The sequence below is a fragment of the Pan paniscus genome, chromosome 15, assembly GCF_029289425.2.
Source record: "Pan paniscus chromosome 15, NHGRI_mPanPan1-v2.0_pri, whole genome shotgun sequence".
NCBI lineage: Eukaryota > Metazoa > Chordata > Mammalia > Primates > Hominidae > Pan > Pan paniscus.
This window is the reverse complement of record NC_073264.2, coordinates 94,007,282-95,140,952: the sequence shown is the minus strand read 5'-3', so window position 1 is coordinate 95,140,952 and position 1,133,671 is coordinate 94,007,282. Positions and strand designations below refer to the sequence as shown.

General features: G+C 45.8%; 12 protein-coding genes, 2 long non-coding RNA genes, 1 other non-coding gene and 2 pseudogenes across 49 annotated transcripts; 10 read left to right on the top strand and 7 right to left on the bottom strand.

Moving 5' to 3' along the window:
• The first annotated feature begins 6,759 nt into the window (after positions 1 to 6,759).
• ASB2 (ankyrin repeat and SOCS box containing 2) lies at positions 6,760 to 49,093 on the top strand. The gene is made up of 10 exons (XM_003832806.4): positions 6,760 to 7,085; positions 18,902 to 19,180; positions 26,404 to 26,508; positions 28,789 to 28,955; positions 29,765 to 29,920; positions 32,034 to 32,279; positions 35,749 to 35,920; positions 43,589 to 44,153; positions 45,403 to 45,556; positions 48,470 to 49,093. The coding sequence occupies exons 2-10, from the start codon at positions 18,975 to 18,977 to the stop codon at positions 48,604 to 48,606; spliced, it is 1,908 nt and encodes a 635-aa protein (XP_003832854.2). The 5' UTR covers positions 6,760 to 7,085; positions 18,902 to 18,974; the 3' UTR covers positions 48,607 to 49,093.
• A 4,540-nt stretch (positions 49,094 to 53,633) lies between these two features.
• Positions 53,634 to 74,163, bottom strand: FAM181A (family with sequence similarity 181 member A). Of its 4 annotated transcripts, none has more exons than XM_003832802.4 (2): positions 64,263 to 74,163; positions 53,634 to 55,041 (listed from the first exon to the last, which is right to left on the bottom strand). In XM_003832802.4, the coding sequence occupies exon 2, from the start codon at positions 54,952 to 54,954 to the stop codon at positions 54,076 to 54,078; it is 879 nt and encodes a 292-aa protein (XP_003832850.1). In that variant the 5' UTR covers positions 54,955 to 55,041; positions 64,263 to 74,163; the 3' UTR covers positions 53,634 to 54,075. The 4 variants fall into 4 exon arrangements, with proteins under 4 accessions (XP_003832850.1, XP_008956483.1, XP_034793944.1 ...); XM_008958235.4 differs by lacking the exon at positions 64,263 to 74,163 and adding an exon at positions 57,903 to 58,001; XM_034938053.1 differs by lacking the exon at positions 64,263 to 74,163 and adding an exon at positions 55,841 to 55,968.
• LOC117975885 (uncharacterized) lies at positions 56,234 to 61,072 on the top strand. 2 transcript variants are annotated; one of them, XR_008620965.2, is made up of 4 exons: positions 56,234 to 56,341; positions 57,935 to 58,161; positions 59,274 to 59,942; positions 60,886 to 61,072. It is a non-coding gene; the product is annotated as an uncharacterized LOC117975885 (long non-coding RNA). The 2 variants fall into 2 exon arrangements; XR_008620962.2 differs by lacking the exon at positions 56,234 to 56,341 and adding an exon at positions 56,892 to 56,997 and having other exon boundaries at positions 59,274 to 61,072.
• A 119,512-nt stretch (positions 74,164 to 193,675) lies between the features above and the next one.
• On the top strand, positions 193,676 to 264,602 carry PRIMA1 (proline rich membrane anchor 1). Of its 3 annotated transcripts, XR_004666283.3 has the most exons (6): positions 193,676 to 194,179; positions 194,995 to 195,118; positions 203,413 to 203,548; positions 245,329 to 245,458; positions 256,662 to 256,832; positions 261,347 to 262,614. XR_004666283.3 is itself a non-coding variant. In XM_008958231.5 (5 exons), exons 2-5 carry the CDS (start codon positions 195,026 to 195,028, stop codon positions 261,447 to 261,449), a joined length of 462 nt encoding a protein of 153 aa, XP_008956479.1. In that variant the 5' UTR covers positions 193,676 to 194,179; positions 194,995 to 195,025; the 3' UTR covers positions 261,450 to 262,614. The 3 variants fall into 3 exon arrangements, 2 of the variants coding, with proteins under 2 accessions (XP_008956479.1, XP_003832847.1); XM_008958231.5 differs by lacking the exon at positions 256,662 to 256,832; XM_003832799.5 differs by lacking the exons at positions 193,676 to 194,179; positions 256,662 to 256,832 and adding an exon at positions 194,215 to 194,334 and having other exon boundaries at positions 261,347 to 264,602.
• A 10,566-nt stretch (positions 264,603 to 275,168) lies between these two features.
• Positions 275,169 to 585,200, bottom strand: UNC79 (unc-79 homolog, NALCN channel complex subunit). 18 transcript variants are annotated; one of them, XM_055097973.2, is made up of 52 exons: positions 584,859 to 585,200; positions 515,206 to 515,326; positions 508,607 to 508,911; positions 505,268 to 505,438; positions 495,288 to 495,380; positions 486,560 to 486,615; positions 485,740 to 485,869; positions 458,943 to 459,007; positions 454,336 to 454,424; positions 453,656 to 453,696; positions 450,372 to 450,400; positions 444,741 to 444,970; positions 442,129 to 442,300; positions 440,261 to 440,491; positions 410,911 to 411,101; positions 410,185 to 410,308; positions 407,804 to 407,944; positions 404,981 to 405,202; positions 402,667 to 402,894; positions 400,697 to 400,838; positions 396,347 to 396,426; positions 396,114 to 396,262; positions 389,163 to 389,320; positions 385,451 to 385,632; positions 382,231 to 382,432; positions 379,584 to 379,763; positions 378,041 to 378,106; positions 369,904 to 370,190; positions 365,683 to 365,865; positions 364,624 to 364,786; positions 361,934 to 362,083; positions 360,134 to 361,354; positions 352,066 to 352,173; positions 348,338 to 348,454; positions 345,677 to 345,760; positions 341,686 to 341,788; positions 339,233 to 339,373; positions 336,277 to 336,315; positions 329,048 to 329,160; positions 328,877 to 328,962; positions 327,523 to 327,696; positions 323,652 to 323,720; positions 320,239 to 320,349; positions 309,579 to 309,683; positions 300,328 to 300,405; positions 296,356 to 296,445; positions 294,177 to 294,352; positions 292,714 to 292,900; positions 291,075 to 291,272; positions 288,605 to 288,682; positions 278,369 to 278,410; positions 275,169 to 276,342 (listed from the first exon to the last, which is right to left on the bottom strand). In XM_055097973.2, the coding sequence occupies exons 3-52, from the start codon at positions 508,851 to 508,853 to the stop codon at positions 276,142 to 276,144; spliced, it is 7,923 nt and encodes a 2,640-aa protein (XP_054953948.1). In that variant the 5' UTR covers positions 508,854 to 508,911; positions 515,206 to 515,326; positions 584,859 to 585,200; the 3' UTR covers positions 275,169 to 276,141. The 18 variants fall into 18 exon arrangements, with proteins under 18 accessions (XP_054953948.1, XP_063452459.1, XP_008956474.1 ...); XM_063596389.1 differs by having other exon boundaries at positions 508,607 to 508,752; XM_008958226.5 differs by lacking the exon at positions 584,859 to 585,200 and adding an exon at positions 551,596 to 554,787.
• LOC112437036 (U6 spliceosomal RNA) lies at positions 545,115 to 545,225 on the top strand. Its single transcript, XR_003025707.1, has one exon. It is a non-coding gene; the product is annotated as a U6 spliceosomal RNA (small nuclear RNA).
• On the bottom strand, positions 569,089 to 647,138 carry LOC100984553 (cytochrome c oxidase subunit 8C, mitochondrial). The gene is made up of 3 exons (XM_003832798.5): positions 635,742 to 647,138; positions 633,735 to 635,110; positions 569,089 to 584,953 (listed from the first exon to the last, which is right to left on the bottom strand). Exons 1-2 carry the CDS (start codon positions 635,865 to 635,867, stop codon positions 635,018 to 635,020), a joined length of 219 nt encoding a protein of 72 aa, XP_003832846.1. The 5' UTR covers positions 635,868 to 647,138; the 3' UTR covers positions 569,089 to 584,953; positions 633,735 to 635,017.
• A 2,965-nt stretch (positions 647,139 to 650,103) lies between these two features.
• BTBD7 (BTB domain containing 7) lies at positions 650,104 to 745,710 on the top strand. Of its 4 annotated transcripts, XM_055097976.1 has the most exons (12): positions 650,192 to 650,326; positions 658,274 to 659,183; positions 687,105 to 687,292; positions 688,337 to 689,416; positions 719,270 to 719,478; positions 721,597 to 721,672; positions 725,930 to 726,090; positions 729,498 to 729,641; positions 731,631 to 731,820; positions 734,622 to 734,800; positions 736,971 to 737,432; positions 740,161 to 745,710. In XM_055097976.1, the coding sequence occupies exons 3-12, from the start codon at positions 687,211 to 687,213 to the stop codon at positions 740,974 to 740,976; spliced, it is 3,399 nt and encodes a 1,132-aa protein (XP_054953951.1). In that variant the 5' UTR covers positions 650,192 to 650,326; positions 658,274 to 659,183; positions 687,105 to 687,210; the 3' UTR covers positions 740,977 to 745,710. The 4 variants fall into 4 exon arrangements, with proteins under 4 accessions (XP_008956470.3, XP_034793943.1, XP_054953951.1 ...); XM_008958222.5 differs by lacking the exon at positions 658,274 to 659,183 and having other exon boundaries at positions 650,104 to 650,326; XM_034938052.3 differs by lacking the exons at positions 658,274 to 659,183; positions 719,270 to 719,478; positions 721,597 to 721,672; ... (4 more) ...; positions 736,971 to 737,432; positions 740,161 to 745,710 and adding an exon at positions 694,554 to 704,294 and having other exon boundaries at positions 650,106 to 650,326.
• Positions 745,711 to 754,041: 8,331 nt separating this feature from the next.
• On the bottom strand, positions 754,042 to 776,195 carry UBR7 (ubiquitin protein ligase E3 component n-recognin 7). Of its 2 annotated transcripts, XM_003832792.5 has the most exons (11): positions 775,784 to 776,195; positions 773,273 to 773,406; positions 772,527 to 772,587; positions 771,107 to 771,202; positions 768,254 to 768,307; positions 767,955 to 768,060; positions 764,509 to 764,717; positions 763,883 to 764,032; positions 762,840 to 763,002; positions 760,889 to 760,950; positions 754,042 to 756,314 (listed from the first exon to the last, which is right to left on the bottom strand). In XM_003832792.5, exons 1-11 carry the CDS (start codon positions 775,931 to 775,933, stop codon positions 756,222 to 756,224), a joined length of 1,278 nt encoding a protein of 425 aa, XP_003832840.1. In that variant the 5' UTR covers positions 775,934 to 776,195; the 3' UTR covers positions 754,042 to 756,221. The 2 variants fall into 2 exon arrangements, with proteins under 2 accessions (XP_003832840.1, XP_003832841.1); XM_003832793.5 differs by lacking the exon at positions 773,273 to 773,406 and having other exon boundaries at positions 775,784 to 776,124.
• On the top strand, positions 756,329 to 760,800 carry LOC129393852 (large ribosomal subunit protein eL20-like; annotated as a pseudogene).
• On the top strand, positions 776,188 to 780,327 carry GON7 (GON7 subunit of KEOPS complex). Its single transcript, XM_003832794.5, has 2 exons — positions 776,188 to 776,395; positions 779,439 to 780,327. Exons 1-2 carry the CDS (start codon positions 776,188 to 776,190, stop codon positions 779,531 to 779,533), a joined length of 303 nt encoding a protein of 100 aa, XP_003832842.1. The 3' UTR covers positions 779,534 to 780,327.
• Positions 780,328 to 796,124: 15,797 nt separating this feature from the next.
• On the bottom strand, positions 796,125 to 798,265 carry LYSET (lysosomal enzyme trafficking factor). Of its 2 annotated transcripts, none has more exons than XM_034938042.3 (2): positions 798,174 to 798,265; positions 796,125 to 796,951 (listed from the first exon to the last, which is right to left on the bottom strand). In XM_034938042.3, the coding sequence occupies exon 2, from the start codon at positions 796,933 to 796,935 to the stop codon at positions 796,540 to 796,542; it is 396 nt and encodes a 131-aa protein (XP_034793933.1). In that variant the 5' UTR covers positions 796,936 to 796,951; positions 798,174 to 798,265; the 3' UTR covers positions 796,125 to 796,539. The 2 variants fall into 2 exon arrangements, with proteins under 2 accessions (XP_034793933.1, XP_003832843.1); XM_003832795.5 differs by lacking the exon at positions 798,174 to 798,265 and adding an exon at positions 797,721 to 798,083.
• Positions 798,262 to 801,007, top strand: MOAP1 (modulator of apoptosis 1). The gene is made up of 3 exons (XM_034938041.2): positions 798,262 to 798,396; positions 798,493 to 798,647; positions 798,844 to 801,007. Exon 3 carries the CDS (start codon positions 798,964 to 798,966, stop codon positions 800,017 to 800,019), a length of 1,056 nt encoding a protein of 351 aa, XP_034793932.1. The 5' UTR covers positions 798,262 to 798,396; positions 798,493 to 798,647; positions 798,844 to 798,963; the 3' UTR covers positions 800,020 to 801,007.
• A 42,768-nt stretch (positions 801,008 to 843,775) lies between these two features.
• On the bottom strand, positions 843,776 to 845,150 carry LOC100984677 (cytochrome b5-like; annotated as a pseudogene).
• A 19,875-nt stretch (positions 845,151 to 865,025) lies between these two features.
• ITPK1 (inositol-tetrakisphosphate 1-kinase) lies at positions 865,026 to 1,042,898 on the top strand. Of its 4 annotated transcripts, XM_034938038.4 has the most exons (11): positions 866,088 to 866,250; positions 866,712 to 866,948; positions 905,940 to 905,964; positions 965,634 to 965,759; positions 988,416 to 988,533; positions 1,019,806 to 1,019,904; positions 1,020,260 to 1,020,300; positions 1,024,310 to 1,024,475; positions 1,030,696 to 1,030,763; positions 1,036,153 to 1,036,315; positions 1,040,764 to 1,042,898. In XM_034938038.4, exons 2-11 carry the CDS (start codon positions 866,854 to 866,856, stop codon positions 1,041,105 to 1,041,107), a joined length of 1,245 nt encoding a protein of 414 aa, XP_034793929.1. In that variant the 5' UTR covers positions 866,088 to 866,250; positions 866,712 to 866,853; the 3' UTR covers positions 1,041,108 to 1,042,898. The 4 variants fall into 4 exon arrangements, with proteins under 4 accessions (XP_034793928.1, XP_034793929.1, XP_054953943.1 ...); XM_034938037.3 differs by lacking the exon at positions 905,940 to 905,964 and having other exon boundaries at positions 865,026 to 866,250; XM_055097968.1 differs by lacking the exon at positions 965,634 to 965,759 and having other exon boundaries at positions 866,217 to 866,250.
• Positions 1,042,899 to 1,047,370: 4,472 nt separating this feature from the next.
• Positions 1,047,371 to 1,060,039, bottom strand: CHGA (chromogranin A). Of its 4 annotated transcripts, none has more exons than XM_008958215.5 (9): positions 1,059,740 to 1,060,038; positions 1,059,349 to 1,059,625; positions 1,058,505 to 1,058,551; positions 1,056,052 to 1,056,145; positions 1,055,132 to 1,055,200; positions 1,052,861 to 1,052,959; positions 1,050,974 to 1,051,426; positions 1,049,818 to 1,050,305; positions 1,047,371 to 1,047,863 (listed from the first exon to the last, which is right to left on the bottom strand). In XM_008958215.5, the coding sequence occupies exons 2-9, from the start codon at positions 1,059,392 to 1,059,394 to the stop codon at positions 1,047,780 to 1,047,782; spliced, it is 1,380 nt and encodes a 459-aa protein (XP_008956463.1). In that variant the 5' UTR covers positions 1,059,395 to 1,059,625; positions 1,059,740 to 1,060,038; the 3' UTR covers positions 1,047,371 to 1,047,779. The 4 variants fall into 4 exon arrangements, with proteins under 4 accessions (XP_008956463.1, XP_008956464.1, XP_008956465.1 ...); XM_008958216.5 differs by having other exon boundaries at positions 1,059,349 to 1,059,580; XM_008958217.5 differs by having other exon boundaries at positions 1,059,349 to 1,059,572.
• Positions 1,060,040 to 1,073,387: 13,348 nt separating this feature from the next.
• Positions 1,073,388 to 1,075,198, top strand: LOC130540801 (uncharacterized). Its single transcript, XR_008954797.1, has 2 exons — positions 1,073,388 to 1,073,801; positions 1,074,240 to 1,075,198. It is a non-coding gene; the product is annotated as an uncharacterized LOC130540801 (long non-coding RNA).
• The last annotated feature ends 58,473 nt before the right edge of the window (positions 1,075,199 to 1,133,671 follow it).

Below are 1,133,671 nucleotides of genomic sequence, written 5' to 3'. Positions count from 1 at the left end.
GCTGGTAAATGGGCGTTCCCTGCCCCATCCCTTCCTACCTGCACGGAAAAGGAGAGATGGCCCAGCCTCAGGTCATCAGGACCCTTGAGCCAACCCTGCATCTCAGCCCTGACTCCCACCCAGAATGCCGGCCTTCCTCACCAAGGGTCTGACTGACACCTCTGCGATGCTCATCACTAGTCACTTGGGGGATTCCCTGGTGATATGGTTTGGCTGTGTCCCCACCCAACTCTCATCTTGAATTGTAGTTCCCATAATCCCCACGTGTCATGGGAGGGACGGGGTGGAGATAATTCAATCATGGAGCGGTTTCCTCTGTCCTGTTCTCATGATAGTGAGCTAGTTCTCACGAGATCTGATTGTTTTATAAAGGGCTTTCTTCGCTGGGCACTCATTCTCTCTCCTGCCATCATGCGAAGAGGGTCTTTGCTTCCCCTTTACTTTCCATCATGATTGTAAGTTTCCTGAGGTCTCCCCAGCCATGCGGAACTGTGAGTCAATTAAACCTCTTTCCTTTATAAATTACCCAGTCTTGGGTATTCCTTCATAGAAGCATGAGAATAGACTAGTACACCTGGGGAGCAAAGCCTAGGGTGAAAAGTGAAGCTCAGAGCAGTTACCCTCCAGCTGGAGGCACCCCCCACCACTGCAGGTGCCAAATGGGTAACAGCTGCCTGTCTGGAGCAGGTGAATCGTTTTGCTCCCTGCGAGCTCAGGCTCTAGAATGGCTGAGCCAGGGACTGTGTCCACGAGGCACCCTCCTTCCCAACTGCCAATCACAGTTAGTGCTGGAGGAGACTGGTCTGACCTCAGCTCTGCCCACATGGCCCGGAGCTGTTGCATCCAGCAGGACGTGTAGGGTCCGACCCAGCCACAGCGCATCCCTGGCGAAGGAGGCTGGGCTGCTGCACTCTAGACTGGTGTGGGAGAGGCCTTTCCCCCCAGCCAAAGGGCACCAGAGAGCTCCAGCTCATGGAAAACCTGTTCCCAGCAGCTAACTTGGGCCTGTGGGCCACTCAGGGTTTAATTTTGTCCGTGAGTTCCCAAGGGTGATTCAGACAGGATGAGATTGAGCCCTGGAGGGGCCAAGTGACTTGGCTAGACAATAGAGCCAGTGGCCTCCAGGAAAGTGCAGCTCAAGGCCTGAAGACGGCAGGTGGGGAGGAAGAGGTAGGATTAGTGGGTATCTCCTACGGAGTCCTGGGATCTCATTTAATCCCCCTAACAACCGTGGGAGAGAGTCATCACTCCCCCAGTTTCAGAAGAGGAAGCTGAATCCAGAGAGTTGCAGGGCTGTAGCTGGGGGCCCACAGCATTCAAGGAATGGACTGGGATCATCTGACTCCAGTGCCTGGGCTAGAAACTAGATGGGGCGGTGCTAACTTGGATTGCACATGGGTGGCATCTTCAACAAGGAAGACAACATCTGCACCGGGCTTGCCAAGCACACTCCCAAGCGGGAAGCCCAGGACCAAGTAGGCACTCCCACCAGGGGCAAGGTATTCATGAAAGACAGTCCTGGGCTTCACAGGCCAGGGCTTCTGCTGTGGAGAGGTCCTTACTAAGGGCTGGAATGGGCAGGCACAGTGGCTAAATCAGACAGCTTACCATCAAGGGATAGTGGCTAAATCAGACAGCTTACCAGTCAAGGATGGCTGGAGATTTGTACGAGGGGTTGGGGTTTACAGCAGGGGCTTGCAAGGAAGGCTGAGGTCATAGCTCTGCCCATTCTTTCTGTCCCACTCTTCTCTCTTAGCTACTCTTGCCTGAAGGAAACCCCCAGCCAGCTGCAAACAGCACAGTGTCCCGGAATGGACTTTGCTCCTCAGAACTGCTAACTTGGGTGACACGCTTATGAGATCCCACTGGTGCCCCCACTACATGCATGTGGGTGTTGGAGAGAACAGGGCCAGGTTAGGCCGAGTGGGGCCTGGGCACAGCAGGAGACACAGGAGGGGAGGCCTCCAATGCCACCCTGAGCCAACTGCGGGCAGCCCTTCACCGGTCCCTAGGGGACATTGCTGGATAATGGATCCTCACCTTAGTGGGTGTCCCCCTGCAGGTAGAGTGCCATAGGCTGGAAGGCTGCCCTGCCCCTTCTCTCCCATCCGAGGCATGTGGCTTCTGCCCTTGCTCTGCTCTCGATAAATGGGGAACACTGTCTTCTCTTCCTGGGACCTGGCTTGGCCCTCTGAGCTGGCAGGTAAGCTGGGAGCTGGTTCCTGATTGCTCCAGAGCAAAGGCCCATTTTGAAGAAGGAAGAGAGGACGTCTCACTCTTTCCCTGGATCCTCTCCTCCCCTTCCATGGATGCTCCTTCCTCCCTCCCAGGACTTGGGGCCTTTGTCTGGCCTCCCCCATGCCCTGCTGTCTGCCCTCTGCCCATCCCCCTTCAGAACACCGCCCAGGGCGAGGATCAGACTCTTGTCTGTCCATCTTCAGCTTGGTTATTTGAAACCAAAATAAACTGATAGCAAGAGGCAGCCAGGGCTGGGAGCCAGGACGCCAGGACCGCAGGGGTGCTTATTTTAGCGATGATGTTCCATTGCTGGGCTGGAGTCCGCCCAGGACTTGGCGCTGACTCACAGCTCAGCTCCCGGGGGCTCTTGGCTGGCTCTTCCTCCTCCACTCTCCTTCCCTCCTTCTGGAAGAGGTGTCACTGTCACAGAAACATGTGCTGGTCTTGGTTCCCCCTAGACCCGACTAGGTATAGGGCCCTGCAAATGGCCTCTCCAATACATACATGCACCCCTTTATTCCTGGGCATTCAGGCTGACATAAACAGAGAGGGATGTCTGGAAGGGAGAGACCTAAAGTGTGTGTGTGTCTTTGTAGCCACCGGCCAGGCTCGGGCTGGCAGGCAGAACCAAGGCCCTTCCCAATTCTGCCTCAGGGACTGTGGGCTTGAGTGTGGGCACACATGTCCAACAGTTATGGAATGAGCATCTCTTATGTGCCAGGCACTGCTATAGACACCGACACACAGCAGTGAACAGAAGGACAAAGTATTCTAGATGGAAGAAACGGGCAATGCACATATGGGAGATAAATATAGAATAGGTCAGCAGGGAGGATAATGCCAGGTGAGGGGGTAGAGTAAGGGAGGGCAGGTTCTAGTTAGGCTTGGGAGAGTGAAACCCACCTTGGTGCCAGGTGTGAGTCCTGGGGCTTTCCTGTGGTGGCCACATTCTTCTTCCCACTCCCTTGCAGGTTGATCAGTTGCATAGTTTCTGCCTCTGCATTTTTATTCTCCTTCTATTCCCTTTGTTTCCCCACAAAAACCCTCCCTGGAGGGCTGTTCCCGGGGTAGCTGGTGGACCTTGTGCAAAGTTAGGGACCCCGGAAAGGCTCCAGAGATCACTGAGGCCAGGGCTGCTCAAATGCTCACGGTAATTTGTCATCAGGGGTGTGCAGATTAAAACTGCAACAAGATGCCACGGATGCCCATCAAAATAGATAATATGAAAAAAGATGGAGGCTGGGTGCGGTGGCTCGCGTCTGTAATCCCAGCACTTTGGGAGGCTGAAGCGGGCAGATCACCTGAGGTCAGGAGTTCGATACCAGCCTGGCCAACATGGTGAAACCCCATCTCTACTAAAAATACAAAAAAAAATAGCTGGGCGTGGTGGTGGGCACCTGTAATCCTAGCTACTTGGGAGGCCGAGGCAAGAGAATCGCTTGAATCCAAAAGGCGGAGGTTGCAGTGAGTCGAGATCTCACCACTGCACTTCAGCCTGGGCAACAGAGCAGGACTCCATCTCAAAAAAAAAAGAAAAAAGATGGAATCTACCAATTGTTGGTAAGGATATAGAGTGACCGGAACTCTTATGCCTGGTTGATGGGAGTGCAAACTGACACAACCTTGGAAAGCCATGTGACAGTTTCACTCAAGTTGAAAGAAGACCTAAACTCTGACCCAGTGATCCCCACCCAAGAGAAAGGAGTATGAATATTTACCAAAAGACATGTACTAGAATGTTCATAGCTACACTCTTCATCATCACCCAAAACTGGGAACCACCCAGATGTCCATCAACAGTAGAATGAATAAATTGTGATATATTCATAGCATGGAATACTACACAGCAATTAAAATAACCATCTACAACTCCATGAAACAATATGGGCAGGTCTCGCAATGTGTTGTTAAATGAAACGAGACACAATGATTTCATTCACATGAAGTTCAAAGGAAACTGTCCTGCTAGCAGTCCGGAGAGTGGTCACCCCTGGCAGGAGGTGGTGGGTGGTGGGAGCTCTTGAGGTGCTTGTAATATTCAGATGTTGGGTGTGTCCAGTCTGTGAAAATGTACTGGGCTGTACATATGTGAAAGTTGCACTTTTTTGTGGGTATATTGAACTTTAATAAAAAGTTTTAAAAAATCGGTCCTGTTTGGGCCTCGACACAGATTATTTAAATCAGAATCTCTAGGGTGGGGCAGGCATAGGTAAGTGTAATATGATTCTAATGAGCAGCCAGGGCCAGATCCCAGCACAGTTCTCTTTCCTCTGGGTCACACTGCCTGCCCTCCACAGGCTCGAGTCAGATGCTTGAACGCTGTCCCTGCCTTTGTCAGGAGCGTGTCTGTGCTTTAGGACATCAGCGTCTGATCCCATGGGGCATGGTTCCCACTGGCATGGCTTTCAATGTGTGAATTATTCTGCCCCCAAATTGCCAGGTGATCTCAGAGAAGGCACAGAACCTCTTGGGGCCTGAACTAGTAAATGAGGGCTCTGAACACCAGGATAGCCAAGAGTACCTCCAGTTAGAGGGACCACAATTCCCCTGTAAGACAGAATCTCAGCCAAAAGGAGCTTCTGGTCTGATAAACCCAAGAACTGGGAAATGACTTGGGACTACATTCTTTTGTAAACAGTGAGGTAAAAAAAAAATTTAGTTTGAATCTGTTTTTCTTCTTTTAAATGGAAACAAAGACAAGTGGAAAGTCAGAAAAAAGTTCATGGGTAGCACACGAGAGCTGAGGAGCATGCAGCTGAGACCGCAGTGAATATTTGGTGAGTGTCTGGGTTGATTATTACTACATATCAAACTACCTCAATCCCCAGTGGCATGAAACAACCATTTTATCATAGCTTGTGGTTTATGGGTCAGGAAGTTGTGGGTGGTTTTTCTCTGCTCCACGTGGCATTAGCTGTGGCAGCTGCAGGTGAAGGATCCACCTCCAAGAGGGTGTCTTCACCCCTCTGCCTGGTGCTAGATGCTCTGGGGGCCCTGGGTGTTGCTTGCTTGGACTTCCTCACAACATGGCAGCTACAAAGCATCTCATGACCTAGCCTTGGAAGTCTCAGGACATCATTTCCACTGCATTCTATTGTTAAGTCAATCACTAGGCCACCCCATATTCAAGGGGAGGGAAGGAATAGACACATCTTGGATGGAGTTTGGGGTGTGTATGTGTGTGTGTGTGTGCATGTGTGCATGCCCATGAGGCAGAGGGCAACCTAGGAAGGGCCTTGCCTGGCCACAGCCCACCTTCCAGGTCGGATTGGGAAGGGGCAGGTGGTGGGCAGGAAGTAGAGGAACCTGTGTTTTGCCTCCAGCAAGGAGCCCAGGAAAGCAGCCCGGCCTCGGGGAGCCGTCCCACAGAGACGTCTCTCGGGGAACAGCCTACTGGGTAGCAGAGTCTCCAAAAAGTAAAAAGAATCTGACAGCCCCTTCTCTGCCATTCTCCTACACTCCCTCCATAGCACATGGGTCTGGAAGGGGCTGAACTTGAGCTAACTTTGAGGGGCCACCCAGCCACAGTGGCCTGGGAAGACTGACCCAGCTGGGGTGATGAGCAATTTGGCAGGTACCAGGGAAGCTGGGGGACTGCCTGGGGACCACTGGTGTCCTTCCCATCTTTAGCACCAGTCAGACCTCCAGAACCTTGACTCAACCCCGTGGCACCTTGTATACTGAGATGTATTTCCTTGTGGAATATTCGAAGTGCGTGTAAAGGCATCCTGAGGTTTCCTGAGTTTGAATCGGTGAGAAATCATGCTGTGGCCATCATAAATCCACATCCTCCAAGGGGAATGGGCCACTGAAACAAAAATGATTCTCCCCTTAGAGGAACAGACCAAGTCATGTTTCTGGACCCCTAACTCTGAGGCATGAGATGTGAACACACGGGTGGGAGAGTAGGTGCCTGGCCATGTCCTGTCACATCCCGGATGCTCAGTGCATGTGGCTGTGTATGTGTTGTCTTTGACATTTGACCTATTCCAGAAATGGGACGTTCTTCCCTAGACCAGGAGGTAGGGCTCTCTTCTGTTGTATATCTCTGCCCAGGGCTTGCCCGCATGCCTGTGTGTTTGTTTGTTGGCTCATTTGTACCCTGGCCCTTTGTATCCCCAGCCCCACCCCACAGTATCCAGCAGCCAGACACCTGCTATCCCCAAATGCTGCCACAAGCTCAGCACCAAACCTTGATTTCTCCAAAGCCCTTTTACAGCAACTCCTTCATCTCCTCTCTCCCCTTCTTCCCTTCTCTTTCACTCCATCCTCTTCCTTCCTGCTGTCTTGCCTTCCCTCCTTTGTTGCCTTTTCTTCTCCTCTTCCCCTTTCTTCCTCCTCCCTTGCTCCTCACTCTTTGTCTCCCAACTATGCGTCTCCTCGTCCTCGTTCCCTGCCTCTGTCTCTGACCCACTGCATCTCTCTCCTGTCTGGCTCTCCCCTGGGTAGTTCCAGAAACATACCCATATATGGCCTCCATGTCAAGGATCACAAATGATGATATCACGTGAGGGCCAAAGCTCCGGGATCCTCTCTGAAGTGAGAGTCTGTATTCGATGCACCCGGAGGAACGGAAGGCAGGATTGCAGCTTCCTCAGTGCAACCTCCAAACAGGAAATCTGAGATGTATAACATCTTATAGTTTGGCTTGTCAACGTTGGTCATGCGGTGGCCCCAAAATAAACTCCCTGCTTCAAAGGAGAGCGTTTCAGAACTGCCTGGCAGAGCAGCCAGAAGCTTGGGGCCAGGGCAGAAGGAAAACTCGGGGAGCATGTTCTGAATTAAGACACTTTCAAGAAAATCCTTTGTATTACCCTGAATTGTACCCTTGTTTCAGAGCCTAACAGGTAATGCATGCTTTCAACTTTCTTATACAGATCTTGCAAAAGATTCTTTGGCTGGTGGGGATTTTCGGCTGCAGTACTTACTGGAAACCTCTTGTAGTCAAACTGTGATGTTGCTTTTCCCTCTCTCTCGTATTTTCTTGAGTTATACAGCACGCTGGTGACTTTTGTTTTGGATGCAATGAACAGAGACTCAGCAATTTACATGTACTTACCCATTCTTCTGGAGGACTCTTGCTCAGAATATCACTCTGCTGTGCACTTCTAAAAATGGAAATGCAAAAGGACTTATCAATGATGCTATTGTTGGGTCTGTAGGTCTTGGGCAGTATCTGTGTCAGACAAGTGACTTTCAGAAATGCTTTCAGGTCGGGCGCACAGATAGAGGTTTTCATGGGTGGGAGTTAATTTAATGTAACTGTTGCAGAGTGCCTAGGCATGCACGGTATTGTGGGAGACCATAGCAGCCAAGGTGCCATGGGCTCTGCTTTCAACTGTTTGGGGATTAGGAGAGGAAATGGAGGAATGTTATTTATGTGAGATCCAACAAAGCTGTGGAATGCAGGGATGCAAGAATACCATGCATGTGTGTGCACACGCGTATGCATGACACATTTAAGGAGGCCATGGCCTTTGAAAGGATGGGTGGGATGCCTCAGGGTGGAAACAGAGACCTCCGCGTGGAGGAGCAGCTTGGGCAAAGGCAGGGAAGTCAAGGGACCTGGGGTGATGGTGGAAAGTGAAATGTGGCTCTGGCAAAGGGTTCTGCATGTGAAAAATGGGGGTGAGGCTAGAAGGGGAGGCCAGAGGGAGAGGCACATCCTTCCAGGCCAAGCAAGAAGTTGGAACACTTTCTGAGAGTTTTTGAGCAGAGGACGGCATGCACATAGCCACATGCATTGAGCATCTGGGATATGAAGGGACACGGCCAGGCACCTACACTCCCACCCGTGTGTTCACATCTCAGGCCCCAGAGTTGGAGGCCCAGAAACATGACTTGGTTTCTGGTGCCTCTAGGTGGAGAATCATTTTCATTTCAGTGGCCCATTCCCCTTGGAGGATGTGAGATTTGGCTTCGGTGGCTCTTCGGGAAGCCAGGGGTATGCACTGGAATGAGGAGGCAAGGAGGCTGGTGACTCCTAGGGAGGGCAGGTAAATGAGGAAGGCCTGAAGCAGGGCAGAAGCTGAGCCCCTGCACAGGACAGGAATGCTCTTCTGAAGATAAGCTTGTTTCGTGAGGCGAGGGCTTGAGGGGGCTCAGAGGGACGCAGGCAGAGCCAGCTGGGGCCAGCACCCCCGCCACAGCCCTGACCTCTGCCTGGGCAGAAGCACCATGAGGCAGCCAGTGGCAGATGCTCAAGGCACTTCCAAAACAGTTGGACGGGTCCTGACAGCTGGTGGCAGGCCCATGTGCTGCACAGCGTCCCCAAGAAGCTGGCAGCAGCTCCGCTGGGTGCCATGCTGGTTTGCATCATCTGTTCTTGCACAAACAGGCCGGGTCATGAGTGCCTTGTGGTGGCGGGGGTGGGGGACACTGTCTAACCCACACATGGTGACCTCACAGTGAACAACAACACAGGCCATACCAGCAAGCCTTTGTTGAGCACTGGCCCAAGCTTGTGTGCAGATTTCTCTCATTGACTTCGGTCAAGGCTACCATGAGTTACAGGTGATCGTTACTCCCATTTTCAGGTCTGGAAACAGGTTATGAGAGCTTAAAAGTCTTGCTTAAGGCTGGATGGCTGCAAGTGTTGGAGTCAGGAATCTGACCTTTTGGTCTGCAAGGTCCACATTCAAAGCCCCAGCGTCCTGTGGCCTCTCAAGGTACTGTGGCAGTGGTAAACAGGACCATCGTGCACCCAGGGGAAATGTCTCTGGCACAGTCAAGGCATCATAAGGTGCCCGTATATTGTGGACAGGCTAGATCCAAAGAGCCTTCCCAAAGGAGGCACAAAAATATCTCTGGGCCTGCCCAGCGTCCTTCCATTTCTGCGCTGCAGAGGATCAGGCTGCCCACAGGAGCCAGCTGTCACAGGAGTGGCTTGTGTCTGTGGTTCTCTTTCCTTAGCACCATTGTTTGGAATAATTAACGCCCAGGAATATAAATGAAGTTATTAAGAGCTTTGTGGTTCGGAGGAATGTTTTTGGGGAGGTGGTGCTGAAATAAAAGTAAATTGAAATTCCTAAACTACCTGTTTTTTAAAAAGAATGGGACATAGAGGAGTAAAAAAGGAGAGAGGAAAGCAGAGAAAAGAGAAGAGAAAGATTTAAATGGAGGCGGGGTCAGGGGAACTCAGAGGAGAGAGGATAAAAAAGGAAAAAGAACCTCGCCGATTTGGGTGAGATCTAACTTAAAAGATTTCCAGCCAGCCCTGCAGGTGAGGAGGGGCTATGGAGGATTCCCCCTGCCCTGCCTGAGCCTTCCCGCTCTGCTGCCTGGAGTTAGAGCCTCCAGAACCCCCTGTGTCTTCTGCCACTAAGGAACCAAGGTGAGGGTCCGCCGTCTTTGTCTGCCCAAAGGACAGAACAGGGCTAGGTGGGCTGTGCTAGGACAGGGGTGCTGGGGAGGCTCAGAGGTGGACTGACCAGCCCCGTCCACCCCTGTTACCCCCACCTTCGGTCACTGGCACAGATGGCAGATCCTGGCATTGGTAGAGCCTGGGCAGAATATGGGTCAGGGGCCTGGAATCCTGTGTCCTGAGCTGTGAGTGTCTGAGCCACACAGTTGCGGGGAGGGGCCAGCCTCTGGCAGGGCCAGGAGGCAGCAGAAGGGCCCTTCACTCAGGAGGTGGAGAAGAAGGTCACCCACGGGCCTGGAGACTCAATAGCTCAGGGGCCCAAAGAAGTAAACTGGAAGCTTGACCTTTGTGGGTGCTTTTCTTAGCTGGTGGTGTGGGCACTGCCGCAGGTAGTGGGCATGTCCTGTGCAGAATGGATGCTCATCATTGCAACAGGGCACTTTCCACATTAAAAAAACCTTCTACAGGGAGGTTTCTCCTGTGTTTTTCCTTCTTCCCTCTCTTCCTCTCACCATCATTCTTGCTCTCTTTTTGGAGTGGCATTCTCAATGTACATCAATAAGTAAATAAATTACCAAGACTTTTCGTTAGGGTCTTAGACTCTTCGGGAGAGATTCACCAAGATTTGGATCAGCAAGAGGCGCTCCATTTCAGATGCAGCCTCAGTCTCCTCCTCTATACAATGGGCACAGAGTGTCTGCTGGCGTGGGAGCAGAGCCAGCTTTGGACAGGTTCAAATCCCTGGTTGTCACCTCCTACAGGGTTATGTAGGGGCAGTCACACCCCTACTCCATACAAAGAGAAGAGCCCTGTCTTGTGGAGTCAGCTGGGGCCTGCAGCCCTGAGCACACCTCTTGAATCACCTCCAGCAGCCCCAGCCCAGCCTTGGAAGCCCCAAGGCCCTGGCACCCGAAAGCCGGGAGCTTGAAATCAGCATCAAAAGGTCTGAGATGACGCAGCCAGTGGTGGTGGTGGCTGGGGGTAAACTGGAAGCTTGGCCTTTGTGGGTGCTTTCCTTAGCTGATGGTGTGGGTCTGAGCAAAGGCTCAAACTCCTAGCAGCTGTGAGGCCCTAGACACCAGGCCCCAGGGCAGCCAGAGGCTTGAGAGCACTGCCCCCATGGCCAAAGGCCCACCCTGGCTACGACTTGGCCACTCATAGGGGTCAAGGGCAAGGTGGCTGGGATTCCATTCCCCCTTCCTTACCAAGGCCAGATCATTTCTTAGCCAGAGCAGAGATGAAGCCTCCAGAGGGATGAGGTTTAGGGTCACAGAGCAACTGACTCCTTGCCATGCCCTTAATGATGTGTCAGAGGGCCTGATGTAGACGGCGCAGGCTGACGTGGTTTCAACCTCTGTACCACATACATTCCAGGACTTAGTCTCCTCATCCACGCCGTGGGAAGACCACTCTTCTCCCTAGTACTGAAAAAGTAAAATGAGGCAACCTGTGAAAGTGGCCTGGATGGAGACAGGACAAGGACCCACAGGCACCAGCTTAATTTTTATTGATTAGGTTTTAAAACAACAGGACCCGGGAACGGAAGAGAACAATGTCCTACACCCCCGAGCACTCCAGCTGGAAGCGTTTCCTTGGGTTTCCTAGGACCACCCTGGATCCTGGGGGGAAAGGCAGATCAGAAAGATAAGTTTTGGCAGAAGGAGAGAGCATTGCAAGGAAGGAGGTCGAGTGCCCTGGGTGCCAAGGAACAGCCCAGTTCCCGACTCCTCGTGTGTCCCCAGGCTAGCCCAAGCAGCCAGGTTTCAGGATTGCCTTAGCTATGGGTCATGTGATATTTGGGAGACCGTGAAGCTTTTGGAGTAGATTTATAGAGAGTATGTATATGTGTGTATATTATATATATAATATATATTATATTATTAATATAAAAATATATAATTACCTATTATATACTTATATATTATGTTATTATGTGTGTATATTATATAATATATATAATACATATAGCGTGTATGTAGTGTTTTTGAATATGAACACACACACACACACACACATAGTCTTCAGTTTGATTCTGGCCTTCACTCAAATCTTGAAAAACATCCGGTGGTTGCTATTCATTGTGTGGGATGAATACTTGGTGTAAAATCAGATGTAGCCTCTAGTCTCTTCCTTGTCACTTTCTCCCTTAGTGTGCCTCAGTTTCCTCATCTATAGAATAGGAACTATAATACCCTTATAGATTTATTATGTGGTTCAAACTAAAGACAAATATGAGAGAGAAATTCACTGCAAGGGAAGGTGTTATGGTTATGATTCTCCCCATACCTGCTGCAGTGGGACTTAGTGACCTGAGGGTGACACGTGGATCCGAACCACAGGCTTTGCATAAGAGCTAAACCTAAAAGGTACAAGTGAACCCTAACCAAAATACTCGTGCAGCATTTGCTCTGTGTCCAGCACCGTTAAATGAATTACGTGCTCACTAAATGGCTGCTCTTGTCATTTGTTGGCAGTCACCTCGTGCAGAAATTCAAGCCTCCAAAGTCTAGGGCAGCAGATGATGTAAGCAGAGAGGGCAGGGGGACAGGAGGGTTCCTGGAGAGTGGGGAATTTGAAAGGAGTGTGCAGAATCCATCCTGCACCCAGGCTGGCTTCGGGGGAGGGCGTGGAGATCCCCTTCCTCCCCAAGCTCCAGCCCCATGATTGACCCTTGGGACCACCCGGCAGGCTCTGCGCACAGCCCGGGGAGCTGACAGTCACAGCGGCAGTTTTGACCACAGCTGTCACGCGAAGGCTGGGCTTGGGGCTCATTTTCACTTTCACTCTCAATCTTGTTAAATGGAGGAGAGCTTGTGGGAATTCAAATCCCTTGGATGGAGCCTCCTAGAGAACCGCCAGCTGGGCACGAGTTTCAGGTAGCATCCTCCCAGCAGGAACAGGTTTAGGCTGTTTCACCCACTTTCTGGGATCACGGCAGAGAATCGCAGCATCTTGGGACCTGTGGAATAACCCGAGCAGATTTTTAGGGGCCACCAGCTGTGTGCCAGGTGCTCCACATTTATACCTGTCACCTCATTTCACCTGACAACACCTCCATAGGCAGGGTGCCATTAATATCTTCATTTTATAGATGAGCAAAGTGAGGCACCGAGTAACCTGCTTCACATCACGTGGCCAGGAGGTGGCAGAGCTAGGGTTGAGTATAGGCAGTGGGGCACTCGGGCCGTGCCACCGTCTACCACTGTGCAGTAAACTTCTCCATAACAGCTGTGCTTCCAAGGGCTTGAAGCACTGTCATGATCCTATCGTTCATTCACCCGTCTGTCCAGCATTTATTCAATACCTATTGTGTACCTGACTTTGGGTTAGTTCCTGGGGTTACAACATGAGTGCGACATAGTCCTGCTCCTCAGAAGTTTCTAGACTTTCTAGAGAGACAGGACCATAGCAGGCAGTCCAAGCAGTAGAATGTGAAGGGGGCCCTTGGAGGCAGCAGAGGACTCTCAGCCATCAGGGAGGCTTCCTGGTAGAGGAGATGCTGGAGCTGTTTCTGGAAGGGCACCTTCAGGGCAGGGTAGGCTGACGAGCAGCTCCATCCACAAACACAGCCAAGGATGCTAAGTGGCTTGTGCAGCCTCACACGCCCGACCCAAGTCCCTGGCACGACCCAAGCCTCTGGTGGAGCTTGGTGTGGTGGAGGATGGCTGCCAGCCTCCTTCTTGGCCCCGCCTTCCCAGCTGTGTCTCCTCCAGCCCCCAGTTTTCTGCTAAGACATCTGGAGAGTGACCACCTCCCACCCCAGCCCCTCAAACAACCACATAGACCCACCCCATCCACCGCCAGTTCCCGGGCAGACCCTGGCTGTCTGCAAACCTGAGTTGGTAGAGAGGGGAAGGTACTAGGAGGAAAAGACCACTTTTTAAATGCAATTTTGGTCCTCACTATAACCCTGCCAGGGTCCATGTCTCTTTTCCCATTTCACAGATGTGGAGACTAAGGCCCAACTTAGAAGAGAGCCGGCTGTGAATGAACCAGGTACTGCTCTGAGTGGATTTGCCTGAGTAATTTACGTGGATTAACCTAAGTAACCCTGTCACAGCCACTTTACAGATGTCACCTGGGGAAAGTTGGGGCTTCTCAAGAACCAATGTTTGGGGTTCTGCAAAGAGGGCAGGAGAGGCACTCCTGAAGGCCCTGCAGGGCCAGGCCTCCCTTGCTCCACACCGGCCTTGGACTGGCCCCTCCCTCTACCAAGAAGCCTCCCTGATGGCTGGGCAAGGCCTATTAGACTCCTGATTTCCTTGGGAAAGGGCTATTTTTGATTCCAATCAGCCTCCCAGAGTGTCCCTTGAGGCTGCTGGCCTCCCTCCAAGACTTAGGCCCAGAAGGCCGCCCAACCCCCAGACAGAGGTCTCAGAAATCAAGCTGGGCAGCATCTTCATGACAAGGGGAAACTGAGGTCCAAAGAGGGGCAAGGCATCACCCGAATCAATGCCCTCTCCCAAGAGATAGGTGCTCTGACCTTGTCCATTTTACAGATGGAGAAACTACTCTTCCAGAGGCTCTCCTGGCTAACAACCAGCAAAGCTGGGATGTGAACTCAGTCAGGCTGGATCCACACACTGCTTCATAACTTCCCCCTCGTGCTAGGGCTGAGCAGCACCTCCTGTCCCCTAGGAGACGCCGCCATAGCATCCCTGACAGTTGTCACCAGCCTACTGCATCCGTTCAGGGACAGGGAGTTTCCTGTCCTGAAGCGGCCCGTGCATTGCACACTTACTAACAGCCAGACCCACAGCTGAGCCTGTACACACATGAGCCCTTTTGACTCTACCACCAACCCCATAATAACACTTGCTAATATCTCCATTTTATGCATTTTATCCATTTTACCCATAAAGGTGGGTAACTTACCCAAGAACCCTTGAAGGCTGAGGACCTCAGTGGGAAAAGCAAGAGATATGTTGGTCCACAGTGGGGTAGGAAATTTGCCTCCTCAGAGGCAGAGTCCCTCTCTCTCAAGTAAACTCCATAACAGCTGTGCTTCCAAGGGTTCGAGCACTGTTGTGGTCCTATCATTCATTCACCTGTCCATCTAGCATTTATTAAATACCTTTTGTGTACCTAGCCTTGGGTTAGGTCCTGGGGTTACAAGTATGACATAGTCCTGCTCCTCAGAAGTTTCCAGACTTTCTAGGGAGACAGGCCTCTAGCAGGTAGTCCAAGGAGTAGACCTTCTCAAGGTCCTGTCAAGGTTAAGCCCTTCTCCTCCCTCTGCATGTACCCTCCATGCAGCAGGCAAAGAGGCTGGTATGGTGCCCAGGGCACAGATATAGGCCAGGGGGTGCTGGGCAGCTGGGAGGATAGCTGGCTGCAGCTGGATGAGGACAGGTCTGCTCCAAACCCATGTGTGTGTCAGTTGCTTGGGTCAGTGTTCCTGAAATTGCCAGAAAGAGCATTGGATTTGAGGTTGGAAGATCAGGCTTCAAATCCCAGCTTTCTAGCTGTCTGTCCTCCTATAAACCCTTCCCCTCCCCCTCTAAACCTTACCTGCCTCATCTGTAGAATGGGACCAATAACGTATGAGCATCAGGGTCCTTTTGGAAGGAGAGCGGCTGTAGAGGAATTAAGTTAATTCAGTGAAAATCTTCCTACCTTCCAGGGCTGTGTGAGGGTAATGACATGGATAATTGGCCAATGTAAAGTCTCTGAGTGGTGTCAACCCATGGGAGAGGCTTGGGAAGGGCCTGGTGAGTCTGGAATTAGCTTCGGGATTGGTGATTCTGGGTGACCATTACCTGGCTGCCTTCGCCTCCAGGAAGGCACATGGTCAGGGAAGGGCCACTGCAGCCATGTGCTGTCTATGAGTCTCTGGCCCATACCAGGCTGCAGGGCCAGTAGCTGCCTGGAGATGATGAGGGGTCCCCATGAAATAATCATGTTACCCCTTACAAGCTGCCTACACATCTTAGCTCACATATGCTTCTACAGCATAGCGAAGTAGCTTATCTCCTTCCTATTTTTATTGATAAAGGAACTGAGGCCCAGAAAAGGGGAAGTGACTTGCCCCAGGTCATATAGCTAGTAAGTTGCAGAATTGAAAGTAGACTTAGGGGTCCTGACCTCCAGACTCAAGATCCCTCCACTCTCCCTGGGTTTTCTGTTCCCCCATGGCCAATACTAACATCTTCTTGTCGACATGGCCATAGGGGATCCCCAGGGACAGAGAATTTGAGGTTTAATAGCACAGAGCCAAACCAAACGTCTCGCTGAGTTGCAGACTCTTTAGAACTGAAAAATCTGCGGAAAACTTCCAGCCCCAAATCCTCCTTTTGCAATGAGAAAACTGAGGCCCAGAGTGGGACAGGGACTTAGCTGAGGTCACAAAGCACTTTGGCATTAGCAGGGCAATTATAGCTCAGCCTATGACTCTTAGTGCAGTGCTCTTCCCCCTTGTGCCCTGGCTTTGAGCAGACACCTTTAGATGGTGGCACCAGGATGCCAGGCCAGGTCCTGGGCACCAGCACTTCCTGCTAGTTTAGCACCATGTGCACGGAGCCCCTACCTTGCAACCAGGTGGTGGGGTATGTAAAGCCAAACCAGCTTTAGAGAAGAGAAGGGTGTCATACCTCACTGGGCAGAGCCCCTTCCCCCCCACTGAAGGCAGACCTGGGCCAACTCAGACCTGGCAGGGACCCCAGCCTCAGAGAAGCAGCAAAGGAGTGGGAAGCCAGGCCTGGGCCAGCTGGAGATGGGGGCTCCACTCAGCTGCACAGGTACCTCCTGCCAATACGAGGGCCAGAGGACAGGCTCTAGTCTACCCTGCCATTTAACAGATGGAAAAACTGAAGACACAAGAGAGGAAGAGAGGCGCTCATGGCTGACTTGGGACAGAAACCCAAGTCCCTCGGTTCCCTGTCCTGGGCTCCTTTCACAATAAATAAAACTGCTGCTACTGCTGTAAATAACAGCACCCCAAGCATCGGGCATAAAATGATTGTGAGGTCATGACCCTTCCCCTCCTCTAGTGTGGACCACAGACTGGCCACCTGACATATTAATCTCATTGAGCAGGGGTTCTCAACTCTGGCCACACACTAACATCACCAGAGAAGCCTCTAGCATTGCATTCCCTGGGTCCCAGCCCTGAGGCTTTGAGTTCATTGATCTGGGGCTGAACCAGGTCCTTGACATGTTTTCAAGACTCTCAGCCAGGCCTGAGAGCCATCTGTTAAGATGATTTGACTGCCTATAAGAGAAAACCCAACTAACATTGGCTAAACCACAAGGATCTTCAGTACCTAACAAGTAGGCTAGGGTGGGCGGACCCAGCATTGGTTCAGCAGTTCTGCAACATAATGAAGGACCCAGAAAAACTATTATTCATTATGCCAAACTCATTGTATCAACCTGTCATTCACTGTCCCCCTCATGGTCACAAAATGGCTGCTGCCACTCCAAGCGTCAAGTCCTCCAAGCACTAAGCAGAGGTTGGGGAAAGGAGTCATTTTGTTCACTACTCTGTCTTTTATTAGAAAGGAAAGTCTTCCATAGGAGCACCCCAGCAGATTTTCTGTTATAACTCTTTGGATAAAACTAGGCTACAGTCCCACCCCTGGACTTGTCACCAGCTGAGGCGGTGAGATTGTCCCACCTGGCTTGAAGCAGTCATGACTCATCCATGGGACACGGCACCCTGTTGCCTAGACAAAGCCAGGTTCTGCTATCAGGGAAGATGGGGGAAATGGCCATTGAGGGGACTATCCGCAGGATCTGCCACACCCTATGAAAATGGAGCTGTTTGGCCAGCCATACGGTGAACTTTGACCTCCTCACATAAGGTGCTGGCCTTGGAAAGAGGATCCAGGGTCAAGTCCACCCATGAACTACTGACCACAGCTCAGGAGAAGTTCCTCTTCCCAGAAAGATCTGGGTAGGCTTCCCAGAAGAGGGGCACTTGCCCTGGGCCTTGAAGAAGGAGAAGGCTCCTCTGAGGAGGTTGGGCTCAGGTGCCCGGGTGTGTTCTCTCTGGGGCCTAGGCTGAGGGGCAGCAAGCTCCAGTGGGAAGCTCTTCTCTTGGTGATGGCAGAGGAGCAAGAGCAAACCCCAGTGTACATACTTGTCATGTGTATCCTTGACGCATGTCCATCAGCCCTCACAGGCCAGGGCAAGTCATGCATATTGAGACCCATATCAACAGGGAAGGGTGGGGAAAGATCTGCCTTTAGGGAAAGGGAGTGAATATTTGCTGAACAAATCAAAGTAATGCACTGGTATTCGGGGTATTTTTTAGAGGGCCATGTGATTCAATGTTCAGCCAGGACCAAGAACCATTGACCCACACAGTGTGAGTCAGCCAGCCAGAATGAAAATCAAGCTTAGTTGATTCCACTTCATATTCTTAAAGCATTGGCCCCCAACTGGAGTCTATTACTCTTTGAGGCATTTTTAAGAAAAGAGTCACTGGAATTAACACGGGACGTTATTTTAATGACTGATTTTAACTAGATCATGTGATTTGAAGTAATGGGTCTGTGTCTGATTCATCTCTGGTATTCTCAGGCCCATCACAGTGCAAAGAAATGGAGAAATGCCAGGATCTATGCTCTTGGTAACTGGTATGCAATCCTGTGTAAGTTCCATGAGGGCAAGGATTTTTGTCTGTTGGAATCATCGTTGTATCCTCAGTGCTTAGAAGAGTGCCTGACACAGAGTGGGTGCTCAACAAGTGAGCATAAATACATGGATAGATAGGTTATCTGGAATGGAAAAATAAACAATGGATGAGTGGATGATTGGATAGATGGATGTATGGTGGATGTGATGATGCATGAATAAATGGATGGCTGGGTGGACAGATAGGATAATGGAGGGATGGGAGGACAGTTGGATGGATGGTTGGATGGATAGAAAGATGAATGGATGGATGAATGATGAGTAGTGCTGAGAGAATAGACAGATAAATGGTCAGATGAGTAGACAGATGGATGCATAGGAGGATAGATGGAGGGTGGTTGAGTGGGTGGTTGGATAGTTGAATATATGTATAGAGGGGTGGATGGATGGGAAGGTAGATAGTATACAGCTCGGTGGGTAGATGGATGTATGGGAGGATGCATAAATGGATGGATGGTGAGATGGGCTGGTGGGTAAATGAATAGATGAGTGGATGGATGGATGGATATATAGATGGATAGGTGGTTAGGTGGGTCATGTGACCAATGAATAAATTTAGAAATGAATGTGTTACTGTCAGTGAAATGCACACCCTTCCCTGAGGGTAAACATAGCTATCCTGCAAAACTGTTCATGACCAGGATGGTTTTGGTTTCCTCACAGGGTTTTCTGATTTGCTGTTCCCTCCTCCCCACTGGGTGTCTGTTCTGGAGGCCAGGGTGAGAGGTGGACGAGGATGGCCACGCAGATCAGCACTCGGGGCAGCCAGTGTACCATTGGGCAGGAGGAGTACAGCCTGTACAGCAGCCTGAGCGAGGATGAACTGGTGCAGATGGCCATCGAGCAGAGCCTAGCGGACAAGACAAGGGGCCCAACCACTGCTGAGGCCACCGCGTCTGCATGTACCAACCGCCAACCTGCCCATTTCTACCCATGGACCAGGTGAGCAAGGCGAGGCTGATGAGGGAAGTGGGGCCATCCAGGACATCCACAGACTGTAGATCCCTAATGCTGTTAATCCAAAACCACGGTATCCTGGTCTCTAGGTTGCCTTTCACACCTTTCCCATTTACATTTGTTATCTGAACTTACCGAGCTCTGGCTGTGCCAGGTACTGAAGTGGGTGCTATACACACTCTGCCTCCTTTCATCCGCTTAAGGACCCTCTCAGTGGGCTCTGGGTTATAGACCCATTTAAAAGAGGAAACTGAAGCTCAGGGCTGAAAAAGAGGCCGGAGGTCACATAGCCAGTAGATAATGCTGCCGAGATCAGAGCTGCCTGGCTCCCTATCTTACAATACAGCCTCCCTTGAAAAACATATCTGGTGAGCAAGGGATGTCTGCCCAGCAGAGCCATCCTGTCTCCTTCTTCTGGCTCCCCACTCTCGGCCCCACCTCATCCTCTCAGTCACAGGACTTTCTAAAGCAGCGCCATCCAGATATGACACCAGCCACAACTGCAATGCACGGATGCAATTTTAAAGGTTCCAACAGCCAAAAAAGTAAAGAGAAACAGGTGAAATTAATTTTCATTGATAGTTCACATCTGAAGTATCACCATTTCCACCAAGAGACTTATATTTCCATCAATATAAAATTATGAATGAGATTGTTACCATTTCTTTTTGCCCATCAAGTCTTTGAAATCCAGTGTGTATTTTACACTCACAGCCCATCTTGATTCAGACTGGCCACGTTTCAAGCGCTCCCTAGCACATGTGGCCAGTGACTACCTTATCAGACGGTGCAGATCTAGACGACACCTCCTTTGTAGGAGGTGGGAGCTAGAGAGGTGATTAAGCAGAGCGGTGATTGATCTCAAAATGCATTTGGAAAAGACCTCTATAAGCCATAAAATTGCTTTTGCTCCCCACCCCCGTCCCCAGCCAAGGTCAAGTGTGTTTGGGCATGAATGGCAGGGCATGGGAATTGCTGTGACAATTGTGTTGGTGTTACTTTGAGGCATGGGCCACAAATCTCATTGCGTATAGCAGCCAGCTGGCTCCCTGCGTGACCTCAGGCAAGTCACTTAACCTCTGAAAACCTCAGCTTCCTTCTCAAATAACAACAACAAACAGACTTTTTCCGATGTGCAGTCACCGTTGACAGGGGACGAAGGTGGGTGATGGTGCATCTCAGCCCTGTCCCCTAAGTGACTTTGCCCTTGCCGAGGCTGGACCATCTCTGTCAGGCTGGCTGGGCAGAGGCCCAGAGCTGAGGAGCCCCTTTTAAAGGGGAAGGCAGGCAGCTACTTTGGGCAGCCGGAAAGAGTACGAAGACTCCAGGTTACTAAGCTGCCCCCGAGGACGTTCCATTCTGAAACCCAATCTGAGAAACAGAAACCTGAAGCCAAGGACTGGGTTCATCTTGGCTCATGCTCAAGGTGGCCCTGGTTCCTGTTCTGGCCGGTTCAGCGGAAGACAGGCCACAAGTTCCTCTTCCTCAGGAGGGGGTCAGATAGAGATAGGGCATCCTTCCTCTGAAGACAGGGCCTGCTGCATGAAGCCAGCACATCCCCTCAGGTGTCTGCAGCCTTCTCCCCAGCATAGCAGCCCCCTCAGGAGTCCCAGGGATGCTTGGATACATTAGAAAGAAGTGGGCCCTCGGCATCCAGACCCTGACTCTGCCTTCATCTGGAGGGTAAGGAAATGGAGGCCCACAGTGGGCCATGAACATTTATTCAGCTTCCTGCGGAAAAAGCTCTCCTGGAGAATTGAGACCATTTCTCCCAGGTCAAGCAGCCCTCATCTGAGGTCCAGCCCCACAAGCAATATAGCAGAGGAGGGTCAACCTGCATCTTGTTACTCTAGGAGTGACCTGAAACCTCCTAGGTTCGGTTCTGCGCCTTCGCCTCTGGAAGGAGGCTGGGCTTGGGCCCTGCTGGGAAGAAAAAGCCCTTAGATAGAATGTTTAATGAAATTCTCCTCCCGCCAAATGCACATTGAGCACCTCCCATGTGCCTGCCACACATTAATTCACTTAATGTTTACAAAAGCCACCCAAAGTGGATTGCTTCTGTGCCCATTTTACAGACGACAAAACATGCCCACAGCAGGGCCAGGCATGGAACCAAAGTCTGTCCCGCTCCGAAGTTCAGACACTTCACCAGGCTCTGCTGATGCTGTGAAGGCCTCTGTTTCCTTCCCCTACCCCTACCCCTTCCCCTACCTTGAGGTGAGGTTTTGACCTCATTACGTCCGTCTCCCACTCACAGAGGCCCAGGGTCCCCAAATTCACACGGCACACACGCACTTGTGCCCTCACACCCAGACACGCATTACAGTGGATGCAGGACCCGAGACAGTCCTTGTTCACTTTTATCTGTCCAAATGAATTCACAGCAAGTTTAGCAATAGGATGTCACCCTTGTCCCCAGGCAATCCACATAGCAGCTCCTTCTCATCTTCAGGTCTGAGATTAAGCATCACCTCCTCAGCCAGTCCTGCCCTGACCACTCTCCCGGGCCAACTGGTTTTTCACCTCTTACTTGCTCTCATGGCTGTTTCCTTTGTGGCCTTGACCTTGACTTACAATTCTTATTTATTTCTCTGCTTCTGCCATTAACCTACGCCTCCAGTGAAGCGCTGTGTCTGACCTGTGGCAGGCACCACATGGCTATCTGTGAATGAGTGAATGGGTGAATAAAGGAATAGATGGAAAGGCAGCAGAGTGGAAAGAGAAGTAGGTCTAGAGATTCAAATTCTTCCTCTACACTTACTGGCTGTGCAACCTTAGGTGGGTGGCTAACCCTATCTGAGCCCCAATGGCCTCATCTTTATAACAGCAACAACAAAAACATGCTGTGCTCCCCTTGCAGCATTCCTGTGAAAAGCAAATAAGATGAGGTGGGTGTTGGAGCCTTCCCACATCTTGCAGCTCGTATTGACCTCCCCGGGCCCTGTCTGAGTGCTCCAGCACCAACCTCATCATGGCCTCTGCTTCACAGACAAGCTTCTTGGGTCTTCCTGGGACACCCTCCTGAGAGTGTTCCCAACTAGACTGTGACCTCCTTGGGGACAGAGAGCTGAGCTGATACTGTTTATTTATTTATTTATTTATTTATTTATTTATTTATTTATTTATCTCCAGTGCCCAGCTTAGAGCCTGGATCATTGTAGCTACTTAATAAATGTTTTTAAACAAATAAATACCTTTGAAACCAATAAAAAGCTCTAGCAATGCAATTGATCATTATTATATTGTGACCAAAATGGAGTCCACTGAGTCTTCTGGATCTTAGAAATGAAAGATCAGTATCCCAAAGAAAACAGAATTCTGTTGAAAACCATTTCCCAATTTGCTTCTGTCTCACCTCAATGTAAGGCACAGAATTTGATGAGGATCAAATGAGGATCATTTGCCAAGCTTTGGTCCCCTAAGGGACCCCAAAGGGACAGACCTAGCTTCCTGTTCCATGGAGAAGTGGGGTCCATGAACCCATGAAGTGCAGAGCCCAAGGTTTCCATGAATGGACCAGCCAGAGTGAGTCCAGGAGGCTGGGTCTTCCTAATCTTTAAACTTCTGCATTTCATTTAAGATACATTTCTGAGAAGACAAAGGAGGAAAACATGAAGCAGGAACTGGCTGAGGCTGTTGTGTGCACAGCTTCAAACAATTCAAATCAAGCCACCCACACTTACTGTGCACTTATGATATGCCAGGTTGTGAATCAGGGCTGGGTCCTGCTCTCCCTAAGATCACAGTCTAATGAGGGTGAAGGCCCAGAACTGCCTGATGACACAGCAGGGAGAGCACAGCTTCCTCAGTTACAGAGGGACCCTGGAAAAGGTCAATTCACTTAGTCAAGGAAGTAGGCTTTGCAGGATGAATAGGAGTTCATCAAGCAGACTAGAGGAAGCAAGACTCTTTGAGCCTCAGTTCTCTCATTTGCAAAGGAAGCCAATTACCTCTCCTTCACCAAGTGGACTGGGGAATTAAATGAGATGCTTGGTGCAATGTGCCTGTTATAACAAGTGCTCAATGAGTCACATGTGTCTCACGGCACAGTGGCGGGCGTGGGGTGGACTCGTGGCATGGGGTGGGTGTGGGGTAGACTCATGGCACAGTGGCGGGTGTGGGGTGGACTGGTGACATGTTGGCGGGCGTGGGGTGGAATCGATTTTGTTAGCTCCCTCCTCTATTAAGGTGCCTACCTGCCCCCCGCATTCAGCCAGGCCCAGCCCAATCACTGCCTCCCTGGGGCTGACCTGGGCTTCTTACTAACTCAGACAGAGCAGCCATCCATTGACTCACCGAGAGGCTAGGAGCACTGTCCTCCCAGCCCATTCTCTGCTCTCACTGAGGCTGACCGTGCCTGAATTCATGACAAGCTGGATTCCAGGGTCAGGTGACAGTGACACACTCTCCACCCCAGAACCTGCCCAGTGACACACAAAGGACAGAGGCCCTACCTGGGGCTCTTCCAGGGCATGACCTACACCCACATCCTGCCGAGGCCAGGCTCCTCTCGCCTGTGATGACTCAGCCCAGGAGGTTTGCTCTGTTGGGAATTCCCCTGCTTGGGGCCCGAGGGGAAATGGGGCCTCCAGCCTTGATTGGCGAGAGCATGAAACCCAGCCAGGGGCCCTGGCTCCCCAGCCAGCCCTGAGACTCACGACTCAGTAACTCTGAGCGGTCGCCTTGCCCAGTTGCCAGCCCCAAAGCCAGTGGATGCACCCGGATCTCAGTGCTCCCAGAATGAGCCCTTCTGCCCCGATCTCAGCCCGTCCTCTGTGACTCTGTGGCTGTGTGTGGCCTTGTCTCCCTCTCTGCTGACTTCCAAATATCCTCAGGATCCACAAAAAGATAAATTTTAATGAGCTGCATCACCACCCAGAGTGGGCCTGGGACTGAGCCAGAGCTGGGAACTCTTTGTTGAATGGAACTCAGTCTGTCTGTTTCCTCATCTGCAAAATGGGAACAGCACACCCGCTGCTTCCATCAATGGTGGCAGGAGAATGGAAATGAGGAGAGGCTCGGCATGACTTTGTGAACATTTGCCCTGCACAGTTGTTAGAAACTGTCATCATTACCAGCTCCCTCCACCTCCATCAACCTCAACATCCCAGCCACCATTGCTGCTGCCATTACTATGCAGAGACAGGTCCTCGTTTAGAGGGTGCAGTGGGCTTTTTCCCAGTGCTTTATTATCCTGCTAAAAACATTCTAACAATGGCAGGTAATTGGAGGCCACATATGCACTAAGTATGAGGGTGGCCGTGACCCAAGGATCCTGGGAGGTGGAAGCCCAGGGCCTCATCAAGACGACAGGGCTGGAGACAGCTGAGGTGAGCCTGGCCCCAGGCTGCCTCCACCTGCCGGCTGTCTCTCCTCAGGACCAGGCACTAATGCAAAGGACACTGAACCCAGCAGCTGTTAGGGCTGAGGAGGGGCCCTGGCTCTGGGATCTGTTGGACTCTGAATCTCTCCACAGCTACAGAAACAGTGTGGACATCCCCAGTCTGGTCCTGGTCCCACTTCTCCATTTTGCAAATAAGGAAACTGAGGCACAGAGAGGGGATGGGGCTTGTCCAAAGTCACAGGGACAGTCAGTGTGGAGGTCAGAGAGCTGGAGAAAGGATGAAAAGGCAGGAAGAGGCCAGGCCTTCAGAGGCCAGGGTGGCATCAGGAGCTGGGCAGACAGTGGCAGTCTGAACCTCTGCTCCACTCGCTGTCACGCTGCAGGTGACCCTGCACAGTTAAGTCCCCTCTCACAGCCTCCATGTCCTCATCTGTAAAAGGCACCCCCATCTACGGTTGATGGATGTGGATAAATGAGGACACATGCAGGCGGTGTCCTGCCCACCCCAGTGCGGGTCAGTAGAAGGCCAGAAGCAGGGGATGGGAGAAGGAAGGTGGGAGGGCATGACAGCGGCGAGGATGAGGAAGGCAGCCAGGCCTGCAGGCAGCCCTGAGAGGGTGAAGCAGAGGGGTGAGCAGGTTCCCCTCCTCCTGCTACCCTTGCTCCTCTCTACCAGGCCCTGGCCTTGCTGGGGTGTACCCACAGAATCTGTAGGCTCTGGCCTGGCCAGAAAGAGTGTGGGTGCTTCTCAGGGTCATAATTACCCCATGCCCCACAGGGTGTGAGTCACTGGTAGCAGAGTCCTCCCCAATCCCCCCCAGAAGAGTGTGGTGAAAGGCCCGGGCCACTGGGGTGTCGAGAGTGCCAGGCCTGACCTACTGGGGGTGGTGTCAGTAGGGGCCATATACCCTGTTCTCACGACAACCCCAGGCCAACTCAGATTTGTGGAGCGGCCATCCCACCTCCTTCCGGCTCTTCCACCCTCACAAGAGCCTGGTGGGTCGGGAAAACTGAAGCCTAGAGAGGCAAAATGATGATAAAATGAAGAGTGAGTACATGTGGAACACCCTCTGTGCCTCGCACTCCACTAAGCTCCTCACACCATTCACTTACTCAGGCCTCACCGGCCCTTGAGCACAGGCTGTTTTCATGCCACCTTGCAGGAGCGGGGACTAAGGCACAGAAAAGGTCAACCTGTCTCACGTCACACAGCCAAGGAGTGCCAGAGCCCGGATGTGAACCTGTGTCTGTCGGACTGCAGCCCTGGTTCCGATGCCCTTCCTCATGCATCCTATAATAACACTATAGAGGTTACTATAGTGTCTGCTCCTACCCCTGGGACAAGATCCCCTAATGAGCTGGCAAGTGGGCGTGGGGGGCACAGGTACAGCTTGGCTTCTCAGCTTTGCTCCCCATCCTCTGCTTTGCCATGAATCTCTCATCCAGCCCTGCAGGGATCTGCCTGGCCAGCAGTGAGCCTGAGCCCCTTTCATCCTGGGACCTGCCGACCATGGCTCACATCCTCCTGGGTGAAGAATGTCACCTTGCTTCCTATCTGCCTCTTTCGTGGTTGGCTGGGGAGGGGGACGGGGGGGGGTGGGGTGAGGTTAACCTCATTGTTGTCTTATATGGTCATTTAAATCTCCCAGGGCTTCCTCCAAGGGCCAAAAATAATCCGGAGACACAGCAGCTGTGTCCAGCACACAGAGGACCCAGCCATCTGCTTTGGTTCAGAGCCCTGTGTCTGTCTGTCAGTCAGTCTCTCCCTGGCTCTCCCTCCATCCTCGTTCCTGCCTGAAGCCATGACCCGCTTCTCCTATGCAGAGTACTTTTCCCTCTTTCACTCCTGCTCTGCACCCTCCAGGTCCACTGCACCTCCTGAGAGTTCGCCGGCCCGGGCCCCAATGGGCTTGTTCCAAGGGGTCATGCAGAAATACAGCAGCAGCTTATTCAAGATCTCCCAGCTGGCGTAAGTGACTCCTGTCTGGCCCCAGGACCATCCAAGTTCACTCCCCTAACTGGGATGGCAGGGAGGGTGGGAAGCAGGCCCACAGCCCCCAGGAGGGCAGAGGGCACTATGGAGGCACCTGCCAGGCAAGCTCCTTTTAGGGGTGCCCCCCTGGGGCCCCGCTGCTCCTGCTGAGATGGGCTTGGTGGCCACAGACTTCAGTCCTCAAGGAACTGCCAGCCAGGCATGCTGGTGATCCCCCCTCAGATGCCCCCAGCATGGGACCTGAGTGCTGGAGGAGCCCCATGGGGCTCTGAAACTGGGGGCCCAGCACGAGGGAAATTGGGGAGATGGCCTTAGAACCCCAGAGGCCCAGGAGAGCTTGGAGTTGAACTTGATGAGTTGGCTGCACCCTTCTGTTTGTCCCAGTCTCACTTTCCCCCATGCCATCGCTGTGGGTACATCCAAAATGCCCACACCCACAGCCTTTGTTTTGTTTATTTGCCCTTATTTGTGAAGTGCCAGGTGCTAAAATCCAGAAATAATCTAAGCTGCAGGGGTTCTGTTTGCCTGGCACCAGGGGGCAGGGCTAATGCGTTCCTTAGAAAATAATTCTGCCTCCCTCCCCTCTCTGTACCCCTGGAATAGTGACCCCGGAAGCAGCCAAAAGCAAAAGAGGGACCCTATCACTGGAACTGCATTTCCTCACTCAGTTACGTTGTAGAGAAGGGAGGAGGCAATTGGCCAATATTTTCTTTCTCCTTCCCAGCCTTTTTCACATCCTGCCGCCCTCCACTTCCTTGGTGTGGTGGGTGTGTGGAGTGGTTGACAATCTGGAAAAGGGAGACCCAGTGCTGGTCTCAGCTACTGCCACCTCCTGCATGACTGCCTGAGAGTCGCTGTCCCCTCTTAGTCTCCCTTCTCTGCAGGACACGGCTGGAGAGGGCAACATGACCTCTAGGGTCCCGTCCAGCTTACTACTCTGATGGCCTGACACCCCCAGCACCCTCCCCCACCCACAGGGCAGGGACTTTGCCTGAGGTCATGGAGAAGCTGTGAATGTGTGGGCTGAGGGCTCCAGGGTCCTTGCATCACAGCTGGAGAGACCCAAGCTGGGCGGCAGGTCCTGAAAGTGTTCTCACGACACTGCACCGCGCCCTGCTCGCCAAGGCCACGAGAAAAGCCAGCCCTCCTCCCTTCCACTTCAGCTGGGGTCCCTTTGGAGACACTCCAGGAAAAGGGGGGCACATACCCCCACTGGGCTTTTCCTGATGCTGACAGGGGCTGCTCTGCCTGTTCCTAAGTGGAACTCGTCAAGGTGGCAGTGACGGTGCTGATGGGGACCGTAGGACTTATCTGGTCAGTTTCCCATCGTCCTTGCTGAGTCTGTTGCTTCACCGGCATCTGTGCTCTGACACTATTAATAACCACAGAGCCTGAGAGTCAGGAGGAAGTGCTGCTCACGCTGGAGGAAGTGGCTGGGAGAGTGCAGGGGCTGGTGGCAGAGACCCCCCAGAGCCCATCCTAGCCCAACATGGCGTGGGTGTCCTGGGAATGAGGCCTGCCTCCAGCCTCACCTTCTCCATCTGGGAAATGGGATTATTGATGCAGAAGCCTCCCCAAAAGTGGATCTGAGAGGCATAGCCATCGTGGTTCTCACAGACTCTCCAAGGATGAGGTAGGGAGCTCAGTGAATGAATGAAGGAAGGAAGGAAGCAATGAATGAACAAAGGGACTTTAACAAGCCAAGCAAGGAACGACTTCACTTTAGCCCTCAAATCTTTTTGACATTCAGAAGTTTTAAATTGTGAAGGCTTCAAATTTATTAATCCTTCCAGTATATATTTTTTTTCTGCAGCTGGATGTACTGGGAGTAGGAATAAGCGACAGGGCAAGGAGAGGAGTTGGAAGACCCCAGAGATATGCTCAGGGTTAAGAGGGGCCCCCGAGATGGGCGTGCCTGGTAAATGCTAGAGTGCTATACTCAGGGAAAGCATTTAATTATCACAAGTGCCTCACATGTGGGTGGTTAGCCACCATCTAGGAGGCTGGCATTGTGTGCCTGAATCCTCTTGGTAGAATTGGTTTTGGTATAACATTCACAGCAGCCATGGAAAGCCACAGAGATGGAGGGGTCCCCCAGTCCTCTTGCAGCCACTGGGCTGCAGGGGGCTGAGTGCTGATCCTAGAACCAGCAGGGACGAGGACCGAGTGACTCCACTGCCAGCACTCCTGGGAGAGAGGCCCCCTGGCCTGGCCTTGGCCTGACCTTGAGGACTGACCCACTCCTTCCTCTCACAGGCCTGTGGACCCCTTGATAAAGGCCATCAAGGATGGCGATGAAGAGGCCTTGAAGACCATGATCAAGGAAGGGAAGAATCTTGCAGAGCCCAACAAGGAGGGCTGGCTGCCGCTGCACGAGGCCGCATACTATGGCCAGGTGGGCTGCCTGAAAGTCCTGCAGCGAGGTGAGGGCTGGGCTCTGACGGTGGCAAGAGGTGGGAAAGGGACTGGGGGAAGGGCTGCCGCTCCTGGGGCTTCATGTTCTTTGCCCACAATCATCTTGGGAGAAGGGCAGGCAAGGCTGTCACTTTCATTTGTCAGTTAGTCATGGAGTTACGAGAAGGGAAATGAGTTGTCCCCACCCCCTGCTGCCACCTCTCCAGGCCTCCAAGGACAGGAGAGCCTAATTCCTAGAAAAGGAATGAGGGAGGGCTGACTTTTAGAAGAACCACCGCCAACTTGTTCCAGAATGTCCCAGGGGCTGATTTGGTGTGAAAAATACTGCAGCTGTGCCTGTGCCTGGCCAAGGCTATCCCCCACCTGCTGTGGGACCGCGGGACAGCCATGCCTCCTCTCTGAGCCCTGTCCTCCTACTGAGCCAGGTTCAGAAGGGCAACTCCTGCAGGCAGGTGTCACCTCTGCCCTGAAGCAGCACAGACCCCATACGGCCCCCGACACTCCAAGAAACCATGGCATGTAACAGTGGGTTTCCAGCAATGGCTGGTGTGAGTTCGAGGGAAGGACAGGAGTATTCGAAGAGGGAGGGGCTCCATTAGGGAAGGCTTCTCAGAGGACGTGGCATCTGAGCTTGGACGTGTACGACCAGGAAGCTAAAATGGCCCTGTGAAAGGGCCAGATGAATGCAGTCTGTAGTTGGTAAATTTCAGAGGGTGTCATACATTGTTCTTGAAATTGGGAGGCAATCGGGAAAGCCTCTGTGTTGCGGGGCTGAGTATCTTCCTCCTACATGAATTTCCCGGTGGGCCCTCCCTAGCGTACCCAGGGACCATCGACCAGCGCACCCTGCAGGAGGAAACAGCCGTTTACTTGGCAACGTGCAGGGGCCACCTGGACTGTCTCCTGTCACTGCTCCAAGCAGGGGCAGAGCCGGACATCTCCAACAAATCCCGAGAGACACCGCTCTACAAAGGTGAGGTCCCCACCCCGGAGTGAGCTTTCCTGAGGAAGAATCCAGAAGCTGGGTGAGCAACAGGGAATGTTGCTCCCGTAAGTGCATAACCCCCAACGTGGCCCTGCTCAAATGCACAATTTATGTAACTGAATCATTCATTCCTGCATGTATTTTACCAACATTTTCCAACTGCATCCCATGGGCCAGGATGCTGAGGGACACTGAGGGCTTGGAGCTGAAAAGCTATAGTCCAACCTGTGCACCCTCCCAGCCCTGTAGGCACCCACACACAGACAGCAGTAAAGGGCTTGGCAGGAGGCACTGTGGGAGCATGGGGGAGGGGCACCCAGAGGAGGGGTGCCTGAGCTGAACCACAGAGGAGGAATCACCTGCTGGCCAAGCAGCGGGAACCGCACAGGCAAAGGCATGAAGGTATGCGAGAGCATGTACCTCTGGGACATTTGTTTAAGAAAAACAAGGCCTCCTGGCTTACTCAGTACATCATCCATGGACATTTGTTGGCTGCCCTAGCAGTACCCAGAGTCAAAGTCTAAATAATCACAATAGCTAGCATTGATTGAGTGTTTAGTATGTGCCAGGCACTGTTCTCTTATGGACCCCTCATGTCCATCTGCACATGAAATAGGCACTGCTGGTATCCCCTTTCACATATGAGGACCTAAGGCACCAGGACATTAAATGGGTTGCCCAGGATCACACAGCTAGCAAGGGGTACCCCAGTGGTTTAAACTCAGGGAGGTGGATGTCACACTGCCCTCAACTACTACATTCTAAAGCATCCTGTCCATGCCTACATGCTGAAGCAATCAGCTGGGGTCTTACAAAAATGATCAGGCCTTTGTACTTGGAAAAATTACAGATATCCCTGATTTCCCATGTGTCTATCCAGTGCTTGGAACAGCTTGGGCAGCAGGAACTGAGTAGTAGGTCACTGGATCCACTGCAGACCCACCATGGAAGTGTCTTCCCTGGAATCCGTGCCTGCCAGGGTGCCATGGCTATCACCTGGAACCTCAGCTGTCCAAAGGGAGTGCCCAGGAAGCTGGGCAGCCCACAGCCAGAGCTTGGCCCTGGTCTTGCAGTAGGCCTTGGCCTACTATGTGCCAAGCACCATGCTCATGCCTTACACACAGTCTCACTCCCATAGCATCTGCTCAAGAAGGTTTTATTCTCTCCATTTTACAGGTGAGAAAGTCAAGGCTTAGAGAGGTAGAAGGCTTGGCCTATGGTTCTATTTGAAACAGTACACAGGCAGCCCTCCTCCCCCTGCTGCCAGTCTCCCTGACCCATTCCTCACTCCTCCTCCCACTGACACGGACACAGAGAAGCTTCCAGGGCTGGTTAATTTGGAAAAGTGCCCAGGTGACTCCAATACCACCTGCAGCTCCTGGTGAGAACTCTGGGGCCAGAGCCAAGGGCACGTTTGGGGTCTAGAGAGAGATGAGGCTTATAAAGGAGGTTAGAGCAGGTCAAGAAAGACTTGCGGAGCTGTACTCACAATGTGCATTTTACCCTGAACTAAATTAGTAGCCTTTGCTGGAGCAGGGGGAAGTTCAGCAGGATTATGACACCGTTGACTCCTCATCTAGAAAGATTCTTCCAGCCTTGGTAATGTGGAGGACTGAAGCAGGTACCACTGGAAGGGGAAATGATAGGGACATCCTGGGACATCCCAGGGGACAGAGACCTTCAGCCTGACTACCTGGGTTTGAATTCCAGTTCTGCCACTTAGTATCTGTGTGACTTTGGGCAAGTCACTTACCCTCTCTGTGCCTCACCTTCCTTATCTGTGAAAGGGGATAACATCACTACATCCTTTAAGGGGATTTGGGAGGATTAAATTAGTTAATCCTGTAAAATGTGCTTAGAACGGAGAGCCTGACACAGAATCAGTACTATGCATATGAATCAGCAGATATTCTTGCTAATGTTAGTATCAGTATTACTTTTAGTCGCCTATCCCAGGTTCAATGCAGGGATTGGAACTTAATACACATGCAGTGGAAAGCTGAATGAGTGGATGAGTGATTGGACAGGCGAATGAATGCAGTCTCTGCTGGCCAGTTCCTGCCAGGCCCTGCTGACCATCCCTGCTTCCCCCTGAGCACAGCCTGTGAGCGCAAGAACGCGGAGGCCGTGAAGATTCTGGTGCAGCACAACGCAGACACCAACCACCGCTGCAACCGCGGCTGGACCGCTCTGCACGAGTCTGTGTCTCGCAATGACCTGGAGGTCATGCAGATCCTGGTGAGCGGAGGAGCCAAGGTGGAATCCAAGAACGCCTACGGCATCACCCCCTTGTTCGTGGCCGCCCAGAGTGGACAGTTGGAGGCCTTGAGGTTCTTAGCCAAGTACGGTGAGTGGCTAAGGGTCCCTAGGTCATGCAGTCCCCAAAGGGCACACGGGAAGGATGTCAGAGGTCAGCTCTAAGGGAAGGCGAGTTAGGGGTCATCTTGTGGGCACACTGATGGAGTGAGAGTTTCCTCCTAGAGTGCTGTGTTGAGAAAGATGCTGAGGCTGTGTCCAGGCTCAGTGGGAAGAGCGTCGGGATCCACTAGTGACATCTGCCATTAGAACAAATATGGGGGGGTCTGGCCCACGGACCACCTATTTGCCATTTATAATCTAGTCCAACATTTTCATTTTACAAACGAGGAGTCTGAGGCACAGAGTGAGGAAGTGACTTATCTATAGTCCTATAGCAAATTAATTGTAGAACTAGCTAGACTCTTGGTCTCCTGACACCCCAACCGCTTCTCTTTCCACCACATCACACTTCAGGGCTAGAAGGAACCTCAAGCAACATTTAGATCACCTCCCCCTTTTATGGGTGATGAACTCAAGGACCAGGATGGGAAAGTGATTTGTCCAAGGTCACACAGCAAATTAGTGGCAGAGCTGGGACTTGAACCCAGCTCTTTGCCCTCTTTGCCTGTGAAATATCTTAATGGGAGAAAATAACACAATACGGCCTGCATTATGATGGCCCAGTAGCAAAAGACCACGAGACATGGCAGACTTGCTTTTGGTTTCAGAACATTATATCCTGATCTTCCCCAAGAATGCCTTTGATTTCTTTTCTCTCTCCACGGGAAGTAACCCTCTCTCTAGCAACAGAGAAGCCAGAGGTAATCCAGACGCTGAGGCTGAACTGTAGGAATCTGTTGCGGACTTGCTAAGTGTGAACACAGATCGGGGCAATGGAGCTTTCCCCGTAGCCCCATGTGGTAGGTAGTATGCTCGTCCCATTTTATAGATGAAGAGACTGAGGTTCAGAGAGGTTAACTAATTGGTCACAGTCCGAGCCTGGATGCTGACCCACTGCCATCTGACTCCAAACTGCACATGCTTTGTGCTCTGCCAGCCACCCTACCCTGTGAGAGTCGGCAGCACGGGACTCTGCCCAGGTAAGCATCCATGCACTCAGCACGCGCCTGAGCAGTGGGGAACATAGGTGCAGGCCCTTCCATGCAGCCAGGAACAAATCTGGACTGCCCAGCGTAAGAACAAAGGGGCACAGGCAGGGTCCTGGGAGCCCAGGCCGGGGGTCCTGGTGAAGGACAGCATGCTCAGCAGGCAAGGGTGACCTCAATAACTCCAAACATCTGTCCAGGTCTCCCACCGACACTCTGAGTCAGGGTGTGTTCACTTTGTGGGCTGAGTCCATTTTCCAAACCAAATATTTTTCTTGTGCAAGCAGGCGGCTTTGCTGGTAGGGTCCAGGCTCTCCAGGGCACCTGCCTCTGAGAGCCCAACAGAGGGTTAGGGCGGCTCAGTGGCTCTCCCTCAGGCCAGAGGCAGGACGAAGGCCTCTGCCCAGCTCCTTCCATCCTGAGCAACTGGCATTTGCTGAGCAGCTTCCCTGTGGCAGGCACTGCGCTGAGAGATGTGCTTACACTATTTTGTTTACTCCCTGCAGTAACCCCGAGGGGTAGGTACTATTATCCCTGGTCAACAGATGAGAAAACCGAGGCTCCTAAAGGCTTTCTGAGACTGCAGAGCTTGTGAGCCATGAAACAGATGCCTCAGCTGATTCTCATCTGTCGCCAAAGCCTGTGCTGTTTCCGCTGGATCAGAAACTGGTCACACCATCATCAAAAATAATAAATTACCAGAAAGGCTGAGATCGGCAACATGCTTAGAGAGATGACCTGTGGTTAGCAGATGCTTTTGATTTTAGCCCCACTGACATCTTCGAGCATCTTAGTTCCATGTCCTTCCAGAACAAGGAAGGACTGCTGTACTCTCTTTCTGCAGAGAAAGCTGTGTGCACATCAGTTCTCTCCCTCACCCCCTGCCCGAGGAGATGAAGCAGGTGTAGAAGACTGAGCTGAAGGCAGATTGTCACCAGGCCTGATTCCTCCTCCTAGCAGCATGGATTAATGTTTTCTGGGTTTTGTTTTGTTTTTGTTTTGGGAACAGGGTCTCACTTTGTTGTCCAGGCTGGAGTGCAGTGGTGTGATCCCGGCTCACTGCAGCCTATATCAACCTCCTGGGCTCAAGTAATCCTTGCACCTCAGCCTTCCAAGTAGCTGGAACTACAGGCATGTGCCACCATGCCCGGCCAGGGACTACTCAGTAGGTGTAGAGAACAGAGTCTCATTAGGTTACCCAGGCTAGTCTTGAATTCCTGAGCTCAAGTGATCTGCCCGCCTTGGCCTCCCAAAGTGCTGGGATTACAAGTGTGAGCCATTGCACCTGGCCTAGTATTTTCTTGGGAGGAGACAGAAAGTAATTCTCTTATTCCTTGAAGTGAAAGGCAGAGAATTAGCAATTAGCAAGCATGCAGGGAATACCTAGCACAAGGAGCACTAGTGATAAGAGCTGGAAGTTATTGATAGCAATAAGGATCAATATTAATAGCATGGTAATATTAGCAATAATAATAGCAATATTAATAGCAAATTGCAATTAATAATGTTATTGGGGTTTTCCTTTATTAGGGGCTCTGTGCCCTCCTAGACCTGTGAGGCCTCTCTCAGGGCAGAGCCCAGGCCCTCTTACATGGAGTGAGGGTTAACAGCATGGCCTCTACCATCAGAATATCCACCATGGCCTCTGCCATCAGACCATCTGGGTTCAAGTTTGGCTCCATCTTTATGAAATGGGTGGTCTGAGGCAAGTGGTCTAGGTGTTCTGTGCTTCACTGTCCCCATCTGTAATCTGGAGATAAGAGCAGTACTGACCTCACAGGGTGACCACCCACTGTGGATTCAGATATAGCCTGTGGAAAGCACGATGTTCAGCACGTAGTAGGTGCTCAGGAAAAACCAGCATCATCGTGGCTGCTTGTAGCCTCTCAGAGGCCTCTGTTCGGGCTGGCAGGCCCCTGGGTCTTTTTTTTTTTTCTCCAGACGGAATTTCACTCTTGTTGCCCAGGCTGGAGTGCAATGGTGCAGTCTCGGCTCACTGCAACCTCCACCTCCTGGGTTCAAGCGATTCTCCTGCCTCAGCCTCCCGAGTAGCTGGGATTACTGGCGCCCACCACCATGCCCAGCTAATTTTTGTATTTTTAGTAAAGACAGGGTTTCACCATGTTGGCTGGGCTGGTCTCGAACTCCTGACCTCAGGTGATCCGCCTGCCTCAGCCTCCCAAAGTGCTGGGATTACAGGCATGAGCCACGCCTGGCCAGGCCCCTGGGTCTTGATGTTGTTGAAAGAAGCTGGGGGTGGCCCCAGGTAGACTCCTCCTTCCTAAGGGTCGTTGTTAAAGGTCCCGTGCATTACCGTGGTTAGCACAGCAGGCCCAGCACGCGGTGGCGTTACATTGAGGACAGCAACTTCCTGGTCACTTGGCCACTTGCTGATCTCTTCTCCTTCCCCAGGTGCTGACATCAACACGCAGGCCAGCGACAACGCGTCTGCCCTCTACGAGGCCTGCAAGAATGAGCATGAGGAGGTGGTGGAGTTTCTGCTGTCACAGGGTGCCGACGCCAACAAGACCAACAAGGACGGCTTGCTCCCGCTGCACATCGCCTCCAAGAAGGGCAACTACAGGTCAGCCCAGGCTCCGCCAGCACCCAGGCAGCTCTCCCGAGGCCCACACTGGGAGTAGGGGATTGGAGGGGTGGGCCTGCCCTGAATGTCCCACCCACAGGATTAGGGAGGCCCAGGAGAGGTCAGAATGGACATCACCTTTCCCATGGAAAGGAGGGAAACCCCTTAGCAGTTAGCAACATGGAGTGAATGCCTGTAACAACAGCAACTGCAATAATAACAGCAAACCCTTATGCAGCGCTTACCAGTACTTCACATCAGAAACTTATTTAATCTGCTTAACAGCTCACTGAGGTGGATATTATTATCTCTGTTGTTTAGATGAGGAAGCTAAGACACAGAGAGGTTGAGTGACTTGCCCAAGGTCACATAGCTCATAGGCGGCAGGTACTCACCTGCTCCAAAGGTGACAGCTACAGGAATTCTATCCGGGGGGCAGATATGAGTCTGAGCTAATGAATATTTCTGGGAGTACAGGAATGCAAGGATAACCTCCCAGGCAATTAGCAAGCATGCAAGGAAAACCTACAATAACACAAATAGCACCAATGATAAGAACTAGCAGTTATTGAGCAATTACTATGTGCTAGATACTCTGAGTGAGAAGAGAGAAGCTTAAGTTCCCAAGGAGCAATCTGGAGGAAGGGAAGAAGCACAGACATGTGCATTCATGACATCATGAAAGAGCATGCCGAAGAGCTGCACGGCTCCTGTGGAGACAGACGAGCCGGGGCTAGAGGCAGAGGTGTACTAGAGCCAGCTCGTGCCAGTTCTCAGGAACCGACTGCACACCTCTTCCCAACTCTGTGTTTACTGACCTCACATTGATAGCTTAAAATTGGCCGTGGGGGAATATTTACAGCATGGAAATAGGCAAATGCTACAAACCAGAGTCCTTTCCCCCTTCTCTGCCCTTGCTTGAGCCAGTTTTTAAGCATTCCCAGCAGCACTGCTACATGGGGAAGCCTGGGCCGCAGAGGTGGAGCTCCAGCTGCCCTTGAAGGATGGACAGGGCTTGGTCATTTCCAGAGTGTGACTCATCTGCCTCCCATGTGAGCCTCACACTGTGCTGCGGGTATGCGGGTCAACCCGGATTTTCATTTTACAGGACAGGAAACGAAGACTCTGGTAGTTAAGAGATTTGCCCCTTGAAAGCCCCGTCCCCAGGGCTAGGACTTAAACCCCAGCATCTGACCCTTTTTGCTGGACAGTGCTTCCCAAACTGTCCATTCACAGATTTTCTTCCTGATTTTAAATATCTATACTCTCATCGTTTAGTATTTTTTCCTTTAAATAATGTTTTTACTTACAATGAATTTATTTTGAAGAGGAAACATTTATCACACTAGTATGTTATCCATTTACAATCAATTTTAAAAACATTTCATTTAAAATCCCATCTCATGTACCCTGATGACACTTGGGGAAACACACCCGAGTCTTCCAGACAGGCAGGAGAGTGAGAAGCACAGACTGCGTGTATTGGGGCATGTTTGTTGTCTTCACTGAGGCAGAGGGAAATGGGGTCAAAGTGACATTCCAAAGACTGAAATGAAGACTCAAGGCTTCAGAGCCGCCCCTTAAAGCTCCAGCCCCTTCTGTGCAGGTTGCCTGCACCAAGACCACCCAAAGATGCCCTCCCCACTCCCCACACCCCCCAGTACATACACAGAGGAGACCCAGCCTTTTCTGGACAGCACAGCTGTCCACAAGGCTGACAGATCTGGGTGTGAATCCCTGCTGAGGCCATTGGGAAAGTTGCTTAACCTTGCTGAGCCTCATTTTCCTCATTTATAAAATGGGAAATGGTTACACCTGCCTCATGGGGTTGTCGGAGGACCAGTAAAATGGATACGCACGGATATATAATGGAAAAAAGCACCTAGCAGAGCGCCTGCACCCAGTGTGTGCTCAGGCGTCCTATGCTCACCCACTCTTACTTAGGGAGAGTGCATTCCATGATTGAGCGGTTCAGACAGCAGCTCAAGCCAGGCAGTGGGCATGGACAAGACGGCTCCTTTCTCTTCAGTTCCACAAATCATTGGGCATCAGTCAGAGTTGGGCAAATACAGTTTACCTTGAGCCTGACCCCAGAGAGATCCAGAGTGAACACACGGGAAGTGGGTGCACTTTGGAAATCTCCTGGCCCACTGCCCCCCAATTCTAGCCTGCACATCCATGTCCCTCTGGGCTATTTTTAAAATGCCATATCAGATCCGGTGAATCAGAATCTCCAGGAGAGAAGGAGCCCCACTGTCTCTTTGAAAAGCTCCCTGAGCAAATCAGATACAGCCTGTCTATAGCTGCAGGGACCATTGATCTAATTCAGGCCCTGGTTTTACAGAGAAGGAAGCCAAGGTCAGATATGGAAGTGATTTTTGAGATAGCGGCAGGGCTGGGACCTTCATCTGGGCTGCCTTCAAGTGAACCCAGAGGTGTTGGCAGTCTGGCCCCAGCTGGAGGAGAAGCTGAAGGGGCACTAGGTGGCCTTGTGGATGATCAGAGAGCAAGGCGCGTCCTGCCTGGAACACTGTGTACATGGCTGATGTTCCTGTAAACTCACCTACCTTGGATTCACGTGGATTCCCAGAGCGAATTCCCTGGTTATTCAACCTCCACCCCCGGGCCCCATTTCCCTCTGTCCCCCAAGGCTCAGAGGGGCCTGGGCCATATTTAGGGCTACGCAACAAAGGGTTAAAGCCTGGTTCCCAGCAGCTTCTGCCACCAGGCAGAGCCCATGGCCAGCAAGCCCCGAGCTCATCACTCCCTCCCTGGGCATACAGCATTAAAGGCCCTCTGCTCGGGGATTTGATGTGACATTCCATAGGCATTCCACACTCTGCCACCTGCCAACACACCCTGGCCATCCGTCCCAGGCATGGAAGGCAGCACCAGGAGCCGAAGGCTGTTTGCCAGATGGTGTCTTCTCGTCAGCACACTTAACCGCAGGGGGTGACATGCGGGTGTGTTGAGAAAGGAGCCCTAAAGTCCCGATGTCGCAGTCACCTCCAAGACACACATTTTCCTGTTGTTCATTTCCAGTTTAGCAAAGCCACCGTATGAAATCAAAGATCAACACCAAAGATAGACGTATTAAGAAACTGTGTGAGTTAGCCCAGAGCAGATGCCCCAAGAATAGCACCCAAAACAGTAGTGTCCAACCTTGGCTGCACCAGAAACCCTGATGCCTGGGCCCCACCTGACGAGATGGCGCTGCCGCTGGTCTGGGCCGTGGCTGAGGCTTCAGGGTGTCTAAGAGCTGCCCGGGAGATTTTACTGTGCAGCCTGGGTAGAGAATCAGGATCTTAGAGCCTCTTCTGTGGCCAACAGAAAACACAGACTTGCATTCTGGGCCTTACTTCTGCCTCCCTCGTTTTTAAATATTCCTTCTCTTTTAGTTCCAACATATAACACTTTTGCTGTATTTTATCAATCTTTGCAAGCCACTTGAAATTCTTCCTGGAATAAGGCAAAATAGAGAACACTTAACACATTAAATTAAAAAGCAGCTTATAAAGCACACTGACAAGCAAGTTAATATCCCCATTAGTTAAAAGAGAAACTGAGGCTCAGAGCTCAAGACTTCATAGAAAACAAGTCAGGGTGGCACAGTGAAGCTCAGAAGTGTTGGCAATGGAGCCGTCTGTGGGCAACTGGTTCCCATGTCAATCCTCCAGCCAATGTTTTTGTTGTTGTTTGTTTGTTTGTTTTTGAGACCGACTCTCTGCCACCCAGGCTGGAGTGCAGTGGCACAATCTTGGCTCGCTGCAACCTCTGCCTCCTGGGTTCAAGTGATTCTCCTTCCTCAGCCTCCCAAGTAGCTGGGATTACAGGTGTCCACCACCGTGCCTGGCTAATTTTTGTATTTTAGTAGAGACCGGGTTTCATCATGTTGCCCGGGCTGGTCTCGAACTCCTGAGCTCAAGTGATCCACCCGCCTCAGCTTCCCAAAGTGCTGCGATTACAGGCGTGAGCCACCGCGCCCGGCCCTCCATCCAAATTTACACTGAACACTGACAAAGGTCAAACCACAGTGACCTGGTGATCCAGAATGCCTCTGTGTTTAGGGTAGCAGGGGCAGTAGGCTGCAGTTGTGGTGGTGGTCAAGATACCAACAGCATTGTTCATTCACTGCCAACTACGGGCCAATCAGATTCATGGGAAAGATCTCATTTATACTCAGAAGCAGCCTTGGTGAAAGATCATTACATTGTGCTTTGTAACCTGGACCTGGGGTTGTAAGCAGTCCTACCTTGCTGGATTGTTATGAGTAAATGAGTAAATGAGATTAAGTTCTTAGCTCTGAGGGTCATGCTAGGATTAAATGAAGTAAACAAATGTGAGGACCACTTTAAATGGTACCTGGCACACAGTAAGCGCTCAGCAATATTAGCACAATTATGACTTAAGAAGGTAAGGGGTAAAGTGCTCACAGCAACCCACTGGAGCTCAATAAAGGGTAGCTATAGCTATCATCATCATCATCATCACTATTATTACAATTAATTACCCCTCTGCTTTAGGTGTGGTTCAGAGAGGTTAAGTGACATGCTTGCGCTGGCCCAGTGCTGAAAGGCAGAGCTGGTGTGTAACCCATGTACCCCTGACTCTGAGCCTCCCGGTTTCCCCACTGCCCATGCTGGGCCCCTCTCTAGCTAAGGACAGCTTGCGTTGGCTCAAAGCTCTCTGCCCATTCCCCTGCTGTTGGGCTAGATTCAGGAGGGACATCAGAGCCAGGGCCAGGTGGTATGGCAAGGCTGCTGCTTTGAGGAAACTAGAATCCTGGAGTGGGAGCCCAGACCTGGGGCAAGGATGTCAGGCTTCAGATACTGGTGGGTCCTAGGAACAAGACAAGAGCCCAGTGATTCGGAATGAGGTCCAAGGTCAGAGACAGCTCAGCACCTGCCACACTGCTGCACTGGGTCTTCCTGGAATGACCCTGAGCTGGATCTGCTCTGGTCTCAGGGCCCAGACAGGAAAGGCTAAGCTGGTAGTTGTGGCCTCTGCATTGGGGAGGGGACAAGGAAGGGGTAGGGGGCCATTCTTCCAGACACCTACGGCTCTATCAGACAATAGTCACCTTTGTTCCTCGTCATGAGGTGCCGCTTGAGCAATTATACTCTGAGAATCCAAAACGTGCCTGTGGGAGAAGTGGGAAGAGTCAGACTGTTTGGTGGGGTCACCCCCTTGTCCTCCTGTCCTCTGCCCCACAAAATGGGCTGGGAAGAGGAGTGATGATGTGCCGTGGGGCTACCAACGTGGCCGCTCCCATAGTTGGGAGGAGAGGGGCATTGTAGAAGGCCTGGCCCTGGACATCCAGAGACCTGTATTTTGCTCTTGTGCACCACCCACCTTCTGTCCAACCTCACTCTGTTCCCCACCCCAAGCCTGGGCTTCAGGTTTACTCTGTGTAAAATGGGAAAGCTGGACGCACTGATCTCCAGAGCCTGTCCGGCGTTACACATTCACTTTCTGATTGGCAGAGTCCTGCCGCAGTAAGATGATTCACCACATAACTGAGACAATGCTCAAGTTCCCACATTTCTGCCACTTTCCCTTGGTTCATGGAGAACTGCCGGAGACCAGCTGTGACCTGCCAGAGATACCAGCCCCATCTGGCCAGCGGCCCCGGGGCAGCCCCTCTCACTGTTCCTTCCCGTTCTTGGGCACGTTACAGCTGTTAGCAGAGCATTTGTTGGCCGTGGCCGCCATCCAGGGTGAGGCCCAGGCCTGCCTTTGACCAGCACCTCTGCAGAGCAAAGTCAGGCCTCCTGTGCCTACACAAATAGAAATTAGGAGGCAATTAGCCCCCCGTGTGTGTGAATTTCCTTTTGAGGTTTTAGAGTCAGATTTTAGCCAAACACAGCATCACTAACAATCATAATACTTTCCACTGAGATCCCAGCAGGAGGTCGCTGGCATCAGATTTCCAGGAAGCCTGTGTGCCAGGAGGCCAGAGGCGTGGGAATGGGCCTGGTGGCACCTGCTTCTCTCCCCTTCCCCCACCGCCCCACCCCCTGTAATGGCCACCTCCTTGGAGTCCCACAGGAGGCTGTGAGGTCACCTGTCAGCAGGGATTGGACGGATTAGGGTCTGGAATCATATTGGTGCAGGAGCTTGTTCTTGCAGGTGGCAGGGCTGTAGGAGAAGAGAGCCAAGAGAAGGGGTAAAGAGTCCTGGGGTTGAGCCCCCAGAATTGTCTTATGACCCCTGATTAGTCACTTCGGCTCTCTGAGCCACATCTGTTAAAAAGAAGGCCACAGGCCTGCTCTGGCCACTCCCACCCAGGGCTGAAGTGAAGGTAAAATGGGCAGGCAAGTTAACACATTATGAAGACTGCAAAACCCCGGGATATATTAACTGTCACCCTGACTGCTACACAAGAGGTAGGGGCGTTGTTAAGAGTGCAGCTTTGGGGTCAGACTGCCTGGGTTCAAATCCTGGCTCCATCACTTACTGGCTGTGTATCCTTGGAGGAGTCACATACCTTCTCTGGGCTTCTGTCTCCTCATCTCTGAAATGAGGATATTACAGTACTCACTTCAGAGGGCTACTGGGAGGATTTCACAGATGAATAGAGGTAAAGTGCTGAGATCAGTGCTCGTGTTTTAGGGAAGAGAGGAACTGGTGGTTGCAGGGAGCTCAGGCTTCCGCAGTGGCTGACCAAGTTCTCCACACCCAGAAGGTGAGGCAGAGAGACTGGGAGAAGCTAGCGTCAGCCTTCGGGGAGGGAGGTGTTGAGACTGACAGGAGAGGAGTGTAAGTGACCTCATGGTCACAATGGGCTGGTTGGGGCCTGGGGCAGTAGTAGTTGGGGCCAAATTAGTTGGGGCCAAACACATTTGTCCCCTTTTGTCCTCAGGATCTCGTGGCTCCACTGGGGTCCCAGGACAGCAAGATAGGGACAGCTCAGCCCTGGAGTCAGAGGAGGGCACACACCCTGGTTCCCCTATTCTGACTGTATGACTGGGCAAGCCCCTTCATCTCTCAGAGTCTTGACTCTTCTCATCTGCAAAATGGGAATGATGAGCCTTGCTTTAGGGGTTATTGTAAAGATTAAACCCAATCGCACTTGTAAAGCCTTTAGGAGCCTCCTGGCACACGGTGGGCTCTGGGATCTGGCTGTCCCTGTCCGTCCTCCCCCAGAGAGAGCAGGGTCTGGCTCCAAACTTCGCCACTAGGCTCTACTGCCTCCTGCAGGGAGGAGGTTGGACATTCATTGGGTTTGGGGGCCTTCCAGGCAATTCCTCCAAATAACTGAGCTGGCAATGGGCAACAGCGCTTAGCCTGAAATAAATTAGTGGGAGCTTCTTGAAACCCTAGTGCAGTCTGGCTGAGGTTTTTAAGAACTCAGACTTCGGAGGCCAAGGGTTCTGGGTCTGAAGCCCAGCTCTGCCCCTTACTGGCTATGTGACTTTGGGAGGGTGGCTGAAGCGCTCTGAGCTTCAGTTTCCTTATCTGTAAAGCGGAGACGGCAGCCGACCCACCCTCCCCAGTGGGGTGAGAATGGTTGACCCGCGGCGCCCCCTGCCGGTGGGATCCGCGTCGCAGCCCGCGGTCAGGGCGACCAGCCGAGCCTGGCGCCCGAGCGCTCCTGCTGGCGGCGCCGGCCCTACCCGTCCACACCCCGACCCTCCCCTCACCCGCGCCCGCCCCTCGACCCGGCAGGATCGTGCAGATGCTGCTGCCGGTGACCAGCCGCACGCGCATACGCCGTAGCGGCGTCAGTCCGCTGCACCTGGCGGCCGAGCGCAACCACGACGAGGTGCTGGAGGCGCTGCTGAGCGCGCGCTTCGACGTGAACACGCCGCTGGCGCCCGAGCGCGCGCGCCTCTACGAAGACCGGCGCAGCTCCGCGCTGTACTTCGCGGTGGTCAACAACAACGTGTACGCCACCGAGCTGCTGCTGGAACACGGCGCCGACCCCAACCGCGACGTCATCAGCCCCTTGCTCGTGGCCATCCGCCACGGCTGCCTGCGCACAATGCAGCTGCTGCTGGACCACGGCGCGAACATCGACGCCTATATCGCCACGCACCCCACCGCCTTCCCCGCCACCATCATGTTCGCCATGAAGTGCCTGTCGCTGCTCAAGTTCCTCATGGACCTGGGCTGCGACGGCGAGCCCTGCTTCTCATGCCTCTACGGCAACGGCCCGCACCCGCCGGCCCCGCAGCCCTCCAGCAGGTTCAACGACGCGCCCGCGGCCGACAAGGAGCCCAGCGTGGTGCAGGTGGGCAGCGCGCGCTGGCGGTGGGGAGCACGCCTTTTGGGTGTGGCCCAGGGACGCGCGCGCGCATGGGAGGCGGGCGGGGCCGGGTGAGCAGCGTGGACTAGTGATTAACACCCTTCGGGGGAAGTGTGGCCAGCTTTGGAGGCAGCAGAGCACGGTGGTTAACCTGCGTCCTGGGTAGCGTGGGTTAGCGCTTAGGGCGCTTTGGAGGGAGCTTTGGAGGGAACTAGGGGTTAGCTCACTTTGGAGGCAGCGGAACCGGTGGTTAGCACACTTAAGAGGCCGCAGAACTTAGTGGTGCATTGGAACGGTGAAATCCTTCTTGTGGTCCACTGCGTTGGGGAATTTAAGGAATCAATGATGGAGCGGAGAACTCTGCCAAACTAAGAGGCTCGTCACCTCCAGCAAACCTACACCTGGAATGCGATGTGAAACAAGCACGATCCGGAAAGGCATGTCAAGAGCAGGCTGGTGTAGGGTCAGGTCAGAAGCAGAAAGCCAGCGACCCAGAGGCAGGACACGTCCATGTTGTTACTTTAAAAGTCAGAACTTGGCCGGGCGCGGTGGCTCACGCCTGTAATCCCAACACTTTGGGAGGCCGAGGCCGGCGGATCACGAGGTCAGGAGATCGAGACCATCCTGGCTAACACGGTGAAACCCCGTCTTAACTAAAAATACAAAAAAATTAGCCGAGTGTGGTGGCGGGCGCCTGTAGTCCCAGGTGCTCGGGAGGCTAAGGCAGAAGAATGACGTGCACCCAGGAGGCAGAGCTTGCAGTGAGCCGAGATCGCGCCACTGCACTCCAGCCTGGGCACAGAGTGAGACTCCGTCTCAAAAAAAAAAAAAAAAAAAAAAAAAAAAAAAAAAGTCAGAACTTAAAAGGAAGTTAGACACACTCCTCTCCTGGAGCTCATTATTTTAATGGTTAATGGCGATCATTCATGGGCTGCCTACTGTGTGCAAAGTTTATGTTCATATTACCTAATTCTCATGTTAAATCCCCTTGGAGTTGGTTTCATATACCTATTTTATAGATAGGGAAATTGAGGCTCAGAGGTGATGTGACTTGCTCAAGTTGCCCGTCTTCCACTTTGGGCAGCAGAAGCCTGTGTTGAGGGGACATGGTTCAGGGGATCCTAGCCTGGGTGTGCACAGTGTCTGTGCTTGGACACATCCGCTGCCGTCCCTGGCCGCAGGCTCTTGCAGGTGGGATGAACTCACTTCTTGGTCCCGGCGTGTTCTCTTTCAGTTCTGTGAGTTCGTATCTGCCCCAGAGGTGAGCCGCTGGGCGGGACCCATCATCGATGTCCTCCTGGACTACGTGGGCAACGTGCAGCTCTGCTCGCGGCTGAAGGAACACATCGACAGCTTTGAGGACTGGGCCGTCATCAAGGAGAAGGCAGGTAGGGACTTGCTGCTGCTGCCAAGGCTGGCAGATCTCCCTGCCTGACTCAGAGTCCCAGGCCTCAGGGAATGCGACTGTTCCTAACCCTGTGAGCACCTGCTGCTTGCCAGGCTCTGTAACTCCTTGGATGAAACATGAGGAATCTGCCTCTCAGAGAGCTGTGCCACCTGGGCCAAAGTCACAGTTAGTTAGTGGCAGAGCTGGGATTAAAACCCAGGTTTGACCAACCCCAGAGTCTCTCCGCTACATCTTTCCATGATGTTTTAAACAGCTACAGCTCCCTGAGGGGTACCGGGACCTTCAGGGTAGGTTGTGAATGATTTGGGGCCACCAAGAGGCATTGTAGGAGGGGACAGGGGAGGATGGTGGTCTAGAATGTCTCAAACTAAAGTGCACATGAAGCACCTGAGTGTCCTGTTAAAAATGCAGCTTCTGATTCCGCAGGTCTGGGGCGGGGCCGGGGAGTCTGCATTTCAACAGGCTCCCAGGTGACACCAAGGCTGTTGGTGCACAGAACACCCTGGTGTGCGAGACAGGCCCCTGAACCCTGGAGCCAGCCTTGCCAGGGCCTTGCTGGGTGAGGCCTCTCCCCACCTGAACAGAGGGGCCTGGCCAGGCTCGTTGTCCAGCTCCTTTCAGCTGGACCCGCCTGAACTGTGCCAGGCACAGTGAAGTGGAGTTCGGCCACTGTCCCTCTGATGTGTGCAGAGTAGATGGCGCTGCCTGGCTAAGTCAGGCTGAGGAAGCCAGAATCCCTCTTAGGCATTTTTGGAGCTCACCTGGGCAAACAGGATGCCACAGGTGACAGAAATGGGTATCTGTGCAGTGGCATTCCAGCTACCCTAGGGCTTTCTCTGGCTCTGAGGGCACAGTCCTGCCCTGGCCAAGTGTTTACAAGGAGGCTGACCTGCAGCAGGTCATTGTCATTCCACCACTACTGCTCCTGTCCCCAGGTGGGACTGTGCAGCCTCGGGGGGCCCACCCCTGTGCCCCAACTCTGACTCACTACATTCCTCCTTGATCCCCACACCCCTGTGAACCCAAATGTGCTGTAGGATTTTTCATTGGCACAGGTGCCTGGAAGCCACTTGAATTGAAGCCTTTGATAAAGTTTCTGGGGCAGTGATGGAGGAGGGAGGCGTCAGCTTGCGCATTCACTCAGGGCTTAACTCTAGATGCATGATAAACCTTCAGGGAACTAATGAATAATTAGTTGCTGTCACCACGATCCTTGGCCACTAGAGGGTGGAGCAGTCTATGCCTAGATATCAGTCCTACCCATTCTGTCACCTTCTCCTGCCTTCCTTAGAGAAGGGTGGTCCCCCACAACTAAACCATGCCCCAGGGAAATCCCTGCAGAGACCTTAGTGTGCAGTATGCATTTGTTAGCCAGTAAAACCAGTTGTTCTTAACCAATATCTATTTGGGTTACTTTAAAGCCCACTTTCCACCTGCAAGACGGTCCCCACGAGCTTGTTTGTTTAATGCTACAACGTTGACATCCTTATTCTGGGAAGGAACTACCCAGAGCCCATGGATTGGCCAGCCCAGCCCTCATGGTTCCGTGTCCTCTGCTCACCAGCAGCCTGTGCTGAGTTTCCCAGAGGGGAGGTTATGTTCTGAGCTTGTTACCTAAGGGTTTCCCCATCTATTTTCTGGACTATTAAAAAAGTGTCCTAACTGGCCTCAATGCCTGTCATTAATTATTCCAATTCAGCCATTAAATGAATATATATTCAAGACCTTCTATGTACAAGGTAACCACATTATTTTTTATCCAGACCACAGCATTTAGGAGACAGAAATAGGAACTAACCAGGCAAGATGCCTGGGCAACAGGAATGATGCTTCCCTGCTTTTTGGGGTACTATGTGGTAGAAAAATCTGAGCTCAGAAGGCAGTGAACTCAGAGGGCAGCTCAGAGGGCAGTGGAAGTGTCAGAAACACAGTGATGGGTGTGTGAATGCTTCGCTAGGCAATGCTGCAGCCGCCTGGCCCTCCGCCCTTGCTCCACATCCCACCTGCCCCTCCAGCCCCAGGCTTGCATGACTTCCTTGCCTTGCCACTTGCTGTTTTCCTTGCTTAGAATGCCCCTGTCCCCCTTCCGTACCTGGAAATTCCTGCCCCTCCCCCAGGACCTCACTCAGAGGGCACCGTCTCTTGTGGAAGCCTCCCCTAGAGCCTCTGGGCAGGCACCTCTGCGTATCTGGCCCAAGCACAGAGCTAGGTGCAGCAGAGGGGCTCAGCATTCGCCTGATGAATGAATGAATGAATGAATGACATTCTGTGATTCTACAAGCCCTTTAATTACTCCATTACTGGATGCGTTCATCCCTGCTCTTACCTCTACCCACTCCCCAGCTCAGAAAACTCCACTACATGGCTCCTGGGGGAGGCAGCCAGGTGGGATTCTGGGGCCCGAGGGGAGCTGCCAGTCTCTGCCCCCTTATCCTGGCCTCTCAGCACCACTGGGAGCTCCAAGTTGAATTCCACGTGTAGGGGCACTTAAGTGGTCAAACCCTCTGACCCCATTGCTAAGGCTGTGTTTGGGGGCCCAGGCTGTGTGTGAAGAGGAAGAGGCTCAAGAGGAGGGAGACACCACCACTAGTCCCAGGAGGGATCCTGGGCAAGGCTCAGAACCTTGCTAAACCTCGGTTTCCGCACCTGTGAAATGGGTGTGCTAACCACGCTGTGCACTGCGTGGGCTGTGCAGATCAATGAGGGGTGAACAATGGGAAGGTGGCTTGCTGGATCTCTTTAGTTGGCAGGGACTGGGGTGACCAGCAGCAGGCACTCCCTCTCTTACCCAGCCACATCAGCTGGGCACCTCCCATAGGCTGGGGTCACAGATGCAATCCCTTTGCTTATTGCAAATGACAAATCAGCCTCTCTCTTTCCCTCCTTTTTTCAGAACCTCCAAGACCTCTGGCTCACCTTTGCCGACTGCGGGTTCGAAAGGCCATTGGGAAATACCGTATAAAACTCCTAGACACCTTGCCGCTCCCAGGCAGGCTGATTAGATACCTGAAATACGAGAACACCCAGTAACTGGGGCCACGGGGAGAGAGGAGTAGCCCCTCAGACTCTTCTTACTAAGTCTCAGGACGTCGGTGTTCCCAACTCCAAGGGGACCTGGTGACAGACGAGGCTGCAGGCTGCCTCCCTCTCAGCCTGGACAGCTACCAGGATCTCACTGGGTCTCAGGGCCAGAGCTTTGGCCAGAGCAGAGAACAGAATGTGTCAAGGAGAAGAATCATTTGTTTACAAACTGATAGCAGATCCCAGACCTTCTCTACCTTCAGGAATGGCAGAAACCTCCATTCCTGGGGCCAGGGCAGAGCTTGAGGTGTTCTGGGGAAGGTGGGCTCAGAGCCTTCCCTGTGCCCCTCCACTTGCTCTGGAAAACTCACCACTTGACTTCAGAGCTTTCTCCCCAAAGACTAAGATGAAGACGTGGCCCAAGGTAGGGGGTAGGGGGAGCCTGGGTCTTGGAGGGCTTTGTTAAGTATTAATACAATAAATGTTACACATGTGACACCTGCCCAGTGAAGTCCCTCTCATCAGACTCCCTGAAGCCTGAGGTCCTCAGCCTTGCTCCTGGCAGTAGCGGGAGCGGGGCAGATGTGGGGACGGGGCACAAGGACCCCTGAACGTGTCACCTTTGGGCTCCTGAAAGACCCAAGAGGCTGTGTCCTTCACTCCCCAGGCAAGACCGGATGATGGCCCAATGGGTTTTCCTCTCCTGATTCAATCACCATGGAAACAGGTGCTCCATCACAGTCTCAGGGCCCACATGTCTCCCGACACCTGGGGTTGTCTTACACATGTTTCCTGGCACTCTGTTTTCACACGCTGCTCACCCCTGTTTTGCTGGTTGTTGAGAAACTAGGAAAAAAAAAATTAAATACTGGCCACTGTGAGCAACGGTGCTAGAGTGATGGCTGTGGTCAGCCTTTGCAAAGGCACCAAGCCTGAGAGTGCACAGAGCTCTGGCCCCTGCGTGCCTCCTTCTGTCTTCATGTGGCCCTGTGGATTGAGTAGAGCAGGAATTGTCATCCTGTTTTCAGGTGGTGCAGGGCAGAGTTAAGGCTCGCCACCACGTGGCACCCTGGGGGGTCTCTCCAGGCCCCGAGGGCTGAGAGGTAGCATGCCCTATTTCCATGGAAGCTGCGGTAACTCATCGGCACTCCCTTTACAAGTGTGAGTGAAGCCGCTGAGTCCAGGCTACTCTGCAGCAACACCGGAGCAGGCCACCCGGCCGAGAGTCTGTACTAAGCCAGCCCCAGGATCTAGTAGTGTCTTAAACAAGGTCAAAGGTAGTTTCTGGCCTTTGGAAAATAAGCAGCTAGATTGGTGGAGGGGAGCACTGGTTCCGGGCTCAGCTCTGCCATTGGCTTACATCTCTGGGGCCTCAGTTTCCTCATCTGTATGGTGAGACATGATGGCCCCTGGTGGCCTTGCCGGCTCTGACACGCTGGGTTTCTTTTCTTTTTTTTTTTCGAGGCAGAGTCTCACTTTGCTGCCCAGGCTGGCATACAGTGGCATGATCTCGGCTCATTGCAACCTCCACCTCCTGGACTCAGGTGATCCTCCCACCTCAGCCTCCCAAGTAGCTGGGACTATAGGGGCATGACACTGTGCCCGGCTAAAGACACACTGGGCTTCTATGGAATCAGTAACTCCCAGAGAAAAAGCCTTCCAAGCAGCGCTTTCTGGCCACAGGTCAAAGGGGGCTCAACCAGGTCTTGCCCACTCCTTCATGGTACAAATGAGAAACTGTCCCCGAGAGGGGAAGGGACTTGCCTGGGCACACACAGCAAGTCCCTGGGGTTCCAGCTCAACAGTGCTGGGCCACAGTCCCATGCGGCCTTGCTGTATACCAGGCAGAACCTGCGGGGATCCTAAGAAAGCCCCAAAGGAAACCTGCACTCTCCCCCACTGGGGATGCTCAACCCTGAGAGCCCAGAGGGTAAATTGCCAAGGAGGGTTCAGCTCCCAGGGGAGCTGACTCTGAAACCCCACATGACTCTGATGGAAGAACGCCTTTGCTCACCCAGAAGCCAAAGGGAGGGCATTTGCATCTCTGGTGACTGCTGGTCAAACTGACCCGAGGGGTGGCAGGTGGTGATGGAATGAGGCACACAGGGCCAGTGTGTGAGTTGTTTGGTGTGTGTGGACTGAGACGCGTATTGGGCAGACTCTTAACCCACAGCATCTCCTGGGCCACATTATGTCCCAAACGGTCCTATGGCAGCAGCCACAAATCTCCCAGCCCAGAGACCCAGGCACTGGGAAGGACAGTGTACGGGTCTGAGGGAGGTGCCACCCTGGGGGAGGTGAGGCTGAAGGGGTGAGTGGGAGGTGTAGGGGAAGGGTTCAGCCACTGTTTTCTCTATAGTCACCATTTGCAGGATGTGGCACCTCCTGGCCTGGGACGCACGAGTGCTACATTTGGGTTCTTAGAATATTAATGTACATGCGTCCATGCCACTTAGTCAAACACTGCTCAGGACCCCTCCCTGCAATTGCCATGCCCAGCCTTGGCCTTCTTAGGTCCCTGCCCCCATCTCCCCACAACCCAGCAGCTAAGGGGTTCGTTCCTGGCCTGGGACTGCTCCAGTGGGTTGGTTCCAGTTGGTCAGTGCTCACATTGTGCCATTCATTATGTATTTTGACCATCACTCCTGTGTAGAGCACTTTACAGCCACCTCCCTCTGTAGAAGCGGGCCCCTCCTGCAGCCACACCTACCCAGCCCCAAGAGGTTTGCAGCCTCAGGGACATCTCACAGCATCGTAGACACAGCCCTGAAAGTCTGGCACAGATTCCCCTTCGTGAACAGGAGCCTGTTTGACCCAGCGGTGGGTGTCGGGGATGGCGAAGGGGTAGGGGGAGGCGTGCCTGGACTGGCTCTGGGTTTTACGTTGAACCAGCGCCGTTCACTTTGTGGTTAGGGGGGTATCTGCTGTTATTACTGCAGCGGGATTTAAAACTGATTTTTAATACCAAAGCTTTCCTAAATGCATGTGTTCTGCCTACCTCGCTTCCACGTGGGGGCATCATGTTGCCAGGGGCTTCTGTCAGGCCATGTCTTAGTAGAGGTTTCTGCTTCCCAACTTTTGAATGGGTGGATCATCAGGTACCCCCTGGGGCTGCGAGCAGGGACAGGCCAGTCTTATCAGAGAGACCAGAGCTTTCTCCCCAAAGACTAAGATATCTTAGTCTAAGACTAAGACGTGCCTCTGGAGCTCAGGTCCTCTCTAGCAGGTGCGGTTGGTTGGGTGGTCCAGGCACATTATTCCCTGGGCAGCACAGCCCATAAACGGTATTAAAATGTCAGCGTGACAGGACCTACAGACACCGCCAGATAACTACAAGAGGCGACTTGTGGTTGGTGAAGCTTTTGAGCATCTGGGTAGCACAGTGGGCCAAGCACTCACATTGGCCTCACAACAGCCTATACAGCAGGTCTGTTATCAATCACATTCTTCAAATGAGGAAATTTCGGCACGGAGAGGTTAAGTAACTTTCCCAAGATTGCACAGCTGATAGATGGCAGGCTAGGATGCAGGCATTTAAACCGCTGCTATGCAGTTTGCAGGGAGCTGAGGCTCATCGACATGGATCCAGAGGGCCTGCGTGATGCCACACAGAGGGCAGAGGAGGGTACCCCCCCCCCCAGCCCCTTGCTGCTCTTTAAGACCAGAGCAGTCTGAGGCTGAGGGTCTAGGTTGAGGACTGTCCCCATCCCATGGCCAGATAATGACTCTGAACAGCTCTGCCCAGGCCATGCCTGTTTCTGTGGCTCTGAAGTCTTCAGAGGCCATTGGACAGAAACCACTGGCTGGCTTCCTGGGGCTGGGGCTGCCCCTCCAGGGGACTCCCCAGGCCAGGGGAATCCTGGAGTAAAACAAGGCAAGTAGGAGGGGCCCTTGGTGACCATGGATCCTGCATCCTGTGTTAATGAGGAAGAATCAGAGGCCATGTCTGGACTCCAAAGAAGGGAGCCTGCAACCAGCCAACACTTGCCTGGGGTGAAGAAGAGGTCGTTGCACCTGTTTCCTAGTCCCCCATTGTACAGATGAGGAGACTGAGGCACAGAGTGAGGATTAACTTGTCCAGCATCACGCTGCTGATGAGAGCACCATAGTCCCCAGCCGGGACTGGCCCGCTGCACCCTTCTTAGTTGTGGAAACTGTGTTCTGATAAAATAAGCAGCTCGGCAGGCCAGCAGGCCCACCCTCTCTCAGCCATGGAGCCACGTCCACAGCAGCAGAGAAAATCTGGGCCTGTGTGCAGGTGGAGGCCCCTCAGGTAGCTTTGCTAGTAGGACACTAACGGCAAAATCCAGAGCCACTTCCTGCCACCAGTGCTCCCCTCTGCACTGTCACAGGCAGAGGTCTCATCATTCCATTGATGGGGCACCTGGTGTGTGCCAGGCCCGGGGAGAGACCCATCAGCAGGTAACCTGGAGTCTGAATTAGCTAGAGAGGATCCTTTTGTATGTGCCAGAGAGAACGAGGTTTAGGGGAATTCGCTATTATTTTTTAAATTGATTTATTTTCCCCATGGACATAGACTCCAAGACCATGCTTACAAGAGAAACAATTTGGTCAAGCCCCCTGTTTTGTCCACAGGGACCAAACTCCTGTTTGGCCTGATTTTCCCTCTGACCAGAGTTGGGCAGAACCAGCTTGGCACAGAGGCTGCCCTGCGGCTGTACACAGAGCAGAAGACACTGCAGAGAGACTCGTTCTCGTCTCATTGTCCTGCAGGTGGGGCAAGGAGACCCCCAGAGGAAGCGTCTGGCCCCACAGCACAGGGCGGCACTGATACTGCAGCCCCACCTCCCCTGGTTCCAGCACCTATTCTCCAGAGCACGCCAGCATGTCCTTCCCTAGTGGCTCCTCCGCTCCCCTCCTCACCCTCCTTCCTTTGAACCAAGATCTTGGCCCCCAGCGCCCATTCCCGGATATCTCAGAGGTTTCAGCCACTCCTGGCCTCCCTGAAACCAGCCACCTCTGCCAGCAGCCCTCAGCCTGGGTGGGGCTCATTCAACTTCATGACACCCAAGATATGGAAACTCCAAAAGAAATGTCTTTATTCTTTTAACTTTCTCAATATTTACAAAGAACAAGAAGAACAAGAACAACAACTGAGATTGGCTCGTGGAGTGGGTGGCAGGTGAACAGATGCGTCTCTCTGGCTTCTGGGGTGACTGCAAGGCAAGGAAGGGCAACATCCCAGTACCTATGGTCTGCACAGGGACAGCGGGACAAGCTGCTGGGCCCTGGCCTGCTTGGGGAGGGGCCAACCAGGTCCAGCCTCCCAGCTTCCAAGGCTGCAAGGCTGAAGGGTCACTGCCTGAGGAGCCCTGCCCCAATCCTGCCCTCCACTCCCATGCGCACACAAACGGAAGAGGCCACACTGTGGCCCAGCCACCTCCTCACAGGAGAGCGCCTCGGGGACCTCGACACTCCTGCAGGCCAGAGGTGGGGGCTGAGGCCCTCTCCGCGTGGCTAGAGGTAGCCAAAGACATTGAAGATGGGTGGGGGCACAGCCGGCTTGGTGGGGATGGGTTTCAGCACCACGGGCCTGCACACCTTCTGCCCCAGGCCGTCCGCATCCTTGCAGAGGTGCGCCAGCTCCCCGGGAAAGGCTGGGCTCTTCCTCCAAAGGCCCAGGCTGGGGACAGGACTCTGAGGCAGTGCCCCCAGGGGGCCCGGATAGATGGGCTGTCCATGGTACTGGAAGGGGCAGCAACTCCAGGCATTGACGCGGCCCACCAAGGAGACCCCAGGCATCTTGAGTGGCTCCTTTTCATCCAGGGCCCTTGGAGACATGGGCACCAGGGTAGTCTCAGGTCCCAGGGGCTCCAAGCCCTTGCAATTTTTCTTACCCTCATAGGGAGGTCCCTCCCTGGGGCCCAGTCCCCCCTCCAGCCCCACATGGTAGCTGTGGGTGGGCCTTGGCTCTTCCCAGAAGGAAGCGGGCAGCTGTCTTTTCCTCATGGGCACCTGGCCAGGCTGGGCAGCTTCTGGATGCTGCCTCTGTGGGAGCTGCTCCTTAGCAAGACATTCCTCCCTGTAGGGGTTCCTCAGCACCTTCTCCTTGCAGCCCCCACCCCCGCCGGGGCTGGAATCAGGGCCCAAATCCAGGAGCAGCCTCCTGGGCCGGTCCTCAGACCCCCTTTTCAGGTAGGGCTCAGCAGCTCTGCCAGGAAGGCCCCGCGGGAGCCGGGAATACTTCTGGGAGAAGCGCTTGAGCTGCTTCTGCAGGTACTTGCGATGGTCCACGGAGCGGCGGCAGGGTGCGGACTTATCCAGGGCTGCCTTGATGTCGCTGGACGCCAGGTTCACGAAGTTCAGCAGCATCTTCACATCACTGTCGGATGCCATCACCAGGGGGCCACTGCACGAGGCTTTCCATGAAGAGGGTAGGCTCTGCTGGTGGCGGGCAGCTCCAAGGAAGGGCACCGAGCTGACCTGGGGGACAAAACAGGCCATCGGAGTCTCTCCAAGCAACCACACCCAGCCCTCCCAAAAGACCACAGCACCTGTCTACAAACAGTGTCCCCACCCCAGCACCTCTCAGCCCTAAACAGAGTCCTGGGTAGAGGGATGTGGGTGCAAGTGGCTGAGCACTTCCTGCACACCTGGGATGCGGCAGGCACCAGCAGAGCCTCGCCCAGCCTGCTTGGGTCTGGTGCCCCTTCTTGCAGCCAAGGCTCAGAAAGGTCAAGCAAGTCACCCAAGGTGACCCAGCTATAGGTGGCATTGCTGGGGCTGGCACACACTCCCAGCCTGCCCCATCTCCCACACACCACGCTGCCAACGTGTGCAACTTGCCAGCAAGGTGTTTATTCTCTGAGCTGAGGCAACTGCTCCTCTTTAAAGCAAGGCCAAGCCCCCTTCCTCACTGGTGGTAGCCTCCCCCTCCCACCACTCCTGCCCCCAGCACGAGGAGCACCAGCCCCCCTCCTCAGTCCCCACGCTCCACCCCCAGCTCTCACGCAGGACCAGGCAGGACCCCTGTCTGGCACTTAATCGAGACCTGCCTTGCGGGCTGATCTCAGGCTGCGGGCAGCAGGGACTCCCCCGAAGAAGCATCTGCAGCAATTTCATGCCTCCTCGGCCGCCACCCACGGCACCTCGCCCCTCCCCCAGGCCCCAGCCTGCCCCCACACCCGCCACCCAGTCGGGCCAGAGCCACCGGGCCTCCACACTGACCGAAGGTGCGGCCCAGGCCCCACCAACGTGGCCCGGCAGGTTCCCCACTGCAGACCTGGGACAGGCCCCGGCGCAGCCGGCCGAGCTCCGTCCGGCTGGAAGCAGTTGTGCAACCCTTGAGTGGGCTGAATGGAGGACAACTCCCCGGAGCTGGGGGGCCCCTCAGGCCAATCAGGAGCGCCTCTCCAGATACAAAGCATCCCAATCAGGCGGCGGCGCCCCGTTCCCACATTCTTTGCCGTCACAAATTGTCACCATGGGGACCATCACAAAAAAGACAGCTCCCAAATGCAATCATTTCCCGGTAAATTTCTACCCTTCAGCCCCACTCTCCTCAGCCTCCACGCCCCTCCTCCCCTTGACCTCGGTTCCCTGGTTTCTCAAGGGGGTGGGGTGTGTGTGTGTGTGTGTGTGTGTGTGTGTGTGTGTGTGTGTGTGTTTAAAATGTCCAGGATCGAGAAGGGGCTGGGCCTAGTGGAGACAGGCTTGCAAACCTCCCCCAAAGACTCCAGGCCTACAGCTGCCATGCTCCAGTGCGGACAGACAATCGGACGGGGTAAGCCGGGGCGGGCTGCTTTTCCCGCTGTCCTTGAGTGTTGAGTGGCTCTCTCGCTCTCACTCTCTCTTCTCCTGTCTCTCTGTCTCTCTGTCTCTCTGTCTCTCTCTCTCTCTCCCCCTGCCACCCCCACCACCCTCCCTGCCAGGATCCCCCAGGGATCCGGGGATGGAGGGCCTTCAAGGTCGGGAGGTGCGCTGATGCCTGTCGGAAAAGGTGGCCGAGGAAGGACTCTCTAACGAGGTGCTGGGATATCCATGGGAAGGGAGCTGGAGCTCTCAGGAATCTTGTCTTTATGTTTGCTTCCTCAATTGAGCTGCACAAAGCCTGAATTGCCCATTCAGCGCAGCCGGACAAAAGGTTGGCGTTGCACGGTCCCCTTGCATTTGTAGTCAAACAGTTAGGGACTTAAATCGAGTCGTCATGATGGAGAAAGAGGTGGACAAAGCCCATAGAATTGCCATCAGCAAACATTTTCCTGTGTCATATTAGCCAGTTTCCATGGCTCCCCCTGGCCTGCGGACAATGGGACAAGTTTGCACACTTGGCTACTGTCACCGTGCCAACGCCGGCGGGGCTGCAAGCAGGGCCGCTCTGAGCAAGCAAGGGAGCCCAGAGCCGCTGTTGGCCCTGCCCACCAACTGGCCAGAGGGAAGGTGAGGCTGAAGGCGAGGGCGGCCGCCTGGGAAATGCTAATGGTCGTGCCTCCGTGCCAGCCCAGCTCACGGGCCCCTTTCACGCCTCGTCATTTTTCTGCCCAGGCTCAGCCTCCTCTTCCCTCCTTCTCTCCTTCCCCTTCCTTTTCTCTTCCCCTTCTACTGCCTTCTCCTCCTGTCTCCCTCACCAGCCAGATGGCTGGTGGTCTGTGCGCCAACCCACACCTCCGTACTACAACCTAAGATTTGACATCTTAGGTTGCAGGACTCCTCCCTGGAGTCTCCCTACCCAGACTGGGGGCATTGGCAGGGCAGGGCCAGGACCTCCATCCAGGAGTGATGGCCCCGCTCCTTCCCACTGGCCAATAGACAGCTGCTGTGGCCTGACTCCAAGCCATCTCCCCTACCCCCGGCCTGAGGGTCCTTACAGGCAAAATGAAGGGTTTGGAGGAGATGGCCCGGTGCTGACAAGCTGTGACTCAATTTAGGCCTTGAAAGCCAGCACTGTATTCTCCATGCCCCTACCCTGCTGCGGGGTCGGGGAAGTGTGGGCCGAGATGGAAGTGCCGCTGGACTGACGCATCCTAGATTGTCGGCCACTACGTGCCCTGGAGGGTTGCTCCTGCCTGCGGCAACCTTTGCATGGGTGAGAGCCAAACCATCATCATTTTAAGCACCAGAGATTTGAGGGCTATGTATTTCTGCAGCACGTCCCAGCCCACCCTGACTGGTACAAGCAGGAAACATCCTTTCTGCTCCAAAACATCTGGCACGCGTGGCTGAAGAGAGCGCCCTAAGGGCCTGTGGCCACCAGGGCCAGCTCCCTGCTGCCTACTGCATGAGGCTGGTGTGCACAGCCAAGAGTTTGAACCTCTCCAGTAGCTGGCATCTGACTATGTAACCACCTGCTTTGCTGTGCTCGCCCTTTTCTCCCCAGGCCTTCTGTGATTTGTGTGGGCTGCATCATTCCTCTCTCCAGAAGATCTTCTCTCTTCTAAGGGCATCAAGACATTTTAGAGCCACTCAGCTCAGCTCCCAGCTTCCTTGAGATCCCACGGCACCTGCAGCCCTGCTGGCCCATTCTGCACTGCCCGCCCATGAAGCTGTCTCTCCTTTCTTAGCCAGTAGTAAGCCTCCCCACCAGGCCCGTGGACTCCGTGGGAGGTGAGTCGGTGTCTTACGAAAGTCTTTCCAAAGCTCTTAATGTGGGCTGTTCTTCCACCAAACACTTTTTGAGGAAAGAGAGAAGGAAGAAAAGAGGGAAGAGAGAAAGGAAAGGGAGAGAAAAGTGGAAGAAAATTGATTCTTTGTGGACACCCAGCATGTGCCAAGAGCCGTATTCCACAACCACATGAAGACCTCACCTGACCCTCGGGGCAGCTCCGTGAGGGTAGTGTTGTGGTTGCCCTGACAAATGAAGTGAGGTTGAATTACTTTCCCAAGGCTTCACAGCTGTTAACCAGCAGAGCTTGAACTTGAAGCCAGGCCCGTCTGTGTCCAAAGGCTGAGTTGGATCTGCCTGGCCACATTGCCTCCTGGAGCTCCCGCGAGCATCAGACGCTGCCTAAGCGCTGCCGGCCAGGAAGACCAGATTTTCTCCATGCGTCCTGGGTTCCACTCTTCTAGCCCAATGTTGGACGTTCCCGACTCAGGAATACGGGAGCTGCAGCTTTGGGAAGTCAGGAGCAGGGAGAGGAGGCAACTGTGGCTTGAGGCCAGGCCTCTGGATGCCTCTGACCCACACAATGGAAGGCTCCTCTGTGTTTTTCTGATGGGCCATATAGGCAGGTGGAAAGACAGCAGTAATCACACCAGTCATAAGACTCTCCCAGTGTTCTCTCATTATTGTCCTGGGTCTGGGCAGAGAGGGGATTATTTTTCCCGTTTACAGTTGGTGACACACCCACAGAAGCCTCAAACCTGATTCTTGGGCCCAACTCAGCCAACCCTGTCCTCTCAGCCATTCTTAAAGGCCCAGCTCAAACACCCCCTCCTCCAGGATGCCTTCCGCCAACTCCTAGCATTGTTAATAACACCCTCTCCCATCCCTGTGTTCCTAGAGTCAAAGATGAAGTCTAACCTCCTTAGCTAAACGCAGAAGGCCCTTTGTAATCTGACTCCTACTAGAGCCTGGCACAGAGTAGCTTCTTACTAAATGTTTTATGAATTAAATACTTTGCCCATTCCAATGAGCAGGATTTTTCCTGTGAACCGTAAACAGCTGCTTCCTGTCTTATTTTTTTTAATTTTGTCTGTTTATTGTTTGCCCCATCCAGGTGAGCTCCAGAAGGGAAGGGAGCTCGTTCACAGCTTTCTCTCTCTGTATCTCCTGTGACTTGAATGGACTCAGCACACAGCAGGCCTGAGTGAAGGATGCTTGTGGTTGCTATGGCTTACATGACAACGAATTGTCTGTAATCCTACAGGACTATGGCACATGAAAGCTGGAAGCACTTCTTTCCAACTGCATCGCCCAGCACCAGAGCCCGAGTTCTGTAAAGCTCTGTTAAAGGCACATGAGCTGTGCTGGCTTCAACTGCTCTGAACTTGGATAAGCTGGGTCGCTGATGGACCCTTCCCAACCAGTTGTTGCTGCCTTGGTTTCCCGACAGTCCACTGTGCTGAGCCTGCCGCAGGGACTCCCAGCTTTGCGTCAACTCCATTCAACACCTACTGTGTGCAGGGACCAGAGGGTGTGGAGGTGGCATTCCCTGCTTTATCTTGATAAGTAAACGTTTGTCTCCTGCCCACTCATCAGTGAAGCAGAACAACTACGTAGCAGTCTCCTGGGAGCCACCCCTCCAGAACCTCTGGATGTCAACAGACACCATCTACTTATGGGATTCAGCCAGCACATGTGTAGACTGGAGCTGCAAGTGAGAAGAGGCATATGGCAGGGCATGCACAGGCCAAGCCTTAGGGACCCGAGGAGCTCATCTGGGGCAGTAGGTTTTCAAATCTTCAAAGAGATGCCCATTTAAAAATATGTGGAGATTCAGCCGGGCGCGGTGGCTCACGCCTGTAATCCCAGCACTTTGGGAGGCCGACACGGATGGATCACCTGAGGTCAGGAGTTGGAGACCAGCCTGGCCAACGTGGTGAAACCCCATCTCTACTAAAAACACAAAAATTAGCTAGGCGTGGTGGCGGGCGCCTGTAATCCCAGCTACTCGGGAGGCTGAGGCAGGAGAATCATTTGAACTCAGGAGGCAGATGTTGCAGTGAGCTGAGATTGTGCCATTGCACTCCAGCCCGGGGGACAAGAGCGAGACTTCATCTCAAAAAAAAAAATGTGGAGATTCAACGTGTAAAACCACGACAACTGTGGGCTATGAGTACAAATTTATTTTCCATGCTCAAATGCATACCTTCTACTTATTTGCAAACAATGCATTAGAACAAGGAGTCTGTTCTGATGATATAAAACTTTGAAATCAGGAGATACGGATTATGATCTCACAGCGGCCATCAGCCATACTTTGTTTTGGTTGCAGAACATTTACAAAATCTCGGTTTAGAGAGAGAAGCAGTTGAGATGTCAACTTTTTAAAAAAGTTTATCTTTTAATTAATTTATTTTTGAGATAGAGTCTCGCTCTGTCACCCAGGCTCTAGTGCAATGGTGCGATCTCGGCTCACTGCAACCTCTGCCTCCCAGGTTCAAGTGATTCTCCTGCCTCAGCCTCCTGAGTAGCTGGGATTACAGAAGCGTGCCACCACCCCTGGCTAATTTTTGTATTTTTAGTAGAGACAGGGTTTCACCATGTTGGCCAGGCTGGTCTCAAACTCCTGACCTCAGGTGATCTGCCTGCCTCAGCCTCCCAAAGTGCTGGGATTACAGCTTTCAGCTACCACGCCCGGCCTAAAAAAGCTTCTCTTATGATCTTAGGATGGTCATCAAATGAAAGGAGTCCCTGGAGAAACTATTACCTGGTCCCCACGGGAGTTAACCTGACTGCCCAAGTTCACCAGTCGGCAGCCTAGCGTGTCACTTTGTGAGTTAAAATGCATTTAAATGTATCTGTTTGTTGGTACATGTTTGGTAATGTTTTAAATTGCCAAAAATAAATGTTAAAGGAGATTTTACATTTTCACACCTCTACAGAAAGTTCAGTTCCAAAAGATGGGCTGACTTCTCATTTTAGAGATGAAGACAGAGAGGCCCAGAGAGGGGCAGAGATTCATCCAAGGCAAAGCCAGGCAGAGCCAGGTAGGAGAAGCACCTGGGAGGGAGCTCTGCTCTGCCAGCCACCCTGTGCTGTTTCTCACACCTCATCATATGAGTGTAAAGTCCTACTTGATGGAAATATGTGTCATATATTGTCATTTGTCCTTCCCAGTTGCCATGGTTACTCTCTTTAATGGATGAGGAAGTTGAGGCACAAATTGGGCTAGGAAACTTGCTGAAGGTCCCATGGGCAGTAAATGACAAAGCTAGGGTGGGAGTGATCCTAAGATGCTGCTCCCACCGACAACTGTGAACCAATGTGAGGGCCCCGTCTCCCTCCCAGGGGCCTTGCTAGCCCAGGGCTGCAGACTCTTCCCAGCCACCCCTGCCCTGGAGAGTTAGGCCCGACAGACCACACCAGCTCGGGGAACATAACAAAGGCCACGCGGAGGACAGAGTGGCCCGGCAGCGCCTCTGTGGACATGCGACGCAGACATCACAAGATGATTTATGTAACCTCTTACATAATGGCAGCATTTCTATCAAAGACCAGCCCGCGGCAGGCTGTCAGCTGTAATCAGAGTGGACGTGCTTCTTGCTTCCTGGGAACAGGAGGCACCAGGTCAAAGCCAACCCCTTTGGCTGCCAGGCCGAGGGCTTCCTGCGCTGGTGAAGTTGCCTGGTGTGGCTGTGCCCTCAGAGGAGGCAGAGACCTTGTAATGCCCCAGAGTAGTCACAGCCCAGCTCAGCCAGCCCCAGCACCCCTGGCTGCTGTCCACCTCCAGTGACAGAGACCACTATCAATGTGATCAAGTCCCACGCTGGAAGTGCTTTCAACCATATTATTGTACCATGAAAGGGAGACTGGCTTCAGACATAAGATCTTTGAACTCTGCCCCTACCTGGCTGTGTGATCTTCAGGTAGTCACTCACCCTCTCTGGGCCTCAGTTTCCTGGTTGAATTACATCATCAATGCTTGACCTCTGTGCTGCACACATGGGTATTGATACGGTGCTATCATGTGATACGGTGCTATATGATAGTGTGCCACAAGTCGGTGCTACTTATATTTGGCAAATGATTTGGTTTTTCCTAGTATAAATCCAAGCAGATTCAACATCATAAAATCAGGTAAGCCCACTTACACTCCCCTGTGCATTCTTGAAAGGGATATGAATGAGTGGGGTTAGAGCTGGTGAGTCTGAGGACTCAAGCCCCAGGAAAAGAGGAGAGCTTAGCCCATCTTCACCATGTGGAGTCTCAGGAGGGATGGGGTTCAGGCAAAGAGTTCTATGTTGAAGAAGAGTGGTGCAAACAGACCTCTTTGTCTTGTTCCTGATTTTAGGGGAAAAGCTTTTGGTCTTTCACCATGGGATATGATGTAGCTGTGGGAATTTTGTAGATCCTCCTTATCAAGTTGAGGATACTTTCTTCTATTCCTAATTTTCTGGGAGTTCTTGTCGTGAATGGATGTTAAATTTTGTCAGATGAATTTTTTGCATCAATTTATATGATCATGTGTTTTTTTCTTTAGCCTATTTACAATTCATACTATGCTAAGATATAACATCATAACATTTACTATTTTAGCCTGCCTTTCTGTCTTTTCCTCCCTCCCTCCCTTTCTTCCTTCCTTCCTTCTTTCTTTCCTTCCTTCCTCTCTCTCTTTCTTTCTTTCTTCTTTTTTTGAGACGAGGTCTTGCTCTGTCACTGCAGTGCAGTGGCACAATTGTGGCACACTGCAGTGTCTTGACCTCCTGGACTCAAGCAATCCTCCCACCTCAGCGTCCCAAGTAGCTGAGACTACAGGTTCACGCCAACACATCCAGCTAATTTTTAAAAATTTTTTGTAGAGAGGAGGTCTTACTATTTTTCCCAGGCTGGTCTCAAATCCCTGAGCTCAAGCTATCCTCCCGTCTCGGCCTCCAAAAGTGCTGGGATTACAGGTATGAGCCACCACACCTGACTGCATTTCACTTCTGATATCATAATCTATGTCTTCTCTCTTTTGGTCAGCCTTGCTAGAAGCTTGTTAATTTGATTGATCTGTTTAAAGAACCAGCTCTTTTTGTATTTTTTATTTTTATTTCTTTTTCTGTTTTCAATGTCATTGACTTCTGCTTTTATCTTTATTACTTCCTTTCTTCTTCTTGCTTTGGGCTTATTTCACTTTTCTTTTTCTGAGGGCATAGCTTTGATCATTGATTGAGATCTTTCTTGTTTTCTAATGTAGGCCTCTTAGTGCTATAAAATTTCCTCTCAGCACTGCTTTGGCCGCATCTCACAAATTTTGATATGTTGTGTTTGCATTTTTGTTTGGCTCAGTATATTTTTGTTATTTTCTTTGAGATGTCCTCTTTGGCAACAAGAAAGACCTATGTGGGACTTTCTCGGCAACAAGAAGACCCATGTGGGACTTCCCTGGGGAGTCGACAATGCTCAACAAGTGGTTCTAAAGCATTTAGTGAACACCTATTACGTACAGGACATTCTCTGAAGTGCTGGGGGTAGCAAAATGAATACAAAATCCATGCCAACAGCCTTGAAAATAGTTTACTCACCTCTTATTAAATGCTAATAATGTTTCAAAAACTTCCTCTTATTAACTCCTTCATAATGAGGTGGATATTGCTATTATGCCTACTTTACAAATGAGGACACTGAGGCACAGGTTGACTAAGTGACTTGACGAAGACCCCACAGCCAAAAGGGGTGAAGCTGAAGTGCAACCCAAGCCAATTACTGTGATTTTATGATTAATCATCATGATCAGTAAGCTCTGAGCCTCCTATTCCTCACCCTTGAAGTGGAGCTAAGGGCAGTTCCCTGGCAGGGTTGATAATGAGGATTAAGACATCAGCCATGAAAACTCAACAAACACATCAATCTCCTGGTTCATAGTCGGTGCCCTTCCCTTGCCTTCGCCTCTCCCCTGGGCTGGATATAATGGCTGCTCAGGTGAAGCTGTAAAGAAGGGCTGGTGGGACAAAAGTGACATGGTAGTGGTGTCTGTGCCCTGCGGGGCATCCCAGATGGACCACCGCCCCACATTCACGCCCCTGCTCTGCACGCTCCCCCACCCCCACACACCCATCACCTTGACTGTGTCCTCCAGCACTGATAGGCCTCGTCACTCTCCCAGGCACCAACCAGGAATGAAAAGTCTGTTTGATCTCAACTGTCATCTCGGGTTTGATTGGCGATGACTGGCAGGTGCCCTGTGGAGAGATTCCAAGGGCTCAGTAGACAGAACACTCTGATCTACTAGTGATGTCTTCCCTGAGGGAGGATGGAGATGAAGCCGGCTGTGTGCCAAGTGTCCCTGGATCCAGGTCAGAATCACAGGATGGGAAGCCAGGGATGTCAATACTTGGCATTCTGGTGATCCAAGCCTGCCATTTTAATCAAGGGATTGGAGCCCCTTGAGAAAAGCAGTGACTTATTCAAGCACGTATTCCTGTGACCAAGATTCAAGTTTCCCACCTCCCAGGCCAGAATTCATCAGGTCCATTCAACAGACATTTGTTACTAAGTTTCAACTCCAGGCCAGGCACTGACTTAGCCATAATAGATATCTTACACATCTCATAGTATTTATTCTCACAACAACCTTCTGTGATAGATCCTAATGTCATTCCCATCTGGCAGATGAGGAAACTGGGGCTCAGGTAGACTAAAGACCTTAACAGCTAGTGAGAGACAGAGCCAAGATTTGAATCCTTACCTCCTGACTCTGAACCCAAATCCTTCTAACATGCTGCTTTGTTTCAGGGGTGAGAGGCAGCAGTGATGGCTACAGCCATACCTTGAGTCAAGGCACTGAGACGGAGAGTGTTAGGCATTTTGGAGAGCGGAGACAGTGAGAAGCTCAGTGCAGCGGCGAAGAGAGGTCGCTGCAGGGAGTGAGGTGAGATAAGGTTAAGTAGAAAGGTTGAATCCTCCATGTATCTTTGCATGCAGTAGGCACATAATACATGCTTAATGACTGACTGACTGACTGAATGAATAAACAAATCAGAACATAGAGTAAAATGGTTGGTTGGCTCCTGAGCCATTTTAGGAGCTCCAACAGCCAGTCATAAAACAATCTGTAAACAGCAAGTGCATCCTCAGTGCCTGGCTCCCACCCCTCCAGCCACACTGTCCCTCAGGTATGTTGCACAAATAGCACACCTTCGTCGTCAGAGAGGATCCCTTGCCTCCTGGGATGGGAGTTTCCAAGGGAAAAGTGATGGGGCAGAGGTCTAACTCGCATTGAATACTGCAATGCCCCAAGAGTTAGATATTTGCCATCTCATTTAATCCTCACTAAACAAATAAACCAATGAGTCAAAATGAGTCAATAAAACCCGAGATGGGTATTGTTCTTCCCATTTGACAGATTCAGAAACTAGGACCAGGGAGATAGAACTCTCCCCTAGTGGCAGAGGAGCTGGGGTTTGGGCTCAGCCGGTGTCTACAGTGCCCTTAGGGGAAGGTGGGGTTGGCGGTGGGCATTGTGCCCTCTTGCCTTACATATTCCCAGCCCCCACCCCAGCCACCTGGAGCACCTGTCCTACTTGAGTAATAGAAGACTCTTCATCGGCATCTATCATTTAGTTCCTGGCCTCTGATCACAACTCTGTCTGTAGCCCAAATCTAGCCCATAACAGACTTTTTCAAAATTCTCTGAATATGCCATCATCTCTCAGGAAAGGGGCATTTGCATCATCAGCAAAAGGGCCATTTTCACCTGCCTCAGCATTCCATTCCCGTGCTCCCTGACTTGGTCCTGGTGGGGCGTGCTGGCACTATGAAGAGTTACTGCTGTGAGCGCTGCGGCCCCCTTACCTCCACCCTAGCACCAAGGTGAGCTCTCCTAGACCAACGTTGGCCCCTTGGATGGCATTCCAGTGCCTGGCACATGGCAAACCCCTTGAAGCATGTTTGTCACCCACAGAGGTCACTCACACACCTTAGGAGTCAGACAATTGCATTTCGTTCCTGCCTCGCTCATCTGGGCAGTGATTTCATCTGTGTGGGCCTCACACTCCTCATCTGATAAGCTAGGTGGAAACAGTGCCCAGCTCCCTGGCTGGGGTCCCTTTCAGCAGGCTAAAGGATGAATAGGGATTGTTTTAGCTCTGCTGGTCTGGGGAGGAGGGGAGACTGGGAGGAAGAGCGTGAGGCAGGAGAATAGGGTCTGGAGGCAGGGACCCAAAGGCAATTCACACGGACCTCCTAGAACTGAATCAAAAGGAAAACACCATCTTTCCACACCCAAGTAACAAGGATTAGAGGCTACTCCCTTTGCAAACCCTACCCGTTTTCCCACTGTGTTGCACATGTAAAATGTAAAATACCTCTGATCGGTCACCTCCTGTCACCAATCAGACTGGTCATGGGCCAAGTCTTTATTTACATAGGGTGTAACTCTGTATAACCAATGGGAAACCTCTAGAGGGTACATAAACCCTAGAAGATTTGCAACCAGTGCTCTTGAGCCACTTGCTCAAGTATGCTCCCACTATGTACTTTCATTTCAGTAAATCATTGCTTCATTCTTTTGTTGTTTTGTTTGTGCATTTTGTCCAATTCTTTGTTCAAAATGCCAAGAACCTGGACAACTTATAGTCAAGACCCTCCACTGGAAACAAGCATATAGATAAAGGAGAAGACTGGGAAGACGTGGGCTAGAGGGCTGTAGACCACTCCCAGGGTGAGAATTCTTGCTGATGTTTCAACAGATCTCAGCCAATCCTCCCCAGAGCAAGAAGCATGGCAGTGGATGTGAGTTCAGGTGTATTCAGTGGACCTTAGAGTTGGGTCTGTAGCCACATCCCCAGGGTGAGGGTCCCTGGATGAGCCCTGAACAGGGCCAAGTCAAGCAAGAGCCTCTTCTCTCCCTCTTCCCTGTTCCATTGCCAGTTATTTTTCTAACCTTATCCACTGGTCATCCTTCACCAGCCACATCCTTTTTCTTGCTGTTCCTCAGGCACTAGGCTCACTCCCACCCAAGGGCCTTTGCACTTGCTGTTCCCTCTTCCTGGAATTCTCTTCCCTTAGCTCAGTGGTTGCACTGATAGGCTTGCCACGTGTTTGTGTAAATAAAGTTTTATTGGAACACAGCCAGGCCAGTTTTATTGGAACACAGCCATAGACATATTGTCTATGCTGCTTTTGCCCTACAACAGTGGAGTTGAGGGTTGTGACTGACCCCAGAGTGCACACAAAGCCTCAAGTATTTATAGTCTGGTCCTTTAGGGAAAAATGTTGCCAGCTTCTGCCTTGGATACTTGCACGGCTCACCCTACCCAGCTTTTCTGTCTTTTTTCAACTCGCTCGCTAGTGCGGGCTTCCCACTCTCCAACCTCACCTCTTTCTCTGCTTTCTTCCTCTCCCTGGCGCTGGGTACATGAGATCTCTGGGTATTGATTGCATTCATTGCCTGTCTGCCCACCACAGCACAGGTCCCACAGGGGCAGGGACTTGGGTTCTTGTTTCTTGCTGTATCCCTATGCCTAGAACAGAGCCTCACACCCAGACGTGCACAGGAAATACACTGTCAATGAATGAGAGCTTCCTACACTCCTGGGCACTGGCTCAGCCCACGCCTCTTGGCCCCTGTCTCAGTTTCTCTTGCCATGGAGCCAGGGTCTTGGCAGGTCCCTTGCCAGGTCTCTCCCCAAGGAGGTTGAGTCCTATCGTGAATGGTCACAGTCCCCAGAAACACCCTAGCTCCATGCTAGGACGCAGGCTTCTGACTCCCGCACAGAGCTCCCTGGTACAGTGCAGGAGAGCATTCTACTCAGGACCTCGGACCTCGGACCTCGCCTGGATCTCCCCCTCCCGTACAGCCCTGCCCTGGGGCCTGTGACCCTCCCATTGAATGCTGGCCCATCCTAAGCTGATGCTCTGAGACTTTTAAGCCCCAATAAGAGCTTTGATAACATTCAGTTCACAGAGGCACACAGGGCCTCAATCTCACACACCGACAGGGCTATCTGGTCCTTCTTGGTAACCCCGCTGTACAGAGGAGGAAGCTGAGGCACAGAGTGACCTGCCCAAGTTCATGCAGCTAGGAATTGGCAGACCTGAGATCAGAATCCACGCCCATCTGAGCTCAGGGAGCTCCGTGACACTTCACATCTGTCTCTTCCTAGGGGCCAGCTCTACACAGATGCGCCAGCCCACGGAGCAGCTGGGAGTGTTATTTATGAACCTCCTAGGCTTGGCCCAATCACCCCTCAAGGGCCCCATCACCTCAGGCAGTGCATCTGAAATGCAGATGCTCCAGGTAAACTGAGGCAGTGGAGAAGAGATGGGTTCTGGTGTCAGCAGGACCTGTTTTCCAGCCATGGCCCCACTGCTGTCAGATGCGTGCCCCTGTCACTATTGCTGTAGCAACCTCCCTGAACTCAGCAGTACTCATGGGTCAGGAATTCAGCAAGGGCAGTGAGAGCCACATATCTCCATCTGCAAATGTCTGGGGCTGGAAAGACTCAAAGACTGGGGGTGATTTGACAGCCGGGACTGGAGCCATCTCAAAGTCCTCCTCACTCATGTCTGGGCCTTGATGCTGGCTGCTGGCTGTGGCCTGAGCTGGACTGTTGCAGGCACAGCTCCAGTGACCTCTCCTTGTGGCTTCCTGGCTTCCTCACAGCATGGCGGCTGGGTTTCAAATGTAAACATCTCAAGAGACAGGAAGTGGAGCCTGCTAGTTTCTTATGACTGGGGCCTAGAAACCAAAACCAGCACCACATCACTTCTGTAGTATTCTCTTAGCCAAGCAGTCACAGAGCCCAGACTCAAGAGTAAGGATGTAGACCGCATCTCTCAATGGGAGGAAGGTCAAAGAACTTTGGAGCCATGTTTTTTTCTTTTGTTTTTTTTTTAATTCTTTTTCTTTGTTTCTTTTAAAAATGTTTCTGGAGGGGCCATGTTTTACGACTGCCACATTCTGTGACCTTGGGCAAATGACTTGATCTCTTGAGGTCCCAGTTTCCTTGTCTGTAAAATGGGGATAGTGGTGTCCACCTCAGAGGGCTGTTGTATACGGTGAACTGAACTCTCAGTTAATAGCAAAGTCAGGCCTTGCACTGGATCCTCAGGCCCCACAGCCAGTGCTACTGATACCACCTGCCCTTCAAGTTGGGGCACACATACTGCTTCTTCCAGGCCTGGGGCAGCTGGGAGGACGGTTTGCCTATGAAGTCCAGTTAGGATGTGGGCAAGCCTTTCCACACATTCACTCAAAAGTGTGCCTTGAGCACCTACTATGTGCCAGCACTTTCTGGGCTTACAGCTTTGATCAAAGCAAGATCTCTGCCTGGGGAAGTTAGCTGTACATTCAGACCCTGTATTTGGGGGATGATGAAGCCCCTGCACAGAGCAGCCTCTGGGCCTTTGGTTCTGACAGTGGCAGCTCTGCCTCATCTCGGTCCATTCCCTGCTCCTAGCTGGCCCTGATCCTGTCCAGCTAGGCAGGACTGTGGGGCATTATCCTTGCCAACTCCCAGTCTGGCCCCCTCCCTTCCTATCTGTGTTCTATCTATCTATCTATCTATCTATCTATCTATCTATCTATCTAATCATCTATCTATCATCTATCATCTATTCATCCATCCATCCATCCAATCCCCTTGTCTATCTACTTACCTACCTATCACGTTTCTGTTGTTTTCATGGCTTATTTCCCACCAACCACTTTATAAGATGACTATCCTAGGAACTCCAGAGGCCTTGGGAGGACACAGAAGAGATCTATCTGTTCCCAGGGTATTTTCACATTGCTCAGACCCCACGGGACCTTAACACAGGGCTGGGCTTCTGAACCAGCTTCCTTTGGTCACGAATTATTTGTGGCAATAATAGATGTGATGTGTGTATGCTGGGAGGTGAAGATACTTACCAAGTCTTTTTTGTTGATTGTTTTAAGTTATAACTCTAATTATAAATGGTTGAGCCGTGTCCATGTGGCCGTGAATGATGACAGCCCCAAGCCCTCCCTGCTAGCCCAACTCTGCCCAGTGAGCCTGCTCTAACATCTGGGAGCCATGCTAACTCAAGCCCAGCAACTGGAGTCTGTCTTGGCCACACCCAGCATGAAACCTGCTTGGAACTCTGCCTCCCCTCAAGGAGCCTCTGGCAGTAGAAAGCGCATGTGTGCTGGAAATCTCCCAGCTGGGTGTGATTCCCAAGCCTATGCCCTGACCTTTACTTTGCCTCTCTGAGCCTCATCAGTCAATGAGGATAATAGCATCCTCTTTGCAGGACTCTCATGAGAGCTGAATATCTGGGTGCTCACTCACACTCGGCTCTGGGCAAATCTTCAGTAAATGTCCCTCCTTCCCCTCTGAGAAGCACACAGCCGCACCTTTGCTCAAGCTGTTTCCTCTACCTGGACTGCCCTCTTTCCTCTCACTCCCTCATTCACTGTCAAAATTAAACGCATACATCAAGGCCACGTTTAATATGAGCCCTATTTCCAAGGCTGTTCAAAAAAGAAAAAGAAAAAGAAAAAAGAAAATTTTTCTTTTAAGCAACTGTCTCACTGAAGACCAAAATGTGAGATGAGTTGGAGGGATCAGCTGTGGTTGTGACTTGGGTGGGCTGGGGCGGCAGTCCCCCTCTTAAACCCCTGAAGTCCATCTGCAGAAAGATTGAGGCTCTGCGGAATATCTTAAAAACAGGGACTGGCTCTGGTTTATTTCTGGGGCCCTGACAGTCCAACTGGCTCAGAGTAGGGGCTCAGAAGTGCTTTGGGAATTAACTGAATTAAACTGAGTCATGTGGAGTTGGGAGGCAGACCCTACCAGACAAGCAGACATACTTTTTTCCCTGATCCCAGCCTCATCCCCGAAACTGATGTGCACCCAGAGCTTCCCATACCTCCTGGCCAGCAGGGGCCTAGAGGTGGCTGCAGGTGGCAGCCATCAGAGGGACGCTGGCGCCCACTCAGCACTAAGAGGCCAGTTGTCTCAGCACCCCACAGGCCTGGCCTTGGAGTCCCTGGTGCAACTGGGCTCATGGACACCATACAAGACCAGAGAGGCCTCCTGGAGAAACATGCAAGGATTGGGTTTGGTGGCCTTGTCACTTCCAAGGTGAGACACAAAGGAACACCTTTTCAGTGGGAGAGTATTTATGGAACCAGGTAAGATAGTAATATTTGCTAATACTCATTGAGTACCTACTATGTGCCAGCCACTATTCTAAGCATGTGGTGTATTAATCAGAGTTCTCCAGAGAAACAGAACCAACAGCTCACACACATCCTAGGAGATTTATTAGAAGGAATTGGCTCACGTGATTGTGAAGCTGGAGAAGTCCCACAATTCACTGTCTGCAAGCTGGAGACCCAGTAAAGCCCACTGTGGAGATTCCAGTTCAGATCTGAAGGCCTGAGTGCCAGGAACATTGAGGGCAGAAGATCGATGTCCCAGCTCAAGCAGTCACAGGCAGAAAGCAAACTCACTCTCCCTCCATCTTTCTGTTCTATGCAGGCCCTGAACAGAATGGATGGTGTCCACCTGCATTGGGAAGGGCTATCTGTCTTACAACCCATGAGTAGATACTATTAGCAGCCCATCTTAAGATAAGGAAGCTAAGGCACAGACTGGGGAAGTGACTTGTTGAAGGTCACAGCTAGTAAATGGCAGAGCCAGACACAAACCCCAGCAGTCCACCTACAGGGCTACTGCCTCCATCTGCATGTGAATTTAATTCCATGCAGAAAAGGCCTGTGTCATCGAGTTGTTTGGTATATTTATTCCCCAAGCCCCCACCCCTCCATCTCCTTCATTAAGAGCTGGGCTAAAGAGTCCTCTGCTCACCGACCTCTGTGTGGGCTACTGGGTGTGATAGAACCTGGAGGATAGGCTGATGGGGCAGAGGCTGGGACAGAGGAAGGGAGGGTGGGCTGGGCTTCAGGAACAGAGGAAGGGAGGGTGGGCTGGGCTTCAGGAACAGAGGAAGGGAGGGTGGGCTGGGCTTCAGGAACAGAGGAAGGGAGGGTGGGCTGGGCTTCAGGAACAGAGGAAGGGAGGGTGGGCTGGGCTTCAGGAACAGAGGAAGGGAGGGTGGGGTGGGCTTCATCCTGCTGGATGGTGGGGAAGGGACGCTATGAGGATGAGAGATGGGCTTAACAAGGGGGGATCGGGCACCAGAGGCCTCACAACTTATTCATGTCAGCGCCATGATTTGCGCCCAGATTGTTGGGCCTCAGCCTCTGGGCATGACTATTGCACTACAGTGGCCGGGGAGGGACAGGAAGGATGGGTTTCTGTGCCCATTAGGAAATAGACTTTATAGGGTCAGAAATGGGGGCACAAAGGAGAAGAAAAGTTCAGAGAGACTTGCAGGCTTGGGCAAGCAGGCAGGTGGTGGAGTCACACCCTAAGAGGGGGGACCTGGGAGGAGGGACCCTGCCATGCCCTTCAGGGTGATGGTGACCATCAGATGAGATGGGGACACTAGGAGGTCTGTGCTGTCATAGCAAAGACATAACAGTTGAAGAGCACTTACAGGTTTTTCCTCATCTCCATTTCCATGTCAAAATTTACCAGTCCTGTGTCCCGTTTCCTCCAGACCATTGCTAATCTGATGAAAAGGCTTCCCTATGGAGGTGGCATTGGAAAAAGGCTGGGTTCCCTTCTAACCTTCCCCTCTCTTTTTGCCAGGGTCTTTCCTGAGGCAAATCCTCAGCCGCTGTTGCACGGGGTAAGAGGGAAGGGCAGGGTCAGCCTGGGGAGGATGTGGTGGGATGAGTGCTCAGGGGCTGAGCACCGCACACGTACCAGCCATCTTGGAAGCCACCTCATGTGCCAGACCAGATGGGCCACACCCCTGTCTCCACTGAGAGTGAGCTTGCTGTCTCCAGAGGTAATCGAGCAAGAATAAGACTGCCAGTTGGGGAGAAGATAGTAATGCAGATTTAAGCATCAGTGTGTGCACTGGGGAAGTTGCCTGAGGTGACCTGTAACCTTCCAGGTCCAGAGTCAAAGATGCTGGGATGCTGAGAATTGGAAACTCCTGGGAGTACCTGCAGGAAGGAGGGTCCATTCGAGGCATCTCCCTGTCTTTCATCTCCAGTTTGTCCACAAGGCCTCACCTCTGGCATGGCCGCCCCTCAGACTAGCCAGTCCTTTTTCCATCCAGTACATCTCCATCTCTGTACACCTCATTTCCAGGTGAAGAAGCCAGATCCTCAGAATGTCAGGGCTGGGCAGGACCTCAGAGCTCAGCCAACCAACCTTTGATTTTCAGGGGAGGACCCCAAAAGCCCAAAGTACAAACAGACAATGGCCTGCCTGTGTAGGAAAAGAGAACCTTGGCCCACAATCTCTGCAGCAAGCAGCACATGAAGCCAAACCAAACCTCTGTGGCAATGGGCCCAGAATGGTTACGGCTCTGTCAATCCTGGTCAGCTTCCCTATTGTTGACTACTGCTTCCAACTCAACACCCATGAGAGAAAGCCAAATATGCTCCTAATGCAATCACATAAGATGTCGGGCTTCCAGCTAGCCACCTCCCGCTTCCCCATGCAACAACCTCCAGTCAGGGCACACCTGAGGCCTCCCCCTTTTCACTATGATGCTTCCCCTCACCCTGCCTGCCTGGGAGTCTCTGTCAAATGCAAGTGACAGTGGCCCATTCCCTTGCCATACCAAGCACACAATGAATGGCCTCTGTTTGATCTCCTTTGGGTGGTCCCAATTTATTTCCACAACACAGAGACCCAGGAAGGGATGGTGGGTTGTTTAAGGTCACATTCCAGGTCTAGGACAGAACTCAGCTCATTCGTTATCGCCTCGTTAGAACTTTACTTCTCTGACTCCCTCTATTATTCTAGGTAGAATTGACCACATTCTCCCTCTTGCCTCTCAGTATCCTTCACACTCTATCTCAGCACCTTCCACACATGCGATGATTTTAAAGTATGTCGAAAGCTCTGTGATACTCATCCCTTTAAGAAGTGGAGCCTAATACTCCTCCCCTTAGTGTGGTCTGGATTTAGTCACTCTTCTAGTGAATAGAATGATATGAAGTGACCATCTGTGACTTCAGAGATGAGGTCATAAGAGGCTCAGCAGCTTCCTCCTTGATCTCTTGGATCAGATCTAGGGGAAGCCAGCTGCCATGTTGTAGGGATGCTCAAGGAGCCCTGAGGAGAGGCCCATGTGATGAGGAGCTGAGAGGACTTGGGCCAAAAGCCAGTGGAGAATTGAGGTCTCCTGTCAGTAGCCATATAAGCAAGTATTCTGGAAGCACATCCTCCATTCCCAGTCAATATCTTAACTTCAACCTCATGAAAGACCTTGAGCCTAGCTCAGCCACTCCCAGACTCCTGACCCACAGATACTGTGTGAGGTAATCCAAGCTTGTTGTTTCAAGCTGCTAAGCAATCTGTTGCAATAGATAATTAATGCAACACATTTCTGCATTTTTTGCCCTACATGTCTGAGACATATAATATCCAATAATATCCAATTAGGAGCTCTTGAGAATAAGGCACCAGTAGCTCAGGGCTCAACAATGTTTGATGGACAGACATATGGATGAATGGATGGGTAGATGAGGGTGCACAAAGTAAGCGAGGGGGCACCCTCGCTTACTTTGGCTTCAGGGTTGGATGGATGGGTAAATGGATGGATGGATGGATGGATGGAAAGATGGGGAAATGGGTGGGTGGATGGATGGATGGGGAAGTGGATGACTGAATGGACAGGTTGGATGGATAAGTAGATAGGTGGGCAATTGAATGGATGGGTGGATGGATGGAGGCATGGGGAGATGGGTGGGTGGATAAATGGATGTGTGGATGGATGGATGGTTGGACAGATGGATAAATGGATGGATATTCGAGAACTTCCAGGCTGCTCAGAGACAGCAAGCTTGGTGTGGGCAGTTGCAAAGTTTATTTTAAAAGTCTGATGATATTTTAGTTCAACATGTTTTCGGACAATGGGGCCCTTTCTTGTGCTCCTTGGTGGCCCAGAAAACATAGTTTTGATGGCTAATTGAGTGGTGGTCATAATTTCTTCTCCTGTAAAGACCGTGCTTTTCGTCTATGAGGTTTCTCTAGGCCTGACTGTCCTGTCAACTGTCTCTTTGGTTCCTATCTTATCTACCTGCCAAGACCCTACTCTCTCCTGTGAATCTCTTTTCTTCGTCAGACACCTTGAATCACAGATAGTTGGAGATGAAAAGGACCTTAGAAACCATGAGAACACCATGGGCGAGGAGACTGGGGAGCTCTGGAGCCATAAACCTGGCTTCAGGTCCCAGTTCTGCCACTCACCAACTGCGTGGCCAAGGGTAAGTCATGTAACCTCTCTGACCCTCAGCCTCTTCCTCTGTGTGTGGCACCTGCCTGCCATCACATGTGGAGTGCTCAGCCCAGAGCTGGCCTGTGCTACGGAGCTAAGCACAGAAACAACCCATCAATGTCACTATCATCTCAAAGCCAAAGTCCTGCCATGTCATTGGGACAGGCTACAGTAACATGTGCAGAGTGTTTATCTCAGGACTCTCATTTGTGAGAGCCATTCATCTCATCCAACCCTCTTAGTTTGTTGTTTTTAGACAGTGTCTTAGTCTGTTACCCAGGTTGGAGTGCTGTGGCATGATCATGGCTCACTGCAACCTCGAACTCCTGGGCTCAGGCAATTCTCCCACCTCATTCTCCTGAGTAGTGGGGATTACAGATGCGCCCCACCATGCTGGCTAATTCTAAACATTTTTTTTGTTTTTGAGATGGAGTCTCACTCTGTTGCCCAGGCTGGAGTGCAGTGGCATGATCTTGGCTCACTGCAACCTCTGCCTCCCAGGTTCAAGTGATTCTCATGCTTCAGCCTCCTAAATAGCTGGGACTACAGGCATGCGCAACCACACCTGGCTAATTTTTTTTTTTTTTTTTTGTATTGTTTAGTAGAGATGTGGTTTCACCATATTGGCCAGGCTGGTCTCAAACTCCTGACCTCGTGATCCACCCACCTCGGCCTCCCAAAGTGCTGGGATTACATAAACATTTTTTTTTGTAGAGACAGGATCTTGATATGTTGCCCAGGCTAGTCTCAACCTCCTGGCCTCAAATGATCCGTCTGCCTTGGCCTCAAAAGCTTTGGGACTACAGGCATGAGCCATGGTGCCAGGTAGACCACTTCAGGTGAGGAAACTGAGGCTGAGAGGTGGAGTGGTTTGCCCAAAGCAACCTGGTGAATTAGTGGCATGGTCAGGACATGAATCCTGACTCCAAGACCAGTGCTCCTCCTCTCTCTTCTGAACCCATTTTCTGCACCCTTGGCTAACAGAGGAAAATGCAGGATTCACCTGAACACTCAGCTTTGGCCTCAAATGGCCACGAGAGGGAGCCCTTGGAATTGCTCGGGGCCTCCATGCTTCCGGTGAAAGAAGCCTTTCCGTCCGTTCTTGAAGGTGCCTAGGCCAGTAGCCCCCGCCCTGCCCCTTCCCTCCCTGTGCCAGCACCTCTGAGGCATTCCAGACTCCGGCTCCTTTTCCTTCTCTACCTCCACCCTCCACCTGGATCCCAGGATTGTCTTTCTCCTTTTCCTGAGTAGAACTGGGATCCTCAAAACCCCACAGTGGTTTTGCCAGGCAGGTGGTGCACATTTGAGGCACCCTGGCTTACTTTGGCTTCAGGGTTGCAGTGACATGTCTAGTTGTCCCTTAGCATCTACTGACACTCCCATCCAGCTATTCCACACACTTCTGCTCAGCCACGCCGAGTGGGAGAGGCCAGGCCAGGGGAGGTGGAGGAAGTGGGAGAGGAGTTTACCTACTGTGTAGCCCGAAGATGACAGAGTTACAGCACACAATGACAGGACATGGCTCGGAGTGTTAGTTGGACACAAGCAGAAGGGCTGATAGTAGAGGCCTTGGGGACAGCTCTGGTGGCAGATTTGAGCCGTAAAGGATGCAGAATAGTTGGCCAGGCAAATAAAGCCCACAAGTTCCTAAGAAACTGGGAGGAGAAGCCTTGCCTCTGGGTCAGGGGTGCTACCTGGGAGGACACCCCTTCTCTGGGCATCAGTAAATAAGGCTAATAAAACCCACTCTGCCTTCCTCATAGGAGGAAAAAACGTCTGAGTACATACAAATGGAAGCAGGTTGGAAATTAAATACCATGCCCATCTCGGGGATGTATTTTAGCACCGGTGTTTTTCTCTTTCCCAGGACGTTCTCCAATAAGCGTTCATTCTGTGTCCCCCAGCACCCACTTTCCCTGTCCTGACCTTCCTGCAGATGCATTTTTGAGACCACTCAGGTTCCTGGGTCACTGATGAGCATCCCTGCGGGCCTCCCACCGTCCTCCACTTGGTGGCTGACTCCAGCCCTCTTCCCTAGCTTGGGTTTTTCCATGAGTCATTTTAAAGTCTTTGTATAAGGCCTATTAGGATAAAAACAGGAAGGCAGGCAAGCCAGCAAGCCCTGGAGGCCATCCCTGGGCTCTTAGGAGATTAAAGTCTGCAAACACAATCCCGGTGTCTGTGGGCCATCTGCCCCCGCACCTCCCATGTGCTGACCAGGAGGACCTCGGCATCTGGGATGAATGGGACACTGTTTGAATGTTGGAAATGCCCCGTTGCTCCTTTCTCGATATCTTTTTAGGCAACACAAATGGCAAGCTCTTTCCAAGTGTCATTCTCCAAATAGATTCCTTCTTGTCTAGGGTCAGCGGGGAGGGAGGGGAATAAGAGGTGAGCCCCTCTGATGCTCCAGCAGCCCCCTCTGTGGGCCCAGCAGGCCACTCTTAACATCTCCAAAACCTGTGGTTCTTGCAGGACATACACTTTGTTTCATATTCTCCTGGGCTCACTGTGCTTAACCGCCTTTGTAATTCTCCAGTTCTCCCAAATGCATATTCTCCCTTGCAGACGGCATTTTTCAGAGAACAGGAGGGAGCTGCTTCCTTAAGTATCGCCTGGGATCACATTCAGACTGGAGATGTTGCCAGAAGCAAATCCACCTCGGTGGGGATTCTGGTTGACCCAGGAGACCCTCTGCTCCTGAGGGAACTGCTGAGGGGCTTGGGCTATGACTCCAGGACCAAGAGTTTGGGGAGAGATTTTCCTTCCCTGGACAAGGAAAAGGAAGTGGAGCTACCAGCTGCTGCTCTGGGAGGCTAGAGGCTCATCTCTCTACCATGCACCCTTTCCAAAGCTCTGTTCTCTGAGGGCTTCTGGAAATACCCGCTTTAATCAGAGTTAAGCCGGATTTGAAGGTTGAGATGATTAGATGTGTCAAAAAAATTTTACATCTAATAACACCCAACGCTGTCAAGAATGTGGAAAAAAACAGACATGTATGCATTGTTGATGCGAGTGTCAATTGGTATCCATTTTTTGGAGGGAGTTTGCTAGTATCATTAGAATGTGAAATAGATATGCTCTCAGACTCAACATTTCCACTTCTAAGAGTCAATTCTAGAGAAATATGTGCACATGGACACAAAGAGTCGGGCATGAAGATGTTTGCAGAAATGTTGTTTGCAACTGCAAAAAACAGTAAAATAAAAAGCCACCAAATCAAAAAACCAAACACCTAGCATTTGTCCCCAGCTTTACTGAGATATAACTGACAAGCCTTGGATTTAGACACTGTGGCAGAACTTGGGTACGGTATGCTTTGCAGCCACTAAAAAGAATGACATAAACCTACAGTTGCTGACTTAGAAGGACCTCAAGATGGATCTTTTCATGAAAAAAAGGGATACAATTATAGGTACTGTATGACCCCATTTATGTTAAAAAGAAGAAAGGTAAAATAAAGTCAAAGGGAATGCTTGGGAACGTTTGGGACAAACACACCCCACATTGAGAATAGCAGTGATTTATGAAAGGTTGTAGGCTGGGAAACAATTGAAAAGGGTTGCATTTTTTAGTTTGTAAACTTTTCTGTTGTTTGAAATGTTTCTTAATGAGCACATATTTATGTATATTGTTTTTGTTCCCCAATATGTATATTGGATTTTGCTCCAGGGCACCCACCTCAGAGAAGTCCTGCTCAGAACCTCCGAAGTCAGTTGACTTCATTCAGCAAACATTTTCCGTGTGAGCCTCTGCCCTGCACAGCTCTAGGTTGGGTGTTGAGGACATCAGGGCCATTGTCCCCATCCCCAGGGAGTGCAGTCGCCTGCAGGGAGAGGCAGATGAACAGACGAGGACTGTGCAGTGGCAGAAACTGTGAGGAGTGTCCTCATAAAGATGGCAAGAGTAGAAGGCAGGCGAGGCCAGTTCCCCTGGATGAAGTCAGGGGAGGCTTCCTGGAGGAAGTGACACTAACTTGAGTCTTACAGATGATGGGGGTGTGGATGGGGTGTAGATTGGGTGTGGATGAACCAGTGGAAGAACAAGAGGGAAGATTTGAAGAGGAGGGTTCCAGGAGGGGAGATGTGCACTTGGGGGAACACAGGGCGGGTGATGGGTGGGGTTGGGGAGGACAAGAAGGGTTAGGGACAAGGGCTGAGCTTGGCTTCTCATCTCTCAACTCCTGATTGTTGCTCTGGGGTGCAGGGAGCCAGCCAGTGGCCAGCAGAGGGCACTTCTGCCTCTTCCAACTGCAGAGTCTGGAGCCCCCGGGAGGAGCTGGTCAATGGTTTCATGTTGACATGGGTGGGGAAGCTGGGCTCTCAGGACCCCAGGGAGGATGCACCCCAAGAGCGAGTGAGACCGAGACACAGATGATTAAGTTGCAGCATGAGGAGGCGTGGCAAAGGACTTTAGCCAGTCCACACGTGCAGAGAGGTCTTCGGCAGTGCTGCTTTCCGAGATGGTGAAGAGAGGGGCTTCAATCAGAATGTGAGTGTGTGGTGGCACAGGAGGCTTGTGGCCACGGTGAAAGCAAAGGCTAGAGTCGAAGACAGCATTCCAAGAGGGTGCTCCGAGGGCTGCAGCAGCATCAGCCCCGGGGGTCTTGCATGTGGCCTCCCCCACTGGTCCCTTCCACTGCCCACCCTCATTCTCTCTGCCTGAGCTCTTTTCCCTGCTCCTCCAAAGCAGTGTCCCCTTCCCAGTCCTGAGCACTCCTGGACCCTCCACCTGCTCCCCAGCAAACCCACCTGGAGTACCTGCTCAGTGCCGGGTCGTCTCCTGGAGGTGGGGATGTGGCAGGACCCCAGGAAGGCCCCAGATCATTCCACTGTGGGGGAGGCACAGACACTAACTAAGCAAATGGAGCTTCCGGCAGCGATGGGCCGCAGGCAGAGGATTCAACAGGGCCATGGACGGGTCAGGGAGTCCCTGGGGACACTTCAGCTGAGACCTGAATGTCAAGCTGGAGCCTGGCATGATGGTGAGGCCCTTACAGGTAGAGCTCCCTGGACAAGGGTGAGTGTGGGGCTTTCAAGAGAGGGAGAAATCAAAGGTAACCCCTCAATTTTGACCCGAGCCACTAGGTAAACAGAAGGGCTGTTTTCTGAGGAAACGGGGGCTGTGGGAGAAGCCAGCTTCGGGGAAGGAATCCAAAGTTCCGTTCTGGTCACCAGAAATCAGAGGTGCCGATTAGTAGTGCACGTGCAGGGCAGGGTCACAAAGGCAGTTAGAAATCTGAGTGTGGGCCAGGCGCCGCGGCTCACACCTGTCATCCCAGCACTTTGGGAGGCTGAGGTGGGAGGATAGCTTGAGCTCAGGAGTTCGAGACCAGCCTGGGCAAAACTCTGTCTCTACAAAATATACAAAAATTAGCGGGGCGTGATGGCGCGTGCCTATAATCCCAGCTACTTGGGAGGCTGAGGTGGGAGGATTGCTTGAACCTGGGAGGCAGAGGTTGCAGTGAGCCAAGATTGCACCACTGCACTCCAGCCTGGGTGACAGAGCAAGACTCTGTCTCAAAAAATAAATAAATAATTAATTAAATAAATAAATAGAAAAGAAAAAGAAATTTGAGTTTGGATCCTCGGAGAGAGGTCAGGTGTGGGAGTCCGCAGTGTGTAGGCATCTGAGGCCAGGATGAGAGTCTAGCTGAGTCCAAGCTCATACCAGTCATCGCCCAACAGCCAGTAAGTCCAGTAAGTTGAGAGACAAGGTGTTGGGGTAAGGAGAGCGACTTCACTCGGAGAGCCAGCAAACCGAGAAGATGGTGGACTAGTGTTCTAAAGAACCTTCTTAAGTTAGTAGGAACTTCAGGCTCCCTTTAATGTCAAGAAGGGAAGAGGAGGGAGTTGAGGTCAAGAAGTGACCGACGACCACAGCCATGTGGGTGTGAGCAAGGGTCTGAGGAGGTTGTGAAACATCTTTGTTCTTGGTCAGTTGACTTCGGTTCAGATGAAGTAGGTCAGGCCACAGTGTTCCTATAAATCTTTAACGAAATACTGTTCCTCATGTGTACACGTCCTTATCTCCTCGGGAGTTAGTTTTGGAAAGGGGCTGTTATCATTATTTTCTTAAAGTTGAACTGCAAGTAATTAGCTAGCCTACATGCAACGCTAAGCAGAAGTTTTTTTTGTTTTTTTTTTTTTTTGAGACGGAGTCTCACTCTGTCACCCAGGCTGGAGTACAGTGGCGTGATCTCCACTCACTGCAAGCTCCACCTCCTGGGTTGTTCACGCCATTCTCCTGCCTCAGCTTCCCGAGTAGCTGGGACTACAACAGGCACCTTCCACCAAGCCTGGCTAATTTTTTGTATTTTTTTAGTAGAGACGGGGTTTCACCGTGTTAGCCAGGATGGTCTCAATCTCCTGACCTCGTGATCTGCTGCCTCAGCCTCACGAAGTGCTGGGATTACAGGCATGAGCCACCGTGCCCTGCCAGCAGAAGTTTTTAACCTAAAGCAGGGGTGTCCAATCTTTTGGCTTCCCTGAGCCACAATGAAAGAAGAATTGTCTTTGGCCACGCATAAAATACACGAACACAAATGATAGCTGAAGCCGGGCACGGTGGCTCATGCCTGTAATCCCAGAACTTTGGGAGGCCAAGGCGGGTGGATCACGAGGTCAGGAGATCAAGACCATCCTGGCCAACATGGTGAAACCCCGTCTCTACTAAAAATACAAAAAATTAGCTGGGTGTGGTGGCACATGCCTGTAATCCCAACTCAGGAGGCTGAGGCTAGAGAATTGCTTGAACCCAGGAGGTGGGGGTTGCAGTGAGCCGAGATCGCGCCACTGCACTCCAGCCTGGTGCCAGAGCAAGACTCTGTCTCAAAACAACAACAACAACAAAAAATGATAGCTGAAGATCTTTAAAAAGGTCGCAAAAAAAATCTAATAATGTTTTAAGAAAGTTTATGAATTTGTGTTGGGCTGCGTTCAAAGCCTCCCAGGCCGCATGGGGCCCGTGGGCCACGGGTTGCTTAAGTTTTACCTAAAAGGTTTTACTATGAGGGCAGAGGCAAAATGGAGTCGGTTAGGCTGACTCCCTCCACTGTTAGAAGATTGCCCCAGAGATGAGGGACAAGAAAGGGTCAGGACTCATTCCTGCTGCAGACAACATGCATGTGGAGGAGAAGTGAAAAAGAACAAGGAGTGAAACCAGGAGACCCCCCTGTGTCCAGCAGTCAAGTGGAGAAGCAGCCTCAGGAGCAGGGTGGGATCAAGCTTGGCTGACGCTGCTGTGGGGTCAGGTGCAGCCACAGCCTGGGATCCGGCATCACGGAGGTCCTAGGTGCCCTTGATTTGAACTGTCCCTGTCTCCTGGAGCATTAGGGTCTGATCCCACCTGCCTCCCCTCCTGCCTGTGAGTGCGTCCATCACATCCTGAAGGTGATGCCGCCTTCTTGAGGGGCTCTTCACAAGTGAAGGATGCACGAAGAAGGTCGTCCAGGGCCATGTGGAGGGTGGGGTTTGGTTGAAGCTGGGAACCAGTGCAGGGTTGCCGCAGGAATCTGGCGAGATGGGGCAGAGCATGGAACTGAGGCAGCAGAAGGAGATGGAGTCAGGGGAGGGAGTAGCGGCTCCTTCATTATGGCAGACAGATTCCTGAGCAAGGTGACCTTTGGGCCTCAGGCCTAGTATGGGGCTTGTCTGCAGCTGGGGGCAGGTGGACCAACCCCGGGAAGAGAAGAAAGACGGTGCTCCTGGCCCCTCCAGCCTCACCTCCGTCCACCACCCCCACTCCCAGCCCATATGCCAGTTCTCTGAAGTTGTCCAGAGAGCAGGGACAGACATACATGGCCAGAGAGTCCACTCTATGTCCCGGGAGTCCCCACACTGTCCTTCATTTTTCCACCGTTGTAAGTGTCATGCCCTCCACCTACAGCTATACCCCTACTTCATTTCTGGCAAACTCCTACTCATCCTTCAAGACCCAGTCTAAGTATCGCTCACTCCAGCAAACACTCTAGACCACCCCCCCAGTCCAGGATTGATGAACCCCTCGGGGCTCCCACAGCCCCGAGGGCTTCCCTCTGGCTTTTCACCATTGTGTAATAGTCCCCTCCTCCTTCTCCCTCCCTAGAAGCTGGGAATGCCTCTTCCTACAGTGGCCCTAAGATCACAAGCCCTGCCCTGATGTCATCACCACCCTCGGGCCCCCTTGAGAAGCAAGTTAAGCGAACAGCAAGTTAAGCTGACCCAGCTTCATCTTGGTACTGCAGTGTGTTTGTACACGTTTCAGGCAGACAGAGGGAGTTGCCATTTTGGGAGAGGAGCTTGACAATCAGAGACAGCCAGCACCCAAATTCTCGTGGACTCAGGATGGAGAGCCTTTCCCTAGCAAACGCTCAGGTGCAGACTCAGGTGTGGGACAGGTCAGTACCGCAGCGGTGGCTAAAGAATGCCTTTTCATGACTGTGCATCTTAGGAAAATCCTCCTGATGCATTGTTTTCCAGATGGGAGACTGCGGTGCAGAGATGGAGGCCTGGTCCAGGGTCACCCAGCCAGTGAGGTAGAGCCCTTCCTCCTGGGTACTTTGCAGGGCTTGGGCTTGGCTCAAAGCTCAGAGGACCGCTCACTGTGGCCCACGCAGAAGGCCACACAGTGCTTCCAGCCTCAGTAAGCGCTCAGTTGATGTCAGCCAGTAGTTTTTTAACAGCAGCTCAAACTGAGCACCTACTGTGTGCCCTGGTACTTAATGTGGTGGGAGTGGAAGATGGGCAGTGGAGTGTCAGGTAGTCACTCCTGATATCAGCTGGCCCAGTCCCACCTGACATCCTGATGGGGTGGGCCTGGGGAAATTGGTTCTCCCAAGGTGCCCCTGCCAGAGGAGCAGGCAGGGATGGGGGGCTAGTCCCAGGGAGTGAGGATGGTGATGGCTTTTCATGCTCAAGCCTGCAGAGGATTTTGAGTTCAAGGGTAGGCAAAGGTATGGGTCATCCTTGGAAGAGACTTTGTTAGTCTCTTCCATATCCTGGGCAGAGAAGCGAGGCCCGGCCCAGTGAGGGGGGATTGAGCTGGTGGGCTCTGAGATGGGGCAAGCAGCAGTTCCAGGTGCAAGAGGACCCATTGGAGATTGAAGGAAATGCCTGTGGGGGACACAGCCCCCAGGGACCGTCATGTGGAAGGGGAGCTGTGGCAGGCATGAAGGCCCCACCCTCCCTCCTTATGAACCCTGCTTCTGCACACAGCCTGGCCTGGACATTGTTTGGCCTTTTCTTGTGGCCCTGTTATGGTCTGTAAGGAACCCGGCATTCACCTGTCAGTCTGCACTCCTCACCCCCGCCACTTCCAAAGAGCCAGGCCTCCTGTTCTCAAAAGGCTGAGCCTCAGCACCGGAGCCTGCCTCACAAGTGGACTGAACGGGGCACAGAGCAGCTCAGCCTCTGTCTCCAGAAGATGCAGGAAACTGAGAGGCCACGGGCAGCTGCCTCCCCTGCGGGGACGGCGGCACCTCTTCTACAACAGCATCTGAGCAGGAGCTCTCGCCTGGAGGATGGACGCCCAGGGCAGCCCCGAGGTGAAGGCGCAGGACAGCCCGTCCTCTGGCTCTGCCCCCTGTCGCTCCCTAGCCTCCTGAACAGGGGCCACGCAGGAGCTGGGGACACATCCCAGAGGCCCTGCTGGGGCCACAGGACATGTCCATCATGTGTGATGAGTCACAGCAACTATTTTCAGCTTCTTGATCAAGGACATTTTGGTCTTTCTGGGTCGCGTCTGACTTAGTGAGAAGCCCTGGCCTCTCTGACCCCAGCAGTGGGACTTGTCCTCATATGAGCTGAGATGCCTGAGAGGCGGCCCGCACTGGTTCATTTCTGGGCGGTCATTCATGGTCATGGGTTAAACACAAGTCTCAGATCCCAAACCCTGGGCCTCCTGTTGCTTCTGGGGCCTCCATCTGTCCCCATGGCTGGGGAGAGTCACAACATGCATTTGCCCCAGCTCCATTCTGTCAAGATGCAAAAGAACGGATAGTAAAAAGAGTCCCACTCCCTCCCCGGCCCCAGCCTCCAGGGACCCTCCTGGAAGCAGCCACTGTTTCCATTTCCTAGTGTCTCCTTCCAAAGATGGTCTGGGTAGCGCCAAGCAGTGGTATAGACATTCCCTGACGCCTCCCGTCTTAAGGACGCTTGTTTGTACACAAACGGGGGCACACGCAGTCTGACCACAGCTCCACGCTTGCTTTTCCCCCTTCATTTATTTTAGCCATCAGGCCACATTAGGCTGTGAATGAGCTTGTCACTTTGATCAGCTGCATAAAGACAGACTCTTAAGTGGTATTTCCGACTCTCATCTCCTGCTCCTGAAGTCAGTGTTGTGGTTCCAGAGCAGCTGTGCCAAGCCATAGCCTTAAGCACACCCTGTGAATTTCTATTTGTTAGGAGATGTGTCTCATCTTATCTCATTCATTGTATGAATAAGAGCTAGCACTTAAAACACCAAAGTCTATGAATGATGTATTCTTTTTCTGAATGAATGATAGCAAATTTAAAGTTATTGCTCTCATAATACCAAACTAGGTTAGGAATATTTTTGTTTGAATGTAACAGAAACAATTTCAAATTGTCTTACGTAAAAGAGAGAAGTCAGTGGCTCTTGTAAGCTGAGAGGGTAGGGTCAGCTGCAGGTACAGCTGGCTCCAGGGTTCAAACAATGTCATTGGAATCAGGTTGCTCTCTAATTCTTCCACACGCCTTCCCTCTGCAGGCTTACGTCCCAGGATTCACTTGTAGCGGGATGGGCAACCAGTTTTGTGCCTGCCTAGTTTCAGGGTATAGATGTAGGTGGCAAAAATAATCTCTTTTCCAGAAGTCTAAGTGAAAATCTCACTTTGTCTCTGTACTAGTTAGGCAAGGCTAAGTTGCTATGACAAATAGACCTCAAATTCTGCTGTAACAGCTCAGACTATAACACTGCATTGCGCTGTCATGTAATATCGGTGGTGGGCCTTTCTGGTCATTTCTCCATGTGGTTGCTCAAGGACCTGACTCATTCCGTCTTGTGGTTCACTGTCCCCTAGGGCAGGAGTCTGCAGACTTTTCCTGGAAAGGGCCAGAGAGTCAACATGTTAGGCTTAGAGGGTCTCTGTCACAGTCTTTCTGTCTTTCTTTCCTTCTTTCTTTCCTTCTTTCTTTCTTTCTTTTTTCTTTCTTTCTTTCTTTCTTCTTTTTCTTTCTTCTTTCTTTCTCTTTTTTCTTTTTTCTTTCCCCTTCCTTCCTTCCTTTCTTTCTCTCTTTCTTTCTTTCTTTCTTCTTTCACAATACTTTAAAAATGTAAAAACCATTCTTGGCCAGGTGTGGTGGCTCACGCTGTCATCCCAGCACTTTGGAAGGCTGAGGTGGGTGGATCACCCGAGGTTAGCAGTTTGAGACCAGCCTGGCCAACATGGTGAAACTCCGTCTCTACTAAAAATACAAAAATTAGCTGGACGTGGTGGTGAGCACCTGTAATCCCAGCTACTTGGGAGGCTGAGGCAGGAGAATCGCTTGAACCCGGGGGGTGGAGGTTGCAGTGAGCCAAGATCTCGTCACTTCACTCCAGCCTGGGCAAAAGAGTGAAGCTATATTTCAAAAAACAAACAAAACGGAATAACCGTTCTTAACTTGTGGGTTGGGCAAAAACAGGACCACAGGCCACACTTGTCCTGCAGGCCTTGGTTTGCTGCTCCTGCCCCAGGCCATGGCACATGCAACCAGCCTGTGGAAGGGAAAAGAAAAACAGACAGGTGACTTGCCCACTTCTTCCCAGCTGCAGCCCCTCCACCTCCTACGCGATTAACTTGGCCCCAGTCAAGTGGCCACGCTGAGCTTGGCCATCTGCTCAGGAAGAAGAGAAGTGGCTTTTGGGGAGCAGCTGGCAGTCCCGCACAGTCTCATTGGCCCTGTTCAGGTCACATGTAACCCATCAGTGGCTGCATCAGTTAGTTTTTGTGGCATCACAAGCTGAATTCGTTTCCTAGGCCCGCCATAACCACGTGTGACAAATTTATTCTCTCCCAGTTTGAAAGCCAGAAGACCAAAATCAAGGTGTGAGCAGGGCCAAGCTCTCTCTGGAGGCTCTAGAGGAAAATTTTTCCTTGCCTCTCTTCTAGCCTCTGATGGTTGCCAGCTGCCTTCCTTGGCTTAGAGCTGCAGTGACTCCACTCTCTGCCTGCATCCAGACATAGTCTGTGTCTTTGTATCCAAATTTCTTTCCTTTCTCTTGTAAAGAACGTAAGGCCCACCCTAATCCTTTATGACCTCACCTTAACTTCATTGCATTTATTTTCAAGTAAAGTCACATTCACGGTACTGGCATTAGGGCTTCAGCTTATCTTTCTAGGGGACACAATTCAACCCCCTACACAAGTCTCACTCCAGTGTACCTGCCCTCTCCACCCCACAGTATGTGTGCCAAGCTGGCAGCACACCCTTGCTAGAGATCCCCGCCTGCCACAGCTGGATAGCCCACTGCTGCTACCTGAATCTAGGTAGTGAGCCCCTTGTCCCTGGAGGTATGCAGGCAAAACCAGGTTTGGCAGCAGCTCCATTAAAGTGGCTTAATTCACATTCATTAATAAACATTTAATGAGCACCACTGGGCTAGGTACCAAGAACAGAGAGGCGGTGATTGTAACCCCAAGAGAAGAACAGATAATTGGCTCATAATATGATAGCGGAAGCAGATGAGCACCAAAGGAGAACGCAGGGCGGAGGCGGAGCAGCTGGGAGGCGGAGCAGCTGGGAGGTGGAGCAGCTGGGAGGCGGAGCAGCTCAGAGGTGGGCCTCGGTGGCAGCAGGCATGTTCTCCACCCAGGGCCATGAGGGAAGGACAAGAGAGGAGGGAGCCCCGATGAGGAGGGGAGGGGGAGGGGAGGAGAGTGGGAGAATGCAGTATGTAGGGAGCAGTGAAAATAGAGCTCAGAACAGATTAAGAGGACAAAGCAAGTTGAAAATGATAGGGCATGATAGAAACAAAGCACAAAATGACGCCTCGTGTTTTCTCTGGATTCATAATTGTGTGTAAACGTGCTTACAATGGGCTCCAAGGGCAGCCACAGCCTGAGAGCAGTGGTTTCCTCGGGCTCACGAGAATAAAGTGTGTGGACAAAGGGGATTCTAATTGTGTTGTGGAACTCTAATTTTTTAAAGAGAATAGATGTGTACGGTATTTGTCTCATTTCTTTAATTTGCACATAGCAAAATGACTACCAGCAAAGACACCAAAATAGCAGCGGCAAATTCTGGGTAGTGGGAATCGGTGACGGTAGTTGGTTCCCTTTACTTTTCTGATCGTTTGACTTCCTTAAAATGTGCACGTATCCTGTTTAATAATAAAGAAGAGAGTGGTTTTTCCTTAAAAAATGTCTAGAAGTGAAAATGCCACATATAAGTATATATTAATGTCTCATATTAACAGTGGTTAATTCAGAGCAGTGGAGATATGGGGTGTTGTCATTTTCCTTTTAGGATTTTTCTGCATTTGTCAAATTTCCCAAAATGAAAAGGAGGCAAAGGCTGGGCTGGAGCCCAGAAGACCCCAGCATTTGGAGGAGGGCGGAGCCCAGAGCAGTCCCCCAGCCTTTGCTTTTCTGGTCTGGATGGTGCCACTGTCCAGTGAGTTTTTGGTAAAAAGGAGGGGAAGGGAGAGGAGGGGATGATTGAGGGGAAGGAAGGGGACAAGAGAGTGTTTCCTTGAGAGTGAGGAGAGAAAGAGGAGAGAGAGAAAGACGCGCCTCCCCGAGGTGAGCTCTGGGTCTCATGTCTCCCAGCCTGGGAGGGGAAAGGGCTGGTCTCTGGGCCTTGCTGATGGGAGGGAAAGGGCTGGTCTCTGGGCCTTGCTGATGGGAGGGAAAGGGCTCGTCTCTGGGCCATGCTGATGAGAGGGGAAAGGGCTGGTCTCTGGGCCTTGCTCATGGGAGGGGAAAGGGCTGGTCTCTGGGCCTTGCTGATGGGAGGGGAAGGGCTGGTCTCTGGGACTTTGCTGAGCACCGGCCATCCCTTGTCCCAGGATACAGCCCTGCACATCTTTTTCCTGCTCAAGAATTTCAGAAAGGAGAAGAAAAAGTCCATTTGCACTCATATGTTTACCTCACTCCAGGGAATTCTCTGGAATGGAGAAAGGCATTTGTTTGCAGTGAAAAACAGCAGAAGAAGAAAAGCCCCATCAGCTGGAAAGTGTCTGAGCCACAGTGAAGGGCTCCTTCCCTGCGGCCGCCGCACTCGTTATTAACACAGAGGTAATGACATTAGGCGGCGTGATTAAGTCAGCAGCCCTGGACCTGCCACCCCTTCTCCCGGAGTTACAGCCTCATTTTTCAATTATGCTTTCATTTGAACATCTTTGAAAAATGCCTGGCGAGCACGAGAGTCCAAGAGGAGAACTGGGCTCATTTCAGCCCATCTTTTTTCTTTCCCCAGGAGGTGGGGTAGCACATTTCCAAGCTCAAGGTGTGCAGGACCCCTCCCCAAATCCCGAAACTCGGACTTGAACAAGAATTTGCTGTGTTGAATTGTCATCAGTTGTCCCTACTCATGCCATAGAAGACTTTCAGAGCCAAGCAGGCTCCCCAGAGATTTAATCCAGCCTCTTCACCAGCAGACGGGAAACAGGTCCAGAAGAGCCCCAACTTGCCTGGAGCCCAGCCAGGCCGGACTTGGAGACTTTAGATTTCTAAACCTGAATCAAAAGGAGCCAGCTCCTCAAATGGGCATTGGTGCCTCTGTGCAGCTGTTCAGTCATCATAACAAGCAGAGTGGTCTTTGCCTCCCGTGCAGAATAGGGGTCCACAACAGGCCTGTTGTGGCTTCCTGGGTACCTGCCTGCAGTTCCCAGAGCAGCCACCAGGTGGCCCAGGCCTTGCCGACTCTGGCTTCATAATCCAAACAGCCCGGCTCAACTTCCAGGTGCTGCAACATAATGGAGAGAACTCAGAGTCCGCTCCCCACCTCCCCCGTCTGCTCCCCACTGTAAATTTAGTCCGTGCAATAGTGAACATTCAGGTCTTCAAATTTCAGGGGTGCAGGAGCAGAAACGCAGGGGTACTGGGGAGAGAGGCTCGGGTGTGTCTTTTCAGATGCCACATAGCCTAACTGTGCTGCCTCTAGCAAGACCCCCATCTCTGAGCCTCCCTTACCTGTGAACAGGTGTATCCATAGCCACTTGCTCTGCCGCAGAGTTATGCAATGATGGATGTGAAGCCTTGTGGGAATGGCGACCCAAAAGTTCCCAAATGCCAGAATGCCAGATCCCAACTCCCCTGGATATTTTTTTTTTTTTTGAGACAGTGTCTTACTCTGTTGCCCAGGCTGAAGTACAGTGGTGCAATGCAATCATGGCTCACTGCAGCCTTGACCTCTGGGGTTCGAGTGATCCTCCCACCTCAGCCTCCCGAGTAGCTAGGACCATAGGCAAACGCCACCACACCCAGCTAGTTTTTACATTTTTTGTAGAGATGGGATCTCCCTATGTTGCCCAGGATTGTCTTGAACTCCTAGATTCAAGCAATCCTCCTGCCTCGGACTCCCAAGGTGCTGAGATCACAGGGGTAAGCCACCGTGCCCAGCCCGCTGTGAGCTTGTTAACAAGCACAGCTCTGGGCCCATCCCTGCAGAGTCAGAAACAGAAGGTCTAGAGTGAGCGGGTCCCTGAGCGGGCCTCTCCCTCCCTCTGCCATCCCAAGGGGAGAAGCCATGGGGACCCTTGGCCCTAGCCCAGTGCGATCCCCACCCCACCACAACTGCCTCCACCAAAAGAGCAGAAGGAACATCACCAGGATGCCTCACACACCGGGGCTAACAGCCCAGCAGGAGGCCGACATGCAATCAGTTACAACCCTGCCTGGAAAGTGGTGGCGGAACAGTGGGGTGTGGCACCCCACAGGGGGCTGCAATCCACCGTGAGGTTCCCAGCAAAGCAAGTGTGCCCGGGCACTGCTCCAAGACTGACGTCCATGATTCACTCTACAAATCAAAGTGGAAGTCAGGTTATTCCTATACATACATCAGCCTTACTGACATGACAGGCTTCCTAGAATGTTCTAGGTGAGGAGTTAGAGCAACCATGCCAAAAGCCGGGCCCAGCCCATGGACATGTGTCCTCCTGTGACTGCCTTGGGATGGTGGAAAAGGTTGAGATTCTTGGCGCTTCAGGTATTAAAATCGCCCAGGGCGTTTTTGGGAATGCCTTTTGGAGAAGGGGGCATTTGAACTGAGTGTTTCGGGGTAAAGAGCAGGTGAAGGAGAGGAGAGGGGGCTCTGGGAAATGTGAGCAGAGTGTGGAAGGGACAGAGCCTGCAAAAGCTTGATGAGAATGACACACGTTTGGATATAGCTGGAGAGAGGGGAGCAGTGACGAGCGACGGGGTGAGAGAGTTCAGCACGGCCTGGCCCTGGACCTGAACAAGCCTCTTAAGCCACGCAGAGGTTTGGATTTCTCATAGAAACCCACAAGGGTCTTTGAAGGCTTTTCAACTCCACAAGGGCAGACTGGGGACACAGAGGCCAGACAGTGACCATTACTATCCCTTGGGTGAAGCCCAGGGGCCGGGGCAGAGGAAGAGGGAGTAGAAGTGGAAGGCAATGCCAGGTGACTATGGTATTCAGGATTCAGGATCCGTGGGACACAGGTTCACATCAGGAGCAGATGGGCCATGAGTCGTATGGCAGCCAGGCTGGCTGGAAAGGCTGGGGTACCAGGAGGAACGGGGGAGGGGGAAGCCTGCAGGACAGCAAAGGCGTCAGGGCATGAGAGGCTCTGACGGCTTGTGCGGGGGTGACTGGAACTTCCAGAAGGCCCTTAGAAGAGGAATCTGGAGCAGCAGGAAGGAGAATGAACTGGCAAGAGGAGCCGGAGAAATGTTAGGATGTTGGTATTGGGGAAAGTTTCCTCAGCAAGGGCATGCAGAATGGATGGAAGAGGAGGGGCGCAGAGGTGGACAGGCGGCCAGGAGTGTGGGGTGACAGGTGGCCCCAGTGTGAGTGAGACCACAGCCAGCTCATGGAAACATCCAGAGTGATAGCGGGGTCCTCAGCAGAGCTGGTGAAGAGAAAGTGAGACCAACTCAACGTGTGATTGTGGATAAGTCCCTGCTCTTCTTTCAGCCCTAGTTTCCTTATTTATGTCGTAAAGAGTCCAGAGGAGGAGGCCTCCAAAGGCCCTTCCACTATGGACTTTCTGCAGTTGACTAACTGGGTAGTATCCCCATTCCTTAAGGAAAAAGCCAGCTAACAAGGACCTGGGGACATCTCTACTGTATATGGGTCACTTCTGGACATGCCCTTGACACTGTCGGCATCATCTCTTTTATGTGGATTCCAACTAGGGCTGCTGTGTACAGTTGCACAGGCTACGTACTGCATTGTTTGAGGCACAGCCATCCCTTTAAACTAGATGGAGCCTTGCAGAGCAGCCTCTGTGCTGAGAACATCCTCCCTGCTCCACAACAGCATCTGGAGTGCCTACTTCCTGGAACCTGGACCCTCTCCCCAGAATGTGATTGGGGAGAACAGGAGGACCTGAGTTCTAGGCTGGCCTGTGGTGTTACATGGCCAGCCCCTCTACTCACTGGGCCTCTGTCTCTTTCTCCATAAAGCGGCCAGGATGAGCCGTTCTGAGGCCTTGTCCAACTTCTGAGTTCTTATTGCCAGAATCATTTGTCTCTGGAAATTGCAGCAGCACGGAGAGGGCCATGTGGCCTTTCTGGGCTCCTCCCAGATCAGCCCCGGGAGCTGAGAATTTTCCTTGTGCGTCTGTGCTGCAGAGCAGAGATGCTGCTGGGCTCATCCAAACCCCATCCTCCCCAAAGCCCCAGGGGCCTCATTCCTACAGGGGCTGATTCTCGAGACCCGGGGCTTCATAAGTGCCTCGACTGCCAGACCAGCAATAAGTGTCCAGGGTGGGTCGGCTGCACACCACAGCACCTGACAGCTGGGTGGTTCTTGCTCAAACCATCATTATCTCCCTTAAATCACGTGAGTAGGAAGTCTGGATTTGTCACTAAGGAAAGTTGACAGGACATTCTTCATCAAGGAGGCCCTCCAGCCCATGGACAGGGTTGGTGGGATTCCCGGCTTTGAAGGGGCCCAGCCCTGTTACGGAGCACTAATTAACATAACCAGCAGCATGTCCTCCACACGTGACAGTCCATGAAGCCCTTCACACTAATGAAGTCACTCAACAAACACTGAGGGCATACTCTGGGCTAGCTCACTGTGGTCATGGACATGAGCCAGCTCCAGGTACTGCTCAAAGTTGCTCACCGCCCCTCTGGCTCATAGCTGATTTGATTCTCACAACCACCCTGTGAGGTAGGTGTTATTATCACCCACACTTTGCAGACCAGGAAACTGAGGACAAGATTTAGGTCCTTTGCCTAAGGACCTAAGGCCAAGCTGAGCCCTGAACACGGGCAACAGACCACAGCCCCCAGGGGTTTCGTTCTCCCTCATGTGCTGTGACCTGGGGCCAGCACCTTCCCTTTCTCAGTCTCAGCTCCTCATCTGTAGTTTCTGGTTGGGGGGCTAGGATGGTGACCTAGCTCTGCGGTGCACAGATCCTGTGAGCCCAGACCTGCTGCAGACTTGGCAAACCTAAGAGTTAGCTTCGGAAATCAAATGGGCAGATCCAGAGCTCTAAATCAGAAGAGACACCGCCCAACAAGCTGATTGGGCAAGTAGGCGTCCGGGCCAAGTTCGAAATACGCACAACTCACCCTTGTAAGCTGTAAACACGCCGCACCGCGAGGTCCCGCTGTCCATCATCGGGTGTGTGAGTTGATATCTGCCTTCCTGGAGCCGAGTTTTGGCTGTAGCAGACACTTCATTTCTCCCCACACAGGGTTCCACATTGTAAATCACGTGCTTAGGAGAGAGGGGGAGAGGCGGGAACAGCTGCCAAAGGCTGGACCTGGCCACGTGAATGGGATTGGGGCACATGAGTCCACTGATTGTGGAGAACTAGTGGCTTTCTCAAATAGGCATGGAGCTCAGGATGCCCTGTCTACCTGGTTCTCTGGTCTCTGCGGACGCCATTCAAGGACTCCTGGACCCCTGGTTCCCAGTGAGTTCCCACAACAGTAGATGTAGGCACAAGATCAGAGGGTACCTTGAGACTGAGGTTGGCTATTTATTTATTCCCCTGGACCTTTTCCTAGCAAAGACTGCAGCTCCTGACAGCCTGCCCTTTCCTGCAGCCTCTCTCCAGGTTTTGTAACCCCTCTTTCTCCTTGCCCTTCAGGACGTCACCAGCGCTGTGACACTGTGCCATCCCTTGTTGGCTTCCCTTAACCGACTCACACCTCTGTAAATATTCCCCTTTTAAACTCATGACCTCTTTCATGTATGCCATGGGATTTCTCCCAGGAGGCTGACTGATGCAGCCGTTTACTGTACATCAATTTTAAGATGCACTGTTATTTTAAGTCTCACTAAGAAAGAATAAACAGGCCAGGTGCAGTGGCTCACACCGGTAATCCCAGCACTTGGGGAAGCCTATGCAGGAGGATCGCTTGAGCCCAGGGGTTTGAGACCAGCCTGGGCAACGAAGTAAGACCCCCGCCTCTACAAAAAAAAAAAAAAAAAATTAGCCAGACATAGTGGCATGAGACTGTGGTCCCAGCTACACAGGAGGCTGAGGCAGGAGGATCAGAAGATCACTTGAGTCCAGGAGGTTGAGGCTGCCATGAGCCATGTTCACGATGCCACTGCACTCCAGCTTGGGTGACACAGCAAGACCCTGGAAAGAAAGGAAGGAAGGAAGAAAGGAAGGGAGAGAGGGAGGGACAGAGGGAGGGAGGGAAGCAGGGAGTAAGGGAGAGAGAATAAACCACAGCCTTAAGTGATGACACAAACTAGACCTGTAAACCATGACACAGGGCTTCCTATCACTTTATATTTTTATTTTATATTTGGCAAAAGAGCTGTTTTTTAAACTTGTTTCAATTTAGGATTTTGAGGGTTTTAAAAAATCCTCTATCACTTTTGTGCATACACAAAGAGGGAGATATCAACTAATAAATCAGCTCAGTTGCTCCCAGAACTCCATGCTCAAGAGTCCTTCTCTTCTGAACTGTTTAGCTTCCATGGCATCAGTGTCCACATTTGCCCACATGGAACTGGCTCTGGGCCATCAAGGGCATTGGTGGTGCACCATTTCTTAAAGGGCTGCCCCACTTTTGTCTCTGGGATTTTCTTTCCAAAGCCACTGCCCACATTGTGCAAATTTTAATATGCATGTATGGCAATGACAACTTTGTTATGACTGTCACCTGTCAGCATCAACTGTACGATGTACCTCCATTTTAGAGACCATAAAATGTTTGTGTTAGAATCAAGGAAATATGGGTGTTAATTACGCTGACCTTAGGCAAGTCAATTTGCGTCTCTGAGCCTTAGTGTTTTCATTAGTTGAAAGGTACATTTACCCAACTTGATCTATAGATTCAATGCAATCCCAGTAGAAATCTCAGCAAGTTATTTTCTGGATATCAACAAAGTGGATCTAAAGTTTATAGGGAAAGACCCAGAATAGTCAACACAATATTGAAGAAGAACAAAGTCAGAGGACTGACACTACCTGATTTTAAGACTTACTATAAAGCTACAATTATCAAGGCAGTGTAGTGTTGGTTGAAAGAATAGACAAACAGATCAGTGGAATGAATACAGAGCCCAGTAGTAGACCCATGTAAATATAGTCAGCTGATCTTTGACAAAGGAGCAAAGGCAATTCAATGAAGAAAGAATTATCTTTTCAACAAATGGTGCTGAAACAACTGGACATCCACATGCAAACAAAATTTAATCTAGACATGACTTCACACCTTTCATAAAAATTAACTCTGATTTTACACCTCTCATAAAAAATTACTCAAAATGGGCCGGGTGCAGTGGCTCATGCCTGTAACCCCAGCACTTTGGGAGGCCAAGGCGGGCAGATCATCAGGAGTTTAAGACCAGCCTGGCCAACATGGTGAAACCCCGTCTCTACTAAAAATTAAAAAAAAAAAAAATTAGCTGGGTGTGGTGGCATCCACCTGTGGTCCCAGCTATTCAAGAAGCTGAGGAAGGAGAACCGCTTGAACCCAGGAGGCAGAGGTTGCAGTGAGCCGAGATCGTACCACTGCACTCCAGCCTGGGCAACAAAGCAAGACTCCATCTCAAAAAAAAAAAAAAAGAGTAACTCAAAATGGAGTGTGCACGTAATGTAAAACACAAAACAATAAAACTTCTAGACAATAACGTAGGTGACACTGGGTTTGATGATGAGTTTTTAGATACAATACCAAAAGCATAACCCATCAAATGAAAAAATTGGTAAGTTGAACTTCCTTAAAATTTTCTGATTTGCAAAAAACAGTATTAAGAGAAAAGACAAGCTACAGATTGGGAGAAAACATTTGTAAAACACATATCGGATAAAGGACTTATATGCAAAATATACAAAGACCTCTTAAAAGTCAACAATAAGAAAACAACTCAGTTAAAAGATGGGCAAAAGATCTGAACAGACACCTCACCAAAGAAGATACACAGATTGCAAATAAGCATATGTCATCAGGAAACTGAAAATTAAAACAACAAGGAAATGACACTACTATTAGAATGGCCAAAATCTGGAACATTGACATAACCAAACACTGTCAAGAAAACAGAGCAACAGGAACTCTCATTCATTTCTGGTGGAAATGCAAAATGGTACAGTCACGTTGGAAGACAGTTTCATTTGTTGTCTCTCTTGCAAAACTAAACATCGTCTTTGTTTATGTTTAGCTGAAACACATGATCCAGCAATTGTATTCCTAGGTAATTACCCAAATAAGGTAAAAAAATGTCCATGCAAAACCCTGCACATAAATGTTTATAGCAGCTTTATTCATAATTTCCCAAAACTAGAGGCAATCAAGATAGACTTCAAAAGGTGAATGAATAAACTGTGGTACATCTGTACAAGGGAATATTATTCAGCAATAAAAAAATGAGCTATCAAGCCAAGAAAAGACATGGAGGGATCTTAAATGCATATTACATTGTGAATAAGCCAGTATGAAAAGGCTACATACTGTGTGATTCCAACTATATGACAAAACTATAAAAATATTGTCAAGGCTAGTGGTTGCCAGGAGTTTGGGGTGACAGAAGGGAGGAAGGATGAATAGGTGGAAAGCAGGAATTTCAGGGCAATGAAAATATTCTGTATGCCACTCTGATGCAGATACATGCCATTAAGCATTGATCAAAGCCCCCGGAATCTGTACCCTCGCATAAACTATGGATTTTAGTTAATAATAATGCATCGAGATGGTTTCATCAATCTTAGCAAATGTACCCCACTAATGCAAGATGTTAATAATAGGGAAAACTAGAGTGGGAGGGAGGGGGCCTATAGGAACTCTATCTACTGTCTCCTCAATTTTCTGTAAATCTAAAACTTTTCTGAAAAATAGAAGTCTATCTTTAAAAAATAAAAATAAAAATAAATAAAGCATGCATGTATATCTGTCTACTTCCTGGGGCAGCTGGAAGGCTATGTGAGATAATATATGACAAGCACTTGGTGGAGGACCTGGCTTATAAGAGGTGATCAACAAATACCTGCTACTGTGGTTGTTGCAGTGGTTATTGGAGCTGTTGTGGTTATGATTGTGGCTGTTGTTAAAACTGCGTCAGGTTGCTGTGGTCTGTGGTTATTTTGGGAGCTGTAGCTGTGGTTGTTGGAGTTGGTGTGGTTATTGGGTTTGTTGTGATAATCACTGGAGTTGTGATCACTGCTGTGGTTGTAGGGTTAGGGTTGTATTTGCAACTGTGGGGATGTGTTGGCTATTGTGGGTTTTGTTACAGTTGCTGGATTGTGTTTCTCGTGGTGGTGGCAGTGCTTGACTTGTGTTGGTGGAATCATTGTGGAAGTTGGCATGGTGGTGGCTTGAGCTTCAACAGCCTGCAGAGGGCTGAGTCCGGATTCTCTTTCCCAGGTAAAGGTCTTGGTTAAACACTTTGGGGCTTGCAGAGTCTTCATAGAAGCTGAATTTCAAAGAGCTTCAGTTCTGTAAGATGATAAGATTTTGGGCAAAAATTAAGTGAGACAAAGACAGACATGAATGGAAGAAGCAGGAAATGAGGGAATGTGTCAGGAGTGAGGGTGGCTCCAGTGAGCCCTGGCGTGTGAGCCACCTCCACTGATCACTCAGCATTCGTGGAAGTGGCACTCCAGAGTGTGACTCACCATTCGTAGAATTCTCTAGAAACGGATTCTTTTTTTCATAAGAAAGAACATATATTTTTAAAAATTAAGTGGAGAGAAGAACCAGCCACCCGTGCCTCTGGAATGAGCTGGCCTCTGGAGAATCTTTGTCTCCTTCAGGGAACGGAACTGGAGTTCTTTGCGATACATTTGCAGGAGAATCACTTGAACCCGGGAGGCTGAAGTTGTGGTGAGCCAAGATTGCGCCATTGCACTCCAGCCTGGGCAACAGGATCAAAACTCTGTCTCAAAAAAAAAAGAGAGAGACATATTTTCTTTCTTTCATATTTGTCTGTGCCTAGGGATTTTCATGGTTGTGATTTTATACAATTGGGTACCTGCTATTCACTTAACTTTATATTCTAAGTGTGCTTTCATGTAGGTACTTTTTTATATATATAATCATCATTTTCATAATAATTTAATGGTTAAAACCAGGAGTTGGCAAATCATGGCTTTTGGGGCAATAAATAAAGCTTTATAAATAAAGTTTCTTGGAACATAGCTACACTCATTCACTTACACATTGCCTATGGCTGTTTCTTGCCACAATAGCAGATTGAGTACATATTGCACATAGGCAATATGGTTCAATAAGCTGAACATATTTACTTATCTGGCCCTTTTCAGAAAACATTTGCCAACCCCTGTTTTAAATATGTTTTTGCCAAATAGCTTTTCAAAAGCTTTGTATGATGTTTTTGAGCATCAGGGTGTGATGGCTGATGCCTGTAAACCCAGCACTTTGGGAGGCCAAGGCAAGAGGATCACTTGAAACCAGGAGTTCAAGACCAGCCTGGGCAACATAGCAAGGCCACATCTCTACAAAAAAAAAAAAAAAAAAAAAAGAATTGCATAATTTACATTACTATCAATATTGTGAAAGGGTATCAATTGTTCTGCATCCAGGCCAGCATTTGGTGTTTGTTTTAATCTTTGCACATTTTTAAAATAAGACAATTAGTATCTTTTTTTCAATTTGAATTTCTCGAATTATTGGTGAGTAATTTTTTCCATTTATTATTTACTTCTTGAATGACTTCTTTTCTGAATTTTCTGTTCATATTCCTTACTCATTAATCTACAGAGAGATTGCTCTGTATTTGTTTTTTTTTAATTTTGTTTTGTCTAGCAATTTATGTAAGTTCTTTGTGCAATTAAGATATTCATCTGTTTCTATCATATTTGCCATAAATTCCAGAAAAGTCTTGCCATATTTATTAATACGGTGACTTTGGGCAATTCCCTCAACCCCACTTTCCTTCAGTATACTCAACTACAGGACAGAAGTAGAGTTATTTTTCATGGTATTATGTTGAAAATTTGGTGAAAGCTTTTCATCAAATCTTTTACTAAAGAAATGAAAGTTTTAATTACTATTATCATTATTATTACCTATGAAAACAAACTAGCAGAAACAAAAGCATCAAATGCATTCTGCCCAACTTTTGGAGGATATACGGCAGTGGCTTTCAAACCATGTTCTATGTACCTTAGTGTCACAGTAAGGATTCCTTCAGTTAGAAGTGAGAGAAAGCCCAGCTCAAACAGGCTTAAGCAAAGTAGGCACAACTCTTGTCTCAGGTCATTGTAAAGTTCAGGATTTGGGATATGGCCAGATCCAGGGGTCCTGACGATGTCACCAGGACTGCCTGCCTTCTCTCCATCTCTTGAGTCTGCCGTGCTTGGTTTGGGTTTTGCTCTCAGGAGGGTGCAGATCCTGGCTGTGATGGCTTGGAAGTTTGTCACCTCCAAAACTCACGTTGAAGTTTGATCTCCAATGTGACAATATTGAGAACTGGGACCTTGTAGAGGTGATTGGGTCCTGAGGTCTCTGCCCTGATGAATGGATTAACCTATTCATGAATTAATGGATTGTTGGATTATTGAGGGAGTGGAACTGGTGGCTCTGTAAAGAAATGAGGAGAGGCCTGAGCTAGCATGCACAGCCCCCTCATCATGTGATGGCCTGCACCATCTTGGGACTCTGCAAAGACGCCCCCACCAGCAAGAAAGCCCTCACCAGATGTGGCCCCTCCACCTGGGACTTCTCAGCTTCCATAATTGTTAGAAATAAATTCCTTGATATGGTTTGGCTGTGTCCCCACCCAAATCTCATCTTGAATTGTAGCTCCCACAATTCCTGTGTGTCGTAGGAGGGACCTGGCAGAAGGTAACTGAATCATGGGGTGGGCCTTTCCCATGTTATTGTCAGGATAGTGAATAAGTCTCACAAGATCTGATGGTTTTATAAATGGGAGTTCCCCTGCACAAACTCTCTCTTTGCCGGCTGCCATGTTTGCTCTTCTTCATCTTCCACCATGGTTATGAGGCCTCCCCAGCCATGCAGAACTATGAGTCCATTAAACCTCTTTCCTTTATAAATTACCCACTCTCGGGTGTGTCTTTGTCAGCAGTATGAAAATGGACTAATACATTCCTTTTTAAAAATAAATTACCCAGTTTCAAGTATTCTGTTATAAGGTACAAAAAACAAAGACACTGGTTTAAGCCCAATCAGTCCAGCAAACTTCTGCTTCAGCGCATCCAGGACAGTTTCCAAGGCCAGACTCTTTGGACCATCCTGGGTCCCAGGCCCTTCCTGAATCAATCATTATGGCCAGGATGTGGCACTGGCAGACTGGTTGGGCCTGGTGGATGAAGTCCCTATCTACGAATGGGTGAGGGGGAGTCCCCAGAGGAAAATCGGGCACTGTCACTAGACAAAGGGGCCATGAGCACAGGCAGGCAGGAAACAGACATCTCTGCAGGTGCCTCAGGGACTACACAGAGAGCCAGGGGGCTGAGGGCTCAAGAGACCTTTCTTTCCTTTCCCCCATTCAGCCACATCACCTTCAGCTATTTTATATATTGGTCCTCTGGGTAAGAATTTGTTTAAGAAACAGCTTCTGCTGCTAAGTGAGTCTGCACACGCCTGATGTGGACTAAGGGGAAGTGTCCAGAGAGAAAGCCATGAATGAGGGACAAGAACCTGCATTTTGCAGAGAATCATGGCAAGGAGGCTCTGAGAAGGTAGGCACCGCCACATTCCTAGAATATGAATTTATTGGTCCTGGGATTACAGCAGGAAGCAAGGCTGACACCATTTGGGTCTGTGTCCCCACCCAAATCTCATGTCAAATTGTAATTCCTAATGTTGGAGGGGGGGCCTGGTGGGAGGTGACTGGATCACAGAGGTGGATTTCCCCCTTTGGTTCTGTTTTCATGATAGAGTTCTCGAGAGATCTGGTTGTTTTAAAGTGTGTGGCACCTCCCCTCTCTCTTCCTCTGGCTCCCAGCCATGTTTCCTGAGGCCTCCTCAGAAGCCAAGCAGATGCCAACGTCATGCTTCCTGTACAGCCTGCAGAACCATGAGTCAATTAAACCTCTTTTCTTTATAAATTACGCAGTCTCAGGTATTTCTTCACAGCAATGAGAGAACGGACTAATCCAAAGAAAAAGACCCATCTTCAAGGCACTTACATTCTAATTATCCAGGCAGCAACATGTAAGTCAGTAAATATTATATTGCGCTGTATTAGAAGCAAGTAGTGTCACAGGCTCTGAAGGAACATAAGACACCATGATCAAGAGGGATGAGGTTGGGGGACCCTTTACCTAGGATCCCAGGGAGGGCCTCTCTAAGGAAGCGACATTTGAGCTGGGATCCTAGAGAAGGAAACCTGGAGAAGGAGCATCCTGCCAGAGGCCCCAGGGGAAACCCTGCTAGGTATACCTGAGGGACACAACAGCCAATGGGTTGGAGCATGGTAAGTAAGGGTGTGAGCAGCTGAGGATGCAGAAGGGCCAGGGCCAGGTGACGGAGGATGTTGCAAGCTTTGGCAAAGGAGATGGAAGTCCTGGTCCGATACACAGAGTGTGGCAGAGAGAAGAGAGAACAAGTGTGTTCTGTGGGTCCAGAGCAAGGCGTGGTTCATGATCCAGCAAGGAAAGCTACAGGAAAAGAGTTCCAATTCCAGCTCACTCAGAAAGAAGCTGTTTCTGGCAGTCCCTGGTGCATCCAACCATAGAATGGGCAGCCTGGAGGAGGTGAGCTCTCCGTCCACAGAGGTGTGCAAACAGGGTACAATGGCAGGACATGCTAGAGTCCCAGGAGTTGGTGATTCAGTGAAATCAACAGGAAAAAAAAAAAAACAAAAAACCAAACTCGATAACAATCCTTAACAAAGTTTACAGTGGCAAAGGACCCACTTAAAACATTTTAGCAGCAGCCTGCTGCGATCAGAGCAATCTCTGGAAATGATTTATTTACATATAAAAATGAGACATTTCCCAACAGCCTCGCGACAGCCCCTGGGGTGAGGCTCTCATTGGACTGCGCCTCCCCTGGGGCCAGGAGGCTCTGCCCCTCCTCAGCTCCTGCCTCGGTTGGGGGCTGATTGCCTCTCCCAGGGGAGGCGGAGGCTCGCGCCCTGCCAGCATTCCAGAGAGTTGCTTCTCCAAAATAAACCTTGCATAAGCATTTAAATGTGCGGCTGGGCATGAAGTACAGTCAACATTTTTATTCCAAGAATGCAAATGAGCCCCTGAGGGTCCTGGAAGAGACAAAAATGCCCTGGCCCAGAAGCACTTTTTTGAAAGGCTTGAGTTGGGCACAGCTAGTTTCACTTTCTCAAAACAGTCTTGGGGAAACTGAGGCCCAGGGATTGACTCAAGGTCACAGTGTGAGGAAAGGGCAGAGCAGCCGGAGACTTTCTATCCTGCTGGAATTTCCCCCAATCAGAGCTTTATTTGTTTGCATTGAGCAAGCTCCCGGATGCAGCCAAGTAGTGGGCAGACAGGTAACTGGATCGTTTCACAGAACGGGACCTCTCAGCAAGCTCCGCTGTCTGCACTGGGCACCAGTGATTCCTGAGGCTTGGGAATCTGGACCCTGACTTTGAAGGACAAGAAGAAGCCTGCCCTTATAGTAAGGGTACTTACAGGTGCCACCCCAGGCAGCGTTAGGGCCCCTCCCTCCTCTGGGCTCTACCCACAGCACCTGAGGTTCTTGTCACCTCAAGCCTTGTCCACTCCAAGGGTCTGGCATATATCACGTGCTCAAAACCTGTTGCCGCAAACTGAACCGAGTGGCCTGCCCATAGAGGACCTTCCTCACCACAGAAATAGGGACGAGCGACTAGATGGGATATGTCTTGGGCAGGGGCCACAGAAGCCCTGGGGGCTGTCCTGGGCTTTCCCTGAGACTTTGGACCTCAAGTATGGGCCAGACCCTGGGAATAGATGTTTCTAAGTCTCCCAGAGATACCCGGAAGTTTCAGGGGCCATGAGAGGGAGCTCTGGGCTTTGGGATCTCAGAGGCCTCCTTCAGTGTAGATCCCCCACATTTTTCCTGGCCTGGGGGGGTCCCTAGCAGGGTGGACTCACCCAGAGTCAAGCGCCCACCCTGACCAGGTGCTGCTCGATTCTCCTCTGCTAACCCAGGTGGCTCAGGGGCTTGCTTTCAGCATCCCATGAGCAGAAGGGTCCTGGCCTATTGGCCCCTGCAGCATCATGCAGGCTCCTGAGGGTGGGTGGAGGGCCCAGGCCAGGCATGAGTACGAATGAGGTCCCCCAGGCAAGGCTGGTCCCACCAGGGAAGCCCTCCTGTTCCAAGACAGATCTTGAGTTTGGTTTAATCCTTTAGAGGAAAGACTGTTTCCCATTCTTAGGAAGGATCACGCCTCCCCTCACTCACAACCCCCACATCCATATTGTGCTGGAAAGTGGTTAACCTTTTCCCATCACGCCTCATGCCCAAACGCATTTTCAAAATTGTGCTAGCTACTAGGATCCTCATTCTTTACTGCTGGGGAGAGAAGGGCACCTCTGGGCAGAATTCTGTTCATCTCTGATCATAACTGGAGCTGGAGGGGGCTGGTTCATGTGTCCTCCTCACAGCCCCAAGAGTAGAGGTTCCTGTTTTTCCCCAGGAACCCAGCACTGTGCCAGGCTCCCAGCAGCAACTCGTGGATCCCCAGGGTCCCGTCCACCTCCCTCACAGGTATTGATTAGCAGAGGGACACCAATTAGGCAGGGGTGTTCAGCTGGCCCGGCTCCACCAACCCACGTGCCTGTTTCCCTGCTGGAGTGAAGCGCCTGGTTTCTCAACCCCTGGAGAATTACAACTCACTTTAAACAAGAAGGCGGATGACTTCGTGCCTGCCTCCCCCAAGCCTAGCAGCTTAGCACCATCTGAATTCCAATTAGTATCATCAAGTTTTCTCAGGGAGGAAAATGTTTCCCCTGACACCCACCTCCTTCCAGCTGCAAGAAGTTTGCTCAAGGCTAAGACACATCTGCAGAGTCATGAATCCATCCGCTGAATATGCCTTTATCACCACCTACTCGGAGCCCCAGTTCCCGACAACAGTCATAGTTACTGCTGATGGCCTGTGGTCTGTATGCCAGGCACCTCATCTCAGCCCTCACAGTGCCTAGGAAGTGGGCACTTATGTTGCCCCACCAAAGATGAGGAGACTTAGGCTCTGTGACCAGTGCAAGGCCACCTGCTCTTGCCCATCCACCTGGAGATGAGGCTTATCCCAGGACTCTGATTTCAAAGCCTGGGATCTGAACGGTGCACAATATCACCACATCTGCAAAACGGACAGAGCTCCGGGCATTAAAGATGATCTATGGAGAGCAGCTGGTCAAGTGCCACATAGAAGCTCAAGAAAGGTCCACTCCAATAAAGAATTGGAGGTGCAGCTGGAGGAGCTGAATCACACAGATAACCTCCCTCCAGAATTGGCTTAGAGACCTGTAGGGAGGCAATGCCATGCAGGCTGGAGTTCAAGGCTTAAAAGGCACAAATGGCCTGCCCTAGGAACTGGAAGAAGGGCGGGTCTTGCCAGCAGGGAACCTGGGAATGCTGCTTGGGGGAGTGTCAACAAGCAACAAATGGTCTGGTTTGCCTCGTGCAAGGGAAAGCCCAACACTGAAGCACTGGATTTTTGGAAAGAAAAAAGTTGATTGCAAGGTGATAGGATATGGCTGTGTCCCCACCCAAATCTTATCTTCAATTATAGCTCCCATAGTTCCCACGTGTTGTGGGAGGGACCCAGTGGGAAATCATTGAATCATGGGGGCAGTTCCCCCCATACTGTTCTGGTGGTAGTGAATAAGTCTCATGAGATCTGACAGTTTTATAAGGGGAACCCCCTTTCACTTGGTTGTCATTCTCTCTTGTCTGCCGCAACATAAGATGTGCCTTTCGCCTTCCACCATGATTGTGAGGCCTCCACAGCCATGTGGAACTGTGAGTCCGTTAAACCTCTTTTTCTTTGTAAATTATCCAGCCTTGTGTATGTCTTTATCAGCAGCATGAAAACAGATCAATACATAAAGCTACCAAGCAAGGAGACGACAGTCAAGCTTAAATCTGTCTCCCTAAGCCGGTGGTTGGGGGAGATTTTATAGTGAGAGAGTAGTGAGGAATGATCTGATTGGATCTTGCGATAAGGTGATGCTGGGAGAAATGATATGACTGGATCCTGCCATGGGGTGACACGAGGGCTTGATCTCACTGGATTCTAGATCCCGCCTTGTGGTGTCCGCTGCTTAATTCAGTCCTATTCCTTGGCCTGAGCACTTAGCTTCCACCCTTGGTTCATCTGGACATTCTCAGGTTATGTGACCTTCAACCTGGGGATCCATGGCAATTTAAAAACAACTCACTGTTTCATTACACAAAGTTGAACCAGATTAATCTGGTGCCATTATAGGAGGAGGCATTGGCGGGCTTTGAGGGATGGGGAAGATTTCAGTGAAGACAGTTCCTAATGAGGAAAGGAAGAATTCGGGGCTGCCCTTCTGCCTTCCACCTGAGTGTCCTGAGATAGACTGGGCCCAAATGTGTGCACCTGCTGTGCCAGCCATTGTCACCTATAGATGTTCCTGCTCCTTTCCCAGAAAGTACCAATGCCCTTTAGGGGCCAGGCCCTGGCTCTGTGAGCCTGAGGACACCCAGGTTCCTGCCTTTCCCCTTGGGGACTTAGTTTCTTCTCTCCTTTCTGTCTCCTCACACTCTCTCTGCCTGTGACTGAGCCTGTTGAGGGCAAGGATACGTTTCGTCCACCAGGCAGGCCCAGGCCCTGGCACTTGTCCCAGCACTGAGCAAAACAGCCTGGTAGGCATTTGTGTTACCGGTAGAGGGTCTTGACTGCAAGTTGTCCAGGTTCTTGGCATTTTGAACAAAGAATTGGACACAAGGCACAGAAAAGCAAGGAAAGAATGAAGCAACAATAGCAGAGATTTATTGAAAGTGAAAGTACACTCCACAATGAGGGAGTGGGCTAAGCAGAGGCTCAGGAGCCCCAGATACAAAATCTTCTTGGGTCAAAATACCCCCTAGAGGTCTCCCACTGGCCACTTGGTGTTCACCTCACGTAAATGAAATGGTGACCCGCAATCGGTGAAGTTACACAGGTCATACTCCCATGCAAACATCTGATTGGTTGCAGAAAGCCACCAATCAGAGGCTAAAGTGAAGTTACAAAGTTGCACTTCTATGCAAATGAAGACTTGGTTCGCAATCTGTCTGTCTGCAACTAATTAGAGGCTGAAGTGAAGTTACAAAGTTACACTCCTAGGCAAAGGTCTGATTGGTTGCAAAAAGCAACCAATCAGAGGTATTTTCAATTTTCCATCTGCCTCACAGAAAAGGTAGGGGCTTGTAAAGGGAGTAGCCTCTGGTCCTTTTGTTACTTAGGAGTGGAAAGTTAGGGTTTTCCTTTCAATTTAGTTCTAGGAAGTCAGTGTGAAATGACCTTGGGTTCCCTGCCTCTAGACCCTATTCTCCTGCCTCATTTGTAGGTTAGAACTTGATAGAACAGAGTGGTACCCCATTGTTACTCCCCCTTTCTCCATCACTACCCACAAGGATGCCGTGTGACCTGAATCCAAGCCAACAGGCTTGGACTCCACCTCTGGGTCTAAAGCTGGAGGAAGTCACACTGCAGTTCTGAGCCTCAGTTTCCTCATCTATAAAACAGGGATAACTAAGCCCTCCAGGGCTCTGGGAGGTGATGGGTGAGATTGCTTATGTAGGAGCCCTTTTGAAAAATTAAGCAGCTCTCCAATTCTCTCTCTTTACATGGAACATATTTTTTAAATGAGTTTTAAAATATTAGCAGAATCCTTTGCTCATTTTTTTTGCCTCTCGAAAGTTTCATTTTGCCAAACCCTTTAGAAAATGAACTTTTTGAAAAACAAAAATTACTTTTATAGAGATAGGGTCTTGCTATGTTGCCCAGGCTGGTCTTGAACTCCTGGCCTCAAGCAGTTCTCCCACTTCAGCCTCCCAAAGTGCTGGGATTACAGGCATGAGCCGTCATGCTTGGCCTTGAAGTGTGAACTCTTGAATTAGCTTTCGAATTTGTAGAAACCTTTGTGAGTCACCAAGAGCCTTTGTTATTGTCTTCTCCATGGACTGTCTCAACAGGACAGTGGTTCACATTACCCTGCAAGTACAGTTGAGACAGCTAAGTGACCTCCCCAAGGTCACATGGCAGAAGATGGCTTGAACCAGGTCTCCCTATCTATGTTGTTGGGTTAGCTCTGAGTAGAGTCCCAGCTACTCCCTCAGATCACTAAAGGCTCCTACCCTCTACCCCCACCATAACAACAATTCAACTTTGCCAAGTCCCCAAGCCTGACCTTGGGAAGAAAAGTCTCAGTGGACTGTCACTCTCATGGGGCAGGGACTGGCAGCTGTGGCTGGTCTCTGAGGCTCAGGTCACCCCAGGCCCTGCACCTCACTGACCAGGGAGGGCAGCCCTGCTGGCTGCTACAAACCCCCTGGGAGTAAGGGGCGGGACCAACTCACTCACTCAACCCACCTGAATTAAGCATCATCTGCTAGTGTTGGGGCCCCACCCCTGGGCTTGGGAGCTACTGAAATGTAGCCCCCTCCTCCCCTTTTTAAGAAGAGGGGACACACAGGAAAACAGTGAGAGGAGCTGGGAGGGAAGAGAGCCCTGGGGGCTGTGGGGGCCAGAGGGGAGCTCTATTAGTCACAGTATCAGCAGTTTTCACACTGCTGATAAAGACATACCCAAGACTGGGCAATTTACAAAAGAAAGAGGTTTAATTGGACTTACAGTTCCACATGGCTGGGGAGGCCTCACAATCATGGCAGAAGGTAAGGAGGAGCAAGTCACATCTTACATGGATGGCGGCAGGCAAAGAGAGAAAGCTTGTGCAGGGAACTCCCATTTTTAAAACCATCAGATCTCATGAGACTCCTTCAGTATCACGAGAACAGCACAGGAAGGACCTGCCCCCATAATCCAATCACCTCCAAGCAGGTTCCTCCCAGGACAAGTAGGAATTGTAGGAGTTACAATTCAAGATGAAATTTGGGTGGGGACACAGTCAAACCATATCAGGAGCTTTCACCATCTTGAGAGTAGAAGAAGGTACCCTGGGAGACAAAGTCCAGGCTGGAATCTTAAAGGCTGAGGAAACGAGAGCCAGGGAAGAAGAGATGAAGAGGGCATTCTAGGCCAAGGGAATGGCCAAGCAAAGGCCTGGAGGGTGAGCAAAAGGCTCAATAACAGTGGTGGTGGCCCCGCCAGCCTCGGGAGGGGGCAGAGCTGGCTGGCACTGCTCAAACTTCAGCCCCTTGCTCATGTGGAGTCCTTCCCTTTGAGGTTTAATCATATCCAACTCTCTATTCATAATTTTGTTTCCTTTCCTTAAGGAGGCTCCCTGGCCCTTGCTGAGTACATTTCAACCCCGAGCTGTCCTAGAGTGCATGTAGCCCGGCTCTGTGTGGAAATCTTCTCGGGTACCCCCAGGAGTCTGCACTTTGTCTGTGGGTTACAGAAGGAGGGTGGCAGATAGTAAAGGAGTGTTAGCAGAGAAGAATTCTAAGTGAAATGTCAGGCTCTCAAATGTGACATGTCCAGAATGAAACCCTCTACTCACCCTCCAGATCTCGCTGCCAGCAGGCCCCCAGGCAGTCAATAAAACCGTACACCCTACACAGACCTCAGGGTCATCCCCGCTGCCTCCCTAGCCTCCTCCTCACCACAGTCCAATTGCAGGAGGCTTGTCTGCTGTGCATTTTAACACTGCCCTGTTCATCCACCCCTGTGCCCCCTTGGCTCTGCACCTCTCTTGAAACCCTCTCAGCTCTGCACCTCCCTGTACCCCCCATAGCTCTGTACCCTCCTGTACCCCTCAGCTCTGTATACCCCTCCTGTGCCCCCCTCAGCTCTACACACCCCTCCTGTGCCCCCCACAGCTCTGTACACTCCTCCTGTGCCCCCCTCAGCTCTACACACTCCTCCTGTGCCCCCCTGAGCTCTGTATACCCCTCCTATGCCCCCCTCAGGGCTATGCACCCCTCCTGGGCCCCCCCAGCTCTGCACTCCTGTGTCCCCCTCAGCTCTGTACTCCTCTCCTGTACCCCCCACAGCTCTGTACACCCTTCCTGTGCCCCCCTCAGCTCTGAACTCCCCTCCTGTGCCCCCCTCAGCTCTGTACACCTCTCCTGTGTCCTTCACAGCCCTGCAAACCTCCTATGCCCAAACCTCTTATGCCCCAACAGTTCTGCATGCCCCAGGGCATCCACACTGCTTCCTCCAGAGTCTGGGCTTCCTGCATTTTTCTGCTGAGCTCCTGTCCCATCCTTCTTGCCCTGTGCATTTCCCCTCCTACCCCTGGCTGAGGTTTTGTTACAAGTAAATTGTTTATGGAAAAACCCAATGCACTGGCCACTCAACCAGTGACACAGCTTTCTCCCTACCCCTACCCCACTCAATGGGATCCTGACCTCACCTGTCTGGGCCCTAGCACTGACCGTGGCTTCAGGGCAGAGGACCCTGGCTGCCTCCCCGAGAGTCCTGCAGGCCTGTTCTCAGACAAGGGACTTTCCTTTCTAGACTCATGTCCTTGTCTGCAGCATTGAGAGAACCCCCTCCTCCCTGCCTTACCTGTTGTCCAGACGATAAGATGGGAGTTATAAATTTGTTCTAAGTTGTACAAGTATGAGAGCTAGGGATTCAAAAATATTTGAGAAGGCCTGCCGAACACAAGCAAGGTCCTGTGAACTCCCTGATGACAGCAGCAAGATGCGAGGCTGTGGTTAAGGCAACTGCGTTCTTGTTGTTGGTTTTCAACAATTCTGAGCATCCGCAGTTTGCTAGGCCAGATGCTGAGCCAGGTGCTGGGGACCAAGGTGAGACTCCCATGGTGGCAGAAGAGAGCCACCTAGGCAGACCTTGTAGATCCAGAGTAGAGGGTGGCCAGCTCTGAACATATCCACACTATGAAAGGAGATAGGGCTTCGGCATAACTGACCCCCACCCCTGCCAAGCCAGAGGGGCCTGAGTGACTCGTCTTGGCCATCTGCACTTGCTGGCCACTCGTCTTGGCCATCTGCACTTGCAGGCCACCTCTCTCAAGTCACTTCCATCCTAAGCCTCAGCTTTCCCATCTTTAAAATATGGAGATGCAGGGAGCAGCCCAGGGTGGTGGGTGTGTGTGTAAAAGTCCCGTCTTCCCACCTCGTCTTCGGCAGGGGACTGGGGTTCAGGGATCATACCCAGGTGTGCCCTCTACTCTGAAGCCCTGTGCTCCCCCCACCTCCTGTGCCCTCCACAGGAGTTGGCCTGCAGGATGTACCATCCCAGGACAGGGCAGTGGCTCTACCTGGAGTGCCCTTCCTCCCTTCTCTGTGCCCTCTGCTCCAGCTCCTTTTGCCAGGCCCCTCCTCAGGGACACCATCGCTGGTCTCCAAGCAAGCTGTCCCTCTGTGTGCCCACAAATGCTCTGCCACCAATTATAATTTATTGGTTGACTTGTCACTCACCCCCAGGACACTTGAAGGGAAAAGGCTGAACTCATCTTTGCATCTCAAATATGAAACAGAGAGCCTGACACGTAGTAGGTGCTCAGTACACATCCCATGAATGAGTGCAGGAGCGAATGAAGGCTTCAATGGGGAGACATCCCTGCCAGCTCTGGGGTTGTCCGTTGTCATCTTGTCACCACTACACCCATTTAAGGCTAAGAACAATGTTTCCCCAAATCCCCTTCTTTTATGGGTTAAATTGTGTCCCCTCCAAAATTCATAAGTCCTACCCCCTAGTACCAGAATGTAACCTTGTTTGGGAATAGATTTCTTGTAATTAGTTAAGATGAGGTCTAATTACAATAAAATAAAATATAATGACAACCCCTATAACTATGTAAAATAGGACATATCAATTAAAAAAACAAAATTTTTAAAATGAGGTCTTATTGGAATAGAGTGGGCCTTTAATTCAGTATAACTGATGTCCTTTTAAAAAGAGGACTTTTGGACACACACACACACACACACACATACACACACACACACACAGCCATGTGACAATGAAGGCAGAGATCAGGTGATGCTTCCACAAGCCAAGGAATGCAAAAGATGGCCAGAAGCTGAGAGAGGGGCCTGGCACAGATGCTCCCTAACAGCCTCAGAAGGAAGCAACCCTGCCCACACCTGGATCTCAGGCTTCTGGCCTCCAGAACTGTGAGATGATGTCTTAGCCCGTTTTGTGCTGCTGTAATGAAACACCTGAGACTGGGCCATTTATGGAGAACAGAAGTTTATTTCTCACAGTTCTGGAGGCTGGGAAGTCCAAGATCAAGGCACAGGCAGATTCTGTTGTCTGGTAAGGGCTGCTCTCTGCTTCCAGGTTAGCACCTTGAAGCTGCATCCTCCAGAGGGGAGGGGTGCTGTGTCCTCACACGGCAGAAGGCAGAAGGACAAGAGGGGCAAACTCCTTCCTTCAAGTCCTTTTATAAGGGCATCTAATCTCATTCATGAGGACAGAGCCCTCATGACTTAATCACCTACCAGAAGTGCCTGAGCTCTGGGTACTCCACAGTTGGTTACTGCACTGAGCTGGGGTTTGAGGCTCAGGCTTCAGGCTCAGGGGTCAATGGCTGTTTCTGCCCCCAGCTCCAGCCCCCAACTCCTCCCTCATTCAGTAAGCCTCACCTCCTCCATTATACCCTGTATGCCACTATCGCTTACAGCAGCTCTGCTTCCCTGACCAAATTCAGACTGACTCAAGCTTCAAATTCAGACTGACTCAAGCTTCAAATGCCACCATGGAGTGCCCTTGCTTGGCCAGACACCTGCCAAAAGCTGCCCTCGCCCAGTCTCAGTCAAAAGACAATGACAGACTACCAGGAGTTGCTGGCAGATCAGCGAGCTCTTCACTCACAGAGACATTCACGGCGACAGATGGATAAATTTTCATCTATCAGCTGTTACAGTGACCCTTGATCATGAGAGAGACAGAGAGAGCCCTTTTGCTAGAAAGACCTCATCACTTACCCAGCAGAAGCAGGTGCTGCATCCTAAAACACCACTGCCTGCTATTTACAAAGCCACAAGGGAGTGAAAAGGCTTTTCTAGTGTCAACTGAAAAATCACAAAGTTATCAATTTAGAAAGGAATCTTCCCTTCCTTCCTTCCTTCTTTCCTTCCTTCATTCCCCTCTTTCTTTCTTTCTTTCTTTCTTTCTTTCTTTCTTTCTTTCTTTCTTTCTCTCTCCCTCCTTTCTGTCTTTCATCTTTCTTTCTTTTTAAGGGGGGTCTTACTCTGTCACACAGGCTGGAGTGCCATGGCACAAACATAGCTCACTGCAGCCTTGACCTCTTGGGCTCAAGTGATCCTCCTGCCTCAGCCTTCCTTGTAGCTAGGACCACAGGCATGCACCACCATGCCTGGCTCATTTTTTGATTTTTTGTAGAGACAGGGTCTCACTTTGTTGCCCAGGCTGATCTCAAACTCCTGGGCTCAAGTGATCCTCCCACCTCAGCCTCCTAAACTGCTGGGATTACAGGTATTAGCCACCACACCTGCCAGGGACTTTATTTCTTATAAAGGGTTATATCCTGTGGGCTGGTCATCTCGAAGACTGGGAAGTGCAGCATCCATAGAGCCCCAAAGGCAGGCATTTCAAGGGAGAAAAGGATGAGACAGGGATTTATGCTGAAGGTGTCCAAATATACATATTCAATAGGTTATAGGAGGAGCTATGAATATTCACAAAGGGGCTTCTGATGCATGTGTACCGAACAAGCATGCATGTTACATGCATCTTATGTTCACTTTGGGGTGAAGGCAACATTTACATGCATTGAAATTAGGTGCTGTGTGTTAAAAGATAAAGCAGAGACATGAAGGCAGTTGGTGCACAGCCTCTGTAAACTGACCAAAACGAGTCCATGGTTGGTCCATTTGTCTCTTATCAGGACAAATCAGTCTCTTGTCTAATCAAAGCTGCAGTTCAGTCTGGTGGAACTGGGTGCTCAGTCAGTGTCTGCTGGTGGGTGAGCTGCCGTTCCTTCCATATTGCTTATTTCAAGCCAGTGCTTGTTTAGCTGCTGAAGAAAAAAAGGGGGAAACTTGTGACTATTGGAATATAGTTTATTCTGTGACCGTAGGGGTTCATGACTTAACCCTCACCTGGCATGGGCTTAGGTCTGGTTTATAATTTGTTATCTTATTGCCACAACGAGTCCATTCTGTCAGTCTTTTGGTCTCTGTGTTAACATTCATGCTGGTCAGTTGTTGTGTCTAAGCCACAAAAGGGATGGGGGAGAATGAGGCATGTCAGGACTAGGAGCTCAGTTTTTGGGGTTTCTCTGAGATCCTTTTGAGGTAGAAGGTGGGACTCAACTCAGGAGGCAGGACTCGACTATGGAGGTGGGGCTAGGACACTGGACAAAATTGAGGACTAGCTAAAGCAGGGATGGGTCAGAAGCAGCTTTTCATAAGCCACGCCCACTCATGTGCCATGTCAGTTTACCATTGCCATGGTAACATCCAGAAGTTACTGCCCCTTTCCATGGCAACAACCTGATGACCCAGAAGTTATCATCCTATTTCTAGAAATGTTTGCATAATCTGCCCCCTAATTTGTATATAATTAAAAGCACATATAAATATGACTGGAGAACTGTCTCTTAGCTGTGATTCTGGGTACACTACCCAGGGGGTAGCCCGGCTGTGCAGGGAGCAATACCTCTGTGCACTGCCTCTTCGATAAAAGTTGCTGTCTAACACCACTGGCTCCCCCGAGTTCCCTCCTGGGTGAAGCCAAGAACCCTTCTAAGCTAAGCCCCAATTTTGGGACTTGCTAGTGCTGCATTACTTTTGGTCAAGAGGGTGTCCATTCAGTTGGTTGCAGGGCTTAGGATTTTTCCATTCTCACTAGGAATGTGCATGGCAAGCTGGTGCTTCTGGGAAACAGCCACAGATGACATGTAGGTTCCAGGGTGGTGTGAGCAAAGAGCTCCTATCAGATCCTAAGCACACGTTGCCACTTACCACAAGTAGTCATTCTGGAAGAACATTCCCAAGAACCAAGCCATTGTGTAAGTCTCCCAGATGAACAAGTGTGAGTGCTTAAGTTTCAGCAGTTACGTTGAAGGGCTGGAAACCAAGGTAAGTGCAGTGAATTCAACACAAAGCCCACCATGGATCCTCAGACTCTGAAAGCACCTTTTCTTGCCCTTGACTCCCCTTCTACCACTGCAGAGGACACTTCCTTCCACCTGATGGAAGGTGGGTTACCTCCTGCACCCAAGACCCAAGCATTGTATTCTCTCTCCTGCCACTATCCAGCCATGGGCTAAGCTTGGTACACATATTAGCTCATTTTTTATAACAGTGCCAAGAGGCAAATATTACTATCCCTAATTTCTATAAGGGAAACTGAGTCCCAGATAAGCTAAATGATATGCTTGACTTCATAGAGGGAGTAGGTGGGTGGTGAAGTTGGGGATGAGACTCTACTTTCAACATTAGAGCAGTGTTTTTCAAGCTTTAGCAAATGGCAGCTTATGCTTAGAATTCACATTCCTGGGTTCTTCCCTCATTGCTTTGATTCGGTGGGTCTGGCTGGGGCTTGAGAACAATGAATCTGTTGCAGCCTGTCCACAGCCCACATGTGGGAAGGAGTATATCAAATGCCCCTCTCCATGAGGAAGTTATTTCTCCGTGTGTTCACCTTCTCCGTGCAGTTTGCCTGCAGGAACCTCCCTCTGCACATTACTATGACATTCTGACTGAGCCCTGTTTTGTTGAACTTAGATAATGTCATTCAAATCCCAACTCATCCACATACCAGCTCTGTGACATTGGGTAAGACACCCAACCAGTCCTTTTCCTGATTTTCTCATCTGTAAAATTGGGTAAATAATAGGTGCTGTCTCAGAATTGTTATGAACGTGAAATTGGTTCATCTATGTAAAATATTTCTAACAATACCTAGCATATAATAAGCTCTCAATAAACATTAGCTGTCATTATTATTATAGTTATTCTTGTGGTTATCATTACTATTGAGCTATTTCTAGTGTATGTGTCTCATCTGCACAATAAGATTCTAATCTCCAAAAGAGCACAGAGCTTGGCACAGGATAGGATATGCAGTAGATACTCAAAAAATATTCATTGGGTGTGTAAATTAATTATGAAATTCATAAGCAATCAAATCCCTTAATTAGCATATGAGGGAATTAATAATACTATAATATCACAAGTAATGAATAATATTATAAGTAACAATGTTATTGATCACTTGTGGAGCACCTAATATATGCCAGGATTCGGGTTAAACACTTTACATGAATTATTCCATTTAATTATCACAACAATTACTCATGAGTTGAGTATTACTTGCCACAAGGAAACTGAGACACAAAGAAGTTATGCAATTTGTCCATGTTCTTGAGCTGCTAAGTAGTAGAGCTGGTATTTTACCCCAGGTTTTTCTAATGCAAGAGCTCATACTCTTAACCACACACTGTGTGTCAGTTTTCCCTTATTAGACTGGAAGCTTCTCCAGGGGAGTAATTGAATCTTGTTCATTAGTTTCCTTAGTCCCAGGCAGAGGACTTCACATAAAGTAGGCTCTCAAAGAAAAGTTTATTGGGTGTGTTTGCCTGAATGAATGGATGGATGCATGGCTGGATGGATGATGGACAGATGGATGGAAGGGTTCAGGAGTGGATGGGTGGAAGGATGGGAGGAGAGATGCATGGATGGGTGCATGGATAAGTGGATGAATGGACAGATGGATTGATGAATGGATGAGTAGATAAAGAGATGGATAGATGGTGGGTGGTTTGACGGGTGAAGAGGTGATTGGGGGAATGTGTCTTTTTTCTTTTTTTGAGACAGAGTGTCGCTCTGTTGCCAGGCTGGAGTGCAGTGGTGCGATCTTGGCTCACTGCAATCTCTGCCTCCCAGGTTCAAGGGATTCTCCTGCCTCAGCCTCCTGAGTAGCTGGGATTACAGGTGCAGGCCACCACACCCAGCTAATTTTTGTATTTTTAGTAGGGACTGGGTTTCACCATGTTGGCCAGGATGGTCTTGATCTCCTGACCTCGTGATCCTCCCTCCTCGGCCTCCCAAAGTGCTGGGATTACAGGCATGAGCCACTGCACCCAGCTGGGAATGTGTCTCTGGGAGAGCAGGTGGGTAAATGAATGAGTGTTCAGAAGGAAGGGTGAGTGAGTGAATATGTGGGTGGACAGGAGAATGAGTAAGTGGATGAAAAGTGAAAGAATACCGTCCTCAAGTTATTCTGCAGAGTAACACTCAAAGAATCCTGAGACAGGGAAATGTTGGAAACAGATGTACATTTGGAGATAAAAGAAGCTGAAAAATGGCAGTGTTGTTCCTGGAAGGGAGATGGAGGCGGGAAAGACACATCTGGGTTACAGGAAAAGGCATCCTCTCGTTCAGCATCTTCTAGTCTGAAAGAGCCCAGGGCTCCACAGTGGAGGCACTAATTGGATTTCATTAAAGTGAAATAGATTTCCTAGCATTGGAAGAGCTAGTTCATTAATACATACTCTACTCGTGGAAGGCATGGGGAGGGGAAGCTCCACCTAAGATAGGAGCTAAGAAACCCACAGTCTGCTGCAATACTCAGGTTCTGAGCACCTGCTCTATGCCAGTGCCTGGGCAAAGTGTCAGGTATGCAGTAATACATACCCAACCCTCTATCTCCAGAAACTCACAGGGTCGGGGAGAGGGTGACAGGCATGCAACATGGCAGGGCACTGAACAAGGGTAAGCAACACAGATTATCCACCGTAGGCCCTTAGTACTTCTAGGGGTGGGGTAGAAGTAAGTAGTGGGGAAGGGTGAAGTTGGCACAGCTGGTGTAAGATTCATAGGGCCATTTTTCACAGAAGGAAGGTTGCTTGCCCAAAGTGGTAATTGTGCAAAACCAAGGGAGGAGAAAAGTGAGAGGGCTGAGGTTCACCCAATTGTTCAAAAACATTGACTGAACACCTATGTGCCAGGCATTTCCTAGGTACAGGACAGTCAGTAGAGGAGATTGACAAGGTCCCGGAGCCAAGGGGAGTGATCTGGTCTGGAGTTTTTAATTGGTGAGTTTTGAACATAGAAGAGGTTTTTAATGCAGGACTAGATGAGGTCACCTGAGGAGAGTATAGGAAGAGTGGCTCCTTTTAGTTCATTCTCCCTCCTAGAGCAAGAATTCCTTCCACAGCATCAGTGGCAGGTGGCCACCCAGCCACCTTGCATATTCCAATGACAGGAAGCTCACTACCAGGCAAGGCAGCCTGCCTATCTTTAGAAGTTCTAGTTGTTAGTAAGTAATTTTCTACGTGGGCCAAAACCTCCCTCCTGGTTGTATTCCTTTGTACCAGTCCTGTCTCATTCCATCAGCTCCCTCTTTGCCATGACCAGCTAGAACCAGCAGAGGTGGTTCAACACAGGCCCCTTGCCTTTTTAAAAAATAATGGGGCCCTAGGTCTCTTTTGAGGGTACCCTGCTTTCCCCAGTGTCATCTCACATCTCGGGAAACGACAAAGTCTTATTTTAATTTCTGAGTTATGGCCTTAGAGACAAGAAGAAAAGAGGAGACATTTAAACACATAAGAGGAGACTTTCCTTCTTGTCCTTTTGTGAAATGCTTCTGGTTCCTTTAGCCACTCTTAGTTGACTGATGATCTACTCCAGCTTGCTTTGTCTCTGGGCTGGAGCCCCACCCTGGCAACCAGCTCTCCATGCCAAGGGCCACTGATGACCACCTGTACTGTGCTGCTTAGGCCCCGTCTGGTTGCCCCTTATCTTACACAACCTCTTTGTGCAACATTTGACCAACTGAACCTTCTCTCCATGAATGGATGGGCTTTGGCCTTCCCAGTTGCTTTTTCTGCTCCCAGTCTTCCCTCAGTTTCATGTTGTCCAGGTTCTGGGTAAATAACCTTCTCCTGCCAGACATTACACTGTAGACATCATACTAGGTAGGCCGGTTACTCTCCTGCCCACTCTTCCCACCTAGTTTTACCCACAGTCACAAATAAATCAGGCTCCTCATGAGTTCTCTGGAGTTTTGCTGTGCAGTAAAGTGTTGGCTCAGCAGACCTGGATTATCCACACCCTATGCATTCCAAAGAGATATCTGTCCCCGGGCCAGCTCCTAGGAGATAACCTGTAAGCCTTTAGAATATCTTGCCTGATAATAGTGTCTTTGGGCCTGTGATGGTTAATACTGAGTGTCAATTTGATTGGATCGAAGGATGCAAAGTATTGATCCTGGGTGTGTCTGTGAGGGTGTTGCCAAAGGAGATTAATATTTGAGTTGGTGGGCTGGGAAAGGCAGACCCACACTTAATCTGAGTGGGCACAATTTAATTAGCTGCCAGCTTGGCTAGAATATAAAGCGGGCAGAAAAACGTGAAAAGACTAGACCAGCCTAGCCTCCCAGCCTACATCTTTCTCCTGTGCTTGATGCTTCCTGCCCTTGAACATCAGACTCCAAGTCCTCCAGTTTTGGGACTCAGACTGGCTCTTCTTGCTCCTCAGCCTGTAGATGGCCTACTGTGGACCTTGTAATCATGTGAGTTAATGCTTAATAAGCTCCCATATATATATGGGAGTGTGTATATATATATATATATATATTTTTTTTTTTTTTCCATTAGTTCTGTCCCTCTAGAGAACCCTTACTAATACAGGGCATATGCCAGATAGTCCATGCTAACAGTGAGATTGCTGGTGCAGGCCTCTAGCTACACGTGTCTGTTTGAACTCTGAAGGGGGTGGGGACTAAGTAATGTCAGCCACGCAGGTGGTCAGCCATGCCTACACGACCAACCCTCAGTAAAAGCTCAGGACACAGAGGCTCAGGAGCTTCCGTTGTTGGTAGCTCTCCATGTGTGGTGTCACATTGTTCCTAGATGAATTAAGCATTGTCTGTAAAACTCCCCTGGAGGACAGCAACTGGAAGCTTGTCCCTGCTCTCTCCTGGCCTCCACCCTATGCACCCTGTCCCTTTTCTGGCTTTAATCTATGTTGTTCCACTGTTATAAAGCATAACCATGAATACAGCAACTTTTCTCAGTTGTGTGAGTCCCTCTAGCAAATCATCAAACCTGAGGGTTTTCTTGGAGCCCCTTGAACACATCTGCTATTACAACATCCATCCTGTTTTGTTACAGGTCTGTATCCCCGCCCCACACCCTCAGACCATGAGCTAGGGCCCCAGGTATTTGGATCTTTGTCTCAGTTTCCTACCATCCACACTGCTCCCTGGTACCTTCAGCTGGATACAACTGCCAAGGCTTTAGCTTATGATAGAGTTTTCTTCAACTGCCTTCCAATTTTTTCTTGACAAATTACAAACCTGAGTTTCTTAGGCTAACATTGTACACGAAGGGCAGGCACACTCAAGCTTGACGGTCCCACTCAGACCACTGTGGGTTGCTCTCTGGGATGACAGCATTGTTTATAGGTTTTAGGGACCACTCCTTAGACTCTGTGAATGGAAATCCATAATGAGCTAAGTTGGACAAGCTCAGCAGTCTTAGAATGCCATACCACCATTCCTACTAAATACCACCCCTATCTGCTCCATGCTGGTCAACTCTCCTCCCTTCACCTGCTAGTCTGATCCTTGGTAAAGGCCCCTGGAGCTCTGAGTGGCATTCCTGCTTGCATCCCAGGGTACGGAGGACCAGAGGGGATGACGGCCACGTAAGCACTGGGGGCACCTGAGAAAAAGACCCAGACCCTTCTCTGCAGGGTGGAAGTAGTGCAGAATCTTCCAAGAGCCGGTTTCCTTGGCAAGATGTTAAAAAAAAGGAAAACAGCCAAATCTGAGAGCAAAGAAAATCCTATTTGGTGACTTCATAGCTGGGTCTGAGCCTGGCCTGACCCCACACACAGACTAGCTGGAAAGAACAACTGTCCTCATGATCCATGGCTGTGATGAAGCCATCTCCTCCTTATTTCACACCCTCCCCTCTTTCTCTCCTGCACCCATCACCTCTCTAGAAGGAGATAGACCAAGAAGGTTTTGCCTCTCCATGGTTAATGGAGGCCTGGGGATATGAGAGGGAAAGTTCAGATCCTCTTCGTAAATTTAATTTTTCTGTTTAGGCAACTGGCTCAGCTTCTAGAAGCAAGACTGCAATCTAAATAATATTTGTTTGGTGCTTCTTGGTTTATTAAACTCTTTTCTAGGCATTATCCCACTTGATCTTCATGATAATCCTAGAAACTTGGCAGGGCAGGAATTAACCCCCTCCCGACTCTTCCAGATGGGAAACAGGATCAGAGAGATTAGGTGGCGGAGGGAACAGAGTCAGACTAGAATCTGGGTGTCTTCACGGATCTCAAGGTGGACGTCGTCACCCAGATGTCAGCTCCAGGAGGAAGGAGAGCTGGATGGGAGGCCTGGCCATGACCACTGGAGGCGGCTCTGGACTTGCCGCCAGGCAATAGCAACTCTTGCTGCTCCATCTGCCAGGACGTGTTCCCATCTCCAAGTCAGGCTGCTACTCATCTGTCTCATCCATCAGTTCTGCTATAACAAGACCCCTGAGACTGGGTCCTTTATAAAGAACAGAAGTTCATTTTCTTCCAGTTCTGGAGGCTGGAAAGTCCAAGATCAAGGCGCCAGCAGGTTTGGTGTCTGGCGAGGGCTGCTCTGCCCTTCCAGATGGTGCCTTGTGTCTGCATCCTCTGGAGGGGAGGGACACTGTGTTCTCACATGGTGGAGGGAATGGAAGGAGTGAAAGGGGGGCAAACTCCCTCTGTCAAGCCCTTTTATAAGGGCACCTAATCACATTTATGAGGCTGGAGCCTCATGACTCAATCATCTCCCAAAGGTCACAGCTCCCCATACTGTTACACTGGGAATTGAGTTTCTAACACATGAATGTGGGGACATACATCATCCTTCAGATCCGCACTCAAATGTCACCTTTTAGACATAGACTCCAGGAATCTTCCAGGCCAGCTAGATTATGTGATTCCCTGGGCTGTCACAGTTCCTAGGATATTCACTCTGGGTTTGCCGTTTACCTTCCTCACTGGATTCTAAGCTCCTTGGGATCGGAGTCTCCATCTTTCATTTCTGCAGTTCCACCCCTAGCATAAGGCCTGTTCCAGAGGACACTCTCTCTGTAATATTTATTGGCTGAGTCCAACAATTAATCAGATCAAGTCACCACTCCATGTATTTATGATCCACAAAGCAGATTTGCACTTTCTTTTCATTTACTTATGCATTTATTTTTAATTACCTAAGGAGGACATAATGTATTTTTGCTGTAAGCAATTCAAACAGTATAAATCAATCAAAGGAACTCCTTTACCATACCCTCCACCATCACCCTATGCCTAGGCTCCCATTTTGTTCCTGGCCTTCCCCTGGAGGACACCGCTTTGTCAGTCTGGGGTGTCTCCTTCCAGACCTCTTGCTATGCATTGCCAAGCATGTATAACTACATGTGGAAATAGAAGGCTTTGTGTTTTGTGTGTATCTCTTCACATATATGATATCCCGTTGCACATCTTATTCTGCAGCTTGCTTTTTATCACAAAATGATGTTTCTTGGACTATTCTCCCTGTCAGTCTCAGAGAGATCCCTAGGGTTTTGAGTTGCTGAGCTATTGTTTTTTCATCTAGACATTTCTTGATAGGCATTGAGGCTTTCCTCGATCTTCCCTGACAAACAACCTTTCAATGCTATGTCCTAGTCATTCAATTTCCTTTCTCAGGTGGCACCTTCTGACCCTTGCTGAAATGCCAGGTTATTTCTTGTCTCCCCACAGCCAATGGCACAGCAGGGCCTGGGCACTGGCCATGCGGGTGGTCTGAGAGTGGTCAGAGTCTTCAAGACCCTGAGACCAGAGTCACGGTTACCATTCATACAGCACCCAGCAAGAGCTCACTGAGCCCCCGTAACAGAGAGTCATCACCTCCCAAGGCAGGGTTGCTTCGTGGTAAGGGTTGGCGTCAGACACTCTCGGTTTTGGGGCTTTCTGGATATGGGATCCAAACTTCAGGTTCCTCTTCTATAGAGTGGGAACAGCAGACCTCCCTCCCAGGGCAGCTGTGAGGATTGAGATCATATGTTCCCTGTGCCTGGCTCGGTGCCAGTTCTTGCCAGAGCCTCACAGCCATTAACTATTGGAATCCACTGGCCAAGTCTACTGTGAGCCCTTCCTCCAGTCCCATCCTGCTCCACCCACTGGTCCTCATTTTGCCCCTACTGATGGCAGGTGACGGCTGAGGAATGGTTTTCTGGTATGTTGGGAAATATGAACTTCTCGTTTCCTTACGTAAGACAGGACTGGAAATTCATCTGCCGCCAAAGTCGCTGACGGTCAGTGTTCCAGGATCCAAAAAGATTTTTATCAGGGCCAGTTCCTTCACTCCAGCTCCTCCTGGCATAACCGAGCGAAGGTTGGAGAAAAAGAAGACAGATCAGCAAAGGACTTGCCAGGGCCCAGGTACGAGCTCCCTGTCTCTGCCAGGTGCTGCTCTGATGCAGCACGGGGATTCGGGAAGCCAGAACCAAGTGAGCCCAAGAAACCCGAGGTGCTCTGGTGTCAGCTGAGGAGGAGTCCTGGCCAGAAGTCATATCAGCACTGACCTGAACAGGGAGGAAGGACTGTAAAGTGGCACATCAGTAATAAAGGCCATGCCCTAGAGGAGTTCACGGGCACCATGGGGCAGCCCAAAGGAGGACTGGCATTGGCAGGCCTGGGCTTTGTTATTCCTATGCGATATTGACAAGTCCCTTAACCTCCCTCTGGGTCTTCGTTTTCTCATCTGTGAAATGGGAGCAGGACTGCTCACTCACCGTGTGGCCACATCAGTGTGTATAAAGGTTATTGGTGTGCCATCTAAAGCATCGAACAAACGCCAGGCCTTACTGTGAAAACACTCAGAAGTTAGCCTCTTGCTCAGAAGATCAAGGGAAGGAAAGTAGGGCCTCAGGCAGAAGATAAGGAGAGGAGATGATAGAGCAAACAAATGAGAGAGAAGAAGGAAAAATACAGACAGGAAGACCAAATGACAGAGTACTTTCAAAGCCCCTTTTCACGCCTCTCTCCTTTTAATTTATGTTCATAGCAGTCCTCAGCTGATGTGGCCTGGGGGCTGATCCCTGGTGGTAGCTGTGGTGGTCAGCGGGGTTCAGGCACTTCTCCCGTCCTGCAGCAGGGCTGGCCATGTCCCTCCAGCCGCACCTCCCACCCGGGCCTTGGAAGACCACTTGGTGGCTGCGGCACCATCCTCTGGTTCACTTACTCTCCTGACGGAAAAGTTCCCGCCACTCCCGCCTCGCTCCAAGCCACACAGCTCAACACCTCGCCTCCCAGCGCCGGGACCCCTGGAATGCCGGAGAACCCCTACGGTACCCTGGCTTCAGGGGAAATGAGAGAGAGAAAGAGAAAGAGGGATAGGGAAGCAAGAATCAGGGAGACCACGCAGAGAGACAGAAAGAGAGAGAGATGGAGAAGAAAAACAGAGAGACACAGAGAGACCCAAGAAGGAAAGAGACAGAGATACAGAGAAGCAGGAAGAAAAAGAAAGGCTAGACAGACAGAAATGGGGAGCAGAGCCCACACACAGGGCAGAATCCCCATCAGCCAATGCTGCTAAGGATGATTCCACAGGATGCTAGTAAGGTGGTTTTGGGGGGAAAATAATTCTGTGGCCAAACAAATAAGATGGAAAGCACAGAGTTAAACAAGAACAAAAAAGGTTGTTTTCTACAGGGCTTCAGTGCTTCTGACAGGCAACGGTACATGTTGTGAACCTCCAAGAGGGGGCTCTAGGGTTTCCCAATTAATGTGCCCACCACCACCAGCAGCAGCAAAAACTCAGCACTTCGAGATGTGCTGACAGCAAGATTCAGAGGGAAACAGATACCAGGGCTTAGAAATAAGAGAGAGGCAGGCAGACAGAAAGACATAGAGAGACAGACCCAGAAAGAGCAGGGAAGCACACAGACACACACATACACACACAGACAGACATACACATAACACACACACACACACACACGCACAGGGAGCGAGAGAAAAAGAGAGAGAGAGAGAGAACTCAGTGCGAAGAGAGAGGCAAAGTAAAGACCAGCATAAAGACAGACGCAGACAGAGAGGGATAGAACTACAGAGACAGAGGAATAATAAATTAGAGACAGAGACCCAAAGAGAGGTACCTCTGCCTCTGTAAAGCTGAGCGAGTCATTGCCTTGTTTGAAAACCTCAGTGGCTGATGAAATCAGTGTCCCTGAACTTGACTTGCACCACCCTTCATGATCCCCCCTAGACTCATCACTTCCACATTGTATTCTCACACTGTTTCTCTGCCATACCAGGCCCTTTCTCACCTTCAGGTCATGCACAAGCTGTCCCCTCTGCCTGGGGTGCCCTCTAGCCCCCACCCTTGCTTCTCTGTGTCTCTGTCTCTTTCCTTCTTGGGTCTCTCTCTGTCTGTCTGTTTTTCCCTATTGGCAGTGCCCCCCCCAACTGAAACCCAGAGAAGCTCGGGCTTGTTATGAAATGAGGAGCCCAGCAGATTCCAAAGCTCCTCCTGAAGTTGGCCCAAACACACCTCCTCTCTCAGCAGGCGATGCGTCTGCCAGTGCCAGAGGACAAACTCCCTGGAGAAAGACACTTAATCTGCGGCACAAACACATTCAGTCGCCCCTATGAGGAAGACCTGAGAAATACATCAACCACGCAGCGGAGCAGAGGCCACTGAAGGAGCGATGTTCCTGCACCGCTCCCTGCTTCTGGAAAGCTGAGCCCATGCATCAGTGGTCACTACCACAGCTACAGCTTGGCTTCCGGAGGACAAGGCCGACATAAAGCTCTGAGAGCTACTGAGCTGTTTTTAGATGATTTGCCATTAATTTTCTGGTTTTATAGGAGCTTTCAAGATGAAAGATCAACTGAGTGACTTCAAAGGCTGTATTTCACTGGCATTAATGCTGACTCAACCCACAAGCCACCACCTCCTTTTAATCTCTTGGATTTGCGCCTGTTCCAACAAAGAGCAGTCCCAAGGGACTTCTTGGGAAACAGTCAAGTCCCCTCCACAGCAGATCTATTTGTATCTTTGTTCCTTGCAGCTCAACCTGTCTCAATTTTGGCTCCAGGCAAGATGTACCATAAGGTTCATAGTGGTCAAACATCTGTTCCCTTCTCCTCGGGACCAGACCAGCTCAATTCACCTTCTACGTGTAACTATCCATAGAGATCTTTCCAAAGCACAAGTATGACTGGCCTTCTCGCTGCTCAAATGCCTTCCATGGCCCCCATCTGCCGCACAGTCCAGCTGGTCATCCTTGGGGACGCAGCTAAGCAGGATTCTTCACTGCACTGTCTGTGCTCTCTTACGTACTCATGAGGCCATTGTCTCCCATGTTCCCAGTAAACACGGGACATCCCTTCGGCACCGGCACGACATTCTGCTTGGCCAACTCTGACCATAACTCACAGCTGAGCTGTGCTCTGCTCTGCATGTCACCCCATGAGCCGCTCACACTCAGCATCCTACCCAGCGGATGCTTGGCATAACCATCTGCAGCCCTGTCTACACGTTGGTCAGGACTGAGGGGCACATCAAGGAAGGGGCCCATGGCAACTTGCTGCCCCTCCTTCCCCTCCTCAGGGAAATGAGACTCAAACGCAGGGATGATTCCTGAATCTCCAGTCCCAGGGAGGCTGCTCCCAACCCAACATGGCCACACAGCATACTACAGGGGTTTGCATAAAGCCAAATGCATTATCTCCTTCCCTTCCCTACTCTGTCCCCATGTCCCGAGTCTGGATTACTGATGTGAGCAGCCTCCAGTTTCCAATTCAGAGAGCTGGGGAGTCTCCCTTGTTCCCCCCATGACCTAGAGGTCATGAATTCCAACACTGGCCAAGACCTAAGTTCTGGTCTCATCATCTCCTGCCTGGCCCGTTCCAAAGTTCCTAACTAGTGTTCCACTCTCCAGTGTTTCCCCTCTCCAATCTGTACCCCTGCCTCTGTAAAGCTGAGTGTGTCATTGCCTTGTTTGAAAACCTCAGTGGCTGGTGAAATCTGTGCCCCCGAACCTAACTGGCACCACCCTTCATGATCTACCCCAGAATCGCCACTTCCACACTGTATTCTCATGCTGTTTCTCTGCCATACCAGGCCCTTTCTCACCTGCAGGTCATGCACACTCTGTCCCCTCTACCTGGGGTGCTCTCCAGCCCCACCCTTGCTTCTGCCTCACTCAGTTCATGTTTCTCTAAGCACAATATTCGACTGTAATTTCTCTGTGTGTTTCTCTTCCATCAGCCTGGAACCCACAGAGTCATGCTCTATAAACATTTGTTGAGTGAATGCATGCATGGATGGATGGACAGATGGAGGGATGGATGGGTGGATACACAAGTAATTATCAATCCCAGGCCGTATGGTAAGGCATGCCAAGTGACTGCTCCTGTCAGTCACCAGCCCTGCAGCTGCCGAGAGGTGCAAGGAGATGCTGCTGGCTGCAAAGTCCAGCTCCTGGCTCCAAGGCTGACTCAGCTTCTTCTGGCTCATAATTCACTAAACAGGGGTTCTGAACCTGGACCCCTAAGGGGTCTGCAGTTAGAATTCAGAGGTGTCTATGAACTTGGATAGGGAAAGCTATCTCATAGGCAACAAAGCACAGTAGTATCAGTAGTACTCTGAACCCAAGAAAAATCATAAATATTTTTAGATCCCCCTGTAATTATCACAGATATCACAGAATACCATTTATGTTCATCCCTACTTTGATATTACAATCATATTAGCTACTGTTAGATATGGATTCCTGCTGCCTTATCTTGTTGACCTGAAAAAGAAGCACATGTGTTTCTATATTATAAATATGTTTAAATACAACACTTTTACATACCTATTCCAATAAAATTGGTTTTTTTGTAAGTTTCTGTATTTTATTTTACTTTATGCACTTACCTTTTGTAAGTTCTGTATTTTATTTTATTTTTTGAGACAGAGTCTCACTGTGTCACCTAGGCTGGAGTGCAATGGCATGATCTCAGCTCACTGCAACCTCCGCCTCCCAGGTTCCAGCGGTTCTCCTGCCTCAGCCTCCTGAGTGGCTGGGACTGCAGGTGCCTACCACCACATGGCTAATTTTTGTATTTTTAGTAGAGATGGGGTTTTACCATGTTGGCCAGGCTGGCCTCAAACTCCTGATCTGGGGTCATCCGCCTGCCTCAATCTCCCAAAGTGCTGGGATTATAGGGATGAGCCACCACACCCGGCCAGTTCTGTATTTTATTTTATGCACTTGTTACTCTGAGAGGGGATCCATAGGCTTTAGCGCATAATGTTCAGGGGCCCATGGCACAGCGATGGTTAAGAATGCCTTCAAGTGGAAGTAAATGGCAGAGCCCAGAGTGTCTGGGATGCCCAAGAAGAGAGCAAAAGCCTCTGCCTAGACTGCTCTGGCTGGCAGACAGCCTGTTGCCCCATTCCTTCCCTGAGCCCAGTGCATAGAAGTCCAGTCTCCCTGAGGGGGAACATGGAATGAGGTTTGTACTCATCACTCAGCACCCCCGAGCACGGCCAATCTTCTCGGAGATGTTACACTCCCTCATCAGCATCCACACCCTGCTCCAAACAGCAGGAATCCTTTCGGAAGAAACTTAGAGGGATCTGCTTTTCAAAAGAGAGACTCATCCTAGCCCACCCCACCTCACCTCAAAATTCCAAGGTATCTACATGCAAGTCTCTTCGAGCTATTGGCCAAAGCTCGGCACAGGCGTGCAGAGAAGAACACAAAGAAAATTACAGGTCAGCTAGGGCGGTCAGACCTGGAATTGGCATGGCTACGATGGTGTCTGGAGTCCACCACAGGGCACAGGAACTCATTCTTGCAGCTGCCGGGACTTTTGACTGCTAGCAGGTCACCAAGGGGCCCCTCCCCAGGAGCTGCCCTCAGTGGAAGGAAACTGACTTATGCTACATCCGCCTCTGTGGCCTGTCACTGTGGAGGGCCAAAGGTCCAAGCCCCTGCCTCAATGTGGAGTGCCCATCTGGCAATCCCAGCTCCAGAGCCCTAGTGGGATCAGCTGGGCTCTCTGTGGCAGCTGCATCAGAGTTCAACTTCGCTTTCTGCCCAATCCTGCTGCAAGACGATGGAGGTGGAATTATGAAGGCGTCTGTAAGTGGAGTTCTGGCACTGAATTAAAGATAGTGTGAGCAATGCTCAAGCACTTGGCCTGCCAATGGCCCAGGAAGGATACAACACACCACAGATTCCTGACCATAACCTGGAGAAGCCTATGGACCTCTTAGAAGGTTTGTAAATATATACAATGAAATGTAGAGAATTACAATTCTGATTTAGGTAAGCAGCCAATAGGTACACGTTGGAGCTCCCACATCACAAGGGTTGGGGACCTACCAGACTGGGAAGGTGGAAGCGATGTGCTAGTTCAGGTTCACGAGTGAGAATCTGTGGGAGACAGATGCCGCCCCCATTATCCCTTCTTCCCTTCTCTTTATTTAGTTTTAGTTGGGAACGTGGCTGCCAAGGGATAGCCTATATTAGTTTGCTCAGGCTGCCATAACAAAGTACCCCAGACTGGGTGGTTTAAACAACAAAGATTTATTTTATTACAGTTCTGGAGGCTGGAAGTCCAAGATCAAGGTGTTGGCAGGGCTGGTTTCTTCTGAGGCCTCTCCTTGGCTTGCGGGTGGCCGTCTTCTCCCTGTGTCTTCATATGGTCTTCCCTCTGTGCATGTCTGTGTCTTAATCTCCTCTTCTTATAAGGACAGCAGTCATTGGATTAGGGCCCAACCTAATGGTCTCATTTTACCTTTATCACCTCTTTAAGGATCCTGTCTCCAAATACATTCTGAGGTGCTGGGGGTCAGGACTTCAACATATGAATCTGGAGGGGGACATAATTCAGCCCAGAACAAGCCTGTATTTCCCAACCTTCCTTGCAGCTAGGTGTGGCTGTGTAATGAACTTCAGTCCTATGAGATATGTGCAGAAGTGCTGTCAATTTCCTTAAGTCAGTCCACATGCCCCATACTTGTTTGGTTTTTCCCTTCCCAGTGGCTGGAACCACTGCCTTAGACAGATGGGAGCTATGTGTTAGGCTGGTGGGGTGGATGCTAACCTGGGTCCACGGACAACTTCATGGAGCAGAACCACCTGCCCATCCTGGATTGTCACTGTCATAACAACAAAATCTCCGCGGCAGAAAACAGGAAGCATTCATTCCACTGTGTCTGCAGGCTGGCTGGGAGTCTGCTGTTCTGGCTGGGCTCAGCTGGGTGGCTGGAGCTACAGCTCTGGTCTGCATCTGCTCCACTTCTCTCACCTTCCTTGAACCAGCAGGCTGACTGGGGATGATGCTTCTTATGATGCAAAGCAGGAGAACAGGAGGGGCAACAGCAACCTGCAAGGCCTCTTTCAGCCTGGTTTTCCTGGAACATTGTCACTTCCACTCACATGCCATTGACTATAGCAAGTCATTCAAGATAAGCCAATAGTTTGCCAGGCCTGCCTGCATTTACAGACTTATATGAGAAAGGAAGAAACCTCTATCTTACATAAGCCACTGTATCTGGGGACCCTTTATTACAGTGGCTCAGCCTGTACCTTAATATGAGACCTAGTCTATCCCCCACTAGCCTCAGGGAGAGCTAAAACCTGAGCCTGCCATTCAGAGGCAGAAGCTGCATTTCATCCTCATGTCCAAGAAGCAAGCTGGGGGCCAGAAATGGGGCCAGGCCATGGGGCCAGGCCAAGAGGGTTGGAAGCCAAGGAACGGGGTAAGGATCCAGTCAACTTGGCTTGGCTGTCCTGAGTAACAGCTGAGTATGTGTGTGCATCGAGTGGTGTACTAGTCCATTCTCACACTATTAAAAAGAAATACCTGAAGCTGGATAATTTATAAAGAAGAGAGGCTTAATTGGCTCATGGTGCTGCAGGCTGTATAGACTTCTGCTTCTGGGGAGGCCTCAGGAAACTTACAATCATGGTGGAAGGGAAAGGGGAAGCAGACATATCTTCACATGGCCGGAGAAGAAGGGAAAGGGGGGCAGAGGTAGGTGCTACACACTTTTAGACAAGCAGATCTCAGGATAACTCTATCACAACACAGCACTAGGGAGATGGTGCTAAGCGGTTAGAAAATGTCCCCATGATCCAATCACTTCCCACCAGGCACCTTCTCCAACACTCGGGATGACCATTCAACGTGAGATTTGGGCAGGTTCACAAATCTAAACCATATCAGAAGAGGTCTTGTAGTGGGGGCAGTCAGCCTGGTTATGGGATCACCAGTGGAGAGAAGAGATGGGGAGGGAGCACCATTAATCTATGCATTCAACAAATATCTGTGGAGCACCTACTGTGTGTCAAGCACTGTGCTAGGGGCTAGGGAGATAGAGGAAGCAGTCCCCACCACTAAGGAACCAAGAGAGCCATGTGGGTAAGACGGCACTTTGCCTCCAAGAGGAAATCTTGCACATCTTGCAGAGAAGTGGTGGGCAGGGCTGTCCCCACCCACAGCTGAGTCCAAAGCATTCATGCAAGGAACTGACATCTCAGCCTGGAGGGACACACAGGACACAAGAGTTCTTTTGTTTGTGAGACTCCTAAGAGTAACCTGAAAGTTCATGAGGATGTTCCCTGTACTTATGTTTGTCTTGAAAATATTATCTACAAGGATATTCTACATGTTAAAACAGTGTCCATTCTTAAAGACATTTTGGCCCCAGGAAGTGACTTCCTCCCCTGTGTAGACTACACTTCATGTGGCAGTGGGGTGGGGTGCTAAGAATGTGGACTTTCAAGCCAAGCTGTCTGGCTTCCAATCCTGGTGCAACCTCTTCCTAACTGTGCCACTTGATGCAAGTTAGTTTGCCTCTTTTGTTCTTTTGTGTCCCCATTTTCCCATAGGAGTGAGTAGGGATTCAGTGAGCAAACAGATGTGATGTACTTAAACAATGTTAAGCACATATTACAAGCCACTGTTTTTATGCCATTCAACCTCTAAGCCTTTGCCCAGGCTTTACCCCCCAAAAAACAAAGAGAACGTAGAAGGAAGCACAAGCAGCAAATGTTTGGAGTCTGAAAAGTTGATGGAGGAGGGCTAACTGATTTAGCAGATCCAAGAAGGTGGAATCCTTCGTCAGCAGTAGAGAAAGCCAAGAAACAACCCAATTTATTCTAATGACCTTCCCAAAGACTGAAACATTGGCAACCACAGATACTTTAGAAAGTGGGATAAAGACAGCATTTATAAAAGAGGAGGAGGGATCCACCTTCCCCACCTTTACAGAAGGCTGGAGGTTTATTCTCCAAAGAGGATGAAATAGAAGGTTGTAGGACTGGGGACACCAGGGAGAACACGAGGACAAATTCGGTAAAATTTGCGTAGTGAAGCTACAGATCCCTGGATTTTATGCCTGCCTGGCTCCGAGCATCCTGGCCACTAGCATTAACCTTTTCCAGGTAAGGGATAGGGAATCTGAGAAGCTGGAAAGAAAATATCTGTAGGTACAGATATCAGGGTTCCTGGGTGAAATACTTGGCCAATCAAAGCAAAGCCTGCCTTGGACAAGACCTATTCCTGAACACTAAGCACCAACCAGCTTGTCATTCCCCACTCTTAGGTGTGAGTGGCCAGACAGTGGTCACCAGACATTTAACAGAGGCCAAAACAAACAGATAAAGTAAGTTGGAGAAAACAAGGACTATACAGGGAGGGTGAAAGACTATACAAGAACTATATAGAAGAAGGACTATACAAAGAAACAAAAACATAAACAAAAATTAATATTCTCACAGTGGTAAGAAGATGATAATAATAATTGCCAACATATAGTATTTAATTTAATTTTTACAAAAACCCTTAGATGTACTGGCCAGAACTGTGTTTCCCAAAAGATATATTCAAGCCCTAATACCCGGTACCTTTGCATGTGACCTTATTTAGAAGCAGGGTCTTTGCAGAGGTAACCAGTTTAAGATCATACTGGACTAGAGTAGGGCCTAATTCAACAATTGGTGTCCATATAAGAAGAGAAATTTAAACATAGATACAGAAGAAACATAGTGAAGAGCTCCTTGTGAAGATGGAGGAGTGGTGCCTCTCCAAGCAAAGGAGTGCCAGGGATTGCCAGCAGCCGCCACAAGCTAGGACAGAGGCATGGAACAGATTCTTCCTCAAAGGCTCCAGGAGGAACCAATCCTACTGACACCTTGATTTTGGACTTCTGGCCTCAAGAACTGTGAGAAAATTAATTCTTGTTGTTTTAAGCCACCCAGTTTGTTGTACTCTGTTATGGCGGGCCTAGGAAATGAATTCAGCTTGTGATGCAGCAAAAACTAACTCTGGGAGAAGCCAGCTGCCATGTTGTGAGGCCACTCAAGCAGCCTCGAGGAAAGGTTGCTGTGATGAGAAACTGAGAGAATTTCTACCAACAGCCAGCAAATAATGAAGATCTCCCGTCAACAGCCATATGAGTGACCATCTTGGAAACATATCCTCAGCCCCACGTCAAGCCTTCTGCTGACTGCAGCTCTGGCTGGCAGCTTTACTGCAACCGCACAAGAGACTCTGATCCACAACCTAAAGTGCAGAAACTTCCTGAGATTACACAGATTTGTAGTTTTAAGCCACTACATTTTGGGGTAATTTGTCAGGTGGTAGTAGATAACTATCATACTGCCTATGCATCCCTTCTCAGGAAACTATGCTCCACTAAAGCAACAGAGTAAGCAAGAAAGAGGAAGAGGTGAGATCCAGGGAGCCAGCATCCCAACACAGCAGAGGGGGTGAAGGAGCTGCCCGCGATGCTGGTGAAAGGAGACCCAGGAAAATGGCTGCCCAGTAGACCTGGACAGCAACTGGTGCAGGCTGGAGCAACACAGAAGGCTCCAGAAGCTTCAAGAGGAAGGTTAAACTGATGTAATATCCGATGTATTCAAACATATTAAAAGAAGCTTAGGGACACATTACCGATTAAGTACAGAGAAGCACTCTGAAATTAAAACAAAATCAAGAACTATTAATTTTAGGGAAAATAATGTGTTATGCAGTAAAAGAAAACAGTTACAGCATTCCATTTTATTCTATAGTCTATTTATTTCTACACTATTCAATATTCAGCTGTAAATAGCCAAACATAGTCATAATAATGCAGAGCCTGAATGATGATATAACCACAATAATCACGGAATTCTGTTGAGAGACTGAGAAGAATGAGAAGCATGCCGAGGTCGGGTGGGGTGGCAGATGTACCTGAGAACAGGCATGAGAGAGAGAGAGAGAGAGAGCCTCATGTTCCTCGTGGAGAAGTCAATAGATAACATCTGAAATGGAAAAATCAAGAATTAGCAACATACACATGAAATTAATGATATGGACAACAGATACCAACCAATGGATGGAAAATCAGCCAGAATAGTTCAAAGTGCTTTTCTCTGGGGACCTGGAAGTGGTGATGAGAGGTGTCAGGCGGGGACTGCCATTTCCATAACAAGCTTCACTTCACAATAGGTTCTAAGACCTATTCTTCACTTTGCAATAGAACCACTTCACTTCACAATAGGTTCTAAGACACCTATTTTTCACATGTTAACATCTCTGAAACTAATTTTTTTAACCATCAGCGGCAACTTACAACTGGCAGCATTTTTTTCTTTCCTGCTTGTATATAAAATAATAATGCATCTTACAATCAATATCATCTTAGTTTCAATGAAATGTAGCATTCGACTCTACGAACTATGGGCAATGCCTAAATTTTGGTTAGAAAAATAAAAACTGGCTGGGCGTGGTGGCCTGTAATCTCAGCACTTTGGGAGGTTGAGGAGGACAGATCACCTGAGGTCAGGAGTTCGAGACCAGCCTGGCCAACAGGACAAAACCCTGTCCCTACTAAAAATACAAAAATTAGCCAGGCATGGTGGCACATGCCTGTAATCCCAGCTACTAAGGAGGTTGAGGCAGGAGAATCACTTGAACCTGGGAGGCGGAGGTTGCAGTGAGCTGAGATCGTGCCACTGCACTCCAGCCTGGGTGACAAGAGTGAGACTCTGTCTCACAAAGAAAAAAGAAAAAGAAAAACCAAGAAAGAAAGAAGAAACAAAAAAAATGCAATGATGAAGTCTCATTTGTCAGACGGTGGCTTCTCCAGCATTTGCACAGGGCAGCCCAGCCCAGTGTTGTGTGAAAGCTCACAGGAGGACATGAAAAGAATCGTTGCCTTTTTTTTGCCACTGGACTTGGTGCATGCTTCTTTCATTGTTAAAGTGACCATATAATTAACAACCAAACGAGGACACTTTTGAGAGGAAAAAAATATTGCTATTAATGATAAACTCCACAACAGCCATAAAACGAGGCTGTCCTATAGGACCACACTACTCTTCATGTATATCAGACCCTGCCAGGATTATCTGCTCACAGATCTGTCTTCCCACCATAAGGCCTATTTGAAAGCAAGAATTGTGCTTTGATCTTTGCAATCCCAGCGTCTAGCATGGTGTCTAGTATACAGTTGGTACTCCGTAAATACTCATGGAATGAATGTATAAATAAATATGCTAATGAACTCTGGTTAAGAAATTCATGGTGAGCCACAGAATCATACTTCAGTTATTACTTTGCATCAGTTATGACTTTGTAATTTGCTACATCATATTCACACACAAGGGGGCTCTTTCTCAAAGCATGTATAAACAAGGATACATTTAATTCTTACAGCAGTTCAGTTTTTCTCAATGAATTATAGGTTGCTGTTGTTGTTATTGTTGTTGTCTTAAACTCTCCAATTAAAGCAATTGCTCCAGACTGACAAAGCCAGATACCTAGGGGCAGCACTTACAGTGGAAACATCATCTTTAGATGCCAGCACACCTCGACTCTGCACCAGCTCTGCCACGTAGCAGCTGTGTGTCCTTGAATAACGCAGAAGCTCTCTGAGCCTCAGTCTTTCCTTCTGTAAAATGGTCAGAGAACACTGTTGGAGCAAGTCATAAAGTAGAGTTGGTCAGCGTTTGGTGAGGAGCCTCACCCTGCATGTCCCCTGTTCCTGGGCAAGGAAAATCCTCAGGCACATGGCTCCTGCGGGCCCCAGATACCCACAATGCCTGGGTGATGGCTGCTGGCTGTCCAGCACCTTCTTCCGGGAAACACCAAGGTGGCCCAGTGGGAAGAGCCAGGACAAGCCCCAAGTACTCTCCTGGCTGAAACAGAGCAGGGACCCCCCCAAGAGTCCTGCCCCACCCTAAGCATTGAAATAAAGGAAAATCTTGAGTTCCGTCAAGGAAAATTCCAGGCACCTCACTAACTCTGAGAAGTGAATGAGCAACCTGATAAGCAAGAAGGTAATAATAGTTTAAAATAATTGCGAAGAAAGTTAGAACCACAAAATATTTGGTGGTTTCCTATGGAAACCAAATAGAGTTTCTTAGGGAAACTAAAGATAACTTTTTTTTTCTTTTTTTTTTTTCTTTTTTGAGACAGAGTCTCTCTCTGTCACCCAGGCTGGAGTGCAATGGTGTGATCTCAGCTCACTGCAACCTCCGCCTCCCAGGTTCAAGCAATTCTCTAACCTCAGCTCCCCAAGTAGCTGGGATTACAGGCATGCGGCATCATGCCCAGTTGATTTTTGTATTTTTATAAGAGATGGGGTTTTGCCATGTTGCCCAGGCTGATCTCAAACTCCTGAGCTCAAGTGATCTGCCCGCCATGACCTCCCAAAGTGCTGAGATTACAGGTGTGAGCCACCGCATCCGGCCAAGATAACATCTTAACTTATGTCCCTGAGTTGTTTTTCAGAAACCCAGACCCCCATCAAATGGAAACCGCTGTCTGATGGCACATAGACCTCAGATAAGGGGGAGCTGAAGACTGAATGAACCTGACTGCTGTTCTTTGTTCCAAATGTCTTCCTTAGGGAGCTGGAGGAAGTCACATCCACAGGCCAGGGCTCAACATTTCTTTATGCTGACCCCAAGTTTTTAGACAAAATTTCTCCCCCTGAACCAATTGCAAATCAGAAAATCTTTGAGTCCACCTATGACCTGTGGGTCCCTGCTTTAGGATGTCCCACCTTTTCAGGTGAAACCAATATATGGCCTCCAGGTACTGATTTATGACTTTGCAGGTAGCCGCTGCCTCCCCACCTTTAAAACCCCCTCCAGGTAAGCCATAGGAGAGTTCAGGTCCTGAGCTTTAGCTGCCTGATTCTCCTTGCTTGGCATCCTGCAGTGCCTCACTTTCTCTCTCTGTGAATCCGCATGTCAGTATTTGGGTTTGCTGCACCGGGAAGGTGGACCCAAGTTAGGTTTGTAACATAGTTGACTTTGATAATTTCAGGGGCCAGGGCCTGTCTTTGCCTTGATTTACCCATGGAATCACAACAACTTAATTTTACAAGTATAGGCACTGTATTAGTCAGGGTTCTTCAGAAAAACAGAAGCAGGCCAGGCATGGTGGCTTACGCCTATAATCCTAACACTTTGGGAAGCCGAGGCAGGAGAATAGCTTGAGGCCAGGAGTTCGAGACCAGCCTGGGCAACATGGCCAGACTTTTGTCTCTACAAAAAATTCTTAAAAATTAGTTGGGCATGGTGGCACACATCTGTGGTCCCAGCTACTTAGAAGGCTTAGGAGGGAGAATTGCTTGAGCCCGGCAGTTTGAGGCTGCTGTGAGCCATTATCACACCACTGCATTCCAGCTTGGACAACAGCGCAAGACCCTGTCTCAAAAAGAACAAGAAGGAGAAGAGAATTGATAGGATGTGTATATAAATTGGTCTATTTTAAGGAATTAGCTCATGTGATTACAGAGGCTGTCTAGTCCAAAATCTGCAGGGTAGGCTGGCAGGCTAGAGATCCAAGAAAAGCCGAGTCTGTAGTTCAAGTCCAAAGGCTGTCAGCTACTGGATTCCCTCTTGCTTAGCGGACATCAGTCTTTTGTGCTACTCAGGCCTTCAGCTGATTGAATGCCCCTCCACACTCCCCAAAGCATGCACATTAGGGAGGGCAGTCTGCTTTATTCAAAGTCCACCCATTTAAATGTAAATCTCACCCAAAAACACCCTCCCAGAATTATCCAGAATAATGTTTGGCCAACTATCTGGGCACCATGGCCCAGCCAAGTTGACACGTAAAATTAACCATCATAGGCCCTGTGTCAACCCCAGGCTTCACAAGAGGAGATGTCAGAGGTTTTTTTGTTTTGTTTTGTTTGTTTTGTTTTGTTTTGTTTTTGAGACAAAGTCTCGGTTTGTTGCCCAGGCTGGAGTGCAGTGGCACAATCGCAGCTTACTGCAGCCTTCGCCTCCCAGGTTCAAGCAATTCTCCTGCCTCAGCCTCCAGAGTAGCTGAGATTACAGGCACCCGCCACCACACCCAGTTAATTTTTAGTAGAGACAGGGTTTCACCATTTTGGTAAGGCTTGTCTTGAACTCCTGACCTCGAGTGATCTGCCCGCCTCGGCCTCCCAACGTGCCAGAGATTCTTTGAGTGACAGTCTGGCCACACCTGTGTGAGAAGTCACTTTTCCGCCTCCCCACACTGCCCTGGGTGCTCTTCACTCCTAGGGGTGGCATCTGCTTGTCTCCTGTCAATGGCTCTCAAGCTGCATTGCTGCTCTGTTTGTAAGCAAAAGCATCCTTTCTTCAGTCTCACACAGACTGCTGATATAAACATGAACATGAAGTCTAGGGAAAGGGAGAAGGGGAGACCCTCTTACTGGTTAAGCCCCTTGAGGCCACCTTAATAGAGTTTGAAAGTCTCTTACCTCAATGAATGCATCAAATGCATTTGGCTGCAAGTAATAACCCAAGCCCTCCATCGGATTAGCTAAACTGCGAACTGCCAACCAAAATAAAATTCTAAGCCCACCAAATGACTGAATGAACCCCTCCTCTTGGACAAGGGCATTCCAAAATAAGCCTGAAAAACTAGTTTAGGCCATGATGGGAAGTGGGAGTCAGACATACCTCATTATACCCTCCTCCTTTTGGAATTCAGGCACAACTGATCAGCATTAACATTAACAGATCTTAAGGCTGACAAAACAGACTCCTTGTACCAAAAAGATACTAAATTCCAACCTGGCTCTAGTATAGCATCACATGACAAATAGCAGCCCCTGCAAAAAATCAAAGTATTTTACCCTAAAAGGTATTTATTTGACATATTTTAAAATAGCTTTACAAAGCTGTCTCTTAGCAGAAAATCTACATTCTTTAGAGAATCTCCTTCCCTTTCCAGGTCTTTTCCTGATCTGGGAGAGATTTAACTAAGAGTCTGACACATTTTAAAGTCGGATAAGAGACCTTTACCATCTATTTCTCTCTGAAGCCTGCTACCTGGAGGCTTCATCTACATAATTAAAACCTTTTCTCCACAACCCCTTATATCAACCCAGACACTCCTTTCTATTTATTCCAGGTCTTTAAATAACAACTTCTTCAACCAGCTGCCAATCAGGAAATCTTTGAATCCACCTGGAATCTGCCTGGAATCTGCCCACCGTCTTGCCCACCCTGCTTCAAGTTGTCCTGCTTTTCTGAACTGAACCAATGTACACCTTACATGCATTGATTGACATCTGCCTGTAATTTCTGTCCCCCTAAAATGTATAAAATCAAGCTGTAACCCAACAACCTTGGGCAAATGTTGTCAGGACCTCTTAACTCTGTGTCTTGGGCCCCAGTCACTCATATTTGGCTCAGAATAAACCTAACATTTTACAGATTTTGACTCTTTTCATTGGAGAACACATTTGCACCTCAAAACAGGAAGTCCAAGGCAGGTGGTCCGAGGGTCAGTAAGCTCAGCGGACCAACAACATCAGTGAGAACCCCGATCTTCCACATCCCTTCCCAGGGCTGTCCTCAGGGCACAGCTCTGGTCCTCAAGCTGCCCTCTAGACATGATGGGGAAAGGCAGGAAAAGGGCCTGCGGATAAACAGGTAAATCACTGGCTTTGGTTATTTTCCACACTTCACAGAAGCAGAAATAGCAGCACAGAGAATATAAGTAGCATGCTCAAGTCACACAGCAGAGTCAGAGCATTCTCTTGAAGTTCTCTTTCTACAAATTGTGCAGCATCTATCTTCTACCTGCCCTTTCTCCAATCACAGACCCATCACTCAACCCCATGCCCCAGGAAAGAGCAATGTCAGCAACACAAACCTCTCAGCTATTTGGGAAGCACCACCCCCTTCGTGGTTTAATGCTGGATGTTTATGACAATGAGGTGAGCCCAAATAAGGCCCCAGTAGAAATTTGACTATGGACTCAGTACCAGGCCATATTAGGGAATTATAATTAATTTTGTTAGATGTGATAATAACATCGAGGTTAAATAAGAAAATATCCACACACTCCCCTCTTTTTTGAGATGCACATGGAAGTATTTATGAGTGCAATGACATCAAGTTTGCAATTTGCTTTGAAATACTCTAGGGGAAACTGAGGGTAGGGTAGGGATAAAGCTGGCATGGCAAAATTTTGATGGTTGTTGAAGCTGGGTGCTGGGCTCAGGGCAGCTTACTCTTCTCTCTACTTTTGTATGTTTGAAAATCTTATAAAAATACAACATAAATGTAAAATAAATTATAAATAAATAACAAAATAGTGTCCCTGGGAAGCTGCCTAAGGTCCTGTGGAGTTAGTCAGTGGAAACAGAGGGTGCTAAAAATAACCAAGAGATTTATATGGTTTCTCCCATGACATCTTTGATAATTTATCATGGATACTCACATCTACTCAGCTTGCTCTCCAGACGTCCTGGATGGAGCTTGGTCTCAAGGAGAGAAAGGAATGCTGCCACTCTTATTTGAACAAGTTCTCTTTCAACTTCTGATCATGGCATGGGAAGGAAGTACCTTTCCCTGACCCCTCTCTGCGGGGTTCAGTTTCTCCATAGGACATTAAGTGTAACAAGAACTGCTGAGTCCCTCATAAGGTCCTTGCAAGAATCAGAGAAACTGCTAAGACTAAAAGCACTTTTTTATAAACCATGTTCAAAAATGAGCTGTGCTCGGTGTATAAAATTTAGAAACAAAGATAATCAAAAGAAAGAAAATAGAAATCATTCACAATACTTCCCGCCTGCCCATGTAACTATTATTGTGACTTGAGGTGTAAACTTTCAGGTTTGTTGTTGTTGTTGTTCACCATATAGGTGGTTTTGTTTTTTTCCAAAAATGGGCTCAAATTGTGTAGTCTTATTTTTTACCATAACACATCATGAACATCGTTTGATATTATCATACATTTTTCCACAATATTGTTTCGTATTTTCATCATTGCTATGTTTTCCATCGTGTGACTATATGATAATTTATTTAACCCATCTCATTGTATCAGTTTTCTAGGGCTGCCATAACAAAATACTGCAAACTGGGTGGCTTACAAAAGAAAAAAAAATGCATTTTCTTGCAGTTCTGGAGGCCAGCAGTTCAAAATCAAGGATTGGTTCCTTCTGGGGGCTCAAAAGGAGAATCTGTTCCAAGCATGTCACTCCCCTAGCTTCTGGGGTTGCCAGCCATCCTTGGCTCATGGCGGCATAATTTCAGTCTCTGCCTCTATCATCTCGTGACTGTCTTCTCTGTGTGTCTCTGTGTTTCTTTCTCCAATTTTTTTTTGGGGGGGGTGAGGGGGAGGGGAGACAGGGTCTTACTCTGTCACTCAGGCTGGAGTGCAGTGGCACCATCATGGCTCACTGTAGCCTCAGGTGATCCTCCCATCTCAGCCTCCTGAGTAGCTGGGATTACAGGCACACGCCACGATGCCTGGCTAATTTTTGTATTTTTGTCGAGATGGGGTTTTGCTAAGTTGCCCACGCTGGTCTGAAGCTCCTGGTCTCAAGCAATCCTCCTGCCTTGGCCTCCCAAAGTGCTGGGATTTCAGACATGAGCCACTGTGCCTGGCCTTCTTCAATTCTTCTAAGGACACTAGTCATATTGGATTAAGGTTCTATGCTACTCTAGTACAACTTCATCTTAAGTAATTATGTCTGCAGTGATTCTAATTCCAAATAAGTTCACATTCTGAAGCTTTAGAGGTTAGAACTTCAACATATCCGTTTGGGGGACACAAACCCAAAACTTACTCACATTGTCAGGCTTTTAGGGTTTTTTGGTTGACATTTTTGCTATTAATAAATTAGGTCACATTTTTTTTTAACACATCCATGATTGTTTTCTTAAAATAAGTTCCTAGAAGTAGAATTTCTAGATACAGACTGTATCATCAGCCAGAATTTGGCCAGGAAAAGGAAAATCAGAGGTCTTTTCAAAGAGAGAGGATTTAATACACGGAATTGACTGTGCAGGTGTTGAGAAGATGCAAAGTAGGCTGGCTGTCGTGGCTCACACCTGTAATCCCAGAACTCTGGGAGGCCAAAGCAGGCGAATTGCTTGGGTCCAGGAGTTTGAGACCAGCCTGGGCAACATAGCGAAACCCAGTCTCTACTAAAAATAATAATAATTTTTAAAAAAATTAGTCGAGTGTGGTGGCACTTGCCTGTAGTCCCAGCTACTCAGGAGGCGAGAGGATCACCTGAGCCTGGGAGGCCGAGGCTGCAGTGAGCCAAGATCACATCACTACACTCCAGCCTGGGTGAGAGACAGAGAGAGAGAGGAGACAAGATAGAAAGCAAAAGATGAAGAGGTAACCCAGAGATTAATAATTGCAAGAAGCAGCTGCCATTCCCAGGTTTGGGGGAAAAAAGAAAAAAGACATGGTGCGTCCAGAACTTAGGCATGTGAAGGAGGAGGCTCCCTAAGGCTTGTGCTCAGACCTTCAGGGCAGGACACTGCAAGATCTGTGCTTGGAACTCTCAGGGGGCGCCTGCGGCCCCGCTCAGACATCTGAGAGGAGGGCACTGACCTCTGAGGCAGCACCACATGCCTGGTGCTTGGGGTGCAGGTGGCATGGCTGCTGCTGGAGGGATGCAGACCTCAGTCAGAAATCAAAACAGAGTCCCTTCTCCCCTCCTCTCACCATTCAGTCTCCACCATTGCCTCCCATTAGCCAACTGGAAGCCAGCAAGGTATCTGGAAAATGAAGTTTGCAGACTTCTAGCCCCTGCGTTACAGAACAGAAATGGTGTGGGCAGGAGGTATGAAGATGAGAGGCAACAAATAAACAACTGTCCTGAAGGCTTTTGATATGCATTCTTCCATTGTCTTCCAGAAAGGCTCGATCAACTTACACTGACACCAGCAGGCCATGGAAATGCCAGTTCCTAAATCTCAATAACACTGAAGGTTATGATTTTAAATTTTGTTTTCAGTTTGACAGGAAAAAATTATACTTTGATTTGCTTTGCATTTCTTTGATTTTTAGTGATGTTGGATACGTTTCCTATGTTTTTGGCCACTATATTTATTACTTGTTTTGTAAATTGTTGAAATACAAAACTAAAATAATTAAAGTGTCAGATTGTATGTCCTTTGACCATTTTTATTACACTATTTGCCTTTTTCTTCTCAATTCATAACACTATGCATTAAGGATATTAATCCTTGTTCTACAATACATGCTGCAAATAATATTTTCTCACAGTGGTTTGACATTTAGTTTTATTTACAGTGTTTCTGATGTCAGGTGGCTCAATTTATATGTGGTCAAATCGATTAATCTTTTCTTCTATGCATTTGCCTTTGATTTTATACTTAGAAAGCTCTTCCCCAGGCCAAGATTACGTAAATATTTATATGTTCTTTATTCTTTATGTTTTTTACATTTTCAACACAAAGGTTTTTTTTTTACATCGTAATCTTTATGTGGAATTTGTTTGGGTATATAGCGTAAAGTTAGAAATAATGGAATAATCCATTTTTCATCTATAATTTGTGCTTATTTATTTATTTATTGAGACAGAGTTTCGCTCTTGTTGACCTGGCCAGAGTGCAATGGCACATTCTCGGCTCACTGCAACCTCCACCTTCCAGGTTCAAGCGATTCCCCTGTCTCAGCTTCCCAAGTAGCTGGGATTATAGGCATGCACCACCATGCCCAGCTAATTTCATATTTTAGTAGAGATGGGGTTTTGCCATGTTGGCCAGGCTGGTTTCGAACCCCTGACCTCAGGTGATCCACCTGCCTCGGCCTCCCAAAGTGCTGAGATTACAGGCGTGAGCTACCATGCCCTGCTTTCATCTATAATTTGTGATGCCACCTCTATCCTCTATTAAACTGATATGGATAGATAGATGGATAGATAGATAGATAGATAGATAGATAGATAGATAGATATGGATATATGTGTGTGTGTGTCTATTTCTCCAGTATCTCTTTTATTCCATTAGTCTGTAAGATCATTGCATTTTATTACATTCTCACAAAAATGTAAACTCCATGAAAGTTGCCTTGGTTCTACTAGTGCCTAGAATGGTGTCCAGCACATAGCAAGTACTCGAGAAATACACATTATTGCTTGAGTGGACTATTCCTGTACCAGATCATTTCTGGTTTTGCTTTTTAAAAATTCACTTTTATCAAGGTATAATTTACACACAGCAAAACTCTCCTGCCTTAGTGGCCAGGTCGAATTTGACAAACACATACAGTTGGAAAACCACCATTACCAAGATATAGAATAGTTCTGTCACCACAAAAACACTCTGTCATGTCTTTGTTTTCAATTAATTTTTTTTATTTTAAACTGTGATTTTTTAAAAACACATACCATTAAATATGCCACCTTTTTGATTTTCAAACATACAGTTCCGTAGTGTTAAGAATATTCACAGTGTTGTGCAACAGATCTCCAGAACCTTCTGTCTTGCAGACCTGAAACTCTATGTCATTAAACCACTCCCTTTTTCCCCCTCACCCCAGCTCCCTGGAAACTATCATTTTACTTTTTGTTTCTATGAATTTGACTACTTTAGATACCTCATGTAAATGAGATTTATCTTTTGTGACTGTCTAATTTCCCTTAGCATAATGTCCTCGAGGCTCACGCATGTTGTCACATGTGACAGAATTCCCTTCCTTTTACAGCTGAATAATATTCCACTGTGTCTATCAAGTTCTTTGATAGCTGACTCCTACCCCTAGGTCCTGATGTTTTTTCTGTCTCTATAGTTTTACCTTCCAGAATGTTATATAAATGAAATCCTACAGTATGTTTATGGTATATAGGCTTTTGAGTCAGACTTGTTTTTCTCGGCATAATGCATCTGAGGTTCACCCACGCTGTTGTGAGTACCGCTATTTCATACTTTTTCATCATTGAGTAATATTTCATTATATGACTCTATCACAGTTTGTTTATTCAGTTCTCAGATGAAAATAAATTTGAGTTGCTCTCAATTTTAATTATTGCAGCTTCATAATGCTTTTTTTTTTTAATTTTTTGAGACCGAATCTCACTCTGTCACCCAGGCTGGAGTACAGCAGTGCGATCTTGGCCCACTCCAACCTCTGTCTCCCAGGTTCAAGCGATTCTCCTGCCTCTGTCTCCCACGTAGCTGGGATTATAAGCACACGCCACCATGCTCGGCTAATTTTTATATTTTTCATAGAGACAGGGTTTCTTCATGTTGGCCAGGCTGGTATTGAACTCCTGACCTCAAGTGATCCACCCGCCTTGGTCTCCCAAAGTGCTGGGATTACAGGCATGAGCCACTGCGCCCAGCCCCATAATACATTTTTTATAGTGAAACCATCTAGTAAGCTGCCAAATGTATACCAGTTGTAGCCATCACTAGAGGAGAGTATCCCTAGAATTTGGAGATAAGATTTCCTTCTGGGAGTAAGAATGAGAGGAACCAACTTCTAACAGATTCAGGAGCTTGAGTGATGTTGGAGGACTTGCGGGAAACAGCCAGGTCCTGCCAATAAAACCAGACACAGCAGACTCACAGGCAGCGTGGTGGGCCAGGGCACAGGGCATTAAGGGTGTAGGCTCTGGAGATGAGGAGCTCTGGGTATTGCTCTTCCCTCTGACATTTCCTTGCTGAGTGATTGGGGCAACCTACTGACCTGCTGGAAGCCTTGGCTTCTCACCTGTAAAATGGGGAACATGAGCGCATGCAATGGCCTGAATGTTTGTGTCCCCTAGACACTCCTATGTAAATCTTCACCCCATAAGGTGACGGTATTAGGAGGTGGGACCTTTGGCAGGTGATTAAGTCATAGAGGTGGAGCCCTCATGAATGATATTTGTGCCCTTATGAAAGGGACCCTGGAGAACTGCCTTGCTCCTGCTGTCAAGTGAGGACACCGTAAGAAGGCACTGTCTACGAACCCAAAAGTGGGACCCTCACCTGACATCAAATCTACTGGCACATTGATCTTGGATTTCTTCAGCCTTCAGCCTGTGAGAAACAAACTTTTGTTGTTTACAAGCCACCCAGTTTAAGTTACTTTCTTATAGGAGCTTGAATGGACTAAGACATAGCACATTCCTCACGTGAAGTAGTTAGTGCAGTCGCTAGGCCAAAGTAACTGTCTGATAATTGATACTTTTTTTTTTATTAACTATCATCTTGAAAGGTAGGCTGGGTCTTGAAAGGGAAATTCACATAGGAACAAGTCCAGCTGTGTTTCTTCTGAAGAAAGTGTGCAAATGATGCAGGTAATTGCAGAGGTTTTGAAACATGGCTGCAAATTCCTTGACATTCTTCCCTTCAAGAGATGGGCCTGATATGGTTTGGCTGTGTCTGCACCCAAAATCTCATCTTGAATTGTAATCCAAATTGCAATCCCCACATGTTGTAGGGGGGACCTTATGTGAGGTGATTAGATCATGGGGGCAGTTCCCCCATGCTGTTCTAATGATAGTGAGTGAGCTCTTAGGAGATCAGATGGTTTTATAAGGGACTTTTCCCCGCTTCACTCTTTCACTCTGCACTTCTCTCTCCTGCCACCATGTGAAGAAGGACATGATTGCTTCCCCTTCTGCCATGATTGAAAGTTCCCTGAAGCCTCCCCTGCCATGCAGGACTGTGAGTCAATTAAACCTCTTTTCTTTATAAATTACCCAGTCTCAGGTATTTCTTCATAGCAGCATGAGAACAGACTAATACAGGGCGCATGTTCTCTCACCTGGAATCTGGGTGGACTTGCCATGGCTTTAATCCCATCCAGTAGGGCAGAAGTGACACCACGTAATTTTGGAGGCTGGCTCAGAGAAGTCCATGCGTCTTTCACTGTGTTTGCTCCAGGACCCCTGAGCCATCATTATTTGCCAAAATACCCTGAAGCCCGAAGTCACAGTGCTGGTGAGGCCATGTGGTGATACCACATGGAGGCCTTGAGACCCGTAGAGAGAGAGATCCCAATAGTTGTCCCAGCCGAGGCACAAGATGCATGAGTGAAGAAGCTTCCAGATGATTCTAGATCACAGCCATTTGAGTCAGCCCCACCCTTTGGGTCTTCCTACATGAGGCCCCAGACATCATGGAGATAAACCATCTCCTCTGTGCCCTAATTCCTGATCCACAGAATTTGTGCATGCAACAATGATGGGTATTTTGCATCACTAAGTTTTGGGTTATTTTGCTATATAGCAACTGATAACCAGAATGGAGTTCTAGAAGGAATCTACAGAAGAAGAAAAAAAGGAAACCAAGGTAGTGAGATTTATCAGTGTTCCTGCAGCAGCTGGCAAAAGCCACCCACCCACCCACTACAGGGCCCTCAGGCACACAACCTCATGCATGGGAATTGGGAGAATTCACCAGGCTTTTTTGCAGCCTCAGTGAAATAATTCCCAAGAATGCATAACTTTGCTCCCTCTGTTTTTGTGCCTAGTGAAAACCAATGGATAACTTAAACATGATGGCCAGGAATATTCTAGGTCCTGGAGAAAGTAGATCAGTTCCATAAACCAATAACCCCACTTTCCGGTTTGTACATATCTCTTGGGACTTTGATATGTGTGAATTAGCCCCAAGCTTCTGGACCACCTTACCAGTACAGTGGAAGGATCACGGGCTGAATCTCAGCTCAGGGTCTAAATCTCAGCCCTGCTGCTTAATGACTATGTGATGTTGGGCAAGGTGCTTGACCTCTGTCTCAGTTTCCTTGTCTGTAAAACGAAGTCAGGAATGTCTTCTTCATACAGTCGTTATGGAGGTGAAATGAGATGCCATCTGGAAAGGGCTAGCACAGGGTGTGACTCATCATAAATTCACTGCTGATGTGATCCTTCATTTCTCTCCCCACCTCCAGCAAAGCTTCAGAGTAGTGTCTGGACCACAGTGACATCCCCTCCCAAGTCTTCCCAACAATGTCTCCCCCTGCTCCAGGCATTAACCCTCAGATAGCCCAGTGTGTTCCTCTGGGATCCCCCACCCCGGGCCACAGTAATGCCGGCACACACAGAGGTTTTTGGCATGGCTGGCACAAGACTGGCTTCCTCTATGGACCTGCTCCTGCCCCTGCAGGCTCTGACTGGAGAGGTTGAGAGGAAATCAACCGGGAGCCGACTGGGGATGCATGACCAGGATGACAGCCTGCAGACCCTGAAGGCAAATAGCCCTGTCCCATCAATTTGCAGGAGTGGAGAGAAGAGAGGAGCTTGGGAAATTACAGCCCCATCAGGCTGCCATCATCTTCTGCAGCTCATGAAAGTGATCAACAGTGCTTCGGCTCTCATTTTAAAGATTAAACAGAAGGAAGAATGACTCCATTGGATTGCAGCCCGAGCCACTGGTGGCCCTGAATGCCAGAAAACGAGATGGATTGAGTGTCCACGACACAGAAAGAAAACATGAATCTCCATATTTCACTGGAAGAAGCCAGAGTCATGCTCAAGGAAGCATGTGGTCCCTTTGTCTCCTAGCCTCAGGTTGGACCCCTGCGCTCCCTTGCGGGGTCCAAGTCCAGGCTCTGGATCAGTTTCAGGACAGTAGGGGCCAAATGTGTTTTGTTCAATACATATCAGGCACTCAGTAAATATGAATGAATGAACAAATCCTTGTTCTGTCCTTCTAGCTATGCGATTTTGGGCAAGTCACCATAGACAAGTCAAATGGCCTGTCAGAGCCTCAGTTTCCCCATCTGTTAAATGGGACTAGGGATATCCACCACCCTATGGTTATTGTGAAGATGAAATGGCATCGTATGAGGAAAGCATAGTAGCTGGTGTATATTACAAGGCACCCGGGTAAGGAAGAGGCCAGGTGGGAGACTCAGGTCATAAGCCTAAAGCCAGAGGGGTAGGATAAGAAACAGAAGTCCAGGCAGGGCAGGGGGCTGGCTGCATGGCACAGAGTGCTGAGGTGTTTGGGACAAAGATGGCTCTACTCTGGCTCACCGTTTTCACTCTCTGCGCCCCCTCTCTTATCCGCATCCCGTCTGCCTTGTAGGGAACATGCAGAAGGCTGTGGCGTGTGCTTAGTGCGTTCTTCACCTCAGTGGCATAGGAATGGTATTCAAGAAGGAAATCGCTTTGTCAGGAATGGTTCTGAAAGTGTCCCGGAGGATGTGGCATTTGTACAGGCCTGTGACAGACAGACAGGGCATGGCTGGTGGGACAGGAAGCCAGGCATGTGTGTGGGAATGGGACACCTTACCTGAAAGCTCCAAAAGACAAGGCTGAGGACTTCACAATCACCAGCACAATGGGGAATTATGGCAGCCTCCAGGGCAGAACAGTGATCCCTGGAAAGAATTCCTTAGCTTTGTTACACAATTGGCATTTCAATTCCTCCACAAAAAGGGATCAGCAGTTCCATGCTAGTTCCTGGAGGAGAAAGGAGGGAAATAGCAGGGACAGGACTGGAAGAACCCCGCCCCCAAGTCACAAGCCCCAGCTCTCCTCTCTAAGGCCACCAGAAGCCCCAGGAGAGTCACTGCACTGCTTCGAGCCTCAACCTCCTTGTCTGCTTCCTGAGACAGCTGTGAGAAGATCCAATGTGGCAACACCGGGTGGGCCCTGCACAGGCCCTCATGGCAGCAGAAGCAAGCAAGTCTGCATCTGGGTTAAAACAGAGCCATGGGCAACCTGGTGGGATAAGTTTCTGAAAGAAGGAAGAAGGGGCTGGCAAGGCCTGGAAATTCAGGCTGCTGGATAGGGATGTCCTCAGCGGGCTTTGGGGAGCTTTCTGGGAGTGATGTCTCCTGAAAGTTACTGACCGTGGGCAAGACATTATATTATTCTTCGCCCCAGGATTCTTCTCCTGTCCTTTCCTAAGTTCCCCCAAAGTTCCAAGGGAGCTGTTGGCTGAAAGACAGTGGAGGAGGGCTTCTTCCTTCAGCTGAGGATGAACTGGTGGTTGGTTTGGACGTTCCCTGGGCAAGAGCTGTCCAATTACAGATCCCATCTGGGCATGGGATTCCTGAAGATGCCCCCCTCCTCAAGGCCAACATGTCCTCAGAACCATAAAGTCTTCCTGTTTCCTCAGAGACAACAAACAGAGAGATGGGTGTGGGGTCCAAGCCTTAGCAGCACGATCTGGGGTTTGTGTCGAAATGAAATCCAGATCCACAAGGCACACGCTGCAGCCTGGCAGTTCCTGGCCTTGGGGGGTGTCCAATATCCCCAGAGCTCCTGGCACTGACTGCCATTCTGCTGAAATAGGCTGGGTCTTGGCAGAACAAGGAAGGTGTACGAGCCTAGCATCCACCTGTCAAACCTCAACTCAGGAGTTATTAAGCCAGCAGGTCCTGTGGCAGCCAGGCAAGATTTGCTTAAAAAAACAATGAGAAAAAAAATCGAACTTATCACTCGAGGCTTTTCACTTAAACCCCCTGCAACAGCTCCCCAGCTGCTGTTTCCTCCTCTTCCAGGCTGGCTCCTGCCCACCCTCACCTTGATGCCAGGGGGGTCTTTCCAAACTGCAGCTGTGGTCAAGTCATTTCTCAGTTGAAAAAGTCTGCTGTGGCTCCCCAGTACCTAAAGAAGTACCTGCATACTCCCCACCCGTGCATTCCAGGCCTCCCTCCCTCCCTCAAGACCAATGTCAAATGCTGCCTCCTCCAGGAAGCCTCTCCTGGTTTTCTTGGAGCCATTTGGAACTACTCCCCTTCCCAACCCCCATCAGTCTTCACTTGTTCCAGAGCCCAACCCAAGGCCTAGGGTGTGAGGGCCATCTGGAGCAGGGCACAGAGCCAAGGAAGACACAAGGAAAAGGAAGTCCCTCCCCATGAAGAGCTGATGGCTCTTCAGCTGACAAATTTAAATCAAACTGTAGATTTTTTTTGTTTGTTTGAGATGGAGTGTCACTCTGTCAACCAGGCTGGAGTGCAGTGGCGCAATCTCGGCTCACTGCAACCTCTGCCTCCCGGGTTCAAGTGATTCTCCTGCCTCAGCCTCCCGAGTAGCTGGGATCACAGGCACATGCCACCATGCCTGGCTAATTTTTGTATTTTTAGTAGAGACGGGGTTTCACCATGCTGGCCAGGATGGTCTCGAACTCCTGACCTCAGGTGATCCGTCCGCCTTAGCCTCTCAAAGTGCTGGGATTATAGGTGTGAGCCACCGTGCCTGGCCAAAACTACAGAATATTAAAACTAAAGAAGATCTTGGACCATTCAGTCAAATCCTATACACACAAAGAAAGTGAGGCTCAGAGAGGGGCGTCCGGCATAGATTTCCAGTTAGAGGGCAAAGGGGTCATCATTTAATTCATTCGGTCATTTGGTCATTTGTTCTTTCAACCATTCCACCACTTTACTAAGCCCCTGTTAGACCCTGGTGCTCGTGCCAGATTCTGGGCACATAGAGTTGAAGAAGAAACAGCCCTGGCACCCACGGGGCTGAGAGTGGATGAGGGTGACAGTGCCAGGCTGGAGGTCAGCCTGCAATGGGTGGAGGCAGAGAAGGGAGTGATGCTGGGGGTGGCTACATGGGTGGACAAGAGGTGATCCTGGAAGGCTTCCCAGTGGAGGTGATGTCTGGGCCGTGTGTAAGGAATGTGTAGGAGTTTCTGCAGGGTCAAAGCAAAATTAGCAGTGGAACCTGTGCATATGGACTTGTCCCTACTCTACACTACAGGATTTTTACATCTCAATGCTGCCTGAAAGCAATTGGAAGAAAGGGTCCCTGTCACCCTGGCCTGGTTCATCCCTGTTGAGCCACAAGCCTGAGGCCGTATAAAGTATCGTGTTGATTACAGGATTAGAAAGGCCCAGTGTGACTTGGAAAAAGGCTGTTTTGCCAGTCGGAGTGAGACTGACTGGCAACCCTGGGGCAGATCTTGCATTTACTAACCAGCTTCACACTGTAAGGCTTGACTGCAAGTGGAAATGACTTTAGGGCTCACTGAGTCATTTTACAGATGAGGAAACTCCAGCCCATGCAGGCAGAGCCCCTTGCCCAAGGCCACACAGCAGGTCAATGGCAGAGTTGGAACTTAAAGCAGGTTTCTCAACTCTCAGGCCAGCATGCAGGGGGGTGGGGAATATTGTAGTTAAAGAAAATGGTCAAGTTTATTCGCTGCAGAAGTCCCAAGGGAATCAACATCTTCATAAAACACAGAGAAACAAACAATAAAGAGCAAGAACATGATTTAAAAATGTATAATCAAGAATGGATATAGATGTTAAGTGCTGAGTCAAGACAATTTGTGAAGCTTCAATCTGTAAACCCCTTCATGAGTTTCAATAGATTCCCCTTCCCCCAGGAAGATTTCTCTGATGCCCCTCCAGCTGGATCAGTGTCTCCAGTGAGCAACCCTGGGACCACATATCATGTGTCCTCCTCTATAATTAAATTTGGTAGACTGTACTGTAATTCTCTGTCTCTTGAACCTCTTTTCCACAAGACTGTAGTAAGCTCCTCGAAGGCAAGAATGGTGTCTCATTTATTGCTATGCTCCCATTTACCCAGCATATAGCAGATGCTCAACAAACATCTGTTAAGTTAATATCTGCACACTTAAAAAAGTGACGTTTCTTCCTGAAGACCAGAACAAAGAAAAACAGAACCTATACTCTTTCATGAATTGAATCTCCATCTATCCATCCTTTTATCCCTCCCTTCCTCCATCTATCCATCCATCATCTTTCTCTCCTTCCTTTTGTCCTTCCTTTCCTCCCTCACTCCACACCTCCTTCTTTCCATCCATCCATCCATCCATCCATCTATCCATCCATCCATCCATCTATCATCCTTCATCATCCATCCGTCATGCATCCAACATTTGTTGAGCAACATGAGAGGCTGACCCCTGAGTTTAAAAGGGGAATGAAGCCCGTTCTCTGAAGTGGAAAGCTCTGTTTGCAGTAGCTTGCCCGTAAAAACCATCATCAATGTTTTGTAGAAGACAGCAGAGTAATTTAGAGATGTGACTTAATATTTCGTGGTCCCTGAAATCCATCTTTGTTAAATGACCAACAAAAGACTGTGGCCAGGGAAGCCCACTGACAGGCCAAGGGGAGAACTTCAAGGGGACATTGGTGAGGAATAAACCCACCTGCTGGGCGGGGCTGTGGGACCATCAGGAACCTTTCTGTTATTACTGATTACTGCACTGACAATGAAGGCAGTGTCCCTCACTCCCAAAGCTGCACGCAGGAATGACAAGGCTCAGGTACTGGCATGACAAATCTTCCCTGTGGGAGGCATTGGTACAGGCTCAACCCTGACCTGCCTGCCACATGGACTATCCCTGCTGATGACCCCCGTCCCCCTGGAAAACTTGACTGAGGTGGCAGTAATGTTAATAGCCGGCTATTCTTTGCAGCAGCACACGCCTTCACAGCCTTTTCTCCTTTGAGCCCTTTGAGGATCCCCAGAAGGAGTCATTCTTCTTCTTCCCTTTTCCCAGATCAGCAAACAGAGGTTCAGGAAGGTGAGCTGACTTGACCAAAGTGATAAAGTTTGCAACTGTCAGCAGGAGGGCAAATCACAGTTCCTGACTGATCAACCCCTTGATCAGGCCTTTTGGGGCTGTGACTCAGAATCAGGATATAATAAAATCCAAAATGGCACCTTCCAGTTTAGCTCCGGAGTGAACACAACTCAGTGTTGGCCCAGAAGTTAGGAGCAATGTCAAGACTTAGAACTGAGCCCTAGCCAGGGGTTTCAGCACCCAAGCTAGGGATGGGGGTGTGGATGCCCTCTGAGCCAGGACCTGCCTTGCTCATGTGCATACACCAAGGCAAACAGGGTCCTTCTTAGTCACAGCCCTGGATCATCCATTTCAAAGCAAAAAGGAATTTGTGAGGGCTGCCAGCTGTCATTTTTGTAATGAAATTTGCTTTCAAAGCCCAAGGCCATGCTAATGACAAAGTAAAACAAACTCAGAAGGAGTAAGAGGGGTAGGCTCAGGCGAGTGGGCAGGGAATTGCCAAGAAAACTCACGTGGGGCTGAGCACCATAGTTGTGACTGTGATGCCTACACATATGCACACATATGATGCACATGCACGCGCACACACACACACACACACACACACACTCCTAACAGACAACCTGATGGCAGGGAAAGGGATTCCAGTGCTCAGTTCAAGAGACCTGGAATCTGATTCCAGCTCCGCCCCGGCTGCATTGAGTGCCCTAATATCTCCATGCCTCAGTTTCCTCATCTATAAAACAGGATGGTAATAGCACTTATCATTTGGGTTGTTAGACCAGTGCATGGCCACATCGAGTGCCATATGAGTGTAAATTAAAATAACGTAATTAATCCCCTGAGTGGCGTTAGTGGTTAACTACGGGCCTGTTGTGATGGTTAATACTGTCAACTTGATTGGATTGAAGGATGCAAAGCATTGATCCTGGGTGTGTCTGTGAGGGTGTTGCCAAAGGAGATTAACATTTGAGTCAGTGGGCTGGGAAAGGCAGACCCACCCTTAGTCTGGGTGGGCACAATCTAATCAGCTGCCAGCTCGGCTAGAATATAAAGCAGGCAGAAAAACATGAAAAGGCTAGACTGGCTTAGCCTCCCAGCCTAAATCTTTCTCCCATACTGGATGCTTCCTGCCCTTGAACATCGGACTCCAAGTCCTTCAGTTTTGGGACTCAGACTGGCTCTCCTTGCTCCTCAGCTTGCAGATGGCCTATTGTGGGACCTTGCAATCATGTGAGTTAATGCTTAATAAACTCCCCTTTATATATATATATCTCTATCCTATTAGTTCTGTCCATCTAGAGAACCCCGACTAATGCACCTGTCTTCCTGGCCCCCTTTTTTTCTGGAAACTTCCTCCTTGCTCCCTTCTGTGTGGTTGCAATGGACTGCAGCCATGGAGGCAGTCTACATTGACAGCTAAGAGTGTGAGCTCTGAAGTCAGGCTGCTCAGCCTCTAATTCTAGCTTTACATCTCTGGATTAGTAACTTAACCTGCCCAAGCCTCAGTTTCCTCATCTGTAAAATGGGGAGGAGAATTTTACCTGCTTCACAGGCTTGTTGGGAGGATGCAACTGACAAAACGCCTGTGTCTAGCACATAGTAAGAGCTTGATGATGAATGTATCTGCTAAAATTATATTTTCATTCCAAGTAACTTATTGCCTCTGGCCATGGTTGACTGGGCCTGGGGGGGGCACTTGAATGAAGCTGAGCCAATCAGCTTCTTCCTTAGGAATTTGTAGTTGATACTGAAAAGGAGTTATTTTGCCTCGCGTTGGTGGCTAGCCCCGTGAAACGTGAGCATGGTGCTGTGGCTGCCAGCTTCCCACCATGTATATGGAGCCTAATAAGCTGGTCTTCAAGGGACATGCAGATAAAGGACTTCAGTTCCTAGTCTCAAACTCTTGGGCTCAACTGGTCTGCCTGCCTCAGTCTCCTAAGTACCTGGGATTACAGGCATGTGCTACAGCACCTGGTTTTGTGTCATTTTTTTTCTCCACACTTCCAAAGAGTGTGGAGTCCCCACCTCTTCCCCAGTCAAGTGTGGTTGCCCTGACTCTGCCCTCTTCGATCTCCTATCCATCCATCATGTTGTCAAGCTGTCGTGGTGCCGTGAGACAGCATTGTGTCCTCAGAGTGACTGGCCCCTTCTTACTTCAGCTGACTTAAGTGAGCTTCAGTGCCTGGCCCCGACTTGGCCTCTGTTTCCTAAGCTAGCTGGGGCTGAGATGGCTGAGGAGTCTTGCAATGTGATCTCCTGGGTTCACACTGGAAAGCTGCAGAACAAACTGATGGATTCTGTGTGTAGCTCCAGGTTATACACAGAACCACATCCATTTCAGGGCTGTAGACATCTCAGAAATTAACACCTTTTTCTTTAAGTTCTCTAGATCTTTTCTTTTCTTTCTTTTTTTTTTTCTTTTGAGACAGAGTCTCGCTCTGTAGCCCAGGCTGGAGTGCGGTGGCGCGATCTTGGCTCACTGCAAGCTCCACCTCCTGGGTTCATGCCATTCTCCTGCCTCAGCCTCCCGAGTAGCTGGGACTACAGGCGCCCACCACCACGCCCTGCTAATTTTTTTGTATTTTTAATAGAGACGGGGTTTCACCGTGTTAGCCAGGATGGTCTCGATCTCCTGACCTCATGATCCGTCCGCCTCAGCTTCTCATAGTGCTGGGATTACAGGCGTGAGCCACCATGCCCAGTCTAGATCTTTTCTTTATTGCTGCCTGGTCAGTGCTCCATTGGACATTCATGCCACATTTTGAGCCCCTGCTCTGTGGTCACCGTGGGGAACATTGCAGACCAGGTCACGTCCTTATAGGCGCCTTGAGATCAAGCACCTGGCCATGTTTCTCTAGATCCATCATCCCGCTTCTAGCTATGCTTCTGGACTCTGTTGTTTTATACTTTAGATATTGTCTTTCAATTTTTGATGTCAATTTTCCTTTCTAGACAGTGAGCAGGGTCTGTGTCATTTTCTTCTTTTGGGGGGATGCAGAGGATGAGGTGTTGCTCTACTGCCCAGGCTGGTCTCAAACTCTTGGGCTCAAGTGATTCCCCACCCCGCTCAGCCTCCAGAGTAGCTGGGATTACAGGCACGCTCCACAGTGCCTGGCTCGGTGTCATTTTCTTCTTGGTGGCACTAGCGCATGTCAGGTATTCACATATGTTTGTGGGACAGATGAATGAATGAATGAATGACATGAACAAAATGAGTCTTTCCAGAGGAGAAAAACAGGAAAACGGAAGTTCCAGAAACCAAGCATGTTGAGGGAAGGGCATCTAACCTGGGGAGTAGATTTAGGGGGCACTGGAGAACTGTAAATACTTTAAGGGATTGTTATGTGGGAAAGAAATTAGAATCAATGTGAACAATAGTCACTATTTCTTGAGCACCTACTATGTGCCAAACTCTGCACTAGGGGTTTTTCATCTTCTCACTCACTCCTTATGACCAACACAAGGAGGAGTCCTTCTCATCCCCATTTTATAAGTGACAAGGTGGAGGCTGAGAGACATGAGACCCCATGGATGGGGTCCATCAGAGTGCTGTTAAGGAAGAAAGCCAGAATTTGAAGGCAGGTCTGTCTCCATAGTAGAACTCCACCTTCCTACAGTGAAATAATAATAATAATAAATAAAATAAAAGGCCAGTGTCTCCCAAGGGCAGAAGTAAACCTGAGAGAGAGAAGTCATAGAGAGGAAGTCTCTGACTTTAACCAAGAAAGAACTTCTAAATTCCAGGGCTGGCCCCAAGCAGAACAGGTGTTGATACTCCTGTTCTAGGAGGTATGCAAGACGCAATAGAAACTGCTCCCTGAAGATGACCAGAGGATCAGTTGGTTCCTGTCTGTGAAGCTAGAAGAACTGCTTTTCAGACTCCAGAGGGTGCTCCCCCCATCTGACGCTGCAAGCGCCCTCGCCCCTACGTGATGGCAGCACTGCGGGCTCCCAGGCAGAGGCCTCACCCACGTCCCCATTCCACCACCCCCCCGGGAGCGGCTGCGTGACAGCCTCGCCCCCGCGGGCGCCCCCCTCCTGGGGTCGGGAGGCCCCCTGGGGAGTTCCCACGCAGCCCGGGCCCTAACCCTAACCAGGTGGCGAACAGCGGAGCCTGGAGGAGTGGTCCCTGTGCTGCCCACCGCCTCCAAGCGTCCGGGCGCCTCTGCAGGCACCTAGCCTGGTTGGGAGGCACAGTCCGCTGGGGTGGACACCCTGGAGGCTCCTTTCCGCCCCCCACCCCATCCCCTTCTGAGCACCTGCTGTGTACCAGGGCAGCAGGTCAAGAAGCCAGCCATGGAGTCCAGCAGCAGGTTGCGCCTCCCAGACCGCGGGCGGGTTCCATCTCCTCTCCACGCCTCAGTTTCCCCACCAACAAGACTGAGTAATTAGCCCTGACCCCCGCGGGGTGGCAGGAGGGCCTGACAAGCAGATGGAAGTGGGAGCACAGAGGGGCCGGCGTCACCCCCACTTCATCCTCCCAGCAGCCCCGTGAGACGACAAACGTGGCAAAAGCACGTGCCCTGCGATCACCCGGCTGGCACGTGGCAGAGGCTGGATTGGAATCCATGCAGGTCTGAGGCCAAGCCCCAGCTCCCTCTCCCCTGCTGGGGCTCCCTGGGAGCAGCGTCAGCTCAGCCCCAAAGCCTGAGGACCCCTTAACCACCCACACCCCGAGCTGTGGGGTCACAGCCCTCCACAGCCAGGAGGGAGACGGTCCCTGGGGTCGCTACTGCCCCCACATCTCCCTGGAGGCAGACCCCTCAAAGAAAAGTCAGGGCTCAAGGTTTAGGCCAGATGGCAGCTCCTCAGAGCAGTCGTTGTGTCCCAGCAGGGAGGGTCCCCGGGCTGGGGCGGCCATGGAGAGCAGAGGCCTTTCTGGGAGCGAGGAAGGCAGGAAGAGAGCCACGGAACCGTGGGCCAGGGCTGGAGACTGAGGGCCCCCTGCCTTCAGGGCGTGCCTGTGGCTGCTGGCTTCCTGGGCACACAGCTCAGGGTTCTGAGGAAAACTCAGAGCTGCAGCAACAAGGGGAGGTGATGAGGGAGCCGGGTCCGGGGGAAGCGGGGCTGTCCAGGGGAGGTCAGAAACCTGTGTGGGTTCAAATCTCCATCATGGCACTTACTCTGGGACCCTGAGAAACCTACCCCCTCCCTGAGACCATTTTCCCACATGGGAGATGGGGAGCACGATCTCACGTCGTTCATTCTCTGGGGGATGGAATCAGACAATGGGCAGGAAGCACCCAGCACAGTGCCAGGGTCCTGAGCACAGTGGGTATGCCCAGCACAGTGGGTGCTCCCTACACAGTTACTCTTATTAAGGTTCCCCAGGCCCCAGGCTCTTAAAAACCCCAGACCTGCGAGGCTCCCTCCCTCCAGGAGACAAGTATCCCAGTGGCCTGCTGTGCATAAGGAGGTCTCCCAACCTGAGTGGGACAGTTCACCACCAGTTCAAAGCCCACCCGAGAGCCTTGCCTGCTCTGCGTGGATGTCACTGCCCTTCCACCTTAATGGGTTTCCTTCCCAAACCACCCCATAGAAGCCCCTGGGGCGGAGGATGGATCACCCTGGCCTAAGCCTGCGTGCTGATCTCCCCCTGTCTACTGCCCCAGCCCCAGCAGCTCGGCCCTGCCAGGAACATTGATGGTGAAAGGCAAGGGCTATGTGGGTGCACTTGACATCCCAAATGGTGGGAGTCTGACCACACTAGGACAGAGCTGGCTTTCCAACAGGGCTTTCTCGAGAGATGGGCTGGGGGTAGTGCGAGAGAGCTCTGGGATCCTGGAGGGTCTGGGTTGGAATCTGCCCTTTCTCAGCTGTGTGACCTGGGGCAAGTCCCTCCCTTTTCCAAGCTCACTTCTCTTGCTCTGTAAGGTGGGTTAATGACATCCACTGCACCTGGTTGTTGAGAGACTAAATGAGATCATGAATAAAACTTCATGTGGGCCAGGCGTGGTGGCTCGTGCCTATAATCCCAACACTTTGGGAATCTTAGGAGGACAGATTGCCTGAGCTCAAGACCAGCCTGGGCAACACGGCAAAACACTATCTAATAAATATTTAAAAAAAATTTTTTTTGAGATGGAGTTTTGCTCTATCGCCCAGTCTGGAGTGCAGTGGTGCGATCTTGGCTCACTGCAACCTCTGCCTCCCAGGTTCAAGCGACTCTCCTGCCTCAGCCTCCTGAGTAACTGAGATTACAGGCACCCGCCACCAAGCCCGGCTAATTTTTGTATTTTTAGTAGAGACGGGGTTTCAACACATTGGCCAGGCTGGTCTCAAACTCCTGACCTCATGATCCGCCCACCTCGGCCCCTCAAAGTGCTGGGATTACAGGTATAAGCCACCACGCCTGGTCATAAATATTTAAAATTTTTTATTAAAAATAATAATGAAACATCATTTGACAAGTTTGTGAGGATGTGGAGAAATTGAAACCCTGGTGCATTGCTGGTGGGAATGTGAAATGGTGTAGGTTCCTCAAAAAGTTAATCATATTACAGAATTCCACATGACCCAGCAATTCAATTCTTAGGTGTATGCACAAAACAATTGAAAATAGAGGCTTAGACAAATACAAGGATGCACACATTCATAGCAGCCTTATTCATAGTAGCCAGAAGGTGGAAGCAACACGAGTATTCATTGACAGATTCATGGATAAACAATATGTGATGTAGCCACACAAGGGCATATTAGTCACCCATAAAAAGGAATAAAGTGCTCATACATGCTACAATGTGTGTGAAACTAGAAAGTGAGCTGAAGGAGTCCACACATAAAATGTCATTATTGTATGATTCCATTTATATGAAATGTCCAGAATAGGCAAATTCATAAAGGTAGAAAGCAATCTGGGTTACTAACAGCTGGGGCTAGGAGAGCATGCGTACAAGGTTTTATTCTAGAGTAATGAAAATATTTTGGAACTAGATAGAGGTGGTGGTTACACACATTGTAAATATACTAAATATCACCAAATTGTTACTTTAAAATGGTTAATGTTACGTTGTGTGAATTGCACCTCATTAAAAACAAAAAGTCATTTGCACACACAGAGCCTGACTTGATGGAGTAAGACAGTTGATTTCAGGTCCTGGTTCTTCCAGTTACTCACTGGTGACTTGGGACAAGTCATTCTACTGGTCAGAGCCATAGTTTCTGTATTAGAGTGTTCTCATGCTGCTAATAAAGACATACCCGAGACTGGGTAATTTATAAAGGAAAGAGGTTTAATTGACTCACAGTTCCATATGGCTGGGGAGGCCTCACAATCACGGCAAAAGGCAAACGAGGAGCAAAGTCACATCTCATATGGCGGCAGGCAAGAGAACTTGTGTAGGGGAACTCCCCTTTATAAAACCATCAAATCTCATGAGACTTATTCACTATCATGAGAATAGCATGGGAAAGACCCTCCCCCATAATTCAATTACCTCCCACTGAGTCCCTCCCATGACCTGTGGGGATTATGGGAGCTAAATCCAAGATGAGATTTGGGTGGGGACACAACAAAACCATATCAGTTTCCTCACCATAAAATGAAAAAAAGAATACTTGCCAGGTGTTGGGAGATAAAACAAAATGATGTATATAAAGTGCCTAGCACAGGGGCTGGTATACAAATGATGCTGTGTGACAGAGTTGGAATTATGGGCAGAACACGCATAGCTCATCAGGTGATCAAAGCCACCATCTCTTCACCTCGGTTCGATGGGGTGATGTTCCCCTCCCCCTGGGCAGATCTGTGTCCTCTCTGCTCCCCACAGCTAATTCTAATATTTGTTGAGCACCTACTATGTGCAAAGTTTTCACCAGCTGTGGTGCTGCAGTGTTGAGGCAATAGACATGAATGAGGCGGATTCCCAGCCTCAAGAAGTGTCTGGGGAGCTCAGATACCTACATAAATAGCTCTAATACAGTGTTTGTGCAGCCGTGACAGAGAAGCAGATGCAGGGCAATGAGCACTCCCAGGAAACAAAGAGCAGTTCCAGCTGCAGGAGGTGGAGCGGGGAGGTGGGGCAGGGAGATGGGGACCAGGGAAGAGCTCTAGCAGCTGAGCTTTGGGGACAGGATTTCTCTCATGAGATGGGCAGGGGGCTTTCAACGTAGCAAGCACAGCCTGAGCCAAGGTGCAGGGGCCGGGAGGGCTGATGGAGCTCCAGGAGGGCAGAGGCTTGAGCCGGGAGTCTCTGTCCTTCCAAGGCCAGGCTACAAGTTCCCTGAGCGCAGCACTGGATCTGTGCTCCCCTTAGTCATACCAAGGGCTTGGCATGCCTTGAGCACCTGCCAGAGATTTGTGGAATGAATGAAGACATGAATCAATGTCCAATTCATCTGAGTCTCTTTGAGCTATTTTCTATAACGTGCAGCTGTTATATTTTCTATAACATAAGCTAACTTATGGATTTAGTTTCTGAAAAACTGCTCTGGTTAAAGCAACTCACTATCTACATGCCTCGAAAAGTTACCTCAATTCACCATTAAGAGAGAAAGCTAACATTTATGGAGCCTATTATGTGACGGGTAACTGTGTGAAAGGGGTTCTGAATTATGTCTTTCAGTCATTAGAACAATCCTTTAAAGCAAGGGCTAAGCTGGGCACGGTGGCTCACGCCTATAATCCCAGCACTTTGGGAGGCCGAGGTGGGCGGATCATGAGGTCAGGAGATCGAGACCGTCCTGGCTAACACAGTGAAACCCCATCTCTACTAAAAATACAAAAAATTAACCGGGCGTGGTTGCAGGCGCCTGTAGTCCCAGCTACTTGGGAGGCTGAGGCAAGAGAATAGCCTGAACCCAGGAGGCGGAGCTTGCAGTGAGCCGAGATCACGCCACTGCACTCCAGCCTGGGCGACAGAGCGAGACTCCGTCTCAAAAAAAAAAAAAAAATTATAAAGCAAGGGCTATTGTTTGGTTTAAGTCACAGATGAAGAGACTGAGGCCCAGAGAAGCTAAGTAACTTATCCAAGGTCACACAGCTAGTAAGAGGGACCTGATTGTAACCATAGGGCTTATGCTCTTGGCCATGATTTGACGTTGCTCTGGATTTAATTTGGTCTACTTTCGTGTCAGATATTGTCCTGGAAAGAAAACGTATGCTCAGAGAAATTTGTCTCCAGTGTTGACTTTTAATTGCCTTTTTAAGCTGTTAATAATATAGAAACATTATATGTAAAATACGTAAATATATCGTTACATATGTAAAATAATGTAGAATAATAATTTCAAAAGAGGAACTAAATGACACTCATAAAAGAACAGGCCAGCATTGTTCTGTATACAGCAGCAAACAAAGCAGACAAAGCTCTCATAAAGTTTATGCTCAAAATTAAAATGGTAGGTGGATGATGGAGAGATTGAGAGAAAGAGAGAAAAATAAGAAAAATATCAGGCCCAGCGCAGTGGCTCATGCCTGTAATCCCAGCACTTTGGGAGGCCAAGACAGGAAGCTGACTTGAGCCCAGAAGTTCAATACCAGGGCAAAACCCCATCTCTACAAAAAATGCGCAGTGGTGCATGCCCCTAGTTCTAGCTACTCAGGAGGCTGAGGTGGGAGGATCACCTAAGCCTGGGAGCTAGAGGCTACGGTGGCCATAATTGCACCACTGCACTGTAGCCTGGGAGACAGAGTGAGACCCTGTCTCTAAAATAAAATAAAAGAAAATAAAGAAAAATATTAGAGAGGAATACATCTGAAATTCAGTACTGTGAAGTATTAAAAAGTAACAAAAATAGGGTGAAGTCATCAACAGTGACTTGGTGTTTACTTCGAGTGGGGTGGTCAGATCAGGAAAGGCCTCTTGGGGAGGCAAAAGTTAAACTGAGAGGTGATGAGCAGAAGGAGGCAGCTGTCTGACCATTCCAGAGCAAGGGAAAGGCCAGGGCGAAGGTCCTAAAGTGGGGACCCACTTGGCAGGTTCCTGTAACAGCTAGAGAGTTTGTGTGCTGAGTTTGCAGGGGCAGGCGGGGGGCATCATAGGAGCTTCCTGTGCTGGTCAAGGGTCTGGATTCTGGTCCAAGTGCTGGGGAGGTGTTGGAGAGAGTTACTGGATTTGAATTCCACTGTTTAAAGATCACACTGGCTACCATATAAGGAGGATTCGATTGTAGAGGACAGGAGGCCCAGGCGGGAGGTTGCGGCCGTGGTCCAGGCGAAGGATGAGGACCAGAGTGATGCTGGCGGAGAGGGGACAGCAGTCATCCCAGGCACACACTGCATGCTGGAGGGGAGGTCCGTGGCTCCTCCTGTTGGGGAAGACAGAGTATAAGGGAATAGGGAAAAGGGCGAGAGGAATCTACAGTAATTTGCATAAGCAACCGGGTGGACGTTGCCGTTGTCACAGACACAGTTAGATCCAGGGAGAGGATGGTAATCAAAAAGGCTCCTTCTGCCGTGGGAACTTTGAGACGCTCAACATCCATTCTAGAAACACCGGGCAGTTGGGGGAATAACCAAGCCTGGAGCTGGGGTTGAGAGGAGCTGTCCATCTGGGTGTCACTGGCATAGGGATGGTGCCTAAGGTCATGAGCCTGGGTGGGGGTCACCTCAGAAGGGAAGGAGTTAGATGAGGTAGGGCCCAGGCCTGAAGATCAAGGAGAATCCTGGGACCGAGATGCCATGCAGAGGCTGCGCAGAGGAAGAGCAGCATCAGGAGACTGGGAGAGGAGGCCAGAGGAGTAGGAAGGGCCAAGAGGAGAAGGTACTTCAAGAAGGGGGAAACAACCAGCTGTGGTCACCTGCAGCTCAGCAAAATGCTGGGTGCAACGCTTGGCTGGAGTGAGTTGGTGGCGGTGGGAGGAGGTACTGAATTAAAGTACCATAGACAGTGAATCTAGACTTAAAGAAAGCTCGGTTGAGCATTCAGAATTTTTGGCCCTAAAGAGTAGCAAAGAAATGGAGTGCTCCCTAGAGGAGGAAACGAGATCAGGGGAGGACATTTTAAAGTTTGGAGACGCTAGAACATTTTTGTGTCCTCCTGGGAATGATCCAGGAGAAAGGGAGGGAGCAAAGAGTTAGGAGAGTGGAGATAATTGCAAAGTCCTTGATAGCTGAGACAAGGGACGGGCACTCAGTACACAACAGGGACCCTTTCCTTGCTGTAATAGGAGGGAAGGCAAAGAGTTTAGGCACAGAGTGGGTTGGCTGGTTGCTTTGAGGCTGAGACAACGGGGGAATTTTCATCCACTTGGTATTTGACTCCGGCAGAGTTACCAGCAGAGAGAGGGAAGCAGGGAAAACGTGGAAGTTCAGAGACAGAAGGAAAAGGGTGAAATTGTCAGCGTAGAGAACAAAGTGAAGTGTGGGAGGGTTTGAGGGCAGCAGAGGCACCCATGTGGTCAGGCTGTGGATCCCAGGCCTCAGTGTAGTCAAGCTGTCCCTCCTGTAAACAATGCTGAACATCTTTGCACGTCAAGCCTTTTTATATTGAGCTTTATATTGAGTAAAAGTATTTGCTATTTTTTTCAGAATCCAGTCCTGGAAGCAGGTGTAGATTCAGAGATATGAATATTTGAAAGACTAGTGACAAATATTGCAAGCATATTGTCAAATCGTGTCCCAAAAACAGTAGTTCCAACCCATGCCGCCCCAGCTACCTACGAGAGAGGGTTTTCGTCTGGAGGCACCATCACCAGAATGCTGCCATGTTAGTATTTTTTAAACATCCATCCTAATTTTAAAGCAAAGGGTAGTATCTCCTTGTTGTGCTTACAACTTTTCCATTTCTTTGACTCATTGGAGTGAACCTTTTTTATAGTGTATTAACTAACTGTCTTTTCTCTTATTATAGATTTTTCTTTGGTGCACATTTAAAGAGTCTCTGGGATAAATCTCAGTGGTATCATGGGCGCAAAGCTCATCAGAAACAAAGTGGGGAAGGAGCTTGCAGAGAGGAATTTTGTGGCTCTTAGTTTTCCTGACAGTGGCAATAGCGTGAAGAAACAAAAAGCTAAGAAACTGAGTCAGGGCCAGGAGCAGCGTATTTTAAAGCTAATTTAAATAGGAGGCTTCGTTTAAGCTGTCACCTCTGCCTCTCTATTTCTTATATATGTACACACACACATAAGCAGATGTGGGTGGCAGTGAGGAATTATGCAGAGCTATATCTCAGCCCAGCCTTTTGTGATGACTTTTATTAATTATTGAATAATTTGATAAATAATTCATTATTTTCCTGCTGGTGAAGGCATCATCAAAAATTCGTTGAGTAGAAGTCAAGCGAGCCCACAGTCTTTCTGAAGCTGGAAGAAATCCTGGCTGTATTTCCCTCATTCGAGGGTATGAACATGTGTGTGTGTGTGTGTGTGTGTGTGTGTGTGTGTGTGTGTGTGTGTGCAGGCACGCCCCTGGGTGTTTGCCACATGTGGAGGCCTGTGCGTAACAAGCATGCAAGAGATTGTGTCTATAAGCATATGTTGAGCATTTTGTGCAAGGCATGTGTGTGTTGCATGTGTGTGAGAATTTGAGTGGCAGTATAGTGTCTGGCTAAGTGTGGGCTGAGAAGGAATTTCTCTTGGGACTTTATATTCTGCACTTTGTTTTAATTTCTTTGGTCTCTGGTGATGGGAGTAGTAGTTCTTTCTTTGTTTTGTATATAGATCCTGCTTAATAAAAATGCCCAGATTTTGAATAGAGAAAATTGAAATTAAAAATATATGTGCACCGGGGAGCAGCAAGGAGCAGGACAGGGAGATGGCAGGGAATGAACGAGAACTTCTCTTCCACCAGGAGGACCCCAAGCTGGGCTTCTTACTGCCTGGCACATAATGGTTTCTGGGCCAAGTCATTGAGGAATAAAAAAGAGAAAGATAAAAAGAACTTCCTTTGAAAAGGAAGATGAACCAGGGCATCAGCAAGGTTTCTAGTCTGACCACTTTGGTTATTAGTTTCTTAATGTTTCTGGGCTTCTGCCTAAAAATTTTATTAATAAATCCCTGCCCTACGACCACTGGAGGCTATTGTAAGAGCTTTGAAGAGAAGTGATTGCTATATGCCCCAGGGCATCAGGGGAGGTGGAAAGAACACAAAACAAAGATTTTGGTTCCTGTCTAGTCTCTATCACTCCCACCCCTGGCTGTGCAACAGGGGCAAATTGCCTTGTTTCTCTTAGGCTCAGTTTCCTCAAGTGGAATAGGGACACTATTAACTATGAGGCAAGACCAAATGAAATAACACAGGATCATGGTAAGAATGCTTACCGATAGGAAAATTTGGCACAGTGTTTGCCACAAACATGGGTCATGATAATAGTTTATTCATTTCACATTCATTCCAAGAGGCCCAAGTTCCCCAGTGCCACAGATCAAAGTCTTTTTGTACTATCAGTTACTAAGAAACAAGCATTAAAATCTCCAACTCTGATTGTGAATGTGTCTGCTTCTCTTCTAGTTCTGTCCATTTTTGCTTCATGCACTTTGAAGTCTGTTATCGTATGCCAACACATTTATTATTGTTGTGACTTTCTCTTTATCATATGAAATGTCCCTCTTTTGCCCTGATAGGCTTTGTTCTGAAGTCTATTTTGTTCAATGTTAATACAGTCACATTTCAGCTTTCCTTTGTTTAGTATTTGCATACTTTATATCTTAGTTAAAAGTAAATGAATAGGTATCTTTATAGTTAAATGGCACCTTTTATAGACAGGATATAGTTGGCTCTTGCTATTTTATCCAGTCTGACAATCTCTGCTTTTTAATTGATGTGTTTAATCCATTTACATTTAGTATAATTATTGTTATGGTTGGGTTTCAGCCTACAGTCTTGCTATTTTTTTTTCTATTTGTCTCAGATTTTCGTTTGTTGGTTTTTCTATTTCTCTTGTCCTGCTTTCCTTTACATTAATTGGCTTTTTAGTATTCTATTTAATTTCCTCTATTGCATTTTCAAGCTATACTTCTTTTATTATTTTTATTGGTTATTCTAGGGATTCTAATATACACCGTTAACTCATTACAGTCCACTTAGGATTAATTTTGTACTACTGTATATCTCATTCTTCACACTTCTCCTTAGTTTGACTATGATGTTTTTAGGTACAGTTTTCTAGGGTTTGCTGAGCTTGTTGGATCCATTGAGAAATGTTTTTCATCAAATTTGGGAAATTTTAAACCATTATTTCTTCAAATATATTTCTGTCCTGTTTTATTTCTCCTTTCTTTCTGAGACTCTACGTGTAGCTGTTATGGTTTGAATATATCCCCCAAAGTTCATGTCTTGGAAACTTAATCCCCAACACAATTGTATTGAGAGGTAAGACCTTTAAGAAGCTCTTCCCTCATGAATAAATTAATGTCTTTATTGAGGGAGTGGGTTCATTATTCTGAGAATAGATTTGTTTTATGAAAGCATTCCTCTTGCTCTCTCTTTCTCCCTTGCTCTCTCACATGCGTACACACTCTTGAAGCTGCCTTTGCAAAAATTATAACAATGAGAAAATTATGACAGTGAAAGAGATCTGACTTAATGTCTTATCTTTAGCCTCCAAAATGCCCTTAGGTCCTGGGTGTGAGTCAAGGTAACTTTAGGAGAAATTTATTTTATAGTTTTAGTAGTTTTAGAATAGTTTAGTCATTTTAATAACAGCCTTTTCCTAACAATTAAACTGCCTTTGGGAAACTAATGAAAGGCCACCAGGTTAGGAGGATGAGAGGGGCCTGAATTCGTAGTTATGTATAATAATAATCCAGACACTATTCTGGAGGTCACAAGATTTGCAATTTCCCCAATTACTCCTGTAAATAACATCACTATTGTAGAACCTAAGATTGGCCTTTTGAGATGTCAGGCTTTTGCATTTCTGACAACTGGATGGCCCCTCCCGGACCCACGGTTCTTGACTCAACTTGTCCTATGGCCCCCACCTGGAAGTGGACTCAGCTCATGAGGACCATTTTTCACACCCCTATGATTGCATCTTCAACCAGTCAGCAGCACCCATTCCCTAGCCCCTTGCCCACCAAACTACTTTCGAAAAACCCTAGCCTCCAAATTTTCAGAAAGGCTAATTTGAGTAATAATAAAACCCCAGTCTCCCATTTAGCCAGCTCTAAGTGAATTAAACTCTTTCTCTATTGCAATTCTTCTGTCTTGCTAAATCAGCTCTATCTGGGCAGCAGGCAAGATGAACCCATTTGGCAGTTACACTCTCTTACCCTTCCACCTTCTGCCATGGAATAGCACAGCAAAAAGCCCCTCACCAGATCCCAGCCCCTCATTCTTATACTTCCCAGACTCCAGAGCCATGAGAAATAAATGATAAACTACCCAGTCTATGTATTCTGTAACAGTAGCAAAAATGAACTAAGACAACAGGTATATTATACTACTTGATACTGGATCAGAGGTCACTCAGATATTGCTCTTTTTAAAATTATTTTCTCCCTTCTTCACATAGGATAATTTCTGAAGATCTGTTTGCAAGTTCATTGACTCCTTCAAACTGATCTTAAGCCCATCCAGTGAATGTATTTCATTTCTTGTATTTTTCAGTTCTAAAATATTCATATGAGAAAGTAAAAAACACACAAACTGTTTTTCCTCTGCTCTCACACAACACAGAATACTTCTGTGACCAAATGTTGGAGGCTGTTTCCCCACCTACCAAATAAGCAATGAATTCTGAAGGAAACACCAGCCCAGTGTTTTCTAGTTTAATTCCAACACTATCTACCTGGAGATAGCATCAGATCCCGTAGGTTGAGTGCTCAAGTCCCCAAGGCTGCTCCACCCCTTCACACTTCCAGTGACAATCACAAGCCCCAGGTTATTTTTGCCAGTGCTTCTGACTGACCAGGTATAAATCTGGATTCTCATAACCTCTTCTTTGGGTTAAATTAATTTGCTACAGCTCACAGAACTCAGGGAAATACATACTTACGTTTACTACCTTATTTACAAAGGATATTTTTAAATATACAAATAAACAGCACGAAGAGAAAATACACAGGGTGAGGTCTGGATGGACCCTGAGTGCAGAAGCTTCTGTCATCATGGAGTTGGGGTGCACCACCCTCCTGGCACATGAATGTGTAAGCCCCCATGCATTTGGCTATTCACAACCTCTCCAATCCCTGTCCTTTTGGGTTTTATGGAGACTTCATTACATAGGCATGATTGATTGAATCATTGACCACTGGTGATCAACTTAATTTTCAGCCCCCTCTCTGCTCCCCAGAGGTTGGGGGATGGAAATAAAAATTACACCTCTCTGGGCACATGGCCATTTCTCTTGCAACCAGTTCCCCCGTCTTGTGGTTTCTAGGGGTTTTCCAAAAATCATGTCATTAACATAAGAACAGACGTTTTTGAAAAAAAGTAGAAAATAACAAAAGATTATCTTTCACCTTTATCATTCAGGGGGTACTTCAGGAACCAAGGACAAAGACCAAATATCTTAACAAAAAATATTTTTACTGCTGTAGTCACTTAGGAAATAACAAGGCTTACAAGAGCTTACAGCCAGGAATCATGGATGAAAACCAAAATATACCTATCATCCATCACAACGTGATTTTTTGTTTCCATTTCTCTGCTGAGATTCCTCATCTGTTTACTCCATACGACCGTTTTTTCGTTTAAGTCCCTGAAAATATATGTAATAACTTCTTTATGTTCTTGTCTGCCTACTTCAACACTCCAGCATGTGGGTCATTTCTGGGTCTGCTCTTTTTGACTCTTTTTTACTTAACTATGGAGCACACAGAGGTTCAAATCCCAGCTTCTCTGCCCTTTACTTGTGTGACCTTAGGCAAATTAACATCTTTGGATCATTTCCCCTCATACATTACAGGGACAACGGCAACTACCTTGCGGGATTGTTATAGACATCAAACAAGATAATGCACATGAAGAGCCTGTTCATAGTAGGTGCTTACTGAAAGGTAGCTGCTACTGGCTTTTCAAATTAGGCTCATGAAACATGTCTCCCACAGGAAGCTCTTTCTGATAACTCCATCTAGAGTTGGTTGCCCCTTTTCTGCGACCCTCCACACCTTGGGCTTCCCTCTCAACCCTACATTATTGTGCTATCTTACTCCTACTCTTCCCTGCTAGACTATGTATCCTACAAAGCAGGGCCATGTTATATTCAGCTCTGTGTCTCTGGCTCATAGTAGGTCCTCAATGCTCATTTACTGCATATGGCTGAAGCTACCCTTCTCTAAATCACACAGACAGTGCGATTTATTACAGTCTGTAACCTGGTAGAGTTTCACCGCAAACCTGGAGTCCCCTGTGCCTCTAGCCCTGTAAAACTAGTTACAACTAGCCCTGTAAAACTAGTTATAATTAAAGCTTACGCTGCATTAAGCATTGCTTGTATTAGGCGCTGTGTGAATGCAGTTGTGCTTTGCTCCTAATAAGCGACTGACATTTGATTTTCACAGCATCAATGTCTCATTATTAGTCACCATTCCTGCCGTGAGACCATGCACACCCTGTGTGGCCATTAGACTTCTCTCCTCATCCAGTGCTGTCATATCTGAAATTGTTCTCAACCCTCTCACTCCCCTGTAACTCAGGTATTCAAATCCTAGTTGACCGTTCTTTCCAGTGAACTTCTGAGGCAGATATTGGTCATGGTGAGGATGATGAGGATCCTAGTTGCCAATACACTAGGCAAAAACTAGTGTATTGAAGGATTATGATATTCCAGGCATTAAGCATGCTATCCCATTTAATCCTCATCAACCCTGAAAGACAGGTATTGTCATTCTCATTTGACAAGGGAGGAAAGGGAGGCTTAGGGAGCTGATGGACTTACCCACAGTCACATGAATGGTAGGAAAATGCCCAGTCTTGCTGACTCTTTGCTCAGTACCCTTTCTGGCTGACTGTTCATGGCACTCAGCTCTGCTCTCTGCCTCCGTGGATGGGTGTCCTGACCCCATCTGTCACACCAAGGATCTCATGGCTCTTTTAAATAGGACATGACTATATGTGACAGAGTGACCTTAACAGGTGCTGGATGGGTAAGGGGGTGGGGTGATCAAGGAGATCTGGGAGGAAGTGAGGTGTGTCAACACCACAGTTGTAATGACAGATGTCACTTGTTGAGGGCCAGAGGGAGCCAGAAGCCAGACCGCACATCAGCCACTGACATACATTATCTCCTTTCAGTACTCAAAAATGCTGTGTGGTAAATATCAGTGCCAGTTCACACATAAAGGACCTGAGCCCCTGAGAGGGTCAGTAACCTGCAGCTTCCAAATGGACCTGCTGTCCCTTGTCCCCAGACCTGTGTCCATCCTCTGCCTCCTTCTCTGACTGGTTCACTCCTGGTTACCATTTGGTTGAGGTAAGATATCATCTTCCTGGCCTGCTGCACCCCTTGAGCTGACTCAGGGGACCTCCTGAGCCCCACAGCTCCCTTGCCTTTAACCCCAGGTCTTAGTTCTTTTTGTGTTGCTGTCACAGAATATCTGGGACTGGGTAATTAACAAGAACAGAAACTTTTTTTTTCTCACAGTTCTGAAGGCTGGGAAGTCCAAGATCAAGGCATCAGCATCTGGTGTCTAAAGAGTGTATATTCTCTGCTTCCAAGATGGCACCTTGAATGCCACATCCTCCAGAGGGGAGGAACACTGTGTCTTCATATGGAAGAAGAGCAGAAGAGAAAAAGAACTCACTCCCACAAGCCCTTTTTATAGTGGCATTAATCCATTCATGAGGACAGAGCCCTCACGATCTAAACACCTCCCATGAGGCCCCACCTCCCTGCATTGTTGCACTTGGGATTTAGTTTCTAGCATGTGAATTTTAGGGAGTATATTCATACCACAGATCCCACCCTGAAGCTGTACACACTGCATTGTCCTTGCCTGTTTTCTGCCCTGACCTTCCATCTACACTGTGAGCAACCCATGTCTTGCTTGGTTCCATATGTTTAAATGAGTTAGTAAATGTAAAATGCATGGCACAAGGGCTCAATAAAATGTGTGGTACATAAGGGCTTAATAAATGCTGTTGTTTGTATTATTCCCATTGCCCACCACAAAGCCAGGCCCTCAGCAGGCCAAGAAACATTTGTCTAATTAAGGAGTGAATGACTATCATATGAGCTATGCATTTATAGAGCCAGGATACCAGTCTCACTGTCTCCAAAACTGTAGGGAGACCCCCTGAAACTATTGCTACAGAATAAAAGATGAAATGCTCCTGATTATTGTAAATACAAAATTGTATGCAGGATTGTGTACAGACAATGCCAGGTTGGACTGCCAGAATGAGCCAACAGCATGTGATGTGCTTCCCCCTGCAGAGAGACTATGAATGGACGTGCAGTCAGGGAGGTTTCACATCACCAAGATTCCTATCCCAGAAAAGCAGATGTTCATAGCTCTGGGAATGGAATGCGACCCTTGTGAAGAGCCTATAAACAGACACATGAGGGGCGCCTGTTCATATGGATAAGATAGGGCTATAAATGCCCTCATTTTGCCACGGCTCTTCTAGCCCTCTTTAGGGTTAAGGCATACTCCTTTCTGAGAGTTTCTGATCTAACCGGTTGTCTAGCTTCACTTCCTGTTTCTATGGATTGTTTGTAACCAGCTTTTACTGCAACTGTTACTGCTGATTAATACCTTGCTAATCATAGGTTATGGAAAGACTGTGTTTCTGTTTCAAGGCTCTGTTAGAAATTACTGATGCACACACTACATTGTAAATTCTTATCCCTGTATACTGTACTTCTGCATACAGATGTTATGTTAAAGAATTAGTTCATCCCCATGTGACCTCTCACCTCATAATCAAATGACCCTAAATCCCTCACTAACCTATCCCTGCCCTCACTAAACTTAATAATAAATGCTGGCATATACAGTGCATTGGCAGCATTGCAGGACCAGAAGGCGGTGACCCCCTGGACCCAGCTTTCACTATCTTGTGTGTGTCTATTATTTCTGGAACTGCCAATCCGCCTGGGAACAAAGAGAGAGCCCCGTTGCATTGTGGGCTGCTGGCCAGATCCCGCAATACAAAACCATGCATTGCCTCTTCTGCCTCGGCTGGACCTGAGAGATGCTTCCCACCCACCTTGTCGCTGACATGCCTTCACTTCCAGAGTGCCACCCCACCGTCAGCTGAGGCAGGTGTGCAGATCGGGAGCAGCTCCCAGTGGAAGAACCCACAAAGGCCTCAGGTCGTGCAGCCACTTGGAACCCTAGCCTTGACACCACTGCCCCTGGGAAAGCAAAATAAAACACTTTGGGAAAGGAGAGTTCAAGATCTGTTCTCTTCAGAGTTGGAGAAGTGTTAGAGAACCCACTGAAACTTTTCTTGGAATTCTCCATGATAAAATGCTGACTTTCAGCTGCTTGGGTATGTTGATCAAGATAAGTCCAGCTACAATCGATTTGCCAGGGATCAGGCTCCCGCCATGCTGAGTCATAGCACCCCAGCTGGGAGCAGTGGCTCACACCTGTAATCACAACTTTTTGGGAGGCCTAGGTGGAAGGATCACTTGAGCTCAGGAGTTCGAGACCAACCTGGGCAACATGGCAAAGCTTCGTCTCTACAAAAAGTACAAAAATGTGCCAGGCATGGTGGTGTGCTACTTAGGGGGCTGAGGCAGGAGGATGGCTTGAGCCTGAGGGGCAGAGCAGCGCTCATGCCACTGCATTCCAGGCTGGGTGACAGACTAAGACTCTGTTAACAAAAAAATAAATAAATAAAAGACACTGACTCTCTTCCTCTGAAAAGAGCAGGGATTTAAGACCAGACTTGTCATTTGAACTTCATTGGTCATCTAAGCCCTCTCTCTCCTCTTGCTCTCCTCCCCTAGGAAAACCTCATTTTGATCCAGGCCTTACTCTCTCTGTCCATCCTCCACGTTCACAGCCTGTTTCATCCTGAGTCAGCCCTTCCTTGGATGTAAATTCTGGGCTTCTTTTTTCCTTGTCCCATCCATTCTCATAATGCATGAGAGTGGGAGTCCCAGCTTCCAGCTCTCCCCCCTCCAACAGTCACCTTCCCAGGAAAGGGGGCTGTACCCCAGATGCTCAGCCAGTCCTGGCCAAGGCAGACCCACTGGCAGGTGGAAACTATGACTGCGCTTATGGCCCAGGCCAGGAATGGTGTGCCCTGGAGCATGGCACCCGGGAGCTGCATGGGCCTTCTTCCCCAACCTCATTGCACTGGCCAGGTCTCCCCCACTTCTTCCTTTTCCTTCTCTTCCTCCTCCTCCTCCTCATCACCATCATTGCTAACCCTTATTAAGAGCTCACCATGTGTCAGGCCCTATTTGGATCACTTTTCATAGGTATATGTCATTTTGTATGGCAAGATCCCTATACTAGTTTGGGGAATTAAGATTTAGTCCTAGAAAACCGGTCCACTGGTAGAGACTGTGAGCCCCCATTCAGACAACTAAATACTGTGTCCCTCATGGACGGAACCTAGGACCGCATCCAGCCTGCCTTCCAGAGCTGAGGCTGCTGGTCACCAGGTCTACCTACCAAGTTAGATTCTCTTGGGCACCAACACTGCCCACACCAGCTCCAGGTTCATTCTAATAATACCTGGCTGCCTGGTGTGGATTTGGGGAACTGCCCTTTGGGGGCCAGCCCAGCAGGCCAGTGCAGCTTGGGTTTCCTCCCCTTCCTCAAGTTCATGACTGAGTTCCCAGTCAGCCTCATGGCCAAGTCTGCATAGGTTAGTACATGAATTCTCTATGTGACCACTCGCGGTGATGAACTCCACCCAATAACTGATCAATCATTTACTTTAATTGGCTTGGTGACTGCCAGCATCTTGAGCTGCTTCCCCAGTTCACCTCTTCACACTGTCCTCTGAGCCTTTGTAAAAGGTGGGATCACATGGAAACATCACGGGTATGTCTCTTGCTGCAGTTGGGAAGGTCCATGTTGAGTCATGGTTACTTGTTAAAGCTACATAAGAAAAGCCATATTCCTTTAGAGAGAAGCTGAGGTCCTCCAAGAAGCATAGGGTGTTCTAGTTACTATGGCTGCAAATCAAAATATAGTAGCATGAAACAGCCATTTGTTATGCTCATGGATTCTGTGGGTCAGGAATCAGGCAAGGGCTCAGTGGAGCAGTTCTTGCTTGGAGTCTCTCATGAAGGTGCAGGCAGACATCTACTGGGGCTGTCATCTAAGGCAGGCCACTCACATGGCTGGCAAGTCAGCATTGGCTGTTGGCCCAGGGGGCCTTGGGTTTCCTCCACAGGGACTTCTCCATGGAGCTGCCTGTGTGCTATCATGGCATGGCAGCTGGCTTCCCCCAGAGTAAGATCTCCAAGAGGCCAAGATGCGATACCTCCTATGACTTAGCCTTAGAAGTCAGACACTGTTACCTCCACCATATTCTGTTGGCGACACAGGCAAGCCCTGACTCAGTGTAGGAGGAGACTACACAAGTGCATGAATACCAGGAGGCAAAAATCACTGGGGCCATCTTGGAGGCTGGTTCCCACAGGCAACATTCCCAAGGTGGAAGTGGAATTGGCGGCCAAAGAGAAGAGGCCACATTCGTCTCTAAGTTCCAGATTTAGAGGCATCCAGATGTCCAACCATACTCTCCTAAACTGGGGGCACCCCACAAAAGTGCCTACCACATGAAGTAAGGCTGAGGTTGACACAAAAGGCACCTGGAGTGGAACCCAAACCGGAAATGAGTAAATGTCATTGGGGCTTTTAGGGTCTGCCTGACATCCCCTCAGCCACCTCTGAGGTCAGCTGCAGCTGTAGCAGACAGCTCCCAAGCCTGCGGGCAGAGTCCCACCTCCAGGACCAGCCACATCTTGGCTTCCCTGCCTGCTGCAGGCTTGGCCCAAATGTAGGGCAGCCCAGAGTGCAGATGGGTCAACAACCCCTAGCAATGGCATGGCAGTCAGCAAATCCATGCCTTAGGCTCCCCTCCCAGAATTCCTTGGGGGCGCCCAGAGTAACTGAAGCCCAGCTGCCCACAGCAATAGCCAGCTCAAGAAAGCACTCGTTCTTGCTTTTTTTCTCCTTGCCTGTCTCTCTCCCTGTTTTCTCACCTTCAGAATAAACTCCCTTCACCCAATGTCTTGCCTCAGGCTCTACTTTCAGGGGGACCCAAACTAAGACGGTGAGCTTCAGCCACCTTGCTGGTAGGCCTCATTTTCTAGATTCATGCCATGCTCTGCTGTTTCTTTTATTCAATAGACACTTTTGAGCGCTTCATATGCAGCAGACACTGGGAAGCAAAGGTAAACCAGACATGATCTCAGCCCTCAAAAACCTTGAGCCTCTGCCTGGCGGTCCCAGACAAAGGCATCGGCAATTAGGGAGCATTGATGAGGGCAAGAGCATGGTGTCCCAGGATGGAACAGGACGGCAGCCCAGAAGAGGGGACTCTAAATGAGACAGGGGTCCAGGAAGTCTTCTCAGATAATTGATGCTTGGGCTGAAAGATGCAAAGGAGGAAAACTCATTAATGAGAGGAAATAAGGGGTAAGTTTGGTTTGTCCAAGGGAAGTGCTTGAAAGAAACAAAATGAAACAATGTTGCTAAGGCACTACTGCTACAGCTTTTTGTTGTTGTTTTCTTTTTCCTTTTTTTTTTCTTTTCTTTTTTTTTTTTTTTTTTTTGAGACAGGGTTTCACTGTTTCCCAGGCTGGAGTGCAGTGGCACGATCCAGGCTCACTGCAGCCATGATCTTCCCACCTCGGCCTCCTGAGTAGTTGAGATTACAAGTGCATACCACCATGTCCAGCTAACTTTCTGGATTTGGTGTTTGTTTGTTTGTTTGTTTGTTTGTGTTTTTTTGCTTTTTTAACATTTCTAGGCCAGGTGCAGTGGTCCATGCCTGTAATCCCAGTACTTTGGGAGGCCAAGACAGGAGGATCCCTTGGGCCCAAGAGTTCCAGAGCAGCCTAGGCAACATAGTGAGACCCTGTCTCTAAAAAATAAAAATAAATAACATTTCTGAAGAATTTCTCCAAGTGCCCAGACCTCACATGGATCATTTCATATAATCCTCATAGCAACATTTTGGGGCAGAGATAACTAACCCCATTCTGCAGATAAGAAAATGGAGGTGAGAGCTTCAATTATTTGCCTGTGGTTGCCCAGCTAACAAATGCCAGGACCAAGATTCAAACTTAGGTCTGATTCCAAATCCCAAGGTCTCACCAAGAAGAATGCATCTCCTTCTGTGGTGGGTCAGGGTTGCATGTGGACAGTTGGGGAGTGGGAACACAGCTGTAAGAGCAGGCAGGGGTTAGATCACAGACTGCAACAAACCAGGAGAGTTTAAATGAGGGAACGACACGCTCAGATGTGGTAGTTGCCAAAGCTAATTCTGAGCACTGTAAACGAGATTCCATTCTATGTCAACAGGGTCTAAGAGAAAGCACCTTGGTCCATCCTGGGGCCACAGGAGTATGGAGCAAGCAGCGCCCCCGTGAGGCTGGAGTGGGGCCAGCAGTGATTAACGCCACTTTCTCCCAGAAGGCGCTCAGAGATAACTTTCCCGTTAAGAAATTGCCCTCCAATGCTCACCTTCCAGGGTCTGAGATTTTATTAAACAAAGTGACACTTTTCTTTTAGGTTTTTCCTCCTTGGAAAGTCTAATAAACATCGCTTAATGAGCAAGGAGGGGCTCTAGGGTGCAATGATATACACTATGACTATTTTTGACTCACCCTGCTTTTTTCCAGAGCAATCTTAATTAAGTGGAAGGTGCCAGTAGCTCTAGAAGAATTTACCAACTGCCTCTCAAACTAACTCTGATTAATAGCAGAGGCACAAAAGTGTCGCCATAACCAGGTCACATGACATAATACAAATGACTGTCTATTGCTATTTTTAAGTAGTGTTTATTAGGATCTCTTGGCACGTAATAAATTTAATTTACAGCTGCCTGCAGCCCGACTTACACATGGCCTCCTGCGGCTCAGCTCATTAACACACTCAGGGACGAGATGAGTTTTCTCTTTAATTCTCCCATTCCATTTCTCCTTTCTAATGAGGCCAGATTGTGAAACTCTTCAGGAGAGAATTTCTCCATCGTCTCCAATACAAATCGTCTTAAACGCTCAGATTTTTTAATTATCACAGAGGCACACGGCACAGATTCATGTGAGATGGCTTGGGGCAGAGCTGGAGTAAGACATGGTGAATCATCCACGCTCACATGAGTGAGAGCTCTTGGAAGGGAGAGTAGAGGAGGAGACCTTTGGATCCAAGAACCCTCCAGTTGAAGATGTGGAGGCCTTTAGACAGATCCAGCTGTTATCAGACTCTCTAGAGAGCAACAGAAGAGCTGGAGGCCAAGGGACCAATGGTCTGGGGTCAAATTCTGCTTCTGAGTTTGGTTTAGAAGACCTCCGAGGGCCTTTCCAGCTCTTAACAGCCTGATTCCTTCCATTTCTTGGCTTGAGAACAAAATTCAAAGATGAAATGTCCCATCAAAAAGAGCAGGAGTCAGCATACTTGTTCTGCAGAGGACCAGATAGTAAGTATTTTAGGCTGTGCAGGCCAAGAGGCAGAATCAAGGATATTATGCAGACACTTACATAACAAGACAGAACAAATTTCCATAAATTATTATTGATGAAATTTAAAACATAATAACTAAGTACAATATTTTATTATATAGGTCTACTAATGAGAAGAATGGAATTCTTTTTTATGGGATAGCATTTTGCCTAATTGTGGTTTAAAGATAATGTTCTCCATCATCAAACAAAAGAATATTCATCTGTCATAACCCTTCTTAGATATGGGCTATATAAAAACTGGTGGTAAGCTAGATTTGGCCTGCAGGTCATAGGTCGCCAACTCCTAACATAGAATAGTGTCTAACAGTGTGGGTTCTGCAGTCAGACTGCCTGGGTTGAGATCATGGAACACTAACGATTAGCTGGAAGGTTATGTCATCTCTTGCATCTGTGATCTACTGCTTCAACCATGCTGCAAAACTGCAGTGGTGTATGAAGAGACGTATTTACTTAGCTCACAAGTCGGTGGGATCCCCTTGGTCTAGGCAGGCTCTGTTGGTCCAGGTGTGCTTGCTCATGCACCTGCAGGGTGTTGCGGGTTGGTTCAGCAGCTTTGCTGATCTTGGCTGGGCTTGCCCACAGGTCTGAGGTTCTGCTGGTGCTTGGCCGAGCTAGGGTGGCCTCAGCTGGGATGACCTGAGAAACTCGACCCCGTTCTGTGTGTCTTTCACCTCTGGCAGGCTGGCTGGGGCACATTCTTCACATGGCCGTGAACAGAGAAGCAAAAACAAGCAAACCCAGCTCCCAAGCACTCCCCAGCTCTGTGTGCATCACACCTACCAACATGCCATTGGTCCAACACAAGGCCCAGGGGCCCAGAATCGAGGCACAGGAAGGGGCAGCGCCAAGTCACATGGCAAAGGGTGGATGCAGCAAGGGGGCAAACACGGGGCCTGCCACGCCGCCTGACCTCCCTTGGCCTGTTTCCTCATGTATAAAATGGTGGCAATCATCACAGTTTCCTTCTAAGGTTGCCATGAAGATTTAAGGAGTTAATAGTGTTATATCTTTAGAACAGAGCGTGGTGCTTAGTAAACAGCCAATAAATATTAGCCATTATTATCAGCTGATTTACTTACTCTAGGTATCAGCATCTTAATTCTATCTCCTGGTAGGACCTATGCATTCTAAGAACCTGGAAATAAACATACATAGATGGAATTATTTACTCTGGGGCTCTTTAAAAACATTCTCTATGCTCGGGTATGGACCAAGGGTGCAGGGGAGGTTTAGGGGTATCTGGTCCCAGCCTTCTGTTCCATCCACAAAGGATCTGCAGAGAGGCTGAGAGAAAGGCTCTGGTCTTCCAGGGAGACATCCTTGTGTGTCCCGAGTCATCTGGTCCCACACCGTCTGCATGGGATGGCTGCTTCTTGATTAGATGTTTCTTCCCCTGTCTCTCAGAGCTCAGTGTCCTCATCAGAAGGCTGGTATAAAGCCTTTGCTTCTCTCCCAGTGATCCACCCTGGCCAGCTGCTGCTGTGGGGCCCTCAGCCCCCTGCCTCTCTGACCTAAGCTCCACTAGGCTGCTCTCTGTCTTTGCTCATCATGATTTTGTCAACAGGAGGGGCCTTTTAAAACTCCCCGTAAGGAGGCAAGTGTCTCTGTTTGGAGTATGACTGAAGCTCCACAGTGCAAATCATTAAAAGATGCAACAGAAATTGCTAGGTGTCTGGTTGTCCCCAGCATCCATCTCTGTAATTCATTAGGAATGGGACCTCTGATTTTAAGCTGGACACATGGTTGCCCTGAATAGGAAATGTGTTTCACAGCCTCCCTTGTAGCTTGGTGTCGTCGTGTAACTGTGCACAGGCCAATAGGATGTGAGCAAAAGTGTCATTTCAGACTTGCAGAAAGTGCGCTTAAAGGAAGGAATCGACCTTCCTTTCTCTGTTCCTTTTTTCTGCCAGCTGGCATGAGGATATGATGGCTGGAGTTTGAGCAGCTATGTTGGACCATGAGGTATAAAGACCCCTATGTGGTGAGGATGGCAGATCGACAAGCTAGAAAAAGCCTGACCCCTGTTCTATGGAGCATCCCACCAGCCCCAGACTTCCTTTTACTGGAAAGAGAAATAAACTTCTACCATGTTTAAGCCTCTAGGCATTATGGATCATGTCTGGTATTTACATGGTATTTTAAAGTTTACAAAACCCATTCCTATTTACGTTCTCTTGTGATCTTCCTAGGCAAAGCAAGTAACATTATTATTCCCATCTTACAAATGGAGAAACTGAGGTCCAGGGGATTTAAGTGGATTGCCCAAGATCATATGCCTAGACAGAAGCTGTCATTCAAACCTAGACCATGTGACTCCAAGTCCAGTCTCTCAGCCAGCACTCAGCACATCTGCCTTCTATCTATCACAGCCGCTTCGCCCTACCCCTCCTCCCCAACACTGCGAGCATGGTCTTTACACAAATACTCAATGCCACTCTCTTGCTTCAACCTGCTCGGTGCCTCTCCACTGCCCCCAGAATCATTCCAAATGTCTTCTGAGGATGGCTCACAAGGCCCACTACGGTGGAGTCTTTCCCTCCTGCAGCCTCATCTCTTGTATGTTCCTGCTCTGTCCTCCAAGTGTGTCCAAGAACACAGCCAGGAAATAACAGTACTAGGAGTAACTCAGACCCAGCTCTGTTTGATGCCAGAGTCAACATATTTTTCTCTTAGATCATCAGCCTCCCAATTCCTCATTGATATCATAATCACACAGGAGGCTGAAAAAGCAGCTGTACAAGTGCCTAGACACAGACTGCTCACAGAGCAGAGGAGATGGGGTTGGCTTGGTGTGGGGCTGGGCTAGGGGAGGGGGTGCTTTCTGGGCAGAGTGATGTGAGCTGGATTTGAAGGATGCCTAGGACTTTGCCAAGAAGGCAGATGGCAAAGTCTTCCAGACAGAGGAAACTGCACATGCAAAGGCAGGAGGTGACAACTGCAAAATGTGTTAAATCATCAGCCTCCCTACTCCTGCTGAACTTTGGTCAACATCAGCCTCCCTATTCCTGCTTAAAGTTTGGTCAACTTCAAGCAGGAAGTACAATCGCGCCAGGACACTGAAAGCATCGGGCTCTTCCGGTGTGCTTGCTGCCTGTGCTCACTTCTGTCCCACACCATACATATTATAAGCAGCTCTTTCCTTCTCTGTCTTCCCCACTGGACTGGAGCTAGCGAAGAAAGGGCAGGGCCCCTGTTTCAGGCACTTCTGATCCCCAGTACCCACAGCCTGGCACAGAATCTGCATTCTCTCCATGTTTGTAGAGTGCCTAAATAAGCAAAGTTATTGCAACCATAAATCAGGGACTATCCGGCTAAGTGAATCCTTCTACATCAGGCGCTGAGAAAGGCGTGCTCCTGGAAAAGTTACAAAGAACATGTGTGTGCTGGGCCGCTCAGTGCTGGTGTGAGCAGCAGATCTTCAAGCTCCTGGAAGCTTCTGACATTTCTGACTAAAGTAAATGGCAAAACCCTCATTCCCTGAAATATCTACAAAGCTCAGAGCCAGACAGGTTTCCAGGCAGAGGCCATTCCGTGAAAATCCTATTGTAAACAAAAAGACACAGAGTTCAGCAAGGTCTCCCTATGATGAAAAAGCCACTCAAACATGTAATCACAAGGCAAGACGCAAAATGTAGAACTTTGTAAATTACCCTATTTCCATTCATTCCTTCAACAAATATGTACCAGGCGGTCACCGTAGGTCAGGCGCTGCCCTAGGCTCCTGGAGTATGGTGGTTGGCCTTTTTGTTTGGGTTCTCCCAACAGCAGAGCATGAGACAAGGACTTTGGTGTAGGTGATTTGTTTGGGAGGTGAGCCCAGAAGCAGGAAGAAGGGAGAAGAAGCCAGGGCAGGGGAGGCCAGGTCAGTTTGCGTTAAGGAGCCAGTTACTGCTGTGGGTGATGGGACCTCAGTCCCCTTTGGGGGACCCCCAAATCACTGTGTAGAGTGAGGCATAGAACTGCCCCTCAATACCGCCCTATTGTTCAGACTACTCTGGAGGTGTCGCCTCCTACATTTCTGCTTTCGCCTGCTAAGCGGGTTTCCTCAGCTCTCAGGCAGAAGAGCAGAGAAGGCACGGCAGGAGGTTAGGGTGGGGGACTCCAGAGGAACTGCCCATCATGGCTGCCACCAAAACCAAGGTGGGTGGAGGGCATATGCCGTGGAATGCAAAGCGTCCTCTGCAGGCAATGAACAAAGGGGCCTGAAGCCCCTGCCCTCATGGAGCTTACATTCTAGTGAGGGCAGACACATAATAACCAAAGGAAATGAGTAAAATTAAGTATGTAATTGGGAAGCAATAAGTACTAGAGAGAAAAATAAAATAAAGTAAGGAGAATGGGGCCAGTGGTGGGGGCTGAGATTTTAAATAGAATGGTCAGGGTGGATCTTGTTGAAAAAGTGACCTGTGAGCCAAGGCTTGAAAGAGGGAGGGAGGGGGCCCTGCTGATCTGTGGGGAAAAGCATTCAAGGGGGAGGGAACACCCAGGCTGAGGCCCCAAGGCAGACTCAGGCTTGAGGGTTTCAGAAATAGCAAGGAGTCTAGAGGAGGAGTAATAGCAGATATGGAGCAGGTGGGGTTCGAGAGGTGAGGGGGACCCTTCCCTATAGGTCCGGTAGCACTGGGCTTATTCATTTAATAACACTTCAGCAGTTGCTCACAATTCTTTACGGAGCTCCTATTACACATTGGGTGCTGCCAGATGTCTGAACCCAAAGAGAAATTTAAAAAGCCCCTACCCCAGGGCTCTCACAGTTAGGAAAGGAGACAGAAGTGCAATTAGATAAAGTGGACGTGATTTCCCCCGATCTGCTGGGCTCAAAGCTTGACATGCATTACTTCTAATATTCCCCACTACAGCCCAGCAAGGTGCATATCAGCATCCTCATTTTACAGTCAGGGACACTGAGTCTCAGAGAGGTTAAGGGAACGTCCCAGATTGGACCCAGATTCAAACGACATCTAAATCAGAGTTCTTTCTACTAACACCACAGCCTGCCACCTCCCTGCCAACAATATGTTATGCTGTCGTAACAGAGTCTAGTGTGATAAGGTGCCATGATGGAGGGGTGGGGAGGATCCAGAGAAGGGAGTCTGGGATGGCTGTGTGGCAATTAGCCACGATGACAAGAGGGGAAGGGGATCTAGGGAGGGGAGCAAGGGCAGGGAGGTGGGAAACGGTAAGGTGCCAGCGGGGAACTGCAGGTCAAGGTAGATGGGACAATGGTTGGAGTGCCAGGGTTGGGTGCTCCTGTGCTGTGTTAGGGAGTCGTCCAGGAAGATTTTTTTTTAATTAAATTTAATTTTTTTGAGACAGGGTCTCATTCTGTCACCCAGGCTGGAGTACAGGCATGACTGTAGCTCACTGCAGCCTTGAACTCCCAGGTTCAAGCTATCCTCCTGCCTTTGCCTCCCAAGCACACATCACTGCACCTGGCTAATTTTTTTATTTTTATTTTTTGTAGAGACGAGGTCTCGCCATGTTGCCCAGGCTGGGACTTCTGGGAGTTTTCACCAAGAAAAAGAAATGGCCCTATTGGCATTTTCTGGGTTAGGTCTGTTTCTCCTTCCTCGATTAGAAGGTGAGGTCTTGGGGAGCTGGACCCATCTCCTTCCTCCCACAGCTTCTGTGTGACCCAGCGTGTGTTGGTGCTCAGCAGAATCGAGGAGACGGAGCTGGCTCTCCCGGCCGGGCTGGCATTTGGACTTGACTGTTCTGACCAAAGGAGAGGCTAGCCAAGCAGTTCCACCAAATGCTCTCTTGGATCGGATCTATCTGGATTCTCTTTTGACACAGGAAAATGGCAACGACCAGGCTGTGGCAACGAAGCAAGCCCAGACTTGATAAGTTTTTTCAAAATGTTGGTCCTTTTTTTAGGGTTTCAGGAAGGATGACAAGACAGAGGAGACACGGATGGTTTTAAAGGGAAGTTAAAAATCTGGGCTTCTTTCTGACTCCCCCTGCCCCCCACCTCCCTGTCCAAATATCTAGCTTCAGAGATTTGGACCAAAGTATTCTTGGGGAAAGAACTAACTCACAGTTTGGGGCAAGGCAGATCTGTCCACACAACCCCAGGTAATGAATCCTGCTCAGCTCTTAGAATACTGATGGAGGTGAGGGACAAACCTCAGAAGGACAAGTGACGTCTTGGATGAATCCTAGACGAGACTTGGGGTTCCCCCTCCCCCACACCTGGTCAGTAAGGAAGATATCCTCTCCGGACAGATTCACAGCTGACCTACAAAACGCGGCACTGACAACTAACTTTAATTCAAGTTCAGGAAATGAACAAATTGGATAATACCAATGTCTTTTAAAATAACTCTGTTTATTTGCAGCATTTAAAAAAATCGGCCTTCATAATTTTAAGGTTTAATAATAAGTGTTCCTTTACTAGTCACTTTCTTTGTGTTTTGCTCATCAAGATCCTTGAAGCCAATTAGTACTCTTGTAAAAGAGAGGCATCTTTGCCCCTCTATCCTTCAAAATATTTAGAGATAGACTTTTTTTTTCTGTGAGCAGTTATATTGTGCCAGGCTAAGTGTTTATATGATATATCTCAGCTAATCCTTCCAGGAACTCTGTGATCTAATTATATCTAATAAATACTATTCTAATCCCTAATAGAAAGGGGAAAAGAGTCAGGCCTCAAAGTTTAGGAAATTCCCCGAAGATTGTATAGTTAGTGAGAACCAAGCACTCTGACTCAAGAGTCCATGCTCCCGACCAGCATGAAACTCTCCCCACCTAGAACCCACCTGTATTCACGGAAAAGTGGAGGCCAAGGAAAACCATCGGGATTCTTAAGGAGCTTCCCCTTTCAATTATCCACAGTTATACAGATGTTTCGGGCATAAAATATCCTGGTTGCCCTGGTGTTCCACTTCATTTGATGCACGTGGCCATAGCCTCTGGAGCCCAGGAAACCTCTAAGAACCTGTCTAAGCCTGGGTTCCCTAGAAAAGGGGGCCTGAAGCAAAGCTCATGTAGCAGCACATTTTAGGGGTGCAATCCCAGGTTAGAAAGAGCAGGGGAAATTAGGAAAGAAGGCAGGGAAGGAAGGAAAGCACATCATGTGCGGTGCTGAAGTGGCCACAGTTTTGCCAGGGAACACAGCCAGTTGTTCGGTCACACAAGACATATGTCAGTAAGCCATATGGCTGGAGAAAGGGAGATAAATAATCCACCAGATCTTTTCAGATCCTGTCATTGATCAAAGTTCATCCCACAGGAAGTTAACACCCTCCTCCACTTTCAGGTCATGGTCCTTGCTCCCCACTGACAACTACTGGGCAAGCCAGACCCCCTCCCCATGGTGTGGGGAGTATACTCAATCCTCTGAGTATACAGTTGGTGGTAGGTCCTAGGTCAGGATTCTGTTATGCTCGGGTCAGAGTCATAGCTTCCAGTAGAGTGGAATCCTTACTGTGTTCATTAGTGGGAGTTGTACTGTCTACAAGCCAGGACCTCTGACTGTTCTAAATCTGAGGTTGCAGGGATAAGCACAGATTCTGCAGGTTCTCCATGACTCCAGTCATCTGGGCCTGGCCCCCGCTGCTGCCATGGCCCCTTTCATGGTGTACATGATGCAGGCTGGGCTGAAGCTCAGCTCTTACCTGGGGGAGGCTGCAAAAGACAGTGGCGTTAGGAGATTGGACAGTGGTGGCACTGGCTGCCCTCTCCATTGAGCAGAAGGGGAGGCAGGTAAGGCCAAGTAAACCCAGGAAATGTATGGATGGGGCCCAGTACAGTCCATTCCTTGTGCTTTTCAGAGTCCCCCACCCTATTCTCCTGTGATATTTGGATCTAACTTGAGAACAAAATGCCATCAGTTTGAGAGTGAAGGTGCAAGTCCAATTTTTGAAGTGATCAATTGCAACTTCCTAAAACGGCATAAAAAGATTAGCAAAGGAAGCTAGAGTCCCACTGCTGTGGCTGGTCCTAGGGCCATAATTGACACTCATCATCTTCCATCCACTCTGAACTTCCTTTCTTTCTTTTTTTTTTTTCTTTTCTTTTCTTTCTTTTTTTTTTTTTTTTTTTGAGATGGAGTTTTGCTCTTGTTGCCCAGGGTGGAGTGCAATGGCATGATCTTGGCTCACCGCAACCTCTGCTTCCTGGGTTCAAGCAATTCTACTGCCTCATCCTCCCAAGTAGCTGGGATTACAGGCATGTGCCACCACACCCGGCTAATTTTGTATTTTTAGTAGAGACAGTGTTTCTCCATGTTGGTCAGGCTGGTCTCGAACTCCCGTCCTTAGGTGGTCCGCCCACCTTGGCCTCCCAAAGTGCTGGGATTACAGGTGTGAGCCACCATGCCCAGCCCCATTCTAGATTTCTAGGGCCAGCTCTTCAGTGGGTCTGGGGTTCTCACCTGGAGGGTCTTCGGATGTTGTAATTGCCTGTCCATGGCTATCTCTGAGCAGAGAATCCCCCACAAATCCCAGACGACCAGATGTATTTGTCAGCTCAGGCTGCTGTAACAAAACACCCCAAGCTGGGTGGCTTAACCAACAGAAATCAATTTTCTCACAGTTCTGGAGGCTAAGCGTTCTAGATCAAGGTTCAGCAGGGCCAGTTTCTGGTAAAGATTCTCCTGCTGGCTTGTGGACAACTACTTTTTCCTCACATGGCTTTTCCTCTGGGTACCCAGAGAGAGGGAGATAGCTCTGGTCTCTCTTCCTCTTCTTAGAGGGACAACAATCCTAGTGGATAGGGCACCACGCTTATGACCTCATTTAACCTTAATCCCCCCTAAAGACTCCCTCTCTAAACATATCTAATATCTCTAAATAACCCCTAACGTTGGGGGTAGGACTTCAATGATGCATTTTGGGGGAAACACTTCAATCCAGAGCACAAGACATACTCTTCCCTGCATCCACTACGTAACACCAGCCCTTGCTCCTCATGGTAATGAAGTACTATCGTGCATCAGTATAGCAAATCCTCCTTTCTCTGCTGCTCCACTGGCAAGAGGAGCACAAGGCACCGAGGTCACAGTCACAGCTTCCAGTTTAGTAGAACCCTTACAGTGTTCATTAGTGGAAGTTTTACTCTCTATAAGCCAGGGCCTCTGACTCTTCTAAGTCTAAGTTTGCAGGAACAAGAAGCACAGATTCTGCAGGTTTCTTGCTGGCAGTCGGACAGAGGAGCCAATCCTACTTCCACTCCTTGGTTCCTAGACTTGTATATTCTAACTATCAGAAACACATCTATTGACTCACACTATATCCAGGAGAGCAGTGCCCCAACCCCACCAGCTGTTGTCTCTAAGCTGATGTCACAGCTGAGCCTTCAGTAGACCATCTCATCACTCAGGGAAGCCCTAGGATGGCCAAAGAGGGGCTGGGTCATCCCGTCCGGCTGACTGTAGGAGCCTCCTTGGCAACAGATGCTCTCTGGAGAGACAAGCACGAGGCAGAAAGCCCCATACTCTTTGTGCTCACTCCCATGAATTCATCATTTACTGTTTACTTGACCTCCATGCCCCTGGCTTTTCATTTTTGTTCTTTCCATGTCCCTAAATGATTAGCCCAGTCATTTACCCCGCACAGGAGAGTGTATGTCTGCACTTCGGGCCACCTCTCCTACCCTTGAATGGGAGGTAACACAGCAGTCATCTATTCCCAACTAGCACCAATACACCACGTTGACCTGGGTGTAAAAGAGGCCCTGGTGCTTTCCTCCTCCATCAGACTATCATATGGAACTCCCATTTGGGGCTAAACATATATGTTGAGGAAGAGCTTCAACAGAGGTGGGTGACATGAGAATCTGGACCAGCTGTTTAGGCAATTTTCCTGTTCCTTCTAGACCTGCTCGAGCCTCGTCCTATACATACCACTTCTATCACATGCTGGGTTGCCACTGTCCATGGCCGACCTAATGCCTCAGAAATCCAGCCTCCCCTTTAATCATAGGCTCTGGACTATGAACAACCTTAGATAATTTCCATTGCAGTAGATGTCATCTTTCTGCTCTTACACTCTTTATTTTAAAAGTTTATATATTTATACAAGTCAAGCAACACCCCTGTTAGCTCCCCATTTCTCTCCCCGCCCCCCCAGTTACATCATGATCTGTCAGTCATTAACATAGATTCCTGGCTGGGTGCGGTGGTAATCCCAGCACTTTGGGAGGCCGAGGTAGGTGGATCACGAGGTCAGGAGATTGAGACCATCTTGGTTAACATGGTGAAACCCCGTCTGTACTAAAAATACAAAAAATTAGCCGGGCGCGGTGGTGGGTGCCTGTAATCCCAGCTACTCGAGAGGCTGAGGCAGGAGAATGGCGTGAACCCGGGAAGCGGAGTTTGCAGTGAGCCAAGATAGCACCACTGCAGTCCCGCCTGGGCGAAAGAGCAAGACTCCATCTCTAAAGAAAAAAAAAAAAAAAAAAAAAAAAACATAGATTCCTATGGCTCCAGGCACCCTGGTTGCCACTCTGGCCTTGCTGCCCATTATGGTAATTATGCCCACTTTGTCCGGCATGACATTATGCCACCTGGCCTTTGCTATTACATTCATTGCCACTGATCCAAGAGAGTCCATTTCCCCACCATCTCCCATCATTGAACCCAGGCTTCAGAAGACAGCCACCACTGAATTTCTCAAAGGTGCTGATGGGCTCATTAGGACTTCTTTTTTCTGTTTCAATGAAGGGAAGATTCTCTGGGCCATCCCAGGGAACATAGGCCAGTGGTGGATTCTCAGGTCTTATGAGTCTAATATTCACACCGCTGAGCCTTCTGGTCCTTTTCTTCTTATTGTGCCGAAAAAATGTTCTGGCATCTCGTGTATTTACTGTAGGCTGTTGTCATTAAAGCAAGTACTATCTTGCAAGTTTCCTGCTTCAATGAGGTCATTGTCATCCCCAGGCCAAGAAGAGCTGTTCTGTTCTCTTGCTTCTACCTTTCAGAGGATTCAAGGAGATCGGGGTCCAGATTTTCAGGTTTGTTTACCCAAAAGTTTCCATTCCAGGTCACCAGCTCCAATCCTTTCTTTATTAGAGCTCTGACTTGGACATAAGACATCTATGTGGCTGCACATTTAGTCTCCTTTTCAGCTCTGCCACCCTTATTATGAGCCCCCAAGCTTAATTTTCAGTGCAATATGTCTTGTAGATGTCAGGAGCGTCCTTAAAGTTTTCATTTCAAAGCATGCCTTACGCTGGTAGATAACTTCCCTGAGTCTATCATTTTCTCCTTGCAATACCTCCAATACCATCAGAAAAAGCCACTTAACCCCAAATGCAATGGCCATTTGATCTCATAAAGCCTTATTTTCTACCTGCATCTCATTCCAATTAGCCACAGGTGAAGTTTTAGAAATTGTAATATCACTGTATGCCAGCTATGGCCCAGCAGTGGAGACCCTATTGTAGATAGAAGACAAATCCAACATCCCATCCTAAAGGTCTACTTTTTAGGACAATTTGTGGTAGCAACTGTCCCTCCATTCAGTTGCTACCACAGTTGCTGTCCTCCAGAACAGGAACAACTGTCCGTGTTCCTTAGGAGACAGAGTATTAAGCAATAATGCTGCTTGCTAATACTTTATTGAGGGATAAAATCCTAGGGCAACAGACACAAGGGAAAAAGTGAAGCAGGGCAGGAGGGAAGCTAATAGAAAGTTGTGCATTTTTGTGAGATAGGGTCTTGTGATGTTGCCCAGGCTGTTCTTGAACTCCTGGGCTCAAGGGATCCTCCTGCCTCAGTCTCCCAAGTAGCTAGGACTATAGATGTGTGCCACCAGGTTGTACATTATTGAGCTGGTCATATCCTCAGAAGTAAAAACAGCCAGTTGCTCAGTTGCACCTGCTGGACATCTCCCGACAGGCCAAATGGAACCACTGCACTCCATGTGCTGGGTCCCTTCCACCTCTTGTCATTCATTGGTCAAAATGTGTCCCAAGCTTTAACTCCCCTGTATTTCTGAGTAGATGTATCTGGCCCCGGTAGGCAGACCTCATGTGGCCATGGTGTGGGTTACCAACTGATTGAAAAGGGTGAGAAGAGCCATGTTCTCTCTAGGCCGCTCATGGCATGAGAGGCCTGTGACAGAGCCTGGTCTTCACCCTAAGGGAGGTCACAGGGGGGACAGCAGGATGTGGGGCCAGGTTGCAGGGAGCTGAAGGCCCATGGGACATAACCAACTCATCATTCTGCTGGAGGCTATATGATCAAACAGCAAACTGTTTATCATGAATGCAGGATGAGGGCAAACTCACAAGGCCCTGCCACCAAAAGGTTTGCTGAGGGACATCACTCCTTGGTGCCGGGCTCCTCGAAGTTATCTATTGGGAAATCTAGCACCTATTGTTCAAAGGATGCAGCCTCACAAGCCTGCTGTGAACCAATTGACAATTACTGGACAATCACACCCCCTCCCCTTTCTCGCTATCTCTTTTGCCTAATAAATATGGAAAGCTGTGTAAAACTCAGGGCCCTTGTCCACTAGAGGCAAGGTGCCCCCTGACCCCTTCTTCCAAATATACTCTTTTATCTCTTGTCTTTTATTCCCATGTTCGCCCCGCTTTGTTCAGTCCCCCTAGGTCCGTGCAGGCTACAAGTGGCACACCGAACAGTGACAGAATCGGGCAATCTACACCAGGTGACCCTCGAGAGGTGCATAGATTAGGTCCACTACAGCAATATTGAAGACTAGATTAGACAATGCAGGTTTCCCAATGCACAAAACTTACCTAAGTTCTCCCAATGTCGTGAGCCTCTAGTTGGGGGTATTTCTGAACCCCCAGTGAGCCGCTGTGTGATTCTGGCTCAGGCACAAAGGTCTCTGAACTGTTCAGACAGGGCAATTACACTTACATCACAGAGTTGTGAGACCTGAATTAAAATGTGGTGTAAATAACATTTGTAAGTGGCAACGAGCTCCATGTATAAACATCAGGAGCTGTTGTCAAATGTAAAGATTGTGCTGAGCAAAATACCACGACTTGTTTTAGCCGGACAGGCATTAAAATATCCAGTGTTATTTTGACCTCAGCTGACCAATAGCTGCTCCATTTCTCCAAACTGTAGATGAGTCACCTAGGAAGTCCCTACCCCTTCATCTTCTTGCCATCCTCCCTCCATCCTATCCCACCCCCAGTGAGATATCCTCTTGTTCCCTTTTCTACCCAGCATCCAGTTCTGTCTGGCCCCTAGCAGGTGCCCATGGAGGCTACATATGGAATGAAGGAATGAAGGATTGAATAAATGTCTCCATTTCTTTGCACAAAGAGTTACCAATGCTTGAGATGTTCCCCTACTCCCAGGAAGTCACCCTCTCCTGGGAGCCTTTACTCAACCCGCCCTCCATTCCTCAGTCTTCCCCTTTCTCGGGGCAGCTGGGTGTGACATGCCAGTGCACAGTGGAATGGTTGGTTTTATCCATCTCCCTGACAGGCCCCTGAATTCTTAGGGGGGAAGGAACAAGGTCTCATTCACATTTGTCCCTGCATCTTGCTGGTTGAGGTGCAATCTGCAGCATTTATGTGGCAAAGAGCCTCGGGGCGGCGCTCTGGCATGAAGGAGGCCGCTAAGACATTGTTCTGAAAGCTGGCTTGCAAGGCAGTTTATACTCTGCAAACCAGCGTTTATAGTATGTGTTTACATGAGTGGCTTAAGGGTGTCCAAATACCGGGAAAAGGTGCTCAGTAAATGTTTCTTCCATGCATGCGCTGTAGTATCTGACCCTCAGCTCTGTGTCTTAAGCCCCTGGTTCTCTCATCCAACCTAAAAATAGGATTGTCCAGGCCTTGAGGGCCTTCTGGAAGGCGCCCCCATCAGTCAAAGCGCCTGCAAAGTGCTTCCACCACAAGAGCAGAGTGGCCGCGCCATGCCTGTGATGCTGCTAGGCACAGCTTGTCTGAAAGAGATGTAACCAGGCTACTTCCCGAAGAACCGACTTGTTGATAATCTTGCTTCAAACAGAGGAGTTTGCAGATGGTTGAAGAAGAGCAGTGGTAGAAATGTTCTCCCCAGGGCCGTCACAACTCCTTCCCAGCCGCAGCCTAGTGTTGCAAGAGAGTTTCTGCTGCTGGGACTACAAAGGAGAGGACAAGGCCCATGGCCGGGACAGGGGCGGCCTGCACCTTTCAGCCCCGGCGCCCGGGTGAGCCTGCGGGGAGTGCGGCGGGGAGAGTCCTCAAGGACGGAGCGCAAAAAAGGGTCTCAAGTCAGTCCTCGCCACCTTTCCGCAGCCTCGGGAGAGGCTTGGGGGAAGCGCAGGCAAGGGCCAAAACCCCATGGAAGTGGGAATCCTCGGCCTCCAGGGTGAATAAATAATTAAGCGCCCAATACACAATAGCCTCGCTAGATGGAGACGAGGAATCACTGCAGCGGCGCTGGCGGCGGCGGCGGCGGCGGGGGGAGCGCGGGCGGGAGCGCAGCCCCGGGCGGGAGGCGGGAGAGGCTCTGGCTCGGCTCACGTCTGTTTTCCTTTTTCGTGGATTATTTATTTCGCCTCCACCCACGGCTTTGCTGCCCCAGCGGGAGCTCCCTGCCGGCGCCTCCCGCCGCTGCCTCTCGCGGGCCAGCGTGAGGGTAGTAGAGAGCTCGGGCACCCCAGTGCCCCAGGCAGCCGCGCGGCGCCACCAGGAAAGGCGGGGAGCCAACGCGGGCCCGGGGAGGGCTCGCGCGGCCGGCTCCAGGCGGCTTGGAGGAGACTTTCCCCGCCCTCTGCCTCCGCCTCGGCGGCCAGCCCCGGCCCTGGGAGCGGGGTGCCGCCCCTCCCGCCCCGCGCGCGGCTAGGCGCAGTCCGGAGCCACCGCGCCCTGCGCCCCGTGCGAGGACGCCGCTCCTGGTCCTCTGCTCAGCGGCCCGGGAGGCCCAACCGGCGCGCAAACTTTTGCTCCAGCGCCGGGCGCTCCTCCCCGGCATGTGAAGCCCCCGGGCGCCCGCGCAGCCGCCAAGGTGAGGACGGAGGCCCCGCCTAGAGGGCGGGGGACTGGGGAGGCGGCTGGCTTTAAATGGGGGCTGTCCGGCGGCTGGGAAACAGAGCTGCCGCGGGGGGAACGCGGACCTCTTTTCCCCGAGCCGAGGATCGGCTGGGGCCGCCGCCAGGCAAGGTAGCGTGAGGCGTTGGAAGGGTGCGGGCGGAGATGGAGGCGTGGGGGAACCCACGCCCGGGAGCGGGAGATCGGGGCTGGGCGGAGGCGTGCAAAGGGGCAGCGCACGGAGGTGCCTATGTTGCAGTGTGCGCAGTGAGGCCGGCTGGGCAGTGTGGGTGCACGCAGCGTGAGATTTCTTGGGGCCGTGCATGCAGGGTCAGCGAGGGTGCAGGCAGGAGTCGGTGGGTGTGCACGGGGATCAGTGTGTGTGCACGGCTGTTTCTGTGGGTGTGCGCGCAGGTGAGTAGTGCCCGCCGGGTTTGAAGTGTGCTCACAGTGAGAGTGAGTTGTATGGGGATTAATGGGGCGCAGTAAGTGTGCTTGGCTGTTTCTGGAGGTGTGCATGGGGCCAAGGTATGCACGCAGTATTCTGGAGCTGTGCGCGGAGCTAAAGTGTACACGCAGGGTTCTGGGGATGTGCACAAGAAGAGTGTGAATTCTGGGACTGACGAAGAGTCAGTGAAGGTGTAAGCTGGAGTGTAAGTGCAGGCTTGGTTTACTAGGGTGCCCCTGGGTGCGGGGCGTGCCCGTCCGACCCGGGCTGGGAGGTATGTTTGTGCGCGGCGGCCAAAGTGCCTGCGCGGTGTCCGCCTGACCCGAGCCTTGCTCTCCTGACAGTTCGCCCCAGGAGCGGGCGCCGCTGGCCGAGATGCTCCTCCGGGACTTGGTGCTGCGCCGTGGCTGCTGCTGGTCCTCGCTGCTGCTGCACTGCGCGCTCCACCCGCTCTGGGGCTTCGTGCAGGTGAGACGCGCCGGCTGCGCACTGGCTGGGAGGGCCTCCTGGGTAAGGGGCGAGCTGTCCCTTCCCTCCTGAGACCCTGGCCTCTTGCAGCCACCCCACTGATTGGTTCTCGGAAGAGCTTGGGAAAAGAAAAGCTGCTACGGTCCCCTATTCCCTACCCCTGAAAAGATAAGAAACTCCAAAGAGAGGCTTCGATTGTGGCCTAAAGCCTGCAGGACCGGGCTGGCCTTGGAATGGAAAGGGGCTCAGAGAATACCTTCCGATGATAACATTCTAGGGCAGAAATTCAGCAAAGAAACAAACTTACAAAGAAAAATGATCCCAAGGATATATATTATTTCTTTCCCACCAGAACCACTGATGAACTTCAAATTAGCTTTCTTAAACTGGTTTTCAACACGGAAGGCAGCCGTGTTTCTTATAGGTATCAGAGTTGAGGATGTAGACAGATAATGCGTGGTGGCCGAGCTGTCAGGACTGCCCAGGGTTGAATCTCTCACCCTGGGTCCCTTAAATCCCAGGGCAGAGGCCAGGCAGCCACTAACTGGAGTTACCTCTTAGGATCAGAGAGGGGTTTCAATGGGGTGGTCCCTAGTCCCCCCTAGAATGTGCATCGTCACTGGTACAGTGGAGAGGTGACAAGGTGGACTTCGATGTCAGCTCTGGAATTTGAGCTTCGGCTCTGTCCCTCACCAGCTGGGAGGCTTTAGGCAACCCACTTACCCTCTCTGAGAGTTAGTTTCTTCTTCCTGACTGTACTATTGTAAGTACTTGCTGAGATAAATGCAGGTAAGGATTACTTAGTGCAGTGCCAGGTCCATGATGAAACTAACCAGTAGTGGTTGCTGCCATTGTTGATAGGAGTAATAGCAATGCCGTTCTTCTGCCTGGCTGACCAGGTACTCTGTTGATCACTGCGTGGTCTGTTTGACATTTTTTCTGCAGGCTCTGGAGGACATTTTCATTGTTTGGGGCATCGAGGGTCCACTCTGGGGTATTTGTAGCCTCATGTTCTCCTGATGGCATTTTGGGGTTTGGGGACCATTCACATGGTTGCTCTGTACTAGTAGGGGTGACAGACCAAGAAAAAAAGGGATGCGGGCAAGACCACTTGCCAGTCCACCGAGGTCCATGAGCTGCCCCAAATGATGGGGCCCTGCCGAGAGCTTGCTCAGTCAGTCCTGCCTGGATGATGGCCTGGGTGAGTGCCCATGGAGAGCCAGGGTCAGACGCTGCTCCGCACCCCCCACTCCCAGGCCCCATCTTCTGCTCTCTTCTCTGGCTTGCCTCCGTCTCACTCACAATTGTTTTCCTTTTGGAATTGACAGCTTTGTCTAATGTGTAAAACAGCCGTTATTAAACTCAGCTGTGCCTCCTCAGGAAACATGATTTTGTCACTTCTAAACACTTCAGTGGCTTGGGACCAGCTTCCCTTGTTCAACTTTTAGCTGAACCTCAGATATTGAGTTCACTTAGTTTTTAGATTCATTTGTTTACCATTTTCTCTCTTCCGTAAGACACCTTCACCTGGGGTGGGAAGCAACGTAGTGAGGTTGTCAGTCTCCAGGACTAGAATTCTGCTGTGTGAGCTAGTAGGATCTAAACAGAAGACCCCCAAGCACCCTGCACTCCTCCCAGAAGAAATAATTTTGTGAAAGCAGTTCAGTTTTTTAAGTGTCCTTCAGCCAGGCAGTACTTACACAAGCAGGTGTGTGTGTGTGTGTGTGTGTGTGTGTATGCAGGGGTGTCTGTGTGTGTGCAGGGGTGTGTGTGTGTGTGGTTGTATTTCAGATGCTCTCACTCAATACAAATCAATTTTCATAAAAATCAATTTAAAAAGGAACCCTCCAGACAAGTAGAATGGGTAAAATCTTGGCTTGAGGCTCTGGAAAAATTAATTTACAAATGATAGGGACAGGGAAATCAAGGGAAAGGGGTTTTGGAATGAATGGATCTGGCTTTAAGCAAAAGAGCTAAATCCAAGGGAACGTAGGAGAGAAGACGAAAAATGGAAATGCACGAAGCCATGTGTTTCTCTTTAAGTGGGGAAAATAAAATCTGTCATGTCATAGGAGTTTCTCTAATCTGGAGAGCAAACTCAGAGCTATCTGCCCTTCCATGAGCATTTTGCCAGAAGAACATTTGGAAGGACAAGGCCAACATAACAAAGTCCTATGATTAATGGGATTGTCGATGAGGCAAAAGACCTGGGGTCCCCCAAAGCACCAGGTTCTTACCTTGCAATCAGCCTTAAGCCTCTGACTGCTGCTAGTTGATAAGAAACTTAATCATTAAAGTCAGACGACATTTAAATTGCCAGAAAGGTTGGTGGGAGCATTCCTTAGCCTTTCCCCCTGTTCTTTAATGTGTCTGGAATTGAGATTTTGAGCTTTTGTGATTTAGGGTTCTTCTAAGTTCACTTTCAGATGATTTTTTTTTTTTTGAAAGAGAAGAGGATGACAGGCTGGCAAATTTATTAGGTGTGACAGGAGTGTGTCTCATCAAGTTACCGTGGTGCTGGCCTGTCTCCATGAAAGATGCCAGAAGCCATCATCTTTGTGGCTGCCCTCCTAAAGTAATAGTTAGAGAGACAGCCTCTTATCTGGCCTTATGGGTCTCTGTGTGCTGATGAGGAGCCACCCCAGACCCAAGTGATGTTGAACCCCTTCTATGGTCAGTCTCTGCAGCTTTGATGATTCATTCGGCAGCATTTATTGGGCGCCTACTGTATGCCAGGCCCTTTGTTAAGTGCAAGGGTCTTAGTGGCCTCTTCCCTCGTGGCACTGATAGTTTGGCAATGTAGAGCTAATTAAACAAGTAATTATCATCAAGAGAGCTCAGCAAGAGCAAACAGCTTGGACCCGGGGCAAGAGTCATAGAAGCCTCAAGGGTGTGGTGCTTCAGCTGAGACATGAAGGATGAGAAGTTAGGATGCAAATGAGGGTGAGGTGTCCAGGCAGAGAGAACAGCCCAAGGCCAGAGGAGAGAGGGACTTTGGAAGACCCAGGGGAAAGAAGCACCAGGTAAGGCCACTGTTGTAAGCCACTAACATAGTGTCCTGCAGTTTGGACTTGATCCTGAGGGCTATGGATGTCGTTTTAAGTAAAGGATTTTAAGTAACAGATGACACAATCTCAGGTTGGTATTTTAGAAATCTCAGTCCAGGCTGGTTGCAGTGGCTCACACCTGTAATCACAACACTTCGGGAGGCCAAGGCAGGAGGATTGCTTGAGCCCAGGAATTCGACACCAGCCTGAACAACACAGCAAAACTATGTCTCAAAAAAAAGAGAGAAATCTCAGTCCAATTCCTGCATGAAGGATGGATGCAGGGAGGAGGTAAGGCAGGGCTAGAGAGGTAGGTAAGAGGAGGGTGGCCAGCTTTAGCAAATAAAATACAGGACATCCAGTTAACTTTGAATTTCAAATGAACTACAAATTGTTTTTCTAGCATCTTTCCCATATAATATTGGGGATATACTTTAAAATTATTTGTTGTTTATCTGAAATTCAGATGTAATAGGGTGTCTTATATTTTATCTGGCAACCCTAGATGAGAGGCAGGTACTGCCCACTGGAGACCTGATGGTGGCCTGGTTCAGGTGGCAGCAAAGGAAACAGAGGAGTAGATGGATTCAAGAATGATTTAGGAGGCAACGTCTGCTGGACCCAAAACTGCACTGATTGGCCAGGAGTAGGACGGTGGTAGGACACTGATTGGCCAGGAGTAGGATGGTGGTTGGAGAAGAGGGAACTGATGCTGGGAACACTGTGTCCCTCAGACCTCTGCTACAGGTACCAAATCCAGGGGACTCCAGGACATACCTGTGTCTCAGCCCACTCTCAGGACTACAGCATTTACAGGATTCTGGCTGCAGAATAGGGCCTGGAAGGCAGACGATGGTGAAACGGGAATAAGAAGTGGTCCCAGGAAGTACTGATACCAGCCTGTGTTCTGTGGGCTTTAGGCAAGTCACTGACCTTTCTGGGCCTCTGCTCTTTCTTAACGAAGTCCAGCTAAGAGCATGTTACTTCAGGGGAAACTTCCTTCTCCTTTTGGAATTCCCCAAGATAGAAACCAAACGCCAGGTGTTGGGACAAGCTCCAGACACCCGAGGCTTCCTCTCTATTGGTCTAAATATGACACTGCCAATCAACAGAACCCCCAAGTGGAACCAGCACTGGGGAATGGGACAGATCCTGTGTTTCTCCACTGGTGGGCATTGCACCTTTTCACTGAGTGCCAACTGAATGCTGGGCCTTGGGCAACTTTGGTACATCACTTAGCTTCGCTGAGCCTTCAGGCCACCTGTTAAGAGTGGATAATATCACCTATCTCTCCCGGTTATGCCCAGGGCAAAATGGGAGCCTGAACCCATGATGGACACATAGTAGGGCTCAGAAAGTCATGATTGTTCGGGATGAATAAAGTACTCATTTACCTGCCTGTCCTAAGACACTCACAACTTAGTGTAGACAGTCACACATTACAAAATAGCATGGAAATGTCCCAGACAGAAGTGTTTGCAGAATAAAGCCGCAGCACTGAGCAGGTGAGTCTAATTTGGGGTGAGGGAGGGTTTAGGATGGTTTTGCCCAAGAAGGAGGACTGCTTGAGCCAGAAATTTGAGACCAGTCTGGTCAACATAGCGAAACCCTGTCTCAAGAAAAGGAGAGAGAGAAATCTCAGTCCTGTTCTTGCATGAACACCCAAGAACGCTGTTCAAGAGATGGGTTTGAAGGATGGAGAGAGGCTAGCAAGTGGATATGGGGTCTGAGTAACCCAGAGTCGAGGCAGGCTCAGACGCCACAGGCTTGGACTGGACCAAACTATCAGGACACTGCAGTGGGGGCTCAGCCGTCAGGCATAAGGACGGACCAGACATGATCCTTTTGTGAGAACAGTTGGCTAAGCAATTGTGCCTGCTCACATTTCAGAGAGGCCCTTATGTAAGAGACTGAGAACCACTGATTTTTTTGTTTTGTTTTGTTTTGAAGCAGGGTCTTGCTCTGTTGCCGAGGCTGGAGTGTGGTGCACTGTAATAGCTCACTGCAGCCTCAACCTCCTGGGCTCAAGCAATCCTCCCACCTCAGCCTCTGGAGTAGCTGGGTCTATAGGCGTGTGCCATCATGCCCAGCTAATTAAAAAAAAAATTTGTAGAGATGAGGTCTCACTCTATTGCCCAGGCTGATGTTGAACCCCTGGGCTCAAATGATCCACCCGCCTCAGTTTCCCAAAATGTTGGGATTACTGGCGTCAGCCTCCGCACCTGGCCAAAGCTATTAATTTTATTTATGTATTTATGTATGTATGTATGTATATATTTATTTATTTATTTTTGAGACGGAGTCTTGCTCTGTCGCCCAGGCTGGAGTGCAGTGGCGCGATCTCAGCTCACTACAAGCTCCGCCTCCCGTGTTCACGCCATTCTCCTGCCTCAGCCTCCCGAGTAGCTGGGACTACAGGTGCCTGCCACCACGCCCGGCTAATTTTTCTGTATTTTTAGTAAAGACAGGGTTTCACTCTGTTAGCCAGGATGGTCTCGATCTCCTGACCTCGTGATCCGCCCACCTCGGCCTCCCAAAGTGCTGGGATTACAGGCGTGAGCCACCGCGCCCGGCCTTATTCTTTTTTGAGACTGGAGTTTCGCTCTGTCGCCTAGGCTGGAGTGCAGTGGCATGATCTTGGCTCTCTGCAGCCTTGACCTCCAGGTTCAAGTCATTCTCTGCCTCAGCATCCTGAGTAGGTGGGACTACAGGCGTGCACCACCCTGGCTAATTTTTGTATTTTTTTTTGTAGAGACGGGGTTTCACCATGTTGGCCAGGCTGGTCTCGATCTCCTGACCTCAGGTGATCCGCCCGCCTCGGCCTCCCACAGTGCTGGGGTTACAGGCGAGAACTATCAGTTTTTTAAATGCAGCGTGCTCCTTCACTTCTTCCTCCTGCAGCCTTGAAATTTGGCCCTGATTTTTCTGCCTAGAGCTTCATCACATTAAACACCCTTATACATCTGTGCCTTCATATCCTCTCACAAAAGTAGGTCATTGTGTCGGGCCAGGTTAAACAAACGTGCTCCTCTTGAACTCTCTCTCATAAATTGCACCTTGGAGATTGAGAAAATAATTACACTGGCAATGCTATTGCTTGAAGTTCACACACTTGGTAGAGTGCATTGGAGAAGTGGTCTCAGAGGCCAGCTATTAGGAGAATGAAGCTTTCTAGCAAACCCCAGGGTCTCAGAAGGTCAGAATCTAGAGGGGCACAGGCCCAACGATGGGACGTCTAACAATGGCACTGGTCTAGAAGCCGGTGGATTTCCCACTGACATGTAAGGAGTTAATCATTTCTGTAAAATAATTGAGCAGAGGCCACCATCAGACGGCATGCTCTTCCCAGTGGGAGAGAAGATTGCCTTCCAGGGTTTGAAACGCAGTCAATGGCCTTTTAAAAACATTAAAAGGTGATGAGCAGGAGCCTCTTAGCCTGGTAGATATTAAGCCAGGGCTGTAAATCAGCTCACTTCCTGCTGCCACCCCAGCAGACATTACCCACATTACTTCTCCACATCTTCCAGGTGCGATGGGAGCCTCCCAGCCCCGGGGAGCTCTCCCTGCCACATGACAGAGGGGCTGGATCAGCATTCAAAGGCAGGCCACACATGGCTAGTTGCAGGGAAAGTGGAGTTCTGGTTTCCAGTGGCTCAGAGATGACAGAGAAATCAACCGTGGCTGTCGAGGAGGTGGAGGGTGACTGGCAACTCTTTGTGCTTTTAAACCAGCTTGTTCCCCGGGACAGGCATGAAACACCAGGCTCTTGGATTTATGGCACTCTGTATAGTGAGGGACACTGGCAGTCAGTCTAATCCATCTACCCAGTTCCCATGCTGGCTCTGCAGAAGATGTTTAACCTGGGAAGCTTAAGCAAAATCCCCAGGCCCAGCTCCACCTGCAAAATTTTGATTTAATCGGTGTGGCTCAGGCATGGGTATTTTTTAAAACCACCAGGGAGATTCCAAGGTACAGCCAGGGCTGGGAACTGCTGATGGAGCCCAGCTCACTCTGGCTACCCTTCTCATTGACACATGAGGAAGCTGAGATCGGTGCTGGAAAAACACCAGGCCAAGGTTGAAGAGGCGTGGATTGTGGCCAGTTTTTCATATTCATTCATTCATTCACCAAAAATTTATCAAATGGTGGGCATTCCCTTAAGTGGTGATTTATGATAGTGAGAGAGAAGGAGCAAGGCCTGCTCTGCCCTCAGCGAGCTCACAGTGCCGTGGTGAAGATAGGTATGAACCAGGTAACATCCAAATGTAGCTTTCTGCCCCTAGAGGGGAACCTGGTGCCAGGAGAGCCCATACAAAAGGATCTGGCTGGATAAAGAGGTCAGAGACACGTCTGTGAGGTCATCGCCAAGCTGAGTCAGGGGCGTAGCAGGGTAGGGATGGGAGAACATTTCCACCACTGGAGCAGCAATTGCAGAGGCCAGGGGCCTGGAACTGAAAGGAGAGAATGAGGGCAGAGAGACGGGCAGAGAGCATGGGACGAGGTGGGGCCGGAGAGGTTGTCAGGGATCACCCCTTGCAGACCTTGTAGGCCACATGATCCCACGAGGGGTGGGGTGGCATCTGGGTCTTTCTGGGGGGATGGAGGTGGTTTGGAGGGGTGCCCTTCCCACAAGACCACCTGGATGCTGAGTGGAGAGCATCAAGCAGGTTGCTCTGCTCCCTTTGTTCACGTGGGACACAGGAGTACAGGCCTCTCTGGGTGAGGTTTCTACCCAAGAGAGGGGGGCCTTGCCCCAGAGTAGACATGACAAGGCCATCAGGAGTGAGGGCTGGAGAGAAGGCCAGGGCTTGGCCTTGGGCTGTAGCAAGGAAGACAGGAGAAGCGGTTGGGCTTAGATTACAAAGGAAGCAAAGGGTCTCACTCTCCAAATGTGAGACCCTTGGGCAGCTACTTCTGCCTGGGCCTCAGTTTACTCATTTGTACAATGGGGAAATTCTACCAGTTAACCTTCAAGTTCTTGTCTACTTCTCATTCATATCCAGGTCACTTGCCCAGGGTCCCTGGCAAAGCTAGGAAGAAAACCTTGGTCTCCAACCAGCCAGGCCAGCCGCCAACAACATTGTCTCCTTTGAACCAATCCGACTTCTGTTGATTCTTCCTGCCTTGGTCTTGGAAAGGAATCCCAAGTCCCAGCCTGGCAGGGGATGGGGTGGCCTGGGCTTGTTTCAGCTTCTAGTTGCCTTATGGTCTTCTCCCTCTCTTGGGTACGTGTGCCCATGTGTACAGGTGACGCACGGTGAGCCCCAGAAGTCCTGCTCCAAAGTGACTGACAGCTGCCGACACGTCTGCCAGTGCCGGCCCCCTCCCCCGCTGCCCCCGCCGCCCCCACCCCCGCCGCCTCCCAGACTCCTCTCCGCCCCAGGTAAGTAATGGCTCACTCCATTTTCGGGTTTCTCTTTGTGTTTTCCTAGGCCCACGAAGATCCACTGAGCGTGGCCGAGGGCAGCCCTGCCTCCTTGGTAATTTTCCACTGGCCAAGCAGGAGGGAAGCCAAGGCCCAACTTTCCCCTGCAGTCTGCAAAACGCCTTTCCCACAGCGTGCTCCTGCAAGATGGAGAAGGATGTTTCTCCATCAGTTAATCAGATAAAAGTCAATCTCCATTTGATGAGTGACTTGGCCTGGATAGTTCCGAAGGCCAGATCTTTAAAGGGGGCAGCTGCTGAGGACTGATCTTAAATAGCCCCCCTCCCCCAACACACAGTTCTATTTCTCTATTATAATTTACATTTAGGGAGGCAGTTAGGGTAGAACCAAAGTCAGTGCTCTGGGAGCAGAGTTTCAAGATGCCATTCAGCTACGTGCACCAAATTCTGCTAAAACCTCTCTGTGACTTGTTTGCCTTGGACGATTTCATCTCTGAACAATTTGATTGCGCCGTCGTTCAAACAAAGGAGCGTTTCTTTAGCCAGAAATGGCCTCAGCCCTGACCTCTACATGGTAAAGTTCCCTGTTTACAATTGCTACTTGATAAGGTCTCTCCAAAGGAGGTTCTGTATTTCACGTGTTTCATTCAAGTTCCCACCTATAGGATGCCCGTGATCATGTCGGTATCTACCTCATTAAACACATCTCCATGGAATTATTTGGGATGTATTTTCAATAACCTTGGCACAAAGCTTGTTCTCTGGTAGGCTGCGTTTCCAGCCTCTTGGTCCCCAGTCAGTGATGCAATGTTCTGGAGGATCTTTGCAATTTGTGTGAATTTCTGCATTTTGACTGTGAGGCCTCTATATATCTCCTTCCTTCCCTGACACCCTGTGGCCCATTCCTTCTCAAAGCCTGGCCCTCAAATGACCTGCTTCAGCATAACCCAAAGCATTTGTTTTAAAATGCATCTTCATGTGCCCACTTCAAACCCACTGAGCCAGAGTTTTTGGGGTGAGGCTTGGGAATCGTCACAATTACAGGTTCTGAGGTGATTCAAATGCAAGTTACAGTTGAGAACCTAGGCCTGCCAGGCCCTCTGCTCCAGGCCTCTGCCAGATCCTTCTATCCCGGGATGCTCACTGGCCTCCTCTCTCCTGAAAGAATCCCTGGGCCTGCACCTACCCTTGGAGATCACTCCTCTCCCTTCCTTTAGAATTCCTCACTCTCCCACATTTTGGGCCCCACGGCACGTAGTCTCCCAGTGGTTTGTATTTGATGATCCACATCCCCCAGCTAGGGTCCCTTCAGGTCTTCTTGTGCTCACTGAGCATCTGTGTCAGACAGAGGAGAAGGACCGTCCTGGCCCTCTGGAATCTCAGCCCTCCCAGGGAAGGCCATCCTGTCAGCAACCCACAAAGAGTGGCCTGAGAGAACACAGAAATGGTTTGCCAGGTACACTGGAAATACCTGAACAGTTAAGCAAAACAGTAGCCCCGGTAAATAGTAACAGGGGTCTTTAAGAATAAATGGGATTGGTCGGGCACAGTGGCTCACGCCTGTAATCCCAGCACTTTGGGAGGCTGAGGTGGGTGGATCATGAGGTCAGGAGTTCGAGACCAGCCTGGCCAACATGGTGAAACCCCGTCTCTACTAAAAATATAAAAATTAGCCGGGCGTGGTGGCAGGCGCCTGTAATCCCAGCTGCTCCGGAGGCTGAGGCAGGAGAATTGCTTGAACCCGGGAGGCGGAGGTTGCAGTGAACCAAGATTGCGCCACTGCACTCCAGCCTGGGCCACAGAGTGAGACTCCATCTCAAAAAAAAGAATGAATGGGATTGTTCCAGGTTGCTAAGCAGGTTGGGGGAAAAGGGCATCCAGGCAGAAGGAAGCACATGGACAAAGGCGTGGAGGTATGGCTCTGTGAGACTCCTCTTGAGAGTCACAAGCCCTTCAGTGGCTTGAAAGGGTGGCCAAGGAGGAGGACCTAGAAGGGCCTCCTGTGCCTGGCTGAGCAGATCGCATTTCATCCTATGGGTCATTGTTTACCAAACAATGATCTACATTCACGCATATCCAAGTACCATCTCTTATTTGCCTTATTTTTTTCTTTAAATAAACTCACTTTTGTGTGTATACAAATTAATTTCCTTAACTTTACAAAACTACTCTAAATGAGAAACTAGTTCCACTTGCATAAATGGAAGGTGACCATAATAATAAATGCAGTGGAAGCAAACCAAGCTTTTAAAATTCCAGCTTTCTCTGGAAGATTGTGAGCTTGAGACTTTCTATTTGTTAAAAAGGGAGAGAAGTAAGCGGTAGAGAGATGTGAAAGCCATAGTGGCACAGTGCTGAGACCTTCTCTATAAAGCAATTGGAAAGTTTGTAAGTGAATCAAAAGGAGCTTAAGTTTCTTATTACAGGTTTCAATGTGTTTGAGTGCTGGGTCCATATACCATCTAAAATCAGCTCTCATAACTGCAGGGACATGGACCCAGTGCTTTAGGAAACTGCTCTGGGCAGTGATGAGCCTACGAAGGTGTTAAGTGGGGAAGTGACATGAGCCTATATTGTCTGTTTCAGAAAGATCAACTGTTTTGACACTGTGGGTTGGATTGGAGTGGATTGGGGTTGAGCTGGCAGACTGGAGTCAGGTGGGGGTCTCTTGAGATCATTCAGACCCCAGATCATCCAAGAGGGCCTGAAACCAGGCTGGGGGCTACGGAGATGGGAGGAGGCTAGAGGAGAGTGCTTGGTTGAGTACAGAGAGAACTCATGTTGAGTTTTGGGATTGAAGGTGCTTCTTGGGAGAGGAGAGTAAGAGAGGAGAGCTCTGTATGGGAGGACTTTTTCTGTTTCAAGTAGCAAAAACACATCTTGAAGTGGTTTAAGCAATACAAAAACTAGGGAGAAAGATGTTAGCTTGTGGGCTCATGTATCAGGATATCCAGGCAGCAGATCTGCTGAATCCATGGTCTCAAATGATGACGGTATTGGATTTCTGTCTCTGTCTCTGTCGCTCTCTCCTGATTTCTCCTGGGTTGCCTTTTCTCTCAGGCTGGCTCAGTTCCTGTAGCTCCAGGCTCCAGCATTCCATCATTCTTACAGTCAGTAATCTCCCTAGGAAGAGACCTTCTGTTTCCCAATAGTCTGAGGGAAGTCCTGAGGCTGACTTTTGCTGGACTAGCTTGGGTCATGTGCCCACCTGTGGACCAATCATGGTGGCTTATGGGATAGAATATGCGGGTTGGTCAGGCCCGGGCCATGTGACCACCTCTGGAGTTGGGATGTGTGGATACAGGCTCAGGGAGAGGTGGTTTCCCAAAGGAAAATCCGAATAGGAGGGCTATAACCCAAAAATAAGAACATGGCTACCAGGCCGGGAGGGCAGGGAATGTCTACCATAGCCATGGAGTGCCTCGGGCATGTAAGGTGGATTAGACCAGTGGTGGAGAATGTGATTTATTCATTCTCTTGGTCCTCCTTGAGCTCAGCCCAGAACCCTGCACACAAGTAGTGCCCAATAAATGTCAGAGCTACGGCCACATCCACAACTTCTGCCAATCATAAAATACAGAGGCGGAGGTTGCAGTGAGCCAAGATTGCGCCATTGCACTCCAGCCTGGGCAATAAGAGCATAACTCTGCCTCAAAAACAACAACAACAGCAAAAAACAAAAACAAACAAACAAAAAAAAACAAGTGCCTGCTATATAACCCTGAAGGAATTCGTGTCTCCCAGAGGGCACAGGGCTTCAATGCTGTGGAGCCTCAGCTCTCACTCAACAGGTGTGCACTGAGCTCCAAATGTGGGGCATGGTGCCAGGGCCCGGGAACCAGCAGTGAGCAGCAGACAGCTCCTGCCCTCATGGAGTTCACGGTCCAGTGGACTGTCATTTGCAGAAGGTGTTCACTGGAGTGTCCCTTCCTGCCATCTCTCTGGATTCACTGGCTCAAGGCATGTGCCAGTCCTTGTCCCATTTGCTCATCTGATGTGCTTTGCATTCTTGCCACTCACAAGGGCCTCTCATTCACCTGGCGAGCATTTGCCAGGCACCTGTTCTAGGTCCAACCCTGCGTTGGGCACCCTGAGGGATACAGAGTCACACAGGGACTTATCCACATCAGCAGGGCCCAGGTCATGAAAGGCCAAGGACTTGGCATAAGAGGCCAATTCCATGAGCCTTTCTTTAGCCTATGTTGGCGTGCTAGCCCTGCTCTTTCCTCTTCGTGATTTTAAGAGAGCCGGTTAACCTAAGCCTCAATTTCTTCCTCTATAAAATAGGTCGTGGGCCACACCCACCCCATGGGGTTGAGTTGAGGGTTCCTGAAAGTGAGAAGTACTTTTGAAAACTAGACAGGTATCCATTGCTGTAATCGTCCTGTGGAAAGCGTTCTGATGAAGAGCAGCCTGTGAGTGCAAGCCAGACTTGGGGGATAAAGAGGTGCTATTGGGAAGGGGATACGTAATTACAAAAGGGGCAGGGAGGACGGATTTGGGAAGACGTGGGAGAATTCCCAGGTAGAATGGGACAGGTGGGAGCAGAGGGAGGCTGGACAGGCCACGAAGGAGAGGGAGTGGCCAAAGCAGACAGCCAGAATTAGCAGCCCAAGGATCAGGCAGGAGGCTCCCTGCTGAAGTGACATTGATCCACAGGTGTGTTGAGCTTTGGTGTGTGTGTCTGGCATAAAGGGAGAAAGAGGGGAGAGAGAAACACCTATTCGTGCAGGCCTGTGAAGTGCCCCCTAGAAGTAATGACCAGGAACATCTGCAGGGCGTCCTTCACATGGCCAGGCAGGCATTGCTCTTCATCCAGACAGCACCTGCTGCTGCCCTGCCCCTCAGGGTGACCCGCTTGTCCTGGCTGGCCCGAGCCTCTCTAGGTTTTAGCCCCGAAGGTCCTGTGCCCCAGGAAACCCCTCAGTCCTGGACAAACTGGAACAGTGGGTCACCCCACTGCTGGGCCACCCTTCTTCTGGCAAAGGCAAGAGTGGTTTTTCAGGTTGTTTTTTGTTATCTTTATTTTGGGGGTGTTTGTTTTGTTCTAATTTACTATGAATTTTTTTTCTTTTTTTTTGAGACGGAGTCTCTCTTTGTCGCCCAGGCTGAAGTGCGGTGCTGTGATCTCGGCTCACTGCAATCTCTGCCTCCTGAGTTCAAGTGATTCTTCTGCCTCAGCTTCCCGAGTAGCTGGGATTACAGGCATGAGCCGCCACACGTGGCTAAGTTTTGTATTTTTATTAGAGACAGGATTTCACCATGTTGGTCAGGCTGGTCTCAAACTCCTGACCTCAGGTGATCTGCCCACCTCAGCCTCCCAAAGTGCTGGGATTACAGGTGTGAGCCATCGTGTCCAGCCACCATGAATCTTTTGAGAGTCCTGACTTCCCTCCCCCACTTCATTGCTGGAGAGGGCAGCGTGGCCTCCTATTCCTCTGTGGCAGGCCCAGATCTGTGCCCTGCTCCCAGCAGCCCTACCCTGCGCCCTGCCTGCCATTGGAGAAAGAGCATGGAAAGGGATCTAGTGAAGCGGAAGGTTCTCAAGCAGCATCTCCACTTTCTGCCCCTGGGTTTTTCAGGCTCTGCCCACAACCCTCACTTTGAGTCTGGGCACTTGACCAGGGGTTCTCCAACTTGAGCTTGTATCGGAAGCGCCTGGAGAGCTTGTTTAGTCACAGATCACTGGAGCTCATCCCCAGAATTCCTGACTCGGTAGGTCTGGGGTGGGGCCCGAGGACCTCCTTTTCAATTCCCTTCTCAGGTGATGCTGACGCTGTTGGTCGTAGGAGCACACTTTGAGAACCTGTGCCCTACAGAATGACAATCTCAGCAAGGGGCTTTGGGGCCAGCCCCAGCCCTTTCACTCCTAGCTCAGACTCTGGCCATGTCACATCCTCTCAGAGCCTCAGTTTTCTCATATGATTCCTACCTGCAGAGGAATTGTCATGAAGATTAGAAATTATCCAGGCCATCCTGGGCAGAAACTTTGTGCTCAAAAGGTGGTATTATGTAGCGCAGTGGCTCAGAGCCTGGCTTCCTGCCCTCTAGACCTGAGGTCCAACCCTTGTTCATTAGCTAAGTGATTTGGGCAAGGAATCCTTAACTGCTTGGAGCCCCAATTTCCAAATGTGTAGAATGGAGTTAACAACCCTACCTGCTGCACATGGGTGGTTGGAAGGATTCGATGCCCTACAACTAACACAGCACAGAGCCTGGAACCCAGTTAACACGCAATAAATGGCAGCTCATAAATAATTCTAATGCAAGCAGTAGAAATGAGAATACGTCACTAACCTTCAGATTGGGAGTTGCTTCTGCAGGGTTCCAGCATATCTCTGCTGAGATAGGAGCATCAGATTAGACACTCTGAGGATGAGATGGGCTCTCGAAGGAGGTGTAGACTCCCCTGGATCTTCAACAGGAAAGAAAAGGTTTTCAGAGAGTCCCACCTGTATCTCTTCCTGGGCAGCCCTTGCCAGGCATGTGATCCTCAGTGTCAACGGAGTGTCCCTGGTGAAGGTATTTCTGGAAGGCATGGGTGGGCATGAACCCTGGCAGAGCTAGAGGCCTGCTTGTGGCCTGAACAAAAAGCCTTCAGCAGCCACCAGAACCCAGGACCTGGCTTGCTTTGTAAATGTCAGCCATGGCCTGCCTGTCCCTGCCTGTGACTCAGATGGCGGAGGCCATGGAAGGAGATGTGTACCAGCCCTCAAGCAAAGCACACACACGCCCTCTGTGAGACCTGCTTCCAAGGCTGATGGGGCCAAAAATAGCTGTGGCAGAACAGAGGCGTGAGCCTGCATTTCCATAGTGCCTGTCTTGAAGGAGTTCAAAGCACTGATAGAGATTTTATTGGGGCATTTATTTTGTTCTTCGAAAGATCGGAAGGAGGTTAAGTGACTCCTCAAAGGTCACACAACAGTGGTGGAGCCAGGAATAGGGTCACCTGGTTCTTCTCCTATGTGCCAAAGGCCAAGTTTCAACAGAGAAAGAGACAAATGGGACTGTGGAAGTTCTAAGATGCTTCCTTTTTACCCACCCAGGACACTAGAAAGAAACCAATACTTAGTTTCCAGTACTGTTGGAGAGAAGCTCTGCTCTCCTCATCTCATTTAATCCTCAAACCCGTCTTTGTAATAGGTGGTATTATTGCCCATTTTTATGAGGAGCTCAGAGGTTCAGAGAGGGTGAGTTACTTATTCTAGGCTGCCCAGCTGGAGAGGAAGGGAGGTTATTCAAGGCTATCTGATTACTTCCTAGTGTGGCCCCTGCCTAACTCTTCCCTCCAGTGCTGAGAGGCAGCTTCAGGGACCCCCCTTTCCTTTCCTTCCCTGGGCCTCACTCCTTCCTGTCTTGGAGCCTTTGCACGTATAGTCCTTCTGTCCACCAGCCTCCCCTTCGAAGTAGAACCTGACTCATGCTGATCTCAGCTCAGATTTCCTTTCTTTCTTCAGGAAGACCTTCCCTGACTTCCACAAATGTCACACCAGTCCCTGTTCTGGTCATTTACGGCTGCAGAATGAACTACTCCAAAAGCTACAACACCAACGTATTTTCTTTCTCTTGCTGCTACAGGAGTTGACTGGCTCCACCTGGAGGTCCCTGCTTGGGGTCTTTCATGCACCGATAGTCTGTCAGCCAGGGCTGGGGCCACCTTGAAGGCTTCCTCTCCCGTGTCTTGTGGTCAATGTTGGCTGTAGATTGGGTCCTCAGATGGAGCTGTTCACTCTAACACTCCATGTGATGCCGCCTTGTAAACTGGGCTTCCTTACAACATGGTGGCTGAATTTGAAGGTTGAGAGGCTGATGGGAGCTGTATCCCTTTTGATGTTGCAGTTGAAGAAGTCACCCGGCATCAACTTCCACTGCATTCTGTTTTTTAGAATCAAGCGACCAGGGCTGGCTCATATTGAAACAGTGGGGAATTAGACACCACCCCTGATGGAGCAGTGTCAGAGGAGTTGCTTACATTTGGAAACCATACCGCCCTGCATCCACATGCACACACACATACATGCACACATACACACATACGTGCACATGCACACACATACATGCACACACGTACATGCACATGCACGCACATGTACACACATACATGCACTCACTTTGAATTTTTCATTTTCCTTTGTAGCAGTTATTCCACCTTTTAAATATGTAATTAATGACTTGACCAATGCTTGATCCTTTGTTAGTCGTACACAGTTGTCCAGTGTCTGCTGGGTCCTCAGTGATAGCCCCAGATCTTTAGCACGTGCCTGGCATGTCATGAGTCCTCCGTAGCTACTAATTCACTTACCTTACAGATATTTTTGAATATCTACTATATGCCAGGCACTAGGTACTAGGTGCTGGGAATCTAGTGGTGGACAGAACAGAAGGGCCCTGCAGTCACAGAGCTTGTAGATTGATTGCTCTGTGTGTGCGCGGGAGGGGGCATGGCATGGTGGTATAGGAAATAAGCAAACCAAAACTATCACAGGAAAAATGGAAGATAACATGCTACAGAGATAGAGAAAATCATGCGATTTGATAGGAGTAACTGGGGGGCTGCCTAGGTTATGTGGACCCGAGATGCCATTTAAGCTGAGAGCTGACCGAAAGGGAATAGCTGGTGGAGGAAGATCTGGGGGAAGAGCTTTCTCATCAGAGGAAACAGCATGTGCAAGGTCCTCGTGTGGAGAAGCACTCGGGCTGTGTGAAGAGCCAGCATGGCTGCTGCCTGCTACGAGGGAAGACTGCAGGAGGTGAGCCCACAGGGAGGCAGTGCCCGGACCGCACAGGGCCGTGGAGGCTAGAGAAGGAGTTTGGATTTTATCTGAAGTGCAGCCAGAAGCCAGTGGGTTTTGAGTAGGGGGTGTGGCATGCCCTCACGTGCACTTTACAAAGACTGACTCTGGAGAGTGGAAGGAAGGGGAAGAGTGGAGGCTGGGAGCCCAGTGAGGAGGCTGTTGCCATGGGCCAGGTGAGTTATGGTGCAGGGAGAGATGGTGGTGGTGGGCTGGACCCGGGGTGGAGGCAAGAGGAGGTGTCACGCCCTGGTCTAAGTTAAGATCATTCTGCAGCAGGGACTCACTCAGTGATGGCTGTGGCTGTAGGGGGAGAGCGGAAGCAAGAATGCTGCTAGGTTTTGAGGAATGACTGTGTGGAAGAAACCACCAGATGTCACTTGGCGCTCCCTCTCCTTGGTCCTCCTGATATCTGTGATCTCCTGAATGGGATGATGAAGCAGACTCAGGTGGTGCCAGGAAGGCGGTGGCTCAATTTCCCCACCTCCACCATCAGTGTGTTTTAGCTGCTGCCATCAGAAGGTCCCAGGCTCTGGGACATTCGCAAGAATCCAAGGTTTAACTAGGCTTCATCATCATCATCAAATGAATTCCCTGCTGCTGGTGCAAACCAGAGTTTCCTCCAAGTTGTGATGAGTTTCCGACTAACAAAAGAGGAGGTCCAGGCCTGGTGGGTCGCAAAGCTGAGCGACAGGCACAGCAAGTGAAGCCAGTCCCCGTGACCCGCCTTCCCTGCAGGCGACAGGCTCCTTATGAAACCTCATGAATGCCGCTGCCCTAGCCCTTGGCTGGACGCAGTGTGAGCCTGTGACGAGGGACTGTGGGCATCAAACACGGGCCATGTCACTTTGAATGTCTCCTGCTTCAAGGGCTGTGTTCATGCCCAGCTCACTGTTGCCATTGATTCCGGCCTCAGGGTGTTGAATGCTCGTCTTTTGCTACCCTGTGATCCACTTGCCTGGTCTGCAAGCAGGAGGGCCTGGAGGCCAGGCCAGGCTCTTGCTCTTTCCAGATGTGTGCTGGTCACTCAGCCTTTCTGAGCTTCAGTTTTCCCGTCCTCCAAAGTGGGTTGTGCAAATCACACATGCGAGGTCCTGGCCCAGCCCTGGAACATTGTCCACTCACAGTAAATGAGATCTCTCGTCACTATATAACCCTTGCTTGAGTAAAGTTCTTATCCAAACTGGCCTCAGCTTCCTCATCCATAAAATGGGCTGACTGCCTTGCATTCCCCTCTGTACAAAGCACAATGCAGGTATGAACATGACTCCTATCTCCAGATGAGTCAGATCCGTAAGAGCCTCTAGAATGGCTGGCCTTTTAAAAAAGTGATCTTTAGCCAGTTGTGTTGGTGCACACCTGTAATCACTGGCCTTTTAAAAAAGTGATCTTTAGCCGGTTGTGGTGGTGCACACCTGTAATCTCAGCTACTCGGGAGTCTGAGGCAGGAGAATCGCTTGAACCCTGGAGGTGGAGGTCGCGGTGAGCCAAGATCGCACCACTGCACTCCAGCCTGGGTGACAGAGTGAGACTCCATCTCAAAAAAAGAAAAAAAGAAAAAAAGTGATCATATCTTTTTTAAGTACTGAATTTTCCTCTCCCAATGCAGTAAAAGGAATTGTTTCAGTCTTCTGTTTATTTATTTGTATCCAGCAAATAATCAAAGCTTGCAAGTTTATACATATTTTAATTTACTCAACAAACCTTTACTTATTGATTTATTGAACATTTACCAAGGTTGTGCCATGGCAAGTTCTGGAACTACAAAGGTGAATTCAACATAGCCCTGCCCTCGGACTCCTGCCTCTAGTTGGACACTTGAGCCCTGGTTGCTTGTTGACAACACCTGGGGGCTTTAAAAATACCTGATACCCAGGCCCACCCTAGACGGGAGTTTAAAGCTGCCCCAGGTGATGCTCGCATGAATCAAGGTTGAGACCTTTGGCTAAAACCAGTGGCACAAAGAGACCTGTATCAAAATAGAAACAGGTGAGGGTGTGATGGAACTTAGACCCAAAAGACTGGGGGAGTTGCAGGCGAAGAGGTGGGGAGGACAGTGCACCTTCTCCGTGGCCCCCTGCTGCCAACACGGCCACTAATATGTTTGCAGGGTTTAGGCCAAACTCAATCCTGCCCTCCAGGGGTTCTGTGTCTTATGTGGAGTCTGGACTGAACATTGAGGTGGAAAAAGGGACACACGTGTCTTCAAGAGGCCGCATCCAGGCCCGGCATATGCTTCCTGGGTGCTTTTTTTTAAAAAAAAGGTTATTTTGTTGTTGAGGTAAAATTCATACAATGTAGAATTCACCATTTGGACCATTTAAAAACATAGAATGTAAAAGGTCTTCAGTATATTCACAATGTTTGCAACCATCACCACCGTCTCATTCCAGATCATATTCCTCACCCCTAAAAGAAACCCATACCTACCATCCCCTGCAGCCACTGATCTTCCGCCTGCCTCCATGGATTTGCCTGTTCTGGACATTTCATATGAACCTGAGTGTTCAGAGGCAGGTGAGCGCGGCAGTCCAAGCCTCAGTTTTCTGATCTGCTAGTGGGGATGATGGCTCATTCCTCGCTGTCTCCAGGCAGAATGGAGAGGAAGGTGTGTAGGGTCAGCCTGCCACCTAGCATGAGGCAGGTGCTCGGAGGGTGTGGCCCCATAATGGCAGGAGATTCTGCAGGATGGGGAGTGTGATCCTGGCTAAAAGTCTCCACCTTTGGGCTCAAGGGCTAGCTCCGGCACCCCTGGAACTCTGGTCTCAGGATGGCATTGTTCTGCGATTCCCAGCATCGGCTGTGATGCAGGAACAGTGAGTTGACATTCACCTTGGCATGAGTTTGCTGAAGGGTCAGCCAACCCTTTGCTCCTGACCAAGGCCCCACTCCCTGGTTCTGGGCTCTGGGACCTGATAGTGCCGGGCATTCTCTAACTTCCCATCCCTTTCCCTGCTCCTCCTCTCTCCAGCAGCAGGGTCCACAGTGAGACTCACCTAGTTAGAATCTTGTGACCTTGGGAAAGCCTCCTAACTTGACTAACCTCAACTTCCTGATCTGTAAAATGGGAGTCAGCCCACCACTTACTCAGTAGGGTTGTTTTGAATATTCACTGAGATAGAGATATTAGTTAGTTAGCCCAGGGCTTGGCATACATCATTCTTAATAAATGTAGCTGTTGTGACGTTTGCTATTTCTGATCAGTATCACCTTCTTGGTCTGCCCACCCCCTTCAAGGCCTTCCTCTCTCTTGGGCACAACTTTCTCTGCCCAGAGGATCTTGTCAATTATTGCAGACGTTGATCATGGCGACATGAGGTTGGTTCAAGTCTTGTAGGCCACTCTGCCCATCAGTGGGCTCCAAGACTTGATGCCCTGTCATTTGTTCATTCCTTCATTCAGTCCTTTCGCTGTGTCCCATGCACTGGGTAGAGATGAAAATAGAGAAGATATGGTCCTTATCAGTTAATCAGTTTGTATCTTATTTTCCTTCTTCATTTCTTCTTCTTGAGTTGCAGAACTTGACTTGGCCATGCACACTGAGGGCATGAAACCCAGTCATTGGTTTTGATTGTTTTGGTTTTGCTGTTCATGGGAAAATATTAAAATGGATGTCTGCAAGGGGTCTTTGCTGGGTGTGGGGATATAAGTGGACTCATTCACCTTCAGGGCTGAGGAGCGTCTGCAATTTGTTTACCAAAGGTTTGTTGAATTCTCTGTGTCATGCTGCATGTGAGGCCCCAGGATGCAGTGATGACTAGAGTGAGGCTCCTGCCATTGCTGCACCCAGCTCTGTCCCGTGGTTGAAATCACACATGTGTCTGCAGTGGGCAGTGGCAAACTCATTTGAGTGGGAGAGATGCTGGCCTTGAGGGGAACCAGGAATTCCTTGGGTATCACCTGATGCTGGCTCTTGGAGGCTAGAGGCTGGCTTCTTGTCATCCAATCATCCATCTCTCCCAGCACACCTGACCCTGAGGTGACTCACACTCAGAAGGGACAAATGACTTGCTCAAGGCCACCACCAAGGGAAGGCTGTGGGACCCAGACCCAGGTCTTTGGAATCTGGGTCTTGTTTTCTTTGCCTCTGCTGTTACCCAAGCACAATAGATGCCCTGAGCCATGTCTCAGGCAAGGGTGCTTTGAGGACATGTTCATTTCGTTGAACCAGGAGGAGGCATTGGTTTGCTACCGTAGTGTCAAGAGTAGATGAGCATCTTCTGAAAAACTGGTCTTTAAAAAAATCTACAGCCACTGTGCCTTGTGTAAGTGGCCTGGCTCCCTCTTGGATGCTACCTGGAAAAGTGGAGAAAAATGTGTGGCCCTGAGTGCAAAGGACTTTTGGCTTCTTCTTTTCTTAGCAGCTTCATGTTGGGTTCAGTTTTAGGTCACTACCCTCATTTTATATATTATCGAAGAAGGCAAATTAGAAAATCATCAAGTAACATAAATGACTTAGAAAGCATAATTTCTGGGGAAGAGAACTTTCAGCTGGCCTTTAGGGGGCTGTAGGGATGGAGCGTGAGGGTCCTGAGAACTGGGGGTGCTAGGATTGGAGGTCTTCAGTGTTGACTTGGTTTCCCCAAAGTGACTGATCATTAAGAGGGAGAGGAAGAATGTCTAAGGGCCTAATTTGAAGCAAGGATACTTTCACTTGCAAGCTTATTCCCACGGTCCTGATTCAGCAGCTAACACCTGCACTTTCTTTCCCCAGATTCCAGTGATTTGGAACCCAGGTGCCATGCTGTAGCTGTGTGGCCTCAGAAAGGAGCTTTGCCCTCGTGTAGACCTCCTTTTCCTCCTCGGGCTGATGAGAGGGTCAAAAGGAATAATATGTTCAGTGCTTACAATAGTGTCCAGTACAGGGTGGCCACTCTGCCAAGGTTAGTTAGCTCATCTTATTATGAAATTCATCTAGGATGCCCCATTTGTGTCCAGGACAAAGCAACCAGTCCAACCGATTAAGTGTCTGATCCGATCCCTGAGGACAGGAACTGTTTATGCCTCTGTGTCCTCAGCGGCAGCACAGGGCTGGACACATGGAAAGTGCATGCTGAGTGTTTGCATAAATGAATGCATGCATGGCTGGATGACAATGATGAAAGATCAACTCTGGAAGAGAAAGGAAGTAGGGAGGGGGCTTACATTTTGTAAGAGCCTGCCATTTGCCTGGGAGCATTTGGGGCCATGTCTCGGTTTTGGTTTCTCCAGGAACAGATGCTGAGACAAGGATTTAAGTACTAGTGGTTAATTGAGAGGTGATCCCAGAAAACACCAAAAGGGGAGTAGGGGGGACTCAACGGGGAAGGGACAGTAGCCAGTAAAGGGTGCTATGTCAAGCCAATAACCCCAGCTCAATTCCCCCAGGAGCTCTGGGAAATGGTGCATACATGCCTGAGAGTTACCCCATCTTGCAGGAGCCAGGGCATATATGCACTGCCTCCCACCAGGCACAGTTAAGAGCTGGTCCAGGAAACGTGAGAGTCACTTTCCTGCGCAGAGATATGTGGCTGGAAGGCACCAGCAGCATCTGCTACGGGCGGTCACCTTTTTCTGCTGTGACTGCCATGGGTGACCTGACACCTGCTCACACTGGATGCCTCTCTCCCCTCTGCGGCTCTAGCTAGGAGTCCACACCTCTCTCTCCCACTCAAAAAAGTGCATCAGCATTTCAGCAAGTGTTCTCCTATCATGGGGAGACCTAAATAACATATTTAAGGAGCAGTAAATCACTCACAAACATTTATTCATTCAACAAATATTTATAGAGCACCGAGTGTGCCAAGCACTACATTGTGGTCACAGACTGAGGATGACGCAGTGGAGAAGACATGGTGAACCCGCAGGGAGAGTTCACGGGGGAAGATTAGGGTTCTGTTTTTTCTCATGTGGAGTTTGAGATGCCTGTGGACAGCTTTGGGGGCGGGGGGGCAGAACATGCAGGAATTGCAGGCTAAACAATCCCCAGGGAGGGGCTGGCTGAGAGGAGAGGTGTCCGACCAGGGCAGGGGTCCTGGAGGAGGTGCTGGCTGGGCTGGGATGGGAGACGATTCTTCAGCTGAAGGCGGGGGTGGGGGAGGGGAAGAAGGGCTGTGCTTCCACAGAGGGACCTGCAGGTTGGAGGCCAGAGAGCTTGGTCTGTCCTCTGAGAGATGAGCCAGAGGGGTGAGGGCGGGCCAAGCCCGGCAGCCTGCAGATTCTGGACTTAGTCTCCAAGCAGGGAGCGGCAGCTTGGGCCAGGCAGTGGCTGGGGGGTTAGAAGGGTGGGAGTTTGAGAACCTTCAGGACTCAGTGACCGACCAGACATGGGATGAGGGAGGAGGACTGCTGGGTGCCAGTGTCTGATCAGATGCTTCTCTCGGAGGAAGAATGTGACACACGGAGATCCCGAGTCCCAGGCTTTGACACAAGGTGTTGGAGGTGCCATGAGACAGCAGAGGAGGCATTGGCTGGTGCCTCTGGAGTTGAGGGCAGAGGCCCGGGCTAGCCCCAAGGATGTGGGGTGGAAGCACCAGTGCTATGGCTCCAAAGCCATCAGAGATCACTGGGGAGAGTGTGGGGCAGGAGAAGAGACGGTGGGGACTGAGCCAGCAGAGGACCAGAGGGAAGGAGAAGAGCCAAAAACTGTGCTGGGACCTTGTGAGCCAAGGGAAGGAGCTGAGGACTGGAAGTGCTCACCGATTAGCAGACGGGGCACGCATCCACCCCACATCCACCCCCACTGCCCCTTACCCGCTCCTCCCTCAACCCTCCTCTAGGCCTGGCGCCTGCAAGCTGCAGAGCGGAGTGGAAGGAAGGAGGAGGGAGCAGCCAGCTCTGAAACAAATGGCTGCTTCGGCGGGGGGCCATGGAAGACAATCGGTGGTGTGAGCTTCAATAGTCCAGGGAGGCTTCAGGGAGGAGGCAGAGCTCACTGCAGGCCTGGAAGGTGGGGAGAGATGAGCTCAGCCTCAGAAGGGTGAGCTGGCCTCCCAGGGTGGGCAATGGCATGAGCAAAGGTCAGGGAGCAGCATGGGTGTGGCCAGAGATGACCAGGGACCCCCAGTGCTGTCACAGGTGTGTGCATTGATGGGGGGTTTAGAGGCAGAGTCCCCAGGATGCTGGAAGCTGAGGCTCGGGAGGCAGGGGCAATGCTGGGGGGGCAGACTTTTATTCGATCAAACATTTCTTGAGCATTTCTGTATCCTAGGAGCCTGCAACACACTATGGAACAAAATAGATCCTGAGTTCATATGCTGGCAGGGGGCAGAGGGACCAGAAAGCCATGGATATGCTCGCCCTGTGAGCTATCCAGTATGCTGGAGGCAGCAAGTGCTATGGGAAAAAGAAAGCATGCAGCAGAACAAGCTGGGGTCGGGTCAGGTGGCAATCTGAAGAGAGGGTGGCATTTGAGTGGAGGTTGGCGGAGGTGAGGACCAATGCAGGCTGGCACCTGGGGAGACTGTCCCAGCAGAGAGAACAGCCAGGGCTGAGGCCTGGGGTGGAGGAGCAGCAAGAGGCCTATGTGCCTGGAGTGAAGTTGGGCGCAGGGACAGGAGACAAGGATGGAAGAAGCAGATGGAGTGGGGCCTACAGGCCCACAGAGGGTGTTTCTTGACTTGGTGTGAAGTGGGGAGCCCGTGTAAGGTAGGGCTGAGGACGGGAACGATCTGACTCACTCCCTATTGGACAGTCTGGCTGCTGTGCTGAGATGAGACTGTGGGGGTCAGGGCAGGAGCAGGGAGACCAATTACAAGCCTGCCACAGTGACTTGGGGAACAGGTGACAGCCACCGGGACCAGGTGGCACCAGGGGGGACGTGAGAATGGTTGGGTTCCGGATGGGAGCCTACTGTAGTTCTGAGTCAGCCTGGTTCTGATGGGTGGTGTCCCGGGGGACCAGGACAGGGCACAGAGAAGATAGCTGGACCCTTTTCCCTGGAGTGGGCCTGGGATTGAGGGGTGGGGGCTGTGCTGGAGCCAGGACGAGGCCATCTGATTTCATCTCCCAGCCAGCCCACCGAGCAACAGCTCCAATCCCAGCAGGGATTTGATGAGGCCGCCTGTAAATGACTGGCTACTGGTGCAATTAAAAGGGGAGGGGAATGGTTTATGCATCTGCCGGGTGGGAGACGAGCACTATCACATCAGGGCTTCTTGGTGCAAAGTCGAGAGTGCTTCGTCACTGTCAGGAAGTGCTGGATTGGGCTGGGAAGGTGGGGCCGGCCCCACCTGCATCCCACAGGGTCCCAGGACTGGCATGTCCTCAAGCTACCTCCTGGGCTTCCACATTACCGCCCAGGCCCTGGCCCAGGGCAAGGCCCCTCTGACCATCGAGGGAGGTTGTTTCTGTGGATACAGAACAACAGTCAGAGTCTGTAAGCAATACCATGAGAGGGGTCTCCTAAGGAAATCAGTGCTGACAAATGAAACAGAAAATCAGAAAGAGGTGAAATATGCTGGGAGGCAAGAGCCACTCTTGGTTTCTGCTAAAAAAGTGCACAGCCCAAAACTCTTCTAATTTTCATAGTTAAGAACCAAGAAATGGAATCTGGGTGTCCAGCGGGAGGTCACTGCAGGTGGTCATGAGGTCCGTTCAATCATTCATTCACTCAGTGAACATCTGTTGAACACCGACTATGGGCCAGATGCTGTGGGAGAGGGTGGGGAGCTGGGGATATAAGGATGATTCTGGGGCAGGAATAGAGACTACAGAGAGGGCCCTACCTTCCATAGAGAAGGCATGCCCAGGAAGGTCTCTCTTTGAGCTGGCTGATACTGGAAGGAGGAGAAGGAATTAGCCCCTTGAAGACGAGGAATAGCATTCCAGGCAGAGGGAACAGCACATACAAAGGTCCTGTGGTACAACCATCAGGGTTTGAGAAACCCAGAGAAGGTCACACAGCTGGGCACAGTGACCACGAGGGACAGTGGTGTAAATGAGACTGGGGGGGTTAGTCCCAAAATCATGCAGGGCTTTATAAACCATAGCTTACATAGGACAGAGGTGGGTTTTTTGTTTTTGTTTTTGAGACAGAGTCTCGCTCTGTTGCCCAAGGTGGAGTGCAGTGGCACAATCTCCGCTCGCTGCAACCTCTGCCTCCTGGGTTCAATCGATTCTCATGCCTCAGCCTCCAGAATAGTTGAGATTACAGGTGCGCGCCATCATGCCCAGCTAATTTTTTTTTGTATTTTTAGTAGAGACAGGGTTTCGCCATGTTGGCCAGACTGATGTCGAGCTCCTAGCCTCAAGTGATCCACCCGCCTTGGCCTCCCAAAGTTCTGGGATTATAGGCGTGAGCCACTGCGCCCAGCCAGAGGTGGGTTTTTTTTTCAAGTGCTATGGAAAACTGTTGAAGAGATTCTGACCATAGGGATGACACTTACAGATTTGCTTCTTAAGACAATCATTGGCATCTGAGTGGAGAATAGATTGGGGTGGGGGTAGTAAGAGGGCTGGGAACAGACCAGTCAAGAAGCTATAGATGTTGTCAAGGTGGTAGAAGTGGTGGGCTGGACTGGGGCAGCAATGGATGGGGAGAGAGGTGATAGGTGCCAGATGTAGTGTGAAGGAAGATGAGAAAGTGAGGCCAACAAGTGTTTGCTAAGAGTTTGGTGGCCCTGGGGCCATCTGCCAGCAAGGCCATTGATTGACCCAGCTAGTGTGTACTGAGCACCTCCTGTGTACCAGGTGCTGGGTGGGGCAGCCGAGGGATGAGTGAGAGCTGCTCCCTGCTCTGGTGGAGCTCACCAGCCAGGCAAGAGGGGATAAGAAGCTGTCAGCCAGCAGGGAATTCAATGGGCACCAAGTGCTGTAGATGGGCCGTGAGCCATCAGGGATGGCTGCCTGGAGGAGGTGGCACTAAACTCTGCCTCCGAGAAAGTTAGGACTCTGAAGAGCAGAATAGGGAGGGGTGGAAGGGTGGGTGGAGGAGATGCTCCAGGTAGAAGAAACGGCGTTCACAAAGGCAGGTGGTATAGGAGGTTTTGGGGAACCTCAGTACAGTCCCACTTAGGGGAGGTAACAGGAGTGGGAACTGTCTCAGGGTGGATGGGCAGAGGAGTCTGGCTGTGATTCTGGAAGATCTAAAGGTTTTTGAGCAGCTGAGTTAGTCGAGGTAGGACGATGAATCTCACGGAGATGGGAAGGAGGCCGAGTTCCCCGCTCATGTGTGTGTCTGTGTTCGGTTCCTCACTGTGGCAACCACTGATTTCAAAGATTGTGCCAAGACGTTGCCTTGTTTTGTTCCCCCTGGCAGCCCAGGCTGTGGGGCTTGATTTATGCTGCCTCTCCGTCTGCTCCTGTCTAAATATGGTCAGGCAGCCCTCGGGCACGGCAGCTGTTGCCCTGTGGCAAGGGCCTTCCTGCAGCTTGTCAGCACCGGCTGTGACCTGGCTGTGGCATCCGTGCTGCCCTTCGGCCCCTGGAGGAGGAGCCCAGTAAAGGTTCAAGTGTCTCAGGCCAGCCTGTCTGGGAAGCTTCTAGACTGTGATGTCCAGGCCGGGGCCTCTGCCAAGCAGGGCAGGGTGGTGAACACCACGTCCTTCCTAGAAGCTCCTCTGCCAGGGATGCCTCCCCCTCCCCACTGGTTGCTCTCGCTGGTCTGTGGGGCTCCCGGGGACAGAGCTGCCACTTGCCTTCTCACTCCACCAGGAGAATGGCTGGGCTGAGGAGATTCTAAGCTCCGTCTGTGCTGGAAATGCAAAGCGTCCTGGAACACTCAGGGAGGCTTCTCATCACAGGTGTTCTTTCTCCTCTCCCTCCCCTCCCTCTCTAGCCCTCTCCGTCATGCTCTCTTTTTTGCAAGTTGACGTGAATCCTCCCACGTGCATGCACACACACATACACATGCACACACACGCACACATGCACACACACATGCACACACACACACATATGTGCATGGACTGCCCCCGCCCCGCCCTTCACTCTCCTTCCCTTTCTCACCTTGAGCTGATTTTATCCCACCAGTGGTTTTCAGTCAGGGGTAGAAACACCCCCTAGGATGCATTTGGAAATGGGGGTGTCTAGGTTTTGGTTGCCACAGTGACTAGGCAGTAAGCACTGCCTACCGGCATTTACTGGGCAGGAGCCAGGGATGAGAAATGTCATGCAACTGCAGGGACAGTTTCACACAACAGAGAACTGTCCCTCCCCATAAGCCAATAGAGACCCGCTGAGCAACTGCTTAGCCCTCAAGCCTCCTTTCCAAGCAGCCAGACTTCAAGTCCTAACCTCGTGCCCTGCGGAGAGTTGATTCTTTCCATTTTTGGAAAGTTCAGTGACCCCTGTTGCTATCATGGAAAGCGACAGCTGTCTGTTTTGATGGTTCTGTTTCACTGCTGTATGATAGTTTTGGGCTATTCCAGATTCATTTGTGAACCATTTACTGAACACCTACTACTTGCCAACAGCAGAGAGATGCAAAATATTCAAAACCCAGGCCAAGCCCACAGAGAGCGGGCAGGTAGCATTGCCGATTGTCTTTGGTGGTCTTTGATGACCCCGCCAACATGCAGGCCTCTGGAGGGTAGACAGTGGGCCCTCATCATCCCTGAACCCAACCCACAGAGTCCATTGCACAATGCTTTGCTCATGGTACACTTAGGAAATAGGTGGCACATTGAGTTGATCCAGGGACTCCACATTGGTGGCTACTGACATTCTAAGTGGCTGGAAGACAAGAGTGTCTGTGTCCTTCATCAGGGCTTTTGTTCTATTCTTTGCTTTTGAATGTCGATTATTTCTTTTTTTCTTTTCTTTTTTTTTTTTTTTTTTGAGAGTCTTGCTCTGTTGCCCACGCTGGAGTGCAGTGGCACAATCTTGGCTCACTGCAACCTCCACCTCCGAGGTTCAAGCAATTTTCCTGCCTCAGCCTCCCAAGTAGCTGGGATTACAGGTGCACACCACCATTTAAATACAAAAATTAAAAATAATTTTTGTATTTTTAGTAGAGATGGGGTTTTGCCATGTTGTCCAGGCTGGTCTTGAACTCCTGACCTCAAGTGATCTGCTTGCCTCGGCCTCCCAAAGTGCTAGGATTACAGGCCTGAGCCACCACATCCAGCCGAATGTCGATATTTCACTGGAACTTTTTTGTCATCTTATGTGGTCAGCTGCTCATATTTAGGCCGTGTCTTTAAAGACTTGATGTGTGCCAAGACTTCATTGGCCATCCTGTCTTTGGTTGGTTCCCTAGTGGCAGAGCCGAGTAAGCTGAGCTGAGACAGGGGTGTACCCAGGAGGAAGCTGTAAGGAAGCGAGGGAGGCAGGACAGGAAAGTGAAGGAATGAGCCAGGGCGTGGTTTCAGCTGGAATGTTCCATGGGAACCCCCCCGTAGCTCTGGAGTGAGTAGCCTCACAAAGGAAGTTCTGCCTTGAGGCCAAGAGCAGCCTCCTAGGCCCCCCATCAAAGCATCATCGGCTCCCCGCGAAGGGAACCTGTGGGTGGACACCAACAGTGTCCGTCATGTGTTCCTCTTAGAAGTGAGGAGAGGCTCCCTCCTTCACACACAGGGTTCTCTTCAAGTTCTTGGCCTAAACATAGCAGAATCGAATGGCATTAAGAGCTACCAGGTTTATCTTCCTGCTTTTGAGATTTTAAAATATTTCCCTCCGTTTCCTCTCCCTTCATTCCTTTTTTTCCCCATTTCCACTAAACTTATGTTCCCACCAAGACAAAGCCCACCACTCAGCCCACTGCACAGACTCAGAGAGCTTGAACGACTCCACACAAGGAAGAGGCCAACTGTCACCACGTGGCCTTCAACCACAGACCAATTGCTGGGCGAAGCCCCCTCCCTCCAGCCCCCACCCTAGGCCGGAACCCTGGACTCCTTCACAGTCAGAAATACATGAAGGATTTTCTTCCCATCTCTGAGAACATTCTGGGCCTTATAAGCAGCAAAGCAGTTTATCTTTTTATTCAACTAATCTGAGATGCTTTCTGTGGGCCACTTAAACCCTGTGGGATTAGCCGGCTCTGACGTGTCCATAGAGCCACTCATCCCTCCCATCCCTCCGAAGGGAACGGATCGGCGGGAGTGTGAGCTCGAGCTGGTGGTGGTGGGTGGTGGCCGCTGATGGTTCTCAAGTGCGGCCGTGTCAGAGGGGCAGCCATTAAGTAAGAGGACTCCCTTCCTTCCTTCCTTCCTTCCTTCCTTCCTTTTTTTAAACCCATGTCTCACAATTTCTCCATCCCCACTTGGAAGTGTTCCCACTGCGTGCTGGCTCTGACAGTTCTGTCACTGCTTGGAAACTTTCTAGATTCTTCCCTACAAGGGTTTAGACTTGAGTGACCCAAATGGGAGAAATATTTCACAAAGGCCATGATAAAAAGGTTGAGTTTTCTTCTACCTCTGGTAAGAAGCCTTTGAAGGACACTGAGCGGGAATGTAATAGGATCTCACTTCACTTTACAAAGAACCTCCTGGGTACCGTGGAGGGCAGGCAGAGAGACTGGCCCAGAGGCTGCTGTGGAGGACACGTTTGAAGGGGACTTGCTGCTGGATTGAACAGAGGGAGGGCTGAGGGAAGGCTTGTCCGAAAGACCCGGGTTCCTGAACTGAGCAGCTGGGTGAATGGAGGATTGGGGGAGGAGAGGGGCAGGGGAGAGATGAAGTTTGGTTTTGGACAGGGAACTCAGAGCCGGCCTGTGGACCACCCCAGTGGAGACGCTGAGTCGCAGCTGGATATGGAAGTCAGGGGGCTGGGGGACGTGCTGGGGCCGATGCTGTACACATGAGAGTAGTTGGCATCTGGCTGGGACTTGAAGGCATGGGACTGATCGATTTGTGGGGAAGAGCATCGATAGGGCCGGGGCGGGGTCGGAGTCCGGGGCCAGGAGCTGTAGGACCTTTCCTCCTGCCCACCCTCGGGTAAGACACCCGGGCAAGCCAGGGAGACGCAGAGGACAGCCCCAGGACCTAAGAAGGCTGCATTTATTTTTTACTTTCCATTTTTTAGGATGACAGCTTCATTTCCCTCCTTTATTCCCAGAGAGATAGATTAAAACCAATCCATGTCTGAGGCCACGGCCTGGGTCACTGCCCCTCAGAAGTCCAGCAGTGGCAGCCATTAGATACTGTGCTAATGAGCCACGCCCAGTGTTTAAAAAAAGAAAAGAAATGGTATTTAAAATCAAAGATATTTCTTATTTTAAGCCAGGCAAGGTGGCTCACACCTGGAATCTCAATGCTTTGGGTGGCCAAGCCTGGAAGATCACTTGAGGCCAGGAGTTGACCAGCCTGGACAACATAGCAAGACCCAGACTTAAAAAAAATCCAGATTTCTCTATTGTCTTTTAAAAATTGGCATCTCACAGGGCTCTCAAGCTGGATTGCAGACAACCGAGGCTAGGGAGGGAGAGAAGGAGAGAAGAGGCGGCTGCGTGTGGGAGAAGAGCTTCGGGTGGGGAAGAGTAGGGCCACGGAACCGCTGGAGTAATCTCTGCTCTCTGGGGTGCATGGCGAGCCCTTCCTCACCTCGCCAGGCACTCGTGGGTACAATGCTGGGTTCCCATTACCCTCGTGGGTTGGCTCTGGGGGGTGGGAGGGATGCTGAATTGTCTCCACAGTGGATTTGGGCCAAGGTCCAAGGCCACAGGAGCCCATCATGTCTGGTTTTCCACGTCTCCAGCTACCAGAAGTACTGGAAAAGGGCTGTACATGCCTTGTCTGGGTGTGTTCTGGAAATCGGAATATTTCAAATTTTAGCAAAGTAGTACCACGTATAGACCATAGATGAAGTAACACCACCAGGCAGTCCAGTGCCCAACGATATTTCTCTAGTGAAATATGTAGCCATTCACACTAAGTGAGATGAACCAAGACCACAAAGAACCCCATTCCTGCTCGGCTCTGGTTTTCCTACTCAGTTAGTTTTGGCATCAAACTGCTTTTTGGGTTAGGAAATTACCAATAAAGGGTTGGAGTCCTACATCTGAAAAACAGCCTCTCCTGAACTGGTGAGATAAATTGTGGTACATCCATTCAGCTCGTAAAAAAAAGAAGGTGGCCCCCATCACACCGATGTGAAAGCGCTGCCACGGGTAACATGTGGAATGTGCATTGCATCTCACAGTCATAGCATCCCGGTGTGTGCAGGGTGCTCGCACTCGGGATACATATATATACACACACACATCATCATCATCTTGAAAGATACATGGGAATCGGTTACCTCTTCCAATGGTTGCCTCTGGGGAGGGAGCACCTGAGCTAACTCTTAGGCCTCGGGTTTTTTTCCCCACTGACCAGCTTCTGGATGTTTCTAGAACCTTCCAGGTTATTGGTTATATTTTATGGTTCAGGAGAGTCCAGAATTGGGAATGTCAGTTCCCAGAGAGCTTTCGAGACCCCACCTCACTTCCTGGTGAGGAGCCAAGCCAGCCGTGCCTTCCCAAAGGCCTCAGCTGCTGTGGCGCTTGCTTCTGGTAACTTTGGTTTTCTAAAGCAGGTGGACGTGGCTGGTTTCTGAAGCGTCACCCTGTCTGTATGACGCAGCCCTCACCTCTGAGACCCCATTCATGTCCCTGTCAAAGGAAGGTGATGGAACAGTCGATTATGGTGACCTGCGTGGCCGGCTGTCATGAAAAATAAAGAGTGGGTGGCAGTAACTGGGTTCTTGAGGGGCTCAATGTCCACTGGATTTTGAAATAATGTGCTCAGGGAGCTCATGACTGTAAGGAATTAAAGGGGGAGAACTCGTCCTGAAAATGATATACATTTCTCCCTTGCCGAGAAGTTTAGTTCCCTTTTCCCTCCCTCCTGTGATCCAAGGTGTGGGTGTGGCCAACTTTGCCCTCTCTGGTCTTGCTCACCTATCACAGTCTCTTCGGTTGAGTTTAGTCTTGCTGTCTGCCCTAGGGAGGGATGGATAGAGGGCTGGAGAAGGCAGGGACCAGAGGACAGAGGTCAAGCCCCCCCCCATGGCCCCCCTAGGCAATGTTAAAATCTGTTCTCATGCTGGACCAAGGCACTGCTGCTAAAAATCTAGTAGCAGTGGTCTCTGCCTGGTTTGCAGTGGGACGTGATAGAAAGAAGATGGACTTTGGGGTCAGATTGTCCCAGAATCCCAGCTCCACAATTGGGATCGTGAAGAGCTCCACAAGGTCTTCATTGAGCTTGTTCTCACTTCAGTCAAGGGGGACAGTGACACCCACATCTCCTGATGGATCAGGAGACTTAAATCAGATGTCACCTGGGCAAGGTGCATGACAAGTGCTTAGCGACTCTTATCATCACGTTTTTATTAAGCAAGTGAACATCCTTTAATATAAATATTTTCCTCCATAAAATTTTCTGAAACCTTAAGCATTTGCTCATTTGCCAGCAGATGGCAAGTAACAAACAAACCCTAGCGAAGGCTCAGAGACAGCACAGCATGCCCAGCCCAGAGGGGTGGCCTTTTGCATGAACATAAGCAACGGTGCCCGTGACTCTGTGTAAATGGCCATCATAGCATCTGTTATGAAGGGAAAGGCGGTTCCTGGTTCACATTGTGGGATTTCGTGTTTCCGGGGGTTTGGCAGTGTGCCCTTTAACTGGGAGCTGTTCTGCCTAGAATAGGTCAAAGTTGCCCTGCTCACCTACACCTTCCTTCCATTATCAAAGGAGTCCTCTCCACAAAGGGGGCGGCATCATCTCTCCACTTAGGCAAGGGTGGGTCTCCAGTGGCCTTTAGGAAAGCTCTGTTGTCGGGCCTTCTGCCTGGGAAAGATGGCAAGGTTCTGCTGGCTGGGTCAGTGAGCAACATCCATTGGTTTTTGCCCCCTGCTTCCACCAGAGAAAAATAAGGCCATAGAAGCAGCGCCTGCTCCCTGCTCCCAAGTTTCTGTGTCATCCCTGCCAGCAATCAGAGAAGGCCAGAGGCCACCATTTCCTGGAAGAGATGTTGGCCTACCCCCTATCCCTGTACCATCTGCCCCTCCCAAGAGTGAATGGGTTCCTTGTTCTCAGATTTAGAATGAACTGGACCGTGGGTGGCAAAGGCCCATTGTCTCTGGACTTGGCAGAGAGAATCATGGATGCCTTGGAAATAATGCCTTGGCTTCTTCTTGGACCCTGTTACAGACAGTTCCACTGCACAGCCTCTGAGTAGCCAGGGGTCATCCTGAAGGCAGTTGGCTTGGAATCTCAGAATGTCCCAGCTGGAAGGCCATCCAGTTTAACTCCTTCAATTGGCTGGGATTGGTGCAGTGCACTTGGGAGGCCGAGTCAGGCACTGTTGGCTGTGCCTGTGTTGGACGCATCAGTCTCCACCAAGTGCAGAAGCCAGGAAAGAGCCCTGGCCATCTTCCAGCCCTGTGGCTCTCTTAGTTTCCCAGGGGACATCTGGTCATCACAGCTGGGGGAGGGGTGCTACTGGCATGTAGTGGGTAGAGGCCAGGGATGCTGCGAGGCATTCTATGGTGCACAGGACAGCCCCGACCATAAAGAACTATCCAGTCCAAATTGTCCACGATGTCGATGTTGAGGACCCCGGCCCTAGCCCAAGGTCACCACTCCCATTGGGCAGATGGGCATTTGATGTCCAGAGAGGTGAAGTGACTTGCAGATGTCCAAAGGGCTTCGATGACAGTGCCATAACCCAGGTTGCATGCCCCAGATCTTCAGACTGGGCTGCTTGTCCAGACAGAGAATTCAATTTCCAGGCAGGAGCTGGCTGCCAAACCTGCCCAAGTCTCGGTGTGCCCTATGCTTGGACAAGCCAGCGTCACAGAAATTGTGTTTGGATATTGCACTGGTGGAGTTCTCGTGGGCCTGGGGCCTGGCCCTGTTTCACCACAGTGGCCCAACTGCCCATTGAGGAGGCTGGAGCCGGGGCAGCCCTCTGCTTGTTATTTTCAGGAAGATACAGTGAGTACTTAGTACTTTTTAGATTCGGGTGTTCCACTCAACAAGCCACGTGGCTGCTGAAAGAGAGAGGGAGTGAGGGGCCCTGCGTGGGGTTGGAATATGCCCTGGCATGTTTCCAGCTCAGCAGAGCGTTGGCTTGCCGGGGGCGGGGGGGGGGTCTCCCTCCTGCGGTCTCCCAAGCCCTGACTGTCACTTTACTCGCAGCTCTGTGACTTTGCTTCTTTGACCTTCGGAACCCTCAGTTTCCTTATCTATAAATAGTTCTAATGATACCTGCCTTGCCTGTTTGAGGGGGAGGGATCTGAGAATCAAATAAAAGAATCTAAGGAAAATGTGCTTTGAAAGTAGGTAGCACTGGCAGGATCCGGGTGGCTGTCTCCATTTGCTTTCAGTAGGGTAAGAAAACGGCTCCTGGCTGCCTTTCTGGAAAGAGAAGCGAACATCCCACCTCCCAACACTCTGGACGGCCCAATACACTTTCTGCGATGGTGGAAATGATCTAGGTCTGTGCTGTGCGAAATAGTAGCCATTAACCACATGTAGCTATTGAGCACTTAAAATATGGCCAGTGCAACAGAGGAACTGAATTCTTGATGTATCTAATTTTAAGGAGTTTAAATTTAAGTAGCCACATGTGGCTGGTGGCTACTGTATTAGACAACACAGCTCTGGACTGTCAATATGGATATTGTTTTCTTCAATACTACGTATGGTTTTGTCCCGGAGCCACAGATATTTCAGGTTTATTCCTTTTTTAACAAAGACCAACTGAGCAGCAGTGATTCTTCTCAGCCGTGCCATCATCCCTTTTTGGTCCCAACTTGGACTCAAATCATTCTTAGCTTAACCCTACAGGACCCTTTTAAACAGGACTTAGGCTCTGTCCAGAGACTAGCAAAGGGTGGTCCTGGGAAGGAGTCATCTAGAATGTGGAAAGTTCACATGCATCTCATTGGGATATAATTTCATCTCTTGTTTGATGCTTTAGAAGGAGGCCAGGAGTTTTCAGCATCTTGGTAACCTCATGTCTGGGGTTCCTGCTGTGGAACCTGTCCTCAGACCCTAACGCAAGAATTTTTAAATGAAGTGCTCCCCTGGAGAGACTGAGGAGGCAACGGAAGTGGTAGGGTGGAGCAGAGGGGAAGCCGAGTGAAAGCACCATCTCAGGCCAAGTCCTGCAAAGGCAATCAGCCTATAGTTGTCGCCAGCCAGGCTGTCACACTTAGCACCTGTCAGTTACTGGTGGAGGATGCTCTGCAGGGCATGGGACTTCACTTCCTGGGCTCCCCACCTTGTGCATAGCCACCCTGGCAGCCCTAGTGCAGACCCTGAAGAAGGGCTGCAGGTGCCCAAAAAGTCAGACGTGTAGCTTCAGGTGACGCTTTTCTGCCTCCAGAGCAGAGTCCCTGCGTCCCGGCCAGCAGGTGGGAAGCAGCTCCCCCGAGCCTTCCAGGGAATGTTGTCACCCTTTGACGATGGGAAACTGAGGCTTGAAAAATGTAAGTGCTTTGTCTGGGGGTTTCTTAGTGGGTATGGTGTGGCCAAGTCAGGATCCAAATTTGTGCCTGTCTCTCTGCTGTGCTTTGCTTTCTGACCACATTGTCACCATGAAAACTCCGAGGCAAGATGGAGCCCTGTGCCCCATGCCCAGAGACTTCCACCTAGGCCTTGGTGTGACATTTGGGGTAAAGGGCCTTTCTAAAAATAATACAGAAGGAGTGGATTGTTTACTTGCAAAATACAAATTTGTGGTATAATTTCAGGACACTTTCAGACCACTCTTCTAAGCTTGTCTAAGAATCTCGGGTTAAGACTCCTCTAAATTAGGGGTAAAAAAACTTTCTGTAAAAGGCGAGATAGTGTATCTTAGGCTCTGCAGGCCATACAGACTTCCATGGACAAGGTGTAAACAAATAGGTGTGTCTGTGTTTCAGTAAAACTATTTATAAAACAGGTGGTGGGCCAGATTTGGCCTTCAGATCAGTGTCAACCACTGGTCTAAGTTGACCCTGAACCCCTCTGCAAAGTGATTACAACAAATTAGACAGAGCACGTTCTACCTGATGAAGCATTCATGAGGGCCCCGTCATGTTTGTTTTGAGACAGGGTCTTGCTCTGTCACCCAGGCTAGAATGCAGTGGCATCATCATAGCTCACTGCAGCCTCAAACTCCTGGGCTCAAGCCATCCTCTTGCCTCAGCCTCCCAGTGCAAGTCCCAAGTAGCTGGGACTGCAGGTGTGCAGCACCATGCCCAGATAATTTTAAAATTTTTTGTCGCACTATTTTTTGTCTCACTATCCCAGCAAATTTTTTTTTTTAGACGGAGTCTCACTGTATCTCCCAGGCTACGGTGCAGTGGCACGATCTCGGCACACTGCAACCTCTGCCTCCCGGGCTCAAGCGATTCTGTTTCTCCTGCCTCAGCCTCCCAAGTAGCAGGGACTACAGGCATGTGCCACCATACCTGGCTACTTTTTTGTATTTTTAGTAGAGATAGGGTTTCACCATATTAGCTAGGCTGGTCTCGAACTCCTGACCTTGGGTGATCTGCCCGCCTAGGCCTCCCATAATGCTGGGATTACAGGCATGAGCCACTGCACCCAGCTTACTTATCCCAGCTAATTTTTTAACTTTCTGTCTTGCTATGTTGCCCAGGCTGGTCACAGACTCCTGGGCTCAAGCTATCCTCCTGCCTTGGCCTCCCAAAGTGCTGGGATTACAGGTGTGAGCCACTGCACCCAGCCTCATCACCTGTTAATTAAGTGCCCACATGAGAGAAAGCAATCTATTGAGCATCAACTAGGTGCTGGGGCTCTGCTGGGCGTTTAATATATACCATTGGGAGCATTCTCCCTTCCCAAGGTCACAAGCTCTCACAAGCAAAGATGAGCTCATTACGTTCAGTCAACTCACACTGGCTCTCCATGTCAAGTCATTCTCATTTTTGTTTGTCAGCTTCCTGTTGTTGTTACCAAAGTCACATGTAGTTAAGTGTCTCGGTGAGCTGGGAATCAGTCTGCATTTACTTGGTGATGATTTAATGAATGTCCAATTTCCAGTAGATTATAAGCGTCATGAGGACAGGGTCCATCCTGTCCCCAGTGCTAGCATGGTGCATGGCACACAGCAGGCTCTTAACAGATGTGTATTGAGCGAATCAGTGAGTGGATTCGCAGCTGAATGAGGAGGAGTCATCAAGGCAACGAGGGTGGGTGGGCACAGTTCTGCATGTGGCGCCCTCTCGTTGCTTCTCAAAGGCACTGGGCTGCCCTAAAGCTGGCAAGTATGCGGACCTTCTGCGCAGCCGTGCGTCTGCAGCCCTGGTGGGAACAGAAGGCCTGGCAGATCTGGGGAGGGGACCAAGGGCCAGCACAGAAAAAGGGTGGAATGCAGCTACTAAAAGAGAGTAGATGCTGTTGAGTAACAAGGCCTTGCCTTAAGGAGTCTAACAAAGAGGGCTATTTGGGCAAAAACAAGGGGGACGTGTTCTCCAGTCGCTACCAGAAGCGTAATTAATTCTATCAGGCGGGGACCTGCTGTTCCCGGCTCCTGCCCCAGCCTCCACCCAGACTCTCCCTTGCACGGGGAAAAGCTGAGGCTGCCCCCACCAAGAGACATAAGCCCGATTCATAATTTTCCTTTCCTAATTAGGCACAGGAATGATGGAGACAATTATTAATAATGTATTGGGGTTTTTTTTAATGTCCCCTCAGGAGCCGAGCCTGAGAACAGTGCCCTTGATGATAAGCAGCCAATCTGCCACCACACTGGGCTCCGCGCACGGAGCACCAGGCAGAAATAGATAAGCCAGGGGAGCAAGTGGCCTGCAGAGCACAGGCTACAGATAAGGAGCCATAGATGGAAGGGCACAGAGCCCCTCACCCAGGGCTCAGGAAGGGTCTCGGCCACCAGCCAGGGGGGCAGAGAGGCTCCCGGTGCCGCTGCCTGTGTCCCCCGTTCCTTCCTTTGCTGGCACCTTCTCACAGGACTGCTCCTGCACCCTGTCGGGCTCAGCTTGAACGTCGCCTCCTCAGAGAGGCCTTCCTGATGCCCAGGGTGGCCCTATCGCCCCTTTCCACACACTGCGTTGCTCCCTCCAGTCTTCCGGTCTCCCCCAAAGCGTCTCTCCTGGACGTTTGTCACATGTGGGGACTTGCCTGCTTTGTGTCTATGCAGCCGTCACAGGTTGGCCCTGGGGCCAGACTGTCTGGGTTCAATCTCAGTTTCCTCATCTGGCCAAGCATTGTCCTTGCTCCCTGTGGGACCCTCACCCCTCTCTCCCTGCTCTCACTTTATCACACACACCGGGCACAGGCCCCCTTGGGCTCAGCTCTTCCCCCTCGCCTGGGCCACAGCCATCAGCACTCACACACTCACAGTCTCTCACACTCATGCACACTCATTCACACACATACACATTCACACACACTCATACGCACTCACACACATACGCATTCACACTCACATACACACACACACTCACAGTCACACTCCCACACAGTCCCCCACTCTCACATACTCATATACACTCTCCCACTCAGTCCCAACTCATACTCTCACACTTATACACACACACTCATACACTCTCACACACTCACACAATCACACTCCCACACAGTCCCCCACTCTTACACACTCATACACACACACTCCCACTCAGTCCCCACTCACACACACTCATACACACACTCATACACTCTCACACACACAATCACACTCCCACACACTCAGTCCCCCTTACACTCTCACATACTCATACACACACTCCCACACACTTGCACTCCACACACTTCCCACTCACACACTCGTATACACACTCATACACTCACACACTCATATGCACTCCCATGTACTCTGTCACACACTCTCACTCATACACAATACTCCCATGCACTCACACACTCCCCCACACTCACACTCTCACACACTCACACACTCCACCTCCTGCCTTGAAATCCTTCCCATGACTTCTCCCCCCAGATATGGCTCCACGATGCCGCTCCCTTTTGCAGCCAAACTTGAACCGCGAGTTGTGCATCCCCACCATTTCCATTTCCTCTCATTCTCTCTTTGACTCCCCGAATCCGGCTTCCTCCCTCCACTCCCGCCAAACCACTTTTCAGCGGCCAGCAGCAACTGCCACGTGGCACCATCCCGTGGCTGGCTCCCAGCCTCGCTGTACTTGACCATCAGCTGCGGTGGACACACTTGACCTCCCCTCTTCCTGGACGTCCCTTCCTGACGTGGCTGCAGGACCGGATGGCCTGGGCCGCCTTCCTCACAAGCCTCCCCTGTCACCCTCCTCTGCACCTCCTCATGTTGAGGTGCCCCAGGGCCAGGCCTTGGCCCTCTTCTCCCCTCTGCCTACCCTCTCCCACTTGACAACCCCCTCCAGTCTCAGGGCTAGGTGCTGACCACTGCCAAATGCCTGCCTCCAGTTCTCGATTCTCAATGCAGAGTCCGGCCCCAGCTGCTTTCTCACTGTCTCCCGTGGTGTGTGACAATTTCAGACTTCACACCTGACCTCCACACCCGTCCCAAAGCTGCACGGACCCAGTAATCTTCCCAATCAGTTGGTGACAGCTTCCTCCTCCCACAAGCGCAGCCCCAAACCCTCAGAGTCATCCTTAGCTCCTCTCTGTGTCTGCTGCCCACATCCACATTTCCATGAAATCTACCTCGAAAGCATTTCCAGACTCTGACCTTTCCTCACCGCCTCTGCGGAGAACCCTGAGTCTGAGCCCCGCCATCTCTGCTGCTAGGTTATCAGCAGTATCCCCGCAGCCTCCCGCCCTTCCCCCACGCCACACACCCAGTTTAAACACAGAGGGACTGTGCTGACCTGTAGGTCAGAATTCACCACCCTCTCTTAAGTCCTCCCCATGGCCTCCTTATGGCATCCCCATGGCCCCATGTGGTCCCATCTCCTTCTAGTCTCCCCTCGCGACTCCCTCTAGGCCACACTGGCCTCCTTCCTGCTCCCCAGAACTGCCAGGCCCACACTCACCTCAGGGCCTGCACTCCAGCCATTCCTTCCCCCAGATACCTGTATGATGAACTCCCTGCCGAATTCCAGTCTTTGCTCCAGTGTCTCCTCTGGAGACTGACCCTGACCACCCTGCGTCACACTGAGATCCCCCCCACCCTGCACCCCAGCACCCTCAGCCCCCATAAGCTGCTCAGCTTTGGAGTAAAGGACACAGCAGTGTGCAGGAGGAGAAGCCACCTCCTCTGCATCTCCCTTAAGAGCTGGGAAACCATTCCCAGGAGCCCCCAGCAGACTTTTCCTCTCCTGTCCTTGCGGGAACTCTATGACCTCTAAACCAATTAGGGGCATAAGTACTGGAACAACCAGGCCTGGCTGCGACCCCTGAAAACCGACCTCCTAGGCTGAGCCCGCCTCTCCCAAAGCCTAGGCCCTCTGGAGGGTGGGCGATATAGGAAGGGAATCAGAGTTCTGCAGGGAGAAGGGGAAGGATGGGGGCAGCGGCGGAGGGGTGTCTGCTGCTGGCTCTCTGATCGTGTCTCTCACGTTGTCTTTGCACCAGCCCTGAGGAGGCGGTTCTGTTGCCTTCCCCCGACTTATAGTGGAAGAAACTGAGATTAAATCTAACAGAGTCAATGACTTGCCCAAAGTCAGGATCTGGATTTTAACTCCTGGTACGTCTGATTCAAAGCCCGTGTGGATAACCACTGTGCTGAACTGGGCAGCTGATGTGATATCCCAGGAAGGAGGGGCTGGCAGGGGGATGGGACAACCGTGATAACCCAGCAGACCCAGCACAGGGCTGGAGTCAGGAAGAAGGTGGAGAGGGGGTTGAAGGGAGCAGCCACAGGATGTGGCCACTCAGAGGGCAGAGGGAATGCCCAGGTGGGGGCCTGAGCCAGGAGGAAGGCACTGCCCCAGCGGTATTGAGGAGCGTGGGGCAAGGAGGCCCCACTCCCTGCTGGATGCCTCCAGCACAGGGGGCCCACCAGGCTGGGGCTGGGGGCCTGAAAGGCGCTGCACACACAAGGCAGTTGCTGAGAAGAGGTTGAGGGCAGAGAGGATGTTTTCAGGGCCACTCGTACAGCAGTGAGGGTGGGACCCGGGGCTCTGACAACTCTCCCCATGAAGCTCAGCGAAGAGTCCAGCCTGGCCCACCCTTGTGGCTTGGGCTGCTCTGGAGCCCTGAGACCGTCCTGGTGGCACATTGAGGTCTGACTTCCCGCCAAACCACCCACCACAGGCTGACCAAGGCGTTATGCATATCCACAGGCCCACTGTTCCTGTCTATGGTGGGTGAGAGGGGGGACGTGCTCAGTGCTGCCGGCCACCGAAGCCCAGCTTCCTGGGGCAGGAAGGGGCATGGTTGGCATGCAGGAGGCAGTATGGGGGAGGTGGGCAAGAGGCAGACTGCCCCAAAAGGCCAAGCCAGCATCACTTCCCTGGGACACTCCCCTCCCACCCCCGCCCCGGGCTACAGGTTGCAGGGCAAGAGACCCATTTAGGCTACAGTGCCCACAAACTGCTTCCCTCCTGCACAGTAGAGAAGGGTGTGTCCCTTAGTTTTGGAAAAGGCAGGCCACTGAGGCACCCCCAGGAGCTCTGTGCCCCAGGGAGGCTAAATGCACCTCCCTGGCTTTCTGTCAAGCGTGGGCCAGGCACGGGTGCCTCTCACCTGTGGTTATGGGCAGCCAGGAGCTTCCTGCTGTAGGAATCCGTGATTGGAGGGAGGAATTGGGGAGACTTATGAAACAGGGGGTCTCCATGCTAAACCCAGAAGCCTGAGCCAAATTCCCACTGGCAGAGAAGGCGTGGGGGGGCCCTGAATTGCAGGCGCACAAGGGCACCGTGTTCATCCAGTCACACCCCAAAGGAGATTTCTCATTTCTCTGTAGAAATAGGGGCTTGTTGCAGAGGTTGGCCAAGGCACCGAGGTCTGATTTTGTATTTGTGGTTTTCAAGTGCGGCCCACGTGCTCTGGTGCCTTCGGGGTGAGGAGTGAGTGAGCAGCCCCGCACCCAGGCTGGCTCTCCAGACCTCCCCCAGCCGCCATAGGAGGTGGACGCCCTGGCACAGGCCTCCGGGTGCCCAGGAATGGAGAGCAGTGGCCTGAGAGGCGGCCCTTGTGTCCCTGAGACAATGGGACCCTGTGTGGGGGCAGGCACCGCAGAAGGGTGGCCGGCCCCACCCCCACACCACTCCTTCCTCAGTGGCCTTGGGGCTGGGGGCCCTGAGGCAGGGAAAGGGTGGTCAGCCCAGAAGAGACTTCTGAGAAACCGCGTCCTTTGTGGTGCTTTGGGGGGCAGTTCATAAATGAGGCTGAGAGACCAGAGGACCTGGGTCTGGTCCCTGTGTGGCCTCGGGCAGGGTCCTCCCCTTTTTGAGCCTCAAGTTTCTGCCTCTGTCCAAAGGGTCTACAAAACAGACTCTGCATCACGCAAATCTTTAGCAAAGCTCCGGCCCCACACTGTCCTTGTGAGACAGACAAAACCAGCGGGGGCTTCAGCAAGCTGGCTGAGGCAGGGCCGAAGAGGACACACGTTCCTAAGTGCTTTTCAGCATCCCGCCCCCTTTCAGCGCGCACCGAGTCCCGTGCATTTGCACTTTTCCGTGACATTCTGGACAGTTTCCTCAAGACCCTTTGGTGGGTGGGAGGGAGCGGTGCCAAAGGGGACCCCTGCACACGCTGAGGACCAGCGGTGCCATGAGACTGTTCCTGGAGCAGGGCAGTGACTCCTTTCACCTCTGCTCCCCATGGCCGAGTCACCAGGCCCACATTCGTTTTAAGACAGAGAAACGACTCCCAGCCCAGGTGCTTCTGCCTTCGGTTTCCCACAGCAAAGGCTGAACTTATCCTCGGAGGCTTGGGAAGCACATTCACCGACATCGGCTCCTTGAGGGAGACGGAGGTTGATCTCTACGGCACAGGGGGGCCCTAGACAAGTGGCACTAGACTGCATTGTCAGCAGTTGTGACCCGCCTGATGGGCCCGGAGCTGGGCTGCTCAGGAAGCCGGAAGCAGAGACAGCAACTGCAGTGACAGCTCCCACCTGACTACAATCAAGGCCAGTGAAGCGCCAGGCCCTTTCAGCTCCTGGGGAACAGTCAGGAAGCCACTCAGGCAGCCCAGGGCTTGAGTCCCCAAAGACTCGGAAAGTTAGGAGAGCCATCTAATGATGCCTCTGAGGCCCAGAGGCCCCCAGCATGCCCATGGTGTCACCAGCAATGTCTGGTACTCAGGCTGTGCTCCGGAACCAGGGAGCCATGGGGGCGAGTGGGCTGCCACTCACAGGGTCAAGAGGCCCAGCAGTGGATAAAGCCTCCATCTCACAGTGGAGAAGCAATTTTAAAACCAAGAACATGGCTCTCACTCCCCTCTTCTAGACTCAGACGGCATTCCTATTTAAAGATATCTTGCAAAACTGAGATTGTTTCCAACCTACTCGCTATCTGTTTGATTCATTCATCCCTGGCTCTGTTCCCTCCTGTCAGTCCAGCACCTCCTGTGTGCAGCTTCTCTCCAACAGCTGGCTCTGACGGGGAAAGCTGTTTGCCCAGGTCATACATTAGTATGTATTGAGTTAGCCGTGAGTACCGTCGCAAGGCCCCTGGCTGTGTGGCCTCAGTTTCTCCACTTCTGAAAGGGGACTATATCTGAGCTATGCGCCATTGTGCCTACCAGTGTCTTGAAGTCTTTCCTACTCCTGGTACCCACCAAAAGGCTGCCTCCATCATCTCCTCTGATAGTCACAAAAACCCTATGAGGATGATAGGGGAGGCATTTGCCACCAAGAGTACCTGGAGGGCTTGTCTGACCTCACACACTTCTTTCATGCATTGGACCTTGGGTGGGTCCACACGTCCACCTCCCCCACCCTGCCCAAGGGAATTTTCTGGTCTCCTTGGTCTCCTTAGCCTCCCTGGACCCCATACAGGTGGGCACATCCAAAGCTACCCACCCCACCTGCTTCTTCTGCAAACATCCATGGGACCTCTCTTTTCTATTTATTTCCCAGCACTTGCCACGATGTGCCATTATACATTTATTGGTGTATTTGCTCACCACTGGCTGCTTCTGCTCTTCTCAAAGTTCCCCTGGGGAGAGACCTCATCTGTGTTGTTCACTCTCTGGACTCTCAGCTGAATCTCTCCAACTTATGGAGCTGGCCAGGCCCTGTGGATTCTCCCTTCCTGCACTACTGTTTTGGAAACTCTCTCAAGGCAGTGAGCTGGGCCTATGGTAGGACTCACCTCATTTGTTTCATCGTCTCTTGGGAAATCAGGGTCTTTGGTTGCCTCTTTTAAAAACCACTGTTTCAAATCTTTGGTATGGTTTTTGGATGTTTCAGACAGGGGGGCAGATCTGGCCCCTGTTACTCCATCTTGGCTGGAAGCAGAAGTCCAAAGCTTTTAACGATGCATCTCATAATGAGAAGACAGCTGCTCTTCTGATGAAGCAAAACTGAGCCTGGGCAGCTTGCAGTTGCTCTCTCTGGTTGCCAGCTTCATCGTCTTTACAGGCGTCAGGAGTGTTAAATGAATACAGCGGACAAAGCCTCACTGAGCCTCGGGGAAGACAAGGTGTTGCGACCCCTGAGATGTCAACTCCTGCCTTTCTGTTGTGTTTGCAGAATCTTGGCTGGGAGGTAGAGGGGGTGACAGAGGAGGCAGAGAGCCCAGGTAGCCTCAGTCCTGGAACTTGGCACTCTCTGATTGTCTCAGCCTCCCTGTCTGACCACCTGTCTCTCACAAAGCATCACCCGCATCCCTGAAATAACCTTCACCTTCTGTATTAGCAATTCATGCGTGCCTCTTCCCCCGGAGACTCCTGAGCAAGATGATCAGGTCTTAGCTTTGTAATTAATAATTCATGGGGCGGCTAGCGCCAGCCCTGGTAAAGGCATAGTTTACGTCTGATTTATCTTTGTACTCCCAGATCCCAGCACACTGCCAGGCACCGAGGGTGCTCAGTTTGCTGGATGAACAAATGACTGAATGAGCACCTTCATGATGCTATCTTCTCAAATATGAACCATCAGTCTGTGCACCTGTAAGCTGTCTTAGCACCTCCAGAAAGAGGTGCTGGCCACACCCCATGGGAGGGAAGTTCAGACAGGGATAGACCCAGCTGAAGCCCAAAGATCAGGGTCCCAACCCTGGCCCTTGGGAAAGTTGCTTCTTGATCCTGGGACTCCATATTGTATTCTTTTTTCTGAAATAACACCTTCTAGACTTCCTCCAGCTCCAACATTCTCTAATTGACTCAAGTAAGGATAAATAAGGATGCATTCTTTGAACACAACAGCTGGCTTTCTGAGCAAAATCCAAGATGTATGCCTTCACTAGGTTTCACAAAATGCCTCCCTCATTTCATAGCCATTAGTGTTTTTGCCTCTGGTAGTTTTCTCATACACATGCGGTGATAAGTGTGCTTGCAGAATATTAGAGGGGACCCTGTGCAGGATGCTGTGAACCATGGGCTCACTGCTTTCAGTGTCAATTATGTTTGAAAAGGAATAGCAAAAGAAAATTCCCACCTAAGTAACAGAGAATGTAAAGAAGAGAGGCACTGTGAAATTTAGTGCCAAATTCCTTATGAGGCTTATAATCAATCAAGTTGATGAAATTTCTCAACAGGGGCCCTGTTAGTATTTTTCAAGGGACAATTCTACCTTGTGTGAGAGTATCCAGTTCATTGTCATTAACATCCATAGCTGCTGGGATCACACATTGCAACAACCAAAGACAGCACCCATTCGGATATTTCCAAGTGCTTACTGGAGGGGGTGTGGCAGCCCCTGGCTGAGACCACACACCGGTAGCTCTGTCCCCAGCCACAGGAGTGTCGGTGTGACTGTTTGTGGTCCTGGACCATTGGTGGCAGGCATGGCCCTGGGGTCTCTCCCAGAGGTGTCACAGCCTGAAGAAGTAGAGCCATGGAAACCAAAATTGCTTCCCTTTGTGGTGAAAATGAGGAGGTAGACCTTTGAGGCTTAGGGGTGCAGTGTAGACAGAACAGCCTTGGATGATCTGGCTATATTTGTGACTCTCCAGCAGTGACTTCTGACTTCCCAGAGTGTAGGGAAGGTGGGGGCATCACCCCAGGAAGACACAGCCAAGTCAGGGATACCCCAAAGTGAGGAATTGGAGGGAAGGATTTTTTGTTTGATATTTCACCAAGAAGGCCTTGAACAAGTTCATCATGGGGAAAATGAGAATCCCTTTGGGTCTCCTTTTTCTTATTTTAGAGTTCATTCTTATTTTCAATGCTATATTCTGTATCTTTTCAGTGTTGAGGTTTCTAAAGGCCTGGTGCTGCCCTGACTGAGAGGCCCAGTGGCATCCTCCTATCAGCCATCTCTCAGGAAGCATTTCTTTCTTTTTATTTTATTTTATTTATTGATTTTTTTTTTTAGCTGGAGTCTCGCTCTGTCACCCAGGCTGGAGTGCAGTGGCACAATCTTAGCTCACTGCAACCTCCACCTCCCGGTTCAAGCGATTCTTCTGCCTCAGCCTCCCGAGTAGCTGGGATTACAGGTGCCTGCCACCACGCCCAGATAATTTTTGTATTTTTAGTAGAGACGGGGTTTCACTATGTTGGTCAGGCTGGTCTCAAACTCCTGACCTCAGGTGATCCACCTTCCTCGGCCTCCCAAAGTGCTGGGATTACAGGCGTGAACCACCATCAGGAAGAATTTCTGATTCGACTTGGTCTCTGTGACACCTGAGGCTCACTCCTAGGCACCTTGCATTTGTTAGTGGGGTTTCGGTGCTGGTTCACTAGGAAGCACATAGTGGCTCCCTGGATCTCCTAATCCAGCTGCAACAAATCAGTAACTGCTCCCTTCTTGCCATTTTCTTTCTTCTTTCCACCTTTCTTCATGCTGCACAGAATGTACAAAGGTACAAGCATTCAGGAAAAACAGCTTGGCATGTCCTTCTAAAGTTTATCATACACACACCACACAACCCAGCAGTTCCACTCCTAGATATTTATCCAAGAGAAATAGGAAAATGTGTCTGTACAAAGACTTGTACATAAATGCTTATAGCAGTTCTATTCAAGATAGTCAGAACTGGAAACAACCTAGGTGTTGGTCATCAGGTGAACGGATAAACAAATTGTGGCCAGGCACAGTGGCTCACGCCTGTAATCCCAGCACTTTGGGAGACCGAGGTGGGCAGATCACCTGAGGTCGGGAGTTCGAGACCAGCCTGACCAACATGGAGAAACCCCGTCTCTACTAAAAATACAAAATTAGCTGGGCATGGTGGCGCATATCTGTAATCCCAGCTACTTGGGAGGCTGAGGCAGGAGAATCGCTTGAACCCAGGAGGCAGAGGTTGCGGTGAGCTGAGATCGTGCCACTGCACTCCAGCCTGGGCAACAAGAGTGAAACTCCGTCTCAAAAAAAAAAAAAAAGAAAGAAAGAAAGAAAAAACAACAACAAAATATGGTATGTTCATATAAAGAAATATTATTCAGCAATAAAGGAAGGAGCTGCTGAAATACACAGTAACATGGATGAATCTCAAAAACACTATGCTAAATAAAGGAACAAAAAAAATACACACTGCATGATTCCATGTATGTGAATGTCAAAACCAAGCAAATCTAATCAGTGATTTTAGAAATCAGAATAGTGGTTGCCCCCAGGGTGGGATTGATTAGAAAGAGGCACGGGGACACTTTCTGGGCTGTTGGAAATATTCTGTGTCATGCTGGAGGTGCGGCTTCCACTGGTGCATGCATTTGTCAAAGCTCAGAGGATGGTACTTTTAAGATGGGGGGTGCATTTCACTAGATGTAGATTACACTTTGATAAAAATCATAATAATGAAGCCATCCATATTACCCTTTGGGAAGTCATCCTGTGGTTCCCCACTTACTGTTGCACCCCTCAAAGTATCTATTATAGAGTGGACACCAAGTCTGGGGTGTATTTCTGATTCTTTTGCATATATTCACGTCTTGGAGACCTGTCCAAAGTTAATACTGTCTCTCTGTCCATCCATCCATCCATCCCTTCCTTCCTCCCTCATCATCCCCTTTCCTCTTTTTTTCTCTTTTCCCTCTCACTTCCTTCCTTTCTCCCTCCCATTCCTTTTGCAATTCTGGGCACTCCTTTCCAGCTGTGTCTGAGTCTTCCCAGAAGCCCTGGGATGAGGCTGTGTGATGTCTTTGCTTTTCTCAGAGGAAAGCGAACTGGCCTCACTGACACAAGTCCTTCAGGTCCACCCCAAGACAGCCTGTGCCAAGGGAGGGAGGACAGGTTCACCCCAAGGACTCCATGGATTGAGTAACTAAGAGAGGGCCCTGTAGCACCAGTGTCCGGTGCCTTGTCAGTGACACTTTTCCAAATTTTGACCACCCCCGTGCAAACTGAGACAGCGGCAAATACCCACCCCACGGGCTGAATCCAAGAAGGGAGAAAGTCTGCGTCTTGCAAGAAATTAGCTTAAGACATGGACACTGGCAGTCCTCCCTTTCTTTCCTTCCTCCCTCAGCATCCCCTGTGAGCCCCGCTCCCCACCCCCGCCTGCAGAGGAACCAGAGTTAGTGCCTCAGCTGAGAGAATGAGATGCTCTGTTATTTTTTATGGGGAATTAGACCTGACCCTGCTGTCAGTTAGCTCATGCCGAAGGGGGATGGATGGCCTGGGGCGTGGCGCTCAGCCCCTGCTCTGAGCACGCCGGGGCAGGGATGGAGGTGCTCAGAGGCCAGCCTGGCTGGGGGCCAGCCATGATGTCACCTGCCGCAGGGTGGGGGCAGGGATGGCAGGAAAGGTCAGGGAGCCTTCAGCCAGGTGATGGATGCCAGTGGCCTCCCTGTGCCTCTGTTGGTGTCACCCATAATGGTCCCACCAGTGACCTCCCCACACCTCTGTTGGTGTCACCCATGATGGTCCCACCAGTGACCTCCCCACGCCTCTGTTGGTGTCACCCATAATGGTCCCACCAGTGACCTCCCCACGCCTCTGTTGGTGTCACCCATGATGGTCCCACCAGTGACCTCCCCACGCCTCTGTTGGTGTCACCCATGATGGTCCCACCAGTGACCTCCCCACGCCTCTGTTGGTGTCACCCATGATGGTCCCACCTCTGTCACTGGCCATGACCAGCTCATCCAGGTGACACTCAGGCTGCTCCTGTCTTTTTCAGCTCCCAACTCTACCTCTTGCCCCACTGAGGAAAGCTGGTGGTCGGGGCTGGTGATCATCATTGCCGTATGCTGTGCCTCCCTGGTGTTTCTGACTGTGCTTGTCATCATTTGCTACAAAGCCATAAAAAGGTGAGTGCTCACTCACTGCACCCAGCTTCAAGCCGAAGGGAACCCCAGCTGGGCTTGGGGCTCCTACACACATCCCGTATCATTATTTTAAATTATAAAAGTTGTTAAGCATATAAGAAGCAGAAAGAATATACAGTGACCTTCCATCTACCCTCACCCCGATTCAACAGTTCATCAAGATTTTGCTGTATTTGCTATATCTGTTTTATTTTTCCTTTGATCTTTTTCATTGCCGAAATATTTTAAAGTTGATCTCAGAAATAATGTCTCTGTCACTTTAGAGAGTTTGATTCCACAAGCAATTGATTAGCACCAATTATATGTCAGGCCCAGTGCAACGTGAAAAATACAAAAATGTTGCAAAACACCAAAGAGTCATAGGACTTGTTAACAATATAATATTTCTAAGGAAGTTTTTAAAACATTTCCTGACTCCCAAAACTAGAGGGCCCACATTAAGAACATTCCTAACATCTAAAATATTTAAGTTTACTCTTTAAGTTGGTTGTTCTATGTGATTTCACTTTAGTAATTCAAAAGCAGAAAGTAAAATATCAAGGTAAAAGTCTTAAAACAAGTCAGGCACACAGGATGGGGGGCCACAGAAAGCCAATAGACCAGGAGCGTCCTGGTAACGGGGCACAGGAGGGAGGACACCTGGCGGCAGGGCCCGGGCATGGCGGCTCCATGCAGGACAGGCCATGTCCTGGGCATCTGCCACCCAGCCGAGAACCCAAACTCAGAGCCCCCTCTGCCCAAAATGCACATGCTGCAGGGCAGTCTCCAAAAACACTGATAAATAACACAGGCATAACTGTAATCAGCAATACCTCAGCCGGGCACTGGGTTCTCCTCACCAACGTTCTCTTAGTTCATCTCCACCTACATTTTCCCAGTCAGCTCCATTTTGCAGAGGAGGTTGAGGTTCTAAGGAGTTAGAGAGCTGCCCAGGGTGGCACAACTGGCGAGCAATGGAGTCAGAAATTGAACCCAGAACAAAAATACTCCGAAGCCCAGCCCTGACTACACACCGTGTTTCAGGGTTATTGACGAGTTCGACTCCAGTGTTAGGCTAAGAACAGACCTCGGTATTCCTGCCTGCCCTTCCTCAGTGATGTGGGAGAGGGGACACTCGGGGTTTGGTGAGGTCCGTCTGTGCTTCTTTGAGGCCAGAAGGACATACAGACAGAAAGGCCCAATGCTCTAAGACCCTGTAACTCTGGGTAGCGGCTTAGTCTTGAAAACCAAGGTGGGGCCAGGCGTGGTGGCTCATGCCTGTAATCCCAGCATTTTGGGAGGTGGAGGCGGGTGGATCACCTGAGGTCAGGAGTTTGAGACCAGCCTGACCCACATGGTGAAACCCCGTCTCTACTAAAAATACAAAATTAGCAGGTCATGGTGGCACACGCCTATAATCCCAGCCTCAGGAGGCTGAGGCAGGAGAATCTCTTGCACCTGGGAGGCGGAGGTTGCAGTGCGCTGAGAGCGCACCACTGCACTCCAGACTGGGCGACAGAGCGAGACTCCATCTCAAAAAAAAAAAAAAAAAGAAAGAAAGAAAACCAAAGTGGATGGTTGGAGTCTCCCAGGGGACATAGCTAATCCAATTCCCACGTGTTTTGTAGGCACCTCCTTTGTGCCAGGCTTGGTGGGCATACAAACAGGTAAGACAGAGGCTGTGCCCACAGGCTGCTCCATGAGGCTGTGCGAGGTTTGCTGGCAGCCCGCTGTGGCTGCCCGGAGGAGTCACGGTGCATTCTGATCTGGACCATAAAGCATTTGAGCTGAGGGCCTGCTGGAATGGGAGGAGGGTTTTAAGCAGCAGAGCAAAGGAGGCATTCTAGGTCAAGGCACCTGTGACGGGAGCAGCCGGACACCAGGAAGCCCCTGCGACGCAGGAGATGAGGCTGGGAAGCCGTGAGCCTGACTAGGGAGGCCTTTGTCACCAGGCTGAGTGGTGACTTTGCCTGTGACTAGACACTAGGAAGTGCTGAAGATTAGCTTCGGTAGCTGCTTTTTGGGGGAAGAGTGTGCGCCACCAGGCCATGGCTGCCAGTCTCCTTGCAGACACGCCCCACTTCCCCTGGGAGAGGCTCAACATGAATAATCTGTTTAATATAAACTCGTGTTCTTACAAAAGACACCTGAGCCACTTCTGCCTCCCTCCCTGCCCCAAACCTCCCCTGAAGAAATGTGCTACCTGCTTCTACCGGAGGAGGGAAAGAGAACAAACTCACATTAATAGCTCACTAGGGCAGTGCTGCTCAGCGGTAGCCTGCTGGGCTTTGTCTCAGGTGGGCTGGGGGCTCCCAGGAAGGGTGTGAGGGGCGTCATCTCAGAGCAGCTATAGAGGGGCCTCCTGTCTGTCCTCTTCCACTTTCTCTGAGCTCTTGGCTCCTGGGTCTGTTAGCACCCTGGAAAAAAACAGAACTCATCCCAGATGGCTCAGTGGACCAGACTTCAGAGAGTGGGCTTCTTCCAGGGGCATGGGCGGGGCTCCACCAGGGCGTGGGCGGGGCTTCTTCCAGAGGCATGGGCGGGGATCCTTATGTGGTGTGGGCGGGGCTTCTTCCAGGGGTGTGGGTGGTGCTCCTCTGGGGCATGGATGGGGCTTCTTCCAGCGGGTGGCGAGGATTATTCCAGCGCTTTGGGTAGGCCCAGAGAGCAAGTGGGGCAGGTGAGGCACTCAGGGACTTGCAGAGTGGGGGCGGTTAGCACCTCTAGGAAGACAGGCAAGCGGGAAACTAGTGCCGTGGGAACCTCGTGAGAGACTCGCACTTAGGAGAAGGGCCGCCTAGCAGGAGCTGCGGTTGGAACTGTCAGAGAAGCAGCCCCAAAACAGGCAGGAAGGGGGAAGAAATGCTCCCAGCAGCTCTCCATGCTTAGGTTTCCCGTGGGTGCCTCACACTGGCCAAACCCAAGAAGCAGGGGAATCAGGACACACCGTCAGTAAGGTCGGCCTCCCGGGGGCACAGGGCAGAAAGCCCGTGAAGCAGGCAGTTGGGGTGTAAGCCGACGCTATGCTGCGCAGCCCCTTTGCTGCCCTGCACCAGGCTCTGCATCCATCTGCGGACCAAGACCTGGGGACACCGAGGAATAGGACCCAGCCCTTTGACCTCGAGGTCTTCATAATCCAGAGAGAGCATCCCTGGTGCAGCAGACAGATATTTAATGACAAGAGGGGACTGTGTTCATTGCGGGTGAAGGCAGAAATAGAGCCCAATACTGCCAAAACCCACCTAGAAGGAGGCTGGGGAGGGCGGCCTAACCCCTTGGTGGAGAGAGAAGGAGGCAGCAGAAGCTGCAACCCCGCCTACAGAGCAGAGTGCTCCCCACTGCCCCCCCAGGCGCTGACCTCAGCTGGGGCTGTAAGAGATAGCATCCTCACTCAGGCCAGCTGCCTGTCCACATTTCTCTCCAGCGAAGTGGAGGATTTCTTGCTCACGGCCAATTGTTTTTGGTCAATAATTCATCTGAAACATGCCTTTTCTCTCAGGAAACAAAAGTATCTCATGTCACTGCAAAACCATTAAAAGGAAAATTTAGTGATAAATCCTACTCTTTTTTTTTGTTGTTGTTAACTCTCATAGCCTCGAGTCCTAGGGATTTCCAAGAGATCTTTGTAAATGGCCCCAACACAGCCTTTCAGAGCCAGGTTGCCAAGAGGATGTTTCTAGAATCGGGTAGGTCAGGGAGGAGGTGACTCTGGAGATGCCTTGGCACCTGGGGCTGTCAGCTGCCGGGACACGGGCCTCGGCAGGGACGGGCGACACCGAGGGCTGAGTTGCAGCTGTGGAAGGCGCACCCCGCAGAGCCCTCACATCTGTGTCCAAGGCCTGGCTTCAAGGGGGCTGGACCTTGGCAGGAGGAAGAGTCTCACTAGCACTTGCTAGACGCAGATTAGGTGAATTAACGCTCCCTCCTGTGACTCAGCAAGCCTTCACCAAGTCCCACCTGTGCACTGGGTAGACGATGTTCAGAGGAGGGGCACCTTGCCCAGACCTGGTAGCCAGGTGGGGTGGGAGGTTTCTTAAAGAGGTACATTAGCCAGGCCGGGGGACTGGGCGGGGAGGGTGTTACTTGAATTTGCATGAGCACGAGCAGTGGCCCCCAAGTCTGCTGTCAACGACCCCAAACTACAGAGGGGGTTCCCAGCCATAGGGAGCCCATGCAACATGCATTTTGGTGGCTTCATTGCCCCGGGCTTGTTGTAAACAAGCCTTTTTATCTACAGCCACATGGAGAGCAGGCCCCAGAGCCCTTGGGTGCTGGGTACCCCCGTGCCTGGCACCTGGGTGTCCTCCCACCCCTAGGCCTGACGGGCACATGTTTCTGACAGCAGGACAGCCTGATTTGTTAAAAGAGCCCAGAACTGGGAGTCAAGTCCCCAGGCCTGTTCCCTTCCCAGCCCCAGCCCCGCCGGGCTCAGCTGGGCTCAGCAGGTATCGCTTCCCTCTGTGGCCTCCGTTTTCCCTCTCTGAAATGACAGTCTCCGAGCAGCCTTTTGTGTCCCCATCCTGGATCGCAGGGGGACCATCACCCCTCAGGCATTCAGCCTCTTGGACGTATAAATGCTGATCACTGTGCCCGCCAGGGCTGGGCCAGGTGCCAGGACCAGGTGCCAGGCACTGGGCTACAGGAGTGGGCACCACCGGCACAGTCCCTGCCCATGCTGCACATACCTTTTCGGGGGAAGAAGTGGGCATCAATCAGACCAGACTGCCCCCAAAGAACGGTGGATCACAGTCAGAGGAGAGGCAGAAGAGCAGAGACAACACGAGTGTCCGTCCAGGGCAGGAGACAAACCTAAAACCAGTGATGACCACAGAGAGTCATCAAGATAAAGCTCCAAGGGGCAAGGCACCCGCTGCCCAGGTAGACCTCAGATCCCAGCTGGGGGAGCCCCACAGGCCTTTGCACTTGCAGGGATGTGGCTGTTTTCCTGGGGTGGCATTTGCAGCTTCTCTGACAGCCACACCCTTCACTCAGAGAAGAGTTCCTGTGTTGAGGGGAGATGATGCCCACCCCCTCCACGGAGACACACCCACGCTGGCACAGGAAGAACACCTTGCCTCCATTGGCCATCTGTGGCGTGGGTCTGTTCCCAATTGCCATGAAGCCACTGGACAGCCATTTCCCTCTCACTTACCGGTATAATTGGCAGAAAGACCAATACGTGGTTTCAGGACGGTTTGGCTGACCCTGCAGACGTTAATTGCTGACCTTAAGCAAGCGTGCTGCTTCCTGGATGTGGGCTTGAGTGTGCGTGATTGTGCCTAAGCACCACTTATTGCTGGGCTCTGGCCCTCATCAGCTGTTTGTGGTTGAGCCACTTTCAGTAGAACGAGCACTTTTGAATGCTCAAGTCTTTTTGATGGTGCCTTAGAAAACCCATTGACTGGCACAGGACTGTACAGTGTTGATCCATTTATTGAGCACCTAATGTGTGCTGGGGACTAAGCACAAGGGATGCAGAAGAAACAAGACAGTCCCTGTCTTGTTCTCCTCCTGCTGGAGGAGGCAGATTAAGCACACATGCCAGCAAATTAATAAATGAGGTGATCTTAAAGACTATGAAGAGAAAAAAAATACAGGGTAATGGGGAAGAGAAGGAAAAAGGAGTGAAGGTTGTGTCCTCTCCAAAGAGTCAGGCATGTTGTGCATGCCTTTTGAGACAGCTTAATGATTAGAAAGTATGGCTAGAGCATTGCACATTTATTCCCTCCTTTTAATTTAGTTTTAATTTTTATCAAAGGAATACATATACATACTATGGCTTAAAATGTCAAATGTGCTCCCAAGGCTCTTAAGAAAGACAGCAGCCCCCTGTCTTTTCCCCCAAGTCACATTCTTGAGAGGCAACCACTTTCAACAGTTAGCTGTTTCTTCTGATGTTTCTCTCCATATGCTAAGTGATGTGTATACTGCTATTTAAATTTTCTTTCCATTTTAAGCACCATCTATTTACTTTCCACTGTGGAAGATACCAAGGCCAGCACCCTTGCAGTACAGACATACAACATACTTCCCCTCTTCTCATTCTCCACCTAGAATGGGGCTCAGTATGGGATTCTGTGCCTATTCAGTGCTTACCTTAGTGTAACAAAGAACATATTGTGCATAGCTGAGCCACATAGCGTACTATGCTGTTTCCTTTCCTGGGGTTAACAATGCCTCCTCTCAACACAGTCAAATGTATCAGTTCCATTTTTGTCCTAGGGGCTCCATGCTCCTCTCCAGGTGGACTGTGGGTCTCTGAGCCTGTTGCATAGTTGTCACCCTACAATCGTCCTCTCCAGCACCCTTCCAAGCTGGATGATCCCAACACGGCTCCTCCCTGGGAACCTGCTACCCTCAGCTCTCTCCCTCCCTCTCCAACTCCAGTCTCTCATCTCCTTAGCTTGATTATTTCATGGATATTTTTCCCAAGATCTTTCCTGGATCATAGACTCAATAGAAAGTTAATCAGTGAAATTAGTTTTCTTTTTAGGATTTACACTCTTTCTGGAGCTTTGGGATAGCCCAGAGAAAGGTTAGTTCTTACTGAATGTGTGGCATATAGAGAAGATTTGGTTACCTGGGGCACCTGGAATGCCAGGGAGGGGTGGAAATGAGTTTCCTATGGAGTCTGAGCCAGAATGAACCTTCATGGTCAAGGGCCAATCCCTTGTTTTACTGATGTGGGAACTGAGGCCTTGGTGGGGAGAGAAATGGTTCAGGTTCCAGAGGTTTCCTGCCCTCCTCCTGGCTCATCGAGCACTCCCAGAGGTCTCTCTGGTCAGTGTCCTTCCCCTCATTTCTTCCAGTTAAGTCCTTGCTGCTCCTCCCTGGAGACGCAACTCAAATGCCACCTCCTCTGAGATGTCATCCTGGACGAGTACAGAGCTCTCTCTTCCCTGTCCAACTGCTAGAGTCATAGCTGTCCCTGAATTTACAATTCTGCTTTCTGCTGTAGGTAGGTGTATGTCGGTGTTCGTGTGCCCACACCCTTGCGAATGCGTGGTTGTGTGCACACACGGTAGATGGGGATTGGTCATCTCATCTTACTCATCTCTCTCCCAACGGTGCCTGGCACGATGCCTGGCACATAGTAACTGTTCAGTGGTGGTTTCTGTGGTGTGAATGGAGGCTTGTTCCCACAGACTTGCCAGAGTCCACCTTTTAAACTGACAGACTCTATTTAGAATTGCAGTAAACTCATTTTTTTTCTCTATCTGGGTGAGTGAAATGGTCTGCTTTTGGTGTAAATAACATGCACCAAATTTTAAGTGTTGGGCCTCACCCCTTCACCAGTTTCAGTTTTCCCAGCCCCCTGCCATTCCTGCCCCCTCCCTCTCAACCCCATTTCTTCAGTAGGCCTCCTGCCATTCTCTCCCTTCCCCATACGCATGTACCCTGACTCAGCAGTCCCCTCTCCAAGCTTCGGAATAACACAGCCTCTCTCCCACCTGCGCATAACACACTCCCAGGCTGTGAATGCAGTGAGGCAGCTCCGCCATCTACCTCCTCTTCTTCCTCCCCGCAGGACACACCTACTGTGCCAGGGGCCAACCCAGCCCTCTCTCCCTCGTTGCCTGCTCTGGCCTTCAGCTGATCTGCAGAGTCAGGGCCAAAGGAGGGGCATGGGGAAGAAAAGGTTGGCCAGGCCCAGAGGCCAGCAGTGAGGACCAGGAATCAGGACAGGAGTGGAACTGCTCCATCCACCCTCAACTCACCACAAACTTCCAGGAGCAAGAAATTCACCTTGAATGCATCTTGGTGCATTCCTGGGGCCCTGAGACTGGGGGTTATCTCATGGGCCAAAGCCTCTTGGCCAGGTAGGGTCTCAATGTGGTTCCCATCTGCCACCTCTCCCTGCTGTTCACATGCGTACCTGTAGCAACACTCCCTCCTCCCCACTGCCCTAAATCCAACCCAGAATCACCACACCGTTGTACTGTGAGTCAGGTCAAAGTTAGTGTACTCCAAGGAAGGGCCTCCTGAGGGCAAGTGCTGAGCATTGATGCATGGCCTTGGCTGCTCAGAGACCATCCTGCATCCTTTGGAACCTGGGCTGAATTCAAGGAGCTGGCACCTGTGCTTAGTCCAGAATCAAGACTCGATCTTCTGAGTCCTTGGCCAGTGCGCCTTCCCCTGGGCCTCACTGCCACCTTCTAGGCTGTCTGGGGCTGGGCTCTTTGGAGTCCCAGAAGATGCAGTGTCCTCACCATCACATCCACATCCTCTATCCAGGAAGAGGTCAGGCCAGCAAGGGGCAGGGACATGAGGTCCTGACCTGCCCTGGGCTGAAATGCTTCTTTGGACTTATTTGTCCCCCCATAAAGACCGATCTTCCATGATGGGTGATAAAATCCCATCCTGCCGTGTGATGCAGGCAGCAGGGACGAGCCTGCTTCATCTGCCAGCATCCTTGGCGTGGGGCGCATGGAGCCCAGGCCTCCGTGCACCATGGACAGTCATGGACAGAATGCTCAGCAGATTGAGGGTGTGTGTGCTCAGGGCCAGCTGATGGGAGACCCAGATGGATCCCTGCTTCTTGGGGCCTTTTTCTTTTGTCATCAAGAAATGCGTGCCTCTCTGGACCCATCTCTCCAGACATGCTGGGTCAAGGTCATGGGGCAGGGTGAGGGTAAATGGGAACCCCCATTTAAGAAGTCTTCAGGTGACGCCCACTGCAGTCAGGATAAGACCCAGACACCTTGCCCTGGCCAGCTGCACCCTACAGGGGCTGGCTTCTGCCCCACTGCTCCTGCTGGTGTTTTTCTCCTCCTCTCCGCCCTTGCTCAGGACTCTCCAGCTGCACGGGCCTCCATCCCAGCTCTGTCCTGCTCCTTGCATGGCAGGGTCCTTCTCACCCGCTGGACCTCGCTGACCTGTCAGCCTACCAGGCCTCCCGCTATTCTCTCCCTCGACGCCTGGTTCTTTGCCGTCTTAGTCCCTCTCCTAATTTGCTGCAGTCTGTTCATTTGTGTACTGCTGGTCAGATGACTACCAACCTGGTGCCAGCTCGAGGCCAGTGTCCTTGGGCCGTATGAGTCCGTTGTGTGCACTCAAATGAGCCGAACCCACAGGACCATGGAGGTGGAGCCACCTGTGAACGAATCTTGCCCGTGAAGAGAGGCGCCCTGTGCCTGAGGTTGGGGAGTCCGGGGGAGGGGGATGGACCGCTTCTCTTGGGGAGACACCCCCTCAGCCTCCTTGTTTGCTTCAGGAGCCTCCGAAGCAGTGCCGGGCATTTCTGTAGTGCCCATGGTGACCAGGCTGGGCTGGGCTGGCTCAGGACAGCTGAGCAGCGTAGGATGCAGGGGAGCCCTGGTGGGGCGTGACCGCCCAGGAGCTCAGGGCAGGTCTCTCCTGGAAATCCAGCCTCTAGGAAGAACAGATGGCTTTGTGTATTCCCATTACCAATGAAGGCCTTTTGTGACAGCAAGACAAGGTGAAGGGCGGTTTTGTGACAGGAAGACAAGGTGAAGGGAGGTTCCGTGACCTGGGGCTGGTGTCCAAGGGCATGCCCACATGTGTCTGCCTGTGCCCACCTGTTCTGTATAGGACCCCCACCAGACCTCAGCCGAAGGCCCTTCTACCCAGAGGTGTTCCCCAGCCCCTTCATCCCCAGCACAGAGGTGGGTGGCAGGGAGGCATTGTCCCTGGAGTTTCAGGGAGGCGGGTGCCCAGACCCCCAGTGAGACGGACACCGTCTGGGCCGCTTCTGCCCACAGAATCCCCAGCAGGGATCTCCATCCCCCAGCACCATTCTGGCATCTCGGAGGCTTGAAGGACAGTCACCGAGGCCTGAGCTAGCTTGGAGGTCCCTGTCCAGGGCTCTGTGCATGAGCCCGCAATCCTTTCTTCAGCCTCCGGGCTGGGAAGGGCTCTGCCCTAGAACAAATCCCAGGCTGCAGAGCAGTGCTCAAGGGGAGAGAGAGTCACGCGTGTGAGAAGCCCCTCCCCCGGCAGACCCCTCTCTGCTCCCCTCGGCCCACGGCTCCCAGGGGAGGATGCAAGCATGAGAAATGCACAGGCGCCAGTTCCGCCGCAGCTCAGCGGAGGCGGCCAAACAGGTGATCCCAGGGGATGGTCCAGACAGTGGGTCCCACTGGCTGTGAGGACGCTTGTCTGCCGCATGCCTGTCTCCCACCCCCCTGGGCGATGGAGGCTGGACGTGGGGCTGCTGCTTCTCACGGTGACGCCCTCGAGGCTCAGAAAGGCTTTTTGCAGCTTCTTGACCCAGATTTGCGGAAGTCTGAGGTCTACAGAGGAGTCTCATCATGGAACGCTGAGTGTGTGTGTATATGAGTGTGGGGATATATGTCTGTAGGTATGCGTATGCATATGTGTATTCATATGTTTGTGTGCATGCATGTGCACATATGTGTATGTGTGCATATGTGTGTAGGGACATGTGTGTATGTGTATATTGTGTGTTTAAGTACATATGTGTATGTGTATATTGTGTGTGTGTGGATTTGTACATTTATGCGTATGTGCCTGTGTGTACATATATGTGTGTAAGTACATGTTTGTATGGGTTTGTGCATATGTACATGTGTCTATGTGTATGTGTATATTGTATGTGTTTGTGGATTTGTGCATGTGTACATGTGTCTATGTGTATATTATATATGTGTGTGTTTGCGTACGTGTGTATGTGGATTTGTGCATATGTACATGTGTCTATGTGTACGTGCCTGTGTGTGTTACGCAGGTTCATGTGTGTGTATGGGTGTGGGAGGGTGTCGGGGTGGGCAGTCGGGGGATGAATACCTTCATAAGAGGTGAGTCCAGGACCTTTAACTTTCACTTCTCCCAGGGGCGCATGAGGCAGGAAGAGAGCCTCCCTTCTCAGGCTTCCAGAGTTGTTCTTTGCCTCCATCTCCTCCATCCCCACAGAGCAGCAGGCTGAGGGGGAGGCTGTCACATCACGATCAGCAGGGCCTAAGAGGGGTACCTGGGTCCTGGCCCTCCTTGCCCAGGCCAGAGATGCTGGTGGAGGCACAGTTTCTGCAGGGGCCCCTCGCGGCTGCCAGCATGTGCGGCTGGAGCTGTCCGCACAGCCCTCTGAGCAGGGAATGTGGGAGCCTGCTGCCCTCCAAGCCCAGGGCAGGGGACAAGAAGTCTCAAGGTGGCAGAGCCCACCCTCCTACAAGCAGGAATCCTGGGTGCCGCCAAGGAAAGTCTCACTAACCTCTCTCTTGGTTTCTAGGAACCATGCCATTTAGGGAGCCCTCTGTGGCCATCTCTGCCTGGACCAGGGTGGAAATGCCTCTTCTTGGTTTAGTGAGACCAGCCTCAGCTGACTCACAGAGCTGCAGAGCCAGGCTGCGTCCTAACAACTCTCTCTAGCATTTCCGGAGCCCCACGGGGCACGCGTTAGGTAGGAAGTCTGTGCAGACTGGAGAACCTTGGCTGCTGCCAGCCAGTGGGGCCAGCTACCTGGTGACACCTTTTCCCCAGCAGTACTGAGAGCTAACAAACATTTACGGAGCACTTACGGTATGCCAGACGCTTGTCTAAGTGCTTGACATGGACTAACGTGTTTAATCCTCCCAACAAGCCTGTGAAATGGACACCACTATTGTGCTCATTTCAAAGACAAGAAACTGAGGCATAGAGAGGCTATGTAGCTTGCCTGAAGTCACACGGCCAGAAAATGGTGGGGCGGGGGTTTACTAAGCCTTGACATCTGCCTCCTAGCACTTCCGCAGCGTCACCCTGAAGTGCCGTGCTTGATGGAGGGGTGGAGTTGGGGGGGTGCAGAGGTGGAGCTGTCTTCTGCTTTAGGGAACACCCAGCTTCCATGGGCTGCAGTGAACCCCAGAAAGGCTTTGGGAGCAGCAGTCCAGGCAGGAGAGTGGTTGGGGACTCAGCTCCGGTGGCAGGAGGGGAGCAGATCATGACCACTTCTCAGGAGAGCCCTCGGCTGCCACCCTCCCCCATCACCACGCGCGGGCTCCCGAATGCTCCTGTGTGGGGGCCCTTAACCTGCCACAGGTGCCGAGCCCCTTACCTGCCACAGGTGCCGAGCCCCTTACCTGCCACAGGTGCCGAGCCCCTGCCAAGCCCCCCTGCCTGCTTTCCTGTCTGGGAAACTGGCTGAGCAGCTGCGAAGGCCCTGGGCCCCCTCCTCACCCTGCCTTCCAGGGTCCTCCTGCCAGGCTTACTTCCTGCTTAGCTCTTCCGAGCCACCTCTTCCCCAGGGCCCGCGAGTACGAAGGGGTCTCAGAGACAGCAGGAAGCCTTTAGAACTGTCTCCTTGCCTCCTGCCAGTAGAAATCCTACTGACCTCCTCACCTTACCCGAAAAAGGGTGGAAACCTTGAGCCCTCCAGGCTTAGTTATTTCTAAGGGAGCTCCATGCCGCCTTCATTTCTTCATTATCCACCCTAGAAGGCCCTTAAGCCATATCTCCCATGATCTGGACCTGTTGCAATTGTTTTTATTTTAGCCCTAAGCCCAATATGTAATATGTATTAAGGAGAATGCAGTGTGGGCTTGGGTCCAGACTCTTTTCTGCCTGTTAATATTTTCTGGAATCCTGATGCTGATGTCCTTTCTTCCCTTCATGTATTCATGATATATTTATCCCACTTGAGTCCCTCAGCGGCCTCACTGGGGAGCACAGGATCTCACTGTAAGAAAATGTCACCCCCACAAATTGTCCAGGCCATGCAGATTTCATGGAGTCAGAAGTCAGGCACACCCAGCAACATCAGAGCTGCTTAAGGCTTTCTGGAAAGGGGTGGGTAGGACAGGAACGGGGATGAAGGGGACAGAGGGAGCAAAAGGCCCAGGGCAGAGCTTGGCTGCAGAGTCCATCATTTCCCATGGATCCCGACATAAACAAGGTAGCACAGCTGAGGCCTGTAAACACAGAGTTTCCAGAGAGTATCTGTTAGCGTCTACATAAATGGCGTTCTCAGATTCACGTGTGGGATATGCTGAGTTAAAGCAAAAGGAGAGAGTTTTCTTGGAGGACTCTGCAGAATCTCTAAGAGGGGGGTGGAGGAAGGCTTTCCCAAGTTGATGAGGTCCCAGAGCTCATATGGGAATACCTGCTGGGAATGCTGATTAAATGGGAAGATGCTGGCACTTTGGGAGGCCGAGACGGGAGGATCACTTGAGGCCAGGAGTTCAAGAACAGCCTGGGCAACATAGCGAGACCCTGTCTCTACAAAAAATTTAAAACTTAGCCAGGCTTGGTGGCATACACCTGTAATCCCAGCTACTCAGGAGGCTAAAGCTGGAGGAACACTTGAGCTCAGGAGTTCAAGGTTGCAGTGAGCTGTGATGTTGCCACTGCCTAGGCAACAGAGCAAGACCCCATCTCCAAAATAGTAGGAACGATAATAATAATGGGAAGATAGATGTCTGGCCAAGACACAGTGTTAGTGGGTGGTGGTCCAGGCCCCACCACAAACCAGAGGAGCATCCTTGGGCAAATTAAGCCCTCTCTAAGCCTCAGTTTCCCCATGAAATGAATCTCTTACTCCAGGCCTAGCTTCTTCAGGTGACCACTGAGAGAAGGGACAAGGAAATCTCTGTGACGGAGAGTGCTTTGCACAAAGCATGATGCACTGTGGGAGGAATTGTGGGTTTGCCTCTTGCATTCCTGGAAGAAGCCACGGTGGCTGGGCTTGACCACCTGGAGTGAGTGCACTTGGCTTGCTTAGCAGAAGTTTTGAGCTACTTCTGCTGCAGGAGAAAAGGGAACAGTTTGCTACCAGACTGAGCTCAGTGTGTAGTCTCTGAGTAGGCCTGATTGTTCTTCCCATGAACTGCTAATGATCCCCTCACAGACCCTGCCTCCTCTGAACTCACTAACTCAGGGCTTTATCCCAGAGACATCGAGCTGGTCACCAGGCACCAGCCCTTCTGACTGTGGCTCTGGGGAGGCTCTGGGGACATTTGAAAAGGCAGAAGCAATCAACTCCTGGGCCTATGATAATGACCATAAGTGTCCAGCCTGGACAACTCCCAGCAAGGGCAGATCCGGGCTCAACCCTGGCACCCCTGGGAACCCTGGAGGGGGCTGGGCTACAGCCCCGTGGGGATGAGATAGCGGAATTGTGGCATGGAATTGGGCTACAGAGAGCATGTGGCTTAGACCAGAGGATACAGACACTCAGGCTGGGGGCCAGAGCCCTCCTGAACAACTCGAGGGAGGGAGGAAGTGAGACTTGAGCCAGGCCCAAAAGTACACCGTAATTTCAGAACCCCAGCAAGTGAGCAAGAGCCTTCTCAGAGCCTCCCTCCCAGCCTTCCTGATCCCTTATATGCATAGGAAAAACCGCTTTTGGGGTTAGGGGCCCTCTGGAATGAGCTTCAAATGGCTCAATTTAAAGTGTTCAGGAACCACTGGTGTGTACTAATTTAGTGTAGATATTCACCACCATCATTGCTACCACCGCTGCCATTACCATCACTATCATCGCCACCCCATCCTCATTACCACTGTCACCATCACCACCGCCATTGCCACCTCCACCACCACATCACCACCACCAATACCACCTCCACCATCATTATCACCATCACCACCACCAATATGACCTTCACCACCATCATCACCGCCATCATCACCTCCATCACCACCACTGTTAAACCAACCATCACCACCATTACGCTAACCACCACCATCATCATTACCATCATCACCCCATCATCATTACCGCTATCACCATCACCACCACTACTGCCATCACCACCACCAATATGACCTTCACTACCATCATTGCCACCATCATCACTTCCATCACCACCACTGTTAACCCATCACCACCCCCATTACGCTAACCACCACTATCATCATCATTACCATCATCACCCCATCATCATTACCGCTATCACCATCGGCACCACCACTGCCATCACCACCACCAATACCACCTCCACCACCATATAACCACCATCACTATCACCACCAGCATTTTAACCTTCACCACCACCATCACCTCCATCACGAGTATCACCATCACCACCATTGTCAACCGAACCATCACCACCACCATTATCGTAACCATCACTATCATCACCACCATTATTAGCATCATCACTGCTGCCACCATCACCATTGCTACCTCCATCACCCCATTACCACCAGCACCATTACCACCAGCATCACCACTACCACCACCACCCCATTAGCACCAGCATCACCACTACTACCATCACCCCATTACCACCAGCATCACCATTACTACCATCACCCCATTACCACCAGCATCACCACTACCACAACCATTACCACCAGCATCACCACTACCACCATCACCCCATTACCACCAGCATCACCACTACCACCACCACCCCATTAACACCAGCATCACCACCACCAGCATTACCACCAGCATCACCACTACCACCACCACCCCATTACCACCAGCATCACCACTACCACCACCACCCCATTACCACCAGCATCACCACTAGCACCATCTGCTTTATCACATTTTGCATTTGCCTTTGCCCACACTGAGGAAGACTGCAGAACTCAACCCCTAGCACTTCTCTTCTGTTAACTGTCTCTGCCCTGATCGAAGAGATCAGTCAAGGCCTGATCGTGCTAGACTGAACATACTTTCTTGTTTGTCCAAAACAGCCCGGACTCATACCTGTTGTCCCTGCTTCATCATTAATAGCTCCCCTCTTTCTGTCTCAACTGTGCCCCGGTTTTCATGACACCCGAGTTAAGACCACGTCCAGCTTCTGATTAACCCCACAAGGACTAGCAGCCCAAGGATGCTAACCGAGAACAGAGCCATTGGCTTCCTTCTGACACTCTCACGGAGCAGGGATGCTAGCTGGAGGTTACACCCCACCATCAGTGATAACTAATGGTGTCCCTGCCTCCCCCTCCTTTGCCTTTCCTGTCCCCTCCCCCCACTTCCAGGAAACCACTGAGAAAAGACGAAAATGGCACCAGCGTTGCTGAGTATCCCATGAGTGCTTCGCAGAGCAACAAAGGAGTAGACGTGAACAACGCAGTGGTGTGAGTCTGCAGGCCCTGGACCCGCTGGCCAGAGGGACACCTTGGTGGCACTGGTGGACATGGGAAAGCAGGTGGACATGAGCTAACCCTGAGCTTGTCCAGGACTTCATTGCCTCACAGGCCCTGAGCCTCCCGAAGGAGAAACCATTGTCTTCCCAGGCTTGCCCCTGGTCAGCCTGCGGGCCCAGGCAGCTCGGACACCAGGCTGAGCCCGGCTCACGCTGCATGCAGCACCTGGGCAGTGTCCCCACCCCAGGCCCTCCACATCCTCCTCCCTGTCTGGTGTCTGGTCTGTCGACTGCCCCCAGCTGCTGTCTAAAGCATGCGCACTGGCGAAGCCAGAGGGATCTGTCTTTCTACTGTGGCAGGGAGGCTTCCCCCTTTAGCCAAAAGAAAGATGGTCCGGAGCCCACTCCCTGCCGGAAAACCTCTCCTCCTCCCAGGAAGCCTGCCTGCTCCACTGTTCACATTCTCAACAGAAGCCATCGGCACAGCCAGCAGACAGATGTCCCCTTTCAAAGGTGCTTCCCACACATCTGTTCATCGCCCCATCTGCAGTTGTTGTCAATCTTCAGGGCCTGCCTTCTCCCTCCTATCCCCACTGACACCCCACACCCTAGGCTCCTGACTGCCTGCCATGGAGGGCTGTGAGTCCAGCCTGCAAAATCCCCTCCTGAGCAGACACAGGAGTGCGTTTACACTCGGGGGCAGTGTCTGGCCTTCCGGGGGCAAAACGACTCACTGAACCCGCAGCCCAGGGCCACTGGGCAAGGGCAGAGGCCACTGCACCTGTCCTCAGACTCATCCCCACACTTGACCCCATAGGAACTGATGCATCTATGTGAGCCAGGCCCTGCCTTAGTCAGCAGAGGCCACTACTTGTGCCAAATCCACTGTGGGCATGCTGTACCAGGCTGATGCTGGCCAGGCGCTGGATGTCCCCCACAGTCCCCTGAGGCCTGACTGTTGTACTCAGGCCCTCTCCCAGAGTCCTCCATCATCTCCCCATTTTACCCTCCCCCAAGCCCCAGTCACCAAGAAGGAGGTGTTGTTCTTCCAGTGTCTTCCTTTCAATGTCTGTTTCCACAGTCTCATGCTATAGAAGCGCTGAGCCCTCCAGCGTGGTTGGAGGATCAAGGGATGAAATGGGACAGGAGGAGAGGGGTCCTCCAGGCTGGTGACGCCTGCCCTGTTGGCCTGTCTCCCAAGTGGCAGCCTTCCCTGTGGGCCACATCAGGAAGCCCACGGAGACAGGGTGATTTTGCATCTCCTGGAAAATGAGTGGGACACTCCTGGCCCCCTGGCTCTCCCCACCGCCCCTACATATGTGCTCAGAAGGAGCCCAATGCATTGAATGGTTCCACTGTCGAGCCCTCTAAGACCTGGTTTGCCTCCTAAACCTCCAGTGTACTCCTCTGATAGGTGTTTAAGCTACAGGTGAGACTTTGAAGTCCAGAGAAGACAGACACACCTGAAAACCGGTCCCCATTTGGGCCGAACCTTAAAAAGCCCATTGTCCCAGAGTCCTAGTGCCCACGGAGCTGTCTGTGTGTCATTGTCCTGCCCAGGTCATCAGGTGCGGGCTGAGGACAGGCCCAGGGCATACCCTCCCATAAAGGGGTTTTCTTCTTTCCTCATTTCCTTCTATTTGAAGACTTGTTTGGGGTTTAGATTTGAATTTTGCTTCCCTTGGACACCTGGGCATCAGCATAGTGCCACCCCCTGCCCCTGACCTGGCCAGTACTTCACAGTGCTCTTGAGGTGCGGAGCCAGCTGACAAACAGGCCAGAGGGTGTGGGCCAGCAGCAGGTTAAAGGGGGAAACCCAGCAGACCCCACCCCAGGGCACTCTCCCCTACTGCCTTCAGCCTTCTGGTGCCTGCTGAACCCCCAAGCTGTGCCCTAAGCAGACCCCTGGGCAGGACCCTAGCCCTAAGCACACACCACCCTGTGCTGCAACCATGAGAAAGTGCCCATGCCTTGGGCTGTCCAGAAGCTCAGGAGTGATCAGAGGGCACCTTCTGTAAGAGGGGAGGTTCCTGGCTAAGGGACCATGGAGTGGTAGGCAGCCTGAAGGGGCTGGGCACAGCCCAGCTTTGCGCACACTCGCCTGGTCCCATCATTCCCTACCTTGGCTTAAACCTAGGAGGCCTGCATTTTGCAATTAGCCTAATCTTCCAGCCCCAGGCGAGGCTCACTGGCGAGGAATCAGCTGGGCCATCACCACGTTTTGGGGCCTGTATCCTCTTCCCTGAGCCACTGATGCATCCAGGGCTCTGGTCTGCACATAAATTCCCTCTCAGCTGGGCTTGTAAAATCCCTTCTCACCCCAGTTAGCAAAAACCAAGGGAAGAGCCTAGTTTTTTTTTAAAGATTCACTTAATACCCACCCCCCACCTCAAGCCCAAGACCGCCCATTCAAAAAATAATTATCACGGCACAGCAAGGGAGACCCACTAGATTTTGAGCTTACAGAGACATAAGGGTACTTAAAACCCTGCCGGCCTAGTATTTGAGCTTAGAACTTTTATTTAAAATGAGCCGGCAGTCTCTAGACACACACCGATCCTCAGGCTAGTCCGAGCCCTGAGGTCAAGAATGAAATGCACTTCCCTTCTCATTTTCTCAAATAGATCTTTTCCAGCCGTCTCACAGTTGATGCCAACTTTGGAACTCAGATCATAGGATCTCCCAGAGGTTTCAGGTGTTCCTAAGAAGCTTCTAAAGGAAGTTTTGGAAGAAAGACTAATAGGTGTAAACATATAAACATATATATTATATATAGCTATATATATTTAAAGAGATCTCTACATATATATATAAATACAACTACTGTACTCTCTGCATCTGTACAAAGTATGAGTTAAACTGCCCAGGTAGTGTGAGATACGTAATGCATGAATGTGAATATCCTGAAATCTGCCTTCTTAGCAACGTGCCACGTGTACTGGAGAGAGGACAGTTGCTCCTGGGAGTTCTCTCAATGGGCAAATGTACAAGTTGATGCCGTCTTATCCACCACCAAGCCATTAAGGTTGGTTTCCTGCTGAGACTTTTGTACCGGAAGCGAGACCGGCAGCACTGGGGGTGTCCATATGCCACTTATGAGGAAGAAAGCACCATGACTTTTTTATTTTCAATAAAAATATAGAGATGTCTGTCAGTTGTCGTTTGTGGGGTGGGGGAAAGGAGAAGGCGGGCCTGAGGGATGGGGGGATCCTTCACTAGGGTCCTGCTATACCCCAGGGCTGGGCTGGGGACCTTCCATGGGATATCTCTGTATGTTTTATCCCAACGCCCCAAGGTCGGTATTTATGGGGCGTTCAAAGGCCAATTCTGTCCCTCAGCCTGCCACCCACCACCTTGACCCTTGACTTAATTGAGAATAGGGCGACCAACCTTCCCAGTTTGCCTGGGACTGAGAGATTCTCCTGAACCTGGAACTTTCAGGGCTAAAACCGGGGATATCTGGGGAAAATGGGACAAGAAGGTCGCCCTAAGTTGACAAGTGCTCACAGGAATCACAGGGAGCAGGAATCAGCCGGCCACACCAGCAGGGTGACGGTGGCCAGGGTCGGCCTCCTGGATGTCCACCCCACGTGTAGACCTCAGCACCCACAGGCTGCTCTGCAGAGCCTCCTTACCTGGCCAGTTGCATGGAGAACGGAGGCTTGCCCTGCACCCCCACGCAGAGGGGCCCAAAGGGCACAGGGCCCCCCAGGCTCAAGCTCCCGCCACCACCCCGCTGCTTTGTTTTCCCCGCTCCAGCCTCACCCTCAGGCAAGCCTCACAGGAAGCAGCCGTGGGGAAGAGCTTCCGGTGTGATGGGCCAGGAGGGAGTAGGAAGAGAGAAAAAGTTGCACCTGCAGCATCTTCATCCTCCTGTTTGGAGTGAGAAGACAGGTCAGAAATGGAGCACAATGGCCAAGGTCAAGCACATACCAGGAAACAGGGATGGGGCTGGGGGTTGAACCCAGCCTGGTGCCTCCAAGGCCCGGCCACTGGGCACAAGCGAGGGGCCACAACTCAGACTCTCTCCAGTGTTGGGGCACTGCTGGGCCCCACCACCCCCGCCTGGCTTCCCTGGGGCTTCAGAGTTAGCTCAGTGAGGGCCAGCTAAGAGCCCTGTGTGCCCAGAGCTAGTGGGCAGGTATATCCCCCTAACTGGGCTCACAGCCCAGGGGACAGGAGCTCAGTGCAGGAACTCAGGGAAGGGCTTCTGTCCCAGGCATCAGGGACATGGAGGGAACATGGAAGTTATTAAAGGCACTCCTGTTACAAGCGCCCCTTGCACCTGGGATTCTGTGAGCTGCTGTTGGCCTGCATACGCAGTAGAAGACGCAGTAGACACACAGTAGAAGATGGCCATCGTTACAATGACTGTCACTGTTGTCCTTAATGAAACAGTCTGTGTGATAGTGAGGGCTCCTCTGTCCACTGGCCCCCTCCTGGGGCCTGCCTGAAAGCTGGTGAGGGTTCAGTGGGACATCTCAGGCCTCACACCCACTCCTGTGCACCCCCAGCTCAGGCGTCCTCAGCAGCAAGCCTGGAGGCCAGCACTCCTGTGCACCCCCAGCTCAGGCGTCCTCAGCAGCAAGCCTGGAGGCCAGCACTCCTGTGCACCCCCAGCCCAGGCGTCCTCAGCAGCAAGCTCGGAGGCCAGCAGGGAGTGGCAGGCCTATGTGCTGTGCTCTGCCTGCTTGTGCAGGGGCCTGGGAATGGGGACCCAGGGCCAGCCTGGCAGAGGGAGGTGGTGATCGGCTGAGCATACAGGTGCCGGGAGCCATCAGCACACAGGTGCAGCATCAGAGCCCTCCTAGGGGCCAGCCCAGTGTCTCCACCTCACACCTTTGGGGACTTTGGCCGCTGGTGACAGCTCCTATGGCCAACATGACAAACTATGCTCTGGTCACCTTACAGCTCCATGTCCTGCTCTGGGGTCCTGCTGCTGCCCGTGAGGTGGGAGATGCAGCAGGACCCACAGAACATCCCTGCCCAGCTCCTGGCAGGGTGGCAGAATTACTGTCTTGGACGCATGAGAGCAAGTGATGGCAGGAAGGCTCTTCCTCCTGCCTTCCTCACACATGATACTATGGTGTGACATCACAGAAGATGGTCCTGTGAGCCTGAGTGAGCTGCTGCGCTGGCTTCGGGTGGCAGCTGGCTCAGTAACGTGGCCGCGCTGTGGCCTCACCTTTGGGCAGACTCACCCACATCACCAGGCTCATGACAGCCCCCATTGAGTGACTGGCTTCCTGTTCCTCTACCATCCTCCCACTTAGGAAGTAGCTGACCAGTCCTGTGACACATGGAGGATGCCCTGTCTCCATGCCTGGCACAAGTGGTGTCCACAGCCTGTGCTCCAGACACCTATGGCTGCCTTTGTCTGGGAGATCCAGCTCTGTGAGGGCCTGCTTGTTGGGGCAGGTGGAGCCGCATTCCCAGCCTGTCCTCCTCTCCTCTCCGGGCTCTCCTCTGGGGCTCCTTCTGCTCTCCATCATATGTTCATCCAGTCAGTCAGTCCCCAGATCCTTAAGAGGCTCTGCTACCGGCCAGGTACCACACTGAACACAGAGTTCAGCTTCCCCCACCAGAGGCCCCAGCTGGAAACCTCAGAGGTCCCCAGCTCCTTCAACCTGGTGGGTCCTACTTGGGCCCTCCCATCTGCTCTCCAACCCACCTCCACTTACCCAGCTCCTCCCCATACCATCCCCTACTTCCATTCCCTCTCTCTACCTGCCTCAGGCTTCTCCTCACTCCACGCAACCCCTGCCTGCCCAGCTGAGCACTCAAGCCCACCCTGCTGGCTGCTGTGGGCCCATCTTTAGTCTAGCTGCCCTGGGCCCCAAGGCTTCCCCAGCCCCACTCCTCACTGCTCACCCCACCCCACGCCCCATCATCCAGCAAACCACACTCACTGCCAGCCTCGAGTTCCCACGCCCACCCCTTGGCTGGGCTTTGCTGTCCTTGCCTGGGCTTTGCTGTCCTCGCCCAGCTCACCTCTCCCTCCAGTTTCTGCCTGGCCACCACTCATCTGCTATCCAGGTCCCCTTCAGAGGCAGCCTCCTCGCTGAACACACGTGGATCATAAAGCCATGCATGCACAGAGCCAGAGGAATGCCCCCTCTCCTGGGCGGCACAGACAGCCCTGCACGCAGAGCTCCCACTCTCTGCCCTCTCTGGCGGATGTTTCTAGTTGGTTATCCTCCACTGCCTGAGCCTGGCAGTCCCTAGACAGCGGCTGCTCACTCATATCCTAGTGTTGACTGGGGACACGTGCTGTGTCCTGGGGATACTGAGGGAAGCAAGACAAGGCCCCTGCCCTCCAGGGGTAGGGTGGTGGTGGCAATCGCCCCACAATGTGCACAGTGACAATGACGACAGTGTGGAGATAAAGGGACACTCAGGGCCAGCTTCCCAGGGCTTCATGTACTTTATCTCTTTAATAGTCCCTGCAAGCCTAGGAGGCAGGAAGATTACCCCCATTGTACAGATGAGTAAACTGAGGTTAAGTGGCTTACCAAGGGGTTAAAAAAAAAAAAAGCAGTTAAGGCACAGAGCGCAATTCAGACCTAGCTCTGTGTGGCTACAAGTTAGTTCCAAGCTCTTCCAACCCAGACAGGTCCTTGGATTTTAAATGGTCCATTTCAGCTGGATTTATAGCCAAGTATCTCCCCTGCCGTGGGAAGCACACAGCAGCTGCAGTCAGGGACCCGTGCGTCTAACAAAACCGCTTCATATATGACTTCTGCAATGCTCTTTCCCTCTGAGCCTCGGATTTCTCATCTGTGAAGTTGGGGGAGATAATCTCCAGTGGCTCTTTTTCCGATTACCACCTGTGGCTCTCTTTGAGCACATCTCATCATTCTCTATTCTATCACCTGAGTTTATTTTCAGCACAGCACTTCTCAGCCCCTAAGAACAATTGCCCATCTGTGTACCTGCCTTTCTCCTCCCATTTCAATGTAAGATGGCGGGAGCAGGGGCCTTATTCGTCATCAAATATCCAGCCCTCCAAACATCCAAACGTGCTGGGCATGGGAAATATTTGTTAATTAACAGTGGGTTATACATTTTACACAGTACACACAGGCATAAAGGAAAAAATAGCATTTTATTTCATATAACTGTCCAGAGTCCCTGCCTCACTGGGTGTGAGGGGGGAGAGGAATAAAAACCCTGAATTTGTGGATTGATGGCATTGCAGCCTCTTCTGGTTTGACCAGAGTCTTTTGGGTGACTCTGGGTCTTGTAGATAGACCCTTAGTCATTGAGGCATCTTCCTGGGCCTGCTCCTTGTAAGAAGCACCCGCAGGTACCCCTGAGCAGATATCTGTAGCCTGGTGCAGGGGAGCTGGGCTCAGGCCACACGGCATCTTCTGAGTTCTCACAGGTCTCTGCTGCAGAGGGGCTGGCCTGGGCTGCTTCCTGGACAGGTGACTGTGGGGCTGTGCCTGGGCTTTTCTAGGCGAAGGGTGACCCCTGCCCCCACCACTCCAGTTGCAAATGTCCAGGCTGGAAGCAGCCTCCTCCTCCTGACTGCGGCCTCTGCATGTGTTCCTGAACGCCCATGGAGACTTTTGAACTCTGCGCACTCACCTGGTTCAGGGAGGGCTGTGGATGCCTCTCTTCGAGGTTTATGTGCCACCATCTTCCAGCGCTCCCAGGGGCCTTTTCAACTGGGCATCTCTACAACATCCTCACCCCTAAGAGGGAAGGTGAAGACACGCCCACCTGGCCTCCCAGCGCCCCCCTGAATTTGTCTCCCTTTTTCTCTTGCTGACAATCCCCTGCGGTCCTGAAGAGGTGATCTGTCTGCCTCCTCATCCTGTCTGCCACAACTTCCCCTACATCCCAACCTCCTCCTGCCCCATGAAATCCATGGAACTAGACAGGGGCACGTGGTTTCCTGGAGAAGAATAAAGAATATATCCATTTATTATTTTCAAAATATTATCCCCATTCCAAACCCAATCATGCGCTCACACCGTGTGAAGTCCAAATGCTGGCAGAACGCACCATATGGAGGAGGATTTCCCGGTTGCTCATTCAAACACAGAGACGTGAGGGGGCCGTGAGTCACCACACGAAGCCAGCAGCGTGGGAGCACCACGCTCAGAAGAATGGGAGCCAAATGCCCATTGCAAGCTGTGATTTCATTTCAGCAAAACACCAGCTGCCACACGGCGTTACAATTTGAAGAATAAATGGCTGTGTGACTGCAAGGCATTTAACACAGAGCCAGGCATGCATCGAGTAGGGTGTGCCTCATCAAGGTTAGCTCCCATTCTTGTTTGGGATTCCCACTCTGTGCCCGGTACGTGACAGCCATCATTCCCTTCACTCCTTACGGGAAAGAGGAATTGTCATCTCCATTTTGCAGTTGATGAAACTGAAGCTTAGTGAGATTAAATGACTCACCTGTGGTCAGAGAGCAAGTTAGCAAGGAAGTCCAGACTCCAACCCTGAGAACCAACCTGGCTGCAAAGCCCTGTCTGGGTTCCTCTCCACCTGCCTCCCCCACCCGAGCCCAGCATGGGAGCCCAGCTTCTACACTGCAAGCTGGAGGCCCTGGGCACACCCTGCTGTCCACAGAGCCCCCCACACCCTGCATCCCCACTGGGCAGAGTGATTGTCCTCACCTGGAGAGCTTTTCTGTCCTTCATGCTTGATTGCTTGCTGGTTCCTTCTCCAAGTGGCCACTTCAAGGAGTGGAAATCAGGGCGTCTGCTAGGCAGCCCTGGGGAGCTCCCTTCTCCACCCACCTGCGGGGAGCCTGTCTGGGCTGCATAATTAAAAAGCCAGCTCTTTGTTCTTAAAACAGCCAAATCTGTGGCTTCCACAAAGGTCCTGCACACCCTGCAGGGAAGAGCTGGTGCCAGGGGCTCACCTTGCCCCACCCACCTGACCTCAGCTTCTCTGAGTGAGAGGAATCCAGGACGGTCGTGGGTTGGAGAGAACAGCCCTGGCCTGAAACAGGGTCAGGGCTGATGGTTGGCATATGGAGGGGCAGGTGGGGGCAGAGGAGTGATGCCAGGGAAAGGAAGGGCCACATGGGGCAGACAGCATGGCTGAGTGGCGCTGGGAACATCCCACCTCTCTTGGCCCATAAAATGGGAGAGCCAGTCTAAAGTGGAGAGCAAAACCACTGCCCTGCAGGGCCAGGCAGGTGAATGAATGAGCACACCAGGCCTTGTAAACCAGCCCAGAGGCGGCAGGATTTCTGCCCACGGGCTGGTGGGTTGTTCTTCTTGCTTTGGAGACTGAGGTCAGTGGTGGGAACTGAGCAAAGCAGGAGACTGCATATTACACCAGAAGTATCCAGACCAAAGGAAGAAATTAGAAATTCAAGCGCAGCAAAGAAAATATGCTCTGGGCCAGGGCCAGCCGGCAGGTTGCCAGCTGGTAACTTGTGATCTAAATGACTCTAGGTTACCTTGGAGGTCAGATGAGTAACAAGGGGCTTCCTATCATTTAGCTATTGGTAATATGTAATAGCTCGAACCTGGGCTTTGGAGGCAGAAACACTCAGATTCAAATTTTGCTCTATCTCTTACTGAATGATTCCTGCAATTATTTAATCTCTCCATGCCTGCCTTTTCCTGTTTCTAATATGGGGTTAATAATAGAAGTGTCTGCCTCACACCATTGTTGTGAAGATTAACTGAAGTTACTATATCAAAACTGCTATATATGACAAGCTCTCCTACTGGTCACTATGATTATAAGTAATTAGGGGCAAGTTTCCTTAGGGCTGGGTAAACTGTCAATAGGCCCCAAATCTAGCACAGTTTATCATCACAATCTTTATTTATTTTTTTATTTTTTGAGATGGACTCTTGCTCTGTCACCCAGGCTGCAGTGCAGTGTCACGATCTCAGTCGGCTCACTGCAACCTCCGCCTCCTGGGTTCAAGCGATTCTTGTGCCTCAGCCTCCTGAGTAGCTGGGACTATAGGCACGCACCACCAAGCCTGGCTAATTTTTGTATTTTTAGCAGAGGCGGGGTTTCACCATGTTGGCCAGGCTGGTCTCGAACTCCTGACCTCAGGTGATCCGCCTGCCTCGGCCTCCCAAAATGCTGGGATTACAGGCATGAGCCACCGTGCCCAGCCCTATCATCACAATCTTCTACTCATAATTATTCTTTCTCCTAAAACTACTATATTAAGTGGGAAACTAAATGTGATTTAATTCGTAATCCAAATTTTTTTTGCATGTACATGAATTCCCAAAGCAAGGGGAAAAACACCTATGTCAGATGAAGTGATAAACAGAGATGCCAATAACATTGAGCCACCTCAAAGAAAAAAAAACCCTCAGATTTCTCTACCCCATGCTTCTGGCACATTTTAGCCAAAGGAGCCTAGACCCCAAAAACAGGGAATAGAAATGAACATGTATTGAGTGAGGCCCTGCTTTGGAGGCAGACGGCCTTCAGTCCTAATGCTACTCCCGCTAGCTGCATGATCTTGGATAAGGCACTTAACCGCTGGGCCTCAGTTGCCTCACCTGCAAAGTGGGGATAATAATAAGGCTTATCTCACCTAGGGGAAGGGGCTAAGGAATAAAAATCATGTATGTAGAGTGCTTGTATCTAGTAGATGCTCAATAAATGGTGGCTATTATTGTTTCTCTTGTATCCCCTTCACCTGAGGCTCACTACTCGTTCCTGTCAGTGAAGAACTGGCCAGCCTTTTACTAATAACACATCAGCCATCTCCCAAAGCATTCAAACTCCACAAAAACACGGTTCAGTACTATTCCATTGGGTTCCAACCACTCCCTTCATTCTTCTTAAGAACCTACCATTACTGTCAAAACACCGATTTTCCAAATATACATATTTGCCCATCAGTTCTATTAAAGAAGTATAATAAATGATCTGCATTGTCCAATTAATGCCAGAGGCCCAGCTCATGAAAGAGTTGGGAGGACCCATCTTCTCTGATCCAATCCAGTCTTATTTGGCCTGTTGTAGCTTGGAAACAGAGACGAATCTGCTGCAACCACTTGGCCTCTGATGAGAGTCTTCGGGAAGAGATTTGCTGGAAACATCCCGGTGTCAGGCTGAATGACATGCTTGCTAAGAGATGGTACACAGTGGAGACTGGATGCTCTTGGCTACTGCCATGTTTGGGCTCTCCTGGGTATTGTAGGTCTTAATCCTGAGGCACTGGCTGAAGAAACCAACCCAAATGAGCCTGTAGCTGTGAGCTGTCCCTCTGTGTGCTCTTCAGGAGGCAGCAAGTCTTCCCAGGGGTCCACAGATTCCAGCGCAGTTTCCCAAGTACCATCACAGTTCTCCACCCATTTGAGCTTTCCATCACCCCAGGAAGATGGGTAGACAGCACCATATTACAGAGAAGGAAAAACAGAGGTCCAGGGAGGTTTAGTAACTTGTCCAAGGTCACCCAACTCATAAGAGGCATGCCCTTTGTGAAAAATCATTAAGAATAGAATCTACACATTTGGAGATTTGGGCCGATTCCACCCTTGGGAATCTCAGTGTATTCTGTTCACACACTGAAACCAGTAGGGTGCTATGTGGAAAGGAAAACAGTCTGTACTGTGGCCGTTCTCCATGCCAATAATTAGTGCTGGTCAAATTTGGATCAGGTAAATTTTGCTGAGATCTCCCTGCCCTCTGTTCTGCATTTGTGGCCATCACCTGGGGATGATGTGTGCTGTGGCAGAAGTTCATATGGGCAGCGGCTGGGAGCACAGTCCTTGGGGGTCTGATAGCCTGGGTCAAGTCCTGGCTCTGCCTCTTACTAGCTGCATGACCTTGGGCAAGTAGCTTTACTTCTCCAGGCTTAAACATAAGAATAAAAGGAATAATCAGTAACTTTTAACAAGTGCTTACCACGTGCTAGGTGTTGCCCTAAGCCCTTTTCTTGCATTCTTTCATCATCTCAACAGCCCTCTGAGGTAGAATGTGTGTCATTGTCCCCATTTTACAGATGAGGAAACACTAATATGGAAATCCCAGTGCCCCTAAGGTGGTAAGGGAAATATATCCACAGAAGGGCTGGCTCCAGCTCAGTGCCTTTCAGGGGCCTTTACATAGGTCAGAGGTCAGCACTCTTTTTCTGTAAAGGGCCAGATGGTAAATATTTTAGGCATTCTGAGTCATACGGTCTCTGTCGCAACTCTGCCTACTATTGTAGCACAAACTCAGCCCTACACAATATGTAAATGGCGAGTGTGACTGTTTCCACTAAAACTTTGCAAAAACAGGCTGTGGGCTCCATTGCACCTGTGAGTGGAGGGTGCTGACTCCTCTGCCTTAGGTGAATGGGTTCTCTTCCGACTTATTATTAGTGCCAATCTTGCTAAATTTCCATAAGTCCCCTCTCTTCCTTTTTTCTTCTAAGTGCCTGAGCCCAACTGGTTGGAAGCTTTTGGTCCCCTCTCTTCCTTTTTTTCATCGAAGTGCCTGAGCCCGACTTATTGGAGGGTGGACATGAGGTTGCGGAAGAAGATGAGGACACTGGCAATGGCGGGTGCAGCATAGGCTGGGGGAAGCTCACTAGTTTCCATCAGCCAGTGAAGTGGCAGGGTGCCAGCAGGGACAGCATTTGGGTCAGTTTGGCAGGGAAAAGGGTCCTGGTTCTCAAGAGCAAGGAGAGAGATTTGCCTGGGAGTGACCAAGACTCTAGGTCAAGGAAACAGGTCCAGACAGTTGGAAGCATTAAATGGGGGCCCCAGTCAAGAGTGCAAGGTTAAGGGTTCGTCTGCAGCTTGGGGAAGATGCAAACACACCGAAAAGTTCAGGCAGAAGTCCATTCAAAGAACTGGGCAAAGAAGAGGGAGTGGGAGAAGAAGGTGTGGGTAACTTTGGACCTTGTCTACTGGTAGGCTGGGGCCACTAAGATCCTGGCTGCCTGGGGCAGGGTGGGCTCAGGACTAGCCAAGAGCCAGGCCTGCAGCTGAGCCCAGATGAGGATGTCAGTAGAAATCCTCACAGGGGAAGCAGCCAGAGCCTCCTCCTCCTCCAGGAACCGATGCAAAAAAAGAGAATGTCACATGCAAAGCTCATGGTGCCCATGGGGAGCTCAAGAAAGGCCTGTTGCTTAACTGAATCCATTCCATTCGATAGACATTAATTAAACATGTACTGTGTGCCAAACCATGAGGAGACAGAGATAGCACATATGCTCAAAGCTGTCACTGTTTACAAGTGAGATAATCAAATGCACAACTTGACTATGAGACAAAATGTTCACGGAAGCTCAGCCAAGCATGACTGAGACGGAGAAGGGTTCTGTCCAGGGAGAGGCCTTTCAGAAGAGTTTGTTAGCCAGATACGAAGAATGATCACTTCTGTACTCTCCATACTGAGCCTGAATGGTCCTCTGCAATTTGTATAAGGATGAAGATTTGAAGATCGCTCTTTCTAGAACTCATATGAACAATTAAACATCTGAGGGCTTGTTTTCCTCTGAGAAGCATTAAGATCGCAGAGCTCCCAGAAGAAAAAGGAAGCCTCTTAATAACAAACATTAAAAAAAAAGGGTCTTTTGCCCTCAGGGTCCTTCCTAGAGGTGGACTTCAAACAAATTGTGTATTCCTCTCATCAAATGGCCAGAAAGAAAGCCTTTTCTTATTCATAATTTCAGTTTTAAGAGAAGTTAGAAGCTGTAGAACTTTAGAAGGAATGGTTGTCAGGAACTAAACTCTAGCTCTATAAACTGGTTTTAAAAAACCCCAGGCTCACAAAGATAATAAAAAATGCATTTAATAGCATGTCAATATACAGTTTAAATGTGTAGTAAGTCTTCTGTTAGTCAGTGCATTACAGGGATAAAGAGGAGGAATTTCATTTGGAATGCACAGTCCAACGCTAGGTATAGGTGCGGAGAAATCTTGGTGCTCTTACACTATTAAAATTCCGTTTTATGAAACATCACTCCAGGTGCAGGGCACTGTGCCAGTGAAGGACTCATCTGGTCCGGTGTGCAAGCTACAGTTTTCAATTAAATTGTATACAAGTATTAACAAAAGAATAAAATTTATTATTCACAAAACTAAAGTGGTTATCATAAAGCTTACAAGAGAGTACAGCCTAGAACTAATGAGTTGAAAAACTAGTTTTAAAAATAATAAAACTTACTGGACAGTTTTGGAAAATGATATTATAAAACAACGAAAACAATTGGCACAGTTTAACCACCTAATTTCTAAGTGCACTTTGTAATGTTCCTTGCAAGCTGCCACTTTTCCCAGGATAAAGACAAAAAGCTTCAGTCAGGTGTCACTGGCTTATGGTGACGGTTTTTTTTATTGCATTGCCAAGAGTGGATTTTAAGAAAAAACACTACAAAGGTTTCAAAAACCCTATTTATTCTCTATCATCAAAAATAGCAACAGGGGGACTTATACAACTTTTCTGTGAGTACCCACCAGTCTATTTTTTTTTTCTTAAAAAAAATAGAAGTTAGTTAAAGAAAAATGATTTGGTTTTTAAAAAATAATGTAAGGAAACACTTAATCAGATAGCCCAAGGAGTCATCAGAAATATGTGTAGCAAGAAAGCTTCATTTTCGGCCCTCTCTGGCCTTTGCACATCTTTTACTAAACTAGAAAGAGAATGTACAGTACCAATATGTTCCCCAATCTGCTTGGATCAAATTGTTTGTTTTTAAACCCATTATTGCTAAACCAGAGTGTTGACACTGAGCGCCGAGGAGTCCACTCATAGAGGATAAAATTGAGAGGCTGCTTCCGAGGACTGGATCTCCACCTGGGCCATTTTGAACTGAGTGCACTGCAACCACTTTCGGAGGGCTGCCAGGCCAGCACTGCTCTGGCCCGAGCCCGGCAGCGTCCTTAGGCTGTGGTGGTTCACGTGGTTCTGAATAGCCTGGAGGCGAAGCTGGAGTCCCGCAGATAAGTGCTGTCGAAAAAGGGCAAGAGGTTTTAGTTTATTTCTTTTCACAGGCAACCCAGGGAGTGTCGACCCGGGCGGCTTCTTGCAGGCAGAATTTAGGCTTGGCTCAAGGGTCGTCTGGCCTGAAGAAGGCAAACTCTCTACTCTGGCAGTGCCCAGGGCGGGGGATCGCACTGTGTTTTCTAGAGTCGTCCTGGCCCAAACCCATCATAATAATGACATGCTCACCTTGACGGACTCACTGCAATGAAAACAAAGCCGCCACACCAGTGCTGGGCTAACACATAAACTTGGCCCCAGTGAACTGTTTACGACAGGGACCTGGTGTGGTGGTGAAGTGCCCGGGTTCTGCTGTCAGGATCCCTGTGTTCAAAGCCTGGCTCTTCTATAGGCGACTTTGGGAACAAGGTTTATTGGTCTGTGTTTGGGTTTTCTCATGGGTAAAGGGGGGATAGTGACACTTACTCAGGGGGTTTGTGTAGGACAAATGGGTTAAAAAAGTGCTCAGAACAGAACTTGGCACATGAAGAAGCTAGGATGATAGCTTCTCTTCTTTCTCCAAGCTTCTTAGGGAGTTCTGTCGGCCTGCTCCTGGCCATCTGGGTAATCGCCACAGATTGCCATAAAGCCGGGAAAGGGATAAGAGAGGCAATTTAAAATGCTTCAAGCTGAGAGTGCAAGAAACTCTCTTTTCACAGAAAAAACTAGTACCGAGAGGCAGTTTTCAGCAGTGCCCATGCCCCCGATGGCTGCCACAAATAGCACCAAGGCCGTAATCAGGACTCAAAGGCTGTGGTCATTGTTGACAGCCGCATTTTTCTCTTTTGGTGTCTGGGTACCCTGAGTTCATACCGCTTTCCTTCCACTAGCATCCCTCCCCAACTCGGAGAAGAAACCCAGCAAAAAACTTTCCAGCTTTTCCTCCCATCCCCCTGACACTCTTAGTGCTACAGACAGGACCCGGTTTGGATGGAGCAGGCAGCTGGCTTTGCCATCTTAAGTCACGCCCAGTAACTCTGTTTGCTGGTCATAGAGTATGTTTGCCCCTATAATGACAAAGCGCCAGTCAAGGCAAAGCCTGGGGCTGGGAAATATATTCAGGCAGGATCTCCTCTTTTAGGCTGTGGGGCCCTGACCAAGTCACTCTTCCTTTTGGTCCTAAATTTCTTCATATATAAAATGAGGCAGTAGGTTCCTTGTAGCTCAATCCTATCATTTATTCGAGGTTGTCCTGTCATAACAGAATTCTTCTCAGGATAGAAAATCCATTTTAGCAACCAGGACACATCACTGAATGTGCCTAGGTATCCTCCAAGGGGTCGGTATGCTATTCTTTTTTTTTTTTTTTTGAGAGACTGGGTCTTGCTCTGTCTATATATACACGATCTTGTTATCTGCAAATAGTGACAGTTTATTTTTTCATTTCCAATTTATATTTCTTTGATTTCTTTTTTTAAAATAGAGACAGGGTCTCACTCTGTTGCCTAAGCTGGAGCGCAGTGGCAGGATCATAGCTCACTGTAGCCTCGAACTCCTGGGCTTCCAAGTGATCCTCCCACCTCAGCCTCCTAAGTAGCTAGAACCACAGGTGCATGCCACCACAGCCAGTTAAATTTTTATTCTTTTGCAGAGATGGGGTCTCGCTATGTTGCCCAGGCTGATCTCCAACTTCTGGCCTCAAGCAAACCTCCCACGTTGGCCTCTCAAAGTGCTGGGATTACAGACAGAAGCCATTGCACCCGGCCTCGGCCTGTACTCTCATCAGTGGATTGAGGCTTGCTCAGACCCTGGGATACCGCCCTCCACCTGCATCCTCACCAACCTCAAGCAGTAGGACAATGGTTCCTGCTGCCACCCCCTGCCTGCAGAGCCCTTACCTGGCCCACAGGTCTCCTGCATTATCAGCCCTCTAAGGCCAGGAGCAGGTTGAATTCATCCTTCTCCATAGTAAATGGAGCACCAACAATCCCTAGGAACATTATACGTTCTCTGCAGGAAACCGAGCTTCCAATCAGCCCAGGGAGTGACTTACCTTGATATTTGACTGAATCATTGGCAACCACATAGGTATCAGCTGTATAGAGAAAGACAAAAGCTTCATTATTAGTGTCCTCTATTCTCCCACAAAGCTTCGCTCATTGCAAGGGAAAACAGGCCACATTGAATCCCTTTCACATCGCGCACGGATGTGGGCCCTGCTGCAGGGCTACCCGTTATCAGCAAAATGTCTTTCTGAGGCCAAACCCCGCTGAGCCAGTGGCATTTGGAGGTTAATAAGCGCCCCATGAGTGCCTGAGATACACACTTTAGAGTAAATGACTGATTGTCTCTCGAAAGCTACCAAGCACAGGAAATTAAATGTGTATTTATTTAATTAAATCCTCACTTTCTTGAAATAGAATTTCCTCCACAGGATCTTTAGAACTGAGTGTCTGAGTGGAATGGCGACTCTATCTGCCTGTAGTCATTAAGAAAATATCTCTGGTCAGTGGATGGAACACTTAAGTGAGCGAGAAAGACCACTCCAAGATGCCTGGCTGCGATCTGGAAGGTGTAATACAGCGAGACTGAGCCGGGTGTCTGCGGAGTGTGGGAGCACACACAGCCAAGCAGCAAGTCTCTGCTGGAGAACCCTGGCCCTCTGCTGCCTCTCTGACAGGCCCTCAACCCCTCTGATGTGGTCCTTCCTGGGAGGAGGTCATAGGTGCCCTGGCCTGAGGACCTCCAGAAGCTGCTCCTTCTCTCTGCTTTGGGCCCTCCTCCGTGTTTCAGTCCTTTAAAATCTAAGTAAATATTCATGGCCTTGTGCATCCAGAAGTCGGAGACAGAATATGGCATTCCTCAAACTGTGTCCCATGGCACTCTAATTTGGAGAGCTTTTAAATGGTGGAGGGGGACTCCGATCCAATAGGTTTGGAAATGTTAGTTTCTGTATTTCAGTACTTCTCAGATCTTTAATACACCAATATGCATCATATCATTTCACTCCATATTCCTTCCAACCCTCCACTCAAATAAAGGAGTAGTGTTGTCATGGATTGAATTGTGCCCCATTAAAATCTATATTGAGGTCCTAATCTGCACTGCATCACAATGTGACCTTATTTGGAAATGGGATTGTTGAATATGTAAATTAGTTAAGATGGGGTCATACTTGAGTAGGGTGAGCCCCTAATCCAATATAACTGGTGTCCTTATAAAAAGGGGAGTTTAGACACATACACACAAACACACAGAAAGCATGCTATGTGAAGATGAAGACAGGGACCTACAAGCCAAGGAACCCCAAAGACCCAGCAAACCACCAGAAGCTAGGAGACAGGTCTGGAACAAATTCTCTCTCCAATCCCTTAAAAGAAACCAACCCTGCCGACACCTTGATCTCAGCCTTCTGGTCTCCAGAACTTCCAGGGAATACATTTCTGTTGATTGAACCACCCAGACTGTAATACCTTGGTAGTCCTGGGAAGCCAGAACAAGGGCATTCCAGGAAGCAGAGAGAAGGCATGGCGAAGCTCATTGGTGGGAGTGTGCAGAGAGTCGGGGAGGGGAGACAGTCACGTGATGCTGACATGTGAGGCTCTTAGAAAACAGCCATGAAAAACAAGTTTAGAAAAGCACAGGCCAGGCCTTCACACCCTTAGCCCACCAGATGGCCCTAAATGCCAAATTAGGGGATCTGAATTTTATTCCAAATTCAATACAACTTCCAAAGAGGGGATGCTCTATTCACCATGAGCAGAACAGTGCTCCAGACAGATCACTGTGGCAGCAGCCTGCAGATTAGGGTGAAGAAGGAGGCAGGGAATGGAGGCAAGAGCCACTGTGGAGGTTGCCTCAATGGTCCAGAGAAGACCAGGGACAGTTTCTGGGGATGGGGAAGGATTCCGCCTGCAGAGATAAATCTTGAGGATCTGAGGATGAGTCTGCTCTTTCAAGTGAGGAAAAGGTCAAAGAAGAGGTAGAGGTTTCTAACCTGGGCAAACTGGGGGACACTGATGTAATGAACAAAACCAAAGAAGAAGGAGAGCTTTTTGGGATGGGGGACAGTATGTGAATGACCTCAGAGTTCAAAGTTAGTCATAGCCATAAGCTGCTGGTTTCATTGAATTCATCACATTTTCTTTAAAATGAACTTGGTGAAGTGATAAGCTGCATTTCTCTCCCTGTTTTTGTTCCCAAGGCTAAATCTGGCTGTTGTTTGACTTTTAACATTCTGTTGATGTATATAATTCGTTAATTTGACTTCTATTGACATTTACTCCTAAACATTCCTAAACGTAGTGTTTCTGTTGCAGCTAGCTAACACTTGGTCTCTAACATGAATACTGTGTTTATCAATGGAGTATGGTGTGTATCAGAAAATGTAATGAGACTAAAGCTGAAAATATCAGAAGATGCCACCCTCTCCATGCCTCCCCCCTCCCCCAACCCTCATAACAAAACTGTGGGATTACAAAGATTGGTACCAGATAAGGCTGTGCCCTCTGACCCTTGCTAGGACTGGCTCCTCTAGACATTCTGAATGGAAAAAAATATTTATCTAGTCTAACTGTCTCCCCCTATAATTTCTGCACAGCAAAAAGCAAGCCCTGGAGGGTCCTGATGCTACAGACTTTGTTGACCTTTGACTATTTAATACAGAAGTTGGCCCATACGCCTCTTGATATTTGGGAAAACCCAAACTAACCTCCTGTTAAGAATTGTGAGGGACTTGAGAAGAGTAGGGTCAGGGAGTACTGAGTACCCTGTCCCTGGGTGGATACCTTTCCCAGTGCTGCCACTGTGGCTAAGCGTCCATGTGAAGCAAGCAAGGGGAATAGTGATGTTGGTCTAAAAGGGTTTTTATTATTTCCCCATTGATGTAATCTATGACCATGTGATTCTAAAATATACCTGCAAGGGACCTTCAGGTTTGTGATTTGCAAATCACGTGACTAAAGGTATCCAGTTAAAGCTCATCATTATTGATGACATTATATAACCCAGCCATCATCCTATTTCAGAAATGTTAATTTGACTTATTGAATAACTTTCATTTTCATTCTCTTTTGCTAGTGGTTCCTACAAATCTGTCAGTAAGAATTAGATGTGATTTATTTTGGGCTCTGCAATGTTATGATGGAGTAAAGTTGGTTGGGCTTTTTTTTCTCCCCCCTCTTCAGAAACAATATCTTGAAAACTGAAGGACATTTAAAAAATAGGTTTTCACAAGAATAAAAGTGATACCCTTCCTCTTATCTTGGTTCATGCTACAGAACAAATGGAAGACTTCCTGCCTGGTTGGACTGTACTCATTTCAATCCTGCTTATTCCAGCCCTCAAAATTAAAATTGGTGATGAAACTTTCTCTTTCAGCCAAGATGGAGTAACAAAGACCAGATTTACCCTCCTGCCTGGAACAACTAAAAATCCAGACAAACTATAAAAAACAATGTTTTTCAGGTATTGAGCATCAAGAAATGCAGGACAGAGATCACTGAGGGAAAGGAAACAAACCAGGTGAGTCCTGCAGGTATTCCAGCTCACTGCCTAGAGAGTTTTCAGGCAGTAGCACTGGCAGCAGGAATGCAGGTGGAGCCTGGCAGTCTTCCTGAGTGAGGAGAGGTAGCCAGGAGCCCTGGGAGGTCAAAGTGACTACAGTTTTCAAGGTAGAGTACTGGACAGGAGAGATCTACAGAGAGAGAGACAACTCCAAAGATCTGAAAAGGGATCCCCCTGAGTCTTCAGCTGAGTGCTGACCAGTACATGCAAGTTATAAAAACTACCCAACACTGGAGAAAAAACGACCCGAAAATCTTAGAAGGAAAAAAATCCCCTGGTGATTATATAGGGCCAAGAATATTTTGTGTTCCTATTAGTCAGAGTGGAAAAATCTTATAACTCATAGAACATCATGAGAGTACTGATAAGGATAGTGGTGTACAGCAGCAGCAGTGAAGAACTACGTGCCCTACAAAAATTGCTGCTCTGATCAATACCTAACAAAGCTTAAATGTTAGCCTCAGAAGGATAAAGATATTTGTAAGTTATGTAACTATGTCACAGAATACAGCTTAAGAATATTTTATATGAATATAAAAATATCCATCACCCAAGAAAGTCAAATTAACAATGTCAAGAATACAATAAAAAAATTACCAGGCATGCTAAGAAACAACAACAACAAAAGAAACACACGAATGAGGAGAAAAATCCATTAACAGAAAATAAAACAAAAATGACACAGATAACAGAACTAATAGACAAGGACATTAAAACAGTTATGATACCTATATTCAATATGGTCAAGAAGGTAGAAGAAAGATTGGGCATGTTGAGTAGAGGCACTGAATAAAATATTTGAAGAAACAATGGCTGATATTTTTCCAAATCTAATGAAAATTAGAAATCCAGAGATTCAAGAAGCTCACCAAACCCAAGCACCAGAAATATGAAGAAAACTCTACCAAGGCATAGCATCATCAAATTGCTTAACCATAGTGGCAAAGACAACAGAGGAAAAAAGACATATCACATACAGACAAAAAAGATAAGAATGACAGATTTCTTGTTGGAAACAATATAAGCAAAAAGACAATGGAGGAGCAATATCTTTAAAGTATTGAAAAAAAAAAAAAAACCTCCGAAACCATCCATCTAGAATTCAATACCCAGTGAAACTGTCTTTCAAAATTGAAAGCAAAATAAAGCTTCTGAAACATACAAAACCTAAAACAATTAATCACCAGCTGACCTGCACAGGAGACTTTACAGAAAATCCTTTGGGCAGAAGGAAAGATGAAAGATGAATGTTTAGATCTATAGAATGAAATGAAGAGCACTAAAATGGCAAATATAAATATGGCAATTATAGCAAATATAACTGAACATAAAACTTATTTAAAATCTCTTTAAGAGATAGTCAACTGTTTAAAGCAAAAATAATAATGTATGATTTGCTTTATAAAATATATAGAAAATGTATGACAATAATAGCACAAAGTCAGGAGGTGGGAAATGGAGGTATATTATTGTACAGTTCTTATACAATATATGAGGTGGTATAATATTCCTTGAAGGCAGACTGTGATTAAAAATATATACTATAAACTCTGAATCAACCACTAACACAACAACAAAGACATACAGCTAAAAGATAATTTAAAAACACACTTCTAAACAACTTAAGGGGCAAAGAAGAAACCAAACTGGAAATTAACATTTTGATCTGAATGGAAATGAGAATCTCTCAAAATCTGGGGGAAAGCAGCTAAAACAGTATTGAAAGGAAATTTAGAGCACTAAATGCTGATGTTTGAAAAGAAGGAAGTTCTCAAGTTAATTATCTTAGTTGCCATCTCAGTTTGTCTTAATTAGACAAAGAAAAGGAAATTATATCCAAAATTTAATCATAAAAACCTTAATCCAAAAGAAGGCACAAAAAGAGAGGACAGGAGACAAAGAACAGATGTGAAATATAGAAAACAAGCAGTAAGATAATAGATTTAAACCCAACAACATCACAAAACACATTAAATGAAAATGATCTAAAAACCTCAATCAAAAGGAAGAGACTGTCAGATTGCATTTTTTTTAAAAGCAACATCCAACTTTATGCTGCTTATAAGAAATGCAGTTTAAATACAAAAACATAGATAGGTTAAAAGTAAAAAGATGAAAAAATATGTACCATCCTATCATTAGTCAAAAGAAAGCTGGACTGTTTTATTAGTAAATATTACCAAAGATGGATAATATTTAGTAATTTGATATAGCAAAAGTCAACACTGTTCAAGTGCAGTGGTGCAATAATACATATATAGTAAATGGTACATATTTAAAACACCCAGTTTGATAAGTCTTGACTTACATTATGCCATGCACCACAATCAAGATAACGAACATATCTATCACCTCCAAGTTTTTTCAGCCTGAGCACGGTGGCTTATGTCTGTCATCCCAGCACTTTGGGAGGCCAAGGTGGGCAGATCCCTTGAGGTCAGGAGTTCAAGACCAGCCTGGCCAACACGGTGAAACCCCGTCTCTACTAAAAATACAAAAATTAGCTGGGCATGGCGGTGGGCACCTGTGGTCCCAGGTACTCAGGAGACTGAAGCACGAGAATTGCTTGAACCCGGGAGGCAGAGGTGGTGGCAAGCCAAGATCGCACCACTGCACTCCAGCCTGGGTGACAGAGCAAGACCTGATCTCAAAAACAAACAAACAAACAAACAAACAAAACTAAACTAAACTAAAAATATTACCAAAGATGAAGAGGGACATTTTATAATTTCAATTCATTAGGAAAATATAGCAATCCTAAAGACTTATAAGCCTAATAACAGAGCTTCATAATACATTAAGCAAAAATAAATCCACATTCAGAGATATTTCAATACCCCTTTCTCAATAATTGATAGAATAAGTTGACAGACATAACAAGAAGGACATAGAAGACTTGAGCAATACAATCAAAAACTTTGAACTAACTTACTTAGGAAACTCCAAGCAACAACAGCAGAAGACACATTCTTTATGAAGATACACAATATTCTGGGCCATAAAGCAAGTCTCAATAATTTAAAATGAATCAAATTATATAAAGTATATTCTCTGATACATTAGAACTACAAATCCATAACAGAAAAATCTCTGGAAATCTTTAAATATTTGGAAGTAAAACAATATAGTTCTAAATAATCAATGCCAGAAAGAAAGCAAAAGAGAAGTTAGAAAGTATTTTGAACTGAATAAAAATGAGAACACAACATGCCAAATTGTTGGATGCAGCTAAACCAGTGCTTAGAGGAAAATTTATAGCACTAATCACTTATATTAGAAAAGAAAAGTCTCAAATCATTGTGCTCTACCTCAGCCTCCCAAGTAGCTAGAACTACAGGCATGCGCTACCATACCCAGCTAATTAAAAAAATCTTTTTTTTGCAGGGTAGAGACTGGGTCTCAATATGCTGCCAGGCTGTCCAGGCTGGTCTTGAACTCCTTGTCCCAAGCAATCCTCCCTCCTTGGCCCTCCAAAGCACTAGGATTACAGGCATGAGCCACTGTGTCCACCCCCTAACAATCTTTTTGTAGAAATTGACAAACCAATTTTAAAATTTATCTCGAACGGCAAATGACCTAGAATAGCCAAACAACTTTGAAAAAGATGAATGAATTTAGAAGGCTGACACTACCTGATTTCAATGAATATTATAAAGCTATAGTAACGCAGACAGTGTGTTATAAAAATAGACAGAGATCTGGCCGGGCATAGTGGCTCACACCTATAATCTCAGCACTTTGGGAGGCCAAGGTGGGCAGATCACCTGAGGTCAGGAGTTCGAGACCAGCCTGGCCAACATGGTGAAACCCTGTCTCTATTAAAAATACAAAAATTAGCTGGGCATGGTGGCAGGTGTCTGTAATCCCAGCTATTCAGGAGGCTGAGGCAGGAGAATCACTTGGACCTGGGAGATGGAGGTTGCAGTAAGCCAAGATTGCACCATTACACTCCAGCCTGGGTGACAGAGTGAGACTCTGTCTCAGGAAAAAAAATAAAAATAAAAATAAAGAAATAGAGATCAATGGGACAGAATCAAGAAGTCAGAAATAGAATTGTATAGTTATTTGATTTTTGACAAAAGTGCAAAGGCAATTTGACGGAGAAAGTATAGTATTTATAACAATGATGCTGGAATAACTGACTATCCATATACAAAAAAGGTACCTCAATCCACACCTCACACCATATACAAAAGTTAACTCAAAATAGATCACAGATGTAAACTAACACCCAAGTGAAAACATAGATAACACTTAGAATAAAACACAAATAAAACTCTTTATTATTTTTGGGCTAGGCAAAGATTTTTTAAAATACAACATCAAAAGCATGATTCATAAAAGAAAAAAATTGGTAAATGGTACTTCATCAAAATTAAAAATTCCAAAGACAAACCATAGAGAAAAATCTTTGCAAATCACATACCTGATAAAGGGCTTGTATCTCAAACTTCAGTAATCAGGAAAAAACCCAACCCAATAAAAAATGGGCAAATAATTTTAACAGATACTTCACCAAGCAGACATATGGACAGCAAATAAGTACATGAAAAGATGCTTAATGTCATTAGCAAACAGGAAAATGCTATTTAAAACCACAACAAGATACCAGTACACAACTCTTAGAATAATTAATATTAAAGATTGACTATGCCAAGTGTTGACAAAGATGTGGGGGAACTGGGAATGCTCATACACTGTTCATATACTGGATCTAACAGAGCACAACAGCTTTGGAAAATCGTTTGGAAAACAATTTTTTTAAAGGTAAATATACATCTGTCACATGGGCCAGACATTTTACTCCTAGGTATTTGCCCAACATACATGAAAACATATATGTACACAAAGACATCTTCATGACTCTTCATAGCAGATTTATCTGTAAAAGCCCCAAACTGGAAACCCCCTAGATGTCAAATAACTGATAAATGAATAAGGAAAATGTGGTATATTCATACAATGGACTACTACTCTGAAATAAAAAGTAATTGTCCACTGCTACATGCAATAACATGGATTAATCGCAATATAATTATTACAAGTGAAAGAAGGCAAAAAAAGTATATACTGTATGAATCCACTTAAAGAAAATTCTAGAAAGTGCAAGCTGATCTATAGTGACAGAAAGCAGGTCAGTAGTCATCTGGGGACAGGGAGATGAGTAACCCAACTGAAGGATTATAAACGGGTATGAAAAAAGTTTTGGTTGTTTTTTTGTTTGCTTTTTTTTTTTTTTTTTTTTTGAGACAAAGTCTCATCCTGTTGCCCAGGCTGGACTGCAGTGGCAAAATCTAGGCTCACTGCAACCTCCACCTTCCGGGTTAAGCGATTATCCTGCCTCAGCCTCCCGTGTAGCTGGGATTACAAGTGTGTGCCACCATGCCTGGCTGATGTTGATATTTTTAGTAGAGATGGTGTTTCACCATGTTGGCCAGGCTAGTCTTGAACTCCTGGCCTCAAGTTATCTGCCCACCTCAGCCTCCCAACGTGTTGGGATTACAGGCATAAGCCACCATGCCTGGCCTGAAAAAACTTTTGGAGGTGATGGATATGTTCATTGTCTTGATCATGGTGCATGGCATAATGTAAGTCAAGACTTACCAAACTGCACGTTTTAAATATGTACCATTTGCCATATGTATATTATTGCACCACTGCACTCCAACAGTGTTGACTTTTGCTATTATCAAGCTACATATCATATATCTAACCCATTTGAACCAATGATCTTGTTCTGTTCTGGTAACAGTCAAGTTTTCCCTGAAAATGGGCTGCTTTTCTTCAGCATAGTGTGAGTGAATGTGACAAATGTTCTTTGTTGAAGAGTGGAGTTAACCAAGGAATGAAACAGCAAGTTATAAGGTTCCAAGTTGATGCCCACTAGTGGGTGGTGATGGTGGTTGGTGACAGTGGCCAAGATAATAGAATATAGAGGTGAAAGATAAAGAAATACAAGAAGAGATACAAGGAGAGGAAGAAGGATCAGAGAGACAAAGAGGTGGAACGATAGGAAGGAAAGGAAAAAGAGGGGAGGCAGAAAGATAAATGGAGTGGGAAACCAAGTTCTCTACTGTTTCGTTTTTGTATCACACTAGTCTGTTTCTGATGAGAGGAGGGTACCCAGGGAGGGGAGATGACAAATGCTTGAATTACTTTTATACACTGTATAATGATTTAAAATAATATTATTTGAAACTAAATTAATTTGTCTTAGAGAAAGCACCAGATACCATGTCAGACAATTACAGACTATTTTCCTTGGTTTTCTGGATATGTTTTGCAAGGTAAGGTGATTTATATTAGAATAGGGTAATTTTCACATCAATATTCCCCAGTAATATTTTCAGCACTTGTGTTACCTTTTTTTTTGTTTGTTTTTTGGTAGACACAAGGTCTCACTATATTGCCCAGGCTGGTCTCAAACTTCTGGGCTCAAGCAATCCTCCTGCCTCAGCCTCCTAAAATGCTGGGACTATGGGCATGAGCCACCATGCTTGGCCTGGTCTGATAGATTTAACCCAGGTAAAGTTGGTCACAGTGGTAGACCAAGAGCAAAATTAATGCAATAACCATTTGGTAAAGGGTTGTTATAGGAGCCTGAATTCTCCAGCCCCAACTCTGAATGTTAAAACTAATTATCTTCAGAAAGTACCTTCAACATAAATCCACATTTGTTTTTAGCAGTAAGAAATGGTCTTTAAAAATCATAAGGTTTTCCTACCTTGACAAAAATGGTCGAATTGCATTCCTGCAATGCCTCCATTAAACTAATCACATGGAGACACACCATTTCTACCATCTGAAACAACAAACATGAAAGTTAATTCCATTTCCAGTGATATAGAAACCTTGCAAACTAGTTTGCAGCCGCAGAAGACCGATGTCCTGTGCCCATGAGGTCTTTCTGTGTAATGACCATAGGAGACCACTGGCAGTGGTGTTCATTCACCTCTGAAACTTCAAACCAGAAAAAGAATTTTAAAAAAGCTCCAGAGGCTTGGTAATTGTCATGCCTCCCTCATTCAACTCAGGGCTGCCAATGGAATTCAGGCATTGATCTCACTAATCTGCACTGCACTGACTCACACCAGGGGATAAATGGCCTCTGTTGCCTTCATTTCTAACTACGGAACTCTTTGGGTGTAAGAGTTCTGTATCACGCTAGTCTGTTTGAGAGGAGGGTACCCAGGGAGGGGAGATGACAAATGCTTGAATTACTTTTATACACCATATAATGATTTAAAATAATATTATTTGAAACTAAATTAATTTGTCTTAGAGAAAGCACCAGATACAAAGTCAGACAATTACAGACTATTTTCCTTGGTTTTCTGGATATCTTTTGCAAGGTAAGGGGATTTACATTAGACTAGGGTAATTTTCACATCAATGTTCCCCAGTAATATCTTGATCCTTTCTCAATCTTGATCCTTTCTACACAGTGTCTTCATCGGCAATAACTGTTTAATTCACTGCAGATCTGCTTCCGAGGCTTTATTCTCCATGGGACAATGTAGCCATGCTTACGACAGTTCAAAGACAGTAGAGGTGATGTCCCTCATCAGAAATTCCTATGGCTGGATTTTAAATATTCCAGGGAGATTTTACCAGACCGGCTTATATGGTTTAATAAAATTTTCAGAATGAATTTAATTCAAATTCTTTTGTAATATCATTTGCATAAAATTCATGTGCAACAAATTCATTTGTAACATTTAAATATGGAGAGTGATTTGGAGGAGAGGTATTTCTTGGTATCAAAAAACTAATGATAGAAGGAACATTTTTAATCTCTAGCTTAAGTGTAAGGCCTCAGTTTTGTTGTCTGTGAAATAACAGAATAGAATGTTTGATCTCCAAATTCTTCATTAGTCCTAGAATCTGTGATCCAATAAATGTAATTATTTTCCATTAACAGTCAGAACTATCCAAATGCTAAGATTTTCACATAAACTTCCTTTAAATTGAACTAAGACATCTCTCTACACATAGAATTGCCTGTATCATTTGCATCTCTAAAGAACAAAGTGCTTCACTAAAGGAAATATACCATCCCCTTTCTAATTAAGAACCAAAAGAAAATACTTCTTAGACTATTATTCTATCAATTAAAAAAAATTTCCTGAATGCCTTTTGTGGGCAGTGTAGTGTTGGGTTTCAGGGTACACTGGAATCATCATTATGGTGTCCCTCCAGGTCCCCTGCTCCTCACAAACAAGAACTCTAGTGATGGTGTCCCCATAACAAGACGCTGGTTGCAGCTTTCCCAGCTGAGAGTCCTCCTCCAATACACAGTCAGAACCAAAGGACTCCCTTGTAAATTCCTTGCATATATCCTCCAACCTTGACTCCAGGATGAATACTCCACACTGGTTCAATGAAGTGGGCTTAGGCTAGCCATACCGCAGACATTTTCCAATGAGCTCTGGAACAGCCCCTTTCTTGGCAGCCGTCTACATTCAACAGTACTGGATTTGAAGATTGGGGAGCATAGGTCCCTATAAGGCAGCTTGAAAACATGAGGCTCTTTTCAGGCTTTGAGGCCTGAGTGGAATGAACACCTGTAGTCAGTCTACTCTTAAACCACCACAAATAGATTACCCAATTGGCTAAGGTTTTTCTAAATTGCTTTGCAATCCTCAATTAATATGAATCTCACTCCTAACCCTCTGACATTATAGCATCAAACAACCCTTCAAGGTAGATATTTCATACAACATACATTTGATGTTAGGCAGAAAAAATAAAAATTGTTTTTAATATTAATAACTGTACTTGTTTGCTTTTTTAATATTTATATATCAATATAAAAGTTTTGAGATAGATATACATTGTGGAATGGCTAAATCAAGCTATTTAACATGTACATTGCCTTACGTACTTATTTTTTATGGTGAGAACATTTGAAATCTCCTCGTAGCAATTTTCAAGTATAGAATATATTGTTATTAACTGTAGTCACCACGGCGTACAATAGATCTCTTGAACTATTATTTTGTTTTTAATCAAAATGCTTATTTTTAATCAAAATGCTTATGCAAGCAGAACATCCAGCTTATAAGGTAACATATCCCCGATCCATTTATATAACCTTACAACTGAGATCTGTGAAAACAGGGAGTGTGAGGATTAGGAGTGGTGTGGACACTTTGAGATTCCATCTCAGAAGGGAAACTCGTCTGTGAACTCACCACTTTGTTATGGGCCATTAGCTGAAGGATGCTGGGTGTCACCCTACTCCAAAATTCTAGTGCTGTCAGTATCGCCGTGAAGCTGAATTCATTCTGATTTTGGAGATTTGTAGCGACGGCACTTTGCTCGCAATAAACTGTCCACAGCTGAGCAAAGATGAACGCGTGGAAGAGGGAGCACATGTGCAGCACGGAGGTCTGAAAAGGAAGAAGACGGCATCAGTGCATTGCATCCCAGCAGGCTGTGGCCCTCCACGGAGTCCTCCCCGCATGGCTTCGGTCTTGCCAGGGAGCACAGGGGAAGCACAAAGGCATAACGTTATCTCAGAGTTACAAAGTCATGATTCATCACCTTGAAACTATCTGCTGTGCTCTCTTCTCCACCAGTGGGAGTGTGCTCAGAGAACAAAGCACATTTTTGAAGAGAAGGCACCTTAATTTGCTGAAGAAATCTACCCACCCCCTTGCCCTTTAATGAAACTGACATTCCCATCCCTAAACTAGATTAGGGAGAATAATCATTCTGCCATGTTAGGATGTTTCCTCATCTGTAAAATGGGGATAATAGTAGTCTCTTCAAAGCATGGGAGTAAAGGAGGTGATATACGTGAATACACGCCCAGAAGTTCATAATCATAGCAGCAGCAGCAGAGATCCTCTCCTAGCGGAAAGCACGTGCAGAGAGAGCACCTACAACACGCCAGAGATGGCGCCAGAGGCTTTTCCTAGATCACCTCCATCACTCTCCAACCATCCCCTCGTCTATTTCACAGATGAAAATCTGAATAACAGAGAGGTTAGATACACTTGTCAAGCTCACAAAATCGCAAGTACCATAGTTAGGAATCAAACCCAGATCTGAGTAGAAATATTAGGAATCGACTGCCTAATTCCTTTTGTGAACATCATTTAGATCATTGGGATGGGTGCGCCATTTTATCACATCGTCAGCTTGCCCTGTCCCAAACCCGAGCTGTCCCCAAGGCCAATGTGACCTCCCAGAACTTGCCGAAGCTCTGTGAAGGTCCCCTGGCTCCTCGGAGCTGATTAGTACCAATGTGTCCGGTTTGCCTGCACAGGCTCATGACTGGTGCCTGCCTTAGGTCTACTTTCTTCCTTTAGCACATCATCTGTCTCTGCAATTTACAAAGTTCCCCTGTGTAGGTCATGCCAATGTGTGCTTTAGTGAGTTCCCAACTGGCCTTCTTGTTTTCATTTTGTATTTTCCTGTATCTCTAGAGATTTCAGTTGAAAAGATGGTACATGAAGAATTAGATAATGAATTTTCCTTTGTTTTGTCTCTGGTTTTAAAAACTGATCACAGAATTTTGATTATATTTCTAGCCTTTTATTTCTCTTCATTATTTTGAGACAGAAATGCCTGGGAAGCCAACTCTTGCTTGACTCCATGATTTATCTTTATAAAAGTAAGCCGAAAAACAATTTGGGGGCGGGGGGAAAGACAGTCTGGGAATCTAAACAACTTTAAATAAGACATTAGCACAAAGTTGTGTTTCTAACATCCACAGGAGGGCAAATGATAAGATGCATTTTCTTCTCAGAAGAAACATAATTGGCTGATAAGGTTTCCATTAGCAATTGCGATGCATACGGTCTTAATCTTGCAGAAATCACTTACCTTTGATTGCTCTGGAAATCCAATCAGGATAACAATAAGATGGTCTGCAACGTGGGAGCCTGCATCCAGAGGAATGGGCAGGCAGGGAGAGGAGGCATTTGGGCACACTGCATTGTGAGTGAGGGAACCCAGCAGCAGCCAGGACAACAGTCGGATATGGGAGACACACTCAATGAATTCTTTAGGTCTATTAGAAAAGAAGGAGCGTTAAAGATGATTTTATGTTTTGTGTTTCATTGGGTGCATAACAAATGCTTATTGAAGGAAGGGATTGAAAGTGTGGTCTTGCAGGCAATCACATAAAACAAAACGCCAAGGCAACTGAGTGTCAACAAAATGATGTATCTGTTTTTCTTGTTTTCCACTCTAATCCTGGATCTCAGCTTCTTGAGAAAAGAACAGCCTTTGGTGACACAGGATTACACAGCATTCTTCCACAAGCCTGACTGCCTCTCTGACTAGCTTCTCTTTCTAAACTCTTTCCACTCCTGTCTTTAGAAATTTCTTCTCTGGTGGGCCGGGCACGGTGGCTCACGCCTGTAATCCCAGTGCTTTGGGAGGCCGAGGCGGGTGGATCACCTGAGGTCACGAGTTCGAGATCAGCCTGGCCAACATGGCAAAACCCCGTCTCTACTAAAAATAGAAAAATTAGCTGGGCATGGTGGTGCATGCCTGTAATTACAGCTACTGGGGGGCTGAGGCAGGAGGATCACTTAAACCCAGGAGGCGAAGGTTGCGGTTAGCTGAGATGGTGCCACTGCACTCCAGCCTGGGCAACAGAGCAAGACTCCGTCTCAAAAAAAAAAAAAAAAAAAAGAAATTTCTTCTCTGGCATCCCCAGTAGAGGGGAGGAAAGAGATGAGGAGATATAACACAGCTGCCCATTTTCCTGCTCCCCAGTGATCTTTTCCTCCTACCCTTCTCATTCCCACTCTACACTTTTCCTCTGGACAGGAAGGCTGACCACACAAAAGGGTGGGCTCAAACCTACTCTGAGTTCCCAAGTCAACAAACCCATACATGCCTCTCTCTTCTTTAGCCTCCCTAAAAGGCAGAGCCAGGGGCTTGTACAATCTTGCACCGATTTCATCCCTGTTATAGCTTTTGTTCCAGCTACAATCTAAGCTGCTTGAAGGCAAATATATTGATATATACCTATTAATTTACTTAACTAGTTGAAATCAAGCATTAAAGTGGTAATTCTAAGCTCAAAATTTTCATTCTTCATGAAAGGACAATTGAGGTTTTTGTGGGAGGACAGGTTTATTTTTTGGCAGCATGTCAAAGAGCATTCTGGGTCAGCAAGTACGTAAGGAGATGGGATCTGATTTCCATCTTCCTAACCAAGTATATTCTGCTGTCATAAATCTTCGGTGTACTCATTAACTCTAGCTGAGCCCGAGGAAACTCAGGGGTGTCTCCTGCCTTCTTTACCCTCATTCCCGGAATAGTAAGGGTCTTACCCTTGCTGCATTGCAGAGGGGGGATGATAAAGCCAAGGCAGATAGCGGATCACAGCTTTGTTATCTCTGTGGTTGCCCCGTGAGATGTCCATGGCTGCAATCTGGGCCAGCCCCACTTTGAGATGTCCCCCAAAGGTATCTTCATGCAGAGGCTGGGAACATGTCTTCATGTGGCTCTACAAAACCGAATGGTATTTTGTAACTCTGGCAGACATCTGGATTCATTCCAGGCCATTCTTTGAAAAGAAGAGGTTGTCATTTCCACCCCTCTTATCGCCACTCTGAGCAAATAACCTGCTTAAACTTCTTCAGAGCCTTCCCATTGTTCTTAGGATAAAAGGAGGGAAAGTTCCCTAGCCTACAAAGCCAGAAAGATCCAGCTACTGAGAACTTACCCCTTCTGCCTGCAGCTCCAGCTGTGTTGGCTCTCTGTGTTCCCTCCTGCTGCTATTCCCTTTGTCTGGAATGCCATTCCCACCTCTCTTCACCTAATTGTTCAGATTTTAGCTCAAGTGTCACTTCCTCTGGGAAGCCTTCCCTGACCTCCCTGGCCAGGTCCGTGCTGCTTTCTACCTCTTTTTCATAGCAATTGTGAGAGACACATTTTTACTGTAGTTTGTGTGAAATGTTCATTAAATTTGGCCTCCACTACCAGACTATAAATTAAATGAGAGCAGCTACTGTGTCCGCTTTTGCTCATCACAGCATCCCCAATGCCTAGAACAGTGCCATGACATTACAGGTGCTCATACATATTTGTTGAATTAATTTAGAAAGATTTCTTTGCTCAGTGTGAGCTCAGTGGGAAGGGCACTGAACTAGGCATTGAGACCTAGGTTCTAGACCCAGGTCTGTCCTAGCTAGTCCCATGGCCTTAGATAAGCCACTTGCCACTTGATCCTTCTGATTTGTTTCCCAATATGTAAAATCAGAGGGTGAGATTATGTCTGTATTTCCAACCTTTTGATGATCCTGGTTCCTACTTACTATTTTTCGAAAGCATCTGCAAAACAACCTACACATGTTTAGGTAATAATTGTTTCCTCTTCTTTGTACATCAAAGTCATTTAAGTATGGGTATTCAGATTCAGCAAGCAGTAACCAGCACAGGAGCAAACGACAGGGGAGCTCATTAAGAAATGACTGGGTTTACATATCGTGAGATATTCTCAGTTTACATTTTGATTCTACTTTCTGCCTGGGATTTGCAAATCTATCACTGTACCAAAAACCACTTTGATCGTCTGAGCAGAGCCAGAGAACAGTTCAGTGATTAAGGGACGATATTTTTGGCTGATGAACTTCTGGGATCACTAGCTCCTAATTATCAAAAAGGAATCATCTAGCGCCAGATTGCAATTTGGCTGCTCCTTGGACCATGTTTGGATTCTCTTCTGCCCTCTGTCTAGGGCCTTCCTCAGATCTCTCAAACTATTCATCTTTTAGCTCCCTAGTTGAATCACAGCAGGAAAGTGGACCTGCATCAGCAATTCATTCCACCCTGCAAAAACTCAATAATCTCAACAATTTCACTGGGATTTTGTCCATATGCAAATTAAATTTTGTTCTATCCCCTTTCATCAAGGATTTTAAGAAAATAGCTTCAATGGAGCAAAAAATAATACATGGTGTTTGTTTGCATAACATGCTACAGTTTATGAAAGTCTCTTCACGTACATTATTTTTTATCAAACCCTCGTAACAGTCAGGCAAGGTACAGATGATTAGATTCGTTCCTCAAATGAGGAAACTGATGCTCAAGGTAATTAAATGATACTATGTGGTAAAAAGAGAATGAATTGAGAGTCACAAGAATCTTGGGTTCAACCTTGACTTTACCACTTAGTAGTGTGACTTGAGCAAGTACTACACCATCCCAAGCCTCAGTTTCTCCATTTGTAAAATGGGGATAGTATCTTAACAGAAGTATTGTGAGAAGTGAATATATGGCAAAAGTAAAGCTATGCATGTGGCTGATGCCATGTGAATGTCCTTTCCCTTCCTCTTTTCCTCTTTGCAAAGCTGGACCCTGGCTCTTTGATCCCCCAAGACAGGGGCTCATTCAACAGTGCCACGGCTGCCTCCCCAGGTAGCGATAAGTTCCCTATGGTCTGCTTAATTCTCTCAAAGCATCTCTGTTTTGTGAACCTGAGGGATGAGCAGGTGGCGGTCATCTCACCTTCAGTTTGGTCAGCGTGTGCATGTCTGCCATGAAATCCAGCACTTCGTTGATGTACTGCCTCACACACTCCATCGCTGCAGTCCCACACTGAAACACAAGGACACAGCTGGGTCACACCTTCATTTTTGCCCTGACTCCAATGATTGCCTCACTCTGGTTTCACGTTGTTTACTAAGGAGTCGTTTTACTTTCTGGATTTCTGACTCACTCCATTACTCTCAGCTTGGTCTGTGACTGTCTGCCCAGCATTTGGACAAAAATTGATAGAAGGTTTGTGGCAGAGAACAAAGAAACAGGAGAGGCCTATGGGAGATGGGGCTAAATGCTTTTATCCACTGGGTAATTGAACTGATTTTGTGTGCGTGTGTGCTTGTTTTTAAACTGCTTTGTATGCAAAGATTCAGCCTATGTCATGCCATTAGTATCAGAGTCTTTAGGACATCATTCATCCCAAAACATAGCAACACATTCTCATTCTAGGCAACTCTTAGCTACACATAAAATACGTGCCACCAAATTCTACCACCAGAATCTTTAATCTATTTTCTGTCAAAAAAGTACATAAACAAGCATCGTGTTTGCTGAAAGAGTCAAAAATTCTCATGCTAGTCAAGTCGCTTGCAAATTAACTTCTTATACACAGTAGGTACACTACTAAATAGATACATGTATTACTGTCAAGTTCTTGCTGGGCGATAAATAAAAGAAAGAAATGAAATGGTCATCTTCCCCACATGCTTGAAGCGTGTTTGAAAAGTTTTGAAGGAAAAGAAAGCAAGTTTGTGTTTTAGGTCGTTAAATGACATTGGCCTGCTCTCCCTGAGAATGCAGTGAATTTAGGATTATAAGCAAAGCAAAGGAAAATGAACAAGCAGGCTGCTATATCAAAGCGATATGAGAGAAACCACACATCAGGCCGGGTATCATGTGGATCAAACGAGGCAGGCTTTGAAGCCAGATGAATACTACGCTAAAGGCCTTCCTCGGCTTTCTTTAGGAAAATCTGGAACATTATAGACTTAACTAGCTCACCCAGTGGCTCTCATTTTCCCATATTCATGTAAATCTGCGCGGTACTGAACTATATCACCTTCTCTCTCTTCTAGAATGTTACGCTTGTCAGTTCTTCTGACAGGATAACAAACAGCAAAATAAGGTCATTGGCAGTCTGTCAGAGTGTTTTCCAAGCATTTCGTACGTTCCAAAGTTTTCTTCTTTTAATTTAAATCAAGTGAAGGAATTATAAAAGGTTATTGTGTTCCTGCTTTTGGAATATTAATCCTTTCGTGCAAGAAAGGATTTCCCCACGATTTATTCCATTTTCTCTGACCTTTCACATGTCATGCAAATAGGACTGGAGACTCTGTTCTTGAATTTCTTGAAAGGGATTTGTTTCTTTCATAGGCAATATTTTATAGCATTTCAACTAGGCAAATGTCACTGAAAATAATTACTAGGAGCATTATTCAATATTTGTCTTTTAAGTTTGAATCTCAAAAAATGAGAGCAAGGAATTTACTACCACCAAGTCACTTTTGTTTTAGAGACAACCAGCTACATCTAATAAAAGCCTTAAAATTCACTGTATGGTCAAGAGAATCTTAGTGAGCCATATATACTTAGGAAACAAAACATATAATTTCCAATCCCTCCTCCTTTTTTTCTACTTTGCAAAGCTTAAGAACAACCTTAGGTGTGTTACTTAAGCAACAAAACAGAAGAAGTCAAGCTCCATTTGTTTCAGAAGAGCTACATTTATTTCATAGGAAAACTAACGATTAAAAAGTTGAAAATATTCAAAACTCAAACTCACAAATTGAAGCAAATCATAGCTAATTCTTCCTCAAAACTAATATTTGATTTTAAAGTTACATTTCTTAGATTATAAAAGCAACACATGTTTAATATAGGAAATTGGGAAAATACAGATCATTAAAATTAAAATTGAAATCACCATAATCCTAATTCCTGTCCTCCACCTCTGGGAAAACTACTGTTAATATTTCCTTCCAAGTTTTTTTTAATTTTTCTAATGTATATAACATACACACATACATATATAATGTTTACAAGATTGAGATAACATTTTTCTAACTTGCTTTTTAATTAAATACATCATAAGCATTTTTCAATTAATTAAATATTATTTGAAACTTTGATTTGGTAGGTACATAATAGTCTTATCTTATGGATGCAACTTATTTTATTTAAACAATACCCTGATGATGTTAGACATTTACTTTGTTTCCATATTTCTGCTATTTTAAATGATGCTTTAGTAAACATACTTAATATAAAACATGTGCATATTTATTTTCTCCGACATATTCCTAAAGGAAGATTGTCAAACTGCCCTCCAGCAAGGTTGGTTTTACTACCACTAGTGGCTTACAAGAATGCTTGTTTCATTTTACCATCAATAAGTCTAATCATTGAGGTGGATCTGCTGGGGAGGGAAAAATGGGGAGATATTAGTCAAAAGGTCCAAGGCTTCAATTATGCAAAGTGAGTAAGTCCTAGAGATTTACTGAGCAACGGAGTCCCTAGAGTTAGAAATATTGCATTACATACTTAGAAATTTCTTAAGAAGGTAGATCTTATGTAAAGTGCTCTCATTGCTAATGACAAACAAACAAAAAAACAAATAGGGCAGGAAGAAACTGTTGGAGATTATGGATATGTTCATGGCATAGATCACGGTAGTAGTTTCATGAATGTATAATCATTTCCAAACTCATCAAGTCACATACATTAAAGATATGCAGCTTCCTGTATGTCCTTCATGCCCTGATGAATTGTGTGTGGTTTTTTTTTTTTTTTTGAGACAGAAAAGTCTGCTGATTGGCTAGCCGATTTTAATTTTTATATTTTAAAATACTTTTATACTTCATATTAACTTACAACTCATTGATTGCTATCAGAGTAAAAGGTTTATTTTTAATGGCTTATTGGTCATCAGAAAGGGACCTATATGTTGCTTTTCTGTTGTTGGAATGTTTGTCTTTTAATTACTGATTTCAATAACCTTTTTATTATTAGGGACATTATTTTTTTAGCTATGGCATAGGTAGCAAATATTGAGTTTTAAAGAATTAAACAATAAAGGAAACAGCGAGCATGCAGCAGAGACTGGCTAGCCACTCCCCAGGTCTGTCTTCTTCCTTGGCCCACAACTAGACCACATTTCCCATCATCCCTTGCAGTTGGATGTGGTCATGTGACTGAGTTCTAGCCAATGGAATGTGAGTAGGAAAAAAAACCACACACTTTTAGACTTGGCCTGTGAAAACCCCATGGGCCATATTCTCTTCCCTTTCCCCAACCACAATCAAGCTGATTGCAGTGGACTGCACATAATGGAAGAAACCTGATCCCCGAGTATGCACGTGGAAATCCCCCTTTCCCTATAATCAGGATACCCATTTAAACTTCATATGAGCAAACAATAAACTTTCATAAGTCGTTGAGAATTGGGATTTTTGTCTCGTAGAACCTTGTATTACATTATCAAGAACCCTTAAAAAAAAAAACATAGTTTAGTCATTCTATTCCCAGAAATCTATTATAAAGAAATGGTCTGAAGTATGGACAAAGATTTAAGCACAAAGATGTTCTTTGCATATTAGTTACAATAGAAAAATATAGAAAATAACTAAAATATCAAAAAATAGGCAATGTTTGTTAATATTTTTAATAGATAACATTTTCACAGCATTTACTATGTCTGGCTCCTTGCTAATATGCTTTGCATGCATTATCTCGTTCAATCCTCAAACTATATGTTAAACCCTGTTATATCCCATTTGACAGATGTTACAAATCAAAGAATTATAGGTTAAAATACGTCCAAAAAGTCACATAGCTAGTAAATGGCAGGCCTCAAACCCTGATGTAAGTCTAAAGCCTACATTCTTAACTACTATTCTATGAAATATAAGTATGTAGACAATGAATTTGGTCAGGACTTACTCCAGGTACAGAGGCTATCATCTGCTTGCTCAGGATTGTTGACTCAGCTAGTTTGGTTCCAGCATCTGCACAAATAAACTAATAAAAAAGTGAAAGGATAATTATTTTTAAGGGTATCTGGACATTAATAAGTAATTTATCATTTTATTAACTTGGCTTAAATTAATTAGTGTTTATTTTCATGACGATCTGCCTTGGATAGATCAGATTTGCTAATCATGATGGTTCATTCCTATCAGAAACTCAGAATCACAGTACTAAAATTAACACACAGAGTCTTACTTTACCCAGACTGTTAAGTGGCACTGAAATGGTGCATTCAATCAAGGAAAAAATAAAAGATGTCAGCATTGTCAGATTTATTGTGAAGTCATTCTATTTATTGTTTAGTACTTCTTGACGGTTACTGTAAGCACATTTCATACAGTTTCATGATTTCTATTATCATATCATATATTTAGAAAGAAACCAGAAAAACAATCAACCTCAGAGTGAGTATTCTACCTGTTTCTTCCCCACAGGGGACCTTCAGCATCTCATCTTCCTGCCCCTATTCATCCACATGTATCCTTTGTGCTGATAAAGACCCCCACTCCTTCCCTGGGGCCCCAGAGGACTTTTCACACACTTCCATTGTAACAGTCACCACGTCAGACTGCAGTGACTTATGAGTCCATTTCTCAACCTGCTGTGAGCTCTTCAAGAGCACAGGCTTGATGCACCTCATCCCCAGCACTAGCTTGGTGCCGGACACCTCAGAGGGGCTCAGTGAGAGTTTACAAAGCAAATCCATTAGCCAGTTATGACTTGAGATCATTACAAGAATGGATTTGCCAGATTTCAATTTAATTTGCTTCATTACAGATTTTGACAGGTGTTTCTCACTTAATGCAGCACTCAACTATTTATTAATAGTCTTAGGAAAAAAAGTTAACCATGAAGTAGAGTTGGCTATGAGCAATTAGCTCTTGTTCAATTTATATTTCCTGCCCTCTGGCCAGTAGCCTTAACAACTTTGGGATCTGAAACTGCTGCTGTGCAGAGTTCAGAAGTTTCAGCACCAGTCGCTCCGCCTTCTCATTCATTCTGTTCTCATACTGGAAGGCACAGGGAAGCTGAATGGGTCACCAGGCTCGGTCCCTGTCACACTAGAGAGAAGTAATAACAACTAGGATCACAGAGTAAATCTCTAGGAGGCCTGATAAGGAGCCATGGAACAAAGGAACAGAAACCAGCATATTATCGGGCTAGTCAGGGGTTTAAATGTAAGCATTATTAACAGGTAGTAGGTTTTGGCTAACTGGGCACACCTCTAAGCCAAAGGCCTCCTGAGGCCAAGGAACCCTTAGAACCTCAGGGCCAAGAGCTGGTGTTCAAGTGTGGGAGGGGTGTCCTCTATGGAAAGCACGTAAGTGTATGTAACTGAGTGGGGGCAAGAGGGCACCAGCAGAGCTGTCCCCAAGAGCTGTGTGACAGGAGTGGACACAGATCTCCACATTAACATTCTGTCATTTCCATTTGCCTCAAATACAGTTACAGAAAACTAAAGAATCTATTTAGCCATTAACTCTGAATCTGGCATAGAAGGGGACAACTGGTAACATCCTGGGAACACCTAGCGTCTTCTATGATCTTATCCAGGTTTGCTATGTCTGCTCACCTAACTTAAGCTTATTTCTAACGTAAGGAAAAGTAAATAAATCAGGTTTTAGAAAATGTAAAGCCTTTAACTCCAGCCAAAACCTATAAGTAAAAAAATGAAACCTGAAATATTTGATAGACATACACAGTGAACAGAAGGAACACTCCCAACCCAGTCTCCTGGTAGAGATTGCATGTTTTCCCATAAAATTCATTTTAAAAAGCTATCTAGGCTAGGTGTGGTGGCTCACGCTTGTAATCTCAGCACTTTGGGAGGCTGAGGTGGAAATTAGCCAGGTGTGGTGGCACATGCCTGTAACCCAGCTAGCTACTCAGGAGGCTGAGGCAGGAGAAGAATCGCTTGAACCTGGGAGGCAGAGGTTGCAGTGAGCCGAGATGGCACCACTGCACTCCAGCCTGGGCAGCAGAGTGAGATTCTGCTTCAAATAAATAAATAAATAGCTATCTAAGTCTTCAGTCTAAGACAAACAACCTATAATTGAGTTCTAAAACCTCTGTGAGGACATCAGCATTAATTTTAATTAAGTTCTTTACATCAGAAATGATATTGCATAGCTAAGAGAGGCCACAGGGGAGACAGAGCCATATCTACTATGCGAGGTAAGGGGCTCACTTAGAGCTGTCTCTTTAAGGATGGTTTAAAGTCCTAGACCCCACTTAAGTATGTTTGCATGGCCTGGATGGGCCCTTGAGGTCCAGATAAGGTTTGTGAAGAAGTAAAATTTTAAATGTCTGTATCTCCCTTCAGCAGATCACTTTCTCACCTACAATACTCAGCAAAGTGCAATGCAGAGCATAATGTAAGCACATTTCAGCATGGTTAGCAATCACACAGCATCAAGATCTGAGGTTGGATCCAACTGTCTGATTTATGAGAACGCTTACTAGTCAGAATTAATCAAAAATCACCCTAAAAGTAAAGGAGGTACACAGAGAATCTGGCATATTAAAGGAAATAAAAGTGCATAAGCCTCAGAAATCATCTATTTTTTTATCCATGCACTGTCATCCAGCATATTTTTACATCAGATGCACAACTAAAACTTTAATAAACCTTTCTGTCTTTGTTTTCTATGGCTGCCAACCATAAACTGAAAAAAAATCTATTATGATGTTATAGAGCTGCTCAAAATATAATCATATATAACAAGAATCAGAGAAGGAAATGATGATTGCTGTCGAAGGAAGAGTTCTGTACTTTGAGGGAAATCGGGCACTGAAATACGCATTACCCCATGAATACAAAAGAAACATGATATCTATTATGTGTCATTACTAACTTCATTATCAAAATGATACCCAAAATAATGTCTTCACCTCTCATCTCAGAGTGATCACATTGTTACTAACTCAACTAATATTAATAACCCCATTCAATGATAACTCTGTGAATTAAATACAACAGCTGTTCCTCCACCAGTTCTCTGTCCTCCAGCCCACAACGAACATATCTTTAAAAGAAAACCTTTCTTCAACAATATGATCTCTCATAACTTCAATATGCAGGTATACCCCACAGACTGGGAGTGGTACATGCAAATTAGCAGAATATCTACTTTTTTTTTTTTTTTTTTTTTTTTTGAGATGGAATCTCGCTCTGTCGCCAGGCTGGAGTGCAGTCGCACGATCTCGGCTCACTGCAACCTCTGTGTCCCGGGCTCAAGCGATTCTCCTGCCTCAGCCTCCCGAGTAGCTGGAAATACAGGCAGATGCCACCACATCCAGCTAATTTTTGTATTTTTAGTAGAGACGGGGTTTCACCATGTTAGCCAGGATGGTCTCGATCTCTTGACTTCGTGATCCGCCTGCCTCAGCCTCCCAAAGTGTTGGGATTACAGGCGTGAGGCACCACACCCTGTCGAATATCTACTCTTGACACATAATAGGAGCTAAGGAAATTCTTTCTGATTTGAACTTAAACAGTCTTTATGGTGGGAGTTATCACTTATTATGAAAACTCTCCTGTAATCCATCTTGAGAACAATTATAATAACCTATTACACATAAAATATCCACAGCAAACCAGCAAAAGAGAAAATATTGGAAACAAAAAGCAAAAATGTCAATAGATCTGAATTAAAATAATGTGCTAGTGCATCTGTCCAAAATGCAAAAGGAGAACTATGCCCTGGGGATCAACAATTTGGACTCTGAAATGACATTTTTCTATTCAGCAAATTATTTCCTATCTCCACATCTCTTTTTCATTAAAAAGAAAAAATCCACCTGAACATTTAAGGCCACCCAGCTTCACATGTAAATTCACACATAAACTTTACATATGTAAACTTCATATGTAAAAAAACTTTATACGTAAACAACAGTGGTCATGGCTAGACAACCACAATAGAGGAGGCTGGGGAATTCCCCATGATGCCAGGCCTCCAGGGAGAACTTCTAGGAATTAAAAAACAGATTGGTACCAGTTACTGTCTTGACATGTTTAAAACTTGGGTGATCCCACATTTCTTGGACAAGCATTCTATTTGTTCTTTTAGGGGCCTCTCTTACTGCCAGAGTATTTGGCAACACAAAGGTATGGTCTATCTATGAGAAGAATAGAAATGGTTCCATCTTAGTGAGCTCATCTATCTACTGTTATTAATTAGAAAAGTAGTAGAGGAAATATCAGCAGTTCCCTATGGGGTGAAAGAATGAACGGGAAATGCAATGTTGGAGCAACAGACTCTGTTTTCAGCATGGGGACCAGTGTCATTCGTGATGGATTACCTAGGGAGTTTTTCCTTCTGGTTACTGATTTTTTTTTACGTTTCCAAATTGCATTTTCAGTTAACTAAACCCACCCTCACTGGGTGGCCTTCAGATGATGGTCACTGATATACATAAAGAAAGTCACTGTCTGCTCCTGGCAGATCATCTGTCCCTGATGTAAGCCTGGTTGTCCAAGTGCCAGGAGGTGACAATGCCCAAAGGTAAAGGGGAAATGTTTCCTCTGACTCCAGCCTAGATCTTTGGCCTAAAAGAAGCTTCCAGAGAGTAGGCTGTCATTTCCACTATTCTACAGAGAACACCTGGAGGACCCAGGCAGTCAAGGGCAAGAAAAAAAGCAACTGAGAAACCCTAGAAAGAGGCACTAGGCCAGGCGCAGTGGCTCACGCCTGTAATCCCAGCACTTTGGGAGGCCAAGGCAGGCAGATCACGAGGTCAGGAGTTTGAGACCAGCCTGACCAACATGGTGAAACCCCATCTCTACTAAAAATACAAAAATTAGCTGGGTGTGGTGGTGCGTGCCTGTAGTCCCAGCTACTCAGGAGGCTGAGACAGGAGAATCACTTGAATCCAGGAGGTGGAGGTTGCAGTGAGCTGAGATTGCACCATTGCACTCCAGCCTGGGTGACAGAGCAAGCCTCCATTTCAAAAAAAAAGAGGAACTACTCACAAGAGAAACAACGTTTCTCCTCATCCCATCTGATATGGTTTGGCTATGTCCCCACACAAATCTCACCTTGAATTGTAATAATCCCCATGTGTCAAGGGGCCAGGTGGAGATAACTGAATGGTGAGGGTGGTTTCCCCCATACTGTTCTCATGGTAGTGAATAAGTCTCACAAGATCTGATGGTTTTATAAATGGGAGATCCCCCTGCACAAGCTCTTTTGCCTGCTGCCATGTAAGACATGAATTTGCTCCTCAATCACCTTCGCCGTGATTGTGAGGCCTCCCCAACCATGTGGAACTGTGAGTCAATTAAACCTCTTTCTTTTATAAATTATCCAGTCTCAGGTATATCTTTATTAGCAGCATGAGAACAGACTAATATACCATGTGTGGCCCCATGGAAGACTTCTCTCCATGACTTAGGAAGGACCACAGGGCAGAAAAGGGAACTACTCTGTTTTAAGGTATGCCTCACTTTTATTTCTCTGATTAGAAATAAAAATTGCTTAAAAGTTTACAGAACAAAGATTTGTTACTTTGAAATGGCTTAATTTTTTTTCCCTTGGTGCTGAAACCCAGGAACAAACCACGCTCAGCATTTTTTGTTGGAGAAGACTGAAACATTTCCATAAAGTTGTTTTTCCTGGGCATGATCTGAAAATGTCTCCAAAATACCCCTTCAATCTGAATAATTTTACAACTTGATGTTTTGTAACTTAATGATTTCAATGACAAGTCACACATTTGTTTTAAAAAGATGAAATGGTAGATGAAAACCCATAAAACATATTCAGAAGTATCTTTTTGCTGTCTTTCTTCTTCATTTGTTTTTGTTATTTATTCACCTAACTGTGATGCAATAATCACTGTTTTTGTGGTTTCCTTAAGCACTGGGTAATTTAAACTGTCAGTGTTCTTTTGGCATCTTGTGACAAGTGCTTATTACAGTTGACTAATGTATTGCATTGAAAACCAGTCTCCAGCAGTTACAGTATGGAGTGCTAGACCCCAAGAAGATCAGCCACACAGATCTGCTCTGCTCAAGACAAAGGGCAATTAAGGGAATGCTGTTCACCATCCGCAGGAAAGCACCTTCAGTGCCCTGAAGTCTAGGTGGTTTTCAGGTGGCACATCTCCAACTGCAACACTCTCAGAAGCAAGTGACCTCCAGACACAGTCAGGCTGCTAACCTTAAATCCCTCCCGGGATATTTCCTTAAGCCCTGTTCACCTGCCCTCTCCTCCAAGTCAGTGTAGATCCCATGAATCTTCAAAAAGATCTTTTTGGGCCAAGAGCAGTGGTTCACACCTGTAATCCCAGCACCTTGAGAGGCGAAGATGAGTGGATAGCTTGAGTCCAGGAGTTCAAGACCGGCCTGCGCAACATGGCCAACCCCCATCTCTACTAAAAATATTTTAAAAATTGGCCAGGCATGGTGGCCCACACCTGTAGTCCCAGCTACATCAGAGGCTGAGGTAGGAGGATCACTTGAGCCAGGGAGGCAGAGGTTGCAGTGAGCTAAGACCATGCCACTGCGTTCCAACCTGGGTGACAGAGCAACATCTTGTCTCAAAAATTAATTAAAAATAAATAAGTAAAAAAGTCCGTGTGAACACTGCTTGTTCTCAAAGGCAGTGTTGCTGCTGCTATGTGAGCAGAAGGGCCTGGCCAGTGCAATCCACAGAGAGAAATGCAAAGTTGGTTTCTCTTTAGGAGCACAGATATTTTCTGGCTGTGACTTTGCTTGTCTTCCTCCTGGGATGTCCAGTAACTTGGTATAATAAGAGCCATTTCATTCTGATGACATCATGCCCTGCATCCATTGCTGTCATTTTCCAGCAATCACTGACTCACTGAGAGTTCAATGTGTCCTAGAAAGCCCTTCAAAGACAACTCAAGACCATTCATTGAAAGTACACCAACTTTTTAATTAAATCTCAAGCCTTTGAGAAAAACTCAGTTCTGATCCTAATGATTTGTAGTCTCTAGAGAGGGAGTACGGAGACCAGGCAGTGGATATTCAACAGTAAATGACAAGAGTTGTTCCTCATCTTCTCTACTGGGTCAACTCCTGAACTTCTGTGCATCCTTCAAGGTCCATGTGAACTCTTCTACAAACAACACTTCCTTATTCAGTACACATCTCTACTACTGTACCCGTTGCACTATGTGGGAATTTTTTTTTTTAATTTACATGTCAACTTCAATTGCTAAATTGTAAACTCCTGGAAGGAAGGGGTCATGGCTGATTCTTCTGTTTCCCCAGCACCCTGCAGAGCACCTGGCCCATGTCAGGCCTCATAATGCTTCATAAGCCTTCCTCCGTCTCCTAGGTTCAGTTAGCCACTTCCTCTTCCATAGTGTTTTATACACTGTCTAGACTTTCAGGAGAGTAATTGGCACATTATCAGGATATGCCTGTCACATCTCTATATTCCCAGAACCCAGCCCAAGATAGGTGGTCAGTAAATATTTGTGGTGGGAAATACTGCTGAAGAGTCAGATGTGGCCAGATGATGGAAGACCTGGATAGTTCAGACCTTACAAGGTCACTCTAGGTTTCTGATGCAAGAGTGATCTCTATCAGAAAAGCGGAGTTTCAGCAAAATTCCTCTAGGCAGCCACAGGCCAGAAGATTGGGTTGGTGCGGAAAGAGATGAAAGAGGTGCACAAAGCTAAGAGCTGTTACAGTAATCCACGTAAGGGATGGAAAGGGCCTGTCAAGGCTGTGTGTTATACCAAAGGGAGCTGGGCTCTGAGCCCTAACACACTGAAATCAGGTGCTTGATACTACCTGTCACTTAGGCCAGCACCGTGGTCTTGGGCAAGCCACTGAACCACCCCATGCAATACAGAACCAATGCTTCACGAGGCTGTAAGGATCAAATGCTTAACACATAGTAGGTCCTCCATTAGTGTTCTCTTCTCTCTCATGTCTCCAAAATGAGTACTTAGAATTCAGGGAAATCTGTCTAGTTCCTTGATACCAAGCTCCCATATTCCTTCAATCATTTAACCCTCAGCTTGTAGGCCCAGACTCTGGGACTGGTCTTAATGCTCATCAGCGAGTGCTGACACAGCTGTGATGCAATGGCTGGGCACTTTACCCAAAGGCCATTGAATGACACCCTGATCCCAGCTGTAGCTCATGGCCAAGTCTCTAAATCTAGCCTCAACCCTTGGGTGAGAGGCAGGGTGCCAGGTTACCTGAACCCCTGCTGATTCCTCTGGCACAGCCAGTCTACTTTTTCTCAACCCTATCCTCATGCCATTATCCTTAAATGTACTCCACCATCCTGCCTAAGCCTCCCCTATGCTTGAAGCCAGTCAACCTCTCTATGCTGAACCCTAATCCCAGGCAAAGACATTTGTCTGTACCCTCCAGTCGTTTGTGACCCAACTCAAATGCTACTTCCTTTATGAAGTCTCTGATTTCACATCATAAGGGGTGGGATCCATCCTGCTCTCAACTTCTCCCTAGGACTTTTTTTACCTCTTTCTCTCATGGCACTATCATAGCCTGTCTCAGGTCATCGAAACCCGCATGCCTGCCTAAGATGCTGAGTTAAGGACAGCAGGGTAGAAGGCTTTAGTCCCTCAGAAGCCCTAAAACCAAAAGCATAATCGTTGCCAGTTCTCCAAAGCCTGCCTTATAGTGGTCCTCAGCTTCAGCAGTCCCCTGAGGGCTGAAGCGTACCTACACCCAACTGTGGGTACCACTCAGTGCATCCTGCCATTTGACTGTCTCTGGCCTGACCCACCCTCTCCTTTACTTCTGCTCACAGAGATTCAGGGATCACCCATACTCATTTGACTCTGCAGTCAGACCTCAGCCTGTTCCCCCACTTCTGGCCTCAGTAGACTTGTCTCAGCTCTGGTGACTGACCTGACCCTCTAACCTACTGGATCACGCATTTCTTGGGGACAAAAATTATTGTTTTATTCTTCTTTTTAACCCCTACAGAACTAATTCCACAGTAGGAACAAAATCAATACTCCTTCTTGGACTTTTTTAGCCAGTGGAAGCGTCAGGTGCATACTATTAGTTAGATCATGGTCCATATAAGATATATTATTTATCATCTCTAGGCAAAGATATTTAGTTCTATGCATACACTCTACACCTCCCTTAATTTTCCCAAACATACATGGATCTCATGAAAAGTTTTACAAATCAAGTATGAGCTTACCTGAACGAGCAGAAGAAGGTTTGTATCTGGTAAAGGAGATTTGAGCTTTAGGGCCTGCAGAAGTTCTAGAACAACACTACGAGACAAGTAGAATTTATCTCGTTCCTAAAGAAAACAAAACAGGAGGAGGTAAGTGATTTTAGAAATTCAATTAGAGTATATCCATGTCAAAAGAGCTTCCAAAAAATTCACGGGTCAGAAATAAAAAACAGTATTTAAAAATGCATAGTGAAGTGCCCTCAAGAAATAAAATTAGAACAAAAAAAAGGCATTTTTGTGTGTGTAATGAGTTTACAGAAGCACTGAGGACAAATAATTTAATGGATAAGAAAAAGATAAGCTATCTCTTAAACATTGATGCCCCAGTATTTTGTTCTTATTCACAGGAAACAGGTTCCAAGAACTGCAGCAATTAAATCAGTCGAAAAGTATTTTTTCATACAAAATGATTTAGAGAGAAACATATACAACTCTTTATTCTGTGACCTCTCCAAGGAACTTATTTCTGAAATGGACTATTTCAAGCATCCAGAAAAATGGAGAGAATGGAATAGAGTATGCACCTACCACCCTCTTTGTCAGATCACATCATTTTGCTTTATTTGATTCATCCTTTTTTGGAATCCTAGCTTCTTTCATTCTTTCTTAAATTTATACATAATATTTGTACATATTTATGGGATATATGTGATATTCTGTTGCATGCACAGAATGTGTAGTGATCAAGTTAGAGTATTTAGGTTATTCATCATCTTGAGTATTTATCATTTCTATGCATTGGGAACATTTCAAGTCCTCACTTATAGTATTTTGAAATGCACAATATACTGTCATTAGTTATGGTCACCTTACTCTGCTATTGAACATTAGAACTCATTTCTTCTATCTAACTGTATGCTTGTACCCATGAACCACTCTCTTCATCCTCCCCACACACACCCTTCCCAGCCTCTGGTAGCTATCCTTCCACACTCTACCTCCATGAAATCAATCTTTTTTAGCATCCCCATATAAGTGAGAACATATGATATTTGTCTTTCTGTGCTTGGATTATTTCACTTAACATAACGAACTCCAGTTCCATCCCTGTCGCTATTTTTTATGGTTGAATAGTAGTTCATTATGTATACATGCCACATTTCTTTATCCATTTGTCCATTGATGGACACTTAGGTTGACCCCATACTCTTGCTATTGTGAATACTGCTGCAATAAACATGGGAGTGCAGGTATCCTTTTGATATACTGATTTCTTTTCATTTGGATAAATACCAAGTAGTCACATTGTTGAATCATAGGACAGGTACTTTTTAGTCTTTTGAGAAATATCCATACTGTTTCCTATAGTGGCTTCATAATTTAAATTCCTACCAACAGGGTGCAAGAGTTCCCTTTTCTCCATATCCTCGCCAGGATCTGTTATTTTTTGTCCTTTTGATAATAGCCATTCTAACTGGGGTAAGATGATACCTCATTGTGGTTTTGATTTGCATTTCCCTGACGATTGGAGATATTGAGCATTTTTTTCATATGCCTGTTGGCCATTTGTATGTCTTCTTTTGAGAAATGTCTATTTAGGTCCTTTGCCCACTGTTTAGTGGGATTATTTACTTAGAGGGATTATTTATTTAGTGGGATTATTTACATTTTTGTTGTTGTTGTTGTTTGTTTGTTTGTTTTTAGACAGGGTTTCACTCTTGTTGCCCAGGCTGGAGTGCAATGGCGCTATCTCAGCTCACTGCAACCTCTGCCTCCCGGGTTCAAGCAATTCTCCTGCCTCAGCCTCTCAAGTAGCTGGGATTACAGACATGTGCCATCATGCCCAGTTAATTTTGTATTTTTAGTAGAGATGGGGTTTCTCCATGTTGGTCAGGCTGGTCTTGAACTCCCAATCTCAGATGATCCACCTGCCTCGGCCTCCGAAAGTGCTGGGATTACAGGTGTGAGCCACCGCGCCTGGCCCTGTTTTTTGTTTTTTTACTGTTGAGTTGTTTGAGTTCCTTGTATATTCTGGATATTAATCCCTGGTTGAAAGTTGATTCATCCTTTTTAAATAATAAATATCACAGAAACAGCTGAAGCTACCTATACAGTGCTCTCTTTTCTTTCTTCCTTTCTCTCTTCTTTGAAGTGGCCACTATTCTGAATCTGGTACTTATTATTTCATGTATGTTTTTACACTTTAACTACATATGTTTGTCTCCATTATAATATATAATATTGTTTGGCATTTTTAAACTTTCTGTAATGTTATATTGTGCATATCTTTCCACAACTTGTAATTACTCACTGCAATATATCTTTGAAATTATCCTTATTGATACATATAGCTCTGGTTCTTTCAACTCAACAGCTTAACAATATATTATGGTATGAATACACCAAAATTAATCGATCAGTCCCCCTGTTGATGGAATGTTGAATTGGTTTCAATTTTGTAAGACTTTTCTATTGTTGAATATAACACATGTGCAGAAAAGTACATAAAATATAAGCATACAGTTAAATGGATTCATATGTATGATACTGTAAAATATATATTTGGTCTTTGATCCTGTATCTGACATACAACTCCTAAAATCCTTAGACTCTCCCAAACTGATTCTTTTTGTATGCTAATAAGTTGACTGATGGCTGGCAGCCTAGGTAGCATTAGGAAGAGGACTGATCATCTGAAAGACCAAGGCACAATTAGAGAGTTGGGGCTATCAGCCCCACCCCTCAACCTTTAGAGAAGGGCTTAGAAGGGTTGATGGCTGGATTGATCACCAATGGTCAATGGATTAATTGACCATGTCTACATAATGAAACCTCCATAAAAACCCAAAAGAAAAGGGTTTGGAGAGCTTCTGGATAGCTAAACATATGGAGGGTTCCTGGAAAGTGGCATGCCCAGAGAAGGCATGGAAGCTCTGTGCCCCTTCCCATGTGCCTTGCGTTTTGCATCTCTTCATCTGTATCCTTTCTAGTATCCTTTATAACTGGTAAATGTAAGCAAGTGCTTTCCTGAGTTCTGTGAGCTGCTCTACCAAATTAATTGAGCCCAAAGAGGAAGGATCCCTAATTTATAACCAGTTAGACAAAAGCACGGGTAAAACAACCAGAGCCTGCAATTGGCAAATGAAGGTGGGAGATGGAGGACAGTCTTAGGGGTTGAGCCCTCAACCCATGGGATCTGATGCTATTTCCAGGTAATTAGTGTCAGAATAGAAATGAGTCTATTCTGCAGAATCCATTGCTTGCTTTTTGGTGGGAAGAAATCTCCACACATTTGATCACAGAAGTCTTTGGTCTTGATAACTGTGAGAGCAGAAGAAAAACATGGCTTGAGTTTGAGTTTTTCCAGTCTCAGAAGATGGACCGAACACTCATGTAATCACCTCCCAGACAAACAACAGCACATTGCAAGTGTCTCAGAAGCCCTGTGTGTCTTAATCCTTTCATAATCAAATAAGTAGAGTCCCTGTGGGGTTGTCTCCACTGTCTTTTCTTCCTATTCATTTTCACTCATTGTGTCTTGCCCCCTCATATGTCTGGTTATCTTTGATTGTGTGCTGAATGCTTTGTTAGGAAGATATTTGCAGAAATGGTTTGCAGCCTGAAATGCTACCTTCCTTCAAAGAGCTTTCTGTTTGTTTAGTGTCGGGGGCACAATCACAGCTCACTGCAGCCTTGACCGCCTGGGCTTAAGTGATCCTTCCACCTCAGCCTTCAGAGTAGCTGGAACTACAGGCATGTGCTACCATGCCCAGCTAATTTTTTAAAAAATTTTTTATAGAGATGAGGTTTTGCCATGTTACCCAGGATCAGGGTTACCTTAATACACATACAAGGCTTGTAATATTTTACATTGGGCTACCACAGGGCTTGACACTGAGCTGTGTCCACATGAAGGAAAGTTACTATGGGGGTGTCTTTACACCAAAATGTAAAGCCAAAAATGTGTGGGTCAGGAGGCATGGCATCAGGGTCTCCATTCTTGGTAGGTTCTGGATCCGGACTTTTGTCCCTCTAGCCTCATGGGGCTTCCAAAACTGCAGCCTCTCAGTCACATCTAGATTGACAAACACTCCCTGGGTAAAAATGGCCATCAGTGCTGGGCTAACAGCTCTGAATATCTGGGCTCTTCCTGATCTGAGCCTCATAACCCTTCTCTATATAGTTAGCATTTTGAAGAAGTTTTCAGAAAATGTTTTGTTCACTTTTTTTCTTTTTACTTTTTAAGTTAACTGGGAAAACAGGTTCAAATTATCTTGTTTACCACCACCAGAAGAGAAAATCCAGGATTTTAATTGTCATTATACTAAACCTATAGGTTGTTCTGTGAGAATTACCTGTTTTTACTACTCTGGGTCTTCATCCATGAACATAAAATCTCTTTCCATTTATTTAACATTGTGTAATGCTCTTCAGTAAAATGTTCTGGTTATCTCCATAAAGTTCTTGCATATTCTTTTTTTTTTTTTTTTTTTTTTTTTGTGAAGGACACAGACTCTCACTCTGTCACCCAGGCTGTAGTGCAGTGGTACAGTCACGGTTCACTGCAACCTCTATCTCCCGGGGCTAAGCGATTCTCCCACCTCAGCCTCCCAAGCAATGGGACTACAGGTGCGTGCCATTATGCCCAGCTATATTTTTGTATTTTGGTAGAGACAGTGTTTCACTATGTTGCCCAGGCTGGTCTCAAACTTCTGAGCTCAGACAATCCACCCACCTTCACCTCCCAAAGTGCTAGGATCACATGCATGAGCCACTTTGCCCCGCCTAATTTTTTTTTTTTGTATAGAGATGGAGTCTCGCCTTGTTGCCTAGGCTGGTCTCAGGCTCCTGGGCTCAAGCGATCTTCCCACCTTGGCCTTCCAAAGTGAAGGGATTATAGGCATGAGCCACCACACCCAGCCATTGCACATTCTTATTAGATTTATCTTTTGTCACCACAATAGATGACATTTTAAAAGTATGTTTTATAATCATCTGTAGTTGAATATTGAAATTTGGTGATTTCTGGGTATTCATTTGTATCCAGCATCCTTGCTGAGCTCTCTTGTAGGTTCTAAAAAGCTGTCTATAGATTCCCTTTGGTTCATTTGTAATCTTATCACCTATGAAAAATGAGAGTTGTATTTTTCCTTTCTAATCCTTATACCTTTGATTTCTTCTTCCTGTCTTGCAGAACTGAATGGGACCTCCAGCACCATGATAAATAGAAACAGTGATGATAGACTTTCTCATCTTATTTATGATTTTAAAGGGATGACTCTTAGCATTTCACCATTAAATATAATGCTGGCTAGATGTTTCTGGTAGACCCACTATATGAAGTTAAGAAAGTTCCCTTCTATTCCTAGTTTGATAAGAGTTTATGATAAATGACTACTGAATTACAAAAAATTATTTTCTTGCACCTGCTGAATAATGATAGAAGTTTTACTTCTTCAATCTGATAACATGGTGATATTAATAGATGTTCTAATATTTAAACATTTTTATATTTTGAGACATTTCCAACTCTGTCAAGAGTCCTATTTTTAATGATTGATTTGCTATTATTCATTCAGAAGTTTTGCATCTATGAAGGATATTGACCTATAATTTTCCTTTCCCCTATTGTCCTTCTCTGGTTGATATCAAAATTCTACTGGCCTCATGAAATGTGTTGGGAAGTGTTCCCTTTTTTCTATTCTATTAGTTTGTATAAAGAAGAGATCAATCAGTTCTTAAATGTTTAGTAGAAATTGTCCTCTAAAGCTGGAATAGTTTTTGAGGGTAGGTTTTTAACTATTGATTCCATTTTCCAGGCACCTAAGTCTAGTCAGTTACTTCTTTTTCTTTCTTTCTGGATGTTTTGTATTATATATTTCTAGAAAATTGTACCTACTGTCAAAGATTTCAAATTTACTGGCATAAGGTTGTTCATTTCAAAATCTCTAATGTCTGTAGTTATGCTGATATTCTTTATCAGTGTGTTTTATCTGGTTGTCTTGATCAGTCTTGCCAACGGTTTGTCTATTTTATTAGTCTAGTCAAAGAGCCACCTTTCTGTTGTATTGATCTTCCATTGTATCTACGTTTTCCTTCCTTCTTTCCTTCCTTCCCTCCTTCTCTCCCTCCTTCGTTCCTTCCTTTGTCCTTCCTTCCTTCCCTCCTTCTCTCCCTCTCCTTCATTCCTTCCTTTCTTCCTTTCCTTCTTCTCTCTCTCCTACCTTCCTTCCTTTCTTCCTTTCCTTCTTCTCTCTCTCCTACCTTCCTTCTTTCTTTTTTTCAAAGAAGAAAAAAGGGTCTTGCTCTGTCACCTAGCCTAGAGTGCAGTTGGTGCAATCATAGCTTGTGGCAGCCTCAAACTCCTGGGTTTAAGCAATCCTCCCACCTCAGCCTCCAGAGCAGCTAGGACTACAGGTGCATGCTATCACACTGGCTAATTGTTTTATTTTTCTGTAGAGACAGGGTCTTGTTATGTTGCCCAGGCTGGTATATCTGTTTTTTATTTCATTAATTTCTGCTACTATCTTTACTGCTTCCTTTCTTTAATTAATTAATTAATTGCCTACTATCTGTTCCATGTTTTAAAATCTTCCACATTTTTGAATCTGTTCTAAAATTGGTTGATTCAGGATTCTTTATATTACCATTGCATCCACTTTGCTCACTGTATTGTTTGAATCTACTATATGTTTTATCTGCTTGATCTATCCACAACTGAAAGAGAAAATTTCCCTGTATAACTGTGAATTTATCAATTTATCTTTGTAAGCCTATTATATTTTGTTTTATATATTTGGAGGCTATATTATTAGCTCTGTGTAATTTTTGAATTGTCACATTATCCTGGTGAATTGCTCCTCTTATCAATATATTGTGACTTTCTTTATAATAATGCTTTTCAACTTAAAGTCAGTTGACTAACTTCAGCTTTCTTTTTATTAGTATTAGTCTGGTATATCTTTTTCAACCTTTTTCTTTTAAATTTTCTTGCTGTCTTTAGACATGTTTTAGATGTAGATTAATTTTTAAAAGTCAATCTGACAATCCCTAGTGAGTCTAGTAAACTTATATTTATTGTGATTCTGTCATCCTATGTGTGCTTATTACAGCTTGTTCTATGCTTCTCTTTTTGTCTTGATTGAATTTTTATTCTCGTTTTATTCTATGTTTGGAACTTATAAATTCTATTTCTGGCCTTTGGAGTTTACATTTACAATGTCTACCTGTATTCTTAAGAGTTTAAAGTTATTCATTATCTCTGCCCTTCTTGTAGATAATATATAGAATGCTTTAACTCCAGTCTCCAACCACACACACACACACACACACACACAAACACACACCCCTTACAGAGTACTATTTTCTAGTATTTTATTGTCATTTTGTTTTTATGCCCATCTGACTAACATTATTATTATTACTCTTTGTATTATCAATGGTCACTTAGATTTTCACACTGTACCAATTTCTTTGAGCATCATTCCTTCACACATTTCACTCCTTCCTTCTTGGTTCACTTTCCTTCTTACATCTTTTAGTAGTTGTTTCAGTAAGAATCTATTAGAAGCCTTCTTATTTTCCTGATAGAATATTGATTTATCCTTCACTCTTGAAGGATAGCTTAGCTGGTAGAGAATTCCAGGTAGATAGTTCTTTTTTCTTATCATTTTAAAGACTTTTTTTCAATTATCTTCTGGCTTCTATTGTGCTGTTGAGAAGTGTATTGTCTGTCTTCAGAGTGTCTTTTCCCTTGGTTTTTCTGAAAATATTTTCTTTGTCTTGACTGTTTTGACAAGTTATACCTACTCGTGTACATTATCACATGAGCAGGTAAAACTTTAGTTTATTTATAATACTTTTAGGGCTCATTGTGTTTCCTGAATCAGAAAATTAAATATTTTCATCAACTCTAGAATTGATAAAAAGCCTATTTTCCTTATCTGAAATATTTATTAGATATCTGTTAGAATTTCTCTTTATATTCATCTCTTTATCTCTCTCTTCTGAATTCTAAGTAATTTCTTCTCATCTGTTTTCCATTTCACCAATTCTCTCTTTGGCTGTGTCTAATTTACTATTTAATCTATCCATTAAGTTTTTTATGTCAGTGATTGTTTTTCATTTCTAGAATTTCTACTTTGTTTAAATCTGTCTGGTTCATTTTCTTTTTTTTTTTTGAAATGACTAAATCTATTATCATATTATTTTATTTATTTTTCATATGCTTATCATTTAAAGTATAGTCATTTAGATTTATATTTTTATTATATTTTATAATATTTATATATACATTCTTCATATGCATATCATTTAAAGTATAGTCACTTATATATTGTCATTTTTAATGATATGTATATCATTTATAGTCTTTATCACATAGTTTTAATATTGAAAGTTCTTGTGGGAAATGATCTTGCTACTTGTTGACTTTCCTAATCTATCACAAGGTGGGTTGTATCTTCATTTGCTTTGTAATTTTAGATTATGAGCTCATGTTCATTAGGATTTTAACTATAGGAATCCTGCTGGGCCTAGGTTGGAGACATATTCCTCCAGAGAGGGTTGAGGCTTGTTTTGATCTTGCTTCTGCCAGATATTCCAAGGTTATTACTTACTAAGCACTAATGTTATTTGACTCTTCAACTTGGGAGTTCCAAGAGCATGCAAATATTATAAATTCAAACTCTAACCCTGATCCAAGATAGGCCCATGTTTACTAATTTTCAAGGGAGACTATAAATCTTTTTCCCAGTTCCCAAACTGAGACAGATACCATTCTTTGTCACCTCTATATAAGAATGTATTCTTTCCAAACCACCCTTTTACCAAGTGAATAGCCTTTCAAGGGTTCTGACCTTTTGCTAGGGATAACTCAGATCAAACTCCCTGCCTGGATAATCCCAAGACTTCATCTCCTTTCTTTGTATGGGCTTTAAAACTCTAGCCACTAAGTTACCAAGACAAGCAACAGCCCCACCACAGGGCTACTTATATGCTTACCACTCTGATTCTCAATCCCGCTTCATTTTTGCCCCTTTCATTCTATAAAATTAGCTCTACATTAAAAATCACCTTTATTACATTTCATCCAGGGTTCCTAGTATTTTAAGTGGGGTGGTTTTCAGGGTATCTAGACTACCAGTTTGCTAGAAAGTGAAGTCTCCAAAGTTCTTACCTTTCTGTGCCTTTTCTTTTGATTATATAAGGGAGACAGCTCAATTAGCTACTGCTATTTTTAAACGATTTCTTATAGTTTCTCATTATCTGTGAGGAAGGTAGGAACACCATCAACTGAAGCTTTCTACAAGTAATCATCATCTTGTATTAGAATGAGAAACGGTAGATGATAATGGGAAGTAAAAGGCCACTAAAGTTATGAGGGATTATGAGGAGATATCCTGTGTAATGAATATTTTGAATTGAAAACCAATAATATCTTGAATCCAAATGATAGAAGGTCCCCTGTAATCAATATCTATAGCGTACAACATAGAAAATATAAACTTATTATGATTCTTCCCCCAAAAAAGGTATAATTTAAACAAATTAAACATAAACACAATGAAGAAATCAAATGGTTTCTAGAAATAGAAAATCTTTTTGGTGCTGTGTCTTATAGATCTACTTTTTTAAGTGAAAAAGAAGAAGAAGTTATCTTTCAAGAAGATTCTAAAAGAAGAAAAAAATGCTGACCATCGTGGTAGTTAGAAAACATATTGCTCCAGGCAGGGTAATAAATAGTTTCTAATCAGAAAAACAAAGATTACCATGGAACATTTAACATGACAGAATGGACCCAAGTTGGTAAGAAAGGGGACAAGAATGCTTTAAATAGAATGAAAGCCTTAGTATAAAATTATATTTTTATGAGGAAAATAAAGGGCTTATAGAAATGGACAACATGAATAAGAGACATTCTGAATGTTCAAGAGAGAACAACAGAAACAGAGACCCATTGAAAACAAGCTTGGAAAATTAGGAAATTGAAAGGGTAACATTTGCACATTGTTCTTAAGGACAGAAATGCTCCCAATTTGCCCTGCCTTCTGCTTTTCCATTAGGACAGCATCTACCAGCTCCAACAAGGCTGCTACTGCCACTGGGCCAGCAGTACTTTTCCACTTTCTCAGTAGTGGGCCAGGGGTGCTACAGATAATGCAATAGAGAAACCATTATTAAGGCAAGATGACAAAAGATGAGATTCCAATCTCAGAGGCCAAGAACCCAGACCTGGAGAGACAGACAAATGATGAGAATTAAGGAGCTCTTCAAAGGCTTTTACAAATGACAGCTGATATTTTTCTACTTTGGGTATAAAAATGATATGTACAGATGCCTTGCCCCACTAATCATGGGATGATGAACTTGAAAACGACCTTAAGAGGTCATGTCAACCATTAGCTCTTTTCATTAAAAATACCACTTCTGTTCTAACCACATGACCCTCAGTTCTCTGAATCTGCATATGTGCATATTTTAGACATTGTGTGTGTGTTTGTGTGTGTGTGTGTGTGTTTAAAGTGTTTCCTTACCATGGTATTTATTAGACCTCAGTAGAATTACTCATTTTTAACTATATGGAAGCAACTGAGCTAAAAGGGACTTGACACTGATTCAAAAGAATATATTTCTGCCAGTTTTCAGTTTCACAGGAACACACATATGGAAGCTTGCTTACCTTAGTGAAAGCTCGGTAACATAAGCCACACAGCTCCACCAGGTAGGCCAGAGTGAAGATGGCATTCTGAATTACAAAGCTGAGCAGTTTTGAAAACGGTTCCAACAAACTCTGCAATGAGATTGGGGCCAAATAAAGTCAATTGCTGATTACTTCATTTAAAAAAAGTATTAAAATCTTATGATACTTTAACTAATGGAATCACTTTTTTTTAATTGAAAAATCTGTTGCCCAGTGGCTCCTGTAGCAACCCCATTGGTCTAATAAAAACAGAACTGCACCTTCAGTCAAGGGCTCAAAGAGCAGGACCAAATCATTTCACTGCTCAAAAAGGCAATCATTTTTCCATATGGCATCATTTACAAACCTTCCTTACTACAACCCTGTCTTCGTGTCCACCCTAAGCAATCAAGAGTGTGGGGTTTGCAGTGGGATCTTCCACTTTATTTTCAGAACATTTAAGTTTTTATGAGTTCATCATATTCAGATCTGGAAGCCTGTCTTCTGGGTTAAGTAGTGCAAACCACCCTTACGTGTAAGTACTAAAGTACTATAGCTTAGATAAAATTCATCACAACCCAGCCTCCTGCCAATGTTAATCAGGAAGGCATAGTCTGTTTCGGTTTCTCCCCCTGAATCCTACCCATGAAGGATCAGTTTTAGTTCCATATGCTTTCTTAAGTCATTTAGAAACATTTGTTGAGTACCTACTGAGTGTCAGACAGAGTTAGATGGATGATTTCATATAGTTTATCTTACTCAAATTTCTCATAACTATCCTGGGAGACCGTGTGTTATAATATAGGTAATGACACAAGCACTAAATTCTGACACAAGGGTTTTCACACTCTAGCTCACTGTGACCTTGAATAAGTGATTTAATCTCTCTGGAACTTGGTTTTCTCCTCTGTAAAAGGGGGATAATAATGGCTTCCACCTCATTAGGGTGCAAGTTATGAGAATTAAAAGAGATAATATATGTAAAGCACTTGGCACCAGTAAGCTCTCCATCAGTGTTAGCTATGATCTTCATTATTAACCTTCTGAAGCTTTAGTATCCATTCCTGCTCTGCAGCTTAGGCAGTTAAGTAGACAAGCAATTTGCCTAAGACCATAAAGGTATCAGGTAGAATTCAAAGCCAAGTTCCAGGGCAATTTTCCAGAGGTAGAATTGCTCTGCAGAGAAGATAGGATTTTAACTGGACTCCAAAACACTTGCATGCCATGAGTTCCAATACTTCTCAATCTCTATAGTGCTCACTGTCTGGTTTTCAAAAGTCATACATGTTCAATGTCAAACTCAAGGTATGTAGGAAAGGACACATGAGGAAGAAGTAAAAGTCATCCATAGTCCCACCACCTTGTGATTATATTTTGATACATAGTGGAAATATTACACATGTACAATCCTATGTTTTATTTTTTATTAACTTAATACAATATCAGAAATTCTCAGTGCCATTTAATTCTTCATAATCATCCATTTTAATGGCCACAAAGTCACATTTTACTATAAATAACAACCCAATAAATATATTTTACATGAAATTAGCATTTGCATTTTCTTCCTTGAATAGATTCCCAGAAAAAAAATGACTAAATTAAAGGACATGAGCATATTTGAGGTTCTTTTTTCTAATCGATATGAAAATGAATGCACTTTGTGTTAGTTGCCCCTAAAGATAGGAATTCTGTTTTTTACTTATTTGTATTCCCCCACAGAAATCCATGTGGTGCTTTCCATATAGAAAATCTTAAAGAAACTCACAGACTTAGTACTAATGATTCATTATTCTTTGCTCCATATAAATGCTATTGCCTTGAGGTTGGGCGCAGTGGCACATGCCTGTAATCCCAGCACTTTGGGAGGCTGAGGCAGGTGGATCACTTGAGGTCAGGAGTTCGAGACCAGCCTGGCCAACATGGTGAAACCTCATCTCTACTAAAAATACAAAAATTAGCCAGGTGTATGGTGCATGCCTGTAGTCCCAGCTACTTGGGAGGCTGAGGCAGGGAGAATTGCTTGAACCTGGGAGCCGGAGGCTGCAGTGAGCCAAGTTGGCATCACTGCACTCCAGCCTGGGTGACAGAGCGAGACTCTGTCTCAAAATAAAATAAAATAAAATAAAATGAACATATCTATATATATATATGTATGTATGTATGCTATTGTCTTGAAACATTGTCAATAGATGAAAGGAATAGGAATGTCTCATGTTGCACATAATGTATCCTTATTGGTCAAAAAGAGAAGCCTGAATTCAAGCCTATATGGAAACTTGCTCTTATATCTAGAAGAGCAGCATAGTGATGGGGCAATATGGACCCAAAAGACCTATGTTCAAGTCACAAATCTTCTACTAACCAGCTATGTGATCTTGGCCAAGACAATCCATCTCTCTGAGCCTGTTTCCTCGTCTGTAAATGAGTGGATTGAACCAATGATCTCTTTGTAACTTTCTAGCATAAACCATGAGTCTATGAAAGCACAGTCAAGTTAAATAGTTGCAGAATACGTACATTGTTGGTATATTAAATGGTAATTACAAGCTATAGCAATGCAAACTATTGTACCACTGCATCGAATGCAGTGCAGAAATACAGCTTGGAATACAAAAGTGAATGAGACACAGTGCAGAACTTCTTGAAGCTTGTGGTCTCATTGGAACCACTTCAGGGCAATGTAAGTGCTACTATAGAGAGCTCTATCAAATACCATGGAAGCTGATACAGGAAAAAGTTACTACAGATAAATGAATATGTTTTTTCATTAAATGGGACCTTGAAGAATAAGAAGGAGTTCACCACACCAGCAAGGGCATAAAGCATTTCAGGCAAAGGAAATGGCCTAAGCAAAGGCAAGGAAGTATGAAATTAAATAAGATTATATATCTGAAGCATTAAGCATAATGTCTGCCATATGATAACAAACAGTGGTTGTTGTTTCGATGATGATGATGATAACACTGATTCTGAAAGTGCATAGGAGGAAGGGATGAATGAGACATGGAGCCAAAGATTAAATTGGAAAGGTGGGCTGGAGAGTTATGAAGTAACATCTTAGATACCACATTAAGGAATCTGTACATCATCCTGACAGAAATGAGAAGTTATCAGAGATTTTAAAGCAAAGAACCAACACAATAAGATCCTGTTTAGAAGGATCGCCTAGTTAGTAGTATGGGGAATGGATTGGGGGGCATGGCCCAGGGTTAGCAGGACCAGTTATAAACCATGACATTGTGATGTATTAGATAGAGTTCTTTATACAAGGCACTGACCTAGCATGAAGAAAAAGAAGGAGGCTGAAAGGGAAGCATTCAGTATGTCTTCAGTATTACTACAAGCCTATCTCATTAGGTTAAAAAATAACCGACTAACCAATTGGTTATGTTTTTCTGAAACATACATACCCTTGTAGCATTGGTAGAAGGGATCTTCAAGAGGCAAATCATAATTCTTAAACTGGAATCTAAAGAACACTGTGAATAAATATGAAAAAAAGTAAAAATTAGTTTCCACCTTAATATAACTTTTGCTTCAAATACGTTCTGAAAGCATTTAGTTTAGCAAAAGGAAAATCTGAAATATGACTGCATCTCAACAGATTCCCATGCCATAATATCCTTGTTGAAAAAAGTCATTCTCAGGTTAAAACAATCTTAATTAAACAATTATACAATGGTAAACAATTAAATAATTAAACACAGCTCTTAAAGTATTTTTCAAAGATATAGCCCTAAAATTTAATGAGATAGACAGTTGAATAGAGACATGGTGGATGGATGGGTGGATGGATGGATGAATGGATGGATGAATAGATGGACAGACAATGAACAGAAATTTGTTGGGTAGATATTAAATGTATCTAATTCTAAAGAGATGCACCAATTTGTGAAAGGACTTTTTAGGGAAAAAAACTACTTAGATCTATTTTTAAAAAAACCATGAATCCACATAAGAACCAGTTTCATCTGCCCTTTCTCTGCTATGAAGCAACACGACAAAAACCTGAGAAAATGCAGTAAAATTTCTACAAGACAAAATCATGCCTTACCTATCCATTCAAGTTCTATATTGACAAGATTCCACATCAAAATGTACTTTTTAAATTGAGTTTACTAGGACTGGGGGTAAACGTTACAGCAAGAATAAACAATGATATGGTAAATAGATCACAATAGCAGGCTATAGTTAAATTTCTGCAGCTGTGTATCTACATTAACTTCCTCAAGATAGTAAAAAATAAGCAGGAGTTTTCAAAGTGGAATCCCGGAACCAGCAGCTAGAAATGTGCCAGAATGCAAATCCTCAAGCCCCACCCCTGCTGAATCAGAAACTCCCAAATCAGGCCCAGTAAGTTGTGTTTTAGCAAGTCCTTCAGGGACAGTGATGCACACTGACGTTTGAGATCTGCTTCTATAAACTGATGAAAACAAACTATAGAAGGTTTCAGTGGCTTACTGTTTTCCCCAGAGATTAAAAACAAAGGCAGAAGATGATCAGGGGCAGTGCCCAGATCTGCCCTAGTGGGGGAAATTCTTACACAGATTTTGAAAGTATTTCACAAGTGCCTTCTAAGGGAACCACTGGTTCTATTTAATCTGCTCGACACTCATCGGAGTTGATGTGACATTTACATTACTTTAAACCAGAGGCTGAAAACTGGCTGCTCATCAGGCCCCCATAGTGATTTAAAAACCAGAAAATGTTCTCTTGGGAAAAAAAGGAAGACAGACAACCAGAGGCCTGCGCTCCCACAGAACAACAATTGGCAGGTGTGGGTAGCCACTGACCTAGTAGAAGGACTGGCACATTCTAGTTCCTAAGGGTCTCAATTCTCCTTATTATCTTTTCTCCTTTATTAACCCTGTAGGCAGGGTCCCTATGGGCAGGCTGATTGTCACAAATTAGGCACGCCACTTGTTTACAGCTGGCAACACTTGCCACTCTTCTGTGCCCAAGTTAAATCTTCTGACAGTCACATCGGCACACAGGCATTTAAATTTGCCATACCTCGGCCGGGCGCGTTGGCTCACGCCTGTAATCCTAGCACTTTGGGAGGCCGAGGCAGGAGGACCACAAGGTCAGGAGATTGAGACCATCCTGGCTAACATGGTGAAACCCCGTCTCTACTAAAAATACAAAAAAATTAGCTGGGCATGGTGGTGGGCGCCTGTAGTCCCAGCTACTCGGGAAGCTGAGGCAGGAGAATGGCGTGAACCCAGGAGGTGGAGCTTGCAGTGAGCCGAGATTGTGCCACTGCACTCCAGCCTGGGTGACAGAGCGAGACTCTGTCTCAAAAAAAAAAAAAAAAAAAAAAAAAAAAAAAAAAAAATTTGCCATACCTCATCCCATCCCTTCTCTTAGCCTGTGCGGCAATTTAGCAGTGAAGCCCTGATTAGTTCTCGGGTCCTAGGAGGTTCCACGTGCTTAAAATTTGTGCACTCAATTTCCTGTGTGTTGATGTACAGTAGCTATACACATACACAGTTTCAAAGTACTAACCCTTCTTGCTTGGATTTATTCAGCTACTCCACATCTGTGGGCAAACGAGGATCATAGAATATAAGAGGTGGTAAAGATCCCTCCTCTATACTCCTGCTTCTTACAGTAACTCCAAGCTCAAAGCAGCACACGCTGAGCTAAGGGTCCCTGCATTATCCCTTACAGACCTATTAGTAGTATCTGCCCATTTGGAAAAATGTATTAGCATAGGTTGTTGATCTTTATCAAGTATCTTATGTTACATAATACTCATTTCAGAAGTGGAGCTACTAATAGGTAACCTGATCCTTTTGTTTTTCTGTCTATGGGGAATGCACTTTATTTTTATTTTATCTTATATTTGTGAAACAAGATCTCACTCTGTTGCCCAGGCTGGAGTGCAGTGGCACAAATATGGCTCATTACAACCTCGACTTCCCAGGCTCAAGCAATCTTCCCACCTCAGCCTCCCAAGTAGCTGGGACAACAGGTACATGCCATCACGCCTGGCTAATTTTTAAAATACTTTCTATTTGTTTATTTATTTTTGAGATAGAGTCTCTCTCTGTCATCCAGGCTAGAGTGCAGTGGTGCGATCATGGCTCACTGCAGCCTCAACCTCCTGGGCTCAAACAATGAGCACACCTCAGCCTCCCAAGTAGCTGAGACTACAGGTGCATGCCACCTTGCCCAGCTAATTTTTTTTTAAGAGACAGAGTCTCACTATATTGCCTAGCCTATTTTTTTTTTTTAATCTTTCGTAGAGACAAGGTCTCGCCATGCTCCCCAGACTGGTCTCAAACTCCTGGGTTCAAGCGATCCTCCTACCTCTGCCTCTCAAAGTGTTGGGATTACAGGCATGAGCCGCTATGCCCTGCCTGATTCATTTTGTTGCCAGTTAAATGCTTCTGTAATCTGCATAGAGAAAGCACAAAAAACCTCATGGAGCAGGTCAGGTTCAAAGCCAGCAACAGCACTGCCAGCCACCACTCTGCCCCCTACTCTAGAGACATGAATGCCTTCAACTCACCCCTGCTGCAGAAGGGCAAGAAGAGTCTGCTAGTGAAATGAGCACTGGACTGTGAGCCAGAAAACCTCAGTTCTAACCCTCACATTGCCACCACTGTGTTGTTTCCAGAAGCTATACCATCTCTCTGAATTTGCAGAATTCATTTAGAAAACAGAGGCATTGGAAGGGACGATCTTTATAGGTTTCTTCCAGCTTTAACAGTATTGGCTTCTTATTTGCATGTACTGAGCTCATGTTGTCAATGATCCTTGGGCCACCAGATTTCCAGGTAGGTAATTGTGTGTGTATTCTTGGGAGATGGTATGGTGCAGGGGGTAACAGTCAAGCAGAAACATCATCATTCACAAACACAGCAATTACTTCCCTTTAGATAATTCTCTAAAATGGAAACTTTACATTATATGTCTGAGCTGCTTTTGGACAAAACTATTTACTTACTTATTTAATATCTACGGGAGAAAAATTGCCAGAAAAACACAGTCTACTCATGTCTTCCTGGCTGTTTTTTTGTTTTTTTTTGTTTGTTTTATCAAATCAACTGGAAACATGCATATTCATAGTCAGTGAGCAAAATGCTTGCTCCACATTCCTGTCATTCTCTAAGAGAAGACAGAACAACCCAAATAAGCATCCTCACTCCATGGCTGACGGAGTTTCCTCATTATCCTTTGCGATACATTAAATCACCCAAGACTCTGCTGCTTATAAATAAACGGTCTGAAAATGGTAAGAAATCAACTGAAAATGAAATCTTCGGCTCAGCTTACCTTCAGGGGTAAAACACAAGGCAGCTTGGCAAAAAATGTCTGAAACTGGTTGCTAATTGTGGTCCAGAGGCTACTAGGAGAATCCATAGGCAAAGCTTCCATGAAGGTTGCTATATTTTCCAAACAGCGAATCATAGCACCCCCTGCTGGTAAATTCTTTTTGTTATTTAGACCCTAAAAACACAAAAGCATAGGCAATCAACTGCTGAAACAGCACGGGAATGTATAGCGCTATTTGGTGAATGTCAGTTTAAAAGTCACATCTTCAGGCTATAAACGTGTTCAGTGCCTACTACATGAGCCAATCCCTGTGATAGACTGGAGGGATACCGAGAAAATCGTTCAAACTTAAGGGGGAAAATTGGTGAGAGGTGAAATGTGAGCAAGAAATAGGAAACAGCTTCCAAGGGTCTACAATTGGTGTGGTTAGGTGCTAAGAAAACAATGAATCATGCTCACTGTAAATAATCCCCAGCACAAAGACTGAGCATAGAGTTACAGGAGCTGCAGCTTTTTTTCTAGCAGTGAGCATCTCCCGCAAGCAAACCCCAAGAGCTGACCTGCAGCAGCGCTTAGACTTGAACCCAAGTCTCTTGATCCAACGCCCATAGCTCCACCCACCACTCTGCCCTTGGAAAACCAAGTTGTTCTGTGGAAGCAAGGTCACGACTTAGCTGAGGATATGGAGAAGTTTTCAATGAAGAGTAAATCCACGCAAAGCCGCAATGTCCAACTGACACTATTCTATGCAATTCTATTTCTTAATTAACTTTTTAAAATTTAAATTATGTTAATTTTTTAAATTTAAATTATTTAAATTTTAGCATTTTCTATTATTTTTCTTTTGAGTTGGGGGTCTCGCTCTGTTGCGAGTGTAATGTAGCCATTGGAGTGTAATGTAGCCATTACAACTTGGAGTGTAATGTAGCCATCACAGCTCACTGCAGCCCCCAACTCCTGAGTTCAAGTGATCCTTCCCCCTCAGTCTCCTGAGTAGCTGGGACTACAGGCATGTGTCACCATGCCAGCTAATTTCTTTTATTTTTATTTTGTAGAGATGGGGGTCTTGCTATGTTGCACAGGCTAGTCTTGAACTCCTGGCCTCGAGCAATCCTCCTGCCTCAGTCTCCCAAAGTGCTGGGATTATAGGCATGAGCCACTGCACTCAGCCCTTAGCTTTAAATTTAATATATATTTTTTAATTTTAAAATTTTAGATTTCATTTTTAAATTAAATAACATTGAAATCCTTCCTCAGCAGTACCCTATGGTGTGACTCAAAGAAACACAGCCCACAGTTGTGCTGGGGCTTAGAGTTTCGGCTGGGGCTTAGGGTGTCACTAAAGGAAACCCACCTCTAGGAGCTGACTGAGAGCTGCGATGGAGCTCAGCTCATTGAAGTCCATCAGAGACGAGGCTAAGGTCCGTAAAAAAGTCCCATCTGGAAAGTCAACGATCAGATTTAGTGTTTGGGTGTCTGGGATGAGGCAAATTTGTGGTGCCTGGATTCTCAGAGGATGAATTACCTTTGATCGTGCTTTGGAACAGCTGCGGGAAGATGCCGTTGGGCGCCAACTGATGGAAGATGCAGCGCAGGAACTGCTTGGCCACCCCCGCCGCATTGCCGGGAACCATCATGCTGGAGTTGAACAGGGGAGAAAAGACACGAAGTCATGGGCCAGTGAGCAGGTGTTCAGATATTTACTTAGAGTTCAGACATTTGCACACCATGCCTCTTATGGGATAGCTCACTGTCATGTTCATCAGTGAAATGAAATATTCTACTCAAACCTAATCCCTGTTAACAAGAAGTTTTTAGAAAGAGAGAACCATGAAATGCCAGTGTAGTCTCAGACGTATTCCAGGTCCCACAATGGACTCAGGAAGGTTATGAGATCCTGAGAGAAGAGGTCACATACAAAGGTCACATGCTCACAGAATGACAGTCAAGACTGGAGCCCTGGATGAGGATTACCAGGAAAATCCTCCCAGGAAAGTGTCACTGGCTAAGACAGAGTTGCTCTGAGGAAAAAAAAATTCATATATATATATATATATATATATATATATATATATATATATATGCAGTGAGGGAGATGTTCATTCTCATTAGGAGATCTGGGAAGTTTTCTTTGGGCATCTGAGCTGACACTTGTAAAAAGGCTGGACTTTGACAGGTGCAGTTTGACCTTCACCCTTCATGTGCACCTCTGCACATCAAAAGTAGGGCCAAATTTATGAGGCCCTGCCCCTTAGACCAAGGTACCAGAAAGGATGCTTCTTGACGTAGTTAGCGGGTTAGTTACCAGAAGGAAAAAAGAGAAAATCAAAGAACGTAAATAGATAAAGAGTAAGAAGTACTGCTTACCTAATTATGCCAATTATTACCTCATTGTGCCACATCTACCCTGAAATGCTGGTTCAAAGTTTTAGGTCAAAAATATTCTTCAGGAAAAAATAACGCCGAACTTACAATAACTTCAGAAAATAGAGAAGGAGAGAACCCTTCCCAATTTGTTTGATGCAGCCAGCATAGCCCTAAAACTAAAATTAATAAAGCCATTATCAAAATAAATTTTAAAAAAGAAGGAAACAGAAAAGAAATGGGAAGAGGACAGACAGACCCATAGTCGTCATGGCCACTGAATCCAGCTATAGATTAAAAGACCAAGTAGGGTCATGACCAAGTAGAGTTTATTCCAAGAGTATAACAATAGTTTAATACTCAAAAATCAGCCAGTATAATTCAATATATTAAGAAATAACAGACAAAAAGCTTATATCTCAATAGATGCAGAAAATACATCTCACAAAAGTCAACACACATCATGACAAAAACTCAGACTGGGCCAGGCGCAGTGACGATCGCCTGTAATCCCAGCATTTTGGGAGGCCAAGGCAGGAAGACTGCATGAGCCTAAGAGTTGGAGACCAGCCTGGGAAACAGGGCAGACCCCCCTCATTTCTACAAAAAATACAAAAAACTAGCTGGGCATGGTGGCACACACCTGTAGTCCCAGCTACTCAGGAGGCTGAGGTGGGAGGATCACTTGAGCCAGGGAGGTTGAGACTGCCAAGATGGTGCCACTGCACTCCAGCCTTGGTGATAGAGCAAGACCCTGCCTCAACAACAGCAACAGCAACAACAACAAAAACCCTCAAACTGGAAATACCTCAATTTGCTAAATGGCATCTATAAAAAAACCTATAGCTACTGCGATTAATAGTAAATATTGAATACTTTCCCTGTAAGAGAGGAAACAAGAAAAGGGTGCCGACTCTCCCATCTCTATGATTACACTGGCAGTCCTAGCCATTGCAATAAGGCAATAAAAAGAAACAAAAGGCGGGGTGCGGTGGCTCACGCCTGTAATCCCAGCACTTTGGGAGGCTGAGGTGGGCGGATCACCTGAGGTCAGGAGTTCCAGACCAGCCTGACCAACATAGAGAAACCATGGCCTCTACTAAAAAAAAAAAAAAAAAAAAAAAAAATACAAAATTAGCCAGGTATGGTGGTGCATGCTATAATCCCAGCTACTCGGGAGCCTGAGGCAGGAGAATCCTTTAAACCGAGGAGGCAGAGGTTGCTGTGAGCCGAGATTGCACCACTGCATTCCAGCCTGGGCAACAAGAGCGAAACTCTGTTTCAAAAAAAACAAAAGAAACAAAAGGCATAAAGATCAGAAAGGAAGTAGTAAAACTCTTGCTATTTACAGATGATTTTTCCATACAAAATCAAATCCTAAGAGATCTACAAAGCAACTACTAGAACTAATAAGTGAATTTAGCTAGAATACATGCTAATATGCAAAAATCAATTGTTATTTAGATATCAGCAACAAAAAGTTGAAATTTTTTAAAATTCCATTTACATTAGTATAAAAAACATAAAATTCTTGAGAATAAATTTAACAAAAATGGCAAGACCTCTACACTGAAAACTAAAAAACATTGCTGAGAGAAATTAAAGATCTCATGAAAATGAGATATATACCATGTTCATGAATTGGAAGATTCAATATTTTCATGCTGTCAGTTACCCCCAAATTGATTTGTTCTTTCAATACAAGTCCAGCAGACTTTTTTGATAAGAATGACAAGCTTATTCCAAAATTTATATGAAAATGTAAAGAATCTAGAGATCCAAACCAATCTTGAAAAAGATAACTAAATTTGGAGGACTCATGCTACCTGACTTTAACACTTAACTACTTACTATGAAGGTACTATAATCAAGACAGTGTGGTGCAAACTTAAGAATTAATATATAGATCAATGGAACAGAATAGAGAGCCCAGAAATAGATCCACTCTTCCATGGTTTCTAAGCATAATAGGCACCACAGTGATCCAATAAGAAAAGAAAATATCTTTTTTAACTGTGCTGAAAAACTGAATATCCACATAGATAAAAATGAACTCCTACTGCTGCCTCATACCATACATAAAAATTAATTTGAGATGGGTTTTATAAATGCCAAATATACATATGAAAACCATAAAGCCTTTATAAGAAAACATTAGAGAATATCTGCATGACTTGGAAGTAAACAAAGGTTTCTTAGACAAATAACAAGAAGCAATAATTGTAATGTTTTGTTTTAATGCATTAGAATTCACCTAAATTAAACACTTCTCAGCAAAAGATACCACTAAGAAAAGAAATAGGCATGCCCCAGACTGGGTGAAAATATTCTCAAAACATACTTAACAAAGGACTAGTATTCAGTATATATAAAGTCTTACAACTCAGCAATAAAAAGACAACAACCCAATTAAAATATTCAAAAGATTTCACCAGACACTTCTCAAAAGAATATACGCAATGGGTCAATGAGCAGTTGAAAAAATGTCATAGAGAAATGCAAGTTAAAACTATAATGAAATACCCATTATACATCCACCAGAATGACCAAAATTAAAAAGACCAACAATGCCAAAGTTGGGCAAGAATATGAAACAACCAGAATACATTGATGATTGGTAATATAAAGTGGCATAACCACTTTAAGAGAAGTTCCAGTAGTTTCTGATAAAATTAAACATATACCTATCCTGTAACCCAACAATATCATCCCTAGGTATTTTACCCAAGAGAAATAAAAACATTTGTTTTAAAAAGGGCTTTTATAAGAATGTTCACAATAGATCTATTTTTTTATACCCCCCAACTGAAAAAACCTAGAAGTCCTTCAATAAGAAAATAAAAAAGCAAATTATGGGATACAATTCAGCCTTGAAAAAGAAACAAACTCCTGATAAAAAAGCAGCAACATGGATAAATCTCAAAAACATCATGCTGAGTAACAGAAGTTGGACACAAAAGAGTGCATACAGTAGGATTCCATTGACATGAAGTCTAGAATGGGCAAAATCAACCCATGTGGAAAAATATCACAACAGTGTTTGCCTCTATGGGGGTAGAGATTAGCTGGAAACGTGCACAAGAGAACTTTCTGGGAATAATGGTAATGTTCTCTATCTTTACAGGGGTTGGGGTTACACAGTCATATGCATTTGACAAAACTCAAGGAATAAACACTTAAGATTTGTGCACTTCCTTGTATGTAAATTTTACAAAAGAAACAACCATCGTCAATGTACAATATGGTGAGTATAGTTAACAACAATGTATCGTATACTTGAAATTTGCTGAGAGAGTAGATTTCAAATGTTTTCACCAAAAAATAAAAAGATAACTATGTGAGGTGATATGTTAATTAGCTTGATTGTGGTAATCATTTCACAATGTACACATCTATCAAAAGATCAAATTTATATCTTAAATATATATAATTTTTATTTCTCAATTATACCTCAATAAAGCTGGAGGAAAAAAGAAACAACTGTATACAAAAATTGAACTTGAATTAATGCTAACTTTGCTGAAGTATGTAGGGGAAAATATATTCTAATATCTGAAATTTACTCTGAAATACATCCAAAAAAAATGAATTGATGGATAGATGGTTGGATGCATGATAAAGAAAATAAAATATTTGTTTTAAAATCTAGGTGATAGGTATATGAGAGTTCACTGTATAATTCTTTCAACTTTACAGTATGTTTAAAATCTTTCATAAAAAATGTTAAGAAAATAAGTTTTTTAAAAAGCCATTCATCGAATAGAACATAAGAAAGAAAAGCAAACATCCCTAAAATAAATTATAGAAATGCAATGTCAACAATAATATCATCTTATGTTTGTAGGACCTGCTACAATTATGCTATCATATACACTCTATCATTTGGGTCCACAGAAAATACCCCTGAGACACAAGAAGGCATATATTAGTATCTCTCTTTCACAGATGAGGAAGCTAAGGCAGAGAGATCAATGTGGCCAAAGTCACACACAGCATCCGTTCCTGCCCTCTTCTGGTTCTTTCTCCCCACTGCAGTCAAAGTAGCCTTTCTACATGCTATACACACGCACGCACACACACACCTTGCTGCTTACAAATCCTTCACTGTCTTCCCACTGCTGCTAGAAGGAAGTCCAAAATATTTAATGTGGTTTATAAGTCATACACAATCTGGTAAGTCAAACTCAGCAAGTGCTTGCATCTCTGTGCTGTGGTTATGTTGGCTTTTTCATAGTTCCTCCTACACACTGTTTTTACCATGCTCTTTCCATAACTATGTGCATAATTAGCTTAAACTCAGTTTTTCAGATCTTAGTTTAAACATCACTTCTTAAGGGAAGCCCTCCCCTCATTCTCCCCTCCTCTACCACTACCAAGACCAGACTGGGACCACCCGTTACAGCCACTCACACCATCAGCTCTCATCCAGGCTTGCGCATATCAGCAAATGCCACACCCGCCCACCCAGTTGTTTAAACCAAAACCTAGGAGTCATTCTTGCCTCCTCTCTTTCTCTCACACCCAACATCCAATCTATCAGCAAATTCTGTTGGCTCTACTTCAAAATATTTCCTAAATATATCCTTAATGTGGCTGCCTCTCACCACTTTAGACCAAACCACTAACCTCTCACCTGCACCGCTAACATGGTCTCCAAACTGGTTCCCTGCTTCCATTTTTACCCCTTCCCCATAACCTATTTTCAACAGAGAAGCCAGAGGGGTCCTCAAAATTTTTTTTCCTTAAAAAGATTTATTTTATTGTGTAAGAACACTTAACATGAGAACTATCCTCTTAACAAATGTTCGTGTACAATACATTACTGTTGACTGTAGATGCAACACCGTACAGCAGATCTTCAGAGCTCATTCATCTGGCTTGACTAAAACTTCATGCCCCTTGATCAGTAACTAGGCAGTGATCCTTCAAAGCAGGTAATATGGTTTGCCTGTGTCTCCACCCAAATCTCATTTTGAATTGTAGCTCCCATAATTCCCACATGTTGTGGGAGGGGCCCAGTGGGAGATAACTGAATCATAGGGGTGGTTTTCCCCATACTGTCCTTGTGGTAGTGAATAAGTCTCACGAGATCTGATGGTTTTATAAATGGGAGTTCCCCTGCACAAGCGCTCTCTTTGCTGGCTGCCATGTAAGACGTCCCTTTGTTCTTCCTTCGTCTTCCACCATGATTGTGAGGCCTCCCCAGCCATGTGGAACTGTGAGTCAATTAAACCACTTTCTTTTATAAATTACCCAGTCTCAGGCATGTCATTATCAGCAGTGTGAAAGTGGACTAATGCAGCAGGTTAAAGCACATTGCTCCTCACTCCAATGACTCCCTGCTGCATCCTTAAAATGACCTGCAGGGCTCTACTTGGCCTGGCTCACACTGCCTCTTCCCTCTCATCTCCTCCCACTCTTTTTCATACTCAACCTGCTCCAGCCACATTAGTCTGTTTTCCAAATATATGAGGCATTTTCCTGACTTAGAGACTTTGTATTTGCTGCTCCCTCTGCCTGGAATGTTATTTCTATAAATTACTGCATGGATCACTCTCTCACTTTATTCATGTTTTGTTCAAATATTACCTCCTCAAAAATGCTGTCCTTGACCATTATATCTAAAACACTAGCTCCGGGCACTCTCTATCTCCCAGACTTGCTAGATTCATTTTCTTGCATTTAGCACTAAATGATATCAAATTACATAGTCAGTTTTCCTGTTGGTTAATTTGCTTATTTTCTCCCTCCTCAAGTAGAATGTAAGTTCCGTGAGAGCCAGGATTTGATGTTTTGTTATAGTTACTATAACCTCAATAACTAGTAGTCACTCCATAAATACTTGTTGAATGAATTACTGTTATATAAGTCTCTCTGTACTTTTTCTTCATAGCACTTAGCACAGTTTACAATTATAAATTTGTGCAAATATTTTATTCACATTGGCTTCATGGATAGACTATAAGCCCCATGACAGCAGGAATCATGTCAGTTTTGCCCCCAGTGAAGGCCTGAGTGTCTAGCACAGGGTGGGCTTAAAAGTATTTGTTGGCTAAAATGAGTGAATGAATGAATGAATGAAGGCATGAACAGAAAATGAATAACTAGTGCTCTCTAGAGCTGCAATTGGAGCCTAACAATATTCCCTCCGTGGTGCACAAGCTGGTATTTTTTTTATTTTTTATTTTTTATTGAGACAGGGTCTTGCTATGTTGCCCAGGATGGTCTTGAACTCCCGGGCTCGAGTGATCCTCCCACCCTGGCCTCCCAAAGTGCTGAGATTACAGACGCGAGCCACTGCACCCAGCCCCACACTGGTGTTTTAGAGACAGGATGAACATGCACAGAGGAGAAAAGAAAGTGAGATCTGGGCTCCCGTTAGGACCTTACCTTTCTGCTTGATTAGAAAAGGTAGTACTGGATGCCAATCTAGGAAATAAAGTAAAGAGAGTCACACAAATATCTTAGGTTTCCATGATGAAATGCATTAATATTGTGGGAGGACCTGTTGTGTTTCCAGTTTAGATGGGGAGACATGTATAATGTTGACAATTCCCTTGACAGGACAGAGGGCCCACTCAGTGGTCAGTCTCTAGAGTTAAACTTGACCTAGTCCTTGAGACCTGCTATGTCAACTTAGACATTTTCACGGAAACACTTGCAGTTAAAGTTGGTTTTCTACAAAATGGTGCCTGCAGCCAGGCCAGACAGTTATCACAACAACATTTGACCCAGCTCCTCTCCATATTAACTCAACTCAAAATTCATTTCTTTGTATATAACCTCTGAAACCTAACTATAAACAAACCACAAGCGGTAAAAGCCTCCATAAGATAGTAAAATAGATAACAGGAATATTTATCAGCTGTTGGGTTGAAATGAGGAAAAAGGAAATGTTACATTGAGAAGAGAAATGTATTGGTTAAGTAAACGATATGGAGCATGTAATTTCCAGAAAAGTATAATTATACGGTTCTGTATGTGTGGAAATATTCTATATGTTATCATATAGAAAGAGAATGGACTATACTGATGGGTTTAGAATAACACGTCTGGATCAGTAAGATACTGACGAAACAGATAAGAAGGATGTTGCAAATTTATTTACTTGATTAGGACTACAGGTGTAAGAGTGAGCTGAGCCAAGACCCCATTTAGAGAGGAATAGGGGGTCCAGCAACCACTAACACCAGACACCATTCCCAGTTGTGTTGTTTACAGACCTTCTCATGCTAATGTCACTACAACAAATAGATAAACATTGACAAGTAAACTAAACAGTAACAGTAATTAATGGTGCAGCAAACGAGATTTTAAAGGCTGTACCTACAGAAAGGGATCGTGTAAGAGGGATCCAAGCAGACAGCAAAGTATGAGATCATATGGAAAAGCTTGAGTGATCCACAAAAGAGTTATGCTGAGCTTACAAACTCTTGGAATTGCTGGGAATGGTCCCCGTGGTCATAATTAGCACAAATAAACAATGTGTTTGTAAAACCACATGATCTCATCTGTTCTTCGTGATGAAGTGAGGCATGCCAGGAAGCCCTGAATTTGCTGACAGTTGAATCTGTTTTCTTGGTAGCTTTGGTGATTAGGCTTAGGTTGCTAAGAATTGTGGCAGCTTGCACTAAATGTACTCCCTTTCTCTTGCTAGTCTACCCAAAGGAGGTAGAGATTTAAATATATGTGTATGTAAATATGTAAAAATGTATCTGCTACTGGTTTTCCCTTGCTTTTCTTCAAAGCTCATGTGTTTCAATCCTAACAGTTGGCAATGTTTGAACATATATTGTTCTCACTTATGTTAAAACAAACAAACAAAAGAAACAAAACTGAAACAAACCCCTCTATATAGCTATGACAACTTAGATCATCTGTTTCAAAGAGATGATAACAGACCAGAACAATAACTCTATACATTCTGAAACTAAGAAGTATTGATTGATAGTAGAAATTGTGACCTGGTATTAATAAAAACTCTCAACTCCCCAAGTATTGCTGATAGCTGACAACATTTATTCTGCAATTACTATGACTAGGTCAAACTCAAGGGCTTAAATGAAGTAATTCATCTTCTCTTATCTCTCCATATCCCCATATCCATCCCTTACTTGGCACATGGGCTATTTTGAAGTCTTGAGATGCAATGGTCACACTTACCTTTATACAATCTGTCTATATGACTCCTAAGGACACTACCAAAAAAACTGGAGGGAGGGAGGATAAGAAAGCCATACACTTTTGGGGTTGAGGAGTTTATAATGCTTTCCTATTTGTCTTCAACTTGAAGTCAACATTTTTTCATTTTTAAAAAAGGATTAAATTTTAGCAATATTAAGAGTCATTCTCTTTCCTTTCCTCAAATGCCAAGAGTTTGCAGAATCCAGTTCTTGTGCTACCTCCTCCTTATAAACTTTAAGAAATCTTTCCTATACTAATCTTCTCTAGCACTTAGCTCTCTCTCATTCCACTCATTACAGCATTTAATCACGCCCTATCTTATTTGGCTAGTCAATGAGTCCACAGTAACTGTCACAGCAACTAAGCCCAAAGTACCTGAGGCCAAGAGCTCTGTCTAACGCCTGCAGCCTAAAGCACCTGGCACTGTTCACACAGATTGGAAATGTTAATACATTTATGTGGCATTTAATTCAACCCTCTCCTATAAGTTGTGCATGCTAAGACTACAGTTTGTTATTGAATTTGAGCTTTCTTCCTATCCATGAAATATATCTTTATATTCTAATGTCCTATCTACTAAATAGAATTTTCTTAGCATGAACACCCTCAAAGCAGCTAAGCGTAATCTCTCAGTCAGGTTGAAAGCCCTATTCCCCAAATGTGTGCATCCTTCTTTTATCTGAGTCAGAAATGTGAACCTGCTATAATTACTATGTGTCTCCTCACACAACAATGCCCCAAGTTTCATAGTTAAATGAGGTGTCCTTGAGATTACAAATGCCTAGAAAATCCATCTCAAAACAGGTAAAGAGAAATAATAATAACAGGTAATACTTATGAAGTGCTTACTATCAACTGCTGACAGTTGTGTGCATGGTTACAACCATCAGCTCATTTAGTGACAGGGGTAACAAACAGTGGGTTTCCTTAGTGCAGTTGCCCCTAGCTTTGCTCTGACATTGTGACTCATGACCCTACGCAGCTGGAGAATTCAGTCGAAAGACGAGTCTATTTGGTTTTTAAAACTAGTCTGAGTTGATGTCACAAATACCAGTATCTACAAGGTGGCTGAATGTTTCACTTTTGAACTGGTAGTTTTTAGTTCAAGATAGAGACTGAATAAAGGACCTTCCTACCAAACAAAACAGAAGCTGACATTCACCTTCCCACAGACTGCATGATATCCAGCAGCAGCGGGGCTGCCAGGTCTGGGCTTAAGTGAATGAATGTGGAGAGGACCACGATGGCTAGCCCAAGTGTCTCTTCATCGTATTCTTCAAGAATGGCCCCACAGTCATGGCATCTGCAAAGAAAAGAGAGACATGCTTTCCATGAAAGAAAGAACCATGGTCTCAAGATATAAAATACTACACACATGGCTGTTTTTAGTAGGTCTTGGAAAAGTCTCCAAAAGGAGATCAGGAGCCCCACTCTGGTAATCAGTAGAGGATTCCAGTGCTGCCATCACCACAGATACAGAAACAGCACACATGGCAGAGACCACGAAGGTGCCTCTGATGACTGAAAATGTTCTTTCAGTTCCCCAGCATCTGGCCTGTATGTGAGTGACTGCTCTCACTTAGAATGAGTACCAACTGGGCCATCAGTTTGAAGCCTGTGGATGAAGGATTTGATGCATTTGACATTATTGCTGAGGAAAGTCAGTAACTAGATTTGTTTTTAATTTGTTGAAGTTAAAAATGAAAAATGCTTAGGCACGGATGGAGGCTTTCAGAAAATGTTCTATTTGTGGGTAAGAGACAGGGTAGTCAAGTCTACAGAACCATCTGGAAAGCCTGAGGAGACAATGGAGTCTCTTCTCCACCACTCACTCAGATGAGTTTTATGAACTCACCAGGCCTGCCGAGTGTCGTATGTAAAAGCACAAACAATGGCACCCGCTCTTAGGTAACTTCCAACCTACCACTCTTTGTAGTGTCCTAATGTAGGGTCCATTTCATTCAACTCAACCAAAGCCAGCTGATAAAGTGAGCGGTTTTATAAAGGGAAGCGAAAGTCTAATGGGAATAGCAGGGAATCAAGAACTACAACTGCTGTTGTGACCCTTCCTTCTGAAAACTTCCTAAATATAGGCCAAAGAAACAGCATAAAAATTTCTTACAAATTGACATTTTAAAATACAGGATTCACATTTCTAAGTAAAAAAGAAAAGAAATGGAGTGCACAGAAAGGCAAATAGGAAAGATTAAGACTTGGGGAGGGGGGTAATCCCAAAGGAAGAGCTGGAGAGAGCCCTCCATGGGCAACTCAATGACCTGTGTGGACCTTCCAAGGCAGCTGCATGAGACAGGCACCACTGCTTCTTCAGTCGTGGCTGTCAGGTCATTACAATGAGTAATGGATGGTCAGCTACAGGGATACTCACAACAGCCCCTTCCACCTTACCTTCCTCACTTTTTTTTTTTTTTTTTTTTTTTGAGATGGAGTCTTGCTCTGTCACCCAGGCTGGAGTGCAGTGGCACAATCTTGGCTCACTGCAAGCTCCGCCTCCCAGGTTCATGACATTCTCCTGCCTCAGCCTCCCGAGTAGCTGGGACTACACGTGCCTGCCACCAGGCCCAGCTAATTTTTTTGTATTTTTAGTAGAGACAGGGTTTCACCATGTTAGCCAGGATGGTCTCAATCTCCTGACCTCATGATCCGCCCATCTCAGCCTCCCAAAGTGCTAGGATTACAGGCATGAGCCACCACGCCTGGCCCCTTCCTCACCTTTTATCAGAAGCATACTGTATTAGTCTGTTCTCATGCTGCTAATAAAGACATACCCAAGACTAGGTAATTCATAAAGGAAAGAAGTTTAATTGACTCTCAGTTCCACATGGCTGGGGTGGCCTCACAATCATGGTGGAAGGCAAGGGGGAGCAAAGTCACATCTTACATGGCAGGAGGCAAGAGAGTTTGTGCAGGGGAACTCCCATTCATAAAATCATCAGATCTCGTGAGACTTATTCACTGCCATGAGAACAGTATGGGGGAAACTGCCCCCATGATTCAATTATCTCCACCTGGCCCCACCTTTGACATGTGGGGATTATTACAATTCAAGGTGAGATTTGGGTGGGAACATAGCCAAACCATATCATCTACCTAATTTATCAATCAGGTCACTTTTACCAAGAAGGCTTCCTGGTCCAAGGGGATTTCTCTAAACTTGAAATCTTACAAGTGCTTTGTTTTGTTTTGTTTTGCTTTTGAGACAGTCACTCTATCACCCAGGCAGGAGTGTAGTGGCGCCATCACAGCTCACCACAGCCTCAACCTCCCAGGCTCAAGTGATCCTCCCACCTCAGCCTCCCTAGCAGCTGGGACTACAGGCACACACCATCATACCTGGCTAATTTTAGTATTTTTAGTAGAAACAGGGTTTTGCCATGTTGCACAGGCTAGTCTCAAACTCCTCGGCTCAAGCAATCCACCCGCTTTGGTTATTCTTTATCATACTCACTGAACAAGCATCTGTGTGCCAGGCAATATACTGGAAGAACAAATTATGACTTAAAAGCAAAGCATGCTTTTTCTGAAACTTTCTCACCACTGTGGTAACCAAACTCAAATTCTGTAAACATGGTGAAGAAAATAACTGTGCGAGCTTACTTGTCCGTCATCACCGTCGGCTGCTCGTCAGTGAATTCTTCGGGTGCAGGCACAAACATACTGACTACGCTTGGTGCTGATAGCAGGCTGGATTTGGTGGCACCTGGGTAAGCAGCAAAGGGACAACCAGTGAATATAGATGAGCTTCAAGGGGCCAAGAAAGGCCTGGTTCTCCTCTTAGAAACCCTCCAAAGATCACATTCCCAGGAATACAACTTGGACATCCCAATTGTACTGCAGAAAGCCCTCAATCATGAAATGAAGTCAAGAAAGATTGTGATTTGTTTCTGCTTGGTTGAAGTGAAGAGCTAGACTTCTCTCTCTTTGCTTCTTGACTTTGAAAGAAATCAGAAAGAGCTCAGGTGTGCCAGCAGGGTCCAAAGACAAAGATGAAAGACAAAGGGGAAAATCTATTCAAGGGTACCCTTAAAAGAGCTACAATTCTTATTTGTAGGCATAAATGGAAACTTCCCATATGATACTGCATTTCTAAAATCACAAACGCATATCAACATTACAGTTTTGCTAATATGGGAAGGTGGTAAGATCCCAGAACTCCATGCACTTAAGCAATGGAGATCTTTGAGCTAAGAAATATCAGTGTGTTTGTTTATTTGTTTGTGACAAGGTCTTGCTCTGTCACCCTGGTTGGAGTGCAGTGGCGTGAGCACAGCTCACTGCAGCCTCAACCTCCCAGGCTGAAGCAATCCTCCCACCTCAGCCACTCAAGTGGCTGGGGCTACAGGCACACGCCACAATACCTGGCTAATTTTTAAGTATTTTTGTAAAGACAAGGTCTCACCTTGTTACCTGGGCTTGTCTCAAGATCCTAGGCTCAAGGGATCCTCCCACCTCAGCCTCCCAAAATGCTAGGATTACTGCTGTGAGCCACTGTGCCTGGCCTTGCATTTTTCAAACTGAAGTATTTATGAATGTAATATCAAGTTTTTTTGAAGGAACCATCCAGTGACTCATTCCACGTCAGCCAATCGATACCACGGTGTTTAAAACTTTGGGGTTTGATGTCTTCAAAGAAATCTGAGGCAAGAATCTTAGCAACATGGTCCAGGGATGAGTAAATCAGTCTGGAAAGTCAGGAAGCTGTTCTCCATTAAGAAAGCCACTAGTGCAAGACAGAGTCTCATGAAAATGAAGCACCCCAAGAAGAATCTCAAAGGGATCATCCAGAATAATGCCATGTTCTACAAAGTAATAACTAAAACGCTAAGTTCCTCAAACAGGAAAGAAGGCAGAAAAATCCAAGAGTCATTCAATAATCTTTCTCATCAAGGAATTAGTATCTTGGTGCTGGGAGAAAACAAACAAGCAAACAAAAACCCGGTATGACCTTTCCTCAAATAGGAGAAAGATTTCCTCAAATAGGAGAATGATTCAGACAATGAGTTTCTAAAGGAATCAAAATATTCATAAAGCTAGCCAAGTGGGCAATGTGTTTCAATCTGAATTTTAGGAAGAAAAAATAGTGTTGAGCCTTTGAAAAGTCAAGATGCTTCCATTCTACAGACTCCTTTGCCTGATCAAAGGTTACACGAGTATAAGAAGAACATTTGCAAATCCAAACTGCAAAGGAAAGTATCTGAAAATATCTTTATGTCACTTCCTAAGCTCCCAAACGGGAATCCAAATTTTACTACTATGTTTATCAGCTGTATCCAAGATAACATCCTTCCCTAAGTATACGTAAGTGTATCATTCCCAAAGATCTTCAATTGTTTCATAAAGAGGTTACTTTGAGTGGAAGCAACAGAATTACAAGCATAAATGTACACTGATTAATAACAGAAAAGGCAAGAAATAGTCCAAGATAAATGAAGACACAATTGATTACTAAATAGCATGGTAAACCGCATGAAGTTGCTTCAAGAAACCAACACACAGAAAATTTAAATTCAATACTCCACATTTCTTGAACATTGACAGACCACATCGACCAGATGTCAGAATGCTTGTGCTAAAAGTGGAAAAATTCAGCCCATACAATATATGATGATACATACATAGACTTACTAGAAACATAAGAAATTGATTTTTTAATTAAAAAACCTCTGAGTCAAGCCTTTCAGAAGATTATTGCCAATTACTATTATATAGTAATCACAATTAAAGTCAAGAAAAGGGAGGCACTCGAAGTCATTCTGGCAGTTTCAAACTAATTATTGCCTAATACAAATGCCAAGAAAGAGGTGTTTTTGACAATAGCATTGTGAAGTTGTTTTTCCATATGACAGCATGGAATGTATGATGCAATATTTATGGCCGTCATCTATAAAAGCAGACAGGTTCAGTTATTGGACACTGATCCCCATAGGGCAACACTGGCTGAATCAATGGATCCCTAAATATTGCTACTGAAGTAGGAACAAAAAGTAATGTACTAGGAGGAGGTGGGAAATGCAAAAAGGAAGCCACAGACCTCAGCCACCGTTGTTATACTTCAGTCACAATAAGTCTGCAATGTTAAAGGCAGTCCCTATCACCCCCAAGTTGCTGCCGACATTTCTGATGCCTCCACTACTGGCTCCCCTTCTGAATAGCTGAAGTGCACGCTACACTGAGCTAGCAGCAGAAACAGAGGGCTCTCAGAAATTTGAATGAAGAGGGGCCCACCTCCAGAGCCCAACTTTGAAGCTGAAGATTTTGACAAAAGTCCCTTTGCGAGTCTTGGAGACAGGAAAAATTATGAAGGTGTTTGTCTCAAAGGCATGCATGGATCAGTCCCCCAGCTGTACTGATGGGCTCTTGAGTTTACCATGAAAGAGACTGACTTTCCATCTTAGTGTTCTCATCACTTCATTCCACTTTTGCTGCTACTGAGTCACCAGATCATGAACAAGCACCAAAGATTTGTTCAACCACCCTTACTTCTACTCATCAAAGCTTTTCCTAGCCCCATAGATGAGAAGAATCTTACCTCATCCAGTACAGGGACTAAAACTGTTATTCATTGCCAAAGAAATGTGAGCAAAAGCTGGAGATCAATAGCACCTCATTCCTTAGGAAAATTAGAAGAGTGACATGGTCTAGAAAAATAGGTCTACTTGATTTAAAAGACTAGTTGTGAGATGGGATTATAATTCTTTCTGGGTATTCTGCTTTTCTACCAATGATAGGTTAATCTGCCTTCTCAATTAAAAAAGAACAAAGGTAACAATTAACTACTTTGGTAATTAAAATTCATGGGATTAATTTTGAAAATGAATATTCTGACCTTAGCACAGATTGGCCTTCAGCTTGCTTCTGTGAGCAGCATCAAGTCAAGTGAATCTTTTCAATGTATACTTCAGAGAGCCTATGACCTCAATATTCTAGAAAAAATACAGATTAGCTGGACCATGCTCAGAAGAGTAGATATGGCATGATATGGAAAACTGATATGTCTGAGGAGGAATGCTGAAGGACCTAGGAATGTCTGGTCCAGAAAGGACTGAGGGAATAAGCAATGTCCAAAAATTATAGAAGAGGCCAGGCATGGTGGCTCATGCCTATAATCCCAGCACTTTGGGAGGTCGAGGCAGGTGGATCACCTGAGGTCAGGAGTTTGTGACTAGCCTGGCCAACATGGTGAGACCTCATCTCTACTAAAAGTACAAAAATTATCTGGGTGCGGTGGTGCATGCCTGTAATCCCAGCTACTCCTCGGGAGGCTGGGGCAGGAGAATGGCTTGAATATATATATATATATATATATATATATATATATATATATATATATATATATATATATATATATGAGAGAGAAGACTAGACTTGTTTTGTGTGCAAGGGTTAGAAAGTCACTATAAGGAAGAACTGTTGGCCATGTTCAAAGATGAGATGTCACGCACTCTCAGCCACTGGGGGTGTTTGGGCAAAGGTCATCCCCACTCCATGGAGCTGCTAAGAAAAAGCCTGCACCTGCTGGGTGACCAAATGATGGACATGTCCAGTCTCCTTCAGCTTTTACAGCCAGAGACTCTGTGACTCAACTAACCTCTCATCCTCAATGGCTGTCCCTCCAGGTCAGGGTTTAGGCACGTTGGCACGTTACACTGGCGTTTCCCAGGCTGTATCTGTTCTGTGGATAAATAGAGGGTTTCAATCTTTGATGTGGTCATCTTAGCACCATTTAGAACACAAAGAATTTAACCAATCATCTCTGGGGGCCAATTTTTTGGTCACTGTTACTATGTATTATTAACATTTACAGAACACATCCTAGATTTTAGGGTAGGGTTATTTGGGGCTTCACTACAAACCTGCCATTCAGTTCTATGAAATGCAACTAAAAGCAGGACAGCATCTAAAACTATCTCAAAAAGTCCAGACAAGCACCCCACCCTGCCCCCACAAAAAAGTTCAAATCTCATATCTCCAGATAGGAAACGAAAGGCTAATATCACAGCCATGACAGAAATGTTTTATGCAAATCAGTAAGTACATAAGTGATCATTTGGGGCAATGGCCAGAAAGGTCATACTGGAAACATGTGGAACTGGTAGAAGGAAATGACAGGTGTTGGACTGAGGGATGGGGAACAGGAATAAGGGGGAGGGGGCAAAAATGGAGGCATGGTGCTTCAAAAATGTTTGTTCACATGAAAGATGAGGCAAAGCAGTAAGTCATGGCGCCATGCATGGGTGGAGAAGAGGCAGGTCTCATATGCATGGGTGGAGAAGAGGCAGCTCTCAGGGTGGAGCTGGTGTGTGCTGATGTGAACTGATCAGATCCACGTTTTAGGCTGCCTTTCTCAGGTGCCTACATGGCCACATCTGTTCTGGTGGAGACCAGCAAATTACTGAATCTACACGTGTAGTTTAAAGTGACATGCCACCTAACATTGTACTACACAGTCACAGACTCTCCCCTAGGCTCGGATGTGAGGAGGACTTTTTCTGGCGCTAATCAAAACAAGAATATTGAGATGACGCTTGTAGGACTTGGTGACTCGAGAACCACGAGAACCAATTTGGAGGATGGAAAACAGGCCCAGGAAAACTCGGGAAAGAAATTCAGACAGCATATAAATGGGAAATATTAAATGACAAGCCAGAGTGACATGAACAAGATTGAAATTTGGTTGAAAAGTGAAAAATACTGTTAAATGGGTTATTTGGCATCATGTAGATTTTCTTAGATTAAAATTTGGACTGAAAATTGAGATCAGTTTGCCTTTTTATAACTACTGTGCCCATTGAAGTAGGTTGTCACCGTAGTCGGAATCTAAACTGGTTGGTTAGCTTAGGCTGAGCTACCTGCTGCAGAAAACAGAAGCAAGGTAAAAATCATCTTCAGAGCCCTCACATCATCATTTAATTATCGGAGACCTAATCAAACAAAAGCTGCCATTCTCAGTTCCTTACATCACTTCATATCCATAAAGAAGAAAGCACAGTCCTCTTTGGTGTAGGCAGAAAGACTTCATTCAAACCCAGTGAACTCCTGAGGTTGGCTGTCCAGTCTTTCTCCTTCTCTCCCTTGCCTGTTGGCTCTTGGCTATTCACTGCTCACTACCACATATCACTAAAATGAAGAGAAAACACTAAACCTTTACAATGTAAAGAACCCTTATAAAGTCCAGGAGAGTTGAAACTATCTGTTAAATGTGAGATTGGGTATGCTGTGTGGGATTTAGTTATCTAGACTAGCACTCTCTCTCTCTCTCTCTCTCTAAGAATAATGAGGGCAAGTAAAATTATGTACATAAATACTATGGCTTTGAAGAAAATAAAAGTATCTCAATATTTTGCTTTTGTGGATATTATAATTCATAGTCATCAGGAAGAATATTAAAATAATCTCATATCACTGCAGCCAGAAAGTATTAATCACGATACTAAAAGAGTCCGATCCAAGGGTAGGCCCCAGAGCATATCACCATCATAAGCCCTTACATTTTAGTGGTGCATGCATGTTGCAAAGGTGTTTTCACATATAGAATCTTGTAACTCAAATGACCCATTTAATTATAGAAAAAAAAAACAGAAAAGGCAGGCACTTAAAAGAGGATTGTGGCTGTACTACTGGCTTGATAAGGTATTACACGTACAAAACGTGGTAACAAAGTTTAGAAAATGCAGAGTGATCATGTTTAGAATAGACATGTCATGGCAGTCAATTCTTACTTTAAAATTGAGGTTAGATGCAGTTCCATCTTATGAGCATGGGGGTGTGTGGCTGCAACCTGGTGACCCTGCTGGCTAAAACACAGAACTCATATTCCCAAACCTACTGGCAGATCATGATGTCACTAAGCTGACAACTTTTATCACTATTAGTATTACTATAAATATTCCCTCATTTGGGGCATACTTTGTAGTTTATACAACAGAGAATATTGATAATCTGTTTTCTTTTTTATTTGCATCATGAAACCATAGTTCCATTCCCTCCTCCCCAGATCAATAACCTAATATCTGGAATCTGGGTCTTAGAGAGAACAAGAGTTGGGCCAGCCTCAACGGAACAGCGTGTTACTCTAGAACACTTGGGAAGTTTAAATAGACTTACTAATTACCTTAGGTGGTTTTGAAAAATTATCTGAACCAAAGAACATGAGAGAAAATCTATTCTTTAACAAGGGAGCAGAGTGGACACAGAGAAAGTAGCATTCGCTAATCCGAGAGGTAGAATGAGAAGAAAAAGCTTGACCCACCAGTGTCCCAGTTGCTGATGTTATGGGGGGCGCTAGACTGATGCTCCAGCTGCCGCTTCATTAACTGGCTCATTGTCAGAACTCCCAGGGATCCCCTTTTCATCTGCCTATACTGAGCTAGATGGAGGAAATTAGGAGATGATTATAATAATAAATTTCCACAGCACACAGAGGCTCCACACATCCATATAGAATTTTAATTGACCCTTCATTTGCTATTCATAATTTTTGGTAAATTGTATGCTTCTTTTCAAATGAAAAATTAAGGTACTCTGCTGTTCCGGATACCTTTCTTCACACAGTGAGGATGGTAACAGTGCCCATTAGCACTGATTTGTCGCCTGTAAATATTTATCCCAGTTATAACTGAATGAAATATGGTTATCTTCATCTACTTTTAAAATTATATACCCTGCCATGTTTCAAAAATGATTTAAGACAAATAACAAATTTAAATGTATGGCTTAACTTTCTTTAACAGAGCTTGTGCATACATTATTTCCATCTTCCTCATAGCCCCATGAGGTCCTTGTGTATGTGTGCGTGTGTACATGACGTGTGTGTGTGCGTGTATATTTTAGGGTAGGATGACACATATCAACCCCAATTTTTAGAGAGAGAAATTGAAGCAAATGAAATTATATGACTTGGAACCAGTCAGCCACTGAGGTGGTCCTAAAACCAAAACATATCAACTCCAAAGTCAATGCTGTTTTCAATTTCTGTGCGAGCCTCTGCCTACTGTTTGAAAAATGTGAATCAAACAATATTCCACGAGTATATTCTAGTACACATCTTTGTTTTTAAAAAGTGGTAACATTTTTATCCTGTAAGTTAAGCATTGAAACATATCCCATCAGTGAAATGTCAAATTATTAGCATTTCCAAACCAGAAAACAATGAAAAACACTTTTGCCAGTAGATTGCTGAGTTGGAAAGCAGTCTCCTCTGGTCCTATTCCCAGCAGTCCCACCAATCCCTACCAACCAGCCCAGTGAGAGAGGCAGAGCATCATGGATGCAACTTTTCTGCATGACCCCAAATACCTTGTATATTTGATAACTTGTGGTTATTCTCTGTGTTATAAGAACAACTTCAGAAACCGAAGCTATCAACTACACGCCCTAGAAAGGGATGGTAGAGACCGGGATGACCTCATGGCCCCTGGAAACTCTTCAATGTTATACACACGTTTCACAATCATGGCACCAAGGTGGCAACTTGGTATGATGTGAAATCAATTATAACATTATTTTTAATGTAACTAGCATGCTGTTTGATTAATGGTGGTCACAACACATTTAGCTATGAAATAACCAGCTGATAAACTGATCAAAAGGGAAGGATGTGATGGGAATTCTTGTGTCTTAAAGTCAATATTAACCTAACTCATGGAAATGACTACTCAACCTAATACTAAACATCTCTGGTTTTTGCCACTGATTGGTAAAACTTACAATGTTATGACTCACTTGAAAAGCACAACTTTAAGTAAAATTCAAAAGCAGAATTCTTTTTGAAGATGTAACAAATTGAAAAATTAGCAGCATCTAGAAGACTCAATCAAATGAAAATTTTAAACCTCTGATGATTGAATAATTTCTTCAATTCTCAGGTGTTTTCAAAGACAGCAGAATTCCCTGAGAATAAAACCCTTAATGTTTAGCTCAGTGTATAAGGTACCAGGCATGATGCCTCCAAGAACACACCACCAAGAGCTATAGAATGCATGCTTTTAATGGCAAGGAGGAGAAAGGTGGAAATCTAATTAAGTGCTAAGCTAAATCCAAAGTCTAGATCAATCATGACTTTGGGATCATGAAACATTTGTAATTTGTAAATTCATTTCATGGTATATTTAACTATCATTTGAGTCCTACTGAGCTAATAATCCTATTTCAAATTATACTCTAATTCACTATCTTTTTATTTCTTCATTTTTTTTTTTGAGACAGGGTGCACAGGCTGGAGTGGAGTGGCACAATCACAGCTCACTGCAGCCTCCATCTCCCACGCTTGAGCAATCCTCCCACTGTGCCCTCCCCAGTAGCTGGGACTACAGGTGTGCACCACCACGCCTGGCTAATTTTTAATTTTTTTATAGAGACTGGGGCCTCACTATGTTACCCAGGCTGGTCTCGAATTCCTGGGCTCAAGTGATCCTCCTGCCTCAGCTTCCCAAGTGCTGGGATTACAGGCGTGAGCCACCACACCCAGCCCACTATCTTTTATTAAAGATAACTCATACAAATTAGGAGAAGATACACTTTTATGATTTTAGTATGTGGTCATAAAATTGGCATTTTATCATGTGATCAAACAGATTTTTGTAATAAAAGAAGAATAATTAGATTCAGAACTAGCCATTCTTCTTTGCTACCAAAAGGGCAAATAACTGTCATTTGGAAACTATTTCTTAGAATTTCCATAATCCTTATTACAACTGAATTTGAATTATTTAAAGGAAGTGTGGTATACTAAAAATGAACATGGGTTCGTAAGTCTAAAGGGCCTAGCATCAATTCCTGACTCTATCACTTAGTAGATATTTGACTTTAGGCAAGTCATTTAGCTTCTCTGGATCTCAATTACCTAATCTATAAAATGGGGCCAACAACATCTATCACGCATGTGTTGATGTAAGAATTGGATCAGATAACAATGTGTGTGAGCCACTTGGCACAATGCCTGGCACATGATAGATGTTAAATAGATAGTAGCTATAATTACTATTATGACTGCAAACTCCTGGAGAACAAGCGGTGTTTTATTTATTCACTTTTGACCTCCAGTGCCAAGCACAGTGTCTGGCATCCAGCAGACACTTAGTAAAGAGTTGCTGAATGAATGAATGCATGAATGAATGAACAATGAAGATGATGATGTTCCAAACTACCAGTCCAGTATTTAAGATCTTTATCTGTTTTTTCAGGATCATCAAAAGATGGTCAAATGAAAATTATTAAATAGCTTTTCAGGCAATGTCCACATGAAACACAACATTTATCAGCACATATGACAAAGGTTTATAGAAATTGCATCTGTGTTCATATCTCTGATTCTTGGTAAGAATGTCTCATGCTAAAGTCTCGTAATTAACCCCACTGAGACATGTGGACACGCTTATGGAACTTCAGTGGAACTCAAGCTCCCATGGACAAAATCTAGGACCCAGTAACAGAAGCCAGTTTCAAAATACTCGCCTCCTACAGGTCCTGTAAAATGTCGTGCCATTTCCACTCTCCAATCCAAAAGAGCTAAATTCAGTCATGACTTTGGGAATATGATATATCATACATTTATTTTACGATAACCTAGATCAAATTTTGTCAATGATGGAGGCGACTCAAATTAAATAAAAGTGTTCCATGTAAAATTCTGCCATAGACAATGCTTTTCATGAGCCCCAAAACCCATTCCGTGTTTTATGTTCAGGTTATACGATTTTTATTTTATTGAATAATGGAATTCAGTGATCATTCCTTAACAAATTAGGATACTTGGCCAGTCAGTAACCATAGTGATTTATCAAACACTAGAGAAACGGACGAAAGTGGGCCATCCTACTCCTCAGGGTCTCTGAGAATATACAACATACTGTCACCAAGGAAGCTGATGCAACATTAAAATATATATACAATACCAAGATTGGGAAAATTGAAAACAAGGCAGCAGACAGTGTTCCAAAATAAATGTACAGATGAAATAATCAGCAGAGGAAATCTTACTTGATATTGAGGAATGGCTACTTGTTTCCGGCACACCTGCTTCTAACGTAGGGGCAGATGAAGATTCTCGTGGCATTTCCAAAGTTGAAAGTCCTTTAGTAGAAGGATCTACAAACAGAAATATTATTTAAAACTCAGGACACTGATTAAAAGCAAGTTGAAGAAGCTTTTCTATATCTTTTCCCTCTTGTCTACTACAACCATTCAACTCTTTATACACTTTCCTGACCTAATAATTACTTTCATGGAATTACATATACACTAGTTACAATGCTCCAGGGAGAGCTGACTCTATGTGACATTCTGCACCTATGGATCTGCCTTTTGGAGATTAATGATAGCAAAATTACAGAGCTAAAGCTCAGCTGTTCACAATGCATATCCCCAAACAAATTCCTTAACCTTTCTGTACTAAATTTCTTTTCATCTAAGACCTAAATATGCTTAATAGTTCATCCCTATCTCCTGTCTAGGTACTCCACCTTTGTCTGACAATTTCCTACTTATCATTTGCGTCTCAATTTATATAGAAAATTCCTCCTTTAGGGAGGCTTCTACAACCTCTCTCCACAAAAATATACAAACAAAAATGCTGGGTCAGGTGCCCTTTTGATGTAATTACAGAGCACCTTGTCTTTAACCTTCTCCAGACTTACCACACTATAATCTAATTGTCTGTTTCCTTGCCCATAACCTTCGCTAACCCTTAAGTGATTTAGGAGCATGGACTGTACTCAACCCGAAATAAATATGCATGATTAATTCAGATTTTGTATTTTATTTGTTGAGCAAGAAACAGACTGTCATTGGCTCTCCTATTTGACAAATGTTGAATTTAAAGTGAAATATTTTCTGCATATAATATTGTCTTATTAACCTATCAGTAATGGGAAACACTCTGTCCCACATTATTCTAGGTAACTACAAATTATTTTTCAAAACCTGCTGAAAAGTTTACTGGCTTCTTTCCAAACCTTGTTGCCATCTTAGGCAGCACCATGCAGTGAATATACTGAGCATCTTGCTGGCTTGGAGTTACCACCATGGGCTCCCATGACTACACTGTACTGGAATTCAGGGATGTCAACCCTAAATGGCTTCAAGTTCTTAAGCTTAATAGTGTTTCTGTCTCATCCTTGTCATGGTGCAAATTGTTTTTTCTTGCCAGAGAGCAAACCTCATACATTCATACAAACATACACTTTAAGGAAACAAATGCCGTTCTATTATTAGATGATCATTAAACTTGCTAAACTGTAGAACAGATCCTAGGTAAGCGTCTAGGAGAAAGGTTTCTGAGCACTGATTTCGAAGCATCTATTTTTGATTCTCAGAGGCCTTTCAAGTAGGTATGGTTGCCAGATTAATAACCTCTTGATAACAAAAAAGCATAACTCTTGTAAAGTTTCCCAAACCCTCTTAATAAAGCATAATGACTAATGTTAAATTACTTTAGCCATTAAGATAGTAAAGGTCAGCTATGATTTTTCTCTTAGGTATCCTCCCCAAACTACTAATCAAAAACATGCATAATTATCTCTCTTACCCTTACTGGCCTGCATTCTATGCAGGCTACAACTAACGCCTAATAATCTCACCAGTAATGTTAGTGAAAAAGCTTAAAGCTGATTTTCAAAGATTCTCTGAAAGATTATTAAGCCTTTTAGAGTTTGGGTATGCCTATTTGTGTGTGTGTATATGAGTGTGTGTGAGATGGAGTCTTGCTCTATTGCCCAGTCTGGAGTGCAGTGGCATGAACTCAGCTCAGTGCAACCTCTGCCTCCTAGGTTCAAGTGATTCTCCTGCCTCAGCCTTCTGAGTAGCTGGGATTACAGGCACACACCACCACGCCCAGCTAATTTTTGTATTTTTAGTAGAGATGGGGTTTCACCATGTTGGCCAGACTGGTCTCGAACTCCTGACCTCAGGTGATACACCCACCTTGGCCTCCCAAAGTGCTCGGATTACAGGCATAAGCCACCATGCCTGGCCTTGGTATCCCTATTAAAATCCTTGGTGTATCTTTAATTTTAAAGAAACGTCTTACTGTAAGAAGGTCGGTAATAAGCATTAGTGTACTAAGATTCTGTTAGCGAGGCAATCTTTCCTCAGCCCTCCATCATTTTATGAAAGATTTTACTTGCATAAATTTAAGATAAATATCTGAATAGAGCTATCCACTTGGCTTAAAATATTTGTATTCAATTTTTATAGTGATGGGAAGAAAATGTCAGGCTATCCTTTCATTCCTTCATCAGACATTTGCCAGCTCTCTATTAGTCACTTGTGATAGAGTCAGTGAACAAATCAGACAAAATCTTTGCCTTCAGGAGCTTTCATTTGGGAGGGGAGAGACAGACAATAATTAATACGCATAAAAGTGAATAAATTATTGTATGTTGGAAGATCAATTCTCTGTAGGAGAGAAACAGAGAAGAGAAAGACAGACATCAAGATGCCAGGTAGGGGCTGGAGAGTAGGGCATCGCAGAGAACCTGGTGTTGGGTCAAAGAATTAAAAGGGAGAGAATGAGCCAGACAGATATTTGGCAGCTCCAGGTTGAGGGAGCAATCAGTGGAAAGGCCCAAAGGTAAAGAATACAAAGGGGGGTGTTCAAGACCTGACAAGGGGTCACTGTGGCTAGGTAGCATTGTGGTGAGAATAGTGTGAATGCAGTTGAGAGCCAATGAGGACTAGGACCACATAGGGCTTTGCAGGAATTTAAAGAACTTGTGTTTTGCTATGAAAGAAATAGCGAGTCACTGGAAGTCTTTAAGCAGGGGAATGGTGTAATCTCCTATTTTAAAAGATCACTCCGGCTGTTGTGTTGAGAGGACATGAAGGTAATAGGAGTGTAAAATACTACTACTAAATAAAATACTACTAAAATAATCATCCCTAGCCAATTCCATTTTTTCTAAAGTCAGGAGGCTCTAGCAGTTCATCTAGGTCAGAGATGTCAGTGGCTCAGGCCAGAGTGGAAACAGTGGAGGTAAGAAGAAGGTGCCACATTCTGGATGTGTTTTGAAGGTAGATTAAGTTTGCCAGATTAAATAGAAGATGCTCAGTTAAATGTTAATTTCAGATAAACAACAGATAATATTTTCATATGAGTAAAAATAGTCCCATGCAATATTTGAGAGATTTGGCCCCAATTCTTCATATCTCCCTGAATCCATGCCTTTCACCATGTGACTTTAAAGTTCTACCACTAAAGAGGGAGAGTATATTTCCCCTCTTGACTTTGGTTCAGCCATGTGATTTGCTTTGGCTGACAGAATGTTTGCAAGAATAACATGGCCAGAGGCTTGGAAAGTGCCTGTGCAACACGGCTTGTTCTTTTGTGACTCTGCCATCACCATGGCAGAATATTTCCAGGCTTCAAGAAGGTCCAGGTCGAGGTCAACAGGCATGAGAAGCAGAGCCTAGCCACCCAGCCTTGGCCAATCCCCAGGTGAGTCGTAGACTCTCGAACTAAATAAATACTTGTTGTAAGCTGCTGAGGTGTTTGTTACACAGCATTATTTCCGCAATAGGTCACTGATGGTTGTCTTAGCATACAGACAATATGTAAAGGCTAAAACCAGATGAGACCATTGAGAGAGGGAGAGTTCATAGAGAAGAGACTAGGATCAAGGACAGAGACCACAAGTCACTCTGTCATTAAGGAAATAGAGAGGAACCAAAGAGAATGACGGGGTGACCAACGGTGTCAAAGACTGCAGATATGTCAGCATCAGACCTCATGACTGACTGCTGACAGATTTAGCAGTGAAGGACACTGGTGACCTTGACAACTGCTCTTTGGGTGAAATAGTAGGAATGAAAGCTTCATAGGAATGATTTTTTTAAGAGACAGGGTATCACCATGGTGTCCAGGCTGGAGTGCTGTGGCTATTCACAAGTGCAATCATAGCACACTACAGCCTCCAACTCCCAGGCTCAAGAGATCCTCCTGCTTCAGCACTCCAAGCAGCTGGGACTACAGGTGTGTGCCACCATGCCCGGCTTATGAACAGCTTTTAGAAATAACAGAATGGAAGAAAATTGGAGATAGTATAGAGTTGTCTCTTCCAAACTCTATACTAATGTTTGTCTCTTCCAAACTCTATACTAATGTTTGTCTCTTCCAAACTCTATACTAAAACATTAAAAATGATACCAAAAATTAAATGATACCAAAATTTAAAATGATACCAATCAACATTATGTGTTTTTGTTTTCTTTTAATTTTAATTCATTAGTATGTTTTAGTATAGAGTTTGGAAGAGACAACTCTAATAGAATTTGGGAGAGACAACTCTATTCTATCTCTTCCAAAATGTTTTGCTACAAGGAAAGGAGTAAAATGGGCTAATAGTTGGGAGAACATGGATCAAGTGCTTTTGTTTGTTTAAGAAAGAGAAATAAGATTATGTTTGCAGGCTCAAATCAAGGGTCCTTTAGGAAAAAAAAATACTAAGGGAGGATACAGAAGGGAGAATTTTAGGGGCCTATATTCTTGAGTAAGCGAGAGAGATAGAATCGTGTCCACATGTGGAAAGGCTGGGTGTAGACAGGAATACAGACAGTTAACCTACATACAGCCCCAGCCAGGAAGTCCAGGTGTGTAGGTGCAGAAGCTGGAAGGTGGGCAGATAAGGTGATAGGAGGCTGTGGAAAGTCCTTCTAATTATGTCAATTGCAAGACTTATTGAAAGTTCGGGGAGAAAAGTAGCTATGAAATAGTCATTTAGGAGACTGGAAATGTGAATGGACCAGGAAAATACGTTATGATTGTCAGGTTGAAGGACCCAGTCGAGGTTCATGGCCATTAATTTAAAATGATACCAGCCAACATTATGTGTTTTTGTTTTTCTTTTTTTAAATTTTATTTTGTGCATGTAGTTGCACTTCATACAATTTCATTTGCAAAATCAGGCAGTGGGACAGATTTGGCCCATGTGCTATTGCTGACCAATCCTGGATCTATGTTTTCACTGGTCATGTTAAGGAATTCAAGCACGTTTCTTAATTTTCTTTTAATTTCTTGAACAATGCATTATGTGTTTTCACCCAGTCACATTCATCTGATAGGTGCAGGTACTGGTAGAGGGAGAGTTGAATTTAACACAGGTTGTGTTTAGCCAAGCAAATCTAAAAAGGGAAAGGCCCAAGAGGGTGCAGGCAGGGAGGGATTACATTGATAGCCTTGAGTTTAAGTTGAGTAAGGAGAAAAGACATGAAGTAGGGGAGGGACAGCAAAAAATACTTGGATCAATACACAATTGTCCAGGGAGAGAAGAAATGGTAATCAGAGGATGAGAGATGAAACTGAGATCATGAAGAGGTTGCAGTTATTGGCAAATAATAAGGTCTGCAATGTGACCCTGGGTGTGAGCAGCTGAGCTAAGGTGGAGGATAAAAAAACAATTGCTGGAGAAGATGCATTCAAGGAAACCAAGTGTCAAGAGTGTCATCTACACTAATATTAAAATCCACAGGAATTAAGACAGGAATAATTTAGGAAAGAATAAGAAGGGCCACGAATCAAATTTGTCAACAAGTGAGGAAGAGCCAGGGTTCGTGATGATGCAGCAATGCAAGTAGTGGGTGCCGTGATCTGAGGGTATGCAGCTCAGAGAGGGGGTTTCTAGAGACAAGAAGGGAAGGGTCTGAAAGGGGCAGTGTGGAGCAAGGAAGATGCTGCCCCTGGCCAAGTCCAGTGACATGGGCTGTAGGGAAAGCAATGTCCTCAGGGAGAGCTGGGCTTCCATTAGACTCAGAAGGCAAGGGAAATAGAGGAGAATGTGTGTGAGGGATTTTGCTCATGAAGGACCATGAATTTCCTAGGACACAGGGGAAGGGTTTCAGGAGTCAGGGTAACGAAGGAGAAAGCTTCAGAACAGAAGGTATGCAAGGCCTTGTGGAGCTCTGAGTGAGGGATATGGAGGACGACCCAGTACTCTAGGGACTGACATAAACAGAGTGAAGTGCACAGTGAGATTAGTCCTGGACTCCCGGCAGTTAGCGGGGGCAAGGCTGTGCGTTTGGGAGGGTTTGGAGGGGCAAGTGTATGGGCCTCCCTCACTCCTGATGATGGACGCAGGAAAGTCTGGGGACGCCTGGGTCATGCTCTGAGCACACGGGACTCCTTCCCATGCCCAGCAAGGAGGGGCAGAAGAGATCAGATCAGAGTCAGTGGGAGGCAAAGCCTTATGGAGACATACAATTATGATGACAGTAAAATAATATTTTGCCATTTTAAAGACATGTTATAACTATCATGTATTTTTCCCCTGTTCTGTTAACAAATAATTTCCTCCCTGGTAGTCTGGGGAACAATCAAACATAAGGGTGAATAAAGAAGCCAACACAGTTGCACACACAAACCTGCACACTAGAACCTACATGCAACCTACACATCACAGAGACTCACCCTGTAGACCTCAGCTTCGTATGCACCAGCCTTATAGACCTCTATCATTTCTAGGTCAATGCCCTCCTCCTTCCATATGCAACCATGTTCCTGGCCCCAAACAATAAAAAGGTGTCCCAGTTTCCCTGAAAGCCTTCTTAACTTCTTAAACTTTCTTGTTATGAACAAGGACCGTTTTTTCCCTGCCTGGCTGGAGCATGACCCTTTCCGAACACGCCAATGTTCATTCAACAGATTTTTATGGCGCGTTTTTGAGGTAGACAGCTCTGCTAGGAGCTAGAGGGCAGCTAGAAACCTCTGGAAATGCCTGGGGCAAATAAAAAAGCCGAGTGCATTCCCTTAGAAGTGAATTTGTGTGGAACAGCAGGAAAATGTGACTGGAATCAGGCACTGCTTCTGTCTGGCCATGTGACCTGGTGCATCCCCTCCTCTAAGCCTCGGTATCTTCCTGTATAATATGAGGGGCTAGGCTAGAGGTCTTTAAGACCTTCACCAGTTTTTAACATTCCACAGTCTATATATCTACTAAAATAATCATCCCTAGCCAATTCCATTTTTTCTAAAGTCCCATTAACTTTTTTATTTTATTTTATTTTTTTAGACGGAGTCTCGCTCTGTCACCAGGCTGGAGTGCAGTGGCACGACCTCACCTCACTGTAACCTCCGCCTCCCAGGTTCAAGCAATTCTCCTGCCTCAACCTCCGGAGTAGCTGGGATGATAGGCGTGCGCCACCATGCCCAACTAATTTTTGTATTCTTAGTAGAGACGGGGTTTCACTATGTTGGCCAGGATGGTCTTGATCTCTTGATCTCGTGATCTGCCTGCCTCAGCCTCCCAAAATGCTGGGATTACAGGCATGAACCACTACGCCCAGCCCCATTAACTTTTATTAAAAGATCTGAACTAAGAAATGAAGATGGGTTCTGATCAGTGTTGCGGTAACATTACAGAAGACTGTTATAGGATGAGGTGGATCATGGGCTTGCCATTTCTTTCAAGTTATCTTTCTTAGAAACAATGCCTCCAAGCAAACACAAGAAATGGCCCTGAGGCAGGAAACCCATGGGCTGTGATAACTTCATCACCAAGTGATGACCGTGAGTTAGTGTCTAGGCTGTAACTGGTATTTTTTGGTTTCTGATATTTGGTTAGTATCTACAATCAGCTGTATGCCCTGTAAATGATTATACAGTCAATTCTTAATCATTCTAGGGCACTCTTTGCTTTATTTTAGCCTTCACATTGGTTCCTTCTTTGGACTATATCATAGCTCACTAGTACAGGGCAGAGAAAAAAAGAAAGCAAAGAGTTCAAGTTAATGACTTTTGCTGTTTGAGGAAGGCTGAGATGATACCTGGATTATCCTGATACAAATTAACCAATGCATCTCATTGCCAAGGGTGGTCAAGAATTGACTGCAGAGTTTAAAACAACAAAAACAGAAACATTTATGGAGCCAGTAGAACCACATCTGCATCCAACATTGTCCATTAAACAGGAAGGATTCAGAGTGATTGAGAAGCCATTATAATGTCACACCCTGACATTATAAGAGTTTGAGTCTGATGCATATTCAGTGCCAGTACCCTATCAAACAAGATGCACAAACTTAAAGTTAAGGCTGAGAGAAAGAAGAGAGGCGAGCTTACCTGGATCTTTCTGTTCTCCCAGTTTGTCCAGAATGTTGAAGGAGATGTCGAGGTACTCTCTCTGGATAGCACTGACAGCAATCTTCCTCTGCTTCCTCTGCCTGGGAACAATCTGAATCTTAAATTCGGATTCCTCAGCTCCATCCTCTTCCACCTTCCTTTCAGGATTCTGTTCTGTATCAGATTCTGCACTGGTATCAGGCTTCTCACTTTCTGTGGGGTTCTCTGCATCTTCGGGAACTTTGAGGAGGACGGTTTTTGCCCCTGAACTTGGCATCAGCTCCCCAGGCTTCTCCCCCTCAGTGCCCGGGTCAGGGTGATCATCCAGTGACATCTCGGGGAGAGCAAACGACTTCTGAAGGAGGTCTCGTTTTTGCTTCAGCGTCAGTGGGCTACCGCAGGAGAACTCTGGCAGCAACTCTGGCTTTGAGGATCCTTTGGCCTCCATAGGGTCTTCCAGAGGGATGAGGGCAGAGTCAGTGTTCCCTGCTGACTGATTATTTCCTGAGTCCTTAGAAGAAAAGTCTTTGGAACAATCCTCCACACTTACTTGTACAAGCGGAGTTGTGCTCAGGCTGAGGACGGAGGGATGGCTGGGGACGGAGGCAGAAGAGGCAGCATTTTTACCGGAGGGGCCATCATCGCCTTGGTTCATCGTCTCCTCTTCTTCGTCACTCTCGACTATTCTGAGAGGGGGAAGAGGCTCAAATACAAGAGAGTCGCTGTCGGAGGTTGAGAGTATAGAGTGTTTTTCAGGCCCCGAGGTTGAATCTGAGGATAGATCTATCAGATCTAAATCCTCTTTAGGAGCAGGCTTTACCGGCGAGTCAACTTTCACCTCGAAAGTCTCCATACAGTTTAACCTAACCTCTGGTATGACAGGCCTTCGAGCATCTGGAAACCCTTCCATAGCTGGGTTCTCGGGGATTTCACTATTGTCAGGCCTCGTAGCAGAGTTCTGTCTAGAACGTCCAGGGTCGTTTGGTCTTTGTGCGATATACGCAGCTTGGGTCGGAGGCTTCTCTATGTCACACCGATCTATGCACGACTTCCTACGATGTTCGTCTAATGTAAACAAAAGCGAGTCTGCATTCCCTATATCAAGAGATTTTTGTTTGAAAGAGCGTAGCTTTTTTTTCGGAATGCTTTCTTCTCTCACACAGTGGAGAAGGCTGTCTTGTAATGCACCCGTCTCTCTATATTCAGCCAGTTCTATTTCACCTGATCAAAACAGAAAAAGCTAGTACTATTTTACTTGGAGATTTCACCATTTTTTCCCCTCATCCTTGGGCATACAATTGGCATAAATCATCATCACAATCCCAGCTCCACCAGGAGGGAAAACGAACTTTCTGGCCAAGTTTTTGTAAGGTTCGTTCTAATTTCAAAAACTGGAAAATTTACGAATGAAAGAAACCAAAATGGCAGTTTAAGATCTGATTTCCAAAATCGGGCTTCGGGATAATTCCTCAGCTCTGTTCATTTGTGCATAGGAGAGGGGATCATTTTTTGGCTGAGGCAGATCTAGGAAACTGTATTCAAATCGTGTGGAAGAGAAGCAAACATTTTGCAACAAATCAAATCAAGCAATGGCTCTCAAAGACGATCATGACATTAATGATGTATCTGTCGATTCACGTATATATATAAATGTGTGTATATATATACTGTTTGTGCATACATATATATAAATCAACGGTATTAAAATGTGTAGTAACATAATAAAATTAAGATTTCACCCCAAACAAACAGTAGAGTACAACATTTCTGCATAAAATTACTAAGAGAAAAAATTCATACTTCTCTGAACATTCATCTCAACCGGCTGATATTTCACCATTTTGCTGCCGCCTATTCTTTTCAATCTTGCAAAAAAAGTTTGAGACTCTTTATTGCAGGGTCCAGTAGGTGTATCATGAATATCAGATTCATCAAAAACACTATCTTCTTCTAATTGGGGAGAGAAAGTCAAAATTACACTTAAGAGGTTATTCTCTCTTAGGCTGTGTCTACACAAGCATTTCAATGAAAGCATTACGGAACAAGGTCTGGGGTAGTTTCTGCACCAGCCCAAGTCTAGCCATGGGTTGGTATTTCATCCAGGCATCAAATTCTCCATCTATTGGACAGAGCAAGCTGTTACAAGATTGCCCATCACTTTTCACATGACAATTGGCAGCATTTTTAAGGAGAGGCTTCTTGAGAGTCCAATAGCGCCTTTTTGGGAAACTTTTCCAGTGCGCTTAACACCAGATGACACATAGATGTCAGCTACTTTTTCCAGGAGCCTGTGACACTGCTTGGACTTGCCTGCTTTGCGTGGATTTTCAGGCTGATTTGGCGGAAAGAAATTAAACAAAATGAGTGGATCTTGGGCTTTCCAAAAAAGAAAAAAAAAATCTGCCTTTCTGGGATTTGGTAACTGGCATAGACACAGCCTAACAGTACATGCACCTTATATGGTGTGAATGCAAAATACTGTACTCTACATTTGATAATGAGACACGCAACACACAGAAAAAGCTTAGAAAAGCCACTTGTCATCTCAAAAGCTCCACGAATGATTATGGACTGAAAGGGTAAACAAAGGAAAAAGAAAACAGAAAATAACATTTCCTCCTATTAAAGTAAGACTCTTCTCTGAGGAGTTTACCACGTGTAACTATTACGGATCTCATGAATCCCAGAAAGAATCTTTGACACTTATGATCCCTAATCCTACATAAACAAACCGGTCACTTTGAGTGCCTGTTGAACTTGTTTCCACGTCCTCCCTTCTATACCCATGTGGCCATTTTAAAATCCAAGATAAACCCCAAAATATGTTAATGAGGAAAGAGTTGATATGTTGCAACCCATAAAGTTTACTTAACCAATTTTCTTCTTTCATCCTTTTGAAAGGCCAAAGCCACGTACAAAGTGGCAACAGAAAAGGCTACTAAAATGCATTTAATAGCATCATAAATGAGTTTACCTACTATTCAAGTTGAATATCACTGAACTCATAATGTTTGGCCTGTATTTACATCTACCTATATGACAAATGAGGCTCAGGTGTGATTATGATTATTCAAGGTTTTTTTTTAGCATAAGGGCAGTATATACATCAAGTTTTAAGGACTGACCCTGTTCTAATGCACAAAATTCTACAAGTAAATGAAACTTGAAGTAGTACATTTTAGATGAAATAACCATACTAAACTTTTTAATTAAATAAAAATAAATGTTAATCAAAATGAATTTGTTTTTAAACCCAGTGAACTTCCACAAAGATGGGAATGCCTATCAAATTCCCATGTTTCTGGAGAAATGCAACACAATAATCTGTTTTACTTCTCTATTTCCTTTTTGGAAAAATATCCTTCGAAAAATGCAGTTTTTCCAACCAATAGTTACGTGACTTGCATTACATAACTTTGAAACAATTTTCAAAATGCATTGAACACTCAAGACTGAAAGACCACAAGATGGCGCCTCCCATCCAGAAAGGTTCATCAGGGTTTGGCCCAAACACTAAGCCCACGCTGAAAACATCCATAGCTTAACAGATCTCCCCAATTTGCCAGAGACTAAACCCTAAACTGGTAGACAAGATATTCTTTAGGAGGGATCTGAATGGTACCAGAACTTAAAGAACCTAGTTCTCGAGTTCCGTCTGTAGCCAAACTAGATTTTTGGAACTTTCAGCAATAACAAAGAGGAACACTGGTACAATTTATACTTTTGAGGTATCTCCAGAGCAGTCCTACTAAAACAGACTCTACTAACCTCATAAAGGGTCACTGGACACTTGGTTTTCTCCAAAGACTAGATTAAATGATGTCAATTTAAAATCTAGTCAGCCGTGACTTACACTAAAAACTAAAAATATACACCCTGGTTCTTCGTGTCTCACCTGAAAACAGGCTGCAATTTTACCCTAGCTAAAGTTGCATTCTACTGCCCCCTTTTAGAAAAAGGTAGCAATAGAAAAAGTGTTGATAATGGAGATAGCTTACACCTATGCAGCAAAAATGTTTCATTTCCCTTGCCTTGAATCACTTTGTATTAAATTAAAAGTCTAGAAAAAAGCACTTCAGCAAACTTAGACTCCATTGAAACTCTATGAGCGCAAAGACCAGGGCAAACTAGAGACCTACAAAGAATGGCTCCACTGTGTGCCAACCAAGACTTATTTTATAGCCCAAAACGAGATGCTTCTAATACGTAAGAAAAGGCTTACAAAGGCTCCTGATTCAAACAGCAGAAAATATTTTACAAAATATTATTTCTTACGATACAGGCTTTGGAAGCACATCATTTATTCCTCTTAAATGCTCAATTTCAAAGTTAAAGCAGCAACATTCATGGAAAGTTGGAAAATTAAGAAAGTGATTTTTTTTTTTACTCCAGAATGATATCTGGGAACACTCTTCTATCTCCTAAGAAAACATTGTCCAGAAATCTATTATGTAGTGAAGCTAGGTTTGGGATAGAATTTAGATATGTACCTTTTTCTTTTTCGCTGTATCTGCTTATGTTACTGTTGTCACTGTACAAAGGTCCTGCCGTGGCATGGGGCTTGCAGCTATGATACTGCGCATTGAGTGTATTGACTGTTATGTGAATCAGATGCAGCAGGATCTTGCTGATATCACAGTCTCGGTATGGATACTGCCCAATGAAATGAGAGAGAAAAAGATAAATGGTTATTTTAGAGGGTAAGCTTTTCCACCTGATCTTCCTGGATACTTTTTGCAGTATCTCTTGGGGATAAATATATATATGAGAGAGAGAGAGAAGTAGAAACAAATTCTGCTCATGGCCTTATTTATTTGTTTAGTTAGAGACAGGGTCTCACTCTGTCACCCAGGTTGGAGTGCTGTGGCGTGATCATAGCAGCCTACCGGGCTCAGGTGATCCTCCCACCTCAGCCTCCCAAGTAGGTGGGACCAGGCACGTGCAACCATGCTTGGCTAATTTTTTGTAGAGATGGGATTTCGCCATGTTGCTCAGGCTGGGCTCGAACTCCCGGAGTCAGGCAACCTACCCACCTCGGCCTCCCATAAGTGCTGGGATTACAGCAGTGAGCCACCACGCCCTCCCCCATGGCCTTATTTTTACAAGGGACCATATTCATTCCCTCCTTCACCAAACCACTGACAGCAATGCATGCCAGTTCATAGTTACATTTCTTTTCAAGAAAATTATCTGGCATAAACCTTTAGTGGATGAATACAATTTCAGATATCTTTTGTTTTCTGAAATAATAATTAATACTTAGACAAAATACAAGACTGAGTATAAACAGAGGTTCTTGATCAGTAGCCTACCATTTATCATTCTTTGTTTTAAACATTTTTAGAGCATATATTAACAGGGCCTCCCATTTCTATTTTCATTTCAATAGCTCTTTGGTTCTTAACAGTAATTGCATATCCTGATCTTCCTTCTGAAGGTCAAACTTCTATTCTACAAAATTTTCAACTAAAGACTCAGGTGTTCTCCTAATGCTATATGCTCTCTAAGAGAACCATTGCATCCAAAACAGCAGTGACCACCCAGCTCACCTTGTAAAGGATGACAAGCAAGGCCTTCAACCACATCTGCCGGATGTGAGGCTTTAGGGACCAGAGGGAGCAACGAGGCGGCTGTTGGAAATAATGCCGGAGTTGAGGACAAGAGCAGTATTTGAGCACCTGAACCACTAAGGGGAGAAGGTGTTTTCCCAAGTTAATGTTATAGTCCATAACCTGAAATAGAAAAAATATTAATAACTGATGGAAAACTACGAAGAACACTCAGAGGTCAAAAGGAAAAATCTGAGCCATCCCAGTGGTTAAAATTTTTAACAGGCAAAATATTTAACAGGCATCCCACAGAATATTAAAAGTAATGGCTAGTACGCAAGAAGGAGGAAAAGTCCAACCTCACAAAAAATTTTTGAAACTTGTAAATGAAAATAGTTTTAATCTAATTAATTATTTGTTTCAGTACCTATTGAAAATAAAATTTTGTCCATTCAACTATTAACCAGAGTTAAACTAGACAATGAAGAAACCTAGTATTGGTAACCACCTGCAGAAATGGGAATTCCTAGACGACCGGCAATACTTGGTTCAATCTGAACCAAGTATTATACCAACCAAACTTGATACAATCTTTCAGGAGAACAATTTAGTAATATATATTCAGGAATAAGAAAAAGCACATGCCAGGTGCAGTGGCTCATGCCTGCAATCCCAGCACTTTAGGAGGCCAGGGCAGATAGATTGCTTGAGCCCAAGAGTATGCTCGGGCAACACGGCGAAACCCTGTCTCTACCAAAAATACAATAAGTTAATTCGGTGTGGTGGCACACACCTATAGGTCCTAGCTACTCGGGAGGCTGAGCACACACCTCCCGAGTCCTAGCTACTCGGGAGGCTGAGCTGGGAGGATCCTCTGAGCCTGGGAGGTCAAGGCCGCAGTGAGCCATGATCACACCACTGCACTCCAGCCTGGGCTACCAGAGTGAGACCCTGTCTCAAAAAAAAAAAAAAAAAAAAAAAAAGGAAAAAAGAAAGAAAGAAAAAGCACATACCCTCTAATACAGCCATTAAATATATCCCAAAGACATAATCAGACAAGTGTTCCAAAATGTATGTATAAAGAAATTCAACATGGCTTTGTTTATAGTCACCCCAAACTGAAAACAACCTCCATATTCAATAATATGGGATTAGATAAACAAAATACTGTTTGTATAACTACAGAAAACTATGTAGCCACTATACAGAATATGATACAAATTTATTTACATGATATAAATTTCATAATAAATTTTAGGTTTAAAAAGGTTGCACCAAAATCTCAGAAATCACCACTAAAGAACTTAACCATGTAAGCAAACACCACCTGTTCACCAAAAACCCATTGAAATAAAAAAATTTTTTAAAGGTGGCATATATATCAGTATGTATAATATGAACCTATTATTGTAAAGATGTGCGGACATACATGAGTATGAAATTATGTATGTGTATAAATTTGGAGGGAACAATATATGCCAAAATGTTAGGAAGTTATTTTTGACACGGGTTTTCTGGAGTTATACAAACCCCATATAAAAATTTAATTTTTAATTTTTAGCTTATATTTCTTTTTTTCTTTTCTTTTTTTTTTTTTTTTTTTTTTTTGAGATGGAGTCTCACTCTGTCGCCCAGGCTGGAGTTTAGTGGTGCAATCTTGGCTCACTGCAACTCTACCTTCCAGGTTCCAGCGATTCACCTGCCTCAGTCTCCCATGTAGCTGGGACTACAGGCACACGGCACCACACCCAGCTAATTTTTGTATTTTTAGTAGAGACAGGGTTTCACCATATTGGCCAGGCAGGTTTCGAACTCCTGACCTCGTGATCCTCCCACCTCGGCCTACCAAAGTGCTGGGATTACAGGCATGAGCCACCATGCCCAGCCTTGATTTTAGCTTATATTTCTAAAGTAGACATGCATAATGTGGATTTAGAGGGTGGGGAGAAGAGGGAGGGAGGCTGTGGTATCTGAAACAGTGACAGCTGAGAAAAAGCAGTGATCCATCCAGTTATCAGCATCAGCACAGGACGACTACACGCACATTGCTCTCACGTTGCTCATCTTTGTTCATTATGTTACAATCTATTTGAGCTAATAGACAATAACAGCAATCATCTATTGGGTTCCTACAATGAGACAGGCATTGATCAAGGTGCTTTGCAATATGTTTTCTCTAATCTATCAAAAAAGGAAATCTGTGTACCAATAAGCAAGCAAGCAGAGAGTGCCTAAGCCCTAGCAACTAATAACAGAGGTGGAGCTGAAATTCATATCCACATCTCTGTAGCCCCAAGTCCTCTATCTTTGCAGATTGGTGCAGCTGTTCTGGAGAGTGAGATTTGTAGCACTGACCAAATTAGGCATACATTTACCCTACCACCCAGCAATTGTTCTGGATCCATCTCCCTAAGGAATTCTCACATTGGCTGATACGGTGTGTATACAAAGATGCTTATTACTGAACTGTTTGGGGTAGTGAGGCATTGGGAGCAATATGAGTCCATCACTAGGGGAATGGATGAGTGAAGTATGGTGTCTGTCCACCATGGCATGCAATACAGCAGTTAGAAGGAGCAGATGCACATGGAAAAGCCAGTGATGATGGTGTGGCATAAAGTTAAGTTGTATGATTAATTCAACTCTCTCCACCTGAAGCCAAAAAAGGAAGAGGATTTTTTTTTTTTTTTAAACCACACAAACAGTGGCCGGGCGCGCCGTGGCTCATGCCTGTAATTCCAGCACTTTGGGAGGCCAAGGTGGGTGGATCACTTGAGGCCAGGAGCTCAAGACCAGCCTGACCAACATGGTGAAACCTCGTCTCTACTAAAAATACAAAAAAATTAGCTGAGCGTGGTGGCGGGCGCCTGTGATCCCAGCTATTCCAGAGGCTGAAGCAGGAGAATGGCCTGAACCCAGGAGGCGGAGCTTGCAGTGAGCCGAGATTGCGCCACTGCACTCCAGCCTGGTGACACAGCGAGACTCCGTCTCAAAATAAATAAACAAATAAATAAATAAAAAAAATAAAACCACACAAACAAAAAAGCCTATACTCTCTTATTGTTTAATGGGTACAGAGTTTCAGTTTAGGATGATAAAAAAGTTCTGAGGATGGATGCTTGTGATGGTTACACAATAACATAAAATTACTCAATGCCACTGAACTGTACACTTAAAACTGTTAAAATGGCAAATTGTATGTACATTTTACAAAAGGAAAAAAATCTCCCATGCTCCCTTGATGATACCAGGCTACCAATTCTTTTTTTTTTTTTTTACTGTGCATGAAAATGTTTGATAAAATGGCAATTTTAATAGATAAATGTAAATTTGAGTGTGTAATACCAAATGGAAAGTAGCTGAAACACACAGAGAAAATAAGGCTTTACGTAGCTCCAAATTTAGCTGTTTTACACCAAACAAAGTATTGGAACATGTGAATATTAGAACCTCCTTCTAACTGGAAAGATTTCTTCAGTAAGATACAATTGAAATTAATATAAACTAAAATTATAATTTCTAACATAGAATTAACAAACCAAATTTAAGTATTTTTGGTTAGGAATTGAAAAAAAATAAGCACAGTGATCTAGAAACCAAATATACTGGCTGGGCGCAGTGGCTCACGCCTGTAATCCCAGCACTTTGGGAGGCCGAGATGGGCGGATCACGAGGTCAGGAGATCGAGACCATCCTAACTAACACGATGAAACCCCATCTCTACTAAAAATATAAAAAATTAGCTGGGCGTGGTGGCGGGCGCCTTTAGTCCCAGCTACTTGGGAGGCTGAGGCAGGAGAATGGCGTGAACCCGGGAAGCGGAGCTTGCAGCGAGCTGAGATCACACCACTGCACTCCAGCCTGGGCAACAGAGCGAGACTCCATCTCAAAAAAAAAAAAAAGAAACCAAATATAGTAAAATGATTATGTAACTATCATATCAAGGTACAGACACTCTTCATATGCTACAAGGTTAGCATCTTTCTCTCACACACACACACACGCACACAGTCTCTCTCTCTGTCATTCTCTGTCTCACTATTCCTCAGCCAGGCTCCCAATTCTTACTAATGTTCACATTCCCCTCCACATACTCCTGCATAACACCAAGCAATTTGTACAAACCTTTATGCTGAACCAACGTTGGCTACATGGTATGTAATGCCTTGCTTCTACTAAAAGTATAAAGTTGTGACTTCTGAAAGCTGTTATTACACTTACTTGGGCAATTCCTGCAATGAATGCATTAAAGCAAGTTGACAGGCGCATTTTTTGAGGTGCAATCATGAAGCAACCTTCCTGCTGGTCATAGCCGAGTAAGACGTACAGGTGTCGCTTGACCGTGTTGAAGGCCTTTGCGCTGCTGATGTCTGACTCGGCGCTGCTTTCATCCTTGGCCATGAACTTCATGAGCACTGTAATCAGCTGGTGAACTGTCTGGTGGTCGATCCCAGCATCTTCTGGGAGCAGGTCCTTGATGGTGTTGTCATTCTCAGGAGATTGTTGTCCTGTCAGTAGAAGAAAGGCTGTCAGTGGGTGGCTCGCTCACAAGTGAAGTGACACTAAAATCTCTCTTAGATATTGATAAGGCACCCTTGTTTCTGCGTCTACAAAATTTTCTGCTCCAGACAGACTTTAAGAAACTTAAAGGCACAATATGGCCTAGTAGGCAGAGCCCTAGTCCAGGGGTGAAAGTTATTGTATTCATCAACAACCAAGTAATCTGGGAGAATTAGGGAATGGGAATAAAAATAGGGTGCTATGAAGCAATATTATCCTGAAACAGCAAGACAAATGCCTACATAAATTTTGCATTTAGCAAATTTTTTAATATGTTGGCAAAGTTTTATCCTCAGTGATAAAGGAAGTTTCCCTTCTAGCTTTGTAAAATAAGCATGTAAGAATAACTACAAAAATTATAGTCTAAAATCCACTGAGGGCAAAACCACTGGGTTATTTTGTTTAAATTATTATCTCAATTTAGTTATGTTCATTAATCAGCTAGTGCAAAAAACAAATCTTTTCCAAACCCTGAGATATTAGCAATAGGTACTCTTTTAATGAAATAGTCAAAATTATAAATAGCAAATTATAAGCCCTGCTGTATGTCATGAGAAACATACAAGGAAGGGAGAGGACACAAACAGAAAGAGAGCGAAGCATGAACTTTTAAAAACAGAAAAACACCACATGAAGGTGAGCGGAAAGTTCACATGGAAAGAAAAAATACCTTCGCCCTTGGCCTCCTCTTAACCTAGTAAATAACAGCATCTGAGCAGCTCCCTGACATTGACTTTCTCTGTTATTTTTCAAAGTCAGAAGTTACCTTGTCTCTCTTTGTTCTTCTGCCCCTTCTTATCAGGTTTGGTTCAGGACTTTGGGAGAAGGAAGACTGATATTTGCTCTTCTATATTTATGGTTTGGGGATTATTCAAAATACTCTTGTCCTTTTTTTTTAATAAGCAACATTAGAATTTCTAAATTGAAAACAAATGTTTTGTCTGGTGGGTTAGATCAGCACACTGGCATTCTCATCTCTCATTCTGCAAGGAAACATTCTACTAAATGATGACAAGCTTTGGTTACAAACCATTATAAACGAAGCCTTGGTTACACCCATTATAATTATGGTATAAAGGATGCAACAAAGAGTTAGGCAGTAATTTATACCTATTAACTCCTCAGTTAATTTGGCAAAATCTCAGCCTTCCAGGACACAGCCAAGAGAAGCGAGGCATAAGAAATGTTTCTGGGAATTGCAGAAATTTGCTATCTCAAGCCCAAATACTTTTTCTCTGGGATAGGAGCATGAAGGTCAAATTCGGAATTTACCAGTTCAGACCTGCACATAAGGTAACAAGCTTAGTTGTTGAGTTTCCCAGACAATCAGATGAATGTTGGTCTGTTCAAACGTGAACTGCTGAGAAGGGATAGTTGACAGTAAGTGAAGAGGCAACAGAGGCAGCTTAGTGTAAGAGCCTCTAATACAGAGAAAACCATCTGACACACTTTAGTATGATTCCAGGACACTCACACTTTTCTGTCTCATAGAATCTGTTCATGAAGGAATGAGTATGTACGATGCACTTTAGAGAAACTTTTTATCAAAAATTATTCAAATAAAACCTAAGAATTTGTTTATTACAGTGTTTCACATGCAGGGTGATCAATAAATTGTTAATATTATAATTACTTATTAGGCATGCATCAGGAAAAAAATCAATGTATGTGGAACACCCTATTTCAATGAGAGGCTAGAAAGGTGAAGCATCACAGCATGTGGTTCATAATATATGATTTGACCAAATACAATACCTATGTAAATCCTTGTAAGGCAAAATAGAAAAAGTTTACAGGGCTATTTCTTCAGCATTGAAAAATAGTTTACTCAGGCTGGGCAAAGTGGCTCACATCTGTAATCCCAGCACTTTGGGAGGCCGAGGTGGGAGAATCACTTGAGCCCAGGAGTTTGAGACCAGCCTAGGCAACATGACAAGACCTGGTCTCTACAAAAAATACAAAAATTAGCTGGACATGGTGGTGCACACCTGTAGTCCCAGCTGCTTGGGAGGCTGAGGCAGGAGGATCACGTGAGCTTGGGAAGTTGAAGCTGCAGTGAGCTGTGATCATGCCACTCTACTCCAGCCTGGGCAACAAAGCAAGACCTTGTCTCAAAAAAAAAAAGAAAGAAAGAAAAGAAAAGAAAAATATTTACTCTAGATTTGTTTTTCCACTAGAGTATTACTTTACAACTAGAAGGCCATTATTGCTTTGGACATGTTTGGGCCAAGAATATGACAGGGTTCCCTGCAGGGTTCAATGTTATTGTGGCAGCAAGTAATGGCTGTTATAATATAGCTTCAGTCTTCAACTCCTTTTAGCTCTGGGGTGCAAGGTTGAAGAGAACATGTATCACTCAGTCCTGCTCAGCCACCTCATGTCCACACTGGCTCAACTCCAAAGTCCCAAAGCTAAAAATTGGAACTGGAGAGTGTATGAGAGGAAGTTGCTCCTTTGTTTTATAGTGCTGAGAATCAAGGGACCTCAATACAGAAGAAAGGGAGCTCCCAGCAAGGCCCAGTTGGGACCCTGCCCCTGTTTCCTTCCATCCCAATTCAAGTCTAGAAAATAGACCATCAGACTTCAGCTTAAATATTTAAAAACTCTTCTTCTCGTTACAAGTGGGCATGTTTCTAAACAATGTGCAACCCTGAGTTTTCCCATCACATCATATTTTCCTGATGACTGTCATTTCATATATGCCCATCTCACTAGATCATTTTCACTGATCTTAAGTTTGCTGCTTTCCCTGAATAGCAAGTAATGAGTAATCTTTAACAAATGTACTGAAAAAAGGATGTTTATGGAAACTTTTGCATAAAAAAAATTTTAATCTCTTTTTATTCTAATAATTTACCCCTCCAGAGTGGGCTTTGCAAATCTGCACTTCGTTTATTGCCTCTCTTTGAAATAGAGTAAGCTTGTGACTGGTGCACTCTTCATAAAGACAAGTTACCTTAATCAAATCCCTAAGAAAAATGAGTTGTGGATAAGCTGAAATGTTCTCCATCGATAAAGACAATATTAATGTTTTAACCTAGAAAAGGTACGAAATTTCCATTTCAAAACTAAATGCCTAGAAGCATTTTCTCTAAGAAAACAAAACGCTTAATAGTATTGAATTCTAGTCTGTGAAATTCCTATATCTGTCCTAACCATAGAGATTTAACATGTTAAAGGGTCTGACTTTATATTTTCTATAAAGAGAAAATATATTTATAATTATAATTATGGAGGCAGAGCTATTCCTACCATACCTTTAATGTGGACTGATTCCATGATAATCTGCCCACAGAGCTGTGTAACTGATTGAAACTCCAAAGTGTAATACAACATTATTTATTCAGATGATTTGAAACCAGGCAGGATCAGGATCTGCTTTTCCAGACTTATCTCCTATTATTTCACCCGAAATGGTCAACGTTCTTACAAGCTGGGCTACTCGTGGATCTCAGAATGGAGCCAACGTTTTTCCCTCTTTGCTCCTTTGCTCATGGTGCTCTCTTCACCTTGCAAGGTGGTTCTCTACCCTCCCCCAACAATTTTGTGCTATAAACTGGTCTCCAAAAGCCATTCTTATTAGATATACCCAATATTCCTCTCAGCAATTGGATGTGATCCCTAAATTCTTTAAATTTCTAAGGACAAGAAAGGAGGGAAGACAGGAGAGAAAAAAAGAATGGAGGAAAATTTCCTTTAGCATTTTCCTAACTCCCATGTGGCCAATGACAATTATGCAAGGCAGAACATTTTGTGTATTCATTTGCCTTAATACTCCAATAAGAACATAGGCTTCTTGAAGGCAAATGACATATTTTATCCATCTTTATATCCCTCACAGAATAGGGGCCAATGTCTGACATATAGTAGATACTTATTATACATAAATGTCTGTCAAAGTGTACTAAACTCAAATAAATATGTCAGAGCTTACATTCTGTATAAGAGAAAAATTGATAAAGTCCCAAAGCAGCAGGAATATTGGAACATTTCTCTATGTGAACTGACTCACTGACCCCTCTGCCAAACCAACAAGTGACAATTAGGTAGAGGAAGAAAGGATCCCTCCATGAGCTTACTCTGCACTTGGTCCAGGGCAGCCAATGAGTAAGCACTATAAATGAGGTTCCATTCCACAGGCAGCTCTCACTACACTGCCTCACTCATCTCCCTGCTTCCTTACCTCAGTTTTCCCTTGTGTGTGCACACATCCACAGCAGGGCTGGAAAGCTGGGGCAGTGGCTAACTTCATATCCTCCTATGATCCCCATCCCTGCCTTTTCTCCTTCCTGTTCCACATCCTATTATCATGTGTTTATGTCTCATCCACCAATCAAGCCTGGCTGAAAAGCCACCTGTCCATGAGACCTTCCCTGATGTCTCCAGCTGGTAGAAAGCTCCCCTCCCTTTGCATTTGACATGACTCATCCTACGTACTGTCACTTTCACTCAAGATGAGAGTTTACTGATGTTCATACTTAATATCCCTTACTTGGCCGTAAGCAAGTTAAGAGTATAAAAATTTCCGAAGCACCTTTGTATTCTTCGTATTTCCTAGTCCAGCAGGTGAAAAATAAATATTTGTTGAACAAGCATTTGTGGCACACACCTCTGATCCAAGCTACTTGGGAGGCTGAGGTGAGAGGATCCCTTGAGCCCAGAAGCTCAAGACCAGCCTGAGCCACATAGCAAGACCCCATCTCAAAAAAAGTATTTGTAATATTTGTTGAACAAAAATTGTCACTTCCCAAAAACATATCTTCAAACAAGAGTATTCCTATAAAAACAACTGTACTCTGACTGTACAACTGTACAACTGGATCTTAATGGTCAATAGGCATTTTGCAAGTTAGTGAAGAAGTGAATCATAAACCATCTGTAGAAAGAAAGAGCCCAAAGAAAAGCTATTTGGAATTCTAGGCTGGGACACTAAGGAGACAGGAAAGGTCAATGCAAGAGTGCTTTATTGATCCTAACTAGTACTGGGCACCTTCTCTTATGGATACAAATGCAGGCCAAGAGATCTCCAGGTTTCTCTGCAGGCTGAGGCAGAACTTGGAGTACGCGAGTCCCACGAGAGATGGGGATAGCTCTGGACCAATCTGGGGTCCTAACTGGCAAAGTCTTTTGGTCTGGACACTCATGGCCTTAAGCCACTCTGTAGCAGGCCTGAAAGCCCAGGCCAACTCCATAACCAGACTGGTGTCCTCACGTCCCACAGGGCAGAAATACCCTAAGACCAGTTCATCAAGAGGTAGTTGTGGTAGAAAGAAAGAAAGCCAAATCCCTTAGATGTCAGCATCAGTTCTGATCCTAACTAGTTAGTCATATGTGACCTTAAGCAATCACCAAAGCAGAATCACTTAATCCCTCACTACATTAGTTTTCCTGTAAGTAAAGAGATACTATATATACAGGAAGGATTATCATTATTACATACCTATTATTGTTTAATTATGTGTTCCAGGCGATGAGGAACATGATATAATTAAGCACCCTATGTTCACATGGGATTGATACCATTAGTTCAGTATTGTGCTTATATAACATAATAATTGCTGCATTCTATTCAATTAATCTTCATCAGTATTCTAAATATAAGAAGACAAAATTTCCTGGTTCTTACAGCACCAGTGAAAGTACTCCTTATGTCTAATCATACAAATTGTAGATTAGCAGTTAAAAAGATTGTGTATCCCATCAATTAGGATGAAATGAAGGTGCTGAATTCCTACGGGCAGTTACTTGCCTTGTTACAGAGCTCAGGACCTCTGGGCTTGAGACCCAGATCAGTCACCAACAAGCTTGTTCTTTTGTGAGAATCAGTTTCTTCCTCTATAAAATGAGACTGTTAACACATCACTAATGTTTCAGCTATAAGATTCTATGAATTTTATTTAGATGCACAAAGCCTTTGATTTGAAAAGTCATAGAGGAATGTGACTCTCTGCAAACCTTGAAGAGTATACTTTCTATAGAAAACAGAATTTTCTATTCCATTTTCTGTGGGTATCATGTAAAGGTTAAGATCAGAGAGTCATAAATTGTAAATCCACTGCCAAAAAGTTCAACCTAAACAGCAATTAAATTTAAATCTTGTTGTATAAAGGGGAATCTGCTTTATTTCAAGTCTAATCAATAAGAGGTCCGCAAAGAGGAGCTCATTACTTGGATCAAAAAAAGTATGTTCGTTAAGTAGCAAGTTCTTCAGTTTCCATTTAATTACTGTCTTAAACCATTCTCCACAATCTTATGATAAATCTGGCATGTCCTTGCTTCCAAGTTAGAAACAGTCAGGGCCCAGTAAATAATAATGCAAAAATGGAACCCTACAGTAGTTTGAAATTGCCTTATAAACTGAGCCAGCTATTTCCATATCTAAGCAAGTTTTGCTTATGATGGTGTCATGTAAATTACCTTTCCTGAAGCTTTAGCTTCATATTTAATTTAAACAATGCTGTTATCTGCCTCTTTTCCATCTGGCCACTTTTGGTGGAATAATTAGATGCCTGAAGGCTTTTTTTAACTGCGAGAAACACATGTACATGTTTTCCCACAGAGATGTGAGGGGACTTCTTGGGTTGGATTGTTAAAACGGATAATTATCATGAAAGACTAGCTTCTCAGCTAAGCTTTAAGACAAAGAGACAAGCTAGAGTAAAATAAAGATAATTTATGAAACTGACTAAGAACAATCTCAAAAATGCCTCACTGAAGGGGAACTGCATGGATTTCATATTTCTAATGAAGCTTTGAATCAGAAGTTCTTATTTTTATTCTTTTAAAAAAAATCACAGCACAGTAGCGTACATGAGCGATGTGTAAGGCAAGGTAGAGGGACTCTACCAAATGTTTGCTATTCCTTTTTTCTCATCAATTTTAAAAGAGAAAAGACTTTGGCCACCATCTGCTGTCTGCCTGGATGATCTCTGGGATTTTCTCTCTCCCCTCCCACTTCGGACTCCCTCTCTTTCAAACGTCCTTTTTATAAAACATAATGATCTTTAAAGTCTCCTTACTTGAAATTTTCCTTCTGAGAATGTCTGTACCATTCTGAAACATTTATCTTAAAACTAGTAGTCTTAGATGAAAACTCAAATGTTCTATAGCATGATACATAGGTGGGAGTTACCAAATTTGTTTTTGACTAATAAGCAGGTATTCGGAACCTTCACAATCTTCCCAGTGAGTCACGGCACGATTCGTGTGGAATCTCCTTGCCAATGCCCTCTTAGGCTACTTCATGATAAATTGTAATATATCACAGAACATCAAATGATCATTAAACTGTATCATGCTATGGTCCTCCAAACAGAGGAAATTCTCCTTTCTCTGAGAAACAGAAATGCATGTAGAGTTGCAAAGAATCAGGAATGGCTAAGGGGATGAGCGGATGACAGTGGTTCAAATGTATAACCTTTTAAAATGTAAATGAAATGTATGGTTTTCCTATAGCAGATATATATGAACAAAATATTTCTATGTGTAAAGACACATACAAATATAAATACTATGGATAGCTCTAGTCATACTGGCTCTCTGGGGAAGGTACAGACTCAGGTGATATGATGCTTCTTACTGGACCAAAAGTTAATGGAATCAAAAGTCATCTGTTAATATCAAAATGGAAAGAATTGCCATATCAGGGGCTCAAACACTTGAACATCTGGGGTAAGACCCTTTTGAGCTTGCAAATCCTAGGTATATCACCCTGGTCCAGTTAGAGACACCGCATTCTCTACCTTGTCCACCTGTGATAGACACTTGTACATGGCCCTTCAATGTCAGAAGTACCCACCTGGCGTCTGTTCGGGTGTCCCACCGAGAGCTGGAGCAGACTGCTCATGCCTGGTCAACCTCATAGCTTAAAAATCAACAACAACTCTATTTAAATAAGCATTACAGACAACTGGAGCCTAGAAAATATACTCAGTGCTAACTTTGTGGGATAGTAGGGGCAGGTTTCATTTTTCTATTTGAATTAACATCACATAAAAGTTGTTTATGTAACAAACGTTTTGCAGTTTTTATCTGAACCATAAGAACATCCTTCAATGTTACTTCATCTTCAAAATTGTCATGTGAATTAATGAACAAGAAATAACAATAAATAAACTTTATATTCTAAACTTATCAGTTAGGATATAAATAGAGCTGGGAAACTCATATAAAATTTGTTATTTATTTAATCTAGGTATTGGTTTCTAGGATTTAAACAGTTTCACCTGGGGCCTAGCACTACCACTGGCTATTCTTAAATGATCACCTGTGATTACCTTTGCTCCCTGAAAAACTGGGTTATTGATTACTTAAAGAACTTTCATTCATACTTAACTCTCCCAAAGTTTAAAAGAACACATTTCCATAGCTTGTCATAAAATAGAGAAAATGTAATGAATAAAATCAAATCAGATTTATGATTATAAATGGTTATGTTATATAAGGCTGTATTCTAATAAATGCCAATGAAAAACAGACCTTTCAACTTCTGACAGGATAAGAAATAGGTTTTGGGTCATTATTTTATTTACTTCACAGTGATTATTTAAAGATTAAATCATTTAATACATTTTACAAGTTAGTAATATATTTAAACATATTCATTAGTATGGTGATTTAGTAATGAATTTTTAATTATTTGTCCTTCATGAGTCATTACTAATCATTAGAGTTTATCTAGTCATTTGGTAATTTAAGGAAAATTTTATTCTCTTTAAAACTATAATATAAAGAAAGACCTTTTATAGAGCAAGTATATATGGTCTTTTTAAAAATATTGGCAATGAAGCTTATTTTTATTTATAAATTATCTGGTGAAGATGAGCAGAAATTCAATTTCTCAGCCCGATTTCTCTATTTCAAAAGCAATCATTATTATTGGTTTGTCTTAGGGGGCTTGTGTGGCTGCTTCTATCAGACATGAAAAAAAAAATACATTCCAAATTTCAACTGTCCCTCCTTAGCCATGATAGGTCTTATTGTCTAAGTCTTATTCAGAAAGCTCTTAAGATACAAGGCTGGTGGTGCAAACTTTGGTGTCCTAGGACTTAGGAGCAAATGTTTCTTCCAAGTTGCATGCCAAGCATCAATGCATTTGCTGCCTTTTACATTTCAAAAACATCTACTGTTGGATCAGGGCTTTGCTACCCCAGCAAACTAGGAAAAGCAACCCTAGGCATTTATACCCCTGAGGTGATTCTCTAGGGAATCTGAAAGCCAAACTTATTGAACAAACTCAGTTTGCTAAACATGCTATACTCTCTGTGAACATTCAACAAGACAAATCAGCCTCAGAAAGACATTAAACAGATTTAACGGAAGGATGAAAGAAGATACTCAACGAATTTTGGAGGTCAGGGTCTCAGGGAGGGAGAGCGCCCTCTTGGATTCCACAGGCCCTTTCACGCTGTCCCTCAGGGAACGTACACTCTTCTGGCGGTTTCTTGCAAAGCGAGCTCTCTTGATCTTCCATAAGGCTGCATCGCTGAGGTTAGCAACATTGGTCCTCACAGCAGTGATGGCTTTGCAAAAGGAATTAAAGAGAGTATCACTCTCCTTTACATAGGGCTTTGTAATCCACCTAGTCTAAAACAATCCATCTGTGTAGAGTTTCAATATTAAAATACATTTTTCATGGATATACATCTCCCTCTATGATGAGTGCTACATACAAAAATGACTATTGCCTATCATGATTTTTTTTCTGCTTAGACCACAAGATTAAATTACCTAATTTTGTTATCATTGGATAGTTGAGTGACAAAAGTCTTTTCTCCACCTATTCAGAGCTGTAGGTAACTGATTAATAACTAAGCAAGAGGCCAGGTGTGGTGGCTCATGCCTGTAATCCTAGTAATTTGGGAGGCCATGGTGGGAGGATCCCTTGAGGCCAGGAGTTTGAGACCAGCCTGGGCAATATAGCAAGACCCCCATCTCTACAAAAAAGGAAAAATTAGCCAGGTATGGTGGCTCACCCCCATAGTCCTAGCTACTCAGGAAGATTAGCTGGGAGGATTGCTTGAGCCCAAGAGTTGGAGGTTGCAGTGAGCTATGATGACACCACTACACATCAGCCTGGGCAGCAGATTCAATGCAATTCCCATCAAAGTACCATCATCATTCTTCACAGAGCTAGAAAACCAATTCTAAAATTCCTACAGAACCAAAAAAAGAGCCCACATAGCCAAAGCAAGACTAAGCAAAAAGAATGCATCTGGAGGCATCGCATTCCTGGAGTTTAAACTATACTACAGGCTATAGTTACCAAAACAGCATGGTACTTGTATTAAAATAGGCTTGTAGACCAATGGAATGGAATAGAGAACCCAAAAACAAAGCTAAATACTTACAGCCAACTGATCTTCAACAAAGCAAATAAAAACATAAAGTGGGGAGAGGACACTGTATTCAACAAATGGTGCTGGGATAATTGGCAAGCCACATCTAGAAGAATGAAACTGGATACTCGTATCTCACCTTATACAAAAATCAACTCAAGATGGATCAAAGGCTAAATCTAAGATCTGAAACCATAAAAATTCTAGAAGACAACATCAGAAAAACTCTTCTAGACATTGACTTAGGCAAAGAGTTCATGACCAAGTACCCAAAAGCAAATGCAACAAAAACAAAAATAAACAGATGGGGCCTAATTAAACTAAAAAGTTTCTGCACAGCAAACGAAATAATCCGCAGAGTAAACAGACAACCCACTGAATGGGGAAAAATATTCGCAAACTATGCATCTGACAGAGGACTAATATCCAGAATCTATAAGGAACTCAAACAAATCAGCAAAATAATAATAATAATCCCATCAAAAAGTAGGCAAAGGACATGAATAGAAAATTCTCAAAAGAAGATATACAAACGGCCAACAAACATATGAAAAAATGCTCAACATCACTAATTATCAGGTAAATGCAAATTAAAACCACAATGAGATACCACCTTACTCCTGCAAGAATGCCGTAATTTAAAAATCCAAAAATAACAGATATTGGTGGGGATGTGGTAAAAAGGGAACACTTTTACACTGTTGGTAGGAGTGTAAATTGGTACAATCACTTTGGAAAACAGTATGGAGATTCCTTAAAGAACTAAAAGTGGAACTACCATTTGATCCAGCAATCCCACTACTGGGTCTCTACCCAGAGGGAAGGAAGTCATTATAGGAAAAGACATTTGCACATGCATGTTTATAGCAGCACAATTCACAATTGCAAAAATATGGAACCAGCCTAAATGACCATTAATCAACAAGTGGATAAAGGAAATGTGGTATACATATGTACCGTGGAATACTACTTGGCCATTTAAAAGAATGAAATAATGGCATTCACAGCAATCTGGATGGAGTTGGAGAACATTATTTTAAGTGAAGTAATGCAGAAGTGGAAAACCAAATATTGTATGTTCTCACTTGTAAGTGGGAGCTAAGCTATGAGGATGCAAAGACATAAGAATGACAGAATGGAATTTGGGGACTTTGGGGGGAAGGGTGGAAGGGGGGTGAGGGATAAAAGACTACACATTGGGTACAATGTACAATGCTTAGGTGACGGGTGTACCAAAATCTCAGAAATTACCACTAAAGAACTTATCCATGTAACCAAAACCCACCTATGTCCCCAAAACTATTGAAATTTAGAAAGTATGCAAGAGTGAGTTTGCAAGGTGCAAATATGCTTCCTAAAATTGCTCACAAATGTTATAAACATAATGACTGAATCATATTTAGGGAACACACAGTCATAAATGGTTATCATAGGTCAAGGAAATGAAAAGAATTCTGATTTTGGAATGCCAGGATATGCTTAAATCTATGGATTACTACAGCAGCTATTCAATAATCATTTAATGAATTGAGTGCATGAGGTCAAGGCATCCTCTGTAGAGGAATTAAACGACATGCCAATGTCTTCTGTTTGTCTAGGCAAGCACAATGGGAACTGCAACGGTTTACAGCAAGTTCTTCATTTTACTTACTTGTAGGAAAAGGAAATTCCTTGTTACAATCCAAATGTAGCTGGGCTTCCAAAGAAAGCGTCTCAAATCTATTGACAAAGAACTCCCAGCTCAGAGCAGGAATATCCTGCTTAAGAAAGTGCAAGAGTAAAAGCTTGCTCAAAATTGTGGGTCTGTCTTTAACCACAGTATCAAACTGGAAGTCAAGACAAAGACATAGACCCTGGGAAAGAGGAGAAAAAAAAAAAGAAAAGAAGAAAGTCAGATATAAACATCTAAGTTACTTCAAAGCCGATATACTAGGCAAAGTCAATGAAACAAGGCAGCCTACTCAATTCAAACTTATAATGTAGAATGATCCCACTGGAATCTTTTTTGATTGGAAGTTTTGGTAGGAAAGAAAAATGTAGAAGAGGAATTTATCTTCCTTGTAGAATATCTCTTGAATTTTTATTCAGAAATCTGAACTAAATGCATGCTATTGGTTTTCTAATGCGTTAAATAATAACCACTTAATCCAAATACCCTCAAGTCAATGCATCTGGGTTTTTTGTTGTTGTTGTTGTTTGTTTGTTTCTTTGTTTGTTTTTTGAGATGGAGTCTCACTCTGTCGCCCAGGCTGGAGTGCAGTGATGGGATCTCAGCTCACTGCAACCTCCGCCTCCCGGGTTCAAGCAATTCTCCTGCCTCAGCCTCCCAAGTAGCTGGGACTACAGGCACCCGCCACCACGCCCGGCTAATTTTTTGTATTTTTAGTAGAGACGAGGTTTCACTGTGTTAGCCAGGATGGTCTCAATCTCCTGACCTCGTGATCTGCCCGCCTTGGCCTCCCAAAGTGCTGGGATTACAGGCGCGAGCCACCACGCCCAGCTGCATCTGGTTTTAATGCCTGTAGTCATTAAGAGAAGCGTACTTTCAAAGTTACATTTTAGAATACACAAAAAGATGGTCTAGAAATCTACTTTCAATCCAAAATTTCATGATTCCGAAAAAAGCAAAGTCACCTGGTTTTCTTGGAATGTGAGTGGAACATAGAATGTTAATCAAAGTTGGAATGGACTGAGAACCTGTTCCTCTAGTGTCTGAGTTTACCATTCCCCCTCTTTTTAACAGAATGAGATTTAAAAATTGCAATTCATCCAAACATCCCATTCATTAATTCAGCTGTCATCTAATGAGTGCCTCCTATGTTCCAGGCCCTAAGCAGGGGTAGGACATAGAAGTACCTGGTAAGATCAACAGAGAAGAACTATTCAGAAGTCAGCTGGAGATTTTACAAAAAAAAGAATGTGCCACAGGCAGCATAACCCTTCAGTCTTTCAGGTCGTGCAAGCTTGCCCTTGCTTCTTGGTCTTAAAATGCAGGAAGAAGTTTACACTGGATTGGGAGACAGTGTATGCACACATACACACACACACACACACACACACACACACACACAAGTATGTGGACTGTATTATAAATCAGTGCTGAATTTCCTCTGCAGATAACTAGCTATGTGACTCTGAAAAGGTGGCTTAACCTTTCTAACCCTCAGCATCTCTATCTGTAAAATGAGAACACACAAAAGGTAACTGTGAGGATTAAATAAGATAATGCATAACAGGACACTTTTAACACACTGCCCTGGAAACACAGTAGCTATCTGAGGAATGTTAGCTCTTGCTATCATTAGTTGAATAATAACAACAAAATAATAAATCAGATGCAACATGGAGAAACAGTAGATCAGAACTTTGGAGGCTCTAATCTTGATTTTCTCACTAAATCACTTTGTGTCCTTTGATAAGTCACATTATCTCTCTGAGACTTGGTGTCTCCACTAAAAAATAAAGGTTCCAAACAAGATAAATATACCACTCTCTCCAGGTCTCATATTTCTTGTCTCTTTGGCTTTAATTTGTGAAGTTTTGTTATGGTAGCATATTTACCTTCTCATGTTTTACTTTGATTAAAATTATAATTCAGGCCAGGCGCAACGGTGGCTCAGGACTCTAATCCCAGCACTTTGGGCGGCCGAGGCAGGCGAATCACTTGAAGCCAGGGGTTCGAGACCAGCCTGGCCAACATAGCAAAACCCTGTCTTTACTAAAAATACAAAAATTAGCCAGGCGTGGCGGCGTAAGCCTGTAGTCCCAGCTATTCAGGAGACTAAGGCATGAGAATCACTTGAACCCGGGAGGCGGAGGTTGCAGTGAGCCGAGATCGCACCACTGCACTCCAGCCTGGGCAAGAAAATGAGACTCTATCTCAAAACAAAACAAAGCAAAAAACTATAATTTATCTGATTTCTGTTAGCATCGAGGCTCTAACAACAGAGGCCTCCAGCCCAGGAGCTAGCTAAGTGGTGTAAGATAAACCAATCTAGTTTTAAAATCTGCCACACACACACACACACACACACACACACACACGTTATGCAATAATGACATCTGTCCAAAGTAATATCAGCATATGAACAAAGACTGAAAAGAAAGTATCAACAAATGGGCCAGGCAGTACAGCTCATGCCTATAATCCCAGCACTCTGGGAGGCCAAAGCGGGAGGATTGCTGGAGGCCAGGAGTTCAAGACCAGCCTGGGCAATATAGCAAGATCCTGTCTCTACAAAAAAAAAAGTTAAAAATTAGGTGGGTGTGGTGATGTATACCTGTTGTCCTAGCTATTCAGGAGGCTGAGGAAGGAGGATCACTTGAGCCCAGGAGTTTCAGGCTGCAGAGAGTTATGATCAGCCTGGGCAACAGAGTAAGACTGTGTCTTAAAAAAAAAGTGGCATCAACAAATAACAACAAGGGATCTTTTAGCAAGGTGTGGTTCTGGTATATTTCTTCCAGTTAAAAAATCTCCATCATCATCATCAATATTATATGTGATGCTATGGTCTGAAAATGTGTGCAAGGGCCTCACCCCCAAATTCCTGTTGAAACTAAATCACCAATATGATAGTATTAGGAGGTGGGGCTTTGAGAGATGATTAGGTCATATGGGCAGGGCCCTAATGAATGGAACTAGTGCCCTTATGAAAGAGGCCCTAGACACAGCAAAGGCCCCATCTATGAACTAGACAGCAGGCCCTTGGCAGATAATCTGCAAAATAAATTTCTGTTGTTTATAAACTACCCAGTTTATGGTATTCTGTTATAGCAGGTCAAACAGACTAGGACATGTGACAAACAACGCAATGATTTAGTAGTGCTGACACAAACCACCTTCAGAGCAGATAACACACATCACATGTCACCTGCAATGCTGGCCTCTTTATGGTGTCAAGCAGGAGACCAGCTCTGGTAGCCACTGCGGGGTTGACATCCTCCACTGCTGTCAGGAAGCAGCAGAAGGCATGTGCCAGGGAGTACTTCAGCAGGTGGTTTTTGGTTACTGAGTGAATATCCAGAAATCTACAAATTACAGCAACTTTTTCCACTGCAATGTAAAAGAGAAGGCAAAATACGTAAATACACACACACCTACACGCACATGCATACACATTTATTTAGCCAGTCTGAGAACTGAACTCACAGACAAAAAGTTAACTCTGGGTCTCCCACATGGTTTACTTTAAATCCCAACAGGAAAGTCTAATACCACCATCTCGAGTGTTCCATTTCATCTGTGCAGCAGAGACTCTTTCTACTCAGAGCAGAACTTTTTTTTCCCATGCAGCCTTGATCTAACTCTGGGTTGTCTTTTACAATTTTTTCATGGTCTTTCTCTTTGTTTAACTTTCAGCTATATTTCAAAATATTCCAAATGCCTCTATGCTTCTTTCTGTGGCCATTCCATAGAAGCTCTGCAGATAACAGAGAGAGGTAGGAGGTGCCCACCAGTCCTGGCTCTGGGTTCTGGTCCCCTACTCTACTCTTAGCAGGTCGTGGTGTGAAATGGCAGACCAAATAGACATTTCCTGCGGCTATCAAAGCCAGGTATTTCTTCCATGCTATAAATATACGCTTACTTGATAGATTTCTAATTATTCTGCAAATCAATGTTAAACAATTCCAGCCACACTTAAAGCATGGCTTTATAAAAAGTTACAACAGCTAGCAAAGCAATATAGTGCAATGCAAATTAAGATGTTTCAGTATTTTGCTTAAGCTGTTGCAACAGCCTAGAATATTCTTTTGTTTGTTTGTTTTGTTTTGTTTTTTTGAGACGGAGTCTCACTCTGTTGCCCAGGCTGGAGTGCAGTGCCACGATTTCAGCTCACTGCAACCTCTGTCTCCCGGGTTCAAGTGATTCTCATGCCTCAGCCTCCCAAGTAGCTGGGATTACAGGCAGGCACCACCATGCCCAGCTAACTTTAGTATTTTTAGTAGAGACAAGGTTTCACCATGTTGGCCAGGCTGGTCTCGAACTCCTGACCTCAAGAGATCTGCCTGCTTTGGCCTCCCAAAGTGCTGGGATTACAGGCATGAGCCACTGCACCCGGCCTACAGTATTCTTCCTATTGACATTCTACCATCCTTAGAGAATCTCTGCTGAAATTCTGTTTTGTAAAGTCTTCTCTGATCTCCTAGAGTGGCCTTTCCATCCCATGAACTCCTGTAAAAGTACTACTCATTTGCATATCATTAATTTACATATTGCATTTGTGTGCTCAGAATATGAGCTATCTATGAACACAATATGTGCTCATTATATGACATATTTTATTTTGTGGTCTTGATTATATTTATGCCTTTTATAATTTGTCAACCTCTTACATGCTTATGTTTGATCTCATCAATTAAACCGGAAGCCTCCTGAGGACAGCAATCTGCTCTTACACTTCTTTCTATTGCTCCCATAGCACCTAGCACATATCTAATTTATTCAATAAATTCACTGATTCGCTTATTTTAAAATATATATATATTAAGCACACATATGTATACCACTAAGAAACTATCTTAGGCACTTGGGAGGAGATAGAAGTAAATGGAAAGAGGAATCATTCATAACTCTTGACCTCAAAGTTAAATTGACTAAAATAGATAAGACACGTAAAACTATAGCTGAAATATAACTTTGAAAAAGCTGTAAATGCCTCTAGTGTGGTATAAATAAAATGCTATGGGAGATCCGGGGATACATAAATCACTCTCCACAGGGGGGACCTAGAAGGTGGACCTCAATGGCGGCATTTGAAGGTGGATCATGTGGAGGTGGCATTTGTGTAGGGCCTTAAAGGAAAGAGGATGAAAGGTGGAGAGCCCAGAATGGCCCCCGCGTGGATGAAGGGAGGCAGGAAGCAATGGGAACACAGCAAGGGTGTGTGTAGAAAGAAGCGCAGGAAATGAGGCTGCCTGCAGTTGCAGTCAGACCATCTGAATGGCAGTTTAAGGAGTCTGAATTTTATTCTCTAGGCATTGAAAAAAAACCCATTAAAATTTCTTGAATAGAAAAGTAACATGACCTTGGCTGGGTACAGCGGCTCGTGCCTGTAATCTCGGCATTTTAGGAGGTCAAGGTGGGTGGATCATCTGGGGTCAGGAGTTCAAGACCAGCCTGGCCAACATGGCGAAACCCCATCTCTAGTAAAAATACAAAAATTAGCCGGGTGTGGTGGCAGGTGCCCGTAGTCCCAGCTGCTCAGGAGGCTGAGGCAAGAGAATCACTTAAACCCGGGAGGCAGAGGTTGCAGTGAGCCGAGATCACTCCACTGCACTCCAGCTTGTGCAATAGAGCAAGACTCCATCTCAAAACAAACAAACAAACAGAAAAAAAAAAAAAAAGGAAAGAAAGAAAAGTAACATAACCAGAGCCGAGATTCAGAAGATTAATCCTAACCCTCCACAACATGATGCGCTATCATATATATACACTAACTAGCCCCTGAGATTCCTGTGGGCATTAAAAAGCAAGAACGTTTTGAAGTGGCCATATATTAAGGAACTGAACTAAAGGTATAATAGTTACCTCACTGATGAAACTTCCATTTCTGTGCCAAACTTTTGAGACACAAACCTACAGAACTGTTCTGAGAAGCCGCACTGTGGCATGCCGACCCTGCCTGCTACCCCGAGAATGGAACTACTAGCAGATTGGGGTGAGAGTGGGCCAGCAGACATGCGGCTAAGAGAACCCTCCCAGGTTCCTTCCTTACCACATTACTCTGAGAACCTGCTGTTCTATTTACTAGGAAATTATACCCAAGCTGCACCAGACTTGGTCCCTGATCCCTCAGTGGCAAGGGTATAGAGCAGAGATTCTCGAACCTCTTATTAAAAATCTCAATTTCTGCCCCGGCACAGTGGCTCATGCCTGTAATCCTAATACTTTGGGAGGCCAAGGTGGGCAGATCACCTGAGGTCAGGAGTTCAAGACCAGCCTGGTCAACATACTGAAACCTTGTCTCTACTAAAAATACAAAAATTAGCCTGGTGTAGTAGCATGCACCTGTAGCCCCAGCTACTTGGGAGGCTGAGGCACAAGAATTACTTGAACTCAGGAGGCAGAGGTTGCAGTGAGCCGAGATCATGCCACTGCACTTCAGCCTGGGCGACACAGCAAGACTCTGTCTCAAAAAAAAAAAAAGAAAAACTCAATTTCTGGCATCACCTCCACCTCCCACTGAGATTCTGATTCGGTAGCTCTAGGATGTGGCCAGATAATGTGCATTTTAACAAATATTCCCAGGAACCGAGGCAAGTAAACTCATAGGTTGACTGAATCCAAGCCAGTGCCTGTTTGGGAGTAAACATGGGTGCAGTTAATCGCTACACTCGGGTAACAGGCATAAGCTGGGTCTGTCCTATGCAAACCCAGACAGGACCACCCTCCCTAAGGACCACTCTGCAAAATGCTCTTATTTTAGAGAGGAAGCTCAAAGCAGAACCCCCAAAGGACACCAGCCAGCAGGAGAATGCCTTTTAAAAAGAAGGGACAAGAAAGGAGGTGCCAAAAAAGATGCCGTGACCAGACACCCGTGTACTGTGTGACCCAGAATGAGTTTTAAGCTAACACAGAGGTACCTGCTTCAAACCTCATCTTCCAGTCTTTGCTGTTGAAATTGCCATTTATGATTGTCCAGAAGATGTCAGCACCATGAGGAAGTGACAGGGCATGGAGGAGAAGAGGGACTGCCAGTGAAGACAGCTGAGAGAACTCGGATTTGACGACCCTCCACAGGCTAGGGAATCAAGGAGAAGCAAAGTGGTGACAGTTATCACAACTTTTCCAGAAAAAGATCCTGTCCTCTTAATTTATGGCAAGCGTAGTTACAAGACGGTGGGTAGGGATGCTTTTGGTGAAATTACACTCATCCACGAGAGGATAATCCTCTGACAGACGTTTCCTATGCTCTATCCTCTTAACGTGACACTGCAGAAAAGCATTTTAACTTAACATTACATTTTATAACTTAAAAATCTGCATAATGTAAATTCAGCAATATAAATAAATGACTGTTCAGTAATATACAAAGTCAAAATTAGTTATGTTAGGATGATGGAGTAATATGTGATTTTTAAAAATTTTCTTACAGTGAGCATCTGGCAAGTTTGGTTGGTTTGGCCTGCTCAGCCTCTTATGATGTCAAAGAACAACTCTTTTTCTCTTAATAACAGCCTCTCCAAGAACAGACAGGTCATCAGTCAAGCTCCCCAACCTTCTCTATCATAAGGGGGAACACAAACAGGCTGATCAAAGAACGTCAACACCCTGAATAAAGTGATTAGCTAGGAGAAGGCGTATGACCCAAGCATGGGAATAACAGAACTCTTATTTCAGGGACTGTTATGCACTCTGGGAGAAAGAGGCTCTCTCTCCTTCTGAAATCTCAGGAATGAAGGGTGATGTCAGCCTGCAGCTGCCAATGACCCTCCTTCCCATCTCACAGGGACAGCCTGTGCTTAACGGAGAAGCCAACACTTAGTTCCATTTAAGAAGCCAAGCCAGAGTTGGGCTATGAGATGGGGAGGGAGTGAGAAAGAGGAGGAGGAGAAGACAGAGAAAGAGATCCCTGATAACATCCTGCACCTCAGCAAGTTTCAGCTAAGTTCCTATCAAGTTCTACCGGAATAATTCTGAATATAATATATTTTAGTAATAATACATTATTGTTTCCATTTTTTTCAATTATTTAAAGTATGCCTTTTGGTTGTTTTTGTAGTTGTTTTGTTTTGTTTTGTTTTCTATTTGACTCCAGAGTCAATATCAGAATCAAAACTACAGTTGACCCTTGAACAACACAGGTTTGAACTGTACAGGTCCACTTATACATGGATTGTTTTCAATAAATATATTGAATTTTTTTAGGAGATTTTCAACAATTTTAAAAAGTTCACAGATGTACCATGTAGCCTAAAACTAGTGAAAAAATTTAAGGAAAAGTTATGTCGGCCAGGTGCAGTGGCTCACGCCTGTAATCCCAGCACTTTGGGAGGCTGAGGCAGGTGGGGCTGAGGCAGGTGGATCACAAGGTCAGGAGATCGAGACCATCCTGGCTAACACAGTGAAACTCCGTCTCTACTAAAAATACAAAAAATTAGCCGGGCATGGTGGTGGGCGCCTGTAGTCCCAGCTACTCAGGAGGCTGAGGCAGGACAATGGCGTGAACCCGGGAGGCAGAGCTTGCAGTGAACCGAGATTGCACCACTGCACTCCAGCCTGGGTGACAGAGCGAGACTCCATCTCAAAAAAAAAAAAAGGAAAAGTTATGTAATGAATGTATAAAATATATGTAGTTACTAGTCTATTTTAACATTTACTACCATAAATTATACACGAATCTATTATAAAAAGTTAAAATTTATGAAAGCTTACACACACAAACATTTACAGACCATATATGGCGCCATTCACAGTGGAGAGGAATGTTAAGCAAATGTAAAGACGCAGTACGAAATCATAACTGCATAAAACCAACTGTGGTACACACTGTACTACGGTAATAATTTTGTAGCCATCTCCTGTTGCTATTCAGGTGAGCTCAAGTGTTGTCTGTCTGTGTGAGCAGTTCCTCTCTCCAGTAAATTCAAATCACAGTAAAAAGTGATCCTTCGCAGTTCTCACGTCTTTTTCATTGTGTTTAGTGCAATACCGTAAACCATGAATAGCACCATGGGTCCCATACAAAGTGCCACTAGTGACGCTGGAAGTGCTCCCAGAAAGCAGACAAAAGTCACGACGTTGCTAGGAAAAGTTGAATTGCTTGACATGTACCATAGCTTGAGGTCTGCAGCTGCAGCTGCTCACCATTTCAAACAGACAATTCATCTTGTAAACAGATGGCATAAACTTACGGTATTGATAAACACAGTATGGTACTGCAAATGCATTTTCCTTATGATTTTCTCAATAACATTTTCTTTTCTCTGGCTTACTTTATTGTAAGAATACAATAAATAATGCATAAAACATACAAAATATGTGTCAATGAGATCTTTATGTTATCATAAGGCTTCTGGTCAACAGTAAGCTATTAGAGGTTAAGTTTTGGGGAAGAGAAAAGTTAGACAAGGATTTTCAACAGCACAGGGGTCAGCATTTGTACCTCCCCATTGTTCAAGGATCACCTGTATTTGTGACTTTACATAGCTCATGCTGCACCAGTAAGAGAAGGGAAGAGTGACACGTGCCATCTCCACTTTACAGAGAGCATATGGAGGTACGAGCCACTCCAGTTGCCTGTTTTTCAGAAGGCATACTAGAGCTATAGAATGAAAAGGAGTGATTTTTTAAACGCCATATGCTAAATCTAAATAAGTGGAAGTCAGACAAACAGGGACCTCATCCCAACCCTGCCATTCATAAGCTGTGTAACGATGTGCAAATTCTCTAAAGCTTTGTGTCCTCCCAGCGTGGGCTTTAAACAAGATGTGCAGAGAGCATGGTATTTAGTAGGTATGCAGAAACCTGAAGCTGCTACCACCATCATGATGACAAGGATGATGATGCTTCCAGAGCACAATAGGCCCTAGGAAGAGTGCAAAGGAAAAAGAAGATATAATTTGTGCCTTCATGGAACTTCCGGTGTAGTTGAAGAATGCAAACCAGGCAGCCCAGCTAGAAAACCATTTCCATGACAAAACCCAAGATTCGGCCAGTCCCATTCGCCTTTCCCAGCTCTCGAGGGCAGACTTGTTTGGAAAGGGGCAGAGCATCTCTTCCACAAGTCCTTTCATTGTCCATCATGGTTTTTGTGTCATGGTGGCACTTTGCGGAGAAAACCTGGCCCTTTAAGGAGAAAGCCTGGGCTATGGACCCTAAAGGCCGAGTGGGTAGTCCCGTGGCACTAACAGTCCATTTGGCAAGTGTACATTCTGGGGGATTGCTTTCACAATAAAAAATAATGCCCATTTCGTATTCCCATGTTGAATTCATGGAGCGTCTGCCTAACTCTCGACCCTATTCCTTCACTCCTTTCGTCCAGATCTGCTGATGGTCTCGAACTTCACACTGTTCCCTCCGGGTCATTCCTACTCTTCCCCACTCCAGGTCAGCCATATCTGCCCTTTCCCTTTCCCCAGCTTCTTCCTCCCACTGCAGCTGTAGAATCCCTGTTTTCTTGGGAAGAAACTTCTATAGATCCTCCACCTTTCTCATGGTATGCTTCTCTAGTGGGCTGAAGAGTGCTCCCCGAAAATTCATGTGCACTCAGAACCCCAAGATGGGGACTTATTTAGATTTCATCAGTTAAGATGAGTTCCTACTGGATAGAGCGGGTCCTAAATATAACGAATGACTAGTGCCCTAATAAGAGGAAGGGGCACTCAGGGACACACAGGGAAGAAGACCATGTGGCAAAGATTGGAGTGAGGCAGCTACAGCCAAGACATTCCAGCAATTGCCAGCAGCCATGAGAACCCAGGAGAGATGGAAGAAAGTCTCCTCAAATCAAGCAATCCTCCCACCTCAGCCTCTCAGCAGCTGGGACTATAGGCTTGCACCACCATACTTGGCTAATTTTTTGTTTCAGCAGAGATGGGGTCTTGCTATGTTGCCCAGCCTGGTCTAAAACTCCTGGCCTTAAGTGATCCTCCCACCTCTGTTTTCTGACATGCTGTAATTACAGGGATGAGCCACTGTGCCTGGCCTTAAGATTTTCTCTTGAGAGTCCAGAGTCTCAATGAGTCTGGACTCCCGTCTTCACCAGGCCAAATGACCCTTGCTTCCCAAGACTTCCTCCAGGCCTCCTCTTAGCAGCCTCTTTCTTTTGAAACCCATGACATTGATGCACAGGGTCCTCTCCCAGTTCTTTGGTCCATCAGGCACCTAGTTCAGTCTTGCTCCTCAGGCGGGCCTCTGCAGATGCCATCAGTGGATCAAGCCCTGGTCTCATTCACACCTCCTCATCCCCAGTGGCCTCTGTCTTTACTCTGCTGGATGAGATGCTGACCTCCCCTCTATAAGGCTGAGAACACCCAACTTCCCCCCCATCCCCCAGCCCATACTGACTGAGACTCCTCTGCCCTCTTTTCCATACTCTTCTCCCAAATATCAATTTTTCTGGCTTCATCTGCTTTCAATCGTAGAATGGACCCCAGAGACAACCGTTTCATCACTCTGGAATCCTCATCCCTCTGAGCTTCCATCATAACCATATCATCAGTCCCCGGTCCCCAGTAAACCCTTTGCCCATTTGCTCTCGTCCACTCCTAAGCCCCTGAGCGCCGGAGAAAAAGAAACCCAAACCCCTACTAAGGTGGTCCACTGCAAATTGGTGCTAGCTAACCTCAGCCGAACCCTAAAGCTGGTGATTCTTTGGTTATTTCTTGTTTACTTCCTGCTGCTTTCCTCGTGCAGGCTGTCCCATACTCTTTTCCATGTTCCTGAAGTTCCCAACACAATGTCTGTCATCATCTCTCAGGAGAAGACATCAACACCTAATATTCTTAAGGCTTAAGTCAGCCGTTATAAACTCCCCTTAACACTTTCTCTTTGCCTCAAAATTTATCTTCTTTCAAAGGAAAGGGTATTCTTCCTGTTTTCCACCCTACCCTTTGTTCTTGATCGCACACTCTCCTGCCTTCCAGAACTTGCACCCACTAACTGTTTTCTTTCTCTGGCCCTTTCCCACTGACCATAAATATGTTCGGATTTTCTCTCTCTCTTTTTTTTTTTTTTTGAGACGGAGTCTCTCTCTGTCTCCCAGGCTGGAGTGTAGTGGCAACAATCTCGGCTCACTGCAAGCTCCGCCTCCCGGGTTCACGTCATTCTCCCGCTTCAGCCTCCGGAGTAGCAGGGACTACAGGTGCCCGCCACCACACCCAGCTAATTTTTCTGTATTTTTAGTAAAGACAGGGTTTCACCGTGTTAGCCAGGATGGTCTCGATCTCCTGACCTCGTGATCCGCCGGCCTCGGCCTCCCAAAGTGCTGGGATTACAGGCGTGAGCCATCGCGCCTGGCCGTTCAGATTTTCTTTATCCTAAAAATCCTTAATGTCTACTCCCTTTTCTCTCTAAGTATCTGATGTTTCCTTTCCTCTTCTAACAAACCTTTCAGAAAAAAGTTCTGCATTGTGTGTTTATATTCAGTAAGCTTTGCAATGTGCTCTTAGCACTCTCTTAAATTTGGGTGCTTTCCAAAAATCTCTCTTTTCTCCATACTCATTCTAGTAAAGCACACCTCTGACTCTATTTTAAGGTCTTCCATGGATCTCCAAACATCATTAAATAAAATCCCTATCTTCAAGGCCCTTCATACTTGGGTCCCAACCTACTTCTCCAGCCTCATTTTCCATTACTCCCTTACATCCACACCATCCGGCAAAATAAATAAATAAATAAATAAATAAATAAATAAATAAATAAATAAAGCTTCGGCATCCCCCAAGTATGCCCTGCTTATTTCTGGTCCCTTCTTTCCAACTCTGCTATCTGTTTCCTCCTGACATTCCCAGGTTTTACAACATGTCCCACCCATCTCAAATCTCTACCAATGAAAATTCTATCGTTATCTCAATGCCCATTCAAGTGGTATTGTCTCCAGAGCCTTTCATCATTCATCATTCATCCAGAAATGCTCTCTCCCACCTCTGAGCTGTATAAAGCAGTCATTTATCACATTCCCTTGGATTGACAGTGACTTATATATACATGACCATGAATCTTAGTTTAACCAAGACTGTCGAGTTTATATTCATCCTCTTGGGGTTATTATGAAGACCACCTCTCTTCACTCTCAAACGTACACAAATTTGAATACTAAATTATATGGTCACCTTTTCTCTATATAGGATTCATGCCCTTCCAAACTAGATTGCAAATTCCCTAAGTACCCAGAACAAGAATGTATACAGTAAGCCCTCATATTTGTTGAATGAATAATAAATAAATAAACAAAATGAGTAAAGAAAGATAGAGCCTCAATGTGGTTTGTCATCAAGTTAACCTGAACCAATCTTTTCCTTTTTTACTGACTCATTCTCATACATATAAAATAAGGATGTTTCTGTTTATTTCCAGGAAGATTGCAAAAGTTATTTTAAGGTTTTCAGGAGGAAAAATGCTGTAAATCTAGGGTAACGTTTTATTATAATTTTCAAAATGTCTCACCAGTCTCTAAAAAATAACTTATCAGATAGTATATGGAGAGATTTAGACATCTATTAGCAGTTCTATTTTAAGTAAGAAGGTAGGTAAGTCCTTACTTAATTATACTAGGTAAATATTAACGTATTTTTTGGCATTTTTCTATATTTTCTATATTCTTAAGCCATCTAACAAGTGAAAGGCATACAATAATTTTTACTTTAACTTTTCTATTTATTCAGTATCAGGCAAATGGAAATTACCATTTCTTGTATTAACGTACTTTTAAATTAGACTAAAAAAGAAAAAAAAAGTAGTTATCACAGGCAATCAAGCTGTCCTGGCTCAAAAAATAACCCAAACAAGCCAGTAAATCTTAATCTAACTTTAATTTTCACAACTAAAGCCTAATGTATAAACAAACAAAACAAACCATTAGGAAGACGTACCTTGCAATCAACATGTGGTCCTGAATGTAGGCTAAAAATTGAGGGTGATCTTTTCTGGCAATGTATAAACATTCTCCATGCAGACAGAGAATCTTCAGGCAATTGAGCATATTAAAAAGAATGTCTGGCTCTTCAAACTTAGCCATTTCCTATACAAAAAACCACATGGTTACTAAGTTATCCAAAACAGTAATGCTACAAAGCCAAGTATTCAAAGACATCAGAAAATATACCTGGAAAATGGTATATATTAGTCTCAATGTTACCGGAAGCTGTTGGTAGCAAAATTTTCTTTCGGTATCATTCTTTACTGCTGTGAAGAAATAATTACACAAAAATTAGGCTAACTCTTCCTCTCCCCCATCATTCATCAATTTATCAAGATCATAAAAACCAAGAAGAGTAAAAAATTGACATATATGCAAAATTGTTTGAGAAAAGTTTTTATCTGCTCTCCACATTAGCATATATCCCTGCTATGATACAAGTGCAGGAAATCTTCTGAATTGAGGATTCTCAGTTTCCATTTTCCACTGCGCAGTCCATCATGTATTCAGATGCCTTTGGCTCCCTGGAGCTAACCCTACCCAAAGACAACTGAATACATGATTGACTGCACAGTGCTGCTAGTTCTGTTAGTTCTGCTGCTCCCTGAAGGGACCTGGAACCTGGCTAGCTATGCCTTCCTAATTGGAAGGGAGATATGCAGGTACTAAAGAGAGGTGTTTGGATGGGCGCGGTGGCTCATGCCTGTAATCCCAGCACTTTGGGAGGCCAAGGCGGGTAGATCACTTGAGGTCAGAGTTCAAGACCAGCATGGCCAACATGGTGAAACCCCATCTCTACTGAAAATACAAAAATTAGCCAGGCATGATCGTGGGCACCTGTAATCACAGCTACTTGGGGGCTGAGGCAAGAGAATCACTTGAACCTGGGAGGGTGGAGGTTGCAGTGAGCTGATGTCGAGCCACTGTACTCCAGCCTGGGCAATAGAGCAAGACTCAGTCTCAAAAAAAAAAAAAAGAGAGAGAGAGAGGTGTTCAATTTGTACTAGCAACTAAAGAGGTTTATCCCATGGATTCTCACAAAAAGAGGTAGATTTTGAAACAGTTGAACATATTCAGATGAGAACAACTACTCATTATTTTCACCCTCTCGGGAGGATCTCTAAAACTTTTGCCCCCATACTGGGCGCAGCAATATATTATACATGAGGCATGCTAGAGAAAAGAATTCACAAGCTAACCAGATGCAGAAACTAGTGCAGAATGTGTTAAAATCACCATTACACGTTTTGGCAATCCCTAGGATCAGAGGCAACGGCAGTCAAATTCTCTTGGTCTAGATACTGAAAAGTCCATTGGGAATCTTCCGCCTGAATGTATTTTAAATGCTTGTCATAAGTACTTGACTGTTTTGTTTGATGTGAAAGTTTTAAATATATTTTTGGTGGTGGACATATCTGACCACGGTAAGAAATAGGGCCAGGCCTCAAGTTGGGAAAAAGGGAAACACACTAGAAGGGAGGGAAGTCTCTGAACACGTGTCCACAGAGCGCCCCTGAATTCTAGGACAGAAGAGCTCCAGATCACTGCCTGAAGGCCCGCAGAGCAGAAGCAGGAGAGAGGCTCTGAACAGCAGGGAACCCTGGTCTTAAGGCCTGCAGAGCAGAAGCAGGAGAGAGGCTCTGAACAGCAGGGAACCCTGGTCTTGGAAGAAAGAGAAGAGGGACTCTCCTGCGGAGACAATTTATAACTGCATCCTGCAAGACAGCGGAGAGTCTGAGCAGGAAAAGAGGCTAAAGCTGCCACAGGAGCCTGGAGGAGCATGCAGGGGAGAACAAAGCATGTGTTTTAATAAGTGGACTGTATAACAATTCAGCAAGGAAAAGAAAAACATTTAAAAATAAATTGCTGGCCAGGCGCAGTGGCTCACGCCTGTAATCCTAGCACTTTGGGAGGCTGAGGCAGGTGGATCACTTGAGGTCAGGAGTTCGAGACCAGCCTAGCTAACATGGCAAAACCCCATCTCTTAAAAAAAAAAAAAAAAAAAAAAACTTAGCCAGAGTGGCGGTGGGTGCCTGTAGTCCCAGCTACTCAGGAAGCTAAGAAATGAGAATTGCTTGAACCTGGGAGGTGGAGGTTGCAGTGAGCCGAGATCACACCACTGCACTCCAGCCTGGGCAACAGAGTAAGACCCTGTCTCAAAAAAAGAAAAGAAAAAAGAAATTGCTTAATTTTAACCATTGCTCCAATAAAATATTACGTAGAGATAAAAGCAGCAGTTAATTGATCTGTGTGCTAGCTTAGGTTTAAAAAATATATTTGCATAGAAAGAGTACAGGCTATTGGATCATGAGTGAAGTCCCAGCTTCCCATAGGCATGAATGCCTGACAGAAACACAACTGTAGGCCTGGGCCCTGGCTGCTGCAGCACCTACAACAAGTTAATTAATCCTAAATTAAAGTAGAAGACCTGGGTTCTAGTCCCAACCCTGCCACTAATTAGTTGTTTCCCATTCCCAGGTCCCCATCCCAGGGATACCCAGACTTGAAGCTGGGGAGTGGAGCTTTTGTTTGTGTTTCTGCTTCTCAGGGATTCCGATGTTCCGTTACAGCTCTGGAATCATGTGAAATATGAAGTATAAATTGTGAATGAATAGTAGGAGTGACATGACCAGGGGCAAGTTGTTTAACCCATCTGGGATTTATTTTCCTCATCTGCCAAGTACAAAGGCTAAACTGGATCAACAGATTGTAAACTTCTTTTCTGCAGAATATTCTGTTTGCAGAAAATCTTAGAATTCCAACATATGGCCGGGTGTGGTGGCTCATGCTGTAATCCCAGCTCTTTGGGAGGCCGAGACGGGTGGATCACTTGAGTCTAGGAGTTCGAGAACAGCCTGAGCAACATGGCGAAAACCCATCTCTACAAAAAGTTTAAAAAACTAGCCGGGCATGGTGGAGCATGTCTGTGGTCCCAGCTACTCGGGAGGCTGAGGTGGGAGCACTGCTTGAGCCTGGGTGGTCAAGGCTGGAGTGAGCCGTGATCGCGCTCCTGCACTCCAGCCTGGATGACAGAGCAGGACCCTTATCTTAAAAAAAAAAAAAAAAAAAAGACCTCCAACATATGAAAGAGAGTAAGTTGGAGCAATCTGGCAGAAGCAAGGTGGGGAGCCTGGGTCTTTATATTTTGCCCTCCTCTTCCCCCCAGGGATTGCCCCAATTGAGGATGTTCCAAAAGAAATCACACCGAGCCCTTACAGCTTCAAGAAGTGCACACCGAAAACCAGTGAACCAGCTCACCTCAGGTATTCCTTCAAATTCTAAAGTTTATGACATGAAATAGTGTGAGCTGAGATATTCATACACAATTCACTGTTCATATGATCCATGGAGAAGCAGTTAGTTCTGACCGAAGATTTAGTAGGGTTACCTTCGTTTGAATAAGACACCTCCACAGTTGCAATGAACCCCAGAAAACAGTCCCCTAATAATATCTGCTGCTCACTGAAGAAATGATGCCAAGCCCATGCCTCCTGATACTGGAGTGGGCTCCCAGGAGCAAGCTATTCTTTCTTTCTTTCTTTCTTTCTTTTTTTTTTTTTGAGCAGAGTTTCACTCTTGTTGCCCAGGCTGGAGTGCAATGGTGCGATCTCGGCTCACCACAACCTCTGCCTGCCCAGTTCAAGCAATTCTCCTGCCTCAATCTCCCTAGTAGCTGGGATTACAGGCATGAGCCACCACACTTGGCTAATTTTGTATTTTTAGTAGAGACAGGGTTTCTCCAAGTTGGCCAGGCTGGTCTTGAACTCCCGACCTCAGGTGATCCGCCCACCTTGGCCTCCCAGAGTACTGGGATTACAGGTATGAGCCACCGCGCCTGACCAGGAGCAAGCTATTCTAACTCTTCCGGATCATGGATGCAGGAAGATTGAAAAGCTGCCCAAATTTGCCCCAGGTCTCATATAGATCCCCAGAGTGCCACCACCCAGAGCTAGAAATCAGGCTTTCCCAGAGGCATGTGGGGTCACATCCTGAAATCCCTAAACGTCCTCATGTGAGAGGAGCTAGAGTACGATTCCTGAGCCTATCTGCCATCTCACTGCCCCCATTGCGTCCACCCAAGAGCTTTGAGACAAATGAAAAAGTGGCTGCTCCCCAGTCCCAGCTAAGAGCCAGCAAAGTAGCCTTCGAGCTCAGCCTGCACAGCCCAACCGCCAGAGCCCCACTGCTTCTACTCAGAAACACTCTGCTTTAGCCAAATGCCCTGAGTGGCTGTCAAGATTGTCAGCACCCAGCCTTGGTCCACAGAGAATACCTCGCATTGTAAGTAGGGAGGCAATGAGTTTTTATTGAAAACCAGTGCCCGCTGCCAGAAAGATGCTCAGGGAACTGGGTTCTATGGGAACTGTAACGGATCTGTTCATTTTATAATCTGCTGGGAAATGTCCCTCTGCACGAGTCTATACTAAGGAAACCACGTCTGAATTTGCCCAAGTCGATATTAAACCAAGAACCCGGTGATTTGAGCATCAGGCCATGTGCACATGGCGCATTCCCCGGCAGTCAGTGCACACCTACCAGCATGTTCCACGGGCTCGGTGCGATTGCCTGGGTTCTCCCCATGCTTGCTTGCAGGATTCTCCTCCTCCTCCCCTTCAGGGCCTATGACAAACTCTGGTCTGGAAGAAAGGAGGCTATCCTCAAGGCTGTCTGTGGGCTCCTGAAATAAACAGGACAGGCAGCCAGGTAAGCAGCCCTGGAGGGGTGTCAGGAACGGTTTGCTCAGCTCAGCAAAGCTGGACTGCACACCTGCTGTGTCTCGGGTCCCATGCTGCTGAGGCCAGAGGCCAAGGCACCACACCCCAGAAGACCCTGGAGCTTATTGCTGGAACAGTGAAAAGAAATCTCTATCCGCTATTGCTGAAACATTTTCTTTCACTTCAAATATATATAGAAGAAGATCAAAAACATCATTAAATCTTCCTAGGCCTGCTTTCTCACCTCTGCATTAGTCTCCAAGATCAGTGTCCCACTCATCAAGTCATTCTCACCCATGTACATTTTATTCAATAACAGCACTTGATTAGGAATGAATAATAACGGGTTCACAAAGCTATATTAAGATGCAAATGGCCGGGCATGGTGGCTCATGCCTATAATCCCAGCACTTTGGGAGGCCGAGGTAGGCGGATCACGAGGTCGGGAATTCGAGACCAGCCTGACCAACATGGTGAAACCCCGTCTCTACTAAAAATACAAAAATTAGCCGGGCATGGTGGCACATGCCTGTAATCCCAGCTGCTAGGGAGGCTGAGGCAGGAGAATCGCTTGAACCTGGGAGGCAGAGGTTGCAGTGAGCCAAGATCATACCACAGTACTCCAGCCTGGGCGACAGAGTGAGACTCTGTCTCAAAAAAAAAAAAAAAAAAAAAAAAAGATGCAAATACTGGCCAGGTGTGGTGGTTCATGCCTGTAATCCCAGTGCTTTGGGAGGGTGAGGCAAGGAGGATCACTTGAGGGCAGGATTTGAGACCAGCCTGGGCAACATAGTGAGACCTCATCTCTAAAAGAATGTTTAAAATTATCCAGGCATGGTGGCATGCCTGTGTCAAGTTACCGAGGAGGCTGAGGTAGGAGGATTCTTAAGTCCAGGAGTTCAAGGCTGCAGCTAATCATGATTACACCACTGCCCTCCTGGGTGACAGAGCAAGACCCTATCTCTAAAAATAACAATAATAATAATAAATAATTTTTTAAAAAAAATTTAAAGACACAAATACTGGTTGTCCAGGGTAGTCAAATTTTTAGGAGTGAAAAACTGCTATAACATGTGAGTTACAGACAGCAAGGTATGGCAACCCAAGTGTCTGTCAACAGCTAGATGGAGAAACAATTTAAAAATGCATACATTTGGCCAGGCATGGTGGCTCATGCCTGTAATCCCAGCACTTTGGGAGGCCGAGGAAGGTAGACCACTTGAGCTCAGGAGTTCAAGACCAGCCTGGGCAACATGGCAAAACCCCGTCTCCACAAAAAATAATTTAAAAATTAGCCAGGCATGGTGGTGGGTACCTGTAGTCCCAGCTTCTTGGGAGGCTGAAGTGGGAGAATCACCTGAGCCTGGGAGGCAGAGGTTTCAGTGAGCCATGATCAAGCTACTGCACTCCAGCATAGGAGACAGAGTAAGGCACCGTCTCAAAAAAAAAAAAAATGCATTTTACAGTATCCACTGTCACTTAAACTTTGTAATATAACTTTGTGATAAAAGTTCTTTTAAGAATACTACTAATGCATGAAACCATATGAATGGAGGTGCTACAACCCTCACTCAAGCCACTTAATAGAATTCCGTATAGCGTGGCTTCAGTTTGTATCCCTTTCCAAGAGCCTGAGTTGGCAGAAGCAATGGGTAAAGTTTCTTTTAACACAGTCTCACGTATAACCCAGCATGGAGTATAAGATGCTGCTGGAGGAAGACTCCATTACATCAGCTACTGCAGTCTTTAATGCTATTATACATGGGTCATCTCGTTTCTTCAACTGCTTACCACCAGCCGGCTTTCTTCTTTAGGAGCTAGTCTCTCCAGGAGTTCACAAGCAAGCTGATAGCAGAGGATACTAGACTGACATAAGTTGCACTCGATTGCTTTTTCGTCCTTCTGGCAGGTGTGGGATCCCCCCCAGGGGGCTTGGAAGACATTGTTTATAATAGAAATAATGTCCTTTGATAAGCTGTGCTCTAAACCCATCGTGATTCCATCATCTTGTAACTCCATCTGAAAGACATCAAAAAAAGGACACACGCACACACACAAAAAAAAAAAAAGAAGAAGAAGGAGTTTGGTCCATTTGTCCAATATTCCATTGGCACACTACTTGGGGATGATTTTCACTAACTGACAGAAATATTGAATTATTTAAAGACAATATAGGCTTCAAGACCATGAATATACATTGCTGTCCGTGGGTTTTTCTAGAAGGAATATAAACACAAGATGAAGCAATTGGAATTATTTTAAAAATCATGTAGGAGATTTAAAAGAGAGTTGTTGTTTTTGGCTAATCGGTTTGGGAGATTTTACACATTTAAAAAATGCTGCTCCTCACCTAGAGTCCAGATCTTGGTTTCTAAATACCATGAGCTGCTAAAAGGAACCAGGGCTCCTTGGAGAAATGGCTGAATTCCAGGGCTGGGGCTAGGAAAATATAAGATGAGCCTGGAACATCTTGTCACACCAGAAATCAAGGAAGAATTCATAGAATGATGTGGACGTGCCAAAAGAACACAGGAGCCAGCTTGAAAAGATTCCCACTGGCCAAATGCGGAACAATACGAGCATCAAAATACAGAATCATAGTAACAGATTATAACCCACCAAATAACATAAAATCCATGGGCACTGCGGGAATGAGTAGATAAATAAATAAACACATAAATGGGAAAGAGGGAGAAACTATTCCATCAGTAGAATACCAGTGAATACATTTAGAAGAAATGATGGAATTGGAAAATTATCACTCGACTGTCATGATAGTAATAATTGATGAGTCATCCATTGATGCTAAAACTAGTGGATGAAAGCCTGATAATAAATAGGAAATCCATAAGGTACTTACAAATTACTTATTAGTTACAAAAGGGAAAATAGTGACTTTATCACAGAAAAATGTGGCAGATTTTGGTCACTTGGTTAAGGTGACCAAAATTATCATTACAGTAATGGGACATTATTATATCTTACGCCTGCTGACATGATGCATTACAAAGGACATAACATCACATCTGTGGTCTTCCTGCCAAAAAAATGCATGACCCAAATTAATTCATAAGGAAGCATCAGGCAAACTCAAATTGAGGGACAGTCCACAAAACAACTGGACTATACTCTTCAAAAATGTCAAGGCCCCATAAGTATAGACACCTACGAGGTACCCACAAAAATTAAAAATAATTTTAAAAAAAAGTCAAGGACACGAAAGATAAAGACTGAGGAACTGTCCTAGATTAAAGAAGACAAAGGAAACAGTATCTGTAATTGCAATGAGTGCTTCTAGATTGTTCCTTAATCAAAGCCAGGCTTTTTTCTCTTGCTATAAAGATGATATTACTATTATTATATCAATTTTCAAAATTAATAATTTCTGCAAGTTATGTAGTAGTACTATAACACTATTAATTTCCTGATTTTGATAACTGTACTGTGTTTATGTAAGAGAATGTCCTTTTCTTTAGAAAATACACTCTGAAGTATTTAGGGATAAAAGGACATCATGTCTGCAATTTAGTCTCAAATGATCTATTAAAAATTAACGCATACACATGCAGAGAAAGAGAAGCAGATGTGGTAAATGTTAACATCTGGAGAATTGTGGGGAGGAGTATTTAGGAATTCTTTATAGTATTCTTGTAACTTTTCTGCAAATCTGAAATTATTTCAAAATAAAAGGTTAAAAAGAAATGTTCTCATCAAAACCTTTTTAACTTCTCTTTTTAAATTAACTTTAAAAATCAATGTATAAAATATATTAAATTTAGCTTCATCACTATAGGGTTGTACCTTGCCCTTCCCAACAATAGTATCATCCTTTTTGTTCATGCAATTTATTTAACAGAATCAATTCTAATGACACTAGGGTGTTTCTAAAATTCAATCCATTCTCATATGTCAACATCACTGCAGATATTCACATAAGTAGTTTTCAGACTCTTTAGGAAATCTCCAAAGGAGTTTGCAAAAGGTCTTGGGTGATGCTGAATCATTTTGATAAGTGTGGAGATGCCCAACACATGGAAAGAATTGCTGTACAACGCTTTCTCTCATTCTTCACCTCTGAACTAAAGGAAGCTCATGCTTCAGCTACCTGCTTCAGGAGAAGATCAAACATGAGGATGAAACAATTTAGATTCATTTCATCATCTTCACAATCAAAGTCAATAGTCCTTCCTCCTGGGTGTCCAAAATTCTTGAAAGGGCTACGAAACGGACTACGCAAAGGACTTCGAAACGGACTCTGGAAAGGACTATGAAATGGACTAAGCATATTGTGCTGAACTCGTCGGCCAGGATCAGAGGCAACACTCACCTACGAGAAAGAATGGCAACACATAGAAATGAACTCACAGAAGCTCAAATTGCTGTGAAAAATATTCGGGGACTCTATGGAAGGTATTTCCAGCTGTCAAACTTATTTCTTTCCTTAACCAATGGCATTAGTACCTCCAAATACTAAGGATTCTCTCAATATATAAAAACAAGAAATAAAACCACTCAAACTTCCTAGTTGTCAGGAAGTGACATCAACACCCTGAAGAATGAAGGCATCTGCCATTACATTTTTCAACCCATCAAACATGTCCAATTAGACCAGATTGTTTGAGTCTACTGAAAATCGTACCCTGAAAAATGAGAACTTACAAAAGTAAAATATTGCAAGATAATGTTTAGAATCAGAAGCACAGAATCTCAGGTTGACCTGATTGGTTAAAAGATGGTCTCTGGGGATTACAATTATTAAACTATTATGAGACGACAATATATGACAAACCTTTTGTACTGGTTATTCTCCATTTGTCCACCCAACCCCCACTCAGACTCTTACTACCTCCTTGGCCCTACTCTACGCCCAAGAAGTCGTGGACTGAGTCTCCTCTGGCTCCTTTGCTGCCTAGCTTCCAGTTGGGTTAAGTCAATGGTTTTTATTTTTTGGATTATTTTGTTGTTGTTTTGTTTTGGGACAGTCTTGCTCTGTTGCCCAGGCTGGAGTGCAGTGGCATGATCACGGCTCTCTGCAGGCTTGACCTCTCACTCTCAAGCAATCCTCCCACCTCAGCCTCCCAAGTAGCTGGGACAAAAGGCATGCACCACCAGGCCCAGCTAAGTTTTTGAAAATTTTTTTGTAGAGACAAGGTCTCATTATGTGGCCCAGGCTGGTCTCTAACTCCTGGACTCAAGCAATCCTCCCACTTCAGCCTCCTGAAGTGCTGGGATTAGAGGCATAAACCACCAAGCCCGACTGGGTTCAGTCAATGGGAGGTACCAGCAGAATTCCTGAGACCTGGAGGAGAAAGAGGCAGGAGTATTTCTCCCCTCTCCCTGCCCACTTGGGTGCTACATCTCTGGGAGCATCTCCAGCACTCCGTAACTTCTCCAACCAGCCCTTTCTTACAGTTTCAGCTCCCGTTTGGTACCCCAGGAACTCTTTCCCTTGTTCCTTCAGCCCTGGGAGTGTAAGGACTTTCTACTGGACTGTACCTGGACTCTAGGTGCCTTGTCTACCCATATTGCTACTTTAGCTCCTTTAAGCTTTCCCATAATACTATAGGAAGAATCTCCATTAAAGTCTGTCATTTAAACTATCTGGGATAAATTCTGAATCAGAACCCTGACTAACACATCTGTACATCACTCTCAAGTCATATTTCTCTCTCTTTTTTTTCTTTTTCAATTTTTATTTTAGAATCGGGGGAACACATGTGCAGGTTTGTTACAAAGTTATATTGCATGATGCTGAGGTTTGGGATGTGATTGAACCTATCACCTAGATATTTTTCTGTCTTAAAAATCTTTGTGGTAACCACAAAGCTCTTCAAACACCATTTTTAAGGTAAAGAGGAAGATTACCCCATTAAGAATCAGAATACCCAGGTATTCACAGTGTTTCTGTAGGAAATCACTTCACTTCACTGAACATCAGGTTAGGTAGTTGTAAAATGAAGATAATGAGTTCTTCCCTGGCTGCCTCACACAATTCTGTGATATTGTTTGCTGTGAACACATTGCACAGAATAAAGTGCTACACAAAGGAATGTCATCTTAAAGGTTACAGAAGAAAGAAAGAAAGTACAGATGGTTGGCAGCTGGCTCCTATCAGGAAGATGACAAAATAAGTAATGATATTCTTTAAAACACTGAATGCAAACCCATAATCATGTTCCATGTTTTAATCCCTAGATATCAGGTGGGATGGCTGGAGGCCTGTGGCATACAGTGGGGGAAATTTTGTAGAGAGGCTTGACAAGGAAAGAGTGGAGGACATTTTCTGCCAACCATCCAATAAGAGTCAACCTTTCCACAGCTGCTCACGGCCTGAGAACAGCAGCACATCAGCAGAGACTCTATCAGGCCTCCATAGAAAAATAACCAAAGCTGTCCAGCAGTTTGTATACACTTTAGACCAGACTATCTTGACTTTTCTCATCTACAATGATGCAAAGGGGTCAATAAAATGGGCTCAGTTGGTTCACAGTGACAGCATCCCTCACAGTCACCAGTAGTTGATCATATCTTCCCAAAAGACAAGGAAAAAAAAAAAAACAATCATCCAAACTCCTCCCAGACTCCTCACCCCCAAAGTGAAGCACTGATCTGCCTAGGAGATGGTAAAAAATTCTTATTCACCAGGAGACTCATAAAAATGGAATGTTACCAAAAAGCTACTCTTTTTCATCAAGGGAGAAAGCTAAAATTCAAAGAAATTAAAAATAAAATGAAAACTCAATAACTTACTGATTATAAACTATACCAAACAAATGTGACTATTTAATGCACTTAAAAGATGAACACAGCGAGATGGGCTGAAAACACATTTTTGGTTTCTTATGACAGTACTTTCAGGCGTAGGATAACTGACAAGGGTTTTCGAGATTTTTAAAAGCAAGACAAGAACAAATGTGGCAATAATTACCCTTCGAGATGCAAGGTTCCCTGCCAGTTCACTGACTCTTGATTTTCTTTGATTTGCCAGCTCTTTGACTGAATTAACTCCATCAGAAAACATACTTATTAGTAGTTGAAGTGGAACCATGATATCTAACTCCGATAATACCTAGGGAAAAAAGGCATATATCCCCCAAAAAACACATGTAAATTTTAAAACTCAAAAAAGCTACATTTAACCTTCTTTTTCCAAAGCAAATTATTGAACATAAGGATAATTAGCCTTACACGTATTCTATCAACACAGTCATCCTCCAATTTTCATACTAAGAAAATCAAAGTTATCACTGAACTTTCTCCTTTCCTCACCCCCAGCATCCAATAGGTCACCATGTTCTTTCTATTAACACTTCTCAGTTTCTTTTGATGCTGTCCCCCACTCTCCATACCCACCACTAGTGCCTTAGATCCCCACCTTTCTCCTGGACTAGCACTGCTTCTCCAGTCCATCCCCACTCTGATCTCAATGACCCATCCGATCCTGCTGTCTGGTACAACTTCATGTCAATCTGGGCCCAAATCAAGTCACTTTCTCTGTCATTAATTTTCTGGAAAAAAATGCCTTCTTCCTTCAGACAGAATTAATCCATCCCTGTTTTCTGCTTTCTTAACCTTTATACATATCTTTATTAGAGCAATTATTACTTTTTCTTCTGTTTAATTATCTAATCCTATCCCTCCCACTGTGAGCTGCTTAAAGAAAGGAAGTAGGCAGAAAGGACTATTTCTGGTCCCATTTTTTATTCCAGTGCCTATTTCAGTGTCTGGCACATGGAAGCTCCTGTACGTGCTTCCAGAATTAATTATAAATGAGTCAACTCTAACCACTATAGTGTCCACTCTATCCTCCAAATAGACCAAGGCTGGAAAACCTTCTTCAGCTGCAGCACTCTGTCTTATAAACCAAGGCTGGATGAAAGCCCAGTTCATAAAACGTGTAAATGTTGCCGCTGTAGCTATAGGGGGGACAAAGCTGTATGGGCTCATCCCCAAAGAGCACAGTGTAAGGGCTGTGCAACGGGGTAACTGAGGCAACATCCAGCCATCTGTAGGAAGACTGGCTTTCTTAAAAGGAGAATTACGTTACTGAAATCCATTTGGGAATAAATGGTTTAAATTCTAAATCCCAAAGTTGACTGTTTGTTTGTTTGTTTGTTTTTTGAGACAGGGTCTCACTCTATTGCCCAGGCTAGAGTGCAGTGGCTTGATCATAGCTCACTGCAGCCTCGATCTCCTGGGCTCAAGAGATTCTCCCGGCTCGGCCTCCCAAGTAGCTGGGACAACAGGCGTGCGTCACCACAATCAGCTAATTTTTGTATTTTTTGTAGAGATGGGCTTTGGCCATGTTGGCCAGGCTGGTCTTGAACTCCTGAGCAAGTGATCTGCCCACCTTTGCCTCCCAAAGTGCTGGGATTATAGGCGTGAGCTACTGAGCTGGTCCAAATTTTGACTTTTTAAAAAATGCTCCCTTTACTCTTTGTCAAATGTGAAGAATATTGCTCTTTAGTTTCGAAAAGGTGTCTTTACAACTTGAAGAGCTTATGGGATCCTATCCTTGCATGACACAGAAATGTATCTGTACCTGTAGTTAATGTAAACATTGATTCTGTCCTCATTTTCTAAAACTGCCCAAACTCATATCAGGTATTCAAGTTAATTTAATAAACTTTAATTGAACATCCACTTTTAAATACAAGCGTGTGCCATATTCTAGGAGGAGAGGATGAAGAGGGTTATAAATACAGAAATGAGTAAGACCTGGCCCCTGTACTCAGGAGCTTGTAATCAGGTGGCGAGACAGACAAAAACTGTGAGACAGAAATAGAACCAAATTCACACAGAGAACCTGGGAAGATGAGGGTTTGAAGTAGGAGGAAAGTTCACATAGGGGATAATTTTTCAGATGGACTTTAAAAGGTAGGTTGGAGTTCACAAATAGAGACAGGAGAGGAAGTCATTCAAGGCTGAGGGAACAGCATGAACTACTCACTAAATCCTTCCCCATCTTTCCAAGTAAAGGACCTGTTTAATATCAAAGATTTATCAGAATCCCACAAGACAGCTATTGTACTTTTAATAGCCATTGATGGAAAAATACAAAAGGACCTAAAGCTACTATGAATTCAGTAATATTATTGCACAATTTATATATTTATATGTTATTAACCACAACTAGAGCAACATATATTTGAAATTTACTCATTTATCTATGCATAGGAGATACACTTTCTTGGCAAACATGGGGACTTATGAACTCTTTGCTATAACTCCCACTCTCTCGACCCAGGGATCTAAAGCTTATAAGCTAAGAACTATTTCCTAAAATGATCGAAAGTATTATTCACTTACATGAAGCCATAGTAAAGCTTGCTCCTGCACAGAGGAGGGGTATCCTGTAAACCGACAACTAATAAAACCAAACATCTCCTCCATTGAGAAAGGCAGAGGACAGAGTTCAATGTCAAACATTTTGCTGGAAAGCAGAGCAACAAAAGTAAATGACCAATGGGCATAGATTGGGTTCTACTAATACCACCACCGTCTTTCTAACTATTCCCTATTTGGAGAGCCAAGCCTTTTAGATTAGTTTGTATTCTGAACTGTTATCAGCATATTTCACTTTACTGTAAGAGAAGTTTATGTCATTGAAATAGAGATCTTATAAATAATTCATATGGTTGTTAATAACATTACTGTTCTTCCTCATATTAGGTTTAACAGAAGGAATTGCATTTCTAAGGCATTAGCATTGCTCCCCAGCATCTAAAACAGTTTCCCTTTGCACTTTCCCACCACATCCCACCAATTATATTTGAAAATTTCAAAATAAGTAAACATCTGTTTTTATCTATTTACTATTCCACAAGAACAAAATCTTTTCTGGACAATGCCAAATCATCTTAGGTTGAGGTATTGCAGCTATTTCATGTTGGGGCTTCAAGTTTCTCCACAGGGTTGTTAAAAAATAAATGAGATTATATAAAACGCTTAGTAGGGTGACCGGCATTCAGTACATGCTCACCAAACGTTAGATATGATTATAATTACAGTGACTTCGTTAAACTACTTACCCACCTTAATACTTCCCTGAATTCTTTTAACTGATTATCTGGGACTTCTGTTCTGATGGCTTCCAGCCATTCCGGCATAATACACTCCCAGACAGATTGATTGATCACATTATAGGGGATCAGGCAGAGGATTCGGTTGAGACCTTCCTTCAGCTGAGTCACTGTGCTACAGGACTTATCCCAGTAGCCACCAACCTGAAGAGGTTTCCATAGCCACAGGGGAAAAGAATGAAACACACTGGTTACAATTATACTCAAGGACTTCCTAAGGCAATGGGTACAGAGAAAGGCGACATTCCATCATGTCTGAGTCCTAGGCCAAGAATCTTCAGTGTGAGATTGATTCGCAAGACGGCAAACCACCAGGATCCATCAGTTACAGAAAGGAAAACATAGTTACGAATAGGCTCAAATATTGATTACAGATTGAATTTTTAATGATGCTACTGTTGATTTTCCAACTCACATGTGAATTAAAATTCCAAAGATTTATTCCCAACAGGATGAGCATACTATTAGAGCATTCTTATTCCTCAAGTCTGATAAATCCATTACAACATGCACATTATACCTGTGCTTCAGAGGAACACGGTTTTCTACTACTGCATGCTTTGTATTGCAGATTTTTCATTACAGGAAATACGGTAGTACACAGTGCTCTTTTTACCCTATGCTGCATACCCTGCCACAATTTTTTTCCTAAGAATGTTCTAAAGGTAGTTGAATCTGTGAATAAAAAGGACTGGCTTTTTAAACTAATTAAGATAGTATATCAATTTTTAAGAGCAGGAAAAAGTTAAAATCACGAATTTACAAACTTAGGTTGTTTACAATCCTGATGTTAGAGATCGTATATTCTAAGTATCAACATAACAAAGGTTAAACTGGTCCTGAGTCTTTACTAAATAACATAAGATGTGTGAGAAACTACCTTAATTTAAATGAATTCAATTTTAAATGTTTATTACATCTAGAATTCCAGATTATTCCAAAAAATCAATCAATTCTATTTTAAAGCTCCAATATCTATTTGGTGCCATATTGACCAAAATCCTAGACAAGACAATTGACTAAATATTTTCAAGAAATGACTCTATTTCTATAATTTCTGTTGTGTTGTTGTTAGTTACAGGTACAGACAGAAAAGAGCCAGCACTAGTAACATTGAGTCCTGAAATATATCATTACTGAAGTTTTTTTGGCTATGTAGTTTATGGTCAAGCCACATAATAAGGCTTATTGGTTTTGAATAGTACGTTGGAACAAGTACGCTTTTGGAAACCCTAAATTGTCAGTGGCCAGATGACAGATCCTTTGGGTTGGAAGAGCTTTCATATTTAAAAGGAGTTTTAGAGAGCACTTACCCTAAGCAAATGTCCTAATTACCCACAGGGGAGGATGAAATGGAAAGAAGGACACAAAAAGTATCACGGCTAGCCTAAAACGCTCCCTTAATAAAATTAAACAACAGAAATCAGATTTAGAACAAAAATGTAAATCTACACCCACCACAAACTCCCCTTCACCACCTTCCTCCTGCACACGGCCCAGGGGAAGGCTGATAGTCCAGTCTGATAGGAGGTATTATGGAAGACTTCCCTTTACAGGTCAATGGGCTAAAGTGGAATGATATGCTCAGAGGGCAGGAATTCATCCTAAAGGCTCTGTTAAAAGATTTATAAAAACATTCCAAAGGCACACAGCTCTAAATTCAGAAGCCCTGGAACACAGGAATCTTTTGGTTTCCATGTCAGTTAGAAATTTTCTCTCCGACATAAGGGGGCAATTTCAAAATAGGGCAGTTGGATGGGCAGGCCAATCCGTGAATGCTATTGTTGATGTCACCACCCAATTCTTTGAGGTATTAAAAAAATAACTGTTCTAGGCTGAGGCAAAAAGATCGCCTGAGGCCAGGAGTTCAAGACCAGCCTGAGCAGCACAGTGAGACCCTGTATCTAAACAAAATTTTTTAAAATTAGCCAGGCATGGTGGTATGCACCTGTAGTTCCATTTACTTGGGAGGCTGAGGTGGGAGGATCGACTGAGCCCAGAAGTTTGAGGCTGCAGTGAGCTATGGTTGTGCTACTGTACTCCAGCCTGGGCCACAGAGTGAGACCCCATATCTAACAAACAAATAAATAAATATTTTTAAAAAATAAATAAATGTTCTGGCTTTACTGAGTCTTTATAAAAACAGAAATGTGGCTTTAGGAATAACCTAAAGCTCCATCCATCCTTCTTACCAATCCCAAAACCTCCCCTCCAAAAGATGTTTGCAGATACTATAAAATGCCAGGACACTGGAAAATGGACTGTCCTGCCCTTAAGAAGGAGAACTTAAATAGTAATTTTCCTGGGCCTCAGCCTGGACATGTAAACACTGCAGACTCTCCAGACAAATAATTTTCCATTCCCCCATCCTCCCTTAAGCACCTACATGTTAAAGCTCAACACTGCTGGGAGAATTTCCTGTTTGTCGCAGACCAAAACCTGACAATAGGCAAATATGTCCCTGGAAATCCTCTAAGACCAGTTACTTTAAAAGTCTGCATAATTCCTCTCCCCTTTTGAGATGTAAATCTTCTACCATCCAGAACTAAATTCTCAAGAACCTGACAGCAATCTCTTATTTTTTATTTTTTATTTTTTTTTGGAGATGGAGTCTGGCTCTGTCACCCAGGCTGGAGTGCAATGGCGCGATCTCAGTTCACTGCAACCTCCGCCTCCCCAGTTCAAGCAGTTATCCTGCCTCAGCCTCCCGAGTTGCATGGGACTACAGGCGTGTACCACCACACCTGGCTAATTTTTGTATTTTTAGTAGAGACGGGGTTTCACCATGTTGGCCAGGATGGTCTGCATCTCCTGACCTGAGGCAGTCTGCCCGCCTTGGCCTCCCAAAGTGCTGGGATTACAGGTGTGAGCCACCACACCCAGCCAAGAGCCATCTCTTTACAATGCAAACATCCAAGGAAGTAATTCTGCTTTAGATCCCAAAATTGAGGCTCCTCACTTTTACTTGTAGTACTGCTTCTTATCACAAAATTCAAGAAATTTACTTCCCCTCCTGATAAATACTAATTAAAACCCCAGTCTCTTAAGAAAACTCCAATGCCTTTTTCCTTAGCTCAGCCCACTTTAAAAAGTAGCTTTGCCATTGACTAAAGCAACCACCTGAGGCTGAGCCACAGCCTCTATGAGATTATATATCAGGGCAACTAAAAAGATCTTAAAGGTTTCCCCCACAAATATCAATAAAAAGCATTAGCCCTTATAATGAATAGGTAAAAACTTGTTCCATCTGCCAGAAACACAATTTAAATAAAAGTGAGGCAAAGATGAAAAAGAGCTCTTATATAAACTAGTAAGTTTTTTTGTTTGTTTGTTTTTGTTTTTTATTTATTTTATTTTTTTGAGACGGAGTTTCGCTCCTGTTACCCAGGCTGGAGTGCAATGGCGTGATGTGGGCTCACTGCAACCTCCATCTCCCAGATTCAAGTGATTCTCCTGCCTCAGCCTCCCAAGCTGGGATTACAGCCACCTGCCACCACACCCAGCTAATTTTTGTATTTTTAGTAGAGATGGGGTTTCACCACATTGGCCAGGCTGGTCTTGAACTCCTGATCTCAGGTGATCCACACTCCTCGGCCTCCCAAACTGCTGGGATTACAGGTGTGAGCCACCACACCTGGCCTAAACTAGTAAGTTTTATATCACTTTTTGAAAGTTACAAGGTCTCTATTTGTGTCTGTATGTTTGTGTATGTCTATGTGAGACAGAGTAAGGATGGAGCTTGGCTCAGCTCTCCCCCACTAGAGCATTCTTTCACGCATTCCCACTGATCACAAAACAACACTATGCTACCTCACTGACACCATACCCGTTAATAGTTATATTAAGACCCATTAATAGTCATACAAAGTGTGAAAGGAAAACCTTGGGCACCAAAATTACTAAGCTAAAGGGAAATGTCAAGCTGGGAACTGCTCAGGGCAAATCTGCCTCCCATTCTATTCAAAGTCTTCCCTCTGCCACACTGAGATAGGTGCATATCTGACTGCCTCCTTTGGAAAGGCTAATCAGAAACTCAAAAAGAATGCAACCATTTGTCTCTCACCTACCTGTGACCTGGAAGCTCCCTCCCTGTTTCGAGTTGTCCCTGCCTTTCTGGACAGAACCAATGTATTTCTTACATATATTGATTGATGTCTCATATCTCCCTAAAATGTATAAAACCAAGCTGTGCCCGAGCACCTTGGGCACATGTCTTTCCTGAGGCTGTGTCACAGGTGCACATCCTCAACCTTGGCAAAATAAACTTTCTAAACTAACTGAGACCATCTCAGATATTCGGGGTTCACAAAAGAAAGTAGTCATTCTACTGATAAAAGAAAAACTTCAGCCGAATTAAATGCAAAGGAGTTTAATTGAGCAATAAACAATTCAAAAATTGGGCAGCTTTCTGAGCCAGAGTAGGCTCAGAGACTCCAGCACAGCCACGTGGTGGAAGAAGATTTATGGACAGAAAAAGGAAAGAGACGGACAGAAAAGAAAAGTGAGGCCAGGCATGGTGGCTCACACCTGTAATCCCAGCACTTTGGGAGGCCAAGATGGGTGGATCACCTGAGGTCAGGTGTTCGAGACCAGCCTGCCCAACATGGGGAAACCCCATCACTACTAAAAATACAAAAAATTGGCCAGGCATGGTGGTGGGCACCTGTAATCCCAGCTACTCAGGAAGCCAAGGCAGAGGAATCGCTTGAACCTCGGAGGCGGAGGTTGCAGTGAGCCGAGATTGCGCCACTACACTCCAGCCTGGGCAACAAGAATGAAACTCCATCTCAAAAAAATAAAAAAGAAAGAAAGAAAAGTGAGTACAGAAATAGCTGGATTGGGTATAGGTTGGCATTTGCCTTTTGTGAACATGGTTCCAACAGTTGGCTACATTTGACTGGCCAAAACTCGGTGATTGGCACAGTGTAGGCTATGGTCCATTCATACCTCCACTTGTTACAGATCACGATGTACAGAGAAACTTTTAGGCCAAACTTAAAGTATGTTTTAGGCCAAAGGATGTAAGGAGGCAGTTTTAGGTTAAACTTGATTTAACACTATATTATTCTTTTGGGCTTTCATGTTTAACCATGTCTTTTACTTAAAGAATTCCAGGCCGAGCTTGGTGGCTCAAGCCTGTAATCCCAGCACTTTGGGAGGCCAAGGTGGGCAGATCACAAGATCAGGAGATCAAGACCATCCTTGCCAACATGGTGAAATCCCATGTCTACTGGACATGGTGGTGTGTGCCTGTAGTCGCAGCTACTCAGGAGGCTGAGGCAGGAGAATCACTTGAACCCGGGAGACAGAGGTTGCAGTGAGCCGAGATCATGCCACTGCACTCCAGCCTGGCGACAGGGCAAGATTCCATCTCAAAAAAAAAAAAATTCCAGAAACTGGCCTAAGGGTATCCAAAATTGAACCAAGGTTGTGGAGTGTCCCTACTCAAGAAGGAATGCTGAACTACTGATTTACAGCATTGTTGCCGCGGGCCAGACCACCAGGTGGCCTGTTACTCAAGGTAACCATCACAACCGGCTATGCTGACCTGCGTACCTTACCCTTAACATGCTCTGCCCAGCCCAGCCTGCACACCTTACCCCTGATGTCAATTCCCGCTCTTTGCCTAATAAAACAATCCCTACCAACGCTTTTTAGAAAACCAGTGGGAGGATTCTTGCACTTCCACTGTCTCCCTTGCTCTTGAGCACAAGCCCTGAAATAAAACCTTTGTCTAGGAAATCCGCTTGGCCCCATGTCAATTTCCATTACATGGGGAGCCAAAGAGTCTGGTTTATAAGAGATTCTCCGGCAACCGCTGCAGGTCCACAGGACATGGGGAACATTTTTCTCTCCCAAGCGGGAGGCTTGTGAGCCAGCATGATGGCTGGACCCCTCTGCAGCTGATGGGCAGCTGTCTGAAACTTCGGTTTAGTATTGCTGCAACTGGGAGTTTTCCTCCAGCCTCCCCAAGACTCCTTGCCACCCCTCTAAGCTATGCTTTCCCTCCTCTCCTGTCCCCTATTTGTTGTGTTTTTATTTTTCCTTCTTCTTCCTCCCTCCTTCCTTTCTTTTGGTTTTCATTAACTTCATCAGCTCCAACCGAATAGATACCCACACAGGACATGTTGAAATGGTGGCTTGGCTCAGCCTGAATAGTCACCCATGCAGGATGGATTGAAACAGCTGATCAGTTTAGAAAACTCTGTTTAGTGCCCTGGCTTTGAACTCTGTAATCTTCTTTAAGTCTTCTAAGTATTCTCCCTCCCTTTGCCACACCTTGTGGGGAAGGGAAGCCTGTGGACTTTCCTGTTGTCTGTCTGTTTCAGTGTGAAGCTACTGACTGTGGGTGCTGTTAAAGCAAACTAAATACAGCCTGAGAAGAACTCCTTACTTCTATATTTGAGTCCCTGTGGATGTAACCTAGCTGTAGAAAACAATATATATGGTGGTCCATTTTCAAGACAAAATACCTTGAATACACTTGGACCTGTAAGCTATAGAAGAACAGGATACCCTAGGGCCCTGCTTTAATAGCCAGTGCCTGCTTATTGGGACCCTTTAGTTACCCTCACCCAAACCAGAGGATTTAGCTTAGAATGGAAGTTTACTAGCTTGCAAAAATAGCTCACCTTATCTATTCCTAACAGCTTGCTTAACCCCCTGGGTCATAGGTCAAATACTTGAAGAGTCCCAGAGCTGACTACAATTACAATGCATTAAGGGCTGCAACAAAATGCAGCAAGAAGACCCTAAAGAAAATACCAAAAGCCCCAACCCAACGACCAATAAAAAACAAGAAAAGAAACTTAGGTGACTACGTCCAGGAAGATTGTAACCCCACAGTGCTCAGCCTACAGGAACCGGGGGAGGGACTTGCACACTAGGGGATAAATTGCTTGCTGTAACTGTACCAGATGTGCCTGCTCAACGGACACCTGATCTTGCAAGACTGACAGTCAAGTTTCACTTTCGCTGTACTTCTGGTCTCTTAGCCCATTCTTTAGGTTTGGACCGGTAGGCACGCCTCTTATAATTTGGGGGAGCACATTTCTGTCAAGCCTCTGAGCCTAAGCTAAGCCATCGTATCCCCTGTGACCTGCACGTGTACATCCAGATGGCCTGAAGTAACTGAAAATTAAAAAAGAAGTGAAAATGGCCGGCTCCTGCCTTAACTGATGACATTACCTTGTGAAATTCCTTCTCCTGGCTCATCCTGGCTCAAAAGCTCCCCCACTGAGCACCTTGTGACCCCCACCCCTGCCAGCCAGAGAACAACCTCCTTTGACTGTAATTTTCCACTACCTACCCAAATCCTATAAAACGGCCCCACCCCTATCTCCCTTCGCTGACTCTCTTTTCAGACTCAGCCCACCTGCACCCAGGTGGTTAAAAAGCTTTATTGCTCACACAAAGCCTGTTTGGTGGTCTCTTCACATGGACGCGTGTGAAATTTGGTGCCGTGACTCAGATTGGGGGACCTCCCTTGGGAGATCAATCCCCTGTCCTCCTGCTCCTTCAACATTTATTCTCCAAAGGATATCGGGTATCCCCATCCAAAGCTCAAATTTCTTCTCCATCCGTTACGTACCTCAATAGGTAACACACGTGCTCTCCCTGCCGATCATGTCCAACTGATCTCTCAAACCCCAACACCTTCTACAAAACAACAACTCCTTTCCTTCCTAGGCATGGTTGGATACTTTTGCCTTTGGATACCTGGTTTTGCCATCCTAACAAAACCATTTTATAAACTCACAAATGGAAACCTAGCTGACCCCATAGATCCTAAATCCTTTCCCCACTCCTCTTTCCGTTGCTTGAAGACAGCTTTAGAGACTGCTCCCACCCTAGCTCTCCCTGACTCATCCCAACCCTTTTCATTGCACACAGCTGAAGTGCAGGGCTGTGCAGTCAGAATTCTTACACAAGGACTGGGAACGCACCCTGTAGCCTTTTTGTCCAAACAACTTGACCTTACTGTTTTAGGCTGGCCATCATGCCTCCGTGCACGGCTGCCACTGCCCTAATACTTTCAGAGGCCCTCAAAATCATGAACTATGCTCAACTCACTCTCTACAGCTCTCATAACTTCCAAAATCTATTTTCTTCATTTTCTTCCTCACACCTGATGCATATACTTTCTGCTCCCTGGCTCCTTCAGCTATACTCACTCTTTGTTGAGTCTCCCACAATTACCACTGTTCCTGGCCCAGACTTCAATCCGGGCTCCCACATTATTCTGGATACTACACCTGACCCCCATGACTATATCTCTCTGATCTACCTGACATTCACCCCATTTCCCCATATTTCCTTCTTTCCTGTTCCTCACCCTGATCACATTTGGTTTATTGATGGCAGTTCCACCAGGCCTAATCGCCACTCACCAGCAAAAGCAGGCTATGCTGTAGTAGTATCTTCCACATCTATCATTGAGGCTACTGCTCTGCCCCCCTGCACTACCTCTCAGCAAGCCGAACTCACTGCCTTAACTCAGGCCGTCACTATTGCAAAGGGACTACGCATCAATATTTATACTGACTCTAAATATGCCTTCCATATCCTGCACCACCATGCTGTTATATAGGCTGAGAAAGGTTTCCTCACTATACAAGGGTCCTCCATCATTAGTGTCTCCTTAATAAAAACTCTTCTCAAGACCACTTTACTTCCAAAGGAAGCTGGAGTCATTCACTGCAAGGGCCATCAAAAGGCATCAGATCCCATTGCTCTGGGCAACACTTATGCTGATAAGGTAGCTAAAGAAGCAGCTAGCTTTCCAACTTCTGTCCCTCACGGCAGTTTTTCTCCTTCTCATTGGTCACTCCCACCTACTCCCCCATTGAAACTTCCACCTATCAATCTCTTCCCACACAAGGCAAATGGTTCTTAGACCAAGGAAAATATCTCCTTCCAGCCTCACAGGCCCATTCTATTCTGTCATCATTTCATAACCTCTTCCATGTAGGTTACAAGCCGCTAGCCCGTCTCTTAGAACCTCTCATTTCCTTTCCATAGTGGAAATCTATCCTCAAGGAAATCACTTCCCAGTGTTCCATCTGCTATTCTACTACCCCTCAGGGATTGTTCAGACCCCCTCCCTTCCCTTCACATCAAGCTCGGGGATTTGCCCCTGCCCAGGACTGGCAAATTGACTTTACTCACATGCCCCGAGTCAGGAAACTAAAATACCTCTTGGTCTGGGTAGATACTTTCACTGGATGGGTAGAGGCCTTTCCCACAGGGTCTGAGAAGGCCACCGCAGCCATTTCTTCCCTTCTGTCAGACATAATTCCTCGGTTTGGCCTTCCCACCTCTATAGAGTCTGATAATGGACCAGCCTTTACTAGTCAAATCACCCAAGCAGTTTCTCAGGCTCTTGATATTCAGTGGAACCTTCATATCTCTTACCGTCCTCAATCTTCAGGAAAGGTAGAACAGACTAATGGTCTTTTAAAAACACACCTCACCAAGCTCAGCCTCTAACTTAAAAAGGACTGGACAGTATTTTTACCTCTTGCCCTTCTCAGAATTAGAGCCTGTCCTCGAGATGCTACACAGTACAGCCCATTTGAACTTTTATATGGACGCACTTTCTTGCTCAGTCCCAACCTCATCCCAGACAGCAGTCCTCTAGGCAATTATCTTCCAGTCCTCCGGCAGGATAGACAGGAAATTTGCCAGGCTGCTAATCTTCTCTTGCCTACTCCAGATTCTCAGCCATATGAAGACACCCTACCTGGACAATCAGTTCTTGTTAAGAATCTGACCCCTCAAACTCTACAACCTTGATGGACCGGACCCTACTTAGTCATCTATAGTACCCCAACTGCCGTCCACCTGCAGGATCCTCCCCACTGGGTTCACCGTTCCAGAATAAAGCTGTGTCCATTGGACAGCCAGCCTAATCTCTCTTCTTCCTCCTGGAAGTTGCAAGTACTCCCCACTACTTCCTTAAACTCACTTGCATTTCTGAAGAACAGTAATAACCCTTATGAGCCTAATACATCCCTTCATTCTATTAGGTCTATTCGTCCTTACCCTACTTTTTGCAACAGGGCTTTATGAAGTCACCCCCACTACTTGGACTGTGCCCCAAAAACTGGTCATCCCTGCTGTCTTCTGTCTAGTCACACTCCTATTCACCGTTCTCAACTACTCATAAATGCCCTACTCTTGTTTATACTGCCAGTTTACGCTGTTTCTCCAAGCCATCGCAGCTGATATCTCCTGGTGCTATCCCCAAACCGCCACTCTTAACTCCCTCTTAGAGTGGATAGATGATCTTTGCTGGCAGGGCACCCTCCAATACTTTCACCCTGATGAAGTTCTATTCTTTACTTTTATACTCAATCTTATTCTCATTCCCATTCTTATGCCACCCTCTACCTCTCCCCAGCTATCTCCACCACACTATCAATCTTACTCACTCTCTCCTAGCCATTTCTAATCCCTCCTTAGCGAGCAATTGCTTGCTTTGCATTTCCCTTTCTTCCTGCGCCTACACAGCTGCCCCCGTCTTATATACAGGCTGGGGAACATCTCCTGTCTCCCTACACCTCCAAACTTCCTTTAATAGCCCTCACCTTTACCCTCCTGAAGAACTTCTTTACTTTCTAGACAGGTCCAGCAAGACCTCCCCAGACATTTCACATCAGCAAGCTGCTGCCCTCCTCCACACTTACTTTAAAAACCTTTCTCCTTATATCAACTCTACTCCCCCCCATATTTGGACCCCTCACAACACAAACTACTTTTCCTGTGGCCGCTCCTTTATGTATCTCTCAGCAAAGACCCACTGGAATTCCCCTTCTTGATGGTTCCTTCACTCTTCATCTCCAAAGCCCAACTACATACATCACTGAAACAATTGGAGCCTTACAGCTCCATATTACAGATAAGCCTTCTATCAATACTGGCAAACTTAAAAACATTAGCAGTAATTATTGCTTAGGAAGACACCCTGTATTTCCCTCCATCCTTGGCTACCTTCCCCTTGCTCGTCAGACTCTCCTCCCAGGCCCTCTTCTTGTTTACTTATACCCAGCCCCATAAATAACAGTGAAAGGTTGTTCGTGGGCACTCAACGTTTTCTCATACACCATGAAAATCGAGCCTCTCCCTCTATGCAGTTACCCCATCAGTCCCCATTACAACCTCTGACGGCTGCCGCCCTAGCTGGATCCCTAGGAGTCTGGGTACAAGACACCCCTTTCAGCATTCCTTCTCATCTTTTTACTTTGCATTTCCAGTTTTGCCTGGCACAAGCTCTCTTCTTCCTCTGTGGATCCTCTACCTACATGTGTCTACCTGCTAATTGGACAGGCACATGCACACTAGTTTTCCTTACTCCCAAAATTCAATTTGCGAATGGGACCGAAGAGCTCCCTGTTCCCCTCATGACACCGAGATGACAAAAAAGAGTTATTCCACTAATATCCTTGCTTGTCAGTTTACGACTTCCTGCCTCCACTATTGCTCTCGATACTAGAATGGCAGGCATTTCAACCTCTGTCACGACCTTCCGTAGCCTCTCTAATGACTTCTCTGCTAGCATCACAGAGATATCACAAACTTTATCAGTCCTTCAGGCCCAAGTTGACTCTTTAAGCTGCAGTTGTCCTCCAAAACTGCCGAGGCCTTGACTTACTCACTGCTGAAAAAGGAGGACTCTGTATATTTTTAAATGAAGATTGTTGTTTTTACCTAAATCAATCTGGCCTGGTACATGACAACATAAAAAAACTCAAGGATAGAGCCCCAAAACTCACCAACCAAGCAAGTAATTACGCTGAACCCCCTTGGGCACTCTCTAATTGGATGTCCTGGGTCCTCCCAATTCTTAGTCCTTTAATACCTATTTTTTTCTTTCTTTTATTCAAACCTTGTACCTTCCGTTTAGTTTCTCAATTAATCCAAAACCGTATCCAGGCCATCACCAATCATTCTATACGACAAATGCTCCTTCTAACAATCCCACAATATCACCCCTTACCACAAAATCCTCCTTCAACTTGACCTCTCCTACTCTAGGTTCCCAAGCCGCCCCTAATCCTGCTTGAAGCACCCCTGAGAAACATCGCCCATTATCTCTCCATGCCACCCCCCAAAAAATTTTCCCTGTCCCAACACTTCAACACTATTTTATGTTATTTTTCTTATTAATATAAGAAAACAGGAATGTCAGGCCTCTGAGCCCAAGCTAAGCCATCGTATCCCCTGTGAACTGCACAGATATGTCCAGATGGCCCGAAGAAAGTGAAGAATTACAAAAGAAGTGAAAATGGTCGGTTCCTGCCTTAACTGATGACATTCCACCACAAAAGAAGTGAAAATGGCCAGTCCCTGCCTTAACTGATGACATTACCTTGTGAAATTCCTTCTCCTGGCTCATCCTGGCTCAAAAGCTCCCCCATTGAGCACCTTGTGACCCCCACCCCTGCCAGCCAGAGAACAACCCCTTTGACTGTAATTTTCCACTACCTACCCAAATCCTATAAAATGGCCCCACCCCTATCTCCCTTTGCTGACTCTCTTTTTGGACTCAGCCCACCTGCACCCAGGTGATTAAAAAGCTTTAGTGCTCACACAAAGCCTGTTTGGTGGTCTTTTCACACAGACGTGCATGAAAATTTCCTCCACTAGCTTAGTAGTCAGAAAAGATTAAAAACCTAACTTAGTAGTATGTGCCAATAACTGAGTCTTGGCCGTTGAAGCGGCCATACTTCAACCACTCATATAGACTGCTAAGTGTTCAAACTGTGTTCAGATAAGGCAAGCGCCAACCTGTAACCAATCCAGCTGTTTCTGCACCTCACTGCCAATTTCTGTAGGTCACTTCCCTGTTTTTGTTCATAAATCTTTATACTCCAGCACAGCACACATAGCTGTTGTGCTGGAGTCTCTGTGAATCAGCTGTGATTCTGGGGGCTGCCCAATTCACAAATTGTTCATTGCTCATTAAGCTCTTTTAAATTTAATTCAGCTGAAGTTTTTCTTTTATCAGTGCTGTCTTTGAGAGGAGAGAATTGACAGCACATGGGTCCAGAGTCTGTATCACTCACATCCTGATCCATTTTTCCTTTTTTTGTGTTTAATTTGACATCTTATTCCCCCATGCGGCCCACTGGGTGGCATCTTGGAAAAATGAGAGGCTTCTGTCTAAGGTTCCATGAAACAGAAAAGGAAGATTTTCTATTATAACGCAGCTTGGCCTCCACAGTTATGGCCCAGTGAACAGGGTCATCAAAAGCTGCTCTGCTCTTATGGAAGCTGCAGAGACAGGGAAACCAAAACCCTGGCATGCAGGCAAAAGGGTAAGAATTTCTTACCAGCCAGGGCCCCAGCCTCTCGCTCTCTGTGAAAACCAGTTAAGTAAATGGTAAAAAAAAAAAAAAAAAAAAAATCCGTGTTTCTCTCAAGATTTTTTTTTTTTTTTTAATGGAGTCTTGCTCTGTCTCCCAGGCTGGAGTGCAGTGGCGCGATCTCGGCTCACTGCAAGCTCCGCCTCCGGGGTTCACGCCATTCTCCTGCCTCAGCCTCCTGAGTAGCTGGGACTACAGGCACCCGCCACCGCACCGGGCTAATTTTTTGTATTTTTAGTAGAGACGGGGTTTCACCGTGTTAGCCAGGATGGTCTCAATCTCCTGACCTCATGATCTGCCCGCCTCAGCCTCCCAAAGTGCTGGGATTACAGGCGTGAGCCACCGCGCCCGGCCTGCAAGGTTTTGATTAATGAGAAAAAAGATGTGGGAGACTAGTCTTACGTTGTAACGAATCTGCTGTACTTTGATATGAATTTGTTGTTCTGCGTTGTTCTGTCATGGAGGGGTTGCCACAGAATAGAATGTGGGTGTAGGACCCCTATAAGTCTGCTGTTTGAGCCAGCCCTGCAGATTGGTCAGTTACAAACTTCGCTATGGGTCCCTGAAACAAAAACCAAATGAGGTTTCCCTCTTGTCTTGTTTTATGTCCTTGAAAGCTTGACTTTTTGACCATGTGGGGGTATTCTCTCTCAGTCTCTGCCATCCACAGGGTGGAAATTTTCAGGTTCATGTAAGGCAGCCAGTCTGAAAGGACACATGATAATGTCATGGCTAGCCTTAAGGATTCTCTTAAGCAGTTAAAATCCTTTGCAAACTTGAAACTGTCTGCTCTAGATTACTTCTGGGAAGAACAATACTGTAGCTCTGTGATTAGGCTTTGCCCATTCATGATGGTGGCATGGGTTCAACTCCCAGCTTAGGGAATGAGTCCTTTCTGGTTTGATATTTATCTGACCTTTGCCATTTATTTATTCTTTTTCCCTCCATTGTCTTTGTGACCATATGGGGGTACTCTCTCTCCATCTCTACCATTCAGAGGGCGGAAACGTTTAGGTTCATGTCAGGCAGCTTGTGATTTTCTGTCTAGAATTTTCCTTTCTCTGAGCTATCTAGGAGGCGATTCTACATCTTGTAAAAAACTGCTTGCAATCTCTTTGTAGATACTTTGTGCAGCTATGGTTAAATCATAACCTTCATTAAGGCTTACTGGATTTGTTAGGGAAGCAGGAGCCTAGGAGAGCCAGAGTAACTGCATTTTAAGTTCAGCTCCATCTTCAGATTAACTGCGCATATTCCTTGCTGGTCACTACCCACAGTCATGAGATATTTACAGTTGAGGAAACAGCCTAAGATACCGGCAAAGACACTCCCACAACAGCAGAAAGTCCAGATGTCCCAATACCCATAACAAAATATGGCTTCAAGATTGTTATAGTTATGGTTTGATGTATTCACACACTAAAACATCAAGGATAGTTTTCTTTAAATCAATAGAATATAAATTTTGTCACGCTCTCTGCTCACACTTACATAGACATGGCTTAGCTTAGCTTTTATATAGAGATGACCCCTATACAAGAAAAACTTAAGGATATCCTTCTCTGTAATGGAGTAGCTTTCAATAAACTCTCTCTTCTCACTGCACTCTGCCACTCACCTTGAATTCCTTCCTGCATGAGATCCAAGAACCCTCTCTTGGGGTCTGTATCAAGACCCCTTTTACTGGTAACAGTTGCACTTGGGAAAATCCCTTTGGGAGAATAAAAGGCTTAAATGCCAGAGGCATTGGCTGTTTGTCCCTAACAGCCAGGCAATGGTCTGGAAATTAAAGATTTAAAAGAGTTTTTTTTAAAGAGCTCTATGGTAAATGAGATTAATTAAAAGGGGATAGCCAAGCTATACATACATTTAAAAGGCCGTTAGGCTTTTTTCTCTTCTTGGATCTTGTTTTTTTGAAAAAAAGGTTTTTGGGGTTTTTTTTTTTCTCAGTCAATTGAATTGTTTCTCCATTTACTCTGTCCTCTGGCACACACGCCCTCACTGCCCTGCATGAGAGGACTTAAGGTAATTTCTGACAGCCTGGAACTCCTTGAGAGAAACAGAAGAGGCACCACAGACTCCTGTTTTGGGAGAAACCTCTGTTTTCCAAGTAGAACCCAAAGAATTACAAGCAGACAGATACTTCCCAAAATCTGAGGCTCTGTTCTGTTTTGCATTATGTTACCTGATCTTTTTGACTTTTGGGGGCATCAGAAATTATTTTGCATTACTTAGAAATGTTGAATCTTAATGTGCAATAGCTAAATAAGAGGCATATTTTTTTAAATGTCCAATAGCAGTTGCTTACAGTGAGTGGCTATTACCACAGGGTGATACTCCTTTTTTTGTGTGTTTACATACATAAAAAGCCATGCTCTTGGGCAACTAGAAGGTATGAAATGGGGGATGGGCTGATTACAGAGCAGACTAGTTGATGTTGGGTTGTCCAGCAGCCTTGGGGAAATGTCCTTACAATAAAATATGCTGTGAAAGCATTGCACTGTCTTGTCTCATAGCACTTGCCTCTTTGCGGGGACCCAGTATTTGGTGTAGAAATGGGATCCCTGATTTTGGGAGATCTGTTCTGCCTTCCAGCTGTGCCCACCTACTAGGCCCTAAAAACTGCATGCTTTCCTGGCCTTGTTCTTTAAAAGGCTCCACCCTGAACCCAATTTAAAAACTTACATCTTTAAAGAAATCTCCACATGTAAGGGTATCTGTTTTCCCTGGCTGTCTCACCTAAACTTTTACTCACACCATTTCTCCCTTGGTTTAAGTAAAATATAAATTATCTATCTTATTTCACCTAAGAATTGTCCCTTTTAAAATGCAAATTCAGAGTTATCTCACTGATAATTATTTAGGGCAGAGAACAGATAATCAAAAGATTGATGCTTTATCTAAAATAAAATGAGAAAGAAATCTTGGCCAGGTGTGGTGGTTCACACCTGTAATCCCAGCACTTTGGGGGCCTGAGGCAGGTGGGTCACTTTAAGCCAGGAATTTGAGACCAGTCTGGTCAACATGGTGAAACCCCATTTCTACTAAAAATACAAAAATTAGCCGGGCATGGTGGCGTGCACCTGTAGTCCCAGCTACTTGGGAGGCTGAGGCAGGAGAATCACTTGAACCCAGGAAGCAGAGGTTGCAGTGAGCCAAGATCACACCACTGCTCTCCAGCCTGGGCAACAGAGAGAGACTCCATCTCAAAAATTAATTTAAAAAAAAGGAAGAAAATCTTAAAAACTGGCAAATGAAGAATCTTATAACTCTACCAGATCTGCTTCTCTGTCTGTGTATTTATATGTGTCATGTATGTGATGTCTTACTACCAAGATATGTAAAAGACCTCCAATGAATTGGCTTAAAGAAAAATAAATGCTTAAATATTTTATCAGAAAAATAAACACTTTAGTTCACATGGCTTTAGTAATCTTTGGTAAATAAAGACAGTTTTAAAGACTATTAATGAAATAAAATTAAATGTCTTTAAAATTTAGGCATTCAGTCTAAATTAGGCAGGTCAGAAACTGCCCTTGCTAGATGCTTTAAGATTATAAACTGTTTCTATGACTTTTGATAACTGTTTGACTTGCCTGCTTTGGGGCCATTAGATTCTAGGTAAGGCCTGGGGATATATAGAATTAGACACACTCCCTAGCTATACTGGAAAAGAGTCACATATTACCTATAGTTCCCAGGCTCTGCACTTGGTACAGAATTAAAATTGCATACACTAAAAATAAAAATTAGGTGTTTTTAAGAAAAAGGCATGGGAATGTAGTTTTTAAAAGACAAACTAATTTTGCCTAATTTAGAGGTTGTTTAAGGATTGTTTTGGGTTAAAAGAAAGATAGAACATAACTGAAAGTTTAAGCCAGTTGGAGATGGTTTGTGAAAGATTAATCTTGAAACAGAAATTCTGTGTATGAGCTAGTTGGCTAAAAGGGTATTATTTAGTTTTTCCATAAATTAAATATTAAAATAAAAGCTCGCTAACACAGGGCCAGAATCTGGGCTCATGTGTCAGAATAATAGGGTTTTCCTGGAGCATTTATCTGCTCTTAAACAAAAAATTTGCAAAGGGTTATAAAAATATTACCTTATGGTCAAACTGGTTAAAATTAGATAGCTTTATCAAATGTTATTGAAATTAGCTTTAGTATTAATATACTAATGCAAAGGTAAAATTTCGTTTTCCCTTTTGAGCAAGATTTTCATTCGCCTACAGGAAAAAGAGAGAGACAGAATTTTTTTTTTTTTTTTTTTTTTTTTTTTTGAGACAGAGTCTTGCTTCAGCCAGTCACCCAGGCTGGAGTACAATGGCATGGTCTCAACTCACTGCAACCTCCGCCTCCTGGGTTCAAGTGATTCTCCTGCCTCAGCCTCCCGAGTAGCTGGGACTGCAGGCATGTGCCACCACACCCAGCTAATTTTTGTATTTTTAGTGGAGATGGGGTTACACTGTGTTGGCCAGGCTGGTCTCAAATTCCTGACCTCGTGATCTGCCCACTCGGCCTCCCAGAGTGCTGGGATTACAGGCATAACCCACCATGCCCAGCCATGCTGTCTTTACTGGGTCTGGTTATTTGGACAGCTGAGTCCTCTCTCTGTGAAAGACTAAAGGATTTTTGCTGTTTAGAAATCTTTGAGTTAATCATGTTGCTTAAATAAATAAACTGTGGTCCTATTTTGTGATGTCAAGTGTTTTAAATTTTGATATTTGACAAGCTTTCCAAAATAAAATCCTGAATTAAGCCTTTTTTGACCTAATTAACCATTTTGTATAGTAGGTCCTCTGAAGTCCAAAAGAGACATATGCAGCTTATTTGGTGTATCAAAACCATACAGGAAACACTATCACATTTAAAACGGTGTTTAGCTTTTTTTAGATTATAGTCACATAAATGTGTGATTAATATGTATTCCACAGTTATATGAGATTCCTATGATTCTGATATGCCTAAGTATCTGCTATCAATAACAATTAAGATTGTTATGTTAAATTGTGTGCCACAGAAATGACCAGATTTCCCTGTTGATTGCATCTTTAACTGTGGCTGTCCTAAGACTCTTGTCATCCACAGACAATTGTCTTGTTTTAATCTATTCCTAAAGAAGGTTTATAATCAGCTAAAGGACTCTCATGGATACTCTTGGATGCAGGTCTCTGACAACCTGGAGACTGAGCCATTAGAATAGAGGGAAAAACTTGTAAGACCCTCTTGGAGATCTAATGTGTCCATAAATATCAAGCAGAACAGGAGTTAATTTCATGGACTAAACAAATAGGAGATTGAAATAATCTGTTTATGACCTTTTCTTCCAGAAATGCTGCTAACCCTTTTTGTTTTGTTTTTCAGAGTCAAGAAAACTTTTTTCCTTTTAAACTATTTACAACTTTTAACAATTGAGTAAACTACAATCTATAAGCAAAATTTTGAGCATGTTTCTTTCTCTCTACCTGATTTCTGCAGGATTTGGAAACTATATGTGAGTATTCTTAACTTATGGCAATATAGTTGTTTGCATACATGCAATAAGAATCTGTTTTCTTTTGTAACAGGACACAACTGGGGAAACTGGTTATTTTATCAAGGCTTTATGAGAATGACATGCTTTCATACTGCTTTTCTAAAAATTGAGGTTGACGTATAAAGCCGATAAAAGCCCATTGGAAAAACTGCCCTCATATCCTGTCTATGCAGTCCTTGTACAGGGTTCCTGACCTATGGTAAGTAAAGACTGTCACTTTCTAACAGGTCCAGGAGCCCCAAGTTATCTTTGGACTTCAAGAGGGGAGGAATTCACCCAATTCATACAAGTGTTTGCAGGCACAGATGAATCCATAGCTAGGCTCACAGCTTTAAAAAGTCTAATCTGAGAATCCTTACAAAACAAAGTTCCAGCAAAGCCAATTAAAAAAAAAAGTTTATATGGCAAATAATTATTCTTGCTGCACTTCACGCAAATAATCAAAACAAGTATAATGAAACTAAAATTTAATTTGCAAACACATCAGTCCTACAATAATTTGTCTTTGATAAAAATGAGAGACTGGAGAGAAAAAGAGTATAATATACCTGTTGTAGGTTCTAGTCTTATCTGTTGTTTTTGAGCTTTTTAATATTATTTTCTGAGCTGCAAGTCTCCAAACTAACATTTTAAAAATTTTCTTCCACTTTTCTGACTTAATGAAATTGCTACTACCTTTTTCCTAAGGCCCTGCAAACTAAGGCTTATTCTTTATAATACAAGCAAAAAAACATGAAAAATTGCCACCACCCTCCTCCATAACTAAAGATGCTTTGAGCCTAATAACTGGGTAGATTATGCCCACCATTAACAGTTGTTTTTCTTTTGTTTCCATAGAAATGTCTCTTATTAAAAGTATGTTTGCCTTATATTTCACACACCAGGAGACTCATTCTCCAGCCTAATCACTTAAATTCCAAATGGCAGCTGATTTCTTCTCGTAGCATTATTAAACTGGACTTAGGCATTTTATTAATTATCACTGGGTGCTATTTGATTTTTAAAATAATTATTTGTTATATTCAACAGGCGTACAGATGGTTAAAGTTTATGCCTTCCAGTCTTCAACAGTTCTAAGTCAAGCTAATGATGGCCCAAGGATTCCAACCCATACCATCCCAGAAGGATTCTAGTCCCTACAGATCTCTAGAACAGTCAGTGAGAGATTTCTATGTTCCTCTGAGGTTAGACAGGGACAACCCTGTTCAGCATAGCTGTTCAGTATAGCTTCAGAAGATGAGATCTTCAGCCCTTTTTCCTTAAGAATAAAGAGAGTGAAATATCTCAGAGGGGAATGAGACAGTAAGGGTGGGGCTTGGCTTCAGCTCACACCCACTAGAGCATTCTTTCATACATTCCCACTGATCTCAAAACCCACACCACTACCTCACCAACGCGCATCCATTAATAGTCATACAAAGAAAACAGCCATTCTGTATTGTTCTTCTGTGCTTTTATGTGTTTAACCATGCCTCTTACTTAAACAATTCCAGACACTGGCCTTAGGAGATCCAAAATTAAACTAAGGTTCCTGAGTCTCCCATCTCGGGAAGGAATGCTGAACAACTGATTTACAGCCTTGTTGCCACTGGCCAGACCAGCAGGTGACCCATAACTCAAGACAACCATCACAACCAGCTTTGCTGACCTGCATACCCTACCTCTAACATGCACTGCCCAACCCAGCCTGTATACTCTACCGCCGATGTCAATTCCCATGCTTTGCCTTAAAAAAATAAATCCTGGCCGGGCACGGTGGCTCACGCCTGTAATCCCAGCACTTTAGGAGGCCGAGGCGGGCAGATCACGAGGTCAGGAGATTGAGACCATCCTGGCTAACACGGTGAAACCCCGTCTCTACTAAAAATACAAAAGATTAGCCGGGCTTAGTGACGGGCGCCTGTAGTCCCAGCTACTCGGGAGGTTGAGGCAGGAGAATGGCATGAACCCGGGAGGCGGAGCTTGCAGTGAGCCGAGATTGCGCCACTGCACTCCAGCCTGGGCGACAGAGCAAGACTCCGTCTCGATTAAAAATAAATAAATAAATAAATAAAATAATAAAATAAAAAATAAAAAATAAATCCTACCAGCTCTTTTTGGGGAACCAGCTCGGGGATTCTTGTGCCTCCACTGTCTGCCTTGCACTTGAGAACAAGTCCTGAAAATAAAGCCTTATCTAGGAAGTCCTCTTGGCCCCATATTAATTTCCATTACATGGAGAGCCAAGGAGCCTGTGGTCTGTAACATATGCATATACATTATGTGTATGTGGTATCTTCTTACGTCCAGAAAATATTGCCAAATTGCTTTATAAAATTCCTTAAGAGACCTCTATTCTAAATGGGTTTTGTGAAACAAGTAACTCAAAATTGAAGCTGTTGGAACTTTATATTTAAGGGAATGTGATTATGGGACCTGAGTCATGTAAACAGGCAGCTGCAACCTAGCCAACAGTAACCTTGTTTTTCTAATTACAGATTAGCCTTTTTTCTTACTTACATTATTTTGTAAAATGTAGTAAATGACTAAATTGAGCCAGGGAAGACTCCTTCCTCTTTTTTTTTTTTTTTTTTTTTTTTTTGATACGGAGTCTTGCTCTGTCTCCCAGGCTGGAGTGCAGAGCCGCGATCTTGGCTCACTGCAACCTCCGCCTCCCGAGTTCAAGCAATTCTCCTGCCTCAGCCTCCCAAGTAGCTGAGATTACAGGCACATGCCACCATGCCCAGCTAATTTTTGTATTTTTAGTAGAGACGAGGTTTCACCATGTTGGCCAGGCTAGAACTTCCCTCCTTCCTCTCTCACAGAGACTTCATGACTATCATATTGTCTAGGATGAAATGTTAAATATACTCTTTTAAATTGGAAACGCAACGAAAACTAGCTGTATGGAAATGAAAACAAACTGTAACTAACTAAATTGTTGCAATTTATAAACCACCCTTGTGTAGAAAATGTTATAATCCTGCTAAATTTCTTTGTTTTCTGCCTATATAAGCAAGGCCTTCACTTTTAACTGCAGGTCACTGACCCCGTTTCTCTGAAGTCCATGTTTGCTGAATGGCCATTTCCAGCTTTTTGCTTAAATACATGCTTTAAAACTGGTTTCTGATCCTTTTGATTAATTCAGATTGACAGTTGCAAAACATATACACTTACATGTTAAATTAAGTCTAGCCTAAAGCTGTCTTCTTACATATTCTAAGTTTGGCCCAACAGTTTCTACGTATACATAGTGAACTATAACCTAGCTGCATGTATAAACAGATTGTAACCTACTCTTGTGCCAATCACTGACTTTTGGCCAATCAAAGGCAGCCAACTGTTAATAAGGCAAACACCAGGATGTAACCAATCTGGCTGTTTCTGTACCTCATTTCCATTTCCTGTACATTTCTTTTCCTGTCTTTTTTTTCCACTACATGGCTATGCTGGAGCCTTTCTGAATCTATTCTGGTTCAGAGGCTGCCTGATTTGTGAGTTGTTCTTTGCTCAATTAATCTCTCTTAAATATAATTTGTCTAAGGTTTTTATTTTAACATATATAAATTAAATATTCCTAAAACTCTCAGAAATATAGGAATTAACCCAAATGCTTTCAGGTGTACATGATTTCAGTAAATCTGTAAATGAGACAAGTATAATATTGTTGGTTTAATAAAAACAGCTGTGTTTTCAGAGTTATCAGCATTGAGTACCATGCTGAGCACACGTTTTGCTTCTACCTGGGCTTACTACTCAAATAAACTAATATATTTACCAATGTTTAAGATTATAGAATTTACAGATTTGATTTTAATTAAACAGAATCATTATTCTGACAAAGTTTATATCAACAGTAATTGTGTTTTATAATGTTTCTGCTCAGATGTAGTTTTCAAAATCTTTTTGGTAACTTGAAACCTTAATGGTATACTAAGTTAAATTAAATGGCAGGTATTCATTGAAAATCTAGATCACTTCTAAGTAGGATAAAATATTAACACATTAATTGCTGATCATAAGTTTATCTGCTTTTAGCTTCTTATTTTTTACAAATGCTAAAGACATTTGGGTTTGTTAAAAAGGATGTTCTTTTCGCCACATTGGGGAATCATACTAAGAAGAATATGCATCTAGAAATTGTGAGATTGTATATTCACAAAATTTGCTAAAATGCCAAAAAATGCTGATATACAATAGGCAATTCACAGTTGTCTAATAGTTTTCTCTGGAAAATGAAGGATAATAAGGGTTGAAAATTATAATCAATCATATGTAAATTGAACTACTAGACATAATCAGGATGAAGGAAAAACCTCTGTGTGCAAAGTATTCAAGTAATGTAGAATGTGGTTTTGTTACAGGAAAAAGAGCAATTCTTTCCTAAAGGAGCTGTTTACTCATTATTCCTGAATGAGGAAGAGGAAAGGACCAAAACCTGAAAGGGAAGTATGGGGAAGACAGAGAAAGAGAATTTTATCTTGTGTGGTCATGTTGGCTAAGATTGAGTAGATTTACTGTGAGGTTTGTAAATGAGCTTTAATATTAACAGTGTACTGATGCAAAACCAGAGTTTCATTTTCTCTCTCTTAAAAAAACAACATTTTTTAGATTATCTTATTTCTGTTCTTAATAAGAGGTTGTAAAAGGTTTTTCTTTACCTTTTGAAAAATCTGCCTAGGAAACTACCACAGTCTGAATATTTGTGTCCCCGCAAAGTTCTTAGGGTGAAACCTAATCACCAATGTGATGATGTTAGAAGGTGGGGCCTATTGGGAGGTGACTAGATCATGAGAACAGAGCCTTTATAAATGAACGCCCTTGTAAAAGGGACCTCAGAGAGCTACCTTGCCCCTTCCACCATATAAGGACACTGCCAGAAAGCACTATCTATGAACCAGAACGTAGGCCCTCACCAGACACTAAATCTGCCTTGATCTGGGACTTTCCAGCCTCCACAACTGTGAAAAATTTGTTGTTTATAAGCTACCCAGTCTATGGTATTTTTTTGCAGCCCAAACAAACTGAAGAAACTAAGACAGAAACAAAGACTCTGTGTCTTATCAGAATAATTTCCTGTGTTTTTTTTTGTTTTTGTTTTTGTTTTTGATTTTTTGTTTTTTGTTTTTTGTTTTTTTTGAGACAGGGTCTCACTCTGTCACCCAGGCTGGAGTGCAAGTGCGTGATCATGGCTCACTGCAGTCTCAACCTCCCGGTGATCCTCTCACCTCAGCCTCCCAAGTATCTGGGACTACAGGTGCGAGCCAACATGCCAGGCTAATTTTTTTTTTATTTTTTGTAGAGACAAGGTCTCCCTAGGTTGCCCAGGCTGATCTCAAACTCTTGGGCTCAAGTGATCCTCCGACCTCGGTCTCCCAAAGTGCTGGGATTACAGGCATGAGCCACTACTCCTGGCCTTCCTGTGCTTTTTGTCTTAATCATGTCCTAGATTATTTAAGGGAACCAAGTCTTCTAAATATTAAAAGAGCTAAGTTTTGTTTCTCTTTTTGTTTCTTACAATTGTGTTGCTCCCTATATTTACTTTTGAAATCTCTTAGTGTCATATAGGTTAAATAAATAACTAAGAATTGTTTCACAGTGACCTGTAACGTTGGTTAATCAAGTACTCAAATCTTTTGACATTTCTGGTAACTTTTGATATTGTGCCTTTCCAAAGCCAAATCCTAAATAAAATCCTAGTCTTGAACTGACTGAAATTTCCCAGAGGGATGCTTGAAAATCTCAAAGGATTTGTTCTTACCTATAAAAAGATACATTAAACTAATTAGGTTTATTTGATAAGTTGAAGTCTATGGAAAGCGTTGTCAAATAAAAAGAGATGTTTAACTGTCCTTAGGTTACATTTGTATAGGTAAATGTTATGAATACAAATATTTCGGGAATTATATAAAGTTCCTAGAAATTTGTCAATGCCCTTGCTGGCATGATACATCTTTATGCTTCTTTGTCTGATGGTAGACAACAATGACAAAATATTATCAGTTATCATTTTGTTATTATTTTAATGTTTCATGCTACAGAAACAACAAAACTGCCTTGTCAACTGTGTCACAGTGAACTTTCAGCAGATCTTTAACTATGACTATTTTAAGCCTTTTGTCATTCAGATAGTAATTGTTATCTGATGTTTCTCTGAAAACTCTTGCAATCAGCTACTAGCAAAAATGCTTATTTTCAACATAAACAGACTGTCTCTGAGATCCGTGGAAAGGACTATGACAGGTACCCTGGGGTACAGGCTTCTGGTGGCATTGCTTAAATAATTGAGATCATACCACTGGAATGAGTAAGGATTGCCAGAACTCTAGTGGAGCAGCTAATGGGTTCATTAACTGCTAACTCAATCAAGCAGAACAAGACTGAATTACATAGGACTGAATGATAAATGATTATAATTTGTATCGTTTTTTGTTTAGAACATTGCTAGTTTTTCAATCAATGTTCTGTTTTTCAGATACAAGGAACCCCTTTCTCTTTTCTCCTAAGCTATCTATAACTCACAATAATTTGGTAGATTTATACCTTTGTAAACAAACATGAAATATCTTTTTTCTCTCTACTTGATTCCTCCAGAATTCAGAAGCTCTTATTGAATATTCCTATTTTCATAGCATTACAGCTATTTGCATAAGTTGAATAACAATCTGTTCTGCTTTTAACAGGACATAATTGGGAAACTTGGTTATGAAACCACCTTTGCAAAAATTATGACAGTGAGAAAATAATGACAGTGGAGGAGATCGGATCTAGCCAACCCCCCTCTTGCCTTTAGCATTTAAACTGCCAAACTAGCTTTGGGAGATATTTAGCTTATAGTTTAAATGATAGTAGCCCTTCTCCAAAATTCAAATGCCTTTCTAAAGAGACCACATGGCTATGAGGAGGAAAGGAGCCTGAATTCTGCTAAGGTGTAGACATAAATGGTTGCCAGCTGTTATTCCACAGGTCACAAGATATGCAGCTTCTCCAATTGTTCCTGCGGATAACATCACTATGGTAGAACCTAAGATTGGCCTTTTGAGATAGCTTTTCATGTTTTTTTGCATGTCTGACACCCATGGCTCCACCTGGAGCCATGTCCTCCTATGTCCACACCCATAATCAACTCAGCATAAGAGGACAGCTTCAACTCCCTATGATTTCATCTCCAACCCAACCATCATCAGCAGCAAACATCCACTGCCTAGCCACCCCTACTCCTTCCTCCAAATTGACTTTGAGAAACCCCTAACCTACAAGCCTTTGATGAGACTGATTTGAGCAATAACTCAGTCTCTCGTGTGGCACGGCTGGCCTCATGTCAGTTAAACTCTTTCTATACTCAATTCCGTGAATCGATGTTGTTTGTGCAGCAGGCAGGAAGAACCCATCAGGCAGTTACAGTTATATTACTAAGTCTTTGCAGAATGTCATATTTGTGAATTGCATGGAATCTGATATGACTAAACAGTTTTAAGGAACTAAGATTGACTTTATGGAGCCAGGGTTTTCAAAGCCCTCTTGGAAAAACAGATTCGATACCTGCATTACAGAATTCTCAGCCTTACAGATGAGTAAAAAAGGTCACTTCCTAGGAAACTTAGAATATTTGGGAGACCTCAAGGAGAAAGGAATTCACCCAAATCTATAAGTATTAAAGATGAAATCTGATGACAAGTTCTTGGCCTGACTTCTAGCATCAAGAAACCTCTAAAAGTCCAATCTGAGATTCCTTATAAGAGTTCTGGCAATGCAAACTTTAAAAAGCCCTAAGTAGTCAATTACCATTCTTGCTGTGCTTGTGCAAATGATCAGACCAAATTTAAAGAGACTAATTTTGTAACCAAAAGTAATCTTACTTTGATTATCTTTGGTCAAAATGCAGGTGATTGTAAAGATAAATTTTATGTTTTGATGAAAAACTATAACCCTTGTGAGTGATCAGATTCTAGTCCTGTTCATCACCTTTGAGATAGTTTTCACCTCTTTGTAAACTAGATCCTTCTGTCTTGCCCATTTTGCCCGTAATTAACACTTCTAACTTTTCTCCTACCCACCTGACATGGCACCACTGAGAACTAAAACCTAACTTCCTAGATCATTATTAAGACTCTGGGTTATCTTGTTACAAAGCCCCAAAAGCTGAAGTGGGACAATATGATATAAAATTCAAAGGACTTATTGCTACAACAGTTTGGTCCACTCAGGAAGTTCACCAAACACTCACCTCTTCTCTGCTCTGCTCTGGAAAATAACCATAACTGTGACACTGATGTTCTCACTCCACCGTCTAAACATGCTTCAAGACCAACATCTAGACATCTTCTCAACTGTCTGCCCTCCGTACTCAAAACCTAGATTTATAATCTATCCCAACCATTAATCTGTGCTTTTCTGGTTCCTCATTCTATGCTCTTGTTCTCCTCTGCAGATCTCTTACCTCACAATTTCTAGCCTAAATCTTCCCTCTATAGAAATCAACCTAGCTTCTTTCATGTATGTTGAAACTTCAAGGGAAGTTTCAGATGAGGGAAATGTTATCCACCAAAACCCTACAGTTGGTATAAAGATTATTTTAAAGTGAAAACATTTAAGCTAAAGAAGATGCAAAAAGAAATCTTAGCCGAACTTCCGTTATGTGACTCTAGCAGAGTCTCCAGAGAAAACCCTTCTGTTAACCCCCACGAAAGGGAGTTTCCTGTGGATTCAGCTGCTGTGGAGATAGCCCAGTTCCTGCCCAGCTCCCATGGCATTAAAAAACCCAATGGAACCTTCCATACCTTCTCACTGAAGCCCTTAAGTAAACCTTTTGTTAAGTTTGATATATAAATCTTTTATTTCTGGCTATTCAGGAAGTAATTTATCCTTGAGATCTCCCACATGTACTCATAAATAAACTTTGTCTTCTCTCCAGTTAAACTGTTATCAGTTAATTTGCAGGCCCCAAAACATCTGCACCTAAGTTGGAATAAGAAAAGTTTTTCTCCCAACATAATCATTTCTTCTCATTTTCCAGAAGCATGTCACATCAATTCTTCACTATTCCAATAGACATAATAATAGAAAATATATCAACACAGGCAAAGAATGTCAGAAAATGGGAAATTTCCTTTAGGCAAAAATTCAATTTTCTAAGTGAGTCAGTAGGTGGCACCAAAGAAGAAAGAAGTACATCTCCAAAAATGCACAGATCACTCTGAGTCCTGAAAATCCAATAAAAGTTACCCCTATAGATGGTCTGTGCTGTTTTATCCTTAAATGTCCTACTTTAGCACAGGTTTCTACTGAAAACTGCCTCAAGATCTCTTTGAAAGGAAATAAAAAATCACAAATAAAAATAACACTTAGAAAACACTTGGAAAAAAAAATTCACATATTACTGCCAAAACCTGATTCTGGACATCCACCTTTCTGGGTTAGACTCAAATTACATCATATTCAAAAAATATGGGCTGCTCACAGCGGCTCATGCCTGTATAATCCCAGAACTTTGGGAGGCTGAGGCAGAAAGATCGCTGGAGGCCAAGAGTCTGAGACCAGCCTGAGCAACATAGAGAGACCCCATCTCTACCAAAAAAATTTTTTTAATTAGATGGATGTGGTGATGCATGCCTGTAGTCTCTGAGGTGGGAGGATCTCTTGAGCCCAGGAGTTCAAAGCTGCTGTGAGTATGACTACACCACTGCGGTCCATCCTGGGTGACAAAGTGAGACCCTGTCTCAAAAAAAAAAAAAGGAAAAAAGAAACATGGGTTCTTCTCAGATGTGATCCACTGAGGCAGAAGCAAGAGGATCAGCACAGAGAAATCTGTTCTTAAGTGAGAGGAATAGGTGCATTTTGTCTGACCCTGAACCTTTTTGGCATTTCAAATGGCAGGGCAGGGACTTCTACCATTAACCTGTATATATATATATATACATGATTAAAAAAAGAAAAAAAGACATTTCCCCTATTTGAATGGTAATCTTTCCAAAGATTCTAAGCCAAAAGGGGACTGAGCTCTAGTAACCTCATAGAAAGGCTTTTTTGTTGTTGTTTCTTAATAAAAATATTTAGCTTCCCAGCTACTCCAGAGGCTGAGGCAGGAGGATCACTTGAGCCCAGGAGTTCAAGGTGGCCAGCCTGGGCGACATAGCAAGATCCCATTTCAAAAAAAAAAAAATCAGCAATGTCGAGAAAGAATAGTCCCTTAAATTCTTAAAGATACCTCACAAATGCATCTTGCCATTCTTCCTCATCCCAAATCAACATCAAAGCAGTACATCACCCAAGATACAGTTACTAAATTCATTTAGCTATATTAATTAAAATAAGGAGAGATGTTCCTCCTCTGCAGACAGTGATAATACCCGCATAGCTAAGGCAGCACTTCTCCCCAAGTCCTCCTCTCTAACAAGGTGTGAGCTGTAGGCCTCCACTTACCCTGGCAAATTCCATGGGTTTAGGAAGAAGGCACATGACCATGACATCGAAGCGAACATCACATACGGTCTTCAGCCATTTGGTGACAAACTGAGGCTTCAGCTTTTCCACCAGACTTCCCACTTCATCATCCATCATATACGCAGTGGAGTGAAACCACTGAAACACCATGGCCACCAGCCGGGCCAAGCTTTCTGTAGGCGTGTTCTCACTGGGTGTGCAGAGGCTCACCTAGAAGTAGGTAGATTAGAACCTTGTTCGGCTTCCATCCATCTTTACAAAATTATTACAGGTGCATTAAGAGGCAAAAAATAAAAATAACAATAAAAAGATATCCCAGATAATCTGTTTGAAATAGGCAGTTTTAAAAATGGGGATCGCTTATCCAGAAACTGTGTTCCTTTCTACAGGGATAGATGGATTGCAACAACAATTTTCCCTCAAGATTTCACCTTCCAATTAAGCATTTTCTCCTACAAGAAATCTATTATATAATCTGCACCAGATAAATGCTTCTAAAAAGTTAGGTCAACAAAATGATATTTCATCAATATCCTCAATGAAAATAATGTATATACATTTCAGTTCTAAAATGATCATATTTTGCTAAGAATTGTGTATTAGTAATAATTCAGATACCTTGGAGTCCCCCAATTCACTATCATAAATAGACTTTTTTTTTTTTTTTTTTTTTTGAGATGGAGTCTCCCTCTGTCGCCCAGGCTGGAGTGCAGTGGCGCGATCTCGGCTCACTGCAAGCTCCGCCTCCCGGGTTCACGCCATTCTCCTGCCTCAGCCTCCCGAGTAGCTGGGACTACAGGTGCTTGCCACCATGCCCAGCTAATATTTTGTATTTTTAGTCGAGACAGGGTTTCACTGTGTTAGCCAGGATTGTCTTGATCTCCTGACCGCGTGATCTGCCCGTCTTGGCCTCCCAAAGTGCTGGGATTACAGGCATGAGCCACCGCTCCCGGCCCATAAATAGACTTTTTAAAACATCATTCATTCATTTACTATGAACTAATCTTCTACTGAGTACTATGGCAGGGTCCAGGAATAAAAAAAATAAATAAAACATTGTCCTTGCCTTCAAAGAGTTCACAGTAGTAGCCATTGTGTCATTAAATAATAACTTCTAGGAAACAAGATATGTGAAATCAACAATTAAATGCCAATTTGGTAAAGACTCTTTCATGGAACTATGTGCAAGCATAATAGAGATATATCACTATGGAGACTGAATTAATGTCTCCAATAGGCAAAACAAAAGCCTGCTTCTCTGCAGCATTGGTAAATTCAGCTTGCTTGGGATGTTAGATCTGTATGTTTGATCTCTACTGAATAGATGTTGAAGTTAAATCAGTCAATAGCAATCATATTCCTTGCATTACTTTGGCTATAACGTCTCTGGTGTACATAGACATATCATAAATATACAAAAAGCTCCACAGAGACTGAACTTTCAAGAAAAATTTCATCTACATAGGTGATGGGATGTGAATTATCTGTATATGTTATTGAATCCAGTACTTGACAATATATACTAGCAACTTTCCTACTTGTACCAGTCTAGATCCTGATACTGTAGGTTTAACACCTGGCTCTTCATCAAAATCAATGGCCAAGAGCTTTTAAAAAAATTCCCAAGATTCTGGAATGCGATCTGGGCATTGTTAGTTTTTAAAAGCTTTCCTAGCTAAATCTAACATGCAGCTCAGGATTGACAGCTATTGCCATAGCTTCAGCCCCATTGCTAAGGTTAATTTTTCACTATTTACTCCTTTTAAAAGAACAGGAGAAATTCCTCTTCAGTACAATTTTGAAATGAGAAATAAGAAAGTGGAGAATAGTTAACTTCTTTTTCTTACTAAGAACCATATTCCGAATTGACTGAGCAGCCTCTGATCGTGTTTATCATCGTCCTTGTTATCAAAGTCAGCATTATCCAAGGAATGGTGGGAAGAGGAGAGGCCCAGCTGCCGCCGCCGGTTCAGCTCATGTTCTCGCTGCTCAGCATGGAACTCGGCTTCTTTCAACAAGCTGCCAAAGAGCAGTGTGATTTCAAGTTAGACTGTGAAAAAACACATTCTAGATCATGACCCATTCAGAGGAAGTACCTCACGAGTACTCAAGCATCCTGGATTGCTCTTCTTTAAATTGAGTACTGTGTTACTGAGTTACTGGGTACTGTGCATCCTGAGTTACTCCAGGATGCCTCATTCTATTTTCTTACTATTTTATACTCCATTCCCATTTCAAAGATGAACAAACTGAGGCACAAAGAGGCTAGTTCCTCCAATCAATTAGCATCAAGCAGAACTGATCCTTTCTGACTTCTGGTTCACCAACCATCCCACTATAAGTCAATGCTTCCTCTATATCTATCATGAAACTGTGCAGACAGCAAATGCATGATACAAGGAAAGGTTGAGGAGCTTGTACCCAAATGGAAAAATATTCACCATTTGATATTCAAAGACACGAAAGTGAAACAGTGAAAATTCTTTTTTCTGTTTGCTAAACAAGTTCCAATTTTAAAAAACAACACTCAGTATTGGTAAGTTTTATACATGGTGTTGGGATTGTAAATCCATACACATGCTTTGAAAAGCAACTTGGTAATGTATTAAGAGCCATGTAAATATTCATACCCTTTGAACCAAGGTATTTGATATCTGGTCATCTACCCTAAGAAAATAAAAAATATAGGTACAGCACTATGTACAAAAATATTTCTCAAAGCGTTACTTATAAAAGTAAAAAACTGGAAGCAGTCTAAATATGTAACGATAGAGAAAAGTAAGTTATAGCTAGATTAATATTATATCCACTACAAATGATAAATATGGAAACCATGCAACGACGTGGAGAAGAGCTAATAGTGTAATGTTATTTCAAAAAGAATTGTGGATACACTGATTACAGTTATAGAAATGAAACATACATTTAAATAAAATTAGAACATAAGCAACACTGATGATGATGGTGATAACATCATCATCAGTATGGCTGAGTGTTTTTATTTCTTTTCAAACTTTCCATAATATTCGATTTGACAAACATTAATTGTATTTCTACTACGTGTCAGCCACTGGGATAAGAGAAACAGAAAAGACTTCGCCTCTATCCTTTAACACTTAAATTCTAATATTATTATTTTTTTTAATTTATTTTTTTGAGACGGAGTCTTGCTCTGTCTCCCAGGCTGGAGTGCAGTGGCGCAATCTCAGCTCACTGCAACCTCCGCCTCCCAGGTTCAAGCGATTCTCCTGCCTCAGCCTCCTGAGTAGCTGGGATTACAGGCAGGCGCCAACACGCCCAGCTAATTTTTGTATTTTTAATAGAGACAGAGTTTCACCATGTTGGTCAGGCTGGTCTCAAAATCCTGACCTCGTGATCCACCCGCCTTGGTCTCTCAAAGTGCTGGGATTACAGGCGCGAGCCACTGCGCCCGGCCATATTATTTATTTAATTAAAAAAAAAAATCTTGCTTGGAGCCAGGCACGGTGGCTCACGCCTGTAATCCCAGCACTTTGGGAGGCCGAGGCGGGTGGATCATCTGAGGTCAGGAGTTCAAGACCAGCCTGGCCAGCATGGTGAAACCCCGTCTCTACTAAAAACACAAAAATTAGCCGGGCGTGGGGGCGCGCACCTGTAATCCCAGCTACTCAGGAGGCTGAGGCAGGAGAATCGCTTGAACCCAGGAGGCATAGGTTGCAGTGAGCCGAGATTGTACCACTGCACTCCAGCCTGGGCGACAGAGCAAGACTCTGTCTCAAAACAAAACAAAATAAAACAAAAACAAGCAAACAAAAAATCTTGCCTCGATGAGTATCAGACAAAAAGAGAGGAAGGGTAGAAGTTATTTCAATTGCTTTTTTTTTTTTTTTTTTTGGTCATGTGATAGAAGAAGAAAAACCCAGTAGCCTGCAGGACCTGTCCCTGCTGTCCCTGTCTGACTACACAGGGTCGTGGTTTATCCCAGCATGGAATTACCTGGAGTTGTCCCGCACCTGTTTCCTATGCAGGTAATTCGCCCTTGTTGCCTTCCCCGCCTCCTGACTGGTTAATGCTGCTGTCAGTCAAGCCAGGCCTATTCACACGCTTCACTCTGATTGGCCCCTTCACCTAGTTCCCCTAACGCCCTCTCCTCAATGCTATTACTGAGCTCACCAAACCGTACCACAATGACGTGCTTATGTTTTTCTAGTCCCTACATGGGTAACTTAAGGGCAGAGACTATATTTTATTCCCTCCTGCCTCCCATGTGCCCAGCATAGTGCGTGGCACATAACTGGCATCCGTAAAAATATTCATTGAATTCATGAATTAAAATAGCATCATTACAACACTGTGAGAAGGTGAGCATCTGGGCTAAGGGCATTTGAGGTTGCATTAAATATGCACATCTCAGTGTGCGGAGCTTAGCTCAAAGCAAGGTGGAGTTGTCAGAGGCAGCTACTAAGAAACTGCGTGTTACCTGATCACGGCTTCCACGGCGCAGACCAGCTCCTCAGCGCCGCATTCCCGCGTGTTGATGGGCGGAGGAGAGGTCTGATAGAGGTGAGTCTCCGCAGCGGCCCCCACTTCATTACTGTGATGATTTGAGTGGCACCTCTTGCAGTACCGAACAGGCCTGTTTCCGTGACGACCACAGCACCCTGCTGAGAAGCAGGTGACAACTGCTCTTCTAACGTGGGAACTGCAGTTCTAGAAGCCAAGAAAGTGAAATCAATTAAAATTGACCACCGAGGTAAACTTGGCTAAGAATCAGAATAAATGAAAACTTAAGGGGCCACTCGAAGTGACAACACATTCAAGGGCCACTAGTTTCCAAAGCGCAGGTTATTCTCCCACTAGCTAGATTTCAGTCATAGTTAAAAAATAAAGGTGAGGAGTGTTTTCTATTCCTGTGAGTAGTAGAAATGCTCTAAATATCAGTGGCATTGTGTTGGGAAGCCCTGTGTAAAGTTACCTCGGCCATGGGGTAAGTGAGGAGGAGGACACTTTCTGGATTATTTCAAGTTAACATTCCAAGAGCTTTTCAGCAGAAATATAAAGAAAAAAACAGAACCATGGATCAGAGAGTGCAACATCACAGCACATCAGGGAAGAAAAGAAATGATGTTAACTCCCGGAATAAACTCTTTCAAAATTATTTTATCCACCTGAAAGAGTAGATTTCCGCTACAGCTCCTCTGTCCTTGTCGCATTCAAGGACAGGTAGATGCTGCATTCAAAGACAGAGACTGTGCTGTGCCAAAGTGATGGCCTCAAGCCAGGCCTTCCCATGCCCACTGGCACTCTGTGAAGACCACAGGGACATACACAGCCAGAACCCTTCGTAGAGTCAGCACTGACATCAACCGCAGGAAGGGAACCGCAAATGAAGTGATGGGAACGAGAAAAGTGGTGGAGCGTAAGACATTTCCAAGTTCAGGGGTGATACTGTTCAAGCTGCCCTGGCGGGAGGCAGAGGAGTGAGGCAGCACCCACATGAGGCTATTGGAGACGTGCCCCAAGCCTATGAGAGATGCGACCACCACATAGTCAATGTCTCTTTCAATAGTGCTTGTGAAGATGTGAACACCCCCAAGGGGGCGTTAGACTCTAAGCCTTTATGAACTCAGAGCTTGTGAGAGGAGGGAGATAAAATAATGAATTAATCTGTCTTCACCTAGAATTTAAAGGGAAAATATTGAGCTCAGGACAGTACTTCCAGCCAGCATAGGATTCTCAAGGTAAGAAAAAGTTTCAAGGCAAACATCAAATCCAGGGCCCTATCAGGAAAATGTGGTCTCAGTAGGAAAAAAATGATAGCAAGGGCTCGAATATAAAACCCTTTGTTAAGAACTCAGAATTTAATATGGTACACCATTGACTCTTTTAGATAGACAAAAAAAAAAAAAAGCCGGGGGTGGGTGGGGGGTGCCTTCTAAGGATCTTAAGGGCATACCTCAGCATCCACTTCATTCAACAATAAGGGTTCTAAGAATCATAAGTCATCATTCCCAGGAGCCTCATAGAGAGCATAAGGTGTAGAAGGACTTATCCCAAAGAGGTTTGTGCATTTGACTCACGTTTAATGAAGCAGGTTTATAAATTGAGACATAAAAGCCCATGTTTTTAATGGAATTATACCATTGTAGATTGAAAGGGACAGAGACAGCCCAAAAAAGAAGATGTTTTGGGATTTCCAAACTTCTATAAGCAAAAAATAGGCTGATAAAACTACTTAGCTGTAAATGACAGGCTACTTTTTATGAGAAGGAAAAGATGGGCATCTCCCAGAGGGTGGGGCCTAGAGCCAAAGAGACCAGCTCCCAGGAAGCAGGACTCGCACCTAACTAAGGAACAAGTGACATGTGCTCTGTGACTTTCAGAATTTCTAAGGACTCCAGATACTCCATAAGAAATTACTCAAAATTTAGCGGCATAAAACAGCAACATTTAATTATGTTCATAGACTCTGTGGATCAGAGATTCGGACATGACTACCTTCCTCTCATTTCCTCACTTTTTACATGAGTCTCTACTGCAGTAATCCTACCCCTGTATCACTATTGCATGTTAGCTGTGCAGGATGCAGATAACATTTCTTTCATTCACAAGTATTCAAAGCAAAAGGAAGAATACTTAAGGAGCCAAGCCCAAAAAGCCTCATCTACACCTGAACTTGATTTTGATGAGAAGATCTTGGACCTCCAGTCAGGATTTTGCAAGTGGAAAGAATGTAAATAATCTGTGGCCAGAGGCGGGTTCTCCACACTCCTCCCATCAAGAAGTCAAGGATAGTTTCCCTCCCCTTGAATCTGGATGGGCTTGCAGCTGCTTCAACCAATATAGCATGACAGAAATGATGCTTATAAAAGGACACGCAGCTTCCACTTGCTGCCTTGAGATGTTCTCTCTTCAGAAACTTCCTCATTAGATACTCCTCCCAGATCTCTGCCAGGATGCCATGAGACAGCCAAGCCACAGGGAGAGACCATGTTTAAGTCTTGAGTCAATGGCGCTGGCTTAGCCTAGTCTTCAAGTCACCCCATCCCAGAGCCCAAACGTATGATCTAGAAACCTCTAGATAATTAAAACCCCCAGCATTCAAGTCTTCCCAGATGAAGCCCCAAACATCATCAAACAGAGACAAGCTATCTCCATCATGCCCTGTCCGAATCTCTGATCCACAGAGTCTATGAACATAACTAAATGTTGCTGTTTTACGTCGCAAATTTTGAGCAATTTCTTATGGAGTATCTGGATACACTGCATATGATAATATCTGGAATACCCACTAAAAGTCAACCTGCTTTATTACCACATGCCATCAATTCTAAACAATGTCAGCAATAAAATACATTTCCCCAAAAATAATCTTCAGTTGATCGAAGTTCTAAATAATTGCTAGGATTCCTACTAAGTTTTGATAATATATTTGAAAGGCCTCAACCCATGTGGATTCAGCTCATTCATTTCCAAACTAAACTAGAGAGGCTTCCCTTAGATGGAGATTCAGCTGGACATGTTTTCAAATGTTCACTCCAACCACTTTGCTTCACTGCTTTGAATTTTAAATGCATAGAAATAACTCCAAGTGGTCTCACAAAATCACAGAATTGAAATAATCAAGGTCTGTCTCTTCATCTTTCCAATCACGATGCTATCATTGCCTATTTCAAATATACCATTCAGGGAATATGCAGTACAAAGAGGTAGAATACAAACTACCCAGGGCAAGCTCATACAATTCTGAACTGTTATGAACTTAATGGAAATTCTCCAAATTAATGTCTATGTAAAACACAATGTTTATTAAAGGATAAGCAATAAAAATGTGCTAATTTGAAGCTTGTTACTAAAAATAACTTTGTCATATAAAGAGGGAAGTGTTAAAAAATGATCTACCCTGGGTGTCAAATATGTTACGTATGTCCCCAGAGCCAAAACATGCTGATTTAGAAAATAGAACTGTTTGAAATCCTGGTCCCACAAGCTTAGAAATGATTCTCAAAGTAAGAATGGCCTCAGGATAAAGATCAAAGGAAGAATATGGTCTATGACTCTAAGATCCTTTGTTAAGGCTTCAGAAAGTTATAAGGCGATGTCTAATTGAGCCTCTCAGCTATAACAGGGATTCTAATAATTTTAAGGGCACACTGAAACGCCCAAAGTATAGGAAGGACTGCCTCAAAAATCATTATAGATGTGGCTTTAGGGGCTCAGGACCCCAATGAGATTCACTGAAAATCCACAAAGTTTTTAAGAAAGTCATACTAGCAAAAGCACCACCAGCTAAAACTAAAGAGATGCAGTTCTAAATGAAAAGAGATCTATGGGACCCTAACTCCTACATGCCTGAAGCAGATTGAGAAAGTTACTCAGCTGCATCATGGACCATTTCTTATTGAAAAGAAAAGATGTCTCAGAGAGTGGAGCCAAGAGCTCAGGAGGACAAGAACAGATTAGGGAACTATTTCTAGGAAACAAAACCAGATCACAATCAAGGCATGTATGCTATTCCTGGAGACAGAGGAACTGTTGATGTGTTTATGGCTGGAGCTGCTATAGACCAATGACTGCTATCTGCTTTCCCTTCCTCTTTTTGAACAGAAGCTTATTGCTATGATCCTGTCCCTGTCTCAACATTGTGTCTTGGGTGCAGAGAGGGAAGATAACTTTCCTTCTTAGTTCACAGGACTCTGAATCAAGAGAATCAGTTACCAAGAAGTTTCATCAGTGACCTATCACATGCAGATCACAAGATACTAGACTTTAAGCCTGAAGCCATAAATGAATAAGACTTGTGGAGGTCATATAAAATGGTGAGCATATTTTGCATATGGAAAGAAGGTAAATAATTATGTCCAAAGGACAGATTGTGGTAGATTAAATGTGACCATAAAATTCTTGCCAATCCTTCAATAACCACAAAGATCCTATTTCTCCACTCTGAATCTGGGCCGGCCTTGGAACTTGTTTGACCTGTTGAATGCTACAGAAATGATGCTGTGTGACTTCTGAGAGGCCTTGAGTGAGTGAGGCTCTCTCACTCTCTCAGAAGACTGCCACCTGTGAACAAGTCCAGCCTAGCCCCTGGACGATGAGACATCATGTGGAAAGAGAGGCCAAGACACCCCACCCATCTCACCATTCCAGCCATCCCAGCTTAGCCCCAGATATGGGAGTGAGACCATCTGGGGCCAGCCAATTCCAGCTTACCCACCAACTGATTGCAAATACATGAGTGAGCCTAGAGTAATTTATCAAAAGAACTGCTTAGCTGAGCTGAGCATAGGACAAATTGCCAATCCACAGAATTGCGATTAAATAATTGGTTGCCATATGAGACACTATGTTTTCAGATGGTTTGTTATGCATCCATAGATAACTGAGACAGCCCTCCAATATACCTACTCACAATCAACATCCCAAAAAGTTTAAATGATGTGTGCAAGGTCCACATAGGTAGGAGGGAACAGAACTGGCCAGAGTCCAAGAATCTCAACCAACTAGTCAAAAGTTCTTTTTTATGACATCATACTGCCTCCTCTTACTCTTTTCAATTATTAAAACAAGAAGAGAAGATGGAGGTGGTTTAGAGAAACTATTATTTAAAAAAAACTAAAGGAAATATTAGAGGAAGAATCTTTAGCTACATGTATTGTTCAACTTACACATAAATACTTTCCATATACAGTCAGTCTGGGTATGTTTTTCACACATACAAATTGGACTATTTGCACTCCACTTCAAAACAATTGAGATTTCTAGCATACAAGATATATCCTTAACTAAAGTTAAGTACCATAAATTGCAGTATAATTCAAACCTTTTTCTAATTGGACTCCTATCCCAGAATTACACATAGGCTTTTATTGCAAATTACTGAACAAAAGCATTGTGCATAAGATGGGTGAGCAAAAGCAGAAATGGAAATAGAGACCATTTGGATGTAGCAATCTTGCATGCTAAATTATTTCCTTTACCCCTCCACAAATACAATGGCATGCATATACTGGAAACCACGGTGCAGAAATGAGGCAGATGTCAATAAATGAATTTACATACAAACACAATAAATCATGCCCCAACCACACAAATGGTTTGCTCTTACCTTTTTCTGACATATAGCAGATATTTCAGCTGTAAGGGGAAGGCACACAAAATATCAACAAAGAAAGAGAGCCCCTCTAATTTTTATTTAATTAATTAATTTATTTTTTGAGACAGTGTCTCACTCTGTCAATCAGGCTGGAGTGCAATGGCACCATCATAGCCCACCACAGCCTCTTGAATGCCTTGGCTCAAGTGATCCTCCTGACTCGCCTTCTAAGCAGCTAGGCAGTGATGTGGGCTTCCATGCCCAGCTAATTTTTTTTTTTTTTTTTTTTTTTTTTTTGTAGACATGGGGTCTTACTATGTTTCTCAGGCTGTTCTTCAACTCCTGGCCACAAGCAACCCTCCTGCCTTGACCTCCCTCCAAAAGGCTAGGATTACAGGTGTGAGCCACCATGCCAGGTCTAGAGCCCATTTAAAATAAGGGCAGCCATGAAGGGGGAATCTTTTAAATCTTAGTAATACGACCTCTGGACTTGGCCCAAACAGATTTTCACTTGGCTCATAAATTATCGTCTACTTTTATTGGCTTCTAGTTTCCTCAGAAATCATGAAATAGATCTCTTTTCATCTAGTAGTGTATGTTTAGTGAGGTTAAAAACACCTGCACACTGCTACTCTTACAAATAATTTAATCTTTTCAGACATGACTTAGAAATCAAATCTTGTTAAAGTCAAACAAATTTAATCTTATTTCCCCATTTTACAGAGGACAAAACTGAGAACCACTGTGGTTAGGTAAATTCTTCAAGGTCACACAAGCTATCAATGGTAGGGGCAGACCTTGAGTTCAAGTCTCCAAATTCCCCATTTACTGTTCTTCCCATTATACTATGACACTGGGTTAATGTGATATATTTACAGCATCACCATCGGATTATTTGCAATATCAAAACTGTAGACAAAATTACTAACTTGGACTACCTAGATTTAAATTATCAATTTATATCACTCTTAACGTGTGTGTGTAAAACCAGCTGTAGGGTTATTTAAGAGAAAGCAATTTTCAAACCCACGGGTAGACCAGTTGGAGCAAGACTGTCAAATTACTGTCTACATATGGGATTGACCTTAATGAATGCATAAGAATTCTTTTCAGTGGGCACATCAATTATTTCCATGAAAACTGATGCTGGAGAGCATTTGAAAATAAATTTTCCAAGAATTGGCTAATATGTACTCTGAAATAGTATGTACTCAAAAAATGAACTAACACCTTATTTATAGTCTATGTTACAATTTATTTAAAAGATCAAAGGTAAATGTCTCCCAAACCCTGTCTGGTAATCTTAAACTAGTGGATGAAAAAGCAACAAAATTTACAACTCATGTTTAAAAACTGGTTTTGTATAATTAATGGTTATTTGACAGTTTGATATCCTAGAGTTTATCTTAAATCATCTGAGGTTAGTGTCACAGGTCTGTATAAGTAATGAAAAGTTATTGCCACTATTCCTCTAAAGATGAATATCACTGGAGATGACAACCAGAACTCAGCAACATATTTAAAAAGGATTTTATAACTTATATTTTATAACTTGACTAGGGCTTTTACCTCAGAGCACTGGATGATCACTAATTAAGTAGCGTAATTTAAAGGAAAAAAAGTTACATTTACCCATATGAGCCCAAATCTTTTTACAGGTTTTTTGTTGCTGTTGTTTTGGGGTTTTTTTGTTTGTTTGTTTGTTTGTTTTTCTGAGACGGAGTCTCGCTCTGTTGCCCAGGCTGGAGTGCAGTGGGGCGATCTCGGCTCACTGCCAGCTCCGCCTCAAAGGTTCACGCCATTCTGCCTCAGCCTCCCGAGTAGCTGGGACTACAGGTGCCCGCCGCCACGCCCGGCTAATTTTTTGTATTTTTAGTAGTGACGGGGTTTCACCGTGTTAGCCAGGATGGTCTTGATTTCCTGACCTTGTGATCCGCCCACCTCGGCCTCCCAAAGTGCTGGGATTACAGGCGTGAGCCACCGTGCCCGGCCTGTTTTTGTTTTTTTTTTTAAGACAAGGTCTTTCTCTGTCGCCTAGGCTGGAGTGCAGTGGCATGATCACGGCTCACTGCAGCCTCAACCTCCTGGGCTTAAATGATCCTCCCACAACAGACTCTCAAGTAGCTGGGACTACAGGCACGTGCCACCATGCCTGGCTAAATTGTTTTTTCTCTCCTGCCCTCCTAAATTTTTTATTTGTTTGTTTGTATTTTTAGTAGAGACAGAGTTTCACCACGTTGCCCAGGTTGGTCTCAAACTCCTAGGCTCAAGCCATCAGCCCGCCTCCACTTCCCAAAGTACTGGGATTACAGGCATGAGCCATTGCGCCTGACCTACAGATATTTTTATGTAAATTTTCAAAATGTGCCTTTGAAGGATATAGAGGCTGATATTATTGCTCCATTTTACAAGTGATTCTCCTGCCTCAGCCTCCTGAGTAGCTGGGATTACAGGCAGGTGCCACCATGCCTGGCTAATTTTTTATACGGGGTTTCACCATGTTAGCTAGGATGGGAATCCATTTATTTTCTACATCTGAAGTCACATACCATCGAGTTCTTCCTGTGCCCCGATCTCTACTCAAACTTAGTATGCCTGCAGCTCTTTCCACCTTTCATTTTTCCTCTGTGTTTGTCAGTACTTTTCCTTGTCATTTTAGCCTCCAATGACATGGCTGGAATAGCTGCCTCTCCCATATGTGGAGAAATGCTCTGTCTGGGACCTACCAACTTATAGGGCATAGCTTTGAGAACTCTGACAAACTACAAGAAGCATTGCAATCTTGTCTTTCCATTGAGATGGGTTAGATATACTTTATCCCCATTTTACTGATGAGGAAACTGGACCTCAGAGACATTCAATGATTTCCCCCCAACAACATGGTACTAGTAATAGTAGCAGGGGAAAGGCCAATTATTCATTTCTCTCCCAGCTGGTGTTCCTTATTCTTTTTCTTCTCCTTAATAAGACCTGGTGCAGCAACTTATCACTGACAACACCTGTTACAGATACAGAAAATCCCTGAAGACATAATTTGGCAGGGCTTTAGTCATATGGAATCCTAATTCCAATATCTACCCTTAATTTTGGTAGGGATGATACTACTTCCCACATTATTAAATGTGCGGGTACATTATAAGCAAGGCATTGATATTATGCTTCATATCAATGAATATTCATACAATACAATACTTTGGTGACTGTCTTTGTAAAATAAAATAGTACAAAAGGAGATAAAGCAACTATGTCATTAGTCATGATTACTCATTATTCATCCTTTCCTAAGTAAACCATACCTTGTGGCAGAAGAACATCAATCAGCCACTCACTGTGGTCCCTATTGAAAAAAACAAAATTCATTTTTGAGCTTCATTGAAATGTTCTCCTTCCACATGAATGTTTATAAGCTGCACACTAGTGCTGAAAGGCTTTTAATAGAAAGGAAGTATAATTAAGAGCACTGTCATAATAAACTCTTAAAATGTCTAATGCATTCCAGCTAAATTATAAATTATAGGCACTTCATCATATTCAGTTATCTTTAAATGATACTTTCCAGATGCTAATTAAGCCAACCAAAATACTGCATGATCTGTACAAAGCTGAGTGTGATTCTGTGAAACAAACAAGCAAAAAGAACCCATATAATTTGTATGTCATGTTTGGAAACCACAGTTTTCTTTTACATCTGTTTTTCTCTGTGGCCTTTTTAACAGGGTTACTCCAAAATTGGAGCTGATTTATTAAATGGAATTGCCTTCTTCTCATGTCACATAAAGAGAAATATTGCAGCTTTTCAAAGCTGTAATGTTCCCAATGAAAGTTTGCTATATGTTAAGTATCAGAATAATTAACCTTTAAAAATCAGAGAGGCTAGAGAGAAACTTTAGCAATGTAACTAATTTAAGTCCAAATGATTTTTCTTATCTTCTTATTGCTGTCCTATTTCCTTTTCTTTAAGAACTCTCATACCTACCCTGCAATCCTCTCGCTGCATTCTTCACAGAGATACAACGGGGGTGGTTTATCACCCAATGCTACTGACAGGGAAGGGTCTATACACATCTGAAACATATGAAAAGACAGAATGAACTCTCCTGCTCCTGGGTATCATATTCCCTATATTCTAAGCACAAATGCTTCAATAATGACAGATTTTCCACAAGCGAGGTGGAATAAACATTTTTAGTAAAACCCTTTCTACCGATAAATGTTTCTCCCTGGACTAGCTGATGAGTCCACCCTGAGGATTTAAATGTGGCTGCCGTGGTTTTTCATTTCTCCTGTTAACTTGCAATTCAAGTAATAAATAGTGTCAAGAAATTCACTCTCATTCCACAAAGATCCAAAATATCATCTTGTTCAATTGCTGCTCAAATTGGCAATATATGACTCATACTAATTCCTTCTTTAAAGTGATAAACAACAGTAGTTTCTCATTAGGAAAAGGAAAATATATTATTAAGATTTCAGAATCATAACTGATACCGAAGTGCTAGTGGTAGAGAACTTTGCTTCTTAAGGCATACCTTATTCAAAAAAGTTGGCATTAAATCTAACATTGAGTGGTTCACTTCTCTTACTCTGGAATCTTAGTTCTGTATCAATCATCCAACCTTTCTTTTTCATGTGTTTTTTTTTTTTTTTTTTCCTACACATGACCTATAATTTGTTTGCCCTTGCTGGAACTGGTTGATACAGCTGGGTTTCACGAGCCTAAGCACAGAGATGCAAAGTGTTAATTTCACAGTTGATCATCAGAATATTTCAATATCTGGATCTTTTAAATCAAATGAACAAAAAATCTAGATAACTAACTGCATTTTGTACTTTGCATAAATTTAAATTTCTATAATTTACCAAAGCCATTTTGAATTCTGTTTCTACCCTCGAAAAAATAATCAATTCATGTGCTAGCTGAGTAAGCAGTTAAGATGCCTAATACACAAATTTTTCTGGAACTACACTCTTTTTAGTTGTTCTCACAAATTTGAAGGGGGGAAATCACCTAAACTTATAACCCAAACAGCCTGTAATTCAAAGTGAAAACAGACATTTCAATGATTGAGGAAGCTAGTTAGAATTGCTCAATTTACCATCAACATTTGTAAACTATATATTCCCCGATGACAAAGGCTCAGAGTGAAAATTTTCCTCATATAAGTTTCATGCTTCCTTAGACGTAATGAGTAACTACTTTGGGGTGTGTTAAATCAGAGATTGGCAAACTTTTTTTGTAAATATTTTAGGCTTTGTGGGCCACAGTCTCTGTCACAACTACTCAATTCTGCTGTTGGAGCATGAAAGCAGCCATAGACAATAAATATGTAAGAAAATTAACATAGCTGTGTTCTAATAAAACCTTATTTCCAAAAACTGGCAGCAGGCCAGATTTGGCTCTGGGCCATAGTTTGCCAGAACCTGCCTTAGATAATTATCTGGGCTTCAAAGTATTTCATAAAGTGGACTTCAAGTAGAACCAAGTAAAATCAAAAGCAGAGTATGATATCGTAAACTTTAAGTTCCAACATATTTTCACATTTAATCCTATTACAACTCTTGGCTTTTGCCTAAAAAGTACTTTTTTGCAGCCTATTAAAACAAAAATGGATAATATTTTTCTATTTGGTATACCATTCTTGCTTAGCAGTACAGCTCACTATCACAGAGATATTAGGCTTTTGGTGAGGATTAATCAATTTTCCCCAAATCTTTCCCATGCCCCTCATGTGGAGCTCCTCTTACATATTATATGTTATTCTACCCTCTTTTTCAGTGAGTCATTGATACCTCTCTCACGTAAAGATACTTTTTCACACTACTCAAAAGGAGAAGCTCCTAGGATGCTAAAACTATAAATAATCATTAGAGATTAGCTAGTCAACCTCTGACTTTTTAAATAACTTACTTAGCATGACCTATCAGATCTGTAGTTGGTCTAGTGAGTTTTGTTCTAGTCTGAACAGGTTGGTTTACATCCACACTAATGTGTTCATATCTGTGTGTCACATTAATAAGTGGATTTTTTTGTTTATAAATATGACATATGCCCAATGTAGAGGCTTTGGAAAACCGAGAAAGGGAAAAAAGAAAATTCAATTAACACATTAACCTTCCATCTTGATGCAATCCATAGTAACACTCTGATAAGTATTACTGATTGTTTTTCACCATGATAAGTATTACTGATTGTTTTTCACTATGTAACCTTTAAACTTTTTAAAACTTTTAAACATCATACTATAAAATTGCATAACTTTATGCTTAACATTATTTTGTAAGCATTTGGATGTTGGATACCCTTGATTTGCATGTCATGTGGTGATGATGTGGATTGGGCGGACTCACACTGTAAAGCAAGAGCAATACTGAGCCAGACCTATTGTAGTGCAAAAATGGCCCCAGCACAGGAAGACTTAATGAGAATGCTACCTTTCTGCAAAGTGTAGAATGAAAATAGAAAAGGAGGGTCTTTAAGGAAACTGGAGTTCAGAAAGTAAGATTTGGGGGATATGAAAATGTCTTGGGACTAGAAAGAGGTGGTGTTGGCAAACATTGTAAATATACTAAATGACACTGAATTATTCCCTTTAAAATAATTCATTGTTCATTATGTGAATTTTGCCTCTATTTTTATAAAATGACAGAAAGTGGATGGTTTGACCTATCATGGCTGACTCACTTCAGGAAGAAAAGTGAGGCCAACTCAGTGGAATGGACTGGGCTGTTTGCCTAGAAAAGAAGTAGAAAATCTAATTCATGATGCTTTCTGTGAGTAGGAGGCCAGAAAGCATTACTAACCAGGATATCAGAGGACTCCTGAGAATGCAGTCTGACATAAAATCAAGGAAAAATAACTGCAGAAACCAGACAGAAAGGATCCCCTTCATGTTGATGTCTGGGTGACCCAAAAGAAGGAGCTATAACTTAGGCAGGAGGAAGAAAAGAAGGATAATAAGAAGGAACCATGAAAGTCTCATCATTGTGAAAAATCGAGCCAAACTATATGAATAAACTATGAATTCACATGTGAGTAGCTCAAAATATCCTCACTCCAAAGAAGAGCACCTCTGAACCCCAAATGTCTATTGAAGGTCAATAGTGGGGTGCACACAGTAGAATGGGAAGGGCCTACACTTCTATTGTGTGGGTCATCATTACCTGCTCTTTTTTTTTCCGAGATGGAGTCTTGCTCTGTTGCCCAGGCTGGAGTGCAGTGGTGCAATCTCCTCTCACTGCAACCTCCACCTCCCTGGTTCAAGTAATTCCCCTCCCTCAGCCTCCCGAGTAGCTGGGATTACAGGCACACACCACCACGCCCAGCTTATTTTTATTGTACTTTTAGTAGAGACGGGGTTTCACCATGTTGGCCAGACTGGGCTCAAACTCCCGACCTCAGGCAATCCACCTGCCTCGGCCTCTGAAAGTGCTGGGATTACAGGCTTGAGCCACCACACCCAGCCAGTTACCTGCTCTTAATATCAATCCATTCAATTTGCCTTCAACAAAAGCAGAGATTAAAAATAATAATACAAGGCCATCCTTTGTTAGTATAATGTATCTAGATGACAGTGTTATTACTGGCACTCCTCTGCCAGTTTTTGGTTCATGAAACACATTTTTGGTTTCTTTTATATTTATTGGATCTCATTTCACCTTTCCTACTTTGTTTCTATAAAGAGATGGTGTTAGTTTTCTATTAGTATTTGGTTTTCTACAGGCTATCTATAAAACAAAAGAAGCAAACCCGCAGGACACCTGGTTCTCCAAAGTAACTGTGAACTCTGATAACTTCAGGTAACTCCTACTCCTCATAATATAAAAATTATACCTTGCAAATCCAGACACAGGTTCATCCAGCCAAATATTTTATATCCAATAAATATATCATAAATAATTTTCTTAAAAGGTGTGATTATTTTTCTTCACATTCAACTTTCAAGATTCAGGGTTATACTAGGACAGAACCAATTTGGTGTGGTAGAAGGACAATAAGGTTAGGAGTCCAGATACCTGGTTCTGTCTCCAGTTTTGTTGCTAACTGGCAACCTTAGGAAAATGACTTGACTCTGTAAACCACTATTTCCTTACTTTTAATGTAACTTTCCATGTATATGCTGTCCAGACACCTTTCAGTCATTTCAGTTAAGTCATATTTGTAATATGAGCTAAAAATTAACAATTTTACCTTTTTGTCCTACCACTCCTGAATTTGCATAAGCACTCATGATTTGTAGCATACACATGAAAACAGAGAGAAAATACATTTCCCTGAGTTCATTAGCTGAAATAGAAACCAGTTAAGGACCATGTAAGCATTTTACTAGGATCCTTCTGATAGATAATTAGCTCAGTGCTACATAGCACTTGGCTACGAACGCATAGCCAAAACTGCAGACAACGCTATTCATTGCTCTCTCTTGACCAGTCTGCCAAAGTACAATCAGATTGAATATGGAGGTACTTCGAATTACTACAGAGGACATGCCTCTGCTTTACAGAGAAGGATGCAATCTACTCCACTTCATTCAGCAATTTGACCACTGACAATACAGTATGGCACCAGGTCTAATAAAACAGTACCTTCACAGCTGGTTTGTTAATTGCATTGTGGCATTCAATGTGCTGGCAGTGGATGGGATTCCAAGCTGTAAAGTAAAGCACAGCTGATGAATACTTCTCATTGAAATTATTCATGCCCTAGTAAAAACAGATACCTTACTATTTTCTTTTTTCTAAACAGAACCATCATCAGAAAGCTTTCTAACAGAATCATCTTTTTAATCTATAAAAAATTTAAAAGACAAGCAAAGATATACAACTCCATCCATTTTCCTAGGATAAGAGATAAGCCAATATAAGATGGCATGTACAGTACCACCATGGTATGCCATTAATAAGTTTTCAAAGGTTTTTACAACCATGGTTTCACTTGATCCTCCAACAATTCTGTAGGGTAGGTATAGCAGATTATTAATCTCATTTCATATAAGAATAAATTAAAGTTAGCAAGGTTAAGTAGCTTGATATGGTCACAGAGTTAGTATATGATAAGCTAGAACTAGAACCTATATTTCTTGGTGCTTGACATTCTGCTCTTTTCATGATTGTATATTATGCTAAACATCCTAGATTCTTGGCACCAGTAAGCGTTTTAAATTGATAACAACTGAAATGAATAGTAAGACTTCCTCTACCATTCCATTTCCTATCCCATCCCCATCACACATGGAGACTGGAAAGATTAATTTCTTGCCCAAATGAAATGCATCTCTCTCTTACACGTGACCCACCTACTAAACCTCTGCTAGTCTGCTAATACCCAATTAAATCTCTGCTAGTCTGCTAATACCCAACTCCTAAGCTCAGTATACACACAGAATGAGGAAAAGAACCAAGTGACCTGTAAAAAGTCAGACTGAGAATCACAACCAGTAGTTATCATCTGGATGATTCTGTAGCCCAAAGCACTTCGCTAACAATATTCCATCATTAAAAACATGTAAGGGGTTTATATGCTTGAAAGTAGGACATTTTTCTAAAGTGTCATATTTTAAACTCATAGGACTATGTTGGCCTATTCTTAATACGTGGGAATTTGCAGATGAGAAGATATTCTTACTTAGTTACATATTCAATTATAATTCAAAAATATATATTATTAATGATCCGAGCTAATTTATGTTCCAAACACTTTAGAAAATTTTCTACCTAGGAGCTTCCCACCTTCAAACTTTCTATCCCATTGTTAGACCATGTATAAGATTATGTGTCTAGTTGGGGATTCACAGAAATATAGTTACCAGAACCACTGACATTTAAAAATATACGACAGGTCTATTTATTTGAAAAGAAGACAAGAAATACAGACCAGAGACCACTACTATAATAAGATAGTATCATGTTGATCATATTTTTAGAGCACAACAAAGAAGAAATGGAAATGAATGAGTACATGAACAGATTGATGAAGAAATAATTTGGGTATAGGTGCTTCATAACTATGAGATTAGTTTCCCATATATGGTAAAGTCAAGCTGAATATAAAGAGTTGCAACAAGTTTTCTTGTACAATTAGAGTAACATAGAGGAAAAAGCTGCCTTTAACCAGTACATGAATTGCAAAAACATGGAACATGTGCTGCATTCTTCTGATCCCAAACTCATGACAGACATCACTAATCCATTACAGCATTCCTTCCTGCTGAGTCCAGAACTGGCCTTAGGATCCTTCTTATCACTGTGCTCCAAGAAGTCACCACTAATCAAAACAAAATTGGCACACAAGATAAAATCTGCTAACCATCTCCAAATCAGTGTATTATAAGAATGTTTGCAGACTGCTTTACAGAAGTTCATGACACTTACGGGAAGAATTAATATTCAAAACATATAACAACTGCTATGGCACAGATAAACAAATTGAAGTGTGCACCAGCCACAGTAATTAGGGCTCTAAAGACTTCTATTCTGCCAGAAATAAATGCCTTTTTGTGGATAATGGAGATATCCAGGAGGTCCTACTGCTTTAATTTTGCATTCCATTTTTACTGAGTGTTGCTGTGTTAAGAACAGGTTGTAGGATAATCAATTTAAGTTCATAAAAGCCACATTGGATTTAAACTTACTAGAACAGTGATCTTAAGTTTTGCTATGTATCAAAAATCAACTGTCAAGATTTTAAAAATATGATGTCTGGAACCAATGTTAGATCTTCTGAATCAAAATGTTTGAGGATAGAACACAGGTATTTTTAATTGGGAAAAGCACTACAATTGATTTTGATATAAGGACAATCAGCATACCTTATCTTGTGGCAAATATAGTCATAATAGATCACCATTCAAAAATAATAACAAAAAACATAGCATAAAAACACAGCAGACAAGAATTACCCTTTCAACTATGATAGAAAAATTGGTATTAGACTTGCCTTCCCACCATAAACAACTAGAGAACTAAAAAACATATATTTGAAACACTATTTTCAGAAACTGGTCTCCAAGTAGTACAGGACAGTGATCCTTGAGAGAAGAGAAATAATGCAGTGAGCCCCACAATCACCCTGGCTTTCTTCCTGACAGTAACTTCCAGACCTTGGCCCTAGAAAGGGAAAGATAAGCAGAATAGTATGGTCTTGTTTTTAGTTGAGGGGACAAAAACTGGAGTTTAGAGAGGCCAGGTGGCTGAAATTTGCTGAATAGAGTATGAAGGAAGAGGGAACTATGCAAAGAAAGAGATCCAGAAATCTAAATAGGAGTCCTTTTGAGTCTTTGGCTTTATACTAAGTAAAATGTATGTAAGGTAAAACTCCATGAGGCTGGATAGAGAAAAACTGTGAGGGTTCTGTGAGCTAAGCAATTCCTAGAGCTTGTACAGGGCTGGAAGATATTCAAGGTCCAACCAGTTAGAGTAGGGGAAAATCACTAAATACTTGGAGCAATCATAGAAACTTTAGGAGGGTCATTTCTTAGTAATAGGGTTAAACTAACATTAAAGAAAAAGTTACTCTAGGCTCATTCTAACAAAACCTAAGAATAAGCCTTGAAATGGTCAGACTAATCCACAAGTAGCTTGATTGCCAAAACAAACTTCAACATACTGTAATGGAAGACAGCAAAATTCAGACACTCAATAATGTAACAATCATGAAACCAGCATCCAGTCAAAATTATTTGATATTTGAAAAGGGGGTAAAATGTCACTCATAACCAGGGGGAAAACAGATCAGCAGAAACAAACCCAGAAACTGTGGAGATGAAGTAGTTGGCAAAGAAGAACTTTAAAATAGTTATCATAAACATTGGCAAAGGAAAGCATGAAGATAGGCATAATGAGGACAGAGATGGGAGATATAATTTAAAAATTAAATGTGACTTTAAAAATCAGAAATACAACTTGAAAAACTCACTGAATGGGCTTAATAGAAGAATAGACAATGCAGAAGAAAAGATCAGTGAATTAGGAGACATAACAAAACTACCCAAACTGAAATAATGGAAGAAAAATAGAGATACAGTGAACTGTGGGAAAATTTCAGGCAGTTTTACCTTACATATATTTTACTTAGTATAAAGCCAAATTTTTATGATTGCTCCAAGTACATGTGATTTAAAGCACAAAAGAAATAAAAGGGGGAAATATTTGAAGAGACAATGGCTAAAAATTTTCAAGTCTGATGAAAACAACCCCCAAATCCAAGAAGCTCAATGAATCCTAGGCAAGATAAAAGCAAAGAAAATGACACCAAAATTCATTATAAACAAATTGATGAAAACCAATAAGGAGAAAATCTTAAAAATAGCCAGGAGGGAAAAAAGGACACATTACTTACAGGGGAACAAAGATAAGAATGATCGCTGATTTCTCGTCAGAAACAATGCAAGCCAGAAGACAATGGAACGACATCTTTAATAGGCTGAAAGAAAAAAACTGTCAACCTAGAATTCTATACCCAGTGAAATTATCCTTCAAAAATGAGTATGAAATAAAGACTATTTGAAGACAAACACAAAATAAGAGAATTCATTTCCAGCTGAGCTCCACTACAAGAAATGTTAAAGGAAGTTTTTCGGGCTAAAGGAAAATGATACCAGATAGTAGCTCAAATTTACACAAAGGCATAAAGAGTGTTGGACATGGTAAGTATGCTGAATAACTACAGAAGGCTTTTTTACTCATATTAATATGTTGTTAAAAGATGGTTGATTATTTAAAACAAAAAATAATTATAATGAATAGAGGCTAATAATATATATAGAAGTAAGATGTTTGGTAACAATAACAAAAAGGATAGGAGGGGTAAAATTAAAATACAAAAAGGCCTTACATTATATGTAAACTGATATAATTTGAGGTAGACTGTGAAGTTAAAAGTGCATATTATAAACCCAAGAGCAATTTTTTAAAGATGGTATAGCTAACAATACAATACAGAAATAAAATGTAACACTAAAAATAATTAATTCAAAAAAGGCAAGATATCAAAAAGAAAAAAAAGGAACAGATGGGACAAATATAAAACAAGTGTAACATGATAGGCTTCAGTCATACAAGTGTATCATGATAGGCTTCAATTCATACCAGAAATTACATTAAATGTCAATGGTCTAAACAATAATTTTACTAATGTAAATGGTCTAAAAGGCAAAGATTGTGAAATAGGATTTGAGTTTTTTAAAACCCATGACCCAATTGTATGCTGCCTGTGAAAAACATAGCTAAATTATAAAGGCTCAGATAAGCTAGAAGTAAACAGAAAAAGTTATACTATGCAATTATGGCATAATTGTTATACCATAATTGAAATTATAAGAAAGCTTGAGTGTCTATATTAGTATCAGAGAAATAGATTTCAGAACAAAGAATATTACCAGAAAAACCAAGGCAATTTTACAATGATGAAAGGGTCAATTAACCTAGAAAACATAAAAACCATAAATATTTGTACCCTTAGTAAGGTGAGAGAATTGAAAGAAGCATAACTGAAGTTGTAAATTTCCATAATCCTCTCTCAGTAACTGATAAAACAAGCAGACAGAAAATCAGCAAATATATAAGACTTGAAAACACTCTCAAACAACTTAACCTACTTTATAATGTTAGAAATCTACACTCAACCACTGTGGAATACACATTGTTTTAAAGCACACGTGCAACATTTAACAAGATAGGTATTCCAGTCCATAAAATAAGTCTCAAAAATTTAGATGGAGCTACATCATACAGCATATTCTCTAGCCACAATAGAATTAAACTAGAAACCAATAACACAAAAGTATCTGAAAAATTACCAAATATTTACGCATTAAAAAGCACACTTCTAAACAATTCATGAATGAAAGAAGAAACTTTAGAAAATATCCTGTACTGAAATACAATAAAAGCATAACATACATAATGAATTTCTGGGAAGCAACTAAAGCAATGATTAAATGGAAATTTATAGCTAAAAATTATTATATAAGAAAATATTAAAGATCTGAAATAAAAGGTTTACGCATCTCCCTTAAGAAGATAGAAAAAGAACAGAACTCAGTAGGTGGAAGAAAACAATATAGAAACAGAAATCAATGAAATTGAAATCAGAAAATCAATAGATAAAATCAATAAAATCAAAAACTGGTTCTTTGAAAAGTCCCAAAAAATTGATAAGCCCCAGCATCCTGATGGACAAAAAAAAAATTGAAAATTCATGAATTACCAATATCAGGAATGAAAGGTAGAACATTACTACAGATCCTACAGACATGCTAATAAGTTTGAAAACTTGGATGAGATGCTCACATTCCTTAAAAGACACAAATAACTCACTATAACTCAATAAAAGTAAAAAAAAACCATAACTATTAAAATTACATTCACAACATAAAACATTTCCCTCAAAGAAACCCCAAGTCCATATGGCTTCACCAGTAAATTCTATTAATCATTGAAAGAATAAATAATACAAATCTTACATAAACTCTTTCAGAAATTAGAAGAGAAAAAAAATTTTCCAACTCATTTTATGAGGTCAGTATTACTCTGTAAATGGAACCAGATGAAGACATCATAATTAAATAAAACAAAACAATATCTCTCATAAATGTAGGAACCTTAACACTTAACTTAGAAAATTAAATCTAGCAATATAATACAGCATGACAAGATGAGTTCATCCCAAGAATGCAAGATTGCATTTCACATACACACACACACACACACAAACACACACACACTCACATATACATATGGAAAAAATGGAAATTCTAGAGGTGAAAAATATAACAGGGGGGCAGAATTTGGGGAATGTTGGTCAAAGGCTGCAAAACTTTAGAAAGAAAAGATATATAATAACCAAAATTAAAAACATAATTAGGAGGCTAAAGAATTTGAGAACAGGAAGACATGTCAGAAAAAGATTCAGTATGAAGCACAGAAAGATGAAATGGTGGGGGATGGGGAATACAAAAAATAGGCATAAAAGGCATAACATTGCCAAGAAAATCAATGTAATTTACCATATTAACAGAATGAAGGGAAGAAATCATATAATCATCTCAATAGAAAGAGAAAATGCATTTGACCAAAATTGACATTCATGATTAAAGCTCTCAGCAAACTAAGAACAGACAGTAATTTCCTCAATCTGGTAAAAAAAAAATCTATGAAAAACCTACAGTTAACATAATAATTTAATGGTGAAAGCCCAAATACTCTCCCCAAAGACTGGGAGAAAGAACAAGGACATCCACTCTCAGCACTTCTATTCAAGTGGAGATATTAAGCAGTGCAAAAAAAAAAAAAAAGAGAAGGATAGAAAGAAAAAAAAGGGAGAAAGGAAAGAAGGGGAAGAGAGAGAGAAAAGGAAAAGAGGAGAAAAAGAAAGAGAAAGGAAGGAAGGAAAGAAGGAAGGGAGGGATGGAGAAAGGGAGAGAGGGGTGGAGAGAGGGGAGGAAGGAAGGAAGGAAGGAAAAAAGAAAGGCATACAAATTAGAAAGAAAAGAAAAAATAAAAATTATTTGCAGAGAGCATAATCAGGTATACAGAAAATCTTAAGAAACGTACAAAAAAGCCACAAAAACTAAGAAGTGAATTTAGCAAGGTTGCAGGGTATTTGTAGAGTACCAATAAACAAGTAGAAGATTAAAATTTTTAAACACTATTTATAATAGCATATAAAATCATAAAATATTTAGGAGCACGTTTAACAAAATATAAGATCTGTACACTAAAAACCAGCAAATATTGTAAAAGAAATTAAAGAAGACCTAAATAAATGGATAAATATACCATGTTCATGGATGAAAAGACTCAATATTGTTAAGATGTCAATTCTCCCCAAATTAAACTATACAGTCAATGTAATCTCATTCAAAAATCCAAGCAGAGGTCAGATGCAATGGCTCACACCTGTAATCCCAGCACTTTGGGAGGCTGAGGCAGGCAGATCACCCTGAGGTCAGGAGTTTGAGACCAGCCTGGCTAATATGGTGACACCTCATCTCTACTAAAAATACAATAATTAACCAGGCATAGTCACACATGCCTGTAATCCCAGCCTCTCAGCAGGCTGAGGCAGGAGAATCACTTGAACCAGAGAGGCAGAGGTTGCAGTGAGCTGAGATCATGCCACTGCACTCCAGCCTGGGCAACAGAGTAAGACTCCATCCCCCACCCCTCCCAAAAAAAAAATATCCAAGCAGATTGTTTTGTAGAAATTACAAACTAATAGTAAAATTTATATGAAAATGCAAATGTACTAAAATAGCCCAAAAAATTCTTTAAAAGAACAAATCTGGAGTACTTACACTACATAATTTTATGTATTAAAATAGCCCATAAAATTTTTAAAAGAGCAAATCTAGAGGATTTATACTACATGATTCTAAAATACACCATAAAGCTACAGTAATCAAGATTATGTGATATTGGTGTAAGGATAGACAATGAAACAAAATAGAGAGTTTAGAAATAGACACAGACATATATGGTTAATTACTATTCAACAAAAGGGTCAAGGTAATTCAATACGGAAAAGATACTCTTTTCAACAAATTGAACTGAAACAACTGGATATCCTTAAAGGAAAAACAAATCCAACCCTTACCTCTTGCTATATACAAAAATTGATTCCAAATAGATCATATACTTAGATGTAAAATCTTAAACTATGTAACTTCTAGAAGCATAGAATTTCTTTACAACCTTAGGAGAGACCCAAAAAAAGGACCACAAAAGAAAAAAAAAGATGAATTTCAATTAATTTATCAAAATTAAAATCTCCTTCTCTTTGAAATACTTGAACAGTGAAGCCCCTGAATGAGAGAGCATATTCACATTATGTTGACAAAAGTCTTATATTTTGAAAATACAATATAATAAGATAATAAAATAAACACCCCAATTTAAAAATGAGCAAAAAGTTCATTGGTAACTTCACATATACATACAAAGGGTAAGCAAACCTGAGAAGGTAAGAATATAGAGGGAAAGATAAACATATGAAATTAGTGGTTACAGTAGCCACAGAGCACAAACAATGAAAATCTGACCTAAGAATTATACCCTTTCATCAGAAGCAAAATTAAGTTATCTCTGAAGGAATCCATCATACTAAGTCTCAAATTAGGTTTATAGTTTTTATATCTATTGTCTTGAACACAATAAAAAACCACCACACAAACAAGAAGACAAGAAAACAAAACAAAAGAAACAACAGACAAGAGAATCAGAATCTCCAGGGATCCAGAACACTGAGTCATCAGAAACAGATTTTAAAATAATTATGCTTAATATGTTCTATAAAGTAGAAGATAAGAGAATATCATCAAAGACCTGGAAATACACACACACACACACACACACACACACACTCACACATACATATGGACCAAATGGAAATTCTAGAAGTGAAAAATATAATGGGGGGTAGAATTTGGGGAATGTTGGTCAAAGGCTACAAAACTTTAGAAAGAAAAGATATATAATAATCAAAATTAAAAACATAATTAGGAGGATCAAGAATTTGAGAACAGGAAGAGATGTCAGAAAAAGATTCAGTGTGAAGCACACAAAGATGAAATGGTGGGGGACGGGGAATACAAAAAATATGCATAAAAGGATGTACGAGAGAAAGGTCTAACATAAATGCCATTAGAATTCCAGAAAGAGGGATGAGAATGTGTCAGAAGCCACTTTTGAAGAGATAAGGAAACTTCCAGTTACAACCATAATAAAAAGCTGGTATTGAACTTATCTTTCCACTGGACAAACTGGTTTCAGACATTGGGCATAGATACAGCACAGGGCTGCTCTCTTTTTTAAAAAGTAAAGCATACAAGTTAAGTTCTACATTCACCTTGGCTTTCTGCCTGGTGATATTTCCAAAATGCAGCATAGAAAAATGGAACTCAGTGAGAAATCAGCGTTTTTGGTGGGTAGAAGAAACAGATTTTCAGTGGGTAGAGAAATCAAAATAAAGAAATGCTAAGGCGGATGGAATTTGTGAGTAAAGGTAGAGAACAGGAGAGCTGCCAAGAAGAGGTATCACAGATCAGTGGAAGGGAATCCCTCAGGTCTTTGGCCCGCATGTGCTCAGAGCAAACTTCTGCAAGGACTAGCAGAGAACTCTGCTCAATGGTTGAAAGCAGAACAGAGATTTTGGAGGTCACAAAGGGCTAGGTATATGTTGTATTTCCAATGTAGCCAAAGCAAAGAGCTTTAGTGAACACATCAGAAATTCAGGAGACAATAGTTTGTAACAGATAGGTCACACCTTAGGAATAAAGACCGTGCTCTAGGCCTAAGTTTAAAAATTTGTAGACATAGAGTTGTTCATAGTAATCCTTCACTATCCTTTTAATGTCCATGAGATCAGGAAATAATAATATCTATTTCCTTTCTGATATTAGAAATGTGTGTCTAATGTCTTTTCCTCTTTTTCCCTGGTTAGACTGGCTAGAAGCTTATTGATTTTTTAAAAAACAGTTTTTAATTTTGTTGATTTTTCTCTATGTTTTCCTGTTTTAAATCTTACTGACTTGTTCTCTAATTTTTGTTATTTATTTTCTTATGCTTACTTTAGGCTTAAATTGCTCTTCTTTCTCTAGTTTCCTAAAGTAGAAGACTATAGCATTGATTTTACATGTTCCTTCTCTCTACTGTATGTCTTCAGTGCTGTAAATATCCCTCTAAACACTGCTTTCACTACATAACACAAATATTGAAGATAATGCTATAGGAGTCATAGTTATACACTAGGACTAAAGGCAAAACTGAAAAATACTTGGCTTAACAAGTTATAAATCTAAGTCCTTGGGAAGAGAAGGGCAGAGAAGGAGAGGCTGGTTAACAGGTACAAACAGATAGAAGGAATAAGTTCCAATATTTGATAGTAGAGTAGGTTGACTACATTTAACAACAATGTATTGTATATTTCAAAACACCTAGAAGAGAGAACTTGAAATGTCCCCAATGCATAGAAATAATAAATCCTTGAGGTGATGGACACCCCAAATACCATGACTTGATCATTACACAGTCTGTGCAGGTAACAAAATATCAGGCCATAACAAAAATGTATGGGATACTTTACATCCCATAAAAATGTACAATTAGGCCAGACACAGTGTCTCATGTCTGTAATCCCAGCACTTTGGGAGGCTGAGGCAGGAGGATCACTTGAACCCAGGATTTTGAGACCAGCTTGGACAACATAGGGAGGCCCATCTCTACAAATAATAAAAAATTAGCCAGGTGTGTTGGTCATGCCTGTAGTCCCAGCTACTTAGGAGGCTGAGGTGGGAAGATCACTTGACCTCAGGAGTTCAAGATTGCAGTGAGCTATGATTGTGGTGCCATTGCACTCCAGCCTAGGCAAGAGTGAGACCATGTTAGGAAGGAAGGAAGGAAAGAAGGAAGGAAGGAAGGAAAGAAGGAAGGGAGGGAGGGAGGGAGGGAGGGAGGGAAAAACAAAAAAACAAAAATATGTACAAGTAAAATTTGTTTTAAAAGACTAGAGATCAAGAAGCCTATAAAATCTGAAAATTTAAAATAAAAATAAATAAATAAAGCTAAGCCTTAATGCAAGAAGGTGATCCACCAGTAACTTCACACCAGCAAATACAAAACACAAAATACAATGCTTTTTAGAATAAATAAAATAGTTCAGAGTCTCTACAACATATTCTTTACAATGTCCATCATACAGTAAAAAATTTACAAGACATGTGAAAGGACTAGAAAATGTGATCCATAATCAAGAGGAAGAGTGAAAAGAAGCAAATGACCTAGACTCATTTCAAATTAAAAATAAGAATTTTAAAATAAGTAGTTCAAATATGTTAAAGAATATACAGAAATAGATCATTCAGATGAAAATTCCCAGAGAGAGATGAAAACTGTAAAAAATAGCTAAAAGAAAATTCTAGACCTAAAAACATAATTAGAAAAGATAGCATATATAAAATTACTAACTCATTGACTGGACTTTTAAAAAATATTGGACGCAGCAGAAGAAAGGATCAGTGAACTTGAAAAATTAATACAAATCCAAACTAATGCACAGGTAAACATTTTTTTTAAATGGAGTATTTGATACCTCTGGAAAAAGTACCAAATATTTTTTTAAAGTCCCAGAATGAGAGGAGAAAACAGAAATGGCAGAATAAATATCTGGATAGAATAATATCCCAAATTTTTCCAAAACTGATGAAGAACACAAAACCACAGATTCGAGAAGCTCAGCAAACCCCAAGCAAAATAAGTACAAAAACCACCACACTCAAGCAGAACATAATGAAAGTACTAAATACCAAAAATAAAGAGAAAATCTTTCAAAGAGGCAGAGAAAAATATCATACTACATTCAGAGGTACAATTACAAGAATAATATGTAATTTCCTATTGGATACAATGAATTGATACCTTTAAAGAGTTAAATGAGAGAAGCAATGTTCACTAATTACAATGGAATTACCATAGATATCAAAACAAAAAGGTAACTAGAACCCAGATATTTGCAAGTTAAACTACTCTCCTAAATAACACAGGCAATAAAGATAGAGCAATTAAAATGTTTAAATATTTTTAAATGAATGCTAGTAAAGACCCAAAATATCAAAATTTGTGGGATGCAGCAAATGTAGAACTTAGAGGGAAGTTGGTAATTTTGAATGGATAATTAGAAAAAAATTAATGTTGGAAATAAACAATCTAATTTTTTAATCCCAAGAAGCTAGGAAAAAGAAGAAAAAATTAAATTCAAGAAAGTAAAAGAAAGGAGATAGAAAAGATAAAAGCAGAAAACAATGATACATACAGAACACAAATTTTATCATTTTTCTGTTTTTTGTTTATTTGTTTTAGTTTATGTAAGCATTTGGTGAAATTTAAGAACTGGTCATGCACGGTGGCTCATGCCTGTAATCCCAGCACTTTGGGAGGTGAAGGCAGGTGAGGTGGATCACGAGGTCAAGAGATCGAGACCATCCTGGCCAACATGGTGAAACCCCATCTCTATTAAAATACAAAAATTAGTTAGGCATGGTGGCACATGCCTGTAATACCAGCTACTCGGGAGGCTGAGGCAGAAGAATTGCTTGAACCCGGGAGGCAGAGGCTGCAGTGAGCCGAAATCGCACCACAACACTCCAGCCTGGTGACAAAGTGAGACTCTGTCTCAAAATAAATAAATAAATAAATATGAAAAATAAAAACTATTCAGAATAAAATATCTAAGTCAACTGGAAATAAAATTTAACTTTCTGAAACTGATATAAAGGAGATTTGCAAAACCCTACAGCTAATAGCATGCTTAATGGTGAAATATTCCCTCAAGTTAGGAACAAAGCAACCATATCTAATATGGCTTGGATTTGTTTCCTCACTCAAAATCTCATGTCAAATTGTAATCCTCAGTGTTGGAGGAGCAGCCAGTGGAAGGTGACTAGATCATGGGAGTGGATTTCCCCTTTGCTGTTCTCATAATAGTGAGTGAGTGTACAGAGAATTGGTTGTCTAAAAGTGCGTGGAACCTCCCCACCACCTCTCCCTCCTGCCACCGCTTGAAGATGTGCCCGATTCCCCTTAACCTTCTGCCATGATTGTAAGTTTCCTGAGGCCTCCGCAGAAGCAGAAGCCAATATAACCCACACAACCATGAGCCAATTAAACCTCTTTTCTTTATAAACTACCCAGTTGCAGGTATTTCTTTATAGCAGTGTGTGAACAAACTAATACAGGAAATTCATACTAGAGAAGTGGGGCATTGCTATAAAGATACCTGAAAATGTGGAAGCCACTTTGGCACTGGGTAACGGGCAAAGGTTGGAACAGTTGGGAAGGCTCAGAAGGAGACAGGAAAATTACAGAAAGTTTGGAACTTCCTGGAGACTTGTTAAATTGTTGTGACCAAAATGCTGATAGTGATATGGACAATGAATTCCAGGCTGAGGCAGTCTCCGATGGAGATGAGGAACTTATTGAGAACAGGAGTAAAGGTCACTCTTGCTATCCTTCAACAAAGAGAATGGCAGAATTGTGCTGCTGCTCTAGGGATCTGTAGAACTTTGAATTTGAGAGAGATGATTTAAGGTATCTGTCAGAAGAAATTTCTAAGCAGCAAAGCATTCACAATGTGGCCCAGCTGCTTCTAACAGTGCATACTTATATTCATAAGCAAAGAGATTACCCAAAACTGAAACTTATATTTAAAAGGGAAGCAGAACATAAAAATTTGGAAAATTTGCAGCCTGACCATGTGGTAAAAATAAAAACCCATTTTCTGGGGAGGAATTCAAGCCAGCTGCAGAAATTTGCATAAGTAAAGAGGAACCAAATGTTAATATCCAAGACAATGGGGAAAATGTCTTGAAGGCATTTCAGAGAACTTTGTGACACCACCTCACACGGCAGGCCCCGAGGCCTAGGAGGGAAGAATGGTTTCATGGGCAGGGCCCCACTGCCCTGCACAACCTCAGGACACTGTTCTCTGTATTATAGCCACTCCAGCTCCAGCTGTGGCTAAAAGGGCTCCAAATACATCTCAGACCAGTGCTCCAGAGAGTGCAAGCCATAATCCTCTGTGGCTTCCATGTGGTGTTAAGCCAGAGGATATGCAGAGGGCAAGAGTTGAGGCTTGGGAGCCGATGCCTAGATTTCAGAGGATGTATGGAAATGCCTGGATGTCCAGGCAGAAGTCTGCTGCAGGGATAGAGCACTCATGGAGAACCTCTACTAGGGCAATACGGAGTTGAAGCCCGTACACAGAGTCCCTATGGGGGCACTGTCTAGTGGAGCTGTGAGAAGAGGGCCACTGCCCCCCAGACCCCAGAATGGTAGATCCACCGATGGCTTGCACCATGCACCTGGAAAAGCTGCGGGTACTCAACACCAGCCCATGAAAGCAGCTGCAGGGGATGTACCTTGCAGAACCACAGGGGCAGAGCTGCCCAAGGCCTTGGGAGCCAACCCCTTGCATTAGTGTGGCCTGGATGTGATACATGGAGTCAAAGCAGATTATTTTGGAGCTTTAAAATTTAATGACTGTGCTGCTGGGTTTCGGACTTCATGGGCCATGTAGCCCCTTTGTTTCGGCCAATTTCTCCCTTTTGAAAAGGGAGTATTTACCCAATGCCCATATCCCCATTATAATCTGTAAGTAACTAACTTGTTTTTTATTTTACAGGATCATAGGTGGAAGAGACATGCCTTATCTCAGATAAGACTTCAGGCTGTTGACTTCTGAGTTAATGCTGGAATGAGTTAAGACTTTGGAAGACTGTTGGGAAGGCATGATTGTGTTTTGAAATGTGAAAAGGACATGATATTTTGGAGGGGCCAAGGGTGGAATTATATGATTTGGATTTGTGTCCTCACCCAAATCTCATCTTGAATTGTAATTCCCATGGTTGGAGGAGGGGCCTGGTGAGGGGTGATTGGATCATGGGGGTGGATTTCCCCCTTGCTGCTCTCATGATAGTGAGTGAGTGCTCAGAGAATTGGTTGTTTAAAAGTATGTGTACACACTTCCCCCACCAGCCATGTGAAGATGTGCCTTCTTCCCCTGCACCTTCTGCCATTATTGTAAGTTTCCTGAGGTCTCCCCAGAAGCAGAAACCTGCATATCCCACAGAACCATGAGCCAATTAAGCCTCTTTTCTTTATAAATTAACAAGTTTCAGGTATTTCTTTTTAGTGGTGTGAGAACAGACTAACGCAATATCCATTCTTATCAATTCTATTCAACAGACTCTGTTGTGAAAGTACTGGACAATAAAACAAAGAAAGAAAACAGCAATAAGTGATATAAAGATTTGAAAGGAAGTAGCACAGATGACACCATTGCCTATACAGAAAATCCAACTAATAAACAAACTACTAGAACTAATAATTGAATTTAGCAAACTCATGAGATAAAAGATCAATATGTTAAACTCAATGGGATTTCCTTACACAAGCAATAAACAATTGGAAATTAAATTTTAAAATAATGCCATTTACAATGGCATAAAAAAATTCAAACACCTAGGAATTCATTTAACAAAAGAAATGTAAGACTTCTACAGTGAAAAATACAGAGCACCACTGAGAGAAATTTTAAAAGACCTAACTAATAGAAAGATACACCACATTCATGGGTTCAAAAATCCAATATTGTTAAGATGCCATTTCTTTCCAAATGGAATCACAGATTAACACAATCCAGATTAAAATCCCAGCAGGATTATTTTGGCAGAAATTCTTGTTGTTGTTGTTGTTGTTGCTGCTACTGCTGCTGCTGTTTTTAATAAACAGGGATAGGGTCTCACCATGTTGCCCAGACTGGTCTTGACCTCCTTGCCTCATGTGATCCTCCCACCTCGGCCTCCCAAAGTGCTAGAATTACAGGTGTGAGCCACCATGCCTGGCCTTTTTTCGGGTTTAGTGGGGTTTTTTTTTTTCGACAGAAATTGAAAATTGAAAGCTGATGCTAAAATTTAAATGGAAATGCAAAGTCTCTAAAATAGCCAAAGTAGTCAAAGAAAAAGAACAAATATAGAGATTTGAACTATCTGATTTCAAGGCTATAACATAAAAGTATTTAAGACAATTGTATTGGTGTACAGACAGAGACACAAATAAATGAAAACAAACACAGTCCATAAATAAACCCACAAAAATATGACCAAGGGGCCAATATAATTCAAAGGGGAGAAAATAATCTTTTCAACAAAGGGCACTGGAAATAAGGAAATATAAATCAAAAGGAAGACAATAAGCCATAGCCATCATACACAAAAATTAAACTTAAGACAGATCATAGACTTAAATGGAAATATAGACCTTCTGGAAGGAGAAAATCTTCACAGCCTTGGAGAAGGCAAAGACTTCTTAGACAGGACATGAAAGGCATTGACCATAAGAGCAAAAATGATAAATTTCAGTTTACCAGATTAAAAACTCATGCTCATCAAAATAGACACTGTTAAGAAAATAAATGAGTAACCCCAAGACTGGAATAAAATATTTGTATTATATAAATCTGACAAAAGACTTGTGTCAAACTAAATAAAGAACAACTACATATCAACAACAAAGAAGATAAAGAACCCAATCAATAATTGCTAAAAGACTTTCTCAGGTACTTCATAAGATATAGGAATAACCAATAATTATATAAAAATGTGCTCAACAGCAGTCATCAAAGAAATTTAAATTAAAGCCACAAGATACACACTCACCAGAATGGCTAAAATTAAAAACACAGACAATTGCAAGTGATAGCAGAGTGGAGAGCAACTGAAACTCTCCTAAATTGTTGGATGAAATGTAAAATGGCATAAACACTTTAGAAAACTGTTTAGATATTTCTTATAAACTCTATGACCCAGCAATTCCAGTCCTAGGTATATACCCAAGAGAAATAAATGCATAAGTCCACAAAAAAACTTGTATTAGATATTCATAGCAGCTTTATGTATATTGGCTAAAAACTGAAAACAACCCAAATATACATCAATAGGAAGGTTGATAAACAAATGACATATCCATGCAATGGAATACTTAGCAATAAAAAAAAGAACTACTAATATCCACAATAACATGGACTAATCTCAGTAATATGTTGACTGAATGGAGTCAGAAATGAAAAAATGTATCGTGTTTGATCTCCATTTACCTGAATACCTGAATTAGATGAATATACGAATTATGTAGAAACCAGAATAGTGACCACTTCAGAATGAGAGAAGGGGTTGGTGTTTGGAAAAGGCATACCATTACTTTCTGAGTTGATGGAAACATTCCATTGTCTTTATTTGGATGACGACTACATGAGCATTATACATTTGTCATAATTGACCCAGCTGTATATTTGATACTTGTGCATCTAACTTATGTAAAATATACCTTAATAAAGTACTATCACTAACAAAAGAGAGATAAGCCTGACAATTTTCCAGTGACAAAATACATCAAGCCACAGATCAAGTCCTATGAACCCCTCCAAAAAGACAAACATACATAATATCATAACTAGATATATCATAGCAAAGCTGCCAAAAATAAAAAATAAAGAGAAAACTTTTAAGACAAAGAAAAAAAAGTTTACCTTCAAAAGAGTAATAATTGGCAATTGACTTTGATAGAAAGTCAATTTTTATAGAAACAATGAAAATGAGAAAATCATGAAATACCTTCAAAGTATGAAGAATAAAATGACTGCCAATCAACGCTAGCCTGGCCAAGATGGTGAAATCCTGTCTCTACTAAAAATACAAAAATTAGCCAGGCATGGTGGCAGGTGCCTGTAATCCCAGCTACTCAGGAGGCCGAGGCAGGAGAATTGCTTGCACCCAGGAGGCAGAGGTTGCAGGTAGCTGAGATCGTGCCATTGCACTCCAGCCTGGGTGACAAGAGCGAAGCTACATCTCAAAAAAAAAAAAAATTGTATACATTGAGAAAATAGCCTTAAGAAACAAAGGCAAAGCAAACATTTTCAGACAAACACTAACTGAGAAAACGTATCTTCAGTAGAATGGCACTAAAGGAAATATAAAAGGATATTATTTTAAAAAACTTAAATCCCAGATAGGAGCTTAGAGATACAAAAAGGGGAAAATAGCAAGAAAAAGGAAAATATAATCTAACTGACGCACTGAACAACAGTAATTATGTTTTGTAGAATATATAATATGTATATATATAAAATAAAGTATAGCATGGAAGTCAGGAGGGAGTAAATGGAGTTAAAATCTTCTGCCACTTTACGCAGAAATATAAAAGTACTACTTTATACTGGACACTGATAAGTCAAGAATGCATGATATAGTCTCTAGGGTAATGATTGAAAGAATAGTAGAGGACTAAATAACTTACTAAGCCAAAGATGGGGTGATGAAATATTTAAATATACTTAATCAGTGCAAAAGAGGCAAAAAAAAGAGAGAGAGAGAAAAGAAAAAAGAAGCAGGAAAAATAGATCACAATAGAAAATTGTGGATTTAAAGTCAAATATACCAGTAACTACATTACATATATATGGGCTAAATGCTCCAATTAAAAGGCAAAAATCATAAGTATTGAGTTTGAAGAATTATATGCTGATTACAAGACACACATAAAATATAAGAATACAAAAAAATTGAAAATTAAAAGATGGGAAAAGTTATACCATGCAAACACTCATGAAAGCTGGTATAGCTACATTAGTATAAGACAAAGTAGATTTTAACACAAAAAGTATTAGAAGAGATAAAGACATGCACTTCGTAATGGTAAAAGTTTCAATTAGCTGGGAAGATACTGCATTCTAAACTTGTATACACCTAATAATGCAGCCTGAAAATATATAAAGCAAACATTGACAGAACTACAAAGAGGAATAGACAAATCCACAGTCATAGTAAGAGATTTTTAACACCCTGCTCTTGGTAACAGATAGAAGAAATGGGCAAAAATATAATGAGAATATACAGGATATGAATTAAACAATTACAAATTTGATTTCATTGACACATGTAGAACACTGCACAAACAACTGCCAAATAGAAGTTCTTTTTACATTCTTGAGTTCTTTTTAAGTTCTTTACACAGGAACATTTACAAAAATGACCATATGTTCAACCCTAAAGAAAGTGTTAAAAATGGCAATGGAATGAATACAAAGTATGTTATCTGACCACAGAAGGATAAAGCTATAAATCTCCTTCTAAATGACCCATGGGTCAAAGAAGAAACCATGAAGGATTTAGAAATCAGCATAGCACAGGATTTAGGAATCAGCATAGCACAGTGAGATTTAAGTCACTGCAATAAGGCAAGAAGACATAAAAGGCTTATGGATTGAGAAAGAGATATTAAATGTGTATTATTCAACAATAATATAATTGTGCATATTAAAGTAATTTTAAGCAAGACTACCATTATAAATTATTAGAAGTGAAAAGTGACTTAGCAAAGTTGCTGGATACAAGACCAATATACTAAAAATTAATTGCATCTACATACTAGCAACAAAGAGTTAGACAATGTAATTTTTAGAACATATATAATTGACAATAATATTCTAAAAATAAATATCTAGGAATAAACTACATGAGAGATATGCAAGACATCTACACATCTACATCTAGTAGAAAACTAGAAAAAGGATTGAGGGCAACTTAAAAAAGCCTAAATAAATGAAGAGATATACCATGTTCATGGATTGGAAGATTCAATATTATAAAGAAGTCAGTTTCCCAAATTGATCAAGATTATCTCAACACAGACTCAAGACAATCCCAATCAAAATCCTAGCAGTATGAGTGTTTGTATATGTTTAACTTGACAAATTCCTTAACTTAGCAAAGAGCTAGGAATAGGCAAGATATTATTGAAGGAGGAGGAAGAAATGAAGGAGGAGGAGGAGAAAGAACAGAAAGAGGAGAAGGTAGGTGAAGACAAGGAAGATGAAGAGAGCAATAATAACAAGGTAAATGACTTGCACAGGTGGATTTAAAATTTTATTATTAAGCTACAGTAATTAAAACAGTATGGTATTGGTAAAAGGAGAAATAAACCAGTTGAACTAAGAATCCAGAGACAGAATCATTTTTAAATAGACACTTGATTTATGACAAAAATGGTACCACAGAATAGTAAGGAAAGAATAATATTTTCGATAAATAATGTTGAGCCAACTGGCTATCCATAAGAGAAGAGATTGGCCGTTACCTCATACCATATAGAAAAATTAATTCCAGATACATCTAAAAGATGAAAAACTGAAAAACAAAGATTATAGAAGATGACAAAAAAGCATTATAATTTTGGGGTAGGGAAGGATTTTCTTCGATAGGACATGAAAAGGATTAAATATGAAGACAAAGAATGCCAAGTTGATAATATTAAAATAACTTTAATGATAAGACATTATTCAGAAAATAAAAAAACAAGATATTTGCAACATATGTAACTGACCAAGATCATATAAGAGGATGTTCGAATGGCAAATAAACATAGGAAGAAATGTTCAGCTTCACTAGTAATCAGGGAAATGCAAATTATAATCATAAGATACTTCTACACACCCTTGAAAATGGCTAAAATTTTTAAAATCAGCAAAACAAATAATAACCAAAATGTGGAAAATAAGACAAAAAGAACTCTCATACACTATTAATGAGAGGACAAATTAATACAGCTACTTTGGAAAGCTGTTTGCCATTATCCATTAAAGTTGGATGAATGTACATCCTCCAATCCAGGAATTCCACCTTAGGCACCTAACAGAAATGTATGCAAGTATGCACCAAAAGACGTATACAAGGATGTTCATAGGAACATTATATATAAAAGCCAGAAAGTGGGAATAATCCAAAAGTCCACTAATAATAGAATGGATAGGTAAACTATGGTACATTCATTTGGTAGAATAGGCACAGCAATAAAAAAACGAACAAAGTACAGTTATCCTCAACACCATGAACAAATCACATACACACAACACACACACACAAATAAATAATGGGTTATTCCATTTCTATAAAATTCTAAAACAGACAAAACTAATCTTGGGTATTGGAAGTCATGTCAGTAGTTACCTTTGGGGTGTAAGAGGGAACATATGGTAGGAGGTGGTCCATAAACACTTATAAATTTGTGATTTTCTGCATGTATACAAGGCACAGGTAAAAACGTTTTAAAACATTTTTAATTATGTAGAGATAAGATTGAGTTAATAAAAAAGATAACTAAGAACTCAATGTGACATAAAAGAACTGGTAGACCTTCTTGCACTTAACTTGTATACAACTCAAAAATCCAATTGTACTGATGTGATATTTGGTAGCCTAGACCAAAATTTCACCTTGTAGTACTGTCTTGAGTTATTCTCTATCTGCTTTTGCAACAGTCTGTGTCTTAGAAAGGTACAGTCCCTGTCTTGGAAATGTGGAGTCTGTTTCTTGGAGATGTACATCTTGTGTAACATCTTTTGTCCTATAGTTCAAATGGAAACTAAACAATAACTGCTGCTGTTCCTTACTAACAAAGGCTAAATTATTTTCTAGTTGGGACACTGTAACAGGAAAATTGCTAAATAATTTTAAATAATTTCTTTCTCTCCCACAGAAGCAGAGAAGCATAGAACAACATAATGGCTATTTTCATTGTCAAGAAACTTAAGTTACAATTTTTTGCATTTTTTTTAAACAGGAGAAAAAGTCATTTTAATTATATACATACACATGGGAGTCCCATAAAAATATGAGACATCAATTTTTTGCATCTTTTTTTTTTTTTGAGACATTGTCTTGCTCAGTCACCCAGGCTGGAGTGCAGTGGCACGATCTCAGCTCACTGCAAACTCCGCCTCCTGGGTTCACACCATTCTCCTGCCTCAGCCTCTCGAGTAGCTGGGACTACAGGCGCCCACCACCACACCCGGAATTTTTTTTGTATTTTTAGTAGAGACGGGGTTTCACCATGTTAGCCAGGATGGTCTCGATCTCCTGACCTCGTGATCCACCCACCTCGGCCTCCCAAAGTGCTGGGATTACAGGCATAAGCCACCGTGCCTGGCCAATTTTTTCCAACTTTAATGCCAAAATAATTGGAGCAGTTGTTGTTGATATACACTAATAAACCAAAAAGGAACAAACACTGTAGATCACCAAATTCTTATTATTTGATCTTCTTTGTATGGGCTGTAAATATTCCTATGTTAACTATGTTTAGAAAATAATATATAATTCCTACACATATATGTGAAGTTAAAATTATGGTGAATTACTAACAATCATTAACCCTGTGTGTTCATAGTGATTCTTTAAACTTTCCTGTGTTTGACATCTTTTATCATAAATAGTTGGGAGGAGCCTTGTGTAATTACATACAATATGATCTTAATTATAGTTTTTAAAGTTCACCAAAACCTGTAAATAAACCAAAATGTTAACAATAGTCATTTCTGGATGGTGGTGTTGTTTTTCCTCCTTACATATTGCTATAATTTTTCTTTTTTTTTTGAGACGGAGTCTTGCTCTGTTGCCAGGATGGAGTGCAGTGGTGCGATCTCAGCTCACTGCAACCTCTGCCTCCTGGGTTCAAGCGATTCCCCTGCCTCAGCCTCCCAAGTAGCTGGGATTATAGGCACACACCATCACACCCAGCTAATTTTTTGTATTTTAGTAGAGATGGGGTTTCACCATGTTGGCCAAGATGGTCTCGATCGCCTGACCTCGTGATTTGCACACCTTGGCCTCCCAAAGTGCTGGGATTACAGGCGTGAGCCACTGCGCTGGCCACATGTTACTGTAATTTTTCTATAAGTAAATTTTCCTTTTTAAAAAAAATTTTGCTCTTTATTTTTTTTAATTTATTTTTATGTTTTTGAGATGGAGTCTTGGTCTGTCATCCAGGCTTCAGTGCAATGGCGCAATCTTGGCTCACTGCAACCTCTGCCTACCAGGTTCAAGGGATTCTCCTGCCTCAACCCCCCAGTAGCTGGGATCACAGGTGTGCACCATCACGCCTGGCTAATTTTTGTATTTTTAGTAGAGCTAGGGTTTCACCATGTTGGCCAGGCTGGTCTCCAACTCCTGACCTCAGGTGATCCACCTGCCTCCACTTCCCAAAGTGCTGGGATTATAGGCATGAGCCACCACACCTGGCCAAATTTTTACTTTTTAAAGAGGAAATGCTGTAAATCACTGGGAAAACAAACAAAAGTTGCTGGTTCCTAAGAAAGCATTTCATCTTTGAGCTTCTAAGTTAATAAAATCCATACAATTTTCATTAAGAATATTTGGGGTTATAGTGCCATTTCAATACTGATGATACTCTTTGGTATGTCTTGCAGTAGGCATTGCAGACAATTTCTAATGCTTTACCTAATGTTTAATTAAAGAACTGAATTGAAAAAAGTGATGTAACACAGTTAAAGTAGAAAAATGTGGGGCTCAAATTCAATCTGTGCCCTTATTATTTGTGTGAATTTAGGCATGTTACTTAAACTCTATGTCCCACTCCTCATTTGTAGAACAGAAATAGGACAACTGACTTCCCAATATTTTTGTAAGGTTTAATTGAAAAAACATCTGTAAAACCTAATATGGTGCCTGGTCCATAGATTGTCTTCAATTAGGAGAGGGCTAAAAAAAATTAGATAATATCATAAGCAGCTAAACAATGTCTGACCAGCAGCCGGTGCTGGATAAGTAGTAATCTATAGACCGGAATGATTTTTTTTTCTGTGATCTTTTGTTTCCTACACAGAATGCCATGGTCTACTAGAATGGGAGTTTCAAGAGAGCTACTTCCCCAGTACTTAGGACAGTGCCTGGAGGGCAGTAGGCATCCCATAACAGACTGCTGAAAGAATGGAAGCATGACCATATCATTGCAAGGATGGACTGAAGAATGAATGCCCTCAGACAGAGACATCTTGGTACGCTAAGATGAAAGTTGCTCTGGTTGTAGTGGGCATAGGCTGAGCTATTTCAGTGAAGACAGGTTTGACTGAACCTTTCTCGGGGCAATGGCCACGGGGATGGGTGGAAGTGGCTGTCAGTTTGCTGGGTTTTTGAGATACTCTGAACAGGCAAATCTCATCAAGTGGCTTCTCCATCTAAAGCCTGTGCCTGGCGTCCCTTTGCTGTTAGGATAAAATCCAAACTCCTTCCCAGGCCTATCAGCCTCTCTGCTCACCTCTGGCTACTCTCCTCCTCTCACTCCAATGTCTGGCTACACTGGACTTTTTCCAATTCCTAAATACTATCATGCTATCTTCTGCCTGCAGTACGTTCTGCCTTGCAACTCACACTTTATTCACTCATGCCTCACCTGTTTCTGACATCTAGTGTGTACATATCCTTCAGGTATCAGCTTAAATGTCACTTACTTGAGAATCTGCCTTAACAAATACCCCTTCCCAAACTTGCCCACATCCCGTTGAGGTTAGAGACCCTTTCTGTGTGTCCCCACAGCTCTCTGTATTTGTTCTACTTTAGCACTTATTACCCTGTAAGGCAGTTTTGGGGTCTTTCCCCAACAATTAGAATGTAAGCTCCAAGATAGTAATGATTTTCATGTTTTCTTTACTGCGTCACCAAAAGCGCCTAGAATAATGCCTGCCTAATAGTAGACACTCCATAATTATTTGTTCAATAAAATGAATGGATTTCCATGTCTAGATTGTAGTAAGTTCCATGAGACCTGGTTTTGTGTTGGTTCCTGTATTATTAACAGAAAGTACAGTGTCTGGCACAGAGTAGTTACTCATCAAATATTTATCGAATAAATAAATGTTATTTAATACTGATTATCCATTTATACTTCACGTAAGTGCTTATTTCAGGGATCGAATGGGAAGGAGTGTCAAATATTTCAGTTGTTTCACCTTTTATTCTATTAATGCTTCCGTATGTTGTGCTGCTTTTACATTCAAATCATTCACTTAGCAACACTTAAACATTCTCTGCTATCTGTGATATACAGCACCTATGATACCAATTCCCATTTTAAAAAATTTACTTACTATCTACTTTCATTGTTTTTATTATTGTTACCATGTATTTTGGGCTTAGAATAAGCCCACCGAGGGCCACCAAAAGCCCAAACAACAAGTATTACCATCTCTAACACTTGATTTTAAGTCTTTCATCGGGAACGTAAATCAGACACCTGAATTCAGTTAAATCCCCTTGAAAACCACCTCAAATCACCTTTGTAAATAACAATAATGTGAACAAATAAGTAGATTCTCAGAACATCAGTGTGCAATCCTACAATAACTTGGAGAAAAGTCAACCTTGCAAAAATATCTCTCTCTCTCTCATTTTCAGAAAATTATACCTACAATTAAGCAGGGCAAAAAGGTGAACAAGGGCATCAAAAACTCCATTAGCCATAGGTTTCTTCTTTGATTTAATAATATATATACATAAACAACCTCCTAGGACCTGGAGGTTGTTGATTTGTTTGTTTGTTTCGCAGGATTTTTTGGTAGATATCTGTCATTATATTTAAAGTTAATGTTCTTTTCTCATTATTAATTACATCAAAATTCATTCCCTGTTGAATGGCTGAGCAACCAGGCTATCGGGGTCATTTTTTTGTTTGTTTTTTGAGACAGAGTCTCACTCTGTCACCCGGGCTGGAATGCAGTGGCTTGATCTCGGCTCACCACAGCCTCTGCCTCCTAGGTTCAAGCGATTCTCCTGCCTCAGCCCCCCAAGCAGCCGGGACTAGAGGCACGCGCCACCACGTCCGGCTAAAATTTTTTTGTATTTTTAGTAGAGACGGGGTTTCACCATGTTGGCCAGGATGGTCTCAATCTCCTGACCTTGTGATCCACCCGCCTAGGCCTCCCAAAGTGCTGGGATTACAGGTGTGAGCCACCACGCCTGACCTATTTTTTATTTTTTATTTATGATTATTATTATTATTATTATTGAGACAGAGTCTGGCTCAGTCACCCAGGCTGGAGTGCAGTGGCACAATCTTGGCTCATTGCAACCTCCTCCTCCTGGGTTCAAGTGATTCTTCTGCCTCAGCCTCCTGAGTAGCTGGGATTACAGGCACAAGCAACAAAACTGGCTAATTTTTACATGTTGGCCAGGCTGGTCTCAAACTCTGGACCTCAGGCGAACCGCCCATCTCAGCCTCCCAAAGTGCTGAGATTACTACAGGCATGAGCCACTGCACCCAGCCTATCGGGGTCATTTAATTTTTTTTTTACAGAGTCTCGCTCTGTAGCCAGGCTGGAGAGCAGTGGTGCGATCTTGGCCCATTGCAATTTCCGCCTCCCAGATTCAAGCAATTCTTGTGCCTCAGCCTCCCAAGTAGCTGGGACTACAGTCGTGCACCACCACGCCTGGCTAAGTTTTGTATTTTTAGTAGAGACAGGGTTTCACCATGTTAGCCAGGATGGTCTACATCTCCTGACTTTGTGATCTGCCCGCCTTGACCTCCCAAAGTGCTAGTATTACAGGCATGAGCCACTGTGCCCAGTCTGGGTCATTTAATTTTTATTTAGTGCATGAGCTGGTGATATTGAAAGTGCTGCAAGTCTTCTTATCAGAGCAGAATCTGCTAGTTGGGGTTTCTGCTAAATGATGAGCAAATTTGCAGCATCACTCTCACTGCTCATCCCTGTGGAGTGATTAATGGTAGCCAGAGTTAAGACCCTCAGCCAGTGGTACAGCAAATGGGACTGAGACTTAAGGCAATTTGCCCTGAGGCCATAAATGCTTTTGAAATTGATTTGAATTAATTCATCTTTAAACCACTTAGTTTCAGAAAGGATTTATGACCATGTCCAAAGGCATAGAAAATATAATCCAGCAAGATAAAAATGTATGTATAAGTAGGTGAGGCCAGTGTGGCACAGGAGAAATACAGATGGGGCATCACAGGGCTCCTCTCCTCTTACCTGTGTACTGCAACCCCCTGTACTCGCTTATTGCCCCAGGAGGTTTTAAATTGGGCCAGTAGTGGAAAAGCATTTGCACAGCTGGAGGCTTCACTTGTGAAGGCCCATACGCAATCACATACAAAAGATCCTAAAGGAAACAGCAAGCATATTTTGACTTAGCATCATGAAATAAAAAGAAAGGTAGAGACTTCAATATTACCAAAGCAGCGAAAATTCTAATGGAGGGATTGAAGTGAGTAATTTCCCTGGAATCTCATGCAGACATGTTTCATAGATTAGATCACGTCAAAACATTATATTTTAATGATTTATTTATTTACTGGTCCTTCTGTAAATGAGCCCTCACAGGTAGAGTACAAAGTACTTTATCTTCTAACAAATTGATCTCTAATCAGATTGATGCTAAAGAAAGATTTTAGAATAGCATAAGACAGTTTGCCAAATACCATATTTGAAAAAACATTTCCCTAATCACATTTCTTAAACATTCACATCTCCTATTTGAAAGAGGACACATTCTCAAGCAACCTTTCAAATTAAATAAAATTGTTTGTCATAACATATAATATTAGCTTAATTCCAAGAATAAGATACATTCAATTACTTTATCCATCAAGACACGATGTTCTTAAAGTACCATTTCTGCTCTAAATGATAAATAATTAACCATTAAAGAAAGAATTATAGGTTCTGCCACATCAAAATAATAGGACGTCAATAAATTTGACCTAAACAACAGTTTTAATACGTAAACAGTTTTTACTGTATTATACAAATTAAGTTTGTGACTATGGGTTAAATTTGACCCAAAACTTACTTTCCAGACTTCTTGTTTATATTTCATGAGGCATTCCAGTAATTGACAATGATACACTGTAATGCAGAAAATGTAATTCATACATGAAATGTAAATACCAGACAAAACATCCTTTGATATATATATATAAGAAATTACTTCAATATGACTTTTCAGTCTCTAATCATTAAATTAGAAATAACTTCTCTCCATATATTCATACTTTAAAAATACCACATAAGCCCTTGACTTTATCAAGCTTTGTCCCAAGGTCCTTGAGAAGTATTTCATGCTTCATGTTAACAATGGAAATATTTTTAATGTCGGTAGTAATCATACATTCATAAAATAAACTTGTATCAACATAAGATCTACATAAGAAAAAAAACTAGCCCAACAGAATCATAATAAAAGCTCACATTTATTGAGCATTCATTATTTGCTAGATACCGTAGAAAGAGCTTTATATGTATTATCTCACAATTGCTATGGTGCAGTTAGGAAACTAAGCCTCAGTTTCCAACTTGCCCAAGGTTGAATGGATAGGAAGTGACAGACTTGATGGATTAGAGTGGGGTTTTATAATTTCATCATCAGTTCCATCTTATAGAGGAATTTTTAAAAGCTACATGACAGCAAGCTTCCTTGATTTGCCTATCTTCACTTGGGGAACGAAGATATTTTCAACCTAGTTAGATGCCTTTTGATACCTTCCCTAATCTATATTCCAGGCCTATGCTGACATTGAAGCAGTTCACACTTTATTCACCAATGACCTCCGTGTCCTTCAATCCAATGGACATTTTTCAGTCCTCATCTTACTTGACTTTTCAGCCACATTCAGTAGTGCTGACTACTGTCTCCTTTTTGAAACACTCCTTGGCTTCATATGAATGACCCTCCCGTCACCTGTGGTGGACAACACTGTTGCTACTCAACTGCTGTCAACACCCTTTTTTTCTTGTCCATTTGCCAATTGATATGGTTAAGCTGTGTCCCCACCCAAATCTCATCTTGAATTGTAATCCCCAGGTTTTAGGAAGAAACCTAATGGGAAGTGATTGGATCGTGGGGGCAGTTTGCCCCATGCTGTTCCCGTGATAGTGAGTGAGTTCTCCCGAGATCTGATGGTTTCATAAAGGCAGTTTTCCCTGCACTTGCTGCCACCATGTGAAGAAGGTCTTTGCTTCCCCTTCACCTTCTACCATGATTGTAAGTTTCCTGAGGCCTCCCCAGCCATGCGGAACTGTGAGTCAATTAAACCTCTTTTCTTTATAAATTACTCAGTCTCTGGCAGTTCTTTATAGCAGTGTAAAAACGGACTAATACACCAATACACAGACTACAAAAGCAAGATACCTTCCCAAAGCCCCTTGCAGCTAGAGGTGGCCACATGACTCAGTTCTGGACAGTAAGAATGAAGAGAAAATCTGCTGGGGAGCTTCTGAGACATACTTTCTCCCTCTGATAAAACAAAAGAGGTACACCAGGAGACTTTTCTCTTAATGACTCTGCTTGATCCTATTACCTGTTTTGTAGTTGTATGAGGTTATAATAACCTCCACAGTGGCAGCCTTCTTGCAAACATGAGGGGAATTCCAAGATCTCAGCCCCCTGATACTGTGGAGCTATCTTCAGGACTTCCTATTCAGTAAACAACCAATGTGCTTATACTTTAAAGCCTCTGTCAGCCAAAGACATCTTAACAGATGCAACCTCTCTGTCTCTTTGGAGAGCTCATCTCTTCCACTGGGCCATTATCTGTTGAAGTTTCTGAAGGCCTAGTCACAGAACCACTCCACATTTCTTTCATTCTCTGCTCTCCCCTAAGCAATCTCACACTCACACACAACTTCAGCAGCCATCTATATGCAATTCAGTGAAGGTCACTGGACACTTGTGTGTGGGCTCAAAGTTCATTATCTCTAGTCCAAAGCTCTGTTCTGAGCTCCAGACCCATAATACAACTACCTAATTACCAGCTCCTATTAGGTGTCTCAAAGATACTGTGAACACAACACGTCTGAAACAGATCTCAAGATCTTCCCTCAGAGGCCTGATATTCTTCTTCCAATGCCTCCATTATCAGTGAGTAGAACCACTGTTACAGTTTGCATCTGTGTCCCCACCAAATCTCATGTTCAGTTGTAATCCCCAGTGCTGGAGGTAGGGCCTGGCAGAAGGTGATTGGATCATGGGGGTGGGTCCTTCATGAATGGTTTAGCACCATCCCTTTGGTGCTGTTCTCATGATAGAGTTCTCACAAGATCTGGTTGTTTAAAAGTGTGTGGCACCATGTCTGTAATCCCAGCACTGTGGGAGGCCGAGGCGGGTGAATCAAAACTCCTGAGGTCAGGAGTTCAAGACCAGCCTGGCCAACATGGTGAAACCCCATCTCTACTACAAATACAAAAAATTAGCTGGGTGTGGTGGTGGGTGCCTGTAATCCCAGCTACTTGGGAGGCTGAGGCAGGAGAATTGCTTGAACCTGGGAGGCGGAGGTTGCAGTGAGCTGAGATTGTGCCACTGCACTCCAGCCTGGGCAACAAGAGCAAAACTGTATCTCAAAAAAAAAAAAAAATATATATATATATATATATATATGTATGTGTGTGTATATATATATATATATATGGCACCTCCCCTTCTCTCTCTTCCTCCTGCTCCAGCCATGTAAGACGTGCTTCCCCTTTGTCTTCTACCATGATTATGAGTTTTCTGAGGCCTCCCTTAGAGACAGGAGCCACTATGCTTCCTGTACAGCCTACAGAACCTTGAGTCAATGACACCTCTTTTCTTTATAAATTACCCAGTCTCAGGTATTTCTTTATAGCAGTGCAACAACAAACTAATATGACCACCATGCATCCAGTTAGTGCATCCAGAAACCCACTCTAGCCAATATGTTACCAAGTCCTATCAATTTTACTTCCTAAATAGCTTTCAGAAAGATCTGCTTATTCTTCAGTTTCAATTGTCCCTGCCTTTGAAGTGCTTAGGCAAATGCAATGACCTCCTTCCAGGTCAACCTATATCCAACCTGGCTTCTTTTCAATCCGTTCTCAACTGCAGCAGGGGTGACAGACACCACAGCCCACTCAAAGCCGTTCAGCAGCTTCCCATCAGATTTGGAATAAACGCAGGCCTCCCTAACAGAGCTCACAACACCCTGCATGTTCCAGCCCATGGAACTCTTAAGTCTAGTGTCACACCAGGAAGCCCTCACTCTGAGTTCCAGCTACACTGATCCTTCAGTCTCAGCTGTTTGCCAGACTCCCCCGTGACACATGAGATTCCTCTTCCTGAACCACCCCCCCTTGTAGGCCTTGTTCACATTATTCATCCTGCAGTTGTCAAACCAAAGGTTACTTCCTCAAAGAAGCCCTCCTGACTTCCTCAATAAAAGCAAAATTTCCTTTTATAACATCTTATAGTATAACATACTTGAAGCACTTGTCACAAGCAAAACTTTACACTTGATTTTATGATTATTTGATTGTCTTCTCGCCTCTCAACCCAACCATACAATAAGCTTCCTGAGATGAGGATGGGGTCAGTCCCATGTCACTAACCATGGAGCCCCCAGTGCCTAGTACATGGTGGATACTCAGTGACTACTGATTGAATGGTTGCTCTAGAATTGGAAATTTGGTCTTAAGCCATCACTGAATTCTCAAGTGCAGATGTTCCAAGACACTTTCTTGTACATAGTGTCTGCTGATCTCCACAGGTCTGCTATATGAACGTTGTTCAGAGCCGTCACTGACCCATGAACATACCTGGACAGTTCCTTTGTTAAAACAGCTTCCCCTCCCAGAATGCCCCATTTACCTTATCAATAAAAACTCTGTCCAGCCAGGCATGGTGGCTCATGCCTGTAATCCCAGCACTTTGGGAGGCCAAGACAGGCGGATCACTTGAGGTCAGGAGTTCAAGGCCAGTCTGGCAAACATGATGAAATCCTGTCTCTACTAAAAATACAAAAATTAGCCGGGCATGGTGGCATGTGCCTGTAGTCCCAGATAGTGGGAAGGCTGAGGCAGGAGAATTGCTTGAACCCAGGAGGCAGAGGTTGCAGTGAGCCGTGCCACTGCACTCCAGCCTGGGCAACAAAGTGAGATTCCATCTCGAAAAATAAAACAAAACAAAACTCTCTCCATAATTTAAAACTCATCCTCGGCCCAAGTGATGCAAAATCTTTTCTGATCATTTCAATCCATACAGCTCCCTCCTTCTGATAAATTAACACTGTCTAACATATTTATTTAGTACTCCTATGTACTACATTACATTGTTAACTAATGATTTATGTAAATATGCCTGATCTTCCCAATTAGACATAAGCTTCATAGCAAGTACCATATCTTATGTTTTTGTGTGGTTTTCACAATGCCTAGCACAAAGCCCTGTATGTAGAAGGTGCTCAATGAATGCTGGTTACTTAAGTAAGGATTGTGTTCTATCCTTGATACACAATCAGCTACAAGGACCAAGTTGCCAGCTGTGCTTCTTCCAATAAAAATTCAAACAACAGAACCATGACCTACCACTTGGTCCCAGAGAGCCCCTGGTGGATATTGCCTGGCTTAAGTGCTTCCTATATCACAAGACTAGTTTTGGGTCCCAACTATGATTCCTAGTATACAGTAGCTGGTTAGAAACATTTCCTCATGAACAAATGAAGCTACAGATTTTAAAATAACAGATGCAACTCTACCTGACCACAGTAGTTTTCCAGTGAAACATTCAACTCAACATTCAACTCCAAGAAGAAAATGGCAAATTGTAGGGATTCACTATTTATTGAGAATTTACAATTTGTCAGTCACTAAAGTAAGCACTTTACATATATGTAACCCATGAAATCTTCACAGCAGCATTTTAAAGTACTGCAGGAAGAATTATTTCCATTTTATAGATGAGGACACTTGGTTTCAGGGGGTAAAAAACTTGCTCAAGTTCACTAACTGGCAATTTGCAGGTAAGCTCAGATGTGAATCCACATACAACTAATCTCAAAGCACCCTGCTTTACTACCCATCTAGCTTAGAAATTTGGACCAGACTGTCATGATGAGACTCTAATTAACTAGATTCCAAATAAATGGTTTTATTAAGGACATAATATATAATAAATATAATATTTTGATTATTTTAAGCCAGACAGATATATAAGATATAATTTCCCCATATATATATTTTAATTATATCTATATAATAATCATAAGAGATTTCATACTTAAAGAATGCTACAGACTGAATGTTTGTGTCACCTCAAAATTCTTCTGTTAAATCCAAACCCCCTAATGTGATGGTATTAGGATGTGGAGCCTTTAGGAGGTGATTAGTGCCCTTATAAAAGAGGCCCCAGAGAAATCCCTTGCCCTTTTGTCACTTGAGGACACAGCAGAACGACAGCCATTCATGAACCAGGAAATGAGTTCTCACAGATCATCCAATCTACCAGCACCTTGATTTTGGACTTCCCAGCCCCCGGAACTATAAGAAACAAATGTGCATTGCTTATAAGTCATCCAGTTTATAGAATTTTTGTTATAGCAACCCAAATGGACTAAAACAGAAAATTGGTACTGAGAAGTGGGATGATGCTGTAACAAACAGCTAAAAATGTGGAAGTGGCTTTGGAACTGGATAACAGGTAGGGGCTGGAAGAGTTTTGATCTGCAGGCTAGAAAAAAGCCTATATTGCCATGAATAGACCTTTAAAAGCAATTCTGGCAAGTGCTGAAAAAGAGAAGAGGAAAGCAGTAGAAAAAGCTTCAATCTTCTTTGAGAATACCTAAATGATCCTGAAGAGAATGTTAGTATAAATACGGACAGCAAAAGCAATTCTGATGCGATCTCAGACAGAAATGAGGAACACCTTCCTGGAAAGTGGAGGAAAGGCCATCCTTGCTATAAAGTGACAAAGAACTTGGCTGAATTGTGTTCATGTCCTAGTGTTTTGTGGATGGTAGAACTTGTGAGTGATAAAATTGGATACTCGGCTAAGAAAATTTCTTAGCAAAGTGTTGAAAGAGAGGCCCAGCTGGATTTCTTCTGACTGCTTATACTGTAATAAAATGTGGGGAGAGAGAATGATCCAAAGACAGAATTGTTAATCAAGGAGGAAGAAGACTTAAAGATTTGGAAAACCCTCAGCCTATCTGTATTGAAAGGATGAAGAAGCCTGTTAGGAAGAGAATGGGGAGAGTGTAGCCAAGTGACCATTTAATAAGATTAGTCAGCCTCTCAACAGAAGCCAGGAGGTATTGTCCAAAACAATGGAAGAATGACCCCAGAGGCCCTTCGGAAATCCTCTGCACTGCCCCTCCCATCACAGACCCAGAGTGCAAGGACCCTTGGGGAGAAATGGTTTCAGAGGAGAGGCCACCAGCACTTTTGAGACTTCAGGGCATGCCACCCCCTCACAAGGCACCTTCTTACATTGTAAAATTCAGTCCTATACCCCAGTGCCTCACTGTTCAGCTGCCCTTTGGGCAGAGCAGCATGCACTGTACCCAGCAAAGGCATGGGGGTGTATTCACCTCCACCTAGATTTCAAAGGATGCCCAGGAGAGCTGGAACTCCACCCTGAGAGAGTCATGGGCACCGGACCCCAGCATGCAGAGTGGGGCCCAGGAAGGGAAACACTGTGGGGGCCAGGATCACTGTAGAGAGCCCCCACCAGGGCAATGCCCAGCAAGCCATGGAGATAGAGCCACGCAAAGCCATAGGGGCAGGGTCTTGGGGGCCCAACCCCTACACGGCAAAGCTGCTATGCAGGGCCACCACCTCAGTGGGTCCAAAAGACAGAACTCTTACCCCAATGGGTTTGGAAGGTGGGACCTCCACCCCAGTGGGCCTGGAAGGTGGAGCATCAAGTCAAAGAAGGTAATTTTCAAACCTTAAGGTATAATGTAGTTGGGTTTTAGACTTACTTGGAACCTGTTACACCTTTTTTCTTTCCCATTTCTCCCTTTTGGATGGGAATGTCTATGCTATGCCTGTCCAACCATTGTATATTGGAAGCATATAACTTGTTTGATTTCATAGGCTCACAGCTGGAGAGGAAATTGCCTCACCCATATCTGATTTAGATGGTATTCACATGAGACTTTGGACTCTTGAGTTCATGCTGAAATGAGTTACGATTTTTGGGGCTATTGGGATGGAATGAATGTTTTGCATATGAGAATAACACGAATTTCAGAAAATAGGGTGGAATACTATAGACTAAATGCTTGTGTCCTCTCAAAATTTGTATGTTGCCAGACATGGTGGCTTATGCATGTAATCCCAGTACTTTGGGAGTCCAAGGCAGGAGGATCACTGAGGTCTGGAGTTTGAGGCCAGTCTGGGAAACATAATGAGACTGTCTCTAAAAAAATTTTAAAATTAGCCAGATGTGGTAACACATGCCTGTAGTCCCAGCTACTCAAGAGGCTGAGGAAGGAGAATCACTTGAGCCAGGTAGGTCAAGGCTGCAGTGAGCCATAATTGCACCACTGCACTTTAGCCTGAGTGACAGAGTAAGACTCTGTATCTAAAAAAAATTTTAAATTTGTATGTTAAACCCTAACCCTCAAAGTGATGGTATTCAGAGTTGGGGCCTTTAGGAAGTAATTAGGTCATTAGGGCAGAGCCCTTATGTATGAGATTACTGCCTTTATAAAGGAGGACCCCGAGAATTCCCTTTCCTTCTCACCATTTAAGGACACAACACCAAGATGGCCATCCATGAACTAGAAAGCAGGCCCTCACCAGACATCAACTCTGCTGGCACCTTGATCATGGACTTCCCAGCCCCCAGAAATGAGAAAAATAAATGTTTACTGCTTAACAGCCACTCCGTTTATATTTTTGTTACAACCCAACGGACTAAGACAGAAGATGACACTCCAAACTAAGAAGCATTCAGATTTTGAAATAAAAAATTTTTCCTCATTCTGAGTCAGAAGTTCAATTACTATTTATTACATAATTAAGTAGATAGCAAAAAAAACACACAGTGCCACTGGATTTGTTTACTTTCCAAATAAACATTAAATGAAAATAAAAATGAGTTTACATCTTAGCACATGTTTTGGTCAGTTTTCCAAAGTTATCTGCAATTATACTGACAAATGGAAATCAAACAGAGTAAATGTGAAAATCTGTCCAACATCACTAGTAATGGAAGAACTACAAATCAAAACAATGACATATTAATATTCATCTGTCTAACTCTACACAAATTTTATAATAATAATGACAAATCACAATGAGACAAGTACTTTCACATACTATTGGAAATATTGAAAATTTCTCAAGTCCTTTAACTCATTAATCCCTCTTTTGTTGGTTTATTTTAAGGAAATAATCAGAAATATAGTGAAAGGTTTATGTTTAAGGATATTTGGGTGTACTGGGGTAGCCAATTTACCAAAATATTAACAGTGGTTATCTTTTGTTCTTAGAATTGCAGGTGATTTTTATGTTTCTAATTTTACTATTTCTGTATACTTTTATTCAATCCATTTCCAGTCAATGTCTAAAATTGTGTCCTCAAATACTCTAAAAATATCACTAGCCTGCAGGATCACTGCTAATAGCAACAGGCAAGATAAATTGATTCCAACTCAAAAGTCTGTTTTCTACACATCTCTATGATGATGACGTTCTCACATGAGAATACCTAGCCTGCTTGTTTGATGTCTTGTTTAATTATTGGTACTAGAATTAGTCAAACCATTCCAATTTCCACTTACCTGGATTGGATGTGTACTGCATTGCAATCATTAGCATGGATGATGCAGAGAGGTTAACATGGGCAGGTACACCTTCTCTCCTTGAGGAGCCCACTGCAACCAAAAGTTCTTTGATTAGACACAATTTAATCTCTACGTATACCTGTTACTTTGCACAGAGCATGAGAGATAAGAAGGAACTTTAAAAAAAAAAATAGCTCCAATAAAGCTAATGGAAGTTTTGCACAAATGAAACTACAAAATGTGTCCTGGCATACAAATGCTACAGTTGTCATCTCCATAGGAAAATTGAGTGAGAATCTATAAGGAGACAGAACAGTGCCAGAAAGTGATGTAATGGCTTTATCAGAGTTGTACTTAGATGGGATCTCTACCCCCATGATGTTTGTATTTAGATGGAAAAGAAAGAAAAAACAGAATCCTCTGTGTGCCCAAAGATAAAGACATATTGAAGGGTATCCCAATGAGAAAATAAAAAGGAAAGGTTTTTAAACTCAAATTGAATGTATTAATTTTTAGAGATGCAGATGAAATAATAGTTTAATTATAATGTATAACATTAATTTAGTTACAATACAAATTCTAAATCACATATTATAAAAAATAATGATATATTAATTTAAAGATTTTCAATTTTCACATATCATTAAACAGTTTTATTCAAACCTTCACGTGTAACTTCATCATCAATGTCTTCATTACCATGAGAACCACTTTTTTAGTTTTCCAGAGCTTACCATCTTCATATTCATCTGAGTTGTTTGAAATAAAGCAATTTTTGAATCTGTGAATAACACAGTTGCTGGGCATTTTATCCTACACCAACAAGCATAAAATCACAAAGCAAATTGGCTTCCTTAAAATCCATCTTACCGCTGTATAATCATGGTCTCCACTCACAAACTGCTTTTAAGACATCTTTAAGTGGCTTGTTTAAGATGACATCAAATACCATATTAAATTTCTTTGTTTCTCATGTTTAAGAGAGTGTATCCGGTCACCCCTTTAAGTATTCAAAAGTAGCACTGATGGAAGTCATTTGGGGAAATACATTGTCTCCCAAGAGGACTTTCTTTCTTTTTTTTTTTTTTTTTTCTTAGACAGAGTCTCACTCTTGTTGCCCAGGCTGGAGTGCAGTGGCACAATCTCAGCTCACTGCAACCTCCAACCCCTGGGTTCAAGCGATTCTCCTGCCTCGGCCTCCCGAGTAGCTGGGATTACAGGTGCCCGCCCCCACACCCGGCTAATTTTTGTGTTTTTAGTAGAGATGGGTTTCACCATCTTGGCCAGGCTAGTCTTGAACTCCTGACCTCGTGATCCACCCACTTCGGCCTCCCAGAGTGCTGGGATTACAAGCGTGAGCCACTGTGCCTGGCCTCAAGAGGACTTTCTTATTTCAAACACAGTAATTGAGAGAGGACCCACCACAGGAGAAACTTTATTACGACTCAAATATAAAATAAATTCCTCTTTTCTCAGGGAAAATTGCAGAAGTAGAAGAAACCTCGCCTTACACTTGGGCTTGTGTGGCAGAGTGTCAAGCATGAACAGAATGGTGCAGACAGCATAAAACCCTCAAAAAGTCAACCCTTAGATTTCTAAACATAATAGAGAAGACCACTGCCACAGGCAACAACAAAAAGCAAATAACCTCAAAATCTGCTTTATTTTATTTTATATTAAAGTACAATGGGTGTGGATTATATCTCACCTACATCCAAAAAGGATAAATAACTTCTAATAGAACACATGTATAATAGAATCATCAAAACACCAATAAAAATTTGTCATACAATAAATCAGAGGAGATAAAAAAATTTAACACAATTCTTTTCTTTTTACATAAAGGAATTTGGACACCAAAGTAGACAGTGGCCTTTAAAACAATTTTACAGAAATAAACAAACAAAACATATCTATCACTAAGTTCCATTTACTTAAGTTGGCTTTTATTAATCACTTGCAGCTAGGCAGCTGCTAACCCAGCTGCCTACGCCGGTGATACTCAGGGAGATAAACTAGTTTGGCTCCACAACTTATTAATAAGTAAGTATTAATAATTAGACAAAGATTGGAGATCAATTCACTGCTCTTAGATGTCAAGTTGATTAATCAAATGTGATTAATCAAGAAAGAAGAACTTTCAGCCAAATGCTAAGGAACAAAGTGCACGCTGCTCTCAAACTGTAGCCAAGCAGCTTGTTCAAATTCAGCTTCTTTGGGGCCAAAGAAGATGCTTCTGGAGAGTCAGCTTGGAAACTACATGTTTCCAGGAAAGTACCTGTTTAATTAATAAGCACATCAGGTGATTCTGATGCAAGCTGGCTTTGGACCACTGTTTGAGAAGTACTATTAGAGGGACGAGAAATAAGAAAGAAAATGCCCAGTAAGGTGTCCAGGGGCAGGAAGAATAATTGCACACCCTGTGCCCTTTGTTAAAAAAAAGAAAAGAGAAATTCTTGTCTCAGATGTATTCAAGAAATACACACACACACACACACACACGTATATATATACATATATACACATATATATACACATATGTATACATATATATTCTTGTTTTGGGACAAGTGTTTCACCTTTGTTTAAATTCATCTCAAACTTTTTAATAATATGCATTTAATAATATGTATTTCTCAACAATGAAAACTGCTATTAAGGAAGGCTGAGAGTCACTGTAAATGGAGGCCTTTAAAAGTAGGAAAGATGCCCACATGTCTCAGATGATTTAGGTGAAGCCTATTTGCAGAATGGCCCAAATGGCTCAGCCACCTCTGGATGTCCCTCCTATTCCAACAAATCCATACTCTCCCTCAAGAATGACCAGCCAGGAGGCCAAAAACATTCCCCTGGCTCAAGCCCTAGAAAACTGGCTGCAATACTTACATAAACAGACGGTGTCTTACAATTTCCTAGCCTTCTAACAGACTGAATAAAATCATTGCAATTCTAATTTAATAAACATGCACAGGCACACATCATTTATTGAATCTTGTTAAAAAGGCATGATGTAAACAGATGTGCAGCTTGTCCCCATGAGGGTGTAAAAAGCCAAGACTATAAACAATAGAAGGGAGAAGATAATTAATCAAAATAAGAAAATTTTGCATTTAATATTGTGCTCAGGAAATACAATTAAAAGTTCTCAGTCCTATTCCCTATCCTCCCAGCATCACCAGAACAATCATTACCATGATCTCCTCCCTCCAGGAATAGTAACAATGCCTTAATATGTTCCTGCATTTTGTAGTTCTGAATATATTATTATGTACAGCTCTTATATGACTATCATCCAAAAGAGGAATTATATAGGAAAAGCCATTTTATGAAAGAGAGATCATCAAGTTATTTGCATGACAGCACCAACCTAATCATTGGGACTGCAGGCCAAGTCACTTGATTTCATAGCTAATGCTCTAGTCACTTATTAACTTCAACAACTTTTTTGGTCAGTACTTCCTGTATACTAAACATTGTTCTAGGTCCTGGGGATACAGTGCTAAAAACAGACAAGTCATCATTAAAAAGTCAGGAAACAACAGGTGCTGGAGAGGATATGGAGAAATAGGAACACTTTTACACTGTTGGTGGGACTGTAAACTAGTTCAACCATTGTGGAAGACAGTGTGATGATTCCTCAAGGATCTCGAACTAGAAATCCTTGATCCCATTACTGGGTATATACCCAAAGGATTATAAATCATGCTGCTATAAAGACACATGCACAGGTATGTTTGTTGTGGCACTATTCATAATAGCAAAGACTTGGAACCAACCCAAATGTCCATCAATGATAGACTGGATTAAGAAAATGTGGCACATATACACCATGGAATACTATGCAGCCATAAAAAAGGATGAGTTCATGCCCTTTGTAGGGACACAGATGAAGCTGGAAACCATCATTCTGAGCAAACTATCACAAGGACAGAAAACCAAACACCGCGTGTTCTCACTCATAGGTGGGAATTGAACAGTGAGAACACCTGGACCCAGGATGGGGAACATCACACACAGGGGCCTCTCATGTGTCGTGGGGTTGGGGGAGGGGGGAGGGATAGCATTAGGTGATATACCTAATGTAAATGATGAGTTAATGGGACTCCAACATGGCAGCACACCAACATGGCACATGTATACATATGTAACAAACCTGCATATTGTGCATATGTACCCTAGAACTTGAAGTATAATTAAAAAAAAAAAAAGACAGACAGGTCTTTGTCCTTATGGATCCTAGATGCTAGAGCTGTGTTACCTGATATGGTGACCACTAGTCACACGTGGCTATTTAAATTTAATTAAAATTAAATAATATTAAAAATTCCATTCCTCAGTCTCACTGGACACATTTTAAGAGCTTAGTAGCCACACGGGGCTAGTGGCTACTCTACTGGACAGCACAAAATTTTTAATGTTTTTATGGAACATTCCATCATTACAGGAAGTTCTGTAGACAGCGCTATTCTACAAGAAAGGGCAAACAGGTATTTGTGGCAAAATGGAAGCAGTGCAAGGGAATAAAGAGAAAGTGATGGAAGGTCCTGTTTTAGCCAGAGGGTAAGGAAGGGCATCTTGAAAGATGTACTTGAGCTTGAACCTAAAGAATGTAAGGAAGCAAATAATCATGAGACCATTTGGGAGAAGGACTTTGAAGACAGAGAATAAAGCATGGAGCAAAAGCAAAAGTGTGGTGCCTTTGTGAAACTGCAGAAAGGCCAAGGCTCCTGGAACAGAGTGAAGACAAGGAGATGTAGTGATTGAAACAGGAAGGTAGTCAAGGGTCAGGTCATAGAGGGCCTGTGAGCTAAGGAAGGGCACTGAATTTGATTTGTAAGAGTGACGGGAAGCTAGACGGTTTTGCTGAAGGAAGTGGCATGATCTGATTTACATGTTTGGAGGATAGCTCTGGCTTTTTGATGGAGAGCAGAAGGTAGGAGGGCTAAAATGGGAAGCAGGGAGACCAGTTCGGAAGCTACTGGACTGGCCCCAATGAAAGCTGGTGGTAAGAAGTGGCCTGAATGGGGATATACTGAAATGAATTCCAGTGGCTTTATACTTGTCTAAAGGGTGAAAGTAAAGGAGACACCTGGAAGGAAGAAACACATTATGGTGTAAGTTTTTCAATGTGACAGAACAATTTCCTGTATTCTGCCAGACTGCACTGCCTGGATTAAAAAGCGGTCTCACCTCTACGCGGGCCTCCTACTTGTGTGAGCAGAGGTAATTGTGTTCCATGAGATAGGGTTTAAGCATAAGATGTCCATGCCTTCAGAAGGGCATTATCAGTTAAACATAAAGGGAAGACCAAGACAACGTGACCTGGAAGCCTACACAGCATTAAAATATTTGCAGAATTATAGATTAATGAAAAGTCATGGACAGAATGCCCATCAACACTGTGGAAGTGGTCTGTCCGATTCTGTGAATCCAAAAACTGCTACAATCATTATTTTTATTATACAACAAACTCTAGAAGAAAAAGTTGCCAAGCCCCAGCAGATGGCCTCTTACCTCAAGCAATATTTAAGATGATGAAATTTCAGGACAATGTGTGAATTTCAACTAAGTATTGGAATGAGTTGCAATGGGATTTAACATGTCTGTGATTTGACTATGCATTTGGCCTGATATACACGTGCATAATATCACATGATATTTTAAGGCTATTCTCATACATTATTCCATGGTCTTCACAACAAACATGGGATGTAGACACAGGAAGTTATCCTTAATCACTATTTTACAGCTAAGGAAACCAAAGTTCCATGAGGTTAGGAGATTTGCCAATAGTTGAAGGATTATAACTCAGCTCTTCTGGATTTCTATTTCAAAACATTTCCCATGACTCAGCAATAAAACTCTCAAAGTATATAGGGAAACCCATCTTAGAAAAACAACCAGTAGCTAATAAAACAGACTGCATATATTAAAGATTATTTAAATATCATCAATATTTTGCATTGTTACTGTTTTTTCTATGTGTTATTAGTCTTTGGAAGGTTATAGAAACATAACATGCACCCTCTGTAGTAGTAGGAATAGAACAAAAAATGGTAAGTCACGCAATTGCCTTTAAGATAATGCCCTTAAGATTTAAATGAACCTTTATTTTCCCTGAAGGTAAGTGACTTTTTGAGAAAATTTAAGGTGGAAAAGGGAACTAGATGAGACCGCATAGTCTGGGATACTAGGATACGTTAGAATAATCTTAAACAATTATATCTTAAGCTGATATAATTGTTCAGCTTTATTATCATCTTTACAATAACATAGCCTGCATCAATCAATGTTCACTTGGAATCAGCTCTTTCTCTTCTCTGCCAAAGCCATCATCTCCCAAACCTCCATATTTCAATTCAGTCCACAAATCACAGATCCTTTATTGGAAAAAGAGAGGTTTCCATGGTGGCATGCAAATGACTTTCTCAATTCTTAGTAACTCCTTTAATATATTTTTTATAAACAAAGCATATTGAGCACATTTGGAATAAAGAGAAATATATTTTATTTATGGAAGGAGTTAAAAAGAAAAGCTATGTCAAAGGAAAATTTCACAATAAGTAAGTTGAAGTTTGCTCTGCAGAACCTTAAAAGGACTCATTCTAAAATAAAAGTCCAGCACTTGGTTTATTGACAAGAATGGTAAGGAGGAAATCTCTGATATACATGCTGGCCTCTTACTCTGAAGAGCTGCAATACCTCATTAGGTCCACTTCAAAGATCAGAACTTTATCTTCTAGGTTCTTAATGATAGAATGATTTTATACCTGAAAAGCAGTTCATGTTTTCCATCTGACATTAGGAACACCACACCAAAAAGCCTTTTTGTCTTAAAGACTTTATCAAGTACTCAGGACATACAATATCCTTCATCCTAACATCTCAGTCCTGAAATAAAAATATTCTGCAAGAAGTTATGCGCTCTTGTCTTGTTTTGGTCACAATTTCTAGACACCAAAACAACTACCAAAAAAATAGAAAAAACATGAATACGACACACGGACACACATTCTCACATCAGTCCATTTTAACATGATTAATCTGAAACTATATCCTTCTGGTTTTGGATCTATGTCTTTGTATACTCATGAAATAACAAGTACAAAGGAAACACCTGAATGGTGTAATCGAATTTGGCTGTAAAGGTTGGTACTACAATTTATTTTCAAAGACTTAAAGATGACAAATATTGGCTATTATTGAACCACAGGAATGATTATGAGAAAGGAAAGTCAAAGCCAAAAGACTAAAACCAGAGCAACAAAATAAACACATGAAGTAGACCAACAACTAGGTTAGAGGACAATACGTGCCTCTTACATAAAATAATATTGATGTTACTTAAACTAGAATTAGTACGCCAGAAGTAATCTTCGAGACTGAACATTTTTTTCAAACCCTTTCTTTATAGTTAAAAAAATGGGACCTTGGGAACATGAAGTGACTTGTTCATACCTTCAAATAAATGCCAAGTTACTCCTCTAATAAACATTAAAATATACACAAATTTTGTAAACTCAACTTACTGTTTTATTCTCCTCAGTTGCCAAGGTTCGTACATTTATGTAAGTAAGAATTCTAACGTGACTACATGGCATGTTTTGGGATCTGTGTTTCTAATTAAGTAGAAATTAATAATCAAGTGTAAAGAAACAAATTGTCAGCTATCACAATACTTGATCAATCTTAAATGTAACTTCAGAGGCCTGATATTTTCAACACCTCTCCCATAACTATTAACTTATTCCTCAGAAGGAGGGAGTTAGTGAATTAGATTAATTGTTAGAAAGCTACAGCCTCCTCATTAATCCCACTATCACCTCCCAGCACTTTGGAGCCTGAGGCAAGAGGATCACTTGAGGCCGGGAATTTAAGATCAGCCTGGGAAACATAGTGAGACCCCATCTCTACAAAAAAATTTTTTTAATTAGCTGGGCATGGTGGTAGAGGCCTTCACACCCTACTTGGGAGCCTAAGGCAAAAGGATCGCTTAAGCCGAGGAGTTTGAGGCTGCAGTGAGCTATGACTGTGCCACTGCACTCCAGCCCAGGCAACAGAATAAGACCCTATATCAAAAAAGAAAAGAAAAGAGAGAGAGAGAGAGAGGAAGGGAGGAAGGGAAGGAGGAAGCCAGGTGCGGTGGCTCACGCCTGTAATCCCAGCACTTTGGGAGGCTGAGGCGGGTGGATCACCTGAGGTCAGGAGTTTGAGACCAGCCTGGCCAACATGGCAAAACCCCATCTCTACTAAAAATACAAAAATTAGCTGGGCTTGGTGGCTCGTGCCTGTAGTCCCAGCTATTTGGGAGGCTGAGGCAGGAGAATCACTTGAACTCAGGAGGCAGAGGTTATAGTGAGCCAAAACTGCACCACTGCACTTCTGCCTGGGTGACAGAGTGTTATTCCATCTCAAAAAACTAAAGAAAAAAAGAAGGGACGAAGGGAGGAAGGGAAGAATGGAGGGAGGGAGAAAGGGAGGGAAGGAGGAAAGAAGGAAAGGAAGGAAGGAAAGAAGGAAGGAAGGAAGGAAGGAAACAGCCTCATCTGTTATGCTTCAAAAAAACAAAAATTCTTATGCCTAAGTTTAACAGTTAACATCACTTATTTTAAAGATATGACTATGCAATTCTAAAACGATATCAAGAAATGAGTACTTGTCAGTAAGAACAAAAGAAGAGAATGATCAAATATTGTATTACTTGAATGGTATGATCAGTCTAATTTTTTTGAATTGCTATATAATTTAGGGAGAAGTCAAACTCTTTGCTGAAAGACATGAAAAGTACAATTCCATAGCTAACATTAAACTTGATTGTAAAAATAAGCAAGTGTAGCTCAAAAGATATATATGGTTACCAATTGTTATTACAGAGCAACAACTTTAATAAGATCGTAAGTACATAAAATTAAAATGTGAATAATGATCACTAGGAGTTGAATGTAACCAACGAAAGTATTTTTCTAAAACAAGAGTTGAGAGAAGGCGAGAAGCAAGCTGACACTTACTGCATACCAGGCATCGTGCTAGCATTTTACCAATGTTCCAAGTTAACCATCTTAATTATCCCACAACTTCATGAGGCAGCTATTATTATTATTATTATTTTATAGGAAAGAAACAGAAAGTTGGGTAATTTGCCTAAAGTCATATAGCTAGTAGGTGGAAGAGCTATGATTTGGATCCCGACGTTTGACTCCTAAATCCACAATCTTTTCGGATTTCCCACTGAAACATAGATTAATCCATAATCCATTTCTTTAAAAAATACTTGAAAATGATTTTGATCATAAAAACCACAATGCAATATTTTTTTCTCTTTGTGCACATGTCTGGAAAGCCTGTAAGATTAAGTCTACAGAAGTGAAACAGGATTCAAATCAGTTTTATGTTTATAATCATACATTGCACGTGACTTGCAAGCTTTAGCTTTTTTCAGTGTTTTCATAAATTTCGAGTCACTTTATCGACACGATACCTCTATAAGGGAAAGCTGATGGGTTCGTCACTCTGTAGATGATGTTTCAACTATGTGAGCTGCCCAGATTAGAGGCAGAGCTGGGACCAGAATTTACACAACCTGACTATCCAATGCTCTTCCTATTAGATCCTACTGCCTTCAAAGCCAAAAGATAGGAATTTCTGCATCTGAGAAAATACTTTCCCCATCTTTTTTCTAAAGTGGTAAAATATACTGTAATTTATACATAGGAAATCTAGACTGCCTTGATATGTTCTTTTTTTCTATTCTATAAGATCAAACAGTCTGAATAAAACAATTTTAAGCCCTAACGCCTTTCATTTCTTTGACTTTCACCATAATATCCATGCTAAAGTGACTGAATTTAAATCGTAGCTCCTGTATATATCAAGTGATTCCATTATAATCTCGAAAACCTAGAGCCTATAACAGCAAAAGCAATTTCCATTCATATCATACATAAAAATAATCTAGTATTAGGTAAGATTGGACTTACATATAGCCATTGGTAGAAAAGATGTGCTAAGATATTCAATGATATCCTTGTGCAGAAATGGAGGAAAGGTAGCTAACGTTGATATCATCGTGTAGGGCAAAGTACTCAGAATATCATCATTGAGAAAAGGTAGCAAACATGTAGTTGTATAAAATATCGACTGTCCAAGATCTACAAAACAAAATTGAGTAATCAGTCACTGAATATTTTGCAATTAACAAAATATGCTAACTTTACATTTTAAGCTTTAATGAACTGGTTTAAGTTATAAGCAACTAGTGCTCCATCTCTATTAAGTGTTATGAAACATAATGTTTGATAGGGTACTATGTATACAGTAATTGGTCAATAAATGACTGATGAATGAATATGTTAAGAAATATAAATAACCATTACATGCATTTTTCCTCCACACTTTCTCAATCTTCAATAATACTTGGTATTTGTATTACTACATTCTACACAAGATAACTGAGGCACAAGAAGTTAGATGATTTGCACAATGGAAGTTTTAGAAAAGTCAAGGGCAGTATCAGAAATAAAACCAGGCTATTTCTGCTCCATCAATCAAACCATCTGGAGTGTTGGGCAATGAGGTAATTTGCAACCTTCAGCCGAGCAGCAATTTCAGCAAGCACCAAACAACGGAAGCCGTAAGCTGGTGCTACATGACCCTGTGCATTGAGTCATCAATGATCATGGGAGGAAGTGCTACCTAATAATAATCTTTCTAACAACATCTTTAAACAGGGATCATAACAATACCTACCTCACTTCATTAGAAGGATTGTTAGGACGTTTTAATGAGATAAATGTAAAGTCCTTAGCATAGCACATACTGTGTGCTCCACAAATATTAGCTGTTATTATTAATATTAACAGTTACTATTATTATTACCTGCACAAGAATAAAAATAAAGGAGATGCAACAAAACCATAACTATTTAGCTTTAGAATGCATGTAGGCCAAATCCCATCACACTAAATGTACATTTGTGTATTCCTGGACTTCCCAAAATACAGGCCATCAGCCAAGGTTTGATGATGAAGACTTGGATCACTTTTGTATTCATTATAACAGAAAAGTACTAGACTCTTCTTTCTTTGTTTTGCAGCAGATGTACCTTCTTTGGGTTCCTAATGTTATTTCTGATTGTCGTTAGAATTAATATGCCATCTTAACAGGCACATCAGCTAACAACAGAAAGGATGTGGCCACAGTGCACACTAGAGGGCCAGAGTCAGTCAACCTTGAGCTCAAATGAATGAAATGGAAAATCCACAGGTGTTTTACTAAGAATTAACCAAAGCTGTGCATACAAGACACCTCAGCTGCTTTTGCTGAGCCTTTTAGCCTAATTACAGAACATTAGCTCTGAAAGGAGCCCAACTGGAGTATTTTTCATATAAGGAAACTGAGGTCCGGAGAGAGGTGATTGTTCAGGGTCACCTGAGAGTTAGCAGTTGAACTGCGACAAAACCGTTGCCTAGTGCTCTTCCTGTGCTCCACCCAGACCCAGCAGCAAGACACAGTCTCCGGTCTTAGTGCAGCGGCTCTCAAAGTCTATGCAAAAGAAGCGTCCACAAGGATCTTGCTAAAAATTCAGATCCTCAGGCCCCACCTCTCAGTGATTCTTAGTAACAAGTCCCCGGGTGGGACCAGAATTCCATGTTACAAACTCCCTCGGTGATTCCGATGTTTTTCAGACCATGCTTCAAGAAACAATGCCGTATTGTTTCTCTGAACCATTCATTAGATTGATCTACTGAGTTTTTTCCTACCTTCTAAGCTCTATCATGCAGAACAAGAACACGATAGCTAAATAACAATGTCACAAAGTCACAAAACAGCCGCAGGTACAAGAGCAAAAATACAAATCATCTCCCCTGAAATCGTCACAATTTACACATTAATTGCAATTATACAGATTGCAATTTACCAAATTTAATGCCTTTATCTTAATCAAGGGGCTTTGAAGATAACGGGCAGCTCCCCTAACACAGTGGACCAACCCAGGACCAGGCAAGTCCCAGGTGAGTTCAGGACTAGTAGTCACGAAGGAGACGCACTGACAAGCTCATCAGCATAGTAAGCTCTGGCAGTCTTACGTTAAGAATCCTCTCATTTAAGTTCAGAGCTGGCAGAGGATCACAGCAGAAGTGGCTAGGCTTAAGACAGCTACAGAATTATACAAAAAGCAACTTTACAAATTTCTATACCTTTTACATTCACCATAACACAGAATTGTAAATGTAAGAAAAAACAAATCCAATAGTCATTATTTCATCATTTTTATCTCCGTAGATTTTTAAACTTTTAATATTATGAACACGTTGTACTAAATAAACCATCAAGAATTCTCTTAGGGGAGTTAGCCATAACTAAAAGACAAAATAACCCCCACTACCCACTTATTTTCCAAAATTCAAATTTTTCTGTACAGTGAAACTTTGGTTATCATACTTTCAGGGACCAAATTATCAGAGTTTTGAAGTTAAGATAACTAATGTTTTAAAGTGCATTACCTGCAGAAATCCCTTTTCTTATTGCATTGTTTTTCATTTGATTCTCCCATTTTTACAGGTTAGGAGAATTTGGTAAGCAACCAAGATAATGAAACTGGCTAAGGACACAGAGTAGAAAGGGGGAAGAGTTAAGAAAAGAAGCAGGCTCTTAGACTTCTATTCTAAGCACCACTAATATCATATATTGTATGCATACTGCAAATAGCACACAGCACCACTAATACCATATGCTGAACACAGCATACAGCGCCACTATATACTATATCTACATTTTGATACAACATTTTGTAATAACTATTGATTGTTGTTTACATTTGGAAGAGTTCTTAGAGATTACTTCTCATCTAACCTCCTGACTTTATTAAAGAGACAGGAAAAAATGGGTCCTAGAGAATTTGCTCCCTCAAAAATTACAGAATCAGTCAGTGGATTATAGCCTGCTCTTCATGTTCTACTTCTTAATTTTCTGGGTGACAGTTTTAAAATCTTATCTCCCCCCTCATAATTTCAACAAGAGTCCTCATGATAACTGATCAGGAAAGAAGAGAAAATTTCTTGTTGTACATCTTCCTCCTTTCTCCAGCCCCATTCTCCCCCAATACTCCACTTGGATAACATCCCTCTGGCAATAAAACAGTGTAAAATAATAGTATGGGAAGCACCATAATGAAGTTTCAGTGTAGTGCTTCTAGCCACACAAAGCCCTTTCAGGTGATTGATTACAACAGTGACCATCTCCAAGCCCCTTGCTCAGCATCATATACATTCATAAGCATCCACGTACATTTCCAAAGGTTTCAGCTAAGTGCTCACCGTGTTGGCCGTGCTGTAGTAAAGGAACTAGATCCAGGAGAGTCACCAAAGTCACGTAGAGGCCTTGGTAGTCCAAAGAAGGGTAGTCTGACAACTGAGCATCACGACTTTGCGGGCCGCGTTCTGAGGGAGCATCTCGCAGGACGCTGTAAAGGAGGGAGCGAGTAACAGTAGGGTTGATGGAACTGACCTGCGGTCTTAGAGATGGGGTGAGTGGGAATGGCACAGGAAAAAGACACATGGTCATGGGCACTGTCAAATTGGAGGCATCTTGGTTTTCCTTCTTCCCTGTGCGGGACAAAATGCTGTTGGGGGGACAAAGAAAAAAAAGAGACAACAAAGACACAAAGAACAGCACATTACATTGAAATGACACTCTAAAACAAATAATAAAACACCAGATACATTCCACATAAGATGCAATTGCCACGCCAGCAGGGTCTACCAGTCTAGTACTGGTCACATAGCTTCGTGCTCAGAGGTACCAATAATACAAGGTTTACTTTGTGGAAGTCTCATTGCATCTCATGTGTTATCTGGTTAGTAAGGAGCAAAAATATAAAAATGCATGTTTCAGTGCCAAACCCATGTTTTACAGTTTAGCAATTTGGTGAAGAAGAGGTTTCCTGGGGAAAAAAAACAACGGCTTTGTCTAATGAGTAAGGGCTCTTATTCCTAATTACAAGGAGCTTTCAAAGGAAAAGACATTTTCAGCAAGACTGTCTTCATCAGGTAAATAGGAACTTGCAAAATATAGGTATGGCACTTGCAGAAACATGTTTCAGCAAAGAATAAACATGTGTGTTTATTAAGAAAGTCTTAAAAATCACATGTTTATTGCATCAAAATAATGTCTATATGTATATTATGATACTGTTTCATGACATTCTGTCAGTATCATTTGAGATAATGAAGTTTAAACAGGCATATGAATTTAGAAATAATACATATTTCTAAAATGTTAGCTAAACTACATTGGAAAAGCTATAAAATAATATATAGTTGATGGTCCATAGCATATGTTTGTGAACTAATGATAATGGTTATTTATGTGTGTTTTTTAAATTTTGCATGTTGGGGAGGAAACATTTTATTTTATGAATACAAACAGTGGTTTATTAAATAGTTACCTTCAAAATCCTAACGACTAAGCAAGCAGTATCTGTCATATAGCTGCACATCATACAGTAAGATTTCATATATTACTGCTGCTACTTACGTTATTATTCAACAAAACTCACTAAAGACTAAAAGAAAGATAATTTAGAAAGTTAAAAAAATTAATGGGAATAAAAATAAATTCTAAAAATAAATTGGTTTTCTTTTAGCCTTAATTTTAAAATAAAAACCTTTTTGGTAAAAGTGATAAAGCAGAAAAGTTGTTAATTTAAAAATAGAAGAAGTTACTGCTTAGAAAAATGTTTAGGTTTTGTAAAATTAGGTTATACTATTTAGCATTAAAGACAATAGCTATACATTAGAATGATAATATCTGCGCACTTGCAAAGTGCTTTTATATAGTACACTTATGTTAGTCCAAGTAGATAACAGTTTATAAATGGTTCATTACATAAAAATAACCTTGTTTTACAGTTGCTCTATGTGCATCAAACATTACTAAGTTCTTAGTTAATGATATTACATTTACAATTTTACAGTGATGTCAAGAATTGGTTAGTGTCAAGCATGCTTGCTCTATCAAGTTTGCATTTATTTTTATTATTTGCTCTTAGTGCAAAATATGTTACAATGTAAGAAAAATGACTACATGCTTTGTATTTTCCATGTGCCTAATTTACCTCGATTTCCTTTGTCTTCTGTTACCCAATGTCCAGGGGAAAACAATTGATAATAATAAAAATAATTTCAGAATACTTATGTAATACTTCTTATCAATAAATAACTTAAGATTTTTTTTGTAATTTAAAGGGATTTAATTTACCTTTTTGTGTGTGATGTATTTGACTTTGTAAGCTTATACTTTACAATGGGATAATATCAATATTCCAGTTACCACCTGACTGTATCTATTATAAATGCCATCAGATTTTTCATCAGACTTTATACTTTTCTCACATGACTCAATTATTCCTAAGAATACCACCTTTATTAATGTTATATTCTTGATAAACCCAGTCACCAAAAATCTGTTTTAATCCTGTAGGATTCTAATCCCACTGAAAATTCCTCTAGAATCACAATGGCTATAAGTCAGAGATATTATTTCCCAAACTTCGGCCCTAAATTAACCTACTATTGGCATCTTTTCAAAATTACAAAATGTGAATCTTATAGAAGTGGTATAAGGAGAACAACATTTTGCCTTAGAAAATAAAAATAGCTGAATACCATAAATTAATGCTATGCTTTAAATTAAGTGCAATGCTCTGATCAAACTTCTTGGTGGGGGAAATAAACACATTATTTTTTCAAATATACCTTAGTATTTTTCCAAAGTATGATGTCAGTTAACAAATACTTTGGAGACTCTACTTTGATATTTTTCCCTTCCTGTATATGTGGGGTTCCCAAATGATAGCAACAACAGCTTCATACATGCAGGGAGGGAAGAATGTCAGCATGAAAACAGTAAAATTTCTCTCTCACTGCCTTTAGATTTGAGAATTCGGTGAGGTTGAGAAAAAAAATGGCTGAAAATGAGTCATCCATGAAACCAGTTTTAAATTACCATTCATGTCTCAATGTAAGGAAATGTTTTCATTTGTGGAAAAACTTAAGAAGGGCTCATGAATAAATGTACAATGCATTGTGATTTTATGATGTTTTGTGAAGTTTATTCAGAAAAAAAAAAAAGTATTTCCCCAACCAAACTGCCTAACTTGGGAGCTGATAAAACCATTTTCCCCACCTGAAATTCTTTCCCAGAGTTCTGTAAAGCCAACCAAAATGAATATTAAGAATGCCTTGCTCAGAAGAGTTTGACTCTGCAGCCAGCTTTTCACCTTTCCCTTTTCCTCCTGAGATTCTCTTTATCAACCATTGACTTTCAGCATCAAGAGAGGAAGACCTCTGTTGGTGTGAGGAAAGATGAGAAGTTGCCCTGAGGTATGTATAGCACAGAAAATTAATATGTCAAACAAACTTCCTTTAAGATTAGGAATGTTGACATTTGAGTTGAATCTATGTACTTAACAAAATTTACTTCATTATGCAATGCTCTAAAGTTACTCCATGACTTAACCAATAACATGGTGGATATATACATATATTCTTCCTAAGCAACTGGAAATTACAATTCAATTAAGATTATTATGCTGCATCTACAATCCATTTTTATAACATATTAGGCATTTTCTAAATAGCAGCAAGCAGCTTTCCCCAAATGTAATTTCGTTAAAAGATTTTACATGCTAGCAGCCTAAACATCACCAGAAGAGAGATCTGGGGGAAGAAATTCCAAAAGAATGTTTGACACAGGAAGAAGACTAGGATCCTTTAAATGTCCTGCCAGGTAAAAAGCAAGATTCTTAAAGACCTTCGCTGTTGAAAATATGGCCACAGGATGTTTCCAATATAAAAAGAACAGACTCCCTCCCATGTAGCAGTGAGGGGATATTAAACTAGATGGTCTTGGTAGTTACTTCTAATGCTAAAAGCAAACAAAAAACTAAACTCTGAAGTTGTGTGTTGCTCACTGCCAAACTTAGGTATCTGCTAAATTAAAATGAGTACAACTCGGCACTCAGATGTAACTTTACCAGACCCCAGGTCACCACTAGATTAAGTAAATAGCATTAACTAGAAGGATTCCAACGCTGGATGAAATTTGGACTAAAGTCAACTCAATTCAATTCAACAAACATTTACTGATCCCCTTCTCTGGGTTAAACACTGCTCCAGACACAAGGGCTAGCAAGCTAAATAACATGCAGGACTCACCTTCCACTACTAGAGTTTAAGGAATGCCCATGAACACAAATTTGAGTCTAATTATGAGCCAAGTGGACATATGTGGACTCTTCAACTGATTTTATAGTCAACTATGGTAACATACAATCTCTCCCCTCCTACGAATTAAATAAATCGAAGTTAAATGTCTAAGCTAATTTCTGCCTTTTGAAATAGGTACAAAACTCTACTAAAATCATGAGAGTTGTATGCATGCACAAATACCGTGAACTATTGCTCCAAAAATGCAACCCTGACTCAAGTGAAGCTGCTGAAATTTCAAGTTGCATATTTTAACCAAATAAAAACCATTTTAACTTCATTGAGAATATCCACATAGAAAGATAAATAGTTACTTTGTGAGAATTCATCTCTAATTCTTTATTCTTGTTATTTTTCCCCAAGAACCTGAGTTCTGAAAGCAAGAAGTGCTTCTGAACATAAAGATCATATTAAATGCTTTCATAATATTAAACAATATATAATAATTTTGCAGTAGAAAATCTTGTTTGTAGTAGAAAATCTTACTGCCAATAATCTTGGACACCAAATACTTTGACCATATTATTTGTCTTTGAATTTATTTATTTATTTATCTTAGAGATAGGGTGTCGCTCTGTCACCCAGGCTGGAGTACAGTGGTGCAATCAAGGCTCACTGCAGCTTCAAACTCCTAGGGTCAAGCAGTCCTCCTCCCTCAGCTTCTGAGGAGCTTGGACTAAAGGTGCATGCCACCACACCTGGCTAATTGTTAAAAGAATTTTTTTAGAGATGGGGTCTTACTATGTTGTCCAGGCTGATCTCAAACTTGTGGCTGGTCTCAAACTTCAAGTTTGAGACTTCTGGTTGCTAACATTATCTCCACTTAAATTCACTTAAATTCTGAAAAGATGACAAATCTTGGTGCTAAGCACTTCCTTTAATCTGCCACCTCAGCCTCCCAAGCAGCTGGGATTATAGATGCCAGCCACCATGTCTGGCTGTCTTGAACTTTCTAATAGCATAAATAAAATGAAGAAGTACAAATACGATTGTTATGGATGTACGTATCAACAGTTCTGTACTTCTAGTTTTAAAAAAAATGGTTGCAATTGTTACTATTACCGTTAGCAGTACATGTTGATGTTGCCTCCGTTTGAAAATGAACTCAGCTCAGTTGCATAGGATCTTCTCCAACAAGCTACTTGAACAAACTACCAGTTTTACCACTAAAATACTACCACCTATGATCATATTCTAATGGTCCACTGCTCAAGAAAATGGAATCTTTACGTCTTGCAAACATGACTTTTCAATATTTTAAATTCCTTAACTCTTGGGCACAATCACTAAGACCTAAGCAGCAAGCTCTGAGGTGCCAACTAGGATATTACAGTTTCCTGGCAAATGGAATTCAGCATGCTTCCTACTGAAAAGTGTCTCTCGCTTTGAGAACTTTCAGAATTTGTCATAAAGGAAACTGTTTCCCATTGAGAACTTGGACCTCAAAGACAAAAGAAGAATTCAAGAGAACAGAATTGGATGCCTTGATTCATAAATTTTTCTGATGATCACTATGAAAATTGGGCTAATTATTCCACTACAATTTGAGAAGAAGGAAAATATCCTGTAAGAGGTCCTAACCTTACCGTGCAAGTATGAAATGTATGAATCTGATAAGCAGGAGCCCTTCAATATAGAACAGGATCACTAAGGACTCTAAAGAAGGAAAGATATTTCAAAAAATAAGAACAGAAAGATAGGAGGACTGCAAAAGATTCGTAGCTGACTTGATCGCATGAAGCTTCCATCCACAAAGCATTCAGCTTTTCCCGTGGCAAAGCCTTCGACTGCTAGAAACTCCAGTGCCACTAGTCTTTGCAAATCTGTGTTCTCCTAATATCTGTCTTACAAAATTTTTGCTTCTGTACAGCTAAAAGAAACAGTACCAAGCCAATTTATGTGTTGCCAAAATCAGATTTGAAGTGAGAAGACTGTGGTAATGGAGAAACCACATCTTGGAATTTAATGGAACGTGAGAGGTTCTTCTGAATTCTTCAATGTTATTTCTGAAAACAACTGAGCCTTTACTTGAACAGTTCAGCTTTCTTTGCTCTGTTTTCTTAATCAAGATACGTGGAGCAAATAGGGCCCTCCTATCTCTACCTTACAGTAAAAGTAGACAAAAGAAAAAGAGCCCTATTTTTTTCCCTTGTCCTTCATAGTATTTCATTATCAAGGCAAAGCATGTTGAACATGTGAAGTGTTACCCAAATTAAAAATAACTATTATCACTGTATATTACACTTAGGGAAATAGAAAATGCTAATGATGAACCTAAAATGCCACATAATTCTGAATTGCTTTTAGACCAAAAGTGTTTCCAATTATTAATTTTAAGCAATTGTAGGCTATCCTTTTAATCCCACTCTATATTAGTGCCAAATATAGAACTGTATCATTTTAAAGATCCCCTGAAAAGATGTTCAATGCGGGAAAGCAGGCAGTAGCCAGGCAACCAATCTTTTTCAGCTGGGCCTGGGATCCAATTTGCTACATACACCCAGAGAACTTGAGTGCAGACTCTTCTGGCAGAGCACTAGAAAACATAGGCCCTTTAAAACTTGCAATTCAATAAAAATTTAGATCCCAATAAATTCAGCAATACTACCTAATAATTCTCTCAAAGTAGAGGATATTGTAAAGCTTACCTTAACAAGGTCTGAGAAAAGTATTTCAAGGTGTTTGCAATATCTGTTCCTGATGGTACAGGATAAATGTTGTGGAGAACCCGGTTATGATATTCCTGCAAGTACCGGATCTTGGAAGCAACTAGATAAAAGCAAAAAAAAAAAAAAAAAAAAAAAAAAAAAAGGAAGAAGAAAAAGAAAGAGAAGAATCATCTTGTAATATGTATTAGGCATACAGTCATTTTTTAAAATGATTACAAACAAGAATTTAATCAGTATTTTAAGAAACATAAGTAAATTTTTAATAGAATTCCATGATAGAAACAATTACAAAAAAACTTTTAATTTCTTTTAATTGTATTCGGCACACAAAATTATTCTTAGTTTTCTGGTTTAATATCCTATTCACAAATTATCTATTGCTTGTTTTTGTCACTAAGAAAAGCAGTACTCCAAATTGTTTTCTAATCACCCCCAAGTTGGCTTATTATTAGCAAAATAATAATAGATATAAGTCTCTGCCAAGGAATTACATTTAATGTTGCTTAACTAAAACTGAAGGAGAAAACTGAAAAGTCTTTCTACAACACTCAAAAAATCCTAAAATATAGGGAGTCCATTGCACAATGGCATCAATTGAAGTCAGATTATTAACTCAACATGTGATCATGAAAGTGTGTTTAGTAAATGCTTTAGCTGTGAGAATATGTTAAGAGTAGATTAACATGATGAGTGTTAAGTAAGAATACAATGATCGTGCACTAATAAAAATGTAAAAAATAAATGTCACATTTTTCTTCCAAAGAATCTCATAAATTAGGAGACTTCCTAATAGCTTTCTGAGCTTGGCTGCCCAGATCTTCTCAAGATTCAGGAGGGACTCAATAGATTTATTTACCCTCCTAGACCTACCTGGAGTCACCAGCATTGTCCACATTCCTGACCTGACCTTTGACCTGGCTGTAGTGAAGGACCCCGTTCTAGTCATTCCTCTTTGCAAATCCCAAGGAGCCATGATGATCAACGTCTCTCTGGTCTCCTCTTCCACAGAGTTCTCAACACTGTCCATTTGTCCTTTCAATCTTTAAGGGAGCCTTTTAGGTGGTATGGCTCACTGTCAGCAGTTAACAGAAGACATATCAAGTCCTGGAGAAGCAAGGCCTGCTGTTCCCAATAACCCAAGGAAATAAGCCCCTGGATGCATTCTAACTCAAAATCCTTTTGATAAGTGTGGGACGTAGAAGCAGAGAATGACAAAATATCAGAACTGGAAGGACCTTAGAGACCTCTTCCCATAACCACTTCCTTTTAAAGATGGGGAAAATCAGGCACATAGGTGGTCAATGGCAGAGCCAGACTAGTACTTAGATTTCCTGATCCCAATCCAGTGATCTTTCCACTATGACACACTCTAGAATATGATTCTGAAATTATGTCCACGTGAACGTGACATCCACATGAATGTGAACGTCCACTGCTTGACATCAAAGCAATTTCCAGCAGTTACCAGGTTAATCACTGATTCTAAATCCTACATACACTATTTATCAGATTTGCCTTTTCTCTCTTCCACTACCTGAACTATTTCCATAATATGGTTAGCATTTTCCCAAAGAAATAAGTCTAGATTGCAGATAATAATACCTTGAGTCTATGTAACACATCAGCTCCAAAGAAAGCAACAAGTTTATAAACATCATCTCAGTTAACTCCATAAATATTTGAGAGTAAATAACTTTTTTTCCTGAGATAATAGGTGATACTTGAAAACAGTTTGATTGCATAATCTACAAAAGTCCATTTCCTTCTCAGTGTTTTTGATCTGCTATTCATTATATTTCAAAAACCATATTACAAGAAAATCCCCACATTAATGCATAGTTCCAAGTTCCAAATATCCGAGATATATGCTAGGCCAGCACATGCTGTCTGCTCACCCACTGTCACAGTAATGAAGCATTACTGTGACTTTTCTCAAGTTTTAATATTCAGCAGGTTTCTGTAGAGTATTTCAGGAATACCATTAATCATTCCATCACCTAAGAAAAGGAGTTGATAATAGTACAGGGTATGGACAATAAGTTCAAATGAGGAAAAAACTCACAAATCCCTCAACTCAATGGCTTGCTCATAATTCAAGAGCTATAAAACCATCACTACACAATGATTACAAGCATTCAAAAATGTTTATGAAATGAAAGGATGTTCTTTTTATAGCTCTTTTCATTAAAATGCAGCAATAGCTCCTTTCCACAGGTACCCAAATATGCACAGCAAAGCAGAGACAAGAGTCACTTTTTTCTTTGAGATCTTGTAATGTTACAAAAGTCATATTGCATTGTCTCTGTGTACTTACCTGCTTGTTTTTCTATACCAGCTTGTAAATTTCTTAAGGGCAGAAACTATACCTTACTCATGGCTCTATCCCAAGCCTAACACACTGTCTGGCACTTAGTAGGGACTCAATATATTCATAGGATTAAATGAACAAATGAATTAATACTTTAGTAACAGCACTTATCACTCAGGTCTTTAGGATATATAGAGAGTATACATATCTGCATATATATGTACACTATACACATATATACCTGCATATAGACATACGATAGATTGTGGACTCTTCATCCTTAGTGCCAGACACCTAGTAGGTACTCAATAAATTGTTGATAAGTGAAGATGGAGAAAAAAAAGGAAGAAAGAAAGTGGGATAGAGAAAGAGGAAGAGAGTGGTGAGTAATCATGAAAGACCATTTTTAGAACAGATTGAAAAAAATGTTCAAGCCAATTTGTGCATTGGTGAATGCAACAAAATCTTAGCAGTAATAGATTTAACATCCACGTTTTCAACAACTTGAGAGCAGCCAAAAAGGTCCATGACAAATAGTAATTTGTACTTGTGCCAAGGATGTGAATAAAACTCATTTACAGTTCAATTTTGTGCACGAGAGGTGGTCATTTGGCTGGTTAATAAGCCCATGTGAGCATCCAGCAGCCTCATCAAAGCAGGGTTCCTCTTTACTCCACACATATACCTGACTGCTGCTGCGGAGGCTCGAATAATTGGGCCCAATAGATATAAATGAATGATCTTCAACCTCAACTGACCCTAAGGCTACATTTCTCTAGTAAGCTCCTTCTTCTACACTCTTCAATTATAGTTATACTATCTTCAAAACTCCCCCCGGGGCCACCCCTTTCCTTATACTTTAAAAAGCCATCTGTTATTGACTGAATTTTGTGGCGCTTAGAATTCATATGTTGAAACCTTAACCTCAAAATGTGACTGTATCCAGAGATAAGGCCTTTAAAAGGGTGATTAAGTTAAAATGAGGCCGTTTCGGTGGTGGACCCTAATCCAATCTGACTGCTGTCCTTTTAAGAGGAGATTAGGACACATAAGAGATACCAGAAATGTGGGAACACAGAGGAAAGGCCGCGTGAGGACAGAGAGAGAAGGCAGCCATCTGCAAGTCAAGGAGAGAGGCCTCAGGAGAAACCAAACCTGCCAACACCTCAATCTCAGACTTCAAGCCTCCAGAACTGTGAGAAAATACATTTCTGTTGTTTTAGCCACCCAGTCTGTGGTACTTTTATGGCAGCTGAAGCAAACTAATACACCATCATAGAGGAAATCTTTTTTTGTTTTGTTTTGTTTTGTTTTGAGACGGAGTCTCGCTCTGTCGCCCAGGCTGGAGTGCAGTGGCACGATCTCGGCTCACTACCAGCTCTGCCTCCCGAGTAGCTGGAACTACAGGTGCCCACCACCACGCCCGACTAATTTTTTGTAATTTTAGTAGAGACGGGGTTTCACCGTGTTAGCCAGTATGGTCTCGATCTCCTGACCTCGTGATCCGCCCGCCTCCGCCTCCCAAAGTGCTGGGATTACAAGCATGAACCACAGCGCCCAGCCCCGAGGAAATCTTATTAGTAAGAGTTAAGGATATGAACTCTGAAATCAAACAGTTCTGACTTAAGGCCTTGGATCTATCTCCACTTAAGCCCAATTTCCTCATCTGTAAAATGGGGATAATTATATCAACTTCACAGGGCTACTGTGATTACTGTGCTATTGTGATTACGGTGCGAGTGGATACTTTGCACAGTGCCTGGTATACACTCCACATATATTAAATAGTAGATGTCAAAAACCTACTAGCAGCTCCTTTCCTTGTCCTGTCAAACACCAATCCCAGCATTCACTGGGGCTCTCCATCCATCAGTGTGTCTCCTATGAAATTAATCTCTCCTCCTTTGCTAAATCATTCCTGCCAGGATTCAAACAAACTGTAGAATCTCTCTTGTCGAAGGGAAAGAAAAAACCTCTCTCCTGCCTTTCCATTCCCCTCCAGCGACGGTCCTCTGCCTTCAGAGCCAAGATGATGAAGAGTCGTGCACACATTCTCCTCTCTCTGTCACTTTCTATTCCTCCTTCCACTCACTCCAGTTTGGCTCCCACATCCACCACTGCACTGAATCCATTTCCCACAATCATCTAGAGCCTCCACATTGCCAATCCATCAGGCATTTTCCGATCACCATTTTCCTAGGCTTTTCAGAGCATTCTGTACAGTCAATCCCTCCCTCCCTCCTTGAAACTCTCTCCCCTTGGCGTCCCAGACCCCACATTCCCCTGCTCTTCCTCCCCTGGAACGTATCCTTCTTCAAGTGCTTTGCCACTTCCCCCTATTAGTTGATATCTAAGTGTTGGAATTCATCAGGGCTCAGTCCTAGACTCTCTGTTCCTCTCTCTCAATATTCTCTCCATAGGCAATCCCATCCATCCACAGGACTGTCAGGACCATCCAGGGGCCAACTGCTCTGAAAGGTCTGTCTCCATCCCAGGTGGGTAGCTGTTGTGAATAACAGGCCTCATAGATTCAATTTCTCCACTTGGGAATCTTATAAATATCTCAAAGAAAACATGTCTGACATTGACTCTTAGGTCTCCCTTCCCCCAAGAAAGAAACCTACTCCACCATCTGTGTAATCCACCAAGTCACTCAAGCAAAGCATTCTAAAGCTCATCCTTGACAGACCCTATTCCCCGCCGTACCTCACTCCTCTAATCCAATCCATTACTAAGTCCTATTAATCACTAAGTCTTATCACTAAATCCTATCAAATACATCTCCCAACTGTCTTCTGTTCTTTATCGTCACTGTCATTACTCAGCAGCAGCATTTCCTGATCAAGTCTAACAGCCTCCTAACTCATTTTTCAGATTTCTTCTTGCCTCTCTCCACTCCTTCTCCTCAGAGCAGCCAAACAGATCTTTTTAAATTATAAACTGCTTCATACAGTCATAAACAGTAACCACTGCTCAAAGTCCTTCAGGGGCTGCCCACTGTCTTCAGGACAAAATCCCAAATCCTCCTTAGTGTGGTCAAAGTCCCTGCCTATCTTCCAACCTAACGTCGTGACACAAGAGCCAGACATTGTTGTGTGTGTGTTTTGTTTTGTTTTGTTTTTTGAGACAGAGTCTTGCTCTGTCACCCAACCTGGGGTGCAGTGGCCCGATCTCCGCTCACTGCAACCTCCACCTCCCAGGCTCACGTGATTCTCCTGCCTGAGCCCTGCCAGTAGCTGGGATTACAGGTGCCGGTCACCACATCTGGCTAATTTTGTATTTTTAGTAGAGCCGGGGTTTCACCATGTTGGCCAGGCTGTTCTCGAACTCCTGGCCTCAAGTGATCCGACCGCATCGGCCTCCCAAAGTGCTGGGATTACAGGCAAGAGCCACCACACCTAGCCCGTTTTTTCCTTAACACCGTTTTTTGTTTTTTTGTGTTTCTTTTCTTTTCTTTCTTTTTTTTTTTTTTTTTTTGCTTGAAAACCTTTCTATGTCCTTGTCCCTCTTCATAGAGTGCTTTCCCTCCACACTTTGTGAGACTAACTCCTATTCATACTTCAAAACTGACTTTAAGTGTCCCTTCCTCATTATGGAAGTCTTTGCAAACTTCCTTGTCCAAAATGATTCCCTGATCTCCACCTTCATTTCTTTCTGTGTAACACTCTGCAGTTTTGTCCAGAGTAGTGAGCACAATTTGTAATGGTGTATTTATTTAGGTGACCGTTGACTGTCTTTTCTAAGTGAACAGTGAGCTTTTTGTTCACCATTGTATACCCTCGGTGCCTATTAAGTACTGAATTTGCTGAGTTCCTAGTAAGGATGAAAGTAGACAAGGCAGGAAGGGAAAGAATGGCTTTTTACAGCAGTTCAACTTTGTCTATAAAAATAGCCCAGAAGGCCAACTGTTAAAACTGTGATGAAAATGAAGAAAAAAAACAAAAGAGGTCTGTGCATACACAAATTTAATCTCTGTTTGATATTTTACGGCCCCTTCTATCCTCACCGTTTCTTGGGAGCTTTGCTACTTTTTGAGAGCAAAAGCCATAAAAGCAAAATTCAGTCATAGACTAAAAAATACTTAACAAAATTGGGATTGTATAAAACGTAAGTTTTAAATCTTTCCTCTTTAAGTCTTAAGCATTTTCCTATGTCACTAAAAATTTTTAACAGAGATCCATCCCTATTTTTGAAAAATTTAATTAGCAATCCTCATTATCATAAAAGGAAAAAATTCAGGTAAGCAACATGAAGAAGATAAAAATCACCTAAAGGGCCCACTACTCAGAAACAACTGTAGTTAACATTTTGGCATGTTATCCTTCTAGAAAATTTTCTCTGCATAAATATACATTTACCAGAATAGGATTAAACTGTGTATAGTTTTAGAATCTGTTTTCCTCACTTTCTATGCACTTCTATATCATCATTTTAATGGTTTTATAATTTCCTTTATGTAAGAGAATCGTAATTTACTTTACCAATAATCTATTTGTGAGATTTTGGGGTGTTTTCCAGTATTCTATTCAATGCTGCAAAGAATATTCTTTTCTTTTCTCTTACTAATTTTATTTTTTGTAGAGACAGAGTCTCACTATACTGCTCAGGCTGGTCTCGAACACCTGGACTGAAGGGATCTTCCTGCCTCGGCCTCCCAAGTGCTAGGATTACAGGAGTGAGGTGCCACGTGTGACCAGATGTGCACACATCTTTAATTATTTCCTTAGAATAAATTTTTAGTTATGGGATTGCTGAGTCATACAGAAAACACTCATTTTTAAAGCTCTCGGTAAGAATTAAGAAATCGTCCTTCAGAAAGACAGTACCTGTTTACATACCAGCAGAGTATATACATCATTAAGTGTGAATAACATCTCTTGAGCATCCACTATGCACCAGGTGCTCTATATACTTTTTCTTTTTTTTGAGAAGTCTTGCTCTGTTGCCCAGGCTGAAGTGCAGTGGCACGATCTTGGCTCACTGCAACCTCCACCTCCCAGGTTCAAGCGATTCTCCTGCCTCAGCCTCCTGAGTAGCTGGGATCGCAGGTGCACGCCACCACACCCGACTAATTTTTTTGTATTTTTAGTAGAGACAGGGTTTCACCATGTTGGTCAGGCTGGCCTCGAACTCCTGACCTCATGATCTGCCCGCCTTAGCCTCCCAAAGTGCTGGGATTACAGGCGTAAGCCACTGCACTCGGCCTTTTTTTTTTTTTTTTTTTTTGAGACGGAGTCTTGGTCTGTCTCCCAGGCTGGAGTACAGTGGCGAGATGGGGTTTCACCGTGTTAGCCAGGATGGTCTCAATCTCCTAACCTTGTGATCCGCCCGCCTTGGCCTCCCAAAGTGCTGGGATTATAGGCATGAGCCACCGCGCCCGGCCCTATATGTTTATTTTTAACCCTCACAATAACTTTGCAAGGTGGTCACTACTATTACCATTAAAAGTTGAATAAACCAAAGTTCAAAAACAGTAAGTGACTTGCCCAAAGGCACAAAGCTAATAAGTATAAAACTGATAGTTTAACAGGCTGCAAGCCATGCTTTTCCGCCAGACTACATTGTTCTTTAATTATTTTTACTGGTTTAATAATATTCACTGATACAGATTTAGCATGAAATATGGACACTTCCCCTATTCTATTGTTCAGCATTTAGGTTGTTTCCAATATTTCACTAAGTAAAACTGCAGTGAGCAGACAAAATATTAGACTATTTAGAATATTAGACTAGTTATTTATTTCTTAGAAAATACAAAACAAAACGTTTACTTCACTAGTCCTGCCCTTTACTTTCTTGAAAAATCAGACCCCTTTCACCCTTCAAGGCTCATCTTAAGAGTTACATTGGCCGGATGCAGTGGCTCATGCCTGTAATCCCAGCACTTTGGGAGGCCAAGGTCAGGAGTTTGAGACCAGCCTGGCCAACATGGTGAAACCCTGTCTCTACTAAAAATACAAAAATTATCCAGGTTTGGTGGCACCCACCTGTAATCTCAGCTCCTCCGGAGGCTGAGGCAGGAGAATTGCTTGAACCCAGGAGGCAGAGGTTGCAGTGAGCTGAGATCACGCCACAGCACTGCAGCCTTGAGTGAAGCCTTCTAATTGACTCTGGACATTATCAATAGCTCCCTTTTCTGACTACCGAGAGCATGTTATATCTGCTTCCAAAATTTTTGCACTTCATTATATAAATATTTCACTGATTATAAACTGTTCTAGGTGGTTCTAAATTAGTTTCATGTGTGCAAATCTAGTTTCCCTAACAACACTTTAAGATCCTTGGAGACAAAACCATCTTATATTACATTTGTACTCCCTTAGGACTTATCACAATGCTAGGTACATAGCAGATGGTCAACAGTAGCACAGTGGTTGAAATGAATTGAAAGTTTAAATGTCAATTATCTTTAGTCCTATTAATATTCCCTAAATAACTGCTTTAAATTTCTAATATCATTTACACTAATAAGTAATTTCGAGATGAAATTTGCTTGTATAACATGCAAATAATGCAGTAGTCTTTTTCTTGATTTATTCCCTTCCATCTCTCATTCCTATGGAACCCCCCAAAATTTTATAGGTTCTTCATTATCATTTGCAGTACTCATTTTTTTCCTGCAAATTGGCTACTCCAACTTTAGTTTTAATTACTTAGACCCCAAACATGTTGAGTCATGATGTTATCACAACGCCCTGCAGAGATCCCTGGGAGGGAATGTGAGTTCCCACCTACAGCTATGTGTGACTTCAAGCAAATCATTTAATATGTATAAGCCTCAGGAGTTCTTATTTGTTTGTTCTGTTCTGTTTTTGCTAAATGAGAAATTAAAGTAACATTTTCCCCATTCTTTGCCAGTGCTAGTTATTAATATTGTCGATTTGATAGTATATGTCCTAATGCCATCTTAATTTTTTATTGGTTTCTTCTTGCGTGACATAAAGCCTAAGATTTTGTAGATGATTTTCTGTCATTGCCCCCTTTTAAGGCATTCATCTTCTTTTCATTCTAAGCTGTCATTAAGAAATGTTAGACATACATAAAGAGGATTTGGACATATTTCACAAATGTGTGTTGTTATATTCACCACAATGGTTTAAGTAAAAATTATGCCTGAAACCTTTTTATTTTTTTCTCTTGATTGATGGATCAATAAGGAATCAGACATCCTCCTCAATTACCTGCCACTGCATATCTGTCTTTACTCACTATTTTTGCGTCCTTCATGTAGACTAGTGATCTACTTATTGGCCCTATTGGTTCTATCTAGAAATCAACTCCAGGGTCTACCCTCTTCTCCAGCCACATTGACATCACCTTAATTCAAGCTTGTGTAATCTTTTCCCTAGATTAATTGCTGTGATGTCCAGACTGATTCCCTTTCGATCCTTTTTCCACATGACACCCAGTGTGATGTTTCTCAAATTCAAATCTTCCTCATTTTCTGCTGATTGAAATCCAAACAATTAACTTAGCATATCGAGCCCAGCATGAAGAGTTCCCTGCTCACCTGTCGGGTTTCACCTTCGGCCTCTTTTCCTTGTGTCCCACACTTCAGTCATACTGACTTGCAAAAACTCTAACTCATGATCCTGTTACTCCTCCATGTTTCTAGACACATTCTCTACTACAGGAATGCAATCCACACTTCTTTGCCTGGCTAACTCCTAAGAGTTCTTTAAAGCTTAGCTGTACCCATTTCCCCAGTAGGTAACTAACCTTCCCACAAACTGCATTACATGCATCTCCTCAGCACTTTCATAGCACACAGGACTTCCTTCTATCATGGATGGCATTTATCAACGCATGCTACAATTATTAACTCAATGGCTGTCTCCTCCACTAGGCTACTAGAACCTTCAGATCAGAAACGGTCTCTTTAATTTTAGCACATCCAGCATTTAATAAGTGTCTGGTCCTAAATGTTTGTTGAATGACTGAATGAAGAAATGAAGAAATGAATGAATAAATTGCCACATGACTCTTGGTACAATGGAGCAGTTTAGAATTTATTTTCCTTTCATGGGCTAGTTTTGAATCTTGGCTATAACACTAAAGTTTCCACTACCTCCTCTTCCTACTACTCATAGGAAGAACAATTTGTATCACAAGAACTACTTGTATCACTTTCCTCCAGAATCCCCCAATTCCACCACCATCCATTTTGGGGTATGGAGCTGGTCTGGCTGAAAGCTTAAGAATGGAATAAGGATGGGATCATATCTTCAAGGATGGAGTGAGATCAAAGAATACCCATTCCAGAGTCAGAAGGCCAAACAGACAGCCCCACTCTAAGGAACTAACTGTGTGAGAAGCCAGGCATGGCCTCATGGTTGTAGGATGATATGTGCCCCACTTTCACCCTGACCAGCTCAGAGAACACTCAGAGCAGAGGCATATAAATATTTTTCATTCTCTGAGTCAGTCTTGACTGAGATTAGAGCTATGTACCTCTGGGTGCAGGAAAGTGAAACACCCTTCATAGAGGAACATCCCTAAGAAGGACCTTTCGGGAAAAATAATCTTAGGAGGAGCAGTAGAAAAAATACAGAGCTTAGCACAGCTAACATTGGCCCTATTCTATTCAGAATGAGTCAGATTCCCTTCCTCTGTTGGATTAGAGCCACAGAGAAGAGGCCCTGAGGGTAGGTGTCCAGGCTACCCCACTGGCAGACACTCATGATCTACCTTCAATAGTCACCATCTGTCCCCTTCCACTCTTTCTCTTTTTTTTCTTGCTTAAGTATTTAAAGCATATCCTATTCATCACATTATTTTACTTATCAATATTTTCATATAATTTCTCACTAATAAAGACATTAAGAATATAATCACATACTATTATCATACTCAACATAACAAATAAGTCCTTTAATATCAGAAGCCAAACAAGATTTGAGGGGTATTTTCCAAATTCCATATGCTCCCTTCCCTCATTCCCAGATTAGCAACTATCACCTGCACTCACCAGGCTCCTAAGGAAAACCACACAAACACTGAGAATATGGGCCCTGGGGTTTCTTAGTTTCCATTTCTAGCCACATGTTCCAGCTTTTCCAAGTATTTCATCATTCACCTCATCATACATCTGTAATTCTCTGCAGCTCCTACAAGAGTCACCTGAACCCTCCTCCTTGCCTCATCTCAACAATGAGAGCTTTACACACACACACACACACACACACACACAATCCATTGTACTGATGGGAAAAACAAAACAAAACAGAGGCACCAAGAGTCCAAATCCAGGGTTTATTTGAATTCTGGCTCTTCCATTTACTATGAGAACGTGGATAAAGTCATGAGCTTCTCTGAGTCTCAATTTCCTAATTTATAAAGTGGGGGTAATCATATCTATCTCACAGAGTTGCTATAAGTACTTTAAAATATTGCATATATAAACTACCTAGCACAATGACTAGCACATAGTAGATAATAAATTACTACTGTAATTAGCTATTACAGGTGAGTTTCTCTTCTTCTCCTTTCCCAGTTCAAACCTCTGTCCCTTAAAATAGTGTAACCTGTGGAGTAAAGAAGATATAAGACATACTAGTAATCTTGTGTCATCAATAAAATCAAGAATAGCCCCCTACACACACACACAGACACACGCACGCATGCAGATGCACGCACACACACACTCTATTGCTGCATGTGGTACTAAAATTTAGTTCTATATTCAGAGACTTATCTTGTAAAGAATAAAAGACAAATGCAGCAAATAAAAAAGATATATTCAGAAATGGAGATGTGGAGAGAACAAGGCAACAATGCACTGTTTGACAACTGTAGCAGACAAGCAGAGTTCTTTGCAAATCCTTAATCAAAGAACGATCTTCTCTTTTGAGGAAGGTCATCTTCTTTAACTGAAAGCAAAACCTCATAAAAGACATAAATGAAGGGTTGTGGAAGAGGATACACAGGTAGAGAGGCTGAACAGTCCAAAGGATGTCAAATGTCACAAATGGCATTGTTAAGCTCTTCCAAATATTTGCATACTTACATACATAGTCTTCAGCCAGTTTTGGTTCCAGGTAGCAAATTTTACCTGGCACTTTCAGCAGACAGGGGAAGTCAGCAAAGAACATTCCTGTTCTTTGGCAAGTGACTCCAACGCTATCATCATCATTAGCATCATCAACATCATCATCATCATCCATTACATTTGTATGGCCATTTACATTTTTCAAAGTATTCCACATACATTATTCAATTAAATTTCTTAGCATTTAACATGTGAAAAGCAAAATGTCCAGTCTAGAGAATTTTAGACATTAGCAACAAGTTAGGCAGCAAAAGTGAAAGGAAAGATATCAGTGTTCTTATTCATTCATCAGATATTGATTAATGAGGTACTTTGATATATCAACATAAGACAAAATCCTCACCTCTAGAAGGTCACAATAACCACAATAATAATTCTAAATTCTGAATGTTTACTATATGCTGGTAAACAGAAAAATAATAGTTGTATTGCTATTATTTCCACATTACCAACAAAAAAACTGAGGCTCAGAGAGGTTAAGTAACTTGCCCAAGATCACATAGGAGGTAAATGATAGAGCCATTTTCTGATATGTCAAAAGAAACACTTGAACTAGCTGTGACCCCCACTGCACACTTTAGCACACTAATTATGTATACACATACACACATCTATACATACATACATAAAATCATCTAGTTAGCTTTCATACATGAATTAGTAAGACCTAACACCTGTCAATGGAAAAAAGTCTAGGCCAGATGTGATGGCTCATGCCTGTAATCCCAGCACTTTGGGAGGCTGAGACAAGTGGATTGCTTGAGCTCAGGAGTTCAAGACTAGCCTGGGCAACACAGTGAGACCCCATCTCAACAAAATAAAATTTTTTTAATAACCAAGTGTCATGGTGATAACTATAGTCCCAGCTACTTGGGAGACTGAGGTGGGAGGGTGGTTTGAGCCCAGAAGATTGATGCTGTGAGCCATGATGGCACCATTGCACTCCAGCTTGGGTGACACAGCGAGACCCTGACTCAAAAAAAAAAAAAAAAAGATTTAAAAAGTCTAAACATGGAAATGCTTCACGTGTCCCAGAGATGGGACACTTGCAATGAAGAAAAGGGAAAAACAATTTATTCCCCTCAAACAATCTATTCCTCCTCAAAAAAGGAGGTTTCTGTTCCAGTTTCTATTGCACTATTGGTCAAGAGAGCTTGTACTAGAAACTTTGAAAGTCAGATTCATTTCATGATGTGATGAAGAAATTAATACAGGCAGTGAATTTTCTTCAAGTTGAATGTTGGATATGTAATAATTTGAAACAGAATATGAAAATCTATTCTATTTTGATGCAACTGGGTTAGGTTATAAAGACTTATTTTTCAAAGTTTACTAAGCAGCTTCCTCAGATCAAGATTTTAAAATCAGAGAATCTGAGGCCAAATTTTAAGTACTTCCTACCCCACTGAAAGAGTGACTTATGAGCTTGCACTTTCTAATTGATGAGATAAGATATCTGAATACTGTGCTTATTGTACTTGAAACTGCAAGTGGGGGAGAGAAACAAGAGCATTAGTGATCTTTTCAAGAAAGTATAAATTCAGATATATGGATTTAGCAAATGAAAACTAGAAAATTATTTAATCTCTCATTACTGAATTTCACTGAGCTCTCTACTTAAAAAATCATAGGTTTTTGAAGAACTGAGGAATTATTTGGTGAAAATCAAATAATTTCAGGGATATACGAAGGCTGATAACTATGAATCATTCTTTAAGTTTCTACAGCTAAGTGCAATACTCAAGACATATCTGAATTATCAACCACCTATCCAATCAATGTGGCTCAATTTCAAAACAAAATGATTGCACTGAAAATAAATTCTACTCCCTAAGAAGACACAGATAGCCCAGAATTGCCTAAACAAGAAGATGCATCATAGCCAGCACCGTCCTTAAATGTCTGGCTATGTGGAAAACCTCTGGGAATTATTTGGGATCCACTTTCCTGTGGAAGCACAATTCTCTTCCATGACAGTGCTAAAATTCAAGTTGCCATTCGTGATCAACCTGGAGTCAAAATTCAGATGTACTTTGATTCAGAACATACTACAGAATTCAGAAGAATAATTCAGTCCATCACACAGCAAAATTTTCTTTAACTTGAACAAAATTGAACAACAATTAAATATAAAATTACAACTCTCTAAAGACTGCTTTTAAGACTCTTAAAACTATAACTATAATAGCATTGTTATAGTGTTTCCCATGTGCCAGGCACTGTTCTAAGCACTTTATCCTTTCAACTCTCTAAGCCTCACAACAATTCTATGAGGTAGGTGCTATTGCATTTCCCTGCTCTTATTTTTTTACAGATGAGAAAACTGAGAAAATTGTTATCAATTTAAAAAATTCAGCCGGGTGCAGTGGCTCATTCCTGCAATCCCAGCACTTTGGGAAGCCGAGGCGGGTGGGTCATCTGAGGTCAGGGGTCGAGACCAGTCTGTCCAACATGGCGAAACCCTGTCTCTACTAAAAATACAAAAATTAGCTGGGCATGGTGGTGAGCACCTGCAATCCCAGTTACTCTAGAGGTTGAGGAAGGAGAATCGCTTGAACCTGGGAGGCGGAGGTTGCTGTGAGCCGAGATCGCGCCATTGCACTCCAGCCCTCCAGCCTGGGTGACAAGAGCAAAACTCCGTCTCAAAAAAAAAAAAAAAAAAAAAATCATGCAGTCCAGTTGTAATCTGTTCTTTCACACATTCAGTAAATGTTCATTGTAGTTAACTATGTGCCAGTTGCTGGGGATGTAACAGTGCACAAGACAGCCACAGTCCCTGATGTCATGCAGCATATGAGAAAGTGTGAAAAATGAACGAAAAGACAGTAAATACTTTTTAAAGGTCTATAAAAATATTACAAGAGACTCAAATACAGACTAAAGAAGCGGTTGGGCAATGCCTTCTTGACACAGGATAGTCCTGGAAGACTTTTCAGAAGAGATAATATTTAAGTAAGACATGAAGGATGAGAAGATGCTAGGCATGGAAAAGTAAGAGAAAGGTTCTGGGTCAGGACTGCAAAGTGAAGACAATCATCTAAAACATACACAACTAAAATGTCACCAAATTACAGTAAAAGGATTTTTCAAAGACAAGAAGAAAAGGAGACAAGGCAAGAAAACACAAAGCAAGATCATTTTTGGAAGCTTGAAAGCTAATAGACAAGTAGCAGTTGACTTGGCAGACCAGAGAAAGTCAAATCCCAGTCCAGTAGCAGTGCTAAGAACCAACTGATTCCAAAGCCAAGAACCAACTAGTGTGCATTTCAGGCTTCTCAAAAGGCACGGAAATGGCAGCAACAGATAGCTTTGGAATAGGAGGTAAGGGGCAGAAGAGGGTGCTAAAAAAAATGTGGGGGATTGGCTGAAAACTGTTTAAGAGCAATTAGAACCCTAAATTTTCTCCCCCACTTCACATGCCCTGAGAGAGCACCTCTCCTCAACTCAGAATATCTGAAGTTCATTGCCAGAAGAGAGACACATCAGAGGGTCTCCGGAATGGCAGAGACCAAACAGAATGGAAAGCCAGTATAATCTACCTAACCAAGGGGATTTGCTGGCTATATGAAGTGTAAATGCTAATGCAGAGCAGAACCAAACCCTGCCCTCCAACCCCTGGCAGCTAGACCCTTACCCTTCAGGCTGGAGACTGGAAGCCTCTTTTTTTTTCTCCTTCCTTCTGTGAATCTGACTAAGTCAAAGAGGAAAGGTCTGAAGACAGTGACACCAGGGGTGCCCCCAGTAAATGGCCCTCTAACATGCTCAGGTCAGCTTCTTAGTTCCAGCCCTTAATTATGAGTAGACAGGGAAGGAAGGCCAACCATCTAAAGAAAGCCTCTAACTGTAAGACCAGAAGGAGAGAAAATCAACTTGGAGAGAAAGAGTCTGTAGGGAAGAGGAAAACTTTATCTTAAAAAAAAACCTGTTATTAATATCAGAAAGATAAGATACTCTACCTATGAATGAATGCTGTTGTGCTGTTAGAAAAACAACATACAGTGAAGAAAAAAGTTTTTGTAGATCAAAAACATAATCCCAGGAATAATCAATAGAAGGTTTAGAAGATACAATTGAGAAAATTTCCCCAAAATACAGCAAAAGACAAAATAAAAGAGAAATGACAAATCCAGGATATCCAATATCAGGATATAAGGAGTTTCAGAAAAAGGCAATAGCAAAACCAAAAGAGTTAAAACCATTAACAAAATGAGTTAAGAACTTTTTAGATAATGGCGGATTAAAGAGCCCACCACAATGAGTAAAAATAGACACATAGCAATGCACTTTGTTATGAAATGTCAGAAGCTAGGGACAAAGAAAAGACTCTACATACTTCTAGAGATTTTTAAATTTTTTTATTACTTAGGAAAGATCAAGAATCAAAATGGCTTTGAAATTCTCCAAAGCAACACTGGAAACAAGATAACGATGAAGCAATGCCTTCAAAACCCTGAAAAACAATGTTCCCAAAGTAGAATTCTACATTCAGACAAACTACAAATCAAAAATAAAGGCGTATTTAGACATTCATAGATGCATCCTTTCTCCTGGGAGAAAGAACACCCAGTTGTGTATCAGGCATAGAGGGCAATCAGTCAAGGTCAGAGCAATGTGGTTCCAGAGACAAATTCCTGAAAGTTGCCATCACCAAGAACCCCAGACCATGCTTTTAACCCAATGCAGAATGCCTCAGCAAGTGTGGCCCAGATATTTGTTCTTGAGCCAATAAAGTTCCTACTCTCCTCCACAGTGGCCTCAAACAGCTAAGGACACTCATTTTACCCCTACAGAAAGTTTCTGCTTTGACCTACTTCTAAGAGCTAGAGGCAGGTCATGTTGAGCTTAAGCAGAAAACATAGAGTAACCCACTCCCCGACCACATTTTTGGTCAGAGGTCCCCTGGCCTACACAACAGCACTGCAAAGCCTCAACTGGGATGAACTCCTTCTTTCCCAGGACTCACTTCTGACTTTGCTCAGTGACCTCCTGAAGAGGAGCTCTCAAGGAAGTTGAATTTAGATTGTGTCCCAGAGACTGTTTCGCACATCTTCATGATATGAAAGAGGGTGTACAATTATGTACACACTTTGAAAAGTAATAATAACGTACACCCATTTACCCACCGCCAGATTAAAAGATAGAACATTTCCTGTATCTTATCTATACCCACCGCTGATTTCATCCCCCTCACTCGCCCTAGATACAAGTCCCTTTCTAACATTTTCATTTATCTTCCCTTGCTTTTCAGTTTCATCCCCTGATGATGTTATTACCCAAACACTAAATTATTTAATTCAAAAAAACTGAAGAGCAAGCATGAACCCAGTCGCATAAGAAAAACACAATATGCATATTGTCATTGTTGAGAAGCCTCCCATATTTACAAGTTGGTTTTTTTCTTTTTCTTTTTTTTTTAGAGACAAGGTCTTGCTCTGTTGCCCAGGCTGGAGCGCAGTGGTGCAGTCACTGGTCACTGCAACCTCAAACTCCTGGCCTCAAGGGATCCTCTGGCTTCATCTTCCCAAGTAGCTGGAATTAAAGGCACGCACCATCACACCTGTGCCCTGTATTTATGACTTTTGATAATCATTTCTTTATTAAAGAATAAAGAGCTTCTGTGACTTCATTTTGACCCAGAAACAGAGAGTAGATGAACAGCCACAAGCCTGGTTCTAAAGGCAGCAGCCATTTATTTAAGAAACGAATCTAAAAACCAGAGACTAGAGTTTAAGCACTCAAAAATAATCAGCTTAAATATGGTAAAAGAGGAGGATTCTGGAAAGAGGACAGTGGCAACAGCATAGTTTTTGAGTCAACCCAGGGCCCTCTGTTAAAAATAGACAGATCAATGAGGATAACAAAACCAAAGACCCACTGACAATCTCTACAACAAAATTAGGAGACAAAGTATCACCGTGGACTAAATATGAAAGGATGGGGACAGACTGCTGATAGCCACACAGCCATGTGGCATCAGCATCCATGCAGGAAGACACGAAAGGAAGGCAGTTGGGTCTTCAGAACAGAACTCTCAAGTCATCAACAGGTAGTGTGGGGCCCAGTCTGAAAACAGGAGTCAAAGCAAGGAGGGAGTTCCTCAAGTGATAAGATCTGAAAGTGATGGAGCAGATTCTAAAAACGAACAAACCAAAAACTACTTTCCTGAAGCAAGTGAGGGAATCCCACAAGGGAAAAAACCATAAACTCTGGATCCCCAAACTCTGACATCTTTGACTGACCCCTGAACCACACAAGTGCAAAATAGACCCAAATCAGCCCAGCTAAAGACAAAAGATCTGAACAAAGTAAGGAACTACTGCATGAGAACAGAGTTTGCAATTCCATCCCAGCCAGGAAAATTACCCATAAAGCAAAGGAAACAACACCTCATCAGTGGGAAATAGTAGACCCCAAAGTCTCCAAAACTTAACATTCATTATATCCAGGATACAACTCAAAATGACCCAACATAAGAAGAACCAAGAAAATAAAACACATTCCCACAAGAAAAGTCAGTATATTCTGATCCTGAAAGGAAATAGATGCTGGAACTAACAGACAAGGATTTTAATGAATTGCTAAAACTATCCTCAATTAAGTAAAACAAAATATGTTTTCAATGCATGAAACTCTCATCAGAGAAATGAGAAGTCTCAGCAGAAATAAAAAAATCATGCAAGAAGAACAAGATGGAAATTCTGGAACTGAAAAACAATTTCAGAAATAAAAATTAACTGAATGAACTTACAGCCGTTAAAAATGGTCATGACAGAGGAAAGAATATGTGAACTTGAAAATAGACCAATAGAAAGTATCCAACATGAAGAACAGAGGAGAGAAACGATTAAAAAAAAAAAAAAAAAAGAACCGAGACTCAGAGGTGGGTTAGGTAGTATCAGACAGTAAGAGGTACATATGTGTGATGGAAATACCAAAAGGAGAGGAGAAAAAGAACGGGGCTGAGAAAATATTTGAGAAATAATGGCCAAAGAGTCCTCAGATTTGGTAACAGGCAGAAATTTTCAGACATGAAATGACAAACACAAAGCAGAATGAACACCCAGAGGCCCATGCCAATAGAAGCCCACGTGACACTCAGACTGTTGAAAGCCAAAAATAAAGAGCAGATCTTAAAACCAGTAAGAGAAAACAATAATTTACATACATTTTATGGATATATGACAAGTAATGGCTGAATTCACCTCTGAAACCAAGAAGGCCAGAGGGAATAACATTTTTAAAGTACTCAAAGGAAAAAAAAACTGTCGAAGCAAAATCCTGTATTCAGCAAAAATATTATTCAAGAATAAAAGCAAAATAAAGACTTTTTCAGACAAAAGAAATCTAAAACATTTGGTCACAAGTAGAGCTACACTACAAAATATGCGAAGGAAAGTTTTTCCGGCTAAAGAGAAATAAATTTCAGATAGAAACTTGAGTCCTCAGAAAAAAAAAAAACAAAGAGCACCAGAAATGGTAAATATCTTGGTAAATGCAAAAGACTATACTTTCTTTTTTCTGTTAATTTCTTTATTAACCATGTCATTTTAAAATTAAAGTTACAGTATTGTCTTGTGGGGTTTATAACATATGTAGATGTATTACATAAAATAAGTATAAAATAAAGAGGGATATGGGCCTATAAAGTTGCAAGATTTCTATATTTTAAATAAGGTAGTACGTTATTAACTGTGAAAAATTAAGGAAGTACATAATAATTGCTCAGTCAACCAGTAGTTTAAAAATGCAAAAAAGAATATTTAAAAAGACAGTAGGAAAACTTTAAAGGGTGAAAGGAAATGAATGGGAAACATAAGCCAGATAAACAGCATGTGAAGGTAGTCTGGAGTAGCAATATTAATATCAGATAAAATACATTTCAAAGCAAAATATATTAACAAGGATAAAAAAGACACTTCATAAAAATAAAAGGGGTATTCAACAGGAAAACATAATAATCATAAATGTATATGAACCCAGTAACAGAGCTTCCAAACACATGAAGCAAAAATGACAGATTTAAAGGGAAAAGGAATTCCATAATCTAAAGACTGCAATATGCTTTAACAGCAACTATTAGAAAAATTAGACAAAAATCAGCAAATGCGTAGAAGATTTCAACACATTACCCAACAATTTAAAAATACATTTTGTTTTCAATTGGCACATAGAATGTTTACCAGTATAGACTATATTTGAGGCCATAAAACAAGTCTTAATAAATGTCAAAAGATTGAAAGCATACAGAATATATTCTCTAACAAAAATAGAATTAAGTTAGAAATCAAAAACAAGATAACCAGGAAAATCCCAAATATTTGGAAATTAAACAACACACTTCTAGGCCGGGCACGGTGGCTCACACCTGTAATCCCAGAACTTTGGGAGACCAAGGCAGGAGGATCATTTGAGGTCAGGAGTCTGAGACCAGACTGGCCAACGTAATGAACCCCCATCTCTACTAAAAATGCAAATTAGCCAAGCATGGTGGCGGGTGCCTGTAATCCCAGCTATTCAGGAGGCTGAGGCAAGAGAATCGCTTAAACCTGGGAGGCGGAAGTTGCAGTGAGCTAAGATCGTGCCACTGCACTCCAGCCTGGGCAACAGAGCAAAACTCCATCCCCCACCAAAAAAAAAAAAAAAACCACACACATGTCTAAAGAAATTTTGGGTCAAAGAAAAAAATTGCAAGATAAATTAGAGAATATTTTAATCTGAATAATGAAAATACAAAACTGGTGGAATGTGCCTAAAGCAGGACTTATGAAGCAATGCACGGCTTTCAAGTGCCTGTATTAGAAAAGAAGAAAGATTTCAAATTAATAATATAGTTCTCACTTTCAGAAGCTAGAAAAAAGAAGAGCTAATTAAAACCCAAACAAACCAAAGGAAGGAAATGGTATAAATAATTATGTACAAAAATCAATAAAATAGGAAACAGAGAAACAATAGAGAAAATCATTGAAACCAAAAGTTGGTTCATCAGTAAAATGTATAAACCTCTAACCAGACAGGTCAGGAAAAAAAGAGACATAAATTGACAATATCAGAAATAAAAGAGGAACATAGCAACAAATTCTATAGATATAAAAAGAATTATAAGGGATTATTACAAATAACTTTATACCAGTAAATGGCAACTAGACAAATTTGTCAAATGGACAAAATGGACAAATTCCTTAAAAGACACAAATAACCATAACGGACTTAAGAAGAATTTAAAGCAAACAAAAATTGTGAAATCTTTATCAACTGAAGAAACTGAATTTAAAATTTGAAACCTTCCCCCAAAAAAAGAACCTCCAGGCTCTAATGGCTTCAATGGTGAATTTATCAAAAAATCAAGGAATCGTTATCAATTCTACACAAACCCTTTCAGAAACTATAGAAAAGGAAACACTTCCCAACTCATTTTATGAAGCCAATTTTATCCTGATTTCAAAACCAGACAAAAATATCACAAGAAAACAAAACTACAGACCAGTAAATCTCATGAAAACACAGATACAAAACTCCCTAACTAAACATTAGAAAACTGAATCCAACAATATTTTTAGAAGAATACATTATGACCAAATAGGGTTTAATTCAGGAATAAAGGAATGCAAGGTTGGTCTAACATTCTGAAAGGCTCAAAGCTTTCCACCTAAGGTCAAGAACAAGGCAAGAACACTCACTCACATCACTTTTATTTAGCATTGTCCTGAAGGTCCTAGCCAGTGCAGTAGGCAATAAAAAGAAATAAAAGGCATACAGATTGGAAAGGCAGATGTAAAATTATCTTTATTCACAAATGGCATAAGAGTGCATACTGAAAACTTTAAATTATACATATATCTTTTTCTTTTTTTAAACTACTCACCAAATACATGAGTGTGGTAGGGGTACAGGATATAAGACCAACACGACAAAGCTATTGTATTTATCTATACTAACAGCAAATAATTAGGAAATAAAACTTGAAAAACAAATCCACTCACAAAAATACTTAGGAATAAATTTAATGAAAGATGTGACAACTACCAAATATTGCAAAAGAGAATTAAACAAGACATAAATAAGTTTACATATGTGTCATTCCAAGGATTGTTAAGAAAGTAATCATCTCCAAATGGATCTATAGACCAAAATCCAAATAAGCTTCCTTTGAAGCAAATTACAAGTTGATTTTAAAATTTACATAGAAAGCAAAGGACTTTAAATAGTTGAAACAGTTTTGAAAAATAAGAACAAAGTTGGAAAACTGACAGTACTACAGATCATATGCCATTGACATAAGAATAGATGAAGAAACAAAATAGAGTCCAGAGATAGACCCACATATATATGAGTGATTGACTATCAACAAAGGTACCAGGATAATCCAATAGAGATAAGAAACAACTGGATATCGTACATGGAAATAATGAACCTCAAACTTTACCTCACATTATACATAAAATTAACTCAAAAATGTTTATAAACCTAAATGTTAGAGATAAAACCATTAAACTTCTAGAAGAAAATACTGAAGAAAATCTTTGTGACATTGGTTTAGGCAAAGATTCCTTAAACAGGATACCAAAAGTGCAAATGATAAAAGAAAAAAAATTGAAAATGGGCTGTATAATTTAAAAGTCTTGCTTCTCGAAAGTCATTGTTAAGAAAACACAAAGGTAAGCCACAGATTGGAAGCAAAATGTTTCAAAACAATGAACTTGTATTCAGAATATATAAAGAACCCTTAAAACTCAATCAAAAGATCAAAAAAATCTAATAAAAATAGACCAAAGATTGGAACAGAAATTTCCCAAAAGAAGATATACAAATAGTCAATTGGCACATAAAAAGATGTTCAACATCACTAATCCTCAGAGAAATGCTAATTAAAACCACAAGATACCACTGCACACCAACTAGAAAGACTAAAGTTAAATAGACTGTGAATACCAAGTGTTGATGAAGATGCAGACCAACTGAAACTCTCTCCTACATTGCTGGTGGGAACATAAAACCTTACAGCCACTTTGCAAAGTAGTATAGAAATACCTTATAACAATAAACATTCATTAACCATACTACCAAGCAATTCCATTCCTAGGTATTCAACCTAGAGAAATAAAAACATATGTCCACATGAAACCAGGTATGCAAATATTCATAATGGCCCAAAACTGGAAACAACCCAAATTTCTATCAACGGGTGAATGGATAAACAAATTGTAATATACACATGCCATGGACTATATAGAGCAATAAAAACAAACAAAATATTAATTAACCCAACAACATGAGTGACTCTCCAAAACATTATGATAAATAAAAGAAGTTAGACAGAAGCCAGGTGCCGTGGCTCATGCCTGTAATCCCAGCACTTTGGGAGGCCAAGGCAGGTGGATCACGAGGTCAGGAGTTCGAGACCAGCCTGCCCAACATGGTGAAACCCTGTCTCTACTAAAAATATAAAAAATTAGCCAGGCATGGTGGTGTGCACCTGTAATCCCAACTACTCGGGAGGCTGAGGCAGGAGAATCGCTTGAACCCAAGAGGCGGAGGTTGCAGCGAGCCGAGATTGTGCCATTGCACTCTAGCCTGGGCGACAGAGCAAGAGTCCGTCTTGAGAAAAAAAAAAAAAAAAAAAGTCAGACAGAAAAGACTATGCACTGAATGATTCCATTTACATGAAATTCTATAAAAGGCAACACTAATAATAAAAAGAAAAGCAATGTCTTCCTGGAACTGGGAGTTGAAGGAAGGGATCAAGAGCAAAGGACACAAGGAATCTTTCTAAGATAAGGATAAGGGTATTTATTTATTTATTTATTTATTTATTTATTTATTTATTTAGAGACTGAGTCCCTCTCTGTTGCCCAGGCTGGAGTGCAGTGGCGCAATCTCAGCTTCCTGCAACCTCAGCTTCCTGGGCTCAAGTGATTCTCCTGCCTCAACCTCCTGAGTAGCTACAGGCATGCACTACCACGCCTGGCTAATTTTTATATTTTTAGTAGAGACAGGGTTTTGCCATGTTGGCCAGGCTGGTCTCAGACTCCTGACCTAAAGTGATATGCCCACCTCAGCCTCCTAAAGTGCTGGGATTACAGGCATGCACCACTATGCCCTGCTAATTTTTGTACTTTTAGTAGATATAGGGTTTTGCCATGTTGGCCAGGCTGGTTTCAAACTCCTGACCTAAAGTGATCCGCCCACTTTGGCCTCCCAAAGTGCTGAGATTACAGGCATAAGGCACCATGTCCAGCCAGGATATGGGTCTTTATCTTTATTGTGGTAGTGGTTACATGACTGTATATTCTTAGCAAAATTCATCAATCTGTGCTTTGCAAATTGGTGAATTTTATTATTTGTCACTATTTCCACGTAAACAAAAAGAGGACAAAATGACACGTATCTTAATATGTATGTATTTGGGCGTGTCTACATTAGAAGACATGGTGATAGTAGTCAAATGCTTGTACTTACTTATAATGAATAAGTTGAATTTATGCAAAATAAGATAATATTCAACTGAATGTTATCAACTTTATATTTAACATTTCAAAATAAGGCCTAAATAAATATATAGTTCTATATACATGCAGAATCACCAAGAATAAGCTAATTCACATGTAGACTAATAAAGGTATATTGTGTGGGTAATTCTAAAAAAACTCTAAAAGAAATAAAGGAAGAGATTTTTAAAACGTACAGTAGAAAATGATCCTACAGAAGATAAGCAAAAAACACCCAACATATGTATGATAGGGATCGCAAGGGAAAATGCCAAACAATGGAACAAAACAAGTATTAAAACTGTATCTCCAGAAACTGTATTTCCTAAAATTAAAAAAAATCTTGAACTTATTGAAAGGACATACTGCAATCATTTCAGCATGACCCAACAATGAATCATATTATAGTTAAGGCTACTTAAAAGGAGATTAAAAAAAAAGACTAAGCCACTAAGAAAACAAGATTGTCACTGGACTTTTCACCAATCCTTAATGCCAAAAAAAATGATGTGACAAATTTAAAATACTCAAGTTGGCAAAATATAAGTCAAAGATTTTATGTCCACCCAAGCTGACCTCCAAGTACAAAGTTGCAAACTATTATAAACTTGCCAAAACTCAGGCAATAATTGATTCTGTAAGCCCTTCCTAAAGGATCTATTAGAAATGGCGATTAAGACAACCAAAAAGACTGAAAGACAGCAGTATAAGAATGAGTGATGAGTATTAAATATAAATTTATCTGCGAAACAAAGCTAAACCATGATTATAAGAAAGAAAATATAGCAGCTAAAATACAATTATCAAAAATCAGGAGGCATGGAGAGCATATGGATATGATTGTCTAATGGGTATTAATTGTAAACAAAATGACACTATTGTATATCAGATACTGGGTTAGAAGGAGGGGAGAGAGAAGAGGTTAGAAGCTAATTGCAATATTATTCAATGTAGGGAACTAGTTAGTCCAAAAACAAGAGGACTAGCAGTATTATGTAGAAGTCTTAGTATAAAGTTAACCAAAAGAAAAAAATGAGCAAATAAAACCCATTGCATAATGAAAGAGTTTAGATATAAAATACATAAAAATAAAATAATATGATAGAACTGAGGCCAAACATATTAATCATATCAATAGATGTAAAAGGGCTTAACTCACCTATTAAAAGAAAAGGATTTTCAGATTGGCTAACAAAGCAAAATCCAACACTATGCAGAATACAAGAGACACACCTAAAACAAAGAGATTCAAAAGAGTTAAAAATAAAAGGATGGCAAAAGATATATCAGGCAAACACAAATAAAAAGAAAACAGGGTCATAATCTTAATATCTGACAAGGTGGAATTCAGACCAAAAAGCATTAAAATAGATAAAGAAGTGCCCTTTATAATGTTTAAGGCTACAATTCACAATGAAGATATTAGTTATTAGTATTTATGCACCCAGTAACACAGTAATAACTTTGATTAAGCAGCAAACTACAGAAGATGCAAGGAGAAATAGACAGAAACACACTAATAATAGGAGACTTTAACATACCTCTCACAATCCAAGATCAAGTGGACTAAAAATTAATAAAAGGTATAAAAGACCTAAACAACATTACAAGGTAGATCTTATAGATATACATCAAACTCATATTATTGTATCAATAATAATAGAGATTACAACTTCTTTTTAAGTACATATGTGGTATTCACAAAAACTGACTAAATCTTATGACACAGCAAAAACCTCAATGTGCTACAAATAGAAATAATGTAAATAGTATCCTCAGACCATAAGGAAATAAAATTAGAAATCAACAACACAACAGAGAAACAAAAATACCCTTCCACATGGAAATTTATGCACTTTTAAACCACTCTTAGGTCAAAGGCAAATATACAAAATTCAATTGCAGAATTTCTTGAAAATAGTTACAATAAAGCCTGACATTACCATAATCTGTAGGCTACAACTAAAGGAAGTGTCAAAGAAAAATATATTGCATGAAATGCCTATCTCAATAAAAATTAAAAAAAAAATTAACAGCCAACTCAAAAAGCTAGAGGAATACAAAATAAAACAAAGAAATCAAGGAAAAAATAATCAGAAATTAATAATAAAAACTGAAATTAATTTAGAAATGCCAAAAACTAGAAGTAATAAATAAAAATAACTGGTTTCTTGAAAAAGAAATCAACAAAATAGACAAACCACTGACCCAATTTTTTAAAGGGGGCAGGGGAGACAGCACAAATACACAACATTAAATACAGTCATCCCTCAGTATCCACCAGGGATTGGTTCCCGGACCCACCCCCACCCCTAACCTTCTGCAGGTACCAAAATCCTTGGATGTTCAAGTCCTTTTTATAAAATTATATAGTATTTGCATATAACCTATGCACATTCTCCTGTATACTTTAAATCATCTCTGTTTTATAATACCGAATAAAATGTCATCCTATAGGAATAGTTGTCATACCCCACTGTATTTTTTTATTGTACTATTTTTTATTGTTTTTTTCCCAAATATTTTTGATCTACTGTTGGTTGAATCCATGGATGCAAAAACCACCAGATACAGAGGGCCGACTGTATGCATTAGAAATGACAAGCAGAAAATAAACATCAAAACAGAGGAATTTTTAAAATTTCTAAGATAGTCATTTGCATAATTCTTTGCAAACAAACTTGAAAACTTAGATGAAATGCATAATTTTTTAGAGAAATAAAACTTACCAAAATTGACCCCAGTAGAAACAGAAAGTCTAAATAGAACAAGTGTCATACAACAAATAGAGAAAGAAGTTAAAGAGTTCCACTACAAAAAAAGCACAGGCCAGATTGTTTTACAGGGGAACTCTAAAAAACTTTTAAAGATCAGATAACACCAATGCTATTATATTATTCCAAAGTTTAGAAAGGAAGCAAAATTTCCAGGCTCACTTTATGTAGTGAGTATCACATTGTTCCCAGGTCCTGAATAAAATTACTTCCCACTCTACCCCCCAGAAAAACACCTATGAAACAATCTAACTTATTAATATCAATGCAAAAATTCTTAAAATATGATGAAATTCAACCAAGCATATTAATAAAGTTAAGAGAGGAAGCAATATGGTCTCCATAGATGCAGAAAATAAACTTGACTCAACACCCATTTTGGCTTAAAAAAAAAACTTAACAAAATAAGAATTGACAGATACTGCCTAGTATATTACCTCAGCCCAAAATAATATCTTACTTAAAAGAGAAATACAAGAGATTTTCCTACTAAAGTAAAACACAAGCCAAGAACACCCATTCTCTCTGCTATATTTCACACTGTATTGGAGATACTGACCAATGCAATCAGAAAACAAGAAAGCAATTAGAGGCATAAAAATTGAGTAGAAAAGAAAGGACAAAACTATTTTCTATTTGCAGAGCATAGAATTGTATATCTTGAAAACCCAAAAGAATAGATGGAAAAATGACTACAAAAAGAAAATAATTTAGTAAAATAAAGTTATAAAATCAGCATACAAAAACTCAATAGCCTTCATGTATTCAAAATTTTAAAATAGAAGAAATGATACATCTCAATTATGATGGCAAAAAATGATGAAAGAAAATACTAAGCAAGAGCTCTATAAGAAATTCCAAAATCTATATGAGAAAAAAGCACCCCAAGAAAGGCACAGACTTCAACAAATGGAAAGACATACCATGTTCTTAGAAAGAGTAAGATTCAATATCAGAAAGATGTCAATTCTTCCTAAAGTAAGTTATTCTATAAAAGTAATATGATACTCACAAAAATACTATGAGGCTTTTTCCTGGAGTTATTCAACTTGTTTATAAAATAATTTTGGAAGAATGAAAAAGATCTAACGCAATGAGGGTTATGTGAAAAAAAAAAAGAACGTAAAAGAAAGCCAGTGAAACCTGCTTGAAACATTATTTTTTAAGAACAATGTTGAATGGGAGAGTGGAGATTCTTAGAAAATTCCCCACAAAAATTTTAGCCTCCAGTTAAAATAAAGGGTAGTAATGACCACAGGAGCAATTGTTGGCTCCCTGTGAATAAGTCATCCCAAGTTCATTTCAACTTCCTATTTTTTTAGAGATCTAGACAGGGCATCAAAGAAAAGTTGTAGAGAGTGTATACATCTCAGCAAAGTAGGATGCACTTGGAGAGTCAACTGTAAGCTCCTCTAGAGCCTAGCACAGTGCCTGATACATTGTAGACACCCAATAAATATTGGTTGAATAAGTGAATAGACAAGTTGATGAAATATATAGATTGAGTGGTACCATGATAGGATAGATTTGTATCTAGCGAAACTGTCATATTTAAAATATATTGATTAGAGGCTCAAAGCCAACTTGAAAAAAGTTATTTAATAGCATGACACTCACAGGGCTTTGGTGCTTCTTTCTTTTTGTCAACATTTTTATTTTGGATACTTCATATAGGAATGCATATTGTTTTGGTAGTTGACACAAAACCAATGGAAGAATAGCTAATATGTTGGATTATAGAATCAGACATAACAATGAAATAACATTAATAAGACAAAACGTAATAAGGTTTGTAGTGGTTTGAATTGTATCCCCCAAAAGATATGTTCAAGTCTTAATCCTGGTACTGTGAATGTGACCTCATTTGGAAATAGGGTCTCTGCAGATATAATCAAGTTAAGATAAGGTCATACTGGATTAAGATGGGCTCTAAATCAAATGACGTGTGTTTATAAGAGGAACGAGAGAGAGGTTTGGATACAGAGACACAGGCTGTGTAAAGATGGAGGCAGAGATTGGCGTGATGCTGCTACAACCAAGGAATGCCAAAGATTGCCAGAAACCCCCAGAAGCTAGGACACAAGGAAGGGAGATTCTTCCCTAGAGCCTGCAGAGAGAGCACAGCCCTGCCAACACTTTGATTTCAGACTTCTGGCTTCCAGAACTGTAAGAGAATAATCTTCAGTTGTTTTACACCACCTAGTCTGTGCTAATTCATTACAGCAGCTCTAGAAAACTAATACAGCGTTAAACAAAGCCCTAAGACTTTCAGCTGCACAGATAGAGGGTAAGTGCTCACTGAAAATATTAGAATGATATGCAAAAGACTCGCATGACCCTTGCGCAAGGATGACACACAAATCTGTGAAAAGTTCTGTATAAAAAAATAAAAAGAAGAAATAGGAATTAAGGTACTTGAGGAACATTGAAGAAATAAAACCAAAGTATAATAACACATCTCTCAAAGCTGTTATGAAAATGAATTAAGCCAATATATACCAAAGCGCCTAGTACCTAGTAGGCACAAGCAATAAATATCTAAACTGTCTTTCCTGGAGAGCTTAAGATTCAAGCACATATAATCCTGACATGCTAAACTGTTTGTGAGTTATTATCTATTTCTACTTCTGAGGCAAGCTGATTTATTCTTAAAATAAAATAACATATACATAAATGTATATGTATATACACATGCATTTGTGCATGTATATATACATAAATATATATGTATACACACACACATATCCTTTTAATTTTATTCTATTGGAAGACCAAGTCCCTGAGACCAATGAAAATGAAAGATACCCTGAAATGCTGAACACCACCGCAGTTTTAATCCCACATCAAATATCAAATGAGACTCACATGATAAGCTGTATGCTGTTGGTAACATTGGTCTTGAAAAGTCCAGAAGGAGAGAAAAACAAGACACAAATAGAATAAATGGACTGAAAGAAGCTAAAAGTTCTAAATGAAATTGTTGAGCTTTTCACATTACAGAAAGCAAGAGTATTGATAAGAATATATTTTTTGCTTAATGCACTTTTTGATACAGGAAATATTTCATTTCTAAGCCAATATATATGTTTATTTATGCAGAGCTATCCATATATTTTCAAAATGTAAGAAACAAATGCATATGAATTTCCAACATAATACTACTGCAAAACAAGAATCCCAACTTAAAGCTTATTTATTGGTTGAGTAATCAATACATAAAACTTGAACAGGATCCAAGTAAAACTGGTCTGAAGAGGCCCTGACTTTAGATATATTGCCACTTTATCTTAAAAAAAAAACAGTTGGCTGTGTGCTAAAACTGCCTACCACTTTAAGAATCATAATTATTATTTTGAATATAGTAAAAGGAAAATTTAGCTAATCGGACAGAATCAAAACCACAATGAATGTTTAAGAAATGTGTAACATGTTATATAAATACTGTAACATTTGATTTAGCAAATATATTTTAAGTATTTTTGACAACTGTAGTTTTATTTACCTGTAAATCCATTTGAAAAGCATGCATTTTGTGCAATGTTCACATTGCATAGAATGCAGAACTTCATATTAACAAAAATGTAAAATCTTCAAATTAATGATATCCAAACACTTGGTTATGTAATCCTTCCTTATAAAAGGCATTTCATCCACCCTCAGTCATTTTTACTTTTTCAAGAAACGATTTTTGTGCAAACACTATGCACTGGACAAGGGATTGCACACTGGAGACACAGAGAGGAACATAATACAATCTACACACAAAGTAAATTAAGGCAACTAACAAGAAACTAATTGAAATATAGTGTGACCACACAAATAGGGCATACAGGGAGAAAGTGGCAATCAGGCAAGGTTTCAAAGCTAAGTATTGAGCAGTAAGTAGGCATTAGACAGGCCAAGACGATGAGGGGGAAGAAAACATTTCAGGCAAAAAGAACATGATACATTGGAGGAACTGAAAAAATAGTTCATTGTAACTGGATCGAAGAGGTAAAGCAGAGATTGTTGATGAGCTAGAATCAACAAGGCTTGGGAATGTGTTGAATAGTTATGGCAGAGAGTAAAAAGTTTAGGAAGACTGATTTTTTGACTTGGATAAATGAGCAAGGAAGTGTCATTTACCAAAATGACTGATCTAAAAAGAAGTACAAGGTTGGAACAAAGGACAATGAATTTGGGTGGTATGTATAAGATGCTTGGGTAGAGATAGAGGACTGTAGTTCCAAAAACGTTTGTGGACTAGAAAATTGTATGTGGGAGGCATCCTCGTAGATGATACCATGTAAGTGAATGTGGTCAAGAGTCTGTGGGATTTTAAAAAAGAGTGAGAGAGAGGACTAATGACAGATTCCTGTGCGAAGCTAATTTTCAAAAGGCAGGAAGAAGACAGCCCTAAGAAAAAATCTGAGTGGGAACAGCCAGAAAAGAAAGAAGAAAAGGAGTTTAAATCAGGAATGCAGCAACTAGTGTCAAATGATACAGAGAAGTCATGTAAGACGAGAGCTAAAAGCTATTCTTCTTTTTGCAACCACAAAAATGGTTATAATAGGCACATTCTAATTTTTGCATAATATGAATAAAACTGTAATAGAGTTTCCTCTATAAGAAGTTTGCAATATTCTTGTGAAAAGATTTCTAAATGACTACAACTGCAGTGCTATTGAAAGGAGAAGTACTTTTCTATTTTAGTGATATTACCATATAATGTGCAAAAAATAAAGAAAACTATCTATTGATTTCTCCATGCATGGCCCTTACATATACATGGGAGAGGGGCAAGTTCAACTTCAAGTCATAGTGCTAATCAGCTACACTCTTAAAATTGTTTATCTTTGATGTAATCAAAAATATTTTTGGTTACTGGGAGGCTAGATCCAAACTTCACAATTATCTCCATTTTGGCAGCAAGCATAAGGTTTTATATTTGATGATGATGATGATGATAATAATTGTTAACATTTATTAAGTCCTCATTATGTGCCAGGATTCTCTGCTAAGCACTGTTCATGAATCACCTCATTTAATCTTCACAACAACTATAACTATCCCCATTTTATAGAGGATGTAGTCAGGGCTTAGAGACATTAACTTATCTAAGGTCACAGAGTTTACAGGGAGCAAAGCCAGGATTCAAACACAGGCAGCAGTCTGATTCTAGAACCCCAACTCTGAATGTCTGCTGTTACCAAAAGCAGAGCTTCTTTTGAAAGAGCATACCCAAGGTGATCCCGATTGGTCAATTTTGATTCTTAGAACACAGAAAAAGTTTGGGGTGGAGGGAGTGGGACTCCTCTTTAGAATTCCAAATAAATTTCATTTTTATCATTCCAAATTCTATATCAGCTATGCAAACATTTTCACTACAGTGAACTTTGTAAGAAAAAGAAGCATTTGGAGAAAAAAAAAATTAACTCTTCTGCAATCACCTGAGAAAGTGCTAGGAAGCTTTCACCTCCTGTTTTGAGGCTCTGCAGATAGCACAGGAAACAGATTGAATATTTTTTTAAAGGCTCCAAAAACTAGCTGCTGCTGCTTCTTTTTTTTTTTTTTTTTTTTTTTTTTTTTTTTTTTTTTTTTTGAGACAGAGTTTTGCTCTGGTTTCCCAGGCTGGAGTGCAATGGCACAATCTCTACTCATAGCAATCTCCGCCTCCCAGGTTCAGGTGATTCTCCTGCCTCAGCCTCCTGAGTAGCTGGGATTACAGACATGCACCACCATGCCAGGCTAATTTTGCATTTTTAGTAGAGATGGGGTTTCTCCATGTTGGTCAGGCTGGTCTCGAACTCCCGACCCCAGGTGATCCACCTGCCTCGGCCTCCCAAAGTGCTGGGATTACAGGCGTGAGCCACTGCGCCCGGCCACTAGCTTCTCCTTCATCACTATTACTTATCTCACAGAAAATGCCACTACATAAAACAGAAATCATTTTTCATATCTCTGTGATACGTTACATTTCAAAGGTAAATCGAGTAAGCTGGTTTGGGTTGAAATGCAAGTACTTTCTCTTGCTGGTCCAACAAAACTATGTCTACTTGTCAAACCAGTGAAACCTTTATCTACATCAAGAAGCTCCAAGAAGAAGAGTAATAGAAATAATATTTTGACATTATATTAAGCCTAATTCTCCCTCCTCATTCCTTAGGAAAGTGGTAGTGTGCATCCTGAATGCAGAGGAGAAACGAGCTCTCCCATTCTCTCCTTATCCAGTAGTCTTCACACCCAGTAGAAGGAAAAAAAAATTTCCCTGACCTTTCCTTCTCTTGCTCCTTACACGTAGCTAAACTTCTACCAAGTCCAAGGATAAAATGCTGCCAATCTGCATTCTTTTTATAAAAAGTATTTGTCCTTCATGAACATCAACTATGCAGCCTATTGTGTTTTTGCTTTATTTTCAGGTACATAACATACACGAAAATGTCAATCCACTCATGTTAGTGCATATTAACAGAAAAAGAAAAGAGATTCCTTAATTACCTTCATTCTAAATACAGATACCTAAAAACATCCATAGCATCCTTAACCTTTCCACAGCCTACTCCCATTTACCTCCTTTGCCCTCCAAACCCTTAAGACTAAAGCAAAGATAGCTCCTACTACAATTCCTTACTTTAAAGATGGAAACTCTGAGGCACAAAACTATTAAGTTAATTGCCCCATGTCTCACAATTAATCAGAAGGACATACAAAGCTCAAGTCCACATGTTCTAGCTCCAGATATGGTGTCCTTTTCATCCTCTACAGATGAAAAAAATCTGTTTCACTAACACGTCTAAAATAGCTACTTAAGTCCACTAATTGCTCTACAGAATCAAGTCCATAGATAGATTTTATTCATTGCCCAGGAAAGAGACAAGACAAAGCATCCAGTCCATTTCAAAATATAACAAGGAAGAGAAAACACAGGAAGAGGACAGTAATACTCACTGGCTTTAGCCTGAAATTACTTACGTAATATGTAACTACACAATCAAATGACAGGTGGTGTTTTTTCCTTTAAAAACCATACTATAATAAAACCACTTGGCTTTATTATAATATCAGGATGTGATATTCTCAAGTGGGAGGTTCTACATGGACTCAAACTATGTTACCATTCCTCAAAACAGAATGCACCAAATTTTTTTCAAAAACCTCTGTAAAAGCAAAACTTAATTTTGAATGTAGATTTAACTTTCAGAAACATGCAAAAAAAATCACAAGAGAGCTTCCTAACTATTTAGAGGGGATGGACTATTTAAAAGTGGGCAATGCTTGTCATTATCATAGCCATCATTTATTGAGTACATTCTATGTGCTAGGCTCATTACTAAACCTTTTATATGTATTCTCTCATTCCCCACAACAACCCCATCAGCATGATTAGCCCAGGTTTACAGATGAGGAAATAAAGTTCAGAGAGGTCAATTATCTTGCCCAAGGTCAAACAGTAGCAAAACTAAGATTCAAACTCAGATCTTCCGGATTCCAAAAAAACATAAAGAAGTAAAAGCACTGGGTGGTAGGTGGGCATGCACAATTTCTAATGAACCATCAATCTGAGAATTCTAGGAGCCTTCAGTTTATTTAACTTATCTGGTGAATAAATGACATACTGCATTTTATCATATATAAGATATTGCCCTCAAATAATGAGACTACTGTTTTGTGTGTCTCAAAAACCGGCTTTAATAGCCATTCCAAAGAAGAATTACAAAGACTTTTAAGTAGTGACAGCATTATCCATATAATATGTACTGCTTTCAAGAAAGGAGTCAATCTAGGTGAATAAGTTCTGGTATATTGTTAAAAATTCAAACTCACTGCTTAATAAAAACATCTTTTATTTACAATCTGAAGTTTAAGCTCCTGAATCCCTCAAGCCCTCAAGTGCACTCGGAAAAAGGCTTCACATTGATCAACCTACCAAGCACACACCGAAGGCCTACTAGTGCGCACTGCAATAAGACAGACTATGGGAACCATATTAGAAACTTACTCCATCCACAAGGAGTTAGCAGGTTGCTTCCAACCACGCACACAGTCAGTCATTACTGGGACAACCAAAATCCTCCGGTGCTATTTGCTATAGTTTGTGTGGGCTGCCCTACAAAGGAAGCCTGCTCTTTGGAACAATAATTAGATCAATTAGGTCATTTTCCCAGAGCTCCTTTCACTTTCTTGTAAGCACCGCATGGTTGTGGTTGGTTTTGACATTGGTGTTGGCATTAGTGAGTTAATTTTCCTCTTGCCTGGCTCCCTGCTCCCTCCCCCTTCTCTCCCTTCTTGCCTCTTCCACCCGAAGTGGAAACTGCGGACTCAAACTCCCCTATGGCTCCAGCACCAAGAACTGGGCATGCTCAGAAGGCCAGGCAGGCTTTGGTTGCAACTGACAGTTCCCCGCCCCTGATTTGCCGCTACCCCCTTCCCCCACTCCAACAAGAGATACTGAAATGTTTATCTGAAAGATACGAGGCCTCTTTTTCCCGAGAATGACCCCATTTTAATTTCATTTCGCAGGGTCTCTGAGTCTTGAGAAACCCCCGCTGGAGCCCGAGGAAGACCGTATTATTTTTCAGCACCGGGGACAGCGCCGCGCTGCCATTAACGTCCACCCTCCCCCACCTTCTCTCTCCGCCACCCCCCACCCGCCCCAACCTCAGCCCCCACCCCCGCACCAGCACAATGCCAAGGTCTCCCAGCAGCCGCAAACGCCGCAGCTGCAATAGCTCCCAGCCGAGGCCGGGCCGGAATGCCGGGCCGGCTGCTACTTACACTGCTCCGCTTTGGTGGACATGGTGCTGTCCAGTTGGAAAGGCTTTGCCCCAAAATCTGTGTCGTGTGAGCTCCCTCGCTCCGCCAGCGATGTTGCGAGGAAAAGAGTGCATACCCCCCACCCCCCACCCCCTCGCTTTCCCCCTCCCTTAGGCCCGTGTCGCTACCATTCGGACAAAACGCACATCAAATTGCAGAATTCGGTCCCGGAAGGTTAGGAAATCGCCCCCGGAGAAATGGGTGGGATTTAATAGGCGGCCAAAGGCTTCCTGTCCGTCCCCTCCTGGAGCTGCCCGCGTTGATGTGGGCGGGGAGACCGAAAGGAGAGAGCAGGCTGCGGCTCCTGGTGAAGTGGGAAAATGGGCTCGACCGGGGGAGGAGTATTTCCATTCATAAGGCGCACGGAGGGGACGGGTGTTTCCCAGAGAAAAGCCTCTTAAAGCGCCGGAGTCCCCGACCATTTGGATCTCCCATTGGCGTTCTCCGGGCCTGTAAATCCTGCTCCCGGAGCAGCCCCCGGAGCCTCAGCAGGGTGACCGGAGAGGGACCCAGGTGCGTCCCACGCTTCGTCTCAACCTCCGGGAGGAAGGAGAGGGAGGCGGATCCGGGGCGGGCTGGAGCGCCGGGGCCGGAGGGTGCGAGGATGCTCCTGAGGACCGCGAGGAAGAAAATGCAGGAGGAACCCTCAGCATGGCTTCCCTGCGCGCTGCGGTCCCTGCCCTCGCCTCCCCTCTGCGATGGGCTCTCCTGCTGATGATTGGGGATGGGAGGTCCCACTGCCAGGGGACTGTGACAAGACTTTAGAAGTTGGGGCTGAAGGAAGGAGGAGATGTCCACGGATGGTGAAGCTGGAAGGGCCACAGAAAAGGAAGATGAAAGACTGAAGACAGGAAGACCCCAGGTGTGCTCCCTTGCAGCCATCCCAGCTGGACAGGGACACATTAGGAAGCCCCTCGACTGGAAAACCGAAGGCAGCAGGAAAGGAAGGCAATAGACGAGGGCATCGTGCATATTAATAGGAAGATATCCAAAGAATCCACTACAGAATGGAGAGACACTTGGAGTCGGGAAGAACCAGATTCAAGACCCACTTTTACCACTTACTCACTCAAGGACCATCTTCTAATCTCCCTACACCTCCGGTTCTTTATCTGTAAAATGGGAACATTAAAACCTGCCCTGTCATCTGAAGAGTTACTGGGCAGATCGAATGGATGCGCAAGTCCTTGTAAACTAAAAGTACGGCACAATCCCCAACCATTATGTCCATTCTTCATTCAAATAGTTTAATTTGTTAAAGCTGAGGGGCAATGGTCATAGCAGGTTAATTTAGTAAAAGTTACAGGAACAAAACTGTAAGTGTTGACAATGACTTTTAATGCTGATAAATCAATGTTTTCCACCTCAGAGAATAAAAGATCCTATTTAGGGAAAGAATTTTAAATTCTGTGTAATATATCAAACTATTCAGGTGAAATCTTGGACAATTAAGAAAAATATTATGAACAAACATCAAGGAAAGATGCTTGTGAGTAGCAAAAAAAAAAAATCTACAAATAACAGGGAAACTGCCCATAATGATGCACACACAGCACTCAAGTTTCATGGTATTTGCAAAAATGTTCATAAAGGGTTAGTGAATTGGCTCTTTGGGTTGCATATGTGATTGGACTCTGACATCCTGCTGATTGGCAGGTTGCTCTGGCTAATCAGCTATCATTCCATGTCATTGTTCATTCCCAAAACCACATCCCAAAGAGAAGTTCCATTTATTAGTAAAAGATAAATGATTATGTGAAGCATGATGCCAAAGAGTTCGTTTTGAGTAAAAAGAAATTGGAATCATTCTAAAGAAAATATGAATATAATGATCATTCCTGAGAAGATGACAAACACTTTGTATGGCTAAAAGAAAGCTCAATGGGTTATTCAGAAAATTCTTGGAAGCCTGAGGCTTTGATAAAGAAAACAGTAATTGGAAATTAACACACATGAAAAAGAGGTGTCTTGGATAATACAGAAACAAAGGACAAAGTATGTGTTGGAAACCTATTATCCCTTTATCTGCTTAACAATCTTTCATTTGTCATCAATTAACCCTCCCGTTACTGAGTTAAGGGAGAGTATAATGGTGTTAAGTCATGGACTGAGGAGTTAGACAGCCTGGGTTTGAATTCCAGCTTTGCCTCTCATGATCTGTGTAACCTGGTGCAAGTTACTTAACTTCTCCATGCCTCGACTGCCTTACCTGAAAAATGGTCATATCATAGTCACATTAAAGGTTGTCAGGAATAAATAAGTATATATATGAGAATCTAGAACAATGACACATATGAGTGATGGCTGCTATTAGCACTACTGCTCAAACTCCTCAAATGCACCCAATCCATTCAGGTTAGTTCTGATGCTTCGGACCCTCCAAAGCCTGATAGCACCCATATAATTGAGACTCTAATCATCAACCTAGGCACTCACAGCTTGAGCCTTCTGACATGCCCATTAACTCACTAACCTGGGCCATATCCATTACTCAGTTTCACCATTCCGACATATGGCCTTACTACTTCAATGAACTCCCTCACCTTTCCTTCTGTCTCCACCTATCTCAATCCTTCCTGCTTAGTTTTCTTCTATTGCAGAGGTAGTGCCTCTTCTCATTGCCAGATGCAATGCCTTTTTTTCCAAACCTATGCCTCTAATTATAAACATTCCTACTTATTCTAGAATTTGCTATTTTAATTATCTTCTTTTTCCCAGCATTTTAAGTCTCATCTTTTCAATGGATTTTCCCATCCTGCTTGCAAACATGCATAAATTTTTCATCCTCAAAAAGCTGTGCCTATCATCTTACTGAATAAGTGGCCTCCATTTCTCCATTTCCTCACTACCCTACCTGCTATCAAATTGTGGCTGAAACAGGTTACTTCAATAGTCACTAATAATTTCCTAATAGTAAATTATAATTGCTTTATCTCTTGGTGACTAATGCCAGCATTTGAAATTTCTCCCTATTTCTTTTTGAAATTCCCTCTTCCCTTGACTTCTATAACATAATGCTCTTCAAAGTCTTCTCCAAACTTTTTGCCCATTCTATTGTTTAATGAAGTAATTCAAACATAGAAATATTTTAAAAATCATGAACACTAATGTTACCACTACCCAGTCTCATCAAATCTTAATATTTTGTCATGTTGCATTGTTTTACTTTTCAGAAATAAAACATTTTAGAGACATTAGAAGCCCCCATAAAAAATTATTCTAAATTTGTGGTTATGTCTTTATATTTTATATTATTTACTTATTTGTTCAGCAACTACTTATTGAGTGCCTATGTATGTCAAACACTGCTCTAGGAACTTGTTATAATGTAGCAAACAGAGAAGACAAAAAAAAATCTGCTTCTTAAAACTAATATTCTAGTGGAAAGACAAAAAACAAGTAAGTAAAACATAATATATTCAGTGCTGACAAGTACTAAAAAGAAAAATATTACACAAAGGGAAGGAGAAAGTTTGTATTGAAGGGTTTGAAATTTTGAATGAGATAAAATTTTAGATAGGGTAATTACATACACACCATATATGTCTATTTCCATAAGCAACATATATTATTTTACATGTTTTTTAATTTTCTATAATTAATACCACACTATATATATCTTTTTAAAACTTAACACTTTATGCTCAACATTCCATTTTGGTTTAATTATGTTTATTAAACACTATGTGTGAGGAACACCCCACACAATTAGTGATTAAAGACTCCAATAGCATACTCACAGCTTGATTGACCCAAAATGCCAAAATACATAGTTAAAAGCAATTATAGCTGCTAGAAAGTGAAGGGAGAACTGTGAGAAAGAGAGAGCCACAGTAAATGAGATATCACCTATTTACCTCTGCCCAAATATCTAGCTGATCTCTGAACCACACATGTGAAAGCCTGCATGCAAACAACAAAAACCCAACTAGGGATTCAAGAACTAAACTGATATTCAATAAACTGACAGTTTATAGTTTATATCCCATTAAGTTAGTTACCTGCTAAAAAAGTCAACACTCTTCAGAGGAAAATAACAGAATACAGAGTCTCCACAGCACTAAAATCACAATGTCCAGGATACAATCCAAATTTACATGACACACAAAGAAACAAGGAAATGTGACCCACTTGACCAATGGTGAAGAAAAAAGGCAATAGAAAATGAACCCAAGATGATCCAGATGTTATCATTAACAAAGATTTTAAATCATGTAAGTCTGCTCAGTGCAGTGAAAAAAAAAATGCTTATAATGATTGTAAAGATGTCAGTAGAGAAATTGAGACTATATTTTTAAAAAACCATTGGAAATTTTAGAACTCAAAAGTACAATATGTGAAATAAAAAATTCACTAGATGATATTAATGGCAGGGTGTAGAAAATAGATGAAATATGAAGTAAGCTTAAAGATAAATCACTGTAAATTATCCAATCTGAAAAACAGATAGAAAAAAATAATTAGAGGAAAAGGAACATAGCCTGGGGCCTGTGAGACAATAACAAAAGGTATAACATATAATTATACTCACAGAAGAAGAGGATAAAAATACTAATAATATATTAATATATTATTTTAAAATATTTAAGAACAAATATTTAAGGAAATAATGGCTGAAAATTTTCCAAAATTTGGTGACAAAAAAAATTTACAGATATAAAAAGAAGTACAAACCCCCAAGCAGGAAAAATACCATGAAAGTCAAGCCTTAAGCACATCAGATTCAAAATGCTGAAAAACAAAGACAAGGGAAAACCTTGGAACCAACCAGAGAAGAATGATATACAATGACACACATTACATACAGGGAACATCAATGCAAATTAACACTGACTTCCAATCAGAAACAACGGATATCAGAAGATAATAAACTAACATCTTTACCATACTAAAAAGAAAAAGAAAACTGTTAATGCAGTGGCATATTTGGCACACACAAAAAAGTCCTTCATAATGAAAATAAAATAAAAATATTTTCAGATGGAAGAAAACTGAGAGAATTTGCCACCAGCAGACTTGCACTATAGGAAATAGTAATGGAAGTTCTTCAGGCTGAAGGAAAATGATACCAGATGAAAATGCAGATTTTCTCCCAGTCTACAGCTTGTTTTTCACTTTGTTTATGGAGTCTTTTACTGAAGAGAAGTTTTAAAATGTAAACGTAGCCAAGTTTAACCAGCCTACCAATCTTTTTCTCTATAGTTTGAGCTTTCCTATGCCCAAGGTTGTAAACAGATTCTTATATTTCATTCTAAAAGTTTTAAAGTTTTACTTTTCACATTTAAGTGTTTGTTTCAACTTAAATTTATGTTTATGTTTATGTGTGAAGTGGGGTCTGCTTCTTCCCCTATGAATAAGTAGCATCTTACCCATTTATTAAACTCTTCCCTGAAAGGTTCTAATTCCATGCCAACTTGATCATAAATCAACTTTTTTATGTATATATGAGGCTATTTGCCAGCTTTGTATTCTGGACCACAGGTATGTTTGTACCTGCCTGTTTAACCATACTGTTTTAATAACGATAGCTTTATAATAAGTCTTTATAAGGCAAGTCCTCCCACCTGTGCTTGTTCTTCAAATTTATCTTGGCTATATTTGACCATTTTGCCTACTGCATCCCCACCCAAATCTAATCTTGAATTGTAATTCCCAAAATCCCCATGTGTCATGGGACGGATCCAGTGGGAGGTAATTCAGTCATGGGGGCGGTTACTCCCATGCTGCTGTTCTTGTGATAGTGAGTGAGTTCTCACAAGATCTGATGGTTTTATAAGGGGCTTTTTCCCCTTTTGCTCAGCACTTCTCCTTCCTGTCACCATGTGATGAAGGATGTGTTTGCTTCCCCTTCCACCATGATTGTTAAGTTTCCTGAGGCCTTCCCAGCCATGTGGAGCTGTGAGTCAATTAAATCTCTTTCCTTTATAAATTACCCAGTCTCAGGCAGTCCTTTATAGCAGCATGAAAATGGACTAATACACCTGCCATGTGAATTTTTTTAGTTTCAATTTTTAATTTTTGAAGATACATAGTAAGTGTATATATTTATGGATTATATGAGATGTTTTGATATAGGCATGCAATGTGTAATACGCACATCAGGGTAAATGGTGTATTCATCACCTCAAGCATTTCTCTTTTGTGTTATACGCAATCCAATTATATTCCTTGTTATGTTTAAATGTGCAATTAAATTATGTTTGACTATAGTCGCTCTACTGAGCTAACAAATACTAGATCTTATTCATTATTTCTAACTATTTTTTGTACCCATTAACCCTCCCCCATTGCCCCTCCACCCCCACTATTCTTCCCTGACTCTGTTAACCATCCTTCTACTCTCTATCTCTATGAGTTCAATTGTTTTAATTTTTAGGTGCCACAAATAAATGAGAACATGTGAAGTTGTTCTTTCTGTGCCTGGCTATTTCACTTAGCATAATGACTTCTAGTTCCATCCATGTCATTGCAAATGGCAGGATCTCATTCTTTTTTATGGCTCAATAGTACTCTCTTGTGTATATGTACCACATTTTCTTTACATATTTATCTGTTTATAGACACTTAGGTTGCTTTCAAGTCTGGCTATTGTGAACAGTGCTGCAATAAACATGAGAGTGCAGATATCTCTTCAATGTAATGCTTTCCATTACTTTGGGTATATACCTAGAAGGAGGATTGCTGGATCTTAAGCTCTATTTTTAGGTTTTTGAGGAACCTCCAACTGTCCTCCATAGTGGTTGTACTAATTTACATTTCCACCAAGAGTGTATGAGGGTTCCCTTTTCTCCACATCCTCTCCAGCATTTGTTTTTGCCTGACTTTTGGATAAAAGCCATTTTAACTGGGGTGAGATGATATCTCATTGTAGTTTTGATTTGCATTTATCTAATGATCAATGATGTAGAGCAACTTTTCATATGCCCGTTTGCCATTTGTATGACATTTTTTGAGAAATGTCTATTTAAATCTTTTGCCTACTTTTGAATTGGATTATTAGATTTTTTTCCTACAGAGTTGTTTGAACTCCTTATATATTCTCGTTATTAATCCCTTGTCAAATAGGTAGTTTGAAATATTTTCTCCCATTCTGTGGGTTAGCCCTTCACTATGTTGATTGTTTCTTTTGCTGTGCAGAAGCCTTTTAACTTGATGTGATCCCATTTGTCCATTTTTGCTTCAGTTGCCTGTGCCTGTGGAGTATTACTCAGGAAATCTTTGCCAGTTAAGTGTCCTAGAAATTTTCCCCAATGTTTTCTTTTAGTAGTTTCATTGTTTGAAGTCTTAAATTTAAGTCTTTAATCCATTTTGATTTGATTTTTGTATATGGTGAGAAATAGGAGTCTAGTTTCATTCTTTCACATATGGACATCCAGTTTTCCAAGCACCATTTATTGAAGAGACTGTTCTTTCCTGAATATATGTTCTTGGTAGTTTTGTCAAAAATGAATTCATTGTAGATGTATGGATTTATCTCCAGGTTCTCTGTTCTGTTCCATTGGTCTATGTGTCTGTTTTTATGCCAGTACCATGCCATTTTGGTTACTATAGCTCTGTAGTGTAAGTTGAAGTCAGGTAATGTGATTTTTTCCAGTTTTGTTCCTTTTGCTTAAGATAGCTTTGGTTATTCTGGGTCTTTTGTGGTTCCACATAAATTTTATAATTGCTTTTTTCTATTTTTGTGAAGAATGTCATTGGTATTTTGATAGGGCTTGAATTGAATCTATAGATTGCTTTAGGTGGTATGGTCATTTTAACAATATTAATTCTTCCAGTACATGAACATGGAATATCTTTCCTTCTTCAATTTCTTACATCAATGTTTTATAGTTTCAGTATAGAGATCTTTCACTTCTTTGGTTAAGTTAATTTGTAGGTATTTTATCTTATTTGTAACTATTGTAAATGGCATTACTTTCTTGACTTCTTTTTTTTTTTTTTTTTTTTTTTTGAGACAGAGTCTCGCTCTGTCCCCCAGGCTGGAGTGCAGTGGTGTGATCTCAACTCACTGCAAGCTCCACCTCCCAGTTTCACGCCATTCTCCTGCCTCAGCCTCCTGAGAAGCTGGGACTACAGGTGCCCACCATCACACCTGGCTAATTTTTTGTATTTTTTTTAGTAGAGACAGGGTTTCACCATGTTAGCCAGGATGGTCTCAATCTCCTGAACTCATGATGATCCACCCGTCTCGGCCTCCCAAAGTGCTGGGATTACAGGCATAAGCCACCAAGCCTGGCCTTGATTTCTTATTAAGATTGTTTGCTGTTGGCATATAGAAACACTACTGATTTTTGTATGTTGATTTTATATCCAGCAACTTTACTGAATTTACTTATCCATTCATGTTTTTAATATAACATTGTTTATATCGAGGTATGTTCCTTCTGTAAACTAAAAATATAATTCTAAGGCCCCCCCAACCATCTGAATGAACCCCTCCTTTTGGCCAAGGGCATTTCAAAGTTAACCTGAAAAACTGGTTCAGAACGTGATGGGAATGGAGGGGTCAGACATGCCTCATTATGCCCTCCTTCCTTTTGGAATTCAGGAAAGGCCAACCAGCATTCACATCAACACAGACCTTAAGTCTGATAAGAAACACTTATAATCTATTATCTCTGAAGCCAGCTACCTGGAGGCTTCATCTGCATGATAAGCTTTGGTCTCCACAACCTCTTATCATTGTAAACAAGATATTCCTTTCTATTGATTCCAGGTCTTTAGATAATAACAACTCTTTCAATCAATTGCCAATCAGAAAATTTTTAAATCTTCCTACAACCTGGTAACCTGTGCTTCAAGCTATCCCACCTTTCCAGACCAAACCAATGTAAATCTTACAAGTGTTTACTGATGTATTATGTCTCCCTAAAAGGTATAAAAGCAGGCCATACCATAACTACCTTGGGCCCATATCATCAGGACCTCCTGAGGCTGTGTCATGGGTGTGTTCTTAACCTTGGCAAAATAAACTTCCTAAATTGATTAAGACCTGTCTCAGATACTTTTGGGTTCACACTTCTATACCCAGTTTTATAAGAGTTTTTATCATGAAGAGGTGTTGAATTTTATCAAATGCTTTTTCAGCATGAATTGAAATGATCATATGGTTTTTATCCCTCATTCTGTTGATATGATGTCTCACATGATTGATTTGTGTGTATGTTGAACTAACATTGCATCCCTGGGATAAATCACATTTGGCCATGATAAATGTTCTTGTTTTCTTTTTTTTTTTAAGCTATCTCCTACATGAAGGATAATCTTTGTTTAATATGTGTTGTTAAATTTGGTTTGCTAGTATTTTGTTGAGGATTTTTGCATCAATATTCATCAGTGATATTGGCCTATAGTGTCTTTTTTTCTTTTTGATGTTTCTTTGTCTGGTTTAGTATCAGGGTAATATTGGCCTCATAGGATGTATTTGGAAATATTATCCCCTCCTCTACTTTTCCAATATGTTTGAAGAGGACTGGTATTATTCTTTAAATGTCTGGCAGAATTCATCAGTGAAGCCATCAGGTCCCAGGCTTTTCTTTGCCTGGAGACTTTATTATGGCTTCAATCTCACTACTTGTTATTGGTCTGTTCAGGTTTTGGATTTATTCATGGTTCAATTTTAGTAGGTTGCATGTGTCTGGGAATTTATCCATTTCTTCTAGTGTTTCCAATTTATTGGCATATATTAATAGTTCCTCATAGTAGCCACTAAATGATCCTTTGAATTTCTGTGGTATAAGTTGTAATGTCTCCATTTTCATCTCCTATTTTATTTATTTGAGTCTTCCCTCTTTTTTTCTTAGTCTGGCTATAGATTTATCAATTTTGTTTATCTTTTCAAAAAGCCAAATTTTTGTTTCATTGATTTTTATGTTGTTTTCTTCATATTAAATTCATTTATTTTTGCTTTGATCTTTATTATTTCTTTCCTCTAAAAATTTTGGGTTTGGTTTGATCTTGATTTTCTGGTTCTTTATGATGTATTATTAGGTTGTTTATTTGAAGCTTTCTTCTTCCACAATGTAGGCACTTATAGCTGGGAACTTCCATCTTCATACTGCTTTTGCTATATCCCATAGGTTTTGGTATGTTGTGTTGCCATTATCATTTGTTTCAAGAAAATTTTCCATTTCCTTCTTAACATCTTTATTGACTCACTGGTCATTTAGAAGTATATTGCTTAATTTCCACGTTTGTAGAGTTTCCAAAGTTCCTCTTGTTATTGATTTCTAGTTTTATTCCATTGTGTTCAGAGAAAGTGCTTGATATTATTTCAATTTTTTTGATGTTTTAAGACTTGTTTTGTCACCTAATATATGGTCTATCCATGAGAATTATCTATGTGCCAAGGAAAAGAATGTGTATTCTGCAGCTGTTGCATAAAATGTTCTGTAAATATCTACTAGTTCTGTTTGTTCTATAGTGCAGATTAAGTCCAGTGTTTCTTTGTTAATTTTCTGTCTGGAAGATCTGTCCAATGCTGAAAGTGGGGTGTTGAAGTCTTAAGCTATTATTGCATTGAGTTCTATTTCTCTCTTTAGCTCTAATAATATTTTCTTCATATATCTGGGTACTCTCCTATTGAGTACATATATATTTACTATATCCTCTTGCTGAATTGACCCCTTTATCATTATATACTGGCCTTCTTTGTCTCTTATAGTTTTTGTCTTGAAATCTATTTTGTTGAATATAAATATAGCCACTCCTGCTCTTTTTGGTTTCCATTGGCATGGAGTATTGTTTTCTATCCCTTTGTTTTCAGTCGATGTGTGTCTTTATAGGTAAAGTGTGTTTCTTGTAGACAACAGATCATTGGGTCTTCTTTTTTTTTTTTTTATCTGTTCAGCCATTCCATGTCTTTTGATTGGAAAGTCTAGTTAATTTACATTCAATGTTATTATTGATAAGTAAGTACTTACTCCTACCATTTTGTTATTTGCTTTCTGGTTGTTTTGTGGTCTTCGCTTCTTTTCTTCATTCCTGTCTTCCTTTTAGGGAAGATAATTTTCTCTGGTGGTATGATTTACTTATTTTAGTTTTTAAGGGATGAATAATAGAGAGTGATTAGGTTATTTTATTTTATTTAGTTAGTTATTTTTAATTATTTTTTATTCTTTTATAAAGACAGGGTCTCACTATGTTGCCCAAGCTGGTCTGGAACTTCTGGCCTCAAGCAATCGTCTTACCTTGGCCTCCTAAAGTGCTAGTATTACAGGGGTGAGCCACCACACCTGGCCATGATAGCATGATTTAATTTCTTGCTTTTAATTTTTTGTGTATCCTTTGTATGTTTTTTATTTAAGGGTTACCATGAGGCTTACAAATACTATCTTATAACTCATTATTTTAAGCTGATAACAACTTAACACTGTGTGCGTAAGTAAACAAACAAGCAAAAAGAAAACCAATAAAACTCTACACCTTAACTTCATCCCCCTGCTTTTTAACTTTTTGCTGTTTCTATCTTATCATACTGCCTGTTTCTTGAAAAGTTGTAGTTATTATTTTGGATGAGTTCATCATTTAGTCTTTCTAATTAAGAGTGGTTTACAGGCTGGGTACAGTGGTGCTGGCCTGTAATCCCAGCACTTTGGGAGGCTGAGGTAGGTGGATCACGAGGTCAGGAGTTCAAGAGGAGCCTGGCCAAGATGGTGAAACCCCGACTCTACTAAAAATACAGAAATTAGCCAGGTGCAGTGGCAGGTGGCTGTAATCCCAGCTACTCAGGAGGCTGAGTCAGAACAACTGCTTGAACCTGGGAAGTGGAGGTTGCAGAGAGCCAAGATTGCACCACTGCACTCCAGCCTGGGTGACAGAGTGAGACTCCATCTCAAAAAAAAAAAAAAAGGTGTGGAGCCAAGATGGCCAAATAGGAACAGCTCCAGTCTACAGCTCCCAGCATGAGCGACACAGAAGACGGGTGATTTCTGCATTTCCATCTGAGGTACCGGGTTCATCTCACTAGGGAGTGCCAGACAGTGGGCACAGGACAGTGGGTGCAGCGCACCGTGCATGAGCCGAAACAGGGCGAGGCATTGCCTCACTCGGGAAACGCAAGGGGTCAGGGAGTTCCCTTTCCTAGTCAAAGAAAGAGGTGACAGACGGCACCTGGAAAATCGGGTCACTCCCACCCTAATACTGCGCTTTTCCAACGGGCTTAAAAAACGGCGCACCAGGAGATTATATTGCGCACCTGGCTCAGAGGATCCTACGCCCACGGAGTCTCACTGATTGCTAGCACAGCAGTCTCACTGATTGCTAGCACAGCAGTCTGAGATCAAACTGCAAGGCGGCAGCGAGGCTGGGGGAGGGGCGCCCGCCATTGCCCAGGCTTGCTTAGGTAAACAAAGCAGCCAGGAAGCTCGAACTGGGGGGAGCCCACCACAGCTCAAGGAGGCCTGCCTTCCTCTGTAGGCTCCACCTCTGGGGGCAGGGCACAGACAAACAAAAAGACAGCAGTAACCTCTGCAGACTTAAATGTCCCTGTCTGACAGCTTTGAAGAGAGCAGTGGTTCTCCCAGCACGCAGCTGGAGATCTGAGAACAGGCAGACTGCCTCCTCAAGTGGGTCCCTGACCCCTGACCCCCGAGCAGCCTAACTGGGAGGCACCCCCCAGTAGGGGCAGACTGACATCTCACATGGCCGGGTACTCCTCTGAGACAAAACTTCCAGAGGAATGATCAGACAGCAGCATTCGCGGTTCACGAAAATCCGCTGTTCTGCAGCCACTGCTGCTGGTACCCAGGCAAACAGGGTCTGGAGTGGACCTCTAGCAAACTCCAATAGACCTGCAGCTGAAGGTCCTGTCTGTTAGAAGGAAAACTAACAAACAGAAAGGACATCCACACCAAAAACCCATCTGTACCTCACCATCATCAAAGACCAAAAGTAGATAAAACCACGAAGATGGGGAAAAAACAGAGCAGAAAAACTGGAAACTCTAAAAAGCAGAGGGCCTCTCCTCCTCCAAAGGAACGCAGCTCCTCACCAGCAACGGAACAAAGCTGGACAGAGAATGACTTTGACGAGTTGAGAGAAGAAGGCTTCAGACGATCAAACTACTCCAAGCTACAGGAGGAAATTCAAACCAAAGTCAAAGAAGTCGAAAACTTTGAAAAAAATTTAGATGAATGTATAACTAGAATAACCAATACAGACAAGTGCTTAAAGGAGCTCATGGAGCTGAAAGCCAAGGCTCGAGAACTACGTGAAGAATGGAGAAGCCTCAGGAGCCGATGCAATCAACTGGAAGAAAGGGTATCAGTGATGGAAGATGAAATGAATGAAATGAAGCGAGAAGGGAAGTTTAGAGAAAAAAGAATAAAAAGAAACAAACAAAGCCTCCAAGAAATATGGGACTATGTGAAAAGACCACATCTACATCTGATTGGTGTACCTGAAAGTGACGGGGAGAATGGAACCAAGCTGGAAAACACTCTGCAGGATATTATCCAGGAGAACTTCCCCAATCTGGCAAGGCAGGCCAACATTCAGATTCAGGAAATACAGAGAACGCCATAAAGATACTCCTGGAGAAGAGCAACTCCAAGACACATAATTGTCAGATTTACCAAAGTTGAAATGAAGGAAAAAATGTTAAGGGCAGCCAGAGAGAAAGGTCGGGTTACCCACAAAGGGAAGCCCATCAGACTAACAGCGGATCTCTCGGCAGAAACTCTACAAGCCAGAAGAGAGTTGGGGCCAATATTCAACATTCTTAAAGAAAAGAATTTTCAACCCAGAATTTCATATCCAGCCAAACTAAGCTTCATAAGTGAAGGAGAAATAAAATACTTTACAGACAAGCAAATGCTGAGAGATTTTGTCACCACCAGGCCTGCCCTAAAAGAGCTCCTGAAGGAAGCACTAAACATGGAAAGGAACAACCGGTACCAGCCACTGCAAAATCATGCCAAATTGTAAAGACCATCGAGGCTAGGAAGAAACTGGATCAACTAATGAGCAAAATAACCAGCTAACATCATAATGACAGGATCAAATTCACACATAACAATATTAACTTTAAACGTAAATGGACTAAATGCTCCAATTAAAAGACACAGACTAGCAAATTGGATAAAGGGTCAAGACCCATCAGTGTGCTGTATTCAGGAAATCCATCTCACGTGCAGAGACACACATAGGCTCAAAATAAAAGGATGGAGGAAGATCTACCAAGCCAATGGAAAACAAAAAAAGGCAGGGGTTGTAATCCTAGTCTCTGATAAAACAGACTTTAAACCAACAAAGATCAAAAGAGACACAGAAGGCCATTACATAATGGTAAAGGGATCAATTCAACAAGAAGAGCTAACTATCCTAAATATATATGCACCCGATACAGGAGCACCCAGATTCATAAAGCAAGTCCTGAGTGACCTACAAAGAGACTTAGACTCCCACACAATAATAATGGGAGACTTTAACACCCCACTGTCAACATTAGACAGATCAATGAGACAGAAAGTTAACAAGGATACCCAGGAATTGAACTCAGCTCTGCACCAAGCAGACCTAATAGACATCTACAGAACTCGCCACCCCAAATCAACAGAATATACATTTTTTTCAGCACCACACCACACCTATTCCAAAATTGACCACATACTTGCAAGTAAAGCACTCCTCAGCAAATGTAAAAGATCAGACATTATAACAAACTGTCTATCAGACCACAGTGCAATCAAACTAGAACTCAGGATTAAGAAACTCACCCAAAACTGTTCAACTACATGGAAACTGAACAACCTGCTCCTGAATGACTACTGGGTACATAACGAAATGAAGGCAGAAATAAAGATGTTCTTTGAAACCAAGGAGAACAAAGACACAACATACCAGAATCTCTGGGACACATTCAAAGCAGTGTGTAGAGGGAAATTTATAGCACTAAATGCCCACAAGAGAAAGCAGGAAAGATCCAAAATTGACACCCTAACATCACAATTAAAAGAACTAGAAAAGCAAGAGCAAACACATTCAAAAGCTAGCAGAAGGCAAGAAATAACTAAAATCAGAGCAGAACTGAAGGAAATAGAGACACAAAAAAACCCTCGAAAAAATTAATGAGTCCAGGAGCTGGTTTTTTGAAAGGATCAACAAAATTGATAGACTGCTAGCAAGACTAATAAAGAAGAAAAGATAGAAGAATCAAACAGATGCAATAAAAAATGATAAAGGGGATATCACCACTGATCCCACAGAAATACAAACTACCATCAGAGAATATTACAAACACCTCTATGCAAATAAACTAGAAAATCTAGAAGAAATGGATAAATTCCTCGACACATACACCCTCCCAAGACTAAACCAGGAAGAAGTTGAATCTCTGAATAGACAAATAACAGGCTCTGAAATTGTGGCAATAATCAATAGCTTACCAACCAAAAAGAGTCCAGGACCAGATGGATTCACAGCCGAATTCTACCAGAGGTACAAGGAGGAACTGGTACCATTCCTTCTGAAACTATTCCAATCAATAGAAAAAGAGGGAATCCTCCCTAACTCATTTTATGAGGCCAGCATCATCCTGATACCAAAGCCGGGCAGAGACACAACCAAAAAAGAGAATTTTAGACCAATATCCTTGATGAACATTGATGCAAAAAATCCTCAATAAAATACTGGCAAACTGAATCCAGCAGCACATCAAAAAGCTTATCCACCATGATCAAGTGGGCTTCATCCCTGGGATGCAAGGCTGGTTCAATATACACAAATCAATACATGTAATCCAGCATATAAACAGAACCAAAGACAAAAACCACATGATTATCTCAATAGACACAGAAAAGGCCTTTGACAAAATTCAACAACCCTTCATGCTAAAAACTCTCAATAAATTAGGTATTGATGGGACGTATCTCAAAATAATAAGAGCTAACTATGACAAACCCACAGCCAATATCATACTGAATGGGCCAAAACTGGAAGCATTCCCTTTGAAAACTGGCACAAGACAGGGATGCCCTTTCTCACCACTCCTATTCAACATAGTGTTGGAAGTTCTGGCCAGGGCAATCAGGCAGGAGAAGGAAATAGAGGGTATTCAGTTAGGAAAAGAGGAAGTCAAATTGTCCCTGTTTGCAGATGACATGACTGTGTATCTAGAAAACCCCAACGTCTCAGCCCAAAATCTCCTTAAGCTGATAAGCAACTTCAGCAAAGTCTCAGGATACAAAATCAATGTACAAAAATCACAAGCATTCTTATACACCAATAACAGACAAACAGAGAGCCAAATCATGAGTGAACTCCCATTCACAATTGCTTCAAAGAGAATAAAATATCTAGGGATCCAACTTACAAGGGATGTGAAGGACCTCTTCAAGGAGAACTACAAACCACTGCTCAACGAAATAAAAGAGGATACAAACAAATGGAAGAACATTCCATGCTCATGGGTAGGAAGAATCAATATTGTGAAAATGGCCATACTGCCCAAGGTAATTTATAGATTCAATGCCATCCCCATCAAGCTACCAATGACTTTCTTCATAGAATTGGAAAAAACCACTTTAAAGTTCATATGGCACCAAAAAAGAGCCCGCATTGCCAAGTCAATCCTAAGCCAAAAGAACAAAGCTGGAGGCATCACGCTACCTGACTTCAAACTATACTACAAGGCCACAGTAACCAAAACAGTATGGTACTGGTACCAAAACAGAGATATAGATCAATGGAACAGAACAGAGCCCTCAGAAATAACGCCACATATCTACAACTATCTGATCTTTGACAAACCTGAGAAAAACAAGAAATGGGGAAAGGATTCCCTATTTAATAATGGCACTGGGAAAACTGGCTAGCCATATGTAGAAAGCTGAAACTGGATCCCTTCCTTACACCTTATACAAAAATTAATTCAAGATGGATTAAAGACTTAAACGTTAGACCTAAAACCATAAAAACCCTAGAAGAAAACCTAGGCATTACCATTCAGGACATAGGCATGGGCAAGGACTTCATGTCTAAAACACCAAAAGCAATGACAACAAAAGCCAAAATTAACAAATGGGATCTAATTAAACTAGAGAGCTTCTGCACAGCAAAAGAAACTACCATCAGAGTGAAGAGGCAACCTACAAAATGGGAGAAAATTTTCACAACCTACTCATCTGGCAAAGGGCTAATATCCAGAATCTATAATAAACTCAAACAAATTTACAAGAAAAAAACAAACAACCCCATCAAAAAGTGGGTGAAGGACATGAACAGACACTTCTCAAAAGAAGACATTTATGCAGCCAAAAAACACATGAAAAAATGCTCACCATCACTGGCTATCAGAGAAATGCAAATCAAAACCACAATGAGATACCGTCTCACACCAGTTAGAATGGCAATCATTAAAAAGTCAGGAAACAACAGGTGCTGGAGAGGATGTGGAGAAATAGGAACAATTTTACACTGTTGGTGGGACTGTAAACTAGTTCAACCATTGTGGAAGTCAGTGTGGCGATTCCTGAGGGATCTAGAACTGGAAATACCATTCGACCCAGCCATCCCATTACTGGGTATATACCCAAAGGACTATAAATCATGCTGCTATAAAGACACATGCACACGTATGTTTATTGCGGCACTATTCACAATAGCAAAGACTTGGAATCAACCCAAATGGCCAACAATGATGGACTGGATTAAGAAAATGTGGCACATATACACCATGGAATACTATGCAGCCATAAAACATGATGAGTTCATGTCCTTTGTAGGGACATGGATGAAATTGGAAATCATCATTCTCAGTAAACAACCACAAGGACAAAAAACCAAACACCGCATATTCTCACTCATAGGTGGGAATTGAACGATGAGAACACATAGACACAGGAAGGGGAACATCACACTCTGGGGACTGTTGTGGGGTGGGGGGAGGGATAGCTTTAGGAGATATACCTAATGCTAAATGACGAGTTAATGGGTGCAGCACACCAGCATGGCACATGTATACATATGTAACTAACCTGCACATTGTGCACATGTACCCTAAAACTTAAAGTATAATAATAATAAAAAAAAATAAAAGAGTGGTCTACACACCACAGTTACACTGGTATAACACTCTGTGTTTTTTTGTGTACTTAACTATCAGCAGTGAGTTTTATACCTTAAGATGATTTCTTTTTGCTCATTAACATCCATTTTTTTCTGATTGAAGTACTCCCTTTAGCACTTTTTGTAGGACAGGTCTGGTGTTGATGAAATCCCTCAGCTTTTGTTTGTCTGGGAAGGTATTTCTCCTTCATGTTTGAAGGATATTTTCACTGGATATACTATTCTAGGATATATGTATTTTTCCTTCAGCCCTTTAAATATGTCATGCCACTCTCTCCTGGCCTGTAAGGTAACACTGAACTTTGCAAACATAGAGAAAGATATCAACATCCAAGTACAAGAAGGTTATAAGACACCAAGAAGATTTAACCCAAAGAAGACTGCCTCAAGGCATTTTATAATCAAACTCCCAACAGTCAGTATTGGAGGTCTCCATTTTATGTTATTTCTTTATTTTCTCTTGCTGCTTTTAGGATCTTTTCTTTATCCTTGACCTTTGGTAGTTTGATTATTAAATGCCTTGAGGTAGTCTTCTTTGGGTTAAATCTGCTTGGTGTTCTATAGCCTTCTTGAACTTGGATATAGATATCTCTCCCTTAGTTTGGGAAGTTCTCTGTTATTATCCCTTTCAATAAACTTTCTACCCCCATCTCTTTCTCCACCTCCTCTTTAAGGCCAATAACTGTTAGATTTGACCTTTTAAGGCTATTTTCTATATCCTGTAGGCATGCTTCACTGTTTTCTATTTTTTTCTTTTATCTCCTCCATGTATTTTCACATAGGCTGCCTTCAAGCCCACTAATTCTTTCTCCTCCTTGATCAATTGTGCTATTAAAAGACTCTGATGCATTCTTCAGTATGTCAATTGCATTTTTCAACTCCAGAATTTCTGCTTCTTTTTATTTCAATATTTTTGCTAAATTTATCTGACAAAATTCTGAATTCCTTGTCTGTGTTATCTTCAATTTCTTTGAGTTTCCTCAAAACAGCTATTTTGAATTATCTGTCTGAAAGGCAACATATCTTTGCTTCTCCAGGACTGGTCCCTGGTGCCTTATTTAGCTCATTTGATAAGGTCATGTTTTTCTGGATGGTCTTGGTACTTACAGATGTTTGTCTGCGTCTGGGCATTGAAGAGTTAGATATTTATCAGTTTCCTGGTCTGGTCTTGTTTGTATCCATCCTTCTTGGGAAGGCTTTCCAGATATTCAAGAGGACTTGAGTGTTGTGATCTAAGCTGTATCTGCATTAAAGGGCACCCCAGGCCCAGTAATGCTGTGGTTCTCACAGACTCATACAGGTACCACCTTGATTGTCTTGGAAGAGATCTGGAAGAATTCTGTGGATCACAAAGCTGAGACTCTTGTTTTCTTCCCTTACTCTCTGTCAAAAAAATGGAGTCTCTCTTTCTCTGTTCTCAGCTGCCTGGGGCTGGAGGTGGAGTGACACAAGCCCCCACTGTGGTCACCACTACCAGGACTGCACTGGGTCAGCACAGCACTGGGCCTCAACCCAAGGCTAACTATAACCACTACCTGGCTATCACCTTTGTTCCCTCAAGGCCCTGGGGCTCTACAATCAGCAGGCAGGGAAGCCAGCTAGGCTTCTGTCCTTCCCTTCAGGGCAGCAAGTTCCCCCAGGTCCTGGGTGGGTCCAGAGGTGACATCCAGGAGCCAGAGACTAGAGTCAAAAACCTTAGAAATCTAGCTGGTGTTCTATTGTACTGCAGCTAAGATGGCACTCAAATCAGAAGACACAGTCCTTTCCACTCTTCTCTCACCTTTCTAGAGGCAGAGGGGCCTCATCCTGTGGCCAGGATGGGGAGTACTGCGAAGCTACCACCAATACTCCCTTAAGGCCCAAGAGCTCTTCAGTCAGCTTGTAGTGAATGCTGCCTAGCCTGGGACTCACCCTTCGGGGCAATGCGCTCCCCTCTGACTCAGGGTAGACCCAAAAATGCCATCCAGGAGTCAAGACCTTGAACTGGGGACCCCAAGAGCCTGCTTGGTGCTCTATTCCCCTGTGGCTGAGCTGGTACATATGGAGCAAGCCAAAGTCTGCTTTTCTTTTTCCTCCACTTTCCTCAAGCAGAAGGAGTCTCTCCCCATAGCCACCACAGCTAAGAATGTGCTGAGTCTCACCTGAAGTCAGAAAATCTCAGAGTTTCACCTACGGCCCACAGTGTATTTCCTGGGCATCACTGTTGGTTATTCAAGGATCAAAGGCTCTTTAGTTAGCAGACAATGGGTACTGCCAGGACTGGGTCTTTCCCTTCAAGGCAGCAGGTTCCCTTCTGGCCCAAGGTGTGCTAGAAATATAATCCAGGAGCCTAGAGAGGGGGCCTCATTACTTTGACCATTGTCCTATTCTACTGTGGCTGAGCTGGTATCCAATATGCAAGACAAAGGCCTCTTTACTCTTCTCTCTCCTCTCCTCTCCTCACGTGGAAGGAAGGGACCTCTTTTGAAGCCATGAGCTGTGCAGCCTGGGGTTGTGGGAGGGGTGGCACAAACACTCCCCTAGCTGCCCCAGCTGGTGTCTCAGTAAGTGGCATGTCCCCCAAGTCCACTGGCTCTGATACCAGTTCAGCACTAGGACTCACCCAGGAGTTCCTTGTAGCCTAGGGTGCCTTTCAAGTTTAATGAGGGTCCCAGAGCACTCCATCCCTAGGTGGCAAGACTTGCCAGAACTAAAGTTCAGACCGCTGGGATAGGTGATTCCCCTCTGGCTAGGGCTGGTTTAAATACTCCCTCTGTGGGCAGACGTCAGCTGAGTTCAGCCTGGTATTGCTTTTTGCTATGACAGGGCAGAACTAAGTTTCATGTAATGTTTCACAATTGCTGCACTCACCCACTCCCAAGTGTCCAGATTCTCTCTCCCTGCCACACAGCCACTGCTAGGTGAGGGAGGAAGGGTGGTGTCAGTGATTCAAAACTCTTTTCTACCCTCTTCAATGCCCCTTTCAGTGATATGAAGTTAAAACCATATATTGTGAGTGATCACCTAATTTTTGGTTCCTATGCAGGTGCTTTTTGTGGATAAATAGTTGTTAAATTGGTGTCTTTATTGGGGGACTGATTGGTGAAGCCTCTATTCAGCCATCTTACTCCACCCCTTCTACTCATGTAAATTTTAGAATCAATTTATCAAATTATATTTTAAAACCTTTTGAAATTTTGACTGGAATTGCACTGAATGTATGAAGTAATTTAGAGATAATTTATATCTTGACTGTTTTTATTCATAGGAATGATGTCTCTTTCCATGTATCTAGATATTTTATTTTTTATATATGTTTCCATTTATTTGTTTATTTTACAGACAGGGTCTTGCTCTGTCACCCAGGCTGTAGTGCAGTGGTGCTATCATACTTCAGTGCAGCCTCAAACTCCTAGCCTCATGCAATCCTTCTACCTCAAAAGTAGCTGGGACTACAGGAGCATGCCATCAGACCTGGCTAATTTATTTTTATTTTTTGTAGAGACGGAGGTCTCACTATGTTGTCCAGGCTGGTCTCAAATTCCTGGCCTCAAGTGATTTTCCTGCCTTGGCTTCCCAAAGCACTGGAATTATAGGTATGAGCCACTGCACCTGGCTATACCTAGCTTTTCAATAATATGCTGTAGTTTTCTTCATAAGAGTCTTGAACACCTTTTGTCAAATTTATTTATAAGTACCTTATAATTTTATTGCTATTTTGAATGGAATATTGTTTCATATTATATTTCAAATTAATTATTATTGAGATACAGAAAGAATATTGATTTTAGGTTGATCTTATATCTAACAACCTTGCTAATCTCTCTTATCAGTTCTAATACTTTGTAGATTCTCCAAAATGTTCTACATAAACAAACTTAGCATCTACAAATAATGAGAGTTTTGACTTGCACTTACAATTATTATAATTATTATTCAATCTTACTACATTGGATAAGATCTCCAGAACAATGCTGAATAAAAGCAGTATAGTGAATCCTTTCTTTATTCCTAATTTTATTGACAAAGTGTTTAAAATTCATCACTAAATTTGTTATGCTTATTGTAGGATATTTTTATAGATGTGGTTGAAGAAGTTTCCTTCTATCATATTTAGCTAAGAGTTTTTAGTGATAAAATTTTATTGCATTTTAAAATAAAGGTTTTATTAGGCAGATAGTACAGAGTTAGTACAGAGTTCCCATATACCCTCTCTTCCCCTCCCACATCACATACACCAAGTTTTTCCCATTACTAACATCTTGCTTTAATGTGGTACATTTGTTATAATTGACGAACCAGTATTGATATGGTATTTTTATTTTTACACTTTGTGGGGTTTTTTTAAGACAAGATCTCACTCTGTTGCCTAGGCTAGAATGCAGCGGTGCAAACATAGCTCAATGCGGCCTTGGCCTTCTGGGCTCAAGCAATCTTCCCGCCTCAGCCTCCTGAATAGCTGGGACCACAGGCGTGCACCACCATGCACAGTTGGTTTTTTATTTTTTGTAGAGACAGGGTCTTTTTATGTTGCCTAGGTTAGTCTTGAACTCCTGTGCTCAGGTGAGCTTCCCACCATGGCCTCCCAAAGTACTGGAATCACAGGCATGAGCCACTGCACCTGTTCTTATTATGGTATGATTAACCAAAGTCCATAGTTTACTTCAGGCTTCACTCTTTCATCAGTACAATTTTAGAGATAAGCCAGTCAAAGGTATTCTTCATCTTTCTTAGTGTTTTCTATTTCTAGCGTTTCCTTTAGATTCTTTTAGAGCTTCCATCTCTCTACTTATATTACTCGTGTGTTCTTCTTTGCTGTCCACTTTCTCTATTAGAGCCCTTAGCATATTAATCATAGTTATTTTAAATGCCCAGTCTAATCATTCCAAAGTTTCTACCCTATTCGAGTCTGGTACTGATGCTTGCTTTGTCTTTTCAGACTGTGTTTTTTCTTGCCATTAATTATGCCTCGTAATTTTTTGTTGAAGACCAGACATAATGCATTGAGTAATAGTAACTGTAGGTATACAGGCCTTTATTGTGCAGTTTTATGTTTATTTGGCTGAGAGTTAGGCTGTGCTTAATGTTGGCTGTAACTGTAGGTGTCAGAGCCTTCAATTTCCTCTAGTGCTCTTGTTTTGTCTCCTTGTTCAATTTGAGTTTCCCTAAAAATGCCTTCTTAAATAGTCTGCGTCTTTCATCTCTCTTCCTTGTGATCTTATGTTATTATGCTAGAGCCCTGTTGATGTGGTAGTAAGGTACTGGGGAGGAGAAGCATTCTATAATCTTATAATTAAATCTCCAGTTTTTTTAATGGGCCAAATTTTCTGGACTGAGACCTTCCAAATAGTTTCTTACCTTTTTTTCCCCTGTGTTTCTGTGAGACGGAAAAACTAGAGTGCACTCCAATTATCTGATCGCCCTTCTCCTAACACAGATAAGGCCTGGTAGTTTCCTTTAAGGACAGGCCTTTGTTAGAGAGAACAGATGTATTTTCCTCTCCCCCTGCCAGAGGCATGAGATTTTTCTCAGCACTTTATCATGAGAACCTGGTGGGGCTCCTAGAGATAAAACTTATGAAAGTGGGTGTCCTCCCCACAAGTCTAGGCCCTCAGGAGTTTTTATGTCTCAAGTTAGTCCACACTCAGCCTCCAGCAATGTGTCAATTATTGTTTAAGTGTTTCTATCAGGTATTGCATTTAGAGGCTTCTGCTCCCTGTAACCTGTGATTCTCTGTATTTGCCTATCTCTCTAGTTTGGGGGGTTGTGGTGTAATGAGTTGAATAGTATCCCCCCAAAATGTATGTCTATCAAGAACCTCAGAAGGTGACCTTATTTCGAGATAAGGTCTTTGCAGATGTAATCAAGTTAAGATGAGCTCATACTGGGTTAGAGTGGGCCTTAAATCTAATAACTGGCACCCCATAAAAAGAGAGGAGATGCAGAGACACACACAGGAAATAAGTTCATGGAAAGATGAAGGCAGAAATTGGAGTGATGCAGCTACAAACCAAGGAATACCAAGATTGCTGGGAGCCACCAGAAGCAAGGAAAAAATGAAGAATTCCTCCCTAGACTATCTAGGGCTTCCATCTGCTGACGCCTTGATTTTGTTTAGACTTCTAGCCTCCAGAACTAGAACAGAATAAATTTTTGTTGTTTTAAGCCACCTAGTTTATAGTACTTTGTTATAGCCGCCTAGGAAACTAATATATGCAGTTCACCTTCTGATCCCTATTATCTGATAGATCTAAGAAAAGTTGCAGAGTTTCAGTTTCTCCCTTATTATGAGATGAGTGATAACTTCCAAGCTCTTTGTGTGTTAGAGCAGAACCCAAAAGTTTGTACTGAGTTTTAATCAATCATCTTTTAGGATGATCATAAGGTTTTCTGTCTGTTAGTAAGATGTATTATATTATTAGATTTTCTTGTTTCCTTGTTTTCTTTTTAGAGACAGGATCTCACCTTGTTGGCCAGGCTGGAGTGCCAAGGCATGATTATAGTTCACTGTGGCCTCAAGCTTCTGGGCTCAAGTGATCCTCGCACCTCACCCTCCCAAGTAGCTGGGACTACAGGCACATGTTACCATGCCTGACTAATTTTCTTTTCCTTTTTTTTAAAGATATGGGGTCTCACTATGTTGCCTAGGCTGGTCTCAAACCTCTGGACTCCAGAGATCCTCCTGCCTAAGACCCCCAAAGTGCTGGAATAACAGGCGTGAGCCACCATGCCCAGCTCATTAATAGATTTTCTAAAGAATCCTCACATCCCAGAAATAAACTTGATCTTAATATACTATTTTTTCTTAACACTGCTGAATTTGCTGTGTTAATTTTTTTTCTAGAATTTTTGCACCTATGATGGAAAGTGACATTGTTTAACAATTTTCTCATCCAATTATAGTATCAAAGCTATAGTAGCCTGTAAATGAACTGAATGGATCTCCTTCTTTGTCTAATCTCAGTTTATATAAAATAGGGATTAACTATTCCTTGGTAGTTTAGGTGTATGGTGATCAGCCATCCTGTCTACCCAGGACTGTCCCAGCTCAGCATTAAAAATCAATGTCCCAGGAATCACAAGTCCTGGACCAACCAGGAGAGTTGGTCACCTTAGTAGATGAAACTCCGCTGGTATCTTCTGATATTGGGGAAAGTAGTGGAGAGATTACTCTCCTGCTCTTCTATTTCTAGTTTCTTGAGTTAAACATTTAACTATTTTTAAATGTTCTTAACAAGTGCATTTACTTTCCAGTGTCACCTTAGCTGTATGCATTTCAAATTACATTTATTGTCATTTGATTCTGAATATTTTTGTAATTGGCATTGTGAATTCCTCTTTAAATCAAACATACAGAATTTTCTTACCATCTTTTTCTTGTGGATTTCTAAACTGTAGCCAGCAAATATGACCTTAATAACATTAGTTCTTTGAATTTTGAGACTTCTTTTATAACATGGAAAGGTGATCAATTTTTGTAATGTTCTCAGATTACTTGAAGCATTTATATTCTTTGTTTGTTGGAAAAGAGGGTTACTTTTGTTAACTTTGGATAGAAATTTTTTATATTTTGTTAATTTTTTATATGCTTGACTTAGTTTCTCTCACTTTGTGGTTTTTATTCATTTCTCCTTGTAATTCTGTCAGTTTTTAGTTATTGATATAACATTCACAATATCATATATAATATTTAAAGGTTATGTTATTTAGAGTAAACATAATTGTTACATCTTCTTGTGGATTTTTTTTTTTTTTTTTGAGATGGAGTTTTGCTCTTGTCACCCAGGCTGGAGTGCAATGGTGTGATCTTGGCTCACTGCAAACTCCGCCTCCCAGGTTCAAGCGATTTTCCTACCTCAGCCTCCCGAGTAGCTGGGATTACAGGTGCCCGCCACCACACGCAGCTAATTTTTGTGCTTTTAGTAGAGAAGGGGTTTCACCACGTTGGCCAGGCTGGTCTCGAACTACCGACCTCAGGTGATCCGTCCGCCTCGGCCTCCCAAAGTGTTGGCATTACAGGCATGAGCCACCCCTCCCGACTCTTCTTGTGGATTTTTAAAATTAATATATTGCAGCCTCATTTATTCTTTCAAATGATTTTGCCCTAAATTCTAATTTCCAATACATATCTATATAAGCTTCTTAAAATTAGTGTTTTCATTAGAGTTGGCTTTGTATATAATAATTTTCCATCCCTTTATGTTTATCTAGCCTATGTGGTTTTAAGCTTGTCTCCTTTAAGAAGCAAATAGCCAAATTTTATTTTTTACTCAATCTGCTCTCTTTCATTAAGAGAGGAGTTGAATCTTTTTATGTTTATTCTGATATACTTAAGCTTATATTTCATATCTTATTTTATATAGTTTTTACTGCCCTTTTTTCTCCTTTTCTCCCATCTTACTTTTAATATAAATTTTTCTGTAATCTCTCCTTTTCCCCCTGCTCATTTGAAAAATATGGATTGTGTTTCTATGTTTTACTGATTACATATATATTATATTACAATAATATATAATATGTATATTTTTATATATATATATATATATATATATATATATATATATTTTTAGAAGGTCTCACTCTGTCATTCAGCCTGAAATGCAGTGGTGTGATCATAGCTCACTGTGGCCTTGAACTCCTGGGTTCAAGCAATCTTCCTTCCTCAGCCTCCCAAGTAGCTGGGACTACAGGTACATGCCATCATGCCTGGCTAATTTTTTTTTTTTTTTTTTTTGTAGAAACAGGGTCTCACTATGTTGCCCAGGGTCACATTTTTTAAATGAAATGTTTGTGAATTTTTTAACAAATTCTAAAACTATTCAATATTTCAATCCTCTTCCCAACTGAATACAACTCCCCATTTTGTTACTGTTACTTAGAGTTTCAGTTTGCCTTTAAAAATAAAACTCACCATTCTCTTGGTCAACAGCTAATTAAATTTACCAACGCATTTTATCAATTTCTGTGCTCACAATTATTTCTTGCACACCATCCCTTCTCCTGGGTTTACTTTTCTTTCTTACTGAAGTGTATCATTGATTATTTGTTTCCAAAAAGTTATACAGCTAGAAAACAGTCTTACTCTTTCTTTATGTATCTGCAAATGTTTTTTGCCCACACTGTTAGGTGGTATTTAAGTGGATATAAGAGTCTAGCTCACTCCATCTCAAAAAAAAAAAAAAAAGATTCTAGCTCAAAGTCTTTTTCACTTCAACACTTTCAAGATGATATTTCATTGTTTTCTGGGATCCTTTACTGGTGAAAAGTTACCTGTCACTCCAATTGCCTTTTTATAAAGTAATCTGATTTTTTGGTGCTTCTTCTTGTGGTTGATAAAAAAAAATTTTTAATCCGCTTTTTCCCTCTCTGGTAGCATTAGAACACTGTATTGATCATCAGTGTTCTGCAAATCTACCATGATGTGTCCTCATGTAGATTTATTTTATGCTGTTTGGTGTTGGAAACGCACTTTCTATCTGAGGACTCATGGCTTTTGTAATGCTGAAAAACTGTCAATATCTCTTGTGAAAAGAAAATAAATCTCAGGACCCCAAAATCACTAAGCTAAAGGGAAAGGTTAAGCAGGGAACTGCATCAGGCAAACCTGCCTCCCATTTTATTCCTAAATGAGATGGCTGCAAAGATAAAAAAGCTGTCTACTTCCCTCACAATTTTCCCACAAAGAAATTCCTTGTGGACCTAAAGATCTTTACCCTAAAACAGTCCTGCTGAATTTCACCTTGGCAATGTAAATTCATAGCTTATCTTCACAGCTGCAGGACAAAGGACAGAACTCAAAGTCATCCCTCTGCTTACACGAGAAAAATGCATATCTGATTGCTTCCTCTGTCCTATTGTTTATGTAAAAATGCAGATTCGCTGAGCCAGACTAAGGCATAAGTGACTATTCCTTTACCCCCCTCTCACATGTAAATTGACTACTCAGTGAAAGGCTGACCAAAGACTCAAGAGAATGCAACCATTTGTCTCCTACCTATCTATGACCTGGAAGCCCCACTCCCACCTGCCATTTTGAGTTGTCGTGACTTTCTAGACAGAACCAATGTACATCTTACACATATTAATTGATGTCTCATGTCTACCTAACATATATAAAACCAAGCTGTGCCTCAACCACCTTGGGCACACGTCATCAGGACCTGTTGAGGCTGTGTCATGGGTATGTCCTTAACCTTGGCAAAACAAACTTTGTAAATTGCTCAGCAGAGACAGCAGAGAAGAAATATCTGCCAGTGGGAACCACAAGTATATGAGTCTACTTTTGGTTCACACTCTCACATATTTCTTCTCTACTGTCTCCTCCCTTTTCTTCTGGAAATTCTATTTGATATTAATATTTCAGAACCTCTAATTCTATCTATATCTCTTACTTGCTTGTTCATATTTCTTATCTCCTCACCTCTCATGACACATTCTGAGTGAATTCCTCAGAACTAGCTCTCAATTCACTGATTGTCTTTGTGTCCAATCCCGTGTGTATCCCAATTAATGTTTCATTTCAATGGTGTATATATTTCATTTTCACATATTTAATTATATTTTTTCATATCTACCTCTTCTCAGTTCATATCTGCTTCATTTTTGTTTATAATTTTTTCCTCCTTATGCATTTTATTCCTTCATTCAATACCAAATATACTTTAGTTTTAGGGTTTTTGACAGTTTGTTTCATAAAAATAATTTTATTTACAGTGCATTCACGGTCTCATAATTTTTTATGCTGGTTTTTTTTTTTTCTTTTCTTTTCTTTTCTTTTTTTTTGAGACAGAGTCTCACTCTGTCACTCAGGCTGGAATGCAGTGGTGCAATCTCAGCTCAGTGCAATCTCCGCATCTTGGGTTCAAGCAATTCTCCTGCCTCAGCCTCCCAAGTAGCTGCAATACAGGCATCCACTACCACACCCAGCTAATTTTTGTATTTTTAGTGGAGATGGGGTTTCACCATATTGGCTAGGCTGATCTCAAACTCCTGACCTCTGGTGATCCGCCCACGTTGGCCTCCCAAAGTGCTGGGATTACAGGCATGAGCCACCACACCCAGCCTATGCTGTATTTCTTACCATTACATTACATTGTGGAATCTTGAAATGGATACATCCTGCGTGAGAGGCTTTTGTTCTTATTTCATTTTCTCTCTCTTCTATTCCCTTATGCTCACTCTTCCCTTTCTAACAGTTTGTGGTTTGTCTGTTTGTTTCTACCTAACTCTCTGGACAACCAGTCCAGAACTAGACCTTATATACTAGCAGATAAGGATGTCAAACAGAGATATCACTAATCCAGTCACAAGACATTGGGCAATTTGATTCAGTCTGAGTCTCAAGGCTGTATCTATAGCTATCTGAATCTCTAGGCTGACAGCGTGTTCTAAGCTGTAGGTATCCCAAGAAGGAGCCAACAACAATTTTCTTCAGACTCTTTTCTTGAGGTGGAGTGGGGCTGGGGCTAGCAGGAGACTTCAAGCAGTAAATGTGGCTCTAGTTCCTGTCTTACAAAGAGCACTACTCAAACCTGAAATGCGTTGTCTGCTTTCAGCCTGGAGTCCAGAGGCTTGTGGCATCAACCCTACTCATAAATTTGCATTTCTGTTCAGTTTCTGGTACAGATTGATATTTACCTTGTTTTAAACTCTGTGATGATTTATCTATCATTACTGTGAGTTAAAGGCTCAAAACATGTACATGCTGCCACCTTGGGCAAGTAGTATCTGCCTAGTTCTTCATCTTTTGTATCCTACCCCTCAAAAACTGTGAGTTGTTTATCAAAGCTTTGTCCTTGGAATTTTCATCTTTTTTCTAAGATCTGTCTCTCTTTGGAAATTTTATCTACTCCTGTGCTTCGACAACAATTTACATGTTGAAGATTATCAAATTTTTTAAAAAAATTTTTGTCCCAACCACTCTGCCAAGATTCAAGCTCACATTTTTAACTGTTTAATAGATGTCTATATCTGGATGCCCCACTAATACCTTAAACTCAGCATACATAAACCATGCACTATTTTCCTATCCCCATCAACACCTCTTCCTGATTTTATTTCTCATAATGAAGGTATCATTCTCACTATCACTGTTATCCAGACTTGAATTCTCAATGTTGTCTTATTCTCCCATCTGCTTCATCCGTATCATCTAATCAGGCTTCAAGTCCTGTCTTGTCTCTTTCAGAATCATCCCTGAATTCATTTCTTTCTTTCCATATTTTTTGCCATAACACTAATTCATTTCTTCTTGATCTCACATCCGAATCATTGAAATCCCTTCCATGATGGTTTCCTGGGTACTGCTCTCACTCCACTCTCAGCTTTTCTTCATTCTGCTCCCAGCATGATTTAGAGTAAGCACCCTAAAGCGATATGCACCGTAGACCCCAGTGCCCTGTGCTGTAATCAAACTTATCCTTGTGCCTTCCTCGTCATTAAGCCTTTATTCACGTCATCCCTTCCCTACATTTTTACCTTAAAAGCCTGTCTTTATTCTGCTAAATTACTACTTTATCCATGAATTCTTCTCTAATTAATTCACTCAGAGGAATTTTCCCCTTCATCTGAACTCCCAGGATGCTTTCCTGAACCATTCATGTGGCACTTATCTGCTAATTTATACCATATTTAACTACTACTGTCAGCTCCTTGGGGATGGGGGTCAACTACATAACCCACATCAACCTTAAAACAAAGTCATGCCCACAAGAAGAGTAAAAAGAATAGAACCTTTGAGATAAACTGTTATTCATTTCTTGACTCTGCCATTGATTGACTTGGGACATGTTAAATTTTTCTAAGTATTAAACCTGTCAAATACCATGCATGATACTCCCTTAGTTTCTTCTCAGGTAAACCATCCCAAAACAGCCCCCGCTAAAGGAGCATAAAATATTTCTCCCAAAAACATTCTCTCTCACAAACATAAACAAAAAAGTAGAAGAATCAGCCAGTTGGTCATAGGAAGAGGAGAACACAGATATATTAATGGCAAATAGGGATACCTGAGTTGGGTCAATGATGGATAACATGCAGATCCATTGACTCTGCTTCTAAAGTCCCTAAAACTCCCAGGACTATGAATGAGTTTCCGTTCCAGGTTCTATCTCAGGCTGTCATGGGTCCCATTAATCCTGTGGCCTAGTAATTAAGCTTTTCCCAGATAACCATTAAGGATAGCTGCTTAATGAATATCCTGTTTTCTATACACACACGTATATATGCAGGAAATCTACACATAGGAGATTGGCAATGCAAAGGAAGAACCCCAACTAACATCTGAACTTCCCTCACAATAAACCCTCTACTACTTGTGGTGAATTTTGGTCCCATGACAAGGAAAGGGACCAGCTATTAATAAAATACCAAATCTCTGTATCTATCAAATTGGATTCTTGATGGCAACCTCCAAAGGTCAGATGAGAGGATTAAATGAAATCCACATATAAAGTGCTTGGCACAGTGCCTGGCACATATTAAGGATCTAATAAAATTAAGCCTCTTTTCTCCTCAAAAATAGAATGGGAAGGATAAAAGAAAAATGGGTGGAAAAAAAGAATGACTGTAAGAACTGACCTACCATTAATTAATGCTGTGTATCTTCAATAGTGCCCAGCAATCATTTCAGTTATGTCTTTTTGATTCCCTAGTAGTCTTACATAATTGTGCTCTGGGGAATTCCTATTTAAAAATTTTCTTATTCCCAAATTATATTTCAACAAGAAATTTGATGTGACCAAAATGAGTTCCCATGCGATATGGTTTGGCTGTGTCCCCACCCAAATCTCATCTCAAACTGTAATCCCCATGGGTTGAGGGAGGGGCCTGTAATCCCCACATGTAGAGGGAGGGAGGTGTTTGGGTCATGGGGGCAGTCTTCCTCATGCTGTACTTACTCATTATAGTGAGTGAGTTCTCACAAGATCTGATGATTTTATAAGTGTTTGACAGTTCCTCCTTCACATGCTCACACTCCCTCCTGCCACCTTGTGAAGAAGGTGTTTGCTTCCCCTTCTGCTGTGATTGTAAGTTTCCTGAGGCCTCCCCAGCCATGCAGAACTGTGAGTCAATTAAACCTCCTTTGTTTATAAATTACACAGTCTCAGGTAGTATCTTTATAGCAGCATGAGAATGGACTAATACACCATGTTTACCCCAACACACACCATTCCATTTCATACTCATTTCTTCCCTCTTGTCTGTGGGTACATGCCACAGTCCTTTAACCTCTTGCCTAGCTAAACCCTACATATTATTCAAAGAGCAGTTTTTCCTCCTACATAAAGACCTTCCTGGATACTGCAGCTGTTACAGACTTTCTTCTTCTCTAAAACCCTTCTGTGTTTGTAGATTACAACATTCAGGAAAATCCTAAACTGTCTTGGCATTATTTAATCCTTCACCATGGGGTTTGCCTTGACAATCAAAATACAAATGGCTAGCCTGAAGCAACTCTGATAAGCTGCAATGCCTGCCCCACACTGTCCCAGGAAAATGCAATGGACATCAGATAAACAGAGTTCTCTGGACCAGTGTGCTCCTCATAGTCTGTCCTGAACCAATTGCCTGGGCCTGTTAATGTGATTGTGCTCTCCCAATTCCTCTATATAGTCTTCTGTTTCTGCCTACATTGTGCCCTTCCAAATTTAGCACAATATTATAATCAAGGCTCCAAACTTGTTTCTTCTCTATAATGTTGCCTCTTCTCTATCCTGAATGCCTTACTTCAACTTTCCTTGGCTTATTATCCTCCTGGTCACACTCAGTCTTGTGCTCAGGGCAACATCCCACCTGGCTGGCTTATCCCTATCCTGTAGGTATTACCAAATCACAAGACCCTTGTGGCACATACACATAAACTCTTATGCTTCAATATACCTATATCTTGTAAAACAGAACAGCCAGACTTTTTTTCTAGTGAAGTACTACTACACAACCAAGCTCTTAATAATTACGGAGAAGACATCATTGAAAATGGTGGAGTAAGGACCTCTGAAATTCTCCATAAAAGGAAAGAGAAAACTGGCAAAATTTGTCAAAATCAACATGTCAGAACTTGAAATTGACTAAGGGCTTGCAGCAATTCAGACATCATTTATTCACTCAACAAAAATGGCTGCATCTTGTTAAGAACAAAATTTTGTGGGTTTTTTAAAAATTTGAGACAGGAATCTCACTATATTGTCCAGGCTGGTCTCAAACTCCTGGCCTCAAGTGATCCTTCTGCTTCAGTCTCCCAAGTAGCTGGAATTCCAGGTGCACACCACCATACCTGGCCAAAAAAAAAAAAAAAAATGACTCCAACCATTGTTCTAAGGATGAGAATGGAATAGGGGACACTCTTAGCTATGATCAAAGATCTGTTTTTCCTTTTTGAAACAGAATCTCACTGTGTTGCCCAGGCTCATCTCAAACTCCTGGGTTCAAGCAGTCCTCTTGCCTCAGCCTCCCAAGTAGCTAGGATTACAGGCAGGAACCATAGGGCCCAGGTTGTAGCATTTTAATTTTCCCTAGTCCCATCCCACACTCTCCAGATACACTACAGCCTTGGAAATTAACAGACTGCATTTGCAGTGAAAATTAGAAGCTGGAAACCACTGGAGAGGACAAGATCAAGTTGGGGTTTCTTTAAAGCCCTATTCCTAAAGGAATTGCCATTATTCAATCTGTCTGGTAGTTCCCTGGAAGATCTCACTTCCAGAAATTCAGATAAGTTGTCTGAATTTTACCCGACAGGGAGTTTTCCAAAGTGACAATTCAAAAGGGCTTTACCCAGGGCATTTGTCAAAAACAAATAAGTCAACTGTTTAAATTCATACCTGGCTTGTCAGATGGTAGTGGGTTATCAGAACTTATTAACATTAGTGTCACTAAAGTTGGTATATAACCGCCTGCTGCTAAATTTGACTGGCTTTTAAAAATAAAAAATAAACAAATAAATTCATAACTGCCTGATGAGGTGGAAAACAGGACAAACAATGGACTAAACAAAAAGCTTAAAGGGAAACAATAGAAAACAAGATGTCCTAGGCTTTTTGAAATGTTTTGAAATATTCCTAGGAACCTAGATGACCACACACATATATATGCCTGTGCCCATACTCAGTGGTGACTGACAACATGATAAGAAAATCTGAGAAGGCCCTAAGCTCTCACATCTGGCTTGAGGAATTGCATAAGCAGAAAGTGAGGGCCAAGACAGAGCTGTCAATTGCTTGGCTGAGAGTTGAAAGCATGCCACAACACACACACACACACACACACACACCCTTTGCAAAGACTCGGAGATTTATTGGTTCTAGGCAATCAAGAAAGTCTTCATCCAATAATTAGCTGACCACTAAGCTAACCAAGCAGAGACTTCAATAGCCACATAGAATATAGATGTTACAGCAATAATTGAGAAAAGTCACTAAACAAACACACTAAAACAAACAGTAGCAACAAGAAACCCTGAGGTGGGGGAAGAAAATCTGACTTCCAGAACTACTATACTACTTAAAATGTCTAGCTTTCAACAAGAACAATAAAAAGACTATAAGAACAGTAAAAAAATAAGAAAGTATGGGCCATACGTAAGGAAAAAAAGCAATCAACAGAAACTGACTCTAAGAAATCCCAGATACTGGACTCACTATACAAAGACTTCAATAATCTATTTTAAATATATTCAAAGAACTAAATCATATCTAAAGGATTAAAGGAAAGTATGAGAATCATGTCTCACTAAATAGAAAATATCAACTTATTGGTTCTAGAAATAGACATTTTAAAGAGATAGACTTTAAAAAAAAAAAACAAAGAAAAATTCTGGAGTTGAAAATAACAAAAACTGAAAGGAAAAATCCACAAGACAATCTCAACAGAAGATTTCAGCAGACAGAAAAAAAAAATCAATGAACTTGAAAACAGGTCGATTGAGAGTGTCTAGTCTGTGTAACACAAAAAAAGAAAGAATGAAGAAAAATGAACAGCGCCTCAGACATATGAGACATCAAGCATGCAAACATATGCATAATAAGAGTCCTAGAAGGAGAGGAGCAAGAGAAAGGTACAGAAAGAATATTTGAAGAAATATTTGCCAATAATTTCCCCAAATGGAGACAAAACATTAATCTTCACATCCTCAAACTCCAAGTAGAATAAATTCAAAGATATCCATGCCTAGATATTCAAACTGTCAAAAAACAAAGAAAAAAAGGTTGAAAGCCCCAAAAAAAGAAGCAAACCACCATGTATATATGATACTCAATAAGATCAACAGCTGATTTCTCATCAGAAATTGTGGAGACCAGAAATGGTGGGATGACATATTCAAAGTACTAAGAGGAAAAAAACAAAAAAACAAACAAAAAAAACACTAATAAATTCTATAGCCAGCAAAACTATTGATATGGTTTGGCTCCATGTCCCCACCCAAATCTCATGTTGAACTGCAATCCTTAATGTTGGGGGAGGGACCTGGTGGATGGTGATGGGATCATGGAGACGGATTTCCCCCTTGCTTTTCTCATGATAGTGAGTTCTCATTAGATCTGGCATGTAACATTTCCCTCTTTGCTCTCTCTCCTGCTCCACCATGGTAAGACGTGCTTGTTCCCCTTTTGCCTTTTGTCATGACTGTGAGTTTCCTGAGGCCTCCCAGCCATGCTTCCGGTACAGCTTATGGAACTGTGAGTCAATTAAACTTCTTTTCTTCATAGATTACCTAGTCTACAGTAGTTTTTTATAGCAGTGTGAGAACAAACTAATACAACTATCTTTAAAAATGAAGGCAAATATAAAACATTTCCAGATAAACAAAAACCTAAAGAATTCCTCACTAGTGACCATACTAAAATAAATATTAAAGAATGTCCTTCAGAATTAAATAAAAGAACCCTAGAGAGTAACTGAAATCGACAAGGAGAAATAAAAAGCACAGAAAAGGTAATTACATAGATAAATATAAAGGACAATAAAAATGTGTTTTTTGTTTGTAACTCTTTCTTTTCTATATAATTTAAAAGACAGGCCAGGTGAAGTGGCTCATGTTTGTAAGCCCAATGCTTTGGGAGGCCAAGACAGAAGGGTTGCTTGAGGCCAGGAGTTGGAGACCAACCTAGGCAAAACAGTGAGACCTTATCTCTACAAAAAAATTAAAAATTAGCCAGGCATGGTGGCACATGCCTGCAGTCCAAGCTACTCAGGATACTGAGGTGAAAGGATTGCTTGAGCTCAAGAGTTCAACACTGCAGTGAGCTATGATCATGCCACTATACTCCAGCCTGGGTGACAGAATGAGACCCTATCTCTAAAAATAATAAAAACTTAAAATGGCCAGGTGCAGTGGCTCACGCCTGTAATCCCAGCACTTTGGGAGGCTGAGGAGGGTGGATCATGGTCAGGAGCTCAAGGCCAGCATGGCCAAGATGGTGAAACCCCATCTCTACTAAAAATACAAAAATTAGCTGGGTGCAGTGGTGGGTGCCTGTAATCCCAGCTACTCAGGAGGCTGAGGCAGAAGAATCGCTTGAACCTGGGAGGCGGAGGTTGCAGTGAGCCGAGATCGCACCACTGCACTCTAGCCTGGGTGACAGAGCAGGATTATGTCTCAAAAAAAAATAAATAAGATAAAATAAAATAAAATAAAAGACAATTGCATGAAGCAAAAATTAAAAACCTGTGTTGATGCAAGGATAAAATGAGTTAAGAATGTACAGCTCTTAGATGCTAGCACATATGAAAAACTGAATAATGTTAAGTATCATTATTTTTTATTACAATGTGTGTGAAACATCAGTGGGCATAAATGCTTAGCTAAATAAGGCAAATGAAACCTGATGATAAATGGGATAATAGCTGTCGCAGACAAATAGCTTTTATTTCCACCTCAGAACATAGCAAGAATACTGGCAGAAACTGGGAGTTTGAAAGTAGTTATTCATGGGTACTAGGAATTCTGTGTAGAAGACACTGAGCTTGAATGTTTGGTGGAAGATACAGATGTCCTAAAAAAAAAACCTGACAAAATTGGAATGGAGTTTGAATGGGAGGTAGAACCTGGAAATTATAATCATAAGAGTAATATTTGAGGTTAGGGGACAATAGTAACTCCCCAAATAAAATAGCATACATAGAGAATAGCAGAGAACCAAGGATTGAGATTTAAAAGAAATCAAGAATTGAAGAAAGCCAGTTAGCAAATACTTTCTAGGGGGGTGGGAAATATCCAATCACACAGCCAGAAGGAAAAGAATACTTGAATTTCTAATAATGGTATGGCTTTTTAAAAATTGCTTCAATTTTATTGTTCCTATAAAAAGAATATTCTAAGGAAAATGCTGAAATAAAAGATTCTATCCAGTCTACCTAGAAAAGTTTGCATATTCATTGTTCACTTGACTGTGTTTCTGAGGTGTAATTTCACCTAGAAAAATGGCAAGAATACTTATGTAATACTTTAATGTCTTTATTTCTAAATTTCTCTTGACAGCTAAAAATTTTGAAAATAAGCCTATGTCATTTGGCTCAATTTCATAAAGAAGGGAATCCTATTTCCTACATTAATTATGGAGAACTGTAACCTTTAGTCTCAATAAAATATTAATAGATGTCATCAAATATAAGGACCAGCTTCTGAAATGAGCCTTATTTTAAAGACTAAGTCTTAGATTAATTCAAGAACCATTTACTGAATCCTACTGCTATGATTTGAATGTCTCCTCCAAACTTTTGTTGGAATTTAACTGCTAATGAAACAGTGTTGACATGCAGGATCTTTGAGCAGCAATTAGAGAATAGAGTATTGCTGTTATTGTGTAAGTAGGTCAGTTTATCACACGAGTGGGATCCTGCTAAAAGGATAAATTATTCATCCCCCATTTTCCTCTCTGTCTTACTGGCTCTTGCCCTCTCTCATACCAACTCTCTCACCACAAGATGCCTCTGCCATGTTATGATGCAGCAAGAGGCTCTCACCAGATGTGCCCTCAATCTTGGAATTCCCAGCCTTCAGAATGGTGACCCAAATAAACAATTTTTAAAGGAATTATCACAATTATTTTTATAATTTTACTAATGTTCCATACTATCCCCAAGGCATATATCAATCCTGAGGTCTACTTTAGCCCAAATCCTTTGTAACCTATCACCAATGACAGTCCAAATGCAGTCCTTCATTTCTTCAAGAACATATTAGGTGTTATAAACACAGAGTTATCAAGACATCCCAAGAGATTTGGGTAATCACTCATCCACAGTCAATATTTCAAACCGAATTAACAGTCCTGTTCCAGAGAAGATGCTGATTAAGGAACTGAAGGAATATGTGATGAAAATGAAGTCGAAAATGTATCTGAGAACTCCTGCTGGCTATGGGCAGAAAAAAAACACTTCTTTAGCTTGTTTGAATATGTGACCCCTGTCACTAAGTTCCCCATAAAAAAGAATGGACTGAAGAGTCATTGCATAAATATTGAGAAATATGAGGGGAAATCTGTAATTTGATACAAACTACATGTCCATATATAACATATAATTAATGTGTAATAAATTTTTAAGTGTTCACTTCTTTTTTAATCACCTGTACCCTTCCCATAAGTATGTATACCTAAACACTACACTTTAGTTTTGCTTATTTTTTAACATTAAATAAATAAAAGCACACGGTATATGTTCTTTTGGTCTTGCTTCTGTCCTTCAACATTGTTTCTGAAATTCATCATGTTGTTACATGAAGCTGTCATTTGTTACATTTCATTACTGTACAGTAGTCCTTCGTACAAATATCAAAGACTTATTTGTCACTTCTTGGTGACAAACATTTGAGTTAGTTCAATTTGAAATTACCAAATGTAATGCTACTATATACATTAAGATTCATGTCTCCCAGTGCATATGTGGATATATTTCAGTTGAGTACATACCTAGAAATGAAACTGATGGTCACAGGACTGCCTCATCTTCAACTTTACTGTATCATGCTAAACTGTTTTCCAAATTGTTGTGCCAATTTACCCTTCTACCAGTTGTTCTACATCTTTGCTCATATGTGAGAGTGCCATCTTTTTAATATAAGCCATTCAGCTAATTGTGTAGCAGCTTCTTTTAGTTTGCAATTCACTGATTACTGAGTTGAGCATTTCTCATGCATTTATTGCACATTTGGATATCCTCTTTGTGAAGTTCCTGTTTAAGTCATTGATCATTTTATATAAATTGTCTTTTTTTAATTAATATGAAGGAATACTTCATGTCATCTAGATACAGGCCTTGGCAGGGCACTGTAACTCACATCTGTAATCTCAGCAATTTGGGAGGCCCAGGTGGGAGGATTACTTGAGGCCAGAAGTTGAAGACCAGCCTGGGCAACACAGCAAGACTCTGTCTCAAAAAAAGAAATTATAGATACAAGGCTTTTGTCAGTTACATATGTTACAAATACTTTCTACCATTCTGTAGCCTACCTTTGTACGCCCTTAAGTTTGTCTTTTGATGAAGAGAAGATCTTAATTTTATTGTCAAATTTGTCAACCATTTCTATACAGTTAGTGCCTTTTATTTCTGCTTTAAAAAATCTTTCCCTACCCAAAGTCAGGATAATATGCTTCTATTTTATCTAATAAAGCTTCACTGTTTGCCATGCACCTTCATGCCTACAACCCACGTGGAATTGATGTCTGGCTGTGATATGAGATAAAAGTCAAGTTTCTTTTCCTTTTTTTTTTCCTTTTCTTTCTTTGTTTCTTTTTATCATATGTATATCCACTTGTCCCATACATTTTAAAGACTATCCTTAATCTGCTACTGTGCAATGGCACCTTTGTCTAATCAAGTGTTCATATCTTGGCTCTCTTTCTGGACTCTATTTTTTTGTGTCAATCAGTTATATATTTTTGTGCTGATACCATTGTTGTAATTACTGCAGCTTTAGGAAAAAGTCTTGATATATGGAATCCTGCCATATTGCTGCTTTTCTTCCGGAGTGTTTTAGCTATTATTGATCTTTTAATTTTCAAATAAAGTTTAGAATCAGCTTAAGATTCTAAACAAATGCAGGAAACACAGAAAAAATGGAATTTTGTTTGGGATTTTTTTAAATCTACAGATAAATTGAGGAGATAATTTAAAAAGAATCTGATATCTTTACAACATTAAGTTTTGCAGTCTATGAATCTAATTTCTCCCTTTATTTGGGGCTTCTTTAATTTCCTTCAAGAATGTTCTCCATAGAAGTATAGTATATCTTTTCATAGATTTATTCCAAGAATACTCAAAATTTTTGATGCCACTGTAAATGGTTGCTTTTTATATTTCATTTTACAACTGTATGTGGCTGACATACAGAACTACGTCTGTTTTTTGTTTAGTGACCTTGTATCCTACAAACTTGCTAATTTATTAATGCTAATAATATATCTATACCTTCTTTTAAATTTTTCTGTATATACACAATCAAGTTACCAGCAAATAGTGACAGTTTATTTACTCATTTCCAATTTGTATTTCTCTTATTTCTTTTCTTACCATCTTGCACTGGCTAGGACTTCCAGTACAACATTGAAGAAAACTAGAGTAGGCATCCTTGTCCTTTTTCCAATTCCAAAGAGAAAGCTTTCAAAATGTCACCAATTAAGAATGATTTTCCTATTGCTTTTCTGTAGAAACCTTTTATCAGGTTGAGGATATTCTCTTATATTATTAATTTGTTGAATGTTTTTATCATGAATATATGTTGACTTTTATCAAATGGTTTGCCACATCTATTGAGATGATCATATGATATTTTTCTGCTTTAATCATTTAATGTAGTACATTACATTGATTGATTGTTTCCAGTGTTAAACAAATATTTCATTTCAGGAATAAATCCAACTTAATTCTCACACATTATCTTCTCATAGGTCACTGGATGAAGTTTGCCAGTATTTTGTTCAGAATTTTTTATCTTTGTTCATGAGAGAGATTAACCTATAGTTTCCTTTTCTCATAACATCTATGGCTAGTTTTGGTTTCAAGAGAATTCTAGCCTCATGAAACAAGTGCTCACCGGGTACGGGGGCTCATGCCTGTAACCCTAGCACTTTGGGAGGCCAAGGCGGGCAGATCACCTGAGGTCAGGAATTCAAGACCAGCCTGGCCAACATGGCAAAACCCCATCTCTACTAAAAATACACAAAATTAGCCAGATGTGATGGCACGTGCCTGTAATCCCAGCTACTCAGGAGGCTGAGGCAGGAAAATTGCTTGAACCCAGGAGGCGGAGGTTGCAGTGAGCCAAGATCATGCCACTGCACTCCAGCTTGGGCAGCAGAGTGAGACTCCATCTTAAAAAAAAAAAAAAAAAAAAAGCTCCCACTTTTCCTGTTTTCTGGAAGAATTTGTATTAGGTTGGTGCTTCTGTGTAAGGCCCTCCCATTTTTTATAATCTTCCCCACAAGTTCTAACTCCTTCCACCTCCAAGAACTCCAACCTCTGTCTCCTCAATTCAGCAAAATCACCAGGCTCTGCAGTGTTATATGAAAATTGCCTCCAGGAAAATGGAACTGGGCAACTGTGGGATTCACCTAGTTTTTTTTCTCCTTCTCACAGGGATTACAGTCTGGGACTGCCTGTTGGACAATGCCTCAAAGCAGGGTTTTCATTGTTTATTCTTTCCAGATTTCTAGTTTTTTAATCATGAGATGAAAAACCATAACCCTGTAGCTCTGTCATGGTCAGAGGTAGAAGTTTACTTTTAATTTTATTTCTGTCATCTTAGGTTTGAGCAACTTGCTTTGGCCTCCCCAATATCATTTCCCCACCTTGTTGGTTACTGCACTCTGATATTGCCTTGAGGAGCCATCCTAACCCCCATTTTATGTTGTCTAAATGTCACTGTTAATCAGTGTCCCCATCCTCCATGACCAGGAAATAATCTCATAACTCAAAACATTCTGAAAATGCTCTCTCTCTCCTGAGAATCTGAAGCCAAATTCATGATACTAGGATGAAAAGTTAAACTGGTCCATTCCAATCAATTCCTAAAGAGATTAGCCATTGATCCTTACACAACATGACTGTTAGCTGGTGAATCTTACTGGAAGAAGCCAACCTGGATACATTGGAACACAAAATGATTGATCAATTATTCTCTGAACCTAAAATGTAAATATATATTACTTCCAACTGTTCCACTACAAAGGAAAAAGGAAGAAGATCAAGGTTCCTCCTCAGAAAGAAGTTTAATATTCCTTCAATATCTTACAAAAGAAGTGCCCCCATCCAGACCTGAAAAGACTGGAAAGGAAAAAACTGCTTCCTCCAGGAAAGTGGTCTTTATTTGAAAGTGTTCACTCATAAAACTGACAAAAAAAATGTTAAGCAATGCTATTCATTATTGATGAAGACGCAGAGTAATGGACACCCTCATGCATCACTGGTTGGAATATGAATTGCTGCAACCTCTTCTGGAAACTAATCAGGCAATATCTATTAACATTAAAAATGCATATACAATTTAGCGGAAATCTTGGATACAAAAATACATTTTTGAGAAATTTATTCTTTACAAATAAAAGCACTAGTGCCAAAAACATATATATACCACTGTTTCTTTCAACTTTGTCTGAAGGAAGAAAGGGAGAAAGAGAGGAAGGAAGGAAAGAAGAAAGGAAGGGTATGCATGTCCATCAAAATAATGACTGAATATATCGTAGTATATTCATGCTATAGAATATTAACTTTTATAGTCGGGTGTGGTGGTATGTGCCTGTAGTCCCACCTACCAGGGAGGCTTAGCCAGAAGGATTGCTTGAGCCCAAGAGTTCCAGGCTGTAATGAGCCAAGATTGCACCATTGCACTCTGGCCTGGGTAACAGGGCAAGACTCCAACTCGAAAAAAAAAAAAGAATATTAACTTTTGAAAAGAATGAGCTGGCCACGTGCAGTGCATGGCTCATGCCTATAATCCTAGACCGAGGTAGCTATATTTAAACAAAATAGATGTCAAGACAAAAACTATCAGAAGAGACAAAGAATGTCACTACGTAATAAGAAAGGGGGCAATTCAGCAAGAGGATATAACAATTGTAAATATATATGCACCCAATAATGGGGCACCCAGATATATAAAGCAAATATCAGAGCTAAAGAGTTAGACTCCAATACAATAATAGCTGGAGACTTCAATATCCTATTTTAAGTACTGAACAGATCTTCCAGACGAAATCAACAAAGAAACATTGTACTTAATCTGCACTATAGAACAAATGGAGCTAATAGAGATTTACAGAACATTTCATGCAACGACTGCAGAATAGACATTCTTTTCTTCAGCATATGGATCATTCTCAAGGAAGGACCATGTGTTAGTTCACAAAATAAGTCTTAAAACATTCAAAAAACTGAAATAATATCAAGCATCTTCTCTGACCACAATGAAATAAAACTACAAATGAATAACGAGAGGAACTTCGGACACTGTTCAAACACATGGAAATTAAGCAACATGCTACTGAATGACCAGTGGGTCAATGAAGAAAGTAAGAAGAAAATTTAGAAATTTGTTGAAACAAATGCTAATGGCAACATAGCATACCAAAACCTAAGAAATACAGCAAAAGCAGAACTAAGAAGGAAGTTTATAACTATACATGTTTACATTGAAAAAGAAAAAAAAATTCAAAAAAACCACCTAATGATACACCTTAAAGAACTAGAAAGGCAACAACAAACCAAACCAAAAATTAATAGAAGAAAGAAACAATAAAGATCAGAGCAGAGGCTGGGCTCAGTGGCACACGCCTAAAATCCCAGCACTTTGGGAGTCTAAGGCGGGTGGATCACCTGAGGTCAGGAGTTTGCGACCAGCCTGACTAACATGGTGAAACCCCATCTCTACTAAATACAAAAAAATTAGCTGGGCATGGTGGCACATGCCTGTAATCTGAGCTACTTGGGAGGCTGAGACAGGAGAATCGATTGTACCTGAGAGGCAGAGGTTGCAGTGAGCCAAGATCATGCCATTGCACTCCAGCCTGGGCAAGAAGAGCAAAACTCCGTCTCAAAAAAAAAAAAAAAAGCAGAAATACATGAAATTGAAATGAAGGAAACAATACAAAAGATCAATGAAACAAACCTTGGTTTTTTAAAAAGATAAACAAGAGTGACAAACCTTTAGCCACACTAACTAAGAAAAAAAGAGAGAAGACCCAAATAAATAAAATTGGAGATGAAAAAGGAGGCACTGTAACTAATACCAAAGAAATTAAATTGGAAAATCTGGAAGAAATGGATAAATTCCCAGACACATACAACCTATCAAGATTGAACCATGAAGAAACTCAAAACCTGAATACACCAATAATAAGTTATGAGAATGAAGCCATAATAGTCTCCCATCAAAGAAAATGCCAGGACCCAAAGGCTTCACTGCTGAATTCTAACAAACATTTAAAGAAGAACTAATACCAATCCTACTCAAACTATGTGGAAAAATAGAGGAGGAGAGATTACTTCCAAATGTATTCTATGAGGCCAGTATTACACTGACATCAAAACCAGACAAAGACACATCAAAAATAGAAAACAATAGGCCAGTATCACTGATACATATTGATGTAAAAATCTCAACAAAATGCTAGCAAACCAAATTCAACAGCACATTAAAAAGATCATTCATCATGACCAAGTGGGATTTAACCCAAGGATGCAACCATGGTTCAGCATATGCAAATCAATCAATATGATACATCATATGAACAGAATGAAGGACAAAAACAATATGATCATTTCAATTGATGCTTAAAAGGCATTTGATAAAATTCAACATCACTTAGTTATAAAAACCCAAAAAAACTGGGTATAGAAGGAACATATCTCAATGTAATAAAAGCCATATATGATAGACCCACAGCTAGTATCACACTGAATGGGGAAAAACTGAAAGCCTTTCCACTAAGTTCTGAAAACAAGAAGGATGCCCACTGTCATCACTGTTATTCAACAAAGTGCTAAAAGTTATAGCTAGAGCAATCAGACAAGAGAAAGAAATAAAGGGCATCCAAGTTGGAAAGGAAGAGGTCAAATCATCCTTGTTTGCAGATGATATGATCTTATATTTGGAAAAACCTAAAGACTCCACCAAAAAATTATCAGGACTGATAAACAAATTCAGTAAAGCTGCAGCATACAAAATCAACATACAAAAATCAATAGTATCTTTTTTTTTTTTTTTTGGGACAGTCTTGCTCCATCACCCAGGCTGGAGTGCAGTGGTGCAAACTCTGCTCACTGCAACCTCCACCTCCTGGGTTCAAGCAATTCTCCTGCCTCAGCCTACCAAATAGCTGGGATTACAGGTGTGCACCAACACGCCTGGCTAATTTTTGTATTTTTAGTAGAGATGAGGTTTCACCATGTTGGCCAGGCTGGTCTCGAATGCCTGGCCTCAAGTGATCCGCCCACCTCGGCCTCCCAAAGTGCTGGGATTACAGGCGTGAGTCACTGTGCCTGGCCTCAGCAGCATTTTTATATGTCAACAGTGAAAAATCTGAAAAAGAAATCAAGAAAGTAATCCTATTTACAATAGCTATGAATAAGATAAAATACCTAGGAATTAATTTTTGAAAGAAATGAAAGATCTCTACAATGAAAACTATAAAACAGTGATGTACAAAATTAAAGAAGACACCAAAAAATAGAAAGAGATTTCATGTTTATGGATTGGAAGAATCAATATTGTTAAAATGTCCGTACTACCCAAAGCAATCTACAGATTCAATGCAATCCCTATCAAAATACCAATGATAGTCTTCACAGAAATAGAAAAAACAATTCTAAAATTTATATGGAACCATAAAAGAATAGCCAAAGCTATCCTAAGCAAAAACAAAACTGGAGAAATCACATTACCTGACTTATACACTACAGAGCTATAGTAACCAAAGTGGCATGGTACTGGCATAAAAAGAGACATGTAGACCAGTGGAATAGAAGAGAGAACCTAGAGATAAATTCATACATCTACAATGAACTCATTTTTGACAAAGGTGCCAAGAACATACATTGGGGAAAAGGCAGTCTCTTCAATAAATGGTGCTTGGAGAAATGGATATCCACATGCAAAAGAATGAAACTAGACTCCTACTTCTTACCGTACACAAAAATCAAATCAAAATGAACTCAAGATTTAAATCTAAGACCTCAAACTATGAAACTACTAAGAGAAAACATTAGAGAAACTCTCTAGGATATTGAGTGATGTCCCACAGGCACAGGCAACCAAGGCAAAAATGGACAAATGAGATCACATCAAGTTAAAAAGCTTCTGCACAGCAAAGGACACAATCAACAAAGCAAAGAGACAACCCACAGAATGGGAGAAAATATTTGCAAACTACTCATTTGACAAGGGATTCAGAGCCAGAATATATAATGAGTTCAAACAACTCTATAGGAAAAACATCTAATAATCCAATTTAAAATGGGCAAAAGATCCGAATAGACATTTCTCCAAAGAAAACATACAAATGGTAAACAGGAGTATTGAAAAGGTGCTCAACGTCACTGATCATCAGAGAAATGCAAATCAAAACTACAATGAGCTATTATCTCACCCCAGTTAAAATGGCTTCTATCCAAAAGTTAGACAATAACGAATGCTGGAGAGGATGTGGAGAAAAGGGAACCCTTGTACACTGTTGGTGGGAATGTAAATTAGTACAACCACTGTGGAGAACAGTTTGGAGGTTCCTCAAAAAACTAAAAATAGAGCTACCATTTGATCCAGCAATCCCACTCCTTAGGTATATACCCAAAAGAAAGGAAACAAGTAAATCTAAGAGATATCTGCACTCCCATGTTATTGCAGCACTATTCATAAGATCCATTTGGAAGCAACCTAAGGGTCCATCAACAGATGAGAGATTGTATTAGTCCATTTTCATGCTGCTGATAAATGCATACCCAAGACTGGGCAATTTACAAAAGAAAGAGGTTTATTGGACTTACAGTTCCACATGGCTGGGGAGGCCTCACAATCATGGCAGAAGGTAAAAGGCAAGGAGGAGCAAGTCACATCTTACATGGATGGTGGCAGACAGAGAAGTGCAGGGAAACTCATGTTTTTTGAAACCATCAGATCTCATGAGACTCATTCACTATCATGAGAACAGCACAGGAAAGACCCGCCCCCGTAATTCAATCACCTCCCACTGAGTTCCTCCCATGACACATGGGAATTGTGGCTGTTACAATTCTAGATGAGATTTCGGTGGGGACACAGGTGTGAGCCACCGTGCCCAGCCTAAGTTTTTTTTAAGTACTTCCCACAGCCAACCCAGCCTTCTGCAACCACCACCCTGATTAGTCAGCAGTCATCAACATCAAGGAAACACCAGCAGAGAGTACGCCTTGCTGTAGGTTCATATGATCATTCATATTACTTAGCAATAAAGTATTTTTAAATTAAGATATGCATATTGTTTTTTAGACATAATGCTATTGTGCAGTTAACAGACTATCGCATAGCGTAAACCTACCTTTCATATGTACTGGAAAGCCAAAAAATTTATGTGACTCATTTTATTGCTATATTTGCTTTATTGCAAGGGTCTGGAATGGAACCCACAATACCTTCAGGGTATGCCTGTAGATTATTAGACAACATTTTTTCTACTTGTCTTCCCTACTCACCCATAACCATTTTCTTCAACAACCCCAGCTCCCACTTCTCCCCATCTTCTTCTGAAAAAAGAAAATGAAAACTACACTTCAGGTGCAAAGTAGGCCATGGTGAATGCTAAGCTGAGAATGAATCCACAATCTCTCTCACAAAATTATATGACCATGAGAAAGACCCAAAACGGTCCCAGTATATGAAAGTTAATTCCTCTAAGACGTCTTTCAAGACCAGTTCAAATGACACACCCTCCATAAAGGAAGAGGTTCTACTTGATTTTCTATCCCAGCTAAATATTCTTTCTTTAGCCTTTCAGATAATAAGCCATTTTATTCCCGTTCTTTTATAATATTTATCATATTCTATCTTAAATTCTAAAATAAAACTGGGAGATTAGACATTCTACCTTGTCTAGTCTGCTATTTTATTTTAGGTTAGTGACAGACTTTTTGTATCCTCATGGAGTGTAATGTATTTTGGTACATGCATTAGATCAATCAGTATTTAATATTGATGCGGCAGTGGTAACTCTTCTTATTAACTGATGAGGAGGAAGATAAAATGGATGGAATCTGGAATCAGAAGACATGGATTCCAGAACCAACTCTACCACTCACTAAATATGGACCTTGGGCAAGTCATTTAACCTCTCAGAGCCTCAATTTCTTCATCTGCATCTGTATCTGTCTTACTCATTTTTATATCTTCAGGTGCTGGGCACCCAGAAGGTACTCATTAAATACTGAGTAAATGAATGAATGAATAAAAAAATGTATGCAAAAATAGTATGCAAACTATTAACGATTGGCATGCAATTTATTAAGCCCTATTTTGTAGGGACTGTACATATATTCCTGAGGAAGGGAAGGAATATAATAATAATCTTCCTCTGGAATATATACACAGTCCTTTCTGCCATGTAAGGTAACATCTTGACATCTTGACAGGTCCTGAAGATTCGGACCTGGACATCTTTGGGGAGTGGGAAGGCAAGCATGATTTTGTCTACCACATACTCTTACACATTCAGAATAAGAAAATAGTGTTCTTTTCTTCTCAAAGCCGCTCTGAAGTTCATTTTTAAAACCAAGGCATGGAACAGGGTGGGTGGAAATATCTCAGGCAATTTGCAGCCTCCTGAGATATGTGGGTTACACTTGGCCAGTAATAAATCTCCCCATCAGAGGCACATCTATTACATACCTTGTATTATTAGGAACAAGAAGATAAATAGATACAGATACAGACACTGAATTCGGAATTCGGAAATTAATAATATGTCCAGTTCAGGGAATTTTTAAAATATCTTAACTTCATTTAAAGTTTCTCCCTTCCTCCAGAAAGGCAGCATGGTTGGTCTTTTTAGTTTCCAGCTTAGCTTGTCTATTCCTCCTCCCTTACTAGTTCACACTTGGCTTTCCTAAGACTGAAAGCTTGAGGGAGGGCCAGGCTGATAAGAGTCAAGGTGAAAGAAAGGTCTTATTTGACTCATACTCTTTTGTAAATCTACCTCTAAAGCTCTCTGACCATGGCAAGTGTTTAAAGCTGACACTTCCTCTAGAGGACACTTTTGTCTTTCTTTGAAGTTCATACACCAGCAGTTCCCATGACACATGCAAATATATCTCTTCTGGAACGTTCTCCTAGCATTCTACTCTTAGGAATCTGGGAGTATACCTCCTCTTCTTCCCACTGAAGTATTCTCAACTCTCTAGTTGATGTTTTTAGGCAGACTCTTAAGACAATCCCATCTGTCTCCTCCTCTTGCTCCAGAAGCCCTCATCTGGCCTACCAGTAGCACGCTTCTTGAGCACTATTGGTGGGAATGTTGCTATTTTCCAAACCCAGCTCACTCTTCATCAAAAGCCCTGACAGGGCAGCTCCAGACACAGCCTGTCATCCTCTGGATGATTCAGCTGCAGGAACCCCAAACCCTAGGACACATACATGAAGCTCCATGAGTGATTCCATTAAAGTTCCTCTCACTAGCCTTTAAATGAGGGAAAAGCACCCACACTCCTTCTGGGGGGAGTCACAACCCCAACATCTGTCATCAGATAATCCCATGACATTTCTAACGATACCTCTGGGCTTCTCTAATTTCTTTTATAGGCTAGAGGTAGTTCGTCAGCTAAAGATTACAAAACCAGCTTCCCTTTCAAATCTGCTTCATGATCTTCCATCTCACTTTAGAACTGGAACTAGTTAGCACCTTTATCTTGGGGTCTGGGCCAAAACTGAGGCAACATAATCAAACCATAACATTCCATTCCATGTATTTGTTTTTACAAAATTAATGTATTTCCTCTACTAAGAATAAAATTCCATATGGGACACATCCGTTTTGTTTATCACTGACTATCTAAAGCACTCAATAAATACTTACTAAATGACTGACAAATACTAACAAATCAGCAAAACTCCCCGGCTCTCAAAAACTCAGAAACTATATTAATTTCATACATTTGTATGCTATTTTCAGATTCCTCCAGAATATCTCTGCAGTGTGGCTATATATTACAATTTTGGCAAAAACATGAGTATAAGAGTCACCAGAAAAATCTATACACTGAATATAAAGTAAAACATTAAACAAGCATCTTTCATTCAATCCAACAAATATTGATTGAGTACCTTCTATATACCACAGACCATGCCAGGTACTAGTGTACAGTGATGAACAAAACAGCCAACATCTGGCCTTCATGGAGCTTATAGTCTAACAGGGGATGCACACAAACAAAGATCTTACTGCAAAAGTTCAATTTCACATAGAAAATAAAAGAAGGAAGCAAGGAGACCACCTTAGAGTGGTCAAAGAGGGTTTCTCCGAGCAAATGACATTTAAACTGAGACCTGAAGAGAAGCAGTAGCCCCTGTAGGATGTGGGAGGGGAGTGGAGAAGTCTCCCCGAGCAAAGGCTCTGAGATGACCCTTAATTTGGGGAGGAAAGTGGGATGGGAAATGGGGGAAGGCAGTCTTCATACTTTTTACTACATATATGATCTTCATTTTTTACAACAAACCTATATTAATGTGTCATTTTATAATGAAAAAATGTTTACTCTGACTTTGGAATTGAATATTATATCTTGGTTCTAATTTTTCCTGAACCTGGAGATAGAAAAATGTCATCCTCCCCCTCCTACTCTACCCATCCCACCAATAAGGAGAGCAAATCTGACATATGCATCTACTACGTGCCAGCTTCCTTACTTACGTTGTGTCTTTAATCCTCAGATCAACCCTGTGAAGTTAAATTGAGGAAGAGAGAAGTGAAGTAATTTTCCCAGACTCACAATACTATGAGGTGGCAGAGCTGGGACTGAAATTCTGGTCTGTACAAACTCTTGCTCATGAAATTTAAAATGCAAAGTGACATCAATATTTGAGAAGCCCTGAATCCAATGGGAAGTCTAATATCTTGCAAATTTCTTTTTTTATTATTTTTATTTTATTTCAATAGCTTTTGGGGAACAGATGGGTTTTGGTTACATGGAAAAGTTCTTTAGTAGTGATTTCTGAGATTTTGGTGCACCCGTCACCCAAGCAGTGTACACTGTACCCAATGTGTAGTCTTTTATCCCTCCCCACCCTCCCACCCTCCCCCTGCAGTCCCCAAAGTCCATTATATCATTCTTATTGCATTCAGGTTTCCAAAATGTACTTCTGCAAATTAGAATCCCAAGCAGCCACACCAATTGGTTTAATGGGTGATTTTAAATATGAATTGCATATTAAGGTAGGTAGAAATCATAGTGAAGAAATCTTGCAGTTTATTGAAGTCTGAAATATACCAAATGAGGTGTATGATAAATGTCTGCAGGATGTAAGGTGATACTTGGGCTTAAAGTCATGAAACCTTTAATATTTATGGCCAACTACAGAAATCTCCCTAATTTGCCAACCTCAAAAAAGTTTACTAGCCTGTTCATATTTACCAAATCCTGCTTAATTATAGATGATGACTTTTTTGGTTATCTATAGCCTGTGCAAACTCTCTCTCAACCTCCACCAGTTTGTAAGTCTACCTGTTTTTGTTTGGCTCTTTGGGAAACTAACAAAGACATATTCTCTGTAGTTCAAGTAAAAGATGTTGATAAAGATTATACCTGGAGTAATAAGAGGAATATCATAGATATTCACAAACAGAAGCCCAAGTACAGGTGTGAGCTGGAAGTAGTTGTAGATTTAAAGCAGAGATCAATCACAGCAGTGGAAATTCATGAATCCCCACTCTTTTGCTCAGCTGTTAACTCGACTCTCTTATACTCTTTTGCTCCTCCTGATCCAGACTTTGCTATTTTCTCATAGTGCCAGCTCTGTCTAAAGTTGGCTTCCATGGGACCTCGTGTAGCCTTTCCAGCTACTCCACATTCTGGCCTTTTGAGTCTCATCTTCTATTGTTTGTTATATAGTGCTACCATGTATCTAAGTTTTCACTTTTTCTTAAATACATCACACTGAAAGAAGAGACATAATTCTGGCAACCACTTTGATTTCATAAGTAGCATATGCTACTACAGGTTGAGCTTCTGTAATCTGAAAATCCAAAATCCAACATGCTCCAAAATTTAAAATTTTTTGAGTACCAACATGATGCCACAAGTGGAAAATTCCACACCTGACCTCATGTGATGGGCTGCAATTAAAATAGAGCTACGATTTTGTTTCATGCATAAAATTATTTGAAATATTGTATAGAATTACCTTCAGGCTATCTGTATATGGTTTATATGAAACGTAAATGAATTTAGTGTTTAGACTTAGATCCTATCTCCAAGATATCTCATTATGTATATGGTGATATTCCAAAATCTGAAAAAAAAAAACAAAATCTGAAACACTTCTGGTCCTAAGCATTTCAGATAAGGGATACTAAACTTGTACCACTAACAAGGCTGTATCATTCACTTTATAGTCTCTAATCCCAAGTAGGAAGTTCCTCAAAGGTTAAGATTTACAACTTTTGTCTTCCTGAACTGAAAATTCTTATAATCACCTAAAGATACAGTGAGAATGCCAATCCTCAAGAAGTCAATACAGGTCTCTGGGCAAGTGTGTTACCACCTTTCCACGTGAGCTGAAGCGGAGAAGTATTATCTTGTCCCTGCAGGGAAGCTGTGGTAAGGAGGACAAAAGCATTTGGGAAATACTCCTTTATATCTCCAGAGCTTAAGCATGACAGTGAACAGTCATCAAAGAATCAAAATTGGTTGACAGTCCTAATCCCATGGCTTATTTTCTATCCCTAACTCATTTACCAATAGGCTGATTTTTAGTGATTTCTAATGAATGAACAAGTGTTAAGTCTGGATACCTGATTATTACCTCAAATATTTTCCAACTTCTTAAACTGTTTAAACACTAAAACGTATTTCATTGTTGTCTACCAGTAAAAACAGACCACACGGCAGGGATCCTCCTGCTATGAAAGCTGTATGTAATTCTCTGCTGGGAGTGGGTAAGAACTAGGGGAATTGTTCTGGTGGTCTTTCATACTGCAGTGGGAGCATTCTGATGGTCAATACACATCTTCGTGCAATAATATTTTATTGGGACAAGATGGGTGGTAGGATTATGAGTAGATTACCCCTTTCCAAAACCACACTGGCTGTTATCCCACCCAATATACATTGGATTCCACTACAGCTATAAGCAGTTCCGTTATAGGATTTCAAAATGTGTCCTAAATGTAGAGTTTGAGAGATTGAGAGTTGTGCTCCTTTATAGTTCATTCTTCCCCTTTATATAACACAACATTTGCAAGACCTCACTGGTTGAGCCTTCAGATTGTATCCCGGTAATCACTATTTTATTTTCCAACTCTTGCCTTCTCTCCTATACTTTTCCTCTTCCCCTTGTGGTTGCTCTTTTGAAGCCCTCAACCCTCAGTACATCACTGTTTTCTTTAAGAAACAACTAATCTCGGCCAGGCACAGTGGCTCACGCCTGTAATCCCAGCACTTTGGGAGGCCGAGGCAGGTGGATCACGAGGTTAGGAGATCAAGACTATCCTGGCTAACATGGTGAAACCCCATCTCTACTAAAAATGCAAAAACAAAAATTAGCCAGGCATGGTGGCGGGCGCCTGTAGTCCCAGCTACTCGGGAGGCTGAGGCAGGAGAATGGCGTGAACCTGGGAAGTGGAGATTGCAGATAGCGCCACTGCACTCCAGCCTGGGTGACAGAGCGAGACTCCATCTCAAAAAAAAAAAAAAAGAAACAACTATTCTCATTGCACTTCTTTCTTGAATCTTGCAAACTGCACTGCTTCGGGTGCAGCTAAATGCAGTCAGTGAAGTCTGTCTACTCCTTCACTGATCCCTCAAAGGGAAAAGGAGAACTCTTGTCATTTGCATCCTTGCATATATGTACATAGGTGAGTGCATGAGAGAAAGCTATAATATATATAACATTATATTTTATATATTTTTAATATATTTTATATATTTTATATATTTTTATATATAATTAAATTAAGCAAAAAGCCATTGATTGACCTGAGGCAACCTAACTTTGTATACAAACAAACTGAATTCCAACCTAGGAGTATATTTTTTGTAACAAATAGCTGAGATTCAGCCAATCACAAAAACCGAATTTATCACACTATACCCAAACAAGACAAAAACCTAGCTGGAGCCAACCAGATGATTTCTCTGCTTTCTATAATAGCTAACTGCTCATGCTGCTGGTTGGAGCTCTCTGAACCTCTTCTGGTTCCAAGTGCTGCTCAATTCATGAACTGTTCTTTGCTCAAATAAACTCTTAAATTCCAACTGTCTAAAGTTTTAGCAATATAACACACACACACACACACAGCTATATGTGTATATGTGTATAGGAGATAGATACATATAAATATAGAGTTTGCCACTGTGATTTTTTTTCTTCTTTAGAAGACCACCAGTTCTATTCTACCCTGGAACGCATTAGTAAATAATGCTCATTTTCCTGAAGACTGTAAGGAAAGATTAGAGAAAGATTTTATATCACCACACAGCATTTGAAAAAATTTAAATCTCTATAAGATAGTTCTGTTCTTCCCCAAAATCTCTCTAGTTCCCTCAACACTCTTTTCTATCAATACATATTAAGTGCCTCTGGTTATCTATTGTTGCATAACAAACTAGCCTAAAACTTAGAAACTTAAACACCTTATTATAATTCATGTCTTAGTCCATTTTCTATTGCTTATTAACAGAATACCTCAAACTGGCTAATTTATAAGAAAAGAAATTTATTTCTTACAGTTATGGAGGCTGAGAAGCCCCAGGTCAAAAGGTCACAACTGGTGAGAGCCTTCTTGCTGGTGGGGACTTTCTGCAGAGTCCCAAGGTGGCGCAGAGAATCACGTGGTGCCTTCACCATGCTAGCCTAAGCATGCTAGCTCAGGTCTCGCTTCCTCTTTTTATAAGGCCACCAGTCCCACTCCCGATGACTCATTGATATGGTTTGATCTGTATTCCTGCCCAAATCTCATGTCAAATTGTAATCCCCAATGTTGAAGGTGGTGCCTGGTGGGAGATGATTGGATCATGGGGGTAATCCGTCATGAATGGTTTAGTGCCATCCCCTTGGTGCTGTTCCCGTGATAGAGCTCTCATGACATCTGGTCATTTAGAAGTATGCAGCACCTCCCCACTCTCTCTTGCTCCTGCTCCCACCATATGAGATGTCTTGCTCCCCCTTTGCCTTCCACCATGACTGGAAGTTTCCTGAGGCCTCCCCAGAAGCAGAAGCCACTTTGCTTCCTGTACAGCCTGCAAAACTGTGAGCCAATTAAACCTCTTTTCTTTATAAATTACCCAGTCTCAGGTATTTCTTTACAGCAATGTGAGAATGGACTAATACACCTAATCCATTAACCCATTAATCTACTAATCCATGGGTGGATTAATCCATACATGAGGGCAGAAGCCCAATGACTCAATCACCTTTTTTAATTTGTTTTTGAGACAGGGTCTTACTCTGTCACTCAGGCTGGAGTGCAGCAGTGCAATCACAGCTCACTGCAGCCTTGACCTCTTGGGCTCAGGTGATCCTCCTACCTCAGCCTCCTGAGTAGCTGGGACTACAGGCACCACCACCATGACCCACTAATTTTTGTATTCTTTGTAGAGACAGGGTTTTGCAATGTTGCCCAGGCTGGTATTTAACTCCTGGACTCAACTGATCCTCCTGCTTTAGCATCCCAAAGTGTCAGCCACTGCACCCAGCCTCAACCATCTCTTAAAGGACTCACTTCTCAATATTCCCACAATGGGAATTAAATTGCAACATGAGTTTTGGAGGGAAAAAATATCTAAGTCATAGCATTCCACCCCTGGCCCCCCAAAACTCATGTCCTTCTCATATACAAATACATTCATTCCTTCTCCATAGCCCCAAAGCTTTAACTCTGACACCAACTCAAAACTCCAAAGTCCAAAGTCTCATCTGTGAGCATGTGAAATTAAAGCAACTTTTCTACTTTCAAGATACAATGGAGGCCGAGTATGGTGGCTCACGCCTGTAATCCCATCACTTTGGAAGGCCAAGGCAGAAGGATCACTTGAACCCAGGAGTTTGAGACCAGCTTGCATAACGTAGTTAGACCCTGTCTCTATAAAAAATAATATTTTTAAAAAATTAGCCAGTTGTGGTGGCACTCAACTGTAATCCCAGCTACTCAGGAGGCTGAGGTGGGAGGATCGCTTGAGCCCAGGAGGTCAAGACTGCAGTGAGCCATGATCATGCCATTGTACGCCTTCCTAAGTGACAAAGTGAGGCCCTGTCTCAAAAAAAGTGACTTTAAAAAAGAAAGAAAGAACGCTACAATGGTGGTACAGGAATAAGACAAACATTTGCATTCCAAAAGAGAAAAGTAGGCAAAGAAAAGAGTATCAGGCCCCAAGCAAGTCAGAAACCCAGCAGGGTAAACATTAAACCTTAAAGCTGAAGAATAATTGCTTTTGACTCCATGTTCTACCTCCTGAACACAATGGGGCAAGGTTGAGCCCCCAATGCCTCAGGTAACTCTACCCCTATGGCTTTGCTGGGTGCAACCCACATAGCTGCTTGTATGGATTGAAGTCCAGTGCCTGAAACTTTCCCAGGTGGATGTTGCATGTTGCCGGTGACTCCATAGTTCCAGGGTCCTGGAAGTGGTCCTGCTTCCACAGTTCCACTTAGGCATTACCCTGGTGGGAACTTTCTGCCACAGCCCCAGACCCACATTTCTGCTCAGCATTGCTCTAGTGGGGCTCTCTGTGGTAGCACCACACCTGTGACAAGTCTATGCTTGGGGCCCCAGGTTTTCAGTGACATCTTTTGAAATCTGGGTGGAGGTTGCCAAGCCTCCACCGCTTTTGATTTTTTCAAGCCTGCAGAATTAGCACCATGTGGATGCAACTAAGGCATACCTGGGATAAATCCCACTTAGTCATAGTGTATGATGTTTTTAAATACACATCACTGGGTTTGAATTACTAATATCGTGTTGCAGTTTTTTGCATCTATGTTGATGAGAGATACTGGGTTGTAGTTTTTTTCTTTTCTTATGTTTTTGTCTGGCTTTATTAGGTAATGCTGGCCTTGCAGAATGTGTTAGAAAGTATTTATCCTTCTTCTATCTTCTGGAAAACACTGTCAAGAATTGGTATGATTTCTTCCTAAAATGTTTGGTAGAATTCACCTGTGAAGCCATCTGGGCTTGGTGCTTTCTATTTTGCAGGTTAATTATTTATTGATTCAACTTCTTTGATACATATCAGCCTATGCAGATTATCTAGTTCTTTTTGTTTGAGTTTTGGCAGACTGTCTTCCAAGAAATTAGGTTGTGCACACTATTCCTTTATTATCCTTTTAATGTCCATAAGATCTGTAGTGATGTTCCCTTTTTCACTTCTGATATTAGTAATTTGTGTCCTCTCTCTTTTTTTTTTTTCTTAGATAGCCTGGCTAGAGGTTTATCTACTGTATTAATCTTTACTAGGAACCAGCTTTTGGTTTTGTTGACTTTATTAATTTCCTGTTTCAATTTCATTGACTTCTGCTCTAATCATTATTATTTGTTTTCTTCAGGTTACTTGGATTTAATTTGCTCTTCTAGTTTTCTAAGGTGGAAGCTTAAATGATTAGTCTTCTCTTCTAACATATGTATTCAATGCTATAAAATTTCCTGTAAGCTCTACTTTTGTGCATCCCACAAATTTCAATAAGTTGTTCTCATTTTCATTAGCTCAAAATATACTTTAATTTCTCTTGAGATTTCCTCTTTGACTTATGTGTTATTTAGAAGTGTGTTGTTTCCTCTCCAAGTACTTTGAAATTTTCCAACTATCTTTCTGTTATTGTATTCTGGTTTCGTTTCATTGTGGTCTGAGAGCAAACATTGTATGATTTCTATCCTTTTGAACTTGTTAACGTGTGTTTTATGGCCCAGAATGTGCTATATCTTAGTGAATGTCCCTTGTGACCTTGAGAAGAACATGTACTCTGCTGTTGTTGGATAAGGTAGTCTATAGATGACCATTACATCCAGTTGATCGATGGTGTTGTTGAGTTCAACTATGTCCTTACTAATTTTTTACCTGCTGGATCTGTCCATTTTAAGAAGGGTATTGAAGTCTCCAAATATAATAACTGATTCGTCCATTTGACCTTGAAATTCTACTGGTTTTTGTCTCATGTATTTTGATCCTTTGTTGTTAGGTGCTTAAACACATTAAGGATTGTATTTCAAGAACTGACTCTTTTATCATTACGTAATGCACAAATTTCTCCTGAGTAGTATTCCTTGGTCTGAAGTCTTCTCTGTTTGAAATTAACATAGCTACTCCTGCTTTCTCTTGGTTGAGGTTAGCATGATATATCTTTCTCCATTTACTTTTAAACTATACGTGTCTTTATATCTGAAGTAGGTATCTTGCAGACAATATATAGTTGGGTCACGTCTTCTGGTCCACTCTGACAATCTCTGTCTTTTAACTGGTGTATTAAATCATTCACATTCAAAATTATTATTAATAGAGTTGGTTTAGTGTTTGTTACTGTATGTAATATAATCACATTAGATACAGAGTTGTTACTGTATATATACTTATACACATATGAACATAAGCATATATAATTGAATACATTGTTGCTATTATTTTGAACAAATTATTTATGACCAATTAAGAAGAAAAATTAAAGTATTTTATCTTCACTTATTCCTTCTTTAGTGTTCCTTTTTTCTTTATGTTGATCCAAGTTTCTGTCCTATATTATTTTCCTTCTCTCTGAAGAACTTCTTTTAACTTCTCTTGCAAGGCAGGTCTACTGGCAATGAATTTCCTCATTTTTATTTGTCAATGCCTTTATTTCTTCTTAACCTTTGAAGATAACTTTGCAGGTTATGGGATTCGAGGTTATAGGAGTTTATTTCTCTCCATACTTTAAATATTTCACTCCACTATCATCTTGTTTGCACGGTTTCTGAGAAGTCAGTTGTTTTTTTTGTTTGTTTTTTTTTTGAGACAGAGTCTCGATCTTTCCCCTAGGCTGGAGTGCAGTTGCGCATCTGGGCTTACTGCAAGCTCCGCCTCCTGGGTTCACGCCATTCTCCTGCCTCAGCCTCCTGAGTAGCTGGGACTACAGGCGCCCGCCACCACGCCCGGCTAATTTTTTGTATTTTTTAGTAGAAACGGGGTTTCACCATGTTAGCCAGGATGGTCTCGATCTCCTGACCTTGTGATCCACCCGCCTCGGCCTCCCAAAGTGCTGGGATTACAGGCGTGAGCCACCTAGCCCGGCTGTAATTCTTATCTTTGTTCTTCTACAGGTAAGAAGTTTTTTCCCCACTGGTTTCCTTCAGGAATTTTTTTCTGCGTTTTCATTGAAAACAGTGTGCCTAAGTGTTGTGTTCTGCGTTTTTTTTTGTTTTGTTTTGTTTGTGTGTGTGTGTGTTTTTGGGTTTTGTTTTTGCTTTTTTGAGATGGAGTCTCGCTCTGCCGCCCAGGCTGGAGTGCAATGGTGCGATCTCGGCTCACTGCAACCTCCACCTACTGGGTTCAAGCAATTCTCCTGCCTCAGCCTCCCGAGTAGCTGGGACTTCAGGCACGTGCCAACATGCCGGCTAATTTTGGTATTTTTAGTAGAGATGGAGTTTCACCGTGTTAGCCAAGATGGTCTCAATCTCCTGACCTCGTGATCTGCCCACCTCAGACTCACAAAGTGCTGGGATTACAGGGTACAGGGGTGAGCCACCCCGCACCCACCCCTGTTTTGTTGTTGTTGTTTTGTTTTGTTTTTGGCAGGAGGTGGAGCATACCTTGCTTTGTGTCTCTGAGCTTCCTGGATCTGGAGTTTGGTGTTTGACATTAATTTACGGAAATTCTTAATTACTATCTTTTCAAATAATTCTTCTATTTTTTTTTCTATCTTCTCCCTCTGGTATTCCCATTACTTGTATGTTACATTTCTGTAGTTGTTCCACAGTCCTTGGATATTCTTTGCTGTCGTTGTTGTTTTCAATCTTTGTCTTCTGCTTTTCAGTTTTAGGGTTTCTATTAATACATCTTTTCTTTTTCTTTTTCTTTTTGAGACAGGGTCTCACTCTGTAGCCCAGGCCGGAGTGCAATGGTGAGATCTCAGCTCACTGCAACCTCCACCTCCCGGGTTCAAGTGATTCTCCTGCCTCAGCCTCCCGAGTAGCCAGGACTACAGGCATGTGCCACCACGTCCGGCTAATTTTTTGTATTTTTAGTAGAGACGGGGTTTCACCGTGTCAGCCAGAATGGTCTCAATCTCCTGACCTCGTGATCTGCCCACCTTGGCCTCCCAGCGTGATGGGATTACAGGCGTGAGCCACCACGCTTGGCCTCTATTAATATATTTTTAAGCTCAGAGATCTTTCTTCAGCCGTGTCTAGTCTACTAAATAAGCCCATCAAAGGCATTCTTCATTTCTGTTACAGTGTTTTTGATTCCTAGCACTTCTTTTTGGCTCTTTCTTAAGATTTCCACCTCTCTGCTTACATTGTCCCTCTGTTCTTGCACACAATCTAGTTTATCTGAGTCCTTTGCAATTAATCATAGTCGTTTTAAATTCCTGGTCTGATCATTGCAACATCCCTTCCATGTCTGCTTCTGATGCTTGCTCTGTTTCTTCAAATTGTTCTTTATGTCTTTTAGAATGTCCTGTAATGTTTTTCTTGATAGCCGGATATCGTATGCCAGGTAAAAGGAACTGCCATAAATAGGCCTTTAGTAATGTAGTGATTAGGTGTGAGGGGAAGGGAAGCATTCTATAGTCCTGTGATTAAGCCTCAGTCTTTTAGTGAGCCTATGCTTCTGGACTGCGAACTCCACAAGTATTTATCATTTTTTTCTCACCCCTCTTAAGTGGGACAGGATGGCTACATAGGCTAGAATTGGGTTATTTCCCTTCTCCCACATGGAAGGCTAAAGCTAACTGGAGCTGGTTACTTCCTGTCCCTCAGCTAAATTAGGCAGCAATGAAACCCCAGTAGGTCAGGCTGTGGTTAACTAGTTCCCCTAAAGGCAGGCCTTGTTAAGAACAGATTAATCTGGCATATTTCAAAATGGTTCCTTTTCCCTCTGCCTGCCAGAAACACAAGGGGATTTTTCTCTGATACTTACCGTGGCCAACCAGGCTGACCTGCCTAGAGGTAAAACTCACAAAAGGAAGGAGGGGTTCCTATGACTAGGTCCCCAGGAATATTTAACCCTCAGACTCATTCACACTGAGCCTCTACTAATATGCCAATTACAGTTCAGGTTTTCCTACCTGGGCACTTGTTCCCACGGCAGTGTCTGTTCCTGACTTTTCTGCTCTGGTAAGCATGACACTCTAATCCTGGAAGCAGCAGTGTGCTCTGCTTCCTTACTTCTCTTATGAATCTAAGAAGAGTTATTGATTTTTTCAGTTGGTTCAGCTTTTTACTTGTTGTTAAAATGGAGTGGCAACTTTCAAGTTCCTCACATGCAGAACTGGAAACTGGAAGTCTCTATACTACAATTCGTAAAAATGTTTTTAGGCACAGTCTAGTCTGAATTGGGCCAGGAATATGTTGAAGAACAGTATAAGTAGAAGGGGAATCAAGTCGAAGAATTTCACACAAGTTTACTGTCTGGAACACATTCCTACCTAATGTATTTCCTTTACTACTACCAGTTTTTTGCACCAAAGCTCACAACAACACCCTTTGGGTTAATGTATGTTGTGTTGTGATTTAGCAATCATTGCCTCGTCTTCCTCCACCTTACTTCACCTCTTGCAGTTGTTGACTAGGAGAATATATCATAGAAATGACAAGTAAACTCAAACCCCTGCAATAAAGAAGTTTTCTAAAGGGCATTTGTCTTCTCCAGTGACCTCATCCAAGCACCCATAAATAAACATTGAATGCCTTTAAGAACTTTTGGTGAAATCTGGATTCTGCTCAAGGAATAAGGAGACAGTCAGCTTTCAGTCTTTGTTTCAGGTTCACTTGTTTACAATATTTGCTAAGGTATACTGTTTTGTAGTTTGTGTCTTAATAGCTTTTCCAATTCTTTGAAAATGGCATTTTTGAGCCAGGCACAGTGGCTCATGCCTGTAATCCCCGCACTTTGGGAGGCTGAGGCGGGTGGGTCACTTGAGTCCAGGAGTTTGAGACCAGCACGAGCAACATAGCAAGACCCCGTCTCGACTAAAAATACAAAAATTTAGCTGGGTGTGGTGGCATGCACCTGTAATCCCAGTTACTCAGAAGGCTGAGGCATGAGACTTGCTTGAACCCAGGAGACAGGTTGCAGTGCGTCAAGATCATCCTACTGCACTCCAGCCTGGACGACAGAACAAGACTATGTCTCAAAAAAAAAGAAAATGGCATTTTTTCTCTACGTTTTCATTTTTGTCATTTTATTGTCAAAGAAGAAGAGAGTAAAAATGCCTTCTCCCCACTCCCCATCATCTTTTGCAGAAGACCCATCCCTTTATTTTAAACTGTTTTAGAGGGGTGATGTCTCTAGTAAACATATCTTTAGATTTTTAAAAATCTGAACATTCTAATAGATGAATTTAACTTGTTAAAATTTTGATAGCAAGTAAAATAAGTCTCAGTGTTTTAGAAACACTTATCCTTCAGTAGAATCCAGATATAAATGAAACTAATCAAAATAATCAAAGAAAAATGAAAGACAATGAGAAGGCAATATCTAATTCATGCAATGACTGCAAAATGAACAAAACTGGAAGAACAGGCCTAACTAAAGGTCCCAGGATAAGTCATATAGCAGAATCACTCTGAGAAAGGGTCAAATAGGAACAAAGATTAAGGAGTGAGTTTTGAATTTTACATAAATGTGTAAATTCAATCCTGTGTCACTGGGATGCTGTGTTCCTGTTTCCTCTCACATTGACTCTGATCAGGTCATTGTAATCAATCATGCAGCTATTGTGTCCATATTGACTTCTTCTCTATTCCAACTATTTCCATCCATAGAAGAAATCATGGACTACGGGAAGGCAAATGGTCACTTTTTCTCAAGTCAGAGATGAACAGAGTAAATTAGGAAGCCTATTGCCAAGATTGGTCTACCTGCCCTTAACACTGCTCAAGATAGATGGGCTTCCCAAGACAAGGGACTAACACAGGGAGTCAACACATTTGTTGGGATTACTAATCTTTTAAAATTTATTCCTGCCCTCTTATGTTATTTTTCCTATTTTTTCAATTTACCATACCTATTGTTGCTACTCTAACTTTTCTGCCTTTTCATTTTGGATTCATTTTCTTTTCCATGTTTTTACTCTAATGGTTTGGAAAATATCCAGCCTATTTCCCTGCTTCTTATAGTTAACCTTAAATTTTGAAGGAATACCCTTTTTTTTCTTTTCTCACACAGCATTGATAAAGGAACACAATTTCATTGGCCAAAAGTATCTCCATCAGTATCAGTATTTATAGCCTTCCCTGCTGGCTACCATCCACTTTTACCACGACACATGTTCTACCATCTGAGGGTTCAGTTCTGGATTATTAAATTGTTTGACTTAATGAATCAACTATTACTTGGACTTAACTATTTTGTTTGACTGGCATTCTTCACCACTATTTCCTGTACCCATTTCTTCCTCGTCCTTAGATTTCTTTTTTTACTATTTTATTATTTTTATTTTTGCTTCCTATGTGATAATAGATTTGTTTTGCAGGAACGAAGCCTCTAATCACTATTTAATAGGAAAGAAATGGAGAACTGGATTTACAATGTCTTCAAATCAAAGTCAGTATGAAAGCCTCCCAGATAAGAGCAGGAGATGAGGGCTGTGGGAAAAAAATAGATGTCTGTGAAACAAGAGGCTCAGGAACACTGGGAATCAACTGCTTTTTCTACTCAGAGGATGTGTCCTTGGTAATACTGTCTTTTGGTTAAGAATCAAGAGTCCTAGCACTTATATTTACTGGGTAAAATAAAAAGAATTAAGAAAGGCTGGGCACGGTGGCTCACACCTATAATCCCAGCACTTTGGGAGGCTGAGGCAGGTGGATCACCTGAGGTCAGGAGTTCAAGACCAGCCTGGCCAACATGGTGAAACCCCATCTCTAATAAAAATACACAAATTTGCTGGTTGTGGCGGTGCGCGCCTATAATCCCAGCTACTCAGGAGGCTGAGGCACAAGAATCGCTCGAACCCGGGAGGCAGAGGTTGCAGTCAGCCAAGATCATGCCACTGTACTCCAGCCTGGGTGACAGAGTAAAACGCTGTCTCAAATAAAAAAAAAAAGAAAAAAAAAAGAATCAAGAGAACTTAGTATTTGCTTACACTAATGGAAACACATGGATTAAGTTATTTCTGATTGGTCGCCTCAACCCTAAATATATAAAAGAATAAAAGCTTAGCAAGACTTGAGTTTTCCCACATCCATAGGACCCTGCTCTGGCTGGACATCATCTCCAGCAATGATACATCCCATTAAGAACCTGAGAGCCATGGAAAGATGCACTGAACAGATACTGTTTCGGATCTGCTCTGTGTAACCAACTCATTTGTGATAACATTTATATCCTTAGTTAGTTAAATCATAAATTTAAAAAAATCTTTGCTCAGACAAGGAAGGGAAGGAACATTTTCTACAACCCACAATCCACCTGAAATACCTCACGTGGGAAACCTTAAGGCCTTGCACATCTTTAGTTTGCCCTCCCACCTAAATGTTACTTTGGGTAGGTATAGTATTCTAATTGGTTAAAAAATCATTTTCTTTTCTATCTTTGAAAGTGTTGTTTCATTGCCTGCGAAGATTGTGCTACAATAAAAGATGTGATTATTGCTTTGTAGACAACCTCTTTTTTTCTGTCTGAAAGCTTTTGGAATTTTCTCATTATCCTTTGTCTTCTCAAATTTCACCAGAATGTATTTAGGTGTAGGCTTTTTATAATTTATTCTACTTCCAGTTGATGGATTGTTTCAATCTGAGGCCTTTTATCATTTCTAGCTCTGGGAAACTTTTATTTGACTCCTTTATTTCCTCCCTTCCATTTTCTCTATCTGAAATTCCTATTAGACAGATATTAAATTTCCGAATCTATATTCCATGTGCCCTTTTTTCTCACTGTTTCTAATTCCTTGGTCTTTTCTCTATGCTCTTAAAGACTTTCACAGCTTACTCTGGCAGCTAATTTGATCTTTGACTGTATCATTCTGATATTTAGCGCAGATGTTGAGTTCTTCATCTTAATAATTATATTTTTAATATTCAAGATCTCTGCTTCATAGTCAAGGATGTTCCATTGTCAAATCTATGAGAATATGTTTGCTTTAAAAATCGTTCTCTGCTTGCCATGTTAACTCTGAGTTCTCAGTATTAGTTCTATTTCTTGAGTTTGGTACTTCTTTTTTATGGTATTGATTTTCCTCAAGTATTTGGTGAAACTTGGTAGTCTGATCACATTTTTTTTTTTTTTTGAGATGGAGTATCACTGTGTCACCCAGGCTGGAGTGCAGTGGCACAATCTCAGCTCACGCCAACCTCCGCCTCCCAGGTTCTAGTGATTCTCCTGCCTCAGCCTTCAAGTAGCTGGGATTATAGGCACCTGCCACCACAACCCGCTAATTTTTGTATTTTTAGTAGAGACAGGGTTTCACCATGTTGGCCAGGCTGGTCTCGCACTCCTCACTTCAAGTGATCCACCCACCTCGGCCTCCCAAAGTGCTGGGATTACAGGCGTGAGTCACCATGCCTGGCCTGGTAACATTTTTTTAATTAAAAGGTTTTTTTTTTGTAGAGATAGGTTCTCCCTATGTTGCCCAAGCTGGTCTCAAACTCCTGGTCTCAAGCAATCTTCCCTCCTCAGCCTCTCAAAGTGTTGGGATTATAGTCATGAGCCATTGCACCCAGCCCTGAGCACTTCTGTACTTGAGAATTTCTATCCTTCTGTTTATTTTTACTGTGACCTGATTCTGGTAAATACAGGAGGAGGGGCAGGACATGTGGCACCTATTATAGTTGTAAAAGCTTTCCATTTTTTTCTAGAGGGCAGTAGCAACTACCTGGAAAAAAATCCCAGGCCCTTTAGCCCCCAATATCCACATTTACAACATTAGTCAATAAGCCAATGCCAGTGAATTGAATGATATGTAAATTATATCTCAATAAAGTTATTTTTTTAAGCCAGTGCCACAAACTGAGATGGGAGAGGGTTTGACATGCTAAATAGCTAAGTATAGTTCCCTTAACAATCCCACTGACGATTATCCCAGGCCCCTTTTCTATTCCTTGTATATGTTGAAACTGAGCCTGGAATTCCCCACATCTAAAACACCCTTCTACTGTGACTACTGAGCTATGTTTTTCTCCAGATTTGTTTGGAGGTGGAACATATGTGCCACCTTCTTGATCTAATCTCTCCACCTACAATAAATTAAAATAAAACCTAAACTACAATATGGATAAATCTCACATATATAACATTGAGCAAAGCAAGTCAGAGGTAATAGTACACTCTATAGCACTATATTTATATTAAAGTTCAAACAGGCAAAACTAATCTATGCTGTTAGAAGTCATGATTGGGGTTATCTTTAGGGGGCTAATGAATAGAAGAGGGCACAAGAAGGTCTTTTTGGGTCTTGGTAATGTTCTGTTTCTTGCTCTGGGAGCTGGTTGCATGGGTATACTAACTTTGTGAAATTCATTCAGCCATACACTTAGAACTTGTATACCTGTGTTATACTTCAACTAAAAAGGTTTTGGTGTGCAGGGGTCTCTTATTTCAGATAAAACAGACTTTAAACCAACATGATCAAAAAGGACAAAGAAAGGCACTACATAGGCCGGGCACAGTGGCTCACGTCTGTAATCCCAGCACTTTGGGAGGCCAAGGCAGGTAGATCACGAGGTCAGGAGATCGAGACCATCCTGGCTAACAAGGTGAAACCCCGTCTCTACTAAAAATACAAAAAAAATTAGCTGGGTGTGGTGGCAGGCGCCTGTAGTCCCAGCTACTTGGGAGGCTGAGGCAGGAGAATGGCGTGAACCTGGGAGGCGGAGCTTGCAGGGAGCCCAGATCGCACCACTGCACTCCAGCCTGGGCAACAGAGCGAGACTCCGTCTCAAAAAAAAAAAAAAAAAAGAAAGGCATTACATAGTGATATAAAGTGTTCAATTCAACAGGAAGACCTAACTATCCTAAATATATGTGCACCCAACACTGGAGCACCCAGATTCATAAAACAAGTTCTTAGAGACCTATAAAGACTCTTAGATAACCACACAATAACAGTGGGAGACTTCAATACTTCACTGATAGGATTAAACAAATCTTCAAAGCAGAAAACTAACAAAGATGTTTGGGACCTAAACTCAACACTTGACCAGACGGACCTAACAGAAATCCCCAGAACACTCCACCCAACAACAACAGTATATGCATTCTTCCCAGAGGCACATGGCACATACTTTAAACCCAATCACACAATCAGAGATTAAGCAATTCTCAATAAATTTTTTAAAAACCAAAATCTTAACAATTATGCTCTCAAGCTATGGCACAATAAAAATAGAAATCAATACCAAGAGCTCTCAAAAATCATATAATTACACGAAAATTAAACAATCTCCTCCTGAATGACTTTTGGGTAAACAATGAAATTAAGGCAGAAATCAAGAAATTCCTTGAAACTGATGAAAACAAAGATACAACATACTATAATATTTGGGACACAGCTAAAGCAGTGTTAAGAAGAAAGTTTATAGTGCTAAATACCCACGTCAAAAAGTTAGAAAGAGCTCATATTAACAACCCAACATCACACTTAGAGGAACTAGAAAAACAAAAGGAAACCAACCCCAAAGCTAGTAAAAGAAAATAATCAAATTAGAGCTAGGCTGAACAAAACTGAGACACAAAAAGCCATAAAAACCAAAAGTTTATTCTTTGAAAGAATATGATTGATAGACCACTAACTAGAAAAATAAAGAAAAAAACAGAAGACCTAAATAAACCCAAGCAGAAACAACAAAAGGGACACCACCACCAACTCAAAGAAAAACAAAATCTCTCAGAAACTATTACAAACACTTCTGTGAACACAAACTAGAAAAACTAGAAAAAAGTTGATAAATTCCTGGAAACAGACAACCTCCCAATACTGAGCCGGGAATAAATTGGAACCCTGAACAAACCAAAAACAAGCTTCAAAACTGAATCAGGGTCTGGCACAGTGGCTAACATCTGTAATCCCAGCACTTTGGGAGGTCGAGGCGGGAGATCACCTGAAGTCAGGAGTTGGAGACTAGCCTGGCCAACATGGTAAAACCCCATTTCTACTAAAAATACAAAATTTAGCCGGGCATGGTGGCACACACCTGTAATCCTAGCTACTTGGGAGGCTGAGGCAGGAAAATTGCTGGAACCCGGGAGGTGGAGGTTGCAGTGAGCCAAGATAGCGCCATTGCACTCCAGCCTGGGTGACAGAATGAGACTCCGTTTCAAAAAAAAACCTTAATCAGTAATAAAAAACCTACCAACCATAAGAATCCCTGGACCAGATGGATTTATAGCTGAATTATACCAGACATATAAAGAAGAACTGGTACTAGTCCTACTGAAACTATTTCAAAAAAAATGACAAAGAAGCACCCCTCACTAACTCATTCTGAGGCCAGCATCATTCTGATACCAAAACCTGGTGAGACACAATGAAAAAAGACAATTCCAGGTGGATATGCCTGATGAACACAGATTCAAAAATCCTCCACCAAATACTACCAAACCAAATCTAGCAGCACACCCAAAAAGCAAATCCATCGTGATTATGTAGGTTTTATTCCTGAGATGCAAGGTTGGTTCAACATACACAAGTGAATAAATGTTTTCATCACATGAACAGAACTAAAAAACCACAAGATCATCTCAATAGACTCAAAAAAGGCTTTTGATAAAATTCAACACCCCTTTATGTTAAATATCCTCAACAAACTAGGTATTGAAGGAACATACCTCAAAATAATTACAGCCAACTATGACTAACCTACAGCCATCATCACACTGAATGTGTAAAAGCTTGAAGCATTCCCCTTGAGAACCAGAATAAGACAAGGATGCCCACTCCCACCACTCCTATTCAACACATTACTGGAAGTCCTAGCCAGAGCAATCAGGTGGGAGAAAGAAATAAAAGGCATCCAAAAAGGAAGAGAGGAAGTCAAGCTATCTCTCTTTGTAGATATGATCCTATATCTAGAAAACCTCATAGTCTGACCAAAGGCTCCTAGATTTGAGAAACAACTTCAGCAAAGTTTTAGGGTATAAAAACCAGTAGCATTTCTTTCTTTCTTTCTTTCTTTCTTTTTTTTGAGATAATGTCTCACTGTGTCGCCCAGGCTGTAGTGCTGTAGTTCAAACATGGAACAATGCAGCCTTAACGTCCTGGGCTCAAGCAATCCTCCCACCTCAGCCTCCCAGGTAACTAAGACCACAGGCCACCATGCCCAGCTAATTTTTTTTAATAGAGATAGGGTCTCAATAAATGGGCCGGAGTAACACACCCAAATGAGGAATGTGTTGCCTACAAAATCCAAACAGGCCTGCTAGGCGTTGTGCCTCTTTCTTTTCTTTCTTTTCTTTTTTTTTTTTTTTTTTTTGAGACAGAGTCTTGCTCTGTCACCCAGGCTAGAGTGCAGTGGCATGATTTCAGCTCACTGCAACCTCCACCTCAGGTTCACGTGATTCTCCTAACTCAGACTCCTGAGTAGCTGGGATTACAGGCGTGTACCACCATGCCCGGGTAATTTTTGTATTTTTAGTAGAGACGGGGTTTCACCATGTTGACCAAGCTGGTCTTGAACTCCTGACCTCAAGTGATCCACCTGCCTTGGCCTCCCAAAGTGCTGGGATTACAGGCATGAGCTGCCACACCCAGCCTGTGCCTCTTTCTTGGTTGTAGAAGAGGCCAAATGCAGCAACTTACCCTTCACCTTACAAGGAATATCTTGACAGGCCCCACACCACTGGACCCCTAAAAATTTTACTGAGGTAGAAGTTCCCTGAATTTCAGTCAAATTTATTCTCTGGAACACAAATGTCTCACCAATAAGTCCAGTGTGTTTACTACTTCTTGCTCACTGGATCCAATCAGCAGAATGTCATCAATGTAATGGACCAGTGTGATATCTTGTAGAAGCAAAAAGAAATCAAGTTCTCTCCGAATAAGATTATGACACAAAGCTGGAAAGTTGATATACCCCTGAGGTAGTGAAGGCAAATTGCTTCTGGTGGGCCTCATGGACAGGAATGGAGAAAAAGGCATTTGCCAAGTCAATGGCTGCGTACCAGGTACCAGGAAATGTGTTAATTTGCTCAAGCAATGAAACCGCATCTGGTACAGAGCTGCAACTGGAGTCACCACTTGGTTAAACTTACGATAATCCACGGTCATTCTCCAAGATCCATGTGTCTTCTGCACAGGCCAAATAGGAGAGTTGACTGGGGATGTGAAGGGAATCACCACCTCTGTATATTTCAAATCCTTGATGGTGGCACTAATTTCCACAATCCCTCCAGGGATGCGATATTTTTTATTTACTATTTTCCTAGGTAGAGGCAGCTCTAATGGTTTCTATTCAGCCCTTACCACCATAATAGCCCTCATCCTACCAGTCAGGGAGCCAATGTGGGGGTTCTGCAAGCTGCTAAGTATGTTAATGCCAATTATGCATTCTAGCACTGGGGAAATGACCACAGGATGAGACCAGGGACCCACTGGACCCACTGTAAGTTTGACCTGAGCTAACATTCCATTAATTACCTTACCTCCATAAGTCCCTACTTTAACTGGAGGACCACAATGATGTTTTGAGTCCCCTGGAATCAACATCAGCTCAGAGCCGGTGTCCAGTAATCCCCAAAATGTCTGATCATTTCCCTTTCCCCAGTGCACAGTTACCCTGGTAAAAGGCTGGATGTCTCCGTGGGGAAGGATGGGAAAAAGATGAACAGCAGAAATTGTTGGTAGTGTAGTGGGGTCCTTCCTCAAAGAGACCCGGCCTCCCCTTCATTCAAGGGGTTCTGGGTCTGTAAAGTGGCTCGTCTGGAAATTAATTGAGGGGACATGATTCTCTCTTTTTATAATTCAAATTAGCCTTTTGTCCATTTGACCTGGAAGTTTTCTGCTTATATAAATTAAGTAGGAATGCAGTAGGCTTCCTATCAATTTCACTTCTAGGAACAATGTACTTAGCCAATGCCAGAGCTCTACATGAGTCAGACTATTCTAATTCTTGCTTTGCCTCTGCTGTCCATTATGGTAGCTATGCTGACCTTGCCTTTGATTGTTGAGTGCTGCCACTTGGCCCCTGCCACCGTGGGATCTAATTATCCCCATTTTATTTAAATTCTGTAGTTGAGTGACTGCAGTTCCCACTGTTAGATCTGACATACGGAGAAGAGCAATTACAGGGCTTTTCAAAGATGCAGGTGCTGCCCTCATAAATCTGTTTTGCAAAGCATTGGTCAAGGGTATACCTTCCGGACCCTCCCAGCTGGGATGAGTAGGTCTAAAGTGACTAATCCTCTCCACCATACCAATCTCCCTAAGCCTTTGGATCCCTTCCTCTACATCAGACCAAGGGAGATCAGGCATTTCCAGCTCACTTGCAGTGGGCCATCTTTTAATCCATATTTCAGCTAACCAAGCAAATAAACTATTAGAACCTTTTTTAACTACCCAAGCTACAACATTAAATGCAGAAACCCTATTTAGTGGGCCCAAATCAATAAATTCAGCCTGATCCAACTCTATGTTCCTTCCACCATTATCCCACACCCTTAATATCCATTCCCATGCCTGTTCTTCAGATTTCTGCTTATATAAATTAGAAAACTCAAGTAGTTCCTTTTGAGTGTAGTGCACCTCTTCATGGGTAACACTCTCAACCTCACCTCTAGGGGCCCGCTGGGACTTTAGTCTAGTTATAGTTCTAGAAGTAGACAAGGGTGTTGGGGGTGGCTCCTAAGGAGAATCAACATTATCTTGCCTGGCAACTGACTCAGCGGAGGCCATCACTGTTGCCTCAGGCAGCCGCGCAAGATTTATTTCCTCAGACAAAGGTGGAAAGGCTGATGGCAGCATGGATCGGGGAGGGGATGTTGCCACTACTGGGAATGGGGAAGCTGTTTCTTCTGGCAAAAAAAAGTTCATCAGAGTTTACAAGCTCAGTGTCTCCAGTTTCATCATGGTCCTCCCACATGTCCCCATTCCAAGTTGCAGGGTCCCATTCTTTTCCAATCAATGACCTCACTTTAACAGTAGACACCTGGTGAGGCTGTGCATCCACCTTTCATTGCAGGTCAGCCATGCACATGATAAGAGCTTGTGTCTGTTTTTCTACAATTTCAGCTCTTTCTCTACAGGAGATAAGACTCTCATTCAGGGCAATCTTAGAAGATTTGAGGCTCAGGATCTGCTTCTGAAGCTGGCAGTTAGAATCCCTGAGTTCATCATTTTCTTTCATCACTTTGTCCAGTGAACTTAGGAGCAACCAACCAACTTCATTATGTTCCTTGGTCCTCCACATATAGTCAAAGGTATGATGTATAGAGTTACTAAACTCTTTGCCTCTCAGGGGTGTCAAATGCATTTATTTTGCATAACTCTCTAAACAGTTCATGCCAAGGACTATCAGTGTTCTCCATACTATTAGAAGTAGCATCCTTACCATTATGGGGTCTAATCATATTAAGCAACCAACTCCAGAAACCCTAAAACCAGTGAAAGAACTCCATCCTTAATATTCTGTTCCTCTAGAACCACTCCTGGTACCAAAATCTGTATTCATCAGAGTTCTCCAGAGGGACAGATCTAACAGGGGAGAGATATATATCTATATATATAGATATATATCTATATATCTATCTAGATAGATATATATCTATATATCTATCTAGATAGATATATATCTATATAGATAGATATATATCTATATATCTATCTAGATAGATATATATCTATCTAGATAGATATATAGATATATATCTATCTATAGAGATATATAGATATATATCTATATATAGAGATATAGATAGATATATATCTATCTATAGAGATATAGATAGATATATATCTATCTATAGAGATATAGATAGATATATATCTATATATCTATATATAGAGATATAGATCTATCTATATCTCTATATATAGATATATAGATATCTATATCTCTATATATAGATATATATCTCCATATATCCAGATATATATAGATATATATCTATATCTAGATATATAGATATCTATATATCTATATATAGATATATATCTATATCTAGATATATAGATATATAGATATCTAGATATAGATATATAGATATATAGATATATATCTCCATATATCCAGATATATATCCATATATCCAGATATATATCCATATATCCATATATATATCCATATATCCATATATATACATATCCATATATCCATATATATACATATCCATATATATATCCATATATCCATATATCCATATATATATCCATATATCCATATATATATCCATATATCCATATATATATCCATATATATATATATATATATATATGGGAGTTTATTAAGTAGTGTTAACTCACACAATCACAAGGTCCCACAATAGGCCATCTGCAAGCTAAGAAGCAAGGAAGCCAGTCTGAGTCCCAAAGCTAAAGAACTTGGAGTCTGATGTTCAAGGGCAGGAGCATCCAGTATGGGAGAAAGATTTAGGCTGGGAGGCTAAGCCAGTCTAGTGTTTTCACGTTTTTCTGCCTGCTTTATATTCTGGCCACACTGGCAGCTGATTAGATGGTGCCCAACCAGATTGAGGGTGGGTTTGCCTTTCGCAGCCCACTGACTGAAATGTTAATCTCCTTTGGCAACACCCTCACAGACACACCCAGGACCAATACTTTGCATCCTTCAATCCAATAAACTTGACACTCAGTATTGACCATCACAATGCCCATTAGTGGTGGACTGGATAAAGAAAATGTGGCATATAAACACCATGGAATACTATGCAGCCATGAAAACAAAGGAGATCATGTCCTTTGCACTAACATGGATAGAGCTGGAGGCCATCGTCCTATGTGAATTAACACACGTCCTAAGTGAATTAATGCAGAAGCAGAAAACCAAATACCACATGCTCTCTCTTGTAAGTGGAAGTGAAACATGGGGTACACATGGAAACAAAGGAACAAGAAACACTGGGGCCTACTTCAGTTTGAAGGGTGGAAGGAGGGTGAGAATTGAAAAACTTCCTGTTGAGTACTATGCTTATTACCTGGGTGACAAAATAATCTGTATACCCAAACCTCACGACATACAATTTACCCATATTAACAAATCTGCACATGTACCCCCAAACCTAAAATAAAAGCTAGGGAAAAATTTTTAACCTGAGTTTAGATTATTTCAAATTCTCCATTCACCTTATATAAAGAGAGCTATTCATTTGCTTTAACCATAGCTTTAAAAACAGATTACTAGGCCAGATGTGGCAAAAAAATTTTTTAAATATTTCAAAACCTGAAAAATCAGATCATATAGTGGGTTTGCACTTCTGGTAATGGCAGAATGGGTCAGTAAAGCCAGTTATTTCTGCTCATCTACTAGACAAGTAGAACAAAATACACAAACATCTCCTTGAAGGTACTGAAGAACTGCAAAACTCTGAAGACTTACCAGGCCAGACGCTGGTGAAATACAGAGATCAAGAGAGCCCTGCGTTCGGCAATTCTGGAAGAAGTGCCTGAGAAGTGCTTTTGACAGTCTCTCGTGGGTGAGGAAACAGAGATTGGAGCCCAGAGTACAAAGGGATCTGTGTTGGGAGAGGAATCAGGTGATTGGGTGAACCCACGTCGATTTGGGTTAAGACCTCAAAGGGCTGCAGCCTACAAGAGTGAAATAGAAGTGGCTGGGAACAGTGGCTCATGCCTGTAATCCCAGCACTTTGGGAGGCCAAGGCCGGTGGATCACCTGAGGTCAGGAGTTTGAGACCAGCCTGGCCAACGAAACTCTGTCTCTACTAAAAACACAAAAATTAGCCAGGCGTGGTGGCAGGTGCCTGTAATCCCAGCTACTTGGGAGGCTAAGGCAGGAGAATCTCTTGAACCCGGGAGGCGGAGGTTGCAGTGAGCCTAGATCGCATCACTGCACTCCAGCCTGGGCAACACAACAAGACTCTGCCTCAAAAAAAAAAAAAAAAGTACACTAGTAATAGATTCCTGAAGAGACTACACTTGTAATAAGAGTAAGCTACTGATGTCATGGGAACACAGGAGATGGGCAGGTTATCCAAAGGACACATTTAATCTGAGAGCTGAGAGAGCAATAGGAGTAAAAATTATCCAAGCCAAAGTACAAATTGGAGAAGAAGGAGAAAAGCATTCTAGAGACAGTAGCTACCTATGTAAAGGCTGCAGGCAATCTGAAAAACTGGTGCATTGATAGGATAGGGGCATGAAAATATGAGTAGTTGACTATAACAAGAGCATAGTTAGGAAGACAGTTAAGAGTTGTTAAGAGATGAAGCTGAACCTGGATGGAAAGAGGTGGTCAATGTAAGAGAAGTTAAAAATGTAAAATTATTAAGACTGTAAAATTAGGCCGGGCACGGTGGCTCACACCTATAATCCCAGTACTTTGGGAGGCCAAGGCGGGCAGATCACTGGAGGTCAGGAGTTCGAGACCACCCTGGCCAACATGGTGAAACCTCATCTCTACTAAAAATACAAAAAACTGGCTGGGTGCAGTGGCTCACGCCTGTAATCCCAGCAGTTTGGGAGGCCAAGGCGGGCCGATCACGAGGTCAAGTGTTCGAGACCAGCCTGGCCAATATGGTGAAACCCCGTCTCTATTAAAAACTCAAAAATTAGCTGGGTATGGTGGCAGGCACCTATAATCCCAGCTACTTGGGAGGCTGAGGCAGGAGAGTCTGCTTGAAACCAGAAGGCGGAGGTTGCAGTGAGTGAGCTGAGAACATGCCACTGCACTCCAGCCTGGGCGAAAGAGCAAAACTCTGTCTCAGGGGGAAAAAAACTAGCCGGGCATGGTGGCAGGCGCCTGTAATCCCAGCTACTCAGGAGGCTGAGGCAGGAGAATTGCTTGAACCCAGGAGGAGGAGGTTGCAGTGAGTCAAGATCACGTCATTGCACTCCCAGCCTGGGTGATAAGAGCGAAACTCTGTCAAAAAAAAAAAAAAAAAAAGGCTGTAAAATTAGAGCTACAGTAAAGACAAAGATGGCTTCCATGTCTATCTCTGGTGGCTGAAATGACCATACTAGCTTACTTTTGAGATTCAAGCCAAACATGATCTACTTCTCATTATATTTACTTTCATAAAGTACTTGGGTTGTCTTACCAAAACCAGATCCTAACCCTTTCCTGTTCAAAACCCTTTTCCTGTATAGACTGAGTATCTCTTATTCAAAATGCTTAGGGCTGGGTGCAGTATCTCATGCCTGTAATCCCAGCACTTTGGGAGATCAAGGCAGGAGGATTACTTGAGCCCAGGAGATCAAGACCAGTCTGGGCAACATAGCAAGACCCCGTCCCTACAAAAAAAAAGTTTTTTAATTTGTTGGGCATGGTGGCGCATGCCTGTGGTCCCAGCTACTCAAGGGACTGAGGTGGGAGGATCACTTGAGACCAGGATGTCAAGGGTACAGTAAGCCACGATAGCACCACTACATTCCAGCCTGGGTGACAGAGTAAGACCCTGTCTCAAAAAAAGAAAAAAATGCTGGGGACCAGAAGTGTTTCAGATTTTGAATTTTCTTGGATATTGAAATATGTGCATTATACTTACCACTTGAGCATCCCCAAGCTAAAAATCCAAAATCTGAAATGCTCCAATGAGCATTTCCTTTGAGCATCATGTCAGCACTCCTAAGTTTCAGATCTTGGAGCATTTTGGATTTCAGATTTTCAAATTAGAGGTACTCAACTTGTACTTACAATAAAACTTTAAATGTCCATAAAACACAGCCTGTAAGGATTTGGCTCTCACCAGCCCATCATCATCTTCTCATATCACTTTCCTTCTCACTCAAAACCCTTAAAGTTAACATAGCTTTCTTCAATTCTACAAAATGTTAAAGATATTGGCCCCCTCAGGGTGTCATATATGATGTTCTTTCTGCCTAAAATTTTAGTTTTTTTCTCCCATTCTTCATCTATTTATCGTTCAGGTCAACTTAAATAACATGTTAGCAAACATAACTTCTGTGACTCCCTCCTCCCCCAGTTTAAGTTAGGTCCCATGGCTATTTTCCATACCCTATTTTTGATTATGTATTTAAGGTTACATGTTTGTCTATCTCCTCTTCTAGAGCAAGTTAGGGCACTGACTTTGTCTTTGTATTTAAGGTTACATGTTTGTCTATCTCCTCTTCTAGGGCAAGTTAGGGCACTGACTTTGTCTTTGTATTTAAGGTTACATGTTTGTCTATCTCCTCCTCTAGAGCAAGTTAGGGCACTGACTTTTTCTTTTTGGTTCTTCAGTATATATCCAGTTCCTAGCACAGTGTACAGTGGTGTACAGTAAGTGTCCAAAAGTGATCAAATATTGAACGAATCACTCAATGCACAGGAAGAAGAGCAAGTTTGAGGAGAGAAAGGTTTCAGGTTTGGATTTTTTAATCTGAAGTGTCTACACAATATTCAAGAGGAAATGTTAAGCAAATACACATAATTATCTGGATTTCAGGAGAACGATATGGGACAGGGTGATTGATATGGGAGTAAACAAGTATATGGTAACTGAAGTTACTCAAGGAATGAGAATACAAAGAAAGAATAAATTTTACAACAGAAAAAAAGAGAGGCTAAGACTAAGAAAGAACTATCAAACTCATAGCAGGAAAATAAGATGCAGCCAAACCACAGTGTGTGATACTATGGCAAAGGTGATTTCAAACACAGTTTGAATATGCTGAATATGCTGGGCACAGTGGCTCATGCCTATAATCCAAAGCTTTGGGAAGTCAAGGTGGGTAAATCACTTGAGCCCAGGAATTCAAGGCTTCAGTGAGCTGTGACTGTGCCACTGCACTCCAGCCTGGGCGACACAGTGAGACACTGTCTCAAAAAATAAAAATAAAAAATAAAATAGTTCCACATACTACAAAAAGATAAGGTTCGATAAGTAAAAGGAAAAATAGCAGGGTCCTGTGGAGAAGAAAGAAGTAGAAATCTCAGTGATGTCAAGTCAAGGTGTGGTGGGAACAGTGGAATAAGGAAGCTCAGCTGATTGAAGGCTGACATCACATATGACATTAGAGATGTGATTCCCCCAACTGTTGAACCTACCAAAGTATCATATTGTATGTCTATGTTTGTGCATATGTGCATAAACTATAAATAGGTTCCATTTAAAACAGCACTTGATTTATAAGTGTTCTGAGCACATTTAAGGTAGGCTATGATATTCAGGTTAGGTGGATTAAATGCATTTTCAACTTACAGTACTTACAATACTTTCAATTTACAATGGGTTTATCAGGAGGTAACCCCATTGTTAAGTCCAAGAGCATCTGTATATTAAATAAGGTGTTTTTAAAAAGAAACAGACATAAGTTATAGACTGAGAGGCTGACAAAAATGTTATGACCAGAGGCTCACAGGAACTTAACCCTGAATTTCCCCTAGGAGTTCAGTATTCATTAATTCAGTGTTCACAGTGCCTTTATAGAACAAAACTACCCTAAACAAGAACAAACTGTACCTTGAATGTGACACCTTTATGAGTGTAAAATTAATGAGACAGGGCAACAGAGTTCATTCATCAAAATAAGGTACCATTTCCCAACATACAGTATTATTGCATGAGAGTACTCAATAACTTGAGTGTCAAACGGTTCAGAACACTAAGTGCTAAAGTTCTATGGAAAAGATTCCTATAGTTCAATATTCGTCCCCAGCTAGGAGGGTAAAGCTGTCTTTTGCCATAATTTGGAGCACATGAAGGTAGGCATCAGAAGCTGAAATACAAAGCCGCCAGAGTTAGAGAAGGAAAAAGTAAGTTCAAAATTGGCAGCAAAAGTAAGATCTCACTGAATACAAGAAATCAGAAGATTGAGCCTGTGTCCCGATGGGAGTTCACGTAAAGGGCCTAGGAGCAGGTTTGCAACCAGTGAACAGCGAAGGTAGATCTTAAGAAACTGCTAATATTTTGATTAGCCACTGTGCTCACACCTTTACATTTCAGGGTATCACCAACCTTTTTCATGCTCTCTCACTCCGAAAAATAATTTTATCCAATTGTGATGGTTAATTTTGTGTCAACTTGGCTAGGCCACAGTTCCCAGGTATCTGGTCAAATACCATTTAGGTGTTTCTGTGAAGACTGTAAGAGATAAACATTTAAATCGGTAGGCCTTGAATAAAGAAGATAGTCCTTCAAAGTGTAGGTGGACCTCATCCAATCAGTCGGAGGCTTTAAAGACTGGCCTTAGCAAAAAGGGAATTCTGACAGAAGACTGTCCTCAGACTGGAACTCCAACTCCTTCCTATGTCTTCCTGCCTGCCAGCCTATCCTGCAGATTTTTGACCTGCCAGCTTCCACAACCACGAGCCAATTCCTTAAAATAAACCAATCTCTCTCTCTCTCCATATATAAATGTGTATATATACACATCCTATTTTTTCTGTTTCTATGGAGAACATCAACTAATACATCAATATAAATTTTGAGATAGAAATGTAAAACTACTAAAGTAACAAAACATTAGCCCTCTAAGACCTGTAAGCTAAACAAGGAAGGAGTCTATTTGGGGTATACTGACCTCACATAACACCTGGCACATCACAGGAATTCAGTATTTGTTGAATGAATGAATATTAGCAAACTTGTATATCCTCAAACAATAACTTCTATTTATTTATTTTTTATTTCAAGAATATTTATTAAAGATGTTAAAAGGTTCAAAACATTTCACCAAAACAAAAAATGTGTTCATTTAACCAAAGATTGATAATTAAAAGACTTTAAAAGCAATACACAAAGTTATATGAATATAAATACCTTAGCCCTTTTAAATTTTAGTTTTCCTAAAGAATCAAAAACCTACGAATATAATATAGAAATTATTTTGCTATTAATAAAATGTAAAATCTTTGTTTTTTTAAGCCAAGTACCAAAAAGGCAAAGAAAATTTCCTGCAGTGTAATTGCTTCTCTTTATGGGAAGCCCATTTAGATAACCCAAAAGTCAAACCTGTTGAAAAGAGTACATGAATTTAATCAGACACAGAGTCTGTTCAAGGTTATGAGTATAGCAGGAGAATACATGACTCTTAGTAATAGCATGAGAAATTCCTGATTACATTGAAAAATTTAGACTTATCAAGAAAAATCAAGAGTACAGATAAAGTTATACTGGAGGTAAACATTGCTTTTTTAGACCTTGAAGATAAAACATTTTAGTATTAGGCCACAACAACAGCTGGAACTAGAGGCAAAAAATTTCAGGAGTGATGAAAAAACTGAGGAAGAGAGTTGTCATCTCAAGCCTTCTCAAGGGGAGGAAAAGCTGAAAGCAACAAGACACAACAAATGTTGAACCTCTGAGATACGAATCTAAGAAGTTTTTAAAAGAAATTGGTTATATAATTAAAAATCAAAACCTCTTGTAATTTCCCTAAAAGCAAAGCAATACCTTAAGTAACCCTTGTTTTAATGTAAGGGGCTAACCTTTAGAAAGACTATTATAATGGTTTCCTTTTTAATTATAACCAACTTAATTACTTACAACGTTCCTTTTATAAATTCTGTTTCTTATACCTTATAACCACTTACACAGCCCATTTATAACATTTTTTACTTTCTTACTTGTCTTACATTACAGTTCTTTTTAAAAATAACCAGTTCTTTTACTTTAAGACAAAAATTTACCACACAAGATCTTTTTTAGATAAAATTATTATTTTTAAACAATCTTACTTACCAAAAATATATTTACATTCATAACTTTTCTCACATCTCTTTTACTTCCTATTTTCTTTTTACCTTTTTTAACTTTTGAATAACTTCTAAATTATATAAAATTATTTTTTCTCAAGAACACAACTTATAGAATTATATAAGAATTATATATTAACTAGAATTCTTATTCTTAGTAACCTTAAATTTTAGTGAAAACCTAGGAAGCAAGAAATCCTGAACTATCAGATGTGAACATTTTATAGATGAAACCACTCCACAATTTTAGAAATACATTTTCCCATATTATAACCCTTTCTTAGTTAGAAATGACCCAAATATTCAACAAGCATCCAAAATAATTTTACGATTTTAAAATTACATAAAAAGTTTACCTGGAAGCATTTATCCTATTTTTATGCACTTAATTTTTTTTATTTTTAACAGTTTATCTAGATTACTTCTGAAAAATGAAGATATTAGACAAAACTAGTTGTCATTTAAAGTTATTTCTCTGTTAATCATTTATAAAGCCTGTGAACATCAGGTTCACCTGAGTAAGAACCTTAACCACAAGGACATTTTGCCAATAATTCAGAAGCCTCAGCTGTTTTTATTGAACCTGAAATATTTAGCGAAGGTAGATATAAAATAATTGGTGTGAGAAAACACTTTAAACAGTCCACTTTCAAGGCACGATAAATCTAAGTACGTGCAGCCAGCCTGTGGATGTAACAAACCACACAGCTCACGCACCTAGAAGGTCAATAAGCAAACAGAATGTAGAGGAGTGATCAGCCCATAAAAGGGAAGAAAGTTTTGTTATTGGGAAATCAAAACTTAAGTGGGGAAGGGGACTGGGGTATAACCTTATAGGGGGATAATGAAACTTAGGCAACATCCAGGAAGATTGTAACCCCATAGTATTTGACTAGTGAGGAACTGGGGGAGGGACTTATTACATGCTAGGGGATAAATTACCTGCTGCAACTGCCCCAGGTGTGCCTGCCTACCAGACGGCCAGTCTTGCAAGTCTGCCATTAAAAGTCTCGCTTCTGCTGTTCTTCATGTCTCCAAGGGTTTGGCCAGGTGAATATGTGTTTCTCACAACTGGTATATCTGCTGTTAATCACTTATTGTGTCCGGAATTGGTGGGTTCTTGGTCTCGCTGACTTCAAGAATGAAGCTGCGGACCTTCACGGTGAGTGTTACAGTTGTTAAAGATGGTGTGTGTCCGGAGTTTGTTCCTTCAGATGTTCAGATGTGTCCGGAGTTTCTTCCTTCTGGTGGGTTCGTGGTGTCGCTGGCTTCAGGAGTGAAGCTGCAGACCTTGCCATGAGTGTTACAGCTCTTAAAGGCGGCGCGGACCCAAATAGTGGGCAGCAGCAAGATTTATTGCGAAGAGCGAAAGAACAAAGCTTCCACAGTGTGGAAGGGGACCCCAGCGGGTTGCCCAACTTCTATTTATTGACTATTGTTTCAGGTACTATGTTGAGAGGTACTTTATCTTTCTTTGTTCAATGTTTTATTTCCACAACATCACTTCAAGACAGCAATTTTAAGTCCCCATTACAGAGATAAGGAAACCAAGACTCAGAGTTGAACTATGCTGCCCATGATAACAGCATCATCAACAGCTAAGACAGTTCAAAGATGTGTATGATTCTTCAAACCTCACAGAAGACTAAGAGAAGATAATAAAATCATTAAAATAGGAGATGTACTCATTCTTCACATTCTGACGTGTAGTCATTTAAAGAGGCAAAGAAAAGAAATGGTTGTACTTCTCATAGCAAATTGTGAAGTGTGGCATGGCAGTACTAATAGAACATAAAAACCATTTAGCTAAACTTATATTACCTCACAGCTACACATCTAATCTTTTAAGGGTGATGTCACTAAATACATTCACTCCCATATAGTAACACTTAATGTCACCCCCTGAGTCACTAAGTCAGACCTTTCACAGCAGTTCTTGGTAAATTTTCAACAGCTTTCACGATGTTTAGAAAATAATCTGCACACATATTACCAAGCACGAATAAGTGTTTCCGTTTTATTTAACACTTAAGCAGAACATTTTTGACTATACATCTATATAATGCACAGTACTAAAAAAGTGCAAAATATTCATCATAAACATGAGGAAAGTGAATACCACAATGGTTGCATCGACTCAACTAGGCAATTTTGCTCGTTAACAAAAACACAGCTTTTTCTGAAAGTTTTTTGGACGTTAACAGCTGTTCAACATCATCTTCCATCTAATTCCTTCTGAACTGCTTCAGGTTGCCTAGCACATATGCAGCTGGTGTTAAGAAGGTCGTAAAAAACACCACAAGTCCAACAGCCATTTCCTGGAAGAGAAGATGACACGCGCTGCTGAGTATGGCTTCCTGGGCCAGTGACTTGCTGCCTAACAAAAAGTGCTTAAAAAAAACATTTTGAGCACCTAGACCGTTGTCCTAGAAACAGGGGCCTAGTGAAATCTAAAATGCTGAAAATCGATTCATGGATCACCTGATTTTTTTTTAATTCATTTTTCATCTAACGGGTCTCCGGTTCCAACCTTCGCACTGTGGAACTTCGATGTGGCCCAGGATTTCCACCATTTTATCGAAAACGCTAGATCTTCGCAGTGCCGAGGACGTCCGAGGATGGTAAATCATTCCTCCGCGAAACCACAGCCCCGCCCCCGAGCCAGGTGCCGGTAAAGGGTAACAACGAAGGAGGCCCAATCCCCGCGCGTTCCTCAGGGTCCCGGGCTTTCCGCCCCTGTGCCCGACGACGGCATCCTCACCGCGACCCTCTCCCAGGAACCTCCCCCAAAGGCGACCAAGCCACAGGAACCTCCCCCAACGGCGACCAAGCCACAAGAGCCTCCCACGCGAGGCCTGCACGCCGTGTCCTCCCTTCTCCCCACCCGTCGGGGCGCCCCGCCAGGGCCACGCGCTTCCCGCCCACCATGATGGCTGGGCCTCAACTCACCGCGGCAGACAGGGGCCGCTGGCGCGGGGGCCCCGAGTGGGCGAAGCGGGGAGCGGGCTGCAGGCCGAGCAGGGCCAAGCGGCGGTAGTGGCGGCGGGCAGGACAGCGCCCACGCAGGAGAGGCATATCGCGTCAGGTGAGACAAAGCCAGGCGTGGACAGCACAGGTGAGGTGAGGCCAAGTAACGCAAGCTCCAGGGCTCGTGAGGCAGCTGGTTTGCGCAGGCGCCCCAGCCACGAGGGGGCGCTCTGCCCTCGCCCCTACCCCACCCCTTCTGCCCAGCACCTCCTGCTCTGCCCCGCCTCTTCCACTCACCACTCCTTGCTCTGTACTGCCCTTTCCACTCAGCACTCCATGCTTTGCCCCACCCCCTCTGCTTAGCACCACTTGCTCTGCACCACCCCTTCCACCCAGCACACCCCTGCTCTGCTCCACTCTCTTCAGTTCAGTACCCCCTGCTCTGCCCCGCCTTTTCCACTCAGGGCTCCCTGCAACCTCCCAGCCCTCATTCACCTCACTTTCCACCCACGTGTCCTATCCTCTCCTAAACTCTCCTGCCACCCTCCCCTGAGCCCCAACCCCACCTCACACTAAGTATCTCTTTTCTGCTGGGTAAGGTGAGGGACTTGGCACCCCTACTCCTTTCCTTTGTCTTCCTCTCTACCTATACTTTATATACCTCTTAACATGCCCTGGCATTGGCAGAGTTTATAGCACACTGTTCTCTAATGCAAATTAAATCTTCCATAAAATGTTTATAGGTTAATTCTTAACACTGAAAACCAAGAACAAGTTTCTATAGTCGGCTGATGATATAAAAAATATTCATGGCAGGGTCAAATAGAGTGTTTGGACCCAGTAGAAAAGTTGATGTAATTATCTGTCACTAAGGCTAATTTTCTTATTTTTTTGTAGAGACAGGTCTCACTGTGTCACCCAGGCTGATCTCAAACTCCTGGGCTCAAGCCATCCTCTTGTCTCAGCCTCCCAAAGTACTGGGATTACAGGCATGAGGCACTGTGCCCAGACCCTCTTGAGGGAAAAGTAAATATACTGTGATTTTTAAATTTAGTACTGTAATAAAACTTTATCCACTACAATGATCCTGTGTCTTCACATTATTTCTTTTGGGGGCCTATTGCACAAGTAACACTCTAGGGTTTCTCTGGATTCCTCTGTTCCTGCAGCCTGGTATCTTCCTCTTTCTTAGATTTCTTTTCGTTTTGCTGTAGTACATCCTTAAGCTGTTCTTTCAGGAAGGGTTTGTAGGTGATAAAGTTCCTCAGTCCTTGGAAATCAAAATATATATATATATTGGTCTCCATTTAAATGCTAATTTGAATGGTTATAGAACTCTGGGCTCAAAATCATTGTCCTTCAGAGATTTTCAAAAGGCATTGTTCCTTTCTTTTCCAGCATCTAGTGAGCCGATAAATATAATGCCAATATAGTTGTCATTCCTTTGAGTACCCTCTTTTTTCCTTTTGGGAATCTTTTAGGCATTCCTTTTTGTCTTTGGAATTGTGACGTTCCTCCAGGATACTGTTAGATATGGGTATTTTTCCATTCATATGGATTAGCAGTGGGTAAGACCTTTCTATCTGAAGTCATGGTTCTTTAGCCATAGGAGCACTATTCCTATTTATTTGCTTCTCTCTGTTTTCTTTGTTCTCAACCTAAAATTCTTATTGATGGACACTGGCCCTTCTTAGCGGGTCACCTCTGTCTTTCAACCTTTTTCTCACTCATCAACGTTTTGTCCCTTGTTCTACATTTTGCAGGATTTCCTTGACTTTTTCTTCTAGTCCATGATTTTTTATTTTAGAATTATAGTTTTAAAACATACTATTTTTTGCTTTTACAGTAACCTGTTAGTATTTTATAGATACTATCACTTTAGATTTCTTTCAGAATATTAATCTGAACTTTTAAAAAGTTATCTCTATTCCATGAACTATCTGTGTTTCTTTAGCGTACATTCTATTTATTTATTTTGAACTTGCCAGTTTTATTCAAGTATCTTATGATCCTTGGTTGTCATTTCATGCTTATGAATATGAAGAAGCAGGTCAGTTACTTTTGTTCCTTTCTGTTACTGTCTCAGTCTGTTCAGGCTGTTACAATACAACAGACTGGATGGCTTATAAATGACGGAAATGTATTTCTTACAGTTCTGGATGCTAGAAATTCAAAATCAATGTGCTGGTGGATTTGATGTCCAGTGAGGGCCCACTTCCTTGTTCTGGTTGTGTCCTCGTATGATGGAAGCAACAAGGTAGCTCTCTAGGGCCTCTTTTATAAGGGTACTAATCCTATTCATGAGGGCTGTGGTATGATCTAATTACTTCCCAAAGGCCCCGCCTCCTAACTCTGGGGCATGTTTCACCATGTTGCCCAGGCTGGTCTTGAACTCCTGGCCTCAAGCAATCCACCTGCCTCAGCCTCCCAAAATGTTAGGATTACAGGAGTTAACCATCATGCCCAGCCCATGTTACATTTCCACTGGACAACTGTGCTCTGGAATCTTACCCTAACCAATCAAGGACCTGCATGAACCATGGCTGGCCACCTCCCTAACCTCATCTCCTTGTTCTCAGTCTTCCCTTGGCTCATCCTGCCCAGTCACATCAGGTAAACTCTAATTTTGCCTTAGATATCCCCAGATAATAATTTGAGCACCTGTGATTTACACGAGTCCTGTAAGAAATGATTTAGTGCAACATTGCTCTGTTTCCTGGCCACAGTTGTTACACTACTTGACTCAAATATTGGACCAAAGAGAGGGCTGGGACCCAGTCTGTTGGTTGGGATGGATGTTGTAACTTGGGAGCCATGTTTTTTTTTTCCTACCTAGCAAGAAAGCCCTTCCACAGTGAGTTAATAATGTAGCCAAGCTGCTCAAAGAACCAGAGATAAGAACCAGAGGGAATATCCTGCCTGTGTTCAAAGCCCTGGTTTGAATTCTCCCTATTCTGAAGTTAGGACACTTTCCTCTCCTTGAGTTCTGGGCCTCTCTTTATATACTTTATGATAAATCCTGCTTTGGGCTTAAACTAGGTGGTGCTGGATTTCTATTGCTAACAACAAAAGAGCTCTAAGAAAGACGATATTAGTCAAGACTTTTTCTTTGGGTAATACCCCATTTTTAATTTTTAAAAAGCAACATAAATTCTGAAGTAAAGTGAGAAAGAGCCCAATAATAGGCAAGCTTGACTGGTTTAATCCTACTCTTGAGAAGTTTAGAACAGAGTGCAATTCAAGTGAGATTTAAGCATTTTAGGTCTTTCTCTGTAACAAAAGCCTTAAAACACTTTTGACAGTGGTGACTCCAAATTCAGCCACAACACAATTAAGCTCCCTGCCACCCACCCCCACCCCAGGAGATAGCTCTTTTAGCTGCTCAAATTACCAATACAAACAACATTCCTCAGTTTAATTTCTGCAAGTCACAAAAGACTAGCACTGTTAACTCAAACCTCTACAATTTTCAATAAAGGGTTTAGTGGGCTGGGATTCAATGTATTCTCAGTGACCCACAATGCAAGAACTTCCTTCTGCAGTTATATAAAAGAACTTAATTAGAGCTATAACCTAGAGATCAGGTTTTCTGAGCTGTATGTACACAATGAATGAGAAAGACACCCTCGCCCACTTACCTTTTTTAAATGTGATTTTTATAAATATTCATGCTCTAAATAAACTGGTGTTAAAGTTCTAGAAAATTATATAATGAATTAAGATTGCACTACCTCAGCCCCAAATATCTCAAATTCATTCCTCTCTAGAAAAACATGTTTAATTCTGATTCAAGAACCAAAGGCTTCAGAACAAAAGTCTCTGAAAAATAGGGGAGGAAAAAAAAAGAACCAAAGGCCTTTGAGGAACAAAGTGCTTCTCTTTGTATTTGCATCTGTCTTTACAATTGCACAACCTCAATGATCGAGATACTCAGATAAGTAAGCAACAAAAGCAGAAGAGTTGCAAAAGTGGGAAACATATTCAAGTTCTGCAACTGGCAACATCAGTAACACACTTGGATTGCAAGCACAACAGTAATAGAAGATGATATAAGAAGACATGCCCCTTGCTCCCCTTTGCCTTCTACCATGATTGTAAGTTTGCTGAGGCCTCCCCAGCCATGCAGAACTATGAATCAATTAAACCTCTTTTCTTTATAAACTATCCAGTCTCAGGTAGTTCTTTATAGCAGTGTAAAAACAGACTAATATAGAAAATTGGTAACAGGAGTGGGGTACTGCTATAAAGATAACTAAAAATGTGGAAGTCACTTTGGAACTGGGTAATAGGCAGAGGTTGGAACAGTTTGGAGGGCTCAGAAGAAGACAGGAAGATGTGGGAAAGTTTGGAACTTCCTAGAGACCTGTGGAATGGTTTTGACCAAAATACTGATAGTATGATATATACCATGCTGATAGTATGATATATGGACAATGAAGTCCAGGCTGAGATAGTCTCAGATGGAGATGAGGAACTTATTGAGAACTAAAACAAAGGCCACTCTTGCTATGCCTTAGCAAAGAGACTGGCAGCATTTTGCCCCTGTCCTAGAGATCTGTGGAACTTTGAACTTGCAAGAGATGATTTAGGGTATCTGGCAGAAGAAATTTCCGAGCAGCAAAGCATTCAAGATGTGACCTAGCTTTTTCTGAAAGCATACAGTCATATGCATTTACGAATGGATGGTCTGAAATTGGAACTTATGCTTAAAACAGAAGCAGAGCATAAAAGTTTGGAAAATTTGCAGCCTGACCATGTGGTAGAAAAGAAAAACCCATTTTGTGGGGAGAAATTCAAGCCACCAACTACAAAAATTTGCATAAGTAAAGAGAGGCCAAATGTCAATGGCCAAGACAATGAGGAAAATGTCTCCAGGGTATTTCAGAGATCCTCACAGCAGCCCCTCCCATCACAGGCCCAGAGGCCTAGGAGGGAAAAATGGCTTCATGGGGTGGGCCCAGGACCCTGTTTCTCTGTGCAGCCTCAAGACATGGTGCCCTGTGTCCCAGCCACTCCAGCTCCAGCCATGGCTAAAAAGGATCAAGGTAGAGCTTGAGTCATTGCTTCAGAGGGAACAAGCTCCAAGCCTTGGAAGTTTCCATGTGGTGTTGGTCCTGTGGGTGCACAGAAGACAAGAGTTAAGCTTTGGGAGTCTCCACCTAGATTTTAGAGGATGTATGAAAACTCTTGGATGTCCAGGCAGAAGTTTGCTGCAGGGGCAGAGCCCTCATGGAGAATCTCTACTATGGCAATGGAGAGGGGGAAATGTGGGGTTGCAACCCCCACACAGAGTCTCTACTACAGCACTGCCTAGTGGAGCTGTGAGAAGAAAGCCACCATCCTCCGGAACTCAGAATGGTAGATCCACCAACAGCTTGCACCATGCACCTGGAAAAGCCACAGGCACTCAACACCAGCCTGTGAAAGCAGTCACGGGGCCTGTATCCTGCAGAGCCACACAAGAATAGCTGCCCAAGGCCTTGGGAACCCACCTCTTGCATCAGTGTGTCTTGGATGTGAGACATGGAGTCAAAAGAGATTATTTTGGAGCTTTAAGATTTAATGGCTGCCCTGTTGGGTTAACTGTGGCATGCCCTTGGCAGAGAGGAGGGGTTCATTTAGATGGTGGGGGAGGCCTTAGGATTTTATTTTTGGTTTACATTCACTGCAGCCTTGAACTCCTGGATCCAAGCAATCCTCCCACCTCAGCCTCCCAAGTAGGTGGGAACACAGGCATGCACCACCATGCCCTGCTAATTTTTTTTTTTTTTTTTTTTTTTTTTTGTAGAGACAGAGTCTCACAATTTTGCTTAGGCTGATGGTCTCAAACTTCTGGGCTCAAGCAATCCTCTTGCCTCAGCCTCCGAAAGTGCTAGGATTGCAGGCATAAACCACCACACCTGGCATCTTTTCATCATTTTTTTTCTTTTTGAGACGGAGTTTCACAGTTGTTGCCCAGGCTGGAGTACAGTGGTGCGATCTCAGCTCACTACAACCTCTGCCTCCCGAGTTCAAGCGATTCTCCTGTCTCAGCTGCCTGAGTAGCTGGGATTACAGCCATGTACCACCACGCCTGGCTCATTTTTGTATTTTTAGTAGAGACGGGGTTTCTCCATGTTGGTCAGGCTGGTCTCGAACTCCCGACCTCAGGAACTCCCGACCTCAGGAACTCCCAATCCACCCACCTCGGCCTCCCAAAGTGCTAAGATTGCAGGCGTGAACAACTGCACCCGGCCACCTTTTCATTTTTAAATTTCACATTCCTCTTCTTCTCCTGAATTACATCTAGATATTCTTCAATGGATTTCTGTTATACTGACGTGAAAAGATTGGCAGTTGGGGTCCAAAAGATCAAAGGTCAAATTCCAGCACTATCATTTACTAACCACATAGCCTCAGGAAAATAAAGCATATTTCTCTTAGAATGTGGATATGGAGGTTAAATCAGATAGTATGTGTATCCATTATTAGATTAAGTGTAGCCTGAAGCTGCGTCCTTACGTATTTTAACTTGGGCCTAAAGGTTTCTCGTAGGCCAGACATGGTGGCTCACACCTGTAATCACAGCACTTTAGGAGGCTGAGATGGGCAGATTGCTTGAGCCCAGGAGATTGAGACCAGCCTGGGCAACATGACAAAACCCCATCTCTACAAAAAATACAAAAATTATCCAGGTATGGTGGTGCACATCTGTAGGCCTAGCTACTCAGGAGGCTGAGATGAGGGAGAATCATCTGAGGCTGGGGAGGTCAAGACTGCAGTGAGCTATAATCATGTCACTGCACACCAGCCTGGGAAACAGAGTGATACCCTGTCTCAAAAAAAAAAAAAAAAAGTTTCTCCTACATAGTGAACTGTAACCTGACTGGATGTATAAACAGATTGTAAACTACTTTCATACTAATCACAGAGTTTTGGCCAGGCCAGTCATAGGTGGCCAACTCTTCTTTTTTTTTTTTTTTTTTTTGAGACAGCGTTTCGCTCTGTTGCCCAGGCTAGAGTGCAGTGGCGCAATCTCTGCTCACTGCAAGCTCCGCCTCCTGGGTTCATGCCATTCTCCTGCCTCAGCCTCCCGAGTAGCTGGGACTACAGGCACCCGCCACCATGCCTGGCTAATTTTTTATATTTTTAGTAGAGACGGCATTTCACCGTGTTAGCCAGGATGGTCTCGATCTCCTGACCTCGCGATCCGCCCACCTTGGCCTACCAAAGTGCTGGGATTACAGGCGTGAGCCACCGCACCCAGCATAGGTGTCCAACTCTTAAAACCCTATTCAAATAAGGCAACTGCCAAGTTGTAACCAGTCCAGGTGTTTCTGTAGCTGTCATGAGCAGTACAAGGTCAGACATAACCAGGTCCATGCACTTTTGTGTCTTTCTACAAGGTCAAACATTTTTTGATGCTTATTCAATCACGAAAGCCGTGAGCTAATAGAGAACCAAACAGGCCATTCTCCTTATTACTTCCTGTTCACTCTAGTCAGAGCCATGGGGGCACAGACTCAAGCCAATCCGCAAGTCAGTCAATATTGCAACCATACATACTAGTATATTTAATGTGTAAATGTCATAGATTAAAATTTCCACATCAAAGTAAAATTTAACATCAGGAGAAAAGAAAATAGTAAAAGGGGTTAACAAACCAGTACAAGGAGAGCAACACGGACAAACAGAATGTCCTGAGCTAATCCAGACAGTCATCAACATCTTTCAAGGAAAAGTCTGTGATTTGGGCAGAGCCTTCAGAGGCAAATGCCAGGTGCTGACCACGAGTAACAGAAAGACAGTATCTGTTAAAATGGTCATCTAGGCCGGGCGCAGTGGCTCACGCCTGTAATCCCAGCACTTTGGGAGGCTGAGGCGGGTTGATCACGAGGTGAGGAGTTTGAGACCAGCCTGGCCAACATGGTGAAACCCCGTCTCTACTAAAAATACAAAAAATTAGCCGGGCGTGGTGGCAGGCACCTGTAGTCCCAGCTACTTGGGAGGCTGAGGCAGGAGAATGGCGTGAACCTGGGAGGTGGAGCTTGCAGTGAGCCGAGATCATGCCACTGCACTCCAGCCTGGGCAACACAGTGAGACTCTGTCTCAAAAAAAAAGAAAAAAAAAGAAAAAAATGGCCATCTAGAGCTGATCAAGTCCTGCTAAAGTCTTTGAGTCATCTGGTGAGGGCTGATAGTAAAGGGTTACACTCTAATCTGGTTGGGGGTTGTCTCTGTGTGAACATCTGTACCCTGTTGGCATGATGCCTTTTAAAATATATGATGGAGTCTTTTTCTAAGATGGCATTACTTATGTCAAGGATGCTCTATTTAGTACCTCACCTCCATTTTCTGTACATCACTTTCCTTTTCCTATCCATAAATATTCTCAGACTGCATAGCAGCTCTAGAGTCACTCTGAACCTCTTCCGGTTAAGGGGTCTGCCCAATTTACAAATCATTTTAACCAAGTAAACTCTATTAAATTTAATTTGTCTGAAGTTTTTTTGTTTGTTTTTGAGACGGTCTTACTCTGTCACCCAGGCTGGAGTGCAGTGGTGTGATCTCAGCTCACAGCAACCTCCACCTCCCAGGCTCAAATGATCCTCCCACCTCAGCCACCTGAGTAGCTAGGACTACAGGCACATGCCACCACACCCAGCTAATTTTTGCCTTTTTTTCATAGAGACAGAGTTTTGCCATGTTGCCCAGGCTGGTCTTGAACCCTTGGGCTCAAGAGATCCACCCACCTGGGCCTTCCAACCTGCTGGGATAACAGCCATAAGCCACTGCACCCAGCCGTTCAAGTCTTTTGTCATTCCTGTTTGGTTGTCTTGTTCTTACTAAATTGTAAGCATTCTTTACATATGCTGGATATAAGCTCTTTTTTGGTTTTATGTATTACAAACATCTTTTTCCATTGTATGGCTTGTCTTTTTCCCCCACTGTGTATGTGTTAGTCCATTTTTATGTTGCTAGAAATACCTAAGTCTGGGTAATCTATTTTAAAAAGAGGTTTAATTGGCTCACAGTTCTGCAGGCCTTACTGGTGAGACCTTAGAAAGTTTATAATCATGGTGGAAGGCAAAGGGAGAGCAAGCAGTGTCACATGGCAAGAGATGGACTGGTTGGTGGGAGGTGGTGCACACTCTTTTAAACAACCAGATCACCAGTGAATTCAGAGAACTCACTCATCCCAAAATGTCACAGGATCCTTCAGGTGTTGCTTCGCCAGCTGGAAACCTCTGTGGCCGGCAGCACCTCTGCTTGAGTTTTGCTCACACCTGCTAGGCTCATTCTGCCCACTCAGCCTGGCAGGCTGCGCTCGGCTTGTGCTACCAGCCTGGATCCCATGCTTGCCAAGGGCGAGCCAGGCGCAGAGCAGTGAGGGGTATGTGAGTGAGCCAGCATGGGATCTGGCCACTGCACACAGCCAGGTACACTGGCTGCTGGGGTGAGGTGGGCAGCTCCAGGCACTGGCATAGACACCAGCTCCATGTGAGGCTGCAGCTGGACCAGACATACCACAAGCGGCTTCTACTGTGGGCACCAGCATCTGGACAAGGCAAACACAGTGGCACCCAAAAGCTTGGAAACACCAGGAACCACAGAGCCCCAAAGGGAGTGTTACAGCATGTCACAGCCCTAGTTTGGGGAGCCCTGAGGTCTAGGCTCCCAGAAGGGCTGCAGCTCTTCTCTCCTCCTTGTCGCCCACAGCATGGCAAGCAGAGGGGTGTGTTTCAGGGGGGCATGTTTCAGCCCATTTGTGTTAAAGCTCTTTCAATCCCACCACCCCACTCCAGGCTGCAGCTCCTGGGCTGGCCCAGCCCTGCCACTGCTTCCTATCATGTGAGGTGGCAGCCCAGCACCTGCGGAGGGCAGGAGGGCTATAGTGTTACAACTCTGGGTTGGGGAATCCCCAGGTCTGGGCCCCAGAAGGTTCGCCACTCTTCACTCCTACAGTCTGGGAGTATGTCACCATCCACAGGTCAGCTAGCCAGTCAGGAAAGTGTTACAGCTCCTTTCACTCCTGCCACTCGAAGGTTCCCGAGTTCTTGTCCCATGTCCAGGAAGAATAAGTTACATGGACAACTGGAGGGTAAACAAACTTAAGAAGAGCTTTTTTGGGCAACCAAACAGCTCTCAGAGGAGCCAAGACCCAAAGTGCATAGACTCTATGAGTCTGTGAGTCAGGCTGGGTCTGGGGGTTTTTATTAGCTCAGAATGAAGTGCATGCTCATTGGTCCATGGGCAGGAAGAAATGCATGCTAATTGGTCTGTGGGCGGGCCTGGAAAAAGCACTACTTTATTGGCTGAAAGGCATCAAGGAAATTCTCACTCCAGGTCGTGGACTTCACTGGGAACTGGCAGCCTGGCCCCCAGGCTTTAGGCCATCTCTGGTTTGAAGGTGGGGTTTCACCAGGGACTCACCCCTTCCCACCTAGGAACCTGTCTGCCTCCCACCACCATCACAAGGGGATAGGGTGAAGCCATTCATGAGGGATCTGCCTCCATGATCCAAACACCTCCCACCAGGTCCCACTTCCAACACTGGCGATTACATTTCAACATGAGCTTTGGAGGGGACAAACATCCAAACCATATCAGTACATTTTGATGCACTTAAGTTCATATTTTAAATACAGTTGAATCTATGAATCTTGTCTTCATGATTAATGTTTTCTGTGACTTGCTTGTCTTTTCTTCCCCAAGGCAATGTTTTCCAATATTATTTTCTAAAACCTTTATTAATTTTATTATTTGTTAATTTAATAATTATTAAGGCCATGTGCAGTGGCTCACGCCTGTAATCCTAGCACTTTGGGAGGCCAAGGTGGGCGGATCACGAGGTCAGGAGTTTGAGACCAGCCTGGCCAACATGGTGAAACCCTGTCTCTACTAAAAATACAAAAAATTAGTCAGGCATGGTGGCACGCACCTGTAATCCCAGCTACTCGGGAGGCTGAGGCAGGAGAATCACTTGAACCCAGGAGGCGGAGGTTGCACTGAGCTGAGATTGTGTCATTGCACTCCAGCCTGGGTGACAGAGCAAGACTCTGTCTCGAGAAAAAAAAAAATTGAAAATTGAATAATTATTAAGCACTTCTTAATTAAGCATCTACAAGGTACTTATCACTGTTCTGGGGTTTTCAATCCTCTTCACCTTTTAGACTTCAGGAAATTCAGAAAAATGCATGAAAACAGGATTGTTACATGCAGAGAAATAGGGGGAGATAAAATTTGTCTTTTCTCCTTAATTTCAAAAACCCAGCTTCCATCCTGTATTTCCAGGAAGATGAGTGTGGGAATGGGTTTCAGTGGATGGTTATGTGTGGTAAAAAAGGGGGGTACAAAGGAAGGAAAAGACTGGAGTGACAGACCATGGAATATACCATGAAATGTTGATTACTCTTATTTTCAACATAGATGACCAGGTGGATGGGATGCCATTCACTGATGGAGGGAGTGGAGAAAGGAACAAAACATAAATTCAGGACTTTTGGTTGAAAGCCACAGAAGTTCACTGTTTTTACCCATTTCCAACTAACTTAAGATAAAAAGAGGTGTTAGGGCAACTTAATGGCTTCTAAAAATGAAAAGACCAGGGATGGGTTGGTTTCAGGCCCAGGTATTCAAATGATGTCATGGTTTTCCTTTCTCTCACTTTGTTTCTTTGTTTATGGTCTTCCTCCTTTCCTACCGCACATGGCTTTCTCCTCATTGGCAAAGCCAATTTACATGTCCTTTCGAGTCATAATCCCGGAGAAATAGAGTAAGAAGAAACATCTCCTCTGAGAGTGTGGCAAAAATTTCCAGAAAAGGTTCTGGTTGACCTATTTGTGTCATATGGCCATCCAGATCTATCTGATTCTAGAATGCATGCTGTTAACCACTACTTAGTACCATCTTAACACTAGCCTTAAAAAAATGTTTTTCACTCTGTCTTCTTATTTAGATTCTAAGCTCCTTAAGTACAAAGATCCATTTATTTTTTACCCCCAGCATGTAGTACCGTCCTTGGCACATGGTACTGGATACTTTAAATGTGTATCGGACTGAACTAAAATAAACATCTAAATTCTGATGAGTGTGTAAACTGAGCTAATTCAGGATCTCAAAAGTACAGCTAAATGGTATAATAAGGAAACGGTGAATGAATTAAAGGGTAGAAAAAAATCATGGATCACTTACAAATGGTTTCTAGATCCAAACAGTCTACTAGAAGTCTCCAGCTGTGCAGATAGACAAAAGGACAAGGTGCAACCAGCAGACCTTACTTGGCTTTTCAAAAAGTTTTAGATTTCCACATCAAAGGCTGTTAGAAAAAGTGTTATCCTGAAATTACTTAGAATTCTATTGTTGTTGATATCATTTTAATTTTGTTTTTTAAATTGTGGCTAGGAAATAGAACCAAAGTCAAGTAATAAAGGTTAGTAATAAGTGTAAACAGTGGGGACTGATCTTATTTAACATTTCCATAAATTATAAAGAAGCAGTGTTTACACACCGCTTTTTAGTTTGCTAATCATAGCTCTTTCAGTTAATGCAATACAGTCATCCCCCATATACTATATACGTGGGATTGGTTCCAGGACCCACCACATATACCCCAATCCAAGCATACTCAAGTCTGCCTGTCCGTCCTGTGGAACGTGAGTATAAGAAAAGTCAGCCCTCTCAATACGGTGTTTAGAATCCCATGTACCAGGTTGCATTGATCGATCCGCACAGTTCAAACCCGTGTTGTTCAAGTGTTAACTGTATTTAGCAAATTAAGACAAAGGTAAAATGATGGAAAATAACAGTAAATGGCTTGAATTTAGATAAGGTTCACTTACGCCTTTGGGGAAGTATAAAAGTGTGGAACAAGAGGTGGACACTCAGAGGTAATCATTGGCTCCAATTAGATGGACCTATTTCCTTTATATTTTCTCACTTTTCCATGCATTTCTTGTCTATCGCCCTGAGGCTGTATGTTCAACTGAAGTGACCCTTACCAGCTAGAGGGGAATTTCAGGCAACGGACTGCTACAATCTCTGCTACAATCTCCAAACCTTCAAGGATTGGGTAAGAGGGTGAAAAGGGTGAGATGGGTAAAGAAAATGAAGTAATACAAATTGTTAAGAGCTATCCTTTTCAAGGAAGTAAGGTGATGAAGAATGAGGGTGAGGAAAATACAAATCTGAAGCAAGTCCAGAGGAAAACAACAATGATATTGTCTCCAACTGAATATGAAAAGCATAAAATAATGGAGGATCAAGAGATGGTTAAAAACACATCACAAAATTCCAAATTGCTCTTATCCTTTGAAGCTTAGAGGTGGTTTCAGAACAACAACAACAAAAAAACTGTGTGACACAAAACTTGTTAAACAATGGGTAGAGATTGAAAATGCAAATACAATACTTTCAAATAAATTCTCAGAGTTGCTAATGTCTATCAGAGGAAAAGGAGGTGTAAAGGTGCCTCCTCACTGGGTTCAGAATGCCTGGGTCCTGATCTTGGCTTGCCTACTTGTTAGTATTTCTGAGCTTGTCTCCTTGGTTGTAAAACAGCAATAAAAACACCTATCCTGACTACCACAAAGGGTGGCTTTGGCGTTCAAATGAAACCATGTATCTCTCTGGAAAACGACAGTGCCCCATAAATACAGTATTTTTGTTATTGCATCGCTGAAATTATTGCAAACCCCCAAACAAGGGGCATCCAGGGAAGAGCGACTTGGCTCTCCCACGTGGCGACTGTGTGTTTTCATCAATTTTGTCCTTTGTTTACAGAGTATCTTGTTAAGGAAAACGTTTCAGTGTCTTAAAGATTATTTTTTAACCTACTACACAAGTAGCAAGGTGGTGCCTGTAAAAGTACCATGCAGACAAGTGCTTACGATAGACAAGTGCTCACTGCCAAGAAGCAGCCACCGGAATGCCAGGACTGTCAGCAATGACTTTCCGCGGAAGAGGAGTTCTCGAGAAAGATGCACTCATTGCATGCGACCACCCGAGGGACGCCGGCCGCCGAACGGAAACATGAATTCGTGGAAATGGCCATCTGGTGACGTAGTAGTGACACAGTTCTTATATTCTGATACATTTAATAATGTGTCACAATTCGCTGGACTAAGCAGGATGCTGCCACAAGAGGCAAACTCCCAGCGACCCGACGCCCGGCTCCCAGCCGACGAGCAAGAATAATGCGCGCGCACTCCGCTCCCATGGATCCAGCGAACACACCGCCCCCCACGCGGTCCGACTCGCGCGGCGACGTCGGGCCACGTGACCCTGAGCGCGACGACGGCAGGGGAGGGCGGGGGCTCCGGCCGGCTCCGCAGCGCCGCGCAGGCGCCCCAGGGCCGCGCCGAACCGAGCCCCTCCTGCTCCGTCTAGGAGTCAAAATGGCGGCGAGGGGAACCTGGAGCAGTCCCGGAGCCTGAGCCACTGACAGGAGAGGAGAGGGCGGCGGCGGCGGTGGGAGGAGGATGGCCGGGGGTGCTGGCGCCGGTGCGGACGGCGGTGCTGGTGGCGGCGGCGGCGGAGGCGACGGCAGCGGTCCCAGCGGCAGCAGCAGCGGCGGGAGGAGCCTCCGGGGTGAGTGTCCCTTGGTGTCTCTGAGGCTGTGGAGCCGAGGCTGTGTCCGGTGTGGCGCGGGGCGTCCGGGAGAGGAAGGGGCTGTTCTTAGGCGTGGGGGCGCCGGGGCTGGGGCCAAGCCGCCGCGGGAGGCGCTGGGGCGCCGGGCGGGGAGGGGCCAGTCGTCCGTCTGGGGCTGAGGCGCGGCGGCGCCGGACTGGCCGGTCTCTGTGCGCTCCGAGGGGCGGGCTGGAGCGCGCCGCCGTCCCGGGGGCAGGGGCGCGAGGTGTGGCGCTCGGGGCGGGGAGAGCGGCCCGAGGGAGTCGCGACGGCAGCCCGGCCGGCTTTGGGCTCCGGGCGCCGAGGGGCGGGACCCGTCGCTCCCAGGACGCTGAGAAACCGCTCCCGAGACGGGGGCGCGTGTTTACCTGGGTGCGGGGTTGCGACCGCCAGGGGTGGGCGTGAGAGTGGCCGGCGGGGACTGGGAAGGGAGCAGGCCTGAGGACTGCTACTCCCAGGGGAAGTTAGATTGTCCGGGTAAGTTACTATTGCGGGATAAACCTGGAATTGAGCTTTGACAGGTTGGGAGGGAGACAATACCGAGTGTTTGATAAAGAAGAGGAGGCTGTGCTTGTTGGACTACTTGAATGGCAAAAAGTGTGCATATTTCAGTACCTTATTTGCACAGTGTTTGCTAGCTTTACCCCGAGGGTGAGAACTTTCTCACCGTTTTTCAAGAAACTCTGAGGAGTGGTGGTTCTCCTGTGAACTACAATTGCACGTCTTCACATACCAGCACAGATAATAAGTACTCTAGAGCAGGCCTAATTTACAGAAGCAGTCTTGGTTATCTTAACCAGAGCACTGTTAACTCTGCTGTAATGAGAAAGTAGACATTTTTACAGAATTACTTAGCTTTTTCAACTAACAACCTTTTTTGGAGGGGGGGGAGACGGAGTCTCGCTCTGTCACCCAGGCTGGAGAACAGTGGTGCGATCTCGACTCACTGCAACCTCCGCCTCTCAGGTTCAAGCGATTCTCCTGTCTCAGCCTCCCAAGTAGCTGGGATTACAGGCGCCCGCTGCCACGCCCGGCTAGTTTTTGTATTTTTAGTAGAGACGTGGTTTCACCATGTTGGCCAGACTGGTCTCGAGCTCCTGACCTCTGGTGATCCGCCTGCCTCGTCCTCCCGAAGTACTGGGATTGCAGGCGTGAGCCACCGCGCCCGGTCTGGTCGACTAACAATCTTTTGTCCCTAATAGCATCTGTTTCCTTTAGATTGCTGAAATGAATTGCTTTCTTCCTGAAATGTGGAAGAAAGACTTGAAATTGCTTTGCAAGAATCATACGTTGTTAATAGCAACTGTTACTAGACTTGTCATGGAATTTTGGAGTCAGAAAAACTTTTAGAGATCTAAAGGTGTGAATATTGTTTTAGAGCCGGGAAACCAGACCCAGAGAGGCGAGTGACTTGTTGTGGATCCTACAGCTGGCGATGGATTAGACCAAAACTAAGATGTAGGCCTCTACACCCCATTACCCCATTTAGAGAGCTCGTTGTTACTACACTGCTGAGCTGCTTACTTTTCATTGATTGCATTCTTCACCATTCACTACCCACCCCTATCCATAGGGTTTTGGTGTAATAAAGTTGAAAGAGAAAATGAGAGCCTCTGTCTCATTCTGACAGCTACTTCAAGTAACTGATGAAGATTTTTTTTTTTTCCTAATCTGAACTTAATAAAAACGGAGTGATATTTCGTTTGGAGTTTTCTTAGGCTCATGACTACATTTTCACCCAGTTTTAGCATGGCTCATTCTTGCATGAATTCAGTAAAACTCATAGGTCAATATTCTGTCCCACAAAACCTGACTACTGTATTGTTTTGTGTCCCAACACCAGCATTTAAACAAGGTTTTTCTATCAGACTCTGATTTTAGGATTTAAAGCACCTGTGTTGATTTCTAGGTTACACTACCTAGTTTCCAGGTATCATCTTGAGTCGCAGCATTTTTATAGTGTGTCTCAGGTAAACCTTCGGAAGTGCAGTAATGCCAAAGTTATTCTGATTTCAGATTCTAGTCACGGAAGCTCACACATCCAAAATTACATAGGTGACTGTTGAAGGTCTGCTTTTTGTTTTGCATTAGATGAATGATGTGGAAGAAAGGAAAGAAACATAATATTAGGTTGGTGCAAAAGTAACTGCGGTTTTTGCCATTAACATATAGACTTTTCCCTCAAGTTCTTATTGGAAAGATCAGGTGTACCAACATGAGTCTCGAAGACAATCTAGTGAGTTCTACTAATGCAAAGAATGCTGTTGGTATACAGGGTAGAGAGAGATGAGTGAGACCCCAAGAGTCCAAAGAACGTGGGAAACTTCGGACTTGAGCTGGCCTATGAAAGTTTAGATTTACCGAGAGATTGTAGCAGTTACTTTGTGAGGAAAAAGCAAGAGTGTAAAGTGAAGATTAGCTTAGGGGGAGGGAAATAGAAGGAGACTAGGATGAGCTGACAACTGAATTTCCTGAGGAGAATGTTTTCGTTAGGAAACTTTAGTCAGTTGGAAAGCTATTTGTCCGTAGAAGAGTTTGAGTGCTGAATTGAGGAGATTTCTACTTTTATCCTGTTGTGCAAGGTATAGAGAGCCTTTGAAAGTTTGGAGGCCAGGGATTAATGTCGTAAACCAGGAAGGTAAACCTGTTAATGATCTACAGGTTAAGCTAGAGTGAGGAGAGAATGTAATGAACCAAGGAAGACGGTAGCTGCTGTAGTAACCCAAATAGGAGATCTTAGACCCGGATAAAGTCAGTAGGAAGGATTTGGATAGCAGATACCTGTGGGCTTAATTGTGGTAAAATCCACATACAATTTACCATCTTAACCATTTTTAAGTGTATAGTTCTGTGGCATAAGTACATTTACATTGTTGTGTAGCCATGCCATCACCACCATCCATCTGTAGAATTCTTTCATTTGGAGTTTTCTTAGGCTCATGACTACATATTTCTAAACCGAAACTGTCCATTTTCGCTTACCCCCAGCCCCTGGCACCCACAGTTCTACTGTCTCTTTTATTTTGACTACTGTAAGTACCACGTATAAGTGAAATTATACAGTATTTGTCCTTCTATATCTGGCTTATTTCACTTAGTATAATGTCATCAAGGTCCATCCATATTGTAGCATGTGTCACAATTTGCTTTCTTTTTAAGGCTGAATAATATTCCATTGTATGTTATTTTTATATTTTGTTAAGTGCCCATCAATGGGCACTTAAGTTGCATCCACATTTTGACTGTTGTGAATAAAGCTGCTGTGAACATGGATGTTAAAATATCTGAGTCTCTGCTTTCATTTATTTTATGGATTTTATATCCAGAAAATTTTACAACCCCACCAGCAGTGCACAAGGGTTCCAGTTTCTCTACATCTTCACCAATACTTGTTATTTGCTGTTTGGTTTTTTTTTTCCTAATATTCATCCTGATGAGTATGAAGTGGTATTTCATTGTGTTTTTGGTTTGCATTTTTAAAAAATGATTGGTGATGTTAAGCATCTTTTCATGTGCTTATTGATCTTTTGTATTTTTTTAGAAAAATATTCACATTATTTCCCTGTTTTCTAATTAGGTTTGTTTTTTTGTTTTTGAGTTGTGGAAGTTACTTATGTATGCTGAATATCAATCCCTTATCAGACATGATTTGCAAATGTTTTCTCCCATTCTGTAGGCTGCCTTTTCACCCTGTTGATAGCGTCCTTTGATGTACACACAGTTTTTAATTTTGATGAAATCCAGCTTACCTAGATTTTCTTTTGTTGCTTATGCTTTTGGTGTCATAGCCAAGAAATCATTATCAAATCCAATGTCAGGAAGCTTTTCCCCTATGTTTTCTTTCTTTTTTAAAGATAGATAGGTTCTGGGTCTGTCACCAAGGCTGGAGTGCACTAGTGTGATTATGGCTCACAGTAGCCTTGAACTCTGGTCTCAAACAGCCCTCACATCTCAGCCTCCCGAACAGCTGGGATGACAGGTGCGTACATCCACGCCTGGCTAAGTTTTTAAAATTTTCTGAGGAGATGGGGTCTCACTATGTTGCCCAGGCTGGTCTCGAACTTTTGGACTGAAGTGGTCCTCCCGCCTCAACCCAAGGTACTGGGATTACAGGTGTGAGCCACTGTGCCCAGCCTTTTTTTTTTTTTTTTTTTTTTAAAGAATTTTATAGTTCTGGCTCTTAATTTAGGTCTTTATGTGTGGATGTCTATTACCATATACGTGGTTTTTGCATTACCATTTGTTGAGAAAACTGTCCATTTCCCATTAAATGGTCTTGGCACCTTTGTTGAAAATTATTCGACCACAAGTTTGAGGGTTTATTTCTGGGCTCTGTATTCTATTCCATTGGTCCATAAGTTTGTTTTTATGCCAATACCACTCTATTTTAATTACTGTAGTTTTATAGTAACTTTTGAAATCAAGAAGTGTGAGACTCCACTTTGTTCTTTTCAAGATTGTTTTGGTAGTTTGGGATTCCTTGAGATGCCGTATGAATTTTAGGATGGGTTTTTCTATTTCTGCAAAAAAATAGGCTATTAGTATTTTGTTAGGAATTGTATTGAATCTCTAGGTTGCTTTGGGTAATGTTGACATCTAAATACTGTCTTCCAGTCCATGAACATGGAATATCTTTCCATTTATTTGTGTCTTTATTTCGGCAGTGTTTTTTAGTTTTCAGTGTAAAAGTCTTTTGTCTCCTTGTCTAAGTTTATTCCTAAGTATTTTATTCTTTTTGATGTGATTGTAGATAGGATTCTTGTCTTAATTTCTCTTTTGGATTGTTCATTGTTAATGTTTAAGAATGCAACTCATTTTTGTGTGTTAATTTTGTATCCTACAACTTTACTGATTTATTAGTTCTAATAGTTTTTTGTGTGTGGAATCTTTTTTGTGGAGTTTTCTGCATATAGGATCGTGTCATTTGCAAACAGTTAATTTACTTCTTGCTTTCGAATTTGGATGCCTTTTATTTTTTTCCTTGCCTAATCTCAGCTAGGACTTCCGGTACTGTGTCGACTAGAGGTGGTAAAAGCAGGCATCCTTGGCTTGTTCCTGATCTTAGAGGAAACGTTTTGAGTCTTTCCCTGTTGAATATGATACTAACATGAGTTTTTTATATAAGACCTTGATTATGTTCAGGTAGTTTCTTTATATTCCTGGTTTGTTGAGTGTTTTAACAGGTGTATTTTAAGAAAAATCATTTGTGGGTGCTGAAAAGAAAGAATTTCTAGCCTGGTGAGTGAGAGAATCCTGGTGTCATTGACAGAATAATATATTATCATGAAGTTGATGTTTTAGGCATCATCTTTGTACATTTACAGACCTGTTTTGATTGAATAAAAATAATACTATAGTTATTTAGTGGGGAAGACTGACATTACTCAAATAATTATGCAGATGTATGTCTGAATAACTATAGTACAACTGGCTCACATTTGTATTTCTAGTATCTAGTGCAGTGCCTGGCACAGGGGCATTCAGTGAAGTTGCTAATTGAATCAAGAAGCAGAAGAGTAAGGTTTAACCCAGTAAAGTAAAAAACATATTGTTTATTATATAATTTTTTAATGGAAATAATGTTTATTTTTATTTTACCACTTTTTAATTTTCTTGAGACAGAGTCTCACTTTGACAGCGGGCTGAGCGCAGTGGTGCAGTCATGACTCACTGCTGCCTTGGCCTCCTGGGCTCCAGCGAGCCTCCTGCCTCAGCCTCCCAAGTAGCTGGGACTACAGGCACGTGCCACCATGCCTGGCTAATTTTTGTTGTGAGAGACAGGGCCTTGCAGTGTTACCTAGGCTTTATTTAAAACCATTTTCCCTGTTAACCCAGTCTTGGTACAATGGTAATAAAGCAAAATCAAAGTTCACCACTCTAGAAGAATTAGGCAAGTGACTTTTTCTAAAACAGGTATAGTATCATTATTAAAGTGAGGTAACAGTTTTTCTTTTGACTTTTTTTTTTTTTAGACAGAGTTTTGCTCTGTCGCCCAGGCTGGAGTGCAATGGCGTGATCCTGGCTCACTGCAACTGCTGCCTCCCAGGTTCAAGCGATTCTCTCCTGCCTCAGCCTCCCAAGTAGCTGGGACTGTAGGTACGCGCCACCACACCTGGCTGATTTTTGTATTTTTAGTAGAGACAGGGTTTCGCCCCATTGGCCAGGCTGGTCTCAAACTCCTTACATAAGGTGATCCACCCGCCTCAGCCTCCTGAGCTAATTGCTGGGATTATAGACGTGAGCTACCATGTCTGGCCCAGTTTTCTTTTTGGGTGAATGCTAGTGGAAGTTAGTTATCAGAATCCACAGTTTCAGAAGGAGGCTTTTTGCTTTGTCGCCTAAGCTGCAGTGGTGCGATCACGGCTCACCAGAACCTCAACTACCTGGGGTCAAGCAGTCTTTCCACCTCAGCCTCCTGAGCACCTGGGACTATGGGCATGTGCCACTATGCCTGGCTAACTTTTGTACTTTTTCTAGAGATGGGGTTTCACTGTGCTGCCCAGGCTGGTCTCGAACTCCAAGACTCCAGCAGTCCTCCAACCTTGGCCTCCCAAAGTGCTGGGATTATAGGTGTGAGCCACCATGCCCAGCTGAGGCATAATTTCAACGAAACTTTTCAAGTGTCTGCTGATTCCAGATTTATAATGAAATTTGAACATTCAGAACTTATTTGCAGAACAAGTTCAAAAGTTAAGAACCACCACGCTGTGGTGGTTTTTTGTTTTTGTTTTTTTAATTTTAAAATTTTGGACAGTTTGTAAATTTGACATCACAAATTGAATCTTTCAGATACCCTTACTATTTCAAATAATATAGTAACTTTAGAAACATAATATACTTAGTATTATAAATTGACATTAAATCCATGTCATTGTGTGACATGTGAGCATTATGTTAAGATTGAAATAGATGGGGACACTTGGAATAGCTAGGAAACACTTTAATCCAATACACAGAACATTCTTTAAGTTACAGGATTCAAAATAGTTCCCTTTTAGAGCATCGTTGGGGTTTTTAGATATAGTTGTGATATAATAGAACACCAGACTGGGAATCAAACCTCCATTTAGATTCTGACTGATGTTTATAGTTTTATGATCTTAAAGCAAGTCACTTAACCTATCTGAAGATTAATTTTCTCATCTGTTAAAATAGGTATGGAAATCTTGAAGCTTTTCTACCTTGTATGTATTTTTTTACTCCATTCTTCCCCTCTCTATTGCCACTCCCTTATTAGTCTGGACTACGTATTAAACAGCCTGCCAGCTAAGTCTCTGCAACTTGTTCTCCCACTGTACCTCTCCATCTCTGGCTATTCTCTATATTACTATGACAATTATGTTCTTAAAAAAACAGGCCAGACACGATGGCTCACACCTGTAATCCCAGCACTTTGGGAGGCTGAGGTGGGCGGATCACCTGAGGTCGGCGGATCACCTGAGGTCAGGAGTTCAAGACCGTCTGGCCAACATGGCGAAACCCCATCTCTACTAAAGATACAAAAATCTGGTGTGGTGGCAGGTGCCTATAATCCCAGCTACTTGGGAGGCTGAGGTGGGAGAATCGCTTGTCCCCAGGAGGCGGAGGTTGCAGTGAGCCAAGATTGCGCCACTGCACTTCAGCCTGGGTGATAGAGCTAGACTCTGTCTCAAAAAAAAAAAAAAAAATTGGAGCATGCTGCTTCTCTACTTAAAATACCTTTGTTAACTTCCCTTGTCAATAAAGTCCAGACTCACAAGAGTTTATAGAATGTGTTCAACCTTAGGTCTCCTGTCACTCCAGCCATGCTGTTTCTTGTTCCCTGTGCCTCTGTCTTGTGTGTGTTTATCCCATTGTTTGGAGTTCTTATTCTTTGCCTATTCTGTTAGCTGCCCATCTAATGTCTACTTTTCTCTTCTTTCCTAACAGAAATCTGCTTTTGTTCATGCATGCAGCAGACTTGGAGAAGCTGATTTGTCACCACCTCCAGTAGTAGAGTTCCATTAGTTCAAACCAGTCAAATCATGGCATTTCCCTGTAAACTCTTATTTGTACCAATCAGATTTGAAGGGAAGTAGACATTCTATTTCTGGGGAAGAAGATTCTTTCCTCTCTTGTATGTGAACAAGGGAACACAAGGCCCCTATTGCTACCGACAGCTGTCTTGGGATCACAAGGGATGAAGCACTTCCTGAAGATGGCAGATCAGAGAGGTAGAGGGTATCTGGATCCTTGGTAACATCATTTAACCACATATTTTATTGGGCCTGGAGCCATCCCCACCACAGGACTTCTCATGACAGATAATTTTCTTAATGTTTCAGACAGTTCTTTGGAGTTATTTGCCATCAAAAATCTCTTTATTTTTATTTATTTATTTATTTTTTTTTTGAGACAGGGTCTTGCTCTGTCACCCAGGCTGGAGTGCAGTGATACAATCACAGCTCACTCCAACCTTGACCTCTTGGGTTCAGCAGTCCTCCTGCTTCAGGCTTCTGAGAAGTAGCCACCACACCTGGCTACTTTAAAAAAATTATTTGTAGAGGCAGGGTCTCCCTGTATTGCCCAGGCGTCTTGAACTCCTGGTCTCAAGTGATCCTCCCACCTCAGTCTCCCAAAGTGTTGGGATTACAGGTGTGAACCACTGCACCTGGCCCAAAATCTCTTGATTGATACAGTCCTCTTTATTTTTCAAGATCAAGTTATGATACCTTTACCAACAGTCATACATTCTTTTGGAACTTTGCACAATAGTCATATGTTCTTTTAGAACTTTACACTTCTATTCTTTATTGCCCTGTATTATAACTGCTTGTATGCCTGACTCCTCTACATGACGGTATGGTTTGAACCAAAGTGTACGGGATGTTGCACAATGTCTAATAGTGTCACACAACAAGTAATAGGTATTCAGTAAGTGAGTTAAGATGAAATAGTAACATGAAAGAGTGCTTTGAAAGCAGTTTTTTAAAGAGTTTCTGTTCTGCTAATTGTAAGCCATTTTTTAAATAAACATGACGTGTGGTGTTGTCTTTAAAGTAAAAATGGAAAAACCAGTGAGATCAGACATTGTTTTTTGCTTGCCCCTCATTATTACCTAGACATTTTCATTTAGATAAAAACTATGTCAGTCTCCTGGCTGTAGTCCTTTATGGAAGGAGCAATATTACATTTAGGTCTGTTTCATCTGGGATTCAATTGTGAATTATTCTTTAGAGAAAAATTCTATAATATGCTTCATGAGACCTATTCTTGTCTTCAGACTTGCCTAAAATATTTTTTGCTTGCTTAAGACCAGACGTGAGAATTTTCTTGTAAGCAGAAAGCTTTGTGACGGAACTGGATGAGTTTGTAGTGAATGTTAGTGATAGCTTATGACAGAAGTCTCATAGCCTCAATTGCAGAGTCATAGTTCTGTCACATGCTTCAACAATAATGTCTGATAAGGGAGGAAGGATGGGGAAGAAGAGTTACAATTTACTAACTCTATATATTTCATCATTTATTGGCTTTGGTCAAATAAATTAAACATTAACATAGTAATTTGTAGGGTTAAAAAAATTTTTTTTTTTCTATTCGCGTTCTTGCTATGTTCCCCAGGCTGGTTCCAAACTCCTGGGCTCAAGCGATCCTCAAGCCTTCTGAGTAATTGAGATTGCCACACCCAGCTTTGCAGTGTTTGTTTTTTTTAAGAGACAGGATACTCATTCTGTGCCCAGGCTGGAGTGCAGTGGCCCTATCATAGCTCACCGCAGCCTCAAACTCATAGGCTCAAGAGATTGTCCTGCCTCAGCCACCTGAGTAGCTAGGGCAGCAGGCACACGCCATCATGCTCAGCTAATTTTTAAACATTTTTTTTTGTAGAGATGGGGTCCTGCTGTGTTGCCCAGGCTGGTCTTGAACTCCTGGCCTCAAGCAATTCCTCCCATCTTGGCTTCCCAAAGCACTGGAATTATAGGCATGAGCCACATCACCCAGCCTTGTAGTTATTTTTAAAATGAAGACAAGAGGAATAGAGTATACCTTTAAAAATATATGATACTGTGTATTGGATGATTCTGAAAGGATGTATTTGCCTATGAAGAAAAACCTTCTTGTTTTGATGTCTGGTTGTTAGCTTTTTACTTTACTAAAGCCCAGTTAACTTTTCTGTGCTTTAATTCCTCATCTGTAAAATTACTCATTTTATATTTCTCTATCTACTTTGAAAATTAAGTAAATGCTCTTTGAATTTCAACTTTTAATTATTTAAGCCAAGATCTCTCTTCTGTATTTTTTATGTGTTCTTTATGTCTGTGGGCTTACTAATTCTTGAATTTAAAAAAAATCATTTAAATCAAGCAATAGTAATAGTATATGTTTAAGCATATAGTGTATGTTTTTAAATAAATAAGCAGGCTGGGTTTTAGTGGCTCACCCCTGTAATCCCAACACTTTAGGAGGCCAAGGCAAAAGGATCACTTGAGTCCTGGAATTCAAGACCAGTCTGGGCAACATAGCGAGATCACACCTCTACAAAAAAAAAAAGTTTAAAAATTAGCCAGGTATAGTGGTATGTACCTGTAGTTCTTAGCTATTCGAGAGGCTGAGGTGGAAGGATCGCTTGAGCCCAGAAATTTGAGGTTATGGTGAGTAGCGATCACCCCACTGCACTCCAGCCTGGTTGACAGAATGAGACCCTGTCTCTAAAAAATAAAAATAAGCAATAGCATATTTTTTTAAAAAACAACAAACAACTCTTTTAAGTCCAAATTCCTTTTCGGATCCTATGGCTCATATCTTGCCACTGACTGCTGCACTCTATATAGAAATACTTTTATTTCCTTCAGGAATCCAGTTTTGTTCTCTCCGTGGGCCTTCTCATAGTTAGTACCCACTGCTGTTTGGAGCATTATTTTGGCATTCTTCCCGCTCCTTCTATTATTTTCACCAAGAAAAGAGGAAAGCTCACACTTTCTGTTGTCAGTCTTGGATATCATCCCAAATGTCACTTTCTCAAGAATCGTTTAAGATAAACAGTTGTATTATCAGACACAAAGAAGATTTAAAAAAAAAATTGCCCAAGATCATACAGTTTAGAAATGGCAGAGTCAGATCCAAACTTGGGCAGTTTTGCTACAGAAGTCTTTATCGCCACTGATTTATGCTTCCCCTACATTGTGATTGCCTGTTCAACAGTTTGCCCCACTATGAGCACCTTTGGGGTATTGTTTGCTTGTTTGTTTGTGACGGAGTCTTGCTCTGTAGCCCAGGCTGGAGTGCCATGGCGCGATCTCAGCTCACTGCAACCTCCACCTCCCGGGTTCAAGCGATTCTCCTGCCTCAGCCTCCCGAGCAGCTGGGATTACAGGCACGCACCACCACGTCCAGCTAATTTTTGTATTTTTAGTAGAGACGGGGTTTCACCATGTTGGCCAGGCTGGTCTTGAACTCCTGACCTCAAGCAATCCACCCGCCTAGGCCTCTGAAAGTGCTGGGATTATAGGTGTGAGCCACCGCCCCCTTAAAAGAAGCACCTTTGGAGGAAAAATGATGCCTGTCTTGTTCATTGTTATATCCCCATGTGCTTAGCACATACTAGGTGCTCAGAAAATATTTAAATGAATGAAAATTCTTATTTGAGGGAGAGAGTGTTTTGATTAAATTCTTCTCAGTACCTTTCATGTAGTGTGTGTGTCAGTAAATGCAGTAATGTTTTCATGCCTACTTATTATACAAAGTGAAATTTTTATGATCAAGTTAATCATGGTTACAAGCTCATTTTTTATAACCTCTCTTAATTCCTTTTTGCCCTATACTGCGTAACAGTATCACTTTGCAACTGTAAAAACTAGGGCTTTGTAGGCCTCTTTCTCATATTATCCCTCTGTGAACTGTTAAAATATAGATCATTTGTAATTCGTTTCTAAAGGGTATGTAGGAAATTGTATAAAATAAAATTATACTAGTAGATGGACTCTGATCATTTATACTGTTTAACCTTTTAACAAATTACAGAGGTGTAATTTCTCTGTGTGTAGAGGTTTTTTAAAGTATCCCATATTTTAAACCTTGACTGTTACCTCAAAAAAAAAAAAAGTGGTTTATCTGTGTCCAATAGTCACATGGTGGATAATGATGTAAGGCATGCACATTGTGTTCATGTGTTTGTTGGAGAAGTTGGAATGTCATTATACTTCAGTAGACTTTTCAAATTAAAAATCTGAAAGCTACTTCTAGCTGTAATTCTGCTGTAATTCTCAATCAGGTCAGTAGACAGAGAACCAAAAAAGTCTTCCTCCTCTCTGAATGTTCTTGCCAAAGGCTGACTTCTTTGATTAATCTTTCTTTTCTGTGTTCCTTACACTCTGTTACAGGGCTTCTCAACCTTGGCACTCTTGACATTTGGGGCCAGGTAATTCTTTGTTGTGGAGGACTGTCCTGTGCCTTGTGAAATGTTTAGCAGCATCCTTGGCTTCTACCTATTAGAGGCAAATAGTACACTTCCCCTTTCCCCTCTCCAGTTGTGGCAATTTAAAATGTCTCCAGACATTGTCAAGTGTGGGGGTTAGGGAGGGTGGAAGGGGAGAACAATCACCCCAGTTGAAAATTACAGCTTTCCTACATCATTCTGTCCACTTACTCATTTGTTTTAATATCTTCCCCTCCCTCTCACACTTACCTTTTCAGACTTCCTGCCTCTCTGCTACTGCCTCATTTCTCTGAACCTTTTTGCAGCCATACTTCTAAAAAAGAATTGTAAAACATCTGTTCTCTCCAAGTTTTCACTTGCAGTTCAGTTTCCTCTTTTGAATTCTATTGAGACCACATTTTTCTAGTTTTCCTCTATCTCTCTGGCCGTTCCATTTTTATTTTCTTTATCAGCTCTACCTAGTTGGACAATGGCATCATCTTTGCCCCTTTCTTTCTTGTTCTCTGTTATTCAACTCTCAAGTCTTCCTTTCTTGCCTTATTTCCTAGTGCTTAATGTTGTCTCTCATATGTATTGTCCTATTCATTTTTATTTTTTTTGGTAAGAACACAATATGAGATCTACCCTTTCAACAAATTTTTAAGTATACAATATATTATTGTTGACTATAGGTACAGTGTTGTACAGTAGATCTCTAGAGCTTACTCATTTTGCTTAACTGAAACTGTATGCCCGTTGATTAATAAGTCTGCATTTCCCCCCAGCCCCTGACAACTACCGTTTCACTCTTCGATTCTATGAATTTGATTATTTTAGATACTCACTTATCATTCTGGGTAATGACCAGGCCTAGATAAAGACCTCATATAAGTGGAATTATGTAGTATTTGTCTTTCTGTGACTGGCTTATTTTACTTAGCATAATGTCTTCAAGGTTCATCCATGTTGTCACCATATTTCCTTCTTCTCTGAGGCCAAATAGTATTCCATTTATGTATTTACCACATTTTCTTTATTCATTCATCTGTCAATGGATATTTAGGTTGTTTCCACATCTTGGCTGTTGTGATATCTATTAATTGTTAAGCTGGTCTCTTTATTGAAATCTCCTTGCCTATATTTCTCCATAGTTTAACATCCTGCAAGGACCAGAGCAGATTTTGTCTGTTGTTTTTTGGTTTTGGTTGTTGTTATTGTTAGAGACAGTGTCTCATTCTGTTGTCCAGGCTGTAGTGCAGTGGTGCAGTCATGGCTCACTGCTCACTGTAACCTCAAATGCCTGGACTCAAGTGATCCCTCATCTCAGCCTCCGGAGTAGCTGAGACTGCAGGCACACACTATCACACTTGGCGAATTTTTCTGTTTTTTGTAACAGCCTGTTGCCCAGGCTGATCTCAAACTCCTGGGCTCAAGCAATCTGCCCACCTCGGCCTCCTGAAGTGCTGGGTTTATAGGCGTGAGCCCCCGCATCTAGCTTGCACCTCATTTATTAAGGGTTCGTTATGAGCCAGGCACTCTTTAAGGTCTTTGGACTATATAGTTACTGAAATAAGACACAGTCCCAGTACTCCAAGAACTTAGTCTGTTTGAGGACATGGAAATCTTAATTCATTGCTCTTACAGAGTGAGTATGGAAATTGAAGTGTATCCCAAACTTTCTGGTAGCATATAGGAAAGGGATGATTTCTCAGTTTGATGTAAACCTCATTCAAGTGCCACTTCTTACATGCAGGCTATCCTGGTCACTACCCAGTCTGATTTGTGTTTTTATACTCTCCTTTACTCAGTTCTCTTTCTTTTCCAGCCCCCAAATCATCAGCATTTCCTATGACTCAACACTTAGCTTTTCATTCATTCTTCTAGATCCTTTTCTTTAGGAAATGGATTTAGTTTCAAGGGTTCAGCTGAAACTTTCAAATTTGTAGTAGCTCCAACAAAACATTTTATTGTGAAGTAATACACATACAAAGTACATTAAATAAATTTAACTTAAAAAAACATTATTTTAAAGCTGACATCACTCTGGCCATGAAATAGAGCACTGTAAGTATTCCAAAAGCCCCCCTCATGCCTCTTCCCAATCATAACCACTTTCTTCCTCCTTTTAAAGGTTACTGCTATTCTGATCTTTATGGTAATTTCCTTGCAGATTTTTAAAAATAGCTTTATTCTTGATTACCAGCTGAATATTTATCCCAAAACAATATAATGTCATTTTGGGAGGACAGTAGAGAAAGACATTTTATCATATCCCGTTTTGTCCCTGTATTGGAATCCGCAAGATCACTCCCAGGTTTGGTGAGGAGGAAGCACAGAACTCAACATATAGTATGACTCAGCTAAGAGTTACTACAGCAAAAAAAATACAAAGCGAAAATGCCCATGGGGCAACGTCCAGAGGAAACGAGGCACAAGCTTCAAGAGTCTTATCCCAGTGAAGCCGCGTAGGATGCATTGACTTGTGACTATCCTTGTGAAATGTTGTCTTCCAGGGAAGCTTATAAGAGACTCACTGCCCAGGGTGTTTATTGGGGTATAATCACATAGGTACCCTCTGTCTAGCTTGTACCAAATTCCAAGCTCCCAGAAGGAAAGCAGATATTCAGCATAAACCATATTGTTTGCACAAACAGTTTAGGCATAGTAAATCACCCTTATTAAATAGTCAGGGAATTATGGGAACACTCCCAAAATCCAATTTCCCAGAGACCTGCCAGGGCCATCTTTGCATGCAGGCCTTTCTAAAGATAGCAGTCCTAGGCCTGCTATGTTGTCTTTTTGGCATAGTACCTTTTGCTGTTTCTGAATTCAAAATTTAAATAAGTAAAAAATCAATTATCACTTTATGTTATGTTCTTTTTTTCTCCACCTGTTGTTTTCTTTCCTAATGTATCAAGATTAGCTGGGTGTGGTAGTGTGTGCCTCTGTAGTCTCAGCTACTTGGGAGGCTGAGGCAGGAGAATCTGTTTGTAAGCCCAGGAGTTCATAGCTGTAGTGCACAATAATTGCACTTATGATTAACCACTGCACTCCAGCCTGGGCGACATACCAAACCCTGTTTCTTTTTTTAAAAAAAAAGTATCAACATTAGCTCAGTGCAAAGGTTGACTACTATGATATGATTGAAAGTATATTCCGGCCGGGCGCAGTGGCTCACGCCTATAATCCCAGCACTTTGGGAGGCTGAGGCAGGCAGATCACTTAAGGTCAGGAGTTCGAGACCAGCCTGGCCAACATAGTGAAGCCCCATCTCTACTAAAAATAAAAAATTAGTTGGGTGTGGTGGCACATGGCTGTAATCTCAGCCGCTCGGGAGGCTGAGGCAGGGTAATCGCTTGAACCCAAGAGGCAAAGGTTGCAATGAGCTGAGATCATACCACTGCACTCTTTCTTATGAAGGTTTCTGTGATTAAGTTTGGAAAGGATGAATTAAACAAAGTTAAACAGATTTCTTAACTACAGGACTCTTAGCCTTTTCACAGGAATGTGCATGACTTGGTGACTGCCTACATGTCCTGCCTCATCTCACGTTTTTTTTCCCTGACCCACTTTGCTTACTCTGCCCAGATTTAATCTAGTACTAAGGATCAAATTACAATTGTCTGTGTTACGTGGGCATTTTCTCAGTTTGCCACAGCAATATTATGATCACTTTACCATCTTGAATATGGACTGTCCCTCCATCTCTGCTCAATTACTGTGTCAGAGCAAGCAAACGTTTTTACTATTTGATTCATAGATTCAGCAAAATTTGTTAAGCACCTACTATATTTGCCAGACACAGTTCTAGGCACTGGAGATACAACAGTGAATAAAAGAAAAACCCTGACCTTATATAGTTTACCTTATAGTGGGGAGTGGAAAAAGGGAACAATAATTAAAAATACATGTTATGCCCAGTATGGTGGCTCACACCTGTAATCCTTAAACTCTGAGAGGCGAAAGTGGGAGGATCACTTGAGGCCAAGAGTTCAAGACCAACTTTTATAGCACACCAAGACCTCAACAGAAAAAATAAAAATAAATTAGCTGGGCACAGTGGTGCATACTGTAGTCCCAGTTATTCGGGAGGATCACTTGAGCCCAGGAGTTTGAAGCTACAGTGAGCTATGATCGTGCCACCACACTTCAGCCTGAGTGACAGAGTGAGACTGTCTCTATTTTTTAAAAAAAATTAAAAAAAAAAAAAAAAGACTGGGCATGGTGGCTTGCACCTGTAATCCTAGCACTTTGGGGAGGCCAAGGCGGGTAGATCACCTGAAGTCATGAGTTTGAGACCAGCCTGGCCAACATGGTGAAACCCTGTCTCTACTAAAAATACAAAAAAATTAGCTGAGCATGGTGGCAGATGCCTGTAATCCCAGCTACTCGGGAGGCTGAGGCAGGAGAATTGCTTGAACCCGGGAGGCAGAGGTTGCAGTGAGCCGAGATCACACCATTGCACTCCATCCTGGGCAACAAGAGCAAAACTCCATCTCAAAAAAAAAAAAAATACATTTTGCTCCTAGGCATATACTTCAGAGAAGTGGAAGTACATGTCTACACAACTTGTACAAATGTTTGTAACAGCATTATTTATAATAACCAAAAAGTGGAAACAACCCAAATGTCCATCAATGGATGGATGGATGAATGAATAAATCAAATACAATGTGGTATATCCATACAATGAAATATTATACAGCAAATAAAGAGGAATAAAGTAGTACTGATAAATGCTACAATGTGGATGGACCTTGAAAACATCATGCTAAAGTGAAAGAAGCCAGTCACAAAAGCCCACATTATTATATGATCCCATTTATATAAAATGTCCAAAATAATAGAGGTAGAAATTAGATTAGTAGTTGCCTAGGATTGGGGAATTGAGGTGAGTGACTGCTAATGGAACTTCTTTTAGGGGGTGATGAAAATGTTCTAGATGTCAGAACCACTGATGGCTGCACAGACGTATCTACAAGTAACATAGTGTCAGTTAAGCACAATATTCTCAAGAAATTCAGTAAAAAGTCAAGCCTAACATTGTACACCTCAATGGCTAACAAAAGCATCCTCCAGTTATTTGGAAAATTTATCCATCTCGCTTCCTAGCAACAGCAGGTAATTGAGTTAGCTTAATACTTAGGACTTAATAAAATGTTAAATGTTAGTATACCAAATGACTTGAAACAATAATAACTGTGTTATAAACTCTTAATTTAATGTTAACTTCCTCCTTAATAGAAGAATATTTACCCACATACTCTAATTTGGAGATTACAACACAAATTGAAAGCACTTTCTCAAATATTGTCCTAACTGCTTAAATATTTATATATAAATTAGTTTTCTATGTAAAAATGTTTGCAGTAAGAAGGAGGAAACCCAGAAGTTACAAAGGAAAAGACAGAGTTGTCTATATGAAAAATTTAAACATTTATGACAAAAGCTATCATAGTTTTAAAAGGCCCATATGAATATTTTCCATTTATTATAGAAAATGTTGCAAATTTGTAAAAAGAACAGCCAAATAGAAAAATGGGCAAAGAATATAAAGCAACATGGGGACTAATGAATATCAGTTTGTTAATTTTTAAGAGATTAAAATAGCAATGGCATAATTTTTCCTCCATCAGATTGCAAAGATGAATAATGTCCAGCATTTTGGACATTCTCATGCAAAGCTGATAGGAGTGTAAATTGCAACTCTTCTGACAATATGTCTTCAAATTAGAAACATGTATATCCTTTAACCCAAGAATCTTCTTGAAATTTATTCTAATGACATAATTTAGACTGGGCAGAGTGGGCAAAGATATGTGTAAAAGAATTGCAGTGCTATTTATAATATTGAAAAATTGGATGTGACCCTCAGTATGGATTTGGTTAAGTAAATTATTACATATCTATACAACACAGTTCTATGTAGGAATTTTTTTAAGGTAAAGTAAAATTTTGTGTGTGGCCATATTTTTGCAACCTTGCTATATTATGAAATGAAAATAGTTTTGTATAAAACTGTCACCTGGCCAAATTTTAAATTTTGATATACATATGAGTGCATAATAGTTTTTAATTTTAGGATTTAGTGTAAATTTAGTTTTCATAAATAAGATAGTCATATCCACATTTAAAATTTTTTTCTAATAATTCAGTATCTCTTTTAATGATTTCTTCACTGGTTTGGGTTTTCCTACCCTGTTTAAGAATGATAATCTACAAGACTTCCCTACTGACTACTCTGGGTTTGTTACTCTTTGGAGATTATGTTTTTTAAATCATTTAAACAGCTAAGAGATAACAGATTTCAGACCTTGCTTACTATGCATTTATAGCAGATATTTTATTTAAGAAGTATTTCATAACTAGAAATACTACAAGAACACTAAGAATATAGTTTCAGCCAGGTGAGGTGGCTCATGCTTTGTAATCCCAGTGCTTTGCAAAGCTGAGGCAGGAAGGTCACTTGAGGCTAGGAGTTCAAGACCAGCCTGGGCAACATAGTGAGACCCGTCTGTACCAAAAAAAAAAAATTTTTTTGTTGTTCATTAGCTGGGCACGCTGGCACACACCTATAGTCCTAGCTACTTGGGAGGCTGGGGCAGGAGGATTGCTTGAGCCCAGGAGTTGGAGGCTGCAATGAGCTATGAGTGAACTACTATACTCTAGCCTAGACAACAGAGCAGGACCCTTTCTCAAAATAAATGTGTGTGTATATATGTGTGATGTGTGTGTGTGTGTGTGTGTGTGTAGTTTCATTTTAGGATAAGTCAAAAATTCAGATACTTTCCTCTTCACTAGACTCAAAATTCTAAGAACCATACTCACCTCATTTCTCTGTATTTCCATCATTTTCTAGTTTGAAAAATTATTCTAGATTGTTGCATATATTAGTGGAATGTGATGTACTTTTATATTCTTTTAAAAATGCATTTTTAATGGGGAAAAAGTATCAGCAGGGGACTGACAGCTGTTATGAATTATAATAGGTTATATTAGAAAAAAACCACATGGCTTAATAAGATTCTCCTAACAAAACCCTAACAACTAACTAATCTTCATTTGCAGTAATGCAATGGAATTTTATAGAAAATGTCAATTTAAAGATTTTCATTTAACATGAATAGAAATGTTTTCTGACTTGACTATTTTTGGTGGTGGGTGGATAAGGGAAAAGACTATTTTTAACTACAGGTCCACATTCTCTTACTTATAATTTGAAATCCCAAAAGTTCTGAAAACTATTTTAGGGGTTATGGGAGGACTTAATTTGATGGCAAACACTGACATGACCCAGATTTGTCTGCCAGCAAAACCGAACCTAAACTAACATAGGTTAGTCTAAATAGTATATTTTACTGCAGAATATTAATTTGTTTGATGTTACAAACAAATTATTACAAACAAATTAGGGTGCCGTGCCAGATCTCCCTGGGGATAGTTATATAGTATACAGTAAATGTTTGGTATACCATATGTCATGCCAAACTTCTGTCACTCCAGTGGGCATGGCATTAGGTTCAAGAGGCCAAAGAAGAGACCCAGAGCCGGCAAAAGAGATGTGGGGTTTTATTGGGGGCTTACATACAAAGAAGAGGGTACAGTGGCAGTGGGCTGGATGGGAGAACTGCCTTATATACAGTCCAGTGGCAGTGGGCTGGGCAGAAGAACCACAACTGCCTGCCATAGGCATGCAGTTTATATAGCATTTCCACTTTAGCACTTCCACCTAGCAACCTCCACCTGGCACTCTTTATTCTACCCAAAACTTGGAGCCTCAGTCTCCTGTAGGGCTTGTGTTCCAAGAGACAGTTTGGGGGCTCAGATGTCCTTATAGACAAGGAAGGAATCTCTGGGTTGGCCACTCTTGGATTCCCTAGCTCAGAACACACATTCAGGTGCATCTGCCATACAAAGTCATTCTAAGGATATGCTTAAATTATTGCTGTCAGGTGTGTTTACTATAACCATATTATTTCTTTTTGAAAGCAAAGGAAAAAAGTGAATTTTTGAATGTGTGTGGCTCCAAAGATTTCTATTTGAAAAAGAATTGTAGACCTGTATTAACACTCTTTAACTGGTACTTTAAGCTGATAATGAGCATTAAATATATATTTTATTGGTAGAACTAAGACTGAGAGTGTAGTATGTAACCACTCTATAGGTAAAGTTTAATTATCAAGAATGTGGGGAGAATATATGAAATGTAAAATAAGCTCACTGGTTATAGGTATTCACTGTAAATAAAAATATATCACTTAAAATACTGGGGTAGAGACAGGAGAAGGAAGTTACTAACTTAATTTCAGCATTGCTCATAGTAGGGAACCAACGGATAATAGCCAAAAAAACAGGGAATGTAAAATGTTGTATAAAGTATAAGTAAAGTTACATATGGGGCAGGCAGGGACTAGAATAGAGTAGACAGGGACAGCAATTTGTATTCTTTGGATGTATCTTTTTTTTTTATTTTAACTTTATACTCACTTAAATATTTTAAGTAATTATATAACAAAGTTAAAAATGCAATGACTAAAAATCAAAATAAATCTTATAAAGTGGATTTCCCATTGGTTATATAATCACACAGAGTAAACCATTCCAAGTGACTTACATATACAGTAATTTGTAGAATATTCCAAGTTGGGTATATCCTAAAGATAAAAAGAATTGTAAAAAAAAAAAAAATTAAAAATATTTTCATGGATCATATTGGTGATGATAGTGTTAATATTTTTATTCTCAGGTTGTGTGAATATTTTGTGATAAACTATTATGTAGGCTGCATTGAGAATAGAGGGTTTTCATATGTGAGAAAGGAGAAATGATATAAGATAATGAGATTGAGTAAAAACCCTATAAACCTGAATTTGAATTGGAAGCAACAGTATAAACTAATGATAATGTACATTTATGTATCTATGTACATGTTTATATAGATATGTGTGTATATAATGTCTTAGATCTTTGTACTGAAAAGGCATTGAGCATCCCTATTACTGAGATTGTGGTTTCTGAATACCATTTCCCACTAAAGGGAATTAGGGCTCCTTTAAGGAAATGACCGGTGCCAAGTCAAAGGCAAGAAAAATACAAGATATGCCTGGAATAAGTTGTAATACCAGAAAGGTAAGGTAACCTCTGCTCTCGGAGGCAGAGGTTAGGATTATGTCATAAGGTCTCAGGAACCGATTTGAATAAGGCTCTACTGTCCAAAGATGGGACAGTTTGAACTTCAATAAGAATAACTACAAAGGATTAAAACCTGTCACATAGATGTAAGTCTATTAATTCATAACTTTTTAAAACTCACTGATTGTCTTTAAGGATGCTAGGAAGCTATTACTAATTGTTTTGAAAATTAGTAAATAAAAGTAAAAAATTACTCATTTATTCTGTCCTTTCTATACAGACTGCATCAGGACAACTGAATAGTTGATGAGTTTTTTTATAGAACTTTTCCAGCTAGTGAATAAAGAAAGAATGATAGACTATCATGTGATTGTTTTTCAACCCCGTTAATGGATTGCTTTAGTTGCTGATCATTGATAACTGTTAATATCAAAAAAAGGGAATTCAATAGACTTTTGAACTTAACTGTTGGAAGTACATACTACCTGCCACCTGTGAAGCAGTCTTGGCAAAAAAAAAAAAGTTTTTTGTTTTTTTTGTTGGTTTGTTTTTGGAAACAGTCACTGTTGCCCAGGCTAGAGTGCAATGGTACTATCTCAGCTCACTGCAACCTCCACCTCCCAGGTTCAAGCAATTCTTGTGCCTCAGCCCCCGAGTACCTGGGACTACAGGTGCGTGCCACCACACCCGGCCAATTATTATTATTTTAGTAGAGATGGGGTTTCACCATGTTACCCACGCTGGTCTCAAACTCCTGAGCTCAGATGATCCACCCACCTTGGCCTCCCAAAGTGTTAGGATTACAAGCGTGAGCCACCGCGCCTGGCCCCCCCCAAAAAAGTTTTAATACAAAAATGATCCTGAGTCTGATCACAGCTCTAGATATATCTATCAATTTACTGTAAATACAAGAGTCAGAAGCACATTATTAAACTACATCATGGTAATACATTTGGCAAAATCCAAACTATAGGAAACAACCAGGTAACCTGATTTCTTCAACAAAAAAAAATTGTAAAGGGGGAGGAACCCATATGCGGAGATTGAAGAGACATAATCATCCAGTCACAATGTGTAGACCTTATTTGGATCCTAATTCAAACAAAGAAAAAACAATTTGAGAAATGTTAACACTGCCTAGGAGTTTCATATTAAGGAATTATTGTTTATTTTAGATATGATAGTCTGTAGTTGCTTTACATCCTTTTAGAGGTAAATATGGAAATATTTACAGGTGAAATAATATGCTATCTGAGATTTGCTTGAGAATATTCTACTGGGATTGGGTAGATAGTGGACTGGGATATAGTTGATACTTAAACCTGTAATTGCAGCACTTTGGGAAGCTGAGGCAGGAGGATCACTTGAGTCCAGGAGTTTGAGGTTGCAGTGAGCTATGTTTGTGCCACGGCACTCCAGCCTCTGCAACAGAGCAAGACCCCATTTCTAAAGGGGAAAAAAAAAAACACCTGCCAATTGGTAAATGTTGGTTGAAACTTGGCAATGGGTAGAGGTCCATTAACTATTTTCTCCACTTTTTTATTGTATATTTTTTCATTTTTATTACAAAAATTACAAAAGTATCTCCTGCAAAGGAAGGAAAAACAAGTAATAGGAAGGGATGAGATTAGAGAAGCTTAGTCATTTAATTGTCCTCTGTGTTTGAATGCTAGGAGATTTGATATTTATGGAGTATTAATCACAATCAAGAAACGTTTTACTGTTCAACAATACACAGCACTAGAGAGATTAAGATCTGTCCCTTTACCTCAGTTGGGTGATAAAGTAGAAACTGGAGACTTAAGGGTTGAGTAATAGAAACAGCAGCACAGTGGACACAGAAGCATGAGGTAGACGTGGCAGCTTCCTTCAGAAAGGTTGGTATAGGACTGAAGACTTTTGAGACGCTTTCTTGTTTAGCAGGGGTGTGGAGGTTGGGGGGATAAGACACACACTAGATGAGGGATTGAAGGCCTGGTCTTTGGTCTTGGCTTTGCCATTTTACTCTTTTTTTTTTTTCTTGGAGACAGAGGAGTTTTGCCCTTGTCGCCTAGGCCACACACCTTGGCCTCCCGAAGTGCTGGAATTACAGGCGTGAGCTACTGCACCTGGCCCATTTTACTCTTTATTTGACTTTGGATAAGTCACTTTAAAGTCTCTACTTTGATTTCCTCATTTGGAGAATAGAGAATGATGCCTGTGCTGTCTACATGGAAGAGTTATTGTGAGAATAAAATGACTTAACACATGAAAAAGCCCTTGGTAAACTGTATTCCCTTTCTGATGTAAGATACTCCCACTCCAGTCATTAAAAGGAACATGAAGTTGGGGGGAATGTTTAAAAAAGGGAGTGGAGAGGGAAGGTGTATGTCATTGCTTTTCTGTTTTAATGTTTTTTTGTGAGGTTTTTTCCATTTTTTAAGTTGTCACTTAAAAATACATAACATTTACCATTTTAACCAGTTTTAAGTGTATATATAGTTCTGCAACATTAAGTACATTCACGTTGTGCAGCCATCACCACCATCCATCTCCAGAACTTTCTCATTTTCCACAACTGAAACTTTGTGCTTACTGAACACTAACTTCCCAGCCCCTGACAACCATCATTCTACTTTCTGTCTCTATGAATTTGATTACTCTAAGTACTTCATATAAGTGGAATCCATGTTTGTCCTTTTGTGACTGGCTTATTTCACTTAACGTAATGTTCTCAGGGTTCATCTGTGTTTCAGCATATGTCAGAATTTCCTTCCTTTTTAAGGCTGAATAATCTACTCTATGTATACACCACATTTTGTTTTCCCATTCATCTATCTGTGGACACTTGAGTTGCTTCTACCTTTTGGCTGTTGTGAATAATTTTGCTATGAACGTGGGTGTACACATCTGTTTGAGTCCCTGTTTTCACTTTTTTTGGTATATATCCACAAATGGAATTGCTGGATCATATAATTCTATGTTTAATTATTGAGGAAGCAGTGTGTTTTTAAAAAATAATTACTTTATTGCTTATGGAAACATCTCCACAAGTCATATTTGAGGGTATATGTACGCTGTGATCCACGAGGCTTTTTGCTGGGAAATCTTTTGTCTCCAAGTACTAATCCAATTTTTTTTTTTTTTTTGGAGACCGAGTCTGGCTCTGTCGCCTAGGCTGGAGTGCAGTGGTGCGATCTCAGCTCACTGCAAGCTCCGCCTCCCAGGCTCACGCCATTCTCCTGCCTCAGCCTCCCGAGGAGCTGGGACTGCAGGCGCCCACCACCACACCCGGCTAATATATTTAGTAGAGACGGGGTTTCACTGTGTTAGCCAGGATGGTCTCGATCTCCTGACCTCATGATCCGCCCACCTCGGCCTCCCAAAGTGCTGGGATTACAGGATTGAGCCACCGCGCCCAGCTGCAATTTTTTAATCACAATCTTCTAAGAGGCTTAGACTGTGAAGGAATATGGATCCCAAGAAATAGTTTTTGGACTCAAAATCTGGAAGAATGATTACAGATAAGCCTTTCCTTACTAAATGTTTATTTTTTAAAACTAATTTCATTCAGCAGTTTTCAACTTAATGCCTCCTAAGTGCCAGGTACTGTATTATGTGGTGAGGATTTAGTGTTGAATAAATGAAATTCAAGTGGTGAAAAGTACTACTGTAAAGAAAATAAACTGAAGAAAGAGGATAATGAATGATGGGGTGGAATGTTATTTTATATAGGCTAACTAGGGAAGTCTTCTCCGAGAGGTAGTATTTGAGCAAAGACTTCAGTAAAAATGAGAGTATGAAACATGTGAAGATGTTTCAGAAGAGTGGTACAGGCAAAGGGAAGAGCCCTGAGGTAGGAGTAAGAAATGCTTTTCAAGTAGACAACTCAGGGATCAGATGACAGCTTATCTTGACCAGTACCTAGTACCTATATGAGGAAATCAATTGTTGTAAGATAGCTCTAGAAAGTAAAGTCACGTCTGGGTGTGCTGGCTCGTGCCTGTAATCTGAGCACTTTGGGAGGCCAGGGCAGGAGGATCATTTGAGATCAGGAGTTCAAGACCAGCCTGGACAACATTAGTGAGGCCCTGTCTCTACAGAAAAAAAAATGTTTTTAATTAGCTGGACATGGTGGCACACACCTGCTCTAGCTACTTGGGAGGCTAAGGCTGGAGGATTGCTTGAGCCCAGGCACTGTGAGCTATGATTGTGCCACTGCACTTCAGCCTGAGCAACACAGTGAGACTCTGCCTCTTAAAAATAAAAAAGAAAAGTACAGGAAAACTAAAAATAGAAAAATGTTAGGGATAATTTATTTGCATATTCTGTTAATCTAGAAAATACTGTATTTGTGGTGTGGGAGATGTCAGGAAGATATTACTGCTGACATGACATTCCAATAATGATTACTACATAGAAGACATAACCTTTTCCTCTGAAATGTTATTTTCTTGGCAGAGGGGCATGTACAGTGAACCCAAAGGATATATTTTATCATCTGTTCAGGGAAGACAGAATGAGACAACTGATAAAGAGAATCTGAGTTTTAAGAAATGATCTCTAAAAATCTTAGATAATAAAATACTTTAATAACCAAGTATCTTACTGATATATATGACAGTGATACATATATTAGTAGGAGAACACTCAGAGCTCAAGAGAGGTTAGAGATCACCCATATTTTGCTGAGTGCTGTGCAGTAATGTGAAGTTATGCCAGAAATAACTTTGCGCCTCAAGAAATAAGCACCATTACTTCTTAAGACTCTCCATTTATCTTTTTACAAACATTGATAAGATATTTGTAAATAATATCCTCATTTAAAAGTAAATGAATTATCTTGGGAGAATGCTGTATTGTAATACAAGGAATATTACCTTTAGAAATTAGATATTATTAATAGTATTAGAAAACTTTTGTTTTTAGACTTCTTTATGTTCTGTTTGAATTGTTTCTTCCTTGATAACGTCTTTTTTTTTTTTTTTTTTTAAAGAGAGATGGGGTTGTTTTGTTGCCCAGGCTAGTCTGGAACTCCTGGCCTCAAGCAATCCTCCTTAGCCTCCCAAAGTGCTGGGATTATAGGCCTGAGCCACCGTGCCTGGCCTCTTTAATATGTCTTTCCCAGATTTCAAACCCATTACCTTTATCACCCTCAGTGGACCCATAAATTGCTTCTCCTATATGCTTCTTGGTTTACAGCATTGTAACCACCCAGTTATGCAAGGTAGAAACCTCAGTCATCGTTTCCTTCTTCCTCTCCACCATTCCCCTTACCAGTTTGGTGAGCATTCTTCACTATGTCTTCTATGATAAGGACCTCATATGTATTACTTAATTTTTTATTATAGATGTCTACTATGATTTGCTGTTCCCCACATTGCATGTGTTGGGAACTTAATCCCCAAATCTGTATGTCAGTTGAATGTAGGGCCTTTGGAAAGTAATTAGGATTAGATAAAATCATCAGGGTGGGGCCACCATAATGGGGCTGGTGGCTTTATAAGAGGAAGAGAGACCTGAGCTGACACGCATGTTCTTGCCCTCTTGCTATGTGGTGCCCTCAGCCATGTTAGGGCACAGCAAGAAGGCCCTCACCAGATATTGGGGTGGTCTTGGACCTCCCACCCTCCAGAACTGTAAGAAATAGATTTTTTTATAAATTACCCAGTCTATGATATTCTGTTACGGCAACAGAAAACAGACTAAGACAAGGTTCTAAACAAATGGAAAATAGAGTTTTAAGATGCAGACTTTCATTGCCTTAACAGGGCCAAGAATATCTGTTTCATTCTGACATACTTAAACTGTAATATCCTCTCCCAGTGTTTCTGCTACAAGTGGGTAGCACAGAACAAGCAATGGGATTAAGGAAAAATTACCATAGTTATAAGAAAGCCCTCTGATAATGCTTGTGAGAGTGAGAGTTTTGTCTGGTTTTCTACTTGTTTTTCATAAGAGACCTTGTTGATGTCTCTTACAGACAGGGTCTTTTATAGCTGAACGTTCTCAAAACTTGTTCATCATCACAACCACTAGTACTTCTTTTACAAGGACCACTATATACAAGACTCTAAGTGTAGACTTCAGAAGAAACTTAGGAGGAACACATTTTTCACTTGACATGCCAACAAAGATTCTTTAAATAGCAAATATTCTGATGGGCAGGAGCTCATCAGAATGGAGTGACTAGCCAGTATTAAGCCATTATATATGACTTGTAACTTTTTCACTGAAAATTTAAAGTAATGGGTCCCCCACCCTCATATTTATTTAGACTCAGTCTCCGTAATGTGAAGAAAAATAGAATTTTACTATGTAATTACCTCAACTGCTAAGCCATTATTGTCTTCTTATTTATAAGAATTTGAATAATTCACAGGGCTAGTCACATGCCTATTCCTTTAATGATCTAACAGTTTGGAATTTGAACTGTCTTCATGAAGACTGCCCTGGATGAGGAAACCTTTGAGTTTCTGTTTTGTTTTGTGTTCTCTTCTGTCTGTGCAGCCATAGTCTCAGGCTTACTCTAGGGTTCACCCAGCATGTTTGCTTATCTCTCCAGCTCTACTAGTGGAACCCATGGTAACTTATCAATAAGAAGTATACCCTTGTATTTTAAACATTTGCTAAGTTGGTGTCAGAAAATCTGAATGTTTTGGCTTTGAATGGAATTTAGGAGAAATTGCATTTTTTCCCTTTAAATTCAGTTGATTTGAATGTATTCTCTGATGTCAGTTCTATTTCTCTCTGCAAGTCCTCTTTAAACTCAAATCTAGGCCGCGCACGGTGGCTCACGCCTGTAATCCCAACACTCTGGGAAGACGAGGCCGGCAGATCACCTGAGGTCAGGAGTTTGAGACCAGCCTGGCCAACATGGTGAAACCCCATCTCTACTAAAAATACAAAAATTAGCCAGGTGTAGGGGTGCACGCCTGTAATCCCAGCCACTGGGGAGGCTGAGGCAGGAGAATCGCTCGAACCTGGATGGCAGAGGTTGCAGTGAGCCAAGATTGCGCCACTGCACTCCAGCCTGGGCGACAGCACGAGACTCCGTCTCAAAAATAAAAATGAATAAATAATATAACTCAAATCTAGACTCATTTTTATCACCATCTCTAAATCTAGAGTGAACCATCTTTCTGTACACTCTCAAGCCAACAATAAAAACAGTTGTCCCTGATTAGAACAATCATTTCCTTTGTTCAATAAAATACTGTGTGCCGGGCTCAGTGCTAGTTTTCCATATCGTAAACACAGAGGCTCCAAATGGCAGGCCCCATCACCTTATGAGAGTTGATTGGGCAAGTTCTGCAGTCTGTCTTGCAGGGCCTCATAATATTTTTTCACCCTCTGCTTATAGGCTCTTTTTCCTGACTTTTGGGGAAGACTTTTCAGGCTCCTTCCAGAGCTACTTCAGTTTTGGGGGATTCTAGCTGCTAGAAGACATCAAAACTTTTGGGGATGTCCAGGCCAAGGCAGCTCCTGCACTGGCTGCTGTAGGCATCACTGCTCAGGCCCTCTGCCAAAGACCAGATAAGAGGAATAAGCGACGCCCATTGTCCTAGAGTCAGGCCTCCCTCTGGTGGGGGGTGGGGAGGCCCTTTCAGCCCTCTAATTCCCATTTTCCATCTGTTGCTTCAGGAGGATCTTCTTCTGAAGTTGTAGGTCAGGATGAAGCATTTGGAGTGTGAGCTCTGAGGGTAAAGGTGGCAGAGTAGGAGAGGCCCATTTGTGTCTTCACAGTGCAGCCACATTCATTCTTAACGCACCACTTTCCAGGAATTGGTTCTCTGCTTTAAATGGCTAGAAACTGAATTTTTTAAAGAATATTTTAACATCTTTTAAGATGTAGTTCGTCTAGTCCAGGTCAGACCTGGCACAGGCCCAAGTCCCTCAAAAGACATTTCTCTTTTGATAGGCTCCTGTTTCTGCTTTCCGAGTGGCAGTCCATATTATCTTTTTTTTTTTTTAACTTTTTTTTTTCTGAGATGGGGTCTTGCTATGTTGTTCAGGCTGGTCTCGAACTCCTGAGCTCAAGCGAGCTGCCTGCCTCAGACTCCTGAAGTGCCAGGATTACAGGCATGTGTCACCATGCCTGACCAGCAGCCCATATTATTTTAACTCTTAAAACAACCTTGTAAAGTAGGTGTTATTATATTGCCCCCATTTTAGAAATAAAGCCAGGACCTTATTAACACTTACTTTCCTGGACTGTTGGAAGAATCCTCTAATAAGTCTTTCTGCATCAAGATCTTTTTATAGATCAAGCATCTTCCAGTAGTCTTTCTGTAACAGAAGTATAATGGTGCTGCTTTGCTCTTACTACTCTGTGCTTTGTTCCAGTAGTTCCTCTATTGTGTTCCGAACAAAGACCCAATACCTTTGTCATTTGAGACTTACCTCTTTTTTTGAGATAGGATCTTGCTCTGTCACCCAGGCTGCAGTGCACTGGCATGCTCATAGCTCACTGCAACCTCAATCTCTAGGCCTCAAACAATCCTCTTGCCTCAGCCTCCTGAATAGCTGGGACTACAGGCACACACCACTTTGCCTGGCTAAGTGGTTTTTTGTTTTGTTTTTGAGACAGTCTCACTCTGTCACCCAGGGCGGAGTACAGTGATGTGATCTCGGCTTACTGCAGTCTCATCCTCCTGGGTTCAAGCGATTCTTCTGTCTCAGCCTCCTGAGTAGCTGGGACTACAGTCACGTGCCACCACGCCGGGCTAATTTTTGTATTTTTAGTAGAGACGGGGTTTCACCATGTTGGTCAGGCTGGTCTCGAACTCCTGACCTCGTGATCCGCCCGCCTCGGCCTCCCAAAGTGCTGGGATTACAGGCTTGAGCCATCGCTCCCGGCCCTTTATTTCTTTTAAAACTTTGTTTTATTTCTAAGCTACTCTGGAAATGAGAGATTTAGCTAGAGATACGACCATTCATCCCACTTTGCCTGGTCAGACCTGGGCTACACGTGTTCTGGCGTCCCCTCTGATATGTACCCCTTTTCACTCTCAAGCTTCTTGGTTTGAATAATATATCATATTAAAATGGGGCTTGGCTTCAGCTCACCCCCACTAGCATTTTTTCGTACATTCCCACTAATCGCAAAACCCACACCACTGCCTCACTGGCACTATACCCACTAATCCCAAGGCTTTAGTCATACAAAGAAAATAGCCATTCTTCTGTGCTCTCATACTGTTTAACCATGCCTTGTGCTTAAAGAACTCCAGAAACTGGCCTTAGGAGATCCAAAATCGAACCAAGGTTGTTGAGTGTCTCACCTCTGGAAGGAATGCTGAACAACTGATTTCCAGACTTGTTTTTGCCAGCCAGACAGACCACCAGTTAACCCGTACTCAAGATAACCATCACAACCAGCCTTGCTAACCTGCATACTCCACCCCTCACATGCTTTGCCCAGCCCAGCCTGCATACCTTATCCCTGATGTCAATTCCTGCGCTTTGCCTAATCTTTACTGGCTCTTTTCAGGGAACCAGCCTCTGCTGTCTGTCTCCCTTGCGCTCTAGCACAGTAGGACAAGCCCCAGAATAAAAGCTTTGTCTGGGAAATCTGTCTGTCCCTTTGTTAATTTTCATTTCATGGGGAGTCCAAATGCCTATGGTCTGTTGTAACAATGTTGTTACCTTAGATTTGACAGGAGTGAAGTATTAGTATAGTTTTACATTTCTCTTTCATTATGGTTTTTCTTTAGGATTTTTGTTTTTGTTTTTAAGAAAGTCTCACTCTTTTGCCCAGTCTGGAGGGCAGTGGTGTGATCATAGCTCACTGCAGCCTCGAACTCCTGGCACAAGCAATCTTCCTGCCTCAGCCTCCCAAGTAGCTAGGACCATAGGCACGTACCACTACACCTGGCTAATTTTGTGTGTGTGTGTGTGTGTGTGTGTGTGTGTGTATATATATATATACATATATATATATATATGTAAAAATATTTTTTGGCTGGGCACGGTGGCTCACGCCTGTAATCCCAGCATTTGGGAGGCCAAGGCAGACGGATCACCTGTGGTCAGGAGTTCAAGACCAGCCTGACCAACGTGGTGAAACCCTGTCTTTACTAAAAATACAAAATTAGCCTGGCATGGTGATGCATGCCTGTAATCCCAGCTACTCAGGAGGCTGAGGCAGGAGAATCGCTTGAACCCAGGAGGTGGAGGTTGCAGTGAGCTGAGATCGCGCTATTGCACTCCAGTCTGGGCAACAAGAATGAAATTCCGTCTCAAAAAAAAAAAATTTGGAAAGACAGAGTCTCACAATGTTGCCCAGGTTGGTCTCTAACTCCTGGCCTCAAGCAGTCCTCCTGCCTCAGTCTCCCAAAGCACTGGGATTATAGACGTAATATAGGCATGAGCCACTGAGCCAGGCCGTTAATTGTTATTTATATTCACATTTGCCCCACATTCCTATCCTGTTCCTAAAGTCAGACTGAAAGGGAAATATGTTTAAAATGCGAAATTCAGGTGCCTCTTTTTTTCCCCTCTGTAGATTAACATTTAGTATGGAAATACCTTCCAGCTGGGCACCGTGGTCACACCTGTAATCCCAGCACTTTGGGAAGCCAAGATAGGTAGATCACTTGAGCTCAGGAGTTTGAGACCAGTTTGGGCAACATGGCAAAACCCTATCTCTACAAAAAAAAAAATATATATATATATACACACACACACACACACACACACACACACACACACACACAAATTAGCTGGGCATGATGGCACACGCCTGTAGTCCCAGGTACTCAGGAGGCTGGGGTAGGAGGATTGGTTGAGCCTGGGAGGTGGAGGTTGCAGTGAGCCATGCATGTCTACCTGGGCAGCATAGAAAGACCATATCTCAAAAAAAGGGCCGGACACAGTGGCTCATGCCTGTAATCCCAGCACTTTGGGAGGCTGAGGTGGGCGAATCACAAGATCAGGAGTTCAAGACCAGCCTGACCAACATAGTGAAACCCTGTCCCTACTAAAAATACAAAAATTAGCCAGGCATGGTGACACACACCTGTAATCCTAGCTACTCAGGAGGGTGGGGCAGGAAAATCACTTGAACCCAGGAGGCAGAGATTGCAGTGAGCTGAGATCACGCCACTGCACTCCAGGCTGGGCGACAGAGCGAGAGTCCATCTCAAAAAAAAAAAAAAAAAAAAAAAAAGAACAAAGAAAGAACTTCCTTCCCCATCCATATTTCCTAAACTAATAAACCGTACAACTTCATTAAATTTTTGGAACTCTGTTTCGACGTTCTTATGTTACAGATACAGGAACTGAGGCCCATAGAGATTACATGTGACGTGTCCTACATACATAGTAAATTAGTGACACAGAGATAACCGAATTCTAGATACCTTAACTCCCACAGTTCTTTCTATTGCGTGAAGCAATAAGAAGTGTTTTTATGGCAAAGATCAGCATTTTCCTGAGTGTGTTATGCAAGTTCATTCCTTTATGCCCCGTGGGGGCAGCAGGGCTTCTTTAGATCATGCTGAATGCTCCCTCTTTACAATGAACCTCAGCACTTTAAAGGTGCTCAAATGTCCTGAAGTAAAGAAACCTATTTGGCTTTGTTTAATCCTACATTTTCTAAACTTTGGGAAAGCTCTTTGGAAAATGCTGGCCTAGGGCTTTCTTTTTGGGGCTGGGGTAAGGGGGTGGGTTAGGGAGGAGAAAGTTGACTTCTCTTTTTTAAAAAATGTCTCATGGGTTGTTTAGTCTTTCTTGCATTCAACATGATTCCCCGCCCCCACCCCACAGTTAGGTCTGCCGTGATCACTGGAGCTTATTTTAGTTTAAGACAGTCAGCATCATCTGATTGGGATTGATCATATGCTATTAAGAGGGAGTCCCCCAGAATGGTGATTCTAGAAAAAGGATTCATCAGCCATTTGCATATTCTGGGCCTCTCCAAGTCCTGTAGACCTTCTCCTCTCCTCTCCCCTCTCCTTGCTCCTCTCTCCGTTGCATCATACAAAGATTGGATGTCTGTAGAAAAGAGACCAGGCTTGCCTGGAGAGATCGCTGGAGAGATTAAACTGAGACCACTTCTCATTTCCAACATCTACAAGTGATGGTTTAGATTCAGAAATAAATAATACTGAGCACCATCTGACATAGGATTTTGGTTACCTGAGAAGTAATGACATTAATCCCTGAGTTAATTTTGAGGATTTTGAGAAGAAATATTGCTGTAGTACTAGAACTGTAGTCAGGGTTACCCATCAGGCTCTGGAACTAGGGAACACAGGGTAGACTCAAGGGTTACATCTCATCCAGGAAATCTGCCTCCCCCACCTCCCTTCCCTTCCAAGGTCTGTGTTTATTTTAGTATATAGAGCTCCAGTAGGATATATGAATGTCCCCAAATCAGTTCATCCTGAAGGGAGTTCCCATTAACCAGGAGCTACCAGGAAGAGATTTTCCCTAAATCCCAAAGACACTTGTATTTCTGGCCACCTCTCTAAGGTGAAACCCCAGCTATCCCAGCAGCTACTACTGCTTATTGTAGCAGCAAATGGCCAAACATCCTTAGCTCAGCCTCTGACTTCCCTAGTGTTTGCAACTTGTTCTTGTTTCTCCAGTGGGGCCATTGATGTCATATAACTCTTGTATAATTGCTTTAGGATATCTAATTGTGCTCATCGTAAAATAGAGCTTTTTAAATTTTGTTTTCTTTTTTCTTGGTGTTCTTCCCTTACCAGAGCTTTTTTTTAAAAAAAGAGATTTTTGACATGGTTTAAGTATTAAACCATTGTAATACACGTTGAGTATTCCTTATCTGAAATGCTTGGAACCAGAAGTGTTTCAGGTTTGGGATTTTTTCCAATTTTGTAATATTTGTGTCTACATAATGAGATAGCTTGGTGGGGTACCCAAGTCTAAACACAAAATTCATTCATGTTTCATACACACTTTATACACATAGCCTGAAGGTAATTTTATACAATATTTTTAATATAGTGCATGAAACAAAGTTTATGTACATTGAACCATCAAAAAGCAAAGAAGACAGCTCCAGAATTTTCCACTTGTGGCATCCTGTCAGCACTCAAAAAGTATTGGATTTTGGAGCATTTCAGATTTGGGATTTTCTGATTAGGGATGCTCAACATGTAGCATCTTGAGTCTCTACAAACCATACAAGATTCTCAGATGAAAATAATTCCATATGTGTGTGCATGCATGTACGTGTTAAAGTAAGGGTAGTAAATTCTTGTCCGCTTCTGAAGACGCTTCTGATTTTTCTTCATCCGGAGGCAAGGCTCTATTCTTCTTTGTTTCGTGCCATAAGCATACTCTGCTATGTTACTAAATTTACTCAGTCAATAGAAATAAAAAAGCAAAACAACAAAAAAAAGAAATAATAATCGAACTTGAAAGTGCAAAGAGGCCTAGCCATAGGAGTGACACCCTGCCGTCTTACCTTTAGAAACACTTCAGCATGATTTTCACCATCTCCCCTTACACTCGGATCCCAAGCTCATCTTAAAAGTCTTTTTCCCCCCTCATTTTGGTAAAGGCTTTTTATTTTACATGATAGTTTTATTCTGGATTTTTGTTTATATATTTTAAACTTTTTTGAGAAAGGATTGTTTGTGCTGTTTTTTGTTTTAAATGTAAACCCTGAGTGAGATTAGGATTTGACCTATAAATGAGGCCACAAACTTGGCCTCCAGGCCCTTATTTTCTTTGAAAGAACCACTATAAAAGCCTGATAAGATCTTGAAGATTCTGTGGAGCTCAGCTTTAAAAGTAAGATTTGTTAGACTTAACTGGTTTTTAAGTTTGAAGTGGAATTAATAGAGGTAATTTTAGTTCCTGTTTTCCTGTTTTGCAAGACTCCTGGTCTTGGCCAGGAGTTCAAGACCAGCCTGGCCAACATGGTGAAACCCCATCTCTACTAAAAATACAAATATTAGCCAGGCATGATGGCACTCACCTGTAGTCCCAGCTACTCAGGAGGCTGAGGCAGGAGAATTGCTTGAACCCGGGAGACAGAGGTTAAAGTGAGCCGAGATTGCGCCACTGCACTCCAGCCTGGGCGCCAGAGCGAGACTCCGTCTAAATAAATAATTAATTTTCATATAAATATAGTCTACAAAAGATTGTAGGAAAACACAAATGTTAACGATATTTTTAAACATGAATTCATAAGGTTATGCTGTGTCACTAACAGAGATGAAAATAAATTCCAAGCATCTTGACACAGTTCTGTTTCTAGCAGATTTTTGTGATAATTTGTGTACGTGTTTTTCACTGTATTTGTTAAAACACTTCATTATGAGGCTAGGTTAACTGCCTACTGGTTTCTTAACAATTCCAATAATAGATTTTAAATGGCGTTTTCTCTTCTTAAACTCGTTACCCCATTTAGTCAGATAGATTTTATATATCCAGATGGTGTAAAGATTTAGAAGTATTTCCATTAATCTTGTTCTCTCTTAGATTTTCTTTTTTGCATATATCTCTTGCTAGCAGCTCTGAGAGTTAAGTTTCCATGTTCAGAATTTAATCTGTAATTGTTAGAATTACCTTTTATTGCTACTGCCCTGTCCATTTAAATCATCATATCACATAATAGAAAGCAGGATTTTTTTTCAGGGCTTTATGGGGTGGATAGATAAAATTTTTTGTTTTGTGTCTCTTGCAATGTGTATAATAACTTCTTTCAAAATTACCATAGAACAAGTAGCTTATATATATTTAGCTTTAATTGTCCACCTTTCCTCCTCCCTCTTTTAGTAAAATGCCTAATTATACAGATTAAAGATTGATTTTTAGCAACTTTATTTTAAGGCAGAAAAACAACTAATCAATTATGTGTTATTTGTATGTGCGGTACCAGTGTTGACCTCTTAAATGTTTGTAAATTGCTTACAATGTTAGATAATAATGAATGGTGATTGCCTCTAAGGATTTAAAACAAAAATTAAAACATTTATTTTCAGTCCGAGTACTTTTCCCTGTGTTTTCAAATACTCTTCCTGTAACTATATATTTAAATTGGTTTGATATGTTACTTTTTACTGACTTAGAAAGTATATAATTGGTACATTTTATGGCTCAAATTGCAGCTAACACAGATAATTCAAGCTTAAAGATTTACATTTTATGAAAATTTGACATGTGAATTTGACAGCGTGTTGTTATTTGTGAATGAAAGCAGTTTTCAGTAGCTTTTTTAAAAAACTGTGATCTGAGATACACTTGAAAAAATGAATTAAATTATTTTTGTTTCATATCAAGAAATGGATGAAAAGAGGCTGCTGGATCCAGGGTTGAAGGTTCATAAAGGCCTCTGGGATTATACTCTGAAGAACCCGCAGACGGAATGCCTGAGTGACTGAAGAAAATGGGTGCTAATGCATCTAATTATCCTCATTCATGTTCCCCGAGGGTAGGGGGAAATTCACAGGCCCAACAGACTTTTATAGGTAACTTTCAGTTTTTCTAACTTCATTTTCTTTTGTGACTATAATAGAATTGTGTTTTCGGTAGTCTCTGTAGATGACAAAAGAAGTGAGCTGTAGTTATTATAATAATTCTGCAGCATCTAGGTTTTTTCCCCCAACAAACGTAAATCTTAAATCTGGTTTGTATGGTTTTTATCTTAAACAAACCACTTGTAGCACAATTGAGCTTTTCTATGTTTTAACCATAATTGCCAATTACCCTAGGCAAACTAGCAGTCTCCATTGGTGTTAAAACAGCGAAGTACATATTTCCTGTGTCCCATTTCATTTATTTTGCCCATACAAATGCAGACTTGTGTAATTAAGAAGAAAAAGAAACATTTCACAATTATATACAGGTAATATTCTTAATTTACAACTCTGCCTCCTTTTCATTCCTAAAAACCCATGATTAAGATCTATGACAAATGTTTTTTGATAGCCAGGGAATGAAAGACTTTTTCTAAAAAAATTTAGACTAATTTGCTCTGTTTGTCCCTATTTCTTATTTATTTAATATAAAAAATGTAGGCCAGTCACAATGGCTCACACCTGTAATCCCAGCACTTTAGGAGGCCAAGGCAGGAAGATTGCATGAGGCCAGGACAGGAGTTCAAGACCAGCCTGAGCAACATTAGTGAGACCCTATCTCTACCAAAAAAAAAAAAAAAAAAAAAAAATTTTAATTAGCCAGGCATGGTGGCACACGCCTATACTCCCAGCTACTTGGGAAGCTGAGGTTGGGGAGAATCCCTTGAGCCCAGGAGTTTGAGGCTGCAGTGAGCTATGATCTTCCCACTGCACTCCAGCTTGGGCAACACAGTGAGACTCCATCTCTAAAAATTAAATTGAATTGAAAACTAAAATGAGTTATTTGAACTTTTTGTCTTCCTTTATAAAAAACAAATGCAATTTTGAGTGGTTCGGTAATGTCTGCTTACAGAATTTTTCAACATGAAAAATGTTAAACGTTGAAAATGAATGTTAAGAAAAAATAAATTTTCATTTGTTTAATTTTCTTCTTAGGGACATCATCCTATTCTCAGCAAGGCTATGGTTGCGAATCAAAGTTGTATAGCCTTGACCATGGCCATGAGAAACCACAAGACAAAAAAAAGAGAACCTCTGGTCTTGCCACCCTCAAAAAGAAGTTTATTAAGCGTCGGAAATCTAATAGGTCTGCCGATCATGCCAAGCAGATGCGAGAACTCCTCTCTGGGTGGGATGTTAGAGATGTCAATGCATTAGTGGAGGAATATGAGGGAACATCAGCATTAAAGGAGCTTTCTCTACAAGCCAGTTTGGCTAGACCAGAAGCCCGGACATTGCAGAAAGATATGGCTGATCTTTATGAGTACAAGTATTGTACTGATGTAGACTTAATATTTCAAGAAACTTGTTTTCCTGTTCATCGTGCCATTTTGGCAGCAAGGTGTCCATTTTTTAAAACACTGCTTTCTTCCTCACCAGAGTATGGGGCAGAGATAATAATGGACATCAATACAGCTGGTATTGATATGCCCATGTTTTCTGCTTTGTTACACTACCTTTATACAGGAGAGTTTGGAATGGAGGACTCAAGGTTTCAAAATGTCGATATCCTTGTTCAGCTTAGTGAAGAATTTGGAACACCAAATTCCCTTGATGTAGATATGCGTGGACTCTTTGATTACATGTGTTATTATGATGTCGTCCTTAGTTTTTCTTCAGACTCTGAACTGGTTGAAGCTTTTGGTGGAAATCAGAACTGTTTAGATGAAGAGCTCAAAGCCCACAAGGCTGTTATTTCTGCACGGTCCCCATTTTTTCGAAATTTATTACAAAGGAGGATACGAACTGGTGAAGAAATCACAGACCGAACTTTGAGGACTCCCACAAGAATTATATTAGATGAGTCCATTATACCAAAAAAATATGCAAAAGTGATATTACACTGTATGTATACCGACGTGGTGGACCTCTCTGTTTTGCACTGTAGCCCCTCTGTGGGGAGTCTCAGTGAAGTTCAGGCTCTCGTCGCAGGGAAGCCAAACATGACCAGGGCAGAAGAAGCCATGGAACTTTACCACATAGCACTGTTCTTGGAATTTAACATGCTTGCACAAGGTATGAAGTTCTGGTTTTTAATTCTGATTTATAGAATTATGTATTGATCTTCCAAATTGAAAACACAACCAGTATATTCTATGATTTCAGTGTTTGGGATGTTACAGGGTCAGTTTTTTTGAACCTTCAGTTATGACATCTGAGACAGATTGAGGGTCAGTATTAATGTGGTTCTTTATTTACTAGTAAAACCAAGTATTCAGTACTAATGACTTCAGAGCATTAAATGAGACTTGAGGTTCTTTCTTCCCTAATGTAAGACGATAGGTATGGGAATATATAATTACCAACCTACACCCTCTCCACCCAAGCTTTGAAAGAGCCCAGTTTCCCACATTTTGAGTCTCATATTTATGTTCAGTACCTTGTTGATGTTTAAATGTTTGGATAAGAATAAAAATTCATTACAAAAATGAAGATAGTCACATTTAGATACGAATTTAGTTGAATCAGAATTGGGCAGGGTTTCTGATTTAAATTTTAAAATATTCCTTATCTTATTTTTAGATTCAACTTGTACATCAAGCCACAGCCTACAGCGTGTAAAACACAGCGCTAGACTCATGTGCCTTCTTCATTTAATTTAAACTAAAATTTTTTTAAAATTAGGATGGCACGTTTTTTGTGTTATAGGCAAACAAATTCATGAAAGTTACATTAAAAGAAGTATACATCTGTTGGTAAATGTTAGAATCTTAACATTTCAGAGCTGGAAAGAGACCTTTTGTAGGAGAGCAAAGACAGTTTGCTGTTTTGACAGAGTGCATTCTTAGCTTTCTGTGACCATATATTGAAAATAAGCTATGTGACATGAGACTACTTGAGAAATTTAGCTAATGCATATTAGCTAAAAGAACATTAGAAGTTGCCAGTTAGAAGAAAATATTAATGGTTTGGGTAAGAGACATGAATTTAAATAAGGAAAGCTAAGTACTGAACTTGAAAATAATATGTATTATATGGTTAAGTCAGCCTATCAATAGGGCTTTGAGAAATTGAAAAATAGCCCCAGTTAAATAACAACATTAAGCCAGTCTCAGTGGTGTGTGGTTGTAGTTCTATCTACTTGGGAGGCTGAGGCAGGAAGACCGCTTGAGGTCAGGAGTTCAGGGCTGCAGTGAGCTGTGATCGTACCTGTGAATAGCTACTGCACTGTACTCTGGGCAGCATAGTGAGAACTCAGCTGTATTTTTTAAAAATCTCAGTAATAAAATGGGAACTTACACAGAAGAAGACGTTGATAAACATGAGTGGGAAAATGTTGAGATTTCTTTTACGTAAAGAATCTTTTAAAACCTTACTTTACCATAATCCTTTTATAATAGATGTTTTATTTTATTACAACAACCAAAATGTCATTAAAACAGTTTATTAGTTTAGAATAAGAATCATTGTATCAATAATAGACTATTTAGATGTCAAACTGTAGGAAAAATATGTTAATCAAAAATAGAGTAGCAGTTTAAGCTACTATTTTTTTCTGTAAAACCAAATTTGTCAGAAAATGCTTCTACAGAAAAATTTGAAGTTTGCAACATTACCAAAAAAAAATATATTTTCTCAAAATATTTTTATTTTTGATGCCTTTTAATAAGAAACCAAATTATATAGACTTTGTATGAGAAAGCATTCTTTAATATATGTTTTTTTGTTTGTTTTTAAAAACGGAGTCTTGATCTTGTCACCCAGGCTGGAGTGCAATGGCGCAATTTCGGCTCACTGCAACCTCCGCTTCCTGGATTCAAGTGATTCTCCTGCCTCAGCCTCTTGAGTAGCTGGGATTACAGGCTCCTGCCACCATGCCCAGCTAATTTCTGTATTTTTAGTAGAGACAGGGTTTTACCATGTTGGCCAGGCTGGTCTCAAACTCCTAATCTCAGGTGATCCACCTGCCTCGGCCTCCCAAGGTGCTGGGATTACAGGCATGAGCCACCGCACCTTGCAGGTTTTTTTAAGTTTTAGATGCAAAGTAAAATTGTCAGCCAGCTCTAAGATCTTTGGTAATACTTGATTATTTATCTAGAGTTTATCTTGAGTTAATTTCTTTCTTTTTTTTTTAGTGTTTAGCTAAAAGTTGTATTTTATTCAGTGTATTTAAAGATATAAAATAATACTTTTTGCATTTTCTAATCTGGTTACTTAAAACAAGCAAAAAAAAATCTTGTGTACAAATATTCCCTTAAATGTGGATATATATGCTCTTCTTTTTCCCTTTGTTACTCAAAATAGAGTTTGAGTTATTTTTGTTTTGTTTTTGTAACCCATGTGGGGCATATCTTTCCCCCATACCCATGAAATATTCATATTAAGGTTTATAAAAGACTATAACTTTAACATAATTTTTATCTCATTTCCATAGGAAGAAGAATATTAACTCACTTGAGGTAGGATTTTATACCATAAAGCTCAAGAGTTCAGGTTCTAAAACCAGACAGACTGGGTTTCAGTTCTCTACCGTGTCTTAGTTTGACCTTAACCAAGTCACATAGCCTAAGCCCCTCTTTTCTCATTTGTAAAATACAGATAGTAAACCCTATAAGCTATGATGATTAAAGGAAATAATATATGTTAAATGATCTGAATAGCACCTGTTACATAGTAAACATTCAGTAAATGTTAGCTGCTAAACTATAATAATCACCACAACATATGTCTCTCACTACCATATAGTTTTTTTCTAAAAATAACTTTAAGTTTAAAAAATAATTTTACTAGGCCAGGTGTGGTGGCTCACACCTGTAATCCCAGCACTTTGAGAGGCTGAGGCAGGAGGATCACTTGAGCCCAGGAGTTCAAGACCAGCTTGGGCAATATAGTGAGACCTTGTCTCTACCAAAAAAAAAAAAAAAAAAACTAGGCCTAGCACAGTGGCCCACACTTGTAATCCCAGCAGTTTGGGAGGCCGAGGTGGATGGATCACTTGAGGCCAGGAGTTTAAGACCAGCTTGACCAACGTGGTGAAACCCCATCTCTACCAAAAAATACAAAAATTAGCCAGGCATGATGGTACACACTTCTAGTCCCAGCTAGGCTGAGGCAGGAGAATCGTTTGAACCCGGGAGATGGAGGTTGCAGTGAGCTGAGATCGCACCACTGCACACCAGCCTGGGCGACAGAGTGAGTCTCCATCTCAAAAAAATAAAAATACAAAAAAAATTAGCTGGGTGTGGTGGCACACACCTGTAATCCCAGCTACCCAGGAGGCTGAGGCATGAGAATTACTTGAACCCAGGAGGGGGAGGTGGCAGTGAGCCAAGATTGCACCACTCCACTCCAGCCCAGGTGATAGAGTGAGACTTTGTCTTAAAAAAAAAAAAAAAAAAAAAAAAAAAGGCCAAGTGCAGTGGCTCACGCCTGTAACCCCAGCACTTTGGGAGGCCGGGGCGGGCAGATCACGAGGTCAGGAGATCGAGACCATCCTGGCTAACAGGGTGAAACCCCGTCTCTACTAAAAATACAATAAATTAGCTGGGCATGGTGGCAGGTGCCTGTAGTCCCAGCTGCTCAGGAGGCTGAGGCAGGAGAATGGCGTGAACCCAGGAGGCGAAGCTTGCAGTGAGCTGAGATTGCACCACTGCACTCCAACCTGGGCGACAGAGTGAGACTGTGTCTCAAAAAAAAAAAAAAAATTAAAAGGCAGTATTGGCAGACAGCTAGAGTGGTTTGGCAAGTGGGTAAAAGGATTCTTGGGGCCAGGTGCGGTGGCTCAAACACCTTTAATCCCAGCACTTTGGGAGGCCAAGGCAGGCGGATCACCTGAAGTCAGGAGTTCGAGACCAGCCTGGCCAACATGGTGAAACCCCCGTCTCTAACTACAAAAATCAGTTGGGCGTGGTGGTGCATACCTGTAATCCCAGCTACTAGGGAGGCTGAGGCACAATAAATGCTTAAACCTAGGAGGCGGAGGTTGCAGTAAGTCGAGATCGCAGCACTGCACTCCAAGCCTGGGCAACTGAGTGAGACTCTGTCTCCAAAAAAAAAAAAAAAAAAAAAGCCCAGAGGGTTGAGATTCTTGGCCTACACAGAGAATGTGTTTTATATCAGTAGGGAGGAGCAGGCAGTAGGCAATCGCAAGTAGATAACGGCCTCAACTTACAGGCCTGGCATTTAGGACCAGATTTAACTTCACTTGATTTTCATTTAAACATAACAAAATGAATATGTTTAATTTTATTTCCTTCAAAGCCCTATTATCATAGTGAAGGAATAAAACAAATATAAGCTCTCAAGGACAAAGAGACAAAGATACCTAAGAAGCAAACAACAATGGGGAAGATGTTAAAATTTTTGGAAAATGGAAAGCAGATAGAGACTTGATTAATGGCTTACCAGAGGAGCAGCCTGTAATTAGATGCTGTAAAGGGGGCTACTGAGGAGAAGTGAGGCAGTTCACCTGTTAGAGCTCTGGCGTGGCTCAGGCCAGGTGGAACTAAGTACTCTGGAAAGAAGGGATATGCATCGCATAGAACTAAAAAGACAGAGTTGATTTTAAGTCTGAATACTGAGGGATCAGACCCTTTCCCCAACCCTGGAATTCATCTTTATGTATGGTATTAGAAAAGGATGTGGTTTTGTTCTTCTGCATATAGTGAGCCAAGTATTCCCTACTAATTCCCTATTCCTGATTTGTGCCACTCTTAAAGCTGCTATGTATGCCTGGATTGTATTCATGCATCAGTGCTCAGTCTCCATTTTGCCCCAGTGGTCCATTTGTCTGTTCTTGCATTACTATCACTTGCAACAAGGTGACATGCCCTTGTCCCCGCCCCCTCAATTCGCCTCTCTGCTACTGCCCCCCCAACAAAACACAGGAGACCTGAGATTTTCTAAAATTTTCTGAATTTTCTAAAGAAATTAGAGAGATTCCAAATCTGGAAATAGCAACAGAGGAGGGTAGGGATGTGGCACAGGGTTGAAATCTATAATTATGTGAAACCCTATGGTGAAATCACCTACTTCCTTAACCCCTGCTGTAATACCAGCCAGGCAAATACAAGAAGAAACTGGAGTCCTGGAAATGGTGAACAGCTCAAAAGTATATACACTTACAGATACTGATGTTTTGGGTTTCCACAGTGAAATTACACTCAGGGGTTATAAAATGAAAAAGCCAGCTTGCCTTCCATTTGTTTTACAGAGGAGACTACAGTCATCAGGCCTGCCTGTGCAGCAGAGCTTTCAAACAGCTGCTTACTGCCTCAATCTTAAATATGAAAACCCATCCAAGGATAACTGGACATTTGAGGAAAGCTTCCAAATTGAGACAGAGATCAGAGCAAAAAGAACAAAGTCCTGGAGGAAGCAGACAATGAAGGGAGCAGAAGAAAACTTCAGTAGAATCAAAATATCCTTATATAAAAGAACTTTTTATGGAATCAGTGAGACATAAGCAGGATGCTATTAAAGTAAAAACAGGAGCTTTTAGAAATAAGATACCAGAAATGAAAGATATAATGGAAGCATTGAAAGGTACAGTTGAGGAAATCTAGAAAGTAAATAATAATAAAGAGATGAGTGGAGACAAATAAAACTAGAGTATTCATCCAGGGTCTAACATCTAACAAATAGTGGCTTTAGAAATATATACCAGAGAAAAGTGAAGAGAAGACAGTATCTAAGGAGTAATATAAGAAATATTTCCAAAACTAAAGGAATTTCTATATAAAAAGTTTCTTTTTCAGAACACTGGGGAAAAAGAGACAATTTTAAAATGTTGCAGGGAGGAGAAAAATTAGGTTCCATGCAAAGAAATAGGAATCAGATGGTATTGAGATTTTCAGTAGCAACAACTGAATACCACAATACAGCGAAGTAGTGTCTTCCAAAAGCTGATGGAAAATTATTTTAAACACAAAATCCTATATTTAGCTAAACAGTCAATCAAGTGTAAGGCTAAATAAAGGCATTTTTCAGTCATACCTCGAAAAACTGCCTGTGTAGGGATATTTCCCCTGCTTCCCCACTCAGGCAGCTGCTGGGAATGTATTCCACCAAATGACGAAGCAAACCAAGAACAAAGAAGTGAAGGATCTAGAAAATGGGCTCCAACACGGGAAGGAAGCAAAGGGAGATCCCAGGCATCAGCCACACAGTAGGTCTTGTGGGCAGTCTAGCCCAGACCGGGAGGGTGAAAGTCTCCAAGGAAAGAGGTGTCTCGGAAGAAATCAATTACTTTCAATGTTTGGACATTAAATAGCAAATGACAAAGCAATTTTATGGCTCTTGTGGTGCATTTATGAAGAATTAGCAATAAGTTCTTAGAAAATGAAGCAAATGGAAAAAGAAGAAATGAATATTTCCAAGATAAATTTAACATTATATATGAAAGAATAAATAATTTTAGTACACAGCATGGCTCAGCAGTAAGCACTATTTAATTATAAACACTAAATATTGATTTAATAAAAATAGTAATATAGAGAGGTAAATACTAGAAGAAAGAGCTAAAGAATTGAGAGTAGTTACCTCTGGGGAGCAGAACTGAAAGTGGAAGGGATGTAGGACGGGGTGAGGGGGGCGGGGGGGGGGGTTTAGGGTTAGCATTGTGTTACTACCAGACTTTTTAAATGATGAGCATATACTACTTTGATTACAAGGTTACCTTTTTTTTTTTTTTTTTTTTTTGAGACAGAGTCTCACTCTGTTGCCCAGGCTAGAGTGCAATGGCCCAATCTTGGCTCATTGCAACCTCTGCCTCCTGGGTTCAAGCGATTCTCCTGCCTCAGCCTCCCAAGTAGCTGGGATTACAGGTGCCTGCCACCATGCCCGGCTAATTTTTTGTGTTTTTAGTAGAGACGGGGTTCTGCTCTGTTGGCCAGGCTGGTCTCAAACTCCTGACCTCAGGTGATCCACCCGCCTCAGCCTCCCAAAGTGCTGGTATTACAGGCATGAGCCACCATGCCTGGCCCAGAATTAACTTTTTAAATGTAAAGATATGACATCAGTGTCCGTAAGAACCAGAGAGACCAAGAGAAGGCCACAATCCTAAAGAACTGGAGACTTTATCATATCTTTGAAGTCTGTTAACTAATGAGCTCATGCTTATAATTTGAATGTACAGAGGGCTGTTACTTATCTCCATTGGTCATCCTGTCAGCCTATGAATGTGGTGAGGCTCCGAGATTATTAACTAGCCTTTTCCCAGGTTTGGAAGTCACGAAGCTGTAACTCATACCAGCTCTTCTGACTCTAGGCTCAGGAATTTGGGCGTGGTAGGAGAAGGGAGAAATACTGGACCCAATTTCCAGGGATGAGGGTGGGAGGCTGTGGCCTACTCTTAGGAACAAAACAGAAAACGAGTGATTGAAACATCAACTTGTAGGAGCCTCAGCTGTGAGCCCGATTTGTGGCTGAACAACAAATCATTACCCCCGACTTGGGTTGAGGGTAATGTGGGCTCAGCTAGGAGGTTTAAAGCTGTAGGGTCAGGAATCTGAGTAGCTCACTCAAACTTTGCTTCAGAGCACTTAGCCAGAGAACAGGAGCTTTGTACTGTTTCAGCCATTGTTTCCTGAATAGGTAGCATTCCTATGTTAGTCATTTGACTTTTCTGGCTGCCCAGCATTAGGACCTTCTTCCCAGCCTTACTGTGTATGTCTTCATAGGAGGCAGAGCCCACCTCCCAGTAGAAAAGCCTTAAAGGTCATATACTTTCTTCTGCAGCCTTCTCTAGTCAGGGTTAGTGGTACAGAAAAGCAGGGACTATAGAGAATTTTTTCTGGAAGCAGAGTGGGGCAGCAACATCTAGTGGAAAAGGAGAGAAGGCCATGGCAGTGGTGCCATTGATGACATTCACTATCCAGGGACAGAATGTAGGAGCTTTAGTGGCCAGGGTCCCAGGCAACTCAGGGTCTTCACTGGGCTTCCATGTTGTGGAGTCCCCATTCTGCAGCCTTCCTTAGTCCATGTTTACTGAGCTGGGTCTCCAGCTTTTCCCAGCAACACTGTAGATTAATAGTGTCCTTTGAGATAAATTCCTTTTCTCTTTAAGCCAACTAGACTTGTTTTCTGCTATTGCACCGTAAGAAGCCTGATTGGTAGCAGTACCTATATTTAAAAGACTAGTATTTAAAACTCCAAAAGAGATGACTAGATTGGAAGAGTCTCCAAAGAAGGAGCACATGTTTGATCACTTTGACTCTTCATAATGACCTTAGCATATACTGGGTAAACAGCTCTGAAAATGTGAGAACAGTAAGAGTATACCATTCATTGGTAATTTTTTGAGGAAAAGTTCATTGTTTAGGAGAACTATAGGTTAACTCATGAACTTTAATCATCCTTGTCATAAATACTGTTGACCTCAGAGCAAAATACCCCAGAATTAGCACCAACATCTACATGCATATTTACTGTAGACTTCAAACTGCAGATTTTGTTTTTTCATCTTGATCACAAATGCATTTTTCAATCTTTACAATATGAAATTTATTTATAACTTTAGTTCCAAAATGGACTCTGTAATGCATTTGCCCATATTTTTAGTCATAATGGATGTGATTATATTTTATTGAATTAAAAATCTAACAGAAGCAACTGAAAGCAATGACCTCGTTTTTTCCCTTAGCAACTTGGTCACTTTCCAAGAGTGTGTGGCTTGAAACAAATGCAAAATAGCAAAGACTTACTGTCCCCACTCACTCATCCATTTCACCCTCTTCCCAACCTCCACTGTCTACATATTGACACTCTTCCCTCTGTCTCAGTTCTGTTGAGTTGACAGTTTATTTTACTTCTGTCTATAATTGTTTCCTCTTCAGCAAATTTGAATGTACTTCCTAGAGAAGAATGGGGCCAAGCTAAAGACCATTATCAACAGATCAGAGTAGTAAATGCAGGTTTCAAACATGCAACATAGATGAAGAGTTAATCTCAGTTTCATATTTATATATATGTTTATATATAAAACATAAAAAGTTTATATATTATATATATAATATTGCATCTTTTGTTTTAAAACTTAAGTCATTTTTTATAGACTACAAACTCTTCACCTCTGACCCTCTGCTCTCACTTTTCATTTGTCTGGGGGGTTTCTTTGCCTTTGATCATTAAATGTCCAAATTCTACCCTAACCTTTAAGACCGAACTCACATGCTTACTTTCCTTGTTTTGCTTAACCATTCCAAGTTAAAAGTATTTTCTACATCCTGAGAATTTCTAAAACACTTTTTATTGTTCTTAGGGTTTTATATCTTCTAACTTGTTTTGAAATTACCTAGGTACCCGTCTCATTTCCTCTGTCACCTAGTGTATTGTATGCTCCCAAAGTTGTGTATCAAAATCTTGGTCATCTTTGAATAACCTGAGAACCTAGCACACTGCTTTATTCTTAGTATACTGTCAGTTACATGTTTTGAATTATTTTTAATACCTTTGAAAGCTGAGTAACCTTTTCTTTAAAAAAAAAAGTGGGGAGTGGGATAGCAGAGGTTGTAATAAATTTTATCCCTAAGGAGTTGCAAACAAAATGAAAGCACTTAACCCCAGAATAGGAACAAAATATGAAGTATTATTTATAAAAGTAAGTTTACATGTGGTCTAAATGGTATAACTCTCTACCATTTAATTCACGGTTTAATGTCAGAAAACCTGTCTCATCAACTCACTGTTTACTTGTCAGTTCATTGATTTAAAATAGAATATCAATTGAATTTAGAAAATTCTCAAAAGCCAGTTTAATGCTGTTCATCTTTTAAAGCCAAAAAAAGTTTAATCCAGAGGCAGTCTTTCATTCTGCACTAATTTATAATTTAGATCAAAGAACTAATTATATATCTAAAATTTAATAATAAAAAGGTATAGTAATAATGAGAATTAAATTTATGGTAAATTATATAACTCAGAATGTTAAAGTAACTTGGAAATTCTTAATCTAAGTTAAGTATCTTTTTACTTCTTACTTGTCCTGTTTGATTTATTAAGGGAAAAGAAAATTTTAAGGAGTTGCCAGTATTTCTTTGTCTATTGAAAGTGGAATGTTTATTCACCCTTATTTATATACTTAAAAGACATTGTATTGGCCTGGTGCAATGGCTCATGCCTGTAATCCCAGCACTTTCGGAGGCCGAAGCAGGGCAGATTACTTAAGGCCAGGAGTTCGAGACCAGCCTGACCAACATAGTGAAACCCCATCTCTACTAAAAATACAAAAATCAGCCGGGCATGGTGGCGCACACCTGTAATCCCAGCTACTCTGGTGGCTGAGGCACGAAAATTGCTTGAACCAGGGAGGCGGAGATTACAGTGAGCTGAGATCCTGCTACTGCACTCCAGCCTGGGTGATAGAGTGAGAGACTGTCTCAAAACCAAACCAAAACAAAACATTGTATATAAATAAATGTTATAGCTTGTTATATGGCTTTTAAAATGTAAATATGTATCAGGTAGTTTGTAGCTATAACAAGAAATGATATCGCTAAAATATGCACTGTTAATTTGTAGTAGAATCCATTAAATGTCTAAATTTCTTTTTATTTAAAATAATGCAGAATTTGGCTGGGGACGGTGGCTCACACTTGTAATCCCAACACTTTGGGAGGCCATGGCGGATGGATAGCTTGAGCTCAGAAGTTCAAGACAAGCCTGGCAACATGGCAAAACCACATCTCTAAAAAAAATACAAAGAAATTAGCCGAGTGGGTGGCACACACTTGTAGTCTCAGCTCCTCAGGAGGCTGAGGTGGGAGCATAGCTTGAGCCCAGGAGGCAGAGGTTTCAGTGAGCTGAGATCGTGCCACTGCACTCCAACCTAGGCGACAGAGCCAGACCATGTCTCAAAACAAACAACAGCAACAGCAAAAATTATACAAAGTTTAGTTAGAAGCTTTCTCAGCAAGCAAAACCTTTTCTCTGATAATAAAATTCGAAAGATGGAGGGAGAAGGCAAAATAGCAGACTTTGTAAGCTTATGGCATCACATTTGTCTTGAATTATTGAGATATGTGTTCTTCATTGCACCTTGCACATACCACCATTTATATATGACTTTCAAAGTAAAATAGAATAATTAACATCAATTGAGGCCAGGTGTGATGCCTCCCATCGCCAAGGAATACAAAATGAATGGAGTCTAAGATACAGGTGATTTGGTATAAGGAAAATGGGACTGGGGAGGAGGCATTACTGACTAAAGAGGGAAAATGACAGAAGGAAGGAAGAACCTCTGCATTGTACAAATATCCTGGCTTTTCAAACTCAGAGTTGAGATACAGTTGAAGTTTCTGTCTTAAAACCAAGCATAGGCCGGGTGCGGTGGCTCGTGCCTGTAATTCCAACCCTTTGGGAGGGCAAGGCAGGCAGATCACGCAGTCAGGAGTTCAAGACCAGCCTGCCCAACATTGTGAAACCCCATCTCTACTAAAAATACAAAAATTAGCCAGGTGTGGTGGCGGATGCCTGTAATCCCATCTACTCAGGAGGCTGAGGCAGGAGAATCGCTTGAACCCGGGAGGCAGAAGTTGTAGTGAGCTGAGAAATCACACCACTGCACTCCAGCCTGGGCGACAGAGCGAAACTGTCTCAAAAAAAAGAAAAAAGCATTGCTCTTATCTCCTAAAACATCCAGAGGAAGACTATCACAAGATGTAAGAATTCTGTTTACTTCTAGTTGTAGAAGTGGAAAAGAAACTATTCCAAGAATTAAGATAGATTGATAATGATATTACTTAGCTGTTACTGTGAAAACACTGTACTAAGATCTTTTTATGGAATACCTCACTTAATCTTTATAGTAACCTATGTGGTAACTGCTGTCATGCTTCCTGTAATAGAAATGAGGCAACAAATCCTAAGTTGCTACCTCTCCAAGGCTATTTCAACAGATCAAAAGATGAACTTCAAAACAAGAATGTATTGAGCACCTACTCTACACTCAGTGATCAAGCTTCATGTATACTTTGCACTTCAGCAGACTTTAGATAATACGATTGATAACATTCATAAATAAACCATCTCCTATAATAACTCTCTGGTAAAACTTTATCTCTGAATTAATTCATTTCAAAAAACAATTCATGCTCACTGCTGGGAGAGAAAAGAAATGATACAGAAACATATCAGGAAGTGTATTTTTGTCTACTACCAATGCTTTTCCCAAATCCCTATTAGTGATATACTGTGGCCAGTTTGATGGTTTTCCTTACAAATCTTTATATGTGCATGTCTGTGTGTGTATTTAACGTGCTATCTTATTCTGTTATAAATAACATCACACTATATAACTTTTTTTCATACGTAATAAACCTTGGGAAAATGTTTATGTCAGTATATATAGAGTTTACTTTTGAATAACTGATGTTTTTTAAGTTACTGTCTAAAAATATAAGTAATAGGTCGGGTAGTCAGATAACACAGATAATACTAAAAGTGTTTAAGAACTATAAAGTCTCACTCCTCTGTGATAACTACTGTCAACAAAAAGTACCTTTTGGGCTAGGTGAGGCGGCTCATGCCTGTAATCCCAGCACTTTGGGAGGCTGAGGCGGGTGGATGGCTTGAGTCCAGGAGTTTGAGACCTGCCTAGGCAACACGGTGAAACTCTGCCTCTACAAAAAAAATACAAAAATTAGGGCACAGTGGCTCATGCCTGTAATCCTAGCATTTTGGGAGGCCAAGGCAGGCAGATCGCTTGAGTCCAGGAGTTTGAGATCAGCATGGATAACATGGTGAAACTCCATCTCTACAAAAAAAAAAAAAGAGCCAGGCATAGTGGTGCACACCTGTGGTCCCAGCTCTTTGGGAGGCTGAAGTGGGAGGATCAAGAGCCCAAGAAGCGCAGATTGCAGTGAGCCAAGGTTGTGCCACTGCACTCCAGCCTGGCTGACAGAGTAAGACCCTGTCTCAAAAACAGAACAAAACAAAAATTAGCTGGGCGTGGTGGTGGGTGCCTATAGTCCCAGCCACTCAGAAGGCTGAGATGGGAGGATTGCTTGAGTCCACCGAGGTCAAGGCTACAGTGAGTTGTGATTCAGCCTGGATGACAGAGTAAGATCTGTTTCCAAAAAAAAAAAAAAAAAAAAAGGTGCCTTTTTATAAATAATACCTTCAAAGGACCGAATCTTAGTTCAGAGTATATATATGATGGGACTGCTAAAACACTCGGTGAATATAAACTGTCCAGAAATTGCCTGGCTTCAACCATTTTTTCATATATTTGGTCTCTATTGTAAATTAACATGGGCTGGCCTTACTAAATATGTCTCCACAAGGGGATTACTTGATATATTAAAAGACTTTGAGCTCTGTTACGATTCTTTGCACTAAAACATTTTTATGTATCTCATACTTAGGTATTGGCATGTTTATGTTTATAAAACTTCTGATAAATGTTATACATGTCATGAAATTTAAGGGTGAAATATACATACATCTGAAAGTAGTGCCAAAAAACTGAAAATATATTTGCACACTTAAATGTTTTTGTTTCTAGCGATATTCATCTTCAACCATAATAGCCTTTTCTGAAGTGGTTTGTTTGGTTTTTATATTAGGTTTTCGTTGTCAGTGTTCCTTTCTAATTGACGTTTACATTGTTTACATTAAAGAACAGTGCTGAATTTTGAAACCGATTCACTAAATTTTATTCTCTGGAAAGTACATGGGCATTACCTTGTTTTTCTAAATCTTTTGACATCTGAGCTTGTATCTAATTATGAGCAGTCAGAAATTTTTCTAAGCTAAACTGCATGATTAGTTGTTATTTTTGTGCCTCATCTTAAACCCTAGATTGATAGTTTTTTGTTTATAAGTATGAACAGTAAAATAGTAAGAAGCTAAAGTTTTCTGTGGTGTGAACACCACTTCTAAACTACATTTTGATGTCAAATTTTTAGAGGCAGTAGATTAAATAAAAGTAGATGGATACAGTATTATAAATCTGATCATCACATTAGGTCTATAAACCTGAGAGAACAGCTGCTGTCCTAGTTTTCAAGCAAATAAAGGTAACAATGGGACATTATTGGAGCTAAAAAAGATATAGCCTATCAACTCAAATAAGCCCCTTGGTATAGAATTAGCACCATGATTCCTATACTCATTTAACAAACACTTATTGAGCTCTTACTGTGTGCCAGAACCTGAGATTAAAGTAAGGAAAATGATAGTCCATCAGTCTGGCCAACATGGTGAAACCTTGTCTCTACTAAAAATACAAAAATTAGCTGGACGTGGTCATGGGCACCTGTAATCCCAGCTGCTTGGGAGGCTGAGGCAGGAGAATCGCTTGAACCCGGGAGTCGGAGGTTGCAGTGAGCTGGGATCACACCACTGCACTCCAGCCTGGGCAACAGAGCGAGACTCTGTCTCAACAAAAAAAAGAAGAAAAGGACAGTCCAGTGTTTAAGTACCAATAGGCAGTTAGAGTGTGAGTGCCCTAATAGAACACTGGGTGCTGGGGGAGTACCTAGGAGGACGAGAAGCCCCAGACCCCAATATGGAAGGGGAGGGCAGGAGGACATATCAGAAACTTCCCAGAGAATGAGACCTGGAGTAGGAGTTAAGCAAAGATTGGAGGTAAAAGCGAGCATATCAGGCAGCAGGAACTGGCCTAGAGATAAATGACAGCTAGGCCTTTTTGGCTGGAGAGGCTGGGGTTGCAAAGAGAGGTATGGCAAGAAATGAGGCAACAGAGGCAAACACGGCTATAAGATAAAGAATTCAGTATACTAAACTGAGACAATTGGCATTATCCTCACTATCGTAAATCTTGTGGCCTGATTACATTTGTATTTTCTAAAAGCTCTCTTTGGATGTAGCATGCGAAGACCGTAAGAAATGTTCTAGAAATAGTGAGGGTCTTAAAAGTACGTACATTCTGCTGTAAGTAGATGAAATCTGTAAATTTTATATCAAAATTACTAATTCTTTTTAAAAGTTTTATGCTCTGTGTATTCATTTGTTCAGGAGAATTTGTGGGGCACCTGTTCTTTTTCAGGCACTGTGTCAAGCACTTTACTCACGTTGTCCTCTATGGTAGGTTTTTCCTCCATTTACAGCCAAACGGGGTACGAAAAATACTGTCACTCACCTAAGTGCTGGGATTACATGCCTGAGCCACTATGCGTGGTCAAGACTATTAAAAGGGACAGAAACTTGAAAGATATGCTTCTATATGGATAAATAGTCATGTACCACATAATGATGTTTCAGTCAACAGCAGACCACATGTACAATGGTGGTCCTATAAGGTTATAAAATACGTACTTCCACTCTACTTTTTTAATGTTTAGATGTGTTTAGATGAACAAATACCATTGCATTACCATGTTACAGCTAGAAAGTGTTAAGGCCGAGATTTGAATCCTGGTCCTTGTGATTCCACAGCTACTCTTCCACAGGTAGGGGGAAGAGGGAATATGATCTCTGAGGAGAAATCATCTGTGAGTTGCACTGTTTTGAAGGGAGCACATGATCATATGTAACCAACCAGAAGATATCAGAAGGTTTTCTGAAAAACTTTTTTTTTATATATGGAGTTTCAGCCTTGTTGCCCAGACTGGAGTGCAGTGGTGCAATCTCAGCTCACTGCAACCTCCGCCTCCTGGGCTCAAGCGATTCTCCTACCTCACCTTCCCAAGTAGCTGGAATTAGAGGCGTCTGCCACCATGCCTGGCTAATTTTTTGTGTTTTTAATAGAGGTGGGATTTCACCATGTTGGCCAGGCTGGTCTCGAACTCCTGACCTCAAGTGATCCACCCACCTCGGCCTCCCAAAGTGCTGGGATTAGAGGCGTGAGCCACCACGCCTGGCTGAAAAACATAATTACATGGCTGTACCCCAAAAGCTTTGGTTTTTCCCTTCAATGATACTCTTAATTCCACTATAATAATTTACTATTCATCACTAGTGGGGTAATGGTCTAAGGATAGTAAACAAAATACAGGTGTAAATGACTAGCTTTTGTTTTCAGATAAAGAGGTGTGAACCGCTGAATTTTTCACCTGCTGAGTAGGAGGATAGTTTTTATTTAACATTTTGATAAACTTGTGACAGGAAATTATACATTTGGGTTGTCACTGTTTCTGTTCTCATTACAGGTGTTTGACTTGCCCTGCTCTCTTCAGACTACGCTCCCTCCCTTCCCCCTTGCACACCCCGCAAATCCTGTGCTTGCTTTGGTAGTAGAATACATCAGTACAGTGGGTACGCTTATCAGGGAACTTTGATTATAGAAATAGCTGTCATTCATTTAACATTTACCATAAGGTAAGCAATGGACTAAGAGCTGTATGTATATTATTTAATCCTGAAAGTAACCCCCTAGGGTAGACGGTATTATCCACATTTTTCAGATAAGGAAACAGGCAAAGATTTCACACATCACACAGCTAAAGAGAATTGGAATTGGGTTTCTGGTCAGTCCAACTCTAGTGGTATATCCTTTCTGTCTCTTCCAGCAAGATGCCTGCATGTAAGAATGTGCTCTATTTCAGAGATTTCAGGCATCCTGTAGGTCCCAGAGTTAGCTCCCCCTGCATTACAGTAGAGGGCTATATGTGGTGTCTTTGTGCAGAGAACTGACATCCCCATGAATGCTTGCCCTTCATTATGCTATTCTCATTACCCCCCATGCTTAAATGTAAACATTTTAAATGCCGTATTAGATAACACTAATTTATGAAGTAAACATTAAAGAAATATCAATCTAGTCAATTGAGTACCTTAAGAATTATTAACCTGAGCCGGGCACAGTGGCTCACACCTGTAATCCCAGCACTTTGGGAGGCCAAGGTGGGCGGATCACCTAAGGTCGGGATTTCAGGACCAGCCTGGCCAACATGGTGAAACCCTGTCTCTACTAAAAATACAAAAATTTTCTGGGTGTGGTGGTGCGTGCCTGTAATCCCAGCTACTCAGGAAGCTGAGGTCAGAGAATTGCTTGAACCCGGGAGGCAGAGGTTGCAGTGAGCTGAGATCATGCCACTGCACTCCAGGCTGGGTGACAGAGTGAGGCTCCATCTCAAAAAAAAAAAAAAAAAAAAAAATATTAATCTGTGTGTGTCGTGGCTTGAAGAGAAATCGTTCATGAATTGTGTGTATGCTTTAGCTTCCTCTAAGTTACTAAAGTTATTCCCTAGAAGTTTTCAGCTGCTTTTCCAGCTTTGTCTGCTTTTGTCTCTCACACAACTTGTCAGAAGCTGTAAGAATAAAGAATATAAACATTGTGTACCTTTTCACACACATGCAGCATAAATCTCAGTGATTGCCTCTTTCCCATTAGAAGGGATTAATGTTCTCCAGGTAGATAGCCTTCTCATTTCCTTTCCAGTATTCACTTGGTTTTGTAGTCAGTGATTAATTTTTTACAGAGTACTAAGGAAAAGAACTTCTGGCAGCTTCCATAGCCTGGTGGTACTTTTTTTAAATTTAACTTTTAATAGGTAATACATTCACACGGAACAGAATTCAACATGGTATTCAGTAAAGAGTCACCCACCCTTCCACTTTGTTCCCCAGCCACTCAGTTGCCCTTGACAGAGGCAACCAGTGTTACAGGTTCCTGTGTGCCCTTCCAGATAGATAATCCAGAGATTGTCTCAGAACATAACCTAAAATGTATTGTAAGGGAGCATGAAAAGATACTTAGATTGGAAATATCCTATTAGTAATGCCTGACTGGCATTTAGCTCTTGCAGGAAAATCTTGTAAGACTTTTTGAGACAAGGTCTCTCTCTGTTGCCCAGGCTGGAGTGCTGCAGTGGCATGATCACAGCTCACTGCAACCTTGACCTCCCAAGCTCAATCAATTCTCCCACCTCAGCCTCCCAAGTAGCTGGGACTACAGGCATATGCCACCATGCCTGGCTAATTTTTAAATTTGTTTTTAGAGACAGGGTCTCACTGTGTTGCCCAAGCTGGTCTTGGACTCCTGGGCTCAAAAGATCTGCCCCACCTAAGCCTCCCAAAGTGCTGGGATTACAGGCGTGAGCCACCATGCATGGCCAAGACTATTAAAACGGACAGAGACTTGAAAGATACGCTTCTGTGTGGATAAATGGTCATGTACCACATAATGATGATTCAGTAAACAGCAGACCACATGTACAACAGTGGTCCTATAAGGTTATGTAATAACGTACTTTCACAGTACCTTTATAATGTTTAGATGTGTTTCAGTGAACAGATACCATTGCATTATAGTTGCCTACAGTATTCAGTACAGTGACACACTGTACAGATTCATAGCCTATGAGCAAAAAAAATGGCCTTATATACTGTGTACCCTAGGTGTGTAATAGGCCTTAAACCATCTAGGTTTGTGTACGTACACTCTGATGTTCGCACGATGATGAAATTGCCTAACAATGCTTTTCTCAGATGATATTTCTGTTAAGTGACCACTGTTAAGCAACTTTAAGACTACACTCTGTGTTATGCCTCTTTACCCAACAGGGACAACCAAATTCCAAATATTAGCTACAAGGGTATAAGAAACAAAACACAGAAAACTACAACTTTAAAAATTTTTTTGCCAAACTATAATGCATCCTTGCCTAAAATACAAATTATATATTCTTCCCACTGTTCAGAGAAGTGGTAAAGTTAGGTGTGTTCTGAGAAAAGAAAGCTGAAGAAGATAAAAGGAGTAGGGATACAAAGAGCAAACTGAAGTGATTAGGATTGTCCAGTCTGTCAGAAAGTATATTACTAAGGTGGCCATAAATGTAGTGCAACAAGTAGACCCTAAGATGAACCCTAATCTCCATTTTCTGGTATTCACACAGTAGTGGGTTATATGTAGGTTCTATCCCTTGCCATTCTCACTCCACCTGAGAATTTAGGTAGCCCCCCACTGTGTACCATAGCCTTTTGTACACCCCTTTGGTAGTACTTACTACATAGAGGTGAGATTGCCTACTTCTTTTTCTACCCTTCTAGAACATTGTTAGCTTCTTGAAATCAAGAGCTGTATTATTTATCATTGTATCCCTCACATGTAGTACAGAGCCTGCACAAAGCTCAATAATTTTTTTAAATGAAAGTCTAGAAAGGTAACCTGGAATCCAGGGCTGAATGACCCATTAGTTTGACCAAAATCTAGAGTGGCAATTAAAAATAACATTACTTCTTTTAGACCAGTGTCAAAACTGGAGATTTTTGTATCTGCTCTTTCTTAGCCTGGGTTCCCTCCAAAAAGTAGAGCCTCGTATAAGGACTTGCAAGCAAAAAGTTTATTTTGGGAAGTTCTACCAGAGAATAGGAGTGGGTAACTGATGAGTGAAATGGAATGAGAGCAAGCCAATACAAGCATGTGTTCTGAGCTGATCACTGCTGTGGTCAATCAGGCATAATCCTACTGGAACTCACTGATGAGCCACATGGAATGTACTTCAGGATTGTCTTCCAGAGGGAAGAAAGAGGGGACATTTACCTACCACCTTCCATCCCTCCATTGGAAAAGTGTTTCCAATAGGGTGTTCACTCCCTTGCATCTCATGGTTTGCATATGGACAGGTGCCTAGCAGATTCCCAGAGGTGCTGACTCCAAGGGTCACAATTTTCACAGCAGACAACAAAAGATACAAAGGTACCGCTGAGGCAGGGTGCTGTAACTGGGCTGCTGTGGTGAAAGGCAGAGAGGTTGTGCAGTGGGCGCAAGAGTTGCTGAATTTAGTCTACTTCTTGCATCACTCAGATCAGTTTGTGTGCTCCATCATCACCGAATCTTCAAGATGGTGGCCAGCCACACCTCTACAAAAGACTCAATCATGGAAGAGATTGAAACTAGATTTTCGTCATTCCTTGCCAATACTTCAGCAGGCCTAGGCAGCCTACTAGGTGTGAGCCAGACCTTCATCCCAGAGGTATTTGAGCTCTTAGTTTCTTTATCAGTAGTTGCTACAATCACTAGGTCTCTGTTATCCCTCAGCAAAGAAGCACCAGAAGATGCTGCAGTGAATCCCCTGGGTTCTGAATGAACTGCTGTTGTATAGCCACAGACCTTGCACCTCATCCAACACAGGATCCACTTGTACGAGTGTACCTTCAGGACCTGCCAGTGCATATAGCCAGGTCTTACCATTCTTTGGGTGCCTACACTCTTTCCTCCCAGAACAGGGACTGTATTTTCCCAATCAGACTGTGCTGGGAACATGATCCTCATTATTGGGTTGGAGGTAGTGAGAGAAGGCAGGAACTGATCTTAAAGAGAACAAGCATTATCTTTTCAGGCACCTGCAGGGTCTCCAGATGAAGGAGGCTGCTGCTCTCTAGCAAGGAGTTGGGGGAGCTGCTTCTCCTAGCCCAAAAAATTCAGGTAAATCTTGGGGTTTAATATTCTCAGCTAAGCCAACCAAATATCCCCATTCCAGGTTTCTGTGTCCAAGTGTTCCTACCAGGACCCAGATTTTATCATAGAACACCTGTCAAGGCTTTCTTTCATATCTCCTTTGTAGTTCTGATATCTTTTAAATTAAGTCTGGAGCCTGAATTTTGGCAATCTGCCCCGCAGCTGCAAGAAATAGGGTCTTTTCAGACACTGACCTGGAAGTCTTCAGACTTTGAAGAATGCCTAGATTTAAGGGTTGGCTAACCTGAGCCTGTCATTCTGTTTGTTCATGGCCTCTAAAGTTGTTAATCCAGCCAGTATCTAGGCCTTATAGTCACTAATGTTCCCATTCCATTCAAGTGCCACCATGATTGGTGATCTGATACTTTACCTTCCACATATACCTCATTTTAATCTGCTCCTGGTGTTGTCATGCTACTATGTGCAGCGGTTATCACCATGTCTCCTACCAGTAGGAATGGGAGGGGGAGACCTTTTGCCATTTGGTCAGTGAGTAAGGTAGATCTAGAATCTCATTCAAGAACCTTGTTTTCTAGGGCCATTTCTGTTATCTTTGCTGGGTGTCTCCTCCCATTCCCCGCAGTCCATGCCGAAAGCACAGCCCAAATCAAAGGCTGACATGCAGGTCATTTATTCAGTAAGTATCCCATGAGCAGGAGTGAAGGGGAGCAGTACAAGAGTGGGTCATTGAGCTGATCACCACTGCAGACACCTGGGCTTAGGCTCTTCATCAGAATTGTCCTCCTGAGAAATAGTAGAGAGGAGCATTCATCCAAGCAGCTCTCAGAGTCACAGCATCTAAGGACCGACAGTGCAGAACACTGAGGCACAGATTGACTTGTCTTCTCGCCCTTATATCTGACACTCAGTTTTTGCTTTGGATCCGGAATTCCTGGTTGCCTTTTAAAAATAGATTTGTAGGTATGATGTGATGGTAGTGCTGTTTTAGAAAACTTAAACCTTTCAATAGTGTGCTCTGTATGCATTGGAATCCTGGGTGGAGGGAGACAGTAGGAAGCTTTTCAGTAATTGGTATATGAGATGCTAAGGATTTGAACAAAGGTGGTATTCTAGTGGGAATGGAAGAGAGGCTAATTGAAGGGTGTTCTGAAGGACAAATCTGTAGGACACATTGGTTAGATATTGAGGTCAAAGGAGGGCAGAAAGGCAGAGTAGAAATTAAAGATTTATAGGGTACTGTGTAGACACATTTCTCCCCAATTTCCAGTGTAATCCTCAGAACTTCAGATTCTTTCAGCTGACATGAGAAAATAAGACTCACAGGATATAGGTTTGTTTTTTTGTTTTTGAGACAGAGTCTCGTTCTGTTGCCCACGCTGGAGTGCAGTGGTGCAATCTTGGCTCACTGCAATCTCTACCTCCCGGGTTCAAGCGATTCTCCTGCCTCAACCTCCTGAGGTCCTGAGTAGATTTTTAGTACCGATGGGGTTTCACCATGTTGGTCAGGCTGGTCTCAAACTCCTGACCTGGTGATCCGCCCACCTCGGCCTCCCAAAGTGCTGGGATTACAGGCATGAGCCACTGCGCCCGCCCACAGGATGTAGTTTTTGTTTGTTTTGTCTTTTTAAGACAGGGTCTCATCTGTCACTCAAGCTGGAGTACAATGGCATCTCTTGGCTCACTGCAACCTCTACCTCCCAGGCTCAAGCGGTCTTCCCACGTCAGCCTCCTGAGTACTTGGGACTACAGGCATGCACCATTATACCCACCTAATTTTTGTATTTTTTGTAGAGACAAGGTTTCACCATATTGCCCAGGCTGGTCTCAAACTCCTGAGCCCAAACAATCCGCCCATCTTGGCCTCCCAAAGTGCTGGGATTACAGGTGTGAGCCATCGCACCTGGACAGGATGTGTTTTAATCTGGTACAGGCTGGGTGAGGGTCAAGAATTAGTGATGCAGCTGCCTGAATTTAAAACCTATGGTCTTTCACTTCCTGCCACACTCACTTCCGTTATTTCTTAATTTCTTTTCTCAGGATTCTGAATCAGTCATGTACTGGTTAGTAAGAAAGAATTGAAGCAACTTTTCTCTCGAGCCTGTTTGTACTTCAATTCTTATTTCTAACTCTGGTGCCTCTGAAGAATCACCATGCCAAGTCTAAGGCCGGCCCTCCTCTAAACTTACGATCTTGTTTTATGTTGCATGGCAAGCTGTAATCTCCCTGTTCCTATTTCCTTTCCCCCTTGCCTGTTTCCTCCTTCCTCTTTCCACCCCGACCTCAATATGAATCTGGAAGCCGTTTATATATTTCCTGATGGACATGAGCCAGTGGAAAAGTTTCCCACTGGTATTGGTGAAACAAGTAGGGTGGCATTGTAGGAATAACAAGTAAGGGGGAAACAAAGATCCTGACAGTGTATTCAGGAGAACTGTCAACATTGAGGCTATTTTTAGTTACCAGAGGGACAAACATGAAGAGGAGAAACAAAAATTGATAATAAAAACAGAAAGTGATCCTATTTAACATGCAGCAATACAGTCATTTGTGTTACTGAATTTCAGATTGATTTGTTAGCTCTTTAAGTCTCAGCCTTCAGCCCTGGTCATTCATTCCTATTGGTTATGTGACTCAATTTTTTGAGGGAAGGTATTTTTGCTTACATTAAAGATTAGAAAGAAAATATCCTAGTAAAAGAGAATAGAGGAAAGGATTAAATAAGTAGGAGATGGATCTGTAAAGTGTGGTTATCACATAAGCAAAAGAAATTGTAAGAAGTTGACTTTGTACTACCTGCCAACCTCCCAAGAGCATCACTGAAAGTCTGCCTGAGCGCAATGTATTGGTGCCTTTTATCCATTAAATGCCTTGGCTACAGGTGGAATTTTTCTGTTACCAGGAAATTGTTAATAAAAGCTTTTTTTTTTTTTTTTGAGACAAGAGTCTCGCTCTGTTGCCCAGGCTGGAGTACAGTGGCGCAACCTCGGCTCACTGCAACCTCTGCCTCCTGGATTCAAGTGATTATCCTGCCTCAGTCTCCCGAGTAGCTGGGACTCTACAGACACATGCCACCACACCCAGCTAATTTTTGTATTTTTAGTAGAGACTGGGTTTCGCCATGTTGACCAGGCTTGTCTCGAACTCCTGACCTCGGGTAATCTACCTGCCTCAGCCTCTTAAAGTGTGGGATTACAGATGCCTACCACCACGCTTGGCTGTTAATAAAAGCTTTTGGCCAGGCGCAGTGGCTCACGCCTGTAATCCCAGCACTTTGGGAGGCTGAGGCGGGTGGATCACCTGAGGTCAGGAGTTCAAGACTAGCCTGGCCAACATGGCAAAATCCCGTCTCTACTAAAAATAGAAAAATTAGCCGGGTGTTGTGGCAGGCGCCTGTAATCCCAGCTACTCAGGAGGCTGAGGCAGTAGAATTGCTTGAACCCGGATAGCTGAGGTTGCAGTGAGCTGAGATCACGCCACTGCACTCCAGTCTGGCAACAAGAGTGAAACTCCATCTCAAAAAAATAAAAATAAAAGCTTTTGAGTTGATCTAAAAAGCTAACTGGTTTATTAGTCAACCGTTGCTGTGTAAGAAACAATCTGAGAACCTCAGTGGTATAACACAACGAACATTTATTTCTAATAAGTTTCTGGGTTAGGTGGGGCATTTCTGCTTCAGTTTGCAGCAGCTGGGGCCTCTCTCATTGCCACTGTGGGTCAGCAGGGGTGGCTGTGTTCCCAGGGCTGCCCATTCTCCTCCTGGGACCAATAAGCTAGTCACAGCGTACTTTTCACGTGGTAGGAGGGAAGAAGGCAAGCCCAGTTCCCTAAAGAGGAAAGGGACTCTAGACAGAGCAGTACTATTCAAAGCATGTCTGCAGTGAGTGAGATAGGTACAGAAATTAACAAGCATTTAGAAACTAAACAATTGCCACAATATTCAAGCGGTGTTTTTGCTGAATTTTACTAAAGTATTGGTCCAGGACACGTTGGAAATTTAAAAAGAAAGAAAAAACTGTAGCATGACTCGCGATAGTTTGCAAAGTGCTGAGAGAGAACACATGACATTCTGCTCACTAGAACTGACTGCCTGTACTGCCCATGAGTAAGCATTCTGATCTACGCATGTGTCATGGGTTTGTGTTAGGATCACTTTGTCACCAAGAGTCTGACCATCTTTGAGTGTGCTGATGGTTTCGTACCTACAGGACTTGTCCATTACCAAGGATGTGGCACCGTGTAAAGCCTCTCAGCACCCACTTGTTGGCCTTTCCCTGCCAGCATCCCTTCTGCCTTGCTGCTATATTTACATTTTCATTCCAATATTGATAACCTTGACAAAGTTGTATTATCATTAATTGAAATCCTTTACCATCAGATTAAAACATTAATTTTGACATTATAAGATAAATCTCTTTTTACCAACATTCCAGTTTTTTATCTGTCTTCCTTTTACATTTTTGAGTTAATATCACCATGTTTGGTGTATTTATAAGGTGCTTTCTGCTCATGAGAGAAGTAGTTCTAAATAAGTTCTAATGAGCATTGATTAGTAAAAGTCCTAAGTTAGAGCTGGGTGCAGTGGCTTACACCTGCAATCCTAGCACTTTGGGAGGCCGAGGCGGGCGGATCACCTGAGATCAAGAGTTCAAGACCAGCCTGGCCAACATGGTGAAACCCCGTCTCTACTAAAATATAAAAAATTAGCCGGGCATGATGGTGGGTGCCTGTAATCCCAGCTACTCAGGAGGCTGAGACGGGAGAATCCCTTGAACCCAGGAGATGGTGGTTGCAGTGAGCTGAGATCGCGCTGCTGCACTCCAGCCTGGGCGGCTGAGCAAAATCTGTCTCAAAAAAAAAAAAAAAAAAAGTCTTAAGTTAGAGGCATAAAAGGCTGGGAAGGGGAACTTTTGGGAGGGGAAGGAAGGATATGTTTAGGTAGGACTTGTTTCTTCCTAGATGTGTAACCTTGGGTAACTTATTTAATCTTTCTGAGTCTTAGTTTTCTCATCTATAAAATGGGGATGATAATAATAGTAATAATAATACACCCTTCTTTGAGAAGAAGTGCTAAAATTAAATATTCTAAAGTAAGCAATTAACACAGAGCCTGATACATATACATAATAAGTTTTCAAGAATGTTAGCTACTATTATTATTTGCTTTTAGTTAATTATCTACTAGGTGCCAGACACTATAGAATCAGATAAGATGGGGCTTTTACCGAAAAGGAACTTAGTCTGGTGGAAGAGTCAGACAAATATATATAAGAAAGATATAGTAGTATGAGAGTTTTGTGCTGTTACAGACAAACACAGGGTACCAGAGAAACTTTTAGATAGGAGGAACACCTGACCTAAGGCTTTGAGGAGCAGTATCAAAGTAGGCTCTTAAAAGAGGCAGCATCTAAGCTGAGACTTAAAGATGCAGAGGAGTTAAGAAAAAGAGTTAGGGGCATTTCAGAAAAATGGAACAACATACACAAAAGCCTGGAGGTGCAAGCGATTGGTGGACTTCTGGGGAATTGGAAGGGACACAGTATGACTGGGGTGTAGAGTCTGCGCAGGGATGGGCTGGGGAGTAGGCAGGTGCCAGATCATCAAGGGAGATGTAGCTTGGACTTTTTCTTGAAATCATTTGTAGCATGAAGCTATTGAATAATTCGTTAAAGAGGCCATATATAATTTACATTTTAAAAGATCATTCTGGCAACAGTACAGAGAGCAGATTAGAAAGGGAAAGACTGGAGGTGGGAATTTTTTAAAAGCCATTTCAATAATGCAGGGGAAAAGTATCAGGTTCTGAAAAGGAGGTGGTAAAAATTCAATGGAGATTCTGTGGAGGGGTTGAATTGAAAAGAAGAATGAACAGCATCTGGTGATAGATTGGATATGGGCATCCGGAGAAGAACCCAATAATAGTACTCAGATCTCTGGCTTTGGTGACTGAAGAGGCCCAGATTTCCCAGAGGAAATGAATTGACTTTGGCATTTAAGATGTCTGTGGAAAATCCATGTGAAAGTCAGGTGTGACTGGGAGTCAGCTCAGGCTTGGAGCTATCAGCTGGGAAGTCAGGGATATAATGAGGTGAAGGCCGTGGGGCAAGTGACATCACCAGGCAGTGAAAAGAGCTGGATATTCATGGTACTCGGCTTAGGTACTCCAGACTGTTTGAGCAAATGTAGAGTGTCAAGAGTATGGTCTCATTTAAATCCCATAACAACCCTGTGAGGTAGGAAACAATCTCAGCTTTGCAGATGAGAACATTTCAGACTCTTAAAGAGTGAAGTGATTTGCCTAAAGTGATTTTGCTACTGAGTGGCAGCGCTGGGATTTCAAGTCCAATCTGATTTTAAAGCCCATTTTTTTTCCTACTGTATCCTGCTGCTTTGTAAACCTCAGCAGTTTAAATATTTGTGATCATGTTATCTTTCATCCTTTTTCTTCACCTCTGCCAGTATCCTGGTTTAGTAGGATTGTGACACATGATTTTAAATAACCAGCTTTTCTCTCATTTCCCCTGCTTCACTCCCAAACACATCTATGAGATTGCCTTTCCTATCAGACTAACTCATCCCACTCAATTCTATTCCAATACTCACTTTAAAACAACAGGCCAACAGAGGTCCTCCACTGGCTACTGAATGAGGTCTGTCCTCCTCAGCTTGGTATTCAAGGCTCAAAGGCTCGTCATAAAATGACGACTGTTGAAAACTTTCCCATATTTCCCACTTCTCATTAGCACATCTTCACGCCTTTGGGTGTCATCTATATGTGGATGTAAATGTGGTGGTCTCATTGTGTTCCTTATAGGGATATTCTTTTAGTGCTTGGAATAAAGACATCTTTTATTTGCTCTGTTACCATCTTATAGAAACGGTTTTGTCTTTGTGATGAAATCAGCTTGGATGTCTTCTGACCTTAGTTCCTTTCCAGTGTCAGGGTTCCTTATACTCCATCCCTAATGTGACGAGCCAGCCTCTGTTCTGACACTTTCTAGAAGGATCCTTTTTTTAATGGGAGAAGAGGATGGAAATTCTAATTGTTAGAAATTTCTTATCATTGAGCCAAAATCTCCCCACTTTTAACATCTATCTGTTTCCTAGGAACAACGGATAAATCAGTTATTTCTCCTCTGCCTCGTGAAGAGGCATTTAAAGACAGCTCTCATGTCTCTCCTCAGGTTTCTCTTACATAACCCAAATCATCTCTTGCTTGGAGCTTTTTTCCTGTGATAAGTTGCGAACTCTCTACTATTCCCTTGCCCTCCTGAGACTCTTGCAGTTTGGTCAGTGCTAATCTAAACTGACCCACGGGGCCCAGAACGACACAGCACTCCACAGAAAGCAGCAACATGAGTCCTTTGATTACGGCTCAATGCTCGTACCTGAAAAGCCTGAGATTGCCTCAGATCTATAACAGCCATGTCACATTTTGCATTCATTCAGTGAAAAAAAAAAACCCAGATATTTTATATAGATCCAGTTAAGCCAACCATCATCTGCTGTGCAGTCGATTTCTTTAAATGTAGAACTAATTCTCGTAGTTATATTTCAGCTTCATTTTGAGCAGTCTTTTTAGGCAATTATGATTCTGCTATGCAGTGTGGTGTTAACTGTGTTTCCAAGTTTGGGGTCATCTGAAGATTTTGAAACATACTTTCCACATCATTATCCAAGATTTTTGTTTGTTTGTTTGTTTCGAGACAGAGTCTCACTCTGTAGCCCAGGCTGGAGTGCAGTGGTGGGATCTCAGCTCACTGCAGCCTCCACTTCCCGGGTTCAAGCAATTCTCCTGCCTCAGCCTCCCGAGTAGCTGGGATTACAGGCACTTGCCGCCACACCCAGCTGATTTTTGTATTTTTAGTAGAGATGGGATTTCACCATGTTGGCCAAGCTGGTCTCGAACTCCTGACCTCAGGTGATCCACCTGCCTCAGCCTCCCAAAGTGCTGGGATTACAGGCGTGCGCCGCCGCACCCGGCCCCAAATTCTTGATAAACATGGCAAAAACCAACTTCCCACTCCACGCATCAAGTTAATCAGTGCTGTTTATGAATGGTTCTGTTAACCACTGTCCTGTCATCCTATCCCCTGTCTCTTCATCTTATCTGCAAAGATCTCATTTGTACATTCAACACATTTTTATTTAGCACAGGTTTAGCACATGTGCGAGAAGGTGCTAGGAATACATTGAAGATAGCAGTCCCTATCTTGTGCTTACAGTTTAGCAGCATCATGAAATATTTTCTAAATGCTTTGTGGAAATGAAGTTATACGGTTCTCTATGATATTTCTCCTCATCTGGTAGCGTATCAGAAAGGGGAATGAGGGATTACTTTTTGTAGACTCCATATTGCTACTCATTATCTTCTATCACTTGAAAGTGGGATTCACTCCCTTTATCTTTACACCTTTCATGGTTTCACAAACAGCTTTGAACTTTAGAAGTCTCTGGAGTTTATTTACGCCCTTTCTGTGTAGCCATAGTTTGGTGGTGTTTATTTTATTTTATTTTATTTGAGACAGAGTCTTGCTTTGTCGCCCAGGCTGGAGTGTAGTGACACGATTTCAGACATAATTTCGGCTCACTGCAACCTCCGCCTCTCGAGTTAAAGTGATTCTCCTGCCTTAGCCTCCCGAGTAGCTGGGATTACAGGACGCCCAGCTAATTTTTGTATTTTTAGTAGAGACTGGGTTTCACCATGTTGGCCAGACTGGTCTTAACTCCTGACCTTAGGTGATCTGCCCGCCTTGGACTCCCAGAGTGCTGGGATTACAAGCAAGAGCCACTGTGTCCGGCCTGGTCGTGGTGTTTAAACACCTGTTTGTTTGTTTGTTTGTTTGTTTTCACATTATCAGGATTGTTTTTTGTTTTATAGTAAGCTTAATGAAAAATTTCTGTTCAACTTTAGCCATTCTCACTCCCATAATCTTTGTCACTCAGATTTTTACTTATATTTTATCTTTATATTTTGAAATGATCTTTCCTAAGGAGGAGAGTTGAGTCTTCTTAGGTTTTCTTTTCTTCCTTGAGTTCTTGAAATGCCATAGTTGCTTTCTCCAGGATCCTGGTCCTCTTCGCTTACTTTTTCAAGTTTGCCAGAATTAAGCTCAGATGTATTTTGTCTATTTTCTGAAGGATTAAACTGTCAACAATGCAAGGTGCTATGTTTTCATACAAAGAGTGGATGTCTGCATAGCTGGCAGCCCACCTACCTTATTCTGAGGTGTGCATTCTCTCATCAGTCAGGTGTCATCCACTTCCTTCCTCTAGCCAGTTTCCACCACTGCAGCCTTTTTGCCTACTCTTCTTTCCCTTTTGGTCCAATGTCTTCCTCTATACTGTCTTACTCACATTATTGGATTTGCACATAGATGTTTATTATCTTGAACTTGGGAGGATTCTCTGCCTTTTTCTGTAGATCCATCTCTGTAAGGCAGCAGATTTTCTATAGATGCCATAGTCTATTGTTTACCCATCCCACCAAGTCTTGGTTGAGTTCTTTTTTGCTATTGTGACTTTTAAATATCGTGCCTAGCACACTAATGTTCAATAAGTAATATTTATGATTAATCTCAAGAAGTATTTGCCTTCTCTTTTAGGCTGTGAGGATATCATTGCTGAGAGCATCTCATTAGATACCTTAATTGCCATCCTCAAGTGGAGTTCTCATCCATATGGCTCTAAATGGGTGCACCGACAAGCTTTACATTTCCTCTGTGAGGAATTTTCCCAGGTCATGACTTCGGATGTTTTTTATGAACTCAGCAAAGACCATCTGCTTACTGCTATCCAGTCTGACTACCTACAGGTAATCATTTAAACACCTCTCAAACTCTGTCATTCATATGTGCGCCAAGAAACCCATCTATGCTCTATTACTCTTCCATCTAGGGTAGGGCAGGGGAAGAGAAACAGGCTGTGATCAAACCACCCAGGACTGCCCTCTTCATAGTTGTACAACAAAAGCCTTCTGTCTCACTGGCTCTTCATGTACACTGCTACCATGACTCAACATTGAACAAGCCCAGATCCCAGCCAAATGCACCAAAAAGAGATTGGGGCAGTAGGCAAGGTCAGAAGCACATCCCAACATGATTTTCTTGACTTCTATTAATGTAGTTTCTCTATAGTGGTTTCTTACTTTTGGTGGAGCATCACATACTTAGATTGTAGACAGTAGCTTCAGCAGCACAAAGTAAAAATAATATTCAATTTCTGATCTGCTCACATTTTTATCAAAACTCAGTGCATGTATTCTTCCAAAGTACGGTAATGTTTTCAACTACTTATTTTTAACCAGAAGTAGTTTTTAGCAAATTCTTGTGTTCTTGACTTAAATGTCAATTTAATTTGGAAATTTACATTAATAATAGATTTTATACATTACAGAAAATACTTACAGGCAAAGTATATTCAAGCTTAATTTTTGTGCATTGGCTATATGAATTTTATGCTAAAAACTGTACAACTGTTTTAATGCTATTAAAGACATAAACCCATTGAACCACTTCCTATTTCTTTGTATTTGTGCTAGAAAAATAATAAAATGCTACCATTTTAGTCAGAAATGCAGTGGAGAGTTAAATAATACACTCAGCATCTGTGCTTTTCCTTTGTATGTTGCTTTGATTGCAGTACAGATGGCATACTTGGGCTTGATTTATGGAGAATCTTTGTTCATTAACCTTGTCTCATTGTCCTAATCAAAACTGGACGCTTCATGTTTGTGTTAGAAGTTGTTAGTTCTCTTAGATTATTGTCTTTAGGAGCTTTGCATTCCTTCTTAGAAAGTATTAAAAAAAAAAAAAAACAGAGAGCAGCCTAGATTTGCTCTAAGATTTTAAATAAAATACAAAGAAATGAGGGCTGCATTGCCATTTCACAGATTGTGCTTCACTAACCAGTAGAATACCTTGTAGAGATTGTAGTTTCTTCTGCCAAAACAAGTTGACTGACTTGTTTTTCCTGTCCCTCCAGGAGAGAGTAGTTACTCTGCCTATACCCTATACTTACACTTTCATTTACTTATCTCTGTTTTCTTCCAAAAGAGAATTTAAGGCAGCTGTATAGAAACCACATAGTAAGATAAAATAAATTTAAAATAGGAAGTGGGTTGCTTGAGCCCGGAAGTGCGAGACCAGCCTTGGCAACAGGTGGGACCCCATTTGTACAAAAAATTTAAAAAAAAATTAGCCACTTTGGGAGGCCAAGGCAGGCGGATCACGAGGTCAGGAGATTGAGACCATCCTGACTAACAAGGTAAAACCCCGTCTCTACTAAAAATACAAAAAAATTAGCCAGGCGTGGTGGCGGGCGCCTGTAGTCCCAGCTACTTGGGAGACTGAGGCAGGAGAATGGCGTGAACCTGGGAGGAGGAGCTTGCAGTGAGTCAAGATCACACCACTGCACTCCAGCCTGGGCAACAGCGCGAGACTCCCTCTCAAAAAAAAAAAAAAAAAAAAAATTAGCTGGGTGTGGTAGCACATACCTGTAACCTGTAGTCCCAGCTGCTCAGGAGGCTGAAGCGGGGAGAATCACTTGAGCCCAGGAGGTTGAGGCTGCAGAGACCCATGATGGCACTGCTGCACTCCAGCCTGGGCAATAGAGTACGACTTCATCTCAAAAGGAAAAATTAAAATGAAAAAATAAAATAGGAAGGGAGCAGATTACAGAAAAATAAGATAGAAATGAAATTTAAAAATTAGTTGGAGCCAAGATTGAGGTTACTGGATAAAATATATGTAATGCAGTCTTGTGTATTTCCTGTTGATGGACCACAGATTTAACACTAAAACTTCAAACAGCCAATGGAAAGAGTGAAACATGGTAAGTTGCATGCTGTATTTCCCACCTACGAAAAGTCCTTAATGAAATTAACCACTTATCTAATTTCACTAAAATAAATATAAACCATTTTTTATTATAGGCAAGTGAACAAGATATCCTTAAATATCTGATTAAATGGGGAGAGCATCAGTTGATGAAAAGAATAGCAGATAGAGGTAAGCTCAGAAAATTAGCTTGCACTAGTTACCTTGTGTAAAATTTGGTGGTTCTTATATTCCAGAAGCTCATAGAAATGCATGTGGCACATCAGTCTTGAAAATTGACACTGTTGCCTGGTGAAAATGGAAGTTTTTACCACCAGCAAAATCCTTTAGTGGACAGGGTATAGTTTATTAAAATAAATATATCAGAAAGTCTTATTTTGCAGCTTTAAAAGGATACTTTTTATTATTATGTTCTTAGGTGCTTAATAAAACATGATTGATTCATGGAAGTACTAGAATGAAAAATTTCATATAATTTCATATAATGACTAAAGTATTACAAAAGCATAATGTTGATGAAAATTTGGAATTAGTGTTGATGGTTGCACAACAATACAAGTATAGTAAGAGCCACTGAATGGTACGCTTTAAAATGTTTTAAATAAATTTTGTGTTATGTGAATTTTAACCTCAGTTTAAAAATACGAGTACAGGCTGACCTGAGGTCAGGAGTTTGAGACCAGCCTGGCCAACATGGCAGAATCCCGCCTCTACTAAAAATACAAAAATTAGTGGGAAGTCGTGGCACGCGCCTGTACTCCCAGCTACTCGGGAGACTGAGGCATGAGAATCACTTGAACCTGGGAGGCAGAGGTTGCAGTGAGCTGAGATTGCACTATTGCACTCCACATGGGTGAAAGAGCAAGACTCAAAAAAAAAAAAGAGTACAAATAAAAAAGCATTCATTGTTTATTTTTAAATGTTGTAGAAAGTAGGCTGGGTGCAGTGGCTCACGCCTGTAATCCCAGCACTTTGGGAGGCCGAGGCGGGCAGATCACCTGAGGTTGGAAGTTCGAGACCAGCCTGACCAACATGGAGAAACCCTGTCTCTACTAAAAATAAAAAATAAGCTGGGCATGGTGGCATGCGCCTGTAATCCCTGCCACCTGGGAAGCTGAGGCAGGAGAATCACTTGAACCTGGGAGGCAGAGGTTGTGGTGAGCCGAGATGGGGCCATTGCATTCCAGCCTGGGGCAACAAGAGCAAAACTTCGTCTCAAAAAAAAAAAAAAAATGTTGTGGAAGGTAAAAGAGAAATAAATAATACTTCTGAATGACCTCCCAGTGGGGTCACTGCAGAAGAGAAGGAAGCATCATATGTTGGAGGCTGGGCTTTCAACTTTGGAAATTTGTGATTCTACAGCAGTCTTTTGTTTGTGTGTAGGGTTAGCCCACCCACCTGTCCTCCTTCCCTCAAACATCGTTGTGTTCCTTTATGTACTGAATCTAAATTTAAAATTTTTAATTGAAAAATTAAATACCGATTTCCTTTTTCTGTCACCTTTCGATAGCTTTATTTAGATATAATTTATGTATCTTAAAGTTCACCGGTTTGAAGTGTTCAAGTCAGTGGATTTTAGTACCTTTATAGAGTTGTTTTGTCACATTTTTAAATATAAAAAATGTTGTGCTAAACCTGCCTTTAAGCCTTTTTATAGTGTTTCTTTAATATGCTACTATCCAAGCTCTAGGGAACAAAAGCAGTCCTTCTATTTTATTTCTCCAATTTTTTTTCTGTGGCTGGCAAAAACCTTTAGCAATTCTCAGATTTGAATGTGTTTATTTTTATTTTTAAAATTTTATTTCAGAGAGCAACAAAGTTATGATTTTTGTTTTTGATTTATTTTTTTATTTGAGATGGAGTCTTGCTCTGTCTCCCAGGCTGGAGTACAGTGGCGCGATCTCAGCTCTCTGCAACCTCTGCCCCCTGGGTTCAAGCTATTCTCCTGCCTCAGCTTCCCGAGTAGCTGGGATTACAGGCACGTGCCACCACGCGTGGCTAATTTTTGTATTTTTAGTAGACACAGGGTTTCGCCATGTTAGCCAGGCTGTTCTCGAACTCCTGACCTCAGATGATCCACCATGCCCGGCAAGTTATGAATTTTTTAAAATATGAAAACCATTACAGTTGATTTAGAAAGTTTTTTAAATGCCAGCATACAGTTAGTTCTCATTTGTAGCTTTTATATTTGTCAACTTACCTAGTCACTGAAATTTATTTGTAACCCCAAAATCAATACTGGTGATACTTTAATGTTCATTCACGGAGTAGCGAAAAGCTTGGTCTCCCAACAAGCACATTCCCAGCTGAGTTCTAACAAGACAGAGGCACTCTGCCTTCTTGTTTCAGATCTCCTTACCAAGTGCCACATTTTTTACATTTTTATGTTTTCGTGATCTCACTGTTCAAGATGGCCCCCGGGTGTAGTACTGAAGTGCTGTCTAGTGTTCCTGAGAACAGGAAGGCTGTGGTGTGCCATACAGAGATAATACGTGAGTTAGGTAAGCTTCATTCAGGCGTGAATTACAGTGCTGTTGGTTGTGAGGTTAGTGTTAATAAATCAGCCACATATATTAAATAAAGTGTCTTTAAACAGAAACACATAAAACAAGGTTCTGTCTTAATCATTTGACAAAAATGTTGTGCCCAGAGGTTCACAGGAACCTAACCCTGTGTTTTCCCTATGAGCAACAGTTCAGTATTCGCTGATTCATTGTTTGTGTTGACTTTATAACTACTTCAGATAAGAACCGATTGTATATAACTCTGTGTAAATGTTATAGACCATAAGCTTGTTCAGTGATATAAAGTTGGTAATGATGAAATGTCATTTATTTGGGGCAGATAACAGGCATCCTTAAGGGTTAAAATTTTCCTTAGAAAAATAGTTGCTAGGCCAGGCACGGTGGCTCACGCCTGTAATCCCAGCACTTTGGAAGGCCAAGGTGAGTGGATCACCTGAGGTCAGGAGTTTGAGACCAGCCTGGCCAACACGGTGAAACCTCATCTCTACTAAAAACAGAAAAATTAGCTGCGTGTGGTGGTGGGTGCCTATAATCCCAGCTACTCGGGAGGCTGAGGCAGGAGAATCGCTTGAACCCAGGAGGTGGAGGTTGCAGTGAGCCAAGATCATGCCACTGCACTCTAGCCTGGGCAACACAGCAAGACTCCATCTTAAAAAATAATAATAAAAAAATAAATAAAAGGTAGTTTCCACACTGGGTTAGTGGAAGGTTCTTCTGCAAGGATAAGAAGGAAGCTAAGTGAACCAGGCCATAGCTTTGTTTCAGTCAGTTTTATACAGGAGGATTCTGCCCTTACCTGTCACATATTTGGGGGTTTCATGTAAGATTTTATATGAAAACAGGATGTCACTACTTTAAGAAAAAAAAAATTTTGAAAAGCAGAATGCCTTAAATAAATATGAAGCTAAATCATAGCTAGGCAAGGGGGGAAAAAATGACTCTTTTCTACACAGTTAACAATTTTATTCTGAATGAATCCAGAAAAAAACTTAGCTTCTCAAAAACAATCAATTCTCTCTCTCTCTCTCTCTCTCTCATACACACACACACACACACACGATTTAAGGAAGATATCAGTTTTCCTATAGAATATTTGAAAAAAATCCAGCATTTCATGAATAATAAAGATCTTATTCTGTGTTAATTTTTTAAGAAAAAAATTACAGACCCCTAGATTAAAGCCATGATTAAAGATTTCCAAATTACATATTTTTTCTTCCCACCTCAATAGCATAAGCATACATGTATTTCAGATTGTCGTTCACTAATGCCCAATGAAGAAATCATTCTCTGCCCTGGATGATGGACATATATTACATGTCAAAGATCAAAGGGTCTACTTTTATGCAGTAATGTTCCCATATTATGGAAATTTGGGAGATTTTCATAAAAATTTTAAAACCAAATAAAGCACATTAGACTTTGCTGCTTCAAACACCAAGTGATTAACATGTTGTTAAATTACTGTTACACATATGTAGGCTAATGAGCATACTGATAACTTACAGTGACCAGAAATGGCATATGCTCTGCAATGACCTTATACTACTAAAAACTGGTCACAAAAGTGAGAAGGCTTTTTAAAAAGCCCTTGATAAAACTAGATTTTAGTAGATTGTCATCTTTTCTCTTTTGAGTTAGTCTATAGAAAGGAATCCTTTATTCTTTATTGCAGAGCAGTGATAAAATAATTTTATTGTACTGTTGATACCATGCTTTTTCTTTATCCAAGAACATCCCTATTAAACAAACATGAAAGAAAATAATTGATTTATAACCCTTTTTAAAGCAGAGGCACATAAGTCTATAGAGTGGTACTGTTAGTGTATGTACTAGAGAACAAAGGAAACCTGTCTCAGAACATTTGGATTTGGTTGGAAACTTTTCATTTTCTGTCTCATAGAGCCAAACTTACTGAGTGGCACTGCCCATAGTGTGAACAAAAGAGGTGTAAAAAGACGGGACCTGGACATGGAAGAGCTCAGAGAGATCCTTTCTTCTCTCTTACCTTTTGTGCGAATTGAACACATCTTACCTATAAACAGTGAAGTCTTAAGTGATGCAGTAAGTGTTTTTCTCCATGTATTCCTTTCATGAAAAGAAAAATGCCAGGTGTATGTTTTTATTCATTGTAAATAATTTCTGCTACTAATAGAGTATTGTGAAGCTGTAATTCTGTGAGGACAGAGACAGATGTCTATTGTGTATGATGTTGTATCTCCTGTGTCTGCCACATAATACAGTTAAAATGTTCAGTGAATGAGAGTTGAGTGGGTAAATAGGTCTTACTCATGCAAGAGCATTATTTCTAGCAGAGTTAATTCTGTCATTTAAGTGTAGATCAAGTAGACCCTTATTCAAAAAGGGAAAGGTAGAAATTACCTTTGAAGAGTCTTCAAGAACAGCAGTGAATCAGAGAGTAGTGGAGTGGAGGGATTGGTTGAATAGAAAAAGAATTGATGGACCTGAAAATTAATAGAGCTCATCTTGTTACTTTCATAATTTTTTAAACAGTGAATTTTTAAAAAATTAATATAATTGGCTGGGCACGGTGGCTCACTCCTGTAATCCCAGCACTTTGGGACGCCAAGGCAGGTGGATCACCTGAGGTCAGGAGTTTGAGACCAGCCTGGCCAACATGGTAGAACCCCATCTCTACTAAACATACAAAAATTAGCCAGGCGTGGTGGTGCATGCCTATAATCCCAGCTACTCGGGAGGCTGAGGCAGGGGAATTGCTTGAACTGGGGAGGTGGAGGTTGCAGTGAGCCGAGATTGAGCCATTGCACTCCAGCCTGGGTGACAGAGCGAGACTCCATCTCAAAAAAAAAAAAAATTAATAGAATTGCTGGAATTCATGGATGGGAAAAATAAATATTATAAATATTAGTTCTTCACACATTGACTTATAAACTTAATGTAATGCTTATAAACATCATAATATGTTTTTTCTAACTGCACAGGAACATTATAAAACATAAAAGTCTTCTGGAAAAAAAACAGAAAACATAATAATAAACGAACTATCACAAGTCAATGTGGTGCTAGATTAACTGATTAGCAGAAGAAGAAATTTATTGAAAGTTAAACCATCGTTTCACTGGCACACAAAATTAATCCTTGTTAGACTGAAGAATTAAATACTAAATGGAAACATGGAAGAACTAGAAGAAAACAATATTGTTTTCAAGAAGTATTTATGGGCTACTCTGGGCATACTGCCTATGGGGTAGCCCTGCTCCACAAGGAGCAGTAATAAAAATAAATAAAAACAAAACTTAAAAAAAGAAATATGTGTGGATTCTGATTAGAAAAAAAAATTCACCCTCACTAATTACACACACACCAGAGAAAGCAAAATGAAACAGTTACCATTTTTTCACCTGTTAAGGTAGTAGTTATAGTACCACTACACAACAGAATATTTTGCTCCCCTGAACAGTTGTTATAAAGACTGTATAGTGGCCGGGCGCGGTGGCTCACACCTATAATCCCAGCACTTTGGGAGGCCAAGGCAGGTGGATCACCTGAGGTCAGGAGTTCAAGACCAGCCTGGCCGACATGGCAAAACCCTGTCTCTACTAAAAATACAAAAATTAGCCAGGCATGGTGGTGCATGCCGTTAATCCCAGCTGCTCGAGAGGCTGAGGCACAAGAATTGCTTGAACCCAGAGGCAAGCCAAGAATGTGTCACTGCACTCCAGCCTGGGTGACAGAGCAAGACTCTGTATCAAAAAAAAAGAAGAAAAAAAAAGATTATGCAAAGTATGTATTTTTATGTATTCTCAAATTCAACTATGTAAAACTTCATTTGGTAAAGACTCTGCCAGGCGCTGTAATCCCAGCACTTTCAGAGGCCAAGACAGGCAGATCACTTGAGTTGAGGAGTTCAAGACCAGCCTGGCCAACATGGTGAAACACTGTCTCTACCAAAAAATACAAAAATTAGCCAGGCATGGTGGCATGCACCTGTAGTCCCAGCTACCTGAGAAGCTGCGATGGGAGAATTGCTTGAACCCAGGAGGCAGAGGTTGCAGTGAGCCAAGATCTCGCCATTGCCCTCCAGCCTGGGCAACAGAGTGAGACCCTGTCTCAAAAAAGAAAAGAAAGAAAAAGAGAAGACTGGAAGGAAATATATCAACATTACTGTTGTAATGAGTATTGACTTTTTTCTCTATTTTCTAAATACTAGATAATGCTGTATTTTACTAGTTAAAAGTAATTTTAACTAATGCAGCTGTTGATTATATTTAACGAGAGTAATATTGGAGAAACAACTTTTGGTTTTGTTTAAAACCTGGGACTCAAATCAAATTGAACCCTGTATGTAGTTTAGAAAAGTATTTTAGAACTTTGGTTAGGAAATACATACCTCTGCTCTTAACTCCGTGCCTAACACATCATAAGTCCCCAACAAAGGTTTGCTAATAATGGCTCTTAACTTTCATGCTCTCTTAGTATGTGCTAAGCACTGTACTAGGTGCTTTCATCTGCATTGCCCTCATTTAATCCTCACACCACCTTAGGAACTAAAGATACCTGATACAGATTCTCCTGGCATCAGTCAGGAAACAACGGGGATACCTCATTCAGTTAGCTGTGCACTGCCTTGCCTCCAGGGCTGTACAGGAGCCCTTAAAGTGAAGCCCAGGTAAAGGAGATGTCCATGGTCACATGGCTGTTAAATGCAGGAGTTGAAGTTTGAGCTGCATCTGCCTTGCCCCAGAGCCTGTGTTACTAGGCACTGTGCTAGCCTTCCTGTATCCTTATACTGTAGATATAGGCCCATGTCAATGTTCTCGTTTTGTCTTGAGGAGTTGGGTGGGGACTGAATTTGTTCCTAGATGAGTAAAGAAAAAAAAATTGGTTTTCATTAAGAGTTCTGATCTTTAGTCCAACTTAACTACATTTTAATTAATGTGTCTCTTGTTTTTAAAAATATTCCTCTATTTAGAGAAAAATGGGAAATTATGGTATCTTTTTATTGAAAATCTTTTAAATATTATTAAAAATTTGAGGTATTTCACCGGGCATGGTGGCTCACGCCTGTAATCCCAGCACTTTGGGAGGCCGAGGTGGGCAGATCACGAGGTCAGGAGTTCCAGACCAGCCTGACCAACATGGTGAAACCCCGTCTCTACTAAAAGTACAAAAAATTAGCCAGGCGTGGTGGTGAGTGCCTGTAATCCCAGCTACTCGGGAGGCTGAGGCAGGAGAATCGCTTGAATCCAGGAGACGGAGGTTGCAGTGAGCCAAGATCACGCCACTGCACTCCAGCCGGGGCGACAGAGTGAGACTCCGTCTCAAAAAAAAAAAAATTTGAGGTATTTCTAAATTTCATATACATTTCTAAATTTTTATTTAAATGATAAAGTTTGCATATTTTTATTTATAGTTATAAATATTTTTATTTATCTTAGTAGTATTGTAGTACTACACAGATTTCTATCTAAAAAAAAATTTTTTTTTAGATGAAAAGAGGCTTGATTAGTACTCCTCCATCAGATATGCTTCCTACAACAGAAGGTGGGAAGTCAAATGCCTGGTTACGGCAAAAAAATGCTGGCATCTATGTTCGTCCTCGACTCTTCTCTCCCTATGTGGAAGAAGCAAAGGTAATGAAAACCATTTGAAGATAGTAGACTACTTTATTACAAACCATATGCACAAAGTGGTTCATTGTAGTATTACTTAAATATTTGGAAATAGCCTATATTTTCAACAATAGGGAAAATGAAAGTAAGTTCTAGTTTGACTACTCAACAGAATAGTTTTCTAAAACGTTTAATTTTAATTAAGCATGTTTTTAAAACTTAGGTTATGTTAAAATGCATTTTATATTTTTCTCATTTTAGTTGCCTTGCAAATTGTTAACTGCCTTGCAAATTGTTACCACTTAATGAAAATGGTTGTCACTATTTTGTGATCTTGAGCATGAGGGAAATGTTCTGAAAGAAGATTGCCCACTTTTTTACTTCCTTTGTAAATTAAAGGAATGCCACGACCTCTTGTAACATATTTCTGCAATAGCTGACTGTTCGGAATTATGTTTAGTTTTAGAATAAATGCACAAACTAAGAAAAAATTTCAGGCCTGTTAAGTAACTAGTTGGCATTATGTATATTTTAACATAAAGAACTGTCCCAGAAAATACGGTAATGTGAAAATGAAACATCTAATTTTTATTAGATGTTCAGCCATAAGAACTTTCCGGGGTCCATCCTGGGCAACATGGTAAAACCCCAACTCTACCAAAAACTAAAAGGAAAAATTTAGCCAGTTGTGGTGGCGTGCACCCTGATTTCTGCTACTCAGGAGACTGATTTAGGAGAATCACCTGAGCCTGGGAGGCAAAGGCTGCACAGTGAGCCGTGATTGTGCCACTGCACTCCAACCTGGGCGACAGAGTAAGAACTAGTCTTCAAAAAAAAACAAAACAAAAAAAACTTTGGACTTTTGAGGAACTGACGTCTTTGAAAGCAGGAAATCATTATTAAGCTTTCTGAAGTAAATTTAACAGACCAAACAGTGTGTATACTCAATGAGTATACAATCAAGTTGCCTCAAAATGTTTCTCATTTTTAAACCAGGCATGGTGGCTTATGCCTGTAATCTCAGCACTTTGGGAGGCTGAAGCAGGAAGATCACTTGAGTCCAGGAGTTCAAGAGCAGCCTGGGCAACCTAGTGAGACCCTGTCTCTACAAAAAATAAAAATAAATTAAAAAAAAAAAAAAACTAGCCAGGCCTGGTGGTGTGCTCTTGGAGTCCCAGCTACACAGGAAGCTTTAAGTAGGAGGGTTGCTTGAGCCTGGGAGGTCAAGACTGCAATGAGCCATGATGGCACCACTGCACTCCAGCCCAGGCAACATTTTTCTTTTTTCTTCAAAAAAGAAAATTTGGTTTATTTCTAGGTCTCTTGAATTGATTATCAATCTTTTTTTTTTTTTTTAAGACGGATTTTCACTCTTGTCATCCAGGCTGCAGTGCCACGGTGAGATCTCAGCTTACTACAACCTTCTCCTCCCGAGTTCAAGCAGTTCTCGTGCCTCAGCCTCCTGAGTAGCTGGGATGATAGGCACCCGCCACCACATCTGGCTAATTTGTGCATGTTTAGTAGAGATGGGGTTTCACCTTGTTGGCCAGACTGGTCTTGAACTCCTGACCTCAGGTGATCTACCCACCTCAGCCTCCCAAAGTGCTGGGATTACAGGCATGAGTCACAATGCCCAGCCCTGATTATCAATCTTCAATATTTTGTATTTTGAGCACTTTGTTGGATTTGTTATTTAGCACATGTATACATTGTTTTATTATAATATTGTGTGTAATTTATTTCTGATTAATTTTATATCCTTCCTTCACATTTCAAATACTTCTAATTAAAAGCAGACTTTTCAAAAGATGGTTGTGTCTTTTCAGAGATGGTCCTAAAAGAGTCTTTAAAAGTTAAAGATGTAGGGGAACTTTCTTTCACCTCTAGTATTAACATTTATAAAATAGAAATTAATTCCCTTTTTATTTGATGAAAGTAATAATCTTCCTTCAAATGTGATTTAACAGAGGAAGGTTGACTGGTTTTGTTAATACTGAATGATTATTTCAGTCAGTGCTAGATGAGATGATGGTGGAACAAACGGATCTTGTGCGCTTGCGAATGGTTAGAATGTCCAATGTGCCAGACACGCTCTACATGGTCAATAATGCCGTGCCACAGTGTTGTCACGTGATCAGCCACCAGCAGATCAGCAGCAACCAGTCAAGCCCTCCTTCAGTTGTAGCCAATGAAATTCCAGGTAAGGCAGTATGTTGGGTGTTTATATTTAAATGAATAATTTATTGTTTTTTTGAAATTGCTGATGTTTGAGCCTCTCTGTATATGCTAATTCTCTCCACATTTCAATAATTTTTATGCCTTGTTCTCCTTAAAGAATAAACACTTTTAAGGCAAAACTTTTGCTTTATATTTTATTTTGTATTACTAAGTGTATACAGTTTATCAGTTTACCCTTGAGCTTCTCAGCCTTGGTCTTACTGACATTTGGGGCTGGATTATTCTGTTAATGGAGAGCTGTCCTGTGCTTTGTAGGGTGGTCAGCTGCATTCCTGGCCTCTACTCAATAAATGCTAGGAGCACATATGTGCATGCATGCACACCTCTCTGAAAACCTTTTGGAAACATTTTTATGTTTCTAGACCTTGCCAGTTGTGCCCTGTGGGACAAAGTCACCCATTTTGAGAACCACTGGTTTAGAGGAATTCAGATTTTTTTTATCACTGTAGGGTATTTCTCAGGTTACAAGACCCTTTGGGAGGGTCAAATGCACTATCATACCTTAAAGTCTATGGCCTTCCTAGTCTATTATACCTTTGACTCTGTGGCCTTCCAAAATGTGATCACTGTGGGTTTCCTAGAGATCCAATTTCCCAGGCTCTGCTCTGTGAAGTTTACTGTAGCACAGGTTTATGTCTTACGACTTTAGGGGAATTGGCTATCGATCAGGATATAACTGTCATGTCCAAAAATTTCTGAGCATCAGTAAATGTTGGCTTTAACCAAAGTAGTCTAAGAAAAGCAACAATGATCTGGTGGTCAGAAACTTGTAGCTCTTGCTAATTGCCATTGCAAGATTCAAAATAAAAACCAGCACACTATAGCAATGGAAATAGCACTATTTATTTCTGCTTATAAATGTCTATTGTAATTAAAGATGAATAAAAGACATAGTGACAGAACTTTTAATTGAATACATATATTTTATTCTGGAGCTAATGACTTTCTTCACTTGTTACCTTATCAAATTTGGCCACTGCATATTTACTTGAAATATACATTAGTTAACAGCATGAAAAGAAATATTTCTTTAGCTGATTTATGCAGATTTTGAAGCTTTGCTAATTAGCCTGGCTTTTTAGGCTTGAGTTATTGCAGTTCAAAATCAGCATAATTTAATCTTAGAACTCAATCTCAGAGGTCTAGACATTCTCAAATAAGTATGCTGAGAAAAATAAGGCTTGTCTCTCTATTGTTTAGCTAATGAGGTATGGTCCTGTTCTGGTATCATCCTGGGTTCTTCTCACTTCCTTGCACACCACATTCATGAAAGGATAGATAGCTTGTTGCAGAGGATTAGGGGGCTCATATCTTGGCTCTGTTATTTTGTATGACTTTGGACATGGTATTAATATTTTCTTTCCTGAACATTAATTTCCTCATCCATGAATTGGGGCATATACCTCCTTTCAAGAATTATGAGGATTTAATGAAGCACCATGAGTAATATGCACAGGGGTTTGCCTGGCACAAAGTAAGCACTCAGTAAATGCCAGTTCCTTTTATCCCTAAAAAATAATAATCACTGCTCTAGTCAGTTTCTTTCATAAATATTTATAGACTCCATCCCCTCTCCAGCCCTACAGCTACAGCCCTACTTCAGGTTTCTAACCCGTGTTCCCGCCTCTCATCTTACTCAAAATTCTGTCTTTTACACCAGCTTGTCGGCCGGCATACTTTTTCTAGAAAGGGCCGGATAGTAAATACTTTAGGCTCTGTAGGCCATACAGTCTCTGTTGCTTCTATCTACTTAACTCCCATACAACAGCCGTAGACAGTACCTAAATGAATGGGTACAGTTACATTCCAATAAAACTTTATTTACAAAGGCAGACAGCAAGCTTGATTTAGCCTACCAGTCACAGCATGCCTGCCCATTTTACGTTAACATCAGAGTGCACTTGTTCACAGCTCTAATCCTGTCATCCTCCTGCAAAAGTGACTGCCTGTTGTGCACAGGGTACAATTTAAATTCTTTATCCATGATCTGCCAGTAGCCATCTTTCTGCCTCCTCTCTTCACACTCTTCCTGCTTACAGCTCTGAACCCTAAGTTCTGCTGGCCATGCCAACCACTTCTGCCAGGCAGTCTCAGCATGTTTTACACATACCCAGTCCTGCTGAGACAGTTTTTTTTTTTTTTTTTTTTTGCCCATCTGGTTTCCTTTCATTCTTCAAGAATCTGCTCTGTGTACACCTTGAAGCCTTTCTTGTCTGTCCCCAGTCTGGCTGGGTGCCCCTTCCAGTCGCTCAGTGTCCTTTGCATATTTCTCTCCAGGAACATTTATGACCCTATATTGTATTTGTTTACTGCTGGTTTAGTTCATATCACTAAGCCAGAAACTTTTGAGAAGAGGAATCGTGTGTTTCATTCTGTGCACCCTAATATCCAAGTCCAATCCCTGGTGCATAGTCAGGACTCAAAAAATTATTTGAATAATAGAATGAATATATTTAAAGACTTCTGAAATATCCTGAGATTCAGACAAGAATACATGCAAGTAAAATTGTATTTGAACTGTAAACTAAATAATACAACTCGGGCTGTTCAGTATGATCAAGAGCCTTTTGGGCATAGTGAAATTTTAAAACCTTGAAAAATAATTAGAGATATATAAATGAATATGTTCCCAGGAAATTAAGATACTATCTTAAAAACTTATAAGATTCTGGTATGAAATACATGCTTTTTTCCCTTGGGCTCACGGGGTCATCTTTTGTGTAGCTCAGGAATTTTGCTTGCCCACTGTTTTTCTCCTTCCAGTTCCTCGTCTCCTCATTATGAAAGACATGGTCAGACGACTGCAGGAACTGCGGCACACGGAGCAGGTGCAGAGGGCCTATGCCCTGAACTGCGGGGAAGGCGCCACTGTCAGCTATGAAATTCAGATTCGAGTGCTAAGAGAGTTTGGTCTTGCAGATGCTGCTGCAGAGCTGTTGCAGGTAGGAAATGACATTAAACTGTTCAAAATAGGGAGCCTCAGTCACCAGACAGGCAGTATTGTGGACATCCTGACGAGTCCTTGGCTTATTTCCTTTTCTTCGTATGTGCTTCTTCACTGCCTTTGGTGTCTTTGATAACCTGCAAGTCGCTCCTGGTGAGAGGCAGCGTCATGGAGTGGACTGAGCAGAGGCCTAGGATGAGAACTGGGTTTAAATCCCGGCTCTGCTGCTTACTAGTTGGTTAACTTGGAATGAGTTACTTAACCACCCTGGGCATCAACAGCTCTTTTACCTGTAATATAAATTATTATGAAGATCCAGAGTGCTATTGTACAGCAGCTATATTTCTGGTATGTAGCAAGCATACAAGTGGGGACTGCTAAAAAATTCCACAGTGTGCATGCCCAGAGATGGCATGGAAGTAGAAAAGTCTGAACTGCCACTGCTCTCTCTTCCTTATTTGGTCACTAGGTTTGAGGTTTGGTCTACTTCCACACTTACACACCTTTCACATGCCCACTTTCGTTTCTGTTTTCCATCTTATAAGAAATTTCTTTCATGAGGGTTCAAACCCAAGCATGAGAATCAAACAGAACAGTAAGTGCTTTCTTTTTTAACCTACCAGGAAAAAAAAAAAACTCATTTCTAGTAATTATTAGATACAAAAGCAATAGCACTGGTTTTGCAATTAAGATAGAATTTGTAAACTAGTCTGATCACAGCCACTAAATCAGAGCCTTAAATAAAATTTAATTTCATCTGGTTAGGTGATTCATTTTCTTGCTACAAACTCCAAACCCCTTTAATCCGTACCCTTTAAAAGGATAGGATGTGGCCGGGCGCAGTGGCTCACGCCTGTAATCCCAACTCTTTGGGATGCCAAGGTGGGCGGATCACTTGAGGTCAGGAGTTCGAGACCAACCTGGCCAACATGGTGAAACCCTGTCTCTACTAAAAATGCAAACATCAGCCAGGTGTGGTGGCATGGGCCTGTAGTCCCAGCCTTGGGAGGCCGAGGCAAGAGAATCCCTTGAACCTGGGAGGCGGAGTTTGCTGTGAGCCAAGATTGCACCACTGCACTCCAGCCTGGGTGACAGAGCAAGACTCCGTCTCAAAAACAAACAAACAAACAAAAAAGGATAGGCTGGACACAATGGCTGTAATCCCAGCACTTTGGGAGGCCTAGGCAGGTGAATCACTTAAGCTCAAGAGTTTAAGACTAGCCTGGGCAATATGGCAAAACCCTATCTCTACAAAAAATATAATAAATTACCCAGGCATAGTGGTATGCACCAGTAGTCCCAGTTCCTCGGGAGGATTAGGTGGGAAGATCACTTGAGCCCAGAAGGTCAGGGCTGCAGTGAGCCATGATTGCACCACTGCACTCCAGCCTGGGTGACAGAATGAGACCCTGTCTCAAAAAAAGAATGAATGAATGAATGAATAAACCTGGCATAGGGTTCTTCAGCAAGTCAGCAAACCACTTTTAGGTTCTTTTTCTTCTTTTTCCCCCTGCTGTCCTAATTTTCTACTGAACATTTTTAGGTTCTTGTTTTAGATTGTTGATTTTCATTTTTTGCTACAGTTTTTCTCCTTAAAATATATAGTCTGGTTTTCTACTCATTTCTTTTCCCTTTGCCATTCTAAATTGTGTCTGAATTTGGTACCTTAAATTGCATGACATTCTTTTATAACGTTTACCAAAATATTGATCAGACTTAGTCATGTATAATGGATAACGAATAGTATTTTGTAGTTTTTATTTCAGACAGAGCAGGCATAGATGTTTTGTCAGAAAGTTTCTAGAACATCCTCAGTTGTATTCCTTTCTCCCTTTGGCATTTAATGTTAATCTCTTAGCAAAGACATATTAGAGTTTGGTTTTATTACCAGTTTTTGCATTATCACATAATCTGAGATGAGTGACCTGCTTGAGGAGCATTCGATCAAGCAGCTTTCTTTCATGGCTGTGTCCTAGGCTGCACTCTGTGCCTTTGTACTATAAGGTGATTTTTTTCTTGGGCTTCTGGCCTAGAAAAATATATTATGCTTTTTATTCTTGCTGACTGTGGTTTTCTTAAGTACCTCACTTAATTCTCTCAGCCTATAAATTTCCACTTAATGAAATCTGCTAATAAATATCCTTTTTTTTTTTTTTAATCTTTCTTAGAATCCTCACAAATTCTTTCCTGATGAACGTTTTGGGGATGAAAGTCCACTCTTGACAATGAGACAGCCTGGGAGATGTCGCGTAAACAGTACACCTCCTGCAGAAACCATGTTTACAGATCTGGACTCTTTTGTGGCCTTCCATCCACCCTTGCCCCCTCCACCACCTCCCTACCACCCCCCAGCTACCCCAATCCATAACCAACTCAAAGCAGGCTGGAAGCAAAGACCTCCCAGTCAGCACCCTTCACGTTCATTTTCTTATCCCTGTAATCATTCGCTGTTCCACTCCAGAACAGCTCCTAAAGCTGGCCCTCCCCCAGTCTACTTGCCGAGTGTGAAAGCTGCACCGCCTGATTGTACCAGCACTGCAGGACTGGGCAGACAGACGGTGGCTGCTGCTGCCGCCACCACCACCTCAACAGCAACAGCAGCAGCAGCAGCAGCATCTGAGAAGCAAGTGGTAAGTCAACACTTCAGTAACTTGCTTCAAATTCGGTTTATGGAGTATTAGAAGCAATTTTCTTGGCCCCAAGAGCCCCACTGGGACTCAGCAGTGCCCAGAAGTATTGCTGACAAGTGGAAGGCATAGACTTGAGGGGTATGGAAAAGAGGGAAAAACGCTAGTGTACTTGAATGAGAAAAGACAGGAGGAGAGAGACCAAGAGGTGTATATGGAGGAGTTGAGTATCTTCTTATCTTTATGTTCATTTGGCAGGATTAGGAAGGAATGGGGTTACTGAGCAACATAAAGGAGTATACCAGTTTCATGTTCTGTTGAAGCACAGGTCTACAATTTGTCCCTAACTTCTACTATTCTGTAAAATCCACTATTCTACCACATGCTTTAATCGGACAAGAAGCAAGAGCTACTTATAGCTAAGTACAGTATACTGTCAGGAATAATGTGGAAAAAACTCCCCATTCAAAAGATGAGCAGAAAATGAGGCCTCAGGGCCTCAGGCATGCCTCTGCCTCTGAAGCTCATCAGCAGAGCCCCCACTTCACTTAGAATCATAGTAGCCAGGGCTAGTAGGTAGTAAATTGATAGAGGATTCTTTGCTTGATTTTGCACTGTATTAGAGATTTTATATAATATACTTTAAAAAGTGTTTTTTTTCTTTTTTGGCCAGGTGCCATGACTCACACCTGTAATCCCAACACTTTAGGAGGCTGAAGTGGGAGGATCACTTGAGCCCAGAAATTCAGACCCAGCCTAGGAAACATAGTGAGACCCTGACTCTACCAAATAAACAAATAAATTAGCTAAGTGTGGTAGCACATGCCTGTAGTCCCAGCTACTCATGGGGCTAAGGTGGGACAATCACTTGAGCCTGTGAGGTTGTTGAGGCTGCAGTGAGCTGTGATCAAACCACTGCCCTGCAGCCTGGATGACAGAGGGAGACTGTCTCAAAAAAAAAGATTTGTAAGATTTGTAAGTCTTCATACTCAGTCACATGCTATCAGTAGCAAGTTAGAAGAAGAGATTCACCTGTCAGTTCAGGGAAGCTTCATTAAAATATGGCTTATTGGAAGCTTGAGTCCAATTATGATCCTTTCTCAACTTCTCTTTTTAACATAACCTCAAGATTTTATTTATTTATTCATTTATTTATTTATTTATTTTAGAGACAGAGTCTCACTCTGTTGCCCAGGCTGGAGTGCAGTGGTGCAATCTCGGCTCACTGCAATCTCTGCCTCCCGGGTTCAAGCAATCCTCCTGCCTCAGCCTCCTGAGTAGCTGGGATTACAGGTGCGCACCACCACGCCCAGCTAATTTTTGTATTTTTAGTAGAGACGGGTTTTCGCCATGTTGGTCAGGCTGGCCTCGAACTCCTACCCTCATGATCCACCCGCCTCAGCCTCCCAAAATGCTGGGATTACAGGCGTGGGCCACTGCGCCCGGCCAACCTCAAGATTTTATTATCTTTACCATGAAACAAAAGATGATGCTTACAACTGGATCAATTGTCCCTTTCTCTTCTTATCTTCTCTGGGTTCAACATGCTTGCATCTCTTAATAGCCAGCATCCTCTTAGATCTGCAGTTGAGCTCAGCGCACTCAAGCTTCAGCACAATCTTTGTAGTTTTACCCTTTTTCGGGAAAATCAGCCTAGTCTGCCCACCATAGTCACTCTGCTTCCTGTCATGCTGCTTTCCCTGGGCATACAGAGAATCCTTGCCCTTCCTCTACTATGTCACTTTGTGGGATTGGTGTGTGCCACACTGTGACAGAAAGTCCGATGGGTTTTAGGAAGGTTCACCATGTTTGCAGGGGCACTGTTAGCACAGAAAGCCTTTCTCGCCTTCTTAGACCTCTCTACCTCCCCTCCCTGCTTCCCCCACCCCAGAATGGTGAAGGTTGGTCATGTTTGATAAACCAGATTCCCATTCTGTTGGGCCAGGCCCTCAGTTCTACAATTACAAAAGTTCTACTACTTTATATTTTAAATAAAACTCCCTTTAAAGGTAATTTATTTATATATTCATTGCAGTCTTGACTATAATAATGAAAAATGGTAAACAACCTAAATGTCCAATAGTAGCAGAATGATTAAGTAATGGTTCATTGATGCAGTAGAACGTCACATAATAATTTAAAATGGTGATCTCAAAGATTTAGTGACAGATTATATAGGTACTAAATTTCATCAATATATATGCAAAGGAGAAAAGCATAAAAAGAAAGACCTCAAAATGCTAACAGTGGTATCTCTGTTCAAAAGGTTGGAGTGATTTTTTTTGCCTTTATAGCTTTCTGTATTTTTATAATTCTTACAAATTCAGCCAGGAGCGGTGGCTCACGCCTGTAATCCCAGCACTTTAGGAGGCCGAGGTGAGCGGATCACGAGGTCAGGAGATCGAGACCATCCTGGCTAACACATTGAAACCCCGTCTCCACTAAAAATACAAAAAATTAGCTGGGCGTGGTGGCGGGCGCCTGTAATCCCAGCTAGTCAGGAGGCTGAGGCAGGAGAATCACTTGAACCCGGGAGGCAGAGGTTACAGTAAGCTGAGATTGCACCACTGCACTCCAGCCTGGGCGACAGAGCGAGACTCTGTCTCAAAAAAAAAAAAACAAAAACAGAATGTGTTAATTTTATAATTGGGAAACAAAATCAGTGAACATCATTTCTACAGAGGATGGGTCCTTTTTTTAACCCTCCCACCATTTTCGTCTCTGTCTGCAGCGAACACAACCTGTGCTGAATGATCTGATGCCAGACATCGCGGTGGGTGTGTCCACACTGTCACTCAAGGACAGGAGGCTTCCAGAGCTTGCTGTAGACACAGAATTAAGCCAGTCGGTTTCTGAAGCAGGACCAGGGCCTCCCCAGCATCTGTCGTGTATTCCACAGAGACATACACACACTTCTCGGAAAAAACACACACTAGAGCAAAAAACAGACCCCAGAGAAAATCCACAGGAATATCCGGATTTCTATGACTTCTCAAATGCTGCTTGCAGACCTTCTACTCCTGCTCCCAGCAGACGCACCCCTTCCCCTTCGCAAGGTGGATATTTTGGTCCCGATTTGTACAGCCACAATAAGGCATCACCAAGTGGCTTAAAGTCAGCCTACCTACCTGGTCAGACGTCTCCTAAAAAACAGGAAGAAGCTAGGAGAGAATATCCACTTTCCCCTGACGGGCATCTACACAGACAAAAGAATGAGCCGATACACCTGGACGTCGTTGAGCAACCTCCCCAGCGGTCAGACTTTCCTTTGGCAGCCCCAGAAAATGCTAGTACCGGTCCAGCCCATGTCAGGGGACGAACTGCAGTAGAAACTGACTTGACTTTTGGGCTGACTCCTAACAGACCTTCACTTTCTGCATGTAGCTCTGAAGCTCCCGAAGAGAGATCCGGTAGAAGACTGGCAGACAGTGAGTCCCTGGGCCATGGAGCTCAGAGAAATACAGATTTGGAAAGGGAAGATTCAATAAGCAGAGGAAGGAGGTCACCAAGCAAGCCGGACTTCCTCTACAAAAAGTCTGCCCTCTGAGAGCAACCTCCAAGTCGTCTGTGCCTGAGATGTGAAACATCCCATTTTATGATGTAACCCAACAACTTACAGACCAGTTCATCAATGCCAGCTGATAACTCGGTTTCACATGATTTTGTTCTAGTTTTTGTGTATATATGTGTTTATTAGACATGGCATGCTAAGAAGGTTTTTTTTTTTTTAATGTTGCATCTGTCTAATTTGTCTTTGAACAATTATGTCGGGAAGCATTTTTAAGAACAAGCAGGCTGGCACTTTTTATTTCTCTTTACAAATGATGGAATTTTTTTGCACTTGTACATTTATTTTCTCTGTATTGATTTTATATCAGTATGTTAAACTTTATTGCCACATTTAAAGGACTGTATTTTCATACTTTTTTGCATTTTACCTTTCATCTGCCAATCCATGTGCATTGGATTGCACACTAAGATGTATTTTCTTACGAAATAGTTCTGTGTTTATTTTTTAATTATAGAAATTCCAAAGAACAGCACATCAGAATGCTCCTCTCTTTTCAGTAATTGTTTTAGTTCAGCGATCTTCCCGCTCAGCCTCCATAAATCTAATGTCTTTTTTTTTTTTTTAATAAGTCCTAGGAGCTGGGCTTCATTCCTCCAGCGGGAGTCCAGTCAGGGTCCTGAAGTTTGCTGGTTCAGGAAAGAACAGGAAGGAGAAAAGCCTTCTGTGCCCAGGCTAAAGCTGTTACATTTCCACAGTGTGGATGCAGTCAGAATCCCTGCACATTCTGGTCATAAGGATTAGAGTCACCAGATGAGGCTCTAAACAGATCGCATCCCTTGGAATTAGAAAGCAGTGGAGACCGGGCGCAGTGACTCACACCTGTGATCGGCACTTCGGAAGGCCGAGGCGGGCAGATCACTGAAGCTCAGGAGTTCAAGACCAGCCTGGGCAACATGGCGAAACTCCATTTCTATAAAAAATACAAAAAAAAACAAAAAAAACAAAAAACTAGCCGGGCGTGGTGGTGCACGCCTGTAGTCCCAGCTACTTGGGGGGCTGAGGTGGCAGGATCGCCTGAGCCTGGGAGGTTGAGACTGCAGTGAGCCAAGATTGCACCACTGTGCTTGCACCTGGGCAACAGTGAGACCCTGTCTCAAAAAAAAAAAAAAGGCAGTGGAAATAGAGAAGTAACTTAAAGGTCACACTGACAGAATTTCTGGTTCTGAGCGTCAACTCTCCAGCTGCGATGGCGGAACTGACTGCTTGCTGCCTTTAATTGTCTTGCTCTCTATGGGAAAAAAACAAAAGGGCTTCAGTCTCATGGATGTTATTTGGTGTTTGTAAACATACGTTTTCTTTTAAACGATTTTCAAAGTATGTCTAAATTTTGGTGTTGTGTAATGCATAATGCTTTCTCACCAACAGAAAAAAGGAAAAAAATTGTTTTCAGTTAAACACTACATGTCCTACTTGAACTCCACTGGGATGCTGGTTTGGCATTTACTAAACCACTGAGCACATGGGGTCTTTCAGGATCCTCTCCCTTGGAAGGGCAATGTGTGAGCTAAGGACTGTTTTTTTTCTTACTCTCCAATGTAAATATATGAGTATTTGAGTTTTTAAATCACTTCAACATTATTTGAGCATTTACTTTGTATTTTTACAAACACATAAACACACAGCCGTAGCACTTAGAAGAAAAGAGGCTTTCTAAGCATTCCTTCCTCTGCAGGATATTTGGGATCCTCTTTTCTATGTATGTATATATATAAAAAACTATGAATCACTCACACTCACTCGAAAACTATGCAGGGCTAGGGAGCGTTTATGAGCTACCGGATAAATGAATTACATGCACTTTGAAGTAAATAGGTTTTCTATTGGGTGTCAACAACTCTGATTTCTCCCAAAACTATAGTTTCTCTTACGGTCTTTTCCTCCTTTACCCTGTGGATATACACTCAGGAATAATCTGACATTTTAGAAAACCCGAACAGTAGATAGTCTCCAAGATGGGAAACACGTCATGTGTCTGCACGCACCGGCAAACTGCCGCCACTCGTTCTGCTGCCTGACTGGTTAGCTGCTGTGCGGGTGCGCTCTGTGACGCTGGTGGTGGTGCACGCTCCCGAGCTCCCAGAGTTAACACTAATCTGCAGGTCGGCTGTGCATCGCATTCGAGGCTCCTTTTTTAAAGAGAAAAGCATAGGCCTCTGTTCTCATTTGTAAGAAGTTTGACTCATAATAGAAGACAGTGTCTTTTGAAGCCCAGTCTCTGTCTGTCTGCAGAAACAAAAGTGAATGCCGTCATGTTCCTTGATGTGTGTTTCTGCCACATATGTATGTTGACATGTTCATGTACTGCGCCGGTACTGCAAGTAAGACTCAACAGACCTAATTTGGATGGGGAGAAAAACTCTCATCCCTGACCCTTCCCCCCTGCCGCAAATGTTAGACCAGAGCTGTTGATCCCACACATTCATTTTTCTGAAAATTCATGAACTATTCTCTCATATCCCTGAAATATAAAAGTAAGTGGCCACTATTCCTAAGATTATTTAGTTTATAAAGTTTGCTTTTAATCATACAGTAGCTTACCTGGCTAAAACTTTGCGTATAAAGGGAAAACTTGCTTTAATCTGTGGGATTGCGGACCGATGCGACTTGCAGAAGGTAAACAGGCATGGGTTTTGTGTGAGTTAGGTTAGGTGTTAGTGGACTTTTAATGTATCTTGTGAAGTATGGTTACTAGGGTAGGTTGAAGAGCTACATGCCTCTGGCTTTTGAACCCATCTATTAAATCTTTTTTAATGCTGTACTAAGATAAATGTGAAGTCTGAGTAAGGTTGCTCTCAGAAAAAAAAAAAGCATATATATGTATAAAATAAAATTTAGGCCATGGGAACTGGCATTTTACTTGGTATAGGAATTTAATGAGAACCAAATCACAAAAATACCAGATCTCCTTTTGAGATCGTGGACAATCAGGCCTTTGGACAATCACCGCTTCCAGTGCCCGCTGTGCGTTGAGGTTAGAGATCTACCGTTTACACGCTAGAGCCCAGAGGACGTTCAAGTTTCTTAAAGATGCTGTTGGTCTTTTTTCTTATGTTATTGTTTTAGTTTTGTGATTTTGATGAATAATTGAAGTTCAGAGTCACCCGTGGCTCCTAAGGAAAAAACAGCATCATGAAAGGCAAAAAGTATTTGAAACATAATTGTTTCAGTTTTCCACGCCCGTTCTCACGTGCCCCCTTTAGCTTTATTTCTGGGAACATGTCGCTAGACCTCAGCTAGCCTGACACCGCAATAACCCGTTAGGCTTTGAGGCTTTTCAGTGAATTCTTGACATTTAAATCTTCTTACAGAATTCTTTATGAAGCCTTAACTAATTCTTGTTTCTGCTTCCTCAGAAACTTTTTATTGCACCTGCCATCCTTCATTGGATTTTTGTTTTGGTTTGTTGTTGCCATTCTAGCAATGAGCTTAGTCCTTGTACATCTGCATTAAGGTGCCGATGCAGAAGGCAAATTGGAAACACGCGCCAGCGGCAGTGGGGCTCAAAGCCGACCTCCATGCATCATTCTCTAGAGTTGAAAGGATTGACATTTCTCAGTAACTACCCGGCAAAATATATATTTTCATAATGTTGAATTTGCCTTTTAGGAAAACAATGTTTCATGAAACACTTGTAAGATACTTATTTTGAAATTAATTATAAGGCATTCATATTTTTAGGACTGAATTCAAAGGGAAATGCTTCTTTGACTTTTTTTCATTGTTCGGTTGACTTTCAGCTTTCTGGAGTGACAAAGCAGCAGTGATGGGTGCTATTCCTGGTTCTGTGGTGGTTTACTTTGTCTACTAAGTGATTTACTTTCAAACCTCATTACAGATAATCTTACTAAAAGACTTAACATGCACACTGCTAAAAGGTGTTTTACTGTTTTCCATTAACGCTGTTGTATCAACAATATTTGGTGACATGTTGTCTTTTTGTCCTGTAGATTGTCATATCTGTTATGCAGTTATCCTTTTGGCAAGTCCTTTGATTTTTTTTTCCTCTAGAAAATCCTCAGACTGTCAATCTTCCACATTTTGAATATTATAATGCTGTGGCCATTTCTATAGAACCATTACTTGCAAGTGTGTGTCTTGAAAATAACCTCTTGTATTTGTGTGTTTATGTGAGTTCTGTCTAAGAGATCAGCTAAGCTCTGGAAGCTTCAGCATCTGTACCTACACGTAACTGTGTATCTGGGTTACATGGGCAGGCGGTACCAAGTCCTGCTCTTCAATGGGGTGGCTGAGAGATAAAGGTTCCTGAACTCTCCTTGCTGTGTATGCACCACATCTGTACTTCAGAGAGGTGGAAAATCATCTACAACACTGCATTTCTTGTGGTTGTGCTGTTACTGGTATAAAGTCAAGTGCCTTCAATGCTAAAGGCTCAGAAATTTTTCTTAAACTGATTTCATGTCCTATGCAAGTGTTTTCTACAACCTGCATAACCAGTACTTTGTAAAACTTGTTTACGCTTCAATTGTACATAGTGATTTTTAAAGAAATATATAGTATTTTTATTTAGGTACCTCCAAACTTGAATTCGTCTGTGTGAAGCATTGTAAAACGATACATTTCTCTTTTGAGTACCATTACAGTTGTACAGAGGTTTTCACTGCTTCTATTTTTCTACTGTTACTGATAAGCATGTAACACTGACTTTATCCTACATATAGTTGGCATTTCAAATAAATGGCTTGTATAGAATCTGCTGAGTTGGATACAGTCTGTTTTAGCAGTGGAGCGTATAGTCTTCAATTATAGAAGTCATTGCACCCCTGAGGGTAGAATTGGGAGGTTTTCTAGGTTGATTTTCTCTGTTTCTAGGATTTCAATCATTCAGAGGCATTTTATCATCATCATCATCATCGTTTTCTTGGAAATCACACATTTTATTCTGAATCATCAGGTTCATTATTTTCTATTATTTCATTGAGACATTTCTGAGAAATTTTATTTTACAAATTTGAGTGGAAAGTTCCTCTCACAGGGGTCTTCAGGATTGCAGGAAGCTCAGCATGGCACCCACGTGAACCAGGCACCTGGATGTGTCCTGCTCTTCAGGGCCCTTCGAGGGTCAGAGACCTGGCCTAGATTCTGAGCTTTGCTTTTGCTTTCACACCCAGGCTCAGTAATATTTTCAATTTCAAAAGGAAATGAGATCATGGTCTAGAGTCTAGGATTCTGAAAAAAAAAAACGCAAAATGGAAAGTTTTCTAATTTCCATTTTTTTAAATTGCTACAAAAGAGCTCTTATTTTATTTTTTATTTTTCAGACAATGTCTTGCTCTGTCACCCAGGCTGGAGTGCAGTGGTGTGATCATGGCTCACTACAGCCTCAATTTCCAGGCTCAAATGATCCTCCCACCTCAGCCTCCCGAGTAGCTGGGGCTACAGTCAGTGTTAACCACTATGCCTGGCTCATTTTTAAAATTTTTTGTAGAGACGGAGGAGGGGGTCTCACTATGTTACCTAGGATGGTCTCAAACTCCTGGGCTCAAGTGATGCTCCCACCTCAGCCTCCCTAAATGTTAGGATTATAGGCATGAGCCACTGCAACCAGCGAGCTCTTTAAAATGTTTTTTATCATTTCAGTGCCAAATTCTGTCCTAGCATCTCACTCTTCATGCCTTACTAACAAGTTATTGCTTTATAGTTTGTAACCATCTTAGGTTTAACAGAAGGGTATAAAGATAAAATAAAATCTAAGGTTTCTGTGAGTGAGCTTCTTAAATCTAAACAAGAAAATTGAATAAATCAATGTTCATTTCTGTACTTGTGGATTATTCCTGGAAAAATGAACTTGGGCTAGCTTCCCAAGCCACTCTAGGCTTTACCTCTCCTCAATCCATTAGGGAATATTTCTTGAGTCCACTCCTCCCGGAGTCTGGGAATATGGAGCAGCAGACCAAACAGACAGGATCCCCAGTGTCAGAAACTCACCTCTAGCTGGAAATGCCTTTTGTCCTAAAAACAAAACAAGGCCAGGTGCGGTGGTTCAAGCCTGTAATCCCAGCACTTTGGGAGGCTGAGGCAGGTGGATCATGAGGTCAGGAGATTGAGACCAACATGGTGAAACCCCATCTCTACTAAAAATAGAACAATTAGGTGGGCGTGGTGGTGCGTGCCTGTAGTCCCAGCTACTCGGGAGGCTGAGGCAGGAGAATCGCTTGCACCTGGAAGGCGGAGGTTGCAGTGAGCCGAGATCATGCCATTGCACTCCAGCCTGGCAAGAGAGTGAGACTCCATCTCAAAACAAACAAAAAATACAGGGCAGTTATCACAGCTAAGGGGAAGACCAGCTTGAAATGGACCAGGAATGAATGAACAGGAGGAGAAATGCTGGAAGCAGCACTAACAATGTAATTTTTTCTAATCCCTCCTTGAGTTAGGAACTCCTTCGTTTGATCCTCTGTGAATTAAGTACTATTATTTGTGCCATTTTACAAAAGAGAAAAGCCCGGAGATACTGAGCACCTTGTCCAAGGTCACACAGCTAGAAAGTTGGCAGAACTTGGGCTCAAACCCAGGTAGCCTGGCTCCAGAACCCCAGTCCTCAGCCGTTGTGTTGTTCTGCGCACCAGGAAGTCCGGTGGTCCGGGCGGGGGGGGACTCTAATGTGCAACAGGTGGAAGCAGGTTCAAGGATGGCAATCATTTGTTCATCCAATCCGTTTTTCCGAACATCGCTAGATGCTGACACAGCAGAGTCATGAACAAAACAGTCACAGTCCCACTCAAAAAATTTTTGAGTTTCCAAGAAGAAAAGACATGGAAGAACTACACAGGTAAGGCTCGATGTCTAACTGGTCCCAGGGGTGGGAAGGCTTTGTGTGGGAGTGACCTTGAAGGTGCAGGTGAAGGAAGAGACGAGCAACAGGGTGAGGAGTGGGGAGGGAGGGCTCCATGGAGAGACCAAGCCTGGACAGAGCTCAGGGGAGTGAGAGGGGGTGTGGGACCCTCCTAGGGCAGGGTGAGGCTTCTGAAGTTGGCTATAATGGCAACTCAAAAGCTACTAGGGCATCGTATGCTGGGGTGTGGTTCCCCAGATTTGCATGTTCCAAATCACTCTGGCTATTGCATGGGAAGTGGTTGAAAAGAAGCAGGAGTAGATTGAGAGGTCCAGACGGGAGGCTGCCGTAGCCGTCCAGGGGAGAGCTGCAAGCAGCCAACAAAGAGAACAGATTCGGAATCTGCTGACGGTGCCATGTCTGCGTGACTAGGTGCTTGCTCAGTGTGGGAAAGGAGGGGGAGCCAGCTCTGGGGGGAAGATGGCGTTAGTGTTGGTCATGTTGACGCGGGAATGATTGCCAGGCAGCCAACTACTAGGTGGCAACTAGGTGTCAGCTGGGAGTCAGAGGAAAGGATTCTAGCTAGAGGCTGTGTGGGGGTTGTCCACATATATGGGTGGCACTTACAGCCTTAGGAGTAGATGGCGTGATTAGGGGAAAGGTTTAAAGGAAGATGAAAGAGGGCCTGGATGATGAACTTGGGGGACTCCAACCTTTCCAAGCCAGCTGGAGGGAGTTGCTGGCCAAGGGCAGCCTAGCAGACAGAAAGAAAACCAGCAGTGTGCTGCACAGAAGACCAGGCTGGGACAACTTGAGAAAAGAGGGAATGTGATCTTTAGAATAAATGATGTGAAAGAAGCAGTATACAAAATAATGCATCCATATGCTCCCACTTGGAGAGAAGACAAAAAAAAAAAAGGAATGAATGCAAATACATACATAAACATTTCTGCAGCCAGGCGTGGTGGCTCATGCCTGTAATCCCAGCACTTTGGGAGGCCAAGGCAGGTGGATCATTTGAGGTCAGGAGTTCGAGACCAGCCTGGCCAACATGGTGAAAACCCATCTCTACTAAAAATACAAAAATTAGCCTGGTGTGGTGGCAGGGGCCTGTGATCCCAGCTACTCTGGAGGCTGAGGCACGAGAATCGCTTGAACCCAGGAGGCAGAGATTGCAGTGAGCCGAGATTGCACCAAGCCAAGATTGCACCACTGCACTCCAGCCTGGGTAATAGAGACAGACTCAGTCTCAAAAAAAAAAAAAAAAAAAAAAATCTGCAAGAATGTGCACAGGACTCCCTCTGGAGTGGGTCATTGACAATACATGCAACTGCCAATTAATGGCATCCTTTTTGTTCTGGTTGAGTGTTTAAATGATATGCAGGTATTACTTTTTCAAGTTAATTAAAGGTAAGAGATTAAGGCTCAGTTTCACTGCTATCCAAAAGTTAACCTGTGGCTGCTGTTCCGAGGTTTTGGAAGATCAGGCCCCTAGGGCGGGTTGGGTCAGCCTCAAGGTGAAGGTGTTTGGAAGAGCAGTTTGGTGGCAGCTGGAGAGAGAAGCCAGGTGGGGCAGATGCGAGTCTGAGTGGGAGGTGAGAAGGTGGAGATGATCTGTGTAGACAGCCTTTTTGAGTAGCTTAGTGGTGGAGAGGAGGGAAACTGAAGGCGTTTGTGGAGTGAGGAGACCCGACCGAGCTGTCCCTGGAAGCTGGGTGGGGTCATCATTACTGTCATCTTGTGGGCCAGTCATGAGAGACCTTTTCACATACATAGGCTTCCCTCGTCCCCTGGGAAGCTGGTTGACTTATCAACAGGAGAAGGAAGTCGGCTCTGCATCATTTGTTCTTTTTTTTTTATATATACTTTAAGTTCTGGGTTACATGTGCAGAACGTATAGGTTTGTTACATAGGTATACACGTGCCATGGTGGTTTGCTGCACCCATCAACCCGTCACCTACATTAGGTATTTCTCCTAATGCTGTCCTTCCCCTAACCCCCGACCCTCTGACAGGCCCTGGTGTGTGATGTTCCCCTTCCTGCGTCCATGTGTTCTCATTGTTCACCTCCCACGTATGAGTGAGAACATGCGGTGTTTGGTTTTCTGTTCCTGTGTAAGTTTGCTGAGAATGATGGTTTCTAGCTTCATCCATGTCCCTGCAACGAACATGAACTCATCCTTTTTATGGCTGCATAGTATTCCATGGTGTACATGTGCCACATTTTCTCTATCCAGTCTACTGTTGATGGGCATTTGGGTCGCACCATTTGTTCTTAAGGACTCCTCACTTCCTACTTGCAGCTCCTCTCTCCGGGGGTTCAGAAATCATTCCACAGTAGCTGCTAGTTTGTTTTAGAAGCCTCTAGGGGACACCTGTCAGGTCACCAGTCCATAGTTTCCAGAATCTACCATCCCCCACCTAAAAGTACAAAAGCAAATGAATTGAGATATATGGTCGTTTCTGGCGTTGGGGCCCGTGTCTCTCTCTCGGTCGTCGGTCGTCCTGCATAGATTGCCTGCAGTGTGCTGTGAATAGTTTCCAGGCCACGTCCTCAGGGCCTCCCGGCTCCTTCCGCCCGTGCTCGCCTGCTTTTGCTCTGCTTGTTCAAGGCTGTCCTCTCACAGAAAGTGTGGAAGCGAGTCATGTGTTTCCACGCTCCCTGTGGTCAGCTAACTGTCCTTGCTCCACAGCTGGCTTTATACATGGCACTCACGGTCTTGGGGTTTCTCACGGGCGTCACCCCAGTCTGGAGTTTAGCTCCATGGCCCACCCAACAGGTCCATCTGTCTCCAAGCCTCTTGGCCATGGACCATTTTTTATTCTGTCTCTGAAACCCAGAGCTCACCAGTTCCGTACAACCACGTCCATTTCCTCCCAGTGCCAGCCCCGTGCCTTTCCCCCGGCCTGGGACTAAGCTGTGTCCCTCGGAGAGCTCGCCGCTGCTTTGAGCCTCATCTCGCAGAGCCTTGGATTCTGGGCTGTCATGCCTTGTCTCCAAGCTTTGGGGAGTGTTCCTGTGCCCGCTGCTGGCCTGTGGGGGGGTCTTCAGAGAGGGTGAGGAGGCGGAGCCAGGAAAGCCTGCCTAGGAGGAGGGAGGAAGGCACGAGGAAGGCCTGCCTGGACTGGGGGATCCTCGGGGTGCCTGCAGGGCAGGGCCAGGGCAGGGCCAGGGCTGGGCCTGCCTCTGCCACTTCCTGGCTGTGGAAGCTGGGGCAAAGCGCCTGAGCCTCCTCATCCTTAAGCTGGAGATGATGCGAGTGCGCTTCTTGAGCGCTGGTCGCGAAATTTCCATGTCTGACTCGCGATCCTCAAGTCACCCTGTGCAATAGTTCTCATCCTCAGGCTCAGGTGAAGAAACTCCTCCTCAATACCCACCTTGGAGGGCTGCTGCGGGGTCCTGTGGGCACCTGTTGACGCCTGTACTCTCCTGGAATTCCTCACCCTTCATTTAGCTAGCTCCGCAAATATCCTCCATCTCTGGAATCTTCTGGTACAGCCGTTGCCAACGCTTTTGGCACCAGGGACCGGTTTCATGAAAGACAATTTTTCCACGGACAGGGGTCGGGGGGGTGGTTTTGGGATGATTCAAGCGCATTACTTTTAGCATTGGATTCTCATAAGGAGCACGCAACCTAGATCCCTCGCATGCGCAGTTCTCAATAGAGTTCTCCTGTGAGAATCTAATTCTGCCGCGGATCTAGCAGGAGGCGGAGCTCAGGCGGTAACTCTCGCCGCGCACCTACTGCTGTGTGGCGCCGATCCTAACGGGCCATGGACGGTACCGCGGGACCCCTGTTCTAGCAGATGCACCATAAATGCCTCCCTGCCCTCTGAGACTGAACTAAAAGCATTGTTCTTCCCAACTCTCCATGTTCCAACGGAGCCACTGAAATCCCTGGGGAGTCCCTGGGAAGTCCAGCTGTAAGTGATCCCGAGAGAACTCAGTGCCCCCAACATCCCACCATTCCCGGGGCTGATGGGACTGGGCTCTTTGCAGAGTTGCAGTCAGGTGACCCTGTGCCTGCCGATCCCGCTCTCCCGAGTCATTCGCCAGCCTTCTTCCTACAGAAGTCCCCTGATCGCACCCACGGTTGTTTCTCCACCCTGCTCAGGGTGTCCTCCCTGCCCCCCAGTGCCAGCGTCCTTGTGCTCCTACCCCTCCCCTCCTGCCTCCTGTCCTGGCTGCCCTCCTAGCTCCTCCTCGCCCACTTAGCCCTCTCCCAGGACGTGGGCTCCTTCTCGCTCTTTCCACGGACTCTGTGTCAGGAAGGGCAGCGGGTGACGTCTCTAACACCCCAGCACCTCTCCAGCCCCCACGGCCCAGTGTCCCGCTCCCACCTTTGCAGCTGCCACCCCCAGTCACTCCTTTCGTATCCTGAAGGCTTTGGCTCCAACCTAACATCCTCTCCCTCTAATCCCTGGTGTCATCCTGGTAGCTGCCTAGACCGTCTCCAGCTACCTGTCCATGGCACAGCTCTCCCCTGTCCCCAGAATGTCTCCATCTTTGAAATCCTAACCTCACTGCCCGCTCTCAGGCCGGATCGCCTCCTGTCCAGAGCCTCTCCCTGGTCCTCCTCTGGAACTCTGGCCTCCTTGCTCCCCTGCCAGGATGGCCCAGCTTCCATAGCTGGCAGCCGTCTCACCATGCCCAGCTGCGACCCATCCTCCCCGCCCAACTCAACCCATAAACAGTGTGTCCATCTTCAGCTTTGGGAGACTGAAGACAGCCACGCCCCCGTGGTACCTGTGGTCCCCAGCCTCCCGTGGCTCGGTGTGCCTGAGTCCTGCGGGTCAGCCTTAACGTGTTCTCCTAGGGGCCACTTTCCGCCCCCTCCTCTCACCTGAGCCGCCCTCCAGCGCACTCCTCCCCCCCACCTCCTCTTACCTGAGCCATGCTCCAGCTCACTCCTCCCCTCCCACCTCCCAGGGAAATGGAGGCTGCCTATGGAACTCCCTCGATTTTGAGGCCTCATTCCAACACCCTCACCCGCATCCCCCACCACCAGGTCTGGTGGTTCTTCTGTCCCATCCTATCCCATCTTCTAACAGCTCCAACGTCACCTGCGGTCCACTCTCAGCAATGGCTCCACCTTAAGAATGTGCGTTGGCCCAAGTGTCTCTGAACTTCAACAAGCAACTCCCTGGACTGGCCTTCTGCAGCCGCGCCCTCTCCTTGTCCCCTCACAGTAGTGCCAACTGTGGCCTGTTCTTGCAGCCCACACCCTGCCCTCTGCAATCTGGCCTCTGAACTCACCATGGGTGATGACCTAAGTCCACATCCAAGGTAGCAGGAGTTGTGGGGAGGCCAAAGATGGGCCACTATACTGGCTTTTTGGGTTGCTTTTATATTTACTTAGAAATAATGGCTACTGTGTAGGGTGGACCTCACATTTTCCTCAGGATGTGGGGCTCCAGCCCTCTCTCCCTCTGCATGCAGCAGTACCTGAACACTGTGACTGGTCACAGCCCAGCCCATTGCTTTGTTCTGCTGTTCATCTAGACCCCAGTTATTAGACCCCAGGGGGTATGGTGAAGTCGGGGGGATGAAGGAGCTCTGCTCGGGGGACCTGGGATCAGGCTGCATTTTACAGAACAGCAGAATAATGAGCTACCCATTGTCGTGAACCAGTCCCTCTGCTTTGAGGGCAGGACCTCAGGGCAGGAAGAGCTGTTAGAATACACCATTACGTTTCTTTTGAAGGATGAGGTCTCACTCTGTTGCCCAGGCTGGAGTGCAGTGAGTGGCTGGCTATTCACAGGTGCAACCACGGCACTCTATAGCCTCCAACTCCTGGGCTCAAGCAATCCTCCTGCATCAGCCTCCCAAGTAGCTGGGACTACAGGCGTGAACCTCCCTGCCCGGCTCTATGCATTTTTTCTTTTTTTTTTTTTTTGAGACAGTCTCGCTCTGTCGCCCAGGCTGGAGGGCAGTGGCGTGATCTTGGCTCACTGCAAGCTCTGCCTCCCGGGTTCACGCCATTCTCCTGCCTCAGCCTCCCGAGTAGCTGGAACTACAGTCGCCTGCCACCACACCCAGCTAATTTTTTGTATTTTTATTAGAGATGGGGTTTCACCATGTTAGCCAGGATGGTCTCGATCTCCTGACCTCGTGATCTGCCTGCCTCGGCCTCTCAAAGCGCTGGGATTACAGGCGTGAGCCACCGCGCCCGGCCTGCATTTTTCTTAAAACCTGCAGAGGGAGGCTGTGTAGACTTAAATATACTAAAAACAATCTGAAAAGCAACTATTTTGTATTGGTTTTATTTAAATTTTACAGAAACCTGATCAGAGTTAAGTATGTAATTATAAGTCCAGTAACAATTTCTACAAAAATGCACATACAATGCCAGAACTCCTTAAAAGCAACTAATATCATATTTGTGTTTTGCATAAAACATGCATTAATATGTTGGCCAAAATCAGTCTCTACAAGAAGAGACAGTCCAATACAGTCGGTAAGAAAACTAGTTGTGAACAACAGGTAAAAAAAGAGGTTTCCAGTTAATGTGAAAGAAGGAATAGTACCTTTCATAAAACAAGCCCTTCAGCGCTGAGTTAACTGATCGGTACTATTGTGCTGCACGTAATGTAACACATCACCTCCAAGACTTGGTCCTGATTGGTCATAGGAAGTAAGGGACTTTCTGGTAGTTACATCAGATATTTGAGAAGATTAAAAGTTTTCCGGACATGATGGTATACTAATAGTGCAACCTTGCAAAAAGGGTTCGAAACATTGTCAGACTTGGAAGAGTTCCCCAGCTTGATAAACAACCTCAAAGACACCCCAAGCCTTTGAACGGAGCCCTCTGCACAAGGCCAGCTCAGGGCTCACCAGCATGTCCTGTGGCCACAAGACCTTCCAGCTCCACATACCACCCTTCGTGAGGATCTGTAATTAGGAGCCTGAATGCCAAAGAACATGGTTGTGCCATTTCTTTGAGGCTTTGACTTTTTATAAGGCCTAGTTCATCTCATCCAGGGATTGGGCACTCGAATGAATACATAGATGCTGGACACATTAGGAGTATTAATATACATGGTGGCCCCACAGCCTGAAATGCTTTTATTAACATACATCAAGGTGTGTCTCCGACTGTCAGGAAAGACCTTGTTCCTCCAGAGGGAGAGAGAAGCTGAGGGTTCTCTATGTATCACAAGGCATTTCCTACATAGACTGAGGGGTGTTAAAGAGATCTCATATCAACTGAAAGGACTTCCCCTCAAATGTGGGGCTCTGTACAACCTTCCATGAGGATCTTCAAAACAAAGATCTCATAGTCGTTAGGGAAGTGGCGGTGGACATTAACATTATATACACAAAACTCATCATTCGTGCAGCCTCGGGCCTTGTTTGTAATCTCTTCCACAGTCTGTCTCTTCCAAAACAGGGCTCCCTGCCCTGCTTATTACAAGTAAGCTAAGTCAGGATCTGTTTTCTTTAGCAGATTCAAGGGGGAAAAATAATAATTTATTGGGGTTCTAATAACATTTTCATAACAGAATATCAAAATAGGTCCATTTTTGATATATGCTTATGAATATCCCTGATAATATCAAGAAATCCAGAGGACTTCGTAAACCACCAAGATTTCACAGGGGTGAGACCCGGTCTGTTTTCTAGGCAGCAGAGAAGGGACTAGTATACGGGCAAATGTTCTCCAGGAAGCCCTGTGAGCACTACAGTACTGAAATTCTAATTCTAGTGCCAGTAGAATCATGAACGAAAATTTCACTTGAACTGTATTAGTAAAATTCATAACAAAGGCTTGCTTCCTCAACCCTGTCATCTGTTAATCTCTCCGCCTGTGACAGACATCCAGACCAGAAAACCATCAGTCCTGGCTACTCTGGAGGTTGGGCCTAGAGAAAACAAGCCCCAAGATCCTTTCTAAGCTATGACCAAACCTCAGAAAACAGGGACGTGAAAGAAGGAGCAGACCAGGCTTGAGGAAGCTTTGACCCAAGGCACCACGATCATAGGGGCGAGGGGACCTGTAGAGGTTCTAGGTGACGGGAAGAGAGCCTTCCGTGATGCCTGCAGAGGAGGTTCTGGAAGGCAACAGCTCTGTGGCAAAACACACACATCTGGGAGTGAAATAACAGATCATTAAACAAGACACCAATTTGCTTTCTCAAAACAAAATCAAACTTAAAAACTCTGCAAATAACCCTGGGTGCACTGGAGTAGGAGTACACTGGAGAAGTCTGTGGAATGAGCTGCATTAGCTGAGTCACAGAGGACGCTGGCTGTGAAGTCAGCATCCACACTGTGGCTACTGCAGCTAAAGAGAATGAAGGGAGCGCGAGGCCTCTCCAAACAGAGGAGGACGGAAAGGGGGCCAAATGTGAACCACACCTCTTTTATTCCAAGAATGGGAAGCGCATTTTCATTGGCTTGAATGAGAAAGCTTCATACCCCACTCTAGCTGCAGTAATACTGCATCCCATCCACTCTTCTTCTCTTTTTTGACTGAAACTCTTCAAAGAACTGCTGAATGTCCTCTCTCTTAACAACCTGTTGATGAAAAGCAAAGATTATGAAAGAGAACTAAGTAACAGAATCGCAATACGAGGCCACAGCATTCACAAACAAGTCAAATGATACTGTTAAGAATTATGTTAATGTGCAGTTAATGATACCATCTCCATTTTCTATATATATATATATATATTTTTTTTTTTGAGATGGAGTGTTGCTCTGTCACCCAGGCTGGAGTGCAGTGGTGTGATCTCGGCTCACTGCAAGCTCTGCCTCCCGGGTTCACACCATTCTCCTGCCTCAGCCTCCCGAGTAGCTGGGACTACAGGCGCCTGCCACCAAGCCCGGCTAATTTTTTTTTGTATTTTTAGTAGAGATGGGGTTTCACCATGTTAGCCAGGATGGTCTCGATCTCCTGACCTCATGATCCGCCGGCCTCGGCCTCCCAAAGTGCTGGGATTACAGGTGTGAGCCACTGTGCCCAGCCTACGCCTGGCTAATTTTTAAATTTTGTGTAGATACGAGGTCTCACTATATTATCCATGCTGGTCTCAAACTTCTGAGCTCAAGTGATCCTCCTGCTTCCTCCCAGAATGCTGGGATTACAGGTGTGAGCCATGACACCCAGCATGTTTATTTTTTACTAAGGTAACACATGCTTATTGTTAGGAAAGAAGGACAGTGAGACAAGGAGAGTGAAGGAAAGAGAAAGAAAAATAGAGCACGTGAATGAATTCGAGCAAAAAGGGAAAGAGATAAAGAGAAAGTAAGAAAGAGGGGTATAAAGTGAAAACTTCCCTCTCATTCCCTAGTAAGTGCGGCTACCATACTCAAAACAGCAACTTGGAATAATGCTAACTTGGAATAATTTTCTCAGACCAGTAGCTGATACACCAGTTTCATAAGCACCAACAGTAATACTGCTGCTCAACCAGTGAGGAATCCAAACCCCTAACAGATTCAGGATGCAGAGGCTGAACACATCCTGAAATGACTGCAGCTCAAAATTCTGATGTACTTGGCTAAATGGCACGGGAATTTACACTTAACAAAATGCTAATAAATAGGATACTTGCAAGTTGCAAAATGAAGGATCTGTCCCTACCCTGGATTACAAACATTAGCCACGGAAAGCCCGTAAGTAAAAGGAAATATCTCTAGCAAGGATACTGTAGGAGGAGACCTAACAACACACAAATGAGACTGTGCAGCTTTTGGTTTCTGGATATCCTCAAATGGTCACAGCTAACGTGCAGAGTAGAAACGCTAGTGAATAAATACTTGGGTTCAATAACAAATCAGTTTTTTAATTTATTTCAGAAAATGTGTAGTTTCTAAGTTTATTAATTATTATTGCTTTTTAGAGACAGGGTCTCGCTCTGTCACCCAGGCTGGAGTACAGAGGTGTGATGATAGCTCATTGGAGCCTCAAATTCCTGGGCTCAAGCGATCCTCTGATCTCAGCCTCCCAAGTAGCTGGGACCACAGGCACACGTCACCATGCCAGCCTAATTTTTTTTTTTTTTTTTTTGTAGAGGCGGGGTCTCATCATCTTGCCCAGGCTAGTCTTGAACTCCTGGGCTCAAGCAATCCTCCCACCTTAGCCTCCCAAAGTGCTGGGATTCCAGGCATGAGGCAGTGTGCCCAGTCTAAGTGGGTTTTTTTTTGTTTTTTGTTTTTGTTTTGTTAGATACAAATATTAAATAAAAGGCAGTCCACCATCTAAGAACAGCTAGAACTTATTAACATTATCCCTATGGACAAATACAACCAAAGCAGATAAGCTTTATGGCAACCTGAGGTTTTGTTTCTCTTTCTGTGAAGATCTGGTTAATAATGTCATGGAACAAACAACAAAAACACCACATTTTTCTCACCTTTTAAATTATCTGGTCAGATAAAAAATTCTCTCCTAAAGACTCCTAAAGAGTGGCGCTAGTGATAACAAGGACCCAGATGTTGAAGATACCTGTGAAGACCTTGAGTAAAAGTCTCCAATGTGCATGAAAAAGAACATGCCTAACTTTTTTCTTTTATGTAATTTTAAGTATATGTTTGTGATAAAATTAATAAAGAAAACCGACCACACAAAAGAGTGGAGGTGCAACAGCACCAGCATCAAGAGGGCATGCCTGCACACTATTTGAAACACCTCGAATGTCCATTGACAGTTCAGAGGTTACCACACTGAGGCAGAGTGCCCCATTACACCCATGAACATTCTTAGTTCTAGCACCAAAGAAGCTTAAGTCTGTATTAACCAGAGGATAGTCTCTGCAACAGAAACAAGAATAACTACATTAAGTTTTAAGAACTGTAGGGAAGGCTGGGCGAGGTGGCTCATGCCTGTAATCCCAGCACTTTGGGAGGCCAAGGTGGGCGGATCTTAAGGTCAGGAAATCGAGACCATCCTGGCTAACACGGTGAAACCCCATCTCTACTAAAAATACAAAAAATTAGCCGGGCGTGGTGGCGGGTGCCTGTAGTCCAGCTACTTGGGAGGCTGAGGCAGGAAAATGGCATGAACCTGGGAGGCGGAGGTTGCAGTGAGCCAAGATCACGCCACTGCCCTCCAACCTAGGCGACAGAGCAAGACTCCATCTCAAAAAAAAAAAAAAAAAAAAGAACTGTAAGAAAGTAGGAATTGTTCTGAGTGATAGTGAATAAGTCTCTAAAAACTGAGAAAACCACTTAGAAGAAGGCTCTTTTAACTTTACAATTCATTTTGCAGAAAGGCAGCAGGCAGCACTGTGATCCTGTCCAGAAATTCAGGCAGTTAAATGTTCTTCCCACATCTATGACAAAGAAAAAAACGACCTAGCCTTTTGCGGGTGGTGGCGAGCATGGAGAGGACACCATGAAGGCCTCGGGCACACTATGAGAGTACAAGGTGGTGGGTCACTGCCTGCCCACCCCCAAATGCCACACACCGCCCCAATACCACATGCGAATCTTTGCGCCTAATCACGTCATCGCCAAGTCCCGGGACTTCTGGTACTTCGTATCTCAGTTAAAGAAGATGAAGAAGTCTTCAGGGGAGATTGTCTACTGTGGGCAGGTGTTTGAGAAGTCCCCACTGCGGGTCAAGAACTTCAGCATCTGGCTGAGCTATGACTCCCGGAGTGGCACCCCCAACATGTACCGGGAATACCGGGACCTGACCACCGCGGACGCTGTTACCCAGTGCTACCGAGAGGTCTATGGGCGCCCGGCACCGCACCTGGGCCCACTCCGAGATCCTGAAGGTGGAGGAGATTGCAGCCAGCAAGTGCCACCAGCCGGCCGGCCATCAGGCAGTTCCACGACTCCAAGATCAAGTTTCCCGCTGCCCCACCGGGTCCTGCCCGTCAGCCCAAGCCACGCTTCACCACCAAGAGGCCCAACACCTTCTTCTAGGGGCAGGGCCCTCGTCCAGGTGTGCCCCAAATAAACTCAGGAACGCCCCCCACCCCAAAAAAGAAAAAAAAGGAAAAAATGACCTAAAGTAGGTAGACAGAGATGACATCTTCTAAGAAAGCAGGGCTCAAGCCAGCCTCCCAAGTAGCTGAAACTACAGGCACAAGCTGCCATGCCCAGTTCTTTTTTTTTTTTTGAGATGGAGTCTTGCTCTGTCACCCAGGCTGGAGTGCAATAGCACAATCTTGGCTCACTGCAACCTCCACTTGCCGGGTTCAAGCGATTCTCCTGCCTCAGCCTCGGAGTAGCTGGGATTACAGGCACCCGCCCTCATACCCAACTAATTTGTGTATTTTTGTAGAGACAAGGTTTCACCATGTTGGCCAGGCTGGTCTTGAACTCCTGACCTCAGGTGATCCGCCCACCTCAGCCTCCTAAAGTGCTGGGATTAAGGCGTGAACCACTGCACCCGGCCACCATGCCCAGTTTCTATTCTAAACTATGGAACTTAGAATTCCAGAAAATGGGTCTGGTGTTAATTTTTCCTGTCCAGTCATTTTCCCCTCCCCCTCCCAAAGATCCATGCTTCAAGGTCAGGATCAGCAGAATCAGTACTGCGGATTCCTTCCAATGACCTTCTGCTAAGCTACAAGTACTCTCTCAGAGGCTGTGGGACTGCGCCCTCCCATCATTCCTCCCGGCTTAGCTGGGGTTGGTAAGGACTGCCAATGTAACTCTGATGTTTCACTACCTCTTATTCATTTCCCTTAGCCTGCCAATTTGCTCAAAACAGTCCCTGAATTCAACTCTCAAGTACCCACTTAAGTCGCAGTCATTTTTTTTTTTGAGATAGGGTCTTGCTCTGTCGCCCAGGCTGGAGTGCAGTGGCGTGATCTCGGCTCACTACAACCTCTGCCTCCTGGGTTCAAGTGAGTCTCCTGCCTCAGCCTCCCTAGTAGCTAGGACTACAGGCGCCCATCACCACGCCTGGCTAATTTTTGTATTTTTAGTAGAGATGGGGTTTCACCATATTGGCCAGGCTGGTCTTGAACTCCTGACCTTGTGATCCACCCACCTTGGCCTCCCAAAGTACTGGGATTACAGGTGTGAGCCACCGCACCCCGCCAGTCGCAGTCATTTTTAATCGTCAAAAGAAATAAACCCTTCATTCAAAACTTACAGGGCTATGATTAGAATTCTTTAACTCAACATACCGTGCCTTCATCAGCAAATCTCTTGAGATAGTCTTTAAGTTCAGTCTTCAAATCATTGTATTCTAAATCAAAACCACAAAAGTATTTAAGTTTAGATAAACCATTTGCTTTCAAAAACAAAATATTCTTTGCCATTGACACCTGAGTCTGTTAATAATGTAGTCTAAATAAAAATTTTCTTAAGTGAAAGCTGCATAGAAACTCGTTCCCAAATTATCTGTACTTCTACCATGTTGATATGAGACCCTTTTTCATTAAAAAAAAAAAGCAAAATTTTTTAAAAAGCACAAAAAGCAGAGATATCCTAATCCTATAAAGATTAAGAATTTTTAAAAGGGCTTCCTATTTCTCTGGAATTCTGGTAGCTGAAATAACCTTGGACTTGTTGAATATTTAATTTAATTTATTTTTTGAGATGGAGTCTCACTCTGTCACCCAGGTTGGAATGCAGTGGCACGATCTCGGCTCACTGCAACCTCCGCCTCCCGAGTAGCTGGGACTACAGGCACGCGCCACCATGCCTGGCTACTTTTTTGTATTTTTAGTAGAGACAGGGTTTCACCACGTCAGCCAGGCTGGTCTTGAACTCCTGACCTCAGGTGATCCACCTGCCTTGGCCTCCCAAAGTGCTGGGATTACAGGCGTGAGCCATCGCGCCCAGCCCAAACAAACTGACTCACTTAACAGTTTATATTATGTACAAGGTACCTTGAGGGCTACAAGTATCTTTTAGGTGCATCCTCTATCCTTGAAAAGTTTTTACTCTAATAAAGGCAAAAAGAAATTAATAATTATAAATAAAAGACAAGGCCAGGTGGAGTGGCTTGCACCTGTAATCCCAGCGCTTTGGGAGGCCGAGGCAGGTGGATCACCTCAGCTCAGGAGTTCGAGACCAGCCTGGGTGACATGGTGAAACCCTGACTCTACTAAAAATACAATTAGTGGGGACCGGGCATGGTGGCTCATGCCTGTAATCCCAGTACTTTGGGAGGCCAAGGCAGGTAGATCACCTGAGGTCAGAAGTTCGAAACCAGCTTGGCCAACATGGTAAAACCTTGTCTCTACTAAAAATACAAAGTAAATTAGCCAAGCATGGTGGCAGGTGCCTGTAATCCCAGCTACTTGGGAGGCTGAGGCGGGAGAATCACTTGAACCTGGGAGGCAGAGGTTGCAGTGAGCCGAGATTGCGCCACTGCACTCCAGCCTGGGTGACAGAGTGAGACTCCATCTCAAAAAAAAAAAAAAAAAATTGGGGGGGCGCAGTGGCATGCATCTGCGGTCACAGCTACTTGAGAGGCTGAGGCAGGAGAATCACTTGAGCCTGGGCAGCAGAGGTTGCAGTGAGCCGAGAATGCACCATTGCACTCCAGCCTGGGCAACACAGCAAGACCCTGTCTCAAAATAAATAAATAAATAATAAAAGACAGAAATGACTGATGCCATAAAAGGCACATAAAAGTGGTGGCATCCAAGTGGAAATAGCTGGGATAGAAACCACTGAAATAAGTTTGGCCTGCTGCAGCTGGGTGGTGGTGGGGGGATGTAAAAGCCTTCAATCAAGGGTTTGGGGGTATTTTCTCCTCTAGTGGTTTCCTGTGACCCACTGAAGCAACCTCAAGAACTGTCAAAATGGTGACATGCCTTGCTCAAAAACATGACACATAATGTCCAAAAATTGTTTCAATGGATGGAAAATTTGCATTCATCCATCTACCCTTAATCAGAATAGCATATGTTGTGGTTTCTCAAGCATGTAATTATTCTAGCATGTAACTCTGATTCAATGGTAAAAGCAGCTGAATACCCACCAATATGAAAATCAAGCAATGGTTTAAAATTCAAAATTTTAATTCTTTGTATTAAATTAAAAATATAGGTGTTTACTGCCCCCTTTATATTTTTTTTACATAGTGAAGGAAACTATGAATTTTCACACACACACAGTATTTACCACAAATGAGCTCCACTTGCTGGACTCTATTCATGCTGCTAAGGGTATCCATTAGGGGATCGCTCCTGTCAGTGGCCTGGGCAATCTTGCCTTTGTTTTCGTAAGCCAGAACTGTGTCATATTCATCTGTCAGGAACAAGACATCTAGATCTCCATACATTTTCTTTAGGGAAAAAAAAAAAAAAAAGAAAGAAAGTTTCCCCATTAGAACTGTTTATCATTCTCAGAAAGCCAATTTCCTGAGAATCACTAAAAATGTAATTTTTTTATATTAAGACCTAGAAAAACTGGAGCCTCTTTAACACAGAATTGCTAGAAGGATTTATTCTTTTTGCCTAAATTTCTTTCAGAAATCTCCCAATTTCCCAGATGTCATATGGTCTATGAGATCTTTATTTAAAAACCATTGATTTACTGTAACTTTTTTTTTTTTTGAGATGGAGTTTCACTCGTTGCCCAGTCTGGAGTGCAATGGCATGATCTCGATTCATTGCAACCTCTGCCTTCTCGGTTCAAGCGATTCTCCTGCCTTGGCCTCCCAAGGAGCTGGGATTACAGGCACGTGCCACCACGCCCAGCTAATTTTGTATTTTTAGTACAGACAGGATTTCACCATGTTGGTCAGGCTGGTCTCGAACTCCTGACCTCAGGTGATCACCTAACTTGGCCTCCCAGAGTGCTGGGATTACAGGCGTGAGCCAAAGCACCTGGCCAATTTACTGTAACTTTCAACCAGTGTTTCCAAGCAACTTTGATAGAACAAAGATAAGTAAACTAAAATTAAAATAAGTAAATTTAAACTACTGCATAATTGTCCATTTCTTCCACAAACATTCCAACTGTAAGTACTATGTCATAAATTTGCTTAATGTAAAAATTTTGAGGGTCTCCTAAACATTAATTTCATAAATATATTGTTCAGGTGTTCTTTTTATTTTCCTTTCTTCCTCTGGTACAAAAATTGAATTTTTTCCCCAGGTGTTCTTATTTTGGGGCACCAGTACACAAAACATGCTAACACTGAACACAATCAGATACTTTACCATACAGTCTTGGCAGGTACACAACTTGCTACGCCAGTTCAGGGGCCAATAGGTGGCAGTGTCTTTCTTTATAAGCTGCTTAGCTTTAAGCTCCTGAAGTTTGCAGCCAGATTTTGATTCTGCGTTGAGGCTTTCATTCTTAAACACTGTCTGAAATAAAATTAAGTTTTGAAGCATGTTTTTTAAACTACCATAGTTTTCATAGTTTAGATTTTGTAAAGAGATTTCTTTAGGCAAAGGATAAAATTGAAATCCAAAGCCATAAGTTTACAGAATTAATTCCGCTTCAGTTTCTTTTTTTTTTTTTGAGATGGAATCTCGTTCTGTCGCCCAGGCTAGAGTGCAGTGGCATGATCTCGGATCACTGTAACCTCCGCCTCCTGGGTTCAAGCAATTCTCCTGCCTCAGCCTCCTGAGTAGCTGGGATTACAGGCATGTGCCACCATGCCTGGCTAGTTTTTGTAATTTTAGTAGAGATGAGGTTTAACCATGTTGCCAAGGCTGGTCTCAAACCCGTGACCTCAGGTGATCCGCCACCTCAGCCTCCCAAAGTGCTGGGATTATGGGCATGAGCCACCGCGCCTGGCCCAGTCTTATTTCTTGATGGCTCGTACTTCACACATTACCTGGAGATCAGATTCAGAACTAGAGCCGGCACATGGTTCACTGTTCTGCTCTACTTTAACCTCCCGGACATCATCCTTTCCCTGTTCTGGAACATCCTCTTTGAGGGTACTATCTTGATGCTCTCCATTTTCAGGTTTGATAACTTCCTGATCACCTATTCCATCAATGTTCCGCACCAATCCATCATCCTCAGTGGATATTTTGGTTACTGTGAGTTCAAAGAAAAAGAAAAACACATACACACATATCCACTGACCTAACGGCCAATAAAGTCCCAACAGACAATAAAATCACTTATTCTATTTTTTTTTTTTTTTTACAGACAGAGTCTCACTCTGTCGCCCACAATGGAGTGCAGTGGCATGGTCTTGACTCACTGCAACCTCTGTCTCCCAGGTTCAAGCAATTCTCATGCCTCAGCCACCCGAGTAGCTGGGACTACAGGTACGTGCCACCATGACTGGCTAATTTTTTGTATTTTTAGTAGAGACGGGGTTTCGCCATGTTGGCCAGGCTGGTCTTGAACTCCTGATGTCAAGTGATCTGTCTGCCTCAGCCTCCTAAAGTGCTGGGATTACAGGTGTGAGCCACCACATCAGGCATACAATAGCTTTTGCTATTTTATTTTTTTTTTTTTTGAGATAGAGTTTCGCTCTTGTTGCCCAGGCTGGAGTGCAATGGCGTGATCTTGGCTCACTGCAACCCCCACCTCCTGGGTTCAGGCAATTCTCCTGCCTCAGCCCCCTGAGTAGCTGGGATTACAGGCATGCACCAGCATGCCTGGCTATTTTTTATTTTTAGTAGAGACGGGGTTTCTCCATGTTGGTCAGGCTGGTCTGGAACTCCTGACCTCAGGTGATCCACCTGCCGCGGCCTCCCAAAGTGCTGGGATTACAGGCATGAGCCACCACATCTGACCTAAAATCACTTTTTCTGATATTAAAATATTTCAGAATCTGGAAAAAGAGATTAGTCCACCGTAGTCTCCGAAATACTGAGAAAGAAAATACCAACGCTTCTTTAGGTTATGTCTGCCTAACCCAAAGAATTCAAATAATTAAACAGTTTATTTGAAAATATCAATCACTGCTTAAGCACTTTACACATAAAGGAGAAAATATTGTACTGTACTTGTTAGAGACAGAATAATACAAGAAGCAGGAGGAAGAGATTGAATTGTAAACACAGACAGAAGGGTAATTTTTTAAAAACAGCTTTTCTTTATGGGAGGAAGAAATAAAAAAAATGATGGGTGTAGTGGCAGATATACTCTGAGACAGAGAAGAGAAACGATAGGGGAGCTCACATTGGAAGCCAGCATTTCAATGTAATAGGAGATGAAGCCATCTGCTGATGGGAGAGGAAATGAAAGGAGAGGCAGGAGATCAATTTAAAAAACCCAATTAAGCTGGGTATGGTGGCTCACACCTGTAATCATAGCACTCTGGGAGGCCAAGGCGGGTGGATCACCTGAGGTCAGGAGTTCGAGACCAGCCTGGCCAACATGGTGAAACCCCTTCTCTACTAAAAACAGAAGAATTAGCTAGGCATGCTGGCGCATGCCTGTAATCCCAGCTACTTGGGAGGCTGAGGCAGGAGAATTGCCTGAACCCAGGAGGCATAGGTTACAGTGAGCAGAGATTGTGCCACTGCACTCCAGCCTGGGCAACAGAGCAAGATTCCGTCTTGAAAAAAAAAAAACCCCAACGAATGAGAACTACGCATAGATAGGTTCAGCATCTGTGGACAGTGAGAGAGATCACTGGAAAGGGTGTGAACAGAAAGGGAGCAGCACTTAAGAACTCTGAGGCAAACTGGCCGGGCGTGGTGGCTCATGCCTGTAATCCCAGCACTTTGGGAGACCAAGGCGGGCGGATCACTTGACATCAGGAGTTTGAGACCAGCCTGGCCAACATGGTAAAGCCTTGTCTCTACTAAAAATAGAAAAATTTGCCAGGTGTGGTGGCATGTGCCTGTAGTCCCAGCTACTCTGGAAGCTGCGTCACAAGAATCGCTTGAACCCAGGAGGCAAGGTTGAGGTGAGCCGAGATAGCACCACTGTACTCCAGCCTGGATAACACAGTGAGACTCTGTCTCAGAAAAAAAAAAAAAAAAAAAAGGCAGAAAAGCAAAAGAACTCTAAGGCAAATCTAAAGTGTAGGATGAGATCGGAGGTATGGCTATGCTGCTCATGGTTTGTATAGTGAACTGGTCTCTAAAGATGAGAAAGGCAAGAAATTATGAAGCCTAAGCAGCAGATACTATGAGTAACTGCCACCTTAAAAATAAAGAAATACATAAAGCATTACCAATAAGATAGTTAATGCCTCAGGACCATTCATTAATTAGTTGTTTTGATTTAATTTCTTAGTGTATAATAAAAGCACCAGATAGACTGGGCATGGTGGCTCATGCCTGTAATCCCAGCAGTCTGGGAAGCCAAGATGAGTGGATCACTTGAGCTCAGGAGTTCAAGACCAGCCTGGGCAACATGGCGAAACATTGTCTCTACAGAAAATACAAAATTAGCAGGGCATGGTAGTGTGTGCCTGTAGTCCACTTTTATAAAGGCACTAATCCCATTCACGAGGGCTCTGACTTATAAAAGAGGCCCAAGCGAGCTTGTTTGCCCCTTTTAACAGGTACGGACACGTAGAAGGATCCGTCTATGAGGAATGGGCCCTCAACCAAACACTGACTCTGCGGGCACCTGAATTTTGGACTTCCCAGTCTCCAGAACTGTGAGAAATATCTGTCTATTGTTTATAAATTACCCAGCCTAAGGTATTTTGTTTTGGCACCCCAGACAGACTAAGACACCACCTCCTCCCCAACTGATACCATGTGTTATAATTAACAACTTATTTCAGTTCTATTTATCTTTCAAAATCCCATTCAAAAACTGCCTCCTCCATTCTCTAACTCTGGTCTCATCAATACTCTGCATCATATCATTTAAGTATAAATTTGTTTTTGGTAGTATCCCAACAAATCTATGCACCTTGTGGAGAAAGAACACATACTATTCTTTTTTTTTGAGGATGGAGTCTTGTTCTATTGCCCAGGCTGGACTGCAGTGACGTGATCTCCGGTCACTGCAACCTCTGCCTCCTGGGTTCGAGTGATTCTCCTGCCTCAGCCTCTGGAGTAGCTGGGATTACAGGCAAGCGCCGTGACGCCAGGCTAATTTTTGTATTTTTAGTAGAAATGGGGTTTCGCCATGTTGGCCAGGCTGGTCTCGAACTCCTGACCTCAGGTGATCCACCTGTCTTGTTGGCCTCCCAAAGTGCTGGGATTACAGGCGTGAGCCACCATGCCTGGCCAGAACATATACTATTTTATAACCACAGAGCCCAGTTAAAAATAGTTGCTAAAAATTCTGAATTGAACATACAAATTTCACAAGCACAAGTTTGTGGCACACCAACTTCACAAAGATACCTACCTGCCAATTGTGCAGCATAAGCCCACAAAAAAGAACAACGTTTCATGCAGGCCTGGCATACCATCTCCTGAAAATCCCCACTCTCAGGGGGAATGGCACCAAGATGCTGTGAATATAGAACACCAAAAATTTTCTTGTGATTGCCAAATTGTCCAAAATGCCCATTATTTTATAAATACTGTAATAATACACTGATCATATCATTAGAATTTATTTTTAGAAGACTAATTATAATGTAAAATATAACCTTTATCTTTTTGTGACGACAATGGTTTCAAAAGGTGGAACATTTTCCTTACCCTTCCATGGAACCAGTCTTCACAGACTACGCACTGGATCATCTCATCTGGAATCTAACAGAGAAAAGCAGTTTGTTAAGGATTACATTGAATTTGGGAACATGGAAATAACCTGGCACACAGTAAAATAAGATACTAAATATTTGTTCTACATGAACTGGTGTTCCAAAGGCTTACATTGAGATAAGCACTTTACAAACAATCTCAAGGCTCTTTCACATCCGTTACTTAATATCTGATTCTCACAAAACTGTGTAGACAAGGAGGGCATTCCCATTTTATACAAAACTCAGGCCCAGGCAAGTAATGTGAATGGACCAGTGCAGACAGTGACAACTGGGACTTTTTACCACACCATCCTTTAATACAATACTCAGTTGTATTACTGTATAAGGATGTTCACTCCAGCCTTCTTTATAATATTGAAAAATCAGACAATGCCTTTCTGCTGCAGAAGAACCATCCTGCCAAGTACACTGAAAAGTAAATGTTATGAAAAACCTCGATAGATAACTCCTCTAATTTGAATAAATTAAATAATTAAATGCTGGCCCTAGGAAAATAATATACCAAAGGACATAGACTATTTTGGGGATGATTTTCTTTTACTCCCAGGCTCTCATAACTGTTAATTAACATCCCAATGTTGTTCTGTCCTTTTCCTATTGTAGGCTTCTTAAAGGGAATAAAAAAGCACATATTGTGGAACAGGAGGAGCTGTAACACTTTACCACATGCCTTAAAATATCCAGTTTTGGCCGGGCGTGGTGGCTCACGCCTATAATCCCAGCACTTTGGAAGGCCAAGGTGGGCGGATCGCCTGAGGTCAGAAGTTTAAGACTAGCCTGGCCAACATGCTGAAATCCTGTCTCTACTAAAAATACTCAAATTAGCCGGGCATGGTGGCAAGTGCCTGTAATCCCAGCTACTCAGGAGGCTGAGGCAGAAGAATCGCTTGAACCTGGGAGGCAGAGGTTGCAGTGAACTGAGATCGCACTACTGTACTCCAGCCTGGGTGACAGAGCGAAACTCCGTCTTAAAAAAAAGAAAAAAAAATCCAGTTTTAAGGTTTTATTTTTGTTAACTCAAAGAGACTTTCAATCTGTCCCTCTATATAATTTGGTTCAATAATTATAGTTCCAACGCAATTAGAAAGCAAGGAAGAAGGCAGAAGACTAATATCTCTAAAGACAAAAAGTACTCTTTCAAATCAGTAAATACCCAGACAAAACCCAAACCAATCAAAACATGGACTGAGGATATGAAAGGACAATTCAGAGAGAAGGTTATTATGGATGTCCAATGAACTTATGAAAAGATGCATAACCTCACTTATCATCAGGGAAAGAAAAAAAAATTTAAGATACTATTCTTCGGCTGGGCGCGGTGGCTCACGCCTGTAATCCCAGCACTTTGGGAGCCTGAGGCGGGCGGATCATGAGGTCAGGAGATTGAGACCATCCTGGCTAACAAGGTGAAACCCCGACTCTACTAAAATTACAAAAAATTAGCTGGGCGTGGTGGCGGGCACCTGTAGTCCCAGCTACTCAGGAGGCTGAGGCAGGAGAATGGCATGAACCTGGGAGGTGGAACTTGCAGTGAGCCGAGATCGCGCCACTGCATTCCAGCCTGGGTGACAGAGTGAGACTCCGTCTCAAAAAAAAAACGAAAAAAAAGATACTATTCTTCATTTATCAGAATGGCAAAATTTTCAAGAACTGGTAATATGCAAGGTTGACAAAAGTGTTGGGGAAAAAACACTATCATATACTGTTGCTGGTACAACTTTTTTGACAGATATGATCACAATTTTATTTTATTATTTATTATGATTATTATTTTTTGAGACAGGGTCTCGCTCTGTCACCCAGGCTGGAGTGCAGTGCCGCAATCCCAGCTTACTGCAACCTCTGCCCCATGGGTTCAAGTGATTCTTGTGTCTCAGCCTCCCGCGTAGCCAGGACTACAGGCATAAGCCACAGTGCCCGGCCAATCACAATTTTAAATGCCACAAATACACTTTGATCCATCAATTATACCGATCCATTCTACATAAATACTTGGAGTATACTCAGTTGTATTACTGTATAAGGATGTTCACTCTAGCTTTCTTTATAATATTGAAAAATTACACAATGCCATTCTGCTGTAGAAGAACAATTAGGTTGACTAACTTATGGCATATGAAATTATAGGATACTCTGCAGCAGTTAGAAGGGGTAAGTGTGTTTTGTTGACATGAAAGAATGTCTATGATATACTGGTGAGAAAAGCCAGCTGCAGAAGTCAGTGTACAGAATTTTCACTTCTGTTAATAGAAAGGAAACTACACATTGAAACACACATTCACTCAAACACTTCTATGTGCACAGAAAAAGGACTAAAAATATACACACCAAAAGTGTTAACAGTGGTTATGCCTGGGAGGTAAGAGGGGCAGAAGTGAGGAAGAACTCGTTTTGAATTTTGCATATACTTCTCATTGACGTTTTCAAGAGGATGCTGTTTGTATACCCCATTTTTTTGCGTAAAGAGACAAAAGAAGTTGAAGGTCATTTCTTAGAAAGTGTTTGGGGGCTGGGGGAGGCAGTCAGGGAAGGAGAGGAAGGGAAGAAGCTCTGGCTTTGGGAAAGTCCTCTCCAATATTTCATTCTTATGATGTAAAAATGAAAAGAATGGTTGAGATGTGTACCAATTATAGATCCAACCCAGATTCATAAGAAAAGATAAATCTAGAGCCCTTTCACCATCCCACACTGCCTCTTGAAGAGCCAGAGGCTCGGATATGACAAGCGGTTGAGGAATCAAGGCTAGAGGGGACACACTCCCAGGTTTAACTTCCAATTCTCTTACCTCGTCTTCAGGATCAGGATAAGGTCTCTTGCAAATGCAGTACAATCCAAAAAAGTTGTCATTGTACTTATTGCCAGAATTTACCTTTGCTTTGTCCTGAAATATAATATTGATTTCAATAATAATATGGTCTAATTTTAACTATAATTTCACACATTATAAAATTTATGCATTCAATACATTTCCACATTATTTCCCCCAAGATGCTGATCTTTAATTTTCAAAGTAGGAAAAAAAAAAACTCACTACCACTAAAGGGATACTTTTTTCAGGACACAGGGAAAAAATAATTTTTTTTTGTTTTTTTTTGTGGTAATTAGGAGAAATTAAATACACCTATTCAATAAAATGGAGATAAAAGTTAATCATAAATATTAATTATCAACCTATGTGAACTGATATTGGCCTGGAATTTCAAGGTACTTCTTTTTTCTTTTTGATAGAGATGGGGTCTCACTATGATGCCCAGGCTGGTCTGGGTTCAAGCCATTCTCCCACCTAGGCCTCCCAAAGTGTTGGGATTACAGGTATGAGCCACCACGCCCAGCCTTATTTATTGGTTTTTCTTTTTCTTTTTTTTTTTTGAGATGGAGTCTCGCTCTGTCGCCCAGGCTGGAGTGCGGTGGCACAATCTCGGGTAACTGCAACCTCCGCCTCCTGGGTTCAAGCGATTCTCCTGCCTCAGCCTCCCAAGTAGCTGGGATTACAGGCACGCACCACCATGCCCAGATAATTTTTTGTATTTTTAGTACAGGGGGCGTTTCACCATGATGGCCAAGCTGGTTTTGAACTCCTGACCTCAAGTGATCCGCCTGCCTCGGCCTCCCAAAGTGCTAGGATTACAGGTGTGAGCCACCGTGCCCAGCCTATTTATTGTTTTTGTTTGTTTGTTTTGAGATGGAGTCTTGCTGTTGCCAGCTGGAGTGCAGTGGCGCAATCTCGGCTCACTGCAACCTCCGCCTCCTGGGTTCAAGCAATTCTCCTGCCTCAGCCTCCCAAGTAGCTGACCGAGTAGATGACTGGGTGCCACCATGCCCAGCTAATTTTTGTATTTTTAGTAGAGACAGGGTTTCACCATGTTGGCCAGGATGGTCTCGATCTCTTGACCCTATTTATTGTTTTTAAGTCATATCCACTGCTTTAAAAGCCTCAGAGAATAAGTACAACCAATATAATTAAACCTGAATTACTTTCAAGTACATCTCTCCCCCAAACCTTTCGTATTAATTACCATCTATCTTGTAGGCTCTCAACAGTTTATACAGTTTTTCTAACAAAGTAAAAAATGAAATGGCCATCTGCAAAGAATAAGCATAAGAACTTCTTTTTTTGGAAAATACAGGTATTTGTTTTTTACCCACTCTGGCAAATATTAACCTCAGCTGCTCTAACTGCATTTATAGTTACAGTGCTTACTTACAGGAAGTAATTTGCATTCCAAATTTTTAAACTTGCTGTTTCCACAATCACAACGAAAATTTCTGAAAAAAGGAGGAAATAACAATTTTATTTTTCTTTTTACAAAATCCAATTTAAAATTTCTTCAAGCATTCAAGCACATAGTAAGACTTCACAATTCTGGAAATTAATATGTACAAAAGCAAATATTTATATCACATACAAACACACAAGTAAAATGATGGCAGGGAAAGATAAGTGGTTTGAGTTTGTACCATATTATGTTTTTAAAGGCTCTAGAAACAACTCTCTCCAATTATATAAAATAATTACATTAAATTTCATTAGTGCTGGGCGAGGTGGCTCACGCCTGTAATCCCAGCAGTTTGGGAGGCTGAGGCGGGCGGATCACGAGGTCAGGAGATCGAGACCATCCTGGCTAACTTGGTGAAACCCCGTCTCTACTAAAAATACAAAAAATTAGCCGGGCCTGGTGGTGGGAGCCTTTAATCCCAGCTATTCGGGAGGCTGAGGCAGGAGAATGGCGTGAACCCGGGAGGCGGAGCTTGCAGTGAGCCTAGATCACACCACTGCACTCCAGCCTGGGTGACAGAGCAAGACTCCGTCTCAAAATAAATAAATAAATAAATAAATAAATTTCATTAGTGTACAACTGCTTTGCATGAAAAAACAAGATTAGGAAAAAGTGTAGATGGGAAAGAATCTATACTTCAAAAGCATTAGTAACAATCTCTTGACTATGTTTACCTTTTTGTGTATAGCTCAAATAGTTTGTGACTTCCATGACATTCATAACTGCAAGCTAAACAAATTCCTGCTGGTTCTTCTCCCTCTGGGGTGCAGGTACTACAGGCATATAGTGCTTGTCTCTTTACTGAGCCCTGAAAGCCCCCAAAATGGAAAAGAGAATTAATGTAGTAGCATGATTTACCTAATACCCACACTAGGAACTGAAAAATAATTAAAATCAGATTATCTGTGGTCAAGATCTTTCTGTAAAAACCATTAAGACTAAAAAGTTTACACAACAGAGCATCAACCAAAACACAGTTGCGTTGCATGTTTCATTTTTATACTAGTGCTTTTTTTCATGCAAGCACTTTTTTCTTTCTTCCTTATTTATTTTTTGCAGAGATGAGGTCTTGCTATGTTGCCCAGGCTGGTCTCAAACTCCTGGGCTCAAGCAATTCTCTGCCTTGGCCTTCCAAAATGCTGGGATTACAAGCATTAGCCACGACACAAGCCAGCACTTCTTTCTTAAAGTGATAGGAAGTCTGAATTTGTCAATCAGCTGTGAATAAATGGATCTGTTTAATCATTTTAATATGTGAAAACACAGGAGCATATGTATAGGCTTATGTAAGTAACATCACACTTTCATCCTGGAAAATGTTTGTAAATCTACCAAAGAAAGAATCAACACATGCAAAGAATCCCTTTGATTTTTAGGAGATGCATGCTGAAGTATTTAGAGGTATAGTGTCATCGTGTCTGCAACTTATTTTTAAATAGTTCAAAATTTTAAAACAGCAAATTTTAAGTAGAAAAGGAGATAAAACAAATGTGACAAAATGTTAAAAAGTGAATATGTAGGCTGGGCACGGTGGCTCACGCCTGTAATCCCAGCACTTTGGGAGGCCGAGACGGGTAGATCACCTGAGGTCAGGAGTTCAAGACCAACCTGGTCAACGTGGTGAAAACCTCATCTCTAGAACACCCCATCTACTAAAAATACAAAAATTAGCTGGGCGTGATGGCAGGCGCCTGTTATCCCAGCTACTCGGGAGGCTAAGACAGGAGAATCACTTGAACCCAGGAGGTGGAGGTTGCAGTGAGCGGAGATCATGACATTGCACTCCAGCCTGGGTGTCAAGAGTGAAATTCCATCTCAAGAAAAAAAAAAAAGTGAATATGTATAAGAGGTATAGTTACCTTCCTCTAGGAAGGAGGAAGATAGATAAGGAGGCTTCCGGGATGCCAGTAAGGTTCTATTTCTTTTTCTTTCTTTCTTTTTTTAAAGTTCTATTCCAATAAGCCTTTTGCACTCCTAATGTTCTATTTGTTGATCTGGGTTGTGGGAACACGCACACTTTCCTTTCAAGCTGTGTACATGATTTGTGCAAATTTCCGTATTTTTTTTTTACCAGAAAGAAAATATTAAGGAATCCATTTTATAAAGGTAACTACACTTCAAAAATAGTTTACATATAGACATAACTTTTTTCTTTTTTTTTTTTTAAGGAAAGCAGGGGAAAAATTGTTTTAGTGGTGACCAAAGGTTTTAAAATACCTGGGGCTATGTCTGGATACCAGGTTTATTCAACAATCTAGCACTTTGCAGTGTAAACTAACCTTGGTCAACAACGAGAACTGGTATTATGATCTCAGTTCATACCACATAATGAATGCAAGTCTTTCCCCTCATCTCCCCAGTGTTCCAATCCACCCCTCTTCCTAGGTAACCCTTCTTCCTACCAATTCTCATCCTTTGTCAGTCTTCTTCCTACCCATCCTTTTCCATTTTTGTACCTCGAAGTATAGGGTGAGTCACTAAACACCACATCACACCCCCTCAAACACTTGCTCACTCACAACGTCTTCCAAATGCCAAATAGATCCTTTTCTCCTCTCTCCCCTCCCTTGCCAGAGCCACTTGCTGTTCTGTTTCCGGTCTATTTCCAGGGGAGGGGGGCAGACTGCAGATAGACATGGGTACTTGCTTCATTTTGCCAAAAAAAGAAAGAAAAAGTACTAGCTAGCACTTGTCCAACTAAATTGCAGAGGAACTGGCTGTCAAGGAGCTCACCGCAAATCCCTATGGATTTGAAAATCTCTTTAACCTGACTCTCCCATTCGGTCCCTAATAAATAAATAAATAAATAATCTTAGGATGGGAAAATCAGGGACAAAGATGTCTGGATCTGAGAGGTCGCGGGGTGGTTTCGTGAAAAGCAGTGGTGCACCAAGAAGAGGCTGGAGAGGACGGACAGAGCAGCTGCTCCAGGGCCCTTCCTGGCGGGCCGGACAGAGTTGGAGAGAGGGGAGAGGGGGGCCCCTGCTGGACACAGGCTGAAGGGGGCCCAGGAGGTTGGGGATAAAAGCGAAGGGTGGGCTTGGGGTGAGGAAGCGGCAGACTAACGGCGGCCCCGGACCACCACTGGGGAGACGACTGCGGCAAGGCGGGAATAGGGACAGCAGGGCCGGGAAGGGGAGGTTCGGCGGGAGCCGGGGGAGAGGAGGCCCGGGCCGCGCGCCCACCTGAGAGTAGGAGCACTTCTCGGAGTCGCTGCCGCCCAGGACAGCGCACGCCTCATTCTCCAGCTCCTCGTCCTCCTCAAGGACGTCGACCAACGATACCACGGGCTCCAGCTCCGACTGCCGCCCAGCGGCGCCCTCGGCTCCGGCCATCCTCAACTGTCAGCCGAACAGCGGCTCGGCCCCGGCGGAGGCGGGAAAAGCGGCCGCGAGGGGCGTAGCCGGAGGAGGTGGGGCCCGAGTGCCAGGAACCAATGACAAGGAAAAAAAGCGAAGGAAGGGGGAGGAGCGACTTCCGACAAACGGATGTCACTCCTCTCCCTTCTCCCGCCTGCGCCGGCCGCGGGCTGATTTCCGCCTCCGGGTGGCGCTTCCCGGTGTCGTGTTCTGGAAGCTTAGCGGTCACCATGGAGCTGCTGGGAGAGTACGTCGGGCAGGAAGGGAAGCCGCAGAAGCTGCGGGTGTCCTGTGAGGCGCCGGGTGACGGCGACCCTTTCCAGGGCCTGTTGTCTGGCGTGGCCCAGATGAAGGACATGGTAACGGAATTATTCGACCCTCTGGTACAGGGGGAAGTGCAGCACCGGGTGGCGGCGGCTCCAGACGAGGACTTGGACGGTGAGCTCTGAGACGGTGCTGCAGCGACCGGAGGACGGGGCGGGCGCCCAGGGGAAATTGGCTTGGGGAGCCCGTGTAGAGTGGCAGACTTGGACAAAGTGAGCCTCGAGGAAAGAAGAATTGCATCTAAAAATTTTTGGCGGGCTAGGCGAAGTGGGGCTCACGCCTGTAATCCCAGCACTTTGGGAGGGCGAGGCAGGAGGATCACTTGAGGTCAGGAGTTCCAGAACAGCCAGGGCAACATATCGAGACCCGGTTTCTATTATTATTTTTAAAATAATTTAAAAAATAAAAATTGTTGGCATTTATCACTATATTTATTTGGGCTGCTTCTACTCAAGCGTTTCCACAACTCATCACTATTTAATTTATTTCACAAAAAAACGTGTCGAATGCCTACTATTATGTGCCAAACCCTGAGCTGAGCCCTGGAGGAAGAATGAGGTGAATGCGACTCAGTTCCTGCCCTTGTGAAACACAAGGGGACTAGACAGGCAGACACTCTTATTAAAAGTGGAAGTGGGCCGGGCTGGTGGCTCACGCCTGTAATCCCTGCACTTTGGGAGACCGAGGCAGGCTGATCACGAGGTCAGGAGTTCGAGACAAGCCTGGCCAATATGGTGAAACCCTGTCTCTACTAAAAATACAAAAATTAGCTGGGCGTGGTGGCATGCTCCTGTAGTCCCAGCTACTCTACTCGGGAGGCTGAGGCAGAAGAATCGCTTGAACCCTGGAGGCAGAGGGTGCAGTGAGCCGAGATCGCGCCACTGCACTATCGTGGGCGACAGAGCGAGACTCCGTCTCAAAAAAAAAGAAAAAGAAAAGTGAAAGTGGTTCTGTGGTCCTCTGTAACTGTTGCAAACCCAGACACCCTAGGAAGTCTTCAGAAAGGATAAGACTTTTGAGCTGGGTGTTGAATAAAAAGGAGTTTTATCAGGTGTGAAACTACAGACATACTTGGAAGAGTACAATCTATCGCAGAGTAGGAACAGGTTCCAAAGACTGGGACAGACTTCATTTTATCACGTATTAACTCCCAGAGACTCCCTTGCCTTTCCAGTTTTGTAGGTGCAGTTTGAAAGTAGAAACATGAAGTTTAACTGCATTATTTTTTTAAAATTGCCTCGAATGCAGAAATAGGCAGGTACTTTTTTTTTTTTTTTGAGACGGAGTCTAGCTCTGTCACTCAGGCTTGAGTGCAGTGGCACAACCTTGGCTCACTGCAACCTCTGCCTCCCCGGTTCAAGCGATTCTCCTGTCTCAGCCTCCGGAGTAACTGGGATTACAGGCGCCCGCCCCCACTCCCAGCTAATTTTGTATTTTTAGTAGAGACAGGGTTTCACTGTTTTGGCCAGGCTGGTCCCGAACTCCTGACCTCGTGATCCACCCGCCTCAGCCTCCCAGAGTGCTGTGATTACAGGCGTGAGCCACCACACCTGGCCAGGCAGGTACATTTTAACCGTCCTGAGCTGAAAAACCCAAGAACTAGATATTAGAGTCAGGATTTACAATTCTGTAAGAAGAGCCTAAACTGTACTTTCCTTCCATCTTGGGAAATACATCTTGATAATATGGATGTTGGCTATAATCAAAAAGAACAATAACAAGTGTTGGCTGGAATGTGAAGAAATTGGAGACCTTGTACATTGTTGGTGGAAATGTAAAACAGTGTAACCACTGGGAAAAAGAGTTTGGTAGCTCCTCAAAAAGTTGACATGAAGTTACCATATGACCCAGCAGTTCCACTGGTAGTCCTCCCAAGAAAACTGGAAACGTATGTTCACACAAAAACTTACACATGAATGTTGATAACAGCAGCATTTATAGTAGCTAAAACGTGGAAACAACAATTGGCTGGGCTTGGTGTTGCGCCTTTAGGAGGTAGGAGGATCATGTGAACCCAAGAGTTTGAAGCTGCAGTGGGCTGATTGCTCCACTGCACTCCAGCCTGGAGGACAGAGTGAGGCCTCATCTCTTCATCTCTAAAAATGATAATTTTAAAAAATAGAAATAATGCAAATATCCATCAACTGATAAGTGCATTAACAAAATGTGGTATATCCATACAATGGACTATTATTAGCCATAAAAAGTAATGAAGTATTAACATGTGCTACAACATGAATGAACCTTGAAAACATTATGCTAAGTGAGAGCCAGACACAAAAGGGTACATGTTGCATGATTTTGTTTATATGAATGTACAGAATAGGCAAATCCATAGAGATAGAGTAGATTAGTGAGCCAGGTGCAGTGGTGGGCACCTGTAGTCCCAGCTACTCTAGAGGCTGAGACAGGAGGATCACTTGAACCTGGGAGTTTGAGTCTAGCTGGGCAACATAGCAAGACCCTATCTCTAATAAGGGGGAAAAAAGTAGATTAGTGGTTGCCGAAGGCTGAGGGGAATGGAAAGCGACTGCTAATGGGCATATCATTTCTCTTTGGAGTGATGAAAGTGTTCTAGGTGATGGTTGCACAAGCTAGTGAATATACTAAAAACCACTAGGCCGTACACTTTAAAAGTGTGGATTTTGGCTGGCTGCAATGGTTCATACCTGTAATCCCAGCACTTTGGGAGGCCGAGGCGGGCGGATCACGAGGTCAGGAGAACAAGACCATCTTGGCCAACATGGTGAAACCCCGTCTCTACTAAAATGCAAAAAATTAGCCGGGCGTGGTAGCGCGTGCCTATAATCCCAGCTACTTGGGAGGCTGAGACAGAGGAATCGCTTGAACCCCGGAGGCGGAGGTTGCAGTAAGCTGAGATCGCGCCACTGCATTCCAGCCTGGCGACAGAGCAAGACTATCTCCAAAAAAAAAAAAAAAAAGAGTGGATTTTATGATGAATGAACTAATATTTCCAAAGAGGACAGTGATAGAAAATAAAGATTTTAAACATTGAAATTCTCAAAATCATTTTAATCTAAAATGTGCAGGTTTTATTAATCCCTAAAGTGAAAGTCTCGTTATCAACCACTTTAGCTATATGTATTTCTTTCAGCCATAGAACATATTGTCATACAACAAATATTTATTTTAAAAGGTGATGATGAAGATGATGCAGAAGATGAAAATAACATTGATAACAGAACTAACTTCGATGGACCATCTGCAAAACGGCCAAAAACACCGTCTTAACAATAGCCTTCATGACATTTAAAAGATGGCTGTTGTATCCTTATTGTCACACTAGGACATTTAAGGAAGACTTATGCTCTAATTTGGAAAAGCATTTGTATTGTTCTCCTGGGACAATTTTGTCAAAGAGAAAACTGATTTTTCTGTTTCTAGCAAAGATAGTAAAGGCTTAGAAATAAAATCTGTTTTCTTGAGAAATAAATTTCAGACCCTGGAAGGAAAATAGAACACTTCATAATGTATAAAATCCTCTAAGTTGGCAACTGAATTTTTATCATTGTTTTCTATTTTTAAAATAATCATTGATTTGTGTGATGTCTACATCTTTTAACTTCTGGTTCTGTTATAAAGAGTACATGTCATGGTTCATAGGCAGTAACATTTCAGAGAACTGACATGAACAAGTGGTGAAAATTGGGCATTAAATATAAAAATAACAGTTCTTCATAAATAGAAGGAAAATAAGGAAATAGAAATACCGAAGAGAAAGGAGAGTCCTTGAAAGAGACCCAAGGAAACCCTGAATTCATACCCATGTCAAATATGCACATCTCCTGAGATGATGCCACTTGATGAATGTGCATTAGTCTGATTTATCATGTACCTTAAGAGAGCCAGATGGGGTATGTTTTTGTGCTGTGGTATGGTATTTATACAGGTAAAAATATAAGGCCTTAAGTAAACAATCTGCATTAATTACAATTTGGATATTTCCTCTCCTCCTGTAGCCATACTTTGATTTTGCTTTAAAAAGATTATTGAATCCTTTTAAAAATATATATTCCTAAAATATGTATGTGTGTGTGTTTCTTTTCTGCTCGTCAGTGGGACTAAGGCATTTTTATTTGCTGTGCATCCTTCCTGATTTAGATAGCTTCAATGCAAAGAAATCAAGTAGCATGTACCTAGTAAAATACAAATAGTCATGGAATTTTAGAGTTGGAAGTCACTTTACAAATTATGTGATTTATTTCAGAGATAAATCTAAGGATAAGTGTTTGCCCTCAGATTACAGAGCTAACCATTGACAAACTGGGTTACATAAATAGCCTTTAGATTTTTTTTAAGCTGATAAAAGGTGAGAGAAGATCAACTTTTTTTTTTCTTTTTTTTTTTTTTTGAGACAGAGTTTCACTCTTCTTGCCCAGGCCAGAGTGCAGTGGCACAATCTTGGCTCACTGCAACCTCTGCCTCCCGGATTCAAGCAATTCTTCTGCCTCAGCCTCCCAAGTAGCTGAAATTACAGGCATGTGCCACCACGCCCAGCTAATTTTGTATTTTTAGTGGAGATGGGGTTTCACCATGTTGGTCAGGCTGGTCTCGAACTCCTGACCTCAGGTGATTCACCCACCTTGGCTTCCCAAAGTGCTGGGATTACAGGCATGAGCCACCACGCCAGGTCAATTTTTTTTTTTCCCAGGGTCAACTTTTTTTTCAGATGGAGTCTTGCTCTGTTGCCCAGGCTGGAGTGCAATGGTGTGATCTCGGCACACTGCAACCTCCACCTCCCAGGTTCAAGCAATTGTCCTGCTTCAGCCTCCTGAGTAGCTGGGATTGTAGGTGCGCACCACCACGCCTGACTAATTTTTATATTTTTAGTAGAGATGGGGTCTCACCATGGTGGTAAGGCTGGTCTCGAACTCCTGACCTCGTGACCCGCCCGCCTCAGCCTCCCAAAGTGCTGGGATTACAGGCGTGAGCCACCGTGCGTAGCCTTTTTGTCTTTTTTTTTTTTTTAATTTTTATTTTTAGACAGGGTTTCACGCTGTCACCCAGGCTGGAGTGCAGTGACATGATCACGGCTCACTGTCACTGCAACCTCCGAGTCCCAGGCTTAGGTGATCTTCCTACCTCAACCTCTCAAATAGCTGGGACCACAGGCATGCACCAGCACACCCGGCTAATTTTTTTGTATTTGTAGAGATGGTTTCACCACGTTGCCCAGGCTGGTCTAGAACTCCTGGACTCAAGGGATCTGCCCACCTCTGCCTCCCAAAGTGCTGGGATTACAGGCGTGAACCACCATGCCCGGCCTAATCAACTTTTATGAATCACTTTTATTGTGAAATAATTTAAGTGAAACTCAATTTATACACTTTTTCATATCCTTGAAATATTGTTTTACTTGGAACAGCAAGCAGCCTTCCACTAAGTACTCTTGGGCAATCAAAACAATGCCAACTAGAAAAAGTTATGGATGGTCAGAAATTATCTTTGTTTAGTTTATGCTGATGTTTCTAACATTTAACTTATTTATTATAGTACTGTTATCTCTATACAATCATTAAAGAAAAAACTGGTTGGGCACGGTGGCTGATGGCTGTATTCCCAGCACTTTGGGAGGCCGAGGTGGGCGGATCACCTGAGATCGAGGGTTCGAGACCAGCCCGACCAACATGGAGCAACCCCGTCTCTACTAAAAATACAAAATTTGCCTGGTGTGGTGGCACATGCCTGTATTCCTAGCTACTTGGGAGGCTGAGGCAGGAGAATAGCTTGAACCTGGGAGGCAGAAGTTGCAGTGAGCCAATGGTGCCATTGCACACCAGACTGGGCAACAAGAGCGAAACTCCATCTCAAAAAAGAAAAGAAAAAAACTTACCTGTATATACTGAAAAGAGAGCACATTGTTAAACTGATATCTGAACCTTTTCTCTGAACATTTTATGTTTCCTCCTTTGGAAAATGTGGTTATAAAGAAGAAATTTCAAGATAATATTTGTGTTTGTGTCCCAGTGTTTTTAGGTTCTGATTTATAAGATTGGTCTTTTAATTAATTTTAATACTGATTTCAATTCTAATACTGTCTTCTTCATAAGTAAGCCATGTGTTTGACAAAGATGGACCAGTATAGAAGAAATGCTTTGCCAAGTTGCCTAATCTGCTGCTGCTCTTGGGTCTCACTGTCACTCAGGCTGGAGTACAGTGGCGCAATCAGCTCACTGCAGCCTGGAATTCCTGGGCTCAGGTGATCCTCGCACCACAGCTTCCCAAGCAGCCAAGCACTAGGTGTGTGCCATCACGCCAGGCTAATTTATTTTTTATCTTATTTCTTTTTTTTTTTTTTTAGACGGAATTTCGCTCTTGTTGCCTAGGCTGGAGTGCAATGGTGCAATCTTGGCTCACTACAACTTCCACCTCTTAGGTTCAAGCGATTCTCCTGCCTCAGCCTCATAAGTAACTGGGACTACCGGCATGCGCCACCAGGCCAGGCTAATTTTGTATTTTTAGTAGAGATGGGGTTTCTCCATGTTGATTAGGCTGATCTCAAACTCCCGACCTCAGGTAATCCACCCGCCTTGGCCTTCCAAAGTGCTGGGATTACAGATACCGCACCCGGCCATTTTTTTTTTTTTTTTTGAGATGGAGTTTCACTCTTTTTGCCCGGGCTGGAGTGAAATGGCATGGTCTTGGCTCACTGTAACATCCACCTCCCAGGTTCAAGCAATTCTCGTGCCTCAGCCTCCCATGCAGCTGGGATTACAGGTGCCTGCCACCACGCCTGGCTAATTTTTGTATTTTTAGTAGAGACATGGTTTCACCATGTTGGCCAGGCTGGTCTTGAACTCCTGACCTTAGGTGATCCACCCACTTTGGCCTCCCAAGGTGCTTGGATTACAGGTGTGAGCCACCGTGCCCAGCCGCCAGGCTAATTTTTTAATTTTTTGTAGAGGTGGGGGCCTTGCTTTGTAGCCCTGGGTGGTCTTAAAACTCTTGGCTGTAAGCGATCCTCCTGCCTTGGCCTCCCAAAGTGCTAGGATTACAGGCATGAGCCACCGCACCTGACAAATCTGCCTTCTGTGGTACAAACAGCCACAGGCAAGCAGAATAAAGTTACTCTTTGAAACAGCTCCAACTTTACTTTTGAACAGGAAAGTCAACCGCACAATCCTACCTAAAAATAAGCTTGACATTAGACTTAGATAAATCTTTTAAAATGTGAAACATATGGAATTTATGCAAGATAGATGTGTTTTCTAAAAGTAAGTCCTTTTGCGTCACAGAAATGTTTATTTTAATAATAGAATTCTGTGGCCAAGGACGAGAACTTTTACTCTTTTATAATAGGTTGTGGTTGCTTGGCTATAGTATTAGGTTGGTGCAAAATTAATTTTAAGAACATTTAAACCTTTTTGGGAAGAAAAACTTACTTTGGAAAAGTAGGGAAAAAAATGTATGTGAGGAAATCAATTCCCCCGCCTCTCCATTTAGAAATGGGCATTCAGAATCAGAGGATTTTTTTTTTTTTTTTTGAGATGGTCTCTGTCATGCAGGCTGGAGTGCAGTGTCATGAACATAGCTCGCTGCAGCTTCAAACTCACTTGGAAGGTAAGGGCTCAAGCAATCTTGAGTTCAATAGCTCAAGATTTTTCAGGGCTCAAGCAGTCTTCCCACTTGGCCTCTAGAGTAGCCAGGACTACAGGTGTATGCAATCACGCTTGGCTTTTTTTTTTTTTTTTTTTTTTTGAGACAGGGGCGGTCTCAGTTACGTTGCCTAGGCTGTTTTCTAATTCCTGGCCTCAAGTGATCCTCTTCAGCTCAGCCTCCCTAAGAGCTGGAATTACAGGCCTGAGCCACCATGCCCAGCTTAGACTCAGGATTTATGCTTCTGCCACTAGTTGCCTTTCAAATCCTGGGCCAAATGACCTCCTTTGTCTGTCTACTTATCCTTTAGGTTTCAGTTTAAACATTTGCTTCAGGAGAACTTTTGAATTTTTTAATTGAAAAAGCCTGTACTTCTAAAGGAAATAAAGTTTATGTTTTCTTCCAAATGAGAAAATCAGTTGGAGATGTCTGTGGCCCTCAGTTTATTATGTAGTACTTTTATCTAGTTTCTATTTAACCTAAAGATGCAACTGTTTCTCAAATTGTTCCATCAATATAAGTATAGACTATCATTTCTTATATTGCAATAAGATACATACATAAGACAACCTGTGGCTGAGCGTGGTGGCCCACACCTGTAATTGCAGCACTTTGGGAGGCCAAGACTGGCAGATCACCCGAGGTCAGGAGTTCGAGACCAACCTGGCCAACATGGTGAAACCCTGTCTCTACTAAAAATACAAAAAATCAGCTAGGCATGGTGGTGTGCAGCTGTAATCCCAGCTACTAGGGAGACAGGCAGTAGAACTGCTTGAACCCAGGAGGTGTGGGTTACAGTGAGCCGAGATTGTGCCACTGCACTCCAGCCTGGGTGACAGAGCAAGACCTCGTCTCAAAAAAAAAAAAAAAAAAAAAGACAACCTGAAAACCTAAGCTTTTTAACTCAGCCGTCAACCTCTATGCGTTATGACGAAACTTTTTTTTTTTTGAAATGGAGTCTCCTGTCGCCCAGGCTGGAGTGCAGTGGCGCCATCTGGCCCACTGCAAGCTCTGCCTTCTGGGTTCACACCATTCTCCCTCCTCAGCCTCCCGAGTAGCTGGGACTACAGGCGGCCGCAACCGTGCCTGGCTAATTTTTGTTTTTTTTTGTATTTTTAGTAGAGTCGGGGTTTCACCATGTTAGCCAGGATGGTCTCGATCACCTGACCTCGTGATCCGCCTGCCTCGGCCTCCCAAAGTGCTGGGATTACAGGTGTGAGCCACCGCGCCCGGCCTGACAAAATCTTTACAAGCAATTCCTTGTATGAACTATTGTGATTGGTAGTTGAGCACCACACAGTTCAAAACTATATCCATACTGGTGATGGGTGCAGATAAACATGTTTGGGGAAATTAATAACACTACAATGTAAAAATCCAGAAACCATAGTGGAAAGTATTAGTAAACATGATTCATAATAACTAAAATTTCTGAACATTCTGTAAATACGGTCAAAATAAAAACAGGGAAAAAGTATTAAGTATTTTTAGCACAAATGACTAAGAACAAATTCTTTTATGTAGATCCCTTATATACTAGTCAGGAAAATATAACGGAAACATAGGCAGAGGAAAGGAACCACAAGATCACAGAAGAAATACACATGGCTTTTCAGTGAAAAAAAAAAGTGCACTTCAAATAAATTAACATTAAAACCACAATGCAATACCATTTTTTTACTTTTCAGATGGAAAAATCAACAGTTTTGATGCAGTATTGAGCTGGAAAGGATGTGAGGTCTATAATATATTGATGGTGAGAGTGTAAATTGCTATAAGCTCTTAGAAAGTCAAGTCGACAATTCTGTTAAAATATTAGTCCAGGGGCAGTGGCTCACGCCTCTAATCCCAGCACTTTGGGAGGCCGAGGTGGGTGGATCACAAGGTCAAGAGATCGAGACCATCCTGGCCAACCAACGTGGTGAAACCCCGTCTCTACTAAAAATACTTTAAAAATTGAAAGTTTTGGCGTGCCTGTAGTCCCAGCTACTCAGAAGGCTGAGGCAGGAGAATCGCTTGAACCCGGGAGGTGGAGGTTGCAGTGAGCCAAGAGTGAGCCACTGCACTTCAGCCTGGCAACAGAGCGAGACCGTGTCTCAAAAAATAATAATAATTATTATATATATATATAATGTACATATATAATGAATTTGACTCAGCAATTTCATTTATAGGTATTTGTCCTACAGAGTAACACACATGCACAAAGATCTATTTATAAGACTATTTGTTGCAGCATTATTGGTAACAAAAGGCTGGAAACAACCTAACTGTTCATCAGAAGACCATAATTAGATAAAAATAGAGGAAACTTAGTACAACAATATTGTGTAGCTATGGAAAATACTAAGGTAAAGCTCTATATGCTGTTTAAGATCAATCTCTGAGATATGCTTAATAAAAACTAGCAAGATATAGAACTGTAGAGAATGCTACTATTGGGGAATATAAGCTAGATAGACATATATCTCTGAAAGAATAGCACAACTACCTCTGGGAAGAGGGAGGGGAGTAGGAGTTGGGAGTGAGGGAGTTTTTTCATTTTATGCCCTTTTCTTTTTCCATTTAAAAAAAGGATGTAATTTTCTACCTGAATACAGAACATTATTTTGAAACTTCCTTTTTTTTTTTTTTTTTTTTTTGATATGGAGTCTTGCTCTGTCCCCCAGGCTGGAGTACAGTGGCGGGATCTTGGCTCACTGCAAGCTCTGCCTCCCGGGTTCACACCATTCTCCTGCCTCAGCCTCCGGAGTAGCTGGGACTACAGGCGCCCGCTACCACGCCCGGCTAATTTTTTTGTATTTTTAGTAGAGATGCAGTTTCACCGTGTTAGCCAGGATGGTCTCCATCTCCTGACCTCATGATCTGCCTGCCTTTGCCTCCCAAAGTGCTAGGATTACAGGTGTGAGCCACCTCACCTAGCCAAAACTTTCAATTTTTAATTTTACAAAGTTATGCTTTAGATTTAATAAGAACAGAGCAGCCATATTAACAGTTTAAAACACTGTCGTGTTAGTAATTCAGGGCAAAAAATAACCAGTTCAGACTTTAAAAGCAGAGCAAAAAAAATCCACATTTCCCATCCAACCACTTTGTCAGAAGGAGGAGGAAAAGCCCAGCACGGTGGCTCTCCCTGGTAATCCTAGCACTTTGGGAGGGGGAGGTGGGAGGATCCCTTGAGCCCAGGAGTTCCAGACAAGCCTGGACAACAGAGCAAGACCTTGTTTCAAAAAAGAAAACAAGAAAAAGAATGATAATGCAACTTCCAGAGAGTAGGAGAGCTGGGCTAAATATGAAATAAGATACCATAAAAAAGGAGCCACTTTGGCCAGGCACGGTGGCTCACACCTGTAGTCCCAGCACCTTGGGAGGCTGAGAAATAAGATGCCATAAAAAAAGAGAAGAGGTATTTCTGAAACTGATGTGCCTAACCTTGAAAACAATGGCCCTATAGCCAGTGTGTTATTTTCAAAGTATAAAATGAATTTCACAATGTTGCTGTAAGTACTCCACTTCTCAGGTGACCTTTGAGATCAGAATTGCTCTATTTAAAGACATGGCCCAGGAAACTGAAGTTAGACAGTAAGCTTCTATTTAAATCTTTTAAAAAGTAGCAGCTGACATTGGGATAGTAACAGGCCATAGGGTGCAGTTTTAAATAGAGATTTATTCCAATGCAAAAAATTCTACTGGGGATAGAAGTAACTTCTAGAAACAGTAGTTTAAATGAGTGCTTTATGAGTCCAAGATATTGAACACCAGAGTACTGGAATTGTGTGCTGTAGCTCTAAGAGTTGTGACACTTGGCCAGGCATGGTGGCTCACACCTGTAATCCCAGCACCTTGGGAGGCTGAGGCAGAAGGATTGCTTGAGCCCCAGGAGCTTGAAACCAGCCTGGGCAACATAGCAAGACCCCATCTCTTAAAAAAAAAAAAAGAGCTGTGATACTTGCTGCATGTTAGGTGGTTTAAAAAACCATTATCTTCATGATTGTAGCTTGAGAATTTCTCAGGGGCTCTAACCACCACTTAAACCTTATTTGTGAATGTGTTTTTCTCTGCATCAGTAAAGAAAATTGGCCAGGCGTGGTGGTTCACATCTGTAATCCCAGCACTTTGAGTGGCCAAGGTGGGCAGATCGCTTGAACCCAGGGCTCTGAGACCAGCCTGGCAACGTGGTGAAACCCTATCTCTAAAAATAAAAACAAAAAATAAAGAAAATTCCAAGACAACCAATATTACAAGAACTGTCAGTAAAAAAAATTCTGGTCTGTCCCTGGATCTAAAATAAATAAGTAAGTTGAGATACTCATTTTAAATCTTGGCCTTGAAGATAATATACCCCTACATGCTGAAATATGAAAGAGCTCAACAATTAAACTAGAAGATGGGACAGATTGTACTGTGCATTTAACAGTAAATGTTAACTTTTTTTTTTTTTTTTTTTTTGAGACAGAGTCTTGGTCTGTCACCCAGGCTGGAGTGCAGTGACGTGATCTCAGCTCACTGCAACCTCCGCCTTCCGGGTTCAAGTGATTCTCCTGCCTCAGCCTCCTGAGTACCTGAGATTACAGGCATGCATCACCATGCCCAGCTAATTTTTAAATTTTTAGTAGAGACGGGGTTTGGCCATGTTGGCCAAGCTGGTCCCAAACTCCTGACCTCAGATGATCTGCCTGCCTCGGCCCCCCAAAGTTCTGGGATTACAGGTGTGAGCCACTGCACCCAGCCAGATGTTAACTTTTAACCTTTATTCTATCTGGACAGTGAACTAGATTGCTTTGTGGTCTAGCAAGAAGTGTTCAGTGGCAATAAGAATTATTCAATAAAAAAATTACTGAGCAACTGCTATGTGCTGGGCACTGTTCTAGGCATAGGGCCCGCAGCAGTGCACAAAGAGACAAAATTTCTGCTATCATAGAGTTTAGATTCTGACAAAATATATAACATAGTACATGATACTAAGTGCTATGGAGAAAAACGGAAAGTGAATGGTTAATTTCAAATAGGGGTCATCAGAGGCAGCCTTACTAAGGTGACATTTCAGCAGGCCAGGGTGGAGCATCCAAGCAGAAGACACACTGAGTGCAGCGTATTCTGGTGAGTTTAAGAATCAGCAGGAAGACCAGTGTCTGGAGTGGAGTCAAGGGCAGAGGGAGTAGTAGAAAATGAAGTCAAGGCTGGGTGTGGTGGCTCACGCCTGTAATCCCAGCACTTTGGGAGACTGAGGTGGGTGGATTACTTGAGGTCAGGAGTTCGAGACCAGCCTGGCCAACATGGTGAAACCCCGTCTCTACTAAACATACAAAAATTAGCCGGGCATGGTGGCGGGTGTCTGTAATCCCAGCTACTCAGGAGGCTCAGGCTGGAGAATCACTTGAACCCAGGAGGCAGAGGTTGCAGTGAGCTGAGATCTGGCCACTGCACTCCAGCCTGGGCAACAAGAGTGGAACTCCATTTCAAATAAATAAATAAATAAATAAATAAATAAATAAATAAAATGAAAATGAGGTCAAGGGCAGGGCAGGGCCATTTACTTAGGACTTGCCATGTGAAGGACTTTGCTTTTCATTCTGAGAAGGGAAGCTATGGGAGGATTTTTGAGAGGAGTAACATTTTAAAAGGATCCCCCTGACCACATGGATGATAACAGACTCGTAGGAAACTCGAGGAACAGATTTTGATGGGTGGAGAGATCGGCAGCTTAGATTTGAATAGGTTCAATTTCATGTGCCTGGTAAGACATATTACCAAGCACCATGTCAAGGCCTATCAAGCAGGCAACTGGATAGTCAAGTCTGGAGCTCAGGAGAGGGATCCAAGGTAGTGACATAAATTTGTATATTTATTTATTTTGAGACAAGCTCTTGCTCTGTCGCCCAGGCTGGAGTGCAGTGGTGCAATCTCCGTTCACTGCAACCTCCACCTTCCAGGCTCAAGTGATCCTTCCACATCTGCCTCCCAAGTAGCTGGGATCACAGACACGTGCCACCATGCCCGGCTAATTTTTGTATTTTTAGTAGAGGTGGGGTTTCACTATGTTGGCCAGGCTGGTCTCCAACTCCTCGCCTCAAGTGATCTGCCTACCTCGGCCTCCCAAAGTGCTGTAATTACAGGCATGAGCCATCACGCCTGGCCAATTCATATATTGAAAGCCATGAGCCATGGATGAGATGTCCAAAGGAGTACACACAGAAAAAAGAACTGGGGCACGCCAACATTTAGAGGTTGAGCAGATCTCCAACAAGGAACTAGCAAAGACTTAAGAAGCTGCTGAGGGCCAGGAGTGGTGGCTCATGCCTGTAATCCCAGCACTTTGGGAGGCCGAGGTAGGCAAATCACTTGAGATGAGGAGATGGAGACCAGCCTGGCCAACATAGTGAAACCCCACCTCTACTAAAAATACAAAAATTAGCCGGGCGTGGTGGCACGCGCCTGTGGTCCCAGCTACTTGGGAGGCTGAAGTGGGAGAATCGCTTGAACCCGGGAGATGGAGGCTGCAGTATGCCGAGATCGCACCACTGCACTCCAGCCTGAGCAACAGAGCAACAGCTTGTCTCAAAAAAAAAAGGAAAAAAAAAAAAAAAGCTGGTGAGGAAGAAGGCAAACCAGTTAAATATCTAGAATGGGACCATCTAATACATGGTGCCACATATGCTATTTAATTAGAATTTAAAACTCAGTTTCTCAGTCACATTAGCCACATTTCTTTTTTTTAGAGATAGGATCTCACCCTGTTGCCCAGGCTGGGGTGCAGTGGTGCAATCATAGCTCACCGCAGCTTCGAACTCCTGGGCTCAGGGTATCTTTCCACCTTAGCTTCCCAAGTTGTCGGCATACAGGTGTGAGCCGCCATGCCAGGCTCATGTTAGCCACATTTCAAGGGCCCCTTTCAGGTAGCTATTGGCTACTGATCTGGACAGCAAAGATATAGAACATCGCCAGCATTGCTGAAGTTCTATTGGACAGTGCTGGTCAGGAAGACAACTGAAGAAAGTATCTCAAGGACAGGGAGTGTCAAAAACTAATAGTAATAGTAATTTGAGGACTGAGACTTGACCATTGGATTTAGTTATGTGTAAGTGACCAGCAACTTCCTGACAGGACAGCAGTTTTGGTAGAGTGGGAGGCAAAAGCCTGATAGAAGTATATTCAGGACAAACTGGAGGAGAGGACTCGAAATCAAAAGAGACAACTCTAAAGATTTGCAATTAGGATGGCTAGGGTGAATTAAACTGCAACGTTATTTGTTGAAGCTGTTCCAAAGACAAGCACAATTCTCATGACAGTTGAGTTTTTGGTAAGTGGCACATAAAAACCCATGGACCAGTGATTTGCAACCCTGAGAGAATCATTTGAAGATTGCTTGGGGTCCATCCCAGAGATGTAACTGGTTGGAAAGGGACCCTGGCATTGTTTAAATGTAAGAAGTTTTCTTTGGGTAATTCTAATGTACATACAGCCACAGTCTAAGACCTATTCACTGCCTTAGAGGAAAGCATAAATACGAATGCATCATGATTCCCAATCATGGTCCAAAATTATATGGCACTTCTTTTTATGTTGGAAAATTTATTAAATGATGGCACATATTTGCTGCAAAGATGAGACATGGTATTGTGGTAAGTTTTTCTGCCAGTGTTTTGGAGATTGAGAATGTTAAATCCATCAAGATGGGAATCAACACTAGATAATCTTTTTTTTATTATTTTTGTTATTTTTTTGAGACAGAGCTTCGCTCTTGTTGCCCAGGCTGAAGTGCAATGGCGTGATCTCGGCTCACCGCAACCTCCGCCTCCCGGGTTCAAGCAATTCTCCTGCATCAGCCTCCCGAGTAACTGGGATTACAGGCATGCACCACCACGCACGGCTAATTTTGTATTCTTAGTAGAGATGGGGTTTCACCATGTTCATCAGGCTGGTCTCGAACTCCCAACCTCAAGTGATCCGCCTGCCTCGGCCTCCCAAAGTGCTGGGATTATAGGCATGAGCCACCACGCCCAGCTGATAATCTTTAAAAAAAAAAAAAAAAAGACTAATCCTACTCACCATGAACAAATATGCTGGTTCCATGACTTTGTGGGTACAGTTACTCATAGAAGCACTTTATCTGATGACTGCACTTCCCCAAAGAAAAGCTTTCTGTTAACTGTACAAATTTTGAAATAGAACCAAATTCTAACCTTTAGGGAATCACAACTTTTACTTTAAAACTGGTATTATGAACAATTTAATATTAAAAAACGAGACAACTTAAAAACTGGTAGCATCTTTAAAACCAGAAAATTTACATGAGGACTAAAGCTCCATGAATTACATGATTCTGTAATTCAGTTTTCTGTTCCCTATACTGGCACTTTTGAAAAATAAAATATCTGGCATGTTTTGGTGAAAAGTCTCAACAGGATTACTTCATTTCACATATAGTTGCAAATAAAATCACCTATCAAATCATTGTAGGATATAGCTCTATTTTTCTCATCTCTGGAAGCGAGTGTTTCCTAGTTATGAATCCTAGAATGTTTGTCCACTCCCTAAAATCCCTGAAGCACTTACTATATTTGCCATTCATCTCACTAAGTAATCCTGTACTCACTGCTTTTTGTATTGTGATGTGAACATGAAATAAATGGGCTGAGCACAGGGGCTCACACCTGTAATCCCAGCACTTTGGGAGGCCAAGGCGGGTGGATCACCTGAGGTCAGGAGTTTGAGACCAGCCTGGCCAACATGGCGAAACCCTGTCTCTACTAAAAATACAAAAATTAGCCAGGTGTGGTGGCGTGCGCCTGTAATCCCAGCTACTTGGGAGACTGAGGCAGGAAAATCACTTGAACCCAGGAGGCAGAGGTTGCAGGGAGCCGAGACGTCATTGCACTCCAGCCTGAGCGACAGAGCGAGACTCTGTCTCAAAAAAAAAAAAAAAAAAGAAAAAAAAATGATGATCTGCTATCACACACAGGTCTCCTAACCATCAATTTCAACCTCTTCCTCAATCCAAGAGCTAACAGATTAAAAAATATATTTCACTTTTCCCTCTTTACCTTACCTAAAAAATGCTTTGAACTATTAAATAGCCACAAACTAGAAATAATCCACAACTTGGATAAATAGCTCCTAATCAAAAAGCAGATTAAACCTGCAATCTGAAATATAGTAATTACATTTGGAAATACTGAATTTACTACATTAATCCTACTCTAATTATTTTACTATTTCTTCTATCAAGGCAAAAGGCAATATAATCTTGAAAGATAGAGATGGACTGAACATTTGCTTACCAAATCCCAAAATACTAGAATTTGAAGTATAAAAAGAGATGAATCAACTTCATTAAGAAAACTTTGCAATACCAGTGGCAACCTCACAAACCTTGCATTACATAACCTTTTTTTTTTTTTTTTTTGCGATGGAATCTTGCTCTTGTGGCCTATGCGATCTTGGCTCACTGCCACCTCTCCCTCCTGGGTTCAAGCGATTCTCCTCCCTCAGCCTCCTGAGTAGCTGGGATTACAGACATGCACCACCAGCCGTGGCTAATTTTTGTATTTTTAGTAGAGACAGGGTTTCACCATGTTGGCCAGGCTGGTCTTGAACTCCTGACCTCAAGTGATCTGCCCGCCTCAGACTCCCAAAGTGCTGGGAGTAGCATGAGCCACCCCTTTTTAATAGAAATGGGGTCTCGCCATGTTGCCCAGGCTGGTCATGAACTCCTGGGCTCAGGCTATCCTCCCATCTCTGCCTCCCAAAGTGCTGGGATTACAGATGTGAGCCACCACTCCCAGCCTACCTAAAGCATTTATAAAACAAAACAAAACTGAAATAATTTTCTTAAATCACTGCCTCAAGACTAATAAAACTGGAAACTCTCGATGATTTCCCTCAAATTACTCTCCTTTTTGAGAAGCAGTATAGAATGATAAAAAGCTGGAGATCTGAAGCCAACATCCTAGGTTCAAATTGGCTCTTTCACATACTGGCTATGTGACTATGGACAAGTTATTCCTATGTGTTTCAGGTTTCTTCTGTAAAATGACACTAGTAGCAGTATAATACCTGCCTCCCAGGACTGTTGTGAAGAATAAATGTAAATCACTCATAAACAATGTCTGTAACATGCATACTGAATACTCAAAAGATGCAAGTGATTTGGTCATTTGACCCTCACAAAAACAAGTATTTCAAACTGCTGCTTACTTTGAGGATTCCACGTGTTATATCAAAAGATGTATCATTTCAGTAACTAGACCTTTGGAGGCAGTGAGATAAATGAGACTAATTGATCTGAAGGATCTGATCTACTTTTACATCACAAAGGTACCTGCTTTATCTTTTAAGTAACAGCTTGCTATGGAATACTCAGCCTTCCTTTCGGGTTCAGTCAGATGTAGTGGAAAGATGAGGTTGCTAGGAAACTTTCAGATTTCTAGTAGACAAATAGAGAAAAACTTGTCAATACTATTGCCATTTCCATTCTTTGGCATGACTGGGCAAAGAGTACCCAGTGCTAAAACATTTGTCATTTGTGAGAAGCACTATGCCTCTGTGGTTAGTAACGAAGGCGTTAGAATGCCTGGTTATAACCCTGGCTCTGCTACTCACTGTGACCTTTGGCAAGTTACTTGACTTCTCTGCCTCAGTTTCCTTATCTGTGAAATCTGGATAATAATACCCATCTTATAGGGCTGTTGGGAGGATTACATTAGTTAATTTCCATAAAGCTCTTAGAATAGGGCCCAACAGAATAAGCATCAAAAAGTGTTAAGATTATTAAAAGCATAAAATGTTTTCCAGTATTAATGACATAACTATATAAAAATATATCTTGATCTCATGCAGAAAAGAAATGCTACTGTGTCCATGTTTTAGTTATTTGTATTAGTACCAGATGTGAGGTAGTACAAATGCAAAGGAGAAGGTACAGGAACACATCTTCATGTAATTAACCTACTGCCTGATGACCTGACCTTGGAACAGAAATCAGAAAGATTATGACTTGATAGCATCTTTTAGAGGGGTCTCATGCATCTGATAAGGACTGGACTAAATTACCTGCTATAGGCTGGCCATGGTGGCTCATGCCTGTTATCCTAGTACTTTGGGAGGCCGAGGTGTATCACTTGAGGTCAGGAGTTCGGGACCAGCCTGGCCAACATGGTGAAACCCCGTCTCTACTAAAAAATACAAAAATTAGCCAGGCATGGTGGTGGGTGCCTGTAATCCCAGCTACTCGGGAGTCTGAGGCAGGAGAATAGCATGAACCTGGGAGGTGGAGGTTGCAGTGAGCTGAGACCGCACTTCTGCACACCAGTCTGGGCTACAGAGCAAGACTCCATCTCAAAATAAATAACATAAATACAGCTAGGCATGGTGGCTCATGCCTGTAATCCCAGGCCTTTGGGAGGCTGACGCAAGTGGATTACCTTAGTTAGGTGAGGAGTTTGAGACCAGCCTGGCCAACATGCTGCAACCCTGTCTCTACTAAAATAACAAAAATCAGCCAGGCATGGTGGTGGTCACCTGTAATCCCAGCTACTCAGGAGGCTGAGGCAAGAGAATCGCTTAAACCCAAGAGGTGGAGGTTGCAGTGAGCCGAAGGTTCCAGTGAGCCAAGACTGCACCACTGCACTCCATCCTGGGTGACAAAGCAAGGCTCCGTCTCAAAAATAATAATAATTTAAATAAATTAATTAATGAATAACCTGCTAGATTTTCATTGAACACATTGTTTCCATCTTCTATTTGTAAGTTATTTCTAGCCTTTCAACATTTAACACTTAGTTTCTTCCCAGATAGTTTTCTAAATCAGTAGCATTGGAGCGTATGTTCTCAGGGCCTTCTGAGACTGTGTCACAAGTCATGGAAAAAAAAATTTTTTTAATTAAAAATAGCTGGGCATGGTAGCTCACATCTGTAATCCTAGCACTTAGGGAGCCAGAGAGAGGAGGAAAGCTTGAGCCCAGGAGTTCAAGACCTGCCTGGGCAACATAGCGAGACCCCATTCTCCACAAAAAAGAAAAATATAAAAAATAAAACCATTAAAAGCATTAATAATAATTTAGCCATTACCAAGAGGAAGAACAAATTCTGCTTATCAAGACAGCCATTTCCTCAATAATTTTTTAGCAATGCCTCATAAGCTGACAGCAAGTCTAGACAGCTGGCTTAGCTGCAATAGAATGAATTGGTGTTTTAAGTGTGAAGAATTTTAAAGCAAGCCAAGTAATTGTATAAAATTTAAATTTTATGATCATGTCTGGACCTTTTTACACTTAACACAATGGAAATGTTCATATTCATTTTTTTCCCCAAAGGAAAAATTTCTGAATCATCACTATGTTGCACAGTAGAATAGAAATATGAATTCAGGTACTTAGTCAAGTTTCTAAAGAATGCAAATAACAGACATGATTTAACTTCCAAAATCTGAAGTCATCAACATGATTTTGTAGTACTCTATCTCAGGTTTTACCTAAAAATTCGTTATTATTCAGATAAAGATAGCTCCCTAATCACATGTTTTTAAAAAGCCTCTGCCCCACCACAACTTCCTGAGATCTGTGAAGAAACTGCAGTCTTGTGATCAGACTCCATATAGGACTGGCAGTTTTGTAATCATAGGGAAAAAACGGTGACTGATTTTACGTGTCAATCAGTTGTAGTCTGCTGATCTGATTAGAAGCCTTGACAAATGCCTGGTGGCGATTGCAAATAACTGCCAAGCATATAGGGATGATACAGTAGCCCACTGTTTTGGGATCAGCTCTTGTACAAGAGTATAGGAACAAAAACATCTGTAAGTAAGGTACCAGAAAAATAACTGTCCACAACCAAAAAGGCAAGGAGAGTAATTGAGCTTTCAAGGAGTGTGTCCATGTGGTTCCTTCAAGGGGCTCCTCAGGGTGCTGTTGAATGTGTTCCAAGGCCAGCCTGTTGTAAGTCTCACTGATTTCAAAAACATAGTAAAATGCTGCTGCACTGGCTAACAGATACAATCCCACTCCAATCCATCCCATCCGCTGACGGAAGTTCATCATTCTCCATGCTCTGTGCCTTCAAATTAAAAAAGAAAATACAATTAGGGTCTAGTAATGCTGTCACGGCAACTACTCCAAATGTACTTGCTTTATCTCCAAGAATTCTAGGCCGGGCGCGGTGGCTCACGCCTGTAATCCCAGCACTTTGGGAGGCTGAGGCGGGTGGATCACGAGGTCAGGTGATAGAGACCATCCTGGCTAACATGGTGAAATCCCGTCTCTACTAAAAATACAAAAAAATTAGCCGGGCGTGGTGGCGGGCACCTGTAGTCCCAGCTACTCGGGAGGCTGAGGCAGGAGAATGGCGTGAACCCAGGAGGCAGAGCTTGCAGAGAGCCGAGATCACGCCACTGCACTCCAGCCTGGGCGACAGAGCGAGACTCTGTCTAATTAAAAAAAAAGAATTCTAAAATATCCCACTAACACACTTAAGATTTAAAATAATTAAATTAAACACCTATTAAGAAATGTAAAACTTACAGGTTGTTTTGTGTAATACTTACAATCAAGTAAAACAACACACACAAAAAAACAAAAAACCATTGATTTCAGTATATACTGAGTTCTGCTTTTTAACGGGAATCCCTCAGAATAAATCACTGCATCCTACTTAAACAGGTCCATAATACCCGCCCTCCAGAAACTGGAATTAAACTAGTTTCTCACAGCACATTTCACTTTGACAGGTGAAACACTTTCTGGCATAACAGTACTGCTTCAGACGTGAACGCGGGGTGCTACAAGTCAAGCCCCCAAGTTAAGACAGTTAACTCCTAAGCACTTACAATGGTCCCGAAAATCTTCCTGTTCCCACGGCAAGCGTTAAAGAGTCACTCAGCTCTGAATAATCGGGTGGCTTTGGCATTTCAGAGAAAGCCAACATAAAATAAATCCCCTGGGTCACCCGGCTAGGAGAAAGGTGAGCGCCGCCAGCCTGGAGCACCAGCTACTAGTGATTAAGAACGGCGTGACTGCGGCGGGTCACGCGCGGCCCGGCCCCCGTCGCCGCCGCCGGAGACCCGCTCTGAGAACCTGACCCGGCAGGGAGGCGTCCCCGCCACTTGGGCCTCCGGGCGGCCGGCCCCGCCCCCTGCCGCGCTGCAGCGCCGGCACGCCGCGACCAAGGCTGCGCAGGCGGCGCCAGGCCCGGGCCTCGCCGCCTTGCAGCGCCGCGAGCCCAGCGCCCGTCAGCGGTCGCCGGCGGAGCCTGCTTGCAAAGCTGAGGTCCCGGATCTCACCTTCCTGTCCCGTGGTGGCCAGCCCGCCCGCCGTCCCGGATGCCGCCGCAGTCGGAGCTTCCGGCTCGGGCCGGAAGCGCGCGCGCCCCGCCCCCGAGGCCCGCCCCTCATGACGTCAGATCGCCCCCGCCCGCCGCGCAGCTTCCCCGAGCGGGACCAAAACAGGTGGAATCCGGGCTGGAGCCGGAGCTCCGGCGGCGCGGGTGGCGGCACGTCCCTCCAGGTGGGTGGCTCTCTGGGTCTGGCGACTCAGCGCTCCTCAGCCTTGCCCCCTGGTGCCCGCTCGCGACTGTCATCGCCCCATCACTTCTCGTTGCAGACAGCACCACAGGCACCTGGAGTACCGGCATCGGTCGCTGTGGCCCCCGAGTGTCCGTCAGAGCCTAGGGGAGCCCGCCCTCCCGCGCCTCGTCGGGGCCCGGCCAGGCACCTTGGCCGCCGGCGCACGGACGCGGGCACGAGCACTAGATCACGGTGAGTGGAAGCGGGCCCGACGCGGCCCTGCAGGCCCGACATCCGCCAGGCACCAGGGCTGGGAGGGGTGAGGGGCGCGCGCCGCAGTGCGGCTGCCCTGGCGTCGCCGCTGGGGGCAGGGCGCGCGGGGCTTGGGGCCTGCACGCTTGCCCTGGACGTTGGCACCTTTAGCTAACCTGTCTGCTCTGTCTTGCAGGCTGCTGGACCTCGGCACGTTGACAAGATTTCTCTGGGGTACCGCGGAGGATTACTTTGAATTTCGGTGGTCGCCTGTGGTCTGGCATATTTAGAACTTAAGTCTATTATTTCGGGCACCATGACTTTGAGGCTTTTAGAAGACTGGTGCAGGGGGATGGACATGAACCCTCGGAAAGCGCTATTGATTGCCGGCATCTCCCAGAGCTGCAGTGTGGCAGAAATCGAGGAGGCTCTGCAGGCTGGTTTAGCTCCCTTGGGGGAGTACAGACTGCTTGGAAGGATGTTCAGGAGGGATGAGAACAGGAAAGTAGCCTTAGTAGGGCTTACTGCGGAGACTAGTCACGCCCTGGTCCCTAAGGAGATACCAGGAAAAGGGGGTATCTGGAGAGTGATCTTTAAGCCCCCTGACCCAGATAATACATTTTTAAGCAGATTAAATGAATTTTTAGCGGGAGAGGGCATGACAGTGGGTGAGTTGACCAGAGCTCTTGGACATGAAAATGGCTCCTTAGACCCAGAGCAGGGCATGGTCCCGGAAATGTGGGCCCCTATGTTGGCACAGGCATTAGAGGCTCTTCAGCCTGCCCTGCAATGCTTGAAGTATAAAAAGCTGAGAGTGTTCTCGGGCAGGGAGTCTCCAGAACCAGGAGAAGAAGAATTTGGACGCTGGATGTTTCATACTACTCAGATGATAAAGGCGTGGCAGGTGCCAGATGTAGAGAAGAGAAGGCGATTGCTAGAGAGCCTTCGAGGCCCAGCACTTGATGTTATTCGTGTCCTCAAGATAAACAATCCTTTAATTACTGTCGATGAATGTCTGCAGGCTCTTGAGGAGGTATTTGGGGTTACAGATAATCCTAGGGAGTTGCAGGTCAAATATCTAACCACTTACCAGAAGGATGAGGAAAAGTTGTCAGCTTATGTACTAAGGCTGGAGCCTTTGTTACAGAAGCTGGTACAGAGAGGAGCAATTGAGAGAGATGCTGTGAATCAGGCCCGCCTAGACCAAGTCATTGCTGGGGCAGTCCACAAAACAATTCGCAGAGAGCTTAATCTGCCAGAGGATGGCCCAGCCCCTGGGTTCTTGCAGTTATTGGTACTAATAAAGGATTATGAGGCAGCTGAGGAGGAGGAGGCCCTTCTCCAGGCAGTATTGGAAGGTAATTTCACCTGAGTCTCAGGGAACCACGAAGGGATATGGCAATGAGTAGAGCATGAAGGTAGAACAGTCTATATACTCTTGTGACACATACAATCCCTACCTTGTGCTGCCAAGTAACTCATTTTTGTGCAATTCTCAGTATAAGCCCTTTGTCGTTTCTATGCCTATTTAAAGTCTCCTAAAGGTGTAATTGACTAGGAAGGATGTAGTTCTACACTGCCATTTACCTATTTAAATTCATCCTTGTGAATATCTTTGTTGTTGTTGTTGAGACAGAGTCTCGCTCTGTCACCCAGGCTGGAGTGCAGTGGCGTGATCTTGGCTCACTGCATCCTCCGCCTTCCAGGTTTAAGCTATTCTCCTGCCTCAGTCTCACGAGTAGCTGGGACTACAGGCATGTGCCACCACGCCCAGCTAAGTTTTGCATTATCAGTAGAGACGGGGTTTCACCATGTTGGCCAGGCTAGTTTCGAACTCCTGACCTCAAGTGATCCACCTGCTTCGGCCTCCGAAAGTGCTGGGATTACAGGCGTGAGACACTGCGCCCAGCCTCATCCCTGTGAATTTCTTATTGTACACAAGTTCTTTCACTACCTGTGTGCAGTGCTCTGAGGGGACAGACAAGGCTTGGGTGTATATGCCAACCAGATCTCATTGAAGTATCAGCTTGTTTGGTACTAGGTGCAAGTGTAGCATGTCACATGTGATCATGTTGGATCATTGACAATTTTTAGGTATGTATTGACCTACATTTATGATGAAGATCCTGAGCGGAGGTTAAGATATTAAGTTATTTTCTGTATGAATCAGAATTATATTGATTCTGTGCAATCAAAACAAAAGGCAGAATAGAATGCTGAGATTGGTTAAGTTTGCAATGACCATCTTGAACCACAGATTTCTGCTATGTGTCATCAAAACATCTAATTCTGAGTAACATTTTCATGATTGTTATAAAATTATAGGTGTGAACTTCTAAAATAAAGGAATGCTAATAAAATGACTTTGTCTGTTTTGTTTATATCACAGTTCCAAGAGAGATTTCATTTGAATAAACAGTTCCCAAAGCATGAATCTGCAAACCACTGAACCTACACAGACTTAGTTCCTTGGACTCTTTCCTCTTGGTGCTCAGGGGTAGGAAATTGTTTTCTAAGTGAAGGGACCTTCTACCGAAGCAGTAAAACAATGGGATGAAACAAGACAGTGCACAAATTAGTGCGAGTAGTGCAGATGTATCAGTGTGTCAAATTTGGAAGGAGAAGGAAAGAAATGAACATTGCATGCTGCTGCTTGGAAGATTGGACTAAAAGTTTCTCCATGTACTTTCCCATTTAATCCTCTTGAAGAAAGGTTGAGCAGTATAATCTTAGCACTTTGAGAGGCTGAGGCAGGAAGATCGCTTGAACCCAGGAGTTCGAGACCAGCCTGGGCAACATAGTAAGTACAAAACATTTTTAAAAACTAGCCAGGCATGGTGGTGTGCGCCTGCAGACCCTGCTACTCAGGAGGCTGAAGCTGGAGGACTGCCTGAGGCCAGGAAGTCAAGGCTGCAGCAAGCCATGATCGTACCACTGCACTCCAACCGGGTGACAGAGCAAGACCCTGTCTAAAAAAGAATAATTAATTTTTAAAAATCCTGTGATATAGGAAAACTCAGTTTCACACTTGTGGAAATGGGCACAAAAGGTTAGAAATTTGGTCAAGGGCTGGGCACAGTGGCTCATGCCTGTAATCCCTGTACTTTGGGAGGCCGAGGCGGGCGGATCACGAGGTCAGGAGATAGAGACCATCCTGGCTAACGGTGAAACCCCGTCTCTACTGAAAACACAAAAAATTAGCTGGGCGTGGTGGCGGGTGCCTGTAGCCCCAGCTACTCAGGAGGCTGAGGCAAAAGAATCACTTGAACCCAGGAGGCGGAGGTTACAGTGAGCCAAGATAGTGCCACTGCACTCCAGCCTGGGCAAAGCGAGACTCCGTCTCAAAAAAAAAAAAAAAAAAAGAAATTTGGTCAAGGTGAAACATCCTTGGGCCAGAATTCTATCCTCTGTAGTAAGTGTAGTGAGTGATTAGGCCAGAATTCTATCCTCTGTAGTAAGTGTAGTGAGTGATTAGGCCAGAATTCTATCCTGTGTAGTAAGTGTAGTGAGTGATTAGGCCAGAATTCTTGTCTTTCTGCAAGGCCCATGTTCTTTCTACTGCCAAGAAAGAGAAACAATCATCAGGGTATCTATACCGAATAGCTTCACAAGGGAGGCAGGGCAGGCATTGGCTCCATTTCATAAGTGTCCATCTTATGTGCATTGGAGGGGAGTACAGTTGACCCTTGAACAACTTGGGGCTTGGGGGAGCCAGCCCACTGCACAATCTGCACATAACTTTTGATTCCTCAAAAACTTTACTATTACTGACTGGAGGCCTTACCAATAACAGAAAGTTGGTTAACATATTTTGTATGTTATTTGTATTATATACTATATTAAAGTAAGCTAAAGAAAAAATGTTCTTAAGAAAATTATATGGCCATATGCAGTGGTTCACACCTGCAATCCCAGCACTTTGGGAGGTCAAGGCGGGTGGATCACTTGAGTTCAGCAGTTTGAGACCAACCTGGCCAACATGGTGAAACCCCATCTGTACTAAAAATACAAAAATTAGCTGGGTATGGTGGCATGCACCTGTAATCCCAGCTACTTGGGAGGCTGAGGCAGGAGAATCGCTTGAACCTGGGAGGCGGAGGTTGCAGTGAGCTGAGATGGCACCACTGCACTCCAGCCTGGGCAACAGAGCGAGACTGTGTCTCAAAAAAAAAGGAAGCAAATCATAAGATAAACTATATTTACAATTCATTAAAGAAGTGGATCATCATAAAGGCCTTCATCCTGGTTGTCATCTTCACATTGAGCAGGCTGAGGGGGAAAGGGAGGGTTGGTCTTGCTGTCTCAGTGGTGGCAGAGACGGAAGAAAATCTGTGGATAAGTGGACCTGTGTAGTTCAAGCTCCTGTTGCTCAAGAGTCAGCTGCACGTTATTCTGAATCAGAGTCCTACTGCAAATTAAACACTTAGCAGTGGAGAATATGAGACTCTATAAGACCTGGGCAGGTGGCATGGGTTATCTTTTACCTAAAAAAAAAAAAAAAAATGAAGCATGGTTGACAATTGCTGAAAGGTAGGATAAAGCCTTTCATAAAAGTACCCAAATTTGGGATGTGCACCCTGGTTTTAGATTCAAAGGCATAGTATAATGTTTGTGTTATGACTAAATGTCATGATTAAGTTCCCATAAGTTCTTCTACGATGGAAAGATAAATATTAGATGACATATGGACTCTGAAGAGATTAGAAGGTGTAATTCTGATCTTGTTTGTATTTGTGTAGTCATTTGGAGTGTACAAGGCATTGTGACACGGGCCACTCACTTGCCCCCTCAGTAGTGGGAAGCAGACATGGTTAGTGTGTGCACCCTTGGGTGTTAATACAGGTTGCTCCTCTCCATATGTGAGGCACTGAGCTGAGGGCTTAAGATTGTCGTTAGATTTAGACTACAATCCCTGCCCTGAGGTCTATTCAGGGTCAGTGATGATAGCTGGCGTTGAACAGCAGATACCGAGCACCAGTGAACACGTTTGATCCCACAACGAGCTCAGTCCTTGATTTTCCCCATTTTACGGATGAGACTGAGAAGCTAAGTAACTTGCCCAGGGTTTCATAGCTAGTGAGTGGCAGGCTCAGACGTTTCCAGAGTTCTCCATCTTAATGTATTCTATGCTGCCTTATTCAGAAACCTACTATTTCCCCATTTGACAGATGAGAAGCTTGAGGATCAGAGAGATTCAATGCCAGGGGCAAGGGCTCATAGCCTGATTCCAGAAAGCTGTTCTTAAGGTGTTCTGACGTGTATCTGGTAAACACTACATAATTTTTGTTTAAGTTATGTTTATGGAATCATGTAAAATAAAATATGCTCCCCTTAAATAGCTATGTTTCAACTGGGCATGGTGGCTCATGCCTGTAATCCCAGCACTTTGGGAGGCCAAGGCAGACAGATCACCTGAGGTCAGGAGTTCGAGACCAGCCTGGCCAACATGGTGAAACCCTGTCTATACCAAAAATAGAAAAATTAGCTGGGCGTGGTGGCGGGCGCCTGTAATCCCAGCTACTGGGGAGGCCGAGGCAGGAGAATTGCTTGAACCCAAGAGGTAGAGGTTGCAGTGAGCTGAGCTTGTGCTACCGCACTCTGGCCTAGGCGACAGAGTGAGCTCCACCTCAAAAAAAAAAAAGAAACCATCACAGATCACAGACTAGAGACTAAGGAGAGAGGTGGTGAACTAAATGTAATGTGTCCTGGAAGGGATCTTGGAACAGATAAAGGGCATGAGTGGAAAAGTGGGATCCAAGTACAGTTAGGAGGTTAGAGGTCACAGTAATGTGCCAATGTGAGTTTCCTGGAAGTGCCAAATGTATCATGGAAATGTAATGTGTTAACAATAGGGGAAGTAGGTGAGAATACAGGAGCTCTCTGCACTCTTTGTAACTTATCTGTAAGCCTAAAACTACTATTAAAAAAAGTCCATTGAAACACACACATATCTTGGGTTCCTAGATGTTTCAGCAAAAAGTAAAAAATAATAAAAAAAGAAGGGCTGGGTGAGGCGGCTCACGCCTGTAATCCCAGCACTTTGGGAGGCCGGGGCAGGCTGATCGTTTGAGCCCAGGAGTTTAAGACTGACCTGACCAACATAGTGAAACCCTGTCTCTACAAAACCACACGTGATGGCACATGCCTGTGGTCCCAGCTACTTGGGAGGCTGAGGTGGGAGGATCTCTTGAGCCTGGGGAAGTCGAGGCTGCAGTGAGCCGAGATCGCGCCACTGCACTCCAGCCTGGGCAACAGAGCAAGACCCTGTCTCAAAAACAAAGCAAAACAAAAAAACTATGTAGATATATACATCATATGCATGGTAATAACAAATGACCTGAGATGCCAACCAGTAAAACAAGTCATTTCATTCACTGAAACACCACTAGGTGGCGGTTAGCACGAAAGGCAGGCCCCAGCCAAGCCAAAACAGGGAAAGGGATTCTTACGTAAACAGGGTCATATCTAACCCTGGAAAACTAGAACATTTCTCAAGCTTTTATGGAGGAAAATATTTTTGAGTGCTCAGTCTAAGACAATGACTTCTCTCTAAGTCCATGACATTCTAGAATCTTCTAATTCACTGGTCAGACAGGCCTCGCCTCACCAAATGGATTGATCTCAGTCTATTTAAACGAGAACATTCTTCGTGATTCCACTTCACTCCCAGCTAGAGCATCTCTCAACATTGGAAACCAGATCAACTTTTGAAAGTCACTTATTTTAAAGAGAATGAAATTGAGGTTCAGGCTGGGCGTGGTGGCTCCCACCTGTAATCCCAGCACTTTGGGAGGCAAAGGTAGGTGGATCACCTGAGGTCGGGAGTTCGAGACCAGCCTGACCAACATGGAGAAACCTTGTCTCTACTAAAAATACAAACATTAGCCGGGCGTGGTGGTGTGTGCCTGTAATGCCAGCTACTTGGGAGGCTGAGGCAGGAGAATCACTTGAACCCGGGAGGCAAAGGTTGCGGTGAGCTGAGATCGCACCACTGCACTCCAGCCTGGGCAACAAGAGTGAAACTCTGCCTCAAAAAAAAAAAAAAGAAAGAAAGAAATTGAGGTTCAAAGCACTATGGAGCTATGGTGGGTTCCCACATGCTCTCCTTCTGCTGCTGCCAGCCAGCCTTACTCTGCTTTTAGAGATGTTGGTTTTTTGTTTTGTCTTGTTTTTTTTTTTTTTTTGAGACTGAGTCTCACTCTGTCACCCAGGCTGGAATGCAGTGACACGATCTTGGCTCACTGCAAACTCCACCTGCTGGGTTCAAGCGATTCTTCCCCCTCAGCCTCCCAAATAGCTGGGATTACAGGCACCTGCCATCATTCCTGGCTAATTTTTGTATTTTTGTAGAGACAGGGTTTCACCATGTTGGCCAGGCTGGTCTTGAACTCCTGATCTCAGGTGATCTGCCTGCCTTGGCCTCCCAAAGTGCTGGGATTACAGGCATGAGCCACCACACCCGGCTTAGTTTTCTTTTTCTTTTTCTTTTTTTTTTGAACTGGAGTCTTGCTCTTGTTGCCCAGGCTGGAATGCAATGGCGCGATCTCGGCTCACTGCAACCTCCACCTCCCGGGTTCAAGCGATTCTCCTGCCTCAGCCTCCCGAGTGTCTGGGATAACAGGCATGCGCCACCACACCTGGCGAATTTTGTATTTTTAGTAGAGACGAAGTTTCTCCATGTTGGTCAGGCTGGTCTCAAATTTCCAACAGGTGATCTGCTTGCCTTGGCCTCCCAAAGTGTTGAGATTACAGGCGTGAGCCGCTGCACCTGGCCTATTCTTATATTACCATATAAACTGGGTAAGTATGTTAAATAAATTAGTGTCATTTATTACACTGATTTACTGATAATTAGTCATTAATTCACTGTAAAGTAGGCTTGTAAGTCACCACCCTAAAAGGTGGTTTGGGAGTCAGAGGTTGAGTCTACAATAGTAGAATTCTACAGATGAGGCATGTGAGGCTCAGAGAGGGTGAGAGGCTTTGCTCCAGGACACGAAGCTAAGTAGTGGTGGGGCCCAGCTGGGAACCCGAATCTGAGGCTGCTTCTGTCTTGCTCTGTGACCTGAGCTGAGATGCTTAATTCCTCTTCGACTTCAGTTTATTTACCTACAAAATCTGTGCTCTCTTTTAGCTCTAAAACTCTGGTACTCAGAGGATTCTTTTGAGTATCTCTAAACTATAAACTGGGCCGGGTGCAGTGGCTCACGCCTGTAATCCCAGCACTTTAGGAGGCTGAGGTGGGCAGATCACTTGAGCTCATGAGTTTGAGACCAGCCAGGCCAACATGGTGAAACCCCATCTCTATCAAAAATACAAAAAATTAGTTGGGCGTGGTCGTGCACGCCTGTAATCCCAGCTACTTAGGAGGCTGAGGCAGGAGAATCACTTGAACCCAGGAGGCGGAGGTTGCAGGGAACCGAGATTACACTACTGCACTCCAGCCTAGGCGACAGAGTAAGACTCTGTCTCAAAAACATAAATAAATAAGTAAGCTATAAACTGACTCTAAGTTCTTAATATTTGTCATTTAATATGTGTTTCCAAATATTATCAGCATATCTTTTGATGAGTGTGCCTTTTAACTCTCCCACTAGATTCTATACTCCTCTTCAAGGAGTATCATATCCCTAGATAAGCCCAATACACTTGGAAGGTAATCAATATTTCTTTTCTTTTTTGTGACATGGTTTTACTCTGTTCCCCAAGCTGGAGTGCAATGGTGCAAACACAGCCCACTGAAACCTCAAACTCCTAGGTTCAAGGAATCCTCTGACTTCAGCCTCCTGAGTAGCTGGGACCACACACACACACCACTATGCCCAGCCGATCAATATTTCTTGTTTTTTTTTTTTTTTAATTTTTATATACGGGGTCTCACTCTGTCACCCAGGGTGGAGTGCAGTGCCACGATCATGTTTCACTGCAGCCTTGACCTCACGGGCCCAAACAATCCTCCCAGCACCTTAGCCTCCGGAGTAGCTGGGACCACAGGCATGCACCACCATGCCCAGCTAATTTTTTGTCATTGTTTGTAGGGATGGGGTTTCACCATGTTGCCCAGGCTGGTCTCAAACTCTTGAGTTCAAGAGATCCACCCGCCTCAGCGAGAGTAGGCATGAGGAAATGAATATAATCATTGGCGAACCTGTTTCTAACCTTGTAACCTAAACCCAATCCATTACGTCTCTTCTCTGTCTCTCTCCAATAACAATAATAATAATACAGCGTAACTTATGCTACAGAAGAGACAACACTGTTCGCTACCACCCAGCACAGCCACTATTAACCCTTTTCCTCTTTTGTAATTAAGATTTGTTCACCCACTTTACAGAACCGTTAATATCAGAGGAAGCTCAGCCTCTCTCTAGTCCTAATAGAGAGAGTGGGTGGTAAATCTTTTGTTGTTGTTGTTGTTGTTTGTTTATTTTAGAGATTGGGTCTCACTCTCTAGCCCATGCTGGAATGCAGTGGTGCAATCATAGGTCACTGCAGCCTCGAACTCCTGGGCTCAAGTGATCCTCCTGCCTCAGCCTCCTGAGAGAGTGGTAAATCTGATAAGTTTAAATGACTTGGTATCCTTTGCCAAACTGCTTGCTATAGGCGTGGGCAGATAATTCAGGTCTAGCCAGTGAAATATGAGCAGCTATTTTTTAACCTGTCTTCATAGGAGCATAGACTCTGGTGCCAGATTGCCCCAGGTCAGATTCCAGCTTCAGGCCGGGCACAGTGGTTCACACCTGTAATCCCAGCACTTTGGGAGGCTGAGGCAGGTGGATCACTTGATGTCAGGAGTTCGAGACCAGCCTGGTCAACATGGTGAAACCCTGTCTCTACTAAAAATACAAAAACATTAGCCAGGTGTGGTGGCGCGTGCCTATAATCCCAGCTACTCGGGAGGCTGAGGCAGGAGAACTGCTTGAACCTGGGAGGCAGAGGTTGCAGTGAGCCAAGATCGTGCCACTGCACTCTAGCCTGGGCGACAGAGCAAGTCTCCGTCTCCAAAAACAAAAATATTCCAGCTTCACCATTTTCTAACTCTGTGACCTGGGGCCTCAGTTTCCTCAACTGAAAATGGGGATAGTAATGAAACTCATTCCCAGGGGTCATTGTGAGGACCTAGTAAACCTGTACCTGTAAAGTGCTGTCAGCCACTGCACAGTGAATACTCAGAGATAGCTCTTGTCTCTGTTCACCACTGCTGCATCATCAACTAACCCGGAACTTAGTGTCTGAAAGCAGCAATGGTTTAATAGCTGTTATCTCACAGTTTCCGTGGATCAGGAATCTGGCAGCAGCTTACCTCGGTGGTTCTCACTCTCAGAGACTGCAGCAGAGCAGCCAGCCGGGGCTGCGGCTGTGTCTTACATGATCATCTTTCACACTCACCCACGTGGGCCTGTCCACCGGGGCTGCCTCATGACACAGGGCTGATTTCCCCTGGAAACAAGTGATCCAGGAGAGAGTGAGAGAGAACACCCACACGGAAGCCACCCTCTTTTAATCATCTTATCTCAAAAGTGACATCCCATTGCTGTGTCATATTCTATTCATTAGAAGCAAGTCAGTAATCCAGCCCATGCTCAAGGGGAGGAGAGAAACATGGGTGTGGATTCTAGGAGGTGGGAATCACTGGGGCTGTCTTAGAGGCTGCTGCTGACAGCTGTTAGTTTTACCTACGCAGAGAAAAAGCCTATAGTTTTGTTACCTCTACTTTATATTTTACCTACAAATGACAAAATTCCTCTATTAGAACTAGATTAAAAGAGAAAAAAATCCTCCATCCATTCCTTCATGTATCCGAGTAGTAAGAACAGAATTGCCCTGTGTCCATTCTAAAGGGTGCTAGAGGCCATTTGAGGTTCACTGGTGAACAGCCAGCATATGTTCACTTTTTTAGCGTACAAGCATAAGTGTCTCCTAAATCTTCCCTATTCCAAGCTGTAAATGTCCAGCTGCTTCTCGGCTTCCCCGATTCCCTCCTGATCTCACTTCCCTCCCTTCTGAGTGTCCTTTAAGAATAAGCAATAAGCTGGGTGCGGTGGCTCACACCTGTAATCCCAGCACTTTAGGATGCCAAGGCAGGCAGATCGCCTGAGGTCAGGAGTTTGAGACCAGCTTGGCCAATATGGTGAAACCCTGTCTCTACTAAAAATACAAAAACTAGTCAGGGGTGGTGGCGCATGCCTGTAATCCCAGCTACTTGGGAGGCTGAGACAGGAGAATCACTTGAACCCAGGAGGCAGAGGTTGCAGTGAGCCAAGATTGCGCCACTGCACTCCAGCCTGGGTAAGAGAGGGGACTCTGTCTCAAAAAAAAAAAAAAAGAAGAAGCAATAACCTGCTTGGCCTCTGACACTCTCACACCTCTTTCGGAGTGGGGAGAAGACTTACCTTGTACCAACCAGCTTCTGGTTTCTAAGCAACTGTACCCTAAATATTTAACAAAAGCTTTTTTTTTTTTACTTTTGTCTCACTCTTTTGCACAGGCTGGTGTACAGTGGCACGATCACAGCTCACTGCAGCATTGACCTCCCAGGCTCAAGTGATCCTCCCACCTCAGGTGCCTGAGTAGCTGGGACTACAGGTGCATGCCATCACACTAGGCCATTTTATTTTATTTTTATTTCTATAGCGATGGAGTCTTGCCATGTTGCCCAGGCTTGTCTGGAACTCCTGGGCTCAAAGAAATCCTCCTGTCTCAGCCTCCCTTAGGCTTACAAGTGTGAGCCACCACACCCAGCAACAAAAGCTATTAAAGTGTGCATTCCTTTTATCTAACATATTCTATAGAAATGTATCCCAAGAAACTAAATAAGGATATCTACAAAGAATGGGCTAAAATGTTTTTCATTGCAACATTTTTTATAATTGTGAAAAAAATCAGAAACCATATAAATGTCCAATCATAACTGATAGATTAAGTAAATTATGCAATGTCCAAAGGACTATAAACTCAGTAGCCATTACAAATTTTGTACTGAGGGCTGGGCATGGTGGCTTATACCTGTAATCCAGCAGTTTGGGAAGCTGGAGTGGAAGGATTGCTTGAGCCCAGGAGTTGGAGACTAGCCTGGGCAACATAGTGAGACCCCTGTCTCCATGAAAAAATTAGCCAGGCATGGTGGTGTGCACCTGTGGTCCCTGCTATTTGGGAAGCTGAGACAGAAGGATCACTTTAGCCTAGGAGGTCAAGGTTACTACGATCAAGGCACTGCACTCTAGCCTGGGCAATATAGCAAGATCCTATCTATATTAAAAAACAAAAAACTTGCATTGAGTTGTAAGTATTGCAGTTGCTGTTTTTGTAGGTCAAAACTATTTGAATTTGGGTAATTTCATGTTTCAACCTAATAGAAGGATTTTTTTTTGCATACAAATAGGTTCACAACCTACCATGTAGTGAAAAAAGGCCAGGTGCAGTGTCTCACACCTGTAATCCCAGCACTTTGGAAGACTGAGGTGGGTGGATCACCTGAGGTCAGGAGTTTGAGACCAGCCTGGCTAACACGGTGAAACCCGTCTCTACTAAAAATACAAAAATTAGCTGGGTGTGGTGGCAGGCACCTGTAATCCCAGCTCAAGGCTGAGGCAGGAGAATCGCTTGAATCTGGGAGGCAGAGGTTGCAGTGAGCCGAGGTTGTGCCATTGCATTCCAGCCTGGGCAACAAAAGCGAAACTCCATCTCAAAAAAAAAAAAAAAGAAAGAAAGAAAAAAAGAAAAGAAAAAAAGAAAAAAGCAGAGTACAACAGTATTTATGGAACAATCTCATTTTTATATTGGTAAATACATATAAATTATTTGTTAACAAAAAAAGTCTTGGAGAGGCATATGCCAAAATGTTAACAGCAGTTATCTGTGGGTAGCAGAATTATGAGCAATTTTAACCTTTTTTAAAATGAAGTTTTGGCTTTTCTCCAATGAATACTTCCTATTTGTGTAATGTTTACAGATTCTTGAATAAATGAAATAAAAGAAACCACAAGAGATAAATTGTGAGCTTGAGTCTGGGAGGTCAAGCCTGCAGTGAGCTGTGATCATGCCACTTGCACTTCAGCCTGGGTGACAAAGCAAAAAAAAAAAAAAAATCCTTCACTTAAAAATATCTGTGGTTGGCCAGGTACGGTGGCTCATGCCTGTAATCCCAGCACTTTGGGAGGCCGAGATGGGCGGATCACAAGGTTAGCAGATCGAGACCATCCTGGCTAGCACAGTGAAACCCCGTCTCTACTAAAAATACAAAAAATTAGCCGGGCGTGGTGGCGGATGCCTGTAGCCCCAGCTACTGGCGAGGCTGAGGCAGGAGAATGGCGTGAACCCGGGAGGCGGAGCTTGTAGTGAGCCGAGATCACGCCACTGCACTTCAGCCTGGGCAACAGAGCGACTCCGTCAAAAAAAAAAAAAAAAAAAAAAAAAAAAAAAAAAAAAAAATCTGCGATTAATTCTTGTTGATCTTATGGGGAAAAAAATCTGCAAAGACCCTTTTTCTTTCTTTCTTTCTCTTCTTTCTTTCTCTTTTTTTTTTTTTTTTTTTTTTTTTTTTTTTTTTTTTTTGAGACGGAGTCTCACTCTGTTGCCCAGGCTGTAATGCAGTGGTGCAGTCTCAGCTCACTGCAACCTCCGCCTCCTGGGCTCAAGTGATTCTCCTGCCTCAGCCTCCCGAGTAGCTGGGATTACAGGCGAGAGCCACCACTTCTGGCTAATTTTTGTATTTTTAGTAAAGATGGGGTTTCACCAAGTTGGCCAGGCTGGTCTCGAACTCCTGACCTCAAGTGATCCACCTGTCTCAGCCTCCCAAAGTGCTGGGATTACAGATATTGAGATGTGACAGCGTGCTGGCAGTCCTCACAGCCCTCGCTCGCTCTCGGCACCTCCTCTGCCTGGACTCCCACTTTGGCGGCACTTGAGGAGCCCTTCAGCCCACCGCTGCACTGTGGGAGCCCCTTTCTGGGCTGGCCAAGGCCGGAGCCCACTCCCTCCGCTTGCAGGGAGGTGTGGAGGGAGAGGCGCGAGCCGGAACCTGGGCTGCCTGCGGTGCTTGCGGGCCAGCTGGAGTTCCGGGTGGGCGTGGGCTTGGCAGGCCCTGCACTCAGAGCAGCCGGCCGGCCCTGCCGGCCCTGGGCAATGAGGGACTTCGCACCCGGGCCAGCGGCTGCGGAGGGTGTACTGGGTCCCCCAGCAGTGCCAGCCCACCAGCACTGCGCTCGATTTCTCACGGGGCATTAGCTGCCTCCCCGCGGGGCAGGGCTCGGGACCTGCAGCCCGCCATGCCTGAGCCTCCCACTCCCTCCATGGACTCCTGTGCAGCCCCAGCCTCCCCGACGAGTGCCACTCCCTGCTCCATGGCGCCCAGTCCCATCGACCACCCAAGGGCTGAGGAGTGCGAGCGCACGGCAGCGCAGGACTGGCAGGCAGCTCCACCTGCACCCCTGGTGCCAGTTCCACTGGGTGAAGCCAGCTGGGCCCCTGAGTCTGGTGGGGATGTGGAGAATCTTTATGTCTAGCTCAGGGATTGTAAATACACCAACGGGCACTCTGTATCTAGCTCAAGGTTTGTAAACACCAATCAGCACCCTGTGTCTAGCTCAGGGTTTGTGAGTGCACGAATCAACACTGTATCTAGCTGCTCTGGTGGGGCCTTGGAGAACCTTTATGTCTAGCTCAGGGATTGTAAATACACCAATCAGCGCCCTGTCAAAACAGGCCACTCGGCTCTACCAATCAGCAGGATGTGGGTGGGGCCAGATAAGAGAATATAAAGCAGGCTGCCGGAGCTAGCAGTGGCAACCCGCTCGGGTCCCCTTCCACAGCGTGGAAGCTTTGTTCTTTGAAATAAATCTTGCCACTGCTCACTTTTTGGGTCCACACTGCTTTTATGAGCTGTAACACTCACCTCGAAAGTCCGCAGTTTAACTCCTGAAGCCAGCGAGCCCACGAGCCCACCAGGAGGAATGAGTAACTCTAGACGTGCTGCCTTAAGAGGTGTCACACTCACCGGGAAGGTCTGCAGCTTCACTCCTAAAGCCAGCAAGACCACGAACCCACCAGAAGGAAGAAACTCCGAGCACATTCGAACATCAGAAGGAACAAACTCCCGACGTGCCACCTTAAGAGCTGTAACACTCAGTGCGAGGGTCCGCGGCTTCATTCTTGAAGTCAGTGAGACCAAGAACCCACCAATTTCAGGCACAACATGAGGCATTGCACTCGGCTTTTTTTTTTTCTTTCACCCCTACACCTTCTTCTGGGACCTTTTTCTTTCTTTTTTTTTTTTTTCTTGAGATGGAGTGTTGCCCTGTCGCCCAGGCTGGAGTACAGTGGCGCAAGCTCCGCTCACTGCAAGCTCCACCTCCTGGGTTCACACCATTCTCCTGCCTCAACCTCTAAAGTAGCTGGGACTACAGGTGTCTGCCACCATGCCCGGCTAATTTTTTGTATTTTTAGTAGAGACGGGGTTTCACTGTGTTGCCCAGATGGTCTCGATCTCCTGACCTCGTGATTTGCCTGCCTCGGCTTCCCAAATTGCTGGGATTACAGGCGTGAGCTAGCGCTTCCGGCCAAATTTTTCTTTTTAAATTTTTAAAAAATTTACTTGTTTGTTTGAGACAGGGCCTTGCTCTGTCTCCCAGGCTGAAGTGCAGTGATGCAATCATAGCTCACTGCAGCCTTGACCTCCCAGGCTCAAGCAATTCTCCCACCTCAGCCTCCCGAGTAGCTGGAAGACCCTCTCCCTCCCTCCCTCCTTCCCTCCTTCCTTTCTTCTTCCTTCCTTGTGTTTTTTTTTGTTTTTGTTTTTTGTTTTTTTTTTGAGACGGGGTCTTGCTTAGTTACCCAGGCACTGGGATGTGGTGGTGTGATGATAGCTCACTGTAGCCTTGAACTCTTGGGCTCAAGTGATCCTCCCACTACAGCCTCCCAAGTAGCTAGAACTACAGGCCTGCACCACCTCCCCTGACTAATTTTTATTTTTGTATAGATGAGCTCTCCCTGTGTTGGACAGGCTGGTCTCGAACTCCTGGCCTCAAGCAATTCTCATCCTCCACCCTGCCTCAGCCTCCCAAAGGGTTGGGATTATAGGTGTGAACCAGCGTGCCCGGCCCAAAGACACTTTTTCCAATCACAGTAGCGTTCACAGTGTCCAGAGATTAGGCCCTGTTATCTTTGGGGGCCATTCTCCAACCTGTTGTTACTCCTGCTTTCAGACCATGGTGTGTGGCTGTGTCCTATCCTGTGTCCATTCCTGCTGCCCTAGTGTTGTGGAAGTTCCAGGGGAGAGATTTGTTTTCACTTGGTAGCCCCCTCTGCAGGGACTGTTCCTTCAACAGTTGTCCAGTCTGGGTGCGGTAGCTCACGCCTGTAATCCCAGCACTTTGGGAGGCCAAGGTGGGTGGATTGCTTGAAATCAGGAGTTCAAGACCAGCCTGACCAACATGGTGAAACCCTGTATCTACTAAAAGTACCGAAAAAAAAAAAAAAAAAAGCTTGCGCGGTGGCTCACACCTGTAATCCCAGCACTTTGAGAGGCCAAGGGAGGCGGATCACCCGAGGTCGGGAGTTCAAGACCAGCCTCACCCACAGGAGAAACCGTGTCTCTACTAAAAATATGAAATAACCCAGGTGTGGTGGCGCATGCCTGTAATCTCAGCTACTCGGGAGGCTGAGGCAGGAGAATCGCTTGAACTGGGGAGGTGGAGGTTGCAGTGAGCTGAGAGTGCACCATTGCACTCCAGCCTGGACAACAAGAGTGAAACTCCATCTAAAAAAAAAAAAGAAAATTAACTGGGCATGGTGGTGGGTGCCTGTAATCCCAGCTACTCAAGAGGCTGAGGCAGGAGAATTGCTTGAACCCAGGAGGTGGAGGTTGCAGTGAGCCAAGATTGTGCCATTGCACCCCAGCCTGGGCGACACAGTGAGACTCCGTATCAAAAAAAAACAAAAACAAAAAACAGTTGTCCATATTCCAAAACATATTGACATCGCTCCTCGGCAGTCAACGCACCCACTTCTTGTTCTTGTAGGTTTATATTTGTTTTCATCCTTGACTGTCATTTTGGATGAGTTTCAGGTGGAAACAGAGATAACGTGCATTCAATATACAGTGTTTAACCAAATGTTTCTCTACAGGCTTTAAATATTTTTGTGACTAGCTTTATTCTTCCATTTGTTAAAATATTATGTGCTTGTTTTCGAAATATTCTCATACCAAGGACAAATAGGCTGCTAGAAATCACATCTCTTGGTCAGGTGCGGTGGCTCATGCCTGTAATCCCAGCACTTTGAGAGGCCAAGGTGGGAGGCCAAGGTCTTTGGGCTGGGCACGGTGGTTCACGCCTATAATCCCAACCCTTTGGGAGGCTGAGGCAGGGTGGAGGATGAGAATTGCTTGAGGCCAGGAGTTCGAGACCAGCCTGTCCAACACAGGGAGAGCTCATCTATACAAAAATAAAAATTAGGGGAGGTGGTGCAGGCCTGTAGTTCTAGCTACTTGGGAGGCTGTAGTGGGAGGATCACTTGAGCCCAAGAGTTCAAGGCTACAGTGAGCTATGATCACACCACCACATCCCAGTGCCTGGGTGACTAAGCAATACCCCGTCTCAAAAAAAAAAAAAAAAAAAAAAACACACAAGGAAGGAAGAAGGAAGGAAAGAGGGAAGGAGGGCGGGAGGGAGAGGGTCTTCCAGCTCCTCAAGTAATCTCCCAATCTTGGTGCCCAAGAGTCTGAGACCAGCCTGGGCAACATAGTGAGACCCAGTCTTTATAAAAAATAATGAAAATAAATAAAATTTAAAAAAAGAAATCACACCTCTTACCCAAAAGCAATGGTTAAAATTTGGGTCTACCATTATATATTTTTGAGACAGAATCTTACTCTATCGCCCAGGCTGGAGTACAGTGGTGCAATCTCAGCTCTCTACAATCTCCGCCTCCTGGGTTCAACCGATTCTCCTGCCTCAGACTCTTGAGTAGCTGGGACTACAGGTGCGCACCACCAAGCCCGGTTAATTTTTTTGTATTTTTAGTAGAGACAGGGTTTCACCACGTTGGCCAGGCTGGTCTCGAACTCCTGACCTCAGGCATCTGCCCGCCTCGGCCTCCCAAAGTGCTGGGATTACAGGTGTGAACCACCATGCCTAGCTCCTAATGTTTGTAAAGCATATCCCAAACACGATGGCATTTTGCCCCTACATGTTTCAGCATGTACTTCTTAAAATACAGACCTTTTCTTATAATACCTATAGCACACCTGACAAAATTGCCAGTAATGACTTAGTATCATCTAACATCCAGTTTATAATAAAATTTCCCCAATTACGTCAAGAATATCTACTCACCAAAATAAAAAAGTATCTTCTTACAGTTGATTTATGGGAATCTGGATTCAAAACAAGAGCCATGCATGATACTTGGTTGCTATGCCTCCGAAGTGTCTTAATTAAAGCAGTCCCTTGCCTTGTCTCCGTGCCATTGCCTGGTTGAATTTCAATTTTAAAAAGACACATAAGAAACATACAATATTCCCCTTTTATCCACAGGGGATACGTTCCAAGATCCCCAGTGGATGCCTGAAACTGTGGCTAGTATAGAACCCATATAAGCCATGCCTTTTCCTATACATACATACATATCTATGTTTCGTTGTTGTTATTGCTGTTGTTTTTGAAACGGAGTCTCGCTCTGTCGCCCAGGCTAGAGTGCAGTGACGCAATCTCGGCTCACTGCAACCTTCACCTCCCAGGGTCAAGTGATTCTCCTGCCTCAACCTCCCGAGTAGGTGGGATTACAGATGCATGACACTATGCCCAGTTAATTGTTGTATTTTTAGTAGAGACAGTGTTTCACCATGCTGGTCAGGCTATCTCGAACTCCTGACCTCTTGATCCGCCTGGCTTGGCCTCCCAAAGTGCTGGGATTGTAGCAGGACGAACCGCAGACAAAACCTCTCAGACACCGAGTTGTAGAAGGAAGGGCTTTATTCAGCTGGGAGCATCGGCAAGCTACTGCCTTAAAATCCGAGCTCCCCAAGTGCACAATTTCTGTCCCTTTTAAGGGCTCACAACACTAAAGATTTCGCATGAAAGGATCGTGATTGATTTGAGCAAGCAGGCGGTACGTGACAGGGGCTGCATGCACCGGTGGTCAGAGAGAAACAGAACAGGGCAGGGAGTTTCACAATGTTCTTCTATACAATGTCTGGAATCTATGAATAACATCGGTTTCTAAGTTATGAGTTGATTTTTAACTACTGGGTTTAGGCCAGGCAGGCCATGGCCTGGTTTTGGGCCTGGCGCTGGGTTGCCTGTCTTTGGTTTTACTTCCTTGTTGTTTTTTCTTAAAACAGGTACTGAGTATAAAACAATATGAGAGGGTCTCTCTCTTCCCTCAGGATTACAAGCATGAGCCACTGCGCCGGGCCTGTTTGTTTGTTTGTTTGTTTGTTTTTAAGAGATGAGGTCTCACTATATTGCCCAGGCTGGTCTCGAACTCTTGGGCTCAAATGATCCTCCTGCCTCGGCTTCCCAAAGTGCTGGGATTATAGATGTGAACCATCACACCTGGCTTTTTTTTTTTTTTTTTTGAGACAGAGTCTCGCTCTGTTGCCCAGGCTGGAGTGCAGTGGTGAGATCTCGGCTCACTGCAAGCTCCGCCTCCCATGTTCATGCCATTCTCCTGCCTCAGCCTCCTGAGTAGCTGGGACTACAGGCGCCTGCCACCAAACCTGGCTAATTTTTTGTATTTTTAGTAGAGACGGGGTTTCACCATGTTAGCCAGGATGGTCTGGATCTCCTGACCTTGTGATCCACCCATCTCGGCCTCCCAAAGTGCTGGGATTATAGGAGTGAGCCACCGCGCCCGGCCATATATTTTTTTTTTTTTAAGAGATGGGGTCTCACACTGTTGCCCAGGCTGGAGTACAGTGGTATAATCATAGCTCTCTGTAACCCCAAACTCCCGGTCTCAAGCAATCCTCCGGTCTCATCCGGTCCAGTTGCTGGGATTATAGGCATGCACCACCACACTCAGTTAATTTAAAAAAAAAATTTTTGTAGCCGGGCGCAGTGGCTCACACCTGTAATCCCAGCACTTTGGGAGGCCAAGGAGGGTGGATCATGAGGTCAGGAGATCAAGACCATCCTGGCTAACACGATGAAACCCGTCTCTACTAAAAATACAAAAAAAAAAAAAAATACCTGGGCATGGTGGCGGGCGCCTATAGTCCCAGCTACTCGGGAGGCTGAGGCAGGAGAATGGCATGAACCCGGGAGGTGGAGCTTGCAGTGAGGCAAGATCACGCCCCTGCACTCCAGCCTGGGCGACACAGCAAGACTCCATCTCAAAAAAAAAAAAATTTTTTTTTTTTGTAGAGATGGGGTCATGCTCTGTCGCCCAGGCTGGAGTGCAGTGGTATGATCATGGCTTACTGTAGCCTCAAACTCCTAAGCTCAAATGATCCTCCCATGTTAGCTTCCCGAGTAGCTAAGACTACAGGCATGTGCCACCAGGCCCAGCTACTATGATAAAGTTTAATTTATAAATTAGAAGCAGCAAGAGATTGACAACAATAACATAAAATAGAACAATTATAACAATATACTGTAATAAAAGTTATGTAAATGTGGTCTCTCTCTCTCCTCTGTCTGTCAAAATATCTTACTGCGTGTAATATTTTAGGCCCCAATTGACCGCAGGTAACTGAAACCACAGCAAGTGAAACTGCAGATAAGACAGGACTACTGTATTTCTATTTCCCACATTGTTCCAAAATCGTTTTGAGATAGTCCAATAGAGTGCACTGTTTCATTACATTAAGACTTGTGATGTGACTTGGGGCTAATGAATTAGCTTAGGTCTTGCTCAGATGTCAAACTCCAGCCCTAGGCATTCTGTCCCCAGAGCAGCCCCTGTACTCTGAAATTCAAACTTTTTCAGAAGGCACCTGTTTTTCACCCGAAGGTCTTGAACTCCATATCCAGGTAAAATTACCTTTGGATCAGGTGGGATCTAGGAAAAGGCAGAGACCCCAAATACCAAATTCCTTCCACAGAGGCTATCGTGCCCAGGGGATGCTGTGCCTATATTTCCTCAAGTTCATGTACAGACAGTGTCAAATTTTTATTTTTATTTTTATTATTTTTTAAATTTTTTATTGAGATGGAGTCTTGCTCTGTCACCCAGGCTGGAGTGCAGTGGTGCAATCTTGGCTCACTGCAACCTCTGCCCCAGGTTCAAGCGATTCTCATGCCTCAGCCTCCCAAGTAGCTGGGACTACAAGCATGCACCACCACACCAAGCTAATTTTTTTTTTGTATTTTTAGTAGAGACAGGGTTTTGCCATGTTGGCCAGGCTGGTCTCAAACTCCTGACCTCAAGTGATCCGCCTGACTCAGCCTCCCAAAGTGCTGGGATTACAGGCGTAAGCCACTGTGCCCGGCCAATTAATTAATTTATTTATGTGAGACGGAGTCTGGCTCTATTGCCAGCTTGGAGTGCAGTGGCACGATCTTGGCTCACTGCAACCTCTGCCTCCTGGGTCCAAGTGATGCTCCTGCCTCAGCCTCCCAAGTAGTTGGGACTATAGGTGTGCGCTACCACGCCCAGCTAATTTGTGTTGTAGTTTTAGTAGAGACAGGGTTTCACCATGTTGGCCAGGATGGTCTCCATCTCCTGACCTCATGATCCGCCCACCTTGGCCTCCCAGAGTGCTGGCATTACAGGCGTGAGCCACCACACGTGGCCCAATTTTTAATTTTTTTAGAGACAGGGTGTCCCTGTCATCCAGGCTAGAGTGCAGTGGTGTGATCATCGCTCACTGCAGCCTTAAACTCCTGGGCTCAAGTGATCCTCCTGCCTCAGCCTCCCAGAGTGCTGGGATTAGAGGGGCATGCCACCCCTGCTTTAAAGGAAGAAACAGACATCCAAGAGTCCTTCCCTTGAATTACTGTTTCAGAATATTACTGAAATATGTATAGGAAAACAAAATGTAACTTTTTTTTTTTTTTTTTTTGAGACAGTCTTGCTGTGTCGCCAGGCTGCAGTGCAATGGCGCAATCTCGGCTCACTGCAACCCCCACCTCCCGGGTTCAAGCGATTCTCCTGCCTCTGCCTCCCAAGTAGCTGGGACTACAGGCACCTGCCACCACACCTGGCTAATTTTTTGTATTTTTAGTAAAGATGGGGTTTCACCGTATTAGCCAGGATGGTCTCAATCTCCTGACCTCGTGATCTGCCCGCTTCGGCCTCCCAAAGTGTTGGGATTATAGGGGTGAGCCACTGTGCCCGGCCAACATATCTTTTTCTATGGGGGTCAAGGGATGACTTCCCTTGTCACCTCCTTCCTATACTTGAGGATCTGCCCACTGTATTCATTTCCCAGGGCTGCTGTCACAAAGCGCCCCGAACTGGGTGGCGTGAAGCAATAGAATTCAGCTCGCTCACAGTTCTGGAGGCTAGAAGTCTCAACTCCAGGTGTCAGCAGGGCCATGCACTCGCTGAAGGCTGTAGGAAGGATCTGTCCCATGCTTCTCCCCACTTCTGGTGGGTGCCAGCAATCCTCGGCATCCCTTGGCTGGGAGACATCACTCCAGTCTCTGCCTCTGTCATCACGTGGCCTTCTCCCTGTGTATCTCTTTGTGTCTCTGTTTTCTCTTCTTATAAGGACATCAGTTATTGGATTAGGGCCTACCCTAATTCAGTATGACCTCATTTTAACTTAACTAATTACATCTGCAAAGGCCCTGCTTCCAAATAAGGTCACATTCTGAGGTTCTGGGCAGACATGAATTCCTGGAGGACACCATTCAGCCCCGTCCACCCACCCCATGAGTCTCACTGGGCCAGGGAGGGATGCAGCCCACCCCCTTCTACAGAAAATGAAAACACCCAATACACACTTTCTCAGTCTCCCTGGCAGGTGCTGCACAGATGCATGACCTGGGCTTGGCCAATGGGGTACAGTCACATAGGATTTTGCATCTGGAGCCAGGGATGCAAAGCAGCAGGAGTAGGAGAGATTCTTTTTTCTTTCTTTTCTTCAAGATGGAGTCTTGCTCTGTCACCTATGCTGGAGTGCAGTGGCGCGATCTCGGCTTACTGCAACCTCCACCTCCCAGGTTCAAGCAATTCTCCTGCCTTGGGCTCCCATGTAGCTGGGATTACAGGAGTGTGCCACCACGCCTGGCTAATTTTTGTATTTATTTTTTATTTTTATTTTTGGAGACACAGTCTCGCACTATCCCCTAGGCTGGAGTGCAGTGACGCGATCTCGGCTCGCTACAACCTCCATCTGGGTTCAAGTGATTCTCCTGCCTGTCTTCTGAGTAGTTGGGATTACAGGTGTGTGCCACCATGCCTGGCTAATTTTGGTATTTTTATAGAGATGGGGTTTCACCATGTTGGCCAGGCTGGTCTTGAACTCCTGGGCTCAAGTGATCCACCGGTCTCGGCCTCCTAAAGTGCTGGGATTACAGGCATGAGACACCACACCTGGCCTGGAGAGATTCTTAAAGCTGGTCACATGTATTTTTTGTATTTTCTGTCAGCTTTTGTTGTGATAACAAACACCCCCAAATCTCAGGGGCTTCCAACAACAAGCATGCGTTTCTCACAGTTCTGGGCATCAGTTGTGGGTGGTCGGCTGATTGGTGGCTTCTGCTGGAATCTGATGGGCAGGGCTCCAGACTGTAGATTGGGTTCAGGTGTGATCCACGTGTCTTATTGCAGACCCCAGGCTGAAGGAGCAGCCAGCTACCTGGGGTATGCCCTTCTCATCCAAGACGGCAGGAGTGCAAGAGCAGGGGCAGGAACCCAGGATGTCTCCCGAGCTCTCTGCTCAGAACAGGTACAAGGTCACTTTGCCCATCCCCCATCAGTATGTGCAAGTCACACAGCCAACCCAAAGTCAGTGGGGGCAGGGCAATATACTCTGCCCACAGGGAAACACAAAGTGGGGCGGGAGAAGGAATCCTTTCTGGAAAATAATAATAGAATCCACCACACCATGGCAGCAACAGCTAGATGGCAGTGGTGTCCTTACTGGTCTGGATCTGGGCTGTGATTCCCGCCCAATTTATCTTATTTTTGTAGAAACAGGTGGTGCTGGGGCGGTAGGCGGTGGGGGGTGGGGTGGGGGGTTCTTGTTATGTTGCCCAGGCTGGCCTTGAACTCCTAGCCTCAAGCAATCCTCCCATCTTGGCCTCCCATAGTGTTGGGATTACAGGCAAGAGCCAGTGTGCCCAGCCATCTAATTTCTGATCTGGTTTCTTTCCTTTTCCTTTTTGATACCTAGTCTTGTTCTGTCTGTCTCCCAGGCTGCCAGGCTGGAGTGGAGTGGTGTGATCTCGGCTCGCTGCAACCTCCACCTCCCAGGTTCAAGTGATTCTCCTGCCTCGGCCTCCCAAGTAGCTGGGACTACAGGCACGTGCCACCAGTCCAGGCTAATTTTTTATTTAATTTTATCTATTTATTTATTTATTTATTTTAGATGGAGTCTGGCTCTGTCGCCCAGGCTGGAGTGCAGTGGCATTATCTCAGCTCACTGCAAACTCCACTTCCTGGGTTCAAGCAATTCTTCTGCCTCAGCATCCCGAGCAGCTGGGATTACAGGCACCTGCCACCACACCCAGCTAAATATATTTTTATATTTATTTTATATTATATTTATATTATATTATATATTATAATATATAATATATAATATAATATGTTATATACATTATATATTATATATCATATATTATATATTATATACATTATATATTATATATCATATGTTATATATTATATAATATATTATATATCATATGTTATATATTATATAATATATTATATATCATATGTTATATATTATATAATATATTATATACATTATATATTATATAATATATAACATATGATATATGATATGTTATATATTTTATATATTTATAATATTATATATAATATATATTTACATATATTATATATTTATATTATATATTTTATATTATATATATTTTTATATATTATATATTATATTTATATTTATATATATTATATATACGCACATATATTTGTGTATATACACATCTGTGTGTATATATACACACATACATTTTATACATATATTTATATATACACACATATATTTTCGAGAAAGAGTCTCACTCTGTTGCCCAGGCTGGAGTGCAGTGGCACAATCTCGGCTCACTGCAACGTCTACCCCCCGGGTTCAAGCAATTCTTCTGCCTCAGCCTCCTGAGTAGCTGGGATTACAGGCGACTGCCACCATGCCCGGCTAATTTTTGTACTTTTAGTAGAGACAGGGTTTCACTATCTTGGCCAGGCTGGTATTGAATTTCTGACCTCATGATCCACCCTCCTTGGCCTCCCAAAGTGCTGGGATTACAGGCGTGAGCCACCATGCCCGGTCATTTTTTTTTTTTTTTTTTGAGATGGAGTTTCGCTCTTGTTGCCCAGGCTGGAGTGCAATGGCTTGATCTCGGCTCACCGCAACCTCCACCTCCCGGGTTCAAGCGATTCTTCTGCCTCAGCCTCCGAAGTAGCTGGGATTACAGGCAAGGGCCACCATGCCCAGTTAATTTTGTATTTTTAGTAGAGACGTGGTTTCTCTATGTTGGTCAGGCTGGTCTTGAACTCCCGACCTCAAATGATCCGCCTGCCTTGGCCTCCCAAACTGCTGGGATTACAGGCGTGAAACACCGTGCCCAGCACCCAGTCAATTTTTTATATTTTTGGTAGAGACGGGGTTTCACCATGTTGGCCAGGCTGGTCTCCAACTCCTGACCTCAAGTGATCTGCTCACCTTGGTCTCCCAAAGTGCTGGGAATGCAAGTATGAGCCACTACGCCCAGCAATTTTTGTATTTTTAGTAGAGATGTGGTTTCACCATGTTGGCCAGGCTGGTCTTGAGCTCCTGACCTCAGGTGATCCATCTGCCTCGGCCTCCCAAAGTGCTGGGATTACAGGCGTGAGCCACTGCGCCCAGCCTCTGATCTGGGTTCTTAAACTAGTTCTGTGAGATGCCCAGTAGCCTTTGGTACATTGCTTTTCAGCTTCAATCAGCCAGAATTGGAGTAGCCAGGTGGTCACTGACCTAGTGTCTGTCATCCCCAAGTTCACGTGTCCACTTGCTCTGGGGCTGGGACTCTGAAAACCGCATTCCAGACTACTTGGCCTGCTGGCTTTCTGGCGTGGTCAGCCCATCTAGAGAAAGAGCCTGGCAGGAGGAATAGAGAAGGGGCAGCCTCCCTGACGCTCACACCCCTGTCCTCGCTTTCTTAGCAACAACAGACAGTCCCGGCCTCCAGATTCCCTTAGCACCTCACACCCTCCTCCATCACACACTACTCATGGTTTTCCTGACAGGGTCCTCCCCAGTCACTGTCCCAGACTGGGGGCCTCCAGATTGAGCATATCATCCCAGCTTGCGGGAGTGCAAGGGGCCTCCTCCTGTCCCCACCACTGGGTAACCAGACATAGCCTCGGGGCTCTCAGGGGTCCTGGAGTATTTCAAAGAAGAGTCCACACTTTGGAGCCAGATGGGACAGGACAGTCTTGTGACGTCGCTGGCTGTTACCCCAGCTAGGCAGTCCCTGGTGAACACCTGACTCCATCCTGTGTGCAGATCAACAGGTGCTGCTCCCAGGGTCTCTGGAAGCTGATGTGGCTCTCAACAGTGCCTCTCAAAGTCCCTCCCTCTTCCCCTCTTCCTCACTTCACACAAAGGCCTGACTCTCTTTTCTTTCCTGGGAGATCCTGATGGCCCAATAAAACTGACTGCTAAGTCATTGCCCATTGGAAACTGGTTTCCCTTCCCCTAGGGCTGGAGGGACTAATTCTTCACATGCTACTGGAAAGGAAAGGAACTATTTACACCAGTGTGTGATTGGGATGGGAGGCAGCGAGGGCGTGGGGGATTCCCTTCCCGGATCAGGTTGAATCCTACACCAAGGCAGTGAAGAGAAGGAAGAAAAATAAAACTTAAACTTCCATATTTTAAAAGTTCATATTCTGGCCAGGTGCAATGACTCACACCTGTAATGCCAGCACTTTGGAAGGCTGAAGTAGGTGGATCACTTGAGCCCAGGAGTTCGAGACCAACCTGGCCAACATGGTGAAACACCATCTCTACTAAAAATACAAAAAGTTAGCCAGATGTGGTAGTGTGCACATGTAGCCCCAGCTACTCGCAAGGCTGAGGCACCTGGGAGGCAGAGGTTGCAGTGAGCTGAGATCACATCACTGTACTCCAGCCTGGGCGACAGAGTGAGACTCTGTCTCAAAAAAAAAAAAAAAAAAAAAAGCTCCCATTCTGCCTCAGCTTTTTAAACTAGAATAAACTTAAAAATACAAACAAAAACTCATGAACTAAAGTTAACAACATTAAATCAACCTGATGGATGGATGATGTTTTACTGAAACGGAATCGAAGCGAATCACTGATGTGTGGTTTAATGGAAGAAAGATGTATTTTCAACTTGATTTTTCTCAGTTTTTTGTTTTTTTTTTTCGATAATGGATCTTTATTTGAGTCACTGACATAATCATTATTGATTTTTTTTCTGGATGTGAACAATAAACTCTTTCAACCACCTATCCGTTATTTTAATGAGCCAATCAATTTAACCATATACTCCCAAAATATAATACAGAAAATATTAAATGAAATTTCTTTACTGTTTATTTACTAACACACTGACTGCTAATGCAGATTGTAGTTTGGATGGGAAGAAGGTGGAAGTTGCAAAATTCATCTCACAGGACCACACAACTCTCTTGCCATTTTTTTGCATTTGAACTCTGGTGAAATGTTTGCCTTTAGTGATACTGCACACTGACTCATGTGCCGCGAACAGGATCTTAACCCAAATGGAAAAGCAGGTTTTAAAATCCTGAGCACTCATGGGAAGGATAAAATAAAATAAAATAAAATAAAATAAAATAAATAAAATAAAATAAAATCCTGCAGGCTGGGTGCAGTGGCTCATGCCTGTAATCCCAGCACTTTGGGAGGCTGAGGCACTTTGGGAGGCTCGAACTTGAGGTGAGGAGTTTGAGATCAGCCTGGCTAACATGGTAAAACCCTGTCTCTACTAAAAATACCAAAATTAGCCGGGAGCGTGCCTGTAATCCCAGCTACTTAGGAGGCTGAGGCGGAAGGATTGCTTGAATCCAGGAGGCAAAGGTGGCAGTGACCCGAGATCATGCCACTGCAATCCAGCCTGGGCAACAAAGGAAGAATAGGTCTCAAAACAAACAAACAAACAAACAAACAAACAAACAAACAAACGTGCAAGGCACAAGAGTTCCGGGGTAGTAACCCAGATAACCCAAAAATGAAAACACAGCATTCAAAACTTCTGGCACAGCTTATAGATCCCCAGGAATATGGCTGCTGATCCCACTTGAAAAAGCACCACCCTGAGTTACCTGGGGAGGGGAATTAGGATGAAAAGAGAGATTGCTCAGGGGCCATGTGCACGGGCCTTGGAAGTACCCACTGGTGAGCTGCAGAAGCAGCTTGGGAAGACCCTAGTTGATGAAAGAAATTGGGGGTGAGTTTCCAAGGACAAGTGTAGGCCCCTCATTTACATGTGAGGAAGTGGGCCTCCTCTAGGAAGCCTGGGGCAAACCTGGCCAGAGTGGGGCTCCTTCTGGAAGCAAACCCCATAAGATGTACGATTGCCTTTCTTTTTTAAAAAAGTTTTTATTTATTTTTGAGATGGAGTCCCGCTCTGTTGCCTAGGCTGGAGTGCAGGGGCACAATCTTGGCTTACTGCAGCCTTGAACTCCTGGGCTCAAGTGTTCCTCCCATCTTAGTGTCCTGGGTAGCTGGAACTACAGGTGTGCACCACCACACCTGGCTCCTTTTTTAAAAACATTTTAAAATTTATTTTTTGTTTATTTTGTTATTATTTTTGAGATGGAGTCTCACTCTGTTGCCCAGGCTAGAGTACAGTGGCACGATCTCAGCTCACTGCAAACTCCACCTCCTGGATTCAAGTGATTCTCCTACCTCAGCCTCCCAAGTAGCTGGGATTACAGGCATGTGCCACCACACCTGGCTAATTTTATGTATTTAAGAGAGACGGGGTTTCACCATGTTGGTCAGGCTGGTCTCGAACTCCCGACCTCAGGTGATCCACCCGCACCGACCGGCCTCCCAAAGTGCTGGGACTACAGGCGTGCGCCACCACACCCAGCATTCCTTTTTTTTTTTTTTTTTTTTTTAAAGTAAAGATTGGGTCCTGGTATGTTGCTCAGGCTGGTCTGGAACTCATGGGCTCAAGCGATCCTCCCGCCTCAGCCTCCCAAAGTGTTGGGATTACAGGAGTGAGCCACCACACCCGGCCTGTATGATTGCCTTTCCACTGCTCCTCCTTGAAGCATGAGCTGCAAACTTCTTTAAAAAGGCTAAAATGAGGCCGGGCATGGTGGCTCACGCCTGTAATCCCAGCAAATTTTGCAGTAGCACAATCTCAACTCACTGCCGCCTCCGCCTTCTGGGTTCCAGCGATTCTTCTGCCTCAGCCTCCCAAGTAGCTGGGACTAGAGGTGAACGCCACCACGCCCAGCTAATTTTTGTATTTTTAGTAGAGATGGGGTTTCACCACGTTGGCCAGGATGGTCTCGACATTGTGATCCGCCTGCCTCGGTCTCCCAAAGTGCTGGGATTACAGGTGTGAGCCACTGCACCCGGCCTTCACTTTTTTTTTTTTTCTAGAAAGCATAACTCAGTGGCACTCCACTTCTTTTTTGAGGTATAAATTTCCTTTCCTTGGCTAGGCACAGTGACTCACACCTGTAATCCCAGCACTTTGGGAGGCCTTAGGTGGGCAGATCACTTGAGGTCAGGAGTTCGAGACCAGCCTGGCCAACATGGTGAAACCCTGTCTCTACTAAAAATACAAATATTAGCCAGGCATGGTGGTGCACACCTGTAGTCTCAGCTACTTGGGAGGCTGAGGCAGGAGAATCGCTTGAACCTGCGAAGCAGAGGTTGCAGTGAGCCACGATGGCACCATTGCACTCCAGCCTGGGTGACAAGAGTGAGAATCCATCTCAAAAAAAAAAAAAAAAGAAGAAGAAGAAGAAAAGAATCCCTTCATTTCAAAACTGGTGGAACTCTGAATTGTACACTGTTTATGATGGTCCCACGGGGTGGTACCACTCTAGCAGGTAAACAGAAATATACATCCTATCCCAAGTCAGCCACTGGGAACAGCAGCGTCCAGGTGTGCTGGGACTCAGGCATGTGGAGCTTCATTGAGTGGTCCTGGACATCCTCCAGCTAACAAGCGCATCATCAGTGTTGTAATCACTTCTGCAGAATGGTTAGCTGAGACAAAGTGCTGTGAGGAAGTGCTCTTATCCCTGTGAGAGCACTTGTTGTAATTTATGTGTGAGCATTTTGCAAAATAGTAGCAGTGATGCAGAGAGCAAAGGCTCAACGAAAGCAAAACAATACTACAATGGCAGTAGAATTTGTGTTCTAAGGATCATGCCCCCAACTGTAGAGTTATTCTTATGAGAAATTATTCCTGAGTTTTTGAGTTGTAAATGATAAAGTCTTCAGAAACCTGCCATTCTCATGAAATGTAATTGACTCGATCAGATTCTGATCCCTAGGAGATGACCTCGGCTGGAAAGGAAGTACTGCCCTCCCAGCCTTTCCCATATAATCTGGGACTCCAGGATACAGGAGAAGAAACTAACAACTTTTTTATGCTTACTCACCTTCTCAATTTTTTTTTTTGAGACGGAGTCTTGCTTTGTTGCCCAGGCTAGAGTAGCGTGGCAAGATCTTGGCTCACTGCAACCTTTGCCTCCCGGGTTTAAGCGATTCTCCTGCTTCAGCCTCCCGAGTAGCTGGGATCACCAGCGTGCGCCACCATGACCCCCTAAGTTTTGTATTTTTAGTAGAGGCGGGGTTTCGCCATGTTGGCCAGGCTGGTCTCGAACTCCTGACCTCAGGTGATCCGCCTGCCTCGGCCTCCCAAAGTGCTGGGATTGCAGGCATGAGCCACCACGCCCAGCCTCACCTTCTCCCATCTAACCCTTGGAGCGCTACCTGATTCCATCATCTTCTCCACCTACCACTCATCCTTTGTCAAGTGTTTTTTTTTTTTTTCTTCAACAGATGAGGAAACTGAAGCTCTGGTAGGTTAAGTTGCCCAAGACCACACAGCTGGCCATCCGTACAACTGGGATTTGAGCCTAGGTCATCTTGACACCAAAGCACACCCTGTGTTGTCATTTCCACCATCAAAAACTTGGCAGGAGGGTCAAGCACCGTGGCTCATGCCTGTAATTCCAGCACTTTGGGAGGCTGGGGTGGGAGGATCACTCAAAGCCAGGAGTTGGAGACCAGTCTGGGCAACATAGCGAGACCCCATCTCTACAAGAAAAAAGGAGCTGGAAGTGGTGGTGCCTGCCTGTAGTTCCAGCTACTTGGGAGGCTGAGATGGGAGGATCACTTGGGTCCAGGAGGTTGAGGTTGCAGTGAGCTGTGATTATACCACTACACTCCAGCCTGTGTAACAGAACAAGACCCTCTCTAAATCTAAAAAGAAAAAAAAAGAAAAAAAAAAACAAACCAACAGGAATAAACAGGTGTCTCCCTGTGATGAGGGTACAGGGAAGGTATTTCTCAATAAGATATCATTATTCTTTCATAAATTATTCGAACATTAGGAAGCACCCTTGAATGGGATGATTTTGAAGACTGTATAGGTGGAAACGGTCACACCTTCTCTCCAGACATAATGTTACCATCATGTGGTTAACATGGCAATGGTATGTATGTCAATCAGCAAACTCAATCAGTGATTCCCTTGCAAGATTTTATTTTAGTGCGTCAGCAGACCTTTCATTTCATGGAGTCAAGGAGAGGTTGATGCAGGCAGGGCAGGAAATTGCAACACAGGGGCCAGGCGTGGTGGCTCACGCCTGTAATCCCACCACTTCGAAAGGCTGAGGCAGGCAGATCACTTGAGGACAGGAGTTCGAGACCAGCCTGGCCAACATGGCAAAACCCCGTCTCTACTAAAAATACAAAAATTAGCCAGGTATGATGGTGCATGCTTGTAATCCCAGCTATTTGGGAGGCTGAGACATGAGAATCGCTTGAACCCAGGAGGCGGAGGTTGTAGTGAGCCAAGATTGTGCCACTGCACCCCAGCCTGGGCGACAGCGTGAGACTCTGTCTCAGGGAAAAAAAAAAAAAAAAAAAAACGAAAATTGCAACACAGGCTGCAAGGGCAAACTGTCAAATGTTTCCTGATTCTCTGGGAAACTGCAAGGTTATTTATCTATCCACTCGCCAAACACAAATGACGAAATAAAAGCATGAGACCCTGGATAATTTACCCATTGCCAGATTACAGGCCAGCACTACCTTAAAAAACAGCGTAATTCTGAAAGTGAAGTAGCTGTGTTCTCGATTAAATTGAAAGTAGAAATCAATTGAATTGCATAAGCATAATTCTAGGGGACTTACATAACACATTTTTCTTTTCGAAATCCCTTTACATTTGTTATCTTAATTTATCTCTGCACAACCTCCCTACTTTGGACAAACTTTTATTATAGCACTTATCACCCTGTAGTTAATGTTTAGTGTACATGTCTGTCTCTCCCATTGGTTTATAACCTTCTTCAGGGCAGAGACCCTGCCGTATTTATGCATCTATAAAGCCCTAGCACTTGGTAAGGTATGAGTTAGGACTTGTTTTGTTAGGAAACTGACAGAAACCCACTGGACGCAGTTTAAGCAACAAGCGAGCTTTGTTTCAAGCAGCTCCAGGGCAGGGATGCAGCCACGTCTAGGATGACTGGGTACCAGGCTCTCTCACATTTCCTCATCTCCCTGCCTGCCTCATTAACACCTCTGCAGAAGTGTCTTTCATCGCTTCCTGGTCCACTGAAAACCTGGCTGCCAACATATCCTGAGTTAACGTGCAACTTGCCTAGCCCTGCATTGACAGCCTCAATCACCCTCTGGGCCCCGACCTCCCCAGTCTCCTCAGGCCTAGGCTCTGATTGTTCCGCCTCAGTGAGGTGTTCACCTCTAGTCCAATCAACGGCCAGAGGGCTGTTCCTATGGTAACCATGTGCCCGGACAGGAAGGAAGAAGGCACAGTTCCCAGAAAAAAAGGGAGAAGGGGCAGGGCAGCTCAAACAATAGGTGGCTACGTCCGTGTGTATATACTTGGTGCTCTATAAATGCTCACTGTGATCTGCCTTGCTCTGAATGCTGCTGCAATGCCCGCCTTCTTTTAGTTCCGCAAACACACGTGCTCTTTCTGGCCTCAAGGGTTCCCATGTGTGGTTTTCACTTCCCGATGGCTCTTCCCTGTCTGCACCCCTTGGCCTGGCTGATGCCTACTCTTCCTTTGGGTTAGCATCTGGACTCGCCACCTCTTTAGAAGGCCTTTCCTGACCTGTGCCCAGAATACCCTGTACTCGCTTTCTTTCTCTCTTTTTCTTTCTTTCTCTCTCTCTCTCCTTCCTTCCCTCCTTCTTTCTTTTTTTTTTTTTTCAGTCTCACTTTGGCTTACTGTGATCTGCCTTGCTGGAGTGCAGTGGCACCATCTCAGCTCACTGCAACCTCCGTCTCCCGGGTTCAAGCAATTCTCCTGCCTCAGCCTCCCAAGTAGCTGGAACTACAGGCATGCACCACCACGCCCGGCTAAGTTTTTATATTTTTTAGTAGAGATGGGGTTTCACCTTGTTGGCGCACCACCACGCCCGGTTAATTTTTGTATTTTTAGTAGAGACAGGGTTTTACCTTGTTGGCCAGGGCAGGTCTCGAACTTCTGACCTTAAATGATCTGCCACCCTTGGCCTCCCAAAGTGCTGGGATTACAGGCATGAGCCAGTGCTTCTGGCCACCCTGTGCTATTTCTTCAAAACCCTCACCACCTTGCAGTTACTTGTTTAATTCCTGCCTGTCAGTTCCAGGGCTGCCAGCAGTCCCTGCAAAGGAATTAGCCGGCAACCTGCCGGGGTGAGGGTGGCGGGGAGTTAATGCGCCATGAAGCAAACCTTTGACTGACGGGAGATGGGGAAAGTGGATACATTCTGGCCCTTTTCATCCTCAATGGACTTTAAGAGGAGGAGCCTCATAGCCACTATGGTTCCTTCTCTCCTCTCCCCCATGGTCTCTCCTCGGTGCTCTCTGCGATGGCCCTCACTTATAGAGTAGGATCAAACAGGCCTTTACCTCAAGGTTTCTGGGAACCCAAGCCAAGTTACCAACTCTGGCTGGCGTTAAGTAGAAACTTCCGTGTACGAAGCACAGTGCTGAAGCGATGCGTGAGGAGGCCCCTCTGCCCACCTCTGGGCTTTGCTTTCCTCCACATTAGGCAGCCTCTCCCTCCACGGAAGCAGTTTGCCACCAGCAGCTCCGGCTTTTTCCTAAGTGCAAATTATGTTCCTTTCCCATAGTTTCAGCCTAAGTCCTGGGCTCTGCCTCGCAGACTCTGATTGGTCCATAGAGGGACATGTGTTCTCCTTGGACCCAATCGCTGTGGGGGGTGGACACCGACCTTGATCTCCAGGTATGCATTTTTCAAGCGTCAGGAGCAGTGGTACCAGGAATAGGGAGCAGATGAGGCCCAGGAATTGCAAACAGGGTGTGGTATGGGAGAAAGGACCAACACAGAAGATAAGGATCCCTGGGGCCATCTTGGAGGCTGCCTTCCACAGCTCCCCGTTGAGTCCTCTGGGGATCAGCCCTATCTACCTACTTCCTGCAAAACTTTTTCCATGTTGTATTATTGATGCTTTGCCTTATTTCCAGATTGCAAACTCTTTGAGGGCAGCGACTAAATCTTGTTCATCTTTCCTTTCGTTTTTAGCCCCTAGAATTTCTTTCTTTTTCTTTCTTTTTTTTTTTTTTTAAGACGGAGTCTCACTCTGGCTGGAGTGCAATGGCGTGATCTCGGCTCACCGCAACCTCCTCCTCCCAGGTTCAAGCGATTCTCCTGCCTCAGCCACCCGAATAGCTGGGATTACAGGCATGCGCCACCACGCCCGGCTAATTTTTTATTTTTAGTAGAGACAGGATTTCTCCATGTTGGTCAGTCTGGTCTCGAACTCCTGACCTCAGGTGATCCGCCCACCTCGGTCTCCCAAAGTGCTGGAATTACAGGCGTAAGCCACCACGCCTGGGCCAAAATTTCTAATATAGAATATATATTTAATAAATGTCAAAATAGGCTGGATGCAGTGGCTCACACCTGTAATCCCAGCACTTTGGGAGGCCGAGGTGGGAGGATCGCTTGAGTTGAGGAGTTTGAGACCAGCCTGGGCAACAAAGTGAGACCTTATCTCCACAAAAGAGTAAAAAATTAGCGGAGCATAGTAGCGTGTGTCTGTGGTCCCAGCTACACAGGAGGCTGAGGCAGGAGGATCGCTTGAGCCCAGGAGGTTGAGACTGAGGCTGCCCTGAGCTATGCTCATGCCACTGCACTCCAGCCTGAGTGACAAAGTGAGACCCTGTCTCAAAAAAAAAAGTTTTAAAAAAAGGTCAAATTAAGGCTGAATGCATTCTTGAATGAATATAAATGAATGAATTAGTGACTACCTGGATGGATAGTTCAAAAGACTAGAGGAGATACTGTGAAATATTATATTATTAATTTCCCCCATTTTCTGCAGGCCAGATCCCTAATGAGTTGGTTACTCAGATCTCGCTTCTTTTTTCTCTAATTACTTCTTCCCACTTCCCCACCCCCACACCCTATGGTTGTAGAACCCAAGGTCTTGGTCGCCAAATTGGAATAACATCCAGCCCTCTAGTCACAGCTGGTTGGACACTTACACCAGGAGGCACCAATGGGCTCCTTCTTAGGGAGTTTGAAGTTGGGACTAAAAGAGGCCAAGCTTTGGTCTGGCTTCTTTTTTCTCAGGAGGGACATGAAAACCTGGATAGTGTTAGCAATAGCAATTCTTTGTTCTATGGACTGGGGAGCAGAGAAAGTCAATCTGCCAGAACAGGAGACAGAATGACCACATAGGAATGCGAATAAAGAGAAAGAGAAGGGTGGCCAAGGGCTACTGAAACACACCAGTTCCTGCTTTCAGTCCAGTCCTGAGATCCCAGCAGCATCTCCAGTCTTGGTCCCTATGAGACCAAGATTCTTCGTTTTTGTTTTTTGGTTTTTTTTTTCGAGACAGGGTCTCACTCTGTCACCCGGGCTAGAGTACAGTGGCATGATCATACCTCACTGCAATCTCCACCTCCCAGGCTCAAGTGATCCTCCCACCTCAGCCTCCTGAGTAGCTGGGACTACAGGCACGTGCCACCACACCTGGCTAATTTTTAAAAAAATTTTGTAGAGACAGTGATTTCACTATGTTGCCCAGGCTGGTCTCCAACTCCTGGGCTCAGGCAATCCTTCCGCCTCGACCTCCCAAAGTTTTGGGATTACAGGTGTGAGCCACCATGCCTGGCTGAGACCAAGATTCTTACAGTCAATGGGACTGAAGTGGTGGTGTGCTAGAGCCACTCACCATGCCCATGTGAGCCAATTGGGCATACTTCTTCAGTGACATCACATTGGTAGCTTGAAATTGGCCATGGGGGGGACTGGGCACCGTGGCTCACACCTGTAATCCCAGCACTTCGGGAGGTGGGTGGATCACCTGAGGTCAGGAGTTAGAGACCAGCCTGGCCAACATGGCGAAACCCCGTCTCTACTAAAAATACAAAAATTAGCCGGGCATGGTGGTGTGTGCCTGTAATCCCAGCTACTCAGGAGGCTGAGGCAGGAGAAACACTTGAACTCAGAAGGCAGAGGTTGCAGTGAGCCGAGATCGCACCACTGCACTTCAGCCTGGGTGACAGAGCCAGACTCTGTCTCAATAGAAAAAAAAAAAGAAAGAAAGAAAGAAAGAAAGAAATTGGCCATGGGGGCAGTGTTTACACCACAGAAATTGGTAATTACTACCAATCAGGTATCCCTCCCTAAGAGCTGGTTATTAAACATTTACAGGCATGCCACAGGATTTAAGGCCATTCTGAGGAATTTCTGTAACTTACAGCTTAGAGTCTTTCCGATTAAAACATTTGCCGGGCAAATTCCTCTTCATGCTTTGAGACCCAGTAGATTGCCTGTGAGAAGCCTCCCCTGATATTTGTAGGAAGCTTGTTCTCGGCTATTCATTGTGTCCCTTAGATATGATGAGACTTACCAGAACTCTGAGGGTTACATGACACAGGCCATGAGTAAAACCGAGACCCACCTAGGCAATAACTGTCTATTGCCCTAAGAGTGACGTCTGTGCTCCTCCGAGTGGTGGCCCTTGTCCTTCTTGTATGTCCAGACTCTTTCATGCTACCCCATCCCCATGCCCTGGCCCCTTAGCCTTCTCAATCTCTGGCCCAGACTCTCTGCTTAATGAGCTGTCGATCGTTTGGAGAATCTGATAAAGATCATGGACTTTCTCCCGCAAGAAACACACAGACACAAAAACATACGCATGTTGTTTCAAGATATTCATGGACCAAATATCTTCTTTACTCAGAAGTCTTTCCTGCATCCTGTGTGTCCCACTCTACCCCAAGCATGCTTCTCTCAGGATTTAGCATTTTCAAATTTATGTTGATTTTCAAGTCCTTTACTACACTGGAGCTTCTCAGGGGAAGCACCTATTATTGTGTTATTTATGAGTACAAGGATGACTGAGGTGTGACTGAGGTGTGTCCCAACATCTAATTTCTAATCATGAGCTCATGGTGGCCGGGCGCAGTGGTTCACGCCTGTAATCCCAGCACTTTCAGAGGCCGAGGGGGGCGGATGACTTGAGGTCAGGAGTTCGAGACCAGCCTGGCCAACATGGTGAAACCCCATCATCTCTACTAAAAATACAAAAATTAGCTGAGCATGGTGGTGCATGCCTGTAATCCCAGCTACTCAGGAGGCTGAGGCAGGAGAATTGCTTGAACCCAGGAGGTGGAGGTTGCAGTGAGTCGAGATCACGCCACTGCACTCCAGCCTGGGTGACAGAGCGAGACTCCGTCTCAAAAAAAAAAAAAAAAAAAAAAAGAGATCACAGTGTAGCTACAGCCACAGCCCAGCTGTCTAAGCACAAATGTGCCACTGAGGATGGCATTAGCATTGGTAAGGGACGAAGATTCCAACCAAAGATAGGCCTGGCACATGCAGAAGTGGGGGAGGAGGAGTCACCATGGCCAGTATATTCCCAGCACCCGTGGGATGAGGGGGCTCAGGGTGTGGGGAAGTGCCTTGGGCGAAGGAAGAGGAGCACCTCAAATATGGTACCAGGGGAAGAACCTGTACTTTGGGGTCTCAGAGATCTAGGTTCCCATTCTTGCTCCATCCCTTATGGCTTATAACTGTGAGCAAGTCACTTTGTCTTTCTGAGATTTAGTTTTCTCGCCCGTCAAAACATACTTTATTGCCAGGCGTGGTGGCACACGCCTGTAGTACCAGCTACTTGGGAGGCTGAGGTGGGAGGATCTCTTGAGCCCAGGAGTTTGAGGCTGCAGAAGAATTTGAGGACCATGTTTGCTCAGTCCCTGTATGAACCCATCCTCTGCCCACACAGGTCTCTTCCTCCTGCCTGACTCCCCAGATAAGCTGGCCGAGTCCTCAGACGTGACCAGGGGAAAGGGAAAGAGACCAGAGTCGCAAGTTAAAATAGTATCAATCTGGCCGGGCGCCATGGTTCACGCCTATAATCCCAGCACTGTGGAAGGCCTAGGCGGAAGGATCGCTTGAGCCCAGGAATTTGAGACCAGCCTGGGCAACAAAGTGAGACCCATCTCTACAAAAAATAAAAAAATTAGCTGGGCCTGATAGCATGTACCTGTGGTCCCAGCTACTCAGGAGGCTGAGGTGGGGGATCACTTGAGACTGGGAGGTCGAGGGTGCATAAGCCATAATCGCGCCACTGCACTCCAGTCTGGGTCACAGAGCGGGACGCTGTCTCAAAAAATTTTTAAATGAAATAGTCTCAACCCCTCTGCTCCCCCTGCCCATCAAATAGCCTCCTCCTTACAATATGGCTTCCCATTTAGCCTGCTTATAGGTGCAACATGAACCGACCTCCTGGAGAAAACACGGGGCCTCGGGGAGGATGGAATATTGAATTTGTGTCCTGCCTGTAGAAAGAAGGTAATGGAAGGGGCTGAACTGCCGTACACCTTCGAAGAAGGCTGAAGGTACGAAACCTGAAGCTTCTCCAACACCCCCAGGGTGGGCGTCCAACCGCTTCTAGGGTGCCGGATGCTAAGGTAACTGCTCTTCGAGAGCATCCAACCAACCCCCTTCTTTTTGTTTTGTTTTGTTTGAGACAGAGTCTTGCTCTTGTCGCCCAGGCTGGAGTGCAATGGCATGATCTCAGCTCACTGCAACCTCTGCCTCCTGGGTTCAAGTGATTCTCCTGCCTCAGCCTCCAGAGTAGCTGGGACTACAGGCACCCCCACCACGCCCGGCTAATTTTTGTCTTTTTAGTAGAGATGGAGTTTCACCATGTTGGCCAGGCAGGTCTCGAACTCCTGACCTCAGGTGATCCACCCGCCTCGGCCTCCCAAAGTGTTGGGATTACAGGTTTGAGCCACCGTGCCTGGCAACCCCCTTCTTTTAACTCTATCCTCAAGTACCACTGCAATGACTAAAGCACCGTCTATCACCTTGTGTTAGCATGACTCGATGTGCCAGGCATTGTGTGAGAGGTTTTGTGTATATGATCTCTCTTTTTTTTTTTTTTTTTTTTGAGACAGGGTCTCACTCTGTCACCCAGGCTGGAGTGCAGTGGCATGATCACGGTTCATTGCAGCCTTAGCCACTCAGGCTCAAGTGATTCCCCCACCCCAGCCTCCCAAGTGGCTGGGACCACAGGTGTGTGCCACCACACCTGATTAATTTTTGTATTTTTTGTGGAGACGGAGTTTCACCATGTTACTCAGGCTAGTCTTGAATCCCTGGGCTCAAGTGATCCTCCCCCTTTAGCCCCTCTAGTAGTTGATACCACAGGTGTGCACCACCATGCCTGGCTAATTTTGTTTATTTAGCATAGAGACAAGGTCTCACTATGTTGCTCAGGCTGGAGTGCAATGGTGTAATCCCACAGCCTTGAACTCCTGGGTTCAAGGGATTCTCCTGCCTCAGCCTCCCGAGTAGCTGGGACTACAGGCACGTACCACCATGCCCAGCTAATTTTAATATTTTTAGAAGAGATAGGGTTTTGCCATGTTGTCCAGGCTGGTCTCGAACTCCTGGGCTCAACCAATCCTCCTGCCTCTGTCTCCCAAATTGCTGGGATTCCAGGTGTAAGCCACCGTGCCCGGCCTGTTACCTCTTCTGAGTCCTCATAGCACTAGTAGGAGGAGGCACTATTATTGTCCCTGTTTTCTAGATGAGGATACTGAGTCTAGAGAAGTGGAGGAACCTGCCCGAGGTCACACGGCAAACATTAATTCGGGAATTCTCCAAGTCCAGCGCTACCGCCCCGTTGCCCACTGCGGTGCTCCTTTGACCTCCCCCTGCCTGTCTGAGGCTGCCCATGCTCTGGCTAGTTCTGGCTTTGTCCAGGAAATAAAGCCCCAGGTTCACAAATGATGTCAGTGCCAAGTTTTCAAAAGGTATTATTATGTAATATTTAACACATACAAGAGAAAATATGTCACATATATGTAATTCAAAAAACATAACAATAAAACAATTCCCCTGCCCCTCAAACCTACCTCCCAACTTAAAAATATACTAGTAAGTTTTCAAAAAACCTTTCATCTTTTGTGTTTTTAGAGATCTGTTGTGTTTTCAAAATGTGAAACCTTTCTCAATATAACCTTCTAACTGGAAACCTGAATATCCCCTGTGGGTTAGCCAGCTGTCTCCCTCTACCATCTTTTCCTGGAGGGGTAGGCACTTGACTACAGTATTTAAAAAAAAAATTTTTTTTAACTTTAAAATTTAATTTTTTTTAAAGAGATGAGGGTCTTACTAAATTTAATTATTTTTTAAAGAGATGGGGGTCTTACTAAATTTATTTTTTAAAGAGATGGAGTCTTATTAAATTTAATTATTTTTTTAAAGAGATGGGGGTCTTACTAAATTTAATTATTTTTTTAAAGAGATGGGGGTCTTACTGTGTTGTCCAAGCTAGTCTCAAGGTCCTGGGCTCAGGCCATCCTCCTGCCTCAGTCTTTCAAGTAGCTGGGACTATAGGTATGTGCCACCATGCATTTTTTTTTTTAATCACACTTCTGTCAGCAAATTCTGTGGGTCTGACCTTGAAAATATATCACAAATCCAACCGTCTCTTCTGCCCTGATCTAAGTCACAATATGGCTGGACTCCTGCAGTAATCTCCCAGGCATTCTCCATCAGGCAGCTGTGGTGAGGTTTTTTTGTTTTGTTTTGTTTTTTAAAAAGAAAAAAAGGAAATTGGTCCAGGCTCAGTGGCTCACACCTGTAATCCCAGGACTTTGGGAGGCCGAGGTAGGTGGATCACCAGGTCAGGAGTTCAAGACCAGCCTGGCCAACATAGTGAAACTCCGTGTCTACTAAAAATATAAAAATTAGCCGGATATGGTGGTGCACACCTGTAGTCCCAGCTACTCAGGAGGCTGAGGCAGGAGAATCGCTTGAACCCGGGAGGCAGAGGTTGTGGTGAGCTGAGATTGCGCCACTGCACTCCAGCCTGAGCAACCCAGCAAGACTCGGTCACAAAAAAGAAAAAAAAAAAAAAAAGGGCCGGGTGCAGTGGCTCACACCTGTAATCCCAGCACTTTGGGAGGCCAAGGTGGGTGGATCACCCAAAGTCAGAAGTTCGAGACCAGCCTGGCCAACATGGTGAAACCCGGTCTCTACTGAAAATACAAAAAGGTATCCAGGCATCATCCCAGCTTCTCCAGAGGCTGAGGCAGAATAATTGCATGAACCCAGGAGGTGAAGGTTGCCGTGAGCCCAGATGGCGCCATTGTACTCCAGCCTGGGCAAGAGCAAAACTCTGTCTCAAAAAATAAAAAAATAAACAAAAAAGGAAATCAAGGGCCGGGTGTGGTGGCTCACACCTGTAATTCCAGCACTTTGGGAGGCCAAGGTGGGAGGATCGCTTGAGCCCGGGAGTTTGAGATCTACCTGGGCAGCACAGCGAGACTTCATCTTTGCCAAAAAAATAAAATTAGCCAGGCATGGTGACAACTGCCTGTGATTCCAGCTACTCAGGAGGCTGAGGTGGGAGAATTGCTTGAACCCAGGAGATCGAGGCTGCAGTGAGCTGTGATTGTGCCACGGCACTCCAGCCAGGGTGACAGAGCAAGACTCTGTTTCAAAAAAAAGGAAATCAGATGATGTTTCTCCCTGCTTGGTCCTGACCCTGGGACACACCTGTCCTGCTAGTTCAATACTGAATCCTCAGCACTGACCAAGGAGATGGGAAGAGAGTTCCTGGTCTGGCCACAGTTGACAAGGCCTTATGGTGCTTCCCTCTTTCCCTGCAGGAGATGAGCTGACACTCACTGTTCCCTTTTTCCAGAAGCCTTTCCCAGACATGCTCATGGCTCATGCCTTCCTCCATTTGCCTCTGCTCATTGGCACATCTGCCCTGACCTCTGACCTGCTCGACCCCTTTCCACTCCCCTGGTTCTCAGCTCACCACCGGTGAGATCAAATACGCCCTTTTTATAACACATAGTAATGTGCCCTCCCCTTTACAAGCATGAAATAAATTCACAGGCAATAAAACCTACCTAAGCATACACTTTAAAAAATCAATAGGATGTAGTGTAATTTATGGAAGAAAGAAAAGGAAATTAACTTTTAAATTTTTATTTATTTATTTATTTGAGACAGAGTCTTGCTCTGTTGTGCAGGCTGGAGTGCAGTGGCATGATCTCAGCTCACTGCAACTTCTGCCTCCCCGGTTCAAGCAATTCTCCTGTCTCAGCCTCCCAAATAGCTGGGACTACAGACACACGCCACAACGCCCAGCTGATTTTTGTATTTTTAGTAGAGATGGGGTTTCACCATATTGGTCAGGCTGGTCTCCAACTCCTGACCTCAGGTGATCCACCTGCCTCGGCCTCCCAAAGTGCTGGGATTACAGGCATGAGCCACCGAGCCCAGTCAGGAAATTAACTTTTTTTTTTTTTTTTTTTGAGATGGAATCTCACTCTGTTGTCCAGGCTGGAGTGCAGTGGCACGATCTCAGCTCACTGCAACCTCTGCCTCCCAGGTTCAAGCAATTCTGCCTCAGCCTCCTGAATAGCTGGAATTACAGGCATGCGCCACTACACCCGGCTAATTTTTGTATTTTTAGTAGAGATAGGGTTTCACCATGTTGGCCAGGCTGTTCTCAAACTCCTGACCTCAGGCAATCTGCCCGCCTTGGCCTCCCGAAATGCTGGGATTACAGACGTGAGCCACTGCGCCTGGCGGAAATTAACTTTTAATAATTGAATACATAACTTCAGTAAATGAATGCCCTGGTGGCTATCTGCAAATATGCGTAGACTGATATAGGTTGTGAGATGTTGACTTGAAATCGGCAGAGACGTGATTTCCTAAAACAATAAAAAACTCTTGGTGGAGTCCCAAACAAAACGAAGTACAGCCTGCCCTCCATATACAAAGTTCTTGAATTCCTGGAAATTCACTGAGTGATAAATCTGTGTACAAAATACTTCGTGCTTGATTATAAAACCAAGTGAGGGGCAGGGCGCGGTGGCTCACGCCTGTAATCCCAGCACTTTGGGAGGCCAGGGTGGGTGGATCATGAGGTCAGGAGATCGAGACCATCCTGGCTAGCATGGTGAAACCCCGTCTCTACTAAAAATACAAAAAAGTAGCCAGGCGTGGTGGCGGGCGCCTGTAGTCCCAGCTACTCGGGAGGCTGAGGCAGGAGAATGGCGTGAACCAGGGAGGCGGAGCTTGCAGTGAGCCGAGATCGCGCCACTGCACTCCAGTCTGGGAGACAGCGAGACTCCGTCTCAAAAAAAAACCCAAAAAACAAAACAACAAAAAAAACAAGTGAGGTTCTAGGCTCAAATACTTACAAACAGAATTTTCACATGCATGGATGTCTGCTGCGACATTCTAAAGTCACGTGAGGAGATCAGTTTTCATCCCCTCACCTCTCCAACTATCTTGTGCATCGCAGCATGTCTGGCTTGTCTGACTCCAGCCAGCTGAGTGCCTGCTGTGCCCCCAGTCAATGGGACAACTAGAAAAAAACCTATAGAAATTTCAAAAATGTACACTAGGCGGCGCTGCCACCCTGGGCGAGAACCATCTCTAGGCCCTCGTTTTACTCTGTTTCGCCTCACCCATCACTGACCACGTGAGATTGCAGTCTGCATTTTTTGTTTGTGTATGGCTTGTTTCCACGACTAGAGTGTGGGCTGCAGGAGGGCAAGGCTTTGTTTCTTTCTGTTTAAAAATGATGTGTGTGTGTATGTGTGTTTATATATTTGTGTGTGTGTGTATATATATATACACATATACTTTTTTTTTTTTTTTTGGTGAGACGGAGTCTCGCTTGTCACCCAGGTTGGAGTGCAGTGGCGCCATCTCGGCTCACTGCAACCTCTGACTCCCGGGTTCAAGCGATTCTTCTGCCTCAGCCTCCCGAGTAGCTGGGATTACAGGCATGTGTCACCACGCCAGGCTAATTTCTTTTTGTATTTTTAGTGGACACGGGGTTTCACCATATTGGCCAGGTTGGTTTCGAACTCCTGACCTTGTGATCCAACCCCTTCAGCCTCCCAAAGTGCTGGGATTATAGGCGTGAGCCACGGCGCCCAGCCTATATTTTTGTATTTTAAAAGCCAGATATATTTGTAAAAGATCATGCTTACAATAAGTAAATTACATAGTAAAGAAACATCAAAATAAAGTAGATGAATAAAAGGCACACTCAAAAAATCCAAGAGCAGAAAAGACAGTTCTTTTTGTTTTATTTCTAATGTAGGCAGAAAGAAAAAGAGATATGTTAAAATTATTTTTTTCAAGAGAAGTTTTCTGTCAGTTGGAGTAATTAGCGTTGGCTTCTTTTTGCCTGTGTCTAAAGCAGGATTTTCCTGCACTGGCTTCTGAGGAGGTTCAGCCTTCTGCCATGTGTGCCTTGATAGGCGACGGCCACTGCTGACATGGCAGGGATCACCCAGTTGGTCCACCAACTGGAGCTAGAATCAACAGCAGTGATAAGAGTTTCCGAAGCTTGTTTAACTTTGGTCTGTCGTCTGGATGGGGCTCCTGAATGATATATGTTTTGGACAATTCCACGGCATCTCAAAGATGCCCGACATCCTCAAAATTCTCAGTAGCGTCACCTCCAGCTGGTTCCCTTAAGACTTCTTCCCCACCAGGATGCTCTTCCAGAAATTTGGTCAAATCGTACACTTGTGGTGCAGAATCAGTCAGGTGCTCTTGCTGTCGTTGTGCTTCTGAATCTCCTCTAGGGTGTAGTACTTCACGGCCTCATCCAGCTGCTCGGCCGTCTCGGTTGGCTGTGAGCCAGGCCCAGCACACACAGCCTCGTCGGGTGGAGTAGAGCTTGTGACTCCGCCAGCTCCACCCAGGACATTCCCCTCGCCAGGCACCACACCAGGGGCTGGGCGGCCGGCTCAGGGGCGGGGCGACGTAGAAGCACATATGTATATATATATTTTAGAAACAGGGTCTTACTATGTTCCCAGGTTGGTCTTGAACTCCCGGGCCCCAGTGACCCTCCTGCCTCGGCCTCCCAAAGTCCTGGGATTACAGGCGTGAGCCACTGTGCCTGGCCAAGGTTTTGTTTCTTCCGCTGGTGTACCCCCAATGCCAACAACAGTGCCTGGCAATGACTGGGCTCGCCAAGGGGGAGTGGATAAATGAGTGGTATCCAAGCCCTCCCTAGTTTCCATCCTTAGAACTCTACGTTAAAGAGTGTTCGGAATCAGTTCTTTTTCTTTTTTGAGATGGAGTCTTGCTCTGTTGCCCAGGCTGGAGTGCAGTGGTGCGATCTTGGCTCACTGCAACCTCTGCCTCCTGGGTTCAAGTGATTCTCCTGCCTCAGCCTCCTGAGTAGCTGAGATTACTCAAAGTGACCTACCTTCAGTCACTTTTAAATCCAACTCCCAATTTTGGACAACATAGGGATTTTTGAATCCCTTTCTTTGCTCACATTGTGTTTTTGTTTTATTTTGTTTTTTTGAGATGGAGTCTCACTCTGTTGTCCCACCATGATCTCGGCTCACTGCAACCTCCACCTCCCAGGTTCAAGCAATTCTCCTTCCTCAGCCTCTCAGGTAGCTGGGATTACAGGTGTGCACCACCATGCCTGGCTAATTTTTGTATTTTTAGCAGAGACAGGGTGTTCACCATGTTGGCGAGGTTGGTCTCGAACTCCTGACCTCAAGTGATCTGCCCGCCTCAGACTCCCAAAGTGCTGAGAGTACAGGTGTGAGCCACCGTGCCTGGGCTCACATTGGTTCGATTTTACTCTGACAATGGTTCCTGCCAGCCAGGCACTGCGCCAGTACTGCATAAGCATCCTCTCATTCGATCCTCCAGGAACTCCCTTCGATTAGGCACTGTCATTATCCTCACTTGACAAATAAGGAAACTGAGGCTCAATAGAGAGGCTGGGCAACTTTATCAATGTCACACCCACTGAGCGCAAGGCCTGGGTTTTGAATACCAGGCCCTCGCTGTCCATGTGCAGAACCACCGGGCTATATACCCCTCTGGATGCACTTCAGGCAGATCAGTGTGTTACAGTCGAGAGAAGCCTAGTCTAGGAGCCAGAAGACCTGGGTTCAAGGTATTAAGTCGGCCACTGGCTGGCTGTGTGACTTTGGGCGGCCCCTTAACCTCAGCTTCCTAGCTTCCTCATCGACCGAGTGAATAAGGAAGAACTAGCCAAGGCTGGGAATGGTGGCTCACGCCTGTAATTCCAGCACTTTGGGAGGCCAAGGCGGGTGGATCACCTGAGGTCAGGAGTTTGAGACCAGCCTGGTCAACATGGTGAAGCCCCATCTCTATTAAAAATACAAAAATTAACGGGGCATGGTGGTGCATGCCTGTAATCCCAACTACTCAAGAGGCTGAGGTGGGAGGATCTCTTTAACCCAGGAGGTGGAGGTTGCAGTGAGCTGAGATTGTGCCACTGCATTCTAGCCTGGGTGACAGAGCAAGACTCTGTCTCAAAAAAAAAAAAAAAAAAAAAAAAAAAAGGAAGAACCAGCCAAAAAGACAAACTGGACCCAAGGCTGCATGGACTGCTGTATACCTCCTCAAGAGGGAATTCAGCTCTGCTCTGAGCCAGCCAGGGGGCCAGGCATGCCCAGGATGTCCTGGAGAAGGCCCTGAGGACAACATCCACATGGGGGAGGGGCTTCCACTGGAGGGACAGGGGGCTGTTCCGGCCTGAAGAGAGAGGACCAGCGGGTGGGTGGGTGAGAAGGACCTTCCAAGGGAGGAGAGTTCGCCGGTTTTCCACGTGTCCTGACACGACCCGGCACTCCTGAACAACAGCCAGAGACAGGGATGGAGGGCAATGTTCACACTCCTCAGGGCGGCCTCCGTCTTAGGTTAGAAGATAAAAAGATCTGATGCCACCCTGAGGGAATCGAAGGCTAGGCACAAAGGGAGGAAGAACTTTCTGTAAGCCAGGGGTATGGATACAGAATGGGGGGCCATGGTGGAGAGAGTGCTGGGGTGAGTAGAGGCATGTCAGGAAAGTTGTCCAGAAGCTTCAAGCCAGGCTTTCCAACATGAAGATGCTATTTGCATATAACCTATGCCCCCTCCACATACACACACACAAAAGACCAAGATGCCTTTCCCTCCTCTTCCCACTAGACCTTAAAAATCCTTTGCGGGCTTTCCTAGGCACGACATGGAGGAAGCTGCTGTGATCTATTCCACCAACCCTGCTGGGGCCAGGCCTGCCTGGATATTTCTGGCTCTCTCAAAAGAAAACAAACCTTTACCCACTAATGTAAGCAGGCAAAATCTTTACCCAACAAAACAAACAAACCAGCTCCTGGAGGTCATGCCCAGCTTTCCTAACATGGCATCGGGTTGGTACCCTTGGCACCCAATCAACATGAGTAGTCCCGCTCCCAGAAGAAGAGGAGAAACAGACTACAGGTGCAGATAAAAGTCACATTCACATTGAGGTGGCTTCAAAGTTGGACAGTGCTCTTCATGGATAGTGTTGCCAGATAAAATACAGAAGGCCCAGTTAAACTGTAATCCCCCATAAAAAGTGACTATTTTTAAAAAATAGGCTAGGCGTGGTGGTGCACACCTGTAATCCCAGTACTTTGGGAGGCTGAGGTGGGAGGAACGTTTGAGACCAACCTGGGCAACATGGCGAGACCTTGTCTCTACAAAAAATTTAAAAAGTTAGCTGAGCATGGTGGCGCCTGCCTGTGGTCTCAGCCACTCAGGAGGCTGAGGTGGGAGAATCACTTGAGCCTGGATGGCTGGGGTGGCAGTTATGACCACACCACTGCACTCCAGCCTGAGTGACATTGCTAAAAAAAAAAAAAATAATAATAATTTTAAAAAGTATACCCCACAGCCCATTTGGGCCATACTATAAAAATTATTCATTGTTGGCTGGGCATGGTGGATCATACCTCTAATCCCAGCACTTTGGGAGACTGAGGCAGAGGGATCTCTTGAGGTCAGGAGTTCCAGACTAGTCTGAGCAGCAAAGTAAGGCCCTGTCTCTAAAAAATACAAAATTAGTCAGATGAGGCTGAAGTGAGCTATGATGGCATTACTGCCATCTCAAGTAGCTGAGACTTCAGGTGTGAACCCACACGCCTCGCTGCCTCTTTCCTCTCTGACTCTGCAGAGTGTGTAACTGGCCTCAACAGATGTTTGCTAAATAAATGCTTAATCTATGCTACAAACACATGGAATAACTTGGGGGAGGTGCTACCTCACTGTCTTCAGTTTGTCATTTTGATTTTCTTAGTTTGCCTTTTTCAGGCCTGGCCCAGACTCCAGGAAGGAAAACTAGCAGTCGCTACATGTGTGAGAAAACTAAGCCTCTAAGACCTCCTTCTGTTGTAAATGTCTTTATGGCTTCACACACCCGAATGCTCATAGGTTTGCATCTATAGATTTGAATCCATCTACCAGTATAAGAAATCTTAGACAAGCTTAACCAGGCGTGGTGGTGCACGCCTGTAATTGTAATCCCAGCTACTCAGGAGACTGAGGCAGGAGAATCACTTGAACCCAGGAGGCGGAGGTTGCAGTGAGCTGAGATTGTGCCACTGCACTGCAGCCTGGACAACAGAGTGAGACTTTGTATCAAACAAAACAAAACAAAACTATAGTTTAAAAAAAAAAAAAAGTCGGCCGGGTGTGGTGGCTCAAGCCTGTAATCCCAGCACCTTGGGAGGCCGAGGTGGGCGGATCACGAGGTCAGGAGTTCGAGACAATCCTGGCCAACCTGGTGAAACCCCGTCTCTACTAAAAATACAAAAAAAATAGCCGGGCGTGGTGGCGGGTGCCTGTAGTCCCAGGAACTCAGGAGGCTGAGGCAGGAGAATGGCGTGAACCCGGGAGGCGGAGCTTGCAGTGAGCCGAGATTGCGCCACTGCACTCCAGCCTGGGGGACAGAGCCAGACTCCTTCTCAAAAAAAAAAAAAAAAAAAAAAAAGTCTTAGCGAAGCAACCAATTGGTTTATGTTAACCGACCCTATAAAAGCAACTACATAATGTTCAAATTTAGCAGAGCGTTGGGGTAAGAAGAATACTCATTTGAGTGTAAAAAAAAGAAAAGTGGAGAATTTATAAACAGTGAAACCATTTCGAGCAGGGTTCAGCAAAACCTTTTCTGGCAAGGGCCAGATGTAAGTATTTTAGGCTTTACAGGCCGTATGGTCTCTGTCGCAACTATTCAGCTCTGCCTTTGCTGCAGGAAAGGAGCCACGGGCAAGATTTAAAGGAATGGGTGTGGCTGTGTTCCAACACAACTTGATTCATGGATGTTGAAATCTGAATTTCCTTTCACTTGTCACGAACTATTATCTTCTTTCGGGACATTGTCTTGCTCTGTCACCTGGGCTGGAGTGCAGTGGCACGATCTTGGCTCACTGCAAGCCTCCCAGGTTCAAGCGATTCTCCTGCCTTAGCTTCCCGAGTAGCGGGGATTACAGGCGCACGCCACCACACGCAGCTAATTTTTGTATTTTATTTTATTTTATTTTTTGAGACAGAGTCTCACTCTGTGGCCCAGGCTGGAGTGCAGTGGCGCGATCTCGGCTTGCTGCAATCTCCATCCCCCGGGTTCAAGCGATTCTCCTGCCTCAGCCTCCTGAGTAGCCGGGATTACAGGTGCCTGCCACCGCGCCTGGCTAATTTTTGTAGTTTTAGTAGAGACAGGGTTTCACCATCTTGGCCAGGCTTGTCCTGAACTCCTAACCTCATGATCTACACACCTCGGCCTCCCGAAGTGCTGGCATTATAGGTGTGAGCCACTGCGCCTGGCCTAATTTTTGTATTTTCAGTAGAGATGAGGTTTTGCCATGTTGGCCAGGCCCCTGAGCTCAAGTGATCCACCCACCTCGAACTCCCGAAGTGCTGGGATTATAGGTGTGAGCCACCGCGCCAGGCCCTTTTGATTTTTTTTTCCCTAACTACTTAAAGATATTAAAACCATTCTTAGCTCAAGGGCTGTATAAAAATGGGTGGTTGCTTCTCTCTCCTCTTCCCCACCCAAGCCCCCATATCAAAAAACAAACAAAGACACACCAAAAAAACAAAAGGGTGATGAGTAGGGTTTGGTCTGGCTGTAGGTTGTTGAACCCATGGGCTGTGGTTTCAGCTGGCCCTGCTTTCAGCTCTGACCTCAATATTCACTGACTGTGACCTTGGAAGAGTGCCTTACCCTCTCAGCCCTTCGGTTTTCTCAGCTGGGAAGTGGTAGGAAATAACTGGCCGACAGATGGGGCTGTTATGAGGACTGTATGTGATGCTGCCTGCACAATGTCGAAGGCTTATAAATGCATGCATGGTAGCTATTATTATTATTATTATTTTGAGACAGGTCTTGCTATGTTGCTCAGACTGGTCTTGAACTTGGCCTCAAGTGATCCTCCTACCTCGGCCTCCCAAAGTTCAATATTCCTTACAGTTAAAAAAAAAAATAGCTACCTGGCTGGGCACGGTGGCTCACACCTGTAATCTCAGCACTTTGGGAGGCTGAGGCAGGCGGATCACCTGAGGTCAGGAGTTCAAGACCAGCCTGGCCAACATGGTGAAACCCCGCCTCTACAAAAATACAAACATTAGCCTGGCGAGATGGTGCATGCCTGTAATCCCAGCAACTCAGGAGGCTGAGGCAGGAGAATTGCTTGAACCGGGGAGGCAGAGGTTGTAGTGAGTCGAGATCACACCACTGCATTCCAGCCTGGGCAGCAGAGACTCTGTCTCAAAATAAATAAGTAAATAAATAATAGCTACCTGTAATCTCAACTACTAGGGAAGCTGAGGCAGGAGGATCACTAGAGGCCAGGAGTTCAAGGAGTTGCCCTAACCAACCTGGGCAACATAGTGAGATCCTGTCTCTACAAAAATATTAAAAAATTAGCCGTGTGGTGGTACACACCTGTAGTCCCAGCTACTTAGGAGGCTGATTCGGGAGGATGGCTTGAGCCCAGGAGTTGAAAGCTTCAGGGAGCTATGATTGTGCCACTGCACTCTAGCCTGGACAATAGAGAGACACTGTCTCAAAACAAAACAAAACAAAAAGCAGACCAGGAGTGGTGGCTCACACCTGTAATCTCAGTGCTGTGGAAGGTGGAGATGGAAGGATTGCTTGAGCCCAGGAGTTTGAGATTAGCCTGGGCAACATGGTAAGACCCCAACTCTACAAAAAATTTAAAAAAACAGCTGGGCGCAGTGGCTCATGCCTGTAATCCCAGCAATTTGGGAGGCTGAGGTGGGTGAGTCACCTGAGGTCAGGAGTTCAAGACTAGCCTGATCAACGTGGTGAAACCACATCTCTACTAAAAATACAAACAAAAAATTAGCTGGGCGTGGTGGCAAGTGCCTGTAATCCCAGCTACTCTGGAGGCTGAGGCAGCAGAATTGCTTGAACCCAGGAGGCGGAGGTTGCAGTGAGCTGAGATTGTATTATTGCTCTCCAGTATGGGTGACAGAACAAGACTCCATCTCAAAAAAAAAAAAAAAAAAAAAAATTTTGGCAGGCATGGTGGTGCACACCTGTGGTCTCAGCTACTCCAGAAGCTGAGGTGGGAGGTGGGAGGCTCATGTAAGTCTGGGAGGTTGAGGCTGCAGTGATTGCACCACTGCACTTCAGCCTGGGCAACAGAAAAAGACTCTCCCAGAAAAAAAATATATATATAGATATAGATATAGAAGTCTGGGTGCCAAGGCTCACACCTGTAATCCCAGCACTTTGGGAGGCCGAGGCAGGTGGATCACTTGAGGTCAGGAGTTCAAGACCAGCCCGACCAACATGGTGAAACCCCATCTCTACTAAAAATACAAAAATTTTTCAGGTGTGTTGGCAGGCACCTGTAATCCCAGCTGCTTGGGTAGCTGAGGCAGGAGAATCGTTTGAATCCAGGCCACAGGGCAAGACTCTGTCTCAAAAAAAAGAAAAAACATATATATATATACAGAGAGAGAGAGAATATTGAGAACCTGATTATAAATGATGATGACAATTTTATGCTTTATTTCTCCCATATTTTGGTGCAGTGTAATAGTTCTCAATCTCCATGGGCACCTAAACGCCTCGGGGCAGACTTGTCTTTTGCATTTCCTGATGCTAATCTTGGATGCAGAGGGTTTGCTTCATTTCACTGCATATCATTATCACTGGCACATGTGAGGTGCAGCTCTTGTTTATTTTGGGGGTCCAACTTTCCCTCCAAGCCCCTTCTCCCCTAATAATTCCTTTTTTTTCTTTTTTTGAGACCAAGTCTCGCTCTGTCACCCAGGCTGGAATACAGTGGTGCAATCGCAGCTCACTGCAACCTCTGCCTCTATGGCTCAAGCAATTCTCCTGTTTCAGCCTCCTGCGTAGCTGGGACTACACTACCATGCCTGGCTAATTTTTGTATTTTTAGTAGAGACAGGGTTTCACCATATTGGTCAGGCTGGTCTCGAACTCCTGACCTCAGGCGATTTGCACCTCAGCCTCCCAAAGTCTTGGGATTACAGGCGTGAGCCCCTGTGCCCGGCCCTCCCCCAGTAATTCTGATTCAGTTGGTCTGAGGTGGGATCCAGACAGGGGTATCTGTTTTAAAAGCTCCTCAGTGATTCTAATATGCAGCCAGGGAACCCTGGAACTTGTGTTTTGTTCTCATTTTTAGTATCTTCTGCTCAGAGTGACCAGTGAACCCAAGGCATCAGCATCACCTGCTAGACATGCAGAGTCTCAGGCCCTGCCCCAGACCCACTGAATCAGAATATGCATGTTAACAAGATTCCCTGGCTGGGCATCATGGTTCACACCTGTAATCTCAGCACTTTGGGAGGCAGAGGCAGGAGGATTGCTTGAGCCCACAAGTTCAAGGCCAGCCTGGGCAACATAGTGGACCCTGTCTGTACAAAAAAATTAAAAAAAAAAATAGCCGGGTATGGTCCCAGCTGCTTGGGAGGCTGAGGCAGGAGGATCACTTGAAGCCGGGAGGTTGGGGCTGCAGTGAGCCATGATCATGCCACTGCACTCCAGCCTGGGTGACAGAGCAAGACCCTATCTCAAAAATAAATAAATAAATAAATAAATAAATAAATAAAATTCCCAGGTGATTCGCGTGTTCACTGAAGTTGGAGAAGTGCAATTCTTGGTGGTGGGTGTGATGCTTCCCTTTCTACGATTGACAGGAGTTTGAAAGCAGTGTTTGAGACACAGGACTGTAGATGGAATCCTGTTTCAGACCCAGGAGGGGGCTGGTGAAGCATTGACTGCTGAGACACGTGTGCTGTGAACTTTTGGTGTGTGTGTGTGTGTGTGTTTTAATCTAGGGTTCTTGTAAAATGAGGTGCCGTTGCAGTAGTCTGTCTAGCAGAGCCCAGAGGGTGGGACTGTGCCAGGAAAAGCAATTTAGGACCCTAGAGGCCACCAGGGGCCTCCTTCCCCATGACCCTGGAGGGTGGACGTCACTGGGGCTTGTGAGGCTGGCCAAGGATGGGCTGTAGATGGCATTTCTTAATATAGTTACTCAATAGTTATGTTTTCTAAGTGCCACAGAGGACTAAAGGAATGTCACTAAATGTTTGGCATGGAAGGAGCTAATGGCTTTGAGAGGAACATTTCCCAGGCTTTGGTAGGATAACAGCTGTCATAGAAGGGGAGTGTCATGGAGACAAACCCCACACTTGAGCCTGGCCACTGCTTTTTCACCACTTTGGTTTTGGGCATGAAACAATGGTGTGAGCAGAGAGCCAGCATTGCCCAGAGAGGCTGTGATCTTGGGGCTTGGCCTTGCCCAGGCAGCAGGCAGGGCTGGCTGCTGCTGGCTTTCTCTGTCTGCCTCCATTTATCAGTCTGTACAAAGGGCATGTTGCTACGGCCAGAAAGATTTCAAAACTCCAGGGTACTGCCTTGCTCTCTGAGTATTTCCTTCCTTCTTTCCTCTGGAGGTCTTGAGAAGACTCCTGTCCTTGACCTCACAGTAAGAAGGATGGTGGGGAAAGCCCAATATGAGGGGGAAAGCCCCACACTGCCATTGCTCTGTGACTTCCAGGGGGCACTTCACCCGTCAGGACCCTCATTCCAGCAGATGGGGAGAGCATGCCCCTCTCTGCAGGGTGGCTATAGAAAGCCATGAAGCCAGGTATTTCAGAGTTCTTTAGAAACCAGATTCAGGGTAGCTGTGTATACACTAAATGAGCACCTCTTGAATAGAATCACTTCCCTCCCACCAGACCTGCAAAGTCAGTTTAAATCTCTCCTATCCCACTTTTTCAGGAATAATAGCTGACTTTAGTGTCTGATCAGTTTTGTCACCTCCAAGGAAATCATGGATTTATTGATTTATTTATTTATTATTTTTTTGAGATGGAGTCTCTCTTTGTCGCCAGGCTGGACTGCAGTGGCGCGATCTCGGCTCACTGCAACCTCTGGACTGCAGGCGTGTGCCACCACGCCCAGCTAATTTTTGTATTTTTAGTAGAGACGGGGTTTCAGCATGTTGGCCAGGCTGGCCTCGATCTCTTGACCTCGTGATCCGCCCGCCTCAGCCTCCCAAAGTGCTGGGATTACAGGCGTGAGCCACCGCACCCGGCTGGAAATCATGGATTTAGTTGAGAGTATCAGTTGGCGTTAAAACCATTAGGAGGTCTATCAGCAAGGGAACGAACAATAAAACCGTGGCAGATTCATTCAAAGAAATCAGTCAATAATGGGGGCCAAATGTGATACACACAACAATGTGAATGTATCTCATAGATAATGCTAACTGAAAGAGTTCATATTGTAAGATTCTGTGTGTATGAATTATGGAAACAGGCAAAACTCATCTGTGTGATAAAAGTCAGAATAGAAGTGAGGTAGTTTGGATATTTGTCTCCGCCCAAATCTCATGTTGAAATGTAATCCCCAGTGTTGGAGGTGGGGGCCGGTGGAAGGTGTCTGGATCATGGGGACGGATCCCTCATGAATGGCTGGGGCTATCCACTTTTAAAGGACCAGATAAGTGAGTTCTCACTGATTTCATGAGAGATCTGGTCCTTTAAAAGTGCACGGCGGCAGAGTGCGGTAGCTCATGCCTGTAATCCCAGCACTCTGGGAGGCCGAGGCAGGCGGATCACTTGAGGTTCGAGACCAGCCTGGCCAACATGGTGAAACCCCGTCTTTACTAAAAATACAAAAATTAGCTGGGCATGGTGGCACATGCCTGTAGTCTCAGCTACTCAGGAGGCTGAGGCAGGAGAATTGCTTGAACCTGGGAGGTGGAGGTTGCAGTGAGCCGAGATTGCACCACTGCACTCCAGTATGCGTGATAGGGTAAGACTCTGTCTCAAAAAAAAAAAAAAAAGAAGAAGAAGTGCATGGCACCTCCACTCTACTCTCTGCCTCTCTTGCTCCTGCTTTTGCCATGTGATGCCCAAGTTCCTGCTTTGCCTTTTGCCATGAGTATGAGCTCTCTGAGGCCTCCCCAGAAGGCCAGTGATTCCAGCACTATGCTTACTGTGGAGCCTGCAGAACACTGAGCCAATTAAACCTCTTTTTTTTTTTTTTTTTTGAGACAGAGTCTAGCTCTGTCACCCAGGCTGGAGTGCGGTGGTGCCAACTCGGCTCACCACAACCTCCAACTCCCGGGTTCAAGCAACTCTCCTGCCTCAGCCTCCCGAGTAGCTGAGATTACAGGCTCCTGCCACCAAGCCCAGCTAAGTTTTGTATTTTTAGTAGAGATGGGGTTTCACCAAGTTGGCCAGGCTGGTCTCTAACTCCTGACCTCAGGTGATTTGCCTGCCTTGGCCCTCCAAAGTGCTGCGATTACATGCCTGAGCCACTGCGCCTGGCCCTCTTTTCTTTATAAATTACCCAGGGCCAGCTGGGCGCAGTGACTCACACCTGTAATCTCAGCACTTTGGGAGGCCAAGGTGGGTGGATCATCTGAGATTGGGAGTTCGAGACCAGCCTGATCAACATGGAGAAACCCTGTCTCTACTAAAAAATACAAAATTAGCCAAGTGTGGTGGCACATGACTATAATCCCAGCTACTCAGGAGGCTGAGGCAGGAGAATCGCTTGAACCTGGGAGGCGGAGGTTGCGGTGAGCTGAGATCATGCCACTGCACTCCAGCCTGGGCAACAAGAGCAAAACTCCATCTAAACAAACAAACAAACAAACAAACAAAAACAGTCCCTGGTATTTCTCTTTTCTTTCTTTTTTTTTTTTTTTTTTGACATATTCTTGTTCTGTCGCCCAGGTTGGAGTTCAGTGGCGCAATCTCTGCTTACCGCAACCTCCGCCTCCTGGGTTCAAACGATTCTCCTGCCTCAGCCTCCCAAGTAGCTGGGACTATAGGCACCCGCCACCGCACCTGGCTAATTTTTGTATTTTTAGTTGAGGGGGGGGTTTCACCATGTTGGCCAGTCTGGTCTCGAACTCCTGACCTCGTGATCCACCTGCGTCAGCCTCCCAAAGTGCTGGAATTACAGGCATGAGCCGCCGCGCCTGGCCTTCTGGTATTTCTTTATAGCAATGCAAGAACTGCCTAATACAAAAAGTTTGTTTTGTGTGCCCCCACGCAAGGGAGATGACAAATCAAAGGACACATTCAGAGGAAACTTCTTGTATTAGGCAATTCTTGCATTACTATAGGCATTGCATTGCCTTGATATTATCAAGAAGAGGGCACCAGAGGTAGCTGGGGAGCTAGGAATGTTCTCTATATTGATTTGGGCTTTGGTTCCATGGGTGCGGACATATGTAAAAATCTTAGAACAACCAGACCTTCTGTATTTTCTGACATACATAACACCATCTATAATGTATTTCAGTCCAAAGCTTTTAACTTGACTCTAATCAAGACTTTAGATCTAATTTCTAGGCCAGGTGCGGTGGCTCACACCTGTTATCCTAGCAATTTGGGAGGCTGAGGCAGGTGGATCACTTGAGGTCAGGTGTTTGAGACCAGCCTAGCTGATATGGTGAAACCTCATCTCTACTAAAAATACAAAAATTAGCCACTTGTGGTGGCACATTCCTATAGTCCCAGCTACTTGGGAGGCTGAGGCAGGAGAATCACTTGAATCCAGGAGGCCGAGGTTGTGGTGAGTCGAGATCACACCATTGCACTCCAGCCTGGGCAACAAGAGCAAAACTCTGTCTCCAAAAAAAAAAAAATGTTATTTTTAAAAGATGAATGGTTTCTCGTGCATCTTTTCAGATTGAGACGTTCTCCATTCACACAAATGCATCTATGTGCGCGTGGTCCCTTACTTTCTTTACTTAGCAGCAGCCTACCATACACATTGCATTATACTTGGGGTTTTTTTTGTTTTGTTTTTTTGTTTTTGAGACGGAGTTTTGCTCTTGTTGCCCAGGCTGGAATGCAATGGTGCGATCTTGGCTCACCGCAACCTCCGCCTCGGGGATTCAAGCAATTCTCCTGCCTCCGCCTCCCGAGTAACTGAGGTTACAGACGTGCACAACCATGCCTGGCTAATTTTTAGTAGAGATGGGGTTTCTCCATGTTGGTCAGGCTGGTCTCAAGCTCCCGCCCTCAGATGATCTGCCTGCCTCAGCCTCCCAAAGTGCTGGGTATGAGCCACCGAGCCCAGCCCCCTACACTTGGGTTAAAAACCCAAGTGATATGGTTTGGTGGTGTCCCCACCCAAATCTCAACTTGAATTGTATCTCCCAGAATTCCCACGTGTTGTGGGAGGGACCCAGGGGGAGATAATCGAATCATGGGGGAAATTCTTTCCTGTGATATTCTCGTGATAGTGAATAAGTCTCACAACATTTGATGGGTTTATCAGGGGTTTCCACTTTTGCTTCTTCCTCATTTTTCTCTTGCTGCCACCATGTAAGAAGTGACTTTGCCCTCCTGCCATGATTCTGAGGCCTCCCCAGCCACGTGGAACTGTAAGTCCAATTAAACCTCTTTTTGTTCCCAGTTTTGGTTATGTCTTTATTAGCAGTGTGAAAATGAACTAATATAGCAAGTTAAAAACACACCGCATATACACACTGCATTATACTACACAGTTACCAGTTACCATACACACCACATTACACCACCTGGCCAGGCATGATGGTGTATACTTGTGGTCCCAGCTACTTGGGACACTGAGGTGAATTGCTTGAGCCCAGGAGTTTTAGACCAGCCTGGGCAAAATAGCAGACCCCATTTCTAATAATAATAATAATTATAATACTAAATAAATAAAAATAAAAATGTAGGCTGGGTGTGGTGGTTCATACCTATAATCCGAGCACTTTTGGAGGCTGAGGCGGGAGAATCACTTGAGCCCAGAGGTTCAAGACCAACCTGGGCAACATAATGAGACCTATCTGTATTAAAGCAAAATTAATTTTAAAAAATTAAAATGTGGCCAGGCGCAGTGGCTCACGCCTGTAATCCCAGCACTTTGGGAGGCTGAGGTGGCAGATCACCTGAGGTCAGGGATTCGAGATCAGCCTGATCAACATTGAGAAACCCTGTCTCTACTAAAAATACAACAATTAGCCAGGCGTGGTGGTGAGCACCTGTAATCCCAGCTACTTGGGGGGCTGAGGAAGGCGAATCACTTGAATCTGGGAGGTGGAGGTTGCAGTGAGCCAAGATCGCACCACTGCACTCCAGCCTGGGCAGCAGAGTGCAACTCAGTTTCAAAAAAATAAAAAATAAATAAAATAAAATAGTCTGGGCACGGTGGCTCATGCCTGTAATCCCAGCACTTTGGGAGGTTGAGGAAGATGGATCACCTGAGGTCAGGAGTTCGAGACCAGCCTGGACAATCCCATCTCTACTAAAATATGAAAATTAGCTGGGCATGGTGGCATGCACCTGTAATCCCAGCTACTCCAGAGTCTGAGGCAGGAGAATCACTTGAGCCTGGGAGGTGGAATTTGCAGTGAGCTGAGATTGTGCCACAGCACTCCAGCATGGGTGACAGAGCGAGACTCCGTCTCCAAAATAAATAAACAAATAAATAATAAAAATAAAATAAAAATGTATATTTAAAAAGACGCAGGGCCAGGCATGGTGGCTTATATCTGTAATCCCAGCACTTTGGGCATCTGAGACAGGAGGATCACTTGAAGCTACAAGTTTGAGACCAAACTGGGCAACAAAATAAGGCCTTGTCAGCCGGGCATGGTGGCTCACGCCTGTAATCCCAGCACTTTAAGAGGCTGAAGTGGGTGGATCTCTTGAGGTCAGGAGTTCAAGAGCAGCCTGGCCCACATGGTGAATCCCTGTCTCTACTAAACACACAAAATTAGCCGGGCATGGTGGCGCACGCCTGTAATTCCAGTTACTCAGGAGGCTGAGGTAGGTTCCCTCCCCCCATCCCTCTTCCTTTCTCTCTCTCTTTCGTTCTTGACAGGGCTTCACTCTGTTGCCTAGCCTGGTCTTGAACTCCTGGCCTCAAGCTATCCTTTCACCTCAGACTCTCAAATTGTTGGGATTACAGGTGTGAACCACTGCACCCAGCCGTTTCTTTTTAAACATTTTATTAAAATTTGTTTTTCATTTAAACTTTTTAACAATCTTATGAACTAGGTCTGATGATATCACTGCTATTTAATAAATGATAAGACTAAGGTTTGGACAGATTTACTAGCTTGCCACAGTCACACAGTTAATAAATCACAGATAATACACGGTCATGGCCAGGTGCAGTGGCTCGTGCCTATAATCCCAGCACTTTGGGAGGCCGAGGCCTCCTGACCTCAGGTGATCTGCCCTCCTCTGCCTTCCAAAGTGCTGGGATTACAAGTGAGCCACTGTGCCCAGCCAAGTTTTTGTATTATTAGTAGAGACAGGTTTCACCATGTTGGCCCGGCTGGTCTCGAACTCCTGACCTCAATTGATCTGCCCACGTTGGCCTCCCAAAGTGCTGGGATTACAGGCATGAACCACCACACCCAGCCACTGTGTCTTGCACTAGCAAATTTAACTTCTGTGTCAATCATTGTCCCTCTCCCCTGAGAGGTCTGAGACCACCTAGAGGAACTTACCTAGCCTGCATGGTATTTCCATTGATATTTCCTGAGCACCCTTGCATGCAGAGGGCTCTTAGAGGCAGCTTGACTTCATTTAGAATCCAGAGAGAACCCAGATTCTTAGCATCATCTAGTTTATTTTTATTTTTATTTTTATTTTTTTTTAAGACAGGGCCTTGCTCTGTAACCCAGGCTTGGAGTGCAGTATTGCGATCACGGCTCACCACAGCCTCAACCTCCTGGGCTCAAGTGATCCTCTCACCTCAGCCTACTGAGTTGCAGGGGCTACAGGCATGTGCTACCACACCTGGCTAATTAAAAAAAAAATTGGCAGGGTGCAGTGGCTCATGCCTGTAATCCCAGCACTTTGGGAGGCCAAGGCGGGCAGATCACCTGAGGTCAGGAGTTTGAGACCAGCCTGGCCAACACGGTGAAACCCTGTCTCTACTAAAAATACAAAAAATTAGCCGGGTGTGGTGGCGGGTGCCTGTAATCCCAGCTACTTGGGAGGCTGAGGCAGAAGAATCACTTGAACCCGAGAGGCGGAGGTTGCAGTGAGCTGAGACCATGCCATTGCACTCCATCCTGGGTGACAAGACCAAGACTCCATCTCAAAAAAAAAAAAAATTTTTTTTTTTTGGCCAGGTGCAGTGGCTCATGCCTGTAATCCCCCAGAACTTTGGGAGGCAGAGGTAGGTGGATCACTTGAGGCCAGGAGTTCCAGACCAGCCTAGCCAACATGGTGAAAACTCATCTCTACTAAACATACAAAAATTACCCAGGTGTGGTAGCGCACACCTATAGTCCCATGCAACTTGGAAGGCTGAGGCAGGAGAATGGCTTGAACCCGGGAGGCAGAGGTTGCTGTGAGCCAAGTTTGCACCACTGCACTCCAGCCTGGGTGACAGAATGAGACTTCATCTTAAATAAATAAATAAATAAATTTTAATAGAAATGGGTCTTCCTATATTGCCAGTGCTGGTCTTGAGTTCCTGAGCTCAAGTGATCCTCCCACCTCAGCCTCTCAAAGTGCTGGGATTACAGGTGTGAGCCTACTTGTATGCTATGGGATACAGGGCTGAGCAGAAAATAACCCAGCCCCTGCCCTCAAGGGGCTTACAGTCTAGTGGTAGGGACAAATATTAATCAAGCACTCAAGCAGTGTGAAAAGCCAAATGTAATTATCACCACCCCTGGAGTTACAGAGAGCTAGATGGCTGAAACAGCAGGGAAGGGACCCCTGAGCTGAGAACTGGTGAATGGGCTAACAAGCAAAGAGAGGGAAGAACATTCCAGAAAAAGGAATCGCATGTCTAAAGGCCCTAGGGAGCCCAGGGACTAAAAGAGGCCAGCATGACAGGCAGAGAGGGATGGGAATAGAGAGGGAGATGAAGCTAGGAGGCCTTGTCCTTGTCAAGGAGTTTTAGCTTTATTCCAAGTACAGTGGGAAGCCGTTGAAGCTGGGAGCGTAGAGGGAAAGGGTAACTATAGCCTGATCAGATCCGATTTAGATAGTTCTGGCTCAGAACAGTCAAGTGGGGAAGAGTTGATGGGTTTCCTGGAAATGAAAGAAACTGACAAGTAGTGAATCAGATAAATACTTGGCTCAAGGTCATGTCCATTCCTGGAATCAGCCCATATTCAAACACTGTTTGATTGGGCAGGGGTGGGGTAGGCAAAAAGGCCCACTCCCTTAGTCAAGGCAGGATGTCTCTGAACGGTGGTCCTAGTCCTTGAGCTCCCTGTGGGATGACCAAGACCTTAAAACAAAGATAAACATGTAGAATGATCGGCCCAGGATTTCAGAGAAGAGTGGGGAGGACCCTGGTTCTACCTGAGCAGCAGGATGATCCTGTTCCACCCAAGGCAGGGGTCCCAGTCCTAGAACCCGCCCCTTCCTTCCTCCTCCTGATCCCCAGAAGAACGGTGAGCTGTGTGTGTATGTGTGTGTGTGTGTGTGTGTGTGTGTGTGTACACCTTTGGCTCTAGGATCCTGGTTCTTACTTTATCCCCTTCTCTCTCTGGGCCCGTTTCTTTATTGGAAAAAGAGGAAGTTGAAGTAATCAGTGACTCAACTTTTGGGGTGGTTCACAGACCCTTTGAGAGTTTGTTGAAAGCTATGACCATTATGCACATAATTTCTGGCAGTTGCAGGGGTTCCTGTAGCCCTGGGGTGGGGGCTGGGTAGCAGGCTTTACCTGGGGCTCAAGTGAAAAATCCTTGGATGAGACATTAACAGGCACCTTTTCTGATGGCCTGCTAAGAACCAAGTCTCATACTCTGTTCTAGTCCTCACCTCAATCCTTTAACTTTTTTTTTTTTTTTTTCAGATGAAGTCTCACTCTTGTCCGCCAGGCTGGAGTGTAATGGCATGACCTTGACTCACTGCAACCTCCGCCTCCTGGGTTCAAGCAAGTCTCCTGCCTCAGCCTCCCTAGTAGCTGGGAGTACAGGTGCCGGCCACCACGCCCGGCTAATTTTTGTAGTTTTAGTAGAGACGGGGGTTTCACCATGTTGGCCAGGCTGGTCTCGAACTCCTGATCTCAGGTGATCCGCCTGCCTTGGCCTCCCAAAGTGCTGGGATTATAGGTGTCAGCCACTGCGCCCGGCCATCACAGTCCTTTAATCATTACTTTTCCCACTTGGAGCTCGGAGATAGCACTTAAGTGACTTGCCCAAGCTGAGAAGAGCTGAAGCAGGACCCCCAAGCCAGGTCTTTGTGAAGCTAAAGACTGTTCTCCCTGTTCCAAAGGGAGACATCACTACTCTTACCCTTTCCCCATTCCGCCACCGCCCCCATAATACCACACATTTTAGACCTCATAGCCCCCTCCTTTTTGTATTTTTTTAACCCCAAAGAAGGCAAGCGAGGGTTGCAGGTTTATTTATTTATTTATTTGAGATGTGGTCTCATAGTATTGCCCAGGATGGCCTGAAACTCCTGGGCTCAAGAAATCCTCCTGCTGCAGCCTCCTGAGTAGCTGGGACTACAGGTGTGCCGCCATTCCCAGCCCTTTAAATTTTTATTTATTAGACATGAGGTCTCGCTATGTTGCCCAGGCTGGAGTGTGGAGGCTATTCATAGGTATGATAATTGTGCACTACAGCCTCGAACTCCTGGGCTCAAGTGATCGTCCCATCTCAGCCTCCCAAGTAGTTGGTACTACAGGTGTGCACCACCCCACCTGGCTGTATTTTCAACTCCTGTCATGGAGCAAGGTTTACCTTATGAAGTAAGATAGAGGATCTGAGGCCTCGACAGGCTAAGTGGCCTACAAGGTCACATAGCAAGTGAGTGGTCGAGTTGAGAGCTAGAGACAGAGGACATTTGTGTTCACCTTGGAAGTCCCAGTGAGGACGAGCCTTACCTAGCTCCAACTCAGAAGGCCAGAACGAAGAAGGGTTTGGGGGAGGCTGTAATCAGGGGAAGGATGCAGGGCCCTGGGGTGAGCCCTAAATAAGGGGCTTCCTGTGAGCCTGAGGATGGCCATGCCCTTGTATATACTTTGTCCTCCAGGCAAGTTCTCTGCTGGACCTTTAAATCTTCTCAACAGCTCTGGGTGGGGCATTTATCCCCACTTTACAGATGAAGATACCAAAAGAACTTCATCCAGGCCAGGCATGGTGGCTCATGCCTGTAATCCCAGCACTTTGGGAGGTCGAGGCAGGCAGATCACTTGAGGTCAGGAGTTTGAGACCAGCCTGGTTAACACGGTGAAACCCCATCTCTACTAAAAATACAAAAAATTAGCCGGGCGTGGTGGCAGGCGCCTGTAGTCCCAGCTACTCAGGAGGCTGAGGCAGGAGAATGGCATGAACCCGGGAGGTGGAGCTTGCAGTGAGCCGAGATTGCGCCACTGCACTCCAGTCTGGGCAACAAAGCAAGACTCCGTCTCAAAAAAAAAAAAAAAATACAAAAATTAGCTGGGCGTGGTGACATGTGCCAATAGTCCCAGCTACCGGGAGGTCAAGGCAGGAGAATCGCTTGAACCCGGGAGGCGCACTGGACTCCAGCCTGGATGACACAGCAAGACTCCATTTCAAAAAATAAAATAAAATAAAATAAAATAATAAAATAAGATAAAATAAAATAATATTAAGAAAAAAAAAAGAACTTCATCCAGCTCCTGTTCAGAAGTGACCACACACACACTGTCTTCAGCATCCCTCCCAAGTTCCCCTTGTCCATTTCTCAGGCCTCATCTTCCTGCCCATCTCCATCTTACCGTGCCCTTATTTACAGAGTTCTTCCCTTTTCACCCTCTGAAACTTCGCACCTGTTTTCCCCTTTGCCTGGAATGTTGCCTCCTTCCCCCACTGAACTCCTTCCTACTCATCCTTCAAGATCCTATGCCACAGTCTCCCCAGTCATGCAGCAAAATGGGACAGATTGCCATCTTCCTTCCCATTTCCCTCTCAGCTCTCACCCCACGTTCCCTTTTTTCTTTCTTTTTTTTTGTTTTTGAGATGGAGTTTTGCCCTTGCTGCCCAGGCTGGAGTGCAATGGCGCGACCTCGGCTGACCGCAACCTCTGCCTCTCTGGTTCAAGCGATTCTCCTGCCTCAGCCTCCCAAGTAGCTGGGATTACAGGCATGCGCCACCATGCCCACCTAATTTTGTATTTTTAGTAGACATGGGGTTTCTCCATGTTGGTCAGGCTGGCCTCGAACTCCTGATCTCAGGTGATCCGCCTGCCTCGGCCTCCCAGCGCCCAGCCCCATCCCGTGTTTCTAATCAATGGCTTGTGTCCATTTTCCTCTGCCACACACTGGGCTCTCATGTGTTTGCCAAAGGAGTGAGGGAATTCCAGGAACCCTCCTGAACCACCCAGCCTCAACTGGTCTTTCAGTTCCTAAGAACAGCAGGACATTTAAAGTCAATGCCTGTAATCCCTACTGCTGACTTCAAGTATCAGGTTTATAGTTGCTGCCCCCATCCCCTTCGTTTTTACTCCCTTAGCCGCCTTTTTTTTTTTTTTTGAGACGGAGTCTCACTCTGTTGCCCAGGCTAGAGTGCAGTGGCGCAATCTCAGCTCACTGCCAGCTCTGCCTCCCAGGTTCACACCATTCTCCTGCCTCAGCCTCCCAGGTAGCTGGGACTACAGGCGACCGCCACCACGCCTGGCTAATTTTTTGTATTTTTAGTAGAGACAGGGTTTCACCGTGTTAGCCAGGATGATCTCAATCTCCTGACCTCGTGATGTGCCCACCTCGGCCTCCCAAAGTGCTGGGATTACAGGCATGAGCCACCATGCGCAGCCTCCGTTAGCCTTCTTTTATCCATCTTGTGCCTCGGCCCTAGGGGTCCTTGCTATCATCTTCCCTTTATCCAGCTTTCCGTGTCCCCCCAGGAGCCAGGCATTCTAAGCCACAGAGCTGACCCTGGAACCTGTCACCACTTACCTTCTAGGCTCCCATGGCCTACGAAACTCGCAGTACCCTTGCCTAAGGCATGCAGTGCCCGTCCCTAGCTGGCCCCCTGGAGGAGTCCTGTTTCCCACCCATCGCCTTTTCCACTCTCCACCCATCCGTTTTCTCTACCTTGTTAAAGAAAAAAACTAATCAGATTCTCGTTAAAGATGGCAGGGAAGCCAGGCGGGGTGGCTCACGCCTGCAATCCCAGCACTTTGGGAGGCCCAGGTGGGAGGACAGCTTGAGGCCAGGAGTTCGAGACCTGCCTGGGCAACACAGTGTAGTCCCAGCTGCTCCGGAGGCTGAGGTGGGAGGATCAGTTTAGCAGGGGTGTTCGAGGCTGCAGTGAGCTATGACTGCACCATTGCACTCCAGCCTGGGCAGCATAGAGAGATCCTTGTCTTTTTTTTTTTTTTGAGACGGAGTTTCTTAATGTAGGCCGGCCAGGGTGATCACATACCAAGCGTGGAGATATTCTTGACAGCAGGATTCTGGCTAAAACTGGACTAAGAAGGCCAAGGACAGAGCCCAAGGTCGGGGCCTGGTCAGAAAGAGGTCTCGGAGGAGCCTGACTCAAGTGTGATCAAGGGAAGTCTTTGTCACCCGCTGGCAACTTGGCTCTTTCTTGTCTCCCAGCCTCAATTCAAGCTCATCCCCCTTCCCTGCTCCATCAAAATCTCCTTGATTTCCAAGGCCAGCTTCAGTGTCTCCTCTCAAACTTTCCTGAGCCTTCCCTCCACGGGAATCCATTTTTCCTGCCTGGGCCTGGGGAGAGAAGTCCATTTCTACTTCCCAAACCCAGAGACCATTGAGGCAGGAAAGCTCCCTGGCTGCCCCATAGGGCAGGGCAGGGTAGGCGGGGTTTAGTGACTCCCCGGCGCCGACGCTGACCCGTACCCCTGAGGAAGGGGTCTCCGGGGACGGCCGCTGTTGTCGCCGTCGCCTCCAGTCCCCGCCCCTTCCCCCCTCAGTGAAGGGGACCTAGAGTGAGAACTGGTGGTCACGTCCTACGCCTAGGAGGGCCCCTGGGTGTTCACCCACCCCCCCGGGGGCCCTATCCTGGGCCAGGGTCCGCTTCCTCGAGGGAAGGGGCGAATTCCTGGAAGGTCTCCGTCCGGGCGCAGTTGCAATGGATCGCCTTGGGGGTGCTGAACCCTGCTGGGGCTACAGAGACGTTTCCGAAACTCAGCGGCTCGGTCGCCCCCAAAGGCCAGGCGGAACACACGCCCACACCGCGGCTCCCTTCCCGAAGTACGACCGCCGGGCCACGGCCGCCCCCAGGCAGCCCCGCGCCCCGCACCCCACAACCGGGGACACAAACAGGCGCCGGGTAGCCGCGAGGGCCGGCGCGGCGCCTTTAAGAGGCGGCGGGCGGCGCTGCCCCCTGGCGGCCGCCCCGCCGCTTCCTCGCCGCCGCGGGCTCAAGCGGGGCGGCCGGGCCAGCGCGGGGCGGCGGCGGGCAGCGGCGGCGAGTGCGCGGGCGCTCGCCGCCGCCCTTCTCGGCGGGCAGCGCGCGGGGACCAGGCCGAGGAGGAAGTGGAGGCGGCGGCGGCGGGTGAGGACCTCTGGCCGGGCCGGGTGGCCGCGTGCGCCCCGCCGGGGTCCAAGCGTGCCCAGGGGTTACGGCCCGGCTGGGAACATCAGAGGGCGAGGACCCGGGCGGGAGGAGGAGGGAGGAAGGGCTCGGAGGCCGCGCTTCTGCCGCCGCCTGAGGGCGTGTGGCTCGGGCCCGCGCGGCGGGAGGGCGGGCAGGGCGGGGGCGGTGTCTGCGGAGGCCCGGCTTCCCCTCCTGCGGGCCCTGGCCCCAGCTCCGACTCAGACTCAGGCTCAGCCGTGCCCCAGCCTCAGCCGGCAGGCCGGGCGGCGCGGCGCTCGCGAGCCGGTGGGCGGGCGGGCGAGCCCGCGGTCGGCGGGGGCGTGGGCGGTGGCAGCTTGGCCCAGCCAGTGGCCTTCCGCGCTGAGCGCCGCTCCCTCCTCCCGGCCGCCCGCCGCGCCCCGCCCCGCCCCGCGCGGCAGGACTGCGCGCCCCAGCTCCGATCCCCGTTCCGCGTCCCCGCCGCCGGGAGGAGGTGCCCACTCGCTCGCGGCGCGCGCCGGCCGCCAGACTCGGCCTGTGGGCGATTTCCTCCGGACCCAGGCTCCCCGCCCGAGGAGGAAGATGCAGACCTTTCTGAAAGGGAAGAGAGTTGGCTACTGGCTGAGCGAGAAGAAAATCAAGAAGCTGAATTTCCAGGCCTTCGCCGAGCTGTGCAGGTAAGGAGGGACGCGGCGCCGGCGCCCGGGGACCCCCGGCCCGAGCCCGGTGACCCCCGGCCCGAGCCCGGTGCAGCCTCATTAGTTGTTTTGGGAGATCGGAGCCAAACGGGAAGAAGCGGCGCGCGGGGAGACTGAGTCCGAGCAGCCAGGTGGCGGTGGCGGCCGCCGGCCGCGTTCCAGGGAAGCGGTGGCCGGTGCGGGCGAGGTGGCACGGACCGGGGCGTTCAGGTGCACTGTGACCCGGCTGGGGAGGCCCCCAGCAGCCCAGGGCGCGGTGGGAGTGCTACTGAGGGTTGCGGAGGGACCTGGAAAATCGGGGCATCCACGCTGTGGGGTAAGGGCTTGAGGGTACTTTTGGACCGGAGTGTTTTTCTTCCTTCGTCCCCTTCCCTTTCGTGAAGAAAGGGCACCCACGTTTGTGGACCACCTACTATGTGCCCCGCGTGTGCTCGGCTCCTGAGGCTGTCATTGCATATCATGAGGTTAAGCCCAGTTGAAGCGAGTAGCAATTCTTGGCATGTATGTGGTGATTTGCTGTCTCATTAGAGCCTCGCAGCAGCCCTGCAAATTGGCCAGGGTGGTGATTCTGGGCCACCTGTCTGAGAACGGGGACCGATCGGCAGAGGAGCGGGGTACCTCGCTTGGGGTCCCGCAGCTAGGGAGTGGCTGGTGCGTAGAAAGTGCTGGGTAAATGCCCGTGGTGTGGAGTGGCCTTCTGCCATCTGGGCTGTGTGCCCCTGCTCCCACCATGCTGGTGCTCCTTGGCGGAGTCTCCGGTGTTTAACAGATCACGTTCTTAATAAATTACAGAACTACTGAGTCTTGGGTCAGGTAGGCCTTCCCTTGCTCCACAACTGTAGCTTTGCCTCTGAGAAGCAGTTAAGCCCTTTTCTCAATGCAAGCCTAAGAGAATCTAGCTCTGAAAGCCTTTTGCAAACTCCAGGTGGAAACCTTTTGTGATGCAGCTTGTTAGACTGATTTTTGAAAATGGGCTCTACTTGCATTTTTGTCCCTGTGGGGGCCCCACACATCTTGGAGAATTGAACAGTTGGGTTTCCGTAACCCCTGGTGCTCCTGGGGGCCCGTGGCTGGTCTGAGCTGGCATGCGCAGGTGAGCCTGGCAGCACCTCTGTGTGCCTGATGCCTGTCCCAAGGGCCTGCTGCTCCTTTGCCCCGTGCAAGCCCCGCAGGCGCTCTTCCTGCAGCCAGAGGGGCACAGCTTGTACAGGATAGTGCCTGGTTCTTTATCCCTTGGTCTGGGGATGGGGTTGGCTGCCTTCTCCCAGGCCGGTTTCCCTAGAAGACAGGCTCTTCATGATCAATAGAGCATGCAGAGTGGCCCCAGCAATTCATGAAGAAATCAGGAGGAGCTCGAAGCCAGAGCTTTGAAAATGGGTCTTAGGACCCTTGGAACATTACAAAACGGTACTTGAACGTTGTACCGCGGATACACTCACTTGTGGGAAGGGCATTCTAAGACACTGAAGAAATTTGGAGCAGCCGCTTTGGCATGTTCTCGAAGTCCAGTTCTGATGTGAGGCACCGGAGCTCCCCCTGCAGTCATATAAGACTTGGGAAATCCCAGCGAATACCTCGCACCCTTTGTACTGCTGTCTGTATTTATGTCATCTTGTGTCTGCAACTCAAGCTTGAGGCTTGTCATTGGGTTGGCTTGTTTTGCTTGGTAATTAGGAGGCTCTCGCAAAATATTCTTCGCCGAGACTCACAACTAGGTCCTCGTGCTGGACCTGCAGATTGGCTTGACCTTGTAGACATTCTTCCTTTAAAGGGGTGGGAGGTTCAGAGCAAGCTATGCTATCAACGTTCTGGGGAGTAGAGCATTACTTTCTCTGAAAGAGTTGTTGTCTTCAAAGTCTAGTTGCCTTCCTTTGGCCAAAATATTGGCTTCAAAGAAGGCAGAAGGCATCAGGGCCATTCTAGAACCCGAGGAAGCCCACTTTGTGTTTTCACTAGGGAAGCTTTAGATATTTTATCACTTAAGCCTAAGAAGGAAAACACCAAAAAGAGTTTTTCCGTTTCTTATTTATTACTTTCAGGGCAGTGCCCCCTGGTGGCCACATTTCTATACTGGCTGCAAAATGCTGCAACTGTTGAGCCAGTGACCAGGGAGCCCCGTGAGGTTGTTTTGTTTGGTGTGAGGGCCAATGAGACTTTAGTGGCTGAGACACAGTGCAAAGGACATTATCATGTTTACCACATTCAGAATCTGGGGGCGCAGGGCTTCTGTACTGACGACGGGTGATGAATTGTCTATGAACTCTCTAATGAAAAAGTCTAAAGGTATTTGAAAATGGCCCTGCTTTGGGCCGGGTGCCGTGTCTTCTGTCTGTAATCCCAGCACTTTGGGAATCCAAGGTGGGAGGGTCACGAGGTCAGGAGATCGAGACCATCCTGGCTAACATGGTGAAACCCCATCTCTACTAAAAATACAAAAATTAGCCGGGCATGATGGCAGGTGCCTGTAGTCCCAGCTACTCAGGAGGCTGAGGCAGGAGAATCACTTGAACCCGGGAGGCAGAGGTTGCAGTAAGTCGAGATGGTGCCACTGCACTCTAGCTTGGGCGACAGAGCGAGACTCCATCTCAGAAAAAAAAAAAAAAAAATGGCCCTGCTCTTAATGTTTTGGCAAAGAATGACCCGAATGGTCTGGCCCGGGGTGGGTTGTTTAGCTGAATGTCCGGCCTTGTAAAAATCTGATCTCAGAGCAGGAAGAGATGTTGGCTATCATCTCATCTAGCCCCTTTGTCTTACAGATGGGGAAACCCATCAAGAGAGGGGGCAGGTTCCGGACTCTTGGTCTTTTCCTTTAACTTCTAGAATGGGTCCAACCTGGCTACCTTGAGATTGCCTTTCTGATTGGGCATCTCCGACAATAAGGCAGTCCCCCTCATTATCTTTCCAGGGGTCTGGTGGCTGCTATTTAGCCCCCAGGACATATTCCTTGCAAAGCTGAGCCCCTCTGCAAGTGTAATCCTTGTCTTGGGGGGAGGGTTTGGGGGGTAGTGCACGTTGATGGCAACAGTGGGTGGTTAGAGCCACTTCATGGGCCATGAAGTGCCCCACCTGCCGTAGGTAGGGACAGGCGCCAGCCTTTTCAGATGTGCACTCTGATAGGATGGGGCTCTGCTAGACAGCAGATGGGCCTTTGAATCCACTTGTTTGTCAGTGGTACTGTTTGTTCCTGTTGCCATCCTGTTTCTTCCTCTTTCTCTGGGGACACGGCTCTGGTTGTGTTCTCTTGTACCCCTCCCACCTGCCTTCCCTAGCCTGGGAGCGACCTTGTAGGTCTCCCACACCACCCCCTCTTTGTGGCTTTTTTTTTTTTTTTTTGAGGTGGAGTCTCGCTTTGTTGCCCAGTCTGGAGTGCAGTGGCGCAATCTCGGCTCACTGCAACCTCCGCCTCCCAGGTTCAAGCTATTCTCCTGCCTTAGCCTCCTGAGTAGCTGGGATTACAGGTGCGCACCACCACGCCTGGCTAATTTTTGTATTTTTAGTGGAGATGGAGTTTTACCATGTTGTCCAGGCTGGTCTCGAACTCCTGACCTCAGGTGATCCGCCTGCCTTGCCCTCCCAGAGTGCTGGGATTACAGGCATTCCCGGCCTTTGTGGCTTTTTCTAGATGCTCAGAAGGGGCTTCAGAGGGGGAGTGAAGAAATTAAAGCTGTTGCCGGGCGCGGTGGCTCACGCCTGTAATCCCAGCACTTTGGGAGGCCGAGGCGGGCGGATCACGAGGTCAGGAGATCGAGACCATCCTGGCTAACACGGTGAAACCCCGTCTCTACTAAAAATACAAAAAATTAGCCGGGCGTGGTAGCGGGCGCCTGTAGTCCCAGCTACTCGGGAGGCTGAGGCAGGAGAATGGCGTGAACCCGGGAGGCGGAGCTTGCAGTGAGCCGAGATCGCGCCACTGCACTCCAGCCTGGGCCACAGAGCGAGACTCCGTCTCAAAAAAAAAAAAAAAAAAAAAAGAAATTAAAGCTGTTAGTTGGAAATACTGGGTGATATTAATTTAATTTTAAATTTTGTAGTTCTGCACAGTGCCTCACTGGGGAATACTGGCTGGCCCCAGTTTCCTCAGCTCATGTTTTCTGTGCCTCCTCCTCTCCTCCTCTCTGTTCCATTCTTTCTGTGGCTGAACCTACGTTGCAGGAGGTGGGGGCGGAAGAGGCACATGACTTGGTGAAGCTTTCCATATAAAATTTGGGTGAACCTTATCTGTCTTTACTGTAATAATTGCTGATTTTTAATGAAGTGCTTCCAGGGACCTCATCTCATTTAATCCTTCCAGCAGCCCAGGGATGGAGGGATGAGGGATGGACGGATGAGGGATGGAGGGATGAGGGATGGAGGGATGAGGGATGAGGGATGAGGACATCCCTCGTTGGGATGGAGGGATGAGGAAACAGAGGCTCCGGGAGTCTACAGGACCTGCACAGCCAGTTAGAGGGCTTTCTTGAGTCCACTCCTGAGGCCTTTGCGCTGAGAATGTGGCTTCCCTTGTTTATTTGCCCACGTTAGGCTGGGGCTTCCAGGAGGCTACAGAAGCACAAGAATGTCTGTGAGTTTCTCATCCTCCAGAGACTTGGAGGCCAGCTGGGCTGACTCGGCTTGCAAGAAACATGTTTCTGGAGTAGTCTCAGACCTTGGTATCCCACCAGGGACCCTTTTGTCCCAATACCTTAGAAGGGACTGAGGAGTTCATTAATGTTCACGTTTATGAGCACCCTTGGTGGGTAGCCCAGGCCTGCGTCTGCTCTCATGGGTCTGGGAGTTTGGTGTCAACAGTAAACTGGCTTGGGAGGCGTGCCAGTGAGAGTGTAGCATGCCACCGGGCCTGTCCCTTCCCCTTGGGCCCTACATTTGTTCCTTTAAAATAGGGCCATCTCCAAGGTCCTTTTCTGCAGGGATGGCTTAGCATTCCGGTCTGGAATTCTTTCGGGAGATTCTCTGGGGGGAGGAAGGAGGATCTTTTCCAGGATTAAGTGATGCTGATCTGTGGGTGGGTATTTTTTTATTTGTTTTAATGTCTGGATTTGCCACCATTTCGGGGGTGCAGAGGTGGGAGGAGGTGTTGACTTAGGTTTTCTTTGCAGCAGTGCACAGGGAGTATTCATAACCCAGCCTTGCAAATGAACACTTTCTACCAGCCTCCTGGGGAGCAAACAGAACTTCACATGGGAGGAAGCGTCTGTGTGCACATGGATTGTCTATTGAAGGGACTGCCTCAGTTTCAGGCCTGGCTCCACAACTGACTGCCTATGTGCCCCGTGACCCTCGACACATTCCCTACCCCTCTGTGCCTCACTTTCCTCATCTGTGAGGGTAATAATTTAGCTTAGGGTTGCGAGCATCAAATGAGGGAATTTGCTAAAGGGTCCAGGATAGTGCCTGGAATTCTGTCGGTGGCGGCGGCCGCTGCTGTCGTCGTCCCTGTGGAGTGAGTGAGTGGGTCTCTGCCCATGGATGCCTCTCTATTCAGGGACCTTTGGCCTTTGTAGATTTAGTGTTCTTGGTTTTGGCAGTTTGCAAGTCACCCTGAAGGCCATGATGGCTGAACTGATCATCTTGCAGGGATGTGGGTTTGAGGATTTGAAACTGTTCAGTGGGCATAGCTAAGGAGGGGGCCCAGGCTTGCCTGGTGGCCTTTCAGCATCACAGCGGGGTTCTGTTCTCCTTCAGCACATGGCCCATCTGAATATTACAGCCCCCCAGGAGGCGGAGGTGCTGTCCCCACCTACTTTATGGATGGGGAAGCTGAGAAATTTATGTTAAGATGCTACTTGTATTTTTTTAAGTTTGGAGATTGTGAAGAGTTTGTTCTGGATTTCCTGAAAATGCCAAGTCTCCACTGGTAATCTTGCTACTATTACTAGCTAACATTTATTGTTTTCTGTATCTTTTTGAATATTTAAGACATGCACATATTAAAAAAATTCAGAAGACTCAACGTATACAATGAAACGTCAGCCCTGTTCGCTTCTCATTGCTGAGTTCCAGTTCCCTGGCGCAGTCTGTCTCTATAGGTGTTTATGCACACGCAGGGGCGCGTGCACGTGTAGGTCTCTCCATATGTATTACTGTTGTGCTCTTGCACATTGCATGGGACTGTGTGTCTTGGAGAAACTCCACATCGCTGCTTCATTTGGAGAGTTTTGTATCATTGCCTCTTTTTTTTTAAACAGCTGTGTGGTCCAGTTCTTAAAAGGATGGAACATGTTTCTTCCGCTGGTGTTGGTTTCTGCTGGTATGGGCAGCATGACAATACCCCGTCCCCTTGCCTGGGTGTACATTGCTAGATGAGGAGGGCTGGGTCAGAGGGCACAGGCATTTTACTTTTTCATACTTTTTGTGTGTATGTGTGAGACAGAGTCTCCCTCTGTCGCCTAGACTGGAGTGCAGTGGCACGATCTTGGCTTACCGCAACCTCCGCCTCCTGGGTTCAAGTGATTCTCCTGTCTTAGCCTCCCGAGTAGCTGGAACTACAGTCATGCACCACCACACCTGGCTAATTTTTCTATTTTTAGTAGAGACTGGGTTTCGCCATCTTGGCCAGGTTGGTTTCGAACTCCTGGCCTCAATTGATCTGCCTCCCAAAGTGCTGGGATTACAGGTGTGAGCCACTACGCCCAGCTTTTTCATACATGTTCTGAAACTGCTCACAAAAATTTCACTATGTCAGTCCCAATGACAGTGAATGGGAGAGCCTGTGCTGCACACCCTCCTGCGCTCAGGGCCGGGACAAATCTGTGGGTGAGATGGTCCTCTGGATTCATATTTCACCTAGTGAGATAGTGAGATTGAGGAGTTTAGGTTGCTGGGGGCTGACTGCAGGCACCTGGAAGAGCTGGGTGCACCTGCATGGCAGGATGGGCGTCAGTGTTTCTAACCACTGGGCCATCCTGCCTTTACCGGTTATTTCTCCCACATGGTTTAGCAGGTTTGGGACATTCAGTAAATACTTAGTCAAGTGCCCATGAGCACAGTTCCTGAACAGTTGGATGTAAATAGGGTTTCAGTTCCCACTCATTTTGAATTCAGCTGGAAAGCTACATTTGAGAGAATACTATGGCACTTCCCTTTTAAAAAGTAGCATTCATTTTAGGAAGCAAAGCATTCAAGAGCTGTGCACCTCCTTCTTTCCCTTGCAAAGTCACTGTCTTAAACACCTTCCCCATCCTGCATGAATTGGGCCCAGCCCAGCCTCTCCCACTCTGGTGGCCCTTGGGGAGCCGGCCCGGGTGTGTGTGGCCTTGCTCTGGAGAGGGTGTGGGACTCCCGAGAACTGGCCCATGGTCACACAGTGGAAATGTGGGAGGGGAACTTGCCTCACTCCAAGCCGAGTGCTCCCCACTCACCACTGGCCAAAGCCTCCTTGTGAACAGGCCTTTCCTCCCGGCTGCGGCCCATGGCGTGTATTAGAGTGGCTAGGCCATACCTGTGGGGCCGTTTGAGTCTTTCTGGGGCTTCATCTTGCTGCTCTGAGCCTGCTCAGAAAGCAGCTGCCCTTGTGGCCTGCATCTCCCCAGCAGAGCCTCATGGGCTGGTTTCTGTAGGCCCATCCTCTGGATGGCCCCTGGGAGTGCTCCCACAGCCATTTTTAGGGTTCGGTGGGGTGGATCTGAGATTCATGTCAGAGATCCCATGGAGCCATGGAGCGTCAAGAATCACTCTCACAAGGGAGCTCCAGACTCCAGACCCCGCTCCGCATCCCCCCACCCCTCCAGGCCCTTGAGTGCTGGGTGCCCCACCCTGTTAATTGCTCATGATGTTCCAGGGCACACCTGTGGCAGAGGCCACCTGCAGACTCAGCTGCCCCAGAGGGTGAGTCGGGACCCACAGGCCAAAGGCCCTCCCAGACAGCTTCAGGGAGATGTCTTCGTTCCAAACCTCTCTCGCCGTCAGAATCTTCACTGATACTTAGGCCCCCACCACTGGGCCTGTTCTTTCTCTCTGACTTGCTCATTGTCCTGCTTATTTTAAGTCTGTCTTGTTTTTAAGTAGTTGGTTCTATGAAGGTAGAGATTTTGGCAGCTTTATTTACTGCTGAAACCCCAGTGCCTATACCAGTGCACATAGGAGCTCAAAAAAGAAGTTGTTAGTGGCTGGGTGTGATGGCTTACACCTGTAATCCCAGCACTTTGGGAGGCTGAGGCGGGCAGATTGCTTGAGGTCAGGAGTTCAAGACCAGCCTGGGCAACATGGTGAATACCTATCCCTACTAAAAATACAAAAATTAGCAGGGCATGGTGGCAGGTGCTTGTTATCCCAGCTACTTGGGAGGCTGAGGCAGGAGAATTGCTTGAGCTCGGGAGGTGGAGATTGCAGTGAGCCAAGATTGCACCATTGCACTCCAGCCTGGGTGACAGAGCTGGACTCTGTCTCAAAAAAAAAAAAAAAAAAAAAAAAAAGTATGTTAGTGGATCAATAACTGCCTGGTGGTTTTTGGAAGCCTTTTTCATGTCCCTATGGCTCAGCCAAAGCCACCTGTGACTCTGGAATGCTCTGGGCCAGGAAGGAAACCCCAGGGGTGGGGGAGATGGGGAGAGAGTTAGGTGGTAAGTCCCAGGTTCCGGAGGGGCTTGTGGGCAAGTCCTGAGCATCTGCCCTGGCCAGGCCTGCGCTGGGTGCTCGTCCTTGCCGGCATGTACACCTGCGGGAGGTGAAGGCAAACCAGCTCTCAGATGCACTGGAAATGCTGCAAGGTGTGACTAGAGCCAGGAAACCTGCAAACAGGAGAGAACTATGGCGCAGTGGCTGTAGCCACTTTAGCACTCTGTGGTCAGAGAAGGCCTCTCTAAGGAGGCGACATTCAGCAAGAGGGGCCTAGAGCTCTCTCCAGGAGCTAAAGGACCCACAGGGTGGACGGTGTCCACTTTGTAGAGGCCACACACCCTGGCCTCTACCATAAGCCTTATAAGCCTCTGCCATAAGCCCTGGGTTCCATGTGGATTGGAGGGCAGGCAGCTCTGGGCAGAACTGAGGCCGGTTTCCACCTTAGACAGGGTGGTTCAAGGAGGTGTCGGGGTGTCCTTCTAGAGCCTTGTTTCCTGACAGTGTGACCTTCCTCCCATCCGAGGGAGGCTGCAGTTATGCCCTCGGGGCCAGGGATAGGAAGACAAAATGCTCCCCGTGGGTCTGGTTCAGTCCAGCCTTTGTGTTCTGGAAATGAGCCGCTCTGGGCTGTGGGGTGGTGGGGTGGATGGGGTGATGGTGGGTCAGCTGACCTTTCTCAAGGATCAGGTTAGGTCTCAGGTGCCCAAGGGAGCAGAGGGAAGCTGCGCCTGACCTGTGTGCTCTTTGGCAGTCATCGATCTTCCTCCAAGTTACTTGTTTGCCAAACTTGCCCAACAAAAGAGGCACCAGGGGATGGGCGCGGTGGCTCACGCCTATAATCCCAGCACTTTGGGAGGCTGAGGCGGGCAGATCACCTGAGGTCAGGAGTTCAAGACCAGCTTGGCCAACATGGTGAAACCCAGTCTCTACTAAAAATACAAAAAATCAGCTGGGTGTGGTGACTGGCACCTGTAATCCCAGCTGCTCGGGAGGCTGAGGCAGGAGAAACGCTTGAACCCGGGAGGTGGATGTTGCAGTGAGCCGAGATCGCGCCACTGTACTCCAGCCTGGGTGACATGAGCAAAACTCTGTCTCAAAAAAAAAAAAAAAACCCCACAAAAATTAGCCGGGCGTGGTGGTGGGTACCTGTAATCCCAGCTACTACTCGGCAGGCTGAGGTGGGAGAATCGCTTGAACTCAGGAGGCGGAGGTTGTGGTGAGCCGAGATTGCGTCACTGCAGTCCAGCCTGGTGACAGAGCAATTCTCCGTCTCCAAAAAAAAAAAAAAAAAGCTCCAGGGGCACTGGGGAGAAGGGAGAAGTACACATCCTGAAGTCTCCCTTCCCTGTGAGATGAAGATTCTCCTGGGAAGGGGGCTGGGGAGCTCCTTGTGAAGTACCCTGATGATTTTTATGGGAAACTACTCACTGTCATTTCACGAAGTGCCTCACAAGACCTTACCCCAAAACTGCCAGGCGTGGGGAAGCACCGAGTTAGCCAAGGCTGAAGCAGTGTGTTTCAGACTTCTCAGGGGCAGGTCCTCTCCAGGAGGTGTGCTGGAGCCAGAGGTTCCCAGGCTGGCTCCTGGGTCTCTGTACCCTGAGCTCACTGTGGGAATCTCCAGTCTGGCACCGTTCACCTGAGGCCTCACTGGAGCCCCCTCATGCAGGAGGGAGACATGGCAGGGGCACCAGGTCATCAGCCCAGCCCAGTTCTACCTGCTGTTGCTACCTTTTGCCAAATTCCTTCTCAAAAGAAGCCTTTTCAGATTTCTTGCCTCTGGCTGCTGGTTTGCCCGGAGTGCATAGAAAGGAGCTAGTTTTGCACAAGAGACATTCCTGGGACCGATCTGGCCAGATAGACACTTGTGGCGTTTTCCTCAGCAGTTTACGCTGCAAACCCATGGACTCCTCAGCAACCATTCTTATTAGCCTGGGGTCACTCTGGGCGCTCTTGGAGCCCAAGCCAGAAACTGGGACTCTGGGTTTGTTCAGGCGGCCTGCTGTGCTTTGGCAGGGCTGTGTTGCTTCCTCTCTGCCCCCTTGTACATTCATGGCTCATGCCAGATCTCAGAGGATCCTGAGAACCTACCATGGGGGTCAGGCACTATTGCAGATGGGATAACTACCTTCCAGGATGGCTGAGGGGTCTCCATTTGCTAGATGAGGGCCCTGAGACTCAGGGAGAGGCCAGGTGCTGTGAGTGGCACAGCTTGGATTCACCCTCAGGGATGGGTGACTCCTGAAACCATGCTGTTTCCACTTCGCCAGGTTGCCTTTGTCTTCAACACAGCATCCAGCTGCCGTCGATCGGTGTGGTATCCAGTGTCAGGAAAATCAAGGAGTTCTGTTCTTTTTTTTTTTTTTTTTTGAGATGGAGTTTCGCTATTGTCACCCAGGCCGGAGTGCAAGGTGTGATCTTGGTTCACTGCAACCTCCACCTCAGCCTCCCCAGTAGCTGGGATTACAGGCACCCACCATCACACCCAGCGAGTTTTTGTATTTTTAGTGGAGAAGATGGGGTTTCACCATGTTGGCCAGGCTAGTCTCAAACTCCTGACCTCAGGTGATCTGCTCAACTTGGCCTCACAAAATGCTGGGATTACAAGTGTGAGCGACCACGCCCTGCCTCAAGGGGTTCTTTTCTGAGCATCCTTTGTGTGCAGTTGTTGGGCCCAGGAGGATAGTGCATGGTGGAGATGGCAGTGAAGTTGGAGCATGAGACTTGTCCTGAGCCTCCGCCCTCCCAACTGTAAGGTGGGTGTAGTGCACCCGCCCTAGGGCCAAATGATAGGATTTCCCCCTCCACCCAAGAGGCCACCTCACCTGCCCTCCTACCCGCCCAAGGCAGGGCCTGGGGCCTCTGACACATCTCTGCTGGGAGCTGCCACCCATCTTTTTCTGGGGGATCCTCCAGCGGTCAGCTTGCTGCTTCCTGGGCAGGGTGGGGCATGGCAGATGGGTGCAGAGAGAACCCTCCTGTGGCAGTTTCACTTTCATTTCTGCTTCACACCCTGTTTCCATCCAACAGTCAAGGGCTGGGCTGCGGACGTGAGGAAACATCCGGTCTCCATCTTGGGGTACTCGTCCTAGTGCAGGTTCCCAGGCCTCCCCCTCCCCTGGAATGAATCTGGGGTGGGCCGTGGCATCTTCTTTTTAAAAAACACCCCATTCATTCCTTTATGCACTTACATGCCACATACTTACTGAGTGCCTGCTGTATGCTGGGCACTCCTGGGTTCTGGGGATTGATACAGCAGTGAGCACCACAGTCTCCTGGAGCCCCAGGGTCAGTCTTAGGGAGAGCTTCAGGGCAGTTGTCTCGCCACTGGGAGCTCTTGCCCACAGTGTGCTGGGTCACGTACCTCTCAGGGTCCTGGGCTCGTGAGTTTCTTCTTCTTCTTATTTTTTTTGAGATGGGGACGGAGTCTTGCTTTATTGCCCAGGCTGGAGTGCAGTGGTGCAATCTCACTGCAACCTCTGCCTCCCGGGTTCAAGCGATTCTCCTGCCTCAGCCTCCTGAGTAGCTGGGATTACAAGCACGCGCCACCACGCCTGGCTAATTTTTGTATTTTTAGTAGAGATGGGGTTTCACTGTGTTGGTCAGGCTGGTCTTGAACTCGTGATCTGCCCGCCTCAGCCTCCCAAAGTGCTGGGATTACAGGTGTGAGCCACCATGCCCGGCCCTATTTTTCTTTTTTTCTTTCTTTCTTTTTTTTTGAGACGGAGTCTTGCTCTGTCGCCCAGGCTGGAGTGCAGTGGCGCGATCTTGGCTCACTGCAAGCTCCGCCTCCCAGGTTCATGCCATTCTCCTGCCTCAGCCTCCCGAGTAGCTGGGACTACAGGCGCCTGCCACCACGCCTGGCTAATTTTTTGTATTTTTAGTAGAGACAGGGTTTCACCGTGTTAGCCAGGATGGTCTCGATCTCCTGACCTCGTGATCCGCCCACCTCGGCCTCCCAAAGTGCTGGGATAACAGGCGTGAGCCACCACTCCCAGACTTGTTTCTGTCTTTTTTGCCATTGTTGTAGAGACAGGGTTTCACTGTGTTGGCCAGGTTTGGCTGTAACTCCTGAGCTTGATCGATCGCCCGTCTCAGCCTCCCAAAGTGTTGGGATTATAGGTTTGAGCCACTGTGCCTAGCCAGCCTATTTTCTTTCTCTTTTTTGTTAGTCTTGCTCTGTCATCCAGGTTGGAGTGCAGTGGTGTTATCTTGGCTCACTGCAACCTCCACCTCCCAGGTTTAAGTGATTCTCGGACCTCAGCCTCCCAAGTAGCTGGGATTACAGGTGTGTGCCAACACGTCTGGCTAATTTTTGTAGTTTTAGCAGAGATAGGGTTTCGCCATGTTGGCCAGGCTGTTCTTGAACTCCTGACCTCAGGTGATCCATCCACCTCAGCCTCCCAAAGAGTTGGGATTACAGGTGTGAGCCACCACGCCCAGCCCAGCCTATTTTCTTTAAGATTTTAAAGTCCTAACATTCGTCATGGGATCCTTGAAAAGAAAAGGAATTATGGCCTTGCCACCAGAGGCCTTTGCCGCCTCCCTGCAGGAAGGTGTGTCCAGCGGCATTGGGATCGTGTTGGAGAAAGGTTTTGCTTCCTGCACAGTCAGCTCCCAAGCACGCTTTTTATCACCTTGACCTGGGCGCAGCCAAGCCATGGCCTGTGCTTGCGGAGATTTGGGTGCCCCATCCTCTCACTGCTCTGGGGAAGCCTGAAGCTGTGGAGAGGCCAGTCCAGGCCCCAGCTTCTGACCTTTGTCTACATATCAGGAGGAGCCTTCCTGGTGAGGAATGTGTCTCGTTCTTTTGGGGGAGCTTATAGAGGTGCCTGTAGTGTGGAGGGTTAGGGGCAGGGGAGTCCCTCCAGAAATGCACGTAAGCTTGCAGAGTCACCCTGCCCTGCATTGTTAAGTGGTATAAGGACAGTTAGCTCCAGAAACAGCAGTGGCTCCTGTCTCTGGAGCTCTAGCTTCATGCCTGACATGGCGCTGAGCGCTAACATGTGGCTCTTTGAAGCTGTCAGTCCGTATGTGGAGACCGAGGCTCAGAGAGGGTAAGTGACTTTCCCGGGGTTTCATAGCCGATCACCCTGGGGGTGGGGTTCAAACATCAGTTTGCACAGTGCCGCGATCTCGGGTCACTGCAACCTCCGCCTCCTGGATTCAAGCGATTCTCCTGCCTCAGCCTTCCAAGTAGCTGGAGTCACAAGTGCACGCCTCCACGCCCAGCTAATTTTTTGTATTTTTAGTAGAGATGGGGTTTTGCCACATTGGCCAGGCTGGTCTCGAACTCCTGACCTCAAATGATCCACTTGGCTTGGCTTCCCAAAGTGCTGGCATTACAGGCGTGAACCACCGTGCCCGGCCTCGGCTTCTTACTAGGTGGATGACTGTGGGTGTGTTTCAGCTCCTCTCTGGGCCTTAATTTCCTTGTCAGTAAGAGGTGACCTTGTGCTCATGCATAGGAGGGGGTCAGCACATGCAAACTTCCCTTCTGTGCAGGGCAGAGGCCATCTCTGGAAGGAAGAAGGGGGAAAGTGGCCCCTTACTCACCTGTGTCAGGTGGTATCAGAGTAAACCTCCACAGAGTCCAGAGGTACAGAGATTCACGATCTTAGAGGAGTAACTTTTGAAAACCTTTGAGCCAGAAGAGGCCTTTGCGTATAAGGGTTTGCAGCTCAGAGTGGCTGGCCTTGCAGGGTCACACATGTAGAGCTTTGGGCTGACAGCTTCGCAGCCCAGAAGTACACCTGTGGCCTCCAGGGAACCTCTAGGAGTGTGAAGAGGCGAGGGTGTGTTCTGTTCTGGGCCATGATTGGTGGACCCCATCCCTGGCCAGGATGAGTTATTTTTGTTGATGGGCCCTGTGGTCTCTCCTAACCTTGCTGGGAATGCGACGGGAACCAATTCTTTGGATTTGGGATGCTCTCCTGGGAAGGATGGGGGAGTGAGTGGGTGCCCCTTCCCTGATGCAGCCATCTGGGACGTGGGCAGTTCTGTGAGTGCTTCTGCACGTGCTTCAGGCTGGGACCCCCTGGACAGTGAGACCTGTGGAGTGGGCCACATGGCTGCAAATCTGTTTCCATTGCTGTGTGCTCCAGTCCTCTCACTCTCAATTAACCAACAGATGTGATGAGTCATTGGGGTCTCGTCAGCTAATGATCTGAGCAGTAAGTCGATTGTATGGCTGATTCCTAGAGCCACAGGGGTGGATGGGTTCTGACAGGAGCCTCAGTGCTGAGCCGGTTCGGTAATAAAGGGGATGTATTGGTTCCTGAGTCAAATCCTTGGGGCATTCTGGCTTCAGGTGTAGGTAGACTCAGGCGACAGTCCAATAGGGCCTGGTCTGTCTGTCTGTCTGTCTGTCTCTCTCTCTCTCTCTCTCTCTGTCTCTCTCTCTCTCTCTCCCTCCTCTCTCCCCCCGGCCCCCTCCCTGCTTCCCTCGTCTCTTTTACATTGGCTTCATTCTCAGGCCCATGTGGTGCAAGGCGAGTCCTCACTCTCAATCCTTATTCTCAGCCAGGCACTGTGGCGTTCCTTAGGTGTGTGATCTCATTTGATCCGCATTAACAGCCCTGGGAGGATGGTGGTTTTAGCATTCCTGTTTCTCATAGAAGGGCTAAGTAACTTGCCTGGGGTCACACAGCTGGTAGGGGCAGAGCTGGGATTCAGAGCTCGTTGGGTTGGCTCCAGGGTCCCCCATCCCTCATGCTCCAGGTCCACAGGGACGGGGATTCCTTCTGGTGGCCTCTGATTTGTCAGCCTGGTCCACACACCTGTCTCTGAACCAGTCTCTGGGGCTGGGGAATGCAGCGCCTCATTCCCTTCTACATGGCCTGAGTGTGGGCAGGGTGGATCCCCAAAAGGATGCTGCAGGGGGACTGTTTCCCAGAGGCAGGGGAGGGATGTTTGGCAGCTGAGGTGGGAGTGGACGTGCTCCCTGGTTCTGGGCTTCAGTGGCTGGCCAGAGTGAGGCTGGGGGCTGCTCTCCCTCAGCTTCCAGCTCTGGACCCGGCTTGCAAAGACCTGGATGGGGGCCTGAGGGTTCGCACACAGAGTCCAGGGCTAGGACGTTGTTCCCAAGAAGGGAATGGAGAGTACCTACCCCTACAAGTCTGAGCCCCAGGCTGGCTTACCCTGTGCTGGGCACCTCTGCTTGGGGTTCCAGAATTCTCGGAGGCAGCTGGGTGGGAGTGCTGGTGGGAAGCTCCGGAAGGGAGGCTGCTCGGGGCCTCCCTGTGGCTGTGGCTGCATGGGCAGCCCCGAAGCAGCTTCCTGGACCCCACCTTGTGCCTCAGTTAAACCTGAATCTGGCTTATTCCCACGGCCAGCCCGACACAGGCAGATTCTGAGAGTCCTGGCTGCGCCCAGCAGCCAGCTGGGTGGGTGGACATACTGGAGGGCTGATGTCCTATTTGTGGGCTGGGGTTTTTCCGGGCCTTGGGAAATGCTGCCTGAGTTCCTGGAGAAGGACGACATCTTTCCTGCCCCACTGTCGCTGTCGCTGTGCAGAACCTTGGTGTTTTGACACTGATGTGTTCTGGAGCTAAACAATCTCGTGTTATGTAAACACAATTAGCCTGTTGCTGTTTGACCCTGTCCTGCTTGGGGAGGGTTGAGAAGGTGTCTTTCTGCTGGATCCTGGGAATTCTGAGAGCCTGGAGCAGCTGTGAACTAGTGGCTGGAGGTTGTCGGAGCTGGAGGGGAGTGTCGGTCTGGGGAGGGCCACTCCTGTCCAGGACACTCCGCTCCGATGTACTAAGCCAGACCCTGGCCCCCCACAGCCGAGCAGGCCTGGTGGAACTGCGGGGAGGACATGCTGGACTATTTCCACCCGGAAGGGGAGAGGAAATGAACGGTGAGGGGCTGGTGGCCACAAACCCAGGATGTTCCATACATCAGGGCCCCAGTTCCAAGGGCCCCGGGCAAAGGGGCTGGGCTGGAGGTTGGGAGAAGTGCAGGGTGACAGGCCCTGGTTAGAGTATGGGTCCCTTATGGTTCCTTTCTGAAACGAATGGGGCAGGTGAGGGCAAGGCCTGCTCAGAGCCCCTTGCCCCGGGCCTGCTTAACTGCTGTGGGTGCCTCTGCTTGGTGTTCCAGAATTTTCAGAGGCGGCTGCATGGGAGTGCTGGAGGGAAGCTCGGGAAGGGAAGCCGTTCTGCCCTGCCTTGGTTGTGGCCGTGTGGACAGCCCTGAAGTAGCTTCATGGGCCTTTCGGTGCTGCACAAGGTGGCAGAAGCTGGGACCAGCGCTCAGACCCCTGCTCTGCCGCTGAGCTGTGTGGCCCTGCACCATGGTCTCTATTTGAGGGCCCTCAGCTCAAAGGCTCTGGGAAATGAGTTTGGGACCCATTGCTTCTGGTTTAGCTGGTGGGGCTGGTGGACCTGTCAGGTTGGACAAGCAATTCTTGTGCCTTAGCCTCCCAAGTAGCTGGGGTTACAGGCGCCCACCACCACGCCCGGCTAATTTTTGTGTGTGTGTTTTTTTTTGAGACGGAATCTCGCTCTGTCGCCCAGGTTGGAGTGCGGCAGCGTGATCTCGGCTCACTGCAAGCTCCGCCTCCCGGGTTCACGCCATTCTCCTGCCTCAACCTTCTGAGTAGCTGGGACTACAGGCGCCCGCCACCATGCCCGGCTACTTTTTTTGTAGTTTTAGTAGAGATGGGGTTTCACTGTGTTAGCCAGGATGGTCTCGATCTCCTGACCTCATGATCTGCCCGTCTTGGCCTCCCAAAGTGCTGGGATTACAGGCATGAGCCACCGCACCCGGCCATTAATTTTTGCATTTTTAGTAGAGACAGGGTTTCACCATGTTGGCCAGGCTGGTCTCAAACTCCTGACCTCAAGTGATCTGCCTGCCTTGGCCTCCCAAAGTGGTGGGATTATATGCATGAGCCACCTGGCCCAGCCCACACTTGGCTAATTTTCGTTTTTTGAGATGGAGTTTTGCTCTTGTCGCCCAGGCTGGAGTGCATTGGCGGCAGTCTTGGCTCACTGCAACCTCTGCCTCCCAGGTTCAAGTGATTCTCCTGCCTCAGCCTCCTGAGTAGTTGGGATTACAGGCACCTGCCACCATGCCCGGCTAATTTTTGTACTTGTAGTAGAGACAGGGTTTCACCATGTTGGCCAGGCTGTTCTCTAACCTCTGACCTAAAGTGATCTGCCCACCTTGGCCTTCCAAAATGCTGGGATTACAGGCGTGAATCACCGTGCCTGGTCGATTTTTCCCGTTTTCTTGCTGTTGTAGGTACAGCTGCATTGGACATCTTTGTGAATATAAATGTCTTCCTTCCCTTTCTGATTCCATTACGTGTAGGTAAAAGTTTTTATCAGTTATTGTTGCATAACAACCCATCCTAAAAACTACTGGCTTTAAGCAATAAGCATTTTTTCATCCCACAGTTCTGTGGGCTTTGCTGCGTAGCTCTGGTCTTGCTGGGAATCCCTTGCGTGTGTGCAGTCAGCTTGCAGTCTGGTAAGGGGTCTCTGCCCTGGGGCTTGGCCTTTGGCTAACCGAAGGCGCTGGGCATGACCTGGCCTCCTTGTTGGCTTTCCTCAGGCTGCTGGGCTTGTTCCTGACTCTAACAGTGGATGTTTCCAAGGCCTCTGGAGGCCCGTTTGTGTCTCTACAGTTTGTTGGCCAAAACAAGACCCAAGGCCATCTAACATTCAAGGGGTAAGAAAATAAACTTTACCCCTTGGCAGAGGTGGCAAAGTCATTGCAAAGGGCCTGGATACAGGGAAGGTCAAGCCCTGGGAACATGTCTGCACACAGAGTGTGTGATCTGGGCCTGCGCGTTGGCCAGCAACCCATAGACCTTTCCCAAATTAGTACCTGGCAGGTGCCCAGCTGGTGCTGGGCTGGGTATGGGGAGGGGCGGAGAAGTCGGGTTCATAAGGAACAACTGTCATCATTCAGAAAGCTTTTCGAAGTGTCCGCTGTGTGCCCAGCTCTACCGACCCAGGTATTGTCAGTCCTGGTTCTTCAGGAACTTGGCCTTTGCTTACAGAGGGAAGGCTCTGTGGGTGACTGACCAAGGGACTCGGTGGCGTCAGTGTCCTGTGTGGTGGTGGGAAGTTTTGTTCCTGGATTGGGGCCTGGTGTTATCTTTGTGGCAATCCCCCACCTCCATGATGAAGTTCATTTTTCTCAGCTGGAAGAGGAGGAGGTTAGAACATTGGAGCCCCTACATTCTAGAATATTCGAGCCCCTACATTCTTGAACATTCCAACTGGGAGAGCCCTTGGGATTTTCAGTGGGGAAACCAGCGGTGAATCTGCAGCCAGGACTTGCTCCTGCGCTCTCTCCTTCTCCTTGTGCTGCTGGGTGCCTGTGTCGTTTCCAGATTGCATCCAGACCCAGGATTTCCTGTTGTTGTTCTTCGTGTGTGTTTCTTCACTAGAACAACTCCTGCATCCCCTGCAGAGCTGTTTACAGACATCTATTGCCCTCCCTCCGTGCCAGGCCTCGTGGTGCATGTGGCCAAGTGATGGCCAAGATGGACAAGGTCTTGTCATTTGGAGCTTTAGTCTGTGAGGGCTATAGGGAGGGTACAGACATGTCAACCAGTGAGTTACAGGGATGATTTTATCTGGGATCGGAAAATGAAGTGATAACAGTGATATGAAGGGGTCTGGGGACTGTCCTCACATAGTCAGAGAAGACCTTTCCCAGGGAGAGAGCTGTGGCTGCTGCTGACAGGTCAGAAAGGAGTCAGCTGCAGAAAGCTGGGGCTGCGGCATCTCAGGCAGGGAAAGCGGGTTTAGCAAGTGCAGAGGCCCCAGGGGCACAGGAGGGAGCCGGAGCTTGGTGTGTTGGTGAGCTGTGGTTGGAGGACGTGGCCGGGGCAAGGCCTGGGAGGACAGGGCCGTGAGGAAGCAGGCAGGGCCAGGTTTCTCAGTGCTTTCCAGGCCCCAGCATGCAGTTTGAGATTATTTTACAGGAGGTAGAAGGCAAAGGCTCTCATCAAATTACCCCACAACATAGTCCGTGAAATACTACTCAGCCATGAAAAAGAACACAACCCCATCCTTTGCAGCAACATGGATGCAGCTGGAGGCCATTATCCTAAGCAAATTAACGCATGAACAGAAAACCAAATGTTTCATGTTCTTACTTATAGATGGGAACTAAACCTTGGGTATATATGGACACAAAGATGGGAAGAGTAAACACTGGGGACTACTAGAGGGGGAAATGGGAGAGGGGGGCAAGGGCTGAAAAACTACCCATTGGGTACTATGCTCAGTACCTGGGTGATGAGATCATTCATACTCCAAACCTCAGTGTCACACATTATACTTGTAACAAACCTGCACATGTACCCCTGAATCTAAGATAAAAGTTGAATTTATTAAAAAAAAAAACAAAAAAACCTAGTCCGTGACTCTAGGTGACCCTTTTAAAAGCTTTGGGTGGTGCTGATAAGGCGCCCAGGCCTATCTGTGCCTGTTATCCTTTGATAATATTAAATGAACAGCATTGCTCCCAGTGTCCCTGGGGCCATGCTCAGCCTCGCAGACGCGTGTGACTGTGTCCTGGAGCGGCTTCATTACTTCCCATCCCTCCAGCTGCCTGTCACAGGGCCCAGAAGCTGGCTTTGGAATTGGAGGGACTGGGTCAAACTTGCTTCTGCTCCTGTCTAGCAAGTTAGCGAGCTTCTCTGAGCCTGTTTCTTTGTCTGTAGGATAAACAAAGCACTTCTTAACTTCTGTGGTTGGTGTGTCAGTTGAAATAATTATTAATGGTATAAAGTTCCATAGTTCACTGCCTGCTAGATTTATTTACAAATACTACAAATAACCCATCGTAGGCCCCAATCAGTGGTAGATGGTATTACTGTGGTGGTGGTGGTATGTAGGTGGTGCTGTGGTCTGACACCATGCGGGGTGCTGGAGCACCGAGTTCCTCCTGCACCCCGGGAGCCCAGTTGGTGCGGAGACAGAGACAGGAGGTGAAGGGTTAGATGAACTCTGCTCGAGGAACAGAGCAAGTTTCTCTATCTGGGAAGATGGAAGAAAGCTTTCCACAGGTGGTGACCCTTGAGAGGTATGTTTGAGGGCGCAGGGAGCTCGTTCGCGGACAGGTATGGATGGAAGGTAGTGGAGAAAGCGGGCAAGCCTGTGCCAAGGCGTGACACTGTGGAGCCAGGAGTCCTTCAAACACGGACTCTGGGCATGTAGGGCCGGTGCAGATGGGTGGCTGTGGGGAGCCCCTGGAAGCCTGGGCTGAGAGCCTCTAGGAAGCAGTGGGCTGGCTGTGGGAGGAACACCCCCTGCCTCTCCCTGTGCCTGCAGTGGGTCCCGTCCCCACGCTGTGACTGGCAGGTGTGGACACACACTCGTCAAGTGGTGAAGAACGTGGAGCAGGTGGGCTCACCGGCTTGGGTCCTGGCTGCCTCAGTGGGAAGCTTGGTGGCCCTGGGAGGTCATTGAGTGTCCCTAAGCTTCCGCCAGGGAGATGATCGTAGGGCTGGTGTGAGGGGAGATGAGGAGTCTGTGTCTAGCACCCAGCACAGGGCATGCACTGATAAAATGATGGCTTCACCCGGCTCCCAGGGGCCACGTCCAGCTGACAGCCCCTTGGTGACTTAGCTGTATGGGTGGTGTGCAGCCTGGCACTGCTTGCTGGTCTGGGGGAGACATCCTAGGCTGGCCTGTGGAGGACGTTCCCTCTCAGCCTCCTCTGAGCCATGGGCATAGGTGAGTTTTTGGGAAAGCCCATACCGACGGTGATTCAGCTCTGCTTCTTGCTTCCTTCTGTCTTATTCTTAAGTCACCCACAGGGCAGCCACCTGCCAGTGTCTGTCCTCCAATCCCCTGCTCCAAGGAACTGCTCTAGGCAGGGAAGAGAGAGGAGGAGGAGGCCCCACATATCCTCGGGTAGAACGGAGGAGGAAACTGAGGCTCCTCACAGAGGTTAACCTCTGCTAGACCACCCAGGTGTAAGAGCTGGGATGCCCCCAGACCCTCCCTTCTCCCGGGAGCGGTGGAGCCGAGGCAGTGGGGGCCTGGCTGGAGCGCCCCAGGAGCTGAGAGAAGTTTAGTCCACCTGGAGCTTGGCAATCGGGGTGAGGATCCCTTTGAGGCCGGGTTGCACAGGATCCTATAAGCCATCATTGTACACGCTTGGGCTTTGCCCTGAAGGCTGGGGGAGCCATAGCAGTTGTGTGAGGTTGGCTGCTGGGTGGAAGCCGGGGGCTTGTGGGATTGGAGGGGGAGGCTGCTGCGATTGTCCAGGCAGTGGTGGTCTAGATCGTGCAGTGGTGGTGGATGTCAACTCTTTAGAGTCCATCCAGGTCTGAGGACTCATTAGCAACCTCGGCTATTCCTCGACTACTCAGGATGTTGTCTGTTTGGGGCCGGTGGCCTCAGCACTCCTGGTTCCTCAGCATTGCCACGCACTCTGTATCCACGGACTCAGAATCTGTGTTTTAACAAGACCCCCAAGAGGTGCCAGTACACACGGCACATTCATGTTTGCAAACACTGGTTTAGGGAACCTGTTGACCTCAGCGCAGGGCTGAGGGGGGAAGAAAGGACTGAGGTCAAGGCCTGACTTCATGAAAAGGGGAGGTTGGGGAGCGGGGGAAGAGGAGATGATGTCAGAGCACTCAGACTTCTGACTGGGAGGAGGGCTACATCACCCCACGCAAGGGGTGGCTTGAGGACTAGTGACTAGTGCAGTTATAACACAAAGGGCCGAAACGGCCTGGCCGCTGGGGCAGGGCAGAGAGCTGGGCTCCACAGGGCAGCCTGCACACCCCATCTCTGCCCTTGGAGGCCCTAGAACCCTGTGGACCCTGTCCTTTGTCCTTTCTGCCGTGTCCATGTAGGTGTGGGTCGTGTCTGCCCCACAGGTTGGGTATTTGCCGTTGTGCTGTCAGCAGATGGGTGTTGAGCCCATGCAGGCCTGGACTTGGTCACAGAACGGCATCCTGCTTGTTGAGTAGCCATCCTGGTCATGAGGGGTCATGTGGTAATGAGTGTATGGAGAGCTGGGGGCGTCATTGTGAAGACCAAGTGAAGCAGCAGTCGGATCTGGGACAGAGGTTCCTCTAGGGAAAGACTATTATGGTCTGGGGCACCCTGGAGGCATGCGCCCTGGCTGGAGGGTGGGTGAGTCTGTGGCTGGTGGGTTCGGCTGAGGCAGGGGAGTGCGCTCTTCAGCCCAGCCCCCTGGCCTGGGCCCTGCCGTGCTGGAGTCTCCTGGTGCCTGGAGGCTGAGTCGAATGCAGTGGGGCTGGGCAGAGGGTGCCCTGGCTGTCGTGGGGTGGAAGCTTGGCTGACCCAGTGGACATCAGCCAGGACCACATTAGGCCCAGCTTTGGCTGGGTTCCCCACAGCTGTGCCCAACGGCATCCCTGGCCTCCACCTACTGGATGCCAGTACTACTCTCGTCTTCCAAGAATGTCTGCAGGTACTTCCAGATGTCCTCTGGGTGGGGGGTAAAATTGCTCCGTTGAGGACCAGTGCTGGCTGAGGGTTCTTCATCATTCCCTTCTGGTCCCAGCCTGGCTGCACTGCCACCTGGCGAGCTCTGTTTCCAGGCAGTGGGTCAGGCCTGCTTTGGGGGCTGGCGTGCTGTCCTCCCTCACCCATGTCAAGGCCCGTGTGGCCATGTGCTGACATGTGCTTGATGTGACCTGGGAGTCAGAGTGCCTGGCTTCCTGCTCCAGGCTTCCGTGGTGCCGTAAGGACCTCAGGTCTGGGGGTCAGGAGGCCTGGATGGAAAATCCTGGCACTCTGGTCCTTGTAGGGGACCCTGAGCCTTGATTTTGCATCTTTGGCATGGGGCTGTGGTAGCCTTTCCATGGGTGCTGGTGGAGGCTGCGAATGCCAGTGTGCCCACCCTCCCCATGCTGGGCTTAGCGTGGGTGCCTGGTGACAGTGTGTTAATCTCCCCCTGACTTCTCTGTGACCTCAGATAAGTCCCTCTCAGTTCTGGGCCTTGCTTATAAAAGGGTTCTTGGGCTCTCTTCTGTGTAAAAAGCGGGGAATGAGGTGGAGAGTCTGGGGGACAGGGGAGTCATGGGGTTGGACACCGTGCCAGAGCCTGTGGTGCTTTAAAATCAAGGCTCAAACCCAGGGTCCTGAAGAGGGCCGAGCAGCAGCTGAGGTCCGAGTGCACCCGGCCTGCCAGTGCTGCCCAGGAGTGGCGCCTCCCGTCATCCCTCAAGCCCAGCAAGGACCCAGTGTGACAAGAGCATGGAGTCTGGACCTGGCAGAGCTGGGTTTGCCTCCTTGCTCTTCTATGACTAGCTGCATGGCTCCTGGAGCCTGTCTGAGCTTCAGGTGCCACATCTGAAGACTGAGGTTAAATGGGAGGCGGGGAGGAGCTGGTGACACTGACTGGATGCCACTATGTGCCAGCCTCATTCATTCCACCCTCTGGCAGTGTCCTGAGTTACACGCCCGGCCACCGTGCTATTTTCCAGGCCGGAAAACTGAGGTGTAGAGCCCAGCACTCGGCGTAGGAGGCTCACAGCAAGTGAAGCCATCCTTGTTGACATGAGCTGGTTGCTCTTGGCATTTGAGTCTGAATATCAAAGGCCCTGAAGATTAAAAAGAGAGAACGAAGAATGATGTGCCTGGTGCCTTCTTGGGAAGAGCCCGAGGCCAGCTGTGGAGGGGAGCAAGACTGGTTCTGGGCTGGGCTTCCTGGCCTGGTGCTTTCCTGGGCAGCTGGAAGTGCTTCTGTGGGAGCTGTCTGGCCCTGGCGCCGTTGTTGGCTTCATTATTTTTTGCCTGCAGGGGCCTGAGTATTCTGTACTGACGGGAAAACATTTGTTGGGCTGACGCTGTAATCACACCGCAAGGGACACTTGAAATTATATCTGTATTTGGGAAGCTAATTTTAAAGAACTTTTTCTCTTCATAATTATATGCAATCAGCCAGCTAGTGTTATTGGGGATTCTCTTTTTCCCTCTTCAGCTGAGAGGCCATCTGCCTTCCTCTTCCTGCCTTTCCTTCCAGCACACGGTGAGCCATCTCCCTGGGAGAGGGACCACTGGCCCTTGGCTGCCTGCAAGCCCCAGGGAAACCTTTCCATGGTGATTGCGGAGGAAGGGATGAGGAAGAAGAGCAGGGGAGGATGATGGGGGCCTCTGGCTTGGCTACAGGATGTGTCCGTTTTCAAGACTGGAGGCACAGGTTGGTGATGGAAATGATGGAGTGTAGCGTTTCGATTTGGACATTGAAGCAGCCAGGGCTCTTGTGAATGCAAGTGGCAGAAAATCCAATTCAGATGAGTTTAAGCAAAAAGAAAAAAAAAAAAATACATTTCTTGGCCCAGGTAACCAAACTGGCACAGGAATAGTCTTATCCCTCAGGTCCCCAGACATTCCTCCTGTCCCTGGAGTTTTATTCCTCATCAGGAGGAATTTAGTTCCAGAAAACGCTGGCCAAAAAAAGAAAAGAAAAGCCCCCGTTGCCCACCCCCTGCAAATGGGGCTCATTCCTCTCTATCTTGATCTCTGATCCTGACAAGTAGGGTTTCTCCAGGATGGTGGCTAGCACACCAGTCAGGGATACGGGCTGGACATTTAGGGTTGGCACGAAGTGGACTCTGTGGATTGTCCTTCACGCGGGAGGCATTCAGGTCAGGAGAATATACCATGTGCTGGCCCTTCAGGTCTCGATCTGACCACCCTTTCCAACACCCTGGGTTCCTCTGTGTCCTTCCTCTTGGACTGCCCTCTGAGAGGATGGTGCGAGGAAGAGGCTTCCGTGTTGTGCATGGTAGGCAGGGATGGGGGCATTCCAGGGGCGGACAGCATGGGCAGGTGGTCAGAAGTGTGAAAGAACCAACCTGTGGGTTACGGCAGGAAGCCCGGTGTGCTAGGAACAGATGGGGCGAGACTTGCTGGGTGAGGAGGTGTGCACCTGCTGCAGAGGCCCAAGTGGTGGGGGTGAGGGAAGCCCAGGGGGTGAGTCTGGGCAGGGGCTGGGGGGTGATGAGCCATGTTTCAGATGCAGAAGGTGCAGAGTGTGTGTGCAGGGACAGCAGGGAGACCGCCTGGTGGCCTGCACCACAGAGCTGTGTGTCTCAGGGAGTGGGAAGCTGCCTGTGCTGGCCTCAGTTCTTCCGCTCTTCTGGAATTCTGCATCCTTCTTTTGACATTTCTCTCTAATGCCCAGGGTCCTGGCTCTTGGCTTTGGCTTGGTGGCAGCTGTGACCCCCTGCATGGGGCTCTGAGGGATTATTCCAGCTGTTTGGGGACTGTAGCCATGGCTCCCAGCTGCAGAGCCTGACAGGCCTGGAGGCCGGCAGGAAGAAGATGGGGGGTGTGCCCGCCTGCCGAGAGCTGGCTCTGAGGCTGACTCTTGGCACTGGGGCCCTCTGAGGCCCCAGGCTCATTGTCACCTCCTCCAGAGACCCAGCTGACGTACCATTCTCATGAGCTGCAGTCCTGTGACCCAGCTGATTTCTGTCTCATTGGTAGAACCCTTTAGAGGTGGGGTAGGGCTCCTAAAACATTAGCCCTACTGCCTTCCCCACAGATTGGCCTCTCTTCCCTGCCTGTGGGCATCTGGCATCTGCTTGAATCCTTCTTATCACGGGGTGCTCATCACCTCTTGACTGCCTTCCTATGGAAGCCAGCAACCTCTTCCTATGGTTGAGCTGAAATCTACTTCATAGGAAGGGTTCCTTCTGCCTGGAAGGTTTGATATTGGACAGAAGGACTGTCAACCATGTGGAGAGGGGAGGAACAGGGTGCTGGCTCCCCCGGCTTCTGGGCTGGATTGACCCAGGGCGTGTCTATCCCACAGCATCCTGACATGCCAGAGGCTGGACCTTAGGAAGTGCCTTCCGGGCCCTTCACTGCAGGCCTGCTCAGGGGCTGCTCCTCAGGTCTTGGGGCCCCTGGGGCAATGGCATCCATCCTTTTGGCTTCCTGGGGTCAAGGTTTTGAGGGAGGATTAGGGCAGTAGGTGGTTGGGTGGAGAGGCAGCTCTGTCTAGAACAACCCTGTTCCAGAAATCCCAGAAGCCTCATCCCCAACAGACCCGGTGGGCCCCCCACCATCACACAGGTCCCGTTTCTCCCTAGGAAGTCACACAGTGCTGTGGGATGAGGAGGGTTTCCTGACAGATTTGGGGAGAGCGGGCCTGGGTGGGGAGTGAGGGAGCCTGGGAATAACTGGTATTTGGATGGGTTTAGATTGTGGTTCTGCTTCTTACCTGCTGTGAGTCTTTGGTCAGGATACTGAACTGCTCTGAATTTCCCCACTTGAAAAGAGGTGACAGGCCAGGCGCGGTGGCTCACATCTGTAATCCCAGCACTCTGGGAGGCCAAGGCGGGAGGATTGCTTGAACCTGGGAGTTTGAGACCAGCAACCTACTGGGCAACATAGTGAGACCCTGTCTCTACAAAAAATAAAAAAGGAGACCTGGCACAGAGGCTCATGCCTGTAATCCTAGCACTTTGGGGGGCCAAGGCAGGCAGATCACTTGATGTTGGGAGTTCGAGACCAGCCTGGTCACCATGGCAAAACCCCGTCTCTCCTAAAAACACAAAAATTAACCGAGTATGGTGGCGCACGACTGTAGTCCCAGCTACTTGGGTGGCCGAGGTAGGAAAACTGCTTGAACGCAGGAGAATTGCTTGAACTCAGGAGGTCGAGGCTGCAATGAGCCGAAATCGTGCCACTGCACTCTAGCCTGGGTGACAGAGGGAGACCCTGTCTCAAAAAAAAAAAAAAAAAAACCAAAAAAGAAAAGATGCAACCATTGTACCCACCCAGTGGCTGCTGAGATCCAGTGTGAGGGGGACGAAGTGCCTGGCACTCACAAGTCCTGCCCCGCCACTGCCTCGTCTGTCCCTGTTTCTGCCTGGGACAGGGAGAGCAGGCCTGGGTGGGGAACGAGAGAGCTCGGGGATTACTGGTGTTAGCCTCTCGTTTATTTGGGTCATGCTCAGGCCCCTGGAATCCTCTCTGAAACTGGAGAGTCTCGGGTAGCTGATGAAGTGCTGCCTGTTTTAGGGTCAGGTGCCTGGGCACCTCTGATGGACCTCAGGATGAGCCCAAGTGTCAGTAATTATCACCCAGCTCCCCGGTTTGCAGCCAAGACTTCCAGGCCTGGAGCCTTTGGTCTCCAGCACCCAGTTCCCCCACATCCCTTCCCTGGGCTTCTTTCCCGCCATTCCCATCAGGGACCCCTGTGGCCATGCTGGGCTGTACCCAGTGCCCCTTGGGAATCTGCGGGTACCGTGCAAAGCTGTGCTGTGCTCCTCCCCATCAACTCCTCATTGACTGTTGAAGGCCCCTACAAACTCCTGACAGGTCCTCATTCATTCCTGCCTGACACATGAATGCTTCCAGACGATGTCTGAGAATCCTGGGATGGCAGAGCTGTGGGAGCCTTGGGGTTGTGGTGGGCAAAGTAAGGCCCCTGCCACTCCCCACCAAAGACAGCAGGTTCTAATCCTCAGAGCCTGTGAGTGTGCTGCCTTACATGGTAAAAGGGTATGACATGACTACAGATGGGATTTTTAAATTTTTATTTTTTAGAGATGGGGTCTCACTGTGTCACCCAGGCTGGAGTGCAGTGGCTATTCACAGGTCTGATCATAACGCACTGCAGCATCAAACTCATGGCCTCAAGTGATCCTCTCGCCTTAGCCTCCCAAGTAGCTGGGATTATAGGCATGTGCCACTGCTCTCGGCTTACAGATGTGAAGGAGTGAGGCATCTTGAAATAGAAAATGTTCCTGCATTACCTGGGTGGGCCTGGTGTAATTACAAGGAGGCAGGAGGGCCAGAGGAGATGTGACAGTGGAAGCAGAGGTTGGGGTGTTGTGGCCACAAGCCAAGGAATGTGGACAGCCTTTAGAACTAGAGAAAGCGGAGGAATCGATTTCTCCCTGGAGCCTCCAAAAGGAAGCCTGCCTCTGACCTCAGAACCCTAAGAGAATAATACATTTGTGTTGTTTTTAGCCACTACTGTTGTGATTTGTTACAGCAGCAATGGGAAGTGAATACAGTTTTCTTCTACCCTGCTCTTCTTAGGGCTTGTGGGTGAATCTGTGACTGAGAAGGGAGGGACTGGGTCAGGGTCAAGGTCAAGGCCAGAGCCCATGTGACCCGACACCTTGGGACTTTCCTTTGACCTGCCATCCCGAAAATATCTGAGGGGCCAGGGAGATATTCCAGTAAGGTGCCTTGTGGTTTAAGTTTTCTGAGATGGGGTCAGGGCTGACTCATGCTTGTGGCTGGGGGGCCCCAGGAAACCCCAGTGCCCATGACCTGGTCTTTGCCTTTGCTTCTCCTGGTGCTTAGCAGGCCTTCTCCAGAGTGCCCTGGCAGCCTCCCTCTCCCTCCCCTCCAGGGCCTGGCTCACACAGCAACTCTACTGAAACTTCCCTGTGCCTCCTGCTGTCCCCCAGGTGTTTGTGCTATTTAAGGGCCTGTGGCACACCCGCCAGAGGGCATGGCATGTAGCCCACTGGTCTGCCCTGTGGCAGCTAGCATCTCGGGGCAGGGTTTGCGGTTTGGGGTCCCCCTCTGGTCCCAGGCCAGCCCAGTGCGTGACAGAGAAGCCCAGCAAATGTTTGACCAAAATCAGACCAGGAAACTCTCCCTGCCTGTGGTTGGAGGTGCAGCAGCAGGGCAAAGACAACTAAACTTTAAGGGCTTGGGATCCAGGGACCAGGAGCTGCCCCCAGCCCTCAGGCCAGGTAAGGAGTGTTGGCAGCAGAATTTGGGTGAAGTCTTTCAGTCTCCTCTGGAACACAGCCTTTCAAAGAGTGTCAGCATCCAGAACACAGGCTGGGGACACACACACTTATGCTGCTATTTTAGGAGCATGGGGTACCTTGAGGATAGGTGCTAGAACAATTCAGGCTTTCCTGAGCAGGCTTCTCCCTCCCCCAGTGAGTCCAAGGGAGGGAAATGTCACAGGAATTTCTGCCTCCCTTCCTGCAGTAGCCTACCTTGCTCATTAGGCTGATACTAAATGACTTTGCATTCTTGGGATTAAGAAGCTGCTGTGAAGAGAACCAACTGAATCATTAGCCCTGAGGCTGGCTGGCTGACGGGGGAGGGGGAGTGGGGGTAGCGGGGAGGGGAGGAGGTGCTAGAACCAAGCCTGCCAGCACCCCCCACCACCTCCCTCTCCCAGCAGCCCACTCCCCTGCTTCCCACAATTTAGGTCCCATCCCTAATTAGGGGAAAGAAAAATTACCGCACCTGCAAGGGGATAGTAAAAGACTCAAAAACAATTTCAAGTCAAGAATTTCCACACTAAAAAGCGGGGATGTCGAGATCCATTAAGGGAATAGATTTAACGTTTGTGATCAGCAAGAAGTCAGGATGATTCCTGATCTGAAGTGGTAGCCCCTTGGATGTGGCAGAACACTGCCTTGCGTGATCTCCTGCCCTCGCCTCACTTCCTCCTTCCTGAAAATTGAACTGAGGAGGGGAGTCTCAAAGACACCTCAGTTCCTGTGCTGCTTTCAGCCCCTGCAGCTCTGATGACCTCTTCAGGAGGTGCCAAAGGTGGGTCACCCACTCTGTCTCTCTCTTGTGCCTGTTCACTGGGAAAAGCTGCTTCCAGGCACCCCTGGAAGCTGTTCTGGGTCTGAGGGAGTGTACTGACTCAGGCTGCTGTGCCTGCACTGAGGGGCGCCCGGACTTTGGGGCCGGCCTGCCTCCCTGGGTGGGGCACCTGGTCGGCGGGAGGGTCTTCAGGTAAGATGGTTGGTGACTCCCCAGTCAAAGGAAAGATGCCCTCACTCAATAAAAAAGACACATGGCAGCTTCCAGTTTATCTGGTTCTTCCCTAGAGCTGTCCAGACAATTCAAATGTTTGTACTGGCTTTAAAATTCTGTTCGTATGTTGTCTTTATATCGGGCCATTTCAGTTTCTGGCACTGTTAATAGGAGGAAAATCCAAATTACCAAACAATCAGCAAGTAAACCAAGATGCCGCAGGGCAGGCGGACAGGGGCGACACGGGGCTGGAGCCTGGCCCAGGAACCCGGCAGCACTTGGGGAGTGTTTGCAGAGAGCCTGCCAGGCCCAGGGTCTGCAGGGGGCACAGGGATGCTGAAATAAAGAGCCATCTTTGGCCTCGGGGGGCTCATGGTCTGATGCTGAGCATGGAGCAGGCTTCAGTGGAAGCCATTATTCCTGCCTCTTGATGAGGAGGGCGCTTGAGCTGCTCTTGGTGGGTGGGCAGGAGTTTGCCAGCTGAGGAAGGGTGCCTGGCAGGGGGATCAGTTTGTGCAAAGGCAGACTTAGGTCAAGCCTTGGTGTTTGGAGATTGGGGTCCCTCCTGGGAGGGTTTGAGAGGCTGCTGCTGCCTCCCCCTGGTGTCTTCTGAGCTGTACCTCCAAATGCCCATGTGGCAGGTGTTTTGCTAAGAATTTGGGGCTGTAGACACAGGGCACAAGCTGTGTCCCTGAAAGAGTGCTTGTTAGTCAGGATAGGCCAGGTTAGGCTGCAGTGGCAAATAGTGTCGAGAGGCTGGCGGAAATAGGTTTACTCACAACTCATTCAGCATGCACTCTGGATCCAGAGACTCTTGGGGGCTGTGGTCTGCCCTGCAGTGGCTCAGTGTGTATCCCACTTCTTAAGTTCAGCACTGTGGACCTTTTGTGCTGGATAATTCTTTGTTTTAGGGGGCTGTCCTGTGCATTACAGGGGCCCTTTCCTCACTGGATTCTAGTAGCACTTTCCTCGGTGTGACAATCAAAAAGCTCTTCAGGTGTTGCTAAATCTCCTTGTGGGGGACACACAGTTGCCCGTAGTTGGGAACCAGCGCTAGCTGGAGGTCCTCTTCATCAGTTGTTTCTTTCTGGTTCCCAGCCTGGCTTCGTCGCCACTCAGCCCATGTTGTTTCCAGGTGGCGGGTCTGGCTGGCTCTGCTGGTGGGTGGCAGCCTCATGTGCTTCCTTGTTTCTGAGGTCAGGGAGGCCTCGGTGCTGGCAGTGGAATGCTTCTTCCAGGAGGGGACATGGTCACCTCTATTCACATCTCATTGCCCAAGGCAAGTCCTGTGGCCATGCCTGACTGGGGGCAGGGACAACACAGTGGCACTGAGTGTCCAGGAGGGAAATTGCCGGCTTTGATGGCCACCATTGATGTTCACCACCGAGCATTAGCCTGGTGGGGTCAGTGCAATGGAGTCCAGCAGGCTTTCTCTCTGCCCAGTGCTGGGTGTGGGCAGCCTGGGGCAGTGGGGCCTGAGGTGGGTGGGAGCCAAGGCAGGTTTCTCCAGAGGAGCTGACCTGGGGGGTCAGGTGGTGATGTGGGGATGGCATTTGAGGAAGGGAACAGTGTGGCCATCAACACACATGGGTGACAGGGCCCAGTCATCTGTTTAGGAGCCCCAAGTCCTGGGGAGACATCCTGGGCTTCTGTGGGGTACGGTGTGGGCCCTGCCCTCTGCAGGCAGGGAAAGGGGACCATAACTTGGGGCTTTTTCCCCAGCGCCTGGTACCTGGAGGTGCCAAAGGGTCTTGTTATTTGGGGTGCCTGAAATCAGTAGTTACTGAACTGTGCCACACGTTGCTTGGATGAGGATGTGCCTGGCTTCCCACTTCCCCAAGTGGTTCTCTGTAGAACCCTCCTCCCTTGCTTCTTCACCATTTCATGTGCTTCACTTGCTGCAGCCCTCAGGTCCCCACCCTGCCCTGGGGAGGGCCTCTTGGGTGGGAAAGGTCATATCCTTTTAACGGATATGAAAGCTGAGACCCCGAGCGGCTCAGGGGCACATCCCATGCCTGCTGCTGGTCATGGTCCCTGAGCCTTTTGTGCCCTGCTGTGCTGTGTGGCAGGCCTGCTGCTGGATGGGGTCTGTCATCCCAGAGTGTCTTGTGTTAACCTCCTGACGCCACACCTGATACTGTGCTGCAGTGGCCTGGTGGTGGCGTGGATGCCGTGGACGTGTCTCTGCTCCGCATCACTCTTTTCTACTTCTGCCCTGATCTTCTTTATTGTTTTCCCTTATCATCCCCTCTCCCTCAGTGCTGGGTCATCCAGAGTAATTTTCATCATCTTCAGAAGTGGTAACCACTGTCACTCACAGGGTCCCTGCTGCTCAGCGGCCAGTGACAGAAAGCTTTAGCTGGCTCGAGCAGAAATCTGCAGCTGAAGGTCCAGAGAGGACGAGCCCCACTGTGGCCGGGTCTGGCCAGGGAATTTGCCCTCCTGGAGCCCTCTTGGCCCTTTCTCCTGGTTGGCCTCTGGCTCATCTGGATTCTCGCCACATAGAAGCAATGGTGTCCTCCAGCATTTCCAGGCAGTGCCATTTGTACTGCAGACAGTCCCCCAGGACCCGTCCGGTAAAGGACCAGGACTGGCCTGGCTTGGGTCCTGCTCCCATGCTGCTGCTAAGTGAAGTGACAGGTCATGTGCCCACCTCTGGAGTGGGCGTGCCGCCCCCAGTCATGTGGACTGGAGGAGGCGCAGTTCTGGAAGGGTAGGAAGGCAGGGTGGCAGGGCAGAGTGCGGGTCACAAGACCCCCATCCCTGGCATGAGCCAGGTACTGTGCCAGGCCTGGACTCTGTTTCCCTTAAAGCCCGTGTGGGATGAGTTCTAGGATTCTCCCATTTTACAGATAAGAAAACAGAGGCACAAGGTACAGGGGGGTCTGGTTCCATGTTCTGCTCTCAGGGGCTCACCCACCTCTTCCGCTCCTGCCTACCCCCACGAATTGTGTTCATCTAAGCCTCTGAATGCTGTGAAGCTCAGTCCTGGGCTTCTAACCACTTCCTGGCACCACCACGGTTGAAAAGTGGACTGCTGCTGCCTTCTTGCAATGTTCTCTCGTCTCCTGGGCCTGGCGCAGGGCCTTGGTCTGCTCCTTCCAGACTGTGAGCGTCACAACTATTTCTGGTTCTTAGGTTTCCTTTACCCTTTTCCCAAGACCTGCAAGGGCTGCCCCCCACCCCACCCCTGCTATGTCCTCCCCTAGCAAATCAGATCCTGCTTCCACTGGTCACAGAGAAGCACATGGAGTCGCTCTTGTGGACAAGCAGCTGTCCCCATACCCAGCTGCTCCTGAGCAGCACCCAGAGTGCGATGAACCCTGAATCCTTCCCAGGCCCTTCCCCAGGCCTCCTGGATCAGAGGCCTCAGGGTGGGCCTCGAATGAGGATTTTTGACACTCTCCAGTGGTGGTTCTCAGGTTATCTGCCCTGGCATTTGGGACCCACTGGCCCATAGGTAAAGGCTGGGCCACAGGGTGACATCCTGGGCCTCTGAGGCGTGCCCCGCCTTTATCCTCTGTCCTGCGTCTCAGCCCCCACCCCCTGAGAGGGCTTTATGCTTCCAGAGCCCCAGACACCCTTTGGGGAGGGCGCAGGACTCACCTTACTCCTCTCTAAGTACTCTTCTCAGCACTGGTCTGTAGTTACCCTTCAGTTGCTCTGCTAGATGGCAAATGCTGCCTCCTCCTTGAAGCCTTCCTTTATTGCCAGCCCCCTCCTCTGAAAGGATCGAATCATTTTGTGAGTATTTTCACTTCCTGAAGGGTTCGTGCTCCTTGGACTTCTGGGGACAGGCTTCCCTGTGCAAAGCGGATCCTCCCTTTGTTAATAATCCAGCTTTTGGAAAAGCATGTTTATACTTAGCTATTCCTATTTTATTAATATTCATATTAATATATTGTATTTATATATTAGTGTAATATTTATCAATATAATGACAGTTTAGAGCCTGTAAAATTATTCGCAGGTGCAGGTTTTGTGTTTTTTTGAGACGGAATCTCGCTCTGTTGCCCAGGCTGTAGTGCAGTGACACGATCTTGGCTCACTGCAACCCCCGCCTCCTGGGTTAAAGCAGTTCTCCTGCCTCAGCCTCCTAAGCAGCTGGGATTACAGGCACCCGCTGTTATGCCCAGCTAATTTTTATATTCTTATAGAGACGAGGTTTTACCATGTTGGCCAGGCTGGTCTCGAACTCCTGACTCAGGTGATTTGGGAGGCCCACCTCGGCCTCCCAAAGTGCTGGGATTACAGGCGTGAGCCACCATGCCCGGCTGCAGGTTTTTAATGAAACTTAAAAATTATTAAATTGTAGGCTGGGTGCAGTGGCTCAGCCTGTAATCCCAGCATTTTTGAGGTCAGGAGTTCGAGACCAGCCTGGCCAACATGGTGAAACCTTGTCTCTACTAAAAATACAAAAATTGGCTGGCATCATGGCAAATGCCTGTAGTCCCAGCTACTCGGGAGGCCGAAGCAGGAGAATTGCTTGAACCCAGGAGGCGGAGGTTGCAGTGAGCTGAGATAATGCCACTGTACTCCAGCCTGGGCGATAGAGCCAGACTCTGTCTCAAAAAAAAAAAAAATTGTAACTTTTATTGTTACTTTCCCTATAGTTTTGAGGGTAGCGTATATGTTCATTGTAGAAAATCTGGAAAACACAGGGAAGTATGAAGGAAAAACCACAGCCCCGTGGCCACAGTTAACACTGCAGCACACGCCCCTCAGTCTGTTTTCCAGGTACCGGAATGTTTCCACGGGCTTAGAACCCATAGCGAGTGCTGCAGCCTGGTGGTCCCCACTGCAGGCCTCATTTCAGCTCCTCTTTGGGACAGCACTTGGAAGCTTTTCATGATACATCCTGAGCTCTGCTGTCTTGTGTCCTCCATTGATCGATTGCTTCGTGCTTTTATCAAGCATCTATTTAAGAAACAATTAAAAAATATATTTTCCAGTTTTTGATAACATGTTATAGGCACATGGCACAACATTGAAGCAATGTATGAGGGGACACAGTGAAAAGGAAGTCCCTCGGCCACCCCAGCTGCCCTTGCCCTTGACCAGGGGCCCTGCCGTGATTGTTTTCCTGTAGCACTCTCAGGTTCACTCTGTGTGTACACAAGCACACATGCTTGTCCTGGATGTTGTTCTTAACACAGATAATTATCTACAGCACACAAGGTTTTGCATCTTACCTGTTTCACACAGCAACATCTTGGAGATAATTCCTCGTGGGTGCATGGAGGCCTTCTGTGTTCTTTTTTACTGCTGCATACTATTCCTTTGACTGTGTGTGGTTTGTTAATGTCCCCTCTTGGGGGAAGTTTAGTTTGCTGCTAGTGTTTTGATATCACATACAGTTTGGTAATTAACAGGGCAGAGCCGGAAACATATTGCACACTTGAGCCTGTCTGTGGGGTGATGAGGTGGGATCGTGGAGCCAGGGTTTTCAGGAGGAACAGTCACTTGACAACCAATGCTCTGGTTTGTCTTCCCTCCCCCTGTCTCCCATGTCCCTTCCTTCTCCCTCTTCCCCTTTGGCTTCATCATTCAATTTCTGAACTTTCTGGTTATGGCGGGACTTTAGGAACTTGCTTCTTGGGGAATCGAGGTTGTTGGTGCCTTTGCTCTGCACGAGTTTCTCAGTGAAAAATGAGCCCCGACAGGTTGTTTTATTTTCCTGAGAGGCTGTGGTGGTGCATGTGGGATTCCACCACCAGAGGGGATGCAGTTTTCCGCTGCCACCTCCTGGTCCTTCCATTGCACTGAGGCCCTGGAGGCTGGAGACCAGGCCTTCCAGCTTGGTGCCACCCTTGCCCACGGTGGTGCACCTGGTGGTGAACACCTGGGTGTGGGGAGAGCCCTGCTCTGGGCCAGCTCCTGCACTTCCTGAGTCTCCCAGGCCTCGGCCTGCTCTGCAGGTAATAGGGTAACCACTGTCCCACCCTCATGAGGCTGCAGAAGGTATTGGTGAGTGGTGAGCTTCAAGGGGTGTGTAGCATACGTGGGTGGCCCCCTCTTTTCTGCCACTGTTGCAACTTATCCTTTTTTTGGAGCTCTGAGCGACAGAGGAACTGCTGTGGCTCCTGGGAGATCAACCCCACTTAAGATTGCAGCCGATCTTTTCTCTAGATTACTTCTTTGTTGCTTTCTTATTTTATGTGTTCCATCTGTTTTCAGTGAGAGACTGTTTTTTTAGGACTAAGGGAGGGAGAGCTGCCTGGGATGATGTAAAATGTGGACTGATTGGAATTGACCTCAGTAAAGAGAGGAGAGTCACACGCTGGGATAACCCGGATGCCAGCAGGGTTGACTCAGAGGGAAACCGAGGCCCTGGCCCAGAGCCCAGTGGAAGTCTGCGCTCCTCTGTCACCGGCCTTTCCCATTGTGCGGTTCACAGTCTCGGTGATTTGGGACTTGAGTTTTCTGTCCTGGAGCAGGGCCGCTGGAGTTTGGGCTGGCTCCTCAAGGTCCTTTGATGTGTGTCCTGGGTCAGGTTCCCGTCAGTGACGCTTCCTGCCGCTTTCTCATCCCTCTGGGGTGGGGGGCAGGATGATTGGGAATGAGGCAGGGGCTGAGGTGTCCACAGGTGCTCAGAAACGGTGCAGGTTGTGAGCCGGTGGTTGGGTGTAGCACAGGTTCCTCATGATGCTATCTGTCACTGTGCTGTGGGCTGTGGTGGCCCAGGGCTATGCTGTTGTGTGTCTCCCCTGTCCCTCATGAAATCGTGGAAGCAGATGGATATTGGCCACCATTCCTACAGGAACTGCAGACAAGCTAAGAGACACTGAGGGTCCCTGAATGCCTCAACCAGGGTGGTTCTCAAACTGGATTCCTCGGGGCCCAGGTTTCTGTTGAGGTGTCGGGGGTTTGAGGGAAGGTGGGCTGGGTGCTTCCCACAGTGGGACCTGGTCAGCTCTCCTTGGCCTCTGTCTTCCTGTCTCATGGAGTGGCTCCTTTGTGAGGCTCCTCAGTGCCTTGCTATCAGAAGGTGTTGAGGAAGCCCTCACTGAATGAGCTGACAAACAGATGTAGGAATTGGTGGGCGGTGCCTCAGCTGTGCCATGAAACAAGGGAGCAGGGGTGCCCAAAGGTTCCTGTGGGGCTTGTGCCCATCTCCTCCCTAAGACCTTGAGCCTCTCAAGGGCCCAGACTGTGGAGGTTGCATTTGTTGTACCCTCCGAGTGCTGGGCCCAGGAGCTGAGCTAAATTGTTACACATTTACACCTTCATCTGCCAGCAGCCGTTGAGGAGTGTCTGTGTGGGCATCATAACTGGGCACGGGCACACATAGCTTTAAAGTTTGACATAGTCCCTGCTCCAAGGAGCTTGGGTGAGTAAACCACACATTCCTGACCTTGCTTGGCTGCAGCCATCTCTGAGCATCTGCTGGAGGCCTTTCTTCCCAGCACAATGTGCACAGTATGCTGTCTTGGGTGCCTCGGTCCCTGCAGGTCCTGGTGGCTCTACACCAGTGCTCGTCCCTGGCTCATAGCAATCAATACCCCAGAACAAAGGGCCGAGACAGTGGTAGCCTTAAGTTCTTCCAGGTTAGGAGGCATCCTGGAGAGGCTATGCTGAGCCAAATCCTCAAGGCTGGGGTGGGAGGTGGGCACCAGGGCCTGGGAGGAGAAAGCCCTGTGTGCCAGAGCTGCACAGGTGGGCACTTCCTGGGCCCACAGTAAGAAATGTGGGGTGGGGGAGGCTGGACGTGGTGGCTCGCGCCTGTAATCCCAGCACTTTGGGAGGCTGAGGCAGGCGGATCACCTGAGGTCAGGAGTTTGAGACCAGCCTGGCCAAAATGGTGAAACCCCATCTCTACTAAAAATACAAAAATTAGCCGGGCATGGTGGTGGGTACCTGTAGTCCCAGATACTTGGGAGGCTGAGGCAGGAGAATCGCTTGAACCCGGGAGGCGGAGGTTGTAGTGAGCTAAGATCGTAACATTCCACTCCAGCCTAGGCAACAGAGTGAGACTCTGTCTCAAAAAAAAAGAAATGGGTCAGGGAGAGAAGGGTAGGAGTCAACAGAAAGCCTTTGTGTGTTCTGGGCAAACCCCGACCCAGGCCATGAGGCTCCTAAAATTGGGTGGCAAGAGTCAGGTTAAGTGGTGGCTGTGGGACTGCATGTGAGCGGGGAGGATGTGGAGGACATGAGTGCAGCTTGGAGGCTGTTGGCAAGGCCAGGGCAGGCATCAGTGGGGCGTTGGGAAGGCAGCGGGCAGGACTGTGTGGGCCTCCCGTGTGTGGCAGTGGATGGGTTGGGGCATGACTGGCTGTGGCAGGTCCTGGGGCGAGACCTGATGGGGAGGACATGGGGAGCTATGGGGGTTGAGCTCGGCAGGGACGGCAGGTGGTGGGGATGGTGGTGAATTCGGTGGCAGGGGCCTTGGGACGACCCAGGCTGGAGCTCGGCCGACAGAGGCCCGGCCCAGGAGTGGAGGGAGGTGGCTGGCGTGGGGCCTCCAGAGAACTCCAGCAAGTCCCTCTGCAGAGCCAGCCCTCTCAGTGGGAAGGTGGTTTGAGGAGTGGCTGGGAGTGGAAGGCATGGCCGTTCTGGGACAGTAGCAGGAGAGGTGCAGCTGCCGGCTCCCTCCTGAAACCCCCTCATGGTCCTGCCCTCAGCCGGCTGTCGGGAACCTTCGGAAAGGACGTGTCCAGCCTGCTGGAGTAACGCTTGTTTTCTTTGTTTTTCTCCACAGGAAGCGAGGGATGGAAGTTGTGCAGGTGAGTACAGACCGTGTCCCCGTGGTTCTTTGGGTAGTGGGGCCCTTGGTGCCCACCTCTCTGTCTCTCCTCCTCTCCTCCAGCGTTGGGCACGGCTTTCTCTCTTCTTCACGTGCAGCTTGTTTTTAGCTCCCCTGTGGATTTGATGTGGTTTCTGCCCTCGCCTGGGCAGACTCCGATAGGGGCTTCTCGGGTTTGGAGGGTTGCTGTGGCTTTGTCAGTGGGGAGAGGGTTGGTTTGGGAGTCCTGAGGGGGGCGTGCATGGCAGTGGTCAGGTTAGGGTGGGTGTGGGAAGGGTGAGGGGGCAGTAGGCACCCAGCTAGATGTCCAGTTGTCTTGTGCTTTGTGTAGCCTCACCCTGGGTGGACTCGGTTCAGGTGCTCATTAACTAGAAAAAGAAGGATGGATGGAAGAAGAAGGAAGAATGGATGGAGGGGGAGGGAAGGATCTTGGAGGGAGGGGAAAGGTGGACAGATGGAGGGAGAAGGAAGGATGGAGGGAGAAGGAAGGATGGATGGAGGGGAGGAAGGGTAGAAGGATGGATGGAGAGAATAGGGAAGGATGGATGGAGGGGAGGAAGGAAACATCAAAATACTCTCAGACTCTATGTGAGGGGCAGGCTGTGTTATTTGCACTAAAGGCTGTACCTGGCACCTAATGGGTACTTGGTAAACCTGATGGTGGCCTGGCCATGTCCTCTGTTCCCCACGCTGTCCCCATTGAGGGTGACTCTGTGGTCTGTGCGGCTGGGCTGGCATCCCATCTCCTTGCCTTACGGGCCTCATCTGCCTGTAGCTGCAGAGAGGGGAACTCAAGCTGGGGACTAGATCAGGGTAGTGGAGGTGCTGGCCCCTGCTAGAATATCTAAGGGGCTTTCAAAAAGCCCGCTGGGGAGCTCTTCCAGCCCACCCCTGTTAACTTCAGCTCCAGGCCTTCCCTCAGCGGCCATAGGAGAGCAGCGTCCCCATTCCTGCAGGTTCAGCATTGCAGGCCCCAGGTTTCCCCTGCTCCTGGGACCAGACTGGGGCTGGTTGACGGGTGGGGCTGGTAAAGGATCCTCCTGACCTCCCTCCTGGTAGTTTGTGGGTTGAACTTGTCACTGGAAGACTGAGATTTGTTTTGGGATAAGGAGGTAGTTTCTGGAAGCCTCTCAGCAGCTCTAGGTTTTTGTCCAGGCTCTTCTTGGCTCTGCAGAATTGCATGATCTGCACTAGATTTTTCTTTTTTCTCTTCTTTTTTTTTTTTGAGAAGGAGTCTCGCTCTGGAGTGGAGGCTGGAATGCAGTGGAGCTATCTCAGCTCACTGCAACCTCTGCCTCCTGGGTTCAAGTGATTCTCGTGCCTCAGCCTCCTGAGTAGCTGGGATTAGAGGCGCGCGCCACCACACCCAGCTGGTTTTTGTGTTTTTAGTAGAGATGGGGTTTCACCATGTTCCTCAGGCTGATCTTGAACTCCCGACCTCAGGTGATCCACCCACCTCGGCCTTCCAAAAGTGCTGGGATTACAGGTGTGAGCCACCGCGCCCAACCTGCACTGAATTTTTCTGTGGGCTTTAATTTCTCCATCATCAAGTGGGGGATACTGGAATTCAGGAATGGCTTAGGGGTGTGTGTTCAGGGACCATTTCTGTTTGATTGGTTTTGGCGGCCTGGAGGATCCTAAATCTGTGAGTGGGTGGGAACAGGGGTTGTTGATCTGTAGTGCCTGCCAGGGGTACAGGCGTGGAAAGAGGAGGTGTGGTTATTCATCTCATCACGGGGTTAGGTGGTCTCTAACCATTGCACCTCTAGGATGCGGTGGCTTCTATTTCCCTTTTAGCCCTCTATGATGGTTCACTGGGAAATCCACGGATCCTTTACAGATGCTGCTTTACCCACAATAAGCCTGAGACTGACAGCTGGGGCTCACTGTGCTCAGGAAGGCCCCGGGTTGCCCTGTGGTTCCGCCCAGCCACTTGGGAGGGTCCATGGGGGAACTGCTGTGGGAGCCGTTTTCAGAGGAAGTGAGTTCAGGCGCTCCCCAGCAAACACACTGCCTGCGAGGGCAAGACAGCCTTCCCCCATGCCTGATCCTGTCCATATGCGACCTCAAACTGTCACACAGTGGGTGTCACCCCCACCGCTCGAGGAGAGGATGAGAGATGGACAGGGGTCGGCGGGTTTCATTTATGTGGCATTCTGAGAAGATTTAGACTAAAATCTTTAATCCGCTCGGTCTGTGGGAGGAACAGGAGACTGGAGCCATTGTGTCAGAATGTCCGGGGCAGAAGAAGCATTGCGAAATCTTTCTAGACATGTATGCTGTTCGTTTAGGTGGTGGCTTGGGGGAGGAAGTGGTGGCTGGGGACCAGAGCGAAGCCAAACTGGACACTTTACACTCCAGCATCTAAAAATAAAACCTACCACGATACCTCTCTGTTCACCTCCTCCTGGCATCCCTGCATTTGGAGAACTTTTAGATTTTAAGACATTGAGAAAGACTCTGCAAAAACAGGAAGCCAAGCCACTTGGCTGGCTTTTCAAAATCAGCTGGGCTTCTGTGCACAGGATCTCCAGGCTGCTGGGCCCTGGGAGCTGGGGGTGTTTGCAATCCTCTGGGTTCAGGTGCTGGTGACTGAAGAGGACACATGTCCCCTTGCTGCCAGCCGTCTTCCTATGTTTCCTGTGTCTGGTCCCTGAGGGGCGTTTCCCGTTCTGTACAGCCACCCAGGGATGGTGGGGTGTTAAGTACCCTTTTGAGGTGGGGAAACTGAGGCTCAGAATGCTGTGCTTTCTCTTGGGGATTTCAGCTGGCAGTGGTGGAGTTGGGATTTGAGTGCAGGTCTGTCTGTCTCAAAAGCCTGTGGCCCATGGTTTTCTGCTGAACAGTCTCCTCTGTGTGTTCATAGGTTCTCCATTTACTAAATGCTTCCGTTCCTCTTATACCTGGACTTTGGCTGCTATCTAAAAAAAAGGATGTTGGGGCCAAGGGTCAGGACTCAAGACTGCAAAATGCTGGTGACCGGAGGTCGGTTGGTCATGGGAGTTGTTTCTCTTCCTGTTATTTAATGGCAACAGTAACAGTCCTTTTATTGAGGACTCCAGTGTACCAGGCATCGTGGGTTTACTTTAAGGAAGCATTTGTGTGTAACCTTCCCGAGGTGGGTGTGGGAGCATATTTAAGAAAGTGGATTTTGCAGATCTCAGTGTCCTCAGGTGCCTGTGCTGGAGGCTGAGGAGCTCGGGAGCCCTTCTTCCCTGCCACCCCTGTGCCTCTTCACCTCGTTCCTCCTCCCACCTCTGCAGAGGATTGTGCACTCTGTGAGGCGCAGGGCCACCTGGGGTCCTCAGGTTCCTGTCTGTGTGACCTTGGGCCAGTTGCCTAACGACGCTGTGTCTTTCTGCTCATCTGTAAAATGGGGATAATCATGGTGCTGGTCCCCTGGCACCATTGTGAGGACTGAGTTACCTTGGGTGAAGTAATTGGCACTGGGCCTGGCACACTGGAAGCTGGCTGTCTGCAGGAGAACTGTACACTATCCACAGGCAGACCTGACCGAGTGTGAGACCTCAGGGCATAAAACCCTCCTGGTGGTCAAGTACAGTGGCCAGTCATTGTCATCCTGGGGCCAGGGAGGTATTTCCAGTTCCCTGCTTGCAGCAAAATTCAAAGAGTACCTGATGGTGTCGTCAGCTGATAGCACATTAAGAATGACCTTTGTTTTGGGTGGCTGAGGTGGGTGGATTGCTTGAGCTCATGAGTTTGAGATCTGCCTGGGCAACATGGCAAAACCTCGTCTGAGGGTTCCCCCCCAACCACAAATACAAAAAATTAGTCGGGTGTGGTGGTGTATGACTGTCATCCCAGCCGCTTGGGGCTGAGGTGGGAGGATCACTTGAACCCAAGAGGTCGAGGCTGCAGTGAACTGAGATCGTGCCACTGCACTTCAGCCTGGGTGACAAAGTAAGACACTGTCTCAAAAAAAAAAAAAAAAAAAGAATGATTTTTGATAAGAGATTACTAGATTACCGTAATTCTTGGCAAATAATTATAAAGGAATCCAAAGAATTTGCTATGGTAAATCTCTTTCCATTCCATTTTTTAAATTTGAATAAGTGGTTTCTGTTCTCACATCTGTAAAAATTAAAAAATGCAGATGAAATTGATAAACCCTGTCTTATTCTAGCAACAGGCAATATTCATCTGAGGATTCATGAAATAATTTTTCAGAAAATTCCCATTCATTGTATAGATGTATTTTTAATAAGATTTGTTTATTAAATTTTATTTATTTAATTTTTTTTTTTTTTTTGAGGTGGAGTCTCGCTCTTGTCACCCAGGCTGGAGTGCAGAGGCATGATCTTGGCCCACTGCAACCTCCGCCTCCCAGGTTCAAGCGATTTTCCTGCCTCAGCCTCCCAAGTAGCTGAGGTTACAGGTGCCTGACACCATGCCCAGCTAATTTTTTTTTTTTTTTTTTTTAAGTAGAGATGGGGTTTCACCATGTTGACCAGGCTGGTCTTGAACTGCTGACCTCAGGTGATCTGCCCACCTCGGCCTCCCAAAGTGCTGGGATTACAGGCGTGAACCACTGTGCCTGGCCTAATTAAGTTTATTTTTAAAGGTTATTTCTTATACAATTTTGCAATATATTTCTGTCTTATTGATCAATTGTATACTTCTAGTAATTGTTATAATAATTCAGTCCAGGAGAAAACTTTTGACAGAGCTTTATGATCACAGGAAATCACAGGAAATTAAAAAAATTAAAACATTGATTTTTGTATTTTTTGGCCCTATAGTATATAATAGGATAATCAGTATAAGGCTTTCAAGCATAAAATACACTGTGATAGTATAAACATCTCTGAGGGAGATCAGAGTTTGTGGAGGAAAAAGGAACACTGTTAAATTTCCAATGGTTAAAGAAGAGCTTGATTATGTAATTTAAAAATGGATGATGGTGAATCTCAAATCGCCGTGGTATTTAGATACCATTGGATCCATTTAAAAGAGAAACATTAACAGTTTTATTTTTAAATGTTAATATTTACAGTATGTTGGAAATTACATCCTCTACAAGTATTTAGACTTATGATGAGAAATTTTTCATATCAACTTAAAAATGTGCAAATAGATATGTAGTTTTAAACATTTATTTTGTGGGGGTTTGGTTTGAAGTCCACTGCTTCAGAACATTACCCTGTTTACTTCTCAGAACCAGGCCTGAGGCAAATCCTTCCTCGGAGAGGGACAGCACGAGGCCTTGCTCTCAGGCTGTCCAGAGGCCCTGATGGGGCTGGGCTGGACTGGGCTGACTCTGGGGCCCAGAACTGTGCTCCGAGACTTGCTTGGCAGTGGACTTGTCTGCAGACCTGGTCTGTTGGGCCACGTGATGATGATCATGAAAGACACAGCACTGTCTGCTCAGGGCTGCTCAGGCAGGAAAGGAAGTCGCAGGGGAGCCAGGACCCAGGTAGCTCAGAAGAAGAGGATGTCCTACTTTGTGTTTAGAGCAGGGAGTTGGGCTGCAGGACAAGGGAAGAGTGTAGTAAGGGTCGTGGGACCAGATGCTCTCTACCTCCTGTCTTGAGAGGCTACTTGTCATGACGGTGATGGTGGCAAGTGCCTGTTTCCTCAGCCCCGTGCTCTGTAGTATGGTAATGGGAATGCTGGACGCACGGGCCACCCTGACTCCACTATTTCAGTGTTGAGTTGGTCTCACTGAGTGCTGAGCTGAGGGCCCCTCATAGCCAGGCCGTGCAGATGGGACGCAGTAACATGCAGCAGTTTCCCCGACACTTGCTATGGATAGGCCCCAGGTGCTGGGGGCTCACACAGGCCCAAGCCAGGCCCCTTCAACTCTCTGTGATGTCTGCGGACAGTGGCCAAGGTAGGCAGGGACAGCAGACAGGCACAGAGGAGGGCCCTCACGCAGCCTGGTAAATCAGGAAGGCTCCCTGGAAGAGGAGTCTGGTTAGTGGCAATGAGCCCATCTACTCAACAGATCCTATCTGAGAGGCAGGGCCTGACAGGGCTTGACCCAGTTCCTAGGTCCTTGTGCTTCCTTCTAAAACACCTAGTTGCTAAAATGACCAAGTGCCAAGCACGGCACTATGATTACTTCCCCTGTACACAGGAGCCTTGGTCGTCTGTGGTCTGGGGAGTGGGGCTGGGGCTCTCCTGTGGGCCGGGCAGAAGGCCTGCATCAGCCTTGCTAGGTGCTGTCACCTGGGGGCACCTTCCACTCCGATCCAATCGTGGGGAAGGCTCAGGAGGAGCGGTTTCCCCATCCAGGGACTCACTGCCTCTTTCTGGAATAGTCCTGAATTTGGTGGAGGAAGACCCTGAAAGAAAGACCCACCTGCTGCTGGGCCCCCTCCAGCCTGGACGTCGTTAGGGAAGTATGTTTTGCAGCCTGACCTCTGCCCTGGCCTGTTCTCTGGGCTGCCTTTCCCCAGTTATTGTAAAAGATCAGGGGCGAAGGTGACTGTTGGCATGAGAGGGCTCGGGGTTTGACTTTAAAATGCGAATGAGCAAGCTGTAAGTGTGAGAAGTGCAGTAGCCAGTTATAGATTCACTGTCCTCCATCCAAATTCCTTGAGAATTCAGACACTATGAAACCCAGTCTCTGGTGCAGCGGCTGTTTCTCAAGCAGGCAAGGAAGTAAGTAAGTTCTCCCAGCTTGCAAATGAGTGAATGGTGGGCATACGTCTTTGTGTCCGTGTTTTCTCCAGAGCTGGTGCTGGCTGGCGCTGGCTGGCATGCTGGTGACCTTTGTATATGTGTTTTTACCCCTTCCTGCACCAGACTTTCAGGGAAGGAGGTTGGGTGGGTGACCATCAAACCACCAAGAAAAGGCAAGTCTGAGAAAGAGACACTAAGACCCAAGGGAAGGTCCATGTGCCTGGGGCCGAGGCAGAACTGGGTGCTGGGCCTCTGGAGGCGAAGGAACTGTGGGGATGCCCACTGGCAGGGAAACCGTGGGGATGCCCAAGCCCAGGGGCAGGGCAGGCCCGTCTGAGCTGTGGGGGAGTGGTGAGGACGCAAGGCTGGGCATGTAAGGAGGCGTGGGCCATCAGGGGATGGAGGCCATACCTCCTGACATGGAATAAACCGGGCATAGGGGCTGGCAGGAGGCGAGGTGTTAGAATGGCCTTACAGACAAGGAGCATGGCCAGGGCCACATGCAGCAGCTGGGGAAGGGGGTCCTTTGGCTGCCAATGGCTTGGAAAGGCTACAGCCCCAGGCTTGAGGGGGCTAGTGAGAGACCAGGCTGGAGAGAGTAGCGGTGCCAGGTGAGTTGTTCATGGGGTGCTGTGTCAGGGGCATGGAGGGGCTTCTGCAGGCGAAAGCTGGGTGCTCCAACCCGAGGCTATGGGGGAAGAACCATGGGGAGGATACATGGAGGGTGATTAGACAGGGCTGCACTGGAAAGCAGACAGCAGGGTTTTCTGAGAGGGGCTGTGGCTGCAGCCTAGTGAGGGGTGATGTGCTCTCCAGGGGCTCCTGCAGTGACAGAGGGCAGCAGGAGACAGATGGCAGGGTGTGGTACCTGGGTAGATGTGGGAGGTGAGAGGGGGAGGATCAGTCCCCAGACTCCTCCCTTGTTTCTGGCCGGAGTGCCTGGGCATGGGGGTGCAGGAGGAGCAGCCACCAGGGAGGGAAAGCCCATGCCAGCACTGGCGCTTTCCGATAGGTGTGCTGAGTGCAGGCAGCGGAGGCCTGTGTTGGTAGCTGCTCTCAGAATTCAGAGCCAGAGGGGACTCATGTGGTTGCGTGGTATGCATCTCTGGAAGGATTATAGGTGCTAAATTCTCCATCTCAGCATTAAAAATGTACTTGTTATTTAGGTTATATTTTTACATGGTACCAACATTTTTTTAAAAGGTATGCTGAACACAGTGTCAAATGATCAATCCACAGCGGGGTTCCCTCTGCCACCCATACTCTCCAGCGTACCCCAGCTGGCTGACCCCGGTGCTCATCTTGATGGATTTTATTTCCAGGTCACTGGGGCATAGGTAGGGGTGGACACCTGTGAACATCCTTCCTTCTGTCGATTTTCTCTGCCGTGTGCTGTGGAGCCAAGCGTAAAGGGCTTTGGGAATAACGATCGCTGTGGGGTTCTGACGTCTTTGGAGCTGGGACAGCCCATGGTAGACATGCGGTCCACCCATATCCTGGGCAGTGGCTTTCTGAAGTTCACGTGAGCCTGACTCTGACCTCTCCCCAGACCCCATCACCTCCAAGGAGGACCACCACGGGCTTGGGGGCTGGCTCTGCACACAGTGTTTCCATGTGGTCATTTGAGGCCAGTAATGGACACAGATTGCTCTTGGCTGTGCCTCACTTCCCTGTGGGGTCCAGAGACCTGGGTTTGAGTTTCTGAGTCTGTTTCCTGGCTGTGGATCTTTTCCTTCCTCTTTAAAGGGATGACAGCGCACAGGACTGAAGACACCTAAGAGATGCTGAAGGAATATTAATTGATTTTTACTCATCTGTTGTTATGAATAATGGTGGCATTTCAGTGGGGAAAATACAGCTACAGATGAAACTGGGCTGTTGAGAAAGATACATTGTTTCAGTGTGGAGAATATAGTTTTTTTTTTTTTTTTTTTGCCTCCCCTCTGTATCACTTTTGGGTTTCTAACAATTGTGGATTCCAGCTTACTCATTCCTTTTTTAAAAGATAGATTTTATGGTTTTTTTAAAAATTTGAAATGCAGGTATTTTTTTTTCCCCTAAACATTGACAATTATTTTCATTCTCCATCATTTACTATTTGCTTAGGCTATGTAGATAGCAAATAAGACAAAGTTATGTGAAAGCATGATCCCCATAGTGTTTTTTAATGATGATACATGAGGTGCTGGGAAGGGTTATATAAATCAGGGTCTGCTCATAGCAGTTCTCCAATGTGGCCATTAAAAAAAAAATCACATTTTGGAAGACAGCGTGGGGAAATGCTCGTGAGTTGCTTTGAGTACTGTCGTCATACTCTGAGTGGTTTCATTTCTATCCGTTTTATTTTGGTTCCTGAGCTTTTTAGGTTTGCTGTTAGAAATAGAAGCTGTCACCGTGTTGCAGTCTTGGGCAGCTTCCGAAGCCTGTGGCACTCAGTTCTAGGGTGATTCTTTCTCCAGCCTTTGATGCACTGAGTCAATTTGAGCAAATCCTTTAAAAAAAAAAAAAAAGTTCCCACATCCCATGTCAAGATAACAGAGCTCTGCCAGGGCAGGTGGGGCTCCCTGTGCTCCAGGGTGCCTGGGTGCCTTCTTGCAGGCAGGCTTCCAGAACCCCAGGCCCTCCTCACCACACCACGCAGGGATGGGACTGGATCTCCCTGGTACCTGCCACCCTTGCTTGGCTTTCAATTGTCAAGAATTCCGTGGCCTCAGTGGAGCGTGCCAGGTAAGCATTTTACGTAAAAGCAAAGAAAAGAGATGGAATGAAGTACACAGGGGAAATAGGAAGGGATGGAACGGGGGTTTTAGAAAGGGCCAGAAGCAAGATTCTGCTCTTAAAGTAGCTGACTGTCCTGGCATTCTGGGGTGAAGGTATCCATAGCATTGCTACTCAGAGTGTTATCCTAGGGAATCTGGGTGCAGATGGAGAAACTCGGATGCAAACACTGGATTCCTCAGCAGTCGGTTCCCGTTTGGCCTGGTGCAGGGCTGAGACTCTGAGGAGGAGGCATCTTGACCTGAGGGCCCTGGACTGTGCTCCTTGTCCAGCTGGGCGCAGCATCATCGTAGTCAAAGCCAGGAATGGAGATGCATTGCCTCAGGTCAGTTCCAAAGACCAGGAAGCGTCCCTGAGTATTTCAGTTGAGTAAGGACCTGGCATCTCCCTCTTCAGCCCCTTCCCTGCTCTCATATTTTTATTCATGCTTTTAGAACTGCTAAATGTCAGGTGGGTGCAGTGGCTCACGCCTGTAATCCCAGCACTTTGGGAGGCCGAGGCGGGTGGATCATGACGTCAGGAGATCGAGACCATCCTGGCTAACACGGTGAAACCCTGTCTCTACTAAAAATACAAAAAATTAGCTGGGCGTGGTGGCAGGTGCCTGTAGTCCCAGCTACTCAGGAGGCCGAGGCAGGAGAATGGCGTGAACGCGGGAGGCGGAGCTTGCAGTGAGCCGAGATCGTGCCACTGAACTCTGCCTGTGACAGAGCAAGACTCTGTCTCAAAAAAAAAAAAAAAAAAAAGAATTGCTAAATGTCACCTTGGCAGTGACACCTACCCTGCTTTCCCAGCAGACGCCTCTGCCCCCTCCACACACACACACACACACACACATGCACACGCACACACGCACGCACACCAAGCTGAGCTGCCTGTTGGTGTGTCCTCCTGAGGCTGGGACTTGCTGGTCTCTGAGGAGCGCATGGTCTGGCCCTGATGTGTGCTGTGTCTACTGGGTGAGTGAATTAAGGACTGAGCTATTGTGCTACACAGGATGCGGCAGGCCTCGAGGGTCTGTGTGTGCTAAAAATAACTCTAGATTATTCTTTTGCTCATTAAGTAATATGTACTCGTGGAAATCTTGGGAAGTCAAGATAGGCTCACAAATGAAAACCCAGAGATAATTATTGAAGCAATTTTTACATAAAATATGCTCTTTTTTCTATATGATGTGCATTCAGGTTAGGCTTTTCTGTGTCCCTAGTTTTGCCACTTGCATTCGGGGGAACAGTTGAGCATTTGCCTGTGCCATTTAAACACCTTGGAAATTGCTGTTAGAGTGGCTGCACCAGCTTCCCACCATCCCTACGTCCCAGCCTCTAGAACCGTTTCTCTGCTCCATGAGTCTCAAGTTCTAGGTTATTTCTGGTTTGCTGTTACTAACAGTCCTGCCCTGGGTGTCTCTGGACCTAAATCTTTGGGGACCTAAGTCACATCTCAGGCTGTTTCATTGGGTTACGGTCTAGAAGTGACTTCAGGATTTTGTTGCTAAAGAAGAAGGGGAGAATGGGGGATAGGTTGGGCTGCAGCTAGTCAGCTGTGTCCAGCACACTCGGGCCCTGGACTTAGAACTGGACAGGTTACTTGCCCCCTCTAAGCCTCAGTTTATTCTTCTGTAAAATGGAAATAATAATGGACCCAGTCTCATAGAGTTCCAGGAGTGAGGTCATGCAGATAAGGAACAGCACAGAACCTGTTTACCTAGTTTGTCCTCAGAAGGAGCTGTTTGTGATTATTTACTGGTGCCACCTCCACCACCATCATTGTCATCCTCAGTGGCCCAGGGAAGCGTGAGTCTGAATGAGGTGTGTTGTGTAGTTAAATGATGCGATGGGTAGATGAGCCAAAATGAAAGGATCTCTTCTGTTTGATTTATTTTCATGAGTAAAAAAGCCAGAAATGTCTGTAGCATAAGTTATGTCTGTTTGGTTTGGCTAAAGCAGGGCTGACCAGGGATGAGTCTCCTGCTGTGAGTGAGTGAGGTCCCAGCTTGTCCTCTGGGGTTAGAGCAGATTTTGCTCTGGCTGGGGTGCATTTGGGGGCATGGGCTGATTTATGTTTTCCTTCTTTCTGGATCTCCCCAGGTCTAGCCATGATGGGGTGAAGGCATCACCCCCAGGGAGTGCTGACCCCTGACCCTAGCCCCATGACCCCCTCCCGTGCTAGTTCATTATGGGAAGGGGAGGTCCCAGGGATTCCCCGCACACTCATCGTGACTTTTCCAAAAGCTGTGTAAATCCAGAGTTGTACTTGGCTCTGTCTTTCTCCTTCCCCTTGATCCACCCCCAGCTCAAGAACTCCCCTGGGAAGCACAGTGGCTCCCGTCTTTGCCTCAGGTTCTCTGATGTTCTGCACAAATGGTAGGCAGAGACAGCCCTTTCAGGGACCTGATTGCCCTGGTGTCTAGTTCTCCTTTCACAGGCCTGTTTTCCAGCTCGACTGTCAATCTGAGTCTTTCTCTTTTAGAGCTTTATGCAATGGCCTTAGAGTATACCCTATAAGGAGATCCCGGCTTGCTGGTGCCCGGCCCTGCAGCTGTGTCCCAGAAACTTGGCGGTGGTGCATGGGGCTCACTCAGCACTTCTACAGAAGCCGCCTGGGGTGGCTCCCAGGGTTCCGGTGGGAATGGGGTACAGAGGCCTGAGAGGGGGCTTTGATCAGGTGTCCTGGGGGAACATTTAGAGCTCCTGGATTCTCTGCAGGAAGGCCACCAGCAGCCAGGCATGATGGCCTGTGTCTGTAATCCCAACACTTTGAGAGGCCAAGGCAGGAGAATTGCTTGAAGCCTGGAGTTCAAGACCAGCCTGGGCGACATAGTGAGACCCCATCTCTACAAAAATTTTAATTTTTATTTTTTGAGATGGAGTCTCGCTCTGTCGCCCAGGCTGGAGTGCAGTGGCGCGACCTTGGCTCACTGCAAGCTCCGCCTCCCGCGTTCACGCCATTCTTCTGCCTCAGCCTCCCGAGTAGCTGGGACTACAGGTGCCCGCCACCACACCCGGCTAATTTTTTGTATTTTTGGTAGAGACAGGGTTTCACCATGTTAGCCAGGATGGTCTCAATCTCCTGACCTCGTGATCCACCCACCTTGGCCTCCCAAAGTGCTGGGATTACAGGTGTGAGCCACCATGCCCGGCCAATTTTTTTTTTTTTTAAAGGTCACCAGCGCTGTTGTCTGGGCAGTAAGCACCTAGTAGGATTGCTTCAGAGCTCTAGAATGCGCATGTAAAAATTCCAAAGTGCGTTTGGCGTCTGGGCTGGGCTTCTATGAGCAGCCCAGGCAGCAGCAGTGAGAACTCCTGTGTGTGCCTCGTCTACTGAGTGCCAGGGTTAGTGCCCCACTTGCCAGGTGAGAGGACTGAGGCTCACACAGGTGGGCTTGTCACAGCCTAGCATGTGAGCTGTGGAGCTGGGATTGGATTCTAGAGGTGTGATGGCATAGCCAGTGCCTCTTCTGCTCCGAAGACTGCCTGCCTGGTGAGAGTCCAGTGACTCCTCCCTAGTTCCAGCTCCATCCCTCCAAGGCTGTGCAGTCCTGGGTAGTGGCACAACCTCTCTGAGGCCCATCTACCAGATGGTGATGAGATGGATGATTGAGACGAGGGGAGGGCAAGTGAGAAGGCCTTCTAAAACTCAGGCCCTTGTAGGGGAAGCGTGGGTAGCCTGAGGTCAGGGACAGGGCTTAGTGTGCTGTGTGGGGCTGTGGGGAGTGGGAAGCTCACTGGTTTTCTTGCTCCTGAGATGACTTGAGGGGTCTTGTGAAGCTCACACCCCTGTCTCACTGGGCAGGAGTTTGGCCTCCACTGTGGGTCTCTGCCATCTCAGGTGGGTGGGGGACCAGTGGTCCCTGGGCAGGAGGGTGTGGGTTTCCTGGCTTGGAGGCAGACCTTGGCTCACTCCCTTCCTTGCCCGGGCAGTATTTTTGTCACAGGCCCTGCCAAGTAGAAATAAGTTATTTACAGTGTTTTGACAGGATCATCGGCAGCCGGGATGGGCAAGGATGCCTTTGGGACTGAGCTAATGGCCAAGGAGTGGGGCTTGGAGAAGGGTCTGGCGTGGGAGAGAGATGGGAGATGGGGGTGGGGTGGGGGCACACATTTACTGAACTTGTTAAATCTTGACAAATGCCAGGCCTGGCCCTCCCTTAAGCCAGGGCTTTGGGGCCTGGTGAGGGCAGGACTTGATGAGTTTGCCTGTTGACCAAATATTCCGCCGGATCGCTCAGGACCCTCGGTTATTTTGCTGTCTGAGTCCTCAGTGCCTTCCTTTGTCCAGCAGGGACAAGGACCCCTGCCCACCCAGTATATCTTCTTGGGGAGAAGATGAAACGCCTTGGTGTATGATAGGCCAGGCCCTGGCCTTGACTGTGAGCCAGGCAGCCCCTGCAGCCCCTCACACTGGGCCACCATTGACCTGTTTTACGACTTCAAATAGCATAGACCTGCCGCGGGACCAGGGCCTCCTGCTAGTGCCTGACCTCTGTCCTGCATGATGTTCTGACCCTCCAGAAGCAGGTTTGAAAGTGCCTTTCAGGAAGGTCTGGAGAGCCTCCTGTGTAGCTTGTGGGAACAAAATGTGTTACTCCCTAGCCGAAGGATAACCAGCACACTAAAATGTGAATAAAGTGTGACTTTATTCATGTCCTTTGAACATAAAAATGGCACACACACTGATGCATTAAAAAAACTTTTTTTTTAAATTAAACTTTTTTTGGAGATGGGGTTTTGCTCTGTCACTCAGGCTGGAGTGTAGTGGTGCGATCATAGCTTGCTGCAGCTTTGAACTCCTGGACTCAAGCAATCCTCCCACCTCAGCCTTCTGAGTAGCTGGGACCATGGTGTGCACCAACATCTTTGATGCAGTTTTTTTTTTGAGATGGAATCTCGCTCTGTCGCCCAGGCTGGAGTGCAATGGCTCGATCTTGGCTCGCTGCAACCTCCGCCTCCTAGGTTCAAGCGATTTTCCTGTCTCAGACCCCAGAGTAACTGGGATTACAGGCACGCGCCACCATGCCTGGCTAATTTTTGTATTTTTAGTAGTGATGGGGTTTCACCGTATTGGCCAGGGTGGTCTTGAACTCCTGACCTCAAGTGATCTGCCCGCCTCGGCTTCTAAAAGTGTTGGGATTACAGGCGCGAGCCACCAGCCTTGACATAGTTGTAAACAAAGTTGTGGTTCTGTTGTAATCTGTTCCCACAAACACACTTAGCATTCTCTTAGAGCTTCCCCCTTTGTTAAATGTCTACTTAGGCTTGCTTTTTAAATGACTGCATAATATTATCTGATTGTAGCTGAAGTTCTTTGATTCCCTTGGTTGATGCTGGCCATGGTTCTGGTCTGTCACCTTTATAAATAGTATTGTGGTAAACATCCACTTTTGATACTGTTTGGGCAAGCCTGTGATGATTATTTCTTTGGGTTACATAAGTAAGTTGTATATATTGTTTTTGTAGTCTGTAGGAGGAATATGTACTTCTTGGTGAAATAAACAAACCCCTGCATTTTGGGGAATTACAGAAAGGGAAGGTCTTGTGGGAGTTTGTGCTTCCAGATTTGAATGCTGTGTTATCACCTGTGCACCAGGCATGCATACAGCAACTCATTTCTCTCTCATGTGCCCTCCCTCCCCTCCTTTCTCACTCCTGCCCCAGACCCGCTCTCTCTGCCCATGAGGCTGGGGGCTGTGGCCTAGCCGCAGCTGTGCCCATGGACTTTTCTCCCCTTGCAGTTGTTCCTCACCCAGGGAGAGGAGGAAGGTGTGGTGGGCTCTGGAGGAGGTGGGTGGTCCCCGGGTGGCCTCTGGTCTTGCTTCTTCCCAGCACGGAGGGTGCTTCAGCCTCCTTGCCTGGAAAAAGGGGTTGTCGTAACACCAACCTCTAAGGTTAAGAAGGGTAATTGAAATACAGTGTCAAAGTACTTATCACACAGCTTGGCCCCAGATCTGTGTTGAGGAATCTGCAGCTAGTGGTGGAGGGTTAGGAGTCATTTGGGGAATTGCAGTCTGGAAAGTTAATTTCTGAAGAGTATCAAACACCAGCTTGCATGTTAAGTTGTCTTTTGGAGTGATCCCTCCAGTGATTCCCTAGTGGTATGGAGCCAGTCCAGATTTGGAGTGGAACTTTTGTTGTGGGTGTGGGTCACTGTTCCAGGGAACCCCAGCTACCTGACCTTGAACCAAAATCCTTGTCATTGTGGAGCCTGTGTCCCCCTCTGCCTTGGACTTTTTTACTTTTATCTTCCTAGTTCTCATAATAGCTCTGTGAGATGGGATCTATTTATTATTCTCCCTCTTTTGCAGATGAGGAAACTGAGGCTCAGATCTGTCACCTGCTTCTGTGATATTTCTAGTCACAGAGCTCCAAGCACCAATCACTCTGGGTCTTTGAACTCAGATCTGCTGTTGCCTATGGCCTAGGCTCTTTCTACTCTGACTCTTCCATCCCCTGCCCCTTCCCCAGTGCTAACCAGACCTCTCTGGTTCCTCATAAAAACCTCCCGTGGCCTTCCTGAATTTTCCAAGGCTACCACACAATCAGCCCCCTAATACCTTGCAAGCATGGGCCTTTTGCAGCAGAGCAGGGTCCCCTCCATTCCTGAGCTTGTTTCACTGTCCCCATGCTGATACTCGCCCGTTCCAGACTGTGTACCCTCAGCCTGGCCTCTCTCCTGGTCAGGGTGCATGCCTGGCCCATGCAGCCTGGTGGTTCTGTGCTCGTCTCTGTGGCTCAAATTTGCTCCCCGTCTTCTGACCTTGTATGTGTGGTGACCCAGAACGTGTTCCTCTTCATATCAGCCAGGGAGCTTGCAGGAAGCAGAGCTCACCCTCAATGGTTCAAAGACAGCCTTGAAAGCAGGGGCTGTTTGTTGAGCTGTGGGCAGGGTTAAGGGAGCAGCGGGGGCTGGTGAGGCACCTAGAGCCTGGCAGCAGAGAGGAGCTGTTCCTGCTTCTTGGGCCACAGGTAAGGTGAAGAAAGTGTCGCAGAAGCTCTGTGATGGTAGTCATAGCAAGCCACAGCCACTGCCCAGGCATGTCACTGAAGCAGGGAGAGAGAGGGGACTAAATACCCCACCCCCCTCCTCCTGCCCTCTGTTCTCCTGCCAGTGACCCCTCTTGGCCAAGTGCAACTGGAAGCCCTGGATCTTGAATGCTGCGTTCTACGGCAGTCAGCCTCCCAGGCTCAGAGCCAGGCAGCGTGGATGGGGGTGAGCAGGGAGTGACCAGCACCCCCCACTCCTGCCTCATGACCTGCGCCCCCTCCACCCCTGCCTCGTGACTTGCACCCCCTCCACTCCTGCTTCGGGACCCTCACCCCCTCCACCCCTGCCTCGGGACCCCCACCCCCTCCACCCCTGCCTCGTGACCCGCACCCCCTCCACCCCTGCCTCGTGACCCGCACCCCCTCCACCCCGCCTCGTGACCCGCACCCCCTCCACCCCTGCCTCGTGACCCGCACCCCCTCCACCCCTGCCTTGTGACCTGCACCCCCTCCACCCCTGCCTCATGACCAGCACCCTCCCCACCCCTGCCTTGTGACCTGCACCCCCTCCACTCCTGCCTCATGACCAGCACCCTCCCCACCCCTGCTTTGTGACCAGCACCTGCCCCCACCTCGAGACCCGCACCCCCTCCACCCCTGCCTCATGACCTGCACTCCCTCCGTCCCTGCCTCGGGATCAGCACCCACCCCCGCCTCGAGACCCATACCACCTCCACCCCTGTCTCGTGACCCACACCCCCCTCCACCCCTGCCTTGTGACCCGCACCCCCTCCCCCCTGCTTAGGACCCGCACCCCCTCCACCCCTGCTTCGTCACCCATACTCCCTCCACCCCTGCCTCATGACCAACACCCATCCCTGCCTCGAGACCCACACACCCTCCACCCCTGCCTCGAGACCCACACCCCCCTCCACCACTGCCTCATGATCTGCACCCCCTCCACCCCTGCCTCGTGACCCACACCCCCTCCACCCCTGCCTTGTGACCTGCACCCCCTCCACCCCTGCCTCATGACCTGCACCCCCTCCACCCCCCTCGTGACCAGCACCCGCCCCTGCCTCGAGACCCGCACCCCCTCCACCCCTGCCTTATGATCCGCACCCCCTCCACCCCTGCCTCGTGACCTGCACCCCCTCCACCCCTGCCTCATGACCTGCACCCCCTCCACCCCTGCCTCATGACCTGCACCCCCTCCACCCCGCCTTGTGACCCGTACCCCCTCCACCCCACCTTGTGACCAGCACCCGCCCCCGCCTCAAGACCCGCACCCCCTCCACCCTGCCTTGTAACCTGCACCCCGTCCACCCCTGCCTCACGACCTGCACCCCCTCCACCCCTGCCTCATGACCTGCACCCCCTCCACCCCCCCTCGTGACCCGCACCCCCTCCACCCTGCCTCGTGACCAGCACCCGCCCCCGCCTCGTGACTCGCACCCCCTCCACCCCGCCTCGTGACCCGCACCCCCTCCACCTCGCCTCGTGACCCGCACCCCCTCCACCCCGCCTCGTGACCTGCACCCCTTCCACCCCGCCTCGTGACCTGCACCCCCTCCACCCCGCCTCGTGACCCGCACCCCCTCAACCCCTGCCTCGTGACCCGCACCCCCTCCACCCCTGCCTTATGACCCTATGGACCTCAAGGCAGAGCAGCAATGTGTCCCGTGGCCTCTGTGAGAGGGGACCCAGTTCTTCTGTCCCTACCCAGAGTCCCGCATGGCCACTCTGGCTTCCACCTTCCAGACTGGCCCTCCCAGATGCCCCTGTGGCCATCATCCCATGGCTCATTTCTGTCATCAATTTATGATTGATCCTTTGAGGGAGCTGATGGGCTTGCAGGCCCAGGGCCCTAACAGGGGCTCAGCCCTTCATTCCTTCTGTTGCTGGGTGCTCACGCAGGCCCCAGTGGCAGGTCCCCTGCTGCCCTCTAGGGACTCTAAGATGACCAAGTCTTTGACCTCTTCTGCGTCAGTAGCTCAGGGAGACAGACAACCATGGGGCCGCCTGGGAAGATCGGGGCAGGGAGCTGGGGAGGGCTCTCGCCGAGCTGATGGGTTTCTCCCACCTGTCAGTAGGTAGCCCCTTGAGAGACAGCATGTGGTGATGCCAGAATCGTGGGTCATGATCCTTTTTCTCTCCATCAAGGTGCCTAGCGCCACCAAGCATGGTGAGAATGACCAGGAGGGTGCCTGATGGGTGAGCCCTGAGTCGTGTGGCCCCCATGGGAGAGCATGAAGCCACGGCTGCCTGTGCTGCAGGCTGGGGCCGCAGGAGACTGGGGTCCCTGCTGGTTCTGCCTCTCCTCCCTGCATGGCCTCAGCCGGGCTCTGCTTCTTTCTCTGTCTGACAGCTGATAGGATCTCATGGGTCCCGTTTCACTCTCACCTTCTGTAAATCCCTGATTCTTCAGAAAACGGGGCTAGAAAATCTCCCAGGTGTACTCGCACGTCTGTTTCCTTTCTTAGCCTTTCATCTTGAAGTCAGCTTGGTGAGGTTGCCCTGTTCATACTGCAGAATCCAGGGATCTGAGGCCTCTCGCCCCCTGGGCAGCAAGTGAGTAGGAGTGAGCAAGTGTGTGTGAGTGAGTGAATGTGTGAGCGAGTGTGCGTGTGGGAGAATTTGTCGATCTGCTTGAAGCAGGCTCTTTGGGTGCTGTTTCAGCAGGACAGATTTCGAGAGAACACAGCTAGCTCTCCACGTCGGACCTCGCCTGGGTGCAGTGTTTCTGTGTATAGCAAATGCACACATGGCTGCCTGTGTATGCATGGTGGATTTGGAGTCTGGGTGATGGGTTTGCACGCTGCCTCTGACCTTGACCAGACTTGTGACCTTGGGGAGTCACTGTGCTCTGGGCAAGTCGCCTGTGAGGCTCATAATCCTGACAGCGTTACTCATCCTCGGCCTATGGTCTCTTGGGTGGCATTTGGGAGCACCCAGAGGGTGAGCCAGGCGCTTTCTAAGCTGTAAAAGTGCCCTGTGATGTGAGCAGTTATGTGATGTGCTCTCCCAGCAGCACCCAGTTTTGGAGGCTCAGGAAGCATTCCCAGCAGGGCCTGTTTTTAGCCTTGAAACATCATGCTTGAAAAATGCTTGCATGGGGTTTATTTAACTTTAAGTGGGGCAAATTCTGAAATGGGTTGTTTATTGTCCAAGTTGAATTTTTAATTTCTCATAAATTCCCCACAAATTGCTATAGTACATCTTTATTTGTTGAATCTGTCAGAGTTGTTTATGACACTGAAGCCTGGGCTCCCCCTGTTTGTGGGCTGTTGCCATGGCAACACCAGGCTCTGGAGGAGGGGCACTGCTCTGAGGTGGTATAGAAGGTTCTGGAATGGGCTGGTGGTGTGAAGTAGAGCTGTGGCTGCTGCACTGAGACCCAGCCGTGGGTGGACTGAGCTGCTTAAGACCCTGGTTCCTCTTCAACATCACTGCACCCCTCTTGGTCCCTCTTCCCTTGGGGGTGCACTGCTGAGGTCTCCTAATTCTGCTTCCCTAAGCCCTTGCTGCTCCCAGTGTGGTCTGGGAACCAGTGGCAGCTGCACTGATGGGGCGCCCATGAAAAATGCAGACTCCCTTGCCCCCAGACCTGCTGAGTCAGTCTGCAGTTCACCAAGCTTTCAGGCGCCTTCTCAGCATGGTTAAGCTGTGGAAGCCCTCACGTGCCACCCTGCCCTTGGGTGACCCCAGAGGCCTTGGCCTGGCGGTTCTTGGTGTTTGCCACCGTCCTCCCTGTGATCTTTCTGACTCCTTCCCCGACAGTTCCCTCTGCTTGGCCAGGAGTGGGCTTTGCCTCTCAACCCTGCTGCACCCAGGCCACTCTCCTGCTTCGCACACACCAGTCTCTACTCACACAGTCACCCCAGCCTTCTCTATCTGGGGAACTCTGGGCATCTTGGAAGAGGCAACTCTTGAGACACCTCCTCTGTGAAGCCCTCCCTCCTTTCCCCAGACCGGGTGAGGTTCAGCTTCACTGGAGCTGTCCTGTGGCCTAAACACCTCACCTGCCCCAGCCTCATCAGGCTGCCTGATTCACCTCCCTAGCCATGACTTCACTGGGTGCCCCAGCTGCTCCTCCCGTCTGCTGGGTGCTCAGACCCCAGCCAGCGCTCAGGAAGGTCTGTGGAGTCATTGCCACTCCAGTCAGCCGGCTTCACAAGGCTGAGACTTGAGTCTGGACTTCTTCCAAGAGCCTGTACTCTCTGCCCGGGGAGTGGTAGGGACCGCTGGGCACCTTCAGTTTCTACCTGAGGCCTGACTGGCAGCTGGGGCTAGGACCGGATAAGGATGGGTCCTTGGACTTTGGAAAGGCGCTGTGGGAGGGAGGCATGGGAGGGGACAACTGAGAGGAGTCCCGAGCTCATGCGCAGGTGAGTGCAGAAGTTCAGGTGGCATTTGTATGTCCCTTGAGTATCTGCTCTGGGCCAGGCAGCGCCGAGGCTCGGGAGAGTCCCAGTAAACAAACCCCAAATCCCTCTGCCTTCGTGGAGCACTTGTGTCTAGGTTGAGAGACTGAAAACAGAAAGAAGTGTGGGTGGCGAGTGAGGTGGGGGAGGGGGACTGGGAGAAAAATGAAGCAGAGTAAGGGACTGAGGGCTGGTGTGGGATTTGGGAACATGGCTTGGTTAAAGCTGAGGAGACGCTGACCCTTTGGCCCTGCAAATCCTCCACGGCATGTACCCAAGAGAAAGGAGGGCTGTGTCCACCAAAAGACACGTGTAGAATGAATGTTCCCAGCAGCAGCATTCCTGATGGCCTCAAAGAGGAGACAGCACGCATGCCCATTGGCTGTAGAATGGGTACGTACATGACCTGTGTTATCATCTGGCCATGGAGTTGTATCGAATACAGCAGTGAGAATGAACCATGGATGAGTCCCGTAGGCATGAAACGTGGCCAAAGATGCCAGGTGCAGAGGCGTATTCAGTGTCTGATTCCATTTACGTGAAGATCTTGACCAGGCCAAGCTACTCTCTGGGGACAGGAGGCAGGCTGGCGGTCACCTTTGGGGACAAGGTGCCGGGTGGGAATGTGAGGAGCCTGCTGGTGTCTTGCAACTGTCCTCTCCTCAGTCTTCCTCTTGGGTGCCAGTTTGTGAAATATTCAAGCTGTTCACTTATGGCATGTCCTTCCTTTCTTATGTTATACTTCAGTGAAAGGCTTATAAAAGAAAGAAACAGAAGGGGAAAAAAGCCATGAGAGGCAGAGAGAGTGCTGTTTTCTGTAATATATGCCCTTAGATTCCCTAGAACATTGGTTCTCAAGCCACCGTACCTATCAGGACATGGCCGCCGCCTCTCCTGAAGCTCTCCTTGCCAGGAGTGATGCAGGCTCCGAGGATGAACCACCTGGTGAGAAGCCAGTAGCCCCAGCGGCATCTTTCTTGCTCTTCACTGGACTGGAGCCTCTCTGTAATCAAGGGAGTACATGTTCTGTACCCCCTGGCCCAGTGTCTAGTTAGAATAGACAGTGAGCATTTACAGATTGAATGGTTTTTTGTTTTTTTCCCAATGGTTTTAGCTTGTCTTTGGGAATATAGGGTCTGTTTCTGGGCATGGAGATACAGGGTTCCCTCCTGTGCTTTGAGTCTAACCTCCAAGCCAGAGAGGTGGTACTGGCAGGAGATAAGACCACCCGTTGTCTGGATGCTGTTTTCCATGCAGCAGACATGGGCTCCAGTTTCTGTCAATCAGTTTATTAAAACCTGCGTTTATTGGTTGTTTGCCCTGTGCCAGGCACTGGGCTGTGTCTTAGTCCAGCCCCACAGTACCCTGTTTACAGATGACGTCAAAGCAGCTACACGTGGGTGACTGGCTCGGTTCACTTGCTAGAAGTGGGGACTCTACCTCTAAGTGGGGTGAATCCCAGGCTAGCACTTGACCCACTGACAGGGTGGAGGGGATGTGGGGAAAGAAGATGTTCAGTCAGGGTTGGATGCATGAAGTGCTGGGTGGGCTTCCAGGAAGTGCTTCTAAGCCTTTGCTCTTCGCTTCCTTCCCCCACCCCATCTCTCCCTACTTCAGTCTGACTTCCCTCCATCTAGAATCTTCCCAGATGACTCCACAACCGGGTAGTTTTACCTGCTGTTTCTGAAGCCTGGCTGTCCCGTCTACCTCCCAAACATCAGCCCAGGCTCCAGAGACTACTGGAATCACAGTCACCTGGGAGATTGATTTTTAATAGACTCTATTTTAGAGCAGTTTTGGGTTCACAGCAAAATTGAGAGGAAGGTGCAGAGATTTCCCGTATCTGCCCTACCCTGACACACATGCAGCCCCCCTTACTGTCAACATCCCACGCTAGCCTGGAACATTTGCTACAATCAGTGAACCTCCCTGGGTGCATCAGGATCACCTGAAGTCCCCAGTGTGCATAGGGCTCACTCTTGATGTTGCACATTCTGTGGGTTTGGACACATGCATAGTGACCTGCATCTACCATTACCATACCATACAGAGCAGCTTCACTACCGTGAAAGTCCTCTGTACCGCCTGTTCTTTTTAAAGCACTTCTAAAAAGAAGTGCTGATGGGGTGGCATCAATTATATCCAGATCTCTGGGGCAGCTCTTGAGCACTGGCTGTCATGAGGCCCCCAAGACAACAGGCAGCCGGGAGAGGGGCGGGTGGGGAACCACTGGATTGAAGTAATGGTTCTCGAATTGAGTGTGCACTAGAACCCCCAGGGAGCACATCTTCAAACAGGTGGCTGGCCCCATTCCCAGGGTCTCTGAACCAGTAGGTCTGAGGGGCTGAGAATCCACATCTATAACAGGTATCCAGGTGATGTTGACCCTGCTTGTGAGACCCTCTGTCTGAGAACCACTGGGTTTTTTTTATTATTATTTTTTATTTTATTTTTATTTTTATTTTTTATTATACTTTAAGTTTTAGGGTACATGTGCACAACATGCAGGTTTGTTACATATGTATACATGTGCCGTGTTGGTGTGCTGCACCCATTAACTCGTCATTTAACATTAGGTATATCTCCTAATGCTATCCCTCCCTCCTCCCCCCTCCCCCCACTCCACAATAGGTCCCGGTGTGTGATGTTCCCCTTCCTGTGTCCATGTGGAGAACCACTGGTTTTAAACAGTGGTGATGAAAGGTGTGGTTGGGCCAGATGTGCCTGCTCAGAAAGCCACCAGAGCGCTTTCCAAGTCTTTGGGGCATCTGGGAGATTGTGCCCGGCCCCTTTCCCAGTTCTGAGTGAGGGACTGAACCCTGGGATGGGAGATGTAGGGCTGTTTCCTGTACCACCAGCCCCTTGGGGACCTGGGTTTGGAGGGAGGGTGGTGGTGCGGGCAGGTATTATATTGAATATAGAGTGAGCCAGAAGGCTGGTGAGGCTTGGGGGCGAACTTCCAGCCCACTGAGTCACTCTCAGGCCGTCTCTGGCCCCACTGAAGGATCTCCCATCCCCCTACCCCACTGGGGGTTCCTTTGGCCCTCACAGAAGGACAAATAAGGCCCCCAGGGTAAGAACAACCCAGACCAGGCCTCCCTGGGTCAGAGTGTCAGCCAGGGCCTGGTATCGAGACTTAGACCTTGGAGAGCCTGGGATTATGGGAGAATCAGGCTGTTCTTCAGACAACAGGCCGCCCTAGATGCCTGGCGTCTGTTGTAATAAAAGACCTTTAGTGGAAACTAAGTCTGTTGCCTTTGGCCTCCTAGGAGCCCAGCAATAAAATCAGTGTAAATAGAGCTAACATTTGGGAGTGGTTTATAAAGCACTTGAAAAAAATCCCTCATATAAACCCAAAGACAGTCCTACAAGCTGCAGGGACAATTAATTATCCTACCTTTTGGATATGGAAATTGAAGTTGAGAAAGGTTAAATAACTTGCCCATGGTCACAGATCTTTTAAATGGCAGAGCTGGGATTTGGCCTGGGGACTCTGCCACCCAAATCTCTGTGCTTTCTGCTGTCTTATTCCCCTTCCACCACGTGACCCCTCCAGTCAGAGATGAAGGCTCTCCCCTGGTGCAAGTTCCAGCTACAAAAGGGTGAAGATGGTGGTGCCCTCAGAGTAGAATGTGCTGGAATTTCTCACAACAGAGTTGTTCTTGAAATAGGTACTTATTCTTGGCGTTTCTTAGCCAAAAACTGCAGAGGTGAGTACCCCATAGCCATAACAGTGGCAGGGATTAGGGAGTGAGTTAGCTTTACAATGGAAGGGCTTCCGCCCAATCTGCTGTCTTCCATTCCCCACGCTGAGACATTTGGAGGCACAGGGTGGTTTCCGGTCTCATTGAATTGGCTTTCACGCTTGGCTATGAGGCACCCCTAGGGGTTCCTTGAAGGGGTACCTGCTTTTCAAGGGGGATGAGTTGCTCACCACTCCCTTCACCTGAGCAGCTCTTTCTTTTTTTTTTTTTTCTTTTGAGACAGAGTTTCACTCCATCACCCAGGCTGGAGTGCAGTGGCATGATCTGGACTCACTGCAATCTCCGCCTCCCAGGCTCAAGCGATTCCCCTGCCTCAGCCACCTGAATAGCTGGGATTACAGGCATGCGCCACCAAGCCTGGCTGATTTTTGTATTTTTAGGAGAGACAGGGTTTCACTATGTTGCCCAGGCTGGTCTCGAACTCCTGAGTTCAAGCGATCCGCCCGCCTTGGCCTTCCAAAGTGCAGGGATTACAGGTGTGAGCCACCTTTCCCAGCCACTCTCTCTTGATCTGTGTTTGATCTGGGGTCTGCATGTTAGATTTCATTTCAGGAAAGACATTTGAGGTCAGAGGGAGTTTGAAAACCATGGTGTCTGAGGCAGAATCCTGGGATATTCAGCTCCCCCATGCCTGGGAAATTGAGGCATGTGTATGTGCAGAGAGCTGTGGGCCTGCCAGGTGCGTGGTGACTGTTGGCTGTCAGGTCCTGGGGGTGGAGTGTGGCCATCACCATTTGATTGGTTCCTTGTCCGTCAGGTGTCCTTCTGAGTGCCCAGGCAGGCCGGGCCCTGTGCTGAGCACTGGGCATATAGCTGAGAGCAAAACTGCCACGTCCCGGTCCTTAAGGAGCTTCCAGTTTAGTGGGAAGACAGAATCTGTCTTGGATGGACTTTGAGTCTCTTCCAGCACCGCAAGGCGTGTTTATTAAAGAGCTGGGCATTGGACTCGCCTGCACAGGTACCTCTGCCAGCTCTGCTTGCTGATGGGCCAGTGACACTCACTTCCTCCCCCACACTTGTGGGCCTACCCGATGCTGGCGACTGGAGGTCTCGGTAGGTCGGCCATGGGGTCACTGAAGTCCCGTGACTTGGCTCCCTGGGTCTCTAACCATTCCTCACCTGACCCCATCTCTCCAGAATTACTCTTGCGAACCCCCCTCACATCCAGGGCTTGGATTTGTCACCTTTCCGGGTGGAGGGAATAAAGGGAGGAAACACGAACTGAGGTGGGGTGCAGGAGCCAAGGCAGGCCCTCAAAGTGTGCATCGATGCCTTCAAAAGCCAGCTGCAGTATTCGGCCACCTGTGACCCCTGGGTGCCCGCCATCAGCCCTTGCTCCTCTCTCTTGCCTTGGATAGGACAGAAGTTGACACTTGGGGGCTCTTGGAGAACCATTTGGAGCACGTGGAACTCAAGAGCGAATCACTTATTTTTTGCTGTGTGGCAGCAGGGCCTCCCTAGACAGGACATATTTGGGGGCTTGCAGCCAGGTAGGGGAGTGGAAGTACCTCCTCTCACCCCACACACGGGAATTGGAGATGAGGCAGCCGATCCTGCCTCTTGAGTCTCAGCTGTTATTTTCCAGGCTGGCAGCACCAGCAGGAGAACCCGTGTGTCCGCCGGGCTTTCTTTAAAATGCACCGAGTGCAACCCAGTCCTCCTTGTGTAAACTTTCTCCAACTGGCCAGATGGTTTGCTTCTATTTAAGGCAGTGAGAGTATTTCCTACGGCCTGCTGCCCCCTGGCCTTTGTTTTGCCCCGGGAAGGCCATTCCTCGAAAGGGAAGCTGAGCAGGAGTTGCACTTCCCAGCAGCAGGGATTGTCGGCGCCCACCCCCATGGCAGGCCTAGAACCTTTGCCAAGTGCCTCTGCCTGGAGGGACCGTGTTTGTAACTTGACTCCCTCTGTCCCCTCCAAATCTGCTTGTGCTGTGTTTTCTTAGATGGTCATGAAGGTCTCCCCCCATCTCCCACCCCAGCTGCTAGCCCGGTGCCTCAGCCCCTCCACATCCACATCTTTTCCGTTTCCAGGTTCTGTTGATTTTTCCTTCTGGATATTTCCTTACCCACCCCCCACCCCCGTCCTTCTGTTCTGTGACCCCGGTCAGTCTCCCAGTCCCCCTTACCCATTATTGCCAAGCCTCTGGCTGGCATCCCCAGCTCTGGGCTCTCGCACCCTCAGTCCAGCCCCCACCTGGCAGAATGATCTTTCATCGAGAATATCTGAGTCACTCCACTGATCTAACCTTTCCTGGCCTTTCATTGTCTTTAGGTTAAAGTCTAAGCCCTGGAGAATGGTTTACGAGGCCCTTCCCAGTTTGGTCCTGCCAGCCAGGCAGCCTCACCCCCTGCCACTCCCAGCTCAGACACCAGCAACACCTGCGCACTCTCTCCCTGCCTCTGCACTTGCTGGTCCGACCTACTCCAGCCAGATGTCACTTGCTGGCAGAAGCATTCCTGGCTTCCCCTCTGTCCCCTCACCTCCTCCGAGCCGACTGTGTTTACCTGTGGGCTCCTCGCGGGCACTCACCTTGGTACTTAGCACAGAGCCCCGCATGCAGGAGGCCTTCCACACAGGATTCTTGTGTATTGCTGACTTTCCCCCCAGGTCTACCTAGAAGCCACAGAAGGGGTTTTGTAGGGCTTTTAAAGGGCAAATGGAATCTGTTATTCTTTAGTATCATTAATATCTGCAAAGTTTCCTTCTCAGCAGATCTTCACTTCTCATTGTCTACACTGTCCCTTTTCCTCTGGGTGGCAGTGATGATTGGCCTGAGCCTGTTATGAGATGCTTCATTCCCAGCCTTCCTTGCAGTGGGGATGCCCATGTTATGTGCACTTCTAACCAGTAAGACATGACTGGAGAGAGTGTTTCTTTTTTTTGAGACAGAGTCTTGCCCTGTCGTCCAGGCTGGAGTACAGTGGTGTGACCTCGGCTCACTGCAACCTCTGCCTCCTGGGTTCAAGCAGTTCTTGTGCCTCAGTCTCCTGAGTAGCTGGGATTACAGGTGTGTGCCACCATATCTGGGTAACTTTTGTATTTTTAGTAGAGATGGGGTTTCATGGTGTTGGCCAGGCTGGTCTCGAACTCCTGAGCTTAAGCAATCCACCCACCTTGGCCTCCCAAAGTGCTGGGATTACAGGCGTGAGCCACCGCGCCCAGCTGGGAAAGAGTGTTTCTTCTCTTTCAAAGGGTTGGCTATTTCGCCCTGGCCCCTTCTTCCCCCCTTCCAGATATTTTGTGGGAGTATCAGGAGCTTTGGCAGCTGTCTTGTGAGCGTGAGGCGACAGGCACGCGGACAAAGGTCTACCATGGCGAGCATGGCAGAATAGAAACTTGAAAGGAATATGGGTTCTTGCTGATGTCAACCTGTTGAAACACCCTGGAGACTCCACTCCCTCCTAACGTTCCGTCCTTATGATTAAAGCCATTTTTAGTCAGCACTTAAAACCAGACACATCTTCACTCATGATTCTGAGCTTGTTGGAATTGTTTTTTGTTATACAAAAACCAAATGCACCCTTGACGTAAAGACTGGCCATCATTGAAACAAAGCTTTGAAGGCCGAAGGCGCTTGCCAAAGAGAAGGATGCCAGTGCTTTGAGTGTTACTACCATCGATGTAAAAAATGTAGGTGCCCAAAAGGATGACCGTTGGGCGCCCTGTTCATTTGGACATGTTATGTCAGAAAACAAATCACACCATGTTCACCGTGTTATGAGAAAATGTAAAGCCTCTTCAGGTTGTAAGTAGCAGCTGTCAATATGAAAGAAAAATCTTAAGGAAATGTCAATAAATAGAATTTATTGGCCCAAATGTCTCAGAAGGTCCAGAGATAGGTCTGGCAGGTTTCAGGCCATTAAGAACTCACATGTATTGTCATCAGAAATATTTCTTCACTTTTCATGCTCCTTGTGAAAGTCATTTTGGGTGGGCTTGTGCCAAGTCATGTGAAACTGGTTGCCTGCAGCTTCATCCCCTTGGCTTAACAGCCCCGCAGGAAGCAGATGTCGGGCTGGCTGGTGCTGGCTGGCTCTGGTTGGCCTGGCTTGGGTCACATACATATCATATTTGCCTGCTAGGAATGCCATAACAGGTCACTGCAAACTGCGTGGCTTAGGAGAACAGAAATTCACTCTCAGTTCTGGAGGCTAGGAGTTGGACTCAGGATGTCAGCAGGGCACTGCTCCCTCTGAAGCCCCGAAGGGAGGAGCCTTCCTTGCCTCTGCCAGCTTCTCATAGTCCCAGGCGCGCCTTGGCTTGTGGGAGCATCGTTGTAGTCTCTGCCTCCATCCCCACTTGGCCGTCCTGCCTGGGTGTCTGTGTCTTCACCTGGCTTTCTCCTTTTCCTATAAGGACACTAGTCATATTGAATCAGTGCCAACCCTGATGACCTCATCTTAATTTGATTATATCTGCAAAGACCCTGTTTTCAAGTAAGATCACGTTCATAGGTACCAGAGGTTAGGACTTCAGCTTATCTTGTTGGGGGACAAAGTTCAACCCATGACACCTGTCCTTGGGCTGGATGACATGATACTCTAGCTGGCCAGGACTGTATCACTTGCCCACCCCAAAGTGAGTGTGGGTCAACCCCCTGGAGTTACGTGGCTTAAACGTCGGGGAGGAAGGTTCTTCAAGGGAACTAAGTTGAGGGCAGTCCACAGATGGAAGCTTGGCAAAGGCAGTGGTGGTAATGGTTCACCAGCAGCCCAGCTTGGCCTGAGGGCCCCAGCTTTCCAGTCCGGAGTGGTCCATTGGTCTGATTCTTCTCTCCCAGTTCGGTCCCCTCTTTCCTGACTTCCATTCTTTGACTCTGCAGGAGGGGGCGCTTAGTTTAGTTGGAGGTGAATGGAGAGGGAAAGGAGACCCAAAGCAGGGAGGTCCTTGTGATTTCCCTACCAGCCGCCTGCTCTGGGCTGGAGCATGGGCCTCACATAGCCTAGGTGCTGGGCTGCATGTGCGGCCTTGTGGGAGTTCCACCGAGCAGAGCTTCTGATGGGGGTTCGCAGCCTGGGTGGGCTAGCTAGTGACCGAGCTTTTATGATAATGAACCATCGTTTGCTGCTTTTATTCATTCACTAGTTTTTCATCTGCTATGGGAGAAGGCTGTGGGAGTGTGCAGTCCGAAAGAAATGGAAAAACACCAGTCTCCTGTTTCTGCCCTGTGCTTTCCAGTTGACCACTCATTTGGAGATGTTTCTGTTTGCTTGTGTTCCCCCCCCCCCCCCCCCCCCGCCAGGCTGCTGGGCCATCCCTGCTTACCTAGCCTTTTTCTGAAGGCCCCGAAGCCCAGAGCACTTAGGAAAGTCTGAGCACTAAATTGCGTCCTGCCCAATCACCATATCCTGTGTGTATGTCTTATCTCCTTTATGACAGGAACATGGTTCATAGTTGCCTTTATCTGGAGCACATGGGGCCATGTGGGAAAGGAAGCTTGAGCCAGGCCAACCCTGTGCAGACCCTGCTGTCCCCACCGTGGGGCCCCGGGCTAGCACTGTTTCTCTGAGCCTCAGTTTCTACCTCCTCAGAATAGAAAATGGGAGTAGCGCTAATGGTTGAGATTTCTCTCAGCCAAGTGTCTGTGAGTGGGTTTGTGCATGCCTGGGACCTGAGCAATGGCCACAAGAAAGTCCTGTTTGGAGCTTGTGGTCAGCCTGGGCGATGAGGTCAAGATGCCCTGAGAGTCAGGAGGGAGGGGTGCGGCTTGACTGCCCCAGACCACACTGGGAGGTTTGCAGAAGAAAAGAGCATGGGGTGGGGATGGGGTCAAAGAGGACTCTGTGTGTGCCTGGTGAGGGCTTGAGGCCCGGCTCACAGACCACTGGTGGACCCGTCCCGCCAGAGCAGTGACCGCTTGAGAGGCAGTGAGCTGTGAGTGTGGAAAGGAAGTCGGAGGCAACATGGGTCCTCATTTGGGGGCACTGGGGAGCGATTGAAGGTTTTTAGGTAGTTGCAGAGGACAGTTTCAGGGAAGGTATTCTGGCAGTTCTGGCCCAGGGTGGATTGGGTTGTGTCCAGGCTAGAAACTGGATCCTGAAATTAGTTCTGAAAGAATAAAAAAAAAGTCTGAATTAGAGAGTATAGCTTAATTTTAATTACTGGTCCTTGTTAATTAGTTCTCTGATTGCATGTAAGCCAAGGTCTCTAGTTGGATTTTCTTAGATAGGGTTTCGCTGTGTTGCCCAGGCTGGAGTACAGTGGCTATTTCACAGATGCAATCATAGCGCACTTCAGCCTTGAACTCCTGGGCTCCAGTGATCCTCCTCTCACCTCCTCCTCCTGAGTAGCTGGGACTACAGGCACACGCCATCTAATTGGTTTTTAAGTGCTGTCAGTACGTTTCAGGGAGACTCTCCACCCACTTTGCGCTAATCTTCCCCCATCCTGGTGATTTGCTGTAGAGTCTTTGTTATGGGGCAGGGGCAGCATAGCCTACTTCCAGCCTCTCAGTCTGCGGCAGTGCTCTTCAGGGTCACCAGGGGAGTTGAATTAAAAGGCCACTCTGACCTGGCCTCTGTGTTTCCTGGCTGGCTGCATGGACCAGCTCTCAAGCGCTGCGGGAGGCAGAGCTGCTGACTGGCAGGGACAGGGGCCTGAGGGCTTGCCCAGAGGGGTAACTGGCCTCTGCTTATTTGTGAGAGGTGAGGCTTGGAGGTTTGGTTTGATCTTGATGCCCTGTGCCTGCAAGGGCAAGGAACCAGTGCCTGGTGACTTGGAACTAAGGCACAGACTTCCATTTCAGGCTCAAAGGCAGCATGGCACTGGGCTGCAAAGTCAGGGATCTGGTTCTTTAAGGTAGATCTTACAGGAGGGAGACCTTAAATGCCCCTTTCTTCCTGATCTGACAGATCCTAGAGCCCTGGGGCCTGCCCTGGCCAGGAGTCCTGGTGCTAAACCCTGTCAGGTTGGTGGGGAAAGGGCATTTAAGGCCCTTACCCTGTTAAGATATATCCTAAAGAACCACAACCCTGACTTGCGGCCCACGCTAGTCCGTCACGGTGTCGGGTTTTTCTTGCTTCTTCCTCTTCCTCCTTTGCTAGCCTTGGTGCTTGCGGTGGCCCTTCTGGCCAGGCCATAGACAGAGGCCACACCCTTCTTCCCTCTCTGCCGTGTTGCTGTCCGCTGGGCCACTGTCCCACCTCCTCTGAGATCTACAGCCCCACAGGGTTGGGTGATGGTTGTTGCCGCATTGGTCAGTTCTGCATCTGGGTCAGTCCCAGGGGCTTGCATGGCTGGCTCTCAGTCCTTTACCTGAGGGGCCCTGTGGCTCATCCGTGGCCCTCGAGTTCCAGAGTTTCCATCTGCTGCCAGGCCGAGTGCAGCATCCTCACCAGCTTCACAGCCAAGCAGAGGGATGCCAGTGTTCGGCCTAGGCTTCGGTTTAATTTTTATGCTAGACTTTCTCAGTAATCGCCAGCACAAACTTATTCATGGTCCCTTCCTTGTGTCTGGATTTCAGCTTTCCTATCTCTGCGGAGGGGGTTGGACCAGATTACACATGGGTGACTCAGATATACCTGGGTCTGCATGCAATCTGTTTGGCCCACACAGGAATTTTACATTCTTTCCTTTGAATTTGTTGCCAGTGTTTGAGCTGGTTGCCCCTTAGGCCCCACCATTCTCTGTTGTCCCACACCACCAGCCTCATGGTTTACATTTGCCCCATGGGCGCTTCAGTTTGTGACCCTCCATTTGCTCCTAGGACCCCCTCCTCAACTCCCCCCCCCAACCCCTCCCACCTGAATTCCTCAGTACCCTCTGGCTCTGTCTTCACAGGGTGATGGGACAGAAGAGGAGGGAGGCTAGAGCCTCGCCATCCACAAGCCGGGTTCCAGAATGGTTGGATTTGAGGAATCTGGTGAAGGGGAAAAGATTTTTCATTTGCCCAGAACTCAGGGTAGTGGACTTGGGGCAGTAAAGGTCTCAGGAACACAGTTGAAGCCAGAACTGTAGGAAGATGTGTATTGGGGCCTTCAGGTGGGCGGCAGGAGAGGAAGGGTGGGGCTGTGGTCTGGGAAGGGCCTTCTGCAGGATGCCAGCCTGCCACCGATGAGGGCAAGGAGAACGGTGGCCTGGGCATGACGTGTGCCTGGAACAGATTCCTGGTGACACCACCCCCACCCAGCCTTGGGGCTTAAAGATTGTAGTGTAATCCAAGCTTGTTTTAATCAAGCCACAGATAAGAATGAGCCTCCTCCCGGCCAGGCTGAGGCTGGCTACGGCCTGAGTGCACATTCCTGCCTGGTGCACTTTGTTCTTCATGTAGGTGGGGCTGGGCGGGGCAGGGAGGCTGCCCTGCTGCCTTGGACCCAGGATGGCATTTCCCCTGCTTGACAGGGACACTTGGAATTTCCTGTTGGAAGTAGCCCCAAAGGAAAGAGTGCCTGATGGGTTGAGCCTTGAATGTGTTCAGTGCTTTCTGCAGTGACTCCACAGAGCACTGGGCTTTTGCAGTCTCTACTGTGCTGTCTTCGGCTTTCCTACTGGTATTTCCTGCCCTCAGAAGTCCACCTGCCCCACATCTCTTTTCTCCCCTTCTGTCTGTGCACATAAATTGGGGTGGATTTCAATCTGATCTCCTTAGCTGTGTGATCTTGGGCAAGTTATTTTGCTTCTCTGAGCCCCAGCTTCTGGTTGTGTGTGTGCTGTGAAACCACCTGTGGCCCACGTGGCCAATCCTGGGTCAATATTTTTTTACCAATGACAAGAAGTTTCTAAGGGTTTTCCCCAAAGTGTGGGCCTCGGTGGGGAGCTGGCAGTAGCTGGATGAGAAACAGTTTGGACTTCAAGTCAATTTGTAGAGTTAAGATTGAAACTTTTTTTTTTGAGACAGTCTCGCTCTGTCACCAGGCTGGGGTGCAGTGGTGCGATCTTGGCTCACTACAACCTCCGCCTCCTGGGTTCAAGCTATTCTCTTGCCTCAGCCTCCCGAGTAGCTGCGATTGCAGGTGCACACCACCATGCCTGGGTAATTCTTGAGTTTTTAATAGAGATGGGGTTTCACCATGTTGCTCAGGTTGGTCTTGAACTCCTGACCTCAAGTGATCTGCCCACCTTGGCCTCCCAAAGTGCTGGGATTACAGGTGTGAGCCACCGCAGCCAGCCATGATTGAAACTTTAATTTCCTTCTCCTTGTCCGAGGCCCTTCTCCCTTTCTTTGCCCACCAGTTCCTCCCTCTGAGCGCTGCAGCCACCCCACAAGCCCCAGTGCCCTGTCAGGCCCATCAGGACATGCAGGTGGGGCACTGGCCTGAGTTTTGGATCTTTGCTTCAAAGCCGTGTTAAGTCCAGCTCTACCTTGTCCCAGTTCCCAGCCCTGTCGCTGTTAGGGGTATCCGATCAGCACCCTCAAAACTAGAGAGATCGCAGCCTCAAACAAATCCTTTTGGCAAATGGCTGCATGTTAGGAGGGTTTTGGTGACCCAAACATGTGCCAGGCATGTTCCAAAACCCCCAGCATCAAGGCCCATTCAGGGATTAGGGTCGAAGCTGCTTGGCTGGGGAGAGAGGGACTGTTTTTGTTCTTAGCCTCTTTCTGTTCACATATGGCTATCATTCACTGAGTGAACGTTTACTAGAACAGCAGGGTGGCGGAGTAGAGAAAACGTGTTTCCAGTTTGCTGTACCTGTGTCGGAATCTTGGATTTGTTACTGTGAGATTCAGGGCACTTGAGTCATTTGTTCTCTAGAAGGTTAATTTCCTCAACTTATAAAATAACTTGATTTGTACCTCCTGCAGTGGGTGTTGTGAGGACTGGGTGAGAGGAGGTCTGTGAGGACCCAGCATGACACCTGCACATGGCAGCTGTGTGGTAGGCGGTCACTGCTGTTGTCATTTAGTAGGTGGCCCTTAGGACTAGACACTGCGGGGGACACAGGCTGGGTGAGATAGGGTCCTTGCTACCAGGAGCATATGGTTAACAGGGGGCTGCAGGATAGATTTGCTGTGTTTTGGGAGTTCCTAGCATCTGAACCCCCTCTGAGTTTACATCTGAGGATTCTCTTCCATATGTATCTTGGAGGCCAGACAGGAAAGGCCAGGAACTCTTGTCACCTGTAGTGCTGGGTGCGAGCACAGGACTGGGGCCTGCCAGCCAGACCCACCCCCTGGTGCTGGGATTCAGGAAGCAGGACAGGGAGCACTCGTCATGGTGGCTCAGTGGCAGAGGCAGGTGCCAGATGGGATGCTGAGCCCTGTGTGCCCGGGTGTGGGCTGGGCAGGGGTCCTTGCCTGCCTGCCTGCCACAGGGCCTACTTTCACTGTGCTTCTCTGGGTGAACAGCCTCCCTGGCAGAGGCCTGGTTTCTGAGCGTGGCTCTCCCAGCTTCCTGTGTTTTCTGACCTGCACAGAGGCCTTTTAGTGAGGTCCCTTGCTGCTCAGGTCAGCCCCAGGAAGGTTCTGGTGCTCACATCCCAGAACCTGCTGGTCTCTGGGCCTCAGAGTAACTCATACTGAGAGGAGGGAAGGATGCCCAGGCAATACTGTGCAGAGACAGGGTTGCCACTTCTGGCCGCAGGGAGGAGTCAGAGAAGACTTCTTGGAGGAGGGGGCATTTGAAAGGTACTTTGTAGGACAGAGGGCCTGGAGGGAGGTTCAGATCCTGGCCGGGCAGTGGAAGCCTGGCCCTTGCCTTATAGCCTCTTTGAAATGTAAATGATGCTAGTGCCTGTGGGATAGGGCCTTTGTGAGGAGTAAATGGTTGAGGACAGCGCCTGGCTAATCGCTGATCAAAATAGCCCCCTCCTGACAGGGGATTAGGTTCATGGCAGTCGTATATACGAGACCAACCATCTCCCCCCAAACTCTGTATTGATGGGGAGTGGTAGAGTTACACTGGGGGGCTTCTGCTCTGAGCTCAGTGCATAGACATCCTATCTTGTTGAATGTGCACGACACCTCGAGATGTAGGCAGGATCCTTCCTTTTTTACAGGGGAGAAGACGGGGCCTTGGTGAGGTGAAGTAGTTCCCAGGGCCTTCCATCCAGGTGATGGGACCAGGACCTTGCTTCTAGTTCTCCTGCCTCCCAGGCTTGGCTGTTTCCTACAGCTGCATACGGCCCCACCCAGAGGGAGGCAGTCACCAGAGAAAGAGAATGGCAGTGACCCAGAGGGGGCACAGAGCTACTTCCTGCTCAGGGAGTGCTGGGCAGCCTCCTGCGGGGGGGAGAGGGGGGCATTGAATGGGCCCTTCAGAGAAGGCTGGGAGCTCACCAGGTCCTGAGGAAGAGGAGGGACTGCGTGCAGGAAGCCTCAAGGCACGAGCCAGCTTAGCATTTGGGGGAACTCCAAGTATTTGGTGTATACAGTGTCTGCAGGGTGCCTGGGCAGGGGTGTTGGGCCAAGCGGTGTGGCAGGGGACCGTGTGTGCTCTGGCCAGGGGCCTGGACCTCATTCTGTTGGTGGTGAGGGCCCCTGCAGGTGGGGAGTGGCAAAGTGGACCAAGACCGCCTCTCCTCCACTATCTCCCCTCCCTACCCCTGCTCTGTCCTTATACCCCAGGCCACAGTGAAGGACACTGGGCCGAGGCCCTGCTTTCATAGGAGGAAGCAAAGCCCTGCTTCATGTAGCTGAAGCCCAGGCTCCCCATTGTCCACCCTGACACAGACCCTCTGAGTCCTCAGTTTTCTGGTCTGTAAGTGGCTATGAAGTCTGTCTTGCTTCTCCTCCCAGAGAAATCATGAGCATAAAGAGCCTGCCAGACGTGTGGATATGCGGTTTTAAAGATTAAGGCAGTTTAACCAAAAAGAACAAAACATTGGCTGAATTAATAGAAGTGGCACTGGGCGTTCTTCCCGTCAGCCTGAGTTGGAGGTGGGGTGCCTCCCAGCAGGGGCTGGCAGGAGCACCCGTGTGCACTCTGACCCCATCCAGAGGGTTTCTGGGTGTCCTGCACAGCGGGACACCCTCTGGAGGAGGCCCTGTGGGGAAGACAGAGGGCCAGTAAGAACACTCAGTGGCCTTGGAGAAGCAAAGGTGTCATTTGTCCCCTCCCAACCACCCTGTACTTCCTGTACTGAAACTGACAGCAAGGGAGACTTGGCAGGGAGAACTCCCAGTTTAGCTCCTCAAGTGTTTTTGAGGCTGAATACCAGCCTGACAGCTTGCTGGCTTGCTGCGGGGTGTGGGGCTGAGACGGCCTCAGCGACTTATCACAGCGACCCTGTGAGGTGTAGGTGCGTCCTGGTCCCCCATTCAGTGGTCACAGAAGCACAGTGGGCTTTAAGTGACCAGTCAGATCTGCGAGCAGCGGATTCAAGATTCCAGAGTCTGGGGGTCTGACACCAAGCACCTTGGGTTGGTAAAGATACAAAGTCTCCAGCAGGCACAGGGTGGAAGAGGAGGTTTCTGTTTTTAATTTTTTTTTTGTAGACAAGGGGTCTTGCTGTGTTGCCCAGGCTGGTCTTGAACTCCTAGGCTCAAGTGATTCTCCTGCCTTGGCCTCCCAAAGTGCTGAGATTACAGGTGTGAGTCACCATGCCTAGCAAAAAAAGAGGAGGCGTCTTGTTGACATGGATTGGGAGAAGGTTGAGTAGCTGAGAAGGAGAGAGAACAGCCTCTGTAGAACAAGGAGGTGGGGGGTGTTTCTGGGTATCGTGAGCATGGAGCAAATAGGAGAGGGAGCCCAAAGCATGCTGGGGCCAGAGCCTGCCCAAAAGGCCTGTGCCCAGAACTCTGGGCATCGTTTAGTAGGAAAGGGGAAGTCAGTGGTGGGCTCTTGAGTTTGGCAGCACCCCCGTGAGAGCTGGGCGTATGCAGGCGGACGCTGTAGCCATGGCAGCAAGGTCGGCGGTGGTAGCAAAGGGAACTTAACTCCCAACTTGGGACATCTTTTGGGGCTCAGTTCAGAGAAAAACTGAGCAAGAAATAGGTCACAGGTTTTAGGAACGGTATTAGAGTATCTTATTTTCTGGCATGTCCAGGAAATGCCATTTTCCACTGGATGCATTTTTTAGATAGTTGCTTGGCACTTATGTCTTTGTCTTCAGAATAATGGTTTTCCGGTTTTAAACACATATCTGGCTGGGTGCGGTGGCTCACGCCTGTAATCCCAGCACTTTGGGAGGCCGAAACGGGTGGATCACTTGAGGTCAGGAGTTCCAGACCAGCCTAGCCAACATGGTGAAACCCATCTCTACTAAAAATACAAAAATTAGCCGGGTGTGGTGGCACATGCCTGTAATCCCAGCTACATGGGAGGCTGAGGCAGGAGAATCGCTTGAACCCAGGAGGTGGAGGTTGCAGTGAGCCGAGATTGCACCATTGCACTTCAGCCTGGGCGACAAAGTGAGACTCTGTCTCAAAAAACAAACAAACAAAAAAAACCCCACATATATCCCACTTTTCTTTCCCTTCCAAAAGAGAGTATATGGATATAATTTAATCATTTTTCCTGTGTTATGTATAATTGTACAATTAGAAACAACCAAACATTAAAAGGTAGGGAATTGATTAAATAAATTATGCTTGATTTACCTTTTAATGATAATGCTTTAGAAGAATATGCAATGTTGGCTGGACGTGGTGGCTCACACCTATAATCCCAGTACTTTGGGAGGCTGAGGTGGGCAGATCACGTGAGGTCAGGAGTTTGAGACCAGCCTGGCTGACACGGCAAAACCACGTCTCTACAAAAAATACAAAAGTTAGCTGGGTGTGACTGCTCACACCTGTAGTCCCAGCTACTTGGGAGGCTGAACCTGGGAGGCAGAGGTTGCAGTGAGCTGAGACTGTGCCATTGCACTCTAGCCTGGGCAACAGAGCAAGGCTCCATCTCAAAAAAAAAAAAAAAAAAATGTCATGTCACAGGAATATATTCCTTATAGTTTGTTAATTAAAAAGTAGGATCCAGATGTTTGTGTAGTATAATTTCAGTTTTAGCAAAGATAAATATTAAAAACTTGGAGGAGTACGTTATGTAATACAAATGTTACAGGCTATCTCTGAGATTAAGTTAAAATTTTTCGATCCCTGAGTAAATAACTGGAGATATAAACATCTCTTACAATGGACATTAATTTGATCAGAGAAAAAAGACAGTTTTTTTGAAAAGCTGTATTACTTTATAGACACAGCTGGTATCTTTATTCTGCCTGAGTCTCACCATCTCCACTGCAGGAGGCAGCTGGGTCATGTTAAGGGTTCCTAGAGCCCCAGGTGGCACTCTTCTGTCTTCCTTGTCTTTAGCATCCGGACCACACCTTGTCAGGAAGCTGAGTTTGAATCTCAGCCCCGGGCTTGCCAGTAGGAGTTCTTGAGTCCTGGGCCTGGCCTTGGACTCCCGTTGTGAAGTGGGAGCCAGCCTTGCAGGTGGCTGCTCAGGTGAGCATGTAAGGTGCATCTAGGTGGCTGGGGCCTGGGGCTACATCCTGAAGCTTACCTGCGCCTTCAGCCAGTGGCTGCTGTTTATTCCAGCAGTGAAACCCAACCGTCACATTCCTTGAAATACCTTTAATAACTCTTACCAAATTTTGAATTTTCAGTGAGTTTGACCTTGACCATCTGTTTGAAAGAAAGGCAGACACACACCCACACACACCCATGGTGAAATGCAGGCAGGATCTGACGTCCTAGGCTGAGAAATGCTGGTCTCCTCTTTTCCTATCAACACTGCCCTGTTGACCATGCAAGGGGCATGGAGATGCCATTGTCCCAGGGTCAGAGGGTTGGCAGGGAGACTTGCTGTGGCTCCGGGGCTTCCTGTGTAGGCCCCAGGGATTGGGACTGGCCTGGCTCAGAGCAGGAGCCACCCAGGGAGCAGGGGAACAGCCTTCCAGGGCCTCCCTGGTCCAGCTGCCTGGGCCTGCGGGCTCTTCTGAGGACAGAGCCCTGACAAGTGAGGGTCAGTGCCCAAGAAAAAAGGAGCATTGTTAGGGGGTGGGGGCCGGGGGAACAGCCAGGGCATTGTCGCCGAGCCGGGAGGCTCTGTGTGTTCCGTGGCTTTCCCAGCTCTCTGACAGTCACAAGCACTGAGGTTTGGGGCTTCCACCCCTTGACAGCAGGTAGGTCCCTTTTTGGCAGCTGTCAGCATCTCTCAGCCCTTCTCTGCTCTGCTCTGGGGGGATTTTTCTTGGCATTTCCAAGTTCTGGGGGCTGCATCCTCCCCTGCGGTATTGAGATGAGTGGGAGAGAATGCGGTGCGGGTTGTTGGTAACGATCCCAGAGCCCAGAGAATAGGGGCAGTGTTCCTGGGGGAGAGCCCTCACCCGGCCCCTGGGGTGCTGAGCCTGGTGAGTCATGAGGGGTGTGGGCCACAGAACGCCGGGGAGAGTGGCTGGGGGTTAGTGGGTGTGGAGAGGCTGCCACCAGCAAACAGCAAGAGCCGTGGGGGTCAAATGGGGCACGTGCTCCCACCAGCCTCTCGGAGGAGGTCACGTGTTTGTCATTGTTGGCTGTGTCTGACGTGCGGGAAAGCAGCCGTGAATACTGAGGAGCCTGTCACATTTGTTCTCTCAGCATCTTTGGTTTATCTTAAACCTCAGTGAGATGTTTGCAGTTCTTCTCACGCTGTCACAGAGCGTGACCTTGTGGCCTCAACCGCATGCCCTTTAGACATTGCAGTCCACTGCACCATGTGGACCTCCTGGGGCAGGGCTGGTTGCTATAGGAGCGGCCCTTCCCGGTAGGACGGGGACAGTGTCCCTCCAGTTGTGGCCTCTGCTCCCCGTAGCTCTTGAAGTTACCGACCTTGGGCTCCTGGGACCTTGGGCTCCTGGGGAGGGGCAGGTCTCACTGACGCCACCATTGCTTTCGTAGCCCTTTCTTGGAAAGGGTGGCCTTGGGCTTGGCGAGTGCTCCTCCCACCTGTTTCCAAACTCTGAGGATGCTCCTCGGGAATTAGAACAATTCAAATTAGTCATCACGTGCCGGAGTCAGGCTGGGAAGAGGCAGCCACTTGGCACCACATACATCCACCTGGGCCTGCCACCCTTAGCCCAGGCCTTGGACCTCTCTGGGCTCCTGGCTAGGCCCTGGGCCCAGCTGGTTTCTGGTGGGAGGTGACAGGCCTAGTAACTGAAGCAGGAGGCTCTGGTCCAGACCGACCTGGGTGGGTTGAAACATGCCTCTGCCACCTCCTGGTACCCAGGAGGGTGAGGCAGCTGTTCACGGTGCTGTCGGGCACCAGGCCCTGGACAGCCATGGTTGTTCCCATTCTGGGCCTCATGCAGCGCCTGGTAGACCACTGCCTCCCACTCACCAGTGTCACAGCAGCCAGACGGGTTTCTGCGGCCTGAGCCCCCTCCCTCCCTCCAGTCCTGTTTCCTAGGCAGCGTGGCCTCTTTGGCCATTTGTTGACCTCCCATTCCCCTTGGCTTCTCAGTGCAGAATTTCCATAGCACATCAGTCTGCACTGGTGATTTGGGGCTCTCTGGTGTACATGTGCAGATATACACACCCATGGGAGATGAGGGAGGCATTCCACTGTCCTTCAAGGCTCAGCTTACCTGCCATCTCCTTTGAGTCGGCTTTTGACTGCCCAGCGTGAATACCTGTGCCTGCCTTTGTGTGCTCACTGCACTCTTTTGGGTCATTCTGGAAGAGCCTCCATTTTATTTTGCCTCACTGGCCCAACTGCCAACCATGTCTGCCCTTGAGGCCATCCCTGCTGCCCTGGTGCAGCATGAAGTCCACAGCGAGTGCCTGGTCTCTATTTGTTGAATGAATGTCTGCAACGTAATGTGACCAAGGTCCCACAGATCAGCATCCTAGTGAGCTGAGAGCTCAGGTGAGCTCATCTGTGTGTTTCAGAGGGGGTGGTGGGCAGAGGACAGCAGGCTGTTGTCCTGAAGCCTCTAGAACCTAGCAGAGAAGAGGCAGGACCCAAAAGAAGGAGGTGTGTTCACCCTGTAGGACTTGCTTTGTAGGTGCAGGTGCCCAGAGGCCAGGCCTGTCAGTGCTACCTGGGGTGGGGCTGGAGAAGGGAAGGCCTGCCAGGCCCCATAGGTGATGGGAGGGCCAGGACCTCAGGTTGGAGGGAACCACTGAATCCTCGGCCCTGTGGTGCAGGCCCACACAGGGCATAGCCCCTGGGCACTGGCACTGCCCACTGCCCACTGCCCGTGTGTGCTGGGGCCATGCCAGCCTTCTCCGCTGCTAACCTGGCTTCTTCACCCTCCCTCAGTGGGCGCAGCTGCCGCTTCCATCTCAGTGTCTGCTTCTCCCTTGCTTGGTGGGTCATTATGTGCCCACTTAGCCATAGGCTTTCACTGAGTCCCCACCTTCATGCAGGATGTGGGAGGTCCCAGGGGCCCCCAGGCAGCTCAGGCTGGCCTGCCCTCTAGTGGGGAGCAGAGCAGACAGATCTCCCAGCCCAGGGGGGCCAGCTGTGGTGGAGCCCGCCTCCCCATTCTATTCTTGGAGAGGAAAAGCACAGAAATACAGGAGTGAAGGCACAGACTGGGCAGAGAGGCCGGAGTCGCCCTCTGAGGAGGCCTGTAGGGCCCCCAGAAGAGTTTTCTGGGTCAGAATCAAGAGACTCAGGAGCCTTTTTGCATTTTGTGAGCCCAGTCACTTTGCCTCTGGTCAGGGTAGGTTTTCCAGAGCATCTTCCTGCTCCGACAGGGGGTGGGGGAGTGGGGGGGGGTGGTGGTTTGCCATGGGAACCCCCGGCTGCTGCAGGTGCTGTGTGGCTGAAGCCACCTCCCAGTTCAGTGTGCTGGGGGCAGGATGTGGGGGAGGGCACCTGGGAGGAAGGTGTCGGGGCAGGGCTTACCAGGGACCCATGGGGAAGTATTAGACGGCTTTTGGGGCTACACGTTGGATAGGGAGCTGGGGGCTCCCAGCATCAGAGCCCACTCTTTCTCCCCCATTCCTGAGTTTGGAAAAAGGCTGCCAGCTGGTGCCTCACCCCTGCCCCTCACCAGAAGAGGTCCTGTGCTTGCCCCCTGCCCCATCCTCAGTCCCCAGTCCCACAGCTGCTGTGCAGTCCTGCTTCTCTTTCTGCCTCCTCCCCTGCATCATTCCTGCCCTAGCTCTAGACCTCTCCACCTAGCTACCCCTGTGCTGCCCGAGAGCCCTCCTGTGCCCCACCACGCACCCACATGCACAGGCACGCACATTCACACACGCCGTTCTCTTCCAGGAGAAACCCTCCCTGGTTCCTGAGGCCCTGGGGACCAGTGGGTGTGTGTCTGTCTCTCTCTAGCGCCTCTTTCTCCTCTCTGCCTTTCCTTAGACACGTACCTCTTACCTCCTGTCTGGCCTGGCTTCCTCCATGAAGTGCTGTTTGGTTTTCTCAGCAGGAGCCTCCCAGCCTCAAGGCTCCCGCTGTTCCTCTACCAGTCCTGTCCTGGGGCCCTCACTCCTGGGTGGTCACTGTTGACTGATTACTCATCAGTGTTCCCTCTCTAGACCCTGGTTCTGATGTCTGTGCCCAGCAGGGCTGGCCCAGAGGAGGTGGTGGGGAATGTTGGGGGGCATCGGCTGTTGTGGGGCTTTGAGGAAGCCTCCTTCCTTCTCTGGTTAGGAAGTTATTGCAGCAGATCCAGCTTTTCTTATTCTCCTTTTCACAAGGCTCACAGGTCACATGGCTGCTGCCTCAGAGTCACTGAGGCACTGCTGTGCCAATGCACAGTTGGTTTATCTTAACATCACCCACCCCAGGAAACCTCCCTTGACCCTGTCCCTAGGCCTGGCTGAGATGACCTTCGGTCCTACTCTCACCTGTAGGATTGCAGGAATAACAAATGACACTTAATCACAGGCCTCTGAGCAAAAACTGGGACCCAACAAATTTGAGTGTGCTGATTTCATTTGTAGACCCTGGGAAAACCGATGCTTATACCTTTCCCAAGCCCTGGCAGGGCATTGGCACAGATCTGCTTTCACCCTGAGTCTCTCTAGGTGTCTCTGTGTCCATGCCTTCTCAGCAGCTCACAACTGCTGCCCAGGGAGATGAAGCCCACCAGCTCCTTTGCTAAAGGGCTCACCCCCTAGAGAAAAGGGCTGGCTTTGCAGGGTGCACGATCCGATCCGTGCTGGCCTTTGTCACCCGATTCCCTGAGCAGCTGCTCAGAGCTGTGGAGTACGCTGCAGTCTGCAGAGTGCGATGGCCCCTTCGTGAGTCCCAGCGACTCACCAGGGTCACAGCCAGAGCTGGGTGGACATGTGCCTTCTAGATGAGGCTAATCGGAAGATATTCAAGGGCATCAAGCTGCCCCGCCCAGCATGGTGTGTACGTGGTCCCTGGGGGACTTCCTCCCATCGAGGGTGGGGCAGGTCAGATGTGGGTCAGTAAATTTCTGTGACCTGGCAGCATTCTCTGGAATTCTCCCAAGTGAGTCTGCAAGGGTTTCAGTGTCAGCTTCTTCCTCTCTGCAAATCTCTGTGCAAGTGAACATATTAAAGTATCTGAGAAGTCCTGCAGGAAAGCTTCTGCTGCTGCTTAGCTTGACGCAACCGAGTCTTTGCAAATGATTTTGAGTACTGAACTTCCCCTTTTCATGTGATGTTTAAAAGGATGTTAATGCTTTATTATTATTATTATTATTTGAGATGGAGTCTCGCTCTGTCGCCCAGCCTGGAGTGCAGTGGCGTAATCTCGGCTCACTGCAACCTCCGCCTCCTGGGTTCAAGTGATTCTCCTGCCTCAGCCTTCCGAGTAGCTGGGATTGCAGGCATGCACCACCATGCCCAGCTAATTTTTGCACTTTTAGTAGAGATGGGGTTTCACCGTGTTGCCCAGGCTGGTTGCAAACTCCTGACCTCAAGTGATCCGCCCGCCCCAGCCTCCTAAAGTGCTGGGATGACAGGCGTGAGCCACTGCACCTGGCTGCTTTATTACTATTATATCAAATACCAGTTTGGAAAACTGCCTCAAGGAATGCTCTCTTCGGATTGGAAAGCAATGAATATAGAAAGAGTACAGCTTCAGGGCTTAAATAATAATCTATGCAGGCTTTGTAGGAGTTTGAGTCAGAGTTTCTCTCCTTATTGTTAAAAAGGATGCATAGAAAATTTTTTTGGCTTGGAGAATTCTTTGCCACTTGTGGCCGGGGCTGCCAGTTGCCATTCTAGGGGGAACATGGAGATAAAGCAAACATTGAAATATGTTTTTTATTGTCAGCAAAAATAAACATCCCAGGCCGGAAGCCAGGGCGTGGAAGGGAGAAGTCTGGGGACATGAAGTCAGAATCCCACTTGGGGATGGGCACTTATTCTCATACCACCACCTCTTGGAGCCAGACCAGGAGGCCTTAGGGGGGTCTATGGCCCTCATTAAAGCCCAGGCCCCCAGCTTCCAGACAAGGGAAATGATGGCTCAAGGTCCCACAGCAAGTCAGTGCCAGGCGCCTGACCCCTGGCCCGCTGCTGTCTTCGAAGCATCATGGTTTCTGAAAATCTTACCTAAGTCCCTTGTTCCATGAGGCCATAAAAATGGCAACTGCCATGTATGAAGCGCTTACAGCCTGTACCAGGCAAGGTGCTGACACCTCACCTGTGTTAACTTCCACAGTGGTCTCTCCAAAGGGACTGAGGCATCTAACTCCCTCACTCATGGCCTTTTGCCAGCTTCCCCCACTCTGAGGACACTGACTCCAATCGTGCCCCCACCTCTTTGTCCCCCGTCCCCTGCACCCACGCTGGCCTCCTCTGCTCGGGACCCCTGCACTTGCCTTCTTCTTAGTTCAGAACATTCTTCCCCAGGTCTCTCCTGGGCCGCCTTCTTGCCCAGGCCTTCCTTAGAGAGGCCTTGGATTCATTTGCCAGTGCTGCTGTCACAAAGGGCCACAAACTGGGCAGCTTAAATAGCAGAAATGCACCCATCCCAGTTCCGGAGGTGAGAAGTCTGAGATCCCAAGTGGGGCTCCTTCCGAGGCAGCGGAGCCTGTTCCAGCCGTCTCTCCCTTTTGGGGGTGGATTGCCAGCCATCTTTGGCGTTCCCGGGAATGTAGAAGTACCACCCTCATCTCTGCCTTCATCTCCTCACGATGTTCCTCCTTTGTGCGGGTCTGTGTCTAAATTTCCCCTTTTTATAGGAGCACCAGTCATCGTGGACTAGGGACCTACCTGCTCTGGAATGACCTCATTTTAACAAAGGTCATCTGCAAAGACCCCATTTCCTAACCAGGTCACGTTCTGAGGTACTAGGGGTTAGGACTTCAACATACCGTTTTTTGGGGACACAGTTTAGCCTGTACCAGGCCTTCTCTGACGAGTGCCCCCCTTTCCTATCATGCCCTCTGCACTTCATTGATGTTGCAGCCCTCGGTGTTGCCTCCAGTCACTTCATTTGCTTGTTTGTTGTCTGTCTCCCACACTAGGGTGTGAGTATGAGCACTGAGGACAGGGACCTGGTGGTCATCTTCACGTCGTATCTTCAGAGCTTGAGCAATGCTAGGCACAAAATTACTCTGTTCACTTAATTACTCAATGAATGAGTTCATGAATGAATGAATGAATGAATGAATGAAAGAAAACAAGTCCTGTTGTCTTTCCCATGCATCACTCACACAAACTGAGGCTTTGAGAAAACCAGAGGAGAGTAAAGAACAGGCTTTTGTGTGTGATTCATGAAGCAGTAACGGTTTCTCTTTTATTTACATCTTGGATAAAGGGCAGAAGCAAGAAGGGTGGCTGTGACTGCATTCTTGATGTTTTCAGCATTTGTCAAGTGGGACGTGTCACCTCATTTTATTTTTGCACATTCCCCAGTCAGCTCTACTGAGTGTAAATGCGGGGTGCCGCTCTCACACCCTCAGTTCCCATGTTGGCAGTTGGAAGGGAGTGCAGCCTGCATTGCGCGCTAACTTCGTGCTTGCCATCTGGGAGGGAAGTTGGGATCCAGGTGGTTCAGTCCTGGATCTGAAATCCTCTGTGGGAAGTGCAGAGAGACAGGGTAGCTGGGTGTCTGGAAGGGGGTAGCAGCCTTTGAATTCATCTGGCTGAGAGCTCAGATAGAAATCCATCCCTCGCCACAGCTTTGGGACAGTCAGATGTGGTGCACCGAAGACAATCTGCTGGGGACTGTCAGTGGCTTCCTTTGTTACCCTTGCCTTGTCCACTCTCTTGGGCCTGGGAGGGTCAGTGTCTGTGACTGTTTGATCCTTACTATGCTTGGCTGTAGAGGAAGGGGCCTGTAAGATGCTCATGGCCTGCTTGGGAGGACAAGAGTCATGCCCAGGAAGCCGTGCCAGTGACCAAGGGTGGTGGCTCATCTCCTGCCTTGTGTGCTTGTTGTCAGAGCCGTGGCATCTTCAGCCCTCAAAGATTGTGGCCTGCCAGCTTGGCTAAAAGCACAGCTGCCTGGAGCCTCTGTGCCTTTTGGGCTTCCTGGGGCCCATGTCTCCTCTCTGCAAGGTGCACCCTGGGGCTGAAGCTCGGGTGGCTCGGGTGTCCTTGCCTGCTCTGTTGCCCAGAGACGGATTTATTTTTCTTACCCTGCTAGGCCCAGGGCATGTGTGGCTTATTCCTGGGGCTGCTTGGGACATCGTGGAATTCTTTAACTGGAAGATTCTCACCTCCCCCAACATACCCTCCAGAGTCCAACACAGACACAACTAAGCTCAGGGTCCCTAAGGGTCCAGGCCCCAGGTGGAGGTGAGGGGCGGGCAGTGTGAGGTGTTGGCTGTAGGGAAGGGAGTGGTAAGAAAACATGGGCCTGCTGCTTACTCTCAGTGACCTTCCACGAGTTCCCTCATCTCATTGTGTCCTCTTTTTTCGGTGCAAAGCAGGGATAACATGTCCTTGGAGGGTGGTTATGGAAATGCCCAATGCCCCATACATACTGTATGGATAGGTGAATGGCATGAATCTCTCCAGCTTTGGGGAATCAATTCAGTCCATGTTTGCTGGCTTCTAGAACAACTGGGCATGATGCCAGGCCACACAGGGGCCACGGGGAGGAATAAGACATAGTCCCTGTCCTCAGGGAGGGGGCACAGGCTAAGGAGAACTCTCTGCAACTCATCAGCCATGTAAGCTCAGTCAGCTTGAGCGTCTCTGTTCTCCCTGAGTAGGCACCACTGCGAGGAGGCAGTGAAGTGTTCTCAATGGGAGGGAGGAGCCACAGCCCCATCATTGTGCCTGGGACGCTGAGGCTTAGAAATGCCGAAGCTGAACCTGAAGGCGGTTACTGTTTGGCGTTAGAGGTGGGAGATCCAATGGGAACTGTGATTGATGAGGTTCTGGAGGGTCTGAGAGCTGACACCCGCTTGGGGAGGTGCCTGCAGGGGGCCTGCTCTGGGCCAGGCTTGGTGCTAAGGCTTCACCAACACTGTCTCGTGGAATGCTGATGACAGCTGTCATCGGCTGTATTGTACCAGTGAGGAAACAGTGTCTCAAGGGGGTTGAAGATCACTGACTGAAGGCCCAGGTCTGCCCACAGCTGCCTCCACCCCTCCATTGCTTCCAGTATCTGGGACTTGAGTTCCAAAGCCATCCTTGGCATAGGCACACAGTGAGCAGTGCCTGGGGAGAGATTGTCCTGGCTGGAGAGCTCGTCAACAGGCTGAGCGAAGGTGTTAGAACAGGCTGCCCTGTACCTCTGGGGGTTGGTTTCCTGCTCATGTCACAGTCCAGTGGAGACCAGCGGCCTCTCCAAGCAGTGACTCAAGAATCTGGGTTCACTCCATCAGGTTATTCTGTCATCCAAGTCTTTTTCATCAGCCACATGAATGGGGTCTAGGGAAGGCACGCCGTTCATCATACACTTGAACTAGCTTGGCCTGGAAGCACCCACTACGTCTGCTCCCATTCTGTTGGCCAGGACGCGTCCTGTGGCTCCTGTGCGTGTGCGAGGGAACCAGGGCATGTTGGGCGTGTGGCTGTGGGAGAGCAGCCTCCGGGTTTCTGGCGGGAGCCAGCAGGTGCATGGACCCACAGTGCCAGTTTCCCACAGAGGTCCTCTCAGTGCAGAAAGCCAAGGACCAGCCCCTTTTTTTCCCACTGCTCTCTGGGTGACTTGGAAAGTACTGAAGCCTCAGGCCAGAGGTTGGAGAGAGGAGAGCCAGGATTCCTTGGGCACTGAGAGCAGGGAAGGGTTTTCAGTGAGCCCCTTGTGCTCAGCCAAAGCAGCTGGGTCAGGTGGCCCTGGGTGAGACTGAGGTTGTCACGTGTGCCATTTGGTGGGAATGGGGGCACCAGTTGGACAGCAGCGGAAATCATTTCTGTTTTCTGTTGATGACTCTCTTGCTTACTCAGTGACTAGTGCACGGGCTCTGAGATCTGCAGAGGAGTCCTGAGGCACATGTACACAGTTGTCCACGTGCGTGCACATGTTGTAGACGTGTCCCTGTGTTGGAACATCTGGAGTGTGGTTCTCCAGTTGTCTAGCCCAGAGTCTGCCTCCCTGGCCCCCTCCCAGCTCCTTCATCATTAGCTGTGTGGATGAAGGCGAGTTGCCTTGGTGTCCCCATCTGTACAATGGGAATAATCGGCTCTGCCTCATGGGGTCATTGAGATGATTAAGTGAGATAGTTCATGTGAAGTGCTTAGAGTTGGGCTGGGTGCACAGAGGTGCTTGATGGATGTTAGTTATTGGCTGGATTTGAATCTAAGCCTGTCTGACTCTCAGACTCCAAACGTGTCCTCTTCCTAGAGACTGCTCAGTTGGTAATTTACAAACTTTCAGTAAGTGAATCAGACATTTCACTGGTTTTAAGTTTCTGGGAGCACACGATGAGAAGTCTCCCTTTCACCCTGATCCCACAAGCCCCCTGGTCCTCTCCCCTGTGGTGGCTGCCACTCTGACCAGTTTCTAGTGCACATCCCAAGATACTCTGTGCACATCCAGTAAGATCTCACTTAACGTCTTCGATAGGTTCTTGAGGACTGTGCCTTTAAATGAAATATATAATGAAACCAATCTTTTTCTCACTGTTATAAAAAAGTGACGTTGAAGGAATTGATGTTATTTAAGGACCTGCTGTATAATTCAGTTGATACCGCACTTTCCAAGAACCTATCCCCAATGTTCAGCGAAGACTTACTGTACAAGCAAATGTTGATTTTGTGTAACCCTTTTTTCCCCTCCCCATACATATTCTAGCATGCTATACTCAGTGATCGGCCCCTTCTTGGAGATCTTTCCATGTCACTACAGAAAGCACTCCCCATTCTCTTCTGTGGCAGCATGGTCTTCCACCATATGGATCTTCATAAGTGATTCAGTCCCTTCTTGTTGGACTTTTATTTGGTTACTAATTTTTGGCGATTACAAACAGTGCAGCAATGTGTGTGAGTGCATATGTGGGTGAGTTCACCCTGTGAGATCAGCTCCTGGAAGTGAGACTCCTGGACGAGAAAGGTTATGCATTTATATTGTGATGGATGTTACCAACTTACTGCCGTCGAGACGGTTGAATCTGCATCCCCCCAGCCCTGGCCGATACAGTCTGTTATCCGTCTCTCTGACTTTCACCAATCTGGTACATAAAACATGGTTATCATAATGTAGTTGTAATTTGCATTTGTTGTATCAATGAGGTTGAGTATTTTCTAATATTTATATGTTGGGAGCCTTTTGTAGTTAATTTTCTGTACTTAACATTCAAACATATCCTTTGTTCATGTTTTCTATTGTGTTAGGTTGTCTTTTTAAAAAAATCAGTTTGTAGGATCTTAATATATTTGAGAGAGATTAGTCATTTGTGATATAAGCTGCAAATATAATATGTGGTGTTCCTGGCTAAGAGGATTCATGATCAAACCATGGGTTTTCCTTAAATTGACACATAAATATAACTAATTCTCCATCGAAGTCCTATTCTTTTTTTCTTTTTTTTTAGACAGGGCCTCACTCTGTCACCCAGGCTGGAGTGCAGTGGCGCAATCCGTACTTAAACCACCCTCCTGCCTCAACCTCCTGAGTAGCTGGGATGACAGGCGTGGGCGTGGTGTGCACCACCAGCCCGGCTAATTTTTTATTTTTTTAGAGATGGGGTCTCACTCTGTCATCCAGGCTGGTCTCAAACTCCTGGACTCAGGCGATCCACCTGCCTCAACCTTCCAACAATCCCATGCTGGGATTACAGGCATGAGCCACCACACCCAGCTCCAAGTCCTGTTCTTAAGGTTGTGTAGGAAAAATAAATGAGCATGACTGGTCAGGAAAATTGTGAAAAAGGGAGGACCTAGCTCTTATTGGTATTAAGCTTATCATGAAGCAATTGTAATTAAAACAATGTGGGAAAAAGAAAACCAAACAAAATCATTGTGATATTGGTGAAAGACAAGTTAATGAAGAGTCCAAAAAATGTGAGAATTATGAAAATATTGGCATTTGAAAACAGTGGGTAAAAGATGGGTAAGTAGATGTTGTTGAGACACTGGAGTGCTCATCCGGAGGAAAACGTACACAGATGCACACCTCAGTCTTTCACTGAAACAGCTCCCGGTGGATTTAAGATTTAATGATAAAAACTTAAAATGTAAAAATAGTTGAGAAAACCGTGGGCTGATTTAAAAAACAGTCTAGGGAGCAAAGATCAAAAGATGAAAATATTTATACATTTGAATTACAGAAAAGTCAAGATTTTCTGCCTGGCAAAACCACCACAACTAAAGTAGAAAGACAGCAACGTGGGCGGTGCTAGGCAGGCCTTACCACGGTCTGCTTGCCCCCACAGCCTCCATTCCTGCTCTTGATTTCCGGGTTGGGGTGCCAGTGCCAGGCCCTTCATCTTGGAGAACTCTGCAAAGCTGACAGTGGTGTGCTGTGTCGGTGGCTGGCAGGATGGAAAGACCCTGATTCCAGCCCTGGACAGGTTCTCGCTTCCTGACCCAGGTGGCTCTCAGGAGATGGCGTTGTGGTTGAAAACTTGAGGCCTGCCAGCTAGGATTTCAGAATTGTCCTGTTCTCCTGGAACTGGGGCAAGTCTGGGTTGTTGACGCTGTGCTTGTGGGTGCTTCCCTGCCTCTGGCCCCCTCAGATTGTATCTCGGACCACATGATAGCTCCCCCCAGCCTCAATCCCTGCACATCAGGAAAGGACGTCTAGCCAGCTGTGTTGTCGGCCCACTCCCTTCCTGATGAAGGCAGAAGGCTCAGGAGCCTGTGTCCGGAGCCACAGGGACCTGGGGGTGTTGGGGGAGATTTGCTGGTTATACAGCCTCAGTTCGGTTGTTTTGCCTCTTGACTTCCTTGCTTCATGTGTAAAATGGTGACAGTGGCCTCTGCCTCCTAAGGACATGGAGATTATGTGCTAAGGAGATTAGGTCTGTCATTTGCTCAGTGCAGCACCTGGAATATGATAAGGGTCCCGGTAGTTCTGGTGGAGGTGATTATCAGAATCATGCTGGTGGAAAGCCAAAGAAGGCCAGAAAGGCCTCCGCTGAGGCCAGAGAACATCCAGCCTCATGTGAGGAAGAAAGTCCTATTTGCTGACACCTGTACAGCATGGTCAGCTCTAGTCACAGAGGGAGGTAATCGACGGCTGGCCCTGGCTGTGTGCTCATCGCGACTATAGGAAGGATATTTCTTTACCCTCACTCCACAGGCAAGGAAGCAGGCTTGGGGAGGGGAGGGATGTGCCCTTCCCCAGGCTGCACAGCTGGAGGCTCAGCCCCTGCCCTCTAACCCCTGGGCATCCTTCTGCCTGGGGAGGGAGCACCTCTGTGCTTGAGGTGGCTTGGGAAGAAGAGCACTGGCCAGCCATGGAGGAGTGCTGTGGGCAAGAGGATTCCATGAGTTCCTTCCTCCAGGCCTGGCAACAGGAGGTTCATGTGTGGGATCCTCTCTGCTCTCCCCGCAACACACACAGTGCGGTCAGGCTTTGTTACGTGGCTTCTGACTCCCCACCTTGTGGATCCAGACCTGCCAGCCCTTTTACGCCCCCTTTTTTTCTTTTTCTGCTAGCCTGTGATTCGTAATTTCCCCCCAGGACAGGACTAGATTGGTGCCTGGCAACAGAGGGGAGGGGTTAGCTCCTATCAGCTCTGACTCTGGCCTCTCAGGGGCCACTGTGAACAATAACACAGATGAAGCAGCCCCTTGGCCAAGATGCACGGGATCGAGGGACTCATCTGGCAGGTTGAGGGGACTGCTAGGAGTGAGCTTTCCTAGGATGCTGGGGAATAGCCACGTCGTGATGTGGCTCTATCAAGGCTCCTGCCTTCTGCTCCTAAGGGCTCTGACAAGTTATCTTCCCCTTACAGGATAAATCCCCATTCCTCTCTCATCCAAATACTAATAAACTACAATGTGAAAAAAATCATAGCTAAATCCTGTTCTCAACCTTGCAGTTACCTGTCGGGGCCTGTTTGCCTTAATCTGCTTTTCTCCCCTTCCCTTTCCCTTCCCTTCCATCCTTCCTTTGTTTCAACAAATGAAAAAGAAAAGCTTGGGGTAGGGGGACCAGCTATTTTATGAGGACAGATTTGGTTGTGCTGTATTAACCAACAGCCTCAGAATCTTAGCTGAAAACCGTGGGTTATTCCGCACTCATGCCACATGTCCACAGGGCCAGCTGGGGGCTCTGTCCATCTTATTCACTCAGAGATCTAAAAGTGAGCAGCCCCATCTGGAAGGTTGCTGGTCCTGCACCAGAGGGGAGAGAGGGCTCTGGAGACCTCACTCCTGCAGTTACATGCTCTGCCCAGGAAACGGCATGTTCTGTTTTCACTCACAGCTCATTGGCCAGAACGAGTCACATGATCACCCATTTACCAGGGAATCAGGAAGTGCAGTCCTGCCTTGTGTCCAGAAAAGGGGCTGATAGGCCGTGTGCGGTGGCTCACACCTGTAATCCCGGCATTTTGGGGGGCCAAGGCGGGCAGATCACATGAGATCAGGAGTTTGAGACCAGCCTGGCCAAACATGGTGAAACCCAGCACATCTCTACAAAACAAACAAACAAGCAAAAACAGAAAAGGGGCTGCTATACCCACAGTCCTTTTATTTTCATATTCTAGGTTTTCTTATCAGCCTTTTCCACAGTAAATGTTGGTTCATGTGGTTGTAATTCAAGCACCTACCCTTATCTCTATCAAGACCTCTTCATTGTCATCTCAGTTACTATTTTTTTCTTTGTTTTTGTTTTTTTTTTGTTGTTGTTGTTGTTTAAGAGATATGGCCAGGCACAGTGGCTCACGCCTGTAATCCCAGCACTTTGGGAGGCTGAGGCAGGTGAATCACTTGAGTTTAGGAGTTCAAGATCAGCCTGCCCAACATCTGGTAGAGATGAGTAGTGAAACCCATCTCTACTGAAAATACAAAAATTAGCTGGGTGTGGTGGTGCACGCTTGTAATCCCAGCTACTTGGGAAGCTAGGCAGGAGAATCACTTGGACCCGGGAGGCAGAGGTTGCACTGAGTGGAGATCATGCCACTGTACTCCAGCCTCGACGGTAGACCGAGACTGTCTCAAAAAAAAAAAAAAAAAAAAAAGATGTGGTCTTGCCATGTTGGCCAGGGTGGATTCAAACTCCTGGGCTCAAATGATCCTCCCACCTCAGCCCCGTGAGTAGCTGGGATTACAAGTGTGCCCCACTGTGCCCAGCCACACCATCTCAGTGGCTCTTGACTAGCCCTTTGTGGTGGCATGCCCAGCATTAGCCAGCACCCCGTTTTCACACATGCTCTCTGTGTCTTTTCTCTTGTCAATATGTTGTCAGTGACTCTCCCTAGGCCAGAAGTGGCCTTCACCTGTTGATCATTTCCTTAGGCCAGCATACTGGGAGTGGGTGTGCTTATCCTTTGCCTGCTCTTGGACCTGGCCTTCCAGCACCCAGTGTTGAGAACGCATAACAGGACTGGCCCATCCTGAGAACTCAGGGTCAGTCCTATTCTTAAGGAGCTGTGCTTGCTGAATGGGTGTAACTTTTCTGGGTCTAATGTCAGCTCATAAATTCCCAGAACTTTGGCTCTGCAAGGTAGCACCATCCTCAGGCCATTTAGTTGTCTTGACCCTTTATCTTCTAGGGAGAAAAGTTACCCACTCTTATGCCTTCACGAGTTTGCCGTTTCTTCCCATTATCCGAGTAATTGGAAACCAGTTACTCAGAAATCAGGGAATTGGGTCAGAGAGCATTTTCAACAGCTTCCCTCCCCAGCCTGGGGCAGAGGCTGCTAGGGTGACCAGTACCGTCCTTGTCCCAGCCTGCTGGTCTTGGTGGCAGCCCCAAATGACCTCTAGCTCTTGACCTCTCTGGAGCTCCTTTGAGAATGAGAGCTGTTCTTGCCAGGGAAAAGACTCCATCTCCTCTTCTCCAGTCTTCCTTTGGAATCAAACCCATTGAAAACACACCACTGGCATGGAGTCCTCTGAGGCCAAGCTCGTCTCTTTTTCTTTTTCTTTTCTTTTTTTTTTTTTTTTTTTTTTGAGACAGGGTCTCATTCTGTCGCCCAAGCTGGAGTGCAGTGGTGTCATCTCGGCTCACTGCAACCTCCGCCTCCCGGGTTCAAGCAATTCTCCCACCTCAGCCTCCCAAGTAGCTGGGACTACAGGTGCACACCACCACACCTGGCTAATTTTTGTATTGTTTGGTAGAGACAGGGTTTCACCATGTTGGCCAGGCTGGTCTCAAACTCCTGACCTCAAGTGATCGGCCCACCTGGGCTCCCAAAGTGCTGGGATTACAGGCACAAGCCACTATGTCCGGCCCCAACATCCTTCTTGAAGTCTGTTCATGAGGTTCCCAGATCTGACTTTCCCTTCTGGAGAGACCTGCTTCTGCTTGGCAAGGCCTTTGAACTTTGGCAATGGCAGTTCTGTCCCAGATTCTCAGATCCATGGAGAGGGCAGAGGAATAAGTTAGACTTCAGCCCTCTCACCCTTTATTGGGGCCATTTTGTCTCAAGCTTGGTTGGGACAAAACTTTTCGGAAGTTTCCACTGGTCAGTAATAATAAGAATAGTAAGTATAGGGAAATACAATAGCTGACATTTATTGAGTGTCACTGGCTAGGTACTGCTAAGAGTGAGTGTGAAGCTGTGAGACTGTGACATGTTATTTAACCACCCTGTGCCTCTCATGAGTCCCCGTCTCAGACTATTGTGAGAATTGAGCAACTCAGTGCATGTGAAGTGCTTAGAGTAGAGCCTGGCACGGAGCAAGTGTGCAAGAGCTGGGTGCTAGTGCTGGGATCGCGAGGCTTCTTGCTTTAAAGACAAGGAAACTGAGGTTCCTAGAGGGTGGTGGCCACACAGCCCTCCCCATTACCTGAGTAATTGGAAACCAGTTACTGAGAAATTGAGGAATTGGGTCAGAAAGATTATATGATACCGTGGGGGAAGAGCAGCCCCCAGCGCAGGAGCAGGAGACAGTGGATTAAAGAATCAGCATCATAACTGGGGTTACGGTGCAATCCTGGAGCGACGTGCAAAGGGTTCTGGGGCTGTGGGCAACACAAGGGAGCCACTAATTCTTCCTGTTTGGGCTGAGGTGAGTTGAGAAATGTGAAAGAGGATTGAACTTTTGCTCTGGGACTCATAACAATCCTGTGAGGTGCAGGGAAGGGTGAGTAGCATCCTCATTTTATGACTGGGGAAACTGAGGTACCACACAGCTCAGTGACCTGCTCTTGTTCAGAAGCAGTGGATTGGAGATGGGTTTCTAGGCCTGTCTGCCTGGCCCACCCCTCCCCAGTTCCAGATCCTGGGAGAGACAGGGATAGTGTCAGAGCCTAGCTCAGCTTGGTTACCAGGCTGGGTACGATTGGGTTAATCATTTTGGAAGTCAAAGAGGACTCTGGGGCCACTGGGGTTTGCAGGCCTTTGTGCCGTCTCCCAGCCCTGCCCCCACCTCTAGTAAGTCTCTGCCTTCGTCCCTGAGGGAAACAGTGGCCCCTTGTTTTCTCTGAGTTCTGAACTCCAAGCGCCACACAGAGCAGGATCCAGCATGGGCCCTGCGAGATGGCGTGACTTGGAAACGGAGTGCCCACAGACCTCAGGCCCCGGCGGGCAGCCTTTCATTGAGACATCCTTGCTGCTGCTGGGAGGGACAAACCAGACCCCATCCTCTGAGGAGAACAAGAAGTCCCTGGGAATGTTCTCTTTTCTGGGGGCAGATTGTGGTCAGAAAAGCAGAATGACAACCTTGAAATGAGTTCCTGTCCCCATCGCATCTGGGAGACCCGCCTCTGTGGTGTCCTTACCCCCGGGCATCCCCCTGCACAGTGTCCTTTTCTCCGTGGCCTCCCCAGTCTCAGGAGCTGGGCCCTTTCTCCTGTGGGGGCCGCACCCAAGGGCCCATCTCTTTTCTAGCTAGTGGAGGGAGACCGCAGCCTGTTTGCAGTGTGTTCAGGGGACAGACCCCTTCAGGGCAGTTGTGGCATGTCAGGCACCTGAGGAAGAGCCACTAGAGCTGCCAGCAGCCCTGCTGGTACCCAGCACAGACGCCACAGCGAGAGGCGGCCGCACCCGAGAGCAGCCCAGGCCTGATGTGTGTCCCAAGCTGCTGTTCTCACAGAAGGGTTTTACTGGCATGAAAATGCTTGGAAAATACACAAAGGAGGGTGGCCCGTTTCCAGAGCTCAGCTGTTTACCTTCAGTGGAGCGCCGGGGATGCGGACAGCTTATTTTCCAAACAGCTGTGGTTGTCAGGTCTACGGGCCTCAGGCTGATGCCAGGCGAGGACACCAAGGGCGTCCCCTCTGCTCACCTCCTTCCCCAGCGCCAAGGGAACCCCACAGTTTCTCCCAGGCAGGGAAACCTGGAGGGCTGTCTGGAGATGAGGGTGCTGGTGGGCATGGGGGTTCTGTGGGCCCGGATGCGTCGCTCCTGTGGCCCGGCTCCCCCTGCGCTCGTAGCTGTCTTGGCCTCTCGTTTGTGGTGCCTGACCCACTGAAGCCACAGGCTGTAGTGGAAATGGGTTGGTGTTTGGCTCTGTCTGAGAGCCCAGTGTTCTCTGCCCATGGCCTCTCTGCCTTCCTTCAGAGTCTGCTTTTTCTGGGAAGAGGTGTTGGGTGGAGTGTAATTTGGAATCTGTGAAGAGAGCCAGCAAAGCTCTTGCAGTTTCTTGTTTCTATCAAAGGGGAAACTGAGGCCCCAGGGGATGGTGAGCCCAGGTCAGCGGGCTGCTCATGGAGACTGACACATGGGCATTGCTCACAGCCTCCATCCTGGCCGCTCCACCTGCGTGGCCTTGCTTGGTCATTTTCCTTCCTGGGCCGTTGGTGTCCTGGTCTTTGCAGCAGGGAGCGTCTTCCCCGGCCCCTGGGCTTGCCGTGAGGATGAGCCAGCGCCAAGTCTCAGGAGATATTGGGAAGTGTCTTTCCCTTCCCCTTCCTCACCCAAGAGCCCCAGAGATGGGCAGCTTCTCAGCTGGCCTGGTTTTGGTTTTATTTTGTGTTGTTTTGTACACAGGCCTGTCACCATGGGGAGGGAACAGCATTCCTTAGTAGTTTCTTATTGTGAGGTCTAAAGGATATTTTTTTTTCTGTATAGGGGAAATCCCTTAACATCTTTCCTGGCAAACAGTAAGAAAGAGGAGTTAAAGACACCAGCAGACAAGAGCTGCTGCGTTCCGGGGGTGCAACGGAGAGGAGTTTAGTAAGGGACCATCACAGGGTGTGGGCAGGCCCGAGAGCCAGCACAGGACAAAGTTCCCCGGTGCTAACAAGCCCTGAGAGCTGTCACCACCCCTAGGCCTGAGGGGACTAGGGGACCAAAAATGTACCTGGAGCCATAGGGGAGGTGGTAGTGTTGAGAGAGGGGCTGCCCTGCTCCATGGGGGCTGTGACTGCTGCCAGAAATATGGCAGGGGGTGGGGACGTGAGGATGCTGCAAATACATTCCCTCCCTCTCTCCTTCTTGCCCATCTTCTGCTGTGCCTCCAGTTGGCCCAACTTGGCCAGAGGACAAGGCAGCCAGGTGATTGTGGCCTGAGAGGACAGCTGCCTAGGGCACAGAGCAGGCGTGGGGAGCGGGGTTGCAGGGGCAGGCAGCGGGGAATGGAGTGAGAAGCGCAGCCTTAGATCTGAGTTTGTGTCCCCACTTCACCGCCTTCCTGCTGTGAGACCCTAGGCAGGTTTTTAAAGTCTCCGTCCTCCACTTTTCTCATTCGTAAAATCACTTCTCATAGTGGTTATTAAATACAATGAAAGAAATGCACGCAAGCTTTGAGCATGGTGCCCACTGCCAGTGACCATTTGTAGTTGTCATTATGATGTCTTTCGTAACATTTTTAAAACAGTCAGCCTTGAGTCCTGGAGGGAAACCCACTTGGGGGTGGGGATGAGAGCAGGGGTGGGGCTTGTGGCCTTCTCTGGCCTCTGCTAAGGCCAGATTGGGGGTCAGCCAGGTGCCGGGCTGGCGCCGCTGCCTCCGAGGCACTGGCCTTGCAGGTGGTGGTGGCCGCGTACCGGGAGGGAGACATGTGGTGGGTCAGGAAGCGGGTGTCAGGCTGCCCCGGCTTTTGGCAGGTGCTCCTGTCTTGGGGTCAGGTGACGCTGACTGTCTGTTGGCCAGAGGCTCTGGCTCTCTTGGGGCCTGATCTTCCCAACCTCAGGCACTTGCAAAAATAAACACCTTCCCTGGCATAGCAGGAGAGCAGTATGGAACAGATTGCAGGCAGCCCTACGCGCCTTCGCTTTTCCCGATGAGCCCAGATTTCAGTGTGAAGTGCAAGTGGCTGGTCGCTCAAAGCGGCAATTTCTAGATTCCTGAGGACCACAGCTTTGCTAAGGCTTTTTATAGATTAGCAGAAGCAGTATCCACTTCGATCTAAGTTCTGATCTGGCTGTGTGATGTTAGTCATTTACATAACCCCTTGGAACCCTAGTTTTCCTAGGTGGTTGGACAGATGGGGTGTGTTCAGAAAAGCCTTTCTCTGTAAAGCCATTTCTCAGCATCACTTGCCTGGCCTGTTGACACTATTGCCCTGATTCCTCTTATGTGTCTTCTGCGTCCTGGGTAGCGTGGGGCTTGGGGAACAGAAGTTACAAACGTCGGGTGTGCCCTTGAGGAGTTAGCAGGAGAGAAGAGTTGTGGGATCTTGGAGGGTTTGTCCTGCTTGTCCTGTCTGTATTTTCCATGTCAGCCCTCCTCCTGCCCCATCTCCAGAGTGCTACAGGGAGGCTCGAGGGTCCTCTGGTGATTGCCCCAGGGTGGACAAGAGGATGGGGGCAGTGGACTCAGGTGCTGAAGTTGTCGCTTTTGTCTATGTTCCCTGCCTCACAGCTGAACCTTAGCCGGCCGATCGAGGAGCAGGGCCCCCTGGACGTCATCATCCACAAGCTGACTGACGTCATCCTTGAAGCCGACCAGAATGATAGCCAGTCCCTGGAACTGGTGCACAGGTTCCAGGTGAGTGAGGACCATGCAGCCCTTGGCTGTGGCATTTTCAGGAGGAGGAGGGGAGGCCCTGGAATGGCCGTGTGTGTATTTAGGGCGGTAGCAGCTCTCTGGAGGTATAGTCTGGAGAAATGGCTCTGCCACTGGCAAGACATGGGCTCGTGGGCAGGTACTTCTGTGCGGCGTCAGTGTCCTCGGGTGTAGCGTGGGGACTGAACCAGGGCATGGTTGGGCCGTCTCCACCCCCTGGCTGTGTAGACACGGTTTACTGATGAGGCATCGCTGAGTTCCAGTGTGGCCTCCACGTCCTCAGCACAGGCATGCACATCCCTTTCCCCTGGCTCAGGTAGGCACAAGGGATGGAACCCTTCTGCTGCACTTGGTAAAGGGGACCCCCGAGGGCCTTTGAACTGAGTCCTGCCTTGGCGGAGAACCCTGCCTCTGCCCCTTACTTTGACCTGGGTACTCACCTTTGAGCATGGCCTGAGGTATCTTGCTGAGTCCCTTGGCTGCTTCCCTCTCCCCATACCACTTCCCCAGCGGCCTCCCAGGTCCTGATCGCACAGTGACCTGCCCACCGCCTTGGGGTTCTCATGCTGGCTACTGACTTGTCCTGTGTTCTCTCTGTTGTGGACAAGAACATGATTCTGTCCTCTAGAAAGCGGCTCAGAGGTCATGAAAAACAAAGTTGTATTGTCAGTGAAAATGCAGTCAAGATGGTAGCTGTTTTCAGGCGTGCCTGGTGGTATGGGGATGCCTGAGTTGGGGTTTCTAGCATGTGACAGGCGCAGATTTTGTACCCTGCTTTTCTTCACCAGGACAAAGGGAACCTCACCCGCCTCCTAGTCACCCGGTGCTGCCGTCCTGCCGACACTGTTCTCTCCCCGCGTGTTCGGGGTCAGCCGCCTTGGCCCCCCTTGCTTCCTTGGGGCTCTCACCCCGTTCCTTGGCCAACTCCCTGCTGCACATTCCTGCTTCCCACCAGGAAGTGGCCCCGGACACAGATGCAGCCTGCTCCTGGCCTCCCCTGCTTGGGGGCAGGGCATGTCCCACGTTGTGCCCTCCAGGGCGTCTGCCCTGCCAGTGGCCCCAAGTCCATTCCACTTGCTGAACACTGTCTCCTTCATCGGACTGGAGACTGTGGGAAAAACATGGTCGGGCTCCTCTGTGACCTCGTGGAGCCTCAGTTTCCTTATTTGTAAAATGGGTGCTAGGAATAAGAAAAGCTCAGACCATGTTGGGAGGAGTGTGCTGGGGTTCGAGGGAAACAAGACAGAGGAGATGTGTGCCCTGGTGATGTGCTGCTTCCTGAGTCCCTGCCCTGTGCCAGGGCTGGGCTGATCAGCATTCACCCATGTGCTACATTTGATCCCCACAGCCCTCAGTGCAGACTCACCAGCCTTGTTGATAAGCAGGAAGTGGAGGCATGGAAGCATGTGCAGCTTGTCCACAGGGACCCAGCAGAGCCGGGGGTCAGTCTTGACTTTCTCAGGTGAGCCACTGCTCATCCTGAGGGCTTGCTCTTCTGTTCCTCTCTGCCTCCAACCTACACAACTGTCCTGGGGTGTGGTCCCAGCTGATCCCAAGTCATACAGCGACTTTCCTCTCCCCTGAGCCATTTGCTCCTGCCTCACCCCCGTCTCCTTCGGAAGGCCCCTGAGTGCCCAGTTCATGTGCCTGTGGTGCCCTTGGGGCTTATTCTCTGGAGGAGCACAGCCATGCCTGGGCTGCCACGCAGACCTTTGGGGCAGGGATGGCGCATCTCTTGCTGAGTCCATCTGGGGGACGATGGCCTTCCAGACGCCTGATTACCATTACCTCAGAAAGCACTGCAGAGCAGTTACCGCTTACCAGGCCCTGCTCGAAAGCGCTTCATGGCGGTTGACCCACTTGCTCCCAAGAGCTGTAAGGTTCGATGATTCCCGTCCTGTGGATGAAGAAGCAGCTGCAGGACAACTAGAAAGTGGTCCAGGTGGGATTTGAGCCTGCGCTAGCTTGCTCTCCTCACCTGTCGTGTGGCCTCTCCAGAGATGGATGAGGCGGAGGACTTGGGAGTCAAACTGTCTTCAAGGCAGATCCTTGTTCCAAAACTTAGGAGCCGCGTGCCTCCCCACAGCCTCAGTTCCTTCCTCCTTGGGTGGGCAGGTTGCTGGGAGGAGTAAATGCCTGTGGGTGTAAAGTGCCCATTGTAGCTGAGTGCCACTTCATCACACCCACACGGTTGCTCTTCCTAGAGACCACATCTCCCAGCTAGCCTGGGCCCGGAGTTCTGGAACATCTGCTCCCAAGCTCTTATCCCTCTTGCCCACTTCCCAGACACACACACAGCCCACAGCCCAGGCAGGTGATGTCCAAACAGTGAATGAGAGTGCCCGCTGTGTTCCTTTTCTGGGCAGAAAACAATATTAACAGGGAGCATGTGTGGAGGGCAGCATGGGGCCTTGTGGCTTAAGGCGGTCAGGCAGCCACAGGTGCATTTCCCAGGCAGTGTCTTGTCTGGGTCTTGGGGGATGGTTGCCGTGACCTCACCATAACCTCCCAGCACTGATATTTCTGGGATAAATTTTCATCACCGTCTGTGCTTCAGTAAGAGGCCAGATATCTGATAAGGTGGGAAGTTTCCTCCTTTGTGAGGAGAACAATCCTTTGGAGAAAAGGGTGCGGGGCTGCACTTTCCAGAGGCCCCAGGAGAGAGGAGGCAGGCGGGGTTGGCACAGAGAATGACTGAGAGGCACTGGGATGGGGGCTGGGGAAGAGGCTTCCTTCTACCACCGGTCACTGGGCTGTCAGCATTGATCGTCCCCTTCCCTCTGCCATAAGATGCAAGTTCAGAGCCAGACCACATAGACCCAGGGAGGCGGACACTTGACCTCAGTCGTGCCCTTTGTTTTCAGATTTTTGTTTTAAATTTTATTCTCTAGACATTAACAAGGAGGCATGAGTGTGGTTTGAGGACTGGGAGGGATAGGGATGCTATAGGCAGAGGCAGGGGAAGCAGCACCCAGAGCTGGGGTCCTCCCATTTTGTTGTGAGCAGGGAAACTGAGGCAAGATGCTTTGCCCCAGCAGGGGCTCAGCTTGAAGGGCCTTCTCCACAGTCCATACTCAGGTCCTGGGAGGGAGGAGGAAGTGGTTTGGGGCTGTGTGGGTGGAGAAAAATGAATTTCTGAGATGTTCCTCAGGGCCCCAGAGCACTGCACTGTGCTGCCTCTGTGAAAGCTCCGGTCCCCAGGGAGGGAAGAAATTCCCAGAGCCAGGAGGCCGTGCCTGCTTCTGGCTGCCCTGGTGGGCAGGTGGAGGGTGTGGGCCAGAGGCTTACTGCAGAACATTAAAGCTGCTTGTCACAGAACCTTCATCACTGCCCCAGAGTTTTGGATTTTTTTTGTTTTTGTTTGTTTGTTTTTTGTGTGTTTTTGATTGGCTTCTAAATGGCTTGGCTTGGAGACTCAATTGGGATGATTCAGTTGTTTTTCTGCTCCAAGGTTCATGTGGAGCCAGCAGCCTGATGCCCCCGAGGCTCTGCCTGAGGTTTGGTTCTCAGTGTGCAGACCCAGGCAGGGGCCCCCAGGGCCTGCCCACGTGGGCAAGTGGGGCCGGCATGCCGAGAGGGTCCCTGCCCCAGGCTCGGGGACACTAGGGGCCTCCTGGCCTGGTGAGTGGCTTTCCCAGGGGGGCAACACGAGCCTTCTCTTTGCTGCGGCGCCCAGAGCCACCTGACAGGTGTGGGCGCAGGGTGGGAAGGGAGGGGCCCACCGTCCTCTTCTGCTGCCCCTTCTAGCCCTAGAATTGCCCCTGAAGGGGTGCTGTGATTGTGATCCATGGGCCATGTGGGGCTGCCTCGGGGAACCTTCCTGGGGTTCTCCCTGAATAAGCTTAGGACTAAGAAGGAAGTTTCAGTCTCAACTGCTGCCTTTGCCCTGTCTTTATCAGCTGGAAGGACAGTAATTGTCCCTCAGATGTCCCCTGAATTCCCGGTCTGCACACAGACTGCTAGGAGAGTGTCCTCTGAGGCAGCACTGCTGGGTGCCCTGCCCGCGAGCTCCTGGCCAGGAGGAGAGGCCAGCGGGCAGACCCAGAACTGACCTCACGGCCCCTAAAGTGATGAGTTAGGAAAAACACAGGTCTGATCACAGCACAGCTTGGCTTAAAACATCCCATGCTTTCTTATTGCTGTGACACTGAAGGCCATGATTGCCAGCTTGACCCATGGGGCCTCGGTAATCTGCCCCACCCGCTCCTTCCCTGGCCCCCTCAGCAGCTGCTCAGGCTCTGATGTGTGTCCACCTCAGCGCCTTTGCACAAGCTGTTCCGTCAGCTCAGTGCCCCTTCCTGAGAAATGTCCTCCCTCGTGAGCTGATTAATGACACATCTCTCGTCCCAGGCCCTGCCAACTTTGCACTTTTCCTTCATGCCCTTCGGAAGTTCGTAATTCTTTATCAGTGGCTATTGTCTGTCCCTTCACTGGGGCAGGGATTGTGTCTGCTCCCAGCAGCTGGTGTTCCCATTGCCGCCTGCAGTGCCTAAGTGTTTGGGTGGCGGCGCATGCCCAGTGCTGGTCATGCGCTGGGGCGGCCTTTCATGGGGTGCCCTGATGGCCTTGCGGAGGGAGGACGTGGCTCTGCTGGGCTGCTCGGAGCGGGGAGGGAGGAGGCCAGGAGGGTTAATGAGGCAGATGGCGCTGCCTGATGGGCATGTGCGGCGACGTCTCTAGGTGTCAGCGAGGTTGGAGAGGGAGCAGCGAGGCCGGAGCTTGAGGGCTTTTTCATGCCAGGCTGTGCAGCTTGGACTCTATCCTGCAGGGAGGGTGGGGCGGGGATGGCGGTGATATGATCAGATATAATTGGCAAGAGAGAGGCCCTGCTTCGAAGGGGAGATTGCCAGTGCAAGATGAACTCTGAGCAGCTGAGGACACTGTTTACTCTTTGGAGCCCAGGTGCGTCCAAGGTGAAGGAAGGAGCTCATGGCCCCAGGCTCAGTGTTGTGCCCATCCTCAGCCCCAGGTGCCCCTGCATGTGGTCCTGAGCATCCCCTCCCTCCGCTACCATGAAGGCTGGCCTCTGAGCAGCTTGAGCCTTGCCCAGCCTACACAGGACAAAGTTGCACTCACCTCCTGGCTCCTCTCAGTGTGTAATCATCTAAAGTGGATCTGGGAAGGAAGCTCCTGCCCCGAAGGATGCTGGAAGAGAATGCACACTTGGCCACACTGGTTCTTCTCGTGTTGTCCCTGGAAGGAAACCATGTTTAGCCTTCAATAGTGCCTCCCCGACCCCACCATCCTCCTGAGGGGACAGGAAGTGAGTGGGGCTGGGAGCTGGTGGGAGGGGGTGATGTTTGGGGCCCTCCCTGCTAGTCCGCCAAGCGAGGCCAGGCTTTGCCACAGGGATAGACAGCTCCCCTCACCCAGCACAGGCTTAGCTTGGCTTGCACCACGTGGTCACGGAGGGTTAACTACAGCTTTGCAGCCTGAAATGACAGCCGTCACGGCAGAGGGATGAGAAGGCAGTGAGGCTTATGCTGGCTCTCAGTGTCTGCCCTGTGGTGACACGGACTCATCCATCTCACTGGACCTCCCTACAGGCAAGGGAACCCAATACTGCATAGTTCCTTTTTCTTCTTAAAAACAATTAAAATACCTTGTAGGGTTATTGTTAGCATTAAACTAATTAAAACCTGCGATTCCCCTAGTGCCTGGCGTGGTGTGAGTGGTGCACGTGTGCATAAGGGTCAGTCAGCCACGCTTACTGTGAGTGCCTGGCATGGTGTGAGTGGTGCACGTGTGTGTAAGGGTCAGTCAGCCACGCTTACTGTGAGTGCCTGGGGTGTGATGATGCGTACGAGCCACTCAGTACAGGCCTGGCGCCTAGTGAACCATCAGTCACCGTGGCTTATGTCAATATTATTATTACAGTGACAGTAGGACTACTCTGTCAGCCTTATCTGTGGCCCCAGCTGACTTGAGAGCTCTCAGTCCTAATTGGAGTCAGTGAGGCAGTGATTATGAAAGTGTCCCCAAATGGGAGATGCATTCTGTGCTAGGGCAGTGGAAATGCCTAAAAGGCAGGGCCAGGTGGGGGTCAGAGGGACTCAAGTGCTGTTCCTAGCCCCACCCTTCACCTGCTGGCCCACCTGGGCCTCGGTCCCCTTGCCTAACGCATAGGGAAGGTGCAGGATGGCACAGAACACCTTCAGAGCTGTTGCGTCTGCCTCCAAAGGACTACCCAAGGCCGCGGTTCACGTTTGCCCCAAATGTGATTTCACAGCTGCATTGAATCAAACCCTGTTGGCCCCTGATGTTTATTGAGCAGTCGCCAGCACAGGGATGGAGAAGAAGTAGAAGAAACAAAGGTTTTTGTTGTTCTAGGTGTTCGAATCCGACTTGGAAGATAACATCTAAACCTATCAGAGGATAAATAACACCGTAGAATCTAAGTGGGCTTGTGTCGGCTTTGCCTTTGTGCCTGCTGACCGGTGGGGTCAGAGTAAGAACCATGGGCCCCGGGAAGGGATTTGTGTTGTCACCAGGGAGCCATGGGAGGGCTCCCTATTTTCTAAGAATGTACCACGTGACCCATTCTGCCACGGGCGTTCTCATCTCTTATGTCTTTGGTCCTCATCTCAGTCCCTGAGATAATGGAATTATTTCCCCATTTTTCAGGAGGAGACAACTGCGGCCCGGGGAAGTTAAGTCACTTGCCCAGGGTCAGGTAGAAAGTGGCAAGGTCAGGATCATAGCTCGGAGGGGCTTTGGTGACAGCTGATGGCACTGTGGGTGGTGTGAGGGTTGGTGATTTCAGGGCCACCTTGGCAGGAGGTCATCGTCTGGGATTGCCTCTGACACAGCTGGTGCCGTGTGACGATGAGACTGCTGGCCAGCAGATGCTACGGGAGGCAGAGTTGGACGCATCTGGCGGCCCTGGCCCCAGAGAAACAGATCATGTCCTGTTCTGGGGTTGCTGTGAGGTCAGCCTCTCGATGACTGCTGCCCTGGGTCATAGGCGACTCCTCCTGTGGTGGAGACAGCCACACAATCTGTCCATTGTGCACCAATGCCAGGCCAGGAATCGCCCTTTCTGCTTCGGGGAGGGTGGGACCATTCTGTGCCGTTAGCCCGTTGCAGTTGCTTCCCCTTGTGGAAAGCAAGCCTGGTCCCCAGGAAGACATGTGGCCCTCTTACCAACCAGGAACAGAGCTAGACTTTGTGCAGCCCAGTTGGGACAGGGGCAGGAGAGGGCACCCCAAAGCCTGCGCTCTGAGCCAGCATGTGGGCTGCAGCCCCTCTGCTTGTGTGTGGACGGTCAGGGTTTTTCAGCTCAAGGTCTGGGGGCTTGTTGAGTTTTAGAAATATCAGTGTTTATCAATGATACATTTTCCCCAAAGTTTTAGAAAGAACTTTTATGCACACTATTTCTGGGTTTCTTAACCTCAACATGATTGACATCTTGGGCTGGATAATTCTGCACTGCTAGGGGCTATCCCAGGCAATACAGGGTGCTTAGTTGCCTTCCCGGCTGCTCATTTCCAGATGCCAACAGCACTCCCCACCCTGCCCCTCATGACAACCAAAAATGTCTCCAGATGTTCCCTGGTGGAGGGAGCCCATGCCACCCCTGGCCGAGCGTCACTGCATTTTGTAAGAGATGGGTCCAGCAGCTCTGAGAGCTCAGGTGGGCCAGTCAAGTTGTTTCTGATTTTTGTGTGGACACTGAGGCCCCACTGGGTGCAGTTTCTGGGTTTTAGTGTTTGGAATCACACACCAAGAGGACTAACATCTTGTCACTTCTTTTCTTCAGTAATATTAGTACCTGCGGCAGAAAGGACACCCTGTTTTCTGTTTCCTCCTGGTTTGTGTGAGTGGCATGACTTCCCAACGTGTTTCTGTGCTGCCTGTGCAGGCTGTGTGCCCGTGATAAAGCCCACTGTGTCTGCCTTTGTCTTCATGTAATAAATCCCATTGCCACCTCACCAGCCAAGAGCACAGCCGGCCGGGTAAACCACGCGCTGGGCCTCTGCTGACCTCGGCCCTCTGGGATGGACGGAGTGAGGCATGAGGATATCCTCTGAGCCCCTCCCTGCAGGTCCCTGCCCCAGGCCTCCCACGCCTCCTGGCAGCCAGCCCTGGATCTGGCCCTGGCCCCTACCTGTTTGTCTCTCCACTGATCTGTGAGATCATTCATCAATAACTATTATGTTCATTCAGCAAGTCTTAGTTGAGAACTTACTGTCTGCCAGAGTTCCTAAAAGACATTACAGATGCAACAATGAATAAGACCTGGTGGACGCAGCCCCTGCCCTGCTGGAGCTGTATCTGAGTGTGAGTGCATCGGATGATGGGAACAAAACATAGGTAAATAGAGGACAAGGTAACACAGCCCCAGTGATGGTGAGTACTAGGAAGAAACACACCGAGGCCTGGGAGAACAGGGAGGTCCTTGTTACTGATCCTCTGAAGAGCTGACGTTGAGTTGAGGCCTAAAGGGCAGGACAGTCAGGAGGGGAGCAGGCAAGGGGGCAGCACCTGGCCAGGCCCTTCAGTGAGACAGGATGGAGGCGCAAGGACCCGCAGTAGCTGGGTGCAGCTGGAGCACGGTGGATAGGGCTGTCTGCAGTGGGCTGGCAGCAGCCAGGCTGAGCCTGGGCCTGGTGGCCTCCTGGGAGCGCTGGGTAGCTCTTTGAGGACACAAAATATCGTGCCAGCTCCCCTCTTTGATGGCCCCAAGTTGAGCCACAGACAACATGCCATTTTCTAGTCCCCAAGCTCTCTGAGGAGGAAGGGGCCCTGCCCATTGCAGCAGTCAGAGGTCAGGGAGGAGCTCCTGGGGCGGCAGGACGACTCCCACTTCTGAGCATGCCCGCAGCCACTGAAGAGGATGGCTGACATGTGGAACAGAGGCCAGTGTCATCCACGGGGTAGATGTCGTAGCCAGGTCACCCCTGGCAGCAGGATCTGTCTCTCTTATTGTGCACCTAGAGCCTGTACCAGAAACTAGAAGACTCGGGTGGCTGGATGCAGAGGTGAGGAGCCCAGGGGTCCTCTGGCCTCAGTGACCCAGTTGGCCTAAGTCAGCAGCACCACCGCAAACTGTGCCCTGATTCTGGATGACTGTTCTCTCCCTGCAGACACTAGTTTGTAAGCCCTGCTGGCTGTGAGTCACATTTGCAAACCCAGCAATGCATCACACGGACAAGGCAGGGGAGCCCATGGGCTGCCAGGAGGCATTGGCTTATTCTGGGAACTGAAAGTCAGACTCGGCCGGGCGACTGTGGGCCAGGGTGGGGTGGGTGGGGCTCCAGCAGGCATGTCACCTTTGGCCTTGATGTAGGGAAGCTGCTCTTCTGTGTATTATTGTATACAGGGGAGGGGCAGCTGCACAGGCCCACCTGAGCAGGTGCGTGGGAATGCATGTAGGGGTTCAGACAGGTGCTTAGGGGGCGTGGGGCTGCTGCTGAGGTGGGTGGAACCCAGCTCCGTGTGACCTTGGGCAGGCAGCCCCTTTCTTGCCCTCCTGTTGTTCAGCTGGTAGCTGTGACAGTGGGCCAGATGACCGACCCCTTCCAGCTCCATCTGCGTGGAAATCCCAGCCGTCCCTTCATCCTGCGGGATCCTTCCCTGGTCGCCTAGAGGACCTGACTAGTGTGATGGTGCTGTGACACAGCATGTGGCATTTGTCAGGGGAATAGCTCTGGCTGGGCACCTTGCCTGCCTCCCGCTGACAGAAGGTGGAGAAAGCTCATAAAAGTTTGGTGTGAAATCTGGGGACAGAGGGGAGGTATTGTTTTCAGTGGCAGGCCTGGAAAAAGGGGGAGTTTGCTGTCTCCAAATAATAGTGTTCTGTTTCCTTCCAGCCCTCTCCTCTGTAGCAGTCAGGGTTATTTTTTGGCCTGAACACCATTGTTTTGCATGGGTCTTCCTGCTGGCTCTTGAACAGCAGTTTCCCCCCCAGAGAGCCTGTGGTTTCTCCCAGCCGTGGCTCACACCACATGCCAGGCAGCTAAGTGAGGAGCATGACACTGTAATGCCTTAGTAGCCCCCATGGGAGGATGACCTGAAGTGACCATTGTGGGTAGCACCCACCTTCAGGATGGGGGTGCCTGTGACCTGCAGGCCACAGGAGACACAGTGGGGTCTGCATGCAGAATCACATTCAGGGTGCCCCGTTTGCGTGCTCGGGCCCCTGCCCTGCTCCGCCCCACACAGCCCCTTTTAATGCCTTCCCCCAATCTGAAATGGAGAATCATGTACAGTTCATTCACCCTGGAGGCTGGAGCCTGGTTGCTTTGAATCCCTTATTCTATATTCATTCTGTTCACTAGGGAGGGGATGGGTTGTTGTTGGCGTCTGCTCCAGGGAAGCTTCCCCAGCCCTTCCCAGGGCTCCAGCGTTTCCCCTACCCCTTGTTGGGCCTGGGACACCGAGTTTGACCAGCTTGCACATGGACTGTGAGTCTGATGGATCCTAAGTGTGGCTTGCCCTGCGCACCACTGCTCGGCTCTCAGCAGTCCTGAACGAGCTGGCACGTGCATTTGGAACAAGTTTGTGAACAGAGTCCCTCTGCTGCCCAGCCAGCCGCTTCCCATCTTGGGGGGCAGCCATCAGTTCCAGTGGCCTGGAGCCTTTCCAGGGGGTTCTGTGGGACTGAACAGAGACAGTCTTCCTCGCTACACAGCCCCTGTACAATGGGGCTGTACGGTATGCCCTGGAAGTGATCTCATCTTAGTCTTTTGCAGGCAGCCTCATTCTAACGGCTGCATGTTAAACGGCCTCCCTGTCCTTTTTACCAAGCCAGCTCTCTACTGGTGTATACCTAGGGCATTTCTGATCATGTTTTAGAAACATGCTGTAGTGAATAGCCTAGTACATGTATTTTTGGGTGCACAGGTGAGGAATTCTGTAGGATAAACACCTAGGAATTGGGATGCTGAGTTTGCGCATTCTGCATTTTGGCTGTTGTCCGGTTTCTCTCTGCAGAAGCAGTACCAGTTACACTGCCACCAACCAAGGACTGGTCCCTTTCCACCACCTTAGGAAGCATCTCTAATCAGTTTACCTTGGCATAGAGTCACAGAGTGTTGGAGGGTGCCAGGATCCTGGCAGTCTCCTCCTCTTGCCTGTTGGTTTTTGCCGCTGGGAGCTCCAGGCCCTGGGAAGGGTGGTGTCATGCTGCCTCACTTGGCTTGCCCAGACCCTGAATCTGGGCCATCTTGCCCCCGCCTGGTGCTGTGTTCTCACACTTCACTTTTCTCTTCCGCACTCCATGTCTGACCACCCCAGCCTGAGCTCATGGGTTTAAATATTGGCTCACAGGAGCTGATAGACCTAGAGGCAGATTGCATCAGAGTTTTCTTTTTGCCAGCTCTACCAAATCACAGAGATCACTGTATAAAAGATGAAGGCAGCCCATCAGTTCTTCCTGAACAGTGAGGTCCAGCACACATACCCCTAAGGCCAGCACCACATCTGACACACCACCAAGACCGCATCCATCCCCAGCTCCATCCTGTGGCCTTGCAGGCTGCTGGACTGGTCACTCCATAACTCATAGCTCTCCTTGTTACTTCCCAGCTCAGGACCCTGTTGCTTTAGGGTCAAGTCCAAACTCCTCAGCTGGTCCATCTCCTGCTCTCTACCTTGTCCTCACTTTTCATGTTGAGACTGCCGTCCGCCCCAGCCCTGCCAGGCCCCCAGCAGGCCCGTGAATGTGCTGGACTCCCTCACCCCAGACCTCTGCTTTTGCTGTCCCCTCTGCTTGGAGTACCCTTTCTCCCCTGGCCCATGCCTGTGGCCCTTTGTGGTTGACATCACCAACCTCAGCAGGCTCCTCCCCAGCCCCCAACCCTGTGCCCCCCGCACCCACACTTCTCTGCTCCTTTATTGCTGGTCAGCCCCACGCCTCTCCTTTGCTCAGCCACATGGCCGCCAGTTAGGAGCCTCTGGGAGGGTGGGGAGAATGTGGCTGCTCTATAGCTGAATAGGTGACATCCATCACCACACACACACGCACACACACACACACACACACATATGCTCTCACACTCATTCTCACACACACACATATGCTCTCACACTCACACACACACACGCACTCACAAGCTCTCATATACACGTGCTTCTCAGAGGCTGTCACTCTTTCTGCTCTCGTACTGTCTGGGAGGCCTCAGGCTGAGTGCTCAGACGTGGGAGATTTCTCTGGAATACAAATGAGGGTTGCTTAAGACCCAAGTGTCTGCTGATGGGGGAGCTCAACTCTCCCAAGGAGCCGTTTTAGAAAAGTTAGGAAAGAAGGAGTGAGGAAATGCCCTCAACACACTAGGACTGAATCCAGGCAAAACAGAGACCTCAGGGAACCGCAGCCTCAGAGGACAGCTTTGCTTGGACAGCTTTGCTTGGGCTGGTGGTCGGTGCCTGTCGCCAACGCACAGCTGTCCACTGCCCACCAGGGTGTGCCTCCTGCTGGCCTCCCTCCCTCACCTGTGGTGGGCATGGATCTCGCTGGCTTGCGGGCGACTGGGATGCGTGCAGTGACCATGCCGTGGGTGTGCTCTGAGGACAGCAGGCCCTGGCTCCTGCGTTTGAATGTCTCTGGGCCTGGGAGGCATCTGGCTCCGTTCAGGGGCCTAACAGCTCTGTTTTTGGTTTGTTCGTCACATCACAGAATCAAATAATCTAGAACTTAAGAGGCAGAAAGGATGTTATAAATGAGTTATTCTAGCCCACACATCTTACAGATGGGAAACTGAGATACAGATAACTTAAGTGACTTTCAGAAACACACATAAAGTGAATGGCAGTTCTAGGACTTGTAACCCAAGTTTCTTGACTCTGCATTTGTTTCAACTTGCACAGTGCCCCAGGACCCACGCGTTCAGGTTAAGTTAGCCAGGTGTAGCTGGGCTGCAAAAGATTATCTGACAATGATGGGCAGGCAGAAGCCTTGGCTGACTGTCAGGACTGTTACATAGGTTGCACGCTGCCCAGCCCAGTGGTAGGCTTTGTGAATGGCACCCTGGGTAGCTAGGCTTGGTGGTCCTGTCCCAGCGTACAGTGGATGCTGCTGCAACCTTCTTTTGGCTCTTGAGAGCCCACCTCCAAGGTTTACCTGCATGCATCTCCAACTCCAACCCTATGCCAGCCTGGCCGCCTGGCACATTCTGTTGCACCCAGGCCTAGTGTGGATTTCCCAGGACTATCTGTGGCATGTGGTTTTCTGTAAGCTGTAATCAACAGGCAGGTGTTCTGGGAGGTGCCAGGAAGGCTTTTTCTGGGGGATGTTCGGCTGGCCTTGGTTGATGACAAGTTACTCAACAGGGGTTGGTTTCACGGTTGCAGTGGTCCGCCAAGAGAGTTCATTACTTGTCCTTCCCAGAAAGCATTGCTTGGCCTGGCCCCACCCCCATCCCCATGTGACCTGACCTCCCAGGGAGAGGCTTTGCTTTCTGCAGAACCACACTTTCTGCCTTCGAAAGTACAACTGCTCTTGACACTGTTGTGTCTGTTAGTCCTCCCCCTGCAGGGGCCACTCCATTCAGCAGCTGCCTTGGGAGCCCTCCTGTGCATAAGCGCAATGCTGGCCCTGACACGCTCTTCCCCCTGCGTCACGCGGACCCTCCTCACAGAGGCCCTGTGGACTGTGGCCTTCAGTTATGTCATGTATTTACTGTCCTAAGGGCTGTGTGTCTTCCATTTGCTTTCATCTGTCTTGCTCCAGGGCTGGGAAGAGATGCAGAGCCTCTGGTCCAGCTGTGGCTTTGAGAGAACAAACAACCAGTGAGGACCATGGGTTGGGAGGAACAGTGGAAATGGAGCTGCAGTCTCAGCTCTGCCACTCTCCCTTGCGACCCTGGCCTCGCTACCACTGCCTTTCCCCTTTCCAAAAAGATGGGGGCTGGATGAAGGGTCCATCTGGGTTTTGCTAGTTCTGACCATCTGTGCCTTTCCCTCTGGGAAAGGAAATCGCAAACTGGATCTACTGTTTTTTTTCTTGGATGCTCTACCTCATGCAGACACCAAATGGAACACACCCGGCCTCCCTGGACTGTCAGGCTGGTGGCCTCGCCTTGGGGTAGTGAACATGAGAAAGGCTTCCCTTTTTCCTGAAATGCCCCAGAGCAACCCTGGCCCTAGTTAGAGTTGAGATGCTTTTCATTTCGCCAGGCCTTCCATGCCTTGGGTCTTTGACTGGAGGGCTCTGGAGCCAGAGGCCCTGGGTTCAGACTCCATTTTGGCCACTGCTGGCAGGGAGAGCCCTGGCCACCTACTAGGTGCTTTGAGCCCTACTTTGTTTTCTTTTTTCTTTTTATTTTATTTTGAGACAGGGTCTCACTGTAATGCCCCGGCTGAGTGCAATGTCGTGATTACTGCTCACTGGAGCCCCGACCTTCCTGGCTCAAGTGATTCTCCCACCTCAGCCTCCTGAGTAGGTGCGCACCACCATGCCTGGCTAATTTTTAATTTTTTGTAGAGACAGGGTCTCACTATGTTGCCCAGGCTGGTCTTGAACTCTCAGACTCAAGCAATCCACTTGCCTTGGCCTCACAGAATGCTGGAATTACAGACGTGAGCCACCACACCTGGCCAGGCCTAGTTTCTTTAATTGTCAAATGAGGCTGCTAACGGGATCTACATAGGGTTGTTTTGAGGGGGAAACATGTCCATTCCTGCAAGGTGTATAGGTCTGTGACCTGTGCGTGGTGAGCATGTTTATAACTCACCCTGGAATCTTGGCAGGACCCCCGTCAAGATGCCAAGGCTTCAGGAACCAGAGACTTCCAGGGTTTCACCCGGCGCTGGGTACGGAGGAGCTGGTGGAAAGGCCAGGCCTTGTGGCCCTCAGCTGGGCCTGGCTGTGCTCTCAGGAGGAGCCAGGGGAGTGAAATTGTGCTGAGTGAGCCCAGGGTCGCTTCCTTTCCCATGAAAGCCCCCGTGAATACTTTTAACAGCCATAAGGAAGTAATTTCAGTTCTTCTATCAAGGGTAGAATCACTGGTGTTAATGGGGTAGCTGAGTGTTAACTGAACACACAGGCCCTGATGCAGTGGATCCTAGAGTCGGCTGGGAAGTTTCCTCTGGGTGTGGCACGCTGGGTTCGCCTTGGTGCTGACACCTATCTCCTTCTGGAGCCAGGTGGTGGTCAGGATTCTAGAATCCTGTTGAGTTCAGTACAGGAGGCTGTTGTCATCCGCAGCCGATGCTGCTGTGGCCATGGGGGAGGTGATGGAATTGTGCCCCCTCTGATGCTTGATCTATTCCATGTGGAAAGCTGGAGTCCCGAGAAGCAAACTCCAGGGAGGCCCACGCTGGCTTTCAGGCTTGTGCTTGCCGTTTTTTGTTTGTTTGTTTGTTTGTTTTTCCTGAGACAGATTCTTGCTCTGTCACCCAGGCTGGAGTGCAGTGGCACAATCTCAGCTCATGCAACCTCTGCCTCCCAGGTACAAGCGATTCTCCTGCCTCAGCCTCCTGAGTAGCTGGGATTACAGGCGCCCACCACCATGCGCGGCTAATTTTCGTGTTTTTAATAGAGACGGGGTTTCACCATGTTGGCCAGGCTGGTCTCTAACTGGCTGGTTTTGAACTCCTGACCTTGTGATACTCCCGCGTCAGCCTCCCAAAGTGGTGGGATAACAGGCGTGAGCCACTGTGCCCAGCCTTTTTTTTTTTTTTTTTTTTTAGTTGGAGTCTCACTTTATCTCTCAGGCTGGAGTGAAGTGGAGTGGTGCGATCTCAGCTCACTGCAACCTCTGCCTCCCATGTTCAAGTGATTCTCCTGCCTCAGCCTCCTGAGTAGCTGGGATTACAGGCGTGCACCACCATGCCCGGCAATTTTTGTATTTTTGCGGGGGGTTTTGCTATGTTGGCCAGTCTGGTTTCAAACTCCTGACCTCAGGTGATCCACCTGCCTCAGCCTCCCAAAGTGCTGGGATTACAGGCGCAAGCCACCACGAGCCACTATGATATGTCGAGTTCACTAGCGTTTAGCTTTCAGGTGCTCCCTAGCCTTTCTGGGGATGCACAACAGTTCAGTCACAGAGCCTGTTTCTGTAGGTGACCAGGTGCACTGCAGTGGCCTGGGGTTTGACACTGGAATGGCTGATTTTGAATCCTGGCAAAGCCCCCAGCTGGTTGTGGTTTGACCTTGAGCCAGTCACATTGCCTCTCAGAAACTTGGTTTCTTTATTTATAAAATGGGAATAAAGACAGAGACATTTTGCTCTGTAAACCATGGGGCTGCTCTGAGAATCAAATGCAATATTTTGTGTCACTGCCCTTGTTGAACCAGAAAAGTGCTACACTTGTATACTGTGGTGGATCATTATGACTATGATTTAAAACATCCATGCCTGAGGAGCCAAATCTTGGGGTCTTTTGTATTTTCATTTCAATTTATACACCCAAGAGAAGTGAAAACTTATGTTGACACAAAAATTTATACACGTATGTTCACAGCGAGCAGCATTGCTCCTAACAGCCAAAAAGTGGAAACAACCCAAATTCCATCCAATGATGAACGGATAAACAAAATACACTACACCATGCCGTGAAGTACTATTTCATCTTAAAGAAGAATGAAGCACTGCCGCACGCTGCGACATGGATGCATTTTAAAACACGATGTGAGCAAAAGGAGCCTGTCATGAAGGACCACACATCACATGGCTTCGCTTGAAGGAAATGCCCAGAATAGGCAGATCTACCCAGACAGAAAGTAGATGTGTGGTTGCCAGAGGCTGGGACTTGGGGCTGAGAGTGAAAGGGAATGGGATTTCCTTTGGATGGGATGAAAACGTTCTAAAATTGAGCTGATCGTTGCACAACCCTGTTAATATTCCAAAAGCCCTTGCTTTGGGGTAAATTGCATCGTATGTGAATGATATCTCAATCAGGCTGTTTTTAATAAAAATCCTATGAGGTAGGAACAAGTACAATCTCCATTTACAGGTGAGGCCCGGGCTTACAATGAGGAAGGCCCAGTTAACTGGGCCTGGCGGCCTCCAGCTCCCTGGCATGCAGTCCCTTCATGCCATCAGCCCTCACTCTACAGAGAAGGGAGCTGAGGCCCAGCAAGGAGGAGGGGTTTCCAGGCTCTGTGTGGGGTCTTTTCCTCCCTTCCAGCCTCCCCACCCACTGGAGGAGAGATTTCCTAAGCAGCGTGTGGAGCAGGACCTTCCCAGCCTTGCCATGGTACCCGCTCGGTGCTCAGGCCATGCAGCCCAGTGGGCAGAATTTCAGCCCCTGGGTCCTGAGTGAAGGAAGGAGCAAGCTGTTAGGACGGGCAGGGCCGGAGCCCGGGACTTTGTCTCTGACCAAAACCTCTCAGAGTCTCAGGGTCCTGAGAAAAATGGGGAGAAACCCTGCCACACACTCTGTGCTGTGGGGGACCCACAAATACGGGAAGGTGCTGCGAGACCTGCCAGGACTTGCCTTGTGCGCAGCCGTCCCTGCTGGCTTAGGGGTCAGTCCGGGCCCCTGGGCCTCTGCCAGGCGGGTCACGCACAGGCTCTCCTCAGAGCACAGGCCTAGGGCAGATGGGGGCTGGAACTCACAGAGGTTTCCAGTTTCCATGATGTCCACTTCATCTGTTTCTTTTTCTGTCTTGTGCTTTTGGGGTCACATTTAAGAAACTGTTGTTTAATCCAAGGTCACGAAGATTTATGACCGTGTTTTCTTCTAAAAGTTTTATAGTTTGGGCTTTTACCCAGTAGCGTTTTTATATTGAAAGAAGCAGTGTTTGAAAACCCTTTTGTCCAGCAGTGTGCATATAGCAAGTCCCAGGTAAGTGACCACTGCCTTTATTTTTAAATGATTACTGATTATGATCATTTTTATTTATTATTATTATCCTTACTATAATTAATCTCTCGTTGTCTTTCCCATCTGGGTAGCTGGCTCTTATTTCTTCTTGAAAGATAGTATTGGTGTTTGAATCCATTTCTGGCACACTTAGGGGTGCAGGGTAGAAGGGGAAGATCTGATTACCTGCCTCCCATTTCCCCCCAAACTTTGTGTTATGGGAAATTAAAAATATTTGAGAAGAGAGAATGCCGCAACATGCTCCCAGGTGCCACCTCCAAGCCTCATGCGTCAGCAGCTGCAGCCACTCTCATTTCATCCGTCCCTCACCTACTTCTGTCCCTGCCCCCAACCCGGATTGTTTTGAAACACATCCCAGATTCCTATTTAATCTGTGAGTCGTTTTTGAGTTGCATCTCTGAAAAACGAATCCCCTGGAAGGTTGCTGCCTGGAGCCTGGGCTGCCGGTGGGGTTGGGAGGTTGTGTTGCACCCCAGGCATCAGCAGGAGGGTGGGCATGGGCCAGAACCACAGCCCCCTTCCATGGGCACAGCTGGCTCCTCTGGGGTCGGCTGCACAGGGCAAGGCAGGGTGAGCCCAGAAACCTTGCGTCAGGTTTAGCCCTAGGAGCCCAGGTGTTGCAGGGTAATGAGAATCCTTTCATTTTTGTGTCTACAAACTCCTTTTGCATCCGTGATCTCCATGATGCCCACAGCAGCTGCCTTGGGTAGGCTTTATTCAGAATGGACCTTACCCAGGATGAGTCTCAGAGGGTTAACTCCAGACACAGAATCAATGTCAGAGGCAGAATCTGGACTCAGGACTCTGACAGCATTTTCCATTAGAAGGAGCAAATCCCTGTGTCTCACTCCCTGCTCATTTCCTGCCTGTGAGGATCGAGGAGGAAAGAGTATCTCTGACGTTCATCTCATTCTGCTCAGATTCTCAGTGGCAGCTTAGCAAAGGGCCAGTTGTCTCTGTTGGCATCATTCCATGGGCTTGGGGCCTCTAAAAACCCTGAGAGAGCTTGCGCTGTAGGTGGGCACCGTGACGCTCTGCCCCAGGTGTGTTCCAGCCCTCATCCTGGCAGGGGCTGAATGTTTCTGCCTAGAGCCAGGCTGCCCTTGTTCGCTCCAGGATCCCACTCTTGGTGTCCTTTAGCTGGCAGGCCCTGCGAGGGAACATGTGCTTACAATTTGCCATGGAGACGGCGGTGCCTTTCTTCCTCTGAGTGGTGATAAAATGGTACGGAAGCTCACCCGCCCAGCAGATTGGTAATTCTAAGAGACTTGTGAAAAATGCACGAGGCCCTCAGTATAATAGATAAGCTGGAAAGCTTGGCACAAAGTCCGCTTGTGGATAGTGAGGTGACTGGAAAAATTCTTTGCCCTCTCTGTTCCCATCCCAGAAGAGATCGTGTTTAGGAAGAATTCTTCTGTTAATGCTGATGCTTTCATCCCCAGTCAAAAGCTAGTTGACGCCTGCTTGTCAGATGTTTTCCCCTTTGGTTTCATGTAGCCGCTTTCCCTCATGAGTTTGGCTTAACTTCATGTCTTAATGAATCTGAGTTCTCTCTTTAAAGGTCACTGTCCTAACACATAAACATGGAATCAGAATCGCCCTCATTTATTCAGAGCTGAGCGGAGACTCTTCTTGGGACTTCGAGGGGAGGAAGGAGCACATCTGTGTTCTAAGTGGCCTTGGTTGCTGAGGGAGAATTGAGTCGTCCCATCCATGTGCTCGGCTGTTGGCCCCCTTTTGGAAGGAAGGCAGCGAATGCGTGGGTGGCCCTCCCGTTACCTGGAATGCCTCTAGCTGGTGGTCCATCCCGTTCTAGAATGGCTCCCCTGTGCAGCCTTCAAGTTTACCTTTACAAATACACTCTCCATTTTCTCAGTCTGTTTACACCCTTGGAACCAGAGGCCATCTTTACAGAGACCCTAAGGGCATCTGCAGTATTCTTCATGTCACAGATGAGGAGACTGAGACTCTGAGAAGCCAAGTGACTTGTCCAAAGGTGACTCTGAGAGGTGATGACACCGGGCGCCTGGGTTTCTTGACTCTAGGTCACATAGCCTTCCCACTACACCAGGCTGCTTCCTGGTGTGTTTAGGGGAAGGGAGTGAGGACAGCCAAGTGCCTTTAGCTCATAACCGAGGACATGAACTTGCTAGCCAGGACTATAGATCTGGCGGGGTGAAGCGGAGAAGGCTTTTGATCATCTGAGTATCTGCTGCACCCCACATAATGCCCTGAGCACTGTCAGTGATGTGAAGTCTCTTGAGTGGATGACCTTTTTTTTTTTTAAATTTAAGTTCTAGGGTACATGCGCACAACGTGCAGGTTTGTTACCTATGTATACATGTGCCATGTTGGTGTGCTGCATCCATTAACTCGTCATTTACATTAGGTATATCTCCCAGTGCTATCCCTCCCCCCTCCCCCCACCCCATGACAGGCCACGGTGTGTGATGTTCCCCACCCTGTGTCCAAGTGTTCTCTCATTGTTCAATTCCCACCTATGAGTGAGAACATGCAGTGTTTGGTTTTCTGTCCTCGCAATAGTTTGCTCAGAATGATGGTTTCTAGCTGAGTGGATGACCTTTTAATGTTGACATTTATTTTTCTTTATTTTTTTTGGAGACAGGGTCTTACTCTATTGCCGAGGCTGGAGTGCAGTGGCACCATTGTGCATTGCTGCAGCCTCAATCTCCTGGGCCTGAGTGATCCTCCCACCTCAGCCTCCCAAGGAGCTGGGACTAGGGGCTTGTGCCACTGCACCCAGCTATTAATGTTGGGCTGTGAATATGATTTCATACATATGTGTGAGTCTCGGCGGGGAGGGCCTCATGAATGACCTGCTCTCGTGGAAGCATGGACTGCATTTAAAAGAACAAGCTCTGATGACGGAATGGTGCCAGGAGGGGTAGTTGCCCATGGAGAGCTCCCAAATGAGACGAGGGATCAGGTGTAGGCGCTTGGGTGAGGCTGAGACTGTCAGGAGAGAGGCACTGGGTGTGGCCGCTTGGCCCCAGGGCAGCTCCAGATAAAACCTTCCTTAAGGAGACTCCTCGGTTAGTCCCCAGGCTCCATGTGGGCGGCAGACGTGGGCTCTCCCGCATCAGTGCCTGGTTCACTGTCTACAGGCAGTGGGTTGGTGGCCAAATGGCTTGCTGACGGCTGGAGGGTTCTGCCCCACATCTAGGTCCTCGCACTTATGTGCAGGGAGAGGATGGCTAAGGGGTGAGGAGAGTCACAGGCGTGAGGACTGGAATGCGAGGCCTCCCCTAGGTTACGCCGGCCACCACTGAGGCCAGAGGAAGTCTTTAAACATTCAGACAGAAAGGAGCCCAGGGCCAGACACTCTGCCGCGAAATCCAAGGAGAGACTGATTTCAGAGCAGAAGTGGGAATATGAGTCTCTGGTTTTTGTGTTAAAAGTGGCTTTTGGCTTAACAAGTGGTCACTAGGACCAAAATAAGTTCACTTAAGAAAAATAATTCCAAATGGCTCTTTCTTTCTGTCCATAAGGTTCACTAGGAAGGCAGCACTGGGGTGTGTTTCCCCAGCCTGTGCAGGCCTCACTGACGGGCTGTGGAGTGGGTGAGCAGAGGGCAGGGGGGCTGGCTGGGCGGAGGAATCACGCTGGCATGTCTGCTGCCTCCGGCTCTCACAACCAAGTATCACAAACAGGGAGGCTTTTAACACTGCAGGAATCTCCCAGCCCAGGGGGCCAACAGCTCCAGTCAGGGCGTCAGCAGTGGCTCCCTCCGGAGGCCCTGAGGGCGAAGCTTCCCTGCCCCTCTCCCGGCTCCCAGTGGTGGTGGTGGTGGGCACCTTCCACCCTCCTTGGCTTGTAGGCGTGTCACTGCAGTTGTCTGTCTCCACACAGCCTCCTCCCTGCGTCTGTGTTCAGATTTCTCTCCTAAGAAATCCAGCCAGGGGATTCAGGCCCACCCATATGGTGTGGTCCACCCATATGGAGTCCTAACTCTGTTCCATCCACAAAGACCCTGTTTCCTTATAAATAAGGCCACGTTCACAAATGCTGAAGGGTTAAGACTTGAGAGGACACAATTCAACCCGCAGCAGCTGGTTGAGGCCTTCTTCAGGCCAGCTTTTTCCCTGAGACCCCCCCATCACACCAGCATTCCAGTTTTGTCCTTAGAATCATAGAGGTTGGGAGCAAGGGTGGGCTCCTTCACTATGTCAGCTCGGGTTGGTCTGGCCCACCTGGTTGGCGTGGGGTTCTGCCCATTATTTTATTGAGTTCTGTTCTGGACAGCAGTGTCTTCCCCCCATGTAAGTTAGGGTTATTCCCCTAAGAAGATAGTAAGTTCCTTAGAGACTGGTTTTTGTCACGGTTTCTCTTGCATTTCCTTCGTGCCTACCCCAAAGCTAGTAGGTACAGAAGTGGAGTACTTGAGGAGTGTTGGGTGGCTGGTGCCCACCCTGTGGCGTGTTTCTCTCCACCACACCTTCCCGCAGACCCTCTGATGACTCCTGGCCTCATCCCACTCTCCCGCCCCTGCCTCAGAGTCCTTATCAGTGCGGGGCATGGGGCCGCCACTCCCAGAGGAGCCAGTGCCTGGAGTGGATCTGCTTCCGGGTGAGGTTTTGTCTGGAGTCAGGCGGCCTGCCCTGAGCCTGGTTGCAGTTTCCTCGCTGTCTTCTGTGTGGTGCTCTATTTCTGAGTTTGGCCTAGTCAAGCCTCTCTCAGATCTCCAGGTGACTGCTCGAAATGTCCCAGTGCTGGAATGCACCACCCTCCACCAAAGCTAGGGCTGGAGGATAGGACAGGAATGGATGGACATGCAGGGGGCGTGAGGGGTGAGTTGCTACCTGGCCCTACCCCTGCTCTAACCAGAGCAGCATGCTTCCCTTTCAGGAGTACATCGATGCCCACCCTGAGACCATCGTCCTGGACCCGCTCCCTGCCATCAGAACCCTGCTCGACCGCTCCAAGTCCTACGAGCTCATCCGGAAGATTGAGGCCTACATGGAAGGTAGGGACACGTGTGGCACCACATCTGTGGCAGGCAGCCACCTTTGTGGTCACAAAGTGGCCATGGCCTGAGGTGTGGAGACAGAGGGGTCTTGTCTTTTTAAGCACTTTGGGGCAGGAAGCATTTGAATTCCATGGTGCAGTCATTCTGGGGAGGTCCTTTCATTCTCCTGTGACCAGCAGTGAGGAAACAAAAGCCTCAGGGTGCTCTTGCGGAAGGGGGCTCTGAGGGTTTTGTTTTGCTGTGTTGAACCCATGGGTGACATTGAAGTGTCCCGGTAACACAGTGGCTGGAGAACAGGAGTGTGTGTAGACAGCTCAGTGGCAGGCAAGCAAGTGGAGTTACGTAACTGCGCAGAGGACACAAACAGAAACTGAAGGCCTTTAATCAAACACGTGGAGATGTAATGTGGCTGCTGGACCTCATGGGTCCACTCTGTTCTGGAGGGCAGGGGCCTCCCTCTTCACTGCGGCGCCTCCCCTGCCAGCTGCAGGCTCCTGTCCCTGAGGGCTCACCCTGACGCCTCCCCACCCCTTGGGCAGGCAGAGCCAGAGAACTCAAGGCCACATTCTCAAGGTGTTTATGTGAGAAAGACTTTGTGGAGAGATTCATGTTAACAGTAACCTCCTAGTTCACTGCTTGGTCCAAGTGTGCCCTGCTGAGAGCTCTTGTTTAATTTTAAGGAAAAGTGCTTGGCCTGGGCCCTCCGGCTTTGTGAGGATTTATCCTGGGGTCAAGGAGGCAGCCCCTGCTCCCTGCCCTACAGACCATGATTGAGGCCTAACCTGGCTGCCTTGAACCCTGACCTGGATGGTGACTTGGCCTTGGGCATAATTTCCTGTGATGGTGACCGGTGGGACCAGTGGGTACCATTTGACTCACAGCTCCAGAGGCAGACCATCTGCATGGAAGTCTGAGACCACCATTTATTGGCTATGTGTTGTGTTCCTGCCTTTGGGTTAGGCCTTCTCCTTGTATTCTCCCTTTTGGTACTCTTAGAAGTGGGCATGATAAGCCTTCCCATTTTACAGATGAATCCCAGAGGCTCTGAGAGGTTAGCAGACATGCCACGTCACGCAGCATTCAGGTGGCTGGGCCAGCATCCAGCCAGGTCTCTCTGACTCGGGCTCCCCAGCCCCTACTCCTGAGCTTGACTTTCATGTCCATGGCCAGAGGGCCCTGGATCTAGAAGAACCTGAAATGGGTACCACTGAGGACCCTGGCCTGGAGAGTAGGTGAGTCCTCGGTTCCCTCTCTGAGGAATGTGCCCTGCAGAAGAGCTGGCTGCTGGATTTGGCTGTCCTGGAAGGGCTCCCGAGGCCTCTTTCCCTGAATGCCTGACACACCGCTGGGTGCAGAGAATGGGGGTGTCATGCTGGTGCCCCATGTAGGCAGGCTTTCTTAGCACATGCCAGCAGCCTTTATTTGCTAGGCCTGGAGTGATTGGCCTCTGCTGTGCACTTCATCTCCCTTTGCACTGTCTTCCTGGATCCATCCAGAATCCCAGATGGGAAGAAAGAGCTGTACGTTCCCTCCTGGGGTCACCTTCATCTCAGTCTGCCATGGGTGAAGGTTTGGTCAAATTTGGGAAAGGGAATCAGCCTCTTTCCAGAAGGTGTGCTTGTTGGACACTGCCTGTGTGAAGAGCAGGAGGCTGTATTAGAACATGAGAAGGCCCAGTTAGTGGAAGAAGGTGGCAGACCAGCAGCCACATCTCATGTCCCAGACAAGTCCATTCGAAGAGTGATGGGTTTGGGTGGGATTCGAGAAGGTACCGCTGAAGGGCCTTTTGGAGCCAAAAGCACAGGCTCTGGCATGTGGGTTCCTGTCTGGGCTCTTGTTAGCCACATGGTCTCAGACAAATCAGTCATTTGAGTTCTGCTGGTGTTCTGGAAGATATGGGTGATACCTGGTTCAGCCACGGGGTCAGGGGTCAGGATACCTGGGATGATGTCTGCAGAGCACTTAGCATGGGACCGGCCCACTGGGTCACCCGGGAACAGCAGCTGCTCCAGCTGTTCCCACCACGATGGCAGGACCCCAGCATCCTAATTGAGTCTTCACATCCATCTTAGATTTTTAGGAGTAGAAGACCAGGGCTGGGGATCAAGGGTGAGCCTGGGCTCAGGGTGTGAGTGTGCACGGTGTGTTCAAGGAGCAGGAACCCGGTGATGAGGTGGACCGTAGGAAGTCACATGCCGAGAGGAAGGCCCAGGAGGTACCTCTGTTGCCCGCTTGCCTGGCTTGGAATTGGGCCTCTCCTGGAGGCAGTTAGGAATCAGGTCAGGAATTTTAAGCAGGGTGTGTCCTAGTTCACTGGGAGATTAGAAAGTTTAGCAGCTGCCCATAAGGGGAGAGCTGTGGGTGTTCCAGGAGAGGGCCCCGTCCTCAACAGGTCCAGAGAGAGCTGTTGACCAAACCCTAACGCATGCTTGGTTCTAGATCAGCAGGAAGTGTAGGGTGGGTGGGCCATGAATGTTGCACGCTGGGTTTTCCTTATCGTGCACGCCGAGCCTGGGCTTGTATTCTTCCAGGAGGGCGGTCAGAGGCTGGGACTTCCTGGAGCCCTTTCCTGACCCCCAGTGGCTGTCCATTCACCAGCATCGCTGGGTGGGTCCCCGCTGCATGCCCCCACCAGCTGCAGAGGCAGAGAGCCTTCCTGGGAAGCACACCCTGGGCCCCCCTCCTCAACTGCCTGCTGTTCCTGGAGGCACTCAGCCCTTTCAGGCGTACTGTAAATGGCCATAATTACCCTTGAAGTTCCCTCAGATAATCACAGCAATCCAGTGACACGCTTTTGTGTTGGGAGAAGGAGCTTGGCGAGACTTCCTCCAGTTGTCACCCCCCCTGCCCCGGCAGTAAGGCTGCTCTGTTTTCAGAGACTCTGGACAGCTGCAGGGAAAACAGAGCTGGTGGGGGACGGGTGGGTGCTTCGGGACTGCTAGGATCCTCATTGATGAGCAGGGGGAGGGAGACGACCAGAGCCCCTGCTTTGCGGTGGTGGTGGGCAGTTGGGACATGGCACAAGGGGAGGCTCTCCCAGGAATAGCAGGCAGAGCCCTTGGATAAGGGTCTGTGCTCAGGTGGGCCATGTGTCTCCCTGCAGAGCATCAGCCGTGGAGGGCCTCTCCCACCCCAGCTCTGCATCCAGGAGACAGATGAGGCCTGCTGCTGGGAGCTCCCAGCGTCACTGTCTCCGGGCAGCCTGTGTGAGGTCACTGCCTTCTGAGTTCTACATTCCCAGAGCTCATTCTTGTCTCATTCAGAGCCTGGAGGGGAAGCAGGGTCATTTCTCTGCCTCGGCTCTGGCAGCTTCAAACCCACCCACTTCGTATCAATTAGCATTCAAGTTGCTTTAACAGCAGACCTAAAATAATGGTGGCTTAAATGCGACAGAACTTCCTTTCTCTCTGATGTAAAAGCCCAGAGGAAGGCCATCCAGCACGGGCACAGGGGCTGGGACCCTGGCTCCTTCTAGCTCCTTATTCTTCTGTGGTCTGCCCATCTGGTCCTGGGTGATGGCTGTATTTCCAGCCCTCACATCCAAGATCTAGACATTAGGATGGAGAGGAAGACCAAGAAAAAGGAAGCAAATGAGAAGAAGGCCTAGTTCTCTTTTAAGGAGGGGCTCTGAAAGCAATCCAGTGACATGTTTTTGTGCTGGGAGAAGGGACTTTGGCCAGAATTAGTCACATCCTAAGCTGCAAGGGAGTCAGGAAATTGAGTCCTTGTTCTGAGCAGCCACATGCCCAGCTACAATTCGGGTTTTATCACCATGGAAGAAGGGCTAGAATGAGTTTTAGGGGAGCATTAGCAGTCTTCCAAAACATGGGTCCCTGCCTGAGGACCCAACTTTCCCATGGCAGAACAACCTTGGAATTTCTCCTCTGGCTGGGGTTTGGCCTCGGCCTGTGACCTCAGCAGCAGTCCCCTCTTTGTAGCAACCAGCTTCCTGGAGGCTTGCAGAATGACCCACCCCAGCATGCCAGGGCCCTACCTTTCCCTCATAGATGACTGCTTCTGGGAGGCAGCCATGCCTATACCCATACCCATGTCCCTCCCCACACCCGCACCCCCTAGGCAGAGGCACAGGCAGCGTTGAGCCTGGATTCAATTCAAACCAAGCACTTAATTCTTCCTAGAAATTAAGCATTCCCTGGTGCAGGCCTGGGGGAGGGAGGGAGGAGGCCGCAGTAACAAACATTGAATTTGCAGGCTCTTTCTCCCATCAGCAGCCCACTCTGCCACCCAGGGCCAGGGTCCAGAGATGGAAGCCCCAAAGCCAAGGCGTGGCTGTGCTACCCCAGGGTGAGCGATTCTGGGCAAGGCTCTAGCTGGCTCCCGAACTGGCTGAGAAGGCACCATGTGTGAGAAGGCACCTGGGCCGTAATTGCATGGCGTGGGTTTGTGTCCCTGTCTTCAGAGACAGCAGGTCTCAGACCACTGGGCAACAGGCTGGAGAGATCCTTGAAAGCCCTGACTGCTTTGGGGTGATGGGTGGCTCTCCTGTTCTTCTTCTCTTAGAAGTTCCCATGTGTCTGCTCTGGGGGTGACAGATGGCCTATTTGGGATCCCAGGCCTCCCCGGGGATGGGGGATGCATACCGCAGATTGAATGCTTCTGCCTGTGGTTTTACAGGAATTTAATTAGGGCTCATCTTAGAGGCCATTTGAAACCTGGGTTGAAATTGAGTAGTCTGGATACCAAGCAAAGAGAAAGTAACATTCCTTAGAGCCTGGAGAAATAATTCCCCAAAAAGCTTTTGCCTTGGGGGTGGGCGTTTGTGATTGGTGGGGAGCTGCTCCCAGAGGCAGGAACTGGCTCTCAACCCTCGGGGAGCTGCAGAGGGGTGGGGACTTGGAGTCAAGGCCTCAGACCCTGCCCATTGCCACCACCACCCCTCCAACCCTCCCCCAATTGTGTGGCCTCTCTGAGCTGTGCGTCTGTCAGCACTTAGGCAGGTGCTTAGTGTGCCAGGCACTGGGTTAAATACTTTACAGACAGTAGCTAATTTAATCCACTTAATGACCCTATGAGGAAGGTTCTGATTTCGCCTCCGATTTAGAGGTGAGGATACTGAGGGGCTTTGATCTTAAGTTACTTGAGGTCACAGAGCTAGTGGGGCAGATTTGGGATCAGAATCCACACAGTGTGGGTCTGCTCTTAGCCAGTGGTTCCCAAGCCCAGTCCCTCACCCCTGTGTGTACCCCTTCTACACCCTCAGTTCCCCTGTGGCTGATGGAGAGGGACCGAGGCAAAGATAGGTAGGGTTGGGGCTCTGCGCCTGCGGGCAAGTCCTGCCTAGGCTCACCTGGTGCTGGTGGCATGGCTGTCATCCCTGGGGGTGCCCTCTGGGGTCCAGGAAATGATACTTGAGGGCAGCCACACATCATGGCAGGAAAGAAGGACCTTGTCGCTGATAAGGCTTCCAATCTTAGCCCCTCGGGGGGCTGGGCCAGTCACTCTCCCCTGAGTTGTTCACTCATCTGGGAAGTGGGTCGCCAGTGCCTCGGACGTGCTGAGTGGGCGTCTCAGCTGGTGGCCCCACCCCAGATCGGGCAGAGCGACCCCTTGGTGTGCACCTGCCCATGCCTCCCCCAGTGTCAGCCTGCCCAGACCACAGGGCTGAGGTGAGGGGACAGCGTGCCCCATCGAAGGGTCTGGAATGAGGGAGGACAGGGTGCCAGGGAGGTAGGGTTCTCTCAGGGGAGGTGCTTGGTTTGTGGTTCCCTTTCTTGGACTTCAGGGATGTGTGGGAGCACCACTGTTTTTGTTTTCACATCGGCTGTTGTCTGCCACCCAGGCTGAGACCCGCCCTTTCAGTGCAGGGGAGGCTCCGCAGAGCAGGATTGTGCTTGTGGCTCCCCTGCCCTGGGGCGGCTAAGCGCCAGCTGCAGACCAGGCCGCGTAGTTGCCTTGCCGGCATGAGGCGGCAGCTGGGACCAAGGCCAGCCCTGGTCTGAGTCTGCATGAGCTGCCTTCCTGGCGTCTGCCGTGTGGAAGCCAGTGCCCTCCCCCAGTCCGGGAGTCATGGGGTGAGGAAGAAATGGTGCCCCAGAGCATGTGGAACCAGGTCTGGCCTGCAAGGGTGGCTCCTCCTGTCCTTGAAGCTGCTCCTTCCCTCAGCTGTAGGGTTCCCCCTTTACAGATGGGGGGCATGGAACCTTAGTGAGGTTATGGTAACTTAGTTGAGGTTTCAGAGCTGGTGCATCTTCAAGCTGAGCTCCATGTTGATGCCAAAGCTCACCCTGTTCCCTTACAACAAACATCTATTTTACAGCTGATTCTCAGAATCCCTCCCATCTCCCTGCCCTTGGCTGACCCTTCTGTGGGTTCTGCTCCTGTCCCCTGGAGCCAGGGGCCACCTGTGCAGCCATCCAGGCATTCACATTCTAAGACAAGACCCTGTCAGCCCCCAGGACCTGGGAATCTCGGAAGCATCAGTCCTGCTGGCGGGGCTCTCAGTTGAGGCAGCAGAGGCCAGGGATGTTCAGGGCAGGACAGGGCCTCAGGGAGCACGCCCCCAGGTTCACACTGCCCCGTCCCCTTTCCTGCGCCCCCACAGCCAAAGCCAGCTCCACATCAGGCCCACAGGTCTACTCGCAGCCCTTTCCGTGCCATCTCCTCTTCCCTGGCCTAGCTGCAGCAGGGGTCCCTGGAGAGTAGTGAGAGCTTCCCCACTCTCCCTCCAGCAGCCTCACCCCTTTGTCCCACCAGGGCTGGGGTTTGTGCCTGGAGGACAGTGGCCCGGGAGCCTGGATCAGCTTTTCCTGGAGAGGTTGTCAGGTCCAGGCCTCCTAAGGGCACTGGCAGAGATGAAACAGATGCTGGATTCTCTGCCAAGCTCCTCATTTCCACAGCTGTGGGCACTGTGGACAGGACGGCAGCCCCTGGCATCCTGATGGTAGGCTTGCAGTGACCCCCATGAGACCAGACCCTGCCAGGCATTTGCTGCCCTCTGTCCCTCCTGCCCAGGGCACTGGTCTGGAGGCTCCCAGGAGAGACTCAAAGGAGTGAACTGAGCTCTCATGGCGACTGGCTGGCACCCTGCAGGAGAGATGCACCTTCATCTGGGGAAGAATGTTCCTGTCTGTTCACTCAGAGCTTAACCTTGCTGGGCCTTTAAGACATGGCAGGGACCCGCTCCCCAGCAAAACAAGAAGGCCCCTCCACCCACAGCCCACCAACCCCTCCAGCGCCATCCAGCTCAGTGGCTTCTGGACGAGATACCCCACTTTGTCCAGGTGGGCCTGCCCCAGGCCTTCCTGCAGAGCTTTCTGAAAACCTCTGTCCCCTCTCAACCCACAGGCACCCCTCCTCTAGGAGGTACTCCCCCAATGACATCAGCTGGCTCCGATCACTCTACTAGGGCACTGCTGCTGATCCTAGGCCAGTTGGTGAACAGACTGTTTGTCTTTGGGACTCTGGCTCTCACCCAAAATTCCTTTCCCCTGGCTGTGTTGACTAACTCCCTCCAGACTCCACTCCCAGGAACCTTCTTCCCCCTCCTCACACTGAGTCTCCTGGCTCCCCTGGGATATAAGCAGGGTACATGGGTACTCAAAACCTCCTTGTTAGTCAGATTGGTCAGAAAGTATCCAACAGCAGCCATTTACACTTTAGTGTGAATTAATGGCTCACTTAGTGTTTTTCCAGCTTAAAGAGATCTTGAGTTCTGGAAGCCCTACAAAAACTGCTCTTCTCCACATCCTCAACAATGAGAATAGAGGCCCAGAGTGGTTGCATGGCTGACCCAGGACCACTCAGCACCTTTCCGACTCTCAGTCCAGTGCTGTCTCCATGGGACCCACATCTCTGCAGGGGTCTTTTCAGAAGCAGCGCCATAGTGAATCTAAAGTCAGACTGCCTGGGTTCAGATCCTCTCCTGAACACCCAGCTGTGTGCATTTAGGCAGGTTATTTAACTGCATTGAGCCCCAGCTTTCCTATCTGTAAAATGGGGAGGGAGGTAATGTTGGTGGCACCTTCCTCATAGGTTGTTGTAAGGATTCCTCAATAGATGAGAGCTCTCCTGGCAGTCAGTGCATTGTGAGTTTCAGACCACACCCTGTGTGCTGTGACCCTGTGAGTCCTGTGTTTCTCAACTTGCATTTAGTGCTAAAGGCAGCAGCCCCTGGCGCCCTGATGGTAGGCTTGCAGTGACCCCCATGAGACCAGACCCTGCCAGGCATTTGCTCCCCTCTGTCCATTCTGCCCAAACGCCCAGCCCCGTGTTTGCAAATGTGTACCTGGGTTTATTTCCCCAAACAAGAGTGTCTTCAGGGTGACCCATCATGTAACACAAGTGGGCTTTTAAAAATCTCTTTATTGGCTACTAGATGATGTATTGTAGATTTATTATAATAAAGTTCACATTGCACAGGTTTGTTTAGTGTAATTTTTATTTTTAAGAAATTTTGACAGAGTTGCAAAGATAGTACACAGAGTTCCCATATACCCTTTGCACAGCTTCCTCCAGTGTTAACATCCTATCTGACCATAATTATCTAAACCAGGAAGTTCACATTGATAACTATTCAATAATTGAAAGACCTAAATGAATTCGAATTTCCCCAGTTGTCCCACTAGTACCCATTTTTTAGTCCAGGATCCAATCTGGTTGTCGCTGTCTGTGGTCTCCTGCCATCTGGGATGGAGCCTCAGGTTTTGACCTTGACACTTTGGAAGAACCTCGACTGTTTATTTTGTGGAGTGTCTCTCAGTTCGGGTTTATCTGGTGTTTTCGTGACTAGGTCAAGGTCATACATTTTCAGCAGGAACACCACCCGGCAGTGCCAGTCCCTCCCTAGTGCGTCATATCAGGAGGTGCATGAGGACAACGATGTCTTCTGTCTGCTCAGCAGCAGTTATTTGGTTAAAGTCCACCAGGCTTTTCCACTCTAAATTTCTATTTTTTCCTTTGTAGTTGGCAAGAACCTTCTAAGAGGATTCTTTGCAGACTGTCTCTCATACGTTTGCCCTTCTCTTGTAGCATCTGTGGATGGGTGTTGCCATTGTTACTGTGGTATTTACCGAACAGTCATCATACAGAATTGTAAGAACTGTGTCCCAGCCACCCCAGTTGCCCTAGAAGTGACAGGATCCCCTTGCAGCTTTGCAGACATCCACAGGGCACCAGGTGGCACCTTGTGGAGTGTCAGCATAATCTCATGTGTGAACAAAGGGAAAGGCAAAATAAGGAAAAGAGGAGTGTCAGATATGTTGGAGAATCAGGATTACATGTTTCTTTGCTGCAGGACTTCTCAGAGCCTTAGTAATGTGTTAATATGAATCTTTAGTCTGGGGGCAGTGTTGAATTTCATCACCGATTGTAAGATGCACTGATACTTCATATTCTATAAAAAAGAAAAAATCCTAAGTAAGTTGTGAATTATCGATTATGAGACACATCTCAATTTCAGAGTTGGAAAATATGAAAAACATGCCATAGAATCAGTGAAGTTCTGCAGAATTTAGCCTTTTCCATCCAATTAACTATAGAGTCCCCTCCTCTCTCTGGGGCTTCTCTTGAGAGACTGTTGCACTCAGCACACTCAGGAATTCCCTGACTGGGTGCCTTCTGGCTGCCCTCACTTCCGGCCCTGCACAGGTCTGTTCTTGAGTTCCCTGTATTAGTGTGTGGGGCCCTCATTGCTGGTGCTTCTCGAATCTGTTTAACTCCAGCCTCACTTCCCTGAGGCAGCCACTGTTCATAGTTTGGAACTTATCTTTCTAGACCCTTCCTATTCATACATGTAGAGATACATGTGCACTTTTAGTATTATTTTTTCATTACAGTAGGCTCTGGTGCAATGTGTACATTTAGAAACAGGGTCATTTTACACGTGTCCTGATACAGCTCTTTGTCCCCACTGAACATGTGTCTTGCTTCGCTTCTTTCCATGTTAGCCCATGAAGATGAGGGGGATCAGGTCTGCCCCTTTTGCTGGCAGCATAATATTTCCATACATGAATGAATGAATCCTAATTTATGTTGGGCCCATAAGGTCATTCCAGTCTTGTTTGGATTTTTTTTTTTTTAAACAAACTGGGCTGCAGTAAACAGCTCCCTGCATATTTCTGCATAATTAATCCCTAGAAGTGGGATTTCTCAGCCAAAGATTATAAACATTCCTCACTTTGGCAGATCTCACTGGATTGCCCTTCAAAAAGTTTGAGCAAATTTCACTCCTGATGGTGCCAGTCTGCCTGGGGAAGCCGTACCCAGCTCGATTGATGTGTGTTTGTCGTTATTGGCACAATTGAGTATCCCATCATGGATTCACTGGCTCCATTTGCATGTCTTCTATGAATGAATCTTTGCCTGTTGTTTGCCTATTTTTTAGTTGAGTTGTTGGGCTTGTTGATTAATTAGATCCCTTTTTGTATGAAGAAAATTGTCCCATTGTTAAAAATTGTGGATGGGTTCATGAATGTAAGCGTCATCTTTGCTCTGGGTCCAAGCTAAGATGTTTTGCTTTTAGAATAGGTACTACCAGAAAGAGCCCACCAAACATTTTAAAAATGTCTTGAAAGTAAAAAAGGCTGCCATGTTTTGGGAGCGGGAGCTGGAGCTGAGCAGGGACAGTGAGTGTCTGCCTGGGTCCAGAAGGGGCTGTAAATCAGTGGGAGCAGCTGCCACAGAGTCTACCCACGTTTCCAGCTACCGCCGCCAGACTCAGACATCAGGCGCAGAAATGCCTGTCTCTGTCTGAGCCAGTGTCTGGCTCCTCTTCTCCTGGGCTTTGGACATTCTGGTTGCAAACAGCTCTCTGGTCACATAAGATGAAATGAGTCACTAGCTAAGTCAGGTGGGAGGAAACCTGCTCTTCCCCTGCCCGTGGCTTGCTGTATTGGACTGTAACTTTGCACCTGTGGCATTTGTTGTCTTCTCTTCTCGTCCTCCAGTGTTTTCTCTCCACAGCTTGCCTGTCACCAGGTAGCTAAGTGAGGATCTAGCTGCTAGCAGGGAGGTTGCACCTGTGGCAAGGCCACAGGGTCTCTTAGATGCCTTCAAGGAGCAGGGTAGGGGGCTGTGGCCACTGGCGAAATGCCCCCTCCTTTCCCCCAGTGACTCCAAATATCACAATTGCGTTTCCCCCTTGAAAGCTCATAGTAGCTGGATGTGTTAATTTCCTATTGCTGCATGACAGATGACAGCAGATTGAGTGGCTTCTGACAGTACCCATTTATTATCTCACGGGTGGGTGGGTCAGAAGCCCGCATGGTGTGGTTGGGCTCTTGGCCCAGGGTGTCACAGGCTGAAATCAAGGTGTCCGCAGGGGCAGGTGATCTTCTGGAGGCCCTGAGGAAAAATCCACCTCCAAGCTAACTCTCATTGGCAGAATCCAGTTCCTGGTGGCTGTAGGACTGAGGTCCCCACCCTTGCTGGCCAGCAGCTCTTACAGGTCCTGTGTTTCTTCTCACAGTGCCCTGTACTTGCAAGGCGGCCACAGCTGGCCAGTCTCTTTGTGCTTTGAATCTCCAGCTTCCTCTTCAGAAAAGAAGCTCTGTGTGTGATGCCCTAAGAGTCACCCAGACCATGTCCCTGTTTTGAGGGCAGCAATGCAACATAACCGAGTCACAGAGGAGAACCCATCCATCATGCATGCAGTTCTGGCGATCATGCAGGGTGTTGCCCGGCCACAGGGATCTTGGGGTGGACTTAGATTCTGCCTGCCACACTGAGTAATACAATGGTTTTTCCTTGCATACTTATAAGTTCAATGGAATTTAATTGCTATCATTGCATCTCTCCAGGCCCTGTCACCTGTGCTGGGTGTCTTGGGGCATGTCGCCCCTGCCCACTCCCTCTCCTGGGCGGCGTCTCCTGTCATACTGCCCCTGCACCCCACACTGCAGCCAAGCCAAACCCCAGGGGCACCCCTCTTGACCCTTGGCCTTTGTCCATGGTGTTCTGCCTATCTGGAATACTCTTGGTCCCCACGACTAACTCCAACTTTGGGGTTTGGCTCAGGCCACTTCCTCCCAGAAGCCCTCTGTGCTGCACACTCCCTTCCCTGCGTGGGCCTCAGTGCCTTCCTCCCTACTCACAGACCCTTTGCTGCCCTCATCGCACATTCATTCCACTGTTTCGTCATTGTCTGCTGGCCGCTGTCTTCCCTACCTGACCGTGACAGCCTTGAGGACAGGGGCAAGTGTGTCTTTGGGGACCATGACAGGTCAGGGCCTGGAACGTAGTACCTGCTCAATAAGTATGCAAAGGAGGGAAGAATGTTTTCAAGAATCAGATACATAAGAGGGAGATGCACTGGGGGAGGCTCTGAGCAGAAATCCCACTCCCATGGGAGATAGGCCTGGGGCAGGTGGGGTCATGGGCTCGGGGCCACAGGAAGGGGTGGTCCTGGTTGTCTGTGGGGCTCTCGCAGAGGTGGTATTTGGAGCGGCTCTGAAATACTGGGCTCAATTAGAGGAAGGTGGGAGCCATTCCAGGGAGAGGGAGCAGGATGTTCAGGAGAAATGGGGGCTATTGGTGCTGCGGGAGAGAGCCCCATGCCGAGGCCCAGAGGGCCTCCAGGGCCAGTTTCTGCTTAGCCTATGTGGGAGACAGGGAGGCCATTGGGAAGCTGCTGTGGCTTCTGGAAAAGATGCTGAGGGTGTGATAAGGGTGGTGACTCTGGTCAGGAAGAAATAGGATGGAGGCCAGAAATTGAGGGGGAACATTGGCAGGCATCAGGGCAGGCATTATTATCTGGGATGAGTTAAGGAGAAGGAAACACAGGACAAGCCATAACCACAATCTGTGTGCCAGCTCCACAGGGCAGGACAGTGCTGGGGGGCTCCAAGGGTGGGCCAGGTGTCTCCACGGTGGCCAAGAAAAACTACAAGAGAGGCCGGGTGCGGTGGCTCATGCCTGTAATCCCAGCATTTTGGGAGGCCAAGGTGGGTGGATCACCTGAGGTCAAGAGCTCAAGACCAGCCTGACCAATATAGTGAAACCTTGTCTCTACTAAAAATACAAAAATTAGCTGGGCGTGGTGGCACGTGCTTGTAGTCCCAGCTACTTGGGAGGCTGAGGCAGGAGAATTGCTTGAACTTGGGAGGCTGAAGCAGGAGAATTGCTTGAACCTGGGAGGCGGAGGTTATAGTGAACCAAGATCGCACCACTGCACTCTAGCCTGGGCAACAGAGTGAGACTCCATCTCAAAACAAACAAATAAACAAACAAACTATGAGAGAGGGACCCTTTGTAGGCCCCCAATAGTAATAAGTCCCCAGCCTGGGCCAAATCCCAGGGCTTCAGTGATAAAGATTCCATTTCAACAGGCAGAGATGAGAAGGGAGGGCATTCCGGTGGCGGATACAGCACAGACAAAGGCCAGGCAGGTAAGAAAGGCCAAGTTATCACCAGGAATAGAGATGGTCCCTCTTGGTGAGAGCCTTTCTTGTTTTGGGGCATGGGGTGGTACAGGCCCCCTCCACCTGGCTTGGAGTGGACTTGTTGGCCTTGTCATGGGCCAGAGCCCTCCACCTTTCTCCCCTCCTCTCAAGCCTTCAGAGAAGTTTCTGTCATGGAGTTCACTCGGCTGCCTCAGGGGCCCTGGCTCAGCCAAGAACATTGTCAGGGCTGGGTGGTGTTCCCTTTGTGTTTTCTCTGGACTTGTTCTGGCAACTGACAGCCCCAGATCCAGCCTTGTATTTTAAACACGAGGATCCTGCCTCGAAGCTGTGTGTTCTGCCCAAAGATGATCCAGGCCTCAGTGCTCCTCTGGGGCTGGTGTATAGTCTGTTCTCACACTGCTATAAATAACTACTTGAGGCCTGTCATGGTGGCTCACACCTGTAAACCCAGCACTTTGAGAGGCCAAGGCGGGTGGATCGTTTGAGGTCAGGAGTTCCAGACCAGCCTGGCCAACATGGGAAAACCCCGTCTCTACTAAAAATACAAAAATTAGCCAGGCGTGGTGATGTGCGCCTGTAATCACAGCTACTTAGGAGGCTGAGGCTGCAGTGAGCTGAGATCACACACTGCATACCAGCCTGAGTGACAGAGTGAGACTCTGTCTCCAAAAAAAAAAAAAAAAAAAGGATTAAAAAAAACCTACCTGAGAGTGGGTAATTTATGAAGAAATTATGAAGAGGTTTAATTGACTCATGGTTCTGCAGTCTGTACAAAAAATATGGCCAGGGAGGCCTCAGGAAACTTACAATCATGGCGGAAGGCAAAGGGGAAGTAGGCATGTCTTTACGTGGCAGCAGGAGAGAGAAACAGAGCAAAAGGGGAAGTGCAACATGCTAGATTTCATGAGAACTTACTATCACACGAACAGCTAGAGGGAAATCTGCTTCCATGATCCAATCACCTCCCACCAGGTCCCTCCCCCAAATTGGGAATTACAATTTGACATGAGATTTGGGTGGGGACACAGAGCCAAACCGTATCATTCCACCCTGGCCCCTCCCAAACCTCATGTCCTTCTCACATTTCAAAACACAATCATGCCTTCCCAACAGCCCCCCAAAGTCTTAACTCATTCCAGCATTAACTCAAAAGTCCCAGTCCAAAGTCTCATCTGAGACAAGGCAAGTCCCTTCTGCCTATAAGCCTGTAAAATCAAAAACGAGTTAGTTACTTCCAAGATACAATGAGGGTACAGTCATTGGTTAAACAGACCCAATTCCAAGAGGGAGAAATTAGCCCAAACAAGAACTACAGGGACTGCAGTCCCCATGCAAGTCCAAAACCCAGCAGGGCAGTCATTAAATCTTAAAGCTCCAAAATAATGTCCTTTGACTCCATGTCTCACATCCAGGCCACACTGATGCAAGGGATGGGCTCACAAGACTTGGGCAGCTCCACCCCTGTGGCTCTGCAGGGTACAGCCCTCACAGCTGCTTTCGTGGGCTGACACTGAGTACCTACAGCTTTTCCAGGGACACAGTATAAGCTCTCGGTGGATCTGTCATTCTGGGATCTGGAGGATGGTGGCTCTCTTCTCACAGCTCCCCTAGGCAGTGCTCCTGTGGGGTCTCTAACATCACATTTACTCTCTGCACTGCCCTAGCAGAGGTTGTCTATGAGGGCTCCACCCTTGCAGCAGACTTCTGCCTGGACATCCAGGTGTTTCCATACATCCTCTGAAATCTAGGCAGAGATCAATGAGATCACATGGACACAGAAAGGGGAATATCATACTCTGGGGACTGTGGTGGGGAGGGGGGAGGGGGGAGGGATAGCATTGGGAGATATACCTAATGCTAGATGACGAGTTAGTGGGTGCAGCGCACCAGCATGGCACATGTATACATATGTAACTAACCTGCACAATGTGCACATGTACCCTAAAACTTAAAGTATAATTAAAAAAAAAAAAAAAAAGAAATCTAGGCAGAGGCTAAAATCTTGCCTTCAGCACACCTGCAGGCCCAACACCATGTGGAAGCCACCAAGGCTTGGGGATTGCACCCTCTGAAGCTGTACCTTGGCCCCTTTTAGCCACTGCTGGAGCTGGAGCTGGGATGCAGGATGCCATGTCCTGAGGCTGCATGGAGCAGCAGGGCCCTGAGCCCAGCCCACAAAACAATTTTTCCCTTCTAGACCTCCTGGCCTGTGATGGGAGGGACTGCTGTGAAGGTCTCTGAAATGCCCTGGAGGCATTTTCCCCTATTGTCTTGGCTACTAGCCTTCAGGGCTTCTTATGCAAATTTCTGCAGCTTTGAGTTCCTCCTCAGAAAATGGGTTTTTCTTTTCTACCACGTGGTCAGCCTGCAAATTTTTCACTTTTATGCTCTGCTTCCCTTTTAAATATAAGTTCTAGTTTCTGGTCATTTCTTTGTTTTTGCAGATGAGCATAGGCTTTTAGAAGCAGCCAGTCCACGTCTTGAATGCTTTGTTACTTAGAAATTTCTTCCACCAGATACCCTAAACCATCTCTCTCAAGTTCAAAGTTCCACAGATCTCTAGAGCAGGGACACAACGTGCCAGTCTCTTTGCTAAAGCATAAGAAGAATGTCATTTACTCCAGTTTCCAGTAAGTTCCTCATCTCCATCTGAGACCTACTCAGCCTGGACTTCACTGTTCATAGCACTATCAGCATTTTGGTCACAACCATTCCACAAGTCTCTGGGAAGTTCCAAACTTTCCCTCACCTTCCTGTCTTCTTCCGAGCCCTCCAAACTGTTCCAAACTCTGCCCGTTATCTAGTTCCAAAGTTGCTTCCACATTTTCAGGTATCCTTATAGCAGTGCCCCACTTCTCTGGTACCATTTTTCTGTATTAGTTTGTTCTTAACATTGCTATAAAGAACTACCTGTGACTGGGTAATTTATGAAGAAAAGAGGTTTAGTTGACTCCCGGTTCCACAGGCTATACAGAAGCCATGGCTGGTGAGGCCTCAGGAAACTTACAATGATGGTGGAAGGTGAAAGGGAAGCAGGCACACCTTCACATGGTGACAAGAGAGAGAGAAAGAAGGATGAAGTGCTACACCCTTTTAAGCAACCAGATCTTGAGAGAACTCACTCATGTCATGAGAACAGCGAGGGGGAAATCCACCCCCATGATCTAGTCACCTTTCACCAGGTCCTCCCCCAATGCTTGGAATTACAATTCAACATGAGATTTGGGTGCAGACAGAGAGCCAAACCACGTCGGCTGGCTTAGAAGTTTGCTGCTGATCTGAGTTCGAGTTCTGTCATGGTAGGTAGATGGACGAGAAGGCTGCACCTTCCTTAATGCCTAAGGGTCAAGAGTTCCATCTTTGGGCAGGAGGAAGCAAACACGTCACTCCTCCAGTATTCTCTACTCTTCTTTCTCCCCTGCCTCCCCCAGGGCCATGTCAGGCTGCAGAGCAGTGGTAGGCTCTGTAAGGTGATCTTGGATGGTTTTAAATGGCAGACCTTCAAATAGTAATACCAATGATGATGATGACGATAATGATGGACAGGATGTTGGGATCTGACACTTGGTGTCTTCTGCATGCTGCTTTCTGTTTTAAGTGCTTTGTGTGTTAACCTGTTTGATCCTTACAGCAATCCTGTGAGCAGGACTGCTCTTATTGCCGTTTTACAGATCAGGAAATGAAGGCACCAAAAGGTGAAGTAACCATCTCAAGTTCACACAGTATGGAGCATTCAGCCAGGCATCTTCTGGGACTGGCTACAGTGTTTGGGAAGCACAGCTGGCCCAGTGCCTCTGTTTCCTGGTCCCTGAAGTGGGAAAGGAGCCTTCCTTAACACTTTCCAGACTCAGTGTTCTTAAGTGGGAATGATGAGACTGGAGACCAGTGACAAAGGCTATTATGCAGTGGTTTGCCCAGCAGTCAAGGGTATCCTTTCCCGCCACATGCTGGCTTTGATCTTGAACGCGCAACCACTCAGGGCCTCTGTTTCTCACATGCAAAATGGAGTGGTGATAGTGATCCGTGCTATGGCATTGCTGTAAAGATGACACAAGTTGATGCCTGCAAGTGCTTGTTGATGGCGCAGAGCACACTGCATTGCTTGTCTGGTTATTGTTGACATTAAGCCCTGCATATGCTGTGTTAAGTGCCCAACACATGTCATTTCCATGAGCCTTCATTTTGGTTGTCTGTTAGATGGAAATCCAAAATGATAATGGTGTTTCTTGTGCTCATGAATCTGCAGCTTGGTTGGGCTCAGCTGGGTGGTTCTCCCACGCAGTCTTGCATGGCAGTTTAGCATGATGGTGACAGAGTAGCCAGACTACTGACTTGGCAGCTCAGGGACCCAGGGGTGTGTCCCGAGAAAGACAGCCTCTCTGGCCTTGCTTCCAGAGTCCATATTCTATTTATCTGTGAGGCTCTAGGGCCAGTTCACATTCAAGGGAACAGCATTTAGGGTCTACTTCATAATGGAAAGAAGCATGTAAGAAATAGAGACTGAGAAGTCCCACAATCTGCTATCTGCTAACTGGAGACTTGAGACCTAGGAGAGCTGGTGGTGTAAGTTATAGTCTGTATTAGTTCATTCTCACACTGCTATAAGGACATACCCAAGACTGTGTCATTTATAAAGGAAAGAGGTTTAATTGACTCACAGTTTGCAGGGCCAGGGAGGTCTTAGGAAACTTACAATCATGGCGGAAGGGGAAGCAAACATGCCTTTCTTCACATGGCAGCAGCAAGGAGAAGTGCAGAGTGAAGCAGGGGAGCATGGGGGGAGCCCCTTATAAAGCCATCAGATCTCGTGGGAACTGACTATCATGAGACAGCATGGAAGTAACCGCCTCCATGATTCAGTTACCTCCCACCGGCTCCCTCCCATGACATGGGGATGATGAGATTTGGGTGGGGACACAGCCAAACCATATCATAGTCCAAGTCCAAAGGCCTGAGGACCAGGAGAGCTGATGCTATAATTTGTGGTTCTACCGCAGGAGACTGATGTCCCAGCTTGAACAGGGAGGCCAAGTGAGTGAATTCTTTCTTACCCTTCCTTTTGTTCTATTCAGGCCTTTGACTGATTGGACAGGGTCCACCCATGTTGGGGAAAGTAGTCTGCTTGACTCAGTTTAGCAGTTCAAATGCTAATCTCATTCAGGTACACGGAGAACAATGTTAACCAAATATGTGGGAACCCTGTGGCCCAGTCAAGCTGACAAGAATTAAGCGTCCCACCATGGCAGGCCTGCTGTGTTCTAGGCTCTAGGGCAGGTCCCAGGCACACAGAGATGAGCAAGGCAGGCATAGTCCCTGCTCCCACCTAGCCTCCCGCCTCATCTGCCTCCATCAGGGAGGAAGGAACTGGGTACTGGGGCAGGGGCACCCAAGAAGCCTTAATGTCAGAGGAACTGGGTACTGGGGCAGGGGCACTGCCTGGGGCACTGAGCCTGCACCCTGTGGCGGAGCTTGATTGAGAAACTGAGCAAGGCTCATTTTGCCCAGAGCTTGGGAGGAGGGAGGCATAGGCAGGCCCTTGGCCATGGAGGACTTCAAGGCTGGCAAGGAGTCTGGACCTGATTCCGAAGGCCATGGGAGCCATAGGGGAGCATGGAGCAGCGGCTCAGCCTTAGGCTGGGCTTTACAGGTCACACCTCCCGAGTTCTCCCTTGCCCCCTCGCAACAGCATGAGGCATGCCAACACTCAGGAGATGCCACTTCCCTACCCTCTCCTCATGGTGGGTCCAAGGGAGGAGACACAGTCCTGCCCTAGCCCCTGTGCCCTGAAGCTGTGAAGTCACTGCTTAGTCCATGTGGCAACGGCCTGGCCTTTGCTCACACCCCCACTCCTCCTGTGACCACAGTCCTCATGTGACCCTTCCTTTCCTTAGTGAACCGGACGGCTGGGCAGCACCCAGTCCTGCTGGGGAAGACTCACTCCAGGCTGCCTTTCAGTGACACAGGCCCCGTGGGCCTTTCGCCATTGGCCTTGAGTGTCCTCAGCTCTGAGTTCCTCAGTGCCTAAGCAGCACGGGAAGTGCCTTCTCTCCTCCCTTGTCCCACGAGGGCACCTGAGAGGGCCACTGTGTCCTTACGCCCGATGCCCATGACTGGGGAGCTCCTGAGACTGTGCACCTTGGATTGGAACCTGGGCTCATAGCTCTGTGTCCTACATGTATGCATCGCTGCACATGCCTGGCCTGCCCTAGGCCCTTGGGGTTGCTGCATTAGCTACAAGGGGCTGCGAGGCTGAGGGTCCACTGCTCCTAGGAGCCAGGCAGGGCTGTCACAGATTTTCAGGTGGCTTCCAGGAGCCAGGCTCTTTGTCCTGCATCCCCAGGGCATGCCAGCTTCAGGATCTGGAACTTTTAATGTCTTCACAAACAAAACGCAACATGTCATTCCAGTTTTATCTCATCCAGGACTGTTCATAGACCTTTAACACACGATGATGTCACTGCCATCCAATCGTTTCCATCCTTTCTGAAGCCCCCAAATCCCCTACAAATCCAGCCCTGCTCAGTGCCAGCCCCTGCGGGGGCCCCACCCTCCAGGGGCCCCCAACTTCAGGGAGAGATGAGTCACTCATCCTAAGCGAGAGGGACAGTTCGGAGGTGTTAGGGATGTACCCTGGAGGCACAGGGCGAGGGCAGCTCCTCAGCATAGCCAGAGGGATCTGGTGCTCTGCCAATCTGTAGGAGGGCAGGGTGGGGGCCTGGGCAGTCAGGCACCCCAGAGGGGCATGGAGGGGCCCTGCCTGCGGGCAAGGCACATGACTTTCTAGGATGGGATGCCTGGAGTCCTCCAGCCGGGCCACGTGGACAGGACCTTGTGCTGTGGTGGTGAGGGTGCACCCAGCCCCTCTCTTCTGGCTCTAAATCCCTTCAGATCGGGACCACTTCTGTCTCTCTGTCGCTTGCATCCCGGGGCCTCTCACCCGGGCCCTTCCTGGCATCCCCCTCCTGGCTCAGGCCTGTGCCGCCCTCCCACCCACGTGCCTGTGAGTTGACTGTGGGTGTTACTGGGTGGCTGCCATCGTCATCGCTGGCCAAAAAGCCATTTGGGTTGTTTCCAGAGCTGCTGTCAGGCTGGAACTTGGTTCACCCAGATGCACAGAACATCTTCCCTGTCTAGAATTCAAGAGCATGTGGCTCCCGCCCCCTAACTGCATAACCACAGAGGGAAGGTGACTTTGGATGATGAGTCCAGGGCCTGAATGAGTCCAGAGCACTTGAACTTACAGATGGGCTGGCCAGGCTCTTTCCGGTCCTGCCACAGCCATCTTCAAGGCTGTTCCAGACCCACAGCGCCACAGGGTGGCCAGGCGGGAGATTGCAGGCCCCTCCTCCTTCCTTCGCAGGCTGTGCCAACACTGGGCTTCCCTCCTCCTTTTGTTTCCAGTGCTTACGGCTCACTTATCCCATCCATCAACTTATCTTCACACGTGCACATGTGCCAGAGAGATGGTTCTTACTGAGGCCTGCCTTCTCCTGTCCCCAAGGAACATACTGCCTAGTTACTGAATCAGAACCCATATATGAAAATTTAATAGCGTACAAGAGGTAAACAACAAAACTCGGTAGCAGTGCCAGAAAAGGTACTAGAAAAACGTGACTGTGGGTAGGAGTTGCAGGGTGAATGCCGCTCGAGGCAGCAGCATGGGACAGCGTGTTCTTGGGGGCTCTGCAGAACAGCTGGGATTCTGTGATGCTTGGAAGAGCAGGTGTTGCCAAGTGAGGCATGGAACGGGGACCATCTCAGAGATATAGTGGGGACAGTATATCCACCTGGCACAAGGGTTGGCTGGGAACGATCTTGGGTTGTGCGGTCAGAGAAGAGTTGGGCGTGGTGGCTCATGCCTGTAATCCCAACACTTTGGGAGGCCGAGGCGGGCAGATCACTTGAGGTCTGGAGTTCAAGACCAGCCTGGCCAACATGGCAAAACCCCGTCTCTACTAAAGACAAAAAAATTAGCCAGGTATGGTGGCGTGATCCTGTAATCCCAGCTACTTGGGAGGCTGAGGCAGGAGAATTGCTTGAACCGGGAGGGGGAGGTTGCAGTGAGCTGAGATCACGATGCCTCTGCACTCCAACCTGGGTGACAGAGTGAGACTCTGTCTCAGAAAAACAAATAAACAAACAAACAAAAGAGTTGGGAAGTATATTCATTTGCTTGGGCTGCATGACAGTGCTGCATTTAAACAACAGCAATGCACTGCCTCCCATTTCTGGAGGCAGAGGTCTCAGATATGAGTGTTGGCAGAGTTAGCTTCTTCTGAGGCCTCCCTCCTTGGCCTGCAGATGGCCGTCATCTCCCCACGTCTGCACATGGTCTTCCCCTGTGTGTGTCTGCGTCCTAATCTCCTTATAAGGACACCAGTCCTATTGGATTAGGACCCACTCTACTGACTTCATTTTACCTCTTTAAAGACCCTATCTCCCAGTGCAGTCCCGTTCTCAGGCATGGGGATTGGGGCTCAATATCAACTTGGAAACAGCGCTCAGCCCATCACAGGAAGGTACAGAGTCAGGCTGCGGAGGCCTGGAAAGACTGTGGGCTTCACTCGCGGGGCATGGACGCCTTGCTGGGAGCTGTCTCAGTACAGGTGAGAGCTGTAGGATGGTGGTTTGTGGGCAGAGGAGCTTGTGTGCGGAGATGATGATTATGGAGTGAGGGGACCAACAAGGGGCTTCCTGGATTAACAGACTTCAGGAACATCGATTCCAGGAGCTGGGAAGAGGTTGCGGTGCTGGGCCACAGCCCTTGTTCCATCAGTGTCCCAGGAAGGCAGGCCAGAGCAGGCTGGGGGTGCTGTGCTGGTGGGTACCAGGCACCCCGAGGAGGGTGGGCATCCATGGAAACAGGGCTGGACAATACGATTCTCAGTCATTCCGAATGCCCCTCATGGGCGTGGCCTCACCGCATCCATGCAACCACCCCGGGAGGTGGGCAGCATTACTGGCCTAGTTTACAGATATCAGATCAGAGCATTGGCGGTCCCAGTCATGGCAACTGGGCTGGCCCTCCTTTTGCTTCCTGGGCTTTCCCTGCCATGACAGCTTCCTCCCTGCAGTGTCCCTGTCTTCCCTGGCCCTGGGCATTGTGGCATCAGTGCTGGGTGCCCCTGTTCCTTCGCGTGTTACTGACATTTGACCTACTTCTTGGACCCTCCCCAGCAGACCTTGCGTATGACGGTCCAGGTGATGACGACAATAGTACAGCGAGTTTTTCATGCACACCTGCTAGTGCCAGGGTTTAAACATGAGGCCCATCCTCAGCATCTGCTGGATGCTGGCCACCTCTGAGTGAGGGCAGTGGGACCACGACGATGAGTGGGGGAGGGGTAACAGCCCTCTGAACCAGATGCTGTTCTAGTCCTCATTTTACAGCAAGGAAACTGAGGCATAGTGAGGTAACTGAGACAAAACAAGGCAAAATTTCTTGGCCAGGGTCATACGGCTGATATAAGATGGAGCCAGGATTCAAACCCAGACAGCCCAGGTCCTCTGTGGATCCTGCAGGGTGCCCAGTTGGGTGGGGGAGGTGGATGCATCATTAGTTGGCCAAGATGAGCAGCGTGGGGCCCTTGGATGACACAGCAAGGGGGCTGCTCCCAGGTGAGCAGGAAGAGGGTGCCTGACCCATATTGGAGGATAAGCAGGAGTCTCCCAGGCCATGGGTTGGTGCTGCGAGGGGTAAGAAAGGGCGTGTGGGGCTGAGATAGCTGCCCGTGCAGGGGCTCCAGGGCCTGAGAAGTCCAGGGGTGGGTTTCACTCCAACCCCCACTTTCAAAAGATGCTGTAAGGCTGGCCCGGTGGCTCATGCCTGTAATCCCAGCACTTTGGGAGGCCGAGGCGGGCAGATCACGGGGTCAGGAGATCGAGACCATCCTAACACGGTGAAACCCCATCTCTACTAAAAAAATATGAAAAAATTAGCCAGACATGGTGGTGGGTACCTGTAGTCCCAGCTACTTGGGAGGCTGAGGCAGGAGAATGTCGTGAACCTGGAAGGCAGAGCTTGCAGTGAGCGGAGATCGCGCCACTGCACTCCAGCCTGGGTGACAGAGCGAGACTCCGTCTCAAAAAAAAAAAAAAAAAAAGATGCTGCGAGAACTTAGATCCTGCTGACCCTGTCCCCAGTGCCCTGCTCTATCAGCAACACAATGGGGCCCCTTTTGCCCCAGTTTCCTGCCATATAATATGGGCCCCTAGGAACCGGGAGTGGCCCAGGAAGCAGGACTGAGCGCAGCTCTAAGAGCCGGTGTGGGAGGCACACATAGCTGGGGTCTCCCACGTGCAGGGGCGCCCTGGGATGTGGACCAGTAGCCACTGTTTGACACCTGCCTGCTCCCCTGAGGGCATCCCCCGCTGGGTGCCTGTCGTGTGCCAGGCCTCCCAGCAGCTCTCTAGGGAAGCAACACTCCCATTTTATAGAGAGGAAAGCAAGGCTCAGCAGAGTTAAGTCGTGTGCCCAAGGTTTCAGCTAGTGGAAGTTTGCCCCAGGTCCAGTGTCGGGCCAGCTGGCTTCAAAGCTGCCCCTTCAGGTGCTCATTTCCTCCTCCCTCCACCCCTGCTGTCCTCTCGGGTCCATCTGTTTGTCACTGAACTTTTGTTTTCTTGTAAGTTCTGTAGCTGCTACTGGTCGGATGAGGGAAAGGTCACCTGGTGGAGTGGATGGGTAATGAGGTGTGACGCGGGAGGCCAGCCTTTTCCTGGCTCTGCTGGTAACTCGTGTGGCCTTGAACTAGTTCCCTCCCCTTTCTGGACTTGTGGAAGCCTGTGGCTGGGACTTGCCCATCTCCACGTGCCCTCCCGCTTCATGGCGTCTGATTTGGAAAGGCAGAGAGGGAAGACGGGAGCATTTCCGTTTCCCAGGGGCTGATATTCACTCTCAAAAGAACACAACCCACCATCCAACCAAAGAAAGCCTCATTCCACCTCCCATCCAAAAATAAGGATGGTAGAGAAATAAGCAACAGTCGCCTTTTTCAGGGAACCAGAAATAGCCTCCCGGGCTCCCCGCTCTGACTTCCCGTCTTCATTCTGTCTCTATTCTGGGAGAAGAGCTGCTGGCGCCGCCACTGCGAGCTTCTCGTGATCGAGAGGGAGGAACCCCTGCTGTCGCTGTCCCTCAGGCAGGCAGAAGGGGCTTGTCTGCTGGTACTGAGATGGTGGGGGTGCACCTGGGCGCCACCTGCCAGTGAAGACAGCTGGGCCTGGTTCCTTCCCAGCCTCCCACTCAGCTGGAGCGTCCTCAGGTTGGGTCCAGTTCGTACATCCTAACAGCAGCAGGTTGGGCCTTTGCACCGGCTGTTCCCTGTGCCTCGCTGGCGCCTCCCCACCCCACCCCCGGTCTTTGGAAGGTGCCCCTCACCATGTTGTTCAAATCGCATACCCCACCTCTGCCGGCACCCTCATTTTGTGGTTAATGTTTCCCTGCCAGCTCTGGCCAGCTATACATTTCATTTATCTCTCTGGATTATTGTCTGGGTCCCTTCCACTAGAATGTAAGCTCCTCGAGGACAGGGATGCCTCTGTTTTATTTATTACTATATTGTTAGCTCCTGGAGTCTAGTAGAGGCTCAACATGTTTTTCTGTTGGTGAATGGTTATTGGAACAGTAGTACTCTACGTTTCTTATTTACTCCCACTTCATGGGTGTGTCGGGATGCTTTTGGCTACCAGAAACTGACTCAAGCGGTGCAGACATAGCAGCCTGTCATGCCCAGCAACCCGAGCGGGGGCAGCTCGGGATGCAAAACAGTCTGTGTCCACTGAGAGATGGGGTCCTTCCCAGCATGTGCTCTGTGGGCTCAAGACTGCCTTCAGCAAAGGCTGGTGCCCGAGCTTGGAATACGAGCTCATCCTAGCAGTATGGCTGGGCGAGTCTCAGTTGAGTCCCCACCCCACGCCAGAGCAGGAGTGGTCCAGGCAGCCGGTGTGTCTGCCGCTCAGAGTGTGGTCAGCAAGCTCCAGCCTGGGACGAATGAACAAGAATGACCATGCAGACCTCCCTGCTTTCCTGGCCACCCAATTCCTGCTCCCACCTAGGCTGCTGTCTTAACAGAGCCTGGGATTTCAGAAGGGTGGGGGTGTCTGGCCTGATGCTGGATGTGGCCCATTCTTTGGAAATGTCTTGTTCTTGCATTTCATCTGGACTCCAGACATCTCTGGAGGAGGATGGGCTCCCCTTGTTCCTTCTCTGACTTCACCTCAGACCCAGTGGGGATGAGGAACAAGACTCAATGCGTGTGTAGGGAGGACTGGAGGAGACCGTGGTTGTGAAGCATTTACTTAGCCCAGTGTCCTGCAGAGGGCAAGCACTCTGGATGACAGCTACTGCTACTAGGTTTTTTTTCCCCTTAATGTATTGATACAATTTATGTATCATACATTTACCTTTCTTTTTTTTTTTTTTTTTTTTTTTTTGAGACGGAGTCTCGCTCTGTTACCAGGCTGGAGTGCAGTGACGCGATCTCGGCTGACTGCAACCTCCGCCTCCCAGGTTCAAAGGATTCTCCTTCCTCAGCCTCCCCGAGTCGCTGGGATTACAGACATGTGCCACCACACCCAGCTAATTCTTGTATTTTTAGTAGAGACAGGGTTTCACCATGTTGGCCAGGCTGGTCTCAAACTCCTGACTTCAGGTGATCGGCCCACCTCGGCCTCCCAAAGTGCTGGGATTACAGTTGTGAGCCACCGTGCCCAGCCAAATTTACCTTTTTTAAGTGTACATCTAGTTCTGTAGTTTTTATTATATTCACAAAATTGTGCAGTCATCACTACTAATTCTAGAACATTTTCATCACCCCCAAAGGAATGTACCCATTTGCAGTCCCTCCCAGTTCCTTCCTTCCCCAGCTCCTGTCAACCATTAATCTCTTTTTTTGTCTCCATGGATGTGCCTGTTCTGGACATTTCAGATAAATGGAATCTTACAGTATGTGGTCTTCTGTGTCTGGCTTCTTCCACTTAGCCCAGTGTTTTTACGGTTCTTCCATGTTGTAGCATGTCTCAATACTTTGTTCCTTTTCATGGCTGAATAATATTCCATTGTATGGGTAGATCACATTTTGTTTATTCCTTCTGCAGTTGATGGGCTTCTGGATTGTTGCCCCATTTGGACTATGATGAGTAATGCTGCTATGAACCATTTTTAGGATTTTATGCGGACATATGTTTCCATTCTCTTGGGTATAAGAAGTGGAATTGCTGGATCATATGGTCACTCTGTTTAACTGTTTGAAAAACTGCCAGACTGTTTCCCAAGCTTCTGTACCATTTCTCTATTCCCACCAGCAATGTATGAGGGTTGGAATTTTTTCCATACCCTCAGCAACACTTGTTATTTTTGGTCTCTTTTATTATAGTCATCCTGGTAGGTGTAAAGTGGTGTCTCATTGTGGTTTTGATTTGCATTTCCCCGATGGCTAATAAGGTGCTTATTGGCCATTTATATGTCTTATTTTGAGAACTTTCTATTCAAATCCTTTGCCCATTTTTAAATAGAGATATCTTTTTAATTGTTCAGTTGTTGATAGTGTTTTATATATTTCGGATACTAGACGCTTCTCATGATTTGCAAATATTTCCCCCATTCTGTGGGTTGTCTTTATGTTTTCTTTATAGTGCTCTTTGAAGCAAAACATTTTAAATTTTGATGATGCCCAATTCTATTTTTCCTTGGGTTGCTTTTGCTTTTAGTGTCGTGTCTAAGAAGCCATTGCCTAATGCACGGTCATGAAGGTTCACATCTATGTTTTCTTTTAAAGTTTTGTAGTTCTAGCTGTTATAATGAGATCATGATCAGTTTTGAATTAATTTTGTATACGATGTGAAGTAGGGTTCCAACTTCATTCTTTTGCATGTGAATATCCAGTTGTCCGAGCACCATTTGTTGAAATGAATATTCTTTCCGCCCCTTGAATTGTCTTGGCACCCTTGTAGAAAATCAGTTGAGCATAGATGCACAAGTTTATTTCCAGATTCTCTGTTCTATTCCATTGATCTGTATGTCTGTCCTTAGGCTGGTACCACATTGCCTCAATTACTCTAGCTTTGTAATAAGTTTCGTATTGAGGAAGTGTGAGTCCTCCAACTTTGTTTTTCTTTTTCCAGATATTTTAGTGGTCCTGAGTCTCTTGCATTTTCATAGGAATTTTAGGACCAGCTTGTCATTTCCTGCAAAGAAAAAGCTGTAGTTTTGATGGCTATCATATTGAGTCTATAGATCAATTTGGGAGTATTGCCCACTTAACAATATTAAATCTCCTATTAATGAGCCTTGTGTGTCTTTCCATTTATTGAAGTCTTCTTTAATTTCTTTCAATGGTATTTTGCAGTTTTCAGTGTTTAAGTCTTACACTTATTTTTTAAATTTATTTCTTTTTGATGCTTTTATAAATGGAATTGTTTTCTTAATTTCATGTTTGGATTGTTCATTGCTGGGGTATAGAAATACAGTTGAGGCCAGGCATGGTAGCTCACACCTGTAATCCCAGCACTTTGGGAGGCTGAGGCGGGACAATCACTTGAGCCAAGGAGTTTGAGACAAGTCTGGGCAACATAGTGAGACCCCGTCTCTACCAATTAGTTGGGTATGGTGGTGCAGTTACTCAGAAGGCTGAGCGGGGAAGATCCCTTGAGCCTGGGAGTTTGAGGCTACAGTGAGCTGTGATCGTGCCACTGCACTCTAGCTTAGGCAACTGAGTGAGACCCTGTCTAAAATACATATATATAATTTTCTCTTTTTTTGATATGGAGTTTCGCTCTTGTTGCCCAGGCTGGAATGCAATGGCGTGATCTTGGCTCACGTCAACCTCCACCTCCCACATTCAAGCGATTCTCCTGCCTCGGCCTCCTGAGTAGCTGGGATTACAGGCGGGCACCACCACGCCTGGCTAATTTTGTATTTTTAGTAGAGACGGGTTTTCTCCATGTTGATCAGGCTGGTCTTGAACTCCCAACCTCAGGTGATCCGCCTGCTTTGGCCTCCCAAAGTGCTGGGATTACAGGCGTGAGCCACCACGCCAGACCCATAAATATAATTTTTAAAAATTAAAAAAATACAGTTGCTTATCATATATTGATCTTGTATCCTGCAACCTTGCTAAACTCATTTATTAGCTCTAATAGTTTTGGAGGTTTTTTAAATATGTGCATTCCTTGGGATTTTCTATGTATAAGATCCTATTATCTGCAAGTAGAGATGGTTTCACTTCTTCCCTTCCACTCTGTATGCTGTTTCATTTTTCTTGCCTAATGGCCGTGGCTAGAACCTCCAGTACAGTGTTAAATAGAAGTGGCAAGAGCAGACCTCCTTATCTTTTTCCTGGTCTTAGGGGAAGTGTCTAGTCTTTCACTGGGGAGTCTGGGTTTTTCTAGAAGGTTGAAGAAGCTCCCTTATTTTCCTAGTTTGTGGAGTGTTCTTGCCATGAAAGGGTTTTAGATTTTTTCAGATGCTTTTTCTGCATCCATTGAGATGATCGTGTGGTTTTTGTCCTCTATTGATATGGTGTATTGCCTCGGTTGATTCTGTGTGTTGACACTGCTATTGTTATGAGGTTTGCCACAGAGCAGAGTAGCATGCTGTCAGGAACCCCTTGAGCCAGGGAGCTCCATGGGCACTTTTTCTGTGAGGGAGGCTGTAGTCAACAGCAGGGGCCTGGGAGTCAGATGGTCTGGGTATGACCTCCTGGCTGTACCACTGGCTCACCATGGAACTCTATGCAGGGAAATGTCACCTCTGTGCCCTAGTTTCCTCATCTGTAAAATTCTCAGGGGACAGGAGTGCTTCCTTGTGGGGTTCTTATGAGGGTAAATGAGTTACTGTGTAACTACGTTGAACAGTTTCTGGCATGGAACACATGCAGTGTTTTGAGACATTGGCTACTGGCCACTAGTGACATTATGTAAAAGCTTGGATGGGCCAGGGTGGGGAGGGACAGTTGTGGAGGGCATTGAAATCTGGAAGCCAAGCTGATTCACCTGCTCTAAAAACTCCGGGGGGGCCACAGGGAGTCTGGAAGCTCTTCCAGGAGGTGGCCTGTTTGACCCCAGCAGCCTCCAAATCTTCCTGTGGGAGGAGGGGCCAAAGGTGGAGCCCAGGCTGGTGAGCGCCCGTCCGAAGCCTGCCTACGGCAGAACCCTCCAGTTTAAATTCAGGCCTGAGCACCATATCCTTTGGGACTGGGTTGCAGGGGCGGTGTGTTTGCAGCAAGGAGGCTTTTGCTCAGACTGCTTCCTCCCTTGACAGCCATGGAGGGCCTGCCAGGCCTCACAGCATTCCCGCCCTGCCTGGGGCCTTGTTTGGAAGATGGCTTTCAGCTGAGCACCAGCTCCCCTCCCTCCCCACCCTGACTTTCCTGACTTCCCCTCTCCTGTGCTGCCAGGTGAGCCTGGCTCCTTGTCCTGGCTCTGCCATTGACCACTGTATGACCTTGAGGCCTGTTTCTGGACACTGTCAGGGACCGCTGGGGATTGAACAGGCCTCTGTGCAGAGGGCCTGCAACACTGTCTGCCAGGGGCTCGGGAAACACTGGCTCCAGACCACCCTCCCAGTGCCCCAGAGAAACTGCAACCCCCCAAATCTTTCTGTTTGGAGTTTAGACTGTGAGGGTAGGAGTGGGGGAACGGGGGAGTGAGGATGAGGAGGGAGATAAAAGCAATTTTATATGCCCTGTGTAATTCTTGGCATTTGTTTTTATGAGATAAATGAGGCTGGATCTACCTTGATTTAATGTCCTGACCTCCTAGCCAGCCAAGTAGCTAGCAGCTCGAGACAGTCCGCTTTGCTCTGTTTACTTTTGGTTTGGTTTCCAAGCCTGTGGGTGGCAGACCGCCCCCGCCCCGCTCACACTCAGCCTTTCCTGGCCCCTGTGCCCTGAAGTACAGGGTGGTCCCACCTTTGTGGTCTTATCAGGGAAGGGGGACAATGACAAGAAACAATAATAACAAACCAGTAATTTCATCATCAGCAGAGAGATTCCAAATACATTTTGTTATCCCACAAAAAATCAGTTTACCCCTGCTCGGTGCCGGGCACGAGTCAGGATGAACAGAACAGGTCAGCTTTTGAGGGTTTTAGGAAGTTGGGCTCACCCTTAGAATCCACTGGGTGGGCCTGGAGAGGGGCCCAGGAATGCCAAGCTGTGAAGGGCGAGGAGGCATTGGCAGGGGGACCAGGCGCGGCCTGGGCTGGAGCATGCAGCAGAGATGCAGTGAGCGTGGTGGGGAGGCCACCTCTGGAGCTCCACACAATGCCCTCAATTATGTTAAGTAGTCTGCAGGTGAGGGGTCAGGCAGTGTCCATGTGGAAACAGTTGTGTCACCACCAGCTAGTTCTTTAATCTCTCTGACCCCAGTTTCCTCCTCATGGGATTATTTTGCAAACTGTGGAGGTGATGCCGGCAAAGCCCTCGGTACAGCGCCAGACGCATGCTAAGAGCTATATTGTCACTGCGATTATTATTAAGCCAGTGTATCACATGGTGGGAAAGTCTTTATTGAACCAGAAAAAATGGTCATGGCTTATGAAGTTAGGATTCAGGTTACAAAATTTGTACAGCTCTCTGTGTGTAAATGTACACGTGGCTAAAAGTCCACAGTGGTGGGGTAGTAGTTGTAATGTCTGTCAATATGTACATTTTTTACTTTTCTGTACTCTTCGGATTTTACACAGTGATCATACACAAGTTTTGTAATTACAGAAGTGTTATTAGACAATGTAACGGCAGGGCTGTGGTTATTGTTCACACACACGAGCACATGGGACTGCAGAGGTTGGGGACGGTCAGATCCAGGAGCGTGGGGGCACTGAAGGCCCCTGGGGTGGGGCGGGCTGTCACAGGACGTGCACCTGGGGTGGCTGCCCAGGAGCTGTGCTGACCAGGCCTCCCTTCTGCCCTAGACGACAGGATCTGCTCGCCACCCTTCATGGAGCTCACGAGCCTGTGCGGGGATGACACCATGCGGCTGCTGGAGAAGAACGGCTTGGCTTTCCCATTCAGTGCGTACCATCCCAGCTCCACCTGAGGGCAGGCGCTATAGACCGCAGGCCAGCATAGGGGAGGGGCTGGGTTTATAGTGCCCTCTGGATTTAAGCTCACCCAAGGATGGATGAGCACATGGCCCTGGGTCCCACCTCCACCCACACCATAGAAACGGGTCCTGGTAGGGGGCACAGGTCAACGTGCTCTCCTGCCTGGCCTGGGGGTGTCTACCCACACGTCACCCTCAGTGCAGATACCAGGTGTCCAGAGTCTGTGTCTCAGCTAGAGTTCCTTTCTAGACGTGCCAAGTACCTGCCTTGTGGGTGAACAGCCTCACTAATTTCTCTCTGCTTTTCTCTCCCCAACCCATAGTTTGCAAAACCAGAGTGGCTCATGGCACCAACTCTCACGAGGTGAGTGGAAGAAGATCTGACTGTTGTCCCTGACCCCCATCCTTTCAGCTCATCGTGTCTCACTGCTACCCTGCCGGATTCCTCACTGCCACTGCTCCTGCCCTGCTGTTAGTCCTGGCTCCTTGGTAGATAGCCTCCTTCCCTTCCCTGGACTCCAGAGGAATCGAGCGGGAGTGCTGTGGCTTCATGCACTGTCTGCAACCTCACCCCAATGCCTGTCCTGTCTCTAAGGCAGGAGGATGTGCTGCGGACCCACGTGTCCTCTGTGGAGCCTGTCTTAGCTGTGGCAGCCATAACAAACCCCAGGCACTGGGTGGCTTCGCCACATTTATTTTCTCACAGCCCCGGAGGCTAAAAGTCCCAGGTCAAGGTGCCAGCAGGCTCAGTTTCTGGTGAGGGCTCTCTTCCTACCTTGCAAATGGCCACCTTCTCACTGTGTCCTCACACGGCCTCTTGTGTGTGTGAATGGGGAGGGGCAGAAAGCAAGAGCAAGCTCTCTGATTTCTTCTGATAGGGGCACTAATCCCATCTTGAGGGCCCCACCCTCAAGACCTCCCAAAGGCCCCACCTCCAGATACCACCACAGTGGGGCATGGGCTTCAGCGTAGGAATTCTGGGGCACACGTTCAGTCCATAGGGGAGCTTGTGCGAGTCATGCCTCAGTCCGGCCCGCCCTGCAGGGCTGTCTGTCCTTTGGGCCATCAGTGTCATCTCTTCGAGGGCCTGTTTTGTGGCAGGCACCGAGCTGGGCCCACATGAGGGCTGTTAGCTCTGACAAGGCTCTGTCACTGCCACAGGGGTCTGCCATGCTGCTGAATTGAGACGGGCCAGGGAGGAAAAGAGGGCCGCTTAGAATCAACCCCGTGGAATGCTTTGAATCATGAGTCACCCACCCGCCCATTCATTCTTTTATTCACTCTATGATGTTCCCGGCCACCTTGAGGACCATGGAGACCAGGAGACAGATGCATAGGATGTGAGTCCTGTCCCTAGAGAGAGCCAAGGAGCCTGTGAGGACTCCAGGGGCTAGAGGAGTGGATGGTCATGCAGGGGCTTCGCTGGGGCCAGGGCCCGCTCCACCCTCAGGAGCCACACCTGGGGCCTTGTCTTTGCCCTGGACACAGCCCTGCCTGGGGTCTCCCCAGTGGGCACATGTTGGGGTATGCTGGGCAACAGGCATCTGACCGGAGTGGGCTCTCTGGGGAAGGCTTGTCCTTGGAAAGCCCCACCAACAGAAATGCTCCCCAGAGCTCACGACTAAAAGGGGAAGATGCAGCAGCATGGGCCTTTCCTGGGTTATGTACTGCTCTTTATCCCTGGCCTGCACTTCCGGGGAAGTGTCAGCAGACAGTGTCAGCGTAGCGCAGCACATGCTGTGATGGGAAGGAGTGTGGAGACAGCCCGCCGTCCCGTTGTCAGTTGTCTGAAATCAGGAGCCCTCACGTAGTCTTCCTGTGGGTGTTGGCCCTCCTGCCGCAGCCTACCTGGGCTCTGTGCCTGGTGCTGGCAGCACCCTCCAGGATGTGCCAGGCCAGGGAGGGAGCAGGAAGGCTCGAGAGCAGCAGCGTTGGTCCCCAGGCCCCCCTCAGCCCCAGTATCTGCCTGCCCGCCTTCCACCAGCCCCTTTAACCACCCAGTGGTTCCTCTGTGTGTGAGTTGCTTGGGTGTTCCTAGATGGAAGCACGAGCGTAGTTATCAGTGTGCGTAGATCCGCCTAACTCAGAACCTGGCAGCCCGGGAGGAGGGAGCCACTTCTGCGAGTCACTCGAGGCCTGAGGGCCGGGGCTGTGGAATCCCAGAGACCTGGGACCGATTCTGGTGCCGTGTGTTGCCATTTGTGCGACTTTGGCAAATTACCCAGCCACCCAGAGTATCACATTTGTGACTGGAGACGTTAGCGGCTTCTGTGAAGGATGAGGGGTCACTGCCAGGGTTGCCTGGGTGGACTGTTGGATGAGCTGCCGGAACCAGCTGCCCTGGTACTTGCCCGGTACTTGCTGAAGGGGATGGGGGTTCTGGATCCAGGTGCACCCCTCTCAGGATGCCCCTGATGGGCCTTGGGACTCTCAGCCCTCAAGTATGGGGTCAGCACGCTCAGGGGAAGCTATAAATCACCCCTCATTCTAGCCGCCTGGCTCCAGGATGTTTGTACAGGTGCCCCTCCCTCTACTCCCCAGCCGGCTGTCTGGGTCCACTGCCGGCAAGGTGTGCCACCACGTCCCATGTACTCAGAGACCCCAGCGGACTCTCTGTGCAGACGGGGCATGTTAGCATTGCAGGGACGTGCCCTCTGGGGTGGACACTGTCCACCAGATAGGCAGAGGTTGGGGGACAAGCTTCTCACAGATTCCAGGGGTACCCGGGGAAGCCAAGTACAGCAGGGGCAGAAAATAGCACTGTGCATGGCTGGCTTTAGATAGGGCAGCAGTTGCTTCTGATCGGGAGTCCTCGTCTGCATCCCAGCCCGCACACTCCCTGCCTCTGAATCTCCCAGCCCGAGACTCAACCAAAACCAGGACCATTTCTGCTAAACCACTCTGTCTTCATTTTATGTTCTCAGAACTATTTTATTTGGGTTTTTGTTTTGTTTTTGAGCCAGTGTGAGGGTATTCATTTGCTCCACAGTGGAATCTTTTTTTTTTTTTTTAAGCTATAACTTAGCCAAAAGCTCAAAGCATCCCTGAAGCCACCCATGATTTTGCAGAGGAAGACAGTGGCGCTTAAGCAGGGTGGGGGCCCAGCCTCGGCTCACACAGCAAGTGCTCAGCAGGCATTCCAGCCCCTGCCTGACTCCAGAGCTGCTCGTGTTTTTCCTGTCCTTTATTCTTGTCAGAAGGCTGAGGAGATGTTCACTGCCCCCCAATGCCCCCAGCACAGACACACAGTTTTTGTTTTTCCCATGTGGCCTGGATTTCCACGTCTGTCCTGCCCAGCTGAGCTCCAGGCACGTAGGGCCGGCGCTCCGTGACAGCTGACACAAGGGGTGGCAGCTGACACAAGGGGTGGCAGCTGGGGAGGCAGCCAGCTCTCCGGGGCCCATTATCCCTGCTCAGCAGCCCCAGCCGTCTGGTGGCTCCTTCCTGGGGCCCTGCGGGCTGAGGGATTAGCCGTGACCCTGGCACCAGCAGCTGGATCGACTAGGCCTAGGGCCCACCCCTCTGTCCTTAGAGCAGACCCTGTGCAGAGCCCGTGCTGGCCGGGGCTGAGAGGGTTTTGGCAGCTGCCCCCCTGCACTCCCTACCCCAGCCCCTACCAGATCCTCCTGTCAGGGACCTTTTTCCCCAGAGGAGTCGGGGATCAGGAGCACAAAGGCCTGTTGTTTGCGGAGTATCACATGGCTCCGTGTGTAGGGGCGCGGCTGGGTGCTGTGCAGACCCAGTTCCATCCTGGGCTCACTCACTGTCCAGCAGTCACTGAACCTCTCAGCGCCTCATCGTCCTCATCTGTGAAAGGTTGTATGCTCACCTCAGATGTGCATTGTGAGGGAGACACTAGGTAACTGGTGTACGTGCTCAGAACAGGGCCCGGCTTGTCACAACTGCTTGACAAGAGGCAGCCGTCATCAGACAGGCTTTGACCCAAGGCCTCCTGACTCCTGCGCCCGAGTCATCTGCTTCCTTCCTCCTCCTCCCGGGTCTTTGTGGAGGAGCCTTTAGGATGTCAGAGGGTTGAGCAGCACACAACCTCAGCGATCCCCTTCCCTGGACCACGGTGCGACAAGTGGCATCACACTCTCAGAAGTTGTGCAGTGCACAGCCAGCTCGATCTCACATGGCAGGCCCGGTGGAGGGAGGATCTCCAACCCCGCGGCAGAAGGGATGCATCCCCAGGTGTTCTTCACAAGTCCCACTCCACTCACCCTGGCTCAAGGCTCCTCTCAGGGAGTCCTCATGCCATAGGACCAGGGATGGGCCTTGGTGGAGGTGCTCTGGACAGGTGACACACCTGTGTGTTGGAGGCTGAGAGGGTGGTGGATACTGACAGAGCTTTTGACCCCTTGTCTTCCCAGATGGCTATCGTGTTCAACCAGGAGGGCCTGAACGCCATCCAGCCACCCTGCGTGGTCCAGAATTTCATCAACCACAACGCCGTCCTGTACAAGGTGTTCGTGGTTGGCGAGTCCTACACCGTGGTCCAGAGGCCCTCACTCAAGAACTTCTCCGCAGGCACATCAGGTAACTGCTCCTGTCACCATCTTGGGCTGAGCAAGACTCAGGGGCCCAGCTGGGATGTGGCAGCAGCTGTCTGTCTTTCGGCACTGCCCCCACCACCCTGTGTTCTTGGTGGGATGGAGAGGTGCTCTAAAGGTGGAAACAGTTGTGTACGGTGGATAAAGAGGTCTTGGGGAACTAGTAAAATGTCCCTATTCCCTGGGTCATTGTAGGGGCCCCACCCACCTGAACCACCGTAGACTCCAGGACGCATCCAGAAGTGTTCTGTCCCCAGGATGCTTCCTGGGGACCCACACAATAATGATATTCATCAGGAACACGCTGGGACAGGTGTGGCCAGCATGGCGTGGATTGGCCGTCCAGGGAAGCAAGGGCAGGTGCTGCCTGCTGTCTCCCGCTGAGCCATCTTTACCTTGGGTCTCATTTTCCCCTGGGGAGCCTGAGACAGAGTTGCCTGCTGCTACCCGCATAGCTGCCAGGGTGAATCAGGCTCTGTGAGAAGCAGCAGCTGCCGGGTTATAGGTCTTCTTAGGTGCAGGACTCCTACCGTGCCAGTGAGCGGGTTTTGAGTCAGTGGACGGTGGTCTAGGAGTCCCGTGGGTGTCACATAGGGCATTCTCAGCATGATGCTGTTGTCGCTGGGCCTGAGAAGCAGCCTCCCAGGGAGCAGCCTGTGGATCCCACTGCGCTGAGGGGCCTTCCTTCCGCCAGCTGCTCACCGCCCTCTCCAGCCTCAGCCATTTTAAAAACGGACACTGAGTTAAAGATTTGCTGGCAGCGGAGCTGCTTGAAAGGATGTTCTAGTGGCTTCTGAAGGCATCTCTAAGGCACGTTCTGGAAACCTTTGGAACAGTGGCAGTGTCTTGGGATAAGTAGCTTTCCAGGAGGACCCTTTGGAGAACACTCACTGCCCCGCTGTGGCTTGTTCAAATCAGCTGCACATTTCTTTCAGCAAGGGGAACCCACATCATCAGAAGCGTTCAGACGCCGGCTGTTTTACCTCCAGCTGAGCAAACAGATGTGTCCTCTTGGCATCCCTCCTCCGGGGACTGCCTGTGGCCATCCACACCTCCTGGCTGGTGTGCCGCCTGGCATGGAGGGGCTGCAGTGCTGCGGTCGCCCTCTCAGCCCTTCTTCCCCTAGATGCCTCTTCTCTTTCCATGGACACATGCAGAGCGTGGATACTTTGGAAACGTGCAGGTGTTCATTTTCCTCCGAGGGCAGGCGGCCTTCCTAGCTGGGCATGTGGCTCCCAGACTCAAGGCTGTATTTTCAGGGTTTGGGACATCATGGTCCCAGCCCCTGCCCACTGGGTGGGAGCCAAATGCTGGAAGCATATTTTTATATGTGGCTATATACCACCAAGAAATATTCCTCCAAGTTATGGGCTGGAAGAGGCTGACATTTTTTAAAATGCTGTTTATTCCCTGATTTAAGAAAATAATAATGCTTTAAGTCTATGGAAAATATATTAAATTAAGAGGAGTTATATTTTATATCAACTCCTTTCTGTTTTTACCCAGGTCACTCCATCTCTAAAAGAAATTTACTGTCAGATCTCCTTTCTTATCCACTGTGGTTGGGTTTTTCTGTTTTTTTTGTTTGTTTGTTTTCTCCTTTTTCCTTCTGGTTGCAAAATGCTGAGCCAGTTTCCGTCTCGACGCTGGGAACTATTAGCAGCAGAGTGTGGGCTCCTATCCGGTATCTGTGAGGACGAGGACTCCTTGCCTGTGTGTCTTCTTGTGTGGCTATTTCTAGGTTGCCAGTTTGCCATAAAATGCACACCAGGAGACCAGACGTGGTGGCTCATGCCTATAGTCCCAGTTCTTTGAAGAGACCAAGGTGGGAAGATTGCTTGAGGCCAGGAATTTGAGACCAGCCTGGGCAACATAGTGAAACTCCATCTCTACCAAAAAAAAAAAAAAAAAATTAAAAAATTACCTGGGCATGGTGATGTGCACCTGCAGTCCCAGCTACTAAGGAGGCTGAGGCAGGAGGATCGCTTGGGCCCAGGAGTTTAAGGTTGCAGTGAGCTGTGGTCATGCCACTGCATTCCAGCCTGGGTGACAGTAAGACCTTGCCTCTTAGAAAAAAAAAAAAAAAAGCAGACTAAGCCCAAATAGTAGAGAAACACACAGAGCTAAAAAGGAGAAATGTTTATTCTGTTCACGTGAACTAAGTAACTGTTAGTGTGTCTCTCCATCCCCAAAGCTGATTCTGTGTCCCCATCTCTAGGGCACTGTGCCAGGGAGCTAACGTGGGTCCTCTGGTTTCTACGTGTATGTTCTCTTTCTGGATAAGAAGTGTAATGCAACAGCAGCCTTTTAAGCTGGACCAATTGGAAAGGGGGTTTGGGACTCTGGCCTCTTTCCTGCCCTCACCCCAGCTTTCCAATTTCCTTTGCCCAATGACATGTCCCCCAACTTCCCGTGGCCACGCAGGGATGGGGGTTCCTTGAGTGGGATTTTTCTGGACCTGGGATAGAGACAGGGACATGAGTCTTCACTCGACAACTGCCAGTCTCCTTTGCCTGTCAGCTGCACTTTTGTTTTTTACGTGTTGACATCTCAAATCAAGTGTGCCTTATAGCCAGTGGCATCCATGCAGAGGCTTTGGCTGGAGCTGAAGTCAGGTTGTGGCTTGTGCCATCCACCAGGAACATTTTGTGTTCTCTGCCTGTGGTTCGCATTCACGGAGAGACTGTTTCCCTCCCTCCACCCTGTGCCAGGGTAGAGATTAGCGGGTTCCTTTGCTCTCCCTTTCTATAGAGTGGGTTTATTTCTTGCTCATCTTTACCCTGAGGACGCAGCGCAGGCTCCCAGCTTTATGCAGGTTCCCTCCATTATTCTCTCCAGCTTGAGCTTGTTTCTCTTAGGCATGCATGAGTGGTACCTCTCACCATGTAGAGCGGGAGGCAGCAAACTTTTTTTTGCAAAAGGCCAAATTATAAACATTTCCAGCTCCATCCCAATTATTTAATGCTGCCGTTGTAGTGCAAAAGCAGCTGTAGATATGTAAATGAGTGGCACGGCTGTGTTCAAATGAAACTTTATTTACAAGTGCAGGTGGCCGGGCTTACAGTCTATAGTCTGCTGAGCTCCTCTCCAGAGCCTCTTAATAGTCAGTGATACAGCATTTATCAAACCTACCATGTGCCCAGCCCTGCGTGAGCTGCTGGGGATCCAGTCAGGGACTAGACAGGCACCCAGCTTCCTGCCCTCATGATCTTGTGTTCTGGTGGGAGAAACTGCACACAAGGAGAGAAATAAGAAAAGGGTCAACTGTGGCCTGAGATGAGGGGTTCTGAGGGGAAGAGAATGTGTCCTGGGATACCACTGGGTGAGGGGAGCCACTTGGAAAGGGCAGCTCAGGATGTCCCTCTGCAGAGATGATACTCATGGCAACTGAAAGATGACTTGGGTCACCATCTGTAGCATTGGGACACATTTTCCCCATCCCCTTCGCCTCCCGAGAGAGAGAGAGGAGATGAAGTAAATAAGGCTAAAAGCAGTGTGGCCCAGCTCGTGGCTGTACTGCTGAGTTGCTGGGATGTTTGGGGGCTAATCTTATCATTTATTCTTCTTTTAAACCTATTTTTTAAATCCATAAGTTGAGAAGAAAACACACACATTCTTCCTTTCATTGCCCTCCCTCCCTGTAGAACATTGGTGGTAGTTCTCCACCGGTGCTATTGGGCTAGTCCAGGAACAGACTGCATGGGGCACCCAAAATCCAGGGTGCTGTCGTGAGTGAGGGCTTGCCGCTGCATGCTGGGAGCAACGCCCTGGTCTGATGTGTTAGAGGAACCGACTCTCTTGGAGCTGGCCACCAGGTCTCTTTCCCTGATGCCTTCTCACTTGCCTCAGCTTTCCATCATCTCTTGGGTGACTGGCAGCCACGGGAGGCTGCTCCCACTCCCTCCGACCCCTGTTCAGACCGCACATAGAGAGGAACTGAGCCCAGACCATCTCTCACTGCCCTGCCAAAAGGGTCTTCTGGCCAGAGCTCCCAGGTCAGAATTAGCCAGAAGGGCCAGGTGCGGTGGCTCATGCCTATATCCCCAGCACTTTGGGAGGCTGAGGCGGGCAGATCACCTGAGGTCAGGAGTTCAAGACCAGCCTGACCAACATGGCAAAACCTCGTCTCTACTGAAAATACAAAAAATTAGCCAGGCGTGGTGGCGGGTGCCTGTAATCCCAGCTACTCAGGAGGCTGAGGCAGGATAATCACTTGAACATAGGAGGCGGAGGTTGCAGTGAGCCGAGATCGGGCCACAGCACTCCAGCCTGGGCAACAGAGCGAGACTCCATCTCAAAAAAATAAAAAGAAAAACAGAATTAGCCAGGAGGAGAAAAGAGCCCCTTTTGAAATGTCCTGGACTCCAGCTCTTCCTGCCAGGAGAAGCTGTTGGGTTGCATGATCTGTCCAGGTGAGCAGACACTGGCCGGCCCCTCTGAGTACCCAGCTCTGGCCCTTCCTGGCACCCGCTCAGCACCCACGTGTTCTCCTTGCGGCTCCTGCAAACTTCCCAGCCTCCCTGATCTTTGCTGTGTCTACCTGCGCTTGGTGGCCCTTCCTCCCCCTGGGCCTTCTCCGCCACTCGGCAACTGCTATTCAGGATCTACAGGGAAATAGGTGGGAAGGTGCCCTGAGCTCAGGGGGCTGAGCCAGGCTGGGCTACAGGATGAGAAGGTGGGCAGCGTTCCCCTCCCAGCTGCTCGAGCTGTTCCAGCCACAAGCCCACGGGGCTTATGCCATCTCCACAGACTCCCTCTTCTTGGCTGTCGGTGCCTTGGGAGTAGAGATCCTGGGGGCCACATGACACATGTCCTGCGGGGTGTTTATTTTCCCCAGGCTCCTCCCCAGGACCATCTTTCATGCCCCCCGTCTGGACTGGCTCTGGTCAGAGCGGCAGGAGTACTGTTGGGCACACCAGGGCAGCCAGGGGCCTCTGTGCCCCGCTAGCGGGAGGGACGCCGGGTACATCTCAGCGCCTGCCTGCTTGGCTTCCGCCGGAATCACTCCCTCATGCATGATTGTTGCGGCGCTGTGGAGTCCTGGAGCTGATGGGTCGTTGGCAGCCAGATCAGCTGCCCCATTGGCATGGCCCCCGGCACGCAGCGGCCCTCAGCCAGTGCCCTCCTGTCCTCGCACATAGGCGCCTGGGTGCCAGGGGTGTGCATTGCATCCTGGGAGTGGGAGCCACAATGCCTCACCCTGCAAGGACTTAAGGAGGGGCTGCTGGGGCTGGCGGCCCAGGACGGTCCCGTGCCAGCCTTGGGGGAAGTCGTGGGATGGTGACAGACAGCCTTTTCCAGAACTCGGCCTGAGGCTCATGGTTCTGCAATTCTTGCATTTGCGTGCCAATGCTTCCCAGTGCCTACGAGCGTGTTTCTGACCAACCGACCTGACATTTCCCCCAAGTGACTTTGGCTTACTCCCCAAAGACATTTCTCCTGTGGGATCTACTTGCACTTTCAGTGTTCTTTGGACTGGTCTGCCTCTGCGGGTCCCCAGTGGGCCTGTATGGGCCGGGTGTTGTGGGAGGCAGGCGGGAGCCAGACGTGTGGGGTGAGGGTATTTCAGACTCTCTGTGCCAGCTTGCATTGCCAAAGAGAAATTGTGCTGTGTGCTTTCTTGGACGGATCCTGTGGAAGCCTACATTCTCTGATTTCCTATTTTTTTCCCTAAGTCGCTAAGAACCACCAGAACCCTTTGTATTTTAAGTGCTCACGTGCCGGTGCCAGCCTGTCCCTATGTCTCTAGCATGTTCCCCAAAAGAGAGTCCCGTGGGCTGGGGAGTGGGCTGGGAGCACTGGCCTAAATAACACCAAGAGGCTGCTTTACTGTGGGCCCTCTCTGGACGTGATATTCAGGTGTTTAGCTGTCCCACCCAGCCCTTTTCCCCCACTTCCCTGTATAGTGACAGCACACTTTGGGAACAGGGCCTCAGGGAAAACCAGATGTGATGCTGTGAGACGGTAGCAGAGGTCAGCTCATTACATCGGTTACTTTTATGTGGGAGGAGAAGGTGAACCGGAGCCCTGATGGGGCACACATCCGTGCCCAGGGCTGGTGCCCAGCTTGCTGGAGCCCAGGGCTCTGCAGAGCCCGGGGCCACGTGTTGTGTGCCTGGGGTGATGCTGCCCCCTGGTGTCAGGTGGCGGCAGTGTGGTCCCTGCATTGAGGTTCTAACGCCGGCTCCTTCCTGTTGCTTTTTCAGACCGTGAGTCCATCTTCTTCAACAGCCACAACGTGTCAAAGCCGGAGTCGTCATCGGTCCTGACGGAGGTGGGTCCCTCTGCTGGGGTGGCCTGGCCTGAAACTGCCCTCCCGTGGGCCTAGGTGTGGGCTGCTGTGGCCATGGGGTCCTTGGCCAAGCTCTCCAGCAGGGTAGGGTGGGAAGAACGTTTGCCTCCATGCTAGGGGCCCCAGGAGGTTCCAGAGCCCCCTGTTCCTCTGCTTGCTTCGAGTTTTCATGCTAGCAGCCATTGCAGCCCAGCCCAGCACAGGGAGAGGTGAGGGGCACACTGGGCTTGCGGGGACAGACCACTCACTGCAAGCTGCCCACACAGAAAGTGTGCTGACCCTTCTCCCAGCATGAGGAATTGGAAGAACTGCTCTCTAATCTGCCTTGTTCCTGATTTTTAAAAAGGCTGTGGAGGCAGCACCATCTCAGTCCTTTGTCCTGCAGTGGTCCTGAGGCTGGCAGGAGTGTTACCCCTGCCCCCAGCACTATGGGTAACGGGCGTCCTGGCCGTTCAGTGAGTGTTGCTGTGGCAAGTGTCAGCCCAGGTGCTCTGCAGTGTGGGTCGCAATCAGGTCTCATGGCATCAGAGAGGCTCAGTGATCTTTGCACGTTCACAAGGCTGTTCACACGGTGCAAGGCTGGGGTTTGACCCCAGATCTGTCTGACTCCAAAGTTGGATCTTCCAGGAATTTAGGACTTCTGACCTCACCAGTGATTCCTGAGCACCTGACCCCAAAGAATTTAGGAAAGGCTACCCTCTGCTGTTTGCCCGAAGTCCAGAGAGCCAGCGGCCACTTCCCTAAACTCAGAGCCCTCTGCCAGGGAGCCCGCTGTTCTGAGGATGCATGTGTGCTGCTCTTCTGGGGGGCTTTGCTGGTGTCTTCCTCCCTGTCCTGGGCTGGCCTCTCCAACGAACCAGCCTCCACTCCAGTGGCAGTGCTCGCGTCCCTCGGGGGGCTGCCCCAGCACCCAGATGGCCTGTCTGTCTGTCTGTCTTTTGTGTCAGGGTCCTCTGAGGAGCCAGCAGTGTGCTGAGGGTTAGACAGAGCACAGGCGTGGGCAGGACCTGGAGGGAACATCGCCATCCCTCAGGATGTTGACACATGTCCCCTGGGAACATATCAGGCTTTGGGAACAGATTTCAACAGAGCCTCAGTGCCTGGCTGAGAATATTATAAGATGTTCTGTGCAAGAGACGGCTTTCTTCTAAGCTTCAGAATCCCGGGGCTTCTTCCCTGCATGGCTTTGCTCTGGGGGCCTCGGCAGCCCATGCAATGGAGGGGAGTTGGCATTTGCAGACTGAGTGTCCTCTCAGGGGCAGGGCCAGCAGCCGTGATGGCAGAAGGACCCATCCAGAAGTCACTGTCTTGGATTATCACTTGTTGACCTCAGTCTCAATCTCCTTATCTGTAAAACGGGAAGGGGTCAGCCTAGAGACACTGCAGGGCCCTTCCCTTCACCTCTGAGGTCTGCAGTCACCTCCTCCTTCCCTCAGCGCATGGCTGCTAGTCAGGAATCTGCCAGGACTGACGACTTCCAAAAATAGAAAAGGGAAATGCGGTCAGCACCACCTTTTCCACTGGGACATCAGCCCCTCCTGGATGCCCGCAGGCTGGCCTGACAGAGCCAGCTCTGTTCCCAGGTGCGGAAACACGCTTGCTGCTCATCCACCTGCCCCTGCCCACCTGGGGCTCCTCCAGTCCTGCCTTGGCCTCCCTGGGAGTCTGGTGCAGGAAGCCCTCCTCTGGCCTTAAAGCACCCCCTCCCTTCCCAGTGGGATGCCCCTGTGAATGGGCCTAGCCCCACCTAACTTGGAGGGCCCCATACACTTTTTGCTTTTCGAAATTCAGTCTAGGGTATTAGTTAAGAGCACAGACTCTGACGGGACTGCCTGGGGTCCGGCCCAAGCTAAGGCGAGTCACGTCGCCTCTCTGAGCCTTGGTTTCTTCTTCCTGCCCCAGAAGGATTCCGGAGTCCAGGGAGTTCCTGGGTGAGAAGCACCCACCGCAGTTGCCAGGTGTGCAGTATGGGCACGGTCTTGGCGGCCAGGTGCCGAGGCCCACTGGGGACCCATGAACGCCTTCCCAGTTCCTCTGTCACCTCCTTGCTTTCCAGAACGTCATCAGATCACTTGCGTTGAGGGCCCCAGCCATCTTGTCCTAGGATGGCTATTTGGTTTTGGATAACCAGACAACTTCGGAAGGATTTCTGAGATTCTGCAACCAAGCCGAGAGCACTTTTGTAAATGGCGTGCCATGGGGCGTGTGGCAGTGCAGCAGCCAAGCTCCCTTGCTGCTGGGCCTGTGCTGTCAGCCTGAGGCAGCAGCTCCTCCCGTCGTCGGCACCACAATCTCACAGCGAGATGTTTTTATTACCCCATTTACTGGGGCAAGAAAACAAGGCCCAGAAGGGTTCTGTTATGGCTTAGGGTACACAGTGGAGAGTGGGCAGCTCCAAGGTGTCCACCAGGGTCTCTCTGACTCAGTGAGGGCCTTGGGCTGCAGGATGAGTGGCTGAGCTGCCCCACTAGGCTTAGCCTCTGGCCCCCACTGGCAAGAGTGACCCAGGAGGCTCAGAAAAGCTAAGTGGCTGGGCGCGGTGGCTCATGCCTTTAATCCCAACACTTTGGGAGGCCAAGGCGGGCAGATTGCTTGAGCCCAGGAGTTTGAGACCAGCCTGGGAAACGTAGTGAGATCTTTAATCCCTACCAAAACAAAATACAAAAATTAGCAGGGTGTAGTGTTGCTTGCCTGTAGTTTCGGCTACTCGGGAGGCTGAGGTGGTAGGATCATTTGAGCCCGGAAGGTCGAGGCTGCGGTGAGTTGTGATCTCGCCATTGCACTGTAGCCTGGGCAACAGAGCAAGGCCCTGTCTCAAAAGAAAAAAAAAAAAGAAAAGTGCTAAGGGATGAGTGTCTCTTACAGCCAGGCCACTCCTGCCCCCTAGAAAGTATTTCTTCCAGATACGACACCAAGGCCTTGAGGTTGTGAGCAGGGGGGCCCTGCGTGTCCTGCAAAGCCGGGGTGGGAGATGCGCTGGTGTAGGCCTCAGAGCGTGGGTGATATCCAGGCGTGAGTCCCTCAGAGCGTGGGTGATATCCGGGTGTGGGTCCCTTGGAGCGTGGGCAGCGCCCGGGCCTGGGTCCCTGCTCAGCGCTTCCTTCCCTGGAAGTTCCCAGTGGTTACTTCAGCCTCCTGTGCTTGGGTAAGGGCCATTTTTCTTGGTGACCAGGGCTCTGTCCCCAGCCCTGTCGATCTGCTTTCACTTTTTTTTTTAAATTCAGGTGCACTTGGCACACCGGCTCACACCTGTAATCCCAGCATTTTGGGAGGCCAAGGAGGGAGGATTACTTGAGGCCAGGAGTTTGAGACCAGCCTGGGCAAGATAGTGAGACCCTGTCCCTACAAAAAACAAATAAAATTAGCCAGGCATGGTGGCACACGCCTGTAGTCCCAGCTACTCCAGAGGCTGAGGCCCAGGAGTTCGAGGCTGCAGTGAGCCGTGATTGCACCACTACATTCCAGCCTGGGTGACAGAGTGAAACATTGTCTCTAAATAAAATAAAATTGAGGTAAATTCACACACATAAGATTAACCATTTTAAAGCGAATAATTCAGTGGCAATTAGTACATTCACAGTGTTGTCCAATCACCACCTCTATCTGGTTCCAAAACATTTCCACCACTGAGAAGAAAACCCTGGGCCCACCGGCACTCACTCCCCATCTCCCCCACCTCATGTTACTGGCAGCCGCTGAGCTCGTTGCTGTCTCTGTGGCGTTACCTGTCCTAGATATTCCGTAGAAATGGAATCACACAATATATGAGCTTTTGTGTCTGGGTTCCTGCACTCAGCATGATGTATTCAGGGTTCCTCCGCGTTGTGGCATATGTCAGAAGTTCATTCCTTTTTATGGCTGTACAATATTCCGTCGTATGGATAGACCAGTTTTTGTAGCTGTTCATCTGTGGATGCACGCTGGGGTATGAATAACACCACGGTGAGCGTGGGTGGACAGCATCCGTTTGAGTACACGTTCTCAGCTCTGGGGTGTGTACCCCGGAGCAGAACTGCCAGGTCAGATGGTTATTCCATCTCCAGCTTTTGAACCCAGCTTCACTTTTGTCTTTCATGGATCAGCCACTCCCTTCCCCTTTGGCCCCTAAGCCCACAACCCCCAAAACTTCACTATTTATTGAGCACCTAGTGTGAGCCCTCCCTTGGCTGATTTAGAGGAGACGGGATGCAGTTCCTGCCCTAAAATTCAGATGAATCTCCTCCCAGCCGGGCACATACTGTCCACACCTTATCAACATAAGTCTGAGATGGAGGCCTGTTGCTTCCTTTTACAGAAGAGCAAACCTGAGACAGAGAGGCCAAGTACTGTTTCCTAAGTCCACAGAGCTAGGAGTTCACTGTCAGGTTTGGAACCCACGTCTCTCTGACTCCAGAATCCTTCCCAGTGCAGTGCCCCACTTCCTTGGAGGCCTTGGCTGGGGGCAGGCTGAGCCCATGACAGTGTGTGCCTGTCCCAGGCCAGCTGCGACAGGCACAGGACTTGAGTGGCAGAGGGGAGTGCCAGGCTGGGAGGGAGAACAGAGCAGGGTGGCCTGACCAGCACATGGAAACCTTGAGGAAAGCTGAGCTTGGACCCCAGGAGGCAGGCAGGAGCAGCAGAGCAGCCTCTCTGGGGAGCCCGCATTGTTTGGGGTGTGAGTTCATTTGGAAACAGCATTTTTTGGGAAGGAAGACTGGCCTGCTGGGCCCCAGGGCCCTCGCCCTCACCTCCTTGGGGGTCTCTGTGATGGCGGGCAAGTGGGGGTCTGATCAGAACTCCTCACTTCTGCCCGGCTCTGCGCCCCAGCTGCTCCTAGCCATGTCCCGCAGCTGCTGGCCTCTGCACCTTTGCCTCCCCTGTGTCCTCCCTGGGGCCGCTGTCCTTCTCCCACCCCTCCCAGGGGCCCACATCCTCCTGCCTCCAAGTTCCGGCTTCGGTGCTCTGCACCATGTCTTCCCAGGTCCCTGACACACTCTCCATCTCCTTCCTCCCTGTTAAAAAGCTTTGGTTTTAGAGGCTAAAAAATATGGGTCCAAATTCTGCCCTGTGCTTTTGAGCTGTGTGACTTTGGACCAGCCCGAACCCTCTCTGAGCTCCGGTTTCCCCGTGTGTAACGTGCAGTGCTGGCACTGGCCTTCCAGGCTGTGATGAGCCCACAGGAGGTAATGAGCCTCACACACCTGGTGCCTGGCGGCCCTCAGACGGCAGGACCTGGCCAGTGGCCGCCCCGTGCTCACCACAGTAGGTCTGTCTGGCTTCCTGGCCCGAAGCATGCCAGGGCCTCGTGGCAGCTGGTGTGGGGGGTCTGTCTGTGTGGTGCGGCTTCGCTGCTCCTCGGCCCATGGCCTGACTTCCTTGTGTATGTCGGCAGCTGGACAAGATCGAGGGCGTGTTCGAGCGGCCGAGCGACGAGGTCATCCGGGAGCTCTCCCGGGCCCTGCGGCAGGCACTGGGCGTGTCACTCTTCGGCATCGACATCATCATCAACAACCAGACGGGGCAGCACGCCGTCATTGACATCAATGCCTTCCCAGGTGAGTGGCGGCCAGGCCACCTCCACTGACCGGCCTCCAGAGACTGTCCTCAGGTGACCAGGCAGGCGAGGCGGGGTGACCGAGGCCAGAAAGCCAGCTTTCTCCCTCACCACGGGGTCCGGGGAGGTGCAGCCCCGAGAAGCCTCAGCCTCACCCGTGCAATGGGCTTACGGGGTGTGCGAGGAGGGAGGGAGAGCTGCACGTCCACCTGGGGAGCGCCAGGCACAGTGGCCACAGCACGCATGTCCCTCACCTCCTCTCTCCACCTGCGTCATTGGTGGATCAGCCCCTCCCCCAGGCCCTCCTCGATTTAAGGAGCAGGAAGGACCTTGAAGGGATTACAGCCCCCTGCAGTTTACATGTTGGGAAACTGAGGCCCTAGAGAGGAGGAAGCTGTTCAGGCCCCACAGCACATTGGTGGCAGGCCAGAGACTCCCAGGCTCAGGTTGCCTCCACCACCCTGAACTGCAGCGCTGGGCAGAGGCCTGGGGAGGAGCCCTGGGCTATGGGATCTGTTCCCTGCTGCCAGCTGGGCCCTAGGAACCCACTGGCATTGAGCCAGGCTCTGCCATGTGCCCCTCAGCTCTCAGTGAGGGGCCCTATGGGGACCGCAGGAGCAGAGCCCCAGCACAGGGCATGAGGAATGATGGTGTGACATCACAGCTCGCAGTCACCAGGCTGCGTGCCTCGCCCCGGGGACACCAAGGCTCAGTGGCTTGTTTACCTCCCGTAGCAGCTCAGAGACAGAGCCGCGCTTGATGCCTTGGTGCCCGCCGTTCCCCAGATGGGGGTCCCCCGTTCCTTTCTCCATCCTGACCCTCATAAAGCATCTGCTGTGGAGGTGAAGCCAGCCTTGCTAGCTGCTGAGGTGCAAAAACATTCAGGAAATGCCTCCTGCCTTCAGAGACTGTGCCTGGCAGGTGGGGACTCGGGGTTGTTTATCGTGGAGGTGAGGCAGGACCTTGGCCCCACGCACTGGCTGGGCACTTTCTGTGTGTGTCACCTCCGCTCGTCTGAGAGCATGCGCAGGCGCAGTCAGCAGCACAGGCCACAGCAAGGAAGCCAAGGCTCAGAGGAGTGTGCTGGCTCCTGTCATTCAGCTGGTGTTTACCCAGGGCTGCTGTCGCCCAGGGCTGCTGTCACCCAGGGCTGCTGTGTGTCCCAGCTGGTCCAGATGCTGATGCAGCTTGAGCTCCACTGCCACGCCCTGCCTGGGGAGAGCTCACCCCTGTCTGGAGGAGGCGGAGGACAGAGCGGGTGGTCAGCGGGCTCCTCTGTGAGGTGGTGACACTGGAGCACAGGGGCAGGTCCCAGGAGAGGCACCGTGGAGCCCTGTGGCTACAGCAGGTGCAGCTGCGGGGCAGGAAGGGTGGAGGACAGAGTCAGGGGAGCTGCGTGTGGTGAACTGAGGACGTTGGAGCTCACCCTGGGAGTCGGGGAGCAGCCACCATGAGATCTGTGCTTGTGAACTGAAGGGCAGACCCGTGGGACGATCATGTTTTTCTCCATTGCCTCTGGGTGCAGTGGGGAGGAAACCATGGGTTTAGCTGGAGCTGGGATTTCATGGGGTTTTAATGTGCAGGTATGAGGGAACCAGGGCGCAAGGGACATTCAGGATAATGCAAGGGACGTTCAGGATAAGGAAGCGTGGGATCTAAACCACGGAGCATGTTTTGAGTGGCAGAATGAAAAGGGGACAACGTCAGTGGCTGGAGGGCCAGGGGGGCACAGGGAGGCCTGTTAGAAGAGAAGTTCTAGAAGGAGGGAGGAGACAGGAGAGGGTGGGAAGCTTTGCACCTGAGCAAGGCCAGTGCCTCCCAACACAAAATGTGTGGATGGTCGCGATCTATGGGTGCAGATAAGGAATGGCCTTGTGAGCCAGTGTGGGGCACTGTGAGCCAGTGTGGACAGGGAGGGTTCTTCCAGAGAAGCCAAGAGAAGGGCCACCCAGATGGGGTGGGACTATGGCTGAGCCTGGCAGAGACTGGTGAGGGAGCCTGGTACTGAGGAGAGGCCCAGGGCTCTGGCAGGGCAGAGCTGGTTCCCCGGGAGATAGCTCAGTGTGCCCGCCTTACCATAGAGCACCCTTTTGGGGCCAAGCAGAGCATCAGGCCTGTTCTCCTGCACCCCACAGGAGGCACCTTGGGCCATGGGTGTCCAGCAGCACGTGGGTGGGAGAGGCCTGGGAGAGGGCCCCTCCAGAGAGGGGCTGGCTCTGGAGTAATAACCGCAACAGCTGCATGTGCTGATGACACCGTGAGCCAGGCCTGCCCCGACGCCTCACTTTGTCCTCACGAGGCGATGTGCAAAGGGCCGCTGGAATCTCTGTGTTGCTGATAAGAATGTGAGGCTGGGGGTTGAGTGGCTTGTCCAAAGTCACGTGGTGGAGCCGGATGGGGCCCAGACTGTCAGCCCCAGCCCTTCCACCTCTCAGCTCCAGCCATGGGTTCGAATCTTGCCTCTGCCTTTACAGTCTGTGATGGCACAAGCCACCTAACGTTTAAGTCTCAGTGTTCACTGCAGTGGGAACCAGTTTCCCACCCTGCAGACAGAGGAAATGGCTTTTGCACAGTGCTGGTATGGAGCTGGCACCCTGCCCTGCGGGTTCATGCCTCAGTCCGCTCCCCAAGCTCCTGTTTATCCTCAGGCCTCCATGGAGGCAGCCGTCTCTGCACCACCACAGAAAGCGGCCTCCCTGCCCTGGGCCACTGGGCCTTGTCTGGGGATGATGGAGGAGGTTGCTGGAGAATGGCTCCCTGTTCCCTGGCGCTGACCTGATGGTGGAGCTCCTCCACTGCATTTCTCCCTAGGCACCCAACAGCCATGCCCGTGCCCGGGACACCTACCCTGCCCTCCAGCCCTAGCCCAGGGCCGACGGACGCCCCGGGTCCTATGGTGGGGGACCTGGCACCATGTGGTATTCAAGGCACACACAAGACCAAGGGCGTCCTTCAGATCCCACTCTGCCTCTTAGGAGCCACCTTGAGCCTCAGGGTCCTCACCTGTGAAACGGGCTGCAGGGGTGCGGTGGGCTGAGGACCGTGGCGCTCACTGCCCAGTGGCTGCTACTTCCCGAGTGCTGTGAACGCCATGGACGTCATCACTGCCCTCCCCGTGGTGGTTAACGGTCACGCCTCCTCATCTGTAAACTGGGGACAACATTATGAAGATTAGGCGAGAGGATGTTGCGGGACACTCGCACAGTGCCAGCTCGGGAGGCGCCGCTTGCCGGCCAGAATAGCCATCTTTATTTCCACCGCGGGCACCCCTGCATCCCCTCTCAGACTTGGGCTTCCTCAAACCACGCAGTTGTTTGCTGAATAAGTAAGGGCATGGGCAGATTCAGCAGTCTCATCTTCCAGGCCCCTGGGCACTGTAAGAGGTGGCACAGGGTGCCCCCGTCTGAACCTTCATTCCCACCCTGGTGGGGCTGATGGTTGTAAATGTTGTCCCAGAGGACAGCCCAGGGTTTTTGAAAACTCCCGCCCCTCCAAGTTGGCTCAGGCAGGCGGGGCGCTTGCCCTGTGTGAGTCTCTTTTGGAGCAGTTTGCTGGGAGCCAGCAGAATCCTCCCCTGAGATCCGAAACCTGCTTGGTGGCTCCTGAGGGCTCTGCCGATGTTCACAACTGTGTTAGGAAGCACTTGCCCCAGGCAGGTACCACGGTTTCTGTTGTGTTCCCCTCTGTTAAGGGGAGCATGTGATGCTGCGCCCTGGAGCTTGTCTCAGGCCTGGGTGTTGCTAGCGATGCCCAGCGTTTCCGTTCCTTGGCTGTGATCCTCAGAGAATGGGACACAGGGGGCCTCCCTGCAGGTATTTTGTGATGAGAAGGAAGCAGACTCAGTTGGGGTGGCAGCTGCTTTGTGAAGCAGACACCACTCACATCCCAGCCTCTCTCAGTAGTGCCACAGCAGCCTCCACCTGGGCGGCGGCGTTCTCTTCTCAGTTTGCAGACAGGGAAGCTGAGGCTCAGGGTGGAAGCGGTCTCCGGGACTCAGCCTGAGGCCAGACTCAGCTGGGCCTCAGGGGTATTTATTACTCCAAGTGTGTGGAGCTGGCTTTGGTGCTGCTACCTCCAGCCACGCCAACATCCCCTGCACATGTACTGGCTTTTACCATGCAAGTGGATGGGTGGGTGAGACAGTGGAGCTGTGCCTGAGAGGAACAGGGACAAGCAAGTTTCATCCTCAGCTCAGGTTCTTCAGCTTCTCACACCCTGGCAACAGCTGAAGGTCGAGGAGCATGCACCTGGTTGGGCGTCCAAGCTTTTTGACTCCCCTCAGCCCCCCTTATCTGCTGAGCCTCACGTTTTCTCTGTAAATGGGACGCTGACAGCACACCCTGCCTCGTCCCAGGAGCCCATCGGTTCTGCCTCCTCCTCCTCCTCCTCCCTGCATGATGCGTGCCCCTGGCTCACGCCCCTTGTGCTGTCTCTCTCTCCCACCCCCAGGCTACGAGGGCGTGAGCGAGTTCTTCACAGACCTCCTGAACCACATCGCCACTGTCCTGCAGGGCCAGAGCACAGCCACGGCAGCCACAGGGGACGTGGCCCCGCTGAGGCACAGCAAGCTTCTGGCCGAGCCGGCGGGCGGCCTGGTGGGCGAGCGGACATGCAGCGCCAGCCCCGGCTGCTGCGGCAGCATGATGGGCCAGGACGCGCCCTGGAAGGCTGAGGCCGACGCGGGCGGCACTGCCAAGCTGCCGCACCAGAGACTCGGCTGCAACGCCGGCGTGTCGCCCAGCTTCCAGCAGCATTGCGTGGCCTCCCTGGCCACCAAGGCCTCCTCCCAGTAGCCACGGAGCCAGGACCCAGAGGGGCAGCGCAGGGCGCAGAGCACACCCGCTGGGCCAGCAGCTCCCAACGGCGATGCTACTACTAAGAATCCCCAGTGATCTGATTCTTCTGTTTTTTAATTTTTAACCTGATTTTCTGATGTCATGATCTAAATGAGGGGTAGTGGGGGATGGAAGAGAGTACCAGGTGGTCCACCGTTGGGGAGTGGGGCCGTCCGCCTGCTCTCTACTGTGCAGACCTCCTAACTGAGTTTACACACGCTTGTGTTTGCAACACTAGGTCTGGATGGGAGGTGAGGGGTGTGCGTATGGCTGCCATGCCAGTGTCTGTGCACATCCCTGTCTGTTGGTCTCCATGGCCACTGTGGACCGGGACCCTTGGGGGAAGCCTGCCCATGTCGGGCTGTGGGAGGCTGACCAGTGAGAGTGGCTTCCCTTCTGCCTGACTCCCCACTCCCTGACCTGCCCCTTCCTTGTTTTTCCTCCTACTGGTCTCCACCAAGGCTTTGTAAGCCCCCACCCTGCCTGGTGTGCAGCTAACCCCTCCCTCCCCACAGCCAGAGGAGGCCACAGACCCCTCAGGGGAGTTCCGTGCTGGGGTCTGGGCTGTGCTCCCTCACTAAAGGGAAGGAAAGGAAGCTGGGTGTCCTCCGGGCCCCCCAATACACGTCCCACTTAGCCCTGCACAGCGGTCTCCTTCCCCTAAGCCAGCACTGCTGCTCCCTGGAGCCCGGGAAGGAGGCTGCCTGGCTGGAGGCCCGAGCTGATGGCGCCTGTGCTGAGGATTCGTGCTGTGATTTGGGCAAATCATTCCAGGTCTTTGGGCCTCCACCCCCTCGTCTCTAGTGGACATTTGAGATCAGAGAGCACCACAGGGCTGGCTTTGTGCCCTAACCCCTGGGATGCAGCCTGCCTTTCCATAAAGTCACCTAGGTGAGGATAGGCGCGGGAGCCTCGGCATGACACCATGGAGATCGGGGCCCTCTTCCCAGTGGGTTCACTCCTTTTCACACCTGCTGGGTCCCTCCTCACCCAGCAGGCCCGGTCCACCTCTCATTGCAAGCCCCAAGCACTGAGCCAGCAGGTGCCAGGGAGCCACCCGCCCCCCATCGCTTCTGCACACCTCGGACTCACCCCATCACCTTGGCAGCAAAGCACTGGCTCTGCCGTCTGACCCCTGATCCAGGCAGCCCCCTCTGCAGAGAAAAGGGTTGGGGAGAAGCCTCTGCAGTCCTGGAAGATGTGGAGTGCTGGGTGAGAGGCATCAGCCCCCACAAGTATGTTTTTGTGTCTTAAGATAGCAGTTTACTTTGAAAAAGTGAAAAAGGCTTCCGGGCTGTCCTCTGCCCAGTGAGACGGAGGACGTTAGAGAAAGTGCTGAGTGTCCCGAGAGAGGCCCCCGAGCCAGTGCATGGAGGTCCTTCGGCCTGGCTCAGCTGGGCTGCAGGGTGCCCACTTTGAGGAGGGAGGCACAGGGCTTGGGCGAGGGGCAGAGGCCATCAGAACTGCCCGGCTTTTTTGGAAACTGAGGACCCAACAACTAACCACGTTTACACGACTTGAGTGTTGAACCCCGATTAATGTCTGTACGTCACCTTTCCTAGTTCTGACCCTGAGTCCCGGGGAACAGGAAAGCGTGGCCGGCCTCTTGCACTGCTTTGTCTCCAAAATAAACTACTGAAATCAAACCGCATTTCACACGTGTTTACACATGTTGCTCAAGTTTGTTATGTCATACTCCCAGTCCTTAAAAGACGTTTAATAAAACAGCTTTACCTTTTAAAAATAAAATTTCAATCCCAGTCTGCCTCAGGTACGGGTGGGGGTGTGCAGCGTGACTCCTGGCTGTGTTCCGGTACCGTTTGTGGCCTCCGGGGTCTTGCGCGTCCAGGGCCCAGATACCGAGTAACTGCCATGTGGTGTCGTGGCGGCGTCCATAGGCCTCCGTGGCAGGGCGGGGGCGGGGGCGGGGCTGTGGGTGTGCAGGGCAGCTGCATTTTCCAAGAGTGGAGATGGATGATAGAGTTTTGCTTCGTAAAGGCCTGGGAGCTACATGGGAGGTAGGGAGGGGCCAGCCACACCCAGGGCTGGGGGGCCAGTGGACTCTGCCCAGTGAAGCCAGGGGAGTGTCAGCAATGAGGGGCCTGGACAGCGATGCGGGACCCGCACCTGGGAGTGGCGGAGATGGAGCCCAGCTCGCTAAACGTACCCTAGGTGCACGCTGACCGTCTTTGATCCCCGGACAGTGTCCATAGAGTTGTCTCCCCTTCGGTCACATTGTCCCTGGCCTTGGAGTTTCTGCCTCAGGGAAAGACCCACTAAAACCACCCGGGCTCTGGCGGCCTCCTCTTTTCCAGAGCATGGTGGCGCTGCCTCCTGAGAAGAGTCACTGAGAGTGTCTGGGTCCAAGGAAGGGACCCACTTAGCAAAGGTTGCTGTGTGGTGCTTTGCAGGCACAGCGCCTGGAGTTGGCCCCGCCAGCATCGGGGTGGCTTGGGGCTCTGGTTCCTAAGCTTCTGCTTCTGAGTTGGTCAGCACGTTGGCTCTGCGCCCTGCAGTGCCTGTCTTGATGGTGGTCCATGGATGTGCTGAAGGGCTCCAGGAGCAAGGGGCCAGACCACACTTTGGCTGAGTCCTTGGGTAGTTTCAGAGGGTCACCTGCACAGTCTGCATTGAGCACCCTGGGGCTGAGGCCGTGGGTCAAGTTCTGCCTGACAGTGCTTTGATTATATGGTGATGTGATTCTGCAAACATAACCCCCCAACTGAGTGCCAGCTGCTGGGTGTCCCCACCCCAAGAGCCAAGGGGAGGCCACCCTGGAACTGGTGCTTTGCCCTTGGTGTCATGGAGGTGTCTGGGTCCACACGTGGTGGGTGGGCTGGGCCTGCAGTCACCCAGCATGGCCAGCGGGATTGGACCCAGCTGCAACCTGGCAGGTTCCATGGGGCTTCCTGTGCCTGGGCCTGCCTGTGTCTCATGCCTGTCAATAAAGGAGAAAGCAACCTGGGAAAAACATTCCTCTCTGTACCCAGGGGACTGCCAAGTGTGCTTTATAGAAGGCTGGAAGACCGACCGAAGTAGGAAGCTGTCACATGTTTGAGCCAACTGAGCAAAGCAGCTGTTGCCTGCCAGACAGCCACCCCAAGACCAAGGGAGCCAGCCTGTCGTTTGTCCTTCTAGCCTGGAAGACCAGTTCTTGGCTCTTGGGCACTCACATTGGCCACTGGCCGCAACTGCTGAATGGCTTCACTAATGTCCCTGGGGTCTGTATCTGCCCTCTCTTCTATTCCCTAGAAACTCTGGCCGGGCATGGCGGCTCACGCCTGTCATCCCAGCACTTAGGGAGGCCGAGGCAGGTGGATCACAAAGTCAAGAGATCGACACCATCCTGGCCAACATGGTGAAACCCCATCTCTACTAAAAATACAAAAATTAGCTGGACATGGTGGTGGGCGCCTGTAGTCCCAGCTACTTGGGAGGCTGAGGCAGGAGAATTGCTTGAACTCGGGAGGCGTAGGTTGCAGTGAGCCAAGATCGCGCCACTGCACTCCAGCCTGGCAACAGAGCAAGACTCCTCAAAAAACAAACAAACAAACAAACTCTGATCATTCACCCGGTGGGATCCCCGGCAGCTCCTTCTCCTTCCCGAGCTGTGGCTCATGGGCCATTGGATTCAGAGACCTTGAGCTGGGTGCTGGCTGCCCTAAAGGAGCACGACCCCTCCAGCCTGGTGACCGGGAGGCAGAGAAGTGCAGCTGTCCTTGACAAAGGCCCAGCCTCTGCTGCCTCAGGCCAGCCTGGCCACACCCCGATGCCACAATCATCTGCCCCGCCCAGGCGTAAGCCTGACTCAGGTGATACAGGCGAGGCTTCTCCCATGGGTCCTCCCCTTGTGAGAAAGGGTCTGTGCTGTGTACCTTCTCTCTGCACAGCCATTGTCATTGTGGTTTGGAGTGAGTGAGCCTCCCGCACTGCTCAGGGGAGAGCTGGTGAGCATGACTCCATGGCCTCCTGCTGGTTGGGGTCTTCTGATTCTCACCAGCAGGAGCACCCAGACCCCCCCTTTTCAGAAATGATTACATTTTCCCTTCAAGAGTCATCTGTGACCTGATGGTGTGGAGGGACTGTCCCCTCCTACAGCCTGGCCAACCCCCTTCCTCCAGGGCTGTGTGGAATCACCTCTCAGAAGCTCACTCTGAAAAGCCACTCACAGGGATTTCACCAGGATGTTGCTGTTCCTGCCAACACCTGGGCTTTGTGACAAATGCTGTTTGCTTCAAGCTGTTCACAAGCAACTTCACCAGAATCCCAAGCTGGTTCGTACTTAATTTGTGTACATACATATGCATAATATACATGACCATGTATGAGATACAGACACCATGGCTTCTGTCCATTGGCTCATTCGCCTGGTCGCATGTTCACTCCATGAGGTTATGACACTGCGGGTGGCTTTGGGATGGGTGGTTTCAGGGACAAGGTGTCGCTGTGATCTCTGTATTTGCTAACTAGTCTTGTTTTGATTTCTAACGGTCTAGTGGAGTACAGTTAATGTTGTGTTTATTTCTGTAACTGTAGGGGTGGAGTATAAACCTAACTTTTGGAAACATGAAGAAATAAACAATAGCGCCAGCCGTTCGGAGGGTGTCCTTCTGTGCTTTGCAGGGGGCAGGGGGTGCGCATTAGCCGCCATGAGCAGCCCATCCTCATCAGAGAAACCCAGACTTGCCGAGACCCCTCAGACGACTCAACACCATTGCAGTGGTTTTCTGTGTGGGCTCCTGATCATCACCGTAATCTGGTAAGGAGATAGTAAGTATTATCTCCATTTTATAGATAAGGAAACTGAGGCCCTGAGAGGGCCAGGAGCGCCTGCCCAAAGACTCCTGCTCATTAATGGCTGGGCTGGGGAGTTCAACTCCAGTCTTAGGTCCAAATCTGAGTTCCCACCGTGGAACCTTGCCTGCTCAGACTCACCAGGCAGAGCCTCAGGGACTTGGTTCCCAAATCCCAACTGGCCTCTGGACTTGGCTCTGCCTGGGACCCTGGAGGGTGGCAGCGATGCCTCTGAGCCTCACCCACCCACAATGCCCATGTCTTTCCCATTCCTACCTGGAAGACACCACATGGGCAGCCTGCGAAGGCCGAGGCCCCTCCCTGCACCCTCTCCACCACTGCCTGGGATCATCACCCTCCCTGGCTTGCTCGTGTTTGAGCTGCAAAGGCCAAGGACGTTAGCCCCAGAACTGCCACCTGGACAGGTGAAGTGACTGGCCAAGGCTAACCAGCCAGTCCAGCAGAACCTGGCTCGAACCCAACCTCCTCCTCCTCCTGGCCTGCAAGGAGCGCCCTCCAGCGTGGGCGTGTGCTCCTCCTGCTGAGCGTACTTTTGTCCCCATGGGTTGCTTTGGCTGTTGCAGGGTGCAGCTGTCCCCACTGGGCAGTGAGCTTCTTAAAGCCAGGGCTTGTCTCAGCCATGCTCAGGCCTACCAGGCCCAGAGCAGCCATGCACAAATGTTTGACGAGTGACTGAATGATGGGCCCTGATATTCAGCCAGTACACATGGGTCCTGACTGTGTAATCCTCACAGTCCCCACGCTTCAGTGTTCTGAGCATCATCCCCGCCTGTGACTTGAGCGAGTCATTTCACCTTCTCTGCCTCAGTTTCCTCATTCACAAAACTGGGACTAAGAGCAGCCCGTGCTCTAGTGAAGCGTTACATACACGAGATCTTCAGACGCCCCACATTCCTATGCCTTCTTCCTAGGCCAGAAGTCATAGCAGGGCCTAATAAGTGATTATGCCAAGGGGGCCCTGCAGCTCAGAGGCTCAAGTCTGATGCCTGTGTCCTGCGACAGGCACTAGACTGGGGCTGTCAGGGCCTCCACCCAGCACCACAGGTGACTGGATGGCGGGGACCATCAGGGAGGGGCGACCTGGTCTCAGGAAACAGAGCCCGTGTCCCCACCTGGTGCTGCCTCTGCATGGCCCAGCTCAGGTGTGGCTGGGGACGGGGAGAGGAAGGAACCTGGAGGCCCTCAGCAAGTGTGCTTTAATCCCTGCACACACTCTTTGAGGCAGGTCAGCATTCCCGTTTTACAGATGAGGAAACTGAGGCTCAGAGCTAACAAAGTCACTTGCTCAAGATCCCACAGCCAGGAAGTGGCCCAGAAAGGAGGTCCCCAGGAGGACTGAACCTCCCTTTGTCCCTTCGCCCAAATCCAGTGCATCTCACTCCACTCTAAGTTGAGAGGGGAAAAAATTCAGAGGAAAGAGCCCAGAACAGATTTATTTTTCTTTAGATAAAGTTCATACAGAATATGTTACAGTCAGGAGTTCTCAGCTTTCACCAAAAGGTCAGAAGTTATTGCAGTTGTGCCCAGTGGATAGGATGGAGGAAGGGAAACTTCTAGAAAGCTGCCTGTGTTCAGAGAAGGAATCGTCAATGTTTAAAGTTGTGGGGCTGCCCTGCAAAGGATGTTCCAGGGCAGGTAGGAGTCAGGAGTAGGAGACAAGGCGTGTGGGGGGCGATAGGGTGGCCTGGGCTTGGGCAGGCTGGAGGCTGCCTCCCTACTGGAAGCAGCGTCCGGGCCATCTGGCCAGGACCTGCCAAGGGGACAGCAGAGCCAGGGCCACAGGGTGCCCTGGGGCCAGCCCTGCCAGCCGGTGTCTCAGCCCCGCCGTAGTGCCTGCAGCTGGTGGGCCACTTTCTCCAGCTCTGCCTCAATGGCCGACAGGCTCTCCAGCTCCTGGTCCTAGGAGAGACATTGGGGTTCACTCGGGCCAGCCTGGCCAGTGGCATGGAAGGCACAGTAAGCCAGAAAGGCGCTGGGTTAGCTTTGTGGCCTCGGACAGGTGGCTTTGTCTCTCTGTACCCTCATCCATCATGGAGACAGTGATAATGAGCCTACTGTACTGCTCTCGGGATCATTATGCACAAGAAGGTGGCTGATGCCGGGGGCCCTGTCCCCACACTGCTCTTGGTGGCCTCTTATCCAGGCCCCACTTCCTCTCAAATGGTTCCGCACAGGTGGCAGTCTGTTCTTTCAGGGCACATGGAAAACAAAGCTTACAGTGCCCTGAAGAGCCCCCTTCCCTCGGCCTAGCCCATGGTTGCCAGGACCCAGGGTGAGGCCAGCCTGGGACTTCCGGGTCTGTCTTCTGCAGCCTTCCCACCTGAGGGGAATGTGGGACCTGAGGCAGGGCTACACGCTGGGGGAGCTGCCCCACGTCGGCCTGCCTAGGGCTGGGCTTTGATCCCTGGTCCTGATTGTGAGAGGATCCCAAACTCTGGCTACCCAAGTTTAGGGAAGCAGGGACCCCTCCTCTGAGCCCTGTTCTATGCCCCAGTCTCCAGAAGCTTTCAGGCCTCAGAACTTGGACACCCACAAGAGCACACCCTCAAGACTCAGAGCAGAAGCGCAGGGAAGGCTGCCTCCTTTGACCTGGGAGGGGTCATTTTCCCGGGGTCACTGCCAGATTTGAGGCTGCCGAGGGCATCCTGGCCCAGGGACCCCGACATTGCAGGCCGTGGAAATAGACTCTACAGCCCCTTCGTCTTGGAGGAGGCCCTGGGGCAGGTGCTCTGCGAGGCTGGGGTTTCTAAGAAGACCCTTGGGCTGTGTTGAGGAGGCCCCCACCCCATCCTCTCCATATGCCTCAGGGCTCCAGTTTCTCTGCCCTGCGGTCCAGAGCTCCCTCTGCTTGTGGAGAAAGGAAGCTGGTGGCACCTCTGGGCCCCCATTCTCTCCAGCTTTGTCCTCAGCCCCTCGCCCTGGGCTCCCAGGCACGTGGGCAGATGCTCTCTCCCGCTACAGCTGCCAACATGGAGCCTTCTTCCTCTCAGACTGCCAGGCCCAGAGAGGGGGTCGGGGGCCCACTGAAGGGGCCACACCCTCTTCTAGGTGGGCAGAGAAGAGCCTTGGGGTCAGGGCTGCGGACAGGTGTCAGCCTTCTCACAGAGCCTGGGTTCCTACCTGGACACTAGGCTTGACCCAGGTATCCCAGCCGCCTAGCTGCCAGGGACCCCAACTCCCACCCTGCTCCTGTGGGCTGTGTCCCCACGCCCCATTCGTCTTCCCCAGGGGCCCTGGTTTTCAAAACCTTTGTGTGTTCCAATCATGGTAATGATGTGGGCAGAGGAGACTCCTTACCCCTACTTCATAAATGGAACCGATGAGGCTCGGGGAGGGGAGTGACCCTCCCAAGTCCACGCAGCCAGGAGGAGGCAGAGCCCAGGTCTTCCAGCTCACATCCGGTGTGGCTCCCACCCACTCCCCACAGGCAAGAGATCCCCTGGCCCTGCCCCTGCCCTGCCCCGTTACCCTCATGGGCCAGAGGCAGGGCCTGAGCCTGGGAGAAGGCTGTGCCTGGGCTGCCTGGGGGCCAGGAGGGGACACGGTCAGACCCACCGCATGGTTTTTCCAGGGCACCCTACTGCCTTCGGGACAACATCCCCACTCAGCGCCTCCCCCGCTGCCACAGGCTGACCTGAGCTCCTCCCATCTCCCAGCCAGCTTTGCTGGGTGCCCCCTGTGAGCTGGGGTGTTCTCCCACCCTGAGAGCCCCCGGTCTGAGCATCTCTCCATCCCCAGACTCCGGTGGGGGGGGGCCCTGTCCCCTCAGTGGGGCAGGGGCAGTGTGTCTGGGTGCGGCTGCCCCCTGCTGCTCCGCGGCCTGGCACAGAGCTGGCTCCCGCCCCATACCAACCTCTGGTCTGCGGTTTGCGCTGCCCTCCTCCTCTTTCTTCTCCTCGGGGTAGCCTCGGACCTGGAGGGGCAGGCCCGCCTCAAGGCTGTCCTCCCGGGAGGATGGCCTCCAGCCTCGTCGCAGCTGCGGCCCAGGGCCCCTAAAGCCGTAGGCCCGGGCCCGGAAGGAGAGCTTCATGGAACTGTCCCGGTTGTCCTCCTCCTCCTCCTGCCCCTCCAGCCGCTTCTCAGCCGTCAGCTCCTTGGCCAGCTGGTCCATCTTGCTCCAGCGTTTGGAGTCCTCCCACTCCTTGGAGAGCCGCTCCTCCTCCTGCTCCTGCTCCAGCTCTCCGCTCTTCCCACCCCGGAAGAGGCCTTGCGGGACCACTGCCATCTCCTCCTCCTCCTCTTTCTGCTGGGAGTGCTCCTGTTCTCCCTTCCCTTCGGGGTCCTGAGCCTCCTCAGCCCCAGGCTTCCCAGCTCCATCCACAGCCAGAGCCTCCGACCGACCTGGAGCAGGTGGTGGGCAAGAGCAGGAGAATGGGTGGGGGACCACCATTTTCCCAGTCTCTGCCACTCCCTGGGGGCCTCTGCTGTGGCCACAGCCCAGCCTCTCCACAGTGATGACGCTTAGCAGGAAAAACCTTCTTGACGCCAGGCTTTGCAAGACCCTCTCGGCTCAGAGGGGTGGGTTAGCTGGAGCCTGCCTCTTCCCCTCATCCTCACCCCAGAAGCCCGGCAGCTGGAGAGTGAGGAAAGACCCTGACAGGCCCGCAGCGGGAGCCAGGGCCTCTCCTAAACCGTAGTTGAAGCTGACACTGTTCCCAGATCAGCCTGTGCGCTCCTGCCATGGTCTCTGTTCCCAAAGCCAGCCCACCCATCACCCACCCCTAGCTTCTGGGGTTGGTGGGGGGAGGCTATGTGGAATAGTGGGAAATGCATGGTTTTGGAGTCAGATAAATCTGGGGTAGAATCTCAACTTTTGCTACAAATTAGCTGTGTGACCTTGGGCAAATTACTTAACCTCTCTGAGCCTCATTTGTCCACCTGGGAAATGGAGCTTAATACCTACCTTTCAGGGTTGTTATGAAGGTGGAATTAGGTTATGTAGAAGGCTCTCCTCCCACCCATCCCCCTCTCCCAGACACGTTCGTTGAGGTCTTCGCCATCATACGTACTCTCGCCTTTCCGGATCTCCTTGTAGCCAAGGCTCGGGTGGGGGTTCAGCACTACAGTGGGGCCTTCTTCCTCGGGGACAGCCTCCTCTCCAGCCTCAGCCTCCTCCTCCTCCTCCTCCTCCTCTTCTCTCTTTGCCTGCCACCCTGGCTCTGCACTCAGGCCCTTCTCTCTGTCCACTAGACCCTGAGAGAGGCCCTCACTGTCCCCCTCGGCCTGTGGGCCTGGGTATTTCTGGCTGGGGAGGCTGGCTGGAGGGTGGGTGTTGGTGGCCTCCTCCTCCTCCTCCTCTTCCTCCCCGGGGGCCTGATTGTTCCCCTCAGCCTTGGACTCCTGCATGGGCTCCGGGAGGGCCTGGGGCCTGGCTCCGTCTGTGGCTTCACCACTTTTCTCTGCCTCCTTGGAATCCTCTCTTTTCTCCATAACATCCTTGGATGATGGCTCTTCCACCGCCTCTGCAGACACAGCACAGCCAAGTCAGGCCCTGAGGACTGGGCCACGTGTGGGGCCTCCCCACAGGCTAATTTCAGATGTTACTCATTATGTTTCTTGGCTTCCAGCGAGCCCAGCCCAGGACAACGATTAGGGTTACCCCTCTGTCCATGTCCAGGCTTGATCTGAGCACAGCTGGATTTGTTTCTTTCTTTTTAATCCTGACTTTTAAAACAGGTTATTATTCAAAGAACAAAAACAAAAAACCAGACCTTAAGATTAATCTAGGAGATAAAGCCTGAACTGAAAATTAATGTCAGCTATGTGATCTTGGGCAAGTTGCTTAACCTCTCTGTGTAAGAGGCACCATGACTGCAACTTCATTCTCCCCTCCATGTGGGGCTTCTCTGTCTTCAGCATCCTGTGAAAGGGCTCAATTCTGCAATATTTTAGGGTTTCATTAAAAGGTATTTGATTGTGGCTGCCTTAAAGACAGCCTTTGAACAAGTAAAAATTCCTCCCGTCATTAGAATGATAACCACTGAACAAAGTGCTCCCAAGTGCATTCCACCATCTGAGCTTCACCAGGACTCTGGTGAAAGGTGCTCCTATGCCTATTTCACAGAAACCCAAAATGATCTGCAGAAAGGTAAGATGACCTGTCCATCTCACAGTTTGCGGGCAGCAGAGCTGAGCCTGGAACCCAAGCCTCCAAATGCCAAGTTTGGGATCTCTTTGCACTGACACATGGCTGCCTGCTTCATTAAAGCTTCAACCAAAGTGGGGGCACCTGGGCTTCACTTGCGGGCTTTCCCTTTCAGCCCCAGATGGGAGACACCGGGATCCAGCTCCTGGACACCGGCCTTACCGGCCCATCTTCTACATGGAGAGCAGAAGCGCCACGGGGCCAGTTTGTGGCTCTCCCCGGGAAGGGAGGATGGCTCAGAGTGTCACACTGACCTAAGGCATGACCTCTTAGACTCCTAGAAGCTCTTTGGTTTCAAGAAAGATGATCTGGGTTTATTTCACGTTTCACACCTACTCTGTCTGTGGTCCTCCTGCATCCTGGCTATTCTGAGGCCCCACCACATCCCAGGAGGACAGGCACTGGGGGTGGGGGCTCTGCTACAGTGGCCACTGGGTAGACCCAGAGTTGAAGCTGTCCACCTGCCATGCCAGAGATCTCCTGCCCTAGAGTGCCAGCCCCTCTTCTGGGCAGACGGGACCGAGTGAGGGCTTTGGTGTGAGGCAGGACCAGATCGAAACCCCTGGTCATGCCATTCACCTTGGGCAAGGGACCTAGTCTCTCTGGGCAGCAGTTTCCCCATTTGTAGAGAGAGGGAAATAAGGGATTATGGGTGGGGCTCCCGACTCACTGGAACCTTGGGTCCATCATAGCCACTGTTCCCACTGCCACCCTCCCTTCCCCACCTCCGGCCAGACCGGCTGGGACAGACCTTTCAGCTCGGCCTGGCTGCTCTGGTTCTCAAGAACCTCTGAGAGTTCATCTTCAAAACCGCTGTGTTTCTTCTGCTGATGTGCCCTCTCCTTGGCGCCTGGTATGAGAAAAGGAGGGAAAAGTCCCATTGGGTGCAGCTGTGGCATATTTGTCTATAAGAGTGAAGACCTCCATTTCCCCATCTGTAAGCTGGGCACATCATGTTCAGGGCCTGCCCAATGAGACACTGATGGGGCATGAGCTTGGGGAGCAGTGAAGGGTTGGCGTCCCTCACCTCTCTCAGCTGGGCCCTCAGGCAGCCACCCTGCCTCGCCAGACTCAGCTTCTCCCCGGGAGGCCAGAGCAAGCGTGCTGTGTCCTCACACAGCAAGAAAGGCTCAAATGGAGCAAGGATCCCAGGGGCAGGAGTTGGGGGTGGGGAACCCCTCAGGACCTGGCTGGGCAGGAGTTGGGGGTGGGGAACCCCTCAGGACCTGGCTGGGCAGGAGTTGGGGGTGGGGAACCCCTCAGGACCTGGCTGGGCAGGAGTTGGGGGTGGGGAACCCCTCAGGACCTGGCTGGGCAGGAGTTGGGGATGGGGAACCCCTCAGGACCTGGCTGGTAGCTCCAGGAACCCTGCAGCAGGCAGTAATGGTGACAGCTCTTGATTCAGGCAAGCTCTGCTAACCTTGGACGCTGAGTCCAGGCGCGGGGAGAAGGCCAAGCCCTGTGCCTACGTCTGAGCCCAGGGTTGGCGCCTGCAGCCATGACCCAGAGACCCCTCTCCTCCCGCCGCTGCTGCCTCCTCTGACTGTCCCCACACCTGTGCCTTATTCCTGATTTTGGCCCCTCAGCCAGCCCAGCTCATTTCTTCCCCAACAATGGGCTTTCCTGGGCAGCTGTGGGCCAGGGAGCATGCCCAGCCCTGGTCTCAGGCAACGTGGGTTCCAGTCCCCTTCTGGCTATTTCCTAGCTCCATGGGCAACTTGGGCTCTCCAAGAGTTGGGTGCTTGTCTAGAAAATAGGGTTGCTGTGTGGTAAATGCTGAGACAGAGGCACACAGAAGATGTTATGGGAGCCCAAGAGGGAGTGGACGGATAGATGGATGGACAGAAATACATCCAGGAATCTGTTAATGGAAAACAGTCATATATACATATATTGGATACTGCTTATACGGGATACACACGTGCATGTGAATATAGATGTTTCAGGACACATTCTCCTATAATAGTCTCTGTTGACAGTCTATTTAATTATTTAAATGTAATCAGTCATTCAATATTTAATTTTAAAGTTATCATATTGTAATAAAATATTTAATGCTTAGTTAAAAAAAAAACACTAGTCCAAGGTCACTGATGATGACATAACTATCCAGGTAATAATAGTCCTAGCTGTGCCCAGCACTCCTTGCCCCCTCCAACAACAGTAGGAGGTGGGTGCTTGCTGCCCAGGCTGGCTCATGAGTGGGAGGAAGAACAGTGTGTTAGCTTGAAAAGGGCCACAGGAATCCTATTGATGTGGCTGTGTTTACACGCCTCCTCCCCAAAGCCCTCTCTGTTCTCACACGTGGCCTGGTCTGTCCCAAAGGCCTCGGAGTGGGGCCCATCCTGGAACCAGAGCAGCCTTCATACCCCCACCCTACCCCAGACACAAGCCCAGCCCTGAAAAACACTCTCGCTTCATTGGGAAGCAGATGCTGGATTCATGCTATAATGCCCTGTTCTCATGGAGAGACACAACACCACCAGTGGTCCTGCCCTGGTGGAAACAGCCACTTCCCACAGGAAGTCAGCCGGGGCAGGTGCAGGGCCAAACTCAGGTTTCCTGACTTGCAAGGCTAGGGCCATGCTTTGCATCAAGCCTGGAAGGAGCTGGGGGGCTGGGCATAGAGGCTAACTGTGGGAAGATGGCAGCTTAACCCTCCACTCCAGTATCCTGTCCAGGCTTGGCTTGAATATCATCAGTGACGAGTGGCTCACTACTTCATAAAGGTATTTCCTAAAATGACTGAACTGCAGAGGCCGTGGGTTTTAGGGAAGCTGCACCTGGCATGTCTCTATTCACTGTGTGACCTTGGACAAGTCACTCAACCTCTCTGGGCCTTGATTTCTTTAACAATATCAATAACAGATTGAGCCAGGTGGCACGGCGGATCCTGCTTTTCCGCTTTATAATTAAAAGGAAATGACAGTCCCAGAGAGGAACTTGCTGAATCTTCCACCAGATTTTCTGACTCTCAGTTATTGGAATTTACCCAGAGTCAAGTGCAGTGGCTGGAAAATACCTTGGAGAGCGAGGTCTTGGAGCTCCTTCAGTAAATTCTGATGTCTCAGAATGGAAAGGATCCGTTCATCTGCAATGAAGAAGAGTCATCATGGGTGGTTTACAGAGAACAGCCGAGAAAGAGATTACCATCAATATTTTCAGCTGAGCACAAGGAATTTACTCTGGAAACTCAAAACCAGGGTGGTGGCAGCAAGATTGGGTCTTCAGATAACACTTTTGAAATTACCTCCTTTCCAAGGTATGTGTCAGTTTCCTACTACATCAGAGAAGTCAGCCACTGCCCCAGCAGCCAGACCTCAGCCAAAGGGTGGCAACCCCTGAGGATGAGTTGGGTCTCTTTAAATACAACAGGTTCCCATCTCCATGCCTGCACTCACACTGTCTACCACACCTGGACAACCCTGTCTTCATTTTTCCACTCATCGGTTTCCAATGTTTCTTTTAAAGCCCAACCGAAATGCTGCTGGCTCTATCCAGCAGTTAGTAAAAACTTGACTGGTTGCCTGGAAAGATTTCGTCCTTCTCCTGTCCATCCATAACATTCCTTTATTCATCACACATCTAGAGGGTGTCTGCAGAGGCCAGAGGCTGTTCTAGGCACTGGGATACAGCACACAAAATCTTTGTCCATAGGGAGCTCACAGTCTGGGGGCTTGCTGTTCCAGCCCTGGTTTTATTTTGCCCAGAGTTCTAGTTAACTGTGTTCATATGCATCCCCTCTGCCAGTCTGTAAGCACCTGGGCTACAACCCCTTCAACTGTCTGTACACCTTGGACCCTAGTGCAGTGCCTGGACATGACGGGCACTCAGTCAGTGACTGTTGAGTTAAATCATTAATTCCACCAAAAGCCACACGCCCATGTCCTAGCCTCCCAGCCCAGCAGGCAGCAGCCCTCACCCCTAGCCTCCAGCTCATACCTCCTCGGAGTGTCTCAAAACATTCCTGGCTGACAGGCATGGGGCTGGGCTTGGAAAGTGTGTCGGAGATGACCTCAACGATGCATTTCATCACCTGGGAACACAGTGCAGGGGCAGGTTGGGGCTGGTTTGAGCATGGGGCTCAGTCCCTGGAGGCTCTAGGGTGAATTTCTAGTGAGGACAGAGGGTATTTGCTTTTGTCTTTGGGAGTCCGTGATCCCTGGCTCAGGGACACAGCTCTGCTTTCTTAGCCAGACAGTGATAGCAATGATAATAGAAAACCCTTAACACAGTGCTTACCATGTGTCAGCCACTCCAACCACATGGCCAGCAGGTTCCCCTCCAAGGTGGATCATAGTGAGAATGGGGTGTAGGGAATGGTACCTGGTACCTTCTCATCCCCAAGTGCTATTTCTCTAAACATGAGAAAACTGCTTCAGGGCACTAAAATGATGTCTTACAAAAGTGCTCTGATCGTGAAGATGCCCAAAGGTCAGCTCTTCCAGGAAGTCCTTCTGGACTGCCCAGAGGAGACAAAGACCTTCCCTGGCTCTACCCTGTTTGGAAATAGGATGTAGGTTACTGTCTCCAAACACCCATGGTGTTGTCGCATGCAAGGAGTCACAGCTTCATATTCTCACTCCATGTTCACCATGGGATGGATGAATCCCTGGGCGGCATGTGAGCACACATTGACTACACCTGGGAGCATATCCCAGGTCAACCACAGCCACGCCTCTGAAAGTCTTATCCTGTGCCTGCAAAGGTGCTGTGGATAATTAGGCATCTGATAAATGAGTGATCTTTGATGATGGTGCCCACCATAATGTGGTATCCTAGCTGTGTGATCTTGGAGAAGTGACTTAACCTCTCTGAGCCTCAGTGTCCTCATTTGTAAAACGGGAGTGAGAATACCTTCCCAACTGCTCTCCCAGGGTAATGAGGTAGAGATGGAAAAACACTCTCTCAAGCATGGAGTGTCAGCACGCCCAGGGAGGGGTTCACAACTCCAGCCCTGCTTCCACAGCCCAGAGCTGAGTAGAGAGCAGGAGGTGTCAGACAGGCATCAGGCAACACCGGCAGGGAGTGAGGGGGTGGGAGGCTGTGTCTACAGGATGCCAAGGCAACCAGTCCAAGGATCCAAGATGGCAAACTGGCAAGTGCTCTATAATGCATGTAGTCACAACAACCTCATATAGAATCTTCAGGTCTTAGCCAGCTGCTCTGGTGCCCCTGACCACAGGCTGCTGGGTATAATATGGTGACCAGGGTGTCTCCCATAAGGGATCTAGCAAGGAGAGCCCAGCAGCCTGTACCCTGTATCTCCCTGCAACCCCGGACCTTGCATTGGGAATATCAGATAACCACCTGTTCGAGAGGGCATTTTCTGGGAGGCAGGAATTAGGTAGAGGGTCTGGAGAGGGATGGGGAGATCAAGAAGGCAGCTCTAGGAATAAAAGTGCCCATTTACTGAGGACCTATTATGTGCTAGGCAGTTCACATCCATGATTCCTACTCTTTACACCTCCCCTCAAGGAAAAGGAGAAAAAGGCAGAGCTCAGAGAAATTAAGGAATTTTCCCAAGGTCACACAGCTAGAATGAGTGGTAGAGGTTTAAATTCTGTCCTATCTGCAACTAAAACATAGGAAATATAATTGAGCAAACTGAGGTTGGAATCTCTTGGATAGTTTGGATTTTAACTGTGGTGTCTAGTGGAAGAAAATAGTTTCTGGGAAGGTGGGGAGTAGAAATTTCTCTGACCCTCAAGTCAGAGATTTGAATAAGCACTAGAGCCTGGAAAAAACAGCCCCAGCTCAGCCATGAATGAATTCCAAGTACACACCCAGTGTGGCGTGTCTCTTGCTGCCAGAGAAACCCCTACCAGTGTCTCCTAAGGCCCTTTCCTGGGTGACCTCCACAACTAGCCCCTATTGGTGGGACCGTGGGTGCAGGAGCCATGATCAAGATGTTTTGCTTGTGTTCCTTTGGGACAGCCAGGGCTGGAGAGCCTGCTGGGTGTGGGTTGTGACTGGCAGAGCCTTTCAGGGAGAAAGAGCAAAGTGGGGAGGCCAGAGCCAGGCAGGCAAAGGCCATTTTTACAGGTCTGTGGACAACTACAACTACAGAGAAGCCACCCCCACCAGCCCCTGGGGAGCCTACTGGATTCAGAGTGTTCAAGACAGCCTGAAGCCAGGCACCTCGGCCCAGCAGGTAAGATGCAGGCCTCTTCCACTGCACGTGCAGCTCAGAGGAAGCTGGGGAAGTCCCCACAGCAGGACAGCAGGGAAAGCAAGCAATCTTTGATATCTTCTTTTGCAAGCTGTCCCCAGGCTCAGCAGCCGCAGTGCTGGCTCTTGGCTTTATGCCGAACTTACTCCTGCAGCTGCCCAAGAACTGGCTGTGAAGTGTCCACTGGAGCCTCCTACCCCTCATCCCCAGCACCCCTTCTTACCTCGGTATCCCCTTTATTCATAGGGCTGTTCACAGGGAGTGCAGTGACTGGGAAGAAGAAGAGAGTGCTGGGGTCACTCCTCTGCTCCAAGTGGAGGCCAGTCCTTTCTGACCGGGCTCACTGGGGCCCGTTCACCCAATGCCACCCCTCAAAACTGCCCCCACCAAAAAGAGAGGCTAGGGCTGATTTTGTTTCCCTTCCCTGGTTGCTGCCCACAGTGGGGTGGTCCCCAGAGGCTGCACTGAGAGGTCCTCCCCCTCCCCCTTGGGAAACTCTTGCTCTGGAGCGGGTGTGCTTTGGAGCGGGGAGCGCCATCAAAACAAGGCCAAGGGCTGCACAGTAGGACGGGGTGGGAGACAGATGAAGGGGAGAGAGAGACCCCAGAGGTGGGGGGGGCGGGGGAAGAGATGGAGGAAGGGGATTGTGAGGGATGATATGGAGAAGTAGAAGTCAAGGGCAGAAAGGCGGGGAGAGTGAGATGAAAGGGGAAGAGGGGTGGAGGGTTGCGAGCAGCCATGCTCCCACCTCCCCGCAGTGACCTTGGCCGGCCACCGCGCAACCGGCACTGGCCCTGATGCAACCGAGGCGCCAAGCCCAGACAAGGGGTGGGCACAAGGGGGACTTGCCCCGCGGGGTTGGGAGTCAGGCCCAAGTGTCTTGTGGGTCCCAGGCGGAGGCCACACTGCAGGGTCAGGCGGGAGGCGGAGGCGCTGTCCGCGGTGCTGAAAACTCGCCGCGCCCGATGGGAAGTGTGGAGGGGTGCGGGGCGCCGCGCGGTGCCCAGACCTCAAGGTGGGCAGGGGCGCCCGGAACCCTCTCCCGCGAGCTCCCCGCGCTCGCTCACCTTGCCCGGCGCAGAGCAGAAGCGCCAGGACAGCGGCGGAGCGCATGGCGGACCCGGGCGCCGAGCAGCTGGCGGTGTGGGGCCGGGCACCTAGGCACCGGGCGAGGGGCGGCTGGACGGGCGGCCGGGGTCGGGCTGCGGTGGCACCGGCGCGGGGCTGGGGGCGCAGTGCCTCGGCGTGCGTCCGTCTGTCGGTCGATCCTCCCGCAAGCTGCTGCACGGGGCTAGAGCACTGCAGTGGCAGGAGCGGCGGCAGCAGCAGCGCCCTCGCGCCCCGCTTATATACCCCGACCCCGGAAATGACGTAAGCGGTGCCGCCCCCTCCCCCTTTCCCCACTCCCCAGGGGTCCAGTCCCCGCTCGCCCCCACCTCTAACCTCACCCCTCGCTACCTCTGGCCTCCGCCGCTTGGAGCTGGTGGGTCTTGGCCGCGAAGCGGGTATCTGGTTTCCAAGAGGTGGCGTGGGAGGCGGGGGGCTGTGGCTGATCCTCCACCCCTCGACGATTCCACCGATTTGCCGTGTGTCCCTGGGCAAGTCACTCCGATCTCTGGACCTTGCCTTCTTCCATGTGTACTGAGGTCCCTGGCAGCGCTAGCACCCCGTGCTATTTTCCCGAAGTGCCCTCTGCCTGGGGTGTGCTCCCCCGGTCTCACAGGCTGGAGGCATGCCCATCACTCATGGCTCTCTCCAATATCTAGGAGGCTCTAGAGGGGCCTCCGATCCCCTGTCTGAGTGAGGCTTCTCTCTCTCTGGCAAGCTAGTTTTGTGCCTTCACACTTTGTTGTTGAATGTGTATTTATTTGAATAATGTTTAGTCATCATTACTTTCACAGTGCTGAGCGCCACACAATCTGGCACAGAGGAAACGCACTTGACAGGTAACTGATGAATGTATCTATTAAAGGCTCAAGCCATGGGTGAGTGAATCCTGGGCTCTGCATACACACGGGAACCAGGGGCTCACTTTCACCAGGAAGCTTAAGCCACTGTTGGACACCTCTTGTTAGGTAGAGGGAGGAGTGGGGGCCAGTTCTTATTACATCCGCCACAATAGGAGTCCTTGCAACACCTACCCATTAGCCCTAGTGCAACCCCTTAGCATCACCTTCTTGCCACTGGCAGCCCATCTGAATTTGAGAACAGCTCTCACCTCTTCCTGAGCATTCTCAAAACCTGGATATTTTGTGTAAAAGGTCAGTTTCCTGGTTGGCTTCCCTTATTTCTGGGGCCCCTGATGCTCCAGCTCTTTGGGCTCCAGCTCTGAGGGCCATGTTGGAAGCTCTTTGCCACCTGACCCCACTGTCACAGGGAACCTGGGATCTGGGTGACGGTTTGTCATTGGCTGGCATCGTCCAGAGCCCCTCCTTCCTGCCCACCCCTCTCCATCTGCTGCTGCTGTTTTCTACTAATACTTCCTTTCCCACACCTGTGCTCACGCCTGTCCCTAAATGAGAACCTGGTGGGAGCTCAAAGGAGACTGAAATGGCCACATTCATGAATTTACATATTTGCTTTGCTAAGCACCTACTATGTGCTTAGAACATCCTAGAACAGTACACAGTTGAGGGTACAGCATTAAACAGAACAGACAGAAGCCCTACATTCTAGATGGTGAAGACAGACAATGAATAAGAAGTAACATCCACGGTTTGTCAGCAGAGAAGGGGACCGCTGTGCTGAGAGAGGGTGGGGTTATACTTAAATAGGGTGGGTCAGCTGGGCGCAGTGGTTTACACCTGTAATCCCAGCAGTATGGGAGGCTGAGGCGGGCAGATCACCTGAGGTCAGGAGTTTGAGACCAGCCTGACCAACATGGTGAAACCCCATCTCTACTAAAAATACAAAATTAGCTGGGCATGGTGGCACATGCCTGTAATCCCAGCTACTTGGAAGGCTGAGGCAGGGGAATCGCTTGAACCCAAGAGGTGGAGGCCGAGTGCAGTGAGCCAAGATCACGCCACTGCACTCCAGCCTGGGCAACAAGAGTGAAACTCTGTCTCAAACAAACAACAACAACAGAAATGGGAAATAGGATGCTGGTTGCCAGGGGCTGAGGGGGAGGAGGAAACAGAGAGTTAGTGTTTCATGGGTACAGAGTTTGGGCAGATGAAAAAGTTCTGGAAATGGATGGTGATGACGGCTGCACAGTAACATAACTGGACTTAATGCCACTGAATTGTGCCCCTAAAAATGGTTAAGATGGTAAATGTTATGTTAGGGATATTTTATCACAATAAAAAAAATCACTCTCAATATCTTGTGGGGATGTTGACTGCAGGAAGGTGGCTGGTTCTAGCCTGCAGGATAGAGAGCAGGGGGCAGAGCAGGTGTCCTGGCCTCCCTGGAGGACAGAAGCTGTCCAGCCAGCATCTCTGGGAGCACCACAGGCACTGGACCTAGTGAACAGAAGGGGAGGGGCACCAGAGCCCCTGCCCGGGCTTGGTCTACTGGGATCCAGGGAGGATTCTCACAGATGTTCTCCTCTCCAGAATGCTGATTTCGAGAGAGGCCCCACAAGTAGCCCTCTCTCTCCCCAATGGGGAGATGTAGCTCAGAGCTGGCCAGGACCTCTTGCTGCTCCCCAAAAGCCAGGCGTGAGTCTAACTCTAACAGTGCAGTCAGAGCCCTGCCCATGTCCCTTGGTGCTTTGAGGGCCCTGATGAACCTCCCACTGCTGGGATCTACCCTTCTGTGCCCACAGGCTCTATTTTTTTTTTTTTTGAGACGGAGTCTCGCTCTGTCATCCAGGCTGGATTCCAGTGGCACGATCTCGGCTCACTGCAACCTAGAAACCCAGAAGCCTGCAGAAAGCTGCAAGTTCAGGGAGTTACCCCCAGGAGCAGCCCTCAGCCAGTGATATCAGGCTTTTACTTGTAAATACCCTTGGGTGGGATAATTCGAAGGAGGATTTTTTGGTACCATTTCCCAGCAGTGATGTCTGGCTTGATAGTGCACATTTTATTGACAGCACACACTTTATGACAGCGCACACTATTGACATCACACACTTTATTAACAGCACACACTATTGACAGTGCACACTTTATCAACAGCGCGCACTTTATTGACAGTGCACACTTTATTGACAGCACACACTTTGACAGTGCACACTTCACTGACAGAGCACACTTTATTAACAGCGTGCACTTTATTGACAGCGTGCACTTTATTGACAGTGCGCACTTTATCGACAGCGCACACTTTATTGACAGCGCACACTTTATTGACAGCGCACACTTTGATAGTGCACACTTTATTGACAGCGCACAATTTATTGATAGCGCACACTTTATTGACAGCGCACAATTTATTGATAGCGCACACTTTATTGACAGCGCACAATTTATTGATAGCACACACTTTATTGACAGCACAGAATTTATTGATAGCGCACACTTTATGGATAGCGCACACTTTATTGACAGCGCACACTTTATTGACAGCGCACACTTTATTGATAGCGCACAATTTATTGACAGTGCAAAGTTTATTGACAGCGCACACTTCATTGGCTTCCTTTCCCTTCCCGACCCATTCACCCTCCAGCCCCATTTTCCCTTCCTGGTCTTCTACCAGGGATTCCTTGTCAGCCACGTGCACTCAAATCCTTGTGTCAGGGAACCCAAGCTAAGACGCTGCCCAGCACCGGCTCTGTGTCTGAGGTGTGGTGGTCTGTTTTCCCATTCCTCCAATGGTCCTTGGTACTGTGGCCACATGGAACTCAGTGCCCTTCAAGCCTCATCCCTTCTCGGGCCCTGGCAGGTTTCTCCTCTGTCCCTGGCTCCGGGGCTTGGTTGGTGTTAGTGTGGAGGGTGGCTCTTTAAACACCTGTCCTACCTAGGAGGTGTCTTGTCAGCTCTAGGTCATTGCAATGCCTCCGACCAAGGTTGTGGCCCAAATGGTGAGGGTGGGCCGAGGCCAGAATGCACTTGGTTGGGAAACTGAACAGGGCCTTCCATGAGCCAAGGTGCAGTGACAGAATGAAGGGGTGGGCAGAGCCCAGGGCTCTAGGGTCAGCCTGACACACAGCCTACCCTGGGGTTTCCGTCAACTCCCTGAGTGGCCCATGCCAGCCACTTTCCCATGACTTCCCATGAGGAGAAGGATGATAGAATTGCTCACAAGTGTGTGAAGAGTGAAGCAGTCCATGCAGGTGAAAGGCTCACATACTTGTGATGCAGTCACTATCATCATCCTCACCTGTAGATTAGGAGGTAGCGGGTCAGAGAGGTTGCCTAAATTGCCTAATAGCACACAGCTAGCAAGTAGCAGAGGAAGGATTTAACCTCAGACTGTGGGTCCCCAACAGAGTAACGTGGATGTTTATTGGTTTTAGATAAATGTGGAAGTTTATTGCTTTTAGGTAGATGCTAATTTTGTCTGACAAAAGGGGGAATTGAGTCTCAGAGACAGATAGTGTCTTGTCCCAAGTCACACAGCAAATCCAAATCAATAGCAGGGCTGGGTTGAGAGCTAAGCTCCCCTGGGTCCCAGCATTGGGTTTTCCTTCCTGGAAAAGGTTGCTTTCCCCTGAATGTCCCATGTGATGGTGCTGTGGGGGAATGAGCTTCCCCCAGGTATTGTCCAGGGTTGCTCAGCTGCCTTGGAGATGAGCAGTCCAGGCCCTGCTACACTCTGGCCTCTCTGGATCCATCCTCTTTTTCACCAGTTCTACCAAAGCTGTTTGAGGTCTGGGAAGGGGAGACATTCAACTAACATGTCTTGAGCACCTGCTCTATTCCTGTCTCTGTTCTGGATTCTTGAAATACGCTGCTAAAGAGAAGAGGCAAGGCCCCTGCCTTGTTGGAGCCTATGTCCTAGGCTGAGACAGACATCAACAGCAAACCATAACAAATATGTGCAGTCTAGAGTGGCGTAGAAGGTGGTGATGGCTGTAAAATACCAGGGTGGGAGGGCGTGGGCCTCACTAAATAAGTGGCCAAGGTAAGCCTCATTAAGACAGTAACTTAAGTGAGGACTTGAAGGGGTCCAGGGAGCAAACCGCATAGGTGTATGGAGGAAGAACTTTCCAGGCAGAGTGAACAGCCAGTGCAAAGGCCCTGGGGTGGGGGTAACAGCCAGTGCAAAGGCCCTGGGGCGGGGGCATGCCTGGCAGGCTTGGGAAAGAGCAAAAAGGCCAAGGTGGCTGGGAGAGAGCGAGGCCAGGGTGGTAGGAGATGCCGTGGTGTGGGCTCGCATCACACAGGGCTTCATGGGCTTTGGCAGGGTCTTTGATTTTTACTCTGAGAAGGGAGAAGATGGGTGGGGAGGGTGTGAGGCATTGGGGTCTACAATACATCCTATGGATGGGCCCTCCAATCTAGCAAGCTCCCAGCAGCCCCAGCACCCAACTCCATCCCAGGAGACCTGAACCAGAGTCCAGGAGAGGAAAAGAGAAAGCCATTGCCACCACCAGCCCCTGGTAGCCAGAAGTGTCCCCTTTGGTGAGCACCAGATCCCAGGGGGTGAGTGGCTGCTCCCCTGACTGAGGCTCAAGACTTCTCCATGTGAGTGGTTCCTGCCAGGGGTCCTGCCTGTGCCCCAGGGAAAGCGGCAGCTGCTTATCTGATGTTGGGGCCCAGGCCATGGAACAGCAGAGTCAATACACCCTCGTCCCACTTACAAAATCATATTTTCCAAACACACAGCTCCCCCAAGCCCCTTATCAGGCCTCCAGGTGGAAAAGCCCTGTTGCCTGGCAATGTTGCCTTATCTGCGAGGTCTGCATGGAGGCTAGAGCGAAGTGATTTCATTATATCCTCTCCCATCTGTCTCTGTAAACATCCCCGGGGGCTTCCAATTAAGGTTTTGCTTTCCTTCTTCAGCAGATGTTTGCTTTAATCTAATAAAACAGTTTGCAGGCCTCCTCAGTGGGTGTAGGAGGGCTTCGGTAGGCTTCCGCCAAGGAGGGTGTTGGGAAAGGTGGGGGGAGGGTGCCAGGCACACCGAGCCCTGGACACCGAGGCTGGCTGGGGCACGAGGCACAGCAGGCTGGAAGAATGAGTGGGCCTGGCCCACACTGAGAGGTGAGAGACATCTGCCCTGTGCCCCACCTCCTCTCCTTCCCAGGGCCATATTCCCCGGGGTCCAGCGGCATGCTGATCCCTCTTGAACATGATGTCTTCTAGGGTGACACCGCTAGGTCAGAGCTTCTGCTTCCAAGGGGAGATCACCTGAGAGATGGGACTGCAGAGGCTCCATAAAGAAGGCACCACGGGGCAATTGCTTAGTGATGTGCAAACTTCAAACTCACACCCGGCAAACCAGAACATAGGAAGCTGCAGGTTAGGTCCACGGTGGAAGATAGTGGGAGGCACTGACATGGCTGCTTCGATAAGTCATTGTGGTGGAGAGGGAGGTCAAAGCAGAGGTGTTTCTAAGATGGGCCCAGTAGTGAAGTCTCTGAACCAGAGAGGACCCCCTGCCCAGGCTCCAACCCCTCAACTTTGTGGGTTCAAAAATGGTTGACCTATAGGGCCTCCTAGGGAGGAAACTTCCAGTGACTTAAGGGTGGTTTTTGTCCCTAGAGGTCTTTCCTGGGTGGCAGAAGCATCTAAGAATGGTGGGGACAACTGTACTTTGGAGCCAGAGAGACCTGGGTTAAACCCTGGCTCTTCCTATACTCATTGTGTGGCCTTGCAAACATTAAGTCACTTTTCTGAGCCTCTGCTTCCTCTTTTACAAAATGACCCAAATAATCCCTTGTGTGATTTCTGTGAATTTCACTAAGAGGGTTCAGTCTCACCAACATTTATCAGTGGCTACTATGTTGGGGCCGGCTCAGCGGTGTTGGCAATGGGAGGGGAAGTCCCAGCACAGTTCCTGGCCCTTGAGGGTGCTCAGCACCTGTGACTGTCCCCAGGTGGATGTCATAGCTCTTCCCTTCCCTCTCTCCCCCAGGCTCTGTCCTCGGCTGCAGCCCTGGGTTCACCTGGCTCCATTTGCAGCTGACTGACTAAGTCAGCCATGCCCCGCAAGCCTCAGCATCAGCAGCACTTGGCAGCTCAGCTTCTGAGAGAGCCTCTGTTTTCTCTTCAGGAAGGTAGAGCTGTTGACATCAGTACCCACCTCCCAGAGCTCTTGTGAGGCCTCGTGGAGTTAATATGCATCAGGTGTGTCACCCAGGGTTTGGCTTGGATGAGTGTGGACTCAGTGGCAGCGCCTGCCTGTTCTTCTCGTAGCTTTGGGATGTGGTTTTTCAGGTGGCTGAGGATCTCTGATGTTCAGGATAGTTGAGCTACCCATGGCTGTGTCTAGTGCCCCCTGAAGGAGAGGCAGGAAATGAGATGGGGGTCCCTGGTGAACTGAGGGGTGCTGCTCCTGCTCTCCACTGAGGAGCAGAGGGTGAGCTCATGACCCCAGCACTCAGACCCTGCCTCTCCAGAGCCAGCCCAGTTGAGGGTCAGAGGCACAGACAGAAAGGTCTTTGGGGAGCTCTGGCCTGGAGAGAGGATGCACAGTGCACTCCCTAATGGTGGGGCCTGCAAGGCAGAGCTGAGGCCCCTTGTCTTCTGCCAAATGATGTTTCAGAATCAGTTAGCTGAGCTACTTCCCCACTAAAGGACAGGCTGTTCCTCCGCCCTGCCCTCATCCCCATAGCTTAGAGACTGAGCAGTCTGGTTACCCGTTTCTCCTCACGCCTCCCCAACCTGCAAAGGGCCAGCAGAGAAGCCAGGACCAGATGGGCCTTAATCATGGACCTTTCTCCTTACCTGGACCCTGTTCAATCCAGGCACTGACCTGGTGTCTTCATCTTCATCCACCTGCCCAAGAAGACTTCTCTTCCTTCTGTGTCTGAATTCCATGATGAGGACTTCATCCCTGTGGTCAAAGCTCAGCAGCCCCACCCCAACTCACTCCCAACAGGAGATGCCACATATCAAGCATTCTCGGTCATTTTCTCTGCTGTATGGGGGGATCCATGCAGGTGGGGCAATGGCACCAAACCACTTTTATCTTCCAGAAAAACTAGAAATTTACACCCTCAGAATGATCCTGTCATATTTCTTTGGCTTTCTCTCTTGTTATCTCACTCTTATCCCCTCATCAGCAATGCGGCCTCAGCTGCACCAGTCTGGGGGAGTCCCACCTCCCCTGTGGCACATGCACGTGCCATGCATGTTTCTGCTTCTGTCCCTTTCCACATGTGCCCTGGCCAGGAATGCCTTCTTCTCTTGCTTATTCATCTTCCCCAAACATTAAGGCTCAGCTCAATTCCACTCCATGCCTTCCACCTCAGGAGATCACTGTCTGCTGAGATCTTTCAGCATTTACCATCCTCAACACCCTACTTGGCTCCTGCCAAATACTGTTTTGCTCTTTGTGTAGGTTACTTTGTATGCAAATCTTTCTTTCTTTTTTTTTTTTTTTGAGACAGTCTGGCTCTGTCACCCAGGCTGGAGTGCAGTGGCATGATCTCGGCCCACTGCAACCTCCGCCTTCTGGGCTCAAGCAATCCTCCCGCATCAGCCTCTGGAGTAGCTGGGACTACAGGTGTGCACCACCACACCCGGCTTATTTTTGTATTTTTTCGTAGAGGCAGGGTTTCATCATGTTGCCCAGCCTGGTCACAAATTCCTAGGCTCAAGTAATCTGCCTGTCTTGGCCTCCCAAATTGTTGGGATTGCAGGCATGAGCCACCGCGCCTGGTTCTTATGCAGATCTTTTATCTGCCCAACTAGATTTCAAGCCTTTTTAGGGGAAGGACATTGCTTCAAACTATCCCAGACCCTACATCTATGGGAATATGACCTATTTTTTTTTTCATGGAGGTGAAAAATAGCTTAACCCAAATATGAGGACAATGGGATTTTTCACAAGGTAGGAGACTGGTTGGGAGGTGTTTGATGGGGATGACGGGGGGTCCTTTCTGGATCTCCTGCCTGTGTGTCACCCTGTGAATAGTACTCACACTGGCTCTTCATGTAAAGATGAGTAGGTCAAGCGATGCTCTGTGGGTTTGCTCCAGTGTGGGCGGAATGCAGCGCTCAAGGTTCGCAGGCTGCTGTCCGTGGTCCTGAACTACCACCTTCTGCGGAGGAAACCTGGGTATTGATTTTGGTGACTCTTATCTAACACCTCCCAGGGGTTATAGTTTTAACGTCTTACTTTTTTTTCTAGCTGTTCAAACTTTTGAAATTTTCAGATAATTAATTAGAATCATGGCTTTGTTTCTCAAAATTCTCAAAAATTCAGGGAGCTTTATCAGATTTCCAATAGTCAGACATTTTTTACCTTTGAGAAACTGGAGGTGAAGTCATGTGTCTCCTCCATCATGTCCCTCACAATATTTTTATGATTTTAAGACCCAGCTTGCTCCATGAAGTAGTGCATTCCCACATTTTTTTTTTTTTTTTTTTTTTTTTTTTTTTTTTTTTTTTTTTTGAGACGGAGTCTCGCTCAGTCGCCCAGGCTGGAGTGCAGTGGCGCGATCTCGGCTCACTGCAAGCTCCGCCTCCCGGGTTCACGCCATTCTCCTGCCTCAGCCTCCCGAGTAGCTGGGACTACAGGCGCCCGCTACCACGCCCGGCTAATTTTTTGTATTTTTAGTAGAGACGGGGTTTCACCGTGTTAGCCAGGATGGTCTCGATCTCCTGACCTTGTGATCCGCCCGCCTCGGCCTCCCAAAGTGCTGGGATTACAGGCGTGAGCCACCGCGCCCGGCCCATTCCCACATTTTTACATCATTTTGTAGACATCATATTAGCTTTACCTCTTACTGACTGGGTGAACTTGGACAGGCCAATTCACCTATATTGGCCTCAATTTTCTCTTTCTAAAATTATGGCAGTAACTAGGCACAGTGACTCATGCCTGTAATTCCAGCACTTTGGGAGGCCAACGCAGAGGAGCCATTGAGCCCAGGAGCTCAAGACCAGCCTGAGCAATATAGTGAGATTCCCACCTCTACAAAAAAATAGAAAAAAATATTTAGGCATGATGGCACATGCCTGTAGCACCAGCTACTCAGGAGGCTTAAGGAGGAGGATCAATTAATCCCAAGAAGTAGAGGCTGCAGTGAGCCGTGATCTCACCACTGCACTCTAGCCTGGGTGACAGAACGAGACTCTATCTCAAAATAATAATAATAATAAAGTAAAATGGTGGGAGTGATGGTGCAGAAGATTTGGACTTGATTATCTCAGAGATCCCTTTCTTTGCTGAAGTGGTGGCTCCTGATTCAATGCCCCTGTCTCCCACATCTCTGTGAGCCTTTCCTCCCAAGCTCTTTAAAATAAACAAGAAAATCTAGGTCATTCCCTGCATCAAGCTCAAAGGCAGTTTCTCACGAATGGCCTTACTTCAATTGCTAGTAACAAGGGGAGGGCTTCTGCATCTGAGACCCACTCCCATCGCAGAAGGATATCCAAAAACACCCGTTCCTCTTCTCTCATGTAGAGGTGACCTTACCCATATCCCAGCTTTCCTGGTGGAAGTCACGTGATAAAAAGCACTTGGTCCCACATGTAAGCAGTAGGGAGGTGTCTACACATTCTGGAGTAGGTCTGTGCCTGAACAGGAGGTTTTGAGGACAGCAAAGGCTACTGAGTTGGCCTCAGAACCAGGGAGCCTTCCCAGCGTGGAGGATCTCAGAGGCCTCCAGCTGCTGTCATATCCCTGATGAAGGGGCTCAGAAGAATCCACAGCCTCCCTCTCCCATCAGCCCCCTTGGCTCCCAGCTCCAGGACAAGTGGTTCAGGGCCAGTGGGTAGATAAAGCCCTCGCTTAAGCCTGGACCTCCCTAGGTGTTGCAACCACCTCATCCTGAGATCCCAGTGAGAGATCTTATTCCTGAGGCATTGAGTGCTAATAAATAATAAATGCCAGAGTAGGCACAGAACAATGATACTGAGAGGCCAGAGAACTTTTACAAAAGCGGAGAGCTGAGCCTCAAGTGCATTTGTCCTAGAATCATCAGGCCAGAAAGGTCCTCAGGAGGTCACCTTGTGTCCCTCATAGCCTCGCCGATAGCAGAAAGGAAGAACAAAAGATGCATACAGAAAACTCCGGATGGTGGGGGGGAGTGGGTATGGTGGCTCACACCTGTAATCCCAGCATTTTGGGAGGCCGAGGTGGGCGGATCACTTGAGGTCAGGAGTTTGAGACCAGCCTGGCCAACATGGTGAAACCCCCTCTCTACTAAAAATACAAAAATTAGTCGGGTGTCGTCGTGCACGCCTGTAGTTCCCCAGCTACTTGGGAGGCTGAGGCAGGAGAATCTCTTGAACCCGGGAGGTGGAGGTTGCAGTGAGCTGAGATTGCATCACTGCACTCCAGCCTGGGCAACAGAGCAAGACTCTGCCTCAAACAAACAAACAAACAAACACTCCAGGGACCTCCAAGCCCAGCCTCACCTCCTAACTAAGAAAGAAAACCCGGTCCTGGGAAAGGGGCCTGGGGGACCCAGGTGCTTCTCTGAGCAGAGCTTACTGTGCAACCTTGAGCATAGTTCTTAAACCTTTTGGGCCTCAGTTTTCTCATCTGCCAGTTGGAACTGGGTGCAGAGGAGCAAGTGTTTGGGATGTCCTTCCAAGACAAGAGTGGGCCTTACAGGGAGAAGTCCCCCATTACTAACTTGGGAGAATACTCAGTTCAGTTCAATGACCATTTACTATTTCACTCATTCATGTATTAATTCAACAACTATTTATCTGAGCATTCACTATGTGCCAGGGCCAGCGTTTGGTGTTGGAGATGCAGCGATAAACAACACAGGCAGGGCCTCTCTTTTCACAGGGCTTGCTCTCTATTGCCTGGGGAGACTTCAGAGGGCTCTGAGCCAGCTGGTGAGATTGCTTCAGAGGAAGGCGGGGTCTCTCTTGGCTAGGGCCTTGGAGGAAGAGGAAAGGAGGAAGATGAAAAGGATGGTAATGATGATATGGAAGGTTGATTGACTGACTGAATGAATGAAAAGTTTGGGCTTCTTCATGATGTGGTGTAAGAAAGAGAGGGGGGTGGTTAATGTGTTGATATTACAAATCCAGGCCAAAACACTCAGATTTTAAAAGTGACCAAAATATGTTGGCAATATAAATTTAAAAGTCTTAAAATGTGCATGTCCTCTAACCCAACGTTCGTCAAGGATGCAAATATGGGTATATAAAGATGTTCAGACTGGGCGTGGTGGCTCACGCCTGTAATCCTAGCACTTCGGGAGGTACTAGGGAGGCTGAGGCGTGTGGATTGCCTGAGCTCAGGAGTTTGAGACCAGCCTGGACAACATGGCAAAACCCTGTCTCTACTAAAAATACAAAAAAAAAAAAAAAAAAATTAGCCAGGTGTGGTGGCACACACCTGTGGTCTCAGCTACTTGGGAGGCTGAGGCATAAGAATCACTTGAATCCAGGAGGCAGAGGTTGCAGTGAGCCAAGATCATGCCACTGCACTCCAACCTGGGGTGACAGAGACTCTGTCTCCAAAATAATAAAATAAAATGAAAAATAAAATAAAATAAAAGTTTCTTGTGGCAATGTTTATGAAAGCCCCCAAATGAAAAACATCCAGATATCTATCTACTGGGGATCAACTAATTCACATGCATAATGGAGTATTATACAGCCATTTGGACTAATGCTTTAGATATGTAGCAACATGGCTGAACGCAGTGGCTCACGCCTGTAATCCCAGCACTTTGGGAGGCCAAGGTGGGTGGATTGCCTGAGGTCAGGAATTCAAGACCAGCCTGGCTGATGTGGTGAAATCGTGTCTCTACTAAAAATACAAAAAATTAGCCAGGCGTGGTGACGGGCACCTGTAATCCCAGCTACTTGGGAGGCTGAGACAGGAGAATCACTTGAACCCGGGAGACAGAGGTTGCAGTGAGCCGAGATCACACCACTACACTCCAGCTTGGGTGGCAGCAAGACTCCACCTCAAAAAACAAAAAGAAATGTAACAACACGTTAAAATATTCATGATATATAAATGGAGAAGACATGTATGGTACACCTTCCTATGTACGTTGTATGTGAAAAATGTCTGAAGACATACATCATGTTAACAATAGTTGTTTAAGGTGGTGGGTTTATGGGTATTAAAAATTTTTTTCTTTATGCCTACTGGTATTTTCTTTTCTATTTTAATTAATTAATTTATTTTTGTAGAGATGAGGTTTCTCTATGTTGCCCAGGTTGGTCTCAAACTCCTGGGCTCAAGAAATCCTCCTGCCTCAGCCTCCCAAAGCGCTGGGGTTACAAGCATGAGCCACCATGCCCAGCCCCAGTGGTATTTTGTTTTTCTTTCTTTTCTTTTTTTTTTTTTTGAGACAGAGTTTTGCTCTTGTTGCCCAAGCTGGAGTGCAATGGTGAGATCTCGGCTCACTGGAACCTCCACTTCCCAGATTCAAGAGATTCTCCTGCCTCAGCCTCCTGAGTAGCCAGAATTACAGGTGCGTGCCACCACGCCCGGTTAATTTTTTGTATTTTTAGTATAAACGGGGTTTCACCATGTTAGCCAGGCTGGTCTTGAACTCCTGACCTCAGGCAATCCACCCACCTTGGCCTCCCAAAGTGCTCGGATTACAGGCATGTGCCCCCATGCCAGGCAGAACTCTCATACACTGCTGGTGGGAATGTGAAATGCTACAATCACTTTGGAAAGCAATTTGTCAGTTGCTTTAAAAAATGAAACATATACCTCCTAAATGACTCAGCCATTCCACTCCTAGGTACTTACCCAAGAGAAATAAAAGTGTTTGGATACTTGTACATGAATATTCATGGGAACTTTATTTGTAATACCCCCAAAATGGAAACAACCCAAATATCTATCAATAGATAAATGAATAAACAAGTTGTGGTATATCCACATAATGAGATACTACTTAGCAATAAAAATAAATGAACTATTGATATATGCAACAACATGGATGCATCTCAAAATAGAAGCCAGACAAAAAGAATACATTCTGGATAATTCCATTTATATAAAATTCTAGGACATGCAAATGAATCTGCAATGGCTGAAAGCAGGTTCATGGTTGCCTGGGGATGGAGAGGGTGGAACGTGGAGAGAGGGAGTGATTGCAAAGGCGCAGGAGGAAGTTTTGGGAGGTGAGGGGTGTGTGTTCACTGTTTTGATTGTGGTGATGACTTCACAGGTATATACATATGTCAAAACTTACCAAATTGTGCACTTTAAACATGTACAAATGTATGTTGATAAAGCTGTTTTTAAAACAGAGGCTGCCACGAGCATAGAGGCAAAACAGTCGATGCCTCCCAGTTTCAAGCTGGTTTGGTCATCATGGGAGAGCATCGCTGTCCTCATCTCACCCACACAGAACCTGGAACCCAGAGGGGTTAAGTGCTAGTCCGGGCAGAGCCCATGGCCAGATTCTTTCTTCTCAGGATCCAGCGCTTTCTTTGCAAAGCACTGAGTGTGCTTCCAGGAGCCTCCCAGAACCTATCAGCATGCCCTGAGCTGAGGGACAGGGTGTCCCTGCCACCTGAAGGTATAATCTCCCCTTCAGTTCACACTCCTCCCCCAGTCGTGGTCCCTCAGCCTGTGTTTGCAGCCAGGAGGCTGGCTTCATTTGCAGAGAGGCTGTGATTGCAGCATCTCCCCAGGGAAGTAATAAAGAGTGGGAATGAGATAAGGGACAAAGGCAATTATCTAACAACCTGCTGTCCATGGCAGAGAAGGACTCAGGCCAAGCTGGGGATTCCTGCCCTGTACCTGTCCAGGCCAAGCTGGGGATTCCTGCCCCGTCCCCGTGTCCTTGAGAGGCTGGCAGGGCCACTCTGCCCAGAAGAGTTCTCCTGGGCAAGGGGTCATAGTGGTGGGTAGAGGGGAAGGAGGTGGTAGGAGGTGGGGGTGGGTAGGGATGGGGGTGCCAGGCTGGGCCCCAGAAACACTTGGTTTCTGTCCCTGTGTTCCTCCCCTGCTGCAGGGCCCTCCACAGCATTTGGAGTCAGAGCTGGCGTGGGATCCTGGAAAAGCTGAATGAACGCAGGCTTTGTGTGTGGACGGACCTGGGCATGCATCCTGGCACCAGCGGGGTCTCAGTGACCACCCCTGTGAAATGGGGGTAACAACGGTCCCTGCCCCATGCAACCCTGCCATGTAAGGTTCAGTCAACCCCACTTGCCCTCCCCTTGCTTGCCCTTCTACTTTATGTTCTCCTGAGACTCTGCAAACCAGAGAAGGGACAAGCTGAGGCAGGAGGCCTTGAGCCTTGAGAGTGGATGGGAGAAGGAGAATGTGGAGAAATGGGGTAGCTGTGTTTGCTGAGCACTTCCTGTAGCCCAGTACTGGACAGAGCACTTTACACGCTCTATCCCCTTTAATCCCCACAACAGCCCTGTGAAGTATTCACTGTCCTCCCAGCTTTCCCAAGAAGAACACTGAGGCCTCCCAAGAGCAAGTCACTCATCCAAAGTCACAGAAAGTGGACAGGGGCAAAGATAGGCCTTGAACCCAGGCAGCCTGACTCCCAAGTCCCTGTCTTGCGGCTGAAATTCCCCACCAGTTTTCTGGGGTCTTTGCATTTCTGAGTCCCGTCCCCACTAGTTGAGATGCTTTCCCCGGCAGGGATCCAAGTTCAGATTCTCTCTGCAACTCCTTGTTACTCAAGCCACCCTATGATCCCTTAGGTGTGCAGAGCGCTCTACAGTTTACAAAGAACTCTTTCATTACTACTTATGCCATGGGTGGTTCTGAATCCCTTGAAACAAGAGAGGACTGTTGTTATCCTGGTGTCTACCATGAAGATGGTATGGATCCCTTCAGAAAAATGGACATTGACGTACACTGGACCATTTTATCTGCACAACAAGTAAACATTATTAGGCCCAGTTTACAGATGTTAAAACTGAGGCCTGGAAGAATTAAACAGCTTGCCTAAGTTCACGAAGCTAGCGAGTGGCTGAGCCAGTATTTCCTCCCAGATTTGATTGGCCCCAAAACCCAGGCTCTTCACCACTTAATCCACTGCAAGAAGTAATCACTGTCTGCCTTCCCCAGCCTCTCCCTAAAGAAGGCTCTGAGGTCCTTTATCTGAAGGCTCAGTCCTGCCATTTCCTGAGGCATTCAGACAACATTCATGCATTTGTTCACTTGTTCAACAAATAGGAATGAGCACTCGCTGTGTACCAACACTCAGACACTTGGTTTCCGAATGCCCATTAGCCACAGGCCCTGCTCTCAAAGAATTCACTGGTGGACAGAGATGAATGAGGTGGTTCATCTCGGGATACAAAGTGTAGAGACCACACATGTACCTTGGTTCATTCTGTGCAGAGAAAAGCTATCTATTTTCAGTCTCAATATTTAGCAGTTTCCATAGATACCAGATCATAACTAATTAGACCAAAGCAAGTGTTTATTTCAATCTTTGATGTCATCTACTTCAAACATTTTATCCAGTTACATTTATTTCAATCATTCATGCAACACTAACTGAGCACCTACAAGGCCTTGTGCTTGAATGAAAAAATTAATAGTAATAATCATAACAATAACCAAAAAATTACTCTCATCGATTGATAATTACTTTTTTTTTCTTTTTTTTCTTTTTTTGTGATGGAGTCTTGCTCTGTCACCAGGCTGGAGTGCAGTGGCACAATCTCTGCTCACTGCAACCTCCGCCTCCTGGGTTCAAGTGATTCTCCTGCCTTAGCCTCCCAAGCAGCTGGGACTACAGGTGCCCACCACCACACCCGGCTAATTTTTGTATTTTTAGTAGAGATGGGGTTTCGCTATGTTGGGCAGACTGGTCTCAAACTCCTGACCTCAAGTGATCTGCCCACTTCAGTCTCTCAAACTACTGCAATTATAGGTGTAAGCCACTGCACCTAGCCCGATGATTGAGAATTTCTTATGTGCCAGGCACTATTCTGAGTGCTGCACAGGTATTAATTCATTTACTGCACAACAGCCCTTTGAGGGAGGCACTATTATTATCCCCTGTACAGGATGAGGAAACTAAGGTGGAGAGAGGTTAAAGATTTTGCCCACTCAAAAATAATATTGGAGAGATATCTGTCACCATCTGATTTCTGGTGATCCAAATATAGCTGGATCTGAGAGTTAAGACTTCCCTTCCCAGGTCCCAAGCACCATCTTCCTCTCACTGGTCTCTGATTCTAGCATCAATCTTTTACATCCTTGTGCTTTTTCTATAAGGCTGCCATGAAATTAAGCACACACCCACTGGCCCAGGCCGACAAGCTGGCTCCAAGACAAGGCCTACCTAGACTAAATGCTCAGAATTGGGAGTTGGGGAGCATTTCCAGCAACCCTGACACACCCAATGGCCTCAGGACAGGAGGAGGTCTCTGAGAAACGTTGTGGGGGAACATGGGACTCCCCTTCCCCTCTGGCCTCTTCCCACACCTCAACACACCCGAGCCCTCATATATGACCAAGTGGAAGTCAGGCCCTGGGTCCGGTGAGAAGGTCGCAGGGATTTGAGCCAGACAGAGTGCAATGAAAGCCCACTTCTCATCCAGAGGTCCTGGGAGTTAGGGAACAAGCTAGAGGGTCCTCAGTGCTGAAATCCGGGGGGTCTGTACTCATTTGTTACAGTGTCACTAGAGCCCTGGGGACAGGGTTGCCTTCCCTTCCCCCTCCCCGCTGCCCCCAGAGGCCAGCTCCCAGGGAGGCCGTGCTGCCCCTCCAGCCCTGGCGGACCTCTCAGAGCTTGTGGTCGTCAGAGCATTGACCCTGAAGGCACCCTACCAATCACCTTGATGAGAAAACCAAGACCAGCCTGAAGGCGAGTGGAATTTGGACTAGAGTCCAGAGCCCGCGACACCTGTGCCCTGGTCCTTACTCCCTGCCTCCTTCCAATACCCTAGAAGGGTATCTTTGCACCTGCCAGAAATGAAGCCCAGTCACATGGTCGCCCCCCTTCCTGTGTGTCCTGCCCCCTCACCTGCTCAGGAAGTCAGAGCAGGAGTGCACAGGTCTTCCTGTGGGTGTCTCCACCCAGAAAGCTGCCTTTGGGTTTATTCCAGAAACACGAGATCAGAGGACCTTTGAGCTGAGACTCAAAGAGGCCTGGTTCAAGTCTGAGGTCTGATGGTTTGGGAGGCAAGACCTGGGGCAGGTGAGTCACCTTCTGATCTCTGGTGCCTCATCTGCGTCGTGGGACATGGAGGCTGGCAATGGCACGTGAAGGTCAGATGACGAGCATCATCACTGCGCCTTCCAGCTGTGAGCTTCACACACAATATTCTGTGTGATTAGTGGCATCAAGACTTGAACCTGAGATCTCTGCTTCCAAGGCTGGGACTCTTCTGCCTGCAGCACTCTGCCTGTTGCTGTGGAAAAGGTTCTCAGAGAGGCGGGGCAGTGTCCTCTATCTCCTGGGATTCCTAGCATGCGGATCACAGAAGGTGTCCTAATAGACATATTTCTGTGTCCTTAAATGTCCCATTTACATTTTCCTGACTTCTGAACAGCCTGTGCCTGAGCTGGCAAGAAGCCTCCCTCTTGGACCCCTGTGGCTGCCTGCCATCCCATTCCCACGCCTGAATCAATTGGTCCCCGAGTTCTGTTGTTTTCTCTTATTGTTTTCATGCGGAGGAGTTACCTCCTTCCAAATCGGGAAAGGAGGTTGGAAGAAAATAGTGTGACAGCTGTCCTGAGTCGCGCACTGCCCTTGATTGGCCAGTGCCGGGTTTGGGTCGGGTTTCCACGTGGCTTCGTACAGGCGTCGCTTCTCCCTTGGCATCTGTAGTAAACGCTGTTGCTCTGAGCTGCGTCCCCTCAGCCCCACGCTGACATCAGCTGTGTCCCTGGTGGTTTGTCCTCGTGCTTGATGGTGGCTTCCCAACTCAAAGCTTTACTGTGTCTCTCAGCTTCTGTTCTTCAGATTTTTTCCCAGCAAAGCGTGGGGACTGGGGGACAGTGGTCCGTGGGTACACACCCCAGCCTCATCATCATTCAAGACAATCCTGAGGTGCATTTTACACCGTTCCTCACAGGGTTCCCAGTGGAATCAAGCCCCAGTTACCCACATCAGTAGCCAACGCAGTAATGCACTGAGTGGTTTTCTCTCCTTCCTGATCTCACTCTCCTATGCCCTCACTTTGGTTTCCTGGCATGGATTCCATGTCAATTCCCTGCACCCGAGTCCTTGTCTCAGGCTCTGCTTTAGGAAGAGCTCAAGCTAAGACCAAAATGTGAGCCAGGCTTGCGGAAGGCATGAGGAGGAGGAGGAGAGGAGGAAGAGGAGGAGGAGGAGGAAGAGGAGGAGGAGGAGGAAGAGGAGGAGGAGGAGGAAGAGGAGGAGGAGGAGGAAGAGGAGGAGGAGGAGAAGGAAGATAGTGATGCCCTGGCTGAGGAGTCAGGAGACCTGAGTTCCAAATCTACAGCACCTTACACACTCAAAATTCATGGGTTGAATGCATAAATGAATGAGTGAGTGAAGAAATTAAGCCAGGCGTAAGGGCTCACATGTGTAATCCCAGCCCTTTGGGCGGCTGAGGCAGATGGATCACCTGAAGTCAGGAGTTTGAGACCAGCCTGGCCAACATGGTGAAACCTGGCCTCTATTAAAAATACAAAAATTAGGCTGGGCACGGTGGCTCACGCCTGTAATCCCAGCACTTTGGGAGGCCGAGGCGGGCGGATTACGAGGTCAGGAGATCGAGACCATCCTGGCTAACACGGTGAAACCCCTTCTCTACTAAAAGTTCAAAAAATTAGCCGGGCATGCTGGCGGACACCTGTAGTCCCAGTTACTCGGGAGGCTGAGGCAGGAGAACGGTGTGAACCCGGGAGGCGGAGCTTGCAGTGAGCCGAGATTACGCCACTGCACTCCAGCCTGGGCAACAGAGCAAGACTCTGTCTCAAAAAAAAAAAAATTAAATTAAATTAAATTTAAAAAATAAAAAAATTAGCAGGGCATGGTGGCACATGCCTGTAGTCCCAGCTACTCAGAAGACTGAGGCAGGAGAATCGCTCACACCTGGGAGGCAGAGGTTGCAGTAAGCCAAGATCACGCCACTACACTCCAGTGAGACTGTATCACAAAAAAAAAAAAAAGAAAAGAAAAGAAATGATAGTAGATATTATCTTGACTATTTTGTAGATTTGGGAACCATGGTTGGCATTTCTAGTGCTCATCAACAATTTCTATTTTTTTTTCTTTCTTTGAGACAGGGCTTTCTCTCCTTCCCAGTCTGTCATCCAGGCTGGAGTACAGTTGTATGATCTCGGCTCACTGCTGCCTCAACCTCCTAGGCTCAGGTGATCTTCCTGCCTCAGCCTCCTCAGTAGCTGGGACCACAGGTGTGCACCACCATGTCCAGCTGATTTTTGTATTTTCTTTTTTTTTCTTTTCTGGAGAGATGGGGTTTCACTATGTTGCCCAGGCTAGTCTTGAACTCCTGGGTGCAAGCAATCCAGCTGCCTCAGCCTCCCAAAGTGTTGGGATTATAGGCATGAGCCGCTGCATCTGGCTTTTTTTTTTCTGCTTTTGTTTCGTTTTGAGTCTGTTGCCCAGGCTGGAGTGCAGTGGTGCAACCGTGCAATCATGGTTCACTGCAGCTTTGACCTCCCAGGCTCAAGTGATCTCCTGCCTTAGCCACCCTAGTAGTTATGACTACAGATGTGAACCACCATGCACAGCTAATTTTTCAATTTTATGTAGAGATGGGGTCTTGCTATATTGCCCAGGCTGGTCTCAAACTCCTAGCCTCAAACAATCCTCTGGCCTTGGCCTCCCAAAGTGATGGAATTACAGGTGTGAGTCACCATGTCTGACCACTCACCAACAATTTATAGACATACATTGTTATCCTCTGATGATACCAGCTTGCTCACCTGAATTAAGGTTGACCACATGACTTTCTCTGGCCAATGAAATGTGAGCAGAAGTGATGTGTGTCACTTCCAGAGGAAGGCAGTTAGAAGCCCGTGGGCGTGCTCCCTGCTCAATTGCCTGCACTGGCAGCCCTGAAGCAGTGCAGTGAGATAGAGGTGCTAGCAGACTGAAGTAGCTGGATTGTTGAGCCACCTTATAAAGGACAGTGACCCTGGAGTTGCCCACACCAGCAATGCATTTTTTTAAATGAGTGAGAAATAAACTCTTGCTGTTTTGAGCCTGAGATGTTACTGCAGAATCACCTCGCTCATCCTAACTCATCCACGAACCAAGCCCCAGGAGAGCTGACAGTTGGAGCCAGGCCTGGAACCCAAGCATTTCCTCTCAGCCCAGGTGGCCCTGGTCACTGATAGAGGCTTCTGCCTGTTGCCCTGTTGATATGGTTTGGCTGTGTCCCCACCCAAATCTCACTTTGAATTGTCGCTCCCATAATTCCCACATGTTGTGGGAGGGACCTGGTGGGAGGTAACCGAATCATGGGGAGTGGTTCCCCCATACTGTTCTCGTGGTAGTGAATAAGTCTCACGAGATCTGATGGTTTTATAAGGCGAAACCCCTTCCTCTTGGCTCTCCTTCTCACTTGCCTACTACCATGTAAGATGTGTCTTTCACCTTCTGCCATGATGATGAGGCCTCCCCAGCCATGTGGAACTGTGAGTCCATGAAACCTCTTTTTCTTTATAAATTACCCAGTCTCAGGTATGTCTTTATCAGCAGCATGAAAACAGATGAATACACCTATGTTTGGAAGTGAAGCAGCGTGGCCAACAGGGTGGCCATTCCCACTGTGTCCTGCTTAGCCAACAGCTCTTCTCTTGTCCGCTTTGTGCTGGGGACTCCTGCCCGGAAGAGGATGTATTGAGAGGAGTTGGATAAGGGCTGGACTGGATGATCGGTGACTCCAAGGTGAGAATATTTTACCTCCAGACTCCTGCGCAGTTGAATTCCTCTATTCCCAGCCAACTCTGTCCAAATGTGAAATTGCAGGGGCCCTCGTCCCTGACTCCCAGCCACCCCACAAATGCTTACATCCTGAGTCGTAACAGCAGGAAGTGGACACATATTCTGTGGACGTGGCCTGTGTGTCCAGAGTGTGTGAGCCACCAGCTCCCTGCATGGCTCTTCATGGGCCAACCAGAGGCACAGCTTCCCCTTGGCCTCCTGATCTCATGCCCTCCCAGAACAGGAACGCAGCCCCCAGGAGAATGAGGAATGTGGCACCAGGGCCTGCTCTCTAACCCCGGCTCCATCTTTCTCTTCCTGTGTGCCTCAGTTTCCTTTTCTGTAGAATAACAATACCAAACATCTGAGAGCAGACCAGTGCTGTGCTCAGCAGGTGACATGCCATAATAAAGGACGTGCCATATAAGGAGTGGGGAGGGGAGGCAGGGGGCTTTTGCCCGCAGGAGAAAAATCAGATGGGGGCATGAGAGGTGGCTTTAAACCTCCAGGAGGCTCTGACAGGGAGGGTGGCTTAGATATCATTTTTCATTATAGCAATTATCACTAACTAGCAGAGTATTTTCTATTTGTCTAGAACATCAGCCCCATGAAGACAGAATGGGGACCTTGTCTGTCTTATTTCTTACTGGCATGCCAAAAATCGGGGTATGTGTACAGTAGGTGCTCATTTAATACTTATTGAATGTCTGAACTCATCCTCTGTGGCTTCCAAAGGATGAAAGTTCCAGGGAGGTCGTTGAATTTTCTCTGTGCCCCCCCGACAACTCTGTTCATCCCTCCCCCCTCTGCCCTGTGCGCCCCTCCGCCTCCCGGAGTCAGCCACTTCCTCTGCTAATTGGAGTCTGAGTCAGACTTCCTGCTGCTCAGGGTGGTGGCTCAGGTGAATCGCATCAGGGCTGACAGAAAGTGGTTAATTAGCTGGGAAGGCTGGAGGTGGGTGGTTGCTGAGCGAAGCTGAGCAACAGAGGGAAGTTATCCCCACAAAGGGAAAAGGGCCCCCACCCCACCATACACCCATCATCTAGCACCAGGAGCTGTGAGCTATTGAGCTGTGGAAATCCTTATGTTGATCCAGCAGGGGCGGGGCATGAATTGGGACTCACTGCAATTGAAAGTTAATTTTAAGTATGATACAGAAGGCAGGCTGGCACTGGGCTGTCCTGCTCTGGCCTACAGGTGAGCCAGGATTGGATTGGGAAGATGAAACCCCAAAGCCAGGGTCATCTCAGGTTGCATTACTAGAAGTCTATCCCCCAACACAAGGGAGGGGAAAGTCTACCATGGACCAGGCTAATTAAGTCCTCATTTTGCTCCCCTCCAGTGGACTAGAGACCTGGTCCTGAGCCCAAGACCCTCCAGCTGAGCCTGCAGGGACTCAGTGTGCCAGAGCTGAGAGGCTGCGGAGTCTGGCAGAAATGGGGCTGTTTCCGCCTCCATCCTACACAGCTTGTGACACTGGGTGAGTCACATCACCTTCCTGAGCTTTCACTTTCTACATGTGTAAAAATGTGGCCAATAATACTTTCTGGAGTTGTTACAAAGATTAAATGAGGTTATACAGATAAAGAGTCCAGCCCAGTGCCTGGAATATGTCAGGGCTCCACAAATTTGAGTTTCCTCTCCTAACTTCCTCCCCTCCGTGGCAGCCCCACTCCCCACCCACAGCCTTCCTGCACCCCTCCTGGTTGACTGAGGCTGTGTCTGCCTCGCCCACCTGACTGCAGGGCGTGCCTGCAGGGTCCAAGAGGACCCAGGCTGCTTGAGTCTGAATCCTATCTCCACCTTAGATTGTCTGTGTGACCCTGGTCAAGTCACTTTACCTCTCTGTGCCTCAGCTTCCTGGTTGTAAAGTAAGGACAACAACAGCACCTTCTACATAGGATTGTGCCCCGCTCCTCTACATTTAGAGAATTTTTTTTTTTGAGACGGGTTTCACTCTTGTTGCTCAGGCTGAGTGCAATGGCGCAATCTCGGCTCACCACAACCTCTGCCACCCAGGTTCAAGCGATCCTCCTGCCTCAGCCTCCCGAGTAGCTGGGATTACAGGCATGTGCCACCACACCCAGCTAATTTTGTATTTTTAGTAGAGATGGGGTTTCTCCATGTTGGTCAGGCTGATCTCGAACTCCCAACCTCAGGTAATCCGCCCGCCTCGGCCTCCCAAAGTGCTGGGATTACAGAGAATGTATTTTAAAATCATGAAATAGTTCCTAAATACAGAAAAGCATCCAGGTTTCACATTTTCACGTTTGCTATTTGCTTCAGACCTTTTTTGTTTACGAAGAAATAAACTGTCGATGATTTGGCTCCATCCTGCCCCCTGGCATCCTGGTTCCTTGCACAAAGCCAGAGCCTGCAGCCTAAGGCAGGATCGTGTTGAGGGTCAGAGCATGCAGCATGAAGGAGCTGCCGGCAGTCTTGGGAGCTCAGGGTGGTGAGCAGGATTAGTATCCCAGAGACGTCTGTTTTAGGCAGATGACTTGGGCAAATGTTGCCGGTGCGGATAGAAAAGGGAAGGTGAAACAGGCAGCAGGGAGACCAACTGAGGATGGTTTCTGTCATCCAGGGGAGGAGGTAATGGCTGGGAGCAGGGTGGAGGTTGTGGGAATGCAGATTTGGGGGTTTGTCAGGGGTGGCTTGGCGAGGGGGGAAGGGGCAAAGACTGGATTCAGGCTCAGATGGTAAAATGGATGGCGCTGCCTGTGGCTGCAGTCCTGAAGGGCAGCACCAGGCCTGGAGCAGATGGAAGAAGTATTGGCTGTGGTGAGGGTCAGGGCCCGGGACCAGGGGCAAGGGAGAGGTGACCAGAGTACAGGAGCACAGGCATTGATGTGAAATGGGGAGGGTGGGCTGGGGAGAGTGGAGGGAATAGAACAGAAGCTCAAGGGCACTGGGATTTAAGGGACCCACGGAGGACCAGCCTACAAGTATGTTGGCACCTTCTGCCTCCTGGCCCCCAGGTGTGTTTCTGACGCCCATGTTCTTACTCCCAGTCCTGAGTCTGCTGGAGGTTCGTGCTCTGCTGACCCAGCCCCTTTCCCAGGTCCACGCCCCTCGCTCATGTCCTTGCAGTCCAGGGAGCCTGAAATTGGATAAACCCAGAACCCACCTTGCCTAATGGCAACTCCACCCCTCCTTCCAAGTCACATCATCTAGTTACAGGATAGGACCTCCCTTACATTTAAAAAAATGTGTTTAAGCTCATTTAAGTTTCCATCCTTTGTAAATGAAAGAACTCTCACTAACATGTGTCCCAAGGCTAATGTCTCTTGGATGTCACTCTTGAGTCCTAACGTGAAAACTTTGTTTTAAATATTTTTCCAGACAGGCATGGTGGTTCTTGCCTGTAATCCCAGTACTTTGGAAAGCCTGGGTGGTGTTATTGCTTGAGCTCAGGAGTTCAAGGCCAGCCTGGACAACACAACAAGATCCCATCTCTACAAAATAAAAAAATTAGCTGGGCGTAATGGTGCACACCCAGCTACTCAGAACGCTGAGGTGGGAAGATCAGTTGAGCCCAGGAGTTCGAGGCTGCAGTGACCTATGATTGCACCACTGCACTTCAGCCTGGATGACAGAAAGAGACTATCTATCTATCATCTATCTATCTATCTATCATCTATCTATCATCTATCTATCTATCTATCTATCATCTATCTGTCTATCTATCTATCTATCATCTATCTATCTATCTATCATCTATCTATCATCTATCTATCATCTATCTATCTATCTATCATCTATCTATCTATCATCTGTCTATCATCTATCTATCTATCTATCTATCATCTATCTGTCTATCTATCTATCATCTATCTATCTATCTATCATCTATCTATCATCTATCTATCTATCTATCATCTATCTATCTATCATCTATCTACCATCTATCTATCATCTATCATCTATCTGTCTATGTATCTATTCTATTTCCAGAATCACCCAGACCCTTACAGTGCTCAAGCTATGCCAGTTTCTCTGGATATATCCTGTTAGTATTAGTCATCTATTATTGTGTAACTAATTACAGCAGTGCCCCCTTATCCATGAGAGATATGTCTCAAGACCCTCCCCTGCCCTGTGAATGCCTAAAACCGCAGATAATACCAAATCCTATATATACCATGTTTTTCAACCTGATAACCAAGATGGCTATCAAGTGACTGATGGGTGGATAAGCTGGACAAAGGGATGATTCGCATCCCGGGTAGGATGGAATGACAAGGTTTTATCATGCTACTCAGAATGGCGACTAATTTAAAACACTCGTTAATGTATAACATTTTCAACCTAATATTTTCAGACTGCAGTTGACCAAAAGTAATAAAAACCACAGTAAGTGAAACCTCTGATAATGGGGGACAACTGTACCTCAAAACAAAGTGGCTTAAAACAACTCTCAATGTTTATTATCACAGTTTCTGAGGGTTAGGAGTTCAGAAGTGGCTTTGCTGGGTGGTTCTGGCTCAGAATCATGAGGCTGTGGTCAAGTGGTTGTAGTTGTGAAAGTGTAAGAATCAAAATGGAGTCACTAATGTTAAGAAAACCCTGACAAATAGAGCCAGGAAAGGCCGTGAATAGAGGCTTCTCACGCTTGTATGCCTGATAATGAAAAAGACTACAAAAACCACAACCTTGCACAGAGGCCATTACAACCTTACACAAAAAATACATCTGCAAGGACATCTGCCCAGCAAATGCCTGTCCAACCTTGAACTGCCATCACCCTTGTTACTGATTTTTGTAGCCAGGGATAATTATTTCAAGACAATTATGTAATCCTCCTCATTTTTCCTTTAAAAACTTTTGCCTTCCTTTACCTCCCTGAATATGCACATAATTTACTATGGCACACATATTTCCATTGCAATGCTCTAGTCCCAAATAAACATCTTTTCTTTTAGACAGCCTCTCTATATTTGTTATTTAGGTTAACACAGTCAAGTTGTGGGCCAGGGTTGCAGTCATCTGAAGGTTCAACTGGGGCTGGAGGACCCACTTGCAAGGTGGCTCTCACACACAAGCGAAAAATTGGTGCTCCAGCCTGGGCAACATAGGGAGACCCTGTCTCTATAAATAAAAAAGTTTTTAAAAATCAGCTGGGCATGGTGGCACATGCCTGTGTTCCCAGCTACTTAGGATGCTGAAGAGGTAGGATCTCTCAAGCCTGGGAGGTTGAGGATGCAGTGAGCCATGACTGCACCACTGCACTCTGTCTGGGAGACAAATTGAGATCCTGTCTCCAAAAAATAATTTGTGCTGGCTGTCGGTAGGAGGCTTCAGTCCCCTGCTTTATGGATGTCTCCATGGGCTGCTTGAGCATCCTGCTGACATGGTGGTTGGCTTCCCCCAGAGAGAATAATCCAAAAGAAACTGCCAGCTGGAAACTGTAATGTCTTTTACGACCTGGCCTCAGAAGTCATTTACCATCATTTCTGTAATATCCTATTGGTCACACAGGTCAGCTCTATTCAGTGTGGGTGAGGACTGGACCATGGCATGAATACCAGGAGGTGAGGATGACTGGGGACATCCTGGGGGATGCAGACTCTAGGCTACCTGGTGGTAGTGACTTGGGCACCCTCCTAATAACCCTGACATCCTGGAGAGAAAGGCTTACCCACCCCTGCCTGCATGAGCCAGCCCCATCTGGCTGTCTCTCCCACCCCTGTGAGCGGCTGCACCAACTCCTCCCCCAGAGCTGTGGGGCTGGTAGGACCCTGAGAATAGCCTCCAGCCCACCAGTCTAAGCTGAGCACCATGGCAATGGACTCTTGTCTACTTCTCTCTTTGGCCATCTAGGGGGCATTACTGTAACTTTGGTGGACTCTGATTTCCTTCTCTGACAGGGTGACAGGCTGTGGGCCAGAGAGGCAGGGCTGAAGTCATATGTGGTAGGACGTGGGCCAAAGCTCCTCTTCCTAACACAGCTACTCCCAACAGCAAGTATTCAGGAACTAGGGCCATTTTTTAAAACCTCATCTTTAAAAAGTGGTGTAGGAAAAAGCAAAGACACTGGACCAGATGGCCTCAAATCTCCACCACAATACTTGCTATTTTTCCTTGGCTAAGACAACAAAATATCCTGATTCTCAGTTTCCACATCTGTAAAATAGGGGCGATAATAGTTGTGTTAGTACATTTTGTGTTGCTATAAAGGAATGCCTGAGGCTGGGTAATTTCTAAAGAAAAGAGATTTATTTGGCTTATTGTTCTGCAGACTGTACGAGCATGGCACCAGAAGCATGATGCCAGCATCTGCCTCTGGCGAGGGCTTCAGGAAGCATCTAATCATGGCAGAAGGGGAAGGGAGCCAGCGTGTCACATAGTGAGAGAGAGAGAGCAAGAGAGATGCCGGGCCTCTTCTAAACAACCAACTCTTGCATGAATAGTAGAGTGGGAACTACTCATTCCTGTGAGGGAGGGCACGAAGCCATTCATGAGGGATCTGCCCCTATGACCCACACCACTCCTACTTGGCCCCAACTTCAACACTGGGGATTACATTTCAATATGAGATTTGGAGGGGACAAACATCCAAACCATATCAATAGTGCTGTCAAAAGATAAAATTACAGCAAACTTAGTTATAGATCTAATTGTCTTTTATTCATAATTCATGAATCATGGCTGACTGTACTCTACACAATAGAATGAGTTCTCTCACTAGGGCAAGCAGAGCAGTGAGCTTTGTAAGGTGGGAGTAAGGAAACAGAATAGTAGAAGAGAAGCTGATTCATTAATGTCAGGTTACTTCAGGTTACTTTCTCATAAAGGTCAAAGAAGAGGCAACTTTCTTACTAGGTTGACTCTGGTAGACTGAAATTTCCTGTTTTCAGGAAAAAAAAAAAGGTCTGTTTTAGGATTTATCAGCTTCCTTAGAGTTTCAGTTTGATTATATGACATTTAGCATGAGTGACTCCATTTTGATTTTGTCTGTTCTGTTGGAGCCTAGTGCAGGGGCTTAGTCCATTGTTTTGTTTAACAATGCCTATCTGTAGTGTTTTAACCACCTGACCAGTTCTTCTTGCCTACTGCACAGATAGAGCTAATTTACTGAGACAGCGGTATGGCAGTAGAGAAAGAGTTTAATAAATACAGAACCAGCTAAGTGGAAGACAGGAGTGTATTACTGAAATAAATAAATAAAGCTTAGAGCTAAGGTTTTTAAAGAATAGTTTGGTGGACAGGGGCTAGAGAATGGGGAATGCTGATTGGTTGGAGATGAAATCCTAGGGGTGTGGAAAATGCTCCTTATGCTCTGAGTCAGCTTCTGGGTGGACCGGTTGAGTCATGAATCATGGGTCCAGGTGGAGTCTGTAGGTTACCACAATGCAAATTTCTGAAAAACATCTCAAAAGACCAATCTTAGGTTCTACAATAGTGATGTTGAGCAATGACTGGTTATCATCTAACTATGCGGACATTTTAGCAGAATTCAGGCCCTTCCCACATTTCTAATCTAGTAGGCTTTCATTAGTTTTACAAAGGTGGTTTCAGGGGTTAGTTTTAGGGAGGGACTATTATCATCCTTGCTTCAAAGTTGAACTATAAACTAAGTTCCTCCCCAGGTTTGCTTGGCCTACGTTCAGGAAAGAGTGAGGACAGCCAGCCTGTGGGGCTAGAAACAAGATGGAGTCAGCCATGCTGGACTCTCTCGCTGTCATCATCTTTGCAAAGGTGGTTTCAGTGTTAAATGAGAAAATGTGTAAAGTCCCAGCCCACACCTGAGACTAAGGATGACTTTTGTGTGATTATGATTGTTAAGCTTTAGGGCAGGGAGGGATGTAGTAGCTGAGGCAGGATTGGAACCTGGCTCTGATAACTGGCTTCCTTCCCCTGGGGCTGCAGGAGCATCCTTGTCCCCTCCCTCAGTGTCTCTCCTTTCACTGGGTGCTGTCCACTCCCCCTGGGAGCTTCTTGGCTCTCTCTGCTCTTTCCCACGCAATGCCTAGAGCTCATGCAGGTCATAGGGTTTCTTTTCCTGATAGAAACTAGGGCACCTCCCCTGCCAATCAATCGCATGTCAATCCTTCCACTGTGTGGAGGGAGAAGTGCTGAACTGTAGATTTACCTCCACTCCTCCTCTCCTGAAAATCTTTCCATGGCTTCTCCTGGTCTAAGGCGAGCCCTGAAGGCACAGCCATTCCCCAGGGTGCCAGGAGTCCCAGGCTGTGGGGACAGGGAAGGGGCTTTTATCAAACACTTGCCCTTTCAGAGATCCTGATCTTCCTATCCACCCCCACACCTGCCCTTTTGATGTTCTCTTAGTGATGGGAGTGGGTCCTGCCCATCAGGGTAACCTGAGGCAGAAAAAGAAACAGTAAATACATTGAAAACTGCTGATTTACACTACAGATGCTACAGGATATCAACCCCAGATTCCTAACCCTGACCTTCCAGTGCCTGAGATTCAGGGCTGACCCGGATGCAGACCATGATGTGCAGCTCTACAGCTCCACCCTGATCCAGCCAGGCACAGAGGAGGTTCTCAACAAACATTTGCTGAGCCACTGAAGTTGCTTCAGAAGGGCTGCCTTGGACTGCCGAGTCCTTGACTTCCATTTCTCTGGGTGGTGGGTGCAGGAGTTTGGGCTGGAGGAAGCTGGGGCGGTTCCATCCAGTGGAGCTGTGGTGGGAGGTTCATTACCTAGAAGCACGAGGTTCCTGGGGTGGCGGGTGGAGGCTGCTGTTTGCTTTAGTCTCTACTCAATCCCTGCTCACAGGTTGCCTGGCAACCATTGTTCATTTACTCACCATTGACTTTGAAAATAAAAATCAATTTCCTTTATGACGTGAGTCAGAGGGTCACATTAACCCCCAAGTTTAAGCAGTCCAATTTTATTGCTCAAAGATTTATGAGCAAGGATGTATACAGAGCACTATTTATAATAGGAAAGGTTTTTGGGAGGGGTGCTGAGCCACAGTATCTATCAGAGGGGTGTGATTAAAGGAAGGCCCTTTCTTACAACAGAATATTCTGCAGCTGATAAAATAATGATAGAGATCTGAGCGTACTGACAGGGGAACATTCTCATAATGTAAGTGAAAGACACAAGCCAGTTACAGAACAGCATGTAGAGTGTGTTGCTGTTTTCATTTAACAAGATATGTGTGTGCGTGCATGTGCCTGTTGCATAAAAACATTCTGCAAGGGTACACATGGCAAACAGAAACAGTGATTTTCACTCTGGAGGGGGATTGCGAATTTCAATTATCTTTCTATCTTTCTCTACTATTTAATTTTTAAAATAAAGCAAGCACGTGTTACTTTTTCAATTTGCGAAAACAATAATGTAATTTCTTTTTCAAACAGAGAATTCCAACTCTGAGGGCCAGGGGAACCGCCTCTCCAGGGCCCACTGGGGTTGAGACTGCATGGATAGTGCCTTAGTCCATTTGGGCTGATATAACAGAATGCCTTAGACTGGGTGGCATAAACAACTCACATTTACTTCTCATGGTTCTGGGGGCTGGGAATTCCAAGATCAAGGTGCCAGTGGATCCAATATCTGGTGAGGGCCTGCTTTTGGTTCATAGATGGCCATATTCTCACAGTGTCCTCACATGGTGGAAGGGGCAAGGCAGCTCTCTGGGGCCTCTCTTACAAGGGCACTAATCCCATGCCCCTATGACCTAATTACCCCCCAATGGCCCTACCTCCTAATACCATCACATCAATGATTAGGTTTCAACATATTACTTTTCGGGTCGTATGTTGAAACCATCGCAGGCAGCCAGGGCCAGGCTGGGGTTGAGCAGAGGAGTAGGAGGATGAAGGGAGGCCAAGACTTCCCCTGAAGGGCAACCAGAATGCTTCCAACTAGGGAGTTCTTCTCTCCAGTCCCTGGGAGTGTCCAGGCTGAAGCTGGGTGCTGAGGAGGGATGTCCTGCAGTAATGGAGGCTGGGTCAGGTGCCTCCTAGAACCCCAGGAAGTGGGAAGGTTGAGCCAGTTCACTGAGATGGAGGGAGGGCAGGGCACGGACCAGAGCTGGGGGCAGTGGAGGGGCCCACCTCTTTTGACTGCTCCTCTTTTCTGTTGACCCCACCTCTTTTGACTGCTCCCCTCTTCTTTTGACCCCACCTCTTTTGACTGCTCCCTCTCTTTCCAGGCTGGTGTTCCCTCAGGCTCCCTCTTGGCCTCACATTCTACACCTTCCTTCTGGGTGTTCTCATTCATGCTCTTGACTTCAGCTATCACCTATAGCCTGACCATGCCCTCCTCTCCACACCTGAGCCCATCCTTCAGGATGGCCCCTGTTCCTAAAAGTCATGCTTGGTTATATCACTGTCTTGCCTGAGATCTTCCATGGGCTTCCTTATGTCTGCAGGAAGGAATAGAAGGCCTTCTGAACCTGGCTCCAAGCTAAGCCCTCCCCAGTTCCATGCATCTTTTCTTTTGCATAAGCATTTATCTCTCCATAATGCCACCCCTCTCTTGTCTACAAAACAAACTCTTCTTTTTTTAAGACCCTAAGATCAACCTCCATGGTGAAGCCTTCTTAGTTTCTCCAGGCACCCTATACTCTGTACTCCCATAATCCTTTGCACACCCCTTGACTACAGCACTCATCACACTTTGCCATTAATAGTATTGATTTGTCTTTGTCTCACTCTCAGCTTGTGAGTTCTGTGAGGCAGATGGCTTATTCACCCCAGCTCCAAGCTCAGGGCCTGCACATAGGGGTGCCCAGAAAGTGTTGGTAGGATGGTTAGATAAATGGTTGAATGAATGGATGGGTGGATGGATGGATGAATGGATGAATGGTTGGATGGATGGATGCATGAATGGATGGATGGATGCTTGGATGGATGGATGGATGGATGAATGAGTGGGTGGATGGATTCCATTGTTTCCTTCAATATATGAACAATGTAATTTCTCCCATCTGAAAAAGAAAGCAAGAAACTCCCTTGATTCTACTTCACCTCCCTTTCTTTATAACAAAGACTCCCACAAGAGTGATCCACTATACCAGTCTGTTTCCTCTTCTCCCATGCTCTCTTGCACCACCTCCAATCAGGCTTTCACTACTCCACCAACACTGTGCTGAAGGAAGTTGCCAGTGACCTCTGCATTGCTAAATCTAGGGCCAGTGTCAGTCATCAGCTTACTAGATCTTGGCAACATTTGACACATGCACTTTTTTTGGAAACACATTCTTCTCCTGGCTTCCAGGAACCTTACTCTCTTGGCTTTCCTTCTACCCCAGTGATGGCTCCTTCTCACTCTCCATAGCTGGCTCCTCCATATCTCCCCAACCTCAGACCTAGGACTCCTCCTCTGTTATAACTCCCTTAATGATCCCATTCATTTCATGGCAAATGCCTTACCTTCCCCTCAAAATGTGATCCTTGCAGCTCTCCCCATCTGAAGAATCAGCAACTCCATCCTTCCAGGCACTCAGGCCAAAGATCATGGAGCCGTCCTTGACTTCTTTCTCTCTCTTACCCACATCCAACTCCTCAGTATCCCCATGGCTCTACCTTCAAAACGTATTCAGAATCCACCCACTTTTCTCCACCTCCATGGCTACCACTCTGATTCAAGCCACCTGGCTCTTGCCTGCTAACAGTTCACTCCGCTGTTGTCCTCCACCCCTACTGTCTCTTCTCAACCCAACCGCCAGAGTGGTCCTTTTAAAACTTTATTCAGATCGTGTCACTTCTCTGTGCAAAACCTTCCCATGGCTTCTTATCTCACTCACTGTGGAATCTGAGGGCCTCACAGTGACCCTGAAGACCACACATGATCTTCACCCCCTGCCGCTGTTACTTCTCTGACATCATCTCCAATCTTCTTCCCCTACTGCATCCATACCACCCCCCAAACACACCAGCTCTGCTTCTGTATCACAGAATTTGCATTTATCATGCCTTCTGCCTGGAATGCAACGTCCTAGATACACACCTGGCTCATTCCTTCATCTCCTTCAGGTCTGGACTCGAATGTCACCTTCCAGGTAAGGCCCTCTCTGCCTCATCGTTCTCTAGAACACATCACCAGCTGTCACTCTTTAGAGCTTCCCACCTATTTATACATCATTGTCTTCCTCCATTAGACTATTAGCTCCATGAGGGTAGGGGTTATGAGTTTTTCTTCCTGCTGCACCTCTGGTGCCTAGAACAGTGCACAGCATGTGGTAGGCTCCTATGTGGATGAGTGAATGAATGATCTTATGAATCCTCACATAGCCGTCATGCAAGTATTGCTCTACCCATGTTTTGGATGAGGAAGCAGAAGCACAGAGAGGTTTAGGGAGCTCCTCAGTGGCACTTGGCTCCAGGGTACATGTTCTAAATACCACGCAATACTATCTGTGGAATGGGGACGATAATAATATTGCTGCCCTGCAATTCTCACAGGGTTGTTTGAGGCTCACGTGAAATGATGCTCATGTATATTCTTTCAAACTATAAAACTGGATACAATGATAACTATTATCATTCTCCCTCCAGTGAGAATTAATGTCTCACTGGGGAGGAACTGATATGAAGACCTTAGAGATTACCTAAGTCTAACCCATGATTGTAAGATGGGCATGAGAGAGACTTAAGTTCAGGACAACTGGGTCACTTCCAGGCATGTGCTGGATGGCTTTAGACAAAAAAGGCTGGGCTGACCTCTCAGACCACTACCTCTGTGTGAGGAGCAGAATCTGTAGGTATTCATCTTTCCACCCATCCATCCATCCTTTCATCCTTCCTTCCATCCATCCATCCAAACATCATTCATCCTTCTATGCATCTATCTACCCTTCCTTCCATCCATCTACTTATCCATTCATCCATCCTTTTATTCTTCCTGCCCTCCATCTTTCCATCATTCATCCTTCTGTCCATGAGCTATCCATCCTTTCTTCTGTCAGTTCATCTATGCATCCATCACTTCACTCATCCTTCCACTCATCTATTAATCCTCCATTTCTTCATTTATCCATTTTCTTCCACCTAATCATTTTCCCAACTATTCATTTTCCCATGTACCCATCATTTTGCACAGCTCATTTCCTGAGAGCCTGCTGTGTGCCAGTCCCTAAACTCAGAGCTGGTGACACAGAGGTCAATAAGACATCCACTCTCCCAGAGCTGAGGGGAGCTTGAACAAGTGCAGAGATAACGTGGGAAAGTACCTAGTGAGGCTCTTGGTGTGCACAAGTGCTTAGGTCCTGGAGCTCTGTTTGCGACTAAGTTGCTTGCCTGAGGCCCCATGCTAGTAAGGACTAGGACTAACTGGAGTGGGAGCTGACCCCAGAGCCCAAGCTCTGAGTGATAATTCTTCTCGCTCCACCATGCTGTCTTTCTCCTGAGAGAATCACCTGACCACTGTCAGCTGTGGGGAGAAAATGCTAACGAGGGGGAAATGCCAGGGCTGCATGCAACGAGGGACCCATGCTGGCCATCCTCCTGGTGCCATGATCTCCATGACATGAGTGCTCTCGGCCCAGGGAATAGGCAGGCAGGAGAGGGGACCAGTGAACCAGCTGGGTGCCAGCAGGCAGGAGGCTGCGTGGGGAAGGGAACAGTTAATTCATTAGTCCTGAGGCCAGCCATGCTTTTCACATTAAGCCCCTTTATCTCCTTGCAATTGCATCTGATCAAGGCAATAGAAAGCAATTTGGTTAAGTGGTTAATTTAATCATGCTGCAGCCGTTCAGAAACCACTTAACGCCTCTGACGGCGATTGGCTCCGCCATTCTCTGCTTACCTGGAAAGCACGCTTCTTCTAAACACAAGGCTTTCGGGCCCCCAGCAACTCAGTTTGCAGAACGATAAAAATGACAGCACGCCTTCCTGGCTCAGCCCTTTCAGCTTAAAGGTCTGAGAGAGAGGGAACGTGATGAATTCTATGTTCCCCATTTTTTTCCTCCCAACAATTGTATGGGTGTAGGCACACCTTCAGCTCACAGGTGCTGGAACTGCCTCTCAGAGAGATGGACTTCCTTGCCATTCCAAGAATGTCTTATTCCTAAGCCTTCGCCTTCGAGTCAACTGTATCATTTTTAATTACCTCATTTTCGAATATTACTTTTGTAATTAAAATTCTTTCCATTATACTCCCCAGCCCCCTGAGTTTTCCATTTTATCTCCTAATTACTCAGCAATTTGCTACCCTCTCCACCCACAGCCACCAAGGTCAGGCCCATATGACTTTGTACCAGAACGATTGCCACCCCTATCCTGCCCCTACCGTCTCGCTGTCCCTATCTTGATGTCCTCTACATGTCTGTTGTGTTACTGCCTGCAGGTCTTTCTAAAAAGCTGATCTGGCCGAGGCTCTCCCCTGCTGAAAACCTCAGTGGCTCCAATCACCCACAGGGGCACCAGAGCCCCCAAGGGATGGTGAAGTGATCAGGGAGGCTCCAGGGCTGCCTTTCTGTGAGATTTACTCTGAACTTAGCTCCCTGGGTGCACAGTATAGGACACCATCATTGCCACTGTTGTGTTCTGTTTCTCCTTGGCTCAGAATCTGCCCACAGCTTCCCACTACCTACAGGATAAAATCTAAGCACGTTGGGGTTGCATTCAAAGCCCTTCACACTTCAACCCTCACCTGCCTTCCCTCCCACTCAAAAAGCCCTCACCATTTCCAAAACAAAACATGCACTTTCAGCCTCAAACTTAGCAAGCTTCTTCCTACCACAGGGCCTTTGCACGTGCCCTTTCCGCTGTCCAGATCCCCATTCCTCATACTCTTCCCTGGAATTCAGCTTCTCAGCTGCCCGTCAGTGGCTCTCCCCATGACTGGCCACTTCTCACACTTTAGGTCTCAGTTTCAGACTCATCTCCTCACAAAGGTTGTCTTAGGTCAGGTTCGCTTACACCAAACCCTGACCTGGTGATTCCCGGGTGAGTGATTTATTAAGAAGTGCTGTGCAGGTACAGATGTTGGGAAGGGGCTGGGGAAAACAGGACGGGCAAAAGGGAGAAGCCGAGCAAGCGTGGGATCTCAGCCCAAGTCCCAGACTCAGCCTGACCCCATGGAAAGCTCTGGGGAGGAAATTAGATCTCAGGTTTTGTTTTGTTTTCCTGGAGACAGAGTCTCACTCTGTCACTGGGGCTGGAGTGCAGTGGTGTGATCACGGCTCACTGCAGCCTCCACCTCTGGGCTCATTCTATCCTCCCACCTCAGCCTTCTGAGTGGCTGGGACTACAGGCACATGCCACTACACTCAGCTAATTTTTTTTATTTTTCGTAGTGATGGGTTTTGATCATGTTGCCCAGGCTGGTCTCAAACTCCTGGGCTCAAGCCATTTGCCTGCCTCGGCCTCCCAAAATGCTGGGATTACAGGCGTAAGCCACTGCACCTGGTTCGTATTTTTTCTGGACTCCAGGCAAGGGACCTATTGGGCATTCATATTCCTGCAGCAGTCAGTCAGCAGCTGCAAGCCTCCCTGGAGAAGACCTGCAAAGAGTGCTGAGTTGCGATGTACTCAGCTGAAAACTGGGGCTCTGTAATTAAATAAGAAAAGGAGATGGAGGTTAGGTTAGGCAGTTCATAGGGTCTGCCACAGTCACGATCATTAGATAGTGTTTTGGAGGTTCTGGTCACTAAGCAAGACATAAAACAATCATAAAAGTTACAGCCCTCAGAAAGGAATAGACACAGTAACCTTATCTGAAGATAGTGTAACTTACGAGTCCAGTGAATCTCTGAGGGGAGGGACCTCTTTAGAAAGATATTGTAGAATCTCTGGGGAACGGATGATTGGAAAATGCCGACTGAAGGAGATAAGAGAAAATGTGAATACTGAGCAAATGAAATGAAATAGCAGTAAAGTTCTGTGTTTTAAAATTTAAAATGTTTACCTTTATTTAAATTTTATCTTTTAAATAAAGATAAAAATACAGTTTTTAAAAGTTGGAAAAAACGGGCATGGTGGCGCATTCCTGTAGTTCCAGCTACTCAGGAAGCTGACGCAGGAGGATTGTTTCAGCTCAGGAGTTTGAGGCTGCAGGGAGCCGTGATTGCCCCACTGCACTCCAGCCTGGGTGACAGAGTGAGACCCTGTCTCTTAAAAAAAAAAAGTGGAAAAAAAGTAATGAGCATAACCTAATACGGAAATATAAAAAGACAATAATTAAGATGATGTAGTAGTGGTGTGTGGGATTAAACAGATAAATGGACACAGTGGCATCACTGAGGCAGACTCTAATGGATGGTTTGCAGCTGTAAGGGATCCTGTGGAGACACTTGAAGACAGGCAAAGCAAAAATAAATAAATAAATAAATAAATAAAGCACAGATTTCAAGAACACTATACTTGGAGTCAGGAGACCTGGGCTGAAATCCTGGGGACCCTGAGATGTCATGTATGTGACATGTACATTACATCATGTACATGTACATTTCATGGCATGACATGATGTAATGTATCTGAGCCTTGGTTTTCCCCTCTGTATAATAGGGATACTCATATCTGACTGTTGGAAAATGATGAAAGAACTTTTAATGGTAAAAAAGAAAAAACAATACTCATGACAAATGACAAGTATTTTGGAATAACAGTCTGAATTTGCGAGGTTAAGAAAAGCCAAACTTCTTATTACCAGCAGACAGTAGACTTTTCTTTCCATTCATTCATTCTTTTTTTTGGTGGGGCACAAGGTCTTGCTCTGTCACCCAGACTGGAGTACTGTGACACAACCATGGCTCACTGCAGCTTTGACCTCCTGAGCTGAAGTGATCCTCCCTGCCCAGCATCCCAAGTAGCTGGGACTACAGATGGGAACCACCACGCTAGGCTAATTTTTAAATTTTTTGTAGAGACAAGGTCTCGCTATGCTGCCCAGGCTGGTCTTGAATTCCTGGCCTCAAGCAGTCCTCCAGCCTCAGCTTCCCGAAGTGCTGGGATTATATAGGTGAGCCACCATGCCTGGCCGACAGTAGACTTTTCTGAAACCCAATCTGAAAATCCGTATCTTTTAAATTTTGTATATAGTTCATTTACCTTTATTGTGATTAGTCATAGTTTGGATTTGTATTTAACTCTTTATTTTAGGTTTCCCATTTACCTGGCTATTTCATCTTTTTCCTTCTTTAATGTTGTATATTGGATTGATCAGGTTTTCTTAATTCCTCTTTGTTCCTCTACCAGTATAAAGTTATGCATTCTAATTTTCTTCGTTAGTGGTTACTCTTAAAATTTTAACACATTTGATTTAATAAACCCTAAGGTTAACCAAGATTTCTCTTTCATCCCAAATAATAAAAGGGCCTTAAAGTGTTTGCCTTCAATTCTACCCTCTTGTCTTACATGTTATTGTCAACCAGAGTTTTTATGCTTAAACTTCTTCAAATTAATCATATTTATGATTGTGGTTCCCCATAGTGAATATTCATTTAAATTTATCCATGTTTACCAATTTATTTGGTCAAGATTTCTTTGAATAACTAATTCCTTCCTTAAGATTGGGTTTTCTTTTTTTCTCTAGCTCGTTCTTTAGTAGTGCTTAACATGGATTAGTGATGGTGACTCTCTCAGCCTTTGTATCACCCTCTTTTTTTTTTGAGATGGAGTCTTTCTCTGTTGCCCAAGCTGGAATACAGTGATGTGATCTTGGCTCACTGCAGCTTCCATCTTCCAGGCTCAAGCGATTCTCCTGCCTCAGCCTCCCAAGTAGCTGGGATTACAGGTGCCCGCCACCACACCTGGCTAATTTTTGTATTTTTAGTGGAGATGGCGTTTCACCATGTTGGCCAGGCTGGTCTCGAACTCCTGACCTCAGGTGATCCACCAACCTCGGCTTCCCAAAGTCACCCTCATTTTTGAATTGATGCATATGCTGGCTGGTAGTTATGTCCTCCAGCACTTCAAAATCTGATTAGAATATTACTTCATTATCCTCTGGATTCCATTGTTGTGATTGAGAGTTTGTTGTTACTTTGTAGACAATTTGTCTTTTCTGAGTCTTTAAGATCTCTTCTACTTTAGGGATGTAAAGTTTCTCTAAACTATATCTAATTGTGGAATCATTTATTTTTATCCTGTTCAAGACTCACTGTGCTTCTTCAACTCCAGGTTTTATATCCTTCCTCTATAAATAATGGCTGGGAATTTTCCCCAGTACAAGGAAAATTCCCAGCCACGACTTCTTCCAATATTACGTTACCCCTGTTCCTGTAGTTTATCCTTCTCATTTTATCCCCCAGGCCGCGGAATTTTTCCTTCATATTCTCCATCTCTTTAACTTGTTCATGTTTTAGCTTCTCTTTATGTCAAGTTTCTATTCCTATTGTGCAGAGATGAGCACCCTCCCTGCCCACCAACTGCTTTTCTGAGTCACCCCTGACACAGGGCGAGGATCTCCCAAGCCCAGCCCCAGAAGGGACCAGTGGCTCCCGAGGCCCCAGATGCTGGTGTTGAGCTGCTCGGGGTGGTGGAAGACTTGGAAGCAGGAGATGAGTGCTCCTTTTTCCAGGCTGCCTCAATCCTGGGCCTACAGGCATGAGCAGAGGGTCCAGCAGGTCCTAGACACGTTGGAGACCTGAAGGGAGGAGATGCTTCCCTGGAGCCTTGACAGAGGCCACCTGGGTCCCCTAACCCTCCTACACCAGGGAAAGCTCCAGAGCCCCTTTGCCATGGCCCGGAGTGAAGCACAGACCATGACCACGCATCCTGGTTCCCCTCTGCTGGCTCCAAAGTCAGGGCCAGGCTCCAGGCGTGTTTGCCTCTCCGCTGTTCTTCTCCACCTCCCTGTGCCTGCCCCACCCTTTACCTTAAAATAAGGCTGACCTTATCTCAGCCATCATGGTATGATGGAGTGTTTTACTGTGCTCTGGGCTCTGTGCAAAGAGGGAGGTGGGGGCTGTCTGCCTTATTTTACTTATAGGAAGACTCAGAGAGGTAGGGCTATTTGCCCATGTTTACACAGCAGACAAGTGGCAGGGTTGGGATTTAGAACCACACACCTAACCACTGGACAAACGGTCCCTGAGGACACCAGGCCAGAGGCAGAAAGGAGCCTCCCGTAGCTGGTGAGGGCAGAGAAAGAACTCGAATCCAGGTCTCCCGACCCCGGTATTTGTGTGTTGCGGGTAATCGAGCCAATTCAATGGAGGCGGACCCTGCTTTATGCAACTCTGCTGTGACCCAATCCTCCCCCATGGGGCAAAACCAGAAGGTGGCTCTTCAAGCTGAGAAGCATCCTGCAGGTTTTGTTAAATAGCAGCTCCCCCTAGTGCACTGAAAAAATGACAGAATTGATTATCCAAGAGGGGAAAAGAGCGGAGAGAGAAGGGGAGATGTGAGGGGAGAGAAGGAATGAAGAAAAGGAAAGGAAAGAGAAGGGGAAAAAAAGCTGTGAATTGTTCACAGGGAGTCTGCTGCTGCCCTCTCTGGAGTTACTGAAGAAGAGAACCAGGACTCACTGGGGCCTTGGGAACAAATGTTCCAGTCAATGTGACCAGGAGGCAGGTGGATCTAAACCTTATTGGGAAATCTGCAACCCAGGTGGGCTTCCCAAGCCCCATTCCCGAGTGCCCTATTAAGGGTCCAAAAGTGATTGTGCAGGGAGCTGGGGCCTCCTTGTACTGGGTAGACCCGTTGTCTTCGGTTATTGAGTTGGAGAGGCTGGGCTGAGTTTATTGCGCTAAGCAGAGATGTCCCTGGAGGCATATTAGTCACTGATTCCAGAAAGCAGCCCCATAGAAGAGCTTTGAGACCTCATGGTCCATCTCCCTTACTCCCTTCCCCATGTAACAGACAAAAACACTGTGTTCAGGCCAGGGGCAGTGGCTCACGCCTTAATCCCAGCACTTTGGGAGGCCGAGGTGGGTGGATCACCTGAGGTCAGGAGTTCGAGACCAGCCTGGCCAACATGGTGAAACCTTGTCTCTACTAAAAATATTTTTTAAAATGGGTGTGGTGGTGGGCATCTGTAATCCCAGCTACTCGGGCAGGAGAATCGCTTGAACCTGGGAGGCAGAGGTTGCAGCGAGCCGAGATTGCACCATGGCACTCTAGCCTGAGTGACAAGAGCGAAACTCCATCTCAAAAAACAAAACAAAAAAACCCCACTGTTCCACCCCAAATGGCATATACAGTGGGTCAGTAACAGAGCTGGTCTGTTGACTCCCATCCCTAGTGTCCCTAACTCTTTTCCAAACCCTCTTTAAGGGAAATTCACACTGACTGACAGTCTTCTCGGTACGCTTTCTCTTTGGGTTGTCAAAACAGCTCTCAGTCTGACTACCAGTTTGCAGGAAATACAAGGGACAAGCAAGGCTAAATGACACTATAAAAATGCAAACAGCAAAATGCAAAGAACTCTACAGGACAAACGACCCAGTTTCATCCAGAAATGTATTGCAAGAGAAGAAGTGAGGGAAGGATAACAAATGGATTAACAGAGATTAAGAGACATGCTATCTCAGACTACGTGATCTGCAATAACAAAATTTCTGAGACTAGGTACATTGTAAACAACCAAAATTTATTTTCTCACAGTTCTGGACACTGGGAAGTCCAAGATCCAGGCACTGGCAGGTTTGGTGTCTGGTGAGGGCTGCTCTCTGCTTCCAAATGGCACCTTCTTGCTGCATCCCCCAGAGAGGATGAAGGCTGTGTTCTCACAGGAAGATGTTGGAAGGGTAAAAAGAATGAACATTAGTTCCCTCCAGCCTTTTAATGATGTCATTAATCGCATTTGTGAAGGCAGAGCCCTCCTGACTTAATCACCTCCTAAGGGCTCCACTGTTAAATACTATCACACTGCAGCCGGCCACGGTGGCTCATGACCATAATCCCAGCAGTTTGGGAGGCTGAGGCAGGCAGATGGCTTAAGATCAGGAGCTCAAGACTGTCCTGGGCAACACAATGAGACCTCTGTCTGTACAAAAATAAAAATAAAATTTAAAAAGTTAGCTAGGTATGGTGGTGCTTGCCTGTGATCCCAGCTACTTGGGAGGCTGAGGTGGGAGGATTGCTTGAGCTCAGGAGGTGGAGGTTGCAGTGAGCCATGATTGCACCACTATGCTCTAGCCTGGGTGACAGAGCAATACTCTGTCTCAATAACTAAATAAATACATAAATATAAATAAATACTATCACACTGGAAATTCTGAATTCAACATATGAATTTGGAGGACATATTCCAACCACAGTACATGCCAACCAAATGCAAAGATAAGCTTCGTTGGGATGATTTGAACAAAGCAACTATAGAAAAATAAGGACCTTTAAACATTGAGTAGATATTTCCATGGTACTATTAAGTCATTGTTATTTTTTAGGTACAATCCATTATTAGGATGATGTTCAAAACAAAGGGTTCGTTATCTTCTGCAGACACAAACTGAAGTGTCTGCACGTCTACAGAGGAAAGTCTATGATGTCTGGAGTTTGTCCCATAATAATCTGGAGGGAGTGTAGTCATGGGGGATTGGATGAGGCCAGGGTTGATGAGTATCACCTGGGGGCTCATCAGCCTATTTTCTCTCATTTTATGTATTTACATTTTCCTTCACTAGAAAAAAATTAAGACATGGAAAAACTGTGATGAGGAAGAGCCAAGCCCAGAATATTGACATTTATTTTGCTTATATTTTCCTTTCTATGACTGCACAAAAGAGTGATAACTGATTTAATAAAAATTTACACACAAAATAGCAATGGTCAGCAACAAGTCAGCATGGTATCCTGGTGGCCTCGGCAGGATTCTTCCTCTGTTGTTGTCTTAGTGTCTGTGAGCCTTGGCATTTTCCATCTTTCCAGAGAGGAAACGAGCTCTGCTACACGCAGGGGCTTATCCAGGTTCAGCAGGTGAAGCCCGTCTGCATCCTGAGCTCTGTGGGGCCCCCGCGGTGTGCCCTGGGAGCTTTCCATTGCACCACAATCCCTTCTCCCGGGACACAGAGCAGGCCTCGGATGCCAGGAACCCGCTGGAACGGACGTTGATCAATAGCAACCTTGGAGGCCGCTGACCGCTGCTGACACTCAGCAGGTGGCCTCTTGGAAACAAAACTGGGGTTGGCAGCAGGTCAGATCCCGCAGGAAATGTCGAACCCAAACAGGAATAACTCTCTGTACTCCCTGGAGTTTGGAAGGACAGATGGGGCGTCCTTGCTCAGACCAGACAACTGTACTATTTCAAAATCCTGGCCAAGCGGCTGATCCAAGGGGACAGGACCGGGAGGATCCAGGAGGACAGCAGGTCATCGCTTTCTCCAGGTCAAGGGCTGCTTGTGGAAGGTCATGTCTGGTGACTAAAGTGCTGGTGCTGGTATAAATCCAGGAGAGAAGCAGGGACAAAGGATACCACCAGGCAATGCACAAAAGGAAATATACAAAAGAGCAATTCACACCAGAAGAAATATTCAGCTTTGGCAGAAATAAAATAAATGAAAACAACAACAGGACACATTTGGGCCTTTTAAATTGTCAAACGTATTAAAACTTTATAATGCTCCAGATGAAAAGGGACTAAAAAGATGTAACACCTAAATGCAATGTGGGATCCTGCATTCGGATTGGGATGGGGGGAAGTAGAGAGGGCATAATTTGAAAATTTGGTAAAATTTGAATATGGATTGTGGATTAGAAAATAGTAGTAACTCCCAACCTCAAGTGATCCGCCCGTCTCAGCCTCCCAAAGTGTTGGGATTAACATGGCGAAACCCCGTCTCTACTAAAAATACAAAATTAGCTGGGCATGGTGGTGGGCGCCTGTAATCCCATTTACTCAGGAGGCTGAGGCAGGGGAATTACTTGAACCTGGGAGGCGGAGGCTGCAGTGAGCCAAGATTGCGCCACTGCACTCCAGCCTGGGAGACAGAGTGAGACTTTGCCTCAAAAAAAAAAAAAGTAGTAATCGCATCAAGGTTGAATTTACTGATTTTTATAATTGTACAGTGTTTATGTAAGAGATTGTTAGGAAATGCACACTGAAATAATTAGGGATAAAGCATTGTGATGTTTGCAATTGTCTCTTAAGTGGTCCAGAAAGGAAAAGAAAGAGGATGGATGGGGTTGGGAGGGAGGCAGAAGGAGGAGGAGAGCAAATGGGGCAAATGCTGGCACTTGGTGAATCTAGGTAACAGGGGAGGTCTTTGTTCTCCTCTTGCAATCTTTCTGTAAATTTGAAATCATATCCAAAAGGTTTTTTAAAAACTTATAGTGCTCAGTGCTGGCAGAAGTGCAGGGAAATGAAAACTTGTCCCTGGAGTGGAGGAAGAGGAAACTGGCACCTGTGTGCTAGAAGAGAATCAGGCAATGAATAGCAAAGCTTTTGACCCAGTCATTCCACTTCTAGATATTTAGTCTGGAGAAATAAGTATACAGTGGATAAAGAAAATATGATCTATACATACAGTGGAATATTGTTCGGTCTTAGAGGAAGGAAGTTCTGACATGGGGTACAACATGGATGAAGCTTGAGGACATGATGCAGAGTGAAATAAGCCTGCCTCAAAAGGACAAATGCAGTGCAATTCATTCCACTTACATGAGACATCCACAGTGGCCAAATTCATAGCGACGGAAAGTAGAATGGTGGCTGCCAGGGCCTGAGGGAGAGGGGAATGGGAGTTGCTGTTTGATGGGTGTACAGTTTCAGTTTTACAAGACGAAGAGTTCTGGTGATGGTTGTACAACATTATAAATATATTTAATACCCAGTGAAATGTCCAGTTAAAATGGTTAAGATGGTACATTTTATGTTATGTATATTTTACCACAATAACAAAATTGGAAAAAAAAAAAAAGAGAGAGAACGAACCATAGATGTGCACAAAGATCGAGCCACAAAGATTTTCACCAAAGCACTAACTGTTCCACAATAGACTGGTGAAATAAATGATGGTAGGTTCACAGAATGAAACACGGTGTAACCATTGAAATGATATTGTGACACAATATTTAATCACAGGGGAAAGTGTTCATAATATATTCAGTGGGGGGAAAAAAAGGTTCCAAGACATTATGTTCAGTACCAGTCAAAACTCAAAGCCAACTCTGTAAGTGAGTGTGTGTGTGTGTGCGTGTGTGTGCATGTGTGTGGGTTGTTGCGGTGGGTCCATTTTAAGCTCCTTGAGGTCAGGAACCAAATCTTATTCATTATCATATTCTCAGTGCCTAGGACAGTGCCTAACACCCAGGGAGTGCTCATAAGTGTTGTTTAATCAACGAGCAAAGAGCCATAGAAAATAGGACCAGAGAACATACTGCAAAAACTCCACAGCTGTATTTCTGAATGGTGTAATGCAGGTTATCTTAATTTTCCTCTTTGTGTTTATATGTAAGCTCTGACTGTCCTACATAGAACACTGATCAGTTTCACAGTGAATTATTTAAAACAATACATGAAATTATTTAAGGCAGTCAGGAATTATTTAAAGCAATAAATGCAATTACTTAAAACAATAGTAAATTATTTAAAACAATAAATACAAAGCAGGAAAGTAGCCTTAATCTCAGTGCCCTTGGGTACAGGATCTCTCTGGCATAGGGTTCAAGGTCACCATAGATATTAGGCCACTGGAAATTACTCCAGCCAATTCTCCAAGGGCATCAGTATTCCCAAAGCCCAGTCACCCTGGGTGGAAGGGGACAGTGACCTGAAGCAAGTCATTGGCTCTCTCCTCGGCCTCTGCTTTCTCCCCTGGAGCACCCAGGACAGGGCCTGTGCCATCAGCCCTTCCCTCCAAGTAGCCATGGGTCCAGGGAGATGTGGCAGGGGTGGGGAGAAAGAGTATTGTCTCCATTGGATAGACGCGGTGGCTGATGTCTTTAGGCTGAAAGCCCAGTGGAGCTGTGGGGTTGCAGGGTGCTGTGGCAGGTTTTCCTTCTATCTGTGCCCCCATTCCCATGCCCGATATCCAAGAACCCCTCCCCATCCCTGCTGTCACACTGCCTGAACCCAACCGCCTGAGAACTGACCTGCCCAGGAGGTGAGACTCACAAGTGTTCGCTGTCCTGTGAGCACTCCTGGAGAGCGCAGTTTCCTGCCAGGATGATAAACGGCTGCTCTCCAGTCCTGGCCCAGACCTGTCACTTCTCTGACCCAGGGAATGATCCATAGCTGACCCCACTCTCCTAGTGCAAGAGCGGGGCCAGATCCGCCGGGAAGACACACGGCCTGTGGAACGCTCATCACAGGACAGCTGTTGACACTACCCAGGGCTTGTTTTTAATGAAAAGCAAAATGAGGATTGAAACAAAAATAATAGACTTTATATTTGGGGCAATTTTAGGTTTACATAAAAATTGAGCAGAAAATACTGAGTTCCCAGACACCCACTAACCATCCCCCACTTCCCTTGTTAACAGCTCCCATTGGTGTCATACATTTGCTACAGTTCATGAGCCAATATTGTTACATAATTATTACTTAAAGCCCATAGATTACCGATTTCTTGCTCTTCTTTTAATCATGGTAAAATATACATAGAATAAATTTTTGCCATTATAACCATTTTTAATTGTACCATTCAGTGACATTAACTCACTGAATGGAGTGAGGGAAAAAACCAATCCTCTGTCATTCTACCTCTTAAAAAATAAAAGAAATTGCGATATTCCCTTGAGTGGGGATATCACAATTTCTTTTGTTTTTTAAGAGGTAGAAAAGACATAACTCAATTACGTCTTTATTAGCAGCATGAGAACGGACTAATACAATTTCTTTGTAGCGCTCAATAATATTTCATCGTCTGGATACACCACAGTTTGTTTATTCAAAAATGAGAAATTTTTCATGATAAAGAATTATGTTAAATTTTAGAAAATGAGAAAATCTGAGAAAGAAGGGAAAAAACATTCGCACTGTTGTGCAACCATCACCAGGATCCATCTTGCAGACTGAACTCTGTATCCATGAAACAAAAGTTCCCACAGGCTTCACTCTAGGTGTACATTCTGCGGGTTTGGACACATGCATAATGACTTGTAGCCACCACTACAGTATCATACAGAGTAGTTTCACTGTCTTAAAAATCCTCCTATTCATTCCTCCTTCCTCCTGCCCAAACCTCTGGCAACCTGATCTTTTTTTTTTTTTGAGACACAGTCTTGCTCTGTCACCCAGTCTGGAGTGTAGTGAGGGGATCTCGGCTCACTGCAACTTCTGCCTCCTGGGTTTAAGCTATTCTCTTGTCTCAGCCTCCCGAGTAGCTGGGATTACAGGTGCCCGCCACTTATGCCTGGCTAATTTTTTGTATTTTTAGTAGTGATGGGGTTTGGCCATGTTGGCCAGGCTGGTCTCAAACTCCTGACTTCAGGTGATCCACTCGCCTCGGCCTCCCAAGCAACCTGATCTTTTCACTCTCTCTCTAGCTCTGCCCTTTCCAGAATGTCATATAGTTGGAATCATACAATAGGCAGCGTGCTCAGGTTGGCTTCTTTCACTTAGCAATATGCACTTAAGTCTCCTTCATGTTGTTTCGTGGCTTGATAGGTACATTTCTGATATGGTTTGGCTGTGTCTCCACACAGTTCCCACCCTGAATTGTAATAATCCCCACCTGTCAAGGGCAGGGCCAGGTGGAGATAATTGAATCATGGGGCTGGGTTTTTCCCATGCTGTTCTTGGGGTAGTGAGTAAGTCTCACGAGATCCGATGGCTTTACAAACGGGAGTTCCCCTGCACAAGCTCTTTTTCCCGCCACCATGTAAGACATCCTTTTGCTCTTCCTTCATCTTCTGCCATGATTGTGAGGCCTCCCCAGCCATGTGGAACTGTGAGTTCATTAAACCTCTTTCCTTTATAAATTACCCAGTCTCAGTTACGTCTTTATTAGCAGCATGAGAACGGACTAATACAATTTCTTTGTAGCATTCAATAATATTTTATCGTCTGGATACACCACAGTTTGTTTATTCAAAAATGAGAAATTTTTCATGATAAAGAATTATGTTAATTTTTAGAAAATGAGAAAATCTAAGAAAGAAGGGAAAAAAACATTCGCACTGTTGTGCAACCATCACCAGGATCCATCTCGCAGATTGAAACTGTATCCATTAAACAAAAGTTCCCACAGGCTTCACTCTAGGTGTACATTCTGCGGGTTTGGACACATGCATAATGACTTGTAGCCACCACTACAGTATCATACAGAGTAGTTTCACTGTCTTAAAAATCCTCCTATTCATTCCTCCTTCCTCCTGCCCAAACCTCTGGCAACCTGATCTTTTTTTTTTTTTTGAGACACAGTCTTGCTCTGTCACCCAGTCTGGAGTATAGTGAGGGGATCTCGGCTCACTGCAACTTCTGCCTCCTGGGTTTAAGCTATTCTCTTGTCTCAGCCTCCCGAGTAGCTGGGATTACAGGTGCCCGCCACTTATGCCTGGCTAATTTTTTGTATTTTTAGTAGTGATGGGGTTTGGCCATGTTGGCCAGGCTGGTCTCAAACTCCTGACTTCAGGTGATCCACCCGCCTCGGCCTCCCAAGCAACCTGATCTTTTCACTCTCTCTCTAGCTCTGCCCTTTCCAGAATGTCATATAGTTGGAATCATACAATAGGCAGCGTGCTCAGGTTGGCTTCTTTCACTTAGCAATATGCACTTAAGTCTCCTTCATGTTGTTTCGTGGCTTGATAGGTACATTTCTGATATGGTTTGGCTGTGTCTCCACACAGTTCCCACCCTGAATTGTAATAATCCCCACCTGTCAAGGGCAGGGCCAGGTGGAGATAATTGAATCATGGGGCTGGGTTTTTCCCATGCTGTTCTTGGGGTAGTGAGTAAGTCTCACGAGATCCGATGGCTTTACAAACGGGAGTTCCCCTGCACAAGCTCTTTTTCCCGCCACCATGTAAGACATCCTTTTGCTCTTCCTTCATCTTCTGCCATGATTGTGAGGCCTCCCCAGCCATGTGGAACTGTGAGTTCATTAAACCTCTTTCCTTTATAAATTACCCAGTCTCAGTTACGTCTTTATTAGCAGCATGAGAACGGACTAATACAATTTCTTTGTAGCATTCAATAATATTTTATCGTCTGGATACACCACAGTTTGTTTATTCAAAAATGAGAAATTTTTCATGTTAAAGAGTTATGTTAATCTTTAGAAAATGAGGAAACCTAAGAAAGAAGGGAAAAAAACAATCCTCTGTCATTCTACCTCTTAAAGACCATACTGTTAATACTCTGCTGTATTTCCTTCTAGTGTGTGTATGTGCATGCACACATGTGTATGCATGAATGTGTGGACATCATTTTGGCTTGACTTGTAGCTACAGTCACATGGTGCAGAAAATTTTTGATTCCTCTTTTTTCATTAATTATCACTTGAACTGCCTTTATATTGTAAATTCTTCATAAGCATTTTTTCTTGTGTTTTTTTGTTGTTGTTGTTGTTGTTTTTTGAGACATGCTCTTGTTGCCCAGGCTGGAGTACAATGGCACGATCTCGGCTCACCGCAACCTGGGTTCAAGCGATTCTCCTGCCTCAGCCTCCCAAGTAGATGGGATTACAGGCATGTGCTACCATGCCCAGCTAAATTTTTTGTATTTTTAGTAGAAACAGGGTTTCTCCATGTTGGTCAGGCTGGTCTCGAACTCCTGACCTCAGGTGATCCGCCCACCTCGGCCTCCCAAAGTGCTGGGATTACAGGCGTGAGCCACTATGCCCGGCCTTGTGCATTGTTTTAAATGTCTGCAGTGATTTCCCTTGAGTGGGGATATCACAATTTCTTTTTTTTTTTTTTTTTTGAGACAGAGTCTCGCTCTGTCGCCCAGGCTGGAGTGCGGTGGCGCGATCTCGGCTCACTGCAAGCTCCGCCTCCCGGGTTCACGCCATTCTCCTGCCTCAGCCTCCCGAGTAGCTGGGACTACAGGCGCCCGCCACCACGCCCGGCTAATTTTTTGTATTTTTAGTAGAGACGAGGTTTCACCGTGTTAGCCAGGATGATCTGGGTCTCCTGACCTCGTGATCCACCCACCTCGGCCTCCCAAAGTGCTGGGATTACAGGCGTGAGCCACTGCGCCTGGCGGATAGCACAATTTCTTAACCATGCCTCTGTTTCTGGACTTTGGGGCTGTTTTCAATTTTGTGCTAATATAAATAAGTTTATCCTGAGCTCTTGGTCCTTAACTAGTTGATCCCCTCCCTCCACGCTTCCACTTGCTAGGAAGTGGAGTAGCTGAGACAGAGAGCATGAACGTTTCTAAGACATCCCCAAGATTTCTTTCTTTTATAATACTTTTTTTTATTGTGGTGGAAAACACGTAACACAAAAGTTACCATCGTAAACCATTTTTAAGGGTGCAGTTCAGTAGTGTTAACTATATTTACATTGTCATGAAACAGATCTCCAGAACTTTTTCTTTTTTTTTTCTTTTTCTTTTTTTTTTTTTTTTTTTTTGAGATGGAGTCTCACTCTGTTGCCCAGGCTTGATGCAGTGGTGCAATCTCGGCTCACTGCAAGCTCTGCCTCCCGGGTTCATGCCTTTGTCCTGCCTCAGCCTCCCGAGTAGCTGGGACTACAGGCACCCACCACCACGCTCGGCTAATTTTTTGTATTTTCAGTAGAAACAGGGTTTTGCTGTGTTAGCCAGGATGGTCTCGATCTCCTGACCTCATGATCTGCCCACCTCAGCCTCCCAAAGTGTTGGGATTACAGGCGTGAGCCACCGCGTCCTGCCTCCAGAACTTTTTCATCTCGCAAAACTGAAATTCCATATCCATTAAAACAGCAACTCCTCAGCTGGGTGCAGTGACTCATGCCTGTAATCACAGCACTTTGGGAGGCTGAGGCGGGCGATCAGGAGGTCAAGAGATTGAGACCATCCTGGCCAACATGGTGAAACCTCGTCTCTACTAAAAATAGAAAAATTATCTGGGCATGGTGGTGTGTGCCTGTAGTCCCAGCTACTCGGGAGGCTGAGGCAGGAGAATGGCGTAAATCTGGAAGGCGGAGATTGCAGTGAGCCAAGATCTTGCCACTGCACTCCAGCCTGGCAACAGAGCAAGACTCCATCTCAAAACAAGCAAGCAAACAAACAAAAAACAAAAACAAAGGAACCAAACCAGCAACTCCTCTTTTCCCCCAGCCCCTGGAAATCACCATTCTACTTTCTGTTTCTATGCATTTGACTATTCTAGGTACCTCATATAAGTGGAATCAGATTGCCTTCCACTTAGTGTTTGTTATTTTGTGACCGGCTTATTTCATTTAGCATAGTATCCTCAAAGTTCATCCATGTTGAAGTATGTGACAGGATTTCTTTGCTTTTAAAGGCTGAATAATATTTTTGCTGTGGTCTGAATATTTTGGTACATCCCACCTCTGCCAAACAAAAATTCATATGTTGACACCTGATCATGAATGTGATGGTATCAGGAAATGGAGCCCTGGGGAGGTGATTAGGACACGGGGGCAGAGCCCTCATGAATGGGAGAGCGTCCTTTATTAAAGAACCCCAGAGAGACTCCTCACGCCTTCCAACATGTGAGGATACAGCAGGAAGATGTCATCTATGAACCAGGAAGTGGACCATCATCAGACAGCTCTTTTGCCCACCACCATGCCGGCCCCTTGATCTTAGACTTCCCAGCCCCCAGAACTGTGATAAATAAACTTTTGTTGTTTAAAAGGCACCTAGTCTAAGATATTTTGTTTTAGCAACCTGAATGGCCTAAGACAATTCCACTGTATGTATATATCACATTTTGTCTACCCACTCATCCATCAGTGGACACGTGTGTTTCTACTTCTTTTTATTTTTTTAGACAGAGTCTCATGCTGTTGCCAGGCTGGAGTGCAGCAGCACAATCTCAGCTCACTGCAACCTCTGCCTCCCGGGTTCAAGTGATTCTTCTGCCTCAGCCTCCTGAGTAGCTGGGATTATAGGCATGCCACCACATGCAGCTAATTTTTGTATTTTTAGTAGAGATGGAGTTTCACCAGATTGGCCACGCTGGTCTTGAACTCCTGGCCTCAAGTGATCCACCCACCTTGGCCTCCCAAAGTGCTGGGGTTACAGGCGTGAGCCACCGTGCCTGGCCATCTACCTCTTGACTAGTGTAAATGATGCTGCTTTGCACATGGGTGTACAAAATCTGCTAGAGTGCCTGCTTTCAATTTTTTAAAATATATATCCAGAATTCAGTTTGCTGATGTGTTAGTCAATTTGTGCTGCTATAACAAAATGCCAAAGACTAGGTAATTTATAAACAACAGACATTTATTTTCTCACAGCTCTGGAGGCTGGGAAGTCCAAAGGCAAGGTGCTGGCAGGTTTGGTGTCCAGTGAGGGCTGCTCTCTGCTTCCAAGATGGTGCCTTCTTGCCGGATTCTCACATGTGGAAGACAGCAAAAAGGCACAAATGCTGCATTCTCGCATGGCAGAAGAGATGGAAGGGCCCAGCAGTTCTCTGGAGCCTCTTTTATAAGGCCATTAACCCCATTCATGAGTGCTCTGCCCCTGTGACTTTATAACTCCCCAGAAGGCCTCATCTCTTAATACCACCACAGTGGGGACTAAGTTTCAACATGAATTTTGGAGAGACACAAACATTCACACCATAGCAGCTGGATCACATGGTAGTTCTATTTTAATTATTTTTAAAAGAAACTTCATACTGTTTTCCATGGCATTGCACCATTTTGCAATCCTACCAACAGTGCACAAGTGTTCCAATTTCTCCACATTTTCCCTAACCCTTGTTATTTTCAGGTGTTTTTTTTTTTTCCACGAGGGGGGTGGATTTCCTTTTCAGAGCTAGAAGGGATCATCTGGTCAGTGATTCCCAGCCTTTATGACTTTTTGACTTTGGACCCATGTTTCAAGAGATTTTTGCCTGTCAAACAAATTTTACCAAGAAGATTCGTTCTTTTCTTTCTTCTTTTATTTTCTGAGACAGACATTTGCTCTGTTGCCCAGGCTGGAGTGCAGCGGTGCAATCTCAGCTCACTGCAAACTCTGCCTCCTGGGTTCAAGCGATTCTCAGCCTCGGCCTCCCTGTAGTTGGAATTACAGGTGCCTGCCACCATACCTGGCTAGTTTTTGTATTTTTGGTAGAAATGGGGTTTCACCATGTTGGTCAGGCTGGTCTCAAACTCCTGACCTCATGATCTGCCCGCCTCAGCCTCCCAAAGTGCTGGGATTACCAGCGTGAGCCACTGCACCTGGCCTCCCACTCAGGTTTCTGATGTTGGCCTCCTGAGCTGAAAACCTGCTGGCAGAAGGGATGGGGCTGTGGGTGTGGCCTCCATGCACAGAGAGCAGTTGGGCTACACCCCCCGCCCCGGGACTCCTGCCCCTGTACTGCCCGCGTCCAGCCTGCTGTGCCCAGGGGAGACCCAGCCCTCCATCTGCCGCCCCAGACAGGCAAGCTGCTCGCCCTCTTCCTGCCAACTGAGCATCCTAATTACACAATAAATACTAATTGTCTGTGACTAGGCTCTTCCACAGTTGCAGACATTAACCAAAGTCACACCTAACAAGGCTCACCATTAATTATCTGTGCTCACTGCTCCAGAATTTAATTACACTTTGGCAGAAATAGCAATCCACGTAGGATGACTGAGGAAATAGAGCTTGCAAAGATGTCCTCTTCTCATCAGGTGGCCTGGCAAAGCTGCTCCAAGCCCCTGGGATTTTCCCAGTGCATAGAAGGAGATACCGGGGAAGGAAACAGACGCCAGTGCCTGCTGTACGCTGAGAAAAACAAGGCATTGTCAAATATATCATTTCATCAAATCCTTGCAACCACTGTGGGAGAAGGGTCCCCGCTTTACCGATGAGGAAAACTCAGAGAGACGCAGTGACTTGCTAAGCAATTGGCAGAGCCGGGCCTGTCTGAGTTGCAGGCCCCTCCATTTCCACTGCTTGTTGCTGGAGGGACAGTCTTCATGATGTTTTTTTCTGTAATCTTGAGCTTATGTAGTGCTTTTCTTTCTCTACAGCACTAACAAGAATGATTGCATCTTGGCCACATGTGTGTTTATTAAGAAAACAAAACACTGAAGTATCTGAAGCCTAGAAAGATTGTGACGTACACAGAGCCACACACCCAGGTTCACACTCTCAGTGTCATCGTCAGGAAGGCAGTGGAGTAGGTGGGTAAGAGACTGGCCCTGATGTTAGACTACCTGGTTCAAGTCCTGTCTTTATCATTGACCTGGCTTTATCAAGGCAGCTTCAGTCAGGTTACTTGCTCTCCTCACCAATGGCACCTAACTGTTTGGGTAGTTACAAAGATCAGATGATATATTTATAGGGTATGGCACCTGGGACTTTTCATAATTTCCCCAAGATTTCTTCCTCTGGAGCCATACCACACTAGCTTGTGGCCTTTATTTCAAAGTCACTTTGATAAATGTGGGGGAAAATGGCCCCAATGATTCATAATTCCCCTCCCTGCCTTTTTGTAAGATGGCTTTTTGGCTTCTTCCATTAAGAGGTAGAATCTGTTTCCTGACCTCTTGAAGCTGGGCTGGCCTTACACTTTGACCAACAGAATGAGACAGAAGTGACAATGTGCCAGTTCCAAGCCTGGTCTTGCAGTTTTCCTCACTCCCTTGGAGCCCTGCCACTCATGTGAACAAGCTCAAGCTAGCCTGCTGGATGGTGGGAGACACATAGCCCAGTTACCCCCATCAACTCCAGCCAATGGCCAGCCAACTCAGATGTATGAGTAAGGCCACTTAGACCAGTCAGTATCCAGCAGACCTGCCAGCTAACTGTAGACCATGAGTAAGCCCAGCTAAGATCAGCTGAGCCTGGTCCAGATGAACAGATTGTCCTACTGACTCATGAGCAATACCATTGTTTTACATCACTGAGTTTGGAGGGATTTTGTTACACAGCAGTAGCTAACTGATATTGCCATTTATGTAACTTATTCTCAGGCAAGAATGGTGATGGGGCACAGTATGGTTCACATTTCACATTCCCTGCTGCTCAGGCTGGGGCAAAAGTAGATAGCCCAGAGCAACCTGAAGGTAGATCATGGGAATCATCCTTCTTATTCTCCCAGAATCTGGTATAACTCACTTCAAACAGCCATTTCTTTTTTAGGTCTGAAAAATGTCTTTATTTCATCCTTATTCTTAAAAGGTACTTTTGCTGAATATAGAATTCTAGGCCGACAGTTTATGCTTTCTCAGACATGGAAGGTAATCATGCCCTGTCCTCTGACTTCCATTATTGCTCATGAGAAGACAGCTGTTAGTCTCACTGAAAGCAGTCTCTCTTTCCTCCTTGGCTGCTTTAAAGATCTTCTCTTCCTGGTGCAGTGGCTCACACCTGTAATCTCAGAGCTTTGGGAGGCCAGGAGTTTAATAGCAGCCTGGGCAGCAAAGCAAGACTCCATATCCACAAAAATAACATTTAAAAAATTAGCCAACATGGTGGCACAGGCCTGTGGTCCCAGCTACTTGGGAGGCTGGGGTGGGAGGATTGCTTGAGCCCAGGAGTATGAGGCTGCAGCGAGCTATGATCGTACCACCACACTCCAGCCTGAGTGACAGAGAAAGACCCTCTCACAAAAAAAAAGAAAGGAAGGAAGGACGAAGGAGAAAGAGAGGAAGAAAGAAAGAAAAGACAAGAAAAAGAAAGGAAAGGAAGAAAGAAAGAGAAAGAAAGGGAAAGAAAGAAAGGGGAAAAAACTCGTTCTCTCTTTTTGTGCAATTTCATTATGATTTGTCTATGCGTGAATTTCTTTTTATTTATTGGACTTCTTAAATCTAAAGTTTGATTTCTGTGTTAGTTAAAATAAGTAATACTAGTTGCTGTAACAAACAACTTCCAAATCTCAATGACGTGGTAGAATAAGCTCATTGGGTGATCATTAGGTGGCCAACTATGCAACTGTCTTCTGAACAGGGGGCCTAGGGACCTAGGTGCCTTCCATCTAATGCAGGGGTTTTCAACCTAGAGTCTGCTGTTGGATCTGTGAGAAGCCCATAAATAGAATTTAGGGAGTCAGTTAACTTAAATGGAAAAATTACATTGTTACTTTCTTTACTCTCTAAAATTTAGCATTTGACCGGGTGCAGTGGCTCACACCTGTAATCCCAGCACTTTGGGGGGCCAAGGCAGGTGGATCACCTGAGGTCAGGAGTTTGAGACCAGCCTAGCCAACATGGCGAAACCCCGTCTCTACTAGAAATACAAAAATTAGCCGGGTGTGGTGCAGGCGCCTGTAATCCCAGCTATTCGGGAGGCTGAGGCAGGAGAATCGCTTCAACTCGGGGGTCAGAGGTTGCAGTGAGCCGAGATCATGCCACTTCACTCCAGTCTGGGCAACAGAGTGAGACTCCATCTTAAAAAATTAAATTAAATTAAATTAAATTTAGCATTTTATATAACTATGAATGTAGACAAAAAAACCACAATTTTATGCCTGTGAATTTATTACCAGTGGAAATTGCAAATATCTTAAATTATTGTTTACATTTATTTACAACTTTGAAACTATGGTAGTATTAAACCTACCGGGGAATTGCATGTAATCAAAGTCTTTCTGTCCATGGATGCCTAGTTCAAAGTAGCTAGCCCATTACTGAGCAACTCAATACTCAATAATCATTCATCCAAAAATGGTGGCATTGTGTCTTTCACATTGTTGAGTTAGTCCTCCACTGTGTCCAGTATCTTCTATCAATGATTGCTTATTGATCAGCACATGGAAAGGAAGAGAGTCAAGACCACTGTTTAATGTTATAAAAGCAAATTAAGAGCAGCCTTCACCCTGAAATGTCTTTGAAAAATACTATTTAACTTTAACTTTACTACATTTAAATGAATGGTCTTGTTTTTTAATGTGTTAATAGAGATGTGTATATGGTTTTGTTTTTTGTTTTTTGTTTTTTTGGTCCTTTTATTCTCTTGGATGTCTGCTTCTTTTTCCACTGAATATCTCATTGCAGTTGTTATACCTTTTATCTCCAGAAGTTCCATTTGATTCTTTCCCTTTTTTTTGACCATTTCTTTAATAGACTTTAAAATGTCCTAAACATTGTTTCAAGCTCATATCCTGCTATAAACTAAATGTTTGTGTCCTCCCCAAATTCATATGTCGAAGTCCTAGTCCCCGAAGTAATGGCATTTGGAGGTGGGGCCTTTGGGAGGTAATTAGGTTTAGATGAAACCTAATTAGGTGGACCCCCATGATGTTATTAGTGTCCTTATAAGAAGAGGAAGAGACAACAGAGCTCTTGCTCTGTCTTTGCCATGTGAGGACACCACAAGAAGGCAGTTAGCTATCTACAAGTCAGGAAGAAGAGCTTCACCAGACACCAAATCTGCCAGCATCTTGATCTTGGACTTCCTAGCCCCCAAAAATGTAAGAAATAAATGGTTAAGCCACCCAATGTATGATATTTTGTTACAGCAGCCTGAGCTAAGACATATCCCTAACACCAAGAATAATGCCTGGCAAATAACAGGTGCTCAATAAACAGGTGCTGGATGAAAGAACACCTGTTACATGGCATCACGTGTGCATGAAGGCGGTGGGGGGGGGCCAATGGAGGGGAAAGTGCAGGCCCTCCCGTTGAGGACTCCACAGGACTGAGGCAGGTGCAGCCACACTCACTGCTTACCATCTGTGGTTTCCTCATGTATAAACAAGGGATAATAATTATGTTTCCTTCCAGACAGTAGTGGGGAAATTGATTATGAATCACAGCAAACATAACATTGCCTGGCAGAACTTACTAAGTGTATACTCATTAGTATACTATATATTACTATAATACCAGTAACCATTTTATTTTTGTTGCAGTAATTGTTGTTATACACCAGGCCCTGCACTACACACACATCATCTTATTGAAACCCTTATAACTACCCAAAGCAATGGACATCATTAGCCACATTTAACATGAGGAAATGGAGGCTGTGAGAGGCTAGGTAACTTGCATTTGTTCAAAAAACAGTAGCTATAGTGATTATTATGTTCCTAAGTACTGTAAGAGTGAGACCAAGTTCTGTGAGGGGTGAGGAGAAAAGGGTGGTTTTCCACAGGGGACCACATGTGATGCTGCCCCTCACACAGAGTTGCTTCATTATCCTCCCCTCTTAGCCTCCATTACCCTGTGGCCTGGGCAGCTTTGTCCTGCACAGATGGGGTCAGCACTGTTGAGTGACCTGTCCAGGCCCCCAGGACAGTCAGAGCCCAGGTCTGTATGACAAGATGAGGCTCCCTCCCTGCCCAGGTGCCTTGGCATACTCAGCAGCGGAGACACCAGTGGCCTTTCAGAAACCAAACATGGCCTGGAGTGAGCCAAGGCAGGGTGTGGAGTGGGGTGGGGGTGAGAGAGATGAAGGCATGGGCAACCTTAGCAAAGCAAGCAGCAGGAGAGCTGGGGACAGTTCTGGGTAGGAGGGGCCCTGCCCAGGTGCTCTTGGGGAAGGAGACTGATATGGTTTGGCTGTGCCCCCATGCAAATCTCATCTTGAATTGCTACTCCCACAATTCCCAAGCATTGTGGGAGGGACCTGGTGGGAGGTAATTGAATCATGGGGGAAAGTCTTTCCTGTGCTGTTCTCACAATAGTGAATAAGCCTCATGAGATCTGATGGTTTTATAAAGAGGAGTTCCCTGGCACAAGTTCTTCCTCTTTGGCTGCTGCCATCCATGGAAGACATGACTTGCTCCTCCTTGCTTTCCACCATGATCGTGAGGCCACCTCAGCTATGTGGAACTGTATGTCTATTAAACCTATTCTTCCCAGTCTTGGGTATGTCTTTATCAGCAGCATGAAAAAGGACTAATACAGAGACTCTGCCCTGGAGGTGCAGGCTGTGTAGAGGAAGTCAGGGAGAGGGATCTGAACCTTGCACCCAGCTCCCAGGCTGCAGAGCTCAGTGACCCTCTGGGCTGGAGCAGGCTTCTCCCATTTCTTTCAGGGTCTGTTGGGCCCCAGCTGAGTTTCCATGACCTCCAGCAACTCCAGTCTTGGTGTTTTTTGTTTTGTTTTAAGCAACTACAAAATGCTTCCCATATGTTGTTTCCAGTTTCCCCAGGAATGAATCTCAATTGGGCTTGGAAGCCACGGAAAAGGTGATCTTTACCTAATATGGCTGCGATTTCAAACTTCTTGTGGAGCATGAGACCAAACTGCATCAGAGCAGGATTCTGCACACTTACAGATCATCCTTTGTCAGGCCACAGAACCTCTGTGGTATACAGGGACAAAGGGTGAACGTTCCCAGAAATGTTCATGTCCCAGCATTCTGAAAGGTGCCTCCCTAAGCTTCCACTTCTCACCAATGCAGAGGTTGAAGCTCTTGGGTATTGAGAGGGTTCGTCCCCTGGTACCCAGCTGGTGGTGCTTGTGGGGGTGGGGGACAGTGTTGCTGCCTCTGAAAACTGAGTTTATTGAGCTCCATCCATCACTATGCCCTGGATGTGTGTCCCTGCTGGCCTTTGTCACCATTCATGTGATGGAAGGACCAGAAGCCAGGCACCCTGCAAGGTGCTGGGGACACAAAGATGATCACAATGCAGTTCCTGCCCTCAAAGAGCGCCCAAGTGGTGAGGGCTACAGCCAAGGAGATGCCTCCAACGTGGGTGATGGGAGTGGGGCGGAGGGTTATCTGCCTGGGTTAGTGGAGCCCACCGTGGTTTCTTGTTGCAGTCTTTACTTTTCCTTTCCAGCAGGCATCGCAACCCATGGCATTGAAAATTGCACATTTACCTGTTGTTTAATTTGCCTCGTCCCCTTAGCTATGAGATCCCTGGAGGGAGCGACAGATTCTGTTTTGTGTGTGACTGTAGTCCTTGTGTCTAGCACATGCTTGGCACACGGCTAGTACGTGGTTGGCTTCCAGGACACTTTTGGATAATGAATGAATGAACAAAGTTGGGGGGATGGTGGGCATGGAACGAGTGTGTAGCCAGGAAGGGTTTGGGGGTGGCGATGGTGGTGACTGAGCTAGGATAAGACTGAGCCAGTGAGGAGGATGCTTTGCAGGTGCATGTGACATGTGGATGGGTGGGTATGGCATGAGAAGCTGGGGTGCTTGGGTGAGGCCGGCATGAGAACACTGGGGTGTTGCTTTCTCTTCGTAGAATGCTCTCATTTGCATTTCGACCCATCTATTTGAAATCTTTCTCCCTTTCAAAACCCAGGTTGAATGCTGTTCCTCCCGGCAGCCATGTTAACCCTCAGAATGAAGTACTTGGGCTGAGGTGGGGGGATGGGGTCCCACCACCTGTGGCTTATGCAGCTATGGAATGGGAACCGGAGGCTTAAGTCTTGCCTTGGTCCCGTTCTCCCCTGTAGCTGCTTTGCCATGGGTAGGGGGACTACATGTTCCCCTGGGAGTCCTTGGGTCCTGAGAGAAGAGGCTGCAGCTGGTGCTGACTGGTGGTGGGGCTTTGGACCTTTGAGCCTTATTTGCTGGTGATGACTCCAGCAATGTGTCTGCCACAGAACGGTCCATGCCTAGGAGTGACCATGTTGTCTTAATTTAGTCTTCCCACTCCTGGATCATGCTGTGCATATTATCCATACATTAGGAGAACATCAATAGTATTTGCTTAGTTCCTCTTTTGCTGAGTCTTCCCATTATAAAATAACCTGATTATATAAAACATGCTCAAATTATCAACAGGAAACATGATATTCAACCTGATTCATTAATCAAAGACATGAATATTCTCTAAGGAGAACCAAGCTCTCTATGGATATGGATTTGCAGAGCTGCCCCTTCCCCTCTCCTTCCCCGCCCCCGCCCGCCATTTTTAAATTATAATGCTACTGCTGGTAAGAGAGCACTAAGAATCTGATTCACTTCTGGTGGGTGGGCAAATTACCACAATCTTTCTGGAGGGCAACTAGGTGATTTGCAAAGAGAGTCTCAAAAGTGTCTCCACCCTTTAACCCAGTTATTCTAGAATGTATCCTAAGGCACTCATTCTTGATTCAAAACAAAATTTTATGCACACAGCCTTTTATCACAGTATTATTTTGAATAGTGAAAGATTCTTACTCTTCAGAATACCCATTATCACTAAAATAGTGAAGTTGTAGTCCAACCACTTCATGGAAATATTATGAAGCAATTTAAAATGGTGGTTAGCAACCTTAAAAATTGTATGGAAGATTCTAAAGTGAGGTCCTTGGATTCTAAATACCATTCTTGGCTGGGTGCGGTGGCTCACGCCTGTAATCCCAGCACTTTGGGAGGCTGAAGTGGGCAGATCACTTGAGGTCAGAAGTTCAAGACCAGCCTGGGCAACATGGTGAAACCCCATGTCTACTGAAAATACAAAAATTAGCTGGGCGTGGTGGTACCTGCCTGTAGTCCCAGCTACTTGGGAGGCTGAGGCACAAGAATCATTTGAACCCAGGAGGTGGAGGTTGCAGTGAGCCAAGATCACACCATGCCCTCCAGCCAAGGTGATAGAAGGAGACTCTGTCCCAAAAAATTATTAATAAATAAGTAAAATGGTGGTTAGCGACCTAAAAAATTGTATGGGAGATCCTAAAGTGAGGCCCTTGGGTTCTAAATAGCATTCTCTGCTAAAAGGAATCACAAGGCTTTCTGCAGTAATGGCTGATTCCAGGTCCAGATAAGGGAAGAACTAGATTAGACTGGAATATCTTGGCATGCAAAGAAGCAAAGTAAAGAAAGCAAAGAAGTGCTTGAAAACTAATGGGGAGAGGTCAGGCCACAGGTTGAAGGGGCTCCCACTGGCCAAATCTGGGACAATTTAAATATCAACAATGGCTGGTGCAGTGGCTCACATCTGTAACCCCAATACTTTGGGAGGCAGAGGTGGGAGGATTACTTGAGCCCAGGAGTTCAAGACCAGCCTGGGAAACATAGTGAGACCCCATCTCTACCAAAAAAACAAAAATAGTTTGGTATGGGGGTGCATGCCTGTGATCCCAGCTCAGCTGGGGTGGGAGGATTGCGTGGGCCTGGGAGGTTAAGGCTGCAGTGAGCCGTTATCACACCACTGCACTCCAGCCTGGGCAACAGAGCAAGACCCTGTCTCAAAATAAATATATATATAAGAATAATGAGGATAATGATTTTAACATATTTAATTTTTTTTAAAAAAACTGTAAGTACATAGTGATAGTATTTTTACTTTTTTATTTTTATTTTTTTATTATTATACTTTAAGTTTTAGGGTACATGTGCACAACGTGCAGGTTTGTCACATATGTATACATGTGCCATGTTGGTGTGCTGCACCCATTAACTCATCATTTAACATTAGGTATATCTCCTAATGCTATCCCTCCCCCCTCCCCCACCCTGCAACAGGCCCCAGTGTGTGATGTTCCCTTTCCTGTGTCCATGTGTTCTCATTGTTCAATTCCCACCTATGAGTGAGAACATGCAGTGTTTGGTTTTTTGTCCTTGCGATAGTTTGCTGAGAATGATGGTTTCCAGCTTCATCCATGTCCCTACAAAGGACATGAACTCATCATTTTTTATGGCTGCATAGTATTCCATGGTGTATATGTGCCACATTTTCTTAATCTAGTCTATCATTGTTGGACATTTGGCTTGGTTCCAAGTCTTTGCTATTGTGAATAGTGCCACAATAAGCATATGTGTGCATGTGTCTTTATAGCGGCATGATTTATAATCCTTTGGGTATATACCCAGTAATGGGATGGCTGGGTCAAATGGTATTTCTAGTTCAAGATCCCTGAGGAATCGCCACACTGACTTCCACAATGGTTGAACTAGTTTACAGTCCCACCAACAGTGTAAAATTGTTCCTATTTCTCCACATCCTCTCCAGCACCTGTTGTTTCCTGACTTTTTAATGATCGCCATTCTAACTGGTGTGAGATGGTATCTCATTGTGGCTTTGATTTGCATTTCTCTGATGGCCAGTGATGATGAGCATTTTTTCATGTGTCTTTTGGCTGCATAAATGTCTTCTTTTGAGAAGTGTCTGTTCATATCCTTTTTCCAGTTTTTGATGGGGTTGTTTGTTTTTTTCTTGCAAATTTGTTTGAGTTCATTGTAGATTCTGGATATCAGCCCTTTGTCAGATGAGTAGATTGCAAAAATTTTCTCCCATTCTGTAGGTTGCCTGTTCACTCTGATGGTAGTTTCTTTTGCTGTGCAGAAGCTCTTTAGTTTAATTAGATCCCATTTGTCAATTTTGGCTTTTGTTGCCATTGCTTTTGGTGTTTTACACATGAAGTCCTTGCCCATGCCTATGTCCTGAATGGTATTGTCTAGGTTTTCTTCTAGGGTTTTTACGGTTTTCGGTCTAACATTTAAGTCTTTAATCCATCTTGAATTAATTTTTGTATGAGGTGTAAGGAAGGGATCCAGTTTCAGCTTTCTACATATGGCTAGCCAGTTTTCCCAGCATCATTTATTAATAGGGAATCCTTTCCCCATTGCTTGTTTTTGTCAGGTTTGTCAAAGATCAGATGGTTGTAGATATGTAGCATTATTTCTGAGGGCTCTGTTCTGTTCCATTGGTCTATATCTCTGTTTTGGTACCAGTACCATGCTGTTTTGGTTACTGTAGCCTTGTAGCATAGTTTGAAGTCAAGTAGCGTGATGCCTCCAGCTTTGTTCTTTTGGCTTAGGATTGACTTGGCAATGCGGGCTCTTTTTTGGTTCCATATGAACTTTAAAATAGTTTTTTCCAATTCTGTGAAGAAAGTCATTGGTATCTTGATAGGGATGGCATTGAATCTATAAATTACCTTGGGCAGTATGGCCATTTTCACGATATTGATTCTTCCTACCCATGAGCGTGGAATGTTCTTCCATTTGTTTGTATCCTCTTTTATTTCATTGAGCAGTGGTTTGTAGTTCTCCTTGAAGAGGTCCTTCACGTCCCTTGTAAGTTGGATTCCTAGGTATTTTATTCTCTTTGAAGCAATTGTGAATGGGAGTTCACTCATGATTTGGCTCTCTGTTTCTGTTATTGGTGTATAAGAATGCTTGTTATTTTTGCACATTGATTTTGTATCCTGAGATTTTGCTGAAGTTGCCTATCAGCTTAAGGAGGTTTTGGGCTGAGACGCTGGGGTTTTCTAGATACACAATCATGTCATCTGCAAACAGGGACAATTTGACTTCCTCTTTTCCTAATTGAATACCCTTTATTTCCTTCTCCTGCCTGATTGCCCTGGCCAGAACTTCCAACACTATGTTGAATAGGAGTGGTGAGAGAGGGCATCCCTGTCTTGTGCCAGTTTTCAAAGGGAATGCTTCCAGTTTTTGCCCATTCAGTACGATATTGGCTGTGGGTTTGTCATAGATAGCTCTTATTATTTTGAGATACGTCCCATCAATACCTAATTTATTGAGAGTTTTTAGCATGAAGGTTGTTGAATTTTGTCAAAGGCCTTTTCTGCATCTATTGAGATAATCATATGGTTTTTGTCATTGATTCCGTTTATATGCTGGATTACGTTTATTGATTTACGTATGTTGAACCAGCCTTGCATCCCAGGGATGAAGCCCACTTGATCATGGTGAATAAGCTTATTGATGTGCTGCTGGATTTGGTTTGCCAGTATTTTATTGAGGATTTTTGCATCGATGTTCATCAGGGATATTGGTCTAAAATTCTCTTTTTTTGTTGTGTCTCTGCCAGGCTTTGGTATCAGGATGATGCTGGCCTCATAAAATGAGTTAGGGAGGATTCCCTCTTTTTCTATTGATTGGAATAGTTTCAGAAGGAATGGTACCAGGTCCTCCTTGTACCTCTGGTAGAATTCGGCCTTGAATCCATCTGATCCTGGACTTTTTTTGGTTGGTAAGCTATTAATTATTGCCTCAATTTCAGAGCCTGTTATTGGTCTATTCAGAGATTCAACTTCTTCCTGGGTTAGTCTTGGGAGGGTGTATGTATTGAGGAATGTATCCATTTCTTCTAGATTTTCTAGTTTATTTGCATAGAGGTGTTTATAGTATTCTCTGATGGTAGTTTGTATTTCTGTGGGATTGGTGATGATATCCCTTTTATCATTTTTTATTGCCTCTATTTGATTCTTCTCTCTTTTATTCTTTATTAGTCTTGCTAGTGGTCTATCAATTTTGTTGATCTTTTCAAAAAACCAGCTCCTGGATTCATTGATTTTTTGGAGGGTTTTTTGTGTCTCTATTTCCTTCAGTTCTGCTCTGATCTTAGTTATTTCTTGCCTTCTGCTAGCTTTTGAATGTGTTTGGTCTTGCTTCTCTAGTTCTTTTAATTGTGATGTTAGGGTGTCAATTTTAGATCTTTCCTGCTTTCTCTTGTGGTCATTTAGTGCTATAAATTTCCCTCTACACACTGCTTTTAATGTGTCCCAGAGATTCTGGTATGTTGTGTCTTTGTTCTCGTTGGTTTCAAAGAACATCTTTATTTCCGCCTTCATTTCGTTATGTACCCAGTAGTCATTCAGGAGCAGGTTGTTCAGTTTCCATGTAGTTGAGCGGTTTTGAGTGAGTTTCTTAATCCTGAGTTCTAGTTTGATTGCACTGTGGTCTGAGAGACAGTTTGTTATAATGTCTGTTCTTTTACATTTGCTGAGGAGTGCTTTACTTCCAACTATGTGGTCAATTTTGGAATAAGTGTGGTGTGGTGCTGAGAAGAATGTATATTCTGTTGATTTGGGGTGGAGAGTTCTGTAGATGTCTATTAGGTTCGCTTGGTGCAGAGCTGAGTTCAATTCCTGGATATCTGTGTTAACTTTCTGTCTCGTTGATCTGTCTAATGTTGACAGTGGGGTGTTAAAGTCTCCCATTATTATTGTGTGGGAGTCTAAGTCTCTTTGTAGGTCTCTAAGGACTTGCTTTATGAATCTGGGTGCTCCTGTATTGGGTGCATATATATTTAGGATAGTTAGCTCTTCTTGTTGAATTGATCCCTTTACCATTATGTAATGGCCTTCTTTGTCCCTTTTGATCTTTGTTGGTTTAAAGTCTGTTTTATCAGCAACTAGGATTGCAACCCCTGCCTTTTTCTGTTTTCCATTTGCTTGGTAGATCTTCCTCCATCCCTTTATTTTGAGCCTATGTGTGTCTCTGCACGTGAGATGGGTTTCCTGAGTACAGCACACTGATGGGTCTTGACTCTTTATCCAATTTGCCAGTCTGTGTCTTTTAATTGGAGCATTTAGCCCATTTACATTTAAGGTTAATATTGTTATGTGTGAATTTGATCCTGTCATTATGATGTTAGCTGGTTATTTTGCTCGTTAGTTGATGCAGTTTCTTCCTAGCCTCAAAGGTCTTTACAATTTGGCATGTTTTTGCAGTGGCTGGTACCGGTTGTTCCTTTCCACATTTAGTGCTTCCTTCAGGAGCTCTTTTAGGGCAGGCCTGGTGGTACAAAATCTCTCAGCATTTGCTTGTCTGTAAAGCATTTTATTTCTCCTACACTTATCAAGCTTAGTTTGGCTGGATATGAAATTCTGGGTTGAAAATTCTTTTCTTTAAGAATTTTGAATATTGACCCCCACTCTCTTCTGGCTTGTAGAGTTTCTGCCGAGAGATCAGCTGTTAGTCTGATGGGCTTCCCTTTGCAGGTAACCCGACCTTTCTCTCTGGCTGCCCTTAACATTTTTTCCTTCATTTCAACTTTGTGAATCTGACAACTATGTGTCTTGGAGTTGCTCTTCTCGAGGAGTATCTTTGTGGCGTTCTCTGTGTTTCCTGAATTTGAATGTTGGCCTGCCTTGCTAGATTGGGGAAGTTCTCCTGGATAATATCCTGCAGAGTGTTTTCCAACTTGGTTCCATTCTCCCCGTCACTTTCAGGTACACCAATCAGACGTAGATTTGGTCTTTTCACATAATCCCATATTCTTGGAGGCTTTATTCATTTCTTTTTATTCTTTTTTCTCTAAACTTCTCTTCTCGCTTCATTTCATTCATTTCATCTTCCATCACTGATACCCTTTCTTCCAGTTGATTGAATCGGCTACTGAGGCTTGTGCATTCATCACGTAGTTCTCGTGCCTTGGTTTTCAGCTCCATCAGGTCCTTTAAGGACTTCTCTGCGTTCGTTATTCTAGTTAGCAGTTCGTCTAATTTTTTTTCAAGGTTTTTAACTTCTTTGCCATGGGTTCGAACTTCCTCCTTTAGCTCGGAGTAGTTTGATCATCTGAAGCCTTCTTCTCTCAACTCATCAAAGTCATTCTCTGTCCAGCTTTGTTCCGTTGCTGGTGAGGAGCTGTGGTCCTTTGGAGGAGGAGAGGTGCTCTGATTTTTAGCATTTCCAGTTTTTCTGCTCTGTTTTTTCCCCATATTTGTGGTTTTATCTGCCTTTGGTGTTTGATGATGGTGACGTACAGATGGGGTTTTGGTGTGGATGTCCTTTCTAACAGTCAGGACCCTCAGCTGCAGGTCTGTTGGAGTTTGCTGGAGGTCCACTCCAGATGCTGTTTGCCTGGGTATCAGCAGCTGAGGCTGCAGAACAGTGGATATTGATGAACAGCAAATGTTGCTGCCTGATTGTTCCTCTGGAAGTTTTGTCTCAGAGGAGTACCCGGTCATGTGAGGTATCTGTCTGCCCCTACTGGGGGGTGCCTCCCAGTTAGGCTACTCGGGGGTCAGGGACCCACTTGAGGAGGCAGTCTGTCCGTTCTCAGATGTCCAGCTGCGTGCTGGGAGAGCCACTACTCTCTTCAAGGCTGTCAGACAGGGACATTTAAGTCTGCAGAGGATTCTGCTGCCTTTTGTTTGGCTGTGCCCTGCCCTCAGAGGTGGAGTCTACAGAGGTAGGCAGGCCTTCTTGAGCTGCGGTGGGCTCCACCCAGTTCCAGCTTCCTGGCCGCTTTGTTTACTTACTCAAGCCTTGGCAATGGCGGGCCCCCCTCCCCCAGCCTTGCTGCCGCCTTGCAGTTTGATCTCAGACTGCTGTGCTAGCAATGAGCGGGGCTCCATGGGTGTAGGACCCTTCGAGCCAGGCGTGGGATATAATCTCCTGGTGTGCCATTTGCGAAGACCGTTGGAAAAGCACAGTATTAGGGTGGGAGTGACCCGATTTTCCAGGTGCCATCTGTCACCCCTTTCTTTGACTAGGAAAGGGAATTCCCTGACCCCTTGCACTTCCCGGGTGAGGTGATGCCTCACCCTGCTTCGACTCACGCTTGGTGCGCTGCACCCACTGTCTTGCACCCACTTTCCGACACTCCCCAGTGAGATGAATCCGGTCCTCAGTTGGAAATGCAGAAATCACCCGTCTTCCATGTCGCTCACGCTGGGAGCTGTAGACTGGAGCTGTTCCTATTCGGCCATCTTGGCTCCGCCTATTTTTATTTTTTTTTGAGATAGAGTTTCACTCTTGTTGCCCAGGCTAGAGTGCAATGGTGTGATCTCGGTTCACTGCAACCTCTGCCTCCCGGGTTCAAGCGATTCTCCTGCCTCAGCCTTCTGAGTAGCTGGGATTACAGGCATGCACCACCATGCTGGCTAATTTTGTAGTTTTAGTAGAGATGGGGTTTCTCCATGTTGGTCAGGCTGGTTGCAAACTCCCGACCTCAGGTGATCTGCCCGCCTCGGCCTCCCAAAGTGCTGGGATTACAGGCATGAGCCACCGTGCCCAGCCGTGATAGTATTTTTAAAAAAGGGGGAGTAGAGAGAGAGAGAAAATAGCTAACTAACAATAGAAGGAATGATGATAGAATTAGAAAATCACCATTTTGCATCTAAAATAATTCAGACAGGGATCACCAATGCATTCTAAAATTGCTGAAAGTTTGTTAGGGAATAGGAAATTTGCAAGGTCTCAAGGTGTCACACATTTATTGACAAAAAAGGGGAAAATACACCTTTATAATGGAGAGAACTAGAAGAAACCATTTTAACCAAATGATCAAAGTTAGCATCCCTGACATTGCCTGCCTCTTGAAGTGACATAGTGATTCAACATCACCTATATAGTATTCTTTCCAAAGTGTTGAACTTGAACCTAATCACAAAGAAATAAACAAATTCTTATGTTATAAGTGGCTCATACTCTTCAAAATATCAACACATAAAGGACCAAAAAAGGAAAGAAAGAGAGCTGTTCTAGATAAAGGAGACAGAAGAGAATGATAATCCAATGCAATCTTGGGTTGGCTCTTGGATCAGAAAAAAAATTAAAAATAGCTCACAAAAACATTTTTTGGATTGTTAGAAAAATTTAAATATGGACCATATATAATATCATTGCACAATGTTAGATTTGTTGGATGTGTTAATGATTTTGTTGTTATATAGGAGGCTACTTTTATTCTTAGGTCCAAGCTGGAATATCCTGAGATAAAGTGTCATGAGGTCTATAATTCAACTTAAGTTATTCAGAAAAAAAAAGAACAGCTGGGGCAAAATGTTAACAATGAAGTCTAAGTGAAGGGCATATAGATATTCATTATGTTATTTTTTCAACTTGTCTGTAATTTTTTTTTTCTTTTGAGACAGAGTTTTGCTGTCACCCAAGCTGGAGTACAGTGGTACAATCTCAGCTCATTGCAATGTCTGCCTCCCAGGCTCAAAGAATACTCCCACCTCAGCCTCCTGAGTAGCTGGTACTACAGATGTGTGCCACCATGCTCAGTTAATTTTTTAACTTTTTTTTTTTTGTAGAGACAAGGTTTCATCATTTTGCCCAGGTTGGTCTTGAACTCCTGGGCTCAAGCAATCCACCTGCCTTGGTCTCCCGTGTTGGGATTGCAGGCCTGAGCCACTCCACCTGGTCTTCATGTTTACTTTCATAAACATGTTAGAAAGTTTATGGGAGGTGTTTACTGTAATACTGTTATATTGTTACATCAACAATGGATACATGGATATGTATCCAAATGAATATGCAATTCCATATTCCATTGTATGCAATATGAAGATACATATCCATGATCTGGATGGCTGCTGTTTTAATTCAGCTTCTGTTCCACCTTCCCCACCCAGCAGCACCCTTATTTTGTTTCTTCTTTTTTTTTTGAGACAGAGTTTCTCTCTTGTTGCCCAGGCTGGAAAGCAGTGGCATGATTGCAGCTCACCGCAACCTCCACCTCCCGGGTTCAAGTGATTCTCCTGCCTCAGCCTCCTGAGTAACTGGGATTACAGGAATGCCCCATCACGCCTGGCTAATTTTTTTTTTTTTTTTTTTTTTGTATTTTTAGTAGAGACGGGGTTTCTCCATGTTGGTCAGGCTGGTCTCGAACTCCCAACCTCAGATGATCTGCCTGCCTCCACCTCCCAGAGTGCTGGGATAACAGGTGTGAGCCACTGCTCCCGGCCCCCTTATTTTCTTTTAGTGCTCAGCTCTCCCTTTTTTGGCTCATGAGGTCTAGATAGGGCATATGAACTACATCCACCTGTCCCCAGGGACTGGTAGGCACATGTCTTAAGTTAGTCCAACCAGAGCCAAGACACCAAGCCCGGGGCTTTTTGCTGGACATACTGGGAAAAGGCAGCATACTTTTCCCCTGAGGCCACCAAGCTGACTGGATGTGAACTAAATGATGTGGTCATCTTCGGGAAGTAGCTGCCTGTGAATTAAGCTGACACAACAAAGAGCTAAAAGGAGAAAGTCTGCAGTGTTTGAGCCACTGAATGTAAACATACCTGAAGTTAGGTGAAACTGGGTTTCCTGCCAGTGTCAGTTGTGTATTTCCTACTTAAAACCTGAGGAGTCCTGACCACTGCAGGATGGAAATGCATAGAAAACGTAGTTTCCTCCCACCACGTAACAAATTACCTCAAGTTCAGCAGCTTTGCTTAAAACACCACACACTTATTATCTCACAATTGCTGTGGGTGAAGAATCTGGGCGTAGTTTAACTAGGTCCCTATTTTTGGTTTCACAAGGCCACAACTAAGATGTCAGCCAGGCCTGTGGTCTCGTCTAGAGACTCAACTGGGGAAGAATCTGCTTCCAAGTTCATTCAGGTTGCTGGCAGAATTCCTTTCCTTGCACTTGTGTTATTGAGGGCCCGGCTTTCTGCTGGCTGTCTGCTGGAGGCTGCCTAAGGCCCTAGATGCTGCCCATAGTCTTTTGCCACATGGGCTCCCCAACACGACTGCTTACTTCATCAAGCCAACAGGGAGGGTCCAGCCAGGGAAGATGTAATCCTCTACAACATAGTATAGCCATGAGCCTGACAGCTTATCACCTTTGCCATAGAATGTAACCCAGTCTTAGGAGTGACATCCCCTCACATTTGCCATATTCTGTTGGTTAGAAGCAAGTCACAGGTCCCATGTGTACTCATAAGGAGGGAATTACATGAAGGCATGACCAGGAGGCAGGAGACTACTGGAGTTCAAGTAAGGGTCTGTTCACCACTGATGGGATGGGAAGAATCCACTTACCAACTGCTACACCTGCCCTTACCCACTGCTAAGCACTTACTTACTGAGTACTTGTGAGTACTAAGTAATGTACCCTGGTATTTATCCCCGTTTTTCCTAATTTAATGGTAGTTATCACTGGTGCAGTGCTGAAGAGCACTAGAACTTTCTGCTCTGCATATGGTATTGTTTGGGATCTTTGCAGTAAGCATGTATTCATGTGTTATGTAATTTAAAAATGCAATTGAAAATGAAAATCATATATTCAGTATGGCTTCAACTAAAAGCTGCTCTCCCTCCACTTCCAGACCTTCCTACATACATACACATTCACAATTGGGAAAAAAAAAAAAAAAAAAAAAAGACTGGAAGGAAACAGGCCAAATGGGACAACTTATTAGTCTGGAGTGTTGGGTCTATGGGTGAATATTTTCTTCTTTTCTGTATTTCCCACAATTAAGGAATATAATTCAAATAATCAGAAGAAAAAAAAACTCCAAGTGATTTGAAATGGTTTTTGGGTCCAATTTTATGGCCAAAAATAAAGAAAACCCTCTTGTTTACCTTCTGCAGAAAAGCAATTTCCTGCTTGGGTGGCTGATGAAGTGTCTGTTCCAAGATCTCAAAGAAATAAATCAGATGTCAGCGGGGAACACACACCTGCTTCCTCTCACGCTGATAAAGAACAATTAACTCTCATTAGAACGTATCTGGCTTTGTCCCAGAACTAAGCATTATTTGAAAAAATATGGCAGGTTTTCTCCCTGCCTAAAAGCTACTGGAGGGTCCTAGTCAAGATGAGAAATAGAAGATTCTGTGCCAGACAGATCTGATACACTGACATGTTTAGTAACCAAATAGGCCAAACCCGTGGCTATGTGAAAACAAACAAAACATATGCTTGATCTCATTTCTACTGCTAATTGGAGGACCTTGATGGGTCTTTGGATCTGTCTGCTTGTCTGTAAAATTATAGAACTGAATATGAGGAGCTTCTATCAGAGCTGACTGAAGACCACACTTGTAGTCAAATAAACAAAACAAAACTACCAAAATTAGGAATTAGATTTATTAGACTTGCTGCAGCAAGGGAGACTGTGTACCCAAGAATATCTCAGTAACGGGAGATGATAGGGGTCTTTTTTTTTTTTCTTAAGAGATAGGGTCTCCCTCTGTTGCCCAGGTTGGAGTGCAGTGGCCATAGGTCACTGTAATCTTGAACTCCTGGGCTCAAGTGATCCTCCCACCTCAGCCTCCCAAGTAGCTAAGACTATAGGTGTGCACCACCACACTAGGCTAATTTTTAAATTTTTTGTAGAGACATGGTCTCACTGTATTGCCTAGGCTGGTCTGGAACTCCAGGACTCAAGTGATCCTCCTATCTCTGCCTCCCAAAGAGCTGGGATTATAGGCGTGAGCTGCTGAGCCCAGCTGACAGGGGCTTCTTAAAGGGTTTTGGCTTGTTTTGGAACATTGTGAGGGAGAATAAGGAATGGGGGCCAGTTCTGGGATGCATGTTGTCGAGAAGCAGGAGCAATTTGGTGACTGAGTAGCTCAATCATTGCTATCTAGGAGGGTTAACATGGGGGCTTGAGTTGTTATTGGCAAAGCAGCAGCAGTTGTTCAGAAAGGGGCAATGCTTATTAGTAGAAGGGAGTGTTTAGTAATTTTTGTGCTCCCAAGACTGGCCTTGTCAATGTCTTGTTCTGAGTATTGTTTATATTCTGCTGGACACATGGTTGATTGTCTAGCAGGGCCGTTTTTCACTATCTCAGCTTCATTCGACTTTATAAACATGCCATCCAATAAAACTCAAATTGGAATGCACTTTACAGCTTAGAAAATGCTCTTTTTCCCTGTGGGGGACTTCTTTGTGATGGTGGCATTTTCTCCATTTTTAACAACAAGGAAATTGAGGGTCAGAGATGGTAAGTGGCTTCTAAGGACCACAGCTACTTAAGCCATCAAGTCAGAAAATAGTAGCATTCAGCTCTAATTTAGTCCTGGTTTTGAAAATTGTTCATTTGACAAATCTGCACTGAGTACTTACTAAGTTCCTTGCACTATTCTGGGCTCTGAGGAGACAACTGTGATAGAGTTGAAATGTCAAGCTTGGAGTCCTGCTGGCGGGGTGGAAAGTGAAGAGGCAGCCCTGTGAAGCACAAGGACTGTGATGAGGGTGCTGTGGGAGCTCCTCACCAGGGAGGGATGCCACGCCCATATTCTACGGCTGCTGTAACAAATTACCACAAACTTAGTGGCTTAAAACAACACGAATTTATTATCTTGCAGTTCTAGAGAGCATAAGTCTGGAGTGGGTCTCACTGGGCTAAAATCAAGGTGTCAGCAGGGCTGCATTTCGTGTGAA

Excerpts from the sequence above, each read along its gene's own strand:
- GON7 (XM_003832794.5), top strand. The coding sequence starts at position 776,188 with ATGGAGCTGCTGGGAGAGTACGTCGGGCAGGAAGGGAAGCCGCAGAAG. Across the intron at positions 776,396-779,438 it reads TCCAGACGAGGACTTGGACG|GTGATGATGAAGATGATGCA; the intron begins GTGAGCTCTGAG and ends TTATTTTAAAAG.
- PRIMA1 (XM_003832799.5), top strand. The coding sequence starts at position 195,026 with ATGCTCCTCCGGGACTTGGTGCTGCGCCGTGGCTGCTGCTGGTCCTCG. Across the intron at positions 203,549-245,328 it reads CAGACTCCTCTCCGCCCCAG|CTCCCAACTCTACCTCTTGC; the intron begins GTAAGTAATGGC and ends TGTCTTTTTCAG. Across the intron at positions 245,459-261,346 it reads TGCTACAAAGCCATAAAAAG|GAAACCACTGAGAAAAGACG; the intron begins GTGAGTGCTCAC and ends CCCCACTTCCAG.
- LOC100984553 (XM_003832798.5), bottom strand. The coding sequence starts at position 635,867 with ATGCCTCTCCTGCGTGGGCGCTGTCCTGCCCGCCGCCACTACCGCCGC. Across the intron at positions 635,111-635,741 it reads AGCGGCCCCTGTCTGCCGCG|GAAATGGCTGTTGGACTTGT; the intron begins GTGAGTTGAGGC and ends CTTCTCTTCCAG.
- CHGA (XM_008958215.5), bottom strand. The coding sequence starts at position 1,059,394 with ATGCGCTCCGCCGCTGTCCTGGCGCTTCTGCTCTGCGCCGGGCAAG. Across the intron at positions 1,052,960-1,055,131 it reads CCAAGACCTCGCTCTCCAAG|GCGCCAAGGAGAGGGCACAT; the intron begins GTATTTTCCAGC and ends TTCTCATACCAG. Across the intron at positions 1,047,864-1,049,817 it reads GCGCAAACCGCAGACCAGAG|GACCAGGAGCTGGAGAGCCT; the intron begins GTTGGTATGGGG and ends TGTCTCTCCTAG.
- ITPK1 (XM_034938037.3), top strand. The coding sequence starts at position 865,825 with ATGGATCGCCTTGGGGGTGCTGAACCCTGCTGGGGCTACAGAGACGTT. Across the intron at positions 965,760-988,415 it reads AACTGGTGCACAGGTTCCAG|GAGTACATCGATGCCCACCC; the intron begins GTGAGTGAGGAC and ends CTTCCCTTTCAG. Across the intron at positions 1,020,301-1,024,309 it reads ATGGCACCAACTCTCACGAG|ATGGCTATCGTGTTCAACCA; the intron begins GTGAGTGGAAGA and ends TTGTCTTCCCAG.
- BTBD7 (XM_008958222.5), top strand. The coding sequence starts at position 687,211 with ATGGGTGCTAATGCATCTAATTATCCTCATTCATGTTCCCCGAGGGTA. Across the intron at positions 729,642-731,630 it reads CCTATGTGGAAGAAGCAAAG|TCAGTGCTAGATGAGATGAT; the intron begins GTAATGAAAACC and ends TGATTATTTCAG. Across the intron at positions 737,433-740,160 it reads CAGCATCTGAGAAGCAAGTG|CGAACACAACCTGTGCTGAA; the intron begins GTAAGTCAACAC and ends CTCTGTCTGCAG.
- MOAP1 (XM_034938041.2), top strand. The coding sequence starts at position 798,964 with ATGACTTTGAGGCTTTTAGAAGACTGGTGCAGGGGGATGGACATGAAC.
- UBR7 (XM_003832792.5), bottom strand. The coding sequence starts at position 775,933 with ATGGCCGGAGCCGAGGGCGCCGCTGGGCGGCAGTCGGAGCTGGAGCCC. Across the intron at positions 772,588-773,272 it reads TTTGAGCTATACACAAAAAG|AAATTTTCGTTGTGATTGTG; the intron begins GTAAACATAGTC and ends TCCTTTTTTCAG. Across the intron at positions 764,033-764,508 it reads GTTCTGAATCTGATCTCCAG|ACAGTGTTTAAGAATGAAAG; the intron begins GTAATGTGTGAA and ends ATTTTATTTCAG.
- FAM181A (XM_008958235.4), bottom strand. The coding sequence starts at position 58,001 with ATGCCCTTAGAAGAGAGAAGATCTTCTGGAGAGAGGAATGATGCAGCC. Across the intron at positions 55,042-57,902 it reads GGGCGAGCACAGCAAAGCAG|GTCAGCTCGGTGCCCTTCCT; the intron begins GTGGTTACATAG and ends TTTGTCCCCCAG.
- UNC79 (XM_008958223.4), bottom strand. The coding sequence starts at position 516,253 with ATGGACAGTGTTGAGAACTCTGTGGAAGAGGAGACCAGAGAGACGTTG. Across the intron at positions 405,203-407,803 it reads GGAACCTTGCATCTCGAAGG|GTGAGTGTTGCCTCTGATCC; the intron begins GTAATTATTGCC and ends TCTTTCTCGTAG. Across the intron at positions 291,273-292,713 it reads GATTTCCAGAGCAATCAAAG|ACCTCCGTGCTGCACATGTG; the intron begins GTAAGTGATTTC and ends CTTCCTTTTCAG.
- ASB2 (XM_003832806.4), top strand. The coding sequence starts at position 18,975 with ATGGCCACGCAGATCAGCACTCGGGGCAGCCAGTGTACCATTGGGCAG. Across the intron at positions 29,921-32,033 it reads AGAGACACCGCTCTACAAAG|CCTGTGAGCGCAAGAACGCG; the intron begins GTGAGGTCCCCA and ends CCCTGAGCACAG. Across the intron at positions 45,557-48,469 it reads CGTCATCAAGGAGAAGGCAG|AACCTCCAAGACCTCTGGCT; the intron begins GTAGGGACTTGC and ends TCCTTTTTTCAG.
- LYSET (XM_003832795.5), bottom strand. The coding sequence starts at position 797,818 with ATGTTGGCTTTCTCTGAAATGCCAAAGCCACCCGATTATTCAGAGCTG. Across the intron at positions 796,952-797,720 it reads GGAAGATTTTCGGGACCATT|GCACAGAGCATGGAGAATGA; the intron begins GTAAGTGCTTAG and ends TTTAATTTGAAG.